This window comes from Lithobates pipiens, unplaced genomic scaffold (genome assembly GCF_037356315.1).
Source record: "Lithobates pipiens isolate NorthernLeopardFrog02 unplaced genomic scaffold, aLitPip1_a1.2 Scaffold_3, whole genome shotgun sequence".
NCBI lineage: Eukaryota > Metazoa > Chordata > Amphibia > Anura > Ranidae > Lithobates > Lithobates pipiens.
The window spans coordinates 182,176,828-183,330,260 of record NW_027507790.1 but is presented as its reverse complement, the minus strand read 5'-3'; the positions used below and the strand labels follow the sequence as shown (position 1 = coordinate 183,330,260).

At 43.5% G+C, this 1,153,433-nt stretch overlaps 3 protein-coding genes and 1 non-coding gene across 8 annotated transcripts in view; 3 read left to right on the top strand and 1 right to left on the bottom strand.

Annotated features, from left to right (window-relative positions):
• LHFPL2 (LHFPL tetraspan subfamily member 2) overlaps positions 1 to 40,560 on the top strand; it is a 153,991-nt gene extending 113,431 nt beyond the window's left edge. For both annotated transcript variants that reach the window (XM_077462593.1, XM_077462594.1), the window contains 2 exons: positions 1,574 to 2,272; positions 33,512 to 40,560. In XM_077462593.1, coding sequence (XP_077318719.1) covers positions 1,852 to 2,272; positions 33,512 to 33,768 — 678 coding nt within the window. In that variant the 5' untranslated portion in view covers positions 1,574 to 1,851 and the 3' untranslated portion in view covers positions 33,769 to 40,560. The remainder of the gene's footprint in view (positions 1 to 1,573; positions 2,273 to 33,511) is intronic.
• An 89,051-nt stretch (positions 40,561 to 129,611) lies between these two features.
• SCAMP1 (secretory carrier membrane protein 1) lies at positions 129,612 to 196,960 on the bottom strand. Of its 3 annotated transcripts, none has more exons than XM_077462591.1 (9): positions 196,789 to 196,960; positions 155,707 to 155,784; positions 153,137 to 153,238; positions 152,922 to 153,033; positions 151,427 to 151,555; positions 145,692 to 145,851; positions 143,990 to 144,091; positions 141,884 to 142,001; positions 129,612 to 137,219 (listed from the first exon to the last, which is right to left on the bottom strand). In XM_077462591.1, the coding sequence occupies exons 1-9, from the start codon at positions 196,861 to 196,863 to the stop codon at positions 137,055 to 137,057; spliced, it is 1,041 nt and encodes a 346-aa protein (XP_077318717.1). In that variant the 5' UTR covers positions 196,864 to 196,960; the 3' UTR covers positions 129,612 to 137,054. The 3 variants fall into 3 exon arrangements, with proteins under 3 accessions (XP_077318717.1, XP_077318718.1, XP_077318716.1); XM_077462592.1 differs by having other exon boundaries at positions 196,807 to 196,959; XM_077462590.1 differs by lacking the exon at positions 196,789 to 196,960 and adding an exon at positions 159,162 to 159,290.
• Positions 196,961 to 256,499: 59,539 nt separating this feature from the next.
• On the top strand, positions 256,500 to 845,162 carry AP3B1 (adaptor related protein complex 3 subunit beta 1). 2 transcript variants are annotated; one of them, XM_077462589.1, is made up of 27 exons: positions 256,500 to 256,777; positions 363,098 to 363,173; positions 370,715 to 370,789; positions 388,683 to 388,778; positions 389,766 to 389,926; positions 392,922 to 392,988; positions 475,296 to 475,478; positions 505,198 to 505,353; positions 505,565 to 505,662; positions 506,220 to 506,274; positions 506,361 to 506,432; positions 508,068 to 508,130; positions 526,392 to 526,524; positions 544,157 to 544,266; positions 619,727 to 619,903; positions 624,186 to 624,372; positions 637,464 to 637,594; positions 638,870 to 638,978; positions 642,418 to 642,523; positions 646,568 to 646,709; positions 669,422 to 669,494; positions 677,096 to 677,205; positions 728,341 to 728,566; positions 746,505 to 746,589; positions 786,130 to 786,227; positions 832,446 to 832,584; positions 844,475 to 845,162. In XM_077462589.1, the coding sequence occupies exons 1-27, from the start codon at positions 256,617 to 256,619 to the stop codon at positions 844,626 to 844,628; spliced, it is 3,243 nt and encodes a 1,080-aa protein (XP_077318715.1). In that variant the 5' UTR covers positions 256,500 to 256,616; the 3' UTR covers positions 844,629 to 845,162. The 2 variants fall into 2 exon arrangements, with proteins under 2 accessions (XP_077318715.1, XP_077318714.1); XM_077462588.1 differs by lacking the exon at positions 256,500 to 256,777 and adding an exon at positions 349,230 to 349,735.
• LOC143941513 (small nucleolar RNA SNORA70) lies at positions 817,894 to 818,020 on the top strand. The gene has a single exon (XR_013264203.1). It is a non-coding gene; the product is annotated as a small nucleolar RNA SNORA70 (small nucleolar RNA).
• Positions 845,163 to 1,153,433: the final 308,271 nt, after the last annotated feature.

Genomic DNA, 1,153,433 nt, shown 5'->3' with positions numbered 1-1,153,433 from the left:
TACCCTCTGCCAAGCTCTAAACCATCCTCTGTTATAGGATTGTCATGCTTAAATCATTACTCAATCCACGAGAACAAAGAAATAAAGAGCACATTAAAAGATTCAGTAATATAACAAAACCATAACTGCAAAGGGCACTGTGATTTTGGGGAGTGATTGCGAAGGGCACTGTAATGTAAAGTGGCACAGTGATATAAAGGGGACTGCACTGTGAAGGGGCACTGTAATCATTACAATGCCCCTTCACTGTGCAGTCCAGTGTGCGAGGGGGGGCCCACCAGCCACCAACCAATCGCCGCTTCGCCTGCCAGAACCCCACTTACCTCATCCAGGTGGCGGCTTCCCCCCTGCATCTTCTTCCCGACGGCTGCTTCTCTTCCCGGCCAATCGGGTCTCAGGACCCGCTTCCTGATTGCCTGGGAGGAGAAGCAGGAAGACATTAGCGAATATTAATTTGCTAATGTCACACAAGTGGGTGGGCTTGGGGAGCAGTGCTCAGTCTGCGTCCCAAGCCCACCCTTTTGGCAGCCAATTCGAGCCTCAGGCTCTAATCAATTGGTTTAAAAAAACTAAAAAACGAAAATCCATGCGACCTGCATGGAGATTAGGAGCCGTGTGCATGGATTAGGGGGGCAGCGCCCCTTAACATCGCAGCGCCCCTTAACATCGCAGCGCCCCTAAACATCGCAGCGCCCCTTAACATCGCAGCGCCCCTTAACATCGCAGCGCCCCTTAACATCGCAGCGCCCCTTAACATCGCAGCGCCCCTTAACATCGCAGCGCCCCTTAACATCGCAGCGCCCCTTAACATCGCAGCGCCCCTTAACATTGCAGCGCCCCTTTAAAAAAAAAAGTGCATTTATTATTTTTTTAAATGTGAACTTATCCTTTTAATGCTGCTTTAGACTCGCTTCACACTTTTGCGTAGTGAGAAATCAAATTTTTGCTCACAAATTTGTTGAGCAATTTGCACACGTTTTCTCGTCACATAGGGCCAAACATTCACTTGAATGTGCTACCCTACTCACCTTTTTCACCCGAAAAGAATCTCCGCCTTTTCGAGCGACAAGCTTCATGCGATTTTGAAAGGTGTAGTTTGCCACAATTGTGTGACAGTCATGGCACAACAATCATATAGTATTTGTGTTCGCGCAATTCGGTATCTCGGGCAGAATTGCAGCTTAAGAATAGTAGACGGCAGGTATGGGAGCGCTGATTTTTAGGAGCTTGCAGTCTGATCATATTTACAATCCCTCTGTGTATACTTTGTTACATGTCAGTGCTATATAAATTAAAGGAAATAAAAAATGATACGTGAGCTTATATAGAATCGGCATTGCTAGAATCTTGAAGAAAGGGCAGACATAGATGACCTAAGATTGCTGCATTTAAATGCATACGAATGATCCACATCTAGCCTGTATTCTATGTAAATTTCCCGAGTGTCCCGATTCCTCCATTAGCCTGCTATAGATGATTGATGAATGTGATTGATGTCGCTATTGATTTAAGAGGTGAAGCTGTTCTGTCAACACTGCTAACAGTTTGCCTGTCTTGTGGCTTCCTTCTGCAGGTCAGTGATGTCATCCCGGTGGGCGGAGCTTGGGAACTCCCTTGAAACATTGAAGCATCGTGTTTCAGTATGAACATTAGCACCAAGGAATTCCGCAGCACAGGACAAGCTTTTCCATTGACTGCAATCCCCTGTCTGGATTACAAAGCCTCCAGAAGCCGGGATTTCTTCCTCTACTGAAGGGTTGATAAATCCTTTAATTCCTCTACATTTTTCTCCATCACTTCTCCATCTGGTGTGCTTCTCTCCCAGGTTGTGGACAGTCGGTGGGCATCACCATGTGTCATGTTATAGTAACATGCCGCTCTATGCTATGGACCATCCTGAGCATTGTAGTTGCCTTTGGAGAACTGATAGCTTTTATGAGCGAGGACTGGCTTATTGGTAAAGCAAAGAATGGTGACATTGAGAATAGGACTGGATGGCCACAGGAGCCCTACCGCCCAACGCTGGGCATTTATGGACGTTGTATTAAAATGCCTCAAGGGCAGTATTTCCGGAGAGAGCCCCTGTGCGGTCCCTATGCTGAACATTTCAATGAGATAGCTAGTGGCTTCTGGCAGGCTACTGCTATCTTCCTAGCAGTGGGCATCTCCATCCTTTGTATAGTAGCTTTTGTATCTGTCTTTACCATGTGCGTACAAAGTGTGATGAAGAAGAGCATATTCAATGTCTGCGGGCTGCTACAAGGAATAGCAGGTGGGTACTGGGGGAGGGGGGTTAACCCCTCCCATTTTATTGTTGGCATTTCCAGGTAGGTTGATTCTATGGCTTCCTCCGACACGGATGTCCTACGTGCTGTTTTTTTTCTGGATCTTTCCGTTTCTTCAGTCCAGGTGCAAAGTCCAGTAACTGACGCATTTCTCATAGGTTATCTTTGCTGCTTTATAAAAGATGTAGCAACACTTTGAAAAATGTATGTTTAAGATATTAGATGGCGGTTGGACATCAAAAAACTATCTACACTCCAAAAGTTCCATCCCCTCTCCTGTCTTGAATGTACTTCTGTATTTTACCTGCCATAAAAAAATACAACTGGTCTATAACTCGGGATAGCTGAGGAATATTGTGCCTCATACCAGATCAAACGTCGTGGACACAGACCTTCACCCTTATTTTCAACATTTCCTAAAGTTATTCGGGCTCCCTTAATTGACAGAATCAAAAATGTTTGTTTTTTGGCAAATACTTTTTAATTTTGTGGTCCCTGTCCTTTGCCTAGTTGAGAATGAAGTTGGCTGTACTGGGCATGAATGCATAGGGTACACCTCGCAGCAATCATTTGGTTTACATGTCACCAATCCGATGGTATTTACATCGCCAGTGCTGGTGCAATGTGTAGTCCAAATGATTTTTGCTTTAGTGATGGGTGTGCATGTATGGGATTGGTATTGCTTATGTTGCTGTTACTATGGCAATGTTCAAACCTAATGATCCTGCTCAATCAGTGATCTCCAAGATGTGTTCCAGGGGCTTGGATCTCTTTGCTTGCCCCATTTGTTATCCAGCCATTTGGGTACCATTTCTTCCACTGACATTTAACAATGGGGCATAATTCCTGCCACTGACGCCAATGATGGGACACTATTCCTGCCACTGACGCCGATGATGGGACACTATTCCTGCCACTGACGCCGATGATGGGACACTATTCCTGCCACTGACGCCAATGATGGGACACTATTCCTGCCACTGACACTGATGGGGCACTATTCCTCTCACTGACACTGATGGGGCACTATTCCTCTCACTGACACTGATGATGGGGCACTATTCCTCTCACTGACACTGATGATGGGGCACTATTCCTCCCACTGACACTGATGGGGCACTATTCCTCCCACTGACACTGATGGGGCACTATTCCTCCCACTGACACTGATGGGGCACTATTCCTCCCACTGACACTGATGGGGCACTATTCCTCCCACTGACACTGATAATGGGGCACTATTCCTCCCACTGACACTGATGATGGGGCACTATTCCTCCCACTGACACTGATGATGGGACACTATTCCTCCCACTGACACTGATGATGGGACACTATTCCTCCCACTGACACGGATGATGGGGCACTATTCCTCCCACTGACACAGATGATGAGGCACTATTCCACTGACACGGAGGATGGGGCACTATTTCTCCCACTGACGCGGAGGATGGGGCACTATTTCTCCCACTGACGCGGAGGATGGGGCACTATTCCTCCCACTGACACGGAGGATGGGGCACTATTCCTCCCACTGACACGGATGATGGGGCACTATTCCTCCCACTGACATGGATGATGGGGCACTATTCCTCCACTGACACGGATGATGGGGCACTATTCCTCCCACTGACACGGATGATGGGGCACTATTCCTCCCACTGACACGGATGATGGGGCACTATTCCTCCCACTGACACGGATGATGGGGCACTATTCCTCCCACTGACACGGATGATGGGGCACTATTCCTCCCACTGACACGGATGATGGGGCACTATTCCTCCCACTGACGCGGATGATGGGGCACTATTCCTCCCACTGACGCGGATGATGGGGCACTATTCCTCCCACTGACGCGGATGATGGGGCACTATTCCTCCACTGACACGGATGATGGGGCACTATTCCTCCCACTGACACGGATGATGGGGCACTATTCCTCCCACTGACACGGATGATGGGGCACTATTCCTCCACTGACACGGATGATGGGGCACTATTCCTCCCACTGGCACGGATGATGGGGCACTATTCCTCCCACTGGCACGGATGATGGGGCACTATTCCTTCCACTGGCACGGATGATGGGGCACTATTCCTTCCACTGGCACGGATGATGGGGCACTATTCCTTCCACTGGCACGGATGATGGGGCACTATTCCTTCCACTGACACCAATGATGGGGCACTATTTGATCCACTGACACCGATGATGGGGCATTGTTACAGACACCAGGACATTTTCTGTTCCTATTTCCACATTCCAGCCCTTCTAAAGCTTGAAAGATAATAATTAGCCCTTTTGTTTAGAAAGTTTGAAGACCCCTGTGCTAGAGTGTTGTGTGTGCACATGCTGCATTGGCACAGCTGGGTTACACACGATGGTAGTGTGGAGGAGCCAAGGGGTTCACAATGTTCTACAAAATGTAAGCATGCATGAAAAATATGTATTTTACAGTTAACATTTCATAAATTTTCAATTTTAACCTTTTTCACTTTTTAGAATTTAGGTGAAATTCCTTGTTTTTAAAAGGTTGTTTTAGTTTAACTCCCAAATCGCTGTTTTCCATGCAATCATGTGATAACTGCCCGTTAAACATTTTTGTACAAAAAGCATTTTCTTTCTTGCATGAACATTTTGACAGATCTTACCATTTAGCGTGAGTTTAGGTCGTCTTCCTGGCTGTGACATTGTCACATATCGCTATTTTATAAATTGTATAGTAATATTCTACCCACCCTAGGTGAATGTTTGTTTGTTTGTTTTTATCACCTAATTTTCAGTTGGCACTAAGGATGACCTCAGGCGTGTTCACAACCCGCACGTGCAGAGCCCGCGAGGAAGTCGGTAAGACGTCTTCCCAATCCGCAGCGGTAGAGATCGAGAAATGTCTCACTGGCTGCGATTAGCGCTGTGCAGTGCCGACTTCCTGGTGGGCTCTGCATGTGCGGGTTGTGAACACGTCTGAGCTCATCCTTAGTTGGCACATGTATGGATTTTTTGTTATACATCTTAAGCTGGCCATACATAGATCGATGTTCAGCAAGTACCCGACCGAATTTTGATTTATGTATGGGCAGGCTGGTTGTACACATCTATCCTTCGAGTTGTTTGAAAACTTTTTCTCTATTAGCGCCCCCACCTATAACTGGTGGTGTTGATGAGTGCATTCTGACAGCAGGGAAGGCTCAGCAGAGTATTTGGATAGGGGAATCGAGCAATTTTCTTTTGTTCAATGAGGGGGTTAAGTGAAAGAGAATGACTCATGTCTGGCTAGCTTTAGTCTTAGCCAGGGATTTTAATGGCTGTGATTGCTGCATTGTGTCAAATACAGTTTAGAGCTGTCAAACATCAGATAATCCCATTCCCAGAAGTTACTTTCTGACAGCTGTGACGGCGAGACAAGCGGAACCTCCAGCACATGTCCTATCCCTCCCAGGGATTTCATGGTACTGACGTTGCTGCAGGCAGCATAGTATGTTCTGTTCAGCATCGTACATCTCTGGCTATGATTTGCAGTTCTTCATAGCACAGCAGCCGCTCATGGTTCTGACACTTCTGACCTTTGTAGCAGGGTTGTGTCTTTGAGTCATATCTTCTAGGAAGGGAAGGTGAGCGTCACACTACCTCCAATGTCTCAAAGGTTAGCTTGTTTATTGCATAGCGACAGTTGCCTGCTGAGGACGACGTGTCAATATTTGCAGCTGGTAATCTCATCAGACTTATTCTGATTGACTCACTCACAGCTGGGTTTACCATTCAGAGGTCCTGTCTGCAGCTGTGCGACTCCCATCTCTCCGAGCATCACTAGGCTTACACTATGTAATACAAGACCCTTTATATACAATCTGTACACCCCCCATTCATTCTCTCTTCCATTGTATGCATTGGGGAATTGAAACCATAAATACACTTTATATTATGGTCAGTGGCAAACAAATGATTTTCTTTTGATCCTGTAACCTCTGGACAATTACTTCTCATGTATACTCGTTGTGTAATATAATATAATTGCTGAATTGGTCATGTTTTAAAGTGGTTGTAAACCCTTACAACACACTTTGACCTACAGGTAAGCCTAGATTAAGGCTTACCTGTAGGTCCAAGAAATATCTCCTAAACCTACACGGTTTAGGAGATATTTGCCGAAAGACAGGCAGGTAGAAAGCGGCACGCATGCGCACTGAGCGCCGCACCGCCAACGATTAAGATGCCGCGTGTGGCGGCTCCCGTGCGCATGCGCGGGAGTGACATCATCGCGGCTTCGCCGAATGACAGCAGCGGTGCAGCGAGACCCACCGAGAAGATGGATGCGCCGGATTACAGGGGACAGCGGTGACATCGCTGGCTCCTGTGTCAGGTAAGTGACACATAATGGACTACTATGCGATGCATAGTAGTCCATTATGCTTTACCTGTGCAGGGAATGAAAGAGGAAGTAAACTCATCAGGGTTTACTTCCTCTTTAAGCAAGCCGTAGATCAGTGATGGCACACCTTGGCACCCCAGATGTTTTGGAGCTACATTTCCCATGATGCTCAGCTACACTCCAGAGGGCATGAGCATCGTGGGAAATGCAGTTCCAAAACTTCTGGGGTGCCAAGGTTTGCCATAGATGGCACAATTTTATTTATTTCCCAAGGTTTGCGGGAAAGAAAACCACTTGATTCCCATTCAGTGCTGATGGGGGTAGCTTTTCCTGCTGACAGAATACGATTGAGGTTGATTTACTAAAACTGCAGAGTGCAAAATCTGGTGCAGCTGTGCATGGTAGCCAAACTGCTTAGAACTTCAGCTTGTTCAATTAAGTTTTTAACAAAATAAAAACTGGAAGGTGATTAGTTTCTATACAGGACAGCACCAGATTTTGCACTTTCTAGTTTTAGTGAATCAACCCCAATGATTACTGTTGGGGGCTATAGCTGCTTGGCAGTAAGCACATGCAAAAATATCCGACAGGCTGGTTGTACTGAAGTCAATGGGGGGGGATTAACCTCAGTAAAACCATCCTGCCCATACATGGATTGAACCTCGGCCCGTCCCTGCTGAATTGGCTGAGATTGGATCCATCTATGGCTGGGCTTTAGACAACCCTGTCTGGGAAACGTAATTTTCTTGCAGAGCTCTGTGTGCAGATACTATTCCAAATTTCCAGGTGTGTGGAATAGCATGTCCCCCCCGCTGGCCTGACAACCCCAATGTCATTGTGGTGTCCTGCTGTGACTAGGGGTCAGTGGGAGGAACCACAGCAGATAACTAGGCGACATGCTAATTGACACTCCAGAGGAGTCCTATAGTATCAGCACACAGCTCTGCAAGAGAATTAAGGTTTATTTTCCAAACATAATTGCTTGGCAGTCCCTGGCTTCAGTCCTTTGACTCGTGTAGCTAGAAGACCTAGAATAGTTATGTAGTAAGTGAAGTCAGCTCTGACCTGTGCACAATAAACATGATGGTCAATATTAACACAGGGTTATCCAACCTAAGATGGCTATGAATGCGTCCCAGCACAAAATCGTAAACTTAAAAAGGTTGCTGATTTATTTTTATTTTTTTTCAGAAAATGAATTTACACTTAGTGAACACATGCGGCTGAAAAAATGTGACGTTGTCCCTTTACTAAACTTTTATAAGTGTGGTCCAAGACAATACCTCTTTTTCCAGTGTGGCCCAGGAAGGTCAAAAGACACCCCTGCTCTGGGGCAGTAAATTAGCATTTTAAGAGTGAAATTGGCAGACTTTTCTCTAGTAACCTCCCTGGCCGGTATGATTGTCAGATTTTGATTTTGCATAGAAATTTGGCGTTATATATTGTTGTTCTTAGCAATAACCCACTTAAATTTGTCCAAACAAGAGTCTAGTAGATATCCCGCATATGATAAAGTTTTATACACAAAATCATAAATTATAATATAATGAATATAAATAATAAAATGAACTTCCCCACGATTCACTATCGCTCAATTCCACAAGTGTTTTAATTTACTATCGCTGTTTTCTAGCTGGTCTAAAACCACTTTTGACGTAAAGGGACACTTTTTTAGTTGCTATGGACAATCTTCAGTTTCCAGGCAGAAAGAACAGTATATATAATATAAAACTGCATGCAGGGCATTGGACAAAGCACTCAGGACAAAAGGGATGTGAAATGATTTCATACAGTAATGTAATCTGTAAGATTACAGTGTAATGTATGTGTTATGATTTTTCAATTTTTTTGAATTTGCCGCCGGGCTCCACCCCTGTGCGTTGCGACGCTGGCAGGGAACGGAGCCTGGCACACAGAGGCAGAGGACAGAGTGGGGGGACATCGCAGGATCTTGGGGACAAGGTAAGTATACCATACCAGGATCCTGCAATGCAATCCCGAGTGTGGCTTGGGGCTAAAGCTAATGGTACTGAAATTTAGCCCAGAGCCACACTTGGGAAAACTGCCAGGGAGGTTAAACAATATAGCCTGGTCACCTACCTGCCCATAGCCTATGCCTGGATGAAGAAAGCGCAGTAGCAGCACACAAATTAACTTTGGCCTTTTCTTTTCTCCTGCCATCTTGTTTCTTTTCAGCACATGTGCATGCAGTACCTTTTGATTAGTCCATTTTCCTGCCCCTCCCTCTACCAGTTATGAGTGCTACTGTACAGGGATTACAAGAGAAGGATACCAAGTCCAATTCAAACTGTGAAGTACCACAGATTCAGACACATGGTGGAAAGAAAGAGAAAATCAAATCCTCTTTGGGCTGCTTTAAACCGACCATAGACTGTTTGAATCTCGGCCGGTTCAGCAGGGACCATCAGGTTTTTTATGTGATTATTGCCAGCAGCGTTAGCTGCTAGCAATACTCTCTATGTGTTCTCCCAGCAGGGAGGATTCAAATGGTTCCATTTTTTAATTCTGGCAACCACAGGTTGCAGGAAAGAAAAGTCATTTATCACAGTCTTTAGTGAAGTAGTTCTACAAAAATGGGAAACCATGTTTAGAAGAAGTAACTGCTGTTGTATATTAAGAAAGCATGCTTTTGGGTGTGAAGGCCAACATCAGTGCTGGTCGAGTGGCTGTTTGATCTGCAGACAGGTGCCATCAGGCAGCTGAAAGACAACAAGAGGAGGAAATGAGATCTGCTGTGGGCTGCTTGTTGACGGACAGGTTTGAGGGATAACAGCTCTGTTCTATTCTAGGTTCAAATGGCTTCAAATGCATACCAGTGAAAATTCATATCAGGGAGACGCTTGCTGCACAGTCCTTACCACATGTCACGGGCGGGCTAATAAGATTAAGTCCACAAATGAGCAGGCTTTGACATTGTATAGCTGTGAAGAGACAGTTAACAGGCAGCCACTTTGTCTCCCAACCAATTTTCCCCTTTGGGTAACTTAATTGGAGAGGTTTTGCTGGTTTATGGTGCTCACATGCTGTTGACATGCTTTGTACAATTCAGGATGACAAAGTGGAATATAACAGATGCTGCTGTGTAAAACGTATCCTGGAATTCCGCCATTTACATCTTCTGCTAATCTGTATTGGTCTTGAAGCAGGAACCCTGCTGCATTAAATCAATCAACAAATCTATACAAACTTTTACATGCATGGAAATCTAGGAGCTGCACTGGGGTGCAGCCAGTTATTTTTGAAAATGTAAACTCCCATGCTGCATACTTGTTCTAAAGCCTAGTACACACGTTCAGAAAATCGAATGAAAAATACCATTGTTGAAATCTATCGTATGATAATGCAATCGTAATACACAGCTTTGGAGATAATCACAACCGTTCAGTGCAAAATTATCCGAAGGGACAAACCCCAAAAAATTTCTCGATACCAGATTTTTTTTTTTTGTTGTGTTTTATCGGTAGTTTTTATCTGAAGAAAAGTCAGAAGAGCAGGACCACGCATTCTGAAAGAATACACTACATTACAGGTGTAGACTTGCGAGTACGGACACATAATTACATAGTAGATGAGGTTGAAAAAAAGACAAGTCCAACTTATGTGTGTGATTATATGTCAATATTACACTGTATATCCCTGTATTTTGCAGTCGTTCAGGTGCTTATCTAATAGTTTCTTAACCATCAATGGCCCCTGCTGAGACCACCGCCTGTGGAAGGGAATTCCACATCCTTGCCGCTCTTACAGTAAAGAATCCTCTACGTAGTTTAAGGTTAAACCTCTTTTTTCTTCTAATTTTAATGAGTGGCCACGACGAGTCTTGTTAAACTCCCTTCTGCAAAAGTTTTGTGGCGTCACTAGTAACTGTATTTGTATATTGAAATCTTATTGTCTCTTCTCCAGAGAGAATAAGTTCAGTCACACACATTGGCGTCTACGGAAAAAAATGTGGTCAGCTTGACAAGGCACTGCTCCCGGTTTTCAATATTTGGCGTTTATGGGAAATCTGTCAGCTAGACATGGCACTGCTCCCCGGCCAGCTTGCCTACATAATCAGTTATGCCTGTAAATGACTATTGAAATGCATTACATGCATTGAGAAGTTAAAGGTATTGCTTCACTTTAAGTACATTTTTGTTTTAGATATATGCTCCTGGTCCCATCGGGGTTTATTTACTAGAGGCAAATCCACTTTGCACTATAAGTGCACATGGAAGTGCAGTTGCTGTAGATCTGAGGGGGACATACAAAAAAAAAAAAAAAGGCATTTTTGCCTGCACATGATTGTATGATAAAATCAGCAGAACTTCCCCTCATTTCAGATCTACAGCGACTGCACTTTCAAATGCACTTTTAAATGCACTTGCAGTGCAAAGTAGATTTACCTTTAGTAAATCAACCCCATTGTGCACTTTAAAGTGGGGTATGATTGTACATTACTTCCTAAGCTGTATTCTGTTTTAGGAGAATTTTCTTAACTTTAGTAACCTCTTTAATCTTTTATATGAAATTAGCATGCACAAAAAAAAAATGGACAATTGTTAGTCCAGTATTTTTATCATGTGTACAAGGTGACTGACACATTAAGTAGCAGTAGCATCAGAATGGTAACAACCTCAGACCATGCACCATAACCCCCCAAAAAAAAGTTGACAACCATAGTCAAGTTTGTGTCCAGGCAGGTTCACTTAAGGCTGCCCATACGTGAACATAGCTCCCAACTGTCCCTGATTTCGAGGGGCTGTCCCCCCATCCCTCTTTTCTCATTTGTCCCTCATTTTGGTTTGATCCACATAGTTGTATATAAAATGTACTTTTTATCTTTCAAAAAGTGTTTCCCAGTACTAAACCTTTCATCCAATTTCTAAACTGCTGCACCTGTACATTTTAAGAGCTAATATAAAGGGATAGTAGTGGTAAAGTCCTTGTGGATTTAATTAACCTTTTTTGGTTAATTTCCCTTTAAGGGGGTTATGGTATAGGTGGGCTGGCCTGTGCCTACATACGTTAGTAGATGTCCCTCATTCTCTGGCCATTCATTGAGACTGCTGGACCTGCCAGTTATGCTAATTTTGTGCATAGATTGAGAAGTCCTCCTGCATATGACACATTCGAAGTGTGTGTGTGTGTGTGTGTGTGTGTGTGTGTGTGTGTGTGTGTGTGTGTGTGTGTGTGTGTGTTTTGGAAGCCTAAAATATATCTAAAGAAAAATTCTCTCGGACTGTTGTCATCGGTATCGGTGTGCCCTTTGGAAGATTTCACATCTAAGGCCGCGTACACACGCGGGGACTGTTCGCTCAACTTTGTCCGCTGAACAGTGTTTCGGCGGACAGTCCGCTCGTGTGTGGGCTTTCAGCGGACAGTTTCAGCGGACAGTCTGCTGAACAAAGTTTTTCGGAAATTCCGAAAAACTGTCCGCTGAAACTCTGTTTCAGCGAACAGTCCCCTCGTGTGTAGGCTTGTTCGTCAAACTAAGTTCCGCGCATGCTCAGAAAGGATTTACACGCCGAAGTTTGCATTGCAGTGTATAGGACGTCGTATTTTTCGTCCCGTCGTACGTGCCGTTCACGTCATCGCGCACGGTTTCAGCGGACTGTTCGTTCGTCGTGTGTGGGCAAGTCCGTCCATGCTAATTTTGAGCGGACTGTCCGCTGAAACTGTTTGACGGACAAAGTTGAGCGAACAGTCCCCGCGTGTGTACGCGGCCTAATCCTGTGTCAGTAACAACTATAATATTTTGGATGTCCAATCATTTTTAGGCCTGGTGACCACAATCACCAGTACAAAGAGAAGTTGAATCTCCCCAATGGGGTCAGATAGGAATTTGGCAGGGCTTCTACTTGTCCTTTGATCCAACCAAAATAAGTTAGAGCTGTGGCTGTAGAAGAAACTTCATTTACTAACCTTTGCAGCTCTTTTATAGGCAGCACTTCAATTATGTTCACTGTCTTAACATTTACCTGTTCTCTTTCAGAACAAGTACAATTTTTCTGAGGATGCCTAACACTTTTGCATTCCTACATGGCCAGGCATTTTAACCCCACGATGGGAGATGATCACCTGCCATGTTTTATCCAAACCTGGAAAGGGTCTCCCTTACCCAATCTTTTATTGGCCTAAAGATAAGCACATGTTGCAAGATATGGTCATATGGACCTCTATCAATGAGTTGGACAACTACAACCACTGTTCTTGCTTACCAATCATCTGTTTTTAGTGCCCATGGTTTTTCCACCAGGATAATTAAGACCTCATTACTTGTCTCGGTACTCGGGACATATCAGAATTACTATTATGGGTCGATGGACGTATAAAGTATATGGTCTCACCTGGAGCATTACATTGAACTTTGCTTTACTGTACAATGACCACCACAAACAAGGGCAGTCATGCAGGACAGAATTCAGTAACCTGTAGCAACCATATAGGATGCGTTTTCTGTAGCTAGACTAATGAATTTGGGAAGCTCCAATGTGTGTTTGAATAGTCGTTATTCTATGAGAGTCTTGCTTTTCCTACAGGCAGGAGATCCAGATATGAGTCATAATGAGTCAGGACAACTTTCTGCTTTGATACATAACTGGGAATATCATGGTTGCTTATCAGCCTCCTTTGCAATGGCTGGGGGTGATTTCCTGATGCTGGGAAGCTCTGTGTGCTTTCTCAGATTTGACTAGGTTTGTCGGATGTCTGACCTCTGGGCAATGAAGAAATCGGTCGTCATTTGCAGGCTCTGACTTGCACACTAACACATTTTCATGGAGTGTTCACAGATGTATCAGTGACGTAGCTGCAGAATAAACTGAATAATTGTGAAAGAGCCAACATTCTTCTAAACTTGCGTTGATGTGTTTGATGAGTATAGTAAGAGTTTGCCAGCGACACAATCTAGTAGTCATTCTCTGTATATTATTTCCAAATCTCCGGTGATCTGCTCCAGGTATTGGAACAGAGATCCCAGCAGATTGACGAATGTGCTAATTAAAATAACGTAAAAAGTAAATGTTGGCCAGAATATTGTACATTTCTAGCAGACAAGGAGGTCTGATTCATGTGATGTATACACTTGGCTTCTCCTAAAGAACAATGTATTCAAAATGCTTTCATGTGTAAGCATTGCGCCCCAAGCCCATCCCTTTTTAAGTCAATTAGAGCCTCTGGGCTCTAATCTTGCTTAACAGCCCCCCCCCCCCCCATTGAAATCCATGCGTAAAGAACCCTGCATGTAGGTTATGGGCTGGGTGCATGGATTAGGGGGGTGGCAACTCTAATGGACAGGCCACCACTGATGTATTCACTGCAACACTCTGATAAGTGTGTTACTTTACAGGTATTGTCTCTAGGTGTGTTCCAGGATTCAAGTAATGGGTGTCATTTAGACATGTGTGATTTGGTTCATTTATATTAGTTATTTATCTGAAAAATTCATGCTCAGATAACCCTTATCTGAGCATGCAGGCCAGAAAAGGAGGGAGATGAGTGAGCTCCCCTTCCCTTCCTGAGCCATACCGGGCCACATGCCCTCAACACGGGTGCTTTGCCATGTTGATGGGTACAAGGCCCTCTTCCCCACAACCCTGGCCCGTTTGTTGTGGGGGTCTGCAGGTAGGGGGCTTATCAGAAACTGTAAGCCTCCATATGTTAAGTATGGGATATTATTTGGCGTGCATATTTGGCATTGACTTCAGCGTCTCCTGTTGATTTCTTAAGGACAAGCACTGCCAGATTGATCTACTGTATCTATTGTGAAGGACATGTCTGATATATAAGCAAATTGTCGGCATCATTCAAGGTCGGTGGAAAGGATCAGCAAGACTTTTTTGCCATTAGAGAAGGTAGAGTAGGCCTACTAAAGCAGAAGGACTGGTGATCCTTTACACTTGGTTCAATCATCTTGATATTGGCACATCATTAGTTATCTATTCAGTTGAATGGGAAGAGAAGCCAACTGACACCCTGGTGTTTCACACCTGGTTTTCCACTGCACATGCGTGAAATGTGTCCTCAGTGGTCCCGCAGTCTCCTGGGACATGCAACATATTCTAGGGTTTTGTTTGGGGGGGGGGGGGGGGTCTCAACTGTTTTTGGTACTGTAAATGTAATGAGGAAATGTGACTGCACACGCGTACAACATTTTTATTCTAATACATGAGCACATTTATTACTGTACATAAAAACTGTTTTTCTCTTGTAAATTGTATTTGTATCTAAAAATGCTTTGTGCGTGCTTTTCTGGGCTGTATCTGTCTGTTGCCTAGATCAGTAGTGTTGTGTTTGCTGTAGGTCTGGCCAGGTTTAGCTAAGTGCTGCAGAAAATAGCTAAAAAACACACAATAGTGGTTCCCCAGCACATGCACTGTCATAATGAGACCACACAGAAGGCGACCCAGCAGGCAGTCCTGTGATGTGAGAGAAGGCTAGTGCTGGCTCTGTGTAGCAGCCCTCTACTGTTTTCATTGTACCAATTAGTCACCTTCTGAGCATCTGCAAGCTTCATGGTTGTACTACGTGACATCTTAGAGGGCAGTCTGTGAGATCACAAGATGATGACAAAATGTTTTTATGTTTTTTTAAAAAGAGAATTTGAAGGAGTATTTAAAGAATTTTCATATGTTAAGTATAACATGCATATGATATGGGACATCACCTTTTTGCTTTAATCTCCAGCATGGTCAGTAGAATTCTCTTGTATGAAGTTCTGTCGTGTCTTCTGTATCCTTATAATTGAGATCTGTGCAGCCAATGTAATTATCTGTTCTATTTGCAGTGTGATATTGGTGATCTTGTCATTGTTTCTAAGTAGTTTCTAAGGACCATGTCACACTAGGGTTCTTATCATTGGCGAGTTGTAAGTAGTTTGTAAGGATTAGGTCACGCTAGTCTTGCTAGCAGCAATATTTTTTTTCAGAGGGTAATTTTAACCATGAGGGATAATTTCAGCCATGAGGGATCAACTTCAGCCATAAAGGAGCGTCGCCTCTCTGCTCCGAATAGCGAAGGAGCGTCGCCTCTCTGCTCCGAATAGCGAAGGAGCATCGCCTCTCTGCTCCGAATAGCGAAGGAGCGTCGCCTCTCTGCTCCGGCCAGCGAAGGAGCGTCGCCTCTCTGCTCCGGCCAGCGAAGGAGCGTCGCCTCTCTGCTCCGGCCAGCGAAGGAGCGTCGCCTCTCTGCTCCGGCCAGCGAAGGAGCGTCGCCTCTCTGCTCCGGCCAGCGAAGGAGCGTCGCCTCTCTGCTCCGGCCAGCGAAGGAGCGTCGCCTCTCTGCTCCGGCCAGCGAAGGAGCGTCGCCTCTCTGCTCCGGCCAGCGAAGGAGCGTCGCCTCTCTGCTCCGGCCAGCGAAGGAGCGTCGCCTCTCTGCTCCGGCCAGCGAAGGAGCGTCGCCTCTCTGCTCCGGCCAGCGAAGGAGCGTCGCCTCTCTGCTCCGGCCAGCGAAGGAGCGTCGCCTCTCTGCTCCGGCCAGCGAAGGAGCGTCGCCTCTCTGCTCCGGCCAGCGAAGGAGCGTCGCCTCTCTGCTCCGGCCAGCGAAGGAGCGTCGCCTCTCTGCTCCGGCCAGCGAAGGAGCGTCGCCTCTCTGCTCTGAATAGCGAAGGAGCGCCGCCTCTCTGCTCCGGCCAGCGAAGGATTTTTTTATTTTGCCCCCTCTGTCAATCCTGTTGCTTGCTAGTGCAACATGGTTTGTGGAATCATCTTTTGAGCAAAAAGCATCACTAGCGTTCAAGTAGAATCAAACTTCTACTGCAGGTGTTGGCAGCAGAGGTGCAGTTTTACTGCTGACCAATCTGCCTGATTTATCAAAATTGAACAGAACTTAGAAGTCATGAGATGCCAGGAGCTACAATAAGCTGATTTCCCTTCTGTTTTCAGCTTATGTGTAGAATAAATTGATGGATCCGTTTGCCATGGGCTGTAACCGATATCAAGTAATACTTATCCTTGTTCGTAATATCGAATGGGGAAAGCTGAATGGTGATTGAGTGCTCTGGGTTTCAGTCCATCTTTTTCCATAAGGCCAATAAAGGTAAAGCGTGTCTGAGCTGTTCTGTGATTTACTAATGAGTTGGAATGTGTTATTCATAGGGATGAGTGTGCTATAAAACAGTGTTTTAGACAACGTCTGCGTACAATTAGGACGTCTTATTTAGCTAAAATTAAACCACATCAAGCCTGTAATTTCCATAGATTTTGGTTGCTCTGTGATCATTGCATTCGTTCTTGTACAAGAGTGAGGGCTAAACTTTTACATATGATCATATGCTTTATTAACGTAGGTTTTTAACATGTATGTTTTGTGTGAGGGTGTGTATATACTGTATATCGGTGGCTGGTGTGTGTGTGTTTTTTTTTTTTTTTGTTTGGGGTCGATCAGTAGTCGGACCCCGCACTTGCCCCATCTTGCGGGCGGCTGCTTTCTCTGGTTCCCCTGCATCTCTTCCCTCCCTCCCTCCCTCCTGGCGGCCAATCGGATCGCCTTTCTGCCAATCGGGTGACTGCTTTCAGACCGTTTCCTGATTGGCCAGGAGGAGAATCAGTGTTACAATAGCGAAATATTCATGCCCTGAGCCCTTTTTTTTTTGAAGCCTTTAAGGCTTAATGTACATGGGACATTTTTACAACCTCTTCTGAACGATTTAACTTGACAGATGGTAACCCACGTTTAAACCGTCCATTTTGCCGCATTTACGTGCCACGTTTAGCTGCGTTTTGCCGCGTTTGCATTCAAAGGCATTTTTTTTTTCAAAATGGCCAAAAATGAAAAATGCATGTAAACTAAATGCGGCTAAATGCGAGTTATCGCGTTTAGAAGCGTTTGAAATGCCTCTAAACTCAGTGTATGAACTCATTTTTTGGCTTTCCCAAAAAGCCTCTAAACTCAACTGCCTAAAAATGACATTTAACGAACCCGTGTACATGTACACATTGGAGGAATTTAGGGACAGCTGAAAAAAGCAGCCAACTGCCTCTGAACGTCCGTTTACCAGCCTTAGGCCCCATTCACACCTGAGCATAGCGTTTTCAGGCAGAAAATCGCGCAATTTTACCAGTTTCTGTTGCTTTTTTTATGGCATTTTGCCGTGATTCTGTGCAGCGCAAAAGGTCACCAATGTAAAAAGAAAAACGCCCAAATCTGCCTAAAAAAAAAAAAGCTCCAGAACTTGTTTGCGCTTCAGGCGTTTTGTAGCTTCTGGCTTCAGGCGTTTTGGAGTGAAGATGATTTTTTTCCCCTCCAGAGTTTTGTAGCTTCAAGCTACAAAATGCTCAGGTGTGAATGGGGCCTTAGAGCCTCTGGGTCTAATCATGTGCTCTTAAAAACATTAAAAAAAAAACTGACTAGAATCCATGCATCCGGCGGCCTGCATGTACAGTGGATATAAAAAGTCTACACACCCCTTTTAAACTGTCAGGTTTCTGTGATGTAAAAAAATGAGACGGATAAATCATTTCAGAACTTTTTCCACCTTTTTAATGTGACCTATAAACTGTACAACTCAGTTGAACAACAAACCGAAATCTTTTAGGTGGAGGGAAGTAAAACTAAAAAACTAAAATTTGGTTGCATAAGTATGCACACCCTTAAACTAATACTTTGAAGAACCTTTTGATTTTCTTACAGCACTTAGTCTTTTTGGGTATGAGTCTATCAGCATGGCACATCTTGACTTGGCAATATTTGGCCTTTCTTCTTTGCAAAAGCACTCAAAATCTGTCAGATTACGAGGGCATCTCCTGTGCACAGCCCTCTTCAGATCACCCCACAGATTTTCAATCGCATCCAGGTCTGGGCCATTCCAAAACTTTAATCTTCTGGTGAAGCCATTCAATTGTTGATTTGGCTGTGTGGTTTGGATCGTTGTCATGCTGAAAGATGAAGTTCCTCTTCATATTCCGCTTTCTATCAGAAGCTTGAAGGTTTGCAATATTCACTGGTATTTGTTCATATTTCTCTCTACCTTGATCGAGGCCCCTATTCCAGCTGAAGAAAAACAGACCCAAAGCATGCTGCTGCCACCACCATGCTTCACAATGGGTATGGTGTTCTTTTGGTATTGTGCAGTGCTGTTCAACCTTGGTTTCATCAAACCATAACCCATCTTCCCACATGCTTTTGGGAGACTTCCGATGCATTTTTTAAAAATGTAGCCAGGCTTGGTATTTTTTCTTCAGAAAAAAAAAAGGCTTCCATCTTACCACTCTATCCCATAACCCAGACATATGAAGAATATGGTAGAATGTTGTCACATGTATCAGACAGCCAGCACTTGCCAGATATTCCTGCAGCTCCTTTAATGTTGCTGTAGGCCTCTTGGCAGCCTCCCTGACCAGTTTTCCTCTCGTCTTTTTATCAATTTTGAAGGGACATCCAGTTCTTGGTGATGTCACTGTTGTGCCGTATTTTCCCCACGTGACGGTCTTTACGGTTTTCCATGGTATGGCTAATGCCTTGGAGATTCTTTTGTATCCTTCTCCTGACTGATACCCCTTTTAACAATGAGATCCCTCTGATGGTCTGGAAGCTCTCTTCAGACCATGGCTTTTGCTGTTGGATGTGACTAAGAAAATGTCAGGAAAGACCTACTAGAACAGCTCTACTTTATTTGAGGTTAATCAGAGGCACTTTAAATGATGGCAGCTGTGTACTGACTCCTATTTAACATGAGCTTGAATGTGATTGCTTAATTCTAAACGCAGCTACATCCCCAGTTATAAGGGGGTGTGTACACTTATGCAACCACATTATTTTTTTATTTTACACCCCCCCCCCTTAAAAGATTTCCGTGTTCAATTGAGTTGTACAGTTTATAGGTCACATTAAAGGTTGAAAAAGTTCTGCAATTATTTATCTTGACTTTTTTTTTTTTTTGCATCACAAAAACCTGAAATTTTTTAACAGGTGTGTAGACTTTTGATAGCCACTGTAGATCAGGGGGGCTGAACACATGGATAGGGGGAGCGGTGCCCACTGCTGTATATACTATATTTGCGGCCCTATGGTTGTTTTTAAAGTGTAAATATATTGCAATATTATTAAAATCTTGGTGAAAAAGCAAGACATTATCAGTCACTTTTAATTAAAAGGTAAATGCACTTTTGCAAAAAAGCTGAATACATTTTTCTACTACCCCACCCCAGATGTATATTTACTTGCATCACACAGCAGCATCCTGCCACAATATTGTCAGCCAGGTAGCCAAAATCTTGAGCTGTGCTCAATACGCCCACAGTTCATCCCCATGCACATCTATAGGGCTGTCTTGGGAGTCTGTGGATTTCCTTTATTTAAAGTGCTACTAATCTAACTTATTGTTGAATCTAAGGGGTTAATCCTGTGCATTGTGTAAAAAGGCTGTTTGATCCTGTCTTCTCTGATCCTCCCCTCCTTTTACTGTCCCCAATCCATCTGCTGATAGAGCAGAGCATTGAGGGCACGCTGCACATGCTCAGCTTGGTGTGTATTGCTAGAGTTTTTCTTTTTCTTGGGAGAGTTCATGTGATTGGCACAGGGCCAATCAGCACTGTCCAGATAGAGGGCCAGGGGTCCTGCGGCCTCATAGGACAATCCAAGGAGAATAAAAACTTTTCCTACAAGCTTTACCAGACACTGATAGAATTCTCAAGACTGCTATATACTACTAATGAGAAAGGGTATTTAGCAGTTTACTGAAATTATTGCATTTCCAAGTACTGTGGAAGAACAGATATAGTAAATGCAGGGCCCTGGGTTTAGCAACATTTTAAATAAAAAAAACAGCTTGTACCATAAAAAGGATTTTGAGATGAAATTGCAGATAGTTGTGGGCTTTCATTCCAGATATATTTGGTCTTTTGTACTGCATCTTAAACTCCAGCAGCGAGAGATGTACGCTTTTGCTCATTGCAGTGTTGGGTTAGTCAGTTTTATGGTTATCCAGGTTGGAGTTGGGAAGCTGTTACATTGTATAGGAGGATCAGTAAATGAACTGAGCAAATGGTGTGTGCATTTCCTTTGTGTGAGATCGGTTTACTTAGGGCTGTACGATCTTGCGCCTCTTGCTGAGATTATTAATGCCACATGAGAAATGCTATTACCTTTTGTTTGTCTTGTGCGTATTTTTATGGTGTTGGGTGACATGAACCATGGCCACCCACCTTTGCAATTAGTTTTCCCAAACCTTGAGATTAAGGCTTTTTTTATTTTTTATTCTGTTAATCTTTTTATTTGTTTTATGTCCATACTGTACTATGTGACCAGCTATACTGGGGGGGGGGGGGGGGTGAATATACTGCAGCAATGTAATTTCAGTATGTATCATTGCGATTTGCATTGCCTGGTTGAGTGAAACTGATTGCGGCAGCAGAGTTGATATTTACAGTCTCACACAAGTGTGTACACCCCTCATATTTTTGTAAATATTTTATTATATCCTTTCATATGACAATTTGGTACAATGTAAAGTAGTGAATGTACAGCTTGTATAACAGTGTAAATTTGCTGTCCTCTCAAAATAGCTCAACACACAGCCATTAATGTCTAAACCGCTGGCAACAAAAGTGAGTACACCCCTAAGTGAAAATGTCCAAATTGGGCCCAATTAGCCATTTTCCTGCCACATTGTCATGGGACTTGTTAGTGTTACAAGGTCTCAGGTGTGAATGGGGAGCAGGTGTGTTAAATTTGGTGTTATCGCTCTCTCTCTCATACTGGTCACTGGAAGTTCAACATGGCACCTCATGGCAAATAACTCTCTGAGGATCTAAAAAAAAGAATTGTTACTCTACATTAAGATATCCTAGGCTACAAGAAGATTGCCAAGACCCTGAAACTGAGCTGCAGCACGGTGGCCAAGACCGTACAGGTTCCACTCAAAACAGGCCTTTCCATGGTCGACCAAAAAAGTGCACGTGCTCAGTGTCGTATCCAGAGGTTGTTTTTGGGAATTAGAATTATAAGTGCTGTAAGCATTGCTGCAGAGTTTGAAGGTGGTGGGGGGGTCAGCCTGTCAGTGCTCAGACCATACGCCGCACATGGCATCAAATTGGTCTGCATGGCTGTCATCCCAGAAGGAAGCCTCTTCTAAAGATGATGCACAAGAAAGTCTGTAGTTTGCTGAAGACAAGCGGAATAAGGTCATGGATTACTGGAACCATGTGCTGTGGTCTGATGAGACCAAGATAAACTAATTTGGTTCAGATGGTGTCAAGCGTGTGTGGCGGCAACCAGGTGAGGAGTACAAAAACAAGTGCATCTTGCATACAGTCAAGCATGGTGGTGGGAGTGTCATGGTCTGGGGCTGCATGAGTGCTGCCGGCACTGGCTAGCTACAGTTCATTGAGGGAATCATGAATGCCAACAGGTACTGTGACATACTGAAGTGGAGACTGGGCCGCAGGGCTGTATTCCAACATAACCCCAAACACACCACCTAGATGACCACTGCCCTGCTAAAGAAGCTGAGGGTAAAGGTGATGGACTGGCCAAGGATGTCTCCAGACCTAAACCCTATTAAATATCTGTGGGTCATCCGCGAACGAAAGGTGGAGGAGTGCAAGGTCTCTAACTTCAGCTCCATGATGGCATCATGGAGGAGTGGAAGAGGACTCCAGTGGCAACCTGTGAATCTCTGGTGAGCTCCATGTCCAAGAGGGTTAAGGCAGTGCTGGAAAATGGTGGCCACACAAAATATTGACACTTTGGGCCCAATTTGGAAATTTTTCACAGGGGTGTACTCACTTTTGTTGCCAGTGATTTAGACATTAATGGCGCTGTGAGTTATTTTGAGGGGACAGCACATTTACACTGTTATACAAGCTGTACACTCACTACTTTGTAGCAAAGTTTCATTTCTTCAGTGTTGTCACATGAAAAGATATAATACAATATTTACAAAATGTGAGGGGTGTACTCACACTTGTGAGATACTGTAAAAGGCTAAATATAGTGTATTTTCAGTTTCATTTTTAGTTATGTTTTAAAAGTTGTCGGCTGTCCCTCCTGTACACTGAAGCTAGCTGCTGGAGAGATCATGTGACCAGACTGGGCTGCCCCCAGAATAAGGTATAGACCTCATACCTTTCACAGGGTAGATAGAATAGGATTAGAATGGTGGTGGGAGCATAATTTGGTATGGTTAGTATTTGACTGGAGTTCTACTTTAAACGTTTGTCATGTCCCCCTTTCTCTGTTTAAAGAGGAACATCAGCTTACCCCCCTTTGTTTTTTTTTTTCTCCCTCTATACCCCTGCTTGCCTGGTGTGTTGTAGGCACAGTACCAGATCCAGCATTGTCCCACTGACAACTTTCTGTGACCAGATACAGCTCGGTCCCGCACTGCCATCTTACTTGTGATGTAAGCGAGAGGCTCGCTGGCTCTTTCAGGTTCAGCTGGCAGGGCCTCGCGATAAGGTACTGCTAGGCTCGCCCTCCTGTCCTACTAGCTAGATGGTAGACTCGAGGCCTCCTGGGATATGTGACATGCTTATCCCAGTGAGCGCTATGCATATCATTCATCTAGGCAAATGATGTGCACGGAGGAAAATGAAGGAAGAAAAGGTAATGAAGAAAAAGGATCCTAGATTAATTTCTGACCACAAACCTTTGTAGAGCTTGTATGGTCTCTATGCCATTTTGCATGTTAAATGTGCCAGAAAGAAACAAAGTACAGTCCAAGGCAGAAACATTGCTTCCGGTTTCTATGGAATTTATCTGGGAGAATTCCACCCAGATCACATGATCACAGAAATAAACCGTAATTTTTTTTATTTTCAGACAACTTTTAAGTATTTCAACAGCAAAATATGAAAAATCAGTTATATAAGTGGTGTTGGGCTGTTTTTTTTTTTTTTTTGTTTTTTTTGTTTTGTTTTTGTTGTCTTTTTTTATACTTTTTTGCCTTTTCTTCCACGTAAAAAAAAAAAATAATAATAATTTTAGGTTTGGCAGATTTTGCATATGGCACTTTTTAATGAATGTGCCTTACCTGTGAGATTCTAAAGGAAGCTGGAAATCGCTGTAGTAGGCATTACTACTATTACTACTACAGTAATTGCTGCGAGCTTCCGGTTTCCCTGCTGGGCGGCTGCCCTGCTGCATAGAGAACACAGGAGGTTGCTTGCTCAGCACTGTCACAATTCAGGGAACGCTTTGCATTTTCTAAACTAATGCAAAGCATTCACTAATTGGGTGAGGTTAACAGACAGGGCGGTGACTTCCCAATTTCCACTTCTTCCAATCGTAGGACGCTTTGCATTCTTTGAGAAAATGCTAAATATTGTCTGAATGGCATCTGTGAAAATCTAGCTTTTTTGTTTTTTATGTTCAGTAAGGACAGGACACAGAAGGTAGTGGCAATCACTGTGGTAGACACTGTGCTTTCCAGCTTCCATGAGAATCCCACAGGTATGGTACTTTGGACGAAGCTGGACCAATGTAACCAAGTAAAAAATTCTTTACTTAAAGTCCATGTGTCTGCAACTTTGGGTACATTGGATTTTCCCTTTTAGGGTGAAGACTGTGCAGCTACTCTATGAATTCATGCAGAATATGTTCACACTACATAAAAGAATAAAAAAGAAAAAAGAAATCATGGAGCTTCCTTGCAGATCAGCACACATATGGTAGTATTCTGGGGATTTACTATGTTTTTCCTGTCCAGCTTGTCGAAATTGCTTCCACAAACAACACGTAGAAGGTAACTGGAGCCTCCCAGTTGTTCATTGTTTTCCTAAAGGTCATATTTGAGAAGAGCTATTTCACCACTGGAAGTCATCCCAAATCACATCTGGTCTTCTGGAGAGGATTACTAGTGCTGTGTGACTAATAAAGCTCTTTAATGCTGGAACTAATGCTGATATCCACTGTGACTTTTTGTGCTCCTTGGTGAAAGTACAGTTCAATAATTGCTAAGGAGGCCAAACTTTCCCCAGGTGCCGACAGCCCCCGGGATCCCATGTGCATAGTACAAGGAAAACCTAGCTTTGCCCATTTTGGTACCAATGGCGACCAACTGTTTACTTATGTATTCTTATGGTGGTCATACATGCGTTGATTTTATCATCTGAATGATCAAATTGAGTTGATCTGTCAGGGCGGAAAAATGATTAATCTTAGATAGTTTGTTTATGATTTTAATCATGTTTCAATTGATATTATGAAATTGCATGGGGAAAACGGATGCAATTGATGGCTTACAATCGTATCTTCTAATTTATGTTTGATGTTCATGGCTCCTCAAAAACCGGATGAAATTCATCCAGTGTGTGCTTTACCTTTTAAACTAAACAAAAATGTTTGTATGCAAACACTTTAAACGTAATCTGGGTTATCAGACTATCGGTGCAGATATTTTGGCATTCAGATGCCTTCTTGATTGGGTTATAATATCCAGTTTTTGTTTTCTATTCTATTTCAAAACATAGTTAACCAAATGATACATTGCTATTATTTTACTTTTTGTGTAGTATTTGCACAATCCTTTTCAGTCGTCTTTTTGATTTCTGAAGTTATTTTGGCCTCTAAATTCTTAGACACGGATAGTTCATGCAGTCTTATTGTAATCTCATTTTACAGTAATTGAATGTGGCTGATAAACAGTGGTCCTGCATTAGTCTTGAGGGCATTGAACGGGTCAGCACATAATTAATAGTGTAGCCAAGATCAGCTAATTGAAGGTCATGATGTAGATCAGGGTACAGACCACCCTGGTACACGTGCCCTCTTGTTTGAAGGCATCGTTCTTGATTCATTACTCTTGTGTTTACTTAAAAATGATTGTGCTAATGGTGTAACTGCTTGATGAGTTACACTGGGGAAAATTTCATTTTTAAATGTTCTAATTAATTCAAGCCCCTGGTGATCAAGTGTTGACTTTGCAGCTATCCTCAGTTACAGGGCTTGGTGGATTTACTGTTTTTTTTTCTTTTTCTCTTTAAGATATTTTAGTGGCTTATTAGGTAACTTGCAGTTTGAGAAATGTCTTGTTGGGTGAGCCGATAATGGTTGGCCTTCTACCTTGCTAACACATTGTGCATTTAAAGTGTACGTGCCTTAATTTCAGAAACCCCTAACCTAAATTAAAATTAGGTGGCTTGTGGTGCCTGGGGGCACCTTTTAGGTATGCTCAGGAAGCCCCAAATTTCAGAGTGTTCTATTATGTACATCCCGACTGTAAAGCCCAACTCTGGGCAGAAAATTCCCTCCTTCCTACTACCTTCTAGCTGAATGCTGGAATGCAAAAAAAAAGAAAAAACCTCCAAAATACCCTTCTACCCAAACCTGCCGTCTTGTGGCTTCCGGGTTCCAAACTTCAATCCTCTTCTGCTTTGTTCTGATGGGTTCTTTCTTTGGGTGTCCACTGCCTTAATGATGTGAACACTTTATTTTGGCTGCCCAGCAGTGGGGTTCTCAAATTCGAAAGAGAAGTGACCCTGAGAGATAATGAGGGCTTAGTATTATTACTGGTATTTATATAGCATTGTCAATTTATGCAGCGCTTTGCATAACTGGAGTATCTGGAGGAAACCCACACAGGCAGAACATGCAGACTCAAGGCAGATAGTGCCGTGAGACAGAGAGGCTGCAATACCACTCCAGGGGATACAATAGCTGTACTGAAGATCTGGTGCTGGTCCAGTCCTTGAACTGTAAGCCCTTGTACACACACGGATAATCCGACTGTGTGTGGTATGCATCGGACTGATTCCGTCAGAATATCCGTCGGACCCAATTTTCCAACATGTTGGAAATATTTCCCGACCAACTGGGCCGATCAGACATACTCCGATCATGTGTAGAGAATTTTGATCGGACCAAGTGCCACGCATGCTCAGATCAAATTCCTACATGGCTATTGGCTACTAGCCTGAATATAGTGCCATCGTAACGAAATTACGTCATCACGTTCTGAAAGATCGGATTTTTCGCCAACTTTGTCCGACCGTGTGTATGCAACCGTTTCGGACAAAATCCGATGGATTTGGTTGTGGAAATCTCCGACCATGTGTACAGGGGCTAAGACTGTCAAAGTATGTGCAAAAGAGGTGACTGCACTCCAATCTTCAGAAATATAAATGCATTAATTGTAAAAATCCAGGCATATCATCACTAGGACACGATACAACAGAACTATAGCAGCAAGGTTAACATGTTTCACAAACCAATTTGGGGTCACCTCTTTTGCGGTCACCTCTTTTTGTGGTCACCTTCTGCACACACTTAGTGCCGTGGTTGGGATTCGAACCAAGAACCCCAGTGCTGCTAGATGTAGGTGTTAACCACTTAGCCACTGTGCTGCCCATCCCTGCATGCCAGCAGCCCCCACAGCAGGAAACGACAGTGGCAATGGTTCCAGAAAATAGACTTGGGTGAAAATATCTCTCATCGCCATTTAAGCCACACAAAAAAAAATCCCATATGTGATAGGTTAAAGGGGGGTGGGAGGTAATGAGAACATTTTCAGTTTTAACCAGAGCTATATTTTAAGGGACATGAGAAAATATGTAGGCTACCTTTGTCTCTAGAAATTGCCTGGCTGTTCTGTAGGTCCACAGGTTTTCATTTTCTAAGGCACTCACCTGGAACAGATCACTGACTTCACTAATTACATGCTTGGTTCAGGTCATTGACTAAACTTTTGAGGTCAGAGACCGGCAGACAACTTTTTTTTTTTTTTTTTTTTTGGAGGTCAGCAATGGTAGACTCCCTTTTTTCTCTCAATGCTCAAGAGAAAGGGTATGAATGAGCTTCAGAGAAGAAACTGAGGTCAGCATCTGAAGAATAGAACAGATTTGGTTTGACTGTTTCCAGGCTGTTATAGCCATCAGTTGACAACCTTTATTGACCGACTTTAGTTAAGGTGCAAGATCTTCAAATTGGTTCCAAAAGCATGCATCTTACAGTGAACACATATATCTGTTGATCTTTTCAAAACGAAGAATGAACAGCATTTTTAACCTACGATGGGACTACAGAACACGTTCCCTTGTGTTATGTAGAAGCAGGAGTGGTGTACTGTAGTCCCGTTCTAGGGTGCCAGTTCTGTTTCTTCATGAATATGTGCAGTGAGGGTGTTACTGGCAGGACAAGCAGGTTAAAAAAGTTAACATTGTTTGAAACTGAGGAGCTTTAGAAGTTAATAACTATGGTTAATAACTACATTTTACAATGGGAAAACAAATACTGTAGATTAGCAGCTCTTTAATTGATAATACCCGACTTGTCCTGAGAGCATGTACTCTAGCAATGGGTTGTAGTGCACTCTTGTTGTAACACTTCGAGCCTTCAACTCTGCCGGGTGGAATGTTAAACGTGCCCATGCGTCCTTAAAACGTCAGAAGCCAGGACAGGGGTATGTTGTGCTTTTATTGCTTTTTGATTGGGTGCATCTCCTTGTTGCCCAACCAGATGTAGCTCTCTTGCAGTCCTGACACCGAGGGCCTGCTCTTATCCCAGGAGCACCAGAGAACAGAGCACAAAAAGAGCATGGGTTAAGGAAAATAATTTACATATTCATCATGGTCTAGAGAAAATGAGCAGTTAAATGGAGTTCTGGCCTGTAAAAAAAAAAAAAAAAAAAAAATTTAAACTCAGCAGCTATAAATACTGTAGCTGCTGACTTTTAATATAAGGACACTTATCTGTCCAGGTATCCCATGATTTTGGCACCCCTAGCTGATTCCTCAGTCGTCTATGGGTGCAGGTGCGGGCATCTTCACAAAGGGAAACGGGAAGTAAAGCCTTGCCACTTCACAGCCTGTTTCCTACTGCGCATGCATGAGTCGCGCTGTGCTTTCTAAATGGTCCCGCTGTCTTCTGGAACCTGTCTCTCCCAGAAAGTAGCGGGGGGAGGAGGGCCCAGAAATTCTGTAGCTCATCATCTAGCGATCTTAGCAGGAAGTGGAAGCGGGTACCGGCTTTTGACAGGTATCTGTCCCCCCCCCCCAAAAAAGTGCCAAATGTGACGGGGTGTGATCAAGAGGAGCTCCCTTTTTGGGTAGAGCTCCACATTAACTCTTACAATATGGGGGGACCCAGCTATAAGGCTTTATTCGCACCTAGCCGCTTTGAATTGAGTGAAATTGCTGCAATTCTGCCCATGTTTCCAGAATCGCGGCAAAGTGCAGGATGCATTTGCAATGCCATTATTTCTCAATGGCACCCTAAACGCAGTGTGATTGTCGACAAATCACAGCAAAATCGCAGTATGCGGGTTACCCAAAAGAAGTTCCCGAAACTAGGCATGAATGGAGCCTAAGGGTTGTTTTTTTTTTTTTTTTTTTTTTTCAGAGTTCAGCTTTAAATATAAATAGTAAGCATTATTTTTTCAAAATAAATATTGATAAATTCCAAGGGAGCAGAGTTTGTGTTTTCTCTCTCCAGTTGCTGATCCCAGCAGCTGACATTCACACCCAGAACTCTGACATACATTCCTCTTCATGCGGAAGCCTGAGCTCAGACATCGTTTTTCTATTCACTATGAAATTTGACAGATGTGTTTTCAATCTGTATACCCAACTTCCCATGCCTGTGCTCACATGCATAAGCTGTGATTTCCAGAATGAGTAAGACCATTGTAATCCACTGTATATTAACCTGGACAGGGGCCAGGTATTCACTAGTGTGACGGCTCAATGTTGTCTCTTCATCCCCCCAGCAGAGTGTGCCGGCAGAGTGGAGGACTCGGAAAGTGATGCCCCGTAGTACAGACTAGTGTAGAGACGCCTGTCAGGGGAAAGCACTGAAATTAAGAAATTAAACCACATTGCGTAGTTGCAATAAATACAGTCAACATTTTGTTCTGCTTTTAACATGAGGGAGCAGTTGAGAACCTAACACCATAGAAAGTGTCTGTGGCCACCCCTTATATCATATGGATAGATCAAACTTTTGCACTATGGGAGAATTATTATTTTTTTTTCTGATCGAGACCTGCCCAATGTTCCATGCAGGAGCTGCCACAGGAACTAAGATTCAAGTCATTGTATGTGTTGTATGGCAGTTATAGGCATGCATACTCTACTTTATTTATTTTTTTTAAGCTTTAGATTTGCATGCATTTGCAGAGGCCTTGTTAAGCAAAGAATCACGGGTCTAAACATTTTTGTTGACATTTTGGAATCCTTTGTCCAAGCCCTAACAGTTGGTGCCCAACAGTCTCTAATAGTGTTTCCAATGTACTCAGTGGTATCAAACTATGATACTGACGCGCTACCTGCTGCGCTAACGAGGTCGATTTAGTGGTATCAAACTAGATGGTTATTTAATGATCCTTCAATCGATTCTGTACCCTCCACATAATTGTAAATCTCGGTTAGACCGTAGTTAAGGTCTCCTCCCTTTCCATCTCCACCTTCCAATTTTTAACTGACCGCGGTCAATCCTGGTGCTCACTAACTTTTTTTTTTTTTTTTTTTTTTTTTTTTTTTTAAGAACTGTATATTTTCCTTTTCAATTCTTTCTTCAGCCAAATCTTGTGTCTGCTGACATTGTTAAATGCGTTCTCGCCTAAAATATAAAAAAAAAAAAAAAAAAAAAAAAAAAAAAAAAGCTTTAGATAGACTTACGAGGAGTAAATGTTTGTACAAGCTTTTGTTTATGCCCATGAATTTGTTGGGAAGATTTAATCTTGCTTCCTGTGACAGGACAAGAGATAAGAATGGTTTCCACCAAGACAGGCAGAAAAATAACCAACAGTTGTAATGTGACAGAAGCTCTAATCTTTCCCCATATATTATTAAATGTTAGAGGAAGTAAACCCTAATAGGTTTTACTTCCTCTCTTGTTCCCTGTAAAGTAAAAGCATAATGAGCTAGTATGCATCACATACTAGTGCCTATTATGTGGCACTTACCTGCAAACGAAGGCCACACTGTCCCTGTTGGTGGTAGCATCTATCTTTGCCCCTCTTCCTTCCAGGGCCATGGACTTCGGCTCTGTGACTGGGCGGAGCCGCGTGACGTCACTCCTGTGCATTCGTGCCAGAGCCACCAGTCACGGACCTCGCTCGGGAAGAAACGGCACAGAGGACCGTTTCTTCACAGCATATGCACCGATGACATTGACACACTACAAAGTAAATATCTCCTAAACGGCGTACGTTTAGGAGATATTTACAGTACCTATAGGTAAGCCTTATTCTAGACTTACCCATAGGTACAAGTTCTAAAAAGGGGCGTTTACAACAACATTAAACCTTTAAGAAAATTACAATAAATGTATATATTTTTGCAGGAAAAATTTTTCCCACAAGAGTCTGCAAAGCATTGCACCTATGATCAGTGGATTGCGGGTGAAATATCAGGCTCCTGCACACTCTCCCTCCCGCTTTCTACCTATACCTCTGTATGGGCTTTCAGTTAGAGAGCTGGAGGAAGTGTCAATAGAAAAATGCCACTTTTGAATCGCTTGCATGATAATCTGATCATTAGTACACAGCTTTCATGACACAATCACGACAGTTCATGCGCAGTAATCCGAAGGGACAAACGCGAAAATCTTTCTTGTACGACACCGTGCAGTTTTTCGTTTTTAATCAGCACAGTATTTGTCTGCAAAAATTGGAAGACCAAGACCATGCATGCTTGGAAACAAAAGAATACATTACAATACAGGACATTACATCACTTCCAAAGTTGCATTCTGTGGTACGAGAAGTTTGGTTGTGTGCAGCAACCCTCCACAGCCCGCCCAATACTTACCTGCGGTCCATCTAGATCCAGCGACGTTGCATGAGAGACTCAGCTATCCAGGACACCTTCCCCACCCCCATTGGCTGAGACAGCAGCACGGTGTCATTGGCTCCCGCTGCTGTCAAAGTCAATGCATCAATGAGGAGAGAAAGGGGACGGGTCGGTCCACAGCTCCATGTCTGAATGGACACACAGAGCTGTGAATAATTGACATGGCACTGCTGGCAGACTGTGGGGGAGAGGAACTCCTGCCCTCTGTCACAGGTGATGGGGCTTTGGGGGTGGTGTAAGGGTGCTTAGCAAGAACACGTTACTCCCTAAATACTAATGTAACATGTTACTACTGTTGAACTTGGCCTTTAAACAAATGCTTGTTGAAGTCTGTGTCTCCACTGGAGATTTTTCCCAATAGCAAATGAGGGGAACTCTATCCAATGGGGTCAATGAAAAACGTAAAATCCTGATAGTGGTTTTATCCCTACCCCTATCCAAAAGTATTGGGTAAAATCGGGCTTTAACTGTGTTTTTAACTTTTTTTTTATTTTTTTTTTTTTATTTTTTTTTTTTTTTGTTCTCCCTGATTTCATCATTCAGAGAGATATTTTATGATATTTAAACTGTGTCTCACTGCTTAGAATGGCTGTTTTCTAAGGCACTGCTAAAACAAATCAAGTTACAATGGGGAAATTTGTGTCCTAATGCCCCACCTTATCTTCAGTTATGTTGAAATAGGGAGAGGAGAGGAACTAAAGCTGATCTCTATTCAGATGAACACCACTTTATCCCATTAATTTCTTATAGAAATAATGTGAAATCTTTTTTGTTTACACTTCAGCTGTCAGCAATGGTACAAAGCATTGAAAAGTTATTTTACAAATTAAATGCATTTATTTTTAATTTTGCGTTTTTTTTTTCTTTTTTATGTGAATTGTAAATATATGTTAAAGGTGTAAAAATACACAGGTGAACAAAAAAACAAAAAAAAAGTTTAATTATCAATAGTTTATAAAATAGAAGTAAAAATAAAAATCAGCAGGAAGATACCAATTAAAGTGGGAAGGAGAATAAGGAGTTAATGAGGCTAATTAGCATAAATTAAGGGTTAGCAAGGGGTTAAACAGGAACAATTTAACCACTTGCTAACTGCCTTCCACATATATACTGTGGCAAGGCGGCTCGGCTGCGCAAGCCGACATACCGGTAATGCGGGCGCCCGTCACGCGCCACGGGAGCTCGCCCATGGGTCCGGTGGACTCTGTCCACTGACCATCTGTGATCGCAGTGGAGAGTAAACAAGGCAGATGCCCATTCTGACAGGGGAGGAGAGAGAGATCAGCTGTTCCTAGTGATCAGGAACAGCAATCTCTCTCTACTCCCAGTCAGTCCACTCCCCCCACAGAAGTGGTTAACAAAATCCCCCAAACATTTTTTACTTGACAAGGTTGCTTAAACTGACTTAATTTGCAGACTGAAGTTCATCCCTTTTTTGATCTGTAAATGATTAAACAGAACAATACAATGTTTCTTTTATCTTTCTCGTTCAGCTGCTATGTTGTTGAAAAACATTTCTGGCTGCCTTTTATTTATTTTATTTTTTTTGACAGCTGTGAGCAGGGAACTGCTCTGCACTTCTACATGAATTGTGCAAATGCTGGATTAAGATCGTGGGGGGATCCATTCGCGATCACGATATTTTAACGTGCAGCTCTGCTTTGTATGTGTATTAAAACCATAGGGACAAAAAAAAATGTAAAAATACTCTGCTGCAGCCGTGACTTTGCAAAACGGATATTACCTTTTAATTACCTAAAAATAATCGCATCATCACTGTGCTGTATATACAGTATACTTGGCAGAACTGTGGTGGGACCTAGAACTTCCACCAAGTACAAGCTTGCTGTAGGAAGGGAGTGGAGACAAGACCAGTCACCCTGCACAAGAGAGAATAGCAGTGACTAGTCTTTATTACAGGAAGCCCCTGCAAAAGTAAATGTTTTATGCTGGAATACTCACAGATCTGAAAGAAAAGATTTACGTAAAATGCACATGGCTCTTATATTTAGACATATTTGCTTAGTTCAGATGTGACTGTTCAACTGTCTGACTGATTTGACAATTTGTAATGCATCAGAACCCTTTTAGTAACCCTATTTATTTATTTTTTCCTGTTTTTCAGGTCTCTTCCTTATACTTGGCCTAATTCTGTACCCTGCTGGTTGGGGTTCCCAGAAGGTTGTTGGTTACTGTGGACATTATGCCTCAGCGTACAAGCTTGGAGAATGCTCTTTGGGCTGGGCTTTCTACACCGCCATTGGAGGAACCGTCCTCACCTTCATCTGTGCCGTCTTCTCTGCACAGGCTGAAATCGCCACCTCCAGTGATAAGGTTCAGGAAGAAATAGAAGAAGGAAAAAACCTCATCTGCTTACTTTAACGAGCAGTGATGTACTGACCCTGCAAAGACTTAAAAAAAAGGGATCAACTTGTTTACATGGCCCACAGTGCACATTCGTGGACTAATAATGTTCATAACGCCATGCTGCCTTTTCTGTGTGAGAAGATCTTTAGTGGGACCTAAAGACAAGATGGTGATGCACAACACACAAAGTGCATCCATATTGACCTGTGTGCAGAACTTGCCTATTAGAAGTATTCCCAGTTCTACAAGTCACTTTAAAATGGATTTCTCTTCCCATAGCATAAGGACAGCAATGTATTTCCGTCTGTTTTGTCCACTTTTTAATTTCTTATGTGTGCTATGTATGTGAGTGTTTGTGTGAATTTTTAATTTCCTGTAGCCACTGCAGATCTCTGCATACCACTACTATTGATCGAACGTGTCAGGTAACTGGAAATTCTGTGCTTCTGTTCTCTCATGTGGTTCATTATGTGGTGCCAATGAATGTCTAGAAATTTTAGGTTTGGAAAGAACCACTGCAGTAAATATGGAAGGAATCACTTGCACACGGTCATTCTGACAGGGCCTTAGCCAGGTGTATTTAGTGCATAATAGATTGCTTCCACTGTGATATACTCAAGATGCCAACGTGCAAGCAAATAACCTCATTCCATAAGAGAGCCAAAGAGGCCGTTTGTGCCTTTTTAAAGTGTACCTGTTTGCTACATACAGATAATACCCCTTTTCTGTGCTGAGATTTCAGCTTCTCTCCACATAAGTAGGCCCATTTAATACATTTTGGAATAAAAATCACCTGTGTGGCTGATAACAAGCAATCTGCTTTTCTGTTTTATAGAATTAGGCACAAATATTCTGGCTGCAGTTGGCAACATAGACTCCTCTTCGGTTAAATACAAAAAAATTGAATTTTATGTCGAGACTATTAAATTGAACCTGTAATTAATTTCAGACTTTTGAAAGTGAAGTCCTACCTAAGCACAAATACCACAAGATACCTGATATCTTTATTAGCCAGTAGAATGTATTTTTGCGCTTCTCCGATTTATTTAAAAGTTTATGTAACATTGTGGCTAAAACCTGCAAACTGCCATTCTGTTGTCCAATAAGATTGCCTCAGTGGCTAGTAAGGGTTTGTTTTTTTGGGGTTTTATTGGGTAGGGCATGACAGCTGATGGAGCTTACCCATGAAGTCAGACCTTGGGGCACAAAAACATTTGGCTAACATAGGGAAATGCACACAACTTGTATTTTTTGCCATTTAGGCAGATTTTTACTTTTACATTTTTAAATTGAAAAAATATAGGTTGACTTTAGTGGATTTTCTAGTTTTTTTACGGTATATTGATTCAGTGGACTAAATAGCAACCTAAATTACAGTTGGCACACTTCACTCCTTTTATACCCTATTAGTGCAAATACATTTAACTGTAATGTACATTAACAAGATGGTTAATCAGCCTATGATAACTTTGACTTGCTGAGGAAGGTACAGTCTGTAGCAGCCATTCTCACCCAGGGTTCTATAAAAACCTAGGGATCCTCAAGAAATGGGGTGCTCTTGAGAAATAAGCGGTGATGAGTTGACTTCCCCGCCTGATGGTGCCTGTATTGTTATGAGCCCACTATCACTGGGCATTGGCAGTGGCATAGGACCAGTGGATTCTCTGCTCTTTTCTCTCATATAAGTAGCACCTGAAACAAAATATAATTTTAGCTGTCTAAGGGTGGCATTTTTCACAATGACTGCCAATGTAAGGAGGCATTATTCTTCCAAAATCTAACTGATGATATATCTGTGAGCTGTGGATGTATTCCTTTTGGTGGGGGTTCCCCAAAGTATGAATTTATTTCCAGGGTTTTTCAGTGGTAAAAAAAAGTTGAAAAAGGCTGGTCTATAGTTTTCTGTGAATTCTAGCCGTTTGTACCATGATTAGATAGTTTATCAGAGAATTCTGTATGATCACCATAAGAAAGGCACTTGGCCAGGGTCATAAACTTTTTTTTTTTAAAGCCATTAGCTTGCAAACAGTGCAGCTACTTGCCATCACCTACATGTGTTTCCAGCATATGAGCCGGTAAAGCTGCTGGTAGTGTGGGTGGGAATCCAGTGGGAAGAGGCTATTGCTTTATATTTATTGGCTTGTCCTCCTCCATTTTCATCAGCAAGACATATATCACATATGCATTGGCTCCGGTGGCAGATACAGTTTGAGGAGTCCAAGTGGTGCACAGAGGACAAGTATAGATGCTGCAGTAACAGAGTGCCACCCTCTTCCTTATTCATTCAGCTTGCATGGTCTGCTGACCCACCTCTTGCTTTAACATAATAGGTGGCACTGTCTTGGGGGTACACTGGTTCTGGTTCTTATCGGATGCTGTGGTAAATTAAGATTTAACATTCAAGCATGCAAAGACACAACTGAATGTATATAAAAATATAAGCTTTGGCAATGGCACAATGTGGACACTTGAGGGGGAGGGGGGGGGGGCCACAGTAATGCAACGATGTTTGCTCCCGGGGTCTTTTAAAAGCACAAATTGTGCTTATTTATGTCATTCTGGACCAAATATTTGGTGCTCAGTATTTACAGCAGTTCTGTTCTTCCCACTTCACTTTAATGAGCAGAGTGCTAGGGGGTTTATATATAATGCCTTTGTGGGTGTTGTTTTTTCTTTTTAGACCTGGTAATTGTAAAATGTAATTCCAATCTTTCCATGTTCTTAGACTCTGTCATTGAAGTGAATAGTGATCTTTTGTCTGGCACAATGGTTTCCTGGAGGTAGTCATTAAGACTGTCAGTATTATCCTTTTGTACAGATAAAAGATCACAATCATATGATTATTATTGAATATCTGAGAAGGGGGTAGAGAAAAACAGGGCCTCTACTACTTTCTCAGTTTTTGCCCAGCAGCAGTGGGCGGTCCGGGTCATCCACTGGAGAATATGAGAATCTTCTACGATGCTTTGTACACATGAGATGCAGCAAGGATGCCTGCCTCTGATCTATGACATCACTGCGTCTTGATTGCAGTCTGGTTTTCAGTCCAGTTCAGCGGTTGTTTAAAATGTATGTCAAGGCAAAATAACATGCACATTTCCCCAAGTAATATTAATTAACCAGTTGTCCTTTTGCTAAACTGCTCAGCCGCTAGCACTCTCAGAACTCTACAACATTAAAGTAACTAAAGGCAAAGCTGTTTTCTAGTTTCGGATGGAGTGGAGATGGATTAGAACACCTGTCAGTTTTTATTGCTGTCTGTGTCCCCCTTAGGGAGATTTGGCCTTTTTATTGTTTCTATTTACCATTTTCTTTGAAAGTGAACGTAAAAGAAAATAACAAATTTTGTGCTGTCCCCAGAAAAGTGATAGAGGGCAAATCCATCCTCTTCCTTCCTGTTTTTGCTATGGTACAGGAAGTGAAGAAAAATCTCCCCAATGGCATAAAAATAATCTGACAGGGATTATGACCTTCCCTTAAGTCCCGTACACATGGGCAAAATGTCATTTGCTGGTACAAAAAATTCCAGGCAACATTCTGCCCATGTATATGCCCATCTGTTGGACAGAAGCCGGCCGTGCCTGCTGGAAAACCAGTAGCCGATTGGAGTGTTCTGGTGGGGGCTATCCCCTTGTCAGAACACAACAGATCAGCAGGGTTAGTACAGCTTATTTTTTGTGCAACCCTGTGTGGTGTACCAGGCTTTACGCTTTCCAAAATTAAAAAAAGTTTTTCTGATATTTTTCCTTTAGGCTAATCACGCTGGGGTCAAAGATCAGAATTGAGTTAAAACGGGAAGTGTGCTATGGACACAAGACCATTCTGGAATTTCTGACAAGATTATCAGGTTTTTTGGACTTGCCAAATGGATATAACAAAATGCTTCCAATGGTTTATTTAACAGACCATTTGGTGAATAAATAAAAAACACCCCATTCTTCGTTTTCACATATTGCCTAACCTCCTGCATGTAGCAGTGCACATTGGCTTTGTGTCACTCATTAAATACGTTTACAGTTTTGTATTGCCATAAATGTTGGTGTCCTGTGATGACAACATAGTGTGCAGCGCTTGCTTTGACCAGCAATTCATCAGTGATTCCTAAGCCTACCAAGCATGGTTTAAAACTGGCCCGGTTCAGCAAGAACTGGCCAAATTTTCGATCCATGTAGGGACAAGATGGTTTTTACTGAATATTCAGTGCCACTTATTGTATTGTGATGTTATAGAAGGCTCTCCTCGGTCAGAATACAATACCACAGAAGGAAAGATTCCCTCATAAACCTAGAATGTTGTGGATGTAGAGGAGGAAATCAGCTAATTTATTTTTATTTCTTGTCCAACTAGCTGGTTAAAAGAAAAAGTGTCTATGGCAGGGGTCTCAAACTGGCAGCCCTCCAGCTGTTGCAAAACTACAAGTCCCATCATGCCTCTGCCTGAGGGAGTCAGGCTTGTAACTGTCAGCCTTGCAATGGTTCATGGGACTTGTAGTTTTGTAACAGCTGGTGGGCCACTAGTTTGAGACCCCTGGTCTATGGCCAGCCTTGGCTCCACATTGACCTGCCATGTGGATATATTGAGCCCATCATCCTTCTTGTGTGCACACTGCATAGGCATTTCTCACCATGGACCTTTTCAAAGGTGGATTTGTGGCCAATACCATTAGTTTCACAGATCACAAATTCTGAACGAATAATGAACTGATTGATAATCATAGGTAAATATGTAGTTAGAGACAATTACTCCACTTTTCATACATGAGACCTTTTGCCTGTTCTCCATGAGAAATAGAGTGAAGGAAAGAGGTCCGATATTCTTGCCTGCACAGCAGAGTTGCTATTCGTATTTATTAGCAGGGGTATACCTTATTTTCACTGAAATGTTATGCTCTTGACCCATTTACTTCCGCCTCCAATCTCGAAATAAAGTATGCATAAGCTGTGGAGTCTCAGGGCTTGTCTCCACTTTTGACTGAGCTGAACCACATAGAAACATGAGAAATATTCTGCACAATTTTAGGGAACATATAATGGTTTTGTACATATTTTATTTATTATGATCAGGACTAAATTGTTTCTAAATTTCTTTTTAGTTGGGCAAATCTAAAATCTTGCACATTAATATTTTGCATTCCTTTCTAGAGCCAGCAAGTTGAACTTTAGGCTCATTTTCACATATTTACAGGCTCTCATTAGAGCTTGTGTTGAAAAATTAGTATTTCAAACTGCAATTTACACACACAACCAGATGACTTCCTCTTTTAGATGACTCAGCCCAAAGTTTTAGTGTAAAAGAGTGTTGGATCAGGCAACCATTGCTGTGCAGTCTTTTAGCTAACCCATAGTGCTTAGGGAATCCTATGTCAGTTTGTAATACAAAGGAGTGTGTATGTGGTATGGTATGAAAAATGCTAAAATAAAATTGAACTAAAACCTTTAAAATGCAATAGTGCAAATGTAGAATACAGAAGCGCAGACCCTAATGCAGTTCTTATCTGTAGAGTTTTCCCTCGCCCACGGACCAATGGAAGCAGCAAGATCTGAGCACTGTCTATTACCATGTTTTTGAAGTGACTTTTCTGGACAATTTGCAAGGAGTGTTTGAGCCAGTGTGACTTTAGCAAAACTCTGCAATTTATCTAGTTTGTCAATAGTGCAAATGCGAGCTTGCAAACCTATAATTCGGCTCATTCCTAATCCTTGTGTAGATGTCTTCATAGTCTGCTTCCCTAGGCCTTATGCTGCTAATATGTCAGTTTCCTGGCAATGTTAACAATTTTCAACCAGCTTTGGTGGAGTCTTTTTGCAGTTGAAACGAATATTGTTTAAAATAGTCGCTTGTGTGGTTAGCAATTCTGAGATTGAGTAAGCACTCCATTTAATGTTTAAAGCCCCATGGAAACCCTGCTGTACAGTCTGGTAGCCCATTACCATTCTGATGCACGATCATTGCTCTAGAAGTACTAGGATGTGAAAGCTGATCTGATTTCTTAGATCTCTTCTGATTTCATTCTCTTCCAATATGTCCTGCAGGAATTCACTGTATGTCATCTTTGAGCACAATTCAAAATCAAAGCACAAATCTGAAATCTAACCATCATTCAGGAAACAGCCTTTTGTTGTACTTGGATCGTGATTAAACTGTATTATTTACACTCATTCCTAGAGGGTAGCGAAGGGCAAACAAAATCACGTTTAGGTCTTTTTTTTTTTTTTTTTTTTGAGGTTATGGATAGTCTTTGATCTGTGTACACATTTCATGTTATGTCTTATGTGCCATATCCTGTTCATGCAATTCAGAAGACGTGTCTGAAAAGGACTATAGGACAAATGTACCAATCTGTGTAAAATAAAGTGCAATACCCTAAATAACTTTTATTATGAAGTGGTGTGCTATAAAATGTTTGTCCACACACACTAGAGGCTATCTTTCATGTTAGACCTCATTCACATGGGTGGCTGTGTCTGTGCAGCCGCTGCATTCCCATATTACATGCAGCACCTTGCAGCTCCAGCCGCTTAAAGACACGGCCCATCCACAGACTATGGGTTTAAGTGCAGGGTGCAGTTGGCAACATGCCTGGCTAATAGAAGTTTCTAATTTGTGGTATAACATGCCTTCTATGTGTGTCCGCACAGGGTAACCTAACCTTTAACATTCTCGGAGAAGTAAAATGTGTTTGAACCTTTGTAAATAATCTGTTTTATGAAAGTCACAAATAAAATATGCTTTGATACTGTGAGCTCGGAGTCCTTTGTGAATAAGGACAATCACAATCCTATTAATAAAGTGTTTTTTGTGTGATTATATTCAGTGTTCTTTATTCATCTCGGTACTTGTATTGCGCTTTCAATTTACGCAGTGCTTTACATATATATTGTACATTCACATCAGTCCCTGCCCCAAAGAGCTTACAATCCAAGGTCCCTAACTCATATTCATACATACACCTACTAGGGCCAATTTACACAGGAACCAATTAGCCTGTCTTTGTAGTGTGGGAGGAAACCTATGCAGACACAGGGAGAAAATGCAAACTCCAGGCAGGTAGTGTCATGGTTGGAATTGGAACCAACGATCCTTTTGCTGCTAGGTGGAAGTGCTAACTACTTAGCCACTGTGCTGTCTTTAAGTCTGGTACACACAGCAGTACTAACAATCCGATGTTAATACATTGATCTCCCCCACTGAGCTCTTGTGTCCTGACAGGGGGACGGCTCCCTGCTAGAACACTGATGGGGAGCTGGTCGGCTGCTGGTTTTCCAGCATGCACGTCCAACAGAAGCCAGCCTGGCTGCCCTACACACAGGCTGAATGTCAGATGTTTTTTTTTTTTTTTTTTATTGAACTGGCCAATGTACATTTGGCCCAAGTGTACCAGGCTTTAGTGTTGAGTTTACTTTGTTGTGCTGGTGGCCTAATTATTAAAGTATAATTAAAGGCAAAGCCTTTTCATTTTAGTTGTAAATATTAGGGAAGACTTTTTTTCTTTATCGCACATCATAGGACACAGAGCCTTTAAGTATTTACTTAGTGGGTTATAGCTACCTTCAGGTGTTGACACTGGCACACCCAATACAGGAAGTTGACTCCCCTATATAACCCCTCCTTCCAGGAGTACCTCAGTTTTTTCACCAGTGTCTAAAGATGTTAGCACAAGTGAAGATATGCTCCGCGGAGCTCCAAGAGGGATCCATGCTAGATTTAAAAAGCCTCCGCAACCGGATCCATCCTGCCACTGCGGCTCCAGGATGGTACCCAGGCCTCACATAGAAGAACAAGATTTTGCCTGTAATGCTCTTCTTTGAGGGCTGGACCCTAGGAACCAGGACTCTTTTTGGTCTTGCAACATTACCTAAAGCTGTCCTGAAGGGTGCTATACATGGTCCAAAGGAGTGTAACCCCTATTAAAAGGGCCCCAGTCTTGGAAGGTTTAACCACGATGCCCGCCGTGATGGGGAAGTTTGGATCTGTCTGTTTACAGCAGTATCCTGCAGCGAGGAAAAGGTAAGGGGAGCGCATAGGAACTGCAAAGTCCACCTATGATTTTTCTTTCAATTATATTGTAAAATGCCTTAACTCCTCTAGAGGGATTAATAGTGTATAGACCATGTTTAAATCTGTGCTAATACAGCGTGCGTCTCAGCAGCTGGAGGGGGGGGGATCTCCTCTCCCCCTAAATGGTGAAACTGAGTGGATAGGGATACATGTTATGTTTAAACAAGCATAAATCTGAAAAGCTGATAAAACGGCTTTCCCCTCCCCCGCTGCCCACCTCCCCTCTGAGACAGGGGTGGATCCAGAGTCTAGTCTCGGGAGGGGCACTGCCAGAAAATAAGGTGTTGCTTACGGAACTGAATTGTAATGTATAATACCGTGTAATACAGTGTACAGAGGTAAGTAGTATGTAAGGTAGTGTACAGAGGTCAGTAGTAGGAAGGGTGGTGTAAAGAGGTCAGTAGTAAGTAGGGCAGTGTGCAGGGAACAGTAGGGCCCACGCTGGGGAGGGGGGGTCGGGAGGGAATACACTGGGGATAGGGGGGTCGGGTGGAATACACTGGGGGGAGATCGGAAGGGCATAGACTGGGAGGGGGATTAGGAGGGCATACACTGGGGGGGAAATCGGGAGGGCATGCACTGAGTGGGGGGGGGGGAATTCAGGAGGGCATACACTGATACACTGGGGGGAATTCAGGAGGGCATACACTGATACACTGGGAGGGGAGGATTCAGGAGGGCATACACTATTACACTGGGGAGGGGGATTCAGGAGGACATACACTGGGGGGGACTCAGGAGGGCATACACTGATACACTGGGGGGGATTCAGGAGGGCATACATTGATACACGGGTGGGGGGATTCAGGAGGGCATACACTGATACACTGGGGGGGGGGGGGCAGATTCAGGAGGGCATACACTGGGGATAGTCATAATCTTTTAAGGAGTTCAGTTTTTCACTTGTCATTAAAATAGATGAAGATCTAATTTTTCATCTAACAGCACCTCTATGCTAAGCTGCAGTAACTCAGCATAGAGGTGGCTGTAAATAAATCCACAATGTAGTGCTGGCAGCAAGCAAAGCTCACCTCCAGGAACATTCACATGGATCTCTCTGCTCAGCAGCTGCTGCACACATCTCCCTCTTCATGACGATCTTGGAGAAAAGGCACACCCCCATCCCACCCACTCAAGCAGCAGCCTGCAAGGGAGAGACTGAAAAACTGCAGGGGGAGGTACAGGGGGCTGAGAGTGCAGTCCTGAGGTTTCTGAACAGCGATTCATTCTTAGAATGGCTGCTAGTTGTCCAGCCCATCCACTGGGGCGCGCTCAGCCTCAGTCTTTAATGGTTTCTCGGGGGGTGCAATTGCCCGGTTGCCCCCCCCCCCGATCCGCCCCTGCTCTGAGCTAAAGCACAGGAAAGGGCGGGGCGCATAGACAATCTGGCTCTCACCTGAAAAAGCGTAAAGCCGATACTCTGGGAAGCAGTGTCTATCAGAGCAGCTGAAGCGAGGCTGCCACAGGACACAGAAGCGCTGATGCATGCGAGGGGTTTACATAGGCATTTGCTGTACAGGAAAAAAGCTTATTGTTTAGCATTAGATCATTCTATGCTACCACTGGTTTTCCTACTATTGTTCAAAATAGAACAGTTCTTTGAGTACCTTTTTGCTTTTTGTGCTTTGCACTATGGCTTCAAGGCTTACTACTATGGCACCAAAGTAGAAAAGATGTAGCTGGATAGCCGCACTCCAGATTATTCAACTTTATTTCAAAAATGTAATTAAAATCATAGCATCTAGGCTGGCAAACAGACTAACTGCACAGCCGCTGACATGTTTCACACCGAACACGGTGCTTAGTCACTATGACTAAGCACCGTGTTCGGTATGAAACATGTCAGCGGCTGTGCAGTTAGTCTGTTTGCCAGCCTAGATGCTATGATTTTAATTACATTTTTGAAATAAAGTTGAATAATCTGGAGTGCGGCTATCCAGCTACATCTTTTCTACTTCAGTTCCTGTTGCAAACAGAACCAGCACCCTGTGGGATTGTGGAGACAGCTGTTTTGGGAGAAGTCATTACCTTAGAGCGGTAATTCTTTGTACTATGGCACCAAAACCACCCCCAGGCGCTGGGAACTCCAGACATGCCTCCACATTGACATCCTCTCTGGAGATACTGGACATGGCAAGCCAGGATGAGTCATTGGGAGCAATTGGTGGGGCAACTGCTTCTCACACTTCAGCCCCTGCATATGTGACTGAAGATGCATTTTCCTCTGCCCTGCAGGGCTTAGAAGGAAGCTTAGCGGCTTTTATCGCATCCTCCATTAAAGGGGATAAGAAGCGTGCTAGATCCCTCTCTCCCACTCCAAACCCCTTCCTAGGGGAACAGTGGGGACAGGATGAGGTATTATCCTCAAACGATCGGGAAAAACAAATCGATTACTCCTCTGCAGAGGAAACAGTTGAAGTTTCAGCTTCACAATCTGAGGTACAATTCCTTACGGACATGTATTGATCCACTTTCATGCTACCCCTAACAGAGTCAGCTGAAAGTCTGGTTTCTTCTTTGGGTTCCTTGAAACCTTCACAACCAGTGCATATGTTTCCAGTCCACACATTACTAGAGAAGCATATTTATACCGAATGGGATCATCCGGATAAGCATTTTCTCCCTCCAAAGAGATTCTCAGTTCTCTATCCTATAGAGGAAAATGTCACCAAAAAATGTAAAGTTCCAGCAGTAGAAGCTGTGATTTACCAAAAAGCATTGTTTTGCCATAGATGTTATAAAATATTCTATTCACCAGGCATCTCGCCTTGCACTTGTGCTAGTACACATGCATAGGAACCTTTGGCTAAAGGGTTGGTCTGCTGAAGCACTCTGCAAATCCTACTGTCTAGTTTCCCATTTCATGGGGAGCGACTATTTGGCAATGATTTGGATAAATACATCCAGACAATTTCCAGTGGAAAAAGTACTCTCTTGGCAGGCAAAAGAAAGTAGAAATGTCCTTCATTTAAACAGACTTTCTGTCCTGCGCCAAGTGCATCCGCCTCTAGGCAGTGGCGATGGCTTCCACCGTCAGATTCCAGAGGAACATCGCAGGGTCAGGCCCAGGCTCAAAGGAAGACCTGGTGCCGCAAGACTACAAAGCAGAACACTAAGACCAGAGGCGTAACTAGAAACCTCAGGGCCCCGGTGCAAGAAATCAGGAAGGCCCCCCCCGAAAAGCATGATTTTGATACTATATTTTTTTCCACTGTACAACAAAGTAAAACATTTCTGTGCAGCCTGTGTCACCAGTGCAGTGGTGGTACTGGAGGGGGGGATGGTGGTACTGGAGGGGGATGGTGGTCCTGGAGAGGGGTGGCGGTGGTACTGGAGGGGGATGGTGGTCCTGGAGAGGGGTGGCGGTGGTACTGGAGGGGGATGGTGGTTCTGGAGAGGGGTGGCGGTGGTACTGGAGGGGGATGGTGGTCCTGGAGAGGGGTGGTGGTGTTACTGGAGGGGGGTGGTACTAGAGGGGGGGGGGCGGTGGTACTGGAGGTGGGTGGTGGTAATGGAGGGGGGTGGTGGTGGTGCTGGAGGTGGGTGGCGGTGGTACTGGAGGTGGGAGGTGGGTGGTGGCGGTGGTACTGGAGGGGGATGGCAGTCCTGGAGAGGGGTGGCGGTGGTGGTACTGGACATCGGGGTTGCCAGAGGGCCCCCTTGTTTCAGGGTCCCCAGAGAGCCCCCCTTATTTCAGGGTCCCCAGAGAGCCCCCCCTTATTTCAGGGTCCCCAGAGAGCCCCCCCCTTATTTCAGGGTCCCCAGAGAGCCCCCCCTTACATTAGGGTCCCCAGAGAGCCCCCCTTACTTTAGGGTCCCTAGACAGTCACCCCCCCTTCCAGAGGTTTCCCTGTACCTTGCTGGACTCCGCTGTGCACCTTGGCCCTGAGCAGATCTCTGTACCCCCCAACCCACCTGGGGGGAGGCAGTGATCAGCAGCTCTGATGTTCATGGGCGGCGGGATCTTCCTGAGTCTATACACACACTGGAGAGGGGTCAGCACGGCTGTGAGTGGAGAGCGTGTCTCTCATGTAACAGCAGCACAGAGACACCGGGATTGACGTTTTATTTCTCCCTCGTCCTCTCTCGCACAGGACACAAAACACACAGCTGATCTGCTCCCCCTTCGCCCCCCCTCCCCTCTCCTGTGTTCCCCGCGGGCATTCAGGTGTGAAGCTAACAAGCTCACATTTCCCACGGAGAACACAGGAGAGGAGGGGAGGGGGGCCGAAGGGGGAGCAGATCAGCTGTGTGTTTTGTGTCCTGCGAGAGAGGACGAGGGGGAAATAAAACGTCAATCCCGGTGTCTCTGTGCTGCTGTTACATGAGACACTCTCTCCACTCACAGCCCTGTGGATAGCAACCCCGCTGGGGCCCCCCACAATGATGGAATTCCAGGTCCCAGTCGCAACTGCGACTGTTGCGACCCTGGTAATTCCGCCACTAAGACCTTTTCATGAAGAGGCGTCTCCCCTCACCAAGGTGGGGGGAAGACGTCTGCATTTTGCAGAAGTCTGGCAGAGGGAAACTCAGGACAGATGGGCTCTCTCCACAGTGACTCTAGGATACAAACTAGAGTTTTGGGAGTTTCCACCATCTCGCTTTCTGAGATCAAATGTTCCCAAGGATCCAGGGAAAAGACCATCCCTGTTTCAAGCATTAGACCGATTATTGACTCAAGGGGTAATCATACAGATCCCCACAGAAGAACAAGGTTTAAGTTTCTATTCAAACCTGTTTACGGTACCAAAACCAAATGGAGATGTCAAGCCCATTCTGGATCTAAAAAATCTAAATCGGTTGCTAAAAATTCGCTCATTTCAAATGGAGTCGATTAGGTCAATGGTCTGCATCCTACAAGGTGGAGAACTTCTGGCGTCCATCGACATCAGGGACGCATATCTGCATGTCCCTATATTTCCCGCTCACAAAAGGTTTCTGCGATTCGAAGTGGAAAAACTGCACATTCAGTTCGCAGGCCTTACCTTTCGGGCTAGCCACAGCACCACGGGTATTCACAAAAATACTGGCCCCACCTCTAGCCAGGTTGAGGGCACAGGGCATAACAGTATTGGTGTACCTAGACGATCTATTTTTAATAGACCAATCAGTGACTCGCTTAAGGCAAAGCGTATGCATTACAACTAGTTACCTGGAAATTCTCAGTTGGATCCTCAACCTAGAGAAGTCTTCCTTGAAACCAGTAAGAAGGCTGGATTACTTATGCCTGATCATAGATACAGCCCAGAAAAGGGTGTTCTTGCCTCCAGCAAAGATCAACTCCATACAAGAGTTGGTTCTGATGGTCAGGTCAAAAGCAAATCCTTCAATTCGCCTTTGCATGAGGTTAAGAAAGATGGTAGCTTCATTCGAAGCAGACCCCCTGTGCCCAGTTCCATTCAAGACTGTTGCAAAACAGAATCCTCTCTGCTTGGAACAAGACGATCCAAGCTTTGGACTTGCCAATGCAGCTGTCCCCAAGAGTGTCTCAAAGCCACAGTTGGTGGTTACGAAGCCAGAATTTGCTGAAGGGGAAATCCTTCAGACCAATAATCTGGAAAGTAGTAACGACAGATGCCAGCCTCTCAGGCTGGGGAGCCGTACTAGAGGAGATGACTTTCCAGGGACAGTGGTCAAAACTCAAAAGAGCCCAGCCCATCAACATCCTAGAGATTCGGGCAGTGTATCTGGATTTAAAAACCTGGACCTCCAGGTTAAAGAATTGTCCAGTCCGGATTCATTCTGACAATGCCATGGCTGTGGCCTATATTAATCACCAAGGGAGCACCAAGAATCTCTCAGCTCAGAGAGAGGTGACCCATATCCTAACTTGGGTTTTCATTCCGGGAGCAGAAAATTGGCAGGCGGACTATCTAAATCACCAGCAGTTATTCCCAGGGGAATGGTCTCTTCACCCCGAAATGTTTCGGGCTTTTTGCTAAAGATTAGGGACTCCGGACATAGATCTTCTAGCATCCAGATTCAACATGAAGTTAGTTAACTTTGTGTCCCGAACAAGGGATCCACTCGCATACGGAACAGATGCGCTGGTAACCCCACAGGATCAGTTTTCACTGATCTACGCTTTTCCCCTGATTCAGCTGCTGCCTTGACTTCTTTGCAGGATCAAGCTGGAAAGAAAGTCGGTAATTCTGGTAGCACCAGCATGGCCCAGAAGGTCATGGTAAGCAGAGATTGTAAAGATGGCAGTGGAGGGTCCTTGGCCTCTCCCACTAAGGCCAGACCTGCTATCGCAGGGGCCGATATTCCATCCTACTCTACGAACACTAAATTTAAGGGCTTGGCTATTGAAACCCACATTCTGAAGAAGCATGGGATTTCCAGGTCTGTTATCTCAACTTTAACCACTTGACCACTGGGCACTTAAACACCCTTAATAACCAGACCAATTTTCAGCTTTCGGTGCTCTCAGATTTTGAATGACAATTACTCAGTCATGCAACACTGGACCTATATGAAATTTTTGTCCTTTTTTTTTCACACAAATGGAGCTTTCTTTTGGTGGTATTTAATCACCGCTCGGTTTTTTATTTTTTGTGCTATAAAAGAAAAAATACAGAAAATTCTGTAAAAAAAATGAATTTTTCTTTGTTTCTGTTATAAAATTTAGCATTAGTAATTTTTTCTTGATAAATTTTGGCCAAAATTTATACTACTACATATCTTTGGTAAAAATAAGTACAAATTGGTGGATATTATTTGGTCTTTGTGAAAGTTATAGAGTCCACAAGCTATGGTGCCAATATCTGGCGGCCTATTTCAATTCTTGAGACCCTAACATGCCAGAAAAGTACAAATACCCCCCAAATGACCCCTTTTTGGAAAGAAAACATTCCAAGGTATTTAGTAAGAGGCATGATGAATTTTTTGAAGTTGTCATTTTTTCCCACAATTCTTTGCAAAATGAAGATTTTTTTTTACTTTTTTTTTTTTTTTAACAAAATTGTCATATTATCAGTTTATTTCTCACACACAGCATATGCATACCACAAATTACACCCCAAAACACATTCTGCTATTACTCCCGAGTACGGCGATACATGTGTGAGACTTTTACAGAGTGTGTCCACATACAGAGGCCCAACATGCAGGGAGCGCCATCAGGTGTTCTGGAGCACCCAGGACAATTCTGACATTTCTCTCCTACATGTAAAAATCATCATTTATTTGCTAGAAAATTACATAGAACCCCAAAACATTATATACGTTTTTTTAGCAAACACCCTGGAGAATACAATGGTGGTCATTGCAACTTTTTATCTCGCACGGTATTTGCGCAGCAATTTTTCGATTTGTGCTTAAAAAAAAAAAAAAACACAGTAAAGTTAGCCCAATTTTTGCATAATGTGAAAGATGAAGTTACGCTGAGTAAATAGATACCTAACGTCACTCTTCAAAATTGCACACGCTCGTGGAATGGCGCCAAACGTCGCTACTTAAAAATCCCCATAGGCGACGATTTAATATTTTTTTACTGGTTATATGTTTTGAGTTACAGAGGAGGTCTAGGGCTAGAATTATTGCTCTCGCTCTAACGTTCGCAGCGATACCTCACATGTGTGGTTTGAACACCGTTTTCATATGTGGGCGGGACTTGCGTATGCGTTTGCTTCTGCATGCAAGCACATGGGGATAGGGGCGCTTTAAAATAAAAAAAATTTATTGTTCATTTTACTTTATTTATTTTAGTTTGACATTTTTTTCCCCAAAAATAAATTTTTTGATCACTTTTATTCCTATTACAAGGAATGTAAACATCCCTTGTAATAGGAATATGGCATGACAGGTCCTCTTTACAGTGAGATATGGGGTCAATAAGACCCCGCATCTCACCTCTAAGCTGGGAAGTCTGAAAAAAAAAAAAGATTTTGGCTTTGATCGTATTGGCGAATCGGTAGAAGCACCGGAGGGCGGCGGGAGGGGGGGATGTCTATGGCTGGGTATTGCAGGGTATCACCGACTATGGCTGGGTATCTCCGAGTATGGCTGAGTTTCTCAGAGTATGGCGTTGCAGGGTATTGCGTTGCAGAGTATTGTAGGGTATTGGCGGGTGTTGCAGAGCATTGCAGAGTGTTGCAGGGTATTGGTGGGTGTTACAGAGCATTGCAGAGTGTTGCAGGGTATTGGTGAGTGTTGCAGAGTGTTGCAGGGTATTGGCGGGTGTTACAGAGCATTGCAGAGTGTTGCAGGGTATTGGCGGGTGTTGCAGAGCATTGCAGAGTGTTGCAGGGTATTGACGGGTGTTGCAGAGCATTGCAGAGTGTTGCAGGGTATTGGCGGGTGTTACAGAGCATTGCAGAGTGTTGCAGGGTATTGGCGGGTGTTGCAGAGCATTGCAGAGTGTTGCAGGGTATTGGCGGGTGTTGCAGAGCATTGCAGAGTGTTGCAGGGTATTGGCGGGTGTTACAGAGCATTGCAGAGTGTTGCAGGGTATTGGCGAGTGTTGAAGAGTGTTGCAGGGTATTGGCGAGTGTTGAAGAGTGTTGCAGGGTATTGGCGAGTGTTGAAGAGCGTTGCAGGGTATTGGCGGGTGTTGCAGAGCATTGCAGGGTATTGGCGGGTGTTGCAGAGCATTGCAGAGTGTTGCAGGGTATTGGCGGGTGTTACAGAGCATTGCAGAGTGTTGCAGGGTATTGGCGAGTGTTGAAGAGTGTTGCAGGGTATTGGCGAGTGTTGAAGAGTGTTGCAGGGTATTGGCGAGTGTTGAAGAGCGTTGCAGGGTATTGGCGGGTGTTGCAGAGCATTGCAGGGTATTGGCGGGTGTTGCAGAGCATTGCAGAGTGTTGCAGGGTATTGGTGGGTGTTGCAGAGCATTGCAGAGTGTTGCAGGGTATTGGCGGGTGTTGCAGAGCATTGCAGGGTATTGGCGGGTGTTGCAGAGCATTGCAGGGTATTGGCGGGTGTTGCAGAGCATTGCAGGGTATTGGCGGGTGTTGCAGAGCATTGTAGAGTGTTGCAGGGTATTGGTGTTGCAGAGCATTGCAGAGTGTTGCAGGGTATTGCAGAGTGTTGCAGGGTATTGCAGAGTAATGGCAGGGAATTGAGGGGTTAAATTTCAGTGAGCAGCGATGTGGGCACTGCCCACAGCGCTGCTGACAACGATCTCTTCCCCCTCTGCTGTACCGATCGGTACAGAGAGGGGGATGGAGGAACAGGCGTCATAACATAACATGACGCCGGTTTGTTTACAAGTGATCACTCCGTCATTTGACGGAGCAATCACGTGGTAAACGGCCGCGATGAGCGCCTGTTTACCGTGATCCGTGATGCGGACCCGGCGGTCATGGATGCTCTCGTGTGCGCGCCCGAGAGCAGAATTCTGGGAGGCCGTTAATTAATGGCCTCTCAGAGTTAAACAACCCCTGAAGCCGTTAATCGGCAATGGGCGGTTGTTAAGTGGTTAATCACATGCCTTGCTACAATTGGGCATAGAGATGAAGTTGGCCCTATGTACTATTAAGGGCCAAGTCTCAGCCTTATCGGTTTTATTTCAAAGACCGTTTGCTACGCATTCTTTAGTCCAGGGTTTTATGCAAGGGGTGATGCGGATTAATCCGCCAGTTAAATCACCTTTAACCCCTTGGGACTTGAATTTAGTTTTGTCAGTGTTACAAAAACTGCCATTTGAACCATTACAGCATGTTCCCTTAGTCCTTCTGACATTTCCAAAACGACTTTCAGGACAGCCACCCGAGAGATCATGACTCCTCCTCCCAAAAGGAAACACCTCCTCTATCAGTGCTTTAAAGGAAAGCCTCTACGCAGCCTCCTCAGTTTTTTTGTGTGTTTCCTCTAACTAGAGGAACACCTCTGGTGGGAGCTATGATCTCTCAAGCTGGTCCTGGAAGAGGGCTGGTTCTCACCTCTCTGTTTTACTTGGGGCTGGTCCTCCCATCTGCCTCCTTGTTGGACAGTGTCATGGGCTCTCTCCCCCTTCAGTGCTCGGGGAGAGCCAGTACGTCCATTGGTCCTGTTCCCCTGTTTTTTCTTCTACAGAGCAGGCGGCCGCAGTGTTTGGTTTTCCCGCCTGCAGTGCGTGCTGCATCGCTGGACTAGGTGGCCGGCATTGTTCTGGTGACAAGGAGAGCCTTTGGCCACATCCTTCAGGAAAGGGGTGGGATTTTTGGCCACTGGAACGTAGTGGGAGAGAGGAGGACCACCTGGCGCCTTATTTCCGATTCCGGGTCAGCGCAGCTGCGTTTTTGAATCCCGGGACCAGCGGTGAAACAGCTACCAGGCTTCTGCCGAGCTAAGGATAGAGAGCGATGCAGACAAGGGAGCAAGCCAAGGCGCCAGCAAGGTGAAGGTAGGAGCTGTGTCTCTTAATTATCAGGATCCTTTGCTCAAGTGGGGGAGTGATCACCCTCCCCCCCGTTTCCCCGCACCTCCTCCCCCCATTTCCAGGGGTTTTGGTTACCTGTAAGGCTCTTGGTGTTACCTCTGAGGCTAAAGGGGTGTTGACTTGCTGGGCACTGGTAATTGTGTGTTTGTCCCTAGATGCACCTAGGTGTCACCTGCATTGTTTTGCAGAGTTTTTTAAATAGCGTGGTTTGTTTTATCTTGTCTTTTTTTTCTGTGTGTCCAGGCCAAAAGTGCTGCCCAACCAGTTAAGAAGAGGTGCCCTGTTTGCAAGCAAAAACTAAGTGAAACATGGATCAAAATGCTCTGTACGTCTTGTATTTCAAGCTTGGTTTGAGAAGAATCCCCATCTATTTGTGGCGATTTGCTAACGACCATTAAGGATGAACTCAAGGCCACATTTCAGGCATTCAGATCCAATTTGACAGAAGGTCCAGGAACGTCAGGAGAGCCTAGAACCCCGCAGCCATCCTTGGAGCTCCAGGGGTGTTCTCAGGCAGGGGGGGGGGGGGGGGGGGGAGGGATCTCAGGAGTCTGTCTCTTTGTCCTTAGATGAATCTGATTTGGAGGAAGAGGAACATGATTCGGAAGCCGCCTCTAAGTATAAGTTATCCTTAGAAGAAGTGGGAGGACTCCTTAAGGTGATCTAAGCGACCTTAGGAATTGAGGAAGAAAAGAAAGAACTCTCCCTGCATGATCGTATGTATGCGGGGCTAGGGGATTCCTGAAGTTGCACTTTCCTGGTCCATTCTCTGATTTCGGATATGATCAAAAAGCAATGGTTAGAGTCCGACAAGAAGACATTTTTTTCCAAGGCAAGGAGGTTCCCTTTTGAAGACAATTCAGAGTTTATTTGGAACAAGGTCCCAAAATTAGATTCTGCTTTTTCTCAAGTCTCGAAGTCGACAGACTTGGCATTTGAGGACATGGGCACTTTGAAAGAGCCTATGGACAAAAAGATGGACCTCCTCCTAAAGAGAACCTGGCAGTCGATAATGATTAGTTTGAAATCGGCCATGGCAACAACCTGTGTGGCAAGGAATCTAGACCATTGGCTTAACCAATTAAAAGCAAACATTATGGCTGTTTCCCCAAAGCAGGAGATATTAGACTCCTTTTGCTTATATTGCAGATGCCTCAGCTGAGTTGGTCCACATGACAGCCAGATCAGCCGTCCTGACTAATTCAGTAAGAAGAGCCTTGTGGCTGAAAACATGGCCAGGGGATGCGGCATAAAAAAAATATTCTGCATATTGGACAAAAATAAGTTGTTTCTGATCAAGAGGCCCAAAGGGGCAACCGGGAAGATAGGTCGTAGAACAAGAGGAAGCTCTGGGCTGCACAGAAACCCAAGGGTAGGGGTGGAGTGCTCCTCAATCCTCCTGCGACCACCACCAAACCACAATGACTCACCCCTCAAGGTAGGAGGGAAACTCCAGGAGTTCCTCCCTCAGTGGGGAGCCATTACTCAAAACCCATTTATTTTGAGAATGATCTCCCAGGGTTACGTGATAGAGTTCACGGAGGTCCCTCCACAAAGGCTCTTGGTCACAAACATACCAAGGGATCTGGTCAATGCTTTCACCATGAAGTCCTTCATTCAGGAACTGATAAACCAGAAAGTTATTGTGCCGGTCCCGACAGAAGAACTAGGCCAGGGGGTTCTACTCACGTGTTCCTGGTTCGGGAAGGTTCCAACTCATTTTAAACCTCAAAGTATTGAACAAATCAGTACAGTACAAGAGGTTTTGGATGGATTCCATCTTTTCGGTAAGGAACCTCCTGAATCAGGGGTGCTATATGGCATCCATAGATTTGCAGGATACCTATCTTCATGTTCCGATTTCCACCAGCTCACAGAGATATCTGAGATTGGCACTAAGGGAGGGGAACAAGGTAGTACATCTACAGTTCAGGGCACTCCCATTCGGCCTGTCTTCATCCCCAAGGGTGTTCGCCAAGATTATGGCAGAAGCATTAGCGTCCCTATGCCTAGAGGGAATCTCAGTGATTCCTTACCTGGACGACCTGCTGTTTTTTGCCCAGTCCAGGGATGGCCTGCAAAAAGACGTGGCCTGCACCCACCTAAAAGAGTTAGGTTGGATTATAAATCTCCAAAAATCAAATTTGGTCCCTGCTCAGGAAGTGATCTTCCTGGGGTTTCGTATCAGCTCTCTGGATCAGAGGATTTTCCTGCCAGAGGAGAAGCAGGGGGAGTTGATACAATTAGTGTCTCAACTACAATCCAGTCAGACCCTGTCCATCAGGAAAATGATGTCGGTGTTAGGAATCTTGACTTCTTCCATACCGGCGGCCCAGTGGGCTATGCACCATTTCAGACCTCTGCAAACTTTTCTATTGAAGGTTTGGGACCACCAGCAGAGTTCTTTGGATTCTCTGGTAAGGATCCCCATCACAGTAAAGAGAAGTCTATGGTGGTGGAGGGAACTCTAAACGAAATAGCAGATTTCCTCAGCAGGAACCAGGTCTTAGAGGCAAAGTGGCAGTTGAATCCGGAGGTCTTCAGGATGATCGTAAAAAGATGGGGACAGCCAAAAGTAGATCTCTTTGCCACTCAGGAAAATGCCCAGGCCCCTCTCCCCTTCTCCTTGAGCAGGCACCTGCAGTCACTGGGAGTGGATGCCTTGGCACACAGGTGGAGTTTTCGCCTGTGTTACACCTTTCCCCCCGTTTCAGTTGATACCTCGGGTCATAAGCAAAATTAGGAGAGAGGTTACAACGATAATTCTGATCACAAAAGGCAGTGGTTCTCGTCCCTGCTACAGATGCAGCTAAAACCGTACTGGCATCTTCCTCTTAAGCAGGATCTCCTCCTGCAGGGCCCTCTGGATCATCAAGAGTTAGCAAAGCTAAGACTCACGGCTTGGTTTCTGAGGAGCAGCTCTTGAAAAGAAAGGGTTTCTCAGACAAGTTGGTGGCTACACTGATTTCCAGTAGGAAAAGGGTCACAAGGGTAATATACTTTAAATACTGGAAAGTCTTTAACTCCTGGTGTGCAACTTCTGCAAGATCGCCAAGACAAATTGCTTTGGTGTTGGAGTTTCTGCAAGAAGGGGCGAACAATGACCTAGCGATCAGCACCCTCAAGGTTAGGGGTTTTCTTGGAGAGGCCTATTGCCTCAGACCCTTTACTGACCAGATTTTTTAAAGCACTCTCTCGGTCTAGACCAGTCCTGACTAAAAATTGCCCAGTGTGGGACTTGACAATTGTTCTACGGGACCTGACCAGGGATCCCTTTGAACATATTAATTTGGCCTCCCTGAAATTTATTACATTAAAAACTGTTTTTTTAGTGGCCATTACATCAGCTCACAGAGTCAGTGAGTTGCAGGCCTTGTCAATCAGGGAGCTGCTCTTTTCCATTTTTTCAGACAAGATTGTTCTAAAAATGGATCCTAATCTTTTGCCCAAAGTGGCGTCGGGTCAGAACCGATCTCAGGATATAATTCTTCCTACATTCTGCTCTAATCTGTCGGTTAAGGAAGAAGAATTCCATACCTTCATTGTTAAGAGAGCAATCATAAGTTACTTGGAAGCCACTAAGGACTTTAGACGTTCGGATGCACTATTTATTTTGTTTTCAGGAAATAAAAAGGGAAAGCAAGCTTCCAGAGGAACCATAGCAAGATGGTTAAGGATGGCTATTGCAGAAGCCTATTCCTTTGCAAGCCAGAAGAGTCCAGTGAGTATCCGGGCTCATTCTACAAGGGCTACAGCGGTGAGTTGGGCAGAGAAAGCTGGCACCACCCACGAGCAGATATGTAAGGCAGCTACCTGGACAAGTCTGACGACATTTGCCCGCCATTACAGATTAGATCTCATGACGGCTGGGGATCAGGCTTTTGGAAGGAAAGTCTTAGCCCTTGTACACACAGTCGGACATTCCGATGGACAATGTCCGATAGGACCGTGTTGTTGGATAATCCGACCGTGTGTGGTCTCCATCGGACTGTTTCCATCGGAGTATCCAAGTTTTCCAACTCGTCTATAAAATTTTCCGACAACATGCTCCGATCGGACATAGTCCGATCATGTGCAGCCTACTCCGACGGACAAGGTGCCATGCATGCTCACAATCAAATTCGGACACGGAAGCGCTCCTCCTGGGGCTGCTTATTATGAGGGGCTCCCACCATCCCTGTCCTGTGCTGACTTCCTCCTGGGGCTATACCTCTGCTGTGCTCATTATGAGGGGCTCCCACCATCCCTGTGCTATGCTGACTTCCTCCTGGGGCTATACCTCTGCTGTGCTCATTATGAGGGGCTCCCACCATCCCTGTGCTATGCTGACTTTCTCCTGGGGCTGCTTATTATGAGGGGCTCCCACCATCCCTGTGCTGTGCTGACTTCCTCCTGGGGCTGTACCCCTAAAGGCAACTCCACTTTGCACTCCAAGTGCAGTTTCAGGTGCACTTTTGCAGTGCACTTGTAGTGCATAGTGGATGTGCCTTTAGTAAATAACACCCGCAGTGATGTGTAAATTTTCCCAATCATGCCATTTTCCTGACCCCACATATTTCTGCCATGGTGCTGAAAATTAGCAAGATTTTGGTCAGTAATGCACTACATACATTAGTAACAAAAACAAGGTGTGTGTGTAGCAGACCCACAACATAATAAGATTATCTGAAGAAGAGACTGTCCCCTCATCTCGCTCAGAACTTGGGTTTGCACTGTTGTAGAAAAAGGCCCAAAAAAAAATACCTAGGAGACACCTAAAAACCAAGCCAAGCAGTAAATGAAAACAAAGATTATTGTAGTTTCAAAGAAAAATTTATTACAAAAATGCCTCTGACATTGTCTGGCATATCAATGGCCCCCCTACTCACAAAGTACTCCATGTATTGGGTTCAGATCTCGCGGGCGCTTTGGGGGGGGGCAAGCCAGGACGAGCAGCTTCAAGGGCCATGAGATTCTCATTTTCTGGCAAGTCTGCATCTGGGCCAACTGAGACCACATAGTTTGCTGAATGTCTTTTTAAGAAATTGTGCAGAACACAGCAGGCAAGCACTATGTGATTGAGTTTATATTCAGCCATGTGGATTGGCGTTAAAAAAAAAGGCGGAACCGGCTGGCCAGTATTCTAAAAGTGTTCTCCATGACTCTTCTGGCTCTGGCCAGCCGGAAATTAAAGATCCTCTGATCCGGGGTGAGGGTCCTCATCGGGAAAGGCCGCATCAGATGGTTTGCCTCATCTGCGATGAATACAAATGGGAGTCCTTCCTGATTCTCCTCTGGGGGTGGCAAGCCCAGACTGCCACTCTGGAGACGTCAGTAGAATTCCGTCCGTGAGCACACTCCAACAATCCGACATCCGGCCATTTTGCCCCACGTCCACATACAGGAAGTCATAGGTCGCTGACACCACCGCCAACATCACGATACTATTAAACCCCTTGTAATTATAATAGTATGACCCTGAGTTGGGGGGTGAGACGATGCGGACGTGTTTCCCATCAATTGCACCTCCACAATTGGGAAAGTCCCAATGGCTAGCAAAGTGGGAGGCCACAGTCTGCCATTCCTGTGGCGTTGAAGGTAATTGTGGAGTGAAACAAAACAAAAAATTAGTAATTTTGCACAACAACATTGCAAGCAGGTTAGCTTTATGGGCCCAGAAGAGCATGGTGGGGAAGTTAGTGAAGGCAAATATGCATGAAGGACAAAAAAGGAATTTCAAAAGCTTCCAGCATGCATGAGGACAAAGGGGCAGAGCATATCAATTAGAGCATATTGCAATCATTGTAATTAGGGAATGAGGAAAGAAATCCGAGACATTAGCAATCATTAAATACATAGAATGTGATGTTAAAGGATAAAACTTACCTTTATATAGTTCTTCTGCAGGACCTGAATAATGGCAGAACAAGTCTCTGGAATAATGATCCCCAGAGCCTGGGGGGGAGATGCCTGTGGAGAACTTGAGGTCCTGAAGGCTTCTCCCTGTCGCCAAGTAGCGCAACGTGGCGATAAGCCTCTGCTCCGGAGTGATGGCTTGCCGCATGCAGGTATCCTGCCTGGTGATATAAGGGGACAGCAAAGCCAGCAGACGGTGAAAAACGGGGTCCGTCATCCAGAGATAATTCCTGAAATCATCAGGATTATTCTCCCAGATCTCACGGAGCAAAGGCATGTGCGAGAACTGGTCACGCTGGCGCAACCAATTCTTGGTCCACAAACACCTCCTCTCCCTGTTCATGGACCGGGCTTGTGTGAAAGCTAAAAGCCCAACACCAAGCCCCTGCACAGCACAAACTCTACGACGAGTACATACACGAAACATGGTTTAAAACGGTCGGCTGGTCAGAACGGACAACAGAAAGCACCGATAAACAGCAATGCCTGAAAGAATGACCTGAAAAGCAGAAGCAAGCAGACAATAAGCAATGCAAATCAAAGCGTACTATACCAAGATATAGTCCACAATGAAACAAATGCTTACTGACTACACGCACTGATAATCAGATACGCAAAGACAAGTGCAAACTGAAGAGCAGTACCGAACTGAAGCACAAATCTGAAAAGCGCGAATCGTCTCTCACCAAACTTCTACTAACACGGGGCGTGGCCTGGACAGCAATGGAGTAGGACATCTGTGGTGAGTCCTCCGTTTGCCCACTGTATCCTGCCACCTATCCTGCTAAAGTTATCCCTGCTTCCACAGCCAGAGACCTTGCCACTCTCCCTGGGCAGCCATCCAGCCACTCAGCGCTCGAAAGCGCCGCCCACGGCCGCCGCCGAAGCTCTCCTCTTCCATTCGGGCTTGCTGTGCAGGAAAGACTGGGGACTCGGCCTACCTCCTGGAGGAGCGGCCATCTTGGTTCACCCGGCGGCCGCTCCGGCAGCTCTATCTCTCTGTGCAGGCAGCCCTGAGCCTGCTTATTGCCCCCTATGCCCACCGGATGATCTGGGGTACATGCTGAGGCAGTTGTTTGGTCGGTGGAGGCCTGGGGGACGGTCCAGCGGTCTCGGCCTAGCTCCCGGCGGCCATCTTGCTACACCCTGTGCCTGCCCTGGTGAGGACTCACAGATCTCCTGTATTGCTTCCCTTCGTTTTAGTGCCACTGGACCTTGCCGCTGATTGTCTGACATCCCACAGCCTCTGGGACACCCCTGGACTGGGTAGGAGGGGGGATATTAACGATCCTGCCTGGTGAACAGCGGCCATCTTGGTACACCCGGGAATTCTCCTGCTCTTCTCCTGCAGTATGTCTCCACCAAAAAAGAGCTCTGAAGCCGCTGACAAACTTGCCAAGTACCGCAGGCTCGGAGAAGACCTGCGGGATAAAGACGGCGCAGGCGCATCCCCGGATATGGAACGCTCCGAAGCGGCCACTAACAAGGTCCTAGATGCCATTGCCATGTGCCAGAGCACGCTTACCACCAAAATCGAGGAGGTCAAAATTGATGTTTCTCTTATCAGACAGGACCTTTCCGCCCTGCGGGATCGTGTGGAGGAAGCGGAGACCCGCATCGGCAGAGTGGAAGATGTTTTACACCCCCTGCAACATACTACTGATGAGGTGCGTCGTCAGCTACAGCAGCTTAGTGCAAAGCAGGACGACATGGAAAATCGCCTTCGGAGGTGTAACCTCCGCTTTATCGGCCTCCCTGAGCATGCTGAGGGCAACGACCCGGCAAGCTTCCTTGAGAACTTCCTTACAACCAATTTTGGTAGAGAGGCATTCTCTGTGATGTTTGCAGTTGAGAGAGCTCACCGCATCCCTGCCCGCCCTCCTCCCCAAGGAGCTCCGCCGCGTACTCTGATAGCGAAATTCCTAAATTTCAAAGATCGCGACAAGATTCTCCGCCTGACTAGAGAGAAGGGGAATATTCCCCATGCCAACGTTCATGTGGCCGTCTTCCCAGACTTCTCCAATGAGGTGCAACGGCAACGGTCCAGGTTCCAGGAGGTTAAACGTCGCCTCCGTACTCTACACCTCAAGTATGCCATGTTATATCCTGCGAAGCTCCGTGTGGAATGTGACGGCCGAACCCATTTCTTTGAAGACCCCGAACTGGCATCCACCTGGATTGATCAGAGGGATCGCCGGGCCTGAATGTGCCATGCTGTCTGAAAGCTGTGAGTGCTCTAACCCCCTCTTCCGCTCCTCTCCTATACCCGCAATGCTGTTTGACTTTCATCTACGGTCTATCCCCTTAATGAACACCGTGCGGATCTGTGTATTCTGGCAGAGCGGGGGGACAATAATGGCAACCCCCCCCCCCCCCCTTTTTTTTTTTTTTCCTTTTCCTTTTTATATATACCACCCCGGATTTTGCAATATTCCGGCCGCATTCGGGTGATTTTGATCCATTATCCTCACTTTCTCCGCGCCTGAAAGAGACTGGCTGAAGACCACGTGCTGACCGATGTTGTGGATTTCTGCTATACCTTGACTATTTCTCCGTTGGCAAACGGGACCTCTCCCTGTATGACTGTAATGGTGCCACACTGTTGTGGCTCCTGCACCCCATGCGCTTCTCAGAGAAGGAGTCGCCCCCCTAGGATTTTTGTGAACTTTGTCCGTTTGCTGGACTGTTTTCTGTTCCTCTTCTTTTTTTTTCTTTTTATAAAGGGTATCTATGCTCCCTTAAAATTAAGTCCCTTGCCTCCAATGGGCCTTGCCCGTTGGATGTCCCCCGTTGATACCTGGTTGTGGGATACTATGTCCGTGCCGAGTTGGGGAGGCAGTGGACTGGGAGGGATGGGAAATGTTGTGGGTATTTGTTTTTCTATGCCAACCTATCTACAAATGTTTTGTTATGCTATAGGTACTATGTTGTTGTCACATGTGCACTATAGATATTGGCTGATACAGAGGTTTCCACCAATGGCTCTGTCCATGTCTGCTCGGCTGGTCCTGGTCCATCTGCGGTTCATTATGCACGCCCTATATCCGCCATGAGCTCCCTAAAATTTCTGACGTGGAATGTCAGGGGCATGCGCAATAAGATTAAGCGCACCGCCGTTCTGACATTCCTTAAATCTCAGCGTGCTGATGTCATCGCACTGGTTGAGACTCATGTTACGGGTCACTTACAATCCTCTTTGAAAAAGCCTTGGATAGGCTGGGCCTATCATGCTACTCACACTTCGTATTCCAGAGGGGTCTCGGTCCTGGTTGCAAAAAGGGTCCCATTTGATTTACTGTCACTTCAGACGGACCAGCAGGGCAGATATGTGTTTATACACGCCACCGTTAATGGATCCCCCATCCTGATACTAGCTTGCTATGTCCCCCCCCATACAATTCACTTGTCATTAGTGAGGGTCTTGCCTTTATGACTCAATATCCCTCCGTACCAGCGGTGTGGATGGGAGACTTTAATATGACTCTCACTCCTGCCCTGGACCGTATGGGTGCACCAGACCCTCCCTCTGACTCGCCAGCCCACACTAGGCTATACCGCATGCTGACCGACTTTGCTATTGTTGACACTTGGCGCCACAGACACCCACACGCTAAAGCCTTCTCATGCTTCTCGGCCAGTCACAATACTATGTCGCGTATAGATTTTATTTTAATTTCAAGGTCCCTAACACCGAAACTAGGGGATGTGGGCTTTGCTCCGAGAATACTTTCGGATCACACTCCATACTGGATTACGCTCCAGCTCCTGAGCGTCTCACCTGCTCCTCCTTGGCGGCTCAACCCGTTTTGGCTGACGGCCCTGAGGGACCAGGAAGACATCCCCACTGAACTACAATATTACTTCACGGCTAACGGGCACTCAGCTGCTTATGACATGGTCTGGGAGATGTTTAAACTGCATGCCCGCTCCCTCCTTTCCACGCGCATCAATAGAGTCAAAAGGTCATCTAAACTTATTCTGCAACAGGCTGCGGAACATCTACAGGTGCTGGAGGAGGCGTTCCATCGGGACCCTTCGCCCAACACCGCCAATAATCTTAGGATACAGACGCGACAGGTTTCCCAGTTGCACATTGAGAAAGCTAAGCAGCGCATCTTCTTTTGTAGGCAGAGGGTGTTTGAGTACGGTGAGCGATCGGGCAAACTACTTGCATACCTGGCCCATCTGGATGCGCATCCCCCTGTGGTAGTGTCGTTGTTAGATCCGCGGGGGAACGATATCACCGATCCGCAACTAGTGGCGGAGGAATTTGGGAAGTTCTACCGTGCACTTTACACCTCCCGGGTCACCCACTCTCCCCAAGACACCAGGGACTACCTGGCGGGAGTTGCATTTCCCAGACTGGCTGATGAACAGCTTGAACTGTTAGAAGCCCCTATTACTATAGAAGATATCTCTGTGGCTATCTCCTGCCTGGCAGCGTCCAAGGCCCCAGGATTAGATGGCTTACCACTTGAATTCTACGCCACTTACTCTGAAACCCTTATCCCTAAACTTTATGACTTATACAAATTTATCTTTGATACAGGTACCCTACCCCCCTCTATGAGAGAGGCCCAAATTGTAGTAATCCCTAAGCCTGGCAAGGACCCTAAATACCCAGAATCGTATAGACCTATCTCCCTGCTCCAAGTTGATATTAAGATATTAGCTAAGATCCTAGCCTCCCGCCTCAACCAAGTCATTCTGTCCCTAGTCCACCCAGATCAGACAGGCTTTATGCCAGGGAAAAATACAGCAATGAACATTCGTCGTCTATTTATGAATATTCAGGGATCCCACGATGACATCGGGTCGAGGGTCGTGGTGGCTCTGGATGCCGCTAAGGCCTTTTACTCTGTGGAGTAGAACTACTTATGGGAGTGCCTTTCGAGATTTGGATTTGGCCCCAATTTTATTCGTTGGGTTCAACTCCTATACCAATCCCCCAAGGCCAGGGTGTTTGTGAATGGTTGGTTATCGGACCAATTTCCCCTTGAGAGGGGGACCCGACAGGGCTGTCCTCTTTCCCCCATGCTGTATGCACTGGCGGTGGAGCCGTTGGCCATCATGATTCGGGCAGATGCTAATATCCGCGGCCTTAAGATTGGTAACCTGGAAGAGAAGATCGGGCTGTATGCCGATGATACCCTCCTATACCTGGCAGACTCGGGTCCTTCCCTGTGCGCTGCCCTTCATTCTATAGAATGTATCGGCGGCCATTCGGGTTTGCGTATTAACTGGTCCAAATCTCAGATCCTTCCCATTGACCATTTCCCCCCTCCGTTCACGTCTCCACCTCTGAGTCTCCCAAGGGTCTCCTCGATTAAGTACCTTGGGGTGCAGGTGACCAGGTCGCTCACAGACTACACACTCCTTAACATTGAACCCCTATGTACCCTGATCAAGACTAAGACACAGAATTGGGCCAGACTACCACTGGGGGTTATGGGACGCATTAATTTGGTTAAAATGATACTTTTACCAAAGATACTCTATCTCGTGTGGCATGCCCCCCTATATATACCACAAACATTTTTCAAAACGATTGAGTCTATTCTTAACTCATTTATATGGGGACACAGCAGACATAAATTATCCTGGAAGCTCCTGAAAAACCCGGCAACGCTGGGAGGAGCTGCTCTTCCAGACTTTCAGGAGTACTACCTTGCCTCACAATTATCCCATTTTTATTATTTCGATAAAAGCGAACTACAACGATATCAGGCACTAATCTGTGGGCATCCTGACAATCCAGCCCACACCCCCCTTCAGGCAGTACTCAGGGCCCCCTTGACGGGTTGCTCCCCCCGTCATAACGCAGACATGCTGACACATCACCGGAGGGTGTGGGGGGTGGCACTGAAAAAACTTGGGATCCCACGGGTCCACTCCCACACGCCTCTCTGGTTCAACATGCACCTACCTGAACTGCTGTCCATTCCAGATCCTGTGGTGTGGATACGCCATGGGATCTTATATATTTATCAGGTCATGACTAATATGGGAATAAAAACGTTTCAAATGCTCAAAGACGAATTTTCCCTCCCTAACTGTCTCCTTTTTAGATACCTGCAGCTCCGCCATGCCATACAAACCCAATTTATTAGCTCTAACCCATCCTTGGCAGTCCCCTCTATAGTATATACAGTTACGGGTACTGAGCCAGCTAAATTAATCTCCACCTTGTACTCCGCTATCCGTCTCCCTGGTGTCATGGCCTTGGCCTATGCTGCTAAGGCCGGATGGGAGGTGGACGTTGGGCTTATTGCGGATGAGGATTGGGATGACATTCTGGGGGATGTGAAATATGTATCCCCCCGGCTGTCAGATCGCCTCACGCAGCTGTATATCATACACAGGACATATCTAACTCCCCAGAAGATAGCACGTTTCAAGCCCATGTACAATCCGGGATGCCGTCAATGTGGTCATACCCCGGGCTCCCTTTATCACCTTCTATGGACCTGTCCCACTATTCAAGCATACTGGATGCAAGTGATACGATTCCTGCACGACCAGATGGGTTCACCTGCTACCCTAGACCCCAAAATGTGCCTGCTCGGTCTGATGCCTAGCTTAGAAGCTGATAAATCTCTTCGCACCTTTTTGCATGAGACCCTATTCCTGGCAAGGAAAGCGGTGGCTAGAAGGTGGATGCAGGCCCTGCCCCCCACAATCCAGTGTTGGAAAAAAGAGGTAAATGATACTCTTCCATATAAGAAGCTGATTTATGTGCATAGGGGGTGTTCACCTAAATACGAAAAGGTCTGGGGTGGATAGTTGGCAGATGGTGAAACGTGTACTTGATATACTCACCCTTCATCTTCTCCTTTCCCTCCCCCCTTTTTCTTTTTTTTTTTTCTCCTCTCCCCTCCCTCTCTGTCTCTCCCTTCTTCCTTTGTTTTTTTTTTATATATACATATATACTATGTGATGGCTCTACCTCTTGTGGGTAGTTTGTTTTATGCTACACGGTTACTGTAATGTATCTATATATGTGCTATTGTTTTGGCCATGTTGGCCTCCGTCAATTTATGTACCAAGCATTCGTACCTCAATAAAGTTGGCTTTTTCAATTAAAAAAAAACTTCTACTAACACACGATAAACACGAGATCAGCAGAAGGAGCCCAAAGGGCGCCAGACGTGGTGCTGAACTTCCTTTTTCTAGTCCCGTCGCACGTGGCTTACGTCACTGCATTCTTGGCAACCGGAACGTCCTACAGCTTAGTCCGACCGTGTGTATGCAACATCACTTCCAGACCTCTTCCGGACTAAATCCGTTGGAATTAATCCGGCGGATTTGGTTGCCGGAATGTCCGACCATGTGTCCTGCCCTGATTGGAGTAAGTCTTGGTAATCCTCTCGGGTGGCTGTCCTGAAAGTCGTTTCGGAAAAATTCAAGTTAGACGTACCGGTAACTTGTTTTACAATAGACTTTCAGTACAGCAGTAACCTGCCCTGTTTTTACTTTTGCTGTAATACTATGATATAACTGTCACTTATGTTTTACAGCTGGAGTTGGAGAGTCTCTACAAACAACTGAGGAAGCTGTGTGGAAGCTTTCCTTTAAAGCTCTGATGGAGGAGGTGTTTCCTTTTGGGAGGAGGAGCCATGATCTCTCGGGTGGCTGTCCTGAAAGTCTATTGGAAAACAAGTCTAACTCAAATTATTTTGGTTGCTATATCCTCAGCAAGGAGGGTTTCAGAATTGGCTGCTCTTTCTTGTAAAGAGCCATGTTTGATTATTCATGAGGACAGAGTGGTGTTAGGCCCTCGTCCAGGCTTTTTGCCAAAAGTGGTTTCAGGCTTTCATCTGAATGAAGATATTGTCCTGCCATCGTTTTTCCCAAAACCATGTTCCAGGGAAGAAAAATCAATACATTGTCTTGATGTAGTGAGAGCAGTGAAAATCTATTTAAAGAAAACTGCTCAGATTCGTATGACTGATGTCTTACTTTTTCTGGCAGACAGTCCTAAAAAAGGACAGGCAGCGTCAAAATCCACTGTTGCGAAGTGGATTCGGAAAGTTATAATTCAAACTTATGATTTAAGGGGTAAGATTCCCCCTATTCAAGTTAAGGCGCACTCTACCAGAGCGGTTAGTGCTGCTTGGGCAGTGCGTCACCAGGCCTCCTTTGCTGAGATCTGCAAGGCCGCAATCTGGTCTTCGGTCCATACATTCACAAAATTTTACCAAGTGGATGTAAGAAGGAATGAGGATATCCCCTTTGGGCGCAGTGAGCTGCAGGCAGCAGTATAAATCCTCAAGGTCTGGGGGTGCCCTACGGGTTGCGTCTCCCTTCCCTCAAGTAGCATTGCTATGGGACATCCCACTAAGTAAATACTTAAGGCTCTGTGTCCTATGATGTACGATAAAGAAAAGGATTTTTACAGGTAAGCTGTTGTAAAAATCCTATTTTCTTTCATACAACAGCTTACCTGTAAAATCCTTTTCTTGGAGTGCATCATAGGACACAGGGGTTCCGCCCCTCTTATGGGGTTTTAGTATATTGCTTATATTGCTTGGCTACAAAAGCTGAGGTACTCCTGGAAGGAGGAGGGGTTATATAGGAGAGTCAACTTCCTGTATTGGGTGTGCCAGTGTCAACCCCTGAAGTTAGCTATAACCCACTAAGTAAATACCGTGCTGTGTCCTATCATGTACTCCAAGAAAAGGATTTTACAGTAATACCTGGTAAAATAGGCATTTTGTTTTTGCTAAAAAGTTACTTATAAACTTCAAACATATGTTTTCTGAAAGCAAATGTCCTTAAGAATATAATGGTAGCTGTTGCACGTTATTTATATATCAAATGCATAGATTTACTATACACTAAATCAGGGGTGCTCAACCTTTTGAAGAGTAAGGACCACTTTGGTAACAGGTCGTGGGCCCCAACAAACCATGGGGTTTTACCATCCCTCCCTTCAAACCATAAATGTAAGTAACCCCATATAGTCCTGAGCCCCCTATAAGGCTGCTGATGCTCTGTGGTTTACCCACACCTTGGGTGCAGCACAGTGCACCCTGCAAATTTCCTGCAGGTTAGCTTTACTGAGCCATAGACTTCTATTACATCTTGCAGGACACCTTCATTCAGGAGTGCTACTATGTTTTGGAAAATTGCAGCGTATGTGATGATTAATACACTGATCTTTTCCTCTTCTAGCTTCTGCTGGCATCACTCTCCAGGCTGATAGAAAGGTCCCAGGTGAATTGCACTTGGTATCACTCTGTCTGGGACAGTGGTCAGTGCTACAGAGGAAGCATCGGCTTATGCAGCTCCTGCTCCTTCCACAGCTGGCACCAGCTCCATGCCCTATGATAATCTGGGATGGCAGGTTGCCAACCCATTGTTCGCAATCTGGGCTTGCCAGTCTCCCATCCCAGAGCATGGGCGTGCGCTTCCCTAGTTTGAGGTCGCAGGCCACATCAGAGGGCTCCGTGGGCCATGGGGTGAGCACCCCTGCACTAAATTAATAAAATTTAGTGTACACAAAATACCCAATTTTTTAGCAACAGATAAAATATGATGTTTCATAAAGTAAATAAATATCACACATGCCAAGATTCAAAATTGTGAACGCCTGCCCTATGATAATCTGGGATGGCAGGTCGCCAACCTGTTGATCGCAATCTGGGCTTGCCAATCTGCCACCCCAGAGCATGGGTGTGCGCTTCCCTAGTTTGAGGTCGCAGGCCACATCAGAGGGTCATGGGTTGAGCACCCCTGCACTAAATGAATTAAATTTAGTGTACACAAACCGTATAATACCCAATTTTTTGGCAACAGATAAAATATGATGTTGTATCAAGTAAATAAATATCACACATGTCAAGATTCAAAATTGTGAACACCTGCAAAATGGCAACAAACTACAGTACCTAAAATTGTCCATAGGTGACACTTTAAAAGTGCTTACAGGTTATTAGTTTAGAGTAAAATCACAAGTTCTGGTGGTAGAACTATTGCTTTCACTCTGACGTTCAAGGTTATGCATCATGTGTGTGGTGCAGTCATCGTATACATATGTGTGCTGGACCTACGTACATATTTCCTTTTGTGCATGACCACAGGGGTGCGTTACTTTTTTTTTTTTTCCACTTAACTTTATTGATTTACAGGGGGTAACCCACACATTGGATGGGTACTCCTTCATGGATAGTGCTCCTTTATGGATAGTGGTACTACTTTATGGATAGATAAGGGGTCTAATAGACCCCTGATTCCTCCTCTTCCCTACAAGGCAGCTAATCGAACAGATATCTGTTAGATCAACTGCTTCCCTGACAGTAACGGAGGGAAAGACAGCTCTGAAACCGAAAGTGCTGAAATTATCATCACTTTCGGCTTCATTCATCACAGAGGAGATAAAGAGGAGAACGGGGGTACAGGTGAGCCCAGGAACAGCAGCAGCGGGAGTGGTAGAGAACTTTTCAGGGCTGTAAAAGTGATCACTTTCGCATGAGATCTGATAACCAGGATCATGGCTGCAGCCTAACCACTTGCTCTCCAGGACGTATATACCTAGATGAATGCTGGACAGCAATTGGTTAAACTTCAACCTTAAACACTGAAAATCATGCACACGCAGGCATTTTATTGCAGGAGAAGACATTATAAAGGATTCTTACCTGCTTATTTGCAATCTTCTATACAGTGCATACTAAGCTGCACACGTGTTTTCTTTTGACACCTGCCGGGATTAAGGAATCACTGGAGGGTGGGTGAATATAGTTGGGCTTCAAATCGCAATTGATTACTCAATTTAATTAATTGCAGGTGCATAAAAAAGTATTCAATGCCTCACACTTTGATCTTTCTAAAGCAGCCACAGCTTAAGTAAAAAAGCTTGTCCCCTGCCAGCAGCCGCAGAGTTGCATTCTCCATAGAGAAGCAGTGATCTAACATTCCCCCTGTAAGTCTATAGCGCTACAATTGGCCTAGCTCATGCTTTCTGCTGATTGGAGAGCTGAGACTCAGCAGAGGGGGTGTAACCTCTGCAGAGAGAGCACTGCTTTCTAACAGACGACTAGAGCTCCACTCTGCAGTTGCTGGCAGGAGGGGACACTTTAATGTTTATCTGTATATTGGAGAAGCAATATGTTGACAGGTAAAGTAGCTCCCTATTATGGGCTAGCGACTCAAAGTATTGAAGTAAGAGGGTCAGAATGACAGTCAGGCAACTGGCATTCACATAATGAACAGTCAGCAATGCCATCCTACATTAAAGACAATAAAGAAAATTTGTATCACATTGATTTTCCTAGATACTGACTGAAATTTGAGCCTGACCCACACTTCAATGCATTAAACATCTGTAGTATTGGATAACATCATATACCTTTAAGGATATGGATTGTGAAATTAGGCTCTGCCTTCTTTATGAATTAAACCTTGACCATATTAGCAAAGCCAGTTCCTCTATAATTAAAGAAGAACTCTAGGTATGGATATTTCATACATAGTTACATTGGTCATGCTTGGATTAATGTAACCATGTACTAAACCATACCTGATCGAGGCTCCCTGGAAGCTGTAAATCACAGTAGTAGACAGCTCTATTACAGTCAACCCCACTAGCTTCTGGGTCCCATGATGAGTGGCAGGCCTGATGTACATTGAACACCAGAGCTCAGCTGCTCAGCATGCGTGCTATTCAGAGAATGCAAAGCATACTCTAATTGGCCAAGGTGGAGAGCCCGATGTCTTCCTCGTCCAGTCCAATCAGAAAAAGATTTGCATTCATTCAGAAAATGCAAATCTGAATGGTGCCCATGCTAAATGGCCTATCTCCTGTGTACACAATACATCAGGTCAGCTGCCCAGCACAAGACCCGGAAGTTAGTGGAGGTCACTGGAGTAGTGGTGTCTACTTTTTCCAGCATCCAAGGGCCTCGGCCAGGTATGGTATATACCAGTGAAGATGAACCTTGGCACCCCAGATGTTTTGGAACTACATTTCCCATGATGCTCATGCACTCTGCAGTGTAGTACATCATGGGAAATGTAGTTCCAAAACATCTGCCAAGGTTCACCATCACTGCTATATACATAGTTACATTGATCCAGGCTGGACCAATGTAACTATGTGTAATATAGCCATGCCTGCAATTATTCTTTTGTCATATTTTAGATTTTTTGGGATAGAATGGGGAAGGATTATCAGGTTTTACTACCATTTGAAAAATTCCTTTGCCTATTGTCTGATAAATAAATAAAACAAATTGTCTCCAGGACATTTGTTGAGCTGGGTAGGGGAATTCTAGCACCTCTGTCAGGTTTTAGTTGTTTGTGTACTTCTTGTTAATTTTTACTCAATACCAGTCCTGTAAAAGTTTGTGTCCAGAACTTAAAGTGTAGAGAGAGATCTCTAACTGTGCCAATATAGCAGTGAAACCTGATTTTACCACCTCTATAAACAACTGATGCTGTTATATTCTTCTGTTTGGTTGAACAAATTAAATACTTTTTTACTGTTGACCATATTTCTAAACTATGGATGGTTTGGAATGCTTACTGCTAAGTGTTTTCTAAACTTCTCCATCTTCTTTCTTTCTTTTTTTTTTTCTTTCTTTTTCTCCTACTCCCTGATTCTTGCTTCTATGTCTTAGCTATTCTGCTTTTTCAGACTCCAATAGACCCAGTACTGGGCCTTTAGCGAACATAGATGGTATAAGTATATGCGTATTGTCATCACAGGGTGGCACTGTGGACAGCACAATCAATGGTAAACTGTGCCATGTCCTAGAATAGGTAAATATCTAGAAAATTTAAGAAATTGACTTTTCAGGCATATTGTACTATTTGTTTAAATAATTAACAGTATATTAATACAAATCATACATGAAAAAGACTAGTAAGAATAAAAAAAACATTTACATGGGGATTGTGAATTAAAAACGTGTCTCAGGAGAAATTCTTGATTGTATATTTTGTACATTGAAGCAGAATTGATCTATTCTGGTTTGGCTTCATTGACCCCTCTATATACAGTGCCTTGCGAAAGTATTCGGCCTCCTTTAACTTTTCAACCTATTGCCACATTTCAGGCTTCAAACATAAAGATATACATTTTTTATTTTTTGTGAAGAATCACCAACAAGTGGGACACAATTGTGAAGTGGAACGAATTTGAAACTTTTTTAACTAATAAAAAACGGAAAAGGAGGGCGTGCAAAATTATTCGGCCCCCTTGCGTTAATACTTTGTAGAGCCACCTTTTGCTGCGATTACAGCTGCAAGTCGCTTGGGGTATGTCTCTATCAGTTTTGCACATCGAGAGACTGAAATTCTTGCCCATTCTTCCTTGCAAAACAGCTCGAGCTCAGTGAGGTTGGATGGAGAGCGTTTGTGAACAGCAGTTTTCAGCTCTTTCCACAGATTCTCGATTGGATTCAGGTCTGGACTTTGACTTGGCCATTCTAACACCTGGATACGTTTATTTGTGAACCATTCCTTTGTAGATTTTGCTGTATGTTTGGGATCATTGTCTTGTTGGAAGATAAATCTCTCTAATTTTGAACTCTGGACTGTTTGGTCACTGAGACGCGTTTTTAAATCACAATCACTATGTAAATGTTTTTTTATTCTTGTCCTAGTCTTTTTTTAATGTATGATTTGTAACAAATATTGTTAATATTTTAAACAAACAGTACAATATGCCTGAAAAGTCAATGTCTTCCATTTCCTATATATAGTTCCTATATGGTTCTACATTTGTGGTGCATGTTATAAAGATTTTGGTATTGCACCCGTTAAGTAGAACTATGGACAAAATGTTTTTCTTCACATTGGATAGAGCAAAGGAGGGTCAGAGTTGTTTTTTTTGCCATCTGTGTCCCATTACACAGATTTCCCTTCACTTCCTGTCCCATAGCCAAACAGGAAGGGAGAGCAAATCCCTGGAAATTATTGGAATTTCTTGGCGACCCCAGGGGACAACCTAAAATTTGAGATTTACTTTTACTTTCACATTTATTGATAATGGTAAACAGGGCATGAAGAGAGGGTGAATCTTAACAGGGACACAGACGGCAATAAAAACTGACAGGTGTTCTAATCACTCTCCCCTCTATCCAGAACTAAAGAAACAGTTTTGCCTTCAGTTATACTTTAAGTGCTTCTAGGACTTTTGCCCTGGACAAAATAATTGGTTTGTACCTATCGATGCACTGTTATGTTTTTCTCATATGCTTAACCACTTACCGCCCGATCTGGCCAGTACTTTGTTATGTCAGTAGATTGATGCCTTAACCCCGATATTTTCAAAAACGGTTGACGGTTCTCTTTCAGGTAAAGGGAGTCACTGCAGCGGATTCAGCACAAGATCACTTTCATCGGGGGCGGGAGAGGGCCACTCCTCTCCCATCGCGTTCTGGTCATCGCCACTGCTTACCAGAGCCATCGGTAGCGGCAGAGACGATCGTGTCCTTTCCCCTGTGAGGATGGAGGTCGAGTGAGGGAAAGATGGCCTCCCACTCGGCTCCATACCGTTGGATGACAGAAGCAATGTCAAACGTCACTTCCGCCCAATGGTCTTGAAGGGGATTTTTTTTTTATAAAATATATATATATATATATATATATTTATATTGCATTTAGGTGTAAATGTGAGATTTGAGGTCTTTTTTGACCCCAGATCTGACATTAAAGAGGTCCTGTTATGCTTTTTTTTTTTTTTCTATTACAAGGGATATTTATATTCCTTGTAATAGGAATAAAAGTGACCCAAAATGTTATTTTTTAAATGCAGTGTAAAAATAAAAAGTTAAATAAATAATAAAAAAATAAAGCACCCCGTCCTGCCAGGCTCGTGCGCAGAAGCAAACAAATATTTAAGTTGCGCTCGCATATGAAAATGGTGTTCAACCACACGTGAGTTATCACCGCGATCGTTAGAGTGAAAACAATAACCTGTAAAAAATGTTATCACCATTCCACGAGTGGGAGCAATTTTGAAGAGTGACATGCTGGGTATCCATTTACTCAGCTTAACATTATCTTTCCCAATATAGAAAAATAATAAGGCTAACTTTAGTACTGTTTTATTTTTTATTTAAAAAAGTGTATTTTTTCCAAAAAAATTGCGCTTGTAAGACTGCTGCACAAATACGGTATGACATAAAAGTATTGTAACGACTGCCATTTTATTCTCTGGGGTCTGAAAAATTATATATAATGTTTGGGGGTTCTAAGTAATTTTCTAATTTGAAAAATCATTTTAACTTGTAAACGACAGATCTCAAAAAGAGGCTTGGTCCGTAAGTGGTTAAATAAAGATTTAAAAAAAAAATGAAAAAACCTGACAGGGTTTCTAACTATTCCCCATTCTTTCCAAAATCTAAAAAGTATTGAGTTATGGAAGATATTATTTCCTGTGACATCGATTGACATTTAAACATGTCATACCTAACACCTAAAGGCTTTTTGCACAGCCATGGCAACAGAAGAAATCAGGGTGGAGGGGCTGTGAGTCCCAAAGAGTAAGGCCCCGTACACACGCGCGGACTGTTTGCCCAACCTTGTTCGTCAAACAGTTTCGGCAAACAGTCCGCTCAAAATTTGCATGAGCGGACTTGCCCACACACGAGCGGACTGTTTCAACGAACTGTTTGCCAAACAGTCCGCTCAACTTTTGAAATGAACGGACTCGCCCACGTAAGGCGGAGGCAAATCCGCCCATTTCGAGCGCGTGTACAGGTAGGCGGGGCCCGCGAAGGAGACGTCGCGGGCTCCGCCGCCTGGAATGGGCTTAAAGGGGAACCCCAACGCCGAAAAAAATCGGCGTGGGGGTTCCCCCAAAGTCCACACCAGACCCTTGTCCGAGCACGCTACCCGGCCGGCCAGGAAAGGGGGGCGAGCGAGAGCGCCCCCCCTCCTGAGCCGTACCAGGCCGCGTGCCCTCAACATGGGGGGGTGCCTTGGGGAAGGGGGGGCCGCGCGGCCCCCCCACCCCAAAGCACCTTGTCCCCATGTTGATGAGGACAAGGGCCTCTTCCCGACAACCCTGGCCGTTGGTTGTCGGGGTCTGCGGGCGGGGGGCTTATCGGAATCCGGGAGCCCCCTTTAAGAAGGGGGCCCCCGGATACCGGCCCCCCACCCTATGTGAATGAGTATGGGGTACAATGTACCCCTACCCATTCACCTGTGAAATAAAGTACAAAAAAAAACACAACACAGGGGAAAAAATATTTTATTGCACAGCTCCGGGGGTCTTCCGTCTTCGGGGGTCTTCTCGCCGGACTCCTCCGCTATGTGTGTGTAGCTCTTTTACTAGCGGAGGAGTCCGGCTTTCTTCCTCCCCGCCGCCGGCCTCTTCTCCCGACTTCGGGGGTCTTGTCCCCCTCTTCGGTTCTTCTGCCGGGCCACCGCGCCTTCTTGTAGCTCTTTTGCAGGCGGTGGCCCGGTCTTCTGTCGCCGCTGCCTTCCGTTCTTCTGTCGCCGCCTTCGGTTCTTCTGCCGGGCCACCGCGCCTTCTTGTAGCTCTTTTACAGGCGGTGGCCCGGTCTTCTGTCGCCGCTGTCGCTGCCTTCCGTTCTTGTTCTTCTTCTTGTTCTTCTTCTTCTTCTCCAGGCGATGTTGACACGTCGCTCCCTCCGGCCGGAATGCCAGGGACACGCTCCGCTGCCACTTATATAGTGACAATGGGGCGGTGTCACATGGTATATGTCACATGGGTTGGTCACATGGTGACCCCGCCCCCTTACGATGTCATAGTCCCCATGTGACATCAACCCATGTGACCAACCCATGTGACATATACCATGTGACCCCGCCCCATTGTCACTATATAAGTGACCGCACAGCGCGGCTCTGGCATTCCGGCCGGAGGGAGCGACGTGTCAACATCGCCTGGAGAAGAAGAAGAAGAACAAGAAGAAGAACAAGAACGGAAGGCGGCGACAGCGACAGCGGCGACAGGAGACCGGGCCACCGCCTGTAAAAGAGCTACAAGAAGGCGCGGTGGCCCGGCAGAAGAACCGAAGGCGGCGACAGAAGAACGGAAGGCAGCGGCGACAGAAGACCGGGCCACCGCCTGTAAAAGAGCTACAAGAAGGCGCGGTGGCCCGGCAGAAGAACCGAAGAGGGGGACAAGACCCCCGAAGTCGGGAGAAGAGGCCGGCGGCGGGGAGGAAGAAAGCCGGACTCCTCCGCTAGTAAAAGAGCTACACACACATAGCGGAGGAGTCCGGCGAGAAGACCCCCGAAGACGGAAGACCCCCGGAGCTGTGCAATAAAATATTTTTTCCCCTGTGTTGTGTTTTTTTTTGTACTTTATTTCACAGGTGAATGGGTAGGGGTACATTGTACCCCATACTCATTCACATAGGGTGGGGGGCCGGTATCCGGGGGCCCCCTTCTTAAAGGGGGCTCCCGGATTCCGATAAGCCCCCCGCCCGCAGACCCCGACAACCAACGGCCAGGGTTGTCGGGAAGAGGCCCTTGTCCTCATCAACATGGGGACAAGGTGCTTTGGGGTGGGGGGGCCGCGCGGCCCCCCCTTCCCCAAGGCACCCCCCCATGTTGAGGGCACGCGGCCTGGTACGGCTCAGGAGGGGGGGCGCGCTCGCTCGCCCCCCTTTCCTGGCCGGCCGGGTAGCGTGCTCGGACAAGGGTCTGGTGTGGACTTTGGGGGAACCCCCACGCCGATTTTTTTCGGCGTTGGGGTTCCCCTTTAAGCCCATTCCAGGCGGCGGAGCCCGCGACGTCTCCTTCGCGGGCCCCGCCTACCTGTACACGCGCTCGAAATGGGCAGACTTTCCGAGCGGGAACAGTCCGCTCATTTCGAAAGTACAGCGGACAGACCCACACACGGGTGGACTGTTCGCTCAAACACAGTTTCAGCGGACAGTTTTTCGGAATTTCCGAAAGACTTTGTCCGTCCAACTGTCCGCTGAAACTGTCCGCTGAAAGCCCACACACGAGCGGACTGTCCGCCCAAACACTGTTCAGCGGACAAGGTTGGGTGAACAGTCCGCCCGTGTGTACGCGGCCTAAGGCTACACTTATCGGGTCTTAAAGACCACCCCCAACATACTGTACATCAAAAGTCATACTTACCTTTTCCTGTCCGGCTCCTCCCAGACAAAGTATAAAGCTTTCAAAGGCTGTTTGGGGTGGACATAACAGCAAATAAGAATAATCTTACACCTCAAATGTGATATGTATGCTAAATAGACTACTATCTTTATCATTGGAGGTAGCATTACAGTGTCTACATTCCCATCGTCACCCTGTTAATTGCAAGTACCGCGAGGACAAGTTGCTAAATTATAGAGACAAACATAGAAAAGGGCCATAACGGGTTGGGGATCCCTTTCCTTTCCTCTAATTCGCCTGCAGCTTGGCAGTGACGTCAGACGCCGCCGAGCTGAAGAAAACATATAATCCCATCTCCCTGTCAGTTGCCTGTTGGCAATTGATGGGAGAGGAACCGCTGAAATTGATCCCAGTAGACTTTTTCCTATTCAATTCATGTGACAGGTATGCTGGTCTCACTGACTGATATTATACCTTCATCATTACCAGAGAATGTTTTATATATGGCTAATCTATTTAATTTTGGCTGTTAATTGTAGATGCTCCTGAATCAGTCCCTGACTCAATCCGCTTTGACCTCTGACAATACCTACGTTTATCCCGGCATGGGTTAGTTATAAACCAACATGTATATGTATTGATTCAATTATTCAGGTATTATTTACATTTATTTATATATCTTTTCTTTTCGTACACTTCTTAGAGTAGGTACGCTTTACTAATTGGCGATCTCTGATCGCTTCATTCCTCCTTCTTTGAACACTAATATATACATTTTAAAGATAAAACTTAATGTTTTCTCTGCAGACCAAATCTTTGGGGTCGCGTCGTTTATGTTGGCCATCTGTGCGTTAATTGCATACTCCTCTTTAATGTTACTAACTTACCATCATTACCAATTTTGGGAAATTCCGGCTCAATTGGTGAGAGAATTAAATACAATACTCCTATGTTTATTGTAATATGTTGATTACTACTAATATAAAATATAAATATACTTACAACCCATGATATACTGTATTATTAATACTTTGGAATACATGCTATTTTGATTGATGAGTTCTTTTGTTCTTTAGATTATTTGTATCTTTTTTTGGCAATTATGAATTTTGTATCTCGACTTGTGAAGTCATGTTTTTTAACTAAATATACGTTGTTTTTTCTTCCTTTTTTTCTTTTTCTTTTCTTTTTTTCTTATTTATTTTTATTTCAGTTTTGATTAGCAGCTGCGCCTGTTCCTGAGGAAGCTCGAATCTTGAGCGAAACATGTTGAAAATCGCAGCTCTGTATTTTTTGTTTTTATGTATAAAACTGGGGTAATCTCGTGGTTGTTCCACATTGTATTTTGCCTCACCACATTTTATGGCTGTACAATGAAGTTCTATGTATCACATGAAAAATTACTTTTAGCAATGGACATTAAATTGCAGACTTTATTGATCTGATAAGTCCCGGGGTTGGTATTCCCCAACCCGTTTTGGCCCTTTTCTCTGTTTGTGTCTATATGCAAATTCGGGATGTGGTATCCTTTGGATTCAATCCCTCCATCTTAACTTCAAAGTTGCTAAATTACTTTAACAGGTAAAGTGTAGAGGAAGCTATAGGCACACCCAAATACACTAAATCTCCATTATTGGAAGGGATATGTACAGGATCTACCTCAGTGTTTCTCAAACTTTTTTTCAGGCAAAGCATCCTTTAAAATTATGGCAGCTGGAAGGTTAAAATTGTGCAAAATGAAAACCTATGGCTTTGTGTAACTAAACGGCAGGCTTAATCCACTCACTGGCTTGAATACAATTTTGGGGCAACATTTAGGCTGGGATCACACTGTGTACAGATGTGGCTCACAGCAGGGGTCCGGTGTGTGCCGTTCTCGGTTTCAGGGATGAGTCAGGCCTACATTTTTGGCTGAATTTGTACCTAAAACGGAGCCAAAGATGCACGGGACTCTTTTGCTGTGCTGGGCTCCGCAGCCACCCCGGAAAACATTGAGAGTCAGTCACACTCTCCTGCAAATTGGATGTGGAGAAACCTGCATCCAAATTGCAATAGTGTGAACCCAGCCTAAAGCCCCATATACACTATCAGATTTACCAAAACCATATAATATGAGGTCAAACCTTAGGAGTTTCAATTTCTATGCAATCAGGCAGGCCCCTGCATTGCATGGTTTTGGTAAATCTGAAGACAAAAATCAGCAGAAAATCTAAGTGTATGGTGAGTGTGTATGAGGCTTTAGGCATTTTGCCAAGGCTCCCTGGTTGGCAAAAAGATGGTCTATCTACACTACCTTCATTGTAGTGTTATATTACATCATGCCTCTTTTTAGATTTTGCTTTGATTTTATTTTTATTGCTTTAGATAATGCTCCCAGGATCTTGTGTGTTTATTCTGCCTAAGCACAGCCAGTGAAACTGTCAATTAAAGGAGAATTGTTCCCTTAGGACAGCATTCTATGTAGTATACTTCCTAAAGCCTATGTTGTGCAACTACCCCACTCTCTGTTTCCTGCATCACCCATCATATTAAAATTTACAAAGCAGCTTTCAATCTGATTGGTGGCTGAGATACGTTTTGGTAGGATAGGTGTTCCATCATCATCAGCAGGTGTGTTCCAGGATCACCAAATCGCAGACAAAGGCATGTAGTGGACTTGTGTAGTAGTATACCAATACCAGGATGGAAAAGCTTAACTAAGCACATGGGTCATATGCCTTGTATTCATCTTAAGGTTTAATTATGTTTTTTCTTTATTTCAACTGGTGTTTACCTTTAATATTACTAATCAAAAGGATTACTCAGTGCTGCTGTCTCCCATCCCCACCAGCACAATGTCTTGGCCTGTGGAGAGAGAAAATAAACAGTCTTTCCTAATGTGCAGTGAGCCTGCGGTTACACCGTCCACCTCAGATTCCATCCCCACGTTCTCACCATGCTGTCCAGCTGTGGCTTATAAACGGGACAAATTATTTTTACAGCTCAAGTAGGGAAAATGGAAAGTGTGATGAATTCTATTCATACGCCTAGAAGATAGTTGGCAATTACCCTGCCAGCAACTTTGCATGCCAAAGTGTTCTTATTTCAAGCTGGAAGTAGGTTTTATCTGTTGATCAAAGGTATTTGGAATACCGTATGGCTTATTTAGGCATCCAAAAGCGGTATTCAGCTCGGGGTGGTGTTTGTTGTGTTGCCCGCTGGTAGGGGACTCCAGCAGCAACTCTGTTCCCACCCAATTTTGGAGTGTTTGAAAGATGGCCCCCCACTTCTTTTCGAGGGCTTATTCACTCTATGCATGGTCTGTGTTTTTTTTCACTAGATAAACTCTGGTCACTGCTAGGACATATAGAAAGTACCCCCCCCCCCCTATTTACACCACAATGCTACATGTCTGCTTTTTTCCTGTGTCCATGTGACTCTTCAAATAAAGTTTAAAAAAAAAAAAAACAAGTAAGCAAAGCGATGCGCTGAAACAATCATTGCAACGCTCCATACTGGAACCAACACTGTAACTGTGTAGGCTAGTGTGAACCTAGCTGCAATGTTCATGACAAGACAAAAATAAAAAGTGGGAGAAATTGTTGCTGCAGGTGTAGCAATCACTTTTATTTGTACTGAACCTATAATGCTGAAGCATATAGCCTTTGGAATGCGCACACAAACAAGTAGGAAATGCTAAAAAAAAAAAATCATAAAAATACCTGCCCTCGTCATATAATGCCTGTCTCCTGTCATTCAGCAGCAACCCATAGAAGCGACAAAAGAGGCTATGAGTATGCCAGAAGATTGCAGGTTGTAATGTGGTAAACTCAACATTCCCTTTAAAATGGCTAAGCCATCTAAATGCTATTGTAAGACTGTGTTGTGCACACTGGATTCCTCTGTTTGTAGAGAAGCCCATATGCCATGATGTATAGCAGCAGGTATCTCCAGCTTACAAGTTGGTCTAATATGCAAATATTGTTGGGCAAACCATGACAACTATCCTAAATACAACTATATTTCCATCTGACAAGCTTTCCAGTTCAACAACCAAAAGAAAAAACGGAATTAGAGTTTGTTAGAAACCAAATATACCATGTATGTTATGCATATTTCTCTTAGAAGACCTAATGGATTTTTCTTCTGGACCTTGTAGTTTGAGCATATTTGGTGTCTACTATATTGGTATGTTCTTGTACATTAACCACTTCAATACCGGGCACTTAAACACCTTCCTGCCCAGACCAATTTTGAGCTTTCAGCGCTGTCGCACTTTGAATGACAATTGCGCGGTCATGCTACACTGTACCCAAATGAAATTTTTATCATTTTTTTCCCACAAATAGAGCTTTCTTTTGGTGGTATTTGATCACCTCTGCGGTTTTTATTTTTTGCTAAACAAATAAAAAAATACCGAAAATTTTGAAAAAAAAAATGTTTTTTTTTTGTTTCAGTTTCAAAACTTTGCAAATAAGTAAGTTTTCTCCTTCACTGATGGGCACTGATGGGGTTACACTGATGGGCAATGATAAGGCGGCACTGATGGGCACCGATGAGGTGGCACCAATGAAGTGGCACTGATGAGGTGGCATTGATGGACACCGATATGTGGCACTGATAGGCGGCACTGATGGGCGACACGGATGGGCACTGATAGGTGGCACAAATTGGCACGGATTGGCATGGATGGGCATGGATAGGTGGCACAGGTGGGCATGGGTTAGGCGGCACAGGTGGGCATGGGTAGGCGGCACAGGTGGGCATGGGTAGGCACTGATAGGCGGCACAGATGGGAACTGATAGGCGGCATTGTATTATAATATATTGTACTAATGGATGCCAATCAGTGCCAATCAATAATGCATGCCAATCAGTGATGCCCATTGTGGGCACTGATTGGCATCCATTATGGGCACTGATTGGCATCCATTGTGGCACTGACTGGAATCCCTGGTGGTCTAGGGTGGCATACCTTGTCCTTGGCATCCCTGGTGGTCTGGTGGCGTCCCTGGTGGTCCAGTGTGGGCATCCTCGGGGGGGGCTGTGCTGATAATTGATCAGCACAGACCCCCCCTGTCAGAGGAGCAGCCGATCGGCTCTCCTCTATTCGCGTCTGACAGACGCGAGTGAGGAAAAGCCGATCACCGGCTTTTCCTATTTACACTGTGATCAGCCGTGATTGGACACGGCTGATCACGTGGTAAAGAGTCTCAGTCGGAGACTCTTTACCGAGATCGTAGTTGCCGGGTGTCAGACTGACACCCCGCAACAACGATCGCCGCGATGCGCGCCCCCGGGGGCGCGCAGCGGCTCATAATCCTGATCACGTCATATGACGTCCGGTCAGGATTATGAAACCACTTTGCCGCCGTCTATTTGCTATAGGGCGGGCGGCAAGTGGTTAATGTAATCACTTTAAGGCCTCTTTCACACCGACGTGCCGTTCAGGCCCGCCTGTCAGTTTTTCAGGCGGACCTGAACGGGTGCTCCATAGAGCTCTATGGAGCGTCGGATGTCAGCGGTGACATGTCCGCTGACATCCGACCCGCTCCGATCCGAAAAAGTGTGACGGAGGAAAAAGCTATTTTTCCATCCGTCTGCGGATCGGATCGGATGACGACGGGCACTGCGGTCCGTCGTCATCCGATCTCCCATAGGGGAGAACGGCGCTGTGACAGGTCCGTCCCTGCGCAGTGTGCAGAGACAGACCTGTCATCTCCCTGCTCAGCGGGGATCGGCGGAGTGATCCCCGCTGAGCAAACGGACATCCACGGGGCGGATCAGAACTGATCCGCCCCGTGTGAAAGGACCCTAAGGCTTCATGCACACTGGTTTCCTGTAAACGCTATTTATCCTGACAGGAGAAAATCGAGTTATAAACTCACCTAAGCTGCATTTTTTTTAAACCAGTTTAGGAGAGTTCAGGCGTTTACTTCATTGGCCAGAATTTTTATTTATTCTAGCCATTGAAATAAATAAACGCTGACATTCTAAACACGCCTAGGGGTTAAGAAATGTTCAGTGTTATTGGAGCTCAAAATTGCCTCTTCTGAACACGTTTTTAGGGCGGTTCTGGTATTAAAAAAAAAAAAAGACCCAGGACGTGTATTGCTTTAACCACTTCAGCCCCGGAAGAATTGGCCCCTTAATGACCAGAGCACTTTTTACAATTTGGCACTGCGCTGCTTTAACTGGTAATTGCGCGGTCATGCAATGCTGTACCCAAACTAAATTTACATCCTTTTTTCCCCACAAATAGAGCTTTCTATTGATGGTATTTAATTGCCTCTAGTTTTTGTGATATAAATGGGAAAAGACCAAACATTTTTAAGAAAAATTATATTTTCTACTTTTTGTTATTAAAAAAAATCCAATAAACTCAATTTTAGCCATACATTTAGGCCAAAATTTATTCAGCCACATGTCTTTGGTAAACAAAAATGTCAATAAGCCTATATTTATTGGTTTGCGCAAAAGTTATAGCGTCTACAAATTAGGGTACATTTTCTGGAATTTAGGCAGCTTTTAGTTTATGTCTGCCTATCTCATTTCTTGAGGTGCTAAAATGGCAGGGCAGTAAAACCCCCGCCCCCCAATGACCCCATTTTGGAAAGTAGACACCCCAAGGAAATTGTTGAGCCCACTGAATATTGTTTTTTTGTCACAAGTGATTGAAAAAAAAAAAAAAAAAATGAACACAAAGTTGTCACTAAATTGATATATTGCTCACGCCTGCCAGGTTATATGTGGAATTACTCCCCAAAATACATTCTACTGCTTCTCCTGAGTATGGGAATACCTCATGTGTGAGACTTTTTTGGGAGCCTTGCCGTGTACAGGATCCCGTAAATTTTTGATTTCACTCCTCACTACCTATCACAGTTTTGGAGGCCCTGAAATGTCCAGATAGAACACCCCCCCCCCCCCCCCCAAATGACCCCATTTTGGAAAGAAGACACTTCAAGATATTTGCTGAGAGGCATGTTGAGTTCATGGAATATTTTATATTTTGCCACAAGTTTCAGAAAAATAAAATTTTGCTGAGAGGCATGTTGAGTATTTTGCAGATCTTGCTTTTTGTCACAAAGTTTTGAAAATTGAAAAAAGGAAGAAAAAAAAAATTGTCTTTTTCTTTCTTAATTTTCAAAGACAAATGAGAGCTGCAAAATACTCTTAGCATATACCTTGGGGTGTCTACTTTCCAAAATGGGTTCATTTGAGGGGGGGGGGTTCTGTGCTATCTTGACATTTCAGGGCCTCCGTAACTGTGATAGGTAGTGAGGGGCAAAATCCCCATTTTATGCCCTTAGAATTCCTGAAGGCGGTGATTGGATTTGGAGTCCTGTATGTGGCTAGGCTCCCAAAAAGTCCCACACATGTGGTATCCCGGTTCTCAGAAGGAGCAGCAGAATGTATTTTGGGGTGTAATTACACATATAACCATGGCATGTTTGATTAATAGATCATTAAGTGACAACTTTGTGTAAAAAAAAATTGTAATTTTCCCAAAACAATTTTGTGGCAAAATATAAAATATTCCATGGACTCAACATGCCTCTCATCAAATAGCTTGATGTGTCTAATTTCCAAAATGGGGCCATTTGGGGGGTTTTGTGTTATCTTGACATTCATGGGCTCCGAAACTGTAATAGGTAGTGAGGAAGTGAAATCACCATTTTATGCCCTTAGAAAGCCTGAAGGCAGTGATTGGTTTTCGGGGTCCTGTGCACGGCTAGGCCCCCAAAAAGTCTCAAACATGTGGTATCCTCGTACTCAGGAGAAGCAGCAGAATGTGGGTGAGGGCGAATACTGCTGTGCAAAATGTAAGCACATTGTTTCCCTGGAAGCCCAGGTTCTGAATCCTGGGAAGCAACTGTCAGCACTGAGAGGACCCTCCACACTAAAGGAAAGCCAGGAACGTACACGGCAGGTTCCGGCAGGGGCCAGCACAGATGTGGGTGGAGACAAAGAAGTGCAGGCACCAGAAAAGAGTAGATGGGTGACAGTCAGGAAGGGTAGAGGGGCAAGTGCCAGGGAGGCCGATCCAGGGCTGGAGCATCCCAATAAGTACGCTCCATTGAGTGACATTGGTGATCTCAGTCAGGGACCAGCACTGCTGGAGCTGAGGGATTCTCCTAGCTTCTAGGGGAAGAACTCCTCCAGTGAGAGTGGGGGGAGCGAAGGGAAAGGAAACACAGATTCTGGTGGTAGTGGACTCAATTCTTAGAAGGACAGAGAGGGCAATATGTAACAAAGACCTGAAGCGCCAAACTGTATGTTGTCTACCGGGAGCTCGGGTTCGGCACATCACGGATCTGGTGGACAGATTACTGGGAGGGGATGGGGAAGACACAGCTGTCATGATGCACGTTGGCACCAATGACAAAGTCAGAGGCAGATGGAGTGTCCTAAAGAACGATTTTAGGGACTTGGGAGCTAAATTGAGGAAAAGGACCTCCAAGATAGTATTCTCAGGAATACTACCAGTACATCAAACCACACCAGAAAGGCAAAGGGAGATTAGGGAAGTAAGCAAGTGGCTGAAGATCTGGTGTAGTAAGGAGGGGTTTGGGTTCCTAGAGGACTGGGATGACTTCTCAGTCGATAACCGGTACTATAGAAGGAACGGACTGCACCTAAATGAGGAGGGTGCAGATCAGCTGGGAATAAGGATGGCCAAAAAGTTAGAGGGGTTTTTTAAACTAGGCCAGGGGTGTCCAAACAGGGCGAGATTTGATGAAGTGAACATGCATGAGGGCCGACCATTTAGCCTGACATTCTTAGAACCATTAAAATTCGGTCTGTGTTTGTTCGAGCACTAATACACTGCCCAACAAGATTTCTTCTGCCTTTGTCTCGCTCATTCCCGACACACAGACAAATGCTCTGCTCTTTAGGGGTACCGTTAATTGTTAATGGTACCCCACACATTGAAAAACGTGGGGTGCTTTTGGTGCAATGCAATTTTAAAAAAAAAAAGCTTGGGGACTTCTTTCCCTGCATTTTTGTGGGTAGGGAAGGCCATTTAAATGAATGGGTTGCCCTACACACAGCACGCAGCCACACACACACATGTGAACCAAGGGCTTGTGCACATGTCAGGTTGGAGGGGCAGTAAAACCACATGGTTAAGCTGTTTTTAGGATTAAAAGTAACATACACGCAGACACATGCACACATACATACAGACAAATACATACAGAAAAACATGCACACGCATACAGACACATGCCTACACATACATACAGACATACATAAAGACACATGCATACACATGCATACACATACAGACACATACATACAGACACATTCACACACATACAGACACATGCACACAAATACATACATATATACAGACACATGCGCACACATACAGACACATGCATACAGACACATACATACAGACACATGCACATACAGACACATGCATGCACATACAGACACATACTTATAGACACATGCACACACAAACACATACATACAGACACACACATGCATACACATGCATATACATACAGACATACATGTACAGACACATGAATAAAGCCCTTTTAAAACTAATATAGCTTCTAGCACAGTACTCTACCTTTCCAGCTTCCTCATTCAGCTGGGTACTGCACTGTAGGGGGAAGTAGAGAGCACAGCACACTCCCCTGCACTTTACTTTCACCTTTGAAGCTGATGGAGCTTCTCACAGTGCCGGGGATCAGGCTCATCTGACAGCCCCGATCCCGCGGCACACTGATTGAGAAAGGCTGGTTTAGGTAGCCAAGTGGGTCGTAATTGGCCCACGGGCCAGACTTTGGATATGCCTGAACTAGGCGATGGGGGGGAGGGGTCCTGAGATAGAGATAGTCAGTGTGGAACATATTCCAGAGGGTAATATTAGGGGCATTAGTGGTAGGGTAACCAAAGCACATAAACCCAAGGTAAGTATAGTAGCAAGTCCTAGTTGCAATTTTGGAAACACCCAAGTGGATAGTACAGTGCCTTGCGAAAGTATTTGGCCCCCTTGAACTTTTCAACCTTTTGCCACATTTCAGGCTTCAAACATAAAGATATAAAAATTTTATTTTTTGTGAAGAATCACCAACAAGTGGGACACAATTGTGAAGTGGAACGAAATCTATTGGATTTTTGAAACTTTTTTAACTAATAAAAAAATGACAAGTGGGTCGTGCAAAATTATTCGGCCCCCTTGCGTTAATACTTTGTAGAGCCACCTTTTACTGCGATTACAGCTGCGAGTCGCTTGGAGTATGTCTCTATCAGTTTTGCACATCCGGAGACTGAAATTCTTGCCCATTCTTCCTTGCAAAACAGCTCGAGCTCAGTGAGGTTGGATGGAGAGCGTTTGTGAACAGCAGTTTTCATCTCTTTCCACAGATTCTCGATTGGATTCAGGTCTGGACTTTGACTTGGCCATTCTAACACCTGGATACGTTTATTTGTGAACCATTCCTTTGTAGATTTTGCTGTATGTTTGGGATCATTGTCTTGTTGGAAGATAAATCTCCGTCCCAGTTTCAGGTCTTTTGCAGACTCCAACAGGTTTTCATCCAGAATGGTCCTGTATTTGGCTGCATCCATCTTCCCCTCAATTTTAACCATCTTCCCTGTCCCTGCTGAAGAAAAGCAGGCCCGAACCATGATGCTGCCACCACCATGTTTGACAGTGGGGATGGTGTGTTGAGGGTGATGAGCTGTGTTGCTTTTACGCCAAACATATCGTTTTGCATTGTGGGCAAAAAGTTCGATTTTGGTTTTATCTGACCAGAGCACCTTCTTCCACATGTTTGGTGTGTCTCCCAGGTGGCTTGTGGCAAACTTTAGACAAGACTTTTTATGGATATCTTTGAGAAATGGCTTTCTTCTTGCCACTCTTCCATAAAGGCCAGATTTGTGCAATGTACGACTGATTGTTGTCCTATGGACAGACTTTCCCACCTCAGCTGTAGTTCTCTGCAGTTCATCCAGAGTGATCATGGGCCTCTTGGCTGCATCTCTGATCAGTCTTCTCCTTGTCTGAGCTGAAAGTTTAGATGGACGGCCAGGTCTTGGTAGATTTGCAGTGGTCTGATACTCCTTCCATTTCAAAATGATCGCTTGCACAGTGCTCCTTGGGATGTTTAAAGCTTGGGAAATCTTTTTGTATCCAAATCCAGCTTTAAACTTCACAACAGTATTACGGACCTGCCTGGTGTGTTCCTTGGTCTTCATGATGCTCTCTGCGCTTTCAACAGAACCCTGAGACTATCACAGAGCAGGTGCATTTATACAGAGACTTGATTACACACAGGTGGATTCTATTTATCACCATCAGTCATTTAGGACAACATTGGATCATTCCGAGATCCTCGCTGAACTTCTGGAGTGAGTTTGCTGCACTGAAAGTAAAGGGGCCGAATCATTTTGCACGCACCACTTTTCAGTTTTTTATTTGCTAAAAAAGTTTAAACTATCCAATAGATTCCGTTACACTTCACAATTGTGTCCCACTTGTTGGTGATTCTTCACAAAAAATTTCAATTTTATATCTTTATGTTTGAAGCCTGAAATGTGGCAAAAGGTTGAAAAGTTCAAGGGGGCCGAATACTTTCGCAAGGCACTGTATGTGACCGGTCAAAATATATTAATGCATTAAAATATTCACCAATGCCAGAAGTCTGCCAAGCAAAATAGGTGAGTTGGAAGTTCTGGTGCATCAGGAGAGCTATGATGTAATCCATATTGCTGAAACTTGGCTTCATTCCTCACATGACTGGGCTATTAATATTCCTGGCTATGCACTCTTTCGGAAAGACCGAGTAAGAAGGAAAGATGGAGGGGTCTGTCTGTATGTGAGAAGTGATCTCAAAGCAAGTGTGAAAGAGGACCTGGTGGATGGAGAGTGTGATGAGTGAGTCTGAAGCATTATGGGTGGAACTGCATACAGATGTGCGTAGTTCAAAGTTAATAATTGGAGTTTGTTATAGACCACCCAATGTTAATGAGGAGGTGGAGACTCAACTCCTTGCACAGATAGAATGGGCTGCAAGGGCTGTGACAGTGATAATAATGGGAGATTTTAACTACCCAGAAATTGACTGGAGTAATAGCACTGCTGGGACAGTTAAAGGGCAAAAAATTATGAACCTATTACAGGAAAATGTTATGGTCCAGTTTATTGAGCCCCCAACTAGGAATGATGCTCTGTTGGACCTGGTAATCTCAAACCATGCAGAACGTATTACTAATGTTCAGATAAAGGAACACCTGGGTAGTAGTGACCATAACATGATTTCATTTGATGTTAGCTGTAAGCAAAAATCACATACGGGAAAGATAAAAACACTTAATTTCAAGAGAGCAAATTTTCCAGGGATGAGGATTGCTCTCCAGGGCTTAGACTGGGAGAGAATATTGGCATCAACTGGCACAGAACAAAAATGGGAATTCTTCAAAAAGACTGTGAACTCACTGCAAAGTATATTCCCATGGGCAAGAAGTTTAAAATGCTAAAAATAAAACCTATGTGGCTCACGGCCAAAGTTAAAAAAAAGCTATGAACTATAAGAAAAGAGCTTTTAAAAATATAAAAATGAAGCAACACTAGTGTCATTTAAATGTTACAAAGAATTTAACAGAATATGTAAAAAGGAAATCAAGGATGCAAAAATTCAAAACAAAGACAGATTGCAAAAGATAGTAGGACAAACCCCAAAACATTCTTCAAATATATTAATAGTAAAAAGGTCAAGTCTGAGCATGTAGGCCAAAATACTCTAGAGTGAGTGACTGGGGACAAAGAAAAGGCTAATTTATTAAAAACTTTCTTCAGCTCTGTGTATAAAAAGGAGCATAGGGGCGGGCTCATGTCCATAATAGGGGTGGTAGTGACACAGCCCCAAATCCACAATGGCTCAAAAGTGATATGGTCCAGAAATATTTGGACAGAATAAATGTGGATAAAGCACCTGGACCTGATGGCATATTGGGTCTGGGATCAAAAGTAACATTTCCGTCTTTGCAGATGACACCAAGCTATGCAGTGGAATAACGTCCTTGCAGGATGTCTCCAATTTACAAGCCGACCTCAATGCTCTGTCTAATTGGACGACTATGTGGCAGATGAGGTTTAATGTTGAGAAATGTAAAGTTATGCATTTGGGGGCTAAGAATATGCATGCATCATACATTCTAGGGGGAGTACAACTGGGGGGATCCATAGTGGAGAAGGATCTGGGGGTTTTGGTAGATCATAAGCTCAATAATAGCATGCAATGCCAAGCTGCGGTTTCTAAAGCAAGCAAAGTCCTATCTTGTATTAAGAGAGGTATGGACTTCAGAGAGAGAGAGACATCATTTTGCCCCAGTACAAATCATTAGTAAGACCTCATCTGGAATATGCAGTTCAGTTTTGGGCACCAGTTCTCAAAAAGGATATTGGGGAACTGGAGAAAGTGCAGAGAAGGGCAAACAAACAGAGGTGTGGAGGAGCTCAGCTATAAGGAAAGATTACAGCAACTGAATTTATTCACTCTTGATAAGAGGAGATTAAGGGGGAATATGATCAACATGTACAAATATATAAGGGGTCCATATAGTGAACTTGTGTTGAGTTATTCACTTTACAGTCAACAAAGAGGACAAGGGGGCACTCTTTATGTCTAGAGTAAAAGAGATTTCATCTCCAAATACGGAAAGGTTTCTTCACAGTAAGAGCTGTGAACATGTGGAATAGACTCCCTCCAGAGGTGGTTCTGGCCGGCTCAGTAGATTGCTTTAAGAAAGGCCTGGATTATTTCCTAAGTGTACATAATATAACTGGATATTAACATTTATAGGTAAAGTTGATCCGGGGAAAATCCGATTGCCTCTCGGGGGATCAGGAAGGAATTTTTTCCCCTGCTTTAGCAAATTGGATCATGCTCTGCTGGGGTTTTTTGCCTTCCTCTGGATCACCTGTGGGTATAGAATTGGGTATATGGGATTGTATGATATTATTCTTTTTTTTTTTTGTGGTTGAACTGGATGGACTTGTGTCTTTTTGCAACCCAATTAACTATGTAACTATGTAATGTATTTTGGGGTGTAATTCCACATATGCCCATTGCTTGCTTGAGCAATATATAATTTAGTGACAACTTTCTGCAAATAAAAAAAAAAAGTTTGTAATTTTCCCAAAACATGTGCAAAATATAAAATATTCCATGGAGTCAACATGCCTATCAGCAAATAGCTTGGGGTGTCTACTTTCTAAAAAGGGGTCATGGGGGGGGGGGGTTGAATTGTCCTGGCATTTTATGCACAACATTAGAATCTTATGTCAAAAAGATTACCGCTCCAAAGTAATGACCTCTCCCAAAACAGCTGTCTCCACAATCCCACAGGGTGCTGGCTCTGTTTGCAACAGGGATCACAGTGAAAAAAATGTAGCTTGATAGCCACACTCCAAAGTATTCAACTTTATTGCAAAAATATGATTAAAATCATGGCATCTAGGCTATTGTACAGACTAACTGCACAGCCGCTGACTGGTGTGAAACATGTCAGGGGCTGTGCAGTTAGTCTGTGCATTAGCCTAGATGCCATGATTTTAATCATATTTTTGCAATAAAGTTGAATACTTTGGAGTGCGGCTATCCAGCTACATTTTTTTCACTTAGAAGTTTATGTCACACATCACCCAACCACTTGAAGGCAAAGCACTTTCTGACATGTTTTGTTTACATGAAAAACATTTTTTTTTGTTAGGAAATTACTTCGAACCCCCAAACGTATATTTTTTTTAAAGCAAAGGCCCTACAGATTAAATTGGTGGGTGTTGCAATTTTTTTATTCACACCGTATTTGTGGAGCAATTTTTCAAATGCAATTTTTTTTGAAAAGAAAACACTTTTTTTAAAAAATTTTAACACAATAAAACACACTATTGCCCAAATGTTTGATGAAATAAAAAAGATGATCTTATGCAGAGTACATGGATACCAAATATGACATGCTTTAAAATTGCGCACAAACGTGCAGCGGCAACAAACTACATACATTTTTAAAAGCCTTTACAGGTTACCACTTTAGATTTACAGAGGAAATCTACTGCTAAAATTACTGCCCTCCATCTGACGTTGGTGTTGATACCTCACCTGCATGGTGAAATTGCTGTTTACATACGACACGAGACCTTACGCTTGCGATCGCTTTTGCGCGTGAGCACAGGAGGACAGGGGTGCTTTTTTTTATTGATTTATTTTTTAGCATTTTTATTGTTATCTCAGGGAATGTAAATATGATGGTAATGGGTAGTGACAGGTACTCTTTTTTGAAAAAATTGGGGTCTATTAGACCCTAGATCTCTCATCTGCCTTCAAAACTTCTGACCACACCAAGAACAGTGTGATAAAATGCTTTCCCAATAGCTCTGTTTATATCCGGCGAAACCTAAGTCATGAAATGCTCATAGCTTCCGGTTTCTTAGGCCATAGAGATGATTGGACCCATTCTGGTCTGATCAGCTCTATGTTCAGCTGGCGGTACCACCAGCTGCATTCTCGGGTTCCCTGGTTGCACAGGAGAGCCTAAGAAAACCATGGAAGATGGGGGGAGTGAGGAGGGGGGGAGTTCCCTCCCACTGCTTGTAAAAGCAGTCTAGAGGATAATTAGCTGCTAGGATTGCTTTTACATGAAAGCCATCCGCTGGCTGAAAAGAATGATACCAAGATGACACCTAAAACTGCTGGCATCATTCTGGTATAACCACTCAAAGTCCAGCAACATACCAGTTTGTTGCTGGTCCTTGTTGGGCATATATTGTAATGTTCTTTTTTCATGCAGCCTGTGGGCTGAATGAAAAAAAAGAGATTGATCGGTGGGTATGCCCACCATTAGAATACCGCCCTTTATCCATCCATGTTTATTGAAAAAGGTTCTTGGTATGATAACAATATTCAAAAAAGATTAAAAATCATATAGAAATGATATAATTTTGTACAATGAGCCCTTGTGCGTCACCGTGAGGCTTCTTCAGGACCATCTAGGTTCATAAATATGATACACAAAGAGCGAATCTCACTATCTTAAGGTGGGCTAGGCCTCGTACAAATCTCCAATGGTTGGAGGATTACCAAAAATGTGTAAAATTCCCAACAAACTTCTATTCAGTAAAAAAGTATTCCTACAACAGGGGCAGGTGTGCATCCTAAATCAATGTATGAAGAAAGGCAAAGGGGCCCTCAAATGTCTTGGGTCCATATGGGGACAGTGCCCTTGAAGATCAGCAGAAACTAGCGGCATAAAAATGTATCCCAACTAGCAAAGAATGCCTATAATGGAAAGATACAGATCCTAAGATGAAGAAACTTGGTGAAACTGGTGCTGTGCACGTGCACAATCAAAGTAGAAAACTTGATCAGGAGCAAACAAGACTGCAAACTGTTGGTTGAAGTGGTTTACAAGGGGCTGAATTTTGTAGAGCTGATCATATCCAAGGTCACCACGAGAACGACAGAGTTCATTGTCATTGAAATGCATGAACTGCAAGATCTGCTTGTATCGTGTCCTGGTCATGGAGGCAGAGAACACAGGCATATGGTGAATTGGGTCCGTGGATTAATATGACCGCAACTCACTTTTATTAACTATACCCATGAGGAGGGATAGGCCCAGGAAGGTCTTAAATTCAAACACCATAATAGGTCTCCAATCTCTGGCAAGGGCCAACTGGGGATTAGCGGCGATGAATTTAAGACAGTGACAGTGATCGATTGATACTGCACTTGGGTGGGCTGGGCTGGGCAGAGGGGCAAAACGCAGGTGTTAGCAGGTATCTGGGCTGATCCCACTAATGCTGCATTTTTGGGAACCCTAAACTACTGGGGATGCTAATATAGTTTTGATCAGATCGAATATATTGATCCGTTCAGACACTATACTACTAAGGGAGGTGTATGGTGCATGCGTTGGTTGTTATCTCTACTGGCACTAATCTGATGCTGCCTGGGGCAACGCTAAAACCTAACTGATGTCACCTGCCGGGCGATCGGGGGATAAATCTTTATTCAGCAATATAAGGCGGGTGCCCTGACATTATAAAAACCTGTGACAGTAACTATCTAACTGGCTAACTACACACTGAAGGAGTGATCAAGGGGTTAAACATTCATTAGGGGGTCCCTAGACCTATCTGGGCCTACTACTAAGTACCCTAATGCTGATTAGTGTCACAAATGACACCAGTACAGTGATCAAAGAAAATATGAAAACTGCACTTGGTGACACTGAAAGGGAGTGAAGGGGTTAACTGGAGGGGGGGGGGGGGGTGAAATGTGAGCCTACGTGTACTTTGTCAGTGTAGTGTAGGTGCAATTCACATTTGGATGTCCTCTCTCTGGAACGGAAAAGAATTCCAGAGAGGGAGATGACATCACTTCCCCTGCCTGTGTTTACACTTACAGGCAGGGGACAGTCTCCCATTCGCCAGAACTGATCACCAGGTCCAGGCCAGAAATCATTGGCCTGGGCCTGGATACTGATCGGTTTTGAAGGCGAAACTGATCACCATGGGTGCGTGCATGCGCCCGACCTACTACTACCACGCCTCGCCAAGGAGACAACTTACTGCACTGTAACTGCGGCGGCTGGTCTGGAAACGGTTAAGCTGCTATCTTCACACTATCTGCCAAAGTTCACACTGGAGCAATATGGAGTCTAATTTGACATGTCAAATCGCATGCCAAATCTGCAGCAATGGCACCGATTCCCAAAAGTAGTTTCTGTACTACTTTTGGCGACTTTGGGGTGTGATTTTCATAGACATCTGTGCAGAAACCTGCACAGATGTATCTGAAATCACCCCCGAAGTCGGGACTGGCATGCGTGAATGAAATCTTGCGAGTTCAGCTGAACTGGCACGACTTCATTCCCGCTGTCAATGTGAACCTGGGCTTAATGAGAGATGGTCAATATTTGCATATCAGCGCAACCGGAAATCTGGTGTGCAAGCAGCTGGAGATGCCTGCTAATCAACAGTGATCTGCGGTACTGTACAACATACACCCCCCCTTTCCTTCACTTCAGTTGATTAAAAAAAAATCGATATCCTCCGGGACATGATCTGTCTATACTATTGTGGTAAGAAAAAAGCAGCTGGGAACAGCAGAGACTAAATAACACAGGCAGGAAAATAAGAATGTTTGTTCTAGAACATTCTGGACAAGATTCACTGAAGCCTTGGCAAATCAAACCTGGGCAGAATCTCTCATCACTTTTCCTAAACAGGGTGCAAATGATACTGACAATATTAGAGGACTGAATGATCTCCTTATAATGGGCATCAAAAATATGCTGACATTTGCATATCCAAAACAAGTTGACTCTCCTACTGTACAACCTTTCATTTGACATGCTTTTGCTGGCAATGGCACCATCTGAATCGGTGCATTGCCACACCGATTCCCAAAAGTAGTTACTACACTACTTTGGCAACTTTGGGGGGGCGATTTGTAGACATGTGCATTCGTTTTCGTTCAAATGCATTTTCGTCCGAATTTCAGGTATTTTCATTATTGTTTTAACAAACGATAACGAAAGTGCAGAATCCGAAAAACGAAAGATCCGACATAAACAAATGCTTTATTTTCATTTTCGTTGCGACAACAGTTCGATATAGATAGGAGACTCGATATGACGCTGACAATAACAATCTGTGTCTATCGAACCTGTGGTCGAATGTGCCTAACCTTAGCTCTATTAGTCCAGGATTATTCTACATAGAGAGAAAAGATTTGATATAGTAAAGATTCGACGTAGAGAGGAAAGATTCGACATAGAGAGAAAAGATTGCTGCTGGAATTGGGTGGGGGAAGTAAAATAAAAATAATGATGATGATGAATGTTATTGGCTGATTGTAACCAAAGAGAAAGAGCAGTAAAATAGCTAGAACTAAGTACAGACGTGCAGCCAACTTACTTTCACTTACGATTGCTAGCAGAGAGAGACACACACACTGAATCATTTTCCCATTTCAAAAGACAGTCAATCTTAGCTGGTCTGTTTGTCAGAGAACCTGAATTATTTAGCAATTAAGCATAAGCACAGCAGCAGAACAATAGTGAAGCAAGCTACAGGTCAACTTAACTTTTCATAATAATCTGCTGCTATTGTGTTAGTGTTGTGAACTTGATAGTGATACTAGTGTTGTGATAGCCTCAGAGGCTGCCCGTGTTGTGGGGGGGGGGGATTTATTATTTTATTACTATAGATTCTATATTATAGATTGAGATTCTATATACCCTATCTTGTTATCTGTCTGATCAGTGATCACTATCACCAGTCCATTTTCTGTTTGAACTATATACATTCAACATGAACGACAAAGATTCGACAAAGCAGAGAACAACATACAAACGTTGAATCTTTGTCTTATGGTGTCTGTCGAAAGTTCTAAGAAGATTCGACGGAGCAGCTTAACTATACAGAGTCATACAGTTTAGCTGCTCTGTCGATTCTTCTTTGAACATTCGACAGACACCATTAGCCTTCAATGACAGATTCGACCTTAATTAATTTGGATTTTTGGACGAATGCATTTTTTAACGAAAAACTAAATGGATAAAAACGTATTTTGGGAGTAACTAAATAAATGTATTTTTCGGACGAAAACTAAATTCCGAAACAAAATATTTCAGTGTGCACATGTCTAGCGATTTGTATAGACATCTGCGTAGGAACCCGCACAGATGTCTGTCAAATCACCCTTTTAAGTCAGACTGCATTGCTTATTTGAAATCATGCATCGTACACATGATTGGATTTTCCGCAGACAAAACCTCTGACTTTTTTCGGAAGGGCGTTCGCCAGGAACTTTTCTTGCATACAAACGGCAAGGAATTGTTGACCAACAAACAAGAATGTAGTGACGTACTACGTGGTTTTTCAGCTCTTTGGTGCCACCCTTTGGGCTCCTTCTGCTAAATTCGTGTTAGTAGAAGTTTGGTGAGTGTTTATTCGCGCTTTTCATTTCGCACTTTTCAGTTCATTTCTGAACGGCCATTCGTCAACCAGCCAGGTTGCGGAATCGGAGGAGATAACATATTATTTATTATTGGCCTTGTCGTTATTGCTTTGACCCAAGTCCAGTTCAGGAACAGGCGGAGGATTTCTTGGACCAAAAATTGGGTGCTATATTAATCGTGACCAATTATGTCATATGCCTTTGCTGCGGGAGCTTCAGGAGAATAATCCGGATGATTTTCGGAATTATCTCCAGATGACGGATCCCTGCTTTCACCAATTCTTGGCATTGATGACCACCTATTTTAACCATTGTCGACCGGGCCATAGCCGAAATGCAGCTACGGCGCAGTCGGGTTTTTCTGGGTGGACATACTCCCAGAATCTTGCTCTCGCGCACTCCCGCAAACATCCGTGACCGCTGGGTCCAGAAGACCCGGAGCATCACGGATTGCGGTAAACGGCTGCTGGTAGCGGCCGTTTACCACGTGATCACTTCTTCAAATGACCGATCGGTACAATGCGAAGGGAGAGATTGCAGCAGCGCTGTGGGCTGGATGTGTAGTTCCCACAGCGCTGCTCAGTGACAATAATCTGCAGTACTCTGCCCATACTGTACAATAATCTGCCAATACTCTGCAACACTGTGCAATACACTGCCAATACACTGCCAATACTCTGCAACACTGTGCAATACTCAGCCAATACTCTGCAACACTGAAATACTCTGCCAATACTCTGCAGCACTGTGTAATACTCTGCAATACTCTGCCAATACTCTTCAACACTGTGTTATACTCTGCCAATATTCTGCAACACTGCAATACTCTGCCAATACTCTGCAAATTTTAAAGCCTGACATCCAACATTTGTGGAAAATCTTACAATTGTCCAATGGAGTGTACAAATGGTCGGATTATTCACCAACAGCCTGTCATCACACAATTCCCATCAGAAAATCCGACCGTGTGTACGAGACTTAACCTGCAGTCAGTGTGAACCTAGGCTTAAAGTAGACCAATCATAGAGATATCATTTTTTCTTTTAAGTGCATACAAACTAAGCAATATGTAAGTGTAATGCATCCAGGCATATAATTCTTCTCACAGAGGACATAGTCCCACTGATTATGCCTTCATTTGCTCCAGAAGGATAGAGCCATATTTGTCCAGGCATCATCCAGTACCAGGGTCTCTTTCCTTGACTGATAAGTTAGTACATGTGAAGTGATTGGCCATATTCAGGAATGTCTGACAAGAATAGCCCCTGGTGCACCCTTTGCATTTGTGTCTTGCCACAAATATACAATGTTGCAGTCTGATTGCTGGGGGGAGTGGAGACTGAGGCAATGCTTCCTTCTGCCTGCAGTGGACTGGTGACATTGTCTCAGTCTCGGCAAAGTCACTGACTGGAGCCCAAGACAGCTTTTAATGACAAATGGTTCAGAACAATTATATTGTAGCATGCTGAAAATATATTCCTGCAGACTTTCAAAGTTACAGAGAGGTCAATTTTAATTACTTATCTTGTTTTCTGATTAAGGCTGACCATACACGGTTCGAATCTTCGTCGGTGCAGCAGGAACCGACCAAGATTCAAACCATTAGTGGGCAGGAATCTACCAAGCTGATCGATCAACTTGGGTACAACCAGCCTGCCGGATTCGCTTGACATCATCACAAGCAGCTGCTATAGCCACTAGCGATAATCACTGTCTTTGCCCGTTCGCTCCCGCCAGGATAAGAAAATTGCTTGGCAGGAGGGATTCCCCTTGTCAGCACTGTCTGTGTTGATGGGGGAATCATGCAAATTCTGCAACCCATGGTTGGAGAAAAGAAATCTGCACTGTCTTTGGCCAGCCTAACACTCAGGAATCTACTGTATACAGTTCAGTTAATGCTACTAAAACATAACCCAGTTATCACAACTACCAACACAGTTTTTGTTATGTTTGATGTTTTATGTGCTTGGCATCTAAATACATAAAAATGGTCACCTTACATGAAACTAACATGACTTCAACCAAACTCTGTCCCAATGTAACACACACATATCAGCTTGTTGATGCCACCTAGTGTTCTCCATAGGATTTTCAATTCATTATCTCTATCCTCCTGTGTTTGGATCTCTGCTGACATTGTAAACCTCTAGAAATACAGATGGTTGGAGGTGGGCATAGCAGCTAAGGATAGGTGGAAAATGGCCTATTTGTACATACCTCCGGTATGGATTTAAACTAAGACAAAAGTGGCAAAATCAATGAAATTTGCTTGTAAAAGTCTCTTCTCTGTGCTAATCACAATTAAGCACAAAAAGATCAGAATTTTTTTGATCCTTCAAATGCTCCGCCAGAGTCTTGGAAATAGGACTTGCACTTGTGAACTGTACAGTAACAGAAGAGATAATGTCTTTTGGGTAAATAGACCCTTTTCATCTCTATACAATGTGGCAGTGATTTATAGCAGATGGTCATTCTAGCTCGGCAGTAGCCGTCAGAGATATTAATACTTTCCCCCAGTTTGTAAATGGTGAAAAGCAGAGAATAAAAGGCTCACATTTCTGTTTCCTGTGGGGCTCCTATTGCTATTCTGAACAGCTCATTCAAGCTTTGAGAACAGAAATAATAAAAGTCTAATACCCCTCTGAAAAGAATGGGGGTCTCGGACCTGGAATGTGGAAATTTAGAGGTCAAATGTATCCATTTAATCCTTTGGGAAACTAATGAGTGTGCCATGTTACAACATTTGTTGTGTCGCTCACACATTTAGTCGTGACAGCGGGGCCTGTCAGCCAGTTAATGTGATATGTGGTTTAGCAGGAAATGGATAGCTTGTTATGTTATGGGAAGATCAGATGGCATGGTGCCTGAGATGTTATGTCTATGGCAATATTTTCACAAATTATACTGTGTGATCTTTATAACACATGGCACTGGATTCAAAATGGATCTGAGGGATCCTGAGATCTGAGAGGCTGCGATACCTCACAGCAGGAGAGTTAATGTTGATAATGTTTTTTTCTTAATACCACATTAAAGCCCAGATGAAGTCTAAGCCCTTGTACACACGGTCAGAGATTCAGACGGAATGTGTCCTATCGGACCGTTTTGTCGGATATTCCGACTGTGTGTGGTCTGCATCGGACTGTTTCCGTGGGAATATCCAACGGACCAAGTTTTCCAACTTGCCGGTAAAATTTTCCGACAAAATGCTCCTATCGGACATACTCCGATCATGTGTAGCCTACTCCGACAGACAAAGTGCCACGCATGCTCAGATCAAATTCCTAGACCAAAGCTATTGGCTACTAGCCTGAATTTAGTCCCGTCTAACGAATTAACGTCATCACGTTATGTACAATTGGATTTTCCAACAACTTAGTCCGACCGTGTGTATGCAACATCACTTCCGGAATGAATCCGTCGGAATTACTCAGACGGATTTGGTAGTCGGAATCTCCGACCGTGTGTACAAGGGCTAACACCATGTTCTCTCTTTATAGTCCTATGTTGTTGCATGTTATGACTTTAATTGATTTTTCATTTGGAAATGCCTTAGAATACTTTTTCTCTTATGCCGCGTACACACGAGCGGACTGTATGGCCTACTTAGTCCGCCGAAACACATTTCAGCGGACAGTCCGCTCGTGTGTGGGCTTCAGCGGACTTTTTCAGCGTGCAGTCCGGCGTACTAAGAATTTCGTTTTTTTCGAAATTCTGTCCGTCGTACTCGCATTTCGGCGGACAATCCGGCCGCGTGTATGCCAGTCCGCCGTACTTTTGAAATGAGCGGACTTTTCCCGCCCGGAGAAAAGTCCGCTCATTTCGAGCGGGTATCCAGGTAGGCAGGGCCCGCGAAGGAGACGTCGCTGGCCCCGCCGCCTGGTATGGACTTAAAGAGGAACCCCAACGCCGAAAGAAATCGGCGTGGGGGTCCCCCAAGTCCACAACAGACCCTTGTCCGAGCACGCTACCCGGCCGGCCAGGAAAGGGGGGCGAGCGAGCGCCCCCCCTCCTGAGCCGTACCAGGCCGCGTGCCCTCAACATGGGGGGGTGCCTTGGGGAAGGGGGGGCCGCGCGGCCCCCCCACCCCAAAGCACCTTGTCCCCATGTTGATGAGGACAAGGGCCTCTTCCCGACAACCCTGGCCGTTGGTTGTCGGGGTCTGCGGGCGGGGGGCTTATTGGAATCCGGGAGCCCCCTTTAATAAGGGGGCCCCCGGATACCGGCCCCCCACCCTATGTGAATGAGTATGGGGTACAATGTACCCCTACCCATTCACCTGTAAAATAAAAGTACAAAAAAAAACACAACACACGAGATAAAATACTTTATTGCACAGCTCCGGGGGTCTTCCGTCTTCGGGGGTCTTCTCGCCGGACTCCTCCGCTATCTTCTTGTAGCTCTTTTGCTAGCGGAGGAGTCCGGCTTTCTTCCTCACCGCCGGCCTCTTCTCCCGACTTCGGGGGTCTTGTCCCCCTCTTCGGTTCTTCTGCCGGGCCACCGCGCCTTCTTATAGCTCTTTTACAGGCGGTGGCCCGGTCTTCTGTTGCCGCCGCCGCCGCCTTCCGTTCTTCTTCTTCTTCTTCTCCTTCTTCTCCAGGAGATGTTGACTCGACGCTCTCTCCGGCCACAATGCCAGGGCCGCGCTGCGCGGCCACTTATATAGGGACAAGGGGCGGTGTCACATGGCTTTATGTCACATAGGTTGGTCACATGGGTTGATGTCACATGGGGACTATGACATCGTAAGGGGGCGGGGTCACCATGTGACACCAACCCATGTGACATAAAGCCATGTGACACCGCCCCTTGTCCCTATATAAGTGGCCGCGCAGCGCGGCCCTGGCATTGTGGCCGGAGAGATCGTCGAGTCAAGGCACCCCCCCATGTTGAGGGCACGCGGCCTGGTATGGCTCAGGAGGGGGGGCGCTCGCTCGCCCCCCTTTCCTGGCCGGCCGGGTAGCGCGCTCGGACAAGGGTCTGTTTTGGACTTGGGGGGGACCCCCACTCCAATTTTTTTCGGCGTTGGGGTTCCCCTTTAAGTCCATACCAGGCGGCGGGGCCAGAGACGTCTCCTTTGCGGGCCCCGCCTACCTGGAGACGCGCTCGAAATGAGCAGACTTTCCTCCGCGTGTGTGGGCGAGTCCGTTCATTTCAAAAGTAGGGTGGATAGTACGGCGGACTTAGTACGCCGTATTAGTCCGCTGAAAAAGTGCCGTGTGGGCAAGTAGCCCGTTCGGAAATTCCGACGGACAGTCTGGCATACTTTTCCGCCAGACTAAGTACGTCATACAGTTTGACCGTGTGTACGCGGCATTAGAGGACCGCAATGAGAAGGCAGGAATCGGTTAACTCCCTCATCCACACTAAACAGCTTGGATGGATAGATCTGCAGTGGAGATGAGCCTGGGCATGTTCGGAATCCCACATGCCCAATACCCCCAGGATGCCGACACTGCACACAGCTAATCAAAGGCAACGAGACATTTCCCAATCCGTAGCTGCGCAGATCGGGAAATGTATATTGACGCGTTTCGTGGATTGTTTCCTCTCATCAGGAGCAGCTATAAATTGGGGGTACTTGTGGTAAATAATATATTAATAATCAATGGTAATTGATTATAAAGGGAAAGAGAGGGAGCATATACAATGGTCCTAACAACTCTTATCTGTTGGATAACAAAAAATATGCATAACAATTAATGGTAGTGATGATCTACATCAGAGGCCCTGGGAGGGGAAATCTGCTTCCCTCCGGGAGCTGAGGTAACATCCAAAAAACCGACAAGCAGGCCAAGAAGTGGAAAAAATCCTAAAAGTGGCTGGGGTTCACTCAGGCAAAACTGAAGTAGTGAAGGTGAATCTAGGAAGCTGGAGAAAAAATAAAAATAAAAAATAAAAATAAAAAAAGGAACAGATGATGAGATGGTGTAAATGGGGTGTGGAAAAAAGGGAACTAAGTAGCAAAAATATATAGAGAGGAGGGAAAAAGTGGGTGAGCAAGTATTATTAAACAAGAATAGACACCCCAAGGGGAAGAAAAATGTGCAAAGGGTGAAAGCAAAATTTACAAACCGAAGTGGCCATCCACCATATGGATAAAGAGGAGACCCAGAAAAAGAGGTCATAATTACCTGAGATTTCTACACAAAAAAGTGTGTAGTGTGAAAGTGAAAAGTGTATGGAGACCAATTGAAGCAAAAAATATCCTCCAAAGGGGTCAGTGGTAAAGGTAGCCTGCAGCACCGGCAAGGATGTAACCAACGTCATGCAAGATGTGCACAGCTCAGAGGGCGAGAGCACCCACATCCGAGCGACTTATGCTCACATGTAGGAGCCCGACAACCCTCATGCTGAACGTCGTTGGAAAAACAGACACGTCAACGTTCGGTGTCACAACTGACGCCGGATATAAGGCGTGTGGGTGTGGCGTCGACGCACAGTGAGGGCAAGCCCCCTCCCACTATGACCTGATGGCCAGGCGGGTGGGGGATAGCGGCGGTGTGTGTCGCAACTCCCGGAAGTAGATGAACAACCCCCCCAGAAGGAAAAATAGGTAGCCTCATAAAGGACACAGGATTCTAACCAATAGAGCATGTTCCTATGCTGGCTGAACTAGACATCATGCCCACAGAAAACCCAAGGGATAAACAAAATAGACAAGTCTGTTGTTTCCATCCCTAAACAGTTTATATGGAATAGATACAGGTGGGACTTTATATGAGCCGTGACCAGCCGGTACACAGATCTCCATCCTCGATATTTAGACAAAAAAAGGGAAAAAGGGGCAAAGAGGGGGCAGCAGCAGGACTTTATATGAAACAAGACACTTGGGGTCAATTAAATCAATCAATAAAATAAAAATAAAAATTCATTGGCGACACAGAGGGAGATAGTACAGTAAATAAATTAATAATAAGTCAATATGTAATAAGCAGAATTAAAAGGTATGATAATAACGTAACACAATACAATTCATAATATAATAGCATTGTTACACATAGTTAGTAATAAACCGATAGTACATCCCAGAGTGTATATACAGTAGAAACCAATAAAATGAATTGATGATTTAAATCACTGAGTGGTCACGGGCTCATATAAAGTCCCACCTGTATCTACTCCATATAGACTATTGCATCCAGGCAGCCGCAGAACTTGTGGTTCTCTAAATACCTAACCAGCGACTGCATCTGATTGGAATGTTTGCGGAACAATTTTCGCCCTGGCTCCTTTATTTGATTGTTCATTAACAAACTGCCCCCAGCTACAGCCAAGTACAGTGCCTTGAAAAAGTATTCAAACCCCTTGAAATTTTTCACATTTTGTCATGCTACTGTTATAAACGTAAATGTATTTTACTGGGATTTTATGAGCTAGACCAACACAAATTGGCACATACTGTAATTGTGAAGTGGAAGGAAAATGATAAATGGTTTTCAAAAGTTTTTACAAATAAATATCTAAAAAGTGTGGCGTGCATTTGTATTCAGCCCCCCTGAGTCAATACTTTGTAGAAGCACCTTTTGCTGCAATTACAGTTGCAAGTCTTTTTGGGTATGTCTCTACCAGCTTTGCACATCTAGAGAGAGACATTTTTGTCCATTCTTCTTTGCAAAATAGCCCAAGCTCTGTCAGATTGAATGGAGAGCGTCTGTGAACAGCAATTGCCACAGATTCTCAATTGGATTTAGGTCTGGACTTTGACTGGGCCATTCTAGCACATCAATTTTGGTCTCATCTGACCAGGGCACCTTCTTCCACGTTTGCTGGTGTCTCCCAGATGGCTTCTTGCAAACTGCAAATGGGACTTCTTATGGCTTTGTTTCAACAATGTCTCTTCTTGACACTCTTCCATAAAGGCCAGATTTGTGGAGTGCATGACTAGTAGTTTTCCTTTGAGCAGATTCCCCCACCTGTGCTGTGGATCTCTGCAGCTCCTCCAGAGTTACTATAGGCCTCTTGGCTGCCTCTCTGATTAATAATCTCCTTGCCTGGCCTCTCAGTTTAGGTGGACGGCCATGTGTAGGTAGTTTTGCAGTTGTGCCATACTCTTTCCACTTTCGGATGATGGATTGAACAGTGCTCCTTGAGATGTTCAAAGCTTGGGATATTTTTTTATAACCTAACCCTGCTTTAAACTTTTCCACAACTTTATCCCTGACCTGTCTGGTCTGTTCCTTGGCATTCATGATGCTGTTTGTTCACTAAGGTTCTCTGACAAACCTCTGAGGGCAAGATTAACTTGAGGTTGTTAATTGGAATATAGCTGCCATAATGTTTAACAAAGCCAAGATGGATGGGATACATAAGAAGTTTTCTTACAACAATGAAATCTTAAAGTCTGATAATAAACTTGTTGTGCGGTCCATGATGTGAGAGTAATAATAAATAACATTTAAATATAACAGACCCATCACATCAAGTCCACACACCCTGTTAGGGGAAAAAAGTGCATGTTATACGCCGATAAATATGGTACTTTTTCAAGGCATTCAACATCTTAGAGCACCTGCTGTCATTTTTCTGCAGACCTCTTAACCGTGTCTTACACAAATTGAATATCCTTTGATAGTGGAAACAGTGCATTTAAAAAAGGGAAATTGAGTAAAATTAAGTAATATGTCCCCCTTTAAGGACATTTATCTGTGTATGTATATTAGTGAGTGATATTGAAATCATCATTTGAGTATTAATTTCTAATATGAGTTTAACAATTTTATTAATAATATAGATATATTGAAACTGGTTTAGGCAACCTTTGGTTGGAAATGAAATCCAGGTTAATAAGGAAATTGATAAAAATGGGATTAGTTTAGATTAAGATAACAATTTTGTAATTTTATATTTATTCAGTGGAAAGAAAAAAAGATTAACTTGAGGTTGTTAATTGGAATACAGCTCCCATAATGTTTAACAAAGCCAAGATGGATGGGATACATAAGATTTCCTACAAAAATTTAATCTTAAAGTCTGATAATAAACTTGTTGTGCGGTCCATGATGTGAGAGTAATAATAAATAACATTTAAATATAACAGACCCATCACATCAAGTCCACACACCCTGTTAGGATGGATCCCACCTGCAGCCAGTTGTTTTATAGATTTTGATGTGTCTGAGTGCTTTCTGGTCCATCATACAGATTGTTGGTCCTTTTGTTTTTATTTATTTTTTCAAAACAGAATGTGTGGATTGTGAAATGATGTGCATCTTTTCCTTGTAAGTGCAGTGGGTAGAAGTAGAAGAATATTTTGGTTTTATGGACATCTCTGCCTGACCGCAGGGTATTCTTATCATTTATTATAATATTGCCAGGCAAAAGTTGTCTTTTTGAAACATGAAACTGGAGTTCTTATACAAACAGCATGATAGGAAAAAAGCCATTGTTATATTTATGCAAGCTTTACCCAGTAATGAAGGGTTCACCCCGATATATCAGAGCTGTAGCTTTTATGCAAAGGTGCTATTAGACGAAGTTACAGACATTATTTTAGTTGAATATTTAATTTTTAATGGTCTGACATTTTGTGCAGCAAATATATAGCTAACTAAATGTTTGTCTAATGTAAGGTTCAAAATATGAATTTGTTTTGCTTGTTTACGTACAAATCTAACAATGAAAATTGCACACATTTAAATCCAGCCACCTTATTGCCTCTATTGGAGGAGGCTGGAGACAAAGAAAAACCACCTGTGTTAAAATGATGATGTAGGAATCAGCTGCTGTGAGCCCAGTGCAGGACACACTCCCTGAAGACCCAGATGTAATGAAAATGTAAGCGTAGGATAGTTTTGCCTTAGCAAGATGTGATGTGATCTGTAGAAGTAGTGTAATTGTAGATGTAGTTTAATTCTGGGTTATTAAAAATATAGTATTCTATGTCAGTCATGCACATATGTTCTGTCATTAGCATTTGAAAAGGACAGAGACAGTTTTCTAGGATCGAAGTGACACCTAGATGCCAATAAAAGTAACCATTAAACATAGATTGCCACCTTCCTGAGGCCTCAAAGAAAACTGCTAGTCATTTTGGCTACACGGATCTGCAGGGGGCATTCACAAGGCCCCAGACGGTCTGCAAACTTTGATTAATATCAACAGATCTAAAGAACCTATTTTATCTCTCATAAAAGCTCAAATATTAGTGACAGAGAGATGAAAATAATTCCTTTTGATCGTACATGTGATGGGTTACGTAGACATGTAACTCTGTATTTTTAGCATGTGTGGAATCCTAGAGAACCACACAAAACCGTTATATGGCGACTGATTGCGGCAGGCAGGCATTGATTGGTACTGTTGCGGTCGGACTAATGCGCTGGTATCGGAAATCCAATCCATGACCCAGCCATTAGCGCCGTTCTGGGCCAATTTGACGCTGGTAATTTCAGAACACATGACATCCTGTGGGTTGAGACAGGAACACCCCCAGGGTTGATTGGCCAGGGGCTAAAGTCCAGCCCACATCCATATTTCAATAAATTGGGTAGCCTGAGATATGGACATTGTTCTTCCATGAAGCCAGTTCAAAACTGGGGAGTTCCCATATGTTCCAGTATGCTTCTATTTCAGTTTTTATCCCTTTTTATTTTCATAGCAAATTGCCGATTGTGTCTTTCTGTATTTTTTGTATCTTTTTTTAGTAACTCCTTTTTCTTTGCATATCTTATATGCACTGCCCACTTTTGGGATATTAAATGATAAAATTAATAAGTGACTTCTGTGTACTAAGCTAGAACTCATATCTCTGGAGAGGTTGTTGTATTTTAGTGCCTAAGTACTCGGTCTAAGTTACGCACCAATCGGTATGCAATTGCACTGTGTGTTGGAAGATTGCATGCAGATTGTAAGCTAACAGATCTTCCAGACAGAGATCTGTGTGTGTGGTGGCTCAGCAGACCAGTCTGCGGACAAACTGTTGGGTGGTGGCAGGCTATCGTTTATTGTCTGTCTGGTTTCTGGGTGTGGGGACAGTGGGAAGAGTGATTAACACTGGGGTTTAAGCTTGCAGGATAGCTGTAGGGACCCAAGAAGTGTGTAGTAATTGCTAGACTGCTCCCCAACCCTTAGAGTGCACCAAATTGTATGTAAGATTCGTATCTGCCTGTGTGTGGTCAGCCAGCTGGATTGGAGTGGAGTCTCCCTCTAGTGGTGGCCAAAGGTAGTGCAGGCTGTGAAAGTACCATAGCCAGTCTTACATGCTCAGTATAAGTTCCCCCTTATTCCTTTAGTTCCCCTTATACCCCAGTCACGGAACGCATTTTGCGGTTGGCTAGTCGCCGTGGGCGAGCATGATCCGTGACACCAGATATTTTTTTTTGTAGTGTTATTCTCGATTTTATACTGAGTATGCAGTTGATCACCCAGAAGGATACTCTGTATTCGGAGTCATTGGATCCTTTAACCCAGCTCAAGAAGCAGAGCTCCATGTTTTAGCAAAGCCTGTGAGCTATAAAAAGAGTATATATTTATATAGATAGTCAAGATATAGAGAGGTTTTGGTTCCATTTGAAGGGCCAGAAGTTTGTTTTTACTTCGGCAGTAAACCAATCAAGCATGCTAAGTTAATTTGATCGGCGATTTTCAGCCTTCCAGGTTCTTGCTGAGGTAGCCATACTAACATTAAAACACACATGGAAGCAGACTAGAAGATTAAGGATGCTGAATTTACAGCCCCGGCCGCTTGCTGGGTCTGTGCAACTCACAGATTCCACCCTAGTTCTGGCCCAGTATAGCTGGGATTAATAATTCAACTTTAAGGACCCCAGAATGAGAAGAACAAGTGGTCCACAGGGGGGGAAACTTCTTACAAAACAAGACTTTGGAAAAGGTGATCATTTATGTCTGCCAGCCACTCTTTTCCCTCCAACATGACACATGGACCGTGTCATCAGTCACAAGCAGTTATGGCTGCCTTAGTGAATGAGCGTGGGATAGAGCCAGGGTTCACCACACTTGTTTTTATAACATACCACTTCTTGTTTTGCCTGTTACCAAAGGCGTTACCAAAAGCTGAAAATTTCTTCCAGATATTACAAAAAGATATATCCAGATGCCCAAGTCAGGATCTTACGAGTATATATTTTGTTTGTATGGACATGTTTTATGGATGTCCAGTGGCAAATGCTACAACAAAGGGCACAGTAAAAAAAGTGTTATCAGAAGTAGTTTGTAAGTACAGAGTGCAGAATCTATAGAGAGTAACAGAGGAAATCATTTTTATAGGAGAGTCCTTACTAGAAGTTTTGAGGTTTTATTTTTTACACTCCCCTACTGTCTACAATGTAATGGAAAAAGTAGAGTAAGAAACTAGAAAACTTTTGCCTGAATGTTTTATTATATTTTATCAACCCATCTAAGGGGATATTGGACTCTCTCCCTACGGGATTTGGTTTGGGAGTGTGTTACTCACTTGCTTATATTTTGTCTGAGCAGCTGAAGTCCTCCATTTGGATCTCGCAGAGAATGTTGCTGATCTTTTTTTGACAAACTTATTTATGTTTTTTCTCACCAATTCCAGATCCTAAGTTTGTAAGGATCTAAAACTAAAGCCAGGTGACTTGTGGATTGTTAAGAGACATTTATATATAAGGAAATGTTTGGAGACTCAATACAGAATCTATTTCATGTACAGTTTTGCAAACTTTGAAGGAAAAGTTACCTGGATCCACACCAGACACTGCAAAAAATGACTAATTTAATGTAGCGCCGGTACTCCTGAAGAGTACGCGCCATGTTTGTAAATTTATTTTTTTCCTAAGTCTATAGTTTGGTCTTGGGGTTGATTTCTTAAAATTGTGATTCTGGCATCAGTTTGGCTGGACTGTACTATGTTCTGCCTGGTCATAGGTGCATGCATCACCTCTGACAGGCATTGGAATGCAGTCTGGTTGGACGCATTGGGTACCAATCTCCCTTTCTGAGCCAATCAGTGGGTGCGTTGTCTCGCTGTGTATTCTGGGAGAGGGTACTTAGGGTGCTGAAGTCACGTGGTTCTGGGTTCTAGTCCAGAAGTATGTTTTGACTCCGTGGTCCTGGTCCTCCTGACCAGCCCCCAGAGGCCCTCATGGCCTGGGGTGCAGATCCATCCGTTTTCCGAGCCTCAGGCTGGCTAGTCCGAGGCACAGTAACTGAAAGGAGGATTTCAAGGTGGTCCGGTGCCACCTTGGGTTTTGGAGAGGCCCAGCAACTCAAAATGCAACCAAGGGAGGACTCTTCGGAAGAGGGCCACGCACAAGGATGGCCGCTCAGTAAGAGCCTGGAAGCTGAGCTGTAAGGACACCAAGCAAATCCGCATTCTTATGGTATCGCCGGACCACCTGCAAGATCCTGGTACTGTAAGAAAGTTCCTAATTTCATCCTTCGGTTACAACTAAGTTCCTGTGCGAGACTTTCTGTGTTCAGCTAAAGTTTTACAACCAAGTCTGTAGCAGAGACTTTGCTAAGTTTGAATCATTTGTCGGCTGCTAATTCCATGAACCAGGATTTAAACGACAGTTGAAGTATCCCATTGCAAGTGGCTATTCCCTGGATCATCTAGAGCAGTGTTGCTCTACTCCAGTCCTCAAGGCGCCCCAACAGGTCATGTTTTCAGGTTTTCCCTCAGATGAATGGCTGTGGTAATTACTAAGGCAGTGAAACTGATCAAATCACCCCTGCGAAATAATGGTAAGCCTAAAAACATGACTTGTTGGGGCACCTTGAGGACTGGAGTTGAGAAACACTGAGAGAAAGACATTTCATGTGTCAACAGTTTCCCAACAAGTACCTGAGTTTTCCTACCCATACCCTCTATTCCCAACTGAGAAACTGTGTTTTGTTCAACGATTTATGCAAATAAAAATTCCTCAAAAGGGATTCAAGTGTCGGTCTCTGCAGTTATTGGGCCATCAACCTCGGGAACCTCTAGACAAGAACAATGAGGTGGAGAAGGTAAACGGTAAGCCCATAAAACCAGCCACTCTTTCGGGGGTCAGTGCTACATCAAAGAAATCTCTGTTTGATTTGTTCCCCTCTTGCGATCAGAGTCTAAGGTACTTTTTGATTCAATTACTTTAACCACCTTCAGACCGGACCATTTTGCTGGTAAATGACCAGAGGTCTTTTTACAATTTGGCACTGCGCTGCTTTAACTGGTAATTGCGCGGTCATGCAATGTTGTACCCAAACAAAATTTGCGTCCTTTTCTTCCCACAAATAGAGCTTTCTTTTGATGGTATTTGATTGCCTCTGCGATTTTTATTTTTTGCGATATAAACGTAAAAAGACCGCAAATTTTGAAAAAAAATGATATTTTCTACTTTTTGTTATTAGAAAAATCCAAAAATTCAACTCAATTTTAGTCATACATTTAGGCCAAAATGTATTCAGCCACATGTCTTTGGTAAAAAAAAAGTCAATAATTGTATATTTATTGGTTTGCGCAAAAGTTGTCACATCTACAAACTAAGGTACGTTTTCTGGAATTTACGCAGCTTTTAGTTTACGACTGCCTATCTCATTTCTTGAGGTGCTAAAATGGCAGGGCAGTACAAAACCCCCCCCCCCAAATGACCCCATTTTGGAAAGTAGACACCCTAAGGAAATTGATAAGTGGCATGTTGAGCCCATTGAATATTTTATTTTTTTGCCTCAAGCGATTGAATAATGACAAAAAATACATTTTTTTTTTTTTTACACAAAGTTGTCACTAAATGATATATTGCTCACACATGCTATGGGCATATGTGAAATGACACCCCAAAATAAATTCTGCTGCTTCTCCTGAGTACGGGGATACCACATATGTGGGACTTTTTGGGAGCCTAGCCGCGTACGGGGCCCCGAAAACCAAGCACCGCCTTCAGGCTTTCTAAGGGCGTAAATTTTTGATTTCACTTCTCACTACCTATTACAGTTTTGAAGGCCATAAAATGCCAAGATGGCACAAAACCCCCACAAATGACCCCATTTTAGAAAGTAGACACCCCAAGCTATTTGCTGAGAGGCATTTTGAGTCCATGGAATATTTTATATTTTGCCACAAGTTGCGGGAAAATTACAAACTTTAATTTTTTTTTTTTTTTTTTCACAAAGTTGTCACTAAATGATATATTGCTCACACATGCTATGGGCATATGTGAAATGACACCCCAAAATAAATTCTGCTGCTTCTCCTGAGTACGGGGATACCACATATGTGGGACTTTTTGGGAGCCTAGCCACGTACGGGGCCCCGAAAACCAAGAACCGCCTTCAGGTTTTCTAAGGGCGTAAATATTTGACTTCACTCCTCAGTACCTATTACAGTTTTGAAGGCCATAAAATGCCAAGATGGCACAAAACCCCCACAAATGACCCCATTTTAGAAAGTAGACACCCCCAAGCTATTTGCTGAGAGGCATGTTGAGTCCATGGAATATTTTATATTTTGCCACAAGTTGCGGGAAAATTACAAACTTATTTATATATTTTTTTTCACAAAGTTGTCACTAAATGATATATTGCTCACGCATGCCATGGGCATATGTGAAATGACACCCCAAAATAAATTCTGCTGCTTCTCCTGAGTACGGGGATACCACATATGTGGGACTTTTTGGGAGCCTAGCCGCGTACGGGGCCCCGAAAACCAAGCACCGCCTTCAGGCTTTCTAAGGGCGTTACAGTTTTGAAGGCCATAAAATGCCAAGATGGCACAAACCCCCCCCCAAATGACCCCATTTTGGAAAGTAGACACCCCTAAATTTAGGGGTACACTAGTGAGACTAGGTAATAAATGGCGGGTGCCCTGAAACTATAAAAAAAATAACTAACCAACCAGCGTCACCTGTAACAGTTATATGGTGATCACTGGTGAAAGGGTTAACTAGGGGGCAATCAGGGGGCTTTATGCGGTAGTATATGGGGGTCCCTGGCGCTATAAAAAGCTGCGGCGAACCTAAATACCTACCTGCCTAACTAGCGTCACCTGTGACACTAATACAGTGATCAGAAAAACGATCGCTTATTAGGCTGGGTTCACACTGGAGCGATGTGGGAACGCCACGAATGCGGGGCGGGTTCCCGCATCACATGCCTCCCGGCGGCAGTTCACACTGCCCTATGCGAACTGCTGGGAGTGTCAGTGAAATGTTAATGACACCCCCAGATCAGTTCGCATATCGCAGTGCGATCTGCAAACTCGGATCGCATGGTGTGAACACCCATGCGATCCGATTCTGCTGCGGACCAAAAAAAGGGTCCCGTGCGAGTTTGCGGCGGGTGCGACACGAATTCAGCCATACTATCTGTATGGCTGAACTCGAATCGCACAGAGATCGGATGTGATTTGCACTGCAGTGCGGTGCGAATCACATCCGTTCTCATAAACCGCTGCAATGTGAACCCAGCCTTAGTGACACTGGCGACGGGGGGTGATCACGGGGTTAAACCTTTATTGGGGGGGTTAGGGGGGTACCTTAGAACTAAAGGGGGCTAACCCTAACTGCCCTAACAGTTATTACAGTCACAAATGACACCCGCCGGGTGATCAGGGGGGGTAAACCTTTATTAGGTAATAAATGGCGGGTGCCCTGAAACTATAAAAAAATAACTAACCAACCAGCGTCACCTGTAACAGTTATATGGTGATCACTGGTGAAAGGGTTAACTAGGGGGAAATCAGGGGGCTTTATGCGGTAGTATATGGGGGTCCCTGGCGCTATAAAAAGCTGCGGCGAACCTAAATACCTACCTGCCTAACTAGCGTCACCTGTGACACTAATACAGCGATCAGAAAAATGATCGCTTATTAGGCTGGGTTCACACTGGAGCGATGCGGGAACGCCACGAATCCGCGGCGGGTTCCCGCATCGCATGCCTCCCGGCGGCAGTTCACACTGCCCTATGCGAACTGCTGGGAGTGTCAGTGAAATGTTAATGACACCCCCAGATCAGTTCGCATATCGCAGTGCGATCTGCAAACTCGGATCGCATGGTGTGAACACCCATGCGATCCGATTCTGCTGCGGGCCAAAAAAAGGGTCCCGTGCGAATTTGCGGCGGGTGCGACACGAATTCAGCCATACTATCTGTATGGCTGAACTCGAATCGCACAGAGATCGGATGTGATTTGCACTGCAGGGCGGTGCGAATCACATTCGTTCTCATAAACCGCTGCAATGTGAACCCAGCCTTAGTGACACTGGCGAGGGGGGGTGATCACGGGGTTAAACCTTTATTGGGGGGGTTAGGGGGGCACATTAGAACTAAAGGGGGCTAACCCTAACTGCCCTAACAGTTATTACAGTCACAAATGACACCAATGCAAAAAAAAAAAAAAAAAAAAAGCAATTGGTGTCACTGTGACTGGGGGGGCAGGGGTAATTGGGGGGTGATCGGGGGGTAAAGGGGGGGTGTGAGTGTTCCTGGCATGTTCTACTGTGTAGTGTAGTGCTTGTGCAACTCACAGATGCTCTCTCCTCGGTGCCGGAACGAAAAATACCGACACGGAGGAGAGAATACATCACTTCCTCTCCTGTGTTTACATTACAGGAGAGGAAGTGATGTCATGGGACATTTTCATTCGTCGGGAGCGATCGCGAGGGGGTGGCCATGAATGAATGGCCATCCCCTCGTCCGGGATCGCTCCCGAACGAATACCGACCACCACAGGCACCGGGCGGGGGCCCGATCGGGCCCCCGACCCGCGGGCAGGCAAGGACGTACATGTAAGCCCTTATGCCTGCCCGTGCCATTCTGTCGACGTACATCGTCGTGCGGCGGTCGGCAAGTGGTTAATTGTAAGGGATATATATATTTGAAAAGTAGTTTAGCCATGTTGAAGTCATATTTGTATTTTGTACCTCTTCCATTTTATGTAGAATTGTCTGTGTTTACATATGCTGATAAGTCAACATACCAACAATTAAGCTAGAAGGCCATTCTGGCCACAGGAGTGTACAGCCAGTACTCTGTAAATATGTCATATCAATCATTTGTTTTTCACAATGAAAAGTCATTTTGTAATGAAAAAAGCTGCTCAGCTATTATTTTCTCCACAATAGAGTTTTTGCCTCTTTGGCCAGGACTAATGGAAATTTGTAAGTTCTGTATATAATTGTATTCTATTTTATATGTATTGGAAAATGCCCTCACTGTGCACACGGCCCAAATAATGTTTTCAGTACAGGTTTTGCATTCTTTCGAGTCCTGATTATAATTAGCCTGCCTATGTAACGCCCCTTGTTACCATAAACGTACAATTGTAACATTAATGTGATACCTACATAATCATGCATATAAAAACTTTCAAATACATCATAATAAAAGGAGAACAGTTATTTGGAAAGATGTTGAGCGTATCTTTGTGTCTGTTCCCTACTGCAGTAGTTATTATTAATCTGGAACCACTAATCAATATGAGCATAGGAGTTGCCCATCTATAAAATATCGAAGTCACTATGTTTTCACACATAGGATGTGGAAACAAGGCCAAACAACTCAACTATGCATGAAAACGTAGGAAATGGGGTACAGAAAATGGCAGCATGTGCTCTGAGCTGATAAGTCAAAATGTGAAATATTTGGCTGTAGCAGGAGACAGTTTGTTTGTGAAGGGCTGGAGAGCAGTACAATAATGAGTGTCAAGCCCGCCGTGTCCGAACTTTGTTGGAGGTGCCGGAGTGACAGAGGCCCACTATTACATGTGTTCTGTTTGTGCCCAGGACTATCTTCATTTTGGTCCACGATCAAGGCATCAATTCAGCAATTTACGGAATATATTATTCTGGATGGTCCAACCTTCTTCCTACTAGATGTCTCTGCCATACCGACAAATCTATACAAAAAGTCAATTATACATCACCTGTTAAATGCCACGGAGGCCTGTATTCCACTTTGTTGGAAATGACAATCACCACCTACGGTGGCACACTGGATCCAAAAAGTGGAAGGTATTAGTAAAATGGAAGACTCTGTACTTACTGCCAAACACCAACAGGAAAAATACAATAAGACATGGGCGCTACGGAAACAATTTATTGTATCCCCAGAAGAAACTGCTCTTGGAGCCTCCTAACGGGGGCAATCACCGCGCAAAGCCAAAACCCAAGACCATTCCGAATCAAATCAGGGTCCTATTATGCCCCAACTCAAGAACCCCCTTCCCTACACCCTCTTTTTACTCAACCCTCCCCTTTGCTACAAATTTTTCCCCTTGAATTTCCCTATATAGTTATATGTTAAAAGACAAAAATGGAGAACAAGAAAGGATGGGAGAGATAAAAAAAAAATTAAAAGAGGAACAGAAGTGGGGGCGAGGGTACCTAGAGTTTCCTACCTATTCCATCAAGTGGAGAATTGTACAAACAAAATAGAATTTTATTACTGAAAACCAACTCAGGAACTGTTATACATCTACAAAGTAATACAAAATCCATAGACATCTGTAACCCTACTTCTTCCTCATCTCTCCAGACTGTTGTTGGGTTTCTTACATTTTTCTTTTCTTGTGTATCATATACAATGGTATAATATGGCTGTATTGATATACCTTTGCCCATGTTGGGCATTAATAAAATTATATTTGAAAAAAAAAATGAAAAATAAGAATGAGTGTCTGCAGGCAACAATGAAGAATGGTGAAAGTTTTTCACACCTGCCTAAAACTTTTGCACAGTGAATACAAGTGGCTTGTGGACACACTGTTGACATTTTAGAAGAGACTAGTATGCAAGTCTACTAAAACTTTTGCACAGTAATAATATATATAATGGTATAATGGTGAACAAATAAATGTATACACAAAAACCTCAAAGATTACACAAAATATCTATTATGCTTAATCAACCCTTATCATATGGAAAAATAATTAAGAAAATACTTTTAAAAATAAAAAAAATCAACTGTCTTGACAATAAAGTGTTAAATCCAACAACAAGAATATGTGTTTTTTTTTTTTTTTTGTGGTTGAACTGGATGGACTTGTGTTTGAAAATATTTCCAAAGAGTCACTCTATTATTGAATAACTGAAACAAAGCATCCTTCAATATTTACAGCGTCCATTAAAATTCAGCATGTGCAGTAGTCAATTCCAATATGTGCTTATTCACGGCATGCAAAGAATCCAACATGCACCCTTTCACCAATGCAAAACGCACACTCTGGTTCAAGCTCCAGCTGCCATATGCATGCCTGCAAATACCTATTCTCCAGCACCGCCGCTTTCGCTATGGACTGTTGCTCCACCCCTATGCATTTTGTTGCTACGGCAATCCATACTCTTAAAAAAGTCACCAGAGTGCAGAAACAAGCCTAAGTGTCTTTCTTGAGAAATTAGGCATAGAGATCTGGTGAGTGAGGTCTTGTGTGTTGGTGAAAGGGCTCACATTAGATTATTTGTAAGCAGCAATAATACACATAGTGGAATTGACTACTGTACATGTTGAAATTTAGTAGTCCCCCTGAAGTGCCAAGAGCATATGCATCATTCCAGGCTAAATTCTGTCATGCCGTGTTGCAACTCCTTTGCTTCGGGAACAGACACTACACTGGGCCAGAACTGATGTCAACTCTACTGGCCAAAACCTGGTTGATCACTTGCCATCTTTGGTCAGGAAATGTAGCGTTTGACAACTTACTAGCTGTCCTTCACTCTGGAAAAAAAGAAAGTATTTTGAGTTGCTGGTAAACTCCATATCTTGCAGTACAGAGGCAGAGTATTCATAGACTCTGGTTTATAAGCTGATACCACTCAGGCGATTGGACACAGAGATCCCAAAGAGCACGAGGTGGGCCTAAACTGGGAAACACCTTGAAAAAAGTTTTCTGCAAGGGAGAATCAAGCCAGGTATTTTTGGAACAAAAAGACAAAGCCAAAATCTGTCAAATCAAATTACTTCAGGCTAAATTCTAGACAAATCCTGATTGTAAGAAGGTCAGAATGTGAAGCACAGAATTCTCGGGAATTTAATTGCCTGTGTTCATACCACGTCAAGAAGAATTTCTAGGTATGATAATACCTTTTTTCTGGAATTTTTTTTTTTTACTTTGAGCCATGTTGGAATGGCAGAATCAGAGTAAGGCAGATGGCAGTATATGAAAGTGCTCCTCCAAGAGTTTTAACAGTGTCTCAAATTTTCTCTAACCAGAATCTTTAAGTAAATGTTCTCTATAATGTGTAATAGCATGACCTGTGGTGTGATGCAACACCATCATTCATCTAAGATTAAGCTATTGTGACGGACTGGGGTTTATATGGTCACAAAACAGACACCCCAAAGCAAAGTACATATTCATTTTTTTTTATATTTCTAAACATGTCCCTTCTATTCTATTAATAACCAGTAGATGGCAGAGAAGGTACACAAACAGAGTCTATATAAGGCCACACACCATGTGACTGGAAATTAAACTACTTCCAGCCATAAAGTCAGTGGTCATATCTCATGCTGTTTGTGTGATTCTTTGCAGGTATGTACTCTAAATTGTTCCTAATCTGTATTAACCTGTAATAGAAAGATTCCTAAACATCTTGAGCAGATGCAGAAAAAGTCTCAGCAGATTTTATGCTATAGTTTTGCTGTAATTAGAAGTTTAGAACAGCATGTGTCAGAAACAAGTGAAAAGTGCATAAGAACATGAAAATACTGCATTAGTCAGAACAAATGTCTATGATAAACACTAAACCTTTCTAAATAGGTATATTTAAACCTGATTTATTGAAAATGGCATAGATTTATAGAAGCACATGTTTTCTGTTATTTAATATAGAAAAAAACCTATTGTATGTAAAGCTTATGTATTGCATCATACAGACATGCAATGTGCACCATCTAGTGGTTAAAAAAAGAGTACTACCATGAAAATATTTGTATTAAAGCAATACATTGCTAGTATGATTATTGCACACTTAAAGTGTACCAGAGAGATAAAGATAATTATCTATAACACTGAATAACAGGGATATATATGTTATTAAAATATAGTAATGTTCATTGTTATAACTACGTTTTAAAATACTTTAGTTAAAATCTGTATTATATATATTGTTAATGGTTATAAACATGTGACTATAAAAATGTAAAAGATGTATTGTTATGTAAAAATTAAACTACTTCCAGCCATAAAGTCAGTGGTCATATCTCATGCTGTTTGTGTGATTCTTTGCAGTCCACGCCAAGCTGATCACCTTATCTCATCGCGTCTACAATCATCGGCTCTCTTAATTCACATTTTGAGGCCGGTAACACTATGAATGGTGGAATTTTTATTGCCAAGTTTGAAAATGTTAGCACTGTACAAATGAATACATTTCAAACACACCTATAGCACCTTAGGAATCAGAACACTGTGAGGAGTTGACTGAAGGCTTGAATTAAAAATTAAATAATAAACTAGTGAAGCAAATTATTTTTCTAAAAGGGCATCTCTGTAGGAGACTCGCAAAAAAACTGAGCTCTTAATTCAGAGGAGCCCAGGGGATCACCTAAGGATATTAGGAGGAAACATACACAATATTGATATTTTCAGCGCTAAACCATCTGATGAAAAAGAAAGTTTAAAATTTTAATGAAAAAGCACACATCTGCATGCTGATACATGAAGGTACAACCACGTGACTGGTGAGTGGATTGAAAGTTCTGGGGGATGAACCCCTAAGAATCAGCCTCTAAAAAAGTGTCTGAATGAAGGCTGTAAAGGGAGCGAGGCTGCTTCAGGTGCAGGCTGGGTAACCCGATCACTGTGAACAATAGGAAAGCAAAAGGAGGAGAGAGAAGCCCCAACCCAAGCCTTTAAACAGCTTAGGAATTTATTCAGCATATAAGCATAAAACAACACTAAAAGCTTGCGTAAAAAATGTTGGAGCACTTGCAGAGTGCTAGAGCGGGTGGGAGCTTCCATGTGCAGTGTCACAGGAGCACAAGAGGACCACTGGGAAGTCTCTATTGAGAAATCCAAGAGCGACATGTGCTAACACACGTCGCTCATGGAAACCTCAATAGAGGCTTCCCATCGGTCCTTCTGTTCTATATCTAGGTTTCCCATTTACAGTCATTGGGTTATACTAATAACAAAAAGCCTTTCAGTAAACATACTTTCTGGTTTACTACAGTTGTGTCCATAGATAGGTTCGAATCTTGTCCAGATCCTGCTGAACTGGCCGAAATTCCAAAGGTGTTGGCCTGTTTAGATAGATGTTTAGATAGATGTCACTGGAATAGATATCCCCATTGGAGGATTTTCCCTCACCTCTTGTTCTTGTGACCACTCAAATTAATCATTTTTCGACAAATTGTCTAATTGACAATGGTCCTTATAGGAAATAAAGTGGGCAAATCTACCCAGCAGTGACATCGGAAGCAATAAAGCTCAGGTAGGGTTTGTAATCCTTCCAGGCTCTCTACAAAAGAATATAAAAAAAAAAAATTGTACTCGTTATAAAAGTATTTTCTCCTTCATTCATTGAAGACACAGCCGCAGTTTGAAGATTATCCTTATAAAAGTGAGTTATGTTGCCATTTCCAGGAAAACACTACTAGGTGCACACAAATCTAAATGAGCCACTAGAAGTATAGCTCCCTTAGGTGGCCTAGCCCACTGTCAAAGTATCAATGGTTAGCTAGCAGTACAAAAAGAGAAAAAAAAACAAATAACTTTGGCAACAGGCCCAACAACCAACTGGAGGGCTGGGAGGTTTGCCTTTCATTAAACTGTGCAAGTGTAAAAACTACAACTTGACTTTTGTTCCTTGAGAGACACATATAGCATGTTTACTGAAGATCAATCATCTACAAGTAGGATGCCTAGAAGCAGCACTAAAATGAGGTGCAGGCATGCACCAACCATGAAACAGGGTGAGTCCTAACCCAACAATAAGGGTTACATTGTTGCCTGCAAGACCTTAAAGCCAAAGCTAGTATCAGCACATACAGTTAAATATACTTTGTAGAATTGTGTAAAGGTATGTATCCAAGACCAGGTGGCCACCTTCCAAACATGTGACAATGAAGCCTGATGATCAAAGGCCCACAACATACTTATAGCATAGTGGAAAGGGCAGTAGATGAAAAACGTGATTTTGTATGATTGAGGGAGTATAGGCTTGCAATGGTGTAAGAGAAAGCCAGAAAGTGCCTTTTTGGGAAATGTCTGTGACCAACATGCAATTTATTTTTCTGAAGGATAAATTAGCTTGCAGTTGAACCCTAAAGGCCCTACTCAGATCCAGTGTATGTAAGGCAACGTGTGTTGGATGTGTCAGGATGAGACAAAGTGAGGAAAGGAATTCACTAAAGTGAAAATATGAAGATAACTTTAAATAAGGAAAACATTGATCTTAAAACCACCTTATACCAAAAAGGTAGAGGGGGCAGACACAGGGGGCAATATAAGTAACCCCTTGAACAAAAGTCCAAAACAGAGGATTGTTTGCTACTTGACATTGTAAAAAGAAAACCTTTGTGGAAAATTGAACTTTCATCCACATTCCTGTTGTAAAAAGGATGGTATCCCGCTAACAGAAAAAGGCGCTCCTACCTAAAGACCACTTGAATTAAGCTGAGTGTATATGTATAGGAGATAGACGTGTGAGCCTTTAACAAGGGAGCAGGGCCAGATTAACATAAGGGCTATTGGAGCTGCAGGGCCAGAGCCCTTACCTTAAGACCCCTTTCACACCACACCGCTGATAGCGTCTGCGGTAAAACGCCGCTATTTTTAGCAGCGTTTTACCGCCGGATTTCGTCTGCTAGCGGGGCGCTTTTACCCCCTGCTAGCGGCCGCGAAAGAGTTAAAACCGCCGGTAATACGCCGCAATAGAGGCGTTTTGCCGGCGGCATTATAGCGCTGCCCCATTGATCTCAATGGGGAGCAGCGGTGGAGGAGCGGTAAACAAACCGCTCCTTCACCGGTCCAAAGAAGCTGCTGGCAGGACTTTTTTCTGACGTCCTGCCAGCGCACCGCTGTGGCTTTCACACTGCACCCAATGGTGCAGCTTCTTTAGGGCAGATTGCAGGCGCTATTTCTAACGCTATAGCACCTGCAAAACGCCCTGGTGTGAAAGGGGTCTAAGATAGGCCCATTAAAAAATAAATAAATAAAAATAAAAAAATCACAAAGAAAAAAAAAACGATAGACTTCGAAGGTTGTGACTAGGGGACCAGGGGTCACATAGAGCCCAAATTTGTAAGGTATGTAGCTGAAGACCTACTCAACCACTGGTCTCCTATCATCTATAGTTCCAGAGATATGGGGCTCCGTGTGCAGCCTGTCAGAAGCTACATACAGAGTGGCCAGTTTAAATACAAGCTGGCACACACTGTTTAGAGCAGACAGAGGATGAACTCAGTGCCTCTCTTCACTTCTTGTCAGAGGAACTGAACGCATTGGACAGCTCGGAGCCTGCAGAGTTTGGCAGGCAGCACCGCCTGTCAAACTCGCCTATTAATTTCAATGGCCAGAGTCCAGGGCAAAGATGCCAAACCCCCATCCTTGCAATAAACCCTTGCGTCCAGGCTAGCCATCCGTCCTGCCCACCCCTTGTTCCAGCCCTGGCCTGGTGTTCTGTGGCCAAACTCTTCTCTGTATTGTACAATGGATTAGTAAATCCATTGTACAATACACTTATGCTTGTCACCACAACAAAGCAGGGGTGCCACAATGAATCCTGATCTATATAACAAGGATATGGGCTTGTTGGTTGAGCTGGTGGGACTACAAGGATCTATATTGGCTAGCCTGTTTGCCAGTCTGCTAAATCCAGTAGGGTAACAAGCTGCCACTGCAATATAATGCAGGGCTGCTATCACAATGATTGCTGATCTATATATCGAGGAAAGAAAAGATACATGCTCGTTGGCCTAGTTGATGAGACTACAAGGATATACACTAGATTGTCAAAAGTATTGGGATGCCTGCCTTTACACATGCATGAACTTTAATGGCATCCCAGTTTTATTCCGTAGGGTTCAATATTGAGTTGACCCACCCTTTGTAGCTATTCAACTCTTCTGGGAAGGCTGTCCACAAGGTTTAGAAGTATGTCTATGGGATTGTTTGACCATTCTTCCAGAAGCACATTTGTGAGGTCAGGCACTGATGTTGGATGAAAAGGCAGTCTCTGCTCTCATTCATCCCAAAGGTATTCTATCAGGTTGAGGTCAGGACTCTGAGCATGCCAGTCAAATTCCTCCACCCCAAACTTGCTCATCCGCCGGATGAGGCGAACCTTGCTTTGTGCACTGGTCCAAATCATTTGGTGAAGGGGGATTACAGTGTGGGGTTGGGCTTGGCCTCTTAGTTCCAGTGAAGGGAACTCTTCAGCCATCAGCAAACCATGACATTTTGGACAATTTCCTGCTCCTAATGCTGTGGTAACAGTTGGGGATTGTCCCATCCAAGACATGGATGAGAGAGTTTGGGGATAGAGGAACTTGACTGGCCTGCACAGAGTCCTGACCTCAACCTGCTAGAACACCTTTGGGATGAATTAGAGCGGAGACTGCGAGCCAGGCCTTCTTGTCCACATCAGTGCCTGACCTCACAAATGTGTCTGGAAGAATAGACAAACATTCCCATAGACACACTCCTAAATCCTTTGGACAGCCTTCCCAGAAGAGCTGAAGCTGTTATAGCTGCAAAGGGTGGGCCAACTCAATATGGAACCCTACGGACTAAGACTGGGGTGCCATTAGTGTGTGTGTGTGTGTGTGTATAAAGGCAGGCGTCTCAATACTTATTACAACATATAGTGTACTGTATATCATATTTAATCTGTCAGTCCACTGCTTGAAAAATTGTTATTGAGTTATTGATCCATTTTTGAATCCAGAGTTGGGTGATACAGGTCCTTACTACTTTGGGTGCTGAGCAAAAAACTGAAACTGACAGTTGGGGAGTAAAGCTATCTAAGGGGGCTATCATTTTCTCATTTTGTGTAGTTGGCATCCTGCTCAATACGGCAACATAATCCACTTGTATATGGTCGATATTCAACCAGCAGCTGAGTCTCTCATTGAATGAAAACATTTTTTTTTTTGTTTGGCTATACCAGTGTTTCTCAACTCCAGTCCTTAAAGAGGAAGTAAACCCTAATGGGTTTACTTCCTCTTTCATTCCCTGCAAAGGCAAAGCATAATGACTACTATGCATCGCATAGTTGTCCATTATGTGTCACTTAACTGACACAGGAGCCAGCAAAGTCACCGCTGTCCCCTGTTGCCTGTCTTTGGGCAAATATCTGCTAAACCGTATAGGTTTAGGAGATATTTCTTGGACCTACAGGTAAACCTTAATCTAAGCTTACCTGTAGGTCAAAGTGTGTTGTAAGGGTTTACAACCACTTTAAGGCGCCCCAACAGGTCATGTTTTCAGGCTGTCCATTATTTTGCACAGGCAATTTGATCTATTTCACTGCTTAGTAATTACCACAGCTGTTTTATTCGAGGGAAGTCCTGGAAATATGACCTGTTGGGGTACCATGAGGACTGGAGTTGAGAAACACTGGGCTATAGACATTAAAGCAGAACTCTACCTAAAATGGGAAGTTTCCCTCTCAGGGTGGTTACCTGGTTTTGAGAGGTACCTGCTCCCACTTCTATTCAGATCACCTACATGATCTGACCGGAAGTTTTCTTCTCGCCCTCCCCGCAGTCATCTGGGACACGACAGGTCCCAGAAGACTGTCATTCACAATGCACAGTGGGCACCTGACTGTGAAGCTGTCACAGCCGGTTGCCCACAGTTGAGATCCCGGCGCTGGGGACAGAAGATGAAAGGAAGGGCCGGCTTAGGTGGACACAACACTGGATCCTGGGGCAGGCGAGTGTTTAATAAAAGTCAGGAGCTACAAAAACTGTAGCTGCTGAATTTAACAGAAACAAGGCTGGAGATCCTCTTTAAGTTATCCATCTGGCATCCCTGTACCAGAACTTTGGCAGTTGCACAAATCACGCTGTGCAAGTCATTGCGCATCAAATTTTTTGGGCAAAAAAATTGATTTTTGACCTACTGTAAAAATAATTTCTCTGAGTTCATTGACAGACACAGCGCTCCATTATTCAGAAAAATATGGTTATATCGCCACCTACAGGAGTAGGATACGGCAGAAAAAAAAAAAGACTTGGCTACGCCTATGTGAAGTCCTAGGTGATATACACCCCCCCTCTCTGCTATAGGCCTTCAGTTTAGTAACAAGCAGCGGCAGAAGCAACTAAACTTCTTGGAGGGGTGGGTGCTGTGTCTGTCAATGAACTCAGAGAAAAGGATTTTACGGCAAGTCAAAAATCCAATTCTCTCTTTCGTTCATTAACAGATACAGTGCTCCATTATTCAGAATGGAGACATACCAAAGCAGTGCCAAACAGGAGGGGTGAGACAACCAGGTAACAGGAGCTCAACACTGGAACCCAACCTGAATAATACCCCTTCAAAAGGGAATAGGCCCTCTAAACAGCAGCCGACAACACCTTGCGGCCAAAAGAAGGTGGGCCACATCCATGACGGCAGAGCCAGATATAGGATCAGTCGAGACCGATGAGGCAGGGGAGGGTGGAGGGGACCCTAAGTGCCACCTGTGAAAACACAAAGAACACAGGGGGGCCCCCACAACTGTAACCCCCGCTGCCTTAGGCCCCCCAGGGGTGTCACCGAGGTCCCACACGGGGGAACGTCGACCAAGGCCCCGCACAGGGGGTGCTCACCAAGACTTCTCACAAGGGGCACTGGCTGAGACCCCACAATGGGGAGTCAACTGATGCCCCGCACAGGGGGCACTGGCTGAGACCCCGCACATGGGGGGCCTATGGAAACCACTCACAGGGGGCACTGGCTGAGATACCGCACAGGGGATGCCTATGCATGCCCCGTACAGAGGACACCACTGGGCCCTTCACAGGGGGCATTGGCTGAGGCCCCTCACAGGGGGCATCCACTAAGGTCCCTCACAGTGGCCCTATGGAGGGCCCACTCAAATAACCTCCCAAAAGGGGGTCGCCCTCAGAGCCCCCACAGCGCCATCCCCCTGGAAGAAGGCTTTCGGCGTGGCCATGCGGACTAGCAGGCCGCAAAAGGCACGGCCTAAATTTTCAGCCATCCGTCACGAGGGCACAGGTCCGTGGGGGACCGGGCCAGGTTAGAGCTGAGGAAGGAGGGCGGATGCCCGTAATGGAAAGCGACAGCCTCTCCACCTGCTCTAAGGCCACCCCACACGTCTCCCGGTCGTTAGACCACCCGCCTCGAGTGCTCGGTAGGCCGCAAAGCCACAGCCTAAATTAGTGGAGGGCCGCCACAGGGGGCGTGAATGTGCAGATGCCTGGTCACCCACCCAACTATCCAGCAGGTGCCAAGGAGTTCGCCCCCCCCCCCTTCATAGTTACAACCCTGGAGGGGAGGTGGACAGAGTGTCTGAAGCACCTAAGCCAGAGGCCTGGGTCTCACCCTGCGAAGGGGGGATGTAGAGAACCCCAGAGGGACTGACCATCCCAGGGAGTACACGCGCCCCACACCTCTCCAGGGAAGGCGAGGAGGGGGCCCCTTACCGCTCCAGCCAGTGCATGGGTAACACTCCCAGACAGATCCTCCTCGCCACTGAAGTGGGGGGCTGTCGACCATGAGGAACGCTGAGACTCAGGGCAAGACCCAGTCGCATGCAACCTCACAAGACGTTTAACTCGCAGGGCCAGCCCCCGTCCAGTGGGGCTATGTCGCAGCTGACCTAGTGCGTAGCTGCGGTCTGCACATGCTTGCTGGCCAGGCTGGGGAGACCACTGGAGCTTAGTGTCCAGCCCGTCGCCCAGTCCGGGAGGTGATGGTAGATCTCACAGGAAAAAAATCCAAGAGAAAAAAAGTAGTTTAAAAAGCAAAAACAAAACATTGCCTGGACCAGGGATCCCAGCAGGGAACTAGATCCCTACTCCTGACTAGGCAGAAAAAAAAACTGAAGGCCTATAGCAGAGAGGGGGGTGTATATCACCCAGGACTGCCCATAGGCATAGCCAAGTCTTTTTTTCTGCCTACTGTCTTACTCCTGTAGGGGGCGATATAACCCTATGGTTCTGAATAATGGAACACTGTCAATTAACGAAAGAGAAATATATTTTACCTTTTAACGATTATACATGCACTTTATTTTAATACCATTGTGTTATGTGTTAGACTGAACATACATTTCTTTGTAGTTTGCTTTACACGTGTGATTAATGTAAAGCCATGTGCCATAGACCAGGGGGCAACTGCAAAAATAGGGTTCTCTTTCCAACCATAGCCATACAAAGCACATATACAGTGTACTATTCTGGCAGCCACTCGAGCCTGTGTTTAGTATTACTAAATCAAGCGAATTACAATTCCTTCTATATGTATGAAAATAGATATTACTATTACACGTTGGGGGTTATTTACGAAAGGCAAAACCACTTTGCACTACAAGTCGCTGTAGATCCCAGGGGGACATGCAAGGGGAAAAAAAAAAAAAACAGCATTTTAGCTTGCTCATGATTGGATGATAAAATCAGCAGAGCTTCCCCTCATTTCAGATCTACCCCTCAGATTTACAGCGACTGCACTTCAGATGCACTTTCAGTGCAATTTCAAGTGCACTTTGCCCTTGTAGTGCAAAGTGGATTTGCCTTTCGTAAATAACTCCCATTGTCTTTTTTTCTACAAAGTTGTATTTAAGGCTAGGATAAATGGGACAGTTTATCTTTAACAGCCTCTAATGGTCAATATATCATAATTCAGGGATTCAATATTTAATCCTCAGCCACTTGTTTACTTCCCTAATCTCCCTCTGCCTTTCTGGTTTGGCTCGATGTACCGGTAGTATTCCTGAGAATACTATCTTGATGGTCCTATTCCTCAATTTAGCTCCCAAGTCTCTAAAATAGTTCTTTAGGACACTCCATCTGCCTATGACTGTCATTGGTGCCAACATGCACCATGACAGCTGGGTCTTCCCCAGCCCCCTCCCAGTAATCTGTCCACCAGATCCGTGATGTGCCGAACCCGAGCGCCCGGTAGACAGGATACAGTTTGGTGCTTCAGGTCTTTGTCACAGACTGCCCTCTCTGTCCTAAGAATTGAGTCCCCTACCACCAGATACTGCCTATCCTTTAACCCCCACTCTCACTGTAGTTCTTCCCCTGGCAACAAGGAGAGTCCCCCAGCTCCAGCAGTGCTGATCCCAGACTGGTTTTACCAATGTCACTCAATGGAGCATACTTATTGGGATGCTCCAGCCCAGAATCAGCCTTCCTGGCACTTCCCCCCCCCCTCAATCCTTCCTGACCGTCACCCATCTACACTTTTCTGTTGTCTGCACCTCTTTGTCTCCTCCTACCTCTGTGCTGGCCCCTGCCAGGTACATTCCCAGCTCTCCTTTAGTATGGAGGGTCTTCTCAGTGCTGGCCCCTGCTGGGTACGTTCCCAGCTCTCCTTTAGTATGGAAGGTCTTCTCAGTGTGGACAGTTGCTTCCCTTGATTCAGAACCTGGGCTTCAAGGGAAACAATGTGCTTACATTTTGCACAGCAGTATTCGCCATTGATCGGGTAATCAAGGAACGCATACATGCCACACGATGTACACAGTCGCATCTCCACACCCGCTGGGTGTTGTACCTACCAATTTAATGATTGGGATTATACCCTGTCGTTATTATCCAACAACTAGCTTCCTGACACTACTACTCCACAAGACAATACACAGGTACTTGCAGACCCATGTGCACTCCCAGACAACGTACACAAGTATACACAGGTACTAACAATCCCCACACTACTCAGACAACACGCAGGTACTCACACTATACAGATACTTTGAACCCTGTTATAGCCTCCTGTTTTAAACTGTTTTTTAACTCACCACTTAGTCCAGTTCCACTAAAACTTATGAGCACAAATATATATACACACACACACACACACACACACACACACACACACACACACACACACACACACACACACACTGCATTGCAGTGTGCAAACAAGGAGCACAGACATGACGACTACCACACTGTACTGACTGCTCAGTTTTGTTCCAAATCTTTAATCTGAGAGGTGGTCGTTTATCAGGTTATACTGCCTCATTTCAGTAAAGGTCAGAGACCTGGCTTAGCTGTCTGGCAGGTGTGTCTGAATCACAAGACTGGCTGAACAGAGGTACATTTTGGCACATATAAGCAAGGTGACATATGTAGGAGCAAAGCTTTAAAAACAATTTGATATATTTCTGTGATTTGAACACCATTTTCCAATATTTACATAGACTTGTGTCTTTTTTTCAATCTATCTAGTTCAACCAAAAAAACAAAACAAAAAAAACCCCAAAAAACCACACACCATACAATCCCATATACACAATCCTATACCGACAATTGATCCAGAAGGCAGCAAAAAACCCCCAGCAAAGCATGATCAACTTTGTTCCAGCAGAGAAAAAAATTGCTTCCTGATCACCAAGAGGCAATCGGATATTCCTCGGATCAACTTTACCTATAAATGTTAGTACCCAGTTATATTATGTATATTTTAGTAAACAATCCAGGCCTTTTTTAAAGCAATCTACTGAGCTGGCCAGAGCCACCTCTGGAGGGAGTCTGTTCCACATTTTAAGCTCTACATTGAAGAAACCTTTCCGTATTTGGAGATTAAATCTCTTTTCCTCCAGATGTAAAGAGCGCCCCCTTGTCTTCTGTGATGACCTTAAAGTGAATAACTCATCAAGTTCACTATATGGACCCCTTATATATTTGTACATGTTGATGATAACCCCCCCCCAATCTCCTCTTCTCAAGAGAATAAATTCAGTTCCTCTAATCTTTCCTCATAGCTGAGCTCCTCCATGCCCCTTATCAGTTTGGTTGCCCTTCTCTGCACTTTCTCCAGTTCGATATCTTTTGAGAACTGGTGCCCAAAAGTGAACGGCATATTCCAGATGAGGTCTTACTAATGATTTCTACAGGGGGAAAATTATCTCTCTCTCTCTCTCTGCAGTCCATGCCTCTAAATACAAAAAAGGATTTCTTGAACTGTGAATCCAGGATAAGCGAACGCTGAATCAAGCCAATAGACAACAAATATGAGAGAATAATTACGGGAACCACTAAAAGCAGTAAGTAAACCCCAAATACTACTGAGCAAACACCGTGGCTGTGCTAGGGAATGTTTACTCAATTTACCTTCATATTAATTCTCTGTAATCCGCCGCTGTCAGATTTCACAGATCTCCTTGCCTGAAGTGCTGTGTAGCTTCCTCTTCTACTGTTTTGCCAATCAGACATAACTGTCCTAGACTGGAGCGTTGGCCAAGAGAAACTTTGGTTGGAACTTAGATACAAAATACTTTTTGGATGTGGGTCACCATAGAATAGGCAGTGGGTGTGTCTGGGAATATCTCACCTACATAACATGAAAGTAAAAGGGCTTCCCAGATCATCAAGAAAAAAAAAAGAAGATTGGGGAGGACGAGTGCAGTAAAACTATGACGCAATGAAATACTGAAGCCCCCAAGCAGAATAGCTGTTCCCTTTAGGCATAATATACAGGCACACAATAGACATCCGTAAATATTAATTTTATTCTATGACACTCTGTGTTAATACAATAAATATACAAAACATCTGAACTACTCAGACATGCAACACAGAGTGGGAAAAAGTAATTTTGTACAGGACAATAACTTCTGTTTTCTTATTGTGATGGGAGAGCATTATTAGTCATTTACAAAATATACAAACATCTTTCAGATAAATAAAATCCAAGCTTTAAAATACAGAAAGATTGTTGAGTGTGGGCATTCCAGTGTATACGATTCGTCTCACCAGGAAAAATAAGACGTTTACCTCTTACGCTCATGGAGGCGGCATTGTGTGGACTAGAACTATACTTTTCATGTTGGAAAATGACTAGGAAATAATATACTAAATATTGCTTAAAAAAAGAGCCTTGCTTAGCACAAAAAAATAAATAAAAAATATTCGCAATGGACCTATCAAAGTGTAGGAGGAAAGTACTGAACAAATATATTTATGGCCCACATTCACAAATTGATTCCTCCCTTTTCATCATTAAAGGGCAGTATGGTATAGAACTAAGAAGCAGATCTGATTGGTTAGGAAAGGGTGTCAACTTCTCCTTGACAAACAAGTCCTTATACATCAGAGGAAAAAAAAAAAACTGATTGGTTCAATGAGCAACACGGATAATTTTTTCAGGCACATGAGGTCTATAGCACAATGACCAATGATATGCTTTGACCATTAGCACCCAATCACATCCAAGGGTAACTAGATTGGAGAACATCCCTGTGAATATAGTCTAGCCCATAAAAATGTCACTTTCATGTTTTGTAAGGGGGGGGGGGGGGGGGTTGGGCGGTTTCTAATGCAGACAAAATATTTGGTGCATAAAAAAAAAAGTTTCATTATATTATAGTTAATTCAGCCAGTTTGTGTCTATCTGCAGAGTGTCAGGAGGCATTTGCTATATCATAGTTTCAGTGCTGGGTCTGAGAAATGAACTTGCTTATAGCAATCATTGACATTGTCAGCTTTCATGCACTACAGACATTGCTTAAAAAGGTACTGCTAAACTTTTTCAAAGCACCAAGGAAGATTTTATTTGTCAAACTACACCAATCCACCCTCTGAGATCAGTCGGCTATAAAAACATATGTATGATAACCTATTTTCATAGGAAATTTCATTCAAGGGGAATGATCTTGTATTTAACAATTACATCAGTTTTCTCATAACATGAAGCTAGTCATTCAATGCAATTCAGATACTTGCGCCAACATCAGATTTCAGCAGTGATCTAGAAAAGCCTATGAATATGATTATTATTAGTGAATTCAGAATTGTCCACTATAGGGATTACATAAGATGCTGTGTGTGAGCCGACATTGTATGTATGAAAACACTGGCCAGACAGATGTAGAAACTTGACACAAATCACTAATGCATAATACGATGGCTAATTACATGAAAGGAAGCCTTATTTATTCCTATTCTCACAGCATTAGGGGATTCTTAAGACTGCTTTGACTTAATCCAGAGGAATACGTTGTCCTATTTCCTACGAGAATGAAATCTGCTGTAAGGCCTTCTATCGAAGGTCAGGGCCAATGCTAGCAAGATTGGTTTGGATTTACCTGGAACCACAATCCAAGTTACTTGTCACCAGGAGGTAGAGACATCAGCCACTAGATTAGCTTAGTTACCCTGCAAGCACAGTACTCCTTCCTATTGAGAGTAGGTTTTAGGCCCCTTTCACACAAATGTTCCAGTTGGCTCCACCTGTCCATTTTTCAGGCGGACCCAATCCGAACCTATATTCTCTATGGAGCAGTGGGTATAAACAGACCATCCAATCCGATCTGCTAAAAACAGATAGATGGGGATCTGTTCCCATTCCGTCCAGTGGATAAGATCGGATGACAGTCGGGTGTAAACGGATAGGCCATCTCAGAGTAGAGATGCAGAGCAGACACGGATTTATCATCCGCCTGTGATCAGCAGATACATCCCCTGCTGAGCAAGCGGATCACAGATGGAGTCCGCCCCGTGTGAAAGGACCCTTATTTCAGTGTTTGGGCCTTTGGTCTGACTAGGTAGAACAATTTTGAGGAAGCAACAAGTGCTCAAAGAGTAGCCATTGTTATATACAGCTAGTACATATACAAAAGGCCAAAATCTCCAGACATTCGGCCCGGGTGTACAGCACTTAAGGCTGTAAATCATAGTTAAGACAAAGCTGCTAATATAGCTTAGAAAAAGGAAACTATAGTCTGTTTAAAAGATTTTTGGACATTCACATGAAAGCGATTATCCTAAAGTACATTTATGTGGTGTGTGTGTGTATAAATGTTTTCAAAACCTTGTCCATATGTACAGATATATAACTAGATTTCCTCATTAGTGCCAACAGAGGCTGTACTTTACTGTTCCTCATTCTCAGATTGCAAGACAGACTGAACACAAGCAACTTGCTAACTGTTTAGAGATACCCTCTACACCTGCTTGAGAGAACCTACAGGACTGTACACCATTAATGCAGTCAAGACATTACAGAACACAAAAATGAAAATCACATCAAAAATGTCATTTGAGTACGTGTTTCAATGACAACTCAGAATATGTTATGAAAATACACTGTAGTTTCCCTTTAATATTACACAAACAAAAAAAAGCACACAGAGTAAACAAAGCTCTATCACTATGGTCATTCACTTCACTAGCATATCTGGGTGGTGGTATAAGGGTTAAGTCACTGGCAATAAGGAGTTATTGTTCATGATGAAGGTCCATGGTGTCACCTGGAGAGATTTTTAAGCATGTTTGAATCCCTGTATTGTACTATCGGCATAAAAAGCAGCAGCAGAATGCTTAGAACTGAGGTTTAAAGGCCTAACAATCACACTAAAAAATGTGCTGAGGTCAGATTTTTGGCTGCAACTAATGTTTCAGCTAAACCATAAGGCTGGCCTAAAGTCATGGTGAAATGGTCACAGTTCAGTGTAGGGTTGTATCCGGTATTGATGAATACGGATCTAGGACAAGGTGACAATTTGTAAAGGTTACATCACAGAAATGACCTCAGTACAAATATTTGTCTCCCTGATCTTTCTCTTTAATAACTCTAGAAAAAGCTATGGGATGCCATTCATTACTGAAGTTACTGCAAAATTGGCTGAAGTATGCGAGTTGTAAAAGCCTGATAATAAGTATGGGATTCATGTGTGAGTAGCAAGAGCTTCATGCAGCTACTCCACAGCATGCAATTACACTAGAATTATACAGTCAAATGTTTATCCTACATTGATAAAGAATTACTTTGCATAGTTGTTCAGTAGTTTTGTAGTAATTGAGGAAATAAAATATTGTAGAAATTACAAAAAGTTAAAATTTCATGCATCCAGCCTCAATTTATTCTATGGGGTTTCTACAGGAAGGGAATATGACAAGTTAAGAAAAATTCCTTCTAAAGCTACCAAAGGACAGTGTAGACAGTAATTGGCGTGATAAACACTTGGTAACATTTTCATAGTTTTGATAAAAGTCATTCCTAACCGTTTCTATCCTTTGCACTTAATTCACAATGAACATTTTTTGGAAAACTCAAAAAAAATTAAATGCATGACTCCTCCCAACGACCCCAACAATAGAGCACTTTTACTCCCACTGACCTCACTGGGGTACTTTTTCTCCAATGACACCAACGATGGGGCACAATTCCTCCCACTGACAACAATGATGGGGCTCTATTCTTCCCACTGACAACAACAAAGGGGTACTATGCCTCCCATTTGACACAAACAATGAGGCACTATTCCTCCCACTAGCACCAATAATGGGGGGCACTATTCTTCCCACTGACACCAAAGATGGAGCTCTACTGTTCCCACTGACACTAATGAAGGAGCACTATTCCTACCATATGACACCAACAAAATCAGGAGAAGGGTGGAACATGTTCCACCCTAAAAACGGGTAGAACAGGTAACATGTTCCAAAGGTGAACTGATCCTTTAAGTATGGTAAACTCCACAGCCCACCTCCAACATCACAGAGGAGAAAGCTAGGTAAGATTTTGAAGCTATGTGAATGAACGTGTAACAAATATAAAGACGGTGTTAACCCCACATAGGCTGCAAAAGTGGAAGTACATTTTAAAAATTCACAGAATGCACCACAGCAAACCCCACCCAAACAGGTTAAATAATAAGTATTTCATTGAATAAATACAACTCTACTATTACCATCTTTTTCATAAGTTCTGATGTTCTCCACCTGCCCACACTGTAAATTACTGCATATATTTGTAACATACAAATGTAAAATTGTGCAGTGCTCCCTACAACATGCAAGATAAATAGATACATAAATATATTGTGTATTCATAATGTATGAAATGCAATAAAAATGTATTAACTTCAATATCCAATTTTAAAAGATATCTGCACAGGATCACGTATATATTTGTGATTTTGCACTGCCGCCTAGGGGGCACATGTCACTTCTGCTGTGATTAGTCACAGCAGAAGCCAATCATCGGGTGCAGACACCCGACATCGAGGAGAGAGGCTGGGTGGAGCTATGCCTATGTAAACAAACCAGAGTTCTATTTTGACAGTGAGGATGTGATGGATTTTCTCTCCCTTCAAAGCAGGGAGTAAAATCCATCAAATCCCATAGTAAAAGCACCACACACAGAACACACAAACACTGGTTAGGCACTTATTTAACCCCTTGATCATCCTAGATGTTTAACCTCTTCCCAGCCAGTGCCATTAGTACAGTGAGAGTACCTATTTTTAGCACTGATGACTATTATTGTCACTGGTTCCCATAGTCTCAAAAGTGTCAGAATGTCGGTGGCAATATCGCAGTCCCGCTATAAGTCTTTGATCGGCACCATTATTAGTATAAAAAAAGAAATTCCAGTATATATCCTATAGTTTGTAGATGATACAACTTTTTAAGGTACTAGTATAGCGCTGTAAATTTACGCAGCGCTTTACATATACATTGACTTGTGCACAAACCAATATACACTTGTGATTTTTTTTTTGCCAAAAATATGTAGCAGAATACATATTGGCCTAAATATGTGAAGAAATTAGATTTTTTTATTATTATTGAATATGCTTTATAGCAGAAAATAAGAAATACTGTTTCGTTTTTTTTTCAAAATTGGATAGAAGGATAAAAAGGAGGCGATCAAATAACACCAAAAGAAAGCTCTATTTGTAGGGAAAAATAATTACATTACTTTTATTTGGGTACAGTATTACGCACTGCCGTATAGAAAAAATGGCCAAAATGGGACAAGTGGAGAGAACTAGATGTCCCTATTTGTTTTTTTTTTTGTGATTAATGTGATTTATAGGGTCTTTAATAAAAAGGATGTTGAACTGGAAGTGGCACTGTGAAAAGGAGGAAGACTGGGGAAAGCCCTCCAATATATTGGCTTGTACATGAGGAACTGATGCTATCCTCAAACTCTGTCTGACCTCCTGTATTTTAAGAGGTCCATCCTTGAAGGTAAGCATTCATCTTGGATACACATGGTGCAGGTGGTGGAGAAACCACGTGTTGACCAGAAGAAAGACGTTTGCCACGTTGTTTGTACTAGAGACACAATCTGATTGCAGATTTTGTTTTTTGAACGGTTGGTTTCATGAATTTTTAATTTTATTTGATTTCATGCATCATTACTGCATTTATCACAATTTAAAGTAAATTGGGTGATATTTTGATTTTTTTTTAAATTGGATATAGACATCAATTTTTATACAAAATATTACAAACACTATATTTAGCAAGCAATTTATATGGTGTACATTGTAGGGAGTGCTGCACAATTTTAAGTGCATTATGCATTTTTTTTGTGTGTGGAGAGTATGAAACACACGTGGTGTGATGTGATAGCATAACTCCCAAATAATTTTTACTTGTACTTTACTGCACAGTGAAATAAATCCATATACATCTTTTTTGTAACATATGGTAAACCTCAACTACCAAACATACCTCAAAACAAATCAAAGGTGCAACTATATGTAGGCAGCCAATACAAACTTTTCAAATCAAATTAGAAAATGTTATTGGCCATTTGCAGATTCTGTATACATTTATTCACAAAATAAAAGTCTCACGTGTCAGGTGGTGGAAAAATAAAAAAAACAAAAAACATTTAAAATTAGGAAATGCTACACAGAGTCTAAAAAAGGAAAGCACTCCTCACAAGGCAACCATTTGTGATCCAACAGAAAAGAAACACAGACATGTAAATCAAAAGAGATCTGATCATGGTTCTACTATAATGGGTATGCCAAATTCCAAGGGAAAAAATAAACTAAAAATCAATGACAGGATCTGAAACGGTCTTGGCTACCGTTAGCAGACGCTTCAAAGAATACAACAGGAAACACACTTCCACTAGAAGTTACTTTTAAGAAAACAAACAAAAGAACAATGCACTGCATTAAATAAACCCAGTAAAACAAAAGGGCTTAAAGAGACATCACAAACGCACAAAGAAAATAAAAACACAAACGCTAAGGTGACCATTGAATACACATCGACCTGCAAGTCTCAACTTACTTTAAATGCTTATTGGGAATTGTAGTTCTGCAAAATTAAGGGAGTCGCAGGTTGCCTACCTTTGCTGTCGAGAATTCAGCATAAACACAGATTATGTTTCCCTTTCTGACTTCTGCCAATGACAAAACTATAGTAACCACTCTATACCAGTAGATGGCATATCTATATTGGGTGAGCACAGATTAAAACAGACAAAGGTCAGCCATGCTGCAATCTTTGTCACATGACCTATTCTGATAAATATATACATGCTTGAACCTGGTTTGCCTGGTCCTCACAATCGAAACAGAGTAAACACAATACTGTAGCTGGTTTCTCTTTAGGATACATGCCAGTTCCAATATTCATTTGTGCTTCAGTATTAGATAAACACAGCTGACATGGCAACTGCTTGGGACATGTATAGCCACATCATCGTCTTTCCTAACCGCAGGGCAGATGCTGCCTAGTGTATTGTTCTTTAAATAAACTACATAACATTAAAAAAAAATGAGCAACTTCAGAAGTAAAAATCAGGGAATACTCGCTCTATTTTGGACATTATCACAATTCCAATCTACTAACGCCATATTCACACTATAATAATCCACCAGATATTATTTATACAATGTTGGGTGCAGAGGACTGCAGGCTGAAGAAAATAAGGATGGGGAGGGGTGTACAAGAGATCCATTATTGGTTCAGACCATGCACAACCAATATGCCCATATAGTGCCTGAGGTGCCTGCAATCATATGTATCATTCCGATTCCAACTGGCACTGAATGGGCCTGAATGTAGCAAATACACATGGCAAGTGCAATTTATAGTCTTTTGTGGGTGCTGCAAACACGGCTGGAGGAGAGGAGCGTGACTGGACAGAGATAACTGGTAATGGTCACTTGTAGCTGGCCCTCTTACATCTGGTTACCCTTGAAAGCATTCTGGGCAGCATTGCTTGCGGCTGAAGAAGCAGCATTGGCCGCAGCAGTCTGCACGGTTTTGTTGGACATCACCCCTGTAGCAAATTCTTGTTGGGCCTTTTCGAAGCTGGCGCCTGTTGTCCGGTACAGTCCATGTACCTGTAAGGTAAGAAGAAAAAAAAGTCACAAAGTTAAACAGCATTAGACAGATGATACAATAAACCATCTAAATTAGATGTTGCCAGGTTCAAGTGTATTTCACTCTGAATGACCTTAGAAGACCAACAATGTCAAATAAAAAAAAAAATATTTGAGTTTTTGGCTTACCTGCAAGAATCTTTCTTTGGAGTACATGATAGGGCACACGGTAGCTTATATTCATACTGCATTTTTTTATGCTACCACCTTCAGTTAAATGGACACTGGCCAAAAAAAAGGCAGGATTCCCCACAGAGGCATAACCCCTCCCAGCTAAGCTAATCCCCAATCAATTTTGTAGCAAGCAATGAGGGGAAACCGCAGACAATATGGGAAGGATCCCCATGTCCTGTGATGGACTCCAAGAAAATGATTTTACAGGTAAAGAAATAATCCAATGTTTTTGATCATACATCAAATGGGCACTGGGATGACTACTTGGGATGTCCCAAAGCACTGAAAGAAGGGCGCGCAACCAGGCCAAACTGCCCAAAGAACTAAAAATACGGGAAACCCCACTACAATACAGTGTGCAACTCTTTGCCCAAAATCTTCATCCACATGAAAATCTGAAAGTAAATATGTAAATAAAGGACCAGTTGGCAGCCTAACAAACTTGAGCAACAGAAGCTTGATACTGAATAGCCCAGGAAACACAAACTCCTGGTGGAATGATCCCTAATCAGGAAAGAAAGAACCTTGACCTTAATATCATAGGCCTAAGAAATAAGTTGACAAATCTACTGAGAAATAGTGGGTCAAGAAGCAGCCTAACCCTTGCAAGTATCCTCAGGAAGAAGAAATGGTAAGTCTGACTGCTGAAACAAAGTTGTAGACTTCAGATATATTCTAAGAGCTTGAACAAGGACCAAAGAGTGAAGCACCCTCTCTTTAGGATGTGTAGGATTAGGACAAAGAGATGACAGCACAATTCTCTGGATCAGGTGAAAGAGAACCACCTTAAATATTCAAAAAAAAGACAACCTTGCGTGCAAGGAGCAACAAGGGAAGTCCAAAATGAGGTCCAATGGAGACTAGGACCGCACAAGAGGAATGTTCCGTGTGACACTCTGCATAAAGGTCTTTATGAAGGAAAAAGATGCACAAGGTCTCTGAATCAGATCTTCCCCGTATAGGTACCTGAAAAGCCAGACATCTTTACACAAGAATGAGCTGTGAAAACAACACATTCTATTGTGAAACCTATCTGGCTTCTTACTGAAACTGGATGCCAAGAGATCCACATTCTACAGCCCCCACTGCAGGCAAATCTGTTAATACTTCTGGGTGAAGGGCCCATTCCCCTGGATTCATTGGTTGATGGCTGAGAAAGTCCACCTACCAATTTTCCACATTGGGAATGTGCAAGGTGGAGATGGATGGAATGTGAAGCACTGCACAAGACAATATCAGGTACACTTCTCTATGAGCAGTGTGACATCTTGTTCTTCCTTGATGACTAATATATGCCACTGCCGTACTATAGTCCAACTGCACACTCATGGGAAGACCCCCAAAGACTGACTAGACCAGTGTAGGAAAGCTAGCTGAATCGTCCAAAGCTCCAGGGCATTGATCGTTGACTTTCTTCCCTCTGACACCAACGTTCCCTGAACCAAGAGGTACTATAGAACATCTCCCACGACTGTCAGGCTGGCTTTTGTCATCAAGATCTTTCAATTCATGGGAAAGCAAGATCTTCCAGGATCTGTGTAAATTCCCACTATCCCAGAGGTGACCTGGACCTGGTCTTGGAAGATAGATACATAGTCAGATCCTGATGCTCATCTCAAATCAATGGGATATCGAGTTGAAGAGCTCTAGCACACTCATACAGACCCAGACCCATGGTTGCAGGAAAAAAAAAAAGAAAAATCGCTTCATCTATGGCCAGCTTAAGCCATGGCGCTCTGTACACAACAGTCTGTTGTAACAACACTGAAAAGTAGTCTCTGCAAGACATGAATAAGACTACAGATAAACCTGCTGGCAGTGGTATAGGAACAGTCCAACCATACTCAGAGCAACCTCATGAAGGAGCGAGCTGAGCGAAAATGGTCAGATATATATAACGGTCAGATAAGGGGACGGCATTATATATATTTCATCACACACCATATAACCAATAGGGCAGGATTTATTAATATCTCAGAGAGCATCTGAATCCCCATTTTCAACTAGGTAGAGATGTTAACGTGCCAGACAAACAAGCAAGGTACAAGCCAGCAACCTACAAGAAACACAAGTGGTTAATCTTTGAGGAGGCCAAGTTCAAAGAGGGGAGCAAAGAAAGGGTTCATGAAAAATAATTTTCAGCCCCACGCTTCCCATTTCTCAGTGTTCCCATAAGCAGAAAACCACTACTCCCCTGTCTATAATCAGATCCCATTCTGTCTTTTCCCTCTGCCCCACTCTCAATCTTCACCTCTAGCCTGCGGTCTCTTTCACTTTTCTCCAAATTCACACTCTGGCTTATACTGTACTTCTCCATAATCCATGTACATATTTAAGTTAGTAAGTCAACTGATATTTATTCTGTGGATGTCGCTGTCAGCACCATGATTGAAAAATTGACTCGAAGAAGCAGGGCAAAAAATTCTCAGCCAAACAGTACCTGCATCCAATAAGAGGCAGGCACCGTTTGGGTATTCTGGCAGCACTGCAGATTTGAGTGAATCGCGGGGCTGAAGAAAATTAATCCAATTACGCATGGCCAGCTTTGGTTTCTCCGCAAGGATGAGTTTTCATTAAATTTTCTGAATGGGCAGTAATGCCTTAATCGCTACAAATTTCAAAAATAATCCTAAATGAACACATGTACACCTTTGATATTATATATTACAATTCCGCAAAGAAGCCAAAATTTTTATTGATACAAAAACATACTGTTTAAAAAAGCTCTGGGAATATGACCCAAACTACAATAAATGTCTTTAAACAAAGGCACGTAACAAACTTTGTATAGGAATTTCCAAGATAGTATTCCTGCCAAAAAGGACCCCAAAGTGCTATGATTACAACAATCAAAATCTTCCTCAGTAAAACTGTTAATTTAACTTTTTGGTACATTGGTTGATTTTTTTGCTGCATTAAAGCCCATGGGAGCAACTTCATTGTATTTGTAGTATATTTAACAGGGCGAGTAGCACCTAAGCTATCTAGGCTTGTGGGCACTTTTTGCTAATACCTTTGCAATGGTAAAGCAGGGCAGTTTCGACTTGACTCAGAGTTTCATAGTTAGTAAGGTTGAATAAAGACACCAGTCCATCCAGTTCAACCTGAGTGAGTGTCTACCCCTATCCCTGTACATTGCACACTCACATTGGTCCCTACCCTCAAGGAGCCCACAATCTAAGGTCCCCATTGATATATTAGGGCCAATTTTGAACAGAAGCCAATTAACCTACCTGCATGTCTTTGGAGTGTGGGAGGAAACCGGAGTACCTGGAGGAAACCCACACAGGCACAGGGAGAACATGCAAAACTCCAGGCAGGTAGTGTCGTGGTTGGGATTTGAACCAGTGACCATTTTTACTGCTAGGTGAGAGTGCTAACCACTACACCACTGTGCCGCCCCATGTATTGCCATGTAGAAGCATTACATTGCTTCTACATGGCAATTAGCAAAATGTGAACATTCTGCAATAGGCACATGGGAAACATCAAGAGCCAGTACAGGCCTAATGGAACTAATTAGGTACTGGGAATTAATAAAAGTTGATTATGTTACTGCATTGGCTTAAAGTACCAACAACCTAGCCAGAAACTAAGAGCTTCAAGGGGAACTGAGTAAAAAAAAAATTATATATATATATACACACACACACACACGTATATATTTACAGATTAATCACTCCTTGGTTAACATTTAGCTAAATGAAAGCCCATTTCCACAAAGCATGCAACACAGACCGGTAATGATGCACCAACCCTGAAGCCACATAATATCATGACCTTCTTTTCACCCAGCTATGCACAGCTCCTCCGATTAGTGCCTGGTAATTTCCACACACAGAACACCAGTATACCATCTGAGGAGATCCTGGTATATGAATGTATACCTCCCTACCAATATTTGTTTAAGCTACTCACAGCTTTATCAATATTTGCCCATAAAAAGACGGAAAAAAAAAAATTAAGAACATTAACAAAATGGTTGTGCTTTCTGCACCAACCAATAACCTCCTATTACATGCACTGTCAAAGAACTTGATTCTATGGGCATTATTATTGTATCATTTGATACATGTGGAAATGTGATAAGTGGCCACGCACAGGTATACAACACAATAAATGACAGTCGACTATAGGGAGAGCAGCAGATTGACAGGGGCATGTCACTTCAGGGCTCAAATTTTCCCTCACTGAGCCATACAGAGTAACTTCAGCTCCCCATCCCCTGCTTTCCAGAGCCAAGAGATCCTGTGTTAATAATGCACTTTCAACTGATGTGAGAAGGCAGGGCTGCAGGTCAACAGGTACAACTTACGTAAAAAGATTTGTTTTATATCTGTGCATCACTTGAGGCCAGTTACCTCACTAGGTCTTACAATGCAAGGGCTTACAACCACTTTATTCCATATATATATATATATATATATATACAACACATTTTACCGCCTTACCTTTTTGAACATTGCTAGTGAAATTACCGCAGAAGCTGTGAATAGGGCAGCAATTATAATCATCATTATCCCCACTGGAATATTATTGTTCAGTGCAGTTAATGCAGAAATCCAGCCACTGAAAGAAAAGGTTCAGCAATAAGTACTCTAATTCCAGACCGATGCTTTGTTGATACTACATCATGTTTGATAATGACCACTATAATAAAAAGCTGGTTTGAGAATTTTTATCAACTTTTACAGACATTTTAATGAAAATACAGCAATAAAAACTATCATATACACCATTTTATTTTTATTATTTGAAAGACCAATAAACCTCTTTTTACTATATTTAAACCTGACAAAAATGACAATTGAATTCTGTTCTTCTATTCACCAGCAGTATTATAAATCAATAACTTGGAGTTTTACTGTCTTTAGTGTGCATGTGCTATAGCGAAAGAGTCATAACTGTCACATAAAATTACGCTACTTAAAATATGACATTTAAATAGAAAAAGGAACAGGTAAAGGCTAAGGTCACTTTTTATATAAAAAATAAAAAATTTACATTTTTGCAGGTAAAAAAAATGTGCATTGTTTTATCTGGAGCCTGTAGAGTGTTGCACCCATGAGCAGCAGATCGCAGGTGCAATGTCAGGCTCCTGCAGATTCTCTGTACCCACATACGGGCAGAAAGTTGCTGTAGAGCAAGAAGATCAATGAACTACGAGAGCGCTCACCAGCATACTCGCAGTTTATCGAGAACTTTAAGCTGCCTGCCGCGGTGGCTGTTAGTAGTTGTAATTCATTAATTCAGTTTGCTGTGAATGAATGATGTGGCCATGTGGGTGGAGCCCTGCACAGCCACGCTGTATTTAAAGTGTGACAGCGGGGAGAAAATCCCCCGCCAGTCGTCAGAGCAGGGGAACAGACGGGCGCAGGCAGGTGCTCTTTGTTAACATGTTACACCCTAAAAGCGATTTTTTTTCAATAAAAATATCAAGCATGGTATACTTGCCTGCTCTGTTGCAGTGGATTTGCACAGAGCAGCTCGGATCTTCTTCTCAAGTCCCTCTTCTGTTCAGTTCAGTGCCTCAACAGCAAGCTTGCTATGGAGGCACCCCAGCCGAGTCACAGTTCCCTGTGACCATTCAAACACGGAGGCCAGACAGCCCCGCCCCCCTCTCTTCCGATTGGCTAGCTGACTTTGACAGCAGCTGCAGCCAATGGCACCACTGCTGTGTCTCAGTCAATCAGGAGGGAGGACGGCTGAGACACTCATGGACATCGCTGGACAGAGGGACCTCAAGTAGGTGTTAAAGGGGCTGCTGCACACAAAAGGTTTTTTATCTTAATGCATAGAATAAGTATTAAGATGAAAAAAAACCTTCTGACTTTACAACCCCCTTAATACAAGTTTCCAAAGGTGAACTTATCCTTTAAAACCCCTTTTACAACTGTGTCTCCAATGAAAAGATTTACCTTCTCCAATTGTTTTGGTCACTGGGAAAAGTAGTGATGGAAAATTAACATTTTACAGTTGTCAATGGAACTAGAGTAAAGGGAAACATGCTCATCTTGGGACATAGCGTAGGCTTAATAAACATGACTACCTAGGTTATGGTGAATGGACACGGGCAAAGACAGAAATAACCCGTGTACAACCCCGCCCCTCAATGAGAGCATCAATTTTATAGCAAGCAATATCCACCAACAGAAAGGGGAGGGACCTCTGTGTCCTGTGATCTGCTTCAAGAAATGGATTTTACAGGTAAGCACATTAGTCCAGTTTTCTTTTTCATACACCACGGGACACAGAACAGGCTTAATAAACATGATTACCTGGGAAGTCCCTGAGCAATGCCCACAAAAGGGAGGGAGACAGCACCCCTTGAAACACTACAACCAAGCACAGCATCATCGGTGGCACTTGCATTCACCTTGCACTTAAGAAAACTCATAAAGGTATAAACAGAACTGATATTTCAATATAGTATCAACTCTGGGCATTCAATTCCTGCTCTTATAGCTACCCCATCTGTAGAAAAAGGATACCATTTTGAAATGCCAATTGCCTGGCATAATGCCGACCCAGGAACCATGCCCAATTACATGACTTACCAGTTACCCCAGCCTTTAAATCCAGCAGCTTGAAGGACATGCACAGCAAACTGACAGATGTACACAAAGAAAAACACAAAGAACCTGAAAGAACTGTCACTCCTGCAGAGAAACAAAGGATGTTACATTATAGTATATTCATATAGGGAAAGGGAGGGGGTTTAAAAACACATTTTTAAAACAGGGACATTTGATTTAAAGCCACAAAATGACAAATAAAGTTAACTCTGGGTTTAAAATTTAGAGAGAATTCAATAGTGACATGTAATTAAAGTGGGCCTACTATTAAAAATAGGAGGTAGACTTTTTTTTCCAGCTCCCTGCACCTCCCAAAGACTTCAATGGGACCAGACTGAATTTACAGCCCTGTGCTCACATCAATGGCAATCCAGCTCTCCCCTTCTCTCAATAGCAGGTTGTTAAGGAGTGGGGCTGCCGCATACGTAACAACCAATGACTCATCAGCTGTCAGTTGTCTACCCTCTGACAGTAAAATGTAAAAAAAAAAAAAAAAAAAAAAAAAAAAAAGGCAGCAATGAAAATTTCTGGAAAAAAAAAAACCCAGCGTGGGGCCAATACCAGGCCCTTTCTGTTCAATCCAGACCAAATCTCGGCATGTTTTCTCATTTCTGAATTTTTCAAAGGGAACCCTTGAAATCCTTCTGTCAGGTGTTAGGCTTTGTGGTCATGCTTTATTAGTTCATGCGATGTGCCATATTGCACGAGTTGTTCTGGTGAGCAATTTTCTTATTGAATAAAGCATTTTTATTTGATTTTATTGCACTATTGTAGTTTTTTTTTTTTTTTACATGATGTGTGGAATGGAGCTTATATGACGTGTTGACCTGTCAATACTGGAGTAACATCAAGGGGATATTTCTATGAGCATGAATTGCCCATCTATGACAGGGATGCCTATCTGGGGAGTCATACTGGATTGGGGAGAGTGAATCATACTGAAGTCACAAGTGATGTCATCATTCGGTGTAAAATGATTATTGACCTGTTCACTTATATGTAGTTCTTTCTCTGCACAATTTTTTGGCCTGTGCACTTGCAGCATGTTTTATTCATCCACTACTGTTAATTGAACACCGAGGTGTTTGGTTGCACATAATACATCTATTTTGAGGTTATAAAGCCAGTAAAAAAAAGTTGGATTTTATTTAAAGCTACTCTCACAAAAAAAAAAAAAAAAAAAAAAAATGAAGCTTAAAGATGTCCGCAGTCCTCACCCCTATGTCAAATTCTTAGCTCTTCTATCGGGCAAAGCTCCAGCACCTCTGCTGTCAATCAGGCTGGCCCCCACTTGCTTTTGATGGACCTACCCCGGATAATAGGAACATGCATAAGACAGTATTGGGCGGGTGATCTTAAAACACCACCATAAAGTTTTGCTTGGAGTTTGACTGAAGCAGCAAAGACTGCAGGCAGTTCTCTCCCATAAGGTGCCTATTCTCCAGATAATTTTATTCAGTATTTTGCGGAAAGCATCGGGGAGAACACCAACAATATCTGCCATTGTAGTTTTTGCAGCAGTTAAGAACTGAGGGTACTCTAGAAAGCTTATTTCACCACTGAAGCCCCAATAATATAAGAGCTCAGCGTATGACTCAACCTGTAGGTAACTATGAACATTTATAAAGACTTTTAGAAAATAAAAACAAGTACTCATAATATCAGCTTAAATTTTATACTGTACCTGAATGCTCCATAAAGTGGTCTGTACCAGCAAACAAATGAGCAGGGAGAGAAAAGCAAAAACCACAGGATTGCCAACCCAAAGTCAACCCCTCGGCTTGTATCAACGCAGAACCAGGCCAGGCAACCGAAAATATTTACAAAAAGGGTGACTGTATGAACTGTAGAAAGAAAAGGCAAAGGAATAAAGTCAAATTGACCGTGCTGGAAGTCAGACCAGCATGTGAAAAGCAGTACAACACTGAATAAAGCAATTGTAATATATAATTCCCAATATACCAAGGCTTTAACATAAAAACCACAAAAACTGAAGCCGATTTTATTGATTAGTTTACAGTGATACAGTGGATATAAAAAGTCTACACCCCCTTGTTAAAATGTCAAGTTTCTGTGATGCAAAGACAAAAAGCATTTTAGAACTTTTTCCACCTTTTGGGACCTATAAACTGTACAACAAATATAATTTTTTTTTTAGGTAGAGGGAAGAAAAAAAAAAAAAGAAAATATAGTGTGCACACCCCTAAACTAATACTTTTTGAAGCATCTTTTGATTTTATTACAGCACTCAGTCTTTTAGGGTATAAGTCTATCAGCATGGCACATCTTGACTTGGCAATATATGCCAACTCTCTTTGCAAAAACACCCCAAATCTGTCAGATTGAAGGGCATCTCTTGTGCACAGCCCTCTTCAGATCACCCCACATATTTTCAATAGGATTCAGGTCTGGGCTCTGGCTGGGCCATTCCAAAACTTTAATCATCTTCTGGTGAAGCCATTCACTTGTTGATTTTGATGTATGCTTTGGGTCATTGTCATGTGGAAAGATTAAGTTGCTCTTCATGTTCCTCTTTCAAGTAGAAGCCTGAAGGTTTTGCGCCAATATTGAATGGTATTTGGAACGGTTTATAATTCCCACTACCTTGACTAAGGCCCCTGTTCCAGATGAAGAAAAACAGACCCAAATTATGCCGCCACCACCATGCTTCACTGTGGGTATGGTATTCTTTTGGTGATGTGCAGTGTTTTTGCACCAAAAACATATTTCAACCTTGGTTTCATCAGACCAGAAAATATTTTCTCACATGCTTTTGGGAGACTTCAGATGTGTTTATTCTAAATTTAGCCGGGCTTGGATGTCTTTCTTCGTAAGAAAAGGCTTCTATCTTGCCACTCTACCCCATAGCCCAGACATATGAAGAATAAAGGAGATTGTTGTCACATATACCACACAGCCAGTACTTGCCAGATATTCCTGCAGCTCCTTTAATGTTGCTGTAGGCCTCTTGGCAGCCTCCCTGAACAGTTTTCTTCTCATCAGTTTTGGAGGGGCGTCCAGTTCTTGTTAATGTCACTGTTGTGCCATATTTTCTCCACTTGACGAGAATTGCCTTCACTGTGCTTCCATCTAATGCTTTGGAAATTCTTTTTCATCGTTCTCCTGACTGATTTTAACAAGGATCTCCCTCTGATGCTTTGGAAGCTCTCTGTGGACCATGGCTTTTGCTGTAGGATGCGACTAAGAAAACGCCAGAAAAGACCTACTAGAACAGCTGAACTTTATATGGTGGGTTTAATCTGAGCCACTTTAAATGATGGCAGGTGTGTACTGACTCCTATTTAACATGAGTTTGAATTTGATTGCTTAATTCCAAACACAGCTACATCCCCAGTTATAAGAGAGTGTTCATAGTTATGCAGCCACTCCCCCCACCCCAAAAAAAAAGTTAGCAATTTACTTTACAACTGAGTTGTACAGTTTATAGGTCACATTAAAAAGATGGAAAAAAGTTCTGAAATGATTTGTCTTTGTCTCTTTTTTTTTTTACATCACAGAAACCTGACATTTTAACAGGGGTGTGTAGACTTTTTATATTCACTGTATATCTGAAAGATCCGCTGCCTTTATGCTAAAAAAATTTATAGTATATTCCCACAGTTGCTTTAACCCTTTCATGACCAAGCCCATTTCTGACATTTGGTTTGTACAAGTTAAAATCCGGATTTCTTGCTAGAAAATTACTTACAGCGTCCAAACAATATATATATATATTTTAGCAGAGACCCTAGAGAGTGAAATAGTGATTGTTGCAATATTTTATGCCACAGTATTTATGCAGCAGTGTTTTAAACGCAACATTTTGGGAAAAGAGACACTTTAATGGATAAAAAAAAAAAAAAAAAACAGTAAAGTTAACCCAATTTTTTTGTATAATGTGAAAGATGATGTTACGCCAAGTAAATAGATACCAAACATGTCATGCTTTATAATTACACGCACTCGTGCAATGGTCAACAAACTACGGTACCTAAAAATTAAAGGTGACTCTTTAAAAAAATTTTACGGTTACCAGGTTAGAGTTAGAGGAGGACTAGTGCTAGAATTATTGCTCTCGCTCTGACGATCACGGTAATACCTCACATGTGTGATTTGAACACCGTTTACATATGCGGGAGCGACTTGCGTAAGCGTTTTCTTTGCTGCGCGAGCTCACGGGGATGGGGGCGCTTTTAAAAAATGGTTTGTTTTTTTCTTATTTATTTTTATATTATTAAGTTGTGTTTGAAAAAATAAATAAAAATTTTGATCATTTTTATTGCGGTCACAAGGAATGTAAACATCCCTTGTGACAGTAATAGGTGGCGACAGGTACTCTTTAGACCCCCGATCCCTCCTTTGCACTTCAAAGTATTCAGATCGCCATTTTCAGCAATTCTGAATACTCTGTATTGTTTTTTAAAACCTGTGCATTGGCAGCCGCATAAACAGGAAGTGACCCCGCCTCCCTGTTTACAATCAGGAGGCTGGAAAGAAGCATTTTCAGGCTTCATTCCAGTCTGTTCCTAGCCGCCAGAAGCGGCGGATTGTTGATCGGGCCTCCCCTGCCACCGGGAGGCCCGGGAAAAGCGGTGAGAGACAGCGTCCCCTCCCACTCCTCCGGGATAACAGCCGAGCGGCTTTTAGCCACATTGGTTGTTATCCCTGGATAGCCAATCGCCTGCTCTAAAAAACGGTACCGGGATGCCTGCAGCTGCGGGCATCATCCCAGTATAACACCCGAAAGCCAAGTACGCACATCTGTAAAGATAAATAAAAAAATTGTTTTTCCTGTGTCTGTAGGTAGGGAAGTCCAGTGACATTAATGGACTGCCCTACACCCAGCTGTATATGACACAGTGGTGCTGCATTTAGAGTAAAAGGCGGTGAGAAGACATTTAGCCTCTTCACCACCTGTCAGACGACTCTGAAAAGTGAATCAGGGCAAGGATTATTAATACAAGCTGTTATGAATGGGCCCTAAAAAGGCATACACATAAATAAATTGTAGTACTGCACCTGTGCACACACTGGGTACTGGACTGCCAAGTACTGCCCTGTAGAGGGAGGCGGAGAGCTCAGGACTGAGGAAGCCGCCTACCCCTTCCACTGCTTTAATTTCACTGTCCTGACTGAGCTCCTGCTGCAGCAATGTACAGTTCAGTTGAGCGGGAGCTATCTGATCTGACAGCCTCTCTCAACCAAGATGCCAAGGCACCCCTAACAACCTCAAGTGACACCCTAGAGTGTCGCACCACCTCAGTTGACAAAGGCTGGTGTAATCTGTGAGTCTCATCAATATACCATGTAAGGGAAAAGAACAGAGGCAGACATGTTGGAGGTCCAGCCATTGCCTTCTCCATATATACTGTGAACAAAACCACCCATGGGCTTAAAGTGTGTTTTCAGGACAACCAGGTAAAAAGAGAGGGAAAAAGGCCTGAATAAGAAAAGAAACCTAGACACCACGCCTAAGTACCGGTAAGCTAAAATCTGTTGTATTTTTGTTTTGGGGTTTAGATATGCTTTAACTGCTAAGCATAATGATGGTAATTAACCATGTTATACTGAGAGAGTTAAAGTGTAAGTAAACCCCCCTATTGTTTTCAGCCAGGGAAGCGGCCATCTTTGCCTCTGTTTAATCTACAACTGCCATGATGCTGCACATGTGAAAAGTTATGACACCAACCATTGGTTTGACAGTTTGGTTGAGAGCACGTGCTGGAAATGAAACAGTTTTATAGATGGTTTTACTTCTGCTTTAAAGGAGTAGTTGTCCAGCCAGCTTCAAGTAGGGGACACAAGGAGGACCACAGCAGTCTCTATCACAATTGGTGAGCAAGATACATAGGATGCTGTTAAAATGGCCAAGTGCTGAAATGAGATCAGCACTTGGCTATGCAATATGACAGATAACGTACATCAAAAAAGCGTGTGCGTGTCCGAGTGCAAATGCTCCTATATTCTCTGGTACCTCTCCCCATTATTGCTCCCCCATCCCAACCAGTCACTTCAAATCCTCTCCTCCACATATTAGCTGTTGTCAAACTCCCTTACCCTTACTTTTGCATATACTTCTGCCACTCCTATCATGCGCACACTGCTCACTGCCTTACCCTCTGGAATGCTTACTATATTTATGATGTATTCAAGATATGTTATTATAGTATTATATGTTATATATAGTTTTTGGATGAATCTGTTGTGTTCACAGTGCAAAAGTGAATGGCATTTTGGTCCAGTTAAAGCTGTAGTAAACTCAGCTTTTTAAGTTGTACCTATAGGTAAGCCAATAATAAGGCTTACCTGCAGGTACAGTGACTATCTGCTATGTGCACCATTTAGGAGATATTCAGGTGTGCAGTAGCTGGTTATGTCACCGGCCTATGGGCAATGCACTCTGTATGGACAGGAATTACATCATCACGGCTCTGCCATTCAAACGGTCAGAAGGAAGACTGAGTGAAGATGGAATCCCTGTCACTGGTGACACCACGCTGCTGGAGGGATCTGTTTTACAGGTAAGTCCTTCATAATGTGCTAGTATGCAGTGCATATTAGCACATCATTACATCAAAGTAATGCTACAGGCTCAATTATTGCTTGAAAATAACAAATCTGGTATACTTGCCTTCTCTGGTCCCCCGCCAGCGCTCCTGGCGTTTCCCCTCCCCACCCAGTGTCTCCATAGCAAGCTGCATTCAAGCGTGAGGGCACTGAAGCATGCTTGCTCCCGAGACAGAGCATGGCCCGGCCCAACACCATTCTCCCTCTTCACTGGCTGCGATAGACAACAATGTCTGCTGTGTCCGAGTCAATGAGGAGAGAAGGAGCCTCTGCTCTCGTGGCGCATCGCTGGATCACGATAGGGGTCCAAGTAAGTATTTTGCAGAAGGTTTGCATTGATTTAAACATTCTTCTGCCTTTAGAACCACTTTAACTTGCAGGGGATCAATTTTATTTTTTTGGGTCACAGTGTTTCCAATTCACCATCACCTGTCTGGTTATACTTTCATAATTTTGGGTCTTAAAATGCATAGAAATTTTCTCTTTAACCATTTTGCCACTTATGGCAAATTAACTAACAGGAATTAATTAACCTACAATTAACAAATCCTGACCTCCAACTTACTCTGCATTGTATAAAAAGCTGAGCGTAAGGTGCAGAATAGAGAGCATCAATTTGTTTCCACTTGAGTAAAACTTGCAAAAGTGGAAAAAACAATATGGCTCCTAGACAGGAAACAAATGGTAAAACTTTACAGCTCCACTCAGTTCTCTGCTATTCTTTCCAAATACTACAGAAAATCCCCTATTGCCAACTCGCATGAAACTCATCCCTCCCATTTTTCTATAAGGGAAAAACAAATTATTGTGCATATTGGACATGACAGCCCACTGTCTTCCTGCCATACTTACACATCCACAGGTAGTACATAATCTTCACAGTCTTCTGAAATTCCACAGGAATATCCACTGAGAAGTCTTGGTAAAAACATGGACCAACTGGGAAGTTTGCAGGAAGTGGTGGCCAATTATTCTTTCTTCCTATAAGATGAAAATTGGCATTATGTTATTATAGACAAAGAAGCAACAATCTAGCCAACTGCTAAATACACAGATAAAGTAGAGGTTACATTTTAAGAACATTTTGTAAACTTTTCCCACCTGACCATCCTGAAAATGCAAAATAAGAATGTGCACATCTAATCAAACACTGACTTCGGCTTCCATAAGCTTTAACATCAGCTTTTAATGAGATTGCGCAATGTAACACCTTCACAGTCTTGCCTTTGGCTGCCTGTACATTAGCTTAGGACTCAATATGGATATATGGGCAGGCCCTAAAAGTGTTCAGGTAGTTTTAACGTTCACGCTAAAACTTATAGTTTTAAGTGTGGATAGAATTTGGAAGTATTAAAGCAGATTTCAGGTTTTTTCTTGCTTTCTCCATCTCCTTTGCTTCTCTATTCCTCCTGATGACCTTTGTTATCAGGAGACAAAGGGATAAGCAATCCAAAAAGTAGCAGTTGTCTGCAAAAACCTAATGGAGACACACCTCTTCTGGTGACAACAGTCTGAGGCTGGCCATAGCCAGTGCAACTTTCTTTCTTACAAAGAGTTGGAAGAAAGAATTTTGCACGATTCCCTCATCAACACAGACAGTGCCGACAGGGGAATCCCTCCTGCTGATACATTGTATTCCCTTGGCAGGGGAGGGCAGTGGACGATGTCCCTGCTGTGATTAGACAGTGATTATTGCTAGCAGCTATAGCAGCCGCTAGCGAGAAATTGCAAGTAAAATCCAGCAGGCTGGTGGTACCCAAGTTGATCAAATCAATGAAATTGGTACATTTAGCCTGACCACACATGGTTCTAATTCGAACTGTCTATGGCCGGCATAAGTGAATTTTCCCCCTCACTTTCTGTTTCACCAATCAAAGACACCATGTAAAAGGAAAATAAACAAAAGGTGAAATTATTTTAATAATTTCCCACTTTATCCAAATCTGCACTCCCCTATGGGGGGGGGGGGGGGGGGGTGTCCTGAATATTACACATAACTGTACATTCTATGCAACATTCTCCTGTGAGACCAGAAGGGCTTCACTATGTACTCCCACAGGGCGGAACCGCAATTCTCTAGACTCACATGAAGTAATCTGAATGCTGCTGGACATGAAAGAAGCCTGACGCTGAATCACAGGGCAATGAGTCAGTGGGGAGGGAGGTTGCAGCATCAGAGATAGGATGGGTACTGCAGTGAGTTTTATTTTCAGGACATTGCTTAAAAAAAAATAAAAAAAAATGGATGGAGTTGGGCTTACACCTGAAATCCAACCTATGAAGGCCGCATTGTTTATTAGAAATAATTTATTCTAAAGAAATTGATGCAAACATGACACAGGCTCACCACCAGGTTGGTTTAGGCTCTGGATCTCCCGTTCCCTGCGATCCAATTCTGCTGCTTTCCTTTCCAACTCCTCTTGTCTCTTCAGGAGTTCAGCTTGGGCCAGAGCATGTTCCTAAGGATAACTCAACATAGTTACACGTAAATCTTAGATAATCGGGATTTGACAGATTTATGTTGGAAAGTTATTCCAACTGCGAAGAAAAAGGTATACTAACTTTTGCAATTTGAGTATATGCTGGAGGCTCTTCTGTAGGCTTCATTATAGCTGGCTGTGTGCTGGGGGCTGCCGTTGGCATTTTTACTTTTTCTGGTGGAGGCTAAAAAATAAATAAAAAAATAAAAATTCATAATGTAATATTCAAAGTTATATACAATCGCCTGTGCAAATAAAAGACACCAAATAAGACATAATCCTGTCCTCTGAATCCGTGCATGCTAAAGATTGTCAGCCTTGTCATAATTTAAGCTGCACTACATACACACCCACCCTACACACAGTACAGTAGAGATACTGTCTACCTCCATACTTGCAGAAAAACTGTCCCTCAACTAAAATCTTTGGAGGGGATCAAGGCATGATCAGTAACAAAGATTGGCAAGTCCTAATTTTATCAAGAGGGGCCTGATTCTGGTGCAGACTGCATATATCTGCAAGACTTTTCAATATACCAAGCAGAATGCAGAGGAAAAGGGCAGGAGGGGTATACATTTTATGGTGCAAGCATGTGCTTTTAGCACCGATATATCTGCACCTAAGTTCCCAGCATAACTTATGGGCTGCACAAATTAAACAGAGCTTCCAAAAGCCAATACATGCATTAGATAGTTAAATATATAAGGAGATTGGATCCCACAGTCTCTGAAAATATATGGGTGGGGTGCTTATTTCCTTTAAAGGGATTCTCTAGTTAAATGTATTGATTGGATAAAAAAAAAAAAGTCTCTGGTAATGGATAGGAGGTCTCAACCCAGTAATGTTTGGCAATATATTGTTGAGCAGACAGTGCTGAGTATTGGAGCAGGCTGGCCCAGTTCTAAACGGGAAGAGAAGCCAGAGCAGAACCAGTATTTGTAACAATTGACATGTATTTTGGTGCCTACACTCCAGCAGTATCAAAAATACGAACACCTAAAGAATAAGTATATCTTTGGAAACACGTGCCATGTTCCACCCCTTTTTAAAGTGGAACATATAACAAGTTCCCACTGCGGCAGCCACCGCCCCCAGTGACAGCAAGCGGGGGATCCTCTCCCCCACTGTCACTATTTAAAAAAAAAAAAGAAAAAATGTGGCTGTGCGCAGGGCCCCATCTGGCCGCATCATTCATTCACAGGGATTATCGACAGCCTTTACAGCCATCAGCTTGTAGTTTCAATCAACTACCAAAGCTCTGTTGAGCATTCTGGTAGTTCCTGGTCTTGTCCTGTCAGTGTGCATCTGCCTGCCTGTATGAGATATTGGCAGACAGATATACTGAAAAGTCTGCAGGAGTCCTGCATGACACCCACAATCTGCTGATCGCTGGTGCAATGCTTTACAGGCTCCAAGTAAAATAAATAAATACACTTTTTTTTTTAACCTGCAAAAGGGTGTGTGTTTATTTTATATATATTTTTTTTTAAAGGCGAACTTGTCCTTTAAAGTGCCATTAATCCCTCAGTTTTAAAGCACTTTCAACAGTAGATGTATTCATGTAGTATGCAGCTGCTGCATTCTTTAATCCTTGCCCAGCCTAAAATGGTTGTAAACCCCAGTCATGGGATCTGAGCAAAGCACATAACTCTGCAGTGTTTACTTATCTCTCTCCGAAGCGGAGTGTTTCTCTCTGCTGCTTTGTTCCTCTTATCAGCATGATTCACTTCTGAGAAGTATTCCGAACACACAAGATAAAATTTGCGCCATGAGGGGGGGGTTGGAGTGGGAGAGAGCTCAGAACGGAGCTCATCTATTCACAACACAGTAGTTCTGCTGTGTGGCGGGGGCTGTTTGCCTTTCCTCCAATCAGCTCCCACACACTAACTGCAGTCTCTCCACCCCCTCTCCTTTGCTGCTGACAGATTTAGAAAGATTTTTTAACATGATCTGCACTTTTGAAGGGGTGTAGAAAAGAGAAGACTGCAGATAAACAAGTAAAACCTACACAGGAGGATTGGTTTCATCTGTGTAACATCTGAGGCTGTTCACTTCACTGGATAAATGTAAGGGTTTACAACCATTTTAAGCGGGTGCCATGACGGCTGCACTCCAGGTATCTGGTTTTACAAAGGCTCCTTTCTCTTGTAGCATCCTACGGAGTAACCCTTAAATGTAGAGACTAAAGTTGTATCACTCTAAACTGTGGGCATGAAACACACAGCCCCATAGCCTAGGATTGAAAGGCATTTGCCTGCTCCTCTCATCTCCCCTTCTCCAAGTACAGCCTGAATAAGGACTGCACTGCTGTCCACTCTCTTGGAAGATCAGAAGCGCAGGGAAGCAGCGCTGAGAGAGCAGGAGCAAGTAACACAAAGTTCAAAAGAGCTGGGGAAAGAATTTAAACAAAGTTTGCTGGGGAATCTAGTTTTATTGCTCTCAATGTATTAAGTAAAAAATGCTGAGGGTTTCATACTACTAGAATTCAATGTGACAGTGCCTCTTTCACAATAGAAAAGTGGAGCTTAACATTACACAAATTCCACAGAAACACAAGGGAAGCGATTACTTTTGCTAAATTCATTCATTTCAGCATACTGCAAAAACTGCAGATCCTCTTTGACCTTGAGAGAACATATGGAGCAGACTTACGGTTTTGGAATCCGAAAATGGATTATACTCTTCTAACCCAGGGGGTACATTTCTGGTCACCTGTGTAACCGAAGGATCCTGTGGGAGAGGGGACATTATTTAGTACACGACACTGGAAATTACTATCCTATTCTTACAGCACACATGTATGTCAGCTGCTACCTGCCACTATATATTTTTTTAAATGGATTACAACTGTCTTAAATTAAGATTTGTCATTCCACCCTGCAGCCAGTGCTGTGAAAAGACCATTCAGCCACATAAGTGCCGAAACTCTATACAGCTAAAACAGTGGCCGCTAACCTTTTGGACCTCATGGACCACTAAACTCACAATTTTGAATCCTGTGGACCACCAACATGTCGTTTACATGCCATATACATGCACAATGCTCCAGCTCTCTGCCCCCTCCCCCTGAATCACACTGCTGCCTTATACACACACACACACACACACACACACACACACACACACACACAATGGCCTGGCTCTCTGCCCCCCCCACCCCCCCCCCCCTGCACACTGCTGTCTTACAACATGCTCCCTCCCATTGAAAGTCCCCTCCTCCTTTACCTCCCGCTCTCTGCACTACTCCCGGCACTTCCCTCTGGGTTCATAGGAGCCGTAACTACAGAGGAGGCACAGGGTATCAATACATGCTGACAGCAATGACTGTCAAGACGCATTGAGAACATCGGGCGGTATACATCCGTCACAATGTTTATTTGCACAAGACCTCTCCCCCCCCCCTTTGGTGACCATCAAATATTTCCTGTGGACCATTAATACTACACGGACCACTTGGTGACTGATGAGCTAAAAATCAAGCAGGGCTGACCAGTAACATAAAGGGGTCACTAACAAATGTTTAAAGTAACCCAGAGGAAATTTAATAAAACAAATTGCCTCTCAAACTGCTGACACAAGTGAAGTCAAAAGACAGTTTTACAAATTCTGGGGATCGACCATTTTATCTGTCTTGGCAGCAAAGCCAATACATCAAGCAGGAACCTTGCCCTGGCACTTTTCCATTTTCTAAACACAGTCACTGACCTTCCCAATGATTATTTATTCAGCAAAATCTTCTGCATGGACTATGTGCTCTTTAAAATCAAACAGCAAAAAAAATTTAGAATTGAAAAGGCATTCTTTATTGTCCGTATAATACACAGCCTCAAACTGGTGGTGATCTGAAAACCATATCAGTGACAATGAAAGTGCCAATAAATAAGACCTCTACCTTCTTTGGAGTAAATTGTTTTGCATGTGTACTTATTGTATCACATCTTTGAGACAATTAAGCAACAAAAACGATCTTTAAAGCGGTTTGGTACCTAAAAATTAAACTTCATATTATTAAAATCACAAGATAGAATACTTACCTAAATGAACCCTGAAAAAAAAAATATTCTTTACTTACCTTTTATTTCAGATGTTTCTGCTGACTTCCGGGTTGTCCTCCCGTGGGAGTAGGCGTGGTTATCGTCCTGGCAATGGTCCCTGGGAAATTTCTAAGCTATTTCCCAAGAATCCATGGGGGGACAATGAAATTGCGAAATCTCGTGAGATTTCGTTAGGACGCCGGTCACGTGACGAGGGCGTGTCCAAATTTGCCATTTTTAAAGTGGGCAGGCAGCTGTATCTGCCATTACCATTGCTATCACTGAGCATGCGCTAGATGGAGCGGAGCATGCTGGGAGCCGAGCGTCATCGATATACAGGAAGTAAATGTCTGTGGGCTTCAAACGCCCACACTTAAAATGGAAAACGCCAGAGCACGGAAAGAGCGGAAAAAGAGCGGAATCCCGCTTTAAGTCCTTGGGAGTGGATTATGGCTACGTTTCCACTACTCTCCTTTATTCCCTGCCTGTACGGACTTATTCACACTAGTGCTTTTGGGCGGCAATAAAATCTCGTGCTTGAGGCACTTTTTTACCACCCTTCAACGGCTTCCCCTTTAGCTGCTGAGGCAAAGAACAGGGGTGTACACGATACGGCAAGAATTCTAACTCGGCGCTTACAGGGGGTCTAACGCCTGCCGAAATGGGCTCCATTCAAGTGAAAGGGGACACCCTGCAAGTGACCAACACCGAGCACAATGCACGTGGTTGTGGCATGCTAGTGTGGGGTTCAAGGGGTTAAGGCAGGCCTCACTGCCTGTCAAATGCTCTCTGAAGAGCTTAAACACCAAAGCAAGAGTGATTGAGTGATCAAACTTCTCCCCTTTTCCTATACACCCTTACTGATACGTACAGGAATCTGTCTCAAGTCCCACCATCTTTTTCAGTTCCAGGGAGTGTCCCAGATAATGGCAAATGTTTAAACTGAGACATTTTCCGAAAATGTTTAAGAAAGAAAAAGTAATTTTGAAATTGATGGCAGCAACACGTCTCAAAGTTGGGACAGGACAACAAAAAGATGACAAAGTGGTACTAACAAGGAGCTGGAAGAACAGCTCAGTAGGTCAGGTCAGTAACATGATGGAGTATAAAAGGGCATCTTAGATAATCAGAGTGTCTCAGAAGTAAAGATGGACAGAGGTTCACCAGTGTTTTTCTAAAAATTGCTGAACAAATTCAGAATAATGTTACTCAACAAAAAAACTGTAAAGACTTTAAATATATCATGTACAAAAACGAAATCTGTGTGCGAGGGATAGGGCCGCAATGCAATATTGAATTATCGTGATCTTTAGGCCCTCAGACGGCACTGCATTAAAAACAGCCATGATCGAACATCACTGCTTCCATGTGATATTCAGATAAGCTTTGAAAATGGAAAGTTGGAGGCTTATTGGTTGCCATGCAATGCTGCAGTTTTAATAAATTCCCTTCATATTATATAGTAAAGTAGTCCTAAGAATGCAATGTACAGAGAGTGCAACATACAGAAGGGTGCAGCAATACAGTGGAGTATTGTAGCAGAAGCAGCAAGGTTCTAGAACCAGCAGATCTCTTCAATGGATTCAACTTACCATTTAAATCCAACTTAATTCACTGATCAAATGCATGAAAAAAAAAAACCCCTGTGGAACTGTAGTGTCGCACCAACGCTCACCATAAAAACACCAATCCTTGCAGGTCACTTGTGCTTAAATGTCCTTGTGAATCAATAACTAGACTGATGTACAACAGTCTCATCAGTCAGCTGTGAAAAGCTTTTTAGCATTAACTTACTAATTACCTGCAGATGAGATCATGGAAGGCACAAGTCTTACAAAAAATTAACATAACCACTAATATATGGAAGACACTGCGTATATTCAGAGCTCTTTAAAGTAGCACGAAAGTAAAAAGCAAAGTACGTCAACTTCATTACGTAACATTCCCACTATTTATGCTGACTAGTAAAGACAGACCCTAATCATCTCTATGGAAACATGGCCAAGCCAATTATATTATGCAGTCATATGATCTACCCAATCTGGCTGCAGTGAGATATTAAAGCTAACATACCATGGGTGGTTGGACTTTGTGTTCAAGGATTTCTCCATCGGATGAAGAATCCAGAGTCTGTTCTTTTTCTACTCTGCTTGTTGAAGGTTTGCTTGTTCTGCAGGCAGTGATCATTTGCTGACCTGCTTCAGTTGTTATCTCAGATAAGAATACCAGATGACACGGAATAATCCTCCAGCATCACATTCTCTTAGATAATGAGTGGCACACAGACCAAGCTAAATGCACTGCAGCGGCTCTCATTGAACTGATGCTAGATAAAGTACACTGGAAATTATTAGAAATTACGGAGAAAACAGCCAACATTACTGGCATTTTGTACTGCCCCTGTACTCCGGCAGGCTTTCCTCCCTACTTGCCCACTTGTCATTGCCACACAATGCCCAGCTACAGCCATACACGGCTCACATTTTGACTGATGCTTTATAAAACGGCCAAAGTTCAAGCTGTGGGTGGCCCTGTTAGCACCACCCAGCTTGACCTAAAAAAACACACACACACACACGCGCGCACGCACGCACACACACACGCGCGCACGCACGCACACACGCACGCGCACACACGCACACACACACACGCGCACACACACACACGCACACACACACGCACACACACACGCACACACGCACACACGCACGCACACACACACGCACACACACACGCACACACACACGCACACACACACGCACACACACACGCACACGCACGCACACACGCACGCACACACGCACACACGCACACACACACGCACACACACACGCACACACACACGCACACACACACACGCGCACGCGCACACACACACACGCAGAAGAGCCAGGTAGAAAGTTGCTGGTCAAACAGGGACTGCATGCTATCAGATTTAGTCATTTTTCAGGTAGTCAGAAAGCTGTGGGTGTCTGAAAAAAAATGTCTGGCAGGGGTACCCTGCAGGATATTACGCCTAGATGGTGGAATAGACTGATTTGTTGAAATCAACAGCTAGCCTTAGGGGGTTAAAGGAGAAGTACAGCCTAAGCTAATTTGGCTGGGCTTCTCCTATGAGTCACAGAAGTGCAATTCGTTTTGCACTCTTGTGACCCGTTTTCAGCAGAAACTGGACTGAAGTCACTGACACCCTTCTCAGCGAGCTGCTCCCCGCCCCTCCACAGCTCAGAGCTCCAGTGAGTGCGCGGGGAGGGGGGCGGTTTGTGGAGCAGAGAGCTGCTGACTGATAGGTAGCAGCTCTCTGTTCTGGGAGCTGTGAGAACCGACCCATTGGCAATATTTGATCACTCGGTTCTCGATGCTGCATCCACCTAGGCAAGTATGATTATGGGAAAAAAATAAAAATTATGGGGGGGGGGGGGTAGGTGCAGCACAGAAGGTTTTTACCCTTCATGCATAGAATGCTAGAAAACTCCTTTAAGTTACAACAATACAAAACCCATAGAGACAAACACAATGTGCTTAAATTGATAAAACACAAATAACGGATTTCTCATGGCTTTATTGAGCACACCCATAAAATATTCATAGTGCTGGAGGAAAAAGTAACTACACCCATCGACTAATTATTTCCATGAAAGCTTATTGGGCTTAGTAGGCCAAGTAAGGAAACATGTAAAGATCTTTTCCACAAAAAAAAAAAAAATTCAGTTTGGATAGAGTACAGGAGGGTTAAAATTCTTCAGATTTTTTGTACCATTGGGGAGATTTCCCTTCACTTCCTGTCTCACAGCCAAACCCGGAAGAGAGGAAATCCCTGCAAATGCAGAGGAGAATTTACGATTCAAGCTACAATCTCAATCTCTCAGGAGCTGATGCACAGGGGGTGTAAGATTTTACGTAGAATCTTGCTAGCAGCAAGATGGCTGACCCCCACCTGGTTAATTGAGGCATACACAAGCTATTTAAGGGGAAAAAATTTATTTTATTATGTACAGATGATCATTATAATTGTGCCATGTTTGCATTGGGTAGCCAGCACAAACCAGTTATAAGCTTTGGTGTTTTGCCAAGTATAAAACAAACACTTAACACTTCTTAAAAGCACTCCACCAAAACAAACACCATCTGCTAAGAAAAGTTCCAAGTAGCACGTTGCAACAAAACCCTGAATGTAGGAAGTGAAAACAGCCTCCATCCAGGCCACACCCCCAGGGGCTGTCAAAGCCTTGAGCAGCACCCATAGTTTTTGTTTGGAAATGCCACCTGCTGTATAATGTATTATTAAAGAGTTCAGTTCACCACCCCAATTTTGGTACAAGGTAGACCACTGGATATTTGCTTTACCAGTTAAGTCTAAAAGGAAACCATTACAATTGCAGTTGATGCAACAATCTGATACGTCTGAAACTGTTATACACTAGGGTGCTGAAATTAATCAGTGCAACGATGCATCGCGATTCGGGTGTCCCCGATGCGGCATCGATACATTAGGACTGGAAAATCGTTTGCGAGCGACGTCATCCCGCTTGCCCCGACCCTCCCGGGAAAGGGCTCCGAGCGGATTTTTAAAACGACTTCCTTTTAATAAATGCCATGTTACAATGGCCCCACAGTATGCACTTTAAAAAAAAAAAATACTGCTTCATACCGAATTTCACAGTAGCACAACAATACATCCCGATCATGTGACTCCCGGCCCGTCCCTGCTCTCAAGTTTCCCTACTCCGAGTCCTGATGTCAGCGGGGAATTCTCACCCGGGGCTGAGAATTACATGAAATGTGAGAGGAGAGGAGAGGCGGGACAAAGTGATTTTTTTTTTTTTTTTTAAAAAGGCCATTGTAAACACAGTATTTATTAAAAGGAAGTAACATTAAGTAGAGTACAAATGTGCCAAGGGACTGTCAGCACCAGTGACTGGCGGCCCGCGCATTGTGTGTGTGTGTGTGGGGGGGGGGGGGTTAGTGAAGTGATGGCTGCATTTCACGGGCACAGGTGGCAGCGTTTGACGGGGGAAGTTCAGTATTTTTCAGTTTGATTGCAACCCCCTAAAATTTTGAGCAGCAGCTGCCACTGGTCAGCACAGAGACAATACAGGGGACTTCACATGGCTGTTTGTCAGCTGTGGATTGTAATCCATCCTGACCTCCCAGCAGCAGTGTGTGTGTGTGTGTGTGTGAATGTCTGTACCCTTTAGTGCACTTTTTAAGAGAGTGCATCTAATGACTTTAAATAAAAAGACACTCACATGTCCCACGATCCAGCGACGTGGCCACCCAAACCCTCCATTCTCCCCCCCGCCTGTCCATAGCGCTGGTATTACTACTGTGGGCATCCGGCTGTAACAGTTTGCAGCTTCAAAGCCGGGTGCGCATGTCTCACTGCGCTGTCCTGCATAACCGGGCAATCATTTGGGAACTGTGATGTGTCCCAGAAGATTGCAGGGTGGAAGGGCCGCCTAAGCGGCCCAAGCGGAAGCTCTTCGGCAATCGTAATGCATCACGGAATCAAATCAAATCGTTGACCAAATAAACGTAATCTAATCGAATCGTGAGACCAGTGAAGATGTGCACCCCTATTATACAACATATGGCTAAATGTTTGTGGATCATCCCATTCCAAAAATATGGTTTTGTACTTTCTTCTTGTTTAACATTTTATTGACGTTTAACAAGGTGTACAGAAAGAATAAGAATAACTTACAAATCGATAAACGCTAATAATAATAATAATAATAATAATAATAGGTAGTGCATGGAAAGGTATAAGTGAGTAGTCTGTAGAAAACCAGCGACTGTGGTTATTGTAAGCCTTTCCAGGGGCTGAGTGTAAGGTGCGGAGTATTGTCTAGCATCCTCAGGCACACCAACTGGGAGCAGACTGCGCCATGAGAGGAAGACATTACGTCTATTCATCGAGTATTTATTTGAACAATTGAAATTAAAGGAATAGATTTTAACAAAGATGGAAGTAGCACTGTCTTTGGGATAAAGCTAGGGATCGACCAATTGTCGGTGCAGTTGATTATCGGCGCCCTATATTCACTTTTTTAATAGTATTGGTCAAAAAACTGACTGATATTAATTCAAGGGGTGCATCACCCCAATACCATTCTTAAGAGCCCTTACACACACACAAACACACACGTAAGCGATAAAAATGCCGATACTAGCGGCACTTAACCTTTGTTTTAGAGACGCTTTTCGGACGCTAGTGGGAACCTTTTAACTCCCGCTAGCAGGCAAAGGGTTAAAAGCTTTCACACTGAGGCGCTGTGCTGGCAGGACATAAAAAAAAATAAAAAAAAGCCCTGCAAGCAGCATCTTTGGGGCGCTTTAGGGTTATACACCACTCCCAAAGCGCCCCTGCCAATTGAAATCAATGGGCAGTGCCTGCAAAGTGCATTGTCAGTGGCGCTTTGCAGGCACTGCCCATTGATTTCAATTGGCAGGGGCGCTTTGGGAGCGGTGTATAACCCTAAAGCGCCCCAAAGATGCTGCTTGCAGGGCTTTTTTTTTTTTACATCCTGCCAGCACAGCGCCTCAGTGTGAAAGCACTCAGGCTTTCACACTGGGACTGCAGATGAGGCATTTTCAGGTGCTATTTTTAGCACTAAAACACCTAAAAAACACCCCCAGTGTGAAAGGGGCCTTCGAGCAGATGTTCGGCTTTATTGTAATATCAATGAGGCTCAGCAGCCACTCGGTTGTTCTTACAAGCAGCAAGAGGCGACGTTCACCACCCACCCACTACTGCTCGCACAGGCTCTCCCATCCCACCGGGAAGCCCAAGCAACCAGCCGGCATGTCCGCCGGCTGACTGAAGACCCGAACAAAGACGATGCTTTGTTTGGGTCTCGGATCTAGTAATCCGGAAGCGATGTCATGACATCACTTCCTGGATTACTGGCATCTTAAAGGCGCCAGTTTTAAAAAATAAAGTATTCAAAAACGCCGATCTTGACGTTTTGAATACTTTGAAGTGCTAGAAGGGGTTTGTGGTCATATAGATCCCCGATTCCCCCGAGTAGCTCTCACATGCCTATTACTGTCACAAGGTGTACTTGTGGCAGCAATAACAGCGATAAAAAAAATAAAAATAAAAAGTAAAATGACAGGTGTAAAAAATGTTTTTTTTTTTTTAAATGTACACAATATCAGCAAAAAATATCAGCAGAAGAAGTGGCCGAAATATCGGTATCGTAATGGCCCCGAAAAAACGATATCAGTCGATCCCTAAATAAAAGTAGGTGGAATATGTAATTTATTAACATACAAAAAATATCATAGAAGGCCAAGTGGCCAAATAAAAAAAAAAAAATTAAGATAGAACAATATCCTGGTTTAGATAAAAATCTGATACTACCTTCGGGAAACAAGTTAGGATGAGGGCCCAACTTAGGACTACCTTATCCTTGTGAACAATAATATGGCTCTTTACAAGAAAAAGCAGCCAATTCGGATACCTTTCTCGCAGCAGATATGGTTACCAGAAAAAAATAGTTTCCTTGTCAAGAAGGACCAAGGGAATATGTCGTTTCGGGCCAAAAAAAGCTGTTTTGTAATGCTGCCAAAACTAAATTCAAGTCCCAAGGGTTCAGGGGTGGCCTAACTGGAGATAAAGCCATGTTAGCCCCTGAATAAAGTTACGAACCAAAGAAAGCGAAGCAAGTGGTCATTGAAATAATACCGATAAGGTTGTTTTTGACACAAAGTTATCGATTTCTTTGTTGAACCTGGGCGCAAAACAGATCTATGTCTGGGATCCCCCATCCTTGACATAATAGGAAGATATCATGGTGAAGGAACCATTCTCCCGGGAACAAGTGCTGGTGACTCAAGTAGTCCGCCTGCCAATTTTCTATTCCTAGAACGAAGACCACCGATAGGCAAAGTACATTGTTTTTTGACCTAGATAGGATAGGATTCACCTTTCTCTGGGCCGCAAAACTTCTTGTGCCCCCCTGATGATTAATATAGGCCATTGTTGTGGCATAGTTGGATTGAATCCTGGCAGGACAATACCGTAAACTGAACGTTTAGGCCCTCAGAACCAAATGCTCTGCCTGAATTTCTAGAATAACGGGCAAGGCCATTTCTGATCAGGGCCACTTCCGTGGTAACTGAAGGAAGGATTTGCTCCTTTACAGATTTTTGGATATTAACTATAAACTGAGGCTCCGGCGTACCCAGCACCTGGTATTTGCAGGTGGTCCATCCGGGTACTAACCAGGCCTGACCCTGCTTAGCCTCCAAGATCAGACTAGATTGGACACTTTCAGGGTGATGTGGCCGTAGGCTTTGGAGTCAGACACATTACGAATCTAGAGCTTGAGCCCTTTTGTTCCAAGCCGACAGGATACTGAGCATAAGGAACGGCCTTGAATGAAGCCACCATCTTTCCCAACAACCTCATGCAAAGTTGAATAGAAGAATTCACCTTGCTTCGACCATCTAAATCAGTTCCTTTATGGTGCTAATCTTTACTTTGGGCAAGAATACCCTTTTTGGGGTGTACCTATGATCAGACCCAAGCATTTTAGCCTCTTAGGCTGCTTTCACACTGGGGCGGTATTCAGGCGTTACAGCGCTAAAAATAGCGCCTGTGTAGCGCCTGAAAAAAACCGGCCCCTTTAACTCCAGTGTGAAAGCCGGACAGTGAAAAAAGTCCTGCTAGCCGCATCTTTGGAGCGGTGTATTCACCGCTCCTATACCACTCCTACCCATTGAAATCAATGGGACAGCGCGGCAATAACGCCGGCAAAGCGCCGCTGCAGCGGCGCTTTGCGGGTGGGTTTAACCCTTTTCGGCCGCTAGCGGGGGTTAAAACCACCCTGCTAGCGCCCGCAGACCGCCGCTAAAACGACGGTAAAGCGCCGCTAAAAATAGCGGCGCTTAACCGCCGACACCCGCACCGCCCCAATGTGAAAGCAGCCTTATGGTTTAAAAGAAGATTTCTCCTAAGTTGAGAATCCGACCTAGATATTCCAGATAGCTGTATGTGGTGACCATACTTTGGTCTAAGCGGGTTACCGACTGGACTATAAAGAACAGATGGTCCAGGAAAAACCATAACCGTTATACCCCGGGCCCTTAATCTGGCTAGAAGAGGGGCCGGAACTTTTGTAAACACTCAAGGTGCAGTAGCTATACCGGAAAGCAGAGCTACACACTGAAAATTAAGATTTTCCACCTTGAAAAGTAGATATTACTAGTGAGCGAGGAAATAGGCATATGGAGGTATGCATCTTTGATGCTGATTGACGCCAGAAGTTCTCCTCCTTGTAGGATGGCGATAACTGATTGGATTGACTCCATGCGGAAAAAAAAAAAAAAGCGGTTATATTCAGGAATAAGGATGAGCTCAGGCGTGTTCTCATGGTCCATGTGCAGAGCCCACCAGGAAGTCGACGCAGCACTGCGCTAATCACAGGCAGTGAAACATTGCCCCAAAGTGCGGCTGCAGAGATCAAGCAATGTCTCACTGCCTGTGATCAGCACAGCACCGACTTCCTGACACGCTCTGTACGTGACCATGCGAACACGCCTGAGCTCATCCCTATTCAGGAATTGGATTTAGATTTCTGAGATCCAGAATGTCCATTTGGATTTAACCAGCCCCAACCTCTGCTCTTACATGGGGGCCACCATGATCATTTGATGGTTCAAAGCTTGCAAGAAAGACTTTTTTCTCTGGATCTTTAGGAACGTTTGATCTGAGAAAACAAGGAGATGGGAACTCTTGGAACTCCAGTTTGTACCTTGGAGCTATTGAGGAAGTCCCCCATTCGTCTTGACACTCTTCCTGTCAGATCCTTGAGCACTTCAGAAGAACTCCCCCCATAGAGCGAGTTGGGGCGCCTCATCATAACTCCTTTTCTTAAATGGCAAAAGGGGTACTTTTTCCACTAGAATTTATTGGGCTGTATTATTCAAAACATCCCCAAATAGCTGTTTCACTGCAAAAATGAACACTAGCCAGGAGCTTCAATGGTGCTTAGCAAAGAGCGCAAGGCCTGAAGGATAGAATCTCTCATAGCAACTATTGCAAACATAAAGCTGGCAGGTGTTTAAACACCTGTTTAACCACTTGGGATCCGCGCTATTGCCGAATGACGGCATTAGCGCGGACCTAGATTGCCGGGACTACGTCTATTGACGTCGTCCCGGTTACGAGCGGCCTGCGCGCCCCCTGAAGGGCGCGCGCGGCGCGCTCTGTGATCGGCGAGTCCGTGAGACTCGCCTGATCACCAATCCGTGTAAGGGGTCGATCCCGACCCCTTATCACGTGATCAGCTGTCAGCCAATGACAGCTGATCATGTGATAAAACGGAGCCGGTAATCGGCTAGTATTCCTGTCAGCGCAAGGAGAAAAAAAAAAAGCCGATCGCCGGCGGCCGTGTTCGGGACATCAGTCCCGATCACGGCCAGCAATTCAAGCGGACACCTGCCCCCTGCCAGTGCCCACCTGCCACCCGCAGTGCCATCCTGAAATAAAGTAAGTGCCCCCCTGTCAGTGCCACCCAGCAGTGCCCATAGTGCCCACAGTGCCACCCAGCAGTGCCCACAGTGCCACCCAGCAGTGCCCACAGTGCCACCCAGCAGTGCCACCCACAGTGCCACCCAAAATCTGCCTCAAAGGTGCTGCACCCCAGTGCCGCCCATCAGTGCCCAGCAGTGCCGCCCATCAGTGCCCAGCAGTGCCGCCCATCAGTGCCACCTATCAGTGCCCATCAGTCCCATCTATCTGTGGTACCTATCAGTGCCCATCCGTGCCACCCATCCGTGCCACTTATCCGTGCCACCCATCCGTGCCATCTTATCTGTGCCCATCTTTGCCCATCAGTGCCGCCTTATCTGTGCCCATCGGTGCCGCCTTATCTGTGCCTATTAGTGCCGCCTTAACTATGCCTATCAGTGCCCACCAATGCAGCCCATCAGTGCCCACCAATGCAGCCCATCAGTGCCCACCAATGCAGCCCATCAGTGCCCACCAATGCAGCCCATCAGTGCCCACCAATGCAGCCCATCAGTGCCCACCAATGCAGCCCATCAGTGCCCACCAATGCAGCCCATCAGTGCCCACCAATGCAGCCTATCAGTGCCGCCTAATCAGCGCACTTCAATGAAGGAGAAAAATGACCCGTTTGCAAAATTTTATAACAAACTATTAAAACATGATTTTTTTTTTTTTTTTTTGCATCTTTTTTTGTTTGTTGAGCAAAAAATAAAACTCCGAGCTGTAACTAAATACCACCAAAAGAAAGCTCTATTTGTGGGAAAAAAATGATAAAAATTTCATTTGGGTACAGTGTTGTATGACCGCGTAATTGTCACTCAAAGTGCATCAGCGCTGAAAGCTGAAAATTGGTCTGGGACTGAGGGGGGTTAAGTGCCCAGTAAGCAAGTGGTTAAACTGGTCTCTCAACGATTAAGCAGTTACTGTCAGCGCAGGCACTCAATCTGCCAGAGAAATGGTGTTTTTTTTGTTTTTTTAAATAAGAACTACAACTATTTAGCCATTGGATCCCTAAGCATTTGAGCATTGCCTGACAGACAAGTCAAACTCTTATTCACAGAGGATATAGCAGCTTTAATTGCTGGTATACCACACTTAGTGAATTTCCTCCTCCATAGGATAAAGTGTGAAAACTTTTTAGGAGGGAAAATGATGCTTATCTGGGTGATCCTCTCAGATACAAAAAAGCTTTTCCAACAATGACTGGGCAGGAAAAGGCATGCACAGCTTGAGGAGGCTTTAGCGAACCCAAAACACTCAGCAAGAAATTGCACCATTAATCTTAAGATTGAAACAGCTGATTCTCCCCCATTTCACACCTCAGAAGAGTCATCAGCCTCACCACGGTCCCCTGAGGGAATCTGTCTTCTCCCTCCCCTACTTCCTCAGTTTGAGGGTCCTGGTTAATGGAAGAGAACCTGTCGCATTTTGAGTGAGTGACTTGTATAGCGCTATCTATGCGAACTCAATCGCTTCAGGGTGCTTTCTTGCCACCAGAGACCAGGTCCTGACACGCTTATAAACACATACAACATTGACATACACATACAAATATTAAGGCCAATTTTGTTTAGACAAGGTCTAATTAACCTACCAGCATGTCTTTGGGGTGTGGGAGGAAACAGAAGTACCCGGAGGACACTGGGATGGGATTAAAGTCACTAAACTTTATTTTTTTTAAAACCTATCATGGCTGAGGAAAAAAGATCTTTTTAGTAAACCGGGGCTGCAGTGTTGAAAACAGTTGCAAACATTTCATGGCCCTGATGCTCACTCTGACCAGCCACCCCCTCTCAGGGGAGGATGCCATTTGTAGAGATGAGAACACTTTACAGAGCTTGAGGGAGACCTTTTTAACTCTTTTTTGGGGGGTGTTTCAACCCCCCTTCTGACCTTAGCCTGATGAACAAAGCAGAGGTACTACCAGAAGAAACTGCATCCAGCGCTTGAGCAATAGTCCAGCCCCTGCCGCTGCTATTAATGCTCAGCCTGATGCAAATAGTGAACGTGTCAAATAGGAAATGCCTGTGTCACCAAAACCTCTCATGCTCCTCTCATGTCTCCGACAATTTTTTAGCCAGCACAAATGGAGTTTATTTTTATTTATTTTTTTGTTTTTTAAAACACACTCTCGCATTGGAGGATGCCAACACCACACTAAGCTCTGCCCCCACCGCATATCGCTCCCTCTTAAAGAGTTTTCCCGCACAAGCACGGGCCTCTGATCCAACGGGATCTTCTTGTGAGGGAGGCATGGTGTGGAGGAGACCTGGAAGCCGCCAAAGAGTAGGGGCGGTGAAAGAATACAGCATTGCAGATCGTTTTCAGTGCTCCCTTATACTCAGACTCATGAAGAGGAGAAGAGTTCAGCCCAGGTGGGGGGTGTGTGGAGGAAGCAAAACCCCCCAAACTTACTGGAGGTCTGCCTGCTAGCTGGAGGAAAAAAAAAAAAAAGTCTGCTGCTTCTGTGACACAGCGTGATCTCTGAGCAAAGCATGAGAAGGTACGTGTTACATAGAGCCCCCAGTGGTGACTTAGGCATAACAACATTTCATAAGAAAACTCCACTTACCTTTCCTGCCGCAGGGTTTTCTGTGGTTAAAACCTACAGACCCAATCTTCACCCTTCACAGTACGTTCCGTTAAACCTTCAGGAACTGGGGTCCTCTGGGAACCCACAATCCTGGACCTGTAATAGCACCCCGCCAGTAAAACTTTATGGCCTTAATACCATAAGTACTGGATCCTGGGGTCCAGCTCTCTAAAAAGATAAGCGTTTACAAGCAAAACCCCATTTCTTCGGATACGAGGCCCAGGCAACATTCAATTTGGCCTAAAAGATACTTTGAATGGATTCGGCTGCATAGCTAGCCCCAGCAAGGATTGGGCCAGTGGAGTTCATTTTTTGCGATATGGCACTGCGTCGCTTTAACTGACAAATGCGCTGTTGTACGATGTTGTACCCATACAAAGTTTATGGCCTTTTTCCCCACAAATACAGCTTTTTTTTGGTGGTATATGATCACCTCTGCGGTTCTTATTTTGTAAAAATAATTTTGCTATAATAAATATCCCACATTTAAAAATAAATTTTTCCTGAGTTTAGGCCGATATGTATTCTATTTTTAACCAAAAAAAAAAAGTTGCAATAAGCATATATTGATTGGTTTGAGCAAAAGTTATAGCGTCCATAAAATATGGGATAGAGGTCATTTTTATTTTTTATTTTTTTTAACTAGCAATGGCGGCAATCTGCAATTTTTATCAGGACTGCGACATTGCAGCAGACAGATCAGACACTTCTGACACCATTTTAAGACCATTGACATTTATACATTGATCAGAGCTAAAAATAGCCATTGATTACTGTATAAATGTCACTGGCAGGGAAGGGGTTAACACTAGGGGGAGATCAAGGGGTTAATTGTCTTCTAAATGTAAGGGGGATGGGACTGAATAGGGGAGTAGAGAGATTGGTGTTCATACTTAGTACGAACACGATCTTTCTCCTTTCCCGAGAGGACTGGAATGTGTGCGTTTACACACACAGATTCCGGTTCTCGCTCTCACATTGGCTCCGGTGACAAGTGGCGGACGCATGTAAGCCTGCTGTGATGTCTTAAAGAAGCGACATACACCTACGGCATTTTGCACAGCCATGTATAAATGCGGCGGCTGGTCGGCTAGTGGTTAAAGAGCTGGCATCTTTAACGACTAGTGAATAGCTGACCATTAAGATGCTGGCTTACTTAAAACCCTTTAAAACCACTTTTCCCTACAAGTAAGCCTATATTAAGGCTTACCTGTAGGTACTGGAAATATCTCCTAAATCTGTACAGTTTAGGAGATATTCACCATATACGCTTGCGTCATCAGTGCATGCGCACTGAAGGGTGGGCACGATCCTGGCATTTCTCTAGTGCCTGCACGGGAAGGACATCACGCGACTCCGGTCGGAAGGAAGAGGGGATAAGGAGGGACGTGGCCACACAGCGGTGACATTGCAGGCTTCTTCTGCAGGTAAGTGGCACATAATGGGCTAGTATGAGATGCATACTAGCCCATTATGCTTTTACTTTGCAGGGAACAAAGAGGAAGCAAAACCCATTAGGGTTTACTTCCTCTTTAACCAGTGATTGCATGAACAAACAGTACCCCCCCGTGGAGGAGTCGGTCTGGCTGCCCCCCTCTTCTTCCCTCACATTCTTGGGGCCGATGCTCGCAGTTGACCCACCCAGTCTTCAGCTCCTCCCCCTTCCGGTGGTAGCATCGCTCCTGCACAAGAGACTGGAGCTTACTGACCACCAAGGAGGTACTGGAGGAGGCATAAATGTAATTATCACTGATTGTTCGGTGGTGGCTAATTAACAAGTGAATAGCACCTGCCAGTGTTTTTAACAACCAGTGATTAGTTGTTAAGAAGTCGGAACCTGATGGTGTCTTTAACCATCAGCTATTTACCGCAGATTAGAGCTGCAAGATTAATCGTTAAAAAAAAAAAAAAAATCATGATCTCGATTCAAGCCCACTCACGATCTTAACACGGCATTTTCCAGGATTCTATGTATTTAAAAAAAAAAAAAAGCCTCCGGGAAACGTTTATCAACTTTGCGAGATAACTATAAACAATGTATCATTTGGTTCTTCTAGATTAGATCAAAGTGATGAACTTCGCTCTGAAAATGAGGTCCGTTTAACCACTTAAAGCGGGAGTCTGTTGGGAGTTCCGCCATTTTTTTTTTTTTTTAAAAGCCAGCAGCTACAAATACTGCAGCTGCTGACTTTTAAAATAATGACACTTACCCGCCCAGCGCGCCCGCAATGTCGGCACCCGAAGCCGATCTCTCGATCGTCTCTCGGGTGCTGCCGCCGCCATCTTGGGTATGGGAATCAGGAAGTGGAGCTTTTCGGCTTCATTTCCCGGTTCCCTACTGCACATGCGCGAGTCGCGCTGCGCAATAAGAATGGTCCCCGCCGTCTCTGGGATCCGTGTTTCCCAGCAGGCAGCGGGGGACTTTCAGAAAGGGGCGTGGATTCTGCGGAAAGGGGCGTACCTTCTGCAGAATCTACGCCGGAAGTGGGTGCAGATACCTGTACTGTACTGGGATTTCCAATGAGCGGAAGGTCCACTTTAGGGTGGACCTCCACTTTAAAGACTAAAACCTTTTTCTGACACTTGTCGCTTACAAGTTAAAATCTGTATTTTTTGCTACAAAATTACTTAGAACCCCCAAACATTATACACATTTTTTAAGCAGAGACCCTAGAGAATAAAATGGCGTTGGCATTTCAATATTTTATGTCACACTGCATTTGCACAGTGGTCTTTCAAAACACAATTTTTTGGTGGATAAATACACTAAAATGAATAACAAAAAAAATAAAAAATAAAGGAACAGTAAGGTTAGCCCAATTATTTGTATAATGTGAAAAATTATTCCAGGCTGCGAGAATCGTGAGCAAATCGTGATCTTTATTTTAAGCAAAATAATTGTGATTTATAAATTGTTCCCCAGAATCAGGCAGCTCTGCGCTACGCTTTAATGCAACACATTTAAATTGAGCTTTGCATTTTCTAAAGCGTGTTTTACAAGCACTGTAGCATTAAGTCAGCCTGACTCCCCTATACCCACAAGTTTAGTTTTACAGTTTAATGCATCATTTCAGTAAGAGGGAGTGAGGCTATCAAAAACGTGAGCCTTGCTAATTGGGTGTGAGGTCTGTTTTAAAGCAGTATTACACTTTTTTTTTTTTTATAAAAATAGGCCCCCGGGTGGTTTATGCCAAAAATGTGCTAGAATGCGCCACATTTTAGCACATGACAGATTTACCTGTCAAACGAAGCCCTCCAGCACCAAGCTGTCACTGCACCAATCCCACACATGCGCATAGGAGTCACATCATCACGGCACAGAGATGTGTTGTACAGGCACACTGAGCTGCACATGAGCGGCTCAGTGCACATTAAATTATAGCTGTCAGACAATTAGAAGCTTTTTTGACAGAAGATGTGGAGAGGGTCTCTTCGTTTATGAAAACCCTGCCTATCAACATTTTTATTTTTAAAGTGAGTTTATTATCACTTTAAATAAAACATACTAGAACTGCACGATTCTGGCCAAAATGAGAATCCCGTTTTTTTGCTTAGGATAAAAAGATCACAATTCTTGTGACGTAAAATCTTTAACATTATACAAAAAAACAGGCTAACTTTTCTAGTTAGGTTTTTATTTTTAATTCATTAAAGTAATTTTTTCCCCCCCAAAAAAATGCATTTGAAAGACCGCTGTGCAACACAAAATATTACAAAAACCACCATTTTACTCTCTAGGGTTTCTAATATATATATATATCCGCGACGATGTGCAGCGTCGTGTGGGCTGGACATTACGTTGTTGTCTGATTGGCTGGCGGAGAGAGGGAGGGCTGTACATATATTGGCCGGTTGCGTCGTGTAGCCACGCCCTCGGTTGAAGTCGGAAGTGACGAAACGCGTCAGGGCGTGGCCTACACGACGCTACCGGAAGTGAGGTGTGCGCTCCACCGCTAACCACGGACCAGGAAGTGATACCCAGTGCATACAGGGGAACACTGGTGAATGGTTCTGGGATCGAAAATTCGGTGAAGTACACGTTTTTAACGCTGATGTTACTCTTTGTTAATGTACGCATATATTGAAGTGGGTGACTTTGCTGATGTGTGTCAAAACTTTTTGAAAATAAAACAATATTATGCTATGTATACACTCTGTTTCATTTCTATGATATACTTGGAGGACTACTTGTGACTGCAACGCTAAAGGGGGATATGTATGAATATTACTATATCCAATGAAGTGACTACTACTTAAGGCTTACCTTATCAGCAGTGTCTGGTGAGTTTAACTCCCAAGGGGGATATGCATCGCATGTGGTGAAGCACTCCCGGTTTATGGTGGAAGAAAGTTTGGCAGCACTTTGATCACCTTACAACGCTGATTAGATCACTATAGGCTAGAGGTCGACCGATATGGGTTTTTCTCTGGCCGATGCCGATATTTAGAAATCATGGCGGCCGATAGCCAATATATGATGCCGATTTTTTTGGGCCGATATGTTAGGCCGATTTTATTTTATTTATTTATTTTTAATCCCCCTTGATCTAACACACCTTTCCCACTGGGGTGTTTTTTAAGGCGCTTTTGGGCTAAAAATAGCGCCTGTAAAGTGCCTGCAAAATGGCTCCCCTGCAGTCTGTGTGAAAGACAGAGTGCTTTCACACTGAGGCGATGCGCTGGCAGGATCTTAAAAAAAAAAAGTCCTGCAAGCAGCATGTTTGGAGTGGTGTATACCGCTCCTCCACCACTCCTGCCCATTGATATGAATGGGCACCACTGCCGAAGCGCATGCAATGCGATTTGGCAGCGGTGCTTCATGGGCGCATTTAACCTCTTCCTTGGCCGCTAGCTGGGTTATATGTGCCCCACTAGCAGCCAAATAGCACCGCTAAAATGATGGTAAAGAGCCGCTAAAACTTGCGTTTTACCATCAACGTCTGCCCGCTCCAGTGTGAAAGCAGCCTTCATAAGTGATACAGAAAATTTCTTACACTTAAAGCGGAGGTCCACCCTAAAATGGACCTTCCGCTCATCGGATTCCTCCCCCCCTCCGGAGCCACAATTGGCACCTTTCAGGGGGAGGGGGGTGCAGTTACCTGGATAATCCAGGTAACTGCACCCACTTCCGGGCTAGCTCTCTGCGGAAAGGGGCGTACATTACGCCCCTTTCCGCAAGTGCCCGCCCCCTTCCGCAAGTGCCCCGCTGCCTGCTGGGAAACACACAGATCCCAGAGGCAGCGGGGACCGTCCTCATTGCGCAGCGCGGCTCGCGCATGCGCAGTAGGGAACCGGGAAATTAAGCCGAAAGGCTCCATTTCCTGATTCCCATACCCAAGATGGCGGCGGTGGCAGCACTCGAGTGTCGATCTAGAGATCGGCTTCGGGTGCCGACATCGCGGGCGCGCTGGACAGGTAAGTGTCACTATTTTAAAAGTCAGCAGCTGCAGTATTTGTAGCTGCTGGCTTTTAAAAAAAAAAAAAACGCGGAGTCCCGGCGGACTCCCGCTTTAAACATTTATTAAACAAAACAAACCTCCAATCAGTTTACTTGTATGTATGATCTAGATTAAAAAAAAAAAAAAAAAAAAAAAACCTATATATTAAATAAAAACGGGTAGTCAAAACTTTTGGACAAAAAAAAAAAAAATGGGCTAACTTTACTGTTTTTATTTTATTTTTATTTTTTAAATGGTGTATTTTTTTCCCAAAAAAATGCATTTGAAAGACCTCTGTGCAAATGCCGTGTGACATAAAATATTGCAACAACCGCTATTTTATTCCCTAGGATCTCTGCTAAAAATATATATATAATTTTTGGGGGGTCTAAGTGATTTTCTGGCAGAAAATACAGGATTTTTACTTGTAAGCAACAAGTGTCAGAAAAGATTTAGTCTTTAAATGGTTAAACTGAGAACTTCTACACAGAGATGACTTCATTCATTCAGAAGTGTAAACATTGTATCATTTAGTTCTTTTCTTGGCAGTCTGCCCAGAGAGGAGGAAAGTGTTACTATGACGACTCAGGCAACTCACACTGACTTCTATACAGAAGTCATTTCAAAGTCCCGCTGTAGAATCGGCTTTTTATCAACACAATCGGCCGATGCCGATTATTTAAAAAACGGCAAATATCGGCCGGCCGATATATCGGTCGACCTCTACTATAGGCACTTTATCTGCACATTTGGAACTGTCTAGTGATTTTTTTTCGTATATTACGACTTCTACAAAGGACTTTTTTGTTATAAAAATAAGCGCTGTTTTTATACTGATATTCTCATATATATTGATGAATTGTTTGTATAACTTTTTATATATATATTGTGGCAGCAGGCAGGTAAAGTCACCTGGTTGTATCCAGGATGGTAAATATGTGTGTCCTAGATTCAGGCTTTATGCAGACTTTTACAATTAGAGGGGAAGAGTTAATGAGCCCAGCTGAATTAAGTGGGCTCATTAAGGCCTCTACAAAAAAAAACCAGCATGCATAGGGAGATGCTCCATCCTGGAACCAGTTTTGCGTGTATAGACTGGGGAGTCTGAGATCTGTTCTGTGCGGTGAGTTAACGCCTGTGTGGCAAACCCCTACAATAGGGACTGGGGCAGCACAAGGCTGCACCCAGTTATTAGACAGGGAGTCTACGTGTGTAGTTAGAGGTCAAGCTGACCAGGATTTATTTTCTTGTTTTATTTTGTTTGGCTGTTATATGTATCACTGCATGTAGCCTAAATAAACCGGATCTTTTATTTTTTGCACCTACACCGCTGTCTGCTGTGCCTGACTTTGTGTTGTGAACCCATCCAGGGGGTCACACACACCCGCTACCGAGCTAACCCCCTCACAGTTGGTGGAGAATTTTGGCAGAATTTTTGCAAATCAGCAGCAGACAAATGCAACTTTGCAGCAGAGTTTGGAAGCCCAGCAGCAGGCAAATGCAAATCAGCAGCAGACAAATGCAACTTTGCAGCAGAGTTTGGAAGCTCAGCAACAAGCCCAGCAGCGATCTGAAGCCCGCTTCATAGACCTGTTGCAGAAGCAAGAGCAGAATTTTCAACAGAAAATAGAGACATTAATACAGCAACGTCCGCAGACCAATGAAGCAAGTGGTTACAATAATACCGCATCCTTTGGTGTGAGCCGTTTACTGACAAAAATGACTGGAGAGGATGATCCGGAGGTGTTTTTGACCACATTTGAAAGGACTGCTGAAAGGGAAAAGTGGCCTAAGGAGCAATGGGCTGGACTGGTGGCCCCTCTGTTAACTGGGGAATCGCAGAAAGCTTATTATGACCTAGAGCCTGACCAAGCAAAAGACTATGTGGTGCTAAAAGCAGAAATATTGGCACGGCTGGGTGTCACCCTGGCAGTCCGGGCTCAACGTGTGCATAACTGGACTTTTCAGGTTGGAAAACCCCCCAGGTCTCAAATGTATGACCTCATTCACCTGAGCAGGAAGTGGCTGCAGCCAGAGACTTTGACCGCACCAAACATTGTGGAACGTGTTGTTATGGATCGTTTCCTGAGAGCTCTTCCTACTGCCATCCAAAAATGGGTAAGCCATGGAGACCCAGAAAATGCAAATAAACTTGTGGATCTGGTTGAGAGGTACTTGGCTACAGAGAACTTGACCACCTCTTCCAGGGACTCAAGGACTTTCCCCCCTAAGACCAGATCATCCCCAGTGGCGGGTAAGATGACTCCAAGGGGTGAGGGTGGAGAGAGTGAGAGGGTGGGAGTTCTACCTAAGGTCTGGCGGGAGCAGCCCAGGAAGCCCATACTGCAAGAGGCAGGGAAAAAAATTATTTGCTACCGCTGCCGGCAAGAGGGACATATTGCAGCCAATTGCCCAGTTGTGGATGAGCCTATGCAATGTGACTTTATAAGGGAGAGACGTCAGTCGCTGTTTGCGACAGTTGCATGCACTGCCATTCGGGGACCTGAGAAACATTTATGTAAAATGTGTATTAATGGTAGACATGTTGATGTGTTGCTAGATTCAGGTAGTCTGGTAACATTGATAAAAGCTGAATTAGTTACTACAGAGGTCTCTGGGAAGAACAGGGTGGCTGTTATTTGTGTGCATGGGGACACCCGAGAGTATCCTGTAACTTCAGTGTTTTTTGAGACCCCCAAAGGTAACCTCTCTCATCAGGTGGGGTTAGTGTCTCAGTTACCACATGATGCTATTGTGGGAAGGGATTTTCCAAAATTCTGGGAACTCTGGGATTGTCCTGAGGCCCCCATTGGTGCCCCTATAAACCAGGAAGATGACCAGAATTCCTCTGGGAGTGGTGAGGACTCTCCTGAATTTCCCTTGTCGGTATTGGCGGGGGAAACTCGAGAAACTGGGGAGGAGCCAACATCCTCAGATGAAAACATGCCGTCTGGAGTTTTCGGATCTTGAGGTTCACAGGGAAAATTTTGCCACAGAACAGTTAAAAGACCCCACCCTAATAAAGGCACGGGAAAATGTGGTGAAAGTAGATGGCGAGTTAGTGAACCCAGATAAGACTTGCCCTTATCCTTACTTCACTATGGAAAGGGACCTGCTATATCGAGTGGCTCAAAGGGCAGAAGAAACCATTGAGCAACTTGTAGTGCCCAAACCTTACAGGAAGTTGGTGTTAGAATTGGCTCATGGACACATTCTGGGAGGTCATCTGGGGACAGAGAAAACCAGAGAGAGGGTATTGCAGAGATTCTATTGGCCTGGGGTCATGAAGGAAATAGAAAAGTATTGTTCCTCCTGCCCTGTGTGTCAGAAGTCGGCACCTATGCCACATTTCCGTAACCCACTGGTACCTCTTCCTATCATTGAGGTCCCCTTTGAGAGGATCGCAATGGATTTGGTAGGTCCGATAATGAAGTCTGCTAGGGGGCATCAGTACATTTTGGTTATATTGGACTATGCCACCCGTTATCCGGAAGCAATTCCTCTCCGAAATACCTCGGCCAAAACCATAGCCAAAGATCTATCCCTTGTTTTTAGCCGCGTGGGTATTTGTAAGGAACTGCTTACGGACCAAGGTACACCCTTTATGTCCCGGGTTATGAAAGAATTATGCAAGTTGTACAAAGTGAAGCAATTGCGTACATCTGTGTATCACCCCCAAACAGATGGGTTGGTTGAAAGATTCAACAAAACCCTAAAACAAATGTTAAAGAAGGTGGTGGATAGAGATGGAAAGAATTGGGATTGTCTAATACCCTATCTGATGTTTGCCATTAGGGAGGTACCCCAATCCTCTACGGGTTTCTCACCCTTCGAGTTGCTCTATGGGAGACACCCAAGAGGGCTGCTGGATATCGCCAAGGAAACTTGGGAAAATGAGAGTTCTCCTCACAGGAGTGTGATTGAGCACGTCGCCCTGATGCAAGATAGAATTGCACAGGTAATGCCAATTGTAAAGGAACATTTAACCCAAGCGCAGTTAGCACAGCAGAGAGTGTACAACCGTGGGGCCAAGACCCGTACTTTTTCCCCGGGGGATAGGGTCTTGGTGCTAGTCCCTACGGTTGAAAGCAAATTTCTGGCCAAATGGCAAGGTCCATATGAAGTAATTGAAAAAATTTGTGAGGTGAACTACAGGGTTAGACAGCCAGGAAGGCGAAAGCCGGAGCAGATCTATCACGTCAATCTGCTGAAAGCCTGGAGGGATAGGGAATCCCTAGTCGCAGAGACTTTGTCACAAGTACAGCCTGATTGCTTAGTTCCTGAGGTTGGAATAGCAGACACCTTATCGAAACCCCAACAACAGGAGGTTAAAGAGTTTGTACTTCGTAACAAAGAGATTTTCTCTGAGCTTCCGGGACAAACATCTGGCGTAGAGCATGACATTATCACCCCGCCAGGAGAAAGGGTAAAACTAAAACCTTATAGAATACCAGAGGCCCGATGGGAGGCAATACGTGGGGAGGTTCAAAGGATGCTGGAATTGGGTGTGATAGAGGAGTCCCAGAGTGACTGGTCCAGTCCTATTGTACTAGTGCCCAAACCTGATGGGAGCTGGCGGTTTTGTAACGATTTTAGACAATTAAATAAAGTTACAAAATTTGACACCTACCCCATGCCACGTATAGATGAGTTGATTGACCGGCTGGGAACAGCCCGATATATGACAACTCTTGATCTCACCAAAGGGTATTGGCAAATTCCCCTGGCCGAGTCGGCCAAGGAGAAAACTGCGTTTGTAACCCCAGATGGGGCATTCCAATATAAGAGAATGCCGTTTGGGTTACAGAATGCACCGGCAACATTCCAGCGGAAAATGGATAAGATTCTGAGGCCCCATCAGAAATATGCTGCAGCTTACCTGGATGATGTGATTATCCATAGCACAGACTGGGTCTCACATTTGCCAAAAGTACAAGCAGTCCTAGACTCTATCCGGGAAGCTGGGTTTACGGCCAATCCAAAGAAGTGTACCATTGGACAGGAGGAGGCCAAATATCTTGGGTACACTATTGGGAGGGGAGTGATAAAACCCCAAGTCAATAAAGTCGAGGCCATACAGAGTTGGCCACGTCCCAACAGCAAGAAACAGGTACGAGCCTTTCTGGGAATCGCTGGCTATTATCGACGATTCATTCCCCATTTTGCTTCTCAGGCTGTGCCCCTCACCAACCTGACAAAAGGGAAAGAGTCGGTTATGGTTAAATGGTCCCCAGAGGCTGAGGAAGCATTTCAGTCCTTAAAAACAGCCTTATGTAGCCAGCCAGTGTTGTACTCACCAGACTTCTCTAAGGACTTTGTTGTACAAACTGATGCATCAGACGTTGGGTTAGGAGCAGTGTTATCCCAGGTCTGGAACGGGGAAGAGCACCCAGTCATTTACCTCAGCAGGAAGTTAAAGTCCCATGAGGTAAATTACTCCACGATTGAGAAGGAATGTTTAGCAGTGAAGTGGGCTCTAGATTCCCTTCGGTACTATCTGCTAGGTAGGCACTTTGACCTGGTGACTGATCACGCTCCTTTAAAGTGGATGGCTCAGAACAAGGAGACCAATAGAAGGGTAAATAGGTGGTTCCTAGCCCTACAGGAATTTAACTTTACAGTTAAGCATCGCCCTGGTGTTAAAATGGGGAATGTGGATGCTTTGTCTCGGATACATGCGTGTCTGACTGCTGGTGTTACAACCCCAAGGTTGAAACAAGAGGGGGGGGGTATGTGGCAGCAGGCAGGTAAAGTCACCTGGTTGTATCCAGGATGGTAAATATGTGTGTCCTAGATTCAGGCTTTATGCAGACTTTTACAATTAGAGGGGAAGAGTTAATGAGCCCAGCTGAATTAAGTGGGCTCATTAAGGCCTCTACAAAAAAAAACCAGCATGCATAGGGAGATGCTCCATCCTGGAACCAGTTTTGTGTGTATAGACTGGGGAGTCTGAGATCTGTTCTGTGCGGTGAGTTAACGCCTGTGTGGCAAACCCCTACAATAGGGACTGGGGCAGCACAAGGCTGCACCCAGTTATTAGACAGGGAGTCTACGTGTGTAGTTAGAGGTCAAGCTGACCAGGATTTATTTTCTTGTTTTATTTTGTTTGGCTGTTATATGTATCACTGCATGTAGCCTAAATAAACCGGATCTTTTGTTTTTTGCACCTACACCGCTGTCTGCTGTGCCTGACTTTGTGTTGTGAACCCATCCAGGGGGGTCACACACACCCGCTACCGAGCTAACCCCCTCACTATATATATATATATATATATATATATATATATATATATATATATATATATATATATATATATATATATAATTATATAGCCAAAAAAAAAGAAAAGATTTTAACTTGAAACCAACAAAAGTCAGAAAAATGTTTAGTGTTTAAGTGGTTAAACTTTTTTTCACTTACAAAGCCTAGTCCATTGACAAATTGTTACAATGTGTATACTCAAGTTCAACTGAAAGAATGTTTTGATTCTTGGCAGACTGCCCAGTTTTTCTCTTCCTTTCTTTGCATAGAAAGAATCAGGAAACACTTTAGTCAAGATCGCGATAACGATTCTTGACGATTAATTGTGCAGCTCTAAAACATACATTTACAAATTAGCCATTGAAGAAATAGGTACAGTTCTCTCTAATTTGCTGTCCCTTCAAAATAACTCACACAGCCATTAATGTCTAAACTGTTGGCAACAAAAGTGGGTACACCCCTAAATGAAAATGTTCAAATTAGGCCCAATTAGCCATTTTCACTCCCCGAGGTCATGTGACTCGTTAGTGTTACAAAGTCTCAGGAGAGACTGGGGAGCAGGCATGTTAAATTTGGTGTTATCCCTCTCATCTCTCATACTGGTCACTGGAAGTTCAACATGATCAAAGAAAAAACCTTTGCACCAATGAAAAAGTGAACCAAATAGTTGACAGGAGCAGTGTGAATGTTCGCCGACTAGCGTCACAGTGACATGAGAAGGTTAAAACACCACACTCAGCTAATGTAATTTCCAAACATGAAAAACAGCATGTGAATCAAAAATGCATCATATTCACAATAATTTAACAGACCCACTTTGTTGGGAAATAAAGTGCTTCTGCATAAATCAAACAATTGGAGGTGCTCCAATTCAGTGTGCAGACAGAGGTGCCCCACATGGATGTTCACCCACCCTTATGAATTGACCACCTATCGCTAGAGTGATCACTTGTGCTTTTTGAGGCTATCAGTGTTCATTTCGTCAACTAAAACATTTTAGTCGACTAAATACTATTTTAGTCAACTCAAATATGACTAAAACCAAATTTCCATTTTAGTCAAAAAAGACTAAGACTAAAACTACATTGAAATTTGACTTCAAAATGAACACTGGTCTGTAGTAGGGCTACACGATTTTGGCTAAAATGAGAATCATAATTTTTTTGCTTAGAATATCACGATTCTCGTGGTGTAACATCTTTCACATTATACAAAAAAATTGGGCTAACTTTACTGTTAAGGTTTTTTTTTTTTTTTTATTAAAGTGTATTTCATCAAAAAAAATTAAGTTTAAAAAAGACCGCTGCGCAAATACAGTGCAACATAAAATATTGCAACAACCATTTTATTTTATAGGGCCTCTGTTAAAAAAAAAAAAAAAAAAAAAAAAAAAATATATATATATATATATATATATATATATATATATATATTTTTTTTTTTTTTTTTTTTTTGGTGTTCCAAGTAATTTTCTAGTCGAAGATAATGATTTTTTCCTTGTAATCGATGTCAGAAAAGGTTTGCTCTTTAAATGGTTAAACTTCCTTCATTTTACACGTTGTGATTAAACTTGGCAGGCTGTCTGGATTTTTCTTTTCCCCAGCTCTGAGAACTCTCTGCACTTGTTAGAAAGAATCATGACATGCCGTTTTAAAGATCGGTTAGAGAAAAAGATTGCAATTTTGATTCTTATCAATTAATCGTGCAGCTCTAGTCTGTAGTGCATGTTCATACCTCAATACTCTATAATAACATATTCGATTTTTCGCTCCAGCAGTTTATGAGTTTGGAAATTGTAGAGAAATGTTAAAGTGATTGTAAGGTTTTTTTTTTTTTTTTTTTTAATAACAAACATTCCATACTCATCTCCACTGTGCAGCTTGTTTTGCACACAGTGACCCCAAACCTGCTCTCCTGGGGTCCCCCGGCAGCTCTCGCAGCTCCTTCCCACATCATACCTTGCAGGCATGCCCCAGAGTCCAGCAATCTGTGTCCATAGAGGCTAAATGCAGGACTAGGTGCCGCGTCATTGGATTTGATTGACAGCAGCGGGAGCCAACTGCTGCGCTGCTATCAATCTATCCAATCGAGAGCTGAGAACCCTGGGCAGAGAGTAAGTAAAACCAGGGGGGTTTGACGTACTAAAATTTAATTACACCCATTAGATTTTAAACAACTAAAATATACTGGAGCTTTAGTTGACTAAATATGACTAAAACAATCGCAGAAGACTAAAATGGGACTAAAACGAAATTGAAATTTTCTGCCAAAATGAACACTGTATGTAACCCTGGTCAGCTGTGTTTAGAATTGTCCTCCATGGATAGGGAGAAAGAATGACAGAGGGGGGCATTTCATTTGCCTCTGTTATTCATCAAAGTCTTGAAGAAGCTTTTTTCTTTGCTCTCCATGAAGATTCTTCAGCTTCTCGGGAATCTTCTAAAAAAGTTCATAATGAACTCTAAAGATTCTTGAATAGCCTCAAAGTGATAGTGCCTCAGTTGTACCACATGACTGCTCAGAAAGGAAATCTTCCAAGAAAGACGCCAGTGAGCGGTCATGTGGTTCAACTGAGGCACTATCACTTTGAGGCCTGTCACAAATGAGTTTTTTTTTCAGAAGATTCCAGAGAAGCTGAAGAATCTTCATGGAGAACAAAGAAAAAACTTCAAGACTTTGTTGAAAAACAGTTAGAGGCAAATGAAATGCCCCCCTCTGTCATTCTTTCTCCCTATCCATGGATGAAAATTCTAAATGCAGCTGACCTGGATTACATTGTCCAGGGGTTACATATCCCCACAACGCACAAGGGATCACTCTAGCAATAGGTGGTCAACTCAAAGGGTGAGTGCACATCCATCTGGGACACCTGTCTGCACACTGATTTGGAGCACCTCAAAGACCCCTTTCACACCAGGGTGTTTTGAAGGTGCTATATTCTAAAAAAGCTGCACCATTGTTTGTAGTGCGAAAGCCCGAGGGCTTTCACACTACAGCGGTGCGCTGGCAGGACGTCTTTGAAGCAGTGAAGGAGCGGTGTGTTTACCGCTCCTCCCCCGCAGTTCCCCATTGAAATTAATGGGGCAGCGATGCAATACCGCCGGCAAAATGCCGCTATTGCGGCGTTTGACCCTTTCTCGTTGCAAATCCGGCGGTAAAACGCCGCTAAAAATAGCAGCATTTTACCGCCCACGCTATGGGCGATGTGGTGTGAAAGGAGTCTAATTTTGATCTAGCACAAGAGAAGTGGAACTGTTAAATTATTGTGAATTATATTGCATTTTTGATTCACACATGATGTTTTTTATGTTTGGAAATTACATTAGCTGAACGTGGTGTTTAACCTTTGAGTTCAACATGGTACCTCATGGCAAAGAACTCCGAGGATCTGAAAAAAAGAATTGTTGCTCTACATAAAGACCGCCTGGGCTATAAGAAGATTGCCAAAATTTCGAAACTGAGCTGCAGCATGGTGGCCAAGATCATACAGCGGCTTAACAAGACAGGTTCCACTCAGAACAGGCCTCACCATGGTTGACCAAAGAAGTTGAAGTCTTTGTGAGAGACTATAAAATATGTATATGTATATGTATATATATATATATATATATATATATATATATATATATATATATATATATATATATATATATATATATATATATATATATATATATATATATATATATATATATATATACACACACACACTAAATGAAAGATGCTGCAAGCTGAGATACAAGTAACCCACAAGACTAGGATGCTGCACACACAAAGAGCATACATTAATTATGTGTGAAGACAGGCCCGAGTGTAACCAGAGACAGTACTGCTAGGGTGACAACAAACACCGGAGACCGCAGCTGTACATCTGAAACAACTACTGAATGAATGTTTTTTATAGAAGATGGAAAAAGATATTACAAGACTATTATATTAAAGTATAAATATTATTAAATGTAATATTACACTGTGCATAAACTGCTTTATCAATACGGACAATATACAGGCAAAGTTTTGGTAAATGTCACAATATTCTCACATCTTTTGAAGTAACTGTTAAAACATATAAATCCTGTATAATAATCACAACAGACAAATAAAAATGTGCATTTATAGCCACATCAATAACAATGGCTGCTCTCAATAGTTTTTTTAAAGGATTAATTTACCTTTTGCAATAAAACAATGTAATACTGACTAATGACACACAGAGGTTGGACTTGATAGTCTTGCATCTTTTTTTCAACCTCACCTACTATATAACGTCATACTTGCCCCAGTAGATGATAAATCATTGTGCGATTCACAAAAACTCTCACTTGTAGGATAGCCACACCTCCCACAATGCCCTAATATAAAAAAGGAGGGCAGGGGGCAAGTCTGGAACATGTTACGCCCTAAACATGGGTGTAGCGTGCGACATGCTCCAGAAGGTGAGTTTGCATATTGTAATTGCCATTTAATGCGTTTGCAATCATCACAGAGATTATCTCGTGAAAGGGAAAAAATAAATATATATATATATATATATATATATATATATATATATATAAATAAAGAGAGAGCGAGAGCGACTGTGGAAATTAACCACTTCCCGACCAGCGCACGACGATGTACGTCGACAGAATGGCACGGGCAGGCATATTGGCGTACATGTATGTCCAATATTCGTTGCCGCCGTGCCATCGGGAGCGCGCCGCCGGCGGCGCGCTCCCGCGCTGGTCGGGACCCCCGTGAGTCCGGTCGCGGGACCCGCGGACTCGATCGCCGCGGGCAACCCCGCGATCGTCTCACGGAGCGGCCGAATGGAGGAAATGCTGTATAAACAACATTTTCCCATTCTGCCTAGCAACTAGTGACGCTGATCTCTGCTCCATGTGATTGGAGCAGAGATCAGTGTACACTAAATGAAAGCCCAACCCCCCCACAGTTAGTAACACACCCCTAGGAACACTTAACCCCTACACTGCCACCCACTGGTTAACCCTTTCACTGCCAGTGTCATTTACACAGGAATCACTGCATTTATATAGCAGTGATTACTGTATAAATGACAATGGTCCCAAAAATGTGTCAAAAATGTCCGATGGGTCCCCGACAATGTCGCAGTCACAATAAAAATCGCAGATCGCCGCCATTACTAGTAAAAAAATAAAAAATAAATTATTAATAAAAATGCTATAAAACTATCCCTATTTTGTAAACGCTATAACTTTTGCGCAAACCAATCAATAATCGCTTATTGCGATTTTTTTTACCAAAAATATGTAGAAGAATACGTATCGGCCTAAATTGAGGGAAAAAAATGTTTTTTTATATATTTTTGGGGGATATTTATTATAACAAAAAGTAAAAAATAATGCGTTTTTTTCTAAATTGTCGCTCTATTTTTGTTTATAGCGCAAAAAATAAAAACCGCAGGGGTGATCAAATACCACCAAAAGAAAGCTCTATTTGTGGGAAAAAAAGGACGTCAATTTTGTTTGGGAGCCACGTCGTACGACCGCGCAATTGTCAGTTAAAGCGACGCAGTGCCGAATCGCAAAAAGTGGTCTGGTCTTTGACCAGCAATTTGTTCCGGTCTGAAAGTGGTTAAAGATGAATTCCTCAATTAACTATGTTGATCGGTACTCACCTCTCCGCCGGGTCTTCAGGGAGTTCCGTTGGAGATCCGGTGATGTCACAGACGTTGACGTCACTGGACTCCTCCCACCTTCCCCAAGTGCCTCAGTCTGCTAACACAGGGGAGGGGGAGGAGTCCAGTGACGCTTAAGTTCTGATTGAACGTAAGACGTATGGGGGAGGAGCTACGCATGACGTTACCCGCTGCTGCCCTTTGGAATTAACATGATTGTCGGCTTTACATGCTGCGTTTTTATCATCTTTATATGAGTAGTTTGTGTTTTAACACAAAAATGAAATCTTATACTTAAGCGGTGAGCACTCCGATCTTTTCTTTCTACCCATGACCTGGCGTCCTTGCTGAGATCTAAGGAGACATGAGAGAAGTTTATGGTCCGTGTTAACCCTTTTGATACCCGCTTGCATGACCACCTGTTTGTACAGGGGCCCATGCCATAAGGTAAGAGTGATTAGTTAGACCAGAGGTGGAGGGATTGTCACGCTACTGTGGAAAAAAAAAATTACTTACGTCAGGGCTACAGTTTGAATTTAAAACATATTTGTGTGAACTGTGAAGTTAAGTCATGGATTGCGGAAACTAACTAGTGTCAGGTCATTGTATATAGTGTATACCACATTTACCACTGACTAAGGCAGAGTTGCAATGCAAGGAGATCAGCTAAAAAGTAGTTGGATCTGTATGTGCGTTATAATTAATCAAAATTAGTTGATAAAAAAAAAAAAAAAAATCTATTAATTGGACACGAAAATTTTAATCAGTAACAGCCCATACACATACATATATATATGTATGTGCACTGTAAGACAAGAAAAGGGTGGGCACCCAGGGACAGCTCTAAGCCCTACATACAGCCATCCATTGCCTCCCTGAAAGCTTTCCTTACCAGAGTAAATACATTTTTAACATGAAACACTATTAAAACAATATTACTCCCTATTTCTTTTTAAAATAACCTGATTTCTAACAGAAAATTCTAACAGAAGAATATGCACCACTGGGTGATAGGGCAGAACTTTAATACAACCATGCATCATTACAAAGCTCCTCAGTAGAGCGCATGTGTATGTATAGCAGCTTTTTGAAAGGGGAAATAAAGCATTGTGATCCCTCACCTATATGTACCAATGCTTGGGCCTGTCAGTTGGTCACACAGGCATTGCTTTGTGGGAAATGGGATAGAGAAATCCCTATGCTCCCATCATCAGATAGACTGTTCTTTTACAGGCCTTTCAAAGGGCTGTGTGGGTAATCTGCAAGGATATACTGTATGTTTATGCATACGGATATGAGGCCCCTTGTGACAGTAGAAACAGAAATATAGAGGAATAACAGTGGAAAAAGTCCAAGTGGTCCACGAACTATGCCCCTTTTTTGGGCAATTTTTTGTTCCTTTTTTTAACTTTATTTAAAAGTGGTGCTTAAGGAATTCAATGTTTTACCTTAACCACTTCAATACAAGGCACTTATACACCTTCCTGCCCAGACCAATTCTCAGCTTTTAGCATTGTCGCACTTTGAATGACAATTGCGCGGTCATGCTACACTGTACCCAAACTACATTTTTTATCAATTTCTTCCCACAAATAGAGCTTTCTTTTGGTGGTATTCGATCACCTCTGAAAGAAGAGTCCTGTGTGCATGAAGCCTTATGGTCCTGGCTCCCTGTCTGGGACTTTGGATACTGTTAGGAAAGATTAAGGCTGGGTTCAAATCTAAGCCACATGTGTCACAGCAGGGGTTCAGTGCATCCCTGTTCACCATTTCAGGTCCAATTTCAGGCCCAATTTTTGACTGAATTCGGACCTGAAATGGACCAAAAGACACATTGGAGTTACAGTGGAGATATGTCCATAGAGAGCCGGTGATAATCTCCTGCTATTGTGAACTGGATGCGGAGGAACCTGCATCCCATTTGCACTAGTGTGAACCCAGCCTAATGGATTTCATGGTAGAGGGTTGTACATGTCATGCTGACTTCTACAGACTTCAAACTAACTTGTGTCACAGACTAGCAAACAGGATAAAGGTGCACTGTTGTTTGGGACTGTTTTGGGGGCACCCAGACCTCATTACTGTCTCTGTATACTTGATTCTAGCTGATTCATGTAGTTAGATTTTCAGTAAGCATAGATTTGCTTTAACAACATGTGCAGGCATTACCGTTTTATTGCATATCATTTCCAATGTGCAAAGCTAAATCTACAATTACTTGTATTTGCATTTTGAATGACATCATTTTCACTTTTATACCTATGAATACTTAGTGGCAACACTTCATGATTGTGTGTGTGTGTTCAGTATTATCACACAGGATAAGAACAAACATGAAAGAGATTATTATTACAAGTGATCGGTATAGCTGGCAGAGTACACATTTCCCAGTCTTTATCCACCTCTGATCAATATTACATACTAAAGCCATGAATCATTCCTGACCACAGCACCAGTCTAATGTTCCTCCAGGGGAATCTCCCAAATGAAATCACAGTACAACGTACAACAGTCTGATTTATCGGACAGCCCCCAAATTTAAGTGGCGATCTCCAGCGGCATTGCACAAGCCCCCATTCTCCCGGTTAGGTTGATCTCATACCTCCTTTATAGGTTCATTGTATGTTTCACATTAGTTAGGAAACACGGAAAAATGCACATAAGTAATTACAATGTGCACTGTGCTGTGGCAGAGACTAATGAGAATGGTGTGATACTCACTGTAAAACTGGCCCCAAATATTACAATGTGGTTGTACATCCTCACATAGGTTTACCAGCAGCTATGCAGCATTAAGGGCACAAATATATGGCATTTGGTAAATATAAAGAAGATTGTAAATTTATTTGTGGAGTCCTGGTGGTCAATCTGTGTCCCTTTGGCACCAACTGTGCAGCCCTCGGGACCCCTGCAGACCATGGTCTGACTTATTGCTTACCAGTGAAGGAAAAATATTCTTTAAACTTGTTGTTTTGGTTGGTTTCATTCATATTAGCTTACATTTGCTGTGCATTGGACATTTTGTGCCCATCCAATTTATCTTTTTATGTTTATTTTTTTAAACAGATTTATTAAAAACGTGATATTTTTTTTAACAACAAATATCAAGTAATAATTTTGCATGTCCATAGTCTCTAACCATCTCTTGTAGCACCCCCGTAGCCTTTATTAGGGATGCACCAATACCGGTATTGGTGACGATATTGAGTATTTTCACAAGTATTCATACTTTAAAAATGCTCCCAATACCGTTAGCTTGCAGTGCGATTTGCATCCATACAAAATAAGTGCAAATCACATGGCACAGAATTACATGCAATTTGAACAGGAATGTGTTGGGATTCCTGTCCAAACCGCATGTGGTTTCCCGCACTGTTCCTGTGTGAATACCGCTTCGGACAGGAATCACACCGCATTCCTGATTAAATTGCATGCAACTCTTTGCAGTGCGATTTACACCCATTCATTTTATATGGATGCAAATTGCACTGCAAAGTATCAGTGCTCGTACTACTCTCCGATAAAAAAAAAGGGCATCTGAGCATTACTAGTCTCTCCAACCATGTCGCGTAGCACGCCCGCAGTCTCTCCAACCATGCCGCGTAGCACGCCCGCAGTCTCTCCAACCATGCCGCGTAGCACGCCCGCAGTCTCTCCAACCATGCCGCGTAGCACGCCCGCCGTCTCTCCAACCATGCCGCGTAGCACGCCCGCCGTCTCTCCAACCATGCCGCGTAGCACGCCCGCCGTCTCTCCAACCATGCCGCGTAGCACGCCCGCCGTCTCTCCAACCATGCCGCGTAGCACGCCCGCCGTCTCTCCAACCATGCCTCGTAGCACGCCCGCCGTCTCTCCAACCATGCCTCGTAGCACGCCCGCCGTCTCTCCAACCATGCCTCGTAGCACGCCCGCCGTCTCTCCAACCATGCCTCGTAGCACGCCCGCCGTCTCTCCAACCATGCCTCGTAGCACGCCCGCCGTCTCTCCAACCATGCCTCGTAGCACGCCCGCCGTCTCTCCAACCATGCCTCGTAGCACGCCCGCCGTCTCTCCAACCATGCCTCGTAGCACGCCCGCCGTCTCTCCAACCATGCCTCGTAGCACGCCCGCCGTCTCTCCAACCATGCCTCGTAGCACGCCCGCCGTCTCTCCAACCATGCCTCGTAGCACGCCCGCCGTCTCTCCAACCATGCCTCGTAGCACGCCCGCCGTCTCTCCAACCATGCCTCGTAGCACGCCCGCCGTCTCTCCAACCATGCCTCGTAGCACGCCCGCCGTCTCTCCAACCATGCCTCGTAGCACGCCCGCCGTCTCTCCAACCATGCCTCGTAGCACGCCCGCCGTCTCTCCAACCATGCCTCGTAGCACGCCCGCCGTCTCTCCAACCATGCCTCGTAGCACGCCCGCCGTCTCTCCAACCATGCCTCGTAGCACGCCCGCCGTCTCTCCAACCATGCCTCGTAGCACGCCCGCCGTCTCTCCAACCATGCCTCGTAGCACGCCCGCCGTCTCTCCAACCATGCCTCGTAGCACGCCCGCCGTCTCTCCAACCATGCCTCGTAGCACGCCCGCCGTCTCTCCAACCATGCCTCGTAGCACGCCCGCCGTCTCTCCAACCATGCCTCGTAGCACGCCCGCCGTCTCTCCAACCATGCCTCGTAGCACGCCCGCCGTCTCTCCAACCATGCCTCGTAGCACGCCCGCCGTCTCTCCAACCATGCCTCGTAGCACGCCCGCCGTCTCTCCAACCATGCCTCGTAGCACGCCCGCCGTCTCTCCAACCATGCCTCGTAGCACGCCCGCCGTCTCTCCAACCATGCCTCGTAGCACGCCCGCCGTCTCTCCAACCATGCCTCGTAGCACGCCCGCCGTCTCTCCAACCATGCCTCGTAGCACGCCCGCCGTCTCTCCAACCATGCCTCGTAGCACGCCCGCCGTCTCTCCAACCATGCCTCGTAGCACGCCCGCCGTCTCTCCAACCATGCCTCGTAGCACGCCCGCCGTCTCTCCAACCATGCCTCGTAGCACGCCCGCCGTCTCTCCAACCATGCCTCGTAGCACGCCCGCAGTCTCTCCAACCATGCCTCGTAGCACGCCCGCAGTCTCTCCAACCATGCCTCGTAGCACGCCCGCAATCTCTCCAACCATGCCTCGTAGCACGCCCGCAATCTCTCCAACCATGCCTCGTAGCACGCCCGCAGTCTCTCCAACCATGCCTCGTAGCACGCCCGCAATCTCTCCAACCATGCCTCGTAGCACGCCCGCAGTCCCCCAACCATGCCTCGTAGCACGCCCGCAGTCTCTCTAACCATGCCTCGTAGCACGCCCAGTCTCTAAGCATCTCTTGCAGCATGCCCATAGTCTAAAACATGGGTCTTCAAACTATGCCCCCCCCCCCAGTTGTTCAGGAACTACAATTCCCATCATGCCTAGTCATGTCTGCGAATGTCAGATTTTTACAATGCGTCATGGGAAGTGTAGTTTGGCAACAGCTGGAGGGCCATAGTTTGAGGACCCCTGGTCTAAAACTAACTTCTATGTTCGCGGTCACCGACAGCTTTCTGTAGCGTTACATTCACTGATTATGAGAAGTACTTTGGCAAGATTAGGGGCTGCACATGAGGCTCCAACAAGTACATTGACCACCACTGTTGTAATGTGTTTACTGAGCTTCAACCACTTCAGCCCTAGAAGAATTTACACCCTTCCTGACCAAGCCATTTTTGCAATACGGCACTGTATTGTTTTAAGTGACAACTGTGTGGATGTGTGACATTGTACCCAAACAAAATGGACATCTTTTTTTTCCCACAAATAAAGCTTTCTCTTGGTGGTATTTGATCACATCTGCGTTTTTTATTTTTTGCCCTATAAACAAGAGTGCCATTTTTGTGGGGGAAAAAACAAAACATAAGTTTATGCCGATATATATTCTTCTATTTTTGGTTGAAAAAACAAAACAAAACACAATAAGCGTATATTGGTTTGCGCAAATTATAGCGTCTACAAAATAGGGGATAGATTTATGGCATTTTTATTATTTTATTTTTTGCAGGACTGCGACATTGTGGTAGACATTTTTTGGGACCATTGACATTTATACAGCGATCAGTGCTATAAAAATGCACTGATTACTGTATAAATGTCACTGGCAGGAAAGGGGTTAACACTAGGGGGCGATCAAGGAGTTAAATGTGTACCTTCAGTGTGTTTACCAACGAGAGGGGGGGGGTGTGGGATTGACTGGGGAAGACCAGTGTTCCTATATACAAGGAACACACAATCTGTCTCCTCTCCCCTGACCGGATGTGGATTTGTGGATTTACACACACACAAATCCCTGTTCCTGCTCTGTCAGGAGCAATCGTGGCCGTCGGGGATGGGCGAATCAGATCTTTAGTGACGCGGCAAGCGGTCCCCTATACTCATTAAAGCACCCGCCGTACAGCTACAGCGATTTGCGCAGGAGTGCCATTCCCATCCTGCGTTTAGTAATACGACGGCCGCAAGGTGGCTCTCATCATGGGCGGCCATCATACCATGTCCTCGGCCTCCTGGCCGTCTGGGGGTCCCTGAAAATTATTCTACAACATGGCTCTATACCATTGGCTCCCAACTTGGAGCACAAGCACCCTCAGCAGCACATTGAGGAGTATTTGAACATTATTTTTTAATGGCAGCGAAAGGCTGTGGGGAGTGAGGGACCTAATTCTGTCTATTTGGTCCACTGTGAGAAGGGCTGTGACCGGGGTAAGGTAACATTCACACGGCAATTAGGGACGGTGTGAATTGTAGTGTCAGTTCCTTCTGTTCCTGTCAGCGGCTAGGTATGGCTGCCGTCTCCACTCACTATAAAAGGTGTGTACAAAGTGTGTCCCAGCAGCGATCACTGCATAGCTGTGTCCACCAGCGACCTTTACGTATACTTAACAGTAGAGAGCTACAGAAGGAACTGCTGCTGCAATTTCCACTGGCCCTAATCACCAGTGTGAATAGCGTATACTTTTGTTCGGTTCCTCTCCGTTAAATTAAATGGAAAGATCTTGAAAAGCGCTCAGTGTTTTACTGGCAGTTTAGAAGCGCCTCAGTGTGAAAGGAGCCTTAACATTCATTGATTTTAAATGGAAATAGGTTTTCTTGAGCTTTTCAGGTGCTTTTTTTTTTTTTTTTTTTTTAAGAGTGAAAGCGCCTGAAAAGCGACTCAGTGTGAAAGCGGTCTTAGTGTTACCAGAGTAATTCTGTGGCTGCAGCTTCCTACCATCATTTTATATTACTAGGTGGCACCATCACGAGTCCCCAGTGGAGAGATATACCCTCCGTATATCTAAGAGTGGATACTGCCATTTGGAGAAGGAAGTGGCATACAACAGAGATAGAATCATGGCACCACGTTCAGCCTGATCCACCAGCCCATTAAGGTGACTCCATCAGAGGAGACCCCACTGCACACTCTGCAGCATTGTTCCCAGCCACTACAGTCTTCACAGACCAAAAGCCCTGCTAGGGCCCTCCCCTAACTGCAACATACATGTGAGCCACCAGACTGTACCCTTGCACCATCTGCATCCTCCATGACCCAGACACCCATCATAGAGGCATGCCAAAGCCTCTACTGCACACTAGAGCTGCACGATTCTGGCTAAAATGAGAATCACAATTTTTTTTTGCTTAGAAGATAGATCACGATTCTCCCACGAATTTAGATAACAATTTTTTTAATGATTAATTGTGCAGCTCTACTGCACACTCCCCAAAATGCTAAAGTAACCCCAGTTCCAGGGAATTCAGTGACGCAGGCCATACCCCATGCAGGCCTTGGGATAACACTGGATGCACCACAGTGACATGGTACACCTCAAACCTTTGCCAACCCAGATCCCTCCTTTATTACAGTGACACCAATGCTGTGCCATTTTTTCCTCCCACTGACACAGCAACATCTTTTCTTTCACTTGAATCTTCTCCCAATTGGCTCCACCCCCTATTCTGCCTTCTGCCCCACCCACCTCGAGAGGTACAATTTACACAACCTAAGTTTAGAAAGGTCAGGAAGCATTGTTCTATACCTGGATTGTTGGTTACATATAATAATAATAAAAAAAAGTAAAAAAATAAATAAAAATTGTATAATGTACATGTATAAACTAGAGATAACAGCAGAAGTGTCAGGACCCCAATCTATCCACCATATGAATAGAATGAAAGGCATCCAATTCACAGGCTGTGTATAGAATATCGGTCTAACTCCACATCCAAATACATGTGTAATTTGTAGATTTGCTGATACACAAAATATATGCCATAGAGTGCACAGAATACATGACATACAATTCTGACCATGGACAGTATGTACAAAATAAGTGGTATATGATGCACTGGCTATGTACATCCAGTATTCAATGCATTGGATGCACCAGCTGTGTATCTACAGACATGACATAATATACAGGCTGTGTACAGTATGGAAACAGCAAATGCTGTGTGTACTTTATAAATCTATACACAGAGTACATGTCATATACTGCCTTTATGTGATAAATGTTATGTGCATGCTGTGTCTATAATACACGGCATATACTACAAAGACTGTGTGCCTATAGAGTACATGGTAGATAATATATAGGCTGGGAATGTATAGAATGTGTAGTTTGGATGGAGATATATATAGTACATGATATGAAATGAATGAGCCAGGTATGGTATAGGTGGGAGATATATACGTGGAGATCTACAAAACATATATGAATATCTATATTGGCAAGGAATGTATGGGTTTGGTACATATACACACACAATACATGGGATGGAATATATAGGCTAGGTAAGCAGAGTACATGGAATAAGTGGGTGCATGTAAAGTACATGGCACGGGTGAATGTATATAAAGTACATGGTATGGAAGGTTTAGGCAGGCTATATATAGATTACATGGCATAGAATGTATACAGAACATGGTATAGGTTGTATATACACATGTATAGTACACAGTATGGAATGTATAGGTTTCATATAAATCTATAATATAGTAAAGGATGTATAAGCGGAGTATAGGCTGGGTATATAAAGCACATGAAATGTATGGGTTGGACATAAAACACACTGTATATAATATGTAGTCTGGCGGTGTAGAGAACACTGTATGGAATGTATAGGTTGGGTGAAAACAGTATGGAACGTAGAGGCTGGGGGTGTATAGACAGTACATTGTATAGGATGGAGGTATAGAGAGCAGCGCCGGGCGGATTCTCACCCCTCCTCCCCGGTTCACCTTAAACGGGTTGTTCAGGTCGGGATCCGCGAACGGGTTGCTGTCGAAGTCGGACATGATGCTGACTGGTCACAGGCAGCTCGCCGGGTTCCCACCCGCACGAACCGCTAGCCCTAGCCGAAAAAATGGCCGCCCCGGATATGACGTCACCGCCTCAACCCGACTGCAAACGTAACCGGTGCAGAGACAGGCTGGGGAATCCTGGAGAGCTGGAACTACGGAGAAATAATACTTCCGGTCCGAGCTCTCCATCTTTTACCGGCATATGGCAGGGCTGTGCCTGCGTTGTCTTTGTGCCTGGCCCACTTTCCGCTCTATAGTGAACACACTACACTATAACGAATGTATACTGAACACACTGCTCTATAGTGAACACACTACTAAAGTGAACACACTGCTCTATAGTGAATACATTGCTTTATGGTGTACACACTGCTCTACGGTGAACACACTGTACTGAAGTGAACGCACTGCACTTTAGTGAATACACTGCTCTTTAACCACTTCAGCCTCGGACCAATAAATACCTTAAGGACCAGAGGTCTTTTTGCAATTTCGCACTGCGCTGCTTTAACTGGTAATTGCGCGGTCATGCAATATTGCACCCAAACGAAATTTGCGTCCTTTTCTTCCCACAAATAGAGCTTTCTTTTGATGGTATTTGATTGCCTCTGCGATTTTTTTTTTTTGCGATATAAATGGAAAAAGAGCGAAAATTTTGAAAAAAAAAGATATTTTCTTCTTTTTGTTATAAGAAAAATCGAATAAACTAAATTTTAGTCATACATTGAGGGCAAAATTTATTCAGCCACATGTCTTTAGTAAAAAAAATGTCAATAAGCGAATATTTTTTGGTTTGCGCAAAAGTTATAGCGTCTACAAACTAGAGTACATTTTCTGGAATTTACACAGCTTTTAATTTATGACTGCCGATCTCATTTCTTGAGGTGCTAAAATGGCAGGGCAGTACAAATCCCCCCCAAATGACCCCATTTTGGAAAGTAGACACCCCAAGGAAATTGCTGATGGGTATGTTGAGCCCATTGAATATTTATTTTTTTTGTCCTAAGGGATTGAATAATGACAAAAAAAAAAAAAAAAATTTTTTTTACAAAAAGTTGTCACTAAATGATATATTGCTCACACATGCCATGGTTATATGTGGAATTGCACCCCAAAATACATTCTGCTGCTTCTCCCGAGTACGGGGATACCACATGTGTGGGACTTTTTGGGAGTCTAGTCGCGCACGGCACCCCGAAAACCAATCACCACCTTCAGGATTTCTAAGGGTGCAAATTTTTAATTTAACTCCTCCCTACCTATCACAGTTTCGAAGGCCATAAAATGCCAAAATAGCACAAAACCCCCCAAATGACCCCATTTTGGAAAGTAGACACCCCAAGCTATTTACTGAGAGGCATGTTGAGTCCATGGAATATTTTATATTTTGCCAAAAGTTGCGGGAATATTACAAACTTTTTTTTTTTTGCACAAAGTTGTCACTAAATGATATATTGCTCACACATGCTATGGGCAGAAGTCAAATTACACCCCAAAATAAATTCTGCTGCTTCTCCCGAGTACGGGGATACCACATGTGGGGGACTTTTTGGGAGCCTAGCCACGTACGGGACCCCGAAAACCAAGCACTGCCTTCCGGATTTGAATATAAAATGCTATAAAAAACAAACTAACCAGAGTCACCCGTAACACTTATACGGTGATCAGTGGTGAAAGGGTTAACTAGGGGCAATCAGGTGGTTCAAATTTTTATTAGGTAGTATATGGGGGTCCCTGGCGCTATATAAAAACCTGACGGGGAACCTAAATAACTAACTGGCTAACCAGCGTCACCAGTGACACTTATACTGTGATCGCTGGTGAAAGGGGGTGAAAGGGTTAACTAGCAGCAATCAGGGGGTTAAAACCATTATTGGGTAGTATATCGGGGTACCTAGCGCTATAAAAACCTGGCGGTGAACCTAAAAAAATAACTAGCTACCTAGCGACACTAGCGACACTGATGCAGCGTTCAGAAAAATTATCGCTTAGTGACACTGGCAAAAGGGGGTGAAAGGGTTAACTAGCGGAAATCAGGGGGTTAAAACCATTATTGGGTAGTATATCGGGGTACCTAGCGCTATAAAAACCTGGCGGTGAACCTAAAAAAATAACTAGCTACCTAGCGACTGTAGCGACACTAATGCAGCGATCAGAAAAACGATCGCTTAGTGACACTGGCAAAAGGGGGTGAAAGGGTTAACTAGCGGCAATCAGGGGGTTAAAAACATTATTGGGTAGTATATCGGGGTACCTAGCGATATAAAAACCTGGCGGTGAACCTAAAAAAATAACTAGCTACCTAGCGACACATGCAGCGATCAGAAAAATGATCGCTTAGTGACACTGGCAAAAGGGGGTGAAAGGGTTAACTAGCGGCAATCAGGGGGTTAAAAACATTATTGGGTAGTATATCGGGGTACCTAGCGCTATAAAAACCTGGCGGTGATCCTAAAAAAATAACTAGCTACCTAGCGACTGTAGCGACACTAATGCAGCGATCAGAAAAACGATCGCTTAGTGACACTGGCAAAAGGGGGTGAAAGGGTTAACTAGCGGCAATCAGGGGGTTAAAAACATTATTGGGTAGTATATCGGGGTACCTAGCGATATAAAAACCTGGCGGTGAACCTAAAAAAATAACTAGCTACCTAGCGACACTAGCGACACATGCAGCGATCAGAAAAATGATCGCTTAGTGACACTGGCAAAAGGGGGTGAAAGGGTTAACTCTAGGGGCAATCAGGGGGTTAAATCTTTATTGGGGGGTGATAGGGGGCTACCCTGGACCTAACACTAACTGTCCTGACAGTTTTTACTGTCACAACTGACACTGAATGCATTGATCAGTAAAGAAATGATCAATGCAATCAGTGACACTGTGACTGGGGGGGGATCGGGGGGCGATCGGGGGGGGTTTGTGTGCCTGTGTGTACCTACATGTCAGTGTAGTGTTGGTGCACACTTACTTTTACTGTTCTCCTCGTAGTCCGGTCAAAAAGACCGCCCCGAGGAGAATGACATCACTTCCTCCTTCCTGTGTAAACAATACACAGGGGAGGAAGCTTCTCATTGGCCAGGAGCGATCCAGAGGGGGTGGCCGAAAACCAACGGCCATCCCCTCATCACGGAGCGCTCCTGGAGCGAACCGGACCGCCGTATCCAGCGGGAGGGGGTCCGATCGGACCCCCCACCCGCTGGAAGGCAATCACGTAGATGTACGTGATTATGCCTGCCTGTGCCATTGTGCTGACGTACAATGGCAATACGGCGGTCCTCAAGTGGATAGTGTACATACTGGACAATAGTTAATACACTGCTCTATAGAGAACACACTGCGCTATAGTGAATACACTGCTATATATTGAGCACACTGCCGCCTAGTGAACTCACTGCTCTATAGTGAAGACACTGGTGTATAGTGAGCCCACTGAACTATAGTAAATACACTGCTCGATAGTGTGCATACTGTACTATAGTGAACACACTGCCCTATAGTGAGCACACTGCATTATAGTGAATACACTGCCCTATAGTGAATACACTGGTGTATAGTGAACACATTACACTATAGTGAATACACTGCTCTAAAGTGAACACACTGCTCTATAGTGTATACACTGGTGTATAGTGAACACACTGCACTATAGTGAACACACTGGTGTATAGTGAACACATTACACTATAGTGAATACACTGCTCTAAAGTGAACACACTGCTCTATATTGTACACACTTCACTATAGTGAATACACTGGTGTATAGTGAACACACTGCTCTATAATGAATACACTGCCCTATAGTAAACACACTGCACTATAGTGAATACAATGCACTATAGTGAACACACTGCTCTATAGTGAACACACTGGTCTATGGTGAATACACTGGTGTATAGTGAACACATTACACTATAGTGAATACACTGGTGTATAGTGAACACACTGCCCTATAGTGAATACACTGCACTATAGTGAACACACTTCACTATAGTGTACATGCTGCTTTATATTGAACACACTGCACTATAGTGAATACACTGGTGTATAGTGAACACATTACACTATAGTGAATACACTGCTCTAAAGTGAACACACTGCTCTATATTGTACACACTTCACTATAGTGAATACACTGGTGTATAGTGAACACACTGCTCTATAATGAATACACTGCCCTATAGTAAACACACTGCACTATAGTGAATACAATGCACTATAGTGAACACACTGCTCTATAGTGAACACACTGGTCTATGGTGAATACACTGGTGTATAGTGAACACATTACACTATAGTGAATACACTGGTGTATAGTGAACACACTGCCCTATAGTGAATACACTGCACTATAGTGAACACACTTCACTATAGTGTACATGCTGCTTTATATTGAACACACTGCACTATAGTGAATACACTGGTGTATAGTGAACACACTGCACTATAGTGACTACAGTGCTCTATAGTGAACACACTGCTCTATAGCGTACACACTGCACAATAGTGGATACTCTTCTCTATAGTGAACACACTGGTGTATAGTGAACACACAGCCCTATAGTGAATAGACTGCTCTTGGTTGGTAATTGTGCCAAAGAAACCTACACCATAAAAAAAATTCTAGATCAAATCAACATGCACAAAGCAAGAAAGGGTAGACTGTCTTGCAGAAATTCCAGATCCCGAAAACACTTAGTCAGCGACATTGGCATCAGGGGCTTGATAGCTGCTGCTAATCCAGGACTGATTAATTTTGATAAATGTCAGCCGGTCAACAGAGTCTGTGTACAAACACGCTCTCTTGTCTGTCACAAAACCAGCAGCACTTAATGCCCGTTCAGAAAGCACACTGAACGCAGGGCAGCCCAGCAACTCAATTGCATACTGTGCAAGTTCTGGCCAGTGGTCTATTCTCATGGCCCAGTAACCCAGTGGATCATTAACTGGAAAGCTCTCCATGTCTGTTTTCAGCCCTAGATACTGTAATCTCCCACATATGATTTAGACGCTGTCAATGGGATGTGGAATTTGACAGCCCTGGGTGCCGAGGACTAAAACTATTTTGAAATGTATTACCGAGGCAGCCCTCTCCTCCACTGCTCCTCTCTTGACTATGTAAAGTCTCAAAACTAGCTTTTCCATGAGACTGTAACCTAGCAGAGCCTGGAAAGGCATTACATAAACTCCTCTTTAATCACTTGATCTCCAGAAGGTTTATCCCCCTTCATGACCACGCCATTTTTTGTGATAAGGCACTGCGTTATTTTAATTGACAATTGTGCTGTCATGCGACACTGTACCCAAATAACACTGATGTGCTTTTTTTCCCAAAAATTAGAGCTTTCATTTGGTGGTATTTGATCACCTCTGTGTTTTTTATTTTTTGCGCTATAAACAAGAAGAAGACATACAATTTTGAAAACAAACCCAATATTTTTTTTACATTCTGCTATAAAAAGTATTCAATACAATTTTTTTAAAAATCGACTTTCTTCATCAATTTAGGCCAATATGTATTTTTCTTGGTAAAACAAAAAATCCCAATAAGTGTATATTGATTGGGTTGCACAAATGCCCACAATGTGACTCCACAGTCAATCATGCCGCCCAACGCACCCGAAACATAGCAAAAATGCAAAACTAAGGGGGCGGGGTCACCTGGTTACATCACCAGGTGCCCCTGCCCTTGCCTATATAAGCGCTGTCAAAGTGAAGAGAGCAGTCGGCGAGAGGCCTCCATGCACCCCAAAACACCCTCCCCATGTTGAAGGCAAGGCAAGGCATCATTCAGAAATCCCTGCACAAAGTCAAGGACGTCATATGACGGCCGGCAGGCGGGAAGTGGTTAAAGCACTTTTTTTATATTAACACAAAGTTGTCCATTTATACAATATTTCTAACACATAGCATGTACATACCAAAAAAGACACCCCAAAATAGATTCTCCTACTGCTCAGGGTTGTCGGGAAGAGACCCTTGTCCTCATCAACATGGGGACAAGGTGCTTTGGGGTGGGGGGGCTGCAGGGCCCCCCTTCCCCAAAGCATCCCCCCATGTTGAGGGCACGCGGCCTGGTACGGCTCAGGAAGGGGGGCGCTCGTCCCCACTCCCTTTCTTGACCTGGCTGCATGGACTTTGGGGGGACCCCCACGCCATTCCCCTTTAAATCCATACCAGGTGACAGGGCTAGTGAGGTGTCAATCTCGCCATTGGAGGCGGCGACATTGACTTCCTTCGCTAGTTCTGTCTACCTTGAGCCACGTTCAAAATGAACAGACTTTACTTCATGTGTGGGTGAAGCCCCATACACACTATCAGATTTTCTGCTGATTTTCTGTCTTCAGATTTACCAAAACCATGTAGTACAAGGGCCTGCCTGATTGCATACACATTGAAACTCCTAAGGTTTGACCTTATATTATATGGTTTTGGTAAATCTGAAGGAAAAAAATCAGCAGAAAATCTGATAGTGTGTATAGGGCTTAAGTCTGTTCATTTCAGACCTAGTCTGCCGGAAAAGTCTGGTCATGTGTGGGCAAGTCCGCTCGTTCGGAAAGTCCGGCGGACCTCTGCTGCAAAGAAATAAACAGGGTCATCCTCAAATAACCACACCAAAGATTTAACCTGATCCAAACTGAAGGGGTGGAAAAAAATCATCACTGCCTTTCGGAGTACTAGACAAGGCTAGCTCTGCACACACCTGAATCAAAGGCTGAACATCTTCAAACAACATACTGCACTGATTGACTAAAGAATGAGCAAGCCGGATACATTCTAAAGCCTCATACACACGATAGGACTTTGTACAAACTTTCCCTTGGATTTTTGTACAAAGGGTGTCGGACCTGAACTTGTATTGCATACACACAGCAGGACTTTTTTAGCCAACTTTCACCAAATCACGTGTTTTTTCTGCTCTTTACCGCCACCTTTGGTCAACTTCTGTATTGTTGTCTGATCTTTTGCATTGGTTCTGAGCATGCCTGTTTGTACTTTGTAGAAAAGTCCTATGGTTTTCTGTACACACGATCAGACTTTGCTCCATCAGACTTTTGTTGCCAGAAAGTTTGTCCGTTCGCACAGCCAACAAAAGTCCGATGAAAACCAAAAAAGTTTGTCAGATCGAGCGTACACAGCTAATTTGCATGTTTGTTGTCAAAAAGTCTGATCGTGTGTATGGGCCTCCATGAACACTGAAGCTCAAAAAAGCTTTTTCTGGACGCCAGATTACTCCCACAATGCATTGAAAAAATAGAACGCCGAAGACTAATTAACGTGTGTTTATGAGCATTCAGCGGCGCTTTGCCGGCGGTATTGCCGCGCTGTCCCATTGATTTCAATGGGTAGGAGCGGTTTAGGAGCGGTGAATACACCGCTCCTTCACCGTTGCAAAGATGCGGCTAGCAGGACTTTTTTCACTGTCCTGCCAGCGCACCGCCCCAGTGTGAAAGCCCTCCGGCTTTCACACTGGAGTGAAAGGGGCCGTTTTTTTTCAGGCCCTACACAGGCGCTATTTTTAGCGCTGTAACGCCTGACTACCGCCCCATTGTGAAAGCAGCCTTAAAGCTGATCTCTGGCCCATTCCTGCAATATCTGACAGCAATACTCATTATCCTCTGTCACCAGTAAAGAAAAATAGACAACCTCTTCTGGATGCATTTTAGCACAAACAGCAGAACCAAGATGTCTCCTCTGTGCAGCCCCTTCTGGTCAGGGTTGGCCTTGATATTATGTCATGGACCAGTGTGACCAGAACTGTGTGGACTGCAATAGACTGACCCAAACACATGTAAAGTATAAATAAGAGGATTTATTGAAAGGAAAGTAAATAAACAAAAGTAAACGGCACGCACCTTCAATATGAGAAATAGTAAATTAACCAGCAACCAACCACTGTGACCAAAGAATACCAAAACTAAATCTTTATACAGATGTGAAATATAATTGTAACCGTAACAAGCCAGGGTCATAAAACGGGAGGTTGAGCAGATCTGGGAGCAAGAAAGGACAGGGAAGGGGTAACAAGAGACAGAGAAAGCTGGCAGAAGGGATCAGGCTGCAGGGCAGGCGTCCAGGAATGGATGCAGGGTTCAGGATACAGGGACACAGGAGCATTAGCAAATGCAGGTCAGGGCACAAGGAAACAATACAAAGTCAACGTGTGCAAGTGATCACCAGGTTTAAATGTGCTTCCTGCAATTGGCTCCTGACTGCCAAGATTTACCTGCTGGTGGACACCAGAACTGCAGCCCATAAGTCTGAAAGTCATAGTGCCACCAGCAGGTGAAACATTTCCTGACATCAGCCTAAAGGGATGAGATGGCAACCCTAATGCCGTGTACACACGACCGGTTTTTCCATCAGACTAAACTTTTAGTCAGTCTTTCCGACGGAGTTCCGACTGAGCTCCGCTGAAACTGTCCTGCGTACACACGATCACACCAAAATCCGTTTGTTTAGAACGCGGTGACATACAGCATGCACAATGGGACTAGAAAAAGGAAGTTCAAGACCCAGTGCGCCACCCTTTGGGCTCTTTCTGCTGATCTTGTGCTTATCTCGTGTTAGAAGAGACGATTTGCGCTTTTCAGACTCCAGCTTATTCCGATCGTTTTACTTCTGTTTAGTTTGTACTTGTGGGTTTGTATCTGGTTTTCAGTGTATGTTGGTCAGTTCGTATCTGTATTCTAGTGCGTTCTGGTCCACTCGTTACTGTTCTTCAGCTCGCTCTTCACAGGCCTTGCTGTTCTTCAGTGCGTTTGTTTAAGTTTGTTCTGACCAGCTGACCGTTTTGAAACCATGGTGCGTGTACCTACTCGTTCTCGAGTTCGTGCTGTGTGGGGGCTTGGTATTGGGGTTCATACTTTGACCTGAGCAGGGTCCATGAACAGAGCGAGGAGAAGTTCATGAACCAAGAATTGGTTACTCCAGCATGACCAATACTCGTACGTGCCTTTGCTTTGTGAGATCCAGGAGAATAATCCTGAGGATTTCAGGATTTATCTCAGGAAGACGGACCCCGTTTTTCACTGTCTGTTGGCTTTGCTGACTCCTTATATCAGCAGGCAGGATACCTGCATGTTGCAAGCCATCACTCCGAAGCAGAGGCTACTCGCCACGTTGCGGTACTTGGCGACAGGGAGAAGTCTACAGGACCTCAAGTTCTCGACAGGCATCTCCCCCCAGGCTCTGGAGATCATTATTCCAGAGACCTGTTCTGCCATCATTCAGGTCCTGCAGAAGGACTATAATAAGGTAAGTTTTATACTTTAACATCACATTATTTGTATTTAATGTTTGCTAATGTATTGTATTTATTTCAACATTCCCTAATTACCATGATTGGAATATGCTGTGAATGTCCCCTTAATCTTCATGCATGCTGGTAGCTTTTTTAATACTTCTTTTTTGGCTTACATGCATATTTGCCTTCACTAACCTCCCCAGCGTGCTATCCTGGCCCCATATACACCTATATAGCCTAGTCATTTTAACAATGTATATTGTACTGCTCTCCCCGAAACACCCCCTAAAATCTGTCCAAATGTAATATGTGTCCTTAAATGAATTTAGAACCCTCCCCCACCCCCTAAAATCTGTCCAAATGTAATTTGTGTCCTTAAATTCATTTAGAAACCTCCCCCACCTCCTAAAATCTGCCAAAATGTAATGTAGGTCCTTAAATTAATTTAGAACCCTCCCCTGCCCCCTAAAATCTGTCCAAATGTAATGTGTGTCCTTAAATTCATTTAGAACCCACCCCCTAAAATCTTTCCAAATGTAATGTGTCTCCTTAAATTCAGGCAGAGTGCCTGAGGCTTTTTTTTTGGGGCTCCCAAAGTCACCTCAACCCCCCCCCCCCATACAATTTTATCAATGGGCCATCAGAGCAGGGGCGGATCCAGAGTCTAATCTCGGGAGGGGCACTGCTATAAAATATGTTTTTTTGGGGGCAATTTATATGGGAAATGGCTGGTATTTGCGCTTCAATCATTATGGCACCATGGTTGTTATGGTGTCAGGATGATTGAAGCGTATTATTTCTATTATTACATTGTAATATAAAATTAAATGGTTCAACTCACCATAATGCAGAATCAGTGGGAGCCCTGAGGATGTCACTTGCCATGTCGCCTGCCACCAAATGTGGATTGTCACTTGCCACGTCACTTGTCACCAAATGCGGATTGTTACTTGCCACGTCACCTGCCACACATTGCGGATTGTCACTTGCCACGTAGCCTGCCACACATTGCGGATTGCCACTTGCAACGTAGCCTGCCACACATTGCGGATTGTCACTTGCCACGTCACCTGCCACACATTGCGGATTGTCACTTGCCACGTCGCCTGCCACCAGATGCGGATTGCCACGTAGCCTGCCACACATTGCGGATTGCCACTTGCCACGTCACCTGCCACACATTGCGGATTGTCCATTGCCACGTTGCCTGACACACATTGCGGATTGCCACTTGCCACGTAGCCTGCCACACATTGCGGATTGCCACGTCACCTGCCACACATTGCGGATTGTCACTTGCCACGTCACCTGCCACACATTGCGGATTGCCACTTGCCACGTAGCCTGCCACACATTGCGGATTGCCACTTGCCACGTCACCTGCCACACATTGCGGATTGTCAATTGCCACGTCACCTGCCACACATTGCGGATTGCCACTTGCCACGTAGTCTGCCACACATTGCGGATTGCCACTTGCCACGTAGTCTGCCACACATTGCGGATTGCCACTTGCCACGTAGCCTGCCACACATTGAGGATTGCCACTTGCCACGTAGTCTGCCACACATTGCGGATTGTCACTTGCCACGTCACCTGCCACACATTGCGGATTGCCACTTGCCACGTAGTCTGCCACACATTGCGGATTGCCACTTGCCACGTAGCCTGCCACACATTGCGGATTGTCACCTACTGTGTCACTTTTCTGCTAAGGTGGTCTTTTCTTGGGTCCCAGAGTGAAGATAGGCAGCAGAGAGATGATGCAATCTCTCTGCTGCACACAGCTTCCTACACAGTGAGGGCGGAACTGGAGGGATGCAGGGCAGTGAGAGATGATGTCATCTCCCTGCTCCCCTGCCTGCTGGCTTCCTGATTGGCCAGCAGCCCTCCTAAGCCGCCCAGCTGCCCCCCCCTCACCGTCCACTCAGCGCGGGTACCCGCGGAACCGGCCGTGCGGGTACCCGCGGAACCGACCGCGATTGGACCCGCGGAACTGGCCGCGATTGGACCCGCGGAACCGGCCGCGATTGGACCCGCGGAACCGGCCGCGATTGGACCCGCGGAACCAGCCTGCCGTTATTCTCGGGGGGGGCAATTGACCCGTTGCCCCCCCTGGATCCGCCCCTGCATCAGAGGGGGTGAGGAATCTGATAAGTGGGCCTTATATTTTTGTCTTTTTAAATACTCCTTCAAAAAAAATTTATACTGGTGTTGTGCAAGAATATTTTTGTGTAATCTCCTTGCAATGTTATGTGCAAAAGTACTTTTTTTTTTTCTTGTATGACTCCACAGTTTCCATCTACACCACAGGAATGGCAGACTGTGGCCTCCCATTTTGCTGCCCATTGGGACTTTCCCAATTGTGGAGGGGCGATAGATGGGAAGCATGTCCACATTGTGTCACCACCCCATTCGGGGTCTTACTATTATAGCTATAAGGGGTTTAATAGTGTAGTGTTAATGGCGGTGGTGTCGGCACACTAGTTCCTCTATGTGGATGTGGGGAAGAATGACTGGATGTCGGATGGAGGAGTCTTCGCCCAGACGGAGTTTTACTAACGTCTCCAGACTGGTGGCCTGGCATTGCCACCTGATGAGGACAACGTGGAAGGACTCCCCTTCGTCTTCATAGCTGATGAAGCATTCAGTCTGGGCAAGCACCTAATGAGGCCATTCCCCCAAAGGACCCTCACCCCGGAGAGGAGGGCTTTTAACTACGGGCTGGCCAGAGCGAGAAGAGTCGTTGAGAATACCTTTGGGATAATGGCCAGCCGGTTCCGCCTGTTTCCGACAGAAATCCATATGGCGGACAAATCAACCACATCATCCTGTGCTGTTGCATCCTGCATAATTATTTAAGGAAACATTCTCATAATTATCTAGCCTCAGTTGGGCCTAAGGCCGGACTTATTCCTGAAAATTCCCTGACAGACCTGGATACTGGCCGTACTGGCTTAGCAGCCGAAAGTACCCGTCAAGTTCGGGAGAAATATGTGAATTATTTTATGGGTAGGGGGCCATTGCAATGCCAGACAATATCTAAAATTTATATTAAAAACATTTTTATGATAAAATCTAGAATTTTTTTTTATTGCTTGCTTTTCTTTTTGGCTGCCTCCTAAGTTCTCCTAGTGCCCTTGTAGTGCCAAGTGGATTTTCCTTTAGTAAATAAGCCCCATTGTCACTATAAACAGAACATTACTTACAAAACTGGTATTGAAAGAAGAAGCCGCACATTGTTCTATTTCAAAAGATTTACTATGTGCACATTCACACGTGCATTTATAAAATGTGTAAAAAAAATTGGGGGTTTTTCTCTATATATTTTTTTGTATTATATTTTTTCATCCTGATTTTCTGGAACTTACAAAGTTCAACGTATAAAACTTGAAGGCAATATCAGACATTATAGTGTCAAAAATGTCTTGATATTGCCTTCATCAGATGGGGTGATGTCACCCCTGTAAAAGCCAAATTTTGAAGATGCACACAAATTGGGAAGGAAATGAAGAACATGATTGATTTTGTTTTAGGGAAAAAGGGATTCGATTCTCCCCAAAACATCGATCATGTTCTTCATTTCCTACTGCATGATTTCCAGGCGATTGTGCATTGCATTGATCTCCCCATTCCAGGCCATGATCTTAGCAATAAAGGTTTGGGCGCTGGCGCTAGTAAATGGTTCAGACGCTTCCCCTTCCACAACCAGAACGTCACCTAAAATTGATGAAAAAACATAGATTACCTGAAGCTGGGGTGTCAGACACTCACCTGGTGGGGTGCCCATGTTGCCCACTTCCTCCAGTTCTCCTTCCCCCACATCCTTGGAGGGGTTGGGGCTAACTTGCTATTCAGGCTGGTGAGATCGGGGGTCCCTGAGATCCTGTTATCTGAGTATTTTCTCCCCAATGAGAATGAAACAAAAGGTATACTTAACACAGATATTTGAGTCCAGAAATGGGAATATGAAGCATTGCTTAGAATTGGTGTACAATTGTCTGTTTGGGAAGAGATCCAAGTTGAAGATATGATTCAAATTCCCTTTTAACCAAACTGCAATACTTACCTGTTTTTGGCCAAGTTTCACAGATGGATACACCCCAAGTATCCCCTGGAGCCCCTGTGTGGGTTACCCTAAAAAATGTTCTCTGGTGTCCCACACTAGTGCTCCTGAGTCCAGATGTGTAAACAGCTACCGAGTGTCCTCTCCTTACATTCTACTGAATCAAGTTTGCTATTCATTCTAGTTTCAAAGACATCTACACAACAATATCCTAAACTTATTTAATAAGACAAATTATCATGACCAAAATGTGGGTATAACCCTGTACCAGCTAAATACATCATATTTATTGGCAAACGAACAATATTTCCTACAAACTATTACTGTGGCCATGTAAAGGAAAGTTGCCATTTCAAACTGTACAACAGTAAAGAAAAGCATATGAAGCAGCATGCAAGTTAATTATCATAATAGGAACACACGACGAGTACTTACTTTTTTGAAGTACCTTCTTGATTCTTCGATACTGATCCGGCTCCCTCAGCTTAAGGTTGGACCAGCGCTTTCTCATTTGGTCTTTAGAGCATCGTACCCCAAAATGTAGCTCCAGAGTGGTCACAACTGAGGACATTATTTGGTCCTTCTGTAAATTGGGACAGGTGTACGGACCATTGTTGGCATCATAATCCTCTCTCCTCAAGATGTCCACTATCTCCACCATTTCTTCAAAGGCCATGTTGGTGGCCTTCAAACTCCCCCTGGATCCGGATCTTTGGGGCTCCGGGCTTTGCTCCAAGCTACTTCCTGAAAATGTCTCCACCATTTTTCTCGATATACTCCCACTGCGCACCAAAGAGAAAAGGGGTGGGTAATATTTGTGAAAAAGAATGCCAAGGGTGGGCGACGCAGGCGGAGTTTGACACATGCGAAGTGTATATAAAGCTAAATGCATCTGTCCTACATCTAATCGGTGTGACGAATGACCGGCAGTGGCGAGCGTCCTAAATGAAGGTAACATTTGAACTTGGCCCATCACAGTGGCCTATACTGCTTCAAGATTGAGGCCTATATTGGGATAAGATAATGAGAGTTTAGACTGACATTGGTGTTTTTTTCTTAGCAAGCTAACGCGCGTCATACGTCCAATCTGTGTGTGGGAGGACGAACGGAAGTGGCGAGCATCCTAAACGAGGGTAAAATTTTTACTTGGCCCATAGCAGTGGCCTATACTGCTTCACGTTGGAAGCTTATATTGGCATAAGATAATGAGAGTTTAGACTGACGTTGTGTTTTTGTCTTGTATATTGTCTTTTACAGAAAAAATGAATCCATTTAAGGAACAAGAATTTCTGTCAATTTTTATTGACAAGTACAGGGAGATGAGGAATCTGTGGGAGGTCAAACACAGTCTATCTTACAATAAACAAGCAAGGAAGGCAACGCTGGAGACACTTCTGGTATTTGTGAAGACTTGGGTCCCCGAAGCAGACATTACATTTTTGGAAACTAAAATTGGGATCTTGAGGAACATGTATAGGAAGGAGCACAAGAAGATCAAGGCTTCCCTCAGATCAGGAGCATCAGCTGAGAATGTTTATGTCCCCAAGCTGTGGTATTTCCAAAAACTGAGGTTTCTGGGTGACCACTGACCAGGCAGAAACCAGGGGATCTCTTTCGAACCTTCCCTGCAGCCTTCCCTCCACCCCAGCAGAGGCTTGCCAGAAACGAGCTGGGCCTTCCATCCTGGAAGAAGTGGATGTGCCCAGCTGGAGCCCAGTATATTAGTTTTTAGACATATTTATTGTCCTAATATTAATGATGTTAACTAGATGTTATAATTGCTTACTAATCAATGATTTTACACCAAAAATTATGTATACATATCACTAGACAGTAGTGGCCAAAAATGTTGGTGACCAGCTTGAAAAATTATCAGAATGATAGTCTTTTCTATTTATTAGCATTCTATTTGCAAGTCATGAGCTGAAAATTGTGTGTGATTGATGAAGCAAAAACTACAACTATGTCCCTTTTTTATACACAGGATGAGCTCAGCCAGGAGGAGGGTCTAGAAAGCATCATCTAGGAGGAGGCTGTGCCAAGCATCAGCCAGGAGGAAGCCGTGGCAAGCATCAACCAGGAGGAGGCCATGCCCAGTGGCAGCAGGGAGATGGCTGGGCCCAGTAGGAGCCTCACCCAATCCCAGGTGCCTTCCCTCTGCCTTACCACCAAAAGGCCCAGGAAGGGGTCAGTGATGGAGTACACAGCACTGGGCCTCATTAGGGAAGCCAGAGATTTTCTGAGGAGCCCCCCCCCCCCCCCCCAACGCTGAAGAGGCCTATGGCTGCTATCTAGCCACCAGGTTGCTGGAATTCCAGAAGGGCAAACACCTCCTCTGTGAGGGAAATTTTTATGAGGTTCTTCAGAAGGGGTTGAGGGGCCAGCTCACAGAGAACAGCCACATTTATGAGCAAGCCCATCCTCCTCCTCCTCCTGCTACAAGTCCACCACCAGAGCCACAGCCTCCATGGAAGGCTGCAGGGCAGCATGGAGGGAAGGCTGCAGGGAAGAGAAGAAAGTGATGGCCTGGGTTCAGTCTGGTCTGACAGAAGACGCAGGCTGTTGTAGTACTACAGCCTGGGGACAGATATGTTATCTGCTGCTTGTCCTGATCTCTGGGATTCTTGGACCAGATTGTGCTCCCTATTATATGGACTCCTCAAGATCCCAATTTTGGATTCTACTGACTTGATGTGTGCCCTGGGGGCCAAAAGGCTTCACAAACTCCAAAGGTTTCTCCAGCATTGCCTTGCTCTTTATTTTGTTACCCAGAATAAATAGATATATTATTTTCACAAAATACTTTCCTATGTGTTTTTATTCAAAAGGGACAGTTTGTTTGTGAGTAGGCAGGTACATTTCAAAAAGACTATGGGGGTTATTTACAAAAGGCAAATCCACTTTTCACTACAAGTGCAAACTACAAGTGTAAAGTCCACTTGAAATTGTACTGCAAGTGCACTTGGAAGTGCAGTCACTGTAAATCTGAGGGGTAGTTATGAAATGAGGGGAAGCTCTGCTGATTTTCTCATCCAATCATGTGGAAGCTAAAATGCTGTTTTTGATTTTCCTTGCATGTCCCCCTCAGATCCACAGTGACTGCACTTCCAAGTGCACTTTCAGTGCAATTTCAAGTGCACTTTGCACTTGTAGTTTGCACTTGTAATAACTTGCAAAATGAATTTGCCTTTCACAAATAACCCCCTATGTAAAATTAACACACCAACCTCCTTAAGGTTAAGAAAAAAAGAGAAAAAAGATAATAATGTTATTGTGGTAACTTGAAACTCCAAAAAATAAAATTATATGGAGATCACTAGAAAATAATTTTTGAGTAATCGTAGAATAAATCTTGATGAAATAAAAAATTATAAAAGATGAGTATAAAAAATAATTATAAGTGCGCATGTGCGAGGCGCCGCGATCGGACATGTTCTGATCGGGCTCCGCTAGCCTCCGGCCCAAAACGAGCTACAACGAGCGACGGGAGCCGATCGGGACTTCACCGGACCAGCAGGCAGTGCCCTGTGAGCGGAGGATGCCGCGGAGAGCGGCGGGGAGCGGACCACACCATAAACAGCACCTCCAGCAGTCTCGTAAGTCCCACTCCTTGCAGGCCTCACAGCAGGCCAAGATGGCGCCCGGGAGGGGAGACACGCAGCGCGGCAGCCCGCGACCCCCTCAGCAACACATAACCCCTCCAGATGAGCGGCAGCAGGGGGAAGAGGACACAGACCTCAGCAGTTTATCTGCCCAGCGATCCCACTCTTTATTAGAATCCACGGAGATAGGCAGTCACCTGCAGGAGTACAATCCCCCACAAGCAGCTCAGGGGATGGAGAGGGGGGATACAGCAAGTGGAGGGGAACGGAATCAGCAGAAGCCATTATCCCGCTCTAGCCTTGTCACCCGAGCTGATGTCCATAGAGACCCCTTTTCATCCCAGTCTCAGGATGAGCTCTTTTCTCCACAGAGTGGACAACAACAACTATCCCCTGGGTCAGGCTCCCCTGACTGTGCTATGTTCGCAGACTCTCCGGCCTCCTCCACAGACAGACAGATGGCTGAGTTAGCTGAAGTGGCGTTGAGTCAAAATAGTAGCGGACTCGGCCAGCACCCCATCCCTGCTGCTGCTTACTCAGGGGACGCGGTCCTCCTAGCTAGATTCTCTGCCCTACTACAACAAGAACTGTCCAAAGCATGCACTATAATCACTACGGGCATGAGGAATGACTTCCAAAACATAGGAAAGAGGCTGGACACCATTGAGTCGAAAATGGACGGTACAGTGAAAAGAGTGAACCAAAACTCCAGAATGATTACATCTCTCCAGGACCAACTAGACCAAGCAAACGCAAAGATAGAAGACCTGGAGAATAGGTCTCGCAGGTACAATTTCAGAGTACGCGGACTCCCAGAAACTGAGGTGAACTTGGAGGATTCCATACACGCTCTGATGACGCAATTGATACCAGATATCTCCCCCCATCAGCTTGAACTAAATAGGGTTCACCGAGCCCTGACGGCCCCAAGACCGGATGGACTACCGCGAGATGTGATAGTCAAGCCCCACTATTACCGGATCAAAGAGAAAATAATGCTGGAGGCAAGACAGAGGGGTGACATATCTATAGCAGGGCACCCGATCCAGATTTTTGCGGACCTAGCCCAGTCGACAATCCAAAAGAGGAGATCACCGAAACCGCTTCAGAATCATCTAATAGATCACCGCATCAAGTATCGATGGTCATTCCCATTCCGATTGACATTCGCTTACAAGAACAAAACCCACTACTTCTCCGATTTCCACTCCGGTGAGCTGTTACTCCAGAACCTGGGTCTGCTTCCCTTGGAGCCTGGGGCTCCCAACACCTCCATGGAGGCAGGTCGACCGGTGTCCCCCTTGTGGTCCCAACAAGGCAGATCCAGGGCCAGGAAGTCTCCGTTGGCTACTTGACTGGACTGAACTTGATAAACCCCATACTCTACTTTAGTCCCAGGAGGGATTCCTTTTCGAGAAAGAACTTGGTCGGCTTTGAGGCCTTAGATGTCCGGACCCCTTTTTTTTTTTTTTTTTTTTTAACTAAGCATGAATATGGGCTCATTCTTCCAGAGGAGGGCGGCTGACCGGGGGGGTAGGGCCCGGTCCTGGAGCTCGGGCCGGGCCTTGCACCCCCGCTCCCCCCCTTTTTTTTTTTTTTCTTGGGTGTGGTTAATTTGTCTACTACTGGAGCCCACGGGGAGGATTTGCCCATGTGGGCTAGTTTTAGTTTATACCTCTTATTGGTTCTGTCATTTATTTTATGCCTATTACTGTTTCCAGAAGCCTTAACCCCGGGGTTGTCCCGATCGGACCCCTTCAACAATTGATGAATATACAGGGCCGGAGGAGGGCGCACGCCACTTGTGGTGAACTTGTCTTTACGCTGTTAATGGAGACAACTTCACAACAAACAAGGGGGACTTAGTGCCCCAGTAGGTGCACTGCTTGGCAGTGCACAGTTTATTTTGAGTTGCAATTTTGTTACCTTGTCGCCCTAGCAGTTCTACTTTTGTTATTATACCTTTAACTTACACTGTTCTCTTTTTCCTCTATCCTTTCATACCTCTCTCACCTTGGATGCACTCCGGCTCCGGATAGGAATCCGAACGGGTACCCTTGACAGCCGTCGAGGGGAATTCTTCCAGCTGCTACACAGTGAGTACAACCTGCCAAACAACCATGACAAATGACCCACAACTGACCTACTCTGTGGTGACACATAATGTACAGGGCTTGAATTCCCCAACCAAAAGAGCGAAGGCTTTTCATCAATACCATAAATTGGGGGTGGATATTTTACTGTTGCAGGAGACACACTTTTCACGGACCTCAACCCCCAAGTATTTGAATGCCAGATACCCCACAGTATATCTGTCTAGCGGACCCGACAAGAAACGGGGAGTGGCCATATGTTTCCCAAAACGAGTCCCTTTCACCCCCACTAAAGTTGTAAAAGATAGAGAAGGTAGATATATCCTGGTGGTTGGGAAGATTGATGACAGTGCTGTCACCTTCCTCTCTTATTATGCCCCTAACGCGGGCCAACTTCCCTTTTTTCGCGAAATGTTGAAAACGGTAATGCCCCATGTAGCGGGACATGTGGTGTTCGGAGGCGATAGCAATACTTCTCTGGATCGGATCTTGGACAGATCTAATCTGGAGAAGCCCATCCTGAAACACGCCCCAAAACAAAGTTGCGAAATAGCACGATTACTGCATAGTTATGACCTCATTGACCTTTGGCGTAACGTCCACCCCTCTACTAGAGAATATACCTTTTACTCTTCGGTGCACAAAACTTACTCCCGTATCGACCACTTGTTTACCCTGTCCCCTCTATTCCCGCAGGTATCGGGGTCTAAAATTATCCCTGTAGCATGGTCTGACCACTCTCTGGTTCAGGCAACTCTAACAGGCTTATGGGCCAAGCCGCGATCGTCGGCATGGAGATTAAATGAGTCCTTATTGAATGATCCACTCATTGCCACCGAAATAGAAAATACACTGCGTCAATACTTCCAAGACAACCCCTGCTCAGACACCTCTCCTTCCATAGTGTGGGCGGCCCACAAGGCCACAGTTCGGGGGACACTGATACAGTTATCTGCTAGAATAAAAATAGAACGGGAAAAGGTGATACAGCAGCAGGAGAAGGAACTACTAGACTTAACCCAGGCACAAAAACACAATCCACAAATCGACCTTAGGAGCCAGATAGACGCGGCGCGATTGGCCCTGAATCTGAGCCTCACGACTAAAGCGGAAAAGTACGTCAGATGGAACAGACATCGGTTTTACTCCCTCGGGGATAAACCTAACACTCTTCTAGCTAGGAAACGTAATCCTAGGCCCTTTAACCCAGCACCTCCCAAACTGAGATTACAGAATGGCCACACCTCCCAAAACCCGCAGCTCATAATAGAAGAATTCCATGCATTCTATTCCAAGTTGTACGAACCTCCCAAGGACTTTAAGGCGCATGAGGCGGGAACATTCTTGCGGAATCTGAAGCTCCCCACATTGTCTAAAGATCACGCAGAGCTGATGGAGGCAGAGTTTACAGAGAGAGAAATAGCGGCGGCCATCAGATCCTTGAATCCGTCAAAATCTCCGGGCCCTGATGGCCTCTCGGGCCACTATTACCGCAAGTTTAGAGAGATTCTGACCCCTCATCTCTGCTCTTTCTACAATGACCTGCGTAGGGGATCCCCTCTACCTCCACACGAGAATCGGGCTTATATACATGTCATACCGAAACCGAACAAAGACCACGGTGACTGCACGAACTATCGTCCCATATCTTTGATTAATGTGGATCTCAAATTGATGACAAAGATAATGGCCACACGACTGAATGGGTTCTTGGTGGAATACATTCATCCAGACCAGTCGGGGTTTGTCCCCACTAGGCAAGCCCCAGACCAGACTAGACGTATCATTGATATTATTTCCACATTGAACTCGGGTTGGGATGGGGGGAGACAGAGGGGTGCATTACTGGTCTCCCTCGACCTGCATAAAGCGTTCGATTCTCTGTCATGGGATTACTTATTCTTTATTCTGAGTAAATACGGTTTCGGGCCCAGCCTTTTGACTACACTTAAAACGATCTACAAAGCCCCCATGGCGACATTAGTGATTAAAGGTTATCAGTCACCAAACATTCGCATACACAGAGGGACCCGCCAGGGGTGTCCTCTGTCTCCCCTTCTATTTATTTTGGCCCTGGAGCCATTGGCTATCAAGATCCGTGAACATCCTGATATATTAGGTGTAGGGATGAGCTTCATGTTCGAGTCGAACGTACATTCGACTCGAACATTGGCTGTTCGTGCGTTCGGCGAATTCCGAACGTTTTGGCCGTTCGCGTCAAAATTCGAGTGACGCGCGCGCGGACCACAATGCACTGCGTTGGCGCAGTGCATTGCTGCCCGATGATTCGCCAAGCATGCACTGTGACCCCGCATGCTTGGCCAATCGCAGCGCCGGCAGCGAGGAGAGCTATGATTGGCCACAGGCAGGATGCCTGTGGCCAATCATAGCTCAGGCTGTGTAGTGCACGCCCCACACTATATAAAGCCGCCTTTAAGGCGGCCTCCTGTAGTGTGTTACTTTGCATCTGAAGCAGTGGGTGTTCTGTGTACCTTCAACACAGTACACACCAATCGTTTTTGGCTGATTTCCTATCTTGCTGCTGTGTAGTGGTTGTTGTCTGTGCCCTGACTGCAGTATACACCACTATATTCACCTCACCTATATAGCTAGTGATCTAGCTTTAACCACTTAACAACTGCCCATTGCCGATTAACGGCTTCAGGGCGGTTGTTTAACTCAGAGAGGCCGTTAATTAACGGCCTCCCAGAATTCTGCTCTCCCGTGCCCCGAGGTGTGCGCACTCGAGAGCATCCGTGACCGCCGGGTCCGCAGGACCCGGCACATCACGGTAAACGGGCGCTCATAGCGGCCGTTTACCACGTGATTGCTCCGTCAAATGACGGAGTGATCACTTGGAAACAAACCGGCGTCATGTTATGACGCCTGTTCCTCCCTCCCCTTTCTGTACCGATCGGTACAGCGGAGGGGAAAGAGATCGGTGTCAGCAGCGATGTGGGCTGCATCTGCAGTGCCCACATCGCTGCTCACCGAATTTAACCCCTCAATTCCCTGCCAATACTCTGCAATACCAGTGCATACTCTGCAGTACCCTGCCATTACTCTGCAGTACCCCGCCATTACTCTGCAGTACCCCGCCATTACTCTGCAGTGCAGTACCCTGCCATTACTCTGCAGTGCAGTACCCTGCCATTACTCTGCAGTACCCTGCCATTACTCTGCAGTACCCCGCCATTACTCTGCAGTACCCCCCATTACTCTGCAGTAACCCCCATTACTCTGCAGTACCCCCCAATACTCTGCAGTACCCGCCATTACTCTGCAGTACCCGCCATTACTCTGCAGTACCCCCAATACTCTGCAGTACCCTGCTATTACTCTGTAGTACCCCGCCAATACTCTGTAATACCCTGCCATAAATTGCCATACCCAGCCATACTCAGAGATACCCAGCCATACTCGGTGATACCCTGAAATACCCAGCCATAGACGCCCCCAAACCCTCACCGCCCTCCGGTGCTTCTACCAACTCGCCAGTACGATCAAAGCCAGAATCTTTTTTTTATTTTTGATTTCAGGCTTCCCAGCCTAGAGGTGAGATGTGGGGTCATATTGACCCCCCAGATTTCACTGTAAAGAGGACCTGTCACCCCATATTCCTATTACAAGGGATGTTTACATTTCTTGTAATAGGAATAAAAGTGATCAAAAATATATTTTGGGGGAAAAAAATGTCATACTAAAATAAATAAAGTAAAATGAACAATAAAAAATAAAATAAAAATTAAAGCGCCCATGTCCCCATGTGCTCGCATGTGCCACACATGTGAGGTATCGCCGAGAATCTTAGAGCGAGAGCAATAATTCTAGTCCTAGACCTCCTCTGCAACTCAAAACATGTAACCAGTAAAAAAATATTTAAAGCGTCGCCTATGGGGATTTTTTAAGTAGCGACGTTTGGCGCCATTCCACGGGCATGTGCAATTTTGAAGAGTGACATGTTTGATATCTATTTACTCAGCATAACTTCATCTTTCACTTTATGCAAATATTGGGCTAACAAGTGGTTAATAATAGAGCTTGCAGTCAGTAGTGTTAGGAGATTGCGTGCTGTCTGCGTGCTCTGTACCCAGTACATACTGCTATAATATAGGGCAGGCCCCTACTTTCAAACATCCAACTTACAAACATCTCCTACTTGCAAACGCAAGGAGACAGCAGCAAGTGAGATGAAAAAAGATGGACGACAAAACAAATTATACAGGGGTGATAACCCTTCCCTATGTTTTCCAAAAAGCTTAAAGATATTTTTTTTGACTGGAGCTACACTTTAAAAATGTACCGGTTGAAAATGACAAACAGATTCAACTTAACACAACAAACCTACACAGTCCCTGTCTTGTTTGCACCGCCTGTATACTGCTGTTCTGAGTATATAGGGCCTGGGGGCCACACGCATTTCCTTTTTTTTAATATGGGTACGGGGTTCCCCTTAATATGTGTACAAGACCCAAATAGGCTGGTAATGGGCAGGGAGGGCTACCCATGCCATGTTTCTCAATGATTTTCAACCATATTGCAGGAACCAGATATAACATTAAAACCGCAAGCAGTTTTAAATGGTGTTATTTCCGTTTAATGTCATTTTGTGCAGGGACTGTTCTAAACACGGGAAACACGTGGCACTTCACAGGCATACTACAGACACCCCCCAGGCACCATATTTAAAGGAATATTTCACTTTTTTTTTTCACTTTAATCGTCATTAAAATCAGTGCTCCCGCCAAAACGGTAGTTTTTAAAACTTTTTTTTGCATTGACCAATGTCCCCTGAGGCAGGAGGCAGGTCGCCAAACCCTTTTTAGGACACTATCTTGCATATTAGCCGTTAAAATTAGCATTTTCCAATTCGAACGTTCGAGTCCCATAGACTTCAATGGGGTTCTAACGTTCGTACCGAACGCGGGGGTCGTTCGCAAGTTCTGGTGCGAACCGAACCGGGGGGTGTTCGGCTCATCCCTAATTAGGTGTCACGAGTGGGGGTCGGGAACACAAATGCGCACTGTTTGCGGACGATATATTATTGCTCCTCTCCTCCCCAGTTACTTCCCTGCCCAATCTCCATGTGGTATTACAGCAGTTCACATAATTTACAGGTTTAAGGGTAAATCACTCTAAATCCCAAGCACTTAATGTGTCCTTACAACCCCATATAGTCCGAGCCGTACGGAGCTCCTTCCCCTTTCAATGGCAAGACAAGACTCTACCTTATTTGGGTATTGTGCTGACCCCTACTCTCACCACGCTTTGCAAACATAATTTCCCTCCACTGTTTAACAAAATAGCTGCAGATCTTAAACGTTGGTCGAATAGCCCCCCGTTATGGTTTGGCAGGTTGTGCTCCATTAAGATGACAGTTCTCCCAAAAGTGCTTTACCTATTCAGGACCCTCCCGATTTCTATAGATAGGCGTGAGCTCCAGAAATTTCAAGCTAAATTGTTAGATTATGTATGGGAGCATGGTAGACCCAGGGTGAACAGACAAACAATGTACACACCCAAAGCGAGGGGTGGCCTGGGCATGCCGGATCTGTTTAAATACCATCAGGCAGCACTGATATCACAATTAATTCGGTTCCATACACGCCAAGACAAACCGCTCTGGATGCTGTTGGAATCCTCCCAATTCCCTAGAACAGAGATTAGCCATCTAATGTGGATGAAAGCAAAAGACAGGCCTAAGGTGATGTGCCCGACTTTGTCCTATTCTCTAAATTTGTGGGATAGATTGGCAACCACCCACGCCTTCAGATCTAGGCATGCTCCGTTAGCCCCTCTGCTCAATAATCCTCTGTTCGCCCCGGGTCTACGGCCTCAAGATTTTTTATGGTGGACCAATAAAGGTTTGCTGCGCATAGCTGACCTTTGCGACCATAAAGGGGCCTTGTCGCGAGCATCACTACAAGATAGACACCAGCTCCCGAGGTCAGAATTCTATCGCTACACTCAGATAGCGCACTTTTTGGCAACATTAAGTTGTACTTCTGATCTTACTACATGTACCCCAATGGAAAGCGCCTGCAGGACATACGATAACCACAAGGGTCATACATCCATGATATACAATATCTTATTCCCAACCTCTCAGAAGCTGCCTTATATGGAGAGATGGGAAAGAGATATGCAAAATACCTTGCAAATGGAAGAGTGGAACAAGGTAGTACAAAGCGCAGCTAAAGCCCTTCTTAATACTTCTTTGATCGAAGCAAACTACAAGGTGTTGCTGAGGTGGTATATGGTTCCAGCTCGAGTGGCTGCTTTTGCTCCGGAGGCGTCCCCGCGGTGCTTTAGAGGTTGCAATGCGGATGGGACCATGTATCATATATGGTGGTCTTGTCCTAAGGTGCGAAAGTTCTGGATACGCACGTACAACTTTATATACTCTTTGACCCGAGTGAACCTTCGGAAGTCGCCTCTGCATGCACTGTTGGGACGCCCCGTGGAGGGGGCATCAAAGCCAATGAGAACACTTATAGCTTTCATATTTGTGGTTGCGAGGGTCTCTATAGCTAAGTCGTGGAGGTCACCAACAATACCCTTTCATTTACTTAAAACAAAACTGTCCTGGATAATGGTGAATGAACGATTATCGGCAATACTAACTGATAGAATAGCTTGGTTCAACAGAGTGTGGGGTCCGTGGATTAGGGACCTGGTAACGGTCTGATAGGCCTACCTGGCCCGCCGGGGTCCGGAGTTCCCCTGGAGCTGGAGTGCATCCCCTCTTCTTCTATCCCTTTTCTTTCTCTTTCCTCTCTCTACTCTTTATTCACTCATCTCAGTCTATGATAGCTATCTCTTTTTGCTTTCCCCTCTCTACCGGGGGGTTTTTTGATCGCATATGTGCCATTGCTTACTGTAAGGTTATTACGTTGTACTGACTATGGTACTGGAGCCGGAATTGAGGGTTGGATGGCGGGGACCCAGTGCTTGCCATGTCGCTCTCATATGGAGTAAGACAAACACTAGATTTCGGTATGTGTTGATCTAACTATTCTTTGAGTTACCTTCTAAGCCGTGCATGTGTGGACCTAGCTTTTTCCTTATGGTTGCTGTTATGCTACTTAACTTGTTCTATATGATTTCTGATCCTATGTGTCTCAATGATGTCAAATACTGAGATTGTATTTTCTGAGGGGAAAAACTTGAATAAAAATATTGAAAGAAAAATAATTATAAACATTATTATGGAGATAGGGCTTTTAAAAAATAGAATATTATTCATGAGATGAGGATAAATAATGAAGAAAGAAGTTTGTGAGAACTCTGTGTGAATATGAGCAGCAAAACAACTTCATTCTTCTAGCATTCTAAAGAAGAAAAGAATGCGCTGTATTAAAAGATCACAGAATTAGCAGTGTGAGGAATGTGCTAGCTCCAATACGAACTGTAATTTTACAACACCGAGCACTTCCGTCTCATACTTGCTTCAGAGCATTCGTCATTTTTGGTCTGTCGGACCGGCACACAGATGAACGGTTTTCCTGATAGAAATTTATTCCGTCAGGAAGATTTTAAATATGTTCTATTTCTAGGTCCGTCAGAATTTTCGAAAAGAAAGGTCCGCTGAGGCATACACACGATCAGATTATCCGACGGAATGATTCAGTCGGACCTTTTCTGCCGGAAAGTCCAGTCGTGTGTACGTGACATAAGGTGAGAGGGGGCAGAGGATGGAGCATATTTCCAAGGTGAAATTAACCCTTAAGCAGCTAGTCCAAGCCACTTCTTGAGTGTCATGAAAATACCCAACATTTTTAGCCAAACAGGTAGCAGGAACACCTTGATCCAATTACCATGGAAAGACACATTTTGACTGTCCAAGAATAGGATGAGAGATGTGAAAACTGTGGAACCACCCTGTACTAGTTACATAATCTGATCCATGGTGTCAGGAAGTCTTCATAAATGTTAATCCTTAGATTTGCATGGCTGAAGGTATGACTTGGGAGGGACCCGAGAAGAGGAGGATTCAGGCTGCTCTGAGCAAAACCACTACACAGAGCAGGTAAGTATGGCATGTTTGTTATTTTTAAAGAAAGAAAAAAAATAGACTTTAATTTCACTTTAACGAAAGATGCTGTTTCCAGCCATGGGTCCCTTTGCTTTTCATGCAGCATGACCAGATGATCAAACAGATGCATGCCTAATGCAGCTCTGTTATGAGACAAGACCTATCAGTTCTAGCTAGGGTAAACAGGTCTTGTATGCAGGAAATGGTCAAGCCCACTGAAAGCAATATGACTTTTTAATGACTTGGCCAGTTTTCAATCACAAATGCCTTTCACATGAGTCATCCAAAGTAATCAGGAAAACCAGGATATTAGAGGTTTTCTTATGTCTTGTATGGCCCATTAACCAAGTTTAGAATTCATTATTAGATATTGTGAGCCATTTAAAATATGCAATTTCCCTATCAGAGCCCTATGCTTTCCCTCCTCCTCAGGAACATTTCCCTGCAGCCAGTTCTGTCTCTACCAGGCAGGGTACCTGTCCCTACTCTACTACTTGCAATATGCGCTTCAGGCCTGAGAGCCAGGGCCTTAAATAGGCTAAGATGGCTGCTGGAGTCACATGGGGCTGCAGCATCCAATTGGATAACTTCCCCAGTGACTCAGCAAACCATAGAGGAACCATGTTCCTCTTGACTTATTTTCCAACTGCAATGCTGCTGAGAAAGACCACCACCAGCTGTGGAAAAGGTTGACTGCACCTGTCTACAGCTGGATCTGCTGGGTGGGGATGGGGAAGTTATTTGTCAGTCATATCTGAAACACTGCAAATATATGTATGTATTTTGTATTCTCTTATCTCCCCAGAAGGTGGAGCTCTGGGCTCCTTTTCACAAACGTTTTAGCTATTTTATATCTGCTGATATCTGCTGTACTGAACAAGCCTGTTGTTTTCATAGCTCTATAGCTGGAGGTTGATTTAAAGCAGGGGTGCCCAACCTTTTGAAGAGCGAGGGCCACTTAAGTGACTTGGTAACCGTCGTGGGTCACAATTAGTGGAGCAGGTGGGTGGCATGTCCGTGTCCGCTCTGCATTTGCAGAGCGGACGCAGCCCATGATACTTTTTAGCAGATCGTATTGGAGGTAGAAGACAAGTCGGTTTATGTCTGCCACTACTTAGAGGTGAATGGAGGGTCCAATTGGTCGGACTGTTGGACTGACCGTGTGAAAGGGGTCCAAGGCTGCTTTCACTCTGATGCGATGCGGTTTACCCGCACCACGTGTGCCACGCAGTGTACCTTTGGCTTTCCTGCAGTTTGTAATAGATTTTTATTATATTCTGCAGGTTGATGCACTTTCAGAAAGCTCACCAAACTTGCAGGTAATAATAGAAGTCTATGGTTCAGTGCAGGTAACCCGCAGGTAAACTGCTCTGCACCTGCGGATCAGTTTGAAAGCAGCCCAGTGACCAATGCAGAAAAGATGTGCCCATATATATACTGTGATGTTAGTAAAAAAACGGAGCTTTAATAATAGTCTTCTTTCTATTCTATCCCAGAGCAGGAGGTCGCGGGCCACATCAGAGGGCTCCGCGGGCCACATTTTTTCATGTCATGTCCTCCTTTTCTGGGGTCTCGCGGTGGTGCTACTGGCTCCTTCTCTTCTTTGGGTGCCTCCACGGAGAGCAGCTCCCGAGTCCCGCTGCTGTGTCCATTGACACAGAAAGCAGGACTCGGCCCTACCCCTGTTTCCCGTGTCACTGGATTTGATTGACAGCAGCAGGAGCCAATGGACTAATCAAATTCAATGAGGAGAGTGTTAGCTGCTGGGCTCGTGCACATCGCTGGACTGATCAGGTTCAGGTAAGAAAAAAGGGGGGGTCTTTGGGGGCACCTGCAGCACAGAAGGATTTTGACCTTGATGAATACGATGCATTAAGATGAAAAACCATGAGACTTTACAATCCCTTTAAACACAGAAATTAATAAACTCACCCTACTCTCTTTCTTTGATTGCCTCCTCCATTGAAATGGGCTGTCTGCATTTTATTTAGAGTGATAACTGCACTTTGCATAGACACTTTGAGAAACGGGTTTTAGAGCACACACTGATGTTTTATAAGCCATTGTACACATGGTCAGACATTCCGACGGAAAATGTCCGATCGGACCGTGTTGTCGGATAATCCGACCATGTGTGGGCTCCATCAGACTTTTTCCGTCGGAATGTCCGACCAACAAAGTTTGAGAACTGAATATACAAAATTTCCGACAACATGATCCGATGGGACTTTGTCCGATCATTTGTAGAGAATTCTGATCGGAAAAAGTGCCACGCATGCTCAGATCAAATTCCTAGACCAAAGTTATTGGCTACTAGCCTGAATGTAGTCCCGTCGTAACTAAATAATGTCTTCACGTTCCAAACTATCGGATTTTCCGACAACTTTGCCTGACCGTGTGTATGCAACACCAGTTTCGGACAAAATCTGTCCGACGAAATCCAACAGATTTTGTTGTCGGAATGTCCGACTGTGTGTACAAGGGCTAAGACACCAGAAACATCCAATCTATTACCCGTTTATTATATTTGAGATTTAATATCACTCAGATATTATTTGGGTTAAATGAGAGTTCTTTGACCATGAGTGAAAGCTTTAACCACATTGATACTGGGCACATTCGCCTCCCTCCTTCCCAGACCAATTTTCAGCTTTCAGCGCTCTCGCACTTTCAATAAGAATTGCGCGGTCATACAATGCTGTACCCAAATTAAATTTTTATCATTTTGTTCGCTCAAATAGAGCTTTCTTTAGGCGGTATTTATTCACGACTCTGTTTATTTTTTATTTTTTGCGATATAAGCAAAAAAAGAGCGAAAATTTGGAAAAAAAACAATATTTTCTTTATTCTACTTTAAAAGAAATGCAATACAATCAAATTTTGCCATACATTTAAGCCAAAACGTATTAATCCCATTAAGTGTACAATAATTGGTGCGCAGGTTATGTAAAGTTTGCAAATGATCATTGCGACATGTGATTTTACTGTTATATATGTGGGGGACGTGTGTTTTGGGGATCATTACTATGTAAGGACCTGTGTTTTGGGGACATGTGTTTTGGAGACGTGTGTTTACTTTGTGTTTTTACTGTGTGGTGACACTAGACTGGTGATCAGTGAGTAAAAATCTCTAAAAACAGCTCATACTCACTGATCACCAGCCGGCTGCAGATATCTGCTCTCCTCTGCTCAGCAACAACTTCCGTGTAAGGAGAGGAGAGCTGATTGCATAGCAACTGGCTGTTTGTATACATCAGATGACGCCCATGATTGGACACGGCCGATCTGTGATCAGGAGGGCCAATTGCAGAGACCTCCTGCCGAGCTAAGATGCGCCGTGTCCGGGTGACACAAGCACATCGGGATCACGCCGCTGCGAATGCTCCTTCTGAAGAATGTTCCTGAAAGTCCACTCAGAAGGAGAGAGAGCCCACCCAGCCGTACATATACAGGGTGGGAAGTGGTTAACAAGATAACAAAAATGTATTGGTATATAGTAAAGCAGGAAAAGGGTAAACATTGTGGATTACATGAAGGAATACAGAGTATATTCCTTAAAACCTTAATCTACAAACAGTAGGACAGAAAAGACATAAGATAAACATATTTAGTTCCAATAGTTACCAGACTATGACCCACAAAGGTACCATTTGGATGGCGACTTCACCAAAGAGTGTGTGTTTCCCTCCTATCTAGTCTGTGTATATCATTACAGGCTGATGCCTCATTGGTTGGCATGGCATGGCTCTGATTGGTGGGCCCCTCTAATTCTGGGTAAGGACTGGCTTCATCTCCAATCCCTATACTTTACATAAGTCTTTAATGCAAAGACAGAGACACAGCAAAAATCCCAACCTGCAAAAACTAATTTCAGGGAAGTGGCAAACTCATTTCAGGGAGACTCCTGTGGCTCGTTGGAGACTTGGGATGTCTGCATTCTTCACAGTAAAGAAAATGAGGCAAAAAAATCACACGTGTAAAAATTCATTAATGAAGTTGTCCTGTGCAACATAATGTCCCCAAGAACATGTACAGTGGTGATGGTGTACCTAGCATAGGTGACATCCAGGCATATTATACTGCTTGGGCAGTACAGTGTCAGGTTAGGGCAGTAAAGTGCTCTATATATATTTTTTCATTAAGGATAGAGTAAGAGAGGGGGTAGTATAGTGACAGGCTAGATCTGTATATGGGCAGGCTAGGGCTCTATAGGGGCAGGTTAGGGCTCTATAGGGGCAGGCTAGGGCTCTATAGGGGCAGGTTAGGGCTCTATGGGGTCAGGCTAAGGCTCTATAGGGGCAGGCTGGGGCTCTATAAGAGCAGGTTAGGGAAGTGTAAGTCACCAGCTGCAGCAGCCTGGGCAGTGTGAACAGTATTGAGCAGATACCGCTGTCAGAACTAACTCCATGCAGTGTTGCCTGAACATCAGCTGCTGAATGTGGAGACAGTAACCTCTCTGCTATAGTATGTCATATACAACAAAGCTGGGGCAATGAAGGGGTCAGAAAGGAGGCAGCTTTCTTTTCAAATATGCAGGGGGTTGATAGTGCTGGGCACATGTCTCCTGCTGGGGTCCAGTACTTTAGCTGTCATTTTCGAAATAATATGTACTGCCGCCCACTGTGCTGCAACCTGCACCAAGCTGCCTGCCATGTTATCACAGAACAACACAGGGGCGTGTCCAGACGTGAACGGGAGAGGACGTGTGGAGACTCTGCTCCTCACTGACCGGGACAATCCAGTGCCATCCTCGGCCACAGATCACTCTGAAACCCCCCTGCTGACCTGTGGTGCTATCGGGCTCCCTCCGTGGCTGATCCGGCGGAGATTGATTGGCATGGGGAGAGAGGGTAGGTTTTTGGCCCATGGCGCGGCTTGCTCCACAGACCTCCCGGCGCCAGGCCCGGACGTCATCGCGCCTTCCTTCAGTTTTCCGGGGCTTGAGCGGCCACTCTCCTCGGCCGGATCGGAGGCCCTGGTGTGCGGTGTGCGCGGAGCATCGCAATACCCAGACTGAATCACCTGCAGCAGCCGTTGTGAGTGGCAGACGGGCGCCATCTCTGCAGGCCGATGAACCCTTCCAGCGCAGTGAGTGCCTTATAGCAAAGGGGATAAAAAGACTCTGCCCCACCCCCTCTGGCGGCTAATAAACTCTGCCGATGGCTGCCCCATAGCCTACAGAAGCTACAGCTAGCTGCAGGCGGAGGTTCTGGGGCCTGCTTGGATCGGAGCCTGTCTGTGGGCTGCTGCTAGGAAAGGCCACGGCTTCGGCCTACCCATGGAACTTGGCGGCCATCTTGCTCCGCCATATACACCCCATCTCTGCCCAGTGTGCTCCACCCTTGGAACGCTGCCCCTCTACACCCCAGAGCAACTCAAGCCCTGCTATTTACCCTCTGCGGGTGATGACTGACTGTTACAAATCTCAATAAAGCGCCCACCCTGACTACTGCAGTTGAGATTGTTTGAGTGAGCCTGACTTTCCGCAAAGCTACTACAACAACCTGCACATGGTGCTAAGTGGATGTGAGTAGGGGGAGCTCCGTCCACCATTCAGCTTTACAGCTCCAATTATGCCAGCAAAGACTCCTAAATCCCGCTCCACATCCAGCAAGAGTTGCGGGAAGGGACCGGCGATCAATCAAGCCGTCACCAGCTCCATACAATGCTTTCTAGCCACCGATAGATCTGGACCCCCCGCACATAGCAGTCAGGCCAGGGCTACAAGGCGAAGCACATCTCCCTCCTCACTTGCTGCCTCCATCAGAGAGAGCTCTCCGGCATCATCCGACTGTTCAGACCTGATGGATGACCCCGGATCTCCTGCAGGCTCCGACATGTCATCTCTGGTGAGTGGGCTTAAAAAGGAATTAGCTGGGATGTTCCATGGACTAGATAAATCCATAAAAAATGAGATTACTGGAGTGAGAGCATATATGGCACACATCCTGGACAGGGTGGAGGAAACAGAGCACAGAAAAGATTCTCATGCCACAGCCATAAGAGAACTACAAGAGACTGTCACCCAACTAGCCTTTGCCCACCGTACCTCATTATATAAACTCGAAGTCCTCAAGAACAGAAATTGCAGAAACAATTTACATAATAGAGGGCTGCCGGAGGCAACCGCCGACAACGACCTCGAACCGTCGATCCGTGGTATTTTCAACACAATATTGGGTAACCCAGTTACCGATCCGCTGAGATTTGACCGAGTTCACCGTGCTCTTCGCCCCAGCAATCTCAACTCGGATAAACCCAGAGATGTTATATGCCGATTACACTACTTTACAGATAAAAACGCCATCATGGTTAAAATGCGGAACACTCCTAACATCGACTTTGATGGGGCAGTCATCAGCATTTTTCCAGATCTATCTAAGGAAACCTTACACCGTCGCAGAGCCCTTAAACCACTCCTAGAACACATACGTTCAGACGGGATCACTTACAGATGGGGCTTTCTGGCATGCCTAATCGCCACTAAAAATGGTTGCTCTCACTCTTCGGTTCCCTGAGGAACTATCACAGTTTCTGAAAGATCTCAATTTACCACAAGTGGATCTTCCGGGTTGGCAAGACCCTGTTCCTAAGTTTTCACCCATCCCGGACTCCCAATGGCAAAAAACCCCATCTAAGAAAAGGCGCACATCAAATCCAGGATCTGCACAAAAGCATGGATGAGAAGTAATCCTTTATGCCTAAGTTCTTCTTTGAATTCAGGTACTCAGGGTCCCAGAGTAACACAAGGTGCAACCAATCCCCAAGGGTACTCTTGCAAACTTCTGTTATGACTGACTTATTGCTATGCACTTGGGGTCACATTGGACACCCCCCTTTCCTTTGGGCTCCTCTCATATTGGTTGAGTATACCTGCGAGTTATATTGCTTATTTTACTAGAAATGATTTGTTATGGTTCTATTGCCTTAATGTTTTTCTTGATTTTACTGGTGCTGATCTCTCTTACTATTTGATAATATCTAGCTGAATGCTGGCAGAGCGTTCTGCTCCCATGTGCCTCTCTCAGGGTATACCCCCTGCCCCCCCCTTCTGGGGTTGATGAGAGCGGGTAGCCCCCGAGCTGCTCCGCCCAATCTCTCTCCAGAGATCTGGAGTGCTGCCTGCTTTCTCTCTCCCCACAGGGATTACCGTAGAATTTTGCGTGACATAATATGGATTCCCACAAGCGTTCTAACGGACGATTATGTTCTCTACATAAACTTGTTTTTCATAACTTATCTTTTCTTACCTATTCCTTCTCTCTACCCCCTTTACCCTCCCTTCCCTGGTTGGCATGCATGAAAAAATTAGCTAAAGGGCCACTCCCCATTGACATAATGGCCACACTCAATTACCTCATATAATGTTAGGGGTTTGAATGTGGCAGAGAAACAGCAACAATTTACCTGTGAATTGAAGAAATCAGCCTGCTCCATTGCTTTTCTTCAAGAAATGCATTTAACCCATTCAACGTCAGTCAAATTGACCTTGCCCCAATTTCCTCAGTGGTACTATAGCCTGTCTGACACTAATAAAGCTAAAGCTGTGGCCATAGGATTTAACGGCAATGTACCCTTTCGCCTTTTAGACATGGAAGCGGATGATCATGGTCATTTTCTCTTTCCGAGGGGCTTTCTAAGCAACACCCAATGTAGCAAATATTTATTGCCCGAATCACAACCAACCTACCTTCTCCTCCCATACTCTCACCAAATTGTCACAATTTGCCAAAGGTTTAATCATTCTTGCAGGGGACATAAACATGCCTCTAGATCCCATTCTGGACACCTCCCATGGTCTTTCTAGCATTTCATTTAAGCGCCTGTAATTCGTTAAAAAAAGACTTCTAGACCTTCAACTGTTAGACGCCTGGAGTATACTCCCCCCTAAAGAAAAAGTTTTCTCCCATTTTTCTAGAACTCACCAATCTTACTCCCAAATAGTATTTTTATAGATCACTACCACCTCCCGCTTTTACAATCCGCACATATAGGTACAGTTACTACTGTATATCAGATCATGAACCTGTATCGATGCGCATGACCATGCCCACTTTGGCTCACCGCTCTAATAGTTGGAAACTCAATGATTCTCTTCTTTCTAACCAAGCAGAGGTCTCCATGTTATCTTCTCATTTAATACAATACTTCAAAGAAAGCAAACCTTCCAAGACCTCTCCCTCTATAGTATTGGAAGCCCACAAGGCTACCATGAGAGGTCGACTTATTGAACTAGGGGCGAAGTAAAAAAGGGAGCATGGTCAACAAATCGAACAGGTGCTGCACCAAATGGCAGACCTCGACAAGCAGCATAAACTCACTTTACCCTCATCTCACCTCAAGGCCCTCACATTGAAGCGTGAAGAATTAAAAAACCTCCTTAACCTAGACACTAAAAGGAAATTCCAACGCTTCTCACAGAAACTATACGAGTGGGGGAACAAACCTAGCAGACAACTGGTGAGATCCCTTAAAGCAAAACAGTCTAAATCATTTATCCCCAAAATAAAACTCCCTAACGGGGATCTTGTACATGCAACTCCACACATAGCCAAAGACTTCAGGGAATATTACGCAGATTTATACAAGGTAAAAAGTGATTCGCCCTCTTTGACTTCAAAGGAGAGACGTAATCACATGCTCACTTACCTGAAAGAAGCAAACCTACCTAAACTATCTAACTCGGCCCTTAGGGACTTGGAATCAGATTTCTCTTTTGAGGAATTCAAAGCAGCCCGGAAAGCCTCCCCCACAGGGAAAGCCCCCGGGCCGGACGGATACAACATTCTTTACTATAAGGCCGCGTACACACGCGCGGACTGTTTGCCCAACCTTGTTCGTCAAACAGTTTCGGCAAACAGTCCGCTCAAAATTTGCATGAGCGGACTTGCCCACACACGAGCGGACTGTTTCAACGAACTGTTTGCCAAACAGTCCGCTCAACTTTTGAAATGAACGGACTCGCCCACGTAAGGCGGAGGCAAATCCGCCCATTTCGAGCGCGTGTACAGGTAGGCGGGGCCCGCGAAGGAGACGTCGCGGGCTCCGCCGCCTGGAATGGGCTTAAAGGGGAACCCCAACGCCGAAAAAAATCGGCGTGGGGGTTCCCCCAAAGTCCACACCAGACCCTTGTCCGAGCACGCTACCCGGCCGGCCAGGAAAGGGGGGCGAGCGAGCGCGCCCCCCCTCCTGAGCCGTACCAGGCCGCGTGCCCTCAACATGGGGGGTGCCTTGGGGAAGGGGGGGCCGCGCGGCCCCCCCACCCCAAAGCACCTTGTCCCCATGTTGATGAGGACAAGGGCCTCTTCCCGACAACCCTGGCCGTTGGTTGCCGGGGTCTGCGGGCGGGGGGCTTATCGGAATCCGGGAGCCCCCTTTAAGAAGGGGGCCCCCGGATACCGGCCCCCCACCCTATGTGAATGAGTATGGGGTACAATGTACCCCTACCCATTCACCTGTGAAATAAAGTACAAAAAAAAACACAACACAGGGGAAAAAATATTTTATTGCACAGCTCCGGGGGTCTTCCGTCTTCGGGGGTCTTCTCGCCGGACTCCTCCGCTATGTGTGTGTAGCTCTTTTGCTAGCGGAGGAGTCCGGCTTTCTTCCTCCCCGCCGCCGGCCTCTTCTCCCGACTTCGGGGGTCTTGTCCCCCTCTTCGGTTCTTCTGCCGGGCCACCGCGCCTTCTTGTAGCTCTTTTGCAGGCGGTGGCCCGGTCTTCTGTCGCCGCTGCCTTCCGTTCTTCTGTCGCCGCCTTCGGTTCTTCTGCCGGGCCACCGCGCCTTCTTGTAGCTCTTTTACAGGCGGTGGCCCGGTCTTCTGTCGCCGCTGTCGCTGTCGCCGCCTTCCGTTCTTGTTCTTCTTCTTGTTCTTCTTCTTCTTCTCCAGGCGATGTTGACACGTCGCTCCCTCCGGCCGGAATGCCAGAGCCGCGCTGTGCGGTCACTTATATAGTGACAATGGGGCGGGGTCACATGGTATATGTCACATGGGTTGGTCACATGGGTTGATGTCACATGGGGACTATGACATCGTAAGGGGGCGGGGTCACCATGTGACCAACCCATGTGACATATACCATGTGACCCCGCCCCATTGTCACTATATAAGTGACCGCACAGCGCGGCTCTGGCATTCCGGCCGGAGGGAGCGACGTGTCAACATCGCCTGGAGAAGAAGAAGAAGAACAAGAAGAAGAACAAGAACGGAAGGCGGCGACAGCGACAGCGGCGACAGAAGACCGGGCCACCGCCTGTAAAAGAGCTACAAGAAGGCGCGGTGGCCCGGCAGAAGAACCGAAGGCGGCGACAGAAGAACGGAAGGCAGCGGCGACAGAAGACCGGGCCACCGCCTGCAAAAGAGCTACAAGAAGGCGCGGTGGCCCGGCAGAAGAACCGAAGAGGGGGACAAGACCCCCGAAGTCGGGAGAAGAGGCCGGCGGCGGGGAGGAAGAAAGCCGGACTCCTCCGCTAGCAAAAGAGCTACACACACATAGCGGAGGAGTCCGGCGAGAAGACCCCCGAAGACGGAAGACCCCCGGAGCTGTGCAATAAAATATTTTTTCCCCTGTGTTGTGTTTTTTTTTGTACTTTATTTCACAGGTGAATGGGTAGGGGTACATTGTACCCCATACTCATTCACATAGGGTGGGGGGCCGGTATCCGGGGGCCCCCTTCTTAAAGGGGGCTCCCGGATTCCGATAAGCCCCCCGCCCGCAGACCCCGACAACCAACGGCCAGGGTTGTCGGGAAGAGGCCCTTGTCCTCATCAACATGGGGACAAGGTGCTTTGGGGTGGGGGGGCCGCGCGGCCCCCCCTTCCCCAAGGCACCCCCCATGTTGAGGGCACGCGGCCTGGTATGGCTCAGGAGGGGGGGCACGCTCGCTCGCCCCCCTTTCCTGGCCGGCCGGGTAGCGTGCTCGGACAAGGGTCTGGTGTGGACTTTGGGGGAACCCCCACGCCGATTTTTTTCGGCGTTGGGGTTCCCCTTTAAGCCCATTCCAGGCGGCGGAGCCCGCGACGTCTCCTTCGCGGGCCCCGCCTACCTGTACACGCGCTCGAAATGGGCGGACTTTCCGAGCGGGAACAGTCCGCTCATTTCGAAAGTACAGCGGACAGGCCCACACACGGGCGGACTGTTCGCTCAAACACAGTTTCAGCGGACAGTTTTTCGGAATTTCCGAAAGACTTTGTCCGTCCAACTGTCCGCTGAAACTGTCCGCTGAAAGCCCACACACGAGCGGACTGTCCGCCCAAACACTGTTCAGCGGACAAGGTTGGGCGAACAGTCCGCCCGTGTGTACGCGGCCTAAGACATTTAGTGAAATTCTACTCCCTTGCCTTACAGCGTATGCCAACTGGTCTGAACACATGAGGGGAGATAAGCAAACACAGGAAGATCACTGCATAACCATGACAGTACCCTCCCTCTTACGAGGCCTCCCCCTCCCCCGCCTGGGTCCAAGTTTAAAGGGAAACTCCAGATGGAACCTCCTTAACAGACAGGGAGCAAAGACCTCAGATGCAGTGATCCAAGACCTCTCCTCAGGGCCCAACCTTTTCCAAAGTACGAGGTACTGAAGAATGCCTTTACGGAGCCGGGAATCCTAAACTTGACTATCCTCGTATTTTAGATTATCCTCAGAGACCGAAACAGAGGTAGGGAGAGGACTTGAGGACTAAAGGCTTTTTAGGAATGGGTAGGGGCATGAGAAGATCAGGAGTCGGAGTAGGGTCCCCCACACCCTTAAAGATGAGCTGGGCATCCATAACAGGACCACCAGACTGGGCAGAGGTCAGTGGATCCCTGAGGTCAGGTTGGTTAGAAAGTAACATGTCACAAGAGTCAAGCTGGATAGCTGCAACCCAAACAGAATGCTGAGAACCCTGAGAAAAAGATTGAAAACCCCTCCTGGCCGAATGAGGTATTCTATCCAAAGGATGGATTGAGCCTCTTAAACGGGTTTGAACGGACATAGTAGCAGTAGGGTGAGGCCCGGTCACCGAAGGTGCTGAACAAGAAGCAGGAAGCTCATTGGGCATGGGCTGGACTGGCATAACTGGTGCAGAGGTCGACTGAATAGTATTGTCAGGTGTAGCGACCATCTCAAACGCATCACAGGGCATAGCAACTGTGGAACTTGCAGACAAGTTAGCCTGGCTGTGCGTCCAAGGGAGATCAGGGACAGACAAAGGTAAATGGTTATGCGAACTGGAGTGAATGATCGACTCAGGTTCATAGGTGGACCCCTCATTCAGAGTACCACATGACCTAGAGAGTGCATCAGTCCGACTATTGCAGGACGCATCCCAGAGATCGCTATATACAGCGGGAAGAGCAGAAGATACTGGGATGGTGGTAACAGGAAGTTTCTCCTTTGGGGTACCTTTGAGTAGGCAGGAAGAGGAACAGGAGGAACCCCAAGCCAAGATCTGTCCAGCAGACCAGTCAACGTGTGGAGAATGGAGCCGTAACCAAGGAAGACCTAATATGATAGGAGATGAAGCCTTAGGTAATACAAGGAAGGATATCCACTCCTGGTGGAGTTTCCCTACTGACATCTTAACAGGAAGAGTCTGAAAGCGGATAGGGCCCCCTGGGAGAACCGTGCCATCAATCGCCAAGACCACCAATGGCGTTGTAAGGGGCAAAGGGGTAAGTCTCTTGGAGGATGCAGTTTCCCAATCCATGAAATTGGCAGCGGCTCCGGAATCCAGATGTGCTGAGACCGAACGAGAGGAAGCACCGTCATGAAGCAACACAGAAAGGAGAAGACGAGAAGGTGAAGGTGATATTTCAGGGTCTAATATTCCACCTTCCAGATGTATTAGCCCTGAGCGTTTTTCCGGACGAAGAGAACAAGTGTCAAGGAAATGACCTTTGGCCCCACAATAGAGGCATAGGCCCAGAGTTCTGCGCCTAGCACGTTCTTCGGGAGATAATTTAGTCCAGCCCAACTGCATAGATTCCTCAGTAAGCAGGGGGTGTTCCTCGGATCGAAGAGAAGGGACTGGGGGCTCAGGCTGCCTAAAGAACGGGGAGTGCTGGTGTCTTTTTTCCAGGGCCCTCTCCTGAAAGCGAATATCGATCTGGTTACACAAGGTGATGACACTGTCCAGATCAGCAGGAAGGGATCTTCCTGCTAATTCATCCTTCACTCTATCAGAGGGGCCATGTAAAAAGGTTGCAACTAGGGCCTCATTATTCCAGCTCAATTCAGCTGTGAGGATACGGAACTGAAGAGCATACTGTCCCACAGACGCAGACTCTTGACGGAGACGTAAAAGAGCACTAGCCGCTGAGGAGACACGACTCGGTTCCTCGAAGATATTCCGAAAAAGTTTCAAGAAATCAGACAGGCTAGAAATCACTGGATCATTCAGTTCCCACAGAGGGGCGGCCCAAGCTAACGCCTCGCCGGACAGGAGGGATATGATATATGCGACTTTTGCCCGATCGGACAGGAAGTTTTGGGGCTGAAGTTCAAAATGAATTGTACACTGGCTAAGGAACCCCCTGCAAGCCTTGGAGTCCCCAGAGAAACGGATCGGAGCTGGTAGTTGTAATGAATGTGTGGCTGCGACTGATGCGATAGGTGCAGCAGCAGATAGCGGTTGCGGTTGTTGAACTGGGGGTCCTAATGAGGCCTGAGCCTGTTCAAAACGGGGTGCCAAATCCTGAAGGAATTGCATCATTTGGGTCTGATGCGATTCTTGGGTCTCAAGTCTGCGAACTAAGCCCTGCAACGGATCGACTGCAGGAAGCGGCACATCAGCCGGGTCCATGGCTGATCAAACTGTCAGGTCACCTTGAGGTGAGGTGACAGATGCACACCGTAGGGATCAGGAGTGCACCGCAAGGTTGTGGACCCTACGGCTGACTGCTGCAGATGGGGGACAGATCCCACTGGGGTTAGAGCATAAGATTCCCTGGGGCGCGGAGTCTAAGAGCCAGCAGGTGTTCACCAGCGCCTGTGGTGAGGATGGACTTGGCTGCAACTGGCTCCAGGTCGCGACCCCCAGGGTCCCCCAGCTCAACACCCACAGTAGGTAACAGGATGATAGGGATGGTGAGGGACAAAGCCAAGGTTGGGGCCGCAAGCAGACAAGAATAGTCGGGGACACGCCAAAAGGTCAGGATCACAGGCAAACAGGGATAGTCAAAAACACGCCAAAGTCGGTGACGGAAAACAGTAGAAGAGCACACGGCAGGAAACAGGAAGCTAACACACAAAGGTATACACAATGGTTGATCAGCACTGATGGCCTGCAGTGCACAGGTTAATATAGGGCTCCCTGATAGGGCCTGGGGTGGAGCCATGCTTAGAGGAGAGGTTATAAAAACCACCAGGTGGAAGTGGCTGGCCTCTAGTCTGAATACATGAGGGGAGGTAAGCAAACACAGGAAGATCACTGCATAACCATGACACTATTGCACTTTACATGTAAAATTGCATAGTCTATGTTTAATGTCTATCTTTTACCTTTTAATGTTCCAATAAACATTTATTAAACAAAAAGAAGATCACAGAACAACACATAGCTTTCTATTCCCAGCTGGTAGAAGCGGTATTGAGAAGATACTGCCACCAGAACTAACTTACCTCCATGTGGCTCGCAGGCTCTGACCGAACATCAGCTGCTGGGGGAGGGATTGATCCCCGTGTTCTCTGTGGGCACCCCTACCAGCAGCACACACAAATTCCAGTCTCCTTTGATACAGTCAGCCACAGACATAAGACAGAGCAAGCCGCCGTGGCTGTACTCCATTCGGCCGCTCAGGGTGCTCTGTCTTATGTCTTTGGCTAAGTGACAGGCCCAGCCGGGAGATCTCCCGGTGTTAATGGGTGTCCAGGAGCCCGCAGCCAAATTCAGGAGACTCGCGCAACCCACGGGAGAGTTGGGATGTCTGGACACAGACATGCAGGAATGGGAGGATGAGGGGGAGACAGGAGAGCAAAGGGCACAGCAGCATATGACGGAGGCCCGCAATTACACCACTGTGATCAGGGCGGAGCTACCCTGATTTTCATGGTCTAATTAGAGAGGGGATACAGGAAGAGCCAGATTCAGTTTTGCTTTTATATATGTACCAGTGCACCGACCCCCGAAAGAGCAGCTGGTTTTGCTGGGCTTACTGTTTACCTTCTCCACCTCATTGTTCTTGTCTAGAGGTTCCTGAGGTTCATGGCCCAATAACTGCAGAGACTGACATTTGAATCCCTTTTGAGGAATTTTTATTTGCATAAAACGTTGAGCAAAACACAGTCTCTCAGTTGGGAATAGAGGGTATGGGTAGGAAAGCTCAGGTACTTGTTTGGAAACTGCTGACACTTGAAATGTCTCTCTCAAGATGATCCAGGGAATAGCCACTCGCAACTGGATACTTCAGCTGCCAGATAAATCCTGGTTTATGGATTTAGCAGCTGACACGTGATTCAAACTTAGCAAAGTCTCTGCCACAGACTTGGTTGTAAAACTTTAGATGAACACAGAAAGTCTCTCACAGGAACTTAGTTGTAACCGAAGGATGAAATTAGGAACTTTCTTACAGTACCAGAATCTTGCAGCCGGTCCGGCGATACCGTAAGATTGCGGATTTACTTGGTGTCCTTTCAGCTCAGCTTCCAGGCTCTTACCGAGCAGCCAGCCTCATGCATGTCCCTCTTCTGAAGAGTCCTCCCCTGGTTGCGTTTTGAGTTACTGGGCCTCTCCAACCCTGAGACGGCACTGGACCACTTTGAAATCCTCCTTCCAGTTACTGCGCCTTGGACTAGCCAGTCTCGAGACTCGGAAACGGATGGATCCGCACCCCAGGCCATGAAGGCCTCTGGGGGCTGGTCAGGAGGACCAGGACCAGGACCATGGAGTCAAAACATACTTCTGGACCGGAACCCAGAACCGCGTGACCTCAGCACCTTAAGTACCCTCTCCCGGAAAATACACAGCGAGGCAATGGACCCATTGATTGGCTCAGAGAGAGAGATTGGTACCCAATGCGTCCAACCAGACTGCATTCCACTGCCTGTCAGAGATGATACATGCACCTATGACCAGGGAGAACATAGTACAGTCCAGCCAAACTGATGCCAGAATCACAATTTACATAATTTAACCCCAAGACCAAACTATGGTCTTAGAAAAAACTACATTTACAAACATAGCGTGTACCCTTCAGGAGTAACGGTGCTACATATAGTTTAGAGGGGGCAAATTACATAGCACAAGCACTGTGCTGTTTAATCTGCTTTAAGGTACCAGCAAATCAAATTTTTTTTTTGGGGGTTAACAAACGCTTTAAGCTGATTTATTTATATGCATCAAATACCTGTTTCCATTTGTTTAAAATGATATAAATCATTCTGACAGATGTGTGAATCCTTTCATAGTAAAATCAGCATTGTCCAAAGAATACATACCTTGAAAGAAAGAGTTCTTCATCGCCTCCTGCTGGTCACTAGGGATAAGTGATGTAGTTCTGGCGAAATTGATGTAGAAATTACAGATTTTTGCCATTAGCTAAGTTTTGCAGAAGCTGAAATCTAAATTTGGCCTTTATTCTCTCTTAATTGTCACAGATCTGAACTGTGGGTGGTATATACTGAACTGTAGGGGGTATACACTTACTAACTAACACAGTGGGGTGGGATGTGTTAGAGAAGGTGCTCAGAAGAACTGGCACGTGATTTAATAGGAAACATCACAATGAGGGCAATGTCATCCTTCTTTCCAATAATGTCATTGAAGCTCTGGTTACTACTGTTCTGATAACTTGATACATATCCCTTAAAATGGTTGAAAACCCTTAATATACAAGAAGTGACTAGCCTCTGGTGATACACAGAGATGAAACAAATCATTTTACATAAGTTGTATCGGTCTATCTGCAACCCTCTCTTCTCTACATCCGATCAAACTCCACAATTTATAAACTTGTCTGGGAGCTCATAAAAAGGGGAGGAGAGCTGAAATTACACTCTGTAGAGCTCAGTGAGGAGAACTCTAAGCCCTTGTACACACGGTCGGAGATTCCGACGGAATGTTTCCTATCGGACCGTTTTGTCGGATATTCTGACTGTGCGTGGTCTGCATCGGACTGTTTCCGTCGGAATATCCGACGGACCGAGTTTTCCAACTTGCCGTTAAAATTTTCAGAGAAAATGCTCCTATCGGACATACTCCGATCATGTGTAGCCTACTCCAACGGACAAAGTGCCACGCATGCTCAGATCAAATTCCTAGACCAAAGCTATTGGCTACTAGCCTGAACGTAGTCCCGTCGTAACAAAATAACGTCATCATGTTATGTACAATCGGATTTTCCGACAACTTAGTTTGACCGTGTGTATGCAACATTACTTCCGGACCTCTTCCGGAATTAATCCGTCGGAATTACTCCGACGGATTTGGTTGTCGGATTCTCCGACCGTGTGTACAAGGGCTTAGAGCTGATTGGAGGGAAGGGCCCCCCCCCCCAAACACACACACAGTAAACAGGAACAGTGCTGAGCCTGCCAATCAGCTGGAGATCCCTCCCCTGTCACCATTTTCCTCTTATGCCGTCATACAGAAAAAGTCAGACGGAAGCTTTTCATCGTATATTCTGATCGTGTGTATGCCTCATCTGACTCTTTATTTTTTTCGAAAATTCTGAGGGACCTAGAAATAGAAGATGTTCTAAATATTTCCAACGGAACCAATTCCTATCGGGAAAACCGCTCGTTTGTATGCTGTTCCGACATACCAAAAACGACGCATGCTCTGAAGCAAGTAAAACTAGCATTCGTATTGGAGCTAGCACATTCCTGCGGTGCTAATTCTGTGATCTTTTAATGCAGCGCATTCTTTTCTTCTTTATAATGCTAGAAGAATTAAGTTATTTTGCTGCTCATATTCACACAGAGTTCTCACAAACTTATCTCTGCATTATTTATCCACATCTTGTGAACAATATTCTATTTCTTAAAAGCCCGTTCTCCATAATAATGTTTACAATTATTTTTTTTACTCATCTTTTATAATTTTTTATTTCATGAAGATTTATTTTATGTTTTCTAGTGATCTCCATATAATTTGATTTTTTTGAGTGTCAAGTTACCACAATAACGTTATCATCTTGTATTTTTTTATTAATCTCAAGGAGGTTGGTGTCCCTTGTTAATTTGACATTGTCTTTTTTAAATGTACCTGCCTGCTAACAAACAAACTGTCCTTTTTGAATAAAAACACGTAGGAAAGTATTTTGTGAAAATAAAATATCCATTTATTCAGGGTAAAAAAATAAAGAGGAAGTCAACGTTGGAGAAACTTTTGGAATTTGCGAAGCCTTTTGACCCCCAGGGCACACATAAAGTATATGGAAAAGAAAATTTGAAGCTTGAGGAGTCCATATAATAGGGAGCACAATCTGGTCCAGGAATCCAAGAGATCAGGACAAGCAGCAGATGACATATCTGTCCCCAGGCTGTGGTACTACTGCAGCCTGCATCTTCTGTCAGACCAGACTGAACCCAGGCCATCACTTTCTTGTCTTCCCTGCAGACTTCCCTCCACGCTTCCCTGCAGCCTTCCTTGGAGGCTGTGGCTCTGGTGGTGGACTTGTAGCAGGAGGAGGAGTAGGATGGGCTTGCTCATATATCTGGCTGTTCTTAGTCAGCTGGGCCCTCAACCCCTTCTGAAGGGCATCATAAAAAATTCCCTCACAGAGGAGGCATTGGCTCTTCTCTAATTCCAGAAACCTGGTGGCTAGATAGCAGCCACAGGCCTCTTCAGCGTTGGGGGGGGGGGGGGGGGGGGGGTTCCTGAGGAAATTGCTGGCTACCCTAATGAGGCCCAGGGCTGCCTCCACCATCATTGTCCCCTTCCTGGGTCTTTTGGTGGTAAGGCAGAGGGAAGGCACCTGGGATTGGGTGAGGCTCCTACTGGGCCCAGCCACCTCCTAGCTGACACTAGCTGACACTGAGCACGGCCTCCTCCTGGCTGCCACTGGACATGATCTCCTCCTGGCTGCCACTGGGCATGGCCTCCTCCTGGCTGACGCTTTCCAGACCCTCCTCCTGGCTGAGCTCATCCTGTGATAAAAAAAGAGACATAGTTGTAGTTTTTGCTTCATCAATCAAACACAATTTTAAGCTCATGACTTTCAAATTGAATGTTAATAAATAGAAAAGACTATCATTCTGACTCCAGCATTTTTCAAACTGGTCACCAACATTTTTGGCCACTACTGCACTACTGTCTAGTGATATGTATAAAATCGTTGATTTGTAAGCAATTATAACATCTAGTTAACATCATTAATATTAGGACAATAAATATTTCTAAAAAAGAATATACCTGACTCCAGCTGGGCGGATCCACTTCTTCCAGGATGGAAGACCCAGGTTGTTCCACGTCAGCCTCTGGGCTTGAGGGAACGGTGGAGAGAAGGCTGCAGGGGAGAGTTGAAAGAGATTCCCTGGCTTCAGTCTAGTCATCCAGAAACCGCAGTTTGTTGAAGTACCACAGCCTGGGGAAATAAACATTCTCTGAGTGATTTCTGGATCTTATTATGTTCCTTCTTATACGTGTTCCTCAAGACCCCAATTTTATTTTCCCAAAACTTCATGTTTGCATCAGGGACCTGAGTCTTCACAAATTCCAGAAGTTTCTCCAGTGATGACCTCCTAGCTTGTTTATTGAAATTAATTTATTATAATAAGCAGTGTTTCAACTCCCACAAATTACTCATCTCCCTGTATCTATGTGTCTCTGAAACTGGCCATAAATTCTGGGTCTTAAAAGTGATTCATCTTTGCTGTAAGACAATACACAAAACAAAAACACTAATGCCAGTCTAAACTCTCATTATCATATCTCAATATAGGCCTCAATCTTGAAGTAGCATAAGCCACTGTGATGGGCCAAGTTCCAATTTTACCTTTGTATGACACATGCATGTTAGCTTCATATAGACTGCGCATGCGTGAAACTCCACCTGTGTCGCCCGCCCCTGACGTTCCTTCTCAAAGATTCCCTGCCCCGTCTCTTTCGTCACAGTGAGAGAGGAACATGGCGGAGACACACCAGGTGACTATTAATAGTAGTAACGAGGAGGAAAGCCCAGAGGCCGAAATGTCCCGATCCAGGAGGAGGTTTAAGGCCTCCAATATGTCCTTTGATGAGATGGTGGAGATGGTCCACATATTGAGGAGGGCCGACTATGATGCTAAGAATGGGCCGTACCCAAACCCCAATCCTCATAAGGCCAAAATTATGACGAAAGTGGTGAAGAGTCTGCATCACAAATTTGGGATATGATGATCAAAGGAGCAATTAAGAAAAGTATTCCAGCTTGGTTAAAATGGAATTAATCATGTCTTCAACTTGGAACTCTGCCCAAACAGACAATTGTACACCACTTCCAAGCAATGTTTCATATTCCTATTTCTGGACTCAAATATCTGTGTGCTAAGTATACAATTTTGTTTCATTCTCATAGGGGAGAAAAGACTCAGAGGACACCAGGGACCCCCCACATCACTAAGAATGGGAAATCAGCCCAAGCCTCCCCGAGGATCTGGAGGAAGGAGACGTGGAGGAAGTAGGCGAGATGGTCACCCAAACAGGTGAGTGTCTGACACCCTCAGCTTCTGGTAATCTATGTATGCCTGCATATTTCTAATACATGTTTTTTAACCTTTAGGTGATGTGCTAGTTGTGGAACAGGAAGCTGAACCTTTCACTAGTGCCAGCGCCCAAAGGCTCATCCACGACATCATGGGGAAATCTACATTACTCAAAATAAACTGAATGTTATCGAACAACAAATGAAGAACATGATAGATGTGTTGGGGAAAACATAAATTTATTTGAAATCATATCCATTTTCCCATTTGTTGAACTCAACAAACAAATTATTTTTGACATTTTAAAAGCCAAATTTTGAAGATGCACATGGTGTGTCAACATGTGCTATCTGCCATCAGGGGATCTCAATGTACGCATTTTGTGGGTGCAACCCCTTCCTTGTAACTCTACTAGGTGAGAGGAAGGGGTTGCACCCCCAAAACACATCCATCACATCCATTGATCCCCCGTGATGGTAGATAGCACATGTTGACATTACCTATTTGGGCTCCCAATTTGTGTGCTTCTTCAAAATTTGGCTTTTACAGGGGTGACATCATCCCATCTGATGAAGGCAATATCAAGACATTTTTGACACTATAATGTCTGATATTGCCTTCAGTTTTTATACGTTGAACTTTGTAAGTTCCAGAGTTGTGTATGTTATGTTTTAAAACATGCCTGTTTGTAAAAAAATAAAAATATTGAGAAAAAAAACACATATTTTTATTAGAAAAATTCTAATCGCACATGTGAATGTGCACAGAGTAAAAATTTTGAGAAACAACGTGTGTATTCTTCTTTCAATGCTCAATACAAGTTTTCTAAGTAATTTTGTGTTTACAGTTACAATGAGGCTTATTTACTGAAGGAAAATTCACTTGGCACTACAAGTATACTAGGAGGACCTAGGAGACAGCCAAAAAGAAAAGCAAGCAAATTTCAAGATTTTATCTGATCATTTTTTTTATTAATAAAAATTAGACATTGTCTAGCATTACGATGGCCCCCATACCCATAAAATAATTAACATATTTCTCCCTAACTTCATGGGCGCTTCGGGGGGCCAAGCCAGTATGGCCAGTATCCAGGCCGTCAGGGAATTCTCTGTAACAAGTCCGGCCTCAGGCCCAACTGAGGCTATATAATTCTGTGAAAATTTTTCTTAAATAAATGTGCAGTATGCAGCAGCATAGGATGATATGGTTGATTTTGTAGTCCACCATATAGATTGCTGTCAGAAACAGGCGGAACCGGCAGCCATTATCCCGAAGGTATTCTCAACGACTCTTCTCTCTTTGGCCAGCCGGTAGTTAAAAACCATCCTCTCCAGGGTAAGGGTCCTTTGGGGGAATGGCCTCATCAGGTGCTCGCCCAGACCGAAGGCTTCATCTGCAATTCTGAATCCACGTTATCCACATCAGGTGGCAATGCCAGGCCACCAGTCTGGAGACACTGGTAAAACTCTGTCTGGGCAAAGACTCCTCCATCCGACATCTGGCCATTCTTCCCCATTTAAATTTTGAATTTAAGGACACACATAACATTTGGACACATTTTATGGGGTGTTTCGGGGAAAGCAGTACAATGGAGCTGACAATATACATTGTTAAGGGACAAGGCTATAGGTGTATATGGGCCCAGGATAGCATGCTGGGGAGATTAGTGAAGGAAAATATGCATGTAGGCCAAAAAAGGAGCATTAAAAGCTTACAGCATGCATGAGGATAATGGGAACATTCACAGCATATTCCAATCATGGTAATTATGGAATGATGAAATAAATACAATACATTAGCAAACATTAAATACATATAATGTGATGTTAAAGGATAAAACTTACCTTAATATAGTCCTTCTGCAGGATTTGATTGATGGCTGAACAGGTCTCTGAAATAATGATCCCCGGAGCCTGGAGGGAGGTCCTGCAGGCTTCTCCCATTGCCAAGTACCGCAAGGTGGCGACTAACCTCTGCTACAGAGTGATGGCATGCCGCATGCAGGTATCCTGCCTGCTGATATAAGGGGTCAGCAAAGACAACAGATGGTGAAAAATGGGGTCCGTCATCCTGAGATAATTCTTGAAATCATCAGGGTTATTCTTCTGGATCTCACGCAGCAGAGGCATGTGCGAGAATTGGTCACTCTGGAGTAAACAATTCTTTGTCCATGAACTCCTCCTTGCCCAGTTCATGGTCAAAGTATGAACCCCAACACCAAGACCCCACACAGCATGAACTCTACGACGAGTAGGTACCCGCAACATGGGTTCAAAACGGTCGGCTGGTCAGAACGAACTTAGCAGAACGCACTGAAGAACAGGTGCCACTCCTGTCACCTAAGAACAGGAAACTGAGACTCCAATTTGCACAGGCTCACCAACATTGGACAACAGAAGATTGGAAAATTATTGCCTGGATGGATGCATCTGGATTTCAGCTGTAACATGCAGATGATAGGGCCAGAATTTGGAGTAAACAACATGAAAGCATGGATCCATCCTGCCTTGTATCAACGGTTTAGGCTGGTGGTGTAATGGTGTGGGGGATATTTTCTAGGCCCACTTTGGGCCCCTTAGTACCAATTGCGCATCGTTTAAATGCCACAGCCTACCTGAGTATTGTTGCTTACCATGTCCATCCCTTTATGACTACAGTGTACCCATCTTCTGATGGGTACTTCCAGCAGGATGATGCACCATGTCACAAAGCTCAAATCATCTCACCACTGGTTTATTGAACCTGACAGTGAGGTCACTGTACTCCAATGGTTTCCACAGTCACCAGATCTCAATCCAATAGAGAACCTTTGGGATGTGGTAGAACAGGAGATTCGGATCATGGATGTGCAGCCGACAAATCTGCAGCAACTGTGTGATGCTATCATGTCAATATGGACCAAAATCTCTAAGGAATGTTTCAAACACCTTGTTGAATCTATGCCACAAAGAAGTAAGGTAGTTGAAGGCTAAATGGGGTCCAACCTGATACTAGCAAGGTGTACCTAATAAAGTGGCCATTGAGTGTATATAACCCATTTTCCTTATCCCCTTCATAAAAAGGACCCCCAGGCACATGTGGTTCTCCCCTAACATGGCCACTTGAATTCTGTCTTCATAGTAGGAAGCATCAGGCTTCAATGGGCACCATCTAATTGTTTGTACTTACTCCCCTGATAGTTAGAAACCCTGGGCCTCTGAGATCCCTGCTTACACAATCACGTGCCCTTATTCTCTTCACAGCATGGAACCCAGGGCCCCCGCTTACATCATTGTTTGTCTTTACTCTCCTCATATTAGGGAACCTCTGAGCTTCTGTGACCCCCACTTTCATAATTGCTTGCCCTTGATTTTCATAGTAGGAAACCCTCAATCCCAACTTACATTATTGTTTGTATTTACTCTTCTTATATTAGCGAACCTCTGAGCTCCTGTAATAGAGGAGACATCTTGCAATGGATGAGAACACTAGTTCTGGTGATAACCAGGCACTTCCTCATGTTGGAGAGAATTCCTCTCACTTCTTGTTTTGGCTATGGGACAGGGAGAGAAGGGAAATCTCCCCAAGTGGAACAAAGGTGGCAAAAATAACCGGACAGGGGTTATAACCCTCCCTTAAAATTAAAGGGGTTGTAAAGGTAAATGTTTTTTCACCTTAATGCATTCTATGCACCCCTCGAAAATCCCGCGCTTGCCCCCGCCGTCCTTTCCACCGTTCAGCCTGGCCGATGATTGGCTGGAGTGGATGGATGGAAAGCAGCGCAGCCATTGGCTCGCACTGCTGTCAATCACATCCACTGACGCGGAGCGCCGGAGGACGGGGCCGTGTGATACAGCTAGCGGCTATAACCGCCGGCTGTATCACGGGAGCGCGCCCGCAGGTGCTTCTCACCATGCGAGGGAGCTCGCATGAACGTGAGAAGCGCCTGCGGGAGGAAGCCGAGACAGCCGCCGAGGGACCCCAGAAGAGCAGGTTCGGGGCACAGTGGAGGTAAGTATAACATGTTTGTTATTTTAAAAAAATCACTTTACAATCCCTTTAAATTTATTATTATACAATTATTATATTCATTAGAATTTATCATTAGAAGTTATTTAATTTATTATTAACATTTACTGAAAGGCATTAGATATATTATTTCAAATGCATTAGATTTATTAGTAGATATATTATTAGAAATGTTTTGATTTATTAAAGAGGAAGTAAACCCTGATGAGTTTATTCGTCTTTCATTCCCTGCAAAGGTAAAGCATAATGGACTACTATGCATCGCATAGTAGTCCATTATGTGTCACTTACCTGACACAGGAGCCAGCGAAGTCACCGCTGTCTCCTGTAGTCCGGCACATCCATCTTCTCGTGGGTCTCGCTGCTCCGCCGCAGTCATTGGGCGAAGCCACGATGACGTCACTCCTGCACATGTGCACGGGAGCCGCCACTCGCAGCATATCACTGTTGGCACTGTTTTATAACCTAACCCTGCTTTAAACTTCTCCACAACTTTATGCCTGGGCTGTTCCTTGGCCTTCATGATGCTGTTGGCACCTGTAGGTCAAAGTGTGTTGTAAGGGTTTACAACCAGTCTTTAATAGATACAGTAGATTATTACAAATGTACAGTGGGGGGAAATAATTATTTGATCCCCTGCAGATTTGGTAAGTTTGCCCACTTACATTGAAAAAGGGGTCTTTAATTTCTATTATAGGTGTATTTTAAAGGATAGAGACCGAATACCAATCAAAAATCCAGAAAAAAACACATGATACTAATGTTTCAAATTGAGTTGCTGTTCAGTGATGAAAATAAGTATTTAATCCCCAAGCAAGACATACATTAGAACTTGGTGGAGAAACCCTTGTTGGCAAGCACAGCGGTAAGACATTTCTTGTAGTGAGTTACCAAGTTTGGACACAACTCAGGAGGGATTTAGGTCCACTCTTCTTTATAGATCTTCTCTAAATCCTTAAGGTTTCTTAACTGTCATTTGGTAACTCAAAGTTTCAGCTCCCTCCATAAATTTTCTATAGGATTAAGGTCTAGAGCCACTCTTTTGTTGCCTTGTCGGTATGTTTTGGGTTATTGTCATGCTGGAAGATCCATCCATGACCCATCTTCAGTGTTCTGGCTGAGGGAAGAAGGTTCTTATCCAATATTTTACAATATGTGGCCCCGTCCACTGACCCCTCAGTGTGGCAAAGTCAGCCTGTATCTTTAGCAGAGAAACACCCCTAAAGCATAATGTTTTCACCTCTGTGCTTAACTGTAGGGATGGTGTTCTTAGGGTCATAGTCAGCATTGTTCTCAATATTGGTCTCATCTGACCACAGCACTTTCTTCCAATCCTTCTCTGAATCATTTAGATCAGGGTTAGGCAACTTGGGGCCCTCTAGCTGTTGTGGAACTACATTTCCCATAAGACATTGCAAGGCTGGCAGTTACTCCGAGAGGCATGATGGGACTTGTAGTTCTGCAACAGCTGGAGGGCCCCAGGTTGCCTACCCCTAATTTAGATGTTCATTGGCAAACTTCAGACAGGCCTGTATATGTCTTGTCAATGTTCCTATTGCACACATTCCTGGAAAGTAAATGTAAAAGTAAAATGGTGGGTGCTGGTAGCGTTGGTGGGTGCTGTAGCGATTAGCAGTTGGGTCCTGGAAACATGGGCGTCCGCAGAACTTTTTCCAAGGGGGGGCATCATTTCAAGGCCACTCATGCTCTGCCCCTTTTCGACAATCTCATGAAAATCTTTCCACTGGTAATACATATGTGTTATATAACAGATAATTCATCTTCACTTTGTATTGGAAGTTACTCTGGTGGCTCTGTTCCATGCCCATATAGCCTAGAGAATGTACATCTTTTTACATTGCAATACATCTGTTGTGGCCATATTTTGATCTTATACTGTCACTGTATTGGCTGTTTTCATCAAGATAAAAATATGGCAACAACAGATGTATTGCAATGTAAAAAGATGTACATTCTCTAGGTTATATGGGCATGGTACGCAGCCACCTGAGTAACCTTGCGGACGCCCAGGCTTTCAAAAACCAGCCCTGGAAATTTTTTTATACCAGCCTCACAGCGTTATTATACCAGCCCAACAGCATAACGTCATTATTTTCTTGTTCATGAAAGGGAAAAACCATACATTTTAAAGCACATTTGATGAAGAGAGTATTAGATATAGATATGAAATCACATAGGGCTTTTTATATATATATATATATTCAAATTCCAGTTAATAGTGGTAAGTGATCAATCATCAAGGGGGACCCCAGAAACTCAGAACATGGAGGGGGGGACCACCTTCTGCAGAAAGAATACTCTAAGGTAAGGGGGGTGGGTTACTAATATAAGGAGGAAACCCTTTATATCGGTGCCCCTTACATTATCGTATTCACTCCCCCCTTACATCAGTGACCCCCGACTGGCCTGGCGGTACTTTCACTGACCTCCTCTCAGGTGCACTGTGCAGGGCTCAGTCAGTCGGCTCCAGCTTGGAGGTTTTATCCTATAGTCTCTTTTCCACAGTCCACACAAGTCTGACTTCTCCCATGACCCCCATCCCGGCGGTGCTCCCACTCTTGACTCCTCTCCAGACTCCCTCAGAGACTGCAGACATGCTACAGGAGATGGACAGAGACTGCAGACTTGAAACAAGAGCTCAATGCAGCCTCACCAGTGCCCATCAAATTCAGCCTCACTGTGCCCACCAATGCAGCCTCACTGTGCCCACCAAATGCAGCTTCACTGTGCCCACCAAATGCTCCCTCACTGTGCCCTTCAAATGCAGCCTCACTGTGCCCTTCAAATGCAGCCTCACTGTGTCCATCAAATGCAGCCTCACTGTGTCCATCAAATGCAGCTTTACTGTGCTGTGAATGCAGTCTCACTGCGCCCATCATTGCAGCCCCTCCTGTGCCCCATGTCCCAGTCTGCAGTCCCTGTCTGTGGGAAGGTGTGTTGTTGATGCTCGGTACAGTACCTTGCATGCCAGCAGGATATCCATGACGGCCAGCAGCAGGCAGGGTCTGTTCTAATTTTGGATGGGGACGGTGCTCCTTCCAGAAGATCTGTCTGCTGTGAGATGGAGTGGTCCCTGGCCACCTGCACCTTCAGCCGTCCTCATTTTCTGGCCCCAGTCAGCCTGCCCTCTGGTCCTGGGGAAGTGGAGAGCACTGAGTGGGAGTTGGAGAGAAGGGGGAGCAAAGAGTACTGGTGGGGTTGGAGAACACATGGGTGGGGGCAAAGAGCGAGGGGGAGTGGAGATCACAGGTGTGGGGAGCGGAGAGCGCTTGGGGGGAACTTGAGAGCACTGGGGGGGCCAACAAGAACAGGGGTACAGAGCACGGTAGGCTGAGAGCACTGGGGGGGCTAAGAGTGTGGGGTGGTGAAGAGCACTGGGGGGGCAGAAAAACAGGGGTGGAGAGCATGGGGGCTGGAGAGTACTGGGGTGTACAAAGAGCAGGGGGGAGTGGAGAGCAATGGGGGGAGCTTGAGTGCACCAGTGGGGGCCAGAAAGAACAGGGGTGGAAAGCACAGGGGACTGGAGAGCACTATGGGGGGTGGAGAGCACATGGGTGGGTGCAAAATGCAGGGGGAGTGGAGAGTACAAGGGTGGGGAGTGGAGAGTGCTGGGGGGAGCCAAAAAGAACAGGGGTGGAGAGCACGGAGGGTAGAGAGCACTGGGGGGGCTGGAGAGCACCAGGGGGGCAGAAAGAACAGGGGTGGGGAGTAAGGGGGGCTGGAGAGCACTGGGGTGGGGGCTGGAGAGTGATGGGGAGAGCTGAAGAGCACTGGGGGGAAAGAACGGGGGGGGGAGCATTGGGGGGAGTGGAGAGCACTGAGGTGAGAGCACTGGGGGGAAAGAACAGGGGGAGAGAGGAGAGCACTGGGGGGAGAAAGCACTGGGGGAGAGCACTGGGGGGAGTGGAGGGCACGGGGGGGGGAGCACTAGGGGGAACAGGGGCGGAGAGCACTGGGGTGGAACGGGGGGGAGAGCACTGGGTAGGGGAACAGGGGGGAGAGCACTGGGGGGGAAAGCAATGGGATGGTGACTAGAGAAGGATGGGGAGAGCTGGAGAGCAGCAATAACAGGGGAGGAGAAAACTGGGGGGGGGGGCTGGACAGTGTGGTGGTGGAGGAGAGCACTGTGGGGGGGGGGGGGGCAGGAGAGTGTGGTGGTGGTGGAGGAGAGCACTGGAGGGGTGGCAGGAGAGTGTGGTGGTGATGGAGACCACTGGGGGGGGGGTCAGGAGAGTGTGGCGGTGGAGGAGAGCACTGGGGGGGGCAGGAGAGTGTGGTGGTGGAGGAGAGGAATGGAGGGGTGGCAGGAGAGTGTGGTGGTGGAGGAGACCACTGGGGGGGGGGGAGGAGAGTGTGGTGGTGGAGGAGAGCACGGTGGTGGAGGAGAGCATGTGGGGGCAGGAGAGTGCAGTGGTTGAGGAGAGCACTGGGGGGGCAGGAGAGTGCAGTGGTGGAGGAGAGCACTGGGGGGGGGCAGGAGAGTGTGGTGGTGGAGGAGAGCACGGGGGGCAGGAGAGTGCGGTGGTGGAGGAGAAGAGCACTGGGGGGGGCAGGAGAGTGCGGTGGTGGAAGAGAGCACTGGGGGGGGCAGGAGAGTGCGTGGTGGAAGAGAAGAGCACAGGGGGGGGGGGCAGGAGAGTGCGGTGGAAGAGAGCACTGGAGGGGCAGGAGAGTGCGGTGGTGGAGGAGAGCACTGCAGCCCCCCCCACTCGATCCTCCTATCCAGGCACTGTAGCACAGATGGACATCTACTCCTCTGGATCACAGCGCTGGATGGCTGTGTTCGGCGGCCGCTCTGAAACACAGTCCCGCCCCCCCAGACCGGCTCATGTGATAGGCGGAACATGGTTCTCTCTACTATCACACGAGCTGGTCTGGGGGGGGCGGGACTGTGTTACAGAGCAGCCGCCGAACACAGCCATCCAGCGCTGTAATCCAGAGGAGAGAGCGGACTCAGAAAAAAAAAATGCAGCATGGAGGCGGCGGCGGCGGCGGCGGCGGCGGCGGTGGCAACACCTTGGGAATTCCAGGGGGGGGGCACTTGACCCCCCTTGGTCCCTGCTGCGGACGCCCATGCCTGGGAACATCAAGCAAGTGTACATATTCACTAGCACACCATGGATCAACACTACCATCCAAAGTTTCTTTTATTGAGAAAGATCACATCACAGAGATAAGTGCAATGTTTTGGAACCACGCAGGGCCCCTTCGTCAGGCATGTGATGACGAAGGGGCCCTGCAGAGCTCCAAAACGTTGCACATATCTCTGTGATGTGATCTTTCTCAATAAAGATCGGCAGTGTTGATCCATGGTGTGCTGGTGAATATGTACACAGGCCTGTACATGTGCCTTCTTGAGGAGGAGGACCTTGCAGGCAATGGAGAATTTCAATCCATGGCGGTGTATTGTGTTACCAATGGTTTGTTTGGTGACTGTGGTCCAAACTACCTTGAGATCATTCACAAGTTCTGGGCTCATCCCTCACTTTTCTCATGAGATGAAATCTTGCATGGAGCTCCAGATCGAGGTCTATTGATGGGTATTTTGTATTTCTTCCATTTGTTAATAATCACTCCAACAGTTTCCTCCTTCTCACCAAGCGTTTTGCTGATGGTCTTGTAGCCCATTCCAGCCTTGTGCAGCTCTACTATCTTGTTCCTGACGTCCCTTGACAGCTCTTTGGTCTTGCCCATGATGGTGAGCATTGAATGAAAGAAAGATTCTGTGCACCAATGTCTTTTATACACATAATGAGTTGTCATTAGGAGCACCTTCTTAAACTGACAGGACTAATCTGTGAAACCACATGATCACATGCTGCAGCCAGTCTGTGGGAGCCTGAATTATTGTTGGTTGGTAGGGGATCAAATACTTATTTTACTCGCTGAACTGCAACTTGATTTATAACATTTGGATTATGTGTTTTTTTCTGGCTTTTTGGATGATATTCTATCTCTATTATTTAACATACACCTATGATAAAAATGATAGACCCTTCATTTCTTTGTAAGTGGGCAAACTTACACAATCTAGGGTTATAGGAAAGGGGGAAGGTGGCGCTGCCCCTTAACTGATGAGTGACCTTCAGAAGTGTATCACACTTCGCATCAGTAAATGCAAGTGTTAAATTGATCCACAATAGTGTAGTGTATCAAACCACTATAAATGCTAATGATAGCAAATAAACTATAAAGTGAGATGTGCTAATATATCACCAAATGTATGACACATCTTTACCATGAATGTTCAAGATTATACAAATACACGATTAATTCCAAATAAATGTGCTATCATAAGCATTTATAGGGCTTTAATACACGACACTATTGCGGCTCAATTTAACACTTGCACTCACTGATGTGAAGCGTGATACACTTCTGAAGGTCACTCTTCAGTTAAGAGACAGCGACACCTTCCTCTTTCACATACCCCTATATTTTAGTCGCTCCAAATTCTGGAGTTTTTCAGAGGAGGCAGCAGTCCAACATAATCCTAAACGCAGAATCTTATTAATTATAAATTTACACAATCTGCAGGGGATCAAATCATTATTCCCTCACTGTATTAGATTTATTAATAGATGTATTATTAAAAATGCATTAGATTTATCAATAGATCTATTATTAAAGATTTATTTGATTTGATATGAGATCTATTATTAGAAATGTATTCGATTTAATGAGATATTTTATTAGAAATGTATTTGATTTGATATGAGATCTGTAATTAGAAATGCATTTGATTTGATGAGATCTTTTATTAGAAATGTATTAGATTTTATTTGAGATCTATTATTAGAAATGCATTACATTTATTAATAGATCTATGATTAGAAATGTATTCAATTTGATATGAGATCTATAATTAGAAATGTATTTGATTTGATAAGATCTATTATTAGAAATGTATTCGATTTGATATGAGATCTATTATTAGAAATGTATTAGATGTGATGAGATCTATTATTAGAAATGTATTCAATTTGATAAGATCTATTATTAGAAATGTATTAGATTTTATATGAGATCTATTATTAGAAATGTATTAGATCTGATGAGATCTATTATTAGAAATGTATTCGATTTGATAAGATCTATTATTAGAAATGTATTCGATTTGATATGAGATCTATTATTAGAAATGCGTTAGATTCATTAATAGATCTATGATTAGAAATGTATTAGATTTTATATGAGATCTATTATTAGAAATGTATTAGATTTGATATGATATCTATTATTAGAAATGTATTACATTTATTAATAGATCTATGATTAGAAATGTATTCGATTTGATATGAGATCTATTATTAGAAATGTATTAGATTTGATATGAGATCTATTATTAGGAATGTATTTGATTTGATATAAGATCTATTTTTAGAAATGTATTTGATTTGATATGAGATCTATTATTAGAAATGCATTAGATTCATTAATAGATCTATGATTAGAAATGTATTCGATTTGATATGAGATCTATTATTAGAAATGTTTTAGATTTGATATGATATCTATTATTAGAAATGTATTAGATTTATTAATATATCTATGATTAGAAATGTATTCGATTTGATATGAGATCTATTATTAGAAATGTATTAGATTTGATATATGTATCATTAGGGTTATAAGAATTGTACTGCTCAGGGAAGAGAGTTCACAATGAATGAATGAAGGAGTTGGCTCATCGCCACGTGTAATGTCAACAAAAGCACACCACGCACGCCTGACCTCATGAAATATTTTATTAGATTTTATCAAACGTTTGTTATAACATCGCAGATCACAGACTCTTCCCCCTCACTGAACTCCGCTAAAGTTGACAAGCACCTGGGCACGTGACGCCCCCTCACAGACGGGACGGCACGCCCATGGAGCGTTCTCAGCGTGCGATTGGCTGTGTGGCGGCAAAGCCGGAATTCGGAGTCAGGCGCAGCCCCGCCCTCCTCTGTGCGCCGTGTCAGCGCTCAGCCCCCAGCCTCCATCACGTGACCTCTCCCTCCACTTCCGTAGTAGCTGCAACGTTAGTCCCGGTCCCCGTTATCGGAGAAGTCCACGGCACCCGCCATGTCTACGTCCAGCACCAGCCTCACCTACAATGACTACAACTCGGGGGGAGGAGGAGGCGGAGGCGGGGGGGATTCGGCGGAGCTGGGACAGGAGGCCACACCGGGCGGCAGCGGCTCCACACCGGCAGGCTTCGGGCTCTTCAGTGTTGACCTGAAAAAGTAAGAGGGGATGAGGGGCGCACTGTGAGGGGCACACTCTCTTCACTTACCGCACTGCTGAACTCCCCTATGCAGCCTGTTGCTGCTGGTTGTAGTTTATTGGGGGATGTTAAAGAGGAACTCCACCCCTGACTTTTCAATCCTAAACCATGTCCCTGTGTTAGTCTAGGGCCGTCTATGTGCATGGGGGTTTATGAGAAAAACAAGCCCCCCCTCTTTTTTAAAAACGCACGCGGATTGTGATGTGGAGGCATTAATAATCGGGGGAGGGTCATACCTCTGCCGGTTGGTTGTACAATCGCCTGCGTTTCTGTCCTGAGGTGCAGGCGCACCATTAATTATTAGCTCTACCCATTGCAAAACGCATTGCGGTTCCGTCCGCTCATGTTTGTGGTCGGGGACTTTCCCCATGTTTCCCACAAATACCTATTTAATGGAATGGGCTGCATTTGTAATATATAGCCAGTGAAGGGACTATCTTCAGGATACACAGAGAGGAAACAAATCCTCCATAAGTTGTACCTGTCTATCTGCAGTCTTCTTTTCTCCACATCCATTCAAAGTGCTGAACTTACAAGCTTGTCTGAGCGTTTGGCTCTCTAACACCTTTTTTCTGGCGTTACACTCTGCATAGCTCAGTGAGGAGAGGTCTGAGAGCTGATTGGAGGTAAGGGACACACCCTCCTTAATACGGGAACGGAGATGAGGCTTTCAATTTGCTGGAGCTCCCTTTCCTGTCACCTTATTTTTGCTTGGTGTCAGTCTTGTCAGAATTGACTCATGCTGATGGCAGAGGAAAGAAGAAGCAGCAGACAGAAATGTCACTTAGGGGTTTATTTACTAAAGCTGGAGAGTACAATCAGGCTCACTTCTGCATAGAAACCAATCAACTTATAAGCTCAGCTTTGTTCAATTAAGCTTTGGTAATAAAACCTGCAAGTTGATTGGTTCCTATGCATAAGGCCACGTTCACACTGGTGCGACATACGCTCCGACTTTGGAAGATCATGTCACGCAATGGTTCCCTATGAGAGCCGCATTAAATGGTCTGACTTTGAAAAAGGTTCCCGCTTTACTTTGGTCCTACTTCAGCCCATTGAATATCATTGAAGTCGGATCCTTGTCCTAACCATCCGACGTGATTACAGCAGCAGTAAAAGGAATTTGTCACACTGGGATTGTTTTGATTGGTCAAAGTAATCGTGAGACTAATTCAAAGTCGGAGCGAAATCTTATGTTGTTCATTCAAGTCGGGTGGAAGTAGGACTGATGTCGCAGGGCAAAGTAGGCTAACAGTTGTGTGGTGCCAGTGTGAACCCGGCCTTGGTCAGCCTGATTTAGCGCACTCCAGCTTTAGTAAATAAATCACACAGTGCTTTTAGGCTAAGTTTAAGGCTAAGCATTAAAAGCAGTTAAAACCCCTCAAATGCCTGTGCAAATATTACAGTGGCCAGAACAGTGCTGTTTACACTATCAAAATGTGAAGCGTTAGCATCGCGTCTCTAAGACCCCTTTCACACTGGGACGTTTTTCAGGCATTTTTCATGCGCTTTAGCGTTAAAAAAAGTGCCTGAAAGAAGCTGCAACTGCAATCCCAATGTAAAAGCCCGAGTGCTTTCACACCAAGGCGCTGCGCTGGCAGAGCGTCAAAAAAAGTCCTGCAAGCAGCTTCTTTGCAGCGCTTTTGGAGCGGTGAATACAACGCTCCTAAAACGCCCCTTCCCATTGAAATCAATGGGAAGCGCTTGTAAAACGCCCGAAAAACGCCTGAAAAACGCTATTGGCAGCAGCGTTTTGTGGGCGCTTTTAACCCTTTATTTGGCCACTAGCAGGGGTTAAAAGCGCCCCATTAACGCTCAAAAAACGCTGGTAAAGCGCTGCTAGTTTAAGCGGCGCTTTACGAGCGTTTTTCGGGCGCTGACATTTCACATTGGGACTGCAGATGAGGCTTCTTTCAAGCGCTTTACAGGCGCTTTTTTTAACGCTAAAGCGCTTGAAAAACGCCCCAGTGTGAAAGGGGTCTTAGTCTCATTTCGTGTCAGGAGGTGTTTGAAGCCTCCCATTAAAATCTGTGATGACGCTTTGCAAATGCTCTGGTGGGCAGTTGCGGTGTGTTTGTGGGGAGTTAAGATTAGTTTATTTCCTTTTATGGAATAGGTACTTGTAAGGGGGGGGGGTTTAATGTGCCTTAACGCTCATCGAACGCTTCCAAACTGCCCATAGGATGTATGAGGAGCATTTTTAACTCGTCATTAATGCTTGTAAAATGCCAGTCTAATGCCCATACTTAAGCTCCATGCACACTGGAGCTCATAAACTGCAGTTTATTGGAGTTTGGACATTTTGTTTTTAAAAGCCCATAAACTCCACTCTATGTTAGCCTATGTGTACATGGACGTTTTTTAAGCTTTAATGAGCAGTGGAGTTTATGGGCTTTTTTGTGAACGCCAGAAATTCGCGTTCAAAGTGCCGTTTTTCACTGCCAAAAAACAACTGCAGATAAACTCTTATAAACGCTCATAAACACGCGTTAGTTTGGTATTCTATTTTTTCAATGCATTGTGGGAGTTTGGAATGCATTGTGGGATTTTTGGCGTGTTCTCTGTGTAGTTTTATTGAAAACGCTAATAAACGCTAGTACAAAACGCTGTTAAAAGCACGTTTTTCAACCAGCGTTTTCTGCCAGCAATCTGGCGTCCAGAAAAAGCTTTTTTGAGCTTCAGTGTGGATGGAGCCTTACACTGTATGAGTGTGAACAAGCTTTAAAAGTGTTAGTAAACCTCATAAAAAATAAATATTGGGCCCTGGGCAGTTTAACCCCTTCTCGCCTTCGATGTAGCCAAGCCATTCATATCTGTCATACTGTAAGCGAGCTGCCCGCGTGCCGTGATCGCTGAGTCCTTTGGGGTAAAGGCCCAATCGGGGTGGATTACATTTAAATCACTAGTAAAAAGGCTTCATTTAAATCATAATTTTTAAGGAGCAACTGTCATCCCTGTCCCGCAGCGGCTGCTCCTCTGTTGACTCACTGACAGTCCCATTCACTTTAATGGGACGGCTGGTGATGCAGCAGTGACATGACAAGGTGAGGGACGTGGCAGCAGCAGGTGAGTGGATGCCCGCTAACAGGCACTGCCATGATGGATCTGAAATGACAGCTCTTTAAATGGAAGGACTTATTCTTGCTGGTAGTTGGAATCTTTAATATTTTCAAACAAAATGAAGGTTTCCTATTTAGAATAATAAGCTGTTAGATTAGTAAAACATTGCTATCAGAACCGATTCAATCATACAGTTTGTAGTGTACATAGATTTGCAAAACAATGGGATAAAGGAAAATTTGTTAACTTTTATCTCATAGTTCCTGTGATATTGTGTGAATGCATCAATGCAGTGCATTTTATCTCAGCTTGCAGAGCTTGGATTCATTGAATGAGTTTACCAAAAATGAAAATATTGCAGAATATACAGCCTCATGCTACATAACTAAGCTCCATTTCATGCTGAATAAACTAAATTGATGATGTATCTTAAAGAGGGATTCCACCTAAAAAAATAAATAAAAAAAAAATATTAAAAGCCAGCAGCTATAAATACTACAGCTGCTGACTTTTAATAAATGAACACTCACCTGTCCCGGGTTCCAGCGATACCGGCAGCCGAGGCCGATCGATCGGCTCTCGGCTGCTGCCGTCACCATTCTAGGTGAGGGAATCAGGAAGTGAAGCGAATCGGCTTCACTTCCCGGTTCCCTACTGCGCATGCGCGAGTCGCGCAGCGCAATAGCAATTGTCCGCGCTGTCTCTGAGACCCGTGTGTGTCCCAGCAGACAGCGCAGCAGGACAGGAAATGACATAGACTCCCACGGGAGTCTATGCCCGGAAGTGGGTGTAAATACCTGTCTTTGACAGGTATCTCCACCCCCCTTTCCCCTGTAAGGTGCCAATTGTGACACCGGAGGGGGGAGGGTTCCGATCAGCGCAAGTTCCACTTTAGGGTGGAACCCCGCTTTAAGACCTGGGCTATTTTTCAGACTTGCTGTTTACAAGTTAAAATAAGTTTATTTTTTTGCTAGAAAATTACTTAGAACCCTCAAATATTATATCACCCTAGAGAATAAAATGATGGTTGTTGCAATACTTTGTTACACGAATTTGTGCATCGGTCTTACAAGTGCACTCTTTTTTTCAGAGAAAATACAATTTTTAGAATTAAAAAAATAGGACGACAGTAAAGTTAGCCTCATATTTTTTTTATGTTGTGAAAGATGTTGCGCTGAGTAAATTGATACCCAACATGTCACGCTTCAAAATTGCACCTGCTTGTGGAATGGCGACTAACTTTTACCCTTAAAAATCTCCATAGGCGATGTTTAAAAAAATTCTACAGGTTGCATGTTTTGAGTTAGAGATGATCTATGGCTAGAATTATTGCTCTCGCTCTAACGATCGCAGCAATACCTCACGTGTGGTTTGACCACCGTTTTCATATGCAGGGGCTACTCATGTATGCGTTCACTTCTGCACGCGAGCTCGGCGGGATGGGGTGCGTTTAAATTCGTTGTTATAAGTAGTTATGAAATAAATTCCTCTTCAAAGTACCGCCATATAATGGCAGTCTGTAAGTGGTTAAATAAAACACTGTCTTAATGGCCCATACACACTATCCCAAAAACTGGACAAAAAATACAGCGTTTGATGCGTTCGTACGATAATCGGATCGTTAGTACAGGGCTTTTCGAGAGCTGATCGCAACAGTTCATCCGATTATTATTTGATTGACGAGCATGAAAATTTTCCCCGTATGATACCAGATCATATGATTTTTGTTTTGGTCAGTACCGTTGTCGTCCTAAAATACAAAAGAAATACACTACAACACGTAACATCACTATTTATTTTTAGATTTTTTATTTTTTTTCTGTTGTATGATACATTTTGTGACTTTAGTAACCTATTACATTTCTACTAGTAAGCGATTTTCGGATTGTGTTTACGGGGCATTAGATAGATTTTTACTCCTAAGCATTCTTTTAAAATAAATTTGATAAAAATCAAAAAAATCTGATTACAAAAAATAAATAAATTAACACGTTTATCAGCTGTGTCCAATGACAGTTGATCACAATGTAAACACAACCTTGTTATCGGCTTCAGGTAAGGAGAGAAGAGAGCTGATAAGCGGCTTGCGTTAAAGGGACATCTACACTGATAATCGGGGCACTACCTGTGCAGTACTTACCTGTGCAGTACTTACCTGTGCAGTACATCAGTGAAGGTGAAAAAAAAATACCTGTTTGCAATTTTTTTTTTTTTTTTAATGTTCAGTCTTTTTTTTTTTTTTTTTTTTTTGAGGAAAAAAAAGTAAAAAAAGCTAGTGACTATTAACCACTTGTTGACCGCTGCACGCCGATATACGTCGGCACAATGCCAGTGGTGGGCAAAAGGGCGTACCTGTACGTCGCCTTTTAAGAGGTGGGGATAGCAGGTGTGCGTGCGCCCGCCACATAGAGGGTAGCCGTGCCCGTGGGATCGGTGGACTCTGTCTGCCGGTCTCCTGGCGATAGTGTCACGGAGCTTCAAAACAGTGAAGTACACAAGGCATTTCCCTGTTCTGGCCAGTGTCATGACAGATAACTCTCATGTGACTTGAAGCCCGCCCCCCCCCCCCACAGTTAGAATAACGCCCTAGGACGCGGTTAACCCCTTCACTGCCAGTATCATTTACACAGTAATCAATGCGTTTTTATAACATTGATCGCTGTATAAATAACAATGGTCCAAAAATAGTGTAAAAATTGACCGATGTGTTCTGGAAGGGTGTAACGCAGGTCATACAGTCTGTACTTTCGGTGCCGATTCCAGTCACGGTCGCGACGTGTTTGCTCGGGCTGGTGGAGGAGTTGGCACCCCGAAAGGCGCAGAGGACTCTGATTTCTCTGGCGTTATTTTATGCACGTAAAGCTATCCTGTTATGTTGGAAGAAACCTGCACCTCCTACGGTTTCTTACTGGAAGGGTTTAATTAATAAAGCTTTGCCGTTATACAAAGCCACCTATCTCAGTAGAGGGTGTCCTACTAAGTTTGAGAGGGTGTGGAGATGCTGGCTTGATGCTGCAGATACTGTGAATTAATTGTTAGGCGGGAGGTGCACTCCTTGAGAGGTGGGGGAGGGGCGGGGCGGGTGCTGCTATATTTAGGTTGGTCTACATCCCCATCTCGGGTATTTAAATCATCAGTAACGGTTTGAGTCATTTTTGTTGTATGGGAGATACGGTTGGTGTTCATAAAATGAGCTAAGAAGTTGAGCGGAGGGCTGCACAAGGAGGAGTTTGTTGGGTGGGGGGGGGGAGGTTTGGGGTTTTGTTTTGGGGACCTTTGTGTAAGTTTGTATGTTATATGTATGTTGAAAAATCTTCAATAAACATAAATTTTCAAAAAAAAAAATTGACCGATGTGTCTGCCATAATGTTGGAGTCCCGATAAAAATCGCAGATCACCACCATTAAAAATTAAAAATAAAAATGCTATTAAACTATCCCCTATTTTGTAGACACTGTAACTTTTGCGCAAACCAATCCAATATACGGTTATTGTGTATTTATTTTTTTAACAAAAATATTTAGAAGAATACATATTGACCTAAGCTGAGGAAAAAGTTTTTTTTTTTTATATATATTTTTGGTGGATATTTATTATAGAAAAAAGTAAAAAATGTTTTGAAAAAAAAAATCACTTTTTTTGTTTAAAGAGCAAAAAATCTAAAACGCAGAAGTGATCAAATGGGAAAAGGATGTCGCTTTTGTTTGGGTGCGATGTCGTACAACCTCGCAGTTTTCAGTTAAATCAATGCAGTGCCGAATCGGAAAAAGTGCTCTGGTCAGGAAGGGGGTAAAATCTTTATTTGTTTGAAAAAAAAACAATTTCATTTGGGTACTGTGTAGCATGACCGCGCAATTGTAATTTAAAGTGTGACAGCACTGAAAGCTGAAAATTGTACGGCCTGGTCCGGAAGGGGGTAAAAGTGCCCAGTAGGCAAGTGGATAAAGTGTTACTAAACCCACAACAGTAAAATCAGTCTGTATATGCAGTAAAGCATGCTTGTTATACTCGCTGTGGAATCTAAGGGGTTAATCCTACGCATTGTGTAAAAAGGCAGTTTGATCCCGTCTTCTCTGATCATCCCCTTCTTTCACAGTGCCCAAACTATTTTCTGATAGAATAGAGCCATAGGGACAAGCGGCACATTCTCAGTCAGGAGGACCAGGACGATGAAGTCAGCACATCATACTGGACCGGAACCCCAAACCACGTGATGTCTGCATCTTAAATACCCTCTCCCAGAGGGCACAGCGAGAGGGCCATTCCCACTGACCTTGCTCCGAAAGAGAGTAACTTAAGCACCTAACCAGATCATAGTTCCACACCTGCTTCAAGAGACAGTGCCCCTGTGACCAGGCTGAACATCTCGCAGTCCAGTCAGACTGATGCAGAGGTCCAATTTAGACAAACCCAAACCAAACTGCAGTTTAGGCAAGTTTAACTTTGAAAAATGCATAGCGCGTGCTCTTCAGGAGCTGCCGCTACATATGCATTACATACTAGCACATCATGACAGACTAACCTGAAAACGATGCCCTCCAGCGGGTAGCTGCCATTGCCGAAGGTGCTTCCATGTTAACCCAATCTTCTTTCTGTGTTTGCTGGCTTCGGCAATATGAATGGCTGTGCCGGTGATGTCACTGTCGTTTATGGCTCAGCTCTACTCTAATGGAACAGCACGGTTATGTCTTCCTTCAGAGCACATGCGCCGGTAACGTCACCAGCTGCTTTTTAAATAAATATCTCCTAAACAGGGCATGTTTAGGAGATATTTACTGTACCTATAGGTAAACCGCCTTATAGGCTTACCTGTAGGTAAACCTCATACATGGGAGTTTACTCCCACTTTTATTGAGACAGTTGCACACTATAGAGGGGTATGCTTTGTTCATATTAATTTCTGAGGTTTTCAACCACTTTAATGTCACCCCTGTGCATCTGTTAAAGATTAGCATGGCTCTGTGTAAGTTGGGAACGTACAGAATTATGCATGCCTTCCCGACCCACACATGTGAACCTAGCTTAAAGAACATGTTACCGCAACATTTCATATTCCCTTTATGGAATATATCCCACTGCTTTCCTATTAAAAAGTGACTACACTAGGCAAGATAGCTTAGCATGGTCAGTTCTCTAGCTGTGCCAAGAACTCGGCCTGCTCCAATCCAATGATCAGACTAATGCCAACACCCCCCCCCCCCCATCACAGCCTTTCACTGGGAAGACAAGTGTGCTGTTGTTTCTCCTCCCCCAGCTGTCTGTTCTCATTATGCAGCTGAGAACAGAGGGTATGTGATCACTTAAAAACACAATAGCGTCCCCTTCATTTTTTATTTATTTTTTAATCTGTACACAAATGTTTTACCTTTCATTTCTTTTTTAAACTGAATAGGTTGTTTTACAAGGTGAGTGATCACATATAGTTTAATGTAAGATAAAAAAAACTTACTTAGGCTAAGTTGACATGTGTGTTGGTTGAGGACCCGTGCATAATGTTGTGTGTTCCCCTCCTGCAGGCACAACTTGCTGCTTTTTTGCAGAGACTCAGGATTGCCAATAATTAATGACGTCCTGAACATTGGAAAATGCAGTGCCCCTTTGGCAGCTAGAAATCACATGGTGGAGATGTGTGTGTGTGTGTATATATATATATTTGGGGATGTCTTTCCTCACATTTCTTGTGGGTAGTGTAGCCCATTGAAATGAAGGCACTCGCACAAGTGTCACCCTAGACTTACTAGACCATGGAGTCCAGCGTTGTCTTGCTTGTTGGGAGAGTTCTCTCTACACTGCTTTTCCTTGGCGCTGCCATCTTGAATTGAGGTACAGAACATGTGCAGACACACCGCAGGAATCTTTGCTAGGTCTATGGGACCTGGCTGATCCTTGTGGCATGTCTGCGCCAGACCTCTTGCACATGGTCAGACACACCACAGGCCCTGCCAGTAAACTGGCAGAGAACCCTTGCTGTTCCTGCACATAAGCCAGATTCTGCAAGTTGCCTCCTGGGAAAAATCCTGAAATTCCAGAATGCTTTTCCCAGGGCTGATCACATGCGCAGAAATGTCACTATGGATCCCAGAGTGACCTGCTGTTTCTGTGTATGTGCAGGCTTCAGGTACATCATTCTCACCTAGGTGCATTTGTGCTATAGGGAGGAGGGAGAGAGAAACGTTAGAAACGGAGTGATGATCTACTTTAATATGTAAGTAAAGCAAACTTCTTCTTTTTTTTATTTATTTTTTTCATTTTGGATGGATGAAGATTCATCTGTGTCCCATTGGGGAGATTTACCTTCACTTCCTGTCCCATCGTCAAAATAGGAAGTGAGAGAAATGCCCTTCAAAGTGAGAAAATCCTAGCTTTACCAAAACTAGTGTCCCCATTGGAAGATTTCCTCTCTTAGTGATCTGATGTCAATCCAACATTTGGGATTTGATTTTACTCCAAAACTAAAAAGTTTTAGTTGCTGGAATATGTGGGACCAGGGCTGAAATGGGGTGGGCAGTATCCTCATGTAGGGGTTGGGCGGGTGGGGGAGGGGAGGTTTGCCACACAGGGAGAGATCGCTGGTGTGCAACAAGCAGCTTATGGCCTCCCTTCTACCCCTCCGCAGTGTTTTCTGTTATGAATAAGCTCCTGCTATCACACGGCCTTCCAGCATGCCCACACTCTGCCCCCCTAACACACATTGTCAACAGGAAAAAATAGACTATTAATAACTATTATCATTCAGTATTAATAATCTCCTTTTTCGGGAGAACCTCAGTTTCCTACACACATCTAAGTCCTACAAACATTTACTTTATATGGAGAATATCTGAGTACTAAAGCAAGGGTATAAATGGCCTGAAAATTGGCTGGTTCAATAGAAATCTTGGTCCCTGTATACCGCTGTGTGTTCAACAGAAGCCCCTGGCTTTTATTGAAGGGTCATACTGGAAAAACAGCACCCGATGTAATGACTGCAATACGAATCTGTATATTCTGATGGGGGAAATCCTCTGCTTTCAGAATACACTAGAACAGCACCTGCATCGACATATGCGTTGATGCAGGGATTTGTTACTTTTTTTTTTTTTTTTTTCTTCAACCTGCAACTTGTATACCCAGCTTATGGTCCCCATGCTGTGCTTTTCTCTTTCAGGTGGTTCATAAAGCAGAGCATGGAACAATCTGTTTTTGTGAATGGTAGGGAGGAGAGGGGGACAGAAATGTGACCGTATCGCTGGGCTCTCTTATCATATAAATTAAATGATTTGCAGGAGTATGCCTGTATGACAGTGAGGTCCTCCCAAAAAAGAAAATGTTTTCCTGCTTTATATCTGTAAGGCTGGGTTTGCATTATTGTGAATTGGATGCGTTTTACACTGAATCTAATTCACATAACATGTGAGTGTGACCGGCTTTCAATGGAGGCGGTTCACCCATGTCTGGGGTGGCTGCAGTGCAAATTTTAAAAGGGCCCTATGCATTTTTGGGTCTGGTTCAGGTGTGTAAAAACTCACACCTGAACCAGTGAATGCAAATTCACAGAACACGGGACTACAAACTGCATGTAAATCCTTCGCCGGCACTCCCAGCAGCGGCTGCAAAATGATCACATATATCCCAGAAAGAGCCTGAGCGGCTTACCAAATTATCATAGGACCTGTGCATACCCAGCCTAAAGGCGATCTTACCTGGAATTGGTATTTCTTTCAGCATGATCCGTCCAATAAAACAGACAAAAAGGATGGATGGACGGCACAGAAAAAAGTAGGACCGTATGAAAGGAAAAAGAAAACACTCGAACAAACCCAATCTAAAGTATATTATTGCTTCAATGTCCTGAGTAACACCTAGTTTGTGCAGGAGTTTCCCTTTTTCTGTCCCAGGGACACAGCGAGATGTTGGAAGATACTCAATCTCACTTTGGAGAGTTGAGCAGGTTTATCCTTTTGGAAAATTTCCTTCCTGTGACAGTTCAAAATATTTAGATGTCGCGTTATTTTCTGTGCAGCAGACAGTAGTCAACAGTACCGATGGTGAGAGTGAATCTCCCCAGCAGGGACACAAACTGCTATATTTAAAGAAACAAAATTTGACAAGGGGGTCTAACCCATCCCACTGTATTTATAACTAAAATGCATATACAGGGATACGTCAAAAAAATCCTGACTTGATTTGTGAGCACTGTCTCACAAGAGGAGCAGGACTCAAGCCGCTGGTGAATGTATTACAGTATGTGGCCAGAGGTCCGGGGGCGCTGGAGAACTGAGACGCTCCCAGCTAGGTGGGGCAGGTGTAACGTGAGTCGGAGAACCCGAAAGTGTTAAAGTGGTTGTAAACCCTTACAAACCACTTTGACCTACAGGTAAGCCTAGATTAAGGCTTACTTGTAGGTCCAAGAAATATCTCCTAAATCTATATAGTTTAGGAAATATTTGCCCGAAAACAGGCACCGCTGTCTACGGCGCATGCACGCACAGGCGCACTGAGCGCGGCATTCTCAACAACGGAGCTGCCACGCATGTCGGCTCCCGTGCGCATGCGCGGGAGTGACGTCATCGCGGCTTCGCTGAATGACAGCGGCGGAGCTGCGAGACCCCACCAAGAAGATGGATGCGGTGGACTACAGGGGACAGCTGCGATTTCACTGGCTCCTGTGTCAGGTAAGTGACACATAATGGACTACTATGCGATGCATAGTAGTCCATTATGCTTTACCTTTGCATGGAATGAAAGAGGAAGTAAACTCATCAGGGTTTACTTCCTCTTTAACAGTTCCTGAGTGTCACCAGTGTCCCCACACCTCTGGCCACATACAGTACTGCATACACCAGCAGTGGTTGTGGAATGAATGATCTGAGTTTCCATTATTTCTTATGGGGAAACTTGTTTTGATATACGAGTTCTTTGGATTACAAACCTGCTTCTAGAACCAATTATGCTCAAAATCCAAGGTATCGCTGTATACTATACCTGTCTGATCCCCCTGGAAGCTAAAAATTGCTGTTGTGAGCTTTGGTTGAGGTGGGGAGGTAGGGCAGTGAGGTCACTCTCTACCTTGTCCAATCAGGGAATTCTTTGCATTCATTTTGAAAATGCAAAGCATTCTCTAAAATGGTTCCCATACTGAGTGGTCAACCTCCTGTGTTCATAATGCAGCAGGCCAGGCTCACAACACAGGACCCAGAAGCAGATTACTGGAGTAGCAGTGTCTGGTTGAATGATTTTTCAGCTTCCAGAGTCATCGGCCAGGTATGGTGTATTCGGTTACATTAGTCCAAGCTGGTTCAGTGTAACTATGTGAAATTATACCATCTCTAGAATGCTCTGGAATGCATGCATAGCTTGTACTGAGTTTTCTATCCCCGCAGATGAGTAGGCAGCTTCTGTACCTGGATCGTGCTATCTCTGAGTGCTAGATTTTTTTGGTCTTTGTTTCTCAAAGGGAAAGCCAGCACCAGTCATGAGTTTCATAAGAATTTGGTTAAAGCGGAGGTCCACCCTAAAGTGGACCTTCCGCTCATTGTATTCCTCCCCCCCTCCGGCGCCACAATTGGCACCTTTCAGGGGGGAGGGGGGTGCAGGTACCTGTACAGTACAGGTATCTGCACCCACTTCCGGGATAGCTCTCTGCGGAAAGGGGCGTAGATTACGCCCCTTTCCGAAAGTCCCCCGCTGCCTGCTGGGAAACACACAGATCCCAGAGGCAGCGGGTCCATCCTTATTGCGCGACTCGCGCATGCGCAGTAGGGAACCTGGAAATGAAGCCGAAAGGCTCCACTTCCTGATTCCCATACCCAAGATGGCGGCGGCAGCACCCGAGAGACGATCGAGAGATCGGCTTCGGGTGCCGACATCGCGGGCGCGCTGGACAGGTAAGTGTCACTATTTTAAAAGTCAGCAGCTGCAGTATTTGTAGCTGCTGGCTTTAAAAAAAAAAAAAAAAAAAAAAAACGCGGACTCCCGCTTTAATGTAAAATCATTCTAATATATAAACATGTTTCCCCCGGCTTATGTTGCTTATGATTTAAGTATGATATGACTGGCACTAATGCTCACCATAAAAAGCTGGCGCCAGTATTTGTCAAGTCATCCACTCAACATCAAAACCCTTTCATTTTATTACAACATACTTCTGGGTCAGTCAATGCACATATTGTACTTCCATTGCTGAGCTGGAAAAGTGCGCAGACCTTTGGAAATCAGTAACAGCTACTTATAGTACTAAACATATGTACTTATGGTATGTTAGAGTGCCTGATCAGTGAATAAGAATCTTATGAATTCTCGTAATATCTAATGAATTAACTTTAATAGAATAGTTCTTGTAGAAACTCAAACTGTCCATTTGCTGCTCTCCATACTGAACTTTTACACAGCAGTGTGAAAAAAGTTTTCTTCCTAAAGGTTTGTACACATAGGCCGAATATCGGGTGGCATCGGCTGGTTCAGTGGAAACCTGCCGAAATGAAGTGCGTGTGTGTGCAGCAGACCTTTTGGCCATGCCCCTTCGACAGAAGCCAGCCTTGGCCGAAAAAGGTCTGCTGATTGGTATTTGATCAGCACTGGCAGCCTAAAACTTCCCCAGATATGAAGTTTCCTGCTTTCCATACTCACAAATTTTCCCAGAAGTTTTCACTAAGATACAAATCAGATTTTGGGTATCCTCTGGAGTGAAAGTTTGGTGAGATATTCCCAAAGGGTTAATAACTTCTAAGGGGATGCCGAACATATAGATTTCCTCATTGGAACACTGCAAGTGCATTAATAATAAAAAGGTCACTCCCATTCAGATTCACTTTGCACATTAACATACTCAAACAAACTGATTTTCCCAAGTGTTCTTCCAGGACAGCCCTTGAGAGATGGAGCTCCTCCCATCGACACAGGAAACACATTGCCACAGTTCAGTTCGGAGCAGACCCGTTACCCTCCTCCTTCCAGTGCCGAGGTGGCCAGGGGCAGAATGGCGCCGGTTTCCCCCAGGAGCGGTGAGTGGAACCTTCCATCTCTGCTCCTTGTTGCGGTGGGGTCAGAGACGCCGAGCGTCACTTCCGGCGGAACCGCGTCATCACTGCGTGCCGAGACTTCCTGTTCCGGGTCTCTAAGGGTACAAGGAGGAGAGGGAGAGCCAGCGCTGTGCCTGTGAAGCCCGACCAGCGTCCAGCTATACCGGATTAGCGGCGGGATTCGGAGCGTCAGAGGGGGACCATGGAGGCTATTCCCCAGGATACTCCGGCGGAGACAGGCACCAGCCAAACCCAGGTAGGCTGCTGGGCATGCTATTACTCTGGTGGAGTGGTGGTGTTTGTAGGCTGGGCCCTGTAGTGCCCCACGGTGGCGGTTTACTCACAGTGAGGTTGTTTGTTAGTGGTGATTCTAAGAGGGACATGGTGCTGACGCTAAGAAATCCTTTGTCTTCTTATTTTCAGGCTAAAGAGATACCAAGGGAAGACAAGACAGGCTGCAAAAAGTGCCCTAATTGTGGGAATAGGTTGTCCTCTGGCTCTAACAAAGCCCTATGCAAGCAATGCATTGCAAGCTTGCTTAAATCTGAGGCAGATTCCCCTTTAGCAAAGTTTTTGGGCTCCTTTAAAGAGGAAATGGCGTCAACCTTTAAGTCCCTCCGGGAGTTAATCACTGACGTGGGATCAGCTGCAGCTGCCTCCACGAGTAAAACAACTATAATCTCATCCTCACCATGCCTTACAACACCCAGCTCAGGGGAGCCCCGTATGGTCAGGGAGCCTAGCCCCACGTTGATTAGCCCCGAATCCTCTGACACTGACTCGGGTCAGGAAGAGGATCAAGCAGCATCTAAAGCCTCAAAATATAATTATCTCTCGAGGAAGTAGATGAGCTAATGGGGGCTATCTATGATACGCTGGAAATTGAGGAGGAAGAAACTCAGTTATCCAGACATGATCAAATGTATGAGGCTCTGGGGAAAAAGAAAGCAAGGGTTTTTCCTATACATAAGGTGCTTTCTGACCTTGTCCTTAAGGAGTGGTCTGAACCAGATAAAAAGGTTTTCTTTCCTAAATCCCTTAAGAGAAGGTTCCCTTTTGATGAGAGCCCAGAGGCGGTCTGGAATAAAAATCCTAAACTAGACGCCCCTCTGTCCAAAATCTCAAAGCAGGCTGATCTGGCCTTTGAGGATATGGGCCACCTGAAAGATCCCATGGACAGGAGAACAGACATTGTCTTAAAGAGGGCCTGGGATGCCTCTATGGCAGGCTTAAAACCAGCTCTAGCCACTTCCTGTGTAGCTAGAAACCTGGAGTTCTGGTTATCACAACTACAAGAACACTTAAAGGCAGGCACTCCTAGGGGGGAGCTTTTGAAATCCTTCCCTATGCTTTTTAAGGCCACCAGTTTCATCTCTGACGCCTCCACGGACTCCGTAAAATTTACGGCTAAATCTGCAGCACTTTCAGTGGCAGCGAGGAGGTCAGTATGGATGAAAACCTGGGGGGGAGACACGGCGTCTAAAACCTGCCTGTGCAGCGTCCCTTTTACAGGAGACTTAGTCTTCGGGCCTGAATTAGACTCCGCCTTAGAAAGGACGGCGGATAAAAAGAAAACCTTTCCCGCAAAAAAGAAAAATTTTCAAAGAAAAATTTTTCGTCCCTTTAAGGAACCCTCTAAATCAGAGAAGAGTTCAACCCCCAAAAAACATTGGTGGGGACATAAAGGGAAAGGAAAAGGGGGCATACTGTTTAGCCGCCCCAATCAGGATCCCAAACCCCAGTGACGTCAGGGTTCCTGTGGGAGGAAGATTAAGCAAATTTCTTCCACAATGGGAAGAGACAACCTCGAACGAGTTTGTCTTAAATATAATAAAAAGGGGTCATACGCTGGAATTTCACAGCAACCCTCCTTCCAAGTTTCTGGTGACAAAGCTTCCAAGTCACTCAGAAAAGGCCAGGGCCTTACCTTTACTAATAGGGGAAATGGTGGATCAAGAGGTATTGACACCAGTCCCTATTCAGGAACAAGGAGACGGTTTTTACTCGCACATTTTTGTGGTAAGAAAGCCGTCAGGGAGATTCAGACTAATTATGAACCTCCGACCACTGAATCGCTCCATCCGTTACAAGAGATTTCGGATGGAGTCCATTTATTCCATAAAGAATCTCCTGCAGAAAGAGACATTTATGGCAACCCTGGATTTAAGGGATGCTTATCTGCACATTCCAATAAGGGAGGAATGCCAGAAATTCCTTCGGATGGCAGTGCAGATAGACACAAAGGTTTACCACTTTCAGTGCAGAGCACTTCCCTTCGGTCTATCATCCTCCCCGAGAATCTTTACCAAGGTTCTCGGAGGGGCTTTAGTTCCTCTGAGGCTTCAATCAGTCTCAATTATCCCCTACCTAGACGATCTGCTCCTAACAGCACACTCAGAGAGTCGTCTTTCTCAGGACCTGGAATTGACTCAACTCAGCCTGAGTCGATTAGGGTGGATTGTCAGGAGAAATCCAAGACAACCCCAACACAGGAGATCCTGTATCTGGGTTACTGGATCAAGTCTGTAGATCAGAAAATTATACTGCCGGAAGAAAAGATTTTGAATCTGTGGCAGAGAATATCTTTTCTTCAATGCAGCCCCAAGTGTACGGTGAGGGAAGTAATGTCGGTCTTAGGTTTTATGACGGCAGCCATTCCAGCCGTACAATGGGCCAGGTTCCATCAAAGAGACCTTCAGGGTTTTCTGTTAGAACAATTAAAAGGCAGAGATCTGGAGGAGGAGGTATCGATCCCCTCAAAGATAAAACGCTCCCTCTGGTGGTGGAAGGACAGGGAGAACCTAAACAAAGGGGTTCATTGGGTCCTTCCTATCACTTCAACACTAACAACGGATGCGAGCAGTTGGGGCTGGGGAGCCCACCTCGGCTCAAGCTGGGTCCAGGACAAGTGGACCCCGGAGGAAAAATGTTTCTCTTCCAATTGGAAAGAGCTAACAGCAATCCTGAGAGCTGTTCTAGCTTTTCACCCCGCAATACAGGGTCACCATCTACAAGTCCGTTCAGACAATACGACGGCTGTAGCATACATAAACAAACAAGGAGGTACCAGAAGTCCTCGTTTGATGTTGGTAGCCAGACGCATTCTCCAGTGGGCAGAAGCCAATCTGGAATCCATTTCTGCAGTTCACCTGAAAGGGGAGCTGAACAACAAGGCGGACTTCTTGAGTCGACAGAAGATTTCGAACCAAGAATGGTCCTTACACCCAGAGGCATTCAATCTCATAACAGCTCACTGGGGAGAACCAGAGGTAGACCTTTTTGCGAGCAAAAAGAATGCAAAGGTTCCCAATTTTTTCTCGCTAAACCCAGGAGATCAGCCCCTGGCGGTAGATGCCTGGCAAACTCCATGGACTTTCAGTCTGGCGTATGCATTTCCCCCTCCATCTCATTCCGAGGGTTCTAGCAAGATTCCTCAAGGAGAAAACCTGTTTGATTCTAGTAGCACCTTTTTGGCCCAGGAGACCGTGGTTCACAACGTTGCTACAATTGACAGATTGTCCGCCTCTAAGACTTCCCTACAGACAGGACCTCCTGTCGCAGGGACCTCTTTACCATCCGCAGGTCGCCACACTGAAGCTTTCAGCGTGGTTACTGAGGAGGAAATCTTAAGGAGTAAGGGCCTGTCGGATGAGGTAATTGCGACCTTACTACAGAGTCGCAAACCAGTCACGAGGGCTATTTACAAAAAAGTCTGGAAAAAATTTAATAGCTGGCTGAATAGCCGTGACATAAATACGGCTAATATTCTACAGTTTTTACAGGAAGGTGTAAACAAGGGTTTAACCCTAAGTACTATTAAGGTACAGATAGCTGCCTTAAGTGTATACCTAGATGAACGCTTACAGGAAAATCCTTTTGTCGCTAGATTCTGTAAGGCAGTCGCTAGACGTAAGCCAGTCAGAATCACAAAAGTCCCATCCTGGGATTTAGCAGTTGTGCTAAAAGCTTTCTTGGGGTCACCCTTTGAGCCTATCTCAGAGGCCTCCCTAAGGCTTATTACATTTAAGACAGTACTCCTGGTGGCAATCACTTCAGCCCGTAGGGTCAGTGAAATCCAAGCCCTATCCATCAGGGAACCATTCCTACAGATCCTAGAAGACGGAGTCATACTAAAGACAGACCCTGGGTTCTTACCAAAGGTAGCATCTAGCTTCCATAGGTCCCAAGATATTGTCCTCCCTTCATTTTGTCAAAATGCAGCAAATGAGAAAGAGGAACGTTTTCATTTATTGGATGTGAGGAGGTGTATTCTAGAATATCTTAAAATAACAAATCCATTCAGAATCTCAGACTCCCTTTTTGTCCTTTTTTCCGGACAGCGTAGGGGACAGAAAGCTTCAAAAGTAACCATAGCTAGATGGATTAGGCTAGCTATAGCAGAGGGGTATAAGGCCTTGAATAGAGATCCTCCTGAGGGTGTTAAAGCTCACTCCACAAGAGCGTTGTCTGCATCCTGGGCAGAAAGAGCTGGTGCCACCCCGGAGCAGGTATGTAAAGCAGCCACATGGTCAAGCTTCTCCACCTTTACAAGGCATTACCGACTGGACTTAATGTCTAGTCAGGATCAGGCCTTTGGGAGGAAAGTCCTCCAGGCCGTGGTCCCCCCCTAATCTGGTAAGTACTTGGGGATCCTCTCAAGGGCTGTCCTGGAAGAACACTTGGGAAAACTGGAGTTAGTACTTACCGGTAACTCCTTTTCCGGTGGTCTTCCAGGACAGCACGATCCCACCCTTTATTTGATTATAGTGATGTACTAATGTTATTACCTGTTATGGTTTATATGTTTTTCAGTTCCATCCTTCGGTTCTTGGTGAATGACTGACCAGGGACCTGAGGGACCGCCTTTTGAACTGTGGCAATGTGTTTCCTGTGTCGATGGGAGGAGCTCCATCTCTCAAGGGCTGTCCTGGAAGACCACCGGAAAAGGAGTTACCGGTAAGTACTAACTCCAGTTTTTCTTTAGAGTAGAAGCAGATATTAGTCTGCAGCAAACTTTGTTAAAATGCTTGCAATGTACATAGGTCACCTGGTGGGGAATGTGTGGTGTTTGTGGTTTTTATTTATTTATTTTTACGCACTGAAACCTAGGCACACAACTGTATTGCAAGTGTAAAGGTGTCTACAGATATGATTTTTTTCTGGACTGTTTAATTTCTTTTTATACCAAGGAAAGCCGGAAATCAAGATGCTTCACTGTTTTGTCTTTGATTTCTGTGGGAACAGAAATTAGGTTAGGCTTAAAGGCAGACAAGAGCAGTGAGGGTATAATGTGACTTCACTGGGAGGTATAGGAGAGCAGCGAGGGTAGGAATGAGGCTGGACTGGCAGGGAGAGGAGAGCAGCGAGGGTAGGAATAAGGCTGGACTGGGAGGTAGAGGAGAGCAGCGAGGGTAGGAATAAGGCTGGACTGGGAGGTAGAGGAGAGCAGAGAGACTAGGAATCACGCTGGACTGGGAGGTATAGGAGATCAGAGAGGCTAGGAATGAGGCTGGACTGGGAGGTATAGGAGATCAGAGAGGCTAGGAATCACGCTGGACTGGGAGATATAGGAGAGCAGAGAGGCTAGGAATGAGGCTGGACTGGGAGGTATAGGAGAGCAGAGAGACTAGGAATCACGCTGGACTGGGAGGTATAGGAGAGCAGAGAGGCTAGGAATGAGGCTGGACTGGGAGGTAGAGGAGAGCAGTGAGGGTAGGAATGAGGTTGGACTGGGAGGTATAGGAGAGCAGTGAGGGTAGGTATGAGGCTGGACTGGGAGGGAGAGGAGAGCAGCGAGGGTAGGCATGTGGCTGGACTGGGAGAGAGAGGAGAGCAGAGAGGCTAGGAATGAGGCTGGACTGGGAGGTAGAGGAGAGCAGTGAGGGTAGGTATGAGGCTGGACTGGGAGGGAGAGGAGAGCAGCGAGGGTAGGCATGTGGCTGGACTGGGAGAGAGAGGAGAGCAGAGAGGCTAGGAATGAGGCTGGACTGGGAGGTAGAGGAGAGCAGTGAGGGTAGGAATGAGGTTGGACTGGGAGGGAGAGGAGAGCAGTGAGGTTAAAAAATGTGGCTGGAGGCGGAGGGGAGCCTGGTGGGGGCAGAAATGTGATTGGCCAAAGAGATGGAGAGAACTGAAGGCAGATATCTAGCTGGATCCAGAAGGGTTGGCAATGGAAACTTTGGCAATAAAGGTGGTAGAAAGGAGGGCCCCAGACTAACATCCTTGAATCTCCCCCAGTCTCGGGTGATCATATCCAATTTGATGCTAGTTCCTTTGGATTTTGCACCTATAATTTGTATAGAATTTTTTCAGGCTTTTATTTGTAATAGGTGATTTTTTAATTTCCTTTATGAAAACTAAGGACACACAAATTTATTGTTGGCTGGGGAGATTAAAGGTTAATTAGACATAAAATCTTCCTATATGATGAGATTGTGTAATACTTTTATTCTCTTTTTGTTCACCACAAACAACTCTTATCCACCCGCTTAACAAAGGGAGCTACTGTTACCTCTTCAGGGGAGAATATACAGTAAGCAGTGGCTGAATAATGTATGAGAATTGGGATCATTTATTTTCCTTTTTTTTTATTATTACATTTTTATTTTTTGCCATTTAGCTTGTTAATCTGTAAAATGTGTAAACACTTATGAAATGCTACAGTGATAACTGTGTACTGTTAGCATGTTTTCTCAAATCGCCTTTCAGGACAACCCCGGAGAGAGTAGCTCCACCTTGCAATCAGGAAACACATGCCCACTTTAAAAACACCTCCTCCTCCTCCATGGCTTCAGTTATTGTGTTTCCTCCTTGGAGGAAGCATGTGCCTGAACCAGGGAGAGCTACACTCTCTGCAGGGGAGTAAGGCTTACCTTTTGTTGCAGGTTGTTTCTCTTTGACCCCCAGCAGCATCTCCACGGGGAGAGGACTCCTGGAGCTCCTGGTCCCGCCATCTCACGGGAGTAAGGACCCTCGGAGTGCCGGCGTCGGGTGCCCGGTGTCCGCTTGTTAGCGCAGGGAGGGCTCTGTTGCTGGCGGAGGCCGCTGCAGGTCAGCGGCATGGCTCCGTTTTCGGCGCCGGGTCCCGGGCGGCGACGGCGTCGTTCACGGTGACGCGCGGGCGCTCTGAGGGGGCGTGGCGCCGTGGTTCAGCGCCTGGAACGCAGGGGTCATGGGGCGGGTCAGGTGACCGTGTGCTTCCGCTTCCGGCCGGCCTTGATGACGCGGCGGCCGGGAAAATTTTAAAATGAGAGCTGTTTGTAAAATAGCTGCCTCACTCAAACGATGGAAGAGTGCAAGCCAGCTATGGCGGAGACAGGCGCCCCCAGCACCGGTCCAGCCCAGGTACGTAAGGTGCACTGGCACCCTCTGCTTTACTGTGGGTATGTCTTTGTTTGTTCCCCCCTCTTGGGGGCCTGTCGCTGCAGGTCAGAGGTGGACTTCGCTCTGACCTTTTGCAGCCTAGTTCTGGGGTCTCACTAGTAGGTCTGTTTGGTGGTGGGTCTCTGCACTGGCTTGGTGTTAAGCAACTGGTTGTTGAGAGCTTTTAGTGAATTAAACCTGTATGTCGTTTCAGGAAAAATCACTAGGAAAAGCTAGACCAGGTCAGAGAAAATGTCCTTCCTGCAAAACCCCCCTCAGAGATTCATGGCAGAAGGCAATGTGCAGAAATTGTATCAGAGAATTGGTGGAAGAGGAAACATCTCAACAATATAAGGATTTGTTTTCTTCGGTTAAAGAGCTGACAAACTCTTTGAGTTCAGTCAAGTCCATCCTGATACAAAACCCTCCCGCACAGACCGAGCCTCAGAACTTACCGCCCAGCCCCAGGGCGTCGTCATCCAGACAGGTGGAAACTGAAGAGTCTGGAGACGAAGGGGGTAGTACTCTCATCTCCTTCAGGGATTCTGAGGAGGAGGAAGAGGAAGAAGATAGCAGGGGCTCCAAATTCAAGCTATCACTAGAGGAAGTAGATGATATTTTAAAAGCAATCTACACTACTCTAGAAATTCAGGAAGAAAGAGTACAACTGTCAGTTCATGACAAAATGTACCAGGGGTTGGACGAAACAAAACGGCGAGTTTTTCCTGTCCACAGGGTCCTCTCAGACTCAGTGAGAAAGGAGTGGAAGGACCCAGAAAAAGCCCCTTTCTTCTCTAAAGCTCTCAAAAGAAGGTTTCCCTTCGAAGATAAGGACTCAGAGGTTTGGAATAAGAAACCTAGAGTCGATGCAGCTTTCTCGCAGGTATCCAGACGAACGGATCTAGCCTTTGAAGATATGGGGATCCTTAAAGACCCAATGGACAAAAAAGCTGACTCCATCCTTAAAAAAGCTTGGGATGCCGCGTCAGTCAGTCTAAAACCAGCAATGGCAGCTACGGTGGTGGCCAGGAATCTGGAATGTTGGGTAGAGAAGCTGAAGAGCCATATTGAGGCGGGGACACCCCGCAAGGATCTCTTAGAGTCCTTTCCACTGATCCTGAATGCAGTCAAATACATGGCGGATACATCAGCAGAATCAGTTAAACTGGCCGCTAGGTCTTCGGCTCTTGTAAATTCAGCCAGGAGAGCAGTTTGGCTGAAAACATGGTCTGGGGACACTGCCTCTAAGGTCAAGCTGTGTGGTCTTCCCTTCTCGGGTGACTTGCTCTTTGGTCCTGATTTAGAGTCTGTGCTGGATAGAACAGCCGATAAAAAGAAGGCTTTTCCAGTTAAGAAAAAGCAGATGGCTAAAAAGAATTTTCGTGCTTTTCAGCAGTCCCATAAAAAAGACCAGGAGCACAAGAGCAGATGGGGTTCACAGAAGGGCAAAGGCAGGGGTGGAGTCCTCTTTAGATCTCCCCCAGAGCAGTCCCCTAAGAACAAGTGACAATATCTCCCCAGTGGGGGGGAGACTGTCAGCTTTTCGCGAACAATGGGACAGGCTGTCTCCAAATCTGTTCGTGAAGAGCGTTGTCGATCAGGGGTACAGGTTGGAGTTTTCAGAACCACCCCCGAGCAGGTTTTATGTGACAACATTGCCAAGGGATCAGGAGAAGGCCTCTGCAATGAAGCTGTTGTTACAGGAGCTGATACAGCAAGAGGTTCTGATTCAAGTCCCAGTAAGCCAGCAGGGCGGGGGTTTTTATTCACATATTTTTCTGGTGAAAAAACCCTCAGGGAAGTACCGTCTAATCCTGAATCTGAAATTCCTGAACAGGTTCATTCGGTACAAACATTTCAGGATGGATACAATTTTCTCCATCACAAAGCTGTTGACCCCAGAATGCTTCATGGCATCCCTGGACCTAAGGGATGCCTACCTTCATATACCAATTCATCAGGCATCGCAGCAGTTCCTGCGCCTGGCATTGAAGGTAGGGAGTTCGGTATGGCACCTCCAATTCAGGGCTCTGCCGTTCGGACTCTCGTCCTCTCCCAGGGTCTTTACGAAGATTATGGCAGAGGCTTTGGAACCCCTGAAATTGAAGGGGATTCCAGTTGTTCCTTATCTGGACGACCTTTTGTTTTTTGCAGACTCCAGGGAGCAGGTCCTAGTCAATCTCCAGAGGGCCCAGTCTCACCTCGAGGGCCTGGGATGGCTTCTAAACCTAGAGAAGTCAATCCTGACCCCCTCACAGGAAATGAAATTTCTGGGGTATACATTAAATTCGATTCTCCAGAAAGTTTTCCTGCCGTTGGAAAAACAGGAAAAGTTACAGCTAGCTGTACAGCGGATACAGAGCAACCAGACAGTCTCAGTCAGGATGGCTATGGCAGTTCTGGGCCTGCTTACGGCAGCAATCCCGGCTGTTCAGTGGGCCAGGTTCCATTCCAGACCCCTTCAGAGGGAGGTTCTGTCAAGCTGGTCCCATCAGGATCCTTTGGAAAAACAGCTAAAAATTTCGTCAAAGACGAAAAGGGCTCTTTGGTGGTGGAGAGACCAGGCAAGCCTCTCAAGGGGCCTGGTGTGGACCTTTCCTGTGGACAAGCGCCTTACTACAGACGCAAGTGCCTGGGGCTGGGGAGCCCATCTGGATGGTCAGACATCTCAGGGGGTCTGGTCCAAACAGGAAGCTCAAAGATCATCCAACTGGAGGGAGTTGAAGGCGATCTTTCTGGGTTTAGTGGCATTTCAGCAGAGTTTGAGAGGCCACCATGTTCAGGTGTTGTCAGACAACACAACAGCGGTTACCTACATTATGAAGCAAGGGGGAACCAGAAGCAGGAGCTTGATGGAGCTGGCCAATCTGTTGTTAGCCTGGGCAGAACAGAACACAGCCTCACTATCGGCAGTGCATCTGAAGGGCTCTCAGAATTTGTTTGCGGACCTCCTAAGCAGGCGCAAATTGCTAGAGGCAGAATGGAGTCTGAATCAGGAAGTGTTCCTGATGATCTCCGAGGCCTGGGGGGTTCCTCAGGTAGACCTTTTTGCCAGCCAGCAGAACTCAAAGGTGGACAGATTCTTTTCTCTTCACCGAGGAGATGCAGCAATAGGGTTGGATGCATTCGCTCACCCCTGGCATTACCAGCTGTGCTATGCCTTTCCCCCCTTTCCTCTAATTCCACTAGTACTGAGGAAATTCAGGGAAGAAAGGACAGACTTAATACTAGTCACTCCTTTTTGGCCAAAAAGACCCTGGTTCGCGGGTCTTCGAAACCTAGCCTCGAAGCCCCCATGGAGGTTACCACTCAGAAAAGATCTGTTATCCCAGGGGACAGTAAGTCATCCAGAAGTGGAACTCCTGCAGCTAACCGCCTGGTTTCTGAGGAGGACCTGTTAAAGGCTAAAGGTCTCTCAGATAAAGTAGTAAAGACCCTGCTGTCCAGTAGGAAGGCAGTTACACAGGCAATTTACATGAAGGTCTGGAAAAAGTTCAACTCCTGGTGCAGTTCTAGAGAACTCAAGGTCAAGAGCACGGTGTCCGTCTTGGAGTTTCTCCATGAAGGAATGGAGAAGGGTCTCGCAGCCAGTACCCTGAAGACTCAGGTGGCTGCCTTATCAGTTTTCTTTGAAAAGACTTTATCTAAAGAAACTTTAATTTCTAGATTTTTTAGGGCTCTTGCTCGAAATAGACCAGTAGCCCTTAAAGACTTTCCCAGTTGGGATTTGTCTACAGTTTTACAGGGTCTCTCGGGAGCACCGTTTGAACCCTTACAAGAAGCTTCTTTACAGAAGGTGGTTTTAAAAACAATCTTTTTGGTGGCCATCACCTCGGCCAGGAGAGTCAGTGAGCTCCAAGCTCTAGCTATTACAGAACCCTTCCTTAGAATTTATCAGGACAGGGTGGTACTGAGGACGGATCCAGCATTCCTACCGAAAGTATCCTCAACTTTCCATCGATCACAGGAAATAGTGTTACCTACATTCTCTGCAAGCCCAGCAAATGCAGGAGAGGAAGTTTTTCACACATTGGATGTGAGAAGGTGTCTTTTACAGTTTCTGAAAGTTACTAAAGAATTTAGAAAATCAAACGCCCTCTTTGTGATATTTTCTGGATCACGCAAGGGGGAGAAAGCTTCTAAAAGTACGCTGGGTAGGTGGCTTAAGTTGGCTATAACAGAAGCCTATAAAGCAAAAGGAGAAATACCTCCCTCAGGTATTGCTGCCCACTCTACTAGATCCACGGCAGTTTCCTGGGCTGAAAGGGCCGGTGCCACGCCTGAACAAATCTGCAAGGCTGCCACTTGGTCCAGTTATTCGACATTTCTCCGGCATTACCGGTTAGATCTACTGTCTGCAGCAGATCAGGCCTTCGGCAGGAAGGTACTGCAGGCAGTAGTCCCGCCCTAGGGTAAGTTTCTCGGTTATCCTCTCCGGGGTTGTCCTGAAAGGCGATTTGAGAAAGACTCAGTTAGACTTACCGGTGACGGTATTTCTAAGAGCCTTTCAGGACAACCGTTACTTCCCTCCCTAGGTTATGCTTAGTAAATGTATTAAGTTCTACCATGGTGTTGTGCTTTCTGTGCTTTGTTTTCCAGCGTCGGAAGGCCACAATAACTGAAGCCATGGAGGAGGAGGAGGTGTTTTTAAAGTGGGCATGTGTTTCCTGATTGCAAGGTGGAGCTACTCTCTCCGGGGTTGTCCTGAAAGGCTCTTAGAAATACCGTCACCGGTAAGTCTAACTGAGTCTTTCCACTGTGGATGGATTGGTTGTATACATCAAATAATTAGGCAACACTTTTTAGCTTTGTACTGGCCTCAAGCTTGATGATATAAAATTGTTCCGTAGTAACTGCAAATACTGTACATGGATCAGCCAAAAAAAGCAAACTCTGCAAGATTATAGCACTGTACATGTTTTGTCATAGTTTTTATTTTGCTCTATGAGGTGATTTGGTTTGTTCATTGGCACATAAAATGGCTTAACTGACTGATCAAGAAACAGCAGACCTTTGTGTGGAGGGGGAAGTATGTGAATTGGAATGCACATGACAGCATGTGATATTAAGTTAATTACACAGGGAGCACCTAATGCTAGCTATGCAGACAGTCGCTGTCTTTTACATCGTAGTCACTCATGCATTGCACATGCTTCCCGAAGATACGTTCACATTTCTCAGATGCAGTTAAAGCACACATTATTTTTACATCTTCTTCTTTTTTTTTTTGTCATAAACTTTTTTTTTATTACTTTTTAGTTTGTATGCATGATAACGTCTTTATTGTGTTTTAAAGGGCCGCAACTAACGATTATTTTCTAACAACAAAAAAAAGCAATTTATTCTAAAATCTCTATTTGTAGTGGTAAATATAAATAACCAACTATATGGTTAGGGAGCAAAATCTAATCTTTTCTGAGAATAACAGATGGAAAAAAAAAAAAAAAAAAAATAATATATATATATATATATATATATATATATATATATATATATATATATATATATATATATATATATATATATATATATATATATATATATATATATATATATATATATATATATCTATATCACACACTGGAGGGTGAATTTTGTAAATATCATAAGACTCTGATCTATTTTTTTTTATTAAAAAAAAAAAAAGTTTTACTTTTTTGCAGATTTTCAAACAGAACTCTAATATATATTGTATGCCGGCCATAGAAAAACAATGTCTTCCTTCAAAAAAAAAATGTAATTTTAAGAACGTTTGTTTTTCAAATCTGTTTGTTTTCAACCACAGTGACGGAAAAATTAAAAAAAACGCACTCGCTTACTCTCGCTCGCACTCGCTTACTCTCGCTCGCACTCGCTTACTCTCGCTCGCACTCGCTTACTCTCGCTCGCACTCGCTTACTCTCGCACTCGCTTACTCTCGCACTCGCTTACTCTCGCACTCGCTCACTCTCGCTCACTCTCGCTCACTCTCGCTCACTCTCGCTCACTCTCGCTCACTCTCGCACTGGCTCGCACTGGCTCGCACTGGCTCACTCTCGCTCACTCTCGCTCACTCTCGCTCACTCTCGCTCACTCTCGCACTGGCTCGCACTGGCTCGCACTGGCTCGCTCTCGCTCGCTCTCGCTCGCACTCGCTCGCTCTCGCACTCGCTCGCACTCGCTCACTCTCGCACTCGCTCGCACTCGCACTCGCTCGCACTCGCTCGCACTCGCACTCGCTCGCACTCGCACTCGCTCGCACTCGCTCACTCTCGCACTCGCTCACTCTCGCACTCGCACTCGCTCGCACTCGCTCACTCTCGCACTCGCACTCGCTCGCACTCGCTCACTCTCGCACTCGACTTCCATGGTAATTATGGACTCTGAGGTGTATGAATCGGAAGCGATCTGCCAATTGAGTGACCAATCGGTCTATAAAAGGGTTGCCACGGATCCTACTTGGGGAATGAAGAGGCAGCTGCCATTCTTAAGTCGGCATTAAGGGATGGATTGATTTAGTGGGACTTGTTTTAATTTCTACTCCCTGTCCATACGTGGATCCCGTTTTATTTTTTATTTTTTATTTTTTTTTTTTTATGTTGCCCAAAATTCATAAAGACATCCGATCTCGTCGGGTAGGGATTCGATTTTTGTCCCGATGCCATGCTTGCTGGATAAGATTCTATCCCCCTTGTCAAAAATACAAGATCTTGTATTAGAGACACACAGGACTTTCTAAGATGAATGAACTGTTTCAGCAACATTGCGCCACCTAGTGGTGGTATATAGACGATGTCTTTGCTATATGGCGGGGCAACATTGAATCCCTGATGTCTTTTGAGGAAATATTGAATGGATGTGTTCCAGGTATCAAGTTTAAAATCGATATTGGAGGTAATTCTATTCCATTTCTTGATACCCAGATATAAATTGGATTCAATGCGGCATTGAGATATATATGTGAAACACACTGATCAGAACCAACTTTTGATGTTCAATAGTTACCACCCACCTCACGTGTTTAAATCTATTGTAAGAAGCCAGTTACTAAGGGTGCAACGTATAGTGAGAAATTATGTGTTAAGGAGAGCCAGATTGGATGAAATATGTTGTAAGTTTAACCACTTGCTGGCCGTCATGGACCTCTTGTGGTGGGAGGGCTTCATATGACGTCGAGACACCGCTCACCACCGAGGGTGGTAAACGGCCATTGGTCATGGCTGTTTACCACGTGATCGGCCGCGATGAAGTCACGGCCGATCACAGATAGTTCCAACCTAATGTGAACTCGCATGCGCGTGATCGCGAGCACGCTGCTCGTTCACATCGGTGGCAGCGTGTTCCTTGGGAACACAGCTCGTCACTGATGCTGGTAAACAGCCATTGGCTGTGAACCTTTCACAGCCAATCACTAAATGTAAACACAGAGCGGTAACAAGTGTGAGCAGAGAAGAGCCTGGAGCAGTGAGTTACCGATCTGTGTTCTGTAGTGTCTTCACCAACACCACACTGATCAGATCACCCCTGTCACCCAACAGTCAACACAGTCACCCAATAAAGTCAACCTGTCACATAGGAGACTGCCATCAGTGACCGTCAGCGGTACACCTGTCACCCATCACCCGTTGCCCATCAGTGACCATCACCCATCAGTGGCCATCACCTATCACTGTCCGTGGCCTGTCACACCGTCATCACCTGTCAGTAAAAGTCACCTGCCACCCATTGCACAGCCTATCAGTAAACGTCACCTGTCACACAGCCATCAGCGTCATGTCCAAAAGAGTAAACACCAGTGAGGAGGCGTTTTCAGATCCTCTCCATGACCGATGAGAGCAACGGGGAGTTCTCATCAGATTCCAATTCTGATTCTGAATCGAATTCAAAATTTAACCCGAATAGTGAATCGGAAAATGATTTGGAGGAAGAATGGGTCCCTCCTAAAAGGGCACAGCCCTCTGGAAACCAGGATTATATTCCCAGGCCCAGCACCAGAGCTCCCGCCAGCAATAGGCCCCAAGAACAAATTCCCAGGCCCAGTACCAGTGCTGCCGCCAGCGTTAGGCCCTGGGAACAAATGCCCAGTACCAGCTTTGCTGCCGCCGATGGGCCCCACCAACAAACGCCCAGACCCAGTACCAGTGCTGCCACATCACGCCTGAGTACCAGCACAGGAAATTCCAATCCAACTACTGGAGTGTCACATCCCCCCCAAGATCCAGGGCCTTTACATATATGCCTTATGGTCTTGCCAACCCAACATGGCTGCCTTCCGACTCGGCATCGCCAATTATTCCCCCTTTCACAGCACAGCCAGGTGTGCAGACCAACACCCAAAATTTCTCAGAGATCGATTTCTTTAATCTGTTCATGCCCGACACATTGCTGCAATTCGTTGTGGACCAGACAAATTTATATGCCCAGCAGTATATTGCCAATAACCCCCAGTCATCATATGCCCGTCCCTTCTGAGTCGAGAGATCTCAATTTGGAGGAGTTCAAAATTTTTATGGGCCTCATCCTGAACATGGGGATTACAAAAAAATGAAGGACATGCCTATTGGTCCACCCACCCCATCCATCACATGGCCATTTATTCTGCCGAAATGCCCAGGTCCCGATTTACAAGAAGATAATGCGCTGTCTTCACTTTAGAGACAACACCCAGTGCCCACCCCACAATCATCCAAATTATGACAAGTTATATAAACTTCGCCCACTGATAAAAAAAAAAATTCCCAACAATTTGCACAACTCTATGTCCCCGATCAGAATATATGTGTGTCTAAGTCCCTGGTACCCTTTGCAGGCCAGCTAGGAATAAAGCAATATATACCTAGCAAAAATGGCAGATATGGAATAAAATCTTACAAGCTGTGTGAGAGCCACGGGATATCTGTATGCGTTCCACATATATGAAGGAAGAGATTCCCAGCTCCAGCCCCCTGAGTGCCCGGCCTACATGGGCACAACTGGAAAGATTGTATGGGACCTGGCATACCCTTTTGAACAAAGGATATCGCATGTACCTTGACAATTTTTACACCAGCCTGCCCCTTTTCAAACACTTATACCTTGCAAAAACCCTGGTCTGCGGAACCTCCAGAAAAAATAGGAAGGGCTTCCCACAGTCACTAGCGAACAAAAAGCTGCGAAGGGGGGAAAGGGCATCACTGAGATGTAACAAAGTGCAGGCTTTGAGGTGGAAGGATAAAAGGGATGTGCACATGATGTCCACCATCCATGAGGACACTACAATTGAGGTTCAAAGAAGAAGAGGTCCCATTGAAAAGCCAACATGTGTCCAAGATTATAATCTCTACATGGAGGGGGGGGGGGGTGGATTTCAATGATCAAATGATTCAGCCCTATTTGTCAACAATGAGGTCTCGATTCTGCTACAAGAAAGTAGCAATTTATCTCATCCATTTGGCCATGTATAATTCCTACGTAGTCTACACCAAATCCATGGAAAGCCCCGCCCCCTTTCTAAAATTCATCCAAGTTGTCACATCCCTCATCTATCACCAAAGACCCCCACCAGAAGACCTTTGCTCTGAGGCTGTTTGCCAACTTCATGAGCGCCCCTTCCCCTTCAGCATTCCACCATCTGAAATAGGCCGAAGACGGCGAAAAAAGTTGCGTGTGCACCAAAAGAGGGTTTCGAAAAGATACCAGCTACCATTGTCCCCAGTGTCCCTCCCAACCTGGCCTTTGCATTGGTGAATGCTTCCAACATTATCATACATCCCTAAAATATTAGCCCATATTTTTAACCATTTCCCCATTTTCATCATCTGTGCTGACCATTTTTCATGCTTCCCCAAATAACTATGCCACTGCCTTCCACGTGAACTGACCCTGGCCTGTTTAATCAACTACGCTTATGCCTACCTCTTGGACTGCTTGCATGTCATCTGACCCTGGCCTGGTTTATGGACTATGCTTTTGTCTACCGCTTGGACTGATCTGTTGCCCTGCTACTGTAGTACACAGGGGTCTCACATATGTGAGGTGCTCCAGAATGGTTTTTCTGGACGGGGAAAACTATTTTTGTTTTTTCTCTGGTTTTCGGTTTAGGGTCTGGAGGCTTCATAGAGATTTGGGTGGATCGAAGCCTCTACCCCTGTGCCCCTGTGCACAGGTCTTGCCTGATTGCGGCCCTCAGCCTGCCACTGAGTTACTACCACCATGCCTCTGCCTACCGCATGAATGGACCACACCGCTACCTGGACAATGCAAATAATTAGCTGTGGCAAGAGGCAGTATGTTTATGACGGGCTGGAGAGCAGTACAATGATGAGTGTCTTCAGGTAACAGTGTACCAGGACCAATATTATGGCTGTGCTGGCTGTCTCTGCCTGGACAATTTCTATGGATCCTTGTGCTGACTATAGACAATATTTCTGCAGGCTGCCTGGATTACTATTGCTGTCGCTAAGCACATCCCTGCCTGCTGCCTAGACCAGTGCTCTCTGTGGATACTACTAAAAGCACAAGTAATGCGTTTATTTTATTTTTTTATAACCCTTTCCACAATAGAATTTTTATTTTGGATTGTAATTCTTGGTATGTACATAATATGAATATGAAGGGCCTTCAAAAATGATAGGTGGCCAGGAAACTGTCATTTATGCTCCTAGAACAGGGATGTCCAAACTTTTTTCAAAGAGGGCCAGATTTCATGAACTCAACATGCGCGAGGGCCGACCATTTTGCCTGACATTCTTTGAACCATTAAAATTCGGTCTAAGTGTGTCCATCCGAGCGCTAATACACTTCCCCACAAGAATTCTCTTGCCTTTGTGGCTGTGTGTGGTGAATAGATGAGCTCAAGTGTATTATTTGGATACACCATATTTATTGACGTATAACACGCACCTTCACTTTAAGAAAACTTCAGGAAAAAAAAAAAAAAAAATTTTAAATAAAGAACTGTGAAGCAAAACAAGGATCAGTGTCTATCTGCAGACCCACAATTGCTAGGAATGCAGCGGCCACCATTGCTAGGAATGCAGCGGCCACCATTGCCGGGAATTCACCCACCATTGCCGGGAATTCACCCACCATTGCCGGGAATTCACCCACCATTGCCGGGAATCCACCCGCCATTGCCGGGAATTCACCCGCCATTGCCGGGAATTCACCCGCCATTGCCGGGAATTCACCCGCCATTGCCGGGAATTCACCCGCCATTGCCGGGAATTCACCCGCCATTGCCGGGAATTCACCCGCCATTGCCGGGAATTCACCCGCCATTGCCGGGAATTCACTCGCCATTGCCGGGAATTCACTCGCCATTGCCGGGAATGCAGCCGCCATTGCCGGGAATGCAGCCGCCATTGCCGGGAATGCAGCCGCCATTGCCGGGAATGCAGCCGCCATTGCCGGGAATGCAGCCGCCATTGCCGGGAATGCAGCCGCCATTGCCGGGAATGCAGCCGCCATTGCCGGGAATGCAGCCGCCATTGCCGGGAATGCAGCCGCCATTGCCGGGAATGCAGCCACCATTGCCCGGGATTCACCCGCCAATGCCGGGAATGCTGCCACCATTGCCGGGAATGCTGCCACCATTGCCGGGAATGCTGCCACCCATGCCGGGAATGCTGCCACCCATGCCGGGAATGCTGCCACCCATGCCGGGAATGCTGCCACCCATGCCGGGAATGCTGCCACCCATGCCGGGAATGCTGCCACCCATGCCGGGAATGCTGCCACCCATGCCGGGAATGCTGCCACCCATGCCGGGAATGCTGCCACCCATGCCGGGAATGCTGCCACCCATGCCGGGAATGCTGCCACCCATGCCGGGAATGCTGCCACCCATGCCGGGAATGCTGCCACCCATGCCGGGAATGCTGCCACCCTTGCCGGGAATGCTGCCACCCTTGCCGGGAATGCTGCCACCCTTGCCGGGAATGCTGCCACCCATGCCGGGAATGATGCCACCCATGCCGGGAATGCTGCCACCAATGCCAGGAATGCAGCTCCGCAATTGCCAGGAATGCAGCCACCATTACCATCAGTGCAGGCATGGAGGGCAGGACGAGTGCCAAAGACATCTTAAGGAGAATCTCCTGTTTACACAACGGCCTCTTTAAGAGAAAGTCCCGCCTCCTTTGATGGACAGCACAGTCGTCCAATGGCAGAGACGGGACTTCCTATTACAGCTGCCGTGTAAACAGGAAATTCTCCTCCTGTGTGCACGGCACTCGTCCCGCCTCCTCCCTCCGAGGCAGCCGGACTATACATCTTTTGTTGCCCCGGCACTGGGAGATCGCCGGGGGGCCACAAAAGATGTATATGTTTAAACAACCAGGCGGGCCGTTCAAAACCGGACCGCGGGCCGGACTTTGGACATGCCTGTCCTAGAACATCTGATGTTGCTACTTGGATGAATTTTTAGTGATTGGCACCATAGTTGTAGACTCTATAACTTTCAAAGACCAAATAATTTACACTAATTTTAGGTTATTTTTACCAAAGATATGTAGCAGTATAAATTTTGGCCAAAATTTATGAAGAAAAATTACTAATTTGCTAAATTTTATGACAGAAACAAAGGCATTTTTTTTCACAAAATTTACGGATTTTTTTTTTTATTTATAGCACAAAAAATAAAACCCCCACTAGTGATTAAATGCCACCAAAAGAAAGCTCTATTTGTGTGAAAAAAGGACGTAAATTTCATGTTGGTACAGTGTTGCATGACTGTGTAATTGTCATTCAAAGTTTGAGAGCGCTGAAAGCTGAAAATTGGTCTGGGCAGGAAAGGGGTGTAAGTGCACTGTATTGAGGTGGTTAAAGAACAAGGTTATCCAGATAATTTGATTAGACAAGAGCTTGATAAGGTATTAAATGATACAATGACGGTTGGGAAACGACATGGGATGGATAAACCGAGATTTCCTTTTAGTTTTTTATTTAATAGTCATAGTGAAAAGGTGTTCAACATTATTAAGAAACACTGACCGCTCCTGAAAAGATTGTATCCTCAGATTGAGATCCTGCAGCAAACCCCTATGCGGCCGTATCGTCACAATAGGACCCTAAGGGATTGGCTTGTAAAATGAGAATTTAGGGGTGAGAAGGTGTCTAGAATGACATTCTTTGGGATTAAAAGGAAGGGGTGTTTCCCTTGTTTAAAATGCATACAATCAGGGCTCGAGTCCTGCGGGAACGCGTGGGAACGGCGTCCCCGCACTTTTTTCACAGCAGGAACGCCGTTCCCTTTGCAGGACCAGAGCCGCCCGAGGCTCTAACACAGTCTGCTAGCTGCTTTGTCTTCACAGAGCTGACATCGGAAGAGCAGCACAGTGATGCACGGAGGGCAGGGGCTGGCTCAGTTAACTGATTGGTTAATAGAACTGCTCTGCATTCTATCAACCAATCAGTTAACTGGGGCAGGTCCCGCCCTCTGTCCATCCCTTTGCTGCACTTCCGATGTCATCTGCTGTGTCCTGTGTAAGGTAAGACAGGGAAGAGGGCACTGTTATGAAGGAGGGAGGGGGAAAAGTATCAGAAACAGAAAGGAATGAGGAGGGGTGATATAAAAGGGAGGCAGGGCAGGAATGTGAAGGGGGGTTCTACAAAGGGGGTGAGGACAGGAATGTAAAGGAGGTGCCATAAAGGGGCTGAGGACATGTTTAAATTTTAAAACTAGCTACTTGGTCATCTTCTGTACTATGTCGCATTCGCAGTCTGATCATCTCCTGTAGTATGTCACATTCACAGTCTGGTCATCTCCTGTAGTCGCATTCGCAGTCTGGTCATCTCCTGTAGTCGCATTCGCAGTCTGATCATCTCCTGTAGTCGCATTCGCAGTCTGATCATCTCCTGTAGTCGCATTCGCAGTCTGATCATCTCCTGTAGTCGCATTCGCAGTCTGATCATCTCCTGTAGTCGCATTCGCAGTCTGATCATCTCCTGTAGTCGCATTCGCAGTCTGGTCATCTCCTGTACTATGTCGCATTCGCAGTCTGGTCATCTCCTGTAGTCGCATTCGCAGTCTGATCATCTCCTGTAGTCGCATTCGCGGTCTGGTCATCTCCTGTAGTCGCATTCGCGGTCTGGTCATCTCCTGTAGTCGCATTCGCGGTCTGGTCATCTCCTGTAGTCGCATTCGCGGTCTGGTCATCTCCTGTAGTCGCATTCGCGGTCTGGTCATCTCCTGTAGTCGCATTCGCGGTCTGGTCATCTCCTGTAGTCGCATTCGCGGTCTGGTCATCTCCTGTAGTCGCATTCGCGGTCTGGTCATCTCCTGTAGTCTCATTCCCGGTTTGGTCATCTCCTGTACTATGTCGCATTCGCAGTCTGGTCATCTCCTGTAGTCGCATTCGCAGTCTGGTCATCTCCTGTACTATGTCGCATTCGCAGTCTGGTCATCTCCTGTAGTCACATTCGCAGTCTGGTCATCTCCTGTAGTCACATTCGCAGTCTGGTCATCTCCTGTAGTCACATTCGCAGTCTGGTCATCTCTTGTAGCATGTCGCATTTGCAGTCACTGTATTTTATGTGAAATATATATATGCATATGAGCGTATCTTTTTTTTTTTTTTTGGTAGGGGAGTGGATCTTGGGTGGGAGTTCCCACACTTTTTTCCCCAGGACTTGACCCCTGCATACAATGCAAGCTGCTCCTCAAGGGTAATCACTTTATACAGCCCACATGCTGTGATAAAATTACTATTAATGGTTTTTATACCTGCCAATCCTCCTATGTAGTCTACATCCTCATATGCCCTTGTGGGTTATTATATGTTGGGGAGACAACCCAGAAAATAAAGGATAGGATTGCACAACATCACAGTACGATCCAACTTAAACAGCCGAGTCTCCCTGTATCCAAGCACTTTTTGGATCAGGGACATACTGGCTCTGAATTGCGCTTTATGGTATTGGAGGAGGTGACTAGAGACAGAAGAGGAGGTGACCGTATATTGAAATTAAGAAAAAGTGAAGTATGGTGGATTAATCGGTTACAATCTCTGAGCCCAAACGGAATGAATAAAGATAATGATATCTAGCTGTTTCTCTGAGGGATGGAGTATGATGTGATTTAGCTTGGTATAGTTCCTTTAATTTTATCTTGATACCGTGTAATTTTTTTCCCTGCAGGAATTGATGGGAGCAGAACTATTTGCCATATCCAGAAACTATTAAAGAATGATGGTGCTTATGTTTGACATTTGTTGTATTACTATGATGAATATCGAATTGGAACGATTTATTCTTGTATACAATGTATAGTGATCTTAATTGATTGGATATATTCTATACCGAGGGGGTTAATGTTGATGTTCCTAATTATGTTGATTGGGGTTTTTGGGTCAGACACCTGTGACACTCCCTTGAGTGTTGTATATATGTTGTTTTTTGAGATGGCCTGATGAAGAGTGATGTTCACTCGCAACTGTACAGTGGCTGCTGCTGTTTATAGCATGTAAAGTTTCTACAAAAGAAGTTTTGAAGCTTTTCGGAAAGCTGAAAGCAGCCGAGAGCTAGCGAGCGCTGCTGAGATACACAACATCCGCTCTGTATCTCGGTGCCATTTTTAAACGGCAAGCCAGCAAAGACACTGACAAGGCTACAAATGACACTGATAAAGCTGCATTAATGGGCATTTAAATGTAAGTTGTTTTTTTTTTTTGTTTTTGTTTCCCCCCCTTAAACTTACCTCCTAAAAGTGTTGTTCTCTTATATTCACTGACCGACACAGCTCCCCTTTGTAAGAAAATGGGTTGTTAGCCCTATCACTGGAGATTACTAGGCAAAGTTGTAATACAACACTTCAGAACTTTAGTTCCGCCCGGGGGGAGGTCCCTTAGGCTACAATCCCCACACTCTACCCTAGCAGCCTCAGTTTTATTTTGCCTAGTGGGGAGATTGACCTAGGAACCCTGCGGGCCCATAGGTCCGTGTTTTTTGATGCAGAAGCATGGCTTTTTGCGCAAGATGAATGATCTTGTGATCTTCTATCAACAGCCGGCTGGGTGATGGGCTGGTTCACTTATCCTTGTTGTCTCCCCAGTCCGGCCATCGAGCGTGTGCAGGTCACAGCTACAGCTCAGCAAGCCACGACATAGCTCCAGAGGTGGTCGGTGAGCTTTTATGCTCCGGGGCATACATATGACCGGGCTACTGATGTCTGCGTCACAGTATGCCGGGCCAGTAACCTTCCCTGTACTGATCATGAGTCGGCTACAATGGAATGTCTCCCAGCTCTTCAGGACTGGTAAGTACAACTCTTCCCTGTCTCGGCATTAAGCAGCAGGGCATTCCCTGGGAGGTCTATCCGGGGGCCCCTTACCCCCTCTTCTTTCCCCTGTCCCTAACTCCACTCCTTCTGTGCATGGAAACGGAGGTGTGTGTGTGTGTGTGTGTGTGTGTGTGTGCGCGCGCTCCTGGGTTCTGGCTGTACTGGGGTGCCTGGGTCCTGAGTGCTTAATCCCGGGAGGTGTCTGTGAGGGTTGCCCCTGTGTTGGTGCAGCGCTGTGTCTGCCACATGTTTCTTTAAGCCTCTCATAGCTCTGGCTGGCGGCCATTTTCAGTGTGGGCAAGGGACAGCATACTTCTGGGCTTCAAGCGGGCATTTTCCCGGTGATTTCCTATTCAGAACACTGGCGGCCATTTTCTTTAAGCCGGACCAGGTTTTTTGTACTCTAGCAGCAGCTTCCTGTTTTGTCATCACAGAGCACTGGCAGGCTTTCTATGTAATCTGGACACGTTTTGCAGATCGTTCACCGATCGTTCTGACGGGCTGCCACCTACACAGCTTTAGTCCCTCTGCATCTGGGAGCGCTAGGAGGCTACAGGCACTGCTGTATACAGCACAGAACTCCTCAGGGCGGTGAGTCCGGCAGGTTAGAACCACTCAGTCAGCGGCAGCAAGGAGGGTGGGACTGTCACTGTCCTAAGTCCCCTTCAGGTGGCAGACAGGGTAGGGTCAGCATGGTTTCAGAAACTGCTTTCTTCCCCCGAAATCCAGGCAATTGCAACCAGGTCACCTGTGGACTGCGCAGTTCCCATGGACACCTTGACGGCGGTCCTCAATTTGTTCGTTGCCAAGATAGAGGCGGTGCGTGGGAAGAAAGGTGCTAAAAAGCGGCCCCTGCCCCCCCGACCTCTGGGCAGAGATCTGACGCAGACTCGAGTCCTGCTGAGGCCAGTGACCCCTGCTCTGTCTTGTCAGATGACGCTGACCAGGACCGTTTGGACAGTGCGGATGAGTCCCCGTCCGGGTCCGTGCGCGACAAAGCGCTTGTTGGAGCACTTATTACAGCTGTGCGTGATGCCATGAAGATTCAGGAGCCTACGGAACCCTCTGCTGATGTACCGGTCCCTTTTGGGTCCCACAAGCCAGCACGTTCACCTAAGGTGTTCCCATATCTGACTTATTTTGACAAGTTCATTTACAAGGAATGGGCTCGCTCGCAACGGACCTTTTTTGGTCCCCAAATACATGGCGGTGCGTTACCCCTTTGAGGAAAGCCTTCTCAAGAAATGGTCGGCTCCTCCGGTCATGGACCTCCCAGTATCCAGGTTAAATAAAGTAACCACAATCCTGGTTGAGGGGACTCCTGCATTCAAGAATCCCATGGACAGGAAGGCCGAGGCGGTGGCTTGTTCCTTGTTTACGGTTGTGGGGTCAGCTGTGCGACCTGTACTGGCATCCACACTGGTGTCGCAGACACTGAGTGGGCAAAACTTTTGCACCACGAATTGGGAGAGCAACAGGCTTCCCCTGTCTGCGTGGAACTAGCAAACCAACTAGTGCATAGCCTTAAGTACGTCTGTGACGTGGCCCTGGATACTCTCCCTCTGTTATCCAGGGCTTCAGTGTCAGCTGTGGTGCTGAGGCGCCTAATTTGGCTAAAATGCTGGTCTGCTAACACGGCATCCAATATAGCCCTGACGGATCTTCCTTTCCTTGGCGACCGACTCTTTGGAGCCTCGTTAGATGACATTATTAAAAATGCCACTGGTGGTAAGAGTACACTGCTTCCACAGGCCGGGAAAGCTAAGGAGCCACGCCATAGGCAAGGGCCCTCTTTTTCCGCTCACAAACCACTTTTTCGTCCGCCTGGAGCTTCGACTAAACGTCCCCAGCCCGACAGGATGCCCATGAATGGTCAGAAACGTCCCTGGAATCGCAAGCCTGCGAATGAAAGTGCTACCGCATGAAGGTTTGCCCCCACCCTTTTCTTGGATGGGGGGTCGCCTTCGGGAGTTTGCAGCCATGTGGTCCTCCCGGTTATCCAACCAATGGGTCTGCGATCTGATTTCCACAGGCTACAAGATAGTTTCTCTCTTGGCCAGATTCTTCCCCGCCAGCATACCCGTATCCCCGGCTCGCCGGGAGGCCCTCTGGGGGCAGTAAGGGACCTGCTGAATCGCAGGGTGGTTGTACCGGTTCCGGACTTGGAACGCTTCCAGGGGTTCTACTCAAATCTGTTTGGACGTACCCCTTCCTTCTTGGGAACCACAATCTTGGACTTTAAAGCCCTCAATCACTTTGTAAAAGTGCAGAGGTTCAGAATGGAATCAGTTCACTCAGTAGTCGCTGCACTCCCTCAAGGGGATTTCTTGGCGTCCTTGGACATTCAGGATGCCTACTTGCACAAAAGTTTCTGCGTTTGGCAGTCGGGGAAGCCTATTACCAGTTTGTGGCTCTTACCTTTGGCTTGGCATCAGCCCCCCCGAGTCTTTACCAAGGTATTGGCTCCAGTATTGGCGTTGCTGCGACAACGTGGGATCGCGATCGTGGGCTACCTAGACTATCTCCTCCTGAGAGCATCTTCCACCTGAGAATTAGAGGAGGATGTGGCGATCACCATGCAGACCCTGCAGGAATTTGGGTGGCTGTTGAACCTATAGAAGTCAGTGATTGTGCCGACCCAGCGTCTGGAGTACCTTGGTTTGCTGTTGGACACCAGGGAAGCGAGAGTTTTTCTCCCTTCAGACAGATTTCAGACTCTTAGATCTGCGGTCAAACTACTGATGAACCGCAAGTGGTCATCGCTCCGGTTTTGCATGCGAGTACTGGGACTCATGGTAGCCCCCTGGCAAGTGGGAACTAGTGAAACGAAACCTACAAAAAACAGCAGTGCGTGGAAAACCACCACAAAAAACAGGGCATCCTCAACAGGAGTGATCCCCCAAGACCGCAGCCAACTGCGGAAGTAATGCAACAGTGCATTAACATAACAGTACTGCGTTTTTTCGAAAAAACAGGAAAAAATATTGGTTGCATATTCAATTGCAACTACACGGCCGCCTGCAAAACTTTGCTGCCAAAACGGGCATCAGCTGATGCACTGACGTCTACCTTGTAAACTTGGTAAACGTATTGACAGATGACCAGGTCGCCGCCTTGCACACCTGAGCGACCAACGCTTGGTGTCGGAAGGCCCAAGATGTTCCGATTTGACCTTGTGGGGTGGGCCGTGACCACTAGCCATGGTGGATGAAGTGGTAGAAAACCTTTAAGGCAGGGGTGTCCAAACATTTTTCAAAAAGGGCCAGATTTGATGACGTGAACATGCGTGAGGACCGACCATTGGCCGTCCGAGCACTAATACACTGCCCAACAAGAACTCTCTTGCCTTTGTGGCTGTGTGTTGAAGAAATTAGCTTGGGTGTGTTTTTTGAATATACCGTATTAATCAACGTAAAACATGCACCTTCACTATAAGAGGGGAGTTTTCAGGAAAAAAATTACGTTTTAAATTGCTGTGAAGCAAAATAAGTGTCAGTGCCCATCTGCAGCCTCACCATTGCCACGAATGCAGCCTTGGAGGGGACAGGGAGGGGGGCGGAACGAGCGCCAACACATTACTTATAGAAGAATCTCCTGTTTACTTGGCGGCCTCCTGAATACAAAATCCCGCCTCCTATGATAGACAGAACAGTCGTCCAATGGCAGCCCAGGGGACGTTACTGCCTATTACAGACGCCGCAGAGTAAACGGGAGATTCTCCTTTAGGTAATCTGATGGCACTCGTCCTGCCCCTACGAGGCAGCACTGATAAATACAGTATGACACGTTTTTTATTAAAGTGGTAATTTACCGCATCTTAAAAAAAACAAAACTGCAGGACAGTGGCACAATGTGCCAGTATGCATCGCATACTAGCAGATTATGAAATGCTTACCTTTGAAAGGAAGCCCTCCTATGGCACGCTGTCACCACTGACAGGGCTTCCATCTTCCTCTAGTCCTTGTGGGTTTGCCTGCTCTGGCCGTTTAATTGGTCGAGCCGCGATGACGTGACTCCTGTATGGGAGTCCCGGACTGTGGCACTGAGCTCTGAAGGGATGGCATGGATATATCGTCCCTTCGCAGTACATGCGCCAGTGACATCACCAGCTGCATGCAGTGTAAATATCTCCTAAACAGTGCAGGTTTAGGTTCAGTGCATCCGGAAAGTATTCACAACGTTTCACTTTTTCCACATTTTTATGTTAGTCTTATTCCAAAATATATTAAATTCATTATTTTCCCCAACATTCTACAAACAATACCTCCATAATGACAACGTGAAAGAAGTTTTGAATACTTGGCGAATATATTAAAAATAGAAAAATTAAAAAATTCCATGTATATAAGTATTCACAGCCTTTGCTCAATACTTTATTTGAGCACCTTTGGCACAAATTACAGCCTCTAGTCCAGGGGTTGACAAATTTGCTTGGAATCTAGGAGCCAGCTAAAAAAGTTAGGAGCCAGGTCCGTGACGGCGATCTGGACCTGTCCCTGGCCTGACATGGAGATGAGTGAGGGGAAGATAGCCCCCAGCCCCCCACATATGAGATCACCTCTCATTGGACACACTGCTCGAGTGCTAAATGGCCGCTGTGATTGGTCATTTAGCATGATCTGTGATTGGCTGTATCCAAAGGACACGGCCAACACAGAACTTCCCCGATGCTCGCCCATGGCGGCGTGCAGAGGGGAAGTAAACAGGAGGATGTCTAGGGACGCCCTCCCGGCAATTGGTGTCTGCGCTGTAGACATCTTTCGTCTATAGCGCGGGCACGAAGTGGTTAACAAAAGAATGTGACTATTTCCGACATATTCCCGCTCATTTACTGCCATTTCCCTGCTAAGGGTTCGATCAGGTCCGCCTAAAAAACTGACAGGTGAACCTGATCAGACAGCCCTTGTGAAAGGGGTCAAGCAGGGAGGATTACAAATAATATTTTTTTTTTCCTTAATTAAAATAATTTTTTTTTTTTTACTTTTTACAAAAAAATAAAATTTTTTTTTTATATATAATTAATAAATTTAATAATATATATATATAATATAATGAGAAGCCATTTACCAGCCACCACACTCACCGTTGGGCAAAAGGCGCCAGATGACGCCCGCAATCACTTCCTTCTCTTCACTTTGGGAAGGAAATGGGCGGGCAGTGATAAACAGGCAGGGGAGCTTCACTCCATTAGGAATTAGCATTATTGGAATAGGGTGTAATTTCTACATCCACCACAAGATGGCGCCAGACTACCGAAAGATTTTAGAAGGCCGCAAAGCCGCGGCCTCAATTACTGGCCGGCGCGGCCCGATGGAATTGCGCGGCGGAGTTCGGGGTCCAAATGGAGACAGGATACCCCAGCAGCGTTGCCCCAGTCGCCAGGACACGAAATCTAGGCGCAAATGCGACCTGGCGACCGGGGTTTGTCGAGCCCTGCTCTAGTCCTTTTGAGTATGATGTGACAAGCTTGGCACACCTATTTTTGGGCAGTTTCTCCCATTCTTAGCAGGACCTCTCAAGCTCTCTCAGGCTGCATGGGTAGAGTTGGTGCACAGCCATTTTCAGATCTCTCCAGAGATGATCAATCGGGTTCAAGTCTGGGTTCTGGCTGGGCCACTCAAGGACATTTACAGAGTTGGCCCATATCCCCATCTTTGTTATCCTATGCTGTGTGCTTGGGGTCCTTTCCTCTTTGAAGATGAACCTTCAAACCAGGCTGAGGTCCAGAGCACTGGGGCATATTTTTCATCAACGGTATCTCTCTACATTGCTATATCCCCCCCCCCCCCCCCCCCATTCTGACTAGTCTCTCAGTTCCTGCCACTGAAAAACCTCACCACAGCATTATGCTCCCACCACCATGCTTCACTGTAGGGATCTTATTGGCCAGGTGTTGAGCGGCACCTGGTTTCCTTCAGACATGACATTTGCCATTCAGGCCAAAGAGTTCAATCTTTGTTTCAGCACACCATAGAATTTTTTTTTTTTTTTGCCGTGGTCTGAGAGTCCTTCAGATGCTTTTTGGCAATTTCCAAGCGGGTTTTCATGAGCCTTTAACTGAGGCGTGGCTTCCGTCTGGCCACTCTACCATACAGGCTTGATTGGTGGAGTACTGCAGAGATGATTGTTCTTCTGGATAGTGCTACTCTCTCCAGAGAGGAATGCTGGAGCTCTTGTCAGAGTGACCATTGGGTTTTTGGTCGTCTCCCCTGACTAAGGCCCTTCTCCCCTGATCGCTCAGTTTGGCCATGTGGCTCCCTCTAAGAAGAGCCCTGTTGGTTCCAAACTTCTAACATTTACAGATGGAGGCCACTGTGCTTAACGGACCCTTCAATGCGGCAGAAATTTTTCTGTACTCTTCCCCAGATCTGTGCCTTGATGCAATCCTGTCTTGGAGGTCTACAGACAATTCCTTGGAGTCGTGGCTTGGTTTGTGCTTTGACATGCACTGTTAAGTGGGACCTTATATAGACAGATGTGTGCCTTTCCAAATTGTGTCCAATCAACTGAATTTACCACAGGTGGACTCTAATCAAGTTGTAGAAACCTCAAAAGGGTGATCAGTGGAAACGGTTTGCATCTGAGCTCAATTTTGAGTGTCACGGCAAAAGCTTTCAATACTTAAGTGAATGCGATGATTTTTTATTTTATTTTTTTTAATTTGCAAAGTTTTCAAGCAAACTTTTTTCGTGTTATGGGGTAATGTTATCTTAATGCATAGAATACATTAGGATAAAAAACTTTATGCCTTTACAATCCCTTTAAGTCAAATTTTAAAGGGGTTGTAAAGCTTTGTTTTTTATTTTCTTAATAGGTTCTTTTAAGCTAGTGCGTTGTTGGTTCATGTACCTTTTCCTTCAATTTCCCTTCTAAATGTGTGTGTGTTTTTTTTTTTTTTTGTTTTCTTTATCTGAATTTCTCACTTCCTGTTTCTCCTCAGAAAACTTCACACCATCATCCTAGCGGTGTTAAGTCAGCCAGAACAGCTTACTGAGGAGGAACAGGAAATGAAAAATTCAGACAAAGAAAACAAAAAACACATTCACAGAATTTCCCTTCTAAAACTTATGCAAAATAAACTGTGAATAGACACTTGTGTCACACATTTCACAGAGCCTGGCTTCTAAACTAAAGAGATATTGGAAAGAGTCTCAGGAGGCAAAGTCAGTAGAGGAATTTCTGCTTGTAGGCAGTAAGGTATCATGGGATATGTAGTCCTTTCACGGGGGGGGGGGGGGGGGGGCGGGTGTGACGTTGGGGATAAAGCGCTGCTAGTTTCAGCAACGCTTTACTGCTGTTGGGTGCTATTCGGCCAAACAGCACAGTGCTTTTAACCCTCGCTAGCAGCCAAGGAACAGGTTAATAGCGCCCGAAAAGCATCGATGCTGAAGCGCTTTGCAGGAGCTTGGGCAGTGGTGCCCATTAATTTCTTTGGCAGGGACAGTGGAGAAGCGGCACCACCCCAAAGATGCTGCTTGAAGGATTTTTCCCCAATCGTCTTTCAGGACAGCCACCTTTGAGAGACACTGGCTCCTCCCCTCTTAGGAAACACCGCCTTCATTTTCATGATTTAAGCCTCCTCCTCCCTTCGTTCCTCAGTTATGGTGTTTCCTCCGGTGGGGAGACATCGCTAAGGAACCTTAGCTGAATTCGGTTGGTGAGACTGAAGCTATCCGAGCGGAGCCCCGGCCCCACTCGGTTACCCGACCGTCTATCGGTCGGCCCTTGACAGTCGGATCAGCGGGGAGCTGAAGCGTTCGTACTGTCTATACACCCTAAACTTCGCTTGGGGAAAGCAGGAAGTTTTACAGGGTCGTCCGTCCGTTCACCCGCGGGTGTTTTAACGGAACAGGCAGTCCGGTCGGCTGGGGAAGCTGAACTTTTGACTGACCTCTTTCTATATACGCACTCCAATCTTCGCTTGGGGAAAGCAGGAAGTTTTTGGGGAGGTTCATCCCTGCGTTTCGTCCAGTGGGGCGCTGCAACGAGGACGTCCAAGGCCCCCCTGTGTATCCAGTCGGCTGGGAGCCAGAGGCCGGACTGGTTGGCGGGCGACGTCAATTCCGGTGGGGGCGGACCTCTTCGTTGGATCCGCGTCTTCCGGTTCCGGACGCGGCACGTGGAGGGGAACCTAGCGTTCGGCTGGTGCAGCCTCTCTTTCTACAGTTGCACAGGTAGCTGTTGGAGGCACGTTCGTACCACTCTTCCTCAACAGGAGAATGTCCAAAGCAGTGGCTTCGGGAGCTCCAGGAGTAACGGCACCAGCCACTCAAAGGTAAAAGCCCTGGCGAGGGGTTCCCTTACCTTACAACCAGTAGCTCCACTGGTGTTTTTTTCCCCCTAGGTGGTCGGGGGGGAAGGGCAGTGCGTCTGGGATCCAGATGGAGATTGATCCTAGGGGAGGGCACTCCCGGTGGTCCTCTTAAGTAGTGCTGGTGTTTCTTTTTTTTTTTTAGGATTTTATGCTGCTCTTTTATCTCTAGGTCTCTGAAGGACATGAGCAAGTCTCCCCTTGGTTCTAGGAGGGAGCGTCCTTCATATAGAGCCTCTTTGGGGAATCCCTGGTTCAAAGGCACTTGGTAAAGAGTGTATTGAAGCACCGGATAGCTCAGTCAGACCTTTAACCTAAGGTTCCAGTGGCCTCAGAGGGTTCAGGTCCCTGTTTGAGCTCCATCAGGAAACAGGCAGCAAAACACGGTGCATATCTGGCGGCTTCTGTGAAGGTTCCAGTGGCCTCAGCTCCAGAGCACTCTTTCACCAGCACAGCAGAGTGTTCCACCTAACCCGATGGATGTTCCTCCTGCAGGTTAAGGGAGAGTCTAGAGGGTTCCAGAGAGGAAGTTGAGGAAGAAGTTGACAGTGCCGTCTCAGACTCCCAAGGGAATCTGATAAAGGTGAGGGCTTGGGTGGGGAACCCAAAAGAACCCCTTGATATAAACTTCCCCCTGGATGAAGTGGATAAGCTCTTGAGAGCTATTCATACCACTTTAGGAAGAAGGCATTGTCACCCCACGATCAGATGTACTAGGACCTGGGGGAAGCGGGTGTTCCCGGTTCATGATGTCTTGATCGATGCCATCAGGAATGGCGGGGTCCCGAAGGAAAACCTTTCTTTTCTGGTGCATTAAAGCAAAGGTTTTTTCTTGGGCGGAAGAGGAAGCTCTTGTCTGGAATAGAATCTCCCAGGTTAGAGACTACCTTTCTTCAGACGTCCAGGCATACTGACCTGTCCTCAGGGACATGGGAATACTTTCAGACCCTATGTTTGAAATGATGGACTCACTTTTGAAGGATGCATGGGCTTTTTCTCTTAAGAAAATATCTAAGCCTGCCATAGCGGCCACAGTGGTGGCTCATAATATGAAGTGTCGGCTTAGCCAGATTAATGCATGAAGCAATGACGGCAGAGGAGACTTTCTATCCTCCTTTCCCATGCTGCTTAAGGTGTTGGCATACGCTGCTTCGATTCAATCCAGGCGAATGTATGCAAGATCTTCGGCTCTAACCAACTCAGCCTGGAGGGCCTCAAGGCTGAAGACATGGCAGGGGGTCAAGGCATGGCAGGGGGACAAGGCGTCCAAAGCCAAACTCTGGAAACCTCTTTACAGGAGGCTGCTGTTACTGCTACTGTTTACTGCTGTTTGGGCCAGGTCTTGAAGCAGTGCTAGATCGCACGGCTGATAAGAAAAAGGCCTTTCCCCTTAAGAAATATGGGGAGCAGTAAAAAAGAGGCCTTCCTCCCCCAGTGGGAGATGATCACCTCCGATCAGTTTGTGTTGGGGATCATCGTAAGAGGTTACCGTTTGGAGTTTTCAGAACTCTCCTCTTTTGAGACTCCTTGTCACTGAGCTGCCAAAATGTGCCCTTCTTTCCTCTTCAGGAGTTAGAGGAACAGGAAGTGGTAATACAGGTCCCAGCAGGATATATAGAAAGGGCTCCTATTCTCACATTTTTGTGGTTCACAAGTCTTTGGGAAAAAAGTTCAGGCTCATCCTGAACCTGAAACGTCTGTGTGTCTTAGTCACCTACAGATGGCTTTCGTTGGTTTTGGTCACTGGGTGAGGGCACCTCTTCCACCAAAACTGTTTCAGGGCATGGATAGTATGGATGCATACCTGCATATTCCCATTGCAGAGAACCACCAGCGTTTCCTTAGGCTAGCAGTGATAACTTCTGTAGGGGTGCTACACATTCAGTTCAAAGCACTTCCCTTTTGGGCTATCCCTTTCCTCCTCCTATCTTCACCAAAGTGAGGGTAGAAGTTCTGGCATTCCTGCGTCTCAGGGGAGTCTCGGTGATCGTGTGTCCTGAAGATCTTCTCCGGTTTGTACCTTCTCTGACGCAGTCGATTTGGGATCAACAGGTAACAAAAGACCTGTTAGTGAGCCTGGGTTGGCCTCTGAACCTAGAGAAACCCAACTTAAATTCCTTACCAGGGGGTCACCTTCCTGGGGTAGGTGCTGGGCTCAACAGAACAAAAGGTCTTCCCTCCTTGGAGAAGATCCAGAAGATAGACAGAGCACTGTTGTTTCTCCAGGGCAACCGTCAAAAACTCAGTTAGGCAGGTTGAGTTTACTGACAGCCACGCTCCTAGCAGTTCAGTGGACGGGGTCATGTTACCGTCCTCTGTAAACTATTCATCTTGAAGCTTTGGGACCACAGTCAGGGGTCTTGGGACTCTTTGGTTCCAACTCAGGTAAAGAGGTCCCTTTGGGAAAGGGAGCACGTTTGTTATAAGACCTAGAATGGAGTTTCCCAGTATCCAGGGTGGTTACAACCGATACGAACGGCTTAGGTTGGGGTACACACCTAGACTCCTGTTTGGTACAGGAAGGAATCTAAGAGATCCTCAAATTGGAGGGAGTTGAGAACAGTAGATCTGGTTCTCAGGACCTCTCAGAGTTCTCTGGAGACTTCATGTAAGAGTCATGGAAACAATCCCTTGGCAGTGGCTTGCGTCGACAGGACGGGGACTCCTGGAGCGGATCCTTATGGGTCCTAGCGAAGGCCATCCTCAGATGGGCCGAATATTAAAATCCTGTCTTTTCAGTGATCTGTCTTGAAGGAGAGCAAATCCTGATATTAGATTTCCTCAGAGCAACCAGGTTCTCAAGCAGGAGGTTCTTCGAATGGATCACCCAGAGTTGGGGGATTCCTTGGATAGACCTCTCTTTTTCTCAAGGGAAAACGCAAAGGAAGCCATCTCCTGTTCCATGAACAGGGGAGATGGGAGGTCGGGAGCAGACACACTAAAGCACAGAGTTAGGGTTTCTCTAAGTGCTATGCTTTCTCCCCTCCCGTTCTGATTCCTGCAGGGTCAGGGAAGTTTTCAGGTGGAGATTGCTACCTATTTTCTAATCACACCTCTTGGGCCCAGGAGGCCGTGGTTCTCCATTCTGAAGGGCCTGTCAGTAGAACCCCCCTCCCCCCCCGGGTTCTCCCGGTCTAGGAGTGTCCTTTCTCCCAGGGTCCAGTCTGCGGTCCCCAGGTGGATTCTTGCAGCTTGGCTACTGAGAAGGAATTGCTGAAGGGCAAAGAGGTCTCAGACTGTTTAATAGCCACTCGTCTGAATTGCAGGTAAATAGAAACTCAGACCATTTTCTTGAAGGTATGGAGACGGTTCAACAGCTGATGCTCAGAGAACTCCTTCAATGTGCACAGCCTCGTAGCCGTTCTAGAGTTCCTGCAGTCAGGGGCAGATAAAGGTTTAGCCCCATAAACATTGAAGAGTCAGGTTTTCGCTTTTAGCGTATTCCTGGAAGGGCATCTAACATCAGACCTTGGTATAGTAAGGTTCTTAGAGCCTTAAGTAGGCAAAGACCAAGCCTTTGGTCGCCCCCTTCCCAGTCGGGGTCACTCATTAGTTTTACAGGTTCCCACAAAGGAACCTTTTTCAGCAATTGGAATCTGGCTGGTTATGGTTGATCACTCTCAAAACTGTGTTTTTTGTGGCGATCACTGCGGCAAGGAAAGTGAGTAAACTCGAAACCCTTTCTGTTAAGGCACTCCCTTTCCAGACCATTCAGTTTTTAAGATCATTCTGGCCTTTTTACCTAATGGTAGTCTCTAATCCTCAGAGAGTCCGAGAGATTATGCTGCCTATTTTTCGTTCAAAACCAGTAAGCGAACAGGAACACATCTTCTTGGACGTGTCCTTCATTATTTTGGTTACACAAAGCCAGTTCAGGAAGTCTGATTTACCTTTAGTGTTACTTCCAGGGGCTAGGAAGGGTTCCAAAGCCTTTAGACGTACGCTAACCAGATGATTAAGGTCAGCCATTGGGCAGACTTGCGCGGTTGGGGTATTAAAGCCTCCAGTTAGAATTAAAGCACACTCAGCCAGGACAGCGGCAACTCCGCAGACAATGTGGGCTGGTGTGTCTCCTGAACAGATCTGTAGAGCCGCAACGTGGTTCAAGTTTTCTACGTTCGTGAAGCGCTATAGATTGGATCTTCTCTCAGCCAAAGACCAAGCCCTTTGGTCACAAGGTGCTGCAAGCAGTAGGTCCCACCCTAAGACAGGGTACTCGCTTATCCTCTCAAAGGTGGCTGTCCTGAAAGACGATTGGGGAAAAATGGAATTACGTACCGGTAATGTCCTTTTCCAGGAGTCTTTCAGGACAGCACCGGTTCCCACCCAAGTTTTTTGCAGATCATCGGGAACTCATTACATGAGGCCGTCAGGTAAGACTTAAAGGTTTGTTTATTTGACGTGTTCTTGTGTCTCCCCAGTTGGCCGGAGGTACTCTGGAAGAACTGAGGAACGAAGGGAGGAGGAGGCTTAAATCATGAAAATGAAGGCGGTGTTTCCTAAGAGGGGAGGAGCCAGTGTCTCTCAAAGGTGGCTGTCCTGAAAGACTCCTGGAAAAGGACATTACCGGTACGTAATTCCATTTTTTTCCCCCATCCTGCAAGTATACTGCCCCAATGTGAAAGGGGTCTAAACTAAAGGAATGAGCAAATAATGTGAAATATTTGTATCTAATTCTGGTTTACATTTCCAGCCAAAATGAGGTACCTCAACATATTATTATTATTATTTTTTTTTTTTTTCTAAGCTATCCCAACTTTGTTTTATGGAATTCAATAGGTTAAGCTTCACTTTCTCTTTTGTTCATTGACGGACACAGCTATTATTATTATTATTATTATTGGTTTCCACCTGCTTACTGGCGGCACAACCTGCCATTCTTGGATTAATTTCTAACCAAATGTTGAGTGATGGTCAGCAAATTTCAATTCCCTTTTGCAAAAATTTGTTCACAAAAATGATTTATCTGGACATACAAACCTAAAATCTTACAGCTTAACCACTTGCCGACCGCCGCACGACGATATACGTCGGCAGAATGGCACGGGCAGGCATATGGGCGTATATATAAGTCCCTGCCTGCCCGCGGGTGGGGGGCCCGATCGGGCCCCCCCCCGGTGCCTGCGGCGGTCGGCATTCCTTCGAGAGCGATCCGGGATGAGGGGGCGGCCATTCATTCATGGCCACCCCCTCGCGATCGCTCTCGACGAATGGAAATCCTCCGTGACATCACTTCCTCTCCTGTAATGTAAACACAGGAGAGGAAGTGATGTATTCTCTCCTCCGTGTCGGTATTTTTCGTTCCGGCACCGAGGAGAGAGGTTCGGTGAGTTGCACCAACACACCACACATACAGTAGAACATGCCAGGCACACTCACACCCCCCCTTTACCCCCCGATCACCCCCCCAATTACCCCTGCCCCCCCAGTCACAGTGACACCAATTGCTTTTTTTTTTTTTTTTTTTTTTTTGCATTGGTGTCATTTGTGACTGTAATAACTGTTAGGGCAGTTAGGGTTAGCCCCCTTTAGTTCTAATGTACCCCCCTAACCCCCCCAATAAAGGTTTAACCCCGTGATCACCCCCCGTCGCCAGTGTCACTAAGGCTGGGTTCACATTGCAGCGGTTTGAGAACGGATGTGATTCGCACCGCACTGCAGTGCAAATCACATCCGATCTCTGTGCGATTCGAGTTCAGCCATACAGATAGTATGGCTGAATTCGTGGCGCACCCACCGCACCCGCCGCAAACTCGCACGGGACCCTTTTTTTGGTCCGCAGCAGAATCGGATCGCATGGGCGTTCACACCATGCGATCCGAGTTTGCAGATCGCACTGTGATATGCGAACTGATCTGGGGGTGTCATTATTTCACTGACACTCCCAGCAGTTCGCATAGGGCAGTGTGAACTGCCGCCGGGAGGCATGCGATGCGGGAACCCGCCGCGGATTCGTGGCGTTTCCGCATCGCTCCAGTGTGAACCCAGCCTAATAAGCGATCATTTTTCTGATCGCTGTATTAGTGTCACAGGTGACGCTAGTTAGGCAGGTAGGTATTTAGGTTCGCCGCAACTTTTTATAGCGCCAGGGACCCCCATATACTACCGCATAAAGCCCCCTGATTGCCCCCTAGTTAACCCTTTCACCAGTGATCACCATATAACTGTTACAGGTGACGCTGGTTGGTTAGTTATTTTTTTATAGTTTCAGGGCACCCGCCATTTATTACCTAATAAAGGTTTAACCCCCTGATCACCCGGCGGGTGTCATTTGTGACTGTAATAACTGTTAGGGCAGTTAGGGTTAGCCTCCTTTAGTTCTAAGGTACCCCCCTAACCCCCCCAATAAAGGTTTAACCCCGTGATCACCCCCCGTCGCCAGTGTCACTAAGGCTGGGTTCACATTGCAGCGGTTTATGAGAACGGATGTGATTCGCACCGCACTGCAGTGCAAATCACATCCGATCTCTGTGCGATTCGAGTTCAGCCATACAGATAGTATGGCTGAATTCGTGTCGCACCCGCCGCAAACTCGCACGGGACCCTTTTTTTGGTCCGCAGCAGAATCGGATCGCATGGGTGTTCACACCATGCAATCCGAGTTTGCAGATCGCACTGCGATATGCGAACTGATCTGGGGGTGTCATTAACATTTCACTGACACTCCCAGCAGTTCGCATAGGGCAGTGTGAACTGCCGCCGGGAGGCATGTGATGCGGGAACCCGCCGCGCATTCGTGGCGTTCCCACATCGCTCCAGTGTGAACCCAGCCTAATAAGCGATCGTTTTTCTGATCACTGTATTAGTGTCACAGGTGACGCTAGTTAGGCAGGTAGGTATTTAGGTTCGCCGCAGCTTTTTATAGCGCCAGGGACCCCCATATACTACCGCATAAAGCCCCCTGATTGCCCCCTAGTTAACCCTTTCACCAGTGATCACCATATAACTGTTACAGGTGACGCTGGTTGGTTAGTTATTTTTTTTTATAGTTTCAGGGCACCCGCCATTTATTACCTAGTCTCACTAGTGTACCCCTAAATTTAGGGGTGTCTACTTTCCAAAATGGGGTCATTTGGGGGGGGTTTGTGCCATCTTGGCATTTTATGGCCTTCAAAACTGTAACGCCCTTAGAAAGCCTGAAGGCGGTGCTTGGTTTTCGGGGCCCCGTACGCGGCTAGGCTCCCAAAAAGTCCCACATATGTGGTATCCCCGTACTCAGGAGAAGCAGCAGAATTTATTTTGGGGTGTCATTTCACATATGCCCATAGCATGTGTGAGCAATATATCATTTAGTGACAACTTTGTGAAAAAAAAATAAAAAAAAATTAAAGTTTGTAATTTTCCCGCAACTTGTGGCAAAATATAAAATATTCCATGGACTCAAAATGCCTCTCAGCAAATAGCTTGGGGTGTCTACTTTCTAAAATGGGGTCATTTGTGGGGGTTTTGTGCCATCTTGGCATTTTATGGCCTTCAAAACTGTAATAGGTAGTGAGGAGTGAAGTCAAATATTTACGCCCTTAGAAAACCTGAAGGCGGTTCTTGGCTTTCGGGGCCCCGTACGCGGCTAGGCTCCCAAAAAATCCCACACGTGTGGTATCCCCGTACTCAGGAGAAGCAGCAGAATTTATTTTGGGGTGTCATTTCACATATGCCCATAGCATGTGTGAGCAATATATCATTTAGTGACAACTTTGTGTAAAAAAAAAAAAAAATTATTTTTTTGTCATTATTCAATCGCTTGAGGCAAAAAAATAAAATATTCGATGGGCTCAACATGCCACTTATCAATTTCCTTAGGGGGTCTACTTTCCAAAATGGGGTAATTTGGGGGGGTTTTGTACTGCCCTGCCAATTTAGCACCTCAAGAACTGAGAGGCAGTCGTAAACTAAAAGCTGCGTAAATTCCAGAAAACGTACCTTAGTTTATAGATGTGACAACTTTTGCGCAAACCAATAAATATACAGTTATTGACTTTTTTTTTACCAAAGACATGTGGCTGAATACATTTTGGCCTAAATGTATGACTAAAATTGAATTTATTGGATTTTTCTAATAACAAAAAGTAGAAAATATCATTTTTTTTCAAAATTTGCGGTCTTTTTCCATTTATATCGCAAAAAATAAAAATCGCAGAGGCAATCAAATACCATCAAAAGAAAGCTCTATTTGTGGGAAGAAAAGGACGCAAATTTTGTTTGGGTACAACATTGCATGACTGCGCAATTACCAGTTAAAGCAGCGCAGTGCCAAATTGTAAAAAGACCTCTGGTCATTTACCAGCAAAATGGTCCGGTCTGAAAGTGGTTAAATACTTTCACAGGTTAAGAATAGAAACCAATGTAGCAGCTCCTTACCCCTGAGTAGTGGGTGGTAGGTGACCCCAAGTGGCTTTAGAGGGCAAGCATTTTGGCTCTCTGGTGGGGTGAAAAATTATGTTATGTGCCTGTAAATTCCCATTTCTTTCTAAACTCACACACGCCGATGTACGTCGGCAGAATGGCACGGGCAGGCATATTGGTGTACAGGTATGTCCAATCTTTAATGCTGCCCTGCCATCGCGAGCGCGCCGCCGGCGGTGCGCTTGCGTGCTGGTCGGGACACCCCGTTAGTCCGGTCGTGGGTCCCGCGAACTCGATCGCCGCGGGCATACCCTCGGTCGTCTCACGGGGCGGGTGAACGTAGAGATGCCGCTGTGAACGGCATCTCTCCATTCTGCCTAGCAACTAGTGACGCTGATCTCTGCTCCATGTGATTGGAGCAGAGATCAGTGTTCACTAAATGAAAGCCCAGCCCCCAACAGTTAGTAAAACACCCCTAGGAACGCTTAACCCCTACACTGCCACCCACTGGTTAACCCCTTCACTGCCAGTGTCATTTACACAGGAATCGCTGCATTTATATAGCAGTGATTGCTGTATAAATGACAATGGTCCCAAAAATGTCCTAATAAAAATGCAATAAAACTATTCCCTATTTTTTAAACGCTATAACTTTTGCGCAAACCAATCAATCGCTTATTGCTAATTTTTATTTTTATTTTTATTTTTTACTAAAAATATGTAGAAGAATACGTAACAGCCTAAACTGAGGGAAAATTTTTTTTTAAATATTTTTGTGGGATATTTATTATAACAAAAAGTAAATAATGCGTTTTTTTTTTTTTCATAATTGTCGCTGTATTTTTGTTTATAGCGCAAAAAATAAAAACCGCAGGGGTGATCAAATACCACCAAAAGAGAGCTCTATTTGTGGGAAAAAAAGAACGTCAATTTTGTTTGGGAGCCACGTCGCATGACCGCACAATTGTCAGTTAAAGTGACGCAGTGCCGAATTGCAAAAAGTGGTCTGATCTTTGGCCAGAAAAATGGGCTGAAGTGGTTAACTGGCAAAACCATTAAAAACGTTTTATTTTTTAATTACTTTATTTTGTAATGGTCTAGTATGTACCACATATTCAGACGCTATGACAGTGCTGCGTTAATGGTCCCATGGATCCTGGATGCTTCTATCTCCACCCGATCTTTGTTTCGGGCTCTGTCTGTTTGAATGGCCAGGCTGCGATGTGACTTCCATGCATGTGAGTCATATCACCACATCTAGGTGCATCCGCTGGCCCCACTCACTATGACAGGTTGCTGGTGGCCACAGCTATTGACTGCTGTCCACACAGCCAGCGATTACCTGCCGTGATTGCTGCTGGACACACATAGCATGTGTTCGTTAGTGATCACTGAAGTTAATTGCTGGCTGTGCAGAGAGCCGTGAATAGCTGCGGCCGAAGCCGGCTTGTTACAGTGAATGGGGACGGCAACTGTACCTAGACATTTAGAGCCTCAGCAGGAATCTCAATTCTGCACTACAATTAGCACCAGCTTCAACCACTGGTGGGAGTCCTAAATTTTAGGGATATTTAGATGCAAAAGGTTCAGTTTATTGGGGAAGTTGTGCAGTACAGAACTTTGTATGAAAGACAGGCAGTGCTGTTGTATATCCACAAGATGTCACTAGTGTAATTGCAGTAAACAGCTCCCACACACCAGCAAGCCTGTTATTTCTGAATAGGTTTCGGAGTCAATGTCTAAATTCAGAAAAAAAAAATGCAGCTTTGTCACTTAAGAGTGAAATTTGTTTAAAAATTATGATTAGTTGGCTATTTCAAACTGACTATTCGTAAAAAAAATCCCCAACAGGTTAAAAGATATATATATATATATATATATATATATATTTATATATATATATATATATATATAAAATTGCTTAAAGTGGACTTTGCATTAAAATGTTATGGTATAATCACTGAAACGTGTTTGCTGTGCTTTCACCAAAATGTCATATTTATTAACCACTTCAGCCCCGGAGGATTTTACCCCATTCCTCATCGGAGCACTTTTTGCGATTTGGCACAGCGTCGCTTTAACTGACAATTGCGCGGTCATGCGACGTGGCACCCAAACAAAATTGACGTCCTTTTTTTCCCACAAATAGAGCTTTATTTTGGTGTTCTTTGATCACCTCTGCGGTTTTTATTTTTTGCGCTAGAAACAAAAAAAGCGGTAATTTTGGAAAAAAAAACACAATTTTTTACTTTTTGCTATAATAAATATCCAATTTTTTTTCCTCAGTTTAGGTCGATACGTATTCTTCTACATATTTTTGTAAAAAAAATCACAATTAGCGATTGGTTTGCGCAAAAGTTATAGCATCTACAAAATGGGGGATAGATTTATGGCTTTTTTTTTGTTTTTTACTAGTAATGGCGGCAATCTGCGATTATTTTGTGAGTGCGACATTATGGCGGACACATTGGACACTTTTTGATAAATTTTTGGGATCATTCACACAGCGATAATGCTATAAAATTGCACTGATTAATGTGTAAACTGGCAGGGAAGTGGTTAACACCAGGGGGTGCTGCAGGGGTTAATGTTCCCTATGGGAGTGATTCTAACTGTGGGGGGACTCACAAGAGGAGGAGACCAATTAGTGTTTCTCTGTACTGGGAACACACCATCGGTCTCCTCTCCTCTGACAGCACGTGGATCTGTGCGTTTACATATACAGATCCATGGTCCTGCTGTGTTCCCGGCGGACATCGCGGCCGCCGGGCACACGCACAGGGCCCCGAGCAATGCCGAGGGTGCATGCGCCCCCTAGGCGGCCGGGAATCAGGACGTCATAGGATGGGAGATCCCATCTGTGGGCGTCAAATGATTTTAGGCCGGGGCTGAAGTGGTTAATTTGAGTATATATTAGTCAGGGCACATATGCTTTTGAAATTTTGAGCACTTGTGAGGATGACATTAAAATTTAAATATTTTGTATGTCTAAAGTAATCAGGCTCACATAATTAGTTAAAACAGGCACCTAGATATGCTTTCACATTTACCTCTTTATCATAGTGCCAAGGTGTGCAGGCCAGAGAACTTAAGGACATGTCACACTAGCGATTCTCTTACCTCTTAGTGTTGCTCCTTCATTGGACGAACCATTGTGATGTTACCCTGTCAATGCTATCTTGTTAGTAAAATTCTGCTGAGTTAAAGAAAATAATTGATAAAACTGAACTTTTTATAGGTTTACATCATTTTATTTATCAATTTTTTTCCGCCAAAGCTCATTTATAACAAAAACCCAAAATCAAAAGTTTTTAACCACTTCCCGACTGGTGTACACCGATGTAAGTCTTCAGAATGGCACAGGTAGGCATACTGGCGTACAGGTACGTCCGGTTTTAAAAGCCGCCCTGCCACCACGAGCGCGCCAGCCGGTCGGGACCCTGTGATCGTCTCACGGGGCGGCTGAATGAGGAGATGCCATTGTAAACAGCATCTCCCCGTTCTGCCTAGCAACAAGTGACGCTGATCTCTGCTCCATGTGATTGGAGCAGAGATCAGTGTTCACTAAAACAAAGCACAGCCCCCCTACAGTTAGTAACACACCCCTAGGAATACTTAACCCCCACACTGCCACCCACTGGTTAACCCCTTCACTGCCAGTGTCATTTACACAGGAATCACTGCATTTGTATAGCAGTGATTGCTGTATAAATGACAATGGTCCCAAAAATGTGTCAAAAATGTCCGATGTGTCCGCCATAATGTCGCAGTCACAATAAAAATCGCTGAGCGCCGCCATTACTAGTAAAAAAATATATATTAATAAAAATGCCATAAAACTATCCCCTATTTTGTAATAAATCAATCGCTTATTGCGATTTATTTTTTTATTTTTTTCAAAAATATGTAGAAGAATACGTATAGGCCTAAACTGAGGGAAATTTTTATATATATATATATATATATATATATATATATATATATATATATATATATATATATATATATATATATATATATTTTTGGGGGATATTTATTATAACACAAAGTAGAAAATAATGCGTTTTTTTTCAAAATTGTCGCTCTATTTTTGTTTATAGCGCAAAAAAAAAAAAAAACGCAGGGTTGATCAAATGCCACCAAAAGAAAGCTCTATTTGGAAAAAAAGCAAAATGGTCTGGTCTGAAAGTGGTTAAATCCTTACCAAAAAAAAAAAAAACAATGGAAAAACGTATTTTTGGTGTAATTTTGAGTTTGTCACTGGGGACATAGAGAAGGAAAATTTATTAAATACTTTCTTAGGCTCTTCAGGAAAATTGGGAGGCTCAAGTCTTTTAATTGCAATAATATTGACACAATGACTCAAAATTGGCATGCTACACAATCATCTAGACAAAATAAAGGTGAATAAAGCACCTGGACCAGATGGCTTGCACCCAAAGATCCTCAAAAGAGCTGAGCCCTGTTATATCTAAGCCATTGTTTGCAATTTTTAGAGGCTCTACTGATTGGTCTTTAGCTACTCCACTGGTACTATGCTAATGTGGTGCCTATTTCTTTATCGTACATTATAGAACACAAAGCAGGCTATAATCATGACTAATTGGGTTATGCATCACCTGTAGTGGAATTGACACTGGCAGACCAGACAGACCCGCCATATAACCCTTCCTACTCAGGAAGCTCTTTCGTTTTTTTAGTTGGACATTGATTTAAAGGTTGATAATTTTGAGTTAGAAGAGGGTCAAACAGTAAAATGTTCCCCAGAGGAATCTGAGCCTCATGAGGGACAGGCAGCCTTGGTCCCACAGGCTCAGAAGGTGTTGGTACAATCTTTTTATGAGATGGTTCAAGCTGACTTTCGGTTGCCATTGGCTGAGTCCTGATCCATCAAATGTTCTTCTTTGGGGACTCCGCCTCCAAGTTCAGACATTTTCCTTGCATCTTATCTTGGAAGAGGTATTCACAAAGGTGCTGGTCTTAATAACCACTTCCGCTCCTGAACATTTATCCCCCCCCACCACAACCAGGCCATTTTGTGTGATACGGCACTGCGTTATTTTAACTGATAATTGCTCAGTCATGCGACACTGTCCCTATGTCTTCCCTCCTTTCAGAGCAGAAACCTGCCTTGTTTATATAGGCAGACTGCTGTTCTTTCTCTCTGCAGTATGTACGGCGGGTGCCAGTGGACAGTCTGCCGTTCCCACTGTGTATAATAGCAGTGGGAGCGAGCCACCAGCGACACGCATTTGCACCCCCCACCCGGAATTGCTGGGTGTGTGTGTGTGTGTGTGTGTGTGTGTGTGTGTGTGTGTGTGTGTGTGTGTGTGTGTATATACATATACATGATTCTGCGCACAGGGACCCCCCCTGTAACCAGAGCCTTGAGCAATCTAGCCCTGATCCTTTTACACGGTCCAGACAAAGGTTTTTTTTGCCTCAGCAGAAGCTTTTTTTATTTTTTTTATGAGTAATCAGATGACAAATCGAAGGAATCTTAGCTTTCTGTCTATTCGTCCTTGCATGAGACTGCTGAGGAAAATGGTGGCCATGTTCCAGGAGTTGCCATATGCATAATTCCATTCTAGGCTGGTACAGAGGAAAATCCTATTGGTTTTTAACACTAGGCTTTGGAAGTATGTTATGTTGGAAACTGTAAGATCGATTGCAATGCAACATGCTGCAGATTATCTACAGTATATAATCATGTGGTTGTTTCTGCATGGCACTGATGGGCATGTTATGGCATTGTGTGCAGGGTCTCGCACATGCTCAGCTGCTGTGCATAGCGGAGGGAGCTGGTGAATAAATATGAAACAAATGGGTACAAAGGAACATTTTTGAAAGTTTGGAAGGATGCAGATTAATTTTTCTATTGCTCATTACATGTGAATAATGAGTTTAACCACTTAAGCCCCAGACCATTTTGCTGGCCAAAGACCAGAGCACTTTTGCGATTCGGCACGGTGTTGCTTTAACTGACAATGACTGTGCGGTCGTGTGACGTTGCTCCCAAATTGTGCTATCAACCCTTCCCACTGCTCCTAGCAGCTTCAGTTATTTTGCCTAGCAAGGAGAATGACCTAGGAAACCCTGCGGGCCTCTTGATCCATGTTTTTGCTGCAGGTTTGCTGCTTTTTGCGCAAGATGAGAGATCCTGAGATCTTCTATCAACTGCCGGCTGGGTGACAGGCTGGTTAATGAAATCCTTGTAGTCTCCCCAGTCCGGCCATCGAGCGTGAGCAGGCCGCAGCTACAGCTCGGCAGGCCACGACATACCCCCATGCTCCAGAGGTGGTCGGTGAGCTTCAATGCTCTGGGGTATACATATGACCAGGCTACTGATGTCTGGATCACAGTATACCGGCCCAGTTCCCTGTAAATGCGCAGAAGCTGGCTGCCACGGAATGTCTCCCAGCTCTTCAGGATTGGTAAGTACGGCTCTCCCTGCTTCGGTGGGGGGAGCAGCTGGGCATTCCCTGGGGGGTCGATTCGGGGGCCACCTCACCTCCTTATCTTCTCTCCCAAGTCCCTATCGCCCCTCCTTCCCCCTCTGAGGAGGGTGTCTGTGTGCGTGTGTGTGTCGCTGTTCCTCACCTGTGGGGCTCTGTGTGTTTGCTGTTCAGTCCAGGTCTGGGGGTCCAAAGAAGTTTTTGTGGAGGATGTCTGTGTGTCAGCAGGCAGTTTGTTTTTATTTTTTGCTCTTTTCACCTCATGGTGCTGTTCCGGCCACCATCTTGGATTTGGGAAAGCTATAGATTTCCCTAGGGAGCTTCAGCAGCCATTTTCTCTGGGATTCCTATGGATTACATTGGCAGCCATTTTGTGAAAGCCAAAATGCTTTCTTCACCGCTGGCCTCTTGTGACAGCTTGCAATGTGCTTTCTCTTGTCACTTCCTGTATTCCCTGTGTGTGAATACACTGGATGGCTCTGTGTGGAACGCTGAAGCTGTTCTTCAGACCGTTGCACCGCTGTTGGAGCTGCTACTGCTGACAGTTTTTTTTCTCCTCTCTGCATTTGGGAACCTCCTAGGGACTACAGGCACTGTTGTTGGCATTCATAGAATGCCCCAGTGTGGTTAGTCTAGCGCTAAACACCCCCGCCACCCCCCTTCACTGTCCTAAGTCCCTTTGCAAGTGGCAGACAGGATAGGGTCTGCATGGCTTCAGAAACTGGTGTTTCTTCCCCCGAAATCCAGGCTATAGCAACTGGGTCACCTGCGGTTAGTGCGGTGCGCATGGACACCCTGACGGCTTTCCTGGACTCCTATGTTGCTAAGAGAGGCGGCACGTGGCAGGAAAGGTGCACGTAAGAGGCCCCTGCCCCCTCCCCCCGTCGTCTGGGGAAAGCTCTGATGCAGACTCGGGCCCTGCTGCGGCTGGAGACCCCTGCTCTGACCTATCAGATGTGGCTGACCAGGACCATTCGGACAGTAAAGAGGATTCCCCGTCCGGGTCGGGCGTGACAAGGTGATTGTTGGAGCACTTATCACAGCTGTGCGTGATACCCTGGAGATTCAGGAGCCAGCGGATTCCTCTGCTGATGTACCGGTCCCTTTTGGGTCCCACAAGCCACCACGTTCACTTAAGGTGTTCCCGTATTTGACTTATTTTGACAAATTCATCTACAGGGAATGGGGTTGCAACGGACCTTTTCGGTCCCCAAAAACTTGGCAGTGCGCTACCCCTTTGAGGAAAGCCTTCTCAAAAAGTGGTTGGCTCCTCCGGTCGTGGACCCCCCAGTGTCTAAGTTAAATGAAGTAACCATGATCCCAGTTGAGGGGACTCCTGCATTCAAGAATCCCACGGACAGGAATGCCAAAGCAGTGGCTCATTCTTTGTTTACGGTTGTTGGGTCAGCTGTGCGACCTGTACTGGCATCCGTCCTGGTGTCGCAGACACTGACTGAGTGGGCAAAACGTTTGCACCGCGAATCGGGAGAGCAGAATGCCTCCCCTGTCTGCGTGGAGTTTGCAGACCAACTAGTTCATGGCCTTAAGTACGTTTTGTGACGCAGCCCTGGATACTCTCCCTCTGTTATGCAGGGCCTCGGTGTCAGCCGTGGTGCTGAGGCGCCTTATTTGGCTGAAATGCTGGTCCGCTGACCAGGCATCCAAGAAAGCCTTGACGGATCTTCCCTTCCTTGGTGCCCGGCTCTTTGGAGCCTCGGACGACAGGGGTTGACAAATTTGCTTGGAATTTAGGAGCCAGCTAAAAAAGTTAGGAGCCAGGTCTGTGACGGCGATCTGGACCTGTCCCTGGCCTGACATGGAGACGAGTGAGGGGAAGATAGCCCCCAGCCCCCCACCTGTCTCCAAGTCATTGCCCATAGCTCTTAGAGGGACATTTTATTTATTTTATTTTTTTCTAATGAGAAATTTTTTTTTAAATTGCATTTTAGTGTAAATATGAGATGTGAGGTCTCTCTGACCCCAGATCTCATATATGAGGACCTGTCATGCTTTTTTCTATTACAAGGGATTTTTACATTCCTTGTTATAGGAATAAAAGTGACACACACTTTTTTTTTTTTTTTTTTTTTAAAGAACAGTGAAAAAAATTAAAATAAAAGTTAAAATAAGAGAACTTTTTTTTAAAACACTCCCTGTACCGCCAAGCTTGCGTGCAGAAGCGAACGCATATATGAAAACTGTGTTCAAACCACACATGTGAGGTATCGCTGCGATGGGTAGAGTGAGAGCAATAATTCTAGCCCTAGTTCTCCTCCTCTGTAATTTAAAACGTGCAACCTGTAGAATTTTTTAAACGTCGCCTATGGAGATTTTAAAGGGTAAAAGTTTGTCGCCATTCCATGAGCGGGCGCAATTTTGAAGCATAACATGTTGGGTATCGATTTACTCGGCGTAACATTATCTTTAACAATATAAAAAAAAAAAATTGGGCTAACGTTACTGTTAGTTTTTTTTATGAAATAAATAATTTTTCCCCAAAAAGTGCTCTTGTAAGTCCGCTGTGCAAATACGGTGTGACAGACAGTATTGCAACGACCACTATTTTATTCTCTAGGGTGTTAGAATAAAAAATATATATAATGTTTAGGGGTTCTAAGTAAAGGGAAGGCTGGCAGGCAGGAGAAGCTCCATTAGCATTGCTGGTTGTCATTCCAACGGCCACCACAAGAGGGCGCCAGATTCCAGAAGGAACCATAGGATCGCAGAAGGCCTCAAAGCCGTGGGCTCAATTACCGGCCGCCGGCGGCGCGGCCCGACGCGATCAAGCCAGGGGGGTCCACGGAGACAGGATACCCCCAGCTGTGCTGCCCCAGGTCGCTAATTCTAGTCGCAAATGCGACCTGGCACCCGGGTTTTGTCAAGCCCTGTCTTATGTAGCCCTGATGTGTATCTTTACAGATGCTACTGACATCTCAGGTGACACTAATACAGTGATCAGTGATAATATACACTGTCACTGTAATAATGACACTGGGTAGGAAGGGGTTAACACCAAGGGCAATCAAATGGTTAACTTTGTTCTTAGTAGAGTGTTTACTATGTGGTGCTTTTAACCACTTGCCTACTGGGCACTTAAACCCCCCTCCTGCCCAGACCAATTTTCAGCTTTCGGGGGTCTTTAAATGACAATTACTCAGTCATGTACTACTGTACCCAAATGATTTTTGTCCTTTTTTTTTTTAAATACAAATAGAGCTTTCTTTTGGTGGTATTTGGTCACCACTTTTTTTTTTTTTTTTTTTTTTTTTTGCACTATAAATGAAAAAAGTCTGAAAATTTTTGAAAAAAAACCCACATTTTTCTCTGTGATAAAATTTTGCAGATTAATTTTTCTTCATGAATTTTACATGGTAATACATGGCACAGATGACAGGTGATACTAATGACAGATGGCACTGATACGTGGCACTGGTGACACGTGATACTGATATCCGAAGGCAGGTGGCACTGGGGACAGGTGGGCATGTGTGTTGTGTGTGTTTCATGGTGTTAGTGTTCACTCATGTTTCACTGATGCTGAAGCTGCAGAATGAAAGCTCTTCCTCCTCACAAGCTGTCTCTGTGTGAGGAGGGAGAGCCGGCGATGAGAGATGATCTCATATGTTTGCATATGAGATCACCTCTCATCGGACACACCGCTCGAGTGCTAAATGGCCGCTGTGATTGGCCATTTAGCATGATCTGTGATTGGCTGTATCCAAGGGACACGGCCAACACAGAACTTCCCCGATGCGCGCCCATGGCGGGGTGCAGAGGGGAAGTAAACAGGAGGATGTCCAGGGACGCCCTCCCGGCAATTGGTGTCCGCGCTGTAGACATCTTTCGTCTATAGCGCGGGCACGAAGTGGTTAACAAAAGAATGTGACGACTTTTATTTCCGCCATATTCCCGCTAAGGGTTCGATCAGGTCCGCCTGAAAAACTGACAGGTGAACCTGATCAGACAGCCCTTGTGAAAGGGGCCAAGCAGGTAGGATTACAAATAATAATTTATTTTTACTTTTAAAAAATAAATAAAAATGAAAGCTATTATGAAAGTGTGTGTGTGTGTGTGTGTGTGTGTGTGTGTGTGTGTGTGTGTGTGTGTGTGTGTGTGTGTGTGTGTGTGTGTGTGTATGTATGTGTGTATATAATATATATATTATAATATATTAAGCCATTTATTTATGGGCGGGCAGTGAAAAACAGGCAGGGCTTTGAAGCTCCATTAGGATTAGCATTATTGGATGGGTTGTAATTTCAACATCCACCACAAGATGGCGCCAGACTACGGAAAGACTTTAGAAGGCCTCAATTACTGGTCGGCGCGGCCCGATGCAATCGCACGGTGGAGTTTGGGGTCCACACGGAGACAGGATACCCCAGCTGTGTTGCCCCAGGCACCAGGACGCGAATTCTAGTCGCAAATGCGACCTGGCGCCCGGGGTTTGTCGAGCCCTGTTGGACAACATTATTAAAAATGCCACAGGTGGTAAGAGTACACTACTCCCACAGGCAAGGAAGGCTAAGGACCCAAGCCGCAGGCAAGGGCCCTCCTTTTCCGCTCACAAGTGACGTTTTCGTCCGCCCGGTGCTGCGGCAAAACAACCCCAGCCCGACAGGACGCCCATGGACGGTCAGAAGTGTCCCTGGAACCGCAAGCTTGCGAACAAAAGTACTACCGCATGAAGGTCTGCCCCCACCCACATCTCTGGTGGGGGGGGGGGGGAGTTGCCTTTGGGAGTTTGCAGCCCGTTGGACCTCCCGGTTATCCAACCAATGGGTCTGTGACTTGATTTCTACAGGCTACAAGATGGTTTCTCTCTTGGCCGCCAAACAGATTCTTCCCCTCCAGCATACCCATGTCCCCGGTTTGCCGGGAGGCCCTGTTGGGGGAAGTGAGGGAATTGGTGAATCAGTGGGTGATCGTACCAGTTCGGGAATCTGAACGCTTCGAGGGGTTCTACTCCAATTTGTTTGCGATTCCCAAGAAGGAAGGGGTACGTCCAATCTTGGACTTGAAAGCCCTTAATCACTTTGCAAAATTGCAGAGGTTCAGAATGGAATCAGTTCGCTCAGTAGTCGCTGCACTCCCTCAAGGGGATTTCTTGGCGTCCTTGGACATTCAGGATGCCTACTTGCACATACCCATATGCTTTCGCCATCAAAAGTTTCTGCGTTTTGGCAGTCGGGGAAGCCCATTACCTGTTTGTGGCTCTTCCCTTTGGCCTGGCATCAGCCCCCCCGAGTCTTTACCAAAGTACTGGCTCCAGTGTTGGCGTTGTTGAGACAATGCGGGATCGCAATAGTGGGTTAACTAGACGATGTCCTCCTGAGAGCTTCTTCCACCTCAGAGTTAGAGGAGGATGTGGCGATCACCTTGCAGACCCTGCAAGCGTTTGGGTGGCTTTTGAACCTAAAGAAGTCGGTGGTGGTACCGACTCAGCGTCTGGAGTACCTGGGGTTACTGTTGGACTCTGGAAGCTAGGGTTTTTCTCCCCTCAAACAAATTGCTGACTCTCAGATCTGCGGTCAAACTACTGTTGAAACGCAAGTGGTAATCACTCCGCTTTTGCATGCGGGTGCTGGGGCTCATGGTGGCTTCCTTTTTGAGGCAGTACCTTATGCCCAGTTCCACACCAGTCCTGCAGAAGGAGATCTTGACAAAATGGGACAAATGTCAGTTGTCCCTGGATCGGCAGATCCAGGTGAGCCAGCCAGTCGGGGACTCCCTGATCTGGTGGCTGAGGTCCCCGGTGATTCAGGCCGGAAAATCGTTCCTTCCTCTGAAATGGACAGTGGTCACCACGGACGCCAATCTGTCCGGCTGGGGTGGAGTGATGGGGATTCATTCGGCTCAGGGCCTCTGGTCGACGGAGGAATCAAAGTTAACGATCAGTCTGCTCGAATTGAGAGCGATCAGGCTGTGCCTCCACACATGGTCAACGTGTCTTCAAGGGCATCCGAACGGGATACAGTCAGAACGCCATGGCTGTGGCGTAAAAAATAAATCACCAAGGGGGAACAAGAAGTTCAGCCGCTGCTCGGGAGGTCGCTCACATACTGCGGTGGGCAGAGCGACACGTGTGGGCCATTTACATCCCGGGGGTGGATAATTGGCAGGCGGACTATCTAAGTCGTCAGATACTGGATCCAGGAGAATGGGCATTGCATTCAGAGATATTCAGGTGGCTGTGCCTGGGGCACACCAGATGTGGATCTATTGGCCTCCCGGCTCAATCGGAAGGTGCCAAGATTTGTGTCCAGGACAAAAGATCTGTGGGCAGATGCGTCAGACGTGCTGGTGGCTCCGTGGGATCAGTACCAGCTGATCTACACCTTTCCTCCGCTGAAACTGTTGCCACGTCTGCTTCGCAGAGTGGAAGCCGAGGGGATTCCAGTAATCCTGTTTGCCCCAGATTGGCCTCAGCGGGCCTGGTACGCAGACCTGGTGCACCTGGTGGCAGACACTCCCTGGCGACTGCCGTTGAGAGAGGACCTCCTATCTCAAGGTCCAATCCTTTACCCTGCTTTACCATCGCTGGCTTTAACAGCCTGGCTATTGAAAGCCAGTTATTGAGGAACAGGGGTCTGTCGGACTCGGTGATTCCAACTATGCTGAGGGCACGGAAATCTTCCAGGAAGATATACCATTGTACTTGAAAGGCCTACATCTTTATGTGTGAGGAGAAAGGGTGGCATCCACGCTCCTTCTCTGTATCCAGGATCCTTCTGTTTCTGCAGCAAGGTGTAGACCAGAGGTTGGCGTTTAGCACCATCAAGGGGCAGATTTCAGCTCTGGCTGTCTTTTTTTTTTTTTTTTTTTTCAAAGACCCCTGGCGTCTCACTCATTAGTGAGTACCCTTGTGCAGGGGGTGCGACATGTAGTCCTTCCGGTGCGTCCACCTCCGTGGGATTTGAACCTGGTATTGTCGGCGCTTCAAAAGCCGCCGTTTGAGAATATCAGCGAGATTCCCTTATTGACCCTTTCACAGAAGGTGGTTTTCCTAGTGGCCATAACATCGGCCAGGAGGGTTTCGGAATTGGCGGCCTTGTCCTGCAAGTTGCCTCATCTGGTCATCCACAGGGATTAGGTGGTGTTGCGTCCGCAACCGTCCTTTCTACCTAAGGTGGTCTCGGCCTTTCATATCAATGAGGACATTGTATTGCCATCGTTGTGTCCTAAGCTGAAGCACCCCAAAGAGGTGGCCCTTCACACTCTAGATGTGGTTAGGGCTCTGAAGGTGTACCTGTCTGCCACAGCTTCCTTTCGGACTCGCTGTTTGTTTCGGTGGCTGGCCTAAGAAGGGCATGGCGGTCTCGTCGGCCACCATTTCCAGGTGGATCAGACAGATTGTAGTACAAGCCTACGCCTTGAAGGGGCAGGTGCCTCCCTTTCCAGTCGTGGCCCACTCTACAAGAGCAATCGGAACGTCTTGGGCCTTCCGACACCAAGCGTCTGTCGCTCAGGTGTGTAAGGCGGCGACCTGGTCCTCTGTCCATAAGTTTACCAAGTTCCACAAGGTAGACATCACATCAGTGCATCGGCTGATGCCTGTTTTGCCTGCAAAGTTTTGCAGGCGGCCGTGTAGTTGCTATTGAGTTTTCCTGGTTTTTCGATAAACACAGTACTGTTTCGTTAATGCACTGTTGCATTACTTCCACAATGTTGCGGTTTGGGGGATCACTCCTGTTGAGGATGCCCGGTTTTATGGTGGAGTTTCCACACACTGCTGTTTTTTTTGTGGGTTTAGTTTCACTAGTTCACACTTGCCATGGTGGATGAAGTTTTAATGCTGTTTTTCCCACCCCTCGTTTGGCACTGCTTGGGGACGTCCCATTTAGTTACAGAGAGGAGCTGTCGGTCGGTGAATATAAGAGAAAATAGGATTTTTTTGTAGTCGCCGTAAAATACTTTTCTCTGTATTTCTCCTAATGGCAGGCTATAAAACCCATTTAGTTACAGAGAGGAGCTGTGTCGGTCGGTGAATTACAGAGAAAAGGATTTTACGGTGAGTACAAAAAAATCCCTATTTTTTTGCACTATAAACAAAAAAAGCAACAATTTTGAAAAAACGATTTTTTACATTTTGCTATAATATCCCCAAAAAATGTTTAACAAAAAATTTGATGTCCCTCTGGTTTAGGCCGATACGTAAAAAATCGCAATAAGCGTTTGATTTGGTTTGCGCAAAAGTTATAGCGTTTACAAAATAGGGGATAGTTCTATGGCATTTTTATTAATTATTATTTTTTTTTTAGTAATGACAGCGATCTAAGATTTATACATTTATTTATTTATTTTTTTAAATTGTGACTGCGTCATTATGGCGGACACATCGGACATTTTTGGGACCGTTGTAATTTATACACCAATCAGTGCTATACAAATGCACTGATTCCTGTGTTAATGGCAGTGCAGGGGGTTAACCACTAGGTGGCAGTGTAGGGGTTAAATGTGCCTTGGGGCGTGCGAACTGTGGGGGGGGGCATGGCTGTGTGTGACATGTCACTGATCTCTGCTCCGATCACAGGGAGCAGAGATCAGTGACACTGTCACTAGGCAGAACGGGGAGATGCTTGTTTAGATTAGCATCTCCCCGTTCTTCCTCCCCGTGAGACGATCCTGGGTATCCCCACGGCGATCGAGTCCGCGGGACCCGCTATCCGCCGCGCTCTGCCGGCGGCACACACGATGGCACGGCGGCAAATTTAAAGGGACGTACCTGTATGCCCATTTGCCTGTCCGTGCCATTCTGCCGACGTACATCGGTGTGCACCGATCGGGAAGTGGTTAAGGCTCATTTTCCACTCGTGAAAATTGTCATATGACTTTGGACACATAATGTCGCATGACAAGTCACAGCCCATTAATCTCAATGGTAAACATTCCCATTTATGCGACTTTGAAAAGGTGTCTGCACTACTTTTATGGAACTTTTGATGAGACTTTAATCCAGAGTGTACTCAAAGCTGCACTCAGTCTAAATCGCACAGCTTTGGAGTCGCACTAGTGGAAATGTAGGCTAAGGCTCGAGTGTGACTTTGATACAGCGGAGTGCAGCTTTGATCCAACTTTACACTCTCTGGATCAAAGTCGCATCAAAGTAGTGCAGGTACCTTTTCAAAGTTGCATAGATGGAAATGGGTACCATTAAAAATCAATGGGCTGTGACTTGTCTACTAAGTTGCATGACAAGTCATACTATTGCAAACGGAGACTTAGGCCCCATACACACTGTTAGATTTTCTGCAGATTTTGTCTTCAGATTTACCAAAACCATGTAGTGCAAGGGCCTGCCTGATTGCATACACATTGAAACTGTTAAGGTTTGATCTCATATTATATGGTTTTGGTAAATCTGAAGACAAAAAAATCTGCAGATAGTCTGTATGGGGCTTTAGTGTGGTTGCCTGTATTATGTATCATTGTAGACTGTGAGCTGAAACCCCAGAGCACTTCCATCTCCCTTGTCCTGTGCTAGTCTTCATTCAAAGCCCAGCACAGCTATATATGTGCCCTGCACCTCCCAACTGCAAAACAAAGGTAGAAAAACTGGAATGTTTTTCATTTTACAGCATAAAAAAAACCCTGTGCTGATAAAAATTTCATATGGGTACAGTGTTGCATGACGAGTAATTGTCATTCAAAGTGTGAGAAAATTAGCCTGGGCAGGAAGGGGTTATAAGTGCCCAGTAAGCAAGTGGTTAAAGCGGTTCTTCACCCTAAAGGGGAAGTTCCGCTAATCTGAGCCCTCCCCCCCCCCTCCGGTGCCACAATCGGCACCTTTCAGGGGGGAGGGGGGTGCAGTTACCTGGATAATCCAGGTATCTGCACCCACTTCCGGGCAGACCGCCGCAGACGCCCCCCCCCCCCCCGTTGTGTTCTGGGAAACACACAGTTTTCCAGAGACACAGCGGGGGACCATAAGAGACGTGCAGCGCGACTCGCGCATGCCCAGTAGGGAACTGGGCAGTGAAGCTGTAATGCTTCACTTCCCAATTCCCTAACAGAGGATGGTGGCGGGGGCAGCAGCGAGACGAGCGATCGCTCATCATCTGCCGCCGACATCGCTGGACCCTGGGACAGGTAAGTGTGATTTTATTAAGTCAGCAGCTGCAATATTAGTAGCTGCTGGCTTTTAATATTTTTTTTTTTTTTTTTAGGTGCAGAACCGCTTTAAAAGAGGCAAGTAGAGGAAGATGTGCAGGGGATCTTGCTGAGAGTGTAATCCTTTTGTAATATTAAAAAAAAAAAAAAAGCGATCCTTGGAACTTAAATCTTAAACACACCTTCTCATTGTAATTCAGCAGAGGCAGGTGACAACCCATGTAGGTGCCTCACAGTGAGCTTTATATTTACATAGTTGGCATTCTCTGTAAAGCTGGAAATAGAAAAGCATTACAAAGAGTATCGAATAAAATAATATGCAATCCCAGTAGATGGCAGTCAGGTCATGTGAGTGGAATATTTTTGTGCTGGCTCCTTTGAACTATGCTGAGCTGAGACGGAGTAAACTAGAAGAGGGTTTACTATACTGAAAATACTTAGTTTTCTGAAGGAATTAAGATGCATAGAGCCAGCATGATTTATGTTACCACTCCCCCCTTTTTTAATAATATATTTGTTTATTTTCTAGCATGGCAAAAAAATTGGAGGTGTGTGTGTGTGTGTGTGTGTGTGTGTTATATATATATGTATGTGTGTATATATATATATATATATATATATATATATATATATATATAATGTGTGTGTGTGTGATATATATATATATATATATATATATATATATATATATATATATATATATATATATATATATATATATATATATATATATATATATATATATATATATATATATATATATATTATACACACACACTCTGGCTCTAAAACATCTACACACCCCTGGTATCAATCCTTTCAGAACGTTTTTCACTTTTTTTTTATTTTTTATGTTATATACTGTACAACTCATTTGAACACCAAACTGAAATCTTAGTTGGAGGGAAGGTAAACTAAAATAATATAGTTGCATAAGTGTGCATACCCTTAAAATAACCCTTTATTCAAGCAACTTTTGAATTTATTACAGTACTCAGTCTTTTTGGCTATGAGTCCATCAGCATGGCACATCTTGATATCACATCTTGATATTTGCCCTCTTTGCAAATACACTTCAAATCTGTCAGACTGCAAGGGCATCTCTTGTCAAGATTTTGTGCCAATATTGACTGTTATTTGGCACTGTTCATAATTTCCTCTACCTTGAATAAGGCCCCTATTCCAGCTGAAGGAAAATCAGCACAATGCTGCCACCACCACCCTTCACGGTGGGTATGGTTTTCTTTTGGTAATGTGCACAAAACATTTTTTCGAAATATTGCCTAAAAGTTCAACCTTGGTTTCATCTGACCAGAACACATTTTCCCCAGATGATTTTGGGAGACTTCAGATATGTTTTTGCAAAGTTTATCTGGACATATAAAGAATATGGAAAATTGTTGTCACATGTACACTCTCAGCAAGATCCCCTGCACACAGTACATGCCAGATATTCCTGCAGCTCCTTTAATCCCTCTGCTGGTGTACCGGTCCCTTTTGGGTCCCGCAAGCCAGCACCTTCACCTAGGGTGTTCCTGTATCTGACTTATTTTGATAAGTTCATTTACAAGGAATGGGGTTGCCCGTAATGGACCTTTTCGAACCCCAAATACATGGCCGTGTGTTACCCTTTTGAGGAGAGCCTTCTCAAAAAAGTGGTCGGCTCCTACGTTCATGGACCCCCCAGTATCCAGATTAAATAAAGTAACCACGATCCCAGTTGAGGGGACTCCTGCATTCAAGGATCCCACGGACAGGAAGGCCGAGGCAGTGGCCTGTTCCTTGTTTATGGTTGTGGGGTCAACCGTGCGACCAGTATTGGCATCCGCACTTGTGTCACAGACACTGACTGAGTGGGCTAAACGTTTGCACCATGAATTGGGAGAGCAACAGGCTTCTGTCTGCGTGGAACTAGCAGACCAACTAGTGCAAGGCCTTAAGTACGTCTGTGACGTGGTCCTGGATACTCTCCCTCTGTTATCTAGGGCTTCAGTGTCAGCTGTGGTGCTGAGGCCCTGATTTGCCTAAAATGCTGTTCTGCTGACTGGTCTGCTAAGAGTACCTTACTCCCACAGGCCAGGAAGGCTAAGGAGCCATGCCGTAGGCAAGGGCCCTCTTTTCCCGCTCAAACGGCTTTTTGGTCCGCCCGGAGCGTCGACAAAACGTCCACAGCCTGACAGGACGACCACGTATGCAAATAAAAGTGCTACCGCATGAAGGTTTGCCCCCCATGTCTCGGGTGGGGGGGTCGCCTTCGGGAGTTTTCAGCCTGATGGTCCTCAGTTATCCAACCAATGGGTCTGCGATCTGATTTCCACAGGCTACAAGATAGTTTCTCTCTTGGCCACCAAACAGATTCTTCCCCTCCAGCATACCCGTATCCCCGGCTCGCCGGGAGGCCCTCTTGGGGGCAGTAAGGGACCTGCTGAATCGCGGGGTGGTTGTACCGGTTCCGTAGTCGGAACGTTTCCAGGGATTCTACTCAAATCTGTTTGTAGTTCCCAAGACGGAAGGGGGCAATCTTGAGACCTAAAAGCCCTCGATCACTTTGTAAAAGTGCAGAGGTTCAGAATGGAATCCGTTTGTTCGCTCAGTAGTCCCTGCACTCGATCAAGGGGACTCCCTGGCGTCCTTAGACATCCAGGATGCGTACCTGCACATACTTGTATACCTTCGGCATCAAAAATTTCTGCGGTTTGCAGTCCGGGAATCCCACTACCAGTTTGTGGCTCTTCCTTTTGGTCTGGCATCAGCCCCCTGAGTCTTTACTAAGGTATTGGCTCCAGTTTTGGCGTTGCTGTGGGATCATGATCATGGGATACCTAGACGATCTCCTCCTGAGGGCATCTTCCACCTCAGAATTAGAGGAGGATGTGGCGATCACCGCCCTGAAAGAATTTGGTTGGCTTTTGAACCTAAAGAAGTCGGTGATTGTACCGACCCAGCGTCTGGAGTACCTGGGCTTGCTGCTGGACTCCATGGGAGCTGGAGTGTTTCTCCCTTCAGACAGACTGCAGACTCACTCAGATCCACAGTAAAACTGCTTATGAACCGCAAGTGGTCGTCGCTCCGCTTGTGCATGCGAGTCCTGGGTCTCATGGTAGCCTCCTTCGAGGCAGTACCTTATGCCCAGTTCCACCCCAGAGTCCTGCAGAAGGAGATTTTGGCGCAATGGGACAAATCTCAGTTGTCCCTAGATCTTCAGATCCAGGTGAGCCAGTCAGTCAGACTCCGGGAAATCGTTCCTGCCTCTGAAGTGGACCGTGATTACAACGGATGCTCAGGGCCTCTGGTCGACGGAAGAACCCAAGTTGCCGATCAATCTGCTCGAGTTGAGAGCGATCATGCTATGCCTCTCCACATGGTCGATGAGAATTCAGGGGCGTCCGATCAGGATCCAGTCAGACAATCACCAAGTGGAACAAGAAGCTCAGCCACTGCACGGGAGTTCCAGTCCCCCAATTTTTTATTTTTTATTTTTAAATACACTAACGTAATTGTGTTCAGTTCTAGAGCACCATTAGATGCTGTCATTAATCTTCTCCTCCTTGTTTTAGTTTGATTGAAAACTGACCAGATCGTGGAAGCAGGCAGGGTCCATCTCTGCTGTGGGCATCTGAAGCCCTATTGTATTGCCGGGATTCGGTGTAGCTGGCTACCCAGCAATGCAACTCCTGCTCTCATGTCTGCACAGGAATGCCACTGCATAGCACTTGTTCTTCCTGACAGGTTGCTATAGCAATGGTGGTGTCGGCAAAAGGTCCCATCCCTTTGCTATAGCAGCCTGTCAAGAGGACATCCCTGAACAAAATAACACGAGATTTCATCACTAGGCAATTCCCATGGACTCCTGGGATAGGTGATGATATCCCAGGAGTCCATGTGAATTGCCTAGTGACTATATTACCTAGACGGCCACAGTCAGAAGTGCCGCAGTTAAGGTGGGGGAAAAAAAAGGTATTTTTAAAAGAACAAAAAATTATTGCTATTAGCACATTCAGGATGGGCATAACAATAATTGAACTTTTAACAAATCAGTTTAACTCCACTTAAAGAAACCCTGGGAAGGCGCTTACTACCATGCCACCTATTTCTCCTACTCCTGAGGAGTAAGCGTTCTGATTTACAAAGCTTTGTTCTCTTCTGCTCCTGCACCTTCATCTGGACCTGGAGGGAAAATATGTCTTTGATGCTAGGTGTGATCGCAAAGTGAGGCGCACTGACCTAGCACATTTATAAAGAGATGAAAAGCAACAAATGTTATACTCATGACATAAACAGCACAGAGGATCACTTCCAGGTTTGCTACAATCAATCGGTATGGGAAGACCAGACAGCAGTGGCTGACGCGTTTCAAAGGAGAACCACCTTCATCAGAGCCAAATGGATAAATGACCAAACCTTCATTTTATATATACAGAATGATACACCGTTTTTGGTTAGGTACCCCCCCCCCCCCAGATTATTAGGGGCTGAGTGGCCAGAGTGTCATAGCCCCCAAGCTGTATACATCACAAGATACTAGAGGTGCGCATCTTCACTGGTCTCACGATTCATTTACGATTATCTGGTCAACGATTCGATTTCATGATGCATCACGATTACCGACGAACTCCCATTTCTGCTTGGGCCGCCTAGGCGGCCCTTCCACCCTGCAATCTTCTGGGACACATCACAGGTCCCAAAAGATTGCGTGGCCATTCAGGACAGCGCAGTGAGACATGCTCACCTGCTGTGAAGCTGCAAGCTGTCACAGCCGGATGCCCACAGTAGTATTGGCGGGGGAGAGAATGGAGTTTGGGTGGCCACGTCGCTGGATTGTGGGACTGGTGAGTGACTTTTTATTAAAAGATACTTTTTTTTGTAGCTGCTGACTTTTAATGAAGAGATTTACTGGAACTTTGAATTAAAAATAACCTCACTCCCTTAACCACTTCAGCCCTGGAAGATTTGGCTGCTGATTTGACCAGGCCATTTTTTTGCAATTTGGCACTGTTACTTTAACTGCCAATTGCGCAGTCGTGCGGCGTTGTACCCAAACAAAATTGACATCCTTTTTGATGTCCCCCCCCACAAATAGAGCTTTCTTTTGGTGGTATTTGATCATCTGTGTTTTATTTTTTGCACTATAAACAAACAAAAAAAAAGAAACACTTGGAAAAAAAACACAATTTTTTTTACTTTTTGCTATAACAAATATCCACATTGTTTTCAAGGAGGACAAAGGGGATCACTGGTGCTCAATTAGGGAGGTCCTGGCGCTTAGTGGGGAAAGATGGGTGGTGTCCTGGTGCTTAGTGAAGGGAGATGGGAGGGTTTCTGGGGCTTAGTGGGGAGAGATATGAGGCTAAAGTGCTTAGTGAGGGGAGATGGGGGGTCCTGGTGCCCAATGGGGCAGTTTGGAGGCACTGCCAGTCAGTGGGTCACTGGTGCTCCTTATCTGGCTGCTTGATCCATATGAAATTATGTAGAAGAATCATCCCCCTCTCACTTTTCTTGACTGTTGCTTTTTCTCATCTAAAGGGATGCTGGGGATGCCAGTGCAGTGATAGCTCAGACATTTCGCAAAAGAAAACTTCCTCTGCTCACTTCTCTGCCTGGCTCTGACTGATGACATCATCTATTGCAGAGCCCAGCAGAGGAAGCCAGGAAGATCACAGTACAAAGAATGTGATGGACAGGCCGCCCTGTGCACCCATTGGCTGAGTAGTAGGCAGCAGCTCCTCTGCCAATGGGTACCTCAAGTTCCTTCATTAGTCCCTCCGTACTGTGTCCTGACATTGCTCGGGAGTCCCAGCCTGCTAACCTAGTGAACTGTGGGCAGACTAGTAGTACGGGACTGATCTCTATTAAAAGGGATAGCAACAACCCTTATCTGACTGAGCATAGGCACCTCTTTTGTAACTGCCCATGCCTGGTCTGCCTCTCTGCTCTCAAGGCTCACGTCTCTCCTGATGTCAGCAGGAAATTCTCAGCCCTGCCCGCCTCTTCTGATTTGATAGTGACAGTCAGCGGGCAGGGCTGAAAATTCTCCGCTGACGTGAGGAGAGTTGGAAGTGAGCCGGAAAGAATTTTACGCAACAGGGGATACGCTCGGGAGCGCTCTGCTGGGAGGGCGGGGCAATGACATCATGGCAATCGATTTCTACTGTTGCATGCATCGATGCCGCATCGGGGACACCCGAATCGCGATGCATCGGTGCAGTGATTAATTTCAGCACCCCTACAAGATACTTGTAGCAGATTGATATGACAACGACAATCTGCTGCATGTACCTTGCGGTGTACATGTATATGGCTTGGGGGCTGTGATGCTCTGGCCACTCAGGTCCCACCCTCTAATTATCTAGGGCAGCTTGGCATCCTCTGGCAGCTTGGAATTATCCTCTCCTTCTGTCTGGCTCCACTCCTGTGTGAGCATGAAGCTGGAAGTATAATATTGTGAAATGGCCCCAAAAACTCAGAACAGAGGGAGAAAACCTAATTCAAGTAGTTCTCACAAAGTCTTATCTGAGCCAGACAGGCTTATTTATTAATTAAAGGGATGTATATTTCTTAAAGTATAATTTTTAGATCCAAATGGTGTAAATCTTATCAGTGTGCTAAAGCTTTGGAATGGCCGTATTTCCTTTTTCTACACAGGCGCTACTTCCTGCCATACAATGGTTGTGCTTTACTGTTCCTTCTCACAGAAAGTTGCACTCCTTGTTTGACTTATTTTTATTTATGCAAGATATTTATATACAGTGCTTTACGTATTGTACCAAGTGTAATTGATAAGTAATGGCGTAAAACTAAAAGTAATGTGTGATAACATACGTGATAAAGGAAAAAGCTAAGTGACTAAATCGCCCCATAAACAAATTGAAAAATATTATAAAAATGTCAGCGCTAATTCAGGTGAATATGCATAAACATACTTCTGTAGCACGCAATTGATTTTAAATCACCATATTTAGGTGAATGCATAAACATAAAAAATCCTTAAGTCCACACACCAAAAGAAAAGGAAGTTATTAATGTAGAAAAATTGGTGTTTTACATTTTGTCTTAGTTATCTGTGCTCCACCCTCACTCATGCAGGAGAATAACAAGCTCACCAGATAACTAAAAAAATGTATCTTGTATGGAAATCATTTCCTTGAAGGGTAAGGATAACAGGAGGGAAGATCCTTGTAACTTGGCACCATCAGCTGGTGTATCCTAAGACTCATAAAAAGACGGGAGCTCCAGAAAGCAAGGTTCATCACAAAGCACAATACAGCCTATAGTAACTTGAAGCCAAAATGCCAAGTGATGCACTTAGATTTGTGGTTGCTAATAGGCTAGCACTAGCATATATGGCTAAACAGGGATACGCACCATTCCTAGAGCTCTCGGCATGTGTTCCAATACACCAGAGATTGAAAAAAGGTGTACCAGAAGTGATGTCAGAGCGGACAAATGCGCAGCCTCAATGCGTTTTGTTTCCACATCATCACTGACGACCCTCCCGGGCAGGTGCTTGAACAACAATACATTACAGATCCCTCCAGCTCTGCTAAGGAGTCGTGGCAGGCTGCTCAATCTGCCTATAAGCATTTACTCTCCTCGGCAGAGTAGAAGACTTTCTTTTCTAGACGGGCGTTTTTTTTTTTTTTTTTTTTTAAGGAGGGTAAGAAAACCGGTTGCCTTTTGGCGAGGATTGTAAACTCACCAAAGATCCCCTGCCATAGGTACAATAATGTCCCGGGATAGTCCTTTTTAGTATGCTCACCTAAATTGATTATGCAGGAATTGGTTAGTTTCTATAAATCTTTTACTGCCCTGGAACCTCCTACACCCAGGAAGAACTTGACCTTTACCTACAAAATATATCTTTCCCTGAACTCACAGCGGGCCACCGAGGGGGTTGGATCCTGTACACTGAAGATACCTTGTTTATATTGGGTGATACTGGATTAATCCCCCCCCCCCCCTTCTCCTCTGGGATAACCCGGCGGAAGAATCGGATTGTGGGGTTCTTGATCACATGGGAAGCCTAGTAACAGCACTGGCGTAAAGGGGGCTTCTGCATGTAAATGTAATCCGCTTAGCCGCTCGGATTACTTTTACTGTAAAGCGAATTGCCAGCTTAAAAAAATTATTCCAGTATCATGGTTGTTGCCTCAACCATGATCTGGTATAACCGCTTCCCTACCAAGACGTACATATAATCTGGTCTGTAGGGAAGCGGTTAACCTACCAGCATATCTTTGGAGTGTGAGACGAAACCGGGGTACCCAGGGGAAACCCAGGCAGGCACAGTACTGACCAGCATATTCAATGCAGATGGCATCCTGGCTGCTATTTGATTTGAGGACCCCAAAGCTACAAGGCAGAAGTTGTAACTACTTAGCCTTTATCTCAGACATTGTTGGTTAGGGAATCCATTTAAGTGCCTGCTTACACCAGCCCTGTCCACTGAAGTGTGTTAAACATATAATTGTTGGTTCACATGTTTAGGGTTGCTGTGTTGAAGCAGTCTATTTGAATATAGCACAACAAACCAAAAATCGTGCATGCAGCAAGTTTGAACAAGCTACCTGCCAAATTCGTTATAAAACTATGAGAATAAATGCTGTTAGAAAACTGTTTAGGCACTTTGTAGATTAAAGTGTTCCTAAACCCACAACAGTAAAATCAGTCTGTATGTGCAGTAAAGCTTAAGGTCAATCGGCACTGCCCAGACAGAGGGTCAGGATTCATGCAGCCTCATAGGACAGTCAAAGGAGAATGAACTTTTCCTGCAAGCTTTAACCAGACACTGATAGAAGTCACAAGACTGCTATATACTGCTGAGAATAGTTATTTAGCAATAGTTTATATTTACTGTACTGTGGGTGACCAGATATGGAGAATGCAGAGTCCTATGTTTAGTAACACTTGATAAAGTGTTCATTGCATTCGTTTTCAGACATCCTCTTTAACCACTTCAGCCCCGGAAGATTTGGCTGCTGAATGACTGAGCAATTTTTTGCGATTCTTTACTGCATCGCTTTAACTGACAATTACGCGATCGTACGGTGCTGTACCAAAACAAAATGTACATTCTTTTTTCCCCACAAATAGAGCTTTCTTTTGGTGGTGTTTGATCGCCTCTGCGCTTTATATTTTTTGCACTATAAACACAAAAGCGCGTCAGTTTTGGAAAAAACACTATTTTGTACTTTTTGCTATAATAAATATCCCAATTTTTTTTTTTTTAAAAAGCAAATTTTTTCAGTTTAGGCTGATATATATTCTTTCTACACTATTTTTGGTAAAAAAAAACGTAATAAGTGTATATTGGTTTGCGCAAAAGTTTTATAGCGTCTAAATATAAGGGATATATTTGTCATTTTTATTATTTACTAGTAATGGCAGCGATCTGTGATTTTCATTTGGACTGCGACCTTGTGTCGGACACTTTTGACATATTTTTGGGACCATTGGCATTTATACAGCGATCAGTGCTATAAAAAATGCATGGACTACTGTAAAAATTTCACTGGCAGGGAAGGGGTTAACACTAGGGGATTAACTGTGTTACCTGCTACGTGTTTCTAACTGTAGGGGGAGGGGACTGACTAGAGGAAGTGACGGCTCGTGGTTCCTAGCTAACAGGAACGCACGATCCGTCATGCCTCACAGAACAGGGATTTGCTTGCAATCACTCGTGGCCGGTGGTCATCGCGTCATTCGGCCACGAGCGTTGGCACCCCCGATGTGAAGCAGGTGTGCGTGCGCCCACTAGCCCGATCCCGTGAGCTGACGTATAGCTATGATGGTTCGCTGGATTGTGCCGACCTGCCACAGTAAAATGACGGCGGCTGGTCGGCATGAGGTTAAAATACAGAGTTTCGCTAGTGGTTAATACAAATCTCTAAGATATGATTAAAAAAAAAATATGGAGCTAGTATGTAAATATGTGAATGTGATCTACACTAATAACGCAATATGTGGTTACTGAAATATACTGTATTATAAATTCCCTTATAGGAAAAGTGCAGCAGCCCATAGCAACCAATTAAAATTCTCCTTTCACACATCTGACTTAGGTGAAAGGAAAATAAAAATTACCCTTTTGCATGGCCTATTAAATCCATGTGATTTGTGCTGCTAACAGTGGAGTAGCAGAAGAAGCCTGTAACTGCCTCTAGGTCATAGTTGGAGGTGTATCATGTATTGGCAGCTGCTTCTGTAATTACATATGTCCCTACAAACAAGTCTTTTTTTTTTTTTTTATTGAAACGTTGGGGGAAGTATATGCTTTATATGCTTTGGTTGATTTTTTTATTTATTTTTTTAACCTAGATTTTACTGGTTCTTTGAATATTTACAGAAAGGTCAATGACTTTTTTTTTTTTTTTTTTTTTTTTTTATACTGTCATCTTGTATGAACATGGTGAGGTTGGTTTACTAGAGTTAAATGTTTACCCAATAAATGTAATATTGACTCCAGATATCCAGTCTCATGAAAGTGGTTGTAAACCCTTACAACCAACTTTGACCTACAGGTAAGCCTAGATTAAGGCTTACCTGTAGGTCCAAGAAATATCTCCTAAACCTACATGGTTTAGGACAGGGCTTGACAAATTTGCTTGGAATCTAGGAGCCAGCTTAAAAAGTTAGGAGCCAGGTCGGTAACGGCGATCCGGACCTGTCCCTGGCCTGACATGCAGACGAGTGAGGGGAAGATAGCGCCGCAGCCCCCCCCCCCCTTTTTTTTTCCTTAATTAAAATATTTTTTTTTTTTTACTTTTTACAAAAATTTTTATATATATATATATATATATATATATATATATATATATATATATATATATATAATTAAATTAATTAATAATATATAATGAGAAGCCATTTACCAGCCACCACACTCACCGTTGGGCAAAAGGCGCCAGATGACGCCCGCAATCACTTCCTTCTCTTCACTTTGGGAAGGAAATGGGCGGGCAGTGAAAAACAGGCAGGGGAGCTTCACTCCATTAGGAATTAGCATTATTGGAATAGGGTGTAATTTCTACATCCACCACAAGATGGCGCCAGACTACCGAAATATTTTAGAAGGCCGCAAAGCCGCGGCCTCAATTACTGGCCGGCGCGGCCCGATGCAATTGCGCGGCGGAGTTCGGGGTCCAAATGGAGACGGGATACCCCAGCAGCGTTGCCCCAGTCGCCAGGACACGAATTCTAGGCGCAAATGCGACCAGGCGCCCGGGGTTTGTCGAGCCCTGGTTTAGGAGATATTTGCCAAAAGACAGGCACCGCTGTCTACGGCGCATGCGCCGTAGACAGCGGTGAGCAGGCGCACTGAGCGCGCCGCGGTCAACGTAGTAGTAGTCCATTATGCTTTACCTTTGCAGGGAATAAAAGAGGAAGTAAACTCATCAGGGTTTACTTCCTCTTGAAAAGCTGTTCATGTTAACTTTAACCACTTGCCGACCGCCGCACGACGATATACGTCGGCAGAATGGCACGGGCAGGCATATTGGCGTATATATAAGTCCATGCCTGCCCGCGGGTGGGGGGCCCGATCGGGCCCCCCCCCGGTGCCTGCGGCGGTCGGCATTCGTTCGGGAGAGATCAGGGATGAGGGGACGGCCATTCATTCATGGCCACCCCCTCGCGATCGCTCTCGACGAATGGAAATCCCCCGTGACATCACTTCCTCTCCTGTAATGTAAACACAGGAGAGGAAGTGATGTATTCTCTCCTCCGTGTCGGTATTTTCCGTTCCGACACGGAGGAGAGCGGATCGGTGAGTTGCACCAACACTCTACACACACAGTAGAACATGCCAGGCACACTCACACCCCCCCTTTACCCCCCGATCACCCCCCCAATTACCCCTGCCCCCCAGTCACAGTGACACCAATGTCATTTTTTTTAATTTTTTTATTTTTTTTGCATTGGTGTCATTTGTGACTGTAATAACTGTTAGGGCAGTTAGAGTTAGCCCCCTTTAGTTCTAATGTACCCCCCTAACCCCCCCAATAAAGGTTTAACCCCGTGATCACCCCCCGTCGCCAGTGTCACTAAGGCTGGGTTCACATTGCAGCGGTTTATGAGAACGAATGTGATTCGCACCGCACTGCAGTGCAAATCACATCCGATCTCTGTGCGATTCGAGTTCAGCCATTCGCCGCACCCGCCACACCCGCCGCACCCGCCGCAAATTCGCACGGGACCCTTTTTTTGGCCCGCAGCAGAATCGGATCGCATGGGTGTTCACACCATGCGATCCGAGTTTGCAGATCGCACTGCGATATGCGAACTGATCTGGGGGTGTCAGTAACATTTCACTGACACTCCCAGCAGTTCGCATAGGGCAGTGTGAACTGCCGCCGGGAGGCATGCGATGCGGGAACCCGCCGCGGATTCGCGGCGTTTCCGCATCGCTCCAGTGTGAACCCAGCCTAATAAGCGATCATTTTTCTGATCGCCGTATTAGTGTCACAGGTGACGCTAGTTAGGCAGGTAGGTATTTAGGTTCGCCGCAGCTTTTTATAGCGCCAGGGACCCCCATATACTACCGCATAAAGCCCCCTGATTGCCCCCTAGTTAACCCTTTCACCAGTGATCACCATATAACTGTTACAGGTGACGCTGGTTGGTTAGTTATTTTTTTATAGTTTCAGGGCACCCGCCATTTATTACCTAATAAAGGTTTAACCCCCTGATCACCCGGCGGGTGTCATTTGTGACTAATAACTGTTAGGGCAGTTAGGGTTAGCCCCCTTTAGTTCTAAGGTACCCCCCTAACCCCCCCCAATAAAGGTTTAACCCCGTGATCACCCCCCGTCGCCAGTGTCACTAAGGCTGGGTTCAGATTGCAGCGGTTTGAGAACGGATGTGATTCGCACCGCACTGCAGTGCAAATCACATCCGATCTCTGTGCGATTCGAGTTCAGCCATTCGCCGCACCCGCCACACCCGCCGCACCCGCCGCAAATTCGCACGGGACCCTTTTTTTGGCCCGCAGCAGAATCGGATCGCATGGGTGTTCACACCATGCGATCCGAGTTTTCAGATCGCACTGCGATATGCGAACTGATCTGGGGGTGTCAGTAACATTTCACTGACACTCCCAGCAGTTCGCATAGGGCAGTGTGAACTGCCGCCGGGAGGCATGCGATGCGGGAACCCGCCGCGCATTCGTGGCGTTCCCGCATCGCTCCAGTGTGAACCCAGCCTAATAAGCGATCGTTTTTCTGATCGCTGTATTAGTGTCACAGGTGACGCTAGTTAGGCAAGTAGGTATTTAGGTTCGCCGCAGCTTTTTATAGCGCCAGGGACCCCCATATACTACCGCATAAAGCCCCCTGATTGCCCCCTAGTTAACCCTTTCACCAGTGATCACCATATAACTGTTACAGGTGACGCTGGTTGGTTAGTTATTTTTTTATAGTTTCAGGGCACCCGCCATTTATTACCTAGTCTCACTAGTGTACCCCTAAATTTAGGGGTGTCTACTTTCCAAAATGGGGTCATTTGGGGGGGGTTTGTGCCATCTTGGCATTTTATGGCCTTCAAAACTGTAACGCCCTTAGAAAGCCTGAAGGCGGTGCTTGGTTTTCGGGGCCCCGTACGCGGCTAGGCTCCCAAAAAGTCCCACATATGTGGTATCCCCGTACTCAGGAGAAGCAGCAGAATTTATTTTGGGGTGTCATTTCACATATGCCCATGGCATGCGTGAGCAATATATCATTTAGTGACAACTTTGTGAAAAAAAAAAAAAAAAAAAAAAAGTTTGTAATTTTCCCGCAACTTGTGGCAAAATATAAAATATTCCATGGACTCAACATGCCTCTCAGCAAATAGCTTGGGGTGTCTACTTTCTAAAATGGGGTCATTTGTGGGGGTTTTGTGCCATCTTGGCATTTTATGGCCTTCAAAACTGTAATAGGTAGTGAGGAGTGAAGTCAAATATTTACGCCCTTAGAAAGCCTGAAGGCGGTGCTTGGTTTTCGGGGCCCCGTACGCGGCTAGGCTCCCAAAAAGTCCCACATATGTGGTATCCCCGTACTCAGGAGAAGCAGCAGAATTTATTTTGGGGTGTCATTTCACATATGCCCATGGCATGTGTGAGCAATATATCATTTAGTGACAACTTTGTGAAAAAAAAAAAAAAAAAAAAAAAGTTTGTAATTTTCCCGCAACTTGTGGCAAAATATAAAATATTCCATGAACTCAACATGCCTCTCAGCAAATAGCTTGGGGTGTCTACTTTCTAAAATGGGGTCATTTGTGGGGGTTTTGTGCCATCTTGGCATTTTATGGCCTTCAAAACTGTAATAGGTAGTGAGAAGTGAACTCAAAAATTTACGCCCTTAGAAAGCCTGAAGGCGGTGCTTGGTTTTCGGGGCCCCGTACGCGGCTAGGCTCCCAAAAAGTCCCACATGTGGTATCCCCGTACTCAGGAGAAGCAGCAGAATTTATTTTGGGGTGTCATTTCACATACGCCCATAGCATGTGTGAGCAATATATCATTTAGTGACAAATTTTTTTTTTGTCATTATTCAATCGCTTGAGGCAAAAAAATAAAATATTCAATGGGCTCAACATGCCTCTTATCAATTTCCTTAGGGGGTCTACTTTCCAAAATGGGGTCATTTGGGGGGGTTTTGTACTGCCCTGCCATTTTAGCACCTCAAGAAATGAGATAGGCAGTCGTAAACTAAAAGCTGCGTAAATTCCAGAAAACGTACCTTAGTTTGTAGATGTGACAACTTTTGCGCAAACCAATAAATATACAATTATTGACTTTTTTTTTACCAAAGACATGTGGCTGAATACATTTTGGCCTAAATGTATGACTAAAATTGAGTTTATTGGATTTTTCTAATAACAAAAAGTAGAAAATATCATTTTTTTTCAAAATTTGCGGTCTTTTTACGTTTATATCGCAAAAAATAAAAATCGCAGAGGCAATCAAATACCATCAAAAGAAAGCTCTATTTGTGGGAAGAAAAGGACGCAAATTTTGTTTGGGTACAACATTGCATGACCGCGCAATTACCAGTTAAAGCAGCGCAGTGCCAAAGTGTAAAAAGACCTCTGGTCATTTACCAGCAAAATGGTCCGGTCTTAAAGTGGTTAAATACACATTTGTGCCCAGATAAAATTAGTATAAAATAATTCGCTTTTCACAAGTTTGTATAATCAAAGTGGATTTTTTTGTAATTCCTTTATTTTCGAAAAGTTGCAATTTTTACAGTCAAAAAGACTTTGTTGAGCCCTGCTCTACACTAAGTTCACTATATGGGCAACTTATGTTGCTACATGGTGATTAAATCCCCCCTTAATCACTTTTTCTTTTTGCACACAAATAGAGCTTTCTTTTGGTGGATTTGATCACCACCGGGAAAAAAAAATCTGCAAAAAATAAAAACAATTTTTTACTTTGTTACACAACCTCTCCAATCCTATTTTGCTACATGTCTTTGGAGATGTGTGTGTATGTATGTATGTATATGTATATGTATGTGTGTGTGTGTGTATATGTATATGTATATATATATATATATATATATATATATATATATATATATATATATATATATATATATATATATATATATATATATATATATATATATATATTATTTTTATATGCTGCTAATGGCAGTGATAAGCGACTTATAATGGGACTGCAATAGTGTGGTTCCGCCAGCTGATTGGAGATCCGAACAGCTCCAATCATCTCTATGGCCTAAGAAACCGTAAACTATGAGCATTTTGGCGTATATAAACCACGCCAATGGGAAAGCATATTGTCACCCCGATCTTGGTGTGGTCAGATGCTTTTGAGGGCAGAGGAGAGATCTAGGATCTAATAGATCCCGATATATATTTTTTACATTTTTTTTTTTTAAGAGTACCTGTTACTACCTATTTGTTAGGTAGTGCATTGGCAAAGTGGGGATCACACGGCACACGAGGCTGTTGTTTATATGCATGGTGTGTTGTGAATTCTTTGAGAAGACTCTCCTATCAAACCTAAGGGCTTTGGGATTACAACACTCCTTTTTATGAACTTTTCTATTCTTTGGACTCTGTTTTCCCTATAGTGTGTATATGTATGGTACTCATTTTATTTTTATAGCGCTGTTAATGTGTAGGTACTGTGTTTAGTGGAATTTTGAGATTGTACCTGCACTTAACTTATTTTATTATGATTATTCTAACAGCAGCTGTATAAATAGAGAGATTTGTCCTTGTAGCGCGCTTGGATCGGTTTCACGACTTGATTGTGTGACTGATAATTTGTGATTGTGTAGAGCATTGTGGAAGCGGTACGCATGTTTCTCAAACAAAATAAATATATTTACCATATTTATCGGCGTATAATACGCACAGGTGTATAACACGCACATTCATTTTAAGAGGGAAGTTTCAGGAAAAAACTTACATTTTTGTATTGGCGTATAACACGCACACGCTATTTGCACCCGATTTTCATGGTGAAAAGGTGAGTGTTATACGCCAATAAATACTGTATTCACTTTGGATTTCCACTCATCTACCGATGACAGAGTAGAGGATACTCATCATGAAGCAATCGGTTTTCTTGCAATAAAAAGATGGCTTAAAAGTGCAATAATTAACTGTGAGTCCAGTGTATTGGAATCAACATAATTCAGGACACATAAAATGGGGTCAAGGGTTAGGGAAATGCCATATAAATTGATTAAAGTTGAAATAACACCCTGCCAGTAACACTAAAGCTTTGGGCATCTCCACAGTAAATGTATACAATTGTATTTGATGTGGCCATCCACATGGTAATGTGACTTCTCCCTGCAGCCTATCTTATACAAATATTCTGGTGTAAAATACACTCTATGCAAAATTAAAAAGCTGCGTTACTTTGTGGGATGGAGAAAGTGAAAATGATCTGACTATTCTGCAGCACTAAGCTCAGCAGAGAGGGGACCCAAATCCTCCTCCTATTTTGCTCTTGCATAAAGGAGGAAACTGGACTGGTTAAGGTCTGCCAAGGAAGCTATTCCACTACATAGCTTGGTGTCGTCTGTAAAAAGCTAAATACTACTTTTAAAACCAAACTCTATATAATTAAGAAATATGGTAAAAAGTAAGGGTTTCAACACTGAACCTTGGGGTACACCACTAATAATCTTGGACCAGTCAGAGTATGCATTATTAATATCTGCTTGCCTAAATATAGTCTTTAGCCAGTTCGCTGTCCGTTTGCAAACTGCATTTTCTAAACCTATGGACTTAAAGTTAAACATTGAGTTAAGGTTCTCAACTCCTTTAATAAATTAGCTTTCATTTTATCATTCAGAATATTCAGTGGGCAAAAGCTAGAATAAAGGTGAAGATTTATATTGAGGGAGATTTACTAAAACTGGTGCAGTTGTGTACAGTAACCAGGCCTCCAGGTTTTATTGTAAAAGCTTAATTGAAGAAGCTGAAGTTAAAAGATGATGGGTTACTATGTACAGCTGCACTAGCGTACTTGAGTTTTAGTAAATCTCCCACATAGTGTGCTTGAATCGTACATGCATAGATAGCTGCACTTTTAGGTCTATGGGTATCTGTAACCAAGAGCTTGTGGTGCTCTCACATGCACAAATGTTCATATTCATGTGATGGAACAGGGAAAGGGGTAGAATGAAAGGAGGGGGAACACTTTAGTGGTACCTGCCTATGGGACCAGAGGATGCTTTAAATTCATTGGTTACTTACCTGTCACATGTTTAACCGACAAGCAAAGTAGAAGCACTCTCCCTCCTGCCCACTTGTCGCTGTCTTATATTGTGTGGTTTTTAGTCCCTTCTACGGAAGTAGATTGTTTGGGCTTTGACTAAACTAAATGTGCTTCTAACAATTAAATATTGTTTGTTATTGAAGGATTATTTAGTATCAGTTAGTGTTGCTATATTATGCAATATTTATTAAAGCAGAGTTCCACCCAAAATTGACCTTCCTCTTTGTGATGTGACCCCCCCTGACATGCCATATTTGGCATGCTTTTTTTTTTTTTTTGGAGGCATCCAGCTCCCACTCTCCCACTTCCTCCCAGGGCTCCACGGCATCGGAAAGAAATCCCCCCCCCCCCCCCCCGGAATCTTCTGGGACACGTCACCAGAAGTCGTTAAAGTGTGGCACCAGCATCTTAAGCTGGTGAAGCCACAGCCGGGCGCCCACAGTTATAATGCTGGTGCCGCAGAGAGGGGGAGAGGGGTGGGGCTTCGTTCAACTGCATTGCTGGACCGTGGGGCAGGCGAGTGTCTGATTTAATGGGTGGAATTCCACTTGAAATCATTTTATACAAAAAATAGGCTGTGGCCAATTCATACCATTTCATAACTGTTTTGGCTATTTAGTTATTCGATAATTGTTCAGGTTCTCTGGTCCTATGATGCTGCTGGCCAGTCCTTGAAGATCGGAACAAAGACAGATTTACAGCAGATACTTGTCAAGCCCAAATACATTAGATCGCCTCCTGATATATCTAAAGTTGTCTGTACCTGACTTTGATTTCATGTCGGTAGGTAATCCTATACTGGAAATGTCTATATTATTGACAAAATGCAAAAGAAATGAAAGGACAAGTGCAGAGCTCATGTCGGGGTTCATATTGAGAATCTGAAGGAATCTTCCTCCGACTCGCTGCAAGTGTCCTCCAAACACTTCATGTAGAATACAAATGGATATGAAGAGCCAGTAATTATAATCTCTGTATTCAAATGTTTATTCACTGCAAAGCGATGACCCTTAAAAGCATTTACCTGTTTCAGCAAATTGGCCTTAGTCATAGCTATGACTAAGGCCATATGCCGAAACACGTAAGTTGATTTAATGGTCACTGCTTTGTAGATAATAAAGAATTGAATACAGATGTTTGCGTTTCCGGCTCTTCATATCTATTTGTATTTCATCAATATTGACTGATGTACATAGTGCGTAGTAGGGGGTCAACCAATATAGTTTTTTTCAGGGCTGATACCGTTTTTTTTTTTTTTGGCTATAGGCAATAGCCTGTATCCGGTCCTGATATTCTGTAGTTTTAACTACTTGGCAACAGGCCCATAGCCGAATGATGGCTACAGGGTGGTTGCTTAACTCTGGGAGGGCGTACTATGGCGTCCTCCCAGAATTCCGCTCTTGCGCGCCACCTGGGGCATGCACCCGAGAACTTCCGTGACCTAGACCCGGTGAACGGCCGCTGATCACGGCCGTTTAACACGTGATCATTCCGTCTAATGACATCCATACTCTGCACACCCATCCATACTCTGCACATCCATCCATGCTCACCCATGCATACTCCGTATACTCACTCAGCCGGACCCAGCCATCCTCAGCCACGGCTCTTCCATGCCACTACAGTGCCTCACAAATGTGTAATGGGTAGTCAGATTAGATTTGAAACGTATGTCCCTAGAACACCTGATGGTGCTCCCTGCATGTTGGTTCTCTGTATGTGGCCACGCTGTGGAAAAGTCTCACATGTGGTATCGCCATACTCAGGAGGAGTAGAAGAATCCTATTTTGGGGTGTAATTTTTGGTATGTACATGTTATGTGTTAGAAATATTGTGTAATTAGACAATGTTGCGTTAAAAAAAAAAAAAAAAAAAAAAAAAAATTTCCATTTTCTTTACACATTTTCCAAAAACTTGTAGACAAAAAATGACATGTTCAAAAGACTCTATGCCTCATAGATTATACATTGGATTGTTTTCTTTCCAGAATGGGGTCATTTTTAGGGCGTTTCCATTATCCTGGTTCTCCAGGGCCTTCAGAAGTGTAAGAGGTAGTCAAGAAATTACATGCGTAATTTATGCATTAAGAACGCCTGATGGCGCTCCCTGCATGTTGGACCTCTGTATGTGGCCACGCTGTGTAAAAGTCACACATGGTATCAACATACTCAGGAGCAGTAGTAGAATTTGTTTTGGGGTGTAATTTGTGCTATACATATGCTGTGTGTGAGAAATAGCCTGCTAATATAACAATTTTGTGAAAAAAAAAAAGAAAATCTTGATTTGCAAAGAATTGTGGGAAAAATTTAAACTTCAAAAAACTCACCATGCCTCTTACTAAATACCTTGGAATGTCTACTTTCCAAAAAGGGGTCATTTGGGGGGTATTTGTATTTTACAGGCTTGTTGGAGTATCAAGAAATGAGGTCATCAGTACTTCAGGTGTGATCAATTTTCAGAGATTGTCACCATAGCTTTTGGACTCTATAACTTTCACAAAGACTAAATCATATACACCGATCTGGGTTATTTTTACCAAAAATATGTAGTGGTATACATTTTGGCCAAAATATATGAAGAAAAATTACTAATTTGCAAAATTTTATAACAAACCAAGAAAATTAATTTTTTTACAGAATTTATTGGTCTTTTTTCTTTTATAGCGAAAAAAATAAAAAACCCAGCGGTGATTAAATACCACCAAAAGAAACCTCTATTTGTGTGAAAAAAGGTCAAAAATTTCAAATGGGTACAGCGTTGCATGACTGAGTAATTGTCATTCAAAATGTGACAACACTGAAAGCTGAAAATTGGTCTGGTTATTAAGGGGGTTTAAGTGCCCAGTGGTTAAAGGTTAGTTTTATTATTTTTTTTTTTCTACACTCTTTTTATTTTATTTTTATATCCCTTTTATGACTGTCACAATCAATGTAAACATCCCTTATGACAGTAATAAGCGGTGACAGGTACTTTTTTTTTTTTTTTTATGGAGGAATCTGTGTTCTATAAGACCCCAAACGCCTTCCTTTTGCACTTGAAAGTATTCAAAATGGCAAGATTGGTGTTTTTGGACACTTTCTATTTTTAAAACTGGCGCCTTTAGGATGCCAGTAACCCAGAAGTGATGTCATGACATCGCTTCTGAGTTATTAGATCCAAAACCCAAACAAAGCCTATTTAGGCTTCACCCCACTTGCAACCCCTTGAAGCAATATCAGTAAGCATGTGACTGATACGGATTCTTAAAAAAAATAAAATAAAAAAAATGCATCTATCGGCCACACCGATAATCGGGTGACCCCTAGTGCCTACTTAAATAATAATTCTTAGGAATCAGCGGTGAGATGCCTGGCTTCTGTCAGCAATGGCTCCATATTGCAGCACTTTTGCATTTTTTTATTTTTTTTCCCTTTGGCTGGCTGTGGAAGTTGACATTGAGTATCTGGATGCTTGTATTAGTTTTAATCAGGTCTCTGCAAAACATCTATGCAGCAGTCCATCAAAGTAGTGGATATTCTATAATGGAGGTAGGAGGACATTAGCTTTACCTTGCAGGAACTGATTCAAGCAACTCATTAACCTTTTTATGTAGCTGTGAATGAGATCTATAAAAAGTAGACACACCTTAGGGGATGGTCCGTGCTAGGAATTATACACATACCCTACTAGTAGAACAAGATTTCCTCTGCAGTGTAGCATGCTTGTGGAGAGGCTACTGTGCATTCTTGAGACAGGAGCAGGTTTTTATTTCACTTTCTCGCTCGTGTCATGTGATCAAGAAATGTGGGGCTGTGTCTTCTGAAGTTGCCCATGAGCAAAAAGAAAAAAGAGCTACTTCTGTTTTTCATTCTTCCCTTTTCTGAACATGAATAAGCATGAAAGATTCATTAGTCAAGCAGCCCCTTGAAAATATGCATACTGGATGACAAGTTGCTCCAAGCCACTTTATTCTGTTATCACCGGCACAGCTTTTTTTTTTTCAAGGGAAATGACCTTTTGAAATTTTGAAGAAACTGGCTGCCTACTAGCGGGAGTTGGTATCCTGTTCTGCCACCTTCATTGTGTCTGAGGGATTTATCACAATCAAGCCAGAAGCTTTTACAACAGTGTTCTACACATGTGATTGGACCAGTGCACCATGGAATATCAAACGTCTTTGATGAGGAAAGTCAGCTCAGCCTCTGCTGTCAAGTCTGTACTTAATGTGGCTGATAACCTTCAGCTTACTTTGAGTCCAGAGCCCACTGCAGAAGAAATAGGACTAAACAGTGCTGAGCAGACCTGCCCCCAGTTAATTAATGGGTATGTATTATGCATTCACACCTGATTGAGCATATACTAGTGTTTTAGAAGTGTATTACAAGTGTTTTACATGTGTATTCAAGCTTAAAGTGTTATTTTAGTAAAGCGCTAAGAGGAGGGCATTAGGGGTGGATAACTGTTCTTTTTCCAAAAAACAAGCCACAAACCACTCATAAAATGCCCATGTTGCATGTGTTTCAGCCATTCCCGTTGAAGTCTTTGGGGCCAGAAAAGCTCCAATCTGCCCAAGAAAATTGGGATTTTGATTGAGCATCTTGGAGCTTCAAACAGAAAATGGCTTCCATGTGAATGGGGTATTATGGATTTGAGAGGCAATGTCTGCTGCCTGTATCCTTTTAATGCGGAACTTCACACAAAAAGCTAAGTTCCACTTCTTTGCTTCCCCTCGTTCTATTGATTGACACTGTTTGGTGGAGTGGGGGCAACTGGTAACTAGTTTTGATGGTGATCCGAGCGGAAACTTGCACCCACCCCTTTCCTGCAGCTTTCTCGGACACAGCACAGCTCCCAGATAACTGACCATTCACCAACCGCAGAGCGATTCATTGCCGGTTTCCCTTACTTAAAGTGGTTGTAAACCCTTACAACCAACTTTGACCTACAGGTAAGCCTAGATTAAGGCTTACCTGTAGGTCCAAGAAATATCTCCTAAACCTACACGGTTTAGAAGATATTTGCCAAAAAACAGGCACCGCTGTCTACGGCTTATGCGCCGTAGACAGTGGCACACTGAGCGCGCCGCGGTCAACAGCGATATGCCGCGAGTGGCGGCTCCCGTGTATATGCGCGGGAGTGATGTCATCGCGGCTTCGCCAAAGACAGCGGCGGAGCAGCGAGACGCATGGAGACCCACCGAGAAGATGGATGCGCCGGACTACAGGGGACAGCGGTGACTTCGCTGGCTCCTGTAACAGTTAAGTGACACATAATGGACTACTGTGCGATGCATAGTAGTCCATTATGCTTTACCTTTGCAGGGAATGAAAGAGGAAGTAAACTCATCAGGATTTACTTCCTCTTTAAGATGCCGGTGCCTGAACCCAAAGCCAGTTGAAGAATCTAGCACTGGATCATGGATAGGCAAGTGTCCTTATAATAAAAGCTGGCAGCTACATTATTTGTAATTTTCTGGGGGGTAGACTGAGGCTTCTCTTTAAGGCCCCTTGCACATATGGTCAAATTGGAATTGTGGACAGAATCGCCATGATTCTGCCTGCAATCCCAAATTGTGGCAAAACGTGGTGTGATTTGTCATGTTGCAAAACATGGGGGGTAAAATTGCTTCTGGAAGGTGTAAAATCGCTGTTTGGAGTGACATCCGTGCATAGGACAGCCCATTCAAATAAATGGGCTGCCCTATGCACAAAGTGATTTTCCATGCCGGAATTGTGCTAACAAAATTGTAAGCGGGAAAGCAATGTCTGTGGCTGCTGTATGTGTATCTTGTCACCATTTTCAGAGTGACATCTGCCGTGCCTGATTTTCATAATGGATCTCTTAGTAGTTTAATGTTTTTTTTATACAAGGTTTTCATTGTATGATTTTTTTTCTTCACACATGATGGGGTTGGTGATCGGTGAGGCATGAATGAATCATAGCTGGGCGTCAGTGACATAACTATTCTCTTTAGATCAGTAAACTTACCAGTCATTATTCTTAAGTAGAAGGCTTTGTCCTTTCTTAGGTTTACAGTGAACACCTTTGGAATTTTTTTTCTCACCTGTTGCATTTCACCCAATTGTGTGTACTTTTCCTCCCTGCTACAGGGGCCCATGCTACAAGAGCTTCTGATTATTATTGGCAGAAATTTGACCTGTTTTCTTCTGACATACTGCTTGTATGTGAGTAGTATGTATGTTGGGCTGAGATTCTCATAAGGTTTACCCCATAGTGTCTATGGATCTGAAATGGCCATGTGCTCAAGTTCTGTAGTTATGCATGAGCAAACCAGAAGTCTAATTTTCCCTTTTACGCAGTATTTTTTCCCCCTCCAAGGCTTGCATCCATTTGGGATGAAGAATGAATCTCTTATATTTGCACATTTGCAAAATAGCTCAGCTGTAAAAAGAATTCACTGTATATACTTAAGTTTTTTGGTGGCCTGTGTAGTAAGAAGCTTCCACTTCTCTGCTGCTCAGTTGCCGCAATGTATTCTGCACTTCGGGTGTGTAGAATCATTTCTCCTGTCTGGCCATTGTTGTTCCTTTAGATGGCTTGTATGTCACTACCTGATATGAGCCAGTTGAAGATTCCATAACGTCCAGAGTGGGGAACAAGTATTGGATTCATCTGGTGGCCCAATGCTTTGTTGGGGGCAGACAAATTGCAGTTTTTCAATACATGAGTCAGCTTAAAGATCAGCATACAACTCTCTTCTTTTACAAGCAAGCCATTTGAAAAGAAAAAAAAAAAGTAACCCTCCGGTGATCACTGCTAAAGCAGAACTTTGACCTGAAAACGAATGTTACCGAGCATGCCCACAATATAATACACTTATACATTGCAGACCTCTCGTGTAAAACAAAAAAAACTCTTCTGCTTTATTGAGCAATTGTTTCTCTAACTCCCTGCCTGTGCACATACATACTACAATGTGCACTTCTAGCCTCTGTCATACCCCAGAGAGTGAATGCCTAGTGCTGGAATGGTGGGACTCTTGTGCAAGGGCTTGAGATTTTAGTCATCCATGAACCAGCCTATAGATGTGGTAAGAAGATGTCAGCTTGTTTGCTGCAATACTGTAGGTATGCTGTGCATACACCCCCCCCCCCCCCCCCCCCCGGGCATAGTTTAATATTTTGTGTTGTAGTAATGATGGATGCAGATTCACTGTCTCTTCTGTAATAAAATGCCCCTTCCTGTCCGTTTCCTCTGGTACTCAGAAGATGCTGGCACAGGAAATTGGAAATAGGATCTTCACCCTACGACCAAAAAAAATAAGTCAGCAGCTGCCAATACTGTAGTTGCTGATTTTTAACCACTTGACCTCTGTAACATTTACTTTCCATGACCAGGCCATTTTTTGCGAAACGGCACTGCATTACTTTAACCGCTTTTGGACCACACACCGCGTATTATACTGCAGCAGGACGGCCCGGCTGTGCAAAATCTTGTACCTGTACGTGATTTTGTGCATGTTGTCTAGGGGGCGCGCGCACCACCGGAGCGCCACTACCGCTGTGATTGGACACAGCGGGAGCCAATCAGCAGGTATGGTTGCCGCAACCTGACGATTATTCTGTGGAGAGGCAGAGCAGCCTATGTAGACGAGGAAAACTGCTGATCTTTGGGGGGGCAAAAGAGATCTTGTGTTTCAGCTAAGCTAAAACACAATCTCTTATCCTTAGGTGTATACGTCCCCCTCACACAGAGAGCACCTCCCGGGTGCACACTTTGATCGCCCCTGGTGTTAACCCCTTCCCTGCCAATGTAATTTTATATTGTGACAGTGCATTTTTTAGCACTGATCACAGTATTGGTGTCACTGATCCCCAAAAAAGTTCATTTACTGTCTAGTTTGTCTGCCGCAGTCCCACTAAAAATCGCTGATCGCCGTCATTACTACAGTAGTGAAAACAATAAAAAAAAAGTCCCTAAATATATGCCTTAATTTGTAGACTCTATAATTTTTGTGCAAACCAATCAATATACGCTTATTGGGATATATATTTTTTTTTTTTACCAGAAATATGGAGCAGAATACAATTTGGCCTAAATTAGATGAAAAAAAATATTTATTTTTATTGGAAATGTTTTATAGCAGAAAGTAAAAAATATTGTTTTTTATTCATAATTGTTTTTTATTTTTTTATGATGGAGCAAAAAAATAAAAACCGCAGAGATGATCAAATGCCACCAAAAGAAAGCTCTATTTGTGTGTGTGTGTGTGGGGGGGGGGGAAATCAATTGTATTTGGTTACAGCATCGCATGACCGTGCAATTTTCAGTTAAAGTAACACAATGCTGTATCGCAAAAAAGGCCTGGTCAGGAAGTGGGTAAAACCTTCCGGAGCTGCGACTCTGTACCCAAATTCCATTTTGTCTTTTTTCCCACCAATAGAGCTTTGTTTTGGTGGTATTTGATCATCTCTGCGGTCTATTTTTTTTTTTTTGATTTTTTTTTTGTGTGCTGTAAACAAAAATAGTTTTGACAAGAAAATTTTTTTTTTACTTTCTGCTATAAAAAAAAAAATTAATAAATCTAAGCCGGAAAGTATAGCTTCTCTTTTGGTTTAGAGGTAAACGGGTAAAAGCAACATAAAATCTTGCCAAATTTGCTGTTGTGATTACTATTATACATATGGGAATCCACAATGACATGTGTGGGATACATCCTACACGGTCTCTTAATGTGCTCTTGTAATTTTGTGCAGACAAGGTTGGATGGAGGATGTCTGGAAGTAATTTATGAACAGTCCTAATTAACCTGTTTGCCTTTGTTCACTGAATTAGATCACTTCACCTTCATTTATTTGTTTGCCATTGTGAGGCAGCGACACGTGTTTCACTTTCCTAGTTACGGCTGAATGCAGGATTTTGCCGATGGTTAGTTATGCAGTTATTCTGGTTTTACAAATGTAGCATTTTTGAAATTTGAATACTCGCAAAGGTAGTCAGTTATTTTCTATGGAATCTCTTACTCCGTACTTTTATTGTGATTTGTAGCTCAGTTGCACAATCATGGAGTTTGAGCAGTGTTTCGTGTAGCGATCAGCTCCCCAGCGACAATCCCATACTTAAAACAAAATATGCAGTGCTATTTCTGTTAAACTATATGTGATCATATTAAAAATGTAATTGGTGTCCAAAAGTGTTTTGACTCAGTGCATGTAATATAGTTATATAGTTAGTCTGTTTGGAAAAAAACGTCCATCCAGTTCAACTAAAAAAAACAATATGTAATTTAACATAAAGGTAAAAAAAAGCGCGTTTACATCATACTAAAATACAGTGAATCAAAAATCAGGAAACTCAAATCTATGTCCCATGAAGTGACAGTGAAACTTCTGTTTTTCTACTTTGTGAGTACAATCCTCCCAGTAAATACACTGCACTGCAGGCTTAATGGAGATGAAGGACCCCCAAAATATTGAGTGGTCATATGCAGCTTAGTAAAACAAGTGTGCTGTGCTTCAGCCTCGATCACCGACTCCTCCACCTTTCACATAAAACCATATCTCCGAAGGATCGGTATATATGAAGGAGAAACCAAAGTAAACCAGTTAAAACAAATTTATTTAAAAGATTTAAATTTTAAAACATCCTGACATGTGGCAATGTACCATAGTGTTAATCTAAACAATCAGTAGCAAGTTTAATATGTGGTGACCTCAGCCTGTCTGGCTCCGCCGCAATGCGTTTTGTCAAATGGTGACGTCTTCAAGGGTGGTTTTGATTTTTCAGTTTTTTTTTTTTTAGCACGGCTCTGCTTCTTTACATATTTGTATTGTGTTCATAATTTTGTAGCAGAGCACGGGCATGGCAGACAAGAGACAAGTGATTTTGAAGCCATGATTGCTGCTTTAAATTGTTAACGCCAGCAATTAGCAATTTGTAGCTAGCTGTTTAATCTCTAAAGTCACTGGTGATTTGACCCTAAAAGGCAAATTGCCGCTGCTACAATTTAAACCAGACTCACAGCATTGGGTACTATTTAGTACATTTTTGTAGCGATTTGCTTTGTCTTACCAAGCGAATAACAGATGAAAAACAGTATTAAATTTTATTACAAAGAAAGTGATTATTCCATAATAAAGATTATAGAAAGCACAGTTATTCTCTAATGCATATGAAATACCATTCATCTGGGGAAAAAAATGTTTATCCTTGAAGCCAATTCTGTGAGTACTTTGCATGTTGTATGTATTTTTTTTTTTTACATCTGTAAACTGCAATTAAAATATTTTTATATCCTCTTGAGGTCCAGTGACAAAAGCTACATAAGTGTTCACTTTTTGTGTGTTTTTTTTATATAGTGGATTTCTTGAACTTTTGCTGGAGATAGTGTTATCCCCACATGGTTACTTTTGGTAAAAGGGTATTTTTGTTCCATAATAAACCATGAGTTTTTGGATGTATGCATAACACATGACTGCCATATCACTGGATGTTTTAGGTCAGTGATGGCAAACCTTGGCACTCCAGATGTTTTGGAACTACATTTCCCATGATGCTCAACTACACTGCAGAGTGCATGAGCATCATGGGAAATGTAGTTCCAAAACATCTGGGGTGCCAAGGTTCGCCATCACTGTTTTAGGTCATTAAAGACTGTTTTCAATCAGATATTTCCTGTGTGGCAGATGTCGTGCGATAACGCAATCGGCAACAAACAGTGTTAAATAGCAGGAGTAAGAAGAAACATAACCTGCACTTAAAGTTTCAGCGACCTTCAAAGTAGATAATGCACTACTTTGGTCCGACTTTCTTTCACTTGTAGGCCATAGACTTCAATGTTAACCTTCAAAAGTTGGATGAAAGTCATACATGAATGTTTTACATGCAACAGTGGGTTTGACTTTGCAGAGGGACAACAATTCACATCAAAGACTCGCCCATCCAAAGCTGCATTCCAAAGTCACCCCAAGTTAGGAGTCTCACAAGTGTAAATGGAGCTTTCTGCAGAAAGACAAAAAGAACCTTTATGTGCCAAAATGAAAGCTGGCATCTGTATGATTAGAAACGGTATGTAAAAGAGCATTACAGCCCATACGATTTCATTTTCCTCCCCTAAACATACTGGTCCCCTAGCCAAACTAATCCTAACTCACATCAAATGCATCAGCTGTTAAGGGCTCATTCACACCATTTGAGTTGGGATATGCAGGGCAGTGTTGCCCAGTACAGTGCCAATCCAAAGACAAGTTAACTTGCCTTGTTTCTCATTGTGTCAGTTGACACCACTGCATAGTGATGGTATGCACTGAAAAAAAAAATTGCATGCAGTGCTTTTTCAGTTCATCAAGCTGAAGCGGAAACCACCACATCCCAATGCTGCTGTGTGTAAAGAACTTGGTGAAATGTCACTTGTGATGTTTCAATAAAGTTTAAAAAAAAAAACTGCGTTATGCACCAGGAGTGACACTCTATCATCCAGCACCCCCGCTGTTGTTCAAGAAGCATGCTGCTGGTGTAAGTGGACCCTAAGGGCCGGTGCACACAGCGATGCGCGGCGAGGCGTCTCCGACTTGCCTCGCCGCGACCTGCACGGACCTCAGCGGCGACTTGCAGAGGACTTCTGTATAGAAGTCAATGCAAGTCGCCCCCGAAGTCGCCCCAAAGTAGTACAGGAACCTTTTTTCTGAGTCGGAGCGACTCGAGTCGCTCCTCTCAGAACGGTTCCATTGTACAGAATGGGGGCGACTTGCGGGAGCGAGGCGAGGCGAGCCGTGTCGCCTCGCCTCGCGCCGCAGTGTGAACCCGGCCCTAAGGGGTAAACATAAGAAAATATAATTTAAAAGTGGTTTATAAAGCCTGGTATGTGTAACCTGTATGGGCTTATTTTTTCAAGGTAAGAACCAAGGTTGAATTTTATTTAAATTACAATTTAAATCACCAGTACAAAGGCTTGATGTAAATCATAATTTTTAAAGAGCAACTGTTATCTGTCCCGCAGCGGCTCCTCTGACTCGCTGTTGGCTCACTGACAGTCCCATTCACTTTAATGGGACAGCTGGTGTTGCGGCAGTGACAGTGAGGGACGTGGCGGCAGTAGGTGAGTGGATGCCTGTTAACAGGCACTACCATGATGGATCTGGAATGACAGGTGCTCTTTTAACTGTAAAGACTTATTCTTGCTGGTAGTTGGAATCTTTAATATTTGCAAACAAAATGAAGGTTTCCTATTTAGAATAATAAGCTGTCAGGTTAGTAAAATAGCGATCTCAGAACCGATTCAATCGTACAGTTTGTAGTGTACATAGATTTGCAAAACAATGGGATAAAGGAATATGCCTGAACTTTGTTTTATCTCATGGCTACTGTGAAATTGTGTGAATGCATCAATGCAGTGCATGTTATCTCAACCTTATGCTACATAACTAAGCTCCATTTCATGCTGACAAAACTAAATTATTAATGTGTCTTTAAAAATAAAACTTTTAGATTTTTTACTCCAAAAGCATTTGATAAAAAATCCAAAAAATCACTTTTTTTATTTTTATTTTTTAAATCATTGATCTTTATGCACCCTGGTAATTACATTTTTGTTAGCAAGTACCCATTGATCTTGCCTGAAATGCAGTGTCACAGCTTGGAATGAAGTCCTTTTTTGTAATTTCATTTCACCCTATAAGATATTTTACAAACTACAAGTTACATTGTCTCACCATGTAAGGGAGATGCAGAGAGGAAGACATGTCTGTGTAGTTCCTATCAGGGGAGAAGCCTAGGATGACAAATGCTTTCCAGAAATAGAGTGCAATGAGCGAGTGTAGCCACCCTAGGACAGGAAGTGTGTTCACAGGATTACCAAGTGGAAATAAGGGACAAAGAAGCCAGAAAAAGGAAAACCAGTTCAGCCACATGATTTATTTTAGATGCACTTTAAGCCCTCTTGCTACAGTAGTGGATTTTCTTGTTAAGCACGCCATACATGTTGTTTTTTATTTACTACTTGAATTTCACAGCTGCCAAAGTAAAGACCCCCCTTTTGTTCAAGCAGTGGGAGACTAGCCGTTAGTTTTATGGGATTGGTGAGATTTCTTCAATCACAAATGGAACTTATACATAAACCTTTCCTGTTTTGAATTTACTTTTCTTTAGTCCCTACTAAAATTGAACTACAGGCAAATAAAAACATTAAAACCTAATTACAACCCCAATGCAAAAAAAGTTGGGACACTATGAAAAATCTACATAAAAACAATGCAATTTTCAAATTTCATAAACCCATATTTTATTCACAATAGAAATTGGAAACCATATCAAGTGTTTACACTGAATGTACTATTTTAACCACTTCGTGCCAGGACGGCCTCGACTTTCGGGGGTTATATCTGAATGATGCCTGAGGTTACAGACATCATTCTGATAATGGCATTTTCAGCCAGCGATTCTCTGCACCATAAGAAAGATCATAGTGGCTGTTTCGCCGCTTGATCATTCTTACGGGGGGCGGGAGAGGACATCACAGGATCCGCCGGCCCCCGGATGGTTTTGTAGAGATTTCCGGCGGACCAGATGGTCCCCGGAGTCTCTATGATCGTTCGGAGGCTGGGCACGATATTATGATGTCAAGCCCGGCCTCTGCATTCAAAATAACAGCGCCACCTTGGCTGGGAAGCCGTGATAGTTTTTTTTTTTTTTTGTATTTTAGGCTTCCCAGCCTAGAGGTGAGATATGGGGTCTTATTGACCCCATATCTCACTGTAAATAGGTCCGATCATGCCATATTCCTATTACAAGGGATGTTTACATTCCTTGTAATAGGAATAAAAGTAATCAAATTTTTTTTTGTGTCAAACTAAAAAAATAAATGTAAAATTAACAATAATAAAAAAGAATTAAGTGCCCCTGTGCCCGTGAGCTCGTACGCAGAAGCGAACGCATACGTAAGTCCCGCCCACATATGAAAACGGTGTGCAAACCACACGTGAGGTATCACCGCGAACGTTACAGGAGCAAGAGCAATAATTCTAGCCCTCGACCTCCTCTGTAACGCAAAACATGTAACCAGTAAAAAATTTTAAAGCGTCGCCTATGGGGATTTTTAAATTCCAAAGTTTGTCGCCTTTCCAACGAGCGTGTGCAATTATAAAGCGTGACATGTTGGGTTCTATTTACTCGGCATATCTTCATCTATCACATTATCAAAAAAATTGGGCTAACTTTGCTTGATATTTTTTTTTTTTGTAAGCATGAAACAGTTTTTTTCTGAAAAAGTGTTCGAAAAATTGATGCGCAAATACCGTGCGAGATATAAAGTTGCAACAACCGCCATTGTATTCTCTAGGGTCTTTGCTAAAAAATATATAATGTTTGGGGGTTCTATGTAATTTTCTAGCAAAAAAATTATGAATTTTACATGTAGGAGAGAAATGTCAGAATTGGCCTGGATGCAAAGTGGTTAAGAAAAATAAAAAGTAATTTAGAAATTGGTAACCGTAATAGGTCTCAAAGTTGGGACAAGGCCATGTTTACCACAATGTAACATGGTCAGGTAAATTCCCCGTGTTTTTTTTTATTTTTATTTTTTATTTTTTTTAGCAGCAATGAGAAACAAAATAATTTTAAACATATTTTGCACCCAATGATGTTTAACTTGTGTTTTGGATAATAAAATCAAAGAATTTTTAAAAATTAAGAGCTCTGGTATACACAGTGTGGAGCAGTTTCAGGTAGAGGAAGATGGATACATAATTTTCAATTGCTTTTTATAGAGTGATTAATCTATATTCAAATAGATTTCCATAACATTTAATTCATATAACGATATGATGTACACAATACCCCAATGCATTTCAACCTTGGAAAAAATATATTGGTCTTCTTCAGGGGGGTTCTTTTCACATTTCTGCGAGTATATTTGCCCCCCCCCCCACGCACACACAGTAGAGGGGACACCTTTGGTGGGAAAGCGCGCGCCTAAAAATAATGGAAAGCTATTCATTTATTTAACCACTTCAATACCAGGCACTTAAACACCTTCCTGCCCAGACCAATTTTGAGCTTTCAGCGCTGTCACATTTTGAATGACAATTGCGCGGTCATGCTACACTGTACCCAAATTAAATTTTTATCATTTTTTTCCCCACAAATAGAGCTTTCTTTTGGTGGTATTTGATCACCTCTACGGTTTTTATTTTTTGCGCTACAAATAAAAAAAAATACCGAAAATTTGGGAAAAAAAATGTTTCTTTTTGTTTGTTTCAAAACTTTGTAAATAAGTACGTTTTCTCCTTCACTGATGGGCAATGATGGGGCTACACTGATAAGGCGCCAATGATTTGGCACCAATGAAGTGATACTGATGAGGTGGCATTGATGGGCACTGATAGGTGGCACTGATAGGTGGCACTGATAGGTGGCACAAATTGGCACTGATAGGTGGCACAAATTGGCACTGATAGCTGGCACGGATTGGCATGGATGGGCAGCACAGATGGGCATGGGTTGGCACTGATAGGCGGCACGGATGGGCACTGATAGGCGGCACGGATGGGCACTGATAGGCGGCACAGGTGGGCAATCATAGGTGGCACAGGTGGGCACTCATAGGCGGCATTGGTGTTATACTGTACTAATGGATGCCAATCAGTGCCAAACAATAATGCATGCCAATCAGTGATGCCCATTGTGGGCACTGATTGGCATCCATTGTGGGCACTGATTGGCATCCATTGTGGGCACTGGCATCCATTGTGGCACTGACTGGCATCCCTGGTGGTCTAGGGAGGATTACCTTTTAGCTGGGCATCCTTGGTGGTCTGGTGGCGTCCCTGGTGGTCCAGTGTGGGCATCCTCGGGGGGGGGGGGGGGGGGCTGTGCTGATAATCGATCAACACAGACCCCTCCTGTCAGAGGAGCAGCCGATCGGCTCTCCTCTACACACGTCTGACAGACGCAAGTGAGGAAAAGCCGATCACCGGCTCTTCCTATTTACACTGTGATCAGCCGTGATTGGACACGGCTGATCACGTGGTAAAGAGTCTCCGTTGGAGACTCTTTACCGAGATCATAGTTGCCGGGTATCAGACTGACACCCCGCAACAACGATCGCCGCGATGCGTGCCCCCCGGGGGCGCGCAGCGGCTCATAATCCTGATCACGTCATATGACGTCCGATCAGGATTATGCAACCACTTTGCCACCGTCAATTGCCTATAGGGCGGGCGGCAAGTGGTTAAAGAGGAAGTAAACCCTGATGAGTTTTGATTCCCTGCAAAGGTAAAGCATAATGGACTACTATGCATCGCATAGTAGTCCATTATTCGTCACTTACCTGACACAGGAGCCAGCGATGTCGCCGCTGTTCCCTGTAGTCCGGAGCATCCATCTTCTCGGTGGGTATCGCTGCTCCGCCCCTGTCATTTGGCGAAGCCGCGATGACGTCACTCCTGCACATGCGCACGGGAGCCGCCACTCGCGGCATATCGCCGTTGACCTCGGCGCGCTCAGTGCGCCTGCGCACCGCTGTCTACGGTGCATGCGCCGTAGACAGCGGTGCCTGTCTTTTGCCAAATATCTCCTAAACCGTGTAGGTTTAGGAGATATTTCTTGGACCTACAAGTAAGCCTTAATCTAGGTCAAAGTTGGTTGTAAGGCTCGGTTCACACAGGGGGCGATGCAAGGCGACACGACTTGCCGCGCCGCGACCTGCAGCGACCTCAGCGGCGACTTGCAAATGACTTCTGTATAGAAGTCAATGTAAGTCGCCCGAGGTCGCCCAAAAGTAGTACAGGAACCTTTTTTCTAAGTTGGAGCGACTCGAGTCGCTCCTCTCAGAACGGTTCCGTAGTACAGAACGGGGTCGACTTGTCAGGTCGCGGCACGGCAAGTCGTGTCGCCTCGCATCGCCCCCTGTGTGAACCGAGCCTAAGGGTTTACAACCACTTTAAAATGATTGTATATGCATTACATACTAGGATTAGGGGAGAGGGTAGACTTGAAAAATTCTTTGAATATGTACATATCTGTATGGGAGTTTATCATTTTTTTTTTTTTTTTTTTTTAATATATTTTAAATTTAGTTTATGTCTAACTTAGTTGTATTTATGTATACTTAAATATAAATAAATTGTATTTCAAATTGTTATTGGGGTTAAAAAAATAAAACCTTTTCAAACAATTTTGAAAAGTTTTTTTTTGTTTTTTTTTGTTTTTGTTTTCCCCCACGGGGAATTTACTTGACCTTCCAATTTGTTAATGGGGCATGCAGCTAGCTCAGATTCCTCATGCACCCCCCCCCCCCCCTCTTTCCCTACAGTGTAACACCCCATCTTCTTTTAACACTGTAAACATCTAGGAACTGAGAAGGCCAATGGCTGGAGTTTTGGGAGAAGAACGTCCCATTCTTGCCTGATAAATTTTAACTGCTCAACAGTCCTGGGTTGTCTTTGTTGTGTTTTACGTTTCAAGATGCTCTACATATTTTCAATTGGTGAAAGGTCACAGATGAGGGTGTTTTGCTGATGCATTAGGAAATAATTGCACCCTGCATGTTTGCTAAAGAGCAGCATGTTTTGCCTGTGGTTTGGGAATGTGCGCCAGTAGGCACAAATTTTTGACCCACACATGATTAAACCCAGCCTTACGCAATGCTACTATTGTATTAGTCATGACGCTAAAGGTGTGTGTTTTTTTTTGGTTGTTTTTATTGAACCTTTTCTCTCTTCTTTTTAGAAATGAAGACTTAAAACAGATGTTGGAAAGCAGCAAAGATTCATCCAAACTGGAGGCGATGAAAAGAATTATCGGGGTATGGCTCTTTTTCACTTCATTCGTATGGATTTGAACCCTGTGAATGTGTGAACATTATGCTGATTAACCACTTCAGCCCCATAAGTTTGCCTGAGCCGCCCTACAACTACGGCGTTTTGCACAGGAGAGCCGATCTATACGGCGACTGGTCGGCAAGCAGTGAAAGTGGTTGTAAAGTCAGAAGGTATTTTTATCTTTATGGATTATATGCATGAAGATAAATAACCTCCTGTGTGCAACGGCCCCCCTCAGCCCCCCAATACTTACCTGAGCCCATCTCAATCCATTAATGTGGCAGGAGTGTCTTGGCTACCCAGAACTCTCCCTCCTCATTGGCTGAGATTGCAGTGCAGCTTCATTGGCTCTTGCTGCTGTCAATCTAAGTCAGTTAGCCAGCGAGTAGAGAGAGGGGGCGGGACTGAACTGCAGATCTGTGCCTGAATGGACACACAGAGCCTCGGCTCAGGTGCCCCATAGCAAGCTGCTTACTGTGGGGCCACTCAGCAGGAGGGAGGGGCCAGGAGTGCTAGAAAGTGACTTGAGAACAGGAGGATCTTGGCTGCTCTGTGCAAAGCTGCTGCACAGAGCAGGTAAGTATAACATGTTTGTTGTTTTTACATAAAAAAATAAATAAAAAAAATTAGACTTTTAGTATCACTTTGAACGATTGTTTAACCTCTCTGACGGTAATCTCGAGTGTGGCTCAGGGTAGATTTTCAGTACCAAAAGTGGTAACCTTGAGTAACACTCGGGATCGCATCTGAGTATCCTGGTACAGTTACTTACCTTGTCCCCAGGATCCTGCAATGTCCTCCTGCTGTGTCTGCGGGCTGTGTCTCCGGTCAATGTATCACAGCGCTAATCTCTGTTCCCTGCGAGCATTGCGACGCATGGGGACGGAGAAGGGTGCCAAATTCAAAAAGTGAAACATACACAAATAGATACAATACACTGTAATCCTACAGATTACATTACTGTATCAAATTTCACATCCCTTTTTGTCCCTAGTAGTTTCTCCAGTGTCCTCCATGCAGTTTTATATTATAAATACTGTTCTTTCTGCCTGAAAACTGGAGATTGTCCATAGCAACCAAAACTGTCCCTTTACATCAAAAGCGGTTTTAGACCAGCTAGAAAACAGCGATTAATAAATTAGAATCACTCGCAGAATTGAGCGATGGCGATTTGTGGGGAAGTTCGTCATCAAACACTGAAAGTAATGACAGTGACAATTCTGCAACTGAGCAAATTTCTGTTTTTGATTGCATTATTGAATATTTTTTATTTGTTTATAGTTATTTATTATTTTATGATTTCATGTTTCAAACTTTTTCATACCCGGGCTGTTTAATAGACTCTTATTTGAACAGATTTAAGTGTGTTATTACTAAGAATTACAGGCCTACAATATAAAATGCCAAATTACTATGCAAAACAATTCTACTGCTTTGAGCATCAAAAATCTGAAATAATCATACCACCAGGGAGGTTAAATGCCATTTTCCACTTTATCACTTTTTTCCCCCCCACTAAGTTTCCTGTTTTTATTCTCTTTTGGCAAAAGCAAGGGAAATGCTTATCATGATTCTTTTCTATATGGTTTGCACTTCTAAACGAATTAAGCACTTTCTGTAGTCTCAATCAATTAGGTCAGCCTATAATAACATGAGAAACTTGTGTTCTGGGATTCTATGGCGGACATTTTATAGAGCGATATGGTGACATGACCTAAATGATTACGATGATCCACCTAACCTTGAGTAGGTCCCTCTTTTGCCACCAAAACAGCTCTGACCTGTCGCACTAGACTTCTGAAGGTATGCTGTGGTATCTGGCACGAGCGGTCAGTAGCAAATCATTTAAATCCTGTAAATTGGTGATCAATGTATTGTGTACTGTGTACATAACAAAGCTATGATAATACCACCAGTGCTATTTACCAAAAAACAAACAAAAAAACAAAAGTTAATTACTTCCAGTGCTTTTATACTCTTAATAAAATAATCAAATTAATCAGATTAATAAACCCAATATTAGTGACAATTCCAAAAAATAAAAAACATTTCCAAAATATAAATTTGCTATATAACATTAGATGCAGAATGCTCTGTACACATACCAGGTATCTTAGGGGTATAAATATGACGAGGGAACAGGAACCCAGCTTCCTGATGATGCAAATGGGATTGTGAAACACGTAGAGGCTGCTGGGACTTAGTACAACGTGGACGCTGGTAGCAAGGAACCGAGGCTTGGAACACGTAATATAGAGGAAACCCATAAGGAAACACATGTTGGTCTAAGTGTACCCTGCATACATTGCTAGATAAGCTTAATGTCCGCTCATTGACACCGCAACATATGAGTGCAATCTGGTTTTAATCATTTTTTTAAATAAGTTCAGAAATACTACACCATGATGGTTGTACATGTTTTCTTATGAGCTTGACTATCCAGTGGGTTACTATTTGGAGAGTGATCATTTCTAATGAGTTGTTATCTGTTTAATGAACCAAAGGCAAGCTTCTATTGGTATCTAGTGAGTGGCCATTTCGCAAGGTGGTGGTGGCACAAAGGGTGAATTTTGCTGTGGATGCAGGAATCACACATGAGAAAATAGAAGCAGCTGATTGTTCACAAAAAATCTCATTTATTTTGGACTGTAATGAAGGAACTGCATCTAATTTTATATAACAAATGTATATTTTGGAACCGATTTATTTTTTGAATTGTCACTAATGTTGTTGGGTTGATTAATTTGATTCTTTTATTCAGAGTATAAGCGCACTGGAAGTAATTAACATACCTTTATGCAATATATATTTTGGGCACCGTTATCTTTTTTTTCTTTCTGTGTACATAACAAAGCTATGAATTCTTTAGCATGTGTTGCTAGCTCTTTGTACCTAATTTCTGGTGGATTACAAAGAACACGGCCCTCTCTCCTCTTCTCTTCTCCCTCCTTGTGCACATTCAGAGAATACAACAGGTTATCTGCTTACACGATTTCTGGCAGAATTAATAGTCGTGTTAATCAAACATATTTAAAGTGGATGTAAAACACGGTTAATGAAATTTGAGCTGGGAATATATCTGCAGTGGTTTATCTCTCTTCAAATCCCTAAGTCCAGTAGCTTTGTCCTGCTCCATTCACCTGTTATCAGCATGATACAAAAAGATTAGCTGAGAGTTGGTCTATTCACAGCACAGCACAGGGGGGTGTGTGCCTTTTCTCCAATCAGCTGTCTCTCAGTGTATGGGAAGAAGCCACACCCACAGGTTAGTCAGGAAGTTAAAAACAGGACGTGCCATTTCTAAACAGTATATAAAGCTGACGACAGCAGATATACATGTAAAACCAATGTAGGAGGATTTGTTTCATCTGTGTATTGTCTGAGGCTGTTCACTTCACTGGGTATATGTGAGGGTTTACATCAACTTTAACAAAGCACTTTCAGTGCTATATTTACTAGTCAAGAAGAGGGCAAAAAGGAAGTTCATTGCTAAACTTGAAAGTCAGGGATTTCTAACAGCCTAGAAATGATATGTTTCTATTTCAGGCTTCCAAGAATCTGCTCTCCATAGTAAGTAGAACCTAATTTACATGGGTGCTAGTAGGCATACTGCGTAAATGAAACCTTTTTGCCTACATCCACTGTAAACTGCATGGCAGCTTATGAAGGTGAATGCAGGCCCAGTGACATGTTAAAATTTGCAGGGGTGAGGTGGACGCAGGCACAAAAATTAAATGTCACATTTGTGAAGTATGAGTTCCAGCACCCATTTTGGGAGAGGAGTTATTATTTCAGGGCCTCTGTTACCTTTAACCTGTTGCTGGTCGCCCACCACCAAATGACGGTGGGACGGTGCGGCTCTCGTTCTGGGTGGACGTCATATGACGGTGCCCAGAAGGGCTGATCTTGCGGGCCCGTGGGGTTGCGCAGTGCGGTGATCAGGGTTGCGCCGTGAAGTGATCGTAATCACGCCGTAGGACACGGTGCTGCTCTTTAACCATGTGATCGGCTATGTTCAATCACAGCCAGTCACATGTAAATAAGGAAGTGCCATGAATCGGCTCTCCTTGCCTCACACTGACAGTGTGTGTGGTTAGGAGTGACGATCAGCGGCATCTCTTTGCAGGGGAGACCTGGGCTGGTAATCGGGGCACTTATCGTCAGTGCCCTGATTACAGGAAAGCCCTAGCAGTGCCTGTAAGTGCCCATAAGGGATTCCAGTCAGTGCAGTTATTCATTGTTCATCAGTGCTGACCATCAATGCCCATCATTGCGGCATATTGGTGCCTCCTTATCAGTGCACATCAGTGAAGGAGAAAACTTTTTGTAAAAAAACAAAAACAAAAACATTAAAATCCCAGCAGTGATTTTATGCCATCAAAATCAATCTCGATTTGTGTGAGGAAAAAGATAAAAAATGTATTTGGGTACAGTGTTGCATGACCGCGAAATTGTCATTCAAAGTGTGAAGGCTGAAAAATGGCCTGGGCAGGAAGGGGGTGAAAGTGCCCTGCATTGAGTTGGTTAAAGATGACTTTCTCCACAATGTTGGCAGCTACAAAGGTAAATAGGAACTCATTTTAAGATGCTTTTAATGTGCGTTCAAATATGTAAGTGATTTGATGTTTAGACTTTGAGCACAGGTTCACTTTAATGGCAGCCCTTTTAGCTGCTTACCCTTTACTGTTGCACTTCTCTGTTAAGAGAAATTACTGGCATTAGGGGTGTGAGGGACCACTGCTCTCTGACTCCTTTCTCGTGTTGCTGCCTAGAGGTCGACCGATATGGGTTTTTCTCTGGCTGATGCCGATATTTAGAAATCATGGCGGCCGATAGCCGATATATGATGCCGATTTTTTTGGGCCGATATGTTAGGCCGATTTTATTTAATTTATTTTTAATCCCCCTTGATCTAACGCACCTTTCCCACTGGGGCGTTTTAAGGCGCTTTTGGGCTAAAAATAGCGCCTGTAAAGTGCCTGTAAAATGGCTCCCCTGCAGTCTGTGTGAAAGACAGAGTGCTTTCACACTGAGGCGATGCGCTGGCAGGATCTTAAAAAAAAGTCCTGCAAGCAGCACGTTTGGAGTGGTGTATACCACTCCTGCCCATTGATATGAATGGGCACCACTGCCGAAGCGCATGCAATGCGATTTGGCAGCGGTGCTTCATGGGCGCATTTAACCTCTTCCTTGGCCGCTAGCTGGGTTATATGTGCCCCACTAGCAGCCAAATAGCACCGCTAAAATGATGGTAAAGAGCCGCTAAAACTTGCGTTTTACCATCAACGCCTGCCCGCTCCAGTGTGAAAGCGGCCTTCATAAGTGATAGAGAAAATTTCTAACATTTAAACATTTATTAAACAAAACAAACCTCCAATCAGTTTACTTGTATGTATGATTTAGATAAAAAAAAAAAAAAATAATAAAAAAAAATATATATATATATTAAATAAAAACAGGTAGTCAAAACTTTTGGACAAAAAAAAAAATGGGCTAACTTTACTGTTTATATTTTATTTTTATTTTTTAAATGGTGTATTTTTTTCCCAAAAAAATGCATTTGAAAGACCTCTGTGCAAATGCCGTGTGACATAAAATATTGCAACAACCGCTATTTTATTCCCTAGGATCTCTGCTAAAAATATATATATCATTTTTGGGGGGTCTAAGTGATTTTCTGGCAGAAAATACAGGATTTTTACTTGTAAGCAACAAGTGTCAGAAAAGATTTAGTCTTTAAATGGTTAAACTGAGAACTTCTACACACAGAGATGACTTCATTCATTCAAGTGTAAACATTGTATCATTTAGTTCTTTTCTTGGCAGCCTGCCCAGAGAGGAGGAAAGGGTTTCCATGACGACTCGGTCAACTTAGACTGACTTCTATACAGAAGTCATTTTGAAAGTCCCGCTAGTTCTAAATCGGCTTTTTATCAGCACAAATCGGCCAATGCCGATTATTAAAAAAACCGCAAATATCGGCCGATATATCGGCCGGCCGATATATCGGTCGACCTCTATTGCTGTCCACCCTCCCCCTCTCTCTCCCGGAGCTGGATTAAGAGAACACAAACACTTGGATGTCTGTGCCCACTCCCTCCATGTACTTGCATAAATGAGGAAGTAGGAAAGTTGGCAGAAATAAGTGGTTGTACAGAAATGAGGGAGTTGTGATCTAGAGAGGAAAAACGCAGCCTATTGTGTGATGCAGTAAGGCAGTGCGTGATTGGATATGAGGTTTTCTCTATAGTCACATGATGCTACATGAAGATGGGGCTAAGATGCATCTTTTGAAATTTTTGAAGAGCAGGTTCAAGGCTGTCACAGACTAGGTAAGTGAGAGATAAGAGCCTTGGGATGGCTTGGGCAGAAAATAAATTCTGTATTAGCCTTTAAGGTCTGTTTGGGGTGGCAGGTTTGTGTTGTAGCAGATGTTTCCAAACACACCCACAATGTGCTTATTGTTTTGCTCACAAACAAGAAGCCTGATGTCTCAGAGCATCAGTACTTGGACATACCCAACTTAACCAAAATTGGTATTTTACAAAGTACTTTCCTAACCTAACTCATGTATTTTCACTGCAGGCAAGGCAACAGGGTTCACTTTAATGCTCCTCTGGCCAGTACCATTTACTAATTCCTTTTTAATCCCATGACTCTGTTTAACTTTTTTTTATGAGTATTGTGGGAAATATTAATTTTACCTTCCTTTCTGGTTAACAATTAAAGGCACCTTCATGCATCGTGCAAGTGGTGTGAATGGGCTCTAAAAGAGTAACCTCTTTTGTTGTGAAGCAATTCCCTAAGAAATGATCAATGTGAATTTCTGCCTTGGGTACTGATAATGAATGGGAAAGAAATTTTCATTTTTGACCAGCTGATGCGTTTGCTGTGCTGTGAGGAAAGCTGCAATGTCTGCATTGCTTTAGAAGTGATTAACCCTTTAGGCTTGGTTCACACTGCCGCGACTTGGGATCCGACTTGTGAGACCCGAAGTCGCGTGCCATATGAGAGCCGTCTTGGCACTACTGAAGCTTCTCCAACTTTGGACAAGTCCATCAGACTTGTGCCTCAAAGTAGTACTCAAGTCGCCAGGAAGTCTCTTGGCAAAGTCTCACCGCAAGTCGTGCGACTTTCAGGGTGTGGCAGTGTGAACCAAGCCTTAGGAGCCTCTCACTAAAAGTTATTTTTGTTGCAGAGGATGCCTAAAATCTGACTTTAATCTTAAGCAGACTTCTGGGAAAATTAGTAATTCAATCACACAAGCAGGAAATTACGTTTTCTGGAGGCATTCCATACACCAACTTTGTACAGAATGCCTGCAGGTAGCCATATTGCTTTTTACAGAAAAATTACAGCACTGTCGATTAAACGGGAAGGGTAATTTTTTTTTTTTTTATAACATTCAAATAAAATATGGCTTGCATAGCAATTATATATGCTATATTTTTTTATTTGCTAATTTCCCACTCAAGTGGAGTTACCCTGAAAAGAAGTTACTAATGTATGAATTTTTGTTTTTTAGATGATTTCAAATGGTAAAAATGCCTCTGAGCTGTTTCCTGCTGTTGTTAAAAATGTCGCCAGCAAAAATCTTGAGGTAAGCAAAATGTCATTTTCTTATATGCAGCACTTTGGAGAAAGGTTCAGTAATGAGGAATCGCAGCAGAGTTTCACTTTATTTATGCAACTTCTTTTCTGTGACATTCTAATCAGGAAAAATGTCATCAACATAAAGGTTTAATGCACACAGGACATTTTTGCAGCTGCTGTTAGGGGCGTCTGACGTTTTTTGTTTTTATTTTTTTTTAATTGCTTCTGAATGCCCCTCCATGTTAGCCTATGTGTCCATGCACACGCAAATTGTCAGAGGCATAAGAGTTTAGGGGCAGTAGAAAAAAGACAGCCTGTACGTTCAGGAGCAGAGGCTGTTGAGCTGTAAAAACGTCTGACATTGCTAAAAGCTGCTAAACAGCTTTGAGCTGTGTCACGCGTTTTTTTTTTTTAACATGTCAAAGCCAATGATTTAAATTGAAGTCGGATCATGATAAACCGAATTGCAGTACGACTTGGGCACTGAGGATCTTGAAGAGGAACCCCACGCCAGAATGAAAAAACAGTGTGGCTAAAAGTGCATTAACGCCAATACAAAAAGCTACTAAAAGCATGTTTTTACAGCTGCTTTTTCCTGGCTTTGGTAGTGGCGTTGGAGCTTGTTTTTTCTAACGCCCTGTGTACTTGAGCCCAAAGGCCTACTTAATTCCTTTTTTATAATCCACACTCTTGGTAGATTTGCTTAGTACTACTTGCAGAATAGGCTGGGTTATCAGATGAGTTTGATTTAATCCTGTGGTTAAGATGAGGGTTTTGAGCTTCTCGCTAGTAAAGTTTTACTAATGTTGTTAAGCTGGCTATAAGAGAATGCAGGCCTTTAATGGAACATAGGTTAAATAAAAAGTGAAACAGTAAGTGGTTTATATCAAAGTTTGCAAATTATCATACGTTGCGTAGAAAAAATGATACTGAAATTATTTAAAACTTTTTTCCAGTCAGTGATTGCATATCAGGAAGAGGTATAATCTCAGTTTGCATAGGCATTGAAGAGATGTTTTTATTAACATTTTATAAAGCTCTAGCATGTTCCACAGCACTGTCCATCAGATATTACAGGGGTACAATTCTGAATAAACATGCACAGAAAAAAGGTGCAAGAAAGCTTACAATTAAAGTGGTGCAGGAGTTATATATAGAAAAGGCATAGCAGAAGTCACTTAAATAATCGATGTCTGTCACCAAGTGACCAGAGGTGATGGGCATTGGTTAGTGAATTTACAAGTGAATTATCCACGTTAGGACATGCATGCAGTACTGAAGTAGCAGCCAGAATCTATTTGTTGATTTCAAATTAAAACATTATAACTGGTAATATGCGCCACTTAATACTAATTACATTTAAGTCCATATAACATAGATGTCAGAGAGTAGTGCCCTTGCACCAGCTTCATTGTGATAAGAGCCACACGGCACCACTGCGGTATAGGCAAATCTTCTTACCAGAGGAAATGGACCCTCATATTCTAGAGTGGTCAATCACACCTTGTAATGATCAAAGAATGAGCCTCTGCCCAAAAAAACTGCTCTCCACAGCTCATGGGCAACACCAGATAAAGAATCAAAAACCGTGTCCCTGGAAAGACCTGATGCAAGCACGCTGAATACTGCAGCCATTTTGGAATTTGATTGAGATACGCGTTGTAAACAGTCTTCTTGTGAGTGAGCGTTTTTTAATTAATAAAGGGACCATTACGTTTTAAAGAATTCTACACTATGGGATCCTTTATTTTTATGCTTTTGTGAAGTCATTGACAACCAGCTTGGAGGAAGTTACCTTATTTAGTTGCCAACCACTATTGGATGGTTTATGGTTGTCCGTATTAAACACCGTTTTTGATGCTTTATCTGGATGAGCTGTGGGGAGCATTTCCTCGGGCAGAGGCTCATTCTTTGATCATTACAAGGCATGATCGTCCACTCTATAATAAGAGGGTCCGTTTTGCCTGGTTGATCTGTTAATCACACTTTAGCTGGTGTGGGGTCTCTATTCTCTGTCATATGGATTTTTATACATTTAGTATTAAGCGCTGCATATTGACAGTTATGTTTGTTAATGAATGACTAAGGTAATGAGGGGATATATATATATATATATATATATATATATATATATATATATATATATATATATATATATATATATATATATATATATATATATATATATATAATTAATTATCGTTTTGGTGGAATGTTTTTAATTCGTTAAAATTGAAGTGTTGGAAGTTCAGTGAAATGTAAGGCAATGAGACGACAACTCCCAGTAAACTGAGTTTTATTAAGTCGTTAGTCTATTTGGAAGCTAGTGAAGATGATGACCAAGAAAGAGGGGTAGAAGGCAAGTAAAACTTTCAGTTGTATTCAAAATATTGGAAATTTGTTAGTGAAGACCAGAGCTAAAGTTGTTGCTTCAGTGAAGATTAACTATGAATGTTTAGGCTATTATTATTGCTATCATACAGGACTTATATAGTGCCAGTTGTTTGTGCAGCAGTTTGTGAAATGGAAGTAGTCAGTATGGTAACTGCATATTTTAATTTAAGTGTTAGCGGGCCCTGCTTTTTAGAGCTTACAATTAACATTAGCAATGTGTATTTTGTAACTTGTAAAAGTCAGTAATAACTCGCACTTTCTGAACCTGTTCACACTTTAGATTGGCTTATGTATTGAGAAAAGTTTTGTTTTGTTTTTTTAGCAAAAGAGGAATATTCATTTAGACCCCTTTTACACCGAGGGATTTTTGTAGGCGCTATAGCGTTAAAAAATAGCGCCCGCCCCTCAAACAGCTGCACCTTTTCCTCCAGTGTGAAAGCCCTCGGGCTTTCACATCGGATCGGTGCACTGACAGGATGTCAGGAAAAGTCCTGCCAGTATCTTCTTTGGAGCAGTGTGTTTACCGTTCCTCCACCGCTGCTCCCCATTGAAATCGTACCGTTGGCAAAATGCTGCTATTGCGGCCTGTTTTAACCCTTTCCCAGCCACTAGCAGCGGTTAAAATGGATTTTCTCAACCACTAGCCGCAAATCCGACGGTAAAACTCTGCGTTTTACCACCAATGCTATGGGCGGCGCAGTGTGAAAGGGGTCTAAATGACTAGAATATGAAAAGAAACCAACTGTATAGAAGTAGAATACACATAACTCAAATTAAGTCTTGTACAAACCAAGGAGCCCAGTTGCTTATCCAACATTCAGTATAAATGACTTTTAGGTATACACTGTTTCCTATAATAGCCCTGGCAGTAAGGTTAATGGCAATATGTGCATTGCCACTTTTAAAACTTAGAGGACACTTGTATTCTTAACCAATGATAATTGATAAAGAAGCATGATGTTATGAATAGCTCATTAAAGGCCATCTTCTGTAAGTGAGCTCTAGGCTGGCTTAAAAGTCTTAAGCCAGCCATAGACTGGTTCAGCAGGGACCAGATGAGATTTGAACAGCATGTGGGCAGGCTGAATGTACCGAGTTTAATCGATTGATCAACTTGGGTACAACCAGCCTGCCGGATTTACCTGCGATTATCAATAGCTGCTATAGCCGCTACCAATAATCACTGTCTACTCCCAGCAGGGGTGGTTTCTCACGCCTGGAGAGTACATTGTCTGGGCAGGAGGGATTCGCGTGTCAGCACGGTCTGTGCAACTTGTTCAAGAAATTTGCACATTCTATGGGATGTCTTTGTTTAAAAAAAATGCTCTAATTTGCCTATCCCTCCCTTGTATCTATTTAATAAAGTGCTAGTGTCATAAGTTAATTAAATACCAGATATAGCGGGGCTTGGATACGTGATATCATTCCACACATAGCGTCTGCTTGTGGCTAGTAGAAAGCACTAGTGGAGCTGGCAGCTCAATCTACATGTTGAAGCTGTCATTCCTGAATGCCGGGCTGAGCACATCATCCTGTTAATTTAACGGTGGGTGTTTTCAATTCCTTTTAAATTTTTGTTAGGCTGAGTGGCTTTTTTCTTTCTTTTTTTTTTTTTCTTTCAATATGCCAATGTGAAATGCACGGGGAGAGAGTTGGAACATTATGATGCAAGTGAGTTAAGACCCTTATTAATTGGGGTCAGAACCTGTGGTTGGGTAGGCCATGTAACTGGGTGGAGGAGCATGGAGGGAAGTGGAGTTTACACAGTCTCATCACTAAGGGCTGATTCACACCAGGTGCAGTAGGACTGCGTTGGGTGACCTCTTCAGCATAGTCCCACCACAAGGACAAGGCTGAATGCCTTGTCTCCCATGTGCTCTGGTTACACCACTGCATTGAGATGGTATGCGAGCACGATGCGCTCAAAAAAATACTGCATGCAGTACATTTTTTCAGAGCATCGCAGTGTGAGGCAATACTCCGCCCCGCACTAAACTTTGAGATGTATGTGTAACACCGCAAAGTTCATTATATAAAGGAAATGGTATAATCCGCCGAGATCAGCGCAGTGATCATGTACTGAGCTCGGCCAGATTGCCCTGCACACCAGCTGTTGTGCTGCAATGAACCAGTCCTAAGGGACCTTTCATACTGATATGCATTTGATGCATTCCTATGCACTTCAAAATGCAAGGTGCCTTTTTGTTTCTCTTTAGAAAAACTGCACAGTGAAGCATTTTGGAATTGAAAGCACAGCATACCTGCAGTGTGAATAGTTGCATTGAATTTGATGTGGAATGGCTTTCATGCACATGTGTTGTCTTGGAAAAGTGCACCACTGTGAAAGGGACACTACCGTTTGTGGATAAGGAGGTTAACGTTGAAGTGAATTGGAAAGATCACTTTATTGTTGCTTGCACTATTGTTGTGGGGTTGTTTGTTAAACAGTTATATATTTTGGACACTGTAGCACATGAACTTTTGGAATTTTTAACTAAATGAATTTGTTTTATATACATTGGAATGTCACTGTGTTTGGAGTATTTGTGATATGAGAGATTTTTTTTTAAAATGGTATTTAATGTTTTTCTATATTTAATTATATTCATGGCATTTCCACTTCGATAGATATAAGCACAGGAGGGATAGGCATACTAATGCTGGTTTTTAATAATAAAATTAATGCATTTTAAAATATTTGCACAATGGGCGGCACAGTGGTGTAGTGGTTAGCACTCTCACCTAGTAGTAAGAAGGGTCGCTGGTTCGAATCACAACCATGACACTACCTGCCTGGAGTTTGCATGTTCTCCCTGTGCCTGCCTGGGTTTCCTCCGGGTACTCCGGTTTCCTCCCACACTCCAAAGACATGCCGGTAGGTTAATTGGATCCTTTCTAAATTGTCCCTAGTATGTATGAATGCGAGTTAGGGGCCTTAGATTGTAAGCTCCTTGAGGGTAGGGACTGATGTGAATGTACTATGTATATGTAAATCGCTGCGTAAATTGATGGCGCTATATAAGTAATAAAAAAATAATACTTAGACCTAGAGGTCGGCCGATATATCGGCTGATATTTGCCATTTTTTTAATTAATCAGCATCGGCAGATTCTGCTGATAAAAAGGCCGATTTAGAACTACAGCGCAACTTGCAAATGACTTCTGTAAGGCTGCATTCACACCTGAGTGTAGCTTTTTCAAGCGTTATTTGCGGCGTTTTTTACCGCGCTTCGCTGCGTTTTTTACCGCGCTTCGCTGCGTTTTTACCGCGATTCGCAGCGGTTTTTACCACGATTTGCAGCGTTTACCGCGATTCGCTGCGTTTTTTGCCGCGTTTTGTCGCGAATTTGTGCAGTGCAAAAGGTCACCAATGTTAAAAGAAGAAAAACGCCCAAATCAGCCCGATTTGCGCGACAAAAAAGGGTCCAGAACTTGTTTGCGCTTCAGGCGTAGGGCTTCAGGCGACTTGGAGTGGAGATGTGAACCATCTCCATTGAGAATAATGGATTTTTTCCCCTCCAACGTTTTGTAGCTTCAGGCGTCAAGTTACAAAACGCTCAGGTGTGAATGGGGTCTAATTCTGTAATCTGTGTCTTTAGAGAAGCCACTTGTTTCCTCTGGTCAGTCTGCCAAGAAAAGAGCAAAGAGTTACAATGTTTACACTTCTGAATGAATGAACTCAACTCTGTGTGTAGAAGTTCTCAGTTTAACCATTTAAAGACTAAATCTTTTCTGACACTTGTTGCTTACAAGTAAAAATCCTGTATTTTCTGCCAGAAAATCATTTAGACCCCCCAAAAATTATATATATATTTTTTAGCAGAGATCCTAGGGAATAAAATAGCGATTGTTGCAATATTTTATGTCACACAGCATTTGTGTAGAGGTCTTTCAGATACAATTTTTTGGGGAAAAAATACGCTAACGATTTAAAAAGTTTTTTTCAATCTAAATCATACATACAAGTAAACTGATTGGAGGTTTGTTTTGTTTAATAAATGTAAGAAATTTTCTGCATCACTTATGAAGGCTGCTTTCACACTGGAGCGGGCAGGCGTTGATGGTAAAGCGCTGCTAGTTTTAGTGGCGCTTTACCATAATTTTAGTGGCGCTATTCGGCTGCTTGTGGGGAGCATATAACCCAGCTAGCGGCCGAGGAAGAGGTTAAATGCGCCCGTAAAGCACCGCTGCCAAATCGCATTGCATGTGCTTCGGCAGTCGTGTCCATTAATATCAATTGGCAGGAGTGGTGGAGGAGCGGTATACACCACGCCAAACGTGCTGCTTGCAGGACTTTTATTTTTATTTTTTTACATCCTGCCAGCGCATCGCCTCAGTGTGGAAGCACTGTCTTTCACACAGACTGCAGGGGAGCCGTTTTGCAGGCACTTTACAGGCGCTATTTTTAGCCCAAAAGCGCCTGAAAAACGCCCCAGTGGGAAAGGTGTCTGTTAGATTTTATGAGATGAAGGGGGATAAAAAAAGGAAAATAAAATAAAAAAAATTGGCCTAACATATCGGGCCAAAAAAATCAGCATCAAATATCGGCATCGGCCAGAGAAAAACCCATATCGGTCGACCTCTACTTAGACCATCGTGTTGTTAGGCCACATTCAGGAGAGGACTAGGCAGAACATGTTAACTTGTACAACAAAACCAGAACTTTCTAGTTCAGTCCAAGGGGCGGTAACTTAGGAAACAACCCCCTAGCCTGCTACTGCAGCTTCAGTTTTTTTTTTTTTGCCTAGTGAAGGAGAACGACCTAGGAACCCTGTGGGCCCATCAGTCCATGGATTTTTTTCTGCAGAAGTTTGCCTTTTGCGCAAGATTTAGATCCTGTGATCTGCTATCAACAGCCGGCTGGGTGACAGGTTGGATACCCTTATCCTTGTAGTCTCCCCGTCTGGCCAGCGAGCACGTGCAGACCAGAGCTCCACGCTGGGTTGGCCACGACATGCCCCCAGGCTCCAGGGCCGGCCGGTGAGCTTAATTCTCTGGGGCACACACATGACCAGGCTACTGATGTCTGCGTCAGTGTGCCGGGCCAGCAGCCACCCTGTACTGCGGAGAGTGGGTCTGATGGAATGCTCCCCAGATCGTCAGGACTGGTAAGTATAGCTATCCCTGCCTCGTTGAGGCTGAGCATCTGGTCATTTCCTGGGAGGTGGATTCGGGGGTCCCTCACCTCCCTCTCTTCTCTCCCTGTCCCCATCTTCCCTCCCCCCGTGGGGGATGCTGCATGGGCTGCTGAGTGGTGTGTGTGCCATAGACAGGGGCCCTGGGGGGGCTCTCACCTTAGGTGGTGGGCTGCGCTGGGTTGCTGTGCCCTGGATGTCTGGAATGTCTCTCCCCTGGGTGTGTGGAGGTCTGTGTCTGCTGATTGCTGTAGCGCCATTTCCTCTGTCTGTTTTCATAGTCTCTCATTGCATACAGTGCTCGGTGGCCATTTTTGGTGTGACCAGGGATAACCATGGTCAGACTAAATTTTTCTGTAGTCCGGCGGCCATTTTCCCTGTGATTATGTCCCTTAAACTGGACGCTGTGGCCATTTTGTTGAAGCCTAAACATGTTTTTCATGCTCAGCGCTGTTCTCTGGGGCTCAGCACTGTGGCCCTGCTGAGGCTAGTGACCCCTGCTCTGTTTCAGATGACGCTGACCAGGACCATTCGGACAATGAGGACGAGTCCCCGTCCGGGTCCGCGCGCGACAAAGCGGTTTTTGGAGCACTTATCACAGCTGTGTGTGATACCCTGAAAATTCAGGATGCAGCAGATCCCTCTGCTGATGTAGTGGTCCCTTTTGGGTCCCGTAAGCCAGCCTGTACACCTAAGGTGTTTCTGTATCTGACTTATTTTTATAAGTTCATATACAAGGAATGGGATCGACTGCAACGGACCTCTTCGGTCCCCAAATACATGGCGGAGGAGAGCCTTCTCAAAAAATGGTCAGCTCCTTCGGTTGTGGACCCCCAAGTATCCAGGTTAAACAAAGTAACCACGATTCCGGTAGAGGGAACTCCTGCCTTTAAGGACCCCACGGAAGGGAAGACCGAGGCAGTGGTCTGTTCCTTGTTTATGGTTGTGGGGTCAGCAATGTGACCAGTACTGGCATCTGCACTTGTGTCACAGACACTTACTGAGTGGGCAAAATGTTTGCACTGCGAATTGGGGGAGCAACAGGCTTCCACTGTCTGCGTGGAAATAACAGACCAGTTAGTGCAAGGCCTTAAGTACGTTTGTGACACAGCCCTGGATACCCTTCCTCTGTTTTCCAGGGCTTCAGTGTCAGCCGTGGTGCTGAGGTGCCTGATTTGGCTAAAATGCTGGTCGGCTGACCAGGCACCAAAAAAAAAAGCCTTGAAGGATTTACCCTTCCTTGGCGATTGGCTCTTTGGAGCCTCATTGGATGACATTATTAAAAATGCCACAGGTAGTAAGAGTACCTTACTCTCACAGGCCAGGAAGGCTAAGGAGCCACGCCGTAAGCAAGGGCCCTCCTTATCCACTCACAAACAGCTTTTTCGTCCGCCCAGGGCTTCGGCTAAAAGCCCTCAGCCCGACAGGACGACCTCCGAGGGACAAAGCGTCCCTGAAACTGCAAGCCTAACAGCAAAAGTGCTACCGCATGAAGGTTTTCCCCCCACCTGCAACACAGGTGGGGGGGTCGCCTTCGGGAGTTTGCATCCCGATGGGCCTCTTGGCTGTCCGACCAATGGGTCTGCAATCTGATTTCCTCTGGCTACAAGATAGTTTCTCTCTTGGCGACCAAAAAGGTTCTTCCCCTCTAGTATACCCTTACTCCCGTCTCGCGGGAAGGCCCTAATGGGGGCAGTAAGCAACCTGCTGAGTCGTGGGGTGATAGTACCTGTTCCGGAGCCAGAAAGATTCCAGGGGTCCTACTCCAACCTGTTTGTAGTCCCCAAAAAGGAAGGGGTTCATCCAATCTTGGACCTAAAGGCCCTCAATTACTTTATAAAAGTACAGAGGTTCAGAATGGAATCAGTTTGCTCAGTAGTCGCTGCACTCCATCAACGGGACTCCCTGGCGTCTTTGGACATCCAGGATGCGTACTTGTACATACCCATATGCCTTTGGCATCAGATGTTTCTGCGATTTGCAGTTGGGGAAGCCCACTACCAGTTTGTGGCTCTCCCTTTTGGCTTGGCATCAGCCCCCGAGTCTTTATCAAGGTATTGGCTCCAATTTTGGCGTTGCTGCGACAACGCCAGATCGTGATCGTAGGTTACCTAGACGATCTCCTCCTGAGAGCATCTTCCGCCTCAGAATTAGAGGAGGATGTGGCGATCACCATGCGGACACTGCAGGAATTTGGGTGGATGTTGAAACTAAAAAAGTCAGTGATCATACACTTAGGCAGGCTGCTGGACTCCATGGAAGCAAGAGTGTTTCTCCCTTCAGACAAGCTGCAGACTCTCAGAGCCGCGGTAAAACTGTTGATGAACCGCAGGTGTTCGTCTCTATGCTTCTGCATGCAAGTCCTGGGACTCATGGTAGACTCCGAGGCAGTACTGTATGCCCAGTTCCACACCAGAGTCTTGCAGATTTTGACAAAATGGGACAAATCTCCGTTATCTCTGGATCGGCAGATTCAGGTGAGCCAGTCAGTCAAGGACTCCCTGCTCTGGTGGCTGAGACCCCCGGCACTTTGGTCCGAGAAGTCGTTCCTACCTCTGAATTGGACAGTGATCACAACGGACGCCAGGCCTCTGGTCGGAGGAGGAATCCAAGTTGCCGATCAATGTGCTCGAGCTACGAGTGATCAGGCTATGCCTCTCCACAGGTTCAATGAGACTTTGAGGGCATCCGATCAGGATCCAGTTAGACAACGCCACGGCTGTGGCATATGTCAATCATAAAGGAGGAACAAGAAGCTTGGCCGCCGCACATGAGGTCGCTCACATCCTTCAGTGGACAGAGCGACATGTACTGGCCCTATCAGCCATTTAATTCACGGGAGTGGAAAACTGGCAGGCGGATTACCCAAGTCGCCAGATACTGGACCCAGGAGAATGGACGCTGCATCTGGAGGTGTTGAGGCTGCTGTGCCTATGATAGGGCACACCAGACGCGGATCTTCTGGCCTCCTGTCTCAATCGTAAGGTGCAGAGATTTATCTCCAGGACAAGAGATCCTTGGGCAAACACACATCAGACGCGCTGGTGGCTCTGTCGGGTCAGTACCAGCTGATCTATGCCTTTTCCTCCACTAAAGCTGCTACCAAGTCTGCTTCTTAGAGTGGAGACCGAGGGGATTCCAGTAATTCTGATTGCCCCAGAGTCCCTGGTACGCAGACCTAGTGCGCCTGGTCCGATTCTCCATCCTGCTTTACCATCGCTGGTTTTAACGGCATGGCTATTGAAAGCCAGGTGTTAAGGAACCGGGGCCTATTGGTGGACTCAGTTATTCCAACTATGTTGAGAGCACGGAAATCTTCTCGGAAGATATCATCGTACTTGGAAGGCCTACATCTCCATGTGTGAGGAGAAAAGATGGTGTCCGTGCTCCTATTCTATATCCAGGATCCTATCTTGCTGCTTCTACAGCAAGGAGTAGACCAGAAATTGTCTTTAAGCACCATTAAAGGACACATATCAGCCTTGGCTGTCCTTTTTTTTTTTTTTTTTTTTTTTTTTTTCTTTAGCGACCCCTGGCATCTCGCTCCTTAGTGAGCACTTTTGTTCAGGGGGTCCGACATGTAGTTCCTCAGGTGCGTCCACCGCTACCCCCGTGGGATCTGAACCTGGTGTTATCGGCGCTTCAAAAAAGGCCGTTTGAAAATATCAGAGAGATTCCCCTGTTGACTCTTTCCCAGAAAGTGGTCAGTCTTGTGGCCATTACATCAGTCAGGAGGGTTTCGGAACTTGCGGCCTTATCTTGCAAGTTGCCCTATCTGGTTATCCACAGGGATAAAGTGGTGTTGTGTCTCAACGTTCTTTTCTGCCAAAAGTGGTTTCGGCGCTTCACATCAATGAAGACATCTGTGTCCTAAACTGACACATTCTAAGGAGGTGGCCCTCCATTCCATGGACGTGGTCTGGGCTCTGAGGGTGTATTTGTCTGCTGCGGCTCTTTCAAAAGTCAGACTCTTTATTTCTTTTGGTGGCTGGTCCAAAAAAAAAGGCTTGGCGGTCTCGTCTGCCACCATTTCCAGGTGGATCAGACAAATTGTAGTACAGGCCTACACCTTGAAGGGGCAGGTGCCCCCCTTTCCGGTCATGGCCCATTCTACCAGGGCAATTGCAACCTCTTGGGCATTCCGGCATCAAGCGTCTGTCGCTTAAGTGTGTAAAGCGGCGACTTGGTCGTCTGTTCACACCTTTACCAAATTCTACAAGGTAGATGCCAGTGCATCGGCTGATGCCTGTTTTGCAGGCGGCTGTGTAATTTGCAATTGCACTTAATTTCTTCTGTTTTTTTTTTTATTTATTTATTTATTTATTTTATTTTTTATACAAGAAACCGTTATCTTTAAGTAAATGCACTGTTGCATTGTCAACGCAAGTTCCGAGGTGGTTAGATAAGGTGGTGACTCCCTGATAGGAGCACTCCCCTCCTCTCCTATTTTTTTTTTTTTTACGTTATGCTGCTTGTTTGACGTACTGAAGCTGCAGTCTGCATGATGGGGGGTTTTTACCTAAGAGACCACCCCTTGGGCGGAACTAGAAAGTTCTGTGTTTTTTGTAACATGTTCTGCCTAGTCCTTTCCTGAAGGTGGCGTGACAACCCGATGGTCTAAGTAAAGGAGCTGTGTCAGTCAGTAAACTACAGAGAAAAGGATTTTATGGTGAGTACAAAAAAATCCTATTTTTCCTCTGCAAGTTGCTATACCCAAGGTCCGCCCACCGCTGCAAAAATTAAAAGCCAACAGCTACACATATTGCAGCTGCTGGCTTTTAATAGGACCGCTACCTGTCCTGGAATCCAGCGATGTTGGCACCGCAGCTGATGCTTCCATCAGCTGTTGGGGGCTGCTGCCGCCATTGCGGGTAAGGGAACCCGTCAGTGAAGCCTTACAGCTTCACGCCGGGAACCCTACTGCTCATGCGTGAGGGTCGCCCCTCTATCCTACCCGCCCGGCGGTAGAGGAATGAGGTGGGAGCCGAACGTTGACATTATCAGCCACGGCTGTGACCCCCGGAAATGGCAACGATCCCCCCCCCCCCCCCCCCCTGAAAGGTGCCAGATTTGGCAACGGAGTGGGGAGAAGACAAATCGGTACAAGTTCCACTTTTGGGTGGAACTCAACTTTAACTGCTATGCATGAGGATTGTCCAAATCCTGACAAGGTAGTCTTCCAAAACGTATATCCCATATCTTTTATTTAGCAGCCTTGTCGCTTCTATCAGTGTCGAGTTAAAGCTTGGAGACGTTTTTATTCTCCTAGGACTGTCATGTGAGGCTGCAGGACCCAACCCTCCTGTTTGGACAGTGCTGACTGGCCCTGTGCTGATTACATGCAATCTTCCCAAAAAATAAATAAAAAAAACCCTCTAGCAATACACAACAAACTGAGCATACGCAGACTGACACCAAATTCTCTGTACTATCAGCAGATTAATTGGGGACAATAAAAGGGGAGGATCAGAGAAGACGGGATCAAACACTTTTGGTCTCATCTGACCACAACACTTTGATCCAGTAACTCCTCTAAATCATTCAGATGTTCATTAGAAAACTTCAGATGGGCCTGTATGTGCTTTCTTGAGCAGGGGAACCTTGCAGGCACTGCAGGATTTCAGTCCTTTGTGGTGTAGTGTGTTATCAATTGTTTTCTTAGTTACTATGGTCCCAGCTGCCTTGAGATCATTGACTAGATTCTCCCGTGTAGTTCTGGGCTGTTTCCTCGCTGTTCTCATGATCATTGAAATAGAGATAGAGAGATATATTATAATATCATTTCAGACTTCATGTTGTTAGGGGGGCTATATCTGTATGTGTGTATATATACAGTTGTGTTCAAGGATATTAAGGTCAGGCGATTGATATGGCCACTCTAGAACCTTCACTTTATTCTGCTGTAGCCAATGATGGGTCGACTTGGCCTTGTGTTTTGGATCATTGTCATGTTGGAATTATCCAAGTACGTCCCATGCGCAGCTTCCTGGCAGATGAATACAAATGTTCCTCCAGTATTTTTTGATAGCATATTGCATTCATCTTGCCATCAATTTTGACCATCTTTCCTGGGCCTTTGTAGCTCACACATCCCCAAAACATCAGCGATCCACCTCCGTGTTTCACAGTAGGAATGCTGTACCTTTCATCATAGGCCTTGTTGACTCCTCCAAATATCGCATTTATAGTTGTTTCCAAAAAGCTCAATTTTGGTCTCATCACTCCAAATGAATTTGTGCCAGAAGGTTTTTTGCTTGTCTCTGTGCTGTTTGGCATATTTTAAGCGGGTTACTTTGTGGCATTTGCGTAGTAATGGCTTTCTTCTGGCGGCTTGACCATGCAGCCCGTCTTTCTTCAAGTGCCTCCTTATTGTGCATCTTAAAACAGCCACGTCACATGTTTTCAGAGACTTCTGCATTTCACCTGAAGTTATTTGTGGTTTTTCTTTGCATCCCGAACAATTTTTCGTGGCAGTTGTGGCTACAATTTTATTAGTTTGTCTACCTGACCGTGGTTTGGTTTCAACAGAACCCCTAATTTTCCACTTCTTGATTAGAGTTTGAACACTGCCGATTGCCATTCTCCATTCCTTGGATATCTTTTTATCTCTTTCCTGTTTTATACAGTTCAACTACCTTTTCCCGCAGATCCTTTGATTTATTCTTTTGCTTTCCCCATGACTCAGAATCCAGAAATATCAGTGTAGCACTGGATGAAAGATGCAAGGGTCTGTCAGGAATCCAGAGACTCATTGACCTTTTATACACACACACTAATTACAAGCAAACAGATCACAGGTGATATTGGAGTCTGTGAGGTCACTCAAATATATGTATTTTTTAATCTGTGCATAACCATTTTAACTTTATCCAATTACAAACTTCACATTTTTACTATTTTATACATGTGCCTATAAAGTCCTTATCTTTATTTTAATCTCTTCTAAAGATCACAGGTGAGGATGGGTTACCTTTTAATAGCCATTCAAACCCCTTTGTGTCAACTTGGGTGCATGTTTTCAGGCCAAAATCACCAAACTTTTTTGATCAGGGTCACTTGGGTAGTCTGTTGTCATTATGATTTAAAGAGTAAACACAGTTGATTGATAAATGGTTTCAGCCAAACACCAGCCATAAGTGTTTGTGTTTTTATCATTCATATTCTCTGAAAAATGGCCAAGATATCATAAATTCTGCCAGTGTATGTTAACTTATGAGGACAACTGTGTGTATATGTGTGTATACAGTGCCTTGCGAAAGTATTCGGCCCCCTTGAACTTTTAAACCTTTTGCCACATTTCAGGCTTCAAACATAAATATATAAAATTTTATTTATTTGTGAAGAATCACCAACAAGTGGGACACAATTGTGAAGTGGAACGAAATCTATTGGATATTTTAAACTTTTTTAGCAAATAAAAAACTGAAAAGTGGTGCGTGCAAAATTATTCGGCCCCTTTACTTTCAGTGCAGCAAACTCACTCCAGAAGTTCAGCGAGGATCTCTGAATGATCCAATGTTGTCCTAAATGACTGATGGTGATAAAGTAGAATCCACCGGTGTGTAATCAAGTCTCTGTATAAATGCACCTGCTCTGTGATAGTCTCAGGGTTCTGTTGAAAGTGCAGAGAGCATCATGAAGACCAAGGAACACACCAGGCAGGTCCGTAATACTGTTGTGGAGAAGTTTAAAGCCGAATTTGGATACAAAAAGATTTCCCAAGCTTTAAACATCCCAAGGAGCACTGTGCAAGCGATCATTTTGAAATGGAAGGAGTATCAGACCACTGCAAATCTACCAAGACCTGGCCGTCCCTCTAAAATTTCAGCTCAGACAAGGAGAAGACTGATCAGAGATGCAGCCAAGAGGCCCATGATCACTCTGGATGAACTGCAGAGAACTACAGCTGAGGTGGGAGAGTTTGTCCATAGGACAACAATCAGTCGTACACTGCACAAATCTGGCCTTTATGGAAGAGTGGCAAGAAGAAAGCCATTTCTCAAAGATATCCATAAAAAGTCTCGTCTAAAGTTTGCCACAAGCCACCTGGGAGACACACCAAACATGTGGAAGAAGGTGCTCTGGTCAGATGAAACCAAAATTGAACTTTTTGCCCACAATGCAAAACGATATATTTGGCATAAAAGCAACATAGCTCATCACCCTCAACACGCCATCCCCACTGTCAAACATGGTGGTGGCAGCATCATGGTTTGGGCCTGCTTTTCTTCAGCAGGGAAGATGGTAAAAATTGAGGGGAAGATGGATGCAGCCAAATACAGGACCATTCTGGATGAAAACCTGTTGGAGTCTGCAAAAGACCTGAAACTGGGACGGAGATTTATCTTCCAACAAGACAATGATCCCAAACATACAGCAAAATCTACAAAGGAATGGTTCACAAATAAACGTATCCAGGTGTTAGAATGGCCGAGTCAAAGCCCAGACCTGAATCCAATCAAGAATCTGTGGAAAGAGCTGAAAACTGCTGTTCACAAACGCTCTCCATCCAACCTCACTGAGCTCGAGCTTTTTTGCAAGGAAGAATGGGCAAGAATTTCAGTCTCTCGATGTGCAAAACTGATAGAGACATACCCCAAGCGACTTGCAGCTGTAATCGCAGCAAAAGGTGGCTCTACAAAGTATTAATGCAAGGGGGCCGAATAATTTTGCACGCCCCACTTTTCATTTTTTTATTAGTTAAAAAGGTTTCAAAAATCCAATAGATTTCGTTCCACTTCACAATTGTGTCCCACTTGTTGGTGATTCTTAACAAAAAATAAAAATTTTATATCTTTGTTTGAAGCCTGAAATGTGGCAAAAGGTTGAAAAGTTCAAGGGGGCCGAATACTTTCGCAAGGCACTGTATGTGTGTATATGTGTGTATATGTGTATATATATATATATATATATATATATATATATATATATATAATGTGTGTAATAATGCATTTTTTTTTTTTTTTTTTAAACCTACTTTTCTGTTCAAAGCCTTGACCTTAGAGTACACACAAGTTCTGGTTTTGTACTTGTAAAATCTAGGCAAAGAAAAAAAATGTATAAATTGCACTACTACTCACAGGGTAGAATTTGGGCCAAGGAGGATGTTTGCTGAGTTATGGTTTTAGAAGGGATCAAGTGGTTTAATAAACGGATTTAAGTACATTTTTTTTTTTTTTTTTTTTTTTTTGTGGTTATGCTGAATTCTTCTTTGCTTTAAGTACCACAGTAAATTAAATTTTATCTGTGAATTAAAATTGAGTAAAAGACTATGCCTTTGAGACTTTAAAAATAACCTTTTTCCTTATGTACACCATTGTACAAGATGTGCTAATATCACCTGAATGTACAGTACATGTTTGTGCATGGAGCACCCCTGACCCCTGTGTTATGAATATTTTTTTTTTTTTGTTGGTAGAACAGTAGAGGGTAAAGCTAACTGTGGAGTAAAAAATTAGTTTTGTTTTTATTGTCCCTTTTTGTTCCCTTGTCTTAAGTGATCACAAAGCTTAAAAATTGAAAAAATCATGTACAGAAATCATCCGAGCACATTTCTCATACTTAATGATTTGAATGCTATTTATCAAATGCAGTCCCATGAATTGCGTATTTGGAGCCCAAGCTGCTCTAGTCCTTGTTGCGCTACGTACCAGATGTTAGCAGATGACAAAGGATGCAGAGTATGAACCTGTACCTTGCTGGTGGTACAGACCAAAATCAAAGGTTTAGTCAATATGTCATGAAGTTTGATGTTCTAGCATTGATAAACTAATTAAACAGACCTTCCTGTGTTGCCCGGGACTAATGCGGCCCCGTTGTGATTAGTTTCACAGCCAGGCATGTAGTACGGCTGAATGGCAGTAAGTGCAGAGAGAGTGGTGTAGTCACGCTTCTCTAAGCACTCCCTTATCTGGGCACAGAGTGGTTTCAAGCAAAGGAGCCATTCTCAGCAACCCGCTGCCGCTCAGTGCACAGGCCTCTTGTGGTCAGTATTGATTTGCTCTAATCTAAAGCAGAACAAGGACAAGTGTTGTATTTTGAAACCTTCTGTGATTTAATATTGTTATGTCTTTTGCCCCAGCAACCATAAAAGTGCCTCTCTGGAGATTGAGAGTATATAATTTTGTTTTAAGTCAAAAGTTTGAAAATGTTCTGTGTTGACACATTGAACACACAGAGCATTAAGACGCAGGCTTCTCTTACGTGTCGATGTAGCCACCTGTTTTCCTTTTTAAACCATTCAACAAATCAACTTGAGTTTTTTCTACTCCCCAGAGCTACAATTGAGAGACATTTATTGCCTGTGCGATTTATTTTTATTTTTTTCTACCTTTTGTCAAACTAATTCAATTTCTGTTTTCCATGTTTTAGATAAAAAAGCTGGTGTATGTTTACCTGGTACGGTATGCAGAGGAACAGCAAGATTTGGCTCTGTTATCTATCGCCACGTTTCAGCGTGGTTTAAAAGTAAGTTTTTCTGTGGCTCAGGCAAAATGTATAGAACATTTTATATCATTTATGAACTAGAATGGATTAAATGTGCACTCAAAATGACTCCTAAAGTGTGAAATTGAATATTTTAAGAAATTGTTGGAAGTTTTTAAAGATGAACTCCACTTGAGAAAAAAAACATTCCCCTCTGGATGAGTAATGTAAATTGCAGGATTTTAACAGACTTTGTTGCAGATTCCAAATTTCTGTTGTTCTGAAGAAATGTCGGCTTGTTTGTCTGTGACCATGTGCAAAATGAATGGGAATGATTTCATAATTTCATAAGCTTTTTGGCCACAACAATAAACGCTACATTTGGAGAGGAGCCAACAAGGCCTATTCTCTGAAAAATGGCCATGAAGTCATAAATTCTGTCAGGGTATGTAAACTGATGAACACAACTGTACATTGATCACCCAGAGGGCATTGCTTTTTTCTCTCGATGAAAGTAGTTACATTTAAGGCCCTCTCTTTGCATGTGGGCCATCCAGCTGCTACGTGTCCATCCTGGCGTTTTTAGACGCAGATGTGAACAGGCGTTATATTTTGGTGCATTTAAAAATGCATGGCAATTTTGGCGTCAAATGCTCATTCAAACTTTGCTTCATCAAACATGTGGTAATGTCATGCATTTTTATGGTGCATTGGGGACAACCAATACTTTTTACAGTATATGGGCTAGTAGCACTTTTTAATGTGCCTACACATTAGCATAATGGCAGCATTTTTAGCAATGCAGAACACTACAATGTACACTGTTGCACACAATAGGTAAATCTTGTAATGTGGGCAGACTTGCGTATGTTTAAAGCACGCACACGTGTGTTTTTTATTTATTTGTTATTAAACTGTTGTACAATAGTCATGCGAGAGTTATGCAGGTCTCGGTGTGTTTTTTTAAATTTGTAAGCCATTATAAATTTATGGTCTTTGTACTAATATTTACAATTTTTTTTTTCCCAGGATCCTAATCAGCTGATTCGTGCCAGTGCACTGAGAGTCCTATCCAGTATCCGTGTGCCAATTATTGTCCCAATAATGATGCTGGCTATAAAGGAGGCTTCAGCAGACTTGTCTCCCTATGTACGGAAGACAGCGGCACATGCCATCCAGAAGCTGTATAGGTAAAGATGGCTCCACTCTTTGACTTGATTCTTTTACACATCAGCTTGGATAGACATACCGGCTTTGTTCTTTTCATTGCGACTGGAGTCTTGTGACCATGACTCAGATTCTAGATTCTTCCGTACCCTGCATAACTCTGAGGCCGCGTACACACGTGGGGACTGTCCGCCCAACTTTGTCCGTCAAACAGTTTCAGCGGACAGTCCGCTCAAAATTAGCATGGACGGACTTGCCCACACACGACGAACGAACAGTCCGCTGAAACCGTGCGCGATGACGTGAACGGCACGTACGACGGGACTAGAAAACGACGTCCTATACACTGCAATGCAAACTTCGGCGTGTAAATCCTTTCTGAGCATGCGCGGAACTTAGTTTGACGAACAAGCCCACACACGAGCGGACTGTCCGCCGAAACACTGTTCAGCGGACAAAGTTGAGCGAACAGTCCCCGCGTGTGTACGCGGCCTGAAGTCCTACTCCAGTTTAAACTTTACCAGTTTTATACCCTTTCATCAACTGTGACCTGGAAAGGTTAAAGGATAAGTTTGCCTTTTGGGTAAAAAATAATAAATGCAAATGTGTTAGCAGGAAAAAAAAAGTGCATTTATTATTTTTATTTTTTTCTGCAGACTCCTGCAGACAAGCTCTACAATTTTCAGCCCATACCTCTTTTCGGGCTGTTAGTTTGAAAGCTGCAGGGCTTTTGAATGAACTGCGAAGGCGCTCAGCAGCACCCTCACAGTTCATTGAGATCTACAGACTGTCTGCAGAGGTGGAAGACAGGACTGGTAGTTCTCTTTCACAGATCGCTGTCAATGAATGACGTGGCTGTGTTGGCAGAGCCCTGCACTGCTGTGCTATTTTTGAAAAGTGACAGCTTAGCCTTTCAAAAAGAATTTACCTAGTGTTCTCTTTGAAAAGTGACAGCTTAGCCATTAAAGAAGAATTCACCCAACACTGCTTCAAGAACACTTGTCACAGGAGAATTACAGTTGCTTCTGCTCTATGCTTGGGCTGTCTCGGCACAATGCACCATAAAAGTGCATGACATTACCACATGTCTGATAATGTAACAAAAGTTTGAATTAGCACTTGGGGGTCTGTGCACTAAAATGAATTGCCATGCATTTTTAAATGTACCAAATGCTTGAAGGTCACGAGAGAATTACAGTTGCTTCTGCTTCACGGAGAAACTACGCTTAGTTTTAGTTTATTATATTTTTTAATTTTATTTTTTCTTCCAACTTCAACTCATGTCATCGCACAGATAGGAGTAGTACATCCGTAGTGGTGCATCGTAGGTAAAACCTTGGGAGCTGTATCTGGACAGTGATGTGGGAACGACCTGTAATGTTGCATTGGGCACTGAAACCTGCACTGGTGCTCACCTTGCCACTTAGTGCAGCGCATGTAATTAGCAGCAGGGTTCTATACAGGTCCAGGACCGTGGTCCATTCCTATGGAACCAAGTCCCTGAAGACCCCTTTGGTATGTCTACCATGAGGGGTGAAGCTTGAACTTTATATACAGTCGAGTGTTTTAAACATAACTTAAACGTAAGAATGGATTATCTTGTATCTCTGACCATTGCTCAAAGACTGGGGCTATAATTAAATTGTATTCCCTTCAGTGTAAACATCACATTTGACACTAACTTGACCATTTAGAGCTTAGTCTCAAGTGGATGACCAGGTGTTAAGTCACACCACAGGTTGCACACTTTACCGCCACTTGCTCCCACTCATTCACCATGAGGATTTGATACAGGATTGTCTACTCCTGATCCTCTGTGTTCTGGACGTGCTTACGCTATATTTTGCATCCTATTCCATGAGTACCCCACAGAGAAAAAACCCTCACCCATAGCTATGGCAGAGAGCTGGTGAAGGGCTCAATGGCTTCGAGATCTCTTAAGGGCTCTTTACTCATACAGGCCCAGGGCTGCAACCAGCTCTTGCTTAAGTTTCAGTATGTTAATCTCCAGCAAACTGGAACAGGACAACTAATATGACCCTTTATTTTGGCATCATGCTTTCAGATTTATTATTGTAATACAGGATTTATATAGTGCTGACAGTTTGTGCAGGTGTTTACAATATAAGGCAGACAGTACAGTTGCTATACAAAACAATTCTATACCAGAGGGTTAGAGCCCTGCTCATAAAGTATTTGATAAAACACATGTTTAGTACATCTCCAGAATACATGCAAATACAGAAAGAACTCTTGATCCAGTGACCACCTCGGTTCTTAGCACAGTTGCTCTGTTGCCATGATATCTCAGTAAGTGTTGTCATCTTTCCGTGAAACACTTCCCCCTATTTCCCTCTTCATAAAATAAGTGAGAGATTCTGTAATCCAGTAGGGGGTGAGAGAACTCAAGCAGGGCTGATAACACTGGGATTTCAGTGGAGCAGAGGCACGGTGTTGTCAGCTGTAACTGACTTAATGCCTCCCTTACTATGTCTTAGATTACTTGTAAGTGCATCCCGTATCCTGAGACTAAAATACCTGTAGACTAATGCCCCGTACACACGGTCAGACTTTCCCACGGAAAATGTGCGATCGGATCGTGTTGTCGGAAATTCCGATCGCGTGTGGGCTCCATCTGACTTTTTCCGTCGGAATTCACGACACACAGTTTTAGAGCTGGATCTAAAATTTTCCGACAACAAAATCCGATCGTTTAAATTCCAATCGTTTGTAGACAGTTCTGATGGACAAAGTGCCACGCATGCTCAGAATGAATTGCAAGATGAAAGCTATTGGCTACTGGCCTGTTTATAATCCCGTTGTACGTCTTTTACGTCCCCGCGTTAAGAACAATCGGATTTTCTGACAACTTTGTGCGACCGTGTGTATGCTAGACAAGTTTGGGCCAAAATCCGTTGGAAAAAAAAATGACGGATTTTGTCGTTGTAAAGTCCAACCGTGTGTACGGGGCATTAGAGTATTTGTTCTACATCTGATTCCCCTGCTTTATTTTTCTAGACTTGATCCAGATCAGAAGGACCTGCTCATTGAGGTTATTGAGAAGCTTCTTAAAGATAAAAGCACAGTAAGTTGATGTATCAATTTTACCTTTTGTAATGCAAGTGTATTAAAAATGCTTTAGATTTGGCATTTTATTTGCCAGCATGGATTTTAAAAAAATGTCCCCTAGTAAATCTAGTGTGGCATTTTTCAGAATTGGCTTCTATAATTCAACAGTCTAAATCTGACATGCTTTTTCTGACTATATATGCCCTTTTTTTGAAGTTTGGTTTATAACCTGTATTAATCATATATTCAAAGTTTACCACTGCATGACAACTGCCTTTTTATATAAGAACTTGAAGCGTGAATAAAGTACACAATCTTCTGTTAAGCTCATAAAAGCCATCTCAAAGTGCTTACATGTCAGGTTTGTTTCAAATTTCAGCACCCCGGGTGTCCCAGAACCCAGAGTGTGATGTGGTATACACATCAACTAAGCGTCCTGGGTTTATAAACCTATCCGATAAATCTTTCATTTTAGGACAAAGGCTGCGCAGGGCTGCACAGTAAATTTGTATGGAACAGGGAGAAAGGGGTGGGTATGTAATACAAAACTATTGGGAATTATTGACAAATTTATGCAATATATTGGCAAGGAAGGTGGACTTTAATGCCTTTAGTGCATTTCCAAGTGCCCGCAAGGTGACAGTTACTGATATGCGGCTTTTTATGCATTTAATTTTTTTTTCCTTTTTTCTTTCTTTTTTGACGTACATGTCCCGTCTGCTATTTAATATAGACGATGGGAATATGGCTGCTCGCACTACTTCCACCATGGTCTACAAGAAAATGGCGGATTGGTAATTGAGTTTAGTTGTCAGCCTACTTAAACCCACTTCTGCCGTCCATAGCCTATCCCCGTTGAAGTCACGTGACAGTGACGTAACGCGTAGGAGGAGCCATATGGACACCAGAAGTGACGGGTCTGACACGAGCGCGATGCTCGTTTATACACTGCGCTGTTTTTAATGAAATTTGAGTAACTTTTTGGCTAAATTCAGCAAACTGATTTTAAATACTACACCTGGTACGGCTCTCTCTTTCTAAATATCTATACTGAGTGCCCGAACGAGGCCTAGGGACCCACCCCCCGGAAAGGAATAGAGTGACCATTGTTGACATCCGATACTGCTACACAGGAGGAGCACATGGGATTCATCTCTATACGTTTCCTATATGCTGTTTACCTTACAGCAGTAAGGCAATTACCCACTTTACTACACGGGTGTTACCGACACTGAAGGATCACTTTTTTTAACATTATCACCAGATGTGATTTATTGAAGAAATCTTCACCTGCTGTTCCCACAAGAACTTTCTCTACAAGTGCACTTTTGCACTTTGGACTTTGATCTATGTTCACATATTAAATTTTAGTTATTATATTTTTTACTATATGCCTTTTCAGATAAAAGCTAGTATTTTACGGATTAAGATTTTTTTATTCACCAAAGTCACCTTCTTTATTAATTTTGTGCCTTATTCATAGTTGCATGATATTTATATTAACACGTTAGCACTTTTTGCATATGAATTCGCATATTTTTTTTTAATATATTTACTTTGATCTTCACATAGGAGATACGGCGATAGATATATTCTTGGTATTTTACATATAGCACCTTACTTTCACGAGATTAATTATTGCTAGGCATGCAACACCACTGTGTTTATACTGACTTTAATGCCCGGCACCTATATATTCATGGCGGTGTAGGGTGTGTTGAGAGTGCACTCCTTGTGTGTTCCCAGCACACTGACAGAACTGTTGCCGACCACTCTTGGTTAAGGCCTTTGATCGAGAGCAGGGCTCCTAATCATGTGACCACTGTTAGACATTAATCACCTGATAGACGCTGTGCTGTTTCCTTGGGATTAAAACCGGCTTAAAGAGCTGGCAGGAGACAGCTTTAAGGGGTTAAGCTTCACAATTTTCTCAATGTGTCGATTGGTGGTGTTTAATTGTGATTCTTGGCAGGTGGGAAGGAAGTGAAGCCAGGCTCTCAACCCACTGTTATGTTTACACAGAAACTTCTAATGGGGACCTGGGACTGGTGTGGTACCTCCTTGGCCAAGTTACAACAAACAAAATGTCGTTCATAAGTGGCCATTGCGTGTTTATTTATTAGAGCTGCGAGAATAATCGTTATAAAATCGTAATCTCGATTCTCTGCTCTGACAATCTCTCCCACTGAGAATAGGTGATTCTTTCATATAAACAAGTGGAGAGATTATCTGCTCACTCAGCTGTCAAAATAAAGCATCCTGGGCAATCTGCCAAGTTTAGAACTTGCATGAAACATTGTAACTAACTTCTTAGATCAAAGGCATAGAACTTCTTGTGTAAACAAATAATCTGGGCAGTCTGCCAAGCTTTCAAGCACTGTAAATGTTAGAAGTTTAACCACTTAAAGTCTAAATCTTTTTCTGACACTTCTTTCTTAAGTTAAAATCAATATTTTTTGATAGAAAATTACTTGGAACACCCACACATTAATAAATAAAATGTATATAATATAAATAAATAATAATAAATAATAAGAATAAAATGGCAATTGCTGAAATATTTTGTCACACTGTGTTTTCCCAGCAGTCTTTCAAATGCAATTGTTTGGGGAAAAAATACACTTCAATAATTAAAAAAAAAACAGTAAAGTTAGCTAATTTTTTTTGTTTTAATGTGAAAGATGTTACTCCACGAGAATCGTGAGAGAATCGTCATCTATCTTCTAAGCAAAAAAATTGCGATTCTCATTTTAGCCAGAATCGTGCAGCTCTACTATTTATTACAAATCACTATTTTATGCTATACAACAGATTAATATCAAAATACTATAGTATGCCTGCAAGGAGACCCATCTTGTAAAAGACACCACCGATCTCTATCCCAGATTATAATAGAACACCTCCTTCTATTCTTGTGACACCTCTTACTGTAGAGGATTTGTTGTTATTTATCGAACCACCTTCATGCATGCCAAAATTAGCTTTTTAGGGTCCATGTACACTGGGCCTAAACACAGCTTCTACAGGAGTTTTAAAAATACCCATCACATTTTTGAGAAGAAATTTACCCCAGAAAAGGGAAAATGTTTTGGAAATAAACTCTTGTAAACGCAAATGCTCATAAACTCCCCTAAACTCTTGTGCAATACAAGCTACTGTGAGCATTTTTATGCTGCTTTTCCTGCCAGAGGTACTGACATTTCTTTCTGCTTCTTGTGTGTTATTGGACTGTTTTACATTGCATTGTTTTATGTATTTCTTCATTTGTACTGGGTGAATTATTTTTGCCTTTTGTTCAGTTGAGGTACTCCAACACTTCAGTTCTGGAGCATGTACTGTATAGGGACTTTACTTTGATTATTTTTTGTGACTTTACCAATGTTATACATGTGTCTAAAGATAGGTTTGGCACTGCTGTGGTTTCTCCTGAAGGCTCAGCTTTCTTGCTGGCAACCATGGTGAGGGAACTGGACTTGATGAAAACCCGTAACAACTAATTCCTTCCTCCAACTCCTTTTTTGAATTAACCCTTTGTGGTGCCGCCTTTTCCTTCCTCTGTGAAATTGCAGCCACTGCACCCAGAAGATCAAAGCTCACGCTGTATGTGGCATGGAGTGCAACTGAGTAATTTTGTATCCCCAGCAGCCCTCCAGACATTTGATACCAGTAATTAGAGTTGCCCATTCTAACTTCTAAAAATATTTTTTCCTGGAGATCCATTTTAACTTGTGCATATGGACGTAGCCTTTAAAAAATTGAAGAGATTTGGTGTGGGTGTCTGCGTGACGCTACATTAGCATCATAGACTGCTTGTTGGTATATATATAATTAATATATACACCCCGTCCTATATGGTCAAAGCATACACTTTCATTCCAGAGCATCATCACTGTAATAGCACTACAAACAATAGTTATTTTTGACAATCCGATATAGGCTTATTTGTAAAATCTCCTTTTGAAGTTGTGAGCACTGTAGTCTTTCAGTTTACCACTTCCTGGATTCCCTGTATGCTTTGCAGTTTTTTTTCTGTCTACTTTGCTAAAGACAGCACATCCCATGTTATCTTGCTGCCTGCAATCAGTGTTACCTGCCTCCTTAAACTCCTTCTCTTAGCAGCTCCAATTCTGAAGGCAGGCTCTGTAAAATGAGTGATACATTAGTGCCTACTCACAGGGCATAGTGACTACATATCTCCAAATTCAAGGAAGTAAATGCGTGGGGATCTTTACAAAGTATGTTTAACACTTCAAGATGGTTCAGGTTAATAGGAATAGACTAGAAATAACTGAAATACAATGGTCCATATCAGACCCTTATTGGAGCACGCAACCCGGCTGGTCAGGAAAGGGGGTGGGGACGAGCGAGCACCCCCCCCTCCTGAGCCATACAAGGCCGCGTGCCCTCAACATGGGGGGTTGCTTTGGGGAAGGGGAGCGTGTGGATAGCGGAGGAGTCCGGCGAGAAGACCCCCCCCCCCCCCCCCCCGAAGACGGAAGGAGACCCCCGGAGCTGTGCAGTAAACTATTTTAACCCTTGTGTCTTGTGTTTTTTTTCACAGATGAATGGGTAGGGGTAGATTGTACTCCATACTCATTCACATAGGGTGGGGGGCCGTTATGCGGGGGCCCCCTTATTAAAGGGGGCTCCCGAATTCCGATAAGCCCCCCGCCCACAGACTCAGACAACCAACGGCTAGGGTTGTCGGGAAGAGGCCCTTGTCCTCATCAACATGGGGACAAGGTGCTTTGGGGTGGGGGGGCCACGCAGCCCCCCTTCCCCAAAGCACCCCCCCACGCAGCCTGGTACGGCTCAGGAGGGGGGGGGGGGGGCGCTCGCTCGTCCCCACCCCCTTTCCTGACCAGCCCAGTTGCGTGCTCGGATAAGGGTCTGATATGGACCTAAGCGGGACCCCCCATGCCGTTTTTTCAGCGTAGGGCTTCCCCTTCAACTCCATAAGCAGGTTACGGGGCCAGCGACTCCTCCTTCGCTGGTCCCGTCTACCTGGAGCCACGCTCAAAATGAACGGACTTTCCTCCGTGTGTGTGGGCAAGTCCGTTCATTTCAAAAGTACGGCGGATAATCCGGTGGACATAAGTCACGTGTGTGTGTGTGTGGGCAGGTCCGCTCGTTCGGACAGTCCGGCGGACTTTACGTCGGGCAGTCGGCCAGACTAAGTCCGCCGGATAGTCTGATCGTGTGTACGCAGCATCAGGGTGTGTAAGGGACTTCCCGGTTTATTGCATACTAAAGTTCTATATCACTGGGATTTGGTAGTATGAAAATAGTAAAAGTGTGAAAGTTGTGAAGCGACATAGTAGTCTTGGATATCCAGGAGGGAGCACCCAGCTTCCAGAGTGGCGTTTTTAAGAACATGCCAATTTATGCCTACCTTGGCCCCATACAAATTAATTTAAAATGGCTTGCATCTGTTTAAAGACTTTAAGAGGGATGTACACAGCAGATAAAACCGCATACAAAATTTTGGTCAACAAAATCATTTTTATTAAATTGATTATACCCATTACCCCTAGAGGTAGTCTCGACTATGTCTGGGTTTTAGCTTTAAGAACCGCAAATAAGGGCTCCACATTAGGTGAGACCTAGTCTCCAAAGTTTTTGGTGACCTTCATTCCCAGATATTTGATCTCTGGCACTCTTTAAGGGAAGTTCCAGAGACATAACAGGTGGAGGAAAATGGTCCAATGGGAGAATTTGGGACTTGTCCCAATTCACAGGCCCGGGTATTTACCCATTGTCTTTATGATAGTGCTGTTTGTAGCGAGAGTCCCTGGTCAGCTAGATAGAGTACTGTATCATCAGCGTAAAGGCCTATTTTTTTCCCAGGAGTCTCCCTGTTTGAGACCTATTACATCTGAGCTTGCTCTAATGGCTATAGCCAAGGGTTCTGTTGCAAGGGCATACAGTAGTGGTGACAGGGGGCAGCCCTGTCTCATGCCCCTCTCAAGAGAGATTTGGTCTGATACCCACCCATTTACAAACACCCGTGCCTTAGGCGCCTGAAAAAGAAGCTGCACCCATTTAATGAAGTTTGGACCAAACCCAAAACTGCGCAGATATACCCATTCGACAGTTTACTGCCTTGGCTGTGTGTAGAGCTACCACTACCCTAGTTCTTGCATTATCACGTTGAGCTTGGATATTTATAAGCAACCGCCTAATATTCTCGCCATGTTTTTCCCCAGCATAAACCCGTTTTGGTCCGGGTGTATTAGTGAGAGTATTACTGTGTTTAACAGAGAGGATAACGTTTTTGCTAGTATTTTAATATCCACTGACAACAAGGATATAGGCCCGTATGATTCCGGATGATGGGGATCTTTGTCTGGTGTAGGGAGAACTATAATCTGAGCTTCTTGCATAGAAGGGGGAAGTATGCCCAGTTCAAAGATGGAGTGAAATAAGGTCATCAGCTTAGGGATTAGTTAGTGTTTCTGAATATGTAGTATAGAATTCCAAGGGCAGACCATCTAACCCCACTGCCTTAGATTTAGCTAGTTGGGAGAGCGCCGTGGCTATATCCTGAGCAGTTATAGAGGTGTCCAGCATCTGAACTTTTTCCGAGCTCTAACGTGGGAACTGTAATGTACGCAAGTATGTTTGAATCTCCTAGGGCAGTGATGGCGAAACTTGGCACCCCAGATGTTTTGGAACTACATTTCCCATGATGCTCATGCACTCTGCAGTGTAGTTGAGCATCATGGGAAATGTAGTTCCAAAACATCTGGGGTGCCAAGGTTCGCCATCACTGTCCTAGGGTGTGTAGTTGCTTTGGGAGCTATATAATTCCCCGTAAAAACTCTGAAACATACTTACCACCAGAGGGGGGGTCTGTGAAAATTGTTCCATCCGGTTCAGCCAATGAGACTATCGTGGGTAGCTTATCATCTAGATTGGTAAGGTGACCTTGGGGAGCAACGTTTTAAAAACCAATATGCATTCTATTCTAGACATAGTAGCATGGCTAATGGAGTGCCAGGTATATGCCCTGGCTGTATGGTTCTTATGCTGCCAGACATCAATCAAGGCAAATTCCACCAATATGCGACTGTCTGGTCTGTCTTGTGCTCATTAACTATATCAGTGGTCTGCACATGGCGTTCCAAAAACTGGTTAATGGTCATATTGAAATCCCCCATCCACACAGCCGTGACCGTCGGGTACTGGGTCATAAATGACAGACCTGCCATGACAATCTCCGAGCTGTATGGAGGGGGGATGTAACATGCAATCAGTAGTACAGGCAGCCCTCCTATAGATGCATGTAAATACAAATACCTGCCCTGCTGGTCTGACTCCATAGATAGGAGTTCAGAAGGGGTGGCTTTGGTCACTAGAATTGAACCCCCCCGCCCCCGGGAAGTTAGTATGCGTACTATGATATGCCCATCTGATCCAGGGACGCTTCAAAGCAGACTGCAAATGGCTTGTGAGACGTGTTTCTGTTAACGCTATAATATTTGCTTTCTGCAATTTTTAGATATGCGAAGCCCACAGTGCGCTTAATTCTGTGTCTCATTCCCCTAACATTCCATGTCAAGAATTTAATTGTGGTCATTTAAACAATGGGGGTGGTATATAATGGAGCAGACCAACAAGGCCGCAATATATGAGCATTAGCATCAACTGAAGTATACCAGTTCTTGAAGTGTATATAAAACTTCTATAGGCAATCAAAAGTGCATCCCAAACCAAAACAAACAGTCATTATAACAGTTAAAACCAGAACTTTGGCCCTTAAACCTGGCAATATCCCTCCCTCTCAGCTCTGCACCTCTCTAATATGGTGAGAGCAGGAGGCGTAATTGAACAGAGCAACAGTCATCCAGCAGTTAAATCTGACTGGAGGTACAAGACTTATTTCTAGTAGTTGGCACGTTGCAATAGTAAATGCCATTCCTAGGGGGGCGGGGGGGGGGGGGGGGGCTATTCACTGTACAGTGCCTGGTAAGGTAATGGGGGAAGAGCTGTACTCTATGGTATTCCGGTACTGTGCTTTTCTTGCCCTTCAACACGCAGAACACAGTATATTAAACTCAACAGGATATTTAGATCTGGGATAGACAAAGTGCTGTAAGCAACACAAGTGCAGGGGGCACACAGAAGGTCTACCAATCCAGGAATGAGAGTCCATCCATGCCACAGAAGCCCCCTGAGCAATAATATCACAGGACACAGTATATGCGGGGCCCTGCCTGTACTCCCTTCCCCTCACTGCATGTCTAGAGCTGTGGTGAACCCCATGCTCCATAGGTCAACGGTGGAAAAGGAGGCAGCGTGGGTTAGGTGTTGAGACGAGCATCTTTTAGCAGGGGGGGCTCATCAAATGTACTCACTGTAGCGACCATCCGGCACAGCCAGTCTCCCGCGGTGGGGGGTCTCAAAAAACTGCATCCGGTCATCCTCCTCCACTCTAAGTCTGGCCAGAAATAGCATGGTGTACTTGAGAAGCCACACCCTGAGGTAACGATTGATGTCTTGGAACTGAAACCTTTTCCGCACTTCACTTGCACTTCATTAGAAAAGTCTGGGAACACTGCCACATGACCATTACCCATGTGTGTGTTTCCCTTCTCTCTGCTGAGCCGCATGATCTTGTCCTGGTCCCTGAAATGCAGAAATTTGGCTATAATAATTCAGGGGGGCGCTCTTGCAGGTGGGGGCTTTGCTGGTATACTGTGCGGCCCCTCCACCGTAAACATAACTGAGAAGGCCTCCCTATCATACGCTGTTATGAGGAGATTCTCTGGGTACTCTGCTGGGTCTTTACCTTCAGCTCGTTCGGACAATCTGATAAATCTGAGGTTGCATCAGCGAATTCTGTTATCCATGCCATCCTGGTGGGAATGGAGCTGCTGGATTTGCCTTTGCATGTCCTCAGTGGTATACTGCAAGGGATGTAGAATGTCCTTGGCAATGCTGATTATGGGTTTCTGTTTCTGTAACCCTCTCCTTCAGTTTGGAGAGGTCCTGCCTCATCGATTTTGGCCGTAAGGGTGCCCTGGAGAGTGGCTATGGCATTCAGCACCTTAGCCATTTCTGCGGCATGACGGTCCTCCCTTGGACACACGGCGGCACCATCTTTGGCCTTTCTGTCCTCCTCATGGTGGTATTTTGCCAGTTTATCCACCGCTGCGGATGGCTTTTTGGGTGGCAACCTAGTATGTCCTTTTCCCAGGATCCACAGGCAACTTCGTGGGTGAGAAGTTACTCGGATTTACGATCAGGCTGTTTCACAGGGGAGTCAGCAACAGGGAGCTCCCGTTCCCCGTGTCTTACTCAATCGCTTGGCAGGCCATGGCCCCCCCAAGGCGAGGCATTTTTACCAAGTCCTGTACTGGAGCTGCACTGGAATAACGGCCCAAACACAGGCCTACCACAACTGGTCTGAATAGGCCCTTAAATCTTGTATCAAATGCTCTATCTATGAAAAAATCACACAGACCCGAGTTAGATTTTCATAAAAATAAAACTCTTTATTGCTTGTATATCTAGCATTTCATGTTATTGTTATTGCCTATTTATGCATGTAACAATTTTGTTTTGTAATAATTTGGGGTTGTGTTGAAGGTCCATCTCTATTACTTCAACCAATGGACCGAGGACCTCTGTAATTGTCCTTTCAGCACAATATAAGACACGTCATTTTACACTTTGTGTTTTCATGTAAGGTCATTCCACATCAGAAACTGATTTGTAGAGTGAATTTAATTTGCAGGCTATATGTCTGTCTATTGGAGAGAACTTTGTTTTGCAATTCAGGTTTTTGTTGAAGACAATCCCAGTCTCCTCATACACATTCTCACCAGGATTGTGTTATGCATTCTCTGAATGTGTGACAAATTAAAATTACATATTCTACATGAGAATCATTCACTAATGTATGTGTCAGTGTCACATTGTAAACATGTGACCACAAAAAAGTTGCTTCATCACAAATTGTTACTATATTTTACTCTGCATTGTTTTTGTTTTTTTTTGTTTGTTTTTTTGTTTTTGTTTTTTGTTTTGTTTTTTATTAAAATAATATTAATACTTATTATATAAGTATTCATAAACATGGAAAAGCATTTGGTGAAATAAGTTAGGTAAAATGTTCTAGGGCATGTTTTCTAAGCTTGCCAATTTCTCTTTTGCAGTGTTTATTTGGAACTGTTTGTATTCTTACGTTTTGCAATTTTTATTGTGGGTTTGGTATTTAATAACCGTTCATGGCACTTTTCCCTTCATTCAACAATTTAAAAATTTAGTTCTGCCGCATGGCGAGACCTATTGTAATTCAGTGAAGCCATAGCACCATCAGAGGCTACATTAACATCCTGCTGACTCATGCTGGAGTGAACAATATTAGGTTTGTGTGAATATCTGGATTTTGCATGAGTCCAATAGAACCCTACATAGCAAATAAACATTTTTTTATTTATTTTAAAACTTCCAATTTACGTTTAATATCTCTGTGCACTTTGTTTTGAATAGAAATGACCTGGTGATCCTGCCAGTCCTAAGGCTTCTCCCTTCCTATTGGCAACAATCTGCAGGCTCAGAGAGCTGCTGTGGTGTTGCCACCACAGTGCGCATGCTCCCCATTTAGCATTTAGCCTAGTAAGTAAGCCATATAATACTTAACACCACTTTCTAGGTCATGTGATGGATGTTCCTGCTATCACTGCAGCACAGCCTGGGCGGGTTGACGCAAAACCACAGGCGCATTACAAAGGTATGTACCGTCGCCCTCACTATTGCATGCACTCCGTTCCAAGCCATCCAGAGCACAGTTATGTGCTCTGCCCCATGGCAGATCAGATGCTTGAGTGACAGCACACTCTGTTCCAGGTGGCCTGGGAGGGAGGGCATGGAGTGGCTATAGTGACGTCACCAGATATAGCACACTGGCTTAGCTTCACCCTACCTGCTTGACCTGCAATGATAATGAAAACCCAGTTTGAACTTATTAAAAAAAAAAAAAAGTTTTTCTCATATCGTCTTCCAGGACAGCCTTTGAGATATAGGGCTCCTCCCTCCGGGACAGGAAACACGTCAAGCCAATTAAATAAAAGGTGTGGTCCTCCAGGCCCTCCTCAGTTTTTGTGTTTCCTGCCGGACGGGAAGGAGCACGTCTTGGAACTGGTAAGGGGAGAAGCCGCTTTGCCCAGATTGTGTCAGTAGCCTGGTAAAAGAGGACTCGGTGGCAGCTTGTCACAATGTTTTAACATCCGTAAAGGATGAGATTGCATCCACCTTCCAATCTTTTAAAAAACATGATGGATAGGATGCAGGGTCCCTCTGTATCTTTACCCAGAGCCGTGAGTATGCCTTCCTTATCCGAACCAAGTCAGGAGGAGGAGGTGGATAGGGAGAGGTTACCCAGGTCATTAGCCTCCTCTAGGACAGAGTCTACTTCAGAATCTGAGGGGGAGGAAGAGGCCATTAGATCAGCCAGATACAAGCTGTCTTTGGATGATGTGGGTGACCTCCTCAAGGCTATATATGACACCTTGGAGATCAGAGAAGAACAGGTCCAGCTTTCAAAACACGACATGATGTATCAAGGGTCGAGTGTAATGAAAGACAGGGTATTCCCCGTCCATAAGTCGCTAGTGGAGGCGATTCTGCTGGAGTGGGAACAACCGGAAAAAAGGCCATTTTTTTCAGGTAGCCTTAGAAGGAGGTTCCCTTTTGAATCGGATGCGGTGCATCCCTGGAACAAGGTTCCCAAATTAGACGCTCCCTTGGCTAAGGTCTCTAAGAAGACAGATTTGGCCTTTGATGATATGGGTTCACTCAGGGACCCTATGGATAAGAGGGGAGATGTGCTGCTCAAGAGAGCCTGGGATGCCTCTTCCATTGGGCTTAAACCGGCCCTAGCAGCTACCTGTGTGGCCAGAAACTTGGAGTGTTGGCTTACACAGTTACAGTCACATATTTCTGCAGGTACTTCTAGGCAACAGCTGTTGAAGTCCTTTCCGCTACTGTTTAAGGCTGTGGGCTTTTTAGCGGATGCCTCTGCAGAATCAGTCAAACTGGCTGCTAGATCAGCAGCACTAGTGAACGCTGCCAGAAGGGCCGTTTGGCTTAAAACCTGGTCAGGAGACGCAGCTTCAAAACTAAAGTTGTGTGGATTACCCTTTTCAGGGGACCATTTGTTTGGGCCCGGCCTGCAAGAGGCGTTAGAGCGCACGCAGGATAGGAAGAAAGCGTTCCCAGAAAGGAAAAAGAGACCTGAAGGGAAACGCCTTTTTCGAAGCCCCAGGCAGCAAAACCTGCAGGAAAGGGAGGTTCGCCCCAAAAAACATTGGACGGGTCACAAGGGAAGAGGCAGAGGAGGTATCTTATTCAATCCTCCTCAACCCTCCCCTAAAACCCAGTGACTCCTGCGTCCCGGTGGGAGGAAGACTGGGGAAGTTCCTCCCACAGTGGGAAGCCTCAACCGAAAGTCCGTTCATTCGAGATCTTGTAAGGAACGGCTACAGGTTGGAGTTTGGTTCAGTTCCCCTCCCAAACTTTCAAGTAACAAGGTTACCAAGGGACCAAGAGAAAGCAGAGGCTTTGGCTCTTCTTCTGGGGGATCTGGTGGACCAAGAAGTAATGGTGCAGGTGCCTCAGGAGGAACGAGGCTTGGGGGTTTACTCCCACGTATTCGTGGTAAAGAAACCTTCGGGAAAGTTCAGGTTAATACTGAATCTCCGTCCCCTGAACAGATTTATAAAATACAAGCGGTTCCGGATGGAGTCAATCTTCTCGGTAACCAAATTCCTGTTTCAGGGTTGTCACATGGCCACAGTGGATCTCAGGGATGCATATTTGCATATCCCGATTCATCCGGAATCTCAGAGATTTCTCAGGTTGGCGGTGAGGTTGAACACGGGTGTGTTACACCTCCAGTTTCGAGCTCTCCCCTTCGGGCTTTCAGCCTCACCAAGAGTCTTTACAAAAGTTCTAGCAGAGGCACTGGCCCCATTAAGGCTCAAGGCTATAACAGTGATCCCATATCTGGACGATCTACTGTTCATAGCCCAGTCGGCCCAACAGCTGCAGAGGGACATACAGGAGGCTTTGGTTTTTCTGCGCTCACTGGGGTGGCTGATAAACCAGGAAAAATCCCAGCTGTCCCCCTCACAGGAGGTCCTGTATTTAGGATACAGGATTTCTTCAGTGGAAATGAGGGTATTTCTTCCGGAGGAGAAGATCGGCAAGCTAGAGCAGGCGGTAGCCCAGCTTCAATCTGGTCGGGAAGCCCAGATCAGGGAGGGATGAGAGTCCTAGGGTTGATGACATCATGCTTTCCAGCGGTGGCCTGGGCAAGACATCATCAGCGTCCTTTACAAAGACTCATGCTCCGTTATTGGGATGGCAGGCAGGAGAGCCTGGATCAGGTTATGCCCCTATCCTCGGCAGTCAGGAGGTCTCTTTGGTGGTGGCGGGCCCAGGTCAACCTAGACAGGGGTCTTCCCTGGTCCCCACAAGCTACGGTGGTGGTCACGACCGATGCCAGTGCGCTGGGTTGGGGTGCCCACCTAGAGGGAACCTTAGCCCAGGGTTCCTGGTCGAACCTAGAGACAGGTCGTTCCTCAAACCAGAAGGAACTTCTGGCAGTCTGGAAAGCTATAGAAACCTTCCAGTCCCTGTTACATGGCAGGGATCTGCAAGTTCGCTCAGACAATGTGACAGCAGTAGCCTACCTGAACAAGCAAGGGGGAACCAGAAGCCCTGCACTACAGGTAATTGCGGACAAAATCTTCTGCTGGGCAGAGAAGAATTTGTCCTCAATATCAGCCATTCACCTAAAGGGAACTCAGAATTTCCTGGCCGACTTTCTCAGTCGCCAGAAGATAGGTCAGGACGAGTGGTCCCTCAACAAGGAAGTGTTCGAGGAGATCGTGTCATGCTGGGGAAGGCCAGAAATAGACCTATTTGCAACAGAAAGCAACAGGAAGGTGACAATTTTTTTCGGTTCACCCACAGGATCGGGCCAGGGGGATAGACGCCCTTGCCAACCCATGGCTGTTTGGCCTGTGTTACGCCTTTCCTCCCGTAAGGATGGTGGCGGAGGTTCTGCAGAAGTTCCGTTCGGAAACTACGGACCTCATTTTAGTAGCTCCTTTTTGGCCAAGGAGACCCTGGTTTGCCAGCATAAAGAAATTGGCCGTACATCCTCCGCTGTTTCTACCAGTCAGGGAGGACTTACTTTCCCAGGGGCCGATCCTGTGCCCTCAGATAGAGAGGCTCAAGCTTGCGGCCTGGTATCTGAGGAACAAATCTTAAGGTCACAGGGTTTCTCAGAAAGAGTGATTAAGACCTTGTTAGAATGCCGTAAACCAGTTACTAGGGCAATTTACGCCAAGGTAGGAAAGAGGTTTAATTCCTGGTTGCGAGAACAGGGGATTGCAAGTCCCGGGGTCCCAGCAGTCCTAGATTTTCTACAAGCAGGGGTAGAACTGGGCCTATCTATCAGCACTCTAAAGGTACAGGTGGCGGCCTTAAGTGTTTTCCTTCAGTCCTCCCTTCAGCAGAATCCATTTGTCAGGAACTTCTTCAAGGCTCTATCTAGATCTAGGCCTGTGAGAATGAAGTCCTGTCCTACTTGGGATTTGGCCTTGGTTCTTAGGGCTCTGACCCAAGATCCATTTGAACCATTAGAGGGAGCTTCACTTAAGTGGATGGTACTAAAGACTGTATTTTTGATAGCGATCACGTCAGCTAGAAGGGTCAGTGATCTGCAGGCGCTCTCGGTCAGAGAGCCATTTCTGTTAATCTTAGAGGACAGGGTAGTACTTAAGACTGACCCTAGTTTTCTTCCTAAAGTGGTGTCCACTTTTCATAGGACACAGGATATTATTTTGCCAACTTTTTTCTCAACCTCAGACGAGGATGAGGCGAGATCTTTAAGTTTGTTAGACGTCAGGAGAAGTCTATTAATTTTTTTAGAAGCCACTAAGGTCTTCAGGAAGTCAGACTCACTTTTTGTTAATTTTTCGGGCGCCCGCAAGGGCTGCAAGGCGTCCAAAGCTTCTATCGCCAGGTGGATACGAATGGCGATAGTTAAAGCCTATGAGTTAGAGGGGAAGCAGGCACCCTTAGTTAAGGCACACTCTACAAGGGCGGTTTCCGCATCATGGGCAGAGAGGGCTGGAGCCTCTCCGGAGGAAATCTGCAAAGCAGCAACGTGGTCCAGCTACTCAACGTTCGCAAGACATTACCGTCTGGATTTATGGTCTGATAAAGAGCAGACTTTTGGACGTAAGGTCCTCCAGGCAGTGGTCCCGCCCTGACAAGGTGAACTCCTTGCTTATCATCTCAAAGGCTGTCCTGGAAGACGATATGAGAAAACCGGAGTTAGACTTACCGGTAACTCTTTTTCTAGGAGTCTTCCAGGACAGCCTGGCTTCCCACCCAAAGTTGTTTAAATTGGACTAAGTGGTGAGGATGTGTATTAACATGATTGTTAGTGTGTTATGTCTTTCAGAGCCTCCCGGCGGTTCTTGGAGTAAAACTGAGGAGGGCCTGGAGGACCACACCTTTTATTTAATTGGCTTGACGTGTTTCCTGTCCCGGAGGGAGGAGCCCTATATCTCAAAGGCTGTCCTGGAAGACTCCTAGAAAAAGAGTTACCGGTAAGTCTAACTCCGGTTTTTTTTTCTTAGAGGAGCTCCATTTCCCACCCCCCATAAAAATTAAGTCAACTGCTACAAATACTGGATGCTTACCTGCCACTGGATCCAGCACTGTTCTACCCCAAGCCAATTCTTCAATGGGCTTTGAGCGCAGGCATCTTCCCTAAGGGAAGCTGGCTTCACAGCCGGATTCCAACTGCACATGCAAGTCACCCCCCCCCCCCAAAGTGCCAAATGTAGAGGAGGAAGAGCAGAACTTCCTCTTTTGGGTGAAGTCTTGCTTTAGCCATTTGTATACACATATGTGGTTGCAGCTGTGCCTTGGCTGTCCGAGTGGGTCAGTAGAACCTTTTTAAGCTGGCCATGCACAAAGTATTTCTTTTTTTTTTTAACAAAGAATTTTTATTTATGTTTCAAACAAAAAAAAAAACAGAAAACAGACATGCGTCAGCAAGGTACATACATATTTTGAGTAGACAGATAATCAAATGTATCACATAGAAGCACAGATAGTTCTTAGCAATATATAGAGTCACTAATCATTGCAACATAAAATATAAAACCTCCCCGAGACCTCCCCCCACCACACAAAAAACCACATAAATTACAAAAAAAGGGGAAACCCCCCTCCCTCCCCCCACCCTCCATTCCCCCTAGCCTAAACAATAGTCAAATGCTTCGCCTCAACCCAAGCCGCCCAAATCTTCCCAAATTTCCCAGGGCAGTTCCTGCCCAGATATGTAAGTTTATAAAGCGGCAAAGCCGCGTTCACCAGGGACTACCACAGTTGTTTAGTAGGAGGGAGAGGTTGATTCCATTGCAGTAGTATGGCTTTCCTCGCATAGAGTGTAGTGTAAAAAATAAACAGTTTCTTCCCCCAGGAGATATCCAGAAAATCACAGATACCCAGCAGGAGAGGTATCGGGCTAAGTGGAATCGTAAGCTCCCCCACTGCATTAATATCGGCCAGGACCCCTCTCCAAAATCCCCCTACCCCAGGGCAGGACCAGACCATGTGGAAAAAGTCAGCATCATCTTCTTTGCATCTGGGGCAGGTAGTCAATCGGTCAGGGTAAATCCTTGCCAGGCGTGCCGGTGAAAAATATACCCGGTGGAGGAACTTCAATTGTATAAACCTGTCCCTTGCAGAAATCGCAAGGGTCAGGTATTGCTGTAAACCCTCCTCCCAGTCCTCCTCAGTAAGTTCCGGAATGTCGCCTTGCCAGAGCTCAAACAAATGGGAGATCCTAGTCTCCTCCGATACGGTCAACGCGGCATACACCATGGACAGTGTGCGCGTCCCTCCCCCCTCAGGACCAAGCGCCTCCTCCACCGCCGACACCCCAAGAGTCGCTCTAGATGGGAATTGAGATCGGAAGGCGTGTCGCAACTGCAGGAATCTGAAAAACATATGGTTCGGGAGGTCCCTGGCCTGTTTAATAGCATCGAAGGAAAGTAGCTGCCCCTGGGACACTATGTCCCCCAGTGTTATAACTCCATGCCTGGCCCAAACAATCGGATCCGGGATGGATTGAAAGTGGGGCAAGCGGGGGTTCCCCCAAAGGGGAGTCCCCGGAGCCCACACCCCTGCGCCCACCAACCTTTTGTTCACCAGATCCCATATTTTAAGCGTCGTACGCATCGGGAGGGTTATCCCAGGGTTAGATCGTGGTCCCCTATAGATCAGGTTCCTGAGTTCCGCATGAGAGCCCAACAACGCCGCCTCCAACGAGGACGCAGGGTTGACCGGGCCCTCGGAGAGCCACCACCTGACAGTTACTAGGACTGCCGCCCAGTAGTATTTCAGAAAACAGGGCAGTGCCAGACCGCCCCTCACAAGGGGCCGTTGGAGGGTTGTTTTAGCTATTCTAGGGGGCCTACCATTCCAGACGAAGGACGAAACAATGCCATCTAATTTCTTAAAAAATCTAAGCGGGATGTGGACTGGGGTCTGACGAAAGAGATAGGTAAACCGAGGAAGGACCGACATTTTAATTAAATTGACCCGTCCCACTGGCGAAAGCGGCAAGGACCTCCACCCAGTACACCTCTGGGTCAACTGGGTAACCACCGGACTCAGGTTAAGGGTAATAAATTGTTTCAAGTCTCTGTGTATTTCCACCCCTAGATATTTAAATTGAGAAACCCTCTGCAGTTGCCCATCTACTCGGGGACCACCCTCACCATCATGTAGTGGGAATAGAATTGATTTCGCCCAATTTATACGTATACCCGAGAACTGTCCGAACCGGTCTATATGCGACAGTGCCGCCTGTAGGGAGGCTCCGTCGTCCTTGAGATACAACAAGGTATCATCAGCGTATAACGAAACTTTTTCCTGCAAAGGACCCCGGACAATACCCCGAACCTCAGGAGAGGAGCGGAGAATAGCCGCCATAGGTTCAATTGCCAGTGCAAAAAGCCCCGGGGACAGTGGGCACCCCTGCCTGGTTCCCCTATGGAGGGGAAAGAGCGGGGAGAGGACCGCACCCGTACGCACTCTGGCCGTGGGAGCTCTGTACACCTCCCTGACCCACGAGATAAAGGCTGGACCGAATCCAAATCTACGGAGGACTGCCCACAAATAGTCCCACTCCACTGAATCAAAGGCCTTCTCCGCGTCTAGAGAGACCACAACCTCCTCCCCACCTTCTGCCTCCCCCGAGGCCAAAACAGTAAAGAGCCTGCGAATATTAATATCTGTCCCCTTCCCTGGGATAAAGCCAGACTGATCCTCATGGATCAAGGTAAGTATAACCTCGTTCAGTCGCCTGGCAAGGATTTTGGTCAGCACTTTCGCGTCCGAGTTGAGTAGGGAAATGGGTCGGTATGACGAGCACAACTGGGGGTCTTTCCCAGGTTTAGGGATCACCACTATGATGGCTTGTGCCATAGATGGAGGAAGTTCCCCCTCCCGAAGGGACGCGGTGAGCATATCATGCATTCTAACTGACATCTCCTCTAGGTAATACTTGTAAAATTCCGGGGGTATCCCATCCTCCCCAGGGGTCTTCCCCGGCTGCATGGACCCCAGCGCCACCTGGACTTCCGCCAGAGTAATCGGGGAGTCCAGACCGTCCCTGGCCTCAGAAGTAAGGGCAGGGAGTGTCACCCCCTCTAAAAAAGCACTTAACTCCTGCGCTGAGTACTGCACCCTAGATGAATAAAGGGCGGAGTAGAACTTTGCAAAGCAAGCGTTGATGGCAAGGGGATCCGTCACCATTGTCCCAGCACTATTCTGTATTCGAGGGATAGTGGAGATTGGGGCCTGCTCCCTCGAGATCCAGGCCAACAATCTCCCCGTCTTTTCGCCCTGTTCAAAAATCCTCTGCGTCTGAGCCAGTTGACGTTTGCTTGTTTTAGCCACCCTAAGGAGCACCACCTCTCTATACGCTACTTTCATATCCTGAGCCGTGAGCGGGTTACCCGTGAGGGTGAACCGGGTCTCCAGTTCCTGGGCCCTGGCCTCTGCCTCCTCTACCGTGATCTTATCATTCCTGCGCTCCCGACCAATGGAGGAGAGGTAGCACCCCCTCATATAGGCCTTGAAGGCATCCCAGACCATCCCCCCAGAAGCCGTGCCAACATTTGAGGCCCAAAATCCCCGGATTTCACCGCCCATCTCAAAGGCAATGGTGGGATGCTCAATCCAGTACCTAGACAAGCGCCATAGTCTATCCCTCTGAGGGGTAGAGGTTTGCAATGTACACAGCAGTGGGGAGTGGTCAGAGATGCCCCGAGGAAGTAACTCTATTCCAAGGACCCTGGGAAGCATGGGGGCACCAGCATAGACTAGGTCAATACGGGAGAGTGTGTTGTGGGAGGAGGAGTGGCACGTAAACTGGCGATCTGATGGGTGTTTCCACCTCCAGACATCCTCCAGCCCAAACACCTGTGCCCAGCGAGAAACTGGAGAGTCTGTGGCCCGGTCAGGCGTCAACCGGTCCAGGGAAGGATTAGGAGGAATATTAAAGTCCCCTGCTATAACCACATTGTCAGTCTGGAATTGGGCTATCAGGGCAGTCAGTTTATGTAGTAGAGACAGATCCGCAGGAGGAGGCATATAAAGACCCACCAGCACCATTTCTATCATGTCAATTGTGGCATGGACCAGTACGTATCTCCCGTCCTTATCTGTGACTATATCAAGAGGCTCAAAATTAAGGGACCTATGGATAAGGACGCTAACCCCCCGGGCATAGCCGGAGTATGTGGCATGATAGTGGTATCCCACCCAGGGCCTCTTCAATCCCATAATCCTTCCCCCCACTAGGTGCGTCTCCTGAAGAATACAGATATGCGGAGCATATTTTTTCATGTAGTCAAAAACAAGAGAGCGTTTAATCTTCTGGTTAAGCCCCCTAACATTCCAGGAGAGGATCTTCAACGGAGCCATAATCTGGAAGGGCAGGGGGGACCAACGGATACGACCACCCGGCCAGGGTCGGGGCACAAATATCTCATCTTAAGTAATGCAATGATATACCTTATACATTCATTATAGTAGCGCTGTCTATACCAGAAAACATGAAAGCATGTAGCAAAAAAACAACAAAAAAAACCGAAGAAAAACCAGAACTCCCCTCCCTTCCCACCCCACACCCCAGAAAAACAGCCCCAGGGTGTTTGAGAACCCAAACCAAACATAATCAAACCCATTTAAAGGAGAAATCTCCCGTGGGGGCGGTGCGTATCAACCAGCACACCTAGGACAGAGTCTCCTGCGCAGAGTAGACAAACTCCAGCGCAGCCGCTTCCTGGAGGCAAAGGAAAAGAAAAAACAAGACAAAAGGGAACAAATCGTAGTGTATGTGGCGCCTCAGATTGAAGTGCAAAATTCTCTTGGAATGTTCCAAGGGCCCATTCTTAGTAGCAACTCATCCAACAGGACGACAACATCGGAGTAGCGGGGTCCAGCATCAGCAGTACAGAGTATTCACATCCAGAAGTAATCTTGCAGACCCCCCCGGGTATAAACTAGGGAGGGGGTAGGGCCCTAAGGCCCTTTAGACAGAAATATGAAGACATGAACCTGTAGACCCCCCCTAAGGAGCATCAGAATATCAGGTCGGCTCCTCGCCCCCTGCCCAAAACCAGTATTGAAAAGGAGAGGGGCACTCCGACCAGCCCTCCAAGTTCCAAAATGGAGGGACAGAGCTAGGGGGGGGGGGGAAATCCGATCCGCGTGACACTGGGCAAAGCTTGTGATGCTTGTGGACCCCAGTCAGGTAATCACCATCAAAAAATTATCTCTGCTGGGGAAGGGAATCAATCCATCTGGAGGCCTCACTCGGGGCGGTAAAGAAACGAACGGATTCTCCGTCAATCACCCTGAGTTTCGCAGGGAACATCATGTTGTACTTGAGACCTTTGGTGCGCAGCTGGGCCTTGACTTGGTCGAATGTCCTGCGTTGCCTCTGCGTCTCCACAGAATAATCAGGAAAAAGCATTAATTTAGCATTTTCAAAGCGCAGGTCCCCCACCTTCCTCGCCTCCCGAAGAACCAGGTCTCTGTCTCTAAAGTTCAAAAGGCGGAAAATAAACGTGCGTGGCGGGGCGCCCGGTGGGCCACGAACCGACGGCATTCTGTGCGCTCGTTCCACGACAAAATGGGGGGAGAACTCAGCGAGCGGAAGAAGTGTACGTAGCAAACGTTCGGTAAAGGCTTCGGTGTCACGGCCCTCCGACCCCTCCGGGAGGCCCACCAACCTCAGGTTGTTCCTCCTATTCCTGTTCTCGTGGTCCTCGGCCCTGGATTCCAGCGCCTTCACCCGCACCTGCAGGGTACGGAGGGAGGCATCATGGTCGCGGGTAACATCTTCCACGTCTCCAACCCTCCGCTCCACCTCGGCAAGCCGCTCCCGGTGTTTATCCATATCTCGCCGGATAAGCCCCATGTCGAGCTGTATCTGCTCTATCTTAGTGGTTAGGGTAGTCTGGCAACCAGTGATCGCTTGCATAAGTGCTTGAAATTGATCATTACCCATCGGTGGCGTGTCAGCGTGGTCCGTTTGAGACGCCATGTTGGTGTAGGCCTGCCCGCGTGCCGCGCGGGTCTGTAGTGGAGTTCCCGGCGGGGTTCCCGGGACCGTATGCTTCTTCCTATGGGAACCGGAGCTACCCCTGCGCATCCCCGAGCCTCACCACCGCTTCACCGGCCCACGGGGAGAGATATATGTCCCTAAATGCCGGATAAATAGCCTGCCAGGTGCGGAGCTCTCTGCAAACCCGTCCTAGCTGGTTGCCATCTTGGCCACGCCCCGCACAAAGTATTTCAATCGGTCATATGAACAGATATCCTTTTCATGTGATGTCTTGCTTTAAATGATCCATTCAAACTATATCCTGCCAGGTAGACACTCACACTGTACAGATGTTGGTAAATTACATTGATCTGATTTTGTGGTCCTTTTTAAGGCTAGCGTACATTTTTTGAGATGCTTTCCGCAATCTGTTTTCCATGCATTCACATTTTGTGTTCAGGAATAAAAAAGCACAACTGATCACACAATGAACCTGGTCACATACGTGTGACAGTTATCAAATCACTTTTTTCTCTTACGTTCACCGACTGACGCCGATCCTTTCTTAGACCATTGGGTTGTCACGCCACCTTCAGGAGAGGACTAGGCAGAACATGTTAACACAAAGCCAGAACTTTCTAGTTCCGCCTAAGGGGTGGTCCCTTAGGTAACAGCCCCTCAACATGCCTCCTGTAGCCTCCGGTTTTTTTTTCTGCTTAGTGAAGGACCTAGGAACCCTGAGCCCATCGGTCTGTGGATTTCTTCTGCAGAAGTTTGCCTTTTAAGATTAAGATCCTGTGATCTATCAACAGCCGGCTGGGTGACAGGCTGGATACCCTTATCCTTGTAGTCTCCCCAGCCTGGCCAGCGAGCATGTGCAGACCAGAGCTCCGTGCTGGGTTGGCCACGAAATGCCCCCCCAGCTCCAGGGGTGGCTGGTGGACGTAATGCCCCAGGGTACACATTTGACCAGTCTACTGATGTCTGCGTCAGTGTGCCGGGCCAGCAGCCACCCCGTACTGATCGGAGAGTGGGTCTTTGATGGAATGTTCCCCAGCTCATCAGGACTGTTAAGTACAGCTCTCCCTGCCTCGGTGGGGCTGAGCAGCTGGGCATTCTCTGGGAGGTTGATTCGGGGGTCCCTCACCTCCCTCTCATCTCTACCTGTCCATATCTCCCCCCTTCCCTGTGGGGAATGCTGCATGGGCTGCTGAGCGGTGTGTGTGCCATAGAAGGGGGCTCCCCGGGCGGGCTCTCACCTGGGGTGTGGACTGCGCTGGGTGGCTGTGCCCTGGATGTCTGTAGGTCTCTCCCCTGGGTGTCTGGAGGCTGTGTCTGCTGATCGCTGTAGCGCTGTTTGCCGCCATTTCATCTGCCTGTTTTCACTGTCCTTCATTGCATACAGTGCTCAGCGGCCATTTTTGGTGTGACCAGGGAGCAGCATGGTCGGACTACATTTTGCTGTAGTCCAGCGGCCATTTTCCCTGTGATTATGTCCTTTATACTGGACGCTCTGCGGCCATTTAGTTGAAACCTGAACATGTTTTTCATGTTCATTGATCTGAGCACAGCACGGTTTTCTCTCACAAGCATCTGGGAGCTGACACGGGCACACCTAGCTAGACAGCACAGAACTCTGTCAGGGCGGTGAGTCCTGCGGTGGGGGGCCACTCAGCCTGCAGCAGTTAGCAAGGGTGGAACCATCACTGTCCTAAGTCCCCAAAAGGTGGCAGACAGGGTAGGGTCAGCATGGCTTCAGAAACTGGTGTTTCTTCCCCCGAAATCCAGGCAATTGCAACCGGTTCGCCTGCAGACAGTGCAGTGCCTCTGGACGCTTTGTCAGCGGTCCTTAATATGTTTGTTGCCAAGATGGAGGTGGTGCGTGGGCACAGAAGTGGTAAAAAACGGCCCCTGCCCCCCCTGGTACTCCGGGGAGAGCTCTCACACAGACTCGGACCCCACTGAGGCTTGTGACCCCCTGCTCTGTCGCTTTGGATGACGCTGACCAGGACCAATCAGACAGTGAGGATGAGTCCCCGTTCAGGTCCGTGCGTGATGAAGCACTTGTTGGAGCACTTATCATGGCTGTGCGTGATAACCTGAAAATTCAGGAGACAGCAGATCCCTCTGCTGATGTAGTGGTCCCTTTTGGGTCACCAAAGGTTTTTCTGTATCTGACTTATTTCGATAAGTTCATATACAAGGAATGAGGTCGACCGCAACGGACCTTTTCAGTCCCCAAATACATGGCAGTGCGTTACCCCTTTGAAGAGAGCCTTCTCAAAGTTGTCGGCTCCTCCGGCCGTGGATCCCCCCAGTATCCAGGTTAAAGTAACCACGATCCTGGTAGAGGGGATGCCTGCCTTTAAGGACCCCTCGGGCAGGAAGGCCTAGGCAGTGGCCCGTTCCTTGTTTACAGTTGTGGGGTCAGCAATGCGTCTAGTACTGGCAAATCTGTACTTGTGTCGCAGGTACTGAGTGGACAAAACTTTTGCACCCCGAATTGGGCGCGCAACCAGCTTCTCCTGTCTGCATGGAACTAGCAGACCAGTTGGTGCAAGGCCTTAAGTACAATTGATGTGGCCCTGGATACGCTTCCTCTGTTATCCAGGGCTTCAGTGTCAGCACTGGTGCTGAGGCGCCTGATTTGGCTAAAATGCTGGTCGGCTGACCAGGCATCTAAAAAAGCCCTGACAGATTTACCCTTCCTTCTATATAACAGCGTGGCTATTGAAGCCAGGTGTTGAGGAACCGGGGCCCTTCGGGCTCGGTGATTCCAACTATGATGAGAGCACGGAAATCTTCTCGGAAGATATATCATCGTATCTGGAAGGCCTACATCTCCATGTGTGAGGAGAAAGGATGGTGTCCGTGCTCCTTTTCTTTGTCCAGGATCGTGCAGTAGACCAGAAATTGGCTTTAAGCACAATTAAAGGGCAAATATCAACTTTGGCTGTCTTTTTTTTCAGCGACCCCTGGCTTCTCACTCTCTATTGAGCACTTTTGTTCAAGGGGTCCGACATGTAGTTCCTCCACCGTTACCCTTGTGGGATCTGAATCTGATGTTATCTGCGCTTCAGAAACCGCCATTTGAAAATATCAGAGAGATCCCTCTTGTTGACCCTCTCCCAGAAAGTGGTCTTTCTAGTGGCTATTTACATTGGTATTACATTGGTCAGGAGGGTTTCGGAGCTGGTGGCCTTGTCTTGCAAGTCGCCCTATCTGGTTATCCACAAGGATAAGGTGGTGTTGCGTCCACAAGCACCTTTTCTGCCGAAGGTGGTTTTGGCATTCCACATCAATGAAGACATTTTGTTACCCTCCATTCCTGACATGGTCCGGGCTCTGAGGGTGTTTGTCAGCTACGGCTCCCTTTTGGAAGTCAGACTCCTTGTTTGTTTTGGTGGCTGGTTCTAAAAAAGGCATGGCGGTCTTGTCGGCCACCATTTCCAGGTGGTTCAGATTGTAGTACAGGCCTACGCCTTGAAAGGGCAGATGCCCCCCTTTTCGGTCACGACCCACTCCATCAGGCCGATTGGTATGTCTCGGGCCTTCCGACATCAAACTTCTGTTGCTCAAGTGTGTAAGCGGCAACTTGGCCGTCTGTTCACACCTTTACAAAATTCTACAAGGTAGATGTCAGTGCATCGGCTGAGTTTTGCAGATGGTCATGTAATTGCAATTGCACTTACATTTTTTCCTGTTTTTTGGGGGAAAAAAAACTGTTACTTTTAAGTAAATGCACTGTTACATTTGTTACCGCAAGTTTTTGAGGCAATTTGTAAGGTAGTAATTCCCAGGTTGAGGAGTACACTGTTTTTTTGTGAGACAAAGTTCTATGCTATTCCCACACTGTTTTGTGGGTATGGTTTTATACGGTTTCCCACATGCCATTGTGGGTGAAGTTTTTATGCTGGTTTCCCACCCCTCGTTTTGGCACGTCTTGGGGACGTCCCAATGGTCTAAGAAAGGAGCTGTGTCAGTCGGGGAATGTAAGAAAATAGGATTTTTGTACTCCATGTAAAATCCTTTTCTCTGTAGTTCACCGACTGACACAGCACTCTCTCCTCGCTTTTTATTTTTTATTTTTTTTTAAACGTTATACTGCTTGTTGACGTACTAAGGCTGCAGGAGGCAGGCTGAGGGGTTGTTACCTAAGGGACTGCCCTGCCCCTCTGGTTTTGTTATAACATGTTCTGCCTAGTCCTCTCCTGAAGGTGGCCTTGTCTCCTGGCCAAGTTTGAGCCCCTCTCTGAGCCCCTCTTTTTAGATGTCAAATGCAAGAATTTTAATCTACATTCTCAAATTTGACATTTGGATAGAATGAAAAAAGTTAAAAATTTTGATGTGTGATTATTATTATTATTTATTATTTTTTCCCCTTGGGGGCCCTTTTACCTTTTCCTTCCAATGGCAGTGGTCAAATGGTGGCAGAGTAAGGGGAGATTACCTTGCGTGTCTGTCCAAGAGTAGTCAGGACGGCAAAAACCTTCAGCCTTTAGAATCTGTTTTAAATCATTTTTAAAGTATGTTTTGCTCAGGTGTTAATGGTTTAAGCCACACTCCCGAAAATGTGTACAAGGTGTAATTCACATGGCCTGTTAAAGAGGAAGTAAACCCTGATGAGTTTACTTCCTCTTTCATTCCCTGCAAAGGTAAAGCATAATGGACTAGTATGCATCAGGAGCCAGTGATGTCACCGCTGTCTCAGTGCGCCTGCGCGTCGCTGTCTACGGCGCATGCGCGGTAGACAGCGGTGCCTGTCTTTCGGCTAACATCTCCTAACGTGTAGGTTTAGGAGATATTTCTTGGACCTACAGGTAAGCCTTAATCTAGGCTAACCTGTAGGTCAAAGTGTGTTGTAAGGGTTTACAACCATTTTAAAGCTGAAGTTTAGCGCTAAAAATACATTTTTATAACTTTAATGACCTAACTTGCCTGTAATGAAATTTTTCCCATGCTATAATTGGCGCTGGATCGTGTTGCAGTCTTCTGTGCAAAATGTCATGTTCTCTTTCTGCTGCTGATCTTCAAGCGCTAAGGGAGATAAATAGCTCTGAGTCTTCTGTGAAGCTGCAGTGAACAAGCGTCTGATGGGGAAACGCCCCCCTCCTCACCCTCCTCCATTAGGTAAAGTTGTTTCATAATGTACGCTGCATGTAACACGATCTATGAATGGTAGAGAGGATCCTGTCATTCATCTGGCTCGCCTTTCTTTACAGATGTTACATCTTTTCTCAATGAAGGAGGGGGGCGGGTCACTGTCAGGAGCTTGTTCACTTCAGCTTCTCGGAAGCCTTGGAGCTATTAACGGACTTGGTGTTGGAAGTGCCAAAGCTTAAAGTTTGAACTTAATATAAACGTTAAGTTTATTGCAGTAAACTAATAGGCTTTATTCCTCAAATTCATCACTTGGCTTACAAAATGGCAGCTTCCACTGTGTATCAGTATTGGCTAACTTTAAGCATCTAGTTCGTCATCATTTATCTACCCAGCCAAGAACAGGTAAACTGGTGTTTTCATAAATTTATTGATTTAGAGCAGCAAGAGCCTCCACTGTTATGAAAAAATAACGGTTCGTGCAGATGTTTTATTGTGATAGATCTATTATACTGCTATTAGAAGATTAATGACCGATCACTCTCGTCTTCCATGTCTAGAGAAAATTGAAATAAGAAGGGGAATATCATTTGGGCTTTATGATTAGAACAGGTAGGAGGGTCATTAATTTAAGAGAAGGGTATCTTTTCAGTACAGGAGAGGCCGCAGCATGCTATCAATCACCCCATGATGCACTTCTTGTGATGACCCAGCACTCTGCCATCACCCCCCCCCCCCCTACATTAATTAGAATTCATGACAAAATAGATGCAAGGAAACGTTTTGTACCCCTCATATTTTTGCACAGAATTTATTGTTATTAGAGGATCCATTTGCTTAGTGTGATTTTTTTCATTACCGGCTTGTCAACCACCATAGATAATCTAGAGGAAATATGAACTCCTTAGATTGAGTGTCACTTTTGTTGATGGCTCATGTAGTTTACCTTGCCTATCCGTTAATGGCTCAAGTTCATAGCAACCGCACAGAAGCACGTGGCAACTGCCGCAAGACAAATGAACCATGTTTATTGCTTTAATATAAAAAATACATAAATGGAATGCTGCATTTGCATCTGATCAGCTTATTGCTAGTTTAGCTGATGTGATTTATTCATCCTCTTCCTTTCCAGAGCCAAATGCTACTATTGACATGGCGGGATGGAAATTAACGGGCTGACTTTTAGAAAGCAATATGTTTTGCTCTTAAGTTACCCGCGAATCATTTTGTTTTAATTCAGAGCAGTTTTATGCAATACTGAGCATTTAATATACTGAATGATCATGTGCTTCTTCACGCTTGGAGTATTGGTTTTATCAGAGCAGGGGAAGCTTGCAGAACAGATTGCTGGATAACTAGTCATTATTAACCATGTTTACACATTTAACCCTCAAAGGATCAAGCATAGCCAATATGTTTCAAATGCAGATATAATTTTATGAAATAGTCATTGTTATGCTACACATTTTATGTGCTTGCATCCTTTGCTATATTAGGCACCTATGCTGTTGGGGTCATTGGAGGATAAGCTATCCTTTAATGCAGATTATGCCCTGCTATATTTGAATGATACTCGTCTTCCTTGAGAACCACTCTGCAGACCTTTGATTACTTTGGCCACTACTCAGGTATTAAGATAAACTGGCCCAAATCTACACTTTTGCTGTTGGATAAATGTTCACAAGTGATAGCAGATCCAACCCCTTACAACTCTTACAGCTGGGGTCGACCTAATATGCAATATTATGATTTGGCATCCCTTATGGTTACTATTAGTTGGTGGCTTACCCTTCCTTCTGGAAATCGAGCCTTAGATTTAGACATAACTTTAGTCCGTTCTCTTACATTTATACATTTATACTATCCCTAGTATATTGAGGCCCCCATATCTCCTCAGAACTCACTTTACCTATGAAAACAAAGCTGAGAGCTTTGTCAACAGTGGCGGCTGGTGAAGTTTTAGAATGGGGGCGCCAAACCCCACCCTTCCTTTCTGACACCTCCCACTTATAAGCCCCACCCCTTATATAATCCAGGCACTCCGTCCCCTGTATTGCTTCCACCCATCGTGACAGGCATATATAGCTCGGCATCACAGATCATGGTATATAGGCCAGCATTACAGATAGGTGTGTGTATATGACCCAGCATTACAGATAGGTGTGTGTAAATGACCCAGCATTACAGGTGTATATAGACTCCCCCTCCCCCATGAGGCTCATGCCACTGAGGGCATCCCTCCCACAGCACGGAACTCACTGCACTGACAGCCCCCCCTCACCCCCGCGTGGGAGGTCTGGTACTTACCGGGCTTCACTCACCCCCCCCTCAGTGTGTGCAGTGGCAGTGGAGATACCTGCTTCCTCTGCTTTCTATAGCGCCACTGGGCATCAAACAGGATTTCCTGGCGTATTGGCAGATTGGCATATTGGCATATTCACAAACCTGACTCCTGGTTAGCTGGGAGGTGCTGTAGAATGAAAAATAGTGAAAATTTGTTTGCTGTGGTCACACAATTGGGTGGGATTGAGATGCACCCTCTGTGCCCTGAGCCCACCCTTTTTGGAAGCCTATTAGAGCCTCTGGAATCCATGTGGTTCTGTAAGGGGCCAGGCGGGGGCCGCCTACAATGCAGGGGCACAGGGCATGCTAAGACCCCTTTACTCATTATATGCCATTTTCATGACCTTCCTTGGGTTGGTAGTGGTGTCAGGCCAACTCCTGCCACTGAACCTTCTTGTGTTATCATTAGGCATCTATGACTATCTTTCCACAAAAACATGTACAATCCTCCTTTTCTATGCATCCTGTTATACCAGATGAGAGATACTCTTCAAAGGAAACTTCTTTCGTATAGTGACTAGTGTGTGGCTGTTAGTAGCATTCTCAGCAGAGATCCAGAAAAGGATCATAAAATTTGGTCTGCATGAATACACTACCTGAATCTACACCCCCCTCCCCCAAGCCTCCTAACCCTTCATCTAGCGCCCCTCACCCCAACAATGGGTTTTTTTTTTTTTTTTACTACTACACTATGGTAAGCCAGTGGTATAACGAAATATTACTGTTGACTTCCTTTATTAAAGTGGAAGTTAACTTTCATTTTTTTGCTTATCTATATAGTGCAAATATCTCCTACAAGGAGACATTCGGTGTACATGCAGCCAGTGACATTGCTGGTGCATGCATTCTGAAGAAACGGGCATCTGTGCTGTTTCTTCACAGCCCTGTGCTGTGAACAGCAGCTCCCGCGGAAGTGACGTCATCGTAGCTCTGGACAGTCGCAGAGCCGGAGTCCGCAAACCTGAAAGCAGTAAGAGTAAAGATGAGAGCGCCTGCACCGCTGACAGCTCGGTGCTGGAAAAGCTTTGCTTTAAGGCAAGTTTAACATAATGGGCTAGTACTAAAATGTCCAGCGGTTTACAACTGCTTTAAAACCAGTACTGTAATGCTATTTATATTAAATATTAATGGTATTTATATTATACCATACATTGTATTTGTTGAGGTTCATTTTAATGTTGTCTATTTTTGAAAACTTTATTAAAGCTTTACTGTTAAAAAAAAAAAAAAAAAAAAAAACACTTTGCAAATGACCTGGTCTTGCAGTATAATGGAAGCAAGTAGTGCTAAACTGTAATGCCTGCTGAAAGTGCATATTTCTCCACTACATGTATGAAATCACCATTGATTAGTAAATATTCTCCCTTACTTTTGCAAAATGCATGAACAGAAAAAGTTTGTTTTAAAATGTGGAGAAGTCACTATGAAAAACGCCCCCTATTATTTCTGGTCGTGGCCATCTTGAGAAGGGGCAGCTTTACAGTGCCTTGAAAAAGTATTCATACCCCTGGACATTTTTCCACATTTTGTCATGTTACAACCAAAAACGTAAATGTATTTTATGTGATAGACCAACACACCTAATTGTGAAGTGGAAGGAAAGTGATAAATGGTTTTCAACATTTTTCACAAATATGTGAAAGTGTGGTGTGCATTTGTATTCAGCCTCCCTGAGTCAAAACTTTGTAGAACCACCTTTCACTGCAAATACAGCTGCAGGTCTTTTTCTCCACAAGCTTTGCACATCTAGAGTGACATTTTTGCCCGTTCTTCTTTTCAAAATGGCTCAAGCTCTGGCATATTGGATGAATAGTGTCTGTAAACAGCAATTTTCAATTCTTGCCACAGATTCTCAATTTGATTTAGGTCTGGACTTTGACTGGGCCATTCTAACACATGAATATGCTTTGATGTAAACCATTCCATTGTAGTTCTGGCTGTACGTTTGAAGGTCATTGTCCTGCTGGAAGTGAACCTTCGCCCCAGTCTCCAAGTATTTTGCAGATTTTCTTTTCTTTGAATGCCTTGTATTTTACTCCCTCCACCTTCCCGTCAACTCTGACCCGATTCCCTGTCCTTGCTGAAGAAAAGCATCCCCACAACGTGCTTGCACCACCATGTTTCACAGTGGGGATGGTGTGTCAAGGGTGATGTGCAGTGTTATTTTTCTGGCACACACGGCGCTTTGCTTTTAGGCCAAAAAGTTCAGTTTTGGTCTCATCTGACCAGAGCACCTTCTTCCACATGTTTTCTGTGTCCCCTACATGGCTTATAGCAAACTGCAAACGGGACTTCTTATGACTTTCTTTCAACAAAGGATTTCTCTTGCCACTCTTCCATAAAGGCCAGATTTATGGAGTTCACAACTAATAGTTGTCCTGTGGACAGATTCTCTCACCTGAGCTGTGGATCTCTTCAGCTCCTCTAGAGTTACTATGGCCTTTTGGCTGCTTCGATGATGAATGCTCTCCTTGCCCGGCCTGTCAGTTTAGGTGGATGGCCTTGTGTTGGTAGGTTGGCAATTGTGCCATACTCTTTACATTTTCGGATGATGGATTAAACAGTCCTCCCTGAGATGTTCAAAGTTTGGGATATATAAACCTAACCCTACTTTAACCGCTTGCTGACCAGCTGCCGTCATACTGCTGCAGGTCAACATGATCCTGCGAGCCGCCATAGCCGTATGTCGGCTCCTTTAAGCGGAATAGCGGGCGCCGCTGCACTGCGGCTGTGCCAACGCTCATGGCCGACAGTTGAGATGACCGCTGGCCATGAGCAATCGCAGGCACGAGAGGCAGAACAGGGACGTGTTTCTGTGTAATCCCGGCTCTGTTCTGTGCGGAGAGACGGGTCGTGAGTTCCTTAATAGCTAGGAACCACAATATTTCATTCCCCTCTAGTCAGTCCCTTCCCCCTACAGTTAGAACACACAGTCAGAGAACACATTTAACCCCTTGATCGCCCCCTAGTGTTAACCCCTTCCCTGCCAGTGACATTTATACAGTAATCAGTGCATTTTTATAGCACTGATCGCTGTATAATTGCCAATCGTTCCAAAAATGTGTCAAGTGTCCGATGTGTCCACCATAATGTCGCAGTCATGATTAAAAATCGCAGATCGCTGCCATTACTAGTAAAAAAGATTAAATAAAATAAAAATGCCATAAACCCATCCCTTATTTTTGTGGACGCTATAACTTTTGCACAAACCAATCAATATACGCTTATTGTGATTTTTTTTATTACCAAAAATATGTAGAAGAATACATATTGGTCTAAACTGAGTGTGCTTTTTTTTTTTTTTTTTTTTTTAATTGGTATTTATTTATAGCAAAAAGTACAAAATGTGTGTCCCCCCCCAAATTGTTGCTCTTTTTTTTGTTTATAGCGCAAAAAAAAACACGCAGAGATGAATAAATACCACAAATAGAAAGCTTTATTTGTGGGCAAAAAAAGGACGTCAATTTTGTTTGGGTACAGCGTCACATGACCACGGAAATTGTCAAAACGTCGCAGTGTCGAATCACAAAAAATGCTTTGGTTTTTGCGCACCTAAATCTTACGGGGCTGATGTGGTTAAACAGTGGTGGTGAAGTGGTCCACAACTTTATTCCTGACCTGTCTGGTGTGTTCCTTGGCCTTCATGATGCTCTTTGTTCACCTCTTCTAAGGAACAGGAAGCACAGGATGGATCAAGCGCCTTGAGGCGATTCAGTTTGCAATTGTAGCGCTATATAAATCATTCGTTCACTAACGTTCTCTAACAAACCTGTGAGGGCATCACAGAACAGCTGTATTTATATTAAAATAAATTACACACCGGTGGACTATTTACTAATTTGGTTCATTTTGAAGGTAATTGGTTCCACTAGATCTTGTTAGGGGGGAGTAAAAGGAGCTGAATACAAATGAAGGCCACACTTTTTTTAGATCTTGTTTTGTCAAAAAAATATATAAACATTTAACTCTTTCCTTTCACTTCACAATTATGTGCCACTTTGTTTTGGTCTATCACATAAAATGCCAATAAAATACATTTTATATTCTTGCTTGTAACATGACAAAATGTGGAACTTTTCAAGCCAGTGAATGTAAAAGATTTGTGTAACATTTACTTCTTGGAATCCATCTGCCCTTAGCTCAGGCATGAGGGGTTGCTAATCTGAGTAATTCCCTCCTACTGTTTCCAATAGAGGCTCCCTGTATGTATGGCATCATTTTCCTAGGCCTGTAAACCAGGAAGTAACAGAAGGAAACAAAAAGATAAAAATGTGTGTATATTCTATACTTTCCCATCTATTTACTAATACTAGCATAAGGGTTAAAAATAGTCAGACTAGTTGAGAGAGTAAAGTTCCAGTTTTTTAAAAATGTAATAATAATTAAATTCTTTTTTTTTTTTTTTGTTTTTTTTTTATTCTTAATAGTGGTATTGGTAGAATTCATTGTTAAATTAACATTAAACATTTAAACTATTAACATCATAAAAAAGAGGAAAAAAAACACTTGACTGTAATCTTGACATAAAAGCTGAAAATCACATCAGCTTGAATGTAAAATGAGTTACTTATTTTGTGTCATTACCGTATTGATTTCTACCCAGGATTTTTTCTGTGATGTACGTTTATTTTTTTTTTTTCTTGTACATTCTCTTGTTGCAAGTATTAATTGTTTTTAGTTGTATTCATGTCTGTTTTACGGATTTTGTCCCACCCCGTGTTTAGGGAGATATATTAAAATCTGTTTTGTAGTGATTTGTTAACCAGCTATGACAAGGATTTGTGGACTGAAACGTGTCAGCAGTTTGTTTGCAAGATGATCAATTAATAATAGAATTTTGGAAGAAGAGCCGTTTATTCCATTCCTCTGACCATAACGTCACCGTTTTAAAAGGTCCCTGATTATTAAATGTTTGGCATAACCTGTATATATCTATATTTTATTCCCATTGATATTTACAGCTTTATTTGCTATTATTTTTATGTTCATTTGTAATGGTTTGGTCTAAGCAGAGCAGCATATGCCTGGAAGAATAGATTCATTTGATTGAGAAATACTAATGTGAAATAGATTTTTGTTTGTGCAAATTGCATCACTAGGAAAGAGCTGAGCACTTTATTATTTCCAAAATGAATAGAAAAAAAAAAAAAAGAAAGGGGGTTAGACGTCAGAATCTAAATTCGCTGGATGAGAGCAAAATTGTTTCTTTCACTTAATGACAAGAAGGGAATTTACATTCTAATCTAGAAGCAGGCGCTCGACAATAGAAATAGCTTTTTGTCCACTTAACTTTGTATTTTCTACTTGTGTTTCCCTAATATTATGTATGCATCTGCAATTACTCTTATGGACTAACATTCATATACTACAATATATTGCCAACTGAACTATTTGGTGTGTGTATGTGTAATAACATATAGGGATACATTATACGTGTAGCTGGATTTTATTGTTTTTACTGTCCATGGCATTGAATTACATTTTCTTTCTGTATTTAGGGGCACTTTGAATTTTTAAGGTTTGCATTAAAGTAGAACTAAAGGCAAAACTTTTTATTCAGTTTTGGGTAGAATGGAGAGGGATTAGAACCCCATGTCAGTTTTTATTGCTGTCTGTGTACTTGTTGGGGAGATTAACACTCTTTCTCATGTTTACCATTGAAAGTGAAAAATTTCCAATTTTGCCTTGTCCCCAGAATAGTAATAGATGGGAAATCTTCCAATGGGGAGGCTAGTTCTGGTGCCCTGGGGGTCTCCAAGGGTTTCCCCAAATGTTCAGGAATTTTCTCCCGCGTCCTGTTTTGACTATGGGAGAGGAAGTAGAGAAGCAAGAAAATATCTACCAAAAATAGGGTTACCGGGGTTTTGCTGATTCGATAAAAAGGTACCGATAGTGGCTTCCCTGATGGTGCCATTCGGCCTCTACCCGCTGTATATTGGATGGTGCATGAAGGGGATAGGCCCTGCCCCCTTCTCTCTGGGGAATTGTGGGTCACGCTGCCCCTCCTCCTTTGGGGGGTGGAGGCATGGCACTGCCTTTGTGCATGCCCAGTGGTAGTGGCAGCGCTCGCCAGGTAATGTCACTCACTGTGCCAGCCATGATGGCCGGTATGCACATACATGGCATTTGGGAGCTTATTTAAGGGACTAGCAATAGAGGAGAACAGGTTTTGTCTCCCTCATGGATGAGACCTACATGTTATATGCTGTATATTGTAAAGATGAACAATATCGGCTGGAGATCTTAACAACTGCGTACCTCTAATGGCCATTGGGATTGTGTATTATATGAAGTGGTTCATTGTTTTTCATTACCTCAGATGGGCTTAGGCCCCTTTCACACTACATCATTTTCAGAGTCGTGTGATTTTGTGGCGATTTCAGGGAATGCCTTTGTAACACGCATCAAAGTCGGACCAAAGTAGTAAAAGGGACTACTTTGAAGTCCAGGTGACTTGAAGTTGCACAGTTATGAATGGTACTCATTGGAAAACGTGGGGTAGGACGTTTCATGCGACTTTGCAGTCCCAAGTTGCAGGGTAAGTTGCACAAGTGTGAAAGGGACCTTAGTGGGTGTCCCTACTTGCTCTTTCTCAATATCCCCACAAGGTTAGCACACAGTTTGATCTGTATTGATCCTTTAATTGTTCTAAATTGGATCTTCATTATATTTTTTTATTTTTAATCCAGATCATTTATATTTGAGAATTCTTTAGGCTGTGTTCACACTTGTGTGACTTGGATGTGGGTTTCCCTGCATCCATCTCACATGACAGGAGATTGTGACCACCTCTCAATGGCTGCAGAGCAGATTGCACAAGGGTCCTGTGCATCTTTGGCTCTGTTTTAAATCCAAATTTGGGCCTGATTTGTCCCTGAAATGGAGAACAGGGATTCACCAGACCCCTGCTGTGAGCCGAAACCGTATTTGGTGTAAACCCAGTTTTTGTCTATTTTTAAATTGTAGCGACAGCAGAAACTACCCAACACCTGAAGTTAGTTGTGGGTTTTTCTTTGCATCCCGAACAATTTTCCTGGCAAAAAAGAGTTTGAACACTGCTGATTGGCATTCTCAATTCCTTGGATATCTTTTTATATCCCTTTCATGTTTTATACAATTCAGCTACCTTTTCCCGCAGATCCTTTGACAATTTTGCTTTCCCCATGACTCAGAATCCAGAAACATCCGTGCAGCACTGGATGAAAGTTGCAAGATCTGTCGAGTCCAGAAACTCATTGACCTTTTATACACACTCTAATTACAAGCAAACGGATCACAGGCGAGGATGGTTACCTTTTAATAGCCATTCAAACCCCTTTGTGTCAATTTGTGTGCATGTTATCAGGCCAAAATCACCAGGGTATATAAACCTTTGATCAGGCTCATTTGGGTAGTTTCTGTTGCCATTATGATTTAAAAAGAGTAAACACAGTTGATTGATAAATAAATGGCTTGAGCCAAACACTAACATGAGTGAATGAAAGGCTTTTGTGTTATAAATATTCTCTGAAAAATGGCCAAGAAATTATAAATTCTGCCAGGGTTTGTAAACTTATGAGCACAACTGTTTGTGTGTGTGTATGTATATGTAAAATATATACATACACGCTTACACACACACACGTTGGGGGTTTCTAGGTAATTTTATAGAAAAAACACTGATTTGAACTTGTAAACAACAAGTGTCAGAAACCTGCTTTGTTTTTAAGTGGTTAAACTGACCTCATTTACAGACTGAAGTGCATCCCTTTGATCTACAAGAACCAAAGTATACAATTTTTATAGTATCTCTCAGGGCAGAGCAATGTTGATAAACATTTACAGGCTCTTTTTGTTGACCACTCTGAGCAGAGAACGGCTCTGCACTGGTTACGTAGAATCGTGGAAATGCCGTATTAAGATTGTAAGGGGGGTTGAATCTAGATCACAATTTTTTTTTTCTTTAAATAACGATTAATAGTACGGCTATACTGGTAAGCATTGACAGTATTCAGGGGAGCACAGAGTAGCGTGTCTCTTCTTACCGGCTCAATTTCTGGCCTCACCATATGCCAGCTGCCCATCTTCACTTTGAGGTTCTAGATCACCCCCCTCCCCTGAATGGACAGGTGGCTCAAATAAAAGCCATTAGCTAGCACTGGGCAGGGAAAATTGCTTTCCGAAGTCCAGTCTGCATCAATTCACTATACTTGGCAGCTTCTGATCTTTAGCCCTTTTGGTCAGCGCTGAGCAGTATTTTTCTAGATCCGGAAGCAGCACAGAACTATTACCGATAGTTGCAGGAAATGTGAACACTGTATACAAATTTTCCGCAGTGGTGATGGAACTCCTGGGGATACTTCACAGAACCCAGCTTGAGAAACCATCTAAATATGTAATGGCTTGGCTAATTGTACTTGAGTCTTGCTGTACATTGTGTATTCCTTCCAGATCTGTGCAGTAATCTAGTATGAAACTTTGCTACCTCTGTGTAGGAGTAGGAGCTTCTTATATTAAGACCTGTCTCTCCTGTTCTCTTTTTGTAGGGTGGCTGGTCTTGTATCTGCCCCCCCCCCCCCCCCCCTCCGCTGTAGTTTTGTTCAGAAAGCCTGTAGTATGTGGACTTATTTAGGTTTGTGAAGGCATTGGTGCACACAAATGTTTTATGTCCTTTTTGGCCTTTATGAAATATAATAAAATTATTGTGGCTGGAGTTTACCTTTTAGGTTTCTCACAGCTACCAATCTGTCGCAAACCTGTTTTTGATGCTGAAATCTAATCAGTGATTTAGAAAGTAGATTGTGCTAACACATTTACAGTGTTGCTAATGAGCAGTTTTAGGTACCGTCATTTTATTTTTTTGCCATTTCATGGGCCCATCCAATTTTAAAGTAGAAGTTCACTTTTTGGGGAAAAAATAATAAATGCAAATTTTTATTTTTTGTGCAGGTGAATAAATGTGCAATTATTACTTTTTGGAGCCTGTAAAGCACTGCACCAGCGATCAGTAGATCACTGGTGTCATGCAGGTCTCCAAATCTGCCAGTGTATCTGCTTGCCCGTACACCCCGTACCAGTAAGCGGGTACAATCTGACAGTAAGAATTAATGAACTACCACAGCGCTCCACAGCACTGTGGTAGTTTATTTCATGCACAGAGCCCTGTTATTCTGTGACATGGCCGGACGGAGCCTTGCTTGGCCGCTTAATTTTTTAATTGTGACAGCAGGGGAGGGAGAAAAACCCCACTAGCGGTCACAGCGGGGATCAGAGAGGTGTCGGGGGGTGGTGGGTTTGGGCGGTTCTTTCCTAACATGTTAGGAAAGGTGAACTTATCCTTTGAGGCTTGACATAGTAGATATGTATTTAATGAATGCAACCACCTTTTAAGGTCTAGCCTCGTTTTGGGATTTTGGGGTTTACGAGTTTAAAACTGTTTTTTTTTTTTTTGCTAGAAAATTACTTAAAACCCCCAAACATTATATATTATTTTTTTTCTAACACCCTACAGAATAAAATGGCGATCATTGCAATACTTTTTTTCACACCATATTTGTGCAGCGACCTTACAAGTGCACTTTTCTTGGAAAAATTTTCTTTTTTGAAAGACAACAGTCCAAGTTAGCGCAATTTTTTTTTTCATATTGTGAAAGATAATGTTATGCCAAGTAAATTGATACCCAACATGTCACGCTTCAAAATTGCACCCGCTTGTGGAATGGCGTTAAACTTTTACCCTTAAAAATCTCCATAGGCAACGTTTAAATTCTACAGGTTGCATGTTTTCAGTTGCAGAAGAGGTCTAGGGTTAGAATGCTTGCTCTAATGATGGCACGTGTGTTTCGACCACCGTTTTCATATGCGGGTGCTACTTTTGTATGCGTTCACTTCTGCGTGCAAGCTCGTCTGGACAGAGCTCTTTAAAAAAATATATATATTTTTCTTATTTATTTTACTTAATTTTATAGATTTTTTCACTTTAAAAAATAAATAAAAATTTGGGTCACTTTTTTCCTATTACAAGGAATGTAAACATCCCTTGTAATAGAAAAAAGCATGGCAGGTCCTCTTAAATATGAGATCTTGGGTCAAAAAGTCCTCATCTCATATTTGGGCTAAAATGCAAAAACAAATATCAGCCACAGAGACCACCATTATCGTAAATACGACCTGCTCCTGAAAAGATGGATATCTCGTTTGTGGCAGCAGCTGCTGCCGTTACCGAGATGACCATCTTTAAGGTGCCGACGTATATGTATAGGAGCCAATCGGCAAGTGGTTAAATTTTTTGCCTAAGAAATTGATATTTTGTGTTAATTAAAAATTAATTTTAGTTTACTGTATTTTATTAAATGAAAAAACACATCTCCGGTTTATATAATTGTTTGGGGGTTTAAATGTCTCATGGACATTGGCACCCCTGCATTTAGGTTTTCTAAATGGCAGGAATGTTATCTGGGAAGTACAAATAACTTACAGGGCTCATGTTCATACTGCATTTAAATGCATCTGCTGTACTTGAGCCCTCATTCTTCCAAAACCACTGTGTGCTGTGTTTTGGATGCTCCTGGTGTTGCCATGCTTAGGCATGTTTAGTCTTGTTTTAGAGTTCCTAGTCAGTTCCTGGACATAGGGAATTCTGTTTCCTCCAAACTTACTATGCCTAAATGCAGGTAAATGCTCGGTGTGAATGGCACCATTGAGAAATTATTTTTAGGCATTTTAAGAGTGTCCTCTAAAAACATATAAATAGAAGTTTGACAGACTTTGTGTGAATGAGGCCTTGGTAATTTTTTAGCACCTAACAAAAAAAGAACCCCTAGGCTTTTTAACTTTAAAAAAGGATCATGTTCCCTTAAAGTATAAATAACAAACAGCACAGTGCTTGTGCTGTGTAACTTGCCCCCCCCCCCTCCTGCTCCTCCTGCTCCTCCTATCACCTAAAATATCTGTCTGATGCTGCCTGGCTAGGCCCTCCACCCTGTACACTGACCATGTTGTATTATGGCTGCTGAGCCCCGAAACTCTCCTGTGTCCTCCTCCCCTTCCATGTCAACTCTGTCCACTCCACGATCCTCCCCTCCTGGTGCAATCAAATCTATAATAGGATCATACCATCCCCTCTTTTATAGAACTCTATGTGCCCCTGTGCTGTATAAATAAAGATGCAGATTATACCGTATATCAGAGCGGCTCCCAGCACTCGGTTAACTCCTCAGATCTCTCTCTACCCTGGCTGGCGGCAGTGCTGGGCCCCATTCGCTATAGCTGTCAGCAGGGGAGAGGAGAGAGCCGAGGAGTCGCATCAGTGCCGTGAGCAGTTCTGATATACAGTATAATGGCCATTTATTTTTTATACGGCACAGGGGCACATAGCGTTGTACCACTTTAAGTCTTCAAAACATTAAAGAGTATCTCAGGGCAAAATATAACATAAATGCACCATATCTCTCCAACGATTCTGCAACATGCACAACTCCTGTTTTTTATTTTATTTTTTTGCTTTAGAGAGCATCCACACCTGCAAAATGCAGCCTGCCTGCGATTAGATATGAGAACCCCAGAGGTGTTAACCACAGTTAGATTTTGGGTAGGCAGCCCCTTTTGAAAACAATTTAAGGCTGCTTGCTCTTGTAACTAATAGCGCCACTCCCATGTAATCACTCATGCAGTGATCACATGCGAGTGATCGGCTGTGGATGCAGACTGCTTATGTCCAGGGCCAATCACTTGCATGTGATCGCTGCTTGGGGTATTATATGCGAGTGGAACAATTAGTTGCTAGAGCAAGCAGCCTCTCATAGTTTTCAGAGGGGTTGTCTACGCGCATAAAATCACAGGCAAGGTGCAGTCGCAGGTGTGAATGCATCCTGAAAGACCCAGCAACTACAGAAATGTACTGGTTGCTTTGTAGCCCACTTCGTAATTTACTTTTGTGAGCGGACAACACACATGACCCTTTCTAATTTCTGACATCAAGTTGTTTTTCTTTTGGGTTGCATTAGTTCCCATAAGTTCTGTTTTTTTTTTTTTTTTTTTTGTTTTTTTTAATACTCTGAGTATGTACCTACAGCCAGACATACATTTGTATGCCAGGTGCAAATTTATTATTTTTTTTTTTTGAAAACTGACATTTTATTGAAATTTCAAGTGGAACAAAGAAATCAAAGAAGGAACAATAAGGCACAGGTAATAAAAGTAAGCGGTCACAGACCACAATAAGCAAAAGCAAAGAATACAACATTGCATCAACTCAAGCATTACATTACAATGACACAGAGTTACCGGGGGAGTTAGATTCCTGCAGTCTGCTACCGATCAATTTAGCAAACCTCCCTGTGACCAAAAAAAAGGTGCTTAAGGAGAAAGAAGGAAAATAGGAAAGGTGAGCAAAAACACGAAGAATCGTGCAAACAGCCCTAGAACGGGAGAAAAAAGGTACAGATTAGTTAAAGAAGAAGAAAGAAGTGAAAGGTGAAGTAAAAGAAAAGTAAAGGACGCCCATCCGACCAACCGACCCCCGCGCCCCCACCACCTCCACACTCAGAAGGCGGGTGCCTCCATCTTATCCCAAAGATCCCATACCTTGTTATGTTTGTCGAGCGTGTTATTTAGGGAAGCTGTAAGATATTCCATACGCCTGACGTCTCTAATTCTAGTATGTAGCTCAACTAGTGAAGGAATTTCCCGTTTCTTCCATTTTAGAGCAATTGGGCAGCGCCCAGCCGTCAGCACGTGGGCTAGTAGGTTTTGGGAGGATCGGGAGAATGTAGCAGGAGGGAGGCCCAGGAGAAATAGCTTGGGGTCTAATGGTATTTGTGCTTCAAAAATGGTACGTAATAAGGCCCTAACCATTTCCCAATAGGGGACAACTCGTGGACATGTCCAGTAAATATGGAACAGTGTCCCAACTGCACTACGGCAGCGCCAACAGCGGGAGTCCGCGGAGGGGTAAATAGAATGGAGCAGGGACGGAGTCTGATACCAATGCAGCATAACCTTGTATTGATTTTCCTTATATAGAGTGCAAACGGAGCTTTTAGCTGCACGTGACCACACCCGCTGCCAGGTCTCCAAGGGCACGGCCTCCCTCAAGTCCCTGTCCCATTTATCCATATACGCGTGCCGCGGTCCCGCCGAGAGGAATCCGCTATTAGAATTTGGTAGGTACGTGAGATCATGCCCTTCGGAGATGAGCCCTCCAGGCATACTTTTTCAAACTCAGTTAAAGGGGAGAATTGTAGGGTCGGTGTAAAAGATTGTGCGAAATGGCGGATCTGCAGGTAGCTATAGAATGCTTGTTTAGGCAGATCATATAAATCCTTTAATTCCTGGAATGATCTAAGTAACTTAGTCCTAGTGTCCACCAGCTGACCAAAACGAAATAGACCTCTACTAAACCAGGGTTGAGACATTCGAGATGTCAGGCTGTCCGGAACAGTGGGTGTAAACAAAAAAGAGGTGGCCAGGGAGGTTGTGGAGAACAGCGGATATACTTTTTTGGAGCGGAGCCATAATGTGCGAACCAGCGCTATTGGTCCCAATGATTGATATTTACTAAGGCTAAGTTCCGTACTCCACAACATGGAGTTAGGATATGTAGGGGCCAACCACAGCTTCTCAATTTGAGACCAGCGGTTATAGGCGTGAAGCGTACTCCATGAAGCTATCCAAGTTGGGCCGCTAAATAATATTTGGTTATATTGGGGAAGGCAAGCGCACCCTGATTTCGTGGGGCAAATAGTACAGACCTGGCTAACCGGTGCCTCCCATAGTTCCAAAAAAAACGTAGGTCACCTTGGAGCGTCCTAAGGTGCGCCTGAGGGATTGGGATGGGTAGGGTCTCGTAGAGGTAGAGAAGTCTAGGGAGGATCGCCATCTTAATGGTCGCTAACCTGCCAAAGAGGGACAATTTTAGTAATTTCCATTTGACCAAGGATGCCCTAATGTCCTTAAAAAATTGGGGGAAATTAGCTTTATATAGAGTCTCATAGGATGGGGTAAGATGTACCCCCAGATATTTTAGAGAGGATGTCTTCCAAGCGTAGGGAAAGGAGTGAGAGAGAGTGGACAATGTCCTCGGGGTCATATTAAGGGGGAGGGCTTCTGTCTTTGAATTATTGATTTTGTAGCCCAAGAGAAGGCTGTAAGTATCCAATTCCTTATGGAGATTCGGCAGGGAAATATGCGGCTGAGTCAAGGTTAGTAGGACATCATCCTCAAACAGGGACACTTTAAAGTCCCTTGTCCGGACCGGGATGCCATGCAAATTTATTTTAAACACCAAAAACTTAGGTGATTGGAGGGCTATATAGCTATAGGCCAGATTTCTGTTCATGGGGCATATGTTTGTAGCCTTTTCCCCTGGCAGAGGTTGCACAAGGTCATTCGTATTTAAAGATACCCCCACAAACAGCCAAATGGTCACTATAGAAGTTTGGACAATTTGGAGTCTGCTTTGCTTGTCAGTCTCATGACTGCAGACTATTAATTAGCTTGAGTGGCATATTTAGGATCATAACTTTTTGTAAGCACAGGATTGGATCAGTGCAGGTCTAGATTGTGATTTCCTTTCTATAAAACCCTTTTTTTATTGATTATTATTGTTGCAATAGATTTTTATTGTTAATTATAACAGTTTACAAAACATGTCAATAATAAGTGGCAGTAGGGCGAGATGCCCCCTAAAAGACAAATGCATCATACTGGTAAAGCAAATAATGGGAAAACAAGTAAGAAAAACATATCCCTCCCCAGACCAAGGTTGCAATATAGAAGGTAAGAGAATAAACCTTGACCAGTCCGAGAATGAGAGCGCGTGATAGCAATGGTACATTCGAGAACAAGGGGCCAACGAGGCCCCCTCCTAAGTCGGGGGGACCCGGAGATCCCCCCTTAACACCTTCCACCCGAGGCCGAGACGGGCCCAGGGAAGATCGCCCTGCCGCCCCAAATGGGAACACACTGCCACCGGGCAACTCCCCAGGGCCCCCCCCCCCACCCCCCAGCGAAAGGGACTGGTCAACCAACTACATTGGTTATGCATTCGAAATATAGTATGTGAGAACTATGAGTTATGCAACTGAATGAGGCAAACGTGATGTATACTCAATAGCTGGGAGGGAGAGCAAAATAACATAGTAGAACAAATTAAGATTTCCTTGCAGCGTATAGATTAGGAAATCCAATAAGTGAAATGTTAACTAATCACAAAGAATATTTGCAACCAAAGGGAGCATACCCTACAGGGAGGGGAAAAGGGAGTATAGGAGGAAAAGGGGATAGACAAAGAAAATAAGAGCAGGAAAAGTAGAGGAAAAGTAGAGGAAAAGTAGAGGAGAAAGGCAATTAGCGCAGAAGAGTGTAAAAGGAGATAAAGGGGGGTGTAGAAGGTCGTCTGGAGAAGTGAGCGACAGCCAGTAGTACAGCTATTTCAATGTGGGAGGGTGATCCCAACAAAAGATGCCCAAGGTTCCCAAGTGTGATAGAATTTCTCAGAACGATCCAAGATTACACCGGCCATTTTTTCTTGATTCATGATCCAAGAAATTTTTTTCTTGGCTACTCTGGGTGATACAGTAGGCGTCTTCCAGGCTTTTGCCAGGGTAAGTTTGGCACCCAGAAAAATAAAGTGGATGAGGCGTTGTGTAATCTTGGGCGCTCCCGTGACTGGGAAGTTGAGAAGTGCAATGAGGGGGGATGGTAAGATAGGCTGTGAGGTAATTATGCTTATCCAGGGACAGGACCACCAAACATGAAGCATGTCACCTCTAAGGTTACAGCCCCTGAAACATAGAGGAGATGTGGACGGGAAGATGTGGGCAAGTCTCGTGGGTACTAAGTACCACCTGGTAAGTACTTTAATGCTCGCTTCTATGAGACCGGTATTCATGATGCCCTTGTATGAGTAGGAGAAATTCCTTTGCCAAGTCTCCAGGTTCCAAGATTGGGTTAAGTCATCTTCCCAAGCCAACATGTAAGAGGTTTTGGACTGTTTACCCGAGAGTGCCCTGTAAACCAGAGAGATCCCACCCCTCTGCTCGATGCCTTGCCCACACCATTGTTCATAAGGGGTAATTTGTGGACCGTCTGCGAAGGATCTGCATTTTTTGTGAAGAAATGCGGATATCTGTGTAAATCTGAAGAATTCAGATCTGGGCATGTCCAGTTTACTCACGCAATAGGCTTTTGTTAGGGGGCCCAAAGGTCTGAGAAAGTGACCGATTCTGTAGAGCCCCTTGTCTAGCCACCACTGGAACGCTTTGATGTCTAGGCCCGGGTAGAAGTCTGGGTTGTGAAATAAGTGTTTCAGGGGTTCTAAAGAAGATATTAGGTGCATATTACCTCTGAGGGAGTCCCATAAAGTGAGTGGGACAGCGTCGGCGACATGATCGGGGGTCTGGATTTTTTGGGGGCTCCATAGAAGGAAATCAAGGGTATGAAGCGGGACTGCCAATCTTTCAATGTGTATCCAGTCAGGGTGTTCCCATCAGGAGTAGATTCTGGAGAGCTGTGAAAGTTGTGCTGCTTGGAAATACCAAAGCAAGTTTGGCAGGCCCAGTCCCCCCTCTGTCCTTGATCTATATAGGACCGACTTCGCCAGTCTGCGTCCACCCTTCCCCCAAATAAATTTGATGACTTTGGCTTGGAAGAGCCTAAGGTGGTTTTTGTTTATTGGTATCGGAAGGGTTCTAAAATAGTAAAGGATACGCGTGAGTAATGTCATTTTGATGGCGTTGATCCTACCTAACCATGTCATGGGAAGTCCCGACCACTTTAGGAGATCTCTCTCTAATTTTTTGTACAGCGGCGGGTAATTAGCTTGATAGAGGAGATCTATCCTTGGTGTCAGTTTTATTCCCAGATATGTAATAGATGAGTTGGCCCATGAGAGTTTAAAGCTATCTCGAAGCCTAGAGATGAGTGAGTCTGCAAGATTAATGTTAAGTGCTTGAGATTTGTTGTAGTTGACCTTGAGGCCAGATACCAAGCCAAAGTCATCCAAGAGGCGGCATAAGTTAGGGAGCGTTGTGAGGGGAGAAGATACAAAAAGTAGGATGTCATCCGCAAACAGTGCGCATTTGTGAGTTCGGGAGCCACAAGATATGCCTTTGATATTAGGGTTGTTCCTAATAGAAATCGCTAAAGATTCAATCGCTATAGCGAAGATAAGAGGGGATAGAGGACATCCTTGTCTCGTCCCCCGTAAGATAGGGAAAGATTCAGAGTAAAATCCCTGCAGACGTACCTGGGCCGAAGGGGTTGAGTAGAGAGCCCTCAGAACATTGAGAAAATGCTCACCAAAACCCCAACGCTGTAAAGTTGAAAAGATGAACGACCAGTGAATAGAATCAAATGCTTTTTGTAGGTCCAAGGAAAGCAAACAGCCTTGTCGAGGAGCTCCTTTGTCCCAGTTGGAGTTTAGGATAGAAATCAGGTCAATGGCTCTACGCGTCTGGTCAGAGCCTTCTCGGCCTGGTATAAAGCCTACCTGGTCCTTATGGATATACAGACTAATGAAAGAGGCCAGGCGGTCTGCAAGGATCTTAGTCAGAATCTTTAGATCATTGTTGATGAGGGAAATTGGTCTATAGTTGGAAACAGCACTAGGATCCTTGTCTGGTTTAGGAATAACCGTTACATATGCCATATTAGAAGCTTCTAAGGGACCCCCTCTCCGAAGCTCATTGAAAAAATGAGCAAGGTATGGGGCTAGAGTGGTGGAAAAGGATTTGTAGTAAGGTATAGAGAAACCGTCCGGGCCAGGGGCAGAGTGGGGTTTTAATTTTTTGATAACAGCACAGACTTCTTCCTGCGAGATAGGGGCATCTAAGATCTGGCGATGTGAAGATTTCAAAATTGGGTTTTGTACCGTGTCAAGGAACTGATCAACCTGCGCTTGCGTCGGGCAGTCTTTATTACTATAGAGGGATTGGAAGAAGGAATGAAATTGTTCCATTATGCGTTGCGGATTTTGGGAGAGGGTACTACCATTTATTTTGATTTTAGGGAGAGCAGTGTGTTTGATTTTTGGAGAAAGTCTACGTGCTAAAAGTGTGCCTATCCGATCTCCCTGGCAGTAAAAACGGGATTGATTCCAGCGGATCCATTTTTCAGCTCTAGTAGTGAGTGCCAAGTTTAAAGAAGCACGAGCTGCATCCAGGTCCGCGATGGGAACCTCGGAGGGGCGAGCCTTGTGCCTTTTATATAGGGCCGCGAATTCCTGCTCCAATCTGACAATATCAGATTTTTGTGCTTTGTTAATTTGAGAAGCAATTTGGATAAGGTGTCCTCTGAGAACAGCCTTATGAGCAGCCCAAAGGCACGAGGGTCCAACCTCCGGGGTGTCGTTGATTTGAAAATAAGTTTTAATTTTGGTATCAATCTCCGCCTTCCTGCCCGGGTCGCTCAAAATAGATTCATTGAGGCGCCATCTCCTACCGGGTCGAGCCATTCCAGGGCGTCGGAAGGCTATCCCCACCATAGAGTGGTCCGACCAGACTACGTCTTTAATGAAAGCTCTGTTTGTTAATGGAATGGTACGGGAGGTAACCCATATGTGATCTATGCTCGAGAAAGATTGGTGGGGACTGGAGAAATGGGTATAATCCCTCAGGGATGGATTAATTTCCCTCCAAATATCAATCAGCCCATGTTGGGAGATTAGTTTGGCTATGCGCAGACTTTGTTTAGTGGGTCGAACAAGGCGTTTACCCGGAGGACGTGCCTTGTCCATACCCGCGTCAAAGGCCGTATTCGAGTCACCCCCAAAAACTACAGTCCCCTCCAATAATGGTGACACGGTGTCTAGTAGATTCTTAAAGAAGGCATATTGACCTCGGTTGGGGGCGTAGTATGAAATGAATGAGTAGAGATGACCATCTAGCTCTCCAATCAATAGGAGAAATCTGCCTTCTGGATCTTTAATTTCTGACTTGAGAGAGAATGTACATCTGTTGGAAAGAAAAATACCCACCCCCTTTGTTTTATCATCTGCATTAGCCAGTGAGAAATTAGAGAATTTGGAATGGATAAAAGAAGGATGGTAGCGTTTAGGGAAATGGGTTTCTTGTAGGAGTGCTACATCGACTTTTTGGGAGTGAAAATGTTGAAACATTTTCCGACGTTTAGCCGGGGAGTTTAGGCCTTGGGCATTGTGAGTAATAAGCTTAAGGGGAATTTTGTCTGGGTTAGTTAACGCCATCGAGCAGAGGAGTGGGAATACCCCGATACACAAAGGCACTTACCCTTAGTAGATTCATAGACCAGGACAATATTAGACCGGTGTGTGACTTCAGCTCGCATGGATGAAGACCGTGCCCTCATTCTCCAGACGACCTCTAGGGGAAAGAAAGAGTAGAGAATGAGCAAGAAAAGGGGATAGAGAGGAGCAGAGAAGAGAAGAAGGGGGACAAACATGACCCCCGATGCGGGCGGAATAAAATACCACCTGCAAAAAAAAAATCAAATACCTCCCCAATCTCAATCCCAAAGGGGATAAAGATAGAGCGTAATCCTGACCAGTGATGGGTCAATACCGAGTTCACTAGGCAGGATGGGGTGCATGAGCACCGCCCTAGCAGGAAGGACCATCTAAGAATTTAAACAAAATGTAACTGTCAAAAAGGCCCCAGAACCAACGTTAACATTAGAAATCGTTTGAATCTCCCCAAATACCAGGAGATGATAAAGAAAAACAAATCAGGAGAAGAAAAATACTTGAGTGTGGCAACATAAGATTGGTAAAAAAAAAGGTTAGCCAGTTCCCCCCAACACAGAGGGAGACCTTGAGTGCCGTTCCCACCTATATGGTGAGGTATATTCTAGGCGATTTCCCCGCTCAAGGTCCCCGAGAGGGGACTAGTAACCCCCCAAAGTCCCAAAACTTGTACTGCAGGCAGTTCATAGTGAGTCAAGGCGGGACGTTGTCCTTCGATTTCTTGTATCTTGCAGGTTTCCACATCGAGTTCAGTGGACTGGATGGACTGGAGGGAAGTTGCCTTTTAGCCGAGTGAGGAGAGGGCTCCTGTTGCATAGCGATTGGGTCGTGAGAGATGAGGCCGAGTCGTAGGAAAAGCTGTTCCCCTTCTGGAAGTGAACTAAAGGTGTAGGGTTTGCCATTGAATAACATCTTCAGTTGAAATGGAAAGAGCCACCAATATTTAATGTCCTTATTCATTAGAATTTGAAGTAGCGGTTTCAAGGTGCGTCTCTTTTGAATGGTGGAGGGAGATATATCAGCAAAGACTTGTAATTGGTGTCCCTGAAAGACGATCTTGGATAGGGATCTGGATTTCTTCATGACTGCTTCTTTCACTGTATAGTGGTGAGGCTTTACTACAATATCTCGAGGCAGGCCATCGTCCCTGGGGGGCCTGAGGGCCCTGTGAGCCCTATCAAGCTCTAGATGGTGTTGTGGGGTGTCAGGGAGCAGATCTTTAATGAAGGCCTGTATTGTCTCAGGAACGTCCTTGTAGGATTCAGGGAGTCCCCTGACTCTAAAGTTGCACCTCCTATTTCTATTTTCAAGGTCATCTATTTTGGCATTGGCAGTATCCAGTTGTTCTTGTAAAACTTGTAAGCAAGCAGAGTTTTGATTTGTTCTGGAAATCGTCGCATCCAGGTTGGATTCAATAGTTTCAATGCGAGATCCGATGTTCTGGAGGTCTGCTTTGATGTCATTTGTGATTTTGGTAGCCGTATTTTGTAAGCCCCTGTCCAGAAGTTCTGCAAATTTAGCAAAAAGTTCAGTCACATTGATCGGCTGCAGTAGGCCCAGATCCCCAGGCTGTGTTAGATGTTGGGGCTGAGGGAGGTTGGCTCCCAAGGGTGGGAAATCCATGTCTGGGAATGATTGCTCCAGAAGGGACACTGTGGAGGCTGGGGAAGCCATTTCAGGATGATCAGTACTTGACTGTCGTTGCAGGGCAGAAGAGGGAGAGACTGCCAGCTGAGCCCCGGTCGTGTAAGCCGCGTCCGAGCGGTGAGGCCCGGCCGCCGTTTTCGCCTCCGTCTGGGAAGAACGGGTCGTCTCGAAGGTCGGCTCGAGGTTTCTCCTGACAGCCCCGGAGTACATTGGGGAGATCCCTGATGTATCTACTACTCAGCGGACGTGTTATGGAGTGAGCGTTGGTTCTCTGGGCGCCGTTATCAGTCCTGAACCGCCAGGGCGGGACGGGGCTCCAGGTCTATGCGGCCATCTTCGGAGCTGCCGTGCATGCGCCCTCTGGAGACAGGGCTAGAAGATTGTAGGAGACTCCTCTCCCCCACCACACCAGCAGAGTGAGAAATGAGGAGTAGTAGGCCTTTGGGTGTAGCAAGATGGCTGACCTCAGTCAGCACAGGCCTGGATCAGGGCCAGGCCTGATGAAAGATGCAGTGTGGGGGTTTGAGAGGTGTTTGCTGTCCAGGGGGGGATCCTGCAGTCAGAGGGACTCTGTCCCTATATTCGTTGGGTAGTGGTCCGGGCGCGATGCTCTTCCGCGGGTGTCCGCCGTAGGAAAGGCCGGGGATCCACAGGCCTTACTAGGCCGCACTAGGCCGGGCTCAGCCACGGCCTCCCCGCTCACCCCCGAGGCCCGAACGAGCCACCGGAGCGCAGAGGGGGAGAAGATCAGAAGGGTTGGAGGGTGGATGATAGTCCCCTACCGCTCGATGCAGCTGAAATCACGAAAATTCGTCAGGCCTCCGGAGCGGCAAGATGGCCACCGCGAGCTCCCGGTGTCGACCGTCCCGCGGCCGAGTGGAGGGGTATGAGCTCCAAATATAGCCACCAGTCGCTGCCGGGCACTCCAGGGAGTAGTTGGCCTGAGATTCGGGCACCAGTCGGTGCTGATTAGGTGAGGATGGCGATGGATGGAGCTCGGAATACACGGAGCTCCCTCAGAAAGCGTCCACCGCCGAGCACTTCCGGTCACGCCCCCTTATTGATTATTCTTTATCAGCTAGATCACATGCATATGAGAAGCAGGTCATTTTACAGGACACATGGATTTTTCACAAATGTCTGGTATACATATTAACCACTTCCCGAGCAGCGCACGACGATGTACGTCGACAGAATGGCACGGGCAGGCATATTGGCGTACAGGTACGTCCAATATTCGATGCCGCCGTGCCATCGGGAGCGCTGGTCGGGACCCCCGTGAGTCCGGTCGCGGGACCCGCGGACTCGATCGCCGCGGGCATCCCCGCGATCGTCTCACGGAGTGGCCGAATGGAGGAAATGCTGTATAAACAACATTTCTCCATTCTGCCTAGCAACTAGTGACGCTGATCTCTGCTCCATGTGATTGGAGCAGAGATCAGTGTACACTAAATGAAAGCCCAACCCCCCCACAGTTAGTAACACACCCCTAGGAACACTTAACCCCTACACTGCCACCCACTGGTTAACCCTTTCACTGCCAGTGTCATTTACACAGGAATCACTGCATTTATATAGCAGTGATTACTGTATAAATGACAATGGTCCCAAAAATGTGTCAAAAATGTCCGATGGGTCCCCCACAATGTCGCAGTCACAATAAAAATCACAGATCGCCGCCATTACTAGTAAAAAAAAAAATAATAAAAAATTATTCATAAAAATGCTATAAAACTATCCCTATTTTGTAAACGCTATAACTTTTGCGCAAACCAATCAATAATCACTTATTGCGATTTTTTTTTACCAAAAATATGTAGAAGAATACGTATCGGCCTAAACTGAGGGAAAAAATATATTTTTATATATTTTTGGGGGATATTTATTATAACAAAAAGTAAAAAATAATGCGTTTTTTTCAAAATTGTTGCTCTATTTTTGTTTATAGCGCAAAAAATAAAAACCGCAGGGGTGATCAAATACCACCAAAAGAAAGCTCTATTTGTGGGGAAAAAAGGACATAAATTTTGTTTGGGAGCCACGTCGCACGACCGTGCAATTGTCAGTTAAAGCGACGCAGTGCCGAATCGCAAAAAGTGGTCTGGTCTTTGACCAGCAAAATGGTCCGGTCTGCAAGTGGTTAAGCAATGTAGGTTTGGGTGCTCACTCTGTTGGCCACAAAGATCAAACAATTAGAGCTGAGTGACCAGTTTAGGGAAGTCTGAGAGAGACTTATCAGCTCTCTGTCTGTGACTGGGTTGCTGATCCAAAACTTTTTCTGTAGGTTTAGAACAAATACAGCAGGTAGCATAGAAAAAGAGGGATGCGGAACAGACCGGGTTTAGGTCAGGAGGCATCAGTTCCCTTTTGATTAGGGGACTGAGTGAGGGGGGGGGGAGCAAGTTAGGACCATTATTTTGCTAGGAGTGAGAGAAGACTAAGGCTATGGTGTTAGGGTGTATACAGAAGGCCTGTGTGTCAGGGAATGCCTGTGCATACGTTCTCAAAACCTGACAGCTTGTGGCGATATTTGGTGTGTAATAGTAAAATGGAAAAGTAGTGGCACAATTGTAAGGCAGGTGGAATGTGTGGAGGATGTCAAGTTAGACAATTTCACCCCATTTATAGGGAATTTGAAAGACCATGGGTCAGATCCAAAGTCCCTAAAATGGAGAGGAGATGGGTATGTTGAGAGATTATGCTTTACATATGCTTTTCGGCAAGTGACTAGGTCGGGCTGGTAATTGAATGAGATCACAAGTCCATTGGTAAAGAATGTTTGCTCCATAGAAATCTTTGTAGAATGTTTGTTTTGGCCTCTTCCTGGCTTTACTTGGGTCCATGCCTATTCCAATCATTATATATTTACCTAGTATATATAAACACTTGTGCTAGAGCTACACGATTCTGGCTGAAATGACAATCATGATTTGTTTGCTTAGATTATAGAAGATAGATCACAATTCTCACGGCGTAACATCATATTTCACATTAAAACAAAAAAAATTGGGTTAACTTTACTGTTTAGTTTTTTCTTTATTCAGTGCATTTTTTCCCAAAAAATTGCTTTTGAAAGACTGCTGGGCAAATACATTGTGACATATAATATTGCAGCAATTGCCATTTTATTCCCTTGGGTCTCTGCTAATATCTATATATATATATATATATATATATATATATATATATATATATATATATATATATATATATATATATATATATATATATAATATATAATATAATGTTTGGGGTTCCAAGTAATTTTCTAGCCAAAAATATTGATTTTAACTTAAACAAGTGTCAGAAAAAGATTTAGACTTTAAGTGGTTAAACTTCCTGCATTTACACATAGTTTAAAGACTTGGCAGACTGCCTGGATTTTTTTTTGCCCACACAGAAATGTATCCCTTTGATCTAAGAAGGAAGTTAGTTACAATGTTTCAAGTTTAAAACTTGGCAGACTGCCCATATGTTTTCTTTTGACAGCTAAGTGAGCAGATAGTCTCTCAACTTGTTATATGAAAGACTCGGCAAACGCTGCAACCAAGATCGTCAGGGGGGTTGAAACGAGATTATGATTTTTTTAACGATTATGCAGCTCTAACTTGTGCCAGTGCTGCAAACACTGCAGTAGTTGCAGTTTGGATTTAGTGCAATACCATTTATAGTCTAACAAGGTTGTAGTGCAGCAAATTGTATAATGTGAACTGTAAACTTCTACTTTCGTTAATAGCAAACACAGTACGATGCCCACATTGATATAGTATAGTGGAGTGTGTGTGGCTTACAAGACTGGCCAAACAGATTTGCAGAACTTTTTGGCTTGCTATGTAGTTCAATCTGCCCTTCTCAAATACAATTTCTGCCTCCACACTGCTAAACAAACCTATTACAACACTCTCATCAAAACCCTCTCATCCAAACCTAGTCAACTCTTTTCTACCCTTAATTCTTTACTTCACAACCCACTGCCCCCACCCACAAACTTGCTTACCGCTCAACAGATTGCCAACCATTTCAATAGCAAAATTGACACAATTCGCAAGGAGATATCCAGCATTCAACTTCCTCCCCTACCCAACACAAAAGGTCCAACACCACGCTCAATACTCTCCTCTTTTTACTCAGTTACCACAGATGAAATTAATAAACTCCTCTCCATGGCCCACCTCACTACCTGTTCCCTGTCCCCTCACAATTCCTGCTACCACCTTCCCACTCTATCCCTAACCCACATCTTCAACCTCTCCCCCCTCCTCCGGCACCTTTCCTTCCCTGCTGAAACATGCACGGGTTACCCCCATACTCAAAAAACCCTCGCTGGACCCCACCTGTTTGAACAACTTAAGACCCATCTCCCTGCTCCCGTTTGCCTCCAAGCTCATCGAATGCCTTCTCCATGACCAAATGAGTCGCTACCTCATGGACAACAACCTTATATCGACCCCCTACAGTCTGGCTTCTGCCCAAAACATTCTACTGAAACTGCCCTACAAAAACTCACCAATGACCTACTAACTGCTAAAACCAACGGCCACTACTCCATACTCATACTTTTAGACCTCTCTGCTGCCGTTGACACAGTTGACCACCTACTCCTCCTCAGCAAATTATGCTCCCTTGGCCTCTGCGATTCTGCTTTATCCTGGTTTTCCTCCTACCTATCTCAGTGCACTTTTAGTGTCACTTACAACTCCATATCCTCCGCTCCCCTTCCTCTTTCTGTTGGGGTACCCCAAGGTTCTGTCCTTAGGCCCCTCCTATTCTCACTCTATACCTCTTCCCTGGGCCAGTTGATAACCTCCCATGGTTTCCAATACCACCTCTATGCCGACGACACCCAGATCTATCTCTCCACTCCTCAACTCACCCCCTCAATCTCCTCACAGATCTCCAACTTACTGAATGACATATCAGTATGGATGTCACACCACTTCCTCAAACTCAATCTTTCTAAAACTGAGCTCGTTATATTTCTGCCTTCTGCCCACCCCCCCGTGACTTCACCATTAATGTCAACAACACAACCATTGGTCCCTCCACACATGCCAGGATCCTGGGTGTAATCCTTCACTCTAACCTCTCCTTCAGCCCCCATATCCAATCACTGGCTAAATCCTGCCACCTTCACCTCTGCAACATTTCCAGAATTCGACCCTTCCTGACTAATGACACCACAAAGCAACTCGTTCACTCCTTGATTATGTCCAGCCTTGACTACTGCAACTCTCTCCTTAATGGCCTACCCTTAAGCAGGATATCCCCCCTTCAGTCTATTATGAATGCGAGTGATGAGATGAGTGTTTGATGAGAGTGTTGTAATAGGTTTGTTTAGCAGTGTGGAGGCAGAAGTTGTATTTGAGAAGGGCAGATTGAACTACATAGCAAGCCAAAAAGTTCTGCAAATCTGTTTGGCCAGTCTTGTAAGCCACACACACTCCACTATACTATATCAATGTGGGCATCGTACTGTGTTTGCTATTAACGAAAGTAGAAGTTTACAGTTCACATTATACAATTTGCTGCACTACAACCTTGTTAGACTATAAATGGTATTGCACTAAATCCAAACTGCAACTACTGCAGTGTTTGCAGCACTGGCACAAGTTAGAGCTGCATAATCGTTAAAAAATCATAATCTCGTTTCAACCCCCCTGACGATCTTGGTTGCAGCGTTTGCCGAGTCTTTCATATAACAAGTGGAGAGACTATCTGCTCACTTAGCTGTCAAAAGAAAACATATGGGCAGTCTGCCAAGTTTTAAACTTGAAACATTGTAACTAACTTCCTTCTTAGATCAAAGGGATACATTTCTGTGTGGGGAAAAAAAAATCCAGGCAGTCTGCCAAGTCTTTAAACTATGTGTAAATGCAGGAAGTTTAACCACTTAAAGTCTAAATCTTTTTCTGACACTTGTTTCTTAAGTTAAAATCAATATTTTTGGCTAGAAAATTACTTGGAACCCCAAACATTATATATATATATATATATATATATATATATATATATATATATATATATAATACCCTTAAGCAGGATATCCCCCCTTCAGTCTATTATGAATGCTGCTCCTCTCTGCCAATCCCTTCACTGGCTTCCCCTACCCCACCGTGTAAAATTCAAAATGCTAACCGTAATATACAGAGCCATCCACAACATCGCCCCCATCTACATCACCAACCTCATTTGCAGGTATCGCCCAAATCGTCCCCTCCACTCCTTGCTACCTTGTTACCTCCTCTCATGCTCGCCTTCAAGACTTTTCCAGAGCCTCTCGCATTCTCTGGAACTCCCTGTCCCAGTCGGTCCGATCAGCCCCTACCCTGTCCACCTTTAGGAGTTCCCTGAAAACTCATTTATTCAGGGAAGCCTATCCCACACCCACCTGTCATCAAATCATTCTCTGAAGCTATTACCTTTTGTACCACCACCCCCTCCCTTTAGAATGTAAGCTCTACGAGCAGGGCCCTCCTATACCTTTTGTATTGTATTGTAATTGTGTTGTCCCCCCTATACTTTGTAAAGCGCTGCGTAAACCGTTGGTGCTATATAAATCGTGGATAATAATAATAATGGTGTTTTTACTGTGTATTCAGCTGTCTGGGTGGAGTTGAGCTTTAACCCCAGTGAAGTGAATGTCCTTGTGTACCCAGCAGATGATCTGAATCAAATTAAACATCTTTATGAATCTTCTGGGCTCACTAGGACGATCTGCTTTTTAAATGTAATGCTCATTAAAAAGTTTTCTTTGATTGTTTACCACCAGGTGAAGCTTGATTCCAGCATTTCAATAACCTCCCACGCTCTTATCAACATGGACATTGCATAAAGTTGTCTCTTAATTAAACTCCTGGCATGTTTAGATACCTTTTTGCTGTGACAGATAGATATAATGTTCCTGTATATGCATATCCACCTCTGTCTTTTGCCATTCCCCCTCCCTTTTCTCCCCCTATGCTGCGAGTGAATGGAAAAGCAAATTATCCTAAGACGTCTGATGTATTTTACTTAGTTCTTCCAAATAATCAAATCCATGCTTTGTGGAATGAGTTGTCTTAATGCTGCTAGCAGCAGGCTCCTGTATGTGGACAGGGCTGGAGTCAATAAATGCAACTTCACGTTTATACTGATTGGTAATTCATAAAATCCTCAAAGGACTTCCAGCTTGCTTAGCATAATAGCGAGTAGATATTCTGCGCCGTTTTCTTTTGATTGTAATGTTGGGTGCATATTAATATACCAAATGTTGGCCAAATACTACAGAAAAGAAAAAAAATATCTAAATAATATTAGAGCAAATGTCATTTGTTTTCTTGAAAGCGCTTTCATCAGATTGTGTTTTCATTCAATTATTATTTAAAGTCATTTGGGAAATTGCTGGTACTTACAGGTAATCCTGTGTGTTTTGAGTGAATGGAACCTTTATTCCCAGGGAGGTTTGTTTTCCATGTTTTATTTGTGATACATGTCGACTTTGCTCAAATAGTATGTTTAAAGCGTGGCTCTGTGACAGCTTGGTATGTACAGAATGGGATGCACATTGATAGTTTTGGAGGCCTGACTATGGCATATAACTACGATAGACCTATTTGCAAACGTATTTATTAGGTACTAGCACTGTGTGCAAAGGGGAGTAACCCACAGCAACCAAGTTTATTTTTTTTTCCTGTTTCGAATGCACTAAATTCAATTTGGTTTGCTATATGGGATTACAACACGTTGCACACAGCATGCATTATGCACTACATTGCTAAAGTAGAATTGAGCTTGAAAATGTAAGAAAAATGTATCTTATCCTTGCATAGTAGTCCTGGACCTGGGGTTATAGGCTCATATCTTCAGGTAATCAAACACTGACAATTGGGCGCCTCCCCTATAACCTTTCCCTGCTCTGGGTCCTCAATTCTGTGCTAAAGTTCTCAGGTGATGTCGTCTTCACTTAGAGAATTTTTTTGGTTAATCTAAGAGTGATTTCTAACTCCTCACTGCTTTCTAACGCCACAAATAGAAGCTGTACATCTGGGTCGGTGCAACATCGGTAAACTGTGGGAGCCGGTAATGTTACTACTGACACTGGATCCTGCAAGGGTGCTCACCTTGGCACAAGGGGCTTTACTTGTCCAGGGCCAAGGTTCATCCCTGTGGATCTCTGCCCTGGAGACCCGTTTCGGGGTATGCACACTGAGTAGGGAAAAGCCTGAACTTTATTTACAATCCAGTGTTGTGGACAGTTGAGATATGATTAACCCTATGTGCTTCAGACCGTGACTATTAAAGACCCGATGATATTTGAATTGTATTCACTACAGTATAATCTTTTTGTTGTGCTTAAACACAACTTATCAGGGGAATGACCAGGTGTGACATCACATCACGCATTTTATCACCTTCACCTAGAGACCTTATAGGTTACCTTTTAGCCACGAGAATTCTCTACAGGACAATCTACTGCTGTGTTGTGGAAGATCAGTCTGTTCTCAATGTAGAGCCAGCAGGGGACAGTTACAGCTTTGGATCGCTGCTGCGACCCTCTAGATAGATATTTTTTTTTTTTAAACCCATACTTCTCTTTCAAGAACAAAATAAGGTCATTTTGAAATTGATAGAAGCAATGTGTCTTAGTTGGGACAGTCGTGTTTACCACAGTTTAGCATCCCATCTCTTGACACACTAAGGCAGGCCAGTTAAGTTCCAAAACGCTTCTGCTTTGTACTCATGCTGTTTTCATTAATGCCGTTTAGCATTGTCCTGCTAAAATCTGCAAGGCCTTCCCTAAAAAAGACATTGTCTGAGTAGGGGCATATGCTGCTCTAAAACCTGTATATATCTTTCAGCACAGATGGTGCCTTTCCAGATGTGCAAGCTGCCCATTCCATATGCACCCCCATACAACCAGAGATTCAGGCTTTTGAAATGATCGCTGATGATAAGCTGGAAAGTCCCTCTCCTCTTTGGTTCGGAGAACGCGTCATCCATGGTTGCCAAAAAGAATGCCAAATTTAAATTCGTCTGACAACAGAAAAGTTTTGCACTTTGCAGCAGACCATTTTAATTGAGCTTTGGCCCAGAGAACAACAGCGTTTCTGGGTCATGTGTAGTGCCGTCTGAAGGCCCAGAGTACACAGCCATCCAATATTGCATTGTGGACCTATCACTTGCTCAGAGATTTCTCCAAATTCTCTGAATGTTTTGATATTTTGTTTTGATACTATGTTTTGTAGATCATCTATTTAAAGTGGTTGTAAACCCTTACAAACCACTTTTGACCTACATGTAAGCCTAGATTAAGGCTTACCTGTAGGTCCAAGAAATATCTCCCAAACCTATACGGTTTAGGAGATATTTGCCCGAAGACGGGCACCGCTGTCTACGGCGCATGCACCGTAGACAGCAGCGCACTGAGCGTGGCATCGTCTATGAAGAAGATGCCGCGCGTCTCGGCTCCCGTGCGCATGCGCGGGAGTGACGTCATCGCGGCTTCACCGAATGACAGCGGCGGAGCTGCGAGACCCACTGAGAAGATGGATGCGTAGGACTACAGGGGACAGCGGTGACTTCGCTGGCTCCTGTGTGTCAGGTAAGTGACACATACAGTGGTGTGAAAAAGTGTTTGCCCCCTTCCTCATTTCCTGTTCCTTTGCATGTTTGTCACACTTAAGTGTTTCGGAACATCAAACCAATTTAAACAATAGTCAAGGACAACACAAGTAAACACAAAATGCAATTTGTAAATGAAGGTGTTTATTATTAAAGGTGAAAAAAAATCCAAACCATCATGGCCCTGTGTGAAAAAGTGATTGCCCCCTAAACCTAATAACTGGTTGGGCCACCCTTAGCAGCAACAACTGCAACCAAGCATTTGCGATAACGTGCAATGAGGCTTTTACAGCGTCCTGGAGGAATTTTGGCCCACTCATCTTTGCAGAATTGTCCTAATTCAGTTACATTAGAGGGTTTTCGAGCATGAACGGCCTTTTTAAGGTCATGCCACAACATCTCAATAGGATTCAGGTCAGGACTTTGGCTAGGCCACTCCAAAGTCTTCATTTTGTTTTTCTTCAGCCATTCGGTGGTGGACTTGCTGGTGTGTTTAGGATCATTGTCCTGCTGCAGAACCCAAGTTCGTTTCAGCTTGAGTACACAAACAGATGGTCGGACATTCTCCTTCAGGATCTCTTGGTAGACAGCAGAATTCATAGTTCCTTTTATCACGGCAAGTCTTCCAGGTCCTGAAGCAGCAAAACAGCCCCAGACCATCACACTACCACCACCATATTTTACTGTTGGTATAATGTTCTTTTTATGAAATGCAGTGTTCCTTCTACGCCAGATATACTTGGACACACACCTTCCAAAGAGTTCCACTTTTGTCTCATCGGTCCACAGAATGTTGTCCCAAAAGTCTTGGGGATCATCAAGATGTGTTATAGAGAAATTGAGACGAGCTTTGATGTTCTTTTTGCTCAGCAGTGGTTTTCTCCTTGGAACTCTGCCATGCAGGCCATTTTTGCCCAGTCTTTTCCTGATGGTGAAGGGATGAACGCTGACCTTAACTGAGGCAAGTGAGGCCTGCAGTTCCTTGGACGTTGTTGTGGGGTCTTTTGTGACCTCTTGGATGAGTCGTCGCTGCGCTCTTGGGGTAATTTTGGGCAGCTGGCCACTCCTGGGAAGGTTCACCACTGTTCCATGTCTTCGCCATTTGTGGATAATGGCTCTCACTGTGGTTCGCTGGATTCCCAAAGCTTTGGAAATGGCTTTATAACCCTATCCAGACTGATAGATCTCAATTACTTTCTTTCTCAATTGTTCCTGAATTTCTTTGGGTCTCGGCATGATGTGTAGCTTTTAAGGATCTTCTGGTGGACCTTACTGTGTCAAGCAGCTCCTATTTAAGTGATGCCTTGATTGTGAACAGGTGTGGCAATAATCAGGCCTGGGTGTGGCTAGAGAAATTGAACTCAGGTGTGGACAACCACAGTTATAGTATGTTTTAACAAGGGGGGCAATCACTTTTTCACACAGGGCCATGATGGTTTGGATTTTTTCTCACCTTTATTAATAAACACCTTCATTTACAAATTGCATTTTGTGTTTACTTGTGTTGTCCTTGACTATTGTTTAAATTGGTTTGATGTTCCGAAACACTTAAGTGTGACAAACATGCAAAGGAACAGGAAATGAGGAAGGGGGCAAACACTTTTTCACACCACTGTAATTCTACTACTATCCGATGCATAGTAGTCCATTATGCTTTGCCTTTGCAGGGAATGAAAGAGGAAGTAAACTCCTCAGGGTTTAATTCCTCTTTAACCACTTTCAGACCGGACCATTTTGCTGGTAAATGACCAGAGGTCTTTTTACACTTTGGCACTGCGCTGCTTTAACTGGTAATTGCGCGGTCATGCAATGTTGTACCCAAACAAAATTTGCGTCCTTTTCTTCCCACAAATAGAGCTTTCTTTTGATGGTATTTGATTGCCTCTGCGATTTTTATTTTTTGCGATATAAACGTAAAAAGACCGCAAATTTTGGAAAAAAATGATATTTTCTACTTTTTGTTATTAGAAAAATCCAATAAACTCAATTTTAGTCATACATTTAGGCCAAAATGTATTCAGCCACATGTCTTTGGTAAAAAAAAGTCAATAATTGTATATTTATTGGTTTGCGCAAAAGTTGTCACATCTACAAACTAAGGTACGTTTTCTGGAATTTACGCAGCTTTTAGTTTACGACTGCCTATCTCATTTCTTGAGGTGCTAAAATGGCAGGGCAGTACAAAACCCCCCCAAATGACCCCATTTTGGAAAGTAGACCCCCTAAGGAAATTGATAAGAGGCATGTTGAGCCCATTGAATATTTTATTTTTTTGCCTCAAGCGATTGAATAATGACAAAAAAAAAATTTGTCACTAAATGATATATTGCTCACACATGCTATGGGCGTATGTGAAATGACACCCCAAAATAAATTCTGCTGCTTCTCCTGAGTACGGGGATACCACATATGTGGGACTTTTTGGGAGCCTAGCCGCGTACGGGGCCCCGAAAACCAAGGACCGCCTTCAGGCTTTCTAAGGGCGTAAATTTTTGAGTTCACTTCTCACTACCTATTACAGTTTTGAAGGCCATAAAATGCCAAGATGGCACAAAACCCCCACAAATGACCCCATTTTAGAAAGTAGACACCCCAAGCTATTTGCTGAGAGGCATGTTGAGTCCATGGAATATTTTATATTTTGCCACAAGTTGCGGGAAAATTACAAACTTTTTTTTTTTTTTTTTTTTTTTCACAAAGTTGTCACTAAATGATATATTGCTCACGCATGCCATGGGCATATGTGAAATGACACCCCAAAATAAATTCTGCTGCTTCTCCTGAGTATGGGGATACCACATATGTGGGACTTTTTGGGAGCCTAGCCGCGTACGGGGCCCCGAAAACCAAGCACCGCCTTCAGGCTTTCTAAGGGCGTTACAGTTTTGAAGGCCATAAAATGCCAAGATGGCACAAACCCCCCCCAAATGACCCCATTTTGGAAAGTAGACACCCCTAAATTTAGGGGTACACTAGTGAGACTAGGTAATAAATGGCGGGTGCCCTGAAACTATAAAAAAATAACTAACCAACCAGCGTCACCTGTAACAGTTATATGGTGATCACTGGTGAAAGGGTTAACTAGGGGGCAATTAGGGGGCTTTATGCGGTAGTATATGGGGGTCCCTGGCGCTATAAAAAGCTGCAGCGAACCTAAATACCTACCTGCCTAACTAGCGTCACCTGTGACACTAATACAGCGATCAGAAAAACGATCGCTTATTAGGCTGGGTTCACACTGGAGCGATGCGGGAACGCCACGAATGCGCGGCGGGTTCCCGCATCGCATGCCTCCCGGCGGCAGTTCACACTGCCCTATGCGAACTGCTGGGAGTGTCAGTGAAATGTTACTGACACCCCCAGATCAGTTCGCATATCGCAGTGCGATCTGCAAAGTCGGATCGCATGGTGTGAACACCCATGCGATCCGATTCTGCTGCGGGCCAAAAAAGGGTCCCGTGCGAATTTGCGGCGGGTGCGGCGAATGGCTGAACTCGAATCGCACAGAGATCGGATGTGATTTGCACTGCAGTGCGGTGCGAATCACATCCGTTCTCATAAACCGCTGCAATGTGAACCCAGCCTTAGTGACACTGGCGACGGGGGGTGATCACGGGGTTAAACCTTTATTGGGGGGGTTAGGGGGGTACCTTAGAACTAAAGGGGGCTAACCCTAACTGCCCTAACAGTTATTAGTCACAAATGACACCCGCCGGGTGATCAGGGGGTTAAACCTTTATTAGGTAATAAATGGCGGGTGCCCTGAAACTATAAAAAAATAACTAACCAACCAGCGTCACCTGTAACAGTTAACTAGGGGGCAATCAGGGGGCTTTATGCGGTAGTATATGGGGGTCCCTGGCGCTATAAAAAGCTGCGGCGAACCTGCCTAACTAGCGTCACCTGTGACACTAATACGGCGATCAGAAAAATGATCGCTTATTAGGCTGAGTTCACACTGGAGCGATGCGGAAACGCCGCGAATCCGCGGCGGGTTCCCGCATCGCATGCCTCCCGGCGGCAGTTCACACTGCCCTATGCGAACTGCTGGGAGTGTCAGTGAAATGTTACTGACACCCCCAGATCAGTTCGCATATCGCAGTGCGATCTGCAAACTCGGATCGCATGGTGTGAACACCCATGCGATCCGATTCTGCTGCGGGCCAAAAAAAGGGTCCCGTGCGAATTTGCGGCGGGTGCGGCGGGTGTGGCGGGTGCGGCGGGTGCGGCGAATGGCTGAACTCGAATCGCACAGAGATCGGATGTGATTTGCACTGCAGTGCGGTGCGAATCACATTCGTTCTCATAAACCGCTGCAATGTGAACCCAGCCTTAGTGACACTGGCGACGGGGGGTGATCACGGGGTTAAACCTTTATTGGGGGGGTTAGGGGGGTACATTAGAACTAAAGGGGGCTAACTCTAACTGCCCTAACAGTTATTACAGTCACAAATGACACCAATGCAAAAAAAAAAAAAAAAAAAAAAAGACATTGGTGTCACTGTGACTGGGGGGCAGGGGTAATTGGGGGGGTGATCGGGGGGTAAAGGGGGGGTGTGAGTGTGCCTGGCATGTTCTACTGTGTGTGTAGAGTGTTGGTGCAACTTACTGATCCGCTCTCCTCCGTGTCGGAACGAAAAATACCGACACGGAGGAGAGAATACATCACTTCCTCTCCTGTGTTTACATTACAGGAGAGGAAGTGATGTCACCGGGGATTTCTATTCGTCGGGAGCGATCGCGAGGGGGTGGCCATGAATGAATGGCCGTCCCCTCGTCCGGGATCGCTCCCGAACGAATACCGACCGCCGCAGGCACCGGGCGGGGGCCCGATCGGGCCCCCGACCCGCGGGAGGCAAGGGACGTACATGTATGTCCTTATGCCTGCCCGTGCCATTGTACCGACGTACATCGGCGTGCGGCGGTCGGCAACTGGTTAAAGTCTTTGCAGTTGAACGTTAGTCCAAAATTTTTGACTCTGCTTTTCACAGATTGGTGAATCCCTGCCCATCTTTACTTCCAAGACCCTTTTGACTCTCTAAAATGTTCTTTTAAGACCAAATCATGTTTGACCAGTTAAGTAACCCAATTAGCTCTTGTTAGTACCACGTCATCAACTTTTTGTTGCCCTGTCCCAACTTTTTTGAGACGTAATGCTGCCCTCAATTTCAAAATTACCTTATTTGTTCTTAAATTGGTACATGTTCTCAGTTTAAATATTGTATATGCTTTCTATTGTAAAAAAACATGGTTTTAGACTTTGCAAATCACTGCATGCTTTTAATGTAGGTTTTACACAGTACCGCAACTTCTTTGAGGGGTTGTGCATACATACACACCTACATATAGCCTTAAACGAGAGAGCATATTTACTGACCTGGCTGATCCTCACACTTTTTTGCTTTATTTTCACTTTTATTCATCTAATGTTGGGCACCCACACTGTTTATTTACACTGTACTGCACTGTAGGGGGAGGTGGAGCAGCTCCACAATTAGTAAGAAGCTTCCTCCATGCAAGGCTCTGCATTCTTCTCCTCCATCCAGGGCTATGCATATTACTGTCTGCTGGGCAGATTACTGTTGGCTCTGCACATTACCGTCAACTCTCACTTTGCCGATGGTGCTGAGCTCCACTGGTCTTGGCCCTGTATACTATGTTACCTTGTATACAGGGCTGAGATCAGTGGTATGCTGGACTGTATTATATCAGAGTGGGAGCTGACAACATGCAACCCTTTTCATACCAAGCAAATTTTTTCTTTCTGAAAAAAATAATTATTTCTCTGAGCCTATTCTCAGGAATGATTATCAAAGACCTCCTACAAACGGCTTCTATGAGAGTTCTAGGCCACATGGTAGCCTCCTTTGAGGCTGTACCATTAGCCCAATATCGTTCAAGAGCTCTCCAACACAGCATCTGATCAACATGGAACAAGCATGCTCCTTCTCTCGACTTACCCATGCTTCTGTCCAGCCAAGCAAGTAACTCCTTGGTGAATTTGAAGTCCAACCCTAACAATAGAGAAGGCTTTTATTTTCCTATCATTGGAAAGTGATAGCAACAAATGCCTCTTTCAGGCTTGGGACGAGCATTCTGGTCACACGTGGAAGCCATGCTCTTCATCAAATTCCTGGCACAGTTTGAATGGCTCTGCAATGCTGGACCTCTTCTGTGATGACACATCAGCCACCAAGGGGCAACGGGAGCCTTGCAGCCTTGAAAGAAACAAACCATTAATTTCATGGATGTAAGCTTGCTGTACAGCAGTCTCTAAAGTCCACATCTTGGTAAAGAAAAACTGGAAAGCAGACTACCTCAGCTGCCGCTTCCAGGAAGATCTTCTGTTGTATAAAGAGTGCATCTCAAACTGGGTAAGGTAAATGGGGAACGAATGCATCGCAACCTGTCATTTTAGAGTGCTTAAGGCCAATACCCATTGAAGCAAAGCCAAAATGCGAGGCGCAGAGTAATCTCTGGGATTGAAGTGTCTGTGTCGGAGTAACCCAGGATAGAAACCCAGAATCAGAGAGGCTGCTTTGTGTACTCTACTATACTCTCAAAAAGTGGAGATATGAGGTTTAAATACAGTCTCGGCACGCTACAGATCTTGTTCTATGAACTTTTGTTATGCATTTACTTTTTTTTACCAATTTACTGCTAAATACAGCATATTGGGGGTGAGCCATTTGGTCGATGTATGTGGTAGAACATATAGCAAGATCTAATTTACTAATGACAATTACTGAAAAATGTTATGTAGGCAGGAACTGGCATTGGGCTCCAGATATTGTTCTACCATACTAATATATCCTTAATTGTTTATCCTGGCTGAACATGTATAATAGCATTATGCAATTCGTAACACACCTGCAATTCTTTTCTATTTGTATTCAGACCAAAGAGTTACAAAGTACTACAGAAAAGTGCCAAGCAGGCTGACATTGTTTTTCATGAGAAAGCAGTACTTGAACAATTTGGCCATGGACAGTAAGATGTTACACCCCGAATATGGGTGTACCATGTTTTGAAACGTGAACGTGTCCCTTTTTATTTATTTTTTTAAATATTTTTAACAAAAAAAGTTGTAGTATACAATCATATGCAAAAGTAGTGCATTATAAAGTCACAGGAGTAGACAGACATCCTTTAAAAACAATATACAGTCAATTATTTTGCACAGTTGTATTTTAAAAGGGTGCATTTTTAGCTATTGGCTTCTCTGTCAAACCTTTGTTCCTTTTTGTTCTTATAATGCATTAGGGTGAAAAACCGTGAGGGTTTACAACCACCCCTTTAATACTGCATTTTATGCATTAACCACTTCCTTCCCTTATGACGTCCTGGGCTTCCCGGCCACCTAGGAGCTGATGCGTATGTCCAGTCGGCCATGATGTCTGCCAGTCACTCTCGATTGCCGTTAACAGAGCTGAGACATGGATCTGTGTGTTTACCTACGTCCTGTCAGGGAAAGGAGGCTGATTGTGTTTTTCTAGTACAGAGGAACAACGATCGATCTACTCCCCTAGTGAGTCCCCCCCCTACAATTAGAATCACTCCCTAGGTAACACAGTTAACCCCGTGATCACTCCCTAGTGTTAACCCCTTCCCTGCCAGTGACATTTATACAGTAGGAAGGCGTGTGATCTAACTTATGGATCAAAATGATATTGTCCTTAAACAAGATGAGCACAAAAAATGTTACTACGTATTCATGGAAACTAGGTTACAAAATGTTCATTTAAAATGAATTCTACCCATACAAGGGCAAATGCTCAATGGTAGGCTAATGCATTTCTAGGGGTTCCCTCCATCAGAGCCTTGGAAAACAGTCTCTAATGTGGTAGATTTACATAGAGATGAGTGGCTGATGGGGAGATGTATCACATAGTGGGTCTGCAGTGGAGGGCGACCTTTCTATGACATTATTATGTTCAGGAATTATATTTTTCCCTGTCAGTACTCAGAGCTACTCCCAGGTGCCCTCCACTCCATGCTTTATTTAGTGTGCTTTTAAGTCACTGTGTGCCCTTTTGTGGCCACACTCAACCCCTTCTTTGGTTCAGTGCTCAACCCATTTTTTTTTTTAGGCAGTGGTTTATTCATTGGAGCCTCTCTGGTTTGTATTGCAAAGTCTCTATTTTATTCATATATCCCCTGATGAAGCAACTATGCAAAACATATCAGGTTAACATGCAAATCTTCAACTAAATCGATTTGCTAGATTTTTGATCATCTAGCCTATGATTTTCTATTTTGTAATTAAATCTGTGAGCTTTTTAACCGTTAACTTTAATAAAATTTTCTTTTTTTTTTTTATATAAACTTTTTTTCTCCTTATTTATAAGTATGGCAAAATCCCCAGTCTCTACTTTATCTATTCTATTATTTGGGATGAGGTGCCAACTCTATGGGTCTTCCGCCTTTAGTCAGACTTAAACTTTTTTTATCACATAATGAGTGATGTATTCTCCTTCTCCTAAAAGTATCCACATCCCAGTGATCTACCTACCGTAGAGTAAATGGTTCATTGTTTGTTTTTTGTCTGTCATCTGTACCTGCATTTTTATCTTGTTGAAGAGCTGCAGCCCATAAACATCGGCTGTCTTTTTTTTGGAGGCTCTATGATCCTTCTAGCAAAGTGCTGTCCTGTGCTTTAAGAAAAGTTGTAGCAGCCTACCACTGAGCATTTGCCCATGTATGGGCATAATTCATTTTAAATTTACATTTTGTAACCTACCTTCTGAAATTACTACCACTTTATATCAATACCGCCAGCGCAAGTGCCGGAGAAATACTTGTTCCGTTCATGTCTACATTTTATACAGTAATCGGTGCATTTTTATAGCACTGATCGCTGTATAAATGTGAATGGTCCCAAAATGGTCTCAAAGGTGTCCGTTATGTCCGCCACAATGCAAGTCAGGATAAAAATGGTAGATGCTGCCATTACTAGTAAAAAAACAACATAAATCGCCTATTTTGTAGACGCTATAACTTTTGCGCAAATCAATATACGCTTATTGCATTTTATTTTATTTTTTTAACCAAAAATATGTAGAAGAAAACCTATCGGCCTAAACTTGTCACACTTTTTTTTTTTTTTTTATAGCGCAAGAAATAAAAAATGCAGAGGTGTTCAAATACCACCAAAAAGAAAGCTCTATTTTGTGGGGGGAAAAAAATATAAAAATGTAATTTGGATACAGTTTTTCATGACCGCGCAATTGTCATTCAAAATGCAAAAGCAATGAAAATGAATCTGGGCAACAAGGGAGTGATGCCCCTTTTCTTACATTGCCTCCCACTGCTATCGATCAAATCCAGTGACACGGGAGGCGGGGCTGAGTCCTGCTGTCTGTCAATGGACTCAGCAGCAGGAGTTGGAAGAACGCCCCTATGAGTCTCCCCCTCCCCCATGAAATGCGTCTCTCCATGGGGGCACGCGAGAAGAGGAGGGGCCAGGAGCGCTGCGGGGGACCCCAAAAGAGGAGGCTCAGGGGGGTCACTCTGCAAAACTCTGGCACAGAGGAGGTAAGTATAACATATTTGTTATTTAAATAAAAACAAACAAAAAAAAAGCTTTTACAATCACTTTAAGATGAACTGTTCCATGATCATAACACAGACCTATTGATTTTCAGAGTGCCCTGGGAGCCTCAAAACCTGGGGTGCCCTTTTCTGCAAATTTTAAACTAGGCATGATCATAATACAGCACCCTGATGGGTGCCAGAATTTGGAGAATCCATCTCTACGATTTTAGAGGATATTTACTTTTGTACAGTATGTCTATTCGTATGACTAGGGTTTCCGTTGGTCACTTAAATCCCAACTCCAGTAAACTTGAAAATTATACCTTGCGGTAGGGGGCTGCACCTGCATTGCAAGGGTTAATTGATCACTTAGTCTACAGTGCATTTACTTAAACGATTTTCTCTGTACACCTGGCAAGCGGTGCGCCCTCAAGCTTTAGCAATGGACTGTTCTCAGCATGATCACATCCATTACAGGGTTGTGGACTCTTGATGTCAGGACCTTTGCCCACCGTAGTGTAGGGGAAAAGATGCCGTGGGAACTGGTCTAGAGGCACGGAAGATCAGGGAAGTAATTTTACTGTGAGTACCCTAGACCTAATCAAATTCAGGCGCAGCATTATTGCAAGGGAAAATTTCTTTAATCTTACATCACAGGACACAGAGCCATGAATGTACTATATGTGGGTTATAGTCCACCTTTGGGTGCTGGACACTGGCACACCCTAAAGATGAAGTTGCCTCCCTATACAACTCCTCCCACTACTGGGAGTATCTCAGTTTTTTCGCCACTGTCTAAGGTATTGGTCATGAGTGAAGATGTGCTGTACTCCTCTGCAGAAAATCTTGCTGGAGCTAGCTATGCAGCCAGATCCAATCAAAGTGTATTTTAGGCCGAATTGAATGGTACTCGGGCCTCATCCGAAGAAACAAGGTTTTGCCTGTAACGCTTCTCTTTTTAGAGAGCTGGACCCCGGGATCCAGTACTTTTGGTATTAAGGCCATAAAGTTTTTTTTACTGACGGGGTGCATTTTACTGGTTCAGGATTGTGGGTTCCCGAGGGTCCCTGGTTCCTTTAGGTTTAACGGAACCCACCATGAAGGGTGAAGATTGGATCTGTTGGTTTTACCACAGAAAACACTGTGGTGGGAAAGGCTAAGTGGAGGTTTTTACTAGGAATTTTTTAATTTTCTTATGAATTGTCTCCTTTAAAGTAAATGTTGTCATGCCTAAGTGTCACCACTGGGGGCTGAATGGAGCAAGTACCTTCTCATGCTTTGCTCAGTCACACTGTGTCACAGAAGCAGCAGACTTTTTTCCTCCGGCTAGCACGCAGACCTCCTGTAAGTTTTTGGGGGGTTTTGCTTAGGGATGTACCAAAATTATGGCCGCCGAAACATATCGCCCGAAAATGGCCTTTTCGGCATTTTTCCGAAACAATTCTTGCCGATAATGGTGCCGAAAATCGCGCCTGCGCAGTGGGGGTGGGAGAACATCGGGTGACGTCACTCGTGTGGGCGGCTTGCGCGTTCCTCGCGGTTAAGACACCACACTCGTCCCTGCTGAGATGCTGGCACCTTCCCCGCGGATGCTCCTCGTGCTTGTGAGACGCTGCAGGGACCCGAGAGACGGCTTCATAGAGGGCTGCACATGACATACTCAAGTACAAGAGTGGGCACTGTCCCTTCTGGATGGCTACCATTACTACTATTCGCCGGTGAGCAATGCATTGCCTTTTGCCTTAAACTGACAAACAAACAATCCAACTAGTAGTATTATTTAATACTGAAACTGACATGATGATCTTTCTGTCTATAGCAGTCAAACAACATGTATTACTTACTACCTGGTCTTTGTTAAACAACAAACCACTCTTGCCATGCAGTATAGTATTTAAAAAATGTCTGTTTGCACTGCAGTACATCTGACTTGTAGTAAAAATATTTTATATAATTGAACCGATTTGAAATGGAATGGCATGCTATTAGTATTTATTTTTTGAACAATTCTGTAGTATACTATAAAATGTATGCCCTTGTCACTTTGTCAGCATAGTTATACTATAGTACACACTGACATGACAGCAAGCACATGTATTTTTTAAACATGACAGTACGCAATAAATATAATATATATTTAATATATATTTATTGTGTACTGTCATGTTAAAAAAAAAAAAATCATGTGCTTGCTGTCCTGTCACTATAGTATAACTTATAATACTATGCTGACAAATTCAATGACAACAAGCACATGAAGTTATAGTATACTACAGAAATTAGCTCAAAAAATGGCATGCAATTGCAATTTGCAAGCAATCAATTCCATTTCAAATCAAATTTAATCAGTGCAATTATCTTTTTGGTACAAGTCAGATGTACTGCAGTGCAGACATAACTACCTTGCATGGCAAGAGCTGCACCATTAAAAAAAAAAAAAAAAAAAAGAAGAAAGATATTGGTTAGTTTTTTTATTTTTTAAAGCTGCCTCCTGGGGTTTAGCTTTTAAATTGATTTCGCCCCCCCCCTCAGATTTCACTCCCTCTATAGATCATTCTATGCTATTATTTGCTATTATGCGCTACCAGCAAAGGTGGACCATGTCTGCAGTGTGGAAATATTTTTAAGTTTATGATAAAGACCCAAAATTTGCAATCTGTAGTCTTGGCTCAGCAGAGATTTCAAGAGGGGGTACAGTGCCAAGGCATTATTGAACTACAGGTTTGATAAACCACCTGAAAACACGTCATCCAGTTCAGCATGCAGATTACAAGAAAACAGTGCCCCTTCCAAAAAGTGCCTCAGGCTCAACACCATCTGTGGCCACAGTCTTTGAAAAGGTTAAAAAATTTGCAAGTGCCAGTCCCAAAGCTCGTGCCATTACAGATGAAATTATGGAATTTATTGAATTAGATGACCAGCCATTCTCTGTTGTGGAGGACATTGAATTCCGTGGGCTCATGCAACATATTGAGCCGCATTACTACCAAGCAGACGCTACTCTGCAGATACCTGTCTACCTGAATTGTTTTGCAGTGTTAGAAAACAAGTTCATGAGCACAGGACTACCGACATTTGGAGTTCAGACGTCAGTCCAACGAGCATGCTTAGCCTGACAGCCCAGTGGATAGATGACGACAAATTTCAATTGTAAAACATCCTACTTAACGCATGTGAGTTTGTTGGGTCACATACTGCAGCAACAATATCTGACGCTTTAAAAACCATGCTTGGCACATTGAGAAGTCTAAAGTGTATTTGATTGTCCGAGATAATGTGTGGAACATGGCAAAGGCAATGTAGGACAGTGAACTTAAAAGCATACCTTGCATGGCACACACGCTGCAATTGGCTGTGAATGAAGGATTGCTGAGTCAGTGTACCATATCTGATATTGTATCAAAAGGGCGAAATATTGTGGGTCACTTTAAGCATTCTCCGCTTGCTTATTTCATATTACAAGCTTTGCAGATACAGTTTGGAATGCCACCGAAACAAATGCAGCAAGATGTAGCCACTCATTGGATCAGCACCTACTATATGCTGCAAAGTCTTTTTGAACAACAGCGTGTTTTAGCTGCATACATTACAGATTGAGCTGCCGGCAACACTGGGCGCACAAAAGTGGATGTTAAAAATGGTTTGTCTCTTCTATCTCCATTTGAACAGTTAACAAAAGAAATGAGCTCAACTAATGCTTCCATTTTTGAAGTTATTCCCTTGATTACCACACTGACGCGTCTGCTAGGAAAAGAGATAGAAACAGACCATGTCGTAAAAACTGCTAAAACCACTCTACTGGAGTCCGTTACCAACCGGTTTCAAGACCGAGTTCAACCCTCTGTATTGCATTGCAACAGTTTTAGATCCTCGATTTAAAGAGCATTATTTTAATGTTGAGAAAAAGCAGCGTGCACAGGAAATGATACAGGCACAAATGGAGGTGGTGGAAGCACCTGGTGAAGGAGTTTTGAGGTGTAGCACAGAGGAAAGTGAGAACAAACAATTGCATACAAGTGAAGAGGAACACGCTCCCTCCATATCTGATATGTTTGAAGAAATTTTACTTGAATGCACCCCGGTCCATAGCAGTGCCACAACAAGTGCAGCTACCCAACAGCTGGACATTTAGCTGAACAACCTATCGCCAGAAGTGACAATCCCCTTGAGTACTGGCGCATCAACAAACAACGTTTTCCTTTGTTTTCACAGATTGCACGCAGATATTTATCTGCCCCAAGCACCAGTACAGAGAGTGAGAGACTATTCAGTCTAGCATCCCATATTCTTGATGAGAAGAGAAACCATCTCTCCTGTGAGAAAGCTGAACAACTTTTGTTCTTAAAGTGGTCTTAAAGTCATTTACCATGTTGTTAAACATAGTAAATGATTTGTTATTGGACTGTGCTATTGGACAATACAACATAGTATGACTGACAACCAGTATGTTCCAATTGTCTAGTTGTGCCATTAGTTGGTTGGTGTAGTTTTTTATACAGTTTTTTTGCACTTCAATTTAAGAGCACTCCAGCTTTTAAACTACTGTACATACATAGTTTGTTGCTGTTGGGCCAAACTATGTGTCTCCATATGCATGTGCAAATGCAAAACTGTATGTTCTGTATCTGTCTACATACTCGAGTACTATACACTATACCGCACTGTGTTCCGGGTATGGGTGGAGACTTCCAGAAACAGACTAGTCCACATTGCTTGCTGTGATTGGCTGAGCACTGCTGCTGTAGACCAGACTGTAGACTAGTCTGTGTTCCGGGATGTCTCCGCTTATACCCGGGGGCTGGAATACAGTGTGTTCTACTGTATGACTATGTATGTAACTCGCAGCTACATACACTTTTATTGCGAGGGCAGCCGCTGACAGCTTTAGGGAGATAACTTAGGGGAAAAAAAATTACTAGTTCTCAAGTTGAAAATAATTTTTATTGTATTTAGCATATGTTAAACTTATATTTTACAGAAACTGTGAAACAGAATAACGGCCTTCTGCCATATTTGTTATGTTGTTCTTCTTTATACATAGTTTGTTGTTGGGACAAACTGTCAGTCATTGTCTCTCCCTAAGCTTTCAGCCCGCTGCGTGTGCAAAACTGTATGTCCTGTATCTGTGACTGTCTACATACTCCAGTACTATACACTATACCGCACTGTGTTCCGGGTATGGGTGGAGACTTCCAGAAACAGACTAGTCTACATTGCTTGCTGTGATTGACTGAGCACCGCTGCTGTAGACTAGACTAGTCTGTTCCGAGATGTCTCCGCTCATACCCAGGGGCCGGATCACAGTGTGGTCTACTCTATGTATGTAATTGGCAGCTACATACACTTTTATCACACATGCAGCCGCTGACACCTTGGGGAGAGAGAACTGAATTACAAGTTCTGATTTAAGTTGAAAATGACTAAAGTCGTCTTAGTCATTTAATTTTTATATTATTTTTTATGCTTTTTTTTAATTAAATTTTGTTATGGTTCAATGTGCACTGACTGCTGTCTGCACTGCAGGATATGCTGTAGTTAGTTTAATTTATTATTTTGTATTTGATTTTGTTTTCTGTGTCCACTGTCCAATTTGGGTTGCTTTTTATTAAAGTGCTTATTTACATTACCGGATTGTACTATTTCATTCATAAAATTAATGATTCAGTTGAATATGAATAAAACACAATTTTATATAAATAATTTTTTTGTTTAATATATTTTTATCTGTGCTGTATCGGTTTCAGTTTTTGGCCTAGTGCATTTTTCATTTTCGGTATCTGTTTCGGCACCAAAAAACCTATTCGGTGCACCCCTAGTTTTGCTTCCTCCAGACACCCCCACCTGAGCTGGACTCTTCCACTCTTCTAGAGGCTGAGTATAAGGGAGAACTGAAAACGATTGGCAATGACGTTTTCTTTCACCGGCGGCTTCCAGGTCTCCTCTACACCATCCCTCCCTCACTCAGCCGATCTCATCGGATCAGAGGGCCATGCTTGCGTGGGATAACTTTTCTTTAACCACTTGACCACTGGGCACTTAAACACCCTTAATAACCAGACCAATTTTCAGCTTTCGGTGCTCTCACATTTTGAATGACAATTACTCAGTCATGCAACACTGGACCTATATGAAATTTTTGTCCTTTTTTTCACACAAATGGAGCTTTCTTTTGGTGGTATTTAATCACCGCTGGGTTTTTTATTTTTTGTGCTATAAAAGAAAAAATACAGAAAATTCTGTAAAAAAATGAATTTTTCTTCATTTCTGTTATAAAATTTAGCAGATTAGTAATTTTTTCTTCATAAATTTTGGCCAAAATTTATACCACTACATATCTTTGGTAAAAATAAGTACAAATTGGTGGATATTATTTGGTCTTTGTGAAAGTTATAGAGTCCACAAGCTATGGTGCCAATATCTGAAAATTGATCACACCTGAAGTACTGACGGCCTATTTCAATTCTTGAGACCCTAACATGCCAGAAAAGTACAAATACCCCCCAAATGACCCCTTTTTGGAAAGAAGACATTCCAAGGTATTTAGTAAGAGGCATGATGAGTTTTTTGAAGTTGTCATTTTTTCCCACAATTCTTTGCAAAATCAAGATTTTTTTTACTTTTTTTTTTTTTTCACAAAATTGTCATATTATCAGTTTATTTCTCACACAGCATATGCATACCACAAATTACACCCCAAAACACATTCTGCTATTACTCCCGTGTACGGCGATACCACATGTGTGAGACTTTTACACAGTGCGGCCACATACAGAGGCCCAACATGCAGGGAGCGCCTGTGCTTAAAAAAAAAAAAAACACAGTAAAGTTAGCCCAATTTTTGCATAATGTGAAAGATGAAGTTACACTGAGTAAATCGATACCTAACATGTCACTCTTCAAAATTGCACAGGCTCGTGGAATGGCGCCAAACGTCGCTACTTAAAAATCCTCATAGGCGACGATTTAATTTTTTTTTTACTGGTTATATGTTTTGAGTTACAGAGGAGGTCTAGGGCTAGAATTATTGCTCTCGCTCCAACGTACGCAGCGATACCTCACATGTGTGGTTTGAACACCGTTTTCATATGTGGGCGGGACTTACGTATGCGTTCGCTTCTGCATGCGAGCACATGGGGACAGGGGCGCTTTAAAAAAAAAAAAATAAAAATTTTATTGTTCATTTTACTTTATTTTAGTTTGACATTTTTTTCCCCAAAAATAAATTTTTTTGATCACTTTTATTCCTATTACAAGGAATGTAAACATCCCTTGTAATAGGAATATGGCATGACAGGTCCTCTTTACAGTGAGATGTGGGGTCAATAAGACCCCGCATCTCACCTCTAAGCTGGGAAGCCTGAAAAAAAAAAAAAAAAGATTCTGGATTTGATAGTATTGGCGAGTCGGTAGAAGCACCGGAGGGCGGCGGGAGGGGGGGGGGGGGTGTCTATGGCTGGGTATTGCAGGGTATCACCGACTATGGCTGGGTATATCAGAGTATGGCTGGGTATCTCAGAGTATGGCGTTGCAGAGTATTGCGTTGCAGAGCATTGCAGGATATTGGAGGGTGTTGCAGAGCATTGCAGAGTGTTGCACGGTATTGGCGGGTGTTGCAGAGCATTGCAGAGTGTTGCAGGGTATTGGTGGGTGTTGCAGAGCATTGCAGAGTGTTGCAGAGCATTGCAGAGTGTTGCAGGGTGTTGCAGAGCATTGCAGGATATTGGAGGGTGTTGCAGAGCATTGCAGAGTGTTGCACGGTATTGGCGGGTGTTGCAGAGCATTGCAGAGTGTTGCAGGGTATTGGTGGGTGTTGCAGGGTATTGGTGGGTGTTGCAGGGTATTGGTGGGTGTTGCAGGGTATTGGTGGGTGTTGCAGGGTATTGGTGGGTATTGGTGGGCGTTGCAGAGCGTTGCAGAGCGTTGCAGGGTGTTGCAGGGTAATGCAGGGTATTTGCAGGGAATTGAGGGGCTAATTTTCGGTGAGCAGCGATGTGGGCACTGCAAATGCAGCCCACATCGCTGCTGACACCGATCTCCTCCCCCTCCGCTGTTCCGATCGGTACAGAGAGGGGGAGGGAGGAACCGGCGTCATAACATGACGCCGGTTTGTTTACAAGTGATCACTCCGTCATTTGACGGAGCGATCACGTGGTAAACGGCCGCGACGAGCGGCCGTTTACCGTGATCCGTCACGGATGCTCTCGAGTGCGCGCCCCAGGGGGCGCGCGAGAGCGGAATTCTGGGAGGACGTCATATGACGGCCTCCCACAGTTAAGAAACCGCCCTAAAGCTGTCATTCGGCTATAGGGCGGTTATTAAGTGGTTAAAAAAAAAAAAAGGGAGGCGCAATGTGATGATGGGGGCGGTGCTTAGTACAGTGTTGTCGTCCTCGAACACGGGAGTGTGTGTTTATTTTTTTATTTCTCTTTATTGAAATTTTTTATTTGGCATTACAAGACAGGGCCATTCGGGCATACCCCGGCCAACCGGTACACAGTCATGTGCATAACATAGTACTACTAACCGATTATCTAAAAGTAACATAACTAAACACCACACAATCCCTTCTCAGGTAACACATGGAGGGATTTTGTAATGAGATATTATTTCTTGGGGGACTGTCTCTCGGTTTTAGGTATTGGCCTTGGACTCTATAAGGACATTTGAGAATAGATGTAGAATAAATGTAGTGGTTTTGATTTTTAGGCTAGCCTCTCCGACCATCCATCTGGGGTCTAGGCTTCAGCAACCAGCAAAGCTAGACAGATATAAGGGAGATCTATCTGGGTTGATCCCCTGAGGGCTGATAATCTATAGTGGAGTCTGAGTCCATCCAAAAATGCCAGACCCTGTCATATTTTTTGGGGCATCCTCGGGACAGATATGTTGCTTTATAGATGGGTATCATTGCGTTAACTAATTGCTTCCATGTGGACAGTGTGGGGGCAGTGATTGATTTCCACTTCAATACAATGGCTTTTATTGCATAGAAAAGGATACCTATTAGGGTGCGTGTGGCTTTGGAAAATGCTAGTTCCACTAGGCCAAGGAGGCAGACACTGATTGTCAGGGGAATAGGAATAGTAGTCAAACTATGGATGAATTGAGTAACCTCCTGCCAATAGTCCTGAATATGTGGGCAATCCCAGAATATATGCGTGAAATCTGCAGGAGTACCAGAGCATCTCCAGCAGCTGGCCGGCATGGCTGGGTATATGCGGTGGAGGCATATAGTAGATCTTGTGTACAATTTTGAATTGAGGAAGTGTATTTTTAAGAGAAAAACTCAATTTATGTTGGCTGTAAAATTGTCAAACATATAAGAGCAAGAAGAGCATGAAAGAGGTTTTGGTGATGTAGGCATATTTGACACTTTTACTATTTGCATCAGGCTGAGCATTAATAGCAGTGGCTGGACTATTGCTCAAGCAGTGGATGCGATTTCTTCTGGTAGTATTTCTACTTTGTGCATCGGCTATGGTCAGAAAGGGGGGTTGAAACTCCCCCAAAAAAGAGCTAACAACGCAAGCTCTGGAAAGCCTACTCATCTCTACAAATGGCATCCTCCCCTGAGAAGGTGGTGGCTGGTCAGAGTGATCGGGGCCATGAAATGTTTGCAACTGTTTTTAACACTGCAGCCCCTGTTTAATTTATGATTAAAAAAAAATAAAGTTTAGCAACTTTAATCACATCCCAGTGTGGGTCAAAATGCGACTGGTTCTCTTCCATTGCCCAGGACCCTCAAACTGAGGAACTAGGGTCAGGAGTAGATGAATTCCCTCAAGGGACCTTGGTGAGGTTGATGACTCCTCTTCTGAGGTATCAAATGTGGGAGAATCATTTGTTCCAATCTAAGGATTGATGGTGCAATTTCTTGCTGAATGATTGCTCCACATTTATGTACCCTTAACTGAGTGTTTGGGTTCACTAAAGCCTCCTCAAGCTCTGCATGCTTTTTCCTGTCCATTGCTTGAAAAGCTTTTTTGTATCTGAGAGGATCACCCAGATAAACATTTTTTTCCCTCTTAAAAAGTTTTCACACTCTATCCCATGGTGGAGGAAATTCACTAAGTAGGGTATACCAGCAATGAATGTTGCTATATCCTCTGTGAATACGTTTGACTTGACTTAGGAATCCAACGGATAAAAAGGTAGAATTCCTATCGAAAAAAAATAGTAATTGCTTAATCATTGAGAGACCAGTTTAAACAGGTGTTCAAGGCCTGCTCAGCAGGCCCAGGAAGCAGCTTTATGTTTGCAATAGTTGCTATGAGAGATGCTATCCTTCAGGCCTTTGCCAAGTGCCTTGTAAGAAGCTCGTGGCTAGTCTTCCTTTTTGAAATGGCTATTGGGGATGTTTTGGAATGCATCCAAAGAAATTTTAGTGGAAAGCACCCCATTTTGTCATTTTAAGAAAAAAGTAAATGTATTTTAGTTTTAAAGCCTGCGCTAGAGGCATCAGTCTCCAGGCAGTGACGGTGGCTTCCACCATCAGGTTCATTTGAATAGGGGGAATTCTTCTGCAGTTCTCAAGGATCTAGCAGGAAGAGTGTTGAGACAAATGGGGGACTTTCTCGATTGCTCCAGGGTACAAACTGGAGTTCCAAGAGCTCCAGTGTCCTTGTTTTCTCAGATCAAATGTTTCTAAGGATCCAGAGAAAAAGAAAAAGGGATCATGGGGGTCCCCATGTTAGAACAGAGGTTGAGGTTTGATTAAACCTCTTCTTTTTCACAGTGCCAAATCTGAAGGGACATTCTGTATCTCAAAAATCTAAATTCAGTTCATGAATATAATCTGGCCCCTCTTCTAGCCAGATTAAGGGCTTAAGGTATAACGATTTTGGTTTACCCAGTCAATCTGTTCTTGATAGAACAGTCGGTAGCCCGCTTAGACCAAAGTACAGTCACCACATTCAACTACCGGGAATATCTAGGTCAGATTCTCAATCTAGGAGAAATCATCTTTTAAAACCATGAAGAAGGCTAAAATACTTGGGTCCGATCATAGGTACACCCATAAAAGGGTTTTCTTACTCAAGGCAAAGATCAGCGCCATAAAGGAACTGATTTAGGTGGTCGAAGCAAGATTCATTTCTTCTATTCAACTTTGCATGAGGTTGTTGGGAAAGATGGTGGCTTCATTCGAGGCCAGTATCCTATCGGCTTGGAACAAAGGGTTCAAGCTCTACATTCCCAATGTGTCTGCCTCCAAAGCCTACGGCCACATCACCCTGTTAGCGCCCAATCTTGTGTGATCTTGGAGGCTAAGCAGGGATGGGTTTGGTTATAGGTGCTGTAGGCTGGGTATGCCAGAGCCTCAGTTTATGGTTAATACCCAAAAAATCTACTGAGGGGAAAATCCTTCTGTTACCTGGGAAGTGGTAAAAACATATGCCAACCTTTTTTGTTTAGGTTGGGGGAACAGTCCTGGAAGAGGCATCTGTTCAAGAGAAGTGGCCCAGATCAGAAAAGGCCTTTCCCATTTACATTTTATAAATTCAGGCAGATCTCTTGGTGCTGAGAGCCTGAACGTTCAGTTTACGTTTTTGTCCTGCCAGGATTCAATCCGACAATGCCACAGCAATGGCCTATATTAATTGCGAAGGGAGCACAAGAAGTTGTGTGGCCCAGAGAATGGTGAATCATATCCTATCTTGGTCAGAAAACAATGTACTTTGCCTATCCGCAGTCTTCATTCTAGTAATAGAAAATTGGCAGTCGGACTACTTGAGTCGCCAGCAGTTGTTCCCGGGAGAATGGTTCCTTCATCCTGATATCGTCCTGTCAATATGTAAAAAATGGGGGATCCCAGACATAGATCTGTTTGCGTCCAGGTTCAACAAAGAAATCAACAACTTCGCATCAAGCACAAAGAATCTGCTAGCATGCCTTGCTATTCCCGTGGAATTGGTTCTCATTGATTTCATGCATTCCCTCCTATTCTGCCTGCATCCACAACTTCTTTGCAGGATCAAGCAGGAAGGGCAGTTGTTGATCCTTGTGGCCCCTAGCGGGGGTCCAGGAAATCTTGATATGCACCGCATACTAGCTCATTATGAAATACTTGCCTTAGAACAAGGCCCCGACATCTCGCCCAAAACACGCAGAGGGAGCTAACATGTTCCCTTGGCGTGTCTTCCAGATATTGCGGCTCCGACACTGTGAGTGGCCGGAGCAGCAATTTTTTTTGTGTGCAACACCACTTGAAAAAAAAAAAAAGGATTTTTACAGGTAAGCTGTTAAATCCAATTTTCTTGGAATTGGGCTTTAAGATTGCCATAGATGGCTTAGCAGAAGTCCGCGGAAATTAGAGCTGGGGATAGCCCTGTTGGCATGGCACCACCTGGCTCGACAAAATCAACTTTTATCAAAGAAGCAGGTGACAATTTGTTGGCCAAACAGTGACTGCATCTAGATTAGATGTAGTCACTATTCAGGTATTCTGACAGCCTGTCAGAATACACTAGCTAGCAGCGCGGAGTCCTTTAGCTCTGTTTTTACTAGACAAGAAGTGAGGGACCATCTTCAACAGGCACGCACAGCAATAAAAATCTGATGGGTTATAGCCTTACTGCAGAGAAAAGGCATTTGTTTCTGTCTTTCTTGTGCTTGGCAAATTTAACTCCCTTTCTGTGTTTATGGGTTCTGAACTTCCCCACAATAAAAAAAAAAAAAAGTTTTTGTGCTTGAAAATCACTTTAAAGACTAAGTTTAGGAAAATGTGTTTTAAAAAATAAATAAATCAAAAGAGACCTTACATCTTAATACAAAATGCCTTCCGGCTGTATTGGTGAAATTCCAAAGTGCTCTGCCACCATTTTATACCTTATAGCCATAATCTTTTCCGGTGCTGCATGGGTTATTCCTGTGACAGACGCTCATCAAGAGGGCTTGACTATTCCCACCCTTCTTCTCACCTCCTCCATTCGTTCATAGAAGCTGTACTGTTCTTTGAACAACACATACTGGGGCTGCTTTACTGTGTAGAGATAATCGTCCATGCATTTCATTAGTGGGCGCTATGTTCAAAATCTTTAAGCAGCCCCAAGGTCTCCAGAACTCTAGGCTTCAATGAACACTCTTAGTAAATGTGTATATTTGGGAAACCATTACATATGAAAAATTAGAAATAATAATTTTGAACAATCCATTTATTTCATGGAAAATTTAGTTGTGTACAAATATTACTGTCCATTTGCATTTTTTACAGCAGCACATATTTGACTCTTCCTTTGTTGATTTGCAGCTTGTCGCAGGCAGCGTTGTGATGGCATTCGAAGAAGTCTGCCCAGACAGAATTGATTTGATTCACAAAAACTATCGCAAATTGTGTAATCTGCTGGTGGACGTAGAGGAGTGGGGACAAGTGGTGATAATTCAAATGCTGACTCGATACGCACGCACTCAGTTTGTCAGCCCTTGGAGAGAGGTGAGCAAGAAGATTTTTCATAGAAATAATGTGTTTGTTATTGGATTTATTTTAGTCATGAAGTTCTGGTTTTATCCAAAGCTTTTTTTTTTTGCAAACGCAAAGCTATATTAATAGTCTTGCTTTGATTGAGAATAATAGAATACTTAAATTACTTTCCAGAAATGCAGCATTCATGCTCTTACCATTGTTGGTCATGGCATGAAACATTTTGTCACATGATCTCTGCTAAAGCAGAGGATCAGAATTTAAATTGACTACTCTTCTGTTTCAGCAGAGATCATATGACCAAGTGCTTAGGATTTCAGGCATGTGACCATTACTGAAGTAAACCTGGAGCAGTATTTTCTTCAGAAATTATATTTTTGTTTATTTAAATGCTTAGATAAAATGTATAAACTAAGGACCAACTTGTCCTCTCAGCTTTTAGGCCTTTGCTTTTAAAGGGTGGGTTTACCTTTGAGAACCTGTTACATGTTCACACCGCTGCAGTCTCTTATCAACCCCGCCGCCTCTAGTGACTGCGACCTGGGGATCTTCTCCCCAAACTCGCTGTCACTATAAAAAACAAAACAAAAAAAAAAAAACAGCTGTGCAGGGCTCCACCATCCAGCCACATCTTTCATTCACAGAGTACCGAGATCCTTTGCAGCTGTCGGCTTGTCATTCTCAATCAATGATTCTTTCTTCCAATCATTGTGTAACGGCTTACACTAGCAATCTGCAAGAGTTTTGCATTGCATCCATTATCTGCTGATCGCGGTGCAATGCTTTAAATAAATGCACATTTTTCCCTGCAAAAACAATATGCCTTTTTATATATATATATATATATTTTTTTTTTTTTTTTTTTTTTTACAAAGGTGAACTTATACTTTAAGACCTCATGTACATTGAGCATTTTCTCAGCTGCCCTGAATGCCTTTTTCCTCACAGCAGAAAAGCTGCTTAAAGAAACTCCCCAAAGCCACATTCTGCACATGCCTCTGCCTCAAAAAGCTTCTCTCTCTCCTTAACCACTTAAAGCGGGAGTAAACCCAGTTTCAAAAAACACTTACATTCCCGGCATGCCGGAAATGCTAACGTTCACATTGGTTGTGCTATCAGCCAAACTTTCAGAACATCCAATGGCTGGTGTCATAACTGATCACATGTGCAGCATTATGGCAGTTGAATTACTATTAGAGGCCAAGGTGGCGGCTTCCTTGACTGAAAACGATAGAAGGGTTTACTTCCACTTTAAGCCCCGGACCATTTTGCTGGCCAAGGACCAAACCACTTTTTGCAATTTGCCACTATGTTTAGGCCGATATGTATTTTTCGACGTATTTTTGGTAAAAATCGAAATAAGCGTATATTGTTTGGTTTGCACAAAAGTTCTTGTGGCTACAAAATGGGGGATAGAGTTATAGCATTTTTATTTTAATTTTTTTAATTTATTTTTTTACTAGTAATGGTGGTGATCTGCTATTTTTATTGTGACTGTGACATTATGGCTAGACACGTGGGACAATTTTGACACATTTCTGGGAATATTGGCATTAATACAGAGATCATTGCGATTAAAAATGCATGGATTACTGTAAAAATGTCACTGGCAGTGAAGGGATTAAGTGTGTCCTAGGGAGTGTTTTAACTGAAGGAGAATGGGGACTGTGCAGGGAAGATAACAGATCGCTGTTCATACTCTGAATATGTCACTTCTCCCCTCAGAGAACCAGAACTTACACACACAGTAACGGGTTCTCCATGTCTCAGCGGCGATCGTGGGAACCCGGCGGTGATCAAGACCCTCACATCGGCAGGGGGATGGGGGAGAGCGGGGGGCACGCACCCCCTAGTGGCCCACCACTACAAATAGAGCATTATTTTAGTGGTATTTGCTCACCTCCTGTGTTTTTTAATTTAATACTCTATAAACAAAAAATGACCAATTTTGAAAAAAAATTAACCATATTTTTTACTATCTGCTTTAAAACATATCCAATAGAAACATGTAGAAAATCAAATTTATTCATCAATTTAGGCCAATATGTATTCTGATTGGTGATTTTTTTTTTTTTAACCAAAAATAACTATTTATATTGATTGGTTTGCGAAAAACTGTGTGCCTAGCCAGTGTTTTGGTGTAGTGTGGGAGGTGCTTTTACTAGGGAAAGGCATGGATTCATGTACCTGCTTTGCAGAAACACAGGATCCATGCCTTCCTTATTGACAGAATGGTAATCTGCTTTGTTTACATAGGTAGACTGCCGATCTGCCTGTGTACCAAACGATCAGTGGGTGGCGGCAGACATGGGGTTCGTGGGACCCGATGATCGGCTCCCACTGTGTAGAAATGTGTGTGTGTGTTCCTGCGTAGCGTGCACACCCTGTAGCAGTACAACTATTGGAGCAGTTGACAACTGGCTAAGTTAAAAAATATTCATCCTTTAAAAACACTTAACTCTTCCCCTATTCTTGAGGCTGCGTATAAGGGAGAACTGAAAACAATCGGTAAAGCCGTTTTCTTCCAGGTCGTCTCCACGCCATCCCTCTCTCTCTCAAGCCAATCCCCTTGGTTCGGAGGCCTGCACTTGCACGGGAAAACTCTTTTTGAAAGTGAAAGGGGGGGGGGGTGCGATGCGAGATGGGGGCGAGGCTTAGCACTGCGTTAGTGTCCTCCAAATATTGCCAGGGTCATGAGAGCAAAGGGAGCATGAAAGAGGTTTTGGTGACACAGGCATTTTCTGCTTAACACATTTACTAGTTGCATGAGGCTGAGCATTAATAGCAGTGGCTGGACTATTGCTCAAGCAGTGGATGAGACTTCTTCTGATAGTACCTCTGCTTTATGCATCGGGTTAAGGTCAGAAGGGGGGTTAAACACCTCCAAATAGAGATTAAAGGGTTCCTTTCAAGCTCTGAAAAGCCTACTAATCTCTACAAATGACCTCTTCCCCTGAGAGGGAGTGGCTGGTCAGACTGCAACACTGCAGCCCCTGTGTATTTTACCAAAAGATCTTTTTTCCGTCAGCCATGATGGGTTTAAAAATAAAAAATTTAGTGACTTAAATAGCACAGGTTCTCATTACCCAGGACCCTCAAACTGAGGAACTAGGGGTGGGAGAAGACGAATCCCCTCAATGTGGGAGAATCAGCTGGCTTCAATCTTAAGATTGATGGTGCAATTTCTTGTATGGTCTTCTCGACATTTATGCGCCCTTAACAGTGTTTGGGTTCACTAAGGGCCTCCTCAAACTGTGCATGCCTTTTCCAGTCAGTTTATTGTTGGAAGAGTTTTTTTTTGGGCTATGAGAGGATCTCCCAGATAAACTTTTTTTTTTTCTTTCCTCCAAAAAAGTTTTTTACACTTTATCCTATGGTAGAGGAAATTCACTAAGTAGAGTATAAGAGCAATTAACGCTGCTTCATCCTCTGTGAATAAGAGTTTTTGTTCGGCAGACAATGCTTAGGAATCCAACGGATAAAATGTTGGTATTCCTGTTAAAAACAAAAACAAACAAAAAACGCTTTTTTTTCTCTGGCAGATTGAGCAGCCTGCACTGACAGTAATTGCTTAATCATTGCGAGGCCAGTTTAACCAGTTACCGACCAGCGCACGCCGATGTACGTCGGCAGAATGGCACGGACAGGCATATTGGCGTACAGATACGTCCAATTTTTAATGCCGCCCTGCCATCGCGAGCTCATAAAGATGGCAGTAGGGGACCCTTGGACCCTGCCCCTGTAACCAGACCTTCTCTCGCAGGTCCGATGTTTCATTCTACTTTACAAATGCTAAATTTAACAGTTTGGCTATTGAGACCCACATTCTAAAGGACCGTGAGCTGTCGGCTTCAGTAGTTTCTACCTTGGTTAATGCTAGGAAGCTGGACTCCAGAATCATATTAGAGTCTGGAAGTCTCTCTAATATGAGAGCCTTGTGGGACTCCAGGGTTTGGCATCCCTGGAAATATATCGTAGGTAGGATCTTTGAGTTCCTACAAATGGGATCAGTAATGAAGCTGGCCTTGAGCACTATCAAGGCCTTATCTGTGATTTTTTTTCAATGACCACTTGCTAAACACTCTCTGGTTCGTAACATTATACAGGGTAGAACGCAGATTAATCCCCCCGTTAAGTCACCCCTGAACCCTTGGGACTTAAATTTAGTCCTGTCAGCTTTACAAAAACAGCCTTTTGAACCGATTCAAGCTATTCCCTTGATCCTCTTGACGAGGGAAATCGTTTTCTTGGTTGTCACATCTTCTGCAAAGAGATTATCAGAGTTGGCTGCCCTTTGATGCAAAGAGCCATATTTGATTATTCATAAGGATAAGGTTGTATTGCGGCCTCATCCTAATTTTCTACCGAAGGTAGTTTCAGGTTTTCATTTAAACCAGGATATTGTTCTGCCTTCATTTTTTCCAGAACCTCGTTCTGTGGAAGAAAAGTCACTACAGTTTGGGATAAATGTTTTACACAAAATATGATCATTTTAAGCACCCACTAAGAGTGTTAAAGCAGTATTAAACCCCAAAGTTAACCATTGTATTGCAGCTCATCAGTTATTGGATGTAAAGGCTGCATTAGTTATTTTAGGCCTGTCTTTCTTCTATTTTCATGTGGGGATCCTGCTGTTAAGTCAGTTTTTCTACAAAAAAGCTGAATATAAAGTATTAGCTGGAGCTAGTGCATCTAGCCTCCCAGACTGACAATTCTGCTGTTCAAAGGTACCCCCTCTGCTCCTTCATCCAGAGTGGAGACACTCTAATACAGTAGGTATGCTACTGGCCAGATCAACAGGTGAAAACATAGTGGGGAAAAAAATACCTAATGCAGCCACTACATCTAATCATTGCTAAGCTGCATTAAAGCATTCCCTGCATTAACCACTTCAATACAGGTCATTTTCACCCCCTTCCTGCTCAGGCCATTTTTCTGCTTTCAGAAAATCACAATTTGATGACAATTGCACGGTCATGCAAAACTGTACCCAAATACATTTTTCCCCACAAATAGAGCTTTCTTTTGGTGGTATTTGATCACCTCTGCGTTTTTTATTTTTTATGCTATAAACATAAAAAGACAAGTTTGAAAAAAAAAAACAGTATTTTTTAACTTTTGCAATAATATCCCAAATTAAAAAAACAATTTTTTCTTCAGTTTAGGCCGATGTGTATTTTTCAACATACGTTTGGTAAAAAAAAAAAGCAATAAGCGTATATTGATTGATTTTTGCAAAAGTTATAGCCCCTACAAAATAGGGAGTAAATTTATGGCATTTTTATTATTTTTTACTAGTAATGGCGGTGATCTGCTATTTTTAGTGACTGTGACATTGCAGCAGGCATATCGTACACTTGACTCTGTTTTGGGACCATTGACATTTATGCAGCGATCAGTGCTATAAATATGCACTGATTACTTTATAAATGTCACTGGCAGGGAAGGAGGTAACACTAGGGTGTGATCAAGGTGTTAAATGTGTTACCTAGGGAGTGATTCTAGCTGGGGGGAGGGGACTGACTAGGGGAGGAGACCGATTGGTGTTTGTATATACTAGGAACACACGATCTGACAGGACGTCTATCTGTGTGTTTACATACACAGATCCACGTTCCTGCTCTTTCACCAGCGATCACGGCCGCTGGGCATGCACTCGCAGGAACCTGAGGACGTCATGGGATGCCCGCCCAGGATGGGAGATCTGCGGACTTCAAATGTCTATGGGCGGTATTGAAGTGGTTAAGGTAAAAGGTTTTACAGCTTTTTATCTTACCTTCATCTTTATCTTCTCCCCTCCCTAAATACTTACCAGAGTCCTCAATCGATCCATCGCTGTGCGCTGCTTCTATTCCTCTTCACACAAGGACTTCTGCTGCTGTCAATCAAAGGCTATGAGGAGGAAGCTGGGGCAGGGCCAAGCCACGGCTGAGTGTGTGTATGGAGCAAAACTCCATTGAGAAACGCACAGCTTGGAGCAAGCATGCAAATATATTGGTGACAAAATATACCACAATGTTACTGAAAAAAATTCTAATTAGGAACATAGTGACAAGATATGGAAAAAGTGACAGAAAATAGATGTGCAATTTGAAAAATATAAAGCAAACAAGCAACCTAATAAAGTCCATAAACACTGTAGCTAATGATGTGAGTAGCTGAGATATCTGGTACAAGTGCAATCTTCCACCATCGAGTGCTGAACACCGTAAAAATGATGCGCGTACCAAAAGGCAAGCAATGAAAGCTTGCGGTTAAACACCCAGCCAGGGCCTTTTTCCAAGGAGGTCCGTGGTGTCAGATACTGGAAAACACTGCAGCCAATGAACCGGTAGTGGGGAAATCTAGGGATACGCAATATTGTGCCAGGTATCGCTCAAAGATCAGGAAACTTCTCATAGTGTAATACTGATATGAATATTTAATGTAGAAAATTAAGTTACACTTACAAAATAATGGAGTTAAAATAGCCTGGGTAGCCAGCCGGCTTGCGAATGCCCATTCGCTCAGAAGATCTCAACGCGATGATGTCAGCACTGTGTGCCCCCTTAGCAACAACTTGCTATAGGGCACAAGGAGAAGAGGAGGGCAGGTGAGTATAAAAAGAAGTTGAAAAATAATAGCCTTACTGGCTGGATCACAAGTTTCCTGTTTCTATTGAGGAAAAAACAATTGTCAAGATAGCTAGTCCTCAGGAATCTTCTTCTGGTTCGGAAAATGCAAACATTCTTAAAAGGAACATAATGCCTAGGATTTTAAATCTCCTGCAGCCCCACCCAGTATGGATCCCCACTGCTTTCTTCATGGATGTCAAAGCAGCCTTTCTACTGTTTGTCTCGGCATATAAACCAGCCGTACTACTCCTTTCAACATGTCGTAGGCCTAAAGCCAAGCAGAGTGTGGGACTCCCAGATGTCTCTATTTACTATGCCACCTCCTTTTTTTTTTTTTTTTTTTTTTTTTTTTTAATAACCAGAATTGCAGTCTGTTGCAGGCACAAATCATAGAAATAGTTGAAGAAAGACACTCCATATATGTGACCATGTGATAGTCACTGCAATAGCAACATCCAAAAAACATTCTTTATGCTGGGACATCTCCCTTTCTGACACACTGCCTATCCTTGGGAACTCACAATCCCCTCTTGGCATATTTGATGAAAGGTTCCAGTCTATATACAGGGCCAGACGCTTGCATTAACCGCTTCCAATTGACCTCCTCTTGGCCAAACATACAGGACATGCATGTAGACTACTCCCTGCTAAGTTTTTGGAGCATTTTCTAACTCCACTATTTCCTAACTTCCTACTGATCCTCGCTTCATTTGCGCGACCCCAGGCATTCTGCGAAACCCTTTGTGTGCAACGGTTGGTAAGACGCACAGTTTCTATGCTTGGTTTCTTGTAACCCCAGAATCAAGCTGATCCTTTACCTTTATCCAGAAATGGGAAGGGGTTTGGGGTTTAAATTCCCCCCTGATGAAATGGAGAAAACAAATCCATTGCTCTGAGTCTCCCAATAGAAACGCATACCAAGAAGCAAGAAACAAATTGCTTATACAGTAAAGCTTTCCTTCTATCCTATACCATATACAGTGCTCGGCATAAAGGAGTACACCCAGAAAACCTTTCCTTTCAGAATCAACATTTTATACTACAAAATACTCCCATGAATGCAGGCCATTGAGTGCAACCAAGATTTGTTAATTTGCACACAAAGTATTTTTCTTAACGAGTTCATGTTGCAGAAATTAATACAAATCAATGAAATTCTTAGGCGCGAAGCTAAATTTTAAACAACAAAATCTAATTAACAAATTCAAATACATGTGAATTATTAATTAAACAGGTGTACAGCAGACAGTTGATTCTAAACAGGAATTACTTAAAGAAAAACCCCTTCCCATTTCATGTTGTCAGCAATGGCACCACATGGAAAAAAAAAGTCACAAGGCCCCGGAGAAAAAATAATTTATTTACACAAAAAAGGTGAAGAGACAAGAAGATCAACAAAGCTATACTTCTCAGCCAGAATACTGTAGCAAAAGTGATACAAAAATTTAACTAAGATGGAACGGCGACCATCTCACAGATGTCAATGCCTTCCATGAAAGTTAACATCTTGACAGGAGCGTCTTCTGATAAGGGTTGAAGCAAATTACCATGTAAGTTCACTGCAGTTAGCTAAAGACGTAGAAAACCAAACTGTGTTAATTGTTTCCCCTGACACAATACGGTGTACCCTGCAGAGGAATGGCATGCATGGTTGTCGTCTATGAAGGAAAGCCATGCACAAAAAAGCCTGCCTAGAATTTGCCAGGGCCCATACTTAAAAAGGCTACTTGGACTATACTCTGAAGTGATAAGACCAAGATAAATGTTTGTAACTGATGGCTTGAAAACTGTATGGCATTGCAGAGGTGAGGAGTATGGCGCCTACAGTGAAACATGGAGGTGGCAGTGTCCTCCTGTGGGGCTGGTGTCAGGGAGCTGCATTTCATTGATGGTATCATGAATTCACAGATGTACTGCTCTATATTGAAACAGAAGATGATACCATCACTCCGTGCCCTTAATCGTCCTGCACTTTTCCAACATGACAAAACATCCAAAACACACATCTAAGGCCACTGCATTTCTGAAGAAGAACAGGGTAAAAGAAATTCCGTGGCCAAGTATATCTCCGGATCTGAACCCAATCGAACACCTATGGGGAAGACAAGTTTAGCGTCACTCTCCATCCAGCATCCAGGCTGTAAAAGAGGTTGTTCTTGAAGAATGGAAAGATGTTGCAATTTTTGTCACCAACATGTTCTTTCCATGCCTAGAAGACTTGGTGCTGTCCTTTAAAATCACGGATGTCATAGAAAAAAACTCAATGTAATTTGTGGGGTGTATTCATTTTTACATCAACTAATTTGGGTAAAACTGAAGATTTTGTAATCCAAAGTATATTAAACAGGAGTTTCCATAAAAAAAAAAAAAATTAAGTCAGCAGATACAAATACTGCAGCTGCTGACTTTTAACCACTTCGCGCCCAGGCCAATTCTGACATTTCTCTCCTACATGTAAAATTCCTAATTTTTTTGCTAGAAAATTACATAGAACCCCCAAACATTATATATGTTTTTTTTTAGCAAAGACCCTAGAGAATACAATGGCGGTCGTTGCAACTTTTTATTTTGCACAGTATTTGCGCAGAAATTTTTCAAACACGTTTTTTCAGAAAAAAAAAAAGTTTATGCTTTAAAAAAAAACAGTAAAGTTCGCCCAATTTTTTTGCATAATGTGAAAGAGGAGGATACGCCGAGTAAATAGATACCCAACATGTCATGCTTCAAAATTGCACGCGCTCGTGGAATGGCGCCAAACTTTGGTATTTAAAGATCCCCATAGGCGACACTTTACATTTTTTTACTGGTTACATGTTTTGGGTTACAGAGGATGTCTGGAGCTAGAATTATTGCTCTCGCTCTAACGTTCGCGGCGATACCTCACATGTGTGGTTTGAACACTGTTTTCATATGTGGGCGGGACTTACGTATGCGTTCGCTTCTGTGTGCGAGCTAACGGGGACAGGGGCGCTTTACATTTTTTTTTATTAATTTAATTTTTATTTTTTTTAGTTTGACACTTAAAAAGAAATAAAAAAAAATTGACTTTTATTCCTATTACAAGGAATGTAAACATCCCTTGTAATAGGAATATGGCACGATCGGACATATTTACAGCCTCTAGGCTGGGAAGAACAAAATCAAAAAAACAAACAAACTGGTCCTGGCTTCCCTGCCATATCGGCGCCGTTAACTTGAATACCGAGGCCGGGCGTGACGTCATAACATCGCGCCTGGTCTCCGAACGATCATAAAGACTCCGGGGATGATCTGGTCCACCGGAAATCTCTATGGTAACTTCTGGGGGCCGGCAGATCCTTTCACAGACTCACCGATGGAAGCGGTGAGTCGGTACAAGCACCGGCGGGGGGGGGGTCCCGCCGCCTCCGCCTGTAAGAACGATCAAGCGGTGGAACAGCCGCTATGATCGTTGTTCTTATGGTGCAGGGAATCGCTGGCTGAAAACGCTGATATCTGAATGATGTCTGTGGCCTCAGGCATCATTCAGATATAACCACCGAAAGCCCATGACGTCAATAGACGTAGTATGGGCGCCAAGTGGTTAATAATCAGATACTTACCTGTTCCAGAGTCCAACGATGCGGGGGGTTCGAAGCCTCCGCTCGGCACTGCAACTGTAGGCACGCCACAGCCGGGCACCCACTGCACATGCGCGAGCAGCGCTGCACGCCGTGATTGGCCGCGCAGTCATCTGGGACCTGTCGCATGTCCCAGATGACTGAGAGGAGGGAGGGGGCAGAGCTGAGCCCTTCCTGTGCTTAGGTGAAGTGATATCACCAGCCCAGGCACTGAAGGAGACGGACTACGAGGGACCACCTAGCAACAGGCATTTAGAGGTGAGTTCAAAAAAAAAAAAATTCCAGATGTTTATTTTTAATTTTTTTAGGATTTTTTAAATTTTTTTTTGTGTGTGCAACACCACTTTATCTTTACTTTCCTGTAATAATTGTTCCTGTGTTCGTTGAAATACTTATTAAAATCATACTTTTCAAAAGGGGGTGTACTCATTTATGCCGAACACGCTATATCTTTCAGTCTCCAATAGATGTTGGTACTTTTTTTCTGTGTTTTTATGAGATTGTCCTAAAACTCTAAAACTTTTTGGCACTTGGTCAGATCTATTATTCAGAAGTTTACAGTCCGCCGCCTTTCTCAATCGCAATACATTCCTGAGGAAGGCTTAAAAGAAGCTTCGGGCATGCATTTCTGCTCTTTGCCTCAGAATATGAAACAATGGTTTGCTAAGGTACAAAAACTCAAATTTAGGGACGACTCCATGCCCATGCAAATGGCGAAAACCTTCAGACAAAGGTGGTTTTACTGGTGCAGTTTGACACGAATGACCAAATATACCTTTTAACCGGCAGCATCCCAGGATTAGGACACCCTGTTCTGTAAGGTTTTCATTACATTTTTTTCGAAGCCAGTGTTCACACCTCCTGACCTCCTCCCACTTTCTAAACCTACTACCCCCCTTTCCGCAACTTTCCAAAGATGCAATCATTTTTGACTCAATCTTTACAAATGTTTAAAATCCATAAAACTTTGTGGGAAGGTTAGATCACACATGTCAAAAATAAGGCCCACAGGCCAAATCTGGCCATCCAGGCCTTGTCGTGTGGCCCTCACACTTTATTTTGCAGCTGGAAGGTAGTGGAACTCAATTACGACACTTGTGGTTCTCACCCTCCGCTCCCCACTGTCACTTGTAAGCACATAAGCCTTCTGTGTTGACAGGTTACATAGTCAGGTTGAAAAAAAGACACAAGTCCATCCAGTTCTACCACAAAAAAAAAAAAATATAATATCATACCAGCCCATATACCCAATTCTATACCCACAGTTGAGGAAGGCAAAGAACCCCAACAGAGCATGATCCAATTTGCTAAAGCAGGGGAAAAAATTCCTTCCTGATCCCCCGAGATGCAATCGGATTTTCCCCGGATCAACTTTCCCTATAAATGTCAGTACCCAGTTATATTATGTACACTTGGGAAATAATACAGGCCTTTCTTAAAGCAATCCACTGAGCTGGCCATAACCACCTCTGCAGGGAGTCTATTCCACATTTTCACAGCTCTTACTGTGAAGAAACCTTTCCGTATTTGGAGATTAAATCTTTTCCTCTAGACGTAAAGAGTGCCCCTTTGTACTCTTTGCTGACTTTAAAGTGAATAACTCAACACCAAGTTCACTATAAGGACCCCTTATATATTTGTACATGTTGATCATATCCCCCCTTAATCTCCTCTTATCAAGAGTGAATAAATTCAGTTCCTCTAATCTTTCCTCATAGCTGAACTCGTCCATGCCTCTTATCAGTTTGGTTGCCCTTCTCTGCACTTTCTCCAGTTCCCCGATATCCTTTTTGAGAACTGGTGCCCAAAACAGAACTGCATATTCCAGATCAGGTTTTACTAATGATTTTAACAGGGGCAAAATGATATCTCTCTCGTACATATCTCTCTCGTACATATCTCTCTCGTACATATCTCTCTCGTACATATCTCTCTCTTTCGTACATATCTCTCTCTCTCTCTCTCTCTCTCTCTCTTTCGTACATATCTCTCTCTCTCTCTCGTACATATCTCTCTCTCTCGTACATATCTCTCTCTCTCTCTCTCTCTCTCTCTCGTACATATCTCTCGTACATATCTCTCTCTCTCTCGTACATATCTCTCTCTCTCTCTCTCTCGTACATATCTCTCTCTCTCTCTCTCGTACATATCTCTCTCTCTCTCGTACATATCTCTCTCTCGTACATATCTCTCTCTCTCTCTCTCGTACATATCTCTCTCTCTCTCTCTCTCGTACATATCTCTCTCTCTCTCTCTCTCTCTCTCTCTCTCTCTCGTACATATCTCTCTCTCTCTCTCTCTCTCTCTCTCTCTCTCTCTCTCTCGTACATATCTCTCTCTCTCTCTCTCGTACATATCTCTCTCTCTCTCTCTCTCGTACATATCTCTCTCTCTCTCTCTCTCTCTCTCTCTCTCTCGTACATATCTCTCTCTCTCTCTCTCTCTCTCTCGTACATATCTCTCTCTCTCTCTCGTACATATCTCTCTCTCTCTCTCGTACATATCTCTCTCTCTCTCTCTCTCTCTCGTACATATCTCTCTCTCGTACATATCTCTCAATACAGGAAAGGACTTTGCTCTCGGCAGCTTCCAGAACTAACAGATTGCTGCTCATGGCACCGCGGCGGGGACAGGTCTCCATAAACTGAGAGCACAATCTCCTTGTAAGGCAAGGAAGAGCCACCTACACAGGGAGTTACTAGAGCTGGGCAAGGTTGGGGGGTTGCAAAAACTGCACATCGCACCCCTAAACACTTCACTCTGTACACAACGCACCCCTGAACTCTGCACGTAATGCACACTTCTGAACCATGCATTCTGTACATAGCGCACAACTAAACCCAGCAATCTGTACATAATGCATTCCTGAACTCTGCACATAGCACACCCCAGATACATACGGGCCTTGAGAATATCCATACTACTAATGTGGCCCACAATGAAATTAAGTTTGTCATCCCTGGAATAGCTTGTTCACCAAAAGCCGCAAACTGAAAGTTTCTTAGAATTGATTTACCCATCCTGCAATAACACAGTTTAACTTAAAGCAGAGTTCCACCCAAAAGTGTAACTTCCGCTTATTTGCTCCCCCACCCCCCTCTGGTGTCACATTTGGCACCTTTTAGGGGCGAGGGACCCGTTTTTGACAGGCCCCCTTACCTGCTTCTGCTAGATGGACCCTGGCCCGATCTCTCATAAGGTACCCCTCCTCCTCGCCTCGCTATCGGGCCAAATAGAGAGCGCAATGCGCTTTGTGCATGCACAGTAGGGAACAGGCAGTGAAGTATTTGTAGCTGCTGACTTTTAAAAAAAAATTTCACCCAGGCTGACCCCCTCAAATTGTTGTACCTGTTATTAATTTTTGTAGGTGCAGAGAATATAGTGTATCTGTAACCTTTTCAGTTTTGTACCATAGAGGACTATAATGCGTTCCTGGAGATTTCCTAAAGACTTTATAAAATGAGAAGTAGTCCCCTTAAACAAAAAATATATAATTTTACTTCATCAGTTTTTTTCCCTCCCCCTTTTAAATTCGTTTTCATTCAGCATTCTAGTCTTTTTTTTTTTTTTTTTTTTTTTTTCCTTATGAAGTCCCATAACAAGACATCTTGAAATACCCAAGAGTTTTTTAATTTAGTTTATTTGTATCATCATGGCTGGGAATTTAGGCTGTTTATATGTAAATGTTAGATTTAAGGAACAATTAAGTGTTGACAAAGTAGATTGCAGCCCTATCAATTGCAGCGCTGTTTCCATAATTTTTCTAACTGACATATTTCATGATAAATAGCGGATGCCAAGTCACAGCAGATTATACAGTGCACTAGCAATTCATAGTGCTGTCAGGGAGAAGACCGATTGACTTTACATTTACATATTAATGAGAAGATTTGTTAAGAGGGTGCTTGACTATGGAAAATAACGGCATCTTTATAGGGCACAACATTTCATAAATAGAGCTGATGCAGGAAAATGGAAATTAAACCTTTTTAGGTTAATGAATTCCAGAGATTAGTCAAATGAACGTTAGCAGATTTAGCAGTAGAGAAATACACCTTGCCGATAGCACAACACTTCCTTTGTGTCAAGTTTCACAACAGTCTCTCTCAGACTAATGACTTCCCTTCCCATGTGATTTCTGTTTTCTCAGTGAATTGATATTGATGATATGTTGATTCCTGAATAGCTTAGATGTCACAGCAAATAGCACTGTGTATTTGGAGTGTCATTTGGAAGCACCTAGTTTTTAGGAATTGTCAGTGGGTTGTTTAAATAGTACATATCAGGGGGATATATATATTATATTATGGGTTTTTGTTTTTTTAATTCTAAACGGAATCACTAGGAAATATACCAGCCTTAATAAAGAGTAACTCCACTTTTGTTGAGAACAAAAACAGTCCCCTCTGGGTGATCTATGTACATTGCATGGATTTTAACAAAAACTTTGCAGATTACTACCTTTTTTTGTTCTGAAGAATAAGTGTGTGTCTCCATGTGTAAAGTGAATTGGAAGCAATCAGCTGCTGCAATTGCAGAGCTCTGAGGAAAGTGGCAGGGTCTGCATCCCTTTAGACATGATTTGCCTTTGTGAGTATCTCACCAAAAATTACATTTATGTTGCAGGGGATGCCTAAAATGTTGCATCTTAGTGCAGACGTCTGGGAAAATCGGTAAGCTAATCACACACGCAGAAAATTACATTTCTGAGGGCGTTCTGTACATCTGTGTGCAGAACACCTCCATGTAGCCATATTACATTATATTTTACAAAAAAATAAAGTTTGACACAGGTAGCAATTGTATATGCTGTATTCCTTTTTATATTTGTTTATGTAGGGAATTCAGAGCTCTCCTTTTGTGATTGTGCTCTTTCTGTGTTTTCTCAGAGTTCTCATCTTAGAACAACATGTAAATTAGTGCTTTTGCTTTGGAGATGAGGACAGTGGGGAGTGGTTGTGTAATTTAACAAAAGAAAACAGGACACTATTTAGTCCACAAAAATGCTGTGTGCTTTCAGCCCAAAATAGGAAATTAGGAGCAAAGAGCATTTCTGACAGCTCAACATACATCTATCTGTACTTGCGGGGTCTTTAACCCTTTTGCTGCTGCCTTAACTCACTGGCACTAGAAGCTGAGTTTGTTTACTTTTTTGCAGTATGCCGTAGGCTTTGCCCTAGAATTGTTTTGGGCATCTATAATGCTGCCCGATCACGTCATGTGTGTGAAGGTGCCACTTCCCCATCACCATGTGTCCCAGGCGTAACTTTCTCTGGGTGTCTGGTAGAGCTGCACGATTCTGGCTAAAATAAGAATCACGATTTTTTTTGCTTAGAAGATGAATCGCAATTTTCGCGGCGTAACATCATCTTTCACATTAAGGGCCAGTTCACACCAGACACAGTTCAGTTCAGTTTCGGGTGCTTTTTTTCTGCACTAAAAATGCATGCACAGTGTTTTCCATGTATTCCTATGGCTCTAGTTCACACCATGCAGTCAGTTTCTAGTGAGTTTCCGGTCAGTTTCTGCACCAGAACTGGCTGTATTGGTGCAGAAAAAATGGAACTGCATCTGGTGTGAACTGGCCCTAAGTGTTTAGACTTCCTGCATTTACACATGGTTGAAAGCTTGGCAGACTGCCCATATAATTTTTTTACACAAGAAATTCTATCCCTTTGATCTAAGAAGTAAGGGTTAGTTACAATGTTTCAAGTTCTAAACTTGGCAGATTGCCTGGGATGCTTTCTTTTGACAGCTGAGTGACCTGATAATCTCTCCACCTGTTTACATGAAAGGATCGCCTACTCTCTGTGGGAGAGATCGTCGGAGGGGGGGGGGAATCGAGATCGTGCTTTAACGATTAATCGTGCAGCTTTAGTGTCTGGGATATCCATAGGGGTAGCCAGGATAGAGAACGGTGGGAGACCACCAAACATCCACTTGCTGGTCGTCTCTGTAGTATTTTGATCCCAGACATTCTCGGATCTAAAACATCCCCAGTGTCTCCTTAAAGAGTACATGTCATCTGGAAAAAAGTATGTATGCGATGTATATAAATGCACACTACTGTGCAACAATTTCAGGCAGGTGTGATAAACAAAAATGCTGTAAATAAAGAATACTTTCAGAATTAGTCCAGTATTTAGTATGACATCTCTTAGCCTTCAAAACGGCATTAATTCTTTTAGGTACACTTGCACTCAATTTTTATAGGAACTCGGCAGGTGGGTTGTTCCAGACATCTTGGTGAATTAACCCCAAATCTTATGTGGATGTAGGCTGCCTCACATCCTGTCTCCATGTAATCCCAGACAGACACTATTTTGAGATCAGGGCTCTGTGGGGGCCAAGCCATCACTTCTAGGACTCCTCGTTCTTAACGCTGAAGGTAGTTCTTGATGACATTGTTTTATTTACTAAAGACCAATCCACTTTGCACTACAAGTGCACTTGAAAGTGCAGTCTCTGTAGAACTGAGGGGGGCATGCAAGGAATTGGAAGATGGAAATCAGCAGAGTTTCCCCTAATTTTGATCTTCCCCTCACATCTACAGCGACTCCACTTCCAAGTGCACTTGTAGTGCAAAGTGGATTTACCTTTAGTAAATAAACCCCATTGGCTGTATATTTGGGGTCATTGTCTTGCTGCAGAATAAATGTAGGGCAAAATCGCACGCCTCCCTGATGGTATGGCACGATGGATAAGTATCTGCCTGTATTTCTCATCATTGAGGGGCGCCATTAATCCTAACCAAATCTCCAAATTCATTTGCAGAAATGCAACCCCAAACTTCCAAGGAACTGCCCCCATGCTTCTCTATTGTCTGCAGACACTCTTGTACCGCTCCTCAGCCCTTTGGCAAACAAAATGCCTTTTGCTCCAGCCAAATATTTCAAATTTTGACTCGCCAGTCCAGACCACCTGCTGCCATTTTTCTGCACCCCGGTGCCTATGTTTTTGGGCATAAGTTGAGTTACTGAGCCTTGTTTCCATGTCAGAGCTGTTTTTGTGGCAGCAATTCTTCCATGAAGACTACTTCTTGTTCAACTTTTCTGGTTCTGTGCTGATTGCACTGGTGGACATCTTCATGTGTCAAAAAGAAGAAAGCACGACATGTCTTTTAATCTGCTGTCTTAAAGTGATTGTAAGGGTAAATTATTATTTTTTTAAATAAAAAACATATCGTACTTACCTCCACTGTGCAGCTCGTTTTGCACAGAGTGACCCCAAACATGCTCTTCTGGAGTCCCCCAGCAGCTGCTCCCCACATCTGATAACCCTCTCGCAGAAGCGCTTATCCGAGGGAGTTATCTTGCGGGCACGCTCCTGAGTCCAGCATTGAGGCTGAATGCAGAACTCGGCCCCACGCCCCAGCATTTGTGTCATTGGATTTAATTTACAGCAGCGGGAGCCACGGTGCGCTGCTATCAATCTATCCAATCAAGAGCCAAGAACCCCCAGTCCTCAACATTCCCCCCGCCACCCCACCCCCACCCTTTTTTTTTCTTGTGCTAATTCAAGAGCTTGAACAGCATATCTTGAAACCCAGTGTGCTTTTGAAAGCTTTGCCTGAGAGACCTTGCTGATGCATATCACAATCTTGTGTCCTGTTGCTGTGTGCAGTCTTGCCATGGTATATGACCTTTGCCATGAGACTATTTTCCCCAACCTCACCTTGGTAGCAGAGTTTGGTTGTTCCTCACCCAATTTTTCAGCCTCTTACACAGCTGTTTGTTTTAGCTCATTACTGTGTTTCAACCTACATATAAAATTGATGATCATTAGCACCTGCTTGGTATATAGTTGGTTAATCAAATCAATTTAATCATGCAACATCCCTGACTTGGCACAAGTGTAAGGATGGATGCTGGTTTGTAGCCAAAGCATAGTCGCACCAAATTTTGATTTTAGATTTTTTTTCTGTTCACTCACTTTGCATTTTGTAAAATCATAACCATATATACAGTATCTCACAAAAGTGAGTACACCCTTACATTTTTGTAAATGTTTTATTGAATGTTTTTATGTAACTACTCCATGACGTCAGCACAGAGCTAGTGGATGTTGGTAACCTTGCGCTCCACCCCCTTCTGTTTTGAGTATGCCCCACAGATACTCAGTAGGGTTAAGGTCTGGAGACGTGCTTTAGTAGTCCACCTTTACCCTCAGCTTCTTTAGCAAGGCATTGGTCGTTATTATGCTCGAATACTGCCCTGCAGCCCAGTCTCCGCTTCAGTATGTCACAGTACATGTTGGCATTTATGGTTCCCTCAATGAACTGTTGCTCCCAGCTCCTGCAGGACTCACGCAGAACCAGACCATGACACTCCCACCACCATGCTTGACTGTAGGCAAGGCACACCTGTCTTTGTACTCCTCACCTGGTTGCCACCACACATGCTTGACACCATCTGAACCAAATAAGCTTATTTTGGTTTCATCAGACCACAGGATTGGTTCCAGTAATCCATGTCCTTAGTCTGCTTGTCTTCAGCAAACTGCAGGCTTTCTTGTGCATCAACTTTAGAAGAGGCTTCCTTCTGGGATGACAGCCGTGCAGACTAATTTGATGCAGTGTGCGGCGTATGGCCTGAGCACTGACAGGCTGACCCCCCACCCCTTCAGCCTCTGCAGCAATGCTGGCAGCACTCATGTGTCTATTTCCCAAAGACAACTGCTGGATATGATGGTGAACACTTACACTCAACTTCTTAAGTTGAATAGTGAAACCTATCCTGTTAAACTGCTGTATGGTCTTGGCCACCCTGCTGCAGCTCAGTTTCAGGGTCTTGGCAATGTTCCTATAGCCTAGGCCATCTTAATGTAGATTAAGTACATTGTAGCAAAGTGTCATTTCTTCAGTGTTGTCACATGAAAAGATATAATAAAACATAAAAAAAAAAAGTGTAAGGGGTGTACTCACTTTTATGAGATACTGTAATTAAAATATATTTATATATATTTATTTTTAAAACATTGTGACTTTACAACATTTCTTCACACCCGCCTAACACTTTTACACTGTACTGTGTGTGTATGTGTATATATGTATGTATGTATGTATGTGTGTGTATATATATATAATCTCAATATCACAGTCGTTGTAGCAACCTGAAATCAGTAATCATACAGTGGCATGTTTGTTGAGCCTATGAACAAAGAATTCTGTTATCTATTTTTTTTTCTTCTTGAATAACGTGTTGGAATAGTGGTGTTTTTTTTTTGGTTATTAATGAAATACTTAATTTGCATACTGCTAGTGAAGACAGCGTCTTGTGACCCATAACACTGTTAGAGCGCAGTAAGCAAAAGCGTGATATGTTTCATTAGGGTAATTGCATTACAAATCAACAATGGTGGATTTTGTTAATGGGATTTTTCTACTGTTAAAAATGGAGCAAAGAAGCAGATCCGCCACGGCTGTGCATTCCCAGTTGTTTGCAGCTATGCACCACAACATCTTGTAGGCGTTTAAATAGGTGAAACAGCATGTGTACGTTTGTTTCAATAATCTCAAAATAATCACTAAACAAAATTTTATATTACATTAATATTTTTCTAACCACTTGGCGTCGGCAGGCTGTCATGACGGCCTCAAATTTGTGGTGGTATATCTGAACGATGCCTGAGGCTACAGGCATCGTTCAGATATCGACATTTTCAGCCGGCGATTCCCTACACCATAAGAATGATCATAGCAGCTGTTCCGCCACTTGATAGTTCTTACGGGCGGCAAAAGGGGACGCCTCCCGCCGCCCTCCAGTGCTTCTACCAACTCACCCAGCGATCGGAGAGTCGGAGGATGGCACCGCCTCAACTGGGAAGCCAGGATAGTTTTTTAGGCTTCCCAGCCTAGAGGTGAGATGTGGATCTTCTTGACCCCCATATCTCACTCTAAAGAGGTCCTGTCATGTCATATTCCTTTTAAATAAAAAAATTAAATCGCCCTGAAGCGAACGCATACGTATGTTGCGCCCACATAAGAAAACTGTGTTAAAACCACACGTGAGGTGTCGCCGTGAACATTAGAGTGAGAGCAATAACTCTAACCCTAGACATCCTCTGTAACTCAAAACATGTAACCAGTGAAAAATTTGAAAGCGTTGCCTATGGGGATTTTTGAGTACTGAAGTTTGGCGCCATTCCCGAGCGTGTGCAATTTTGAAACGTGACATGTTAGGTATGTGTTTACTCAGCATAACTTCATCTTTCACATTATGCAAAAAAATAGGGCTAAATTTACTTTTTTTTTTAAACACTTGAGATCCGTGCTATAGCCTAATGACGGCTACAGCGTGGACTTGCTTGGCTGGGACACATCTATTGACGTCGTCCCGTGCACGAGCGGCCTGCGCGCCCCCCTGAGGGGCGCGTGCGGCACGCTCTGTGATCAGCGAGACTGAGACTCCTCTGATCACAGATCGGAGCAAGGGATCGATCCCGACCCCTTACCACATGATCAACTGTCAGCCAATGACAGCTGATCATGTGATCACAACAGAGCTGGTAATTGGCTATTTTTCCTTCTCGCGCTGATAGCGCGAGGAGAGAAAAAAAGCCGATCATGGCGAGCTGGGGCCAGCTCATCAGTGCCCACCTGCCAGTGCCATCTATCAGTGCCACCTATCAGTGCCCACAGTGCCACCTATCAGTGCCCACAGTGCCACCTATCAGTGCCCACAGTGCCACCTATCAGTGCTCACAATCTGCCTCAACAACAGTGCTGCAACTCAGTGCCACATATCCGTGCCCAGCAGAGCCACCTATCAGTTCCCATTCGTGCCACCCATCCGTGCCCATATTTGCCCATCGGTGCCGCCTTATCTGTGCCCATCGGTGCCGCCTTATCTGTGCCCATCGGTGCCGCCTCATCAGCGCATTTTAATGAAGGAGAAAAATGACCTGTTAGCAAAATTTTATAACAAACTATTAACCACTTGCTTACTGGGCACTTAAACACCCTTCCTGCCCAGACCAATTTTCAGTTTTCGGTGCTCTCACAATTTTGAATGACAATTACTCAGTCATGCAACACTGTACCCAAATGAATTTTTTGTCCTTTTTTTCCCACAAATAGAGCTTTCTTTTGGTGGTATTTGATCACCTCTGGGGTTTTTATTTTTTGCGCTATAAATGAAAACAGACCGAAAATTTTGAAAAAAACCCGCATATTTCTTTGTTTCTGTGACAGAATTATGCAAATTATTAATTTTTCTTCATAAATTTTGGCCACAATTTATACTGCTACATATCTTTGGTAAAAATAACCCAAATTAGTGGATATTATTTGGTCTTTGTGAAAGTTAGAGAGTCTACAAGGTGTGGTGCGAATCGCACAAAATTGATCACATCTGATGTACTGGTGGCCTATCTCGCTTCTTGTGACCCGAACATGTCAGGAAAGTACAAATACCCCCCAAATGACCCCTTTTTGGAAAGTAGACATTCCAAGGTATTTAGTAAGAGGCATGGTGAGGTTTTCGATGTTGTAATTTTTTTTCCCACAATTCTTTGCAAAATTAAGATTTTTCATTATTTTTTTCTCCACAAAATTGTCATTGTAATAGGTTATTTCTCTCACGTGGCATGTGTATACCACAAATGACACCCCCCAAAAAATTCTGTTACTCCTCCTGAGTATTACAATACCACATGTGTGGGACTTTTTCACAGCCTGGCCACATAGAGAGGCCCAACATGCAGGTAGCGCCATCATGTGTTCTAGAAACATAAATGACACATTTAACTTGTTGACTATTTATTACACTTTTGAAGCACCAGGACAATGACACGTGACACTGATGACAGATGGCACTGATACGTGGCAATGATGACACTTATACGTGGCACTGATGACAGGTGGCACTGATGACAGATGGCACTAATATGTGGCACTGATGACAGATGGCATTAATATGTGGCACTGATGACACGTGGCACTAATATGTGGCACTGATGACACGTGGCACTAATATGTGGCACTGATGACACGTGGCACTAATATGTGGCACTGATGACACGTGGCACTAATACGTGGCACTGAAGACACGTGGCACTAATACGTGCCACCGATGACAGATGGCACTAATACATGGCACCGATGACGCGTGACACTGATGACAGATGGCACGTGACACTGACAAATGGCACTGATGACAAATGGCACTGACAAATGGCACTGATACGTGGCACTGATGACAGATGGCACTAATATGTGGCACTGATGACAGATGGCACTGACGACAGGTGGCACTGACAACAGGTGGCACTGGGGTGGATGGCACTGGGGGCAGGTAGCACTGGGGTGGATGGCACTGGGGGCAGGTAGCACTGGGGTGGATGGCACTGGGGGCAGGTAGCGCTGGGGGCGGATGGCACTGCTGGGGGCGGATGGCACTGCTGGGGGCGGATGGCACTGCTGGGGGAGGATGGCACTGCTGGGGGAGGATGGCACTGCTGGGGGAGGATGGCACTGCTGGGGGGAGGATGGCACTTTTTTATTTTATTTTTTTACTTTTTTTATTTTTACTAGAGGCAGAACGGCTGCCGCTGCAGCCGTTCATCTCTCCCCTCTCACACTGTGCGAGGAGGGAGAGCGGCGCTGAGAGATGATCTCATATGTTTACATATGAGATCATCTCCCATTGGACACGCCGATCATGCTGTAAACGGCCGCTGTGATTGGCCGTTTACAGCGATCTGTGTTTGCCTGTCCCCGGGGGACACGGCGAACACAGAACTTACGCGGTGCGCGCCCGCGGCGGCGCGCATTGCGGAAGTAAACATCAGGTCGTCCAGGGACGACCACCCGGACGAATGCGCCTGCTCTACGGCCGTCATTCGGCTATAGGGCGGGCGCGAGGTGGTTAAACATAATTTTTTATTTTTTTTTTATTTTGCATCTTTTTTTGTTTGTTTAGCAAAAAATAAAACCCCCAGCTGTAATTAAATACCACCAAAAGAAAGCTCTGTTTGTGGGGAAAAAAATGATAAAAATTTCATTTGGGTACAGTGTTGTATGGCCACGCAATTGTCATTCAAAGTGCATCAGCGCTGAAAGCTGAAAATTGGTCTGGGCAGGAGGGGGGTTTAAGTGCCCAGTAAGCAAGTGGTTAAACACGTTTGAAAAATTACTGTGCAAATACCGTGTGAGATAAAAAGTACACCATTGTATTCGCTAGGGTGTCTGCTAAAAAAAATATACGGTATTGGCATACAACACTCACTTTTTCACTATGAAAATCAGGTGCAAATAGTGTGTGCGTGTTATATGCCAATACTTTACAATTTTAGCTGCCTCGGAGGGAACATGGAGGGAGGCGGGACAAGCACCATCAGATTACATACAGCGAGAATCTCCTGTTTATTTGGCGGCCTCTGTAATAAGAAGTCAATAGATGCCAATTGCGAGGCTGCTGCATTTATGGCAATGGTGAGGCTGCATTGATGTGGACTAATAAGATGTCATTGATGGCACTTGTGAGGCTGCAGATGGGCACTGACCCTTATTTTGCTTCAAAATTCCTTATTTAAAATTTGTGTTTTTTTTTTTCCCCCTCAAACTTGCCTCTTAAAATGAATGTGCATGTTATATGCCTGTGCGTGTTATATGCAGATAAATACGGTATAATGTTGGGGGTTCTATGTAATTTTATAGCAAAAAATGATTTTTACATGTAGGAGCGACGTGTCAGAATTGGCGTGGATGCGAAGTGGTTAAAGGTCACGTGCACATTCGGGGTTATACTGCTGCTTAAAGCGGAGGTCCACCCTAAAGTGGACCTTCCGCTCATCGGAACCCTCCCCCCCTCCGGCGCCACAATTGGCACCTTTCAGGGGGGAGGGGGTGCAGATACCTGTACAGTACAGGGATAGCTCTCTGCGGGAAGGGGCGTAGATTACGCCCCTTTCGGCAAGTGCCCGCCCCTTTCCGCAAGTGCCCCGCTGCCTGCTGGGAAACACACAGATCCCAGAGGCAGCGGGGACCGTCCTTATTGCGCAGCGCGACTCGCGCATGCGCAGTAGGGAACCTGGAAATGAAGCCGAAAGGCTCCATTTCCTGATTCCCATACCCAAGATGGCGGCTCTAGAGATCGGCTCCGGGTGCCGACATCGCGGGCACGCTGGACAGGTAAGTGTCACTATTTTAAAAGTCAGCAGCTGCAGTATTTGTAGCTGCTGGCTTTTAAAAAAAAAAAAACGCGGAGTCCCGGCGGACTCCCGCTTCAAAGAGGTTGTACCTCCAACCCCCTCAAAAAAACAACCTGCAAGACAAAAGGCATAATGAGCTTGTATGCATCGCATACCTTAGAACGATGCCCTGAATTGGCGCTGGTACACCGAGTACACCGACATCTTTCACCAGCGTTCCTTCCAGATTCCAATCACAGCCTCCGGTGCTGTGATTGGCTTGAGCCGCAATGAGATCACTCCCATGCATGGGTGTGGGAGCCGCTGGTCACAGCACAAGACCTGAGGAAACCTCACCAATGGGCCATTCTTCAGTGCGCATGTACCAATGACTGTGCAAGTTTAGGAGATATTTGCAGTACCTACAGTTGAGCCTTATTATAGACTTACCTGTAGGTACAAGTGGTGTTTTACAACCACTTTAAAGGAGGATTTGGACACAGTCAAAAGAAAAAAAAAAAGTCACCAGTTAGGTTTAATCTCTCCCACTCCCCACATGCCTCGGTTTTTTGCTAGAGTCCTCAGAGGATGAATTTATTTTCTGTATAGAGAAAAGCTGAAAGCGATTGTAAAGGCAAAATCTTTTTAAAATTAAATTCAGTTTTATACTTGCCTGCTCTGTACAATGGTATCGTGTGGAGCAGACCCTTACCTCCACTTCTGGAGCCCCCACTGGACTTCTCTGCGTCTTTTGTGTGTGACCACCATCTCTGACTTGTCTAGTTAGGAATTGCCAGCAATGCATGAGTTTGTGCCAATTTGTGCCAAACTTTTATAGCAGACTCTGAACAAGAAGACTTTAACCTCTTGCTGACCTGGAATCGGTATATAATAGGCAAGCCCTCGCTGCACAGCAAAGGTGCCAATGCTCGTGGCCGAGGGTCGTGATGACTGCCGGCCACAAGTTATCGCAAGCAGGAGAGACAGAACAGGGACGAGTGTTAGATCGGAACCACGATCCTTCACTTCCTCTAGTCCCCTCCCCCTTCAGTTAGAAACACACGAGGGAACACGGTTAACCCCTTGATCGTCCCCTAGTGTTAACCCTTTCCCTGCCAGTGACATTTATACAGTAATCAATTGGGTGGCACAGTGGTGTAGTGGTTAGCACTCTCACCTAGCAGTTCGAATCCCAACCATGACACTACCTGCCTGGAGTTTGCATGTTCTCCCTGTGCCTGCGTGGGTTTCCGCCCACAATCCAAAGACATGCAGGTAGGTTAATTGGCTTATATCCAAAATTGGCCCTAGTATATGAGTGGGGACCTTGGATTGTGGGCTCCTTGAGGGCAGGGACTGAGGTGAGTGTGCAATGTACAGGGATAGGGACAATTGTAGACACTCACTAAGGTTGAACTGGATGGACTGGTGTCTTTATTCAACCTTACTATGAAACGAATCAGTTCATTTTTATAGCACTGATCGCTGTATAAATGCCAGTGGTCCCAAAAAATGTCTAAAATGACCGATGTAACCTCACTAATGTCGCAGTCCCGATAAAAATCGCAGATCTCCACCATTACTCGTAAAAAAACAAAAAAAATAATAATAAAAATTGAATAAATCCCCCCTTTTTGTAGAATTTTGGCGCAAACAAATATACGGTTATTGGCACTTTTTTTTTTACCAAAAATATGTAGAAGAGTACATATTGCCCTAAACTGAGAATTTTACTTTAAAAAAAGGGGGGGGGGGGTATTTATTATAGCAAAAAGTACAAAATAATGTACCCCCCCCCCCCCCCCCCCCCAAATGTAAGCTTTTTTTTTTGTTTGTTTATAGTGCAAAAAATAAAAACCGCAGAGGTAATCAGATACCACCAAAAGAAAGCTCTATTTGTCAGAAACATTTTGTTTGGGTGCAGCGTTGCACGACCGCGCAATTGTCGGTTGAAAGTAGCACAGTGCCGAATTGCAAAAAATGGCCCGGTCATTCAGCAGCCATATCTTCCGGGGCTGAAGTGGTTAACCACTTGCTTACTGGGCACTTAAACCCCCCTCAGTCCCAGACCAATTTTCAGCTTTCAGCGCTGATGCACTTTGAATGACAATTGCGCCGGCATACAACACTGTACCCAAATGAAATTTTTATAATTTTTTTTCCCACAAATAGAGCTTTCTTTTGGTGGTATTTAGTTACAGCTCGGAGTTTTATTTTTTGCTAAACAAACAAAAAAAGATGCAAAAAAAATAAATAATCATGTTTAATAGTTTGTTATAAAATTTTGCAAACGGGTCATTTTTCTCCTTCATTGAAGTGCGCTGATTAGGCGGCACTGATAGGCTGCACTGGTGGGCACTGATGGGCTGCACTGGTGGGCACTGATGGGCTGCACTGGTGGGCACTGATGGGCTGCATTGGTGGGCACTGATGGGCTGCATTGGTGGGCACTGATGGGCTGCATTGGTGGGCACTGATGGGCTGCATTGGTGGGCACTGATGGGCTGCATTGGTGGGCACTGATGGGCTGCATTGGTGGGCACTGATGGGCTGCATTGGTGGGCACTGATGGGCTGCATTGTTGGGCACTGATGGGCTGCATTGGTGGGCACTGATGGGCTGCATTGGTGGGCACTGATGGGCTGCATTGGTGGGCACTGATGGGCTGCATTGGTGGGCACTGATGGGCTGCATTGGTGGGCACTGATGGGCTGCATTGGTGGGCACTGATGGGCTGCATTGGTGGGCACTGATGGGCTGCATTGGTGGGCACTGATGGGCTGCATTGGTGGGCACTGATAGGCATAGTTAAGGCGGCACTAATAGGCACAGATAAGGCGGCACCGATGAGCACGGATGGGTGGCACGGATGGGTGGCTCTGATGGGTGGCTCTGATGGGTAGCACTGCTGGGCACTGGTAGATGACACTGCTGGACACTGCTGGGCACTGGTAGATGACACTGCTGGACACTGCTGGGCACTGGTAGATGACACTGCTGGACACTGCTGGGCACTGGTAGATGACACTGCTGGGCACTGGTAGATGACACTGCTGGGCACTGGTAGATGACACTGCTGGGCACTGGTAGATGACACTGCTGGGCACTGGTAGATGACACTGCTGGGCACTGGTAGATGACACTGCTGGGCACTGGTAGATGACACTGCTGGACACTGCTGGGCACTGGTAGATGACACTGCTGGGCACTGGTAGATGACACTGCTGGGCACTGGTAGATGACACTGCTGGGCACTGGTAGATGACACTGATGGGCACTGGTAGATGACACTGATGGGCACAGATAAGTGGCACTGGGGTGCAGCACCTTTGAGGCAGATTGTGGGCACTGCTGGGTGGCACTGCTGGGTGGCCCTGTGGGCACTGCTGGGTGGCCCTGTGGGCACTGCTGGGTGGCACTGACGGGGGGCACTTACTTTTTAAACATTTGGCACTGCAGGGGGCAGGTGGGCACTAGCAGGGCTGGCCGTGATTGGGACTGATGTCCCGATCACGGCCGCCGGTGATCGGCTTTTGTTTTTCTCCTCGCTCTGTCAGCGCAAGGAGGAATAATAGCCGATTACCGGCTCCGTTATATCACATGATCAGCTGTCATTGGCTGACAGCTGATCACGTGATAAGGGGTCGGGATCGACCCCCTTGCACGGATCGGTGATCAGGCGAGTCTCATGGACTCGCCGATCACAGAGCGCGCCACGCGTGCCCCTCAGGGGGCGCGCAGGCCGCTCGTGCACGGGACTACGTCAATAGACGTAGTCCCGGCAAAGGAGATCCGCGCTGTAGCCGTCATTTGGCTATAGCGCGGATCTCAAGTGGTTAAAGTTGTAAAGGTAGAAAGTCTTTTACTTGAAAGTGGATGTAAACCCTTGCCTATACTCAGTGAAGTGAATAGCCTCAGATGATAAACAGAGATTGATCAAATCTCCCTACATTAGGTTTACATGTCTTTCCCTTTCTATATTCTTTAAAATTCTTACATCGTGTTAGAATTTCCACTTCTTCATTCAGCACTGGGAGTCTTGGCTTACACTGGGAGACAAATGATTGGAGAAAAGGCAGACACCCCCCCACTCCACATAGGCAGAAGAACAAAGATGCATGTAATGTAACTGCTTGCAGAGACCAGCTATCAAAACTTTGCGGTGTTGTCGGCGGGGGGGGGGGGGGGGGGTGCTCAGGACCAAACAGCTATCAAACACCAGCCAATGATTGGGCTGTTTAAGAAAGGGGGTGTAGCCACGTTCACGGAGCCTGGCCCCTATCCTACTGTTTGGTTTATGATGGCTGTTCGGACCCGCCCACTCCCGTTCAATGTAATACTGTTTAACAGGCAGCGCAAGCTATACACTCTATTGCAGCATTTCACAGAAGATCTCGGGAGACAGCCGGCATGCAACTACACTAACACGGGGTGACTAGGGTGTGCCCAGGTACAACTGGCACACCCCGTGCGCATGCCTATGATGCCTATGTCTAGGGAAGTAACCACGGTGTGTTTTCCTGCTTAACGCACTCAGTTTTTAATAGGAAAGCAAGGGGACCAGCAGAAACACCAGTGATTTCACATGAAGGAAGCAATACAAAGAGAACAGGGTTCTTTCTCATACAGGCACAGTAGGCACATATCAGGAATATATGAAGTGTTGGAGTAAAAAACGCTTACTAGATTTCAGTAATGGGTAGAACAATGCCGGTGTCTCCGGCGTGTATTATTGGAGGCGGGACCTTGTTGCATCGGCCGCTAGAGGAAGACGATCGAGGGAGGGGAGGACAGACATGCTGGGATGACCCCCCATGTTTGGCACCCGAGGCGTACTGATTTTAATGATTTTATAATTATGTTAAAGAAAATCTGAAATGTGCCAGAAGCATTTTTTAAGGGTTTTGTAGAGCGCAAAAATGTGGATGTTAATTTGAAAAGAGGCTGTATCGAGCAGTAATCGCTAATAGTCTCATTTAACTTGTCTACAGTCTATGGCTGTCTTCTTCAGCATGTCCCTCAGTCTCTGACAGCTGCTATAGCATGTTTGATCACGCATGGTCTCTGACCATTTCCTTTTCCATGTCTGCAGTCTTTCACCATAACTTTTTGTCTGCAGCCTGACAGATTTCTGTAGCATTGCATTCACTGAATATTATGCGTAGTCATTTTACGATCAAAGGGGCAGCACTTAAGGACCCCTATATCATGTAAGCTAACCACCACTACTTTGAATGCCCAGGTCTACAGTTCATTATCTAGAAAAGACTAGTGACTTTCCATAATATGAATAATCAGTAGAAGCAGGTGAATTTTGGTTATATATTATTTTGTTTTAGTTGCTTTCCTGTTTAGTGATTTGAATTAACGGGCTCTGTATTCCTATAGGATGATACATCCGAGGAAAATGCCACAACGCATTTTTATGAATCTGATGAAGAAAATGAAAAAGATGAAAAACAGAAAAAGCCATACACTATGGACCCAGACCATCGGCTTCTCCTAAGAAATACAAAACCATTGCTCCAGAGCAGAAATGCTGCGGTATGACTGATTAATATGTATTTGGGTGTTACTGTATATTCAGGGCACATATATTCCTAACATTTTAATTTGCATGTAGAAAAGTTTAATAGCTTGTGAGGACCTTTCTCAGACCTATAAGCTCTATAAACCTTATAAATATACATTAGAGCACTGGTTTCAAATGTAAATCATAGTGTGAGGAGATTGTAATATCGGTCTTTGTTTTTAGGTGGTTATGGGCGTGGTTCAGCTTTATTGGCACTTAGCACCAAAAACCGAGACCAGTTTAGTTGCCAAGTCTTTGGTACGCCTCCTCCGCGGTCACAGGTATGTCAAAAGTAGTATGTTTTGTTTTTTCATTTTTTTTTTTTTATCACCATTAATAGTTCTCCAGAGAACCACAAGACTCCATGTTTTTCTGTACCCTTCTTGAAAAGGGTAACAGAAGTGACTGTGCAAGGGAGTCTGCTCTTCAGCTTACATGCTACTTGTTTGGTTGGAGTACTAATCATGCATATTTAGATTACCATCCAGTTACGTAGCCTATACGCAGGAAGTGCAAGGACTTCTTTTGGGCGACAGGTGTGCCGCGAATCTACTTGCACGATCAGGGTGCCATTAGAAGTGACGGGGATCACACAGGCATCCTGCAATTTGCTGCGATTTCGAATCCCGGCAGAATTTCGTAATGCCAAGATGTGAACAGAGCCTAAGGGTAAAGAAGGTGTTGGATGAAATTTCCTCGGAGATATGCAACTTCATTATGTTTTTTAACTTTACAAATATTTGTTTCACTTTACATAAAGATGTCAGAGTATTAAGGTTTACTTGTATTGGAATTCCAACATCATGTTATTTTCATTGCTTTTATCTTTGTTTTTCAGGGAAGTGCAGTACATTGTTCTCCAGAACATAGCAACCATGTCTATACAGAGGAAGGTAAAGTAGCTGATCTTTGTTGAAAAGAAGGTGAAGATTAAACTTTTCCACTGATAACAACATCTTTTTCTCAATTTATTCTGCAGGGTTTGTTTGAACCGTTTTTAAAAAGTTTCTACATTAGGTCAACTGACCCAACTATGATTAAAACACTAAAGGTGAGCACAGATGGCAACAAATATCTGCATGCTTTGTGAGGGGAGAGAAGTGCTGTTTACGTTTGTAGGATAATATGTAGTTTAGTAAGTGCTATCTAATACATTTGACTATACATGGAAATCTGTGGACTGCCAAATGGATGTGTTTTTTTTTTTTAATGTGCGTACTGATGTTCTGGACCTTTTATAGACCATAAGGTCCAATCTGCAAATGTTAGTATGTGTTTAGGCCATATCCAACTGTGATAAAACCCCTACTTGAATATTTTCATAAGACAAATTCATCAGCTGGAATGGCTCATTGCTCTCTAAAATTTTGACTTGTAAATTCCATATCTTCAAGTCTGATGGAGTGGGGTAAGATTCATCAATATTCAGCCTGTGTCCTTTACTGTACTCCAAGATATGGCATTTACAAGACAGGCAAAATTCTTCCTTTTTGCTGCAATATTTTTGGAAATGTGATTTAGGTCGACTTGGGATACTTAACAGAATAAATTAATGGCAAGTTAATTGCATAGACGGTCAAGTGTCTTTAAATAAAGGAGCACTTAACAAGCCATGTTAACAATTGGATCACTCTTTAGCACAGATTATTTTTAACATAATTATTTTTATTCAGGTTTTATATAGTGCTTGCTCTGCTCTGTACAAAATTAATGGGGGTGCTACAGTTGAAATATAATTCTATACCTGCGGGTTAGGAGGGCCCTGCATGTGAGAGCTTACAATCTAATGTGGAGGGGAACATTGACCTGTGGATGTAGTAAAAGTAGTTTATTTGGGGTTTATGCAAAACCTTACCTAATCTTTATATATGTTTTAGTAAGACTTTCCAGCAATGCGCATAACATGTGCAATAGCTCTTCCTAACGCAGGCTGGCAAAGGTGAATGGCACCAGCATTCACATACACAGGGCTTTGATTAGATATTTGGTAACTCTTAAAAAGTAACTCCACGTTTGTTGAGAAAAAAACATTCCCCTCTGAGTGTTATATGTACAAACTTGTTGCAGATTCCTACCTTTTATTATTCTGAAGTAATCGGTCTTTAAGTCTTTAGTTTGTGTCAATGTGGGAGAGTGAATCTATTAGGAGTGTTTTCATAATTCTGAATCAACTGCTGCACCTGCAGGGCTCTTGGGAACGTTGCTGGGTCTGCATCCCTTTATAGATTTTTTTTCCTATTGGAGGTATCTTGTCAAAAATGAAATTTTTGTTGCAATGGATGCCTGAAATCTGACTTGTATCTTAGTGCAGACTTCTGGGCAAATCAGTGAGCCAATCACAGAAGCAGGAAATTATTTTTCTTGGGGTTTTCTGTACACAATATATGTACAGAACCCCTCCAGGTAGCCATATTGCATTTTACAGAAAACTACAGCTCTGCAGATTGAATAATTTTTTATAACATCCAATTACAATGACTGGTGTTACAATTGTATATGCTATATTTATTTTTTATTTGCTATTTTTTTACCCCACAAAGTAGAGTTACGCTTTAAGGGTTTGAGAACTTCCTCGACATATAGGCTTACATTGTTCAGATGTTTGTTGTGATGCGAAATATCAATTGTGTACTTCCCTATATGTTTTGTATTGCTTGTCATAACAAAGGCTTGTTTGTTTCTACAGCTTGAAATATTGACAAACTTGGCAAATGAGGCAAATGTCTCGACACTGCTACGTGAATTCCAGGTTTGTGTGTTTTATATGTTATATTTGACATCTGATCAGTTAGTTGTGTATTCTGGTCTCCATAGTTGAGAATAGGCTTGTAGACTTGCAGCATAAGGACTTAGCAAACCTAGTTTAACCTGTACCAAAAACTCTTTGTAGGGAAAAAGGCCTAAATTATGTCTGGCCAGCATATTCACTATTGAAGGAAGTCTTTTCTGAGGGAAATGTGAATGTCAATATTCCTGTCTTCATCATTCTGCAAATGCTATGTACCTGGCTGTCTGCTGCTGACTGCTTTAGTTGCTTCTGACCATTGTACTAAAATATCTTCCAGGTCAGTGACTTGGGGAGAAGCTGGTGGCATAAAAGCCCTTTGACCATCATTAACCATTTTCAGACCGGACCATTTTGCTGGCTTAAGACCAGACCACTTTTGCGATTCGGCACTGCGTCGCTTTAACTGACAATTGCGTGGTCGTGCGACGTGGCTCCCAAACAAAATTGACGTCCTTTTTTCCCCACAAATAGAGCTTTCTTTTGGTGGTATTTGATCACCCCTGCGTTTTATTTTTTTATTTTTTGCGCAACAAACAAAAATAGAGCGCCAATTTTGAAAAAAACACGTTATTTTTTACTTTATGCTATAATATCCCCCAAAAATTTATAAAAAATGTTTTTCCTCAGTTTAGGCCGATACGTATTCTTTTACATATTTTTGGTAAAAAAAATCGCAATAAGCGATTGGTTTGCGCAAAATTTATAGCGTTTACAAAATAGGGGATAGTTTTATGGCATTTTTATTAATTTTTTTTAACTAGTAATGGCGGCGATCAGCAGTTTTTATTGTGGCGGACGCATCAGACATTTTTGACACATTTTTGGGCCATTGTCATTTATACAGCAATCGGTGCTATACAAATGCACTGATTCCTGTCTAAATGACACTGGTAGTGAAGGGGTTAACTAGGGGGTGGCAGTGTAAGGGTTAAGTGTGTCCTAGGGGCGTGTTACTAATTGTGGGGGGCTGGGCTGTGTGTTAGTGAACTTTGATCTCTGCTCCAATCACAGGGAGCAGAGATCAGTGTCACTTGTTGCTAGGCAGAATGGGGAGATGCTGTTTACATCGGCATCTCAACGTGAGACAATCACGGGTATCCCCGCAGCGTTCGAGTCTGCGGGACCCGCGACCGGACTCACGGGGGTCCCAACCGGCACACGCCGCCGGCGGCGTGCACGCGATGGCATGGCGGCACATAAAAATGGACATACGGGTACGCTAATTTGCCTACCGTGCCATTCTGTGACCTGCAATTTTTATTGGGATTGCGGCGGACAGATAGGACAAGTTTGGCACTATCTTGGGTCCATTGACATTTATACAGCGATCAATGTCACTGGCAGGGAAGGGGTTAAACACCAGTGGGAGATCAAGGGGTTAAGTATGTTCCCTCAGCGTGTTCTAACTGTAGGGGGATGTGCTACTGCTGACATGACGGGGAACAGAAGATTCCTGTCATGTCACTAGGCAGAACAGGGAGATGCTTTGTCCCCCGTTCTGCCTCTCCACGCCGTGATCGCGGGCCACTGGGGGGCATCAAGGCCACGTGACCCGCGGGTGCGATCCTGTGGCGCACGGCATGTGTGTTCCTGCTATCCTGGGATTACGAAGGAACGTACGGGTATGCCCTTTTGCGCACCTGCTGAAGTACATTGATGTGCGGTGTTGGAAAGTTAAGAGCATGTTAAATAAGGGTATTAGCTAGTGATTCCCAATGGAAACATTTTTTTTAAAAGAGCTAAAAAAAAAGGTCCCGAGTGGCTTAACGCCAATGTAAAAATTGAGGGGTCATAATCAGCATTCCAACTTCACAAAGTATGAAATAAGAAATGTAAATGTGCAATCAGGGAGGCTAAGATAGAACACGAAAGGCACATAGCAGAGGAGAGAAAAATCCCAAGAAATTCTTTTAAGTATATATACTGTAAATAGTAAGAGAGGGAGGTCAGATCATAAAAAATCATGAAGGGAATCTGGTTACAAAGGATGGAGAGATAGCGGAGGTTTTGAATTTCTTCTCACTCTTCACGAGGGAACTGGGGACGGCTTCAGTAACTAAAACTGCAATTTTTATTCTCATGACCTGTCACAGGAAGCTCCATCATGGCTAACAAGGATAGCATTAGGCCTAAACTTGAAAAACTTAACATAAATCAGCCACCGGAACCAGATGATACAAAATGAAACAACACTTGAATCCACTTGCATTACCAAAAAATTGTTATAAAGATCAAAACGATTTCTTAATATGACGGGCTATCCCCTATGTAGCAAAATATACAATATGAATATAGAAAAAAACGGAACCAGATTGCTTGCACCCAAGGGTCCTTAAGGAACTCAGTCAAGTAATTGCCAGATAATTCTTACGAACAGTCTATTGACTGAAATGATACCAGCTGATTGAAGAAAAGCCAAGGTAGCACCAATATCCTGGGGAACTACAGACCAGTTAGCCTAATGTCAATAGTATGCCAGCTCTTGGAGGGGATGATAAGGGATTATATACAAGATTTAGCAATGAAAACGGTATCATTAGCCTTAATGAGCATGGCTTCATGAAGAATTGTTCTTGCCAAACTTATCTGTTATCTACCTGTGAGGAGATGAGCTGCCATCTAGATAAAGGAAGACCCGTAGACGTGGTGTATCTGGATTTTGCAAAGGCATTTGCTACAGTTCCCCATAAAGGTTTACTGTACAAACTAAGGTCTGTCTGCATGGACCAAAGGGTGAGTACATGGATTGAAAACTGGCTACAGGGGCAAGTTCAGAGGCTAGTGATCAATGGGGGAGAACTCAGAATGGTCCAGTGTAGAAAGTGGGGATCCCCAGGGTTCTGTCCTGGGACCAATCCTATTTAATTCATAAACGTTCTGGAGGATGGGATCAATCTTAGTATTTGCAGGTGATACTAAGCGAAGCAGGGCAATAATTTCTCCACAGGATGTGGAAACCTTGCAAAAAAGATCTGAACAAATAAATGGGGTGGGCAACTACATGGCAAATTAGATTTAATGTAGAAAAATTTAAAAAGATACATTGGAGTGCTAAAAATATGAATGCAATCTACTCACTAGGGGGGAAACCTCTGAGAGAATCTAGGATGGAAAAGGACCCGGTGGTCCTAGTAGATGATAGGCTCAGCTATGGCATGTAATGCCAAGCTGCTGCAAGCAAAGCCAACAGAATATTGGCATGCATTAAAAAGGGGATTACCTCCAGAGAAAAAAACGATAATTTTACCACTCTACAAGACTCTGGTCCACACCTAGCGTTTGCCATCCTGTTTTGGGCACCAGTCCTCAGGAATGATGTGTTGGAAATGGAGAGAGTCCAGAGAAGGGCAACAAAGCTAATAAAGGGACTGGAGGACCTTAGTTATGAGGAAAGATTACGAGCACTGAACTTATTCTCTCTGGAGGGAAGTTAAAGACACATGTCCATTCACTAACGTTAGAAGAAAAGCGGTTTAACCTTAAACTGAGTAGAGGGTTCTTTACTGTAAGAGCGGTAAGGATGTGGAATTCTCTTCCACAAGCAGTGGTTTCTGCAGGGAGCATAAATCATTTAAAAAAAAGGATTAGCTAGGCACCTAAACAACCACAACATACAGGGATGTACAATGTAATAATGACAAATAATCAGACATAGGTTGGACTTGTCTTTTTTTTCAACCTCACCAACTATGTAATCCATTTTTAGAAGGAGATCAGCAATGACTGCCCCCATAATTCTTTTTAGGAAACGTTAACTTTAATTGTGAAACGTCTATATTAGTACATGCTAATATATATGGTTAAAACGTAACCACTTACAGACCGGGCCATTTTGCTGGTCAAAGACCAGACCACTTTTTGCGATTCGGCACTGCGTCGCTTTAACTGACAATTGTGTGGTCGTACGACGTGGCTCCCAAACAAAATTGACGTCCTTTTTTTCCCACAAATAGAGCTTTCTTTTGGTGGTGTTTGATCACCCCCGCGGTTTTTATTTTTTGCGCTATAAACAAAAATAGAGCGACAATTTTGAAGAAAACGCATAATTTTTTTACTTTTTGTTATAATAAATATCCCCCAAAAATATATAAAAAAACATTTTTTTTCCCTCAGTTTAGGCCGTTACGTATTCTTCTACATATTTTTGGTAAAAAAAATCGCAATAAGCGATTATTGATTGGTTTGCGCAAAAGTTATAGCGTTTACAAAATAGGGATAGTTTTATGGCATTTTTATCAATAATTTATTTTTTACTACTAATTGCGGCGATCAGCGATTTTTATTGTGACTGCGACATTATGGCGGCACATCGGACATTTTTGACACATTTTTGGGACCATTGTCAGTTATACAGCAATCACTGCTATATAAATGCAGTGATTCCTGTGTAAATGACACTGGCAGTGAAGGGGTTAACCAGTGGGTGGCAGTGTAGGGGTTAAGTGTTCCTAGGGGTGTGTTACTAACTGTGGGGGGGTTGGGCTTTCATTTAGTGAACAGTGATCTCTGCTCCAATCACATGGAGCAGAGATCAGCGTCACTAGTTGCTAGGCAGAATGGGGAAACGCTGTTTACACGACATTTCCTCCATTCAGCCGCCCCGTGAGACGATCGCGGGTAATGCCTGCGGCGATAGAGTCCGCGGGACCCGCGGCCGGACTCACGGGGTCCCGACCGGCACGCGAATTTAAAGGGACGTATATGTACTCCCATTTGCCTGCCCGTGCCATTTTGCCGACGTACATCGGCGTGCACTGGTCGGGAACCGGTTAAACATAATCATTGCATGATCTTAAAGCTGCTGTACATTTTCAAACACACTTCTGATTTTTTTTTATCCAGTAAAATGTTATTTTGGTGCCCGACACTCTACTCATTGGCTGTGACAGCAGCGCAGCACCATTGGCTGCCACTGCTGTGAGTCAGCCAATGAGAAGAGAAAGGGGGCGGGGTTGGGCTTGTCCTTGTCTGTATGGACACACGGAACTGTGGTTCGGGTGCCCCCATATCAAGCTGCTTGCAGGAGGGAGGAGTACTGAAGAGGCATCCGAGAAGAGGAGATCAGGGCTGCTCTGTGCAAAACCATTGTACAGGGCAGATAAGTATAACATTTTTGTTATTTTTACCTAAAAAAAATTAAATAGACCTTAATATAACTTTAATATCTGTTTTTTTTTTTTTTTTTTTTTTTTTTTTTTTTTAATATGGTATTTTTTTTTCATGGTAAATACACAGTTGTTTTAGCTTGAAAGAGAGTGACCAAGTATGCATACTATGTGTTGGCTTAAACTAGGGCTTACCTGCCAATTCTCAGCATCACGATGAAAGCCTTGTCTGCTTCTTTGGTGGGAATGTGTGTAAGTATTCATATGAACTTGTGGCCTAAAATTGTCTTGGTTAACAATATTAATATTGTACATACACCTTGAGGTGCCTGTGAATACAACCAACTTGGACACAAGTAGAGGCCCAAGAAATTAATTTTAAAGTGGTTGTAAAGTCTTCAGGTTTTTCACCCTATGGGCATGCATTAAGGTGAAAATACCTTCTGTGCTGCACCTTCCCCCATAACCCCCCCCCACACACACCTTTTTTTTCTTGCCTGAGCCAGCCGCTTTCTCCATCCTCATTGGATAGATTGATAGCAGCAGGATCAATTGGCTTCCACAGCTGTCAATCAAATCCAGTGACATGGGAGTGGAGGGCGGGGCTGAGTCCTGCTGACTGTGTCGATGGATGTAGCAGGAGGCCTCATGAGTGCGACCACATGGGTTCCCCCCAGAGAAAGTGGCTCTCTGTGGGAGCACCCGATGATTAGGAGCCAGGAGCACTGCAGGGGCACCCCAGAAGAAGAGGATCGGGCCTGCTCTGTGCAAAACACTTGCACAGAGCAGTCAAGTATAACATATTTGTTATTTAAAAAAAACCCTTTACAGTCACTTTGAAGACCAAGTTCACCTTTTCCAGGAAAATTGTCGATGGCAGTGATGGCCAACATTGGCACCCCAGACGGTGTTTTTTTTAGTTCAATAGAATTTGCATTTTTTAATCTGCCCAACAACAAAGTGGCCAAAAAAAGCATAAAAAAATGCAAATCACAGCAAAATCACGTGCGCAAAAATTGTAAACACACAGCAAAAATCACTGAAGAAATGGATCAAAAGCGAACTGCATAAGTGTGAACAGAGCCTTATGCTGGCCATACACATATCGATTTTCAGACCAGAATATTCATACGAAAAATATTTGTACATTCGTTGAATGTAATGTGAAAATGTCACTTGTTTTTAACTTTCAGTTTTAAAATTAAGGAAAATTTCTGAATGAAAACCAGCATATAATATATTGGTTCTGTCTGAAAGTTGGCAAATCATTCTTAATACTTTTTTTCTTTAAATAAAAAATGTGATCTCTGAGTCTGGTTATAAGTACCAAATTCAACCTCTTATAGTATACACAGTATATCTCTTCTGTCTGTTCTTCTCAAAGTGGATTAGAGATTTTGCTCCCTAACCATATAGTTGGTTATTTATATTTACCACTGCATAGAGATATTTAATAAAAAAAAAATAGCTTTTTTTTAACTTTACATATTAACTAAATTATACACCACAGTTTTTTTTTTTTTTTTTAAGGTCATTATCCGATTATTTGATTATAAAAATAATCATTCTTGCGCTAGTTTTTTTTTACCAGGTCTATTGGCTCTTTCCCTCCTGATTGGCTGAGATGCAGCAGGAGGAACCATTGGCTTCCGCCGCTGTCGATCACAGCCAGTGAGGTGGGATGCAGAGAGCCGGCTCAGGCGTGAACACGCATGATTGCCGCCACAGCAACAGCCTGGTTTGGGGGGATGCTTTGCAAGGGGAAGGGGCCCAGAGCGCCCACGGGGGTCTTGAGGTAGAACTATAGGCATCTCCCCCCCCCCCCCCCCATTTTGTGTAGAGTATGGGAGGGTTACAATCCCTTTCAGATTTTCTTTCGCCGTCTGTGTCCCATTGTGGAGATTTCCCTCCATTTCCTGTCCCATAGCCAGATAAACTGAGAGGAAAGCCCTGCAAATTAAGATAATTCCTTGTCCCCTTTATTACTTTTCTGGGGACAACCCCAAAAGTGGGATTTTCCTTTCACTTTCAATGATAATGGTAAACAGAATAAATAGGAGGAATCTCCGTAACAGGGTGCGCAAACCGCAATAAAAAGTGACAAGCGTTCACTCTGCATTCTATTCAAAACCAAAATAAAAAAAGTTTTGCCTTTTAGTTATATTTTAAAGTGGTTGTAAAACCCTGTACATACACTTTTACCTACATGTAACCTATATTAAGGCTTACCTGTATGTAGGTGCTGGAAATCTCTCCTAAACATCCACAGTTTAGGAGATATTACCAATAAAGTCGTGCGCCGATGTGTATGGTGCATGCGCATGTTAGCCGTGACTGGCGGGTCCCATGCCCAAGGGACATCACGTGACTCCGGCCAGTCACAGAGCCAGAGTTTTCGGCCCCGGAAGGAAGAGGGATGCTCGCTGCTAGTGGGGACAGCGGTGACAGGCTTTGATTTCAGGTAAGTGACACATAATGGGCTACTATGCAGTAATAGCCAGTTATGCTTTACCTTTGCAGGGAAATAAAGAGGAAGTAAAACCCATCAGGGTTTACTTCCTCTTTAACGCTTCATCAGACGCTGACTGATTTTTGCACTCCTGAAAAATACCTCCAATTATGTTGGATTCTTGGTCACTTGCAGTGCTCTGTGGTTCCATCCACTGAGCCCTATGGGGGGCACACAGGTAATGTCAGGACTGGCAGATGGAACCAAAAAGCATGGCATGAGATGCTGAAGATTCCTCGAGTGGTTGTAGATCATTCGGCACCCACCAGAGAAGTACCGATTAAGCATCCATTTTGTTTTATGCAGGATCCTTTTTATAAATTCTGAAATTTTCTCTGATGGGCACAGTTGCAATTCAGATCTTATATGATTCTGTATTATGGGGCTTTATTCTCCAAAGGCACCCTGAAAATGTTTGATGGGCAATACACAAAATCTATTGTCTGTGTAAAAGGACACTGGTGAAATATTAAAATTTTTCACTTTATTACATATGCCTTCATTGTCATTTTTTTTGCACTCAGTGGACGTTTCATTATGTGTCTTTTTCTTTTTTCCTTCTTTGAATAAGACACCATTGGGAACTGAAATTGGGTTTTTGTAAAGTAAGTTACTTTAATTTTTCACTAGTGTGTCCTTACATGAAGGCTATGGTCTATTATGAGGCCGGCAAGGAGAATGTACTGATCCATTCAAGATATAGAAGGTGTTCAGTGTTATTTCTGGCCTTCATTGTATTTTACATCGCTCTCACACAATTATTCCAAAGCAGGTCACAATTTGGTTTTCACCCTTTGCCTGCCCTTGTAATGGTCACTGCAGATTTGAACACATCAGATTTTTCTTTCTGACCAATGAAAACATGTTTGATCACTTTAATTCGTTATTAAACCCCTAATAAAAAACGTTAATATACTGCAGTGTGTCGATCATTAGATGTTGCAGCTGCATTCGTTTTATTTTTTAGGCTTTTTTCCCCCCCTCTGTTTTTGCCAAGTAACACATCTGATGCATTATACAGACACCACTCTGGATGATGAAGTACAGGGGGTTAAATTTGGACAGCATCATTGTCAGTCTGGTGGGAGGGAAATGTTATGCCGCGTACACACGAGCGGACTGTATGGGGTACTTAGTCCGTCATACAATCCGACGGACAGTCCGTCATACTTTCCACTGAACGGACTTGACCACACACGGATACCCAAACAGTCCGTCGAAAGCTTGCGCGATGACGTGTACAGCACGTACGACGGGACTAGAAATAGGAAGTCCAATACACAGCAAAGCACCCTTCCGCCGTGTAAATCCTTTCTGGGCATGCGCCATTCTTAGTCCGTCGAAACTAGCATACTGACGAGCGGATTGTCCGCTGAAACCAAAGTACGACGGACAGAATTTCGAAAAATCCGAAATTCTTAGTACGCCGGACTGCACGCTGAAAAAGTCAGCTGAAGCCCACACACGAGCGGACTGTCCGCTGAAATGTTTTGACGGACTAAGTACGCCATACAGTCCGCCCGTGTGTACGCGGCATAAGATGTAGCAGCAGATTTCGATACACTAACAAATTGAAGTAAAACGCCAGTTAATATGTTATAATTAGGGATGCACCGATGCCACTTTTTTGACACAGAGTACGAGTACCGATAGTTGACATCATGTACTCGCAGATGCCTATTACCGATACCTGATTTTGGTCATGTGACCATTTAAAAATAAATAACTAATGAAAAATGACACATTTTCACCATAATATTAGGAATTGAAATGCAGTCAAAAGACATTATGAAAGAAAATGTGTATGTTTGCTGGTCACAAAGCTGTTAAAGCGCAAATTGCACAGAACATGTTATATAAAAAATGTCAATGTCATCAATGACATGTACATTGCAAGTTCACAATGTTTAGGCATGAGGAGAAGCAAGAACAGTACAGTACCTCAAAGAAAAAAAGGGGGGGGGGGCTAAAGAGGTAACAAACCTTGGGACTTTAAGGCTCGGTTCACACAGGGGCGACTTGTCCAGGCGACTTAGCCGCCTGACAAGTCGTGCTCCGTTCTGTACTATGGAACCGTTCTAATAGGAGCGACTCAAGTCGCTCCGACTTAGAAAAAAGGTTCCTGTACTACTTTTGGGGCGACTTCAGGCGACTTGCATTGACTTCTATACAGAAGTCGTTTTGCAAGTCGCCGCTGAAGTCGTGTGCAGGTCACGTCTGTGAGTCGCGCTGCAAGTCGTGCCGCCCCTGTGTGAACCGAGCCTTACGGTATCGAGCATATAAGGGTCAAAATATCAGTAGCAAAACTGAAAACATATTTTATAAATGTTATTACAAAAATATAAAAAATACACAAATAACAAAGGTACATCCAAACAGGATATAGAAATTATCTAAACTGATTCAAATTAACCTCTACCACTCTCGACATATTTCACTCAATTTGAGTTTCTTCAGGAGATTGGTGGCAGTTTTTATATACTGTAATAATAAGACATGAATGAAAAACATTCTGTTTAAAATACATAGTAGTTAAACATATTGTATGTAGGAATATGAACATGGAAGCAAATGTAAATCAAAACAAAATAAAATAGAAACTGAAAGGACATAAACAGCATGTGGTCAGGAGTAAGGACAACCAAGTCTGACCTCAAATTGTTAGGAGTCCAAAAAAGGAAAAATAATGATCATAAAACAAAGTGATAAGAAAAAATGGAGAACAGCCCCATACGCATGGGAACACCAGATTAATGATGCTTGCAGAGAGATCTCCCAAAATATAGAAATCTAAAGTAATCAAAAAGTATATATGAATAAGTATCTCAAAACATAGAAGCCAAGCAAGACAACAAGATGCCTCAATGGCGAAGGGATTACCTCTAAGTGGTTGGTAAAAGACGTAGAATCAATATGAAAAGATCTGGGCTAGAGTAGCCAGTAATTAACATGCCAACAAGACTAGGAGGCGTCAGTAATTGACAGCAGAGCAAGTGCTGATTGGATCACAAATCTAAATGGGAAATATAGATATAATATATAAATAAATAGTTTCTGGGTAACAGGAAAATTATTGTTTGCCCAAAAGTAATGGTGATGAGACTCAAGCTATATCTTACCCCAGCATTGAGAAGATGAAGAGACCTTGGACGAGGGAAACAGCCCGACGCAGTCCCTCACTGGCCGTTTCCGCAGAGAGTAAGGCACAGGGATGCTGCCTTATGAGAGATCTCCCCGACTCGGCGGCGTCTGACGTCACCTCCGAGTCGCGGGCGGAAGTTCAGCCTCGATGCCAGACCAGAAGTCTGGAGGAATCTGCAGCGCATGCGCCTGACGCTGATCGCATCATCGGCGCATCATGGCCATATTAGGACATCTGTTGCCCTCATCTTGGACAAGAGGGCGGATGCCATGGAGGAAGGGGGATTGGTAAAAGCCCAAAACCCCCATTCAACACCGGGAACAGAACTCCAACATCCACCAGAGGATATGGCAGCAAAGCTTACAAATAGGGCAGACCACAGGGGGCAATGATTGATTGGCAGCGCAACCCGTGGTATGCCCTGGGCGCCCATGCAAGCTTGCAGCTGACGAACCCATGGGAAAAAAGGGGGGGGGGGGCATGTAAATAAAAAATATAATGAAATTATCTTAAGAATAGAACAATCAATTCATTGTAATCTATAAGACCCCTTTCATACCACACCGCCGATAGCGTGGGCGGTAAAACACCGCTATTTTTAGCAGCGTTTTACCGCCGATTTGCGGCTCATTTCGGCCGCTAGCTGGGCAATTTTACCCCAGCTAGCGGCTGAGAAAGGGTTAAAACCGCCAGCATTACGCCGCAATAGCAGCGTTTTGCTGGCGGTATTACAGCGCTGCCCCATTGATTTCAATGGGGAGCAGCGGTGGAGGAGCGGTAAACACACCGATCTTTCACCGCTCCAAAGAAGCTGCTGGCAGGACTTTTTCCTGACGTCCTGCCAGCACACTGCTGGCTTTCACACTACATACAATGGTGCAGCTTCTTTAGGGCGGATTGCAGGCGCTATTTCTAATGCTATTTTTAACTTTAGTTAACACATCTGCGTACTTATAATATCTATGCCTGTAATAGTTTATGTATTATATATTTAATTTAGTATGTGGTTATAAGAGACGGAAACCAGGATTTACTCTCACCTTAGACCCCTTTCACACCAGGGCGTTTTGCAGGAGCTATAGCGTTAGAAATAGCGCCTGCAATCCGCCCTAAAGAAGCTGCACCATTGTATGTAGTGTGAAAGCCCCGAGGGCTTTCACACTACAGCAGTGCGCTGGCAGGACGTCAGGAAAAAGTCCTGCCAGCAGCTTCGTTGGAGCGGTGAAGGAGCGGTGTGTTTACTGCTCCTCCACCGCTGCTCCCCATTGAAATCAATGGGGCAGCGCTGTAATACCACCAGCAAAACGCCCTGGTGTGAAAGGGGTCTAAGGTGAGAGTAAATCCTGGTTTCCGTATCTTATAACCACATACTGAATTAAATATATAATACATAAATTATTACAGGCATAGATATTATAAGTATGCAGATGTGTTAACTAAAGTTAAAAAAAGAGAAGAAAGAAAGAGACAAAAAAATAAAAATAGAATTGCCCAATTACTAAAACAATTTTAAACTCAGAGCATAATTTAAACCAGGGGCGGTGGTAGCTCTCAAATTGAAACTCCACCGTGCTTCCTTTTGTAGAAAAATAGTCATTATCCCCCCCGCTCCCCGGGGGGTATAGATTTAAGTGCGAAAAAGTGCATAAAAGTCTAATTGAAAGCATGGTATAAGGCTTGATTCACACTAACTTGTTTTTTGATGCATTTTGCAGGGAAATTTTTTAACATGGGCTCCTATGGAACATGTTCACATCAATGCATTTTTGTGCCTCTGTGTTTTTGGAAAGGGTTGGGGACATTTTTTCATGCAAAATGCAGCGTTTTTCATGTAATAGAAGTCAATGGACCTGCATCAAAAATGCAAGTACCGCGTTTTTGCAGCGATTTGCGTTTTTTCTTTTCTTATTTTTTTCACTGTATATAGCTGGTTGCTAAGCAACTACAGTGTAAAAAAACAAACAACAAAACGCTGCAAAATCGCTTGTCCAAAGACGTGACAAGCACCGCAAAAAGCACTGCAAAAACGCTCAAAAGCAACATGCATAGATGTGAATCAAGCCTTAAAGTGGTTGTAAATCCTTACAAACCACTTTGACCTACAGGTAAGCCTAGATTAAGGCTTACCTGTAGGTCCAAGAAATATCTCCCAAACCTATACGGTTTACGAGATATTTGCCCGAAGACGGGCACCGCTGTCTACGGCGCATATGCCGTAGACAGCGGCGCGCAGGCGCACTGAGTGTGGCATCGTCTGTGACGAAGATGCCGCTCATCTCCGCTCCCGTGCGCATGCGCGGGAGTGACGTCATCGCGGCTTCGCCGAATGACAGCGGTGGAGCTGCGAGACCCCACGAGAAGATGGACGCTCCGGACTACAGGGGACAGCGGTGACTTCGCTGGCTCCTGTGTCAGGTAAGTGACACATAATGGGCTACTATGCGATGCATAGTAGTACATTATGCTTTGCCTTTGCAGGGAATTAAAGAGGAAGTAAACTTATCAGGGTTTACTTCCTCTTTAACTCATATGTCGCCTGATAGGTGTTTCTATCTTCTTCGCATGCACCAATGAGACATGGTCTCGGATGCGGTGGAAGAAGGGACGTTTGGTCTTGCCAATGTAAAAAGCATTACAATTACACATCATAATGTATACTACACCTATCGATTGACAAGTGGCCAAAAATTTGGGGTTATACAATTGGCCATTGGGTAACAAAATGTGTTAAGACGCATAGATAAAACAAAAAAAATTGCATTTATGGCAAGGTCTAGTACCAGTGTGTTTGGTACCAGAGACTGCCATTGGGGCATACTGACTCCATACTAAAGTATCTCTAAGGCAGGCATGTCCAAAGTCCGGCCCGCGGGCCAATCGCGGCCCGCGGTCCGGTTTTGAACGGCCCGCCTGGTGTGCTGCGGGATCAGGGCTGTGAAATGAGCCGATCCCCGTCACTGTGAGAAGATCCGTCGGCTTCAAAAGTGAAAGTAAAGTGCAGAGGAGTGTGCTGTGCTCTCTGCTTCCCCCTACAGTGCAGTACCCGGCTGAATAAGGAAATGGAATGGAAAGGTACTGTACTACAAGCTAGATTCGTTTTAAAAAGGCTTTATATATGTGTATGTGTGTGTGTGTGCATGTGTGTCTGTATGTATGTATGTGTGTGCATGTGTGTCTGTATGTGTGCATGTGTGTCTGTATGTATATGTGTGCATGTCTGTCTGTATGTATGTGCATGTGTGTCTGTATGTATATGTGTGCATGTGTGTCTGTATGTATGTGCATGTGTGTCTGTATGTATGTGCATGTGTGTCTGTATGTATGTGCATGTGTGTCTGTATGTATGTGCATGTGTGTCTGTATGTGTATGTGTGCATGTGTGTCTGTATGTGTGTGTGTGCATGTGTGTCTGTATGTGTGTGTGTGTGTGTGTGTGCATGTCTGTCTGTATGTGTGTGTGTGCATGTCTGTATGTATGTGTGTGCATGTCTGTCTGTATGCATATGTGTGTCTGTATGTATGTATGTGTGCATGTGTGTATGTGTGTGTGTGCATGTGTGTCTGTATGTATGTGTGTCTGTGCATGTGTGTGCATGTCTGTATGTATGTGTGTGCATGTGTGTCTATATGTGTGTGTGTGTGTGCATGTCTGTCTGTATGTATGTGTGTGTGTGTGTATGTGTGTCTGTATGTGCATGTGTGTCTGTGTGTGTGTGTGTGCATGTGTGTGTGTGTGTCTGTGCATGTATGATTGCATGTGTGTGTGTGTCCATGTATGTCTGTATGTATGCGTATGTGCATGTGTGTCTGTATGTATGTGCGTGTATGTCTGTCTGTATGTGTGTGCATGTATGTGTGTCTGTATGTGTGTGCAGCATGTGTGTCTGTATGTATCTGTGTGCATGTATGTGTGTGTGTGTGTGTGTGTGTGTGTGTGTATGTATGTCTGTATGTGCGTGTATGTATGTATGTATGTATGTGCCTGTATGTATGTATGTATGTATGTATGTGTGTGCATGTGTCTGTGTCTGTATGTGTGTGTGTGCATGTGTCTGTATGTATGTAAGTATATGCATGTGTCTGTATGTGTATGCATGTGTCTGTATGTGTGTATGTCTGTGTGTATGTGTATGCATGTGTGTTACTTTTAATCCAGACCTCCCCCCCCCCATTCTTGTACCATCAGAACTGCTTTTGTGGTGCTTGTGTGTGTGATAGCAGCCAGGATTGCTGCTCCTCTGAAAAGCAATCCATATACAGATAGCTTTTCAGAGGCATTTGAAAGGTGGTAAAGAGGCATTATGTTGCCTCCTCACCACCTGTTTTAAGCCCGTAAATGTAGCATCACTATACCGCAACTGTGCAGTCTACACAGTTGCGGGGTAGTTGCAGTGCAGGCCCATTCACCCTGAGCATACCTCCAGCTGCAGCCACAGCATGTGTACACCCCCAGCTGCTCCCTCTGCAGCTAGAGGGGGAGAAGTTGGGGGTGGTAAAAACAGCTTAACCATGTAGTTTTACTGCCCCTCCAATAAGCCCTTGGTTCACATCTGCATGGCTGCATGCTGTGTGTAGGGCAGCCCATGCATTTCAATGGGCTTCCATACCCACAAAAATGCAGGGAAAGAAGTCCCAGAGCTTTTTTTTTTTTTTTTTATTGCGCTGCACCAAAAGCACCCCATGTTTCCAATATGTGGGGTACCATTAAGACTTAACGGTACCCCTAAAGAACAGAGCATTCGTCTGTGTGTCGGGCAAACGAGCGCAACAAAGGCACGAGAATTTTTGTTGGGCCAGGTATGAGTGCTCGAATGACCGAATTTTAATGGTTCAAAGAATGTCAGGCAAAATGGTCGGCCCTCACACATGTTCACTTCATCGAATCTGGCCCTCTTTGAGAAAAGTTTGGACACCCCTGCTCTAAGGGATTGGGATCTTCTGAATGTGATTTCAGGGTGATTGCCCAGATGTTTAGATACAGGGGGGTCAGCTTTGAGTAGGTACCAATATTTCATGAAAATATTGCATACTTGAAGATGTTGTCCTGAGAATAATACATTTGGGATGTGGTATCAACAGTTTGACCCCTTCATCTCACTCATTTGATAGTACAGTACCTCAGTCAACTCACAACACAAGACCATTACAAAATAAATAAAAAAATAATAAAAAAAACACAACACAACCTGTTTGTTTCCAGTTCAACTTCTTACACGTGTAAGAGAAGCACATTTCAGACAGAACATTCCAGGATGGCAAGGAAGGATGCGTGTTAGGTTGGCATGTAGGCTGCAGTCAGGCCTCATGTACAGCTCAAAGCAGCTGCTTCTCCAGGTGTTTACCTCTTTTGAGCTTTTATTTTCTTTTTCTTCTACCTCCTCCCCTCCATGTTAGCCTATGTGTTCATTCATGGCCATTGGCCAAGGAACACTATGTGGTTTCAGAAGTTTAGTGGCAGGGCAGCTTACAGGCAGCAGGCAGAAAAAAAACAAAAAAATATATATTGAAAGGGCTCAGGCGCTACCTCTAATGACTAAATAAATAAATAATATTGCTTCTTTGTGACCTGTGTCTAAAACCTAGAAAAAAAACAAATCCAAAGAAATTGGAAATGCAAATCTTTTTTTTTTTTTTCCTGACTGTAAACTTTCCTGCCACTAAACTCCTGAAACTAACTCCTGTAACTAGTGCGCAATGGGCTGACATGGAGGGGAGGCGTTAACAGGCAGGAAAAAAGCTGAAACTCCTTGAGGAGCAGATGCTTTTAGCTGCATTGTACAGGCATTATGCTTTGAAAATGAAAAGCTGAAATGTCACACAGAACATGAAATATCATTATTGTTGATGACGCCACATCTAAAACAAACATCACAAGTTCACGTCATCACATCAACCAACCCAAGTGCAATATAGTTAAATAATGTTAGGCCTGCTGAGGAGCAACTGAACAGTATCTCAAAACTAACATTATTTTGTAAACATTTTTTAAATTAACCACTTGCCGCCCGCCCTATTACAAATTGTGTAGTCTCCACCTGGGTAGCATGTGATAGTGTGACAACACAAAAGTACAGTTGGGAGATGCAAAGAGCATTGTCAACTTTTGACAGGCATAGCCTGAATGAGAACCACCTTGGCAGGATGGCCTGATATTATTTTAATGATCTTTTATTAAGTTTTGAAATTCTGTTTAAAGTTTATATGAGATTTTTAGTGATTGAGTTTACATACGTATGCTTCACCCTTAGCGGTACCACATATCGAAATGCCATCTCCGATTCCCAATTATTGTTAACTGTGTTTGGCTCCATTGAGTACTTATAAATATGAATTAGTAGTTGCGGTGTAACTAAACTAAAGGCAAATATATATTTTTTGGTCTGAATAGATTTAGAGGGATTAGAACACCTGACCATTTTTATCTGGGAGATTCATTTTTTTCTATTTGTCCTGTTTGCCGTTATTGATTGTGCAAGTAACAAAAAAAATCACAAATTTTGGATTGACATCCGTATTCTATTAAAGGCGTAGTCTTCCAATGGGGACACTAGTTCAGGGGACACATTGGGATTCCCTCACTCAATAGGTATTTCCTCACAGTCCCCGTTCTGGCTGTGGAACATGAAGTGAAGGGAAATCTCTCTAATGGGGCACAAACGCTGATGGGGATTGCTGCATCCAAAATGGGGAAAAAAATAAGTTTTGCTATTAGCTACACTTTAAACTGGTTGTAAACCCTTACAACACACTTTGACCTACAGGTAAGCCTAGATGAAGGCTTATCTGTAGGTCCAAGAAATATCTCCTAAACGTATACGGTTTAGGAGATATTTGCTCGAAGACAGGCACCGCTGTCTACGGCGCATGCGCCGTAGACAGCGGCTCGCATGCGCACTGAGCGCGACATCGTCAACAACGAAGATGCCGCGCGTGTCGGCTCCCGTGCGCATGCGCGGGAGTGATGTCATCGCGGCTTTGCCGAATGACAGCGGCGCTGCTGCGAGACCTCACCGAGAAGATGGATGCGCCGGACTACAGGGGACATCGGTGACTTCGCTGGCTCCTGTGTCAGGTAAGTGACACATAATGGACTACTATGCGATGCATAGTAGTCCATTAGGCTTTGCCTTTGCAGGGAATGAAAGAGGAAGTAAACCTATTAGGGTTTACTTCCTCTTTAACTCTATTTTTTATTTTTTTCCTTTTACTAGTAGCTGATATGTCAATACTGGCCACTGAAAGTGAAAAGTCAAACATTTCAGAAGCCTCGGGGTCCCCAGAGATGAGAACAATGTTATGGATTCACAGATGCTTCTCCTCTGTGAAATGAAATTGTAGAAGTGGGGAATAGATAGGGAAGATTGATACTTCATTACCATGTGGATTCACTTGTCACTGTGCTGCCTAAATCCGTAATGCAATTTTAAAGTCCTTTTTGTAACGGGTATAAATGTGTTTATTTTTAGACCTATGTAAAAAGCCAGGACAAACAGTTCGCTGCAGCCACAATTCAGGCAATCGGAAGATGTGCAACCAATATATCTGCCGTGACTGACACCTGTCTTAATGGCCTTGTGTACCTATTGTCAAACAGAGATGGTAAGATAATCCATCTTTTCCTTGTGAAGATGTTTATATTTTTGTGTGACATACTTCCTGATTGCCTTCTGTGTGTTATGATATTTGTAGGGGCTTGCTTCATTTATTCTGCAGATTTGGACAACCTGCGGACCTCGGTTTATTATTTGTGACTGGCAGGGCATGTTCAGTATAGTAGTTCTTGATCTGCAGAGTGGTCATATCTGTAATGTTCCTTTTTGCATTTGTAATTTAAAATGCGGAATCGACAGTGTAAAAATGGAAATCAAACACGCCTTTGTTCCAATTCTCCCTCACTGCTAACCACAGCTTTAGTCATCCAAAAAAAGACTAGGATTCCAAGTTGTGTGGTTAACTCTGGTGTGCCTTGATTGCACCGATTGTGAAAACTATGACTTTATTGTAGAGTCTTCATTAAAAAAAAAAGCAAGTTACATTAAAACTGAACTAAAGTTCCGCTGTCACAAACTGGAAGCAGGGAAGCCCTTTAATGGAGAAAAGACATGTAATGCAGCAACATTGAAAGCCCGGCCATCAATCTGCTAAAGAGTGAGCGGGACCTTTGTCCTTCTGAGTGGATGTCATACGACATCCTCTGAGAAGGCACCGCTCAGTCGATTACTAATAAGTATACTGGTTCCCTGGCAGTGCCACATGACCTCTGTGACCATTCACAGCAAGTCACATGACAGTTGTAAACGATGACTAGCGTCCTTTCATTAATTGTGTACAATTGTTGCTAGCTGTGATTGGTCAATGTGATCACATGGCACAGACAGGGCTAATCACAGCCCATCTGTACCATATGGTTTGCTTTGACCAAGCAAAGCTAATTACAACAAAACAAACAATTCGTTTATTTCAGTAAAATGCTTGCTTATAGCAAAGTAACTCACTGCTATAAGCAATCGTTATGTGAAGAGAAAAAAAAAAAAAATCATGATCCCTTCCCCAGAGAATTAACATGTTACTATGGTAACATATTGCTCAGATCGGAGTGTGTTTAAAAAAAAATTTAAATCAAAAGAAATGTTTTTTTTCATACTATCACCAGTCAATGTTCCTGATCACTGCCACACAAGTTATATGGTGACACTGTACTGCATTGGTGACGGTATGTAAAAAAAAAAAAAAAACAATCTTCTTTTTTTTTTTACATTTTTCATTTTCCAAAAAATGTAGATATTACAACTACAGAAAACTCATCATGCCTCTTACTAAATACCTTGAATTGTCTGCTTTCCAAAAAGGGGTCATTTGGGGGAGTTGTGTACTGTCCTGACATTTTAGGGCCTCAATGAATGAGGTTACATCGGGATCGATCAATTTTCAGGCATATACTATAGTTTGTGGACTCTCTAACTTTCCTACAGACTAAATAATATACACTGATTTGGGTTATTTTCACCAAAGAAATGTAGCAGAATACATCTTGACCTAAATTCATGATGAAATATAATTTATTCGCAAAATTTATATGAAAGCAAAGGAAAGTTTTTTTATTTTTATATTTTTTTTATTTATTTTTTTTAACCTTTCCTTCAAAATTTCTGATCTTTTTTTAGTTGATTTGGCAAAAAATCACCACCTAATCAGAGATATTCTATATAGAACCAATAAATGTATGTCGCTTGTTGGAGAGCGTTTCGGAGCCCTAACCGCGTTTTACATATTTTTGGGAAAAACTACACAAAAAAAAAGGAGAAAAAATAGAAATTATGTGCCACCAAGTTATTGCTTCTGCAACTATAGGCTCACCAAGGAGTACCTGATATCTCACTAATATAATAAGCCAGCTCCACTGGCACCACATTTTAGTAAAACGGCTTCCTATTTACTGGTAAAAAAAAAAGTTCATCCATGCACATTATCCTTTATCGCTCTGATCCAATGTCTTACAGTAGGAGGGGAGGAGGATTTTCACTGCGCTGTTATTACAAGCCCTCGTTGCATTGAGAGTCTTTTTTTCTTTTTTTTTTTTTTTTTTCAGCCAGATTAACTTTGTAACAAAAAAACTTTGCTTGTTAGGGGAACAAAAATGATTTATATTACCTGATCCTCCGCTCTTCTCTGGAGCTAGAGACTGGTCCCCGTGACTTCTTCTATCTCTTGGTCCAATGGTTTAGAGTCCTAACCTCAACAAGAACAAAGCAGGGTCTATATACCCTGTTTCCCTGAGGGTACCCGCATTGGGTTGTGATGATGCTGAGGGGCAGATCACCACCTGCCCATCTGGTAGGGGAATTTTTTCCCAAAGTTGGATTTTAACTTGAGTTTTGCTTTAAGCTGTTGGAACAACAGTGCCTAAACCATATGAATGAATACAAGATTGCTGTAAGCACCTGTCAATATAAGGCCTCGTGCACATGGATGTAATTAGGCATAAAACATGAATAGCATAAAAAGTACTGTGAAGCTGCAGTTGGGGTATACAACCAGTAATAGAAGTAAATGGCTGTGCACCCCTGTAATTGTGTGTGTGTGTGTGTGTGTGTGTGTGTGTGTGTGTGTAAACTCTGATGCTTTTGTGCATCAGCATTTATGAAGCATGTATGATGTAATTTCCAGGAAACAAACGCAATAGTTCCGCGTTCAGTTACAATACAGCATCTGCTCATGCTTGGGTAAACACAGATGCTGAGAAGCATCTGCGTTCGCACAAGTACAGGGCCATACAGCTATTTACATGTATGTGCATGTAGCCTAATAGTTTATCGTGGCTGCCATTTTTGCTGGGCAGCTTGAGGTGGAGAATTAAAGGCTTGTGAAATCAAAAATAAAAAAAATCTTATCGTGTATGCCACCACCCCATCCAGTTACCAGAATGCGGTATTTTTAGCGCTAGTGGTTAATTTTCAAGTCTATTTCAAATAAGTCTGAGCTGGGTGTATGCTTCTGAGAACAACAGAATTTAAGGCCTTTGTGGGAAGATGGAACCAGATTATACTTAAAATGTCAAATGTTTTTGGCTTGCTGTCTTCTGACCGTAGGTTGTGATTTTTTTTTTTTGTTTGTTTGTGATCCTGTTTACGCAATTAGCAGCTGGTCCTTGTCTTCCACCAGGTGACAGTAGAATACCATACAAATAATTTTTGAATCCTCTATATTCACGGTGCATGCCTCCTATTTAAATGAGCTCTGTTTTTCAAGCCTAATCACACAAGACACGTGGGAAATACATTTCTGATAAACCCTATGAAGTAACACTGCGCACTGCTCTGGATAAATAATTTTCTTTAGCCCTTTTTGCTTGTGGGCTTTTTTTTTCCTTTTGCTAAGACACTGCAGAGCATACTGAAAACAGAATTCCCAAAGGATTAAAACATGTTTATCGCGGGACGTTCAGAATGATAAAATATATAACAATAGATGATTTCCACACAGACACAATATAACATCCCAAATTTTTTATTAAATATCAGGAAATTGTAAAAAATGTATCGCGTTCTATATATAGATGATGCTTTCAAAATCTTTACAATCTAATCAAGGAGGGAGCAGTAACACATCTTTGAAGTCCTGCAGAAGTGATCGGGTGGCCTGAATTAATCTTACATTATATAGCAAAAATTACTGTAAAAATTGGAGCTTTTATTTTAACTCTGATTGCTATGACATAAGATACAGCCTTGGCGCAGTGCGCTCTCTCTCGCAGATCATCGCTCTGCAAAGGTGGAAAAGAGCAGACTGCATATGCAGGGGATGGGGAGCAAGGCCGCATGCTCGTTTTGTCATTTGCCAGGGCTGCTCATCCAAAGCTCAGTATGTCCTGCCATCTACAGGACAGAAAGAGGATGGCAGTGGAATAAACAGATTAAAAATTAAGGATTCACTTTCATTAAAGTGTTACTAAACCCGGGACCCTGCATTTACTATGTCTGGTCTCCCACTGTACACAGAACATGCAAATGCAATAGTTTTAGTAAATATAAACTACTTATTAACTTTTCTCATCAGCAGTTAGAGGAGTCTTGTAACTTCTATCAGTGTTTGGCTGAGCACTGGTTAAAGCTTGTAGGAGGTGTTTTCATTCTCCCCTCATTGTCCTGTGAGGCTGTAGGACCACTGATCTTCTGTCTGGGCAGTGCTGATTGGCCCTGTGCTGGTCACCTGCACTCTCCCAAGAAAGAAAAAAAAAAAACTCTTTAGCAAAAAAAAAACAACAAACTAAGCGCATATAGCTTGCCCTCATAGGTCTGTTCTACCAGGAGATGGTTTGGGGACTGGGGAAGATCAGAGAAGGGGGGGCAAACAGCCATTTTACACAGTGTGCAGAATTAACCCCTTAGGTTCCACAGTGAGTATAACAAGCATGTTTTACTGCATATACAGACTGATTTTACTGTTGTGGGTTTCGTAACACTTGAACTGCTGTTATTCTACTGATGACTCTGCAATGGCATAGGGATGTTTTTGGCAAGTCATTAACCCCTTCCCGCCCACCATGTAACAATATGACTTGTGCAAATTGGTTATGTTATCCTGATCGGACGTCATATGAAGTGATCAGGATAACCCGCGATCGATGTGGTGTGTCAGTCTGATGTACTGCATCTCCGATTTGGATAAAGAGCCTCTGACAGACTTTTTACCATGTGATCAGCTCTGTCCAATAATAGCTGATCACAGTGTGAACGGGAAGAGCCACTTATCGGCTTTTACTCCACGTGTGTCGGAACAGATGCATGTAGAGGAGAGCCGATCGCCTGCTGTCCTGACAGTGGGGGGTCTGCGCTGATCATGAGCATAGTCCCCCAGGAGATGCACACCCAGGACCACCAGGAATGCTGACCATGGATGTCCCCCAGGACCACCAGGTATGCTGCATATTAATGCCTCATCGGTGCAACCTCACCAGTGCCCGTCAGTGCCCATCAGTGAAGGAGAAAAATGACTTACAAAATTTTATAATAAAAACCAAAACTTTTTTTCCCCACAAATTTTCCATCTTTTATTATTTAGCAACCCCCCCCCCCCAGTGGTGATCAAATACCACCAAAATAATGCTCTATTTGTGGGAACAAAATGATAAAAAATTTAGTTTGGGTACAACGCAGCAGTGTTGGTGACCCCCAGCATGTCATTTTTGTGAGTGGGGGGTACCCTATTTTTAGAGGCATCCAGCTCCCCTCCCTCCAATCTTCTGGGACACATCACAGAAGATTGCCTGGCTATTCACAGCGTGCTGCTCGCGCAGTGCGTGCCCGGCTGTGGAGCCACAGCCAGGCGCCCACAATTAGAATGCTGGTGCCGCAGAGATTAGGTTGAGAGGAGCGGGGCTTCGTGCTCCCGCATCGCTGGACCATGGCACAGGTAAATGTCTGATTATTAAAAGTCTGCAGCTACACTTTTTGTAGCTGCTAACTTTTAAATGGGTGGAACGCTTTTTTTTCACGGTTAAACATCTCGGTTTATTAATAAAAACGAGCAAGCATGGTACAAAACAGAAGAGCAGATGACATGAGACATAGTTAACATTAGAACAAGATCCAGAAAAGGTATGACATTTCTCAGAACACTTAAATCAGACTGGTCCTTCAGAGATGCATATCAGACAAAATACAGAAAGCAGACATGGGGGGGCGGGGGATTGCAGCACAGGAGAAGGAGTGAGAAAATCTAACCCTGATATTTTACTGTGGCATTCAATGCCTCATGCCGTCCAGGGCAACCGGATATCGTCAAAATTTTTGGGACACTTTCTATTAAGATATTTTATAAAGTGGTAAGGCCTTATTTATGATATCCTCCCATAAAGTCACTGTGGGGGGAGATGTAGAATTCCATTTAAAGAGAATAGTTTTTTTGGCATAGTAGAGTAGGAGAGCGATCAGTAGTTTGGTATAACGTGGCTTCTGGTCATCCCCCTGTATTCCAAGCAGCGCTAGTTCCGGGGACTGAACCAATGACAGGCCAAGATGTTCATTAATGGCTTCAAACACTGCAGCCCAGAATCCGGTCACTTCAGAACAGCTCCAGAACATATAGTATGTCCCCATCTCTTGTCGACATCTATTACAGAGGTTATCTCTCAAAGGGTACAGTCTGTGCAGCCGCTGCGGGGTGTAATACACACTATGTAGAAACTTAGTTTGTATCACCTTATCTCTAGAAGAGATAACCAGCCCTGAGCTATCATCAAAACAGTCATTCCAATTCCCCCCTTTCCAGTGTGTGGATATCGGTCTTCCACACCTCCCACAGGCTCTCCAACTAGGGAGAGTCCAAATGAGCAATGACATATAAAGGGAGGAGAGAGGCTTGGAAAGCGATTCATGAGCCAAAAGCTCCTCTATGGGGTCCATAGAGAGGGCAATTGGGCCCGGAAACTGCACCCTTTTTTTTTTTTTTTTAATTTATTTTTTATTGAAAGTTTTTCAACACATTAATAACATACAAACATAACCCCCCCCCCCCCCCCCCCCGCCCATCCCAACCACTCCCTCCCCCCACCCGACAAAACTCCCACCCGTGCAGCCCTCCATTCTCCTTCTGGAGCTCAGTCTGTAATCATCGACAGTATCACACAGATAAGAAACACATTATTTGTACCGTTACTGAGTATTCAGCTACCCGAGATGGGGGATGTAATCCAATCCAAGAGGTAGCACCTTCCTACCCCGCCCCTCACCCGACATACAAGGAGTACACCACCAGCCGAGCAATCAATTCACAGTGTCTGCGGCATCAAGGCAACACCTCCACACCCTCTCAAATTTGTTAGGACACCCTCTGCTGAGATAAGTGGCTTTGTATAACGGTAAAGCTTTATTAATTAAACCTTTCCAATAAGAAACCGTAGGAGGTTCGGGTTTCTTCCAACATAGCAGGATAGATTTGCGTGCATAAAACAGCGCCAGAGAGATCAGAGTCCTCTGCGCCTTTCGAGGTGCCAACTCCTCCACCAATCCGAGCAAACATACCGCAACTGTGACTGGAATCGGCACCGAAAGGACAGATTGTATAACCTGTGTCACTCCCCTCCAGAACTCCTCAATCTGCGGACACTGCCAAAACACATGGTCAAAATCAGCCCGGTCAGCTGTGCAACGCCAGCATCCCCCTGTCCCGGTACCGTAAATTCTAGCCAGTCTGGCAGGGGTGTAGTATACTCTATGTAAGATTTTAAACTGTATAAGTCTGTCTCTAGCCGATACTAGGGTCTGGAACGGGTATCCCCACATGTCGTTCCAATCCTCCCCTCCAAAGTCAGGTACCAAGGCACTCCAAACTTCTCTACATTGTTGGACAGGTTTCGGCCTGTCCGAGCACAACATTTTGTACACAACGGAGAGAGGCTTTTTTAGGTCCTCTGTCCGCAGCACAATTTCTAGAGGTGACACCCCCAACTGCAGAGCCCCCGGACAGACTGAGAAAGAAAAGCGTGTCGCAACTGTAAGTACCGAAAAAAATACCAATTGGGAAGATCATGTTTTACCTTAAGCTGATCAAACGTCAAAAGCTGCACCCCTCCTACCACATGCTTTAGCTGTTTAACACCTACCCTGGCCCATATCACCGGATCCGGTATGCCCCCAAAATGTGACAATTTAGGATTGAACCATAGAGGAGTGTCAGGAGACCAACTCCCTTCTGGCTGTTTCATCAAGGTCTGCGCTTTCCCCCAGGCCCGGATCGTAGCCCGCATAGAGGCCGTCAGAACTGGTGAAGCCCCTGGACCTCTATACACCAAATGGGACAGACTCTCATATGAGCCCAAAAGGGCCGCCTCCAGTACATTTGCCGAATCCCCGACCTCCCGTGTCAGCCACCGTCTAGCGACTACCATTTGCCCAGCCAGATAATATTTTAAAAGATCCGGCAATGCCAAGCCACCTTGACCCCACGGCTCCTGCAAAACCCTGAGACCTATTCGGGGGGTGCGTAGCAGCCCATAAAAAGGATCCAAAAAGACTATTAACCCTCCGAAAAAATGAGCAGGGAATACAAATACGAGAATTACGTAAAAGGTAAAGGAATACAGGCAGAACCTTCATTTTGAGCAGGTTAACCCTACCAATGAGGGACAGCGGCAGATGCTTCCAAGCTTCCAGCTGCACCTTAACCCTGGCCAGCAGGGGGAGGAGATTCAGAGACATAAAGACGCCCACTCGTGGTGAAACTCACTCCCAAGTATTTAATTTCTTGCACCCAGGCGATGGGGACCCTAATGGTCGCCACCGCTCGCGCCTCCCCGTCAATAGCCATCACGTTTGATTTCTCCCAATTAACCCTGAGCCCGGAGAACTCAGCAAGTTTGTCGAGCACCCCAAACACCGCCTCCAAAGATGGCCCTGCGTCCCTCAGGAAAAGGAGCATGTCATCTGCATAGAGCGCTATACACTCCCTAATACCCCCCACCTCCAGTGCGCCTACCCCAGGCGATAGCCTCAGGGCTATAGCCAGTGGTTCTATGGCTAATGCAAATAAGAACGGGGAAAGAGGACACCCCTGACGCGTGCCCCTGTTGACGCTAAATTGGTGTGAGACTGAATTGGCTATCTTGATACCGGCCCGTGGGGCACTGTAAAGCAAAGAAATCCAGGTCACATAGGTCCGGAAACTGCACCCTTGCTGCATGTCGCAATTGGTAATAGCAAAAGTACATCCATCTGGGCAAATTCTATTTGATTGAAAGGTCTTTATATGACAGTAGCGTTCCTGTCGTCATAATATCCCCAAGGGTCCTCAACTCATACTTTGTCCAGACTTGTGGGTCCGGGATTGTGTGGGAGGTTAGCATTGCCCCACAGAGGCTAGAAAGGTGACCACACATTTGGCTTGTGAAACCGCCTCCTAGCGGCTACCCACACCCTGAGTGTTGTCTTAGTCGGATGCAGGAGACTGGCATACGCCCGGTGCCCCTGTACACTAGATTCCCCAGATCTCCGAGGGAGCCCAAACAGGCCGCCTTGAGGCATACCGCTGCATTTGCTCTAGATCAAACAAACCACCAGCTGGTCGACACTAAAACGGCAGCCCAGTAGTACACCCGAAAATTGGGCAACGCCAATCCCCCACATCTCACAGGAAGACACAAGGTGAACCTTGCTTAACGGGGAGTGGAGCCCCTCCACACAAAAGTCCAAATACAGCTATCTAGTTCCTTAAAGAATGTACCCGGAATCCACACCGGGGAATTCCTGAATAGGTAATTAAACTTTGGGAGAAACACCATTTTAATTAAGTTGATACGTCCTAACAAAGTGGCAGAGTTCCCCAGGAGGCACATCTAGCCTTCAGCTGCAGCAGCACGGGGCACAGATTAAGTTCATAGAAGTCAGAGGGATCACGATTCACCTGAGTTCCCAGGTATTTAAAAACCGCAACCCATTGCAGCTGGTTGGTGGCCACAGCAGCTGGAACTCAGCTTTTAAAGTAAAAAAAAAATAAAAATAAATAAAATATTGGTGAATTTTATTGACTTTCGGTTTTTGATGTGAAACCTGTGAATTCCAACAATATTTGTCACATAGACAGGGTGGTTGTTTTTCTGAAATCGCAGAGGATTTTGTTCATTTTTTTTTATATATAAATGGTACAAAAACATGGCAACCACCCTAACCTATAACTGGCCTTTGCAGCAAGAAGCACATGGAAGGGCGACGTATGTAAAAAAAAAACAAAAAAAAAACAAAAAAAAAAATTCCAAGCTCACTAACCAGCCAGGCTGCAACAAACCCAATTGATCCCTTCTAACAGTTCCCGGTAAAACCAGGTGTTTAGTTTGCACACATTTGGGTATTCATGTGTAAGCTGCAAGGCCACTTTACGGCACCCAAGTGTATTGCAGTCCTATAGACTTTACTCTATACGTTTTTAGTCTCTAAAGTTGGAGTACACATTATATATAGAAATGGATAGATTGAGCCTAGAAACACCTGGAGGGTGTCTAAACCTACTTAAAGGTATAGGAACACATTGGACACCCAGCAATAGCACAATGGCAGCGAAAGTATCCAGTGTGCCCCCATTTTCCAAAACTTCAATTTTCAAGATGCCTAGCCTTTTCTATTATAAATGGCATTTGTTTTTGTTTTTTTCAAAAGGTTTTTTATTGGGAATCATAAAAAAAAAAATACAGATCAATAGCGATTTCAGTGATAACATTTTACAGTACAAAGTGATTTAAGCAACTCAAAAATCAATACAATAAGACTAGTACCAATACAAAAGGAATATATCAGGGGGTTGTAGAAAGGTTTCATAAAGAGAGATATCTCAAGCGGTGAAGCTGTGAGAGAACATCAGATTTAAACACAAAGAGGAAATGGACTGCCGGTGCACTAGGAATTCACAATTTAAAATGTATCTGTTTGCTGCAACCTGGTGTAGAAATATCACTATGTAAGTCAATCTAATTTCTATATATGTATAACGTGGGTTGCGCTAACTTTACTTCGTATTGAAATACCGTGTTTACGGAGACATGTTTGAATGAAAAATATTTAAATAAAAGATCTAAACCCCGTGGTTCAAACTATAAACCAGGAGATGTATTGGTACCACTGCAGAGTATGCCTGTCAACCAGGTCACCAACCTCCGCACTGGTATCAAATACTTGGAAACATATCGTATACTGCAAGATGTGTGGAAAGATTAATATAAATAATCTTAATTACTCCAAACCACGATAACTAAAGTGCTTTATATTACTCAAATCCCCCCAACTATACAGAATTACTACGTGTGTCCTAAAAAAAGTGATCAACGGGGAACAACCCAAACAATATAACAAAAGTGCTTTTTGTAAACCACATATGATATGAACCAAATTATAACACAGTATAATATTGATATCACAAATGCATTATTTCCTCCTAGAAGAAAAGTGCACAGTGCATAAATATAAATAGTACATGGATATAAGCAATCCCTTCAGTGCCAGCGACTTTCTCTTGATTCAACAGTGCTTCTTTCCCAACTTAAAGTGCTTAATAAAATCACCGACCAAGTGCTTTTACCACCACCTAATAGAATGGCCAGTCACCAGACCTAGTTTGTATTTTCGCCTTTGGTTCATTTAAAGGGGTTGTAAAGGTAAACGGTTTTTCACCTTAATGCATTCTATGCATTAAGGTGAAAAAACATCTGACAATGCCGACCCCCCCCCCCCCCCCCCCCGTTTTACTTACCTCACTCCTCAAAAGTCCCGCGCTCGCCCCGACTCCCTCTTCACCACTCAGCCTGGCCGGTGATTGGCTGGAGTGGATGGATTGAATGCAGCGCAGCTATTGGCTCACGCTGCTGTCAATCGCATCCAATGACGCGGCCATGTGATACAGCGAGCGGCTATAGCCGCCGGCTGTATGACGGGAGCGCGCCCGCAGGTGCTTCTCACCATGCGAGGAAGCTCGCATGAACGTGAGAAGTACCCGCGGGAAGAAGCAGAGACAGCCGCCAATGGACCCCAGAAGAGCAGGTTCGGGCCACTCTGTGCAAAACGAGCTGCACAGTGGAGGTAAGTATAACATGTTTATTTTTTTTTCTTAAAATAACAAATACCTTTACAATCCCTTTAAGGATAACCACTCCTTCACTGATCACATCAACAGTCTCTCCACATGGAAAATAAAAACCTCTCGTGCTAGTTGACTCAAAGAGCTATACAAAGGACCATCATAGTGTAGCAAGTAAATGCAAATTTATTACGTTTGAAAACAATTCGATGTGCACTCACATATGCCGGTGCCCCGGCCGGCACCAAGCTTGTCCAGCTATTTACGTGGAAATGGGAATCAAATCTACCTCTCCGTCCACTCACAGCCTTCAGTGGTGACCTGTGGTTCTTTAGGAATATGTCCCAATCCTTCTTCCTAATTAGATGGGGTTCAGACGGCCGCTACGCGTTTTGCAATTTGGTATTACGTCATCAGGTGAGCCACCTGATGAGAGAGATGGTTTCATAACCTGACATAGGGTGCATGAGGCTCCATTCCGATTTGTTTTGGAAGAGAGAAAAGGGATGTGGGCCCAGTGGGCAATCTTGAGCTGCTTTTCTCTCCATATTTCGTTGGGTTTTAGTCGTAATACCTTTTGCAGACCATGCAAAATTTTTGTCACTAGATCAGGGACCGGAAAGTCTATACCCCAGTTAGCAACAGAGGAGGAGGATAGGGAAGGAGTAGAATCTCGCAAGAGAGGTTTGTATGAGCCTTCCTGCAGCAAGTGGCCCGTGAAGCTGGGTTTGAATCTTCGGGTTTCATCTTTGCAAGTATGAGATGGGAAGCTGACGCTTTGATGGTTATAGAAGTCATGGGATTGAGGAAGTGGAAAAGAAGCTGCCAAAGTTTGAAAGGGCAATGGTTTCCCAGTGTCCAGGTTGCACAAGGAGAATTTTGAAAGACCCCATGTTTGCCAGTCCGAAAAAGGATCTACAGTGTAGACCAGGGAGGAAGTTGGGGTTGCCTTGTATGGGTAGATAGGAGGAGACGAATGGGCAAAGTTTGAGGATTTTCCTGGTTTCCCCCCAGGCTATGGCTGTTTCTCGTAGAAGAAGGTTGTGTTGGTATTGGGGAAGGGGGTTGACAAATTTCCATCTGCAGTGTAGAAGAGCCACAAAGGAATAGGTGGGCCATTGCGGATTCCAGAAAGTATTTAGAGTATCGGGAGTATTGGGCTATCCAGTCTAGACTGGTTCTCAACAAACAAGCTAGGTTATACGTTCTTAAGTTTGGGAGACTGATGCCCCCATCACCCCTGGGAAGGTACAATTTTTTTAAAGCAATGCAAGGTCTTTTGCCGTGCCAGAGAAATTTCAAGATAGTTGAGCTAAGAGATTTAACATCCTTGTGTTTCAACAGTAAAGGTATGGTTTGCATTGGGTACAGTAATCTGGCAAAGCTTGCCATTTTTACGAGGTGGCACCTTCCCAGGAGCGAAAGGGGGAGATCCATCCAGTTAGACAATTCCTGCGATATTTTTGCAATAAGGGGGAAGGTAGTTGAGATGGTATAAATAAGGTAGTTTCCCAATCCTTATTCCCAGATAGGTGATGTGAGAAGAGGCTACTGTAAATATGGAATGGTGAGCCCAGGGGGGTTTTGAGTGATTACCGATAGGAAGGATTTTACTTTTGGAATAGTTTATATGACGACCTGAACTTAGTTTAAATTCGTCAAATACTTTTTTGATAGTGATTATATCAGAGGAAGGATTGGCTGTAAAAATGAGGACATCAACAACGAAAAGCGAGGTGCGTAATCATTCATTTTTGCCAATCTCAATACCCTGCAAGGGAGCTGTCTGGGACAGGTATCTAGACAGGGGTTCCAGTGCAATATTGAACAGAAGGGGGGGAAAGAGTGCACCCTTGTCTGGTACCCTTGTGAAGGTGAAAGCTCTCTCCAAGAGGAGACCCACTGCAACCAGTCTAGCTGTGGGAGAGGTGTACATGGAGTCAATAAGGTGACAGAAGGGGCCTGTAAACCCCATCTTGGACAGTGATAGTGAAAGCCAGTCGAAGCTGACGTTATCAAAAGCCTTTTCTGCGTCTAATGTGATGATAGCATAATCTCCTTTAGGATCTTGTTTGGCTTGTTCGAGGGCCCATAGGACTTTGCGGATGTTCAGGGTCTTTGTTCTCCCTTTCACGAAACCAGATTGAGCTGAATGTATGAGATGGGGAGGATGGCAGCAAGTCTGGAGGCTACTATCTTTGACATGATTTTCACATCCACGTTGAGCAATGAAATGGGCCTATGAGACCCCAGCTCAAGTGGATCCTTGCCTTTCTTGGAAATGAGCTTAATGACAGGTTCATTACCTGTCGGAATATAGGGGCCACCTGCCCAGATGCCCGCATATACAGAGTGGAGTATAGGGGCTGTCATATTCTGAAGGGTCTTGTAAAACTCACTGGTGAAACCATCCGGGCCGGGTGCCTTGGATGGGTGAAGGTTGCAAATGGTGTCCTGTATTTCAGTGAGTGAGATAGGAGCATTGAGGGCCTCTCATTGAGTGGGTGAGATGGTGGGTAGCTCTATCTTCTCTGGGAAAAAGTGCGTACAGTGCTTTGTAATATTGCAACATAGCCTTGTTTATGGCCTGTGGGGCAGAATGAGTGGCCCCCGTGGGGTCACGTAAGGATGTAATAGGAGTCGGATGGGTCATACCCTTACAGAGTCTGGATAAGAGCTTTTCCGGCTTTGTTTCCAAACTTATGGAAAGTGGCATCCAAGTGTGCCTTCTTGGTGAGTTCCAGAGTGTCTGCCCATGTGTCAAAGGCGGACTTGGCGGCCAGCCATTCATTTCTGTTGTCAGAGGTTGTCAGGACTCGTTATGCATGTTGTAGTTTTGCTCTAGCTAACTTGTATTTTGTCAGTGCGTTTCTTGTGAAGGAAGTGGCATAGCTTATGATCCGACCCCTAAGGTATGCTTTGCCAGCATCCCAGAGGAGATTCGGATAATTAGCGTGAGGGGCATTGGTAACGGAGAAATCTGACCATGATTGGTCCATGTATTTTTGGAAGTCTGCATTGCTATGAAGGAAGGAGGGGAAGTGCCAGAGCTTTGGGTAGGGGGGGGGGGAGATCCAACTTGTCAAGGATAATTGAGATCCGAGCGTGGTCAGAAATGGCTATATCACAGATCTCTGAGTCAAGAGACTAGAGGAATTAGATTATCGGAGCCAGTGTTCCTTGATGCATACTGTGAGGGGTCTCTTGGTGCGTCCAATGTATTGTAAGCTGCAACTGCATTCTATAGCATAAACTGTCCCTCAGTATTGTAGCATATAGTCATTGATCTATGTAGAACCTGTACTAATTGAATTAAAGTCAAATATTTTTGCCTTGGGACATTTGGTTTGTGAGAATGCAAAGCATCTCTTGCCGGAAAATAAACAATTTTCCAGTGAAAAACTTTGTTTTTTTCGGTGGTTCCACTACATTTCTTACCACTCTGTCTTTAATAGTAGGTGCCCTTCAAACTCCTCAAGCAATTGAAGCATTTGCTTAGTATCCCTCAGATACACCTTAGGTATTTACAACCAGCAGTTCAGAACACTATCTATATACTGCCCCATACGGGCTGTGATCGAATCTATGCCATTGACAATGGGTCTTGGTGACCCATTGATTGACATTATTGGCATCCGACAAAATTCTGGTACTAAAAACCTTGCTTCTTTTTAGTTGACTGTCCCTCTTAAGACCTAGATGTATCACTTTCTCAATCTCCTTTCTACATTTGAATATGGGATTACTGGGCAACATGGAATAGATTTCTGTATCTTCTAGTAATTTCAGCATACTCGTATGGTATTGTTCCTTTGATAAGACAACAATTCCCCCCAATCTGGACTGATGCCCGGGTCTTCTTGTTTACAAATTTTAGCTGACTTGCTCTCTATATAGCCATCACCTATCACTATGTACTGTATCTGTGTTTGTAATTGGGATGTATTTCAGTAGAGGGCCCAAAAAATTTTTCGCAGTAGAATTTGGTGCAAACCTTAAAGCGGAGTTTCACTCAAAAGTGGTACTTTGGCTTATTCGTCTCCCCCAAATCCCCCACCCCCTTGATGCCACATTTGGATGAAAGGATTCCTGTTTTTGACAGGCACCATTTTACCACCTTGGCCCCCTCCTTAGCGCGTCTGCAGTAGGGAAATGGCTGTTGAGTCAAAAGGCTTAACTGCCGGGTTCCCTTACCAGGAACGGTGGAGACTGCACCCCGACCACCCGACAGCTGATCTGAAGATTGGCTGGGGTGGGGACATCATGGGCAACTTGGACAGGTAAGTGTCCTAATATTAGGCTTCATGTACATGGGACGAGTTTTACAACCTCTCCTGAACGATGTAACTTGACAGATGGTAACCCACGTTTAAAACGTCCGTTTTGCCATGTTTACATGCTGCGTTTAGCCGCTTTTTCGAAGCGCTTCAAAACGTGGGTTAACCGCGTTTAGAAGCTTTTGGCATCTGAAACGTCAGAAACGTTGGCGCCTGAACTCATTTTTTTGCCTTCAAACAAAGGCCTATAAACGCAACTGCCTAAAAACGACAGTAAACAAACCTGTGTACATGTACACATAAGATAACATTGAGTTCAAAAAAGTGTACAACTGCCTCTGAACATCCATTTAGCAGCAGCAGTGTACAAGGGGCCTTAGAAGCCAGCAGTTGCATTATTTGTATCTGATGAATTAAAATTTTTCATGGGGGGCTGGACCTCCTTTTTAAAGTTATTTATAGAGGTTTAATTTTTAATTTTTTTTTTTTTTTTTTTTTAAAGCAAGCATGTTTTAATTTTTTTATATTTATACCTGCTCTGTGTAATGGTTTTGCACAAAGCAGCCCCCGTTCTCTTCTCTGGTGCTCCTGGCACCCCCCCAATTGAGTGCCCCCATAGCAAGCCAATTGCTATGAGGGCAATCGTGGGTGCTCGCTCCCAGGCCCCATTCTGTGTCCATAAGTTGCAGAGAGCAGGGCTTAGCCCCAAACCCGCTCCCTCCTCACTGGCTATGATTGACAGCAGCAGAGGTCAATGGCTCCCATTGCTGTGTCTGAGCCAAAGAAAAGGGAGAGAGCCAGGAGAGACTCTGCGCTCTTGCATATTGTTGAACCAATATTGGGCTCAGTTAAGTATAAGAGGGGGCTAGAGGGAGCTTCATACAGAATATTGTTTTTTTTACCTTTTAAAGTGAAAGTAAATTTCCATCTCTTGCGTTACCTATAAGTAAGCCTATAATAAGGCTTACCTATGGGTATTGTAAATATATCCTAAATGAGATATTTAGTTTACATGCACCCAGTGACGCCACTCATTCTCTGGAGTGACTTCATCGTGGTTCCAGCCAGTCACAGAGCTGGAGTCCACCTATATGAAAGCAAGACGGGTGAAGAGCGCCTGCAGCGCTGACATCTCGGTGCTGGAAGAGCTTAGTTTTAAGATAAGTTTAACATAATGTTAAACAAGCATACTAGCACATTATGACATTACCTTGCAGGTACAAAAAAAAATATGTCCATAGAATGCATTAAGGTAAAAAAACCTCTGCTTTTTAAAACTACTTTAAGGCTGGGTTCACACTGCTGCGGGGGGGAGATCCGGATGTGATTCGCACCGCACTGCAGTGCAAATCACATCGGATCTCTGTAGCGATGCGAGTTCAGCCATACAGATAGTATGGCTGAATTCGCATCGCTCCCGCAGCAAACTCGCACGGGACCCTTTTTTTGGTCCGCAGCAGAATCGGATCGCATGGGTGTTCACACCATGCGATCCGATTCCTGTGCGAGTGTGCAGATCGCACTGCGATATGCGGACGGATCTGGGGGTGTCATTAAGATTTCATTGACACTCCCAGCAGTCCGCATAGGGCAGTGTGAACTGCCGGCGGGAGTCATGCGATGCGGGAAAACGCCGCGGATTCGCGGCGTTCCCGCATCGCTATAGTGTGAACCTAGCCTTAAGCTGAATTCCAGGCAAAATTCAACTTGTTTATCAATGTGTTGCAAATAATATCTGTTTACATAGTCTTGCAGTAACAGATATATGCCATATTTTCAGGCTACAGCTATCATTTTCCACTGTAGAAGGGAATTAGACTATAGGCCCAGGAGCAAGGAATAACATAATTTGCAGTTGTCTTATGATAAATCTCTGTGTTTTGTTTGTGTTTCAGATGCTGTAGTTGCAGAAAGTGTTGTTGTCATTAAGAATCTCCTACAAACACAGACGACTCATCATAGTGAAATTATAAAACACATGGCAAAACTCCTTGATAATATTACTGTAAGTATGTATTCAAGTAGGTTCTTATTGATAAGAATAAACTGACTGAACAAAATGCTTACTTGTTCCCCTTGGGCCACAACTCTTGCCTTAAGGCCAATAAGGGATTGTTCACACCAGTCCGTACTCTGAAATGGGTGCAGGTTAGTGGCCGTTTCATAGCAGCAGTGTGGGTTGGTGCCTTAATTAGCCCATAGATAAGTTCAACCATTGGTTTGGCTGAAAAATAATGGCTTTTTTACCCTATCCATACACTCGATTGGGATAGGATAATCCTCCACACTGATTGGCACTGATCGAGCAGGGAAAATCCCACAGGGTGGTTGTACAGAAGCTGATCGGTAAATGGACTTCTGTACAATCTCATTGCCCATACAGTTTTTCCAACATAAGGCACTGTTTAATATTTTTTTTTATTTTTTTTTTTAGTTTATTGAAATGTTGCAAAATAACATTTCATTCATTTTTGTCCACCACAGCTGAGCATTGTGAAATAAAAGCATGCACTGAAACCCACCTCAGGCGTTTTCTATGTACCTTGGCATTGGGCCTTCAATGCAGATCAACAGAACCAGTGTGAACGAGCCCCCCAACCCCGCCCCCGCTGAGCTACTGTGTGTTCGGTCAGGAGGCAGCCACACAACCTCCCCGCCAGAACAAACACTTTGGTCAGCGCTCTCAGCCATTGGCTAAGAGCGCTAATTGGATGACAATTGGCAGACCTTTTTTGGTCATGCCCCTTTGATAGAAGGCGTACTGGCTGCTGTACCCATAGGCAGAATGTTGCCCAGTTTCTATTGAACCACCCTGTGCTGCTTGATTATTGGCCTGTGTTCACGGCCCTCAACTCTCTAGACTGTCCTGTTTGTGTAAAGTTGGCTAAAATGTGACAGGTTGTAACATTTTAATTGCAGCCAGTGCTTGCCAAAGTGTGTAACTGATTGAACAGGCATTGCCTTTTGTTATTTATGAAGGGTTAAAAAAACAAGTGAAACCTGTTAGTGAGCTACTAATGCTCTTAAAGGATAGCTTTACCTTTTTACAAAAAATAATAAATGCACATTTTTTTTTGCAGGTAAAAAAATTTGCATTTATTTTTTGTTGTAGGAACCTGTAAAGCAGACTTGCCCGTGTATTTGCTTGCCGATGCACTCTGACAGAATCAATGAACTACCACAGCGCTCAGTGCCATGGTAGGTCATTAAGAACTACAAGCCGATAGCTGCTAAGGCTGTCAGAACGTGTCATTTTCCATTCACAAAACGCTTTCTGTCCTAGGATTTCACTGCTGCTGCTCCATAAAGTACATTGAATGAATGTTGTCACCTTAGGACAAGATGTGAGTTTCTGGCAGGATCACCTTGGTGAAAATAAATGAAAATGTTATAAAAAGAAAACTGATGCAGCTATGCACTATATGTAAGGACTAGTAAGCTGCAATATTTTAAATTTTTTCTTGGGTTTAGCTACACTTTAACCACTTCAATACATGTTTTGCTAAACAAAGTATGTTTTTTCTTTGTGTCTATTATAAAATAAAATTTTCTCCTTCACTGACGGGCACTAATGAGCACTGATAAGGTGGCACGGATAGGCGGCACGGATAGGCGGCACGGATGGGCACGGATAGGCGGCACTTCCTGGTTGGTGCTGTGATTGGCCTTAGCTGATCATGTGGTAAAAAGCCTACGTCATAGGCTCCTTATCATAATCGGAAATGCGGTGTGTCTGAGCAACACATGGCACAAGCGTCTTATCCTGCTGGGGGTCATATGATGTCCAGTGAGGATAACGGAGCCACATTGCGGACACCAATCCGCAACAGGGCGGGCAGTAAGTGGTTATGAACGCATTTTCGGTACCAAGTAGGCCCTTTTTTCTGCTTGAGATCAGCCTGAATTTTTGGTGGCATGGATTTGGTTGAATTAATTCTTGTTAATATTGTTCTCCCTACCTCAATATTATCATGCTGTTCCTGCATATTTGTAAGAAACTGTTGCATATTTTTTTAAATGATAAATTTAACTTTAGAAACATATAAAACCTGTATTTGAACAGTAACATGTTCCCATGCCTAGAGCCCCCACCCTTTGACAGCATGCAGGGGTTCCTCTCGTGCACAGCCATGGTCACATTTTAAAGTTGCATAATTTATTAACCGAGTTCTGTGAAAGCATGAACTACAAGTACCATCTGCCGCTCACAATGGAACATGTGTGGTTATCACCACCCTCGAAGTACATAGACATTTTCTCCAGCTTAGTAACTGAAACCCCTTACAGAGGCATGGGTAGAGAGCTGGTGAAAGTGTCTGCATGAGCGTGACATTGCATCAGGATCCACTTATGGCAGGAGCAATGCTTAGGCTCATGTGAAAAAAAGTTTATTTTAAAAAGTAGTACTTGGCCTTTTAATAAAAACTGTACTAAGGTAAAATATAATGGCCATAATACCCGCCTGTGGAAATGCTAGTTGCCTAGAGATCATGCCGTTCTACTGGCAGTGACCTGGTACAAGTTTTCCAGATCTAGAAAGTTAAAGGGAAGTCCGGAAAACCTAACTGCAGTCATCTGGTTCTAGAACTTAAAAAGTTTGTTCACCATGACAGCCTGGCAACGAGCATTTTAGAATGCGAGATCAGCAATAGTCACTTTAATTCCACAGTTTAGATTTTCTTTATACAATGAATTCTCTTTGATTGCTATAGATTAGCATTTTTGATGCTTTACTAAGGCTGGGTTCACACCGCTGCGATGCGGGAACGCCGCGAATCCGCCGCGTTTTCCCGCATCGCACACCTCCCGCCGGCAGTTCACACTGCCCTATGCGGACGGCTGGGAGTGTCAATGCTATGTTAATGACACCCCCAGATCCGTCCGTATATCGCAGTGCGATCTGCCGACTCGCACAGGAATCGGATCGCATGGTGTGAACCCCCATGCGATCCGATTCTGTTGCGGACCAAAAAAAGGGTCCCGTGCGAGTTTGCTGCGGGAGCGCTGCGAATTAAGCCATACTATCTGTATGGCTGAACTCGCAGCGCTACGGAGATCGGATGTGATTTGCTGTGCGAATCACATCCGGATCTCCCCCCGCAGCAGTGTGAACCCAGCCTAAAGGTCTGTCTGTACCCAATCACTGACTGCAGTTACCTGCTAATAGGCAGTAACCACCCTACTTTTATTTGAACGCTCTCACACTCACAATATGGTGATTTCATAAACCTAAGTGTTTGAGCTTGCATCATGTGTATATTAAGTGTTTTGTTTAATGGAGCTCTTAAAAAAAACGAAAAAAAAAACTCTAGTGTCTGCTTATTAGCAAAGCCTTTGCATAAATGACCAACCTCAAAGTATCCTCTTCTCTTGTGCAGTTACATTTTGCTTCAGCTTGTTGCTGTGGTGACTTAAGTAATTAATTTGCCTATTTTAAATACATTATTGGTAATTTTAAAATCATATTTTCTTTTAATTTGCCTGAGACTTTACAGATCATGTCAGAAATAATTTTTTTATATACCTGAGTCCATAGAATCCTGAATATTCCTCTTTATTGCAAAAGGGAATGGCAAGACAACGGTTGGTGTTTTTACCGGCACAGAACCTAAGGTCTTAAGCCTCATACACACGACCGGATTGTTGGCAGACAGACCGCCGGACCTTTTTCCGAAGGACGTGTGCCTGGATTTTGTCTTGCATACTAACTGCACACAATTGTCAGCCACGAAGGTAGTGACGTACTATATGGAATTTTAGCTCTTGAGTGCCACCCTTTGGGAACCTTCTGCTAATGTTGTGTTTGGTGAGCACTGATTCAGAGCATGCGTGTTTGTACTTTGGACTTTTGTGTGACAGACTTGTTTACAGACCAGATGAAAATCTGACATCAGACCATTCTCCGAAAATGTATTAGCCAGCCATTCAGCATTTGTTGGCCGAAAGTTGGACAGCAATTGTCAGATGGAGTGTACGAACAGTCAGATTTTAGGCAGTCTGTTATAACGCAATTCCCGGCCGAAAGTCCGATTTGTGCAAAATTCAAAAAAAGTTTTCTATAGAAGGAAGTCCGATTCAAAAACATGCGTCTTGGCACTCATTTCTCTATGTGAGAATGTATTTATAACATTACTGTATTTATCGGCGTATAACACGCACCCCAAGTTTAGGAGGGAATTTTAAGGAAAAAAAACATACATTTAAATGCCCATCAATGCAGCCTGGTCGTGCAGCCTGTCCATCACTGTTGCAGTCGGTCGTGCAGCCTGTCCATCACTGTTGCAGCCTGGTCGTGCAGCCTGTCCATCACTGTTGCAGCCTGGTCGTGCAGCCTGTCCATCACTGTTGCAGCCTGGTCGTGCAGCCTGTCCATCACTGTTGCAGCCTGGTCGTGCAGCCTGTCCATCACTGTTGCAGCCTGTCCATCACTGTTGCAGCCTGTCCATCACTGTTGCAGCCTGTCCATCACTGTTGCAGCCTGTCCATCACTGTTGCAGCCTGTCCATCACTGTTGCAGCCTGTCCATCACTGTTGCAGCCTGTCCATCACTGTTGCAGCCTGTCCATCACAGTTGCAGCCTGTCCATCACTGTTGCAGCCTGTCCATCACTGTTGCAGCCTGGTCGTGCAGCCTGTCCATCACTGTTGCAGTGTAGTTCTTGCGGTTTTCGGCCGCCGAGAAGGGCATAAAGGTGACGGGAAGGGCCGAAGGCGGCTGTAACCCACCCAGAGGCTTCAAAATGGTTGAGGATCGGTGTATAACACGCAGCCACGATTTTCCCCTGATTTTAAGGGGAAAATCGTGCGTGTTATATGCCGATAAATACGGTACTTTTATCAAATGCCAGTAAGCTAATACTTTTTTTGATCATTCCTTATCCCTACAATGAAGTGGAAAGGCTATTTATTCTTTTAATGAATCTAAAATGTATCACAGAGGTTTGAAAAACTGTCTTTATTCAAGTGTGTATGCAGCCCCTGAGAGCGATCATGCCTTGAGTACCAGGGAGTAGAGGTAGACTTCTGCTTGATTTGGGATGACAAGGGACCTTCAGCCATTGGATCTCATCACATTTTGTAATCAAGTTTCTGCTATGTACACGAACACTGAATTTTAATGCTAGGGGAAATATCATTTTTAACGGAACACTTTGTGAAAAAAAGAATTCTACTCTGACAATTGTAGGCAAATAATATCTGTAGTGATGGTGTTTGGTATATAACTTTATTTATTTTTTCACATTTCTTTATTTTCTTAATATTTACTTGCTGACTAGACTGATCCTTGCAGCAACTGTAACAAACTAGGCAAATATATCACCATATGATTGAAGGTTCTCCTTTAGATCTATTACCAATAAGAAGGCCCTCCTGATCTATAGAATTTTAGTTTAGCAATTCAGTTGCACAGCATTGTTGTTTATCTAAAAGTTTATGTGCAGTGTGTTGTAAACAGATTTTAACATGGCCAGCTTAAAATGCCAACTGGAACAAAAGATGTAGGCTGGATTCCCACCTCTGTTTTAAGGCACAATGCAGGTTTCCTTAAAATCCATAGAAATGTATGAAAATACACATTGATGCATGTTGCAGTGCATGTCAACATCAAGCATCGTCATGGGTTGAAACATGCATTGACATGTTTTCATGCATTCCATATGTGTGTAAATTCAGCCTTAACCACCTTCAGACCGGACCATTTTGCTGGTAAATGACCAGAGGTCTTTTTACAATTTGGCACTGCGCTGCTTTAACTGGTAATTGCGCGGTCATGCAATGTTGTACCCAAACAAAATTTGCGTCCTTTTCTTCCCACAAATAGAGCTTTCTTTTGATGGTATTTGATTGCCTCTGTGATTTTTATTTTTTGCGATATAAACGTAAAAAGACCGCAAATTTTGAAACAAAATGATATTTTCTACTTTTTGTTATTAGAAAAATCCAATAAACTAAATTTTAGTCATACATTTAGGCCAAAATGTATTCAGCCACATGTCTTTGGTAAAAAAAAAGTCAATAATTGTATATTTATTGGTTTGCGCAAAAGTTGTCACATCTACAAACTAAGGTACGTTTTCTGGAATTTACGCAGCTTTTAGTTTACGACTGCCTATCTCATTTCTTGAGGTGCTAAAATGGCAGGGCAGTACAAAACCCCCCCAAATGACCCCATTTTGGAAAGTAGACACCCTAAGGAAATTGATAAGTGGCATGTTGAGCCCATTGAATATTTTATTTTTTTGCCTCAAGCGATTGAATAATGACAAAAAATTTTTTTTTTTTTTTTTTTTTTTACACAAAGTTGTCACTAAATGATATATTGCTCACACATGCTATGGGCATATGTGAAATGACACCCCAAAATAAATTCTGCTGCTTCTCCTGAGTACGGGGATACCACATATGTGGGACTTTTTGGGAGCCTAGCCGCGTACGGGGCCCCGAAAACCAAGCACCGCCTTCAGGCTTTCTAAGGGCGTAAATTTTTGATTTCACTTCTCACTACCTATTACAGTTTTGAAGGCCATAAAATGCCAAGATGGCACAAAACCCCCACAAATGACCCCATTTTAGAAAGTAGACACCCCAAGCTATTTGCTGAGAGGCATGTTGAGTCCATGGAATATTTTATATTTTGCCACAAGTTGCGGGAAAATTACAAACTTTTTTTTTTTTTTTTTTTTCCCCACAAAGTTGTCACTAAATGATATATTGCTCACGCATGCCATGGGCATATGTGAAATGACACCCCAAAATAAATTCTGCTGCTTCTCCTGAGTACGGGGATACCACATATGTGGGACTTTTTGGGAGCCTAGCCGCCTACGGGGCCCCGAAAACCAAGCACCGCCTTCAGGCTTTCTAAGGGCGTTACAGTTTTGAAGGCCATAAAATGCCAAGATGGCACAAACTCCCCCCCCCCAAATGACCCCATTTTGGAAAGTAGACACCCCTAAATTTAGGGGTACACTAGTGAGACTAGGTAATAAATGGCGGGTGCCCTGAAACTATAAAAAAAATAACTAACCAACCAGCGTCACCTGTAACAGTTATATGGTGATCACTGGTGAAAGGGTTAACTAGGGGGCAATCAGGGGGCTTTATGCGGTAGTATATGGGGGTCCCTGGCGCTATAAAAAGCTGCAGCGAACCTAAATACCTACCTGCCTAACTAGCGTCACCTGTGACACTAATACAGTGATCAGAAAAACGATCGCTTATTAGGCTGGGTTCACACTGGAGCGATGTGGGAACGCCACGAATGCGCGGCGGGTTCCCGCATCACATGCCTCCCGGCGGCAGTTCACACTGCCCTATGCGAACTGCTGGGAGTGTCAGTGAAATGTTAATGACACCCCCAGATCAGTTCGCATATCGCAGTGCGATCTGCAAACTCGGATCGCATGGTGTGAACACCCATGCGATCCGATTCTGCTGCGGACCAAAAAAAGGGTCCCGTGCGAGTTTGCGGCGGGTGCGACACGAATTCAGCCATACTATCTGTATGGCTGAACTCGAATCGCACAGAGATCGGATGTGATTTGCACTGCAGTGCGGTACGAATCACATCCGTTCTCATAAACCGCTGCAATGTGAACCCAGCCTTAGTGACACTGGCGACGGGGGGTGATCACGGGGTTAAACCTTTATTGGGGGGTTAGGGGGGTACCTTAGAACTAAAGGGGGCTAACCCTAACTGCCCTAACAGTTATTACAGTCACAAATGACACCCGCCGGGTGATCAGGGGGTTAAACCTTTATTAGGTAATAAATGGCGGGTGCCCTGAAACTATAAAAAAATAACTAACCAACCAGCGTCACCTGTAACAGTTATATGGTGATCACTGGTGAAAGGGTTAACTAGGGGGAAATCAGGGGGCTTTATGCGGTAGTATATGGGGGTCCCTGGCGCTATAAAAAGCTGCGGCGAAACTAAATACCTACCTGCCTAACTAGCGTCACCTGTGACACTAATACAGCGATCAGAAAAATGATCGCTTATTAGGCTGGGTTCACACTGGAGCGATGCGGGAACGCCATGAATCCGCGGCGGGTTCCCGCATCGCATGCCTCCCGGCGGAAGTTCACACTGCCCTATGCGAACTGCTGGGAGTGTCAGTGAAATGTTAATGACACCCCCAGATCAGTTCGCATATCGCAGTGCGATCTGCAAACTCGGATCGCATGGTGTGAACACCCATGCGATCCGATTCTGCTGCGGGCCAAAAAAGGGTCCCGTGCGAATTTGCGGCGGGTGCGGCGGGTGCGACACGAATTCAGCCATACTATCTGTATGGCTGAACTCGAATCGCACAGAGATCGGATGTGATTTGCACTGCAGTGCGGTGCGAATCACATTCGTTCTCATAAACCGCTGCAATGTGAACCCAGCCTTAGTGACACTGGCGAGGGGGGGTGATCACGGGGTTAAACCTTTATTGGGGGGGTTAGGGGGGCACATTAGAACTAAAGGGGGCTAACCCTAACTGCCCTAACAGTTATTACAGTTACAAATGACACCAATGCAAAAAAAAAAAAAAAAAAAAAGCAATTGGTGTCACTGTGACTGGGGGGGCAGGGGTAATTGGGGGGTGATCGGGGGGTAAAGGGGGGGTGTGAGTGTGCCTGGCATGTTCTACTGTGTAGTGTAGTGCTTGTGCAACTCACCGATGCTCTCTCCTCGGTGCCGGAACGAAAAATACCGACACGGAGGAGAGATTACATCACTTCCTCTCCTGTGTTTACATTACATTACAGGAGAGGAAGTGATGTCACGGGACATTTTCATTCGTCGGGAGCGATTGCGAGGGGGTGGCCATGAATGAATGGCCGTCCCCTCGTCCGGTATCGCTCCCGAACGAATACCGACCGCCGCAGGCACCAGGCGGGGGCCCGGTCGGGCCCCCGACCCGCGGGCAGGCAAGGACGTACATGTAAGCCCTTATGCCTGCCCGTGCCATTCTGTCGACGTACATCGTCGTGCGGCGGTCGGCAAGTGGTTCAGTTACTGTTTAACCACTTAAGGACCGGAAGGTTTTACCCCCTTAATGACCAGGCCATTTTTCCGATACAGCATTGCGTTACTTTAACCGACAATTACGCAGGTGTGTGGTGCTGTACCCAAAAAAAATTGATGTATTTTTTTCCCCGACAAATAGAGCTTTCTTTTGGTGGTATTTGATCACCTCTGCAATTTTTGTGCTATAAACAAAGTAAAAAAACAAAAACAAAATAAAAATGGCAATTTTGAAAAAAACTACAGTATTTTTTTACTTTCTGCAATAATACATATGTCAGAACGGAGATCTGCTTTATTTACATTGGTAGATCCCCGTCCTGCCTCTCTAAGGAGCGATCGCAGGTGCACGGTGGACATCGCAGCCGCTGGATCCACACATTGGCTCCCCTGCTGTGCAGCAGGCGCGAGCAGGCCCACGGTATCTCATGCACAAAACAACGTAATAGGGCCGCCCTGCCACAATATATATGGGATGGGCGGTCTTTAAGTGGTTAAAGGAAATAGTTAATTTCTGCAGTACATGCACATTTTTTTCATGTTTTCCATGCAAGTACAGAAATATACGGTTGATGGCCTAGAAATCTAGTGAGCTCCCAACTTTATATTTTGGGCTGTGGGGATTTCAGCAAAGTATTTGCAACAAAGAAAGGTCAGAGTGGGGTCATTGTGTAGTAAAGAGCAGAGCATAGTTGCGTGTCTATTAGGGCTCATGCACACTGCATCTCAAAGAAGCTGCTCCTACAAGCTTTTAAGGTTTTTTGAGCTAATTTTTTTCTTTTTTTTTCAAGCAAAAAAGGTTCCCAAGTGGCCAAAAAATTTGCAAAAAATCTCAAACAGATTAAAAAAAAAAATTAGGAAAAATGAGCTGAGTGGAGAGTTTGTGAAAAAAATCCTTATGCGCAAAGAAGCTCACTAAAATATGCAAAAGAGCACAACAAAGCACACGCTTCTTCAAGCTAAAATAAAAAGCTCTTATGCCTGTTAAAGCGGCTTTTTTTATTTTTTCGCTGCAGTATGCATGAGCCCTAAATGCTTACATGTAGTGAGAAATATGAAAAAAAGGCATGTGATCTACAACCCTAATTCCAAACAAGTTGGGATGCTGTGTAAAAATCTACATAAAAACAATGCAATGATTTGCAAATTTCATGAACGCATTTTTTATAGACCATAAAAAACAGTAAACATATCAAATATTTAAACTGAGAAAATATAAAATTTTAAGGAAAAATTGGTAATTTGAAATTGGCAGTGACAAGTCTCAAAATAGTTGGGACAGGGCCATGTTTATCACGGTGTAGCATTCCCTCTTCCTTTAAACACTCTGTAAACATCTAGGAACTGAGGAGATAACTCTCCTCTTGGGTCTGGAGGATGTGACACCCATAATTGCTAAAAAGAATGTAAAATTTAGGTTTGCCTGACCACAGAACAGTTTTCCACTTTGCTGCAGACCATTTTAAGGCTGGGTTCACACCTATGCAGTTTTAGTGCTTTTTGCATTTAGAAAATTTGCACTACAGTCCATTTACCATGGTTTCCTATGGAACATGTTCTATAGAACAAATCTGCAAAAAGCACTAAAAATACATAGGTTTGAATGCAGCCTAAATGTGCTTTCGTCCAGAGAAAACAGCAATGTTTTGCTTCTTGCATGATAGAACTTTACCTTGTTTTGTAGGATGGTATGGAAATGATTTTTGGAAGCATTCCTGAGCCCATGCAGTGATGTCCATCACCCAACCATAGCTTAACTTTATGAAAGGGGAAGGGGGTGTATACCCTCGAAATGCGTGACATTTTTGTTGTATGGTTTTATGAATTATTGAGTTGCTACTTTGTTAGTACCCACCTTTTTTACTGGTTTTATTATTCAATAAATGTTTTGGGTAATGCACTTGGTGTGCGCACCTTCCATTTTGTTTTTATAGTGTCTATCAGATTACCCCATCTGAGGAGGACAGCATCCGCCTAGTCTTGGAATACTAATGTCCTTGTTGTTTTTTTACCTCAGACCTCTTAGCGCTGGAAGTGATTTATTTTTTCTTGTCTATCACAGAACCGTGGCTGTGTTGAATGCAGTGCCGTCTGAGGGCATGAAGCTTTCGGGCATCCAATATTGTGTTTCAGCCACAGTTTTCTTCCGATTCTCTGAATCTTTTATTATTATAACGTTCTGTATGTGATGATATATTCAAAGTCTTTGCACTTTTACCTTGAGGAGCATTATTCTAATTTTATTCTGTGCCTCCACACATTGAAAAAGATGGGAAACATTGTTTGGTTCTCTAACTTTGCTGTAGGTGCGATCATCAGCTTTTGTGATGGGAAAGAGATTGGATGCAGTTCTGCTGGGGGGGGGGGGCCTGTTTCCAGGAGGAAGAGGACTGTCATTGGCCACTGCTAAAGCCAATCACATTCCTGCTAACCCCGTCCACCATCTGGAGGAAGATGGCTCATTTGGTTGTCACTACCAATCTCAAAGAAGAGATTTCACTGTGATTGAGAAAACCACAATTGGGTGACAGTTTGTGGCATTTCTGTTGACTCATTTCTACTTCCTTTCACCACTCTGAATATCTTTCATATCAAAGATGAGAAGAGGGTACAGCGGTGGGGCAGATGTGAAAAGAGGTACAGTGGTGGAAGAGATGAGAAGGGGGTTCAGCAGTGGGTCAGAAGAGCAGGGGGCTACAGTGATGGACCAGATGAGAAGAGGGGTTTGGTGTTAGGATAGGCGAGATGATTCAGCAGTAAGACAAAAGAGCATAGGGAGGTACAGTGGTGGGGCAGATGAGCAGGGAGCTACAGAGGTGGAAGAGAGGAGTAGGGGTTTCAACAGTTGGACAGACGAGCAAGGGGGGAGGTTGAGTGGTGGGGCAGGAGAGCAAGGGGTTACACTGGTGGGGCAGGAGAGCAAGGGGTTACACTGGTGGGGCAGGAGAGCAGGGGGTTACACTGGTGGGGCAGCAGAGCAGGGGGTTACAGTGGTGGGGCAGGAGAGCAGGGGGTTACAGTGGTGGGGCAGGAGAGCAGGGGGTTACAGTGGTGGGGCAGGAGAGCAGGGGGTTACAGTGGTGGGGCAGGAGAGCAGGGGGTTACAGTGGTGGGGCAGGAGAGCAGGGGGTTACAGTGGTGGGGCAGGAGAGCAGGGGGTTACAGTGGTGGAGCAGGGGGTTACAGTGGTGGGGCAGATGAGAAAGCGGTTACAGGGGTGGGGCAGATGAGCAGATGGGTTCAGTGTTAAAATAGGTGAGAAGATGATTCAGTAGTGAGACAAAAGAGCATAGGGATACGGTGGTGGAGCAAATGTGCAGGGAGTTTTAGTAGTAGGGCAGATGAGCAGGGGGGTTACAGCGGTGGAACAGAAGAGCAAGGTGTACAGTGGTGGGGCAGATGTGAATGAGGTACAGTGCTGGGAGGGGTAAGAAGTGGGTTTAGTGGTGGGACAGAAAAACAGAGGGAGTAAATGATGGGGCAGATAAGCGGGGGGGTTACCGTAGTGGGACAGATGAGCCGGGGAGGGGTGGGGTTACTGTTGATCCAGATGAGAAGGGAGTTAAAGTGGTGGGAAAGATGAGCAGGGGGGTTTCATTGTTGGGGCAGAGGAGAAAGGAGGTACATTGGTGGGACAGGTGAGCAGGGGGCACAGAGGTGGGGCAGATGTGCAGAGGGGTGCTGAGGAGAAAGGAGGTACATCGGTGTAACACATGAGCAGGGGGAACAGAGGTGGGGCAGATATGCAGGAGGTTACACTGTTGGGGAAGATGTGCAGGAGGTTACACTGTTGGGGCAGATGTGCAGGGGGTTACACTGTTGGGGCAGATGTGCAGGGGGTTACACTGTTGGGGCAGATGTGCAGGGGGTTACACTGTTGGGGCAGATGTGCGGGGGGGTTACACTGTTGGGGCAGATGTGCGGGGGGGTTACACTGTTGGGGCAGATGTGCGGGGGGGTTACACTGTTGGGGCAGATGTGCGGGGGGGGTTACACTGTTGGGGCAGATGTGCGGGGGGGGGTTACACTGTTGGGGCAGATGTGTGGGGGGGGTTACACTGTTGGGGCAGATGTGCAGGGGGGGGGGTTACACTGTTGTGCTCAAAAGGTAGCCCCTGTGATACAGCAATAAATTATTCACTTATTGAGTGCATTTCCTAAACAAACTATGCAAATGTTACAAAAAAGAAATGTTTAAAGGTGCACTTAAAGTGATTGTAAACGATCACCTTGTAAAACAACCTATTCAATTTAAAGTTGTATAGATATAAAATAGACATTATAAATACCTTTCCCCCCCTTTTTTTTTTCTTTAGGGGTGGGGTGGGCTGGATGAGGCTGATCATTGGTGGAGAGTAGGCGCAGGAGGTCCATGTCACTGCCTACATCGGCGAGATTTACACGTCTCTGGCCCCGTCACCTTGTATGGACTTAAAGGGGAATCCCTACGCCAAAAAAAACAGCATGGCCCCCCCCCCCCCCCCCGCAAGTCTATATCAGACTCTTATCCGAGCACACAGGCCGGTCAGGAAAGGGGGTGGGGATGAGCGAGCGCCTCCTTCTGAGCCGTACCAGGCCGCGTGCCCTCAACAGGGTGGGTGAGTGCTTTGTGGAAGGGGGGCACTGCGGCCCCCACACCCCAAAGCACCTTGTCCCCATGTTGATGAGGACAAGGGCTTCTTCCTGACAACCCTGGCCGTTTAATAAGGGGCCCCCCAGATAACGGCCCCCCACCCTATGTGAATGAGTATCCCATTCACCTGGTGAAAAAAAGTGCAAAGAAAAAAACAGAACACATGTTTTTAAAATAATTTATTGCACAGCTCCGGTGGTCTTCCATCTTGGGGGTTCTTCTGATAGCTCTTTTACTAGCAGAGGAGCCCGGCTCTCTTCTTCGTTACCGCCGCTGTCCGGGGGTCTTCTTCCGACTTCGGGGTCTTGTCCCCCTCTTCGGGTCTTCTTGCCGGGCTTCCGCTTTCTTCCAGCTCTTTTACTAGCGGTGGCCCGGTCTTCTGTCGCTGCCTTCTCCTCTTCTCTTTTTTCTCTTCTTCCTTAAAGCGGGAGTCTGCCGGGACTCAGCCTTTTTTTTTTTTTTTTTTTTTTTTTTAAAAGCCAGCAGCTACAAATACTGCAGCTGCTGACTTTTAAAATAGTGACACTTACCTGTCCAGCGCACCCGCGATGTCGGCACCCGAAGCCGATCTGTAGATCGTCTCTCGGGTGCTGCCGCCGCCATCTTGGGTATGGGAATCAGGAAATGGAGCCTTTCGGCTTCATTTCTCGGTTCCCTACTGCGCATGCGTGAGTTGCGCTGCGCAATAAGGACGGTCCCCGCTGCCTCTGGGATCTGTGTGTTTCCCAGCAGGCAGCGGGGCACTTGCGGAAAGGGGCGGGCACTTGCGGAAAGGGGCGTAATCTACGCCCCTTTCCGCAGAGAGCTATCCCGGAAGTGGGTGCAGATACCTGTACTGTACAGGTATCTGCACCCCCCTCCTCCCTGAAAGGTGCCAATTGTGGCGCCGGAGGGGGGGAGGGTTCCGATGAGCGGAAGGTCCACTTTAGGGTGGACCTCCGCTTTAAGATGACTCAACGCTCTCTCTGATCGCAGTGACAGGGACGCATTGTGCGTAGACTTATATAGGGACAATGTCCCGGAGGATGCTGGGGCTGCGCCATCATAAGGGGGCGGGGTCACTATGTGAAATCACCCGGTGACACCGCTCATTGTCCCCATATAAGTCGCCCCACAACGTGTCCCCTCCATTTTGGCCAGAGAGAGCGTTGATTCAAAATCTCAAGGAAGAAGAGGAGACAGCGGTGACAGAAGATCGGGCCAAGGCTAGTAAAAGAGCTGGAAGAAGAAACGGCAAGAAGTGAAGAGGGGGACAAGACCGCTGAAGTCGGAAGAAGACCCCTGGACGGCGGCGACGACTAAGAAGAAAGCCGGGCTTCTCTGCTAGTAAAAGAGCTAGCAGAAGATAGCGGAGGAGTCCGGCGAGAAGACCCTTCCAAGAAGGAAGACCAACGGAGCTGTGCAATAAATTATTATAAAAACGTGTTTTGTTTTTTTTCTTTACACTTTTTTTTCACCAGGTGAATGGGTAGGGGTACATGGTACCCCAATACTTATTCACATAGGGTGGGGGGCCGGTATCTCGGTGGCCCCCTTATTAAAGTGGACTCCCGGATTCCGATAAGCCCACAGACCCAGACAACCAACAGCCAGGGTTGTCGGGAAGAGGCCCTTGTCCTCATCAACGTGGGGACAAGGTGCTTTGGGGTGGGGGGACCTCCGCTGCAAAGTCCGGCGGTTTGTCTGCCGGATAGTCCGATAGTGTGTATGCGGCATAAGTGTTAATCCCAACGTGCTTTATCAAACAAACCAGTAATCACTGGTTTAGCTATACCCTCACATTTAACTAGATCTATTATACCCGATAAAAGATGTGTCAAAAAAATATATATATACTTTTGTGTGAACCAAATGCTAGCAATAATGCTTATATGTATATTGGTGAATCTGAAATGCAAACCCCCTTAGGATGCTAAAAACAAAAACTAATAAAACGGAAGGCAAAACAAATATGGGTGCATAAACAGTGATGTTAATCCAGCAATAAAATATACTACTAAGCCGCGCTTAACTTATGCAGACAACTGATTGTGCGCAAAAATAAAAATTGAAAACATAATATAATAACCATATATAAATTAGTGAACATGTGTGCATAGTGTAAAGCACATATAGAAAACTTGAAACATAAAAATTTACCCTTACAATATAAATTTCCGTTATGTGGGCCTCTATCGGCATAAAAGAAAATAAGACAAAAACACCCAGTATTTAAAAAGCGAGTCCGTATGCATGAACCACAAAAACAATTGTTATAAAGTGTGAAGATGGAGTCCTTCCACAACTAAACCACAATATTCATGGAAAAACAGCCACTTAGTCCAATGAAAAGGTAAGTGTTCAATCCGCCACCAACATGTGATAAAAATTTGCCGCTTACCAGAAAAACATGACCCCCCACTACAGAGGGTCACCCTGGATTAAGCATTTTTTTCGAAACGCGTAGGGCTGAGTGGTACGCTATACATCACCTCGTGTTTGTGACGGTTTCCAGGAGAACGGGTCTGTCTGTGTGCGTCCGGCCGGCGCAACGGACTTAAGGCTTATTTTCTTATATACATTTGTAAGTTTCATAGTTTGTTAGGTTGAATAAAGACACCAGTCCATCCAGTTCAACCTGAGTGAGTGTCTACAATTGTCCCCATCCCTGTACATTGCACACTCATGTTGGTCCCTACCCTCAAGGAGCCCACAATCCAAGGTCCCCATTCATATCCTAGGGCCAATTTTGAAGAGAAGTCAATTTACCTACCTGCATGTCTTTGGATTGTGGGAGGAAACCGGAGTACCCGGAGGAAACCCACGCAGGCACAGGGAGAACATGCAAACTCCGGGCAGGTAGTGTCATGGTTGGGATACGAACCAGCGACCCTTCTTACTGCTAGGTGAGAGTGCTAACCACTACACCACTGTGCCGCCTTGAAGTGCATTTTAACTTTTTTTATTTTGAGAAATAAAGGGTTTTACACTATTTGGAGCTTTATCTTCCCTTATATGGTTCCGATGTCCCTTCTTTTGAGTCCTTCTTTGGGCCTTTGAGGAATACGCTTGGGAACAGGCCTTCTTCCCAGTCCCCACTGGAGTAGTGGAACTAGGAGGAAAATGAGGATCCCCCTTTGGCCGGAAGTCATTCTTACAAGTCTCGTGTGACCCTCTGTAGTGGGGGGTTATGTTTTTCTGGTAAGCGGCAAATTTTTATCACATGTTGGTGGCGGATTGAACACTTACGTTTTCATTGGACTAAGTGGCTGTTTTTCCATGAATATTGTGGTTTAGTTGTGGAAGGACTCCATCTTCACACTTTATAACAATTGTTTTTGTGGTTCATGCATACGGACTCACTTTTTAAATACTGGGTGTTTTTGTCTTATTTTCTTTTATGCCGATGGAGGCCCACATAACGGAAATTTATATTGTAAGGGTCAATTTTTATGTTTCAAGTTTTCTATATGTGCTTTACACTATGCACACATGTTCACTAATTTATATATGGTTATTATATTGTGTTTTCAATTTTTATTTTTGTGCACAATCAGTTGTCTGCATAAGTTGAGCGCTGCTTAGTAGTATATTTTTTTCATTTTTTCTGTATTTATGTGACACAGTAAAGCCGCAGCTAAACGTTCATTCCCACAGGTATCACCTTAGAGTACATATAATTTACACTTTTTTCTTTTACCTTAGCGCAGTTTTTCACATTTCTAATCCAGCAATAAGTCCTATAGTTGAGTGATCTCCATAAAAATTAGGTCCCAAGTGAATAGCCTCAGTAAGTGATCACCAACTCCTATTACTTCGTATAGTAATCGTGCAGTTAAACTTCACCTTTGTGTGATTCCACCACCACCTTATGAATTGGCCACTTACCAGATACAGGTGAATGATCACCATTGGTTCATTGATTGGATAACCACTCCATACAATGGGTCAGTCTGCACACTCTTCAGGCAATATGCTATTGGATTGATGCTTAGCTAATCCTCATGGAAAATAAATGGCCATCATAGTGTAGTATTTCTAAAATAATTTATTTATAAAACAACTTAAACTATTGCACTCACATGTTCAAATGCAAATAAGCCAGGAACCAAGCTGTTGTGTATGTGGGGTCCATCTATCAGCGCGCATTCCCCTATGTATTTCCTATACCATCTGCGTTCCAAGCCTCGCTCTCGTATGGAAGGCGTTGGCGTCACAAAGTCCCAGCAGCCTCTATACGTTTAGCAAACTTTGATTGCGTCATCAGGAAGTTAATATTTTTTTTTTATTATTAAACTTTAAGAAAAACGTAGAAAGTTAGTTTAATTATAAACTTATCTAGTATATTGACTGTCAGTAACTTTATTGTAGGCATCACTCTACAGTCTATTTAAATAGCAGTGGTGTTATGGCAATGGCTGAAGCTGGACATAGCGGGGGGTGGCTAGGACATCAATCAAAAGCAAGCGCCGCCGCCATGGCAACAGCAGAAGCCGACCCACATGGCAAAAATATCACAGCTTATCAGCCTCTAAGGACAACAATGTTAAAAACAGAGGTTATCAAAAAATTTTCCTTACACTTAGCTCACTGAATTATCCCAGTTAACCACATCCATATTTACCATCACTGTCCAGGCTGTCCGGTGACGTCAACGGACTTCGTCCCCCTTCCCTTCGTTGGCAGATGGAGGCACTTGGGGAAGGGGGGACGAGTCCGGTGACATCACCGGATCTCTGATGAAACTCCCTGAAGGCCCGGAAGCTGCTGGAGAGGTGAGTACTGATCAAAAGAATTTTGATTGATCAAAAAAATTAACGATTAATCAAGGAATTAATCGTTACTTTCCGCAACCCTAATACTGAACATTGCTTTCTGTAACTGATAGCATTTGTACTTGTTGCAGTGCACTTTTGATATAATATTCCCCCCTCCCGCCCGGCCCAACACAGACCCCAAATGGTGTAGGCATTTATCTATAACAAAACATGAACTTGTGTGTGTGGAGTGGGTCAAACACTTTGCTCAAGTAAAACCGTAACATAGACAAAACCTGGATCAGGGACCTGAGTGATTAAGGCTGGTATGGTAATACATCCCTGGAATCAAACTTGGGCAACAGGGCATATTGTGGCAGGGCTTGTACAGTATAATGGGGTAGATTCCAGGTTGAATCTATACCCACAATCCAGGTCATTCTGGTAATGCAAAGGGGGCAAAACTTCACTGAATAAGTCTTGCATATTGTAAAACTTTTCTGTCTCCGATTTAGTAAAGGGGAATGTTTATACTGTATGCGGCTTTGGCCTGAACAGTTTGTGTATCTCGGCCATAACATTCAAAATGGTTTTGATTGTCTTTGATGTTAGGCGGGCTGCTCGCCGTATGGTTTTATTGTTGCAGGTGGTGTATATATAAGAGAACCTCTTCATTGCACCAGAGGTGGGGGGAAAAAAGGAGGAGAGTACAGCAAACAGGAGACATTGAAAGGCCCAATGGGGAGTTTACAGTACCTGAGATAAGTGGGACAATTTCCCTCATGTTGTGGGAGCGGGGGGGCGGGGGCGGGGGGGGGGCTTGTGGTCCCTTGTTGTAGTATACAGCCATGTGCTATATATTGTAGGTTAATCGTTCGCTTTCCTGTTGGTGTCTCGGTGCTCTAGCCAGGCGATGGGGTCAGAGGTTTCAAAGAAAATGGTGCGTCGTCATCTTCCACGTGCTGGAAACAACATTGAATAATTAAGATTTTTGATACTTGGGTGTCTTTTGGCTTCTGTAAAGCTTTGTCTGTGCTTCTGTACTAATGTAGAAAAATCAGGAAAGATGGCTACCTTGATGTTGCCAATGGGTATATTGCCTTTTACCCCTGCCATGAGTAGTACTGCTTCTCGGTCTTTGTAATTCAGTAGTTTAGCAATAAATATGCATGGAGGTGTTGGTGGCTTAGCGGGCATGCGGTGCGTTCTTTCAGCTGCAAACGTGGCCGAAAAGTCAGCCTTGCCATACATCTTGATAAGTAATTATTCCAGGAACATAGTTGGGTCTTTCCCCTTTCTCCCCTCTGGCAGACCAATAAAGCGAAGGTTGCACCTACTGAGTCAGTTCTCTGTGTCGTCCTGTTTTGCCAGGAGATGGTTGATCTGGTAGTGCACATGTTCGGAGGTATTCTGTAATGGCGTGATCACGTCCTCCATCTCTCCCAATTTGGTCTCTGAGGTCTTAACCCGCTCCTTGAGCTTGGAGATCCTGTAGGACTAGGAAGATATTCACTTTCATCTCCTCAATTTTAGTCATGAGGGTGGCCTGTAGTGCAGAGCGCTTCCAGTTCCTTATCTGTGTCTGCTCCCATCTCCCTCCCCTCCAACGAGGTGCCGCCATCATCCTCCAGGCTGTCTTGGTCATGTCAGCAGTATTTATCCAACTCGGTGGCCGTATCCGACTTGGGTTTTGATGGGGCCATGACTGTTATGAAGAGGCGGTAGTTGTAACAGGCTGAGTGGTATTGGTGTTAATACGATGGATGAGTTGGGCACCTGGGGAGCATGAAGGCCGGGACCATGTGTAGATGCTGGGGAAGGGTGTAGCAAGATGGCGCCGCACATGTCACCAGGAATAAGGCCGCGACTGACACCCGCCCTTGATGGAGTAGGATACCCTCTACAAACTTAGGGGGGAATAGTGTTCTGACAGGCCAGAGTGCTGCGGGTCGAGCAGGGGAGATGTGGGGAGGCCGAGGGTGTCTGTTGGGGTCTAGCAAGATGGCCGCTACTCACGTGGGGGCTACAGGAATCGCCCTCAGGCTGGTGAGCGGTCATGTCGGTGATGGCTGTGGGCAGCGATGGGCAAGCTGGTAGACTTTCAGCACTGTGTAAGGAGGGAGCCAGGAGTCAGAGAGGTCCGCATGTAGTGCTGGCAGAGAGTCTGGGAGGAGCAAGATGGCCACCTGTCCCCGAGATTAGTATGAAGCCGAAGTCCCCTAGGTGGCTGCCGTGCAGAGGACGCTACTCCGTTCAGAACCCCTTCCGGTCGGAAGCCTGTGGAGAAAGGTTTGTGCATGTGGAGGATCCTTAGGGGGATCTTCCAGGGTGCTGCAGGAGATTGTCAGAGTGTAGCATCACTTAAAGACAGGAGTAATGGGGACACACATCCTACTCCATGCTGTGCCAGGCCACACACCCCTAGTGTGGTTAGTTTCTAATAGGAAATCAGAGGGACTGGCAGAAACACAAGAGATTTCACAGAAAGGAAGCAATACAAAGAGAACAGTTTTCATACAAGTACGTGGTACGGCCGGCGGATATCAGGAATATGAAATGCTGGGGTAACAAACACTTTTACTTCCTGCCCACCCACCGTCATATGATGGCAGAGCAGTGCCAGCTCTCGTTCTAGGATGACCGCCCCCCAGAACAGTTGCTCTTGCATGGCAATCGTGGCCACACCGTGTTTCTAGGACACAGCACACCCCTGATCTTGGTAAAGAGCCGATGACACGACTCTTTACCCATGTGATCAGCTGTGTCCAATCAGTCGGTCACATGTAAATGCGGAAGTGATGTTTATCTGCTCTCCTCACCTCACACTGACAGTGTGTAGCGAGGAGAGTTGATCAGCAGCAGAAGTACAAGTAATCGGGGCACTGATCATAGTAAGTAAAGCCCCAACAGTGCCCATTAGTAATGCCAGTCAGTACTGCCTTTCAGTGCCTGCTCATCTGTTCTGCCCATCAATGCGGCATATTAGTGCCACCTATCTGTGCTGCCTCGGCAGCGCACGTCAGTGAGGGAGAAGAATTACTCTTTTACAAAATTTTCTGACAAACTAAAACTTTTAATTCAAATTTTTTTTATTTTTTTGCAAAAAAATTAAAACCCAGCAGTGATTAAATACCACCAAAGAGAGCTCTATTTGTGTGAGAAAAAAGAAAAATTTAATTTGGGTACAGTTAGTGTTGCATGACTGCACAATTTTCATTCAAAGTATGAGACCGCTGAAAGCTGAAAATTGGCCTGGGCAAGGAAGGCAGTGAAAGATCCCAGTAGGCAAGTGGTTAAGCATGCCATATTACTCCAACACATGTGTGATTTTCTATCCATAAATATGGACTAAACTTGATCTATATTGTTTGAGTATTGAATAGCATATAGTTAGGTGGTGAGAACAAAAGTTTGAGTTTTTTAATAATTTTTTTTCATCCCTGTGGTTCACCTGAGGCTGTTTGCTTCACTGGATATATGGGAGGGTTTACATCCACTTTAAGCTTTGATGAAAATCGGACTGGCTTCAGAATAAGAAAATGCGCCCTTTGGAGTGGGCTAGTCAGAACCCCGACCTTAATCTTGATGCTAGAGATGTTGTGGAATGGTCTCAAGAGCCATCATTCACACCAGACATCCTACACGTGTCTGAGATGTAGTTTTGTAAAGAGGAATGATCAAATATTCCTCCTGAATGTTTTGCTCATCTGATGCAGAGCTACTATAAGCACTTGGTTGAAATCATTGCTGCCAAAGGAGATTTGACCAGCTATGAATTCCAAAGGTTCACTTCATTTTTTCTCCAGCACTGTTGATCTATATTCACAGAAGTGATTAAGGCTGGTGCAAATTGTAGCGGCAGAAATCATATATTTAAATCTGCAAATGAGTGGCTAGGTGCAGCCATCCGCCCCTGTTCACTTTAATGACAAGTTGGTGGTGGCCACAGCTCTTCGCGGCTCTCTGCGCAGCCAATGATTACTTGCTGTGATCACTGCTGGATGCACAATGTGAGTGTTCAACAGTGATCACCGCACCTAGCCACTCTCATTCACAGCTATAAATAAGATTTCTGCTGCTACAATTTGCATCAGTGTAAATGTAGCCTTAATGTTTAGTGAATGTGTTCAAGAAAGACATGAGAAATTAGAATTGTTTGTTATCGGCTTAAGCATATTGTTTTTGACTATTTTGACTTTGCCGAAAACCAGTTGATTCCAAGTAGTTCATATACTTTCTTGCCACTGTACATTATAAATATAAAAATTGTGTCCTTTTTAGAAGACGGGACCTGTCCTTTTGAACCAGGTAGTACAATGTAATTAATGCGTCTTAACCACTTAAGGACCGCCGTATTGCCATTGTACGTCATCACAATGGCACAGGCAGGCACAAGCACGTAGATGTACGTGCCTGCCTTCCAGCGGGTGGGGGGTCCGATCGGACCCCCTCCCGCTGGATACGGCGGTCCGTTTCCCTCCAGGAGCGATCCGTGATGAGGGGATGGCCGTTGGTTTCTGGCCACCCCCTCTGGATCGCTCCTGACCAATGACGTACTTCCTCCCACTGTGTATTGTTTACACAGGAAGGAGGAAGTGATGTCATTCTCCTCGGGGCGGTCTTTTTGACCGGACTACGAGGAGAAGACACACAAAGTAAGTGCACCAAAACACTACACTGACACATAGGTACACAAACCCCCCCCCCCGATCGCCCCCCCTCCCCCCCAGTCACAGTGTCACTGATTGCATTGATCATTTCTTTACTGATCAATGCATTCAGTGTCAGTTGTAAAAGTAAAAACTGTCAGGGCAGTTAGTGTTAGGTCCAGGGTAGCCCCCTATCACCCCCCAATAAAGATTTAACCCCCTGATTGCCCCTAGAGTTAACCCTTTCACCCCCTTTTGCCAGTGTCACTAAGCGATCATTTTTCTGATCGCTGCATCAGTGTCGCTAGGTAGCTAGTTATTTTTTTTAAGTTCACCGCCAGGTTTTTATATCGCTAGGTACCCCGATATACTACCCAATAATGGTTTTAACCCCCTGATTGCCCCTAGTTAACCCTTTCACCCCCTTTTGCCAGTGTCACTAAGCGATCATTTTTCTGATCGCTGCATCAGTGTCGCTACTGTCGCTAGGTAGCTAGTTATTTTTTTAGGTTCACCGCCAGGTATTTATAGCGCTAGGTACCCCGATATACTACCCAATAATGGTTTTAACCCCCTGATTGCCCCTAGTTAACCCTTTCACCCACTTTTGCCACTGTCACTAAGCGATCGTTTTTTCTGATCGCTGCATTAGTGTCACTAGTGTCGTTAGGTAGCTTGATATTTTTTTAGGTTCACCGCCAGGTTTTTATAGCGTTAGGTACCCCCATATACTACCCAATAATGGTTTTAACCCCCTGATTGCCCCTAGTTAACCCTTTCACCAGCGATCACAGTATAAGTGTCACTGGTGACGCTGGTTAGCCAGTTATTTAGGTTCCCCGTCAGGTTTTTATATAGTGCCAGGGACCCCCATATACTACCTAATAAAAATTTGAACCCCCTGATTGCCCCTAGTTAACCCTTTCACCACTGATCACCGTATAAGTGTTACGGGGGTGACTCTGGTTAGTTTGCCTTTTATAGCATCGGGGCACCCACCATTTATTACCCAATAAAGGTTTAACCCCCTGATCACCCGGCGGGTGATATCAATTAGGTTTTAGGGTCAGGGTCTGCGTTGCCCCAGGCAGCGCTAGGTTAGTGCCAGTACCGCTAACACCCACACGCAAAGCATAAACCTCCTGTAGTGGTATAGAATCTGAACAGATCAATATCTGATCTGATCAGATCTATACTAGCGTCCCCAGCAGTTCAGGGTTCCAAAAAAACGCATTGTTAGCGGGATCAGCCCAGATACCTGCTGGCACCTGCGTTTTGCCCCTCCGCCCAGCCCACCCAAGTGCAGTATCGATCGATCACCGTCACTTACAAAACACTAAACACATAACTGCAGCGATCGCAGAGTCAGGCCTGATCCCTGCGATCGCTAACAGTTTTTTTGGTAGCATTTTATATTTAAATCCGGAAGGCAGTGCTTGGTTTTTGGGGTCCCGTACGTGGCTAGGCTCCCAAAAAGTCCCCCACATGTGGTATCCCCGTACTCAGGAGAAGCAGCAGAATTTATTTTGGGGTGTAATTTGACTTATGCCCATAGCATGTGTGAGCAATACATCATTTAGTGACAACTTTATGCAAAAAAAAAAGTTTGTAATATTCCCGCAACTTGTGGCAAAATATAAAATATTCCATGGACTCAACATGCCTCTCAGTAAATAGCTTGGGGTGTCTACTTTCCAAAATGGGGTCATTTGGGGGGGTTTGTGCCATCTTGGCATTTTATGGCCTTCAAAACTGTGATAGGTAGTGATAGGTAGTGAGGAGTAAAATAAAAAATGTATGCCCTTAGAAATCCTGAAGGCGGTGCTTGGATTTCGGGGTCCCATACGCGGCTAGGCTCCCAAAAAGTCCCACACATGTGCTATCTCTGTACTCGGGAGAAGCAGCAGAATGTATTTTGGGGTGTCATTTCACATATGCCCATAGCATGTGTGAGCAATATATCATTTAGTGACAACTTTGTGCAAAAAAAAAAAAGTTTGTAATATTCCCGCAACTTGTGGCAAAATATAAAATATTCCATGGACTCAACATGCCTCTCAGTAAATAGCTTGGGGTGTCTACTTTCCAAAATGTGGTCATTTTGGGGGGTTTTGTGCTATTTTAGCATTTTATAGCCTTCGAAACTGTGATAGGTAGTGAGGAGTCAAATCAAAAATTTGCACCCTTAGAAATCCTGAAGGTGGTGATTGGTTTTCGGGGTGCCGTGCGCGACTACACTCCCAAAAAGTCCCACACATGTGGTATCCCCATACTCGGGAGAAGTAGCGGAATATATTTTGGGGTGCAATTCCACATATAACCATGGCATGTGTGAGCAATATATCATTTAGTGACAACTTTTTTTAAAAATTTTTATTTTTTTTTGTCATTATTCAATACCTTAGGACAAAAAAAAAAAATATTCAATGGGCTCAACATACCCATCAGCAATTTCCTTGGGGTGTCTACTTTCCAAAATGGGGTCATTTGGGGGGGGGGGGGGTTGTACTGCCCTGCCATTTTAGCACCTCAAGAAATGAGATAGGCAGTCATAAATTAAAAGCTGTGTAAATTCCAGAAAATGTACTCTAGTTTGTAGACGCTATAACTTTTGCGCAAACCAAAAAATATACGCTTATTGACATTTTTTTTTACTAAAGACATGTGGCTGAATAAATTTTGCCCTCAATGTATGACTAAAATTTAGTTTATTCGATTTTTCTTATAACACAAAGAAGAAAATATCTTTTTTTTTTTCAAAATTTTCGCTCTTTTTCCATTTATATCGCAAAAAATAAAAATCGCAGAGGCAATCAAATACCATCAAAAGAAAGCTCTATTTGTGGGAAGAAAAGGATGCAAATTTCGTTTGGGTGCAATATTGCATGACCGCGCAATTACCAGTTAAAGCAGCGCAGTGCGAAATTGGAAAAAGACCTCTGGTCCTTAAGGTGTTTATTGGTCTGGGGCTGAAGTGGTTAATGTGCTAATTGTTTTAATTTCTGCAAACTTTGCCTGGCAAAAATAAAGGATGACTCTTATCAGTAATTAGGCTTTTTACATTAACGGACAAAGGATTACATTTTAGAAAGGTTGAGCAATTAGGAGGCACACTCAACATTAAAAGCTGTTGTCTGCTTGCAATTATCTTCTAATGAAGTTGCTGGAGATATTTATAAACCCAGTGTGTGGAGTGTTTGAGATGGTAAGAGATTTGCAGTAGGTGTTAGTAAGTGCTACAATGTAGGCTCTAACAGAAGGAAAAGTGGCAAAAACTGAATCCTTTCCTTTAGCACCTTTCAGGATTGAAACCCCTAATAAACATATTGTAAAACTACATTATAGAAACTTTAATTTTGTGTAGTAGAACATTTTTGATTGAAAAGTGAAAGTGTGTGTGTGTGAGACAAAATTAGCTTTTTACAGAGCCTTTATGAATTGGAAGCAGTCTGGCTGGCAAAGGAAAAACAATTATCACAGGCTGATCCAAATAAAACATCTATCCATATTTGATTACTTTGTATGGGTAATTTCCTGGATGTAGAATACATTCATTGAGATGTGCACATTTCTGGTTTGAATAATGCAATGTAAGGTGAAAAAAAAAAAACACCTGCATACCAGGAACATGCAGTCAGGGGAGACAGGTGAGGCCTACACGTCTCGCGTATCTGTAAGAAAATCATCATTTTTTTTTATAGAAAATTACTCAGAACCCCCAAACGTGTGTGTGTGTGTGTGTGTGTATGTATGTATGTATGTATATATATATATATATATATACACACACACACACACACACACACACACACACACACACACACACTTTGGTCTCTGTGACTATGATCTTCACTGGCTGTCATCCTACCTATCCCACCGCACCTGCAGTATCACTTACAATTGTACTTCCTCCTATCCTTTTCCTTTCTCCGTTGGGAGTCCCCCAAGGTTCTGTTCTTGGACCACTCCTATTTTCAACATACACCACCTCCCTGCGTCAGCTAATGGCCTCCCATGGTTTCCAATATAATTTCTACACTGATGACAGCGAAATCTATCTCTACACCCCTCAGCTGACTTCATCAGTCTCCTCACGCATCACTAACTTTCTAAAAGACGTATCTGTTTGGATGTCACGCCATGTCCTCAAACTCAACTTGTCCAAAACTAAGCTCATAATATTTACTCCCCCATGTGTCTCTTCCCTGGACTTATCTTTCCAGAGCAATGACACAACCATCTACCCATCCCCACATGCCAGGGTGCTAGGTGTTGTCTCAAAATACCAACTTAATCATCCTCTTCCTCTCAAGACCTTCTGCTCTCTAGCTCCCTTTATCACCTTCTCCCATACGCTCCTCCAAGACTTCTCCTGAGCCTCTCCCATCCTCTGGAATTCCCTACCCCAATCTGTCAGACTACATCCAAATCTATCCACTATTAGGCAATCCCTAAAAACTTTTCTCTTCAGAGAAGCCTATTCTGCCTCCACCTAACAACTGTACTTTCATTTTTTTTTAAATCGGCTCATCCCCCATTTTATCCTTTATCACTTGACCTTCCCTCTTGATTGTAAGCTCTAATGAGCAGGGCCCTCTGATTCCACCTGTATTTAATTGTTTTGTAATTGTACTGTCTCCTCTAACATTGTAAGGCACTGCGCCTTATAAATCTTGTATAATAATCTGAACATGATCCATAAATGCTGTCATCTTCTCTGGGCCAAAGCTCATTCAAAATGGTCTGTTAACTGGACAGCTGTTCTGCGGTCAGACAAAATTTGACATTCTTTTTGACAACCATGGATGCCTCATCCTCTGAACTAAAGAGGGACTTTCTAGTTTTTTATCGGTGCTCAGTTCAAAAGCCTGCATCTCCGATTAGTATGGAAGCACATTAGTGTGTATGGAATGGGCAACTTGAATATCTGGTAAGGCACCATTAATGCTGAAAGATATATCCAAGTTTTATAGCAGCGTATACCCCCATCCAGGTGACATCTTTTTCAGAGAAGGTCTTGCATATTTCAGTAGGAAAATGCTAAACCGCATGCTGCATCTATGACTACAGCATGGCTTTGTAGTAGAAGTCCGGGTGCTTAACTGGCCTGCCTGCAATCCATACCTTTCACCAACTGAACATATTTGGCACATGTTAAAATTAAACGTACAGGAAAGACGACCCAGGACTGTTGGGCAGTTAGAATGCTGTATCAGGTAAGAATGAGGCAACATTCCTCTCCCAAAACTCCAGCAACTGGTCTCAGTTCCCAGAAGTTTACAGTGTTGTAAACGGTAAAGCGGCTGTTCAAGTGGAGCTTGCCATGATCGTTGAGCTGTGCAGGTAGATGAATCATCTGCTTTATTGTTGCAATGACAACTTCAGGGATAAAAGCAAGACACTTTGTGGGTTGAAGTTCTGTGAATTTCATGCCATCTCAGCATTTATTCAAGTAAGTTCTGAGATGGTTTGGAATGGTTTGACTTCTCCTTCAACCCACAAAGTGTCTTGCATTTTCCACTGAAGATGTAATTACAACAATAAATCGGATGATTTTCTTTTCCTGAGTGCAGCCATTCAAGTCTCCTGCATTTGTTTACAGAGTGTTGTTAAATGAAACGGGATGCTACATTGTTTTAAATAAAGGGATACACAGTGGCACAGGTGAGCATATAAAAAGCTGGGGCTATAGATAATTATTTTTATTTTCTTACATATCTTTTATTTAATCGAAGGGAGAGGTCCATGGACCCTTGACAAGAATCAGTACAAGGAAATAGGTGACAAGACAGTGATTTGTCCAGCTCCAACATGAGCTACATCGTTCAGTACGGTAATCCCATGTGACCCTCCCCTCTTATTTTAACTTAATAACAATAAACAGTTGCAACTGTGGAATCACAGAGCACGAAAGAAAAAAACAGAAAAAAGAAACTAGGAGAGCAGGAAATAGAGTAGATAGAAGGAAAGGCGGCATTTGGGGGGAAGGGTGGAAGGGGAGACAAAAAATATAACTGTGGGGAAGGGGGTACAGATCTCCAGAGCCTTAGTGTCGTACTACTGCTATTTTATTCTGAGATTGAGCTTCCAAATTGCGACCTTCCTCAGGATAGACCAACGTTCCAAAGTGACCACGTCTTTGAATATTGTTCTTGTTGGTGCCGTGCTGTTAGGTTTAGGTCTTCAAATTTATTTACTTGTTCTACTTTCCCGAGCCACATCCCAATAGTCAGATATTGTGGGGTTTTCCACTTTAGTGGAATGCATGATTTGGCCACGCCAAGGAGGTGACGAATAATAGATTTTTTTTGTAGGATCTCGCCAGGACAGCCGAGACGAGGAGTAAGAAGGCAGAGGAAGACCTCTGACCAAAATTGTGCTATGATAGGGCATGTCCAAAAGACGTGTAGTAGTGTACCCTGTTCCTCCTTGCACCCCCAGCATCTATCCGAAGTTGCGGGGAAAATTTTGTTTAATCTCGCTGATGTTCTATACCACCTGGCTAAAATTTTAAAATTGATTTCCTGCGTTTTCGTGCAGATTGACGATTCATATGTGAAATGGAGGATGCGTTGTTTCTGTTGTGGACTAAATGTATAGTTCAAGTCACATTTCCAGTCAGCAAAGCAACTTAGTGAGTGGGAGTCTGGGGGAGTGATCAGAAGATTGTACATGCTCGAGAGCATGTGTGGTAATGCCCTTCAATTGAACGTATTTCCTTGTTGGAGGTTGTTCGTAATTGCTTGGGGGGGAGCCTTAAGGAAATGGGAGAGTTGGAAAGCATTCCAAAACTTCAGGTGAAATTACCCTAATGGATCCATGAGGTCTTGCAACGAGGGCCATCTTCCCTGTTAGTGCGATGTATGCGTATAACCTGAAGATATTAAGTGTTTAAAGGTTTCATCCTGATAGCTCGACGAAAAATATAGATTCCCCAAAATTGGGAAGATTGGCGAAGTCTCGGATGAGAGAGACCCTTTTTTGAATAGAAGGGAGCACACCTTTGCAGTCTGGCCCATTAGCGGGTGTGGCTTTACCTTGTTGGGTAGTAAGCTCTATTCAAAGGGATATGGCTCTGATCTTGTTCAAGCTGAATCCACAGCTTTAGGGACCTATGCCTGCACCAATCGACCAGTCTACTGAGGTGAACCGCCTGGTAGTACTTGTGTGTTTGTGGGCCCATATAAATTCAAAGAATACCTTTCGTATCTGTTGGAAATAATTAGATCGGATGTGGACGGGTTAAAGCCTGTAGGAGGAAGTATACTTATTTTAAGAATATTGCAGCGACCAAACCACGAGTATAAACCATGATTCCATTTGAGAAGCGTCTGGACCTTTGTAAGTAACGGGGGGAATTTAGTTCAAATACCTTTTTGATATGTGTACTGGAATAATTGTGCCCAAGTATGTCAATGTCGTGTCGCTCCATTTCAACCTTAAATGACTGTGAGAGATTAATGCCCATCGCTTCTGATTTTATGAAATGTATTCTAAGACTGGAGAGGGCACCGTATTTATCAAATTCTCTAGATTTTGAGATGGATATCACGGGGTTCATAAGGGAGAACATGTCATGGGCATATGACGATACTGACAAAGACGAGGGGCAAAAGTGGGCACCCTTGTCACAACCCATTGGAGATTTGTAAGAAATTCAATAAGACTCCATTAGCTTGTACGCGAGCTGTGGGTCTTGAGTATATTGATGAGATTCACCGGGACATATTGGGGCTGAATCTGACACATTGAAGGACTGCGTGCATGAAGGACCAGTTCACCCTGTCAAAGGTCTTTTCTGCATCTGTGCCCAGGAACACGCATAGGGTGAGGGATTTGTTCGCTGTATTAGGTTTAGTACCTTGATGGTGTTCTCTTGCTTCTCTCTTGGGTACAAACCCTAGTTAATCAAAGTGAATTAGATGAGGTAGATGTTGTTCAATTCTATTGACAAGTATCTTGGTGAACAGCTTAATGTCGGTATTAAGCAGGGATATCGGCCTGTAGTTTCCACAGGAGATTGGGTCTTTACCTTCCTTTGGTATAACCACAACATGAGCCTGTAATGATTCTATTGCAAAAGGTGATTCAGGGCCTACTTCATTAAATAATTTAACCATGTATGTGCTCAAAGTCGGCATAAAGGTCTTATAGTAACAAATGGTGAAACCGTCAGGGCCAGGGGCTTTCCCAGCTTTATTTGTCATTATTACACATTGAACTTCAGTCGTGATGGGGTCTTCTAGGGCTTGAGCTAAATCGGGCAGTTGTGGCATTTGAGAGGCCAACAAGTATAACGGCAAGTTTTCTTGTCAAGGCGGATCCCTATCTATGTTGTACAGAGAAGTATAGAATTTATGAAATTCTTGGGCAATATCAAGGGGTTTGGAGACCTTGGTTCCATTTGGTGGGCATATGTTGGGTATATGTGTGGCCAGCCTTTGATCCCAAAGTGACCTTGCTAACCATTTCAGACCACGTATGGATCTCATGGCGGAGGTTCTGAATGCATGTATTTGTGAGTGTGGCACTAGGAAGTAGTCTATGCGGGAGTGTACTTTGTGTGGTGAAGAGTAAAACTCGTCCCTTTCTGTGGGATGGAGGATATGCCCAAGTCTACTAGTTGGGCTTTATGTAGGGCTTGATCAATTCCTTTATGGGATCCAGGAGGAAAGGCAGAAAATCTCAAGGAAATATCTGCCAAAGGGATCATAGGAACAATTAGGTCACCCCCCACAATCGGCTGCCCTTCAGAGAAGCTCAACAGATTTTCAATAGTCCTCTCCAGGAAGACATCCTGGTGAGTGTTAGGGGCATATAGATTTGCCAATTTCACCTTGACAGCCTCAATCATACCTTTTGAGGAATAAGAATCGGCCTGCTGGGTCCAGCAAGGAGTCTAGGTAGGTCCACAACGCTTTACGGCATTTCAAAATACACTCCCTTTCACTTCACAGCCACGTTAGTCGAGTGGTAAGCTATAGGAAAAGCTTGATTCTTAAGAATGAGCAGTTTGTCGCCTCTGAAGTGGGTCTCCTGTAGGAGGGCCACATCTGCTTTAAGGCGGTGGAGATCTTGTAGAAGCATACGTCTTTTATGGGACATGAAGACATTTAGTGTTAAGTGAAATGACGTTCTTTTAAAAAAAAAAAAAAAAAAGGGGGGGGGACAGAGAAGGGTGAGGAAGGTGGATGGAGTTTAAGAAAGGACGGAGAAAGGGAATGAGGGAGAGAAAAAGTTGAGCTAAAAATGGAAGAGTAGAGATTCTAGAGAGGTAGAAAATTTGCTAGAACGCTCACCAGAAAAAGTTGCTGGTGAATGAGCGTTGGCCTAAGTGGGGGTACGGATAGACTCAACCAAAGGGGCTCCGGCCATCCTTACCCATCTTGACATTAGTGAATAATAAAGTAAAGTAACCACTAACGCATAACTGCCAGTTATGGACACTGTTGTATAACCAAATAAGCATAGCATATAAAAATATAACATCATGTGAGAACTTACCCTTACAGAAGAATACGTATTGGACTACTAGTGCAACGGTCTTTACAGGACATGAGTAACCCAGAGACAGGAACTCACGACTTGTCAGTCTCTTGCTCCCAAGCATACTGGGATTAACCTCTGGAAGTGGGAGGACTGGTAAATCCGGACCCAGGGCCTGTTTGAGGAAGAGCATCCCATATCCCCTGTGGAGAGAGGGAGGCGGGGGGGGGGTGGTAGGAGAGGAGGGGGATGGTATACGGGAGAGACACATACTATGAGGGAGCTGTATAGGGCCCAGCAAAAGTATGTTCCCCAACCCCAACCTCAAAGGGCAGGCAGGCCAAAATGGTCACCCCTAGTTGTCTGTGTTAAGCTACCCAATATACCAGGGTCGTCAATATAATGGTAAGTGAGGGATCAAACTCTCCAGCTTAATAACAAGCTGTTAAAATGTTCCATGGAGCCTCAAAAACATTGGGGCATGAAGACCCCTCTCAGGACGTCTTTTTAGGCTTGTTAGAGTATCTAGGGGTTGCTGCAGTCTGTCCTAGAGAATGCACAAAAGTATCTCTGAAAACCACCCTAGTTTTCTCTTAGGGAGAAGTGAGGAATAAAGACCTAGTCTTGCACTAGGTTACTATTAGCGGGAGCTGCTCAGAACGTCCGCTTTCCGTTAAACAGTATGTAGCTATCTTGAGGTCTCGAAGGGGATCATTGATACCATGATGGTCTATAAGTTCCGAGCCTCCATAACTTGCGAGAAAGTTTTCCAGGAGGGCCCCCCTCCTGGAAAAGGTGTCGCTTAAGGAAAGGCAAGGCAGAGGGGGGGGGAAACTTGCTGTGTAAAACATTTAGTGAGGACAACTGAGAACGTCTGCTTGAAGCTTTAGTAGTCAGTATAAAACAAAAAGAAAAAACACAAAAAAACTTCTGTAAGTAGTCAGGTAGACTAGTGTCCACCGCACTCATGATTCCTGGGATCTCTCTCTGGATGGGGCCCTCGGTATCCTCCTCCATTGTTTGAGAGCGTGCTGGAAAAGAACTCCTAGATCCTGCAGGGCCAAGGTGGCCAGTGGAGGTCGGCAGGAGTTGTAGCCAGTTGGGAACCTGGACGGGCTCCGCCCCCAGGAACGTCAACAGGTCTGGCAGGTCGGATGGTGTACGAAGGGTGAAGAAAGCGGACTCATTTCTGAAAGTGATAGAAAGCGGGTATCCCCAGCTATTTGGATAATCTTTTCCTTCAAGGCGTATTTATGGACGCGGCACACCACATCCCTGTTCGGGTCTGGCGATCTTGGCCCCAGGGCCCTGTGGACCCTGTCCAGTTCAATAGTGGACTGTGGAGAAGCCAAGACCCATTGGAAGATGGCAGTCACTGTATCTGAAAGGTTTTCAGAGCCTGTTGCTTCCAGGAGCCCTCGGAGCTGCAGGCTGCAGCGCCCAAACCCGCCAATTACCAGGATAGGCATCTTGCAGAGAGGCCAACCCATAAGACATGCCTTTATACATTTTACTTCTTGCGAGTTGCCATTTTTAAATTTGCATTCAATTATGAATTTTACTAATCATACTACACTCCGATGAGCACTGCTGTATCTCCCTACATTATTATAAACATGGCTCTGTCCCAATGTTTTTGAGACTTGTTGCTGCCATTAAATTCAAAATGACCTTTATTTTTTTTTCTTGGTGTGAACATTTGATGTTTTCTATTGTGAATAAAATATGGGTTTATGAGAGTTTAAAATAGTGGCATCCTCCTTTTTTATGTAGATTTTACACAGCATCCCAAGGATGACAAGCTTGATTTTTCTAACTTATTATTACAACGCCTGGGCAGCATAGTATAAATGTAACAATGTTGATGCATGTAGCAGATAAAAAAAAAAATCATCTTTAAACACAAGATTTAAAAAAAAAGACCTTTTTCCATCATTTTGTACAGTGCTGCATGTTGAACAAATATGAATAAATTTACTATGCCTGAATATCCAATCCTAACCTATGCACGGCTGATCATCTGTTTCATCATCATACTGTGTACCAAATGACTACGGAGGATCTTACACAACAGTAAGTAAATTTCAAACTGGATGACACCTCAGAGAAACATTGCAATAAAGAATTTTTCTTTTTGAACCCAGGCTCCATTAGGCACCTCATCGCTGAAAATGACATCTCATCAGCCTAGCACAAGTAAAATTTATAACAACATTAATACAACAAACCCAAGACTCAAATCCCAGAACAAGCAGCCGTGCATCAAAATCCAACAAGAGCATATTAAATTCAGACGTTGAGACAAAGTGCAGAAACTTCAACAATAATCCATGTGTAGTAATTAGTGTGGCTTTGAGTGGTTTGTGACAAACTGCTGTCTTCATTATGTAAGGGTAATGTTAAGTATACTGAGGAAGAGGATTTTTCCTTGGCCGATATTTCAATCTCGGCTTCACAAATGGCAGCTGAAAACCTATGGGTTGCTGTGGTCAACAAGATTCCCCCCCCCCCCCCCCCCTTAACCCTTTTCTTACACCAGCCCCTTATAACATGTCCACATCAATGTTTTTTCTTGACTGTTAGTGTACAGTAAATATGTAGAAAAATACCAGAAAGAGGATTCACACTGCGCTAAAGATAAATTATCATTAAATGCGTCTGAACACAAGGAGAGCGGCATGATTGCCATACCCTTATCCATTTTGTGAGCTGTTTTGAGGAGTCACTATAAGGTTTTTGGGGATACCTCAGAATTTCTCCTCTATGCGTAAAGTGACCATTGCACTATGGTCATGTGGAGTCGGTAAGGGTTATAACTCACTTTTGGTGTGTCACTCATTTTGGATCTAATCACCGGCTGGGATTAAGGAGTCTGTTTCTCACTCATCTGAGATTGGATCGTGTTTTTTCAGCACTTCCATGTGGACTATCTTTTTGTGCACCATTCACTACCTCACTTTATATTGGACTTTTATATATATTATATTTTTGTGATTATTGATTATTTAATGTATTATTTGCATAACTATTAAGTATTGGTTGTTATTAGAGCAAAGGATTTTTTACAATATTGGTTGGTGTATGCCTTAGGTTTAACCCTATAGGGATTTTTCACCATTACTTGGGTATTGTTTTTATCTACGTTTTTTTTAATTAATATTTTTTAATTTCTATTTATTTCACGTCACCTTGAAGGGTATTCTATATATTTGGTCACTTTAGTGGGATTATTTTTTTTTTTTTTATAATTTTATTTAATTTTATTCTTTAATTTACATTTTGATTCATTTTGGTATTAGCACTGCACTCCTTTTGAACTAGAGTAAATATGTAGGTTGTATACATGCAATGTGGTATGCAAAAATGGAAATCTTGGGGAGCCAGGGTGGGCGCAGCGTATGAGTAAAAACTTTGTACCTTATCCAATATAAATGGGGGGGGGGGGGGAGATGGGAGAGGACCTGAAGAAAAGAGGGTGGCTATGCCTCCTTTTTTTTTTTTGCGTGGAGTTCCCATTAAAAGCCATACCTGACCTAAAAGGACTGGTATGAATTGGGGGGGTAGGGGTAGTGGGTATTGGGTGTATTGCACACAAAACGGGAAAAGTCCCTGACAATTTCCAAAAATGCAGCAGCTGAAAAAAGAATGTAAACGTGTCCCACAGGAAATCATGTTGAACTGTAGTGTGTTTCTACAAAATGCACTAAACATTTAGGTGTGAACCTAGCCTTAATCTGTAAACCAATTGTGCTTCTTTTTATTTATCGATTGCATACTCCTTGATAAAATTTTTAGCTCATCTCTCTAAGTTGGTCCTGTGTTCAGTATTTCAATATACCCAACACATTGTAGCAATTTTTGATTGTGAAAATCTTGTGTTATGAAGTGCAAAGACTTGAGGAAATTTTAAAGAAAACCTGTACTGAGAAACACGATGGGCTCTTGGACATACGCCAGCAGGGTCTGTTCTTAATTTCCAGCACATTTTCTGCGCCTGGGCAGCCCAGGTGCAGCGCACAGACTGTCTTTGACATGATTGGCTGTTTTCCTATGTACAGTGTTGCTTTTGTGAACACAAGTACATGCGTATGCAAAAAGTAAAACATTTCCAGTTTTTTTTTTTTTTTTTTTTTTGTACTGTTCTCCTGAATATGCTAGCACCTCATCATATATACAAGCACAGCGACTCGTAGCCATTCATGTCTTCAGCAGGCTATACGCAGCATATGCGCTGCCCAGGCAGAGGAAATAATTCTAATATAGTCATGTTAATCATCTTTTTGGCCTGGTTCACACCTGTGCATTTTTAGTTTTGCAGAAACACGCTACAGTCCATTTAATATGGTTTCCTATGGATGTAGTTCACATCTCTGCATTTTATGGAAAGGACCAGGAACTTTTTTCAGATTATTATTATTATTATTATTATTATTCAGGATTTATATAGCGCCAGCGATTTATGCAGTGCTTTACAATATAAAAAGGAGACAATACAGTTACAATACAATAAAATACAAGAGGATTAAGAGGGCCCTGCTCAGAACAGCTTACAATCTAATAGGGTGTATTGAAAAACTCAATCTGCTCTGCATAGGTAGGAATCGGGCCCTAACCACTTAAGGACCAGACCTATTTTTTACACTTGGCATTTACAAGTTAAAATACTCTTTTTTTTTTTTTTTTTTTTTTTTTGTCAGACCCCTTAGAGAATAAAATGGCGGTCGTTGCAATACTTACAAATGCAATTTTTGGGGAAAAAATAGGAAAACAGTAAAGTTAGCCCACTTTTTTTTATATTGTAAAAGATAATGTTATGCCGAGAAAATTGATACCCAACATGTCATGCTTCAAAATTGCTCCCACTCTTGGAATGGTGATCAACTTTGACACTTAAAAATCTGCATAGGCAACGTTTAAAAAATTCTACAGAGTTAGAGGATGTCTTTTGCTAGAATTATTGCTCTTGTTTGAATGATTGTGGCGATACTTAACATGTGGTTTGAACACCGTTTACTAGGGATGAGCTTCGTGTTCGAGTCGAACGTACGTTCGACTCGAACATTGGCTGTTCGGCGAATTCCGAACGTTTGGGCCGTTCGCGTCAAAATTCGAGTGGCGCGCGCGGACCACAATGCACTGCGGTGGCGCAGTGCATTGCTGGCTCATGATTGGCCAAGCATGCACTGTGACCCCGCATGCTTGGCCAATCGTAGCGCCAGCAGCGAGGAGAGCCATGATTGGCCACAGGCATCCTGCCTGTGGCCAATCATAGCTCAGGCTGTGTAGTGCACGCCCCACACTATATAAGGCCGCCTTTGAGGCGGCCTCGTGTAGTGTGTTGGCATCTGAAGCAGTGGGTGTTCTGTGTACCTTCAACACAGTACACACCAATCGTTTTTTGGCTGATTTCCTATCTTGCTGCTGTGTAGTGGTTGTTGTCTGTGCCCTGACCGCAGTATACACCACTATATTCACCTCACCTATATAGCTAGTGATCTAGCTTTAACCACTTAACAACTGCCCATTGCCGATTAACGGCTTCAGGGCGGTTGTTTAACTCTGAGGGGCCGTTAATTAACGGCCTCCCAGAATTCTGCTCTCGCGAGCCCCCTGGGGCGCGCACTCGAGAGCATCCATGACCGCCGGGTCCACAGGACCCGGCGCATCACGGATCACGGTACCGTATATACTCGAGTATAAGCCGAGATTTTCAGCCTCTTTTTTGAGGCTGAAAGTGCCCCCCTCGGCTTATACTCGAGTCATCGCTGTCTGCCCGCTCGATCAGCGTGTCGAGCAGACAGACAGCGGCCATTCTAGAATTCAAAAGCCGCGCCTCCGGCTCCGCCTTCGCCTGTGATAGGCGGAACACTGAATTTCCCAGCAGCCTGTGTTCCGCCTATCACGGGCATCGTCTCATCCTCGTACTACGGACGAGGATGAGACGATGCCCGTGATAGGCGGAACACAGGCTGCTGGGAAATTGAGTGTTCCGCCTATCACGGACATCCGATAGGCGGAACAGCAGTCAGTGGGAAATTGAGTGTTCCGCCTATCACCGACGGAGGCGCGGCTTTTGAATCCTAGAATGGCCGCCGACGAAGAGCTGAAGGACGGAGGCTCGGGCCGGGCCGGGACGGGACGCAGGCTGGACGGGACGCAGGCTGGACGGGACGCAGGCTGGACGGGACGCAGGCTGGACGGGACGCAGGCTGGACGGGACGCAGGCTGGACGGGACGCAGGCTGGACGGGACGCAGGCTGGACGGGACGCAGGCTGGACGGGACGCAGGCTGGACGGGACGCAGGCTGGCTGCACGGACACAGGTAGGCTGCACGGACACAGGCAGGCTGGACACAGGTAGGCTGCACGGACACAGGCAGGCTGGACACAGGCAGGCTGCACGGACACACACACACACACACACACACACACACGGATGCATGGACACACACACACACACACACACACACACACACAGATGCATGGACATACACACACACACACACACACACGGATGCATGGACACACACACACACACACACACACACGGATGCATGGACACACACACACACACACACACACACACACACACACGGATGCATGGACACAGACACACACACACACACACACACACACGGATGCATGGACACACCCACAGGGATGGACGGACCCACAGGGATGGACGGACACACAGGGATGGACAGGCATGTCTCACCCTCGGCTTATACACGAGTCAATAATTTTTTCCAGTTTTTTGGGGGTAAATTGGGGGCCTCGGCTTATATTCGGGTCGGCCTATACTCGAGTATATACGGTAAACGCCCGCTCGTCGCGGCCGTTTACCACGTGATCGCTCCGTCAAATGACGGAGTGATCACTTGTAAACAAACCGGCGTCCCAATCGGTACAGCGGAGGGGAAAGAGATCGGTGTCAGCAGCGATGTGGGCTGCATCTGCAGTGCCCACATCGCTGCTCACCGAATTTAACCTCTCAATTCCCTACCAATACTCTGCAATACCAGTGCATACTCTGCAGTACCCCGCCATTACTCTGCAGTACCCCGCCATTACTCTGCAGTACCCCGCCATTACTCTGCAGTGCAGTACCCTGCCATTACTCTGCAGTACCCTGCCATTACTCTGCAGTACCCTGCCATTACTCTGCAGTACCCTGCCATTACTCTGCAGTACCCCCCATTACTCTGCAGTACCCCCCATTACTCTGCAGTACCCCCCAATACTCTGCAGTACCCCCCAATACTCTGCAGTACCCCCCAATACTCTGCAGTACCCCGCCATTACTCTGCAGTACCCCGCCATTACTCTGCAGTACCCCGCCATTACTCTGCAGTGCAGTACCCTGCCATTACTCTGCAGTACCCTGCCATTACTCTGCAGTACCCTGCCATTACTCTGCAGTACCCCCCATTACTCTGCAGTACCCTACCATTACTCTGCAGTACCCTACCATTACTCTGGAGTACCCCCCAATACTCTGCAGTACCCTGCTATTACTCTGTAGTACCCCGCCAATACTCTGCAATACCCTGCCATAAATTGCCATACCCAGCCATACTCGGTGATACCCTGAAATACCCAGCCATAGACGCCGCCCTCCGGTGCTTCTACCAACTCGCCAGTACGATCAAAGCCAGAATCTTTTTTTTATTTTTTATTTCAGGCTTCCCAGCCTAGAGGTGAGATGTGGGGTCATATTGACCCCCAGATTTCACTGTAAAGAGGACCTGTCACCCCATATTCCTATTACAAGGGATGTTTACATTCCTTGTAATAGGAATAAAAGTGATCAAAAATATATTTTTGGGGAAAAAAATGTCAAACTAAAATAAAGTAAAATGAACAATAAAAAAAAAAAAAAAAAAAAATTTAAAGCGCCCATGTCCCCATGTGCTCGCATGCAGAAGCGAACGTATGCGTAAGCCCCGCCCACATATGAAAACTGTGTTCAAACCACACATGTGAGGTATCGCCGAGAACGTTAGAGCGAGAGCAATAATTCTAGTCCTAGACCTCCTCTGCAACTCAAAACATGTAACCAGTAAAAAAAAATTTAAGCGTCGCCTATGGGGATTTTTTAAGTAGCGACGTTTGGCGCCATTCCACGGGCATGTGCAATTTTGAAGAGTGACATGTTTGATATCTATTTACTCAGCATAACTTCATCTTTCACTTTATGCAAACATTGGGCTAACAAGTGGTTAATAATAGAGCTTGCAGTCAGTAGTGTTAGGAGATTGCGTGCTGTCTGCGTGCTCTGTACCCAGTACATACTGCTATAATATAGGGCAGGCCCCTACTTTCAAACATCCAACTTACAAACATCTCCTACTTGCAAACGCAAGGAGACAGCAGCAAGTGAGATGAAAAAAGATGGACGACAAAACAAATTATACAGGGGTGATAACCCTTCCCTATGTTTTCCAAAAAGCTTAAAAATAGTTTGTTTGACTGGAGCTACACTTTAAAAATGTACCGGTTGAAAATTACAAACAGATTCAACTTAACACAACAAACCTGCACAGTCCCTGTCTTGTTTGCACCGCCTGTATACTGCTGTTCTGAGTATATAGGGCCTGGGGGCCACACGCATTTCCTTTTTTTAATATGGGTACGGGGTTCCCCTTAATATGCGTACAAGACCCAAATAGGCTGGTAATGGGCAGGGAGGGCTACCCATGCCATTTTTCTCAATGATTTTCAACCATATTGCAGGGACCAGATATAACATTAAAACCGCAAGCAGTTTTAAATGGTGTTATTTCCGTTTAATGTCATTTTGTGCAGGGACTGTTCCAAACACGGGAAACACGTGGCACTTCACAGGCATACTACAGACACCCCCCAGGCACCATATTTAAAGGAATATTTCACCTTTTTTTTTCACTTTAATCGTCATTAAAATCAGTGCTCCCGCCAAAACGGCAGTTTTTAAAACTTTTTTTTGCAGTGACCCATGTGCCCTGAGGCAGGAGGCAGGTCCCCAAACCCTTTTTAGGACACTATCTTGCATATTAGCCGTTAAAATTAGCACTTTCCATTTCGAACGTTCGAGTCCCATAGACTTCAATGGGGTTCTAACGTTCGTTTCGAACGCGGGGGTCGTTCGCAAGTTCTGGTGCGAACCGAACCGGGGGGTGTTCGGCTCATCCCTACCGTTTACATATCCAGGCACGACTTGTGTATGTGTTCGCAGGGAGGGGGCGCTTTCATTTTTTTTTTTTTTTTTTCGTTTTTTTATTTTACTTTTTCTTTTTACACTGTCCCTTTTGACTTTTATGTAAACATCCCTTGTAATAGATCGCATGACAGGACCTCTTTAATGTGAGATCTGGGGTCAAAAAGACTTCACCCTCCCGCGCTGCCTTCTGGGAGACATACAGGTCTTAGAAGGCAGCAGGGACCATTCAGAAAGCGTGACTGGCACATGCGCAGTAGTTAACCATCTGTGAAGCTGTAAGGCTTCACTACTTGTTTCCCCTAGTATTAATGCCGGAGCCAAGGGACGTGTCGGCTTCGAGTGCCGACATTGCGGGCTCCCAAGAAAGCCCTTATTCCCAAGAATGTCCTTATATTAAAATTCGGCAGCTGCAGTATTTGTAGCTAATGACTTAATTATTTATTTTTTTACCCAGGTGGAACTCTGCTTTAAATGCAATAAAGTTTTTTTTATTTTTTATTTTTTTCTTCAATAAAAACTGTCTCTATAAGGCCATTGGGCGGAAGTGACGTTTGACGTCCCTTCCGTCATCCAGCAGCATTGAGTCGAGTGGGGGGGCCATCATTCCCTCGCTCAAATTCCTTCCTCTCAGGTGAAAGGACCGGATCATCTCTGCCGATACCGATGGATCCGGTAAGTGGTGGAGACGACCGGGACGTGTGGGGAAGGGGCACCTCCCCCTCCTCCGCTGATAAAAGTGCTCTCGCATGGAATCTGCAACGGAGACCACTGTGCTTGGTGCTAAAGAATATACCCAACTTGTCACAGCTACACTCAAATGGCAAATACACATGCACAAAGTTATTTTCAAAAGGAAATTTTAAAGAGGAAATATAGCGAAATACTTTATCAGTTTATATTACCACCTCTGGTGTTACTTAAGATTTATATAATCAAAAAAATTAAAAACAAAATATTCAAGTGGATTCCACCACCGTTAAAACAATGCACTCAAAGTCCATACATATGAAGCTTGTGTGTTTTTATCTGTATAACCAAGCCCCCGTAGGGGTTGCTGAATGTTGTGGTTAACCTGTCTCTCTACCCAGCCTCACATCCATCTCTCAATCACTCAGAAGAGACATCAAACGGACCATAAGCTTTGTTTTTTTTTTGTTTTTATTTAATTGATATATTTATTGCTATAACTTGAATGGGAAATAAGAAGTTATGGGATGCTCAGGAAGATCCAGTGCAGTTTGCTTGGAACTTCTATATACACTCCAGTCTTCTCTCCAGCACAAACTCTTGCTTAAAGAGGAAGTAAACCCTGATGAGTTTACTTCCTCTTTCATTCCCTGCAAAGGTAAAGCATAATGGACTACTATGCATCCATTATGTGTCACTTACCTTACTTAGCCGCCACTCGCGACAGATCACCGTTAACCGCGGCGCGCTCAGTGCGCCGCTGTCTACGGTACATGCGCCATAGATAGCGGTGCCTGTCTTTCTGCAAATATCTCCTAAACCGTGTAGGTTTAGGAGATATTTTTTGGACCTACAGGTAAGCCTTAATCTAGGTTTACAACCACTTTAAGACCTCTTATCCTTCACTCATCCAGCACTTCACTTGCTGCATAATGTTACTACTCCAGTACCTCGCTTGCTACAGACTGTTAATCCAGACTAGCTAACACTGCATTGCTAGGCCTGAAACTACGTTAGTCAGGCCTCAGTGAACTGCCTTTTGTGGGCAGGGACCTTGGCCCCCTGTGGTGTAGAAATAGTTCAGGTGCTAACTGTCTTCTATTCAGCTACCAGCCTCAGATAGCTCTCTTCAGGCCCTGGCAGCCAGCCTGGCTTCAATTACCTCTTTCCACAGTCCTCTCTTCTGATTCTGCACCTATCTCAAACTGCAATCTCTTTCCTGTGCTTCACTCACCTACCCTCCACTTGTCTTCACTGAAGATTATTAGCAGTGTAATCTCTGTCCTCTCCTTGCTCTCTCATGTGCCTCTCTCCCAGGATCTCTTAATTCCTCCTGGGTGCACCCCTGCCCAGGGTAAACCACCAGACGGGGGAGCTCCACGTGGGCCCTCACAGCCTCCACACACTCACTCCAGCTCTTCACCTGACAACTCCTTGACCCTAGGTATTTAAGGAGGCCTGCCAATCCAAGTTGGGGATTGGTCAAGACTCCTTAAGATACCCCAGGCAGCTCTACCTCTCCTCTCCTCCTTTCCTTCTAGCACCTTCTAGACAGAAGATGGAGGTGACAGTAATGCTACCTACGTGTCACCCAGGCATACCCTGCCCTGAGCCACTCCCAGCCTATAATGAAAACAAACAGGCCTGCCTAAATGTTCTTACTCTGCAGAAAAATCCTCACTCTAGCATCTAACTAGAGGGTGCCACATCCGTATGATGCTTATTTCTATATAGTGAATACCACCACCATGATATGCAGTCTGTTACCAGATTGTTAGACCCCAAATTATAGTTGGTTTAGATGGTTCTCTGTATTAGGGGTCTGAATTCCCAATTATGGAAAAACACAGGGCACTCCAGCAAGGACCATGGCAGAGGGATGACTTTAAGTTAGTCACAGGGTACACCACCAGAGACTCGGCACAATTGCCTCTCTGCCATGCATGTTTGGTCCTGCGCAAAATGATGCGCTTTCGCCAACAATACACACTATGCTAATGTCTGGTACCCATGATGCACTGTCCTAAAAAGTTAGTGATATAGTCAGTATGCAAAAAACAGCATCATCAACCCAAATACACCAATCAGAAGCACTCTTCTTCCCAGTTTTTCAATAGAGCCCTTATAATGCCCTTTATCCACGTATACAGCCAGGTGGCCAGGAAATGAGGGCTGCAAATTACCACTGCAATGTTAATCGTTTACTTTAAAGTGGATGTAAACCCGATTCATGAAATTCAAGCTGGGCACATATATCTGCAGTGTTTTGTTATCTCTCTTAAAGCACTATGTCCCGTAGCGGTCTCTATCTCCATTCGTCTGTTCTCAGTCGGATAACTTCTTAAAATTCTCCATCAAATGAGATAAAAGTAGGCTGAATTTTGTGTTGGGGAGGATGCTATAACTAGTAGCACAGAGCTGAAAAATTCAACCAAACATCTGAAAGACTCTACCTATGTGGAGTGGGGTTGTGTACCTTTCTTCCAATCGGCTGTCTTGACAGTATGCCCAGGCTTCACCGTAGAGTGGATCAGGAAGAGAAAATCTGTACTTTCTAAAGAATATATAAAGCTGAAACAGCAGCTATACATGTAAAACTTATGTAGGGAGATTTGTGTAAATAATCTGGGGCTGTTCACTTCACTGGGTACATCCTCCTTAAATATTTAAAGTCACTGACTTGAAACATTTAGGCCCCTTTCACATGGGTTTTCTGATCAGGTCCGCTTATCAGTTATCCAGGCAGACCTGATTGGAGCCTCCATTGAGTGAATGGAGCGGCGGATGTCATCTGTGACATGTCCGCTGACACCCGCTGCTATCCGATCCTTTTCGTGAAATTTGTGACCCTATTTTCCATCCGTCAGACAGACCTGTCAGAGTGGGGCGACAGACCTGTCATCCACCTGCTCAGCGGGGGTCAGAGGACAAGCCAGTGTAAAAGGACCCTTATACACTTTTAGTTTGATAGCTAGGAACTTGTTTTAGCTGAATGAGTCTCTCCTGAAAGACCAGCAGACCCACTCAGACTTACTTCGGAAAATAGAAAGTTTCTTTGACAAAAATCGATATTCAGTCCCCAACCCTCTCATGGTCTGGGCGGCTCATAAATGTTACCTTAGGGGCATTCTTATCAAGCATGGACATGGACTCAAAGTTGCTTGAACTGAAGCTCTCTCCCAACTTATCGCCAAACTTCATGCGTGTGAACAGCGACACAAATCCCTGCCGACTGATGATGCTCTAGAGGTGGAGGTGAGGGACCTTAGGGAGCAAATTAGAGCGTTTTCTCTCTTTCAAGCAAAAAACAGACTTATGTGGGTTCGTAGAACATACTATGAGTATGGGGACAAATGCAGTAGGTCTCTAGCGAACGCCCTACAAGTGCAACGCAATGCGTCCTTTATTCCGGCCATTTCCTCCCCTATGGGAGCCAAAATTCATGATTCACGAGGTATCGCAGAGTGTTTTCATTCCTTTTACGAGGCGCTCTACAATTTGCACTCCCAGGCGCCGGTAGACACCCTACAGGCCAGCTCAGCAGCCATTGACTCATACCTGGCATCGGCAAACCTCCCTTCCCTTAAGCCGGAGGAGATTGGTTGTGAGAGCAACTCCATCTCCCTGGAGGAATTGTCGGCTGCCCTAGCTGACTCACCCAAAGGCAAGGCACCTGGCCCGGATGGGTTTACGGTCCCTTACTACAAGACATTCCTTCCCTTGTTGGCCACGCCATTTGTTTCGGCCTTCAATGCCATATTAGAGGGCCAGTCCGTCCCGCCAGAACTCTTACAGGCAAGCATTTTGGTCATACCCAAGCCGGAGAAGGATCCGCTTCTCTGTGCTAGCTACGCCTGATACCTTTGGATCAGGTGGGTTTTATTCGTAACAGGGAAGCCAGAGACAGCACTACAAGGACTGTGAATGTCATAGAACAAGCCAGGCGCCTTAAAGTGCCGATTATGTTGCTATCTGTAGATGCAGAAAAGGCGCTCGACAGGGTGAGTTGGCCTTTTTTTTTACTAGCCACCCTGTGACGCCTGGGAGTGCCTCCTCCCATGCTTTTGTGGATAACGGCTCTCTATTCGTCACCGACAGCGGTGGTCAGGGTCAATGGGATTGCCTCGTCTCGTTTCAATATTGGCAATGGAATGAGACAGGGGTGTCCCTGGTCCCCCCTTCTGTTTGTGCTCTCTTGAGCCCTTACTCCATCATATCAGACTAAACGCTGACATTAAGGGGCTGGAAACCTCGTCACATCACCACAAAGTCGCTGCCTTTGCAGATGATCTCCTGTTCTGTATTTCAGAGTCACACACCACGCTACCGAATCTCTTATCGGAAATAAGACGATATGGAACATTGTCAGATTTCAAAATTAACTTGCAGAAATCTGAAGCATTTAACGTCTCTGTCTTCCAACGCTCAGGCGCGTCTAAGAACTAACTTTCCCTTTCGCTGGGCAGCTCATGCCATACAATACCTGGGTACCAAGCTTCCCCCGGACCCGAACCTTGTTTTCTGACTGAATTTCCAGCCCCTCCTGAAAACTTTGGCCATAGACCTAGAGAGATGGCCAAATTTAGCAACCTCCTGATTTGGAAGATGCAATGTACTCAAAATGAATGTAATGCCGAGGCTTTTATATCTTTTGCAAGCCTTGCCTGTAAAAATTCCCCAATCATTCTTTAAAGCACTGCGCTCCATCTTTGTCCGATACGTGTGGCAGGGCAAGCCACCAAGGCTCAGTCGAGCTTTGCTGCTTAGACCGAAGAGCAGGGGTGGGGTCGGACTCCAGGACCCGGCATGGTATTATACGGCTGTCCATATGAACAGGGAGGTAGACTGGTGCAGGCATCAGAAGGATAAGCTGTGGGTCCGTCTTGAGCGAGAGTCATTACCATTCCCTATCTAGGGATTACCCTGGAGTGGACCTGGCTGTACAGGGGAAACGCTGGCGCACCCCCTTATTGGGCCTACGTTACGGGAACTGGACAGATATTTCGCACTGGCGGGTGTGCGCAGCTTTCCCTTGCCCATGACCCCTATTATTGGTCACCCGCACTTTGAGCCCGGTATGGCGGACAAGTCCTTTCGCCTCAGCCCAGACCATGACCTGATAAGAGCCTCTCACTTTCTAGGCCCGAGGACATGGAAGAATGTCCCGACTATGTACAGGACACTGGAGAACACAGCCACGGGCAAGTGGAAACTTGCCCAACTCTTTCACTTCCTAAAATCTTTGCCAAATAGTGATGGTTTCCGCAGATCCCTAACACCGTTTGAAGAGTTGTGTTCGGGAGAGGGGCCGATCCGTGGGTCTCTTTCCCATTAGTATCACATCCTGTTGGACCAACTATCCCAGGGTGACCCGTTGTTCATCGGAAAGTGGGAGCGGGACCTCAATGTCAAGTTCTCGTCAGACCAAAAGAATCGCGCACTTCTCTTTGCGCACAAATCATCTTTGTGCAGTAAATACCAGGAAATCACTTATAAAATTTTGACCCGCTGGTACAGGACCCCCACAGGCCTGGCAGCTATGTTTCCTGGGCACAGCCCATTGTGCTGGAGATGTGGTGAGAAAGCTGGTACGCTGCTACATATCTTCTGGGAGTGTCCACAATTGACCCATTTCTGGGGAAAAGTCCTCAAGATTATACATGACCTTATACTCTAAGAAATATGGTCAGCCATTGACGGAGACCTCTCAGGCTAGGCTTGGAGAAGGGCCACCTCAAGGGCTGCCTTGGCAATTAGGAGTTTACTGGGTGGACAGTTCAGAGAAGTGAGATGTAGTGGCCTTAGTATATTTAGGGCCAGTACTGCTGTAATATAAGTTTTATAATCCGTCCCCCATGATGTACTAAATGTTTATTTCGATGCTTTGGAAAATTGAGTAACTTGTGTTTTCTACAGTTTGTCTCTGTATTACCTGCAATCCGTAAATAAAGAATAAAAAAAAAAAAAAAACTGAAGAGTGCAAAATCTGGTGCAGCTCTGCAAAGAAAACAGTCAGCTACCAGGTTTTAAAGCCTAATTGAAAAAGCTGAAGTTAGAAGCTGATTGGCTACCATGCACAGCTGTACCAGATTTTGCACTTGCCAGTTTCAGTAAATCAGTCCCCAAAAAATATAGTTTACCTGAAACTATCAACAATAGTTTTTTCTAGAATTGTTTGAGATATTTAAATTTGTGGATTAATTAACAGATTGAAATGGATAAGTGGACAAAGAACAAGAAGTTTGCTGCATGACAACAGACAAGGCATTGCATTTTACTTCTGTGCCGTATGTTGTCCTTTTTTAACCACTTGCCGACCGCCGCACGCCGATGTACGTCGGCAGAATGGCACGGGCAGGCATAAGGGCTTACATGTACGTCCCTTGCCTCCCGCGGGTCGGGGGCCCGATCGGGCCCAGCCCGGTGCCTGCGGCGGTCGGTATTCGTTCGGGAGCGATCCCGGACGAGGGGACGGCCATTCATTCATGGCCACCCCCTCGCGATCGCTCCCGGCGAATGAAATTGTCCGGTGACATCACTTCCTCTCCTGTAATGTAAACACAGGAGAGGAAGTGATGTATTCTCTCCTCCGTGTCGGTAGTTTTCGTTCCGGCACCGAGGAGAGAGCATCGGTGAGTTGCACAAGCACTACACTACACAGTAGAACATGCCAGGCACACTCACACCCCCCCTTTACCCCCCGATCACCCCCCAATTACCCCTGCCCCCCCAGTCACAGTGACACCAATTGCTTTTTTTTTTTTTTTTGCATTGGTGTCATTTGTGACTGTAATAACTGTTAGGGCAGTTAGGGTTAGCCCCCTTTAGTTCTAATGTGCCCCCCTAACCCCCCCAATAAAGGTTTAACCCCGTGATAACACCCCGTCGCCAGTGTCACTAAGGCAGGGTTCACATTGCAGCGGTTTATGAGAACGAATGTGATTCGCACCGCACTGCAGTGCAAATCACATCCGATCTCTGTGCGATTCGAGTTCAGCCATTCGCCGCACCCGCCGCAAATTCGCACGGGACCCTTTTTTTGGCCCGCAGCAGAATCGGATCGCATGGTGTGAACACCCATGCGATCCGATTCTGCTGCGGGCCAAAAAAAGGGTCCCGTGCGAATTTGCGGCGGGTGCGGCGAATGGCTGAAATCGAATCGCACAGAGATCGCACTGCGATATGCGAACTGATCTGGGGGTGTCATTAACATTTCACTGACACTCCCAGCAGTTCGCATAGGGCAGTGTGAACTGCCGCCGGGAGGCATGCGATGCGGGAACCCGCCGCGGATTCGTGGCGTTTCCGCATCGCTCCAGTGTGAACCCAGCCTAATAAGCGATCATTTTTCTGATCGCCGTATTAGTGTCACAGGTGACGCTAGTTAGGCAGGTAGGTATTTAGGTTCGCCGCAGCTTTTTATAGCGCCAGGGACCCCCATATACTACCGCATAAAGCCCCCTGATTGCCCCCTAGTTAACCCTTTCACCAGTGATCACCATATAACTGTTACAGGTGACGCTGATTGGTTAGTTATTTTTTTTATAGTTTCAGGGCACCCGCCATTTATTACCTAGTCTCACTAGTGTACCCCTAAATTTAGGGGTGTCTACTTTCCAAAATGGGGTCATTTGGGGGGGGTTTGTGCCATCTTGGCATTTTATGGCCTTCAAAACTGTAACGCCCTTAGAAAGCCTGAAGGCGGTGCTTGGTTTTCGGGGCCCCGTACGCGGCTAGGCTCCCAAAAAGTCCCACATATGTGGTATCCCCGTACTCAGGAGAAGCAGCAGAATTTATTTTGGGGTGTCATTTCACATATGCCCATAGCATGTGTGAGCAATATATCATTTAGTGACAACTTTGTGAAAAAAAAAATAAAAAAAAATTAAAGTTTGTAATTTTCCCGCAACTTGTGGCAAAATATAAAATATTCCATGGACTCAAAATGCCTCTCAGCAAATAGCTTGGGGTGTCTACTTTCTAAAATGGGGTCATTTGTGGGGGTTTTGTGCCATCTTGGCATTTTATGGCCTTCAAAACTGTAATAGGTAGTGAGGCGTGAAATCAAAAATTTACGCCCTTAGAAAGCCTGAAGGCGGTGCTTGGTTTTCGGGGCCCCGTACGCGGCTAGGCTCCCAAAAAGTCCCACATATGTGGTATCCCCATACTCAGGAGAAGCAGCAGAATTTATTTTGGGGTGTCATTTCACATATGCCCATAGCATGTGTGAGCAATATATCATTTAGTGACAACTTTGTGTAAAAAAAAAAAAAAAAAAAGTTTTTTTGTCATTATTCAATCGCTTGAGGCAAAAAAATAAAATATTCAATGGGCTCAACATGCCACTTATCAATTTCCTCAGGGTGTCTACTTTCCAAAATGGGGTCATTTGGGGGGGTTTTGTACTGCCCTGCCATTTTAGCACCTCAAGAAATGAGATAGGCAGTCGTAAACTAAAAGCTGCGTAAATTCCAGAAAACATACCTTAGTTTGTAGATGTGACAACTTTTGCGCAAACCAATAAATATACAATTATTGACTTTTTTTTTACCAAAGACATGTGGCTGAATACATTTTGGCCTAAATGTATGACTAAAATTGAGTTTATTGGATTTTTCTAATAACAAAAAGTAGAAAATATCATTTTTTTTCAAAATTTGCGGTCTTTTTACGTTTATATCGCAAAAAATAAAAATCGCAGAGGCAATCAAATACCATCAAAAGAAAGCTCTATTTGTGGGAAGAAAAGGACGCAAATTTTGTTTGGGTACAACATTGCATGACCGCGCAATTACCAGTTAAAGCAGCGCAGTGCCAAATTGTAAAAAGACCTCTGGTCATTTACCAGCAAAATGGTCCGGTCTGAAGGTGGTTAAGCACTTATTTTTATAACTATGTATGATACCTGCACTTTGATTTGTAGCAGTTATGGCTATTCATGATAACCCCCTCAAACAGATGTGAATTTAGGGCCCTTGTTATCTGTATTCCCAAATAATGAATATATCAGTTGTAGAAGTACACTAGTTTTAATCATTCGTTCTTTTAATTGTCTGTAGGGGGATGGGAGTGGCTTTCCACACAGAACCTTTCAAAAGTGGAGCCAGTGTGATTACTGAGCACATTACTCATTCTAGATTAGTTATTAAGTTGAGCCTAAATTATAATTTCCCAAATATTGCCACTGCAGCAAATGGCTCATTAAATGCAGACTTTGTGATAAATAGCTTTTCTGTTCAAAAATATCAGGGGGATGAGAAAAAAAGGCTGTGTTGCATATTTTACTAGTTTGAGTGATGCAATACATATTAGGTTTTATAGTTTGAGTTCTCTTGGCAGTGAATGCTTGATCAGCATCACGCTTTGTACCTTGATCGTAGTGGGGGTTACAGGAACAGCTAAGAATCACAGTTCATGAGAGTTAATGTATGGAAGCATTTTAATGTACTGGGTGCTAAAAAGGGCACTACAACTAAAGCTCGATACACACCAGCCGAAGTTTAACCTTTTAGCAGAATCTGGCAGATTTTTGTTACATATGTATCTTTGTCGGGCTGCAATCGCTAATCATTGAATTCTGGTGGAGTGCGTTTGGAGGGAGCAAATAGAACGGAGAATACGCTTTCACGCATTTGCCCAATGTGCCAGTGTGCGCAAATGCTTATACGCGCAAATGCGCGTACCTACGCGCAAATGCATACAAAAAATCTGAAAAAGTAGATGCTGAAACTGAAGTATCATGTGCAAAAGGCCTTACAAAAACTGTTTATTTTTTATCCCAAAACTTTCATTGTGTGTTTAGTTTGTTTATCAAAAAATAAAACACTCAGTGGTGATTAATTGACACCAATGGAAACCTCGATCTGTCTCAAAATGTGATAAAAATTTCCTTTAGGTAAAGTGTTGCATAACCGTGCAATTGTCATTGAAAGTGTGACAGCGCTGAAAACTGGCCTGGGCAGGAGGCGGTGAAAGTGCCCAGTATTGAAGTGGTTAAGACTCAGTATTGGCTCATAAAATTGGGAGGGGAATATGTCTTTGCCTGTGTGTGCGTTTTTTGTATTTGGAAACTTGCAAGTAAAAAATTTTCCTTTTTGGTGCCTTAGAAGAGGGATCCTTACCTGCGGGTATGGGAACCAGCTGATTGATATATGGAACTGGGGCTCTTAATTTAAAAAAAGCGTTAATTTGGGTTCTCTCCGTTTTGAAACTTGAGGAAAAGTTAAAAAAAGATTGACTTGAAGGGGTTGATTTGCTAAAACTGGGAGTGCAAAATCAATTGCAGCTGTGCATAGAAACCAATCTGCTTCTAGGTTTTTTTTCATCAAGGATTACTTTAACAATTAGAAGCTGATTGGATACCATGCACAGTTGCACCATATTTTGCACTGTCTAGTTTTAGAAAATCAGCCCTGATATGTTACGTGACATGTAGCTAACATTTTCCTTAACCATATCTTGATTCCATGTTTTGTATGAAATACTCTCAAGAGCTAACTTTTTCATCAAAGCATCATTGTGGTTCCCTGAGGTTATCCAGAATGGAGCCAAATATAGGCAATTTATAGCGGAAAACCTGTTTCGGTCCTTAGTGTTTGGGGTGGAGGTTCACTTTATAGCAAGGCAGTGACCCTAAACATGGCAAAAGTTGCATTGGATTATTTTAAAATCAAGAACATGCTTATGGTCAAAGCCCGGATTTCAGTTTAACCACTTGAGACCCGCGCTATAGCCGAATGACGGTAACAGCGCGGATCTCCTTTGCTGGGACTACGTCTATTGACGTAGTCCCGTGCACGAGCAGCCTGCGCGCCCCCTGAGGGGCGCGTGCGGCGCGCTCTGTGATCGGCGAGTCTATGAGACTTGCCTGATCACCGATCCGTGCAAGGGGTCGATCCTGACCCCTTATCACGTGATCAGCTGTCAGCCAATGACAGCTGATCATGTGATATAACGGAGCCGGTAATCGGCTATTATTCCTCCTCGCGCTGACAGCACGAGGAGAAAAAAAAAAGCCGATCACCGGCGGCCGTGATCGGGGCATCAGTCCCGATCACGGCCAGCCCTGCCAGTGCCCACCTGCCCCCTCATAACTATACATAAAAAATTAGTGCCACCCAGCAGTGCCCACAGTGCCACCCAGCAGTGCCCACAATCTGCCTCAACAAAGGTGCTGCACCCCAGTGCCACATATCCGTGCCCATCAGTGTCATCTACCAGTGCCCAGCAGTGCCACCTATCAGTGCCCATCAGTCCCATCTGTCAGTGGTACCTATCAGTGCCCATCCGTGCCACCCATCCGTGCCGCCTTATCTGTGCCTATTAGTGCCGCCTTAACTATGCCTATCAGTGCCCACCAATGCAGCCCATCAGTGCCCACCAATGCAGCCCATCAGTGCCCACCAGTGCAGCCCATCAGTGCCCACCAGTGCAGCCCATCAGTGCCCACCAGTGCAGCCCATCAGTGCCGCCTCATCAGCGCACTTCAATGAAGGAGAAAAATGACCTGTTTGCAAAATTTTATAACAATTAAACATGATTTTTTATTTTTTTTTGCATATTTTTTTTGTTTGTTTAGCAAAAAATAAAACTCCCAGCTGTGATTAAATACCACCAAAAGAAAGCTCTATTTGTGGGAAAAAAATGATAAAAATTTCATTTGGGTACAGTGTTGTATGCCCGCGCAATTGTCATTCAAAGTGCATCAGCGCTGAAAGCTGAAAATTGGTCTGGGACTGAGGGGGGTTTAAGTGCCCAGTAAGCAAGTGGTTAAGATTAGCAGCAAGACTCAAAGTATGGGTTCACCAACACCAAAAGTTTCATATGTTTAATAGTACTGCTGTTCACCAATGGAGTTATTCAATAATTCAGATGTGCACTGTCACTGGGTACCATAAGACCTAATTTTAAAGGAAAGTATAATCATGAGTGTATATTTGTATATATTATTGCCGCTTCTACCTTTATTTTTTTCAGGAGCTTTTCTGTTTTAAAAAGCTTGAGTCTCAGTTTTGTTTTATTGTATTTAAATATAAAGATTAACTGCTGCGTGACTCTACCTATTAGAATAGCAGCTACTTGGAAGAGCATTGTTTTTTTTAGTTAGCCGACTCAGTCTGTGCTTTACTGCTCCTTCTCATGAAGCAAAACATGCATCACTTTATAGTGGAAATCCAAGCATAAAACGTCATTGAATGCAGTTATGTATTAAAAATCTTAAAATGTATTTCTAAATTCAGCTAAATAAAGAGTAATTATATGAGCTTGACTTTATTTCAGCCTTGTTTAATCCTCCATGCAGCAGCATGAATGTGTGCCGACTAAATACAGCAGACAGAGCAAAGAGATGATTTTATCAGTGTGCTTTCAGTTACTGCAAACACTTTTTGTATGCAAATCCTACCTAGTCTCTGCCCGGACTTTGACTGATGGTAGATCTGTGGACATATAGCAGTTTCATGCATCTAGAATGTGTTGAGGGAGATTAAAGATTTCTCCGGACAGAAGGAGGCAAAGAATCACCTAGCAAACACAGCCTAATATACAATTTTGTGAGTACTTAAGCTGGGGATTGTTCTCTTAATAGGCTTGGGTTGGTGGCAGGGTTTCCTTAACCGCTTCCTGACCACCTCACGCTGATATATACGTCGGCAGAAGGGCATGCACAGTCAAAATCGTGTACCTGTACCTTGCCCTTTAACCACTTGCTTACTGGGCGCTTAAACACCCTTCCTGCCCAGACCAATTTTCAGCTTTTGGTGCTCTCACACTTTGAATGACAATTACTCAGTCATGTCACACTGTACCCACATGAATTTTGTGTCCTTTTTTTCCCACAAATAGAGCTTTCTTTTGGTGGTATTTGACCACCTGAGTTTTTTATTTTTTGCGCTATAAATTAAAAAAAGGCAGAAAATTTGGAAAAAAACGCATTTTTCTTAGTTTCTGTGATAACATTTTGCTAATTAATTTTTCTTCATAAATTTTGGCCACAATTTTTACTGCTACATATCTTTGGTAAAAATAACCCAAATTAGTGGATATTATTTGGTCTTTGTGAAAGTTAGAGAGTCCACAAGCTGTGGTGCGAATCATAACAAATTGATCACACCTGATGTACTGGTGGCCTATCATTTCATGCGACCAGAACAAGCCAGGAAAGTACAAATACCCCCCAAATGACCCCTTTTTTGAAAGTAGACATTCCAAGGTATTTACTAAGATGCATGGTGAGGTTTTTGATGTCATTTTTTTTCCCACAATTCTTTGCAAAATGAAGATATTTTATTTTATTTTTCTCACCAAATTTTCAATGTAATAGTTTATTTCTCGTACATGGCATGTATATACCACAAATGACACCCCAAAATACGTTCTGCTACTCCTGAGTATTACGATACCAAATGTGTGAGACTTTTACACAGCCTGGCCACATACAGAGGCCCAATATTGAAATAGCACCATCAGGCGTTCTGGGAGCATAAATTACACATCTCATTTCTCAACCACCTATTACACTTTCGAAGGCCCTGGAGCACCAGGACAATGGAAATGCCCACAAAGTGACCCCATTTTGGAAAGCTAACACCCCAACGTATAATCTATGAAGCATAATGAGTCTTTTGAATGTTTCATTTTTTTCCAGAAGTTTTGGGAAAATGTGGAAAAAAATTAAAACGCATTTTTTTTTTTTTACACAAGGTTGTCCATTTATAAGATATTTCCAACACATGGCATGTACATAGCAAAAATGACACCCCAAAATACATTCTGCTACTCCTCGTGAGTATGGCAATACCACATGTGTGAGACTTTTACACAGCTTGGCAACATACAGAGGCCCAACATGCAAGGAACACCATTAGGTGTTCCAGGGACACATAGCATGCACATACCAAGAATTACACCCCAAAATACATTCTGCTGAGCAAAGAGTAAACAAAAGATTACCTGTGGTTTTAGCAGCGCAGTTGTCCACGGGATGATAGCACTGGTCCAGGCAGCAGGCAGGGAATTGGTCAGCAAAAGCAAACACAATTTTCCAGGCAGCAGGCAGGGATACTGTCCATATACAGTCCAAGGTCAGTGCAGGCAGAGATTGTCAGCAGTGCCAAAATATTGGTCCTGGTAGTAGGCAGGAACATGGTCCATCCATGTGGTGTGGTCAGTTCATGCGACAGGCAGAGGCATGATGGTATAGGTCCTACAGGCAGCAGGCAGAAGCAGGGCCTCGTTCAGGACAGAATGGGGATAGGGGTAGAGGCTTCTCCCACCCAAATCTCTTTGAAGCGTCCGAGTCTCCAGACCCTAATCTAGGAATGAGAAAACAAATGAAATTGTCTTCTTCATCCAGAAAAACAATTCTGGAGCCCCTCACATATGTGAGACCCCTGTTATGAATCCCAATAGTCCACTGGGAGGGTACAAGATCAGTCCAAGAGGCAGGCAAGAGGCATGGTCAAACAGTCCAGGGTCAGTTCCAGATCAGGCAGAGGTATGTACAGAATTGGTAGGCAGAAGCGTGGTCGAATAACAAGCCAGGGTCAGTTACAGAGCAAGCAGAGGCATAAGGGGTGTGAAGGTAAATGGCAGGAAGTGAGGGTTATGGTTACCATACTTCACTAATAATTCACTGAAGTATGGTAACGGCGGAAACAGTCACCTATGCAGAGGCCTGGTTGGGAAGGGCATTGGGCACAATGATAAGTGGTGTCTCTTCTCAATCCTCGTTTGCTGCACACCCGACATTTTTTCTGAGGTCTTCGGCCTGTTGGTCTGGGAGGGATTTTATCAGGAAAGTGGCGTTCAGAGAGTCTGCTAATTATATGGGATCGAATGTTTTCTGGTGGGCCGTTGGGGTATATAAGGGCAGTTGTGATTTCCTCCTGGTAGCCAAGGAAGGGTATGGGTCTTTCTGTGGATTTTCCATAAATTACATATGTGTTGTATATGGCCAAAATTAAAGAAATAAATTGAAATTATTTTATACCACTGGTATGTTCTTCTTGTGGAAAGGTAGGGTTCGAGCATCTGGTCGTTGAAGTCAACACCCCCCGTGAACATGTTGTACTCATGGATACAAGTTGGCTTTTGTATTGGGCCATTCCTCCTGGTGATCTCAACGAATGTATTGTTGTGGATCGAAGAAAGCATGTACACATCCCTTCTGTCCCTCCACTTCACAGCCAAAATTTCCTCGTTCCGGAAACTCGCCGCTTCGCCTTTTCTTAACTTTTTATTGACGAGGCTTCGAGGAAAGCCCTTCCGGTTCGTCCTTATGGTGCCACATGCTGGAGTGTTCTTTCTATGGAGGTTGCGGAACAGGGGTAAACTTGTGTAAAAATTGTCCACATAGAGATGGTAGCCTTTCTCCAGGAGTGGGTTCCCAAACAACTTTCCCACTCGATCCGATGTATTCGGGGCAATTAGGGGGATGTAGCTGGGTGTCCTTCCCTTCGTATACCATGAAGGAATATGTATACCCTGTGGCTCGGTCGCACAATTAATACATTTTCACCCCATAGCGGGCCCTTCTGGAGGGAATAAATTGTTTTAGGCCCAGCCTGCCAGAAAATTTGATCAGGGACTCATCCACACATATGTGTTGGTCTGGGGTAAACAACTGGGGGAAGATCTCAGAAAAATAATTTGAGTGGCCGAATTTTGTAAAGTTTATCAAAATTTGGGTCATTTCGGGCAAGGCACTGGGTATTGTCGTTAAAGTGTAGGAATCTCATTATCATGAGATATCTGGTCCGGGGCATTGTTGAGGAAAAATCGGGCATGTGATAGATGGGGCGGGATGACCAATATGCACGTATTTTAATTTTTTCTGTTTAGTCCCATACAAAATTTTTTTAACTCCTCCACTGTTGGGGCTCTCCACTGATAGGGATGGGCATAATAGGACGTTGGGTTGCTTGCAATAAATTGTTGGGCATATAGGTTGGACTGGACCACAATCGATTCAAGCATGTCCTCGGTAAAAATTAAGTGGAAACAGTCTATCAGGGAAAAATTGTGTGTGTCCACCTGGACTCCTGGATTGGCAGTGAAAGGGGGAACGTTAGCTTCTCCTGAGTTAGGAGGAAGCCACAAGGGGTTCTGGAGGGAATAGGGAAGGCTGGCACGGGACCTAACCCTTTGGGGCTGAGTTGACACACTGGTACTTGGCCTTTGCCGAGGTACTGTGGTGCTTGTGGATGGCACTGCGTTGCCGGTGGATGGCTCTGCGGTGCTGGTGGATGGTACCGCCTCCTCACCAGTACGCCTTCATCTGACAGGCCGACTATCATCTTCCTCCTCTGAGGCTGTCATTGTACCGCTGCTGAGGACAGGCTCGTAGTCCATGTCAGACTCACAATCTGAATATGAGGAGGAATCCGAAGCGGAGAGCTCCCCGTTGCTCTCGTCGGCTGCAAGAATATCGTATGCCTCCTCGGCTGAATATAACCTTTGTGACATTCTTAGTGATCACAAATGGCACTGACAGGAGACACTGATGTGGCAGGTGACGCTGATGTGGCAAGTGACCCTAGCAGGTGACACTAACAGGTAGCACTGATCACAGGTGGTACTGACATGGCAGGTGGTACTGACGTGGCAGGTGGCGCTGACAGGTGGGGCTGGCAGATTTGCTGGCAGATGGCACTGGGGCTGGCAGAGGGCACTGGGGCTGGCAGAGGGCACTGGGGCTGGCAGAGGGCACTGGGGCTGACAGATTTCACAAAATGTAACACAGTAACACTGTAGCACCCTTACAGATCCTCTCTCTCCTCACACGTTGTCTCTATGTGAGGAGAGAGACACAGGGCAATGAGAGATGATCTCATATGTTTACATTTGAGATCATCTCCTATTGGCAGCTGCGATCACGGTGTAAACGGCCGCTTTGATTGGCCGTTTACAGCGATCTGTGTTTGCCTGTCTCCGGGGGACACGGCAAACAAAAAACTTCCCCGATGCACGCCCGCGGCAGCGTGCATTGCGGAAGTAAACAGGAGGCCGTTCAGGAACGGCCACCCGGCAGATAGCATCCGCTCTGCAGCCGTATTTCGGCTATAGGGCGGGCGCGAAGCGGTTAAGAGGCAACAGGGGTGCATCGTGCGGGAAGCGCCATGAGTCCGGTCATGGGTCCCGTGGACTCTATCGTCTCAGCAATACCCATGATTGTCTCACGGAGAGAAGGAACGGGGAGATGCCAATGTAAACAGCATCTCCCCGTTCTGCCTAGCAACAAGTTACAATGATCTCTGCTCCCTGTGATTGGAGCAGAGATCAGTGATCTGTAAAACATAGCCACAACCCCCACAGTTAGCAACACGCCACTAGGACACACTTATCCCCTACTTCACTGCCAGTGTCATTTACACAGGAATCAGTGCATTTGTGTAGCACGGATTGCTGTATAAATGAAAATTGTCCCAAAAATGTGTCAAAAATGTCCGACGTGTCTGCCATCATGTCGCAGTCATGATAAAAATCGCTGATTGCCGCCATTAAAAAAATGAATAAAAATGCCATGAAACGATCCCTATTTTGTAAACATCATAACTTTTGCGCAAATCAATCGCTTATTGCAATTTTTTTAACCAAAAATATGTAGAAGAATATGTATTGGCCTAAACTGAGGGAAAACATTTTTTTTAGGGGGGGGGGGGGGGTTTATGTATTATAGCAAAAAGTAAAAAAAAAAGCGTTTTGTTTTTTTAATTGTCGCTCTTTTTTGTTTATAGCAAAAAAAATAAAACACAGGGATGATCAAATACCACCAAAATAAAGCTCTATTTGTGGGGAAAAAAGGACGGAAATTTTGTTTGGGTACGCCACACAACCGCGTAATTGTCAGTTAAATTGGCACAGTGCCGAATCGCAAAAGTGCTCTGGTCAGGAAGGGGGTAAATTCTTCCAGGGCTGAAGTGGTTAAAGTGGTTGGAAAACCCCTTATAACCACTTTAAACTACAGGTAAGCCTATAATTAGGCTCATCTGCAGCTGCAATGGATTTCTCCTAAACCTGCAAGGTTTAGGAGATATCCCTGTATTTGCATGTGCCAACGTCATGCGGCACATGCGTACTTAAGCCAACTGAAGCAACGGCACGTACGTGCTGTTGCTTCAGTTGTACTGTGCTGTTCCCAGTGGGTCCCGCGCATGCGCAGGACATCGCTGGATAGAGATTGGGGCTCCAGTAAGTGTTGGGGAGGGGGGGTGTGTGAGGGGGGCTGCTGTACACAGAAGGCTTTTTATCTTAATACATAGAATGCATTAAGATAAAAAAAAAAACTTTTCTTTACAACCCCTTTAAGCCTGGTACACACTGATAGTTTCTAAAAAAAATTTTTTTTATTGGACTGTTAGTACAGCGGCTCCAAGTAGAGCTGACAGTCCGATGTTAGTACAGCGATCTCCCCCCCCCCCCCCCCGCTGAGCTGTTGTGCTCTGAACACTTTGGTCAGCGCACTCTGCCATTTGGCTGAGAGCTCTAATTTGGAGCCTGTCAGCTGCTGGTTTTCCAGCATGCTCATCCGACTTCCGTCGGACCAGCTGACAGACACACGGGCCAAATACTGGCTGTTATTTTTTTTTTAACCGGCCAATGTCTCACGATATTCGGCCCATGTGTACTAGATGTTAGGTTTTTAATGAGCAAATATAGCTGCTGCATGTACACACAAATGAACACATGTTGACAACATTATTTAACCACTTGCCAACTGCTGCCATCATTATACTGCTGCCGTTTCCCGTGAACTGTCATAGCTTTACGTAGGCTCCTTTAAGTGAGGATGGCAGGCACGCATGGGTGCCGATGCGTGTGGCCGCGGCCACAAGAGCCAGAACAGGGACGTGTAAACACACAAATCCCTGTTCTGTGAGGAGAGAGATTGTGTGTTCCTACTAGCTGGGAACAATGATCTGTCATCTCCTCTAGTCTCTCCCATCCCACACAGTAAGAACACACACACAAGGGAACACAGTTAACCTTGATTGCCCTTAGTGTTAACCCCTTCTCTGCCAGTGACATTTACACAGTAATCAGTGCGTTTTTATAGCACTGATCGCTGTATAATTGTCAATGGTCCCAAAAGTGTGTCAAGTGTCCAATCTGTGCGCCATATTGTCGCAGTCCTGATAAAAATCTCTTGCTAGTAAAAAAAATAAAAATAAAATAAAAATGGCATAAATCATTCCCCTATATTGTAGACACTAACTTTTGCGCAAAGCAATCAATATATATGCTTATTGTGATTTTTATTAAAAGGAATATGTATGTTTTTTTTTTTTTTTTTTTTTCAAAATTGTCGCTCCTTTTTTGTTTATGGCGCAAAAAATAAAGCACAGAGATTATCAAATACCACTAAAAGAGAGCTCTATTTATGGGGGAAAAAAAAGGACGTCAATTTTGTTTGGGTACAGCGTCGCACACCAGCGCAATTGTCCTCTAAAGCGATGCAGTGAAATGGCCTGGTCATTAAACAGCAAAATCTTCCAGGGGCTGAAGTGGTTAAAGGGTAACTCCACTTCCGTTGGGGGAAAAAAGGGCAAATATTAAAAATGACCTTTCCTATTCAATCTGCAGCGCTGTAATTTTATGTAAAATGTAATGCAAAATGACAACCTGAAGGTGTTCTGTATGCTCCCCAAAAACATAATTTCCTGCTTGGCTCACTGATTTTCCCAGAAATCTCCATTAAGATACAAGTCAGATTTCAGGCATGCCCTGCAACAAAAATATATTTAGTGAGATACTCCCAAGAGGAAATTACGTCTCAGCCTAGGTTCACACTGTAGCGATTTGGCATGCGATTGGACGTGTCAAATCGGTGGCTAATTGCCGGCAATGGCCCCCTTCCGAATTGCTGCGACACCGACTTTGCGGCACTGCGCCGATTCCCAAAAGTAGTTTATATACTACTTTTGGTGACTTGTGACTTTGGGGTGTGATTTGTATAGAAATCTGTGCAGCAACACGCACAGATGTCTCTGAAATCGCCCCTGAAGTTGGGACTGACATGTCAGTGTGAACCTAGGCTAAAGGAACCCAACAATTTTTCTAATTAGAGCCCTGCAGGTGCACAGTTGGTTGATAATTATAAAACCACTCCCATTAGATACTTTCCACATGGACACAGACAAACATACTGGGATTTCTTCAGAATAACAAAAGGTAGGAATCAGAAACAGTTTGTTAAAATCCTTGTATTGTACATAGATCACCCAGAGGGGAATGTTTTTTTTTTTTTCTCAACAAAAGTGGAGTTACCCTTTAAATTAAGGTGATATTTTTTCCATGTATGTATTTAAAAAAAAGAGGAAAATTACTTTATCTTCCCTTTTTTACATGCAATAAATAAATTTAGGTAATATGAAAAAAAATCTGTATTTCTCAGTCAGGTAAAAAATAAAAAAATAAAAACATATTTTCTTTCACTAAGTTTTGAAAAAGGCTGATAATAAAAATGCATAGCCTAACAGTACTTTGCAACCAATATGGAAAATCAACTAGGTAACTATCAGATTGTCTTTATAATTTTGAACAAACTTATTTAAAGTCCACAGGCCATTTTGTTAACATTTCTGTTCCGTATCCAATCTCAGCAATGTCTGTTTATATCTCAGCTATTTACTCTAATTTGCTACTGCTCATTCTTCATTCAAAGCGATTAAATGGAGGTGAGTGGGGCTTTTAGTGGCAGGCATTCTGGTGTAAAGGAAAGCTTGTGAGGTCCACATTGTTCCTTAAGTGGTTCCTTTTGCAGTACATAATTTGTACTATTTCCTTTTTATATTCACTTCTGTGAGCACATGTAGAAGCGTGATGGGGCAGCTCTGCTTTCCATCGTACAGAAATATCACAGGATACTGTTGATGCACCCACCTTAAGAAAGTGCACTTAACCGCTGGTTAAATGCTTGTGTCGCAGTGTAGAGCCTTAACCCACTACTGGCTCCTCGCCAGCATAATACTGTTAAATAATGGAAGTAATCTAGCCAAAGCTTTTCCTTTTTACTGCAAACCTTGGACTTTCTAAAGCTAGAAGTGGATGTTCTCTACTTCTCTAATGGAAAGGCCCATGTTGTTTTGAATTAACTTAAACAGAAAATAAGTGCAGCTTTCTAAGGATATTATATGTTCCTTACATAAGTATCTTTCAGAGCATCCCTTCCTTCTTCGCTCTTAGTAATGGCAATGTGATTCTAGTTGTAAATTTTATATTGATGTGTGTTTACACTGATGCGTCTTAAAAATTGGTATTGATTGGAGTTAAGTTTATGTGATTGAAACTGTCTTATATTTGTAGCTGAAAAGGAAAATATAGCCTGTTTCTTTAATCTAATGAGATTTATTTTCTTTTTTTTTTTCCTTTTTCTTTTTCTTTTTTTTAAATCCTGATTTTTCTGTTGTGTCCAGAAGACCGCTTCTGACTAGTAAATGTAAGATTTGTGTGGATTAGGAAACGAACATATCTTTTCACATATGCCAGCAAAGAGCAAAGCATGCCCTTTTCTTGCATGGATAAGTTGTAATATTGTATGTATTCATAAATATATATATATATATATATATATATATATATATATATATATACCGTATATACTCGAGTATAGGCCGACCCGAATATAAGCCGAGGCCCCCAATTTACCCCCAAAAAAACTGGCAAACTTATTGACTCGTGTATAAGCCGAGGGTGAGACATGCCTGTCCATCCCTGTGTGTGTGTCCGTCCATCCCTGTGTGTCCGTCCATCCCTGTGTGTCCATCCATCCATCCCTGTGTGTGTGTGTCTCCATCCATCCATCCATCCATCCCTGTGTGTGTGTGTCTCCATCCATCCATCCATCCATCCCTGTGTGTGTGTGTCTCCATCCATCCATCCATCCATCCCTGTGTGTGTGTGTCTCCATCCATCCATCCATCCATCCCTGTGTGTGTGTGTCTCCATCCATCCATCCATCCCTGTGTGTGTGTGTCTCCATCCATCCATCCATCCCTGTGTGTGTGTCTCCATCCATCCATCCATCCGTGTGTGTGTGTGTGTGTGTGTGTGTGTGTGTGTGTGTGTGTGTGTGTGTGTGTGTGTCCAGCCTACCTGCACCTACACCCGCAGCAGATCGCAAAACGCAGTGCGGAAATGAATAGGGTTTGCAGTGTTAGCTGCATGGCAATATAGTGTGAACCAGGGCTGAGGACCCATTCACTTTGGCAGGGAAAAGGGAATAGTTGAGTCGCAGATTTATTCCCGCTGGCCACCCACACAGAGAAGACCATCCAGCAGCCACTTTGCGTCATAGCCACGACAAAAATCCCATCATGTTTAGTGGGCAGTACAGGTGTGTGTGTGTGTGTGTGTGTGTGTGTGTGTGTGTGTGTGTCCAGCCTACCTGTGTCCCGAGCCTTTGTCCCGAGCCTCCGTCCCGTGTCGTGCCTTGCCTTCGTCCCGTCCCGTCCCGTCCCGTCCCGTGCCGTGCCTTGCCTTGCCTCCGTCCCGTGCCCTCTTCGTCGGCGGCCATTGTAAAATTCAAAAGCCGCGCCTCCTCCTTCGCCTGTGATAGGCGGAACACTGAATTTCCCAGCAGCCTGTGTTCCGCCTATCACGGACGTCGTATCATCCTCGTCCGTAGTACGAGGATGAGACGATGCCCGTGATAGGCGGAACACAGGCTGCTGGGAAATTCAGTGTTCCGCCTATCACAGGCGAAGGCGGAGCCGGAGGCGCGGCTTTTGAATCATAGAATGGCCGCTGTCTGTCTGCTCGACATGCTGATCGAGCGGGCAGACAGCGATGACTCGAGTATAAGCCGAGGGGGGCACTTTCAGCCTCAAAAAAGAGGCTGAAAATCTCGGCTTATACTCGAGTATATACAGTATATATTTTTTTTTTTTTTTATTAAATTCAGGGAATACCTGAATCTCTATTAAGAGGAAAAAAAATGATGTCTTTTTAAAAACAAAAGAAAGGAATACCTGAACCTCTCCTAATTGTAGCCTCCTGTAATACCTATATGTAGCAGCACTCTCCCATAAATGTGTTAAAGCAAATCGGAGCCTTTATTGCATTGCATCAATTCGTAGTTAAACCACTTCAGCTTTGCAAGATTTTACTCTCTTCATGACCAGGGTGTATTTTGCTATTTGGCACTGCACTACTTTAACTGACAATTGCACCGTCATGCAATGCTGAACCCAAACAAAATGTATGTCCTTTTTTTCACACAAATAGAAGTTTCTTTTGGTGGTGTTTGATCACCAGTGAGTTTATTTTTTATTTTTCAAAAACATATTCTGAAAACTATTTTTTTTACTTTATTTTAAAACATATTCAATAAAAATAGATGACATTTTTTCATACATTTTGGCCAAATGTATTCTGTTACATGTCTTTGGTAAACAAAATTCCAATAAATTTATAATTGGTTTATGCCAAGTTATAGTGTCTACAAACTGTTGTGTGTGTGTGTGTATATATATATATATATATATATATATATATATATATATATATATATATATATATATATATATTGTAATTTTTTAGTCTTTTATACTACTAATGGTGGTTATCAGTGACTTAGAAAGGAACTGCAATAGTGCAGCAGGCAGTCTTTCACTAACTGACACTGGGAACTAACTGCCGGTGACACCAGACTCCCGCTATGTACAATCTTAGCGGGTGTTGGCAAGGGGCCTTAAACAGTACATTGCGGGCAGTCCCCAAGTGGTTAAACATGCTTGCTTCAGATACCCCCCACCAATGCCACACATGCATACACACACTCAGTACCATTTTCAGCACAGATTCTCCTTGCTGCAAAGTAATTGCATCTGTCATTGGTTTCTAGGGGACTTGTGATCCTTGCAAACAATCTTGTATTTCCCCCAACATTCAACAGGTGGACTAAACTTCTCCATCCAGCCCTGCTCCCACTAAGGATGAGCTTAGAGTTGAGTGTGTGTGTATATAAAAAAAAAAAAAAAAAAAATATATATATATATATATATATATATATATATATATATATATATATATATATATATATATATATATATATTATACTCTGCATTCAGCGTACGCTATATTCAGTCAGTACAGGCAGTGTATTTGAGATAGATATATATCTATCAGAGTGTTGCCCTGCCAAAGAAAGACCCAGGACTGTTGAGAAGCTAGAATCTTGTATCAGACAAGAATGGGACAACATTCCTCTCCTAAAAATTGGTCTGTTTGCAGACATTTACAGAGTGTAAACTACTGCGGGCCAGTTCTGACACTTCTCACATATATGTAAAATAAATATATATATATAATTATTATTATTATTGATATATATATATTTTTTTTTTTTAAGCAGAGGCCCTAGAGAATAAAAGGGTGGTTTAAAATTTTCATGTCATATGGTGTTTTCCTAGCAGATTTTCGAATGCAATTTTTTTTTGGGTGAAAAATACACTTTAGTAGGGCTGTTACTGATTAAAATTTTCCTGTTCGATTAATCGATTTTTTTTTTTTTTTATTGATTAATCGACTAATTTCGATTAATTATAATGCACATACAGTTTTTACAATTTTTTTTATTAAACTTTAAGAAAAACGTAGAAAGTTAGTTTAACTTTAACTGTAATGTCCACATCTCCCCCATACTGTACCGTCCACATTTCCCCCACATCTCCCCCCATGCTGTATTGTCCACATCTCCCCCCCCATAAAGTACTGCCCACATCTCCCCCCCATAAAGTACTGCCCACATCTCCCCCCATAAAGTACTGCCCACATCTCCTCATATCTCCCCCATACCTTAATATTCATGATTGTCTGCTCTGTCTGGAATAGACAGCAGGCAGACCCATCCGTCCTCATAGTAGACACAAGCAGGCGGGCGATGATGACGTCAATGCGTGCGTCTAGGCCGCCGTCGGGTGGACCAAGATGGCCGCGGCTCCGGAGCTAGGCCGAAGCCGCGGCCTTTCCTATGGGCGAGACCGCGGAGCTCATTCCGCGGATCGTCCTCGATCAAAATTATTTTGATCGATCAAAGAAATTAACGATTAATCGAACAATTAATCGTTAATTTCCGCAGCCCTACACTTTAGTGAATTTTATTACACAGACACAATATAACACCGGTAAAATATATAAAAGATGATTTTACGGCAAGTAAATACCTAACATGTCATGCTCGTGGAATGTTGCTAAACTATAGTACTGAAAAATCTCCATAAGTAACACTTCATAAGCCTTACCAGTTTGGGGTTTATTGCATTCTCTATAACAGTTATGACGATACCTCACATGGTGTGAACACTGAGCAGAAGCTTATTTTGGGGGGCAACAAACACTCATTGGACAGTCCATTGACGTAAATGGGCTGGCTACCTTATGCATGACTTGTGGAGTGTATATCACCCACACAAAATTACAAGTGGGAACACAAGTTTCCACTACATAATGTGTGAGTGGGGCCTCAACGTCCATTTAAAGCTCTAGACTAAATATTGCCATGATAAAGATTTTTATTTTCACATGTGTGTGCAAAGGACCAGTGTCAGTGTTGCCAGAGACTTCCCCTAATGGACACTATTATCCTATAAGGCAGCTTTTTTCAACCAGGTTACCTGGGCACTCTGGGGTTCCTTGAGGTTTCTTCAGGGGTGCCTTGGCAAAATGCCTAAAAAGTGCCAAAAAATGTCTACAAGCCAGCAGTTGGCTCAAGCCTGTCTTTTAGTTTATACAAAGCCACAGGATTTTATTGCGCACTATTTCTACCTTCCAGTCACCGGTGTCTTAACAACCAGTGATGTCATCAGTGTTGCTAAGAAGGGTGTGCACAGCATCCTTGTTTGACCCTTCCCTTGCCCCACTCCGTCAACACTGGGGTCACATTAGCTGACTGAGGGAGAGGAGAAACACTGGTATACTAGTCAGTACTAGTGTGCAAAAGTGTTTTTTGCTTTGGAAGCATAAATTGCCTCTAATGCAAAGAAAACTGTGATTTAATACCGTGCTAAAATGAACAAATATGCATGTAATTGAAAATAAATGTCCATATACCACCACCAAATAATGAAAAGTGACAATGGTGGGTGCTGCAGCGATTACCAGTTGGGTCCTAGAAACATCAAGCAAGTGTACATATTTGCCAGCACACCATGGATCAACAACTTTTGTCCAAAGGTTTCTTTTAATGAAAGAGATCACATCACAGATAAATGTGACGTTTCAGAGCCACACAGGGCCCCTTCGTCAGGCATGTGATCAAGTGCAACAGTGTCAAATCAGAATATAAATACATCAGCCACCAATCAGAACAAACATTTTTTTATTAGAAAATGGTAACACCCCCACCTTGTTACGTCAATATGATGTCAGGATCCCGCCAGAACACATAACTAACAGGCATCAAAGTAACTCAATGCAGGCAGGGGCAATAAAACTCTAATATTGCAGAATACAGCCCGCATGTCTGGTGTCAGTGTGTATGCACTGGATCAGGCACATCAACCAGATGTTACCAGAAGCAGCCTCTAGGACCCAGCAGTCTCGTTACTATTCAGGATTCCCGACCCAATCACGGCGTGCCGTGCATGCGCACATCGCTCATGGCAACAGGATGACGGGAGGACGCCTATCTGTGGGGCAGCCATCATCACAGAAACCCATGATGCACGGCCAGCACCGCATTAGGTATTCCAGAGTGCAGGAGACAGTGCAGATGTGTAGGAGCAAGGCTAAGTAAAAGCGAGCAAAGAAAGAGTGATGCAATAGATAAGAGCACATGAGATCAAAGAGGAGATAAGTAAAACGAAAATAGAAAAAATGACAAAAGGGAAAAATGGAATAAAAAAGAGAGCGCCGAGGGAGAAAAGAAGATAAAGCACAACAGACAGAAACAGTGGGGGGGGGGGGAGAAAGGGGAAGAAATGGGAAAATAAGGCGAAAGACAAATGGTAAATGGAAAGAAGGGGGAAAAAAGACAAAAAAAAAAAGAAGAAAAGGAAAATTGAAACAAGAAAAAGGTGGAGCAGAAAAAAATGGCAAGGAAAATAAAGAGAATAAAGATGAAATTATGAAAAAATGTAAATAAACAAAAATAAATATATTATTTAAAAATTTTTTAAAATAAACAAATAGAAATAATAAAAATTAAAATGAATAAAAAAGGAACACACGTAAATAAAAATAAACAAACATACAGCCCAAAAAATAGAAACCCAAGCGACTAGCTCCTATGTATAGCACCCTACACTCATACCATGGGGTAATCTTAAGGTTATATCAAATTTGAAATGGTTTAATGTGCTAGCCAATGGTAGACAATTTGTCACATTCAGCTCTTGGAGTATATCGGAATATATCTAAAGAAAAGTAAATATGCTTGATCCATCGACTCCCCTAAGCGAATATCTCGCAGGGTGTACGAACAAGAAAAGAAAAATGGATATAACACATGGTATGTACCATACCCGATAAAGCACTGCCCAGACTAGACATCAATCGGAATTATACAGGTGTCACGTCATCGTGTATATCATTGTCAAATATGCCAAGGAAAAAATAAATAAAAATGAAGAGATTATCTGTCGTCAATGAAACATGAGAGGTTAGTGTTGAGACCACCAGGCTGTACTGTGCCTAATGTGTGTATCCAGTATGCCTCACGGCGGAGGAGTAACTGGTCTCGATTCCCCCCCCCCCCCCCCCCCCCCCCCCCATGTGGTAGCTTGACCTGTTCAATCACCATTCCACGTAGCTAATGGATTTGGTGCTTAGATGTCACAAAGTGTATTGCTACAGGTTTGTTAGGGTCAGCCTGTTGCCCTTTTCAGTTTTGGCCAAGGCTACCCTAATGTCGCTTTTGTGGTTCTGAAATAGTTTTTTAAATGGGCCAACCATTTTTCCCACATATGTCCATGTGCAGGGGCATTTCAAAATGTACACACAAAAATCTGTGTTGCAATTAAAATACTCTTGTATCAGATAGTGGTTACCCCTATGAGTGAAAAATGCTTGCTGCAAACAAGTGAATTGCACACGTTACATTTATAACAACCCGTTTTCTGAGATATCTTAGGAATTTTGGCATATTTATGTCTGGGATCTGCCTGTACCAAATGGTCATGAAGTGTCCTTCCACGTTTATACGCTATCATGGGTTTGTGGGTCCTAAGGATAGTCCTAAGAACCTGTCGGATTGTAAAATGTTCACGTTGCGGTCTGCTGCTCATTTAATCGCACCTGATTCCTAGTTGAATGTGTAAATAAATAATGGACTAGCAACAGGGCTAGGGGTCTGGGTGCGATCAGACAAGGCTTTTTCAAAGGGCACGATCAAGTACTAAAGCGGATACCCATGTTCCAAAAACTTATGATACGTTATCTCAAGTTGCTTCCTTTTGTCATTTTCATCTGAACAGGTGTGTAAAACCCTTATAAATTGTGAAATGGTCAAGTTCTTGCACAGATGTGCAGGATGTACACTATGGAAATTAAGCAGTGTGTTTCAGTGGGTTTGGTATACAGAGATGTAGTGATGGTCCCATGGGTATTGATAAGCACGTCAAGAAATTAAATCAGATTGTACGAAAACTCAGGCTTTAACACTATTCCTGGTAAAATACTATTCCGGAAGTCAACGAAAGCAGTGAAGTCATCCTCACTACCTAACCAAAGTAGAAAAATATCATCAATTTACCGCATCCATTTCTTTACATGCATGGTGAATAGAGGGGATGGGTGCGTACCAGACGACGTCACTTCCGCCATTCTTTGGAACGCGGGTGGAACGTGGACGGCATCTCTGCCATTTTCAATGAGCGTGATTTCATCATCTTTTCTGTAAGTGCAACTTACAGATTTTATGTAATACATGGGGAAGCCCTGTTTTCTTCTTGATATATGTACCATATACACGAGGGTGATCGCACCATTTCCTGAGCAGTTGGGCTAGAGACTTATCTGCTTATGCTGGTTTTGACTACCTGTCATAGGTGTCAATTCCCTCTGGTGAGTAGGATATTTGCCTAGGGGCTGGTGGAAGCAAAAAGCACATTTTGAAGGCGCTATATGTTTTATTGGAAGATTAAGAAGACCCCATTGTCACTTTTCATTATTTGTTTATCATCAATATGTTATATGGACATTTATTTTCAATTACATGCATATTTCTTTGTTTTAGCATGGTATGAAATCAGTTGTTTGCATCATGGAGTCCTTGAGCTTTACTTCCTGCTGCTCGTATTTGATATATTTTTATTCTTGTCACATTGCACTGTATATAATACATTTTGATATCACATTTCCAGGGTGTGCAGGCTGAAGGGGTTTTAGATCCCCCTTCCTTTTTGTCAAATTGCCTCTGTTGGATGTCCTACGTGTTTCGATATTGCCGCGTTATGTAAAACTATTTTAAAGAATGCTTTGACTAAAAAAGTTTGAGACACACTGCTCTAAGGTACTACATTGGCAAACCTCTCATCATAGTGCTGTATACATCCATTGATCCTGTAATTGGGCCGATAGCCACCCCTTCACTTTTGAATTTGCAAATATTTCATGGTCAACAGAATCCAGTGAGAACATAGGGAAGGAATTGAGAATATCTTGTTCTTAAAACTGAATTTCTGGAAAACTCCTAAACCGCATATATACTGTATTTATAATGAGATTTATCGGTCAAAGAATTTTCATTTCTACACACTCTGTCCTGAGAGCCCTGCCTCGCATCATAGACGTTTGGGTAATTCCACCTTGTTACAATTTAGAAATACCCCGCTGACACAATCCTCTTCCCACTCTGGTGATGGGACAGTGAAGGTGCAGCAGTAGACTGGTGAGATCATGCCTCTGCTCCTAATGCGCTCTCCTGTTTCGCTTGTTGCATTAAAAATATATTAATTCTCAGTTCACAATCTATGTGGTGTGGGAAATGCAGCAATCCGGAGCAACCACACCCATGTAATCTGATTCCAGTGGGGCAGAAAAGATGCCTGCACCTTTTTTGTGCGGTATGAATTCAGCCCATACAAAATGAATTGGTTTAAATTGCACTGCAAAGAATTCTATGCAATTTGAATATTGAATGCAGTGCGATTCCTATCAGAATCGCATGCGGTTTCACACACCACAAATGAGAATCCAGCATTAATGATGTATACAAATCAGTGCAGCGCTTAAAGGCACCTATCACAATAAGTGAAAAAAAAAATATATCTAGCAAACAAACAAATAGTGATGAGAAAGTCCACAAATTATGTGTAAACAGTCCAAAAATTAATCGTTCAGGTGCGTCTGGAACTTTATTAAGGTCATCAGATGGTATTCAAAGCTAAATGACTCGAGGCGTTCTCAGGCTTCAGACCTCTTGAGAATGGGTTCTACACAAATTAGAGAAGGTAGGTACTCTTACCGGATAGGTTGGACATATCCACCTTATAGTAGTGTGTCTTACGAGCTTATGGGAGGGCTCCAGCTGCTCACCCCAATACACCATCCAGATGATATTTTACTCTCAAGATTCCTTACGATATCCATATGAAGAAGATGAATGGAATTTCCGTACCATGTGTTGCTGTGGAACCTGGTGCCAGAAGTCTCGTGAGGGTTCACCATAAAAGGGACAAAACATAAAAAACACCTCGCATGGTGAAATACAACCAATGATGGTTTATTGAAGAATTCTGATACACAGAACGATTTTTTTTTTTTAAATCACGTGATACATAAAAACAAAAAAAATTGCAATGTGGGGAGAATACAACTGCTGACATGCCCCTGTTCATGACTTAGAGGTCGAAACGCGTAGGGCCAGCAGTTGTTTGCTCCCCACATTGCACTTATTTTTTGTTTTTGTGTATCACGTGACTTTAAAAATTTTTTAGGTCTGTGTATCAGAATTCTTCAATAAACCATCATTGGTTGTATTTCACGATGCAAGGCATTTTTTGGTTTGTCCCTTTTATGGTGAACCCTCACGAGACTTCTGGCACCAGGTTCCACAGCAACACATGGTACGGAAATTCCATTCAGCTTCTTCATCTGGATATCGTAAGGAATCTCGAGAGGAAAATATCATCTGGCCGGTGTATTGAGGTGAGCGGCTGGAGCCCTCCCATAAGCTCGTAAGAAACACTACTATAATTTCTGTAGAACCCATTCTCAAGAGGTCTGAAGCCTGAGAATGCTGCAAGTCATTTAGCTTTGAATACCATCTGATGACCTTAATAAAGTTCCAGACGCACCTGAGCGATTAGTTTTTGGACTGTTTACACATAATTTGTGGACTTTCTCATCACTATTGTTTGTTTCCTAGAAATATATATTTTTTCACTTATTGAGATAGGTGCCTTTAAGCGCTGCACTGATTTGTATATATTAATTTGAACTTGGTTTGTTTGTGTGCTAGCGGCTGGGCTGTGTTTTTCACAGGAATATTGCAGTTTCACTACTTTTGTATTTTTAATTAGCGCGGTGTTTTTTTTTTTTTTTTGTACCAGCCTTAATGATCTATTAAAGAAATTAAACCTGCATTATATAATATTCTTTTAAAATGATTCCACCTTAAGTTCAGCCTTAATGTACACCCGTTATGAGAGGAATATTGAAACTGCTATTGCTGGTTTCCTTTTAGAAAATGCTCGTTGGCTGGCTGTCTTAGCTGCAGTACTTCTGCGTCCAATTTTTAGGAAGCAAAGTGCTTTATTTCTATTTTCTTTTTCTTTCTACATTACTTTTAACTTTCAATGGAAATTGCCTAATTTGATCTAAACCTTACAGAGGGTCCAGGGTCTGTTAAAAAGAACATTTATAGAAAATGTATTAAAGTGTTTGTTTTTTAACATGCAGAAGAGGGGGGGAAAATACTGCACTAAACCTAAAATAAGTGCAAAATGAAGCTAACACTCAGTCAAAACAACATGTGAAACAATATGTGTAGTGCTTAAGAATAATAACACATGCATGAAAACATGATAATAAGGTGAGAAAAATACATATAAATGTCCAAAAAATATGTGAAATCCAGAGTCACCCAAGAGCAACCCCGTTGGTGCTATAGCTGAATGTAACAATACTAAGAAAAGTGACAAAAGTTCTTGGGAGTCTGCCTTCCTGAGAACTCTGATGCAGATAAGAATGTGTCAGTTGGATCCCAGAAACAGATGTATACAAGATGGGGTACGCTTACCAGCGGTGATGGACATAGATGCCATACGGCAGTGGGTCAAATGCGTCTGTAGTTCTGCTGTTGGTGTCACCTGGAATGTATGGATGAGCAGATCCCAATCTCTGACCCGAATGGCACAGAGGACCATAGAAACGTCAGCCAGAGGTGACATAATTTTCCTTTCCTAATGCCAAACCATGGCAGCATATGAGCCCGCCTATGTGCTTTCCGGTATGTGGCTTATGCTGCCATGCTCATCCATACATTCCAGGTGACACCAAGAGGAGAATTGCAGTGCATTTGACTCACTGCCATATGGTATGTTTGTCCATCACCGCTGGTAAGTGTACCCTATTGTGTGTACATCGGTTTCTTTAGATCCGATTAATACATTCTTATCTGCATCAGAGTTCTCAGGAAGGTAGACTCCTAAGAACTTTTCTCACTTAGTATTGTTACATTCAGCTATAGCACCCACGGGGTTGCTCTTGGGTGACTCTGCGTTTTGTCTTTTAACTACAGATAAACATAATAGTAGACCTATTTTCAAAGTGCTTTTTCTCTGTTATGTTTCTTGCGCAGTAGTAAAGCAGTGCGATTGTGCTTTACTGTTTCTGTGTAGTCTATGACTAGAACTTAAAGGAAGCAGAGACAGCTGCCGAGGGACCCCAGAAGAGCAGGTTCGGGGCCACTCTGTGCAAAATGAGCTGCACAATGGAGGTAAGTATATGTTATTTAAAAAAAAAAAATAATAACTTTACAATCCCTTTAATTTACTTTTGTCTTTTTAGTAGGCATGCTTTTTCCCTTTATTAATATTGTTTGTGGTCAAATAGTCAATTGTGAAGTATATAAAAATAAAATCCACAATAATGCTGCTTCTATTCATTTTTGTGTGCAGGTTCCAATGGCGCGAGCCAGCATTCTATGGCTTATCGGAGAATATTGTGAGCGAGTGCCTAAAATTGCACCTGACGTTCTGCGGAAGACTGCAAAAACCTTCACTAATGAAGATGACCTTGTCAAGCTGCAGATATTAAACCTTGCCACTAAGCTTTACTTAACCAATTCCAAGCAGGTAAAGCCTGAGTACAGTCTGTCACCATAACCTAAGCGTTTCTGTTGTGAACAATTGAGGGACTGAAACACTTATCTACTCTCTAATTAAATATATTTTTCATTGTTGAAGCCCCTTATGCTACTGTTGATGTAAGCTTTTTAGCAAGAAGCACTAAAGTGTTTCTCAAATAATTTTTTCCTTAACGCATTCTCTGCATTAAAACTGCATTAAAGAGATTAGTAAAGGTTCTTTTTTTTTTTTTCTTTAATAACAAACCTGCTATACTTGCTCTGCGCAATGATTTTGCACGGAGCTGCCCTGATATACCTGTTCTGGAGTCCCCCACCCGTGCTCTCTCTGCACCTCTTCTCCGTGTAGGAATCTATAGGAATTTGAATGTGTGCACCTATTGACATACAGTGCAGCACGGCCCTATCCCCACTTCCTCATCACAATATTTGACCGCAGCAGGAACCAATGGCTCTCTGCTGCTTTTTTTTATTTTTTATTCCTTAATGCAAAGAATGTATTAAGGTACAAACTTATAGCCTTTACAACCGCTAAAATTTAATATATTGCATCTTGCCAATCCTTAGATGTTGTGACTGCATTCGTGTGTTTTTTCCCAACCACTTACGGACCGTCCACCGTCTTTATACAGCAGCACTTTGAAGTGGAGTACCATTGTTATGGGAGCAGCTACATGCCATAACCCCGGAAACCATTTCTTCAGCGGGCAGTCCGCTTTAAGATAAACTTAGTCTCAGCATCTGATTCTCCGCGAGATCACTTTTATTGATCGCTCTCTGGTGCCCTCCCTCGCTTACCGGAGCCTCCAATGGAGGCAGTTGTGTCCTCTCACCTGCTTGGCATGGCACTTAGTGAGGGAAAGATGGTCCCCCGCTCGGCTTCATGCAATTGCAGGGGGAAAGTGACGTCAAAACATCACTTCCACCCTTAGCTCTTAAAGGGACTTGGAATAAAAGTGACACAATTATTTTATTTTTTTTAAAGAACAGGGTAAAAAATAAATAAAAAGTAAAATGGATAAGAAAACAAAAAATTTCATTTTTAATGCCCCCCGTCTGGCCTAGCTTGTGTGCAGAAGCAAAAGCACGCACATGAGTAGAGCCTGCATATGAAAACAAAGTTCAAACTACAACAGTGAGGTATCATTGCGATCATTAGAGCGAGAGCAATAATTCTAGCCAAAGACCTTCCCTGTAACTCAAAACATGCAACCTGTAGAATTTTTAAACCTTGCATATGGAGCTTTTTAAGGATAAAAGTCTGTCGCCATTCCAAGAGCGGGTGCAATTTTGAAGGGTGACATGTTGGGTATCAATTTACTCGTAACATCATCTTTAACAATATAAAAAAAATTGGGCTAACTTTTCGGATGTTTTATTTTTTAATTAAAAAAAGGTGTGCTTGTAAGACCGCAGCTCAAATATGGTGTGACAGAAAAGTATTGTAATGACCCTCATTTTCTTCTCTAGGATGTTAGAACCCCCAAACATATATATATTTTCTAAGTAATTTTGTAGCATAAAACTAATGATTTTAACTTGTAAACAACAAGTTTGAAAATAGGCCTGGTCTTAAAGTGGATGTAAACCCAATTTTTTTTTATTTTTTTTACGTCATACTGTAGATTATAAGATTTCCTATCATTTGAGGCCAGTCTTGCCACAAAGAGTTAATCCAGCTCTGAGCAATCCTCTTTTATTGTTCAGTGAGATAAATCTTGACAGAGAAAAACTTTGTCTCATCCCCCCCCTTGCTGTGAGTGACAGGTGATTTACATATCTCGTGCATTAGCCTAAGAGACATACATTATTCTTTAATTCCCCCCCCCCCCCACACTCCTTTATTCTGCTACTCTGCAAGGATTGGCTGTTCCACACCTCAGCATGATTTGCCATGCTGAAGTCACGTGGTGACTTTTCTGGGTTTTGACTGGATGTTAGTGATCATAGCAGAAGTTCAGTGTAAGAAATGCACAGGAGAAGATGCATGTTAAGGGGTGTGTGGGGGTGTGTAGAGGTGGATGGGGAGTCTACTGACATCGCGACTCCACCCACTGAGCCCTGGAAAACAGACCCACCCACGAAATCTGCAGTTTTTCGGGTCTCATAGCAGACAGAGGGGAGACACTTGATAGATAAGTATACATGCAGGAGGCATGTACGTCCTTCTAGATAACCAATATTGCAGTAGTTTAGAAAGGGTTGTTGATGTCTGTTTGCATCCACTTTAAAGTAGTTAAGGCTTTATTCACCTGGTAATCTGGCCAGTAACGCACCACCTGTATTGGCATGCCCCCACTCTTGATGGAAGGGCACAGCAGACAGCAGCAGTGGTTACGCTGGAACGTGTCTGAATGGTTAAGGGAAATGGACCAGGATAGACCCGCTTACTGCAAGAGGGTTAACTACCACGAAATCCTGATTATTATTTTTTTAGCAAAGCATAACTGGCCCAAAATAGTAGAAAAATGTATCTTTCGGTTTATTGCCTCTACCATATACCAAGCAAAATTCCAAAACAAATTTTGCTCCTCCTGAAAAACCCAGCGAATACGTTTATGTATGTTGTTGGTACCCACAGTAGGGCCCAGAGACAATCGTGCGCATTTTTCTTTTTTTTTTTTTCCTTCCCTAAGACAAACGGACACTAATACTAAATTAATTGAAAAAAATATATATTTTTTTTATTCCTACCGAACAGCACAAACCAGTGGTGTATTTAACTCATACATCCCCTAATTTAAATATGACCCCCCCCCCCTGCAAAATGCTGACCTAGGCCAAGACACATGGCACACACAGATGGGCACAAATGTGACCCCGCAAACGAAAACTCCCTTCAATGTGTATGTGCATGCCGGGAATGTGTTTAATGACCATACATTTCTGTGTCAAAGCTGATCATGTATACCTTTTGTTAGGGTCACGCCATATCATAATGCAATGTCTTTAAGTGTCATGCAGTTTTCTGGAAACGTTTGGGCTCTGTAAAGCATTAACTCCATTAATGCATCTTAACACCCCTAAATACTTAGTATCGGTATTGGTGCAACGCTGACTTTTAGAGCTCCACATAGCTGAAATATACCCACTTTGATATGTTGACAATCAGTATTAGGCAGCCTGTTCAATCTAAATGGGTGGTTATGTAATGTCAAGCCTACGACAATATGAAAATCTGCTTAATATTGTGGAATTATAGCAGTTTTACCAGTTGAGAGGCCTCTCCTCTCATCTTGATTACATGTAATTCTTAAATGTGCTACAAGCATTTTTCTTCCTCCGTTCAGTACAGCAAGTATATGAATTTGCTTCATTAGTTAAAATAACCACATTTCACGCTCTGTACTTGTTGTTTGTTCCAGGCGTTTGCATCTTGTTTTGTGCAGCATATACGTACTTACCCACTGAATGTGTTGTGACTACTCTTAACTAACATTTATGCATTTCAGATGCATCTAATTTAGAACATAATGGTAAAATTTGGTTTCCTGTACGCTATTATAAAAATGATCTCAATTCTGTTTTTAATGTAGCATATTCAACAGGCGAATTAAGAAATGATGGAAAATCCGCCATAAAACAAGCTGTTACCTAAATAAATAAATGAACAATATTACTGGAGGCTATAAGCAGTCTTTTATCTCAGTTTTTAGAGGGCATCAGCAGCTTGCTTTTATGAAAAAGTAACAGCTAAATGCACTGCAAATAATTTGCAGTAATCCAGTCCTGTGATTCATGGGTCTCCTTTAATGGGTTGTAATTCAGAGCAAAGTAACAGAGTGCGGAGCGAGTGCATGGACCTTAGCTGAGCAGGGACACTATCTCTTCATGAAACAGGCCTTGGATGGTACGTTTTGCCAGCTCCCCTAAGACCTGCAGAGGTTCTGATGCCCTGCATATTTTCTTAATTAAGTTTTGAGTGCCATGTTTTTTGTTGTATTTCCACATTCATTATTCTCACGTAGACCATTCAGTGGGTTTGCCATATATGATTATTTTTTAATGATGAATTCTTTCCACTTCGGCAGTTTAATAATCTAGCACATGGCTGCTCGCCTGTAGTTAGCATTCACCTCCCGGCTTAGAAAAGGACATGTGCGTTGGCTCCGCTATACCATTTACAGCTTTAGAAATGTCTTCTCCCTGTTCGTTGACATTTGTTTGTCTTAACCATTCACTTTTATTACCTCTATAAATATGTTTGCTGATGGCAATCAATAATCATAAATAACCCATCTTCCTTTTGTGTTGTCTTTAACCCTTGACAGACTAAATTGCTCACACAGTACATATTAAATCTTGGCAAATACGATCAGAATTATGATATCCGGGACCGCACGCGGTTTGTAAGGCAGCTTATTGTTCCAAATGAGAAGAGTGGGGCTTTGAGTAAATATGCCAAGAGGATATTTTTAGCCCAGAAGCCAGCTCCTGTGCTTGAATCTCCGTTCAAAGGTACATGAAATATACTGCTGTTCTTTTTCAATGTGAATAATGCTGGCCACATATAGTCATATTGTTAGGTTATCAAAGTTTAACAATGAAGATCAGCCTCTGCAATCCTATTGACTACAGACTAGACGGTAGCGGGTAAGTCTTATTCATTGGACAGATCAAAATCTAGCTGTATATGTCCAGCCATATTTAAATGTTATGTATTTCATCATGCATTAACCACTTGCTTACTGGGCACTTAAACCCCCCTCCTGCCCAGACCAATTTTCAACTTTCAGTGCTCTCACACTTTGAATGACAATTACTCAGTCATGCAACACTGTAACCAAATGATTTTTTTTTGTCCTTTTCTTCATACCAATAGAGCTTTCTTTCGGTGGTATTTGATCACCTCTCGTTTTTTTTTTTTTCTGCGCAATAAATGAAAAAAGACCAAAAAATTTTCTTTGTTTCTGTGATAAAATTTAGCAAATTAGCAATTTTTCTTCATAAATTTTGGCCACAATTTATACTACTACATATCTTTGGTAAAAATAACACAAAAAATTGCATATTATATGATCTGTGTGAAATTTATAGAGTCTACAAGCTATGGTCCAAATCATAAAGATTTGCAAAAAAAATCACAAATGATGTACTAAGGCCTATCTCAATTCTTGAGACCCTAACAAGCCAGGAAAGTACAAATGCCCCCCAAATGACCCCTTTTTGGAAAGTAGACATTCCATTGTATTTAGTAAGAGGCATGGTGAGTTATTTGAAGTTGTCATTTTTTCCCACAATTCTTTGCAAAATTAAGATTTTTATTTTTTTCCACAAAATTGTCATTGGCTTATTTCTCCCACACGGAATGTGCATACCACAAATAACACCCCAAAATACATCCTCCTACTCCTGAGTATAACAATACCACATGTGTGAGACCTTTACACCGCCTGACCACATACAGAGGCCTAACATTGAAGTAGCACCTTCAGGCATTCTAGGAGCATAAATTACACATTTAATTTCTCAATCGCCTATTACAGTTTTGAAGGCCCTGGAACACCAGGACAATGGAAACGTCCAGAAAATGACCCCATTTTGGAAAGCTAACACTCCAACGTATATTCTATGAGACATAATGAGTCTTTTGAATGGTTCATTTTTTTCCAGAAGTTTTAGTATGGCAACGGCGAAAACAGTCACCTATGCAGAGGCCTGGTTGGGAAGGACATTGTGCACAATAATAAGATGTATTTTCTGACTCCTGCTCTGGTACACACCTTACATCTTTTTTGACGTCTTTGGCCTGTTGGTTTGGGAGGGATTTTATCAGGAAAGTGGCGCTCGGAGAGTCGACTAACAACATCTGATCGGATATTTTCTGGTGGGCCGTTCGGGGAAAATAAGGGCAGGGAAAACTTCCTCCTGGTAGCCAAAGAAGCGTTTGGGGTTTTGGGTGGAGTTGCCGTAAATGACATAGGAATTGTAAATGGGCAATTGAAAAAAATTAATTGCTACTTTTTTGTACCAATGGTATGTCCGTCTTGTGGCAAGGTATGGTTCCATCATTTGGTCGTTGAAGTCGACTCCCCCCATGAACAAATTATATTCATAAATGCATTTTGGGGTTTTTACGGGGCCATTCCTTCTGGGGATTTACACAAACGTATCATTGTGGATAGAAGACAACATATATACATCCCTTTTGTCCCTCCACTTCACTGCCAGAATCTCCTTGTTTCGCAGACTTGCGGTTTCTCATTTTCGCAGCTTCTTATTCACAAGACTTTGAGGAAAGCCCTTCCGATTCCTTTTTACAGTGCCACATTCTGGCGTCTTCTTCCGGTGAAGTTTGTGGAACAGGGGCAGAGATGTGTAGAAGTTGTCTACATACAGGTGGTAGCCTTTATCCAGTAGGGGACATATGAGGTCCCAAACAACTTTCCCGCTGAATCCCAAGTAGTCCGGACAATTAGGGGGCTGCAGCTGGGTGTCCTTCCCTTCGTACACTATGAATGAATATGTGTACCCTGTGTCTCGGTCGCATAATTTGTAGACCTTCACCCCATAGCGGGCCCTTTTGCTGGGCATAAATTGCTTCATTTTAAGCCTGCCGCTAAATTTAATAAGGGACTCATCCACACATATGTGTTTGTCCGGGGTAAACAATTTGGGGAATGTTTCTGAAAAATAAGTATTGGACGAATTTTGTAAAGCCTGTCGTAATTTGGGTCATTTCGTGGAAGGCACTGGGTATTGTCACTGAAATGTAGGAACCTCATGATCATCAGATACCTGGTTCTGGGCATTACCGCGGAGAAGAGCGGTGTGTGGTGGAGGGGGTGGGTTGACCAATAGGTACGCAATTGATTTTTTTTTGTTGAGTCCCATGTTAAATGTGAGGCCTAAAAAAAACTTGAACTCCTCCACTGTTAGGTCTCTCCATTCGTAGGGATGGGCATAATAAGATGTTGGATTTTGCAAAATAAATTGTTGTGCATACAGGTTGCACTGGGCCACAATTGACGCCAACATATCGTCCGTAAAAATTTAATTAAAAAAATGTATTGGGGTAAAATTCTCCGTGTCCACCTTGACTCCTGGCTGGGCAGTGAAAGGGGGAACATTGGCCTCTCCTGAATTAGGAGGAAGCCACAAGGGGTTCTGAAGGGCATAGGGAAGGCCGGCATGGCTCCTAACCCTTTGGGGCTGAGATGACACCCCACTGGTACTTGGCCTTTTTTGCCGAGGCACTGCGGTGTTGGTGGATGGCACTTCGGTGCTGGTGGACGGCACTGCCTCACTAGAACGCCTTCGTTTGATGGGCCGGATATCTTCCTCCTCGGATTCAGTCAGTGTTTCACTACTGAGGACTGGCTCATAATTTTTCGGCTTCAGAATCCGAATTTGAAAGAGAATCTGAAGAAGAGAGCTCCCTGTTGCTCTCGTCGGCCGTGGAAAGAATTTGGTACGCCTCCTTGGCGGAAAAGACTCTTTTAGACATAGTTGGTTGCTGGTGTTTTTGAGACTACACAGGTGTGTGCTAAGCCTGCACTGATGAGGTGGCACTGATGTGCACTGATTGATGGCACAGATGTGCACTGATGAGGTAGCACAGATGTGCACAGATGAGGTGGCACAGATGTGTACTGATGAAGCAGCACAGAGGTGCCACAGATGGGCACTGATGAGGTGCCACAGATGGGCACTCATGGGGCGCCACAGATGGGCACTGCTGGGGCGCCACAGATGGGCACTGCTGGGGCGCCACAGATGGGCACTGCTGGGGCGCCACAGATGGCGCTAGAATCAGTACTGGGCACTCTCACATATAACTCACAGAATCTCTCTCCTCACACGCTGTCTCTGTGTGAGGAGACAGATTCGGCAATGGGAGATGATCTCATATGTTTACATTTGAGATCATCTTCCATTGGAGGCGGCGATCGCACTGTAAACGCCTGCTGTGATTTGCCATTTACAGCAATCTGTGATTGGGACAGGGGACACGGCCAACAGATTTTCCCCGATGCGCACTCCCGGGAGCACGCTGGAAGCCAGGAAAGGGGACGGCGTCAGTAGACGTAGTCCCGGCAATGTAGATCCGCGCTGTAGCCATCATTTGACTATAGCGCGGATCTCAGGAGGTTAAACATGTGCTGGGGTCAGTCTGATTTTAACCAACAATGTCTTTGTGACCCCATCTTAAACTTTGCGTTATAAGAAAAATGGACCGGGAAGCCTGGTTTCCCCACCAGGCCTAACAGGAACAAAGGCGAGCTAGCGGACTATTGCGTTTCAGGTATCGATATTTATACAAAGTAATTTAAACCAACATTTAAAAAATAGACAAAATTTATTGAAGTACTAATAAAATCATTTAACATGTAGACTGGTACAGGTGGTGACGTATTTCAACTAGTTTCGCTCTAAATGAGCTTCTTCAGGAAATACATACATCTGTAAAGAAGTATAAATATATATAAAATAGATAACAAGAACAATCATGTACAAAGAATCAATATAAGGTAAAGGGGAAAAGGATATACAACACATTATAGAATAATATAAAGTGCATTTTATGGCTCTTACCCCACAGTTTACCCCCCGCGACTGGGGGAGATGTTAAAGTGGGCAGGCCGATATCAAGGTAGAGGGATGTAATAATGTTGCCAAAAATAAATATCACGAGTAATGAACCAAGTGTTGGAGCCACACCGCCTGTGTAACCATAAAGAACCGGTGAGTGAACAGGCCTAGACAAGAATATGTGTAGTGATAAAGTTAACCATAGACAAAGTGCAAAGAAGGATCTGTAGAGAATTGATCAAGTTCATACTAAATGCAATCCCATAGTGTACTTGCTCATGCATGATTGTATGTTGCAGGTTATTCCCAGTGGTCTGCTTATCCCTGTATTGCTCTATGATGTGTATCTGGATCCATACACATAACTAATCATTCTAAACAGCAACCTCACTGACCTTAAGCTTGCTGAGTCTTTTACCTCCGAATCAAAACTATGCATTAAAAATAATATTCATCTAGTAGGTTATTCAATACCTTAGCCACCCCCCTGCTGTCCACATCACCACTCATCATTCACTCACTTCGATTAATTACATATCAGCAACTTATTTGTTTTTTTCTCATGTTTCATTAGCATCACCTTATCACTCCCTGTATAACTACTTTACCCACTTATAGGGTTAAACCCCCCCCCCCCCCCCTTTCCTCCTTCTTTTGGGATTGCAATTCACCAACACTCACCTATTTCATTATGCACCCTTGTTTATCACCCAATGTTCAAGATTTGTTCTGATGGTTGACTTAGATTAATTTATTACCTTGGTCAACACGATCCCTCTTCTCCCCACTGCTTCCCTTACCCATCCTCAATAATAAAATCTAAAATTCCTCCACTCTTTCCATCTCCTCCCCCTTCCCCTATTCCCCTTTTCCTTGTTCCCACCAACTCCCCGTCCTTTCTTCCCTCCCCTTCCCTTTACCTCCTTAAAGCGGGAGTCCGCCGGGACTCCGCGTTTTTTTTTTTTTTAAAAAGCCAGCAGCTACAAATACTGCAGCTGCTGACTTTTAAAATAGTGACACTTACCTGTCCAGCGCGCCCGCGATGTCGGCACCCGAAGCCGATCTCTAGATCGTCACTCGGGTGCTGCCGCCGCCATCTTGGGTATGGGAATCAGGAAATGGAGCCTTTCGGCTTCATTTCCCGGTTCCCTACTGCGCATGCGCGAGTCGCGCTGAGCAATAAGGACGGTCCCCGCTGCCTCTGGGATCTGTGTGTTTCCCAGCAGGCAGCGGGGCACTTGCGGAAGGGGGCGGGCACTTGCGGAAAGGGGCGTAATCTACGCCCCTTTCCACAGAGTGCTATCCCGGAAGTGGGTGCAGTTACCTGGATTATCCAGGTAACTGCACCCCCCTCCCCCCTGAAAGGTGCCAATTGTGGCGCCGGAGGGGGGGAGGATTCCGATGAGTGGAAGGTCCATTTTAGGGTGGACCTCCGCTTTAATTTCCACTCCCCTTCCCCCCCCCCTCTTTCCTTCCCATTTTCTCAGTTCTTTCCTTACCCTGTCCTCCCTTTCCCCATCCCCCCCCTTTTCCTTTCCACCCCCTTCCTTTATTTGGCCCCTCTTTCCCTTGTTCCTCCCCCCTTCTCCTTTTTCTTCCTCTCCTCCCCCCCTCTCTTTCACACTCCCCTTGTCACTTATATAAGAGTTTTATTTCAGGTGTGGCACTAGGTCGCACCTAGTGCACACGTACAATCATGCATGAGCACATACACTATGGGATTGCATTTAGTATGAACTTGATCAATTCTCCACAGATCCTTCTTTGCACTTTGCCTATGGTTAACTCTTATCACTACACACATTCTTGTCTAGGCCTGTTCACTCACCGGTTCTTTATGGTTACACAGGCGGTGTGGCTCCAACACTTGGTTCATTACTCGTGATATTTATTTTTGGCAACATTATTACATCCCTCTACCTAGATATCGGCCTGCCCACTTTAACATCTCCCCCAGTCGCCGGGGGAGACCTTCCTGGGGCCCATTGGGTTCCCCGGTGGTAAACTCTGGGGTAAGAGCCATAAAATGCACTTTATATTATTCTATAATGTGTTGTATATCCTTTTCCCCTTTACCTTATATTGATTCTTTGTACATGATTGTTCTTGTTATCTATTTTATATATATTTATACTTCTTTACAGATGTATGTATTTCCTGAAGAAGCTCATTTAGAGCGAAACTAGTTGAAATACGTCACCACCTGTACCAGTCTACATGTTAAATGATTTTATTAGTACTTCAATAAATTTTGTCTATTTTTTAAATGTTGGTTTAAATTACTTTGTATAAATATCGATACATGTACCGCAATAGTCCGCTAGCTCGCCTTTGTTCCCGTTAGGCGTGCTGGGGGAACCAGGCTTCCCGGTCCATTTTTCTTATAACTTTGGATGATGGTACATTTACATATATCTATTTAGCGAACACAATTTACGAGGTTTTGTGTGTGTGTGTATATATTTTTCATACTATTTAAACTTTACGTTGTTTATATTATTTAAGGGTTATTATCAGGAAATGGTAATCAGTTTGGACATGTAACTGGCCTTTTGTTTAGAAAGTTTAAAGACCCTTGGTTTGGACCATAGAAGAAGACCCTTCTCACAGAGCACTTTCTTTTCTGAACTGTGGATGTTAATATGGCCCACACAGTGTAACCTTCTACTCTAGCACAACCAATGAGTAGTAGTTAGTCATACCAGTTTCAGTGTATACACCATTAAATAATTTCCAATATGTCTGTGAAGGTTCTCATTCATCCAGTTCAGTGTATGGCTAGTAGTAGGTAGCACAATTACCCTAATCCAATGTGATTGACCATGAGTAGAATGGGCGGTATGAAAGTTGTGGAGTTTAGGTGTTTAACACCATCTTTCTTCCACATGGGGATTTTACAACAATTCACACCTTAAGCCTTGTAAATCAAAGGATTCAGATCTATGCAGATTTTTTTGCACCATGAGATGGTATTTTATATCTAGAACAGGGTGGATCTACAACTTTTGCACACATGGATTTTCAGGACAGTTGGCATATGCCTTGGACCCGATCCATGGTAATTGGATTAAGATGACTGTGCTACCTGTGTGGATATAAATGCTGGGGTATGTTCCTGACACTAATTAGAACTGATGTAGTGGCTTGGATAAGCTGCAAAACATCTTCAACTTTACAGAGCAAGTCCAGCGGCTAAAAAAAAATAATCTGGCCAACGACTACTGCCTATTATTATTATTATTATACACGATTTATATAGCGCCAACAATTTACGCAGCGCTTTACAATGTATAGGGTGGGGACAACACAATTACAGTACAATACAAAAGGTACAGGAGGGCCCTGCTCGTAGAGCATACATTCTAAAGGGAGGGGGTGGTGGTACAAAAGGTAATAGCTGCAGAGAATGATTTGATGGGGTTGGCTCGGGGACAGTTGTTAGGTGGGTGTGGGATAGGCTTCCCTGAATAAATAAGTTTTCAGGGATCTCCTAAAGGTGGACAGGGTAGATGCTGATCAGACAGACTGGGGCAGGGAGTTCCAGAGGATGGGAGAGGCTTTGGAGAAGTCTTGAAGGCGAGCATGAGAGAAGTTAACAAGGGAGCTAGAAAGCAGGAGGTCCTGGGAGGAGCGGAGGGGACATTTTGGGCGATATCTGCAGATGAGTTTGGTGATGTAGATGGCGGCGATGTTGTGGATGGCTTTGTATGTCATGGTTAGCATTTTGAATTTTACACATTAGGGTAGGGTAAGCCAGTGAAGGGATTGGCAGAGAGGGGCGGCAGTCACATATCGATTAGCCTATGCCATGACCTGGATGAATAAATACCTTCAGGCCGCGTACACACGGGCGGACTGTTCGCCCAACTTTGTTCGTCAAACAGTTTGACAAACAGTCCGCTCAAAATTAGCATGAGCGGACTTGACCACACACGGCGAACGAACAGTCCGCTGAAAACTTGCGCGATGACGTGAACGGCACGTACGACGGGACGAGAAATTCGGCGTCCGATACACTGCAATGCAACCTTCGCCGTGTAAATTCTTTCTGAGCATGCGCGAGACTTAGTTTGCCGAACAAGCCTACACACGAGCGGACTGTTCGCTCAAACCAAGTTTCAGCGGACAGTCTTACGGAAATTCCGAAAAACTTTGTTCGTCAGACTGTCCGCTGAAACTGTCCGCTGAAGCCCACACACGAGCGGACTGTCCGCTGAAACACTGTTCAGCGGACAAAGTTGGACGAACAGTCCGCCCGTGTGTACGCGGCCTCACAGTTGTTTTGGAAACCGTCTTTGGGGGAAACTTATGTTCAGAATATGAGAAAACGACAAGGAAACTTGGGAATTATAAGAACGCCTTACACGTTAAACTCAAGATGTTGAAATCATGGGCTTACACTTGGAAGTTTGCACTTGGGTTTCACACTAAAAGTCATAAGGCCAGTATGAATTTGCAAAGGACTTAAAATGACATGGGTAGTTTAGACAAACCCACTTCACCACTGATTCTTTGAGAGAGAAAGCAGTTGATAGTAAAACAAGTTTGTTATCAAAACTACCTGCTGAGATACCAAAAATACAATTGATTTTACAGAACAAGCTCAGCTAGCCGAACACACAAAAGGCAAAGAAAGAGAAATCAACACTTTCACCATCTTACTTCCACAGACCAGTAATAACTGATAAGAGGAGTTAACCCAGGGGAGAAATGATGGCAGAACACCTCAGAACAATATAAACAAGTGGGTAAAGAACTTTTCAGAAAAGAATCCTATTGGAGGAGGACCCCCTAATGTGCCTGTGGTGGAAATCCTCAAAGCTACAAAATTTTCCATCCTTAGCAATGACATCTCGCTAGCAGAGGCTGAACAACTCCATCAGAGAGTTTTGGCAGTCCTATCCAGCGCAATAGCACCACCTTCCAACATTACCCCACTAAAGAGGAAGACTGTTGCATTGCTACTGATGCGGTGCAAATCTGATGTGATTTCACAGTGCAATTTCTGTTGCGACAGGTGTGATTATAATGCAGATTAATGTGATTTCTGAGGGGATTTGGCATAGTCGCACTGAACTCTCACTAAACGTACACAGGACCTTTTTTTTTTTTTTTTTTTTTTTACCGGATCAGATTTGCACCATATGGATCACATAGATGTGAACGGCTTTCATAGCAAACAATGTTTTTTCAGATGACATGTGAATGTATGCCTTTCGGATTGAATCTAATTTGCATCAATGTGAACCGGGACTCACTAGGGATCTGAACATAACCATCCTTCAACAAAGTGAGATGCCCAGTGTTTTAAGAATACATCTGATTATAATTCTAAGGTTACCACCCTTCGTGAAGCTAATACGCATCATTACATTAAAGATGGACCCCACTAGCTAGTTAGAAGAATATATGTCATAGACTGTTTACAACAACTAGAAAAGGTAATACCCATTGATGGGACCATTTACCACTGTACACTGCACTTGTATGGACTCCATAACATATTCAATGAAGGTGCTTTTCGAAGACAGATTGCCAGCAGCACCAACTCTGTCACAGATAACATTACTAAATATATGGCCACCATCCTGTTGGCAACACAGTACACCATATTCAGAACTCAAATTCATAACAAGAATTTGTCAACTTCTCCACTCTCAGCTCCTCTCCTCTGCCACTTGAAGCCTGAGTGTTGAAGGAAATACAAGCCATCCTTACTCACACTGCTGAGTGAGGCAGCCACAGCACACCAATGGGATCACTGGTATCCACCATTATTGCATGGTATATTCACAAGCATGTCATTGACTGCCCCCACCGTAGGACCACTACTCTACCATGTTTTTTTTTTTTTTTTTTTCCCAAGAAGTCTTGATCTCCTATTGGGTGAAATGTGCTAGAGGGGTGGTTAGATATAGATGCACTTTAACGGTGCTGAATCAAAATGTGCAACAAGTAGTTTAGTGATATTTTACATTCTATAATATGAGAAAGAACAAAAATGCAGTATCTCATTGCAATTCATCAAGGAGTCATCCTTGTTCTGGTTGCTTTAAACCCATGACGTTATAGAGAATTACATTTTACATGTAGTGTCTGCTCTTTGCACTGCCTTATTAAATTAGCTTGAGGGGCTTGACCTGCAAAGAGTATGCAGGTATCGGTAGTAGTGTGAGTGTCAAAGTGAGATTGTCTTCTTCTTTAGTTGTTGCTCTATTAAAGGCATTAATTGCATTGCCTCTACTGAAGGTGACCTGTATCATTGGACTTGGTTTTCTATTCTAGCAGTACATACAAGTAGCTTGTTCTTTGCCTTTTTATCACTTGTATACCCCTAACTATGAACCTGTTCAAGCAGCCAAATGCACAGATAAATTACATACATGTGCCCTGTCTTGGTTATAAAGGATTTGCAATTCTCATTAGTTAGTCTTGTGGTCCAAGAGCCCCTGCTCAGAAACCTAACCAAGCCCTCAATTTGCAGCAGAACTGGGTCAAAAACATTTTTCTGGCTATTGATTCAGCACACGTGGTGCTGCAGAATACTTATGAGGTCATCCCATCTCTCTGTTCTTCTTCCTCCTTGTATTGACAGTAGACAGCATTAACAGGCTCTGGTGGAGACTAGGTCCTTTCATTTCTTTCATTTTCTTCTCGGCCTTTCACATGGGACCCACTCAAGCAGATGCTATAAATGGTGCCTGATGTTGGGTAGCACATGTGTGAACTGGATAAGCCATGATTGAAGGTTGAAAGTGCATGGAAGGCAATCAATCGCCTGTACTGGAACACATTAGAGGCAATAGAAGGAAGCTCATGTTTGTTTTTAGCCATGCCATTGTTTTCAAGATGGGAACACATGCTTCAAATCTTTTTCTGATCTTGAAACCTGATTTTCTTTAGCTTTTTGATTTTTAATGGCGGGATATGATTATTCACAAGTTAAAGTATAATCTAGCAATTACAGTACATGATATTTTGATTAGAGGAATTGCTGCACACAAAGAGCTTCAATGGAAGCTCTTTAAAAAAAATAATAATAATAAAAAAATAACTTTTTAGACAAAGACCTTGCAAATGTATGGTCATTTAAAACATTTTTGCTTACTAATTATTTTGTTTTGTTTTGCATTATTTTCTCAGTTTGTGGGCTGCATTGTCCAAAAAAAAATACAGAAAAATATAGCAAAACGTGTATTGGGACATGGACTTGATATGCTGCCAAGTCTTGCCTAATTGTGGCTCATCAAAGACACGATAGAAATGGTCCAACACCAGCAAGTTTGATCTAATATTTTCATATCACCTCACATAATCTTCAGTGGAGAGCCCTGATATGTTTGTTTTGCAAGTCTGTATTTACCTATTAGCCTTTGAGTAAGCAAAGACCGACCAAATATGTCAAGGTGCTATTAATGATTGTGTGGTGTTATATGTGATTATGCTTGCTGGAATACAAAGATCCCTTGTTGTTGTATTTTTTTATTTTTTTTTTGTCTTTGATATACTGGAACAAAAAATGACAGCAAGATAAACAGCACAACGCTATATTTCCCACAGCTAGAAATAGGATGCAGAACCCTTGACCTTATGTACATTTGTCAAAAAAAGTTACATTTTATCAAAAATAATAATGTATGTATGTAATGGTGATCAAACCACTAACAATTGCAAATGTGTGTCCAGCATAAAGGTCTTACTTTATCTATGTTTTGTGCAAGGGGCTTTGGCAGCAATACAGTTATCCTTTAGTCCAGTTCTTGTCTAAGAATGTATTTAAACTTTTTGTTTAAACTTAAAATGCATTTTACGTAGCATGGGTAGCTGCCTGTAATCCCCTGCACAAACTAGGTGAGTAGGATCCAACCCTGTGGACCAATCAGGTTCCACTGCATTGCATGGTTCTGTTTTACACTAGAGAACTTGACAGGAGCAGAGGAGTACAGCCAAAGCTCATTTAGCTATACTTCTCTTGGGGAACATAGCAGTGCAGTTCATTCTGTACTCCTGTTACCCCCCCTCCCCCCTTTTTTGGTCATTGTGATGTCTGAGCTGGTCCAGGCAGGGGAAAGATCACAACCATATGGTCGAGAGCCACTCAGATGACTGGACCGGATCGCGGCTTGGCCTCTGGGCAAGTTGCTGAGAGCCTGAGCCAACCGCTTGCGGCCCCCTCCACAGTCCAGTGCTCCAGTGAGTGCTAGGACGTAGCAGAGAGCCAGTGACTGACAGCCACCACCTCTCTGATCACGAAGCACTGAGAACTGAACGATCAGAGGTCTTTAATAGCTCAGTTCTCGGTCTTAGAGCTGGCGAGGATGAATAGAATTAAAAAAACAAAACCCCTTTACTTCTTTTAATGGTATGGTTCTTCTCTTCAGTATCCAATTGGCATTACTTATTTGCTGTAGAGAAATTTGACGTTAGGCTAGGCAATCTATCAAGCATACCTGAATCATGTGACTGGCTGACCAGAGGTAAAACAGTTTACAAATATGTTTTTGGGGTTATTGGCCTAGAGTTCTACTTTAAACAAAGAACTGGATCAGGAAGCAACTTAAAAAAAAAAAAAAATACTGTTCTTAACAAATTGTCGTTCTTTTCACAAAGCTTGGGGCTCTGTGCCATTTTCCTGATCATGCAGATTCATCACAAATTTCTGTTCTAATGGTGTTTCTTGTAGCCAAAAAAAAAAATTAAAATTCTGAATGAGTTGGAGGCATGCCTTGTATATGGATTGTTTAACTGTGCGGTAATTCTTGATATCAACCGTACAGTCCTTTTTTATAAAATCTACATTTGATTGCAACACTTCGAAACATACCGAATGATTGGCTTTTATATTGACTGTTATTTGATTATTGTATTATATGGATTGAAGTAATCATCCTAACTTATGGAGAGGCTCTTCTTTATGTTTATTTTGTGAAATTTAACCTAATGCAACAGTCATACTTGTGGTAGGATTCCATCCTTCATTGTAATCAACCATTTGCTATTGACGTTTCATTCAATAGATCGAGACCGTTTTCAGCTGGGCACACTTTCTCACACTCTGAATGCTAAGGCTTCTGGTTACTTGCCGTTATCTGACTGGCCAGAAGAAGCACCTGATCCTTCTGTGCGAAATGTGGAAGTTTTTGAGCCGGTAAGCATCTTTTAAAAAGGATTTGTGGAAAATATTTACTGGAAGGTGATGATACTTATACTGAGATCAAATACAAGATTAATAATTTATAAGTAACAACTATGAGGACTGTTATCACAATATCCAAATTAGATAGTATGAGTAATAAAAATAACAGGTGGTGTTTTATAAAAAAAAATAAAAATTGCATAGGAGATGGGAGCTCCACTTTAAGGATAGACTTTATTTTCTCTTTACAAATACAAACTACAGAATTTGCACATGTTGCTTGGTACACTCTAATCACTCTCTCTCCCAACACCAGGGACAACAGTGTTTGAGTAGTTACTGATGGAGCATGGGCACTGGAAGTATTTGAACCTAAATCCATCTGATTAAGGGCAAGCACAACCCCTGGTTGGTAGTTCAAGAACACTGTGCCAACAGGATATCAAAACACCTAGTTTATTCTTTGAAATTTTGTACTCCTTTTAAACAGTCCATCAGCACTTTTCAGTGAATTTATTAATCATCTTTCTGGCTGATCTAAGTGCAGTCTAAATATGACTTTACCGCATCTCCCTTGCCCACTCTAGCAATAAAAAAAAGTGGTCTGCCAGCTTCTTGCCCTCTCCACCTTTTTGTAGAATATTTTCAGCGGATCTCACAACATAAATTGTTTTGAAGGTGAAAGTAATTTGTCAAATTAAAACACTTTAAGGCATCATCTGTATCTACTAAGAGAAGAATCAGTGTTTAAAGCTTCTCTGTCAGACTCCAAAAACCTCACCCTTGCTAGATCTGTTTTTTTTGTGTGTCTAAAAATGTAATGGTTTATTTTATTAAAATTTAGCATGATGATATTTTAAGGCCGTATTGAAATAGCTCTTTGAAACAGTTGACTAGTTGAACCTTATAAAAATGAAAGCATTGTTTTCTGAGGTAATCTCCTCATAGGCAAGTCTTGTGACCCAGCAATGTCCATAGCAAGAGACCTTATAGGATTTAAAAGCCTTTTTATAGGACTAATGGCTTATATCAGTAGAGACCAGCCACATAGGCCAGGAATGTTAGTGGCAAAGCATGTCAAGCTGGGATGTCACAAGTGGCAAACAATTTAGACCTATGATGTCACTAGAGGCATGTCGCCTGGCCCCCTGTTGTCACTAGAGGCAAGCCTTATCCCCCCCCCCCCCCATTGCCAAGGGAAAAGCTGTGTGTGTTTTAGTTTATCATTGTATCTTTGCCCTATATTTTAGTGCATATTCATTAAGAAACGTATTTTCCCTATTTTAGTCCAAACCATGGGAACCCTTGGAGGGAAAGATGAAAAAACAGAAAGCATCATTAGAAAAGTTCTATTCAGATCCCGAGGAAGAGGAGGAAGCATCTGCAGCGTCCAGTGGTAAATAATTGTGTTTCACAAAGTTCAGGTTCTAACGAAGCACCCATCTTAAATCCTATTAGTTTAAAAAAAAAACATTTTTCTTTTCTCCTAATAAACTGGGGATATCACAGAGACGACCTGTACTGAAATGCACCCACAGTCTTCCCAAAAAAAGAAATTCTCCTTGCTTATCCAGCTTTTCCTTACTATGCAAGGTCATGGCAGGCAACTTTGGTAGGTGAAATCCTAGAAGAGCAGGCTGCACAAGAGCATACAAGGTCTTTCTAGTTTCCATTTTGTGCTGGGACATGTAGTCATTCCTCAGTGTTTGCCTAGCACTGCATTGTGTGGGGCGGTCTATCGCACAGAAATTAGTACAGAATTTATTCTAAAAAGAGCAATATTTTTTTGTCTTAAAACACATTCTTGAGAGGTTTATTTTATTAATGCTGATATCTACAGTGGTGTGAAAAAGTGTTTGCCCCCTTCCTCATTTCCTGTTCCTTTGCATGTTTGTCACACTTAAGTGTTTCGGAACATCAAACCAATTTAAACAATAGTCAAGGACAACACAAGTAAACACAAAATGCAATTTGTAAATGAAGGTGTTTATTATTAAAGGTGAAAAAAAATCCAAACCATCATGGCCCTGTGTGAAAAAGTGATTGCCCCCTAAACCTAATAACTGGTTGGGCCACCCTTAGCAGCAACAACCAAGCGTTTGTGATAACGTGCAATGAGGCTTTTACAGCGTCCTGGAGGAATTTTGGCCCACTCATCTTTGCAGAATTGTACTAATTCAGTTACATTAGAGGGTTTTTGAGCATGAACGGCCTTTTTAAGGTCATACCACAACATCTCAATAGGATTCATGTCAGGACTTTGGCTAGGCCACTCCAAAGTCTTCATTTTGTTTTTCTTCAGCCATTCGGTGGTGGACTTGCTGGTGTGTTTAGGATCATTGTCCTGCTGCAGAACCCAAGTTCGTTTCAGCTTGAGTACACGAACAGATGGTCGGACATTCTCCTTCAGGATCTCTTGGTAGACAGCAGAATTCATAGTTCCTTTTATCACGGCAAGTCTTCCAGGTCCTGAAGCAGCAAAACAGCCCCAGACCATCACACTACCACCACCATATTTTACTGTTGGTATAATGTTCTTTTTATGAAATGCAGTGTTCCTTCTACGCCAGATATACTTGGACACACACCTTCCAAAGAGTTCCACTTTTGTCTCATCGGTCCACAGAATGTTGTCCCAAAAGTCTTGGGGATCATCAAGATGTGTTGTGGAGAAATTGAGACGAGCTTTGATGTTCTTTTTGCTCAGCAGTGGTTTTCTCCTTGGAACTCTGCCATGCAGGCCATTTTTGCCCAGTCTTTTCCTGATGGTGGAGGCATGAACGCTGACCTTAACTGAGGCAAGTGAGGCCTGCAGTTCCTTGGATGTTGTTGTGGGGTCTTTTGTGACCTCTTGGATGAGTCGTCGCTGCGCTCTTAGGGTAATTTTGGGCGGCCGGCCACTCCTGGGAAGGTTCACCACTGTTCCATGTCTTCGCCATTTGTGGATAATGGCTCTCACTGTGGTTCGCTGGATTCCCAAAGCTTTGGAAATGGCTTTATAACCCTTTCCAGACTGATAGATCTCAATTACTTTCTTTCTCAATTGTTCCTGAATTTCTTTGGGTCTCGGCAGGATGTGTAGCTTTTAAGGATCTTCTGGTGGACCTTACTGTGTCAAGCAGCTCCTATTTAAGTGATGCCTTGATTGTGAACAGGTGTGGCAATAATCAGGCCTGGGTGTGGCTAGAGAAATTGAACTCAGGTGTGGACAACCACAGTTATAGTATGTTTTAACAAGGGGGGCAATCACTTTTTCACACAGGGCCATGATGGTTTGGATTTTTTTTCACCTTTTAATAATAAACATCTTCATTTACAAATTGCATTTTGTGTTTACTTGTGTTGTCCTTGACTATTGTTTAAATTGGTTTGATGTTCCGAAACACTTAAGTGTGACAAACATGCAAAGGAACAGGAAATGAGGAAGGGGGCAAACACTTTTTCACACCACTGTATAAGACGTGGCAGACTAAAAACTTGGAAGTATATGCCCACTGCATGCATTTTTACTCACACAATTCAGATATTATCTGAACTGTGATTTTTTTTTTTTAATACATTTTTTTTCTGCTTTTTCTTTTTTTTTTTTTTAGGTAAATAGTAATGCTTTCTTTGTTAAATTAAACCCATAATTAAACTTTCAGTTTAAAGCAGCTAAAATTGATCCATATGCATAAAAATAGAAGAGGGACTAACACATGTCCCCCTTCTAGAGTTCTTCAGTGGGTGTTGGCGTCAGCCCTGCTGATTGCAGAGCTATATGGCTATGTGCCCAGAACCTCTGCAGAGAAACCAATAGGTATTGCTTTTTCCCATTCATCAAGACTGACTCACTGTAAAAATCATTTTCTGTGAGCATGTTAAGTGACACAACACCAGACCCCCTCTAGTCTGTAGGCTGCTGCCCATGTCTTGGAATATTTTCTCCTTTTTCTGCGTGGGTAATAAAGCACAGAGGAGGTTTTACCACCAGCAAGGGCTAGTCCCCAGGACAAGCTTTTGTTTTGTACCGATTATCCTAGTCCTGCAGGTGGAGGTAGAACTGAGTCATCAAGACTTTGCAGGGGCTCTATCCATCAATTAACTTTTTTTTTTTCCACACAATTTTAAATGGTCCCAAAAGTATGTTTTGCCTAGAAAGTAATATTCATTCTTGTTCAAAAATGTAGTGCAAAGACAATGTTATTTGCATGGCTTAGAAACTCATTGTTGCCAGTTTTGCTTTCAAGGCTGTAGAGTAGCTAAAGCTGCTTGGTTTGTTTTTATATTATGGCTCTGCCTGTTTGAATGGGCGTTCTTATTCAACACGTTTAGCACACATACTTACAGGCATGCCCTGAGCAGGTATCGGTGTGTAATTCAAACACCGTAACGCTTTATTTGTATTGTTCACAAGTCAGAGCACTGTGGTATACTGCACACCGGGTTTATCAATTTTCTCAAGATTTTTCTGATTATAGGCTGCCATAGATGGCTCCCTTTTCAACCCATTCCTGCCGCATCAGCTGTGGGTTTCCCTGTCGGTACCACCAGAGTTGACCACGTTGATGTTTTGACTTTTGTAGCAGAAGCCAGTTGGAGAACTGTCATCTGAACAGTGACTGCATCCAGCCAAATGTTTGGGTTATCTGATAGCCCTGGGTGTGGGTTATCAGCCAGCAGAGAACATTTCTCCTCCTACACGGTTTAGCATGGATGGAGGAATCTATATTTGCTTGATAGTAAGCTTTGTTTTATGACTTATCATGGTATAAGTTGTAGTCAGTCAGGTAAACTTTGACCAACCTGTGTTAGGTATGTTGGCTATATACTAAGTCATTCTGTCTTTGTGTTAGAAAATGAGTCTGACAGTGAGGACGAAAGTAGTGATCAAGAAAGCAGTTCTTCAAGCGAGGAAGAGGATGAATCTAAAGATGAGAAAAGCTCAAAAGAGGATAAAAGGTAATGGTTTAAATCAGTTTTGTGTCTAATTTTAACCCCCATGTCATGCAGGCAACTAGGTTTTGCCAGTATTCTTGTAAATGCAACAAGACACTGTATTTAGTGTGTAGTACTGCACCTGTCGGGAGAAAGCAGCCACCTGACCGCTGTCCTTGACACCTGGAATGTGTGTGTAAACCTGAAAACTGATTAGTCACCGTGGACAAAATTGATCCTTTTATAAAAAAAAAATAAAACAGTGTTTATTAACAGTCGAGATGTTTGTCCATGTATACATGACTTTAGAGGACAGTCAAAATTATATTTTAGTTATTGGTGGAGTCATGTGAGACTCAATTAAGAAGGATAGTCCGGCCATACTTCTTTGCTCCATTCCTACTCTAGTTTGATTTTCTCAGAAGTGTTAAGCTTTTTTTACCTATTTCATTACTTGTACTCACACAGTGCTCCTTTAGCAAGCATCACTGGAAAGCATGGGAAATCATTAGGGCTCGTTAACACCATATGCAAAGACCTGCATTGTTTTGCACTAGACACATAGAAAACAATTGAATGTGTGATGTGCAGTGTGGAGCTGAGCCGAATTATGCTGCGTGTCTGCACTTTTCTGCAGAGGTCCGCTCCTAAACTGAAGGAAATGGACAGAAGATCTCTGTGCTCCATGTGACATGCAGTGGAAAGAAGAGCAAAGTGGTGCCATCTGTCCTGGTGACCCGACAGCAGAGCCGCAGATTGGGGGGCAGGCAGGAGGAAGATAGCCAGCTTCTCCTCTCCCTCTGCTGGCTTTCAGCAGCTGCAGCTACACAGGAGATGCTTTCTTGTAATTGTTCCTCTCTTCTCCCGCTGTACCGATTGCCCCTTCCTATTCTTACCATCCAATGCTTCCAGTTGCCTGGAGCCCCTCCCCCAAGGAGGGCACAGATGAGGACAGAAAGGTGGGCAGAGATGGGGAGGACAGACAGAATGATAACACAGGATGTGATGTCAGTCTGCACGTGAAATCTGCACGATTTGTCCATCAGTTTTTATGCATGTATGGTGTGAAGGAGCCCTGAGGCTACTTTGTTGTGCTTAAAGCAAGCCTAATGGTCAGTAATTGCCAAGAATATGTTCCACTTTATTATAGGTCTATTTGTCTTTCCTAAGCACTGTCTCACGGTGGTCTCGGCAGACACGCTCACCCTTTGCACTGTAACCTGCCGCCAGCTCAGCTGATGAGTTTGCAGTTAAGCTCAGTTGTGGCTGACAGCCCTGATTGGGGTGCAATACGCACTCTGCTCCTCTTATTACAGATAGTAATTAAAGCAGCTCGCCTTGCCACTTCCATAACAAACACAGCATAATGCCCTAATTATGACTTTATTAATTTAAGTCAGGATTTAATGATTTTAAAAGTGATTTATATTGTTTCTCCCACTCAGAACAAATGAAATCTCTAGGTTAAATTATTATAGGCTTTTCATCACTGCAAACACGAGCTACTACTTACCGTTAAACTCTTCTCATTAGCTTCATGTGTTATAATGTTAGTCAGCATGTGAACACTGTGTTGTGTATGAGCTGAAAGGAAATATGTGAAAACATATGTAAAGTTTTGATATAAAGCGATGTTTGAGAAGGCTTTTTACTAAAGTATTTATATCTTAAAGCGGGATTCCACCCTAAAGTGGAACCTCCGCTGATCGGATCCCTCCCCCCCCCTCCGGTGTCACAATTGACACCTTTCAGGGGGGAGGGGGGTGGAGATACCTGTCAAAGACAGGTATTTACACCCACTTCCGGGCATAGACTCCCGTGGGAGTCTACGCCATTTCCTGCCCTGCCGCGCTGTCTGCTGGGACACACACGGGTCCCAGTGACAGCGCGGAGATTTCCTATTATGCGGCTCGCGCATGCGCAGTAGGGAACCGGGAAGTGAAGCCGATTTGCTTCACTTCCTGATTCCCTCACCTAGAATGGTGACTGCAGCAGCCGAGAGCCGAGCGATCGATCGGCCTCGGCTGCCGGCATCGCTGGAACCCGGGACAGGTGAGTGTCCATTTATTAAAAGTCAGCAGCTGTAGTATTTATAGCTGCTGGCTTTTAATATTTTTTTTTTTTTGGTGGAATCCCTCTTTAACAATGTAATTAGTGTAATAATTAGTGTGTGTTTTTTTTAAACTTTGTATGTTCCAAGATTTTGTTCACATAAGCATAAACCTGTGTGAGGGCCATGTTTGCCTGCACGGGGATGCACTTATATTCCATGTGTCTCCATGCAGGCTGTCCTATTCATTTCCATTGAGACGCAGCAGCTGCATGAGCTCAGTCACTGCTCCCAATTTGAAATGTGTGTGGGTGCGGCTCCCCAAACAAGGACAGTCTGATTTCAGGACCCCCAAGTATACCAATGTCAGATTGGTAGCCACAGCTGTGTCCATGTAACCATGATGTTCCATTTGACATGAATAGGACTACCTGCACAGGGATGCACAGAACACCTGTGCATGCAAACATGGCCCTCTCTCATTGGTGTATGCTTAAGTATACACCAATGAATTAAGCCAAAGGAGTGTAGGCTAAAAATGCAACTTTTATATAAAAGTAAAATTCTTCATATCACTTAGATGAAGTGCAATAAAGTAAGAGACAGCTGTTGCAGTCCTGCTGTATTAGAAGGAATGCATGATCCATGTGCTCAACTTAAAAGTGAAGTAGGATCAGCACCTCCTCAGTATAAAAAATATTTCACTTTATTATTTCCCATGATGAAAGCAGCTCGAAAGTGTCCTTCCAATAAAGAAAAGTAATAACTTTTTTTTTTTGATCCGTACAGATTTTGCACACACCCTATAGACATACTTGGTAATTTTATATATATATATATATATATATATATATATATATATATATATATATATATATATATATATATATATATATACATACACACACATATATATATATATATATATATATATATATATGTGTGTGTTTACCTCCTATTTGTTTCATGCTGCTATTAAATCTCATCCTGATACAGAGGATGTTTTTATAGTGACTTTTATATATTTGAACATCGGAGTATGTGTCTTTCGTATACCATCATTTTAGTTTGTAAGCGTGGTCATTTTTTTTTTTTTTTAGTTATCCCCCCCCTTAGACGTGGGTTCTAATTGTTGGCTTCAATTTCCAAAACTGAATTGTTGTGGCTAGAGAAAGCTTGGAAATCTGCACATTTTATTAAGATTGGATGCTAAAAATGACTAAATACTTCCAAACTGCAGAAAGCTCAGTGTCTGCTTTTTTAAATACAGCTAAACCAGTGAGAATTATGGATTACAGACCTTTATTAACTCCTTCAGCTCTCACATATCTGCACTGCATATTGATTTGGCAATCCTTTTTTAATTTCCTAAAGCGGAACTTCACCCAAAAGGGAAGTTCTGCTTGTTCACCTCCTCCCCCCTCCTTTTTAACATTTGCCACTTTTGCACTCCCTTCGCCTGCAGCCTTCTGGGACACAGCATAGGTCCCATAAGACTGCAGGACCATTCACACAGCTCAGTGCGACTGTGCAGCTGGGAGGCACTAGGGACCTGTAGCCCATTGAAGAATGGACCTCTGCAAGGACAGGTAATTGTCGTTCATCAAGTCAGCAGCTGCAGTATTTGTAGCCGCTGACTTTTAATTTCTTGTGGTAGACTAAATCTTTAAGAGAACACAGTAATACATATGTACGTTTTTTTTTTTAGCACAATTGTGTTGTCTTGCAAAGTAATATTTTTTGTTAAATTTTTTGCAATCCATAGACAAAAATGTAACAAAGCTTAAAAAAAAAAAAAACACTTTTACTAGTTTAATCTGTTTTTGAAAATTGTTTTACTTTTAATAAAAAGTATTTTTAGATAAAAAGTATATTATTGTATGTGTCATAGAAGTACATGGTACAGCAGGCACATATCAGGAATTTTAAATGGTGGGTTTACATACTCCTTAACAATAAATAAAAGCAACTTGAAAAGATCAAACAATATTTAAATAGATGAATGTCTGCATTTATAGTGAGTCTGAGGATGAAGAGAATGAAGTCACTGCAGAAAGTGAAGGTTCCAGTTCTTCAAGTGAAAGTTCAAACTCTGATTCAGGGTCAGAAGTTGATAGCGACTCTGAGGTACAGACCCCAAAAAAGATCACCAACAGCAAGGTAAGTTACATGGCCCATCGTGATGATCTCATTATTTGGTAACTGGGGTAGAGCATATTTATACAAATTGAAGTAAAATACACCATCTCACAAAAGTGAGTACACCCCTCACATTTTTCTAAATATTTTATTATATCTTTTGCTGTGACAATACTGAAGAAATGACACTTTGCTACAGTGTAAAGTAGTGTGTGTACAGCTTGTATAACAGTGTACATTTTCTGTCCTCTCCAAATAACTCAACACACAGCCATTAATGCCTAAACCGCTGGCAACAAAAGTGAGTACACTCCTAAGTAAAAATGTCCAAATTGGGCCCAAAGTGTCAATATTTTGTGTGGCCACCATTATTTTCCAGCACTGACTTAACCCTCTTGGGTATGGAGTTCACCAGAGCTTCACAGGTTGCCACTGGAGTCCTCTTCTACTCTTTCATGACGACATCACGGATCTGGTGGATGTTAGAGACCCTGCGCTCCTCAACCTTCTGTTTGAGGGTGCCCCACAGATGCGCAATAGGGTTTAGGTCTGGAGAGATGCTTGGCCAGTCCTATCACCTATCATCCCTCAGCTTCTTTAGCAAGGCAGTGGTCATCTTGGAGGTGTGTTTGGGGTCATTATCATGTTGGAATACTGCCCTGTGGCCCAGTCTCTGAAGGGAGTGATCATGCTCTGCTTCAATATGTCAGTTAGGGATGAGCTGAACACCCCCCTGTTTGGTTCACATCCAGAACATGCAAACAGGCAAAAGATTTGTGCGAACACCATTAAAGTCTATAGGACACAAACATGAATATTCAAAAGTGCTCATTTTAATGGCTTATATGCATGGTATTGACATAAAAAGTGTTTGCAGACCTGGGTCCTTCCCCAGGGGACATGTATCAATGCTAATTTTTTTTTTAAAAAATTGCCTTTTTTTGGGGAGCAGTGATTTTAATAATGCTTAAAGTGAAACAAAAGTGTAATATTCCTTTAAATTTCATACCTGGGGGCTATCTATAGTATGCCTGTAAAGGGGCGCATATTTCCCGTGTTTAAAACAGTCTGACAGCAAAATTACATTTCTAAAGGAAAAAGTCATTTAAAACTACTTGCGGCTATAATGAATTGTCGGTCCGACAATACACATAACAGTTCATTTATAAAAACGACATGGAATTTCCCCACAGGAAAAATAAATGTGTGGGGTTCCCCCTAAATTCCATACCAGGCCCTTCAGGTCTGGTATGGATATTAAGGGGAACCCCACGCCAATTAAAAAAAAAAAAATGGCGTGGGGGGTCCCCCAAAAATCCATACCAACCCCTTATCCAAGCACGCAACCTGGCACCTGGAGGTTGCTTTGGGGTAGCAGTCCCCCCAAAGCACCTTGTCCTCATGTTGATGGGGAGAAGGGCCTCAACCCTTGCCCGGTGGTTGTGGGGGTCTTATCGGAATCTGGAAGCCCCCTTTAACATGGAGAACCCCAGATCCCACCCCCCCTGTGTGAATTGGTAATGGGTACAAATGTACCCCTGCCATTTCACAGAAGTGTCAAAAGGGGTTAAAAAACACAAGAAACGGTTTTTGACAAGTCCTTTATTAAGTCTTTCCACTACTAGTTGGGGGTTCCCTGCAGCATTGATAGTATATAGGGACGGAAAGACGGTTAGATTGAAATTTCCGGAAGAAGTACAGGACTTTTGTACAGAGTTACAGATTCCAACCATTAGTATACCTAAGCGAACGGAAAGAGAAGAAAGATTAATTGAAGAGGGAATAGGGCAGAGAGCTTAATGTAGAGGGGATGGGGGGGAGGGGGGGGCTGGTGTAATTTATTACAAAAGAAACGAGATGGGAGAGGTAAAGTAAATAAAAGTTAATGTGGGTATGGGTGGAATCGGGAAGAGCCTCCCTGGACTATCTGCTCCCTCCTCTCCCCCCCCCCCCCCCTATGACTACCAGGCCTTCATGGCCGGGGGGGAGTGGAGGGACACGGAAAGCCGGGCTTGGAGCTTCACCCCAAGGGGTGAGGTACATATTCCAGGATGGGGATATATTCTGGATATAGGTACAATGACCAAAGAGGGGTCTGGGAAGGTTGGGAGGAGGTTGGGAGGGGGGTTGGGAGAGGTGGGGAAAACCTCGTTAAGTGAGAAAAGAGAAAAAACCAGCCTGACTAAAATCTATGTCTATAGTTAATTGTTTGTCATATAACGTTAGGGGGCTAAATGAATCAGCAAAGCGGTTTAAAATTTTGAAAGAAATAGAACAATATGAAGCGGGTATAGTGTTCTTACAGGAAACCCATCTATCATACGAAAGCAAAATTAGAATATATTCCCCTAGGTTCCCGGTGTGGTTTTATGGAGATTCTTACTCAAGGAACTCAAAAGGGGTAGCTATCGGTATAGGACGGGAGGTATACTATAAAATAGAAGAAAGATTAGTCGACCCGGAGGGTAGATTCCTCTTTCTGAAGGGGAAACTATGGGGAGTAGACTATACCCTCGCTAACATATACTGCCCAAATAGAAGTCCAACGGTTTTTCTGAAAGGAATATTGGAGAAATTATGGGATTTTAAAAGAGGAAGAGTAATTATAGCTGGAGATATGAACTTCTGTATGAATCCACAAATGGATAGTTCGTCCCGTGTGCAGGTGATTGGGAAAGAGCAGAGGAGAATAATAAAACACAGGCTATATCAGTATCAGCTTATGGATGCGTGGAGAACTATGCACCCAAGGATACGAGACTACTCGTTCTATTCCCCTGTACACGGGACGTACACAAGGATCGACTACTGGTTAGTGGAACACAGGGTTCTGGACGAGGTGATATCCACAGATATAGGAATTAGAACATTGTCTGATCATTCTCCAATATGCCTGAAGATCAAAATCCCAGGATTTCAGAAATCTCCTTTTTCCTGGAAATTGAATAGGGAACTGCTGGACGAGAAGGGAGAGGAAATAATTAGAAAAGAATTGGAGTTTTTTTTTACCACTAATTTAAATGAAGAGAATATGGAAAATATTATTTGGGAGACACATAAAGCTTATATAAGAGGGATATATATTTCACTAGGTACAAATAGGAAGAGAGAAGGTATTAAAAAGAGTAGGGAGTTGAGGGAGGAAATCCACGGATTAGAGCAAGAACATAAAAAGGCAAATGGCAGGGAAAGTGGACAGGTAGTGGACCTATTACATAAACTGGCTATGAAAAGAGGAACTCGGGGAATTAATGGAACAGGAAATAAGGACGACATATAATAGGATTACTAAAGAGAGATATTATAGCGGCATTAAAAATAGCAAGATCTTAGCAAAGATATTGAGGAAAAAAAGATCGAAGAATTATATAGAGAAAATACTAAATAAAGAGGGAGAGCCGGTCTATAAAACTAAGGAAATAGCAGAAGTTTTTAGAGAATATTATGAGCAGTTATATTCCGTGAGAAAAAAAGAGACAGGAAAACAAGAGATGAAGAGAAGGGGAAAAATTAAAGACTATATATTTCAAGCAAATATCCCTAAAATACCGGGGGAATTGGCGCAGGAACTGGAGAATCCAATCTCAGTCCAAGAAGTAATACAGGCAATAAAAGAGACCAAAGGAGGAAAGAGCCCAGGGCCTGATGGCTATATAATAGAATATCTAAAAAAGTTTGGAGACATACTAGCCCCAATTTTATGTGCATATTATAATGGACTAGGTACAAAATATGGACTGAGCGAGGAGGCCTCCACTGCGACAATCTCCACGATATTGAAAGAGGGAAAATAGAATACAATATGCTCAAACTATAGACCGATCTCACTACTCAATACGGACGTTAAATTGTTCGCAAAAATATTGGCCGCTAGAATAAAGAAGTTAATGCCTAGCTTAGCCCACGCAGATCAGGTGGGATTCATTGAGGGGCGAGAAGGAAAAGATAATGGAGTAAGGTCAATATTACTGCTTCAGAGGATGAAGGAGAGTAGAATCCCCAGTCTACTCCTATCAATAGATGCTGAGAAAGCTTTTGATCGAGTAGACTGGGGATTCATGATGGGCACCCTAAGGGGAATGGGGTTTGGACCCAAAATTTTGAAGTGGATAAAGGCACTATATAACAGCCCCAAGGCAGTGGTAAGAGTTAATGGGGTACGATCAACAGCCTTCAGAATGAACAATGGGACTAGACAGGGGTGTCCGCTGTCCCCCCTATTCGTTCTGGCATTGGAGCCACTCCTGGAGACGATAAGGAGAAACCCAGATATAAAGGGGGTTGAGATAGAGGGGGGAAATACATAAGACAGCCGCATTCGCGGATGATCTTCTGTTTTATGTATCTAGCCCACGAATCTCCATGCCAAACTTGTTAAAGGCTTTACAGGAATACGGGGAATTATCTAACTTTAAAATTAACCCAAGCAAGTCAGAAATCTTAACGTAAATATAAATTCGAGAGAAGAACTTGACATTAAGAGAGAATTCCCATTTCTATGGCAAAAAGAAATTAAATATTTAGGGATTAAACTGACTGCATCAATAGAAAAAATATACCAAATAAACTATATCCCCCTTCTAGAAGAATTGAGAGAAGAAATAAGGAGAATGAGAACAAAGCCCCTGTCATGGTTAGGAAGAATTAATGCCTTAAAAATGATTATTCAACCTAAAATCCTTTATAAATTTCAGCTATTACCAATATATATCCCCCCCCCCCCTATATTTTAAAATGATAAATTCTTTAATTTCTAAATTTATCTGGAACAACAAGAAACCTAGAATCCCACTGAAGACTTTGCAAAAGGGAAAAGATGAGGGGGGTTTGAATGTCCCAGACTTTAGAAAATATTACGAAGCAGCAGTGTTAACACGGGTGGTGGAATGGGCAAAATTAGAAAGTAAAAAAAGATGGGGAAAAATGGAACACAGTTTATCAGGCACAAATCTAGGTAGAGAAATCTGGACTCCTTTAAAATATAGATCACTAGGGAAGACAACACCTTTGGTCACAAAAAATGTGTTTAGAGTATGGGAGGGAATACACAAACATAACAAGTGGAAATATAATTCCCCTTTAATTTACTTAAAAGATAATGATTTTTTTGCACCTGGTAAAAATACAATAGGAGGGAAATGGATAAAACAAGATAATATGCAATTACGACACATAATTAAAGAGGGGAAATTGAAAACACTAGCAATATTACAGAAAGAAAATGATTGGATGGAGTTGAATGAGTGGCGATACCTGCAGTTTAGACATTTCGTCTCAAGACTACCACAACCGCTTAGAGATGCAGAAAATTTGACTGCCTTGGAGCGGATATGCGAGGGGAAATCCCCAAGGGCAGGCATTGCCCAGTTTTATAAGGTCTTGAGACGGGAATGTGAAGCGGAGGTACCAACCTTCATTAAAAAATGGGAAGAAGAGATAGGAGCACGGGGTGAAAACCAAAATATAGAAAAAATATTGAAGATGGTGCACAGATCCACAGAAAATAGTAAGACGATAGAAACAAATTATAAAATTTTAGTAAGATGGTATAGGACCCCAGATATAATGGCAAAGTACCAGGAGGGACAATCTGGGAAATGTTGGAGGAATTGTGGACAAACGGGAAGTTTGGCCCATATATGGTGGGACTGTCCCAAGATTAAAGAGTATTGGAGAGAAATAATAAGATTTATAGAAGTAATAGCTAAAATACAGTTACCTGAGAACCCATGGGTATGCCTATTCCATGCAGTAGATACTCCAATTAAGGAGTATAGGAATTCCCTTACAAGCTCATTAATAAACGTGGCAAAAAGTCTGATTCCGAAAAAATGGAAAGAAATAGAAGCACCCAAAGTAAAGGAATGGTTAGGAAAAGTTGAGGAAATGTACAGCATTGAAGGGCTGGGAATGGAGGAAGAGAGGGAAAGAAAGAGATTCCATGTGAAATGGAAATACTGGAAAATCTTTAGACAATCTATGATCTTTAACGAGGTAATGGGTCGGTAGGGGTGGGGAGAGGGGTGGGAGGGAGATATTTTAGAAGAACTCGAGAAGTAAAGAAAGCAAACCAGGATAATGTGAAAAATTGAAAGACATGAATGTATATTGGTCCTATGTTTTTTTTTTTTTTTTAATACTTGATTATGTTTTGTACGCAACTTAAATGAAAAATTTAAAGAATAAAAAAAACACAAGAGACGGTTTTTGACAAGTCCTTTATTAAGTCTTTCCACTACTACTTCCATCTTTTTTCTTCTGGTCTTCCTTCTCCTTCTTCATCATCCTCTTTCTCCACTCTTGTCGTCCCGCATCTTGCTCCGGTTCTTCTCCGCTCCATCCTCACGATCCGCCTCAGTGGGAGTCTTCAGCCGGGTGGCACTTCTGTTCTTCTGACACTTGTTATATAACAGAGGGTGGGGCCACCTGGTGATCCCACCCCCCTCTGACGCACAGGGACTTCCCTATGGCTTTCCCTGTACCCCGCCCCCTCTGACAATACGGGGAAAGCCATATTGAAGTCTCCGTGCGTCAGAGGGGGCTGGGTCACCAGGTGGCCTCGCCCTCTGTTATGAGAAAGACAGAAGCGGCACACAACGAAAGACTCCCACTGAGGTGGATCTTGCGGACGGAGCGGAGAAGAAGCCAGAGCAAGATGCGGGACGAGAAGAGCGGAAGATGGAGAAGAACAACACCGAAGGAAGACAAGAAGATGGAAGAAGAAATGAATAAAGGACTTGTCAAAAACCGTCTCTTGTGTTATTTTTAACCCTTTTGACACTTTTTTTGTGAAATGGGGTACATTTGTACCCAATTACAAATTCACAAGGGGGGCTGGGATCTGGGGGTCCCCTTGTTAAAGGGGGCTTACAGATTCCGATAAGCCCCATTCCTGCAGACCCCACAACTACTGAGCAAGGGTTGTGGGGATGAGGCCCTTCTCCCCATCAACATGGGGACAAGGTGCTTTGGAGGGGGGCCGCTATCCCAAAGCACCCTCCCAATGTTGAGGGCATATGGCCTTGTACAGTTCGGGGGGGTGCGCTCCCTAGTCCCCCCCCTTTTCATGCGGCCTACCAGGTTGCATACTCGGATAAGGGTCTGGTGTGGATTTTTGAGGGGACCCTACGCCATTTTTTTTTTTAAAAATGGCGCGAGGTTCCCCTTAAAAACCATACCAGACCTGTAGGGCCTGGTATGGAATTTAGGGGGATCCCCACGCATTTTTATTTTTGGTTTGGGGTTCCCCTGTGGGGAAATTCCATGCCGTTTTTATCAATGAACTGTTATGTGTATTGTCGGACCGACAATTCATTATAGCCACGAGTAGTTTTAAATTACTTTTTTTCTTTTTAGAAATGTTGTTTTGCTGTCACTGTTCTAAACATGGGAAACATGCACCCCTTTACAGACATACTAAAGACACCCCCAGGTACGAAATTTAAAGGAATATTATACGTTTATTGTTTCACTTTAAGCATTATTAAAATCACTGCTCCCGAAAAAAAAAACTGCCATTTTTAAAACTTTTTTTTGCATTGATGTCCCCTGGGGCAGGACCCAGGTCCCCAAACACTTTTTATGACAATACCATGCATATAAGCCTTTAAAATTAGCACTTTAGATTTCTCCAATAGACTTAAAGGGTGTTCCACGGCTTTCGAATTTGCCACGTACACCCAAAATTGTTCAGTGAACTGGCGAACATAAAGCCCATCCCTAGTCACAGTACATGCTGGCATTAATGGTTCCCTCAAGAACTGTAGCTTCTGAGTCCTGGCAGCACTCATGAAGCACCAGACCATGACAATCCACTATGTTTGACTTTAGGCAAGACACACTTGTCTTTGTAATATTCACCTGGTTGCCGTCACACACTTGACACCATCTGAACCAAATATGTTTATATTGGTCTCATCAGACCACAGGATGTAGTTCCAGTAATCCATGTCCTTAGTCGGCTAGACTTCAGCAAACTGCTTGCTTTCTTGTGCATCATCTTCAGAAGAGGCTTCCTTCTAGGACAACCGCTATGCAGACCAATTTTAGGCAGCGTGCAGTGTATGGTCAGAGCACTGACAGGCTGATCTCCCACCCCTTCAACCTCTGCAGCAATGCTGGCAGCACTCAACACTACATTTTTTTTTCTCAAAGACAACATCTGGATATGACGCTGAGCATGTACACTCAACTTTTTTGGTAGACCATGTCAAGGCCTGTTTTGAGTGGAACCTGTGCTTTTAAACCTCTGTATGGTCTTGGTCACTGTGCTGCAGTTCAGGGTCTTGGCAATCCTCTTATAGTCTAGGTCAGGGATATGCAATTAGTGGACCTCCAGCTGTTGCGAAACTGCAAGTCCCATCATGCCTCTGCCTCTGGGTGTCATGCTTGTGGCTGTCAGTCTTGCTATGCTTCATGGGATTTGTAGTTGTGCAACAGCTGGAGGTCTGCCAATTCCATATCCCTGGTCTAGGTCATCTTTATATAGAGCAACAATTCTTTTTTTTTTTTTTTGGCAGATCCTCAGATTCTTTGCCATCAGGTGCCTCAACCTTGTCTTGCTGTATCAGATGGATGGTCTGTATACACCCTGTCCCTGGTTGAATGAGGAGGTTCTACTTTAACCAAACAAATTCCCAATGAACAGCAAACATTGGAAAGGAAGGCCGCTCCCGATCATGTCCTTTCTGATGTTTGCCGTTCATTGTGAATTTTTTCGGTTAAAGTGGAACCTCCTCATTCAACCAGGGACGGGTTAAAGAGGAAGTAAACCCTGATGGGTTTACTTCCTCTTTCATTCCCTGCAAAAGCAAAGCATAATGGACTACTATGCATCGCATAGTAGCCCATTATGTGTCACTTACCTGACACAGGAGCCAGCGATGTCACCGCTGTCCCCTGTAGTCCGGCGCATCCATCTTTTCGGTGGGGCCTCGCAGCTTCGCCACTGTCATTCGGCGGAGCCGCGAGGACGTCACTCCCGCGCATGCGCGCGGGAGCCGACACGCGCGGCAGTGCCATTGTTGGAAATGCCGCGCTCAGTGCGCCTGCGCGCCGATGACAGCGGTGCCTGTCTTCGGGCAAATATCTCCTAAACTGTATAGGTTTAGGAGATATTTCTTGGACCTACAGGTAAGCCTTAATCTAGGCTTACCTGTAGGTCAAAGTGGTTTGTAAGGGTTTACAACCACTTTAAATACAGACCATCCATCCGATACAGCAAGACAAGGTTGAGGCCTTAACTCGCATATGCTTGGTTGACTCATTACAAACCAATATACGAGTCCACAATTTCTGGTAAGTGTCCATTCTACTCTCAAATGGTGGATTGCACAAACCAGTGGGCAGTGGTTTTTCTACTGTACCTTCACATGTGCATCTTCATCTTCACCTAAGGATTTGGACTTTTTTTAATAAATTTTTTGATTTATGAACATTTATTTTGGAATTTTTGAACTTTAATCATTCATTGCTTATTTTGTTTATTGATCAGAGCATGGTATTCACTATGCATTTACTGTTGCATTTGTGTTTTGTCATTTGTGTGCATATTAACAGTTTTCAATGTCACAATATTTTCACTAATATTTGTTTATTGCACTGTGTCTTTTTTCAAACTACAAGCTCTGCATTATTATTTTTTGTTTACATGATTTGTCAGTGCGTGACAGGTGCTTTAAATTATCTCAGAGCGCAGTTTTCAATTTTCCATATTCACTATGCACTGCTGTGTGTCAGAATTCAGAGTCTTCCTTATGCATTACAGTGGTGCTGATACTTCCTCTCAATTTCTGGAGGCACAACCAGTGTAGGTATCGCTGCTTGCAGCCAGCAATGTACTGTGGGTTATGTAGTCCATATACATTAAAAGTAAACAGCAGAGAAAATTCTGCAAAGCATACTGGGAATCCAGAAGGTTCTTAAGAGGTGGCCATCAGACAGGCAGTACTCAAAACAAGTGGATATTTTCAAGTAATCTTCTACTAGATTGTCAAAAATAATGGTTTGTGTTGCCATTACAATGCCAATGTTCTTAAATGAAGATATGCTGCAAATTTCTCTTAAAGACATGTAATCTTTCCTGTAAAATATAACTTCACTTGTTTAATCATATAGCTGCATTTCCTGCAAAACTTTACAGAGTTTAAAGAACCATTCACATCATTCACTGCTCCAGTGAAGTTTACAGTCCAGTGTCTGGGTGTGCAGATTTTTCTGTGGTAATCTAACCAAAGGCAGTGAGCCATTGTGCTGTTTCTAGACCAGTGAAGTCATTACTGTTACAAGAACTGCTGTCTCCTTGTTTTGAAGCTATCTTTGTGATCATGCACGGGAGAATAGAATATTTTTTTTTTTTTTTTTTACCAAATCAAGCATCTTTTCAGAACATATTTGGCCTTTGCAAAGCAGATGTTTAAGCTTTTTTTTTTTTATGGAATTAATGATAGAGTAGTTTTATAAGAGGTTGAAGGCTAATTTCACACCTGTGCAGTGTGTTAACATGCTCTGTAAACTGACCCTTTTTTTTGGAAGGCAAAGCATGATGGTATGTACCATTTGTTCAGACAATCCACGAGCCCTAACCCATGCTGTGTGGTAATGTGCATGTTTTTACAAATCAGATATATAAACCTGGCTAAAGAACTATGGCATATGAACTGTCTGACAAAATACTTTATCAATGAGTCTAGACAATTGCAAAACATCAGCTTGTGATGCGCTCTGTTTTATGTAAATGTAGGCCAAGACTATTATTATACCAAGGTGGGCTGATGAAGATACTTAAGCCTGGTACACACTACAGTTTTTTTTTCAGTTGCACAAAAAAAACCTGCCTGCTCCAGTCGGAGACACAGTACTAATGATCCGACAGCGCAGCGTTTTCCCCCGCTGAGAAGTTGTGTTTTGGCTCCCCCCATCCCCATGCCAGAACACTCCAACCAGCGCTGTTTGCCTTTTGGCTAAAAGCTCTGCTCTGGGGTAGGCTGGCTGCTGGTTTTCCAGCATGCACGACCAACATACGCACAAGCCGAATGTCGGCCGGTTTTCTTTGAAACGGTTATTTCCGTAGACAGGCGTCTGCATTAGAAAATCTGTTTTATTTTCAGTCAAAAACAACTTTTTCTCATCCACTGAGGGACAAGGGAGGTCTTTAAGGATACACTTTCACAAAAGGAGGATTGAACACTGGCAAAAATAAACAACACAACTATGGACCAGCCCAAGATAACTCTTATTATTATCATACCCTCTTTTTTTTTTGGGGGGGGGGGGGTTGTGCTAGTGGCCTAAGATGATCAACATTAAGCTTTACTGTGTAAAAGATTAAGCAATTTTTGGCAGCATTTTTTTATATAATTTTATTTTCTTTCCTCTTAAATCCAAACTCTTCTCTTCATTCTTGCTGGAGTTTTATTGTTTAATTTGCAGCTATCTGGAGCAGTCATCCTCAGCTTCGCAGTGAACTGGACAATGCAGGGATAGCCTAAAAGGTACCTTCAGGCACTAGGTTCTCTGTGGAGTGCTTTCCAGACTCCATTATGGTAAAAATTTTACAGATCCAGAGCTGTTGACATTTTGTCTGCACTTGCCCTGTCCCTGAAGACCCTCTTAGTAAGTAGGCCGGTCAGCCTGAGCTTTGGGAGCTACCTTATTTAGGTTTCTGCACACCATTTCTGGTTTTACTGCAAAGGGGGGTCCTCTGGGTGGAGTGTCCCACTCAGAAGACCCCTTGCTCTCTTTCCTGCCACTGTTTAAGCCTCTTCCTGCTGCATCTTCTGCTTGCAAGAGCCACATAGTACTTTTTTTTTTTTTTACCCTTTTCCCACTGAGTTGCCTACTGACCTCCAGCCATCTGACCCTCACCTGCTTTTGTGAGTAACACCTTGCCTTACCTTGAGCCTATGCAATGCTTTAATACCATGCTGTCACCACATGTCTAATTCTAGAGGTAATCTACTGCGTCCGTGAGAATCTGCCTGGTCCTAAGTCACGGCCTTTGACTGATGAGCTGCTTGTGATTGAACTGTAAGTAAGCTCATTAGCGCCCCCCCAACCGCAGTTCATTGAGATCTATAAGCAATCTGCCACAGTGATAGGTGGAAGTTGTAGTTCTCTCATTCACAGATTGCCTTAAATAATTTGCACGGCTAAGCTGGCGAAGCCCCTTACAGCTGCGCTGATTTTGAAATGTGACAGAGGAACAGGTATAACACATGACATGCTCCAAAGGTGAACTTCTCTTGTAAGAGGTCTTGTTTTACGTGTGCATTCACTCTAATAGGAAGTTGCACTGTGCATTAACATTTTAGATATTGATCATTGCTATTGTGCAGTAGCTTTTATCATGTAATATTGTTACATCAGGTAGTAGCTGTTTATGTGGACTTTAGTAGCCAGTTTCTTTTTATCAGTGCAAACTTGTTTTTGTAGCACATGCAGTGCAAATTATGTCATTTAAAATCCCTAAGAGAGGAAAAAATCTGACATAGCAGAAAGCTCAAACTCTTGGAGGAATGCAGAGCCGAAGCCTAAACAAATATAAATATTCATATTCCTTTCCCTCCGAGCAGCACTTTCAGGACGTGTCATTATCATGTCTTAAATAGCTAAACTATTTCTGGCTGATAACTTTTTAAGAGGCAATCCAAGGTGTCAGTCGGTGATCAGCCAGAGCATGTGAGTTTTGAATGATGCTGAACACATAAATATTTTGGAAGGCAAGGTAAAATCCAGCCAGTAAACGGCAATTCATGTGCCTTTTTCACGTGTCTCTGTGGCTCTTGGCGCGGTGTGAAATTCTCATTTTCTACACTTTGCAGTCAGAAGCTATGAATAATGCATAGCACAAGAGAAATCCTCAATCTCCTGCTTCATCTACTATATGCTTTTATCCAGCTTCTGTCTCTATTAACAAGATGAATTGTAAATGGCGGAATCTAGATGCAATGTCCCCATCACATCTTCTGTGAGACCCACACTGTCTTCTGCAGGGAAATGAACGTTGGCCTATTGAAGGGACTTAAAAGAGAAATTATTATGGTGAAAACAATTTTGTAATATTGGATGACACTTGACATACATTAATTCCTGTGCCTATTGTGGTGCATTTCATTTCTTAGCCTACTTGACTGTATAGAATTACTGTGTTTCGGGTTTACACACATCTTTTTCTCTAAACTGAAGCACACTAGAATCCCAGACATACGTTCCCAATTACGCATTTTCCTACTTCTAAGCTGAGATTTTTTTGGGGGTCCCATTTTGCTCTGTTTGGTATGGAAAGCTTCCTGTTCGGTAGCGTTCCCACAACTTACATTACATCTTCCTTCTAGTCTTGTCACATGCATTTTAGATTCTAGTGCTGATGTTTTCGGAAATGTTCTTATGTGTTCTAGCCACATGCAGTGTTCCTCGCTGCATGACAGAATCCTATAGTGTTCTGTTATAGCATTGTTCAATATTGTGTTTAGCGGAGATGGGGGAAAAGTATAGATTATTGTACAAGTTTATCGTTCGGTTAAATAAAATTGATGAAATGTTAATTCTTCATAAACAATAATACAGTTCTGTGTAGAAATTACATTTGAAAATACGTTTTCATTTTAATTGGTAGACTGGTAGAATGTATTTAAAGCAGAATTCCACCCAAAGGTGAAATTACACTTTAAGGCCTAAACCCTCCTCCCCCCTTCTCCAAATGGCACTTTTGTTTTTTTGAGGGTGAGAGCAGGTACCTGGTTTTGACAGGTATCAGCACCCACTTGCGTTTGAACCGCTTGGGCGATCCAACCAGATAACGTCACCCACTTGCGCTTGAACCACTTGGGCGATCCAATCTGAAGTTCCCCTCCCTCCATGCAGTCATCTGGGACAAGTCACAGGTTCCAGAACTGCATTCACAATCCACAGCCTGGCTCGCGTATGCGCTGTGGGCATAAGCTAACAGTCGGGTGCCCACAGGTGAGATGCTCGGGTGAACACATCGCTTTATCCTAGGACAGTTATGTGTGTGCTTAATCTAAGTCAGCAGCTGCAGGCGTATTAAAAGAGAAGCGATTACAGGCAGAGAAAAAAAACTATCAGCAGCACGTTGAGAGGAGTTTTGAGGTAGAGAAAAATGCTTGATGCGTGTGAGTGAGTCTAAACCCACCCAACACTGGATTCATGTAGCGCTTGAGTGTTCATGCCAATGGCTAGAAAAACAAAATTTTTCATTCGTTCATTGACAGACACAGTGCTTTCTTAGTCAGAACCATAGGGTTTATCGCCCCCTACATGAGTTTGCCACTAGGCAGAAAAAAGACTTGGCCATGCCTATGGGCAGTCCTGGGTGATATACACCTCCCTCTCTGCTATAGGTCTTCATTTTTTTTCTGCCTAGTCAGGAATAGGGACTTAGTACCCTGCTGGGATATCTAAACCTGGCAAATTGTTTTTTTTTCTGGATTTTTTCCGGTGAGATCTGCAATCAACTGCTGGACTGGGCGACGGGCTGGATATTTGATCCAGTGGTCTCCTCAGTCTGGCCAGCAGGCATGTGCAGACTGCAGCTATGCGCCAGGTTGATATAGCCCACTGGACAGGGGTTGGCCCTGCGAGTTAAACGTCTACCGAGGTCGCATACGACCGGGTCTCGGCTCGATTTGCAGCGTCCCTCATGGCTGACAGGCCTCTCACTTCAGTAGCAAGGAGGTTCTGTCTGGAGCGGTGCCCATCTGGTCCCGGTATGGTGAGTAAATGTCCCCCCCCTCCCCTTGGTGGGTTTGAGGTGCACGCGTGCCCCCCCCCGGGGTCAGTCAGTCCTGCGGGTTTCCCTCTGCCCTTGCACCCTCTCTTCCTGGGGTGGATGGTCCCTGGAGGTCCCCTGGTAGCCCCCCTTTCCCCTTCCCTCCTCTATATGGGGTAGTGTGGTGGGCTGGGGTTGCACGCCACCAGGTGCAGTGCTTACCAGGGGGAGGCACTGGGCACTCCCGGGGGGGGGGGGTACAGTGCCTGGATCCTGTTTCTCTTTCAGGGGCTTTTCTGGGGTCTGTGTCAGCCTCGTGTAGTGCGGCCGGTGGCCATTTTGCCATAGCTGGCGTCTTTTCCACCTAGTGCTTGCTGACTTCTTATGGCTGGCGGCCATGTTTGTGTAGCTCGGCGGCCATGATTTGGCGGTTTTTGTGCTCAGGCAGCGACAGCCATTACTGTGTAGCCCAGATGGTGATTTTGCAGGCGGAAGCGCCTCATTTTAACCGGTATTGACTCTTGTGTTGTCCTCCTCCTCAGACGCCACGTGTGTGGGGGTCTACACCTGAAGCAGCAAGTGCTACGTTGGTGGGCTGGTGAGTCTGGTGTGGTCCCTTCCTCTCTCTGCTGCAGGCTGTGAGGTGTCCTGGTGTTCCGGTACCACTACTTGCGTGGGGGATGTCCCTTTTGCGGTGGTCGCTCTTGGTGTTGGGGGTCTCTTCTTCCCCTATGGAGTTTTAGGAGCATGTTTCCCCACCTGACCCCCTATCAGTGGCTGCAGGTCCCTTTGGATCCCAGCCATCCGTTGACACACTGACGGCAGCCCTGGAGTCCTTTGTGTCTCATGTGGAGGTGGCTCTTTGGCGGCGGACTAGGAAAAAGCTTCCCTCGCCTTCCCCTGCTTCACTTGCCGTCAGATACTGAATCTGATTCGGCTGCTGCGGGGTCTGTGGCCATGCTTCTAGATTTTTCGGATAGTGAGGATGATTTCTCTGCCCCAGTGGCTGCGCACAAGAAGGCGCTGGTGGACGCACTGATTGCATCTGTGCGGGAAACTTTAAAAATGGAGGATGCGGTTGCAGTGGAGGTGCCGGTCTCTTTTGACACCTGCAAGCCGTCTCACGTGGCAAAAGTGTCCCCTTATCCCTCCTTTCTCGACAAGTTTGTCTATAAGGAATGGGAGCACCCAAAGCGTCCCTTTGCGGTCCCAAAGTGCTTCGTTTGTGCGTTATGATTTGAGGAGAGTCTTCTCAAAAAGTGGACAACTCCACCTGTGGTGGATCCTCGGTCTCCCAATTGAACAAAGCCACCATGATTCCGGTTGAAGACTCTCCGGCTTTTAAAGATCCGGCTTACGGGAAGGCGTAGTCATTGAGCCACAATATGTTCACTATTGCGAGTTGGGCGCTGGTCCTGGCCATTGCACTAGTGTCTCAAACGCTGAGAGAGTAGAAGAAGCTGTGGAGCCGTGACCTGGAAGGTGATCAGTTTTCTCCTGCCATCACGGAATTGGAGGAAACGCTGGTCCCAGTGGCTGCAGTTTGTCTACGATGCCTCTTTAGACGCTGCTCCCTTGCTTTCTAAACTGTCTGTTTCAGCGGTAGTGCTTCGCTGGGTATTGTGGCTTAAGTGTTGGACTGCAGACCAGGCCTCTAAAAAAAAAAAAAAGCCCTAGCCGATCTGCCTTTTGAAGGCGTTTAGGGACATTCTGGGTTATATCATTAAGTGTGTCACGGGGGGGTACTTTTCTTCCAGAGTCCAAAAAAGGGAAAGGAGCCACATGGCAAGTGTGGTCCTTGAAGGCACAATGATTTTTTTTTTGTCCCTCAGGGTCCACTGAGAGAGGCTCAAAGTCTTTCAAGCCCCCCCATGGGAGGTTCTAAGCTACCCTGGTCGAGCAAACTGAGAGCAGGGTTCTCCAGACCCCTGGATAAGGCTCCTTCAGCGTGAAGGGGCGCCCCCAGTCTTGTCCCCCAAGCAGATTTTTTCTGTCCAATCTGTGTCTGTCTCCGGACCGCTTCTTAGCCCTACGGGGCGTGGTGCACGGCCTGCTGTTTCAAGGGGGTGATTGTCGCAGTTCCGGTGTTGGAATGTTTCCAGGGTTTTTATTCAAATCTGTTTATGATCCCCAAAAAGAGGATATGGTACGTCCGAGTCTGGACCTCAAGGCCTGGAAATGATTTATGTGGAAGTTCAGAATGGAGTGCATTTGCTCCGTGGTGGCAGCTCGTCATCAGGGGGACTTTCTTGTCTCCATCGACATCAAGGATGCCTACCTGCACATTACAATATGTGCACAACACCAACAGTTCCTCTGCTTTGCTGTGGGAGCTGAGCATTATCAGTTTGCGGCGTTGCTCTTTGGTCTTGCCTCTGCTCCTCGGGTCTTCACCAAGTGCATACTAGCTCATTATGCCTTTTCCCTTACAGGTATGAAAAAAAAAAATTCAGTGGGTTTACTACCGCTTTAACTCCTGTGTACAGAGTCTATCTGTGTCTACTGGGAAGATAACCCCTCATATCCTCTAAAGACAGGAAGTGCAGGAAAATCTCTCTAATTGGGACAAGTGGGAAAAGAGTAAAACTGGGGAAACAGGAAGTGAGAGTAAATCTACCCCTAGGAAGGGAAAGTCACTCCTGTAATAGTCATCATGGGAAAAAGGTGTCTCCACTGAAGTTTTATCGCCTATCTTTCCATGACAACCCAAATTTCTCAGAATCCAATTGTCATAGGGACAGAAAGTGAGGTGACATCTTCTGATCAGGGACACAGACAGTAAAACAAATGTTACAGGGGTGTTAACTCTTCCTTATGCTATCCAAAAAACATATGTTTTTTTGGCTGGAGTTGCACCTAAAAAAAAATCCAACTTGCATACAAATTCACGTAGCCGCATAATGAAAAAAGGTATTTAGGCTGGTCATTTAAAAAAAAAAAAAAAAACATGCTGTAGTTAATAATTGTTTAAGCCTGAGGGGATAGAACTATTTTTGCTGAAAATTGCAGTGGAATAGTATCCGGAGGGGCAGTTACAAGATCAGCACTTATACTGACAGACAGGGAGAGAGAAGAGGCTCAGAGCGGGGTGACAGAGGCACGTAAACTGACCATGCTAATCAGGGCTCAGCAGCCATGATTACTGTGGTCAGCACAAACGGGGACACCGGAACTGGCAGTATCAACTAGACATGTGCATTCGTTTTCGTCCGAATGCATTTTCGTCCGAATTTCAGCTATTTTCGTTTTCGTTTTGACAAACGATAACAAAAGCTCAAAATCCGAAAAACGAAAGATCCGACATAAATAAATGCTTTATTTTTGTTTTCATTGTTACAACAGTTCGATATAGAATAGGAGATTCGACATGACTCTGACAACAATCTGTCTATAGAACCTGTGGTCGAATGTGCCTAACCTTACTTCTATTAGTCCAAGATTATATAGAGAAAATATTCGACAGAGAAAAAAGATTTGACAGAGAGAAAAGATTCTGCAAGTTACTGTTCTAAAAAGTGTTTGGGGACCCGGGTCCTGCCCCAGGGGACATGGGTCAATGCAAAAAAAACGGCAGTTTTTTCGGGAGCAGTGATTTTAATAATGATTAAAGTGAAACAATAAAAGTGTAATATTCCTTTAAATTTCGTAGGGGGGGGGGGGGGGTTGTCTATAGTATGCCTGTGAAGGGGCTCATGTTTCTGGTGCTTAGAACTGTCCCTGCACAAAGTGTCATTTATGCAGGAAAAAAAGTCCTTTAAAATCACTCGCAGCTATTATGAATTATCGGCTCCGTAATACAGAGAACACTCATTGAAAGTCATTGATAAAAAAAATAAATAAAAAAAGCGGGGGGGTCCCCCAAATTCAATTAACAGGCCCTTCAGGTCTGGTATGGATATTAAGGGGAACCCTGCCTCAAATTTAAGAAAAAATTTGATGTGGGGTTCCCCCTAAATATTCATAACCAGACCCTTCAGGTCTGGTATGGATATTAAGGGGAACCCCGCATCAAATAAAAAAAAAAATTGACGTGGGGGTCCCCCTAAAAACCCATACCAGACCCTTTATCCGAGCACGCAACCTGGCAGGCCGCAGGAAAAGAGGGGGGACGAGAGAGCGCCCCCCCCCTCCCCCCTGAACCGTACCAGGCTACATGCCCTCAACATTGGGAGGATGCTTTGGGGGTCTGTGACCCCTCAAAGCACCTTGTCCCCATGTTGATGAGGACAAGGGCCTCATCCCCACAACCGTGGCCGGTGGTTGTGGAGGTCTGCGGGCGGGGGGCTTATCAGAATCTGGAAGCCCCCTTTAACAAGGGGACCCCCAGATCCCGGCCCCCCCCGTTTGAAATGGTAAGGGGGTGCAAAAGTACCCCTACCATTTCACAAAGAAAGTGTAAAAAATAGTTAAATAAGACAAACACACTTTTGAAAAATATCTTTATTAAAAAAAATAAAAAAAAGATTCCAGCGGTGGTAATCCACTCTTGCTATCCAGCGACGGACGGTAATCTCTCCAGCGATGTCTCATCTCATCCAGCGCAGCGAATACATCCTTCTTCTGTCTCCGCTGTGGAGACACTGCAAGGATTCCGGCGGCCTGACATTTCTTATAAACGGAGGGCGGGGCCACCCGTCACCTGACCCCGCCCCCCTCTGACGCAAGGGGAAACCCGGGGTTCCCTGTGACGTATGGGTGACCCCGCACCCCTCTAACACAGGCAGGTTTCCGTTACATCAGAGGGGGGCGGAGTCACCCATACATCACAGGGAACCCCGGGTTTCCCCTTGCGTCAGAGGGGGGCGGGGTCAGGTGATGGGTGGCCCCGCCCTCCGTATATAAGAAACGTCAGGCCGCCGGAATCCTTGCAGTGTCTCCTCTGCGGAGACAGAAGAAGGATGGATTCGCTGCGCTGGATGAGATGAGACATCGCTGGAGAGATGACCGTCCGTCGCTGGATAGCAAGAGTGAATTACCACCGCTGGAATCTTTTTTTTTTTTTTTTTTTTTTTTTTTTTTAATAAAGATATTTTTCAAAAGTGTGTTTGTCTTAACTATTTTTTACACTTTCTTTGTGAAATGGTAGGGGTACTTTTGTACCCCCTTACCATTTCAAACAGGGGGGGGGGCGGGATCTTGGGGTCCCCTTGTTAAAGGGGGCTTCCAGATTCTGATAAGCCCCCCGCCCGCAGACCTCCACAACCACCGGCCACGGTTGTGGGGATGAGGCCCTTGTCCTCATCAACATGGGGACAAGGTGCTTTGAGGGGTCACAGACCCCCAAAGCATCCTCCCAATGTTGAGGGCATGTGGCCTGGTACGGTTCAGGAGGGAGGGGGGGCCGCTCTCTCATCCCCCCTCTTTTCCTGCGGCCTGCCAGGTTGCATGCTCGGATAAAGGGTCTGGTATGGATTTTTAGGGGGACCCCCACGTCAATTTTTTTTAAAATTTGACGCAGGGTTCCCCTTAATATCCATACCAGACCTGAAGGGTCTGGTTATGGATATTTAGGGGGAACCCCACGTCAAATTTTTTCTTAAATTTGAGGCAGGGTTCCCCTTAATATCCATACCAGACCTGAAGGGCCTGGTAATTGAATTTGGGGGACCCCCACGTTTTTTTTTTTTTTTTTTTTTTTTTTTATCAATGACTTTCAATGAGTGTTCTCTGTATTACGGAGCCGACAATTCATAATAGCTGCGAGTGATTTTAAAGGACTTTTTTTCCTGCATAAATGACACTTTGTGCAGGGACAGTTTTAAGCACCAGAAACATGAGCCCCTTCACAGGCATACTATAGACAACCCCCCCCCCCCCCCCCCCTACGAAATTTAAAGGAATATTACACTTTTATTGTTTCACTTTAATCATTATTAAAATCACTGCTCCTGAAAAAACGGCCGTTTTTAAAACTTTTTTTTGCATTGATACATGTTCCCTGGGGCAGGACCCGGGTCCCCAAACACTTTTTAGGACAGTAACTTGCAAATTAGTCTTTAAAATTAGCACTTTAGATTTTGAATGTTGGAGTCCCATAGACTTTAACAGGGGTTCTAAAGTATGCTATATACTAGCTCCGTCGAATCTTCTTTATACATTCAACAGACACCATAAGCCTTCAAAGACAGATTCGACCGTAATTCATGTGGATTTTCGGATGAATGCAATTTTTGAACGAAAAACTAAATAAATAAAAACGAATTTCGGGAGTAACTAAATAAATTAAGTTTTCGGACGAAATCGAAATTCCGAAACACAATATTTTACTCTGCACATGTCTAGTATCAACCAGGTATATTACACGGTGGGAAGGGAAAAATTACATCGCACAAGCACTGTGTTATAAATCATGCCTTAAATAGGATTTTTTTATTTATTTTTAATATGGTTACGACCACTTTAACCAGTTAAGGACCAGCCGCTGTAGTATATTATTATACTGCGGCCGGTTGTCTCCCTTGGGCAAATTGCCGTAGCTGTACGTCGGGCACTTTAAGACCACTAGGGGGCACACAGCGACAAAGCCGATGCGTGTTGCTCGGTGGCCGCGATGTCCGCCGGGCACCCGCGATTGCTCCTGAGAGACATAGAATGGAGATCTGTCAATTAAGGATGAGCTTGGGTCTGTTTGCACAGCCCACATGCAAAGCCGGCCAGTAAGTCGGCGCTGCGCTAATCACGGGCAGTGAGATATTTACCGATCTTTGCAGCCGCACATCAGGAAATGTCTCACTGCCAGTGATTAGCGCAGTGCCGACTTCATGGCGGGCTCTGCAAGTGGGCTGTGCGAACCCGCCTGAGCTCCTCCTTACTGTCAATGTTTAGAGACAGATCTCCATTCTGTCAGGGGAGAGGAGACAGATCTGCTGTTCATACGGGTTATGAATAGCGATCGGTCTCCTCCTCCATGCAGTCCCATTCCCCGCAGTTAGAAACACTCCCTAGAACACAGTTAACCCCTTGATCAACCCCCTAGTGTTAACCCCTTCCCTGCCAATGGCATTTATACAATAGTGACTATTTTTAGCTCTGATCGCTGTATAAATGTCAATGGTCCCAAAAAAGTGCCCGATCTGTCCGCAGCAATGTCGCAGTCCCACTAAAAGTTGACAAACGCCACCATTACTAGTATAAAAAAAAAAATTCCATAAATCTATCCCCTATTTTGTAGACGCTATAACTTATGCACAAACCAATCAATATATGCTTATTACGATTTTTTTTACCACAAATATGTAGAAGAATACATATTGGCCTAAAGTGAGGAAGAAATTTGTTGTTTTTTTAAAGATATTTATCATAGTAAAAAGTGAAATAAAAGTATATATTTTTTTTTTTTCAAAATTGTCGGGGTTTGTTTATAGCACAAAAAATAAACGAAGAGGTGATCAAATGCCACCAAAAGAAAGCTCTATCTGTGGTAAAAAATGATTTTTTTTTTTGTTTGGATACAATGTCGCACAACCACACAATTGTCAGTTAAAATGACAGTGGCGCATCGCAAAAAATGGCCTGGTCATTAAGGGGGCAAATCCTTCCTGTCCTAAAGTGGTTAAGAACAAACCGACAGACCCTATCTTGCTTGTAACCCAGGGACTGGCTGTATATAAATATGAAAGTTCATATTTATAATAATGTACAAAGTTGGTCAATGTTTGTGTTGCAGCTTACTTGTTTGTTGGAATAGTTTTAAAGCTGAGCGCAAACGTGTTTTTTTAATTTGTTCTCTGTTTATGCTTTGCTGTCATACTGGCAAACATCCTCACAGACAGAAATCCAAAACTGACAGAAATTTGAAACCTTTTCCACTCTTGTCTAAACCTAAAAACAAATATCGGGCTGAGATTGAGTTTTATATACTCTACTATAAAATGAGAAATCCAAGGTATAACGTCACAAATCTGCATTGTATATATCACAGTACATAGATACACATAGTACATAGATACACATGCTCCAGACACCATATCACATGATGTAACAGAAGTGTTCTGTCTCTCTACAGAAAACAGAAAGTAAGCCTGTCAGACCAAAGGAACCACTTCAAAAAGATGTTTCACTGCTAGACCTAGATATCTGTAAGTATTGTTAAATATAATAATCCCATAGAGTGCTGAATGTCAAGCATGGCATTTAAATATAATGTAGTTAAAGGATCTTTGTTATGAACGTTATTTCAGCTGGCAGTACCTACATTTCTACAGTCTGTTCAATAGTTATAAGGCGTCTTTCACACTAGCTGACTCTAAAGTTTAACAATTTTCAGTGCAACCTTGGAGTCTGACTTTGATGGCATTTTAACACTCCCTAGTATTGAAGTTGTCAGTTGTTTCAAAGTAGTACTGGAACCTTTTTTGAAATCGCAGCGACTTCACAAGTGCCAATTGGAACGCCTCTCCTAGAGATACTTGGCATGTCACATGTCCTAAATTGCACAAGTGTTAAAGGAGCCCTAATATATTTTTTATGTTTTTATCTCTTCTTTATTTTGTATTTTCTTTTTAATATTTTGTTTAATATTTTGTATTTCTCTTATCAGCTTCAAAATAGTTACGGGTATGGGAATGTACCAATTGGTTTAGAGATGCTGTTTTTGCATTAAAGTGTATCTTCCCATGCTGCTATTACCTTTTGTTTTTAGGCCTTTTTACCCTGGCCAGGTCAGCAGGGTGCAGTGCCACATTTTTCTGTCCTTGCATTATACAAAACCGGAAAAATGCTTTAGTGTTTTATTTTCATCTATCTGTAGTGAATTTTATTAACACTTATAAACATCCCTTATCCTTTCTCTGTAGGGTGAACTGTGCACCTCCTTATAATGGTACTTAACCCAAGAGCACACATTTATTATACTGCAGCTTAACAATTCTGATTTTTGTTTTCATTTGGTGATCCAGCCAGTAAGTCTGTTTTTCAACAGAAAAAGTTCTCCTCAAAATGTATCAGTTAAGGGTATTACTTACCACTGACAGGTGCTTACAACTGCCAGCTTTATTCTTATTCATGTAAAACCTTTATACCAAAAGGAAAAAAAAACGTTGCTTTAATTTACTGTTTTTACCACAGTTTTAGCTGGAGTTTGGCTTCAACTTGTTAGTGTATCTAAAGCTGCTACTACATTTAACATGCTGCTGTCCAAAGGTGCTCTTTTGCACCTTAATCCAGAGTAGAGACATTATAATACAGGAGATTTGTTACTGCCCAGATCATCAGAGGAAATGCCTAAACAAACAAAACAAATGCAACCACCACAATCTGTGTCACCATAAAGATCTTTCCGTTCTCTTTTTGGTTCCACTTATGCGGCCCTCCTTTCCTCCATGGAACCGCTTCAAAAACCACAAAGTATATATTACAGGCACTATGGCTGCAGCCTTAACCCCGGTATTAATTTTAAACCGGTGATTCTTTTTTCACTAAAAGTGATTGAGCGGCTGATTATCTTCTGGATCACTTATAGAAGCAGCGGGAGGGGTCATTATGATGTCACTTCTGGATTAGGGCAGATGTAAACACTGGCTTTTTTTCCCCCTTATTTTTTACCAAAAAATATATATTTATTTTTTGGTAAAATATAATATAAATAATATAAAACAATTATGGTGCACATAAACACAACAAAACTTACAAAATTCCTGCTAAATTGCTACCAAAGCCTCGTTCACATGCAGCATACTAAAGTGTATGCCTATGGGGGGCCAAGTTTACCTGCAGAGGGACGCACAAGTTTTCCATGCATCCCCATACAGACAGTCCCATTTATGTCAATTGGGATGCAAAGGCTGTACAGACATAGCTGCTGCTCCCAATCTGCAATCCATATGGGTGTGGGTACATGACCCCGAATGCAGTGCAAGCTCAGGGACATGCATGCGGACCTACATGGATGTAAACTGCTCTGTTTGTAAAGGGGCTTAATACCAAATGACATCAATGGGACGTGATGCACAAAACACCTGTGTGTCTCCATAAATGTATTCTCTGTATGCACTGTGTGAACATGTCCTTATGCCCCTTTCACACAAGCAGACCGATCGGGTCTGCCTGTCCGTTTTTAAGGCGGGTCCAATCAGACCACATCGGATAGAAATGGGACAGACGGTTCATTTCCATCCGACCGCCCCATAGAGAACAGCTGGCTGTGTCTGTGTCCGCTGTGCATTGGTGGAGAGGACACGGACCTGTCAGAGTTCGCTCCTGTGTAAAAGGGGTCTTACCCGGAGCGGCCGGTCCATTAGAGGCGCTGGGGCGCTGCTGCCCTACAGGGTGCTGGACTCATATTTTTGTATGAGAGGGTTTGTTTTGTTTTTTCAAGACACATGGTTAGAGCCTGCCCTTTATTTCCAATGCGTTTTATCTATATTGCAGTGACCCGACAATTCATTACAGCCGTGATCAGTTTTAAATGAAAAATTTTCCTTTAGAAATGTCTTTTTGCTGTGGTACAGTTCTAAACAAGGGAAAAATGCACCACTTTACAGGCATACTATGGACACCCCCCAGGCACGATATTTAAAGAAATATTTCATTTTTATTGTTTCACTTTAAGCATTAAAAAAAATCCCTGCTCCTGAAAAAATGTGAGTTTTTAAAAAAAAAATTGCGTTGATACATGTCCCCAGGTCCCCAAACGCTTTTTATGACATTAACTTACAAATAAGCCTTTAAAATTAGCACTTTTGATTTTTCATGTTCATGTTCCCCCCCCCCCCCATCTCATAAAATCTAACAGACACCTTTCATACTGGGGCGTTTTTCAGGCGCTTTTGGGTTAAAAATAGCACCTGTAAAGTGCCTGCAAAACGGCTCTCCTGCAGTCTGTGTGGAAGCCCGAGTGCTGTCACAATGAGGCGATGCGCTGGCAGGATGTTATAAAAAAAAAAAAAAGTCCTGCAAGGAGCACGTTTGGAGTGGTGTATACCGCTCCTCCACCACTCCTGCCCATTGAAATGAATGGGCACCACTGCCAAAGCACATTGCATGTGCTTTGGCAGCAGTGCTTCACGGGCGCATTTAACCTCTTCCTTGGCCGCTAGCTGGGTTATAAGTGCCCCGCTAGCAGCCGAATAGCGCCACTAAAATGACGGTAAATCGGCGCTAAATCTAGCAGAGTTTTACCGTCAACGCCTGCCCGCTCCAGTGTGAAAGCAGCCTTAAGTGATACAGGAAATTTCTTACATTTAAACATTTATTAAACAAAGCTAACCTCCAATCAGTTCACTTGTATGTATAATTTCGATTTAAAAAAAACACACAAAAAACAAACTATTAAATACACAAAAACAGGTAAGCAAAACTTTTGGATGAAAAAAAATGGGCTAACTTTGCTGTGTTTTTTTTTTTTTTTAAATCATTAGTGTCTTTTTTCCAAAAAAAAATTGCGCTTGAAAGACCGCTGCGCAAATACCATGTGGCATAAAATATTGCAACAACCGCTATTTTATTCCCTAGGGTGTTTGCTAAAAAATATATTTAGAATTTTTGGGGATTCTAAGTGATTTTCTAGCAGAAAATACAGGATTTTTACTTGTAAGCAACAAGTGTCAGAAAAGATTGTCTTTAAATGGTTAAACTGAGAACTCTACACACAGTGTTTAATTCATTCAGAAGTGTAAACATTGTATCTCTTTGCTCTTTTGTTGGCAGACTGCCCAGAGAGGAAACAGGTGGACTCAGCAACTTGCACTGACTCCTATTACAGAAGTCATTTGCAAGTCGCGCTGAAGACATATCAGCCTTTTTATCAGCACAGTCGGCCGATGCCGATTAATTAACACCAAAAATTGGCTGATATCGACCGACCTCTATTCAGCGTGTTTTGGTGTGAACCAAACTGGTGGGTGTTCGGCTCATCCCTACTGGGAGGACAGAATGTTTTCTATATTTAAACACAGTAGTACAAGCTCCTATGCATTTTGCGACAATTCCAGAGCTTTTTTCATTTCTTTTTAAGAGAAGCATCTGGAAATCATGAGAGCTTGCATCCCTGTGTACTTTAAATAAAGAAGAATTTCTTTCATTCCAGTCATACAGCAATTCTTGTGTAACTTTGAATTTCTATACCAGTGGCAAAAGGAATATAGTGTGGCGGTGTTTCTGCAGATAAAAATTTTTTTGTATCCATCTTTTCTTCCTCTGTAGAAATTGATTTGGTCCTTTTCCCATTTTTTCCCATAAAAAATGAGTGCACTGATTGACTGTTGAGCACAATTCATTCTCTGTAATGCTCTTTGTCGTTATCATATGTAAAGCCATTTTTTGTATTCACAAGCTTTTATAAGCTTATGGATGAATTATAAAGCTGTGGTTTGGTTGTATTGCAGCCATGTCAATGCTTTAAAGAGAAATGCTTGTTTTTTGTGCTTAATGCTTCATTGCTTTTAGGACTCTTAAGCCAGCAGATGGCTATTGAAATGAATAAGTGGAGAGTACTCCAATGGGGGTGTCTGCATTTTATGAATGGGCTGCAAAATGCAGGCTGTGTTATCGAGTTACCCTACAGAGGCCAGGTGTAGTGTCATATTTTGCTCCCCATCATAGAATGCTCCGGACGTGACGTTGCGGCCAGAAATTTAGCACTGCACATGCGTGATGCGTTCCAAACACTTGCGCCATGCGTTCCTAATGATTTGCGACAATGCAGACCAGTGAAACCGTCAGATAATGTCAGAGAAGTGAGGGGAAGTAATCCCCTCCCTGAGCCACAGTTACCTGCTCTCTCTCCGCCACTCTCTGCTCTGTCTAAAGTTAATGTCACGATTACCTCCCCTCACTCCCGTGACATTATCTGACGGTTTCACTGAACTACATCGTCGGAAATCCTCTGGAACGCATGGTGCAAGCGTTTGGAATGCATTGCGCATGTACAGTGCTAAATTTCTGGCCGCAACGTCACTTACGGAGCATTCTATGATAGGGAGCAAAATATGACACTACACCGGCTCAACACTAATAAATTAGGAATCTGCAGTGTATATAATCTGATTTCTCTGCTCTTCTGATCTATTTTCATGTAGTAGCTTCTGAATGAGCCTTCTTTGTTCGATTTAACCTTGCTCACTTAGACACAAGTACATGCAGTGGATATAAAAAGTCTATACACCCCTGAAATGTCAGGTTTCTGTGATGTAAAAAAAAATGAGACGAGATAAATAATTTCATAACTTTTTGCACCTTTAAAAACTTCAGGACCGGAAGATTTTACCCCCTTCCTGACCAGAGCACTTTTTACAATTTGGCACTGTGGCTTTGCATCCTTTTTTCCCCACAAATAGAGCTTTCTTTTAATCACCTCCTTTTTATTTTTTGCGCTATAAACAAAAAAAGAGCAACAATTTGGGGGGAAAAAGCAAAAAACTATTTTGCTTTAATAAATATCCCTCAAATTTTTTTAAAAAAAATGTCTTCATCAGTTTAGGTGTATAATAAATATATATATATATATATATATATATATATATATATATATATATATATATATATATATATATATATATATATATATATATATATATATATTCTTCTACATATTTTTGGTAAAAAAATTGCAATAAGTGTATATATTGATTGGTTTGCGCAAAAGTTAGTGTCTACTGTCTATGGGAAAGATTTGTGGCATTTATATGCCTTTTTTTTCACTAGTAATGGCATTGACCTGCGATTTTTAGCGGTATTGCAACAGACAGACTGGAGACTTTTTTGACACTTTTTTGGGGACTTTTTTTGGGACCCAGCATGTGTGTGTTTACACACACACATCCCGGTGCTGGCGCTCGTGATTGCGCACGCCGGCCCCACACATCGATTCCCCTGCTGTGCAGCAGGCATGTGCCCTCTGGTGATGTTCCCGTAAGGGATTTCACCCAGGGAAGCCATTCTGCCACGGTATATCTGCATGAGCTGGTCGGGAACTGGTTAATGTGACCTATAAACTGTACAACTCAATTGAAAAACAAATTTACATCTTTTAGGGGGGAGAAAAACTAAAATAATGTGGTTGCAAAAGTATGCACACCCTCTTATAACTGGGAATGTAGCTGTGTTCAGAATTAAGCAATCACATTCAAACTCTTGTTATATAGGAGTCAGTACACACCTGCCATCATTTAAAGTGCCTCTGATTAACCCCATATAAAGTTCAGCCATTCTAGTAAGTTTTTGATGACATTTTCTTAGTTGCATCCTACAGCAAAAGCCATAGTCCGCAGAGAGCTTCCAAAGCTTTAGAGATCTCATTGTTAAAAGGCATCAGTCAGGAGAAGGGTACAAAAGAATTTCCAAGACATTAGATATACCATGAAACACAGTGAAGACAGTCATCATCAAGTGGAGAAAATTTGGCACACCAGTGACATTACCAAAAACTGGACGTCAATTTTGTTTGGGAGCCATGTCGCACGACTGCGCAATTGTCAGTTAAAGCGATGTAGTGCCAAATCGCAAAAAGTGGTCTGGTCTTTGACCAGCAAAATGGTCCGGTCTGTAAGTGGTTAAAGGAGCTGCAGGAATATAAAAATAATACTGGCTTTGTTGTACTTGTGTCAACAAATTTCCCATATTCTTCTTATGTCTGAGCTGTGGTGTAGAATGGCAAGACAGAAGCCTTTTCTTGCAGCAAAACATCCAAGCCCGGCTAATATTTACAAACACACATCTGAAGTCTCCCAAAAGCATGTGGGAAAATGTGGTATGGTCTGATGAAGCCAAGGTTGAACTTTTTGGCCATAAGTCCATAAGATGTGTTTGGTGCAAAAACACTGCACGTCACCAAAAGAACACCATACCCACCGTGAAGCATGGTGGTGGCAACATCATGCTTTGGAGCTGTTTTTCTTCAGCTGGAACAGGGGCCTTAGTCAAGGTAGAGAGAATTATGAACAGGTCCAAATACCGGTTAATATTGGTACAAAACCTTCATGCTTCTGCCAGAAAGCTGATTATGAAGAGAACTTCATCTTTCAGCATGACAAGGACACAAAGCATACCTCCAAATCAACAAAGGAATGGCTTCACCAGAAGATTACATTTTTGAAATGGCCCAGCCAGAGCCCAGACCTGAATCCAATTGAAAATCTGGGGGGTGGGGGATCAGATCTGAAGAGGTTTGTGCACGGGAGATGCTCTCGCAAGCTGAGTGTGCAATTTGCAGTGTTTTTGCAAAGAGTGTGCAAATATTTCCAAGTCCAAGATGTGCCATGCTGATACTCATACCCAAAAAAGACTGAATGCTGTAATACAATCAAAAGGTGCTTCAACAAAGTATTTAAGGGTGTGCACACTTATGCAACCATATTATTTTATTTTTTCTTCCCTCTACCTAAAAGATTTCAGTTTGTTGTTCAATTGAATTGTACAGTTTACAGGTCACATTAAAGGTGGAAAAAGTTTGGAAATTATTTATCTTTGTCTAATTTTTTTTACATCACAGAAACCCGACATTTTATATCCACTTTATGTAATATACATAGTTTAAATTTTTTTCATCTTTTCCTGATGAAACAAAAACAGAAATAAATCCCCCAAAAAGCTATATAACAAATAAGTATGGGGATAAAAAAAAAAAACAATGTATTTGCCCATTGAGAGTACCTATCTGTTCTACATTTATTTTTTAAACTTGTCATTTTTACACCTTTAAAATCAGCAAGAATACTAAAATATTTTTTTTACCCTCTTCTAGTTAATGATGTATCGACTTCTGTTCCTGTTCCCAAACCTTCAGTGCTTACTCCTAGTTTAATAACAGATCTTCAAGGTTTATCCCTTTCTACCTCATCACCATTACTAAATGTAAGTTATGTTTGGCTGCTTTTCTCATGTGGTCTTTAATGCGATTTACTAGATATAAATGTTTTTAGTTACTTTGCTTTTACAAAACATCAGACTTTGTATTCAACCTCATTTGAAGTTGATTATACCTGGAACTAAACGATTATGTCAATTTAACAAACACTGATGCTGCTGGTAGAGTAGGGACTGGCCAGAGAGGGATCACTTGACACAGTTGGCCAGCTTGATTTGTGTATTGTAATAAATATGAATGAAGGATCCCTGTATTTTAAGCAACAGTTTGCTATGAATATGTAAGCTAACACAAAACATGTGTCCCAGTAAACAACCCAGATGATGGTGCTGATGTCTTTATAAATTGGCTGTGAGTGCCAATTATGGACTGTTTCCAATGCCACACATAATGCTCAACTACATGTCCAAGCAATAAACGCTCTTATGGTGGTGTTAAGTTAATGTGCCCAGGTTCGTTTTTTGGGACACAATATATACTATCAAGGTCCTTGTTTTGTGTGTTATCTTTTGGCTTCCTCTACCCTCAAGTGGATTTATACAGCATCATGACTTGGTCTACTTTAGTCACTACTGGCCAATAAGGTATAGCGCCTTGGTATATTCCTTGTGGTGGTTTATGAATACCCAAGGGTTAAAGGCTACGTTCACCTTTGGAACACATTACATGTATTTATCAGTATTCAGCATGTACCATGTGACATGTCCCATCTCATGCCCCACTCTCTCCCTGCACTTCTTCCCCCATGAAAGCAGACAGGGGATTCTCTTGCTGCACTCACTGTCAAATTTTAAACACAATGCTGTGGGGGGGGGGGGGGGGGGGGGGGCTCTGCCTGCACAGCCACATTCATTCACAGGAATATGCGAGTGAGGAAATTACTCCTGTCTGCCACCACGTCAGACAGCTTGTAGTTCTCAATGAATCGAGAGGGCACTGATGAGTGTGCATTTAGTACATTAACACTTCCTTCGGCTTTCTAACTGCCGTACCTCGGTACGGACAAAAAAGCTAGAGTAGGTGTCTGCAGCAGCCTGCTTTGCATGCACCTTGGAGGAAAAAATAAAATAAATGTCCATTATTTTTTTTTCCTGAAAAAAGGTTAACTTATCCTTTAGCGTATGGTTACACCTCTAGTGTCTTTTGTTGTATAAGTGGAAGCCATTTAGGACCTGAATTTCTTGGATTATTCTTTAATTGAACAATAAATGTATGCTTGCTGTGATGTAACAACTAGATATAGATGGATATAGATGGATATAGATATCTATATATCGATGATAGTTTTTTTGCACGATGAACAAAAAAGACTGATAATTTTGAGAGAAAAAAAAGTTTTACTTTCTGCTATATAGCCTAGTAGCCAATACATGTTTTTTTTTTTTCAATTCTTAATTCATTTTGGCCAATATGTATAATGCTAAATATTTTTGGTAAAAACAGTCTCAATAAGCATATATTGATTGGTTTGCGCAAAAGTTATAGCGTCTACCAACTATAGGATCGGTGCTAAAAAAAAAAAAATTGCACGGTCACTGTACTAATGACACTGGCTGGGGAGGGATTAACATCAGAGGTGATTAAAGGGTTAACTGTGTGCCTATCCTGTGTTTTACTACAGTGTGGGAGGTGCTTTCACTAGGGGAAGACATGGATCCTAGTCCCTGTTTTGTAGACACACAGGATCCATGCCTTACCTCCTCAGAATGGCGATCTGCCTTGTTTACATAGGCAGACTACTGTTCTGTGTCTCTGCGGGATAATCAGGGGGTGCCAGTGTATAATCACAGCAGGAGTCAGCTGCCAATGGCACACATTAGCGCCCCCTATGCAGAAGAGCCAGATCATGTGTATATATACGTGTTCCAGCGCACAGCTGCTGCCCTTTAGCAGTAAAACTGTTAGGTCAGAAAGTGGTTAGGGGCTTCTTCATAGTATCATAGTAGGTAATGTCAAATAAAACCAATAGTCCATCCAGTTCAACCTGTGTAGTTGCACCTGTCAGTGTCTATATTTCCCATATCCCTATATGTCATGTTCCTTAAATGCACATCTAAGAGTCTCTTAACTATCAAACCTCTCTGCAGCCACCACCATTTGTGGAAGAGAGTTCCACATCCCTATTGCCCTGACAGTGAAAAACCCCCCCTTCGCAATTTAAGGTTAAACCGCTTCTCTTCCAATATCAGTGTGGCCCCCGTGTCCTCTTACACTCCTTGTGACTGAATATTTTTTTTCCTATGCTGGGATCGCCATGGAGGTATTTGTAAATCGCTATCCAATCCCCTCTCAAGCGTCTTTTATCCAGCAAGAATAAATTTAGTGTTTGCAATCTTTCCTGGTGATTGAGTTCCTCCAGTCCCCTTATTAGTTTTGTTGCCCCCGACCCCCTTGGACTCTCTTCAGCACATCCCATCTGAGGACTGGTGACCGGAACTGGACAGAATACTCCAGATGTGGGCTAACCAATGTTTTATAAAGTGGTAGGATTATTGTTTTATCTCTGGAGTATATCCCTTTTTATGCATGTTATTATTCTGCATGCTTTGGTAGCTGCAGCTTGACATTTCATGCTTTTACTCAATCTGTCATCTCCTAGGACCCCCAGATCTTTCTCCATCCTTGATTCCCCCAGCGATTCTCCCCCTAGTGAGTAGTTTACATTTGTGTTTTTTGCCCCCAAGTGCATTACTTTACATTTCTCCAATTTAAACCTAATTTGCCATGTAGTTGCCCACTCCATTATTTTATGCAGGTCTTTCTGTAAGATTTCTATATCCTGATGTGAAGTTATTGCCTGCTTAATTTTGTGTCATCCACAAACACTGAGATTGAGCTATTTATCCCGTTTGCTGTATCCATTTATGAATAAATTTAATAGAATCGGTCTGAAGACAGAACCCTGGGGCACCCCACTTACCATTCCAGACCAGTCTGAGTACACCTTATTTATCACTACCCTTTGCACAAGCCCCTGTAACCAGTTTTTAACCCAAGAACAAACCTTATGGTTCATGCTTGCGGACCTCAGCTTGTAGATTGAGCTCTTATGGGGGACTATCGAATGACTTTGCAAAATCCAGATAAACTAAATCTGCACATGATACTCCAACTCTATACTCCAGTAGAGCATCTACTTTTTCAGACTTTCTTTTTTGCATGTATTTGCACATATTTTCGCACAAATGCCAGGAAATCGTATTCTTGTGTTCTCATTCTGCATAAAATGTAAATGGCCATTTGTATGCATAAGGTGTAAATTACTGACCAAAAAAGCTGATTTTTTTCCTTTTTTACTGAAGAATGCTTGGCGCTTGTTTATGCCCCTGTGTGCGTAGACACATTACAATTAAATGGCTATATTTTAGCACGGTCCAAAAAAAGCTTTACTGAGCTTTTTCAAGCTGCAGTGCGCAAGGGGTCTAATAGTGAAAGAGCAAATAGGTTCTGCACCTATTAATTAATCGTGAACAGGAATGTGTTTGTTTTTTTTTTTGTTTTTTTTTTATTTACCTTGGCAGATCCACAAAAGTGAATCTGGTAAGCTATTGTGGACCATGTGATATATTTTGGGTAGCTGAACTGTACACAGAGATCATGTCTCCTTGAAGCACCGTCCCTATTTGAGTCAGATCAAGTAACATTGGTGTGCCACTCCCACCAAATGAACACTGTGGTTTATGAATTGGCATGAAATTTAACTGACCCTGAGCATATAAATGCGCATGTGAGGGTTAAAACAAACTCACTGCAACTCCTATGTAGAACTATTTTTTATTTTTTTTGGTAGCACCTGCCCAGTGTGCAGTCGCAGCAGTCCCCTTGTAATAAAGTTCAATGATGCTCTTTTCCTGCTTGGTAATAATGTGTAAATACTTTTACATCCATGGTGAGAGCACAGGGCAACTTTACATGCCATACTGTGTTGGTTATACAGATGTGCTGAGATCTCGATCCTAGAAGAAGCACTATAATAGAACATGCAACACTTCTATGATGAGCTGTGCACTGCAATGTCAGGAGTGACTCTGCAAAGTGGAGAGTGAGGTGTCGTATGCCATTTTTTTCATCCCAGTCCACAAAGTCTTTTTAGAGTCTTTCAGAGTCTGGTCTTGGTGCTTTCCCTACACACTACTGTCCAATCCTGTCAAACTGGCAAGTATCACATGAAGGCTTTCTAATTTGTATGGGTACCTTAACTCTGCATTATATTGTTTTATAGGCCTTGTCACACTTTCTCACCAAGAAGCTCCATGAGCTGCAATTTGCATACTCTAAGAAGCTGCTGTGAAATCGGAAATAACATCTTAACTTTTTTTTTCCAACTTTTTCCTTCAGTGAGAGAGAAAATGAATTTAACTGTAGGGCACATGCCGAACTAACACTAAGAAATTAATTTATTACCAGGCGAAGGAGAGCTTGGAGTAAGAATAGATGAGTATATGACCCTAATATCAGAGAAATGTAGCAGCCACTTATCCTGGAATATGTCAGACAGTCTATTATTCAAATCATTCAGCACTGTAATTGCATGCAGCTTTTATAAAGCCTATCAATAAAGCCTATTTCTCTAAATTCATAGCTGCTGCACATTATTGAAAGTATACTTTGTTCCTTTGTTTCATCTACTTGGTCTGTAAATGAAGATTAATAACGGAGTATTGTAACACAATGCCATTTTTTTGTACATTCTCTTGTGACCCTGGGGCCATGCGAGACACCCGCATCATTACATAAATCTGCGCATTTTAGGCCCATCTTGAAGCGATTGGGTTAATTGTAATGAAATAGAGGAGAAAATATGTTTAAGTGTTCATTTTATTTTTAATCAAATCAACCTCCATTTTAAAGTGATTGAAATGTCACTGAGTCTGTTTTTCCATGCATGCATCAGTAAATCAGTTGGTGTATTGGCAGAGTAGATCAGCTGCTCACAGCGTCAAAAGTACTACAATGTATATGTTGCCATAAACAGATCTGTCCCCAGTTTTACAACATGATCAGTTGTTTTCGCTGGGCCTGTTTGAAACCAGGCGCCCACACCTGATGCCATAGTTGGGCAACGCTATTCCAGTTGTGTTTTTTTTTCGTTATGTGCTGGAACTCTTATTACTTTGTAAGATGCACATTAACTAAAAGAACAAAACTAAAGCAAGCTATAAATTGGATATCAGAAATCAATTTTCAGGTTTAAAAAAATTAAATAAATTGCAGTTTACTCCAGTTTTTAATATGCATGCCATCACTTGTGCAAGAGAATTCAAAATGGAATTTTTCAGGGGAGCTATTGATAAAAAACCATATTGCACAAAACTTCCATAGTAATCTTTTAAGTTTGACAGGTTAAAAGGTAAACACAAAATAGTACAATGGCTTGTATAACTATTTATATGTTACTAAAAATTACCTCTCCAGTCAATCTGCAACTGCTGTAATTTTCTACTCCATTGGTGTTGAGAATGCACTCAAACTCGAAAAAATGTGATTGTTCTGCGCTTTTTTTGGAGATTAGCAGAGCCTTTTTATCTTTTATGTCTTTTTATGCATTGTGAACCTGTTGGTACCTTTTTTTTAATAAATTAGTCAAAGGTATCTCTGCACTTTTGGAGTCTTTTTTTTTTTTCCTCATAACTTTTTGTGGAAATCCATTGGATGACCACATCCCACTGGTGGAAGGAAACGTCCATTGATGCACAGTGATCGTCTCCTGACAGAAGCTCCTTTGAAACCACTTTTCACAGATGTTGGCCGGTTACCTGTGAGGACAGTCTGTGGTACTTCAACAGCAAGCCTGCTGTTCTTCTAAGCCTTATGTGACCCCCCTGAACAAGGGTGGTCGCTGCCTTTTTGGTAAGCCTCCATTGCTTATTCCTAGATGACGGGCTGCACTAGTGGTGGAAACGTATTTGCATTTCATTTGTGAACACTTCTTTGTTTGATTATTTCACCAATGAATTGTTTTTGCATTTGATACACGTTTTTGTTGCTCATGGATTGATCATATTAACACGTATGGACTATTGTGTTGGGGTTTTTTTTTTTTTTTGATCACTTGATTATTTAGAATACTCCTTTGTATAATCATGGTTTTTATTCCATAATCACTTGCATTGTTTATTACCCAGCGCTGCACTTTTTGTCTATTTAAATGTATTCCTCAGTTTAGGTTAATATGTATTCTTCTACATATTTTTGGTAAAAAGAAAATCGCATTAAGAGTATATTGATTGGTTTGCTCAAAAGTTATAGCGTTTACAAAATAGGGGATACATTTATGACATTTTTATTACTTTTTTTTTTTTACTAGTAATGGCAGCAATCTTTTATTGGGGCCGCAATATTGTGGCAAACAGATAGGATAATTTTGACACTTTTTTTTGGGACCATTGACATTTATACAGTGCTATAAAAATGCACTGATTACTGTGTAAATGTCACTGGCAGGGAAGGGGTGAACTCTAAGGGGGCGATCAAGGGATTAAATGTGTTCCCTCGTTATTGTTTCTAATGGGGATAGGACTGATTGGGGGAGGAGACATATCGTTTGTTCCTACTTAGTAGGAACAAGCGATATGTCTCCTCTCCACTGACAGAACAGGGATTTACACAAAAATCCCAGTGCTGGCACTCATGCATGTGATCGATAGCTCTTGTCCCCAGCGGCTCCTAAAAGGTACAACAAACCCATACGGGTTTTCGCCCAGCAGTGCCATCCTGCCACAGTATATAGACATGATACAGTCGGGAATCGTTCAAGGATTGAAACCTTTTTCAAATTTTTTTTATCGCGGTCTCTGCCTCGTTACCACTGGGGAAATTCATTTTTTTCCCACTTTTTTTTTACCCTGGTAAGCATTTTTTTCCAAAATTTCAGTTTTCATTAAAAATGAACAAACAGGAGGTTAGGAAATCTACGAAAGGGAACATCTATTTTATACAACTGCCTAAGAGTGAAATTCTCTTCATGCTGGAGAGATTTTCTTTGGTTTTTGTTGCATCTCACAGGCAGAAATTTCCCCACCATATCCCAAAACAAGTATACAGTTTTGCAAGTGGCATATCTCACTTAAAGTAATTTCCCTTATGCTTTTTTTTTTTTTGATTGTTTTAGATACACTTTAGGCATTATGGCATCCCCTGCTATTGGAGCTTCATTTTTGATGCAATGCTCGCTAAGGTCTTGATAATATTGAAACATATTTTGTGGTGTTTTAAAAGCATTTTACAAGTTTGCTGGTCAAAGGGAGTAGATCAGTTCTGGAGGGCAAATTAGTTTTTCAGACATTGAAGTCTGTAGGGCAAAATTTTATGTTCCCATTGAAGTTTATATAGCCGAAAATCCTGTTTACTCTCTAAAATATCTCAGGCACTTCCAGTGTAGGTATCGAGTAATTCAGGTTTCGAAATATGATTAGGCACATTTACAAACCATAACATTCTGCATGTTTAGTGTAGTCAGGGAAACGCACTTCAAAACACTAAGGTGTGAATAGGGGCTAAGCGGAAGCAGACATAGCAGCTTTTATCAGTCCGATACTCACAGGCAATTAAAATGAAGGTAGACCCTCCTATTTAGAAATCCATTTAAGAAGGACAGGAAGAAACAAACAGCAATTTCTTCAAAACAGTATCTACAAGCACACTTGCTAAAATCAATTTAATATTTATAGAACATCTAGAAGAAATCTTATTTTTTTCCAACAAAATTAGAATAAAGTGGGAAACCTGCTAATCTGTGGGTTAATTAGAAAACGCCTTTAGCAGATGAGTGATAATGAGGCACAGAAAACTGCAGTCAGTCGTACAGTTCATAAAGCATGCTTGAAAACCTTTGCAACCAGTTAAGCATGCATTTTTGATTGGTTTCTGTAAGCAGTGATCATTTTGATGCTGTTCCAAATCAAAAATCAGTCAGTCTGTGAAGACTAGAACGTAGCCCTCGTTTATAGCACAGTTCAAAACTATTGTATGTTACCCTAGGGGTACTTCCATTTCTCAGAATAATGTAACATTTTTCAGTTGGTATCAAATGTTAAGGTTCTTAACCACTTGGTGCCTGCTAACAGTACATTTACTGCTAGCGGGCAGCACAACCAGTAACGGCAATGTACTGGTATGTTTCAATCCCCTTCCTGGTTTTAGGGCATGCTTGCATGTGTCCCCTGCTTATCTGTGCTGTGACTGGACGCAGCGCGAGTTTGTTAGCATGTTGCAGCCAATCATTTTGGCTGTATACCTGCAGATGGGCTGTGGCCAAGTGCAGCACAGAGTTCTGTGTTTACAAACACACATAGCAGTGATCTGACTGTACCTTCTCCCTGAGATCAACTCTGGGGGGGAAAAAAAGGTGAGGGGGGGGGGGGGGGGGTTGGGTACGCATGCATAGTCACAGTTGCTCATCCAAGGAGATGAGAAGGGTGTGGTAGGTTTGCCAATACTGGAAATCATGCCAATAAAATCAGACTTTATTTCATTTCCTCCTCCTTTTTCACCACAGCTATCCACTGACCAACTGTTGGGGGTTCTGGTCTTTTCCACTTTTGCGGTATTCATATTTTAGCAGCATTGAGAAGGTGCTCCTCCTTTTTCAACACAGCTATCCGCTGACCAACTGTTGGGGGTTCTGGTTATTTCCACTTTTGCGGTATTCATGTTTTAGCAGCAATGAGAAGGTGGATCTAGAGGGACTTAATATATCTACACCTCAAAAGCGGGGTGACGTGAAGCAAGCACTGCTCTGGTTCGCCTGCTTCTGGACTGGGTCCCAGAAAGGGTGGATGTGACGACATGTCCAGACTATATGTATACTGAAGCATCTGTTGACAGTGCCAACAAGTGGGTAGACAGAAGGGTAAATCTTATGTAAGAGCGTGGGAACTATACCAACATGACAGGACCCCCACTTCCTGAAATCTAATCGCAATTGAGGAGTGGTGTTCAGCTTACAAAATATGATCTCTGTTAATTCAAAAAGGCCTGGCCAAGATCACGTTTCCATTTCCGTAGGTATGTAGGTATAAAGCCCTGCGGAGGCTGGAGCAGCTAGAGGTTCAAACAGTGCCTCTCAAAAGCTGGTAAGCAATGGCTGGAGGAGGGCACATGTTGCGAGGAGGTTAGAATGTGTCTAATCTGTGTTGGTTGCCACGTATCCAAGGTTAACAACAGCATTGCTTGAATTTCCTTAATTGTGCACCAACAACCTTGATGAAGGAAGTTCTGGAGTCTGAACTAGTTGGTCAAGATAAATTCCTTGAACCACCTTTCTGACAGACTGGAGGCAAACTCCTGAGCACCAATAACAGTCCACATGGGAGAAAGGGGCGGGAGGGATCATAGTGTCACAACCTGTTAAGGCCGTTACCGACAACGTAGTGTTTACCAGAGGGTGGGATTTTAGGAGCGCTGACAGGTTAAAAGTCTGCCACAGCAATGTTGGAAGTGAAAAAGTTGAATGGTCAGTTCCACCCCCACCCACTGCTTCTCCAAAGAATGCTTGATCCAATCTAGGGCTGTAGGATAAGTGGACCGCATAGTAATATTTAAACGGGGTCAAGGAACCCTTTACCACTCCGATTCTTTGATAAGGTCAAGACACAATGGGACAGTCTTTTCGTTTTAAAACCCCAGAGGTAATTAACAAAACTCCCCTCTGACTGATCGCAGAAAGGAATGAGGGACAGCTATTGGTAACATTTGAAAAAGATATAATAACTTTGACAAAACAGCCATCTTTAAGATGCTGTTCCTTCTGAGGCCACTAGAAGGATTGCTGATGTCGGTGCTTGAAGGCGAGATAAAGAGCAGCAAGCCGGGGGGAGGAGTTTTCCTTGAAAATCTCAGTGGAGTAAGATAAAGTCCCAAATATTTTATTTTATTGTGAGCCCATGAGAGAGGAAAGTCAAGGTTGTATGTTGCGTAGAGTCTCATTGGGCAAATGTATGTTTAAAGTTTCGGATTTGTGTAGATTAACTGCTTAAGTACCGCCCTACATGCATATACTGCAGCATGGGCGTCCCATAAGCGCAAAATCACGTACCTGTACGTGATTACTCTCTTCGGCTCTGGGGTGCGTGCGGAGCCCCGCTCCTGCTGTAGTCGGACACAGCAGGAGGCAATCAGTGGGCCAGCAGTCTGGCTGGCCTCCAGGACCCGCTGATCGTTCACAGGAGAGGCCTATGTAAACCAGGCAGACCACAAATTATTTTTTTGTTTATCGTGCAAAAAAATTGAAACTGCAGAGGTGATCAAATATCTCCTAAAGAAATCTATTTGTGGGGAAAAAGGACATTAATTTTATTTGGGTACAGTGTCACACGGCTGCAACTGTCAGTTAAATTAACGCAGGGCAGTATCAAAAAAAATAGCCTGGTCAGGAAGGGGGTAAAACCTTCCGTAGCTGAAGTGGTTCATTTTGTGGACAGATAGTTTTAAAGCAAAGTTTAATGACTCTTGAACACTGATGAGTTAGCTTTGATAGATTCAGCATATTCTGATCGTCAGCTATAGTGATAGAATGGTTGCTAATTACAAACAGTGGTGTATGACTAGGCAGGTAAATGGGTAACCCACAAAGAAGGTCATAGTTAAGACAATTAAGGAGGAAACAGATGTTTAAGAATGTGGGAACTCAAGCCTTTAGGGTGAGCTACCAATTTTGCATGTGAAAACCATTCTTAAAAATGTGACTCTAGCATTAACCATTTTAACTGTCTGAAATACATATTTACTTATGGTTGGTCTCCTTAATGAATGCTGAAAACCTTGAGAAAGGACAGACAAAGTTAATTGCCCTTGTTTTTGTTTTTAGACCCCTACACTTGCAGCTGAGTTGCAAGGACACCAGCATGTGTGATCATAGGTTTAGGAAAGATTTCTGCTGTGCAGGATAATTGTATGTCCAGTTTTAGTGCTGTCAATAAGTGTTAGAAGTAGAACCAAAATATGTTGCAGATAGATCTGCGCGGGGAGAGCTCCCAGCTCACATCTTTAGCAGCAATCAGACATGACATGGGACATATTCATTGACCCTTCTCTCTCTCCATTGCCATCATTCACTGAAGGGAGCCGGCCTCAACTAGACACAATCCTCATTTTAGTTTTAACAATGATAATTAAAGGTTAATTCACTGCGTCAGGATTAACGAGGAAAATACAAATGATGGCCAAGCAGCTGCCTTTGTGATACAAGTTTAGAATAATGCACGTACAGTATAAATTTGATAGAAAGAAAGCCAGGCAAAGCATTTCACTCTTCGTTGTGCTGGAAAATGAACTTTCTCCTCTTTGTGGCTTTTACCGTTTGGCAAAGAAGACATCATCCCTAGTACCATCGTATTCTCAGAGTAATTGAAAACGAATTGGGTATGAGGAAGCCAGTTCCATATTTTACCCATGACATGCTCTGCATTGTGTTCTATGTTATAGTCAGCCATTTTCATGATTTTTGCTCTGTCCTGGCCCAACAATGCCTGGTTAATACCTATAACTTAATAACAGTCTTGTCTTATACAGAGTGCAGCTCCCAACATCCTCAAGCAATATGCTTTAAAATGGAAGTAAACCCATGAATTTAAACAGTTAAAAAAAAAAAAGGCATGCCGGGAATGCTAACTGCACATTGGCTGTGCTTTCAGCCAAACCATCCAATGGCTGGTGTCATAACGAATCACATGTGCAGCACCATAGCAGTTGAAGATTAAACAGAGGCAAAGATGGCAGCTTCCTTGGCTGAAAACGATAGTGGAGTATACTTCCACTTTAAATGCATGGAAACCTGAAGGTTATTTTTAGAATGTTTTATTCTTTGTTTTAGGAACATATTAGTTAGTGTGTGTGGTTTTGTTTTTAATATTGCTAAATACCATATTTTGCCCAGCTCTGCTGTGTAGTCATGTGTTCTCACTCTACTCTCCTTCTCGATTCAAGAGTGGGAGGGGCTGAGATTCACTTCTGATTTATGCAAGCTAGCAGAGGGTGGACACATGAGCACACAGCAGCCCTGGGCAAAGAAGGAATTGGCATTATAAATGTAAAAAAAAAAGCACACACTTTACTTAATATGTTCTGAAAACAGACTGCATGAAATGATATGATGTGACTTCACAACCACTTTACCAAAGTGGAGGAGCAGCTGCAGCAGAATGCTCAATCAAGGCAGGAAGGGAAGGGTGGGGGGAGATCGGCTTCACACAGACTATGGTAATGAGAGAGGGAGGGAAGGTCACATGCAAAGTCACTGAATACACAGCAGGATGACAGAAGAACGTAAACTGACCACAATTAGTGCAACACATGATCAGGTGGAATCAACCAGGTATTGTACAGCATAGACGGGTATAAATGACACTACAAAAGGCACTATGCTATATATATTGTCCTAAAGGGACAGAAGTTTTTTTTTTTTTTTAGGGTTGCAACCATTTTAAGCTCTGAATCACATAATATGGCAATATGGTATAAGTAAATTAAATTATTAAGGTCATTTAAAAATGGGTATATATGTAGATAAAAATGTAATTTTTAGGGGCAGGAAGCAGCTAAAGTATAGTCCAGATTTTCATAAGTTGAAACATTTTGTGCTTGTACACGCACCTCTGTTAACCTTATGATTGTACATTCACAATGTGGGAAGGTTATATTTCGCCATGGGAGCACACCATTTTGTTTAATCCTCATTTAGACCTGCTCATCTCAGGTCAAAAAAATTGTCATTTTTTTGGCTGCTATTGCATACAACATACAGACTGATGTGAACGAGGCAAGCAACTGCCTGTCACTGTTGGTTAAACATCTGTCTAGCTGATAGCCCTTGTCTCCTAAATAAGCAAAGCCATCTCACATTTGGAGTTTGTGGTGGTGATTTCCTCTTGCTACTATGTGGGGGACATGAGGAAGATTGCACTGTTAATATAAAGTGAAAAATCCCCTAATAAGTGAAGTCATTTATGTCCCATCTTTTCAAAAGTGATTTCATATTGGTGGGAAAAAAATAGCAATTCTGCAAGGGATTTCCTGCAGCTGATCTATCTGAACTCTATAAGAACTCCATATGTTGCAGACAGTCATAATATCACTTGATCAACAGACATTCTTAACACAAGAAAATCTCGGTAGATAGGTTGTCTGAGATTAGTGTGCTTTGTCTGATATCAGAAAATAATGTTAACTGCTAACGGCATCATTATTCAAGTCTACTGGAAATGAATGAAATACTCTGCTTCTTTACTCTTTTTCTGTAGCACAAACACTAGGAATGCTGTTTTTGTGTATGTGTGTGTGTATGTATATGTGTGTATATATATATATTCTGCAGACTATACACATTAATTAGTATGTACATTACCATGCAAAAGTTTTGGGTAGGTGTGGAAACATGCTTATAGAAATAGAATTGTTAATAGTTTACTTTTTATTTTGTTAAGTTATAAAAGTAAACTAACAAAAGAAATCTATATCAAATCTATATTTGGTGTGACCACCAGCCTTTAAAAGAGCATAATTTCTTCTAGGTACGCTTACACAGTTTTTAAAGGAACCCAGCAGATAGGTTGTTCCAAACATCTTGGAGAACTACAGAGCTTTGTGGATGTAGGCTGCCTCAAATTCTCCTGTCTCTTCATGTAATTCCAGACAGACTCAATGATGGTGACTCTACGGGGGCCAAACCATCACTTCCAGGACTCCTTGTCTTTTATTATGCTGAAGATTGTTCTTGATGGCATTAGCTGTATGTTTGGGGCTATATTGTCCTGCTGCAGAATAAGTTGAGAGCCAATTACAAGCCTCTCAGGTTTTTCTTAGTATTGAGGGATGCCGTTGATCCTGACCAAGTCTCCCAACTCCATTTACAGAAATGCAGCCCCAAACTTACAAGGAACCTCTACCATTCTTCACTGTTGCCTGCCAACACTCGTTTTTGTACCGCTCTCCGGCCCTTCTTTAGGAGAAGACAGTGGGCTTCAAATCAATTGCTCCTCTATAATGAAAGCAACAAATTTTGCATGATCATATGTAGTTCACTATTTTACAAAGTATCTTGCTGTGCTCAGTCTTGCCATGATGTTTGACCTCTGACGTAAAACGGTCTAACACAACCTCACCTTACTAGCAGAGTTTGGCTGTTCCTCACCCAGTTTATTCTTCCTACATAGCTGTTTCTGTTTCAGTTAATGACGGTTTCAGCCTGCACAAGAAATTGATGAACATTAGCACCTGCTTGGCATAATTAAAAAATGAAAAAAAGGGGGGGGGGGGGTGTTGCGCTTCCTAAATACCAAATAAGCTAGCAATTATAAAAAATATTAAATAATGTCAAAACAAAGAGGTGCAATAGTGCTTGAACAATCAAAAATTGCATCAAAAGTGCATCTGTGCATAGCATAAAATCAACTGATTCAAAGTGCATCTGTGCATAACTCCAGTGTCAACAACAGTGATACTGTGATAAGCAAATTAAGGTGCATATAGTAAAAAACATGTACCAACTAGAATATGAAATATAAAAAATAACAGCAAAAAAAGTAAAACAATAGCAGCAACCAAGTGAATCTAGTTAAAGTGTCCCATACATAGTCCAATCGTGAAAGTTAAATGCAATATCATAATCCAAATAAAGTGCAATGTGCCAAGCCAGCTCTCTTCCAGTGATTTTTCGTGTCAGTGCTGATTACACTAGGTAATTACCTCACTGCTGCGAGGTATGCAGCGGAAAAAAAACCTTTTTGCAAGGAGTACTTGAAGCAAGGGGATGACTGCAGAGAGGAACTTCTAACGGTACCGAAAAATCATCCGATTTCCTCGTGGATGTTACCAACGTATGCACTCAAAGGGACAGATAAATAACATCCACCATAGTGTAGTATGTAAAACCATCAACTTTAATAAACAGGTAATTATCTACTCACAAGAGGATACAGGTTGAGCGCACAGCTAACAGTGGACCGATGAGGGTCTCGCTCGGGTGTAAACGTCACTTCCGGTTTCCTACGCGTTACGTCACACAATGACTTCCACTGGTGTCCCATTTGTTGGTGATTCTTCACAAACAATTAAAATTTTATATCTTTATGTTTGAAGCCTGAAATGTGGCAAAAGGTTGAAAAGTTCAAGGGGGCCGAAATGACTTTCGCAAGGCGCTGTGTGTGTATATGTGTGTGTGTGTGTATGTGTGTGTGTGTGTATATATGTATATATATATATATATATACACTGTATAATGTGGAAGGAGACCTACCCATGTTTTTATTTGGTATGCACTGTTTGGTAAATTAAATTACTTAAGGTCTGAGTTTATAGCTGGGAATAAAGCCTGTTGTACCACTATATTTCTGTTCCTATTTGTCCAATATCTGTCATCAACAAATGTGATGCGGAGAATGAAAGCTGCTGTCCCGCCATGGTTATGGTCCTTTGTAGATAATACGTCTAATCAACATTTGAGATTGTAGCTGAGAATAAACCCTGCTCTCCTGCCATACTTGTGGTCCTATGTAGCTGAGAATGAAGTCTCCTGGCCAATAACCAATACTTTTCACCAACATTTAAGATTGTATGCGAGAATGAAGCCTGCCAGACTTATACTTTCATCCACAAATATATGTAATAGCTGGTTGACGTTCATGACTCTCATACTGAGGCCCAGTTCACACTAGTGCGATGCAAGAACCCTGCGATACCAGTGCAGGTTCCAGCATCGCACCTGAATCACACAGTGGTTCACACTGAGATCTGCGGACCGCTGCGGGTGGCATTGTAAAGTTAACACCACCCCCAGATTGTTTCGCAGTGCAAACTGTGGAATGGTGCAGGAATCGGATGCCATAGGTGTGAACACCTATGGCATCCAATTCCAGTGCGGACCAAAAAAAGGGTTGTGCAGCATTTTGATGCAAATGCGATTTCAGCCATACACTTTGTATGGCTAAAATCGCATTGCACAGACATCGCATGTGATCTGAACAGCAATGCGGTGTGAATCACATGTGATGTCTGGCATCACACTGTGTGAACCAGGCCTGAAGGCTTTACACTTTAGCTAAAATAGAATCGCCTCTGAGTGCAGTCAGTTTTATGCAAGTTTACTTTATAAACAGGCACCAGAGGGCTCTGTAAATAGCACTCAAAAATTTACTTCACCCAGGAAGTCAGTGCTTGGCTACTAGGGTGTGTGCATGATATGCATACAGGGGGTGTGTGTGTGTATATATATGTGTGTGTGTGTGTGTGTGTGTGTGTGTGTGTGTGTGTGTATATATATATATATTATATAATTTATTTTTAATCTATGTGACAAGGTGTTAACATCCTAAGCAGAACTTTTCTGGAGTACACTGATGTGTTTTTCCTCATGCCTAAACCCCAATCAGGCCGTTTTTGGGCAGTGTATAGAAGGAATAGGAACTGCAAGAGAAATGTAACAAAAAGATACAAACAATAACAAATCTATTTTCTTTTTTTTAGTTGTTATTGCTGGTAGTTTTCTGTCCCTGTAAAATAATCTTCCTGTTATTTCTTGTCCTGTGTCATGAACAGAATGTGAAAGATAGTCCCTCCAATGATAAGATGGCCATGAAATTCCTGCAAAAGTTATTTCCCATTTCTTCTCCCAAACCATATAAAAATTTGACTGCAGTGGAGCTGTTTCTCCACAATGTAGAGCATGCCTAATAAAAGCTGCACCATTAAACATTTTCCCCTTATTTTGTTGTAATACAGTAGAGGGGGAGAGAAACTATGGCATGGTTGGGAAAACTATCAAAACTTTACGCAAAGGCACGCCATATGGCCCATTTCATGTTATTTTTCTTACATCAAAAATGTAAGTTATGGTTACCATGTAGCAATGTTTGTTTAATACTGCTGGAAACCGAAGTGATTTCATTGCAGCATATTGTTGAGTTCATACTGTAATCATACTTTTAAATGACCCATTCCTTTGGACTAATATAGATGGAAAAGCAAGCACTTATGTAAAAAAAAAAAAAAAAAAGAAAAAGTATAAGTAAATATAGATACTTGCATAAAGTATGTAAGAAGTTAAAATACTGGACTACATGAGGGACTAAAATTACCACAAGTCTAAAATGGAAATTAAGGGGGTTTTCATCAAGTCCATTGGTAAATGTATATTTTGGGCTGAACATCCTAGTCTTGCATAACATGGTTATATATTGAGCAATCTTTTTATGGATTTTTAAATATTGAATATTGCAAGCTGGAAGTTGAATTCCGTGCTATGATGCAGCTTCAAACAATATTTTGATATTAGGAGCACTAAAAAATAGCATTTAGACCCCATTTTGGTGTGGGCAGTTGATAACTTTTCATTCATAATTAGTTCATAGAGAATCGAGAGACATTTCAAGGAAATTGAACTGTCAGTGGGTAGAAACAGCCATTTGACCTCATCACATTGAGTGGGGCCCATCATAATTTGTTCATTTGGTCCCCATCAGCCCAGCCTCATCTCTCATACGGCACCTCGCTGACCTTCCCTCTCCAATTCCGCTCAGTTCAGCTTTAATTATGACTCAGCAGACCTGAAGAAATATTGCTGCCTGCTCTCAAAAACCCTGAACTGCCACTCACAAAAAGATTGTTTTTTAACAGGTAATAAATGCCCAGAGGAAGTGTTGCCGTTTGTGTCCCACACCAGGGCTTCTGCTCGTGTGCGAGTAGAGATTTTTTTTTTATAATTTTTTTTCTTTCCTCGCCTCTCAAGTGTGTCACTAGTAGATGGTGAGATGTTCATTTCAAGGGTTTTCCTGCCTTGTGGGGAAGGAATCTCGTTCTGTCTGATATGCGCACTAGCAAATGGATTAAGAAATCAAAGCGAGAGGTCGTCTCACACAAGGTCAAAATGCGTCGTAGCTGTCAAGTCCATTGTCAGCTGCTTTTTAGGGATTTGATTTGAAGAAATCACTTTGTGTTTAGTAGACAAGTGACAGAGTAGTTTCTTTTCTCTTGCCAGAAGTGACTGGATTAGTCAGTCTAAAGAGAAAATATGCTTTGTGTAATCAACAAAGTTGTCTCCTCTTTAAATGATCAATAATGCTCTAGTTATAAGTCTGAAAATGTTAATTTCTCTTTTTATGTCTGTCAGGATTATTTAGAAATGTTGACCCAAATAACTTAAATGCTATGTTCCTTTATATCAAGTTTTTATTTTTGTGGTATGGCTGTTTTTTTATGTATAAAGGACAGGGAAAAATAAGGATGCAAGTTTAAAGGTGTCAGGGGGATAAGTACTTGTGATCGATACTGTAATTTCAGCAGGATCAGGAAGAGTAGTGCACAGTTGGCGACCAGGGAGACTGAATAAACATATTTATACCTTAGACACCCTCACTGCATGCATTAGGACTCTGGTCATACTTAAACTTGCAGATGTGTTTATGTAGATACGTAATGTATTTATATTGAAATTTTGTGGCTAGGGTGGTAGGAGTATTGAGCCTCTATTGGGGAAATATTCTCTCACTTTGTTTGCTAGTAGTACAGGAAATAAGGGGAAAACTCTTCGGTTGGCACACAGAAAACAAGACAATGGAATGTATAGAGCCTCTGATTTTAATGATTTCTGTATTCATATTGGAGTGATTTTTCCTCACTTCCAGTCTGCATAGCATAATGCCAGCCATAGATGGTTTCTGCTGAACCAGCTGAGATTTGAGCCATGTATGGGCAGGCTGATTGATCAACTTGGGTACAACCAGCATGTAAGATTTTTCATGCTATAGCTACTAGTAATAATCACTGTGTTCTTCTGCCCCCCTCCCCCAATTGCCCAGTAGATTCTTTCCTTCTACCTTTGGTGAAAAATTAGTATCGTGTATGGCCAGCCTAACACTGGTTAACTCTAGCTAATTATAATATCTTGTGCCTATACAGAGTGGAAAAACACAACTCAAAAGGAGAAAGACCCACAGAATGTTAGCAGTTAACTTTGATGCAGCCATTTTGTGCCTAAAGGTCCAAAAAATAGCAGCACTGTCGGGTACAAGCAGTAAAGTATACAGAACCCAAGAATACATGGTCGTCATTCCATGTCACTCATAAACTTGCATGATAACCTCCAGGTTCAAGACTAATTGTATACCTTAACGTTAAGCGTTATTAAAGTAAGACAACAGAGAAGCAAAGCATACATTAATTATATAAAAACAAACCCTAAAATAAGTGGCTATGTGTGCTGTGGCTTATGGGGTTGTAAGATCTAATAAGATATATAGGTAGGATATTTTGGTGTGTCCAAGGTCTAACAGACACACTTTCTCAATATAATTATCTACAGGGTTAAAAAATGTTTCCTGATTTTGTTCCTCCACGGTACCTGGAATTCATGTATTTGTTAATACATATAAATAATATATCCATCCCACCCACATATCTCTAAACTTTTCCATAGTATCTTTGGCAGTGTACCTTTGGGAAATAGATGTATGAGTGCTGCCAGCATTGCTGCAGAGGTTGAAAGAGTCGGGGGTCAGCCTGTCAGTGCTTGGACCATACGCTGCACACTGCATCAAATTGGTCTGCATGACTGTCCCAGAAGGAAGCCTCTTCTAAAGATGATGCACAAGAAAGCCTGCAAACAGTTTGAAGACGAGGAGACTAAGGAAGTGGATTACTGGAACCATGTCCTGTGGTCTGATGAGACTAAGATAAACTTATTTGGTTCAGATGGTGTCAAGTGTGTGTGGCAGCAACCAGGTGAGTACAAAGACAAGTGTGCTACATTCAAGCATGGTGGTGGGAGTGTCATGGTCTGGGGCTGCATGAGTGCTGCCAGTGTTCTGACGAGAAAGGTCCCCCCATCACATAGTGTCCTCCTTATACTGCGCAGGCACAGCACTTGCACAGTTCGGAGGACAAAGGAGACGCCGAAAGTCTCTTAAGATGAACAGCTGATTATCAACTCTACGCGGTGCCTGTGCACTTAATAGTAAATTTTGTCACATGCTCCTGATGTTGTAAGACAGCACTTTATAAGAGGACCCCTTGCAGGCTTTTTTCGCTTGCCATGTTTCGGGCACGGTCTTGCTGAGCACGGCTTATATTTATATTCTGACTCTGTCCACTTGGATGGTGGGGCTTGAACCTGGATTCAGTGTGCAGGCGTTGTGTAGAGCTGACGATCAGCTGTTCATCTTCGGATACTTTCGACATCTCCTTTGTCCTCCATACTACGCAAGTGCAGTATAGGGCGGACAATATCCGATGGGGGACAGTTCTCAACGGGACACCAGCACTGGGGAACAATAGTTCATTGAGGGAACCATGAATGCCAACATGTACTGTGACATGCTGGAGCAGAGCATGATCCCCCTCCCTTTGGACACTACCCTCCCTTTGGAGACTAAGCCACAGGGCAGTATTCCAACATAAACTCCATCATTGCCATGAAAACACATTGGGATGATATTGATGCCTATAGGACCATACCTTGTGTTTTTAGGATTATTTTAATAGGTCCATTACAGACCCACTCACTGATCAGTACAGGGTGGCTTCTGGCCCGGCACACTGTGACGCAGACATCAGTAGCCTGGTCATGTGTGTCCCCCGGAGCATAAAAGCTTACCGACCACCTCTGGAGCGGAGGTTTCGTCGTGGCCAGCCTAGCGCGGAGCTGCGACCTGTACGTGCCGGACTGGGGAGACTACAAGGATAAGGGTATCCAGCCTGTCACCCAGCCGGCTGTTGATAGCAGATCACAGGATCAATCATCTTGCGCAAAAAGTCAAGCTTCTGCAGAAAATAAGCATGGACCGATGGGCCCACAGGGTTCCTAGATTCACCTTTCTACTCTAGAATAGATCTATACATGTATTCATCTGTAATATTAATTATTTTTGAATACACCTAATTTATTTGTTGGCCTTCTTTGTAAAGATTATATTGCTTATGTCTATAAAGCCCAAAGAAAAAAAAATTCTAATCAGATGGCACGGATTCCCTGACTACAATTTTCAGGCAATTAAAAGAATGTTAAAGCGCAGTACTGAGCAGTATATCCTTGTGGTGAATGTGAGACTGTCAGCAGGATTTTCAGGTCATTTGACATAGAGGATACAGGTGCAGCTGCTCACAGTGAAGGTTACTGGGAGTTTCATCAATCACTCTTCCTATATGTTGATACATAATGGACCCCTTCAATCAGCTTTCTTGTTCTATTGTCACCTCTTCAAGATATGGGCTTCAGTTCAATCAAGGTTATGGATAGGACTGCCACAAGCACTAACAAAGGAAATAGAGAATTAGGCAAAAATCACCCAACATAGCTTGGAGTGAGGCCAGGGTCTCAGACAACATATTATGCAGTAAGATGATGAGCCTTCTGGGTGAAGCAGCCCCCCCCCCCCAATACTTACCTGAGCCCCCACAGCTGCTTGCTGTGAGGTCACTGACCTGGAGGGAGGGGCTAGGATTGCCAGAGGGATCCAAGAAGAGGAGGATCTGGGCAGCTCTGTGTAAGACCATTACATGGAGCATGTAAGTTTTAACATGTTTATTTTTAACAAAAAACAAATTTCTTATCACTTAAAGGAAAAAAAAACACTCATGTAGCCACCCCATCTAAGAACTAGTAAGTTGCAATGTATTCAAAACTTCTTTTGGTGTGGGTAAACTTTAAGCATGAAGTAACTACACTATATAATTTGCTTTTCTCTTATATTCACCGACCGACAAAGCTCCGCTCTTAGTCATTGGGTTGTTATGCCCACCACGAGGAGAATACTAGGCATTACTTGTTATGTAACACTCAGAACTTTCCAGTTCCACCCAGGGGCCAGTCCCTTGGTTAACAACCCTCCAGCCTGCCATGCAGTCATCAGTTTTATTTTGCCTAGTGAAGAGGAAGGACCTAGGAACCCTGTGGGCCCATCGGTCCATGCTTATTTTCTGCAGAAGCTTGACTTTTTTGCGCAAGATGATTGATCCTGTGATCTGCTATCAACAGCCGGCTGGGTGACAGGCTGGATACCCTTATCCTTGTAGTCTCCCAAGTCCGGCACGTACAGGTCGCAGCTCCGCGCTAGGCTGGCTACGACGAAACCTCCGCTCCAGAGGTGGTCAGTGAGCTTTTATGCTCTGGGGCACACACATGACCAGGCTACTGATGTCTGCGTCACAGTGTGCCGGGCCAGCAGCCACCCTGTACTGATCAGTGAGTGGGTCTGTAATGGAATGTCTCCCAGCTCTGCAGGACTGTTAAGTGCAGCTCTCCCTGCCTTGGTGGGGCTGAGCAGCTGGGCATTCCCTGGGAGGTCGACTCGGGGGTCCCTTACCTCTCTTCTATCCCTGTCCCATTCCCCCTCCCTGGGGGGATGCTGCTCAGCGGTGTGTGTCTGTGCAGGGGCTCTCATCTGGGGGTGGCGCTGGCTGGCTGAGTCCTGGGTCCTGTTTATGACCCTGGAAGGTGTCTGTGAGGCTATGCTGGTGTCCTGTGCAGCGCTGTACTCACCGCCATTGTTTCTCCCTGTCCCTCATGGCTCTGGCATTCAGCGGCCATCTTAGGCGTGGGCAAGGGAAAGCATGCTCTCCTGGGCTTCGGCGGCCATTTTACCTTGTGCTTGTCGCTATACAGAAAGTCGGCGGCCGTTTTCTTGTAGCTTGTGTTCTCTATCGGTAGCTTGTGCTCCTGTGCTCTAACGGCCATTACCCCTGTGTTTTATGTCCTTATACTGGACGCTGGGCAGCCATTTTCTTGAAGCCTGAGCACACTTCAGAGATGTTTCAGCACCATTTTCAGCTGCTTCCACCGACACAGCACTGTTTCCTCTGCACCTAGGAGCCAACACAGACTACAGGCACTACCTGTTGAATAGCGCAGAACCCTTCAGGGTGGTGAGTCCTGCAGGATAGAGTCCCTCAGCCAGTGGCAGTAAGGAGGGTCGGACTGTCGCTGTCTTAAGTCCCCTTTGGGTGGCAAACAGTGTAGGGTCAGCATGGCTTCAGAAACTGGTGTTTCTTCCCCCGAAATCCAGGCAATTGCAACCGAGTCGCCTGTCCTCAATTCGTTCATTGCCAAGATGGAGGTGGCACGTGGGAAAAAAGGTGCAAAAAAGCGCTGCCGCCCCCCCCCCCCCCCCCCCCCCGAGCTGTGTGTGATACCTTGAAGATTCAGGAGTCAGCAGATCCCTCTGCTGAGGTAGCGGCCCAATTTGGGTCCCGTAAGCCAGCCCGTTCACCTAAGGTGTTCCCGTATCTGACTTATTTTGACAAGTTCATTTACAAGGAATGGGGTCACCCGCAACTGACCTTTTCGGTCCCGAAATCCATGGCGGTGCATTAACCCTTTGAGGAGAGCCTTCTCAAAAAGTGGTCGGCTCCTTCAGGAGTGGACCTCCCAGTATCCAGGTTAAACAAAGTAACCACGATCCCGGTGGAGGGGACTCCTGCATTTAAGGATCCCACGGCCAGGAAGGCCGAGGCAGTGGCTCGTTCCTTGTTTACGGTGGTGAGGTCAGCCGTGCGACCAGTACTGGCATCTGCACTTGTGTCGCAGACACTGAGTGGCCAAAACTGTTGTGAATTGGGAGAGCAACAGGCTTCTGTCTGCGTGGAACTAGCAGACCAACTAGTGCAAGGCCTTAAGTAAATTTGTGGCACGGCCCTGATACTCTTCCTCTGTTATCCAGGGCATCAGTGTCCGCAGTGGTACTGTGGCGATTGATTTGGTTAAAATGCTGGTCTACTGACCAGGCATCTAAGAAAGCCCTGACGGGTCTTCCCTTCCTTGGCGACCGGCTTTTCGGAGCCTCATTGGATGACATTATTAAAAATGCCACAGGTGGTTAGAGTACCCTACTCCCACAGGCCAGGAAGGCTAAGGAGCCACGCCGTAGGCAAAGGCCCTCTTTTTACGCTCACAAACGGCTTCCCCCAGCCCAACAGGATGACCACGGAAGGACATAAACGTCCCTGGAACTGCAAGCCTAACAAGCCTGTGAACAAAAGTGCTACCGCATGAAGGTTTGCCCCCACCCAAGACATGGTCGCCTTCAGGCGTTTGCAGCTCAGTGGTCCTCTCCACTATCCGACCAATGGGTCTGCGATCTGATTTTCACAGGCTACAAGATGGTTTCTCTCTTGGCCGCCATACAGATTCTTCCCCTCCCAGCATACCTGTATCCCTGGCTCACCGCAGTAAGGGACCTGCTGAGTCACGGGGTGGTTGTACCGGTTCCGGAATCGGAATGTTTCCAGGGATTCTACTCAAATCTGTTTGTAGTTCCCAAGAAGGAAGGGGTGCGTCCAATCTTTGACCTAAAAGCCCTCAATCACTTTGTGAAAGTGCAGAGGTTCAGAATGAAATCAGTTCGCTCAGTAGTCGCTGCACTCCATCAAGAGGACTCCCTGGCGTCCTTGGACATCCAGAATGTGTACCTGCACATACCCATATGCCTCCGGCATCAAAAGTTTCCGCGATTTGCAGTTGGGGGAGCCCACTACCAGTTTTTTGGCTCTTCCTTTTAATCTGGCATCAGCCCCTCGGGTCTTTACCAAGGTATTGGCTCCAGTTTTGGCGTTGCTGCGACAACGTGGGTTTGCGATCGTGGTATACCAAGATGATCTCCTCCTGAGGGCATCTTTCGCCTCAGATTTAGAAGAGGATGTGGTGATCACCATGCAGTCCCTGCAAGAATTTGGGTGGCTATTGAACCTAAAGAAGTCAGTGATTGTACCGACCCAGCATCTGGAGTACCTGGGCCTGCTGCTGGACTCCAAGGAAGCAAGAGTGTTTCTCCCTTCAGACAAGCTGCAGACTCTCATATCCGCAGTAAAATTGCTGATGAACCGCAAGTGGTCGTTGCTCCGCTTCTGCATGCGAGTCCTGGGACTCATGGTAGCCTCCTTCGAGGCAGTACCATATGCCCAGTTCCACACCAGAGTCCTGTAAAAGGAGATTTTGAGAAATTGGGAGATATCCAGGTGAGGCAGTCAGTCAGACTCCCTGGCCTGGTGGCTGAGGTCCCCGGTGATTCAGTCCGGGAAGTTGTTCCTACCTCTGAAGTGGACAGTGATCACAACGAACGCCAGCCTATCTGGCTGGGGTGGAGGTTCAGTCGGCTCAGGGCCTCTGGTCGACGGAGGAATCCAATTTGCTGATCAATCTGCTCGAGCTAAGAGCAATAAGGCTGTGCCTCTCTACATGAGACTACAGGGTGTCCGAACAGGATCCAGTCAGACAAAGCCACAGCTGTGGCATACGTCAATCACCAAGGGGGAACAGAAGCTCAGCCGCCGAACGTTAGGTTGCTCACATACTTCGGTGGGCAGAGCGACACGTACCGGCCCTGTCGACCATTTACATCCTGGGAGTGGAGAACTGGCAGGCGGACTATCTGAGTCGCCACATGCTGGACCCAGGAGAATGGGCGTTGCATCCAGAGGTATTCAGGCTACTGTGCCTGCAGTGGGACACACCAGACGTGGATCTTATGGCCTCCCATCTCAATCGGAAGGTGCCGAGATTCGTGTCCAGGACAAGAGATCCGTGGGCAGACGCGTCAGTTGTGCTGATGGCTCTGTGGGATCAGTACCAGCTGATCTACGCCTTTCCTTTGCTGAAACTGTTACGACGTCTGCTCCGCAGAGTGGAAGTTGAGGGGATCCCAGTGATTCTGGTTGCCTCAGATTGGTCTCAGTGGCCTTGGTCCGCAGACCTGGTGCGCCTGGTGGCAGACGCCCCATGGCGACTGCTGTTACAAGAGGATCTTCTGTCTCAAGGTCCCATTCTCCATCCTGCTTTACCATCGCTGGCTTTAATGGTATGGCTATTGAGAGTCAGGTGTTGAGGAACCGGGGTCTGTTGGACTCGGTGATCCCAACTATGTTGAAGGCACGGATATCTTTTTCTCGGAAGATACATCATTGTACCTGGAAGGCTTACATCTCCATTTGGGGGGAGAAAGGATGGCATCCACGCTCCTTTTTCTATATCCAGGATCCTGCTGTTTCTTCAGCAAGGAGTAGACCAGAAATTGGCGTTGAGCATCCTTAACCACCTTCAGACCGGACCATTTTGCTGGTAAATGACCAGAGGTCTTTTTACAATTTGGCACTGCGCTGCTTTAACTGGTAATTGCGCGGTCATGCAATGTTGTACCCAAACAAAATTTGCGTCCTTTTCTTCCCACAAATAGAGCTGATGGTATTTGATTGCCTCTGCGATTTTTATTTTTTGCGATATAAACGTAAAAAGACCGCAAATTTTGAAAAAAATGATATTTTCTACTTTTTGTTATTAGAAAAATCCAATAAACTCAATTTTAGTCATACATTTAGGCCAAAATGTATTCAGCCACATGTCTTTGGTAAAAAAAAAGTCAATAATTGTATATTTATTGGTTTGCGCAAAAGTTGTCACATCTACAAACTAAGGTACGTTTTCTGGAATTTACGCAGCTTTTAGTTTACGACTGCCTATCTCATTTCTTGAGGTGCTAAAATGGCAGGGCAGTACAAAACCCCCCCAAATTACCCCATTTTGGAAAGTAGACACCCTAAGGAAATTGATAAGTGGCATGTTGAGCCCATTGAATATTTTATTTTTTTGCCTCAAGCGATTGAATAATGACAAAAAATAATTTTTTTTTTTTTTTTTTTTACACAAAGTTGTCACTAAATGATATATTGCTCACACATGCTATGGGCATATGTGAAATGACACCCCAAAATAAATTCTGCTGCTTCTCCTGAGTACGGGGATACCACATATGTGGGACTTTTTGGGAGCCTAGCCACGTACGGGGCCCCGAAAACCAAGAACCGCCTTCAGGTTTTCTAAGGGCGTAAATATTTGACTTCACTCCTCACTACCAATTACAGTTTTGAAGGCCATAAAATGGCAAGATGGCACAAAACCCCCACAAATGACCCCATTTTAGAAAGTAGACACCCCAAGCTATTTGCTGAGAGGCATTTTGAGTCCATGGAATATTTTATATTTTGCCACAAGTTGCGGGAAAATTACAAACTTTTTTTTTTTTTTTTCACAAAGTTGTCACTAAATGATATATTGCTCACGCATGCCATGGGCATATGTGAAATGACATCCCAAAATAAATTCTGCTGCTTCTCCTGAGTACGGGGATACCACATATGTGGGACTTTTTGGGAGCCTAGCCGCGTACGGGGCCCTGAAAACCAAGCACCGCCTTCAGGCTTTCTAAGGGCGTTACAGTTTTGAAGGCCATAAAATGCCAAGATGGCACAAACCCCCCCCAAATGACCCCATTTTGGAAAGTAGACACCCCTAAATTTAGGGGTACACTAGTGAGATTAGGTAATAAATGGCGGGTGCCCTGAAACTATAAAAAAATAACTAACCAACCAGCGTCACTTGTAACAGTTATATGGTGATCACTGGTGAAAGGGTTAACTAGGGGGCAATCAGGGGGCTTTATGCGGTAGTATATGGGGGTCCCTGGCGCTATAAAAAGCTGCGGCGAACCTAAATACCTACCTGCCTAACTAGCGTCACCTGTGACACTAATACAGTGATCAGAAAAACGATCGCTTATTAGGCTGGGTTCACACTGGAGCGATGCGGGAACGCCACGAATCCGCGGCGGGTTCCCGCATCACATGCCTCCCGGCGGCAGTTCACACTGCCCTATGCGAACTGCTGGGAGTGTCAGTGAAATGTTAATGACACCCCCAGATCAGTTCGCATATCGCAGTGCGATCTGCAAACTCGGATCGCATGGTGTGAACACCCATGCGATCCGATTCTGCTGTGGACCAAAAAAAGGGTCCCGTGCGAGTTTGCGGCGGGTGCGACACGAATTCAGCCATACTATCTGTATGGCTGAACTCGAATCGCACAGAGATCGGATGTGATTTGCACTGCAGTGCGGTGCGAATCACATCCGTTCTCATAAACCGCTTCAATGTGAACCCAGCCTTAGTGACACTGGCGACGGGGGGTGATCACGGGGTTAAACCTTTATTGGGGGGGTTAGGGGGGTACCTTAGAACTAAAGGGGGCTAACCCTAACTGCCCTAACAGTTATTACAGTCACAAATGACACCCGCCGGGTGATCAGGGGGGGTTAAACCTTTATTAGGTAATAAATGGCGGGTGCCCTGAAACTATAAAAAAATAACTAACCAACCAGCGTCACCTGTAACAGTTATATGGTGATCACTGGTGAAAGGGTTAACTAGGGGGCAATCAGGGGGCTTTATGCGGTAGTATATGGGGGTCCCTGGCGCTATAAAAAGCTGCGGCGAACCTAAATACCTACCTGCCTAACTAGCGTCACCTGTGACACTAATACAGCGATCAGAAAAACTATCGCTTATTAGGCTGGGTTCACACTGGAGCGATGCGGGAACGCCATGAATCCGCGGCAGGTTCCCGCATCGCATGCCTCCCGGCGGCAGTTCACACTGCCCTATGCGAACTGCTGGGAGTGTCAGTGAAATGTTAATGACACCCCCAGATCAGTTCGCATATCGCAGTGCGATCTGCAAACTCGGATCGCATGGTGTGAACACCCATGCGATCCGATTCTGCTGCGGGCCAAAAAAAGGGTCCCGTGCGAATTTGCGGCGGGTGCGACACAAATTCAGCCATACTATCTGTATGGCTGAACTCGAATCGCACAGAGATCGAATGTGATTTGCACTGCAGTGCGGTGCGAATCACATTCGTTCTCATAAACCGCTGCAATGTGAACCCAGCCTTAGTGACACTGGCGACGGGGGGTGATCACGGGGTTAAACCTTTATTGGGGGGGTTAGGGGGGCACATTAGAACTAAAGGGGGCTAACCCTAACTGCCCTAACAGTTATTATAGTCACAAATGACACCAATGCAAAAAAAAAAAAAAAGCAATTGGTGTCACTGTGACTGGGGGGGCAGGGGTAATTGGGGGGTGATCGGGGGGTAAAGGGGGGGTGTGAGTGTGCCTGGCATGTTCTACTGTGTAGTGTAGTGCTTGTGCAACTCACCGATGCTCTCTCCTCGGTGCCGGAACGAAAAATACCGACACGGAGGAGAGATTACATCACTTCCTCTCCTGTGTTTACATTACAGGAGAGGAAATGATGTCACGGGACATTTTCATTCGTCGGGAGCGATCGCGAGGGGGTGGCCATGAATGAATGGCCGTCCCCTCGTCCGGGATCGCTCCCGAACGAATACCGACCGCCGCAGGCACCGGGCGGGGGCCCGATCGGGACGTACATGTAAGCCCTTATGCCTGCCCGTGCCATTCTGTCGACGTACATCGTCGTGCGGCGGTCGGCAAGTGGTTAAGGGGCAAATTTCAGCCTTGGCTGGCTTTTTTTTTTTTTTTTTGTGACCCCTGTCGTCTCACTCATTAGTGAGTACCTTTGTTCAGGAGGTGCAACATGTAGTCATTCCGGTGCGTCCACCGTTACTCCCTGGGATCTGAACCTGGTGTTATCGGTGCTTCAAAACCCGCCATTTGAAAATATCAGGGAGATTCCCCTGTTGTCTTTCTAGTGGCCATCACATCGGCCAGGAGGGTTTCGGAACTGGCAGCTTTATCATGAAAGTCACCTTATCTGGTTTTCCACAAGGATAAGGTGGTGGTGCGTCCGCAACTGTCTTTTCTGCCGAAAGTAGTCTCAATTTTTCATATCAATGAGGACATTGTATTACCATCTGTGTCCTAAGCACCCTAAGGAAGTGGCCCTTCATGCTCTGAACGTGGTTTTTGCTCTAAAGGTGTATTTGTCTGCCACTGCACCCTTTCGGAAGTCGGACTCACTGTTTGTTTCGGTGGCTTGTCCAAAGAAAGGCATGGCGGTCTCGTCGGCCACAATTTCCAGGTGGATCAGACAGATTGTATTGCAAACCTACACCTTGAGGGACAGGTGCCCCCCTTTCCGGTCACGGCCCACTCCACAAGAGCAATCCGAATGTCTTGGGCCTTCCGACACCAAGCGTTTATCGCTCAGTTGTGTAAAGCGGCAACCTGGTTGTCTGTCCACACGTTTAACAAGGCTGATGACTGTTTTGGCCGCAAAGTTTTGCAGGGGGCCGTATAGTTGCAATTGAATATGCAATATATTTTCTTTTTTCCTGGTTTTTCGATAAAAACGCAGTACCGTTAGGTTAATGCACTATTGAACTACATTCCATGGTTTTGGTGCAGTTGTGGGCAGTTAATCCTGTTGAGGTTGTGGTTGATTTCTCCATGCAGTGTTTTTTTTGTGGGTAAAGTTTTACTAGTTCCCACTTGCCATGGTAGATGAAGTTTTCTATGCTGTTTTCCCACCCCCTGTTGGGCACTGCTTGGGGACGTCCCAATGGCTAAGAGAGGAGCTGTGTCGGTCGGTGAATAAAAGGGCCCTTTCACACTGGGGCGGTGCGGGCATCGCCAGTAAAGCGCCGCTTTTTTTAGCTAAAGATGAAACAAGGTTTTCTTTGTCCTATTATATGCAACATTTGTGCCTAATAGGTAAATTTCTTCTTACTGCCTTGCATGCTTTCCTTAAGGGGAGACAGTATCTCTCTCTCTCCCCCCTCCCCCCGGTGTAAAACATTTTTCCCTCTTTGTAAGTTGTCGCCAAGATCATTTCCCTGCTATGGGGATTTCCCATCACCCTGTCTTCTATTGACCTCTTCCTCTTTCATGTTGACAGGTATACAAAGTGACATAAGTGAGGAGACATCTCCTCCTTAAAGGGGGTAAAGGCAGCAACAGATTCTGAAAGAAATGTATCCCTTATTCTGCCAATCCAAACTTAGTTTATACAGTCTAAATGTATAAAGTTCCACTCTACTGTCATCTATTCATCTTTAAGGTCTTAGCCCAGTCATGATTTTAAACGGTGAGCATGGAGCCACACAAAGTGTGTTTTGGGGGTCTGCTAGACCAGTGGTTCTTAACCCTGTCCTCAGGTACCCACAACAGGCTATGTTTGCAGGTTTTCCTTTATCTTGCACAGGCATTTCAAGTCAGTCAATGGCTTGGTATTTTGGACATCTATTCCCGAAACATGGCCTGTTGGGGGTAATGGAGGACAGGGTTGAGAACCACTGTGCTAGACACAGTTTGTTGCCAAACAGCCCACCCACCAGTAATTCTGAATAAGCTGTGTTTTAATGTGCAAGGTTTAGCTTTTCTTTCTGAGAACCTGTGAGTAAAGAAACATTTTGAGTTTTTCCCAGCTGTATTTATGTAATATATGATGTTTTACTTGTTTGATTTCAGACATAGTATCTCACAAAAAGAGTACACCCCTCACATTTTTGTAAATATTTTATTATATCTGTTCATATGACAAAACAGAAGAAAGTACACTGCTGCAATGTAAAGTAGTGAGTGTACAGCTTGTATAACGGTGTAAATTTGCTTTACCCTCAAAATGACTTGACACACAGCCGTTAATGTCTAAACCGCTGGCAACAAAAATGCATACACCCCTAAGATAAAATGTCCAACTTGGGTCTAAACTGTCAATATTTTGTGTGGCCACCATTATTTTCCATCAATGCCTTAACCTTCTTGGGCATGGAGTTCACCGGAGCTTCACAGGTTGCCACTGGAGTCCTCTTCCACTCCTCCATGACGACATCACAGAACTGGTGGACGTTAGAGACCACCTTCAGTTTGAGGATGTCCCACAGATGCTCAATAGGGTTTAGGTCTGGAGACATGCTTGACCAGTCCATCGCCTTTACCCTCAGAGTCTTTAGCAAGGCATGCGTCGCCTTAGAGGTTCGTTTGGGATTGTGAATGTTGGAATACTGCCCTACAGCCCAGTCTCTGAAGGGAGGTGATCATGCTCTGCTTCGGTATGTCACAGTACATGTTGACATTCTTGGTTCCCTCAATAAACTCTATGTAAAGATGGCCTAGGCTACAATAAGATTGCTCCCCAGTGCTGGCAGCACTCATGCAGCCCCAGACCACGACATCCCCACCACCATGCTTGACTGTAAACACACCTGTCTTTGTACTCCTCACCTGGATGCCAGTTTATCTTGGTCTCATCAGACCATAGGACATGGTTCCAGAATTCCATGTCCTTAGTCTGCTTGTCTTCAGCAAACTGTGGGCTTTCTTGTGCATCATCTTTAGAAGAGTCTTTTCTCCTGAGATGACAGCCATGCAGACCAATTTAATGCAGTGTGCAGCGTATGGTTTGAACTTCCGGATATGACACTGAGCACGTGCACTCAACTTCTTTGGTCAACCATCTTGAGACCTGTTCTAAATGGAACCTGTCCTGTTAAACCGCTGTATGGTCTTGGCCGCCATGCTGCAGCTCAGTGTCTTGGCAATCTTCTTTTAGCCCAGGCCATCTTTATGTAGAGCAACAATAATTTTTTTCAGATCCTCAGAGTTCTTTTGCATGTGGTGCCATGCTGAACTTCCAGTGACCAGTATGAAAGAGTGAGAGTGAAAATACCAAATTTAATACACCTGCTCCCCATTCACACCTGAGACATTGTAACACTTAACGAGTCACGTGACACCGGGGAGGGAAAATGGCTAATTGGGTCCAATTTGGACATTTTCACTTAGGGGTGTAGCGTATATACTTGAGTATAGGCTGACCCAAATATAAGCCAAGGCACCTAATTTTACCACAAAAAACTGGGAAAACTTATTGACTCAAGTATAAGCCTAGGGGAGAAATGCAGCAGCTACCGTAAGTGGAAAAGAGGGTCAACAATGCCCATCTGCATGCCTCACTCTGCCTGTCACCCTGCACTGTGTCCATCTGCAGCCTCACTCTGCCTATCACCCTGCACTGTGTCCAACTGCAGCCTCACTGCCCATCACCCTGCACTGTGTCCATCTGCAGCCTCACTTTGCCCATCTCCCTGCACTTTGTCCATCTGCAGTCTCATGTACCTGATCTCTGGCGTTGTGACATGCAGTCAGTCTAGTCGGTGGATGTCCAGTGTTACAGAACACTGATTCTGTTTCCCAGCAGTCAGTGTTCCGCCTATCACGGATGAGGAGAAGACAGGGCTTTGTTACACTGGACGGCCACCGAACAAACTGCACTTCACAGCACCAGGAGATCAGGCGCATGAGGCTCCAGATGGGTACAATGATTCGAGTATAAGACGAGGGGCTTATACTCGCAAACATATTGTACTTGGTTTTGTTGCCAGCGGTTTAGATGTTAATGGCTGTGCGTTATTTTGAGGGAACAGCAAATTTACATTGTTATACAAGCTGTACACTCACTACTTTACATTGTAGCAAAGTGTCATTTCTTCAGTGTTGTCACATGAAAACATATGATAAAATATTTACAAAAATGTGAGGGGTGTACTCTTTTGTGAGATACTGTAAGTGTTGCAAACTGCCACTATTCCATGAAGGCTGTCAACTAGTAAAGAAATTTATGGAAAGAGTTTGCAGCAATGAAAAGTGATAACCAATTATAAAATAATTTTATGTGAAGACTGGTGCATCCACATACAAATGTGATCCAGATGGCAGTGTAGTTAAAGTAGACTATAAAGGCATGACATTGGAATTTGTCTGTGCTTTAGCTGACCCTATAGTCAAGCAAATCAAGATGGTTTTTAAATGTTTAACAGATTTTTTTGTTATGCTTTAAATTAGTTCTATGATGACAGCATACTTTTCCTTAGCATTGTAATAGCAATACAGACATTATAAATACTCACCAGCCACTCTTGTAGGTACACACCTTGCTAGTACCCCCTTTTGAATCCAGAACTGCCTTAATTCTTTGTGGCATAGATTCAACAAGGTGTTGGAAACATTCCTCAGATTTTGGTTTATATTGACATGATAGCATCACGCAGTTGCTGCAGATTTGTTGGCTGCACATCCATGATATGGATCTCCCATCCCACCACTTCCCAAATCTGCTCTATTGGATTGAGATCTGGTGACACTAGAGGCCATTGGAGTACAGTGAACTCATTGTCATGTTCAACAAACTAGTTTGCGATGATTGGTTCTTCATGACATGGTGCATTATCCTGCTGTAAAGTAGCCATCAGAAGCAGAGTACACTGTAGTCCTAAAGAGATGGACATGGTCAGTGACAATACTCAGGTAGGCCGTGACGTCTAAACAATGCTCATTTGGTACAAAGGGACCTAAGGTGTGCCAAGAAAATATTCCCCTACACCATTATGCAAAAACCACCAGCCTGAACCCTTGATGCGAGCCAGGATGGATCCACGCTTTCATATTGTTTATGCCAAATTCTGACCCTACCATCTGACTGCCAGACCAGGCAACACTTTTCCAATCTTTTGTCCAATTTGGGTGAGCCTGGTGTACATTGTAGCCTCAGTGTCCTGTTTTTATCTGACATTAGTGGCAACCGGTGTGGTCTTATGCTGCTGTAACTCATCTGCTTCAAGGTTTGATGTGTTGTAAGTTCAGAGATGGTATTCTGCATACCTTGTTTGTAATGAGTTATTTGAGTTAATGTGCTTTCTATCGTCTCAAACCAGTCTGCCCATTCACCTCTGACATCACCAAGGCATTTTAGTCAACACAACTGCTGCCCACTGTTTTTTTTTTGTTTTGTTTTTTGTTTGTTTTTCTGACCATTTTCTGTAAACCCTAGAGATGGTTCTGTATGAAAATCCCTGTAGATCAGCGGCTCAGACCAGCCGTCTGGCACCCAACAACCATGTCAGGTTCAAAGTCGCTTAAATCCCCTTTCTTCTCCATTATGATCAGTTTGAACTTTAGCAAGTCATCTTCACCACATATAGATGCCTCAATCATTGAGTTGCTGCCATGTGATTGGCTGATTTATCAATTTGTTACCAAACAATTGAATAGGTATAACCAATAAAGTGGCTGGTGTATGTTAGTTATTTTTCACAGACCAATATAAGCTTACTTTAAAAATCTAGTTTCATGTTCTGAGTGCTGCATGTCTGCTTTCCATCTCTTCCCACAATTTCTTGAATTTCATGCAGCATGCTTTGCAGCTTCCCCTCTGCTTTTTAGTTTTCATTTCAAAGTACTATATATCCCATGATACCTTGCTGCCTACAAGCACTAATTCCTGTACTGTCTCTGGCTCCTGAAACTGCTCTTCTGTAGTTCAGGAGGCAGAGATGAAAGCAAGAAAGGGATGAGAAGAGCGAGGCAATTCTTAGTGCAGCATTATTTTATTAGGGTAAGCAAACTACTTACAATATAGATTGCACTCAAAGAGCTCAGTGGGCGAGGGCTTGCCACGTTAAGCATGGGGACAGAAACTGTCGGGATTATCCCTTTGATGGTGATTAACAAGCGTCGTTGATCACCGGGGAACTAAAGCCTCGGGTGGATGCTGGCTGGGTTACTCTGCGTGAAGGTGTTCCGGAGCTGTAAACCTGAAAGCCGCCTACCACTGTGTTTGACCAATCCGAACCTGTTTCTGAAGCATGGCCACACCTCCATCAGCAGATCCTCTGATGCTAGTGTCGTGTTTAAATAGGGTTTGCAGTTAACCCAGACAGTGCCACGAAAATTGCTTCAGCTGGATAAGCAATTGCAATAAAAGAAGCCAAAAGCAGTCAGTGTATAGATATAAAAAAACATTGGCTTAGCTGGGGGCAAATTTGGCATCCATTGCTGTACCTCTAGTCTGTAGATAGTATTCCTGTTCAAATTAAAAAAAAATGATGGTGTAGGATGAACTTGATGGCTTGAAGAATGAACTTTGCGTGTGTGTGATTCAGGATTTCCTGTTTACATAGGAAATAGCGGACAGCCTCTAGACCTTCATCATGTGGGATTGAGGTATAGAGGGATGTGACCTCTAGCGAAACACAGTGATAGTATCCCAGATGTAATGGTGCAGTTTGTCTAGTAGATGGATAGAGCCCTGTATGTAGGCCGGGAGCTATTAAACAATGGATTGTAGAAAGAAATCTACATAATCTGATAGGTGGCTGGTAAGGCCATCTATAGCTGCTATGATGGGTCTACCCGGTGGGTGCAGTGGGTACTGTTGGACTTTTGATAGGTAATAAAAGTATGGGGTGGCAAAAAAATTGGGAAAGAGAAGAGATCTTTTTCTGGGGTTAAGAACGCCATCATCTCAGGCTGTATCTATCATACATTGGAGTTTTCTCCTAAACGGTTAAATAGGGTTTTGTCCATGCTTGGTGTATGTCTTCTGGTCTGATAAAAGTCTGTGCTTCCTTTTATATAATCCTCTTTATTCAAGAGGACTGTTACTCCTCCTTTTTCTGCTTGTTAAATGACGATGTTAGGATTGTATTGTAATTTTCTGAGAGCTTGTGATTTTTTTTTTGTGAGATTGTGTGTGTTGTGTTTTTTTTTTTGCACACAAATATACTTTAATTCATTGTAAACCAATGAATAGAACGTGTCCACATAGGGGCCTTTGTCGTGATATGGAAAGAAGTTTGAGACCGGTTTGAAACCTGTATGGATAACTTTCCTTTGTTCATCTAGGTCCAGATGTTCAAGGATGGACAGATCTCCTTGATCTTGTCCTGTCCAGAGCTCCTGTAGGATGTTCAAGGCATGTTTGTATGGGGATCCCAAGGGGTCCAGGAATTCTGTGGTTTCTGGTTCTTCATTAGGGATGAGAATAGGTGTTCTTGGGTGGTTGCGATTGTGAGTGAAAGAATGAAGCTGTTTAGATCCTTGAATAAGTTGGGAGGAGCTGAGGGAGCAAAGTGGTGACCCATGTTTAGTAGAATAATTTCAGATTCTGTTAAAGATTTTCATAGTAGAACGGGAGGGGGGAAGGGTTTTCTGGTTCTTTTTATCACCTCCTCTGCAGACTTGTTTGGTTTTTCTAGCCTTCTTTTTATTGCTGAGTGGAAGGTCGTCTCCAAAAACAAAACAAAAAAAAAACCCTTTGATGTAAGATCTTAAGGACGAGCTACTTTAGTGATGTAGTTATTTATATAATCTGACCCTTTGAAGGGTGTGGGATCCTTAGGAGTTTCATGATGTGATTTATGTTGATCTTGTTGCGGTAGGGGAGGCTTGGTTCGTCCAGGTGTTTGTTGTTGGTAAGTTGCAGCTGATTATCTGAAATGTTGGCATGAATCTTTCGTTCCGGGTGGGCCTCTAGATGTTCTGGGGTTGAGGCGAGTGTGGTCACAATGGGAGAAGTCTGATCTATGGTTGGTTCTTGGTTTCTTAGGCTGTTCGTTGCATGACGGTGAACACTTTTTATCAGTGTGTGTGGTGGGGGGGGGGTGATGATCGTCTGGTGGAGTAACTGGATATTCGTTCTTTTTCTCTTCGATGTGTGCTGCCCCAAGGGTAGAAGGTTGGAATGTTTGGATTTAGGCCATTGAAAGATATTCCCAATTTGGAAATCTAGGATGTCTTTCAAACTTAAGTTTTCTTCTGTATTATGGTCTTCTCATTGTCTTGTACATGTTTGCGCATCCTGTTTTCTAGTTCAGATCTATCATGGTTTTTCAGTGCATGTAATTGGGTTCATAGATCATCAATTTCTTGTTTTTTCTGAAGCATCCTTTGTTCTTTTATGACCAGGGTGCTTCTGGTGAAAATGATCAGCCATTGTAGGTTAAAGCCTTCATCTAGGAATTTGTACGTCTATGTGGCCCTCAGGCCCCAGGGAGTGATTTTGAGTGATATCGGACTATGTAGACTTCTTTCTCCAACCTGTTGTTAAACCGCTCCCAGCATATATACTGGTCTTTCGCCATCTTCTAGACACTCTGATCCATTGCATCTGGGATACTATCACTGGGTTTCGCTAGACGTCACCTCACTATATAACTCAATCCCACATGATGTTGGTCTAGAGGCTATCCGTTATTTCCTATGTATTCCCCACAAGCAAAGTTCATCCATCAAGTTCATCCTACGCCATAATTATTTTGAATTTAAACAGAAATACTATCTACCGACTAGAGGTACAGCAATGGTTGCCCCTAGCTATGTCTAGTCTTTTCATGGCATACTAGAAGTACCTCTGTGTATCGGCTGAGAACCCATTCTCACACCATCTGGTCTACTATGGCAGATATATTGATGATGTCGTCCTCATCTGGCAAGGAGATTCCAACCTAATTACAAAGTTTCTTAAATATTGTAATAACACATTTAGTATACACTTTACTTCTGCTCCTGACCCAAATGAGCTCCTATTTCTTGATCTTGAATCATTCCATGATCAAGAATCCAAAATATATGCTCATGGGCCCATTTCAATCCCACAGCTGGAAATTTCTATCTACATAGGAAAAGCTACCATAACAAATGGATTATCAACATCCCATACAGTCAATTCTTCCATCTAAAACTCAATTGTAGCTCTTTTGAAGACTTCAAAGCACAGGTTCTCATCAAAACATTTTTTGGAGAAAGGTCATTGTGAAGAAGACTTCAACCTGGCCTTTCAAAAATATCTTCAAAATACTCAGAATCCTGAGAATAAAGCAAATGAGTAAACCAACTCAATAGAATCACCTTCCACCCAAATATGCCCCAAGTTCATCACCAAGTACAATAACAGCCACTGGGGTATCAAGATGGCTCTGGTCAAGTATTGGGAGAACCTTTTGTAATGACCCCAAACTGAAGACATGCCTCCCCACCCAGCCTAAATTGGTGTTTAACCACTTCAATACCAGTCACTTTCCTCCCTTCCTGCCCAAGCCAATTTTCAGCTTTCAGTGCTGTCACTTTTTAAATTAAATTGCAGTCAGGCTACACTGTACCCAAACAAAATTTTTATCATTTTGTTCCCACATATAGAGCTTTCTTTTGTTGCTATTTTATCACCTCTTGGATTTTTATTTTCTGCTAAACAAAGTTTTTTTTTTTTTTTTTTTAAAGAAATAATTGTTTTCTTCGTTTCTATTCAGAACTTTGTAAATAAGTACATTTTCTCCTTCACTTATGGGCACTGATGACGCTGCACTGGAGGGCGGTACTGATGGCATTGATTGACATCCCTGGTTGCCATGTGTGGCATACCTGATAGTCACAATTGGGGGGGCATCCCTGGTGGACCTGGGTGGGTATCCTCAGGAGGGCTGCTCTGATGCACAGCTTTTCCTATTTACACCGTGATTAGCTGTGTTTGGATAAAACTGATCATGTGGTAAAGCGTCTCCATCAGACTCTTTACCTAGATTGGGGTTGCCGTGTGTCAGACTGACACGCCGCACCACCGATCGCCGCACTGCATGCCCGCTCGATATCCTGATCACGTCATTTGACGTCAGGTCAGGATAACTAAATCACTTTGCACACGTTATATTGCTGAAATATGGGTGGAAAGTGGTTAAAAGAGCCAATGTTAAAAATCTCATAGCCCCCAGTAAATTACGGAGAAAATTTCACAAGAAAAAAATTTCTAACATGTTCTAGTAACTTTGCTGTCTATCTCATCACCTGCCCTTTCAAAATGTGCTATGTAGGTTGTACTATCAGGCCACCTCGCACCATGTTTAGGAACATAGGAGGACTCTGAAAACAATTTATCCCAAATGCAGCATCCCAAAACATTTCCTGGCCCATCACAATAGAAACCCTTCATTGCTGAAAGTAACAACAATCCAATCCATCTCCTACTCCTTACCAGATGGGGGAAGTTTTAAAAAATGGTGTGCCCAAGAGACTTAGCCTCTCACCTGAAGAGCTGAACGAAGAGTTAGAAGTCTGCACGATCATCTAAGTATCCTCCTGTCCCATTTCTGCGTTCCTTCCCTCCTATATCCATCAACACATCTCTCACAGTGGCATTACACATTCTCTAATGCCATTTGTTGTCACCGCTCATGTGTTCACGCTCGTGCATGTGTGTGTGTGTATATGTGTAGATGTTGGCATGTATGTGTGTACACAGGTATTTGTATAATTTTACTTCCCATGTTCTTATCTATGGTCTTCAAATACTTATACCATCTTCTCTATGTTAGCTAGAATGTGGCCCATGCTGCCATTTCCCCTCTAGTCCTTGTATTTTCATATATGTTGACATGATATATTTTGTATTATTAATTTATATACATTTTTCACTCTCACTTGATTTTTTGAATTTCACATTCCATACTCTCATTATTACAATGTACAATTGCACTTTGAATTTATTACCACCCCTATTACTAATCAATTTTGAATTTCCAAACGCATTTTTTTTCCTTTTTGATTTTCATTATTTCTGTTATTTATTTATTTTTCATTTTTATCTATTCAATTAAATTTTTCTTAATACATTTCTCATTGATACAGCTTTACATTTTAAATATTACATTTATATATTTTTCCATACTTTACATTTTTATTAATCATTATTTCTTTGCATTCTATCTGTATATATAATGACAGCACACATGCGTGTATATATATCAATTTTATAATTTTTTTAAATATATATCGTATTTATCGGCGTATAACACGCACTTTTTTTCCCCTTAAAAGCAGGGGGAAATTGTGGGTGCGTGTTATACGCCAATCCCCCGAAATTCTGAGCCTCTGGGCGTCTTTCAGCGGCCTTCGGCTCTTCAAGGCGACTTTCGGCCATTCTCGGCGGCTTTTGTCCGTTCTCGGCCACCTTCGGCTCTTCTCGGCGGCCGAAAGCTGCTGAGAATGGCCGAAGGTGTCCGAAAGCTGGCGAGAAGAGCCGAAAGCTGCCGAAGGCGGCCGAAAGCTGCCGGCGGCATTTTTATAAAATAAAAAACAAATAGAAAATAAAATACACGGTTGCAATGGGGGACAAGACTGCATAAGGCTACAATGGGGGACAAGACTGCAATGGTGGACAAGGCTGCATAAGGCTTCAATGGTGGACAAGGCTGCATAAGACTGCAATGGTGGACAAGGCTGCAGATGACACTGATGGTCATATAAATGTAAGTTTTTTTTTTTTTTCCCCTTAAACTTCCCTCCTAAAAGTTTTTTTTCCTTAAAATTCCCTCCTAAACTTGGTGTGCGTGTTATACGTCGGCGGTGTTATACGTCGGCGCGTGTTATACGCCGATAAATACGGTATATATATATATATATATATAAAATAATTTCTTTAAACTTTTCTATATAGATTTTTATTATATATATTTATACATCTAGAATACAGTTCCAACGCATATTAATGTTTGTGTTTCACCACCAAAAATTCGAAATCTCTCTATACATGCTACTAAATGTTTTTTTTTATATGTATACTCTGACAGCTTTTGGCTTCTTGTATTGTACTTGCTTATCCAGCTGAAGTCATTTTCGGGGCACTGTCAGGGTTAACTGCAACCCCTATTTAAACTCGATACCAGCGTCGGAGGATCAGCTGTGGTTCCGAAACATGTTCTGATTGGCCAAACAGTGTTGGCCCGGCTCCCAGGTTTACAGCTCCAGATCACGTTGATGCCCAGTAACCCAGGCGGCGTCCACCCGAGGTTCATTGAGGCTTCAGCTCCCTGCTGTTCAACGGTGCTTGTGGTTCACCATCAAAAGGCTTATCCGGCAGTTTCTGTCCCCATGCTGGACGTGGCAAGCCCTCACCCACTGAGCACTATAAGTGCAGTCTATATTGTCAGTATGTATTTTGCTTGTCCTAATAAAATGCTGCACTAGGAATTGCCTGGCGCTTCTCTTCCCTTTCTTGCTTTCATCTGTTTCTGGGCCCCTAACTCGTGCCTGAAGCAGCCTTGCCACCCACTGCAGCATTCACACCAGAGACTAGCATAAAGGGGCTCAACCCATCACCCCCCCCCCCCCCCCCGAACATTCTTTTGAGATTCATCCTGTGTTTTATAACTTTTATTTGCATCAATCATTCTATTGATGTCTCTCCTTTTACCAATAACATGAGTGTTTTTACACCACTGTTGCCCCTAGTTTTTAGTGCTGAATTTCAAGCCTTGTGTGTTTTTTATCTTTACGTTCAGAAGGCAAGCTCTGTGACATGTATGACACAGCAGTGCTTACTCAGAGCATAGTGGATATCTTGCACATAATTCAAGGAAATAAATGTCTGGGGATCTTTACAAAGTAAGTTTCCAAACTTCAAAATGATTTTACATTTTACCCAGAGATAGGCTTTAAATTTGTTTATGAAACACTTTTTTTGTAAGAGTAGCAGCCGAAGCCACTAAAAATTTGTTTTTTGGACTGCGTGTTCTGACCTTACCATAATTGTCAATCAGATACTGATCACTTAAAGGATTCTAAATTCCTGTATATATTCAGTTCTTGGTTATCCTAGTATAGCTTGGTGGCATGTTATCCATCATTAGTTTATTTATAACAACTTTAAAACTATTTTTTTTGAAAGGTTGCATAATGTGACAATGATCAAAAGCAGAGGAATACATCAAAAACATGGTGGCAGTTAGAAGAAATAACATATTTTAAAATGGACAAGTCAAAAACTTACCTTAATCGCACAAAAAAAATAGGAAAAAAGAGGCGGTGTAGTCAAGACATCTTAAAAATATGAATGATCTGCAAGTCTTTTATACTGGATGATGCCAGGATAGCTTTGAAACACTGGACTGGTCAGCTTTAGGTAATTTCCAGCAAATAAGGTTCTGTTTGTTAAATAATTACATTATTTCATTAGTGATCTTGATTAAACAATTTTTCATTATTTGCAAGGGGTTGCTTCTTCGTTGGGTTGTTGTTGCTGTTTGGGTTGTGCCAATCGAGAACACACAATCAATCAAATCTTGACCGATTGTTCCGAGTTTTCCTCACTCTACAATAAAATAAAACACTTTTGTATAGTTATTGCTGTCAGTGTCCACTTGTGGGGTGTGTTCCACACTGATCTGTTACCACAGCAGTGAATATCCCTTTTCTTAGCCTGAGGTTTAATTTGGACCCCAAAGCAAACGACCCTGATTCTCTGTCTAGCTAACCCACAGTGCTCTGAAAATCCTACTCTGAAATTTTTTTTTTTTACACACAATTTTTTTTTCTTGTGTGAATCTTGCTTATCATTGAAAAGACTACAAAAAGTAAACAATAGTTAGCAACACAAGTTTTGCATTAAATATAAATAGTTTGTTTTGCTAGTGAACATGGCACTTCATAATATACTATTGTGGCAAAACTGCCAGGTGTGCTTATGCTCAGAGCATATGAAATAAAATTTTTTTTAAAAAATTAGCATTGCCACTGTGTTCCCACCCAAGGTATGTCATATGACCTCCTTGACTTTGTGCCGGTATATCTCAATTATTCTTGCAGCTACAAGCATCATTCGGATATTGGCTTTTTCTGCCAGCGATTCCCTACACCATGAGAACGATCATAGTTTTATGGCAGTGAGAGGGGACCTCCCGCCACCCTTCTACCGACTCACAGCTTCCATTGGTGAGTCGGAGATGGGATCTTCTGGTCCCAGATGGTGATCATAGAGATTTCCGGCGGACCAGATGGTCGCCGAAGTCTCTGTGATCGTTTGGAGGCCAGGCACAATGTTATAATCTCACACCTGGCCTCTGCATTCAAACAAATGGTGCAGCCAAGTTTTTTTTGTTTTTTTTTGTTTTAGTTTTTTTCTTCAGGTCTCCCAGCCTAGAGGTGAGATAATTGACCCCCTATCTTACTGTACAGAAGACCGATCATGCCATATTCCTATTTCAAGGGATGTTTACATTCCCTGTAATAGGAATAGAAGTGATCAAAATTAAAAGCGTCAAACAAAAAAAAAGTAAAATAAATAAAGTGCCCCTGTCCCCAAGTGCTCGCACGCAGAAGCGAATGCATACGTAAGTCCCGCCCACATATGAAAACTGTGTTCTAGACCACACGTGAGGTATCGCAGCGAACATTAGAGCGAGAGCAATAATTCTAGCCCTACACCTCCTCTGTAACTCAAAACATGTAACCAGTAAAAAAATGTAAACTGTCGCCTATGGGGATTTTTAAGTACCGAAGCCATTCCATGAGTGTGTGCAATTTTGAAGCGTGACATGTTGCTTATCTATTCGGCATCACTTCATCTTTCACATTATGTAAACAATTTGGGCTAACGTTAATTTTATTTTATTTTTAAAGTATGAAAGTTTTTTTTTTTTTTTTTGCCAAATTTGCCAAATTTGAAAAATTGCTGCGCAAATACCGTGCGAAATAAAAAGTTGTGACGACCGCCAATTGTATTCAATTGGGTCTTTGCTTAAAAAAAAGCATGTATAATGTTTAGGCGTTCTACATAATTTTCGAGCCAAAAAATTATGAATTTTACATGTAGGAGAGAAATGTCAGAATTGGCCTGGATGGGAAGTGGTTAAACCAGTAGGTCTGCATATTTGCAGTAATTTAACAAACTGCAGCATTTCCCATTTTGATGATTGGTGTTTGTGACAGAAACACAGTAAAAGGAAGATTTATAGTATGCAGGCAAAATTATAAAAAAAAATAAACAAATGTATATGGCAAGATGTCTTTATGCAATGTTTATTCCTGAAAAAATGTAAATTTCACTTTTTATACATCCAATATACGAGTAGCAAAAGTGAAATCTCTTGCGTGATGCAGGATGTGTTGAAGCTTGAGCCATGATTTACATTCAACATTGGTTTTGTTTTTCTGCCACTGGCTTTCACCTGAAACAGCCGTTTTGCATTTTTTATTTTATTTTCTCTTTTACAAATTATAATTCATTTCTTTCCGTTCTAGAAAGTTTCACAATTTTAATCTTAATAACCTTAAAAAAGCAGACATGCTATGTCATAAAATAACTATTAGCGACTAGTTTGTATACTATAAATCTAACTCGAGTTGATAATATGGTCCATTACCAGCTAACTGCACAGAGTATTTTTCATTTTACACTCTTCAGTTACTTTTTAGTGAAGTGTTAAAAAATATGAAGCTTTTCTCCTCTTTAAAATTGCACGCTGTCTGTCTGTTATTAGGGAGATAACAGCTCTTATAAATGTTTCAGTAAGCGCTAAGTAGACAGTTATGTGCCCTCTCATTCCACGCTTATTTGCTTACCGTAATAAACTGATAAAATATGTGTGCTTTGCTGCTATGTATCTGCAGGCATCAGGAATCGCATAGATTTCCTTTAGAAATAATCTGGTCTATGCAGAATTGATTGGATATTTTCGTAAACCATCCAGAGGTGTTCTCACCCTTTCTAGATATGTTTCATAGGTCTTTCTGATCACTCTTGAGTTTCTCTCTTCCTACCAACTGGTGTTAAAATGGTTGTGTGTCTTGTAGTTCTTGTTTGCAATACAAGCATATGTAGTAAAGCAAAGTGCAGTAACCAATAATAAGCAATCAGAGTTTGGCTGTGACTTGTGAAGTGTGATTGGTTGCTTTGGGTTAATGAACATTAGCATTACAGCCTTTTCATTTAAGTCCTTTGAGAACATTTACTAAAACACGTGTAGACTAAAAATTATCTAACATGCAAATGATGGGTGTCTGTATAATTAAAGCTTTACAGTTGCTCCTTGTAACTCTCCATATTTTATAGACTTTGTATTTAGTTTTTTTTCAAGCAATTGTATGTTACTCATAGAAACTGTTTTTCTCACTGACTTGACCAGTAGTGGGGGGGTTATTGGTTTGCTTCTGGTAATCTGCTGTCATGTTCAAAGGAAAAATATAGCGAACTTTGTTTTTTCAGTGTAGTAATTTTTATTTTTAGGGCCCTTAAACACAGGCTGTCCGATCAGGTCCGCCTGTCTTTTAGGCGGGCCTGATCAAACCCACCAGTGTCCCATGTGGAGCGGACACCGCCGCCATCCAATCCGATCCTGCCCACAAAAGACAGACCGATGGTGGTCCAATTTTCCATCCATTACCCAGATTAGATTAGATGGAAATTGGCAAGCGGTCAGTTTCCATCCTATTTACCCATAGAGGAGTGCAAGACCTGTCATCCACCTGCTCAGCAGGGATCAGTGGTTTGATCCCCCCTGAGCAACTGGAATCTGCTACATGGAGGCTTCTTTCTGAAATGGGACCTTACTCATCCATATCGGCATGCTTTCTCTTTTACACTTTTGTTATTGTTTTATAGATATTTGTAAATAAGCCACTGCAATCATGGTACCTACAGCTGGCCTTGCATAAATCGATATGCTAGACCAGCCAAACTTCTATTTGTGTGTGGACGTTGTGATTGTACATAAGTTTATTTACAAATCGACTAATGTACAACCGCCCTGTTGGATTTTCCCTGCTCAATCAGCACATCAGGCTATAGCCAGCAACATTGATCAGTGTAATCTGGTGGTAGGAAGTCTCCCCGTTGTCAGAATAGAATAGCTCGGCGGGCAAGCTTTCTCCATCCACCTCCAATTTTGTGGATGGGGGAATCAGAGCAGTTGATTGAATGCAATATAACTGATATCTGTGCGCTGCTTAACCACCTACGGACCGCCTGCCGTCATATGGCAGTACTTTGAAGATGAATGTCATTATGGCAGCAGCTAGCTGCCATAACCCTGGTATCCTCTAATTCAGCGGGCGGTCTGCTTTCAGAAAAAAGTAGTCTCAGTGGCAGATTCGCCATGAGACCACTTTTATCGGGTGGGAGAGGGGCGCACCCTCTGCCCCTTACCGGAGTCGCCAGAAGTGGTGGAGGTGATAGTGTCCTCTCCCCTCTGTGGTATGGAGCTGAGTGAGCCTCCACTCTGCTCCATACCATTGCAGGGCAGAAGCAACGTCACTTCCGCCCCCATAGCTCTTAAAAGGAGTTTTTTTTTTTTTTTTTTCAAAAACATTTTTTATTTTTTATTGCTTTTTAGTGTAAATATATCTGAGGTATTTTTGACCCCAGATGTCATATTTAAGAGGTTCTGTCATGCTTTTTTTCTATTGCAAGTGATGTTTACATTCCTTGTAATAGGAATAAGTGTCTTTTTTTTTTTATTTTTTTTTTTTTTTTTTAAGAACAGTGTAAAAATAAAAGAGTAAAATAAGAATATTTTTTTTAACGTGTCCTGCCGAGCTCGCACTCAGAAGCAAACGCATACGTGAGTAGCGCCGCAAATGAAAATGTTGTTCAAACCACATGTGAGGTATCGCTGTGGTTGTTAGAGCGAGAACAATAATTCTAGCAGCAGATCTCCTCTGTAACTCAAACATGCAACCTGTAGACTTTTAAATGTCACATATGGAGATTTTTAAGGATAAACGTTTCACCATTCCACGATCAGGCGCAATGTTGAAGCGTAACGTGTTTGGTATCAATTTACTCGGCGGAACATTATCTTTCACAATATAAAAAAAATTTGGGCTAACTTTACTGTTGTCGTCTTTTATTTTTTTTTAATTCAAAATGTTTTTTCCCAAAAATAGTGAGCTTGTAAGACTGCTGCGCGAATATGGTGTGACAAAGTATTGTAACGGCTGCCATTTTATTCTCTAGGGTGTTAGAAAAAATTATATATATTTTTTTGAGGGTTCGAAGTAATTTTCTAGTAAAAAGAAATCATTTTAACTTGTAAACCGCAAGTTTGAAAAATAGGCCCAGTCTTAGTGGTTGAAGTAAACTTTTGACTAACAAGTCTGCATAAATAATTTCCTGACACACCACACCAATAATATTCAACAGCCGCATATATATAAAAATTTTTTAAATAAAGCTGTACCTTTTGTAATCAAAAGACGGTTCTTGGGCACCAATTGGGGGCTTTATCACTTGTTAGTGACAATGTCGTCTGCAGGAAAGTGGAAACATTTTCTTAGTCTCCTCTCCCCCAGTAAACATTGTAAATATAGTATGCCAAGGTGAGAGGATGTAGCAGGGGGCTGATCTTTGACAGACATTTGTGTACACAGCCAGTCCAGCCATAGATGCTAATTCTAGGTAATGCCTAAATGAGATGGCACCATCCTCCTGGAAAGTATAATGGATGCATGCCTTGTGGCAGGGAGTTTTTTTGGTCTTTGTGAGAATTGTTAAATGCCAGTGCTTGTGCTTACAGTTTTAAAAGCTATTGAAATACGAGAAACTTTGCAAAGCAACCGTTCTTTTTATGGTTAAGCTGTTCTCTATTTAGTGTGTTGATCAGTAAATGGTGAACCAAAGTTAACGTGACTTAGGAGAGCCTTTTCTTTCTTGCCTGGCCTCCTTGTGGGTCCCCGCAACCAATCACCAGTTTATTACCACGAAAAGATGAGCTCCTGCCCTGTGTAAGGTAGGACTGTGGGTGAGGCTTAAGACACTGCTGTGAATGCAAAGGTGGGTCAGGACACTACTATGAAGAGGGAAAGAAGGGAACAGCTATGGAGGCAGTAGACACTGCTTTGAACGGGGGGGGGGGGGGGGGGGGTGTCGTGGGAGAGAGAGCTGAGAAAACTGCTATGGGGGGGGGGGGAGGCGGCAAGTGAAGACACTATTGTGAAAGTGACTGAGGACTGATTTGAAGGGAGGGGGTGGGGGAGAATGAGGACACTGCTCTGAACAGGGGGCTAAGGCTTCATGTACACTTAAACTAAGTTGACTGCCGGCCGCAGGAAAGCGCTGCAAATTTGGCAAAGCTGGCGGTCATAACGTTCCTTTCCTGAACTCGGTTCTTCTGCATTCAGGAGAGTGAGGTTGAACCTCCCCTAATTGCAGCAGCTCTTAACCACTTCCCGACCAGCGCACGACGATGTACGTCGACAGAATGGCACGGGCAGGCATATTGGCGTACATGTACGTCCAATATTCGTTGCCGCCGTGCCATCGGGCGCGCGCCGCCGGCGGCGCGCTCCCGCGCTGGTCGGGACCCCCGTGAGTCCGGTCGCGGGACCCGCGGACTCGATCGCCGCGGGCATCCCCGCGATCGTCTCACGGAGCGGCCGAATGGAGGAAATGCTGTATAAACAACATTTTTCCATTCTGCCTAGCAACTAGTGACGCTGATCTCTGCTCCATGTGATTGGAGCAGAGATCAGTGTACACTAAATGAAAGCCCAACCCCCCCCCACAGTTAGTAACACACCCCTAGGAACACTTAACCCCTACACTGCCACCCACTGGTTAACCCTTTCACTGCCAGTGTCATTTACACAGGAATCACTGCATTTATATAGCAGTGATTACTGTATAAATGACAATGGTCCCAAAAATGTGTCAAAAATGTCCGATGGGTCCCCCACAATGTCGCAGTCACAATAAAAATCGCTGATCGCCGCCATTACTAGTAAAAAAAAAAATTATAAAAAATTAATAAAAATGCTATAAAACTATCCCTATTTTGTAAACGCTATAACTTTTGCGCAAACCAATCAATAATCGCTTATTGCGATTTTTTTTTACCAAAAATATGTAGAAGAATACGTATCGGCCTAAACTGAGGGAAAAAAATGTTTTTTTATATATTTTTGGGGGATATTTATTATTACAAAAAGTAAAAAATAATGCGTTTTTTTCAAAATTATCGCTCTATTTTTGTTTATAGCGCAAAAAATAAAAACCGCAGGGGTGATCAAATACCACCAAAAGAAAGCTCTATTTGTGGGGAAAAAAGGACGTTAATTTTGTTTGGGAGCCACGTCGCACGACCGCGCAATTGTCAGTTAAAGCGACGCAGTGCCGAATCGCAAAAAGTGGTCTGGTCTTTGACCAGCAAATTGGTCCGGTCTGAAAGTGGTTAAACAATCCTAAAAGCTTATGTGTACATGGACACACAGGCTTTTATGGAGTTGAATTTAGGAGCTTTGGCAAAAAAAAAAAAAAAGTTGAAAACTCACAAACAAGGTGCTGCTAGTGTAAATGGAACCTAAATAGTGCAGGGGACTGTGAAGTGGGAGGAGGGACTGTGAAATAAAGGGGGGGGATTATGATGTGAAGTAAGGGGGGAGCTGGGTTGCTGATCTTGCTGTAAAGAGAGTACTTTGCTATACTGTATACTGACCAGACCTCCTGTGAATTTTAAATGAATACACTGCTTTATAAGGCAGTCAAGCTAACTTACATGTATTATGAAAAGTGTTCTTAAAGCCCATCTCAAGCTTCTTAAGTAAAATACATTTTTTATTCACTCCATCTTCCCTGAATTCAAAAGCTGCCATACATCTTTTGGGTTGAGTGATGTCCAGTCTCGCTTACACAGGAAGTCAGCTCGCAGACATTCATAGCTCTACTCCGTCTAGTGTGGACTACAGGCATTGTAACCATCAGTCACTGATGTGTGATGTGTGTGGTGTGCACAGTTCTGCTCTTCCTACAGGACCCCGCTAGAGTTTGGCTTCAACTTGTTAGTATATTTAAATCTGTTAGTCCATCTAACACTCCCGATCCCCATGACCTATGTCTTTGTTGCTCCTTCATTCAAAATCAGATCACCCATTGCAAACGGAGGGGAAAAGCTTTACAAAATAAAGAATGCAGCCATCACATCTACTGAATATGCACTCTACTTTTCACAGAAACTTTTCATCCCATCGTCTCTTCCGTTACAATTTTGAAAAAGCAAAGTTCTACTCTATGCAAATGCTGCTGCATGAAATGGAGGACAATGGGAGAACCAAGGCCAGTTCAAGTGGACACATTGAAGTGTTTACTAAACCAAAAAATGTTTTTTACCTTAATGCGTTGTTTGCTTCAAATTAAAAAAACATTTTCAGTGTCCCCGCCCCCCCCCCCTTTCCTGTTTTAAGAAGAAGACGGGAGAAGAGATCAGCACTGTGCATGGCTGCATCTCTTCTCCCCTCTTTTCCACTTTATCCAGCATTCGAGCAGCAGGAGCCATTGACTCTTGCTGCTGTCAATCAGATGCAGTGAAGAGGAAGTGGGGGGAGCGTGGCTCCGTAGACTCATAGCTCGACGCTGCGGGGACCACGCTCTCTGAAGAAGAGGAGGAGGAGCCAAGATCGCCTCTGGGGACCCGAGAAGAGGAGAATAAGGGCCACTCTGAGCAATACCACTGCACAGAGCAGGTAACTATAACCTGCTTGTTGTTTTAATCAGAAAACATTTTTTGACTTTAACACTTTAAAGTGGAACGTTACCCATAATTTGATAAAAAATAATGTTCTTTAGCAAGAAAACTACATCACTCATGAATAATTATGCTACCAAAATCAGTGTGTGCTAGAAACTGCCTCCAGCATTGCTCCTATTTCTTCTTGCTGGAGGCAATTTTATTGATTTAAGATTAGATGTTTAGATTAGATTAGATGTTGCCAGATGTAATGTTTCAAACACATCTTCTCTTATTAACTTGGTGCATTGACTGACACTGTGTCAAACATTTTGCCTTTTCTGAACAGGTTTGCATGCCATCTTTTGTTCCTAGTAAGACCCATGAACTTCTCCATCGGATGAGTGGCAAAGGTCTCTCTGCTAACTACCAGTTTCCTCGTCAGCCATGTATATTTGGAGCTCAGATGGTTTCAGTACAAGTTGCATTTCATAACACCAGTGATAAAAATATAGAAGATATTCACATAGAAAAAAGGAAGACAGATTTGAAGATGCACATATTCAACCCAATAGGTAAGAAAATATAGGCTTTATTATTGTACTTATTGTACCACTTTGTAACCAGCAGTGGTTATTTTGTCAATAGTCAGTTAAGTGACCCTGTCAATAATGATAAAAATGGGCAAGCCCAGCCTGTAAAACAAGATGCTGAATACTTACCTAAAGTTTAAAAATAATCCTAAAATAAAACAGGAGTATGCAATTACAGCACAGGAACCAGTACATTTGAGCCTGTATAGTTGTGCAAGACTGAAGGTAAGGCTGTTCAATTTCACAATTCTGCCATGTTGCCGACCTAAAGCCACTGCAGGTAGCCATCACGTACGTAGTACCTGCTCCCCTACCGCATGCTATGGTTCCTCCGACAGACTCCTAAAGCTGGCCATGCATTTTAAGCTTTCCTGCAAGGCTGAAAGACCAAGTTTATCTTTGGAACATGTTACACGTTCCACCCATATTTTGGTTAGATAATGTAACATGTTCTGCTCCTACATCCTATCCCCCCCTCTCTCCGACAGCGAGCAGGGCATCCTCTCCCCACACCTGTTTCAGGGTACTGTGAATGAATGAACTACAAGTACCGCTTGTAGTTCTTGTGAATTGAGAGGGTGCTAGTGAGCACTCGAAGGTCATTGATTCTTGATACAATTCAGTAACTGCCTGTTTGTATTGGTGGCATGAGCAGACAGTGTAGTGAGAGTCTTCAGGATCCTGGCATTGTACCCATGATCTGCAGATCACAGGTGCAGTGCTTTACAGGCTCCAGTGTAAAAAAAAAAAAAAAAAAAAAAAAAATTATTTTCTTTAATGAAAGGTGAACTTTTCCTTGAACAAGAGAAATCACTAGATTCCCCCATCTGTGCCAAATAGCGTGGCTAGACCATTAGAGTGCTGGCTGTTGTATTCTTTGCGCTAGCACCTGTGACTGTCAATACCCAAACAAAGCCTGCATCAGATTGATTTAGGTGTTGCTCAGTCAATAATTTTGGCCTAGCCAGTCCCCAGACCTCAATCCTATAGAAAATGTATGGAGGGAGCTGAAATTTTGAGTTTCCAAGCAACAGCCAAGAAGCTTTAAAGCGGAGTTCCAGCCAAAAGAACAGAGCACTTTTCAAAATTTGCCACTGCGGCTCTTTAACTGATAATTGCGTGGTCGTTCAACGTTATACCCAAACAAAATTTGCATCCTTTTTTCCCCCGTAAATAGAGCTTTCTTTCGATGGTATTGATCACCTCTGCGATTTTTATTTTGTGAGCTAGAAACAAATATAGAGCGCCAATTTTGAAAAAAAACAGTATTTTTTACTTTTTGCTATAATAAATATCTCCAAATGTAAAAAAAAAAAAAAATGAATTTCTTCATCCGTTTAGGCCAATATATATTCTTCTACATATAGGGAAAGAAAAATCGCAATAAGCGTATATTGATTGGTTTTTGCAAAACTTATAAGCATCTACAAACTATGGGAAAGATTTATGTAATTTTTTTTTTTTACTAGTGATATGTGATTTTTAGCGATACTGCGACATTGCGATGGACAGATCGGACACTTTTCACACATTTTTTGGAGCACTGACAATTATAAGGCGAACAGTGCTATAAAAATGCACTGATTACTGTGTAAATGTCACTGGCAGGGAAGGGGTTAACAACAGGAGTGATCAAGGGGTTTAATATGTGTTCCCTCACTGTGTTCTAACTGTGTGGAGATGTGGGTGACTAGGAGAGGAGACATATCGTTTTTCTTACTTTGTAGGAACAAACAATATGGCTCCTCTCCTCTGACAGCACAGGGATTTGTGTGTTTACACATACAAATCCCCATGCTGGTGCTCTTACACATGATCGCGCATGGCCCGCGGCGATCGTGCCCGCTGGCCATGTGCATCGGTCCCCCTGCCATGCAGCACGTGCCTGCCTCTTGTGGCTAAAAAGCGGAAGGACGTACCCGTATGGGATTTTGCCCAGGGGAGCCATTCTGCCGCAGTATATCTGTGGGACCAAGTCAGGAACCAGTTAAGGATTCCTCACCTCCTTACATGCCACATTTGGCACATCATTTTTTTTTAAGAGGGGAGCTGATACCTAGATTTTGGCAGGTACCCATCTCCCACTTCTGCTCCGGCCGCCTAGGCGACTCAAGCAGATGTTCTCCTCTGCCTTGCCCTCCCTGCAATCTTCTAGGACATGTCTTGGGTCCCAGAAGATTGCTTGGCCATTGAGGAGGCGCAGCGCGACATGCGCAGTCCACACCCGGCCATGAAGCTGCACGCTATCACAGCCAGGTGCCCACACTTGTGATGCTGGAGGGAACCGAGGGCTCGGGTGGCCGCATGGCTGGACCGTGGGACTGGTGAGTGTGTGTATATTAAAATTCAGCAGCTAAACTTTTGCTGCTGACTTTTAATAAACACAAAACCGAGTGAAACTCCACTTTAAGGATTTAGAGAAGATCTGTAAAGCAGAGTGGACCAAAATCCCTCCTGAAATGTGTACAAACCTGGTAACCAACTACAAGAATTGTCTTACCTCTGTGCTTGCAAACATAGGTTTTTCCACCAAGTACTAAGTAATGTTTTGCTTGGATCAAATCTTTATTTTACTCACTGAACTGCAACTCAATTTATATCATGTATTTCTTTAGGATTTTTGGTTTATATTCTGCTTCTATCATTTAAAATACACCTATGATAAAAATTATAGACCCTTAATTTCTTTGTAAGTGGGCAAACTTACAAAATCTGCACGGGATAACATACAGTATTTATCGGCGTATAACTCATACTTTTTTCCCCTTAAAATCAGGGGGAAATCGTGGGTGCGTGTTATACGCTGATCCCTGCTGTCTGAGGGCAAGAGGAGCGCCACCAATGTTGACCGAGCCAAGCCGAGTGTACTGCGTACTCGGCTAGGCTCCACTCAGTCACACCCAGTCCCGCCTCCTAGCCTTTTGTCCCGCCATTGGACTAGTGTTGTGTCCATCATAGCAGCCGGGCCAAGGGGCAGAATGGGGCATCGCTGCGAGCGGAGCCGAGTACACGGTACACTCGGCCCTGCTTGGCTCAGTCTATGTTGGTGGCGCTCCTCTTGCCCTCAGAGAAAGTGGGGATGAGCCGAGAGGAGCCGAATACACACGATATCTGTGTATCTTGGCGGCGCTAAATTTAAAAACCCATTATGCTGCAATTTTGGGAAAGTCTGCAGATGGATACTGATGGCTGCATTGATGGGCATTTATAATGTAAGTTTTTTTTTCTTAAACTTCCCTCCTAAACTTGGGGTGTGTGTTATATGCTGGTGCATGTAAATACGGTAATTATTTTCCCCACTGTATATCTACTTTTGTTATTGCTAATTATATTGATTAATCTGCTATTCGGGGAACACACGTGCACACATTTTGTATTGTTAGTAGCAGCAATCCATGTTCAGAGAAAATCTAAATTAGGTTAAAACATCACACCTGCACAGGGGCCCCAAACCAATTACATGCGAGAACTACAACTGCTTACATATAATAGCTCATGCATGAGCCTCACATGTAATCACTTACACATCACCTCTAAACTTCTAGAACGCTTAGTCTACTACCGTCTTGGCTCCTACCTTAGTGAAAATAACGTTCCTTGACCCCTTACAGTCTGACTTTCGCTCGCATCACTCAACAGAAACTGACTTACTAAAATTCACTAATGATTTACTAACTGCTAAAACCAACAGCCAGTACTCCATACTCTTACTTGATACTGTTGACCACACGCTCCTTCTCAATAAACTACATTCCCTTGGCCTCCGAGATTCTGCTCTATCCTGGTTCTCTGCCTACCTATCACAGCACTCCTTCAGTGTCACCTACAACTCTGTCTCCTCCTCTCCATTACCCCTTTCTGTGGGGGTCCCCCAAGGGTCTGTTCTTGGACCCCTCTCTATCTACACCTCCTCCCTTGGTCACTTCTAATACCACTTATATGCCCATGAGACCCAAATCTATCTGTCTACTCCTCACCTCACTCCTTCAGTGTCCTCTTGCATTACTAACTTACTAACTGACATATCAGCATGGGTACTAGGTGTAATCCTAGACTCTGTCTTGTCATTTCAGCCTCAAGTCCAATCGTTGTCAAAAGTTTGTAGAATTGACCTCCATAACATCGTTAAAATTCGCACCTTTTTAACAAATGAAACCGCCAAGCTCCTCATTCACTCCCTTGTTATCTCTCGCCTTGACTATTGCAACTCCGTTCTCATTGGCCTGCCTCTCCATTGGCTATCCCCTCTTCAGTCTATCATGAGTGCTGTTGCCAGACTTATCCACCTTACCAACCGCTCAGTGTCTGCCAACCCTCTCCTCCAATCCCTACACTGGCTCCCAATCACCCAGCAAATTAAATTCAAAATACTAACCACAACATAAAAAGCCTTTTGCAACTCTGCCCCGAGCTACATCACCAATCTTGTCTCCAAATATCGCCCAAATCGTCCTCTCCGGTCTTCTTAAGACCTCCTACTCTCAAGCGCTCTCGTCTCCTCTTCCCATGCTCGTCTCCAGGATTTCTCCAGAGCCTCTCTATCCCCTAATCTTGCTACCTTCAGGCGGTCCCTGAAAACTCATCTATTCAGGAAAGCCTATCATGTCTCCAACTTATCTTTTACCACTTCCATCAGCTCATTCCCCACAGTTACAACCTTTTGTTACCACCTGTCCCACCCTATTAGATTCTAATCTCTTCTGAGCAGAACCTCTTAATCCCCTTGTATTTTATTGTATTATAAGTGTATTGTCACCTTTTTATATTGTAAACTGTTGGCACTATATAAATCCTGTATAATAATAATAATAATGAGCCTTCCAGAGCTAATTGCTTGGAACCCCTGCTGTAGTTCTCATGTAATCGTTGTTGGGACCAGTCACAAGTGTGAATGTAGCCTTGAGGGTTTCTCATTTTAATTGACATGTGGGCTGCTGATTTCTCAGTGGTTGGTGATACAACTCTCATTACGCGTACACACGACCGGGCTTTCCGGCAGACTAGGTCCAACAGTCTTCCCGACAGACTTTTCAGCGGAGTTGCAGTGGACTTCCGAATAAACGGACTTGGCCACACACGAACAGACTAAGTCCGTTCCAAAGTCAGTTAGTTTTGAACGTGATGTCATAAGACAGGACTAAAAAGAAGTTCAATAACCAGTAGCAAATAGCTTCCCCTGTGTCGTATTTGGTCTGCCGGACCAGCATACAGGCGAACGGTTTTCACGCTACAAATTGAGTCCCTTGGACAGATTTGAAGCATGTTCTGTTTTTAGGGCCGTCGGATTTTTAAAATGAAAAACGATCGGATTAGCCTACACACAATCGGATTGTCCGAAGGACTGATTCCATCGGACCTAGTCTACTGGAAAGTTCAGTCGTGTGTATGCGGCATAATTGACTGAATGTTAGTCCAGAATTGTAATATGGTGGTCCTAAGCTGTTGTATGACACTGCTTATAAGACAACTAGCCATAAACTTGGATGGGTATCTGAATATCTTCTAAAGCCTTTCCACTTATAACTGACTTCTAGAAAAATTTTACTATTTGTTCCAAGCACTACACTGATTTTATTTTTGTTTATTTTTTGTTACCTTCTTTGTTGTTACCTTGGTGTTACTTTCATTGTACCTCACCAGTAATTTGATTTTTGTAGTTTTTAATAAGGCTGCTTCTTGGAACTCAGCTATAGGCCTGAAGTAATGCAGCCTTGTCCTCATAAAATGCAAAGTATTTAACCACTGGATCACTTTTAGAAGGGGCACCCCTCCTGCCACTTCCCGGTGGTCCCTGGACTTACCTGACTGATCAGTGAAGCCTGGGACCCATCTGGCGCCGGAAATGGATTGCAGTAGAAATCTTTAAAGGCAAGATGGCCTCCATTCATCTCTATAGCATTGGAGGATCATCAATTTTTTTTTAATCTTGTGCTTTTAAAGGTAGAAGAGAGATATAGGTTTTTATAGACTGCAGATCTCTTCATATAGAGCAGGGATATTCAATTAGCGGACCTCAAGCTTTTTCAGAACTACAAATCCCATGAGGCATAGTGAGACTCTGACAGCCACAAGCATGACACCCAGAGGCATGATGGGACTTGTAGTTTTGCAACAGCTGGAGGTCCACTAATTGCATATCCCTGATATAGAAGACCCATCATGCTGTATTGCTATTGCAAGCGATGTTTACATTTCTTGCGATAGCAATTAAAATGATAAAAAAATGAAAGGGATAGTGTAAAAAGGAAAAAAAATTGAATGAAATAAATGATGAGAAAAAGAGTAAAGCTTGCACGCACTGGGGAACGAATACGTAGGTCACGCCCGCATATATGAACGGTTTTCCAAAGACAGGTGAGGCATCACCTCCAATGTCCAGAGCATGAGCAATAATTCTAGCTCTAGATCTCCTCTGTAGCTCTAAACTGGTAACTTGTAGAAATTTTTAAAGTGTTACCGAAGTACTGTAGTTTGGCGCCATTCCACGAGCGTTTGCATTTTTAAAGCATGGCATGTTGGGTATCCATTTACTTGGCCTAAAATCCTATTTCATATTTTTTACAAATAAAGGGTTATAATTTTTTTTTTTTTTTTTTTTTTAATTCATCAAAGTGTATTTAAAAAAATAAATAAATATAAATTACTATTGATGCGTTGTTTGCCAACAGCTCATCAAAGACAACTACTGTATTTTATAGATATACAAGCTTAAACTGTAAAGCCTTTTATCCAGCTGTTTTAAACATATTCGCTCTTGTCACTGCAGGATATGGGCTTTTACTTTTATAGCATTTGAATATAGGAAGCAATAAGAAAGTACAGTCATTAAGGTCATGATTGGGGCCAAAAGCAGCCAAACACTTCCTCTAAAACAATGTGATCAACAGCATTGTCACCATAAAATAAAAGATATATATGCACCTCATCACAAATTCAAAAGGCAATGAGTTTATATCTTTAAGCCCACCTCACCCTAGCCCCCTTATATCTGCTAGCATTACCATGTAATTCTAAATAAACCTTTAATATTTTTTTACTAATGAGAGCTGATTAGTGCTAACCATGTCTGACTGCTGTTCTTTGATTGGGCTGTCATAGCATGTGAAGTGCAGATGATTGTGATGTTCAAAGGGCAGGTCTCTTATAAAGAGCTGTGCCCGTTTTATTAGGGTACCAATTTAGAAAAGAAAATTACCATGCCAGTAATTCATCTTGTGCAATATCCACCAAAGACTGCAACACATCACTCTTCCCACAAGAAATATTGCTGTCACGAGTGAAAGATCTCTTTCTGCCTATCAGCAGAGATATAAAGGATAATATGAAGCCCATTGTTCCATTAACGCCTTATATGTTCATGGCAAATTAGACTTATCACTGTTGTATATTTGAGTGTCCTTTTAATGGCCCATTACTATGTTAAGCAAGTAATTCACAGAGGCAGAGAAAGATGCCCTGATTGGATGAACTCTTATACCTCGGTAGGGGACAGAGAATTGATTGTAATGTGTTTTCTTTGTGTGGGCTTTTATTTTTTTACTTTTTAATATTATATTACGCATTTTGTTATCACTGAGGTTTGCAGATGCCTTTATGAATTTTTTCTTAAGAAATGGATTGCCATGGCAGCCAGATTCCACATGACATTTTTCTAAACTATGGCAGAAAATAAAATAAGCATCTGATTGTTGGATTGGTTAATCCATTGGTAGGTTGACCTGTTTAATTTAATTTAGAGATGATTTGATATTTCAGCTAATTTTGACCAAATGTATTTATTAGAGTTACTTTTATAGCGCTAACAATGTATGCAGCCAACGCTTTACACATATACAGTATATTATACATTCACATCAGTCCCTGCCCTCCAGCTTACAATCTAAGGTCCCTAACTCACATTTGTACATACATGTACATATTAGAGCCAATTTAGGCAGGAACCAATTAACCTACCAGCATGTCTTTGGGGTGTGTGAAGAAACCCATGCAGACACAGGGAGAGCATGCAAACTCCTTGCAGGAGATGCCATGTTTGGGATTCAAAGTACTGCCAGGTGGAAGTGCTAACCATTTAACCACTGTATATCAATTTGCTTGTTTATGGGTGCTATAACCAAGTCAGTCATCCTTGATCTTGGCAAAGAATTGATAATTCAGGCTTCACCATTACAGTTGGTCACTGCTGTTCTGAGATTAGGTGGGTGTCAGGTGTTTATACACACTATTTAAATATAACACAATGTAATATGTTTTCGTGCCAGTTTTTCTTTAGAGTGCTGCTGATTTTTATATATATAAAATTTATATAGCTGCACTGTTTGTAAAACTTTTAAATAATACATAGTAAGTTTGAATAAAGACGCCAGTTCATCCAGTTCAACCTGAATGAGTGTGGGTGTGTGGCTACAATTGTCCCTATCTCTGTACATTGTTTCTCATTAAGATGCTCCTCTATTATAGATTATTTATTTAAGGTACCCATATCGTGCTGTCAATTCAAGCATCGCTCCACACATACATCGCACTCACATCGGTCCCTACCCTCAAGGAGCCCACAATCCAAGCTCCCCGACTCAAATTTATATACTAGGGCCAATTTTGGACAGAAGCCAATTGACCTACCAGCATATCTTTAGAGTGTAGGAGGAAACCGGTATACCCAGAGGAAACCCACTCGGGCACAGGGAGAACATGCAAACTCCAAGCAGGTAGTGTCATTGCGGCTTCACTTCCTGGTTCCCTACTGCGCATGCGTGAGTCACACTGGTCCCTTCTGTTTTCTGGGACCCGTGTGTCTCCCAGGTGACAGTGGGGGGTTGGTGTAGATAGCCACGGGTTTAGGTATCTATGCCCGGAAGTGGGAGCAAAATACCTGTATTAGACAGGTATCTACTCGCCTCTCCCCCCTGAAAGGTGTTAAATGTGACACCGGAGGGGGGGGGGAGGGGGGACCGGAAAAGTGGAAGTTCCATTTTTAGGTGAAACTCTGCTTTAAAGTGTTTGCTGCCCCAACATTTCATATTCCTGATATGTGCCTGCTGTACCATATACTTGTATGAAAACCTCTCCTGTTCTTTGTATTGCTTCCTTTGTGTGAAATCCCTGGCGTTCTTGCCAGTCCCTCTGCTTTTGTGTTAACTGACCACACTAAGCAGGAGAACATACCGTGTTCAGCTCTCTAGCTATGCTGGGAAATCTTGCTCTCTTCCCATGATCAGACTTGTCCTGACAAGACCCCCCACACAGCTTTTCACTGGAAATCTCAATATCCTGCTTTTTTTATATATCTATACACAAACGTTTTGCCTTTCATTTAAAGGGATTTTTTTTTTTTTTAAATAACAAACATGTTATACTTCCACTGTGCAGCTCGTTTTGCACAGAGTGGCCCCGAACCTGCTCTTCTGGTGTCCCTCGGCGGCTGTCTCTGCTTCCTCCCGCAGGTACTTCTCACGTTCATGCGAGCTCCCTCACGTCATGAGAAGCATTTGCGGTCACGCCCCCGTGATACAGCCGGCGGCCATAGCCGCTCGCTGTATCACTCGGCCCTGCCCCCGCGCGCCACTTCATTGGATGTGATTGACAGCAGCGCGAGCCAATGGCTGCGCTGCTTTCAATCCATCCACTCCAGCCAATCAGCGGCCAGGCCGAGCGCCAAAGAGGACGGCGGGGGCGAGCAGGGGATTTTCGAGGGGTCAGGTAAGTAAAACGGGGGGACTGGGGGCGCCGGCAGCGTGAGATGTTTTTTCACCTTAATGCATCGAATGCATTAAGGTGAAAAAAACATTTACCTTTACAACCCCTTTAAGTTTTAAATTAGGTTGTTGAAGTTTGCATGTGGTTTACTGGGATTATGGCTGAAGATATCAGCCATCACCCGGTATCAATTTTTGCAACCGGCAGCCAAGGCTGTCTCGTGAAGCCATTCCAAGCAGCTCACATCCCCTACCCCTACTCGCTGGTGTTTCTCAGGCTTACCATTTTTACTGGATCTCCTTGGAGACGATCCAATGGTGCAGCCGGCTGTTGCCATAGGCAATCAAAGAGTTAATACACTTTGATTGCATCTATGGTCTTGGGCCAAAAAAACATCATGACGTCACTTCTGGTCCATGTTGGACTTAAATACTTTTTTTTTTTTTTTTTAATCTTTTGCTTTTAAAGGAAAAGAGGAGAATTGGGGTCTTTTTAACCCCAGATCTCTCCATAAAGAGGACCTGTCATCCCTTATTTCTATTGCAAGGGATGTGTTAAATTCCTTGTAATAGGAATAAAAGTGATCAAAAAAATGAAAGGGACAGTGTAAAATTAAAAATGAATCTAAAAGAGAAAGAAAAAATGTAAGCGCCCCCATCCCTCTGTGCACACATATGTAACTGGTATTCACACCACACATGTGAGGTATCGCCACGAACCTTAGAGCGAGAACAGTAATTCTATTGCTAAACCTCCTCTGCATCTCTTAACCGGTAACCTATAAAAGTGTTGAAAGCTTCCCCTATGGAGATTTTTTAGGTACCCTAGATTGTTGCCATTCCACACGCATGACATGTTCGGTATCTATTTTCTCGGCGTAACATCTTTCACATTATACAAAAAAATTGGGTCAAATATCATGTTTTAGTTTTTTGTTTTGTTTTTTCAATTCAGTGTATTTTTCCCCCAAAAAAATTGCATTTGCAAAACTGCTGCACAAATACCGTGTGACATTAAAAAAAAAGTACCGTATTATGTTTGGGGGTTATAAGTAATTTTCTAGCAAAAACCCGATTTAAACTTGCCTGGCCAGCAAGTGGTTAAGAAGTCGCCTTATGTCTATGAGCATCAGTTACTTTTGTTGACCCAAGTGACAAGATCTTACTACTTAAAGAGGGATTCCACAAAAAAAAAAATATTAAAAGCCAGCAGCTATAAATACTACAGCTGCTGACTTTTAATAAATGGACACTCACCTGTCCCGGGTTCCAGCGATGCCGAGGCCGATCGATCGCACGGCCCTCGGCTGCTGCCGCCACCATTCTAGGTGAGGGAATCGGGAAGTGAAGCGAATCGGCTTCACTTCCCGGTTCCCTACTGCGCATGCGCGAGTAGCGCAGCGCAATAGGAATTGTCCGCGCTGTCACTGGGACCCGTGTGTGTCCCAGCAGACAGCGCGGCAGGACAGGAAATGGCGTAGACTCCCACGGGAGTCTATGCCCGGAAGTGGGTGTAAATACCTGTCTTTGACAGGTATCTCCACCCCCCTCCCCCCTGAAAGGTGCCAATTGTGACACCGGAGGGGGGTAGGGATCCGATCAGATCCTGACTGCCTTCCCCTGCCTGCCTTGAAGCAACGTCTCTTGCTGTAATCTAATAAAGGGAGGAGGATCCCAGAACCTAAATGCAGTAGTGTCAGATTTGTTGCTATTTAGCTAGGGGTGGCCTGGGGACCAAGTACACATACCATTAATCAAGCAGTCTTGTAGCCACGTGTGGTCATGGGTCCTTCCTCAGCTTCAGTAGTGACGGTTCTTAATCCTGCATTGAATGGTTCTTTTGTAATCACGTGGGTGTTATTCAGTACACTATTACCCTGAGCCCAGTCTATTGTGTTGATGCACCCCTACAGGGGAGGTCCGACCAACTATACTGTCTGATAAAAGGATTGCTTTATAGTGTACAAGTGAACTTTCTGCAGGAGACATTGGACTGAAGGCAAGTATTGCAGCAAAAACTATTTTTTTTTTGTTTTGTTTTTTGTTTTTGTTTTTTCACTACAACTGGGCATTTTTTTTTTAACATGGATTGTTACTTTAAGAAAAATAAATTGGACGTTTCTAATTTTAGCAGAGTTAGTGTTTTCTGCTTAAAGTGTTGTTGCACATAAAAAAAAATTAATTCACCAAAATTCCTAAAACAAAATTAAAAAAAATGTGGATTTTTTTTTTTAACTCGCATCTAAATGCCTGTTGCTAGGGGGTCCCTCATAGTCTGCCTCCTTCAGTGCCTGGACTCTTGATTTCACTTCCCCTCGGCACAGGAAGGGCTCAGCTCTGCCACCTCCCTCCTGTCAGTCATCTGGGACACGTGATAGGTCCCAGGTGACTGCACGGCCAATTGCGGCGCCACTCGCGCAATGCGCAGTGGGTGCCCGGCTGTGAAGCCACAGCTAGGTGCCCACAGTTAGAATGGCGGCGCCGTCGAGCGGAGGGGGGAACGATCGGGGCTACGTTCCCCCGCATTGCTGGAACAGGTAAGTGTCCGATTATTAAAAGTCAGCGGCTGCAGTATTTGTAGCGGCTGACTTTTAAATGTTTTTTTTTTTTTTTTTTAGGGCAACTTTAAGTGTATTACTGCCTCTACACCTTTATGATGTAATTTTATTGTCACTGCAAGCTTTTATATATATAGATATATATATATATATATATATATATGTGTATATATATATACCGTATATACTCGAGTATAAGCCGAGATTTTCAGCCTCTTTTTTGAGGCTGAAAGTGCCCCCCTCGGCTTATACTCGAGTCATCGCTGTCTGCCCGCTCGATCAGCGTGTCGAGCAGACAGACAGCGGCCATTCTATTCAAAAGCCGCGCCTCCGGCTCCGCCTTCGCCTGTGATAGGCGGAACACTGAATTTCCCAGCAGCCTGTGTTCCGCCTATCACGGACATCGTATCATCCTCGTACTACGGACGAGGATGATACGACGTCTGTGATAGGCGGAACACAGGCTGCTGGGAAATTCAGTGTTCCGCCTATCACAGGCGAAGGCGGCGGCGCAGCTTTTGAACTTTACAATGGCCGCCGACGAAGAGGGCACGGGACGGAGGCAAGGCAAGGCACGGCACGGCACGGCACGGGACGGGACGGGGGCAAGGCAAGGCACGACACGGGACGGATGCAAGGAGGCAAGGCACGGCACGGGACGGAGGCAAGGAGGCAAGGCACGGGACGGAGGCTCGGGACAAAGGTAGGCTGGACACACACACACACACACACACACACACACACACACACACACACACACACACACACACGGATGGAGACACACACACACAGGGATGGATGGATGGATGGATGGAGACACACACACACAGGGATGGATGGATGGATGGATGGAGACACACACACACAGGGATGGATGGATGGATGGATGGAGACACACACACACAGGGATGGATGGATGGATGGACACACACACACACAGGGATGGATGGACGGACACACAGGGATGGACGGACACACAGGGATGGACGGACACACAGGGATGGACGGACACACAGGGATGGACGGACACACACACAGGGATGGACAGGCATGTCTCACCCTCGGCTTATACACGAGTCAATAAGTTTGCCAGTTTTTTTGGGGGTAAATTGGGGGCCTCGGCTTATATTCGGGTCGGCCTATACTCGAGTATATACGGTAATATAAATTGAAAGATTTACCTTTTTATCAGGTATCATCATGTACATTTTGTTTATTTTGCACTATGGTACAAAATATGCAAATTCTATGTATTACCCATACAGAAGTAGCCTTGTTAATTTCATGTATGTTCATTAGGTGTGAAGCATTTCTCTGCCTGCTGTTAGGTCACCTTCATAGACCAATAGCTCAGCCTTTTTTTTTTTTAACCAGCAGCTCTTACAGGGAAGTCATATTTTTGCTAAATGATCATTATAACCTTAATTAGTCTTTTAACTCTTTAAAGCTAATTTTACCTTTTACATAAACTGGCCTATGCTGAACAGAAGCCTCAGTCATTTAAAACACACTGTGCTCTTTGTACAGATATTGTTTATTGCAAAAATCATACCTGTAAGCCTTTTTTTGTCGCACACAAAGTCTGGCTGAAATACTCCTGTTTACATTCCTTATTTCCAGAACATGGGCTACAACAAAATGGCCACTGAGCTTCCTTTTTTGATAACTAAACCGATGATCTCTTACACCCGACCACCTCTGATTCAATCCGATCCGCCTACATGGAAAAGAAAGGATCGCCTTCCATTTGTTTTTAGCTGACTGGATTGGAGGTAGGCGGATGTAAAATGACACAAGTCTGTTTACACCCGCTGGTCTATAGGGATGAATAATCGGGTCCATCTGAAATACTGACAGGCAGACCTGTGGCTTTTAGCCCGTACCTCCAATTCGGGCTGAGTGTTTGCAAGGTGCAGGGCTCATCAGCGGCCTTGCAGTCCAAAAGTTCAATACTACAAGCAACCAGCCGCAGTGGCTGATGGTAATCATAGTCTGTTCATTCACAGGAAACTCTGATCAAATCATTCTCTGCAGCTATTACCTTTTGTACCACCACCCCCTCCCTTTAGAATGTAAGCTCTATGAGCAGGGCCCTTCTGTACCTTTTGTATTGAACTGTACTGTAATTGTGTTGTCCCCCCTATACATTGTAAAGCGCTGCGTAAACTGTTAGCGCTATATAGATTGTGTATAATAATAAATGATGCAGCTGTGAGGGCAGGTTCCTGCATGTTTGTGCTGTTTTTGAATTTAAACAGCGGGTGGGCGGACAAGATCCCCTGCCTGCTTTCACGAGGGGGGCGGGTGGGGGGAGCTGCTGCAGGAGCTGGAACATGTGACATGTTCCAAAAGGTTAACTTTGTGTTGAGTATACATGTGTTGGTATGTGGACTTTTGGAACATTTTATTTTTGTATAAAAGTTGCAAGCAAGCGTATAGATCAGGGATATGCAATTAGTGGACCTCCAGCTGTTGCAGAACTACAAGTCCCATGAGGCATTGCAAGACTTTAACAACCACAAGCATGACACCCATAGGCAGAGGTATGATGGGACTTGTAGTTTTGCAACAGCTGGAGGTCCACTCATATAGATGAACTTCCATTCCCCCCCCCCCCCCACGCATTGCCTGTACATTCCAAGGTAGACGCTAGAAATTGATTAATTACTTGGTTATTTTGCAAAAGAAATGGAAGGACTTTTTACCATTAACCACTTTAGCCCTGGAAGGATTTGCCCCTTTAATGACTAGAGTATTTTTCTCTTTTGTTCATTGATGGACACAACTCCATTAAATCTTTACCGTAGGGTTATTACGCCACCTTCAGGAGAGGACCAGGCAGAACATGTAATACATGTGAAAAACAGAACTGTACAGTTCTGCCCAGGGAGCGGTCCCTCAGCCTGCTTCCTGCAGCTCAATTTTTTTTCTGCCTAGTGAAGAAGGACCTAGGCTCCCTGCCGTGGGGATTTTTTAATGGATTTTGCCTTTTGCGCAAGATATTGATCCTGTGATCTTCTATCAACAGCTGGCTGGGTGACAGGCTGGATAATATAGATCCTTGTAGTCTCCCCAGCCTGGCCAGCGAGCGTGTGCAGGCCCTAGCTACGTGCTGGGTTGGCCATGACATGCCACTCAGGCTCCAGGGGCTGCCAGTGAGCTACATGCTCCAGGGCACACACATGACCAGACTACGGCTGTCTTTGTCATTGTGTCTTTGTCAAAGTGTGCCCACACAACCAGTACTGCTCGGGTGGGGGTCTGTGATGGGATGCCTCCAGCTCGACCGAACGGTAAGTACAGCTCTCCCAGCCTCAGCAGGACAGGCATTCCCTGGGAGGTCGATTAGGGGGTCCCTCTTATCCCTTTTCTCTCTCCCTGTCCCTGTATTCCCTTGTGGGGGATGCTGCATGGCTGGGCTGTGGTGCAGTATATGTACCTGAGCCGGGGCTCCTCTGGGGAGATCTGAGCCTTAGCCGGGGGCTGTGTCCATGTGCTGTCATCTTTCTGCTGGTGTCTGTGGGCTCTGCATGTGCTACTGCCATAGCGCTGACCACCGCCGTTTTCTGTGTAGTCTGTGAGCAGCATGGTCGTTGGCCATTTTCTCCAAGTCCGGCAGCCATTTTCCTAGTGTTTTTTTTACTATACGAGAATGGCAGGCAGACATTTTCTTGTAGCCTCAGTGCGTTTTTCTCCCCATCGCTGGTTCCTGTGCCTCAGAACAGCAAGGTTTTTACTCAGACACTTGTGAGTTGGCACAGCGATCAGCGACAGCACGGCACTCGGTCAGGGTGGTGAGTTCTGCGGTGGGACCCCTCAGTCTGTTAGCAGCTAGGAGGGTTGGATTGAGCACCTTGTCCTAAGTCCCCAAGGGTGGCAGACAGCGTGGGTCGGCATGGCGTCAGAAGCTGGTGTTACTTCCTCAGATCTCCTTGCAATTGCAACCGGCTCACCTACAAATAGTTGGACGCTTTGTCGTCGGTCAGAAGTCCTTGAAACGTTCGTTGCCATGGGGGAGGCGGTGTGCGGGCGCCAGGGGCGTATAAAACGTCCCTGGTCTCGCAAGCCTGTGGGCAAAAGTACTACTACATGAAGGTTTGCCCCTGCTGACACACGGGTGGGGGGTCGGCTTTGGGAGTTTGGAGCTCGGTGGGCCTCTCGGCTGTCCAACCAATGGGTCTGCGAGCTGATTTCATTGGGCTACAAGATAGAGCTCCTCTCTTGGCCACCAAACAGATTTTTTTTTCCCTCCAGCATACCTTACTCCCGGCTCGCCGGGAGGCCCTGTTTGAGGCAGTAAGGGACCTGCTCAGACGCGGGGTGATGGTGCCTGTTCCAAAGCTGGAAAGGTTTCAGGGATTTTACTCCAATCTGTTTGTAGTCCCCAAGAAGGAAGGGGTACGTCCAATCCTGGACCTAAAAGCCCTCAATTGCTTTGTGAAAGTACAAAGATTCTGAATGGAATCAGTTCGCTCCGTAGTAGCTGCACTCTATCAGGGGGACTCGCTGGCGTCCTTGGACATCCAGGACACGTACATCCATATGCCTCGGGCATCAGAGGTTTCTGCGATTTGCAGTGGGGGAAGAGCACTACCAGTTTGTGGCTCTCCCCTTTGGCCTGGCTTCAGCGCCCCGAGTCTTTACCAAAGTATTGGCTCCAATTTTGGCGTTGTTGCGACAACATGGGATCGCAATCGTGGGTTACCTAGATCCTGAGAGCAGCTTCCACCTCAGACATACAGTCTGTGTACATGTGTGTGCCTGCGTAATTTATGAGTAGCTGTGGCATTTCCCACCCTAGGTTTATACTTGAGTCAATATGTTTTCCCAGTTTTTAGTGGTAAAATTAGGTGCCCCGGTTTATATTCAGGTCGGCTTAAACTCGAGTATATACTGTCTTTTTCTGTAAGATTACAGCGTATCAAAATAACCTCATTCTAATAGTGAACCATAAGTTCTCTTTCACATAGGGCAGATTCTGTTAAGGTGAGCAGGGGACCAGCTCACAGATCTCCTGATTGGAGCACAACAGGCGGATGACGCATCCATGTCGGCTCAGTTTATGCTGACTGGACACGGACAGAGCCCACTTTGCTCTATGGGCAGCCAGGAGTAAATGAACTCCACTGTCTGTTTACACCTGACTACCCTCCAACCTGATCCTCCTAAAAATAAGAGGACTGACGAATCCCATCTGACATTTAGACCCGGAGGTAGGCATGAACCCTAGGAAGTTATCTGAGGTATGGCATCTTTGTGTCAGCATATTCAAGATATAATGAAGACTATAATACAAGAGAAATGTTCCAGCTATGTTAAAAAAAAAAAAGGTCATTGGTCATGATTTCCTATCTGAAAAAAGATTGTGCTTGATCAGTAACTGCAGTATTGTATCTCTTTAAAAATATAAATAAACAAATCTAGCATTAGCCACAATCCAATTTTACTGAGACAAACAGGTCTTGTTTCAAGAAACAGGGACTGTTGTTTGCCAAATGGAAACGCCTATTTATGCTTGTTTCTTCCTTACAGAGAAGCCTGGTCTCATGTGTAGCGGCTTCCCCAGCCAGTAATGTGATAAGCCAAGCATTTTTATTGCATGTGCATGCTGACTGGTGTTTGTTGTTTGATTTTCTTTTTACCTGGGGAAAACATTTTATTTTGCAGATTCTCTGGAGCCAGAGGGATCCATTACTGTCTCAATGGGTATTGACTTTTGTGATTCCACTCAGACTGCCAGCTTCCAGTTGTGGTACGTTACATTACTGTAAATAGACACGTTGTATGTACAGTTCTGCTCCATATGCTAATGAAGGAAAAAAGCAATTGTTTTTTTCTGATTGTGGTGTTCTTTTATTGCATTTATCATTACCTCAGTCTTTTTTTTTCCCGTCTTAAGTCAGATAGTGTTGCTTTGCTGCTACATATTTGTATCCCATGTCTTGGCATGTTTAATGTGATGCCAGTTTTCTCACTTTGACTGCATAGATCAGTAAAAGAGGCTATGCTCTACCAATAACCCACCCCCTTAGTCCACTGCAAGTGTGTGTGTGTGTGTGTGTGTGTGTATATATATATATATATATATATATATATATATATATATATATATATATATATATATATATATATATATACACACACACATACATACACATATTTGCATTTACACATTTTCAGACTTCCTGAGTAGTTGATTTCTGGATCCAAATTCTGCACTTCGTGATTTAACCCTAATCATATTTCATTACTGTGAAGCTATTATTGAGGTTAAGTATTATTCAAGTGAATGGCCTGAGCAGTGTAATTGACAAGTGGAGTGGGTGGTGTTTTCTGTTGAATATGTTCAATCTGAACTGCTGATGTGTAGGACATTGAATGCTATTCATTAGAATCAGCGCTTCTGATCAGTTTAGTGATTTGCAGTGTACTTTAAAGTGCACCTAAAGCCCAAACCTGTTTTTCACTTACGTTCAAAGACTGACACAACTCCTTTCTTAGACCATTGGGTTGTTACGCCACCTTCAGGAGAGAAATAGGCAGAACATGTTATAATAAAACTAGAACTTTCAAGTTCCGCCCAAGGGGTGGTCCCTTAGCTAGCAACCCCTCAGCCTGCTACTGCAGTCTAAGTTTTTTCTGCCTAGTGAAGAAGGAACTAGGAACCCTGCAGGCCCATCGGTCCATGGATTTTTCTGCAGAAGTTTTGCTTTTTGCACAAGATTAAAGATCCTGTGATCTATCAACAGCCAGCTGGGTGACAGGCTAGATACCCTTTTCCATGTAGTCTCCCGAGCCTGGCCAGCAAGCGTGTGCAGACCAGAGCTCCGCGCTGGGTCGGCCATGACATGCCCCCAGCTCCAGTGGCGGCCGGTGGGCGTAATGCCCCAGGGCACACATATGACCAGGCTATTGATGTCTGCGCCACAGTGTGTCAGGCCAGCAGCCACCCCTTACTGATCGGCGAGTGGTTCTGTGATGGAATGTCTCCCAGCTCTTCAAGACTGGTAAGTACAGCTCTACCTGCTTCAGTGGGGCTGAGCAGCTGGACATTCCCTGGGAGGTCGATTCGGGGGGTCCCTCACCTCCCTCTCTTCTCTCCCTGTCCCTATCTTTCCCCCCCTCCATGTGGGGGATGCTGCATGGGCTGCTGAACGGTGTGTGCCATAGACGGGGGCTCTCTCCTGGGATGGACTGCGCTAGGTAGCTGTGCCCTGGATGTGTGTAGGTCTCTCCCCTGAGGTGTCTGGAGGCTGTGTCTGCTGATCGCAGTAGCTCTGTTTTACCGCCATTTCTTTGCCTGTTTTGTTCACTGTCTTCATTGCATACAGTGCTCGGTGGCCTTGTTTGGTGTGACCAGGGAGCAGCATGCTCTGTCTCCATTTTCCTGTAGTCTGGTGGCCATTTTCCCTGTGATTATTTTCTTTATACTGGACGCTCGGCGGCCATTTTGTTGAAGCCCCAACACGTTTTTTCAGCTTCAACGCTATTCAGAACAGTTCAGCACAGCGCAGTTTGATCTCCTATGCATCTGGGAGCTGACACAGGCACACCTAGCTGGATGGTGCAGAACTCAGTCAGGGTGGTGAGTCCTGTGGGAGGAGCCCCTCAGCCAGCAGCAGTTAGGAGGGTGGGACCATCACTGTCCTAAGTCCCGAACAGGTGGCTGACGGGAAGGGTCAGCATGGCTTCAGAACCTAGTGTTTGTTCCCCCGAAATCCAGGCAATTGCAACCAGTTCGCCTGCAGACAGCACAGTGCCTCTGGACGCTTTATTGGCGGTCCTTAATTCATTGTCAAGATGGAGGCGGTGCGTGGGCACAAAGGTGGTAAAAAACTACCCCCTCCCCCCCGTCCAGGGAGAGCTCTGACGCAGACTCGAGCCTTGCTGAGGCTGGTGACCCCTGCTCTGTCGTTTCAGACAACGCTGGCCAGGACCGATCGGACAGTGAGAATGAGTCACCGTCTGGGTTCGTGCGCGACAAAGTGCTTGTTGGAGCACTTATCAGCTGTGCGTGATACCCTGAAAGTTCAGGAGCCAGCAGATCTCTCTGCTGATGTGGCGGTCCCTTAAGCCAGCCCGTACACCTAAAATGTTCCTGTATCTGACTTATTTTGATAAGTTCATATACAAGGAATAGGGTCGACCGCAACGGACCTTTTCGGTCCCCAAGTACATGGCAGTGCGTTACCCCTTTGAGAAAAGCCTTCTCAAAAAGTGGCCGGCTCCTCCGGTTGTGGACCCCCCCACCCCAGTATCCAGGTTAAACAAAGTATCCCGGTAGAGGGGACACCTGCCTTTAAGGACCCCACGGACAAGAAGGCAGAGGCAATGGCTCAGTCCTTGTTTATGGTTGTGGGGTCAGCAATGCGACCAGTACTGGCATCCGCACTTGTGTCAGACACTTACTGAGTGGGCAAAACTTTTGCACCGCAAATTGGGGGAGCAACAGGCTTCCCCTGTCTGCGTGGAACTAGCAGACCAGTTAGTGCAAGGCCTTAAGTACGTTTGTGACGCAGCCCTGGATACCCTTTCTCTGTTATCCAGGGCTTCAGTGTCGGCAGTGGTGCTGAGATGCCTGATTTGGCTAAAATGCTGGTCGGTTGACCAGGCATCTAAGAAAGCCCTGACAGATCTACCCTTCCTTGGCGAACGGCTCTTTGGAGCCTCATTAGATGACATTAAAAATGCCACAGATGATGAGTATGCTACTCCCACAGGCCAGGAAGGCTAAGGTAAGGGCCCACGCCGTAGGTAAGGGCCCTCTTTTTTCCGCTCACAAACTGCTTTTTCGTCTGCCTGGGTCTTCGGCTAAGCATCCCCAGCCTGACAGGACGACTTTTGGAGTGGAGAACTGGCAGGCGGACTATCTAAGTCGCCAGATGCTGGACCCAGGAGAATGGGCGTTGCATCCGGAGGTGTTCAGGCTACTGTGCCTGCGATGAGGCACACCAGATGTGGATCTTCTGGTCTCCCGTCTCAATCGGAAGGTGCAGAGATTCGTGTCCAGGACAAGAGATCCTTGGGCAGACGCGTCAGACGTGCTGGTGGCTCCTTGGGATCAGTACCAGCTGATCTATGCCTTTCCTCCGCTGAAACTGTTACCACGTCTGCTCCGCAGAGTGGAGGCCGAGGGGATTCCAGTAATTCTAATTGCCTCAGATTGGCCCCAGCGTCCCTGGTACGCAGATCTAGTGCGCCTAGTGGCGAACACCCCATGGCGACTGCCGTTGCGAGAGGACCTGCTGTCTCAAGGTCCGATTCTCCATCCTGCTTTACCATCGTTTCAGAAACCGCCATTTGAAAATATCAGAGAGATCCCTCTACTGACTCTTTCTCAGAAAGTGGTCTTTCTAGTGGCCATTACATAGGCCAGGAGGGTCTCGGAACTGGCGGCTTTGTCTTGCAAGTGACCCTATCTGGTTATCCACAGAGATAGTGGTGTTGCGTGTGCAACCTTTTTTTCTGCCGAATCTGCTACTGATGGCTTGGAGCCAGATACCACAGCTTCGCTTCAAAGGTCTAGTGCAGTCCATGCCTTAATGGGCCAGGCCTGATTTAGTGGCAGTAGGGGGGCCTACTAAGGCGTGACCATAACGTTATGGTTGACTGGTATATAATATAGTGCCTTTCAAAAGTATTCACCCCCCTTGGCATTTTTATTGTTTTGTTGCCTCACAACCTGCAATTAACATGGATTGTTTGAGGATTTGCATCATTTAATTTACAGAACATGCCCACAGCTTTGAAGATTTTTTTTTTTTTTTTTATTGTGACGCAAACAACAAATAGGACAAAATAACAGACAAAGTCAGTGTGCATACCTATTCATCCCCCCCTAAAGTCAATACATTGTAGAGCTACCTTTTGTGGCTATCACAGCTCCAAGTCGCTTTGGATAAGTCTCTATGAGCTTGCCACATCTTAACATTTGGATTTTTGCCCATTCCTTCTTGCAAAACTGCTCCAGCTCTTTCAAGTTGGATGGTTTGCGCTTGTGAACAGCAATCTTTAAGTCTGATCACAGATTTTCTATTGGATTAAGGTCTGGGCTTTGACTAGGCCATTCCAACACAGGAAGGTGAACCTCTGTCCTAGCCACAAATCACACACATAGTGGTACAGGTTTTGCTCAAGAATATCCCTGTGTTTAGCTCCATCAATCTTTCCCTCAACCTTGACCAGTTTCTCAGTCCCGACTGCTAAAAAAACATCCCCACAGCATAATAATGCAGCCACCACCATGTTTCACTGATGGTGTTCTTTGGGTGATGTTGTGTGTTGGGTTTGCGCCAGATATAGCGTTTTCTTTTATGGCCAAAAAGTTAAATTTTAGCCTCATCAGACCCGAGCACCTTCCCCCATACATTTTAGGAGTCTCCCACATGCCTTTTTACAAACGCAGAACGTGCCATTTTTTGTTTTTTGCAGAAAGTAATGGCTTTCTTCTGGCCACTCTACCATAAAGCCCAACTCTATGGAGCATATGGCTTATTGTCGTCCTATGTACAGATACTCCAGTCTCTGCTGTGGAACTCTGCAGCTCCTCCAGGGTTACTTTAGCTCTCTGTGTTGCCTCTCTGATTAATGCCCTCCTTGCCCAGTCCATGAGTTTTGGTGTGTGGCCGTCTCTTGGCAGGTTTGCTGTTGTACAGAGAAAAGGGTAGAAGAATTTCCAAGTAATTCTTAAAGGAACAGTCGGAATTATCAAAAATATAAAGTCTTTATTGGCTTTATTGCAAAAATCCATATAACACTGATGACATATATATATATATATATATATATATATATATATATATATGACACACTTCCACCATGCTCTAAAGAAACTCGGGTCATGAGTGAAACGCATTAGCATGACGCCATCACGCTGTCCATAGTGAGGGCTCAGACCCACCCACTAGCGGACAACTTCCCTCTGCATTCCCCGGGAGATTTGGAAAAAGACATTGGAGTGTTCCAGCCATATGCAGACTTTCTAAAGTTGGACATCGAAACTGGATGCCTTTAGGAGACTTGGAGGGGCAGACGGAGGTCCTTTTATTACCCCTTGCGGTTCCCATCTCAGCTAGAAACCGGTGGAATGCCGGCTTTGTACTGATGCTGTGGACATCGGGAGAGCGGTGAGCTGTATAGATTTCACTTCCCGGCTGGGAGGGGTATATACATACACACTCTCACCTGCCCCCTAGAGATCCAATAGCCCATCCCAATCTGTTGCTGATAGCCTGGACAATCATCATACACTCACATACTGAAGGAACCCTGAATACTCCTGCTTTGTCCATTTTGACTGACCCACATTACCAGGAATCCTTCTTTCACTCCAATACTAGATTTTCAAAATGTTTATCTTTAATTTTCAACTGGTATCACCGGGCCTAAAAGTAGAAACTGCTGCCTAATATCTAATTTTGGCTACGGATAGGACTAACTCTCCATGTGTGTAATTTATGAAATACTAAGTGAAATGCTTTAAAACTACATCAACTCATGTGCACATTGGGACCCTGCTATATGAATTAGTAATTAACGATATTGGTGAGAGATATGTGTCTGAGTGTGGTGGCCATCTGCGTCCTAAGACAAAGTTGTCTATTTTTATTGTATGTGTTGAGGATGTGTCATATACAGTATATATTTATAAGTTATCAGTGTTATGTGGATTTTTGCAATAAAGACTTTATTTTTGATCATTCCGACTGTTCCTCTTTAAATAATTACTTTGGAAAATGCTTCTCCCCTTTTTTCTGTATGCTTGCCCTAATTCAGTGGAACACACCTCAGATCTTTGAAGAAGTTCGCTTCTGAGGTGACGGTATGTGATGACCTATTGAGGAATTATTGTAACAATCTTTTCCTCTCCAGTCTAACTTAAAATTATAGGTGCAGCCGTTGTAATTTTTATCCCCCTCCCTTTTTTTTTTGCTGTTAGGTTTGCTGTTGCGCCATGTTCTTTCCAATTGGTTATGATAGATTTGATGGTGCTCTTAGGGATCATCAAACATGGATATTTTTTTTATAACCTGACCCTGACTTGTACTTCTCAACAACATTGTCCCTTACTTGTTTGGAGAGTTGCTTGGTCTTCATGGCAGTGTTTGGTTAGTGGTGACTCTTGCTTAGGTGTTGCAGCCTCTGGGGCCTTTCAAAAAGGTGTGTATATGTAATGACAGATCATGTAACACTTAGATTGCACACAGGTGGACATCATTTCACTAATTGTGACTTCTGAAGGTAACTGGTTGCACCAGATCTTTTTATGGGCTTCATAACAAAGGGGGTGAATACATACGCACATGCCAATTATCAGTTTTTTTATTTCTGAAAAATAGTTTTATATATATATATATATTTCTAATTTTACTTCACTAACTTAGACTATTGTGTTCTGATCCATCACATATAATTCAGATTTAAAAAAACATTGAACTAAAGGCTATAATGTAACAAAACAGGTAAAAAGCAAGGGTGGTGAATACTTTTGCAAGGCACTGTATACTGTGTTTATAATATGTATGTATATATATGTGCGTATATATAGATATCTATATACACACCCATATATACATATTTTGCTTTTATTAAAAAAAGAAAAGACCTCGCTGCTTCTAAATAAATGGGTTCATCTGCATAATTGTAAATCTAATTTAGAAATTAGAGGCAATGTTAAACAGCTTATTGATGAGACAATTTGACTTTTCCTGTTTTGAATAAAGGATTCTTACTGTAATAAATAGGAGCACTGTACCATAACAAATTGATTTTATGCAGATCATCACCTTTATGTTTGGGGAGGTTTGCAATATCAGATAAAAAAAAAATGATTACTTATTCTACCATTCCAAAGTAATTGTTTATTATTTTCCTATTATACAAACACAAAGGATCAATATTACTGAACAACCAACAGTGCTATAAATAGATTTCCTTCAAATATTGCCCGTATATTAGTTTTAGCAATCTGTGGCAATGTTATCTCAATGACACCGCTGAAGCCAACCTTTTCTGAACCTATATTGTGTGAGTTTGTGTGTGTGTGTATATGTATATACAATATACTGTGTATATAGATGGCTGCTCATAAGTTTACATACCCTGGCAGAATTTATGATTTCTTGGCCATTTTTCAGAGAATATGAATAACACAAAAACTTTCCTTTCAATCATGTTTAGTGTTTGGCTGAAGCTATATATCATCAACTGTCTTTACTGTTTTTAAACCATAATCACAACAAAAACTACCCAAATTACCCTGATCAAAAGTTTACATACCCCACTAAAGGGGTATACCCCACTAAAGGAAGCTTCCATCTTTGCCTCTGTTTAATCTTCAACTGCTATGGTGCTGCACATGTGATTCGTTATGACACCAGCCATTGGATGGTTTGATTGGCTGAGAGCACAGCCAATGTGCAGTTAGCATTCCTGGCATGCATTTTTTTTTTTTTTTAACCGTTTAAATCCATGGGTTTACTTACACTTTAATACCGTGTATTGCCCCCTTTAGGCCGGCGTTTTCCCGCATCGCATGACTCCCGCCGGCAGTTCACACTGCCCTATGCGGACGGCTGGGAGTGTCAATGATATGTTAATGACACCCCCAGATCCGTCTGCATATCGCAGTGCGATCTGCCGACTCGCACAGGAATCGGATCGCATGGTGTGAACACCCATGCGATCCGATTCTGTTGCGGACCAAAAAAAGGGTCCTGTGCGAGTTTGCTGCGGGAGCGATGCAAATTCAGCCATACTATCTGTATGGCTGAACTCGCATCGCTACGGAGATCGGATGTGATTTGCGGTGCGAATCACATCCGGATCTCCCCCCGCAGCAGTGTGAACCCAGCCTTAACATCAATTACAGCTTGAAGTCTTTTGTGGTATTTGTAGATTAGGCTCTTTATCTTCTCGGATGATAAAGCTGCCCATTCCCCTTGGCAAAAAGCCTCCAGTTCATGTAAATTCTTGGGCTGTCTTGCATGAACTGCACGTTTGAGATCTCCCCAGAGTGGCTCGATGGTATTGAGGTCAGGAGACAGAGGGCCACTCCAGAACCTTCACTTTATTCTGCTGTAGCCAATGAGAGGTTGACGTGGCCTCATATTTTGGATCATTGTCATGTTGGATTGTCCAAGTATGCCCCATGTGCAGCTTCCTGGTTGATGAATGCAAATGTTCCTCCGGTATTTTTTGATAGCATACTGCATTCATCATACCATCAATTTTGACCAAATTTCCTGTGCCTTTGTAGCTCACACATCCCCAAAACAATAGCGATCCACCTCCATGTTTCACAGTAGGAGGCCTTCATCATAGGCCTTGTTGACTCGTCTCCTAATGAAGCATTTATGGTTGTAGCCACAAAACTCAATTTTGGTCTCATCATTCCAAGTTACTTTGTGCCAGAAGGTTTGAGGTTTGTCTCTGTGCTGTTTGGCGTATTGTAAGCAGAATACTTTGTGGCATTTGCTTAGTAATGGCTTTCTTCTGGTGACTCGACCATGCAGCCCACCTTTCTTCAAGTGCCTCCTTATTGTGCATCTTGAAACAGCCACACCACATGTTTTCAGAGTCCTGCATTTCACCTGAAGTTATTTGTGGGTTTTTCTTTGCAGCCCAAATTTTTTTCCTGCCAGTTGTTGCTGAAAGTTTAGTTGGTCTTTTTGGTTTCAACAGAACCCCTCATTTTGCACTTCTTAATTAGAGTTTGAACACTGCTGATTGACATTCTCAATTCCTTGGATATCTTTTTTTCTCTTTGATGTTTTATACAGTTCTACGTCTTTTCCCGCAGATCCTTTGATAATTCTTTTGCTTTCCCCATGACTCAGAATCCAGAAATGTCAGTGCAGCACTGGATGAAAGATGCAAGGGTCTGTCAGGAGTCCAGAAACTCATTGACCTTTTATACACACACACACACACTAACTACAAGCAAACAGATCACAGATGAAGATGATTACTATTTAATAGCCATTCAAACCCCTCTGTGTACTTGTTATCAGGTCAAAATCACCAGGGTATGTCAACTTTTGATCAGGGTCATTTGGGTAGTTTCTGTTGTGATTATGATTTTAAAAAGAGTAAACAGTTGATTAATAATAAATGGCTTCAGCCAAACACTAACCATGAGTGAAAGGACTGTTTTTGTCATCGTTCATATTCTCTGAAAAATTAAATCATAAATTCTGCCAGCGTATGTAAACTTATGAGCACAACTGTATATGTGTATATATATATATATATATATATATATATATATCAGGGCTCGACAAAACCCGGTCGCCAGGTCGCATTGGCGACTAGAAATAGCGACCTCGCGCCTGGGGCAGCACAGCTGGGGGTATCCTGTGTCTGTGGACCCCCCCAGCGTGATCGCGTCGGACCGTTCCTCCGGCGGCCTAAATTTAGGCCGCTGGCTTTGAGGCCTTCTGCGGTCCTATGATTCCTTATGGAATCTGGCGCCCTCTTGTGGTCGCCGTTGGTATGACAAACCAGCAATGTTAATGAAGATTCCTCTGCCTGTATTATATTACCTGCCTCTTCTTCCCTTTATTTAGAACCCCCTAAACATTATATATATTTTTTATTCTAACACCCTAGAGAATAAAATGGTGGTTGTTGCAATACTGTCTGTCACACCGTATTTGTGCAGCGGACTTACAAGCGCACTTTTGTTGGGAAAAATAATTTAGTTAATAAAAAAATAAGACAACAGTAAAGTTAGCCCAATTATTTTTTATATTGTGAAAGATAATGTTACGCCGAGTAAATTGATACCCAACATGTCACGCTTCAAAATTGCACCCGCTCATGGAATGGCGACAAACTTTTACCCTTTAAAATCTGCATAGGCGACGTTTAAAAAAATTCTACAGGTTGCACGTTTTGAGTTACAGAGGAGGTCTGGGGTAGAATTATTGCTCTCGCTCTACCGATCACGGCGCTACCTCCTATGTGTGGTTCGAACACCGATTTTATATGCGGGCAGGACAGGGCGCGTTTAAAAATTATTATTTTTTCTGCTTTATTTTAACTTTTTTTTTTTCCACTGTTCTTTTAAAAAAAATGTTGTCACTTTTATTCTTATTACAAGGAATGTAAAAATCCCTTGTAATAGAAAAAGCATGACAGGTCCTCTTAAATATCAGATCTGGGGTCAGAGAGACCTCGGATCTCATATTTACACTAAAATGCAATTGAAAAAAAAATTGTCATTTGAAAAAAATAAATAAAATGTCCCTCTAAGAGCTATGGGCAATGACTTGGAGACGGGGGGGGGGGCGGCGACGGCGCTGTTATCTTCCCCTCACTCGTCTCCATGTCAGGCCAGGGACAGGTCCGGATCGTCGTCACGGACCTGGCTCCTAGATTCCAAGCAAATTTGTCAACCCCTGATATATATACACACATACACACATACACACACACACATACACACACACACATACACACACACACACACATACACACACACACATACACACACACACATACACACACACACATACACACACACACACATACACACACACACATACACACATACACACATACACACACACACACACACACACACTATCTAACAAAAGTGACTGCACCCCTCACTTTTTTTTTTTTAAGTTTTTTTTATTGTGCACATAAAGAATAGTCATATACCGTATATACTCGAGTATAAGCCGAGATTTTCAGCCTCTTTTTTGAGGCTGAAAGTGCCCCCCTCGGCTTATACTCGAGTCATCGCTGTCTGCCCGCTCGATCAGCGTGTCGAGCAGACAGACAGCGGCCATTCTATAATTCAAAAGCCGCGCCTCCGGCTCCGCCTTCGCCTGTGATAGGCGGAACACTGAATTTCCCAGCAGCCTGTGTTCCGCCTATCACGGACATCGTATCATCCTCGTACTACGGACGAGGATGATACGATGTCCGTGATAGGCGGAACACAGGCTGCTGGGAAATTCAGTGTTCCGCCTATCACAGGCGAAGGCGGCGGTGCAGCTTTTGAATTTTACAATGGCCGCCGAGGCGCCGACGAAGAGGGCACGGGACGGAGGCAAGGCAAGGCACGGCACGGGACGGAGGCAAGGCACGGCGGCAAGGCACGGGACGGAGGCAAGGAGGCAAGGCACGGGACGGAGGCTCGGGACAAAGGCTCGGGACACAGGTAGGCTGGACACACACACACACACACACACACACACACACACACACACACACACACACACACACACACACACACACACACACACACACACACACACACACACACAGATGGAGACACACACACACAGGGATGGATGGATGGATGGAGACACACACACACAGGGATGGATGGGTGGAGACACACACACACAGGGATGGATGGATGGAGACACACACACACAGGGATGGATGGATGGATGGACACACACACACACACAGGGATGGATGGACGGACACACAGGGATGGACGGACACACAGGGATGGACGGACACACACACAGGGATGGACAGGCATGTCTCACCCTCGGCTTATACACGAGTCAATAAGTTTGCCAGTTTTTTTGGGGGTAAATTGGGGGCCTCGGCTTATATTCGGGTCGGCTTATACTCGAGTATATACGGTAGTACATCAGATAGGTGTTATATCAGCATTGTTGAGCAGCAAACACACATTAGTGTCAATGACATTGCAAATGTCAATCTTCCCTAACTGAGCCATTCGCATCTGACGCTATCCTGGAATGCAGTATATTTGCTTTGTCCTTTTTTTTTTTTTTAAACCTTAAACAACCAGTAATTAAAAAACTAACGAGTAAAAGGGATAATACCCCCCAGGAGAGAAACAACCGTGCCTCTTTACTCCAAGTGGACAAGCTTTCCTCTGTACAAACGACAAACCCCAACTCCCCTTGGGGATGTCAGCATTCAGTGTTGTGGTTAATAGGACAGGAGAAACCAAACCCATCTGCATTATGAAAGTATGCTCACTATCTTCCTTCTTAACTGGGCACCCTGGATTTTAAAGTAAAAAACACTCCTAACCATGAAATGGTCTTTGACCCCTCCTCTCCTCCAGCGTGTTCGTACAGTCCACCCACCTGAGCCATACCTTCCTAAACTTCTTGGGAGCCCCTCTAGCTTCCTAGATCATCCTATACATCATCACGTCCGCTTTTACTATTTTTTTTTCCACATCCCCAGAGTCAGCTGCTGGTCATGAATCCATCGTCTGGCTATGAGTTTCCTCACTCCAAAAAATAAGATCCTAAGGAACAGTTTAATGTATGCATTCATCTCCTCTTGATCAAAAACCTTGGAGGCAGCGTAGGGGAGAGCAGATGTTAGGCAGACCAAACTTATCTGAGACCAATTCAGTTACCTGTGACCATAATGGTCTCACCTTTTTGCACTCCCACACCAAGTGCCTTCCGCCCCATACATTTATGGCAGATGGCATATTCCCTCCTGTGCATTTGGTAAAGTCTAGCTGGTGTATAATACTACTGGTTAAAGTAACGAAATTGGATCATTTTATCCATAGAGGAGATAACAGGCACCAGATTTGTGTTCAGTACCTCCTGCCACAGTTCTTCCGACAACCCTGGGGCAGTCGTCACCCACTGAGCCTTGGCCTTAGAGGTTAAGCCCGTATTCCCCCGGACCAAATGCCCCATAGTATCTAGAGACCAGAATCTTTTATAAGTCCGTATTTTATACCCGAATTTCACTCCCCCCAAACTGCGTGATCGCTGCATGACGCAGCTGCGCATAGGGAAAAAAACAGGTCCTAGGTACCCCAAATTGTTCTCTTAATTGGGCAAAAGTACAGAGACAGTCATTCTGATAAATGTGTAGGTTTTTATGCCATATTATGCTCATGTCTTCTGCCCATCAGTTTCAAAATCTCCCCTAAAGATTTGTTACACCATAAGGGGTTATTTGGATATGGCCACAAGGGTTCATCTTTCCGCTGTTGAGAGCACAGATGAAATACTTTCCCAGGAAGTGCCATGACTGATCCCACCTTCCTCCCCAGAATCCCCTTTCCTGTACAAGATATTCTGCAGGGTTTCTTGTGAGGTGGCAACTGCTGTCTCCATCAAGGTAGTCGCATTGAGCGTCTGCGGGTAATGTCGCCAGTGCAAAAAGGATAGCTGTGAGGCCATAAAATAGGAATGCAAATCAAGAAGGGCCATCCCTCCCATTATAACTGGCCACTTTAATACTGCTAAAGATACCCTGGGGGCTTTCGAACACCACAAGGATCACACAATAATGGAGTCAATGTGCCTGAAGACCCGTAGTGTCACAAAAACTGGGGAATTTGAGAGGATATAAAGAAACATACGGAGAAAGATCATATTGAACAGTTTATCTGTCCCATCAAGGTAATCGGTAAATTCTTCAATTTCTGTACCTTCTCCCAAAAATTCCCAGCAATCAGCGACAAATTGGTCTCCAGAAACCTTGATATAGGAAGCTGAACCTCAATCCCCAAATACCTGAAAGAGGTGGACAAAGGAATGGGCCAATCCGACGGAATTACCACCACATCATCAATAGGGAAGAGGGACGATTTATTTCAATTTATGCGAAATCCGGAGTAGTCTGCAAATTCCTGAATCAGTTGGAAAACTTCTGAGAGCGAGGGTCCAGGGTCCTGCATATATAGCAACATGTCGTCTGCATAGAGTGGCACTCGCTCCTTGAATCTTAGACCAGTCAAGTTTGAAGTAGATCTTAGTTTGACTGCTAAGGGCTCTATGGCTAGGGCAAACAGGAGGGGTGAGAGTTGGCACCCCTGCCTGGTGCTCCGAAATATAGGAAAGGGGTCTGAAATATTGCCATTAACCCTTAGCCTGACTGGATCAGTGTACAAGAGCCGCACCTAGGAAATGAAAACGGGGCCAAAGCCCTAAGACTCCAGTAGATGGAACAAATATCCACGGAGTCAAAGGCCTTTTTGGTATGTAAGGAGGCTATTATTCTAGTCCCGGAGTTGTCATGAACAGTCTGAATATTCACAAACTGTCTACTGATGTTCATTTGTGTACACCTTCCCTTGATAAATCCCGTTTGATCCGCATCTACCAATTTTGGGATAACTGTAATCTACCTTCAAGTATTTTGGCCAGGATTTTTGTATCAACGTTCATCAGCGAGATCAGATGATAGGTGTCACGCTCTCAGGGGTCCTCCCCCAACCCCCCTTAGGGATCAGAACGACACCAGGGCTTCCCTCATGTAGTGAGATAGTCTACCGTTTGACCTAGCCACATTGAACACGCTCAGCAAGTGAGGGGCCAAACATACCGAAATGTGCAATACCATTCGGAGGGGAGGCCATCTAAACCGGGAGACTTCCTAGGAGGAAAGGAGGCAATCGCTTCCTCCTCCTCCTCCTCCTCCTCCTCCTCCGTAATGCCGGACTCTAGAGCAGCACTGTCATCTTCTGTCAGTTTAGGTAGGTCAATGTCTGTCAGGTAAGTCGCCAATGCCTGTCTGCGGAGGAGCACAAAACCTATATAGTAATTCATAAAACTGAGCAAAAGTTTTCAAGATATCGGTCGAGTCACAGACTTCCACCCTGCGTTTTTCATAGATTGACTTAATCTACACCGGGACATATTCCGGCGGCACCAAGTATGCCAGGAGTCTGCCGTTCTTGTCCCCAAATTCAAAGATGCGCCTGTGTTGAGCCAGGCTGAGTTTCATGGTACGGTCTGTTAGCACTGTCTGGTACTCCCTGGTTCTCATCTGCAGTCCGCAATCTCTCACTAGTGGTATCCCTAACATATTCTGGCTCTGCTGTCACCGCTGTCTCCTTGAGCTGTACTATGGAAGCTAACTGTTTCTTGAACCCATGTACTTCTGCTATAAACACCCCCCACAACGTGGCCTTCCCACTAGAGAAGAGAGGACCCAGAATTGCCATTTTTAGCCCAAAAATGTTTAATAGTCACTGTACACTTAATCTTTACATATTCCTCTTGAAGCCAAATAGCCTCCATCTGCCACAGACAAAGTTCCAGCAACATGGGGGGAATGGTCAGATAGGGCTCTGGGCAGATAAGAAACCTTCCCAACCAATTCCATACCCTCCCCCTCAGTCAGGATAGGGTCTATTCTGGAGAGTGTTTTGTACATTTCCGAATAACAAGGGTACTCCCTAATATCAGGATGATGAAAACGCCAGACCTCTCTAAATTCAAGTGTAGACATCCATCCCGCGAAGGGGGCTGGAGTGTCAAATGCCATCCCCATGCTATCCAGAGCTGGATCTGACACAGAATTGAAATCGCCCAAAATGAAGATCCTCCCCTGCGCTATCTTATATGTGGCCTTTATCATGTCATCCAAATGAGCTAGCGAAAAGGGAGGAGGCACATAAAAATTTTCAAATGTTAAAGATCTATTCATCACCTATACCACCAGTTTAACATACCTCCCTTTAGTGTCCGTCCAAACTGCATGAGGAGTAGCTGGCATTGTAAGCCCCGCAATATGATCCCGTTTTAGTGAGAGCCCTGGAGATGAGTCTCCTGAAGTAGAATTGGGTGTGGTTTATCATTTTTAATATAATTAAAGATCAGTGAGCATTTAAATGTGGAGTTGAGGCCCCTGACATTCCAGGCCAAAATCTTAAGATTTATCTCCATGACAGAGAGAGATTAAATAAGGGGTTCCCCCTCCCTCCCGAGATATAGCTAGCCAGAGTCGGGGTCCAGGTTCCTTCCCCCACATATATAGAGTAAAGTAGCAGTAGTATTGGGAAGGACCCAATGCAATTACACTGAATGTAGATAATCCCATCCAGATACAGACATAGAATCCCCAATAGAGAGAACACCCCAACTTCCCCCACCTCCCTCCCCAAGCCCCAACTTGCCAGGCACTTTGTTCCCGTAACCTTAGTTCAAATAGGTAAGAGGTGCGACTTAAAACTGTCACATAGGACACGTCACCTGAAAGCAACTATCCCCCACCGTAGATCAAAAAACAATTCTCCTGTCAGTGAAAACCAGGAAACGAGATGAAAAAAAAAGTTTTTGTAGTCCTGTAAAAAAAAAATACTTGATTTTTGCAGTGCAGAGAGCAGTCTGCAGACTCTGCATACAGTTCAGGTACATGTCAGCGGCAATCACAATAGTACTAAAGACCTCCCCTGTCAGCACCGCCAGGGAGAGAGTTGCATGGCAATAAAACATTGGACATATCCAGGGAGAAGGTCTCCCAAAGGGGGAAGAACACTAAAAAACTCTCTTCTCATAAAAAACAGACGGGAAAAAAATTATTTATGGGCGGCAGAAATATCCAAGGAAATCAACCACATAGGCCATCACCATCATTTGCATTATGCTCTCACCCAATGCTTTCTCCACTCAACTGTATCAGGGTGGTCGGAAAGAGGCTCTCTCTGGCGGCCACGAGTATCCAGCCACTCTGAGGCTACGGTAGGATTAGTGAAAAAATGTTTTCTCATTTTCCACTATACGCAGCTTGGCAGGATCCAGCATACTGTAGATCAGGTTGAGATCCCTCAATATTTTCTTTATGGCTGAAAAGAGGCCCTCTGTTTCTGGGTGGCCACTGAAAAGTCAGGATATATCGATATTCCATAGCCATCGAATGTCAGCTCAGGGCCCGTTCTAGCTCCTCGAAGGCTATTCTCCTGGTCACGGAAGTGCAATACCTTTGCTATCATAGACCTGGGGGGCTCCCTTTGGAGGAGCCCATCCTGGGATATGGTGTGCCCTTTAAATGGCAAACATTTTTGTGAAAGTATCAGGAGCCATATGTTCAATCAGCCATTTCTCTAGAAATTCTTCTGGGTACCTCCCCTCCACTCCCTTAGGGAACCCTACCAGCCTTATATTGTTCCTCATCATGCGATCCTCCCATGTCATCTTTAAAGTGTGTTCAGACAAAGTCTTTTTTGTCACCTGTGCAGCCGTGTCCAAGGTTCTGACAGTATCCTCCAGGGAAGCAATGCAGTGATCAGTAGTCTGCGCTTTCTCCCTCAGTTTCTGCATGTCATGTTTTATGAAGGAGAACTCCACTCTGAGCTCCTCAAAATGATCAATCAGTTTATTCTGGTAATCCTGTATGGCAGCCATAATCTGAGTCAGGGATGGCTCATCCTCCACCTCCCTGTCTGTTCTGACCCTGCAGTCTCTCGGCCTGTCCAGCAGTCTCCCCCCTCCTCAGCACTTCTTCCCTTTAGGGTTTAGGACTCCTGCTGCGGAGCCTCCACGTATCTCTGGAGCAGCAGCCATCTCTTCCAGCGCCATTTTGAGAGCCCCATGCGAATTGAGCTAGCTGTTCTCCCAGTGTTTTTGGCCGGGGAGGTCTGTACTTCACCATACCTGGAAGTTCCGAGGGGTCCCTGCACACATCCCCGGCGGTTCTGTTTTGAAAAGCGGGTGCCGCTGGCCCAGGATCACAGCAGGGTTACCGGTCTGCAGACGGAGCTCCGGTCCTGCACTCCTCACATGTCGTGCGCAGGCTCTGCCCCCCTCACATTTTTGTTAATATTTTATTACATCTTTTCATGTGACAACACTGAAGAAATTACACTTTGCTACAATGTAAAGTAGTGAGTGTACAGCTTGTATAACCGTGTAAATTTGCTGTCCCCTCAAAATAACTCAATACACAGCCATTAATGTCTAAACCGCTGGCAACACAAGTGAGTACACCCCTAAGTGAAAATGTCCAAATTGGGCCCAAAGTGTCAATATTTTGTGTGACCACCATTATTTTCTAGCACTGCCTGGAGTTCACCAGAGACTCGCAGGTTGCCACTGGATTCCTCTTCCATTCCTCCATGATGACATGATGGAGCTGATGGATGTTAGAGACCTTGTGCTCCTCCACCTTTTGTTTGAGGATGCCCCACAGATGCTCAATAGGGTTTAGGTCTGGAGATATGCTTGGCCAGTCCATCGCCTTTACCCTGAGCTTCTTTAGCAAGGCAGTGGTCGTCTTGGAGGTGTGTTTGGGGTCATTATCATGTTGGAATACTGCCCTGCGACCCAGTCTCTAAAGGAAGGAAAGGGATCATGCTCTGCATCAGTATGTCACAGTACATGTTGGTATTCAATGTTCTCTCAATGAACTGTAGCTCCCCAGTGCAGACAGCACTCACGCAGCCGCAGCCCATGACACTCCTACCACCATGCTTGACTGTAGGCAAGACATACTTGTCTTTGTACTCCTCACCTGGTTGCTGCCAGACATGCTTGACACCATCTGAACCAAATAAGTTTATCTTGGTCTCATCCGATCACAGAACATGGTTCCAGTAATCCATGTCTTTAGTCTGCTTGTCTTCAGCAAACTGTCTGGGGGCTTTCTTGTGCATTATCTTTAGAAGAGGCTTCCTTCTGGGATGACAGCCATGCAGACCAAATTTGATGTAATGTGCGGGGGATGGTCTGAGCACTGACAGGCTTTTTCTTCGTCTCATCAGACCACAGGACATGGTTCCAGTAATCCATGTCCCTAGTCTGCTTGGCAGAAAACTGTGGTCTTTCTTGTGCGTCTTTAGAAGAGGCGTCCTTCTGAGACGATAGCCATGTTCGACCAATTTGATGCAGTGTGCGGCGTATGGTCTGAGCACTGACATGCTGACCCCCCATCCTTTAAACCTCTGCTGCAATGCTGGCAGCACTCATATGCTTATTTCCCAAAGACAGCCTCTGGATAGGACGCTGAGCATGTGCACTCAACTTCTTTGGTCGACCGTGGCTAGGCCTGTTCTGACTGGAACCTGTTCTGTTAAACTGCAGTATGGTCTTGGCCACCGTGCTGCAGCTCAGTTTCAGGGTTCTTGGCAGTCTTCTTATAGCCTAGGCCAGTGATGGCGAACCTTGGCACTCCAGATGTTTTGGAACTACATTTCCCATGATGCTCAACCACACTGCAGAGTCCTTGAGCATCATGGGAAATGTAGTTCCATAACATCAGGGGTGCCAAGGTTCGCCATCACTGGCCTAGGCCATCTTCATGTAGAACAACATGTCTTTTTTTTTTTTTTTTTCAGATTCTCAAAGAGTTCTTTGACATGAGGTGCCATGTTGAACTTCCAGTGACAAGTATGAGAGCGATGACACCAAATTGAATGCACCTGCTCCCCATTCGCACCTTAGACCTTGTAACATAGAAGACAAACTTCTCTTTATGGGAGAACTGAAAGGACTCCTCCTATGCACTGGTGGACTCTAATAAAAGGTAATGAAGGGGGGGTGGAGTTCTCCGGCCCAAGGAATCTGGTCAGAGTCCATACAATATACATACAAAATCATACTTGGGGCACACCCTAAAGATGCGTTTTACATTCAAGATGGTGCTGCTATAAGACCAACAAACAGTACAAAATAGATTACAGCGTACACATACGAAAATTCAATTTTCAATCCTGCAAGGCTATTTAAAAAAAAAAACTGAACATATTAAAAAAATGATTTGATCAAACTATATGGTCATATAGTGCTGAGCACCCGCTGCGTCAGTACCCACTGTAATCTATTTTGTACTGTTTGTTGGGCTTATAGCAGCACCATCTTGAATGTAAACGCATCTTTAGGGTGTGCCCCCCAAGTATAATTTTGTATGTTTATTGTATAGACTCTGATCAGGTTTTTTGGGCCGGAGCACCCCACCCCACCCTCCATTACCTCTTATTAGTGTCCACCAGTGCATAGGAGGAGTCCTTTTATTTACTCCCATAAAGAGGAATTTGTCTCCCAAAGTTGAGACGCAGTGTGTGGGCTTAACACTATATGACCATATAGTGTGACCAAATTCCAATATTTTTTGAATATGTTCAGTTTTTAAATAGCCTCGCAGGGTTTAAAATGTCATTTTTGTATGTGTGCGCTGTAATCTATTTTGTACAAGTTATTGCTTAGGGCTTGCCCCAGGAACGCCTTTTTTTTACACCCCTTTGTTTTATTACATCTTTATTCCTCCTCGCAATTTTGAGTGGGAGATCTATTCTTTTAATTGGATCAGGTAGACCATTTTGTATTACATGGACGTGCTGTCCCCCCCCCCCCCCATAACTATGTTGCGTCTTTCTCATTGTTTTTTTAAGCATTCTTTTTCATCTGGCTTTGTACCATACTACCACCTGATCTCTATCCTCTTCCTACCACATGGGGAATTAAGTCTTGTCAAGTGCAAGTTTAGCGGTACCCCCGTAGGGGCTGCTGATAGATGTGGTCCGCCTCTTGCCAGGCACACAAATCTTCAGACACCCAGTAGTCAAGAAGCAGTCCTTGTACTTTTTTATTTTATTTAGGGGATTGTAACTTGGATGGGAATACGGTAGATATGGGATACCCAGTTGATTGTAAAAAGCAATATAGAGACTGAGAACTATACACCTCCGTTATATACAACTTCCTATCTTTTACCTCCAGCACAAACTTGCTTGTAGAACTACAACTTCCAGGACGAGCTAGCACTGAATTGCAGGCCTGTCAGTGGCTCAGCCAGGCCCAAAGTAAAAATGCTCTTTGCAGGCAGGGACCACAGGACCCTTTGGGATCAAAATGTATGCAAAAATGATAGCTGCCCCACGTGGGTCCTGATTCCAGTTCCACCTCTTCGGGCCCTGCCAGCCCTCCTGACTGCAGCTGCCTCTTTCCACTGTCCATGCCACCACAGTCCTCTCCACTGGCTCTGCACCCATCCCAGACTGCATGCACCCAGTCCTCTCAGGCTTGCCTCCCAGTCCTTCTGACTGTGTGTCACTCACCAGCCCTCCTGGCTGCAACTTGTTGTTCCTCCTGGAGACTTGCCTGGCAGTGTTCTCCTGCTGTCCTCTCCTTGCTCCCGTGCCTTCTGTCCAAGACACTTCCGTGTTTCTTGAGAGGGTCCTGTCCACACCCCTAAGCCGAGGCCCAAGGTTACCCCCCCTTTTCCCTCCCAGACTGACTCAAAGGCCACCGACAGCCTAACACTCCATTTCTAGCTTCCTCCCCCAGCTGGGCTGACCCTGAGTATTTGAGGAGGCCTGCCCCCTGCCAATCCAAGTTGGGTATTGACCAAGGCCCTCAGAATACTCCAGTCAGCTCCACCTTGCCTCTCCTCCTATCTTTCCAGAAGATTCTAGCATGTTCTGGAAATAAGTGGGAGGTCCCAGTGATGCTGCCTGTGAGTCGTTCAGCTCTCCCTAGATTTTTGTCAACCTAGGGAACAAAAAGAGCAGGCCTGGCTACTAGCCAAGTCTGCATAATTGTGCCTACAATGCCAAAAACCCTATCCTTACACTTCTAGCACACTACAGGGTGCTACACAAGCTTCAGGTATTGTCCTTTCAGGCAGCTCTTGAGCTACATGCAATGCCCCTCTCTTACCCAGATTTGGCCAGTTAGCAGTTGCTTGCTGATGACCACCCCTCAAATGGACTGTTTTTGGACATCCTAAAATTATAAAAATTTACTGGGTCCCTCAATGGAATAAAAAAAAGTTTTTTTTTTTTTTTGTACTAACTGTCCCATTCCTCTGTATGCTTGATCATGCTTTATGTACTGTATTTTTTTCTGTTCATCAGTGTCTGATCTTTCTGTAGACTGTGGTAAAACCCAGTATTTCTCTACTTTTTTCAGTCAAGGCACCCTTTAAAATTATGGACAGTATTTGAGGCACCCCATTCTAAAATATAAAAAAACTTTTCTAATAGTCTTAAATAATGCAGCAACATCCACACGTAGGACACCGTTGGAGGCAATTTTTTTCTTCCAAAGCAAATACACTTTTGCACAACGGTACTGACTAGTATTCCAATGTATCTCTTCTCCCTCAATTTCTCTCCATCTGTCAGCTAATGTCACCCCAGTGCTGAGGGAGAGAGGCAGAGGAGGGTCAAAAAAGGACGCTGTGGAGGTGACACCTCCTCCTTATCAACTATTGACTTCATTGGTTTATAGGATGCCAGTGTCTAGACAGTCGTAATAGCGCATAATGAAAACATGTGGCTTTGTGTAACTAAAAGGCAAGCTTCTTCCACCTGCTGGCTTGTGTACAATTTTTTATCAATTTTTAGGCATTTAGGCAAGGCACCCCTGAAGAAGCCGCAAGGCACCCTGGTTGAAAAAAGCTGGTATAACCTAAAACTATTTCCTGTGTCCCTTATTGGACTCCAAGGAAAGGTTTTTACAGCGAGTGCAAAAATCCTATGATCGCTCTGGCCACCTTGGTACAGGCGTACACTATAGCAGATGACACTAATGATTTAGATTAAAGGTCATTTGTGTGAGAATCGGGAAATAGGTACATTCTCTCAACATATGTCTAGCCATTACAGGTGGTATAGGGTAGTTGGTAGATAGGCATCATTTCTAAGGCCGGGTTCACACTGGTACGACATGAATGAATGATTTGTATAGCGCTGCAAATGCGAACTGAATCGCCTCAATGCGCTGGATCTGTCCTGTGTTGTCTTTCTTCTTAGAAGAGGTCTTGAGTTTTTACCTGAAGGCCTGATGGTTTTCTTCCATGCGGATGTAAGTCGGTAGAGCGTTCCATAGCCATGGTCCTTGGACTGCGAATCTTCATTCTCCCTTTGATTTGTAGCGGGATTTGGGAATGAAGACTCTTGGCTTTGGTGCTTGGAGAAATGGTCTGTCCAAAGATGCTGGGAGGTATACTTAGGGTCTTCGTTTTGGAATTTTGGTTTGTGTGTAGGAGAAGAAGCTCTGTTTTTGATTCGTTGAGTTTGTGGGAGCTAGTTTTCATCTGTCCTTGGGAGCACATGTCACATAATGTGTATAAATCAGTAGTTCCCTACGAAAGCCATCTTAACTGGTCTGACACAAGTCTGTCCGTCTTTCAAACAGTTTACTGCACTACTTTGGTCCTACTAAAGCCCATTGAATATCATTGAAGTCGCATCATCATCTTAACTGATCTGACTTTGGCATGCGACTTGTGCTCTGAGGATCTTGAAGGGGAGCCCCCTTGCCAAAAAAAAATGGTGGAGGGTTCCCCCCAACATCCATACCAGACCCTTATCTGAGCATGCAGCCCGGGATGTCAGAAAAGGGGGGGGGACGAGCGAGCACCCCCCTCCTGGACCATACCAAGCCACGTGCCCTCAGCATGGGCTGGGTGCTTTGTGGCGGGTGCCCCCACCCCAAAGCACCTTGTTTCCAGATTGTTGGGGACAAGGGCCTTTTGACAACCCTGGGCGTTGGTTGTTAGGGTCTGCGGGCGGGGTGCTTATTGGAATCCCCCTTTAACAAGGGGGCCCCCAGATCCCGACCCCCCCCCCCCCCACCCTATGCGAATGAGTATGGGGTACGTTGTACCCCTACCCATTCAGCACAGAAAAGTGTAAAAAAAAAACACAGCACTCAAAAAACAGTTTTTGACAAAGTGCTTTATTAAAGCACCTCCAGCGTCTCTTCTTCCTAAGATTTCTTCTCCCTCCAGTGATGTCTTCATCCTCTGGTTCTTGTTCCCCTGGTTCTTCCCCTGGTTCTTCCTCCGGTTCTTCTCTCCACTGATGTACTCTTAAAATCCATACCAGACCAAAGGTCTAGTATGCTCTTGCCAGGAACCCTACACCGTTTTTTTGACAAGGGGTTCCTTCTCAAGATTCCAGACTCCAATTGCCTGGTATTTTCAGGATCAAAGTCCGACCCCGCTCATTGAAGTCGGAAATATAGTCACAGGGCAAAGTCAGATCCACAGTTGTATGACTGTCATGTCATAACAGTGCGAACCTGGCCTAAGTGTGTATACGCTATTAACACTATGCTTTCAGTGCATTCATTGCCCCTGCAGGCTGTGCAAAAAATAAAAATAAAATAAAAACAGATGGGACATTTTATTTGAACAGTTTTTGTATGTTTCCTCCCAATGTGGCTTGAATATTTTTGAGTTGCTGTGCTTTTAAGTAACACACATTCCCATTTTTTTTCCTTGTACAGCTTTTACTATCTGCATTGAAAGTGTTGTTGTTTAACCACTTTCAGACCGGACCAATTTGCTGGTCAAAGACCAGACCACTTTTTGCGATTCGGCACTGCGTCGCTTTAACTGACAATTGCGCGGTCGTGCGACGTGGCTCCCAAACAAAATTGACGTCCTTTTTTTCCCACAAATAGAGCTTTCTTTTGGTGGTATTTGATCACCCCTGCGGTTTTTATTTTTTGCGCTATAAACAAAAATAGAGCGACAATTTTGAAAAAAACGCATTATTTTTTACTTTTTGTTATAATAAATATCCCCCAAAAATATATAAAAAAACATTTTTTTCCCTCAGTTTAGGCCGATACGTATTCTTCTACATATTTTTGGTAAAAAAAAAAATCGCAATAAGCGATTATTGATTGGTTTGCACAAAAGTTATAGCGTTTACAAAATAGGGATAGTTTTATAGCATTTTTATTAATAATTTTTTATTATTATTTCTTTTTACTAGTAATGGCGGCGATCAGCGATTTTTATTGTGACTGCGACATTGTGGGGGACCCATCTGAGATTCTTGACACATTTTTGGGACCATTGTCATTTATACAATAATCACTGCTATATAAATGCAGTGATTCCTGTGTAAATGACACTGGCAGTGAAGGGGTTAACCAGTGGGTGGCAGTGTAGGGGTTAAGTGTTCCTAGGGGTGTGTTACTAACTGTGGGGGGGTTGGGCTTTCATTTAGTGAACACTGATCTCTGCTCCAATCACATGGAGCAGAGATCAGCGTCCCTAGTTGCTAGGCAGAATGGAGAAATGTTGTTTACAACGGCATTTCTTCATTCGGCCGCTCCGTGAGACGATCGCGGGGATGCCCGCGGCGATCGAGTCCGCGGGTCCCGCGACCGGACTCACGGAGGTCCCGACCAGCGCGGGAGCGCGCCGCCGGCGGCGCGCTCCCGACGGCAGGGCGGCAAATTTAAAGGGACGTACATGTACGCCCATTTGCCTGCCCGTGCCATTCTGTCGACGTACATCGTCGTGCGCTGGTCGGCAAGTGATTAAATACCGGGCCTATTTTTCAAACTTGTTTAAGTTAAAAAAAAAATATATACTTTTTTTGCTAGAAAATTACTTGGAACCCCCAAACATGATATATGTGTGTGTATATATATATATATATATATATATATATATATATATATATATATATATATATATATATATATATATATATATATATATATATATATATATATATATATATAGAGATATATATATAGAGATATATATATATATATATATTTTTTTTTTTTTTTTTTTAAACACCCTAGAGAATAAAATGGCGGTTGCTGCAATACTTTGTGTCACTGTATTTGTGCAGCGGTCTTACAAACACAATTTTCTGGGAAAAATACACTTTTGAATTAAAAAAAAATAAGAAAACATTAAAGACTAATGTATGGCCAGCCTATGCCACAGACAGCCAGACAGCTAGCATTTTGAGAAGCACTGTTATCCTGTCTACTTCAAACATCAGCAACACATGGCAAGAAATTATCATGCATGTATTGACTTGTACTTTTACCATACTGTCTACACATAATTTGTGTGTGAAAATAGTTTGGCTTTGTGAATGGAGAAAAACCTCTGTGCAGATGAGTGTATGCTACTTTAAATAATTAGTGTTTTGTCAGTACTGTGAAACCCCATTTTTTCTCGACTTTCTTCAAGAACCATACAGAATAAAAGCATCAATCGTCATAATCATTTTCTTTGCGTTGTTCCAGTAGAAGCACTTTGTCTTGCATCAAATGTAATTGATCCTGAAGCAGCGTAATCACAATTACTCACTTTCTTAATTGGCCTGCCCAAAATCAGAAAATGGAAACCGATCGGCAGTGTTTAGATCAATAGCTTTATAGCAGAGTCTCTGGGGGTTGGGAGATAGTGGTAATGGGCAGATCAATTGACTTTGGATGCCAATCAGCAGCTATGTGTTTTGCATAGTAAATGCTGCTTACTAGTTTAGAAGTCTGCATTTAAAGAAGATCTATATAAGATCTATATATAGCTGCGACGTTGTTGTTTTTATTTTTAATTATAAAACAAAAAAATCTTGTTATTATAGTGTATTTTTTTTTAAGAAAAATAAAATTGGCACATAAACATTTTTACTTTAATTTAAAGGGATATCTGCTCGGTTACTAAGTAGATTTGTAAGCAAGTGCATAACATGAGAGGCAAAAAAAAACAAATTGTGTACAAATTTTTGACTGTTCCAAAATGAGGGAGCTAGTCATGTTGAACCCTCTTTATTCCAAAATAGCATAATGATTTAGGTAATATACCTTCAATAAGTAGGGCCTGGAGTTTCAAAAGTTTCTTTAGCTTTGCGTTTTGTTTGTTTTCTCTTTTTTTATTGAAAAATTGTTGAATTTCTTTTACCGTATATACTCGAGTATAGGCCGACCCGAATATAAGCCGAGGCCCCCAATTTACCCCCAAAAAAACTGGCAAACTTATTGACTCGTGTATAAGCCGAGGGTGAGACATGCCTGTCCATCCCTGTGTGTGTGTCCGTCCATCCCTGTGTGTCCGTCCATCCCTGTGTGTCCGTCCATCCCTGTGTGTCCGTCCATCCATCCCTGTGTGTGTGTGTGTCCATCCATCCATCCATCCCTGTGTGTGTGTGTCTCCATCCATCCATCCATCCATCCCTGTGTGTGTGTGTCTCCATCCATCCATCCCTGTGTGTGTGTGTCTCCATCCATCCATCCCTGTGTGTGTGTGTATCCATCCATCCCTGTGTGTGTGTGTGTCTCCATCCATCCGTGTGTGTGTGTGTGTGTGTGTGTCCAGCCTACCTGTGTCCCGAGCCTTTGTCCCGAGCCTCCGTCCCGTGCCTTGCCTCCTTGCCTCCGTCCCGTGCCGTGCCTTGCCTCCGTCCCGTGTCGTGCCTTGCCTCCGTCCCGTCCCGTCCCGTGCCGTGCCTTGCCTTGCCTCCGTCCCGTGCCCTCTTCGTCGGCGCCTCGGCGGCCATTGTAAAATTCAAAAGCCGCGCCTCCGCCTTCGCCTGTGATAGGCGGAACACTGAATTTCCCAGCAGCCTGTGTTCCGCCTATCACGGACATCGTATCATCCTCGTCCGTAGTACGAGGATGATACGATGTCCGTGATAGGCGGAACACAGGCTGCTGGGAAATTCAGTGTTCCGCCTATCACAGGCGAAGGCGGAGCCGGAGGCGCGGCTTTTGAATTATAGAATGGCCGCTGTCTGTCTGCTCGACACGCTGATCGAGCGGGCAGACAGCGATGACTCGAGTATAAGCCGAGGGGGGCACTTTCAGCCTCAAAAAAGAGGCTGAAAATCTCGGCTTATACTCGAGTATATACGGTACTCATTATAGAAGCAAGGGTAAGATACACTCATCGGCCACTTTATTAGGTACACCTCGCTAGTACCTGGTTTGGACCCCCTTTTTCCTTTAGAACTGCCTTAATTTTTCATGGCATAGATTCAACAAGGTGTTAGAAACATCCCTCAGACATTTTGGTCCATATTGACATGATAGAATCACGCAGTTGCTGCAGATTTATCAGCTGCGCGTCCATGATGCAAATCTCCCGTTCAACCAAATCCCAAAGGTCCTCTGTTGGATTGAGATCTGGTGACTGTGGCGGCCATTAGAGTACAGTGACCTCATTGTCATGTTCAAGAAACCATTGGTAAGATGATTAGAGTTTATTTCAGTTAATGTTGCCTTTCTGTCATCTCAAACCAGTCAGCCCAGGGCTGCGCTGACTTTGGACTTGATAAAACACAGTGGACACCAGCAGATGACATAGCTCCCCAAATCATTACGACTGTGGAAAATTTGCCATTTCATTTGGAAATCAAGGTCCCAGAGTCTGGAGGAAAAGAGGAGAGGCACAGAATCCAAGTTGCATGAGGTCCAGTGTAAACTTTCCACAGTCGGTGATGATTTGGAGAGCCATGTCATCTGCTAGTGTTGGTCTACTGTGTTTTATCAAGTCCAAAGTCAGCACAGCCCTCTACCAGGAAATGCTAGAGCACTTCATGCTTCCCTCTGCTGATCAGCTTTATGGAGATGCTGATTTCATATTCCAGCAGGACTTGTCACCTGCCCACACTTCCAAAACTACCAATACCTGGTTTACTGATTATGGTATCATTGCTTGATTGGCCAGCACACTCCCCTTACCTAAAACCTATAGAGAATCTGTAGCATATTGTCAAGAGGAAGCTGAGACACCAAACCAACCATGCAGATGTGCTGAATGCTGTTATCACCTGATCACCTCCATGCCACGTTGCATTGATGCAGTAATTCATACAAAACGATGCCCAACCAAGTATTGAGTGCATACTATACTGTACATGGACATACTTTTCAGTAAGACATTTCTCTATAAAAAACAATAAAAAAATAAAAATAAGTATTTTTATTAGTCCTATGTAATCTAATTTTCTGAGATACTGAATTTCGGGCATTCACTAACAGTAAGGCCGCGTACACACGGGCGGACTGTTCGCCCAACCTTGTCCGCTGAACAGTGTTTGGGCGGACAGTCCGCTCGTGTGTGGGCTTTCAGCGGACAGTTTCAGCGGACAGTTGGACGGACAAAGTCTTTCGGAAATTCCGAAAAACTGTCCGCTGAAACTGTGTTTGAGCGAACAGTCCGCCCGTGTGTGGGCCTGTCCGCTGTACTTTCGAAATGAGCGGACTGTTCCCGCTCGGAAAGTCCGCCCATTTCGAGCGCGTGTACAGGTAGGCGGGGCCCGTGAAGGAGACGTCGCGGGCTCCGCCGCCTGGAATGGGCTTAAAGGGGAACCCCAACGCCGAAAAAAATCGGCGTGGGGGTTCCCCCAAAGTCCACACCAGACCCTTGTCCGAGCACGCTACCCGGCCGGCCAGGAAAGGGGGGCGAGCGAGCGCGCCCCCCCTCCTGAGCCGTACCAGGCCGCGTGCCCTCAACATGGGGGGGTGCCTTGGGGAAGGGGGGGCCGCGCACCCCCCACCCCAAAGCACCTTGTCCCCATGTTGATGAGGACAAGGGCCTCTTCCCGACAACCCTGGCCGTTGGTTGTCGGGGTCTGCGGGCGGGGGGCTTATCGGAATCCGGGAGCCCCCTTTAAGAAGGGGGCCCCCGGATACCGGCCCCCCACCCTATGTGAATGAGTATGGGGTACAATGTACCCCTACCCATTCACCTGTGAAATAAAGTACAAAAAAAAACACAACACAGGGAAAAAATATTTTATTGCACAGCTCCGGGGGTCTTCCGTCTTCGGGGGTCTTCTCGCCGGACTCCTCCGCTATCTGTGTGTAGCTCTTTTACTAGCGGAGGAGTCCGGCTTTCTTCCTCCCCGCCGCCGGCCTCTTCTCCCGACTTCGGGGGTCTTGTCCCCCTCTTCGGTTCTTCTGCCGGGCCACCGCGCCTTCTTGTAGCTCTTTTGCAGGCGGTGGCCCGGTCTTCTGTCGCCGCTGCCTTCCGTTCTTCTGTCGCCGCCTTCGGTTCTTCTGCCGGGCCACCGCGCCTTCTTGTAGCTCTTTTACAGGCGGTGGCCCGGTCTTCTGTCGCCGCTGTTGTCGCCACCGCCGCCGCCTTCCGTTCTTGTTCTTCTTCTTGTTCTTCTTCTTCTTCCCCAGGAGATGTTGACACGTCGCTCTCTCCGGCCGGAATGCCAGAGCCGCGCTGTGCGGTCACTTATATAGTGACAATGGGGCGGTGTCACATGGTATATGTCATATGGTATATGTCACATGGGTTGGTCACATGGGTTGATGTCACATGGGGACTATGACATCGTAAGGGGGCGGGGTCACCATGTGACCAACCCATGTGACATATACCATGTGACACCGCCCCATTGTCACTATATAAGTGGCAGCGGAGCGTGTCCCTGGCATTCCGGCCAGAGAGCTCGTCGAGTCAACATCTCCAGGAGAAGAAGAACAAGAAGAAGAACAAGAACGGAAGGCGGCGGCGGCGGCGACGACAGCGGCGACAGAAGACCGGGCCACCGCCTGTAAAAGAGCTACAAGAAGGCGCGGTGGCCCGGCAGAAGAACCGAAGGCGGCGACAGAAGAACGGAAGGCAGCGGCGACAGAAGACCGGGCCACCGCCTGCAAAAGAGCTACAAGAAGGCGCGGTGGCCCGGCAGAAGAACCGAAGAGGGGGACAAGACCCCCGAAGTCGGGAGAAGAGGCCGGCGGCGGGGAGGAAGAAAGCCGGACTCCTCCGCTAGTAAAAGAGCTACACACAGATAGCGGAGGAGTCCGGCGAGAAGACCCCCGAAGACGGAAGACCCTCGGAGCTGTGCAATAAAATATTTTTTCCCTGTGTTGTGTTTTTTTTTGTACTTTATTTCACAGGTGAATGGGTAGGGGTACATTGTACCCCATACTCATTCACATAGGGTGGGGGGCCGGTATCCGGGGGCCCCCTTCTTAAAGGGGGCTCCCGGATTCCGATAAGCCCCCCGCCCGCAGACCCCGACAACCAACGGCCAGGGTTGTCGGGAAGAGGCCCTTGTCCTCATCAACATCCCTTCCCCAAGGCACCCCCCCATGTTGAGGGCACGCGGCCTGGTACGGCTCAGGAGGGGGGGCGCGCTCGCTCGCCCCCCTTTCCTGGCCGGCCGGGTAGCGTGCTCGGACAAGGGTCTGGTGTGGACTTTGGGGGAACCCCCACGCCGATTTTTTTCGGCGTTGGGGTTCCCCTTTAAGCCCATTCAAGGCGGCGGAGCCCGCGACGTCTCCTTCGCGGGCCCCGCCTACCTGTACACGCGCTCGAAATGGGCGGATTTGCCTCCGCCTTACGTGGGCGAGTCCGTTCATTTCAAAAGTTGAGCGGACTGTTTGGCAAACAGTTCGTTGAAACAGTCCGCTCGTGTGTGGGCAAGTCCGCTCATGCAAATTTTGAGCGGACTGTTTGCCGAAACTGTTTGACGAACAAGGTTGGGCAAACAGTCCGCGCGTGTGTACGCGGCCTAAGCCATAATCGTCAAAACTAAAAAAAGAAATGCTTGAAATATCTTACTATGTGTGTAACACATCTATATAAAATATGAGTTTCACTTTTTGAATTTAATTACTGAAATAAATTAACTTTTTGATGCTCTTCTAATTTTTTGAGATGCGTCTGTATCTTGAGCACTTTCTCTTGCCAGTAGCATCTTGCTGACCTGAATATCATCTAAGTTTTAAATATTTTTTTCAGCCCCTACATAAATAGTACTTTTTTTTTTATTATTCTGCTTTATTCTAGTTTATATATTTTTGATTACAAGTCTAACGAGCAATATTTAAACAGACATGAACACAAGCAAGCTAGAATCATTCATTCTTTGTTAATCTCGCTTTAAAATCTTTGTCTTAAAAAGTTCGGCCCATCCATAACCAATGGTAAATATTCTTTTTAAATATCATGGACATTAATCAATTGATTTTCCTATTACATATAATTGTATTGTTTATTAAAATGGACCTAAATGAATATCCAAAATCAATACTTAACAGCGATCTGGGACGCTAGCTGCTTGCTTTTGTGTGGTATTGTTTATTGGCTTTTTATTGATCTATTTTGTGTCATTTTGTTATGCTGATATTTGATTTATATGGTGTTTATGCATCACTGATATGTGAAAGCTTCTGTTTTTATACCATTTTATTTTCTGTATAAAACTGGTATTGTGTAGCTTTGTTAGAACTAATAAGAGTTTGCAAAGAACCAAATGAAAATAGCTCTCATTTTGTATTCTACATTTGTTAAACTTAAGAAGTGGCTTGGTAATTGTCAACATAATGTGCAACATTATGGAACAAGTTAAATGTAACTATTTACGACTAGAAAAACTAAAAAGTTGCAGCTAGAATGCGATTGGGTCATTCGTTATATGGCTTTACATGGGACAAGCTTTTTCATGATGTGTTTTTGGAACTGTTGTGCAACAATCAGTTGTTTTTAGGGACTTCATTATGGAAATTCGCTAATATTTTCTGCAGAATTGGCATGGAACCACACAGAATTTTGAACGAAAACAAGAAAGTTGCCTAAGTGTGCCATACTTTGTGCAATTTTCTTTCCTTTAACCGGTTAAAGGAAAGATAATCATTCAGTGTCAATGGGGGAATCCCTCCTGCTGCGCTATTGTTTTTTACCATGGGAGGTTCCCTCACCGTCAGAATACAATGATCAATGCTGTACTGAAGTCGATTTATCGAATTCAGTACAACCAGCTTTCTTAAATGGATAAAATTTTCCGAATTTCGATCCATCAATGGCCGACTTAACATGTTATATATAAACACTGTAGTTGATTTACTAAAACTTGAGTGCAAAATATGGTGCAGCTGTGCATGGTAGCCAATCAGCTTCTAACTTCAACTGTCCCAGTGTGTTCGCATGCAGAAGCGAACGCATACATAAACCACATATTAAAACGGTGTTCAAAGCACACACGTGAGTTATCACTGCGAACGTTCGAGCGAGAGCAATAATTTTGGCCCTAGACCTCCTCTGTAACTCAAAACATGTAACCAGTAAACAAATTTAAAGCGTCGACTATAGGGATTTTTAAGTAGCGAAGTTTGGCACCATTCCTCAAGTGTGCAATTTTGAAGGGCAACATGTTATGTATCTATTTACTCTGCATCTTTCACATTTTGCAAAAACATTGGGCTAACTTTAATGTTTTTTTTGTTTGTTTTGTTTTTTAAAGCACATAACAGTGTTTTTTTCCAAAAAAAACGCGTTTGATAATTTGCTGTGCAAATGCCGCACGAGATAAAGATGCAACACCACCATTGTATTCTCTAGGGTCTTCGCTAAAAAAAAACATATGTTTTGCGGTTCTATGTAATTTTGCTAACAAATAAATGATGATTTTTACATGTAGGAGAGAAATATCCGAATTGGCCTGGGTGCTCCAGAACGCCTGGTGGTGCTCCCTGCATGTTGGGCCTCTGTATCTGACCACGCTGTGTAAATTTCTCACACATGTGGTATCGCCATACTCCGGAGTAATAGAAGAATGTGTTTTGGGGTGTAATTTGTGGTATGCATATGCTGTGTGTGAGAAATAACCTGATATGACAATTTTGTGAATAAAAAAATAAAATAAATCAAATCTTGATGTTGCAAAGAATTGTGGGAAAAAATAACAACTTCAAAAAAACTCACCATGCCTCTTACTAAATACCTTGGAATGTCTTCTTTCCATAAAGGGGTCATTTGGGGGGTATTTGTACTTTTCTGGCATGCTAGGGTCTCAAGAAATGATAGGCCGTATGTACATCAGGTGTGATCAATTTTCAGATATTGGCACCATAGCTTGTGGACTATCTAACTATCTATCACACAGACCAAATAATATACAACCGATTTGTACTCTTTTACCAAAGATATGTAGTAGTATAAATTTTGGCCAAAATTGATGAAGAAAAATTACAAATTTGCTAAATTTTGTAAACAAACGAAGAAAAATAAAATTTTTTACCGAATTTTCTTTTTTCTTTTATAGAAAATGTTATTAAAAAAAAAACCCAGCAGTGATTAAATACTGAGTAATTATTCAAAATGTGAGAGCACCGAAAGTTGGTCTGATTATTAAGGGGGTTTAAGTGTCCAGTTGTCAAGTGGTTAATCGTGCTGCCTCTCCCGTGCCAGGGGCTTCAGCCTCTAGGCAGTCTCGACTGCCTCAACCGTCAGGTTCAAGGGGAAGTCCCCAAGGGCAGCACCAGGGTCAGGAGAGGTCTTGGGGCAGAAAGCCCACAAAGCAGAAAGCTAAAGCCTCCTCATGAAGGGACGCACTCGCTTGGGTGGGGGGGAAGGCTCCTGCAGTTCTCAAGACCTGGCAGGAACAATGTCAAGACAGAAGGGTGTCTTCTACAGTTTTCCTCTAGGTTACGACTAGAGTTTCCGAGTTTTTCCATCTCCTCGTTTTTTCTAAGGGAAAATGTTCCCAAGGATCCAGAGAATAGAAGTCTCTCTTTCTGGCTCTGTATCATCTATTATCCCAGTCGGTGATATCAGAGGTTCCCTTGGTGGAACAGGGCACAGGGTTTGATTCAAACCTTTCACGGTTCCAGAACCAAACGGAGAGGTAAGACCCATTCTAGATCTCAAAGATCTGAATCGGGACTTAAACATCCGATCTGTCCATCCTGCAAGTAGGGGAGTTTTTGACTTTAATTGATATCAAAGATGCATATCTCCATGTGCCTAAATGTCTGCGATTTGAAATCTAAAATCATCATTTCAGTTGTGGCCCTGCCATAGGGTTTAGCCACAGCACCATGGGTGTTCTGAAAGATTCTGGCACCTCCTTTAGCCAGATTAAGGGCTCAAGGCATATCGGTCCTAGCCTATTTAGATAATCTACCTTTAATAGATCATTCAGTCTCAGGTCTAAACCAGAGTCTGATCGCAGAATTTCTGGGTTGGATACTGAACCTAGAAAAATCCTCCTTAAAACCATTAAGGAGATTACAGTACTTGGGGCTGGTTATGGATACCGTACAGAAGAAGGTATTCTTACCCCTAGACGAGAATCAGTTCCATTGTAGAACTAATTCAACTTGTCAAAACAAAGAAAAATCCTTCCATTCGGCTGGGCAGGAGATAGTTGGGGGAAGCGTTGGCCTCCTTCGAGGCCATCCCTTATGTGCAGTTTTCTCTCAGGACTGCTTCAAAACACCATCCTGTCGGTCTGGAATAAAAGGACTCAGGCCTTCATTTTTTCCCAAATACGCTTGGCTCCCAGTGTAAGTCAGAGCCTAAATTGGTGGTTATCCAGCAAAAGGGAAAATCTCTTCTACCTGTATCCTGGAAAGAGTTAACAGATTCCAGCCTTCTAGACTGGGGAACAGCCTGGGAAGAAGATTCTGTCCAGGGGAGATGGTCTAGTTTAGAGGACCTTGCCTATCCTTTTTTTTTTTTTTTTTTTTTTTTTTTAATTCGGGCAGTATGTCTGGCCCTAGAATCTGGGACGGTCAGACTACGGGACTGTCTTGTCAGGATTCAGTCCGACAAGGCCACTGCTGTGGCTTACGTCAATCACCGGGGGGGGGGCACAAGAAGTCGTGCAGCCCAAAAAGAGGCAAATAATGTTCTAGCTTGGGAAGAACACAACATTCCTTGCCTATTGGCAACTTAAATTCCAGGAATAGCGGCTGCGGACGCTGCAGCTCCCGATGGAAAAGGGAGGAGTAGCGTTGCCACATTTAAGAACATACTTTCTATCAGCCCAGCTCCAGCATTTGACTGGGGCTGGACTGGAAGAGGGTGGCTGTCCAAATCATAAATTGATGATTAATAATGCATATCATAGAACTCTAGTTGAAGTTCTGGAGGCTAATTCATTCGCTTGTAAATGCCCCACCAATGCCTTGGCGAGGAAAGTATGGCAGATAGCTAAGCAACTCTTGGCCTATGGGGGGGTAACTGAGTATACCCCCCTATGGAACAACGGAGAACTGGCCGAATTAAACTGTATAGCCCGGTCCCTGGAGTGGGAGAGGAGGGGGATTAGAAGACTGGTGCATCTCTATCAGGGGAACACTATGAAATCTTTCGAAGACCTTCGCCAGGAATACGGCATCTCCAATAAAACATTTTATATATATTTGCAAGTGAGGCATGGGATACATTCACAGTATGGCACACTTATTATTGAGAGGACAAAGAACCCCTTGTTACAGAGATTCCTCGAGCAAGGACAAACAAAGGGCCAGATCTCTAGCTTATATACAAAACTCAGGGATAAAGTTTTGAATGGAGAAGGACCGGATAAGAGCAGGAGGGGATGGGAGGAAGACTTGGGACCAATTGAGCAGGAACAATGGGACGAGATCCTAGCACAGGGGAATTTGGTGTCTATCTCCCCATCACAGCGTATGTCCCATAAGCTCTTCCTATATAGGGCATACTATACCCCCAAAAAAATGCGGAGGATAAGTAGTAAGTCTAACGGGGAGTGCCCTAGATGTAGAGCACCAGGAGATCTGCTCCATATGGTATGGAAGTGCCCAAAACTATATCGGTACTGGATAGAAATTGTGCACAGAATAAATAGAATTTTTAACACCACCTTAGAACCTGAAGCTAGGACTTGTCTATTAGGGATTATGGAAAGGGGTGGAATCTCTGCTGCAACAAAAATATCTATATTAAGATGCCTGTACCAAGCCAGACGCTTAATTGCGATGAATTGGCAGGCAAAGAATCCTCCAGCACTGCAAGCATGGATAAATGCCATCAATTCTATAATTTGGTGTGAACGGGCAATGTATATTAGACAAAATAACCTTAAAAAATTTAAGCTGCTATGGAATCCATGGTTGAGGGACATCGGCTTCCCCCTAGATGAGATAGTGGAGAATGGGACCTAGAGTGCACCTATTGGTCTCAGGTCGGGGGCGGTCTGGGAGCCTACTGGAAGTTCCTTATTTCTGTCCCTGAATGGATTCGCCACTCCGTTATTGGCTACCCAAATAAGCTTGTTTGGATTTAGCAGCGTGTGTTCGAAGAACAGGGGTATGGGGGGGAGGAGGGGATAGCTTTACAGGGGCGTTAGCGATAATTAGAGGGACAGATATGACTACGTCATTGGCGTTAAGTAGTTTCTTTGGAAGAAAAACTCGGGATTTTTGGCTGATATGTATACCCCCTCTATGTACGCAAAACCATGTTTTATTTACGTATGTATAAGTTCAATTTCTTTTTCAATAAAAAAACAATTAAATTAAAAAAAAATTCCAGGAATAGAGAATTGGCAAACGGACTACTTGAGTCGCCAACAATTATTTCCGGGAGAATGGTCTCTTCGCCCCGACATCTTCCTAGCGGTAAGTCAGAGATGGGGTGTTCAGGACATGGGCCTATTCACATCCAGATTCTACAAGTCGACAACTTTGTGTCAGGAACAAGGGATCCGCAAGTAGCCGGAACAGACACATTAGTCCTCCCATGGGATCAGTTTTTTACTGATCTATGCATTTCCTCCACTTCTGCTACTTCCACGCCTTCTCTGCAGGTTCAAGCAGGAACAAAAGGAGGTGATTCTGGTGGCCCCAGCAGGCTCCAGAAGATCTTGATTTAATGAGATCATAAGATGGTAGTAGGAGTCCTTTGGACTCTGCCATTATAGCCAGACCTTCTTGCACAAGGTCCGGTATAACATCCTACCTTGTGGACGAAAAATTTAACAGGTTTGACTGTTGAATCCCACTTTATAAAGGATTGTGGGTGATTTCCTTCAGGTAGTGTCTACTTTGATTAATGTCAGGAAGCCGGCTTCCAGAATCATTTACTATAGTCTGGAAGGCATATGTTTCTTGGTATGGATCCAGGGGTTGGCACCCCAGGAACTATGTCAGAGGCAGGATCCTTGATTTCCTGCAAATGGGATCTGAAATGAAGTTGGCCTTGACTTTCATCAAGGGCCAGATCCAGGCCTTGTCAGTGTTTACTTTCAATTGCCTCTTGCTTTCCAATCTTGGGCTTATTCAGGGGGTAACATGGATTAATCCCCCTATCAAGGCACCTCTAATCATTTGGATTTGAATTTGGTCTTTTTGCTTTGCTGAATCAGCTGTTTGAGCCTTTATGAGAAATTGCCTTGGTCCTTTTTGATAAGAAAGATAATCTTTCTAAATGCCATTTCTTCTGCTAGAAGAGTATCAGAACTAGCAGCTCTGTCTTGTATAGAGCCATATTTGATCATACATAAGGATGAGTTGGTTTTATGTCCTCATTCTGAATTCCAGTCAAATGTGGTAACAGGTTTTCATTTAAACCAAGATATTATTCTTCCTTCTTTCTCCCCAGAGTCAAAATCTAGAAAAGAGAAGGCACTACATTCCCTTGATGTAGTAAGAGTGATCAGAGTCTATTTAAAGGCGACCGCTCAGGTTTGCAAAACACATGTTTTGTTTGTAATGCCAGAAGGTCCAAAATGTGGACAGACAGTGTCAAAATCCACTATTTTCCAAATGGATTTGCCAAGTGATTGTTCAAGCTTCAGCTTAAAGAAGAAAATTCTTCCCTCTCATGTTAGAGCACACTCATCCAGGGCTTTAGTGCCTCTTGGGTGGTGCATCATCAGGCCCCTATGGCTCAGATCTGTAAGGCCGCGACTGGGTCTTCGGTTTATACATTTATCAGATTTTATCAAATCAAAATTAAAGGTCATGAGGATATTGCCATTGGGCGCAGTATACTGCAGGCTGCAGTATGAGTCCTCTGGCCTCCTGTATTTTGTTGTCTCCCTCCCTTCAGTTGCCGTTGCTATGGGACATCCCACATAGTAAGTACTATGGCTCTGTGTCCCCTGATGTAAGAAAAGAAAACGGGATTTTTAAAACGGCTTACCTGTAAAATCCTTTGATGTACATCAGGGGACACAGAGGTCCCTCCCTTCTTGGTATACACTTGTATTGCTTGGCTACAAAATTGAGGGCTCCCAGTAAAGGGAGGGGTTATATAGGGAGTACACTTCTTGCCTTAGGGTGTGCCAGTGTCCATCACCTATCAGTGGCCCTATAACCCACATAGTAATTACTATGGCTCTGTGTCCCCTGATGTATATCAAAGAAAAGGCTTTTACAGGTAAGCGGTTTTAAAAATCCTGTTTTTGTTGGGTTGGGTTCTGTGAACTGATTTATCCTACAGCTTCTTATGTGTTTGGGAGACTTGTGTCCATCTTGGTCCTACTTTAGCAGGTATTTCCTCCCTGTGAGATTTTTTCTGTCATTTTTTCATGACTGATAAACCAGCATTTTTGGTTGTAGATTTGATGGACTGTACAAAATTAGAACTCTAGTGTCGGGATCATACTGCTACAGTCCTCAAGATATACAGTAGGCGACTGGGGTGGTTCAGCCCCCAAAATCCAACTATTAATGTTCTGGTGTTTATAAAAAGTGTTGGTTTAAAAAGAAAAAAGAATTCCCCTTCGGGTAAACGAAATACATGAAGGTAATCGTAATCTTTTGCCTGTAATGACCATTTAAAACTGATTATGTGGAGGTGTGTGTGTTTAATTTAGTCACCTGATCATGGGAGCTTTCCTTTAGGCAGATATTAAAAAAAAAAAACCTTGAATCCCCTTTTTTTCCCAGAAATGATGGCAGCCATAGCATTAGCTAGCAATTCATTTTTACCTATTCTCATATAAAAGTTTCCGTGAGGCAGTTGAGTGGTATTTCAAGTAGACGTTCCATAGCTCGAGCTTAATAGCAGAGAACAAATTCTTGCTTAATAAATATTTCTCTAATAGTTTATTTTTATATTGTTAAGAATTCTTAAATCCTTGATTAATTGTAATATTTTTTTTTGTTTATCCTAGCACTAAAGAGGATCAGTTTGCTGTTGGAATTCAGCCACCCCCAGGTGAACTTCTTCTCCCAGTTACTATGTCAGAAACCGACTTTAAGAAAGAGCAAGGTGAGAACTTTCAGCTCTGTAATGACATTTTTAGTCGTGACATGGTACTATATGATTGATCTTAGACCACAAAGCAGTTAAGTGCACCTGTCATTAGTGATACAAAAGGAGTAGGACAGAGAAGGTAAGCACACATGTGAATACAGTAGTGAAAATTTTGCCTATTTATAAAAAAAAGTTTAAATTGTATATAAACAAAAATAAATTATTTTACTTTAGCAATCCTTACATGTGTGGCTGCATTAGTTTTCATTTTTCAAGTTAAGGACATATTCAGAAGTTACAGATAATAGTTATTGATAATGGCAGAAGTGCAGTGTCCTTGTATGTAAACGTGAGCTGAAAAGACAGCAAGAACAATCTCCTCATTTTTGTAAACTATTAATCTCATTAGGCACCATGTTGTTTTTTTGTTTTTTTTCACAATCAAAATTGGCACCATGTAATAGAGATGAACAAATGCAGAAATGTTTGACTCCAGCTTGTGTGACAACCAATGCCGCCTCCTATAGATACAGTGGAAGTGTGTGCATAACCATCCAGGGACAGGAAGCATGTTTTTTTCAGGATCACCAGTGGAAGATACCAGGATTTTGACTTGGCTGTAAAATCTTGGATCACATTAAAAAACACAGGAACGTTAACTCAGATCCCCAGGATGGTAATCCTCAGTTCAGAAAAGAGCCAAAATCTGAGGCCAGCACCTTCGTGAACACTCATTTCCATAGCTAGGCCAAAGGGCAGAGCCATAAACCGAAATTGTTTTTTCCCCACTGCAAAGTGCAGGTAGTGCTGAGGAAACAGAAGTATAGGGATGTGGAGATAAGCATTCTTGATGTGTCCCGAGACCAGAAAATTCCCCAAATCGAGGGAAGCACCTAACAAATTGAATATTGGACCTTTTTGAATGTGTCAGAATTTGTTTAAAGTGGCTGTAAACCCGATTCATGAAATTTGAGCTGGGCACAGATCTGTGGTGTTTTGTTATCTCTCTTCATAGCCTGTATCCTGAAGCTTCTTCCTGCTCCGTTTATCAGCCTGATAACTTTTGACAAGCTTTCCGAGACGGGAGATAGAACTGTGTGTCGGCGGGTGGTTTTCTAAATTAGCAGACTGCTAAACTAGTCACATGCACGCTCTGCATGTGTGGGGAGGGAGTGTGTGCCTTTCCTCCAATCAGCTGTCTCACAGTGTATCAGCAAGTATCCACACCTACAGGGGAAACGGGAATAGAATATTCTAAAGGAACGTGCACTTTCTAAACCGTATATAAAGCTGAAGACAGAAGATATACATGTAAAACCTTTGTAGGGACATGTTTCATCCCTGTGTATCATTTGAGGATGTTCACTTCACTGGGTATATGTGAGGGTTTGCATCCACTTTAAGCGTTTCAGATCCTGAATGGGATGCACCTAACCATTTTGTTTGGACGTTGTAAAGAAGTTGGAATACGATCTATGAAACCTTTCTGGTTTTTAAATAGTTTAGCTTGGGCATTCCTCAAACTCCTCTCTAACCGGACATCTAAATTGTGTGTTTTTTTTTTATTCCACTCGGCTGCAGACCAAGTCATTCCCTGCTCTACAGTACACGTAAACAAGGGGACAGGATGCTTGTGATGTCAGTGTCTTATTTGTTCAATGTTGGGTAAATAAGTTCATGAAAGGTAAGCAGTTCCAAGTTGAGAAGACACTCGCACATGAACTGAGCGGGGTGGGGGGGGGGCTTAATCTTCACCACCTTCTGGATAGACAGGTTTTTATGGACTGGGTTCTTATGCAGCAGACCATAACCCTAGACCTGTAAAGCACCCCACCACATAGATGTAACTGCCTGTCAAAGTGAGCACCACAAGTGGGGTCCAGTGTCAATGCAACGTTATAGGCCTTCCTCGTTCTTCCACAGGGGTCCAGGTACTACTCCTCTGGGATATAACCATTCATAGGTATGGATCCAGAAAGCTATAGAGCACTGATGTTCAGCAGAAAAAGGCAGTTCAAGTAGAAATCCATGCTTTAAAACAGAAAAGGTTCTCAGAAGAATCTTTTGCACAATTAATTTTAGATTTACCAAATCTATGTAAAAAAAAAAAGGCTTACATTAACTTTATAATCAATGTGTATCCAATCAGACAAGCCCTGGCACTACATATATTGTTGGTAGATCTAAAGGTAGTTGCACAGTCAGAGTGTAGCCTGTTTGCTAAGCTTAAAGTTCTAACACTAAAACATTTTTTAAATTTAATGCATTCCCTGCATTAAGGTAAAAAAACGTTTTAGGGGTTGCTTTGCTCACCACCTCATCTAAACACTTACCTTACTCTTGGATCGATCCAGCCCTGTGCCCAATTACAGTTCTCTCGCCTGTCTCCCTCTTCACACAGGGACTTACGAGCATGAGCTGATGGCTCCCGCTGCTGTCAGTCAAATCCAGGGAGGGCAGGGACAAGCATAGCCACACAAAGCCCGGTTCAGGAGCAAAGCCCACAGGTGTGCCCCCATTGGAGGCAGAGACTTGGAGCCGCTCTGTGCAATTTCATTGCACTGAGCAGGTAAATAGAACATGTTTTTTCCTTTACGTTTTTGGATTTAGGTACGCTTTAAATATGATTCTAGTCCTAGATGAGCTTTTTTCCCACTTGTGTACAAGTTACTGTAGTAGGATCAGCAGGTTCAGCTGTGGGTGAGTGACTTGTGACAGGCAGAGTACTGTCATGTGAGAAAATGCTGTCTTGTCACTTTGTCACCAGTTAACAGTGGAAAAGGGTGTGTCGGGCTACAAAATATTCCCCCGTGACAACCAGAATTTTTGTGGACTATCTCAGTACCCAGGGATTAAGACAAGTATAAATTTTTTTACAAAACAACATAAATACAATACATAAAATAGTTATTGCATACAGTTACAGGTGGTTCAAAAGAGAACAGATAAACCCCACTGGTATATGGGGAGTAAAGAGGTAGGTCAAGACGTAATCCTCTACATGTTTCGTGACATAAGTCGCTTCTTCAGGAGGGATCGACCACAAATATCTATAGAACAATAGTCTCATAATTATGTAATCGCAGATAATGAGAACAGTATAAAGGACAAAGAGTATAATTTTACATAGATACAGTAAATCATTTTGTAGTGTTATAGTAAGGCATAGCTTACCAGTGGAAGCCCAAAGAGGGCACCAGGAGGCACAATTTAAGGCACCCTAAACGGGTAATCCCCCTGCGGCGAACACGGGAGGCACTAAAAGGTGCAATAACTGAAATAAAAAAATATAAGAGATTTTAATGTGGGTCTATACAGTATAGTGTATGGAAGTGGAAGAACAAAGAACCAGGAGGGGGGAGGGGATGAGGGAGGGCCCAGAGAGAGGGAAGGTGTTGGGTAGAAGGGGAAGGATAAGGGACAGAGGAATGGGAAGGGTGAATGGAAACCTCAATCAAGACTAACCCACCTGATGGCATGTACTGTAAGTAGTGTGGCACCCAGGGATAAAAGGCAGAACTCAAAACACAGCCGTGTTCCAAGGATAATGGCATGTAAACTTGTTTGTAAAAAGCGATGTTCAGTGGTCAGACATGGCCTGCAACAGGTCCCCTACAGCCGTTGGGCTAAAGTAACAGGTGCAATGAGTATGTGTACCGTGTGCCGTTAGTCCACATCATAAATAATGACCACAAAATGTGACAATAACAGCAAGTGCCAAGCAGCTTCCTGTCGAGAAAACACAGGTAGCGCTGGCAGTAGCAGAGCAGGTCAGTCTTATCTTTTAAATGCCTGTAATATAGCCTGTCTCCGGTTGGCAGCCATCTGAATGAGGGCCGCCCTAAGCATTATTTTAAAAGCCTCCAACCTGGCCCACTTCACCGTGACGGGAGGGCAATTCACATAATGGGGGCCCACCTCCTAATGGAGAGACTCATGTCTGCCGCTGGGGAGAGTATATTGCCTAAAGCCGCTGTTGATCCCATGGAAAATCATGCCTGACTACAAGATTTATACACGGAAAATGAGTTTAAACAAACAGCATATGCCAAGCAATTGCACACATTATTGATGATAAAATCAATTTATCTCCAGTCATAATCTCACCACAAAAGATCACAAAAGATTTTGTATGGATCCTAAAATTGAATAAAGAGCATTTATGGAATATGTACTTAAACCCAAATCTCCATCAACACTCGTCATGATTATAAAAGGTACAGGTGAATGAGATGGGGGGGGGGGGGGGGGGGTTTGAGGGAGGAAAAAATAGAAGCGGGAAATGCAGAAATAAAAACAAGAAGGGCTTATATGAAAGGGCTTCATCAAGGCCCAGTGGTATGAGGGCGTTGAGTTGCTCGATCCAGACAGTTTCACATCTCAGGATCGCTCGATCCCAATCCTTTCATATTATTGTATTTCCTGCTTTCAAGTACTATACGACATCTCTGCTCTTTGTGTTACATTGTTAAATGATCCTAAAAGTGTTTTCAGGCGCTCTTCGTTGGAGGAAAAAATAAAATAGTAATTTTGTTGTGCCTCTGTTGAAACTCGGGTAGCTACATCTTGTCCTGTCTTTAAAAAATTCAGGGTGTATTATTGTTAGTGATGAAAGGCAACTGTAAATAATAGTGTGCTTGGATATAGATAACCTGTCACATAAAGCTTCCTCATTGTATTGGGCTATTTTGGTACCCAGGACTTGGGTGCAGAAATGGTATGATATAGCCAGGTAGACTACACTGAATCACAAGTTTTAATTTTAGTGGTAACACTCTGGATCACAATGCAAAACAAATTGCATGATCAAGGGACTGCAATGTGCAGGGTCCCAAAACAGCAATCTGGGCACAGCAAGGCTAAGCAGCACGGCCACAGGGTAGCATTATGGCACAGCAAAGGATAGTCCAGAGTCCCAACATTGTGACCTAGGCACAGCAATGGTAAGCAACAGGCATGCAGGATAGAAATGTGGCATAGTAAGGAGAACGACACATGGATTTACAAACTTATATTGTAGGTTTGCAAGTTTAAAACTATTGGCTTGGCGGAAGAGATCCAAGCAGCATCATCTGCAGAATTAGCTTGGAGTGTCCTTCTGGAGAGAGATTGCTGGGTCTTGGGAGAGTTGAAAGTACAGGATGACCTGGCTGCTGCATAAGGTTCACTAGGCAGCACACAAGAGGATGGTGAAGGATGACGAGGGTCGAGCAGCACAGGGATGAGGTTTTTGGGTTTAGGTGGGAAGAGAGATTTTCATATCTTTTCATGTGACAACACTGAAGAAATTACACTTTTCTACAATGTATAGTAGTGAGTGTACAACTTGTTTAACAGTGTAAATTTGCTGTCCCCTCAAAATAACTCAACACACAGTCAATAATGTCTAAACTGCTGGCAACAAAAATGATTACACCCCTATGTGAAAATGTCCATATTGGGCACAAAGTGTCAATATTTTGTGTGACCACCATTATTTTCCAGCACTGTCTTGGACCTGGAGTTTACCAGAGCTTCACAGGTTGCCACTGGAGTCCTTTGACACTTCTCCATGACAGCATCATGGAGCTGGTGTATATTAGAGACCTTGCTCTCCTCTACCTTTCGTTTTAGGATACCCCACAGGGTTTAGGTCTGGAGACATGCTTTGCCAGTCCATCACCTTTACCTCAGCTTCTTTAGCAAGGCAGTGGTCATCTTGGAGGTGTGTTTGGGGTCATTATCATGTTGAAATTCTGCCATGTGGCCCAGTCTCAGAGGGGAGGGGATCATGCTGTGCTTCAGTATGTCACAGTACATGTTGGCATTCATGGATCCCTCAATGAATGGTAGCTCCCCAGTTCTGGCAGCACTCATGCAGCCCCAGACCATGACACTCCCATCACCATGCTTGACTGTAGGCAAGACACACTTGTCTTTGTACAACCTGGTTGCCGCCACACACAGTTGACACCATCTGAACCAAATAAGTTTATCTTGGTCTTACCAGACCACAGGACATGGCTCCAGTAATCCATGTCCTTAGTCTGCTTGTCTTCAGCAACTGTTTGCAGGCTTTCTTGTGCATCATCTTTAAAAGAGGCTTCCTTCTGGGACAACAGCCATGCAGACCAATCTGACGCAGTGTGCGGCACATGGTCTGAGCACTGACATGCTAACCCCCCACCCCCTCAACCTCTGCAGCAGTGCTGGCAGCCTAAATGTGTTCCCAAAGATATCCTCTGGATATGACGCTGAGCATGTGCACTAAACTTCTTTGGTTGACCATGGTGAGGCCTGTTCTTATGGATCCTGTCCTGTTAAAACGCTGTATGGTCTTGGCCACCATGCTGCAGCTCACTTTCAGTGTCTTGGCAATCTTCTTATAGCCTAGGCCATCTTTATGTAGAGCAACAGTTCTTTTTTTCAGATCCTCAGAGAGTTCTTTGCCATGAGGTGCTATGTTGAACTTTCAGTGACCAGTATGCGAGAGTGAGAGCTTTAACACACCTGCTCCCCATTCAAATCTGAGACCTTGTAACACTAATGAGTCACATGAAATCGGAGAGGGAAAATGGCCCAATTTGAACATTTTCACTAAGGGTGGTACTCACTTTTGTTGCCAGCCGTTTACATTAATGGCTGTGTGTTGAGTTATTTCAAGGGGACAGCAAATTTACACTGTTATACGAGCTGTACATTCACTAATTTGTACCAAAGTGTAATTTCTTCAGTGTTGTCCCATGAAAAGATATAATAAAATATTTACAAAAATGTGAGGTGTGTACTCGCTTTTTGTGAGATACCATATATCCTAAAGAGGAATTATTTTTAATTTTAAGTGACCCTGTCGCTGTATTATTTTTTATTTTATTTTTATTAATCCATACTCTACTTTTTTTGCTCTACAAGCCCCAAGAAAAACGTGGATATGGGCTTAACCCTTGCTATAATAATTTTCTCCCAAAAGTCACATGGTTGAATTTTCATGACAGCTCCCAATTGGAAAAACTTCATATTACCTTTATTAAACATATAAAAAATACACAAACCCACATACGTGAACAAACAAAAGCGTTAAAAATACCTGCTACCAAGTTTCCACCCACTACAATGGATTTTAATGGTTGTGTTGACCTTAATTTTTGTGTCATATGCACTATACTATAACAGTATTGGGATGCCTGCTGTTGCATGCACATGAACTTTAATGGTATCCCAGTCTTGGTCTGTAGCATTCAATATTGAGTTGCTCCAACCTTTACAGCTATAACGGCTTCAACTCTTCTGGGAAGGCTGTCCACAAGGTTTAAGACTGTGTCTATGGGAATGTTTGTGTGACCTCCGGGGGCATTGTCAACCACTACAGATATTTTGAGGACTAGTGGGCTATGAATGTTTAAAATGTTGTAGAGAGATGTACACACTTGTAATCCTTTCAATATAACATGTCATTGCCATGATAGATATAGTGCAATGTGGATTAATAATAATCAAAAACGTTCCACACTGGAGCAACAAAATATACCAGTTGAAGGTTCAAACATCTCCATATGCATCAGTTCATAAAGTGCATCTAGTCTCAAAACATTTAGACACTGATGAATTGTAATTAGTACATTCTCAAAGTTCAATTTGATTGGTCTCTTTTCACAGATGGTAGTTTATCTCCCCCTGATGAGAGTTGTGTGATAAGGGGATCTGATTTGTATGGAGGCTTCTAGAGTGGAATCCATTTATGTTCTCATTCAAAAATGCATCATGCGAACGCTGTGCTTGTGTTGGAAAATATTGAGCCAGGCAAACACTAATATATATATATATATATATATATATATATATATATATATATTATAGTGTGTGTGTGTGTGTATATATATATATATATATATATATATATATATATATATATATATATATATATATAAAAATATATAAAACACTCTGAGGATTGAGCCTGTATGAGGGTACTCTGGTATAGAGAAGGTTGTGAAAGTCTATGAGGTGTTGTAATATATCTGTTACACAGATGTAAATTGCCTCCCTCGCATGAGTATCCATACAACCAGTGCAAAGTTTTTAATCCACTTAGAGTCACAAAGGTATATGTGTGGAATCACTGTGAATCAAGGATAAGATCCATCATCTGTCATAATACTATGTAAAGTTTTCTCCATGAAATTCAAAGTCCTGCACATTCGACAATAACATGCAAAGGCATCTCGGGCTCAGTGCAATGACTGCTTTTAGCAAAGCTGCTCTCATGCTCTGAACGTGTTGCAAAAGGTGGTTATTTATTATAAATTAAAGAGTACCTATTGTGTAATCCATAGTGGTTTACATCCGGTGTCCTATCAGTGAGTGGAATAGGTAGCAGGATAAAAGCCTGACCAGTTTTGCTTCTGACTATGTCACTTTAGGACCGTGAAGCAAGAAAACCCCATTCACTGAAATAAATAGGGGAAAAAATGTGTGCCAGAAGGAGAAGAAAACATGTCACGTGACCTGTGTGTGTTCTCTACAGCGATATCCAGAGAACGCAACCACAGGACATTCCAGGTGCCAAACTGCACTCTGCATTTCATAAGTAAAATTTATAATACCAGCACAGTGTGGAATATGGATCTTTTTTTTTTTATAAATGGGCTCTATATTGACACCAAATACTAGCATTATACATCTACTGGCAATAAAAGCTAAATCAGAGAAATTAGCTGCATACCCACATCCGTCCAACAGGTTTATTGAAAGACTGCCACCAGGACTAAAACAACGAACCAAGGGGTGACGTTTCACACTTACATTATGCCTCTTCAAAGGAAGACCTGATCTACTGAACCTCTAAGTAGAGGACATTCCCACCCCGCACAGGTGTAGGGTGGTGTGATCATCTCTCCCCTTGATAAGCAAAATGAAAAACATTCTGAACGACAAAAGTGCGTGTAAAGCCAAAAGTAACCACATTAAAAAAAGTACACGCAGAAGTGAATAAAAATATTTGTATAGAGGACACCATACATGCGTGTCTTAAAAAGATAACGACAAATCTCAAAGAGAAGCATGTGATATATAGTCTCCACCAAACATCGGCACAATACAAAAAGGAAATAGGCATGAATGTACTATGTGGGGACATGTGAAAACCGCCCTGATAAATATCAGTGGCACACCTGAATATAATAAGTACAGGACTAAATAACAACCTAATAAAACCATATTCTAAATGGTTCCCTGAACCTACCTAATCACAACCCCTGACATACAGATACGTATATGTAGGTGAATAGCCAAAGGGCTCCTGGGGGCTCAAATCAACAGGAAATTGGAGTGGGGAAACGCCATATATATTATACATGCTACTTCTTAGTAAAATGTCTTATATCCCACTCAACCGTTTGAGCCGGAGGGAATGTGGGTCTGGAGCAAAAAAATCCAGAACACCTCCCGGTGTTCTGCCATTATGGAAAATATCCCCACCTCTCGAGAGTGCAGATCTTTTCAATAACCTGAAATTTCATAGCAAAGATATCACCAGCATGGGATTCCCTGAAATGTCTCACTACATTGGTATTTTTATTTTTCTGAACACTATACACATGTTCGTAAAAATTATTTCTCAACCTTCTTGTGGTCCTACCCACATATTGTATGTGCCACAGATCGCATGTCATCAGGTAAACCAGTTTCTTATCCTATATATCACGGGGACACAGAGCTATAGTAGTTACTATGTGGCTTATAAGCCACCTTCAGGTGATGGACACTGGCACGCACTAAGACAAAAAGTATATAACCCCTCCCACTACTGGGAGTACCTTAGTTTTTTCACCAGTGTCTAAGGTGTTGGTCACGACTAAAGATGTGCTTTGCTGAGCTCCACTGGAGCAATCCTTGCTGGGGCTAGCCATGCAGCCAGATTCATTCAAAGTGTCTTTTAAGCCAAATTGAATGGTATCCGGGCCTCGTATCCGAAGAAACAAGGTTTTGCCTGTAAATGCTTCTCTTTTAGAGAGCTGGACCCCGGGATCCAGTACTTTTGGTAGTAAGGCCATAAAGTTTTACTGGCGGTGGTGCTATTACAGGTCCAGGATTGTGGATTTCCCTGAGGATCCCCAGCACCTGAAGGTTTAACGGAATCCACCATAAAGGGTTAAGATTGGGACTGTTGGTTTTACCACAGAAAACCCTGTGGCGAGAAAAGTAAGTGGAGTTTTCTAAGAAATATTTTTGAAATTTTCTTATGAATGTCTCCTTTAAATTTAGAAAATGTCATGCCTATGTGTCACCACTGGGGGGCTGTATAGAGCACTTACATTCTCACGCTTCCTCAGAGAGCTCACGTTGTGTCCAAAACAAGCAGTTTTCCTGCCTCCAGCCAGCAGCAGACCTCCGGTAAGCCTGGAGTGGGGTTCCTCCCCACCAGATACCCCCTGTGCTGTTTTTTCTCCCCCTTTTCATGGGGAAGAAGCGCAAGGGAAAAAAAAGTGTGAACAGCACGCCGCCATACTCTGCGGCTTCCAGGCCCCTCGCTATTTTCTTTCCCCTCACTGTTGATTCAATAGGATCGGAAGCCCGCGCTCACGTAGGAAAGGCTCTTTTTCAAAGCAAAGGAGAGGGGCCATAGGCGACGGGAGCGGGGCTTAGCTCAGCGTTGATGTCCTCCAACACCCATCAGGCTGAGCATTAATGGCAGCGGCAAGGCTGGACTATTGCTCAAGCAGTGGAGGAATTCCTTTTGGTAGTACCTCTGCTTTGTGTATTGGGCTATGGTCGGAAGGGGGGTAAAAACACCTAAAAAAATGGCTATAGAAAGACCTCTACAATCACACGGAAGCCTAGAACCATCTCAAAAAAGATAGCATCCTCCCCTGAGAGTAATATGGCTGGTCAGAGTGAGCCATCAGGAGTAACAAGTGTTGCAGCTGCGCTTAACACTGCAGCCCCTGTATATATTACTAAGGAGGCTTTTTTCTTTAACCATTTTAGTCTTGGAGCAAAACATTTACTAATTGCATCCCAGAGTGGCACTAAGTGTAACAGGTCCCGTCCATTGCGCAGGACCCTCATGATGAGGAACAAGGGGCGAGAGATGATGAATTTGTCTCAGAGGACCAGGAAGAGGCTGGTCACTTCTCTTCCAAATAACCCAATAAAGAAGGATCAGGTTCACAAGAAAGATTGTTGGTACAATCTCTCACTTGATTGGTTCGCTTCACATTTTTGCTGCCAGTAGCGGAGTCAGTCGATAAGTCCATTTCTGGTTTGGGTTCACTAAAGCCTCCCCAAAATGTTCATGCTTTTCCTATTTATTCATGGCTAAAAAAAGCTTCTTTTTTTTTTTTTTTAAGATATTTTTATTGGGTTTATCACCAACATGCATACACAAAAAAAAGAAGACAACAAAGCAACAGATGACCGTAGATCACACTCGGTTAGTCATTGGCATATAGCGTCAATTGGTAGGCTCATATAATTAAGAGACAAATGGTGATACAGTAGTCTTAAGAGTATGTATCTTGGTGCATAGTTCCAACTAGCAATCAATTTTCTTGTAGCTGTGGCGGCAGTCTGAAAATAGTATATTATGTTGTGACACAGCCTATAAGCAACCTGTAGTGTGCACTTGTTATTTGGAGAGGGTCAGGGGGCTAGCCAGCCACCTATCCCAGATTTTGTGAAGTTTTTTTTACTTTTCTTAAGCTTAAAGGTAAGTTTGTATAGCATCGTTAACCAATTTCAACCGAAAGGCTTTTAAAGAGGTCTGTGTACCCTTCCATGATAGCAGTATAGCTTTCCTGACATAAAAATAGAGAATACGTAGTAGTCTCTTGGCATGTTTGGATATTTGTATGTCACCAAAAATGCCCAGAAGCCCGTTCTTAGGATGAACAATGTTGGGGAGGCCTATAGCCAAGGAGATGAAAGAACCTACCTCTACCCAGAAGTCCCGAACCACGGGACAGGACCAGAAACAATGTAAAAAATCGGCATCTTGGCCACAGCCACGAAAGCATTGTGCCGTAGGCATCAAACCCATTTTATGTAATCTAGCTGGTGTAAGGTGAGACTGATGAAAGATCTTTATTTGTATGATACGATAACTGAGGTCTTATATGTGTCTCTTAACTCTGTCCAGTCGTCCTCAGTGAGCGATATGTCCATGGAGGTCCATCTGGCCTGGGCCTTGCTAAATCTGTGATTAAAATCTACCATTATGACAAGGTAGTAAGCTGAAATAAGTTTAGTGGGGTCAGGCTGTCTCAACAGTTTCTCAAGTGGGGATAGGTCAGTAGCGTCGTTCAAGGAGCCAAACTGAGTTTGGATAGCATGTCTGAGTTGGTAATAGTAGAACAGGTATGAACACGGTAAGTCAAAGTCAAGTCTTAATTGATAAAAGGATTTAAATTACACCGATATTTTACCCCCTTGGAATACCAGCGGTTAGGGTGAGGTGAGGAGTACAGCTCCCATAGGGTGGGATTAAACCATAGGGGGTTATTAGGGGACATCGACCATGTATGTCGAGAAATTTTTGTAGTGATATATCAAAAAATTGAAAGGTATGTAGCCAGCATAGAGGTGCCTGGTCTAGATGGAACTCTGCCTCTGTAGACAGTGTTGTGAAGAGTTTCCATGGAAGATGCAATGGCTTCCTCAGTAGTGGTACAGGAATTCACTGAGACTGTTTGCAACCAGTATTGAATATGCACCAGCTGAGACGCTAAATAGTATAGGAAGAAATTTGGAAACGCCAAGCCCGCCAAATGTGACGGCAGCCTTAGCGTCTCAAGTGCCACCCTAGAGGAACCGCCATTTCACAGAAACGTTGTACAGATTGTTTATACGTTTGAAAATAGATTTAGGTATTTTGCAAGGGGAGCTAGCCAGAATATATAGCAATTTTGGTAGGTAGATCATTTTAAGTTTATTTGCCCTCCCCATAAGATCCAGAGGCAAGTCCATCCATTGCTTAGTCTGTTCCTGTAGGTGAGTCAATAGCGGCTCTAAGTTATTGGTGGTATATGTGGATAGGGGCGTTTGCACCAAAACTTTCGAGGTACCTAAAGGAGGACACCACCTGGAGTCTGGATGAATCTGAAAGATCGCAGCCGAGTCCAAGGGGAAAAGACTGGATTTGTCCCAATTCACCCGGAAGCCTGAGAAATCCCCAAATTTGTTAATCTCAGCTAACAATGACTGGAGTGACATGTTGGTGTCAGCAAGGTACACCAAGGTGTCATCCGCATATAGTGAGACTCATTCCTCTATGCAGGCAATAGGAAGACCTTTAATGGTTGTGGAGGAACGGATGCGCACTGCCAATGGCCCATGGCCAGGGCAAACAGGAGTAGGGACAGTGGGCACCCCTGCCTTGTACCCCTAGTGATTAAGAACGACTCTGTGACCAAGGAGTTAACCCGAACACGGGCCTATGGGGAAGTGTAGAGGAGCTTTATCCATGCTACCACACGGGGGCCAAATCCGTATAACTAACACCCGAAAGAGGTATGGCCATTCCACGCTATCGAATGCCCATGTGGGGGAACAATCATGTGGGTATTGCAAATTATGGAATAGTTTGAATATTCATTCTGGTGGACCTTCCAGTTAAAAAAACCACCCTGGTCACTATTGACCAAGGTCATTACTACGGCATTCAAGTGGTTTGCCAATACTTTAGCCAATAGGGATATTGAACGGTATGAATCGCATTTGAGTGGGTCTTTGAGGGGTTTTAGTAGCAGTATGATCAACGTTTAGTCAGGGTTAGAACTCCGATATCTAATGCTTTGTTATATTGGCGCAGCAGATATGAGCACAGCAAATCCCTAAACCGTGAGTACCATTCAGTTGGAAAGCCATCCAGACCAGGAGATTTGTGTGCTTGCATCTGTGAAATGGCCACTGCAATCTCCTCAACCGAGATAGGTGCTTCCAACTCAGTTCTCTGTTAAGTCGAGAGACCAGGAAGAGAAATGTTCGCTAGGTAGTCATTCAGTTGGGGTTCGGTGTAGTCAGCTCTGGAAGTGTATAAGTCTTTATAGAAGTTTAAAAAGGCCTCCATGATATCCCCAGAGGTGTCACTGATTTGGCCCTGTATAGTAAGGATACGTGGGATAGATATGGGGGGTCGGTCCAGGCTAGTTAGATATGCCAAGAGACGTCACGCTTTGTTACCATGCTCAAATGATTTCTGTGCAGCATGTAACATTCATTTTTGTGTAAGGTCTAACAGACGGAGTTCATACTCCCTGCGCTTCTGAAGCCAGGCTAAAAAAAGCTTATGTATTCTCAGTGGGAGCACCCATATAAAGTTTTTTTCCTCCTGGAAGGTGGTAACAACGGATGCTAGCCTTCAGGGCTGGGGAACAGACCCGGAAGAAGTATCTGTTCAAGGGAAATGGTCCAAATCAGAAGTGACCTTATCCACCAATATTCTAGAGATTCGGGCAGCACGCCTGGCCGCTCAGACTACAGAATTGTCCTGTCAGAATCCAATCTGACAATGCCACAGCAGTGGCCTATATCAATCACTAAGGGGGCACGAGAAGTTGTGCGGCCCAAAGAGAGGTGAATCATAACCTATCTTGGGCAGAAGACAACATTCCTTGTCTGTCAGCAATCTTCATTCGAGGGATAGAGAATTGGCAGCCAGACTACTTGAGTTGCCAAAACTTGTTCCCGGGGGAATGGTCTCTTCACCCCGATATCTTTCTTTCAATATGTCAAAGATGGGAAGTTCCCAACGTGGAACTGTTTGTGTCCAGGTTCAACAACAAGAGCGACAACTTTGTGTCGAGGACAAGGGATCCCATGGCATGCGGAACAGATGCCTTGGTTTTTTCGTGGGATCAGTTTTCACTGATCAATGCGTTCCCTCCTGTTCTGCTTCCGCTCCTTCTTTGCAGGAAGGGAAGGAGGCGATTCTTGTGGCCCAGGAGATCTTGGTTTGCAGAGATTGCAAAGATGGCGGTAGGGGACCCATGAACTCTACCACTATATGGCCAGACCTCTCGCAAGGTCCGGTATTCCATCCTACCTTATAAACGCTAAATTTAACAGTCTGGCTATTGAGACCCACATTCTGAAAGACCGTGGGCTGTCGGCTTCAGTAGTTTCTACTTTGGTTAATGCTAGGAAGCCGGCCTCGAGAGTCATATACTAGAGTCTGGAAGGCATATGTCTCCTGGTGCGAATCCAGGGTTTGGCACCCCAGGAAATATGTCATAGGTAGGATACTTGAATTTCTGCAGATTGGATTGGAAATGAAGCTGGCCTTGGGTACTATCAAAGGCCAGGTGTCGGCCTTATCTGTGTTTTTTCAATCACCACTTGCTTTACACTCTCTGGTTCGTAACTTTATTCAGGGGGTGACTTGGATTAATCTTCCAGTTGGGTCACCCCTGAACCCTTAGGACTTGAATTTAGTCCTGTCAGCATTACAGAAACAGCCTTTTGAGCCAATACGAGATATTCCTTTTGTCCCCTTGATGATAAAAATAATTTTCTTGGTTGCCATATCTTCTGCAAGAAGAGTATCAGAGTTAGCTGCTCTTTCTTGTAAAGAGCCATATTTGATTATTCATAAGGATAAGGTTGTATTGCGGCCTCATCCTAATTTCCTACCAAAGGTAGTGTCACATTTTCATTTAACTACTTGCCACCCACCATTTAGCAGAATGACGGCGGCAAAGTGGTTTCAATATCCTGACCGGATGTCATATGACATGATCAGGATATTAAGCCGCGGCGATCGTTGTTGCATCAGTCTGACACACCGCAACTACAATCTCGGTAAAGAGTCTCTGACGGAGACTCTTTCCACGTTATCAGCCGTGTCTAATCACGGCTGATCACAGTGTAAATAGTGTGAGGGGGTTCGCTCGGTAGCGGGTGTGTGTGACCCCCTGGATGGGTTCACAACACAAAGTCAGGCACAGCAGACAGCGGTGTAGGTGCAAAAAATAAACGATCTGGTTTATTTAGGCTACATGCAGTGATACATATAACAGCCAAACAAAATAAAACAAGAAAATAAATCCTGGTCAGCTTGACCTCTAACTACACACGTAGACTCCCTGTCTAACAACTGGGTGCAGCCTTGTGCTGCCCCAGTCCCTTTCTCTATTGTAGGGGTTTGCCACACAGGCGTTAACTCACCGCACAGAACAGATCTCAGACTCCCCAGTCTACACACACAAAACTGGTTCCAGGATGGAGCATCTCCCTATGCATGCTGGGGTTTTTTGTAGCGGTCTTAATGAGCCCACTTACTACAGCTGGGCTCATTAACTCTTCCCCTCTAATTGTAAAAGTCTGCATAAAGCCTGAATCTAGGACACACATATTTCCCATCCTGAATACAACCAGGTGATTTTACCTGCGTGCTGCCACATACCCCCCCCTCTTGTTTCAACCTTGGGGTTGTAACACAAGCAGCCAGACACGCATGTATCCGAGACAAAGCATCCACATTCCCCATTTTAACACCAGGGCGATGCTTAACTGTAAAGTTAAATTCCTGTAGGGCCAGGAACCACCTATTTACCCTTCTATTGGTCTCCTTGTTTTGAGCCATCCACTTTAAAGGAGCGTGATCAGTCACCAGGTCAAAGTGCCTACCTAGCAGATAGTACCGAAGGGAATCTAGAGCCCACTTCACTGCTAAACATTCCTTCTCAATCGTGGAGTAATTTACCTCATGGGACTTTAACTTCCTGCTGAGGTAAATGACTGGGTGCTCTTCCCCGTTCCAGACCTGGGATAACACTGCTCCTAACCCAACGTCTGATGCATCAGTTTGTACAACAAAGTCCTTAGAGAAGTCTGGTGAGTACAACACTGGCTGGCTACATAAGGCTGTTTTTAAGGACTGAAATGCTTCTTCAGCCTCTGGGGACCATTTAACCATGACAGACTCTTTCCCTTTTGTCAGGTTGGTGAGGGGCACAGCCTGAGAAGCAAAATGGGGAATGAATCGTCGATAATAGCCAGCTATTCCCAGAAAGGCTCGTACCGGTTTCTTGCTGTTGGGACGTGGCCAACTCTGTATGGCCTCGACTTTATTGACTTGGGGTTTTATCACCCCCCTCCCAATAGTGTACCCAAGATATTTGGCCTCCTCCTGTCCAATGGTACACTTCTTTGGATTGGCCGTAAATGTGAGACCCAGTCTGTGCTATGGATAATCACATCATCCAGGTAAGCTGCAGCATATTTATGATGGGGCCTCAGAATCTTATCCATTTTCCGCTGGAATGTTGCCGGTGCATTCTGTAACCCAAACGGCATTCTCTTATATTGGAATGCCCCATCTGGGGTTACAAACGCAGTTTTCTCCTTGGCCGACTCGGCCAGGGGAATTTGCCAATACCCTTTGGTGAGATCAAGAGTTGTCATATATCGGGCTGTTCCCAGCCGGTCAACCAACTCATCTATACGTGGCATGGGGTAGGTGTCAAATTTTGTAACTTTATTTAATTGTCTAAAATCGTTACAAAACCGCCAGCTCCCATCAGGTTTGGGCACTAGTACAATAGGACTGGACCAGTCACTCTGGGACTCCTCTATCACACCCAATTCCAGCATCCTTTGAACCTCCCCACGTATTGCCTCCCGTCGGGCCTCTGGTATTCTATAAGGTTTTCGTTTTACCCTTTCTCCTGGCGGGGTGATAATGTCATGCTCTACGCCAGATGTTTGTCCCGGAAGCTCAGAGAAAATCTCTTTGTTACGAAGTACAAACTCTTTAACCTCCTGTTTTTGGGGTTTCGATAAGGTGTCTGCTATTCCAACCTCAGGAACTAAGCAATCAGGCTGTACTTGTGACAAAGTCTCTGCGACTAGGGATTCCCTATCCCTCCAGGCTTTCAGCAGATTGACGTGATAGATCTGCTCCGGCTTTCGCCTTCCTGGCTGTCTAACCCTGTAGTTCACCTCACTAATTTTTTCAATTACTTCATATGGACCTTGCCATTTGGCCAGAAATTTGCTTTCAACCGTAGGGACTAGCACCAAGACCCTATCCCCCGGGGAAAAAGTACGTGTCTTGGCCCCACGGTTGTACACTCTCTGCTGTGCTAACTGCGCTTGGGTTAAATGTTCCTTTACAATTGGCATTACCTGTGCAATTCTATCTTGCATCAGGGCGACATGCTCAATCACACTCCTGTGAGGAGAACTCTCATTTTCCCAAGTTTCCTTGGCGATATCCAGCAGCCCTCTTGGGTGTCTCCCATAGAGCAACTCGAAGGGTGAGAAACCCGTAGAGGATTGGGGTACCTCCCTAATGGCAAACATCAGATAGGGTATTAGACAATCCCAATTCTTTCCATCTCTATCCACCACCTTCTTTAACATTTGTTTTAGGGTTTTGTTGAATCTTTCAACCAACCCATCTGTTTGGGGGTGATACACAGATGTACGCAATTGCTTCACTTTGTACAACTTGCATAATTCTTTCATAACCCGGGACATAAAGGGTGTACCTTGGTCCGTAAGCAGTTCCTTACAAATACCCACGCGGCTAAAAACAAGGGATAGCTCTTTGGCTATGGTTTTGGCCGAGGTATTTCGGAGAGGAATTGCTTCCGGATAACGGGTGGCATAGTCCAATATAACCAAAATGTACTGATGCCCCCTAGCAGACTTCATTATCGGACCTACCAAATACATTGCGATCCTCTCAAAGGGGACCTCAATGATAGGAAGAGGTACCAGTGGGTTACGGAAATGTGGCATAGGTGCCGACTTCTGACACACAGGGCAGGAGGAACAATACTTTTCTATTTCCTTCATGACCCCAGGCCAATAGAGTCTCTGCAATACCCTCTCTCTGGTTTTCTCTGTCCCCAGATGACCTCCCAGAATGTGTCCATGAGCCAATTCTAACACCAACTTCCTGTAAGGTTTGGGCACTACAAGTTGCTCAATGGTTTCTTCTGCCCTTTGAGCCACTCGATATAGCAGGTCCCTTTCCATAGTGAAGTAAGGATAAGGGCAAGTCTTATCTGGGTTCACTAACTCGCCATCTATTTTCACCACATTTTCCCGTGCCTTTATTAGGGTGGGGTCTTTTAACTGTTCTGTGGCAAAATTTTCCCTGTGAACCTCAAGATCCGAAAACTCCACAGACGGCATGTTTTCATCTGAGGATGTTGGCTCCTCCCCAGTTTCTCGAGTTTCCCCCGCCAATACCCAGCGGAATTCTGGTCATCTTCCTGGTTTATAGGGGCACCAATGGGGGCCTCAGGACAATCCCAGAGTTCCCAGAATTTTGGAAAATCCCTTCCCACAATAGCATCATGTGGTAACTGAGACACTAACCCCACCTGATGAGAGAGGTTACCTTTGGGGGTCTCAAAAAACACTGAAGTTACAGGATACTCTCGGGTTTCCCCATGCACACAAAAAACAGCCACCCTGTTCTTCCCAGAGACCTCTGTAGTAACTAATTCAGCTTTTATCAATGTTACCAGGCTACCTGGGCTGCTCCCGCCAGACCTTAGGTAGAACTCCCACCCTCTCACTCTCTCCACCCTCACCCCTTGGAGTCATCTTACCCGCCACTGGGGATGATCTGGTCTTAGGGGGGAAAGTCCGTGAGTCCCTGGAAGAGGTGGTCAAGTTCTCTGTAGCCAAGTACCTCTCAACCAGATCCACAAGTTTATCTGCATTTTCTGGGTCTCCATGGCTTACCCATTTTTGGATGGCAGTAGGAAGAGCTCTCAGGAAACAATCCATAACCACACGTTCCACAATGTTTGGTGCGGTCAAAATCTCTGGCTGCAGCCACTTCCTGCTCAGGTGAATGAGATCATACATTTGAGACCTGGGAGGTTTTCCAACCTGAAAAGTCCAGTTATGCACACGCTGAGCCCGGACTGCCAGGGTGACACCCAGCCGTGCCAATATTTCTGCTTTTAGCACCACATAGTCTTTTGCTTGGTCAGGCTCTAGGTCATAATAAGCTTTCTGCGATTCCCCAGTTAACAGAGGGGCCACCAGTCCAGCCCATTGCTCCTTAGGCCACTTTTCCCTTTCAGCAGTCCTTTCAAATGTGGTCAAAAACACCTCCGGATCATCCTCTCCAGTCATTTTTGTCAGTAAACGGCTCACACCAAAGGTTACGGTATTATTGTACCCACTTGCTTCATTGGTCTGCGGACGTTGCTGTATCAATGTCTCTATTTGCTGTTGAAATTTCTGCTCTTGCTTCTGCAACAGGTCTATGAAGCGGGCTTCAGATCGCTGCTGGGCTTGTTGCTGAGCTTCCAAACTCTGCTGCAAAGTTGCATTTGTCTGCTGATGATTTGCATTTGCCTGCTGCTGGGCTTGTTGTTGAGCTGCAAGGCTCTTTTGTAAAGCTGCATTTGTTTGCTGCTGGTTTGCATTTGCTAGAGCCAGCTGTCTCAGTATCTCCTCCATGCTGGCCTTAACAAAAAAAAAAAAAAAACTGCCAAAATTCTCCACCAACTGTGAGGGGGTTCGCTCAGTAGCGGGTGTGTGTGACCCCCTGGATGGGTTCACAACACAGTCAGGCACAGCAGACAGCGGTGTAGGTGCAAAAAATAAAAGATCCGGTTTATTTAGGCTACATGCAGTGATACATATAACAGCCAAACAAAATAAAACAAGAAAATAAATCCTGGTCAGCTTGACCTCTAACTACACACGTAGACTCCCTGTCTAACAACTGGGTGCAGCCTTGTGCTGCCCCAGTCCCTTTCTCTATTGTAGGGGTTTGCCACACAGGCGTTAACTCACCGCACAGAACAGATCTCAGACTCCCCAGTCTACACACACAAAACTGGTTCCAGGATGGAGCATCTCCCTATGCATGCTGGGGTTTTTTGTAGAGGTCTTAATGAGCCCACTTACTACAGCTGGGCTCATTAACTCTTCCCCTCTAATTGTAAAAGTCTGCATAAAGCCTGAATCTAGGACACACATATTTCCCATCCTGAATACAACCAGGTGATTTTACCTGCGTGCTGCCACAATAGGAAGAGCCTTTGATCAGCTTTTCCTTACTCGCGTCTGTCAGACGCGAGTAGAGGAGAGCCGATCGGCTGCTTCTCTGAAAGGGGGGTCTGTGCTGATCATCAGCGCAGCCCCCCTGAGGATGCCCCACTGGACCACCAGGGATGCCAAGCACCAGTTATGCCACCCTACACCACCAGGAATGCCAGTCAGTGCCCACAATGGATGCCAATCAGTGCCCACAATCGACATCGCTGATTGTCATGCATTATTTAGCACTGATTGGCATCCATCCGTACAATACTTTACACTACAATGCCACCTATCAGTGCCCATCCATGCCACCTATCAGTGCCACTTCATTGGTGCCACATCGGTGCCCATGAGCGAAGGAGAAAACTTGCTTATTTACAAAGTTTTGTAACCGAAATAAAAATATTTTTCACAATTTTCGTTTTTTTTTGTTTAGGAAAAAATAAAAATCCCAGAGGCAATCAAATACCACCAAAAGAAATCTGTTTGTGAAACAAAATGATTAAAATGTAGTTTGGGTACAGTGTAGCATGACCGCGCAATTGTCATTCAAAATGTGACCGTGCTGAAAGCTCAATATTCGTCTGGTCAGGAAGGTGTATAAGTGCCCTGAATTTAAGTGGTAAGACCAGGATGTTGTGCCTTCATTTTTTCCAGAACCTCATTCTGTGGAGGAAATATCACTACATTCTCTTGATGTGGTGAGAGTGGTTAAAGTGGAGGGCCACCCTGAAAACGAAAAAATATTAAAAATTACAAAAAAATATAAAAAAAAAAAAAAAATGAAAAAAAATTTTTTTTTTACTTACCAGAAATGCCTGTTGCTAGGCACTTTCTCCTAATCTTCCTCTTCCTCCTCCGCGGAGATCTTCTGTCTTCTCCCTTCATCGCGGTGTCTTCTGGGTAATGAGTCGCGCTGTGTTCTGGGAACTGTGTGTTCCAGAACACAGCGCGTCCCATTCAGAAAGCGCTCGTGCATGCGCAGTAGCGGCGGGACTCGCGCATGCGCAGTAGGAAACGGGCAGTGAAGCCATCAGGCTCCACTGCCTGTTTCCCTTACAACGAATGGCGGCGCCGGGACCCGAGAGCCGAGGGACGGGTCGGCCTCGGGCGGCCGACATCGCGGGCGCCCTGGACAGGTGAGTGTGTTTATTAAGTCAGCAGCTGCAGTGTTTGCAGCTGCTGACTTTTTTTTTTTTTTTTTTTTTTTTTTAAACGGACCTCCTCTTTAAGGTCTGTTTGAAGGTGACCGCTCAGTTTTGTAAAACAGATGTTTTGTTTGTGTTGCCAGACGGTCCTAAAAGAGGACCGGCAGCGTCAAAATCTACTATTCCTAAATTGATTCGTCAAGTGATTGTTCAAGCTTACGGTTTAAAAAGGAAAATTCCAACTTTTCATATTAAAGCGCACTCCACCAGGGTTGTTAGTGCTTCTTGGGCAGTGCATCACCAAGCCTCCATGGCTCAGATCTGCAAGGCTGCAACTTGGTCTTCAGTCCATATATTTACCAGATTCTATGAAGTAGATGTAAGGACATTGCCTTTGGGTGCAGTGTACTGCAGTCTGCAGTTTAAGTCCTCTAGTCTCTTAGTGCCCTACTTTTTGTTGTGTCTACCTCCCTTCAGTTGCCATTGCTATGGGACATCCCACATAGTAACTACTATGGCTCTGTGTTTCATGATGTATGAAAAGAAAATAGGATTTTTAAAACCGCTTACCTGTAAAAATTATTTTCTTTGAAGTACATCACGGGACACAGAGGACCTTCTCTTCTTTGGTATACACGTGTATTGCTTTACTACGAAACTGAGGTACTCCCAGTAGTGTGAGGGGTTATATAGGGAGTGCACTTTGTCTTGCCAGTGTCCATCACCTGAAGGTAGTCTATAAACCACATAGTAACTACTATGGCTGTGTCCCGTGATGTACTTCAAAGAAAAGGATTTTACAGGTAAGCTGTTTTAAAATCCTATCCTGTTATTGCCCCTCCCCCCCTCCCGAATATGGCTAGAATACGGGTAAAGGCTAATAGTAAATCTTTGCAAACCTTTAAGGCTTTGTGTAAAAAAAATATGGACTTTGTAAGTTATGTTATTGATGTTCCATTGTCATCTTTCTTGCTGTTTTTGCTTTCTGCTGGCTTAAGCCTTCCTTGCTGCTTTATCGCTGGTCTGCAAGTTAAGGTGAGTGCACAGCTTATCATCTGTCTTCAAGCATTAGTGATAAATAGAATTATAGTGTTTCTGTCATGATCCTTTTTATGTGCCGTATGCAGTAATTTTGTATATTGCAATAAAGGTAATGTTTTTGAATATGACAACATGATCGTAGTTGACTGTTATAGGAAATTCACCTGCTGAAATATCTCTTATTATTGCAATAAGTATGTAAGATAGGATACAATGTACTTTGGAAATGTATTGCATGCTGAGCCTTTTATGGTCTGCTCAGGCAAGGTTCGTGCACACATATATTTTCTAAATCCTTATTTAATCTACACTAAGGCCCCATTCACACCTGAGCGTAATGTTTTCAGGCAGAAAGCCGTGCAATTTTTTACTGCAATTTTGTACAGGTCAATAGGTCACCAATGTAAAAAGCAGAAAAATTCCCAAATCTGCCTAAAAGAAAAAAAGTTTCAGAACTTGTTGGAGCTTCAGGCATTTTGGGGCTTTTGCCATTTTGGAGTGGAGATGTGAACCATCTTCGTAGAGAATAACTGATTTTTTTTTTCCCCCCCTCCAGCGTTTTGTAGCTTCAGGCTACAAAAACGCTCAGGTGTGAATAGGGCCTCAGGGGCATATTTGTAAAACAATGAATGTGATTTTCACCAAACATTCACAGGTGAATCCTTCAGAATCATTCAAGAAGATTCATGAACCTGGAAGATTCACCTGCAGTAAATGTTTGGTGAATGTCATATTCACCTCTATATAAATATGACCCTAAGGTTGTGGCAAAGCAGCTTGTAGTGTATTATCAAGTATTATGTTAAGGATCTCTTCTTTTTTTTTTTTAAGCGTGTTTATCAAAGTTAAGGACAACTTGATCCAAAGCTATCAATTCTGCAAGGTTTTGGGCAGGTTGAATAGTAATGTATGTGTTACTTTATTTGCACTAACAGTTGATCTTTAAGGGCAAGCTTCCAGGAGACACTCTTTCTAAATCGGTTCAATTGCAGTACGAAGTCCTAGAGGTCTAGGAAATGATAATTCATAATGATCTTTTGTATTTTATTAGTAAGTGTAAATTTGTTTAAAAAAAATTGCACATGTGATTGTAAAGAAACTCTTCAGTGCCATATCTTTACTGATTCCTGTTGATCCTGCTAGTAAAATTGCTGCCACACAAATAGCCATGCAATTGGGGCAGCTCGCTAGTGTAAACCAGCCCTTAGAGCCCAACACCAGGAAAATGGAAAAACATCCACACTTGCAGTGGCGCTTCCCACAGGCAGCAGACCGGACACAGGAATATTAAGCAGGAACATAGGAGCAGCAAATAACCATAGGATCAGCGGAAAGGTAGTAAGACGCAAGTGATGCGTCAGCTGTGGCACCTTTCCGATGTGCAGGTAACACCATTATCCCAGAGACTGCATGATGATGGTAACCAATGCACAGAAACTCTAGACTGGTGCAAAGTCAAGCAATCTAAGGCCCGATACACGCTATTAGATTTTCTTCAGATTTATCAAAACCATGTAATATGAGGTCAAACCTTAAAAGTTTCAATTTTTATGCAATCAGGCACGCCCTTGCACTAAATGATTTTGGTAAATCTGAAGACAAAAATCGACAGAAAATCTAATAGTGTGTATCGGGTGTTTGTCAGCAACTGACCAGGTGTAGTAACATTAGCAGAAACAAGGTCCACGGTTCAGTTCAGCGTCGATAATAGAGGAAGCAGGTCAGAAAAATAGAGTGCATTTATTCAATTATAGTCCAGGGGCAAGCCGAGGTCCATCGCGGCAGATATCAGAAACCGGTCAAGGCAGGTCAGGTTGGTAACCTGTAATCAGGCATGATGTCAGATCAGTTTCATAAGTAATGTAGACAAGGCAGCACTGGCTATGTGCAGCTGACCAATTTAAATAGCTTGATGGTGGCATGATCAGCAAAGTGGCACACATGGTTACACAAGCTCATATGCAGAGCTAGTGCCACCCTCTGGTGTGAGGCCAACATGCCCATGGATATTCGCATGGGTGTTCCATCCTGCATACTGCCTGATGTTGCCCTCTATCTACTCTCTGTGATATTGTTAGTACAAATAAAAAAAAATCATGGAAATGACTCAAACTGTGTTGATATTCAGAAAACACTGCCAGAGAACAGATGTTAACAGCTAAAATAGCTGATACAGAGAAGGACCTACATATGGGCAGCTACCTAATGTTAATGGGTTGGACAGAACAGGGGCTTCTAGGGCAGTGGTCATCAACCCTGTCCTCAAGGCCCACCAACAGGCCAGGTTTGCAAGATAACTGAAATACATCACAGGTGATATCATTTGGTGCTCAGTGATTGCACTATTCTAGTCTGCATCTCCCCAAGGTAATGCATACAACCTGGCCTGTTAGTGGACCCTCAGGACAGGGTTGATGACCACTGTTCTAGGGCATACCAGGTACATCCCAGGTCCTTAACTGTTTAAAGTTTTCTCCCTGCTGCAGCAGTTTATCTTAATTTGAAGAGACCCTTAACCAAACAAATCTTTATTTGAATAGTGAATGTCTGCATTCCTATTTTAATAAAATCTGTAACTAGGTTTAAACATTTGTTTATCATCTGGTACTTGTAGGGCAACATGAAGAGAAGAGAACCACCAAAGTACAGTTAGGGTTTAATTGTTTTACAGATGTTCTCAAGAAGGTTTTGTAGTAATTGCTTACAGGAGCCATGATTCTGTAGATCAAGAACAGACAGACATATAAACCTTTTCTGCATGTAATACAATGGTAGACTTTGGGAATTCTGTGTAAAAATAATATCCCGCCACAAATGCCTACAAGACCATTCATTTTATACCATAAAATCTATATGGTTGCAGCAGGCTTTTAAAGCAAGTTGTGCTTCCATGTTTGTTGGAGCACCCCAGAGATGCTGAAACCTGAGGGGGACCTGATGATACAAATGCCAACTTGCAAGAAGGTTAATGGTTAGTTTCTGTGTCTGGAAAAAAAATATCTATTGATCCTTTCTATTCATGTTGCTGTAACCACTGTTTATATGCTTTGTCACTGTGGGTCCACTATTCAAATTGCTGTTAGCTCTTGTACACACGGTCGGATATTCCGATGGACAATGTCCGATAGGACAGTGTTGTCGGATAATCCGACCGTGTGTGGGCTCCATCGGACTGTTTCCGTCAGAGTATCCGACCGACCAAGTTTTCCAGCTGGGCTATAAAATTTTCCGACAACATGATCCGATCGGACTTTGTCCGATCATGTGTAGAGAATTCCGATCGGACAAAGTGCCACGCATGCTCAGATCAAATTCCTAGACTAGACTATTGGCTACTAGCCTGAACGTAGTCCCATCGTAACGAAATTACGTCATCACATTATGAACGATCAGATTTTCCGACAACTTTGTCCGACCGTGTGTATGCAACCGTTTCGGACAAAATACAACGGATTTGGTTGTCAGAATGTCCGACCGTGTGTACAAGGGCTAACAGAATCTGTGCGTACACATTGCAACTTGTTTTCTAATTTATACCAAACCCTGGTTATTGGAAATCTTGTAATCGGCTCGAGCACAGGGCAGGAAATCCACATTACATTTGCATGAAAATTCATTCATTGAGAGGACAGGATTAATTTGCACTTTAATTTTACAGAACAAACTTTTTTTTTTTTTTTTTTTTGCAGCTTATAAAAATCCGGGCTTTTGTAGACAGGCATTAGATTCAGAAAGAAATCCAGTGCACTATCCTTTCAGGTGCTTGCAATTTGCTTCCTCTTGTCACTGCTTTGCACAAGGAGTTGCTTCTGTGTTGCTTCAAGTTTACCTGAAAATAAACTGGATTAGGCAGTAGCACAAATAATATATGTAAATCAGAAGCAGATTGTGCATGTCAGATTGTAATGTGTGGTCAGTTTAACATAGGACATGTACAGTATCTCACAAAAGTGAGTACACACCTCACATTTTTGTACATAGTTTATTATATATTTTCAGGTGACAACACTGAAGCAATTACAATTTGCTACATTGTAAAGTAGTGAGTGTACAGCTTGTATAACAGTGTACATTTGCTGTCCCCTCAAAATAACTCAACACAGCCATTAATGTATAAAACCGCTGGCAACAAAAGTGAGTACACCGCTAAGTGAAAATGTCCAAACTGGGCCCAAAGTGTAAATATTTTGTGTGGCCACCATTATTTTCCAGCTCTGCCTTAACCCTTTTGGGCATGGAGTTGACCAGCACTTCACAGGTTGCCACTGGAGTCCTCTTCCACTCCTCCATGAGGACATCACGGAGCTGGTGGATGTTAGAGTTGTACTTGCCTGATGAAGGAGCACGCATGCTCCGAACGCGTGCAACGTAAACCACAACGAAACGTCATCGCAGTGCGCCCCTCAACATAACAACGAACGGACGAACGGACCTCCCTGACGCTGTTACACCAAGCCGTGCGACGCTGGGAACCACCGGCGCCACCGGACGAGAGATACAGCCGAACGAGTTACCGCTTCTCCTCGAGAGCCCTGCGATGCCCTCTAGATACATGATGTGCCTGAAACCTTCTGGTAGAGTGTGAGTGCATAACTTCACAAATTAAATGTCTTTGATTCAACAATACTGCACTTAGATTGGCGCTGTTTTTTCTTCTGTTTATATGTCTTTTACAAGGTACCTTCTATCCTTGAACATGCTGCCTACCTGCCTGTGCTAAAGAAATCATCCCCTTTCTATGACTATTTTCCACAACCAGTAACTGTGGACTATAATTTGTGATCCTGCCAGCTATCCATTACTTCTGCTGCATTTACTGACATACACAGCAAGGATTGCAAAACTCTGTGATAAGCAGACTTGACATCCCTAAATCCGCCACACCAATTTATCAACTTCAGCGGTTTTTTTCCCCCAAACCTTTTTCCCCTCCCCCATAAAAAACCCCCTCTTTTTTCCTTCCTCACTCCCCCCATCCAGGACATATATAATCCAGCAGCGCAACGCACAAAAAAACAATTTTTTCTTACCTTGTACTCCACCTTCCGTTTGAGCATGCCCCACAGATGCTCAATAAGGTTTAGATCTGGAGACATGCTTGGCCAGTCCATCGCCTTTAGCCTCAGCTTCTTTACCAAGGCAGTGGTCATCTTGAAGGTTTGTTTGGGGTCATTATCATGTTGGAATACTGCCCTCTGGCCCAGTCTCTGAAGCGAGGGGATCATGCTCTGCTTCAGTTTGTCACAGTACATGTTGGCATTCATGGTTCCCTCAATGAACTGTAGCTCCCCATTGCTGGAAGCACGCATGCAGCCCCAGACCATGACACTTCCACCACCATGCTTGACTGAAGGCAAGACATACTTGTCTTAGTACTCCTCACCTGGTTGCTGCCTTTGTACTCCTCACCTGGTTGCCGCCAAACACGCTTGACACCATCTGAACCAAATATGTTTATCCCGGTCTCATCAGACCACAGGATATGGTTCCAGTAATACATGTCCTTTAGTCTGCTTGTCTTCAGCAAACTGTTTGCGGGCTTTCTTGTGCATCATCTTTAGAAGAGGCTTCCTTCTGGGATGACAGGCATGCAGACCAATTTTATGCAGTGTGCGGCATATGGTCTGAGCACTGACAGGCTGACCCTCCACCCCTTTAACCTCTGCAGCAATGCTAGCAGCACTCGTACATCTATTTCCCAAAGACAACCTCTGAATATGACGCTGAGCATGTGCACTCAACTTCTTTGGTCAACCATGGTGAGGCCTGTTCTGAGTGGAACCTGTCCTGTTAAACCACTGTATGGTCTTGGCCACCGTGTTGCAGCTCAGTTTGAGTCTTGGCAAACTTCTTATAGCCTTATGTCATCTTTATGTAGAGCAACAATTCTTTTTTTCAGATCCTCAGAGTTTTTTGCCATGAGGTGCCCTTTTGAACATCCAGTGTGAGAGCGATAACGCCAAATTTAACACCTGCTCCCCATTCACACCTGATACCTTGTAACACTAATGAGTCGCATGACACCGGGGAGGGAAAATGGTTAATCGTGCCCACTTTGGACAGGGTGTACTAACTTTTGTTGCCAGCGGTTTAGATATTAATGGCTGTGTGTTGAGTTATTCTGGGGGGGGGGGGGGGGGGGGGACAGCAAATTTACACTGTTATACAAGCTGTACACTCACTACTTTACATTGTAGCAAAGTGTAATTTCTTCAGTGTTGTCACATGCAAAGATGTAAAATATAAAATATTTACAAAAATGTAAGGGGTGTATTCACTTTGTGAGTTACTGTATGTGTGGTTGGGGGCGTGGCCTGAAGCTGCATGGCGTAGGACGCTTCTAGTGTGAGCTCCGGCTGCCTGCTATCCTACTTTTATCCTAGAGGACCGATTCTGATTTCCCTGGGGGCAATTCGGACTACTTACCTTCGGTGCATACCCCGGTGGCATGTCACCGACCAAGAGGGCCCAGAGCGCGATCGCGAAGCTCGGGAAATTCCGGGCGGACGGTCCGGACCTCGTGGAGGAAGATGGCGCCGCATCAGGCCCGAGCGAGGACACCGCGCCATCGGGCGACACCGCGCGGATCCTGGAGGCTGTTACGCTCTGCCGCACGACTCTTACCTCCAGAATTGAGGAGGTGAAGGTGGACATTTCCCTTATCCGCCAGGACCTACATAAGCTGCGGGAACGAGTCAGCGAAACGGAGCGCAGGATTGGGCAGGTGGAAGATGACATCCCCCCCCTCCAAGTTACCACGGAACGGCTGCAGCATCAGCTACAGGTTGTACTGAGCAAGCAAGATGACATTGAGAATAGGCTGCGCCGGTGTAATCTCCGTTTTGTGGGGCTGCCGGAGAGGGCTGAAGGCTCGGATCCTCCTGGGTTTCTGGAACGCCTGCTTATTGCCACATTCGGTAGGGAGGCCTTCTCTACTACTTTTGCGGTGGAGCGAGCGCACCGCTTGGCCTCTAAACCCCCGCCGGCAGGAGCCCCTCCCCGCACATTCATTGCGAAGATGCTTAACTACCGCGACCGGGATGCTGTCTTGCGCCTTACCCGGGAGAAAGGCAATATCCCCTTTGAAAACCAGCGTATTGCAGTGTTTCCGGACTTCTCCTCCGAGGTACAGCGGCGGAGGGCACAGTTTTCAGAGGTGAAGCGCCGGCTCCGAGCCCGACATCTGGTATATGCCATGCTGTTCCCTGCTAAACTACGGATCATCCGGGATGGAAAAGCGCATTTTTTTGAAGATCCCAATGCGGTGCTCTCTTGGCTGGAGCAGGCCCCTGCAGTTGTCCCAGAGTGAATTGCTGCTCCCGAAGGATGTTTGTTCGTCTGCTGCACTATGCCCCTAGGCGGTGGAGGGGGAAACATGTTACTCACTGTGTAAGTTACCCGTGACTGTTGCCCCCCTGAGATGGACCCTTATGACTGCCTTGGTTCCTGATGTTGCCTGTCCATATGTGGTTCCGTACTCCATGATACTTACCTTTGCCCTATGTGTAGGGTGGCAGCGGGGGGTCTTTCTCCTACCTGTTCTCCCCCCTCCCCCATTATTTTGTTTTTATTTTTATCCTTTATCTTCTCCCCCTTTTTGATTTTTACAATTTTACACACTGGATCGGTCCCCCCTTTTCACAACCGCTTCTGACAGCCGGACACTTGCACCCCGTCCTCTGTTGGTGTTGGATGCCGTACGCCATCACCCGGCTGTGCAGCACAGTTAACTTTTGTTCGTCCCTTTTGCCGGTGGCGCACGCAGCGGGCCCTCATCTTTATTTGTCATCCGGTGCCTTCCACGTAAGCCATTGTGGACCGATGCGGGCGTCACAGAATGTTCAAGATGAGTTTCCCTGGCCGGCCTCGGCCCACGCGGAGGTGGAGGGTGGCGTGGAGCTCGAGCTGTTGTCGGTCCAGAGTTGATAAAGATATTTTTGCACTGTTTAGATCTTATAAGTCTGTTTTTTTTGTTTTCCTAAGCACTGTATCTGACTGCTGCTCAAGTGTTATGTGGTTGCTATGTTGTTTTACCTGGTGTGGGAGGGAGATTGAGGTGGGGAGGGTATGGTTGGCTCCCTCTGTTCGGGTGCATATCTGGGCCTCGAAGTGGGGTGACCCGCGGCTGGGGCTCTGGATCTGTGTGAGTTGCCTAAATGGTGATGGGAACTTTTAAGCTGGTCACCTGGAATGTGAGGGGTTTGGGAACCAGACGGAAACGAGTGGCTGTCCTCTCGTGTGTTAAGCAGATGCGGGCGGATATAGTGGTTTTGCTTGAGACTCACATGACGGGTCAGCTACAGTTATCCCTCAAAAGGCCGTGGGTGGGGTGGGTATACCACACTTCATACACGAGCAACTCTAGGGGGGTGGCTGTCCTGGTGGCCAAGGGTACTCAGTTTAAACTAAACTGTATGTGTGGTTAATTTAATGGAAATGAAATTCCTGCCTTCCTGGAGTTCTGCTTTAAACATTAAAATGTAGTTATGATGAAAGATTTGTAAAACCGATCGACTTTTGCTCTAATCAGAAGCTAGTGTGCAATGGCTGCACACAGTATGGTCCTTGGCTTTGTATGTACTTTGGTGCCCATGCACAGTGCTTTAAGGGGCCCTGGAGACATCTCTCTGCCAACTTCCTCAGATTCTTCCATGTAAAAAATAAATAAAAAAATAGGTGACAGCTAGTGGCTGATGAGCATGTTTATATCACCTTTGGTAAAGTGCTTGAAGAAGGCACGTGCCTGTGGTTTACAGTGCGCATGCGTCGAAAAGTCATCGCATCATTAGTGACCTCACTGCGCTGGGCTCCTGTAATTCACAGCTGACTGAGAGCCAAGCCTCAGTTTCAGCTCCATTGGACTGCATTATATCTTCCTGCTGGGCGGGACTCTATTTTGTTTGCCTATGGATGGATATATTACAGAGCTAGTACCACGCTGGGAGATGCCACTAACAGAGGATTTTTAGTGCTGAACTTCTTTTAACCACATGTGATTGAAGAGATCATAAACCTGATCTATCCTGACCTTGTGGTGCTTCTCTCTGTTTGTCTTTAAAAGTTTGAAAGCTGTTGTGCAGAAGTAAAACACATGTTTATCCTGTACTCTTTGACCATGGTTTACCTTTATATTTTGGAAGGACATCGCTTAAAAATTTAGAGCCAAGGTGTTCACTTTGTTTTATTAAGATTTATGAATCTATCTCTTAAATCCCCTGCAAGCAAGATGCTAATTCTTTAACTAGTTGGACATTTTACTATTTTCTGCCCCTTAACCACCTCAAGCAATCATATTTGATGCCCTTTAATTAAACCGGCATTTTTTTTTCCTCGGGGTTCTTTTCCACCTCAGCAAACGAGACAATACATTTGCTTACCATGCGGCTCTCCTAAGTGTTCTTTTGCATGTAAATTAATCCTAATTCAGTTTACACTGTCATGCTGAGTGGTACAAATTGCCTATAACAATAAAACAGCACGAGTTAAAATGGGAGGGGGCTGGGCAGACAGGTTGAGTGTGTGCTTGTTCCAATAGGATGTTACTTTTCTTTATGCCAATACATTAGCTGGCATTAATGAATCTCCACTTCTGAACAGCATGGTATAGTTGATTTTTTTTTTAATTTTACTTCAATGGAGCAGTACCTTGTCTTTCATTGAGGAAGTTAGACAAAGCATTAATGACTGGAGTGTTAAGGTTAAATATGAAGCCATGCTTCCACTTGTATGAGTGCTATCCATTTTTCCATTTGCAGGGGTTTGACAAAAAAGTCCTTGCTTTGTACGAAATTTCCTTTAATTATGGGCTTCAGGAAACAGGCTTTTAACATAAACATAGTTGCATTCATTTATTGAACATATTCTCTTCAATATAGCTTAATGGAGTAGGTTTAAATCTTAAATGAGTACACATCTCCTGGCACTGTTAGGTCAGCTTGTGCTCTCTGCTTAAAAGCTAGTATATACTGTCTGCATTTTATTTTCTTCAGTCCTCCCTTCCTCTGCTGCTGAGACTGCTGTCTTAATAGTCTGGTTAAACAGGCAAAAATAGCATGTTATGTTCCTCAATATCATTGAATTGCTGTGCAGAATGCTAGTTGCTAACGTTAGTACCCCTTTTCTGTTGAATCTATCTGAAATACTTGTCTAAAAGTAAACCTTACCTTGGAAGATGTATGGGTTCTGCTATTGCTGGCTACCCCCTGAACATGCTGCCTGGCTGTTATGATGGGACTGGCTACAATACCTTTAATTACTGACCCTCCAACAACTATGTGTGTAAGGGAAGTAAGAGTGACATCAGATGTACTTAAATAGTAGTGAAGCTAGGGTGTCACCCTGAAAGTCTCGCAACTGGCAGTGCCCGAATGTAAAAACCGCAATGGCAGCCTCCAATAATGCAAATGGTAATGACGCAAAAAGGAAGAATTCAGAGCCCATGCTTAAAAAGTATATAGTGCATGTAATAAAAAGTACCATAATATCTATGGTAGACTAATGCTGGCCGTTCACTATATGAAAAATCGGGTAAACCCATTTTAGAAAAACTGACATCCGGCCGTGAGAGCAAATGATAGAACCGTCATATAATGACCAATAAATCGTTCAGTGGACATAAATTAATATGTTTTTTGTTTGTTTTTTTACATATACCTCGTTCAAACAGTTCAGATGGGAAACATTTTACCCTTTCAATTTATCGTTCGTTCGGCAGAAAATTTCCAAACTTGTTCTTTGTTTTTGTCGGCTCAAAAACATCCCAACGATCATCGATTTTTGTGCCCATTAACTGGTGGAAAAAGGACAAGCTGGCCAAAGTGACCAAATTTCAGCCGATTTTTCGTATAGTGTATGGCCAGCATAAGCATCAGCAACAGCTGTCCCAACAGTAAGCCAGCTCTGTCCTAGAAACACCCAAGAGAAAAAAAAAGTGCCATCCTAGGGCAGCGAGTTAAAAAAAATTTTTTTTAAAGCAGTGGGTGGGTTTTTCTTCCATTCTTTTTTTCTTGCAAAGTAAAGGCATAATGTGCTAGTATGCATCGTATACTAGCACTTTGACACTTATCTGAAAACGAAGCCCACGTCATCCCCGCTGCAGGCCGCATCCATCTTTGACCTGTCTTCCTTCCGGGGCCGCAGACTCCAGCTCTGTGACTGGCCGGATTCCACATGATGTCCTTGCCGCGCATGCATGCAGGAGCTGCTGGTCACAGCACATGCGCTTGAAGAAACGGCACGGGTTACCATTCCTTCAGAACGCATGCACATCGGCGCAGTATACAGTAAATATTGCCTAAACGCCATACATTTAGGAAATATTTATAGGAAAGTCTTATTCTAGGCTTACCTATAGGTACAACTTACACAGGGAGGTTTACAACCTTCTTTAATGCAGCAGTGGTAATACAAACTTACTAGAAATGTATTTTCTTTTTTTTTTTTGTACGTTTTTATAACCACTGCTGCATGAAAACTTTAACTCACTGCTCTTAGCTGGCGCTTCCTTTTTTGTTCTCTTGAATGGCCTGTCTCCATACGGACATCAGCGGAGTCTCACTGTAGCGGAAACCTTTGCTGTTTTTCAAGTGTATGTTGGGGAGAAAGAAAATCCAACACCTCTCTGTCCTCGTGCTCTGTCTCTTTAAAAACACCTCAAGTATTAACAGATTACCATTTGATTTTTCATAAATTCAATGTGAAATCTACTTCTTGAAGTGCCAACAACTCTACATCTGCTGCGCTAAAATTCCAAGCAGTGTTACAAGTTCTGCCTGATTTCTCCCTGGTTGGACTGAAGGCCACCTCCTCTCATCTCATAACATCTGTAGGAGGTGTCCTGTAGTAAGACCAAAGAAATATAAGACATCGGTGACAAGACTGCTCTGTATACAGCTAATTACAGATAGGAGCTCAAAAGTTACAGAATCTTCCCAGGTGCTCACACAATTTGTGTGTGGAGGTCCTCTTTCTGTAATTGCAGAACAGCCAACAGCTTGTAGATAAACACATCCCACACATGCAACCTTGCAATTGTAAATGTTCTTATGTCTGTTAGGTTTTTATTGCCAACCAGGGCCATTTCGGTGCTGGTACATGAGACAAATAAGTAGAACCATATATTTCATTCATAGTACAAGAGAAGGTTTTACAACGGTCATATCTTAGGGCACTAGGCTAGTTGGTTAAAGACGACAAAATATGTAAGTAGACCATTGAAAGCTATCATTTTATGTATGCATTGAGGTTCAGCTTTAAAGGCTTCTTTGTATAAAGTAATAGCATACATTGGTTACATTAAGAACATATAATTGTGTTTTGCCAGTAAGTCTAATCAGAATGAGAAATTGCTTTCGTTTATTAATGACAAGCCGACTGATGTATAGTCCACTCACTAAATTTGAACAATATGTGCTTCGTCAGTCTGGGGCTGGTAGTTCACTTAGCAAATTAAATGGATTAAAAGAGTCAGAATTTATAGAAAAATAAAAATGAGGCTACTCCTGCCTACTGCATAAAAATTGATTATCCGGTACTGTTTTGCCTACATTACACCATGATCCAGAATGCAGCCCCAGGAAAAATCCCTGTACTTCCAGGTATGGGGCACCTACTTAGAAAGAAGAGTTAAGTACTGTCTGTACTGCTAAAAAAAAATACACTGTACGGTTGAAAACCTGTGGAAATTCAGACCTCTGCACATTCTTCCTCACTAGTGTGTATTACAGAAATTTTTTTTAAGTTTTAGCTAAGATTAGTAAAAAAAATTCTGTATGTCCGTTAAAAGATCTGTCGCAAGTAAGGTCTTGGGTGGCTGCATCTCAAATATAGGCTTTATGCCTATAGCTAGCCCACTAGTACAAGACTTTTGTTTTTCTTCCTGACAGTACTTAAGTACTCACATTCTATGGCATCTGGTATTGAAGAATTTTGGGTACACCAAATCCAGAGTGCGTGATGACCCCTAATCATTTATGAAGCATGAGTTGTTGGCCAGGGAGGATGCACCGATGATTGGCAAAAGGCTGCAGACCCTAAAACCAGTTTTGTAAAGGTCCTGATTGATTTATTTCGGAGGATCATATAAAATATATATAAAACACAGATGATAAATTCTATGGGTTTTTTAGTCTGGCCAATCTGAACCCAGACATATATTCCATGTTATTGGGCAGCTCTAGGAAATACACTGATCAGCCATAACTTTATGACCAATAACATTGATTATCTTGTTATAATGACATCTTAAATTTGATGGGATTTATTAGTCAGCAAGTAAACATGTCCCTGAAGTTGATGTGTGGAAAGCAGAAAAAATGGGTATTGCAGTTTGTTGTGTACGGGGACACGTAGCCGCAGACCGTTCTGGGTACCTATGACCTGTGCCCACAGGCAGAAGTGCCTAGAATGGGCACGTGAGCATCAGAACTGAACCATGGAGCAAATGAGGAAGGTGGCCTGGTCTGATGAATCACATTTTGTTTTACACCACAATTGGCCTGGTGTATTTGTGTTACTTACCTGCGTAAGCCAAGGACACAGTACGGGAAGAAGGCAAGCCAGCAGAGAGAGTGTGATGCTTTGGTCAATGTTCTGATGGAAAACATTGGGTCCTGGCATTTTCAATGTTACTTCACAGGTACCACCTACCTAAACATGTTGCTGACAAAGTGCACCCCTTCAAGGAAACGGTATTCCTTTGTGGCAGTGGCCTCTCTCAGCAGGTTAATATACCCACACTGCAAAAATGGCTCAAGAATAGTTTGAAGAACTCAAAAAGGCATTTGAGGTATTGACTGGGTCTCCAAATTCTCCAGACCTTAATCCAATCAAGCATACTGTATGTGGGATGCACTGGAAAATCAAGTACAATCCATGGAGGCCCAACCTCACAACCTACAGGACTTAAAGGATCTGTTACTGACTAGCTGGTTCGTCCATGCCTCTATGCATGGTGACCTACTCAATATTAGGTGATTGGGGATAAAGTTATGGCTGATCGTCGTATAACAGCAGTAACTAACTATATATATATATATATATATATATATATATATATATATAACAGTCAAATCCGTGTTTCTGTCTTCATTGTCCAAATCTGTTTGCATGACCTATAGTCATTAATTTCAGATTACAGATATGCTTCAATAATACATTTACTAAGAGTTTTAGAGATCTTGGCTTTACTTTCTGTTTTTTCTTTTCAAATCAAATAACAGCAAAGTACAAGGCTAATAGAGGCAATGTATAAATTGAATCCTGGTAATAAACATATAATTTGCACACCGAGTATAGATGAGTTTTCTACTGCACAGAACGCAAGTGTTTTATTCTGATGACAGCGAATGATACATTTTTTTTTTTTTATTATTATTATTTTGACTGAATAGATTCTATCTGCCATGATTGTTGCACAGCTTTCTTCTTGCAAACCATTCCAAATGGTGTCAGCACTTTCAATGTGATCTTTTGCCATGTAATTTTGTGTGGGATATATTCAACACACTATATACACTTATGATTTGCTTTTTATTTATACAGGGCATTTAATATAGAACGGCAAAGGAATTTTATGGTTTTCTATGTGTGTTAATGGAACATTTCCTTACTTTTTATGCGGAATATAAAATATCTCAGTTTGAGTTTTCGTACAGTAGTAAATTCTGTAGGTAAATATAATATTTTTAACTGCTACCTTGAGCAGTAAATTGATTGATGAAGATGAAAAAGCTGTTTACTGTACTTGGGGGGGATTTGTTTTGCTTACACTTGTGACCATTTTGCCGTTTTTAACTTTAAAGAATTTTTCTTTTATGCTTATACACCACCTAACCACATAAGCTATTTCAAAAACGCTGTAACCTTGAAAACAAAAAACACTTTGCATAGTTATAATTCATAAACTGTCAAATTATCAATTTACTAATCATTGCTGAAACCTGGTTGAATATTTTCAGCTGTAATGCTCCAACCTACAGGCCACAGGCTTTAGTGTGTCCGGTCAGTTTTGTAATATTGTATGTGCATATATGAGGCCATAGAGCACCACACACATTTGTTGCATTAAAAATTAGGCTTCAAGACCTAAAATTATTCAACCTGTTGTGGCCACCGAAGGTTTTTACGCATCTTTTCCCTCCACCCCTGCCGGCTTTTTTAAGTGAATGCTGATTAAACTAGAATCCCATAAATTTTTTGTTTTATTCTTTTCTATGAATTGCATAAAGAAAATATTTTTGCAAGACCTTTTCCTGCTATAACTAGCATGAACGTGCAGGGGAAAGCCAGGCAAATTTAGTTGTTTGAATGTGCATTTATTTCATTGCTGTTAAATATTCCCTTTGGTGCTGTCATGCCTCCATGTCTTCTACAGAATGGCTACTACTCTTTTTCAATATGTCATAATTGTGTAGGCAGACAATCTGCTGACTCCTAGTGATCTTAACCAGTTCATGACAAAGCCCTTTTCTGCCACTTGTTGCTTACAAGTTAAAATCAGTATTTTTTGCTATAAAATTACTTGGAGCCATATATATATATATATATATATATATATATATATATATATATATTTTTTAGCAGAGAGCCTAGAGAATAAAATTGGTGTTTGTTGCAATATTTTATGTCACACTGTATTACCGCAGCAGCCTTTCAAATGCAGTTTTTTTTTTTGGAAGTACACTCTTATGAATTAAAAAAAACAAAAACAGTAAAGTTAGCTCAATTTTTTTTGTGTAATGTGGAAGACGTTGCGCCACGTAAATAGATACCCAACATGTAATGCTTTAAAAACACTTGTGAAATGGCTACAAACTACGGTACTTAAAAATCCCCTATCGCAACACATTACACATTCTACAGGTTACCTGTTTATAGTTGCATTACAATTAATGCTCTCAGTCTAACGATCATGGTGATACCTCACGTGTGTGGCTTGAGCACTGTTTAGATTTGTGGGTGCGATTTGCGTATGCGTTAGCTTCAGCGTGAGCATGGAGGGTTGGAGGCGCTTTACATTTTTTTTTTTCTTATTTATTTTATTTGACTTTGTTTTTACACTGATCACTTGTGTAAAAATGTAAACATCCCTTGTGACGTTAATAGGCAGAGACAGGTACTCATTATGAAGGCATCTGAGATCTAAAAGACCCCAAATCCCTCCTTTGCACTTAAAAGTATTCAAAAAGTTGTAATTTTTTTTTAATCTGGTGCCTTTTAAGTTTTTTCCATAAACCAGAAGTGATGTCATGACATTGCTTCCGGGTTACTAGATCCGAGACCCGATCAAAGCTGATCAGCTGATTCCGGCATTGTTGAGATCTCCGGCCAGCTGGCGGACTTGCCAGCTGGTCACTCAGGCCTCTCGGTGGGACTGGAGAGCCTGGGCGTCCCGCAGAAGGCAGCATGAGTGGGGGGGGGGGCACATGCCCTCCCGCTGCTCGTTATAACAGCCGAGTGGCTGTTCAGCCGCATCAGTTTTTACAAGTAAGCCAGCCATCCATTAAAAAAACTGTACTGGGGTGATGCGTGCAGCTACACACATCACCCCACCCTGGTATAGCCCCTTCGAGCCAAATAACGCATATTTCAGTGTGAAGGGGTTAAAGGATTTGGGGTACAAAAATCGATTCTGTAATGTTGGGTTGAGAGGATCAGCTAATTTGTCTGCAAATATTCTAGGTTGAGATACTGAATGTGGAATTTTGGACTTTTTTTTTTTTTTTTTTTTTTTTTTTTTTTAAATAAAAGGCAGGATCAGTGAAATAATCACAAATCAAAATGAATATAATTAAGTTTTACTTAATAGGAGAGCCATAAAACACAAACCGTTTTGTGCCACTAGTTGCATCATTAGAGTAAATGGTTTGAATTATTTCTAAAGAAAGCATGAATCATTTTTGCTCCGTTTAATATATTTATCCGTTGATTTTATTTATTTATTTATTTTTTTCAATATGATGCATTGATCTCTGTAAGTGTTCAGTGGTATTCGTTCAAAGATTGTTACACCTTTAACCACTTCAGCCCTGGTACAAAACAAAATTGATGGCTTTTCTTTTGGTGGTATTTGGATCACCTCTGGTTTTCATTTTTTGCACTATAAACAAAAAAATACAATTGAAAATTTCGGAAAAAAATAAATCAAATTTCCTCATGCATTTAGGCCAATATGTATTCTGCTTCATATTCCTGGTAAAAAATCCCAATTGGCGTATATTGGTTTCCGCAAAAGTTATTGCGTCTTAAAACTATGGGATATTTTTATGGCTTTTTTTTTTTGTACTAGTAATGGTGGCGATCAGAGATTTTTAGCGGGACTGCGGCATTACAGTGGACAAAATGGACATGAAGTGACACTTTTTGTTGACCAGTGACACTAATACAGTGATCAGTGCAAAAAAAAAATTCACTGTATAAATGACACTTTCAGGGAAAGGGGTTAACATCAGGGGTAATCAAAGGGTTTTACTTACCTGAGCCCTGAATTTGTCAGTGCGCCCCCACTGTTCCTCTCCACCGGTTCCCGGCTCTTGATGGGATAGATTGATAGCAGGGGGCGGGACCGAGTCGTGCATTCGGCCTCTATGGATGCCGAATACTGGACTTGGGAGTGCGCCCGCAACGTAACCCCCTCGGGAGATCGGTTCTCCCAGGGGGTTATCTTATGCGGGGAGGTGCCACAAGAGCCGCGGAGGGACCCCAGAAATTGATGTTCGGGGACACTCTCAGCAAAACGAGCTGCACAGTGGAGGCAAGTATGCCATGTTTGTTATTTTAACCACTTAAAGGGGTTGTAAAGGTAAATGTTTTTTCACCTTTAATGCATTCTATGCATTAAGGTGAAAAAACATCTCACACTGCTGGCGCCCCCAGTCCCCCCGTTTTACTTACCTGACCCCTCGAAAATCCCACGCTCGCCCCCGCCGTCCTCTTCGCCGCTCAGCCTGGCCGCTGATTGGCTGGAGTGGATGGATTGAAAGCAGCGCAGCCATTGGCTCGCGCTGCTGTCAATCACATCCAATGACGCAGCGCGCCGGGGGCGGGGCCTTGTGATACAGCGAGCGGCTATAGCCGCCGGCTGTATCACGAGAGCGCGCCCGCAGTGCTTCTCACCAATGCGAGGGAGCTCGCATTAACGTGAGAAGCACCTGCGGGAGGAAGCAGAGACAGCCGCCGAGGGACCCCAGAAGAGCAGGTTCGGGGCCACTCTGTGCAAAACGAGCTGCACAGTGGAGGTAAGTATGACATGTTTGTTATTTTAAAAAAATAAAAAATTTTACTTTACAACCCCTTTAAGGACAGAGCCTCTTTTTGAGTTGTGTTGTTTACAAGTTTTGTTTTTGCTAGAAAATTACTTAAAACCCCCAAACATTATAAAAAAAAATTCTAACTTCCTAGAGAATAAAATGGTGGTCATTGCAATACTTACTGTCAAACTGTATTTGCGCAGCAGTCTTACAAGCGCACTTTTATGGAAAAAGTACACTTCTTTGAATTAAAAAATAAAACAGAAAAGTTAGCCCAATTTTTTTTGTATTGTGAAAGATAATGTTACGCTGAGTAAATTGATACCCAACATGTCGCACTTCAAAATTGCGACAAACTTTTACCCTTTAAAAATCTCCATAGGCGACGTTTTAAAAATTCTACAGGTTGCATGTTCCAATTTATTGCTCTCACTCTACCTATCACGGCGATACCTCACATGCGTGGTTTGAACACCATTTTCATATGCAGGCGCTACTCACGTATGCGTTCGCTTCTGCATACGAGCTTGGTAGGACGGGGCGCTTTAAAAAAAAAAAAAAAAATCTTATTTTGCCTTTTTATTTTTACACTGTTTAAAAAAAAAAATTCACTTTTATTCCTATTACAAGGACTGTAAACCTTGTAATAGAAAAAAAAAAACATGACAGGACATCTTAAATATGAGCTCTGGGGTTAAAAAGACCTTAGATCTCATATTTATACTAAAATGCAATAAACAAAAAGGCCCTTTAAGAGCTATGGGCGGAAGTGATGTTTTGACGTCGCTTCCGCCCTGCAATGTTATGGAGATGGGCGGGCCATCTTCCTCTCACTCATCTCCATGCCCAGCAAGGGTGAAGATCCAGCAGCCTTCGCCGCTGGCGATGGCTCTGGAAAGCGGCGGAGGGCGGTTGCCCTTTCCCGTCGCCGATAAGTGATCTTGCGGTGAATCCGCTGCAGAGACCACTCTTATCAGAAAGCTGACCGCCGGCTGAAGAAGCGGATACTGGGGTTATGGCAGCTAGTTGCTGCCATAACAACGATATTCCACTTCAAAGTAAGGACGTATATGGATGGACTGACTTGAGGAAGAGAGACATCTGTGTTCCTGGTTAGCAGGAAGACCAGATCGCTCTCTTCCTATATGACAGAACGAGACCCAGAGACGGAAACCACGTACAGGTAAGTTGTTTCGGGCAGCTGGGTTGCCCTGCCACGTTGTATGTGCGATGGGCAGTCCGGATGTGGTTAAAGATCTAAAACTGCACTGAAATTAGCTAGATGGAAGTCTTGCACAGTCCTCTCTACTGAAATCGGTTATTCTGATTTCACTGCACACTGAGCTTTAAGTCAAATAGAGACCACCCTTATTTCCTGGCTGGGGCATGCCCAGAATCAATTAGCCTTTCTCTTTTGCCTGACAGTCCCAGGCCCCTCTCAATCAGTGAACTTCAGTTCATTCAAATCATGGAGGCTTAAAGGTGAAGTATGGCCAAAGCGTTTAGCTCATTCTGCACTCCTGTGACTTGTTTTCAGCCTTTAGTCCACTGCCGCCCGATGTCCCTCAACCAATCTAGCCTCAAGGAAGATCCTGACCATATGGTTGGGATCCACCCAGATGCCTAGACCAGTACCTAGCTCAGCCTCTCAGCAATTTTCTGAGAGCCTGAGCCAGCCCCTCTCATCCTTTCCACAGCCCAGCGATCCAGTGAGCTCTAGAGGGAGAAGAGAGCCGGTGACAGATGGTCAGTCATGGCTCAGAGCACAGGGGAGAACTGTTTGTTCAGTTCTTAATGCAGAACCGGCGGGGGACAGATGCAGCATCTGATGGATCCTACTTCCACCTAGGTGAGTTATTGATTTTTCCAAAATCCCGAAATTTTCATTTAACATCAAATGTGGGTGTTACCTGTCATCCACACGTCAAAGCATTTTAATATTTGTATAACTGCTTGCAAAAGCCCAGACCTCTGCTCTTATCTGGACTGAGTGCTCTTGAGAAATGTACTGAAGCAGGGTGCTGTGATGTTTTCAGGAAGCTATGTATAGCACTCAGCTGGTCCCTCCCACCAGCCATGATCTTCCTTAATTGAGAGACTGTAAGGATTTCACTGGGTCTGAAATTAGGTATGTAATATATATATATATATATATATATATATATATATATATATATATATATATATATATATATATATATATTTTTTTTTTTTCTCATGCGTGCTGCCTGCTTTTTTCTGCTGCTGCTTTTTTTTTTTTTTCTGCGTGTTGGTCTATGTATCTATGCACACACAGACATCTAAACGTGCCTAAGTTCCTAGGCACATTTAGCATTTGAAAGTCAGTTATTTTCAGTGGCCTGAAAAAATTATTATTCATTATGAAATGAAAGTTTACGTGTGGTGAACGTGTGTGTTTGAGTCTAGAGAGGTGTCTAGGGGAGTTAGCAAAGCGTCCAGTGTGCATGAGGCCTTAAACATAAGTTACAGTTATTAGTCAACAGAAAAAAATAATTATTTCTATAGATCTGCCTTTCATGGTTGTAAATGCATTTGAGTTTTGCTAAGAATGTGTTTTAATATGAAATATTTATTATTGTATGTATTGCTTTGATGTCTACACTTACATTTAGAAGGGCATTTGTGGTTACGTATTCTTCTGAAACATGTCTTATTGTATCTAGTATTGCTTAAAGCGGGGTTCCACCCTAAAGTGGAACTTCCGCTCATCGGGACCCCCCCTCTGGTGTCACAGTTGCCACCTTTCAGGGGGGTGCAGATACCTGTCTAAGACAGGTATTTGCACCCACTTCCGGACATAGACTCCCACAGGAGTCTATGCCTCTTCCTGTCCCAGCGCGCTGTCTGCTCGGACACATGCGGGTCCCAGAGACAGCGCGGACCATTCCTATTGCACTCCGTGACTTGCGCATGCACAGTAGGGAACCTGGAAGTGAAGCCGCAATGCTTCACTTCCTGATTCCCTCACCTAGAATGGCGGTGGCAGCACTCGAAAGCCGATCGATCGGCCTCGGCTTCTGACATCGCTGGATCCTGGGACAGGTGAGTGTCCATTTATTAAAAGTCAGCAGCTGCAGTATTTATAGCTGCTGGCTTTTAATCATTTTTTTTTTTTTTTTTACAGTGAAATCCCTCTAACTTGCATAGACTGTCCATAAGAACTTCCTTTGCTTGGTATTTCCTAGAGATGTAGCTTCAGGTAGCGCTCCTCCTCTTCATGACCTAATACTGACAGAATCCATAGCTTTTTTTTTTTTTTGACAAGGGTTTCTTTAGTGAATTAATGGGCAGGCAAAAGACAGTGTTCATATATTTATCCAAGGCATTAGTATCACCCAACTGTGTATCATTTTTTGTTTTGTGACCTTTTTCCCCCCCAAATTAAAGATATGCAGGTTTCTACTTCCCTGCTCACTGCTGTTATGCTCTTGGTTCACAGTCCAGCAACTAGATAACCGTAGTTAACCACTTCAGCCCCAGAAAAATGTACCCACTTCCCGACCAGGCCATTTTTTGCGCTACCGCACTGTCATTTTATCTGACAATTGCGCAGTTGTGCGACACTGTACCCTAACACAATTGACAGCTTTTTTTTCTCCACAAATAGAGCTTTCTTTTGGTGGTATTTGATCACCTCTGGTCTTTTTATTTTTTGCGCTATAAACAAAAATGAGTGACCATTTTGATAATACATATAAAATAAAAAAGCACGTCACATACAGTGACGTCACTGAACATGTGTGTGGGAGCCTTCAGCTCCAGCACGGGCATGCTGTCCCATCAGTGCACATGCACCGATGACATCAGACAGAATCCCTTGCGAATATCTCCTAAACAGTGCACGATTAGGAGATATTTACTGTAACTACAGGTAAGCCTTGGCTTATCTGTAGCTACAAGTTAAAAAGTTTACCTCCACTTTAAAAGAAAGGGTTAAAGGTACTCGCATGAGACATTTCTGAGAAATAAAACCGTGCTGTATAAGTAAACAAACATCTTGTCTATAAATTCCCCATCTTGGAGTACAGTACGGTGCTACTCCTCTCTGTATGATTCTTCACCTTGGCTATTTGCCAGCCTTTCGGGGCTCTTTGACATGGGCGCCAAACGGGCTACATTTTTAGGTGGTAGGGCTTTTTTTGTACATTTAGTGCAGCCCGTTGCTTTTAAAGGGCCGTTTACACAGGCTTGTAAATAATAGTAAACGAACACCACCTTTAGATCAGTAAAAATCTGTATTTTACACCAAAGTACCCATGAAAGCACACATTCTCCCTTGGCTAGAATATAATATTTTTTTATTTGGCATTCTGAGAGCTAAAAGAATTTTTACATGCATATGTGTTTGTAAATATCTATTTTGCCATACGATCATAATTTTTTTGTGTTGTGATATTTGAGGATGAATTATTCCACAGTGTCTGCAGCTACAGAGGTCAGTGAGGGCTTGTTTTAACGCTCCTGTCTTATTTTAAAAATGTGAAATACAAGAATGTTAATAGCCTGTAGCTTTGCCATGTTTTAAAAATGCATCTCTAGGCAAAACTCATTTGGATAGATAAGGGAATTTTGTTTTTGTTTGTGTCCCATCACATTCTGTCCAAGAGTTGGCCTTACTATAGGCTTACCTGTAGGTAAAAATTAGGGTATATCACTTACATTAAGTAATGTCCATATTATATCTTTGGTTTATCAGCCTCTCATGTTACATGCATGTTGTGTCTTTTATATGTTAGATATGTTAGTCACGAATAACATACATTTTCTTTTACTTTTCATAGCAAAGCTGATGGGTATGAATGAGAATTCAGCCACTATCACAGTATCTCCACAGAACAGCACTCCGCAGACTGTGGTGCACAAGTTTCTAGCTGCTGCCAATCTTGGAGTAGTGCCTTCTGGTCAGAACAATGTACACAGGTAACACTTTTTTGTTTTCTCTTTTATCTGTATATTGTAAAGCCTTATACTGTCAACATTGCAGATACTTTGCTCTTAAAGCGGAGGTCCACCCTAAAGTGGACCTTCCGCTCATTGGAATCCCCCCCCTCCGACGCCACAATTGGCACCTTTCAGGGGGGAGGGGGGTGCAGTTACCTGGATAATCCATGTAACTGCACCCACTTCCGGGATAGCTCTCTGCGGAAAGGGGCGTAGATCTATGCCCCTTTCCGAAAGTCCCCCGCTGCCTGCTGGGAAACACACAGATCCCAGAGGCAGCGGGTCCATCCTTATTGCGCAGCGCGACTCGCGCATGCGCAGTAGGGAACCGGGAAATTAAGCCGAAAGGCTCCACTTCCTGATTCCCATACCCAAGATGGCGGCGGCAGCACCCGAGAGACGATTTAGAGATTGGCTTCGGGTGCCGACATCGCGGGCGCGCTGGGCGGGCAAGTGTCCTTATTTTAAAAGTCAGCAGCTGCGGTATTTGTAGCTGCTGCCTTTTAAAAAAAAACGGTGGAACTCCTGGTGGACTCCTGCTTTAATAGCAAGAATAGAACCTTAATCTTACTGTATTAAAGTGGTATTGAACCCTCTGTGTTTTTTAGCCTAGCACATTGAGCTCAATAAAATAAGCATTTCCCAGTAAACTATTAAACGATAAGTTGACCTTTCTGAACAGGTTACATGTTACACCACTATTTAGGGTGTACGATGCAATATGTTCAGCATCCGACCCCTCTCCCCCTGATTTACTTCCCCCCCACCCCTACCTCCCTTGTGGCAGCGAGCCATCAATCTTCTCCCTGTACTCGCCACAATTCAAAGAGTACAGCCACATCACTGATTCACAAAAGTACCAACAGCCTTTGTGACTGTCTTGTAGTTCTCAATGAACTACCATGTGTTTTGCACTGTGGTAGCTCATTGATTCTTCCTGTCGGTGTAAAACTGCCTGCCCATATGATATCTGCACAGTTTTTTTTTTTACCTGCCAAAAAATGTGCATTTATTTTTTGCTTAAAACGTGAACTTTTTAAAGTTCTTATCCCAGTTTTACATTTTTAAATACTGTTGGCATCTGCTCTCTCAGTACTGCTTTCTCAAACCTTCTCAAAAGTATTGTCAATGGAATCAGTGTGTTAGTTTGGAGGGAGGTGGGGGGGGGGGGGAAGAGGAGAGATGATTATAGGAATATGTTATCATCCTAGGCTATGAGGATGTGTGTTTCTATTGCTGTGCACAGTGTAGAGCAGTAGATGTCAACTTCAACGTATATGGGCCCTCAAATGCACCCCCCCCCCCCCGGGTAAAGGGCAATGTACAATATTTATTATATATATTGCTACAAAAGACTGGAGACTTAACAGAGGGAGATGGTCATAGACTGTGCTACTGGAGTCAAACTGTCAGAGACTGGGGAAATATTACATGAAACTGCTAGTGATCACAGCTATTACCCATTACAAAAACACGCACTGCTGACTGCTGTGTCCAAAAGCCAAACTGCAAACACCCTAGGGCCGCAGGTTGGTCACCAGGAGTGTAGAGATATGGCACTCCACTCTAGTCCCTGCCTGCATAAGAAATCTGCATGTTCAATAGGCGATTAAGCACTTTCAGTAGCAGATTTAAACAAAACGTAATATCAGTTTTGGTTTGTGCTATAACTGGTTCTTCAGTTGGCATGCAGTAAATATTTTTTCTGTGTCATAAGTGCTTCTGTCATTTTAATTTTTGAAGCAGAATTTATTTTGAACACACCACACTAAAACGCGTATATGACCATACCTTTAAGGCAGGTATGGGTATACTCTTTAAGAATTTCTGCTAGAACCAGACATTTTATTTTTTATTGTTAATATTGATGAAGGTATACGGCAATTTACCACTGTTCTGTTATAAAACATGTTGGTCAAAATCTCTTTTTTTGTTTTTAATCAAATGTTGGTCATGATATATCTATGGATATTTTAAAGAATTGGTTGGTTCTCTTATGTAATTTCTAGGATAGTGAGCAATCGTTGCACAAAGTGGTGATTACTGCCTGTTGGTTACATTTTATTATTTGTATAATACACAGTAATCCTCATTAACAACAACAATGACCATTTAAATTATAAGTCATCAATGGATTAAATGTCTCAATAACTCTTTTCCTAACACTAGAGGTCAGCACTGTTATTATTTCCACATCAGACACTCGGTACACCTTCCTAGAAAAGAAACGCAGCCCCTTTTGCTTTCTAAATATATGCTATATACACGGAACTGCATTTCATTCCTGGAATATTAGAATTGAAGCATTTATGTGGACCTTTTTACAAAATGAAAACACATTTGTTAAAAGCTTTGTCCTTTTAAACTGCTTTTATAGGATTGCATTCATACAATTCAGTATTTTTTTTTATTTGATCACAAATAAAATTTCCATGTTTCGTTTTAATATACTTACTATAGTATAGTTATTCCACACCCTGATCTAAGACATCTGATGAGCGGACCTAAATTGAAAATGTATATCATTAGTCTATACATAAATGAAACATTAATACACTTCATATCTGGACTGGATTCATTTATATGCCAAGTTCACTAAACCTATGAAATTAGGTTGAGTTTATTTGTAAACTGTATAAGAATATAAAAAAAATATTAAGCATCTAGGGTATGTATGAATCTGACTAAAGGAGTTCAAAGGCTCATAATGTTAATAATTATTGTTATTTATGGATTGGGGGTTATGATCTCACGCCAATCACTGAACACCATTTCCTGAATTCTTTAATTAGGTTTCTGACAGCGGAAATTACTATTTTATATTTGTTGCTGTGGGATACTGCAGAGCGCCAACCAGTTTTGCACTTTGCAGTGGAGGTGCAGCTATAACTCCTTGCAACTCAGCATTTTATGAATTGCCTGTGCAGAAAAAAAGGTGCTTCACCTCATTAGACTGGGTGGCAATTAACAGACTTTGAATTGACTAGTGGAAGGGGACATGCATAGTGTTTTACATATTTTTCATAAGTCCATATTGCAGATCTTCTTTTTGTATTTTATGCTTTGTTTGCGGAATACGTTTTCTAACCTAAATAAAACAATTCTTATTGTCATTTTTGACTTTTATTATTATTATATCAAGTCATTATGTTCTATGCTTTAGAAATTGTAGTCAACTGGAACAACTTGAATAGAGGGAGAGGGAATTTGCCTTAAAAAAACAATATATAATGCTACAATGTCATTATACCTTATCATATAGCCCATCGTGAAATTGAATCTGCTTTGCCACATGCTGCAACTGTTATTGAGTGTGTATGTGTATATGTATGTATATAATTATTATTCCCAACTAATAATCTGTTTATAGTTTAAAATATTGCTAACCTGTTTCAAAGACTCACAGGCTTTAGTTGCATACATTTACATGCATTTAGTTAACATTTAGCCACACTGATGCATTAAGGCACCTCTGCTAAATGTCTCTAACTCTGAACTATCTGAGGTGCACACCGTGGGACATATATAGCAATTTATAAACAGAGGGAATGCTCACCTGAAAGCAGCCCTTTCCTGCACCAGAAGCCCGGACATCAAAAGCAACAATGGCAGCCAAACTAGCAAAAAGGGAAAGGTGCATATGGGCAGTATAGAAAAGAATAGAAAGGGGGCTCCCGGCACACTTTCAAGCTAGCCAGCATAAAAAAATAAAAAAATTGATTTCAACTACTCATACATTTGCAAGTAGATAGATATTGTAATATTGCATGTCATATTTTTAGTTCATTATAGGTAAAGCTAATTTTTAACAATCTGAATAGCATTGCACATCAATTATCTAAAAAGGGCACCATGAAGTGAATGCATTTAATTCCATAAATACACAGTATTGGTTTAAACACAAAAATGTGTGGCTCCATGTATGAAATCTTGTTAAATCAACTCATACAATGCTTTTCTATTCCCGATGAGGGCCAAATGTATTGAATATTAAACAAATTTTCCTAACTACAATACAGGAAAAATAAAAGTCAGTGGTGGCCATCTTGTCATGGCAGATGACTGGGTGTTGTGTCCTTTCTAATCACGGGAAACTTGGGAAACATTTACTCCAGTGGGATATCAACATTCCATTGATGGTGCAGATTTGAAATCTTCAACCGAACAACTAATTGTGATTAATGTTGTCACAACACAGGGAGAATATATTCACTCTCTCTCCAGAGAGACAGAGTAATTCGGCCTCTCTAACAACACATGTTTAATTTATGCTTGGGAGTCCATCCAAAACATCACAAAATATTCTAACAAAGGAGAAAAAAATCTTTCCCATCTTGTCAGCATTTTGCTTGGCTGTATATAACCAAAATATGCTGAGCAAAGCATGTTACTGCAATACAGAGGAAAATCTGTTGCAAATGATTGCAGATTGTAAAAGTGTAAAGAGCATCCGTTTTCAGTAAGTTAGCACTTTCTATATAAATGTATTTTAAATAAACTGTTAAATGTTTGTATAGCAATTACATCATTGCTTTAATATCATATGAAATGCATGTGCAAACTGCAAAGGTTATCGCTGTAATTTGAGATGACATTATCCAAGCTTTTTTTTTTTCCACATACAATTGTGTACAATCACGCATTCTCATCCTGAAACTTTTTTACATGTGAAGAAGCAAAGGTGTGTGTGTGTGTGTGTATGTATATATTAACCACTTGTCAACCATCTCCTTTACATATACGTTGGCAATTTAAAGATGGATATCTCGGTAGCAGCAGCTGCTGCCACAACAGAGATATCAATCTTTTCAGGAGCCAGTCGTGTTTACGATAATGGTGGTCTCGGCGGCAAATTCGCCGCAAGATCACCATTATCGGTAGCGGGAGAGGTTCCACCCGCCCCTTACCGGCGCCATCGGCGGAGGCGATGGGGACCTGTCCGTGGCCGGGTATGTAGACGAGTGAGGGGAAGATGGCTCCCACTCATCTCCATACCATAGCAGGGTGGAAGCGACGTCAAAACGTCACTTCTGCCCATACAATTTAAAGGGCCATTTTTTCAAAGTCTTTTTCAAATGACAACATTTTTTTTTTTTTATTATTATTATTATTATTATTGCATTTAAGTCCAAATATGAGATCTGAGGACTTTTTGACCCCAGATCTCATATTTTAGAGGACCTGTCATGCTTTTTTTCTATTACAAGGGATGTTTACATTCCTTGTAATAGGAATAAAAGTGACCCAAATTTTATTTTTATTTTTTAAACTGTGAAAAAATAAATAAAATTAATTAAAATAAATAAGAAAGAAAAAAAAACGTTTTAAAGTGCCCCGCCCCAACGAGCTCGTGGGCAGAAGCGAATGCATACGTGAGTAGCCCCCGTATATGAAAACAGTGCTCAAACCACACGTGAGGTATCGTTAGAGCGAGAGCAGTGATTCTAGCCCTAGACCTCCTCTGTAACTCAAAAATGCATCCGATAGAAATTTTTTAAATGTCGCCTATGGAGATTTTTAAGGGTAAAAGTTTGATGCCATTCCACGAGCAGGCACAATTTTGAAGCGTGACATGTTTGGTATAAATTTACTTGACGTAACATTATCTTTCAAGGTATAAAAAAATTAGACTAACGTTACTGTTGTCTTATTTATTTTTTTTATTCAAAAAAGTGAATTTTTTCCCAAAAAAAATCCCCTTGTAAGACCGCAGAGCAAATACAGTGTGAAAAAAAAGTATTGCAATGACTGCCATTTTATTCTCTAGGTTGTTAGGAAAAAATATATATATAATGTTTGGGGTTCTAAGTAAATTTTGTAGCAAAAAATAAACTGTTTTAAACACCAAAATATCAAAACGAGGCTAGTCCTTAAGCGGTATATATAATAAATATATATATATCTCCATCCATATCCAAAAGTGTAGTGCTGGTACACAGATACACTGAAGCAAAAATCCTGGTTATACTTATTAGGCTGAAGACACATAACCATAAAATGTGTGCATAGATTAGTGGCTATATATATATATATATATATATATATAATATATCTCAATCACAAAAATGTTTTTGTAAATATTTTCATATCTTTTAATGTGACAACACTGAAGAAAGCTACTTGTAAAGTAATGAGTGTACAGCTTGTATAACAGTGTAAATTAGCTGTCCCCTCAAAATAACTCAACACACAGCCATTAATGTCTAAACCGCTGGCAACAAGGGAGCAGGTGTGTTAAATATGGTGTTATGGCTCTTTCTCTCATTCTGGTCTGGCACCCTGTGGATCTAAAAAAAAAAAAATATAAAAAAAAGATTGCCAAGACCCTGAAACCGCTAAAGCATGCTGGTCAAGACCATACAGCGGTTTAACAGGACAGGTTCCACTCAGAACAGGCTTCGACATGGTTGACCAAAGAAGTTGAGTACACGTGCTCAGCATCATATCCAGAGGTTGTCTTTGGGAAATAGATGTATGAGCACTGCAAGCATTGCTACAGAGGTTGAAGGAGTGGGTGGTCAGCCTGTCAGTGCTCAGACCATACCCCACACACTGCATCAAATTTGGTCTGCATGGCTGTTGTCCCAGAAGGAAGCCTCTTCTAAAGATAATGCACAAGAAAGCCCCCCGACAGTTTGCTGAAGACAAGCAGACTAAGGACATGGATTACTGGAACCATGTTCTGTGATCTGATGAGACCAAGATAAACTTATTTGGTTTATATGGTGTCAAGTGTGTGGCGGCAACCAGGTGAGGAGTACAAAGACAATTGTGTCTTGCCTTCACCCAAGCATGGTGGTGGGAGTGTCATGGTCTGGGGCTGCATGAGTGCTGCCGACACTGGGGATCTACAGTTTATTGAGAGACCCATGAATGCCAACATGTACTGTGACATACTGAAACAGAGCATGATCCCATTCCTTCGGAGACTGGGCTGCAGGGTAGTATTCCAACACAACGACCCCAAACACACCTCCAAGACGACCACTGCCTTGCTAAAGAAGCTGAGAGTAAAGGTGATGGACTGACCAAACATGTCTCCAGACCCTATTGAGCATCTAAAACAGAAGGTGGAGGAGCGCAAGGTCTCCATCCACCAGCTCTGTGATGTCATGGAGGAGTGGAAGAGGACTCCAGTGGCAACCTGTGAAACTCTGGTGAACTCCATGCCCAAGAGGGTTAAGGCAGTGCTGGAAAATAATGGTGGCTACACAAAATATTGACACTTTGGGCTCAATTTGGACATTTTCATTTAGGGGTGTACTCACTTTTGTTGCCAGCGCTTTAGACATTAATGGCTGTGTGTTGAGTTATTTTGAGGGGGACGGCAAATTGACACTTTTATACAAGCGTGTCTCTCACTACTTTACATTGTAGCAAAGATAACATAAAATATTTACAAAAAATCGGAGGGGTGTACTCACTCTTGTGAGACACTATATATAGGTAATGTTTTAAAAGCTTTTACTACTCATCAGTTTAGAGCTAACCAAAGGCTATACCACTACATTTGCATTCATTGTTTTCTTTCTGTTAATTCAACTTTTTGCTATCACAAAGCGTCAACATAAACCCCCTTGTGATAGCAGTGGTCAGGTAGCAGGTACTCCTTTTTGGAGGCATAACTCCACCCAAATCACTTTTAATTTACAGCCGCAAGCCAGCTGAAGAAAATAAACTGAAGCTTATGGCTGCTACTAATTGAGTAATACATCTACTGAAGATATGTTAATAACAAAAACATATTTATTACATCTCTGGAATATATGTTTGAGGTAGAGAAAAATAACTGTTGTGCAAGAAAGTGTTTTTTACACACTTTCACTTTGACAACTCAAATCTGAATTGATAAGCACGTGGTCTCAGCCCTTCCTATTCTATTTCTGAAGGATCACAACATCAGCCTCTCATCCCCTCCTCATCTCTATAACCCCTCCTTGTGCGCAGATGGAGAGCACAGAAAGTTATAGTTCTGGCAAACTCAAAAGTGTTCTTTTGCACTTGTCCAACAGATATAACAAAGCCATTTCAATGGTATATTTAGCAGACCAAAAAGGAGAAAGACATTTATTGGTAAGGTTTACAAACACTTTAATATTTTTATATTAATAAGGAAAATGAACACCTCAACACGGAAGTGTAAAGTCTTTGATAGCATATGTGAGAATATATAAGAATAAGCTATTTATCACCATGGGAGTCTGAGTGTTCTTTTCTGTTATCTGCATTGTTTCTAGCATTGGGGAAGTGAGTGTCTAATTTCTGTCATTGTTGGCAGTATGCACACAATCACAATGCTAAATAAGTAAAGGACCCGGTTGGCAGCAGTGTGGATGAGAGAAATAAATATTGATCTTTTCTGTTTGTAAAATAAGAATATAGCAATTATTACCTATAAACTGGTTAACAAGATTTAAATTACATGTTATGCTTTCCTAACTAGCGTAATGCGTTAAGAGGTTTTGATGTGATTAGGAGAAAAACTAAAAAATTAATTACTTTCCATTTAAAGAGAATCTGTTTCCTGCTTAAGTGGCTAATATTTTAATTAAGTCTAGTGTGATTTTTTTTTTCCTCCTTTCTTTGAGTATCTTTGATAAACTCTCTCTCCTTTATGTTGATGATAATTAAACAGATCCCCACAGACTGCAGTCTGTGACTTGCCCATGCTAATTGTTAGGAAGGAGACACTGACCAGTTGGTTTGCTATTGAGGAGCCCGGTTCGCGCTGTCAGCAGAGCAGTTTTATTATTTTTGCTTTGTTCTCTGTTGTCAGGGCTAACTGCATGCTTTTGTGGCCGGAGATGTTTCACAAATTGAGGCAGATGGCTGCGATTGAGACACGTGTCATTCAGAAAGGGAAGAGGGGAAAGGCCTCAAGAGTGGGGGTCTGAGCAGGTCATAGACCCTCTCCCGTACTTGTTAGTGTTTTCAAAGGGCCATGTGCAGCAACTTCATTGTTCTCCAGTTAACGGGAAAAAGAGGCTCTCGGTTTGCATGGGACATGCAATCCAGGCTGCCGTTGTCTCTCTCAGGTCTTGCTGAATGAATTAGCTGGCTTGACAGAAGTTCTTTGTATCTAAGGTGGCTTTCAGTCAATTGCAAAACACAATAGGACAGTTTGGCCTCTAATTACAAGTAATTAAGGAGATTTTAGTGTTTTGGAATTTTGATTCACTCCTCATAAATTTTAACAAAAAATGTTCAAACGTTGGCTGTACAGTTTTATTTGCATTTCCGTTGTGTTTTTGTTTATAAGAAAGTTAATGGGTTCACACAGTTATTACCGTGAACATTAAACATCCGTTCATTCATCAGCAGCATAGGGTGACTAAATCTACATCTGTCAGAAATACACAATGCCCCTGCTATTGCTGACTAGAAAATGGAAATGTTTTTCAGTCCATATAAAGCGGTTCTAAAATTCTTGTAGAATTCTTTGAGAAGAAGATTATTGTAACTTTTTTTTATTATGTTTCATTTTTATTATTTATTATTATTATTCATTTTTTTTATTATTATTCATTTTTTTATTATACTTCTGCTGCATTAGTCCACCCAAAGCTGTTTTTGTCAAGCTGGCCAGCTGATTCACCCATTTTCTTCTCTGGAATTCTAGACCTAAAGACCTACCTTCTCTGGAATTCTAGACCTAAAGTGATATTAAAGTCTTCGTAAATAGAATGTTGTAAAGAAAGGTCAGGTTAGGGGAGCTAAACCAGCTATATTTCAAGAAGGTCATCAACCCAATAATATAATGGAAGCGGGAAAGATAAGGGCGTTGAACGATGACCCATTGATATCACTAATCTCTAGATATAAACTATTAATTAAAAAGGTCATATCTTTATTACAAATTGTTAAAAGAAGATATATCCTATCATAAGGGCAACATATAGCCCCTAAATATATAAAAACCAAATATAGGTAGCAGTTAGACAGTAGAAATCGCAAAATGCAAACAAATCAACAAAATCATGTCGATGTACATGTATGAAATTCCCTATCCCATGGAAGAGGGGGTCAAAAAAATGTTTCTACTGTCTACTACCTGTATTTTTTTATATACTTTAGGCTATATGTTGCCCTTATGATGTGATATATCTGCTTTTAGATATTTTCTCTGCATCCAATTCACATGACAGGAGACTGTGACTGGCACTCAATGGAGTTGGTTCACATAACTCCAGGGTGGCTGCGGAGCGCACTGGAAAAGGGTCCTGTGTGTCTTTGGTTCCATTTCAGGTGCGAATTCAGATAAAAACTCTGACCTGAAATGGGGAACAGGAATGCACCGGGCCCCCTGCTGTGATCCGTGGCCTCAGCAAGTGTGAACCCACCCTCATCCTAACAATTGGGACAGGAATGTTTCTCATCCTTGGTATAAAAAAAAGTTAACCTGTTTGGCACAAAGTAAGTTGCAAAGAAAACTCAAATTTAATTTATCCATAAGTTTCGTTCTTAAACGTGGCTTATAGCTAACTACCAGTATACATTGCTTCATTTTCTGCTACATTTTAGGAAATATTCTATGTGACCAGTCTCGAACCAACATTTTTACATTTCTTGCACCTTCATATTAAACTAAGGGAATGCTGGATTGGCTCAGAGATCAGAGGAAGAACTGGGCTCTGCTGTAAAATCAGAGAAAATGTAAGGATATGTGAAAAGCAAAATAACTTGTGTATACCAAGTACAAAAGGAAAAATTAATTTTAGCCAGCTACTACAGATTCACCACAGATGTGGATCAAATTACAGCTGAGTTGTACGAAACAAAACTGACAGCTCTGGTCGGAGACACTGTACTAACCATGCAAGGGACTGCAAAGGAATAGATCCATATATGCTGTATTTGTTGGGGTTGCCTTCCAATAAAGAATATCCACGTTTTAGAAATCATCAGAAAATCAGTGGCCAGTCCATTACCTTCAAGTGTTCTGTTCCCACATTAAAACTGCTACAGCTGTGTTTGTTTCCCAACACTGGCATTCCCAAATAGGCCATACAGTAGTAGTTCAGGTCCACCAAATGCATAAGCCCCCTCTTTTCCATATCATATTGCACAGCTATACAGTTTAAAAAAAGGAACAAAATAAAGTAGAATTTTTGCACATTCTTACCTGCATCTGTTCTGATGCAATTATGCCTCATCATTCAATTCCTCAAACTGACTGCTGAGTGTAAGTCTGCTTTTACTTAAACATAACTACCCCTCTGTTCCACATTTCATTTCCTAGTCTTGTATGTTTTCCAAAAGTTTTGACTATAATTGGTGTACATTTTTACAGACAATTTTTATCTTGGTTTAAATCCACACTGGTTTGACGAGCATCAAATTTAACAGCCGCCTTAACGCTAGTTAAGAATTTGCTTCTTTCTACAAGGTTAAAAGTAAATCTTCAAGGAAGCGCTGGCTGTAGCTTTAAGAAACATTTAGCCGTCTTTAGTTGGCATTGTGAAAAGCTTCAGCAGGCATTTAACAAGCTCAGGCAGACTACTGTGCTCAAAGAAAAAAAAAAGCTAACAATACTTTGTTGGACATGATGTGCTTCATGCCAACTTTTGCAAGATTAAAAACCACCCATGTGTACTTGGTCTAAGTAAAGTGTAGAAAAACGCAAACCGGCTCTTGCTGATTTCTTGTTTGAGTGTTTGTTTTACAGTGTATTTTAATGTTTTATAAACTTTGAAAAAGTCATTGAGATTAAACTGACTTTAAGTGGATACTTTTACATTTATATCTAACAAATACAATTAAAAATAATTCACTCAAACATATAGGGATATAACAGTGTAATGACATGTTGTACTACAAAAGCTTTGATCTGGCTACTGTGTAACTTTTTTTTTCCTCCTTCATTTTGCAGGTTTGCAGCGAAGACTGTGCACAGTGGGTCATTGATGCTAGTCACAGTGGAGCTGAAGGAAAGCTCTACAGCACAGCTCATCATAAATACTGAGAAAACTGTGATTGGCTCCATTCTGCTGCGGGAACTGAAGCCCGTCCTGTCCCAGGGGTAGCCAGCTTACATCTGGACTTCAGAATCTGGCACAAAACAAGACTGCCTGGCATCCACTACTGCTGCCTTTCATTTATAATAATAGCCCTTCCATCTGGCAGGAGTGGGAAGAATACACTCTTGACAATCTTGTCTACTGCTTCAGAATGCTAGTATCTATCATATATGCAAGCCCTTGTGATAGGGAAGCTTTCTAACCAAAGATCATATGCGTCTCTGTTACTTATCAGTGCTGTTAAAATTCATCTCCCATTTGTTACATCTCCCATTATCTGTAAAGATTTGTCTGTATCTCTTGACCCCTTAGAGATCTGATTTCTACATGGGTGCCAATAAGATGGTACTAAAGTGAATATACTTTATGTATTAGTTTCCACTGTTTCTCAGAGGTTTCATGAATTGCAATTTCTTTCTTTTTGAGATTACAGAATAAAAGTATTAACAAGCTACCTAGTTCACTGATGTGTGTATATATACCCAGGCTATACAAAATGTGCATATGTGATCAATAATTAAACATTTTGCATGTACCATATAGGGACAAGACCTTGCCAGTCATTTTTATTTTCATTTTACTAATTTAAATCTGGTTAGGACAATACAAATTAAGACTTGTTTGTGGATGGTTGAGCACAAACAGATAAGGCAATTTAAAAAGGAGATCCTCTCTAAAAATCACGCCACTTTCTAACTTGGGACCACGTGTAGTTGTAATACCTTCTGCTTTCTGGACTTTTATGTGCTTCTAGTTCTGGCGCAAATGTTAATGCATTTTGAGAAAATGACACTTGACAAAAGTGGAATGCTGCCTATAAAGACAAACAAGATACTACTTTGTTGCATTCTAAGCCTTTCTGCAGAAATGGAGACTGGGACGTTGTTGGCCTTTGAGAAGCACAGACTCGTTTTTGGGACTGTGTTTATACATTTAGACATTATTAGTTTATGCTTGAAAGTTTAGCCATATGTCTGTTCCCATATTAAAGCAAACCTACCCCCCCCCCATGTGAAAAAAATCCGGTTATGATAAATGCCTTCTATATTATGGCAAATAAATATACTTTACATGGCCACTGGATGATGTGGCATGAGATATTTTCCATTTCTCTTTGGCTCCATTAATATCTATTCAGGTGCAACAGTGCACATATGTTTTTGTGTTTGCATTCACATTTAGGGAAGCCCATTAATTTCAGTGGGCTGCCCTACGTGTTAAAGTTTCACAGAACTTTTTTATTTTTAAATTTTGCTGCACCAAAACACACATTGGGGTGCCATTAAGAATGAACACCAATGCAAGCCTGCAAAAGAGATGCATGTTTTTGTGCACATTGCCACAATGCACGACTGTGAACCTATTCTTATAGAGAGTTTTTGCAATTTCTCTGACTGTGGATCTGTTGCTTCCTGGGTTATGTGGTGTGGGTATCCCAGGAGTCTAACACATCTCACTTGCCTAGCTGAGAATCTAGAAAAAGAATCTAGAAGTAAAGCAAGACAAAATAATATAATTAATATTAAGGATGGAGGAGGATTCAAGTGGAATGAAAAAAAAAATATATATATATATATATATATATATATATTTATATATATATATATATATATACAGTATCTCACAAAAGTGAGTCAACCCCTCACATTTTTATAAATATTTTATTCTTTTCATGTGACAACACTGAAGAAATGAAACTTTGCTACAATGTAAAGTAGTGAGTGTACAGCATGTATAACAGTGTAAATTAGCTGTCCCTGCAAAATGACTCAACACACAGCCATTAATGTCTAAACTGCTGGCAACAAAAGTGAGTACACCCCTAAGTAAAAAATGTCCAAATTGGGTCCAAAGCATCAATATTTTGTGTGGCCACCATTATTTTCCAACACTGCCTTAACCCTCTTGAGCATGGAGTTCACCAGAGCTTCACAGGTTGCCACTGGAGTCCTCTTCCTCTCCATGACATCATGGAACTGGTGGATGTTAGAGACCTTGTGCTCCTCCACCTTCCATTTAAGGATGCCCCACAGATGCTCAATAGGGTTTAGGTCTGGAGACCTGCTTTGCCAGTCCATCATCTTTACCCTTAGCTTCTTTAGCAAGGCAGTGGTCGTCTTTTTTTTTTTTTTGTGTTTGGGGTCATTATGTTGGAATACTGCCCTGCGGCCTAGTCTTTGAAGGGATAGGATCATGCTCTGCTTCAGTATGTCACAGAACATGTTGACATTTATGGTTCCTTCAGTGAACTGTAGCTCCTCAGTGCCAGCAGCACTCATGCAGCCCCAGACCATGACACACCCACCACCATGCTTGACTGTAGGTAAGATACACTTATCTTTGTACTCCTCACCTGGGTGCCGCCACACATGCTTGGCACCATTTGAACCAAATACGTTTTATCTTGGTCTCATCACACCACAGGACATGGTTCTAGTAATCCATGTCCTTAGTCTGCTTGTCTTCAACAAACTGTGGGCTTTCTTGTGCATCATCTTTAGAAGAGGATTCCTTCTGGGATGACAGCCATGCAGACCAATTTGATTCAGTGTGTATCATATGGTCTGAGCACTGACAGGCTGGCCCCCCTTCAACCTCTGCAGCAATGCTGGCAGCATTTATATGTGTATTTCCCAATCCCAACCTCTGGATATGACGCTGAGCATGTGCATTCAACTTCTTTGGTCGACCATGGCAAGTCCTGTTCTTAGTGTAACCTGTCCTGTTAAACCACTGTTTCTTGTCGTACATCACGGGACACAGAACCACAGTAGTTACTATGTGGGTTATAGGCCACGTTCAGGTGATGGGCACTAGCACACCCTAAGACAAAAAGTGCACTCCCTATATAACCCCTCCCGCTACTACTACTACGGCCCCATGTCCTGTGATGTACGTCAAAGAAAATTATTTTACATATAAGCTGTTATAAAAAAATCCTATTATGGTCTTGGCCACCATGCTGCCGCTCAGTTTCAGGGTCTTTACAATCTTCTTATAGCCTAGGTCAGTAATGGCGAACCTTGGCACACCAGATGTTTTGAAACTACTTTTCCCATGATGCTCAACTACACTGCATGAGCATCATGGGAAATGTAGTTCCAAAACATTTGGGGTGCCAAGGTTCGCCATCACTGGTCTAGGTAATTTTTATGTAGAGCAACAATTCTTTTTTTCACATCCTCAGAGTTCTTTGCCATAAGGTGCCATGTTGATCTTCCAGTATGAGTGTGAGAGCGATAACACCAAACTTAACACACCTGCTCCCCATTCACAAATGTTACCTTGTAACACGAATGAGTCACATGACACTGGGGAGGGAGAATGGCTGATCGGGCCCAATTTGGACATTTTCACTTAGGAGTGTACTCGCTTTTGTTGCCAGCGGTTTAGACATTGACTGTGTGTTATTTTGAGGAGACAGCTAAATTACACTGTTATTCAAGCTGTACACTCACTACTTTACATTGTAACAAAGTGTAGTTTCTTCAGTGTTATCACATGAAAAGACATAATAAAATATTTACAAAATGTGTGGGATGTACGCACTTTTATGAGATACTGTGGGAGTTATTTACAAAAGACAAATCCACTTTGCACTGCAAGTACACTTGGAAGTGCAGTCTCTCTAAGTCTAAGGGGTAGATCTGAAATGAGTGGAAGCTCTGCTGATTTTATCATCCAATCATGTGCAAGCCAAAAATCTGTTTATTTTCCTTTACTTCCAAGTGCACTTTCAGTGCAAAGTTTCCTCTTTTCCTTTAGTAAATAACCCCCTGTGTGTATATATGTATGTGTGTGTGTGTGTGTATATATATATATATATATATATATATATATATATATATATATAAAATCTAAGGGGGGCCTTGTACCTCCTATGTGAAAGAAAACCTGAAGTGTTATGATAAATACCTCCCTATACAATAAAAAATAAACATGCTTTTTTTTTTTTACAAGTCCATCAAATGCAACATTGTCCTTTCCTCATCTTTGATTCTCCTAATGCACGCCTTGTTTTGCATAGCCATTTTTTTTAGCACCAAGAGCTGGCTTTCTTTTGTTGACTTTTTTTACAACTAGCTCCTGATGCTGAGCAAGATCTCACACGTGAGTGCCCTCTTTCGTAGCTAAATCTTGGCTGCAGGATTGAGATATTGTGCATATTCTCTGTTGGTGGATCTGTTGCTTCCTGCAGGTGGAGGCGGACACAACACATACTCTAGGTGAGAATCGAGTAAAGGGGTGGTGCAAGCAAAAAGAGAATATATATATATATATATATATATATATATAATATAATATAATATATAAACACCCCTGTTAAAATTTCAGGTTTCTGTGAAAATAAATGAGACAAAGATAAATCATTTCAGAACTTTTTTCACCTTTTACTGTGACCTAGAAACTGTATAACTCAGTTGAACAACAAACTGAATCTTTTAGGTGGAGAAAAGTAAAAATCAGTAAAAATAAACTAAAATAATATGGTTACATAAGTGTGCGCACCCTTAAACTAATATTTTGTTGAAGCGCCTTTTTTATTTTATTACAGCACTCAGTCTTTTTGGGTGACTTTGCAATATTTGCCCACTCAAAAACACTCCAAATCTGTCAAATTGCGAGGGCATCTCCTGGGCACAGCCCTCTTCAGATCAACCCACAGATTTTCAATGGGATTCAGGTCTGGGCTCTGGATGGGCCATTCCAAAACTTGAATCTTCTTCTGGTGAAGCCATTCCTTTGTTGCTTTGGATGTATGCTTTGAGTTGTTATCATGCTGAAAGATGAAGTTCCTCTTCATGTTCAGCTTTTTAGCAGAAGCCTGAAGGTTTTGTGCCAATATTGATTTGTATTTGGAACTGTTAATTCCCTCTACCTTAACTAGGCAGTTTTTCCCCATCCCCTGGTCAATCTATACATGGGATGGTGGGAGAGTCCGCTTTGAGCAAACACACTATTTTATGGTTGCTCCACAGATGACCTGATATTTATAGTTTCAGAAGAAGCTGATAGTTTGGGAGAGTTGTTGGCTTATCTAAATTACAATGACCTTAATTTGGTTTACAGGACACAATAGTCCAACTTCATTTGATTTTTTTGGATGTCACTCTGAAGGGGGTGGGAGATAAAATTATCACTAGCCTTTTCAGAAAATCTACAGCCGGGAATGCACTTTTATGAGCAGACTCCAACCATCCAAAACCTACCCTGCGGGGGGGGGGGATACCAGTGGGCCAGTTTTTGCGTCTCAAACAAATTTGCAGTAATGATAAAGAATACACACAGGAATCAAAAATCATGTTTTCTCGCTTCAAGGAAAGGGGTTATTCTGACTTCATACTAAACGGATCGATTAATATTGCTAACAAAACGTCAAGAGAAAAATTGTTGCAAGAAAACCCTGATAGGAAGAAGATCAATAGGGGAAACGGGACCCAAAAGTAATTTATCTGCCCTTTCTTCCACACTGATTTTCTCTACTCCGTTTAGTAATTTTATAAAATCAGGAACATTGGGGCTTATTTACTAAAGGCAAATCCACTTTGCACTACTGGATTTGCAGTCCCTGTAGATCCGAGGGGACGTGCAAGGAAAATAAAAAATAGCATTTTAGCTTGCACATGATTGGATAACAAAATCGGTAGAGCTTCCCCTCATTTCAGATTTGCAGCGACTGTACTTCCAAGTGCACTTTGCACTTGTAGTGCAAACTGGATTTGCCTTTTCGTAAATAACCCCCATTGTCTCTAAACATTATTAACAAGTATTATTTAATGTCCCGATTTATGCAAAGATTCTTGCTGATGGGGTTAAGACTGGGTCTCGCAGAGCTCCTACATTAGGAGGCACTCTATCACAAAGTCTGTATACCAGTAAGTGCCCTAGTAGACATTGGTTGCAGTTTAAAGGCACATTTGGATGTGGACACAATGGTTGTCCTTGTTGCCCCCATGTTCTCAGAGGTGACACTGTTCCAGCGACCGCTATTAACAAACAGTCTAGCATTACCACATTGTTAATTGTAACACGAGGTATCTGGTCTACATTGTAACATGCCAATCATGTCATATAGAATACGTTGGATGCACTACACACAGATTGCGTGATCGCTTGTACGACCATTTGTATGACATTCAGAAAGGCCATAATACCAATGTAGCCAATCATTGGAATTTGGTACACCAGAAAAACACTTTGAGTTTAGTGATTCAGATTGTTGAGAAGATATCTTTGCCAGTCAGAGGAGGGGACAAATTTAGAATATTATGTAAAAGAGAGGTATACTGGATCTTCTTTTTTACACCAGAAAACCGGGGGAATGAATCATGAATTGGATATTTCCAATTTTTATGAGTAATAATGGGTATGCTTCCTAGACTCTAATGTCATTTTACTCAAATGTGAATATGGAGACCTTCCATTATCTATAATGGCCGCATTCACCGTGGGTATGGTGTTCTTTTGGGGATGTACAGCATTGTTTTTGTACCAAACATATCTTTTGGAATTATGGCCAAAAAGTTCAACCTTTGTTTCGTCAGACCATAACACATTTTCCCACATGCTTTTGGGAGACTTCAGATGTGTGTTTGCAAAATTTAGCTGGGCTTGGATGTTTTTCTTGGTAAGAAAAAGGTCTACTATCTTGCCACTCTACCCCATAGCCCAGACATGAAGAATATGGGAGATTGTTGTCATATATAGTATGTCCTTTAATGTTGCTGTAGGCCTCTTGGCAGCCTCCCTGGCCAGTTTACTTCTCGCCTTTTCATAAATTTTGGAGGAACGTCCCATTCTTGGTGATATCACTGCTGTGCCATATTTTCTCCACATGATGATGACGGTCTTTACTGTGTTCCATGGTATATCTAATGCCTTGGAAATTATTTTGTACCCTTCTCCTGATTGATACCTTTTAACAATGAGATGCCTCTGATGCTTTGGCAGCTCTCTGTGGACCATGGCTTTTGCTGTAGGATGTGACCAAGAAAATGTCAGGAAAGACCTACAGCTGAACTTTATTTGGGCTTAATCAGAGGCACTTTAACCACTTAACAACCGCCCATTGCCGATTAACGGCTTCAGGGCGGTTGTTTAACTCTGAGAGGCCGTTAATTAACGGCCTCCCAGAATTCTGCTCTCGCGCGCCCCCTGGGGCGCGCACACGAGAGCATCCGTGACCGCTGGGTCCAGTGGACCCGGCGCATCACGAATCACGGTAAACGGCCGCTCATCGCGGCCGTTTACCACGTGATCGCTCCGTCAAATGACGGAGTGATCACTTGTAAACAAGCCGGCGTCATGTTATGACGCCGGTTCCTCCCTCCCCTCTCTGTACCGATCGGTACAGCGGAGGGGGAAGAGATCGGTGTCAGCAGCGATGTGGGCTGCATCTGCAGTGCCCACATCGCTGCTCACCGAAAATTAACCCCTCAATTCCCTGCAAATACTCTGCATTACTCTGCAATTCCCTGCAAATACTCTGCATTACTCTGCAATTCCCTGCAAATACTCTGCATTACTCTGCAATTCCCTGCAAATACTCTGCATTACTCTGCAATTCCCTGCAAATACTCTGCAATGCCCTGCAACACTCTGCATTGCCCTGCAACACTCTGCATTGCCCTGCAACACTCTGCAATGCCCTGCAACACTCCGCAATGCCCTGCAACACTCTGCAATGCCCTGCAACACTCTGCAATGCCCTGCAACACTCCGCAACGCTCTGCAATACCCTGCAACACTCTGCAACCCCCGCCGATACCCTGCAACACTCTGCAATGCTCTGCAACCCCCGCCGATACCCTGCAACACTCTGCAATGCTCTGCAACCCCCGCCGATACCCTGCAACACTCTGCAATGCTCTGCAACACCCGCCAATACCCTGCAACACTCTGCAATGCTCTGCAACACCCGCCAATACCCTGCAATGCTCTGCAACGCAGTACTCTGCAACACCATGCTCTGAGATGCCCAGCCATAGTCGGTGATACCCTGCAATACCCAGCCATAGACATCTCCCGCCGCCCTCCGGTGCTTCTACCGAATCGCTAATACGATCAAAGCCAGAATCTTTTTTTTTTTTCAGGCTTCCCAGCTTAGAGGTGAGATGTGGGTCTTATTGACCCCACATCTCACTGTAAAGAGGACCTGTCATGCCATATTCCTATTACAAGGGATGTTTACATTCCTTGTAATAGGAATAAAAGTGATCAAAAAAATTATTTTTGGGGAAAAAAATGTCAAACTAAAATAAATAAAGTAAAATGAACAATAAAAAAAAATGTTTTTTTAAAAGCGCCCCTGTCCCCATGTGCTCGCATGCAGAAGCGAACGCATGCGTAAGTCCCGCCCACATATGAAAACGGTGTTCAAACCACACATGTGAGGTATCGCTGCGAACGTTAGAGCGAGAGAAATAATTCTAGCCCTAGACCTCCTCTGTAACTCAAAACATATAACCAGTAAAAAAAAATGTAAATCGTCGCCTATGGGGATTTTTAAGTAGCGACGTTTGCCGCCATTCCACGAGCGTGTGCAATTTTGAAGAGTGACATATTAGGTATCTATTTACTCAGCGTAACTTCATCTTTCACATTATGCAAAAATTGGGCTAACTTTACTGTGTTTTTTTTTTTTTAAGCACAAAACAGTTTTTTTTCCAAAAAAAAGCATTCGAAAAATTACTGCGCAAATACCGTGCGAGATAAAAAGTTGCAAAGACCACCATTGTATTCTCCAGGGTGTTTGCTAAAAAAACATATATAATGTTTTGGAGTTCTATGTAATTTTCTAGCAAATAAATGATGATTTTTACATGTAGGAGAGAAATGTCAGAATTGTCCTGGGTGCTCCAGAACACCTGATGGCGCTCCATGCATGTTGGGCCTCTGTATGTGGCCACGCTGTGTAAAAGTCTCACACATGTGGTATCACCATACTCGGGAGTAATAGCAGAATGTGTTTTGGGGTGTAATTTGTGGTATGCATATGCTGTGTGTGAGAAATAACCTGATAATATGACAATTTTGTGAAAAAAAAAAAAAAAGTAAAAAGAATCTTGATTTTGCAAAGAATTGTGGGAAAAAATGACAACTTCAAAAAACTCATCATGCCTCTTACTAAATACCTTGGAATGTCTTCTTTCCAAAAAGGGGTCATTTGGGGGGTATTTGTACTTTTCTGGCATGTTAGGGTCTCAAGAATTGAAATAGGCCGTCAGTCCTTCAGGTGTGATCAATTTTCAGATATTGGCACCATAGCTTGTGGACTCTATAACTTTCACAAAGACCAAATAATATCCACCAATTTGTACTTATTTTTACCAAAGATATGTAGTAGTATAAATTTTGGCCAAAATTTATGAAGAAAAAATTACTAATCTGCTAAATTTTCTAACAGAAACAAAGAAAAATTTGTTTTTTTACAGAATTTTCGGTATTTTTTCTTTTATAGCACAAAAAATAAAAAACCCAGCGGTGATTAAATACCACCAAAAGAAAGCTCTATTTGTGTGAAAAAAAGGACAAAAATTTCATATAGGTCCAGTGTTGCATGACTGAGTAATTGTCATTCAAAATGCGAGAGCACCGGTCTGGTTATTAAGGGTGTTTAAGTGCCCAGTGGTCAAGTGGTTAAATGATTGCAGGTGTGTACTGACTCCTATTTAACATAAGTTTGAATGTGATTGCTTATTTCTGAACACAGCTACATATCCAGTTATAAGAGGGTATGCACACAGTTTATCGGTCACAATAAAAGTGGAAAAAGTTCTGACATAATTTATCTTCGTCTAATTTTTTTTTACAGCACAGAAACCTGACATTGTGGAGAAAATATGGCACAACTGTGATATCACCAAGAATGGGACGTCCCTCCAAACTTTTTATATCCACTGTGTGTGTAGGTGTGTGTATATATATATATATATAATACGCACCGTTATAAATTTGCACTAAAACCCCCAAAAAAAGAAGAAAATAAATAAAATACAGTAAAAGAAAAGAGTCCAGATGTGATGAAATCGAGTCCTTCAGAAATGGATACACCATCTGTCACCAAAAAAAGGTACATGAGCCTTTGTAAGGTGGAGGCATTCACTAAGTGCTTGCTTACCAGCTTAAGTTGACCACCTATTGCAGGAGGTCAATATCGCTTATTGTTTAAAACCCAGCCAGGGCCTCTATCCATCCGAGGGGGGGCATAAGATGTAGGTCATCAAGATCCAAAAAGAGATAAAACTTGCCATAGCATAAAATAATTTTTAACATTTATTTTAATTAAAAAAAGTTGCACTTACAACAAAACACTTTGACAGTTTTTATAATATTATAAGCTTTATGTAGCAGCCCGTCCTTCCAAGATTAGTGTAGCGCGGCAACGTCATTGCAGTGAAAGGTGGTTCTACAAAGTATTGACTCGGGGGCTGAATACAAATGCACGCCACACTTTTCACATATTTATTTGTAAAACATTTTGAAAACCATTTATCATTTTCACTTCACAATTATTTATATTTTTGGTTGTAACATGACAAAATGTGAAAAATTTCAAAGTTGTATGAATACTTTTTCAAGGCATTGTAATATTAGGGGGAAGTGCTCTACAAAGAGGAACCTTTTTGTTTTGGACTGTATAATTCCGCTACATTCATAAAGTGCCGATTAAAAGAGAATGTATTGTGTTTTTTTTTCTTTTATTGTAGTCAGAAAAAATGCACTATTTTTTCCCAGATAAATCTGAAGTTTTGCATATGAATATTGTGTAGTTGGTGGGTGGCGCTTATGTCTCCATTTCACTGGGGTTTTTTCTGTCTTTTTACCACCGTTAAAAAACCCAACGTTTAGAAAGTTCAGTGGCATAAGTTCATTTTGATACAAGTATTGGAGGCAGAAGAGTGATTTCCCCCTAATGGATGGTCCTATCTGAGCCCTCAATTAAAGAAAGCCAAAAGGCAGGAAGCTGTACTTCAGATGATAATGCTCTGGCATTCTTTTCTCAAGTGTTAAAGTGGAAGTCCAGTCAAAAATTAAAATTTTTAAATTCTATGTAAAATCTCTTTATCTTTGACGTTATTCCTTTTCTGTATAGCCGATTGCCAAGCTTAGAAAGTCTAGTCAAAGCTAGACAATCAGCTTCTTCCAGATCTCCAGGGACAACCTTTCCCTTTATTGAAATTCTGCATGGGGCCTCTCACTTCCTGAAAACGCCCTTCTCTCCTGCACAGACATGCTTACTGTTCATTCTAACCGCCCGTCTTGCCCAGCCCTGCCCCCATCCGTCCTATCCTTTAGGCTTAACCGGTTCCCGACCAGCGCACGACGATGTACGTCGACAGAATGGCACGGGCAGGCATATTGGCGTACAGGTACGTCCAATCTTCAATGCCGCCCTGGCATCGGGAGCGCAGCGGCACGCTCCCGCGCTGGTCGGGACCCCCGTGAGTCCGGTCGCGGGACCCGCGGACTCGATCGCCGTGGGCATCACCGCGATTGTCTCGCGGGACGGCTGAATGGGGGAAATGCCGTGTAAACAGCATTTCTCCATTCTGCCTAGCAACTAGTGACGCTGATCACTGCTCCATGTGATTGGAGCAGAGATCAGTGTTCACTAAATGAAAGCCCAACCACCCACAGTTAGTAACACACCCCTAGGAACACTTAACCACTACACTGCCAACCACTGGTTAACCCCTTCACTGCCAGTGTCATTTACACAGGAATCACTGCATTTATATAGCAGTGATTAATGTATAAATGACAATGGTCCCAAAAATGTCCGATGGGTCCCCCACAATGTCGCAGTCACAATAAAAATCGCTGATCGCCGCCATTACTAGTAAAAAAATAAATAATAAAAAATTATTAATAAAAATGCTATAAAACTATCCCTATTTTGTAAACGCTATAACTTTTGCGCAAACCAATCAATAATCGCTTATTGCGATTTTTTCACCAAAAAATATGTAGAAGAATACGTATAGGCCTAAACTGAGGGAAAATTTTTTTTTTTATATATATTTTTGGGGGATATTTATCATAACAAAAAGTAAAAAATAATGCATTTTTTTCAAAATTGTCGCTCTATTTTTGTTTATAGCGCAAAAAATAAAAACCGCAGGGTTGATCAAATACCACCAAAAAAAAGCTCTATTTGTGGGGAAAAAAGGACGAGAAAAAAGTGCCGAAATGCAAAAAGTGGTCTGGTCATTGGCCTGCAAAATGGTCCGGTCTGAAAGTGGTTAATGTACACGGGACATTTTACAACCTCCCCTGAACGATTTAACTTGACAGTAACCAACATTTTAAAACATCCATTTTGCAGCATTTGCTTTTCAAATTTTATTAGATTTATTTTTTTTCAAATAGTCAAAAACGAAAACGTTACCACGTTACCGCATTTACAAGTTGTTACAGGCATTTGGAGTTTCAAATGCCTCTGAACATCTATCCTGAATGCATTTTTTTTTTTTTTGCTTTCCAAAAAAAGCTTCTAAACTCAACTACCTAGAAAAGACTATAAATTACCCTGTGTACATGTACTGATAAGATAACATAGAGGAGAGTTCAGGGGCAGCTGAAAAAAATGCCCAACTGCTCCTAAATAGGGATGAGCTTCAAGTTCGAGTCAAACTCATGTTCGACTCAAACATTGCCTGTTCGGCGAACAGTGAACAATTTGGGGTGTTCGTGGCAAATTCGAAAAGCCGCGGAACAACCTGTGCAAGTCTATGGGAGAAATCTAAAGTGCTAATTTTAAAGGCTAATATGCAAGTTATTGTCCTAAAAAGTGTTTGGGGACCTGGGTCCTGCCCCAGGGGACATGTATCAATGCAAAAAAAATTTTTTAAACGGAAACCTGCGTTACATCAGAGGGGGCAGGGTCACTCACACATCATTGGGGAAGCCAGGCTTTCCCACTTGCGCCAGAGGGGGAGGGGTCAGGTTACGGGTGGCTCCACCCTCCTCATATAAGAAATGTCAGGCTGCCGGGATCCCCACAGTGTCTTCGCCAGTGGAGACAGAGGATGGATGGGCTGCGCTGTGCTGGAGGGAGAGATCACCTGTTGCTGGATCAGATCAGCCATCGCTGGACCCTGGAGAGATTATCATCTGTCGCTGGTGTCTTTTTTAACATTTTGTTTACACTTTCTTTGTGAAATGGTAGGGTTACTTTTGTACCCCCTTACCATTTCAAACGGGAGGGGCTGGGATCTGGGGGTCCCCTTGTTAAAGGGGGCTTCCAGATTCTGATAAGCCCCCCACTCAAAGACCCCCACAACCACCGGGCAGGGTTGTGGGAATGAGGCCCTTGTTCTCATCAACATGGGGACAAGGTGCTTTGAGGGGTCATTCATTCATAATAAAATACTATAATAAAATAATACTTTAAAGGTAATAATATAAGGCCATAATAAAATAATAACACAAAAATCAGAACAAGGGACATAACTAATGGTCAGTAACATGTTAGTGCTGATGCCTCTTCTCTTAGGTGCAATCCTCCTAGAATCCTCTTAGAATGCATTAAGGTGAAAAACCTTAAAGGGGTTGTAAACCTTGGTCTTTTTTCACTAAGCATGAAGGTGAAAAAACACCTTGCAGTGACCGGTCCACCAGCCCCCCCCCCCCTGTTTTACTCACCTGAGCCCTGAAACTTGACCTGTGTCTCTGCAGGGGGTTCTCTTGATTGGATAAATTGATAGCAGCACAGCCATTGGCTCCCACTGCTGTCAATCAAATCCAATGACGTGGGGCCGAGTCCTACATTCAGCAGTTGTAGCCCCCGAATGCTGGACTCGGGAGCGAGCCCGCACGGTAACCCCCTCGGGAGAGCCCTTCTCCTAGGAGGTTATCTGATGTAAGGAGGAGTCGTGAGAGTCGGCGGGGGGCCCCAGAAGAGGATGTTCAGGGCCACGCTGTGCAAAATGAGATGCACAGTGGAGGTAAGTATGACATGTTTGTTATTTTAAAAGAAAAAAAAAGGAACCCTTAAGGCCCGTACACACAATCTGACTTTTTGACAACAAACATGCAAATAAGCGATTTTGGAGCAACATCCAGCTGTGTGTACGCTCCATCGGACAAACTTTTTCGGTTTTCATCGGACTTTTGTTGGCTGTGCGAACGGACAAACTTTCTGGCAACAAAAGTCTGATGGAGAAAAGTCTGATCGTGTGTACAGAAAACCATAGGACATTTGTACAAAGTACAAACACGCATGCTCAGAACCAATGCAAAAGATCAGACAACAATACAGACGTTAACCAAAGGTGGTGGTAAAGAGCAAAAAAAGCACGTGATTTGGTGAAAGTTGGCTTAAAAAGTCCTGCCGTGTGTATGCAATACAAGTTCTCGGCCGATGCCTCTTGTACAAAAATCCACAGGAAAGTTTGTACAAAGTCCAATCGTGTGTATGAGGCTTTACAATCACGTTACAACCACTTTAACAAATACAGCAGAAAATATTGGTGTTTTTCTTTCCATAAGGCTACACAGTTGTTTTCCTCAACATATTTCCCCAACAACGGCTTGGTCAGGAGGAGTGTTGCCAATTATTCGTAAGCCACATAAAGGTTATTTCAAAAACCATCCAACCTCAACATCCATCAGTTAAAGAAGGATACCTGTCGAAGGTGTTTTGCAAAGGTATGGGACCCGTGGATCAAATATATGGCTGCTGATCCCTGGACACTACTGGCTTAGATTGTCTATTGGTCTGTAAAGGTTGAAGCGCTGAGTCTCCCCCCCACCTTTTTTTTTTATTCCCCTTTCTTCTTTTCCTTCACCATTTTCTGCGCATATTGGCCTCTCTTCTCTATTGATAACTCCTGCTTTTGGCAACTCAGAGAAAAGGCTTGTTCTCGGGATTTACATAATGGGATTGTCCCCCCAGCAAAGGGGGCCGACAGCCAATTACGCATGTGAGGAGTGTACTCCAGGTTTGAACCAGTGAACACATCTCTTATTACAGTAGCATTAGGTATAGCCAACAAGCTCTTGCGTAGCATATGGAGGGTTGTTTACCTTGAGTCCAGGAGCGGACCGCGATGTGCTACATCAAATATGGAAATGTACCCTTGTTACATGAGTGAGACTTAAGGGTATTGGGAATATGATTCCTTATGTCTAATTGGACTTTTGGTACACTCCTCTCACTTCTAGAATCAGCAGTACCTGGATACTCTCCAAATGGTTTGTTTCATCTCTTTTGTTCTTATGCATATGCTTTGTCTAACAGAGCTTCCAGTAAGTTGTCAATTGTTCTGCTTTTGGATTACTGTTGGTAATATGTCTGTGTTATACCTTTTGTCATAATCTTTAATAAAAAGATTAAAGCAGAAGGGTATCTGTCACCAATTCATGGGGTGGTATATAAGTAACTACAGAGGATTTTTTTTATATATAATTCTTTATTTAAAGGTTTTGGCAAAATACAAAAATACAGTATAGAAATACAAGCAAATCAGCCCATATGCAGGGGAAACCCCCCTATCTGGTTGGCCTTCGGGGATTTCAAGATTCAGGGAAATGGATCAGAGTAGGTCTGCTTACTGCAAGAGGGTTCCCTACCACAAAAAAGACCGCAGTTTGTTGTATTATAGTTTAGTCACAAGGGGGCACCAAACTCAAAAATCCTCACAACAAAAACCAACACAGATGGGTTGTCTGGCAAGCATTTTAAAAAAAAAGCTTTAAAAATGCACCAAAACACACCGGTAACACATTTTAACTCATTAAGTGCGTTAATAGGTGCTCAAATTTCTTTATACATCAAAGATCATTTAGACATGCAATGAAATTTGAGCACCCATTAATGCACCTGATTTGTAGTGTTGGGTGAACGGTTCGGGCCGCACATTGGCTGTTTGCAGGGTGTTCGGCAGGTGTTTGCCCTGCTGAACACCATGCAATGCACTGCACAGTGCATTCTGCTCCCTGATTGGTCAAAGCTTTAGGGCGCAATCAGGGAGCAATAAAAGCTTGCTGTCAATGGGCTTTCACGCTGGCAGCTTAATGGAAAAAAAAAACGGTGTTGGTTCCCCCCAAAATCCACACCAGACCCTTATCCAAGCATGCAGGTAGGTCAGAAAAGAGGGGGGTGAGCGGGCCCCCTCCCTCCTGAATCGTACCACATGCCCTCAACATGGGAGGGTGCTTTGGGGAAGGGGGGGTTCTGCACCTTGTCCCTATGTTGATAGGGACAAGGGTCTCTTCCCCACAACCCTGTGTTGTGGTCAAGGGTACTGCGGGTGGGGGCTTACCAGAATCTGGAAGCCCCTCTAAAAAAATCCTACCCATTCACTAAAAAAGTGTCAAAAAGTAATAAAAACACAGACAGTCTTTGACAATTCCTTTAATAAAAAAAAAAGTGCTCCCTGATCTAAATCCACTGACCCAGCATGTACCAGTCCCTGAAGTCACAAGGTGGGCGGTGCCACCAAGTGACATTGCCAGGTGGCCCCCGCCCTTACTCATATGAGAATTGTTAAACAGTGGTGGAGGCATTTGGCGGTTGACCATCAATGAAGGCAGAGTATTTTTTTTTGTTCTTTTTCGTGTCTGATTGACAATGGATTTACATCAGGGGAATTGTCAAAACCTGTGTATTATTTTTTGCCACTTTTTAGGTGAATGGGTAGGGGTACATAGTTGTTAAAAGGGGCTGCCAGATTCTGATAAGTCCCCTGCCCGTAGACCCTCACAACCCGAAGGGTCTAGTATGGGGGGGGGGGGGGGGGCCACGCCGTTTTTTTTTTCTTTTTCTTTTTTGTTTTTTTTTTTCAATAGTTGGGTCCGGCCAATTGCAACCACGAGTCAATTTAAATGTGATTTTACCCATTTTGCTTTATAAATGTAATTTTTTCGGCAGCATGTTCTAGGCATTCTACAGGTGTTGCACTCCGAACAGGGGGGATGTTCAGCCCATCTCTACTGATGCGTTAACGGTGCATGTCACGTTACACACTTGCCAAACGCCCCTTCTGTGTTGTTTGTTTATTACATGGATTTTTATATTATCTCAGCTGGTGATGCTTTTTAAATGCATTTTAAGCACACTGCAAATGTCAAAAGGGCATTTATGTTGTGTTCGCAGCACATGTACATGGACATCATTTGGGAAGCTGCCATACCTGGCAAACAATACATGTTGGGTCAATGATGTGATGCTCACACAACCATGTGAACAACACTGGGCGCTAAAATGCACACAATTATGACAAGCATTCTTGGAGCTGCAAAAGCGCTCATGAAACGCCTGCTTTTGAAGACTGTGTAAGGCTGGATTCACATCTATGTATTTTTTGTGCTTTTGGCATTTTGCAGATTTCTACTACAGTCCATTTAACATGGTTTCTTATGGAACACGTTCTGTAGTACAAATCTGCAAATTGCAAAAAAGCACAAAAAATGCATAGGTGTGACTCCAGCTTTAGGCCTGGTACACACCTATGCAGGTTGCAGTTAGCATATTTCAGGTGCATTTTGCGTTTTTCAATACACATTTTTGATCCATTGAAGTCTATGGAACCAAAAAACAGAAAAAAAATTCCTGGCCCTTTCCTTTAAATGCACAGATGTGAATTACATGCATAGGAAACCATCTTAAATGGACTGTAGTGTGTTTCTGCAAAACTGAAAACGCACTAAAAAAATGTATAGGTGTGAACCAGGCCTAAACCTTGCCAAAATGACCCTTTACTGAGAATAAAAAAAATAACATTTCTTTTTAAGTCAACAAACTTGTTTCCTTTGCTATGCTTTAAAAATATCTCTTGGCCTGAACTAGCTTTCTACAACCGCAAAAAGTGAGTTTCCTAATTGAACTAATTGTGTGTTATATGCAACAGCATAATTAAGTGAAACTTGTTATTTGATGATTGAGATTCTAGAATGAATTGTGTTGTTGGGTTCTTGCTCAGCGCCTCCATCGGGGACTTGGTTTCAGTGGAGTGCAGCTGCTCTGTTTGATTTACACTGCTGCGGCTGTGGCTGGTCATAAATAAATCCTCTTATATAGTTGTTATGAACACCTGTTAGATCATCTGTCAGCAAAGCAATGTTCACATTTATCATAGTGCGCCGACTATTCTCCCTCTATCCATTTCCAACGGACTCGGCCTCTACTGGCAGATCACTACTACCCCATCATAATTGCTCATTTCCACTTTGCGTTACAACTTGCAGATAAAAGATTTCACTACATGGCCAAATTTCATAAATAAAAGAGGAGCTAGGTGCAGTAAAAGTTTATTTTTGTCATCATTTGTCACGCAGTTATTCTATAAATCAAGTGGAATTGCGCTCTTGCCAGTTCAGGTGTTACTGTCGGGCCAGACATGGAAATGGTCTGTTTCTTCTCTAGAGACGAGATGACATAGATTTCAGACAGAGTCGGCTTATGACTTTGTTTCACCCATTCTTTTATTAGCCTTTCAAGCAAAAGATATAAAAAAAAAAAAAAAAAAACACAGGGAACTGAAATGTTGAGGCAAGGAACAAATAGTGCACTCCTGAGTAGGTTCATTATATTACATCCCATATTAAAGGAAATCTGTATTACTTTTGATTTTTTTTTTTTATCTTTAAGCATCTTATCGACTTAAAAGGTTTATCTAAAACATGAAATTGCATTTAAAGTAGCTCAGGAGATGCAGCATATACAGTACCAGTGCAAGTGCAATCTTCCATTGACAGCGGTGCCCTGTTAGCTAAAGATTTGTAGTTGTTTCTAACGATATATTTTCTTGTTCAATATTTTTTATTAGAAGTAGATAATGACAAACATTGCATGAGAGACAATGACTATGTAGTACAATGAATTGGTGTCTTTGTACATGTTAACCAGATGATAACATTACATCATAACTAGAGGAAGTGTAGAGGAGAATAAACTCCCATATGTGGCACAGGTAGTTATAGTACAATCAGGGGGATACAGCCCATACACTTATAATAGGCCCCAGTGTCTGGGTGGGCCCGGCCGTCTGGCAGGGATATGAGAAGACAGGGGTGGGTGCAGAGGAGCTCCGTGGATGCTCCTGTATGTGTGTGAGTCGGCAGGCTGCTGCTCTGTCATGAGCTGACATTGGGCTCTTTGCTGCCACCTCTGGCCATTTCCTGCATGTGTACCCCTCTGCATGAAAAAGCAAGAGCTGGGACTAGGACCACCTTAAAGTTACTTTTGTGCGGGGGGGGGGGGGGGGGGAGCTGTGTGTGTGTGACACTGTACATGCATGTGTGTACATGTCTCTGTGTGTTTACATGCCTGTGTGTATACATGGCTATGTGTGTACACGTCTTGTGTGTGTATACATGCCTGTGTGTGTGTACGTGCATGTCATGTATACACGTGAGTGATGCTGGGAGCGTACAGATGTGAAGGGACTGAGAGTGTACAGATATGAGGGGGGCTGAGAGCGTATAGGTGTGAGGGGGGCTGAGAGCGTATAGGTGTGAGGGGGGCTGAGAGCGTATAGGTGTGAGGGGGGCTGAGAGCGTATAGGTGTGAGGGGGGCTGAGAGCGTATAGGTGTGGGGGGGGCTGAGAGCGTATAGGTGTGGGGGGGCTGAGAGCGTATAGGTGTGGGGGGGCTGAGAGTGTACAGGTGTGGGGGGCTGAGAGCGTACAGGTGTGAGGGGGGACCAAGAAGCGTACAGGTGTGAGGGGGGACCAAGAAGCGTACAGGTGTGAGGGGGGACCAAGAAGCGTACAGGTGTGAGGGGGGACCAAGAAGCGTACAGGTGTGAGGGGGGACCAAGAAGCGTACAGGTGTGAGGGGGGACCAAGAAGCGTACAGGTGTGAGGGGGGACCAAGAAGCGTACAGGTGTGAGGGGGGACCAAGAAGCGTACAGGTGTGAGGGGGGCTGAGAGCGTACAGATGTGAGGGGGGCTGAGAGCGTACAGGTGTGAGAGGGGGGCTGAGAGCGTACAGATGTGAGGGGCCTGTGAGTGTACAGGTGTGAGGGGGGCTGAGAGCGTACAGGTGTGAGGTGTGGCTAAGAACGTACAGGTGTGAGGGGGCTGAGGCACTGAAGGACTTGGTGGGATGGCTAGTGGGCAGATTTGGTGGGACAGCCAGTGAGCGGGACCCTGGGGAATGTTGGTGGTCAGGCTTAGAGGGGCCCAAACCTAAAGCTGTATAAGGGGCCCTACAATTTCTGATGGTTGCCCTGAGTACAATAATTTACAAAGGAGGGTAATGACTGTGGGAAGGATCTCGGAGGAGTACCCCAGAAGGCTCTGGGGACATGTCTTCAGATAACTTCTGAAGAGGGAAAGATATCCAAAGGAAAAGATAAGAGGAAAGGATAGGATAAGAAAAAAGAGGAGGCTAACAATATATTTTAATGGGTGTGCAAATGTGTTCTCTGGTTCCTGCCTCACCCTTTACCCTCACATACTGTAGCATCAATGAGGGAACACACAGGGCAAAATCAGGTAACGAGTGGCCCCTAACCCCTTTACCTTAGTTTCATAATATGAGGAGAGGTGTCTGTAGTCTACTTTGACTGCACAATAATGTGCAAGTGAATAAAAAATAAATAAAAAAAAACAGGATTTTCTTTTTTATATACTTCTTTATTTAAAGTTTTTGTCAAAATACAAAAATAGAGTATAGAAATACAAACAGGGCAAATCAGCCCATCTGCAGGGGAAGCCCCCAGTCCAAATGGTATTCAGGGATTCAAGATTCAGGGAAACGGACCAGAATAGATCCGCTTACTGCAAGAAGGTTCCCTACCACAAAAAAAAAGCAGGGTCCCCTCATCCACTGTCAGGATTTGCCTTCCACTAATATATAGAGTTATAATTTAGGGGCTCAGGAGTACGGTTCAGAAAGAAGAAGAGAAAAAAGGCATGTGCAATCAGAGACCCAACCATAGTGGTATCATACAGTAGTTCTAGGGGGCGAATGCTCCCAGAGGTAACCCCTTTAGAAGGTACATGTCAAGACTCCAAGAGTGGAGGCTATGAACTGGCCAGGTTCAGGTGGCGAGGTCTGTGATATAACTAGGGGAAGAGGTATAGTCGGTCCAATAGAAACATGTTTTGTGAAACTTCTCTTAACACACAGGATTTTGCCTTTCTTATCATTAACACGTGAGCACCTAAGGTAGGTGAGCATGCACATTGCAAGGAGAAAATTCTCTACTAGTTTAGTAATTTCTCCCCCAAATATTTTAGCAAGCAACTGTGGCTCTTAAAAGCACATTGATTCTAATTTATGTTAACCAAAAAACTACCATAGACAAGTAAAAATGTTTTTATTGATTGTATAGCTACTCCATTTATTCATTTTTTATGTAATTTTGTTTTTCCAAAACGGTTTCACCTGTCCTCTGGTATGTGTGTTCTTAGTTTTTTTTACTTCAGGTAAAAAGAATGAATCGAACATGCCTCACCCTTACCTGGCATTAGCACAGCAGAGTTTTATGGGTCTTCTAATTTCACTGCTAGTCACAAGACTGGGGTCTGTCAATTCTCTAGATTGCTTATTATGAAACTAATTTTCCCTCATTCAGCAAGCATGTTGATTCCATTATCTGCAGTTTTTTGAATGTGTTGTTGAAATTAAGATACAGCAAGCTTGTAGAGAGCTAAACAAACAAAAAAAAAACTCTAAAAAAACGCTATTGAAAACACATGCATTCATTTAAGAATACAGTTTTGTATGGAAATGGGAAATACTTGTATGTTTTCTTAAACAAGACTTTTATCGGTTTCCATTCAGAAAGATCACAAAGTAAGTCAAGCAGGATACTGAGAAAAATATATATTTTTTAGCATACATGATCCAACCACGCAGTGGGGTTGATCTACTAAAACTGGAGAACAAAGAATCTGGACCAGCTGTGAATAGTAACCAACCAGCTTCCAGCTTTTATTGTTAAAGCTTATTCAAACAAGCTGATGTTAGAAGCTGATTGGCTACTATGCTCAGCTGTACCAGATTGTGTGTGCACCAGTAATAGTAAATCTCCCCATAAGGTGCCAACTCTCCCTGCCAATTCCTGCACACCCTTCTACTCTCTAAACACCTACAATTTTAAATACTAACAACATACAAAGCCATCCACAACACTGTCCCAAGCTACATCACCAGCCTCATTTGAAAATATCACCCAATCTGTCCTCTTTGTTCCTCCCAAGACCTCCTGCCCTCTAGCCCCCTTGTCACCTCCTCCCATGCTGATCTCTGAGGCCGCGTACACACGCGCGGACTGTTGGCCCAACTTTGTCCGTCCAACAGTTTGAGCGAACAGTCCGCTCAAACTTAGCATGGACGGACATGGCCACACACGACGAACGAACAGTTTGCTGAAACCGTGCGCGATGACGTGAACGGCACGTACGACGGGACGCAAAATACGACGTCCTATACACTGCATTATAACTTTCGGCTTGAAAATCCTTTCTGAGCATGCGCGCAACTTAGTTTGACGAACAAGCCTACACACGGGCGGACTGTTCGTTGAAACAAGGTTTCAGCGGACAGTTTTTCGGAATTTCCGTAAAACCTTGTCCGTCCAACTGTCCGCTGAAACTGTCTGCTGAAAGCCCACACACGAGCGGACTGTCCGCCCAAACACTGTTCAGCGGACAAGGTTGGGCCAACAGTCCGCGCGTGTGTACGCGGCCTAAGACTTCTCCAGAGACTCTCTCTTCCGTTAGAACTCTCTACCCCAATTCATCCAACTAGTGCCTACTCTCTACTCCTTCCCACAATCAATGAAATCTCCTTTGTTTATGAAAGCCTATCCAACCTCTTCCTAACAACTGGAATTTTATTTTCTCCATCAATAAAATGGGAATGAATAGTATTGCAAGAAAACGATTTAAAAGGACAGAGTGTGTATGCTGGGATGCTGGGGGACAGAGAGGAGAGAGAGAGACATGTAAAAAGAGGAAAAATAATCTCTACACCTGCCCTCACCTGTTTGAGTTCATGTTGTAATATTGTCCTATTTAGATGGTAGATTCATATCCATAATATTTGCAGCTTAGGGCAATTCCACTATACAGTATGTGATGTATTTGGTCTTAGTCTGCACATCCCTGAAAACATCCCTGTATTTGGACATGAGACACTGTATTTGGCCATACACATAGGTGTAAGATACCATGGTAATATAACTTTCAGGAGTTTCCCAGGGTGAAAATATTACTGGAACTTTTTTTTAGGTAAGGCTCCAAATGTCACTCCTGTCTTCCAAAGCTAGAGTATTCCCTATTTATTCCTCCTATTTAAGCATATAAGATGTGTTTTAGAATGTTTGGTGGTGGTCAGGGAATGGTATAGTTTCAAGATAAAACAACATCCTGTCTACAAATACATGAGATATTTGTGATTACTGAGAAAATGTAATTTAGTTGAAAATACCTAAAGATTTTGCCTGTCGAGGCCTTGTACTTCATGCAGGGATTAAAAGAATAGCATTGAGTCCCCCACAGCACTGACATAAAAATGATGAGATCACAGCACCTGGATGTTTGGGGGTTATATGCTGAGAGGAAGTATGTGCACCTCAATAGACCCAATAACTACAAACTCAGAGAAATAAGGATGCTAGAGTAACACAGAGTTCCAGAGTTTTAAAGAATGTTGAAGAATTAGTAATGTGCAGGAGCAGAGCCCTTGAAAGCCAAAAAATTAAGGTGACACAAGATGAGTGGCCATCAACTATGCCCAGGAAAACACAATATGTAATATTATCTGTGCAGAAGGGTCAGAGAAGCAATTTATGCAGCAAAGTAGTATTTCGCAATATTAGGCACCCCCAAGTCCTCTTGAGCGTTTGGCTTTATAAAGTATGTTTTTATTGACCCTGGGTCCAACATTCTTCCGTTCTTAATTTAGACTCTTTTTAATAAATGAGGTGCAGATAGCTAATATATACCAGTACTAGATTTTTTTGCAAAAGAGAGTTCTCTTTTCCATGTTAACCAGTTAGGATTCACCCCCAAAATAATACAAAAACACAGATAGTTGACATGGCATTCAGCTTCCTTTAACAGACTCCCCGCTCACATTTTTTATTTCTTATAAGCCTCTGCATTTTACCTATATTCTAATCAATGCCTTCATTGTTCTTCTGAAAAATAAATACCTGGTTTCAGTTTATGGTTGTAGTTCCATTAATTTTAACCACCTCCCGCCCGCCCTATAGCCGAATGACGGCCTTAGAGCAGGCGGGTTCCTTCGCCTGGCCGTCCCTGGACGGCCTGGTGTTTACTTCCGCAATGCGCGCCGCCGGGGGCGCGCATCGTGGAAGTTTTGTATTCGCCGTGTCTCCCGGAGACAGGCAAATACAGATCGCCGTGAACGGCCAATCAAAGCGGCCGTTCACAGCGCGATCGCAGCTGCCAATGGCAGATGATCTCAAATGTAAACATATGAGATCATCTCCCATTGCCGTGTCTCTCCCTCCTCACACAGAGACAGCGTGTGAGGAGAGAGAGGAACTGTGAGTTGAAACATTGTTTCAGTGTCAGCCCCAGTGCCATCTGTCAGCCCAGTGCCATCTGCCAGTAGTGCCAGTGCCGCCAGTGCCACCTGCCAGCGCCAGTGCCGCCAGTGCCACCTGCCAGCGCCAGTGCTACCTGCCAGCGCCAGTGCCGTCAGCCCCAGTGCCGCCAGTGCCATCAGTCAGCCCCAGTGCCATCCGTCAGCCCCAGTGCCGTCAGCGCCAGTGCCGCCAGTGCCACCTGCCAGCGCCAGTGCCACCTGCCAGCGCTAGTGCCGTCAGTCCCAGTGCCGTCAGCCCCAGTGCCGCCAGGGCCACCTGCCAGTGCCAGTGCCACCTGCCAGTGCCAGTGCCATCCTTCAGCCCCAGTGCCACCTGCCAGCGCCAGTGCCACCTGCCAGCGCCATCTGCCAGCCGCAGTGCCATCTGCCAGCCCCATTTGCCAGAGCAATTAGCCAGAGCAAATAGCCAGTACCATCTGCCAGTGCCATCTGCCAGTGCCAGCCCCAGTGCCATCTGTCAGCAACATCTGCCAGCCCCATCTGCAGCCCCATCTGTCAGCCCCATCTGCCTCCAGTGCCATCTGCCTCCAGTGCCATCTGCCTCCAGTGCCATTTGTCAGTGCCACGTGTCGTCAGTGCCACGTGTCGTCAGTGCCACGTGTCGTCAGTGCCACGTGTCGTCAGTGCCACGTGTCGTCAGTGTCACCTGTGATCAGCGTCACCTGTCAGTGTCACCTGCCACATCAGCGTCACCTGTCAGTGTCATCTGCCAAATCAGCGTCACCTGTCAGTGTCATCTGCCAGATCAGCGTCACCTGTCAGTGCCATTTGTGATCAATAAAAATGTCACAAAGATTGTATTCAGCTGAGGAGGCATATGATATCCTTGCAGCCGACGAGAGCAACGGGGAGGTTTCCGCTTCGGATTCCTCCTCATATTCAGATTGCGACTCTGACGTGGACTACGAGCCTGTCCTCAGCACCGGTACCATGACAGCCTCAGAGGAGGAAGATGATAGTCCGCCCGTCAGACGAAGGCGCACTGGTGAGGAGGCGGTAGCATCCACCAGCACCGCAGAGCCATCCACCGGCAACCCAGTGCCATCCACCGGCACCACAGTACCTCGGCAAAGGCCACGTACAAGTGGGGTGTCAACTCGGCCCCAAAGGGTTAGGTCCCATGCCAGCCTTCCCTATTCCCTCCAGAACCCCTTGTGGCTTCCTCCTAACTCAGGAGAAGCTAACGTTCCCCCTTTCACTGCCAACCCAGGAGTCCAGGTGGACACACACAATTTTTCCCTGATGGACTTTTTCCACCTAATTTTTACAGAGGACATGCTTGAATCCATTGTGGTCCAGTCCAACCTATATGCCCAACAATTTATTGAAAGCAACCCAACGTCCTCTTATGCCCGTCCCTACAAGTGGAGAGCCCTAACAGTGGAGGAGTTTAAAAAAATTTTTGGGCCTCACATTTTGTATGGGACTAAACAATAAAAATGAAATATGTGCATATTGGTCATCCCGCTCCATCTATCACATGCCCATCTTTTCCTCAATAATGTCCCGGACCAGATATCTAACGATAATGAGATTCCTACACTTTAACCACTTGCCGCCCGCCCTATTACAAATTGACGGTGGCAAAGTGGTTTCATAATCCTGACCGGACGTCATATGACGTCCCCAGGGGCGCGCATCGCGGCAATCGTTGTTGCGGGGTGTCAGTCTGACACCCGGCAACTACGATCTTGGTTAAGAGTCTCCGACGGAGACTCTTTACCACATGATCAGCCGTGTCCAATCACGGCTGATCACAGTGTAAATGGGAAGAGCCGGTGATCGGCTTTTCCTCACTCGCGTCTGTCAGACGCGAGTAGAGGAGAGCCGATCGGCTGCTCCTCTGACAGGGGGGGTCTGTGCTGATCGATTATCAGCACACCCCCCCCCCCCGAGGATGCCCACACTGGACCACCAGGGATGCCACCAGACCACCAGGGAAAAGGTAATCCTCCCTAGACCACCAGGGATGCCAATGGTCAGCACAATGGATGCCAATCAGTGCCCATAATGGATGCCAATCAGTGCCCACAATGGGCATCACTGATTGGCATGCATTATTGTTTGCCACTGATTGGCATCCATTAGTACAGTATAACACCAATGCCGCCTATGAGTGCCCACCTGTACCGCCTATGAGTGCCCACCTGTTATGAGTGCCCACCAGTGCCGCCTATGAGTGCCCACCTGTGCCGCCTATGAGTGCCCACCTGTGCCGCCTATCAGTGCCCACCCATGCCCATCTGTGCCGCCTATCCATGCCCATCTGTGCCGCCTATCCATGCCCATCTGTGCCGCCTATCCATGCCCATCTCTGCCGCCAGCTATCAGTGCCAATTTGTGCCACCTATCAGTGTCCATCCGTGTCGCCCATCCGTGCCGCCTATCAGTGTCCATCAATGCCACCTCATCAGTGCCACTTCATTGGTGCCCATCAGTGTAGCCCCATCAGTGAAGGAGAAAACGTACTTATTTACAAAGTTTTGAAACTGAAACAAAAAAAAACATAATTTTTTTCAAAATTTTCGGTATTTTTTTATTTGTAGCGCAAAAAATAAAAACCGTAGAGGTGATCAAATACCACCAAAAGAAAGCTCTATTTGTGGGAAAAAAATTATAAAAATTTCATTTAGGTACAGTGTAGCATGACCGCGCAATTGTCATTCAAAGTGCGACAGCGCTGAAAGCTCAAAATTGATCTGGGCAGGAAGGTGTTTAAGTGCCCTGTATTGAAGTGGTTAATGACAATACCCAGTGCCTTCCCCGGAATGACCCAAATTTTGATAAACTTTACAAAATTCGGCCACTAATAAATTATTTTTCTCAGATTTTCCCCCAGTTGTTTACCCCAGACCAACACATATGTGTGGATGAGTCCCTGATCAAATTTTCTGGCAGGCTGGGCCTAAAGCAATTTATTCCCTCCAAAAGGGCCCGCTATGGGGTGAAAATGTATAAATTATGTGATCGAGCCACAGCGTATACATATTCCTTCATGGTATACGAAGGGAAGGACACCCAGCTACATCCCCCTAATTGCCCCGAATACATCGGATCGAGTGGAAAAGTTGTTTGGGAACTCATAAACCCACTCCTGGAGAAAGGCTACCATCTGTATGTGGACAATTTTTATACCAGTTTACCTCTGTTCCGCAACCTCCATAGAAAGCAAACTCCAGCATGTGGCACCGTAAGAACGAACCGGAAGGGCTTTCCTTAAAGCCTCGTCAACAAAAGGCTAAGAAAAGGCGAAGCGGCGAGTTTACGGAACGAGGAAATTTTGGCTGTGAAGTGGAGGGACAGAAGGGATGTCTACATGCTTTCTTCGATCCACAACAACACTTTTGTTGAGATCACCAGGAGGGATGGCCCAATACAAAAACCCACTTGTATCCATGAGTACAACATGTTCATGGGGGGTGTCGACTTGAACGACCAGATGCTCGAACCCTATCTTGCCACGAGAAGAACATACAAGTGGTATAAAAAAAATTCAATTTATTTCTTTAATTTGGCCATATACAACACATATGTAATTTATCGTAAGTCCACAGAAAGAACCATACCCTTCCTTGGCTACCAGGAGGAAATCACCACTGCCCTTATATACCCCAACGGCCCACCACAAAACATTCGATCCGATGTAATTAGCAGACTCTCTGAACGCCATTTTCCTGATAAAATCCCTCCCAGACCAACAGGCCGAAGACATCAGAAAAAATGTCGGGTGTGCAGCAAACGAGGAGTGAGAAGAGACACCACTTATCATTGTGCCCAATGCCCTTCCCAACCAGGCCTCTGCATAGGTGACTGTTTCCGCCGTTACCATACTTCAGTGAATTATTAGTGAAGTATGGTTACCATAACCCTCACTTCCTGCCATTTATCTTCAAACCCCTTGTGCCTCTGCTTGCTCTGTAACTGACCCTGGCTTGTTATTCGACCACGCTTCTGCCTACTGATTCTGTTTATGCCTCTGCCTGATCTGGAACTGACCCTGGACTGTTATTCGACCACGCTTCTGCCTACTGATTCTGTACATACCTCTGCCTGATCTGGAACTGACCCTGGACTGTTATTCGACCACGCTTCTGCCTACTGATTCTGTACATACCTCTGCCTGATCTGGAACTGACCCTGGACTGTTTGACCATGCCTTTTGCCTGCCTCTTGGACTGATCTTGTACCCTCTCAGTGGACTAGTGGGATTCATAACAGGGGTCTCACATATGTGAGGGGCTCCAGAATAGTTTTTTTGGATGAAGAAGACAATTTCCTTTGTTTTCTCATTCCTAGATTAGGGTCTGGAGACTCGGAGGCTTCAAAGAGATTTGGGTGGGAGAAGCCTCTACCCCTATCCCCATTCTGTCCTGAACAAGGCCCCTACTTCTGCCTGCTGCCTGTAGGACCTATACCATCATGCCTCTGCCTGTCGCATGAACTGACCACACCACATGGATGGACCATGTTCCTGCCTACTACCAGGACCAATATTTTGGCAATGCTGACGATCTCTGCCTGCACTGACCTTGGACTGTATATGGACAGTATCCCTGCCTGCTGCCAATATTGACTATGGACAGTATACCTGCCTATTGCCTGGAAAATTGTGTTCACTTTTGCTGACCAAGTCCCTGCCTGCTGCCTGGACCAGTGCTATCATCCTGTGGACAACTGCGCTGCTAAAACCACAGGTAATCTTTTGTTTACTCTTTTCTCAGTAGAATGTATTTTGGGGTGTAATTCTTGGTATGTGCATGCTATGTGTCCCTGGAACACCTGATGGTGTTCCTTGCATGTTGGGCCTCTGTATGTGGCCAAGCTGTGTAAAAGTCTCACATATTTGGTATCGTTATACTCAGGAGGAGTAGTAGAACGTATTTTGGGGTGTCATTTTTGCTATGTACATGCTATGTGTTGGAAATATCTTATAAATGGACAACTTTGCGTAAAAAAATGCGTTTTCATTTTTTTTCCACATTTTCCCCAAACTTCTGGAAAAAAAATTAACCATTCAAACGACTCAATTTGCCTCATAGATTATACGTTGGGGTGTTATCTTTCCAAAATGGGGTCCTTTTGTGGGCATTTCCATTGTCCTGGTGCTCCAGGGCCTTCAAAATTGTAATAGGTGGTTGAGAAATGAGATGTGTAATTTATGCCTCTAGAACGCCTAATGGTGCTATTTCAATATTGGGCCTCTGTATGTGGCCAGGCTGTGTAAAAGTCTCACACATTTGGTATCGTTATACTCAGGAGGAGTAGTAGAACGTATTTTGGGGTGTCATTTTTGCTATGTACATGCTATGTGTTGGAAATATCTTATAAATGGACAACTTTGCGTAAAAAAATGCGTTTTCATATTTTTTCCAAAACTTATGGAAAAAAAATGAACCATTCAAACGACTCAATATGCCTCATAGATTATACGTTGGGGTATTAGTTTTCCAAAATGGGGTCACTTTGTGGGCGTTTCCATTGTCCTGGTGCTCCAGGGCCTTCAAAACTGTAATAGGTGGTTGAGAAATAAGATGTGTAATTTATGCTCCTAGAACACCTGATGGTGCTATTTCAATATTGGGCCTCTGTATGTGGCCAGGCTGTGTAAAAGTCTCACACATTTGGTATCTTTATACTTAGGAGGAGTAGTAGAACGTATTTTGGGGTGTCATTTTTGCTATGTACATGCTATGTGTTGGAAATATCTTATAAATGGACAACTTTGCATAAAAAAAATGCGTTTTCATTTTTTTTCCAAATTTTCCCAAAACTTCTGGAAAAAAAATGAACCATTCAAACGACTCAATATGCCTCATAGATTATACGTTGGGGTGTTAGCTTTCCAAAATGGGGTCACTTTGTGGGCATTTCCATTGTCCTGGTGCTCCAGGGCCTTCAAAACTGTAATAGGTGGTTAAGAAATGAAATGTGTAATTTATGCTCCTAGAACGCCTGATGGTGCTATTTCAATATTGGGCCTCTGTATGTGGCCAGGCTGTGTAAAAGTCTCACACATTTGGTATCGTAATACTCAGAAGGAGTAGCAGAACGTATTTTGGGGTGTCATTTGTGGTATACACATGCCATGTGAGAGAAATAACCTATTACATTGAAAATTTTGTGAGAAAAAAAAAATAAAAAATCTTCATTTTGCAAAGAATTGTGGGAAAAAGATGACAACATCAAAAACCTCACCATGCATCTTAGTAAATTCCTTGGAATGTCTACTTTCAAAAAAGGCTTCATTTGGGGGGTATTTGTACTTTCCTGACTTGTTCGGGTCGCAAGAAATGATATAGGCCACCAGTACATCAGGTGTGATACATTTTTTATGATTCGCACCGCAGCTTGTAGACTCTCTAACTTTCACAAAGACCAAATAATATCCACTAATTTGGGTTATTTTTCCCAAAGATATGTAGCAGTATAAATTGTGGCCAAAATGTATGAAAAAAAAATTATAATTTGCAAAATTTTATCACAGAAACAAAGAAATATGCGTTTTTTTTCAAAATTTTCGGTCTTTTTTCATTTATAGCGCAAAAAATAAAAACCCCAGAGGTGATCAAATACCACCAAAAGAAAGCTCTATTTGTGGGAAAAAAAGGACACAAAATTCATTTGGGTACAGTGTTGCATGACTGAGTAGTGTGAGAGCACCAAAAGCTGAAAATTGGTCTGGTCAGGAAGCGTGTTTAAAGTGGGATTCCGCTCTTTTTTTATTTTTTTCTTACCTGTCTCACTGGTGGGTGAGTGCTAGCTTCGATTGGCATCCACGTCCAGCGTTTATTTGACCCCCGGCGCAACGAATCTTTTCTTCAGGATGACTTATAAAAACCTACTCTGGCATTTTCCATTTTAACTGTGGGCGTCTGAAGCCCACAGGCATTTACTTCCTGGTATATGATGACGTCTGGCTCCCAGCATGCTCCGCTCCATCTTGCACATGCTCAGTGAGAGCAGTGACAAGGAAAGAAAAACTCCAGGAAGTTCCCGCCCCGTTGTCAAGGCAACGAAAACCACACAGCACAGAGAACAAAGAATGAATGAAAACGAACCCACAGAAGCAATCACTTGTTTGCTTGCTACCTCGTGTGTAATGGCAGATACAGCTGCCTGCCCACTTTAAAAATGGCAAATTCGTACACGCCCTCGTCACGTGACCGGCGTCCGAACGAAATCTCGCGAGATTTGGCAAATTTCAATGTCCCCCATGGATTCTTGGGAAATTTCCCAGGGACCATTGCGAGGACGATAGCCACCCCTACTCCCACGGGAGGAGAACCCGGAAGTCAGCTGAAACATCAGAAATAAAAGGTAAGTAAATAATATTTTTTTTTTTCAGGGTTCGTTTAGGTAAGTATGCTAACTGTTGATTTTAATAACATGAACTTTCATTTTTAGGTACCAAACCACTTTAAGTGCCCAGTAAGCAAGTGGTTAAAAAGAACCCAAACACTCAATGGCAAAACAACTCTGATGCACATGTGTTGCAGCACACCACAAAGCTTGGTGACAAACTACTGGACCTCGTGGTGTGCTTTGTCAGCAAAGGAAAAAATACTGCATGTCTGTTTTTTTCTGGTACAATAATTTTATTGAAAATTAAAGGAAAAGAAAATACAACACTGGGTCATTTATTATTCCATGTGAATGAGAATCATATACACCTTCAAACAGTAATTATAAAAAAAGGGTGGGTGCATACATGTCAGCATAGTAAACAGTCTTTTAACAACTGGCTGGGTCAGGAGGCATCTGGGCTGAATGTTAGAAAGGAGCCAAGAAGGAAGATAGAGAGAGTAAGACAAAGAGAAAGACGAGGAAGGAAAATAAAAAAAGAGTGGGGTGGGGTATGAGTCTTCTAGTCGTTTACAAGGTACCATAGTTGGCTGGGTTTACTGCTGGAAAAGCATAAAAGCATAAAAAAACTAGGGTTCCCATATGTTTAGGAATTTAGAGTGGGAGTCATGTAAAATGCTGGACATCTTTTCATTGATCATCACAGTGGTCAAACAGTCCTTCACAGCTGCAAAAGAGACAATAGGTTTCTTTCAGGCCTTGACTATGGTACACTGCCGCAACCTCTGCATTGCTGCAGAGGTTGAAGGGGTGGGGGGGGGGGGTCAGCCTGTCAGTGCTCAGACCATACAGCACACACTGCACCAAATTATTCTGCATGGCTGTCCTTACAGAAAGAAGCCTCTTCTAAAAATGATGCACAAGAAAGCCCACAAACAGTTTGCTGAAGACATGGAACCATGTCCTGTGGTCTGGTGAGACCAAGATAAACATATTTGGTGTCATAGTCTGGGGCTGTATGAGCGCTACTGGCACTGGGGAGCTGCAGTTCATTGAGGGAACCATGAATGCCAACATGCACTGTGGCATACTGAAGCAGAGCATGATCCCTTCCCTTCGGAGATTGGGCCACAGGGCAGTATTCCAACATAACGACCCCTCCAAAATTCCCACTGCCTTGCTAAAGAAGCTGAGGGTAAAGGTTAGGGATGCACCGATACCATTTTTTTCACAATCAGTACGAGTACCGATACTTTTTTTTTTAGTACTCGCCGTGATACCAATTACCGATACCTACCGCAACTGTTTTGTTTTCACTTCAAGTTCTGCCAGTTGTACTTTGTACCATTGCTGTCAGCAATGGTACAAAGCATTGATAAGTCATTTACAAATGAAATAGATTTTTGTGAAATGTGTAAATATATGTTAATTTATATGTGTAAAAACATTCACTAACAAAGCAAACAAAAAACAAAGTTGTAATTGTTTATCGTTTATAAAATAGACGTTAAAAAATATATATTATTATTAAATGGAGGAAAATAGGCAGTTAATTAAGGCTGATTAGAGTAAATTAAGGGCCTATAAGGAGTAAACAGAGGAAAATGTGCTCATCCCTTTGATCTGCAGATGAAGAAACAGAAAGATTAAAAAATAAACAATGGGGGTTATTTAGTAAAGGAAAATCCACTTTGCATTGCAAGTACACTGAAAGTGCACTTGGAAGTAAAGTCGCTGTAGATCTGAGAGGGACATTCAAGGAAAATAAAAAACAGCGTTTTAGCTTGCACATGATTGGATGATTAAAATCAGCAGAGCTTCCACTCATTTCAAATGTACCCCTTAGATTTAGAGTGACTGCACTTGCAGTGCAAAGTGGATTTTCCTTTAGTAAATCAACCTCAATGTTTCTTTTTATTTTAGTGTTTCAGCGGCTAAGCAGTGTTAATAAAAATTGCTGGCTGCTTTTTTTTTGACAGCTCCAATTACCGGACTTCTTTATCACTTCAACTGTCAACAGGGGAGACCCACTGCCAGCTCAAAGAACCGAGCTTGAAAGTATTGGTTTCAGGTATCGGTGCATTTGCATGAGTACCAATTTTTGTGCAAATACTTGGTATCGGTACCGATACTAGTATCAGTGCAACCCTAATAAAGGTAATGGATTGGCCAAGCATGTCTCCAGACCTAGCCCTATTGAGCATCTGTGGGGCATCCTCAAATGGAAGGCGGAGGAGCGCAAGGTCTCTAACACCCACCAGCTCTGTGATGTTGTCATGGAGGAGTGGAAGAGGACTACAGTGACAACCTGTGAAGCTCTGGTGAACTCCATGCCCAAGAAGGTTGAGGCAGTGCTGGAAAATAATGGTGGTCACACAAAATATTGACACTTTGGGTCCAATTTGAACATTATCACTTAGGAGTGTACTCACTTTGGTGCCAGCGGTTTCGACATTAATGGCTGTGTGTTGAGTTATTTTGAGGGGACAGCAAATTTACACTGTTATACAAGCTGTACACTCACTACATTACATTGTAGCAAAGTGTCATTTCTTCAGTGTTGTCACATGAAAAGATATAATAAAATATTTACAAAAATGTGAGGGGTGTACTCACTTTTGTGAGATACTGTATCTGTTAACACCTTCTGCATTATATAAATCTTTCACACTATCTTAATATAGTATTTTTACTATTATAGTGTCAGACGGAGGACTGTGTGTGCCCCCTCATATGGGATTATTAGATTTACCAAGACAAACATGTTTTTCCTGGGTCCAATGGTTCTATCACCTCGTCTTGGGTAAGACAGTGTACATTGGATCTCACCATATATGTATTGCAGCATTTTTGTTATGTTGTAGTCAATGCCTTTTTTCCTTTCTATTCTCTATTATAGTATTACATGTGATGATTGCTCTGGATTACTATACAACAAACTCCTAAAGAAGCGGTGGTCTTTCCCGTGAAACATGTTGCGCGTTTAATATACAGATGGTATATGTTACAGTTGACAATGGCCATTTTCCAAAGGTCACTCCATCTGTAATTTTAGAGCTGAATGTCTAGGACACAGTGTTCTGTGTCTATTTTTTAGAGTCTTGTATGTTTTAATATATTGTTGGAATACAAATTTAGATTTTTTTACACATTTTGTGTATGTTAAGCCTTTGTACGGTACCATGAAAGTCCACATTAGCCTCTATCTACTCCCTTTTGAACTTTCTACTAATCTGCAAACAAATCCTGAGATTGGGGAATAGAGGTGGTTCCCCAGATAAATGGGGCAAACAGGCAAATTGACTATTTTTATTATTTTCATTTCTGTTTATTAAAGGTTTTAGAAAGATTATAGAAGCCTATGGAGGCACGGTGTACTGACCAATCTAGAACAAAACCAGAGGGGACACAATACCCATAACAAAAAACGAACAAAATTAATAGCACTATTAGGCAGAACAACCATCAAGATAATTCCCAAGCAGTGTATACATAGTTATATAGTTAGGAAGGTTGAATAAAGACACCAGTCAATCCAGTTCAACCTGAGTGAGTGTGGGTGCGTGTCTACAATTTCCCTATCCCTATACATTGTGTTTCATTAAGATGCTCATCTATTATTATTTATTTAAGGTACCCATATAGTGCCGTCAATTTACGCAGCGTCCACACATACATCACACACTCACATCGGTCCCTACTCTCAAGGACCCACAATCCAAGGTTCCCAACTCACATTCATATACTAGGGACATTTTTTATTTATTTTTGGTACAGAAGCCAATTAGCCTACCAGCATGTCTCTATATACGGCTTGCACCTTGCAGCGATAACCATTAACAGAACTAGCCCATGAACCAGGAATACCCAAAGATGCAAATGGGCCCTGGAGGTTGTCCCCAGTTGTTTAAACCATTGGGACAAAAAGCTAGAAATCGCCTCTGAGATTAAACAGAAAGCTGATTTTATTTGTTGGCTGGCACTTAAAAGGTTAGCCAGAAGAATTCTGTGTTCCTTATATCACCCAGCTGCATTGTTGCTGCACTTTGTGGTTGAGATTTGTACGGGAATTTATGTGCGTTGTGAAGTCATTGCTTCGGCAGTATGATGAAGAATTTGATGGTAATGTAGTCCCCTGGTAAAAATAAAAAAGTGAGAGTAAAAGCTGAAGGAACAGGGCAATAGAAGGGTTTATAGTTGACATTATACTTGAGAGTTGGTTCTAATTCAAGTTACTTTCTCCATGGCTATTATGTAGCTCATAAATCCAATAAAATGTTTTACAGTTCCTATAAAAAATGACAGGAGGGGGGTTTTATGTTGTAAGTTTAGTCAGTCGCTCTCTGGCTTATGCAAGATTTCTCTGGCCATTATACCATTAAAAGCAGAGCGCTGCTGGGCTGCAAGTCCTCCATTACATTCATTTACCATACTATATTTTAGGTATCTTTATGTAAACAGATTTGCTGGATGGCGCTCGGGTGCTTTAATGTTCTCTCCTGTCTACAAGATATGTTGGTGGTGTTTGTTCTTCCAGGAGCTGTTTAATATTAAATAAGTAATATTTTTATTTGCTAATTTTAAGATTTAAGGGGATTTCCATGTGAAATGGAAATCTTCTAAGAGGGGAAGTAACATAGGGAGGTTCTCATCTCCCACAGGAGTGTTGTAAACAACCATAAGTTTCTTGCCTGCCCAACTCTTGTTTACGATGTTTGGAAGGCTGAAGTCCTTCTGTTGCATTTTGTATTCACACTAGAATACCAGTTATCCCCAGTAGGTGGCGGTGCATGTAAAATGGGTACTTACAGCTCCCCAACTTGAAAAAAATCTACAGTACTCCACTTTTCTACAAGGAGAGGCTGCAAGTAATCAGGGAATTACATGCCTTCCTAGAAATCCTCCCTACATCTCTCTTCAGTAAGATGTATACAATTTGCTAATCATAGTACAGTATAAAGCCATAAGTTAGGTGAAGTACTCTTTATGCAGACTTTTTTTTATCTTTTTTCTTTTTTTTTCATCTCGGTGTTGCTGGTCACCTTATTTCTCCAGTAGGGTCTGCATGTCAATGCTCAAGACGGCCTTCAACATTATAATCGCCAATGAAAATGCATGTGACAATGCTGGAGAGAAAAGGCAAGATAAGGACAGAACAATGTCACCATGGTAGGATCATCAGGTATTTTTTTAATGAAAGCTGTAGATTTGAAAATTATTATTGAAATTACATTAACATGTTAAAGATCATGGGATTTTAGTAAATGGCTTTACATATACTTTAATCAGTATGTATCCGCCTATGGGAATTTTGTGTTTTTTGACTGTCCTGTTTTGCTAGCCTTCCATACAATGGTGAGTGCTAGAGAGGCGATACTTTTCTTTTTAATCCATCTTTTTTTTTATTGACAAGGAAAAAAAAAAGTGATTGTAGAGCTGAAAGGTATAGATAACCATCAACACTTGCATTGAACATGAGATATATAACCAGGTACAGAGCATCTCATCATATATAAAGCATATCCAAAATTTTATGAAAAAAACAAAAACAGCAAAAAAGGAAAACACAGAGCCAAACAAATGTAAAAACAAACAGACCGAGTTTATTGAGGAACGATTACTCAGAAGTCTCCTTTGTCTACTCTCGGATGTACAGCGCAGAAATTCCTAAACTCGGCCATAACCATGATAACTCTAGGTGGTCTTATAATTGTAATAACCTATCCTTCGCTAATTGTGGTGGAGTGAGACCTGGGTTATCAAGCCAACTTTGCCAAATGAAGTTACATTTTTTAACCGCTTTTCAATGGCGATAAGCCAACTGCTCTCTAAGTAGAAGGGAATTAACGTGGGCGATCCACTGCGCCCTAGAAGGCACAGTGGGAGCCAAACAAAATCGGGCGATCGGCTTTCTAGCTAGGTACAATAACCTGGACACCATAATATAAATACCTATTGGATACATTTTAGCATCAATTGTGCCCAGCAATCACACCAGCGGATCAAGAGTTATAGGTATTTGGTCTAGATCAGAAATAACCTAGGTCTGTGAATGTATGTAGGTCTGGGAGTACCTGTGTATTGTCTTGTTGAGTGCCTGTGTATTGTCTTGTTGAGTACCTGTGTATTGTCTTGTTGAGTATTAGTGTCAGGAAGCTAGTTGTTAGGTAATTTGGACAGGGTATAATCCCCAATCCTCATTAAATTAGCAGGTACGATGCCAGGCGGGTGTGGAGAGGTGACTCATTGTAAATCTTGTGTGTATGCGTTCCTTGATCATCTGATCGAGGGTGACTACTGCTGTGCAAAATGTAAGCACATTATTTCCCTGGAAGCCCAGGTTCTGAATCTGGGGAAGCAACTGTCAGCACTGAGAAGTCCCTCCATACTAAAGTAGAGCCAGGAGCGTACACGGGAGGTGCCGGCAGGGGCCAGCACAGAGGTGGGTGGAAACGAAGAGGTGCAGTCACTAGGAAAGAGTAGATGGGTGACAGTCAGGAAGGGTAGAAGGGGAAGTGCCAGGGAGGCCAATCCAGGGCTGGAGCATCCCAATAAGTACGCTCCATTGAGTGACATTGGTGAAACCAGTCGGGGACCAGCACTGCTGGAGCTGAGGGACTCTCCTAGCTGCCAGGGGAAGAACTCCTCCAGTGAGAGTGGGGGGGGGGGGAGTGAAGGGAAAGGAAAGACAGATTCTGGTGGTAGGGGACTCAATTCTTAGAACGACAGAGATGCCAATCTGTAACAAAGACCTGAAGCACCAATCTGTATGTTGTTTACCGGGCGCTCGGGTTTGGCACATCACGGATCTTGTGGATAGATTACTGGGAGGGGCTGGGGAAGACCCGGCTGTCATGATGTTGGCATAAATGACAAAGTCAGAGGCAGATGGAGTGTCCTAAAGAATGATTTTAGGGACTTGGGAGATAAATTGAGGAAAATTACCTCGACTGTAGTATTACCTACACGGTACCTTGAGCCACACCAGAAAGGCAGAGGGAGATTAGGGAAATAAACAAGTGGCTGAAGAGCTGGTGTAGTAAGGAAGGGGTTTGGGTTCCTGGAGGACTGGGCCGACTTCTCAGTCAATAACCAGTACTATAGAAGGGATGGACTGCACCTAAATGAGGAGGGAGCATATCAGCTGGGAATGAAGATGGCTAAAAAGTTAGAGGGGTTTTTAAACTAGGTCACAGGGGGGAGGGTCCAGAAGAAGAGATAGCGCAAAATATATTCCAGAGAGTGGTATTGAGGCATTAGTGATAGGTTGACCAAAGCACATAAATCCAAGGTAAGTATAGTAGCAAGTCCTAGTTGCAATCTCAGAACACCCACTAAGAGGATAATATGCGACCGGTCTAAACTAAGTGGCATGTTCACCAATTCCAGGAGCCTGGCGGACAAGATGCGTGAACTAGAGATACTGTTGTACGAGGATTTGGATTTTGTGGGAATTTCAGAGACATGGTTCTCATGATTGGCTGGCAACCATTCAAGGGTATACCCTTTATCTCGCAAGGATAGAGAGGGTAATAAAAGGGGGAGGGGTATGCCTATATATCAAGAATAATGTACAAGTGAATGTGAGAGATAAGATCACTAAGGGAGCTAGGGAGGAGGTGGAATCCTTATGGGTAGAGCTCCAAAGGGATGACGCTAAGGGGAAAATAATACTGGGAGTATGCTATAGGCCCCCTAACCTGAAGGAGGAAGGGGAGACAGATCTCCTATCACAAACTGGATTAGCAGCAAGGGTGGGAAGTGTTATCATAATGGGGGATTTTAATTATCCAGACATAGACTGAGCGGAGGGAACCACACATTCATCTAATGCTCGCCAGTTCCTTGATGTCTTGCAGGACAATTTTATGGGTCAGATGAAACAGAAATAAAGCGTTACTGGATCTACTGATTATCAACAATACAGACCTGATCACGGATGTGGAAGCACGATGCAATTTAGGTAACAGCAATCACAGGTCAATTGGCTTCAGTATGAATCACACAAATAGGAAGCATAAGGGGAATACAAAGACAATGAATTTCAAGAGTCAACTTCCCTAAACTATGAACCTTGCTAGAAGGCTTACATTGGGATAAAATCTTAGGAACAAAGAACACAGAGGAGAAATGGGTTTGCTTTAAGAGCATATTAAATAAGGGCATTAACCAATGCATCCCACTGGGTAATAAATTTAAAAGAGCGAACAAAAGTCCTGGATGGCTTAACTCCAATGTAAATATGCATATAAAAATACTAGGTTGAGGGATCATCATCAGCATTCAGACTTTATAAAGCATGCAACAAGAAATGTAAGGGTGCAATAAGGATGGCTAAGATAGAACATGAACGGGACATAGCGGAGGAGAGCAAAAAAAAATCCCAAGAAATTCTTTAAGTATGTAAACAGTACAAAAGGGAGGACAGACCATATTGGCCCCATCTGGTTACAAAGGATGGAGAGATGGTGAAGTTATTGAATGTATTCTTCTCCTCGGTCTTTAGGAGGAAATCGGGGGGCTTCAGTAACCAAAACTGCAGTGTTTATCCTCATGACACATCACAGGAAGCACCTCCATTGTTTACAGAGGACAGAATTAAAATTAGACTTGGGAAACTTAACATTAATAAATCACCGGGACCAGATGGCTTGCACCCAAGAGTGAAAAAAAATAGAAGTAGATGTGGCGCTGCTCATGCAATTCATACAGTGTAAATATACAAATTTGAATAACTTTTGATAGAAATGTTAAGATCAATAATATAGTCTCTGTAAAGTGAAGTCTCATCCACCTAGGAACTAAAATATGTATTGCCAATGGTTTATGCAAAATGCTCCCCTGCACCTAAAACCTTTATTCCTTATTATATTAAATACAATTTTGTGCACAAACCATACATATTGGTGGACATCAATCCCAAACACGAAGACAAATTAAAATGTTTAGCACCCTTAGGCTTAGCCGATCCGAGATGTTTTAATTGGTGTTCCATTTTTGTTGCTGTTCTGATTCTGTCCTGATTCCTGGCAGGGCAAAGTTTAGTTCATATTTCCTCCCAGGAATCAGGACATAATGGAAAAGTTTGTTCAGAACAGCAACAAAAAGTGGAACACCAACTAAAACATCCTAGATCGGCTAAGCTTAAAGTGGAAGTAACCTCCCCTATCGTTTTCAGCCAAGGAAGCTGCCGTCTTTGCCTCTGTTTAATCTTCAACTGCTATGGTGCTGCACATGTGATTCGTTATGACACCAGCCATTGGATGGTTTGATAGTTTGGCTGAGAGCATAGCCAATGTGCAGTTAGCATTCACCGGCATGCCTTTTTTTTTAACTGTTTAAATCCATGAGTTTACTTCCACTTTAAGGGTGCTACACGGTGGCAAATACTGTGACTGCCTCATACCCCAGGAGGGGGTGAAATTTCTGGTGAGTGCAGTCACAATAAGAGCACAGAAAAGTCACATATGCTTTGATCACTTTGGGAAGAGAATTTCAAACCAGCTTTTTAATTTCTTATTTCTTCACCAGCACCAAGCACTTTATGAGCACAAATAATTTTGAACTTTAAAGGGAAATCATCTCTATCAAAAGTAATTCAAATGTTTATATTTACACTGTATGAATCGCATGAGCAGCACCACATCTACTTCTATTTTCTTTCACATTTTGCTTACCCCACCCAGGTGGGTGTAATTAGGAGAGGCAGCAGTTCTCTTGATTCTTTTCCTTTTTCTGTTTCTCTTTTTAATGTCACTTTTTCCTTGCGTGGGAACTTAGGGAACTCAGTCAAGTAATTGCCAGACCATTAGAATGGTACCAGCTGATTGGAGAAAAGCCAATGTAGCACCAATATTAAAAAATGACCCAGAATACATCTCTGGATATTACAGACCAGTTAGCCTAACATCAATAGTATGTAAACTCTTGGAGGGGATGATAAGGCACTATATACAAGATTTTAGTAATGAGAACGGTATCATTAGCAGTAATCAGCATGGATTCATGAAGAATCTTTCTTGCCAAACCAATCTTTTAACCTTCTATGAGGCGATGAGTTACCATCTAGCTAAAGGAAGGCCCGTAGACATCTGGATTTTGCAAAAGCATTTGACACAGTTCCCCATAAACGTTTACAATACAAAATAAGGTCCGTTGGCATGGACCATAGGGTGAGTACATGGATTGAAAACTGGCTACAAGGGCAAGTTCAGAGGGTGGTAATAAATGGGGAGTACTCGGAATGGTCAGGGGTGGGTAATGGGGTCCCCTAGGGCTCTGTGCTGGGACCAATCCTTTTTAATTTGTTCATAAATGACCTGGAGGATGCAGTAAACAGTTCAATCTCTGTATTTGCCGACAATACTAAGCTAAGCAGGGCAATAACTTCTCCGCAGGATGTGGAAACCTTGCAAAAAGATCTGAACAAATTGATGGGATGGGCACTGGGGGGAGAACTTCTGGGGGAATCTAGGATGGAAAAGGACCTGGGGGTCCTAGTAGATGATAGGCTCAACAATGGCATGCAATGCCAAGCTGCTGCTAACAAAGCAAACAGAATATTATTGGCATGCATTAAAAAGGGGATTAATTCCAGAGATAAAACGATAATTCTCCCGCTCTACAAGACTCTGGTCCTGCCGCACCTGGAGTATGCCATCCAGTTCTGGACACCAGTCCTCAGGAAGGATGTACTGGAAATGGAGCGAGTACAAAGAAGGGCAACAAAGCTAATAAAGGGTCTGGGCAATATTAAGTTATGCACCTGAACGACCACAGCATACAGGGTATACAAGGTAATACTGACATATAATCACACACATAGGTTGGACTTTATGGACTTGTGTCTTTTTTCGACCTCACCTACTATGTAAATATGTAAAGGAAAAAGTAGGGGAAAACACTGCGCTATGACTAAATGAAAACAAAAAAGCAGCTGCCAACACTTAAAACAAACAAAGTTCCACAATCAAAAGGTAAAAAATAGTGTAGCGCTTCTATAATAGTGAATGTGATCAACACATACACAAAAAATTCCAAATAAATGGTCACATGAAAAAATCCATATAAATAAAACAAAGTCCAATTGGAATGGGTATGCACTTCCGTGATGTAACTGGTGCAGAGATGGTTAAGCCGTTTCAAGGAAAGAGAAGGGTCTTGCTAAACAGATATGCCCATGTAAAACAGCTTGTCTGTAGACATTAGAAAAGTAGATAAATACTCTTACCAACTGTGTTGGACTCATACGGTCATATGACGGTTGAGTCTGTAAGGCTTGGGGTCCCAACCTAGGACCAGAGGGTGGATCGATGAGGGTCCGTCAAACTGGTGAGGAAACTCCAACCAACTGTGTGCCAAGCGATGTGTTTCACGGATGGAACATCAGGATGATTTCTTATCCAGGTCGAACGTAGCACAATCAACACCGATACCCCGGTCACCCCAAAATAGGGTGAAAGATGTTAAGGGTTTTAGGCCAAAAAAGAAAAAGGAAAAAGAGAGCTCCACATGGTGCGGGTCAGACGGTATAAAACGGCAAATTTATTTAAAAGTCAAAAAATTATATAAAATATTTTATGACTTAGTGATCACAAAGAGATTAAATAAAAATGAAAATAAAAGCAATGTAGGGTGCCAACAGCTAGCCCGACGCGTTTCGACATATATGTCTTCGACAGGGGCATGTTGATGTTGATGTTTTACATGGGCATATCTGTTTAGCAAGACCCTTCTCTTTCCTTGAAACGGCTTAACCATCTCTGCACCAGTTACATCACGGAAGTGCATACCCATTCCAATTGGACTTTGTTTTATTTATATGGATTTTTTCATGTGACCATTTATTTGGAATTTTATGTGTATGTGTTGATCACATTCACTATTATAGAAGCGCTACACTATTTTTTACCTTATGTAAATATGTAACCTACATCTCCACCCAATATCGGGCACGTTTTGGGCAGTGCCATATCATGTGTATAAAGTCCCTCCTGACCGTAGAGCACCCTGGACATAAGGGAGAATCCCTTCGGCCCCAATCCTATAGCCTATTGGGGGTGCGATAGGCTCCGTGTAAGATAAATAATTGTGAGAGTGTATGTGCAGCTGACACCAACACAGCAGGGAGGGCCTATAGGGCCATATCCCATTGATCCCCATCTATGGCTCTGATATCAGTGACCCAACGAGCTCTACTTTTTAACAGTGAGTGATCTTGACTAGAAGACAACAAAACAGAAGGCCCTTGATATCACACCGCTGCGAGTGATAGCTTGCAGAATTTCCCGTAGTAGCAAGGAGCTAGATATAGCTAAGGAGAGTGTTTGTGTCTGTATTGCATGTCTGAGTTGAAGATATTAATATTATATTGGAGGGAGAACTCTGCACACCGCTGATAAAACACCTTCAGAGTACTACCATTATACAGTTGGTGAAAAAAAGAGATCCCATGCTATCTCCATGAGGAGAATTCCTGCAATTTACACAATTCAGGATAGTTAGGATTATTCCACAAGGGAGTAAACTCCATAGGACCTGTGATAGACAATGCCTCCCTGATTGCCCGCCAGACCCTCCTAAGCAAATCGGCCCTTGGAGAGGAAGGGGGAAAACCTAGGAGATCCATCTCTAAATGGGAGTCGGCTGTAAAGGTGGGGTTGGATTAAGAGACCAGTTGAGCTACATGGTCTGAATTTTCCCCAAGTACCCAGCCAGCAAACTGTTGGAGTTGAGACTCCAGGAAATACATTTTGGAATGTGTGTCCGCTAATCCTCCCTTATCCTTACCATATTGCAAGGTACATAAGCTAACATGGGCCTGCCTCTTCTTCCATATAAGATCTCGAAATTGGGAGTCAATGCATTTGAACCATTGATTAGAAATCCACACAGGGGAGTTATGAAAGATATACAGGAGCTGTGGGGCCCAGATCATCTTTATCAGGTTCACTTGTCCCACTGCAGAGAGTGGCAATTTACACCAACCTTGGCACTTAATGCTTTGTTTATCCAATAGAGGGGTTAAGTTAAGCTTTAGATATTCAGATGGGTTTGGGAAAACCACCACTTCTAAATACTTAAATGACAAAGCCAGGGCTATCTGGGAGGCACCGGCAGGAAGAGGCGATACATGTGGCTTGAGAGGCATAAGAATAGATTTAGACCAGTTTATGGTAAATCCAGAGAATTCACCAAATTTTGTGATAGTTTCCATTAAATTTTCTAGAGAGCTGCCGGTATCTCCCAGGTACAACAGCGCACCATCCGCATAGAGGGAGATTGTCTAGTGCCCCTATGTAGCAAAAATGAGGAGGAAAGGGAGCCATTGATACGAAGCCTGGTATGAGGCGCTGAATGGAGAACTCGCATCCAGCTAATAAAGTTGTCCCCAATACCAAATCGGGCTAGGATTTCCCAGAGGTCCCCTCAACACTGTCAAGTGCTTTGGCAGCATCTAAGCAAAGGATGGCCCTACCTCAAAGATTATCTGCTGGTATCTGAAGATCAAGGAACAAATCCCTTATATTATCTGCAGTCGAGTGTGTTAGAATGAACCCAGACTGGTCACGATAGACCAGTTGGCCAATCACCCCCAAGAGTCTATTAGTTAAAACCCGAGCCAGGTGTTTGATGTCTATATTCAGTAATGAAATAGGATGGTATTAGTCCGGTAGGAGTCTGTCTTTGCCCAGTTTGGGGAGTACTACTATAATTGCCCCATTCCTAGAATTGGGTAAGCGACTTGCCTCAGCTGCCTCACAAAGAGCCCGAAAAAGCAGTGGGAGAAGAACAGACCCATATCTGTCATACACTTCTGCCGGAAAGGCCATCAGAGCATGGGGACTTGTGATTAGGTGTGCTTGCCAGGGCCTTGGTTAACTCCTCCATGGTAATCATGTGAATTCAAAAGCTCTCTGTCCTTAGTAGAAATCTCGGGGATGGTGCAGGTCTTCAGAAAAGCATCTAAATCAAAGGGTGTAGCGTGAGCTCTGGTGGGATATACAAGGCAGAAATGCTGAAACACATCCAAAATGTCAGAGGTAACTCTACAAGTTTCTCCACTCAGGGATTGAATCGCAGTTATGGAGGAATCCTCCTGCTGTGCTCTAGCCATTAGGGCCGACAGGTGACCAGTATTATCTCCTTCCTCAAAATCATTTTGCTGAAGAAAATATTTTTTCTCTGTCGCTGATAAGAACATATTATATATAGACTGGGCCTCTGTCCAGTTAGAGCGATTCATTTCTGATTGGTCAACCACCAATGCCTCCTTTCTCCGCTGCAATTCAGCATGAATGGTATCTTCCCACTCTCTAGATTTGCTTTTAATATTAGTGATTTCTTGGATAATAAGACCCCTCAAAAATGCCTTGAGAGAATCCCAGACAAATGCAGCACTAGCAAACTTCTCGTCAAGCTGGATAAATTCTGAGAATGCTTTGGGGACAGTATCAGGGTCTGGAAATAACGTCAACCAGAATGGATTAACTCCCCACAGAGAACGAGCAGGGGGATCCACAGTAGTTAGAAGCACCCAGAAGGGAGAGTGGTCTGAGAGAAGCCAAGGCTCATACGCAGAATCAACCACACGGAGGAACAAGGCAGCATTTCCCAGCCCCAGGTCTATTCTGGGCAACCCACCATGGGAGGCAGAATGGCACAAATAACACCTAACGTCGGCATGTCGCTCCCGCCAGACATCCCGCAGACCAAGTTCAGAAAGCAGAGAGGCAAAAGTAGTCCTGTTAGAGAGGTGATACTTGAAGTAGTATTAGAATTTGCAGTCAAATGTTGGAATATAATAAAATTGAGAGATTTTTTTATTTGTCCATTCTTGTTTGACTTGCTCTGTTACGTTATATTATTACTCAAGATGGGCCCCATTTTCTGGAATGCCCACTGATAGCGTGGCTGGCCAATACCAAATTGTTTGACAAATTTCAATATGGTTTCAGAAAAAGCATACAGAAACAGCACTGGTGTCCCTAAATAATGACTTGTTGATGGATGAAGTCAAGGGCAAATGCTACATTATTATCCTCCTCCATCTTCCTGCCACATTTGAATTGACACCATTTGGACCATAACACCTTAATGGACCAAATAAAGTTGCTCTGTGGTCTAGGGGGACCATTTCTCAGCCAGTTCAAATCCTTCATGTTAGGGAGATCACAAAATGTCACAGCAGGGATATAGTCATCCTCTTCTATTACAGTATGGGGTCAGGGTGCCATAGAGCTCCATTCTGTCACCATTGTTATTTACCATATACGTGATACCACTGAGAAATATCATCCATCCAAATATTATCCAACAGAATTGTTTTCGCTACCATTTCAATGCAGATGCCACACAAATCTACCTGTCTTTCAAAACAAGACCCTGGTGACACTGTGATCAAGATCAACAGGTGTCTTAATGACACACAAGAGTGGAACTACTATAACTGGCTTAAACTGAACTCAGACAAGACAGATGTTCTTGTAATTGAAGGGCAGAGGCAAACTTCAGAGTGGGAGCAAACACCACCGGCCGATTAAAATTTTGGAAATACAAGTCCTATGTTCTCAGTTTATGTGTGCAGCTTGGACATGATCCTCAACTCTGATCTGATAAGCAACATGTTTCAATAGAAGAATAAAATGAATTCTTGATTTTGTAGCATCTTTATTGGATTACTGCTTTGCCCTCTACTATGGTCTCCCCTAGAAAAAAAAACATTGTTTGCAACTGGTACAGAATGCTGCAGCGAGGCTACTTATCCACCAACCCTGTCACTTCCACATGACCCCAGTTCTTCATTTCCTTCAGTGGCTTCAAAATAAATGAAGACTATCCTTTAAGATTGGCCACCTTACCTACAGTATAAAGGCCTAAATAACTTAGGCACTGTCTATGTGTCAGAACTTCTGGTTACCCACTCTCCCAAGAGCTACCTTCAATCCTCAGAGAATGCAAAATTACACAGGCCCATGCATTGTAAAATCTCTTAGATCTCATGCATTCTGTCATGCAACAGCTACAATATGAAATGTACTGCCATCTGGATGTTTTCAAAAGCAGATTTAAGGCATATTTATTCACTCAGGCTTATAGCAACACCTGACAAGTCCTTCTTTTCAAAGATCCAATACCAATTTGTTTACCGTTTTGAGTCCTGGGTGTTAAAAGCACCATAGAAATATTATAATTTTTCTGTATTTTTGTTAACCCCTCCTGTCACATGCTTGCATCCCCACCAGTTTAATCAGTTGTGGCTGTCATGTTTGTGATGCCATTGACCTAATATTGTCACATGGTCAGTGTTGTCATGAGTATCCTCAATGTTTTGCATATGTACAATTGTGGAGAAGTGACTGCTTGTTGGCTACAGCTGATTGGGCCACCAGGGATGTGATCATTTGACAGCTTCAGACCAAGTTCCCAAATCCAGCTCACCCCCAACTAGGGAGCAAAGCATTGCCTCTACCACGATCACCACCCAGACACAGTGCAGAAAAAAGCATGGTAAGTCAGTAATGGGGAAAAGATCAGCTGCAGGCAGTCTACAGACCAGGCATGTACTGGCCATTGGGACTACAGGGAGTTTCCCGGTGGGCCGATGGCTCAGTGGGCTGGTTTCAGTGACAAAGCAATGGCTGCGCGGCTTGCCCTCAACTTCACGCAGTGATGTGAGAAAGATGATAAAAATACAGAGGAGAATAAGTGAAATAATAAAAGAGGTTAGTGAGGAATCCTTATGTTATGCTACTTATGTTTTTTTTCACAATTACGTATAGTTTAATATACTGTTTTTGTGCTTGTTTACAAAATTAAAGTGGGCTGGTCTGGATGAGGTCCAGGGCCAAATTTTTGTCCCAGTCCAGCCCTGCTACAGACAGTACTGGTGACTACATAGAAATGCCAACCATTCCAATTTCTAACTGGCCCACACTTTCTAAGGTGCCCACACTTGCAATTCCAGTGGCGAGGAGAGGAGAAGGAAAGAAAAGTGAGGCTTTGGGCAGCCACATCGCTGGACTCTGGGACAGGTGAGTGTCTGTTTATTAAAAGTCAGCAGCTATACTTTTTGTAGCTGCTGACTTTTATTAAACACAGAAATGGGTGGAACTTTACCTCTCTAGTATAGATTAGGGTATCCCTGCGCTATCAACAAGGGCATATGCTATTACTAAGGATAGGTTGCAGCAGACCACCGACAGGGGTATAAGCCCTAACCCCCAATAGTAAAATCTTAAAAATCAAATAAATGGTGTTGCACTACCTCCAAAGATTAAACAAAACTATACTAATTTAAACTAAAATAAAGTGCCTTGTGCTTAAATATATATTACCAATAGTGCTAAGTAACACACTACCAAGGGTGATGTCTCCTCCTGCTAGGTGAGTGTGGTAAAATCACCCTACACTAGACAATTATATATTACACACAGTATATATAAAAATAATCCAAATATATAAAGTGCCTCCAACAGATTAAATCGTGAACAATCAAATAGGTGAATAAAGTGTCCAGTGTTTAAATAACACAGATAACCAAATAATAAAGTGTCATGTGCTTTAAATATTCAAGTAAATATCTCCAAAGTAATAAACTCATAAAATTCTTCTTATAATAAAACGTGCAACACACAGTGCATGCTTAAGCAAAGAAAACAAGATGATACAGTCTTTATGTGAGCTTAGATGAATAAAGTGACCAGTGGCTTTTTCAGTGCTTCTCAGAGTAAAACAAAATTATAGAGTCTTTATGTGAGCTTAGATGAATAAAGTGACCAGTGGCTTATTCAGTGCTTCTCAGAATAAGGTGCCAAGAGCCATGTCTTTAACTCTTATATCTCCAGTGTTCACGGCACACCAGGTAGAATGGCCCCTTACCTTACTGCTGTAAGGTAAACAGCAGAGCAAACAACCGGCAAGATCCAGGGGTTGTAACCCTATTCCTGGCAAGCAAATGCTGGCCCACACGGCTGGTATTTTGTACCTCAAATAGCTTTCACATAGATCTTAAGGCTCAATATTATCCACAAGGATCTCATAGAAAAGAGAGAGGTATGCTCCGGTAGTGAAGTATGTATATAAATTTATTTTAAAAAGTGTATTGAAAAGGTACTCACAAAACAGGTAATAAAATCAGCTTTAAAAACGAACGAGCGTTCCACTCGTGGTATGGACGTCACTTTCGGAATTGTGACATAAAATATTTCAAATGGCCGCTATTTTATTCTCTAAGGCCTCTTCTAAAATATATATAGTCGTTGCTTCTAGTAACGAAACATCCACCAAATCACCCCGCTGCCAGACTTCCATACATCATTTGCAGAGACAGTGAACAGTCCTTTGCTGGTTTTGTTTTTTATTATTGGGGTACAACTTGGTTGGGGAATGGGGGTATATGGGATGCCCATAGAATAATTCCCTTTGCCATCATATTTAGAGATTTGTTCACCGATTAGCATATAGCTTGAGTCTGAAGGGTTGATGTACACAGTTTAACAATTACAGTCTTTTCCCTGCATCACCATTAGGGATGAGCTTTGAGTTTGAGTCGCACTCATGTTCTACTCAAAACATTGCCTGTTCGCCTGTTCAGCGAACAGTGAACAATTTGGGCTGTTCGCAGCAAATTCGAAAAGCCGGAACACCCTATACAAGTCTATGGGAGAAATCTAAAGTGCTAATTTTAAAGAGTAATATGCAGGTTACTGTCCTAAAAAGTGTTTGGGGACCCGGGTCCTGCCCCAGGGGACATGGATCAATGCAAAAAAAAGTTTTAAAAACGCCCGTTTTTTCAGGAGCAGTGATTTTAATAATGATTAAAGTGAAACAATAAAAGTGTAATATTCCTTTAAATTTCGTAGCTGGGGGGTATCTATAGTATGCCTGTGAAGGGGCGCATGTTTCAGGTGCTTAGAACTGTCCCTGCACAAAGTGTCATTTGTGCAGGAAAAAAAGTCTTTTAAATTCACTTGCGGCTAAATTGTCGGCTCCCCGTAATACAGAGAACACTCAATGAGTGTTCTCTCTATTAGCCGACAATTCATTCATTCATTGATAAAAAAAAAAAAAAAAAAAGCGTGAGGGTTCCCCTAAATTCAATTACCAGGCCCTTCAGGTCTGACATGGATATTAAGGGGAACCCCGTGTCAATTTTTTTTTTAATTTGATGCGGGGTTCCCCTTAATATCCATATCAGACCTGAAGGGTCTGGTATGGATATTTAAGGGGACCCCCACGTCAATTTTTTTTTTTAATTTGACACGGGGGTTCCCCTTAATATCCATGTCAGACCTGAAGGGCCTGGTAATTGAATTTAGGGGAACCCTCACGCTTTTTTTTTTTTTTTATCAATGAATGAATGAATTGTCGGCTAATACAGAGAACACTCATTGAGTGTTCTCTGTATTACGGGGAGCCCCTAAATTCAATTACCAGGCCCTTCAGGTCTGACATGGATATTAAGGGGAACCCCGCATCAAATTAAAAAAAAAATTGACACGGGGTTCCCCTTAATATCCATGTCAGACCTGAAGGGCCTGGTAATTGAATTTAGGGGAACCCCCACGCTTTTTTTTTTTGATTAATGAATGAATGAATTGTCGGCTAATACAGAGGACACTCATTGAGTGTTCTCTGTATTACGGGGAGCCGACAATTTAGCCGCAAGTGATTTTAAAAGACTTTTTTTCCTGCACAAATGACACTTTGTGCAGGGACAGTTCTAAGCACCAGAAACATGCGCCCCTTCACAGACATACTATAGATACCCCCCAGCTACGAAATTTAAAGGAATATTACACTTTTATTGTTTCACTTTAATCATTATTAAAATCACTGCTCCTGAAAAAACGGCCGTTTTTAAAACTTTTTTTTGCATTGATCCATGTCCCCTGGGGCAGGACCCAGGTCCCCAAACACTTTTTAGGACAGTAACTTGCATATTACCCTTTAAAATGAGCACTTTAGATTGTGAATGTTCGAGTCCCATAGACTTTAATAGGGTTCTAAAGTTCACACGAAGTTTAGGTCTGTTCGCAGGTTCTGGTGCGAACCGAACAGGGGGGTGTTCGGCTCATCCCTAATCACCATGCAGACTATTGCTCCTCCTCTGCTTAACTCCCACAGACTATTACTTCCAGGACTTCCTTACCCTCGACCGTGTAAAGATGTTGTTCCCAGAAATCCTTTCTTCCTTCTGCACAAACTTATACTGTAGTTATTAGTGTAATGTCCCATCTTCTTCTTTTAAACAAAAAGGACACACTCTAAATGATTCCTAATGCAGACTCTGGTTGCTCGCTGCCTAGTAGTTTAAAAGCATGTGTTGAGCGGTGGACTACTGTTCCCAGACAGCCCTGCTTTCAAATCCTGTTCCCTCAGGCAAACATCAATTTGACATTTAACTCCTCACAGTCTCTCCTCTGATCCAGGACTCCTCATTGACCGTGTAATAAAGAGGACTTCACCAATGACCGTATAGAAGTGAAGTTTCCTCACAGACTTCCTGGCACATCCAGCCCTCCACTGTGCTACACTCACCGACCTTTCTCTGCCTGAGTCCTTGATGGAGAACTTAACCAGACCATATGTTCTGACAGCTTCACCTGCCCCTCTGCTCCAGAAATTCCTCACCAATGACCATGTAAAGATGAGGACATTGGCAATGACCGTGTAGAGACGAAGTTCCTTCACAGTTCTCCCCGGCCTCCTGGTGCAATCGGTGCACCACCCCCAAATGGGGTGCCCGCCTGCTGCTGTCTAGTATTTGATTCTTCACTGCACCTGGCCAACAACTACCCCCCAGTGCCATGTTACCTCAGCCCATATAGGAGGCCCGCCCCCTGCCAATACCAGTTTGGGATTGGTCAGGGCTCCCACATGAGCTGCCTGACACTCCAGCTCCAGGCCCTGTCCCTCTTCCAGAACATTCTCCCTTGAAGCAGGGGAGGCCCCTTAGAGCTAGAGCCCAGGTGGTCACACCCACTGCTACACTAACCACTCCCAGCCCCCAGATCAAAACAAACAGGCCTGGCTCAAAGCACAAGCCTGCCTAAATTTACTTGTGCTGACAGTCTCCCTAGCAGAAAATCCACACTAGCACCTACCTATTGGTAGACGGAGCTACACACACACACACACACACACACACACACACACACACACACACATATATATATATATATATATATATAAAATATTTGGGGGCTCTAAGCAAATTTCTAAATGGCCCGGTAGTCAAATGGTTAAAGTTGTCAGCTGATCGGCCTCTAGTGGTTCAGGCACAGTGCCAAGAATAGAGAGAAACTGAGCATGTGCAGAGCAGGATGAGACAGTGTATTGCTGGATTTTAAACAGTATAGTCACTTATTTTTAATGTTTTACATAGATATAATTGGAAAAGGCAGACAGCCTGAAGTGATATATCAGGACTTAGTTTTCTGAGTAAAGTTCCACTTTAATGAATAAACCTGTATATTCTGTATTAAACCCATATAAATCACTTTTGAAAAGTTTTCCACACAGTACTTTGGGTAAAGCTTTTCCCTTGTTTTAAGATCAGTCTGCAGAGTATTCAAATTATAAAACAAGGACAGAGATGTACCTAGGAAGTTTTATAAATCACTTTGATAAATTGGGTATAAACATAATTGGAGCCAATGGTGATAATAGAGATAACAGCACGTCCTATAAGGAGGCATGACACATTTATATGGAAGATAAGTAATATAGTTATTGTATAGATGTAGTATTAGTAATCTAACTGTGGACCGAGATATATTTTCTTCTATTGGTAAAATTTATAGTGGTCGCCTGAGCTAGTGATTCCATAGGGAACACAGGGGTGGATAGTTCAACGTTATAAATCTATATTATGAATGTGCGCTTTTTTTATGCTGGCTAGTTCAGTGTAATCTTATCAAATAAAACTGCACGTCTGTGGCAAATATGATGAGCTCCATGGAATCAATGACCGCTGGTAGAGATTACTGTTCTATGCGTCACCCTTACACAACTGGCAACAGACATTCAAAGTCAAATTGTTTGCATCTAAGAGAGCTCTAAATTGCTATTCTGTGAAGGACTGGACTCTATACACGTTAGTGGTTTCTGCCATATTTAAAAACCTATAGAAGAGGAAACCACCATGAACAGTTATATTTATTTATTTGGGGCATACACAAAGTAGGGCCAATATAGACAGGAGCCAAATAATCAGCCTGTCTTTGGAGTGTGGGAGAACAAAATCCAGGCAAGTAGTGACATGGTTGGGATTTAAAACCATTGGCCATGGTAAGTGTCAGGCAGAAGTGCTAACCATCAAGCTACTGTGCTGCCCACAGCTTTGTATTGAATCTTAACTAAAGCAAACCATGACTGCAGGGTTAATAAAGACAATACAGGTGTTTACTAAAGGCAAATTCACTGTGCACTTCAAGTGCACAAGGAAGTGCAGTTGCTGTAGATCTGAAGGGGACATGCAAGGACAATAACAAAGCGTTTTTGCTTGCACATGATTGGATAATGGAAATCAGCAGAGCTTCCCCTCAGATCTACTGCAACGGCACTTTCTAGTGCACAGTGGATTTGCCTTTAGTAAATCAACACCAATGTTTGCATATATCAATATAACCAAATTTGTAAAAGGGATCTGTAATTGGAGTTCCATTTTGATTAAGATCGGGGTTAGAAGGGGGGTGTCAATGAGTCGCAACTAACTTTACATTCACAACTGATTTTTTAAAAGAATAAGCTTTGGCCTAATATAAAATCCCCCCCAACTGCATACGAGTATATTCAGAGTTCCCCAACAGTTATCATGAACAAACATCATACACCCCAATACACTCAGAACATAGCACATTTTACCATGATACACTTGATGCTTGATATACTTGATATACCACATACCGGTCCTTCCCCAATACTGTGTACATCACACCATGCACCTTGTTACACTTATCTCGGGCTACACACCAAAAACACACAGTGCTATAACAGAAATCACCCAAATGGCCCTGATAAAACGTTTACATACCCTGGAATGTTTGGTCTTGGTACAGACACAGAAGGTGGCACACACAGGTTCAAATGGCAATTAAAGGTTAATTTCTCACATTTGTGGCTTTTTAAATCAGAATTAGTGTCTGTGTATAAATAGTCAATAAGCTTGTTAGCTGTCACATGGATGCACTAAGCCGGCTAGACACTGAGCCATGAGGAGGTAGAAAAGAACAGTCAAAAGACCCACGTAACAAGGTAATGAAACTTTACAAAAATGGTAAAGGATATAAAAAGATACCCAAAGCCTTGAATATGCCCGTCAGTACTGTTTAATCACTTATTAAGAAGGGAAAAAATTAGGTGCTCTTTTGATATAAAGTCAAGGTTAGGTAGACCAAGAAAGATTGCAGCCACAACCGGCGGAAGAATTGCTCAGGATACAAAGAAAAACCCACATGTAACCTCAGGAGAAATAGAGGCTGCTCTCCAAAAAAATGGTGTGGTTGCTTTTAAGGAGCACAATTCAACGATGCTTGAACAAAAAAGAGCTGCATGGCTGAGCTGCCAGAAGGAAGCCTTTACTGCGTCAATGCCAAAGTATTAGAACACAGTAACTGAAATTTATTTAATACTTCGTACAAAATCCTTTGTTTTTTTTAATTTTATTTATTTTTCAGGGTACAACATGCGGAAATACAGAAAGCTCATCAGGGAAAAATACAATGGCAATACATGTTATGCATCTCTATATCTGTACTCTATGCAATCATGATAACACTTTACGTGGAGTTTCTTAGCTAGTTAGAGGCAAAGTGTTAATCCAGAGAGTAGGAGTCCTCCGCACTCTGCATGGCCCCTTTAAATTTTCTTGGCATTAGCCATTTTTATAGAAGAAGGTAGAAAAAAGAATGACGTCGGATTCCACTGACTCCTTAAAGTCATTATCCAATGAACCAGCATCGGATAGGACGGGAAGCAAGGAGAAAGTATTGTTGAAGAGAGAGAGAGGAGGAAGAGTGGATGAAAGGACAGGGGGGTAGTATAGAAGAGAAAAAATAATAATAATAATATACAGTGGGGGAGGGTGAGAGGGGTTAGTACCCCTGTCCAGTCACAGCCATTCCAAATGGAGAGCAAGACAGTTCCCCCTCATCAAGGGGGTCTGTTAACCAGTTGTCCGAATTCCACAGAGTAAATAAACTCATGCCAGAAAAAACATTTTCAGAGAATTTCTCATGTAGGCTTTTTTCCGTGGTCACCAAGTCCTCCTTTGCGTGTATGTCTGTTACTCTTTTCAGCCATACAGCCACTGTTTCCAATACAATGGGATACAGCTTTTAGCTGCTGTGAGCAAAAATGGCAGGATGGATTTCCTGTAACTCTTGGTTGGGATTTTGTGGTGATGCAGGAGGAAGAACGCAGGGGAGTCTGCGACCACATGATCCGTGAACTTCTGTACTATACGATGCACCTCCGTCCAAAAGGGCCGTATCAACCTGCATGACCAGAAGACATGGAGGAGAGAGCCAACTTCCTCCCCGCATCTCCAACACAGGTCAGTGGTCTGGGGGAACATCTTGTGAAGCTTTGCTGGTGTGTGGTACCAACGGGGCAATACTTTATATCCTGCTTCTTGGTGTCTTGCACTTATGGAAGTCTTGTGGGAGAAAAGGATGATCCACTTGGCCTGTTTATCTGTGAATTTTAATCCCAATCTTCCGGCTGCGGAGACACTAGCAGCTCGTACATTAGAGAGATTGCATGTCTCAGCGGGGACCGGTCTAGGCAAAGCGACTCAAGGGGTGTCAATAGTCTCCTGAATGCGTCTGGTGGGGGTAAGGATTTAATGTAGTGGGACAGCTGGATCTTCTGCCAGAAGAAAAGTCCCTGTAATGCTGGGTCTTCTATTATTTGTTGTCTATTCTTCCATTGTCCACTTATGAGAAAATGTCTGACCTGTGATCTCTCAGTTAAGAACAAATCCTGAAATCTAGGATCTCTAAGTCCCGGAGGAAAGGCCGGGTTGCCCACTACAGGAGTGAGTGGAGATGGTAGTGGTGCGAGAGCCAGGTCACGGAAGACTTTCCAGGCTGTCTGGTTTGTTGTTCCCACTGTAGGGTGGGATGTTACCTTCTTCGGCAAAGGCAGCTGGCACCATAGAAGTCAAGCCAATTGCATCCCCGTCAAAGAGTTTTCAATTTGTACCCACTGTTTCAAGGTTTAGTGTCTGCTCCAATCAAGTATGCGAGTGAGATGACTGAGTAGTAAAGAAGGGCGTCTCGGAGGGCAATTCCACCATTGATTTTTGGAAGTCGAAGTATTTTTTCTGCCAGTCGTGGAGGTTTACCAGCCCAAACGAAATGGGTTATCAATCCTTTGTTGTTAATGACAGCTTCAAGACACCTGCTGTATGGAGAAACTGCATTGGTCAGGTGTGATTTTGACCCATTCTTCCACACAGTCTTCAAAACTTAAAGGTCCTGTGGTCCTCTTCTATGAACTCTGATATTTAGTTCTTTCCATAGATTTTCTATTGGATTCAAGTCAGATGATTGGCTGGGCTATTCTAGCAGCTTTATTTTATATATATATATATTTTATAATAACCAATTGAGAGTTTCCTTGGCTTTGTGTTTGGGATCATTGTCTTGCTGAAATATCCACCCTTGTTTCATCTTCAACATCCTGATAGATGGCAGAAGATTATTATCAAGAATGTCTTGGTAAATTTTTCCATTCATCCTTCTTTCAATGATATGAAGTTTGCCCGTACCATATGCTGAAAAACAGCCCCACACCATGATGTTCCCACCTCCAAAGTTCACTGTTTGTATGGGGGTGTTTTTGGGGTGATGCGCAGTGCCAAGTCTTTGCTTTTACCCATCATGAGATGTTTCTTGTGTAACACCTTGGTAATGAGACCGTTTTTATAAACCATCAGTTGAGACTGAACCAGCTGATATTCATTTGAACTGACAAGGGGCAGGATTACTTTCTAATTACTTATAGATTTCAGCTGGTGTCTTGGCTTTCCAAGCCTTTTTGCACCTCCCTTTCTTTATGTGATTAATACTTTTTCTCTGTGTCATTCCATTTTATTACACATAACTTAAATTCTAAATGTATTTGTTTTGGTTTCTTTGTATGTATGAATTACATGGGTTGTTACCGACGTGGTGAAAATTTCATGTCAATAGCACCTTTAGAAATCTACTGTATCTTCCTAGAAAAATTGTGACGCGTCCAATACTTATTTTATCTGCTGTATAGTGACTGCATATGATGATACAGGCTTAGGGTCCATTTACATCTTTGTGTGTGGTGTGTTGTGTTAAGGCAGACCATTTATTTGCTTTGATTTTCTGATGGCTCAAAATGTATGAAAAAAAGGTTCAGGCACTATTTTTAGCAATGCTGTACACCACAGCGCATGATAGTGAATTGATGTGCTTTGTGGTGTGCTGCAACACAGGTACATTGTTAAAGGCGTATTGGGGTACCATAATATGCATTGCTGCATGTTATTTCAAAACAATTGTGTAAATCAAATCACTGAACTCTCATTTAAGCTGTAATGTTATTGTAATTTCAAAAACAATTATCCATATATTTAAATCTGCAGCTTAAAGTGGTTGTAGACACGAAATATGAAGAAAGTATATTCCACTATAGTGCGTAGCTGTCTCAGTCCAGGGCACTGAGTGTAATTTCTGTCTGCTGCCTTGTTCCTCTGCTATCAGCATGAGTCACCTCTGATTTTGTTTTTCTGACACCAAGAGAAAAAAGGTGACGGGGAGGGAACTACAGCATACAGCCTGTGATTGACAGTCCCTGCTCTGTTTCTGTGTGCTGTGTGACGTGGGGGGGGGGGGGGGGTGTCACTTCCTTCCAAACAGCTTTCCTCTCTGAGCTCTGCAGGGTGTAACTTCAACTCCCCACCCCCTGCTTTCTGACAGCTAAGACAAGCTGTATACATTCTGCACTTTGAATGAATGTAGAGAAGAGAAGAGTGCAGATGAACAGGTACAACTTATGTAGAAGACTTTGTTTCATCTCTATGTATCACCTGAGGCCAGTCACTTCACTAGGTGTATGGAAGGGTTTACAACCACTTTAAGTTTAATGCCTGTGAATCCTGCCATGAAGGTCTTTGTTCAAGCACTAAACAAACAGAATGACCCCTGTCCCCGCATATAACTGGCCAGCAATAAGCACATGGAAGGGCAATGCATGCAAAATAAAACAAAAAAAAAAAGAGACATTTCCGGCTCCTGCTCACCAACCAAATGAACCCGTCCAACAGTATGCATTAAAAACAGGGGTTCAGTTAGCATAAATTTGCAAACGCATGGTTAGGCTGCAAGTATTGCTTGGAGGTAGCCCAATCCTCCTTAAAGGCACAGGTGCACACTGGACCCCCAGCGCATAGCACAATGGCAGAAAAGGTGCCCCCACCTATAACCGGCCTTCAGAGCAAGGATGAGTGACTGGAAGCAAGGAGCATATGGAAGGACAACGCATGCAAGACAAAACCAGAGAAATTCCCGGCTCAACTCACCAACCAGTCTGCTTACCATCCAAACCCTGATTGTACCCTGTTTTGAACCTTGATTCTGATGGTGACTGCAAATGACTGTGTGAACATACATTGCACAGAGTGATAAATGATGTAGCTCTAACCAATAAACGTATATGTGAAAAATGTGATTACAATAAATCATATAGGTGATAACCAATCAAATGACAAATTACATAAATAGGTGCATGAAGTGCAAAAAGTTCAGGTTGAAACAAACCAAAACCTCCAATCACTAATGAATCAATAAAGTGACAAAATGTAAAGTAACGTCCAGCATGAAAAATAATTATATAAAGAGGAGCCTTCATGTCCAACACTGAGAAGTAAAAGATCAAGGGAAATGCACTGAACACTGTCCGGTACAGAGAACATCAAAGATGGCATTTCATCCACAAAGAAGAAAAGATGTATATGCTCCACTGGAACCGGTGGAACTCAAATGTCAGTGACATAGTGTCATACAGGCATGGTGCCGCAATTGTCAAGCATGTAGAACTCCAATGGGCCCAGAACTTCAGGAATGGAATCCAAGGGAGTAGAAGATGTCCTCCAAATGGACCTCCAACAGTGGAAAAACCGAAGTTGGATCTTGATGGTAAAGATCAACTAGACAGCAGAGCCACTTTCGGACGGTATGTGAAGAAAAAAATTTGCTTCCACATAGTGTAGGTCAAAAATGGTAATTTATTGCTAAAAACCAGGGACAATACAATACAAGGAGAAAAAGTGATCACGAATCAAAAGTACAAGGCAATGTGGGGAGCGATAAGCCTATGCGTTTTGACCAGAGAGGCCTTCAACAGGGGCATAGCAGGCGTGGTCCACTTTGGTGTCCCTGAGAAATGGAATGCAGGCATCACTGGCATACAGTTGTGCTCATATTATCAACTGTGCTTACTCTTTTTAAATCATAATCACAACAGAAACTAGCCAAATGACCCTGATCGGAAGTTTACATATCCAAGTTCTTAATACTGTATTGTCCCCTTTAACATCACATGACAGCCTGAAGTAGTTTGTGGTATTTGTGGATGAGGCTCTTTATCTTCTCAGATGGTAAAGCTGGCCATTGCTCTTGGCGAAAAGTCTCCAGTTCCTGTAAATTCTTGGGCTCTCTTGCATGAACTGCATGTTTGAGATCTCCCCAGAGTGGCTCAATGATATTGAGGTCAGGAGACTGAGATGGGCACTGCAGAACTTTCACTTTATTCTGATGTAGCCAAAGACAGGTCGACTTGGTCTTGTGTTTTGTATCATTGTCATGTTGGAATGTCCATGTACGTCCCATGGGCAGCTTTCTGGCTGATGAATGCAACTTTGTAGCTCACACATCTCCAAAACATCAGCGATCCACCTCTGTGTTTCACAGTAGGAATGGTGTACCTTTCATCATAGGCCTTGTTGACTCCTCTCCAAAGGTAGTGCTTATGGTTGGGCCAAAAAGCAAAATTTTGATCTCAACACACCAAATGACTTTGTGCCAGAAGGTTTGAGGCTTGTCTCTGTACTGTTTGGCATGTTGTAAATGGGATACTTTGTGGCATTTGTGCAGTAATGGCTTTCTTCTTGCGACTCGACAATCCTGCCCATCTTTCTTCAAGTGCCTCCTTATTGTACATCTTGAAATAGCCACACCACATGTTTTAAGAGAGTCCTGTATTTCACTTGAAGTTATTTGTGGGTTTTTCTTTGCATCCCAAACAATTGTCCTGGCAGTTGTGACTACAATTTTAGTTGGTCTACCAGACTGCGGTTTAGTTTCAACAGAACCCCTCATTTTCCACTTCTTGATTAGAGTTTGAACACTGCTGATTGGAATTCTCAATTCCATTTTCTTTTTCTATCCCTTTCCTGTCCTATACAGTTCAGCTACCTTTTCCCACAGATCCTTTGACAATTCTTTTGCTTTCCCCATGACTCAGAATCCAGAAACATCAGTGCAGCACTGAATGAAAGATGCAAGGGTCTGTCAGAAGTCCAAAAACTCTTTGACCCTTTTATTCACATACACTAACTACAAGCAAATAGATCACAGTGTCAGTGCTGGGCTCAGCCCCTCCTTCTCTGAGCTGGCCGCTCAGCTGTTGGCTAATTGCCAGCTCCTATATCTTCACAGTGACTGTTGATGATATCCTGTCCTCGTCAGTCCTGCTTACTTAAGCTTTCCAGCCAAGATGATCTCTCCCTTCACCTTGGTCAACATCATAGAGACTTTCTCCAGCGCCCCTGTTATAGACTTGCTTGGCTGATATTCCTTCTGGCTCCAGATCCTGCTTGCTGTTCCACTACACTGATTCCTGGCTTCCTGACTTTCCTATCCATTCTGGTTACTGAACTTTGGCTATATTTTGACCAAGTTTGTTCTATTTACTTTTTTTTTATTAAACAAGTGTGATTTAACTATACTTCTGTCTCAGTCTGATTCATGGTTTCTGTCACACAGGTGAGGATGATTACCTTTAAAGTGGTTGTAAACCCTTACAAACCACTGTGACCTACAGGTAAGCCTAGATTAAGGCTTACCTGTAGGTCCAAGAAATATCTCCCAAACCTATACGGTTTATTAGATATTTGCCCGAAGACGGGCACCGCTGTCTACGGCGCATGCGCCATAGACAGCGGCGCGCAGCCGCACTGAGCGTGGCATCCTCAATGACGAAGATGCCGCGCAATGCCGCGCAATGCCGCGCGTCTCGGCTCCCGTGAGCATGCGCGGGAGTGAAGTCCTCGCGGCTTCGCCGAATGACAGCGACGGAGCTGCGAGACTCCACCGAGAAGATGGATGCGCCGAACTACAGGGGACAGCGGTGACTTCGCTGGCTCCTGTGTCAGGTAAGTGACACATAATGGGCTACTATGCGATGCATAGTAGTCCATTATGCTTTGCCTTTGCAGGAAATGAAAGAGGAAGTGTCACGTACCTGGTAGGAGAGCCCAGAATGCAGGGAGCGGCTCCTCGTAAGCCTCCGGCTCGAGAGTCCCTGGAAGTGGAGACAGGGATTCAAGAGTTCGGAGGGCACAAGTGCCAAGCCGGAGTATGAAGAGTCGGACCCGCAGCAGCAGAGATCCACAGAGGCCCTGGAGGGTAGATACCCGATAGCAGCCGGGGATACGGTCACACCGTAGGCACGGGTGGATGACTGGAACAGCTGGCAGAGGTCCGTGAGAACAGCAGGCACAGGTGGTCAGGCTGGAACAGCGGGTAGCAGTCAGCGGGTACAGCAGGCACTGGCAATCAGGCTGGAACAGCGGGTGGCAGCAGACGAGGTCGGGAACAAGCCGGGTCGGTATCAGGCGGGCAGCAGAAGTACACAGGAGAAGGCAGAGATGTAGTCAGACAGGCAGGAGGTCGGTGGCAGGCAGCAATCAAACGAAGTCAGGAACAGGCCGGGTACGGTAATCAGGAACAAGCAGAAACAGATAGCAGGAATCACCGGAAACGCTGTAGACAGGACAGCAAGAAGGAACAGAAGCTGGTTCCTTAAGTAGCCCTTTGGGCGCTGAAGAACGGTCGAACGGCGAGTCTGCGTGCCCCCGCGGGTAACCGTGCTCCCGTTCGTGACCCCGCGCACCCGCGTGCGCCCGTTCGCACCGTCGCGCACCCGCGTGCGCTCGTTCGTGCCGACGCGCACCTGCGTGCGCCTGTTAGAATCTACGTGCACTCGCGTGCATTCGTTCGCGCTAACGCACGCCTGAGGGTAGCGAGGAGTTCTCCGCAAAGGAATCCTGCGGGCAGGTTTCCTATGTACGACCGGGACAACGGATCGACCATGACAGGAAGTAAACTCATCAGGGTTTACTTCCTCTTTAATAGCCATTCAAACCCCTTTGTTTCAACTTGTGTGCATGTTATCATGCCAAAATCACCAGGGTATGTAAACTTTTGATCAGAGTCATTTGGGTAGTTTCTGTTGTGATTATGATTTAAAGAGAGTAAACACAGTTGATTGATAATAAATTACTTCAGAAAAATCCTAACCCTGAGTGAAATATTCTCTGAAAAATGGCCAAGATATCATAAATTCTGCCAGGGTAATTAAACTTATGAGCACAACTGTACAAACATGTACAAATGATGGGCCTCTAAAGAGGATGTAGAAGATTGCTAGCATTGAGATACAAATGATGAAAAAAAGGGAAAACTGTTTAATTGATATGCAGTGCTTTAGTTAAACTCAGTATCACTCAGTTAGCCCTTGTACACACGGTCGGACATTCCAACGGAAAATGTCCGATCGGACCGTGTTGTCGGATAATCCAAGCGCGGAATATCCGACCGACAATGTTTTAGAGCTGGGCTATAAAATTTTCCGACAACATAATCCGATCGGACAAAGTCCGATCGTTTGTAGAGAATTCCGATTGGACAAAGTGCCACGCATGCTCAGATCAAATTACGAGACCAAAGCTATTGGCTACTAGCATGAACGTAAAACAAAGTAACGTCATCGCGTTACGAACCATCGAATATTCCGACAGCATTGTCCGACCGTGTGTATGCAACACCAGTTTTGGACAAAATCTGTCGGACAAAATCCGACGGATTTTGTTGTCGGAATGTCCGACCGTATATACAAGGGCTTAGAGTTTACACCTATTTTAACCCCTTCTCACCACCGCCTCCGGACCCTTTTAAGAGCTTCTAAATGCTGGGAGGCGGAGGCGGGTATTCGAGTCATGTGACCGCTGTGATTGGCTGTCACAGCAGTCACATGATTGGAAATCTTCTGATTACAAGAACTGATTGGGAGCTTTCTGGTCCCCGCCGGTGATTGTGCTGGAAGCTCACAGGGTGCCCGCTCTCAGCACAAATGTTTATATACGGCCACATATATGCAGCCTCTCGGTGTTAAGGCCCACCAACCGAGAAGTCATGTCAGAGGGAGGAGGTTAAGGGCTGGATCACACCAGAACGGGAAAGGTGCATTCTGTGTGTGTTTTCCACACCGCAAGCGAACACACTGCCCTTGTGAGCAGGGGCGGGCTGGGCCGGGGGGCAGGGTGGAAATTTCCCCCCAGGCCGGCACCTACATTATGTTTAAAACGGGCCGCTGGCTGTTTGTTCATTTCTTTTTTTTTCACGCTGTGACGGGCAGCCGGGACCCAGCGCAGTAAATCCCTTCTCTCTGTGGTCATGTCGCACCGTTCTGATCAGTCCTGGCAGCGGCTGTCACTCACAGCCGAGCAGAGTGAAGCCGCCTCCCCCTCCTCCATGCATAGCACTGTGTAGACATAAAGGAGGAGGGGGAGGCGGCTTCACTCTGCTCGGCTGTGAGTGACAGCCGCTGCCGGGACTGATCAGAACGGCGCGACGTGAGTCACGCGACCACAGAGAGAAGGGTATTATTGCGCCGGGTCCCGGATCACTGAGCCGAAAGATGTCACTCCACTCGGGTGCTGCTCGCACCTCCCCCCTGCAATGCCACTGCCTTGGGCTCGAGGTACATTATGGGTCCTTAGGGGAGTCTGTGCACTGTAGGGGGTTCTTTACTGTGGGGGGTCCTGCACTGTAGAGGGGGTCCTGCACTGTAGGGGGGTCCTGCACTGTAGGGGGAGGGGTCTGTATTGTAGGGGAAGATTCCGCACTGTAGGGGAGTCTGTACTGTAGGGGAGTCTGTGCTGTAGGGGAGTCTGCGCTGTAGGGGAGTCTGCGCTGTAGGGTAGAGGGGTCTGTACTGTAGGAGGGTGTGCACTGTAGGGGAGGATTCTGTACTGTAGGAGGGTCTGCACTGTAGGGGGGGGTCTGTACTATAGGAGGGTCTGCACTGTAGGGGAGGATTCTGTACTGTAGGGGGGTCTACACTGTAGATGGGGGTCTGTATGGTAGGGAGGGGGGTCTGCACTGTAGGGGGTCTGTGTAACATGCAGGGGGTCCAGAGCTGTGAGGGGCTGTGTAATGTAAAGGGGTGCAGAGGGGCAGGGTGCTGTGTAATGTAAAGGGGTCCAGAGGTACAAGGGCTGTGTAATGTAAAGGGGTCCAGAGGTTCAGGGTGCTGTGTAATGTAAAGGGGTCCAGAGGTACAAGGGCTGTGTAATGTCAAGGGGTCAGGAGGTTCAGGGTGCTGTGTTATGTAAAGGGGTCCAAAGGTACAAGAGCTGTGTAATGTAAAGGGGTCCAGAGGTGCAGGCTGCTGTGTAATGTAAAGGGGTCCAGAGGTGCAGGCTGCTGTGTAATGTAAAGGGGTCCTTAGGTGCAAGGTCCTGTCTAATGTAAAGGGGTCCAGAGGTGCAGGCTGCTGTGTAATGTAAAGGGGTCCTTAGGTGCAAGGTCCTGTGTAATGTAAAGGGGTCCAGAGGTGCAGGCTGCTGTGTAATGTAAAAAGGTCCTTAGGTGCAAGGTCCTGTGTAATGTAAAGGGGTCCAGAGGTGCAGGGTGCTGTGTAATGTAAAGGGGTCCAGAGATGCAGGGTGCTGTGTAATTTAAAGGGGTCCAGAGGTGCAGTTGTGGAGAGGAGGGGTACACAGTAGTGACAAAAAGATATTGAAGGATTCAGAGGTATGCAGGGGACACAGTGGGTGTTTTTACATTTTATGGTGGGGGGGTGCCAGATATAGGATCCGCCCCGGGTGCCAAATGCTCTAGGTATGCCCCTGGGGTGAGCACAGCAGATTACAACTCCTACCTCCCAGGAGTCTCAGAGGCAGGCCAGGTGAAATGGCACGTCAGGGGAGGGGACGCCCGGCGTCAAGAACGTCACGTTGCACGTGACCTGCTGGGCTTATGGGGAGCAGTGGCTAGCTGCAGTCTGCAGAGAAGATGAGACCTGCTTCAGGATCATCACCCCCCCCCCCCCCCGAAGAGTGGCAAGGACCTGGCTCAGTGTCTCCAGTCCTCACTGAATCAACGCTCCCCAGCCTGAAGTAAGGCATCTGTGATAACCTTCACAAAATGGAATAGAATGGGAAAATCCGCTTCAGTTGTAAATTTATTTAACCACTTTCAGACCGGACCATTTTGCTGGTAAATGACCAGAGGTCTTTTTACACTTTGGCACTGCGCTGCTTTAACTGGTAATTGCGCGGTCATGCAATGTTGTACCCAAACAAAATTTGCGTCCTTTTCTTCCCACAAATAGAGCTTTCTTTTGATGGTATTTGATTGCCTCTGCGATTTTTATTTTTTGCGATATAAACGTAAAAAGACCGCAAATTTTGAAAAAAAATGATATTTTCTACTTTTTGTTATTAGAAAAATCCAATAAACTCAATTTTAGTCATACATTTAGGCCAAAATGTATTCAGCCACATGTCTTTGGTAAAAAAAAAGTCAATAATTGTATATTTATTGGTTTGCGCAAAAGTTGTCACATCTACAAACTAAGGTACGTTTTCTGGAATTTACGCAGCTTTTAGTTTACGACTGCCTATCTCATTTCTTGAGGTGCTAAAATGGCAGGGCAGTACAAAACCCCCCCAAATGACCCCATTTTGGAAAGTAGACCCCCTAAGGAAATTGATAAGAGGCATGTTGAGCCCATTGAATATTTTATTTTTTTGCCTCAAGCGATTGAATAATGACAAAAAAAAATTTTTTTTTTTTTTTTTACACAAAGTTGTCACTAAATGATATATTGCTCACACATGCTATGGGCGTATGTGAAATGACACCCCAAAATAAATTCTGCTGCTTCTCCTGAGTACGGGGATACCACATATGTGGGACTTTTTGGGAGCCTAGCCGCGTACGGGGCCCCGAAAACCAAGCACCGCCTTCAGGCTTTCTAAGGGCGTAAATTTTTGAGTTCACTTCTCACTACCTATTACAGTTTTGAAGGCCATAAAATGCCAAGATGGCACAAAACCCCCACAAATGACCCCATTTTAGAAAGTAGACACCCCAAGCTATTTGCTGAGAGGCATGTTGAGTTAATGGAATATTTTATATTTTGCCACAAGTTGCGGGAAAATTACAAACTTTTTTTTTTTTTTTTTTTTTTTCACAAAGTTGTCACTAAATGATATATTGCTCACACATGCCATGGGCATATGTGAAATGACACCCCAAAATAAATTCTGCTGCTTCTCCTGAGTACGGGGATACCACATATGTGGGACTTTTTGGGAGCCTAGCCGCGTACGGGGCCCCGAAAACCAAGCACCGCCTTCAGGCTTTCTAAGGGCGTTACAGTTTTGAAGGCCATAAAATGCCAAGATGGCACAAACCCCCCCCAAATGACCCCATTTTGGAAAGTAGACACCCCTAAATTTAGGGGTACACTAGTGAGACTAGGTAATAAATGGCGGGTGCCCTGAAACTATAAAAAAATAACTAACCAACCAGCGTCACCTGTAACAGTTATATGGTGATCACTGGTGAAAGGGTTAACTAGGGGGCAATCAGGGGGCTTTATGCGGTAGTATATGGGGGTCCCTGGCGCTATAAAAAGCTGCGGCGAACCTAAATACCTACCTGCCTAACTAGCGTCACCTGTGACACTAATACAGCGATCAGAAAAACGATCGCTTATTAGGCTGGGTTCACACTGGAGCGATGCGGGAACGCCACAAATGCGCGGCGGGTTCCCGCATCGCATGCCTCCCGGCGGCAGTTCACACTGCCCTATGCGAACTGCTGGGAGTGTCAGTGAAATGTTACTGACACCCCCAGATCAGTTCGCATATCGCAGTGCGATCTGCAAACTCGGATCGCATGGTGTGAACACCCATGCGATCCGATTCTGCTGCGGGCCAAAAAAAGGGTCCCGTGCGAATTTGCGGCGGGTGCGGCGGGTGTGGCGGGTGCGGCGAATGGCTGAACTCGAATCGCACAGAGATCGGATGTGATTTGCACTGCAGTGCGGTGCGAATCACATTCGTTCTCATAAACCGCTGCAATGTGAACCCAGCCTTAGTGACACTGGCGACGGGGGGTGATCACGGGGTTAAACCTTTATTGGGGGGGTTAGGGGGGTACATTAGAACTAAAGGGGGCTAACTCTAACTGCCCTAACAGTTATTACAGTCACAAATGACACCAATGCAAAAAAAAAAAAAAAAAAAAAAAATGACATTGGTGTCACTGTGACTGGGGGGCAGGGGTAATTGGGGGGGTGATCGGGGGGTAAAGGGGGGGTGTGAGTGTGCCTGGCATGTTCTACTGTGTGTGTAGAGTGTTGGTGCAACTCACCGATCCGCTCTCCTCCGTGTCGGAACGGAAAATACCGACACGGAGGAGAGAATACATCACTTCCTCTCCTGTGTTTACATTACAGGAGAGGAAGTGATGTCACCGGGGATTTCCATTCGTCGAGAGCGATCGCGAGGGGGTGGCCATGAATGAATGGCCGCCCCCTCATCCCGGATCGCTCTCGAAGAAATGCCGACCGCCGCAGGCACCGGGGGGGGGGCCCGATCGGGCCCCCCACCCGCGGGCAGGCAGGGACTTATATATACGCCCATATGCCTGCCCGTGCCATTCTGCCGACGTATATCGTCGTGCGGCGGTCGGCAAGTGGTTAATAATGCATAGTCATCATGACAATTTAAAATTTTGGCAGTGGCAGCGTGTGTTTTTTTTTTTTTCTAGCACCTCCCCCCCACCAGTGGACTTAACACCCTCCCCCCCACCAGCGGACTTAACACCCTCCCCCCAACCAGAGGACTTGACACCCTCCCCCCCACCAGCAGACTTATCTAACACCCTCCCCTCCAACCAGCGGACTTATCTGACACCCTCCCCCCCAACCAGCGGACTTATCTAACACCCTCCCCCCCAACCAGCGGACTTATCTAACACCCTCCCCCCCAACCAGCGGACTTATCTAACACCCTCCCCCCCAACCAGCGGACTTATCTAACACCCTCCCCCCCAACCAGCTGACTTATCTAACACCCTCCCCCCCACCAGCAGACTTATCTAACACCCCCCCACCAGCGGACTTATCTAAAACCCTCCCCCCAACCAGCTGACTTATCTAACACCCTCCCCCCACCAGCGGACTTATCTAACACCCTCCCCCCCACCAGCGGACTTATCTAACACCCTCCCCCCCAAACCTGCAGACTTATCTAACACCCTCCCCCCAACCAGCTGACTTATCTAACATCCTCCCCCCCACCAGCGGACTTATCTAACACCCTCCCCCCCACCAGCGGACTTATCTAACACCCTCCCCCCACCAGTGGACTTATCTAACACCCTTCCCCCACCAGTGGACTTATCTAACACCCTCCCCCCACCAGCGGACTTATCTAACACCCTCCTCCCCACCAGCGGACTTAACACCCTCCCCCCCAACAGAGGACTTGACACCCTCCCCCCCACCAGCAGACTTATCTAACACCCCCCCAACCAGCGGGCTTATCTAACACCCTCCCCCCAACCAGCGGACTTATCTAACACCCTCCCCCCCAACCAGCGGACTTATCTAACACCCTCCCCCCCAACCAGCGGACTTATCTAACACCCTCCCCCCCAACCAGCGGACTTATCTAACACCCTCCCCCCCAAGCAGCGGACTTATCTAACACCCTCCCCCCCAACCAGCGGACTTATCTAAAAAACCCTCCCCCCCAACCAGCTGACTTATCTAACACCCTCCCCCCCACCAGCAGACTTATCTAACACCCCCCCACCAGCGGACTTATCTAAAACCCTCCCCCCAACCAGCTGACTTATCTAACACCCTCCCCCCACCAGCGGACTTATCTAACACCCTCCCCCCCACCAGCGGACTTATCTAACACCCTCCCCCCCAAACCTGCAGACTTATCTAACACCCTCCCCCCAACCAGCTGACTTATCTAACATCCTCCCCCCCACCAGCGGACTTATCTAACACCCTCCCCCCCACCAGCGGACTTATCTAACACCCTCCCCCCACCAGTGGACTTATCTAACACCCTTCCCCCACCAGTGGACTTATCTAACACCCTCCCCCCACCAGCGGACTTATCTAACACCCTCCTCCCCACCAGCGGACTTAACACCCTCCCCCCCAACAGAGGACTTGACACCCTCCCCCCCACCAGCAGACTTATCTAACACCCCCCCAACCAGCGGGCTTATCTAACACCCTCCCCCCAACCAGCGGACTTATCTAACACCCTCCCCCCCAACCAGCGGACTTATCTAACACCCTCCCCCCCAACCAGCGGACTTATCTAACACCCTCCCCCCCAACCAGCGGACTTATCTAACACCCTCCCCCCCAAGCAGCGGACTTATCTAACACCCTCCCCCCCAACCAGCGGACTTATCTAAAAAACCCTCCCCCCAACCAGCGGACTTATCTAACACCTCCCCCCCAACCAGCGGACTTATCTAACACCCTCCCCCCAACCAGCGGACTTATCTAACACCCTCCCCCCCAACCAGTGGACTTATCTAACACCTTCCCCCCAACCAGCTGACTTATCTAACACCCTCCCCCAACCAGCGGACTTATCTAACACCCCCCCACCAGTGGACTTATCTAACACCCTCCCCCCCAACCAGCGGACTTATCTAACACCCCCCCAACCAGCGGACTTATCTAACACCCCCCCACCAACAGACTTATTTAACACCCTCCCCCACCCACCAGCGGACTTATCTAACACCCTCCCCCCCACCAGTGGACTTATCTAACACCCTCCCCCCCACCAGCGGACTTATCTAACACCCCCCCAACCAGCGGACTTATCTAACACCCCCCCCACCAGCGGACTTATCTAACACCCTCCCCCCACCAGCGGACTTATCTAACACCCCCCCAACCAGTGGACTCACCTAGCTGATTAAGTGGTTCAATGGGCCACTTGACTGGACTTGCCCCCCAGGCCTAAGGCTGCCAGCCCTCCCCTGCTTGTGAGAGTGTGCGACTGACAACGAATTGTTAATGGCACCCCAAGCGCATCTTGCAAATGCAGTGCATTTGGGGACAACAAATTGCAGAGTACCACAGTATCTTGGTTTGATGCAGTGCCTTCTGAAAAGCCAGTGCTCTCACTACTTTTTCCACGTTCCAGTGCATTTTGCAATTCTAATAATAGACTGCAAAGTCAGGTCACATTTGATCACAAACATTGCAGTGTAAACCAGCTAAGATACTTTATACTGCTTTTAAGAGCGGTAATAAATCGCAGATGAAGATAAGAAAAATAATTCCCCTGAAAGGCAATGTCAAAATGTGCTGGTATGCGTCGCATACTAGCAAATTATGAGAGACTTACCTAAAAACAAAGCCCTCCAGCACCGCACTGTCACTGCTGAGAGAGCTTTAATCTTCACCTGGTCTTACTTCCAGGTTCTCCAGGCACATCAGTGTGTGGGAGCCGCTGTTTACGCACAGGCTCTGAAGGTCCGGTAAGGTAAGCCAGGCCTTCAGAGTGAAATGCGTCGGTGATATCACTGGCTGCATGCACTCTGAATATCTCAACGGTGCAAGTTTAGGAGATCTGCACAGTACCTGCAGGTGAGCCTTTTTTTTAGGCTTACCTGTATGCATAAGTGGTGAAGGGTTAACTATTTGTTTAATATAATAATGAATAATATTTCAGGCTGTAGAGTGTTACCTTAGGTTTTGTTTGGAAGCTGTCTGTTCTAAGCACGTTTGAGAAAGTTATATAGTAAAAGTGAAACTTAAATGAGGAACTTATAAATTCAAGAATAGCCTAGCAGCAAGACAAGCATGGGAAATGTTAGTTTAAGACTATTCTATAAATCATGAATAATTAATATGTTATAATATAATATCGTTATGAATGGTTAAATTAATAAAGGAGGTTTTCTCCTTATAGTAAAGGGAATATGTCACCTGACCATCATTTATTATAATATGCATTATATTTGTATCTGGTGGGCAGAGATGTTGTCACCCACGTGTCTTTTGAATACTTAACATGATGAGCCGTGCCCAATAAACGAGTCTCTGTTTTGTATGATCCGGTGTGTGTGTCTGAATAACAGGACTCCCAGGGCTCTCAGTCAGGTTGGGTTCATACTATTGTGAACTGAATGCCAATTTGCATGTCAGGAGCCTGTGACCGACTTAATGGAGCTGGTTCACACAGATCCAAGACAGCTGCGGAGCGAATTGCACAGGAGTCCTGTGCGTCTTCTGGTCCATTTCCGGGTCTGAATTCAGCCAGAAATTCGTACCAAAATCGGACCTGAAACGGTGAACAGAGACGCACCGGACCCCCTGCAGTGACCCACTCTGCACGGAGATGTGAACTCAGTCTCAAGGTAAGGTGAGGGGGAGACCGACGGTAAAAATTGAACCCCTACAAGTGGTAAAACAGCATTTTTTCTACCACTTTAACTACTTCCCACCCGGCCAATGTACATATACGTCCTGAACGTCCATCAGAAGTAGGGGGATTGCGCGCACGTGTGCCCACGCAGCGGCGCGATTCCGATGCGCCCGGACACGGCGCATCTCAGATCGCCAGGAGGGCTCTGTGATTGGCCCTCCTGATCACATGACGGCCATGTCCAATCACGGCCATCATGCGATGGAAACAAACAGCCGGTTGCTAGGCAATTGGCTCCTCCTCTCCTCACACGGAAGTTATCGCTGAGGAGAGGAGAGCAGATCTCTGCTGCCGGCTGATGATCAGTGAGTATGAGCTGTTTTTTACACACAACACACCACACAGTATAAACACAATGTCCCCACATATGTCCCCAAAACACACATGTCCCCAAAACATACACGTCCCCAAATAATAAAAACACATGTCCCTAATAATAAAAACATGACCACCACATATGTCCCACTCAAATCACATGTCCCAATGATTTATCTGTACACCTACACTACCGTTCAAAAGTTTGGGGTCACATTGAAATGTCCTTATTTTTGAAGGAAAAGCACTGTACTTTTCAATGAAGCTAACTTTAAACTAGTTCTAACTTTAAACAAATATACTCTATACATTGCTAATGTGGTAAATGACTATTCTAACTGCAAATGTCTAGTTTTTGGTGCAATATCTACATAGGTGTATAGAGGCCCATTTCCAGCAACTATCACTCCAGTGTTCTAATGGTACAATGTGTTTGCTCATTGGCTCAGAAGGCTAATTGATGATTAGCAAACCCTTGTGCAATCATGTTCACACATCTAAAAACAGTCTAGCTCCTTCCAGAAGCTACAAAACTGACCTTCCTGTGAGCAGATTGAGTTTCTGGAGCATCACATTTGTGGGGTCAATTAAACGCTCAAAATGGCCAGAAAAAGAGGACTTTCATCTGAACTCGACAGTCTATTCTTGTTCTTAGAAATGAAGGCTATTCCATGCGAGAAATTGCAAAGAAATTGAAGATTTCCTACAACGGTGTGTACTACTCCCTTCAGAGGACAGCACAAACAGGCTCTAACCAGAGTAGAAAAAGAAGTGGGAGGCCGCGTTGCACAACTAAGCAAGAAGATAAGCACATTAGAGTCTCTAGTTTGAGAAACAGACGCCTCACAGGTCCCCAACTGGCATCTTCATTAAATAAATGAATAAGGAAGGCTATCACTCCATTTTGCAACGCCATGCCATACCCAGTGGACAGCGCTTGATTGGAGCCAATTTCATCCTACAACAGGACAATGACCCTAAACACACCTCCAAATTGTGCAAGAACTATTTACAGCAGAAGCAGGCAGCTGGTATTCTATCGGTAATGGAGTGGCCAGCACAGTCACCAGATCTGAACCCCATTGAGCTGTTGTGGGAGCAGCTTGACCGTATGGTACGCCAGAAGTGCCCATCCAACCAATCCAACTTGTGGGAGCTGCTTCTAGAAGCGTGGGGTGCAATTTCTCCAGCTTACCTCAATAAATTAACAGCTAGAATGCCAAAGGTGTGCAATGCTGTAATTGCTGCAAAAGGAGGATTCTTTGACGAAAGCAAAGTTTGATGTAAAAACAATGTTATTTCAAATACAAATCATTATTTCTAACCTTGTCAATGTCTTGACTCTATTTTCTATTCATTTCACAACGTATGGTGGTGAATAAGTGTGACTTTTCATGGAAAACACAAAATTGTTTGGGTGACCCCAAACTTTTGAACGGTAGTGTATGTCCATGATCACCTGCACACATATGTACATGATCATTTGCGTACATATGTCCGTGATCACACAAAACAATTATTATACACTTAATCAAATTTTTTTTTACCAAAGACATGTAGCAGAATAGATTTTGGCTTAAATTTATGACAAAATTCGATTTTATTGGATTTATTTTAAAATAGAAAGAAGAAAATATTGTTTTTTTTTTACAAATGTCCGTTCTTTTTTCGCTTATATCACAAAAAATAAAAAACTGAGTCGTTAATATATAACACCAAAATAAAGCTCTATTTGTGCAAACAAAATGATAACAATTTAATCTGAGTACAGCGTAGCATGACCGCGCAATTGTCATTGAAATTGCGAGAGCGATGAAAGCTGACAATTGGGCTGGGAAGGAAGGGGGCGAAAGTGCCCTGTATTGTAGTGGTTAAACGGCATCTAGAATGCATGCACAGTGTTTGCCATGTATTCCAATGGCCCTAGTTCACACCAGTGAAGTCGATTCCAGTGCTTTCAACAAAAGTACAACCTGCTACTTTTGTTAATATGAAACGCATGAGATGCCTGTAAACACACCGGAAAGCACATTGTCCTAATGAAAATAAAGAAAACAAAATCACACTAGAACACCTTAAAATGCATGTAAATGCATATTCCAAAATGCATCCAGAAGACTGAAATTGTGGTGCGAACAATCCCTAAGTCACAAAGACACCAATGACTACAGTATGCATATGACAGGTATACTTTATACTAATGAGCATAAGACAATGAACAGAAAAAAAAATCAGAATTTCCTGAAGAAAGGAAAAAAAATTCCACCAAACAAATAGGTGACAAGAAGATTTTCTGCTTTTTAGCACAGGCAGCGGGCCAAGCTGATGGGGCTGCTAATTCCCACATTTCATGGTGTCTGTCACAGGTCTGGGGAGAAGGAAGAGGAAGGTATCTGGGCTGGAATGGAGCCTGTCCCAGCAGCGGAAGCACCTGTCTGCCCTGAACACTTCTTATTAGCTAACAGCTTTCTGAAAGCAGCCAAGGAGTGACAAGCTGGCAATGCCAGGACCGGCACAGAGTGACAGGCGCAGGCAGCCGGCTCCATTGTCTGCCCTTGATGAGCATGTCATTAATGGAAATAGGAGAATGTGAGGGACACATCAGTATTCAAATAGCCTCCATTCTTGCTGTCTTTCAGCTGGTGAGCGCCAGGTCTTCACTTCCCCACATACATCAGGAGGATTCTGACTGCATACAAAGTACCCGTAAATGTGACCGCTATCAATTCTTGCCTTCCTTCACGATTGGACACAAGTGCTGAATACAATCTGCAGCCCTTTATTTTCATAGGTTTGACATTTGTACTCTTATTCTAGTGCTTCAATAGGTATGGAAAGTTACAACGAATATGGATTGTCTAACAGTCAACAAGTCATTTAGGTAAAGATCACTCCTACAAAATGCAAAAGATACAAATAACAAATTAACCAAATTAATTTGTTATGTGTAGTACACTTTTGATATAGGGACGTAATATCGGCACAGTATCCAACTGTGTGGGTACCTATTAGTCCTTAGCTCAACTTTATTTTGTATATCACTTATTTATTTATTTATTTCTGTAATTTGGTTATTACACGTATCAACACTGATTATTAGTAACTACACATGTTGTTATGCACAGGGTGACCATAATTATATGTGACACAGTTTCCATATGTAAGGTGCACTAATTTAGCACACCAGCATATTTTGGCATATAGTCAGCATATATACACACCGATAGGGGATATTGAAGGACGCCCTCTGGGTTTGGGGATCTATTACAGATTAGACCCCCCCCCCCTTACCTCACCTCCCCCATATCCTTTTCCTCTGGTTAAGACTATCTATAGGGGGGCTGTTCTGAGGAAGGTTTCTGAAGGATGCCTTACATATATGTGCACATCTGAGGTAGCGCCACTGACCCCACCTTGTCACATAATATTCTACATCTATAGTTCCCTAGGGGGACTTTTAGTTTAAGGGGAGGCAGCAACCGCTATAGTCAACCTTAGCGCGGCTTTGTGTAGTGCAAAAGAATTGATTTCTCTTAAGAGCTATATAGTAGGTGAGGTTGAACAAAGACACAAGTCCATCAAGTCCAACCTATGTGTGTGATTATATGTCAGTATTATATTGTATATCCCTGTATGCTGTGGTCGTTCAGGTGCTTATTTAATAAGAGTTGATGTATTGGGAGAAGTATATGACAGGAGTGATGGGTGATACTTTCTTACACTTGAGAAAGGAGTGTGTATTCTCCGTGGTTCTACTGTGCATGCTCCGAAACGTGTTGCGATCCTGTGACGTCATCTGGGTCGAAGCTGCATTCCAGCGTGAGTTTCAGCCCTCACTTTGAGCTCTTCCAACATCTGACCATCTAGCCGGCTGGAACAGCCCTATAAGCGGAGGTGACCACATCGACACAGGCTTATGAAGCCCCTACACTCACTGACGTCTCCTGAATGTATTTTTTCCCTTGAAATGCCTGTTTTATCATCTCCATGTGAGTTATATTCTTATTAGTTCTCAATAAATTGCTTTACAGGCGCCCGTTCTCTCTCTTTTTTTGCATTGTGATATATAATGTCGTTATAAATTAAACCAAGTTAAGTTTTGTTACAAGGATATCGTTTTTTTGACAAACAGAAGTGCAACTTTAAAATATAAAACTTTCTAAAAATCAGGACTGAATGAAAATTGGATAGTTTATAGGGGCTATGTTACCCAGCAGAAATAACAAAACAATGGTAATGCAGTCATAAGCTTCACTGTAAAACAGGCATAGAATTAGCGCAATGTGAAGGCATCAAAAACACAATGAGCAAAGGTCCTTTTCTGCAGCATGCTGAAAGAGTTAGTTTGTCCCTGGCAAGCTTTCTAAATAAAAATAAATAAATTATAAAAAAAAACTGTAAGCCCTTGTACACACGGTCGGAGATTCCGACAACCAAATCCGTCGGAGTAATTCCGAAGGATTAATTCCGGAAGAGGTCCGGAAGTGATGTTGCATACACACGGTCGGACTAAGTTGGCGGAAAATCCGATTGTACATAACGTGATGAGGTTATTTAGTTACGACAGGACTACGTTCAGGCTAGTAGCCAATAGCTTTGGTCTAGGAATTTGATCTGAGCATGCGTGGCACTTTGTCCGTCGGAGTAGGCTACACGCGATCTGAATATGTCCGATCGGAGAATTTTGTCGGCAAGTTGGAAAAGTTGGTCCGTCGGATATTCCGAAGGAAACAGTCCGATGCAGACCACACACAGTGGGAATAACCGATAAAACGGTCCGATAGGAAACATTCCGTCGGAATCTCCGACCGTGTGTACAAGGGCTAAGACTTTGCAAAGCTTTTGATTTGATGCATATGGGATCTATTTCACTGATTTATTCTATAACTCTATATGGACAGACAGTCCGAACTGTTCTTAGGATGGAATCTAATAAAAGTCTCATTGTACTATCTCTTTTATATGGATATTTATAGAGCTGACCAAACACCTGCAATCTATGTTTAATTTCCTTTAGTGCGAAGCAGTTACATTATTTCAATTTGGACCAAAATAAGTATATATGTGCCATACATGTGGGATCCCTGTGGAATCTGGAAATCAGTGTCGTAGACACTGCTACTACAGTGTTCATCACTAGCTTCTGGGTCCCATGCCAAAAGACTGACCTGCTGCTTACTAGTTCACTTGTTTAGCACAGGTGTCATTCAGGAAACACTTTGCATTTTCTCAATGGATGCAAACCATTCTCTGATTGAATGAGGTGGAGGTGATTTCTTAGTGCTTGGGATGTTGTTGTTTTTTTTTTGTTGTGTAAAGCTATCTACCTCCCAAGTTATGGGTTCCTGTGAATGCAAACACCTGCAATATCGCATTTGGCTTTATGCTGTTCAGTTGCCCTACTAGAATACCCAGTTATTACTCCAGAAAATCAGAAAGGTACTGCAGTCTAGCATGAATGGTGGTGCTTTTTACTATACCATGACACATTTTTGGTCGATTGAAAATTTGCTTGTAAAGCTCTACATTGATGTAAGCACCCCCTATGAATAATTAATCTTATAAACAACTAACCAGTGCTTAATTAGTACAAAAAACTATACAAGTCTGTCTCTTGAAACGCTGATAATCCCCCACTGGGAGCTGCCATCTTGCCTCCAGAAAATGGGGAGCTTTCACACACTTTCACATCTCCCATCCTTTTCTTGAACAATCAGCATCCTCCTTGACCAAGTGATTGAGTTAGCTGGGTGGCCCCATCCTTTTCTTGGACAATCAGCATCCTCCTTGACCAAGTGATTGAGTTAGCTGGGTGGTTCCATCCTTTTTTTGGACAACCAGCATCCTCCTTGACCAAGTGATTGAGTTAGCTGGGTGGTTCCATCATTTTCTTGAACAATCAGCATCCTTCTTGACCAAGTGATTAAGTTAGCTGGGTGGCCCCATCCTTTTCTTGGACAATCAGCATCCTCCTTGACCAAGTGATTGAGTTAGCTGGGTGGTTCCATCCTTTTCTTGGACAACCAGCATCCTCCTTGACCAATTGATTGAGTTAGCTGGGTGGTTCCATCCTTTTCTTGGACAATCAGCATCCTCCTTGACCAAGTGATTGAGTTAGCTGGGTGGTCCCATCCTTTTCTTGGACAATCGGCATCCTTCATGACCAAGCGATTGAGTTAGCTGGGTGGCTATAAATTTCTGGGAATATTCCTACATTCATCACAATTGAGGAATCCATTGGAATGAAGCCACTAGACCCATCTTCAATATTACAGAACAAGTCCAGTTTAAAGTGAGGCCGCGTACACACGCGGGGACTGTTCGCCCAACTTTGTCCGTCAAACAGTTTCGGCAAACAGTCCGCTCAAAATTAGCATGGACGGACATGGCCACACACGACGAACGAACAGTTTGCTGAAACCGTGCGCGATGACGTGAACGGCACGTACGACGGGACGAAAAATACGACGTCCTATACACTGCATTATAACTTTCGGCGTGTAAATCCTTTCTGAGCATGCGCGGAACTTAGTTTGACGAACAAGCCTACACACGAGCGGACTGTTCGCTGAAACAAGGTTTCAGCGGACAGTTTTTCGGAAATTCCGAAAAACCTTGTTCGTCAAACTGTCCGCTGAAACTGTCCGCTGAAAGCCCACACACGAGCGGACTGTCCGCCCAAACACTGTTCAGCGGACAAAGTTGGGCGAACAGTCCGCCCGTGTGTACGCGGCCTGACTATTACTACATACATCCATAATAACGACGCTGTTTCGTTTCCTTACGGTGCACCTTTGTAGAAAGAAAAAGCGGACTATGACATTACAGATTACGAAGTTGCCGCTCTGTCTGCTTGCTTTGACAGTGGAAAGGTTCACTTTAACTATAATGATAGAAATATTGCTTTCAGTAGTAAATGATTTTTTCATTCACTGAAAGTCCTTTTCACTTTTTTTTTCTTTTTTTTTGCGTTTACAAAATAGGAAAATCTATGCCTTCTTCCTATTAATGATTTAGTTAAAATGAAGTGAGTGCTAGCAGAGGTTTTTGAGTAATCTAAGCTGGCATTGTGTTAATATGAGTACTTTCCTGGCTTTGCTCAGTTTTCAATAGAGCAATACCTGCTATGTGAATTAGCAGGAAAATGGTAGAGGCTTGACGGCTGAATTAGAATGGAGGAGTGGAGTTGAGGCCTAGAGGACCTTTTCATATAAGCTGCCTTATTCAGAAATTGCCTGTTTGTTTGGTTGCTCGCCCCTGCTTTTGTTTGTCTCTTAGACCCACCACAATCAACTTACTCCATTAAAACGATTGTAAACAGGGGGGGAAAGGGGCTTTTATAACGTATTTAAGAGCAACAGTCAAAGAAGGAGAAAAATCAACACAGCCACAGTCTAATTGATGCTGTTTTTGTACGAGACGCAGAGAAGTAAAAATGCACTCATGTTCTTATTTGAGCAATCAGAGCTGTGCTAAATGGAAGTAAAAAGAGCCTGGTACTTTAATTGGCCTTTAGGGCCCTACTTAAAACTACAAATAATAAGTTGCTGGAATTACTCTTCAGTAAATTTGGGAGATGTTTATGCTATGATTCCAGAAACAAGGATTCTAATGATGCCTTAGTCCACTAACTGAGCTCTTGAAGGGCTCAATGAGGTTGTCGTGTATTTCAGCCCAGAGCTTGTTACAAGCATTTCTGCAGCATCACTTGAAAAGTCTGTGGGCAATACAAAGGGTGCAAAAATACAGAGCTTGAGGTCTGGTTTGCCAAACGCTACTGTTGATTTTAAATGTGTCTGTCTGGAAGTACATTAAATACAATTAACTACCACAACATAAGCAACTCATTTTGAAGATGTTATACAATAGTTTTGAAATCTGTGAAAGTAAAATACACAAGATAACAAATTAATGATGGACTGTAATGTCACCTCAAAACCCATAGCTAGCAAAGATTATCCATCACCTGATAACTGGGGTCTTAGTGTTATGGAAATCTCCTGTGTTTCCGTGATCTTCCCTGATCTTCGGCACTCCTTGAATCTAATAACCAACCTTCATCTATAAGTAACCTTCCTACCCAAAGCTTCTTCAAGGTAGAGACCCTCTTTTATGGCCTAAACAATGCAGAGAAGTGTTTTCTATTATTGGTCAGTAGCATGGATATTTTCTGGGTACCATATATAATAGGGGAGATTGACATTTGCTCTTTGTCTACCAAATATTTTCTAGAAGGCTCCAGCAAATGTAGTGGTGGAGAGGATGTAAATGCAGGTATGTTACAGCAGTGGAATGGGTGACTAGCCAGCATAACTGTTGTTTTACCCTGAATGGGCAGATATACAGTGTCTTGAAAAAGTATTCATACCCCTTGCAATTTTCCACATTTTGTCATATTACAACCAAAAATGTAATTGTATTTTATTGGGAAGTGGAAGGAAAATTATAAATGGTTTTCCAATTTTTTTTTACAAATAAATATCTGAAAAGTGTGGGGTGCATTTGTATTCAGCCTCCCTGAGTCAATACTTTGTAGAACCCCCTTTCCCTGCAATTACAGCTACAAGTCTTTTTTGGATGTGTCTACCAGCTTTTCACATCTAGAGAGTGAAATTTATTGTTCATTCTTCTTTGCAAAATAGCTCAAGCTCTGTCAGATTGGGTGGAGAGCATTTGCGTACAGCAATTTTCAAGTCTTGTCACAGATTCTCAATTGAATTTAGGTCTGGACTTTAACTGGGCCATTCTAACTCATGAATAGGCTTTGATCTAAACCATTCCATTGTAGCTCTGTCTGTATGTTTAGGGTCGTTGTCCTGCTGGAAGGTGAACCTTCGCCCCAGTCTCAGGTCTTTTGCAGACTCTAACAGGTTTTCTTCTAAGATTGCCCTGTATTTGGCTCCATCCATCCTCCCACCAGCTCTGTCCAAATTCCTTCTGCTGAAGAAAAGCATCCCCACAACATGATGTTGCCACCAACATGTTTCACGGTGGGAATGGTGTGTTTGGGGTGATGTGCAGTGTTAGTTTTCCGCCACACATAGCGTTTTGCTTTTAGGCAAAAAAGTTCAATGTTGGTCTCATCTGACCAGAGCACCTTCTTCCATATGTTTGCTGTGTCCCTCACATGGCTTTTTGCAAACTGCAAACCGGACTTCTTATTGCTTTTTTTAACAATGGCTTTCTTCTTGTCACTCCCTGTCAAAGTAGAAGTGTCAGGGTGAGTGTCACAGTGAGTGTCACAGTATGTCCTATCTTCTACCTGTGCTTAGTACGGAGTACTTTCCCTTCCTTTCTCTTCTCTTTTTCTTCCCTTCCCTTTTCTTTTCCCTTCCCATTCCCCTTTCTCTTCTCTTCTCTTCTCTTCTCTTCTCTTCTCTTCCTCCACCAATTAATAGTGGAAAAACTATAATAATAGTAATTACACTAGTAAAATTGGATTCGCCAATACCTTTACCAACACTCTGACCATCTAGAGCAGTCTGTCAACCCTGGCATGACCATAGGGCCGCACATAATGTTCAGTATAAGTAATGCTTGAAAGAACTGTTAGAAACTGCAGACCCATTAAAGGAAATGAGGGTCAGAGAGTGTGGACATGCTACTTTCTTGGTTGGGGATGGATGGCTGTAGAAGACAATATGAAATTGGGAACATGTCATATGAGGCTAGTAGAGATCAATGTTATTACCCCGATCAATGTTCCCACTACAGCCTGCTGAGGTCTGAGGGCCACACATCATATGCCAGAGGGCTGCATATGACCCTTGGGCCACAAGTTGGACACCAGGATCTAGAGAATTTTTTTTCTTACTTTCGTGATTGTTACCCAAATGACATATCGCTATATGTTCCTTAGGGCCGGTTCACACTGCGGGCGATGCGAGGCGACACGACTCGCCTCGCCGCAGTGTGACAAGTCGCCCCCGTTCTGTACAATGGAACCGTTCTGAGAGGAGCGACTCGAGTCGCTCCGACTCAGAAAAAAGGTTCCTGTACTACTTCTGGGCGACCTCGGGGCGACTTGCATTGACTTCTATACAGAAGTCATCTGCAAGTTGCCGCTGAGGTCGCGGCAGGTCGCGGCGAGGCAAGTCGGTGTCGCCTCGCCTCGCCTGCAGTGTGAACCGGCCCTTAGTGTTTACTGAAATCAAAGTTGTAAACATCTGTTATAGATTTTACAGTCATATGTTCAAGCCTTTGCTAATTGAATGTGCTATATATAACTTTATTGAATGGATAGCACTATAAAACTTCTTTCAAAACAATATAATATGATTTGAAATTAAAAGTATTACAAAAGAGGTGTCAAGTTTAAGCGAAAGAAAATAAATTTACCTTGAGAATATAAGGGAAAAGCAGCACACCACGTCTCTGAGACATAAGGCTGCACTATTAGAACATTTTAGAAATGGAGACTCAGATGTTCACAAATGCTTATATTTGACTTGTTCTCTTTAATGCTTTAAAGTTCTGTAACAATTTCTCTTTATAAAAAAAAAAATATATTTATTTCCCCGCTGAACAGAGAAGATAAAACTGTCTCCAACATAACAAAATGTATGCCAAACTTCACCAAATGATGTTAAATCCATTTATTTTACAAAACAAACACAAACAAGGGGCCATTTTGTGAATTTGTGCTGTTTGTCATGCCGCATGCCACCTCCTACAATTACTGTATATGGGAGCTAATTAGTCACTTTGCTAATGTAAATTCTTTTCAACAACAAAATTACTGTGTACTAAAACTCATTTAATGTTGGTGTTTTTTTTATTTTTACACAAAACTCTTGTAAATTAATGGAACTAATTACCCTGCTGCTCAGCGCCATTAGTAAGTGCTTTATTTAATCACTGACAGAGTCGTTTTTTTGTATTGGAAGGGAATGTGTAAGATAAGAAAGGAGACAGGCAGATGATGGCTGGTGTCTAAAAGTTCAGTTCTATCTGCACTATACACAAATCAAAGTAGCATTAGCACCAACCTCTCAAATCATCTAGGCATATCTAATTTTAGATTAGATATATGTGAAAACGGCAGTCCTTTGATGCCCATGTGTATCATTGTATCAACTGCCACTCAGCTGCAGTTAGAAAGTGGGCAAAAGCAAGAAAATGAACAAGCTAGTATTTCAATAAATAATCAAAATTTTTATCAGTGGTAGCACAGTGGATTCGAGGTTAGCACTCTTGCTTTGCAGCACTGGCGTTCTTGGTTTTTAATCCCAAGCAGGGACCACTACCTCTCTGTGATTGCATGGGTTTTCTTCAGGTACCAGTTTTCTCCCACACTCCGAAGACATGCTGGTAGATTAATTGGCTCCTGTCTAAATTTGCCCTAGTATGTGTATGTATGATTGTGAGTTTGGGACCTTAGATTGTAAGCTCTGTGAGGGAAGTAGGTCCTTGACCTAGTGGTGTTTATGTTTTAAGTACCTTAAAGAGGATCTTGAATCACAAAAATAAAAATGAAAAGTCAGCATCTACAAATACTACAACTGCTGACTCTTATTAAAAGGACACTGTCAAATGATCCAGCATTGTCTTCAGCTCAGCCAATTCTTTAACGGTCTTTGAATCACGCTTATGCGTGAGTCATTCTGCGTCTTGTCAATGGTTCTGCAGCCTCCTGGGACTTGTGACAAATCTCAAGGGTTTTCACTTCCAGTGGAATGGGGAGCGGGTACCTGACAAAAACTAAGTACCTGCCCCCCCAAAAAATAAAAAATAAATTGCTAATAATGTTGGGGGGGGGGAATCTTAAAAGCAGAACTTCCTATTTAGTATGAAGTTATGCTTTAAATACATTAAATACATACTGTACATGTCATATTTATGTGTGCTTTAAAGAAAATTTGTTGGTTGAACTAGATCAGGGGTAGGGAACCTTTTTGGCTGAGAGAGCCATGAACGCCACATATTTTAAAATGTAATTCCGTGAGAGCCATACAATATGTTTAAAACTAAATGCAAGTAAATGTGTGCATTTTATGTAAGACCAACACTTTTAACGTACAACATGTCTCTGAATTAAACAATCAGGTGTTCTTTATCAAGGGATAAATCACAGAACAAAGAAATACGGCAAAGTTGCCGAACATGACATGACCTCTGAATTCTTTTTAACGTTGTTATGCTGTTGCTAACCAATGATGAATAAAGTACTTCTTACCATTAATGCGACTTCTGGTGCTGCATGGTTTTGCTGATGACTTTGTAGTCTGGTTGATACGGGGTGAGGTTAAGCTTCATGCAGGCGTTGAGACTTACATCCGTTAAACGTGATCGTAATTTTGATTAATTATAACTGTAATGTCATCATCTCCCCCACTGTAATATCCACATCTCCCCCCACTGTAATGTCCACATCTCCCCCACTGTAATATCCACATCTCCCCACTGTAATGTCCACATCCCCTCCACTGTAATATCCACATCTCCCCACTCTAATGTCCACATCTCCCCCACTGTAATGTCCACATCCCCTCCACTGTAATATCCACATCTCCCCACTGTAATGTCCACATCCCCTCCACTGTAGTATCCACATCTCCCCACTGTAATGTCCACATCTCCCTCACTGTAATATCCTCGTCATCCCCCCACTGTAATGTCCACATCTCCCCCACTGTAATATCCACGTCACCCCCCCCCCCCCCACTGTAATGTCCACATCTCCCCCCACTGTAATGCACACATCTCCCCCCACTGTAATGTCCACATCTCCCCACTGTAATGTCCACATCTCTCCACTGTAATGTCCACATCTCCCCCACTGTAATGTCCACATCCCCTCCACTGTAATATCCACATCTCCCCCACTGTAATGTCCACATCTCCCTCACTGCAATATCCACGTCATCCCCCCACTGTAATGTCCACATCTCCCCCCACTGTAATGCCCACATCTCCCCCCACTGTAATGTCCACATCACCCCACTGTAATATCCACATCTCCCCACTGTAATATCCACATATCCCCACTGTAATGTCCACATCTCTCCCCACTGTAATGCCCACATCTCCCCACTGTAATGCCAACTTTTTTTATGCCAACTATGTTTTACTTACTTAATGATCACTTGTAATATGTGATTTGTATTTTTAGTGGTCAATTGTTATTGCTGTATGTTTATCCACTGAATGGAATATATTGGTCTTCTTGGTGTACTCATGATTACCCTCATGCAACCTACCATTGGTTTTCCAATAAACTTAAATGTTTTACACCTGCCTGCTTCATTTAAAGTCCCAACGCCCAGTCATCGAAGCCGCGGCCTTTCCTATGAGCTCAATCCGCAGATCGGCACACTATACGATCCGCGGATTGAGAGACGAGAGCCAGATGCGGCCATCAAAAGAGCCACATCTGGCTCGTGAGCCATAGGTTCCCGGCCCCTGAACTAGATGGATGTGTCTACTGTACATGTCATATTTATGTGTGCTTTAAAGCAAATTTGTTGGTTGAACTAGATGGATGTGTCTTTTTTTTCAACCAGATTAACTATGTACCATATGTACCATATTTTTCCATGTATAATGCAATACTTTTGTCTAAAATCATTAGACTAAAAATTGAGGGTCATCTTATACACAGAAGTAAGCCGAGGAGTCTTCAGCTCTTCGACACAAAGACTGATGCTACATCATTCCTAGGGACCCCTGCAACTAGACTTTTCTGCAACATTCAATCTGAAGGTTTCTCTATAAATAACTATATATACTCGGGTATATGTGCACAATTCCTGTTTGTACATTGAATGTATGTACTGTTATTAATCTCTTCTTCTCATCTATAAAGCTTGTATACTTTCTGTACATCTATGTATTTATTGTTAATGTTATATGATGGTTACATATTTTGTTTAGATTACTGGTTTATTTCCCAGGAAGGTAATCCCCTCCATTCACAGAGGCCCTGTCCTGGGTGGAGGCATTGCCAACGTTATTATTATACCCACTCTTACACTTAGTGAAGGTCCTGATTCTCTTATTTACCTACAAATTTAGTGCAATATCCTATTTTGGAAGGGATATTTCCCATAACCTCCCCTCCCATAACAGAAGTAAGCCGAGGAAAGAACTGTGCAGTTGCGAAACTGCTCATACCTTGTCTCTGCAAATAGGCTCCCTCCAATCACGAGTGATACTGCCGATAGCTTCTCTGTGCAAACAGACTTCCTCCGGTCACAAGCTTTATGTAAGTGACGTCAGCTGATACTGAACAAACCAATTGGAACACATCACCGTTGGAGGTAGAGAGCGTGTAGGCCGTGCGCAGATGCAACAGAATATCGGAGCGTTTTGAGCCCATAAAGATGTTGGAAATAAATGAGCAAATATCTTACTCTGCTTCAATTCGAAAGTGGGGGTCGTCCTATACACTAAAAAATATGATAATTGTGTAACTGCAGTTGGTTTTGCAAGACAGCCAAAATCGGAGCCAAAGGGTGGGGGGGACAGGTATGTATTATTATACCGGTTTTCTTTAAAAAAAAATTGTCCCTTTAGGCCAGTTTTAATGAACTAGAATAAACTTGACATCTATTTTATGAGCGGAAAGGATTCCAACACAAATATGGGGAGGACATACATACTCCATGCAGCCGGGAGCACAGTATATATGGTAGAAACTGCAGACCAGTAATAAATACAAGAAGGGTAGCTATGAATGTAACATGTTGTCAAATGTTATTAAGTGAATTTCATAGTACAGGAAAATGTGAGTGACTAAGGGCAACTATACCTGCAGCAAAATGTGAAGCATGCTTCTAATTAATAAAATAAATGAGAGTTCATCTATAATTCACAACAATTCTCTTTGGTTTTTTGCTCTTCTCTTTCATTGAGATCCACCTAAGATACAGTACACACAGTCAATAATTATTTTATCCTATAGAATAAGCAATGATATTTCAACTGTGACATGAGGACTGAGACTTCTCGAAGCTAAGTGGCACCATGGGAGTGCTAGTGAGTGATTCAATCTTTTCGGCCTTAATCCAAAAAAATTTTAGTATGCTAACATCATGCCTCCCTGTATACAGTTTTCTTAAGCATATTTTTTTCTTTTTTGTGATTCTATTGCAAAGTTTCTTACCATGCCAATACCAATGACATCACTTCCTGTTGCAAGCAGATAACGGTAAGCTACTATCTTGCAATTGAATATAGTGTTGCCTTGTATGGCCCTTCAGTTGGCTGTTGGGCTGCCTATCGTGTCTGTTAGATAGACAGCCCTGAGCCCATTGGCCAAGTGAAGAAAGCACATAAGGCAGGCTGACAATACTGCGTCCAATTGCCAAGCAGTGGCTTAGCGTTGTCCGCTTGCAACAGGAAGTGCTGTTACTGCTATGATCTCCATGTAAGTATTACAGAATCACGAAAAAACTGCATACAGTAAGCCAGGATGCTAATTATGGTGAATAATAGATTTAGGCTTTACATACATTTTAGCTGCAGCCTTCCAATTATGATTGAATTTAAGTATTTTGGAATCCCAGAAAAGCCACAGAAGCTGATTACCACCATTACTCTTAGCATGGCTACAGATGCAGCATTACTCTAGATGATGAATAGTCACATTAGTTTGTCATGCTATCATTATAAAATACAGATGTTTTTTTAATGTACTCTGTTTTCATTTAGGTATTGAATACCACCTTATTATGCGTTTTTGCAGTTTCTTGTTGATTAGCTGTATAAGTTGATTAGCAAATATGCTTTAAATCTAAATGAAAACATGGCAATAATGAGATTATATGTCAATATGATGCAATAATCAAATTTTCCTTATAAACATGCAACTTATTTCAGAAGGAAAATACTATTGTATTGTCTTCTTTCATAAAAAAAACAGCATCGGGAATATAAAGGTGCTATGGTGCACGGGTGTAATTTGCAACTGCACAAAAGCTTGCAATCAAGCAACGATTTTTACTGAGCTGTGCTCACAACTGGTGAGATTCTTTTACTGGGAGGGTTATACAAATGCATATAGACAATAAATGAAAATGCACAATAATATTAGTAATAGCAAAACATTTAGTGCTGGTTAGTTGGTTGGTTGGCTGGTTAGTAAGTTACATTTTATTGACATTTTAAATAAGGTTCCACATTTGCTACTAAAGTTAAAGCCTAACCCCCAGCCAGTTGTTTTCTTTTAATCTGGGAATACACATATCAAAATTCAATTTCGATCTGTGTGCAGCCTTATCTGTTCAACAGAAGGCGATCGTTAGACGAGTTTCTGTTGAAAAGTCCTGCTGAAATACCAGTGCAGGGATCTTGTATACTTCCCATCCCTGCTAGCTGGGTCAGAAATCCCAGATTGGAGGACTTTGATATCTTTGCAAAGGGGAGTTTAAAGGAAGTAGACTGAGAGAGAACTGAACCACATGTCCTGCCTATGGGGTTGCTGCTGTTGTATTTTCACCCAGACCAGAAGAGACTATTATACTACCAGTGAGGAGTCCTCACCCACTTTTTTATCCACATAATCTCTTTCCTATCTCCTTTGTCTTCTTCTTTCCTTCTTGTCCATCTTTAATCCTGATTTCTTTGATAACTACTCTTTTATTTTGGCATGTCTCATACAACATGTGTTTACCTTACAATCACAATCCCACAATTGATTAATATACCACTTCAATATCTTTACTGAAAATACCATTGGTTGTTACTAGCATGTTTACTCACTGTTCTTATCTCCTAGATCTGCTGTGAGATATTTGACCCTTCGTACAGTGTTACAATTGTACTAGGTCCTATCTGTACAATGATATTTGGGTTTTTGAGTACTTTGCTGAATAAGAACTTCATATTTTCTCAATGCTTACGTTTTATGATGATATGACCTTTTCTAGGCCATGTTGTCTTCCTTTTATTGTCTTATATACTTTGTCCAATGTGTAAATGATTGCTTTTTGAAAACTTTAAAACAATTTGATCAAAACAATTGCACAGTAAATAGAGTCTGAGTTCAACTGCTACAACACAGTTCCTGCTGGTGAGAAGTCCCATTCCAGGCTTGTCGGAAAACAGTTGGAGGATCCCCCCATGTCTGTAGATCTTGTCTTCACAAAGACCAATGCTGCATCATCCCTAGGGACCCCTGCAACTGGACTTTGCAGGAAAGTTCAGTCTGAAGGTTTCTCTATAAATGACTATATATTCTCGGGAATAAGTGCACAAATCTATGCCTATTGGGCCCTTTGCTGTTAATACCTGTTTGTACATTGCATTTATGTACTGTTATTAATCTCTTCTTCTCATCTATAAAGCTTGTATAATTTCTATACTGGTTTGCATCTACCGTATATACTCGAGTATAAGCCGAGATTTTCAGCCTCTTTTTTTAGGCTGAAAGTGCCCCCCTCGGCTTATACTCGAGTCACCGCCGTCTGTCTACCCGATCAGCGTGTCGAGCAGACAGACGGCGGCCATTCCACTATTCAAAAGCCGCGCCTCCCTGTCTGTGATAGGCGGAACACTCAATTTCCCAGCAGTCAGTGGTCCGCCTATCACAGACATCCCCTCATCCTCATACTACGGACGAGGATGAGAGGATGTCCGTGATAGGCGGAACACAGACTGCTGGGAAATTGAGTGTTCTGCCTATCACAGACGGAGGCGCGGCTTTTGAACAGTGGAATGGCCACCGTCTGTCACAGACGAGAAGAGGTGCGGCGATCCTGGCATGGCCGCCGTATGTGCAGAAGGACACAGGCTCGGGACACAGGCTCGGGACACAGGTAGGCTGGACACACAGGGCTGGACACACAGGGCTGGACACACAGGGCTGGACACACAGGGCTGGATACACAGGGATGGACACACAGGGATGGACAGGCATGTCTCACCCTCGGCTTATACATGAGTCAATACGTTTTCCCATTTTTTTTGTGGTAAATTAGGGGCTTCGGCTTATATTCGGATCGATCTATACTCGAGTATATACGGTATGTATTTATCGTTAATGTCATATGCTGGTTGCAGCAGTTCTGCTTGCAATTACTTTGATTACTGATTAATTTCCCAGGAAGGGAATCCCCTCTACAGAGCAGCCATCAAAAATTTTTGGGCCCTTACAGAGCTTTAGGCCTGGGACCCCCCCGCTTTAGGCCTGGGACCCCCACAGCCTGACCACCAACATTCCCCAGGGCTTGCCTATGGGCCATCCTTCCGAATCAGCCACCTAACCTGTTTGCACTCAGCCCCCCCCTTAATGCTGTATATATGTCAGCCCCCCCGCACAACTGTATATTTGTCAGCCGCCCCAAACCTGTATATTTGTCAGCCCCCTCACACCTGTATATATATCAGCCCCCCCACGCACACCTATATATATGTCAGCCCCCCTCACACACACCTGTGTATATATGTCAGCCCCCCCACACACATGCCTTTATATATGTCAGCCCCCCACACACACACCTGTATATATGTTAGCCCCCCCACACGCCTTTATATATGTCAGCCCCCACACACACACCTGTATATATGGCAGCACCCCCCACACACACCTGTATATATGTCAGCGCCCCCACACACACCTGTATATATGGAACCCCCCTCACACACACCTGTATATATGTCAGCCCCCTCCACACACACCTGTATATATCAGCCCCCTACACACACACCTGTATATATGTCAGCCCCCCCACACACTTGTATATATGGCAGCCCCCCCACACACACCTGTATATATGTCAGCCCCCCTACACACACCTGTATATATGTCAGAGCCCCCCCCCCACACCTGTATATAGTTTAGCGAAATATCCTGTTTGGGGAGGGACATTTCTCATAACCTCCCCAAAAGAGGGCTGCACCAGCATTCAATCAGCTGCTGCAGCGCTAATCGGTATATTCTGACAATGAGAGAATCCCCACTTGTGTGGATGCAGGAATCTGTGAGTTTTTTTTTGTTCAGTCCTCTTGTTGAAAAAAATAAAGTGGAGCTCCAGCCATTTCTGTGTTTATTAAAAGTCAGCAGCTAAAAAAGTGTAGCTGTTGACTTTTAATGAACACGCACTCACCTGTCCCACAGTCCAGCGATGCGGCCGCCCGAACCCTCGCTTCTCTCCCTCGCCTACCCCCGGTGCCGGCATTATGCCAAATGTGGCATAGAAGGGGGGAGGAATTCTTAAAGCCGAACTTCCCCTTTTAGGTGGAGCTCCGCTTTGAAATGTATTCCTTACTAGATGTCCTAAGCAGTGGTATATTTAGGGTTTGTGCTGCCCTAGGCCTGCTAAATTCATGCACCTCCTAATTTAAATATGACTTACCCTTTCTGTCAAGGACATGCCCCTTCCTATTTAAGACCCGCCATATCATCTCTAAACCACGCCCCTTCCAGATCCCCACCTCCTCCACCCCCCCAAGCAGCAAAAATACCCCCTTTCAGCACAAAACCTCACCCTCATATAACCCCTTTAAGTACAAATCCCCCTTCTCAGTATAAACCCTTGCCTCAACCTCCCCTTTCCCTGCACAAATCCCCCCTATCTCTCCCTCCCAGCATAAATACCCCTCTCAGCACAAATCCTCTCCCATCACCCCTTCCCAGCATAAATCCTCTCCCATCTCCCTTTGCCAGCATAAATTCTCCCTCTTAACAAAAATCCCCCCTCCCAGCATAAATCCCCCCTCTCATCACAAATCTTCTCCCAAATCTTCTGAGATATGGAAGCCTCCTATGCTGGGACTTGTAGTGCCCTCTGTGGGGGACTGATGATTGCTCAGGCCCCCCACAATCTAACGCATTACAAGTCCCAACATAGGAGGCTTCCATATCTCAGCCACCTAAAGAGTGCAATACGAGTCCCAGCATAGGCGGCTGCCATATCTCAGTCCCCCACAGAGGGCACTACAAGTCTCAGCATAGGAGGCTGCCATATCTCAGCCCCCCACAGAGGGCACTACAAGTCTCAGCATAGGAGGCCACCATATATTAGTCCCCCACAGAGTGCACTACAAGTCCCAGCAGAGCAGGCTGCCACATCTCAGCCCTCCACAGAAGGCGCTACAAGTCCCACATAGGAGGCTGCCATATCTCAGTCTCCAACAGAGTGCACTACAAGAACCAGCATAGGAGGCTGCCATATCTCAGTCCCCCACAGAGGGCACTACAAGTCCCAGCATAGGAGGCTGCCGTATCATAGTCCCCCACAGAGGGCACCACAAGTCCCAGCATAGGAGACTGCCATATCTCATTCCTCCACAGAGGGCACTACAAGTCTCAGCATAGGAGGCTGCCATATCTCAGTCCCCCACAGAAGGCACTACAAGTCCCAGCATAGGAGGCTGCCATATCTCAGTCCCCCACAGAGTGCACTACAAGTCCCAGCATAGGAGGCTGCCATATCTCAGTCCCCCACAGAGGGCACTACAAGTCCCAGCATAGGAGGCTGCCATATCTCAGTCCCCCACAGAGGGCACTACAAGTCCCAGCATAGGAGGCTGTCATATCTCAGTCCCCCACAGAGGGCACTACAAGTCGTAGCATAGGAGACTGTCATATTTCAGTCCCCCACAGAGGGCACTACAAGTCCCAGCATAGGTGGCTGCCATATCTCAGCCCCCCCACAGAGGGCACTACAAGTCCCAGCATAGGAGGCTGCCATATATCAGTCCCCCACAGAGTGCACCACAAGTCCCAGCAGAGCAGGCTACCATATCTCAGCCCCCCACAGAGGGCACTACAAGTCCCGCATAGGAGGCTGCCATATCTCAGTCCCCAACAGAGTGCACTACAAGTCCCAGCATAGGAGGTTGCCATATCTCAGTCCCCCACAGAGGGCACTACAAGTCCCAGCAGAGCGGGCTGCCACCAGTCCTCCAAACACAAAACGAGGAGACTGCACAGCCTTCCACCCCCTGACACTCACTCCTTGGCTGCCATACACTCCTCCCCACTCTCCCTTATCATGGTGCCCTACCTGAGTCTGGGGGGCATGTCGTGCTGCATGGTAAAGCAGTGGGTGGGATTTCCCGATGTCTGAAGACAAGTACTGACTCCCAGACCCCAGTGCAGCACACAATGCTGCAGATCACTCCACCACTGGTCAGGCACCTCACTGGCTGTGGGCACACGGGAGGCTTTATCTGAGTGGGATGAGGCCTCGGGAGGACGGGTCGGGTTTTTTGCCACCCCCTCAATCTGCCGGCCTATGCCAAGACACAGCACTGGTCCTAAGGGTAGAGGGGAAGCCAACCTTGTTAGAATACAATAGCACAGTGGGGGAGATTGCCGCACTAACATAGATTTTTTTTTTTTTTTTATTCAGCCCACTGGGTTGAAGGAGAAATCCCAGTGTGTACCCAGCTTTAGAACTTCCGTTGTGCCCATGTGATAATTGCGCGGTTGTGCAAATAGAGCTTTCTTTTGGTGGTATTTGATCACCCCTGCGTTTTTTATTTTTTTGCAGTATAAAGATAAAATAATGACAATTTTGAAAAAAGCGCATTATTTTTTACTTTTTGCTATAATAAATATCCGCAAAAATATATAGAAATTGCATATAGAAGTGCTCATGGATTGGTTTGCGCAAAAGGTATAGCGTCTACAAAATAGGGGATAGTTTTATGGCATTTTTATTATGCAATTAAAAATGCATTGATTACTGTGTAAATGTGACTGGCAGTGAAGGGGTTAACCACTAGGTGGCGCTGTAGGGCTTAAGTGTGTCCTAGGGAGTGATTCTAACCGAGGGGGGAGGGGATGTGTGTGACACGACACTTATCACCGCTCTTGATTACAGGGAACTGTGATCAGTGTCAGAACGGTGAAATGCTTGTATACATTAGCATTTCCCTGTTCTTCCTCTCCGTGAGACTATCGCGGGTATCGATCACGATCACGGTGCTCCCGGCGGGCGCGCAGGCCCACAAGCCTTCTCTTAAAGGGCAACGTACAGGTACGTTAACCTGCCTGTACGTGCCCTTCTGCCGCAGTATATCTGCGTGAGGCGGCCGGGAAGTGGTTAATAAATACATAAATAATTCAACTAATGAGCAATATCTTCTTGGCTGTGTTTCAGTCATGGCTATGTAAAACTTTCCTGCATGTACAGTGTTTTAAAATGAAACTCTACAGTAGGTTAATAATAAGTTAAACTGTCCTGCATGCTACATCTTTGATTTGCTTTCAGAAAATACAGCAAAATTGCATGATATAAAAGAAGTCAATGGGAGCACAGCTAAAAAGGCATGTAAATCGCCCATACGCCTACGCTGCAGCCAAAACACAGTGCATCAATTTGAACCCGGCATTATACTTAGAGCAATAAATGGCTGATAATTCCCTCACAGATCATAGCAGAATTTACTTTGTTGTTAATGTACATTTATGTAAATAGAAGTTACACATATACCAGGTAGGATTGTCATTGAGACACAGAAGGAGTCAGATACATTGATCTCTCAGTAGGTCAGTGGTGCGCACAAATGGGAACTAGCCTCAATTTTCTATTGGATTTTGCCTGACGCCTGACTGAGATCTGCTGAACTCGGCATCTGTTGGGGTTGCACTGGGACAGAGAGCAGAGGAGGCAGGTGGCTGTTTTACAATGGTCTCTGCTTGATAGACTCCTACCACTGACATCATGAATAGCTTTGGGGTGGTCTCGGCCTATGCTGCTTGTGCTCACATAGCCTGGTAGACTGCTTTATGATGTTGTCTATGTGGATTCTCTGTAGACAGGTTGTCATTCACAGTAAATGGGAAGTGCAAAAAATAACAATAATCCTTAAATAAGCCCAGAACAAATTCTACCTTGGTATAAAAACAAAAAAGGCGCACTAAAACTGAGCTCATAAATGGATGAGTTATTTTATTTCCGCTTGATTTTATTTTTTTTAATTAATTTTCTCCTAAAAGGTGCAGTTCATTTTATACACACATATTGCTTGGTGTGGAATTCCTACATAAAATAGCAATCTAACACCTTAATTCTTTATTTTCCGATGAATTTTAATCTGAGCTCATGCAGCATTATTTTATCAACAAACATGCTTATTATGTACAGTATAGTGTGTAATTATATATTCCAAAGGGGACAGCCACATTTGCTCAATAAATTCTTTCTTTTCTCTTAATCATCTTATGTTACTGATAAGGCCTGTCTGATTTAAAACAGTAGACTCTGTACAGTGCAGTCTCTAGCAAGGTCAAATACTCACTCAGATGATATCATCTTGGTCTGCGGTGTGACATGAAAAAGCTAGGAGCAGTATTTTTAATTTTTAAATTTTTTTTAAGGCATGTTATGTGATAATGCAATCGCATGCCTTTTAATCTCTATGGCTAACTCCTTGGGGTGGGGCGAAACGCATCAGTAGTCAAGGTCTCAGGAGGAGTTGAGGCGCAGGTCACGCTTCACAATGTAACACACACTGAGCTGTCTGCGTGCTGCACCTTCACATTGCACACAAGGTCCCCTTTAAAGTTGCTCTTTGGAATAGGTAAAACAAACGTACCCTCAAAGTGCACCCCGCTGCAAAGGCTAGATGCTTGTTTGGTCTAGGGGTAGAGGAATAGGCAGATGTACTTACCTTATCCCTTCAATCCTGGAGAGCATGTTCTCTATCCCACTCTCTGCCGCCTCCAGGATGTGGGCGGGCCCTCGCCATCATAACATGCAATGCAGCATATTCTAAAACTACTGTTACTAAATATTAAAATGTAACTACAGACAAAACTTTTTTTTCTTCCATTTTGGATAGAGTAAGGGAAGGTTATAACCCCATCAAGTTTTTTTTCTTTGTTTTATACATCTGTTTACCATTAAGGAGATTTACCTTCACTTCCTCTTCAATAGCCAAAACAGGAAGTAAGAGGAAATCTGTCCAAAGTGAGGGCATCCTGGTGCGCCACCTGGGTCACCAGAACTAGTATCCCCATTGGAAAATGTCCCTTCTATTAGTGTTCTAATGTCAACTCAAAATTTGGGATTTTTGACTATAACGGTAAACAGATAGAAATAGAGAGGGTGAATCTCCCTGAAGGGGTCACAGACAGCATACTGAAAGGTTTTCCCTCTCTACTTTGAAATAACCACTTAAGGGCCAACCTGTATCAGTTTTACTGCTACAGGGCAGAACCTCTGCGCCGGATCATGTATGTACATATGTGATCCGGCTCCTCCGGGTAGGGGGGGCATGCATTAGCGCTGCCGCCGGCTCAGTCCTGCTGTGATCACACACAGCAGGAGCCCAGCGGTGGGTATCACAGACTGGGTGTCTGCCGTAACCCGCTGATCTTCCAGCAGAAAGGCAGCATGGCAGTCTGCCTATGCAAACAAGGCAGATTGCTGTTTTGACAGGTGGGAAGGCGTGGATCCTGTGTCTCTGCACTCTTTCCCTAGTAAAAAGCACCTCCCACACTGCATATAAACACTTATTTATTTATTAAAAGTCAGCAGCTAAAAATACTGAAGCTGCTGACTTTTAATAAATGAACACTTACCTGTGCAGGGTGCTCGCGATGTTGGCAGCAGATGACGAGCAATCGCTCATCTCTTTGCTGCCCTCCGCCGCCATCCTCTGTCAGGGAATCAGGAAGTGAAGCGTTGTGTCTTCACTGCCCAGTTCCCTACGGCGCATGCGCAAGCACGCTGCACGTCTTCATTGGTCCCCGTTATGTTCTGGGAACTGTGTGTTTCCCAGAACACAATGGGGGGGAGGGGCAGGCATCTGCGGCTAGCTATTCCCGGAAGTGGGTGCAGATATCTGGATTATACAGGTATCTGCAGCCCCCTCCCCCCTGAAAGGTGCCAATTGTGGCACCAGGGGGGGGGGGGGGGAGGAATCCGATGAGTGGATTAACCCCTTCCCAGCCACAGTCAGTGTCATTATTACAATGACAGTGCATTTTTTTTTTTTTAGCAGTGATCGCGGTTACAGTATCACTGGTTCCCAAAAGGTGTCAGTGTTAGAATGTCCACCACATTATCACAATCGCGCTATAAGTCACTGATCGCTGCCAATACTAGTAAATAAAAATATCCCATAGTTTGTAGTTGTTATAACTTTTGTGCAATCCAATCAATATATGCTTATTGGTTTTTTTTTTTTACCAAAAATATGTTGCAGAATACATAAATTCCTAAATTTATGCAGAAATTTGATGTTTTTATTCTATAGGTTTTATAGTAGAAAGTAAAAAATATTGTTTTTTTTCTTTAAAATTGTTGCAAACAATAAAAAAACGCAGAGGTGATCAAATACCACCAAAAAACTGAAAATTTATATCAAATACTTACCGTAATTTTCCTTTCCTGATAGGCTCCATGGCAGCATACGTGTGGGTAGCCCCGCCTCCACGATTACCCAATAGGACCCAACTCCCATAAATCTTTGCTCCTGGCCACTATCAGTGTTCCGTAACTAGCCGACTCCAGACATTTGGGAGGGAACTCCTGCTGCCATGGAGCCTATCAGGAAAGGAAAATTACGGTAAGTATTTGATATAAATTTTCCGTTTTCCTGAAAGGCTCCATGGCAGCATACGTGTGGGAAATAACTCGCCAAACACACCCGGGTGGGCAAAATGTCGAGCAAAGAACAAAAGTTTATTTAGCATTGTCAACCGACAAAACTTGCAAACCAAAATTAACAGAAGACAGAGCCGCTGGCTCTACACAGTAATGAGAAACAAAGGTATTAATAGAAGACCAAGAGGCCGCTCTGCAAATAACTTCAGGCGCCACATGGCGAGAAGCTGCCCACGATGTTAAAATACTCCGTGTTGAATGAGCCGTTAATGCCTCAGGAGGAGCCAAGCCCTTTGCTCTGTACGCCCTCTGAATGATCTGAACGATCCAGGTAGAGATAGATCTAGCCGAAGCTCGCAATCCTTTATTCTTGCCATGAGGGAGAACAAAAAGAAATTTCGTTTGTCTAAAGGGAGCTGTGACTTCCAAATATTGTTTAAGCGCGTGTCCTACGTCCAGAGGATGAACATCCTGACTCTCTGAGTTTTTGAAAGTGGGAAGCACAACTTCCTGATTCTCATGGAAGACCGAGGTTACTTTGGGATGCGATCCCAACATGGGAATCAATACTGCCCTATCTGGAAAGAAAGTCAGAAAGGGTTCTTCCGAACCTAGATTCCTAATCTCAGAAACTCTCTTGGCTGAGGTTATAGCTACCAAGAAGATGGTCTTGAGAGTGAGATCCCTTATGGACAGAGGCTCCGTAGAATCCTTTCCAAGGTTTGAGAGAAAATCCAGCACTAAAGGGAGGTCCCATTTAGGAAACCTTGGTTTTCTTTGGGGTCTGAGCCTGGTAGCTCCCTTGAAGAATTGTTGTACCAGTGCATGGTTTGCCCAGGAAATACCCGTAAAGGCTGAAATAGCCGATACTTGGACTCTCAATGAACTGATAGCTAGAGGTAAATCAAGGCCTGTTTGAAGAAAGCTTAGTATGTCTTGTATTGTTGGAGAACTGCAAGAATTTTCTCTGGTGGACATATGGGCCGAAAACTTGGACCATATACGCTCATATACCCTATTAGTACTCCCGCGTCTGGAATTGAGAAGGGTTGGGATGACCTCTTCTGGACAACCAAGAGCTTCTAGCCTTTCCCTCTCAAAAACCATACCTTGAGGTTCAGACATGATGGGCATGGATGTAACCTTGTGCCTTGAGATGGCAAATCCGACCTGAGAGGCAGGGGAACTGGCTCTTGAAAACTGAGGAGCAGCAGTAGAGGGAACCAAGGTCTGTTGGGCCAGAAAGGAATCACTGCGAGAATCTCCGCCTTCTCTGACCTGAGTCTCCGAAGGAATTGCAGGATCACCGGAACTGGAGGGAAGGCGTAAGCTGTCTGAAACTTCCAAAGTTCTGTGAGGGCATCTATCCCATATGCCTGGGGATCCCTGAACCTTGAGTAATATTTCGGAAGCTTCCGATTGCACGGGGAAGCGAACAAGTCGACTTCCAGGGACAATCCTAAGGTCAGGAGCCAATCGAATACTTCCCGGTGTAGAGACCACTCGTTGTTGTCCAACTCGACACGCGATAGGAAGTCCGCCTGAACATTCTGCACCCCTGGGATGTAGACTGCAGAAAGGTTGGACAAATTCTTCTGAGCCCAATTCATTATTGGCTCCGTCTCCTGTAACAGGGACCAGCTGCGAGTTCCCCCTTGCTTCTTTACGTAAGCCACCGCGGTTGTGTTGTCCAACCTTAGCATGACCGAGGCATTCGCTGTCAGATGATGGAATGACCGAAGCGCCTGGAAGGCCGCTCTTAGCTCCAGAACATTGGAGACGACTCTCTGTGATGGAAACGCCCACCTGCCCTGAGCGACCTCCGAAAGGCAGTGAGCGCCCCATCCTCGGTTGCTGGCATCTGAAGTTACCGTGACCCATGAGATGGGAATGATTGAATGGTGGTTGCGCAGGTTCTTCCCCTGTAGCCACCAAAGAAGAGACGTCCTCATGGCTGGAGTGAGGAATATGCGCTGTGTCTGGCTGGATAAGTCCCACTGTTGTAGAAACCCCTTCTGAAAGGGACGAGTGTGCCACTGGGCCCACTTTACCATGGGAATGGTGGCTGACATTGTGCCAATCACCCTCAGACATTGGAGAGCCGAGAGATGGGATGCTGCAAGGGCTGCATGAATCCTGTCTCGTATGACTCCAACCTTCTCTTCTGGAAGGGCGATAGTACCTTCTGCTGTGTTGAACTGCGCCCCTAGGAAAACAAGAGACTGAGTTGGATCTAGGTGACTCTTTTCTAAGTTCAGAAGCCACCCGAACTCCTGTAGAGTGGAGATGACTAGGTCTTTGTGCTCCAAGAGCTGATCTTTGTTCTGGGATAGCAGAAGAAGGTCGTCGAGATAGTGATGGAGACGAACACCTTTGACTCTGAGAAAGGCCACAACTGCCAAAAGAATTTTGGAGAAGACCCGTGGGGACGTTGTTAACCCAAAGGGAAGACATGTAAATTGAAGATGTTGAATGCCTACTGCAAAGCGGAGGTATTGTTGAAACTCCTTTGTCACGGGAACATGGAAGTAAGCGTCCTTCAAATCGACTGATATCATCCAGTCCCCCAGATACACGGACTGCTGGATGGTAAGCAGAGATTCCATCTTGAACTTCTCTTTGCGAATGAAGGAATTGAGATGGGTCAAATCTATTACCGGCCTCCATGTGCCGTTTTTCTTTTGAACCAGAAACAAAGGGGAATACATGCCCTCTCCACGTTCTTCTTCTGGAACGGGAACGGCTGCGCCTTGATCCAGTAAAGAGTTCACGTAGGTCAATAGGACTTGTTTCTTCTCTTTTGATTCTGGAAGATTTGTGGGAATAAATCTTAGCTTTGGGGTACTGATAAAACCCCACTTGTGACCTGAGGAAATTGTTTTTACAGTCCAAAAATCCCGAATTGAGGCCGCCCAAACATGCCTGAAGTGGAGAAGACGAGCCCCCACCTGACAAGTTTGAGCGGGCCCAATTTCAAAAGGATTTCGCGGAATCCTGCTTGCCGGACGCACCCCCTTTTGAGGTATTTTTGAAAGAAGATTGCCTGGATCTCCATGACCTTGAGAATTCTCGACCAGGTCTATAGCTCCGTGCCTCCCTGGCACGATCAGGGCCTTGTCTTCTAGGAAATGGACGCCTTTGATTTTGAAGACGTCTGTCCTGGGGAAGAAACCCAGATTTCCCACCTGTAGCCCGGGATATGGCAGTATCCAGCTTGTTACCAAACAAAGATGACCCCTCAAAGGGAATACGGCACCAGGCCTGTTTGGATGCTGGATCCGCCAGCCATGGACGGAGCCATAACGCACGGCGAGCTGAGACTGCTGCTAACATATCCCGAGATATCAGGCAGATAACATCAATAGATGCCTCCCCCAAAAAGGCAGACGCCATCCTGATTTCTTGAATAGGGGAGTCTTTTGCTGACTCAATAGAAATACCCCTCAGGAATTCCTCTACAGAGTCAGCCCATGATTCTATGGCCTTGGATACCGCTGCCATTGCAAGCACTGGTTTGCAAGCCATTCCAGAAGTCAGATATATCCTCTTAAGGTCTGAATCGATCCGCCTTTCCAAAGGATCTTTAAAGGATACCGTATCCTCTAAGGGTAGGGTTACATATCTCACCAAACGCATGAGTGCTGCATCCACCAGTGGTGCTGACTCCAGGTGCTTCACATCCTCTTCTTTAAAGGGATATAATTTCAGGATTTTTGACTGCATGGAACCCTTTTTATCCACCTTGCTCCATTCCTCGGTAATAATGTCACCCAACTCTGAAAGGAAGGGAAAAAATTGTCGCTCCTTATTGAGCTGTTTAAAGAACTTTCTCTGCTTTGGTGGGGAAGTAATAGGGTCTTCCCACTTCAGAGCCTCTCTCACTGCTTTGACCAATGAAGGCACCAGTCCATAGTCAAAACCTAAACCAGGATCCTCACAGTCAGATTCACTATCTGAGATGGGAGCAGATAGGCGGCTTGGCTGAGAGGATTCCCATGTCTCCTGCAATGGGTTCTCTCCAGGTGGAGGAGCCAATAATTCTGACGGGGATTCACACAGCTGTAGAGCATCCCTCTCCTGCAGAGACTCCTTCACAACCCGTCTTACTATTGACTCCAAACGCTGGTCTGCATCATCCCTTTCATCTGCAGCTTTGGAGAAGCAATGATCGCATAAGGATACGTCCGAAGGAACAGGCATCCTGCACCCCCAGCATGATTTTTCCGTACGCTTGCTGGAGTGAGCAGCAGGGGGGTGAGAATAATTCTTATTATGCTGTTCAGATCTTGACCTATGCTGGCTAGATCTTGAGGAGGATTTATGGCGGTGTGATCTTGATGATCCACTGCGTCTAGAAGTGATAGGTTGTGGATCAGACCCAGAAGGGCTGTAAGGGTAAAACAGACAGAGAGAGAAAAGGATAAACAGTCAATCCTACCTATGCCAAACACTCTCTCCAATATATAAAAAGCATAAATACTAAAGACCTACCTAACATGAGCGGGCTGGCCACTAGGAGGCAGTAAGGCGTCCATATTCACAATAAACCCACAGTTTAAGAAACACTGCAACCAAAGAGAAAAATAAAACACACATTTTTTTTTTTTTTTTTTTTTAAAAAGCATTTCCCCAGCCTAAGGGACATGCTCTTACCTTAAACCGCCGCGCTGACAGCCCCGGGAAGTCGCTGCGACCACTGCAAACATTCCCAGGGTTCTGACAGCTTCCAAAGCCTTTTAAATTTGGCGCCCGTGACGTCATCGCCGACGTCAGACGCGAGGCGCTCGCGCGCATGCGCGGGAACCAAGCCTCGGTCTCATACCGGGTTCGCACATGCGCAGAACGCCTGCATAACCCGGAAGTAGGAGAGAGGTTTGCTGGAACGCGGAAGCGAACGCAAACGGCATGGAGGAGACCGCAAGACAAACAAAAGAAATACACACAAATACAATGCTGCCATGGATAGATAAAAGGCTCACCACTCCACCAACGATCACCTGGCCGAACGGACTGGAACACACACGCCATACCTCCAGCAGATAATGGTCACCCATAGCAATGGGACACAGACCGTGCGCACTCAGGTAGGAAATCCTTTCTTCAGCGCTACTCTGCAAATACTCTCCATACCCTGCTTAACAGTCAGGGCCTATCGGAGGAAAATTTCTCAGTCAATCAGCCAATCGATCGTCGTGAAGTTTTATTTCCAGGAAAGAAACCATCTGGTCCTACTGGGGAGGACAAAAAAGGAACACTGATAGTGGCCAGGAGCAAAGATTTATGGGAGTTGGGTCCTATTGGGTAATCGTGGAGGCGGGGCTACCCACACGTATGCTGCCATGGAGCCTTTCAGGAAATAAAGTTTTATTTGTGAGGAAAAAAAAGGACATAGACTTTATTTTCTATGGCGCGTAATTGTCAGCTAAAATAATGCAGTGTTGTATAGCAAAAAATGGCCTGGTCGGTAAATCTTCTGGAGGTCAAGTGGTTAAAGTTATACTTTAATTCTGTTCTGTGTTGTAAGAAACTAGATATTTAAGCCTTTTATACACCGAGCAGAAATACGCCTTGGCACAAGAATATAAGCAGGTGATAGAAAAAAAAAATATATTTGGAAAAAACTTTTAATAATATTTTGTGGATTTTAGTTGTTTTTTTTTTCAGAACAATGATATTAAGATATTTTGCAATCTTGACCTATGACCTTTAAGCATAACCCCACTGTTACCATACTGTATATTGATGTTATTCTGGGCTGGCAGAGGCTAACGCTATAACTCCTTTCTTCACAGTGCACAAAACACACCTTGGCATAAATATCGAAACAGATGTTGGAAAAAATAAAAATATAGAAACGAGAATAAAAAAGCTCCTCTCTAACATGTAATGATTTTCTGTGGAGTTCTGTTCTGTCAGGTGTGCAGTGACCTCTGTAACCCAAGACAGAAGATCATCTTGGGCAGAATGCCATGCCAGCAGCTCTCCAGAATGTGGACTGCCAAAGCGCCATGTGTGTACATCAAATGTGATTCCTTTAAGCCTCAGTCAAGAACCTCTAAGGGCTATTGATGTCTATGGCTAGAATTATACGGTTCGGCTAATTCACTTCTGTCTAACATAAAACACTTTATACCGAAATTTCATAGAAAGTCCTATATAGAACAAACTAAAAAATACAGACACGCCATTGTTATATTCTACATATATCATTCCTATATAGAAGGTTCCAGCCGTGCAACCTAACACCATGAAATGTGATGAGAACTTTCAGTTTATTTAAGTTGTTTTATAGAGAGAAATCATAAGTAGTTCAGTTTTAAAAGGACATGATGTACAGTATAATTCATAAGAGACTTGTAAGCCAACCAGTGCTTCTGTCTAGCTTTGACTTCACTTGCTGCATGCTTATTCCAGGTCACTATCCCACATCATTAACCAGTTCCCGACCAGCGCACGCCGATGTACGTCGGCAGAATGGCACGGGCAGGCATATTGGCGTACAGGTACGTCCAATCTTTAAAGCCACGTGCTGGCCGGGACTCCCGTGAGTCCAGTCACGGGTCCCGCGGGCTCCATCCCGCAATCATCTCACAGGGCGGCTGAACGGAGAGATGCCGTTGTAAACAGCATCTCCCCGCTCTGCCTAGCAACAAGTGATGCTGATCTCTGCTCCATGTGATTGGAGCAGAGATCAGTGTTCACTAAATGAAAGCCCAGCCCCCAACAGTTAGTAACACACCCCTAGGAACACTTATCCCCTACACTGCCACACACTGGTTAACCCCTTCACTGCCAGTGTCATTTACACAGGAATCACTGCATTTCTATAGCACTGATTGCTGTATAAATGACAATGGTCAGAAAAATGTGTCAAAAATGTCCGATGTGTCCGCAATAATGTCGCAGTCACAATAAAAATCGCTGATCGCCGCCATTACTAGTAAAAAAAAAATTATTAATAAAAATGCCATAAAACTACCCCCTATTGTAAACGCTATAACTTTTGTGCAAACCAATCAATAATCGCTTATTGCGATTTTTTTTTACCAAAAATATGTAGAAGAATACATATCGGCCTAAACTGAGGGAAAAACATTTTTTTTTATATATTTTTGAGGGATATTTATTATAACAAAAAGTAATAAATAATGCATTTTTTTTCAAAATTGTTGCTCTATTTTTGTTTATAGCGCAAAAAATAAAAACCGCAGGGGTGATCAAATACCACCAAAAGAAAGCTCTACTTGTAGGAAAAAAAGGACGTCAATTTTGTTTGGGAGCCACGTCGCATGACCGCGCAATTGTCAGTTAAAGCGACGCAGTGCAGAATTGCAAAAAGTGGTCCGGTCTTTGGCCAGCAAAATGGTCCGGGGCTGAAGTGGTTAAAGGCTATAGACAGTGCAATTTTCTTTCCTGCAACCACAGATTGCAGGAAAGAATGCGGTGCCTTCAAAAAGTATTCATACATCTTGAAATTTTTCACTTTTGTCATGTAACAACCAAAAACATAAATGTATTTATTGGGATTTCATTGATAGAACAACACAAAGTGGCACATAATTGTGAAATGGAAGGAAAATGGTAAATGGTTTTAAATATAGTTTACGTATAAATATGTGAAAAGTGTGGCATGCATTTGCAGGGGTGGGACAAGGGGTAGGTGGGGGGCAGCTGCCCTGGGCACAATTGTTTACTGTAGTGATGGGGGCACCTTTCTGCTGCTACAAGGCTAACAGGATTAGTGATTTTGACAAGCAAGTGAATGCTGAAGGTAGGATGCTCCTAAGGTTGCACATCATAAATGGGGGGGGGGGGGGGTGGCGCAGTTTGGCATCTTTGCCCTGGGCACTGGATGACCTAGTCCTAGCCCTGTGCATTTGTATTCAGCCCCCTGAGTCAATACTTTGTAGAACCACCTTTGCACATCTAGAGAGTGCAATTTTTGCCCATTCTTCTTTGCAAAATAGCTCAGGCTCTGTCAGATTGGATGGAGAGCGACTGTGAAGAGCAATTTTCAAGTCTTGCCACAGATTCTCAATTGAATTTAGGTCTGGACTTTGACTGGGCCATTCAAACACATGAATATGCTTTGATCTAAACCATTCCATTGTAGCTCTGGCTGTATGTTTAGGGTTGTCCTGCTGGAAGGTGAACCTCCACCACAGTTTTAAGTCTTTACAGACTCTGACAGATTTTCTTCTAAGATTGCCCTGTATTTGGCTCCATCCATCTTCCCATCAACTCTGACCAGCTTCCCTGCCCCTGCTGAAGAAAACTATCCCCACAACATGATGCTGCTCCCACCATGTTTCACGGTGGGGATGATGTGCAGTGTTAGTTTTCCAAATGTCAGTTAAAGCGACGCAGTGCCGAATTGCAAAAAGTGCTCTGGTCAGGAAGGGGGTAAATTCTTCTGGGGCTGAAGTGGTTAATGCATAAAAAATAAAAAAATGCAGAGGTGATCAAATACCACCAAAAGAAAGCTCTATTTGTGGGGGAAAAAAAAGGACAAAAATTGTATTTGGGTATAGTGTCGCATGACTGCGCAATTGTCAGTCAAAATAATGCAGTGCTGCATAGCAAAAAAAAATCCTGGTCAGGAAGGGGAGTAAATCTTCCAGAGCTGAAGTAGTAAAGTAGATTTAGGCTGGTCATACATACATACATTTCATTTGAAATTTTTAGTTTTAGGAATGTTCATTTTATTTTCTAATTGTTAGTAGGGTAAGTTTGAAGGAGAAGGAAAACTTTTCTCATATGAATAATTTTCTAACTGTAAAGTTGAGCTTTTGTTCTGGAAATTCCCTTCACAGCAAAATTTCATGTTAAAAGCATTTCCAGCGGCTTTGTCAAGTCACTGAATGTATTGAGACTTTTTTTGTAGGAATGCTTATACAGGTTTTCCTATGAACATGCATTAAAAAATATACTTGTGTTTACCCAGCTTTACACTGTCTTTATTTATTCTTTTCCATTGTTACCGAGACAGAGAGTAATAGGAAATACAAAGGTTTATAGTACTCAGCAGATAAAGAACAATTTTCCATTTCTAGTTCCGGGGACAGAGGGGAATTTCCCTCACTTTTCAGAGATTTCCTCTTACTAGGTGCATCTGTGGGACAGGAAATTGTGGAAACTCTCCCCAACAAGACACATATGCCAAGAAATAAATAAACTCTTATGCCCTGTACACACGGTCGGACCTTCTGATGACAAAATCCGTCTGATTTTTCAGACGGATTTTGGCCCAAACTTGTCTTGCATACACACGGCCGCACAAAGTTGGCAGAAAATCCGATCGTTCCGAACGTGGTGCCGTACAACACGTACGATGGGACTATAAAGAGTCCAGTAGTCAATAGCTTTCATCTCGTAATTTATTCTGAGCATGCGTGGCACTTTGTCCGTCGGAATTGTCTACACACAATCGGAATTGAAACGATTGGATTTTGTTGTCAGAAAATTTTAGGTCCGGCTCTCAAACTTTGTGTGTCGGAAATTCCCGACGGAAAAAGTCAGATGGAGCCCACACACGATCGGATTTTCCGACAACACGATCCAGTTGCACATTTTCTGTCTGCGTGTACAGGGCATTAGGGGTTTTAACAAAAAAAAAAGAACAACCCACTTGGCTATACATACACGTTAAGAAAAATACAACATTAAGGCTGAGCTGCGGAATAAGCAAATATTGTCTAAATACAAGACATGTGTATTCTTAATTGATCCTGTTGTGCTCTGTGTATTTTTTGTGTAGTATATCAGCAAGAAAGCGGAACACTGAGCTTCCTGTAATAAAGACCGGTCACTGCTGCTCTCTTTCCTTGTGCAGAGTGACTGGTCTTGTCTCCGCCCCCTCCAGTAGTTTTCAGCAGGCAGCCTGTAGTGGGTGGAGCCTGTTGGGTCCCTTCCCCATCTCAGCTCTCTGCGCAAGCTATGTAAAGCACAGTGATGATAGCCCTACTATTTTTAAAAGGTAATACATGTACTTAATAAATGGACTTGCAAAGAAACTAGAAATGGATTTACAGTATATCATTTGTGGCTATTGTGAAATATATTTAAATAAAAGATGTTATGTCCAGAGTTTGTCTTTATGAAAATGTTTTCATTGATCCCATCGAATGTGCAAAAAAAATGACATAAGATATGACACACAGTATATATATATATATATATATATATATATATATATATATATATATATATATATATATATAAATAATGTCCTAAGGAAATTGAGCCATGCTGGTTAGTACCATTACAGAAGTGTATCAGGGAAACAGCAAAAAGATCTGCACTCATTACTCTGATTATTATTAGACAATATTAGTATTATTAGTGTGGCTTTCACGGTTGCTTTCAACAAAGATTATTTAGTAAGACATAAAAAGAAAACATTTATTAATATTTTTTTTGTATATTAGGTAATTATTATTTTTATTATTCTAATTATTATTGTTGCTCTTTTTGTAGTTTACAGCATTAGACATTGAACAGACAATTAACCCAGAGAATAATAAGCATAGTCTTAATTAAAACGGGCAGAGGTAATCTTCATATCCACATTTCGTTGCTTGATATAGAGTTTGGAAATATATATTAAGTTATCTTTAAACACGTAACTAACATAAATTAATATTATTACTATTGTTAAAATTATCTTTACATTAGTACAATTTTGTAACTGAAGCCAGTAAATCTTTTTTACGCACTGGCTATCGAAAAAGCTAAAAATGGCTAAGTGAAGTCAAAGCTAGACAAAAATGACTAGCTTCTCTATATAACCAACAATTCCCTAATAATCACAAATTCTTAAACAGTGTATGAAAATATGCAAGTGAAAAAAATAAAATATCAATCAGTTATCCATATGATGTGGTGATTCACATTCACAGAATGAAAAAAGGTATAAGGAATTACAAACCATATTTATATATTTAATATAAGGAATTACAAACCATATTTGTATATTTAATAGAAGGAATTACAAACCATATTTACATATTTAATACAAGGAATTGCAAACCATATTTATATATTTAATATAAGAAATTACAAACCATATTTGTATATGTAATACAAGGAATTACAAACCATATTTATATATTTAATATAAGGAATTACAAACCATATTTATATATTTATCATAAGGAATTACAAACCATATTTATATATTTAATATAATACCACATCAATATTAAAAACATTACACTTTTAGGCTAGGTTCACACTATTGCGATGCGGGAACGCCGCGAATCCGCGGCGTTTTCCCGCATCGCATACCTCCCGCCGGCAGTTCACACTGCCCTATGCGGACGGCTGGGGGTGTCAATGTTATGTTAATGACACCCCCAGATCCGTCGGCATATCGCAGTGCGATCTGCCGACTCGCACAGGAATCGGATCGCATGGTGTGAACCCCCATGCGATCCGATTCCGTTGCGGACCCAAAAAAGGGTCCTGTGCGAGTTTGCTGCGGGACAGCTGCGAGTTCAGCCATACTATCTGTATGGCTGAACTCGCAGTGCTACGGAGATCGGATGTGATTTGCTGTGCGAATCACATCCGGATCTCCCCCCGCAGCAGTGTGAACCCAGCCTTAATGTAGTATTAATAAGTGAGGCATTATTAGCCTTTGTCTTGTCATATAAAATTAGACAAAATAATGATAAAAAATATCTCCTTTTTAAATTTTTATTATTATCACTATTACTTTGTTATGAAGTTTGTTTTGAGTAGATAAATAGACATGTTTTTAAGTACATGCAAACTAATAAGCCTCAGCCATGTATTGACGACAACATGATTAAAAGTGATTTATAGAGCCGGTATTCTTTAGAACTGACATTCCATTTTTTGCGTATGAAAAGTATTTCTGTTTATAAATCTGTTTTCCTCTTCTCAAAGCCTCTAATTGCATCTCTGCAGATTATTTCTTAGGACAACATACATAGTTTTGTTCCAAAATTTTAGTATCCATGGAAATAATAAAGTCTGATGTATTTTTCTGATAAAAAAAATGAACTTTGTGACTTCTAAATGACGTCCTTATTCCATAAAAGAGCTGAAATGAGAATAATTGAAAGAGGATTTTTAAGACTGGGAAAAATAGCCAATTTCATAGAAACAAAGAGGGTAAAACTGCTGCAAAGACCTTTTGTGAATAAATTTAAGGGCAACGCAAGACCTTTTGTGAATAAATTTAAGGGCAACGCACATAATTAAAGCAGAACTAAACAGTATCCGAGCACCACAAACTGAATATGCTATTTAACTTATTTTTAATATTCAAAGTAAACTCACCCATCCATGTCTCCATGCTTTATTTTGTTGAGAAATCGCTTTGAAAACACCCCTTAGCATTCCAAGCTGTTGCCATCTTGAGTAAGGGCAGATGTTTCATGCAGCATTTACTACCCGGAATCCATCTGCTCTTAGCTCAGGCATTCATGTAGGAGAGTGTGCTTAGCTGAGAAAACTATGCTTGGCAATTTCAGAACTCCAATCTCAGTAGTATGGCTTAAGGGCTGATTCATACCAGGCACGTTGCCTGCACTGTGTTCAGAACAATGGCACCCCAAATGGTAATGGCACCCCAAATACAGATCACAAATGTATTGCATTTGCGGGCACCAGATCACATGGTACTGCAGTACCATGCTATTTAGTGTGGCGCCTTTTTTAAAGTAGTGTATACACTACTTTTTGTGTGATTTGGTGCTATTTAAGCCCATTCAAATGAACAGGCTGAAAATCGCACTGCAGGGGAATCGCACAGGAATGCTCACCATGTTCCTGCGCGACTCTGGTGTGAAGCTGATCTAAAAGGTAATTTTGGGTTTACATAAAAAAATGAAAAAGTTAACTAACTCCAATATATATATATCTATATCAATATCTATATATATATCTATATCAATATCTATCTATATATCTATATCAATATCTATCTATCTATATATATATCAATATCTATCTATCTATCTATCTATCTATCTATATATATATATATATATATATATATATATAGAAAGGCCAGTATGGTGGCCTGAAATTATGGGAGGAGCCCGGTGGAATATATAACCAGCCGTCCGCCCGTCTTCCTCGTCGGTTCCGGTGCGCGATACCTGATACGTCAGATATCAAGGGCCGACTATCCTAGACCAGACGCAGTGAGCCCGTTCGTGAGTTCCCGCGTTGTTCGTCTCCGTCTTGACCGTCTTCCCGTTCATCAGCGCCCGTGGGTTTCGCCTTCGGAGTGTCGTCTTACCCATCGAATTTGTCGTTACACGTCGGGCCGGCTGTCGCAGGTAGGGCTTCGGCACCCCCTTTTCGGTTCATGTATTACGATGTCCCATCAACATTCCCTGAACTCACGAACCGCTCGGATGTTTTACTGTGGCTCTCGTACTCATGTCACTGTTTCTACTTTCGATGTAGTCGTTATCACCTTCGGTCGATCACGCCACGTCAGGCGATTCATTCGCAGGTACGACATTCGAAACCGTTCGACTCCCCGAGCATTTCTGTTAGTATCGGTCGAATCGTTCGACTCACAGCCGACTGCTTGTTACGACAAAGCAAGCAGTCCGCACGTATCGGTTGGTCTGCTCCAGTTCGAATATATCTCGTCATTCATTCAGTTGTGTTATGTATCTCATTTCATCTCATTTCAAGTCATTTCAGTCCCACTCATTTCTACCGTTTCAAATCATTTCTGTCACTAGCCGCGCTCCGGCGCGAATCCTGTCGCACCTCTGGTGCACCGATTCGCTTTAAAGCGCCCCAGGGTTCGGCCTCATTTCTGTACATGCTCCAGAGACTGAGTCACTCGCAGGTTCACGCACGGTCCCTGATTCTTGTCTTTGTCATGGCATACCATTTCTGTCACTTATTACGCTCCAATTCGAATCCTGTCGCATTCTTCTATGCACCGATTCGTCCTGGTGTGCCCAGCTGCTACGCCTCATTTCGGTACATGCTCCAGAGACGGATTATTTTTTCGTAACCTGCAGTCCAGTCGTTGAATCCGGTCTCTGTCATGGGATATCATTTCTGTCACTTATTACACTCCAATTCGAATCCTGTCGCATTCTTTTATGCACCGATTCGTCCTGGTGTGCCCAGCTGCTACGCCTCATTTCAGTACATGCTCCAGAGACGGATTCTTTGTTGTAACCATCAGTCCAGTCATTGAATCTTGTCTCTGTCATGGCATATCATTTCTGTCACTTATTACGCTCCAATTCGAATCCTGTCGCATCCCTTATGCACCGATTCGTTCTGGTGTGCCCAGCTGCTACGCCTCATTTCAGTACATGCTCCAAAGACAGGATTCATCTGTTTGGTTCAAGGGCTCGTCCTCTGATTCTTGTCTTTGTCATGGGTTTTTCATTTCATTTCACCTATCACGTTCCGGTACGAATAGTCACATCTGTGTACCAAATTCGTCTCGGCGTGCCCCAGGAATGGCCTCATTTCAGTACATGCTCCAGAATCTGTTTCGTGCTCGGTCGCAAGTTGTGGCATGGCGATCCGGATCTCTGTCATGGCAGGTTCTCTCATTTCACTGTCACATACCGCTTCCCGGCTTGGGTCCAGTTGATTCTTCAATGTTTGGATGCCTGCCGGGGGCCTTGCTCCTCGGCCTCATTTCATTATAGATTGCCTCAAAAGGGAAAACACAGCTTTGTTTAGGCGTGTCTCGCTGTGTTCTCCACATACAAGCGTAGACTTCTTGCAATCGTTGCAAACACACATCCATGCGTAGACTTCTCGCAATCGTTGCAAGCACGCATCCAGACATAGACTTCTCGCAATCATTACAAGCACGCATTCGAGCATAGACCTCTTGCACTTATTACTAGCACGCATTCGAGCATAGATCTCTTGCAATCGTTGCAAGCACGCATTCGAGCATAGACCTCTTGCAATCATTGCAAGCACGCATTCGAGCATAGACCTCTTGCACTCATTACAAGCACGCATTCGGGCATAGACCTCTTGCAAATCGCTGCAAGCACGCATTCGAGCATAGACCTCTCGCGATCATTACAAGCACGCATTCGAGCATAGACCTCTTACACTCATTACAAGCATGCATTCAAGCATAGACCTCTTGCAATCATTGCATGCACGCATTCGAGCATAGACCTCTGGCAATCATTGCAAGCACGCATTCGAGCATAGACCTCTTGCACTCATTACAAGCACGCATTCGAGCATAGTCCTCTTGCAATCATGGCAAACACGCATTCGAGCATAGACCTCTTGCAATCGTTGCAAGCAGGTGTCCAGGCACAACTTGTTGCAATCATTGCTGGCAGGCACTTCTGGCTTGCTCAATAGATTGCTTTGGGGAAAACCTGGATACCTTCCTAAATGTACGTTGTATTACGGGGTACTTATATTTATAGGTATAGTTGATCCAGGGAAAATCCGATTGCCTCTCGAGGGGTCAGGAAGGAATTTTTTCCCCGGCTGTAGCAAATTGGCCTATGCTCTGTTGGGGGTTTTTTTTCCCTTCCTCTGGATCAGCTGCGGGCGTAGAATTGGGTGTGTCGGGTTGTGTGATACCTTATTTATTTTGATTTGGTTGGACCGGATGGACTTCTGTCTTTTCCGGCCTGGCTACCCATGAAGCCTACCATAATTCCTTGCAGTCGTTGCAGGCACGAGTCCTGGCACAACTCCTTGCATTAGTTGCAGGCACGCATCCTAGCATAACATCTTGCAGTCGTGGCAAGCACGCATCCTGGGTAACATCTTGCAATCATCGCAAGCACGCATCCAAACATGCATTCAAGCACAACTCCTGTAGTCTTCGCAGTGCACATGCGGTAACACGAATTGCTCACAGTCACTACGTATACATCTCCAGTGACAAACTCCCGGGCAATTGTCGCAAGCACATGTTTAAACACAACTTTTAGTCATGCCAAGGCTCGCGACTTAGCGTAACTTCTTGCAATCATTCGTTGGCAAGCACGTTCCCAGTGGCACACAAACTGGCTACACGTCATTTTCAGCAGCACTTAATTAGCCACTCGTCTCCTGTGGCTTTTCTTACAAACCACTCACTGTTGTCTGTCTATCCGTCTCTTCCTTAGGACAGTTGAGTTCAGCTTCCGTCCCGCACCAGGATCATGTTGTCACACGCAACTGGTTTCTTCCTGTAGCACGCCCAGGCTATTTCTAGCCAGCGTTCAGCATTTCTTATCCTTACAGTGCACGGAGAGCCATCTGTCGTTACGGCCCATACAGCAAGATCCCCACCACGAGGCATCCAGAGGCATCAGCCCATAGCCAACGGCAAACGCTCGCCATCACAACTGCCATCTTTAGGGGCATATTATATCCTCGCATATTCTCCAGTCTAGTCGTCCAAAAGACACCTACAGTCCCTACACGGCATGTTGAGTTCGCTATGCGCATCATCCCTCAGGGTCGCGCCTTGTGTCACGCCTATTGGTCTTACTGTCCCTCTCACAGGATCCAGAGCAAGTCCTCAGCCTGGATCCCGCGGCAATAGCAGTCCTTGCTATGCGGGAGGAATTCCTATCGTCTGGGAATGGCGTCTCCCTGTTCATTCCCTCCGTGTCTTCCCTTTCGCCCCAGGTGATGACCGACGCAGCGGCCTCCACGGGCTTGCGGCTGTTTTTTGGCCACCTCCGGCTCGCAGCTCCCTGGCCTCCCCAGTTACTGGCAATTCCTGGCTGCGCCAAGGCGTCCTCTCTGTTGATTATGTCCTTCCTACGTCAACTGGTCCAGCTCTTGTTGTTGTTTCAGGTCAACATCCATTGTTCCTTTATCCACGGTAAGTTCAATCAGGCAGCGGACGCCCTCTCCCGCTTTAACCTTGTCTCTTTTCCGATCAGGTACCCGGAGCCGGACCAACATCAGTAGCTATCCCGGACTGGTCTCAACTAACCCTGGATTAGCCCCTCACCTCCTAGCGGCTACCCAACTTATCGATCACTCCCTTTCCCGCAATACCCTCAAGGCCTATCTGTCAGCCTGGAGGGCCTTTAACCGCTTCATCACGTATCACAGCACAGTGACGTCCCATGTCAAGCAAGTCGTAGCCTTCATTTCCTACTGCCACTCGCAGTTGGTGTTATCCGTTAATACGATCCGGCTATACCTGACCGGTGTACAACATTTCACGTCCCTCCAGGACCCTACCGTACCCTCCTTATTTTCTTACCACACCGTTCGGGCTGTTGTGCGCAGTGTCCAGAAGCGCCAGCCGATGGCCGGCACCAAACCACCGCCTTTCACAGGAGACGTTCTAGAACTATGTCAGATATCCTGGCCACTTCACCTTTCGGTCTCCACATGAGTGGCATTTACAAGCAGCCATACACCTGGCCTTCTACGGCTTCTTACGGCCAAGCCAGTTTACTTGTAGTAGCCTCACAGCACGCATGCTGTACAAACACCACCTGGTCCGATACGAAGACCATTTCATCTTACACTTAGCAGTCTCCAAGACGCAGCAGCTTGGCTCGGGTATGGACATACACTTCTATAAAACCAACAACCGCTGGTGCCCGGTCACTGTTCTCATCCGCTTGTTGCCCCTTTTGGCCAACCAACCAGGAACTGGCCCGCTTCTGCCTTTCACACGAAACCTCTCAACGCAGCCCAGTTCATGGAGCATGTCAGGATACTCCTGGGCATCCTTCACCTCAATCCTGCTCACTACTCCGGACATGCATTCCGTATCGTAGCAGCTTCTACGGCCTCCCGCCAAGGGGTCCCGGTCCATGTTATCAAGAAATTGGGTAGATGGAAGTCCTCCTGTTTTGCCCGTTACATACCCAATCTGCAAATAGAGATGGCCCAGGCCTTTGTCAAACTCACCCAGTGACAGTCTTGATTCAATAAAGTGCAACCCCTACCTGGATGTTTTGCCCCCTTATTTTGGCATACCGTACGTTAGACCAGGGCACACTTTCAGGTCCATTTCAAGTAAGCGAGTTTATGTTAACCTTGTTTGTCATCCTTATCCGTATCGGTCTGAGGGCTCTGGACCATAAATAGAAAGGCCAGTATGGTGGCCTGAAATTATGGGAGGAGCCCGGTGGAATATATAACCAGCCGTCCGCCCGTCTTCCTCGTCGGTTCCGGTGCGCGATACCCGCCCACCCATCCCCTTTATCAGGGCATTTCTCTAAGCATACTCCTCAAGTGAGTACTCATTTCACCCATTTCATATTCATTTCATTTTAAGGTATGCCCCCTTATTTTGGCATACCGTACGTTAGACCAGGGCACACTTTCAGGTCCATTTCAAGTAAGCGAGTTTATGTTAACCTTGTTTGTCATCCTTATCCGTATCGGTCTGAGGGCTCTGGTCCATAAATATATATATATAGTTATCTATATATATCTATATATCTATCTATCTCTATATATATATATATATATATATATAGATAGATAGATAGATAGATAGATAGATAGATAGATAGATAGATAGATAGATATAAACTCCACTCTTGGAACAAGGAACAATGCAAACAATGAAAATGATAACTAACTCCAATATATATATATATATATATATACTCCACTTTTGGAACAATGCAACTGTTCCCTGTAATTTTCCATTTTTAATGGCAATACTAATAAACAAACAGTTTTGATCCTTGATGATGTGCAAAAAGCATGAATTGTCGTCAACCAATCACATTTCAATACACTTAAAGGGTAAGTTCACCTTATCACGAAAAAATAAAAATGTGTACTGACTCCAAATATCCTGACCAACCCCTCCAGACCCTTCTGCACATAACAGACGTGATGCCCTGTGCTGCTGGTGCAGTGGTCTGTACACAGCAATACACAGTCCCAGAGTGAGTATCCATCATAAGGCTCACAATGGCAAGAGCTACTTGGTCAGCGGAGCCACAACCAATGAGTAGAGCATCTAAAGGCCTTTACTTCCAGTAAAGTGTCCCAGAAGAAAGAAGCACTGGATACTTCCCTGCTGTGTATGGTGTACAGATGGCTACACTGGCAGCATGGGGCATCATGCCCCAAATATGCAGCAGGTCCGGAGGGGTAGCCAGGATAAATGGAGTTAGTTCACCTTTTTACCTTTTTTTTGTGATAAGGTGAACTTCCCCTTTAAGTGTATGGAAATAAAAGCTAGTACCCCCCCCCCCCCCCCCTCCCGGTACGAAAGGGACTTTAAGGGTGAACTTTTTTATATCAAGATACAAATATTAATCCATATGATGGAAAGGTAGAATAATTTATTAGGGGAAAAAAAACACACTGTCATAAAACAAAAAATAACAGTGATGCATAATATACAGTATCCAATATCATATATAAACAGTAGAAGCACTTCTCCTATTCTCCTATAGCCCGATGTGTTTTGGGAAATTCGAGGTAAATCCCTTCTTCGGGTGCATGAAGGAGATAATAATTGGAGATGCTCAATACTGATTCATGGAATAAAGCATTAAAATTTTTCTAGATGATTAAAGATGATACCAGATGATACCAAGACAGGTGTAGAGACATATATCAAGGTGGAGAAGATGATTGGTCAAACACAAAGCGTTAATTCTCAAGACTAGAAAGATCCCTCACAAGGGTCCCCCAAAACAATGAGTCCTCACAACAGGGATGTGCAAGTTAGTACAGCTACACTTGTTGAAAAAAAACAGTCCTTAGTGGAGAAATGGCGTTCATCTCACACAGAACCCATGGAAGGCAGCATGGAAATGTGATTGGTTGTCGAAAGTTGATGCTTTTTGCACATCATCATGGATCAAGCCTCTTTATTCAATAGTATTGCCATTAAAAATGGAAGTTGACAGTGGACAAAGTTGTATTGTTTCAAAAATTAGGGAATACAGTTGAAGCCCATTTCTTGTCACACTACCATGCAAGCAGTACTCTGGAAGCAGAAGTCCCCTTTAAAGTGTATTTAAATCCTAACAACAAACATCTCTTATTTTTTTCCTCCAAGTGCAAAAATATATCCCTTAATCCTGCCTGAAATCCAGTTCTGTCCTGTGCACTCTGCAGTGTGATGCCAAATAATGTTAAGGAATATACAGGAATAATAATAATAATAATGTTAAGGAATAAAGGAAGTGTGTTGGAATTACAAACCTTCCATGTTATGGAAATGAGGCAAGTGGGGGAGATGTTCTGTAGTCCTGTTCTAGGGTGACCACATTGCTACAAACATATAGTAATGAATGAGCATTGTCACCCTGGGACAGGAAGTGTGTTACTGTTGAAAATAAAGGGAAAGAAGCCAAAAAAAGAAATCAAAAGGAATGCAGCCACCACATCTAAGGACAGGTAAATTGCAATATACTTAATTGATGTTTTTTGGTTTAAATACAATTTATATGTTAAAAAAGTTTTCTATTATAAAAAAAAAAAAATCAAAATGTGACTATTTTTCAACTTTTTTTTTTTTTTTTTTTGTTTACAGTTTGTGTTGAATAAATGACAGACTCTAGCATTGTTCTAGGCTGCAGTGCCCTGTGGCTTCGGAGTGAAGGCACAGTTCTGTGAGTGTTGCAAATGAATATTCCCAGGAGGATTCCTTGTTTTCATTGTGAACAGTGTGCAATCACCACTTTGGAGAGGGTTCTGAAAAGCTATATTAACACCCCAGATTAATTAGCATGATCAGTGAGAATAGCAAATGAAGGGGAATGGTCTGAAGTCATGTTTACATGATTAAATACTCACCCCTCCTTCCTGCCACAGTCTGGCCTAGTCTGTGGCCCTTTGTTATTCTTATTGAACAGAGAAAGGGTGCAGCGACCATGCTAAATACTAGTGTTTATGGCGTGGGAGCTGATCACTCGTTTTTTGGCATAATGATGTGCCGTGTCCTGTCTACTGATTAAATATCTAGCAGAAAGCCCATTAGCCGGGGATTAAAGGCCCATCACAAACCGCTAAAGAGATGCTGGCTACAATATGCAAGAAAACGGTTCGATTCTGATTGAAGACCATATACAAAACTTAAAATATAAAAATAAATATGTGACGCTGACTCAAAAAATATTAATATCCCTGTACACACTAAAATAGATAGCAATGACAAAACTGTGCTAAAGCTGCAAATAACTCCTCAAGTGTAAACAATTTTCAGCATTATAAGCGATAATGATCATACATATTGCAAAAAGATCTAATAAAGTGCAAACAGATCCTCCAGAAGTGCTGAAAAAAAAAAGGAGAAATAAAAACTCCAAAGTGACAGTTCATATAGGAGAAAAAAGTGCATGTGCGTAGCAAACGAACTAAATGCATTTCATCCAATTGATATCACCATCCGTGGTGCGTCACTCATTTGCCCCAGCCTCTCATTTGCCCCAGCCTCTCACCTCATACAAAGACCCTCACAGGTCAAATAAAGCCTTGGCATGGATATACAATGGATCCTCAGCAATCGATTGACTCCCACAGGTATCCTCAGCACTACCGTTATCAGGGTAAATTGAAGGCTCATCAGACGTAATAGGTCACGCAACAAAGAGAAGGGGCTCCATAGTGTAATAGTTCAATCCCATTAATTAAAAAAAGTAGTAACTTACAGTTTACAAATCGTATGTATAGCTTCTGTAGAGTACTTCCAGACTCGGCCGCGACCGGAAGTGGCGGCAAGTGGCTCCTTGCTAATGCGTTGCGTCACTGAACACGTGACTTTATCAAAGGGTATACAAACCTGTTTCTATTTCCTGAAATGGGCATTTAGAAAAGTTATTGCAGTATTTATGCTGTTTATAAAGCCCAAACTTTATTTGTTTATTTTTTGGATAACGTGATGAGTGGTTAGAACCCCTGTCAGGTTTGTATTACTAAAACTGTTTAAAACCAGTACTGTACTAAAACTTCTCACTTTGCCTTAAATCAGACCTAAATTGTATCTGAGCACCACAAACTGAAAACACTGTTTAATGGAGAAGTACAGTCACAGTTTGGCTGTACTTCTCCTGTGGATCACAGGACTGCAGATCATTTTGCACTCCTATGACCCGTTTTCAGCCAACAGTGGGCTCTCATCACAGAGCCGATCCAGGCTCGGGAAAGATTGCAACCATATAGTCAGGATCCACCCACATGCCTGGACCAGCACCTAGCATAGCTTCTTAGAGAGCCTGAGCTGGCTGCTCCCACCCCCTCCACAGCCCAGCACTTCAGTGAGTTTAGGGGAAGGGGGTAGAACAGTGAGACGGGGACTAACAATCACCAGCCCTCTGCTAAGGCAGCACTGAGTACTGAGTGATCAACAGTGTTTGATCACTCAGTTCTCAGTCTTAGAGCCGATGGAGGAAAGATGCAGCATTGGGCCGATGTTGCATCCACCTAGGTAAGTACGATTAAAGCGTAACTCCACTTTTGTTGAGAAAAAAACATTTCCATCTGGGTACATTGCAAGGAGTATAACAAACTTTGTTGCAGATTCCTACCTTTTGTTATTCTGAAGAAATCCATGTGTGTTTATCTGTGCCTCTGGGCCAAGTGGGTCTAATGGGAGTGATTTCAATTATCAGTCAGCTATGGCAGCTGCAGGGCACTAATGAGGAAATCTGATGGGCCTGCATCCCTTTAGACGTGTTCCCATTGAAAATATCTCTCCAAAAGTGAAATTTTTGTTGCAGGGGATGCCTGAAATCTATATAAAAATGGTGAGCTGCGCTAAAAAAAAACAAAAAAGTGTTCTAAATAAATAAATTCATACAGTTAAAAACATAAGTGATCAAATGGCAAAAAATTAAATTAAGTGACTGTGAATATTGAATAATGCATAGTTTGAATCATATAAATATTATAAATGAATCATATAATTAAAATATGCATAGAAAAAACACAAATAGTAATCACCTGTGTCAAATCACGTGAAAACCCTACCTAGTAAAACCTATCAAGAATCTTCAAATGCAGAAGGATGAATAACACAGAATATATATATATCCCTCGTGTAATCAAACATATAACACCATAATAGAAACAAAATTTGATTCCATTTAGGGTAGAAATAAACAGGAAAAAGAAAAGAAATTAGTCCATTAAAGTCCCAAAAAGTGATGTTAATCAGCAAATAGTGTTAATTCATTCAAAGTGGGAATGGAGAACTGACACCCACGTCACTTCGTGTGAACAGCGATCCAAGAGAAGCACCTCCACCAGTAAGGAGAAAAGGGGCCGCTTACCAGAACTTGAGATCTCAGTGTTACGTGAGATCAAAGAGGGCACATAAGTAAAGGATCTGGCTGAACCATCACAGGAACCACACCGGACTGTCCTCAATGTAGATTCCAAGCAGTAAAGCGAAAATGCCACAATTCATATGGAAAAAGCAAAGAGAGCTCGCATAGCGTAAAAAACCCTTATTTATTAAATGACAAAAATTAAAACCAGTGCACTCACATGAACGAAGAAAATATGAACGTTTATCAAAAACGCCCGCACTTCCAGGTCTGGCGTAAACGCGGTGACATCAGCACGCTGTACCTCCCTACGCATTTCGTCACTAGACGGACGTGTTCACGGGATACGGGACAGCGCCCTGACGCACCGCTTAAATAACATACATAATAATCACGCCTCGGTCTGAACTTCATTGTCCGCGCAAATCCACCATGTTGCTTAAGGGAAGAAGAGGGAAACATGCCCTACTCCCGCACCCAGCAGTTATGGGGATACAAAAATTTAGAAATATAGTAATATATCCGTGACAATATACTATATAAACAATATAAACAAGAATAGCTCCCCTTTTCGGGTAACAACATAAAACAAACACAATACAAAAATACGCTAATTAAATTCATTTTAAATAATAAAAAAGGCACAAATTCAAACAATGAATTAAATGCGAAAAAAGAATACATTTTAAAAAAAAATGTATAATATAAAAATGATATAGAGAAAAAAGGGGACTGGATATAAAATGTCCCTATCTCAAACCAGGATTCCAACATTATATAAGATAAAGGGTATTACCCTGTGCCAGAAAAAGCCTAATAGCATTTTCACCAACTATGAAACCCAGACCGAGTTCACAGAGAGTAATCATAGGCTGAGCACTAAAAACAAATAAATCTTTAAATAATACTGTAAAAAGGAGTCATGCGTTATCAATAAAGGCATGTACATCAACTTCTATGTTGAGGCCATGAGGAATATAACATTTCAATTTATGTATCCACATCATCTCTAGTTTTGAAATGCTTCTAACCAGATGAGTCCCCCTCCAATGGGGCTTGAATTTGTCAATCCCCCAAAAAATTGTATTGGATGGGTCTCTGTTGTGTGCAAGAGGTAATGTTTGGATACTGAATGTTGGGTAAAACCCCTGCGGATGTTCCCAATATGTTCATTTAAGCGCACATGCGGGGACGTTTAGTCCGGCCCACATACTGGAGGCCACACGGGCACTCCAGCAAGTAGACCACCGCCTCTGTAGAGCAGGTGATAAAAGGCTCTATATCCTAAACCTTAGAGGTGGTAGTTGATCTAAAAGTAGTACTTCTCCTAGTCCTACAGCCATTAATACTATACACGGGACATTTCCTACATTAGTAGTATCCTGTAAGGTCTGAGAAGAAATGTGGTCGATTTGTGGGTGGATCCAAAATATTAGGGGCCACCCTATCTTTCAGTGAAGATACTCCTCTATAAAATAATTGTGGCCTATCCGGCAAGATAGTTTTAAGTACAGAGTCGTTCTTCAATATGCGCCAGTGTTTATTTAGTATATGTTTGATTTTATTGTGCTGGCAAGAATAATTAGTGATAAATGGGTGGCGGAAAAAATCTTTTGCATGACCATCCCTTTGCTCATTCAGTAGATTGATTCTCTCAATGCGGCCTATCTGTTCTACCGTAAGGGCCAAGGATTCTGGTGAGTATCCCTTATCAATAAATCTCTGGGTCAGGACTTGAGCCTGCTCCAAAAATACCCCATGTTCAGTACAATTCCGTCTCAGTCTTAGAAATTGACTCTTAGGAACTGACCTCAACCAAGCCGGATGATGACAGCTGGAAGTGGGTATAAAAGAATTCCTATCAGTGGCTTTGAAAAAAGTTGATGTAACAAAACGCTCTCCACTGATAGAGATGGTGAGATCCAAAAAATTTATTTTTTTAGAGCTAACTTCATAAGTAAGATGTATCCCCCTTGTGTTAGAATTGAGCTCATTCATAAACATGGAAAGATCCGATTCACTCCCATCCCATAGGAGGAGGATGTCGTCTATGTAGCGGGCCCACAGGGTCAGCTGCGGCTTAGGCTGAGCATAGACGAAATCTGACTTGTATCTTAGGCAGACTTCTGGGAAAATTGGTGAGCCAATCACACAAGCAGGAAATTATGTTTCTGGGGAGTGGTCAGTACACATTCTATGTACAAAACAACTCCATGTAGCCATATTGTAATGCATTAACAGAAAATTACAGTGGTTGCAGATTGAAAAGGAAAGGTAATTTTTAATAACATTCAATTACAATATGATAGTGTCACAATTATATGTGCTATACTATTTTTTCTTTATTTGCTATTTTTTTCCCCACAAAAGTGGAGTTACCCTTTAACCACTTCAGCCCCAGAAGATTTGGCTGCTCAATAACCAGGCCATTTTTTGCAATACGGCCCTGCGTCATTTTAACTGACAATTGCGCGGTCGTGCAACGTTGTTCTCAAACAAAATTGACGTCCTTTTTTCCCCACAAATAGAGCTTTCATTTGGCGGTATTTGATCATCTCTACAGTTTTTATTTTTTGCGCTATAAACAAAAAAGCAACAATTGTGGAAAATAAACACAATATTTTGTACTTTTTGCTATAATAAATATCCCCAATTAAAAAAAAAAGCTATTTTTTTTCCTCAGTTTAGGCCGATATGTATTCTACTACATATTTTTGGTAATACAAATTGCAATAAGCGTATATTGATTGGTTTTCGCAAAAGTTATAGCGTCCACAAAATAGGGGAAAGATTTATAGCATTTTTATTATTATTTTTTTTTTACTAGTAATGGCGGTGATCAGCAATTATTATAAGGACTGCAACATTATGGCAGACAGATCGGACACTTTTGACACATTTTTGGGACCATTGGCATTTATACAGCATATAAAAATGCACTGATTACAGTGTAAATGTCACTGGCAGGGAAGGGGTTAACAGTAGGGGAAATCAAGGGGTTAACTCTGTTACCTAGGGAGTGATTCTAACTGTGGGGGGATGGGACTGCCTGGGTGAGGAAAGCGATCGTTGTTCATACTTAGTACAGAAGATTTGTCTGTTTACATTGACATCTCCGTTCTGTCTCTGTGTGGAGCGATCAAGGGTACCCGGCGGTCATCGCGACCACCAGGCACGCACATTGGCTCTGGTGGCACTCACACACCTTATGGTCAAAAGGCAAGCCGGCGTATAGCCACGATGGTTCGCCCAGAGGAGCCAACCTCCCACAGTATAACTGCGCGGGCTGGTAGGGAAGGGGTTAAAGAAAAAAATCCCATACTTATCTTTTAATTATTTTTTAATATTCAAAACAAACTCACTCATCCACCCACATCTTTAACCACATCTCCATGCTTTATTTTGTTGACAAATTACTTAGAAAAACACCTCCCTAGCATTTCTATTTACGACCATCTTGAGTAAGGGCAGAGGATTCATGTAGCATTTACTTCCTGGTATCCATCTGCCCTTAGCACAGGTGTGCAAGCAGGAGAGTTTGTTTAGCTGAAAAAAACCCTTCTCCCATCCTACAGATTAAAGGAAAAAAAAACAATATGCTCATGAAGACTCCTGGGATGCATGACATAATTTAGGTCTAGGCCAGAAACCAGGAAGCAACTATAGAAATGTAAAAAAAAAGTGCATAACAAGTAAATATACTATACCTTTCTATCTATTTACTAATGCTAACTGCATAAGGATTAAAATTAGTTAAGGTTGATTGAGAGAGTTTAGTTGTGCTTTAAACAGAGGGTGCTCAGCAAATGGTCTCACCATGCAATGCTAAGTATTCAAAACTCCAAGTTCCAGTAAATGGTTTTATTAGGCTTCCATAAAAGGCAAAATGGAGTGACAATTTGGGGACGGGGTGTCGCCTTTAACCAGATGGCAAACTGAACAATCAGGTTAGTGGTACTGAATATATAACCCAATCAACAAACACAAAGCTGCCTCCCACACCAGTAGGTATAGATTGCCTTACCAGGGCCCCCCTTAGAATCAGCAATATGTATTACCAAAGAACAAACCAGAGTGAATGGCAAACAAAGCATACCTCCCCAATGGCTGTAATGGTTGGTGGATGGTGAATGCTAAAACACTCTCATGGGTGCACGTTCTGTAACCAGAAGTACAAGGATGAGCCTGTACTTTTCACATACCGAGAAACCCATGTCATTTCCGTCTCAGCCATCCAAGGAGCCACACTTCATGTGTTCAATACCATTCCATTTTTTTTACACATAACTTCATTTTTGAATATATTTGTTTTGGTTTGTATGTATTGCATGGGTTGTTACCGACATGTGGTGAAAATGTCATGTCAATAGCACCTTTAGAAACATATTTACCTAGAAAAATTGTGGCATTTTCAATATTTATTATTTTACCCACTGTATATATAGTGACACAACTTCTTTTTGACTTCTATTATATTTAAAACCATAATTAAAGTGTAAGTTCATGTTAAAACTAAAATCCCTGCATCTATAGCCACCAGCATTCTACCCAGGGGTGCCCGCACGCTGCCCCCTCTCTCCTCACCACTCCTATAAATGCGGTGGATAGATTCATGCATAGCATGAATCTATCCATGGCCGCCCCCTATTCATGTGTCCGGCCCCTTTCAGGGCACCGGTCACATGAATTACAGAGGTCAGGTTTTTTTTTTAAGCACCTAATTAGAGACAGATGCTCTAATAGGCTACAAAATAGGGTGGGCTCGGGTCGCAGAGAATGCAACTGGAGCCACCCAGGTGTGTTGCAACAGCAAATGAATATTCACTGTTGCAAAACTGATCCTCCTCCCGACCAAATGGGAAGCAGGTATGAAACCGATTTCCCGATTGGCCAAAACATCAGGTGATCCAATTGGACCTCTCGCGCTGGGAGGAGCAGAGAGGAGACACATTGGAGAGGAGAGGACATCGGAGCAGCTTTCCCCGAACCCACTATGCTTAAGAACAGGGCTGGAAGATGGCTGCATCAGCTCTGACTGCTGCTCTCAACGCCTACATCCAGAGTAAGGACAGCTGGTGGTGGTGGGGGTGTTTTCCAGGTGGTGTTAGTGCTATCTCGCAGGAGGGGGGGCAGTTGTGCTAGTGCTGCTCCATTGGTGGCCCGGGGTAGGGGTTGTTTGCAGCCCCCCCATAAAAACCCCATCAGCCACCACTGATTCTAAAACTAACTTATCTAGCCCTGTAAAGAAAAAAAACGGTATACATACCTTTATTGATGTGATCCGACCTGATCCCACGCTGAGTTGTCAGCTGCAGCTTTGCTGTATAGGCGGATGCAGAGGACACATCTTACAACGGAAGCCCCATAGTAAGTCTATGGGTGACATCACTTCCCATTCATTTCACGGCCTTTTTCGGACATGTCCTCTGTACATCTTCCGTTGCTGGAGATCGGGTTGGATCGCCTGTAGAAAAGGTATGTCTATTAATGTTTACTTTACAGGGCTAGATAGGTTGTGTTAGAATGTTGGAGGCTATAGATTCAGGGATTTTAGTTTTAGCATGAACTTCTACTTTACGGCATATCTTATTCTGTGTACTAGATGTGTCTACATTTATAGGAAAAAGCTGGACTCATGATTAATTCAAATAGAGCCCATAATTAATACACCTATGTTTTGTGCATTCAATCTGGCGGGTCCCAGTGGACATCGGGTCTGTCGGACCTGCTGATTGGCTCCCACTGTCTCTGATTACAGTAGGAGTTGGTTGCCTCCGGTGGCACGCAAGCACCCCAGAAAACAAAACCACATACATGTACATGATTTCGCGCTGAGGGGCCACCTTGCTGCAGTACATATGTGTGGGGAGGTCTGGAAGTTGTTAAAGCAGAACTACTGTATACTCACCTTTAGTCCAGTAATGCGGCATCTTGGAGCTCCCCACCAGCCGCTGACATCTTCAGGTGGCCGGTTTCCGGGTATCGATTTCTGGCCACTTTCATTGGCCGGACCAAGATGATGTCACTCCCACGCATGCAGGAGGAGTTCAGTCAGCTCACTATTGTCCAATTACTACAATGAACTGTGCTGGTGGAGCTCACTGTACAGTAGACATGTGCACACTGAAATATTTTGTTTCGGAATTTCGTTTTTGTCTGAAAAATACATTTATTTAGTTACTCCCGAAATTAGTTTTTATTTATTTTGTTTTGTTAAAAAATGCATTCATCCGAATATCCAAAATAATTAAGCTCGAATTTGTCATTGAAGGCTTATGGTGTCTGTCAAATGTTCTAAGAAGATTAGACGGAGCAGCTAAACTGTACAATGCTGCAATCGTACATTTCTGGTCAAATGTTCCACCTACAAGCTATAGTAGAATTCTAATGTTGTATGACACTAGTAAAATTAAATGTATTATTTATTATTACTAGCTAACCAACATTAGAATTCTTCTATAGCCTATGGGCAGAGCATTTGACAATAAATGTCCACTCGCGGCGACTGCTTTGTCGAATCTTCATGTCAAATCTTTTCTCTCTATGTTGAATAATCTTGGCCTAATTAATTAGGTTAGGCACATTCGACCTTTTTTGCTATTGTCTCTATAATGTTGAATCTTTTCTCTCTATGTTGAATCTTTTCTCTCTATGTAGAATTATCTTGGACTAATAGAGCTAAGGGTAGGCACATTCGACCACAGGTTCGATGGACACAGATTGCTTTTGTCAGCGTCATGTCAAATCTCCTACCTATATCGAACTGTTGTCACAACGAAAACGAAAATAAAGCATTTGTTTATGTCAGATCTTTCGGTTTTCAGATTCTGCACGTTCATTATTGTTTGTTAAAACGATAATGAAAATACCCGAAATTCGGACGAAAATGCATTCGGACGGAAACGAATGGACATGTCTACTGTACAGTGGCAGACAAGCAGGTACTGTAATTTACTTAGAAAATATACAGAGACATAAGCATGTCTCTTCTGCATTAAAAATCCTGCCTGTTTGCCTATTTTTAATTATTGCCATATAGTTCCATATAGAACTTTTGTTCTTGAAGTTCTTCAGTAAATCTCACTCTGTGTGGTCATCCTTTATTTAAGAAGGTGGTCCTTATGCTGGAAAACTGAGTACTGTGACAGGAGTGGGTCTTAGCCCTAAAGTAAGTAAGACCCAAATGGCAGAGTAACCTCTCAAGAACAGGTATGTACTGTATGTACCCTATCTCAAGAAGAAGCTGAGTGAAGCTCCTGGCGAATTTGGCTGAAACCAGCATTTAATCCAGCTTGTAAAAGGAGGGGGGAGGAGATGGAACGGACAGTAACTGACACTTCCAGGAAATGGTCAAATTCCTAATACAGGTACTTAAGTCACTTGTGGAGAAAAAGCTTAAAAAAAACTAAAGTGGGTAAACATGCAGGCACGTATTATACTTTCCTGGTACAGGGTTTTTATTTAAAAAGTGATTAGAAAAATTTTAGATTCTTAAGCTTTGTCCACAGACCATAATATATATACTTTATATATATAGCTCTAAATTTTAGGGTATATTTTACTTTGACTTTACAGTTGACTTTGTTTTTAATATTATCTCTCCCAATATGAGTTTAGATACTGTATTAATTAGCCAGACACCCCCAAAGTGTTGTAGGTCATTAGTTGCATGCTTGTTCCTAACAATTACTGATAACTCTTACAAACAAAGCAAATAGTATTGTATTATGATAACTATTTAGGTAAAACATTAGTTATAATGAGGCAAAGTGTAATTCTATAACTCCAACTCTAGAGCTGATGATATGCAAAAGAGCTCATTTTTTTTTGGCCGCCACCTTAACTACCGATATGGACAGGTGCCACCAGCACTCCAAGTTTATGCTTGCACAACACCCTGACTGATGACATATGTGAATGGTTCAGTGTTGCCTGTAAAATAAAAATAAATCCATACACAAAATTAAAATACCTACGTGTGGGAAACCTTTGTGATAGGAAACCAGAACTTACGGAGGAAACCTAGACAAGCTCAGGGAGAACAATGACATTGGGGACATGGCATGGATGTGTCCTTTCCTTAATACTTAAATAATGCAATAAAATGTATCACTCTTTCTCAGTTCAGTAAGTCAGGAGGTACAGAATAATATGTTTTTTTTAATTCATAAATTTGTATGTTTACAACACTTTAAGAAAATATAAAGTATTTTTTAGTGTTGTAAATGTCCCGGTAGTAACGGCATTGGGTGATAGTAAATAGATCATTGATTTATTCATTGTTTTTTAATAAACCCAAAGTCTATTACTTAAAGACAGATAGACTTGTGCCCCCTCCCATGCTTCCTTTTGAAGATGTCACTGTTACAGATCTCCCCCAAATGGAATGACCCTTCTCTCTTTCCATAAACGCATGTTGTTCCTCCTTTGGGAGAATGGGTAAAGGACTATATTCCAGACTGGTTTGTGCACCAGCATCCTTAATATTCTCTTCCTTTCAGAAGCAAATAGACCATACACTTATCTGAATGCTAATTTGCTAGTTAAAATCCCACCCTTCCTGACAAGGGAATGAAAGACTTTTAAATCACAGATGTAGAGTATCAAATGCAATAATGCTCTCGCAATGGTGCACTGAAGCTTCAATTAATTAACCTCTGGGCTAAGTGGGCAGGTACATGGTGCTGGGCACAGGCGGTGAATGGGAAAGATTTAAATGTGCATCTCATTTCCCCAGCACGGACTGTGCTGTTTGCTTCAAAAAGGAGTTGTATTCCATCCCATAGCCTCATTTCTAGCTGTTTTTAATCCCTTTAATTCCACCTGAGACCTGTCTAAGAATTTAGAAGGAGCCGCTGGTGTCTGAGACCTGACAGAGCAACCCATAGCTGTGTCTAACCTCAATTATCCAGCAGAAGACTAGCTTCACTGTGGCTATTAAAAACCTGGGGCAGATCAGATTTTCTTTTGTTAATACATAGGAAATATACAAAACTACTGGTTCATCAAGTCATCTGGGACATGGTTTCTGACGTATTTGCTGTATTCCTCCCTAGTAGGTTTATAAAGGTGACAGATGTTTGAGAAAAACGCCATGACAGGGATGTTTTGTCATATAAAAATTTAACAGACTTTTGTACAAATTACTTTCTATAAAGTGACCATCACTAGAGTGTATTTGGTAGATATCTAAAGTGGGATACAAATAATCATGTTGAAAAACACTGATCTGACATTTGTAAGCACAGTTAGTTGTTTACAATGGAGGATCTGTAGGTAGGTTATTTTGCCTTACCAGTGGCACCCCTGTATTCTTTCACCTGTTTAACTACCTTCTAGATAGTGACCTAGTGAACACAACCAGTAGATTGCTATATGAAACATGTGAAGATGGTGGCCCTGCATCGACAACATTTAAATGGCCCTGTCACCACAAATTTCATATGCTAAAAGAACCTTTCAGCACTCATGAGCATGTTGGTCTAACCCAGTGTTTCTCAACTCCAGTCCTCAAGGCGCCCCAACAGGTCATGTTTTCAGGCTTTCCTTTATTTTGCACAGGTAATTTGATCAGTTTCACTGCTTTAGTAATTACCACAGCTGTTTCATCTGAGGGAAATCCTGAAAACATGATGTGTTGGGGCGCCTTGAGGACTGGAGTTGAGAAACACTGGTCTAACCATTCAGCAGCCAACCACTTTGCTAGCCATATCTTAACTGAAAGTAGCTGTTGACCAAGTAAATGCAACCCAACTAATAGACCAACCAAGTTTGTCTGGGAGTATGTCCATCAACAACCCAACTGACACATAATCCTACTAATAATCATAGAATGTCTGTTGGAATCTTAACACCTGCTTTCACTTGTTATATTTGTTTACATTGGTAAATAGTACTGGTGCTCATATATACAACATCAGTGCAGATCAGGCTCATTAACTATTTTGTTCTGTGTATATAGTGTGAGAGGCTCATCTTGGATAATGGGCATGCTATCTGTGTATAATTTTTATAAATACAGTAAAACCTTGGTTTGAGAGTAACTTAGTTTGAGAGCATTTTGTAAGCACTACAGGGGACACAGGAGATTGACACTCCTGGAAGTGTCAGTTTCTGTGTAAACATTGGGGGAGGAATCCTCTGCATTGGAGCTGTATTCAACAGCGAGGGTCTCAGAAAAAGTAAAAATTCAATATCCTCTTTACAGCAGTGTTCATTTTGGCAGCACATTTTGATTTTGTTATAGTCTCTTGACTAAAATGCCATTTTATTTTTAAAATTATTTAGTCATCTGAATTGTTTTAGTTTTAGTCATATTTTTGTCGACTAAAATCCCCGTACTTTTTAGTCGACTAAAATCTCATACATTTCAGTCAACTAAAATCTAATGGGTTTAGTTAAATTTTAATGCATTATTTAACCATTTATCTAGAATTTCCAAACTCATTATATACTCCTGGAGTAGAAATCTAATAACATATTATTGTGATATATAATGTCTTTATAAATAAAACCAAGTTTTATAAACAAACAAAAATATTGCTTTTTGACAAACAGAAGTGCAACTTTAAAATACAAAAAAAACAAGAAATGGAAATTCTACTGGCTGTAATGTCATTCCACATACAATGCCTTGAAAAAGTATAAATTCAGCAGAGCTTCCCCTCATTTCAAATCGACACCTTAGGTGGAGAGCGACTGCAGTTCCAAGTGTACTTGCAGTGCAAAGTGGATTTGCCTTTCGTAAATAACCCCCTATGTGTTTTACTTCAAATGACAGTTTTGGAAGTAGGCAGTTACATTTAAAAAAATACAATGTCAAATTAACAAGGGACACCAACATCTTAAAAACTACAGGATAATGGTGTTGTGGTAACTTGCCCAAAAAAAATAATAAAAAAGTAATAATATTATTCTTTATCACTAGAAAAAAAAGCCTTTGAAATTGTGTTTGCAATAACTCCATCAGTATCACCAGCAAAGCAGCTTCATTATTATTCCTTTAAAGAAGAAGAGAATGTGCGAGAATTCATAATTTGCCACATCAGGAATGTTAATTAATTACGAGCGCTAGTTTAACCACTTCCCGACCAGCGCGCTCCGATGTAGGTCGGCAGAATGGCACGGGCAGGCATATTGGCGTACAGGTACGTCCAATCTTAAATGCCGCCCTGCCATCGTGAGCGCGCCGCCAGCGGTGCGCTCGCGTGCTGGTCGGGACCCCCGTGAGTTTTTTATATATTTTTGGGGGATATTTACTATAACAAAAAGTAAAAAATAATGCGTTTTTTTCAAAATTGTTGCTCTATTTTTGTTTATAACGCAAAAAATAAAAAACGCAGGGGTGATCAAATACCACCAAAAGAAAGCTCTATTTGTGGGAAAAAAAGGACATCAATTTTGTTTGGGAGCCACGTTGCATGACCGCGCAATTGTCAGTTAAAGTGGCGCAGTGCCGAATCGCAAAAAGTGGTCTGGTCTTTGGCCAGCAAAATGGTCCGGGGCTGAAGTTGTTAAAAGACTTCTGGCTCATCCTTGCTTCCGAGCATGCGTGTTTGTACTTTGGACTTTTGTCCAACGGACTTGTGTACACACGCTCGGAAAATCCGACAACACACATTTATCTGCGGAAAATTTTAAAACCTGCCATCCAACATTTGTCCACAGAAAATCTAACTACAATTGTCCGATGGAGTGTACGATGTCGGATTTTCTGCCAACAGCCTGTCATCGAACATTTCCCGTCTGAAAATCTGATCGTGTGTATGAGGCTTTAGTGTCTTCAAAGATGCTCTGGACAAACATAGATCTATACTCAGACAAAAAAGTTAACCAAAAAAAACACAAAAACATAGAAATACATTTTTTTTTAAAATTTGTAAACGGGCAGACTCGATGAACTACTTGGTCTTTTTTCTGCCGTCACCTTTCTATGTTTTTTATAATAATTAGTTTTAGCCTTTTCAAAAAGTAATTTCAGGACAATCTATAAAGTGTTTAAAATGACTACAGAATTGCAAAATCAGCAACACTAATAATCGCAGTTGATTCCGCATCATCCCCATTATAACTGATCCCTCTTCAGGTCCTTAGAAGAGGGATTATGGCACTGGTGTATTTAGCATGTGTTTGGTATACAGATCAGTCTATTAGTTGCGGCTATTAAAGGATAATATCAGCAGGGCTGTGAGACTAGGCCCTGCCCGGCCTCCTCTGCTCAGCAATGTGCTGGGGGTCTCCTCCAGGGTTAATTGTGCTCTTTGTTGACACATACTTCCCTAGGGGCTGCTGCTTGTGCATCACAAATCCCCACTGAGCCGCCTTTTAATTGGCAAGGTCTCTAATCAGTTGTCATATGGAGCTGTTTAAACAGAGATTATGCGGGACTCTCATCTCTAATCCACTCCGTTTAGAGAATAGGGTACCTTGTGTGCCACTGCAGGAAGCAGGGATTACATGATTGTCTAATTTCCCAAGTAATTTCACACAATGAGATTAGTAGATCCACGCTGCTAGCTGTAGAACACGTTTGATGTTCTTTCCAGCAGTCTTTGCCCTGTTTTTCTTGCTGAATGATGAAGTTTATCATTTGTCCTTGTCCAGCCTGTTTTCGTAACTCACACCCGACACAAGCACTTCACAGCATCAGTGGGGATACCCCAGATGTACAGAGCCTCTCCAATTACCGGGCCAGGCCTCCACATTCACCCCACACCTGGCCAGACATTGTCCATGGACACATGACTGTGGATTAAAAAATCAATATGTAGGAAAACATCAATACAGAATATCCAAACCCATTACTTTCATTTATCACATGATGTTTAATCAGTAGCAATTCCCACAAAAAAGTATAGATTGTAATGATTATGTATATAGAAAATACAATAAATGTATATTATATTGCTTAAGGTCCCAAGCAAGGAGGGCTTTGCCAGACACTTTTTACTAGAGAAAAAATATGCCAAAGGACCAAATAACCAGCCAACCAACCTTCCTTCCTTTCTTCTTCCTTCCTTGAACCAGTTTTTTTTTTAAAGAGCACCTTTCATTAACTGTAATATAAATGCTGCTTCTAGACTAATACACCTCACTGCTGCTCCTCTCTGCCAATCCCTTCACCGGCTTCCCCTACCCCACCGTATAAAATTTGAAATACTAACCGCAACATACAAGGCCATCCACAACATCGCCCCCAGCTACATCACGGACCTCATCTGCAGATATCACCCAAATCGTCCCCTCCGCTCCTCCCAGGACCTCCTGCTCTCTAGCTCTCTTGTTACCTCCTGTCATGCTTGCCTTCAGGACTTCTCCAGAGCCTCTCCCATGCTCTGGAATTCCCTGCCCCGGTATATCCAATCAGCCCCTACCCTGTCCACTTTTAGGAGATCCCTGAAAACCCCCTTATTCAGGGAAGCCTATCCCACATTCACCTAACAACAGCCCTGAGCCACCCTCCATCAAATCATTCCCTGCATCTATTATCTTTTGTACCACCACCCCCTCCCTTTAGAATGTAAGCTCTCTGAACAGGGCCCTCCTGTGCCTTCTGTATTGAACTTTACTGTAATTGTGCTGTCCCCCCTCTACATTGTAAAGTGCTGCGTAAACTATTGGCACTATATAAATCATGAATAATAATAATAATAACCGTAATAAATAAAAATTCTCACTATATACAGTAACAACATAATTTTTAAAACACTGCACCATTTATCATTAAAAAGAAATCCATGAGCTTCAGTCAAGTGACTTTGCCTAGGCTGGGATGATGTCATCATTCTGTAGGCAGGAGGAAGAACTTTCTCAGTCGCCTCTCCTCAAGTGATGTACATTGTAATTTAAAAAAAAAAAAGAAAAGTGAGGGGGCCACAGGGGGCTTATGTGTGTCAGACATATAATAACTGCACAAAAAGCAAGGTTTACATGAAAGATGCTGATCCTAGATGATGGCTGGAAAAAGATGGCTCCAAGAGACAAGAACAGGTGAAGGCATAATCCCTTGGACTGTGCACTATGATCTCTGTGGGAGATAATAAGTAATCAGTATTAAACGTACACATGGCTAAGCATAAAAGTATTTAACATGTAAGTGAAGGTTTTTTTATGGGCATAAAGTATGGAAAAGCTAGACCCCTTATCAAGTTTTTATCAGTGTCTGTGTTCCAGCTGGGGAGATCTTTGCGTCCTGGGGACCTGTGTCACCAAGACAGGAAGTGGGAGGAAATCAAAATTGTTTGAGAGTAAGTAGATACCTGTTCCTACGACAACTCTCTATAATTGGAATTCTGTTCACTTAGGGGAGATTTATCCCACTGGGAAGGAAAATATTGCCATTGGGATAAAGGCAGCAAAAAAATAACTGGAATCTACTCTATCTAAAAAAAAAAAAATTGGTTTTACATACACTTTAACATGAACAATGTAGCTGATGCTAGGTCACCCCTTTTCATGTCCTAGAAGTGTGCTTACTATATTTCATTTATCTTTTCTAATTTACCCTTGCTCTTTGTTTTTCTGTTATTTTGTATAATATAATTGTTCCTTTCTCACTTTTTTGTTCTTTTTTACTTTTAAGTGTGTAGTTTCTATCCTCTCCTTTGTTTCTCTTTTTGTTCTGCCCTTTGTTCCCCATTGTTTCCCCAATTTTCTACTTTTCTTTGACTCATTGTTTTGCTGACTTCTCTTCAGCCTTGGATTTATCTGTTGTTTGTGTGTGTATTTGGTGAAAATTCCATGTCTGGCATCATTCGGATGCAATGTGTACCACCAGTAAACGTATTGCTACACCTCATTTCTCTCCCTGCGATTTACCATCTGTGAGCCGCTCTTTAACCTAATAAAAGTCATCTAGCTTTTGACTAACAAGAAAGGGAAACAGTGTTCATTGTGGGGTTTTAGGAAAATGGCTTGACTAATCTCTGGGATGAGAATGGAGTGATTTATAGGCGGATTAAACCGTAGGCCATGATTAGGGGGCTGGTAGTAAGTGCATTAGATGTCTAAGTGTGGCAATAGAGTAAATAGGCGTTTTATTTATCGCAGTGCCAGGGGCCTCTTAGCGGAAGAGCGCTTCTCCAAATTGAAATATAGCAGAGTTTACTCTCCTGATTAGAGCTTCCAGCGCAGCGCCCAAGGCTATCAGCGAGCAGGAGCAGCACGGCTCTGACACCTAATTGTCCCTGGATTAATGTGCAAACGGCAGCAACAAATAACCCTTGTCATGGCTATTGGTGGGACTGACCACTTCCACCGGACTAGAGAGCATTTTATATTGTCAACTAACAATAAGTGTCTCTACACCAGGTCACAAGCTGTACACTTTCTATAGTTCTTGGCAATGTATGCTTCCTTTTAATTTACTGTTTTTAGTGAATCTTTTTACACAAATATTTAATGTAAAAAAAAAAAAAAGAACGACTATGGAAAAAGAGGAAAAATACTGAAAATAAAATAGAATAGTTTATTTACTAAAGGCAAAAGATTTTCACTTATCAAAATGGACATTAGCTTTGCTTGGTAATTAAGATGAAGCCATGTTCCATTTATTCAACTAATTACATGCTAGCAAAAAGTCAGTATTTTAAAACTTTTCTTCACAGATAAAGAGAGCTTTTTGCTTCTTGTGACACCCTGGATGACGCAAGGCGTAGCAAGTATTAAGGCAGCACAGTGGTGTAGTGGTTAGCACTCTCACCTAGCAGTAAAAAGGGTCGCTGGATTGTATCCCAACCACAACGCTACCTGCCTGGAGTTTGCATGTTCTCCCTGTGCCTGCGTGGGTTTCCTCCCACACTCCAAATAGATGTTGGTAGGTTAATTGGATTCTGTCCAAAATTGGCCCTAGTATTTGAATGGGGACCTTGGATTGTGGGCTCCTTGAGGGTAGGGACTGATGTGAGTGTGCAATGGGTAGGGACAATTGTAAACACTCACTCAGGATGGATTGGTGTCTTTATTCAACCTTACTAACCATGTAACTATGTATTTTGTTACATATATATTGGGGCTTGAGGTATAATCTTTTCTGGGGGGGGGGGGGGGGGACAGAGAGTCTATACTCATTGTGAGGCACTGGCGTGTGTATGCATCATCTAGGTTTCTCGCATACCCATGGCGAGGGGCTCCAGGGTTTATGGCTGATAACTTTTCTCAGATCCTAATGGGTACTAAATTGTGTCCAAGAGTCTGGAGGCTTTGTAGAGCTTTGGGTAGGATAAAGCCTCCATTCCTAGGGCAACTGTCACCTTGTAAAACAAAGCCGCTGTGGGCGGCACAGTGGTGTAGTGGTTAGCACTCTCACCTAGCAGTAAGAACGTCGCTGGTTCAAATCCCCACCACGACACTACCTGCTTGGAGTTTGCATGTTCTCCCTGTGCCTGCATGGGTTTCCTCTGGGTACTCCAGTTTCCTCCCACAATCCAAAGACATGCAGGTAGGTTAATCGGCTTCTGTCCAATATTGGCCTTAGTATATGAATGGGGACCTTGGATTGTGGGCTTATTGAGGGTAGGGACTGATGTGAGCTTCCAATGTACAGGAATAAGGACAATTGTAGCCACTCACTCAGGTTGAACTGGATGGACTGGTGTCTTTATTCAACCTTGCTAACTATGAAACCCATTCAGTTTAAAATAGAAATATAAGGCAAAAGATTTGTGTATAGATATGAAAAAACATTATAAATCTCTTTTCTTCTCTTTCTTAGTTAGTGATCACATTCCCTCCGTTCTCAGCTGCATAAGAGCTGGGGTAGGAGAAGCAGCAGCACACTGAGCTTCCCAGTGAAAGGCTGTGCAAGGGAGGCTTGTGGAGACTGAGTACCCAGCATAGCTAGAGAACTGACCATGATGTGCTCTCCTGCTTAGTGTGGTCAGTTTAATGGGAAAGCAACGAAACTGACAGGAACACCAGAGATTTCATACAAAGGAAGCATTACAAAAAGAACAGGATACTTTTTCATACAAGTACATGGTACAGCAGACCCATATCAAGAATATGAAATGTTGGGGTAACAAACAATTTAATGGGTGGCCAGAATTAATCATTGGTCTATAACATGATTAGAGCTGGAGGCTCTAATTGGCTTGAAAAAGGTTGAGCTAGGGGCGCAAAGCACTGCGCCTCTGAACCCACCCACTTGTGACACTTGTGAATCAATATTCACTATCTTCTGGCTTCTCCTCCTGGCCAATCAGGACAGGAGGCAGATCGGGTTGGCCAGGAAAAGAAGCCAAGGAAGCTGTGGAGGGGCTGAGTGTGGGGGACCGTGGAGGGCTGAATGCGGGGGGGGGGGGGCGTGGAGGGCTGAATGTGGACCTGGGGGGGGGTTTGTTTGCCATCACAATCCCCCCCCCAGCCAAAAAGTTTAGCACCTGCTGTCACTGGCCTATAAGGTCCACAGGCCATTATACAGTATATTTGAACTGGCTAATGCTCAGGGTTCTCTCTCTCTCTCTCTTTTGATCTCTCTGAAGTGGGAACCTGCTGCTGCCTGAAAAGGCTGTGTGCTGAAAGAACACTAAAAAAAAGTACACCTACTGCCTGTTTGTTTTTGTTAATCCATTAAGAGGACTGAGTTTAGTTGGTAGCTCAGACAAGCAGATGCTTCATTTGTGCTGTAGACAGTTCTGCTGCATTAGGACAGTGTTTGCTGCCTGAATTAAAAGTGCAGGACAAACCTACTTGGAAAGATAATTTATCTTACTATACATGTTTATGGAAACTTGATATAAATTGATTTTTAGGTCAACATCAGTGTACAGATGGAGGGAATAAAAGGAGAGTGTCTGTCATTTAATATGGTGGTCAGATAGCAAAGTCCTTTGGAAGGATACTCATGTAAAATGGAATCCATAAATAGATGTGTAAGTTCTTATGCTTTGATAAAACAGAAAACAAAGCTTTAAACATCCCTATGTGTTTCAGAGTAATTCTTTCCTGAATACTGAAAACAATTTTTTTTTTCAATTTCTTTTGTAAAACTACAGCTGCCCATACATCAGACAAAACTACAAGATCACACTGTTGCTATTACAGTGATGCCAACTCATTGTCAGGACTGTAGCAGCAGTCGTAAAGCCATTATGCTCAGTATACGCGCAATGTATGTTGCCTGTAAAGAATGGTGGGGAAAATGTGTCCTATAATCTAAAATTACTTGGAGTAGAACTAAAGTCCTTTTTTTTTTCTTTTAAATAGAGCCAGTTTTTTTTTTTTTTACCATCTGTGTCCCAATTTTGAGATGTCCCTTTACTTCCTGTCTCATAGCCAAACAGGAAGTAAGAGGAAATTCCTGCAAATGTAGGGAATTCCTTGGAAACCCCCAAGTCACCAGAACTAGTGTCCCCTTTGGTATATCTCCCCTTTATTACTTTTCTGGGAACAAACCAAACCTTCTTCCTGGTGTCAGCTTGAATGTTTGACAATTGTGCATGGCTTCCCACACAGAGCTGTGATCACCACAATCGTACACCGTTGATACTTCCTTGGTAGTGGTCTCCAAACTGCGGCCCTTTGCTTGCCTTTATTAGGCCTTTGGTGCACTATTCCTCCCACTGATATGAGACACTATTCTGCCTACTGATATCAACAATGGGGCACTATTCCTCCCACTGACACCGATGATGGGGCACTATTCTACCCAGTAATACCAACAATGGGGCACTATTCCTCCCCCTAATACAAATGATGGAGCACTATTTCTCCAATTGATAACAGTGATGGGGCACTATTCGTCCCAATGATACCAGCGATGGGACACTGTTCTTACCCCCAAAACCAAATAGGGTGATGTTTATTTCCAGTGATGCCAGGAAATTTTCCACTCATGCTGGCCACAGTCGCCCCCCCCCCCCCCCAAACTCTGAAGGACAATAAACTGGCCCTTTGTTTAGAAAGTTTGGAGACCCCTGAGCTAGAGGAAGAATCTGCAGGAGACTGTGCATTGCACATGAGAGCCATTTATTATGGTTGTAATGTTTTTCAGGCTCATTTGGAAAACAATAATAAATGCATTCACATTTGTTTTTATTTTTTGTGCAAAAGGTGACCTTATACTTTTATATGGACATTTTTTCTAAACTTTCGATATTAATTCTACTTGTAAATCAGCTTTAACATTTGTATGTCCTAGCAAAGGTGTAATACTTCCTTAAAGAGGAAGTAAACCCTGATGAGTTTTGATTCCCTGCAAAGGTAAAGCATAATGGACTACTATGCATCGCATAGTAGTCCATTATGTCTCACTTACCTAACACAGGAGCCAGCGAAGTCCCTGCTGTCCGCTGTAGTCCGGAGCATCCATCTTCTCAGTGGGTCTCGCTGCTCCGCTGCTGTCATTCGGTGAAGCCGTGATGACGTCACTCCCGTGCATGCGCATGGGAGCTGCCACTTGTGGCATATCGCCGTTGACAGCGGCGCGCTCAGTGCTCCTGCGCGCCACTGTCTACGGCGCATGCGCCATAGACAGCGGTGCCTGTCTTTCGGCTCATGCGCCGTAGACAGCGGTGCCTGTCTTTTGACAAATATCTCCTAAACCGTGTAGGTGTAGGAGATATTTCTTGGACCTACAGGTAAGCCTTAAAGCGGAGGTCCACCCTAAAGTGGAGTTTCCGCTCATTGGAACCCTCCCCCCCTCCGGCGCCACAATTGGCACCTTTCAGGGGGGAGGGGGGTGCAGATACCTGTACAGTACAGGTATCTGCACCCACTTCCGGCATAGATATCTGCAGAAGGTACGCCCCTTTCCGAAGGTCCCCCACTGTCTGCTGGGAAACACACGGATCCCAGAGACAGCGGGGACCATCCTTATTGTGCAGCGCGACTCGCGCATGCGCAGTAGGGAACCGGGAAAGGAAGCCGCAAGGCTCCACTTCCTGATTCCCATACCCAAGATGGCGGCAGAAGCACCCGAGAGATGATCGAGAGATCGGCTTCGGGTGCCGACATCGCGGGCGCGCTGGGCGGGTAAGTGTCATTATTTTAAAAGTCAGCAGCTGCAGTATTTGTAGCTGCTGGCTTTTAAAAAAAAAACGGCGGACTCCCGCTTTAATCTAGGCTTATCTGTAGGTCAAAATGGTTTGTAAGGGTTTACAACCACTTTAAAATATATACAATGTTAGGCATCCTAGAGAATTAAATTATATCTTGATTTTCCAAAGTGTCAGGGGTCACTGGAGTAAACTTTGCCCCGGGCCCAAACATACCTTAATTGATGAGTATATCCAGAAATATTCTAGTTACAGGTGGAGCCTCGTGGGTTGAGGTAACCCCTGGATCCTTACATGTCTTTTATACTCAAATGTTATGATTGTTTTGTCTAATTACGATTATTATTATTATCCCTATCTGCCTAGGAATTTGGGGATTTCTCTCCCACTATTGAATGTTCTAGCACCTCCTATTACATTTTCCACAATGTAAACATACATAAAGGTAGAATGAGAACCCCTTGTAATGGCCATGATAGGTATGCAGGCCCAGGAATTAAAGCATAAAAAACTCTGCATTAAGTTCCCTAGACATATCAAAAAATTGTCAAGTAGTATATCAGCCAGCATCAGCCCTGTTTGAAATATCCGTTTTTTCCATTATTATTGCCCTGCAGCTAAAAAAAAAAAATACAAGAAAGCTCTTCTTTTTCAGCTCTCACTGCAGCCACATTTGGTGGAAAACAGTCTGTATTTTCCAAGTTCTTAAGTTTTATTGAGCATTGAAGCTGGGGTTCCCATGTGTTACAAGAAGGACAGGCTGTAGATCTAGCTTGTAGCTCACTGGTGCAAAGTCTTGTGATTAACCTTGACGCCTGCGATTTCTGATTTGAAATATGGCATTTCTTATTGTCAGACTTCAGTTGGAAAATCTCATAATTCCATTTTTTTCAGGTCCATTTGATTATCAATTGCACAACTCTCCCCTAAATTTAAACCATACAAATATGATTTATTTCATTTTCCAGATAGTGCTTTTCTGTTAATGGAGGGCTGGCTGTCTGCTATATGGAATTTCTCTGCTGTAGAATTACTTCGGCTGTCTCTGAGATGTTCCCATTTATTTCATGTTTTATTTTAAATCGATTTATCATTTGTGAACACTAGTATTTTCTATGTATATGCATTATGTTATCATTTGAATTATATTCTGCATAGTGGTGCAATGGATAAGGGCAGGGGTCAGTTTACACAAGATTTGCTCTTTTATGTTGAAACACACCTCTCAACTTTCTAAGAAAAAGAAGGGCACCTATCAGTACAAAGCAGGTAAATACACCCATGTAATGCCCCCCCCCCCAAAAAATGATTTTGTAAAAACTGCTTAGCTAAATCCACAAGTGCTTTTTCCCACCTCTGTTTTTCTTTTATACGGTTTTTTCCAAAATAACAAATACAATAATTTAATCATAAGAGGTTTGATGAATGGTTTAATTCAGCAAATCACTTTTAGTAGTTAAACAGTTAATTTCTGATAAGTGTCCATACACCAAAAGGAAGAGAAAAAGGGCATAAAGAAAGTGACCCTCCCTCCAAATGAAGAGAAGTTAAGATTTATGACATAGGGCAGGCATGTCCAAAGTCCGGCCCATGGGCCAATCGCAGCCCGCGGTCGTGCACACAGGATTAGTATTTCCTGTTTACAGGGCAGCCTCTGTAATAGGAAGTCCCGTCTCTGGCGCTGCCATTGGACAACTGTTCTGTCCATCAAAGGAGGCGGGACTTTCTTTTAAAGAGGCCGCTGTGTAAACAGGAGATTCTCCTGTAGGATATTTTTGGCGCTGGTCCTGCCCCCTCCATGTCCCCTCCAAGGCTGCACTGATGGTAATGGTGAGTGCATTCCTGGCAATTGTGGGGCTGCATTCCTGGCAATGGTGAGCTAATTCCTAGCAATGGTGGCTGCATTCCTGGCAATGGTGAGTGAATTCCTAGCAATGTTGGGTGCATTTCTGGCAATGGTGGGTGTATTCCTGGCAATGGTGGATGCATTCCTGGCAATGGTGGGCGCTGCATTCCTGGCAATGGTGGGCGTTGCATTCCTAGCAATGGTGGGCGCTGCATTCCTGGCAGTTGTGGGTCTGCAGATGGTCACTGACCCTTATTTTGCTTCACAGTTCTTGAAGGTACGTGTTATACGCCAATAAATACAGTATATACAAATAATACACCTGAGTTCATCTCTTCACCACACACAGCCACAAAGGCAAGAGAATTCTTGTTGGGCAGTGTATTAGTGCTCGAACAAACACACTTAGACCAAATTTTAATGGTTCAAAGAATGTCAGGCTAAATGGTCGGCCCTCGCGCATGTTCACTTCATCAAATCTGCCCCTCTTTGAAAAAAGTTTGGACACCCCTGCCTTAGGGAGAATCAATGGGATATACAGGAAGCAACAGTGAGACTTCAGAATGAGGAACACCTTATGTGCAGGTGATATACAGTTAGCATCATGGTGAAAAGTGGATGTGGCTATATTGCACTGAATATTAGGCATGGCTAAAAGCAGAACTTAACTCTCTCATTCAACATGACTATTTTTAATCCTTATGCTGCTAGCATTATTAAATAGATAGGAAAGCATATTATATTTACTTGTTTTATTTATTTATTTATTTTTCGTTTATTCAGTTGCCTCCTGGTTTCTATGCCTAGGCAAATGATGTTATACATCCCAGGAGTCTTCAGTAAGAGGAGGAGAGGAGGGTCTTTCTCAGTGAAACATGCCCTCATACATGCATGCCTGAGCTGAGGGCAGATGGGTTACAGGAAGTAAATACTATATAAATCATCTGCCCTTACCCAAGATGGCCATGGCTAGAAATGGTAGGGAGTGTTTTTCAAAGTGATTTCTCCACAAAATGGAGACATGGATGGATGGGTGTGTTTTCTTTGAAAAACTGAGTTGAATAGTCTGATATTCCGTAAATAGTTGGGTGATTCTCTGTACCTCTTGCCAGAACTGTTTAATTAGTGGGGATGACCAGTAAGTATGGAGCAACGTACCTTGTCCCTGACAGCCCCTCCAGTAGTTCCCGATGCATCTGGGAATATTTTATTCATCTTCGAGGGAGTATAGTACCAACGTCTTAATAGCTTATAGTTCAACTCCTGTATCTTAGTAGACCTAGATGATTTTAATGTCAGGTGTATTATTTTCTGACGTTGGTCTGGTGAAAAGACTTGACCTAAATCTCTCTCAAAAGGCTGTTTTTGTAAAGCCAACAGGACTAAATTTAAGTCCCAAGAGTTCAGGGGTGGTCTAACTGGAGGATTAATCCATGTTACCGACTGAATAAAGTTATGAACTAGAGAGTGTGAAGCAAGTGGTCATTGAAAAAACACCAATAAGGACGACACCTGGCCTTTGAAAGTACTCGTGGCCAGCTTAATTTCTAATCACATCTGTAGGAATTCAAGGATCTTACCTATGACATATTTCCTGGGGTGCCAACCCTGGATTCACACCAGGAGACATATGCCTTTCAGACTCTATAATATATGACCCTGGAGGGTGGCTTCCTAGCATTAACCATTAACAAGTAGAAACTACCGAAGCTGACAGCCCACGGTCTTTCAGAATGTGGGTCTCAGTAGCCAAACCATTAAATTTAGCATTTGTAAGGTAGGATGGAATACCAGACCTTTTTTTTCCAATTGGCTGTAATGATTTATTTTATTTTATTAGATGACTTCAGCCAATCAAAAAAAAAAAAAAACATAATAGTACCATCTAATTGGGAAAGAAGAGATTATTTAATTACATCCAGACTGACTGTGAGGCTGCATTCATTCCTGAGCATTTTCAGCTCGTAAAACGCTCATTCCAAAATGCCCAACAAGCAAAATCCCATTAATTTAAATGGCCCCTGTTCACATCTGAGCATTCTGTTGTCTGAAGCAAAATGCCTGAAGCTCAAAAAAGTACATGAGCTCATATTTAGGCAGATTACAGGCTTTTTACATTGGTGACCTTTGGACCTCCAAAAGCCTGTACAAAAACGCCAGAAAAACGCCTGAAAAAACACCAGAAAAAATGCCTGAAAACGGTACGCTTGGGTGTGAATGCAGCCTAAAGCCTCATACACATGGTACAACTATTGGACAACCGAGCTTTAGATTTTTTTCATTTGCCAGGATCTTGTCTTGCATACTAACGTTACACAAATTGTCATGCCACAACAGGGATTTGTGTGTTTAAACAAACAAATCCTCATTCTGACAGCAGAGAAGAGACAAATCTGCTGTTCGTAGTAATTACAAAAAGCAATATGTCTCCTCCTCCAGTCAGTCCCATCCCCCCACAGTTATTAACACTCACGAAGGAACACATTTAATCCCTTGCTTGACCTCTAGTGCTAACCCCTTCCCTGCCAGTGACATTTACACAGTAATCAGTGCATTTTTGTAGCTCAGATCGCTGTATACATGTCAATGGTCCCAAAAATGTGTCAAAAGTGTCTGAATTGTCTGCCACAATGTCGCAGTCCTAAAAATCACAGATCACCGCCATTGCTAGTAAATCAAAATAAATCTTTTCCATAGTTTGTAGATGCTATAACTTTGCGCAAACCAATTAATATACGCTTATTGCGTTTTTTAAAAACATTTTTATAGCAAAAAGTAAAAAATATTGTTTTTTTTTCAAAATTGTTGCTCTTTTTCTGTCTATAGCGCAAAAAATAAAAACTGCAGAAGTGATCAAATACCACCAAAAGAAAGCTCTATTTGTGGGGAAAAAAAGACATACATTTTGTTTGGGTACAATGTCGCACGACCGCACAATTGTCAGTTAAAATGACGCAGTGCTGTATCGCAAAAAAATGGCCCGGTCATTAAGAGGGTAAATTATTTTCCGGTCCTTAAGTGGTTAAGTGAACCTGTCTCCAATTCATACACACTAAAGTATTTTAGATATTCTGAACAAGCAGAAAAAGAGCTTTAAATTGTACCTTCCATCCCCTAAAAACGTATCTTCTGAATTCTCCCTTCCTCTCCTTCCACAACCATAAATGTTGTTCTGTTTTTTTACTCCTGACCCCTGCATCACTACTAACCCCTGTGTCAATCCTGACCCTGAACTCAGCATCACCTGCTAATGCAACCCCTGCACTGCATACACTGCACTGCATACACCCATATGGCTACACCCCGATAGTCAGCGCAGTGAAAGCCACACCCGATTTTTGCCCTTATGTGTATACAGTGCCACACTTTTTTTTCCTCCAAAAGCAGGGTCCAACTTATGATCCTGCACACAGGCCCACTGCTTTCATAAAACAACCCTGAACCAGAGGGTGCCTAGCATTTATGTTTACATTTTTTTGACAGGCTTCTTTTATTGATGGACAGCAGGCAGATATAAAACACTAGTTTTTCTGTTAAAATACATATGAACTGTCTTCCGTGCCAGTGGTCGTCAACCAACCTTTCGGACCTCACAGACTATCAAACTCACAATTTTGAATCCCTCGGACCACTAACATGAACTTTACATGCCTTATACACACATGGTCAGGCTCTCTGCCCCCCTTCCCCCTGGATCACACTGCTGCCTTATATGCACAAAGCTCTGGCTCTCTTTCCCCCCCACCTCCGCACTCTTCATCACACTGCTGCTTTAAGCCTGGTTCACACTAATGCCGCGTACACACGGGCGGACTGTATGGCGTACTTAGTCCGTCGAAACACATTTCAGCGGACAGTCCGCTCGTGTGTGGGCTTCAGCTGACTTTTTCAGCGTGCAGTATGGCGTACTAAGTATTTCGGATTTTTCTAAATTCTGTCCGTTGTACTTTGGTTTCAGCGGACAATCCGCTCGTCAGTAGGCTAGTTCGACGGACTAAGAATGGCGCATGCCCAGAAAGGATTTACACGGCGGAAGGGTGCTTTGCTGTGTATTGGACTTCCTATTTCTAGTCCCGTCGTACGTGCTGTACACGTCATCGCGCAAGCTTTCGACGGACTGTTTGAGTATCCGTGTGTGGTCAAGTCCGTTCAGTCGAAAGTATGACGGACTGTCCGTCGGATTGTATGACGGACTAAGTACGCCATACAGTCCGCTCGTGTGTACGCGGCATAATAGTTTTTCTTCATTTAACCCAGAGGGTTGAATGGAAAAAAAAACTGACAGCGCCGCTGTACTAACGTCAGATGCCCCCCCCCCCCTCGAGCTGTTGTGTTCTGATGTTCTGACAGGGGGACAGCCCCCCCCGCCAGAGCACTCTGGTCATTGCTCCCAGCCAATGGCTAAGAACGCTGATTGGGATCTGGTCGGCTGCTGGTTTTCCAGCATGCTCATCTGACAGAAGCCGGCCAAATGGCCAGCTTTTGTCAGGCCGGGTGAGATACACATGGGCCAAATGTCGGACAGTTTCTATTAACCAGCTGATGTTTCCCGACATTCGGCCCATGTGTACTAGGCATTACACAGACTCATCATTGGATCTTATCTTCTCATCTAGCCATATGCTCGAGCTCCATGCTCGCTCCCACAGTCTGTGATCTGCGATGTCATTGGAAGTCCCCTCCTTCACCTCCTGCTCTCTGCACTACTCCTGGCAGGGGCACAGGAGCTGGAACTAAAGAGGAAGCATCAGGCATCAATGCGCGCTGAAAGTATTGACTGTCAGCCCTCACTGAGAACAACACAGGAGACAACGTTGGACGGTATACATCCACCATAATGTTGATTTGCGGAAGAACCCCTGGGGACCACCAAAATTTTAACGTGTACCATCAGTGATCTAAGGACCACTGGAGGGTGACCACTGTTCCTTGCCATATAAGTCTTTCCTGCTACTTATGCCTGGGCTTGAAAACATTCTGTGAAGATATGATAAGTTTCCTCCTCCTGTTTTATTTATGTAATATATTTTATATATGGAAGGGGAGATATGGCAGCATGTTTAGAAGAAAACTTTGTGGATTTTTATTATACTCCCTTTTGCATATCAAAGTTGCAGATAAGGGGTTGTTTTATTTAAAAATAAAAAACACATAAAAGCTGGGGTATGTATTTTATTCATATGTATCTGGTCATACATCTCCTGTCAATATTTGGTAGCTGGTGGTTTTTAGGAGCCATCAGAACCAGTTTGCTGTCCTTAAGGTTAGAGGGACATTTTTTCTGGCCCCTTATATTACAGCTCCTCCCCAAGCTGAAGGACATATATTCTGGTGTTTGTGTAACTCTCAACACTGCAAGAAAAGAAATCCAAATCCTTTTCCAGATAAAACAGTATATATTTAATTTGTGAATGTACCTGTTTGTCTGGAGTTCACCTTTAAAGTGGTGAACCCTCATGGAGTTTCACATATTTGCAATGGGCGAATCGGAGCAATCATGGTTGAATCCTGATTCTCCTGAATTGGTTTGCACATCTGTTAGCAACACATAGAAGCTCAGTACTGAAAGCGTACACTTCATTCACCCAATTTCCTGGCTCAATTACGGCACCCATTCCCTTTTTCAATGCTTGGACATCTTATTTCATAAAAAACAAATTCAATGAATTGCTTCCTAGCTTTTTCATTTTAATGTAAGGTAAAATACAAGTTTCATTATGCCTGGAAAATTGCCGTGATGATGGAGAGCACAGTGCCATCAAGCAGGAGAAATAGATCATTTCAGCACATCCTGTTGCAATAAGGTAATTCCGCAGTGATGTTCCCACAATGTATGATGGGGATCTGTTGGCCAAGGGCTGCTTTAACTCTACAGCCTCATTAACAAGGTCAAAATCAATGTTATTTTATCATTTGAAGTCATTTTTGGCCTAACAACGAAGAGAAACCTTACTAGATGTAGCTTTAATATAATCATTTTCTTTTCATTGTTCTTTATGGGAAAATAATCTAGGCTGGAATTTAGTGGTCCCATTGGGGAGGCGATATCTTAAAAAAGGTGGTCTGAAGGACAGGTTTTACTGTACTTTAATAGCTTATAGATTAGTATAAATCTTAATATTCATAATCTTTACCACTTTCTTTCTCAAATATATTTTAGCCATGTACCTATGTATATTTTATGCTTAAAATACAGCCAGAATGGATGATAGGTCATGTGGGGTCTCTAGAGTGCCCAATTGACTCGGTTTCAAAGATAAGTCACATTTTATTTATTTATTTAAATACGATGTGTTTATATACTTCTATTAATCATTTGTATGTTTTAATTGGTTTAATATACACTATATTACCAACAGTATTGGGATGCCTGCCTTTACATGCACATAACATTTAATGGCATCTTAGTCTTAGTCAGTAGGGTTCAATATTGAGTTGGCCCACCCTTTGCAGCTATAACGGCTTCAACTTTTCTGGGAAGGTTGTCCACAGAGTTTAGGGATGTGTCTATGGGAATGTTTAACCATTTTTCCAGAAGCGCATTTGTGAGGTCAGGCATTGATGTGGACGAGAAAGCCTGGCTCACAGTCTCCACTTAAATTCATCCCAAAGGTGTTCTAGCAGGTTGAGGGCAAGCCAGTCAAGTTCCTCCACCATAAACTTGCTCATCCATGTCTTTATGGACCTTGCTTTGTGCGCTGGTCCAAATCATTTGGTGGAGGGGGGATTATGGTGTGGGGTTATTTTCAGGGACTTGCCACTTTAATTCCAGTGAGGGGAACCCCTAAGACTTCAGCATAACAAGACATTTTGGACAATTTCATGCTCTCAACTTTGTAGTTCCGACTGCACACCAGTGCACAAACAAGGCCTGCTTCTGGAGGAATGGTCAAACATTCCCATAGACACAGACCAAAACCTTGTGTACAAACTTCCCAGAAGAGTTGAAGCTGTTATAGCTGCAAAGGGTGTGCCAACTGAATATTAAACCCTACAGACTAAGGCTGGATTTACACTATAGAACTTAGCGGCTCACAGCAGGAGTCCGGTGTGTCTCTATTCACCGTTTCAGGTCCAATTTCAGCCCAAATTTTGGGCTGAATTTGGACCTGAATCAGACTAAAAGACACACAAGGCTTCTGTACAATTCACACCGGAGCTGCTGCAGTGATGTAGGAACCAGCTCCATAGAGAGATGGTCACAATCCTCTGCTATGTGAATTGGATGCGATCATGTGCGTGTAAAGGCAGGTTTCCCAATACTTTTGGTAATATAGTGTATATACTTTTAAAAGGGCCATTTAACTCCACATGGGTTTTTCAATTATGGTTGGACTTTGTCCATGTGAAATTCTCACTGACTTCTTCTCTGTGTACAAAACTTCATGGCAAAAAATCCTTCCACCAGACTTTTGGGCCCTTCCTGCTTAGGAACAGCATTCTTCTTACTGTTGTAGGTGGGCTCCTATCCCCTCATTTTCTCTGGCAGCAGAAACATGGCAGCCTGCCAGCTCTCTAGGAGCTCTTGCTAACCAACGTTCATGAAAAATTCAAACATACTGTATGTAGCTGCATTCGATCTGCATTCGATCTGCTTGGCTTGAATTCATAGAAATGCAGCACAATGCAAAGGAGGTCTAACACAGTCTCTAAATTGCGATGTGTACTGCTCGAATAAAGTCAGACAGATCTTGCTGATCTGCCTTTACCGTGTATCCCAAATGCCAGAAAGAAAACCCAGTTGCCATCATCCCTAATATAAACTCTCTGTTGAAAGGATGAATAACTCTACAATATCTGCTGCTATAAAAGTCATTGAGGGTTTTATTTCAAGTTTTTTTTTGTTTATCCTGAATATATAAATACCAATGTCTGGGTGCAGGTCACTTTAAAATGAACACGGGTTAATGGGGTCCTTTAACCACTTGAGATCCGCGCTATAGCCAAATGACGGCTACAGCGCGGATCTCCTTTTCCGGGACTACGTCTATTGACGTAGTCCCGTGTACGAGCGGCCTGCGCGCCCCCTGAGGGGCACGCGCGGCGCGCTCTGTGATCGGCGAGTCCATGAGACTCGCCTGATCACCGATCCGTGCAAGGGGTCGATCCCGACCCCTTATCACGTGATCAGCTGTCAGCCAATGACAGCTGATCAGGTGACATAACGGATCCGGTAATCGGCTAGTATTCCTCCTCGCGCTGACAGCGCGAGGAGAATAAAAAAAGCCGATCACCGGCGGCCGTGATCGGGACATCAGTCCCGATCACGGCCAGCAATGCAAGCGCCCACCTGCCCCCTGCCGGTGCCCACCTGCCCCCTGCAGTGCCACCCTAATAAAAAGTAAGTGCCCCCCGTCAGTGCCACCCAGCAGTGCCCATAGTGCCACCCAGCAGTGCCCCCAGTGCCACCCAGCAGTGCCCACAGTGCCACCCAGCAGTGCCACCCACAGTGCCACCCACAGTGCCCACAATCTGCCTCAAAGGTGCTGCACCCCAGTGCCGCCCATCAGTGCCCAGCAGTGCCGCCCATCAGTGCCCAGCAGTGCCACCTATCAGAGCCACCTATCAGTGCCCATCATTCCTATCTATCAGTGGTACCTATCAGTGCCCATCCGTGCCACCCATCCATGCCACCCATCCGTGCCATCTTATCTGTGCCCATCTTTGCCCATCAGTGCCGCCTTATCTGTGCCTGTCGATGCCGCCTTATCTGTGCCTATTAGTGCCGCCTTAACTATGCCTATCAGTGCCCACCAGTGCAGCCTATCAGTGCCCACCAATGCAGCCTATCAGTGCCCACCAATGCAGCCCATCAGTGCCCACCAATGCAGCCTATCAGTGCCGCCTAATCAGCGCACTTCAATGAAAGAGAAAAACGACCAGTTTGCAAAATTTTATAACAAACTATTAAAACATGATTTTTTTTTTTTTGCATCTTTTTTTGTTTGTTAAGCAAAAAATAAAACTCCGAGCTGTAACTAAATACCACCAAAAGAAAGCTCTATTTGTGGGAAAAAAATGATAAAAATTTCATTTGGGTACAGTGTTGTATGCCCGCGCAATTGTCATTCAAAGTGCATCAGCGCTGAAAGCTGAAAATTGGTCTGGGACTGAGGGGGGTTTAAGTGCCCAGTAAGCAAGTGGTTAAAAGCTGATATATAATGTATATCACTTTGGATGAATTTAGCTTTGAAAAATGAAACGTCACAAAGACGAAATGCGCTGGGCAGGAAGTGACGTCATCCTGCATGGTTCTCCTGGGAAGTGATGTTGGTACACCCAGACCAGGTGGTCATGGTGAGTTCTCTGGTTTGGAAGTGGAGAGGTTATTCATAAGAAGAAGCACATGAAGCAAATGGCATAATATTTTTGGAGGAATTTTGCACAACATTGAGCATTTTTTGAAATATTTAGCATGGACACTTTAATATTTTTGGTGTATAACAATATGATGCGCACGTTAAGCGATGTATATGTTAGTAATCAATATTATTTGACACTTTGGGTGTTGTAATACAGCAGCTAGTGTATGTGTTAGCCCTTGTACACACGGTCGGAGATTCCGACAACCAAATCCGTCAGAGTAATACCGACGGATTAATTCCGGAAGAGGTCCGGAAGGGATGTTGCATACAAACGGTCGGACAAAGTTGTCGGAAAATCCGATTGTACATAACGTGATGACGTTATTTCGTTACGATGGGACTACGTTCAGGCTAGTAGCCAATAGCTTTGGTCTAGGAATTTGACCTGAGCATGCATGGCACTTTGTCCGTCGGAGTAGGCTACACATGATCGGAGTATGTCCGATTGGAGCATTTTGTCAGAAAATTTTACCGGCAAGTTGGAAAAGTTGGTCCGTCGGATATTCCGACACAAAAAGTCAGATGGAGACCACACACAGTCGGAATATCCGACAAAACGGTCCGATAGGACACGTTCCGTCGGAATCTCCGACCGTGTGTACAAGGGCTAACAGATCCTAGCGCTGGCAAATTGCGGTGATATCAAGACTAGTGATGGACGAACTTCCGACGGGACGTTTCGCGAACGCGAAACGCGAACGGACACAAACGTTCGCGAAAACGACCGTTCGCCGCGGGCTCCATTGACTTCAATGGGAGGCGAATTTCGCAAACCTTTAGGTCGAATTTGCGGCCACGGGGTAATTATTAGGGGGTAGCACGTAGTCCCACCACCTGGACAATAGCATAATACATGTATGAGGTGAATTTGGGATCGATAACTACAAGCATTTTTTTTTTATTTGGGAAATTGTTCTGACAATTCAGGACTATGGAGCTAATGAAGGCAATGGAGGAGAGGGAAGGTCAGGGACCAGGGTAGGCAAACAAGAGGGTGCAGGAGATACAGAGCACTGACAGCAGCACCGTAATACAGAGCACTGACATCAGCACCGTGACATACAGCGCTGACAGCAGCTCCGTGACATACAGCGCTGACAGCAGCTCCGTGACATACAGCGCTGACAGCAGCTCCGTGACATACAGCGCTGACAGCAGCTCCGTGACATACAGCGCTGACAGCAGCTCCGTGACATACAGCGCTGACAGCAGCACCGTGACATACAGCGCTGACAGCAGCTCCGTGACATACAGCGCTGACAGCAGCTCCGTGACATACAGCGCTGACAGCAGCTCCGTGACATACAGCACTGACAGCAGCTCCGTGACATACAGCGCTGACAGCAGCTCCGTGACATACAGCGCTGACAGCAGCACCGTGACATACAGCGCTGACAGCAGCTCCGTGACATACAGCGCTGACAGCAGCTCCGTGACATACAGCGCTGACAGCAGCTCCGTGACATACAGCGCTGACAGCAGCTCCGTGACATACAGCGCTGACAGCAGCTCCGTGACATACAGCGCTGACAGCAGCTCCGTGACATACAGCGCTGACAGCAGCTCCGTGACATACAGCGCTGACAGCAGCTCCGTGACATACAGCGCTGACAGCAGCTCCGTGACATACAGCGCTGACAGCAGCTCCGTGACATACAGCGCTGACAGCAGCTCCGTGACATACAGCGCTGACAGCAGCTCCGTGACATACAGCGCTGACAGCAGCACCGTGACATACAGCGCTGACAGCAGCTCCGTGACATACAGCGCTGACAGCAGCTCCGTGACATACAGCGCTGACAGCAGCTCCGTGACATACAGCACTGACAGCAGCTCCGTGACATACAGCGCTGACAGCAGCTCCGTGACATACAGCGCTGACAGCAGCACCGTGACATACAGCGCTGACAGCAGCTCCGTGACATACAGCGCTGACAGCAGCTCCGTGACATACAGCGCTGACAGCAGCTCCGTGACATACAGCGCTGACAGCAGCTCCGTGACATACAGCGCTGACAGCAGCTCCGTGACATACAGCGCTGACAGCAGCTCCGTGACATACAGCGCTGACAGCAGCTCCGTGACATACAGCGCTGACAGCAGCTCCGTGACATACAGCGCTGACAGCAGCTCCGTGACATACAGCGCTGACAGCAGCTCCGTGACATACAGCGCTGACAGCAGCACCGTAAGCAGCCCCAGGAGGAAGTCAGCACAGCACAGGGATGGTGTGATCCCCTCATAATAAGAACCCCCAGGAGGAAGTCAGCACAGCACAGGGATGGTGGGAGCCCCTCATAATAAGAACACCCAGGAGGAAGTCAGCACAGCACAGGGATGGTGGGAACCCCTCATAATAAGCAGCCCCAGTAGAAATATGACACCGCTCAACCTCTTCAAAGAGGAGGGTAGGGGCATATAGTACGGTGTGCTTTTTTGGGTCAGGGAAGTGAGCCAAATGAATTAAGAAGGTCTGTGTGCTTGATTCCAAAAATTGTTTATAGACATATACATGGTCTACTGATCACATGTGTTGAATTCCTCCGAGATCCATGCCTCATTCATTTTTAGAAATGTGAGGTAGTTAACACTGTGGTGAGCTAGGCGAGTACGCTTATCGGTCACAATCCCCCCTGCTGCGCTGAACGTCCTTTCGGACAGGACACTGGATGAGGGGCAAGCCAACAGTTCGATTGCAAATTGGGCAAGCTCTGGCCAGAGGTCAAGCCTGCCCACCCAGTAGTCTAGGGGTTCATCACTCCTCAGAGCGTCCACATCGGCCGTTAACCCAATGTAGTCGGACACCTGACGGTCTAGGCGTTCCCTGATGCTGGATCCGGATGACACCTGTCGATGGGTCGGCTGAAAGAATGACCTCATATCCGAAGTCACCAACACATCTTCAAACCGGCCTCTTCTTGCAGGCGCTGTTGGATTGGTACCCGCAAATCCTTCTCTGGGAGTGGGAATTGCTCCTCTGCCAGCGCACGCAAAAGCAGAATGCAGCATTTCTCGAAGCAAGGCCTGGAAGTGCTGCATTCTGACAGCCCTCTGCGACGGCGGTAACATTTCCGCCATTTTGTGTTTGTACCGGGGGTCTAAGTACGTTGCCACCCAGTACTGGTCCTTGACCCTCATGCTTTTTATACGGGGGTCCCTATTAAAACACTGGAGCATGAAGGCCCCCATTTGCACTAAAGTGGAAGCGGTGTGGTGGCCTGGCTCCTGCTCATCATCCAGGATAATGTCGTCCTCTTCATTCTCCTCTCCCCATCCTCGCACAACAGGGATCCCAGAAAGGTTTAAAGCATGCTCTTCTTGCTCCTGCTCATCCGCCCCGGCACCATCCTCCTCTGACTCCTCATCAGACTCCTGTTGTTGACTTGTCTCAGATAGAGTAGCCCCCCCTGGGAATTCATCCAGCATTGCGACTTCCTCATCTTCCCGCTCCTGCTCCTCCACAGCCTGATCAATGACACGACGCAATGCACGCTCCAGAAAGAAGGCATAAGGTACCATGTCACTGATGGCGCCATGGCTGCGACTGACCAGTTTGGTGATCTCCTCAAATGGCCGCAGAAGTCTGCATGTGTCGCGCATGAGCAGCCACTGGCGCGGTGAAAAAAAACCCAGCTCCCCAGAACCGTTTCTTTCGCAGAGTTCATACAGGTAGACGTTAACTGCACGTTTCTGCTGGAGCAGCCTATCAAGCATATAGAAGGTTGAGTTCCATCGCGTCGGGCAATCGCAAATAAGACGTCTGACCGGCAGATGGTGTCGCCGCTGAATGTCAGCAAGGCGAGCCATGGCCGTGTAAGATCTTCTGAAATGGGCCGAGATTTTCCTTGCCTGCCGCAAGATGTCCTGGACCCCAGGGTATTTGACAAGGAATCGCTGCACGACCAAGTTTAAGACGTGTGCCATGCACGGCACGTGCGTGATTTTGCCCTGTTTCAATGCGCTAAGCAGATTGGCACCGTTGTCACACACCACTTTACCAACTGTCAAATTGAGCGGTGTTAGCCACTCATCTGCCTGTGAACGCAAAGCTGAAAGGAGTGCCGGGCCAGTGTGGCTCTTTGCTTCCAGGCACAACAGACGCAGCACGGCATGGCAACGTCTCACCTGGCATGTGGAATAGGTTCTGGGGAGCTTGGGCGGTGCAGTGGAAGAGACGCTAGCAGCGGAAAAGGAGGAGGCAGCTGAGGAGGAGAGGGAGGAGGATGGAGTAGGAGGAGGAGAAGAAGAGTCAGGCCTGCATGCAATCCGTGGCGGTAAAACCAAATCTACACGGGTGCCACGGGTTACATGCTTGACGGCCGTCAGAAGGTTCACCCAGTGGGCAGTAAAACTGATATACCTTCCCTGCCCGTGTTTGCTAGACCACGTGTCTGTGGTCAGATGTATCTTGGCACCGACACTGTGTGCCAGAGATACATTCACTTGCCGCTGAACATGGCCATATAGCTCTGGGATGCCCTTCTCTGAGAAATACTTCCTTCCTGGGACCTTCCATTGTGGTGTTCCAATGGCCACAAATTTGCGAAAGGCCTCCGAGTCCACCAGTTTATATGGCAGTAGTTGGCGGGCTATGAGTTCTGACAAGCCAGCCGCCAACCGTTGGGCAAGAGGGTTATCCGGCGTCATCATTTTTTTACGCTCAAACATTAGGCCCACGGAAGCCTGCCTTTTTGCAGAAAAATGTGAGCTTGGCGTGATGGAAGGTGGAGTGGAGGACAATTGTGAGGAGAGAGGAGAAGGAGAAGTAGAAGACGAGGCTGGACGGTGAGAGCCTGCAGTGTGGCTTTGTGTGTTCCGTTGCTCCCACTGGGCTCGGTGATGGCTGCTCATGTGCCTTCTTAAGGCGGTCGTCCCTAGGTGAGTATTGGGCTTACCGCGACTAACGCGTTGACTGCAAAGATTGCAGATGGCAACGCTATTGTCAGCAGCGGACACGTTAAAAAAAGCCCACACTGCGGAGCCATGTGCCGGTGTCCTGGGAGCGCCAGATGTGACCGTACATGGTCGATGACTCGCTCCTGATACATTTGCAGTCTGCTTTGTCCCTGCTGTGCAATGTAAGTCATTGCTGCTTCTCCTCCCTATCTGCTGGTCCATATCTCCCTCTGAACTCCCCTCCTCTTCCTCTCTTGTGGGCACCCACGTGACATCACTAGACACGTCATCATCAACGTCACCTTCCCCACCGCTATAAGTAGAGTAGGCAGCAACACCGGGGACCAACCTCCTCCTTGGGCTGATCTGGGTACTGGCGTCAGACTGCTGAGTAGCGCTTGTTGCTACCTCCTCTTCCTGATCCAATACCAAGAGTGGCTGCGCATCAGAAATGTCCTCTTGATATGGATCGGAAAATAATTCCAGTGACTCAAGCGGAAGGTATGTGGTGGTGGTGGTGGTGGTCGTGTTGTTGGTGGTAGTGTCTTTGGGGGTGCACATAGCAGAGAGTGAAGAAGAGGGTGCAGATCGAGAGGATGAGGAGGGTGCAGAAGAGTAAGGCTGAGCGAGCCACTCAACCAAGTCTGGTGCATCCTTTAAAGTAATTGAACGCACCTTCTGCAACTTCCCACTTTGGCTCAAGCCTGTTGCTCCTGCCCTACCCCTACCACCCCTGCGGAAGGGCCTGCCTCTTCCTCTGCCTGTCATTTTTTAAATGACCCTGTGACAAAACTCTTAGTCCCTATACCGATGAAGGACTGCTGCAGTATAGGGCAGCGGTCAGCAGTGGTGCACGTCAACCCTATCTATTGTGGACCTATAGCGGTCCTTACAGAACAGCAGACTGTACCGCACTCAAGCCTATGTACCGTAGCACCCTATACCAAGTTACCAGTCCTTATAAGAACTTTTGTGGACCAAGCAGGTTGTGTATTAGTGTTTAGCAGACTGTACGTCAGTCCCTATACCGCTGAAGGACTGCTGCAGTATAGGGCAGCGGTCAGCAGTGGTGCACGTCAACCCTATCTATTGTGGACCGATAGCGGTCCTTACAGAACAGCAGACTGTACCGCACTCAAGCCTATGTACCGTAGCACCCTATACCAAGTTACCAGTCCTTATAAGAACTTTTGTGGACCAAGCAGGTTGTGTGTTAGTGTTTAGCAGACTGTGCGTCAGTCCCTATACCGCTGAAGGACTGCTGCAGTATAGGGCAGCGGTCAGCAGTAGTGCACGGCAACCCTATGTATTGTGGACCGATAGCGGTCCTTACAGAACAGCAGACTGTAACGCACTCAGGCCTATGTACCGTAGCACCCTATACCAAGTTACCAGTCCTTATAAGAACTTTTGTGGACCAAGCAGGTTGTGTGTTAGTGATTAGCAGACTGTACGTCAGTCCCTATACCAATGAAGGACTGCTGCAGTATAGGGCAGCGGTCAGCAGTAGTGCACGGCAACCCTATGTATTGTGGACCGATAGCGGTCCTTACAGAACAGCAGACTGTAACGCACTCAGGCCTATGTACCGTAGCACCCTATACCAAGTTACCAGTCCTTATAAAAACTTTTGTGGACCAAGCAGGTTGTGTGTTAGTGTTTAGCAGACTGTGCGTCAGTCCCTATACCGCTGAAGGACTGCTGCAGTATAGGGCAGCGGTCAGCAGTGGTGCACGTCAACCCTATCTATTGTGGACCGATAGCGGTCCTTACAGAACAGCAGACTGTACCGCACTCAAGCCTATGTACCGTAGCACCCTATACCAAGTTACCAGTCCTTATAAGAACTTTTGTGGACCAAGCAGGTTGTGTATTAGTGTTTAGCAGACTGTACGTCAGTCCCTATACCGCTGAAGGACTGCTGCAGTATAGGGCAGCGGTCAGCAGTGGTGCACGTCAACCCTATCTATTGTGGACCGATAGCGGTCCTTACAGAACAGCAGACTGTACCGCACTCAAGCCTATGTACCGTAGCACCCTATACCAAGTTACCAGTCCTTATAAGAACTTTTGTGGAACAAGCAGGTTGTGTGTTAGTGATTAGCAGACTGTACGTCAGTCCCTATACCAATGAAGGACTGCTGCAGTATAGGGCAGCGGTCAGCAGTAGTGCACGGCAACCCTATGTATTGTGGACCGATAGCGGTCCTTACAGAACAGCAGACTGTAACGCACTCAGGCCTATGTACCGTAGCACCCTATACCAAGTTACCAGTCCTTATAAGAACTTTTGTGGACCAAGCAGGTTGTGTGTTAGTGATTAGCAGACTGTACGTCAGTCCCTATACCAATGAAGGACTGCTGCAGTATAGGGCAGCGGTCAGCAGTAGTGCACGGCAACCCTATGTATTGTGGACCGATAGCGGTCCTTACAGAACAGCAGACTGTACTGCACTCAGGCCTATGTACCGTAGCACCCTATACCAAGTTACCAGTCCTTATAAAAACTTTTGTGGACCAAGCAGGTTGTGTGTTAGTGTTTAGCAGACTGTGCGTCAGTCCCTATACCGCTGAAGGACTGCTGCAGTATAGGGCAGCGGTCAGCAGTAGTGCACGGCAACCCTATGTATTGTGGACCGATAGCGGTCCTTACAGAACAGCAGACTGTAACGCACTCAGGCCTATGTACCGTAGCACCCTATACCAAGTTACCAGTCCTTATAAGAACTTTTGTGGACCAAGCAGGTTGTGTGTTAGTGATTAGCAGACTGTACGTCAGTCCCTATACCAATGAAGGACTGCTGCAGTATAGGGCAGCGGTCAGCAGTAGTGCACGGCAACCCTATGTATTGTGGACCGATAGCGGTCCTTACAGAACAGCAGACTGTACCGCACCCAAGCCTATGTACCGTAGCACCCTAGACAGACCAAGTTACCAGTCCTGATAAAGAGCTTTGTGGAACAAGTGAGTTGTGAATGATTAGCAGACTGCAGCAGAAGGGCAGCAGTCAAGTATAATATTCTTTCTATATTTGGAAGAAAGAATATTATACGTGTACAAGCCTATTACCGTACCACTGATACCAGTCCTGAAAAGAACCTTTGTGGAACTAATAGTAACAGCAAGTCTTTAAAATTATCCTCACTGCCTGACACACTGCTTCCTGCCTGTCCCTATACAAATTGGCAAAAAAGAGTAGGCTGGAACGATTAGCTGGAACAGCTCTTTTGTGGACCTGATAGTAACAGCTAATGATGATGATGATGATGATGATGAAGAAAGACTAATCTGGCTGAGCTGTCCCTAAAATAGCAGCATACAGCGCTCTGTCCCTTTATCTAAACTGACAAAAGAAACTCAGGCTGCTGACCTAACACCTATACCAGTCCTGAAAAGAACTTTTGTGTACCAAATAGCTAGCGTTTTCTCTGTCCCTACTCCACACAGGATCCTTTCCCTACAGTGACAGAAGAAAGAATGTAAAATGGCCACCGGATCGGGTGTATTTATAGGTTAGGGGGAATGTCCAAGTGTCCATGAGCTGTCATGTCTCAATTGGTTGTCCTGTAACACATGATAAACGTGTCACGAAAGGTTAAAGTTCTTGTATACATTAAACACGTAAGTCCGCCGGGGCGAACGACGGAAAAAGGCGTTCGAACCCGCGGACGGCGAAAGTCGGAAATTCGCCGCGAAACGACCGCCGGGCGAACCGTTCGGCCATCACTAATCAAGACAAAACGTGTGGTTTTTTTTTTGTTTTTAATTTTTGAACCATAGGAAAGGATTGGAACCTTTGTTGGGTTTTTATTGCTGTTTGTGTCTGATCTGGGGAGATTTTCTCTTGCATTCTATCCCGGTGACCAAAGATGAAATGAGAAAACAGTAATAAAAACTGAGCAGAGGTTCTAAATCTTTCTACAATCTATCCAAAGCTTGGGCATAAGTTACAGAATGTGGTAAGATTCTTTGAAAATATCAGCAATGTGTTTACAATATTTAATCTATCAGTTTTAATGTACAATCAGGTTTATATGTTGGAAAAGAATGGCGACAAATGGCCCTTTGCGATAGATGAAGAGTACTAATTTTAACTTACAGTAAGACATAGTAGCCAATCCATCAGCTGCTCTGACTTGACCAGAGTAAATTATGATTGGTTACACAGTGCAGGCATCATCTTGTGAGATCTACCAATTGGTGTAGCGTTAATTTTTAAAAATCCTAAAATGATAGGTGTTGAGCAGCTGATATATATATTTAATTATCTTATGTTGTGATTTTGGTGCATATAGATCATAGCAGCTCACAATGGACACGGTAGGAATGTATCTTGTGAGATTCCTTGGGATCTGGCCAGAGGAATGGTGAAATCATCATCACCTAGGTACCACTGAGGGAAACAATGGTAAAATGTATATATTAACTAACTTTTTTACCCATTGTTTTCGTTATTTTTAAATTTTAGCCCAGTAGTTTGGCATGGGTGAGGCTCTTTGTAAATAAGCATACCTTGCATTGTTAGTGCACAGTCTCTTACAATATATGAAACAGCGAGGTCTAAAACAGTGAATATGTTTATAAAAAGAAATAGACTTCCCCCTTTTATTGACCATAATTCCTTAAAAATAAATGGTGCACTGTATATTTCCTATTATAACTTTTCTTGCTGCCATATCTGCACCGGACAATATCATTTCACAGATAATATGATGAGCTAGGCTATGACTCTTCAGTGAATTTCTCACTATAATCAGTTATAGAATGGTAAAGCTATGGGTGGACCATACTGGAGAAAGTTATTCACAATCTACTGGCAGTTTGGCCACCAGGGTCCCGGAGAGCCAAGCTTTCCAGTAAATTTCCTCAGTTTCCAGTGATATCATTTTCTTAAACTAAATCTATTTTATTTTTATTTTAATTCTAGTGTGTATGTTTGCTTATTTATGTGAGTCTGAGCAGTATAAATCATGCTAAGGAAAATATATATATTATATATATATATATTTTATATATATATATATATATATATATATATATATATATATATATATATATATATATATATATATATATATATATATATATATATAATACGCTGTATATTCCCAAATACACACTCATGTTTGTTTAATGTTTTCAAGTCAAATGCACACAAAATCAATCAACTCCCAATCAGAGGCCAATGTTCAAATCACAATGATTTGTGAGGAAGGAGAAAACAAAGTAACAAAAAAAATAAATAAACCATATTCAAAATACATATAGTGACTAAGTGACAATAAACGTAGTCTATGAAATCATACATAACACAGTAAAAAGCCTTAATTGGATATCTATGTTTAGAGCAGCCTTTCTCAACCTTTTCAACACAGAGGAACCCTTCACATAGTTCTTTGGTTTCAGGGAACCCCTGCTAAAAATTAGAACTCTACAACTCATGATACATTAGTGTGATGGTCAGTGGGAAGAATGTTCCTTACACTTGTGGTCATTGGGAAGAATTACCTCTTTACAGATAGCTAAAAAGATCAACGGTGTCAGTGAGAACTTATCTGAGAGGCAGAAATTGCTCAATGCTGAAGGAACCCCTAGCAACCTCTGGAGGAACCCTGGTTGAGAATCACTGGTTTAGAGTAACAGAGTATCTGAGACAGGGGCGGACTGACAACTCATGGGGCCCCCGGGCAATAGGAGATTGTGGGGCCCCCTGGCAATAGGAGAAGATTATGGGGCCCCTGGGCAATAGGAGATTGTAGGGCCCCCAGGCAATGGGAGATTATGGGGCCCCCAGGCAATAGATTATGGCGCAACACAGTATACACACACAGACACACAGTATATATACACACAGACACACAATATACACACACAGTATACACACACAGACACACAGTATATATACACACAGACACACAATATACACACACAGTATACACACACAGAATACACACACTGAAAAGGTACTGGAGAGGCGGGGCAGCTATAATCTTGGGATTTTTTAAAAACACAGATTTTTACATACTGTCCCTGGTTTTATTGAGGCTGGTAACCCTGATGGGGCCCCTTAGTGGCATGGGGCCCTTGGGCAGTGCCCAATTGCCCGAATGGTCAGTCCGCCCCTGATCTGAGATCTACAATATCACACAAAAGTGTGGAAAACTCTACCCGAATGATACATCTTTAGAAACACAGACGAGAAACAATTGGATATACACGATATAATCAAAAGTATTGGGACACATGCCTTTACACACACATAAACTTTAATGGCATCTCAGTCTTAGTCCATAGGGTTCAATATTGAGTTGGCCCACCCTTTGCAGCTATAACAGCTTCAACTCTTCTGTGGAGGCTGTCCACAAGGTTTAGGAGTGTCTATGTGAATGTTCGACCATTCTTCCAGAAGCACATTTGTGAGGTCAGGCACTGATGCGGATGAGAAGGCCTGGCTCTCATTCTCCACTCTAATTCATCCCAAAGGTGTTCTATCTGGTTGAGGTGAGGACTCTGTGCAGGCCAGTCAAGTTCCTCCTCCCCAAACCTCCCCAAACTCACTCATCCGTGTCTTTATGGAACTTGATTTGTGCACTGGTGCTCAGTCATGTTGGAACAGGAAGTGGCCATTCCCAAACTGGTCCCACAAAATTTGGAGCATGAAATTGTATAAAATGTCTTGGTATGCTGACGCCATAAAAGTTCCATTTACTGGAACTAAGGGGCTAAGCCCAACCCCTGAAAAACAACCCCACACCATAATCCCCCCTCCACGAAATGATTTAGACCAGTGCACAAAGCAAGGTCCATAAAGACATGGATTAGTGAGTTTGGGGTGGAGGAACTTGACTGGCTTGCACAGAGTCCTGACCTTAACCCGATGGAGCAAATGTGCTTCTAGAAGAATGGTCATACATTCCCATACCTTGTGGACAGCCTTCCCAGAAGAGTTAAAGCTATTATAGCTGTCCCAATACTTTTGGTAATATAGTGTATGTGATGGAGCTAAATATGATTTGGCCTGTATTTGAAGGCGATATTAAGAGAACATTTATCAGGTCATTTTGGTTTTAAATCTGATTCTCATTAGGTCATATATAAAAATGTTGACTTTTGGAAGAAAGGTTTAGTTATATAATAGTATGTTGGGCTTGCTTTCCAAATATACTGTCCACATACTTGTTTTTTTTTTTAATTATTAGGAATACGTAAAAAAAAAAATCAAAGGGGTTGATTTACACTTGAATGGTAAGTAAACAAGGTATACAATTAAAATCATACTATGTTGCTGAATTGACTTATTTGCAGAGCTTAATGAAAGTTATTTTAGTAACGTTTACATTCTTTTTGATTGAGTATGAAATAAATTCATGTCATTCAATAAAATCTAAGAATATATATTTTTTAACAGTCAAACGATGTTTAATAAATACAATTTACATAAACAATAAGAAAAGGCAAGGCCCATTTTCCATGGTTAGATGAATCAAAATGACCGCATTTATCGGCGTATAACACGCACTTTTTTCCCCATAAAATCAGGGGCAAATCAGGGGTGCGTGTTATACGCCAATCCCCCGCTGTTTCTAATCCTTTCTGGCGTTCTCTGCGGCTTCCGGGTATTTTCGGCTATCTTCGGCCGTTCTCTGCTATTTTCGACCGTTCTCGGCTATTTTCGGCCGCACTCGGCCGTTGTCGGTGGCTTTCGGCTTTCCGAGAACGTCCGAGTGTGGCCGAAAATAGCCGAGAACGGCCGAGTGCGGCCGAAAATAACCGAAAGCCACCGAGAACAGCTGAGAACTACCGAGCGCTGCCGAGATACACAGGACATCCACTCTGTATCTCAGCGGCGCCATTTTTAAATGGCAAACACACTGAAAAGACTGCAAATGACTGACACGGCTAAATGGAAGGCTGCAAATGACTGACAAGGCTGCAATGGAAGGCTGCAAATGACTGACAAGGCTGTAATGCAAGGCAGCAAATGACACTGATAAGGCTGCATTGATGGGCATTTAAATGTAATTTTTATCCTTAAACTTCCCTCCTTAAAGTTTTTTTCTTTTAAATTCCCTCCTAAATTTGGGGTGCGTGTTACACGCCGGCACGTGTTATACACCGATAAATACGGTACTCTAATCTAGGGCTAATCTAAAAGCAAACATTTATTATATTGCAGCTCATCATGATGTAAACAGAAGCCGATTATCGGCATTCCTTTCCTCACGCTGACAGTGCGAGGAAGGGAGAAGAAAGCCAATAACCGGCTTTGTTAAAAGGGACATGTACACTGATAATTAGGGCACTGATTACCAGTGTCCTGATTATCATTGCAGTTCCAATAATGCCCAGTGTTCCAAATCTGTGCCCACCAGTGCTGCCAATCTGTGCCCATCAGTGTCACCTATCAGAGCTCATCAGTGCCACTGATCAGTGCCCATTAGTGCAGCCTCACCAGTGCCTCCTCAGTGCCCACCAATGTCACCTGATCAGTGCTTATTAGTCAGTGCAGCCTCATCAGCGCGCATCAGTGAAGGAGACATTTGTCTTTTTGTTTTTTTACATTTTCTGTCTTTTTTTTTAGCAAAAGGTAAAACATTCAGTGGTTATTAAATACCACCAAAATAAAGCTCTATTTGTGTGAAAAAAAAAATGTGTACAGTATTGCATGACCACACAATTGTCATTCAAATTGTGACAGCGTTGAAAGCTAAACATTTTCATGGGCAGAAAGGGGCAAAAGTGCCCAGTAGGCAAGTGGGTAATAAGTTATATGAGGTTTTAGTGATTTGGTTTACATCTACTTTGAAGTGAAGCTGTCACAGACCTGGGCAAATTCGACTGAGCATATGATGAAAAATATTCATAAGAAGAGGTTACCTTCAGTCAAAACCCCATATCACAACAATGAGTAAATCCAGAGATTGAGGCATCGGACATTATATACACTTTTCTTGTAAAGGTTGAACTTAGTCCTCCTCATCACTAGCGTAATGAAAAGTGTAGCAAAAAGGTGTGGGGCCAAGATTAGCTTTTTCTGTAAAAGATTTTCATGTCATTTCAGCTGTCATACTTTATGTCTGCGACCCTCTCAATAGATCATTCAGGCAAAAAAAGTCATCATATGATCAGTTTGAGGTTGCAAGGTTTGTTAAAAGTTGACTCTAATATTAGGGGATAAGATTGCACACATTGCTGGCAGGAAATACATTAGGATTGAATAGCTGAAAGGAAATAAGGATACATCAATTTGCGATAAAATAAAGTAAAAATATCAATTAATTAATAGGAATGAATAATATACTAGCAGAAAAAACATGCAGGTGATTTCTGGCCTCAGCCTCAAAGTAGAGAGAGAGGCCACATTGCATTTTGGGCTAACATATATGTAAACCCAATCACTAAAATACTATAGAACCTTTAAACAGGGTAATATTATATCAAAAGTCTCTTCCACTATTTTAAATCTACAGTACAGTGTTTATTAAAATAATGCCTGGCAATCATGTCACATAGGTCCCTGTTGAGGCACCCCCTGATTTAGGGTGGCAAAGCTCTACCCCTGATTTCCAATTGTGCTCCTGTGTTGTCACCCTATTACAAAAACAGCAACTATTCACCGGAACACCATTTAAAATACAAATAGTGACATTTATTTTACACCTAACAATGGCCTGGGCAGAAAGGGGGCAAAAGTGCCCAGTAGGCAAGTGGTTAATAAGTTATATGAGGTTTTAGTGATTTGGTTTACATCTACTTTGAAGTGAAGCTGTCACAGACCTGGGCAAATTCGACTGAGCAATGTTTTATAGCCATCGACGACCCCTTCCTTATGCAATGTTTGGAGCCACCACAGTGACATGACTATTATCAGGAAGCCTGAACAATACTGTGCAGCTGTCACTGGAATCAGTAAATATAGACAGGCAGTAGTGGCAAAGCAGCTGCAGAAGATCAGAAGCACTGAGATGCAAAGAGGCAAAAAAATAGGACAAAAAAAAAACACAATAAAAAATGTTCAGATGACATTCAGTTTGCTAAAGCATTTTACATCATAGTTAGAGTTGACCTCTATTTTAAAATGTTATCTTTATTTGTTTTATTGTGCTTGGAATGAATAACAAATAAGTCAGCTGCAGGCCATTCGTATCAGCCTTCACAAAGATATTATTCCAGGACTAGATTACAGAGGTGTTCCCCTCGACCAAGCCTCACTCTGACATGTTCCACCCAAAAGGGCTTAATCATGTCTGTGATGAAGTCCTTTTTGGGTGAAACATGTTAGCCGTCATCTGGATGAACTCTTCTCTTCTCTAGTCCTGAAATAGAAAAAGCTTATGTCACAGGACTGCAGCTGACTTGTTTGTTTATTCAATGTAGCTGGCATATGCATAGTTTTTTTCTATTTTATTGATCAAGATGCAACCAGACTAACTATGTAACTATGATTCTATGTTGCAAGGAGTCATTGTACCACACACACATGGCAAGCACCAAAGTTTCTCTGCTCAACATAAAAAAATCTCAAAGATTTTCTCTTGTGGCTGTTCAGCTATCTACATCCAGCAGCTTGAAGCTCAAAAAGGTCATGAGCTTTTTTGGAGCTGTGTGGTGCATTGTTGTCCCCATAGACATCAGTGAAAGCACTTGTAAACATATGACACCAGCTTTTTTGTGCCTAAACAGCTGTTCCCTTCTGACCTCCTTCTCCTCTTCTTCCAACCAGAAAGCCCAGCTAAGGAAAAAAATGGAGCAGCAAGACCTTGCTATGTGGGATGGAGAGGCATCTATCTGCAAAGTGTAGGCACACCCCAATTCTTATGACCCCAGAGGCACGCATTACATAAGCAGGAGCAAGAGGCAGGGGTCCTAGAAGGACAAGAGTTTAGAGAGGGGAAGGCAACACAAGCCAGGAAAATATACAGGAAGATGAATACATATGGGCATTACCAAACCCTATGACCAATCCTGCCTAATGCCTGTGAGTGCAAAAATGGCAAATGTAACAACCCTCTGTTATCAATATGTAGTGAGTAGAAATTGCTGACAGATAGGAGTGAAACCCAAACACTGATAATCAGGAAATGAAAGAATGTGACAAATATTGATGATGATGTTTATGGCACAAAGTAAGGAAATATATACTGTGACTGTGTTAAGCGATGGCCTCAGCATCACTAAGAGGAAGTGTCCAGCTCCAAGCCCTTTTATACGGGGCTGTGTCTGATGACACAACTCCTCCTGGTTGGCTATAGGAAAGGGCAGAGAGGGGGAATAAGTGAATATGGGGGTGCTTGCCAAAGGATCTACCAGAATCTAATGCTAACACAAACTTTTCATTCTATTCACCCAGCAAATCAGTTTGATCTGGGTCAAGTTCCAGCTCATCTCTACACCCCCCATAAGACATAACTTAACAGCCCCCTGGCTGGCGAAAGGAGAGTCATAATTCTCCAGTTTATACAGCAGAGGCTACAAGTAACCTTTTCTGTGACTGTAGAATTACAAGCATTCACTTTGTTCTATTATTCCTGTTCAGTCTATTGTCTTGGATGGCATTCAGCTTTACAGTCTATCCTCATAGCTCTGATGGATCTGGCTGTCCCTCTTGATCAATATAAACCTGCCGTGCCCATGTTAGCGGCAGAGTGTTCATTGAAATGATATTTCGTATCATCTCACGTACGGCGCTCTCCATTGCAAATGATATGCATTTGTAAAAGGTTAGCAAACGAGAAACTAAACCAACCATACCAATAACAGCCAAAGAAGCCTCTTTCAGAGACGTGTGTCGGCAGCCATTTGAATTTTAATATTCAGCCCGAGTAAAGACTAAAGGCCACTAAGCCAGAGGCGGGTGAAATAGTCCTGGGTTTTATGGCTCTGTGACTTGAGTCAAATCTTTTAAATATTGCTAATGAGCTCCATTACACCAAGCTTGTAGTGGCTGCAAATGATCCCGTCTCCATGCTGATACTGTTACGTTTCCCTGTCTGGCAATCTACCCCGGGCCCCTGTTAAGTGAATTATCACAGCTCCTAAATCATCTCTGTGGGGGATTTTACTAATCCCATCAAAGCACTTTAGCTCTTTTCTTTCTTCACTGTCCTGTAATGAATTATTATTTCCAAGGGAGCCGTTAAAAAGGGGCCGACTGGATGAATTGAATGCAGTTGTGTTACTTTGCTTGGGGTGAGCAGAGGGAGATGTAGGATAGAAATGCCAGTTTAGCCCCAGGGCCTAGAGGCTGTGAAACACCAGTGAGAGGGTAATGGGACAGTGATGGAAGGCCCCATCCCCTATTGATATGGCCACCCACTGTTGTGTCTGCTAAAAGCCCAGTCTGATCAGCCCCCCCACGCTTCCCACTTATGATTCGGGGCATTCAGCCCTGCAGCTCCCTTTCCTCAGTTTAGTTAGCTGCAGGAAATGCTGCTTAACAAATTGACAGAGGCTTCCTAGTAATTTATTAAGGGCAGTTTGCTTTTGAAGTGATGTTTAATAATACATAAGGCAAAGCATTCATGTTTTTCTTGTTCAGTAGACAGTATGTATACATTTAACCATTGATTTTACATGCTGATTAGTTATAAATATAAATATTATAATCATGGAGTTTGCATGTTCTCCCTATGCTTCCATGGATTTTTCTAAATCCTCCAGTTTCCTCCCATACTTCAAAGACATGCTCATAGGTTAATTGTCCGAATTGGCCCTAGTATGTATGTGTTTGTGTGTGTATATGTATGTGAGTTAAGGACCATTCATATATAGTTTGCGAGCTCCTTGCATACAGGGATTGATGTGAATGTGCACTGCTTAAATATTGGTGTATATAAATACCTGTAATAAATAAAATAAATATAAAGGAACCACCAACTGAAAGCTATTTTTCTACTTAAGAAATGCATAAACATGCATGCTTGTATCCTGGTGTCAGGCATGCTTGTGTGCCCCACACTGCTCTACTTCAAAAAAACAACGGGCTTCTGATCAAAAAAATTCAGACTAAGCTGAGATTATGTTTTATCAACATCTTTGTTGTAGTTTGAGCCTGTAGAAATGGCAAGAAACATATACATCACATTTTTACAGCAAGGAAGGTTACAGATTTATTTGCAAGGATCGGCTGATTGCGATGCTCTGCAGGGATGAACTAATGTACACCAACAAGTGCTTGCCATGTTCTGAAGCAGTGGAACATCTCTTTGTATATAAATACATCTCATTCACTTTTCTACGTAAAAAAGGTTGCAAGACCTGAATGAAAGCTGCAAATCTTATTGGCGTAATAGGGGAAAATATTGTAGTGGGTCTCAGTATTCCAGGTTGATTTTTTAATTGCTGTAATTTTCTACCAGATAAGCAAGCGCCAGGCTGTTACTCTACCCCCTACCCTTATCATAGACATTTCTATGGGTGACTTAAGGGAGTCCTCCTGTAAACTGTAGTCTATGGGAGGCTTAAGTCTTCCTGTAAAATGTTGTCTATGGGAGGCTGGCTTAAGTCCTCCTGTAAAATGTTGTCTATGGTAGGCACAGGTCCTCTTGTAAAATGTTGTCTATGGGTGGCTTTAGTCCTCAGTTTACTTAAAATTTGTCTATGGGTGGCTTAAGTCCTCCTCTAAAATGGTGTCTATGGGTGGCTTAAGTCCGCCTGTAAAATGTGGTCTATTGGTGGCTTAAGTTCTCCTGTAAAATGTTGTCTATGGGTGGCTTTAGTCCTCCTGTAAAATGTTGTCTATGGGAGGCTTAAGTCCTGCTGTGATAATACAGACTATCTAAGGGGAATACACATGCAATTGTGTTTGTGTCCTAAATGCTGTTCCTACGTATCAGTGACAATTTAGGTTATCCTGAAGAGGCTTAAGCTTTACACACACTTGGAAATGCAGTCATTCCATTTAAAATGTAAATCAATTTTCATGTAAATCAAAAAATAGATGGAATAAAAAATTAACAACTGGAAAATTTAGTTTACCCCAGTTGAAGAACATCTATTTGCTTTATAGCAAATTGCATGATGAGGTAGGTACCTGTTAATAATGTTCAATTCATTCATCTTTCTTCTAACACTGTATTAAATCTATTTCAATCTATAGTTCAATCTTCTGTCACTTCTATTAAGTGACCGAAGTTTGCTGGTTGATCAAATTTGTTGCCTTTGTCCTTTCAGTAATATTAGTGGTTAAAAGCTGGTTAAAATTGGCTAAATGTGTATGACCAGTCTAAATAAGATTAGTACATGTCCCCACTCATTGATAACTGTAAGAACTCAAAAACAACCCCTTTACAAAAATGTTGTTTCTTATTACAAGTATTTATTTCTGCTTATTTGTTGATTATATTATTGTGTCTGAGGACATAGTGGTAATAAAATGTAAACTAAAGACCAATAAAACATTTGACCAGAATTCTGCCAAAAGTCCCATCAGGCTACCAATAACGGTGATATTCAAAAATACTATTACATTGCTACTGTTATTAGTATTTTTTTTTATATATTTTTAATTTATAACATGCCATCAGACATGACATAGTAGGAGCTTTCAGTATAAAAGGTGTGAGGACACTACCCACAATAAGTAGTAATAATTATAATTACCACAATCTACTAATCTAATAGTCTATCTAACAGTCATTTAATTTGATTATGACTAATGCAGTTCTGTTTTTGCTTTTATGTAGCTATTACTCCAATATTTTACTAAAATCACAACCAGGGATATTTTTACTATATGAAATTCAAGGGAAAGAACATCATCCTTGTAAGCCAATCCATTTTCATTACTAGGAAGAGCAGCTAAACAATCATTAACTCAGCAGACACGCTTAACATGTGCACTATTTTTATCAGTGGGTCACTCCAAATTGGTCTCCAAACTAATTTCAATACGCCTAATATACATTTCTACAAAATAGCATCTAAGTTAGTGTTTAGGCAAAGCAAATAAAGTGACTCGTGTTTCTCAAATGAATCACAACAGGATGGTAACATTTTGATCACGTTAACTGACAAACCTTGTTTGTTATTCACTTTTCACAATGACAAAGTCATTTTCTTCTCCGGCATATTTGCAGAAATGCACCTAGCTTGTATCTAAAGAATAGTTGTTTTGGAAAATTCTATGCAACACTTGATGAGTGTGTCTAATAATTCTGCAGCCAGAATTAACTTATCATGTCCTATCATACTGTTTTCTTGACAGATCCAATCAGCATTGCTGTTGCCTAATACACCTAGCCTGAGATATATTTCATTCTCAATTTAAAGACCTTTTCCTTATTTGAGGTATTACTTTCAAACAGAATAGCAACCATTCCACTAATAATAGAACACAAGGGTTGATAATCATAGATGCAGCCTAATTAATTAAATTAAAACAAATTTTACTCAAAACTAATATGGCAGTGATGGTGGACCTGCGGGTTGAGTCATGAGTTGTCTGTTGGTTTCTTATTTGTCACCCTAGCCACCAAACAAGAAAGTTTCACTCCTTCAACTACATTATTTATTAGCTTAAAGCTTACTAAAAGCCTTGCTAAAAGCAAGTTTAAATCTACGGCCAACATTTCTATAAAGATTTGTAATCAGCAATCACGTTGGAGCTGATGGGAGCTCCAGGAAAACCATTCAAAGCCTTTTGACTGCTTTGTGAATTCTTTTTCTTATATGATATTCCTTCAACTTGCTATTACAAACTAAGATTAAACAAAGCCCATATGTATGAAGCCATAAAGTCTTCTGTTACTGCAAGGTGCAGCATGAGAGCTGGAGCAGTTCTATCCTTGTCGAGGAGGAGTGCCAAAACGCTCTAGAAAATCCCATTGATGTCACACAGAATACTTTTTGGAATATTCCAATTAATCAAAATACAGACATGTTATAATTACATTGTGGTACAGAATGCTTTGACATGGCAGATTGTAGCATGAATAAAGACATAATAGGTGGCTGATTTATTTCTTTGGCTTCATGGACCTGACCAAAGAACACTTCTAGCATTGTGCTCTTTGGCACCATTTGAACCACTCACTGCCCTAAAATGGCACTGAGAGTGGTTCACGCAGCACAATTTAAGACTGGTGGTATAGTGGATCAAAGCACAAGAATAGATTAGAAAATTTGTCAACAGAACAAGTTTTTAATTATTTAATCATTAATAGTATTATTTATATCTGCTTGGTAAATTTTGGAAAATTTACTCATTTTCATTATTCACTTATATAATAGAACATGTAGAAGCAGCAAAACAATACAATTCATGAAGCACACATTGCCTGGTATTTGCAATTGCGTGATGCTTTATTGATCTACCTACAAATATTCAGGCAAATAAAAAATGGTGAGATCTCAAATCCTTGTGGTCACTCAGATCTTCTTTTGTTTTTCACCAATAAATATTGGGAAAGGGGAAGAGATAAGGAGTAGTTTGTCTAATCTAAATACATACATAATAAGATATTGCCAGTTTTGGTTTTCTTCTTAATTCCAAGAATCTAAGGTTGCTCATACAATGTCTAATTTTCACCAGTTCTCTGACAGATCTGAGCATTGTTTGTATCTATTGAGCACTGCAGTTTTTCCCTTTTGTATTAAAACAAGCACATGCAAACACGTTTTCCAATCATTCCTCTGGTTTATAGTTATTTACAATCCTTCTTTAGAATAAGAAGAGAACAATGAATAACAGAATGAATGAATGAGGAAAACTACCATTTACATCTAAACCGGCCACATGTCCTATCACCATTGCTAATAACAACTCCTAATAACTCTTAAAACTCTTATTATTAACAACTCTTTCTGTAAAAAACAATGCATGTTTTTACATGTCACCCAAGTCAGAAAGAAAAGTAGCATGGAAGGTATGCTAATCTCACTGGTTCTGGCCAGATTTCACATTAACTGTCACTATCTCTTAAAGTGGAAGTAAACTCTCCTATCGTTTTCAGCCAAGGAAGCTGCCATCTTTGCCTCTGTTTAATCTTCAACTGCTATGGTGCTGCACATGTGATTCGTTATGACACCAGCCATTGGATTGTTTGATAGTTTGGCTGAGAGCACAGCCAATGTGCAGTTAGCATTCCCGGCATGCCTTTTTTTTTAACTGTTTAAATCGATGGGTTTACTTTCACTTTAACTGTCACTATCCATGTCCACTTCACACTGTTGATTAGCACCCATGTCAGAGAGCCCTTCCAAATCCTGATTTAATTTTAATGCACTTGAGGAAAACTTTGTAGTATATAAAGGTTCACTGATTTTGACCAGTACTTGTAACAATTAAAAACATTTTTGAATATATGGAAACATTTTTTAGGTAATAAGCAGGTCTTATTAATTTAGATGACTATCCTTGTCTCCAGTTAATTGGTAGTGCCACTCTAGAACTCCAAGCTTAGCAGTAAAAGAAGGCTATCATGGCCATTTGGAAATGAGAATGCACCATTAGACAGTAGCAACTGGCTCAGTCCACCCTTCCACCTTTTATTATGTGTCCAATATGTCTTTCTATTTGTAGAATTATGAACACTTTGTGACCCCCACCTGGCTGGCAATATCTGCGTACATTCTGTACACTCTGCCTTTCTTTACCCAGTGCTAAGTATTCCTATTTCCAGCCCCATCACTGGCCCACTAAGTAATTTGCGAAAAGCTAACAAACTCCAGCTACATCCTCATAGCGACTGCTTAAACCCATTACTTTCCCTTTTAATCAAATCGCTGCTGTGTCAAAATATACAATTCTTGCCATGAATCTCACTTGCCTGTTACAGTTCACCAGCTGACCTTGAAAATGTTTGCTCTTCTGAGCTCCTTCTTTCGGCCTCCAGCTAAATTGCTCTAGACCGGGCCTCATCATTTTTCTATAGACAGAACTCTGATTAACATAACAGAATGCATTCTCAGAGGCAACAAATACATACTGCTGATAAAAACATTTATTTAAATAAAATGCGCTCACACATGCATCAATTTAATTCCATCAACCATAAAATATTATTATTATATGAAAGGTATCATTTTGTATCTTTATATAATCACATCATATATGGATAATTGTAACATTATTAAATAATAATAATACAATTACAATAATAATAACAACAATATCAATTACAATATTTTAAAATGAGAACATATATAGAACAATAATGCATAGTGTGATTCTTTCACTTTTTATAAGTATTTCTAATAATAATAACATTAATAACAGTTAATAATTATAGTAACAGTAATAACAGATGATGATGATAATACATTGTTATTATTTCTAATTAATGTACATCATATTGAAGAGATCTACTTTTTTGTGTAAAGAGTAAGCACTTTACCAAGAATTAGAAAGGAATATATATTGCAAACAACTAATACAAAGCAAAAAAACAAAAAACTCTTTGTGATATCTATCCTTTACAGGTATTTATATAGTGATGTCAATCTACACAGCACTTTACATACTGCTTATTCACATCAGTCCCTGTCCTCAAGGAGCTTACAATCTCAGGACTCTATCTCTCATACATACTAGGACTAATTTAGACAGGAACCAATTAAACTACCAACATGTCTTTGGAGTATGGTAAGAAACCCATGTGCACACAGAGAGAACATGGAAACTCCATGCAGATATTATCCTGATCAGGATTTAAACTAATGGCACCAGTGCTGCAAGGTAGAGATGCTAACAACTAACTTACTCTTATGTAGTAAAAATCTTTTGTATATAAATTTTGTAGTTTGCAGTAAAAAAGGGCCTATATAGTAATATACAGTACTGATGTGCAGCAAAGCACTGCAGAATTTATATCAAACATCCAGTGGTAGGAAGTTATTATTTTTAATTAATTTATCTGAAAATCTCCTTCTACAGCTAGCCATAAATAGGCACATGATACTAGTAATGCTCAGACACAATGCAGTTTCTTGGAAGACTTGCCTGATGTATTGAAACGGTACATATGTGATTAATATCCTAGAGGCGATTCAGTTCGCATTGTGCGCTATACAAGTATTTCATTCATTCATTCATTCATATCAGGAGTGGAAATAAAAATCTCACGCTCACGCCAATAAACAGCGATATGAACGCAGTGGTACTACAAAGTTAAAAAACATATATATACAAAAATACATATACAGATGCACCATACTCTCTGATGAATAAATAAACTTAAAGTGGTTGTAAAGGCAGAAGTTTTTTTTTATCTTAATGCATTCTATGCATTAAGATAAAAAAACCTTCTGTGTGCAGCAGCCCCCCTAATACTATACTTACCTGAGGTCAATCTAGATCCAGCGATATTGCTGCAGTGTCTCGGCTGCCCGGGATTCACCTCCTCATTGGCTGAGACAGCAGCACAGTGTCATTGGCTCCCAATGCTGTCAATCAAATTCAGTCAGCCAATGAGAAGAGAAGGGGCGGGGCCGCGGTTCAGTGTCTGAATGGACACAGAGAGTTGTGATTTGGCTTGGGTGCCTCCATAGCAAGCTGCTTGATGTGGGGGCACTCAACAGGAGGGAGGGGTCAGGATCACAGAAGAGGGACCTGAGAAGAAGAGGATCTGGCTGCTCTTTGCAAAACCAGTAAGTATAACATGCTTGTTATTTTTACCTAAAAAAAACAAGACTTTACAATCACTTTAAGTGTTCAAACAAGTACACAAAAAACAAAATAAAAAACAAAATACCAAGACTAAGGTTGGAAAACAAAAGTTTCCAACAGTTGGAATATCTCATTATCACTCATAGGGTAACCCTAAATGGTTTGATTCTTGCCCCAAGGTTCTATTGGCTTTTTTTTATTGGGGACCAGGTTGTTTATGGCCACTTGAACGTCATATTAAACCCATTAGTCTTGTTTGCGTATTTTGCTTTTCCACTAAACACATTACCAATGTGAAAAACAGTCTTCTTGGTGGATCGCAGTACCATTCTGAAGGCTGAAATAACTCATTAACCCCCCTGACGGTATTCCCGAGTCTGGCTCGGGGTGGAATTTTTATACCAAAAGCGGTAACCCTGAGCCAGACTCGGGACCGCATCGCTGGATCCAGGAGGATGTTTACTTACCTTCTCCCTCGGATCCAGCGTTGTCTCCCCGCTGTACGAGCGAGCTGTGTCTCGCTCGATCTATCACATCGCCGATCTCCGTTCCCTGCGAGCGCTGCGACGCACGGGGACGGAGATCGCCGCCAAATTCAAAAAGTAAAACACACAGTATACATACAGTATAATGTAATCTTATAGATTACATTGCTGTATGTAAATATTTCACATCCCCTTTGTCCCTAGTGTTCTGCCCAGTGTCCTGCATGCAGTTTTATAATATAAAAAATGTTCTTTATGCCTGGAAACTGGAGATTGTCCATAGCAACCAAAACTGTCCCTTTACATCAAAAATGATTTTAGACCAGCTAGAAAACAGCGATAATAAATTAGAATCACTCGCAGAATTGAGCGATAGCGATTTGTGGGGAGATCCGTCACCAAACCTGAAAAGTAATGACAGTGACAATTCTGCAACTGAGCAAATTTCAGTGTTTTTGATTTGATTACATTATTGAATAATTTTTATTATTATTTATATATTATTATTTGGTACAATTATTTATAATTATTTATTATATTATAATTTATGATTTCATTTTTCAAACTTTATTATACCCGGGATGTCTGCTAGACTCTGGTTTGGACAGATTTAAGAGAGTTATTCCTAAGAATTACAGGACTACAATATAAAACACCACATTTTCATGCAAAATAATGGTACCACTTTTAGCACCTAAAATCCGAAATAATCATACCGCCAGGGAGGTTAATAAGTTTTCCTCTTTTGGCCAGTTCACACCAGATGCAGTTCCATGCAGTTCTGTGCAGTTCCGTTTTTTCTGCACCAATACAGTCAGTTCCAGTCAGTTTCCGCACCAGAAACTGACCGGAAACTGACCAGAAACTGACTGCATGGTGTGAACTAGAGCCATTGGAATACATGGAAAACACTGTGCATGCATTTTTAGTGCAGAAAAAAAGCACACGGAACTGAACGGAACTGCGTCTGGTGTGAACTGGCCCTGAATGTTATAATTTTCCAGTGGTTGTACACTCATAGATCCAGCCTCTATGGCCATTAAGGTAAGGATATTGGGCCTCCACATATACTTGGAAAATGTATGTAGCCGAGATCTTTTTTTTATTATGATTTTAAAAGCAGGATTTATATAGGATCTTTCTTTTCTAACCCAAAACACTTAGTCATTTCTTTTTGCACAGTATTAAAAAAGACCTGTGCCTAACCAGAAAGAGCACCATAAGTTATATGTACTATATATGAACATTACTATGTAGCTAGAATCATCTGGATTGTGTATGGGGTACTAATGAGCAGTTTACACTGTATTTCCCATTTATATCTGCATAATTGCTGCCATTATTTATTTGTCCCCACACAAGCAGAAACAAATATTACGATTAATAACAGGTTAGAACTTTATTTTTGGGATACCAGGAAAATAATTGTGACAGAAAGACATTGAAAGCAATAAAAGCCTCCCAAAGGTTCTTAGTCTTCCCCACTTACTGAATCTGGGGTTTTATTGCTGTATGTCTCCCAACTGTAGAGATTTTCTTTTACATTGTGTCACACCATCACTAGGACAGGAAGTGAAAGGAAATCTCCACTGTGGGGACACAGACAGCTATAAAAATCTCACAGAGGTCCTAACACTTCTATACTCTATCCAAAACAAAAAGTCCAAAGGAGTCTATGTTGCTCCCACATCCACAGAAGAGACACCTTAAGACAGGAGGTGTGTTACTGGCTGGAGCACCAGGTGAAAATAAAGAGAAAAAAGCCAAAAAAAAGAAAACTAATACAGTCACCACATTTGACCACTTCATACCCCGCCCATAGGCAAATGAAGTCCGCAGGAGGGATCTGCCATCCTGGGCGGGCGTCATATGACGTCCTGGGCTTCCTGGCGGTCTAGGGGGTGTGCTCCTGGCGCATCACTCAGGAGCCCGTGTGCATTCCAGGTGGCCGCAATGTCCACCGGGCACCCACGCTTGCCAGTAACAGAGGCGGGACGTGGGTCTGTGTGTGTAAACAAACAGGTCCACATCCTGTCAGGGGAGAGGAGACCGATTGTGTGTTCCCAGTACAGAGGAACACTAATCGGTCTCCTCCCCTTGTGAGTCCCCTCCCCCTACAGTTAGAATCACTCCCTAGGCAACACATTTAACCCCTTGATCACCCCCCTACTGTTAACCTCTTCCCTGCCAGTGACATTTATACAGTAATCAGTGCATTTTTATAGCACTGATCGCTGTATAAATGTGAGTGGTCCCAAAATAGTGTCAAAAGTGTCCGATGTGTCCGCCGCAATGTCACAGTCACGATAAAAATCGCAGATCGCTGCCATTACTAGTAAAAAAATAAAAAAATAAAAATTCCATAAATCTATACCCTATTTTGTAGACACTATAACTTTTGTGAAAACCAATCAATAAACGCTTATTGTGATTTTTTTTACTAAAAATATGTAGAATAATACGTATCGGCCTAAACTGAGGAAATAATTTGTTTTGTTTTTTTAAAAATTGGGATATTTATTATAGTAAAAAGTAAAAAATATTGTGTTTTTTAAAACTTGTCACTCTTCTTTTGTTTATAGCGCAAAAAATAAAAAACGCAGAGGTGATCAAATACCACCAAAAGAAAGCTCTATTTGTTGGGAAAAAACTATAAAAATGTCATTTGGGTAGAGTGTTGCATGACAATTGTCATTCAAAATGCGACAGCGCTGAAAACCGAAAATTGGCCTGGGCAGGAAGGGGGTGATCGCATGTCAGCAAGTCAGTTTCAGCGGAACTCCGTCGGAAAAAGCATCAGAGTTTATTCTGATGGACCAAAAAACGACGCAAGGGCAGCTATTGGCTGCTGGCTATTGAACTTCCTTTTTGTAGTCCGGTCGTACGTGTTGTACATCACCGCATTCTAAACGATCGGACTTTGGTGTGATCGTGTGTCGGCAAGTCTGTTTCAGCAGAACTGGGTCGGAAAAACCATCAGAGTTTATTCTGACGGACCAAAAACTACGCAAGGGCAGCTATTGGCTGCTGGCTATTGAACTTCATTTTTTTAGTCTGGTCGTACGTGTTGTACGTCACCGCGTTCTAAACAATCAGACTTTGGTGTGATCGTGTGTCGGCAAGTCCGTTTCAGCGGAACTCCGTCGGAAAAACTGTTTATATATTCTGATGGAAAAACGGGTCGTGGTCGGGTCGTGCGGCATAAGGATGCTCAGTTTTCAGATGGTGGCTTCCAGTTCTGATCTCTGTCACACCCCTTTGCATCTCTCAATGTAGACAGGAAGGGGCGTGACGGTACTCTGACTTTAGAGCAGAAAGTCAATGTTTTGCATAATAAGCTACCTGGGTGGCTCCTGAAGAGTCCGTATAGTTACAGAACAATATGTAGTGTATAGTATGTTATTTTTGTTTTATGTCGGGTATGGCTGCTTTCCTTCAGGTTTATATTATCTTTCAGTTTTTTCCGTGCACGATGCTGAAAGAACAGCATGCAGGCAGCTAATGTGTTAACAAAGATAGGCACTGTACTCTTTGATTATTCAAAACACTGAGTGTATAAAAAACCATCTAAGATGTGGACAAACAATTAGTTTTGAGTTATTTATCTGGAGTTTGTATGGTTTAGAAAAACTCCATCTTCCCGGCTGATGCTGTCCTAATGCATTTAACTTGAGCCATCAGCTATGATTAAACACCTGCTGTTGTGGGGAAACAAAGCACACTAATCCAATATGTATTTCTGACATCTTAAATATCACCCAGTCCCCTGACATCAGGCACAGCTTTTCCGCGGGATGGAATTCCACAGCATATTTTTCTAATTTATGGATGGACAATAAATCAAAATTAAGCCTTGGGCAATGAAATATACATCAGTGCGGAATGAACTGACTGCAAACTAGGGCACAAAACAGCCGAGGGAAGCAGCTCGGAGCCATTAATGGAGCCTAAACACTACACTGCTAGAAACTTATTGGAGTGGAAGGAGAGAAAAACAAACAGGAAAATGTCATCTATTTATACAATTTTGTGCCTATGTAAATATTATTTTCTTGGTTATGTTGTAAGATTACACATTTTTCGAAAAATCAATCATTTATAATGATAAGGGGTTTATTTGCAAATCATTATTAAAATGCACATTATGCACGGTAAAGGCATACGTTATTTTACTGAACCGATGTACAGCATCCATTTAAAAAACAAAAAAAACAAATGACATCACTGTGACATAGACAGCTTTTTTTTTTTTTTTGGCACTCGTTCATTTTAAAATGAGCAAAATCTGTAGAATTGGTTGAAAATTCTCCCAACCGTTTGTAAATTTTTATGTCGACCTAAACCATAATAATACCTTATGCGTATACATCATTCAACCACTTCAGGAAATATAATATACAGTATATGAATTCTGAATTATTTTTATTAAGTATTGAATTGTATTGTATTGTACTCATGTTGTAAAGCGCGGCACAATCTGTTGGCGCTATATAAATCCTGTATAATAATAATAAAAAATGATTTAAAAAAAAAGAGTAAACCTCGGTATTTATGTTGTGTGCTGCGCATAACGTGCATCAAAAAAAAAAAAAAAAAAGAACACCATAAAAACCTGGTTTGAGACTCAACTCTAAAATCTAAATATACTGTATGTTTCAGTATCTTATATACTATCCAGCAAAAAAAACACTCATGTAGTTTAAAAACATATAACCTTTATTGAAAAACAAAAAACAACACAGTATAAAATGTTTTTGACTAAAATTATGAAGACATACATTAACAAAATGCAACACAAACCCGTCCTTTTACTTCTCTCAATTACTCCTCTATAGAAACCATTCACCTATATACACATATACACTATATTGCCAAAAGTATTGTGATACCTGCCTTTACACGCACATGATCTTTATGGCATCCCAGTCTTAGTCCGTTCAATATTGAGTTGGCCCACTCTTTGCAGCTATAACAGCTTTAGCTTTTCTGGGACGGCTGCCCACAAGGTTTAGAGGTGTGTCTATGGGAATGTTTGACCATTCTTCCAGAAGTGCGATTGTGAGGTCAGGCACTGATGTGGGTGAAAAGGCCTGACTCGCAGTCTCTGTTCTGATTCATCCCAAAGGTTTTCTAGTGGGTTAAGGTCAGGACTCTATGCAGGCCAGTCAAGTTCCTCCCACTTCAAACTCGCTCATCCATGTCTTTATGGACCTTGAATTAGAGTAGAAAAGGGACTATGGACTTTATAGGCACAATAACAGAAGAATTTTGTATCAAAAAAATATTTATTCAAACATATAAAAATATTTTGTTATACATATCGTTAAAAATAGGTTGTTACAGCCATCTATAGACGTTACCGCTACTGTAGCACCACCATGATATAATTGAAGGTAAGGAAATTAACAAAATAACCATTCCATAGTAGAATCAAAATCCAGGAATCTGGTATGGAAACAGAAGTGCGGTACATCAAAGATAGTTCAGTAGTAGTAATAAGCATGACATGTTTTGCGTGTAGATACGCTTCTTCTGGAGCTTAAAATTACTGACTGACGAAAGAATGAAAATAAACAACAAGATAAATATGATATATCCAAAAACATAAAAAGTATACTCATAAATTTATTATAGTATTACAGCTGTATCCTAGGTGGCCAGGCCCAGTCGGTTCACAATAGTCAAGAAGGAACAGTCTTAGGACACTATGGGGCGTGCGTAACATAGTAACAAGGTCTTTATGGACCTAGCATTGTGCACTGGTGTGCAGTCATGTTGGAACAGGAAGGGGCCATCCCCAAACTATTCCCACAAAGTTGGGAGCATTAAATTGTCCAAAATGTCTTGGTATGCTGATGTCTTAAGAGTTCCCTTCACTGGAACTAAGGGGTCAAGCCCAACCCCTGAAAAACAACCCCCCACCCAAATCCCCCCCCCCCACCAAATGATTTTGGCCAGTGCACAAAGCAAGGCCCATAAAGACATGGATGAGTGAGTTTGGGGTGGAGGAACTTGACTGACCGGCACAGAGTCCTGACTTCAACCCGACAGAACACCTTTGGGATGAATTAGAGCGGAGCCAGGCCTTCTCATCCAACATCAGTGCCTGACCTCACAAATGCACTTCTGGAACAATGGTCAAACATTCCCATAGACACAAGAAACCTTGTGGACAGCCTTCCCAGAAGAGTTGAGCCTGTTATAGCTGCAAAGGGTGGGCCAACTCAATATTGAACCCTACGGACTAAGACTGGGATGCCATTGATGTTTATATGTGTGTAAAGTTTTTTGAAAATATAGTGCATATTATAATATTCTCTATTCAAATATATTGATGAGTAATTATTGTATGTGAGTGGAGAACAAATATCGACCTCAGGCCTGTTCTCGGAGGATAATTGAAATAAACCAACTTTCATAAAGTCCTATATAGGGTGCAAAATGGAGATGTGTAAGTTCCAAATATTCTGAGATGCTCTTCATAAACTGTATCAAGGATGTCAACAATAAGCAGATTCAGATTTCTTATAATCCAGATATCAGTTACCTTTGTATAATATCCACTACACCGTAAAACAACATGGCAGATATGTGTGTCCGGAGGAGGATAAACCGCCAATTATCACCAAGAATAGTTCTGAAATCTTTGAGATATGACTTTTAAGATTTTAATTTCCTAGGTAGTGGTGTCCTTCAAACCTCCCATACATTTAAATAGAGCACTCAAGAGATGTATCATAAGAGCCACATAAGAAAGAAGGTTCAGAAAATGTGTGACAACCAAGTCTAATAAATGTATCCAAGTAAAGACGGCAACCAAGGCTTGTGATCAGATCCACATCCACAATAGCCATAAGCATCCATGTATAATAAAGATATACTTTTCGGTCCCGGCCTTAGTCATCCATGCTCAAAAAGGGAAAGACTGAGTCATGAAGGGAACATTGGTTTTGCCGGATAAAACTGGCTGCATCAGAGCCCTGGTGTCTCCTCTAGTTTTGGGATGGGATCTTGAGGATTCCTTTTGAAAGAATTATGATGTTCATCAACCAATTAGAATGCATCCTTCATTGGGCTGACTATATTATAAGCCTAAACCTGATTGGCTGTAGTTTGAGCATCTCAACTGATCTCTCTGCTTCCTTATTAATGGGATTCTGTTAAGGCTCATTCACATATGTGGCTATTATTGCCACCCCTCTGAAAAGTGATCTGCAGAGGATACCTTTTCAGAGGGCATTTGACAGGAGGTTAGGAAGTGAAATTTGACTTATTGGCGACACACCTCTTTTAAGCCTCAAACATTTCAGCATGCCCCATTCACTCAAATGGGTTATGTTTGCAGAGGAACTGCCTGCTGAATATAACATGCCTTTTAATTTTTGCAGTGGCCATGAAGCAAAGCATCGCAGCCGGCAGACGTCTACAGCCCTAAGAGACTGTATTTCTGTGTTTAAGTCGAACGCCTGGGGGAGATTAAACCTGAGCTCAACTGCCTGCTTTTACTGCCTCATGGGCTCCTATGTGGACAAGCCCTGAAAGCACAACACTTGTGTCAAAAGGCGCTAATACACAGCCATCCCCTGGCTCATGTAAGCATTCTTGTTTTAGAGTTACAGTTACAGTGTTTTACTACTATTTTTGGGGGGCGCCAATGGATTTCAATGAAATAAAGCCAAAGCATCAACATGGCAGCCAGAGAACTAGCATTTTCAGAAGTAGAGGTCAGCAATAGAAGTCTATACATCTCACATGTTCCATTCACGTTCCACAGACCTGTCACAGTGGAGCTGTCCAAGTGCTGAACTGAGTTTTTGAATGAGGAAAAAGTGAGATTTTTAAAACTGACCTTCAATCAGCCAAATAACAGATATAATACATAAATGGGAGCGATTGTGTTTCCGCTCATCAAGGTTTAAAATTTACTCAGCTCTGCCACGCAGCATAACCTTATCTGATTGTGGAGGAGATCTGATTTTTACTGCTGCTCTTACAGATCCTATCCCTTTGAAACCAATAAATGGACATCGAAAGGAGAAGTGGCTTAATGAGCTCAAATCAGGTAATACATTTAACCTCTTCAATACAAGGCATTTTCACCCCTTTCCTGCCCAGACCAATTTTTCGTTTTCAGTGCTGTCGCAGTTTGAATGACAATTGCGTGGTCATGCAACACTGTACCCAAATTCAATTTTTATGTTTTTTTCCCACAAATAGAACTTTCTTTTGGTGGTATTCAAACACCTCTGTGTTTTTTTTTTTTTTGCGCTATAAACAAAAGAAGACTGAGAATTTTGAAAAAAACACAATATTTTTTACTTTTTGCAATAATAAATATCTAATTTAAAAATAAAAAAAACTTTTTTTTCCCTCAGTTTAGGCGTATATTGATTGGTTTGCTCAAAATTTATAGCGTCTACAAAATACAGGATAGGTTTATGGCATTTTTATTTATTTATTACTAGTAATGTCGACGATCTGTGATTTTTTTCATGACTGTGACGTTGCAATGGACACTTTCGACATATTTTTGGGACCATTCACATTTATACAGCGATCAGTGCTATAAAATTGCACTGATTACTGTGTAAATGTGACTGTCAGGGCAGGGGTTAACACTAGGGGGTGATCGAGGGGTTATGTTTCCTAGGGAGTGATTATAACTGTAGGGGGCGGGGATTCACAAGGGTAGGAGACCGATTGCTTTTTCTCTGTTTTCACACCCAGATCCACGGTCCTGCTGTGTTGACAGGCAATCGTGGGCACGTGCACTGGGTCCTGAGCAACATGGTGGTCACGGCACACGCGCGCCCCCTAGACGGCCAGGTAGCCCATGATGTCATATGACGCCTGCCCAGGATGGGAGATCTCTCCTGCGGACGTCATATGACTATGGGCGGGTAATGAATTGGTTAATAATATATTACACTTCTTGCATTTATTCGTACATTTTTCAAAATAATGTGGTTAATTATTCTGATCCTTTTCAGTGCAATACACAGTATAGTGATATCAGGTTGATGCAAAGTAAAGATTGTCTGTGCTGTCTATAGGATTCAGATTCCAGAAATCATTTATCTAAGTTTTTTACCCTATGGGCAGGCTATTTTCCTCTTGCTTTACAAGAACCACCATGCTGAACATCTGGTTATATGCATCCAACTGACAGTGTCCCTGGTTTACGTTGAGGCTATTTGGAAGATAACCTTGTTTTCCAAGGAGATTATACAAGTGCTTTGGGACCACTCTTAAATCATGGAAATCATGGTCATGGAAAGTTGGTAAGCGTGTACCCGTTGTCAGTTTGGGTGGTGGTGCCACTTTATGAGAACATGAAGGAACAATCTTTCACTTGTTAGCACATCCCGGTTGGGACTTTTATATAGATTTTTAAAATTCACCTATTATGTGTTTTTTCACAATTTATACACTCACTGGCCACTTTATTAGGTACACCTATAGTACCAGATTGGACCCCCTTTTGCTTTCAGAACTGCCTTTATTTTTTCAGAACTGCCTTTATTCTTCATGGCATAGAATCAACAAGGTGTTGGAAGCATTCCTCAGAGATTTTGGTTCATAGTGACATGATGGCATCACGCAGTTGCTGCAGATTTGTCAGCTGCACATCCATGATGCAAATCTCTTCCACCACATCCCAAAGGTGCTCTATTGGATTGAGATCTGGTGACTGTGGAGGCCATTGGAGTACAGTGACCTCATTGTATATTGGTGAGATGATTTGAGGTTTGTGACATGGTGCATTTTCCTGCTGGAAGTACCCATCAGAAGATGGGTACACTGTAGTCATAAAGGGATAGACATGGTCAGCAACAATACTCAGGTAGCCGTGGTGTTTAACCACTTTCAGACCGGACCATTTTGCTGGTCAAAGACCAGACCACTTTTTGCGATTCGGCACTGCGTCGCTTTAACTGACAATTGCGCGGTCGTGCGATGTGGCTCCCAAACAAAATTGATGTCCTTTTTTTCCCACAAATAGAGCTTTCTTTTGGTGATATTTGATCACCCCTGCGGTTTTTATTTTTTGCGCTATAAACAAAAATAGAGCAACAATTTTGAAAAAAACACATAATTTTTTACTTTTTGTTATAATAAATATCCCCCAAAAATATATAAAAAAACATTTTTTTCCCTCAGTTTAGGCCGATACGTATTCTTCTACATATTTTTGGTAAAAAAATCGCAATAAGCGATTATTGATTGGTTTGCGCAAAAGTTATAGCGTTTACAAAATAGGGATAGTTTTATAGCATTTTTATTAATAATTTTTTATTATTTTTTTTTTTACTAGTAATGGCGGCGATCAGCGATTTTTATTTTGACTGCGACATTGTGGGGGACCCATCGGACATTTTTGACACATTTTTGGGACCATTGTCATTTATACAGTAATCACTGCTATATAAATGCAGTGATTCCTGTGTAAATGACACTGGCAGTGAAGGGGTTAAACAGTGGGTGGCAGTGTAGGGGTTAAGTGTTCCTAGGGGTGTGTTACTAACTGTGGGGGGGTTGGGCTTCATTTAGTGAACACTGATCTCTGCTCCATTCACATGGAGCAGAGATCAGCGTCACTAGTTGCTAGGCAGAATGGAGAAATGCTGTTTACATGTCATTTCCTCCATTCAGCCGTCCCGTGAGACGATCGCGGGTATGCCCGCGGCGATCGAGACCACGGGTCCCACAACGGGACTCACGGGGGTCCGGACCAGCACGGGAGCGTGCTGCTGGCGGCGCGCTCCCGATTGCAGGGTGGCATTGAAGATTGGACGTACATGTACGCCAATATGCCTGCCCGTGCCATTCTGTCGACGTACATCATCGTGCGCTGGTCGGGAACCGGTTAAACGATACCCAGGGGCCCAAAGTGCACCAAGAAAATATCTCTCACACCATTACACCACCAGCTCGAACATTAGTACAAGGCAGGATGGATCCATGCTTTCACGTTTGCGCTAAATTCTGACCTTACCATCTGTATGTCACAGCTGAAATCAGGACCAGGCAACAATTTTGAACCTGTGCGAATTGTAGCCTCAGTTTTTTGTTCTTAGCTGACAGCAGTTGCACCCAGTGTGGTCTTCTGCTGGTGTAGCCCATTTCCTTCAAGGTTTGATTTGTTGTGCGTTCAGAGATGGTATTCTGTATACCTTGGTGTAACAAGTGGTTATTTGAGTTACTGTTGCCTTTCTATCACCTCAAACCAGTCTTCCAGTTCTCCTCTGACCTCTATCATCAACGAGGCATTTTTTTGTCCACACAACAGCCGCTCACTGGATATTTTCTCCTTTTCGGGTCATTCTGTGTAAACCCTAGAGATGAGTGTGCATGAAAATCCCAGTAGGTCAGTTTTTTTTGGCACCAACAACCATGCCACGTTCAAAGTCATTTAAATCCCCTTTTTATCACATTCTGATGCTCGGTTTGAACTTCAGCAAGTCATCTTCACCACATCTAGATGTCTAAATGCATTGAGATGCTGCCATGTGATTGGCTAATTAGCAATTTGTGCTACCAAGCAATTGAACAAGTGTACCTCTGACATGGAAATTTATATGTAGGCAACTCCTATCCTCATATTGATTAGTGGTTCTAAATGAATAACCACTGCAATAGGAAACAGACACAAAAGATAAACTCATCATCTTTCCAAATAACTGTTCTGCTTTATTATTATGAAATTGAAGGCTTTTATACACATGATTATGTGGTATAACATTAATATTACAGTTGTACTTTTATGGTAACAAGGGGCATAACATAGGCAGGCTAATTCTAATCAGGACTCGAAAGAATGCAAATATGTGCTGAAAACCTTATTAGTGTCGTGTGCACAGTGAGGGCAGTGTGCCATATATACAAAATAGAATACAATTATATACAGAAGTTAAAATTTCCTTTACACCTAATAAAGTGGCTGTTGAGTGTATATTACAGCCTTTCTCAACCTTTTCAACACAGAGGAACCCTTGAAATAGTTCTCCGGTCTTGGGGGAACCCTTGCTAAAAATTAGAAATCTACAACTCATGACACATTAGTGTGATAGTCAGTGGGAAGAATGGTCCTTACACGTGTGGTCATTGGGACGAATTATCTCCTTACAGATACCTAAAAAGATCAATGGTGTCAGTGGGAACGTATCTTAGCCCTTGTACACACGGTCGGACATTCTGACAACAAAATCCGACGGATTTTGTCCGAAACTTGTGTTGCATACACACGGTTGGACAAAGTTGTCGGAAAATCCGATCGTACGTAACGTGATGACATTATTTCATTACGATGGGACTACATTCAGGCTAGTAGCCAATAGCTTTGGTCTAGGAATTTGATCTGAGCATGCATGGCACTTTGTCCGATTGGAATTCTCTACACACAATCGGACAAAGTCCGATCGAATCATGTTGTCGGAAAGTTTTATAGCCCGGCTCTAAAACTTTGTCTGTCGGATATTCCGACGGAAACAGTCCGATGGAGCCCACACACGGTCGGATTATCCGACAACACGGTCCGATTGGACATTTTACGCCGGAATGTCCGACCATGTGTACAAGGGCTGAGAGGCAAAAATTGCCTGATGCTGAAGGAACTCCTAGCAACTTTTGGAAGAACTCTAGGGTTCCATGGAACCTTGGTTGAGAATCACTGGTATATTATTACCTGTTCATTTTTGTTTATGCACTGTGAACTTTTGTGTAGCATAACACATTTTAATATGAAAGTATATACATAAGAATGGATATCTTCTTTTTGTGTTTGCTGCTTTACTCGCAGGTTTTTTTTTTGTCTTGTTTTGTGCATGGTTTTTACATGTAAGTTATATGCCAAAAACGTTTAATAGGAAGCAAAATCTGACTGGTTGTTCAGGATAGCAAATATATGTATCTTTCTACTAGTTATAACAATTTAGTATTGTGTGAAAGGCATATTCTACCCCTTGCAACTAAATAAAAAAAGAAATGCACCCACATTGATTAAAACAATGCATGTATTTTTTTTGCATTTAAGCCTGTAATGTATTTCAACTGCAATCAGTGGATCTCAGGTGCAATGTACAGGCTCCTGCAAATTGTTCCTCTAGCCAAAGCTGACTTTGTACAAAGCTATGGACCTTCATTTAGGGGCTAGATGAGGTATCTGGCTAGTTTGGTGTATGGTATGGGGACATCTCCACACTAGTGCTTATTGAGAACTACAAGTTCCTTTTTGCACAGTGTGAATGGATGATGCAGCTGTGCGGTTGAAGCCACGCACAGTCACCGCCAAATTTGAAAATAGTAAGAAAACCCGCAGGTGTTTCATTAAAGATGGCTGAAAAGGTAGATTTAGCTTTTAAATATTGTAGGTCAATTTTAAAGTTTGTTGGGCTGAAAGCTGTGAAAAGAAGGATGGCAATATACAAAATGCAAAAAGTGACATAGCTAGGTCAGATTTACACTTTCACACAATGACTGCTGATTGGTTGCTATGGGTTACTTCAGAATGATTATCTTATTGGTCTGACTAAATAAGGAAATATTTAAATAATACAATGTAAAGAGTAATGTCATTGATTGTGAAGGAAACCTTTAGATACTAAACCTTTTAATTTACTCATCAGAACAGTTAATATATTGATTCCTGATTGGTTGCTTTTTGCATAAAGCATTACGGAGATAATTATCTTAGCGGTGACTTAAGAAAATTACCCAGTTTGTTTTATTTATAGTATTTACACATTTATCATTAATTGGTGCTTTTTCTTTGCAGCATTGCTATAAGTAATTGGTTGTTCTCCTTAATGCCATCATGTTTGGATTTGGAAGTGGGGATTTTTCAAAAACAGTTATTTCCATATTACCAGTTTTTATATAAATGGTATAATAGACACTTCTCATCAGTTATATAGAGACAGCAAATTCAATAGCGAATGTTTTGTATGATTATTGTGGCATGCATTATGCTATTCTTGATTTTGTATGTTTACTTCCAGTGCAGTATCAAATGGCTGTACATCAATGAATCCAGCAGAATCGCCTTATTCCACCTCTTAGAGGTTCTTACCGTTAATTGGGGGAATAGAGATTGGAATTGAAATGACCTTGACTCATCTTTGAATTGAAAGCATACATTCTGCTCTGTATTATTCTAACAAAGACCATAGAAAATACCACAGGATATGATGCTAATTGCTTCATGGGCTTTAGTTAATGTAGTACAAGAAAAAAAAATGTACCCAGTGACTTGTTTTATTCGATGTATCAGTGTAACCCCACTTCTCTCCCTTCACTTCAAATCTTTGGGAGATCATTTAAACTCAATTATGCCCCTATAATATTATCTAATGCCTTTTTACAAACTTTTGGCAGTTGGTCCTATAAAAGAGGACATTTTATGAAGCAATCAAATGTATCTGTGCATATAGATAAATTAAAATATAGAGTTAAAACTTTCTATGTCATGATTAAATACAACATAGCTGTATAGAGACCTATGCAGTATCTCAGCACAGATGTGGTAATACTTGGAAGCAATCAATTCTGGATAAATCTGTTAGGACACCATTAGAGGGAACTTGTCAGGATAGAGAATGGGAACTGTCATTTCTCAGTTTTTTTGAAAGGTAGTAGATTTTGGGATGTCATATTTATCCTTTCCTCACTACTAGGTCAGTCACTGACTTGGAACAAGCATATGCATGGAATGAATTCTATCACAATATTTTTTTAGCTCACCAGCCTATTGGGCTAGATTTAATCAAAGGAAATTAACAAAAGCAAAGAGATATCAATATTATGGAAACTCAAATAAAAATAATTTTCCAAAAACAAATATCAATATGAAGATACCTGGTATGATTGTTTTTCAGGTATACATGAATACAAAAATGTAAAAAGGAAAAAATAACACAATAAGGGAGCCCCCAGAGCTGCATAACCCATAGGTATACAACAAAAACACAGGAAATTTCCCCAGGGGTTTTTTAGCAGCAGAGAGTTGGTGTGAAAATAGTTGATGTAAAAAAATATAATTTATTTGACAGACAATAGTAATTCCAAATGAACAATAATACATCATCCATATAGGTAATGCGACAAATACAAACATGGAACATCACTCATAGCAAAAAACTCTATGTACAAGCATGGTTTGCCAATTGTATTCGTAACATATGTATCCACATGAAAAACCCCGATGCATTTCGACCCTTGCGATTTCCGGTCTCTTCAGGGGGATTTATATTCTAGGGGGAATGTCAAAATATCTAATTAAAGACTTTGGACAATATAAAAATATATATAGGTATAATATTTCAAATTAAGCAAAAATATGCCTCCATGCATATAGAGATATAGTTACCACTGGGTGTATGAGGACATGAGGACGTGTCGCATGAACCAGCATTGCAGGGTTATAGCCATCCAGTGATCCCATCGCTGCCACATGTTCCCCTCGAGCCCTCTGGGTGGGTGCATAGTCCACTGAGCTTACAGGGGGCCACGTTATGGGGCCATCCTCCTCTCTGGGTCCCATAACGTGGCCCCCTGTAAGCTCAGTGGACTATGCACCCACCCAGAGGGCCAGAGGGGAACATGTGGCAGCGATGGGATCACTGGATGGCTATAACCCTGCAATGCTGGTTCATGCGACACGTCCTCATGTCCTCATACACCCAGTGGTAACTATATCTCTATATGCATGGAGACATATTTTTGCTTAATTTGAAATATTATACATATATATATTTTTATATTGTCCAAAGTCTTTAATTAGATATTTTGACATTCCCCCTAGAATATAAATCCCCCTGAAGAGACCGGAAATCGCAAGGGTCGAAATGCATCAGGGTTTTTCATGTGGATACATATGTTATGAATACAATTGGCAAACCATGCTTGTACATAGAGTTTTTTGCTATGAGTGATGTTCCATGTTTGTATTTGTCGCATTACCTATATGGATGATGTATGATTGTTCATTTGGAATTACTATTGTCTGTCAAATAAATTATATTTTTTTACATCAACTATTTTCACACCAACTCTCTGCTGCTAAAAAACCCCTGGGGAAATTTCCTGTGTTTTTACATGAATACAAAAATATCCCAGTGCACCTCAGTGTACCCTTCCTCCCCATTTCTTGCTACCCCCTAGATATATTTTTTTATCCCACCCACAGCTCTACAAAGACTCAAGGCTCCAACAGACCAAAACTTATTAGGATCTGGGAAAAAAAAAAAATCCTGGAACCCCTCACCATGTGTAGATGAGAATACTAGGTGAGATATAACATGTATAATATATATACATATATATATATATATATATATATATATATATATATTGTGCCCACAATTCTGCTGGTCAGGATATAAGAATAGATATATATATATATATATATATATACATATATATATATATATATATATATATATATATATATATATATATATATATATATATATATAGCGAGAGAGACGAAGCTGTCTCTCAATGCCACCATTCTCATGAGCAGGAACTAACACATCAACAAGCGTTAGGGGCATTGAGTATCACTCCTTCATACATTTGTTGGCTTTCTCAACAGAAAACAGAACAGTCCTTTCAGTGCACATGCACTGCAATTTTAAACAACTTTTGAATCAAGTCTTCAGAGCTGGTTCACATCTGTGCAGTGCATTTTTTGGCACGTTGCGCTTTAGGCACGTTTTAGGCATGCAACCATTGGACTCTATAGAACACGCTTTGATGAAAGGGCATTAAAATGCCACAGGCAGCAATTTTTTTTCCAGGACTTTTTGTAGTGTACCGTGCTTAAAATACATGTAAAACGCACAGGTGCTGGGCTTAATTAGTAGCTGGTTAGGTTGTAGAGAGAAAAACATTTACTATGTACAAAAAAAAATACCCTATAAAACCAATAAACTACTGTTCATATTCAATAAGGGATATGTTCACATTGAAGCACAAAGACTGGTGTACAGTGCAGTCCCGCAAAAACCAGAGCAGTGCCGATCTTGGCACATGACACTTTTAATTTCCTTTTTTTAATGAACTTTATTGAGACATCACACAGACATTTCATAAAATATGTGCAGTGCGAGGCGGTGCATTGTCTCACACTGTGCTGATCCAAAAGAAAAAAAGTACTGCATACAGTACTTTTTTTTTCAATGCACATAGTCCGCAATGCAGTGGTGTGAACTGGGCAGGTAGGGAAAGAAGGCATTTGGTTGCTGTGGTAGGATTATGCTGGAATAGCTACCTAATGCAGTCAAATCGCAAGTGGTGTAAATGGGCCCTAACTAGTTTACAGGTAGTCACTGGGTTACAAAACAAGATAGGTTCTGTAGGTTTGTTCTTAAGCTGAATTTGTATGTAAGTTGGAACAGGTAAATTTTTCATTTTTTAAGTGTAACTCCAGCCAAAAAAAAATGTTTTTGGATAGTATAGTCATCTTTGTTTTGCTGTCTGTGCCCCTGTTCAGAAGATTTCACCTCACTTTCTGTCCCTGTGACAATTAGATTCTGAAAATTTTTGGTTGTTGTGGAAACAAAGATTGGTGATAAAGCTTCAGTGGAGACACCCTTTTCCCATGATAACCCTAAGCCCTTGTACACACGGTCGGACATTCCAACGGAAAATGTCCGATTGGACCACGTTGTCGGATAATCTGACCGTGTGTGTGCTTCATCTGACTTTTTCCGTCTGAATGTCTGACCAACAAAGTTTGAGAGCTGGATATAAAATTTTTCAGACAACATGATCCGATAGGACTTTGTCCGATCGTTTGTAGAGAATTCCGATCAGAAAAAGTGCCACGCATGCTCAGATCAAATTCCTAGACAAAAGCTATTGGCTACTAGCCCGTCGTAACTAAATAACGTCATCACGTTCTGAACGATCAGATTTTCCGACAATTTTGTCCGATCGTGTGTATGCAACACTAGTTTCGGACAAAAACCGTCAGAAGAATTCCGACGGATTTTGTTGTCGGAATGTCCGACCGTGTGTACAAGGGCTTACAGGAGAGAATTTCCCTTCCTAGGGGTCAATTTCCTCTCACTTCTTGTTGTCTCCCTCCGTTTGTAAGTTGGGGACGTATGTAAGTCGGATGTATGCAACTCAGGAACTGCCTGTATTTATTTAAAAACATGGTATGCATTTTAAATGGCCAAATAAAAATGATTTTTCAGAAATTCAGGCTAAAAAACAGGTTTAAGTGGTAATACTCAAGGAAGGTGTCTTACCAAGAAAGTCACGAAATGACACATGTACATATGACCCCGTGTAATCTTCTTGAATCAACAGACGGATATGGCACTGTATAAAATCACTTCAGACAAACAGAAACCTTCATTAACACACTTCTATGTGACCTGCGTTTGATCTTTGTGTATGATCACTGCTCTTGCCACTATTTTATTAAATAAACAATGACCATGTATGACCTGATAAAAGCAGGAGCTGTGACCGACTTCTCCTGCTTTTATCGGGTCATACATGGTCATTGTTTATTTAATAAAATAGTGCCAAGAGCAGTGATCATACACATAGTTCACGTATTCAGAGCAGACCGCCATTTCAGAATAGTAGAATTAGAGCAGTTTGACGTATACATAAAACCAAACAGTCACTATATTCTTAATAATCTTTAACATTTCAAAAAGTTATTTTCTTTGGCTTGAGATCTGCAGCTTTTATTCAAATGATACATTATGATCCACCCAATAAGACACTTCTGTTATAAGATTTTCTGTCCCTGTGTGGTTTATTTACTAAAACTGGAGAGTGAAAAATCTGGTGCAGCTTTGCACAGAAACCAATCAGCTTCCATTTTTTTTTTATTGTTAAAGCTAAACTGAACAAGATGAAGTTAGAAGCTGATTAGCTATCATGGGCAGCCACACCTGATTTTGCACTCTCTGGTTTTAGCAATTCAACCCCACTGTTCCCTGTTGCGTTCTGTGTTGTTGCCTTGTTGCATGGGAGTCCAATAAAAACAAGTAATTTATTTTTAAAAATGGCAATATTTTATGATACACGTGTTTATGATATCTAATGTAATTTACATAGGGTTTGTATCCTTTTTAAGAGTGGATTGGATATGAAATACTGCACCTAGAAGATCCTCATTGTTGTCCGCACTGCCTTATTCAATAAGCACACTACAAATGCTAAAAATGATTTCTGATTGGTTGTTAGAGCTTCCTGTGAATCATTGTTCTTTACATTATGTTATTAAATAAACCCATATGTCATCTCTTTGTTGCTTGATTTACTACATATTTAGGCAGGATTACAGGGGGGAGTTGGTTACAAGATAAAACAACATCCATCTGTATTTTCCACAATAAAGATTACCACAGCTACTAATAACCCATTAAGTGAATGAAGTGTTGATCTGTTTTATAAAGTGTCGCCGTGGTGAGAAAGCCCTCATTAAGCTAACAAGGACAAAGAAAAATGGCTGTTTAAAAAGCAGTAGCATGAAATAAACGTGTGCCTGTACCATTTCATAAATACACACATCAAAACGGGGTTTGTTATAGAAGTAATCATTGAAAATCAGCTCATTAATGAAGCTAATATCTGACTGAGCTTAATGAGTTATTAGGTTTCCAACACTGGCGACCATTGATAAGCTAAACTAGATCAGTTATCTGCAGACAGATTTTCATTTCAGCAACATGATTTCATTAATATTGTAAATATTTAATTATGAGGTGAGAAAATGAGTGGAGTGGCTCAAGGTGTCTGGAGGAGCATCCAATTATTCCATCTCTTATGATAAAAGCAAACATGGGCTTCTCTGGATTACTAACTGCCATTTTTACTATATGATATAAAGGGGATCAGGGATGCAACAAGTTGATTGCAGACCCCTTAGTGCACTCTCGGGCTAGATCCATTGCCACCATTGGTACTTTCAGAGTAGGGTTCCTTACACTGAGAACTAGCCTAAATACAGAAGCTACCCAATGAATTGCCTAAGCTAAAGAAACCCTCTGGTGCTAAAGCCCAAATCTGGTTTGATACAAAATTTTAAATACAAAATTGTCCAAATAAAGTAAAAAAAAGTGGAAGACTAATACACATGATCAAAGGGAAAAAGGAAATCTGCGCTCATACCCCAGACGACGTGACTCTTTCACGAAACGCGTTGGTTGGCGTGACACGCTTTTCTGCCTCAACTGAACTGGTACCTGAAGGGATTTCGTTTTGGGCTCGCGATCGGCCGACGCCTACCCAATTTTGATGATATGCCCTTTTGCTTCCTTACGTTTGTAAGTGCATTTCCTTTACTTTTGTGGTTTTATTAAACGTTTTTACACTATTTCGAGTATTTTTTCTTTTTATGGCGGACCTTTTTTGATTCTCCAATGAAACATATATGAGTCCCGCTTCATAAGTGTTCCCCCCTGGTTTGGACGATTCAAGGCTGGCGTATCCCCTAATCTGGTCTACGGTAGAGAGTTCCATTGGGATCGCTTAGGATTGATCTATCTTCTGACCTGATTTGTGATAAGCGCTCCTTACTGGGGCATCTGGTAAGGGGCTAGGGTTATCTGTTTGGTGGAGGTACACCGTGTCTGGTCTCACGCCAATTCATAGGGCTTTGGATTGGACCTTCTTCATCAACACGTGGTGTTTTCACTTCGGACTCATAAAAGGACTTTTCAATATTGACACATTTATGTTGTTCTAATTTTTTCACAATGTACAGCTATATTGGTTTCAATTCCACATGTTTTCTTTTTTGAATGCTTGGCATCACAACACCTAGCATCACGTATTTTATTTAGAGTTTATAAGGGTCATTGTATATGTTTTGTAGGCTATACACATATATTTTGTCACATGTAGTTCCCAGATTCAAGCTTTATGAAGTTTTTTCTGGGTAGCTTATATCCCAATAGAAATATTGGGGATTGCGCAGTTCTCCTCTTTTTTTCTTTTAATACACATGATCGCACATTCCGACAACAAAATCCATGGGATTTTTTCCGACGGATGTTGGCTCAAACTTGTCTTGCATATACACGGTCACACAATGTTGTTGGAAATTCCGAACGTCAAGAACACGGTGACGTACAACGCATACAACGAGGCGAGAAAATTGAAGTTCAATAGCCAGGCTCTTTTGCTTGATTCCGAGCATGTGTGGCACTTTGTGTGTCGGAATTGTGTACACGCGATCGGAATTTATGCAAACGGATTTTGAGCAGAAGTACAAATCTTTTGGAAGGTAGCACGATTCTTATATACCATGTATTTATCAGATGATTATTGATGTAATTGTAATGAGAATTGAAATTGAAGCACCATACCACTGCTTTGGTTGCCAAACAAATTGCTGATATGGCCTGTTTGTAATTCAAATTGGGAAAAATACAGTTGTAGGTCCAGTTCACTTCTGGTTTGTTCACATTGTTGCCAGTCAAGTCCTGATGAAGGGGGCGATTGGACCCCAAAATGCTTTGGCTACTTTTTTGGATTATACCCCTGACTATAATGGCATAAAGCTGTATCTGGACCTCTTATCAGTGGTGTGGTGCTTCAATTTCAATTCTCATTACATTACTCCATTCCTCTGTTGACACTGATAAGTATTACCGTATTCAAAGAAAAGATGCCCCATTTGCATTTTCTGTATTAGCATAGCCTGCACCATCAGACACAGGCTGCCAACAAGTACATCCTGCCTTGGTATGTGAAAAGGAGTTGTATAGCTTTGACCAATTGCACAATCCCCTCGTTTGCTGCGGAAACAAAAAGGTTGTAGCTCAACCCCCTGGATATCTACCAGGCCTTACCTTGTGGATAATTCGATGAATCAAGCCAAAAGCTGGGCCGAAATCAATAGGCCTACATTCAGCTAAAGCCAGTGATTATTTTAAAATATAATGGGCTCTGCTTTTTTAGGGTATGCTTTGTTAGTCATTTGGGTCTGATAACCCATGGAACAATCATTATGCTTAGTTTACTTAGTAATGTTTACAGTATTATCACACGACTACAAAAAAGTAGAACTTCTTCACTGTAGCACAGTAGTAGAACTTCACTGGGCTGAACTCCCAGCCTCTCGTCCTTATCCTACTAAATAACACCAAATCCTAAGCTACTAGAGTATATAGATTGAGCCAATTATAATCCACTATAACCCAGAAAATCACACAATAGCTTCAAAGGTGTCAGTTTGTTGCCTGACCAATATAACAGTAATACAAAAAAGGTGTCCACTGCCCCCACCTATCACTGCTCATTGCAGCAAGCAGCATTGGAATGCAACATATGATATAAATGAGGCCAAGGACAAATCCAAGTTTACTCACTGACCCGCCATTGTGCGATTTGCTGGGCGTTCAGGGTGCCCCTGTACCTTTAAGAAGTGGTGGGCTCCCTTCAGTCCACCTGCCCTTCACCTATCTATCAGAATGCATGTTCTTCCATTGTGGAGTCACTTATAAGCTAGTGATAGGACCACAGATACTGTGAAAAGGCTCTGTTGCTTACACATGTATTTGCAAATGTGTGCAGACTACACCTGTTTTAACGCATACTGTTAGATAATTTGATTCGGTTTTCAGCAAGCTGGTCGGTGAGTAAGCTTGGATTTATCCTTGGCCTTGTTTATATCATATGTTGCCTTCCAATTCTGCTTTCTGCAATGGCCAGTTATAGGTGGGGGCAGTGGAAACCTTTTTTGTATTCCTGTTATATTGGTCAGGCAACTCACTGACACCTTTGCAGCCATTGGGCGATTTGCTGGGTGTTCAGTGTGCTCCTGTACCTTTACGAAGGGGTGGGCTACCTTCAGTAAAAATAATTTAAAAGGAATTGTGTAGTTCATGTTGCGCTTGTGTAAAAGTTGGAGATTGTTACTCTTTAACACTGTCTCTTAATACAGGGGTACCACAAGGATATGTGCTTAGCCCCATTTTGTTTACCTTATACACTTATAATTGTGTCTCCTACTTCAAGGTGGACTCTGTGTTAAAATTTGTGTCTAAGTCTGCTTATCGCCAGGACATAAAAAATCTAGTTGGTTGGTGCAGAGAGAACAACTTACAGTTAAATGTAGCTAAGATGAAGGAAATTATTATTGATTTTAGGAAAGTACAAAAAGTTATCTACAAACTGGTGGTGATTGATGGGATGGTGGTTGAGAGGGTAGAGGAGTTCCCCTTCCTAGCATTGGTTAGGGAATATCATTTGTTGACAGGGCACATATTCTGTCTGGTGGGCAAGACTCATCAGAGACTGTATTTTTTGAGGAAGCTATGGAGGACAGGCTTTTCAGAGCAGGTCCCCATTTGTTTCTATAAGAGTGCAAATGAAAGTGTGTTAACATCACATTTCTCTGTAGCAAGGATAATGCACGGTCCATGACAGAAATGCCTTGCAAAGTGTAATAAATACGTTATAGAAGATTAGTGTAGGACTTAGGCCGCGTACACACGGGCGGACTGTTCGCCCAACCTTGTCCGCTGAACAGTGTTTGGGCGGACAGTCCGCTCGTGTGTGGGCTTTCAGCGGACAGTTTCAGCGGACAGTTGGACGGACAAAGTCTTTCGGAAATTCCGAAAAACTGTCCGCTGAAACTGTGTTTGAGCGAACAGTCCGCCCGTGTGTGGGCCTGTCCGCTGTACTTTCGAAATGAGCGGACTGTTCCCGCTCGGAAAGTCCGCCCATTTCGAGCGCGTGTACAGGTAGGCGGGGCCCGCGAAGGAGACGTCGCGGGCTCCGCCGCCTGGAATGGGCTTAAAGGGGAACCCCAACGCCGAAAAAAATCGGCGTGGGGGTTCCCCCCAAGTCCACACCAGACCCTTGTCCGAGCACGCTACCCGGCCGGCCAGGAAAGGGGGGCGAGCGAGCGCGCCCCCCCTCCTGAGCCGTACCAGGCCGCGTGCCCTCAACATGGGGGGTGCCTTGGGGAAGGGGGGGGCCGCGCGGCCCCCCCACCCCAAAGCACCTTGTCCCCATGTTGATGAGGACAAGGGCCTCTTCCCGACAACCCTGGCCGTTGGTTGTCGGGGTCTGCGGGCGGGGGGCTTATCGGAATCCGGGAGCCCCCTTTAAGAAGGGGGCCCCCGGATACCGGCCCCCCACCCTATGTGAATGAGTATGGGGTACAATGTACCCCTACCCATTCACCTGTGAACTAAAGTACAATAAAAAACACAACACAGAGAAAAAATATTTTATTGCACAGCTCCGGGGGTCTTCTCGCCGGACTCCTCCGCTATGTGTGTGTAGCTCTTTTGCTAGCGGAGGAGTCCGGCTTTCTTCCTCCCCGCCGCCGGCCTCTTCTCCGGACTTCGGGGGTCTTGTCCCCCTCTTCGGTTCTTCTGCCGGGCCACCGCGCCTGGTCCGGTGGCCCGGTCTTCTGTCGCCGTCTTCCGTTCTTCTGTCGCCGCCTTCGGTTCTTCTGCCGGGCCACCGCGCCTTCTTGTAGCTCTTTTACAGGCGGTGGCCCGGTCTTCTGTCGCCGCCGCCGCCGCCGCCTTCCGTTCTTGTTCTTCTTCTTGTTCTTCTTCTTCTTCTCCTGGAGATGTTGACTCGACGATCTCTCCGGCCGGAATGCCAGGGACACGCTCCGCTGCCACTTATATAGTGACAATGGGGCGGTGTCACATGGTATATGTCACATGGGTTGGTCACATGGGTTGATGTCACATGGGGACTATGACATCGTAAGGGGGCGGGGTCACCATGTGACCAACCCATGTGACATATACCATGTGACACCGCCCCATTGTCACTATATAAGTGACCGCACAGCGCGGCTCTGGCATTCCGGCCGGAGAGATCGTCGAGTCAACATCTCCAGGAGAAGAAGAAGAAGAACAAGAAGAAGAACAAGAACGGAAGGCGGCGGCGGCGGCGGCGGCGACGACGACAGCGGCGACAGAAGACCGGGCCACCGCCTGTAAAAGAGCTACAAGAAGGCGCGGTGGCCCGGCAGAAGAACCGAAGGCGGCGACAGAAGAACGGAAGACGGCGACAGAAGACCGGGCCACCGGACCAGGCGCGGTGGCCCGGCAGAAGAACCGAAGAGGGGGACAAGACCCCCGAAGTCGGGAGAAGAGGCCGGCGGCGGGGAGGAAGAAAGCCGGACTCCTCCGCTAGCAAAAGAGCTACACACACATAGCGGAGGAGTCCGGCGAGAAGACCCCCGGAGCTGTGCAATAAAATATTTTTTCTCTGTGTTGTGTTTTTTATTGTACTTTAGTTCACAGGTGAATGGGTAGGGGTACATTGTACCCCATACTCATTCACATAGGGTGGGGGGCCGGTATCCGGGGGCCCCCTTCTTAAAGGGGGCTCCCGGATTCCGATAAGCCCCCCGCCCGCAGACCCCGACAACCAACGGCCAGGGTTGTCGGGAAGAGGCCCTTGTCCTCATCAACATGGGGACAAGGTGCTTTGGGGTGGGGGGGCCGCGCGGCCCCCCCCTTCCCCAAGGCACCCCCCATGTTGAGGGCAAGCGGCCTGGTACGGCTCAGGAGGGGGGGCGCGCTCGCTCGCCCCCCTTTCCTGGCCGGCCGGGTAGCGTGCTCGGACAAGGGTCTGGTGTGGACTTGGGGGGAACCCCCACGCCGATTTTTTTCGGCGTTGGGGTTCCCCTTTAAGCCCATTCCAGGCGGCGGAGCCCGCGACGTCTCCTTCGCGGGCCCCGCCTACCTGTACACGCGCTCGAAATGGGCGGATTTGCCTCCGCCTTACGTGGGCGAGTCCGTTCATTTCAAAAGTTGAGCGAACTGTTTGCCCAACCTTGTTCGTCAAACAGTCCGCTCGTGTGTGGGCAAGTCCGCTCATGCAAATTTTGAGCGGACTGTTTGATGAAACTGTTTGCCGAACAAGGTTGGGCGAACAGTCCGCCCGTGTGTACGCGGCCTTAGCTTATCAAGTATTGAGGATCTGAGTGAGGGGAAATGCCTCCAGAGATTGATTAATATTTTGGAATATATTTAGAATTCTGGTAATGGTCTGTATACTTTGCTACCTTCTGGTAAATAGTATAGTAGTATTTTCTCCCGTACCTCAAGGTTGCAGAATAGCTTTTTTTCCTCAATCCATATCGCTCTTGAATAATCAAGGTAGTTTGGTATACTGATTGGAGTTATGTATTTATTGTGGTATGGTGTGTGTTGTTGTCATTTAAAGAGTTACTCCAATTTTGTTGAGAAAAAAACATTCCCCTCTGGGTGATCTATGTACATTGCAAGGATTTTAACAGACTTTGTTGTAAATTCCTACCTTTTGTTATTCTGAAGGAATAGCTGTTTGGTTGTCTGTGTCCATGTGGAAAGTGAGTCTGTATGGGAGTGGTTTTGTAATTATCAATCAGCTGCTGCACCTGAAGGGCTCTATTGAGGACAAATTGCAGGGTCTGCATCCCTTTAGACGTTGCTAGAAATGCTTTTCCTTTGGGAGTATCTCACCAAAAATTACATTTTTGTTGCAGGGGATGTTCAAAATCGAATTTGTATCTTAGTGTAGACTTCTGGGAGAATCAGTGAGCCAATCACACAAGCAGGAAAAAAAAATCTGGTGGGCGTTCTGTATACCAGCTGTGTAAAGAATACCTCCAGGTTGCCATATTACATTACATTTTACAGAAAATGACAGTGTTGCAGATTGAAAAGGAAAGGTAATTTTTAATAGCATTCAATTACAATATTACTTGTGTTGCAATTGTATACGCTATATTATATATTTTTATTAGCTAATTTATTTCCCAGGAAAGTGTAGTTACAGTTTAAGTGTTTTTATGTTAGGTGTGGAATTTTATTTTAATGTGAGAGATCTACAACTGTGTTTCATTTTATGATATGTTATGATTGTTGTAAAATGACAAATAAATTCTCTGTTCCTGGCTCATGGTTGCGTTGTGGCCATATTGGTCTCAATGTGCAAGTTTGACAGGTGGCACTCTGCAGATTTAAAAATGCCATGGGTTTGAAGCAAAGCACTACACCTGCAGCATTTGCCGTGATGTAACATTACAATTCCGTTGGGGGGCTGGGGATGGAAAAACTCAGTGTAATCTGGAAATATAGCTTTGATAAACAGTGAGTGTGAGATGTCCCAGAATGCTACTTTGTACATCTAGTTCAACCAAAAAAATCAAAATACAATACAATATACACAATCCTTCACCCACAGTTGATCCAGAGGAAGGCGAAAAACCCCATCAAAGCATGATTTAGTTTGCTAAATTTGCTACAGCAGGGTAATAAATGTCTTCCTGATCCCTCGACAGGCAATTGAATTTTCCCTGGATCAACTTTACCTATAAATGTTAGTGTCCAGTTATATTAATTATTATATATACCAAGTTCACTATATGAACCATGTATGCATTTGTACATGTTAATCATATCCCCCCCTTAGGCTGCTCTCACACTGGGGCGGGAGCAGCGTCGGCGGTGTCCCATTGATTTCAATGGGAAGGAGCGGTATAGGAGCGGTGAATACACCGCTCCTTCACCGCTGCAAAGATGCGGCTAGCAGGACTTTTTTCACCGTCCTGCCAGCGCATCGCTCCAGTGTGAAAGCCCTCCGGCTTTCACACTGGAGTTAAAGGGGCCGGTTTTTTTCAGGCTTTACACAGGCGCTATTTTTAGCGCTGTAATGCCTGAATACCGCCCCAGTGTGAAAGCAGCCTTAATCTCCTCTTCTCAAGAGGGAATACAGTTGCAATAAAAAGTATGTGAACCCTTTTGGAATGATATGGATTTCTGCACAAATTGGTCATAAAATGTGATCTGATCTTCATCTCAGGTCACAACAATAGACAATCGCAGTAACACACAAAGAATGAATTGTTACCATGTTTTTATTGAACACACCATGTAAACATTCACAGTACAGGTGTAAAAAGTATGTGAACCCTTGGATTTAATAACTGATTGAACCTCCTTTGGCAGCAATAACTTCACCCAAACATTTCCTGTAGTTGCAGATCAGACGTGCACAATGGTCAGGAGTAATTCTTGACCATTCCTCTTTACAGAACTGTTTCAGTTCAGCAATATTCTTGGGATGTCTGGTGTGAATCGCTTTCTTGAGTTCATGCCACAGCATCTCAATCGGGTTGAGGTCAGGACTCTGACTAGGCCACTCCAGAAGGCATATTTTCTTCTGTTTAAGCCATTCTGTTGTTGATTTACTTCTATGTTTTGGGTCGTTGTCCTGTTGCAACATCCATCTTCTGTTGAGCTTCAGCTGGTAGACAGATGGCCTTAAATTCTCCTACAAAATGTCTGGATAAACTTGGGAATTAACTTTTCCTTCGATGATAGCAATCCGTCCAGGCCCTGATGCAGCAAAGCAGCCCCAAAGCATGATGCCCCCACCACCATACTTCACAGTTGGGATAAGGTTTTGATGTTGGTGTGCTGTGCCTCTTTCTCTCCACACATAGTGTTGCGTGTTTCTTTAAAAACAACTCAACTTTGGTTTCATCTGTCCACAGAATATTTTGCCAGTACTGCTGTGGAACAGCCAGGTGCTCTTGTGCAAACTGTAAATGTGCAGCAATGTTTTTTTTTGGACAGCAGTGGCCTCCTCTGTGGTATCCTCCCATGAAATCCATTCTTGTTTAGTGTTTTAAGTATTGTAGATTCGCTAACAGGGATGTTAGCATATGCCAGTGCCTTTTGTATGTCTTTAGCTGACACTCTAGGATTCTTCTTCACCTCACTGAGCAGTCTGCACTGTGCTCTTGCAGTCATCTTTACAGGACGCCCAGTCCTAGGGAGAGTAGCAGCAGTGCTGAACTTTCTCCATTTATAGACAATTTGTCTTACCATGGACTGATGAACAGCAAGGCTTTTGGAGATACTTTTATAACCCTTTCCAGCTTCATGCAAGTCAACAATTCTTAATCATAGATCTTCTGAGAGCTCTTTTGTGTGAGGCAACATTCACATCAGGCAATGCTTCTTGTGAAAAGCAAACCCAGAACTGGTGTGTGTTTTTTTATAGGGCAGGGCAGCTGTAACCAACACCTCCAATCTCATCTCATTGATTGGACTCCAGTTGGCTGACACCCCACTCAAATTAGCTCTCATTAGTCTAGGGGTTCACATACTTTTTCCACCTGCTTGGTGAATGTTTACAGGGTTCAATAAAAACATGGTAATATTTAATTCTTTGTGTGTTATTAGTTTAAGCAGACTGTGATTGTCTATTGTTGTGACTTGATGAAGATCACATCACATTTTATGACCAATTTGTGCAGAAATCCATATCATTCCAAAAGGGTTCACATACTTTTTATTGCAACTGTAGATTCCATTCCTCTAATCCAGGGGTAGGCAACCTCTGCCCCCTAGCTGTGGTGAAATTACAAGTCCAATGAGATATTAAAAGACCCTGACAATCACAGCCATGACTCCTAGAGGCAGAGGCATGATGGGATTTGTAGTTTCACCACAGCTGGAATGCCAAGGTTGCCTACCCGTTCTCTAATCTTTCCCCATAGCTGAGCTCCTCCATGCCTCTTATCAGTTTGGTTGCCCTTCTCTGCACTTTGTCCAGTTCCCCAATATGCTTTTTGAGAACTGGTGCCCAAAACTGAACTGCATATTCCAAATTAGGTCTTACTAATGACTTGTACAGGGGCAAAATGATATCTCTCTCTCTCTCTCTAGAGTCCATACCTCTCTTGGTACAAGAAAGGACTTTGCTCACTTTGGAAACCACAGATTGGCATTACATGCTATTATTGAGCTTATGATCTACCAAAACCAGATCCTTCTCCACTATAGATTCTCCCAGTTGTACCCCCCTAGTATGTATGATGCATGCATATTCTTAGTCCCCAAATTTACATTTATCAACATTAAACCTCATTTTCCACTTCGTTGCCCAATTATACAGTGCATTGAGTTTGGATTGTAAATTGGAGGCATCCTGGAAGGACCTTATTCCTCTGCATAGCTTAGTGTCATCTGCAAAGACAGAAATGTTACTTTTAATCCCAGACCCTATATCTTTTATAAAGATAATAAAAAGTAAGGGTCCCAGCACTGAACCTTGAGGTTCACCAATGATAACCTTAGACCATTTAGAGTAAGCCCTTGTACACACGGTCGGAGATTCCAACGGAATGTGTCCGATCGGACCGTTTTGTCAGATATTCTGACTGTGTGTGGTCTACATCGAACTGTTTCCGTCGGAATATCTGACGGACCAAGTTTTCCAACATGTCGGTAAAATTTTCCAACAAAATGCTCCGATCGGACATACTCCGATCATGTGTAGAGAATTCCGATCGGACAAAGTGCCACGCATGCTCAGATCAAATTCCTACGCCAAAGCTATTGGCTACTAGCGTGAACATCCCGTTGTAAAGAAATAACGTCATCACGTTGGATTTTCCGACAACTTTGTCCGACCGTGTGTATACAACAGTTTCGGACAAAATCCGTCGGACAAAATCCGACGGATTTGGTTGTCGGAATCTCCAACCGTGTGTACAAGGGCTTAGAGTCATTAACCACTACTCTCCAAATTCTGTCTTTTGGTCAGTTTTCTATCCATTTACAAATTGATCTTTCCAAGCCTGTAGACTTTACCTTACATATGGACTGTGTGTGGGGGAACTGTGTCAAACGCTTTAGCAAAATCCAGGTTCTCTGTTTTCATATAATGTATGGTTTGTGGTCTTTAGTGAACCTTCAAGTCTTTAATGTATTTTTTATCATGCATGTGAAGAATGAAAAAATTGGCACAGCCATGTAAGCCACAATATGGGAATTTACTCCTTGTAGGAAGGGTTAAATAGTTGACCATAACAAACGGAATGCAGATATTCAAATGACCCTTTTCTATGCCAAGGCAAGTGCAGGTTTCCATTCATTTCATTAGAAGGGGTAAGCAATGTGAGCACAAAGCAAGACCCCCACCTTAATTTAGAACAGTATTAATAAGAAAACAGAGTAGGCACTGGTTTACAAGACATTTAAAACCATATGTATAGATTAATTAAATGAATGCGAGGGAGGAGGGGAACTCAGAAAATAACAATGCTGCAGCGTATACATGGAAAGATTTTTCATTTTGTTTCGCTTCAGCTCTGCCCCTGCAACAGAGGATCTAATCAATCTGCCGGCTATTAAGTTTGTTAATTGATAATGCATACTAATTAGGCTGAGCGCAGTTACTTAAGAGACTTTGCTAAGGTGATTGTAGGCACAAGTCCAAATGGAGTTTAAAGTATTCTGTGTGAGGTTAAAATCCATCAACCAGAATAGATGGATTTTATATTATAGCAGAAGGCACAACATACTCATAAGTATTAAATGTATGGGACTATTAGCCATTGTTCTGCTGAAACACTGCTGAACGATGAAATTGCAGGGATGTTCAATAAAGGCTACAACTTGAATGTCTCTGCATTGTTGCAGGAATAGCTTGTTAGTAGAGTAAATATTAATATTACCTTTTCATATAATGATTATTCAATTACATATTTTGAAGGCTTATACTAGTGAACCATGTAGGCACATTACCTTAAAAAACAGCACCCTTCACAAGATGCTATTTAGGTCTAACATAGACTCGTAGTGGTGTTATGTTTGATTATGTTACAATAATCTTAAATCTGGTTATGGCTCAATTCCAACGCAACAGTATTATAAGGTAGAATAACATCCCCTTCTAATGCATATGATTTCCTTGGGCTAGCTTTTGCTTTTAAAGGGGGACTTCACACTCCAAACTATTCTCCAAAGGCTATGAGCTGCCTTCACCAATCCAAACCACATCCTTTTTCACAGCATACAACAGGGCCAGATAGGAAAGGGGTGAGAAGAGTGATCACCCAACCCCCCTTCTGAACCATACAAGGCCACATGCACTCAACATAGCTGGCTGCCTTTGGGCCATGTTGGGCTCAGCCTAATACCAACCACAAAGTACCTTGTACCCACTAGTTTTAAGGGGCTTTCCACAATCCGTAAAGCCCCCTGGCTGCAGCCAACCACAAGCCCAGCCTAGGGTTGTGTGGAAGAGGCCCCCTGAATATGGGAACAAGGTGGTCGACTTTTGAGGTGCCCAAGCCCCTCCTGCCCCCAAGCATCCATCCCCTTTCATGGGCTGGCTTGCTGTGTGTTTGCCTAGGGATTTGATAGTGTGTGGGAGGGACACAATATTTTTGAGTTTGGGGTGGTATTTTTCATGTGTGGCTTTTCATTTTAAGCCTTAACAGACCCAAATGGCCTTGTATGTATTGGGGGGGCAGGCTATGTTTTGTTTTGTGTTAAAATATTGCAGCTGCAATGTAGATTTGTAAGTTCTCTCTAAAGCCGTACATCTTTGAAGCAGCATTTTGGATACATGTTACAGATGCACCACTTTACAGGCAGAGTAAGCCCCCCCCCCCCCCCCCCCCCAAGTTACTAGCTTTTAAGCGATTTTACATTTTTAAAGGCACTTCTCCTTGTTTTCGGGGTTGTCCAAATTGGTGACATTGATATATCTCCCTAAGGGTGGGACCTGGGCCCCATACTGCTTTTTAAGGCCAGTAACTAGAATATAAGCCAGCCAAGTGGGGACTCGCAAAATTAACAAGTAAGTTACTATAGACAGCAATGGTATTTGCTGTATAACTTTTGCCCATGTTAAGCTCTTTGTTTGCCTCCCTGGACCAGGGGGTGTTTATCCCATCTGTAATTTTGTAGCATGCTGGATGATGTGCTTAATTCTGGACAGGGGGTGGCTTATTTTATGCTAGCTGCATTTGGGATGTTCTGGGCATTCTCAGGGACTTTGGTTTTTTGATATGGCTTTTGGTGTGTGAAATGCATCTGTGTTGATCTGGGCATGCACAGGGACTTTTGTTTTTTGTGTGTGAACAGCACTTGGATTTTTATGGGCATGCTCAAAGAGTGTGTTTTTTGGGTTAGTAATTTAAGGACATCCTTAACAGGTATACCCACTTTGAAGTTCTGTCTCTACATTGGGTGAACTTGCATTTTGTGTGTTTCATGGACTATACATGTGTTTTCAATTGATTCATTAGCACACAAACCTATTTTATATAAAGCTTGCAGATAGCATTCTTTACCTTGCCCTGAAAAGAACCAATATTGTGTGTGGGGCCGGCAAGAGAGTACATTTGGGTGTCCTTATAGAGTTTGTAACACGTGTATTTTGTTTCTTATGTTTTTGCATTATTAAGCAAAATCTTCCTCAAGCTGTTGTGACTACTAAACGTTTAATTTGTGGGCGCAATCCTTTTAACTCCTGTTCATTTCCTCTGCAAAATGGTCATACCTCAAAACCATATTCTGTTAGTGCCTCAAATTAACAAACATGTGTTTTTTGCTTTCCTTGCTCTTTTCCAATACCTGTTTTGTTGACCAATAAAATTTGTAGCAATTTTTTATGTTTTATGTATTTTGTTAATAGTTTGTCTTGCAGATGCATGCTCAATCCAAGTAATGCATTTTACCCCCCAAATAATTTTCATGCAACAGATTTCACAGCTGCAACTTAACTAGGCTGATTGGCATGGGAAAGCAAAGGGTGTGATTTGTCTAAAATCTAATTTCCTGCTGGATTGTGCATATGCTGCCATGGATAGGCACCAGGAAAGGAAAATTAGAGAGGTAAGTATTCCATTTTCCATTTTAGTGCAGTGGTTCTCAGCCTCAGTCCTCAAGTATCCCCGACAGGACGTTTTGGGAATTTATCTTACCTAAAATAGCTGTCCAAAATACCAAGTCATCTACTTAGATTTAAAGTATCTGTGCAAGATGAAGGAAAACCTGCAAACATAGCCTGCTGGGGGTACTTGAGGACAGGGTTGAGAACCACTGATTTAGAGCACTGAGCCAAAATCTAGGTCAAGACAATCCTATTGTAATTGTGGGCATTTGAGAGAAACCAAGTAAGTGTTAGAACCGCTGCTTGTCTTTTTTAGGTTGGGCTTTCTTTCCCTTTTCTAAAAATTGGTTTCATTTCCTGTCACATAGCCAAACAGGTAGTGAGGGTAAAACCCTAAAAATGTCTTTCCTTGGGGACACATAGGTCAATCTAACTAGTGCCCCCCATTAGGCAAATTGCACTCTAGCACTTTGTTGTGTACACCCCAAATTATTAGGTATTGGGGTTTATTAAAGGCAAATCCACCCTGCAATATAAAAGTGCACGCGCTGTAAATCTGAGGGGAAGCACTGGTGATTTTATCATTCAATCATGTAGAAGCAAAGATGTTGTGTTTTTATTTTCCTTGCATGTCCCCCTCGGATCTCCAGCAACTGCATTTCCAAGTGCGCCTGTAGTGCAAAGTGAATTTGCCTTTAGTAAATAAACCCCAAATTCCAAGACACCTAATAATTTGGGGTGTACAGAGTAAAATGCTAGAGTTCAATTTCCCTAATGGGGAAACTATTTAGATTGACCTGTGTGTCCCCAAGGAAAGACATTAGTAGGGTTTTACCCTCACTTCCTGTTTGGCTATGTGACAGCCAGGAAATGAATAAATATGAATGAGAAACTGGAAAAATTTGGGAGGTGTCTTCACCCTATCAGTGGTGCAGACATCCCCAAAAACTGACAAGACTTCTAATCCCTGTGCACTCTGTCCCCAAGCAAAAATAATAAAGGATTTCATTTAGTTTAACTTTGCAAAGACGCATTCCTAAGTTTAACCACTTCCCGACCAGCGCACGCCGATGTACGTCGACAGAATGGCACGGGCAGGCATATTGGCGTACAGGTACGTCCAATATTCGATGCCGCCCTGCCATCGGGAGCGCGCCGCCGGCGGCGCGCTCCCGCGCTGGTCGGAACCCCCGTGAGTCCGGTCGCGGGACCCGCGGACTCGATCGCCGCGGGCATCCCTGCGATCGTCTCACCGAGAGGCCGAATGGAGGAAATGCTGTGTAAACAACATTTTTCCATTCTGTCTAGCAACTAGTGACGCTGATCTCTGCTCCATGTGATTGGAGCAGAGATCAGTGTACACTAAATGAAAGCCCAACCCCCCCACAGTTAGTAACACACCCCTAGGAACACGTAAACCCCTACACTGCCACCCACTGGTTAACCCTTTCACTGCCAGTGTCATTTACACAGGAATCACTGCATTTATATAGCAGTGATTACTGTATAAATGACAATGGTCCCAAAAATGTGTCAAAAATGTCCGATGGGTCCCCCACAATGTCGCAGTCACAATAAAAATCGCAGATCGCCGTCATTACTAGTAAAAAATAAAATAATAAAAAATTATTAATAAAAATGCTGTAAAACTATCCCTATTTTGTAAACGCTATAACTTTTGTGCAAACCAATCAATAATCGCTTATTGCGATTTTTTTTTACCAAAAATATGTAGAAGAATACGTATCGGCCTAAACTGAGGGAAAAAATGTTTTTTTATATATTTTTGGGGGATATTTATTATAACAAAAAGTAAAAAATAATGCGTTTTTTTCAAAATTGTCGCTCTATTTTTGTTTATAGCGCAAAAAATAAAAACCGCAGGGGTGATCAAATACCACCAAAAGAAAGCTCTATTTGTGGAAAAAAAAGGACGTCAATTTTGTTTGGAAGCCACGTCGCACGACCGCGCAATTGTCAGTTAAAGCAACGCAGTGCCGAATCGCAAAAAGTGGTCTGGTCTTTGACCAGCAAATTGGTCCGGTCTGAAAGTGGTTAACCGTGATGCATGTCACTGGCCCATTTAGACCTTGTTTAATTGAAAACACCAGTTGCCTTTCACTAGAAACATTTGTTAGTCCAGTCCTGGAAATCTGCATCTGTTTAAAATTAATTTCCTTAAAAATTGGGTTCCTGCAGCTAGATGCACCAAATGCATCTAGATGTGCGACCGCTGTGTATGTGAGATGCGCAACTGCTGTGTGCACGGAGGTATGTACCTGTGGCGCATATCTGGTTGCCAGAAGCGGTGGCCAGCACACAGGAATGAAATCACGCCCCTCCAGGAAGTTGCAGTTTACATATGCAGGTATTTATTAACATTATTTGCGCTTCAATGTGCGTCGGTTCGCACGTTCAATTAATGACTTTCCGCTGCATTAATGTATGAACTGGTGCAGTGCCTTCTTCTTAGTAAATCACGCCCAGAGTACAGATCTCTCACATCAGTTGATCACCCAAAGCAAAATTTGCTTGTATTAAATCACAGATTCAGATGTTCCATCCAATAGTGCAATAATGTACAAATATAGATAAAGTGATTGCAAAGTCTCGTTTTTAAAAAACATAAAAAAAATAAACATGTCATACTTACCTGCTCTATGTAGTTGGTTTGCACAGAGCAGCCTGGATCCTCCTCTTTTCAGGTGCCACTTTGCTGCTCCTGGCCCCTCCCTCCTGTTGAGTGCCCCCACAACAAGGAGCTTGCTATGGGGGCACCCCAGCCATTCTCTCTCCCCTGATTGGCTAACCGACTTTGATTGGCAGCCGCAGGAGCCAATGGCACCGTTGCTGTGTCTCAGCCAATCAGGAAGGAAAGTCCCGGGTGGCTAAGGGATTCCTGGACATCGCTGGACAGAGAAGGGGCTCAGGTAAGTATTAGGGAGTGCTGGGGCAGCTGCTACGCACCGAAGGATTTTTATCTTAATGGATAGAATGCCTTTATAAATCCTTTAAGATTTATTGTTCAAAATGTTACTCACAAAAGTATCAAAAACATAGGCACATCATGTGTTTTGGCCATATACCGTAATGGTCCTCTATGCCCGACTGTCCCTGCGCCACCCTCAGTGTGCTGGTATTCTGGTGTCTCACTCGACTCCTCTGCAATTTCGGGACTCAGAGTCACTTCTGGGATGGTACATGATGCCACTTCCGGTCACCGTGTGGCTGTGCCCTGACCCAGTGTTACGTTAATCTGACTTTTTTGAAAGGCTAAGCCGCATACTGCTGCTAATTTCTTTCCACCACCATGCCTCGCTCACTGTTTTCTGAGAAAGAGATGATCCTTATTTGCAAATTAAGATAATTTTTTATTTATTTTTACATGGGGTGGTGTTTGTGTGGGTCATGTGTATATATCTAAATGATTTGGCCTCAAAACACACACCTACTTTCTGTGTACAGATTTACTTCTGGGCCATTGTATATTGCTTCCATATATATATATATATATATATATATATATATATATATATATATATATATATATATATATATATATATATATATATATAGATAGATAGATAGATAGATAGATAGATAGATAGATATAGCTATAGATATAGCTATAGATGTAGGTAGGTTCTTGTGTCCACCGGCAGAGAGAAGTTGGGTAGATGCCACACCCCCTATTCTGGAGGCATAATAATGGTCTAGCACAGGAACTACAATTCCCATCATGTCTAGTCATGTCTGTGAATGTCAGAGTTTTACAATGCCTCATGGGATGTGTAGTTCCGAAACAGCTGGAAAGCCGTAGTTGAAAATATCATGTCTTGAAAAAAGGTAGTTTTTCATGTGTCTTGTATAATACCCAAGAAATATCGTTGGGAAAATACAAGTGGGTCATGGCATATCTAAATTCCAAATTTGGCACTTAAGATGGTCGTGCACTATGCAATCTGATTGGCCAATCTCTGTACAACTCAATATTTTGACAAAATAGGTACTAGGAAGACGCACTTGAACAATTAATTCAAAATATAGGAAACAAAACTTGCACTAAATCAAATTTATTTAAGATCTAACGGATTGTAGTGTATGGTCACCTTTAAAGATCAAGATCTGAAAATATAAATTTATTGGGTTTAGAAACACTTCTCTGTTCTTTGTAATATATTGAAAGATTTGGGTAAAAAAAATGAAAATAAAACACATTTCAAAGATATATTAGAAGTGATAGGAATGAGATTAGTATTAAAAGGGTTAATTAACTGAGTACACCTTCTAATTGCCTAACGAGACACATCCAATGAGATGAAATTAACCAATTGTTTTGGGTGTGGGCTATTATCAATGAGAAAAACGCAGTTCCTCTAGCGGCAGTTGCAGTTTACATATGCAGGTATTTATTAACATTATTTGCGCTTCAATGTGCGTCGGTTCGCACGTTCAATTAATGACTTTCCGCTGCATTAATGTATGAACTGGTGCAGTGCCTTCTTCTTAGTAAATCACGCCCAGAGTACAGATCTCTCACATCAGTTGATCACCCAAAGCAAAATTTGCTTGTATTAAATCACAGATTCAGATGTTCCATCCAATAGTGCAATAATGTACAAATATAGATAAAGTGATTGCAAAGTCTCGTTTTTAAAAAACATAAAAAAAATAAACATGTCATACTTACCTGCTCTATGTAGTTGGTTTGCACAGAGCAGCCTGGATCCTCCTCTTTTCAGGTGCCACTTTGCTGCTCCTGGCCCCTCCCTCCTGTTGAGTGCCCCCACAACAAGGAGCTTGCTATGGGGGCACCCCAGCCATTCTCTCTCCCCTGATTGGCTAACCGACTTTGATTGGCAGCCGCAGGAGCCAATGGCACCGTTGCTGTGTCTCAGCCAATCAGGAAGGAAAGTCCCAGGTGGCTAAGGGATTCCTGGACATCGCTGGACAGAGAAGGGGCTCAGGTAAGTATTAGGGAGTGCTGGGGCAGCTGCTACGCACCGAAGGATTTTTATCTTAATGGATAGAATGCCTTTATAAATCCTTTAAGATTTATTGTTCAAAATGTTACTCACAAAAGTATCAAAAACATAGGCACATCATGTGTTTTGGCCATATACCGTAATGGTCCTCTATGCCCGACTGTCCCTGCGCCACCCTCAGTGTGCTGGTATTCTGGTGTCTCACTCGACTCCTCTGCAATTTCGGGACTCAGAGTCACTTCTGGGATGGTACATGATGCCACTTCCGGTCACCGTGTGGCTGTGCCCTGACCCAGTGTTACGTTAATCTGACTTTTTTGAAAGGCTAAGCCGCATGGTGACAAGAACCTTTATAGCCCTCCCTCCAAAATGATAAACCCCTTAGGCACCAGTAGCGACACTTTGTGCTCAGTGGTAACTCCTTCTCACAAACAGTATCACTCAGAAATAGGCTTATCATGGCATACATATATTTGATATTTCTACTAAAATCATTATAATCAACTCAATACATGAAAAGTCATACTCTGATAATGCAATATATCTAAATCCTCATTGTTATTATTACATGTGAGAGAATAAAAAAAAAAAATATATTGAATTACGTAATATAATATAAACATTAATATTATAAAAATGTATATTATAAATATATGGATATCAGGACTAAATTCTCCAAAAATTATTATTACTTTCCCCTACCCAAAATGTACTATAACCAAGTACCTATTTTATCGGTTATCATTAATGAAGCAGCAAAGATGTTTACTTACTTGACTTGTGCAATGGTTTGCATGGAGCAGCTCTGATCCACCTCTTCTCTTATATCCTGTCAGTGCTCCTGGCTCCTCCCCATCATCGAGCACCCCTATAGCACTCAGCATACTTCCTCCTGAGTTCAGCTTGGCCCTGCACCCCAGTCCCCCCTCACTGGAATTGATTGACAGCAGTGGGAGCCAATGTCTCCCGCTGCTGTGTCGGAGCCAATGAGGATAGAAAAAATTGTACAAAAGAACTGGAATGATCCCCTTGGACTTTAAAGGGGAAGGAGCCAATGCGGATAGAGAGAGGTAAACCCACTGACGTTTTTTTTTTCTGACCTGCAAGGGAATAGTCATAATGAGCTAGTATGCACCGCATACTCGCTCATTATGAAAAACTTACCTTAGAACGAGGCCCCGACATTTCGCCCGATCCATGATGAGGGAGCTGACACGTTCCCTCGGCGTGTCTTCCAGGTATCGCGCTGTGAGTGGCCGAAGCCACGATATCGTTCCTTTCCGGCAGGGTCCGGCGTCTGCCGGACTTTCAGCCGAGAATCCCCTGTGTGCATGCGCCGCTGCAGTCAGTGGCGCACTGCGAGGGGAATATCTCCTAAAGCGTACAGGTTTAGGAGATATTTTTTTTTTTACCTACAGGTAAGCCTTATCATAGGCTTACCTGTAGGTTAAACTTATAAAAAAGACTATACAACCGCTTTAAGAGAACCTCTGTTTTCATACACAGAACTGGATCAAGATCAGTCTCAGGTAAGTATTAGGGTGGGGAGCTGGGGGAGTTGATGCCGCTGCATACTGAAGGTTTCTTACCTTCATGTACTGAATGCATGAAGCTACAAAACCTTCAGCCCCCTTTAAGTCAATAAATAGGGGTTAATTTACTAAAGGCAAACAGGCTGTTCACATCGCAAGGGAATTTTCAATTAGCTTAGTGAATATAAATAAAATTCACTTTGCAATGAATACCATACTACATGCAGAGAAAATTTTAAAAAAATATATTTTTGCTTTAAATGAAGCTTCACTACATTTGTAAGCTAAGGAAAAATTCCCTTGCAACAGCCTATTTGCCCTTAATAAATCAATCCCATAAACTCAGCTAGTTTGGCTGGTATGATAGAGGACTAATCAATAGCGACTAATTAATAGAAATCGTGAGTGGATTTGTTATTTGTAGGTCAAAAAGTTCACCTTTTGAGAGTTGTATGAAAAGTTCACCTCGGAGTATTCCCATTTTATGGAAGGGTCTAGCTATTCTGAAGGGTCTGCTCACTGCAGGACTTACATTTCAATCACATGGTGTAAGCAGCGGTGGTAAATTCCTGGCTGGTTTCTATTTTTTGGCCTAGGGCTTAGCAAACGTTTTCTGCTTTGTTTTCCTTTTGCAACCATGAGCTCACATCATGTAGTACTGGTATATAAGGGGTCAACCAGTCCAAACAGTCACAGCAGATGTGTGAAAAAGGGAAAATAGGTTCCTGATGTCTCAATGCAATACATTCTGACTGGACCCCATGGAACATTCACTTCCAGCCCCAATTCATTGTTTTGGCTTTTGCCCTTCTTCCATGGCACTCCAGGCCATGCCCCCCGGCTTTTACCCTTTTTACTTAAAAAAATCTGCATAGACAAGAGAAAAGCATGGTTACATAATTAGGCCTGTTATACACAGAGTACTTCTGTAGGGGACAGGGCATCTTATGCAATCTATTGAAATGACTAATATTGACTATGGGACTTTATGGAGAAATTCTTCAAAGACATTTGTTTAAATCTGATAATGGCTGATGATCCTCTTTGATGTTAGATAAAAGATAATACTTGCCAAGGGACTAAAAGAAGCACAATAACGGCTAACATAACCCAAACCACTTCACAAAATCATTCTGTACCATGACATTCAGCCGATTGGATTCAATAAGAGCACAAATGACAACACTTTCATGAAAACTCTTTTAATCAGTTGCATAGTAATGAAGCTGGAGAGTTTGCTGAATGCACTCTATTGTCTGACCATTAAAACAACTCGAAATGAAGTCTGATCATGTATAATGAACAAAACCTAGCAACCACGTCACTTAATATAGGTATCACCACGCTGTCTTTGCTGGAAGGGTAATATAGAGACAGATTGGATCTACTCTACATCTGCATTACATCAACATGTGTCTTTAAAATAATTGTGCTGCCTACGGACCAACCTGCTTTGCTTCTACATTTTAGAACCTTAAGGCTGGGTTCAAACTACACGCTGGAGCGGCTCACAGCATTGGGACCTGAATTGGGACCTGAAACAGACCAAAAGACGCACAGGTGCAAATTCCTACCAGAGCCGCCCCGGAGATGTGTGAACTGGCTCCATAGAGAGCCGGTCACAATCTGACGTGCGAACTGAATGGATGCAGGGAAACTCACAAATTTAATTTGCACTAGTATGAACCCAGCCATAACCACTTGCTGACCGGCGCACGCCGATGTACGTCGGCAGAATGGCACGGACAGGCAAATGGGCATACCTGTACGTGGCTTTAAATTTGCCGCTGGTCGGGACCTCCGTGAGTCGGATCGTGGATCCCGCGGACTTGATCGCCGCGGGGATTGTCTCACGGGGAGGAAGAATGGGGAGAGGCTAATGTAAACAAGCATCTCCCCATTCTACCTAGTGGCAGTGTCACTGATCTCTGCTCCCTGTCATCAGAGCAGAGATCAGTGATGTGTCACACACAGCCATGCCTCCCACAGTTATAAACACACCCCAGGACACACTTAACCCCTACACTGCCACCTAGTGGTTAACCCCTTCACTTCCAGTGTCATTTACACAGGAATCAGTGCATTTGGATAGCACTGATTGCTGTATAAATGACAATGGTCCCAAAAATGTGTCAAAAATGTCCGATGTGTCCGCATAATGTCACAGTCATGATAAAAATCGCTGATCACCGCCATTACTAGTAGAAAAAAAAATATTAATAAAAATGCCATAAAACTATCCCCTTTTTTGTAAACGCTACAACTTTTGCGCAAACCAATCAATAAATGCTTATTGTAATTTTTTTTACCAAAAATATGTAGAAGAATACGTATCAGCCTAAACTGAGGAAATTTTTTTTTATATATTTTTGGGGGATATTTATCATAGCAAAATGTAAAAAATTATGCGCTTTTTCAAAATTGTCGCTCTCTTTTTGTTTATAGCGCAACAAATAAAAACCACAGGGGTGATCAAATGCCACCAAAAGAAAGCTCTATTTGTGGGGAAAAAAGCACATCAATTTTGTTTGGGAGCCACATCGTGCAATTGTCAGTTAAAGCGACGCAGTCCCAAATCGCAAAAAGTGGTCTGGTCTTTGGCCAGCAAAATGGTCCGAGGCTTAATAACCAAACCCCAAAAAACAAAAATGTAATATTTTCTCCCTTTCGGTCTCTTGAATGTGCCATTGAAAGTTTAAGAAAATACCTGTATATCTTGTCAGAAATTGTGTAAATGGATAATTTTCTGTGCTCTCTGCCTGTGTTGATTAGATCAATTACATTGTTCTCAGGTATATATGAAGACTATGGTACCATGGCCCTTTATGTTATGAAGATTAGAGAGGGATGGATCTTTGTAGTCCTATCTCATTTCTGTTGTCTTCATACAGTACGAAGGGTTGTTATGCTAAAGCAGGTCATAGATTAGGCAATTGCCTAATTCTCTCCCACATATTATGTTCTCCCGGTGGGGAGCCTTCCCTGCTGGCAGAGCACAATGATAAGTGTTGCTGGCTTTAGCCAGCAGCACTAATCATTCAGTAAAATCCAGAGAGACTAGTTGTACCAGGGCGCCCATACATGGATTATAAAGCTGTTGGTCCTTGCTGAACCGGCTGAATTTTGATCCATGTATGGCTGGCTGTAAATGCTGAAGGTTTTTTACCTTCATGCACTCTAAACCTTCCGTGTGCAGCACCCCCATCCTTACCCGAGCTCCCTCCAATCCAGCAATGCTTGGCTGTCCCAGGACTCTCCCTCCTCCTCCTTGGCTGAGACAGCAGCAGGAGCCACGGCTGTCAATATCAGCCTGCTGGCCAATGAGGAGAGAGCAGGGAGAGGGGGTGAGGGGCCATGCCGCAGCTCTATTTATCTTATGGATGCATAGAGCAATGGCTCGGGAGCTAGCATGCAGCGGTGCCCCCAGAGCAAGAGGCTTTCTCTGGGGCACTGCTCAAGGAAGAGGAGCCTGGAGAGCTAGTGGGGACCCGAAAAGAAGAGGATCAAAGCTGCTCTGTGCAAAACCATTCCACAGAGCAGGTAAGTATAACATGTTTGTTATAACAAAACAAAGCTTTAATACCACTTTAGGACTGAAAGAATTTTTTGTGTATGGATCATCAGGTGAAAAAATAGGATAAAAACTTAAACGAGATATATTATAGTTTTGTTTTAGTTTAGATATGATTTGACCCTTTTACTGCCATAGACATAAGGGTTACAACAGAACATAACTGCTTGCAGCAGGCAGGCTTGGTAACCTATACGCTCACAGCAGTTTCATAGGAGGTCAGTTTATGGTCGCTTCAGCAATCACCTGGTGCTCAGGACTGCCTGCAATTATAAAAGAATGTGATCAGCAGGTAACAAAACACCGATCACATCTATTCATGAAGTGTTTTGCGCTCTCCCCGCTCCACTGCTGCCATTTGCTGGTCAGTGCGGGTTTACTTAGATTGCTGACAATGAGGCTAGCTCCCTCTCTTCTTGCCGTTCTCATTGATTACTTTTTTTAATCAGAAGTGTGGGAAGATCAGTAAATGTTATGCTAATGTTAACTGATCACCTGCAGAGAAAAACTAAACCAGAAGTGCACATTCATGAATTCAGTGCAGTACTGGTGTCTTGATGAAGTACCCCTGGATATACAGTATATACAAGTTTAGAGTCATTATAGTAGCGGTTGCTTTCCATTGTGAATCAATGCAGGGTTTTTTTTTAACGCATAAAGTATGATTCCTTACTCATGACTGTTGTATGTCATTGTACGAAAAATTTGGGCTGCAAAAAGTTAGTAACAGGCTATTTTTCATACACAAATTCCTCATATAATGCCCTGTACACACGGTCGGACCTTCCGACGGAAAATGTGCGATCGGATCGTGTTGATGGAAAATCCGATTGTGTGTGGGCTCCATCTGACTTTTTCCGTTTGAATTTCCGACCCACAAAGTTTGAGATCCTGATCTAAAATTTTCCGACAACAAAATTTGATTGTTTAAATTCCGATCGTGTGTAGACAATTTCGATGCACAAAGGGCCCCGCATGCTCAGAATAAATTATGAGATGAAAGCTATTGGCTACTTGCCTCTTTATAGTACCATCGTACCTGTTGTACGTCATCTCGTTCTGAACGATCAGATTTTCCGACAACTTTGTGCTACCGTGTGTATGCAAGACATGTTTGGGCCAAAATCCGTTGGAAAAAATCCGAAAATTGTCGTCGGAGTGTCCGACTGTGTGTACAGGGCATAACACTTTGCAATTGCTCTAAGGCTGCAGATGTGGACTGATGCAAACCAATTTTTTTGACTACAGTTGGGGACCCTCAATATCCTCTAATAACTAAACATACACACATGCTATGGGATAAGAGTGATTTAGGTGCAACCATGCAGCAAATTGTTAATAGAAAGTCTGAAGACCCACAGAAAAGGTCAAAGTGTTAAACTATTGACAACGAGTTAGAAAACAATCAACCCCACTTCTTATAGTTTACTACCTAAAAATAACAGTATCATTTTCAAAATCTATTGATTGGTTAAATATCTACTAATTAAACGTGTGTGCTTATTTTATGCCTTTTTTATGTTAGTGCTTTATTGCCCATAGAATTTAAGGCCTAGGGGCTGCTCAAACCAGAATTTGCAGCAGTGCCTAAGCCTCCATATTATCCTTAGCCCTTCAAGTACAGCCAGTCTCTATTATAGAGCTGGGAAATGTGTTGCAGCTTTGGATTCGCTGTGCAGGTCTTTACTGTACAATGTGGGCAAGTCCAAGAAGAGAGGTAATCCTTTCATTTAATACTGGTAGAGATGGCATGATCAGGAAAAAGATTTGAATCTATTATATTTGGACATTTCCTATTGACCGATATTGTCTTAAAGTTGCATTCCATTTTCCTTATTATTATTATTCCATATTTTCATTCAAACTGACAATTCGAATGTTTAGTATGGCATTTATTTTTTGCATCTGTGTGCCCTAGCTAGCTAAAACCCTTTGGGTGCCACCGTGCCAGTAAAGCTCCAGTCCACCTACAAAAAAAAAAAACAACAAACCCCTTTCCTTATTGTTTCATAAACATGGTGCTCATTTTATTATAAAATTAAAATTGTGCCTGCTATTACCAATGGAGGGACAGTGGGCTCATGCATTAATATATACATGTCAATACTGTTGGTATCCTATCCTGAAGGAAGGGGGGGGGGGTTGGAAATATTGTTGGTTGGGCCAAAGAAATGTTTACTTTCTCTACTCTTGCTCCTGTATTCCTGGGTATTGGTCCCGGGGTTATACAATGAGCCAAATGCTGAAGAAGTGTATGTTGTGTTCTAGTGTGTAGCCTAGTTGGGCTTTTGCTGTACTGTTTTCTCTGTAATTGTTATTACAAAACTTGATAAATAAAATTTTCAACAAAAGGAAAAAAAAAATGACATTGTGTTCCATGTGGCCTTTGACCTCACTCTGGCTTGATTCAGCGATGTCCTCTGGTTTGAGTAGAGTGGTGGACAAAAGCAGTGGCATATATGAGCCTCTGATGCTAGCACACTGGAAAAAGGATGTCTGAACCTCCTTGCTTTAGTCCACAGGACTATGTGGAGCCACGCAGGGGGTCATTCAGCCTGGAACAGCTTTCTGACTCAAAGAACAATGCCAGGGAGAAGGTGAGTAATGAAAGCTGCATATTTTAACAAGTGTAGTAGGGGGATCCAATGCTATTCTGTAAAAGGGGGATTTATGGCAGATTTTGGGAGAAGCAAGAACACTGATTGGTCAGCTGTAGGGGCGTGGCCAGGTCTGCAAATGATCTGGGGCTGGAGCCCATAGCAGTGGTCACCAACGTTTTTTCAGGCCGGGGGGGGGGGGGGCACGCCGGTGGTAAGCATTTTTTTTGCGGGCAAAGGCTGATGTTGGCGTTTCAATCATCATGTCACCATGGTTGATATGGTGTCAGGTTGATTGAAGCACATTGTTTCTATTGTTACATTCTAATATATAATGAAGTGGTTCAACTCAACATAATGCAGAATCAGTGGGAGCCCTGGGCGTGTCATTTGCCACATCTCCTGCCACCAGATGCAGCATGTCACTTGCCACCATCGCCTTTGACCAGATGCAGCTTTTTAACTTGCCACCGTCACCTGCCACCAGATGTGGATTGTCACTTGCCACATCACCTGCCATCATTTGCAGATTGCCACGACCCCTTCCCATTGGTGTCCGCAAAACTTTTTTCAGGGGGGGAGGCATAATTTTAGGGTCACCAGTGCGCCGCCCCTTTTTGACAATGTCATTATCATATTATCATGGTCAGAGACTGCAGACGTTGTTCAATCCCTAGGATAAGTAATGGATAATGGCCAACAGGCCCTCTTACCAGGCCGAGCGAAACTACAGCAGTGATCCCTCCGGCTGGGCGGGACGATCACTCACTCTGGGTTCCCCGGGGGTGACTCTGGTCAGTAGTGTAGCATGTCTGTACCCTGGCAGTGGCTCAGTCTTTCTCTCTCTATAAATTGATACCCAACATGTATCCTTCAAAATTGCGCCCGCTTGTGGAATGGCGACAAACTTTTACCATAGGTGATCTCCATAGGTGATGTTTAAAGAATCTATAGGTTGCATGTTTTGAGTCACAGAGGAGATCTAGGGCTAGAAATATTGTTCTCACTGTACCGATTGCGGTGATACCTCACATGTGTGGTTTGAACACAGTTTTCATATTTGGCGCTACTCATGTATGTGTTCGCTTCTGAAAGCGAGCTCAGCGGGATGGGGCACATTTAAAAAAAAAAAATTCTTCATATTTATTTTATCTTTTATTTTTACACTGTTCTTTAAAAAAAAAACAGTGTCACTTTTATTCCTATTACAAGGAATGTAAACATCCCTTGTAATAGAAAAAAAGCATGACAGGACCAGATCTCATATTTACACAAAAAAAAAAATTGTCATTTGAAAAAAAAAAGTCCCTTTTACCTCCTTCCTTACCAGAGCACTTTTTGCGATTTGGCACTGCGTCATTTTAACTGACAATTCCGGGGTCATGCGACATTGCACCCAAACAAAATTTATGTCCTTTTTTTCCCCACAAATGGAGCTTTCTTGTGGTGTTATTTGATCACCTCTGCGGTTTTTATTTTTTGTGCTATAAACAAAAAAGAGCGAAATTTTGAAAAAAAAACACAATATTTTTTCTCAGTTTAGGCCGATGCGTATTCTTCTACATATTTTTGGTAAGAAAAATCGCAATAAGCGTTTATTGATTGGTTTATGCAAAAGTTATAGCATCTACAAAATAGGGGATAGAGTTATGGCATATTTTTTTTTTTTTACTAGTAATGGTGGCGATCTGCATTTTTTTCGTGATTGCGACATTATGGCGGAAACATCGGACACTTTTGACACATTTTTGGGACCATTCACATTTACACAGCGATCGGTGCTATAAAATTGCACTGATTACTGTGTAAATGTGACTGGCAGGGAAGGTGTTAACACCAGGGGGCGCTGCAGGGGTTAATATGTGTCCCTATGGGAGTGATTCTAACTGTGGGGGGAGGGGACTCACAAGAGGAGGAGACCGATCGGTGTTCCTCTGTACTGGGAACACACCATCGGTCTCCTCTCCTCTGACAGCACGTGGATCTGTGTGTTTACATACACAGTTCCATGGTCCTGCTGTGTTCCCGGACAATCGTGGATGCCCGGCAGACATTGAGGCCGTCGGGCATACGCACCAGGTCCCGAAAGATGCCGCGGGTGCACGCGTGTGCTGCCGGCAGCGTGCTCGCGCCCCCTAGACGGCCGGGAATGAGAGGGTGCCATATGACGCCCACCTAGGATGGGAGATCCCATCTATGGGCGTCATATGACTATACGCCGGGGCTGAAGTGGTTAAGAGCTATGGGCGGAAGTGACAATATTTCACTTCAAAGTTAGGACGAATACCTGGCGGGCCAGAAGTGAAGTGGGCGGCCATGCCCTTAAAACACAGATTTGGACAGATGCAGCTCATTGTAAAAGTACCTATTAAACTCAACCTACCGCTTGAGTTTAATCACCCCAATCGTACACAAGGGAATAAAAAATATATTAGTATAAGTATGGCCAAAGTTTGTTGGGTCAAAGTTCTCTTGTGGGTCACAAGGGTGCTCTTACTTTTGCACTCTTGTGACCCAGAATCATCCAACAGTAAACTAAAGCCTTCTGTCGGCTGACGTCACCCCAGACTCTGGATGCATCCCGACAATACTTTTGTGATCCACCCAGATGATTGACTGGCAGCTGGCTCAGCCTGTCAATGCGCTGCTGAGACCCTGGACAGCCATTCCCCCACCCACAGCCTGGCACTCCTGTGAGTGCCTCCAGTGCCAGGCTCTCTGAGAGCAGAGAACTGCTGACTGACAGTCACTGCTCTCTGCTCAGTGTTTACATCTGATTGATGCTACAGCTATATAGGTGAGCATGTGTGTTTATGTGTTATTTTTAATTACTGCACTGCTCCTTTAAAACCTGGAACTAGACTTTACCTTTAACCACTTAAGCCCCGGACCATTTTCCAACGAAAGGACCAAGCCCCTTTTTGTGATTCGGCACTGCGTTGATTTAACTGACAATTGCGCGGTCCTGCGACGTGGCTCCCAAACAAAATTGACGTCCTTTTTTTTTCCACAAATAGAGCTTTCTTTTGGTGGTATTTGATCCCCTCTGCGGTTTTTATTTCTTGCGCTATAAACAAAAATAGAGCGACAATTTTGAAAAAAAAAATGCAATATTTTTTACTTTTTGCTATAATAAATATCCCCAAAAAATATAAAAAAAACATTTTTTTCCTCAGTTTAGGCCGATACGTATTCTTCTACATATTTTTGGTAAAAAAAAATTGCAATAAGCATTCATTGATTGGTTTGCGCAAAAGTTATAGCGTCTACAAAATAGGGGATAGTTTTATGGCATTTTTATTAATATTTTTTTTTTTTTACTAGTAATGGCAGCGATCAGCGATTTTTATTGTGACTGCGACATTATGGCGGACACATTGGACAATTTTGACACATTTTTGGGACCATTGGCATTAATACAGCGATCAGTGCGATTAAAAATGCACTGATTACTGTAAAAATGTCACTGGCAGTGAAGGGGTTAACACTAGAGGGCAGTGTAGGGGTTAAGTGCGACCTAGAGTGTGTTTTTTTTTAACTGTAGGGGGCGTGGCTTGGCGTGTGAGGTCACTGATCGTCTTTCCCTATGACAGGGAATAGACGATCAGTGACAGGCTCAGTAGGAAGCACGGGGAGAGGTTTGTTTACACAGACCTCTCCCCGTTCTTCAGCTCTGTGACCCCATCGCGGGACACCGGCAGAGATCGGGTCCTGTGGCCACGGCTGCTCAGGACCGGGGCACAACCCACGGCTGGGATCTTAAAGGGCAACATACCTATACATGCTTGTGCCCAGCCGTGCCATTCTGCCGACGTATATCGGCGTGAGGCGGTCCTTAAGTGGTTAAATTCTCTAATAAAATAGGCCTGAAAATGTTATGTACACACACACACACACACACACACAGGTGCATGAAATAGACACTGCAAAGCACAGAATCATATGACAAGAGGTCACAGGCCCACCTACTGTGAGCACAGTTAATAGATTGAGTGCAAGGGATTGCAACATCACAGATAAATCAGAAATGGTGGCACCCATACTTCTGATGGCTTCCTTTAAAGTATTTTTTGTAGACTTTAAGCTGGGTGAACTCCTCACTCTTTAACTTTTGAAATACATACATGCATGTTACACCAAGCAATAAAAATACCGCATTTTAAAGACACTGTAAAAATATGTTAAATCCTGCATCTGATGCATAAGTATGGAGTTTGCTGTACTCTGAAAGGCAAGCCTTTTTTCTGATAGAAATTTATGTTAGGAAAAATGAAATGTGTCAGAATGCATATGAAAAAATATTATGGACTGAAGACTATTAGGTGAAATGTAAAATTCAGTAATCACCAATCAGCATGAATAAGAATAGATAGAAATGTGTTACCTGCTGGAGCAGAATGAAATGGAGAATTACAAAACAAAGTTACAAAACAAATGGCTGGCGGAAGTTTCATGGGTTCTGCCCTGCACTCAGTATTACTTGTTAGACAGTAAACAATCAAGGAGCTCAATGGAGCCCATTTGAAATCATCAAATATTTTTTTAAAGCTACATTCGCCTTTGTTGAAAAATAATAAATGCAGATGATTTTGCAGGTACAAAAAATGTGCTTTTATTATTTTTTTAGACCTCTTTCACACTGAGGCACTCAAAACCGCCTATAAAGCGTCAGATGACTTGCAGCCTTTTTTTGTGGAGTTAGCAGTGCCCTTTTTTTAAGGTCATGTGACAAGAGCCATTTTGTGCTTTGGAAGTGCTTCCCATTCATTTCAAAGGACAGGGGCATTTTTGAGGCGCTCCAAACATGCCCCAAAGATGCTGCTTGTAGGTCTTTTTGCTCCGTCCCGCCAGCGCACTGCCCCAGTGTGAAAGCATCCATTGAAATGAATGGGAAGTGGTTTTCAGGTGCTTTTCAGGCACTATTTTTAGCGCCTGAAAAGCACTTCAGTGTGAAAGGGGTCTTAGACAGGAGCCAGCAAAGCATTGCACTCGCTCAGTGGAACACTGGTGCAATTTCTGGCTCCTGCAGATACTTCCTACAGCTCTCTGCCTGGTCCTCTGTACAGTCAATCAGTTACTGAGCTGCAGGAAGTGTCAATGGACAGTGAGGGCGCTGATCAGTGCACTTGTAGTCCATCAACCTAGAAGCCCATATGCCACGATGGCAGATGGGACTTGTAATTTATGAATTCACATATCTCTGTCAATGAATGCCTTGGTTGTGCAGTTGCAGGGGAGAGGAACCCCATGCTGCTGTTGCAGGGCAGTTCATGGGGTGTGGGGAGCTGATGCATAGCAACATGTTATACCCTAATACGAGTGTAATATGTAACATGTTGCCTATCCTTTAATGCAACCAGTATCAATACCTGAATTTGACTTGTAACAGCCTCCTGCAATTTTCCATGAAGCAGCACTAAGTCTAGGAGAGGGAGCCAAACTATTATTGGGAGCCAAACCGGTTAGCTGCATTTAGCTTTGATGAAATGGAAGAAGCTGAGAGGAGGAGAGAGCACAATGAGCAAAGAGATTACCTCATCAGTTCTCTGCTGGTCATTTTTTTTACCTTGAAGCATTCCCTGAATTAGGATAAAAAATGCCCCACTACCTGTTTCCCCCATCCAGTTACCAAAAACTTACCTGAGTCCTCCACTAATCCAGTGCTGTCCCATCTACAGGGCCCCGCTCCTCTATTCGTAGTCTCACAGGAGACACTGGGAGTAGTAAGAGCTATTGAATTCTGCTGCTGTCAGTCAAATCCTGTGAAGAGGTAGCTGGGCCGGGCTGAGCAGCACTGTGTGTGTCTATGGAAGCACACAGCCTGGCTTGGTAGCGTGCCTGCACAAGTGCCTCTTCAGCTTGTGGCTTGCTGAGGGGACACTTGTAGAACGAAGGAGGGGAGAGCGCTACCAGGGGACTCCAGATGATGAGATAAGGGATTGCTTTGTGCAACACCATTGCACGGAGCAGGTAATTATAACCTATTTTTCATATAGCACCCTCTAGTTGGGTAGGTGCTAAAGTGAGGATTTATGGCCAGGTAGGTACATTTAGGCACACCTAGCTAGCTGCCAGTCCTGTTTGTTTTTATTCTGGGCTGGGAGTGGCTAAGCTGGTGACTCACAGGCCGCATCACTTCACAATCATCTCCCTCTTCCTTCTAAAAAGTGCTAGAAGGAGAGGAGGGGAAGAGAGGTGGGGCTGCCTGGGGTATCTTAAGGAGCCTTGACCAATCCCCGACTTGAATTGGCAGGGAGCAGGCCCCTTAAATACCTGGGGTCAGCCCAGCTGGGGAGGAGTTGTCAGGTGGAAGAGCTGGAGTTAGAGAGCGTGGAGGCTGTCGTGGCCCACAGGGAGCCCCCCAGTCTGGGGAGGGGGGGTGACCCTGGGCCAGGGCTCAGGTGCACCCAGGAGGAGTGAAGAGATCCTGGAAGGAGAGGCACATGAGAGAGCAAGGAGAGGACAGCGGGAGAGAACACTAATGCCGCGTACACACGACCGGACTTTCCGACAGACTAGGTCTGATGGTCTTCCCGACTGACTTTTCAGCGGAGTTCCGTCGGACTTCCGAACAAACGGACTTGGTCACACATGAACGGACTAAGTCCATTCAAAAGTCTGTTCGTTTTGAACGTGATGACGTAAGACGGGACTAAAAAAGGAAGTTCAATAGCCAGTAGCCAATAGCTTCCCCTGCGTCATATTTGGTCCGTCGGACCAGCATACAGACGAACAGTTTTCCCGATAGGAATTGAGTCTGTCGGACAGATTTGAAGCATGTTCTATTTCTAGGTCCGTCTGATTTTTATAACGAAAAACGGTCGGATTAGCCCACACACACACGATCGGATTGTCCGGCGGACTGATCCCAGACTGATCCTGTCAGACCTAGTCTTGGGTACATGGTACCCTTGCTCAGTCTCAGGAAAAAGTGAACAGGCTTCTTTTAATCACGAAGACACAACCTACCAAGAGCTGGAGTTTTCAATGTGACATACATTTTTTGCACCTACCTGTCCCTGTAGCTAAATCTCTCCACCATTCATTGCCCTAAGTGAAAGCCTGAAAACAGTTCTGCTTCATTTTTGAGCCCATTGCAGCCTTGTCCACATGCTTTGAAAAATGAAAAGGTCATGGAAAAAATAAAAAAATTGCACAACATGGAATTATAAGATTAGAGACCACCATTGTAGCCTGAAGCACTGTGAAAAGCCTTCTAAACCTGGTTTTGAATTTTGACTTCAGAACATTTCCAATGCTTGTTGCATAGCATCAGCACTTCACTTATATATCTGCTTCCTGGAGTTGTGACAGAAAACGGATGGGATTAACTAAATTACATCTAATATACAATTGTAAACAACTGCTAATATTAACTTTTGAAAATGCTGGTTGCTTGGCTGTCATGCTGATCCAGTAACTCAATATTCTTTGAGTCACTGATATTGAACAAAGTACATAGATCAGCTTCTAATTTCAGCTTGTTCAATTAAGCTTTGGCAATAAAACCTTGAAGCTATTTGATTACTATGCACAGTTTTACCAGATACTGTGCGCACCAATTTTAGTACTTCTCCCCATAATGTCAGTGGTTTAACCACTTCAGCCCCGAAAGGATTTAGTCTTCCTAACCAGGCCATTTTTTGCGATACGGCACTCGTTACTTTAACTGACAATTGTGCGGTCATGTGACGCTGTACCCAAATGTAAAAATCTTTTTTTCCCCCACAAATAGAGCTTTCTTTTGGTGGTATTTGATCACCTCTGCATTTTTTTTCGCTATAAACAAAAAAAGACTGACAATTTTGAGAAACAAAACAATATTTGTTACTTTCTGCTATAAAACATACCCAATAAAAAAATGTAAAAAAATCAAATTTCTTCATAAATTTAGGCTAATATGTATTCTGCTACATATACATATTTTTGGTAAAAAAAAAAACACAATAAGCGTATATTGATTGATTTGCGCAAAAGCTATAGCGTCTACAAAATAGGGGAAAGACATAGCTTTTTTTTTAACTAGTAATGGCGGTGATCAGTGATTTGTAGCAGGACTGCGATATTGCGGCAGACAGATCGGACACCTAGCTGACATTTTTTAAAATTTTTTGGGAACCAGTGACAGTATTACAGTGATCAGTGCTAAAAATATGCACTGACATTGTACTAATGACACTGGAGGGGAAGGGGTTAACACCAGGGGCGATCACAGGATTAAATGTGTTCCCTCAGTGTGTAAGTGTGTGTGTGTGTGTGTGTGTGTGAGTCCCGCTGATTGGCTGGCCAATCGGTGCACACGCGCCCACAGAACCTTGTGCATGAACCAGTGTACACCTATTGTGATTAGCGCAGCTGAGCCAACTTGCCACAGTTTAACTGCGGTGGCTGGTCGACAAGAGGTTAAAGAGTTACTCCACTTTTGTTGAGTAAAAAACATTGCCCTCTGGGTGATCTATGTTCATTACAAGGATTTGAATAAACTTTGTTGCAGATTCCTAGTTTTTCTTATTCCGAAGAAATCCCTGTGTGTTTCTCTGTGCTCATGTTCTGAGTGAGACTAATAAGAGTGGTTTCATAATTATCAACCAGCTGCTGCACCTTTTCTTGTTCTGAAGGAATAGCTGTTTGTTTGTCTGCGTGGAAAGTGAGTCTGTATGGGAGTGGTTTTGTAATTATCAATCAGCTGCTGCATCTGAAGGGTTCTAATGCAGAAAATTGCAGGGTCTGCATCCCTTTAAGCCCCATACACGCAATCGGAAATTCAGCCAGAAAAAGACTGATGACAGATTTTGGCCGGAAAATGCGACCGTGTATGCTCCATTGGACTTTTGCTGGTCGAATTCCCATCAGCAAAAGATTGAGAGCCTGTTTTCAATTTTTCGGTCGGAAATTCCGATCTGCCGTGCAAAATTCCTACGCATGCTCGGAAACAATTCAACGCATGCTTGGAAGCATTGAACTTCATTTTTTCATTGGCTCATCATAGTGCTGTACGTCACCGCTTTCTTGATGGTCGAAAGCAAACTTTTGTGTGACCGTGTGTATGCAAGCCAAGCTTGAGCAGAATTCCATCAGAAAAACCAAAGATTTTTCTGATGGAAATTCCGCTTCTGTGTACGGGGCATTAGACATGCATTTCCTTTGGGAGTAGCTCAACAAAAATAAAAATTTTGTTGCAGGCGGTGTCAAAATCGACTTTGTATCTTAGTGCAGACTTCTGGGAGAATCAAAGAGCCAATCACACAAGCAGGAAAATACATATCTGGTGGGCGTTCTGTACACCAGCTGTGTACATAACACCACTAGGTAGCCATATTGCATTTTACAGAAAATTACAGAGCTGCAGATTGAAAAGGAAACGTAATTTTTAATAACATTCAATTACAATATGACTGGTGTCTCAATTGTATATGCTAGATTTTTTTATTTGCTATTTTTTTCCCCACAAAAGTGGAGCTACCCTTTAATATTTGTTTCTGACTTGGTGATATAGTCACTGGATTAATATGACAGCCAGGTAACTAGCATTTTCAAAAGGAGGTCAGCAACAGCCGGATTTACAGTTCGCTTTAGTTTCTCTTTAACCCTGAACAATGTACTCACAAGAAATAAAACCCTTTGCTTTTATTTCGTAGTGCGGTTGGATGACTTCCAGGGACTAAAGGACAATAATTCTATTCCACTCGACACGGTTTTAGCAGAAGATTAGGGAACGCAATAGGTATTATCATATTAGCAACAGAATGCGTTTCTCTGGTATTTTATTTTGTGTGTGTGTGTGTGTGTGTGTGTGTGTGTGATGATATTTCCTCCTTGTGCCTTTCGTAAGTCTCAAATTTGCTCTCTCTTTCCCTCTCATATTGACCACTTGTTAAATCTTTTTGTTTGTTTCCCGCCATTCTCCTGGGAGGCTGAGACAGACAGGCTTGCCAGATTCATTTTCTGATCAAAGCTGTTTGATTTGGTCAATTTTGCCACATTGGAGACGTTCTCTATTACAGAGATAAATAGCCTCGAGCCAACTGTCAACGAAAACTTGTAAGCTAATAAATTATTCCAATTTCTTGCAGTGGATTTCTCTGGAGACAGCCCTAGGAAATACACTTTTTGATTAGTAAATTTCTCTGTGTGTGTGTCTGGACATTCAAATGTGTCTACTTTGATTAGTACCATTGCTTTTCAAGTCCAAGTTGGCTGAGGGGCTGTCAGTTGAAGGCAGGCCTAATGCATAATGCATAAACTGTGCCCGCTAACCGGTGCCTGATTCAGCACTGGAAAGGCGGGAAAATTGCCCTAACAACCCCGGCGGTTTCTTTTTTTTTATCAAGGGAGATAAAGTTTCAAGACTTGTCATCTGTTGAAGCGACGGTTACTTGTCACAAGAGTCACGGAGGTTTGGAAAGGTTGAAAAAGCAATACCACGCAGCGGCAAAAACAGATGATCTACTGAGACCTTCTTAAATTGATTACCTCCCCCAAATATTGGCATCTTTAAAAGATGTTCTGTATTTTCAAGGGTAATCAGTATATCAGGCTCGGCCTCCTGGGCTTTTTTAAAAGCTTGGTGTTTAACAAGGTTTTCCATATTTCCAAGGGACCCTCCAAAGCACTTTAAGCCTTCAGTATGCTTCACGTTAAAAATGCAAAATAAATAAACACATCAAATAAACTAATTACAATCCCCTTATTGAAATCTGTAAAACAAGTTCTTTTTTTAGGAGTCTTACTTCTAGGTGTTTTAAAACTTGTGATCATCGAGCTCAGTGCATTTAACAATAAAGAATCAACACTGCTACCAACAAATTTGAAGACCTTGGGCATGATTCCATGTAATTGATGGTATATTTTTCCCAGTGCAATCTGTTTTTTAAAGTCTTCCCTCTACTGGTTATAGTCAGGGATAAGGTTTGGATTTGCCACCACTATGGGCGAATCTTGTGGGTTTAATATGCATCAACTTATTGAATTTTGAAGGTTTGATATTCATGGTCCTGGTAACTTTAACTGCCTATTTACTCAGGATATTTTTTTTAAACCATAATGAACTGTATGGACAAGAGAAATGGCCATCACTCTAATGCCCTGTACACATGGTCGGACTTTTCGACGGAAAATGTGCGATCGGATCTTGTTGTCGGAAAATCCGATCGTGTGTGGGCTCCATCGGACTTTTTACGTTGGAATTACTGACACACAAAGTTTGAGAGCCGGATCTAAAAATTTTCAACAACAAAATCCGATCGTTTAACCACTTGCCGACCGCCACACGACGATATACGTCGGCAGAATGGCACGGGCAGGCATATTGGCGTATATATAAGTCCCTGCCTGCCCGCGGGTGGGGGGCCCGATCGGGCCCCCCCCCGGTGCCTGCGGCGGTCGGCATTCGTTCGGGAGAGATCAGGGATGAGGGGACGGCCATTCATTCATGGCCACCCCCTCGCGATCGCTCCCGACGAATGAAAATCCTCCGTGACATCACTTCCTCTCCTGTATTGTAAACACAGGCAGAGGAAGTGATGTAATCTCTCCTCGTGTCGGTCTTTTTCGTTCCGGCACGGAGGAGAGAGGATCGGTGAGTTGCACCTAACACTACACTAACAGTAGAACACGCCAGGCACACTTTTCACCCCCCCCGATCACCCCCCAATCACCCCCCCAATCACCCCTGCCCCCCCAGTCACAGTGACACCAAGTGCATTTTTTATTTTTTTTGCATTGGTGTCATTTGTGACTGTAATAACTGTTAGGGCAGTTAGGGTTAGCCCCCTTTAGCTCTAGGGTGCCCCCCTAACCCCCCCAATAAAGGTTTAACCCCGTGATCACCCCCCGTCGCCAGTGTCACTAATAAGCGATTTTTTTCTGATCGCTGTATTAGTGTCACAGGTGACGCTAGTTAGGCAGGTAAGTATTTAGGTTCGCCGCAGCTTTTTATAGCATCAGGGACCCCCATATACTACCGCATAGCCCCCTGATTGCCCCCCAGTTAACCCTTTCACCAGTGATCACCATATAACTGTTACAGGTGACGCTGGTTGGTTAGTTATTTTTTTTTTGTTTCAGGGCACCCGCCATTTATTACCTAATAAAGGTTTAACCCCCTGATCACCCGGCGGGTGATATAAGTTTGAGGGTCAGATAAGGCCTGCGTCGCCCCAGCGTCAGGTTAGTGCCAGTACCGCTAACACCCACGCGCAAAGCATACACCTCCCTTAGTAATATAGTATCTGATCAGATCTATGTTAGCGTTGCCTTCATTTTAGGTTTCCCAAAACGCATTGTTAGCGGGATCAGCCCAGATACCCGCTAGCACCTGCGTTTAGCCCCTCCGCCAAGCCCAGCCCAGCCCACCCAAGTGCAGTATCGATCGATCACTGTCACTTACAAAACACAACACACATAACTGCAGCGTTCGCAGAGTCAGGCTTGATCCCTGCGATCGCTAACAGTTTTTTTTGTAGCGTTTTGAAACAGTCGCTGACAGGCTAGGTGCTTTTTTACCTGTGAGTCTCACTAGTGTACCCCTAAATTTAGAGCCCAAAATGGCAAAGCGAAGGTACACTAGTGAAGAGGCCTACACGTTTCTGAGCATGACAGATAGTGAAGAGGACGTCACTCATCTGTCAGATTCAGGCTCAGAATACGATCCTGTAGAGGACAGCGGCTCCATGACAGATAGCTCTGACGACGGAGATGAGGCCGCTGCTAAGAACAGGTGTGCCCAATCCCGTATGTATTCTGTTGTTGAGGTGCAGGAACCGCAGGTCACTCGTATGGAGCAGAGACGTACTAGAGCCGCTCATCCTTCTGGTGAACTGGCAAGCACCAGCGGCCTAGTACACCCTGGACGTACATCCAGCACTGCAGTAACACGTGGTGATGTGGCGAGTCCCATAAGTGCAGTTCAAGCTGGCGAGGTGGCAAGCACAAGTAGTGTCCCGCTGCCACCAAGAAGAAGACAAAGACAGGCCCGTCGTACCCATAGTGCCCTTCCTGCAGAATTCGCCAATCCTATTTGGGTGCCCACATCTTCTGCAGAACCCGTACTTCCCCCATTCACTGGCCAACCTGGCATTGACGTGGAAACAGTTGATTTTAAGACACTTGACTTTTACTCACTGTTTTTCACCGAAGATCTCTATAGATCTATTGTGGACCAAACCAATTTGTACGCTGCTCAACACATCGCCACTATTCCCCAGTCCGCCCTTGCCAAACAATGGAAACCAGTTACGGTTTCCGAATTTAAAATCTTTCTGGGCCTCTCCCTCAACATGGGCATAACCAAAAAGAGTGAGTTGCGGTCATATTGGTCCACTGACCCAATTCACCATATGCGCGTGTTCTCTGCTTCCATGTCCAGGGCACGATACGAGATGATTTTGCGGTTCATGCACTTCAGCGACAATGAACTCTGTCGTCCTCGTGGAGACCCTGAATACGATCGGCTCTACAAAATTCGGCCCCTCATAAACCACTTCAACCAACGTTTTGCAGACATGTTTACTCCCCATCAAGTTGTCTGCGTTGATGAGTCCCTGATTAAGTTTTCTGGTCGCTTGTCATTCAAACAATACGTCCCCAACAAGCGTTCCAGATACGGGGTCAAGATGTATAAGCTCTGTGACAGGGCCACAGGCTATACACGTAGTTTCATGGTTTATGAGGGTAGAGATAGTCACGTAGAGCCGGAGAACTGCCCTGATTACATAGGAAGCGCTGGCAAGATAGTGTGGGACATGGTGTCACCCTTATTCAGAAAGGGGTACCACTTGTACGTGGACAATTATTACATAAGCGTGCCACTGTTTAGTCACTTGTTTGATCAGCAGATTGGAGCATGTGGCACCGTGCGACCTAATCGCCGGGGCTTTCCCCAGCGGCTTGTAGAGTCCCCTCTTAGGCTGGGGGAGAGAGCCTGCTTGCGCAGTAATAATTTGCTCGCTATGAAGTGGAGGGATAATAAGAATGTTTTCGTTCTTACCTCCCTTCATGCAGACACGACGGTCCAAATTCCTACGGCGACTGGTATTGTGGAGAAACCCCTCTGTGTCCACAAATCTAACCTTAACATGGGAGGGGTGGACCTCAATGACCAGTTGTTGGCGCCGTATCTAGTTGCCCGTAAGGCCAGACGCTGGTACAAAAAAGTGTCTGTTTATTTATTCCAATTGGCTATACTGAATGCTTATGTACTACACAAAGCTTCAGGACGGACTGGATCCTTCCTCAAATTCCAGGAGGATATCGTCAGAGCCCTTCTGTATCCAGACGGTGCTCCACCTCACCTTCCCCTACCAGATGCAGTAAGCCGGCTGCATGAGAGGCATTATCTTTATGCCCTCCCGAGTACCCCTACCCAACGAGCCCCCCAAAGAAAATGTCGTGTCTGCAGAAAGCGCGGATTTAGGCGTGACACCCGTTATTGTTGTCCCCGCTGTCCTGACAATCCTGGTCTTTGCATTGGTGAATGTTTTGAACGCTACCATGAACTAGTTGAGTATTAGCGTAGGGTACAGCATTGCACAGGCTAGGCACACGTTCACAGGGTCTCCCAAGATGCCATTGCATTTTGAGAGACCCAAACCGCTGGAACCGTTACAACAGAAGTGTTAAAGTTACATAAAAAAGTGTTAAAAAAAAAAAAAAAAAAGTAAAAAAAACAAAAAAAAAAAAAAAATATAAAATAAAAAAACCAAAAATAGTTGTCGTTTTATTGTTCTCTCTCTCTCTATTCTCTCTCTATTGTTCTGCTCCTTTGTACTGTATTCTATTCTGCAATGTTTTATTGTTAACCATTTTTTGTTTTCAGGTACGCCATTCAGCTGTAGCGTGGATTTATTTATCTTGACAGCAACAGCGTTTGCTCCCACGATACGTAAAGCCACGACTCCAGCGCTGTCGGAGGTGATTTCACCACCACAGTTAAAAAAAGAGCATATATGCCGAAGCATGGGGGCATAAGGGGTGGAGGAGCGATCTGCTCCTACCTTTTGCGGGAGGATGCCCCCATGCTTCGGCATATATATATTTTAGGCACAGATTGTGTTAAATGTGTTATTTTTTGCGATTTTTTTTGTATTTGCTTTGCAGGTATGGTAAGTCCTACTGTTATACTGTAATGTTACTTTGTTTTATTGTTAACCATCATTTGCTTAGCAGGTACGCCATTCTGCTGCAGAGCGGATTTATTTATCTTGACAGCAACAGTGTTTGCTCCCATGATACATAAAGCCGTGACTCCAGCACTGTCGGGGGTGATTTCACCACCACAGTTAAAAAAGAGCATATATGCCGAAGCATGGGGGCATAAGGGGTGGAGGAGCGATCTGCTCCTACCTTTTGCGGGAGGATGCCCCCATGCTTCGGCATATATAAATGGTGCATGTATGCCCACCATTAGAAAGTGGGTGGATGAAGGGTGGTATCTAATGGTGGGCATACCCACCGATCAATATTTTTTTTTCGTTCAGCCCACAGGCTGCATGAAAAAAAAATTACAATATATGCCCAACCAGTTCCAGCAACATACTGGTATGTTGCGGGACTTTGAGTGCTTATACCAGAATGATGCCTGCAGGTTTAGGTATCATCTTGGTATCATTCTTTTCAGCCAGCGGTCGGCTTTTATGTAAAAGCAATCCTAGCGGCTAATTAGCCTCTAGACTACTTTTACAAGCAGTGGGAGGGAATGTCCCCCCCCCCCGCACCATCTTCCATGGTTTTCTCAGGCTCTCCTGTCCCAACAGGGAACCTGAGAATGCAGCCGGTGGTTCCGCCAGCTGACCATAGAGCTGATCAGAGACCAGAATGGCTCCAATCATCTCTATGGCCTAAGACACCGGAAGCTACAAACATTTCATGACTTAGATTTTGCGGGATGTAAACAGCGCCATTGGGAAATTGGGAAAGCATTTTATCACACCGATCTTGGTGTGGTCAGATGCTTTGAGGACAGAGGAGAGATCTAGGGTCTGATAGACCCTAATTTTTAAAAAAAAGAGTACCTGTCACTATCTATTGCAATCATAGGGGATATTTACATTCCCTGAGATAACAATAAAAATCATAAAAAAATATATATAAATGAAAGGAACAGTTTAAAAATAAAATAAAAAAGCAAAATAAATAATAAAAAAAAATTAATAAAAAAAAACACCCCTGTACCCCCCTGCTAAGGCGCAACGTGGAACGCAAGCGTTGGTCTGGTGGCATATGTAAACAGCAATTGCACCATGCATGTGAGGTATCACCACGAAGGTCAGATCGAGGGTACTAATTTTAGCAGTAGACCTCCTCCGTAAATCTAAAGTGGTCACCTGTAAAGGCATTTAAAGGCTTTTAAAAATGTACGTAGTTTGTCGCCGCTGCACGTTTCTGCGCAATTTTAAAGCATGTCATGTTTGGTATCCATGTACTCGGCCTAAGATCATATTTTTTATTTCATCAAACATTTGGGCAATATAGTGATTTTTAGTGCATTAAAATAAAAAAAAGTGTGTTTTTTCCCCAAAAAATGCGTTTGAAAAATCGCTGCGCAAATACCGTGTGAAAAAAAAAAATGAAACACCCACCATTTTAATCGGTAGGGCTTTTGCTTTAAAAAAAACACTTCATGTTTGGGGGTTCAAAGTAATTTTCTTGCAAAAAAAATATTTTTTCATGTAAACAAAAAGTGTCAGAAAGGGCTTTTTCTTCAAGTGGTTAGAAGAGTGGGTGATGTGTGACATAAGCTTCTAAATGTTGTGCATAAAATGCCAGGACAGTTCAAAACCTCCCCAAATGACCCCATTTTAGAAAGTAGACACCCCAAGCTATTTGCTGAGAGGCATGTCGAGTCCATGGAATATTTTATATTTTGACAAAAGTTGTGGAAAAAATACATTATTATTATTATTTTTTTTTTTTTTTTTGCACAAAGTTGTCATTAAATGATATATTGCTCAAACATGCCATGGTTATATGTAAAATTACACCCCAAAATACATTCTGTTGCTTCTCCTGAGTACGGGGATACCACAAGTGTGAGACCTTTTGGGAGCCTAACCGCGTACGGTACCCCAAAATCCAAGCACCACCTTCAGGATTTCTAAGGGTGTAAATTTTAGATTTCATTCCTCACTGCCTATCACAGTTTCGGAGGCCATGGAATGCCCAGATAGCACAAAATCCCCCCAAGTGACCCCATTTTGGAAAGGAGACACCCCAAGCTATTTGCCGAGAGGTATGGTTAGTATTTTGCAGACCTTCATTTTTGTCACAAAGTTTTGAAAATTGAAAAAAAGAAAAAAAATATACATAATTTTTTTTTTTCTTCATTTTCAAAAACAAATGAGAGCTGTAAAATACTCACCATGCCTCTCGGCAAATAGCTTGGGGTGTCTACTTTCCAAAATGGGGTCATTTTGGGGGGTTTTGTGCTATTTTGGCATTTTATGGCCTTCAAAACTGTGATAGGTAGTGATATGTAAAATCAAAAATTTACACCCTTAGAAATCCTGAAGGCGGTTCTTGGTTTTCGGGGCCCCGTACGCGACTAGGCTCCCAAAAAGTCCCACACATGTGGTATCCCCGTACTCAGGAGAAGCAGCAGAATTTATTTTGGGGTGTCATTTCACATATGCCCCTGGCATGTGTGAGCAATATATCATTTAGTGACAACTTTGTGAAAAAAAAATAAAAAAAAATAAAAGTTTGTAATTTTCCCGCAACTTGTGGCAAAATATAAAATATTCCATGGACTCAACATGCCTCTCAGCAAATAGCTTGGGGTGTCTACTTTCTAAAATGGGGTCATTTGTGCGGGTTTTGTGCCATCTTGGCATTTTATGGCCTTCAAAACTGTGATAGGTAGTGAGGCGTGAAATCAAAAATGTACGCCCTTAGAAAGCCTGAAGGCGGTTCTTGGCTTTCGGGGCCCCGTACGCAGCTAGGCTCCCAAAAAATCCCACACATGTGGTATCCCCGTACTCAGGAGAAGCAGCAGAATTTATTTTGGGGTGTCATTTTACATATGCACATGGCATGCGTGAGCAATATATCATTTAGTGACAACTTTGTGAAAAAAAAAAAAAAAAAGTTTGTAATTTTCCCGCAAGTTGCGGCAAAATATAAAATATTCCATGGACTCAACATGCCTCTCAGCAAATAGCTTGGGGTGTCTACTTTCTAAAATGGGGTCATTTGGGGGGGTTTTGTGCCATCTTGGCATTTTATGGCCTTCAAAACTGTAATAGGTAGTGAGGCGTGAAATTAAAAATTTACGCCCTTAGAAAGCCTGAAGGCGGTGCTTGGTTTTCGGGGCCCCGTACGCGGCTAGGCTCCCAAAAAGTCCCACATATGTGGTATCCCCGTACTCAGGAGAAGCAGCAGAATTTATTTTGGGGTGTAATTTCACATATGCCCATAGCATGTGTGAGCAATATATCATTTAGTGACAACTTTGTGAAAAATTTATAAAGTTTGTAATTTTCCCGCAACTTGTGGCAAAATATAAAATATTCCATGGACTCAACATGCCTCTCAGCAAATAGCTTGGGGTGTCTACTTTCGAAAATGGGGTCATTTGTGGGGGTTTTGTGCCATCTTGGCATTTTATGGCCTTCAAAACTGTGATAGGTAGTGAGGAGTAAAATGACATATGTATGCCCTTAGAAATCCTGAAGGCGGTGCTTGGCTTTCGGGGCCCCGTACGCGGCTAGGCTTCCAAAAAGTCGACCACATGTGGTATCCCCGTACTCAGGAGAAGCAGCAGAATGTATTTTGGGGTACAATTCCACATATAACCATGGCATGTGTGAGCAATATATAATTTAGTGACAACTTTGTGTAAAAAAAAAAAAAATTTTTTTTTTTGTCATTATTCAATCGCTTGCGGCAAAAAAATAAAATATTCAATGGGCTCAACATGCCTCTTATCAATTTCCTTAGGGTGTCTACTTTCCAAAATGGGGTCATTTGGGGGGGGTTTTGTACTGCCCTGCCATTTTAGCACCTCAAGAAATGAGATAGGCAGTCATAAACTAAAAGCTGCGTAAATTCCAGAAAATGTACCTTAGTTTGTAGATGTGACAACTTTTGCGCAAACCAATAAATATACAATTATTGACTTTTTTTTTACCAAAGACATGTGGCTGAATGCATTTTGGCCTAAATGTATGACTAAAATTGAGTTTATTGGATTTTTCTAATAACAAAAAGTAGAAAATATCATTTTTTTTCAAAATTTGCGGTCTTTTTACGTTTATATCGCAAAAAATAAAAATCGCAGAGTCAGTCAAATACCTTTAAAAGAAAGCTCTATTTGTGGGAAGAAAAGGACGCAAATTTCGTTTGGGTACAACATTGCATGACCGCGCAATTACCAGTTAAAGCAGCGCAGTGCCAAAGTGTAAAAAGACCTCTGGTCATTTACCAGCAAAATGGTCCGGTCTGAAAGTGGTTAAATTCCAATGGTGTGTAGACAATTCCAACCGACAAAGTGCCATGCATGCTCAGAATAAATGACTAGATGAAAGCTATTGGCTACTGGCCTCTTTATAGTCTCTTCATACGTGGTTTGTCACCTCATTCTGAATGATCAGATTTTCCGACAACTTTGTGTGACCGTGTGTATGCAAGACAAGTTTGGTCCAATATCCGTCGGAAAAAATTTGATGGATTTTGGGGTCGGAATGTCTGATTGTGTGTACAGGGCATTAGAAGGAGCAATACTAGGGCTTTTTTGCTGGCCTTCTAAGCTATGGCCAACAAGCTTAGAATTGTTGGTTTAAGAGCTTTTGGTTCACCCAGCCCATTCACTATAAAAGGGAGCAGCCATTGGGGGTTATTTACAAAAGGCAAATCCACTTTGCATTGCAAGTGCACTTGGAAGTAAAGTCGCTGTAGATCCGAGGGGGACATGCAAGGAAAATAAAAAACAGCATTTTAGCTTGCACGTGATTGGATGATAAAATCAGCAGAGCTTCCACTCATTTCAGATCTACCCCTTAGATTTAGAGTGACACATTTTCGACTCGAACACCGGCTGTTCGCCCGTTCGGCAAATACTGAACTTTATGGGCCGTTCACACCAAATTCGTGTGGCGCTCACGGCCCACAATGCACTGCGCCATCGCAGTGCATTGCTGGCTCATGATTGGCCAAGCATGCACTGTGACCCCGCATGCTTGGCCAATCACAGCGCCGGCAGTGAGGAGAGCCATAATTGACCACAGGCACAGACAATTATAGCTCAGGGGGTTTAGTACACGCTCCATACTATATAAGGCCACCAACGCGGCGGCCTTGTGTAGTGTGTTCCAGCGTGCATGGAGAGAAGGATAGGCAGGGACAGTTTGTTCTTTTCTCAGGCATCTGCAGGAGTTAAAGTGGGTGTTGTGTGCCTCCAGCACAGTATACACCTGTATCTACCCTTTATTGCTGGTGTTCTCTAATACAGGCATCTGCAGGAGTTAAAGCGGGTGTTGTGTGCCTCCAGCACAGTATACACCTGTATCTACCCTTTATTGCTGGTGTTCTCTAATACAGGCATCTGCAGGAGTTAAAGTGGGTGTTGTGTGCCTCCAGCACAGTATACACCTGTATCTACCCTTTATTGCTGGTGTTCTCTAATACAGGCATCTGCAGGAGTTAAAGTGAGTGTTGTGTGCCTTCAGCACAGTATATGCCTGTATCTACTCTTTATTGCTGGTGTTCTCTAATACAGGCATCTGCAGGAGTTAAAGTGGGTGTTGCGTGCCTCCAGCACAGTATACACCTGTAGCTACCCTTTATTGCTGGTGTTCTCTAATACAGGCATCTGCAGGAGTTAAAGTGGGTGTTGCGTGCCTCCAGCACAGTATACACCTGTAGCTACTCTTTATTCCTGGCGTTCTCTAATACAGGCATCTGCAGCATTTACAGTGGGCGTTGTGTGCCTCCAGCACAATATACACCTGAAGCTATCCTTTATTACTGGTGTTCTGTAATGCAGGCATCTGCAGGAGTTAAAGTGGGTGTTGTGTGCCTCCAGCACAGTATACACCTGTATCTACCCTTTTTTGCTGGTGTGCTCTAATACAGGCATCTGCAGGAGTTAAAGTGGGTGTTATGTGCCTCCAGCACAGTATACACCTGTAGCTACCATTTCTTGCTGGTGTTCTCTAATACAGGCATCTGCAGGAGTTACAGTGGGTGCTGTGTTACAAACAGATTCTACTTAACAGAACAAACCTACACAGTCCCTGTTTTGTTTGCACCGCCTGTATACTGCTGTTTTGAGAATATAGGGCCTAGGGGCCCCACGCCTTTCCTTTTTTAAATTTAGGTACAGGGTTCCCCTTAATATCCATACAAGACCCAAAGGGGCTGGTAATGGGCAGGGGGGGCTACCCATGCCATTTTTTTCTCAATGATTTTCATCTGTATTGCCGGAAACAGACATGACATTAAAACCACAAGCAGTTTTAAATGACTTTTTTTCCATTAAATGTTTTGTGCAGGGACTGTTCTTAACACGGGAAACACGTGCCACTTCACAGGCATACTATAGACGTCCCCTAGGCACGATATTTAAAGGAATATTTCACTTTTTTTCATCATTAAAATCAGTGCTCCCGAAAAAAACTGTCATTTTTAGAAAATGTTTTAGCATTGACTCATGTCCCCTGGGGCAGGAGCCGGGTCCCCAAACCCTTTTTAGGACAATATCTTGCTTATTAGCCATTAAAATTAGCACTTTTTATTTTGAACGTTCGAGTCCCATAGACTTCAGTGGGGTTCTAAAGTTCGCACAAATTTTTGGTCCGTTCAAAAGTTCTGGTGCCGGGGTATGTATGGCTCATCCCTACTAGGAACACACAGTCTCTCTCCCCTCTCCTGGCAGGACGTGGAGCTCTGTGTTTACACACAGAGATCCACGGTCCTGCTCTGTCACGAGCGATCGCGGGTGCCTGGCAGACATTGCGGTTGCCGGGCACGCACATCGGCTTCTTGGTGATGCGGTCACCTATTTTGCTGGGAAGCCAAGGACGTTATATAGCCTAAAAGATATTATACATAAATGTATGTGACTTAGCGCATAATCTCAGTGATCCGTCTGCTACACAAAAATTACTATAACCATATGTGCATCAAAAACATTACTTCAAACGTATTCAATAAATAAAGTGCTTCAAATAAAGTGCATCCAATAGTCCAGTATATAAAGTGCACTCCTGCTAATAGCAATAGTAAAGTACATCCAGTATAGTCCAGTGAAAAAGTGAATTCATATAGTGCACTCCGCAGAAATAAAGTGCTAATCAAGAAATTATGTGCAAAATGCCAAGCTTATTAAAGTGCAAAGAAGTTCTGTGCTAAAATGGAAAATCCAAAATTTGTGTCCTTTCACTCCCAATCCCAGTGATGAGGGGTGCGCTGTGAATCCAATAAAGTACTCTCAGTGCCCTCAGCTCATGGGTGTGGAAAAAGCGCTCTAAGCCTTTGTACACACGGTCGGAGATTCCGACAACCAAATCCGTCGGAGTAATTCCGACAGATTAATTCCGGAAGAGGTCAGGAAGTGATGTTGCATACACACGGTTGGACTAAGTTGTCGGAAAATCCGATTGTACATAACGTGATGATGTTATTTTGTTACGACGGGACTACGTTCAGGCTAGTAGCCAATAGCTTTGGTCTAGGAATTTTAACTGAGCATGCGTGGCACTTTGTCTGTCGGAGTAGGCTACACATGATCGGAGTATGTCCGATCGGAGCATTTTGTCTGAAAATTTTACCGGCAAGTTGGAAAAGTTGGTCCGTCGGATATTCCGACGGAAGCAGTCCGATGCAAACCACGCACAGTCGGAATATCCGACAAAACGGTCCAATAGGACACATTCCGTCGGAATCTCCGACCGTGTGTACAAGGGCTAATAGATTACACCAATCTTGCCCCCACTTCCATATATGTAGGTCAGTCAATTCAGCAATTACAATTAGGTATGGGAGATGAATATCAGCTTAGACTCCATAATTGGATCCACGTGTAAAAATAAATGGGTCTCCAATAGTACATTACCCAAATAACATAACTTTTATTTTAAAAAATGGCTGCTTACATGTAAGTAGCTGAAAACCAGACCAGACTCATCGGCGTTCCACACCACTTTGTATGTTATTTCTGGTCCGTGGCATCCACTTACAGTCCGTCGTAATGACTTCCGGCTCGTTTACTTCTGTTCTACTCCTATGTGTTACGTCACACTGCGTACCTCGTGACTTCATCAGGGAGACAGATTGGACACTTTTGACACTATTTTGGGACCATTGAAATGTATACAGTGATCAGTGCTATAAACATGCACTGATTACTGTATAAATGTCACTGGCAGTGAAGGAGTTAACAATAGGGGGTGATCAAGGGGTTAAATGTGTTACCTAGGGAGTGATTCTAACTGTGGGGGAATGGGACTTACTAGGGGAGGAGACCGGTCGGTGTTCCTATATACTAGGAACACACAATCTGTCTCCTCTCCCCTGGCAGGACGTGGATCTCTATGTTTATACACAGAGATGCACGGTCCTGCTCTGTCACAAGCAATCGCGGGTGCCTGGTGGTCATCGCGGCTGCCGGGCATGCACATCGGCTCCTTGGTGACGCTGGGAAGCCGAGGACGTTATATGACGCCCACCCAAAATGGGAGATCCCATCTGCGGACGTCATATGACTATGGGTGGATAGGGAAGTGGTTAAAAAAAAAAGCTTGTGCATCAGGGTTGGTATTTGAAGTTTTCATTTATTTTGAGGGTATATTGGTCCATACTTTGTTGTTAGATCATTTATTTTAGGTAAACAGTTTTTTTGTCAGATTTTTTTTGTGTCAATAGGACCTTTTGTTTTAGATTTGGGATGCTTATAGTGTAGCATTCACTTCTTATTGACCATCTGTTTTTGGAACTGCCCTTCATTCGCAGAACACAGTTGCATCATTTAAAATTTAAAAAAAGTATAGTGTAAAACGGGGAGTAACAAAACCACCTCACAGTATATACAGTATTAGTTACTATACTATGACCATTCATCAGACCATTTTTACTCATAGATTAAATAAGAGTTAGACATACACCAGTTAGGCCTAATATCCCCAATTAAAACTGTCCTGCTGCTGAACAATTTTACAGCACTGTACCCTTGGCAATATCTTAATTATCGTAGTAAAACTCCAGCCTGTGCTACTTTTTTGTTTCAGGGTTGGTATTTTGGGGTTTCTCTTTCTTCATTTGTGGGTATTTTTTTTATGTTGATATAACCTTTTTTTTAGATTTAGGGTGCTCCAAGTGGAGTATTCACTTGTTACTGACCATCTATTTTTGGAACTGCACTTTATTCACAGAACTCAACACAAATCATTTCAAATAAAAAAAAAGAAAATTTTAAAACAAGGAGCATCAAAACCACCTCACAGTATACATCACTCACTATATTACTTGCATTCATCACACCATTTTCCTCATAGATTAAATAAGAGTTAGGCATACACCAGTTAGGCCTACCATCCCCAATTAGAACACTCCTGCTGCTGAACAGTTTTATGGTGCTGTACCCTTTGGAATATCCTAATTGTTGTAGTAAAACCCCAGCCTGTGTTACTTTTTTTTGTTTCAGGGTTGGTATTTGGGGGTTCATCTTTTTTTTTTTGGTATTTTTTCATGTTGATAGGACTTTTTTTATTTTATTTGGGGTGCTCATGTGGTTACTGACCAGCTGTTGGGAAAAGTGGAAAAAAAACTAAGCACTAAAACTACCTCACATTACATTACTAACATTTCTCACACCCTTTTTCCTCACAGATTAAATAAGAGTTAGGCATACACCAGTTAGGCCAACCATCCCCAATTAAAACTGTCATGTTGCTGAAAAACTTTACAGTGCTATATCCTCTGCAATATCTTAATTGTTAAACCCCAGTCTATGCTCCTTTGTCTGTAGTACATTTGGGCATAGCCTTGCTATTTGAAATTGCCCTGCTCCTGGCCAATTTTATACCGTTGGGTCATTTGCATTCTCTTAATTCTTATAGTAAAACATCTGTCTGTACTGTATTTTCTCCCTCATAAAAAATGTCCTGGTCAATTTTAAGCTTCTGTATCATCTGCAGTTTCTTATTTTTTAATGAGAACTTGATAGAAATTGCCAGCAGCAGGACAGGTTTGTATCAGCAAGATAAGTGACAGACACAGTGAACGACTGTCCAATTTCTATCTGCTGGTCAAAGGGGGCCTATTATCATTTGAAACTAAAATAAATCACTTTGCGGTGCTGCTGCTGTTGATAGGCCAATCTAATTGTAAAAGAAAAAAATCAAATCCTTAGGCAAAAATTCCCTGTCAGTGTACAGTATGCTGTTGCTTAGAATTTCCATGAAAATCGTACTGTTCTATAACATCATGAACAGCTTTAAAGGATAAGTTCACAAAAATAATAATATATACAAGTAAAAGGCACAGCACTCTAGTACCTCAATATGACCCTATATAGTCCATAATAGTCCAAATAGGTGTGTAAAGGAATAGGTCTGTAAATCAGGGCTGCCAATGGAGACCAGAAGCCAATTCCAGTGCACGCTACTGAAGTTGCTCCGACTTCAAAAGAAGTTCCTGTACTACTTCAATCCGACTTGTAGGCGACTTGTACCTATTGATTTCAATGGGGGTCGCCTCCAAGTCGGATCTCTGTATGTACAGAGGTGACTTTGACAGAATTATTAGCTCTGAAGTGGGAACTCCACGCCAAATGTATGAAAAAATTTGGCGTGGGTTCCCCCTCCGAGAGCATTCCAGGCCCTTAGGTCTGGTATGGATTCCAAGGGGAACCCCCTACGTCGAAAAAACGGCGTGGGGGTCCCCCCCAGATCCATATCAGACCCTTATCCGAGCACGCTACCCGGCCGGCCAGGAAAGGGGGTGGGAACGAGTGGGCGGCCCCCCCTCCTGAGCCGTACCAGGCCGCGTGCCCTCAACATGGGGGGTGCCTTGGGGGAGGGGGGCGTGCGGCCCCCCCACCCCAAAGCACCTTGTCCCCATGTTGATGAGGACAAGGGCCTCTTCCCGACAACCCTGGCCGTTGGTTGTCGGGGTCTGCGGGTGGGGGGCTTATCGGAAACCGGGAGCCCCCTTTAATAAGGGGGCCCCCAGATACCGGCCCCCCACCCTATGTGAATAAGTATGGGGTACAATTTACCCCTACCCATTCACCTGTAAAATAAAGTACAAAAAAAAACACAACACACAAGATAAAATAGTTTATTGCACAGCTCCGGGGGTCTTCCGTCTTCGGGGGTCTTCTCGCCGGACTCCTCCGCTATCTTCTTCTAGCTCTTTTACTAGCGGAGGAGTGCGGCTTTCTTCCTCGCCGCCGTCCTCTTCTTCCGACTTCGGGGGTCTTGTCCCCCTCTTCGGTTCTTCTGCCGGGCCACCGCGCCTTCTTATAGCTCTTTTACAGGCGGTGGCCCAGTCTTCTGTCGCCGTCGCCGCCTTCCGTTCTTCTTCTTCTCCTGGAGATGTTGACTCGACGCTCTCTCCGGCCGCAATGCCAGGGGCGCGCTGCGCAGCGACTTATATAGGGACAAGGGGCGGGGTCATCGGTTGATGTCACATGGGTTGATGTCACATGGTGACTCCCCCCTTACGATGTCACAGTCCCGCAGGATGCTGGGACTGTCGCCATGTGACATCAACCCATGTGACATCAACCCATGTGACATCAACCCATGTGACATCAACGGATGACCCCGCCCCTTGTCCTTATATAAGTCGCCGCGCAGCGCGTCCCTGGCATTGGGGCCGGAGAGAGCGTCGAGTCAACATCTCCAGGAGAAGAAGAAGAGAAGAACAGAACAGAAGGCGGCGGCGACGGCGGCGACGGCGGCGACAGAAGACAGGGCCACCGCCTGTACAAGAGCTATAAGAAGGCGCGGTGGCCCGGCAGAAGAACCGAAGAGGGGGACAAGACCCCCGAAGTCGGAAGAAGAGGGCGGCGGCGAGGAAGAAAGCCGGGCTCCTCCGCTAGTAAAAGAGCTAGAATAAGATAGCGGAGGAGTCCGGCGAGAAGACCCCCGAAGACGGAAGACCCCCGGAGCTGTGCAATAAACTATTTTATCTTGTGTGTTGTGTTTTTTTTTGTACTTTATTTTACAGGTGAATGGGTAGGGGTACATTGTACCCCATACTCATTCACATAGGGTGGGGGGCCGGTATCCAGGGGCCCCCTTATTAAAGGGGGCTCCCGGATTCCGATAAGCCCCCCGACCGCAGACCCCGACAACCAACGGCCAGGGTTGTCGGGAAGAGGCCCTTGTCCTCATCAACATGGGGGCAAGGTGCTTTGGGGTGGGGGGGCCGCACGCCCCCCTCCCCCAAGGCACCCCCCATGTTGAGGGCACGCGGCCTGGTACGGCTCAGGAGGGGGGGCGCCCGCTCGTCCCCACGCCCTTTCCTGGCCGGCCGGGTAGCGTGCTCGGATAAGGGCCTGGTGTGGATCTGGGGGGGACCCCCACGCCGTTTTTTCGGCGTAGGGGGTTCCCCTTGGAATCCATACCAGACCTGAGGGCCTGGTATGCTTTTGGAGGGGGAACCCACGCCAAATTTCTGAAAATGGCGTGGAGTTCCCCCTTCAGAGCTCATTCTCTGATTGGCCACGGCAAAAGTCGCCTGGCCTGGGGCGACTTGTAAGTCGCCCCAGGTCGTGTCTAAAAGTGTTCAAGTCGTCTCCAAGTTGCTTCACAAAGTCCTCCTGAAGTCGTGTCGCCCCTGTGTCAACCAAGCCTAAGACGGCTCTCATTCACTTACATAGATTTTTAATGCCTCATGCACACGGACGTTTTTACAGCCCCTTTTTTGAGCGTTTTTTGCAGCTTAAAAATGCCTGTCCATGTTAGTCTATGGCTTCATGCCCACCTAGGCGTTTTTGAGCTGCAAATGGCATAGGCGTTTTTAAGCTGTAAAAAAAACCCAGGACCAGTGCGTTCCGTGGCGCGGAGCTAGAGCTGTAAAAACGCGAATCGCGGAAAAACGCACACAAACGCGCATAAACGCGCATAATGCGTAACATATTTCCTTTATTTCTGAGTGCTATAGCCAAGAGATGTGCTTATTTAAAAAACGCTACTTAACGCTAACGCGCAAAAACGCGCAAAAACGCCAATGCAAAACGCGGTAAAAATCGCGTTTTTAACGCCGATTTTTCCAGGCTTCGGAGCTAGCTTTGCAGCCAGTTTTTTAAAACGTCCATGTGCATGAGCACTAAATGTTGTCCGACCTGAGGCGACTAGGGGCGACCTGAAGTCGGATCTGAGTCGCCCCTGTGTGAACCGAGCCTTAGGCTCGGTTCACACAGGGGCAACACGACGTGACTTGAAGTGACTTGACGTGATGTGACTTGACGTGACTTGACGTGACTTGACGTGACTTGGCGTGACTTGGACCCGACTTACAACACTACTTTAAGTCACCCCAGGCCAGGCGACTTGCCGTGGCCAATCAGAGAATGAGCTCTCAGGGGGGAACTCCTTTTGAGAGCTGATAATTCTCTGAGAGTTGCCTCTGTATAGACGGAGATCCGACTTGGAGGCGACCTCCATTGAAATCAATGGGTACCAGTCGCCTACAAGTCGGATTGAAGTAGTACAGGAACCTTTTCTGAAGTCGGAGCGACTTCAGTAGCGTGCATTAAGACGGCTCTCATTCACTTACATTGATTTCTACATGTTGTGCGTCCTGAGATGACGTGGGGCGACTTGAAGTCAGATCTTAGTCGCCCCTATGTGAACCGGCACCTAGGAAAAAACAAGGACACGGGTGCCTCTGAATGTATAAATCTAAAACTTTAATAGTAACTTTAATAGTAAAAACAATATCCACTCACATAAGAGAAGGTAAAGTTGAGTTTATCTCTGGGCTGAGTAGTGTCCAGGAGCAGGGTGGGTGACCAGGTCACAGAATATCCATTTATCACTGGTGATATGTGGCACATCAGATCCCAGGAAGGAAAGATTGGGTGGGGAACTGTCAAAGCTTGTAGGTTCTTATAGCGCTGCAGGCTCCTGAAGTCCTTGCTGGTAACCGGTATGATGGAGGACGGCCGTGCGGTGGGTAATCCAGAGCGAGGCTTGGAGACCAAGAGACAGCGTAGCACAGGGCAGTGACATCACAGAAATGCATTATAAAAATTATACTGACCACCTTTTCCAAACACCAGAATCTCTAAAAATATTCTCAATGCTTATTGGTTTTCCGTATGTATATTTAAGTGTCCATGCATACTGGGCTTAAAAAAGCCAGTTCTTTTGGCAGAAAAAAAAACCACTCATATAGAGCTTTTTTGTACAGGCATTTAGGAGCATTTAGCATTTTTTCTGCCAGAAAAGCTCTCAAAAATCCAAACCAGAAGGTTTTTTTTTCTGCCTCTAAACATTGAGCTTAAAATATGCCTGTAATCGTCCTAAGGCCGCGTACACACGCGCGGACTGTTCGCCCAACTTTGTCCGTCAAACAGTTTCGGCAAACAGTCCGCTCAAACTTAGCATGGACGGACATGGCCACACACGACGGACGAACAGTTTGCTGAAACCGTGCGCGATGACGTGAACGGCACGTACGACGGGACGAAAAATACGATGTCCTATACACTGCATTATAGCTTTCGGCGTGAAAATCCTTTCTGAGCATGCGCGCAACTTTGTTTGACGAACAAGCCTACACACGAGCGGGCTGTTCGCTGAAACAAGGTTTCAGCGGACAGTTTTTCGGAAATTCCGAAAAACCTTGTCCATCCAACTGTCCGCTGAAACTGTCCGCTGAAAGCCCACACACGAGCGGACTGTCCGCCCAAACACTGTTCAGCGGACAAAGTTGGGCGAACAGTCCGCCCATGTGTACGCGGCCTAATGGTTATGGGCACATAGGATAACATTGAGCTGCTGCGCAAAGCACCAAACTCATGTAGAAGACATTTTTTAAGCCCAGTTTGCATGGACCCCAAAAATATATGAGTAACAATTTCTACATTATTCACTTAGCTTACTGTGCATTAAAAGCAGTAGTATTAATACAGAAACAATATAAAATGAATTTTGCTTTTGTTAAATAATGTTTATCAGAATTTCAATATTATCTTGTTTTGGGATGAAAACTTAAAACATATTAATTCATTTCCATATTGCCCAGATTTAGGATAAAAAACACATTTAACTCCTTTGTTTCCTCAGTGCTACAAACTCTACATAACTCTATGGTTAATTTGCATACCTAAATCATGTTTATATACTTTTTAAAGACATATAAGTTGCTTATTTGGTTTAATAAAAAGAAATGTTTTAAAAAAAAATTCTACTTTTTCAAACACGTTTTATTTTTTTAATACTGTAATTATTAATGACAATCACAGTATCAAAAGATTGACACCACAGCTGTCATTGCAGCCTGTAAGCTCATTTTGTCAATAAAGCCTCCAGTTTCAATGATTGGGAACGACTCTGATTGTTTTCCAATTGTTTGTGGGTATCAAAGCAATTAGCAGCAGCTGAGATTCAGAGCCTCGAGGACTGACAAATGTTGACTGGTGGCTCTCAAGTATTAACATATTCCTAGAGTGGAGCATATAGCTGGGGAATGTTAATATACAGATTGCAGGCAGGAGGGGGTTAAATGACTTCCCTCAGATATTTGGATATTTGAAATATAGTCAAGCCCTTCAAGTTTTTGTGAGAGGGAAACTGTTGACTGGTGTTTTTTTATGCTATTTTATTGTTCTAGGGCTATTCATGCCTCAAAGTGTACATTGCGTTGAGGCGTGTGCTTTAACATGCACCTTTCTTCTCATTTCCTGAAACATGCAAAGGGTCTATGGCAGGGGTGCCCAACCAGTGGCCCGGGGGACACATGTGGCCCGCGGAGCCCTCTGATGTGGCCCATGACCTCCTGCTCTGGGATAGTAGGTTGGCAAGCCCAGATTACAGGTTGTCTACCCACCATGCCAGAGCATCAGTGTTGTGAATGAAGCCAGTGGTAGAGGAAGCAAGCAGCTGTGGAGCAGAGCTGCATAAGCCAATGCTTCCTGTATAGCACCAGCTCCTGTCATAGGTGGAGTGATACCAAATGCACTCTGCCTGGGACAGCAAAATCCCTTATTACTAAAAAATCACAGTGTATATATGGACATATCTGTTCTGGGCTGTTTTTAAACTGATTCGCAGGTGTAGTGCAGTGTACCTGGGGCTTACCTGCACTAAGCCATAGACTTCTCATCTTACCTGTGGGTTTGGTGCACTCTCAGAAAGAAATTCTAGAAAGGGGGTGGTGCGGCAGGGCTGTGTGAAATTTGTTGTGCCACATCCGAAATGAAAACTTATAAAACAAAAATCCCCTGGGGGTAGATTTTAATGGCACGTACAACTTAGTTATAAGACAGTAAATATTTTGTTACATAAAGCAAAAATAATAATATACAATATACATAAAAGAAATATGTCTGGATAACAACTGTTACCCTTGGGTGACTACATTTACTTAGACGATGTATAGGCTTATGTTGTTTGCAATGCCATAAATGATGTTTCTATACAGTTGTTATCCAGACATATTGCTTTTATGTATATTGTATATTATTATTTTTGCTTTATGTAATAAAATATTTACTGTCTTCTAACTAAGTTGTATGTGCCATTAAAATCCACCCCCAGGGGATTTTTGTTTTATAAGAAAGAAAAAAGAAATTCTATGGCAAAGTACAGCTAACCTACAGGAAAGTCACAGATGCAGGTAGACCACAGACCATCAGTATAAAAGTAGCCTTGGGCCCCTTTTAACATGATCTTTCTGACCTAATCGGACCCTCCATTCACTTCTATAGAGCGGCAGATGTAAACAGACTTGTGTCCCTTTACACCTGCCTCCTTTCAATACGATCTGCTAAAAAAAAAAACGGAAAGTGGATCTGTCCCCTTCCATTTGATCAGATGAGAGGGCCCATAGAGTAGAGTGGGCTGTGTCTGTGTCAGCTTTGCATACGCAAAGGGGACACAGAACTGTAATCTGCTCATTGTGGCCCACGACTGGTTACTAAGTCGCTTAAGTGGCCCTCGCTCTTCAAAAGGTTGGGCACCCCTGGTCTACGACACGGCAGAGGAGCCAAACTTGTGCTGGCCTGCTGTTTACCCTGTGCATTGAGGCACCTTGCATTGGGCTGATACATGATACCAACTGTGTGACCGGCTTTCGATGGACCGGTTCACACATCTCCTGGGAAGCCGCGGTCCGCATTCCAAAAGGGTCCTGTGCATCTTTGGGTCGGGTTCAGGTGCGAATTCAGGCAAAAATTTGTACCTGAACCAGTGAACAGGAACACAACGTACCCCATGCTGTCTACTGCAGCCACACATTTGTGAACCCGGCCTTAAACCGAACACATATTAATCACACAGGTTCTGTGGCTGATTAATGTGGTAATCAATTATTTGATTAAGGTGGTAATTAAATTCACTTAGTGCCTTACCTGGATTAAATTAGTCCCAGATCCTGTGTAATTAATATGTGTTCAGTTTTAAAGGGATGAGGTGGCAACCCTAGCATGCTTTTGGCTGCATTGTGCTAAAAACAAGTAGAGCTTGCTGTACTTTTTTCCACCACAAACCAACGCATATCAAAGCAATGCACCAGTGTACCCTGCTGGAATTCACATGCCTTATTTTTTATAGGACCTTGTTTGGCATGCACTGACAATAATGTGTCAACACATTTGGTGTAAATGGACCCTTATTGGTTATGAGTTTTATACCAGGGTGGTTAGTTATTTTCGTGAAAATTATGAAAGAGGCATTTGTTTGCATCTTGACTTGAGCATCTTCTGTGCACTTGCCCTGTATGCAAATCTCATAGACCTTGGTAAGCTATCGTGAAGGTGCCACCAGCATTGATGGAGGTAAACATGCATCTGGAGAAGGCAAGGTAGTTTAGGTTGGGGGAAAGTATTTTTTATTTTTTTGCTGAAGTGCAATTATCCTTTAGAGGGGTATTGCATTTTTAGTAGTGATTAGCACATGACAGCCCATCTTCTGGATTTTAGAGGATACCCCGTAAGATGTCCATACTGCAGAAGAAGCTTGCACAGCTTTGGTAAGCTGCCTCTTTGTGTGGAAATCTGCTTTAACGCTCCTATAGAGAAAATATTTTGGCTACAACAAATCAATTGGTGCGTGTGATAACACAACCATACAGATCATTTATCACCTGTAAAGTACCCTAAATTATGACCTTTGTGGAGAGTATGAGGAGTCAGAAAGAATGCATAACATAAATTAAACTTTGAAGGGTCAGCGCATTTCACTTTCACTATTCATCTTTCTTTCACCTTATGGGTCTAAGAAGAAGAGTGCTGTGTAATTACATTTCACTGGTGTGCATCAGCTCATTATTCTCTGCAGTACCATAATAGTGCAACATTTCCAATGGAGCCAGGTAGATTTCAATTTATTCCCGAGACTATAAGAATGCAGCCACTCTTTAAAACTGATAACATATACTAATCCTTAGCAGGGTTATCATCTCAATTTACTTGTGGATAATAGGCTGGATTTTTTGATCAATAAATGCATTTACTATTTTATACTCTTACAAGTAAGCTGTGCATTTTCCCTAGCCAGTTCATTGTATAGAATATTGAGCATTCTTGTTATCTTAGATGGGACTTTAAAATAATACTGTTTGTTTTCTATTCTCTGAGAATGTCATTTTAACACCTTCTGCGATGCATGCACATGAGGTACAGCAATAACTTCAAGTACACCTATCATGCATACAATGTTGTGTAGCACTGACCCCCGAAGGAGCTGCTGGTTTTATTGGGCTTACCGTTACCTTCTTGAGTGCTTCTCCATCTAGGGTTTCCCGTGGTAGATGGCCCAAAGAAATGTGAAAACTGACCCTGAATCTTCTTTTGTGTTATTTATTCGAAGTAGAAACAGAGTCTCTCAGTTTAGGGTAGAGGGTTAGGAATAAGTTCAGGTACTTTGGACTGGAAAAATAGAAAGTCTCTTATGGAAAAATCCAGAGAATAGTAATCGTTTCACAGCTGGATTTTACCACCCCCGGATAGACCTCCTCTTACTAGGCCTAGCAGCCGGCAGGGTGCTAAGGAAAAGTCTCTGCCACAGACTTGAGCGTAGAATACTTGAGTAAAAGTCTCTGCCACAGACTTGAGTGTAACTGAGGGACATAGACAAATTTAAAGAGCTATCAAACGGTACCATTATCTCTCAGCCGATCCGGTGATACCGTATCAGTGTAGATCCATGAAGTGTCCTTCAACTGAGCTTCCAGGATCCTTCAGAGAAGCCAGCCTTGCGCACGGCCTTCTCCTGAAGAGTCCTCCCCTGGGGTTTCTCCAGTTGCTGAGCCTCTCCCTGAGATGAGACAGCACCGGACCACCTTTAAATCAATAGGCCCGAGATCCATTCAGGCCTGTCCCTGCAGTTGCGTTGCCTCGGGCTAGCCAGCCCTGAGACTTGGAAATGCATGGTTCCGCGCCCCAGGCCAGGAGGGCCATGGGGCTGGTCAGGAGGACCAGAACCAAACGGAAAGAAAATATTCTCCAAAACAGAACTCTGAACCACGTGATGTCAGTACCTTAAACTCCACCTCCCAGAATGCACAGCAGGAGAACACTCCCACTGGGCTGGTTCCGAAAGAAACGTGACATTCAATCCACCCAGCTAGACTGTGTTCTTACTTGCCGGCGGTGACAGTGACACATGCGGCCAAGGAGAACCCAATGCAACCCAGGTGCACTGGCACTGAAACCATAAACTTAGTGAATTAGCCCCAAAACCGAACTGTGGTTTCAGGAAATTTAACTTTGAAAAAACCATAGCGCCTGCTCGTCAGTAGCCAACGCTACATACTCCCCCCTCTCATTTAGACGATGTCCTCATTCGTCTGAGAAGAAAGGGAAAAAAAAACACTTTCAGTCCTGAAGGTTGAGTACCTGAACTTATAGTTTGGAATGGGGAATGGAAAGGAAACAAACAATGTACCGGTACATGTAATACTTTTAGCAATTGACACAAACAAGTCACATAGTACACAAAACCCCAATGCCTGACTATCTACACCACCCACTCTCCGGTAGCTTGATAGATGATCTCTGGTGATTCCTGAAAAGAAAAAAACAAACAAAAAACAACAACAAAAACACAGACTATGACTACAATTCTAGAAGGCAGAATCTCATTCTCATCAGAGAATGAGACTCTCTCTCCAGTGCGGGAAACCTACATGTTTGTGTGCAATAGTCCAAGCGTTCTTGTGCAGACCCACACCACCTAGTGGTAAGAGTAAGACTAAAATGCAAGTCCTTTTAAAACAAGTGCTGTGGCCCGTAGTTAACCTTGACACGAAGTTCTCTCTTACTGTAGACCTAACGCTTGCTAACTAGCCCACAGTCTTTGTATTTAAAAAAATCTTTTAAGCACAGGAAAGAAAAAAACAGTCTCCATAATTGTTTTACCAATAAAACCTTGGATAAGGTAAAGTTAGTATTTTCCCTTTAATGTTCACCGTAGTGATAAAATAGACAACATTGTCCTTTCCTTGCCGGCAAATAACAACCTTGTCAGAGTAAATGTGTCTCCCAAAGCTCCAATGCTGAAGACACCCAGTGAAAGGCTTGTACATAGCAGGGGAACATCCTTGCTTGCTGAAGGGTTTAGGTACTTTCAAATAGTCCCACACATCACAAGCATACCAGTGCTCTCGATTTTCCTCAATTTCTTTCATAATCTCCTTGGGAATGTAGGGGAATGCCAGACAGTACTCTGTTGCCATCCGCTTGTTCAGCAGCCATGCGAGCCTAGGCAGAGCTCAAGCACTTCCATCCTTGGGAGGCACACAGGAGTTTGGTGATTTGCGCACCATAGCAAAGGACATTCACTTGGGTTCAGGCAAATTAACAGGTTTAGGCAAAGTCAAGTCAATAGTTGTAGGGGTTCCCGCCCGAGGCGATGCACTCCTCGAATTTAGGGCTAACCAGCCAGAAACATTGCAGGTTGCGGCCACATCATCTGCATTGGCCCACAACATCTCTTGGGACAAACTCTCAAACAAATCGTCATCCCCTGACAAATCAGAGAGTCCCGCAACTCCTCTGCTGGCAAATAATTATGTACAGTCCCACTTAACACAATTGCCCCAGATTTCTCACCCATATCTGTAGTGGATTCCTTGGGAGCGATCTCCTTCCCCCGATCCGATCCAGGCATGGTCCATTTTCTTAGAAGCAGGCATGGTAGTTGTGGTGTGGTAATGGTCAATGAGGTAGTGTCCATGACATCCAGAGTGGCTCCTCCAGTAACGGTAGTGACAGCCTCTCCCTCTGGGACACTGATTGCAGTAATCAGCGTAAAAGTTGTAGGCCTCGCCACAGGAGCATACACAGCAGACTCCACTGTGGCAACACCCGTGGCCCAGTCCATGCGGTATGCTCAAGGAGGCACGGTGGGTTGCTCCACTTTGTCTGTTGTCTGCAGTATGGAGAATATTTGTTCAAACGGCCGACTTGCAACCAATCCCTCGCACTTGTTGCAGAGCATTCCCAGTGCCTCGACATCTCCCATCGTGTACAGTAAAAAACGTCCCTGTGGTCTCAGGCGGTCTCAGGCGTTAGTATCCGTTAGTAAAGTCTGAGGCAGTCTCACACTTGTGGGATTTCCCACCAAAGGCATCCTGGGTACCATGATGGACGATGTTCCTGGCACTCGGAACATTTTCTTTTTATTCCGCAAAGAAACACAACCTCTTTCTCCTGCAACACACTAGAGGCGATTCAGTTCGCATTGTGCGCTATATAAGTATTTCATTCATTCATTCATTCACACTTATGCGGTGCCTGGTGCCTCATGTAGGAAAAAGAAACAGGCAAGACTCCTCCCACTGGTTCCTCCGGTCACCCAACTCACAAGCTTTTCCCAACTCCGCCCACAGTTTACGTGCCAACAGTGGCCATCAATCATTCCTTGCAGAAAATGGCACAGTCCAAAAAAAAAAACACAACCCTCTACCACATAGATTTGACACGGACAGTTGCTCTTTAGTTGTGAGAGGTAACGGTAAATACCGGACGAGCCCCCACATGTAGCACTGACCCCCGAAGGAGCTGCTGGTTTTATTGGGCTTACCGTTACCTCCATGAGTGCTTCTCCGTCTAGGGTTTCCCGTGGTAGATGGCCCAAAGAAATGTGAAAACTGACACTGAATCTTCTTTTGGGTTATGTATTTGAAGTAGAATAAGTTCAGGTACTTTGGACTGCAAAAATAGAAAGTCTCTTATAGAAAAATCCAGAGAATAGTAATCATTTCACAGCTGGATTTTACCACCCCCGGATAAACCTCCTCTCACTAGGCCTAGCAGCCGGCAGTGTAACTGAGGGACATAGACAAATTTGTCTATGTCCCTCAGAGCTATCATACGGTACCAGTATCTCTCAGCCGATCCAGCGATACCGTATGAGTGTAGATCCATGAAGAGTCCTTCAACTGAGCCTCCCCTGGGGTTTCTCCAGTTGCTGGATCAGTCTCTTAGATGAGACGGCACCGGACCACCTTTGAATCAATAGGCCCCGAGATCCATTCAGGCCCGTCCCTGCAGTTGCATTGCCTCAGGCTAGCCAGCCCTGAGACTTGGAAATGCATGGTTCTGCACCCCAAGCCAGGAGGGCCATGGGGCTGGTCAAGAGGAGCAGAACCAAACGGACAGAAAATATTCTCCAGAACAGAACTCTGAACCACGTGATGTCAGTACCTTAAATTCCACCTCCCAGAATGCACAGCAGGAGAACACTCCCACTGGGCTGGTTCCAAAAGAAATGTGACATTCGATCCACCCAGCTAGACTGCATTCTTACTCTTGCCGGCAGTGACAGCGACACCTGAGGCCAAGGAGAACCCAATGCAACCCAGCTGGACTGGCACTGAAACCATACATTTTCATAAATTAGCCCCAAAACCTATGGTTTCAGGAAAGTTAACTTTGAAAAAACCATAGCGCCTGCTCATCAGGAGCCAACTCTACATTGTATGCATGATCCAGGGGACTGGGAATTGGGGGGAGTGCGAAGCTAATATTTGGTTATATACACACTGATTAGCCATAACATTATGATCACCTAGCATAACCTCTTGAGGCATGGACTCCAGTGGACCTCTGAAGATAAGCTATAATATCTGGCACTAAACCATCAGAAGCAAATCCCATGGCAGGCTAGTAAATTTTCGGCGGACAACGGTCTGTTGTCAGATCTTCGTATTGTGTGTACACAAGTCCAATGTACAAACACGCATGCGTGGAAGCAAGGAAGAGCCGGAATCGGTCGGTCTTGTAAACTAGCGTTTGTAATGGAGATTTCACATTCGTAAAGTGGCAAATTATAAATTGTTGAAATGCAGCACACAATTCTCTTCTTTTTTTAATGGGATAATAATGAAGCTGCTTTGCTGGTGATACTGATGGAGTTATTCTTTTGTTTTCTAGTGATATCAAGAATAATAATATGCTTGTTTTTTTTTTTACCAAGTTACCACAACTCTATTATCCTGTAGCTTTTAATCTCAAAGATACAACTATGTTGGTGTCCCTTGTTAACCACTTCCTGTGCTGGGCATCATATGACGTCCAGCAGAATAACAGCCGCTTCACACCCGTGGGTCAGTCTGACACACCGCTGACACACCGCTACACCGAACTCTGACAGAAATTCTTTACCATGTGATCAGCCGTGTCCAATCATGGCTGATCATGATGTAAACAGAAAGAGCCGTTGATCGGCTTTTCCTCACTCGTGTCTGACAGATGTGAGTAGAGGAGAGCCAATCGGCTGCTCTCCTGACGGGGGGGGTCTGTGCTGATTGTTTATCAGCCTGGCCCCCCCTCGGATGCCCGTCCAGGACCACCAGATACTGCCAGGACCACCAGGGATGGCCACCACACTGGACCACCAGGTATGCCACCCTAAACCACCAGGGATATGCCAATCAGTGCCCAGGCAGCTGCCAATCAGTCGCAATTAAAAATGCCTGCCAGTGCCACCAGTGATGCCTAGCTGTCAGTGCCCATCAGTGCCACCTATCAGTGCCCATCAGTTCCCAGCAGTGCTGTCTATCAGTGCCACCCATAAGTATCCATCAGTGTAGCCTTTCATTGCCTATCAGTGTCATCTATCAGTGCCCATCAGTGCTCATCAGTGCCACCTATGAGTGTCCATCAATGCCACCTATCAATGCCCGTCAGTGCTGCATATCAGTGTCACCTACCAGTGCCACCTATCAGTGCCCATCAGTGCCCATCATCAGTACCTGTTGGCAGTGCCCATCAGTGCCACCTCATCAGCGCCATCTCATTGGTGCTGCCTTATCAGTGCCCATCAGTGAAGGAGGAAACATACTTATTTACAAAATTTTATAACTGAAAGAAAAACTTTTTTTAGTTTTAAAAAATTACAGTCTTTTTTGACTAGTTTAACCAAAAATAAAAGCCACAGAGGGGATCAAATACCACCAAAAGAAAGCTCTATTTGTGGGAACAAAATGATAAAAAATGTAGTTTGGGTACAGCGTAGCATGACTGCGCAATTGTCATTTAAAATGTGACATGTGAAATGCTGAAAGTTGAAAATTGGCTTGGGCAGGAAGGGGGTGTAAGTGCCTGGTATTGAAGTGGTTAATTTGATATTGTATTTTGGAAAATGTACTGGCCTACTCCCAAACTGTTCCAAACAGAAGTAAAACACAATTCTACAAAAAAAATTTTTATTTTGCATTAAAAAAAGAAAACAAAAAAAAATTAGACATGCTATCTGCCAAAAGAACTTAACCAAAAAGTGCATTTTATGCATCCAAAAATATATAAATTATAACAAATCAAATCATTATTCAACCAAAAATTTAAAAATAATTAGTACGTGTGGAAGGGGTGAAAATCCCCAGACCAGCGGCATTGTTGGGGGTCTTGGGGCTGTTATTACCTTTGACCGCCATGCTGCTGTGATGGGTGGGTTTGCTGTGGTGGGTGGGGTGGCTGTGGTTGGTGGGTTGGCTGTAGAGGTTGTGTATGTGGGCCCACAAAATCACATAGGTGGGTGGTGGCATAGATCTCGCCCGTCGCCCCCCCCCCTGTTGAGGAGCTACAGGATGAGCTCCTAGCACCTTCTCCTCTGGTCACCGGCCATTCCATAGATTCCTGCTCCTGATCTTGGACTCCGTCTGGCCGCTGACCACGGGCTACTCCCGACTGACACTTTCCTGTATATAAAAATGGGACATAACTTTTGTTTTAGGGTTTGGTCATAAATCACACACAATTTTGATCTCCTCATTGTTGCAAACTGAATGTGGACAAATAGCAAAGACTATCATTCTGACCCCATCATTTTTCATTCTTGTTCAAATCATTTTTGGGCACTACTGTCTATTGATATGGAAACCACCTTAAGGCAGAAATATTTGAACAATAGAGTTTAGTTATCATCATTATATTTTTGGATACAAATATGTTCAACAATGCTATACCTGGGTGAAGCTGGGCTCCTCCACATCTTCATCCTGTGCAGGAGGACCTGTGTAGACCTCTGGAGCTGTGGCCTCAGTAGACGTCGAAGGGAGCGTAGACAGAGATGGCCTGGGTTCTGTCTGGTCGGTCAAAAACTGTAGGCTGTTGTAATACCACAGCCTGGGGACATATCGGTCATCCGCTGCTGATCCAGATCTCTTGGATCCCATGACCTTGTTGTGCTCCCTTTTAAAAGTACTCCTCAGGTTGGAAATTTTGTTCTTGACTGCCCTGGAGTACAAAGGCTTCACCAACTCGAGCAGTTTCTCCAATGCTGCCTTGCTCAAGATTTTATTGGAGTAATCTGAACTCTTGACCTTCCAGAGGTACAGGTCAATGAAATGTGGTAAAAAATCAGGCGCTGTAAATATATCCACCATGATAAATTATATGATGCCTGCAAGACAGAACACAAGACAAACCATAATGTCTGGCGTACCTCATAAGTTGGTCCCAATATAGGCCTCAATCTAAGCAGTATAGGCCACTAACCACCTATGCGCCAAATTCAAATTGTCCCTTCGTTTTATTGCTCCTTTCTTGCATTTGTGAGTGAACGTCCCTCCCTTCAAGATTGTTCCTATGGCCATTCCATTGAACATGCGTTCTGGCTTTATATAGACTACACTTGCATTAAACTCCACTCTCAGTGCATAATGATGCTAGGGCATGACCATCTCTCTTCTGCATGCAACACACACGGCAGAACATTTGGGAGCGACAGCATGGCAGAATCGGTGGAGCTTAGAGGAGGCACAAAGCAACCCCCATGAGCAAGGGTGAGATGGCAGAGATGGTGCGCATCCTAGAGAAGCACGACTACGATTGCAAGCTGCGCAATTACGAAAGGCCCAACAGCAGAAAGGACAGCATTTTGGAAAAGGTCATCGCCATTTTGCAGGGTGAATTTTCGGTGCAACGAATAAAGGACCAAATCAGAAAACAATGGTCTGATCGCAAACACCGTGAGCAAAACCAGATGGAGTCCATACATAAGATCATCCAAAAGTAAGCAATATTTGTATGTAACCAATATGTATATGTGTAAATTAGTTGTCTGTATATGTGCTTTGTCCAAGTAGCTCGAGAGAATTATATATATATATATATATATATATATATATATATATATAATGTTTTCTATAATCTTTGTCTGAATTGTTATTTTAAAGATGAAGTAAAATAGAAAGCAGATAACATTCTTACTTGGTTCTGTTTTTTTGACATTTCTTTATTTTATGACCTAATGTTTTTCTCTTCTTTCAACAGGGAGGCACCAAAAAATGAGGCAACAGTCAAGCCACCAGAAGGGACGAAGAGAGGCTACCCTTGCTCAGGCCCCAACAAGGGAAGGCAACAAGGCCATCTTCCCACCAAAAATATAAGTGACAAATTCAAACACACTCATTTAGCCACTGACAGGGGTGATTCTAGGTAGGCCAAAGTCCATGGGCTTAGGGCAGAACTTAAGGGGTAAAGAACACTTTCTGGTTGCCTGGCTCATCAGTGCCCATTAATGCAGCCTTGCCAGTGAAGAGATGGGTAGAGGAGAGGCACTGGGGACCACAGTCACACAGAATAACACCTGTTAGAATGATCATCATATATCCCCATCCCATAGGAGACAAGAGGGGTGGGGGGCAACTGCAGGACTTTTTCAATGGTGGCACTTGTTCAGTGTTTGCCCTCTGTAAAATTACATCACCTTCTCTTTTCTATGCATTTTTCACTGTAAAAAAAAGCCACAGTGCAGCATGGTGGAGTCCACCAGTCTGGAGCAAACATTGTCATCAGACCAAGTGCAAGGTTGGTCAACTAATGTAGCAAAATGGATGCTAGAAACAGATGGGACTAGGGGCGGCTTAATGAATGGTGTATTGTTTCTTTTTAGAGGAAAGTGAGTGTGGTCAGCTCACCCAGGATGTTGGTTTGGAGGCATGGGATCTGACTCCTGAACCCAGCACAGACCTGTCCATTGTGAACGTCAAATCCCCTGATGCAAGTCACACCGAGGGCTAAAGCAACCCCGAAGAGGAAGAAAGTATTTGGGAGCTTCTTGTTTGTGCAAGTAAATATTCTTGGAATCTGGCTTCAAATGTGTATACATGTCGAGTGTTTAGTTGAACAAACAAAACACCCACGCCACACATTAGCAAAGTATGTAGTGCCTTAACATTAGCATGGAGAAGGAGGAGGTGGAAGGAGCTGTCTGTTTTGCTAGGTACCCGAGTTTTGGAGACGCAGGCACCAGGGCCAAGATTACTGAGTAGTTGCAGTGTATACATTCCTAGCAGGGTAGATGTCTGAAGGGCAAGCAGGTTGCAAGCAACAATAGACTGGATAGGTAAGTATTTACTGAATTTGACTAGTAACTTGACCATAACTCACTATATAGGGCAGTGATGGCGAACCTTGGCACCCCAGATGTTTTTGAACTACATTTCCCATGATGCTCATGCACTCTGCAGTGTAGTTGAGCATCATGGGAAATGTAGTTCAAAAACATCTGGGGTGCCAAGGTTCACCATCACTGGTATAGGGCCTCAGCCACTTGACCATCATTCCCTTAATACTTTTTTGTCTTCTTATTAGGTCTTGATCTTCCAAGCTGGCCAATTGGTTGAATGAGTCAGATATGTTGCATTGTTTGAAGGATCTGGAGCAAATAAAGGAGACTGCCACTGCTGCGAAGAATCTGTGATTTTGTAGACATGCTAGCCAAATTCTTATTTCCTCTTGCCTGGTCGGAAGTTTCTTGTTCCACTTGTTGGCTCCTGTTTGCACTTTTAATATTCACCATGTTTTTCGGACTTTTAAATTAGAAAGTTTAGAGTCCGAACTCAGTGCTTCTCCACTCCACTCCCCTAGGTGCACCACTAGGTCCTGTTTTCTGTATTTTCCTCAGTCTAAAAACGACTGTGTGAATTACTAACATTGAAAATGCTAACATCACCTATGCTAAATTCAACAAATATAAAAAAACCTGACCTGGGTTTTCATCTTAAGAAGGAGAGTTGGGAAACACTGCCCTAAGTAATGTGAATTATCTTTGTGTTTTTAACCACTTCAATACCAGGCACTTACCCCCCATCCTGCCCAAGCCAATTTTCAGCTTTCTGCGCTGTCGCTGTTTAAATGACAATTGCGCGGTCATGCCACACTGTACCCAAACAGAATTTTTATAATTTTGTTCCCACAAATAGAGCTTTCTTTTGGTGGTATTTGATCACCTCTGTGTTTTTTATTTTTTGCTAAACAAATAATAAAAGACTGAAAATTTTGAAAAAAATAAACATTTTGCTCTTGTTTCGGTTATAAAATTTTGTAAATAAGTAAGTTTTCTCTTTCACTGTGGGCACTGATAAGGCGGCACTGACGGGCATTAGCATTCTTATTTCCCTCATGATCCCATGCCTAAAATGTGTGTCTTTCCCTACATCTAGTTTCCTAAAGCCCCAAAACACACCGTGTGTCAACATGTGCTAGCTCCCATCATGGGGTATCAATGGACGTGTTTCAGGGGTGCAATCCCTTCCTCTGACCTACTTTAGTTAAGAGGAAGGGGTTGCAAACCCAAAATGCATCCATTGATACCCCGTGATGGGAGATAGCACATGTTGACACACTGTGTGTTTTGGGAGTTCCTAAAATAACATGTTTGGAACTACACACATTTTTGGCAGGGGATCATAAGGAACATTTAATAGTTCGGCCTCTACATGTACGTGGCTTCAAATTTTGGCTTTGAGAGGGGTTGAGATCACCCCATCGGAGAAAGGCAACATCCACACAGTCTTGGAATACTAATGTTTCGTTTCTGCTTCACTTTACCAAAATCGAGGTTTGTAAGTTCCTGAGTTGGGGATGTGTATCTTATGTTCACGAACATGCCTGTTAAGCCACAAAAAGGCAAAATGATGGCAAACATACAAGTTATACACCGAGATGTTGGTTTGTTTTAAAACCCTAAAATGCACATGTGAATGTGCTTTGAGTGAAATATTTTTAACTAAACAATGTGTGGCTTATTATTTCAATGGTCAATACCAGTGTATTTGTTAATTTGTAGTTACAGTGACAATGTGCTCTTAAATGTGGCTAACTCCGGCCTCCAAAAAAATGAAAGGAGTTGAAAAGCCATAATGTTTATGGAATTCATGCATTAGATCCATTTAGAACAAAAACATTGTGTGTGTGTAGTATTTCAAATGACTAAAACTAAAATGGCATTTTAGTCAAAAGACTTTGACTAAAACGAAATTGTAATTTGACATCAAAATGAACACCTAGTCATCACCTAGACAGTCCATGCAGTGTGTTAAGAAATAGGATTGCCACCAGTCCAAAATGGATCAACAATCTGAAAGCACCATTTTTCTAACATAAGACACCTGAACACACATTACCATGCATATGGTACACTGCAACATGTGTGTCAGAGATGCGTTGTTTTAGTGCATTGGTGTACCGTTACTCTATAATCAATAAGTGGGAATGAGTTCTAAAGCATAGATACAATTGAATATTGTAAAACTGCTGGAATCAAGTTCCAGGTGTCATTACACTTGTTCCTCAAGCTTTCCCACCTTCCAGATGCACTTTTTTCCCTTTTATTTCATACTGAATGCAGCCAAGAGAGACGTGTATTAATTTATCTCATCACTTTAGATTGGACTGCCAACTCCTTCAAATGGGAGCTATAATAGCCCGGAGTCCATTTTATTAAATACCAGTGTATTTGTTAATTTGTAGTTACAGTGACAATGTGCTCTTAAATGTGGCTAACTCCGGCCTCCAAAAAAATGAAAGGAGTTGAAAAGCCATAATGTTTATGGAATTCATGCATTAGATCCATTTAGAACAAAAACATTGTGTGTGTGTAGTATTTCAAATGACTAAAACTAAAATGGCATTTTAGTCAAAAGACTTTGACTAAAACGAAATTGTAATTTGACGTCAAAATGAACACCTAGTCATCACCTAGACAGTCCATGCAGTGTGTTAAGAAATAGGATTGCCACCAGTCCAAAATGGATCAACAATCTGAAAGCACCATTTTTCTAACATAAGACACCTGAACACACATTACCATGCATATGGTACACTGCAACATGTGTGTCAGAGATGCGTTGTTTTAGTGCATTGGTGTACCGTTACTCTATAATCAATAGGTGGGAATGAGTTCTAAAGCATAGATACAATTGAATCTTGTAAAACTGCTGGAATCAAGTTCCAGGTGTCATTACACTTGTTCCTCAAGCTTTCCCACCTTCCAGATGCACTTTTTTCCCTTTTATTTCATACTGAATGCAGCCAAGAGAGACGTGTATTAATTTATCTCATCACTTTAGATTGGACTGCCAACTCCTTCAAATGGGAGCTATAATAGCCCGGAGTCCATTTTATTAATTTGTTTTTAATTTCAAACAAGGTTTATTACGTTTCAGATAAGATACAAAAAATGAGCATAGGTAGCAGGGAAAACATTTGAGTAGAACCCAAAAACGAGTACAATATAAACACTTTGAATCATATACTGAGCAACACATCATACATAATAAGACAAAAGAAATGTAGGAGACTGGAATAACAAAACTATACATACCAGGCTCTGTACAGGAGTCCATTTTATTTTACATTTTTTCTAATTAATAAGCTGATGTTTCGTGTCAATTTTATTAGCATTTATATAAACACTGTGTTCTAAAAATAGACACTCAATATGGGCTGGATCTGTGACCCTGTTGTCACAAAGCACTATGAGTTTTCTAAAGACAACGCAAAGCAGAAGCTGTTTTCTTTTAGACTTTCAGTCTCTGATTGAAAACTTGCACTGAAGTCAAGCAGAGAGGGGAAGAGAAGGGGAGGAAAAACACCTTTTGACTCATTCCCTTCTGTTTTATATTGAGCTGTTATTTAGAGAGCCAGAGCTCTCTAAACAACAGTTTTTTAAAAGTCAGATAAAAGTCAGATAAGTAAAGAATGAAAAACAAATATGAGAGTCCCCACTCGATGGATGCATATGAAAACATAAAAGTCATATATCATATTTACTTAAAGCGGGGTTCCACCCTAAAGTGGAACTTCCTGTCACCCGCCGACTATCATATGACGGCCAGGCAGAGTGGCTCTCATTCTGGGAGGCTGTCATATGACGTTCCTCCATTTAAACAGGGAATGCTCGTGATCATGTGTGCACATCCCTGTTCCTTCGGTGGAAGGGGACACTGCTCACCACTGAGGAGGGTGAGGAGGGTGAGCAGCCATTGGGCATGGCTGTTTACCACGTGATCAGCCGTGACCCCACTTTGCACGGTGCATGCATGTGATCTGGAGCACGCTACACATGCGTGTCGGTGGCGGTCGGTTCCCGGGAACACTGCTCGTAAACAGCCATTGGCCAGCGGCTGTTTACCAAGTGATGGGCTGTGATCCTTTCACGGCCAATCGCTAAATGTCAACATACCGCGGTAACAAGATGTTACCGGGTTCTCCTCCTCACACACGATCGTGTGTGAGGAGAATATTGCGGTAACATCCCGTTACCACCTACAGTGTACACCAATCACACTGATTACACCCCCCAATAAAGAGGACCTGTCACCACCCATAAAATTACCTGTCATGGTTCATCTGAGTACCTGTCACAGTCTATCAGAGTACCCGAGTACCTATCTGTAGCCCATCAGAGTACCCGAGTACCTATCTGCAGCCCATCAGAGTACCCGAGTACCTGTCACCAGGCCATCAGGGTACCCGAGTACCTGTCACCAGGCCATCAGAGTACCCGAGTACCTGTCACCAGGCCATCAGAGTACCTGAGTACCTGTCACTAGCCCATCAGAGTAACCGAGTACCTTTCACCAGCCCATCAGAGTACCTGAGTACCTGTCACCGGCCCATCAGAGTACCCGAGTACCTGTCACTAGCCCATCAGAGTAACCGAGTTCCTGTCACCAGCCCATCAGAGTAACCAAGTACCTGTCACCAGCCCATCAGAGTACCTGAGTACCTTTCTGCAGCTCATCAAGCTACCCGAGTACCTGTCACAGTCCATCTGAGTACCCGAGTACCTGTTACCTGTTACAGTCCATATGAGTACCTGAGTACCTGTCACAGTCCATATGAGTACCCGGGTACCTGAGTACCTGTCACAGTCCGTATGAGTACCGAGTACCTGAGTACCTGTCACCGCCCTTCATAGTAACCGAATACCAGTCACCAGCCCATCAGAATACCCGAGTACCTATCTGTAGCCCATCAGAGTACCTGAGTACCTGTCACCAGCCCATCAGAGTACCTGAGTGCCTGTCACTAGCAAATCAGAGCAACCGAGTACCTTTCACCAGCCCATCAGAGTAACCAAGTACCTGTCACCAGCCCATCAGAGTACCCGAGTACCTTTCTGCAGATCATCAAGCTACCCGAGTACCTGTCTCCAGCCCATCAGAGTACCCGAGTACCTTTCTGCAGATCATCAAGCTACCCGAGTACCTGTCTCCAGCCCATCAGAGTACCCGAGTACCTTTCTGCAGCCCATGCCTTATAGAATATACATTGGGGTGTTTGCTTTCCAAAATTGGGTAATTTTGTGGTTAATTCCGCTGGGCTAGTGCTCAAGGACCTTTGAAAGTGTGATAGGTAGGAATGACATGACATCTGTAATTTATGCTCCTAGAACAACTGAAGGTACTACTTCAATGTTGGGCCTCTGTATGTGGCCAGGCTGTGTAAAAGTCTCACACATGTGGTATCGCAATACTCAGGAAGAGTATCAGAATGCATTTTTTCCCACATTTTCCAAAAACTTCTGGAAAAAAATTAACCATTCAAAAGACTCATTATGCCTCATAGATTATACATTGGGGTGTTTGCTTTCCAAAATGGGGTCATTTTGTTGGCAATTTCTTTGTCCTGGTGCTCCAGGGCCTTCAAAAGTGTAATAGGTGGTTGAGAAATGAGATGTGTCATTTATGCTCGTAGAATGCCTGAAGGTGCCTCTTCAATGTTGGGCCTTTGTATGTGGCCAGGCTGTGTAAAAGTCTCACACATGTGGTATTGCCATACTCGGGAAGAGTAGCAGAATGTATTTTGGGGTGTAATTTGTTTTATGCATATGCTGTGTGTGAGAAATAACCTGATAATATGGCAATTTTGTAAAAAAAAATATATAAAATTAAAATCTTCATTTTGCAAAGGATTGTGGGAAAAAAATGACAACTTAAAAAACTCACCATGCTACTTACTTAATACCTTACTTTATAAAAATTGGTAATTTGTAGGGTATTTGTACTTTCCTGACTTATTGGTGTCTCCAAAAATGAGATACACCTGATGTACTGAAGGCTTGATCAGATGTTATCAATTTTCAGTGATTGGCACCATAGCTTGTAGACTCTATAACTTTCACAAAGACCAAATAATATACACTAATTTGGATTATTTTTACCAAAGATATGTAGCAGACAGGGAGCAACAGTCTGCATGGAGATGCAGGAGGAGAAACATAACAGTTACAGATGCACGTCATATCTTCTGGCTCTAAATATGTGCTAGTGTGTGTAATCTTTAAAATATGATGGTAATTGAAACATCCTATGGGCATCCCATATACCCTTTCTCCAACCAAATTGTACCCCCCAATAAAACAAAACAAAACCAGCAAAAGACTGTTCATTGTCTCTGCAAGTGTGGGTATAGAGTCTGGCAGCGGGGTGTATTGATGGATTGTCTGTTACTAATGGCAACTACACCGCTATACTTGTGTATATATATATATGCAAAAAAAATAAAACATCCGGAAGGGGCAAATACATTTTCACAGGACTGTATATACAAACCTACCCTTGGTTCCCTTTACGCCTGCCACTGTTCTAGAGAGACAGCAGTGAGGACAGCATTGACTATGTTAGCAAAATAAATTAAACACAGCAGTGCAGAATAAACATAAAGTGAGCATGAGCATGTGAGGGAAATGTTTTGACTTTGTTGTTTTAATTTTAATTTTTATAATTTTTACAAGTGAGCAAATAAGTTGCTATATGTATGATTTTTTCCGTTATTCCATTTTTTTTCCAGATCCGGCCTGTTTGCTCAAAGTGGATACTCAGATACTTTATTAATAGCAAGGCATTTTGTTCCAAAAGTGACATGGAATATTTGACCAAACTAACAGTTTTGATGGCTCAGATCAAACCTAAATGACAGGTATCCTATTCGCAAGATACAGTTATTCCAACCATATCCACTACTGCACCCCCAATGAAAGGGGAATTTCCCCCGAAAAGCATTGGCTTCTCTTGTTACGATTTGCCAAATAAAAATTTGGATTGAAACTCTAGAATTGTTACGAACTTTTATAAACTGGGTGCTCCTCAACACCCACCCCAAATCTATGATATATGTTAGTGACATCTGGGAGATCCTTCCAATATTATATTGTTGTTGGGCTAGTGTTGAAGGCTGTGTTCTTTCAGAATAGCTATTTTTGGCCAAAAGTGTTTCCTGCCTTAATTAAACTTTTTGCTGCCAGGTCCGTACATCATATGGATCTGACAGCGGGGGGGGGGGGGGGTTCACACACAATCTGATGGCTGCAGCCACTAGGATTGTGTGTAAAACTGACAAGCAGACTCCTGCCTCTCGGGTGAAATCATTCGGGTGGCTGCGCTGCCACCCGATTCCTTCCAGACACTCCGTGGTGGGTGATGGCTTATTTTTGGTGACCTGGAAAGTGACATGTAGACATGTATGAAGTCACTTTCCTTGGCTAACATAGCATTTGCATTGCAATACATCCAGTAGAGCCCAGAGAAGACATGCAGGGTCTTTTTAGACCCTGCATGTCTCATTAAAAAGAACTTGTCACCAACAAATCAAAGCATCATCATCATCGCATCATCGTGAAAAAAAAAAGTTCAACAAAAAAAATGTTTTAATTGCAAAAAATAATTTACACCCAAGCGCATAAAATTCCCCCAAACATTTTGAAACCCCCCAAACACCCACACATAAATGTAAATGCACGAGTCAGGGGCGCATACGCATGAAAACATTGATAGCAATACATGTTACGTATTGCCGAAGTGAGAGCAATCCCTAGCACAAGTCTTCTCCATAACAATAAACTGATGACCTATAGGGGGCTATAAGATATTAATTAGTATTATACAGGTTTTATATAGCGCCGACAGTTTACGCAATGCTTTACAACATTAGAGTAGACTGAAGCTTGTAGCCATTTTAAGGGCCAACACAAATTTAAGGTTTGGCTTGTTGGGTATTTATTTACTTTACTTGATGCAGCCTCGTCTTTTATATTTTAACAAAATGGTAGGTAATCTATTGCGTTTGTTTGCCCTAAAATTCACATTAGAAATTGTTTTACCTACATTTGGCATTTCCTAGACCTTTGCGGTAATATCACATTACATAAAAAATGGAATTACCACTATTTTATTCTCTATGGTGTCTGCTTTCATAAAGTATATAATGTTTGGGGGTGCTGTGTAATATTCAGGCCTAAAATGATTTTTAAATGTGCTCAAAAACACAAAACTGACTCAACTAATATTACAACAATTATTGGATAATGAAACATATTATCATTTTGTTATCCCCACCTTCATGCACGTTTCCAATGTTGGAGTAAGAGTACTGATTGGCACTGGAGTAAAATTAGTTAAAAAGAAAACTTCTACAGGATTTCACAAAGTGTAGGTAAGTGGGTATTAAAATATGGTATGATGGGCATGCAAGAAATATCATCATGATGTTGAAAAATGAAGATCCAGGAACCAAAAAAGTATTGTAAGATGAAGGTTGATGATGATGGAACAATACATCCATATGATTTTAATATCTGACCGTGGGCCTTGCTTCACCTTCTTTACTTCAGCCTTGATCCTGGGTTTGTTGACAGTGACAGAACAATACTTTACTTTCCTTTTTTTCTCATAACCTCACAAGGATAGCTTGGCAGTCTGTTATTATAACCACAGTATTAAGCAGGAGGCAAGTGTTCTTCAGCTCAACCTCTGAAAGAAGAGACTTTTTTCATTCACAGAAATTGGTTTGCCAACTATGGATCTATTTCCTCAGTCTTCTGATTTGGAGCACCATTATGGTTTCCACAACCACAATCTGTCAATAGATCTTCAGTCGAATATATATAGAAAGAGACTTTTCAATTATTGGATTTCTACTTGTGTTGAAAAAGACTGTTAAGATTGCTTCATGTTAAGATTTGAGTAATAAGGTTTTCTAGTAAAAGACATGACGGGACATTGAGCTGAGATATATGCCCTCTACTATAGTGTACCTTATAATGTCTTTCTTGAAACACTTATTTCTGTGTTGTCTTGCAACCATCAAAATTCAGAGCATGAAATTGTCACCAAATGCATACCAAACAGACATACAAATTAAGGCCACGTGTTCATGCAACCCAGCAGGTCTACAATAATTATATAATTAGCATTATATAATTAAGAAATGTAATGGCAAACTTGCACCAGAGGAAGGAAAAAAAAAAGTTAATTGATTTTCATTTTCTCTTATGGATATGTTGATACTGAAAGAGGTTGCAGTAAGGTGATTTAACCAAGCATACTAGAAGTCTCAAAACAGAAAACATAATGAGAGATGGAGGAGGTTACTGACAGAGGCCATGGGGGACTGTAGAGGAAATTACTGGGAACTGTTTGAAGTTTTAAGTGCAGCATTTTTGAGCCTTCACAAAATATCAAGTAAAAATATTTTGTAGAAACATAAGGAATGGATCGAATGAGTTGTTTGTTTGCTAAGTGAGAAAACCACTATATTTATTGTGGAAGTCAGAGTAAGTAAATCAGGCTGGTGTACTAATATCACTCACTTTAGCTATGCCAAAGGAAATACATTGAGGATAGTTATTCTACTGAAGCTAATTTTTTTTCAAAGTGGGAAAACTCTTAGCCCTTGTACACACGGTCGGACATTCCGACAACAAAATCCGTCGGATTTTGTCCGAAACTTGTGTTGCATACACCAGGTCGGACAAAGTTGTCGGAAAATCCAATCGTACGTAACGTGATGACGTTAATTCGTTACGATGGGACTGCGTTCAGGCTAGTAGCCAATAGCTTTGGTCTAGGAATTTGATCTAAGCATGCGTGGCACTTTGTCCGATCGGAATTCTCTACACACAATCGGACAAAGTCCGATCGGATCATGTTGTCGGAAAGTTTTATAGCCCAGCTCTAAAACTTTGTTCGTCGGATATTCCGATGGAAACAGTCCGATGGAGCCCACACACAGTCGGATTATCCGTCTACATGGTACGATCGGACACTTTCCATCGGAATGTCCGACCGTATGTACAAGGGCATAGGAAGAGATGACTCTGTTTATAAAGAACCTTGGTAAAACTGGATTAGGAATGAGGAATCGCTGTTTTATCTGATCTTCAGTAATTTCTCCATTCAGAGCTCCTGCTCCATGTTTACATTAGAGAGTAGAGATCTAGGATCCTGCTGAGACACTGATTGGGAAAGAGGTGGGGGGGGGGTAAGTACAGAAGGGGGAACTGAGCTGCTGAGAGAATAATTGACATTACTTTACTGCTTCTAAGGATGGATTTCTCCACTGTGCCTGCAGCTATGGAGGCCAGTAAGGGCTTGTTGTATAGCTCATTTCATGTTTGTTAAAGGGTTTGTTAACCCATTTATAAAAGACTATGCCAGCCCCTCTATTAGAGGCTGGCATAGCACACAATGTAAGTAGTTTTAAAAAAACGAGCGTTCTAAATACCGAATATGAGCTTTCTTCAGGCCGGTCACATGATTTGCAGATGCTTTACAGCTCCAATGGATGTCTTCTGCAGGAGGAGCAGTGATTTCCCTCTGACGCCACCCGGGGAGATCATGTGGTCCTCTGCAGAAGCTCTGTCTAGTAGTGACTGGCCTGAAGACAGCTCAAATTAGGTATTTAGAATGCTCATTTTTTTAAAACTACTTACATTGTGTGCTATGCCAGCCTCTAATAGAGGAAAAAACAGAGCGCAAAAGATTCTCCCAAGAAGAGCGGGGAGAGACCTGCAAGTTGATTACTAAATTTTAATAAATAACAAAAATAACCACATCAATAACCCTGCACAAAAAACAGAGTCCACATATATAAACCACAGACAATTAAAAAGAAAGACAACGCTGTCAATTAAAAAGGGGAAGTGCAGCTGCACACACACACATACATCTCACCGTCATACACCCACAAATACACCTAAAAATTCTGCTAATTTTAGCTATTAATCAATAGGGCATGTGATTTTTACCAGCATGTGGGTGATGTACTAGTGCTAGTGATGGACGAACGTTTCGCCCGGCGGTCGTTTCGCGGCGAATTTCCGACATTCGCGGTCCGCACGTTCGAACGCCTTTTTCCGTCGTTCGCCGCGGCGGACTTACGTGTTTAATGTATACAAGAACTTTAACCTTTGGTGACACGTTTATCATGTGATACAGGACAGCCAATTGAGACATGACAGCACATGGACACTTGGACATTCCCCCTAACCTATAAATACACCCGATCCGGTGGCCATTTTACATTCTTTCTTCTGTTACGATAGGGACAGGTTCCTGTGTGGAGTAGGGAGAGATAAACCACTAGCTATTTGGTACACAAAAGTTCTTTTCAGGACTGGTATAGGTGTTAGGTGTTGATAGGTTTGCTGTGCTGCTGATTCTTGCAGCAGCCTGAGTGTCTTTTGTTAGTTTAGAGAAAGGGAAAGGACGGTGTATGCTACAGGGACAGCCAGATTAGTCTTTCATCATCATCATCATCATCATCATCATTAGCTGTTACTATCAAGGTCCACAAAAGAGCTGTTCCAGTAACCACTAATCGTTCTCTTTTTTTGCCAATTTGTATAGGGACAGGAAGGAAGCAGTGTTGTCAGGCAGTGAGGGTAATTTTAAAGACTTGCTGTTATTATTAGTTCCACAAAGGTTCTTTTCAGGACTGGTATCAGTGGTACAGTAATAGGCTTGTACATGTATAATATTCTTTCTTCCAAATATAGAAAGGATATTATACTTGACTGCTGCCCTTCTGCTGCAGTCTGCTAAACATTCACAACTCACTTGTTCCACAAAAGTTCTTATAAGGACTGGTAACTTGGTATAGGGTGCTACGGTACATAGGCTTGAGTGCGGTACAGTCTGCTGTTCTGTAAGGACCGCTATCGGTCCACAATAGATAGGGTTGACGTGCACCACTGCTGACCGCTGCCCTATACTGCAGCAGTCCTTCAGCGGTATAGGGACTGACGTACAGTCTGCTAATCACTAACACACAACCTGCTTGTTCCACAAAAGTTCTTATAAGGACTGGTAACTTGGTATAGGGTGCTACGGTACATAGGCTTGAGTGCGGTACAGTCTGCTGTTCTGTAAGGACCGCTATCGGTCCACAATAGATAGGGTTGACGTGCACCACTGCTGACCGCTGCCCTATACTGCAGCAGTCCTTCAGCGGTATAGGGACTGACGTACAGTCTGCTAAACACTAATACACAACCTGCTTGGTCCACAAAAGTTCTTATAAGGACTGGTAACTTGGTATAGGGTGCTACGGTACATAGGCTTGAGTGCGGTACAGTCTGCTGTTCTGTAAGGACCGCTATAGGTCCACAATAGATAGGGTTGACGTGCACCACTGCTGACCGCTCACCTATACTGCAGCAGTCCTTCAGCGGTATAGGGACTGACGTACAGTCTGCTAATCACTAACACACAACCTGCTTGTTCCACAAAAGTTCTTATAAGGACTGGTAACTTGGTATAGGGTGCTACGGTACATAGGCTTGAGTGCGGTACAGTCTGCTGTTCTGTAAGGACCGCTATCGGTCCACAATAGATAGGGTTGACGTGCACCACTGCTGACCGCTGCCCTATACTGCAGCAGTCCTTCAGCGGTATAGGGACTGACGTACAGTCTGCTAAACACTAATACACAACCTGCTTGGTCCACAAAAGTTCTTATAAGGACTGGTAACTTGGTATAGGGTGCTACGGTACATAGGCTTGAGTGCGGTACAGTCTGCTGTTCTGTAAGGACCGCTATCGGTCCACAATAGATAGGGTTGACGTGCACCACTGCTGACCGCTGCCCTATACTGCAGCAGTCCTTCAGCGGTATAGGGACTGACGTACAGTCTGCTAAACACTAATACACAACCTGCTTGGTCCACAAAAGTTCTTATAAGGACTGGTAACTTGGTATAGGGTGCTACGGTACATAGGCTTGAGTGCGGTACAGTCTGCTGTTCTGTAAGGACCGCTATAGGTCCACAATAGATAGGGTTGACGTGCACCACTGCTGACCGCTCACCTATACTGCAGCAGTCCTTCAGCGGTATAGGGACTGACGTACAGTCTGCTAATCACTAACACACAACCTGCTTGTTCCACAAAAGTTCTTATAAGGACTGGTAACTTGGTATAGGGTGCTACGGTACATAGGCTTGAGTGCGGTACAGTCTGCTGTTCTGTAAGGACCGCTATCGGTCCACAATAGATAGGGTTGACGTGCACCACTGCTGACCGCTGCCCTATACTGCAGCAGTCCTTCAGCGGTATAGGGACTGACGTACAGTCTGCTAAACACTAATACACAACCTGCTTGGTCCACAAAAGTTCTTATAAGGACTGGTAACTTGGTATAGGGTGCTACGGTACATAGGCTTGAGTGCGGTACAGTCTGCTGTTCTGTAAGGACCGCTATCGGTCCACAATAGATAGGGTTGACGTGCACCACTGCTGACCGCTCACCTATACTGCAGCAGTCCTTCAGCGGTATAGGGACTGACGTACAGTCTGCTAATCACTAACACACAACCTGCTTGTTCCACAAAAGTTCTTATAAGGACTGGTAACTTGGTATAGGGTGCTACGGTACATAGGCTTGAGTGCGGTACAGTCTGCTGTTCTGTAAGGACCGCTATCGGTCCACAATAGATAGGGTTGACGTGCACCACTGCTGACCGCTGCCCTATACTGCAGCAGTCCTTCAGCGGTATAGGGACTGACGTACAGTCTGCTAAACACTAATACACAACCTGCTTGGTCCACAAAAGTTCTTATAAGGACTGGTAACTTGGTATAGGGTGCTACGGTACATAGGCTTGAGTGCGGTACAGTCTGCTGTTCTGTAAGGACCGCTATAGGTCCACAATAGATAGGGTTGACGTGCACCACTGCTGACCGCTGCCCTATACTGCAGCAGTCCTTCAGCGGTATAGGGACTGACGTACAGTCTGCTAATCACTAACACACAACCTGCTTGTTCCACAAAAGTTCTTATAAGGACTGGTAACTTGGTATAGGGTGCTACGGTACATAGGCTTGAGTGCGGTACAGTCTGCTGTTCTGTAAGGACCGCTATCGGTCCACAATAGATAGGGTTGACGTGCACCACTGCTGACCGCTGCCCTATACTGCAGCAGTCCTTCAGCGGTATAGGGACTGACGTACAGTCTGCTAAACACTAATACACAACCTGCTTGGTCCACAAAAGTTCTTATAAGGACTGGTAACTTGGTATAGGGTGCTACGGTACATAGGCTTGAGTGCGGTACAGTCTGCTGTTCTGTAAGGACCGCTATCGGTCCACAATAGATAGGGTTGACGTGCACCACTGCTGACCGCTGCCCTATACTGCAGCAGTCCTTCATCGGTATAGGGACTAAGAGTTTTGTCACAGGGTCATTTAAAAAATGACAGGCAGAGGAAGAGGCAGGCCCTTCCGCAGGGGTGGTAGGGGTAGGGCAGGAGCAACAGGCTTGAGCCAAAGTGGGAAGTTGCAGAAGGTGCGTTCAATTACTTTAAAGGATGCACCAGACTTGGTTGAGTGGCTCGCTCAGCCTTACTCTTCTGCACCCTCCTCATCCTCTCGATCTGCACCCTCTTCTTCACTCTCTGCTATGTGCACCCCCAAAGACACTACCACCAACAACACGACCACCACCACCACCACCACATACCTTCCGCTTGAGTCACTGGAATTATTTTCCGATCCATATCAAGAGGACATTTCTGATGCGCAGCCACTCTTGGTATTGGATCAGGAAGAGGAGGTAGCAACAAGCGCTACTCAGCAGTCTGACGCCAGTACCCAGATCAGCCCAAGGAGGAGGTTGGTCCCCGGTGTTGCTGCCTACTCCGAGATCTCTACTTATAGCGGTGGGGAAGGTGACGTTGATGATGACGTGTCTAGTGATGTCACGTGGGTGCCCACAAGAGAGGAAGAGGAGGGGAGTTCAGAGGGAGATATGGACCAGCAGATAGGGAGGAGAAGCAGCAATGACTTACATTGCACAGCAGGGACAAAGCAGACTGCAAATGTATCAGGAGCGAGTCATCGACCATGTACGGTCACATCTGGCGCTCCCAGGACACCGGCACATGGCTCCGCAGTGTGGGCTTTTTTTAACGTGTCCGCTGCTGACAATAGCGTTGCCATCTGCAATCTTTGCAGTCAACGCGTTAGTCGCGGTAAGCCCAATACTCACCTAGGGACGACCGCCTTAAGAAGGCACATGAGCAGCCATCACCGAGCCCAGTGGGAGCAACGGAACACACAAAGCCACACTGCAGGCTCTCACCGTCCAGCCTCGTCTTCTACTTCTCCTTCTCCTCTCTCCTCACAATTGTCCTCCACTCCACCTTCCATCACGCCAAGCTCACATTTTTCTGCAAAAAGGCAGGCTTCCGTGGGCCTAATGTTTGAGCGTAAAAAAATGATGACGCCGGATAACCCTCTTGCCCAACGGTTGGCGGCTGGCTTGTCAGAACTCATAGCCCGCCAACTACTGCCATATAAACTGGTGGACTCGGAGGCCTTTCGCAAATTTGTGGCCATTGGAACACCACAATGGAAGGTCCCAGGAAGGAAGTATTTCTCAGAGAAGGGCATCCCAGAGCTATATGGCCATGTTCAGCGGCAAGTGAATGTATCTCTGGCACACAGTGTCGGTGCCAAGATACATCTGACCACAGACACGTGGTCTAGCAAACACGGGCAGGGAAGGTATATCAGTTTTACTGCCCACTGGGTGAACCTTCTGACGGCCGTCAAGCATGTAACCCGTGGCACCCGTGTAGATTTGGTTTTACCGCCACGGATTGCATGCAGGCCTGACTCTTCTTCTCCTCCTCCTACTCCATCCTCCTCCCTCTCCTCCTCAGCTGCCTCCTCCTTTTCCGCTGCTAGCGTCTCTTCCACTGCACCGCCCAAGCTCCCCAGAACCTATTCCACATGCCAGGTGAGACGTTGCCATGCCGTGCTGCGTCTGTTGTGCCTGGAAGCAAAGAGCCACACTGGCCCGGCACTCCTTTCAGCTTTGCGTTCACAGGCAGATGAGTGGCTAACACCGCTCAATTTGACAGTTGGTAAAGTGGTGTGTGACAACGGTGCCAATCTGCTTAGCGCATTGAAACAGGGCAAAATCACGCACGTGCCGTGCATGGCACACGTCTTAAACTTGGTCGTGCAGCGATTCCTTGTCAAATACCCTGGGGTCCAGGACATCTTGCGGCAGGCAAGGAAAATCTCGGCCCATTTCAGAAGATCTTACACGGCCATGGCTCGCCTTGCTGACATTCAGCGGCGACACCATCTGCCGGTCAGACGTCTTATTTGCGATTGCCCGACGCGATGGAACTCAACCTTCTATATGCTTGATAGGCTGCTCCAGCAGAAACGTGCAGTTAACGTCTACCTGTATGAACTCTGCGAAAGAAACGGTTCTGGGGAGCTGGGTTTTTTTTCACCGCGCCAGTGGCTGCTCATGCGCGACACATGCAGACTTCTGCGGCCATTTGAGGAGATCACCAAACTGGTCAGTCGCAGCCATGGCGCCATCAGTGACATGGTACCTTATGCCTTCTTTCTGGAGCGTGCATTGCGTCGTGTCATTGATCAGGCTGTGGAGGAGCAGGAGCGGGAAGATGAGGAAGTCGCAATGCTGGATGAATTCCCAGGGGGGGCTACTCTATCTGAGACAAGTCAACAACAGGAGTCTGATGAGGAGTCAGAGGAGGATGGTGCCGGGGCGGATGAGCAGGAGCAAGAAGAGCATGCTTTAAACCTTTCTGGGATCCCTGTTGTGCGAGGATGGGGAGAGGAGAATGAAGAGGACGACATTATCCTGGATGATGAGCAGGAGCCAGGCCACCACACCGCTTCCACTTTAGTGCAAATGGGGGCCTTCATGCTCCAGTGTTTTAATAGGGACCCCCGTATAAAAAGCATGAGGGTCAAGGACCAGTACTGGGTGGCAACGTACTTAGACCCCCGGTACAAACACAAAATGGCGGAAATGTTACCGCCGTCGCAGAGGGCTGTCAGAATGCAGCACTTCCAGGCCTTGCTTCGAGAAATGCTGCATTCTGCTTTTGCGTGCGCTGGCAGAGGAGCAATTCCCACTCCCAGAGAAGGATTTGCGGGTACCAATCCAACAGCGCCTGCAAGAAGAGGCCGGTTTGAAGATGTGTTGGTGACTTCGGATATGAGGTCATTCTTTCAGCCGACCCATCGACAGGTGTCATCCGGATCCAGCATCAGGGAACGCCTAGACCGTCAGGTGTCCGACTACATTGGGTTAACGGCCGATGTGGACGCTCTGAGGAGTGATGAACCCCTAGACTACTGGGTGGGCAGGCTTGACCTCTGGCCAGAGCTTGCCCAATTTGCAATCGAACTGTTGGCTTGCCCCTCATCCAGTGTCCTGTCCGAAAGGACGTTCAGCGCAGCAGGGGGGATTGTGACCGATAAGCGTACTCGCCTAGCTCACCACAGTGTTAACTACCTCACATTTCTAAAAATGAATGAGGCATGGATCTCGGAGGAATTCAACACATGTGACCAGTAGACCATGTATATGTCTATAAACTATTTTTTTAATCAAGCACACAGACCTTCTTAATTCATTTGGCTCACTTCCTTGACCCAAAAAAGCACACCGTACTATATGCCCCTACCCTCCTCTTTGAAGAGGTTGAGCGGTGTCATATTTCTACTGGGGCTGCTTATGATATCCCTGTGCTGTGCTGACTTCCTCCTGGGGGTTCTTATTATGAAGGGATCACACTATCCCTGTGCTGTGCTGACTTCCTCCTGGGGGTTCTTATTATGAGGGGATCACACCATCCCTGTGCTGTGCTGACTTCCTCCTGGGGCTGCTTACGGTGCTGCTGTCAGTGCTGTATGTCACGGTGCTGCTGTCAGCGCTGTATGTCACGGTGCTGCTGTCAGCGCTGTATGTCACGGTGCTGCTGTCAGCGCTGTATGTCACGGTGCTGCTGTCAGCGCTGTATGTCACGGTGCTGCTGTCAGCGCTGTATGTCACGGTGCTGCTGTCAGCGCTGTATGTCACGGTGCTGCTGTCAGCGCTGTATGTCACGGTGCTGCTGTCAGCGCTGTATGTCACGGTGCTGCTGTCAGCGCTGTATGTCACGGTGCTGCTGTCAGCGCTGTATGTCACGGTGCTGCTGTCAGCGCTGTATGTCACGGTGCTGCTGTCAGCGCTGTATGTCACGGTGCTGCTGTCAGTGCTCTGTATTACGGTGCTGCTGTCAGATGCCTCTATCACGGTGCATGTGTCATTCCGGTATGTCACGCTGCTGGTGATCATCTCCTGCACCCTCTTCTTTGCCTACCCTGGTCCCTGACCTTCCCTCTCCTCCATTGCCTTCATTAGCTCCATAGTCCTGAATTGTTAGAACAATTTCCCAAATAAAATAAAAATGCTTGTAGTTATCGATCCCAAATTCACCTCATACATGTATTATGTCATTGTCCAGATGGTGGGACTACGTTTTACCCCCTAATAATTACCACGTGGCCGCAAATTCGACATGAAGGTTTGCAAAGTTCGCCTCCCATTGAGGTCAATGGGGCCCGCGGCGAACGTTCGGTTTCGCGAACGTTTGGGTCCGTTCGCATTTCGCTTTCGCGAAACGTCCCGTCGGAAGTTCGTCCATCACTAACTAGTGCGGTCAAACAAAGAAAAACAAGAAACTGTAGTCCAGCAGCACCAGGAAAATATATTTTATTACATTTTTCTCTCCTCTCTTTTAATATTAAATATGTATATGTATGTCTATGGTGGGGACGTACAGGTCTAAACTATAAGTAAATTTTTAGCAGTATTATGTGCTATACCATCTCTTTTTCTCTATTGTACCATGGGCTGAACAGCTTTGAGGTTCAGCGAGATATACGATTTGTGTACTTAATGTTATGGTCCTTTATATATGAACAATTGCATAAATACAGTTTGTAATGCCCAGGCTTCCTTCCCGGTTTGGCCATTTGCCAGAAGGGGGTTTGGTAGTAATCGGCCTGATTTGGAAGGAGGCAGAGAGGTAGGGAGGGGTATAGGTTAATTAATTACCTTCCCCACTTGTAACAACTAAAAATGAGGGTTGGTATTGTTTTCAATAATATGGCCTCCAGACAGGAAAGAGGCTTGGTTGCTTCCTCGTAAGTACTTAGACCCCTTTCACACCACACCGCCCTTTGCGTCAGTGGTAAAACGCTGCTATTTTTATTTTTTTACCGCCGGATTTGCGGCAGATTTGCGGCGCATTTCGGCCACTAGCGGGGCACTTTTACCCCCCACTAGCGGCTGCGAAAGGGTTATAACCGCCGGCAATACGCCGCAATAGCGGCGTTTTGCCAGCGGCATTACAGCGCTGCCCCATTGATTTCAATGGGGAGCAGCGGTGGAGGAGCGGTAAACACACCGCTCCTTCACCGCTCCAAAGAAGCTGCTGGCAGGACTTTTTTCTGACGTCCTGCCAGCGCACCGCTGTAGTGTGAAAGCCCTCGGGGCTTTCACACTACACTCAATGGTGCAGCTTCTTTAGGGCGGATTGCAGGCGCTATTTCTAACGCTATAGCGCCTGCAAAGCGCCCTGGTGTGAAAGGGGTGTTAAAGTGATGTTCAGTGTGTCGTTCGTGCCCTTTGAAAATGTCACGTGTGACAAAACATGTCAGGGTTAAGTTAGGCCGCGTACACACGCGGGGACTGTTCGCCCAACTTTGTCCGTCAAACAGTTTCGGCAAACAGTCCGCTCAAACTTAGCATGGACGGACATGGCCACACACGACGGACGAACAGTTTGCTGAAACCGCGCGCGATGACGTGAACGGCACGTACGACGGGACGAAAAATACGACGTCCTATACACTGCATTATAACTTTCGGCGTGTAAATCCTTTCTGAGCATGCGCGGAACTTAGTTTGACGAACAAGCCTACACACGAGCGGACTGTTCGCTGAAACAAGGTTTCAGCGGACAGTTTTTCGGAAATTCCGAAAAACCTTGTTCGTCAAACTGTCCGCTGAAAGCCCACACACGAGCGGACTGTCCGCCCAAACACTGTTCAGCGGACAAAGTTGGGCGAACAGTCCGCCCGTGTGTACGCGGCCTTATGCACCACGCTATACGTGACCCCGGAAGCACGGGCGATCACTGTATATTTTTATTGCTGGCAAACTTCTTTTTAAATCTTTGTATGAACCTTTTTATGAATAAACCTAACAGTGTTTAAGGATAACACACTATTGGAGCCCCCTCATTTTTTTCTATCCTCCTATACAGCCCGTTCCGGTCTGAGATAGCATTTTAGCGACTAGAAAGCAAGTTTCTTTGTACAGTGGACGGAAAATTGGCATTACGAGTGAGGAAGAACTCAGAGGTACGGACATCCCAGATCAGAGTAAAGACCCCACAGAGGGTTATATCTGCAGGTGTTAATGGCCTCACTACAGACAGGAGGTCCACCTTATCCGGTAAGGGTCCCCATTACCTTCTGGTGTGCACCCCAAGGACAGACCTACCCTTCACTCTCTCAGTGGTGGCAGAATCATCTTTTCATTTGCATTTAGATTTTTTTCCTGTTCTTTTCCTTGTGGAATTGGACTTCATATACACCTTATGCGGATTTTGCACATAGTGATTCATTTAATCATCCAATTAATTTTGCACTATATGGATTTTATGTGGACATTTCTTTTCAATCATATTGTTATTCGAGTATATTGATTGACATTATTTATACTTATTTAATATTTATTTAAGGCATATGATTTTGCACATTGGTTTTTGAACACATACTATATATATATCAATTTTTGATTGGTTTTTGGGAATTTTATATTTATTCAAGTAGCGCGACTTTTTCTCCTTATAAAATTTCTCTTTGCATGGATATCGCATGTTTATGTGTTGCAGCTTTTTCTTCACAGAATATTTTTGTTTTCATTTATTTTCGTTAGTAGCCTTTATTTTACGTAGTGAGTTTGTATGCTGAGCATTTCCTCCATATCGCATCTGAGCAGCCCATGTGACTATAGATCAGTGATGGGGAACCTTGACACCCCAAATGTTTTGGAGCTACATTTCCCATGATGCTCAACTACACTGCAGAGTGCATGAGTATCTTGGGAAATGTAGTTCCAAAACATCTGGGGTGCCAAGGTTCACCATCACTGCTAAAGAGTCACACATGTGGGTGTATACACAGTGATCAATAACAGCCCACTCTCTCTCTCCTCCTCCATGCCCACTAACCAGTTAAAACAAAATGGGAGTGGGATATTACATGTAGATTAATGGAGGCTTCATCTCACTCTTCTTCTAAGACACAGGCTGGAGGGGCGTGACACAGCCTGTGACTGGCAGAAATCTACCCACAGCATGTTATTGCCAAAAAATAATAAAGATTTGATTTCAAATATATATATGTATGACAATTTAAAACAGTTTGTTGATATTATTTATTTTTACTCTGTATTCCAAAGGCAGTTTTTTGTTTTGTTTTGAACATGTGACCGACAGCAGAGGACTAGAAGCTCCTCCTACTTATGTTTGCCTACAGACAGATTGGGAACGAGCTGGGTCATGTGACAGCTGTACATAGATTAGAAAAAAGGTACTTAGATGTTTTGTTTCTGTAATAAAATAATTACAGTGCTATCATCCGCATATAGATAGAGAAGGGACAATGTAAATTAAACAATGTGTGTTTACTATCACTTTACGCTACTGTTTGGGGGTCGGGGGAAATCAACCCTGGCACACCGGCAACCCTTTACCCTGTTTCTCTCTCCTCTATTCTCTATTTGATTTTGTTTCTTGTTTCTTTTCTCTCTTTTTTGTACTGTATCTATGTTTCAATAACATTTTACAGTTATATATTACATGTTATGTTGTTCTCACTACCACCCTCCTCTGGGGTCATGTTTCTAGCCCACCAACATCTCCTATATTTCTTGAAGGATGTTGTCCCTCTATCCAACTCTTTGATGCAGGGCTCACACCCTGGCTATTCAATGATAGGCATGTGCACTACCGATTTTTTTTTTATCAGATGCATTCGTATTCGTTACATTCACTAATGCTGCGTACACACAACCAGACTTTCCAGCAGACTAGGTCCGATGGTCTTCCCAACGGACTTTTCAGCGGAGTTCCGACGAACTTCCAAACAAACGGACTTAGCCACACACGAACGGACTCAGTCCAATCGAAAGTCCATTAATTTTGAACGTGATGACGTAAGACAGGCATAAAAAAGGAAGTTCAATAGCTAGTAGCCAATAGCTACCCTTGCCGTTGGACCAGCATACAGACGAACGGTTTTCCCGATAGGAATTAAGTTCGTTGGTCAGATTTGAAAAATGTTCTATTTCTAGGTCCCTCGGATTTTTATAACGAAAAATGATCGGATTAGCCCACACATGATCAGATAGTTCGACAGACTGATCACGCTGGACCTAGTCTGCTGGAAAGTCCAGTCGTGTGTACACGGCATGAGTTACAAATTCAAAAAGGAAATTCCAATAAAAATGTAAATCTAATTTATCCCAAATTAGCTGCTATGGTGCAGAGGCCTGAATAGAAGAATTACTGACTTCAGCTATTTTACCTATAATTTAATTGTTTATAATAATAAATAATAATAATAATAAAAACTATAATAATAGTTAATATTTAATTATAATAGAAAATACAAAAAAAATTATTTTCCGAACGTGCTTTTTGTTTTTTTGTATTTTTTGTATTTTTTCTTCTTTTCGATTTCCGTTCTTTCTGACAATTCGTTTTTTCATATGCATTCGTCAAAAGAGTCTTTTGTTCATTTGGATGCTTCCGAATGAACAAATATGCCGAATTTCGTCCGAAAACAAATTCCTAACTAAACTAATTGAACATGTCTACCCACTGACATAAGCCCTTGAGTGGGCCCGCAATCAGTTGTAAGGGTATTGTATATTACGGTTTAACTTTGTATCATTGCGAAATGAAATGCTTGTTTATTGATTGCATCCACACTATCGTTAATATGCCCAATAAAAAATATTATAACAAAAAAGTGGTGACCAACTAAACAAGGTTACAATGTGCTGTTGCAAAATATAGAAACAACCTTACAGTTCTCTATTGCAGTCTCCAATAGTCATCTCAGTGTTATGGCATCTAATCCTTGTGTGGAAAAAAAAAACCCATCAGCATGTGTTAATGTGTCCTAGTCAAAAGCTCCATCCACAATGTCAGGCTGAACACACTGCCCTCAGCCAATCCACTCCAATGTTGTCCCTGAAAGTTCCCAGTTATTTTCTAGTGTGCAGCTGTTCTCTATGGAAATGAAGCTTTAAATGGTCGGATGTGCATGGTCATAGTCAGTTTGTTTTTATATTGCAACATGCATGTCAATTTTGAAGCGGCTGGGGGACGCTTTAAGCAAATACCACGCTAGCGACCGTACTGGAATTTATTTAAGTTGAATTTTATTCAATAACGTTCTTTTTAGGAGTACTGCAGCATGGCCTAACTCCATATCACAGCCACTTAGACTGTGCGCTGCTGATATATGTGCAGCTGTGAAACACTGACTACACAGTTATTAGAATATATGAAGAAAGGGCTGAAATTGAGATGCAGCTAAAATATACTTATTCTCAATATCAGAAAAACTATTACAAGACGGTGTACCACATAACTCTACCGGCGTCTGGCTGTATTTTATGCAGGGATGAGAGTTAATATGACACTAAATTCTCTGGACTATCTCCGTACCCAATCAAACAAGCATTAGACCTTGCCTGCAAGTTGTCTCCTGTATAACACAGGTGATAATGGTACAAAATGTTTTAGTGTATATTTAAAGTGACACTTCCGCATTAATTTTATACTGCCTGTGCCTATGTTCTCCTTTTATTACTAGAGTTTTGTTTTAATAAATAAAGCTTTGCATCTAGTCTAGTGTATCTGGATTTTGCAAAAGTATTTGACACAGTTCCCCTTAAACGTTTACTGTACAAAATAAGGTCCGTTGGCATGGACCATAGGGTGAGTACATGGATTGAAAACTGGCTACAAGGGTGAGTTCAGAGGGTGGTGATAAATGGGGAGTACTCGGAATGGTCAGGGGTGGGTAGTGGGATTCCCCAGGGTTCTGTGCTGGGACCAATCCTGTTTATTTTGTTCATAAACGACCTGGAGGATGGGGTAAACAGTTAAATCTCTGTATTGTGATACTAAGCTAAGCAGGGCAATAACTTCTCCACAGGATGTGGAAACCTTGCAAAAAGATCTGAACAAATTAATGGGGTGGGCAACTACATGGCAAATGAGGTTCAATGTGGAAAAATTTAAAATAATGCATTTGGGTGGCAAAAATATGATTGCAATCTATACACTGGGGGGAAAACCTCTGGGGGAATCCAGGACGGAAAAGGACCTGGGGGTCCTAGTAGATGATAGGCTCAGCAATGGCAAGCAATGCCAACTGCTGCTAGCAAAGCAAACTGAATATTGTCATGCATTAAAAAGGGGATCAACTCCAGAGATAAAATGATAATTCTCCTGCTCTCCAAGACTCTGGTCCGGCCTCACCTGGAGTATGCGGTCCAGTTCTGGGCACCAGTCACCAGGATGTACTGGAAATGGAGGGAGTACAAAGAAGGGCAACAAAGCTAATAAAGGGTCTGGAGGATATTAGTTATGAAGAAAGGTTGCGAGCACTGAACTTATTCTCTCTGGAGAAGAGACGCCTGAGGGGGGATATGATTTCAATATACAAATACCGTACTGGTGACCCCACAATAGGGATACAACTTTTTTGTATCCCTATTGTGGGGTCACCAGTACGGTATTTGTATATTGAAGTGATGTTGTAAGAAAAAAACTGTATCCTTGTGTTATGGTAGACTGCCTCCGGCTGGAGGTAGGAATGTTCATGTACCCATCTGGGCAAAGTTAGGGGGGGGATACATCACAAGTTTATGTGATACCTTTTATGTTGTTGTTCTTTACTTTAAGAGCAGCAGAGAGCATTGATAGTTTCAAAAAACTATTAGATAAGCACCTGACCGACCACAACATACAGGGAGATACAATGTAATACTGACATATAATCACACACATAGGTTGGACTTGATGGACTTGTGTCTTTTTTTCAACCTCACCTACTATGTAACTAAGTAACCTTTAAAGAGCAAGAGCTAAACTGAAACTTGACAATAGAGAACAAATACTATATTTGTAGATATCTAATATGAATGCAATGCTGCCAGGAGCCTAAAATGTCCCTAGGCAAAAATAATAAAATGTTCTTTGCAAGGTTCCCACAGAATATACACATTGGGGTTATTTAAAGAAAACTCCACTTTGCACTGCAAGTGCACTTGGAAGTAAAGTTGCTGTAGATCCGAGAGGGACATGCAAAGAAAATAAATAATGGTATTTTAACTTGCACATGATTAGAAAATAAAATCAGCAGAGCTTCCACTCATTTCAGATCTACCCCTTAGATTTAGAGCGACTGGACTTCCAAGTGCACTTTCAGTGCAAAGTGGATTTGCCTTTTGTAAATAACCCCCATTGTCATCATACTCCTTTTTTATAGAGTTAGATAAATAAATAAAAAAGTTGCCTGGTGATCCTGCTGTTAAACTGAATAGGACCTGATTTCCTATGCTGAGCCAACAATGCTGTTCTGCTGCTATTCAAATGGCGGGTCCCACTAGCATTGTTGACACCTGGAAACAAAGCCCCTTCAACATGTATTCAAAAGCATACAAGAACAGTTGGACACTTCCTCCAGTGTACATGGGCTTGAATTGTTTACTGAGCTTCAGCGCTACTGATCAGCAGAAGGTGGCAATCTTTCTTCCTGTAATGACATCATTGCTGAATGTGATTGTAAAGTCAGAAGGTTTTTTTATCGTATCTGTGTGCAGCAGCCCCCCTCATCTCCCCTAATACTTACCTGAGCCCCATCTCTATCCAGCGATGTCCACGAGTGAATCGGTCATCCGGGACTCTCCCTCCTGATTGACTGAAACACAGCAGTGGTGCCAGTGGCTCCTGCGACTGTCAATCAAACTTAGTTAGCCAATCTGGAGTGAAATGGGGTGGGCTAAACCACAGCTCCGTGTCTGAATGGATAGATGGAGCTGCAGCTCGGCTCAGGGGCCCCCATAGCAAGCTGCTTGCTTTGAGGGCACTCAACTAGGAGAGAGGGGCCAGGAGCTCCAGCCAGCAACCTGAGAAGAGGAGGATCTTGTCTGCTCTGTGCAAAACTACTGCGCCGAGCAGGTAAGTATAAAAAAATGAGACTTTACAATCACTTTAAGGAAAATCTCCACTTGTTGTTGGGTTAGCAATCACATAATCGTAAATAACCATTCCAAAAAAAATAATCTAAATTTGAACAATGAAGTGATGGGAATGTCCACCTTAGACAGTTATCACCAGAACATTTGTCCCCACTGGATGATGTACCCTTGACTTTTGCTCCGGTTACAATTTATTTGTTTCACCTATATTTCTGTCTCAATGACAGTAACATAGAAACATAGAAAAGTGACGGAAAGAAAAAGACAGAGTAGCCCATCGAGTCTGACCATTTTTTTTTTTTTTTTTTGTTAACTTTATTGTCTGACTATAGATCTTTGTCCCAAGAATGTTTGAAGTCATTTACTGTTGACTGTCTCACTACCTCTGCTGGCAGTTTATTCCAAGCATCAACTACCCTTTTTAGTAAAATAATAACTTCCTAAGATTTGTTTTGAACTTTCCTCCAGTTAGTTTGATGTCATGTCCCGTGTTCTTGATTTTGGTTTCATATTGAAAAAACTGGCTTCCTGAACCTTATTCACCCCCTTGATGTATTTATAGCACGAGTAGGCAACCTCAAAGAGGCAGAGATCTACCTGAACAACATGGGAGAAGTCAAAGATCACCAGGAACAGTGTTGCCTCCTCACATCCGATTTAAACCTCTAATTGCCATACCACTCTCTTGCAATTTTGTGCTGTTACCAGTCAAGAGTAAGTCCAGCCATACATGGGTTGAATTTCAAAAGAATTTTCTTTTGAAAATCTTATCTAAGAATTTTCATTCGTATTTAGCACCATTAGTGGGCTGCAACAACAGCCAATTTTCGTGCGGCTATCGAATTTGAGTATTTGGACATGTTGGAAATTTTTTGAAAAACAAACAATTTTCTAATCAATAATGGGAGAATCGTGCAAGACTTGTAATTGAAAAAGAAATGCGCATGTGCAAGAAAAGAAAATTCCTGGAAAGAAAAGAACCACGAAAATTATTTTCTGTACCAACAGGAGTTGGAGTTTAAGGCTTGGTTGGTCGAATTTCGAAATCAATGGTGGCACCATCGTATCACAAAACGCACACATTTTCTGATCTTCAAAAGAAAATTCTTTCGAAATTCGACTATGTATGGCCAGCCTAAGGACCTATTGGAACCAGTCAGGTCCATTGTATTGCACCTAATGCATGCTCATTATGTGATGCTATTATGTGTGTTGCATTATAGGCAGCACAACCCATGGAAATGCGTTAGCAATACGTTGCAGTGCACTCCAATATGGGTGTGTCCCTTACCCAATGGGAGCGCCATTCATGATGAGTGGCACAGTAGCACACCAGCACACCTAATTTGCTTTACCATGCATTGGGAATGTGTGTGTTAAGCCCTGTGCACTGGTATTAATGAACTCTTACAGGAAAACTACACTGTAACAATCATTTGGACACTGGGAGACTTAAGAAAATATGTTCCTCTCTCTAATTATTGATCCAGTGTATGTTCGTGAGGTGTTAGTCACAGGTGGAAAAGAGTGCATTACTTCATATGCAAAGGGATTACACCAGGATTAGGCAATTTCACACATACCAAAATACTACCGCATAAAAAATTGGTATCCCAATAGCTTGTTAGAATTTGCTCAGATGTACTATAAAGTGCCCATAAGCATTAGCTTACAATGCAATGCTCATATCATTTTATTTACATTCTATATATGTTTTATAAACACTCTGAATATTATCATCATATTATTTTCTTCTTTAAATAATCTCATATTGTTTTGTTATAGATGGTATAATTATAACAGTAATGTAAGTCTTCTTTCTTGTATTGTATACATATTGTATATGCCATTTCTTGCGCTAACGCCACAGGTAACCTACACAAAGAGCGTCCAAAAGTTCGATATGAATCCAGCTTTGAAAGGCTTAATCTCCAATAGCACCACAACCTTGCTGCTCTCACAACCAGCGGGCACTGGAAACTGTAAGCACACAAACAGTGCACGGGCACTGGTGCAAAAAATGCACTAACAAGCAAACATAATTCAGAGATTATCAATCACTGCTCCTATTCTGACTCCGATTGTTGTGAAGCAACTATCCCTTGTGAGACCTCTATGCCTGGCCTGTATAAGATATAATCACTAAGGACAATCCTTATCAGATAGCTTGAACAAGATGCTTTTATTCTGTTTCAAATTTATCTTTATTTTATATTATAAAACATACATTCAAAAATTTTCCATTCAGATTTCACATCATTATAAAACATTCCCCATACGCAACAAAAAACATAGCACCAAAAAAAAAAAAAAAAAAAAAAAAAAAAAAAAAAAAGATGCCATTACTAATCCATTCAGTCCCCCACTCTTATATAAATTCCCACAGTTTTCCTGAGGTACTCAATTCCTCCCATTTCTTCCAATATTCCGACATCGGTTTTTCTACATATCCCTCTTGTCTAATCTGTTTCTCCATGAAACACACCTCGCTCATCTCATAGTTCCACTCTATTATTGTTGGGGCTACTTCCTTTTTCCATTTCTGTGCTATTACGGTTTTAGCTATTGTAGTTATTTGATAATAAAATTCCAGCTCCTTTCGTTTTAATTTTTCAGGTGTATGGTAGAATAGTATTGTCTTTATATCAAGATTTATTCTTATATCTGTCAGTTCCTGATATATTTTTATTATCTTACCCCAAAATATTTTTATCTTCCAGCAACTGTACCAAATATGCTCTAGAGTACCCTTCTCCTTCTTACATCTCCAACATAATTCAGAATTCCATTTATTTATTTTATTCATAATCACTGTGCTTCTATACCATCTTAATAGAATTTTATAATTTTTTTCCTGATATTTAATAGCTAAGGGTGTTTTATATATTCCTTCAAATACCTCTCCCCACTCTTTCTCTGTCAACTCCTGCCCTATTTCTTCCTCCCATTTTTTTATTCCTGCTATTTTTTTAATATCCCCACCAGGAAGTAATAAGTTATATATCTTAGCTAATTTCTTATTTGCTTTATCCTTATTTATTGCTATTTGTTCAAATATGGTTGGAGATCTATTGATCATTATCTTTATTGGGTCAATAAATGCCCTCAGCTGTAAATACTGAAACCATTTGTTTTTATACTCTTGCCCCAATTCCTCAAACGTTGGAATATTTCCATCATTTAGGATTTGTATTATCCGGTCATGTTCATCTATATTCCATTTCAAAAATGTATTATCCTTTATAGCTGGCCTAAATTCGGGATTACCAAATAAAGGGGTCATAGGGCCTATTAATGATGATAGTTGTTTTTTCTTTATCATATCATCCCATATTTTTAAAGTTGTTTTTACAAAGATAGGCATTTCCTTCCTCTCTGGTCTTGATTCAGGTTTTATCCATGGCTGGTGTTTTATTTTAGCCCCTAATATGTCTTCTTCCAATTTTATCCATTGCTTGTCTTTTTCATTATGCTGCCAGTCGATTATTCTCATTAGAGAGGCAGCTTGTGAATATTTAAAAAAGTCAGGCAATGCTAATCCACCATTATTTTTCGTTCTAATTAATACCTCCCTGCCTACTCTGGGGGTCTTATGTGCCCATACAAAGCCTTCTACCATTTCTTTCAGATCTTTCATAATTTTTTTTGATGGTATAATGGGTACCGTTTGAAAGATATACAACATAATTGGCAAAATCTCCATCTTTACAATATTTACTCTCCCAAACCATGATTGGGTTATTTTATCGTATTTGCCTAGAAGTTTCTTTACCTTCTGAACTGCCAAATTATAATTCATATCTTGCAAAAGTTTTAAATCTCTTGGAATATATACTCCCAGGTATTTTATCGCATCTTGCTTCCATTTAAATGGAAAATTCTTTTGTACAATAGTTTGAACTTTCTCTTCTAATGTAATATTCATTAGTTCAGATTTGTCATAATTTACTTTGAAATTACTAATTTCACCAAATCTCTCAAGTTCTTTTATTAAATTTGGTATAGTAATTATAGGGTTGGTTATATATAAAAGAAGATCATCTGCATAGGCAGCCATCTTATATTCTTTACCTTTGACCTTTATCCCCGTTATATCTTTGTTTGTTCTTATAGCCTCCATGAGATATTCCATCATCATAATATATAAAAGTGGTGATAAGGGGCACCCTTGTCGGGTTCCATTTGATATATTTATATACTTTGATAATATCCCATTTGCTCTCACTTTAGCCCTTGAGTTCTTATATAGGGCCATGATCCTTCCTAACATCTTGGGTCCCATCGCTGTTTGTTTCAATACTTCCTCTAAGAACTGCCATCCCACCCTATCAAATGCCTTTTCGGCATCTATGGCCAATAGGCAGGTAGGGATGGCAGTTCTCTGAGCGTATTCAATCAACGTACATGTTTTAATGATATTGTCTCTTGTCTCCCTTCCTTTCAGAAACCCCGTTTGTTCCAAGCTTATATTATTTGAAACAATATCCGTTATTCTTTTGGATAATATTTTTGAGAATATTCTTATATCTAAATTGGTCAACGATATAGGTCTATAATTTTTACATAGTGATTGATCTTTTTCAGGTTTTAATATTAGTACTATATGAGCCTCTGTACCTTGTATCGCAAATGGTTGATCTGCAGATATAGAATTAAATGTTACCTTAAGTATGGGTATTATTTGTTCCTTAAATGACTTATAAAATCTAGCAGTGTATCCATCTGGCCCTGGACTTTTCCCCAGAGCAAGTTCTTCAATAGTCTGTTGAATTTCTTCTGTTGTAATTTCTTCCTCCAACCCCTCCATCTTTCCTTTTAAACAGTTGAATATAGCCATTTCCTTTACATATTTTTGTATATTCTCCCCTTTGTTTTCTCCTTCTTTGTGATCCTTACCATCCTTAATATTATATAATTTAGAATAGTATGTATGGAATGTTTCAGATATTTCCTCTGGGTCGTATGTAATTTCCCCATTTGATTTTACAATTTTCTCTATGTAACTTGGGGGTTGTTGCTTTTTTAAGGCTCTGGCTAATATTTTCCCAGGTTTATTTCCAAATTTATACCACTGCGCTCTATTCTTATCCCTCACCCGAAGGGAATCCTCATCAAGCACAGATTGTAATTCCAGTTGTTTTTCCTTTAGTCTAGCTCCATCTCCCATTTTCCTACTTACTTTATGTATTCCTTCTAGTTCTTTAATCTCATATTCCAATTGAGATATTTTTTGTGTTTTTTCTTTTTTTTTCCTTGCCCCGTGCTTGATGAATATTCCCCTCATAACACATTTCAATGTTTCCCATTGAATTGCAGGTGAGGTTTTGTCCCTTTCATGAGTTATCAAAAATTCTTCTATAACTTGTAGTATTTCTGCCACACATTTACTATCTTTAATTAAATTATCATTCAATCTCCATATTCCATTCTTTTTCTTTGTTTCAATCACTGAAATTTCCACATATATTGGGGCATGGTCCGACCAGAGAAATCCCCCTATGTCTGTTACTGGTTTCATCATTAAGCCCTCTTTATTTATAAAAAAATAATCCAATCTATGATATGAATTATGTATATTTGAATAGTATGTATAGTTTTTTTCCTTTTGGTGTTGAGCCCTCCATATATCTGTTAATTGATATTTTTTTAATATGTCCTTAAATTCCTTTATTCTATTGTTATTCTTATTTTTTTTTTGTAGTTGTATATTTGTAGTATCTTTCTTTACATCCATTAGAAAGTTTATATCACCACCCACTATTACCACTCCTTCAACCTTCTTCATTGCGTCCGCTAGGGCTTTTGTACCGCTCTCTATTTGTCCGTAATTAGGGAGATATAAATTAACTATAGTAAATTTTTTTCCATATAGCATAATCTTTATTATTAAAGATCTTCCATCTTTACCTTCATATTTTTGCAATATTTGGACCGGCAAATTCCTATGGAACGCAATTGATACCCCTTTTGATTTGGAATATGGAAAAGTATCATGTAACCATGTATTATAGTTTATATTATTAATTTTAGGTATATGATCTGAGCGAAAATGTGTCTCCTGAAATAACACGATATCTATTTTCTGCTTATGTAGGAAATTTAAAATTTGATTTCTTTTAGTGGGGGAATTAATACCTCTTACATTAAAAGAACAAAACTTCACGCTACCCATAATAAAAAAAAAAAAATAAAAAAAAAAAAAAAAAAAAAAAATATACAATAATCTCACTTAAAGTTATCCCACCCTCCCTATACCCACAAGCACATACACACTCAATTATCTACCCTTCTGCACCCACCCTTATGACACCTCTGTTCCCCTAAGATTTGACTATATTAGTCTAACTCACCAATGGTGAGGTCCCTATCTAGGGGGTATTTAAACTGCTGATCCTGATATACTCCCATTTGGCCTATGCAAGCTCTTCACATTCTTCTTCCCTTTTTCATGCTCTATCTCTTTGTTATCCCTCTATTCATATAATTTTTAATATGTCCCTGACTTTAATTTCTAGTCCTTTTATCATTGTTGGGAAATTATCTAAATCCATAGAGAAATAAAAACCTGGGATGGGAAGAGATAAAGAGGAGAGGAAAAAAAAAAAAAAAAAAAAAAAAAAAAACCTGGGGGGGGGGGGATGTGAAGGAATTACCATCCACTATATTAGTGTTTATATTGAAATAAAATCCGAAAAAAAAAAAAAAAAAAAAAGGGTGATATTAAATAAATTACTAGTTATTATACCTATTCCCCTATTCATTCCCTCATAATTTATTCTATTTGTTATCCTATCCCCTTATATCCTACCATTCAGTCCCCATCCCCCCCATTATGTGCAATTAAGTGCAATTAAGTGCAAATAGTGTTGTGTCGCCTATATCATTATTATTCCATGTTGTGCGTATCATTTCTATACTTTATCCTTCTTTCTATTTTGTAGTGTTGTTTAACCTATAGTTCTTTTAACACAAAAATATGTTAACACTCCCTCTCCATCACCTCCCATATCCCCCCTCCTCCATCCATCCCCCCTCCCCTCCCTCGTGCCATATCACCTATAAATTACATCACATCTTTGTTGTTCCATATTGTGCATATCATCATTATAATTTATCCACACTTCTAAATTATACTATTGTTTACCCACCCCCCCCCTCCTCCATCCATCCCCCCCCCCTCACCCTCAGTCCGCCTATCTTCTCCTCCCAAAGTCTTTGGGCCAGTTTGGTAATGTCACTTCCGCGAGATGCAAGGTCTTCTGAAAGTCATGCAAATCATTTAGATCTCTATAAATAACAGTTTGGCCCTCATACTGGGCTTGCAGTTGAAAAGGAAATCTCCATCTATATTGCACATTCTTTTTTCTTAATTGTTCCAAAAGGGGTTTTAAAGCTCTTCTTTTATCTAACGTTAACTTGGACAGGTCCTGGAAGAAAAGCAAATTTGATCCTTCATATAATATGTGGTTGTTTTTACGCACTGCCGCCATAATTCTCTCCTTAGTTTGAATATAATGGAGTTTACAGATTACATCCCTAGGTTTATTTTCCTCCGATCCTCTTGGACCCGCAGCTCTATGTATCCTATCAATTATCATATCAGCTTTTGATAAGTCCTGTATTATATCCTTAAAGATTTTTTGAACCACTTCAGCGAGTTTTTCTAAAGGCACATTTTCTTTTAGTCCTCTTATCCTTATATTACATCTTCTACTTCTATTTTCTTGTTCGTCAATAATATTTACCAATTGCTTTAACTCTATTTCCTGTTCTTGCATTCTTCTCTTTACTTGAATTAGATCTTTTTCCAAGCCTTCAGTCTTTATATTCACCTTTTCTATTTTCTCTTGCATATCTAAAGTAATTGCCTTGATCTCTTGTATTTCTGTTTTATACACATTCTCCAATCTTTGGATATAGTGATCCATATCAACCTTTGTGGGTAAAGAGGTTATATACGTTTTAATGTCCCAGCTTTCTTTCTCTTTCTCCTTTTTACCATCCACTTCTATATCCAATGTGTCTATGGGGGAGCTATTTCTAGGCTGTGTTATCATTTCTTCTCCTAATATTCCAGAAACACCTGAGATCAGTGATGATTCTACAGAATTCAATACTTCCTGGGAGATATGTGTTATCTGCGATGTTTGCATCTGTATCTGAGGCTGCAGTTGCTGGAAAAATTCCTTAATATCAGTAGTTTGAACTTGCGCTTCTGAGCTAAATTTGTTTTTACTATCCTTTTTCTCCTTTTTATTCCCTCCGGAACCAGATGATTTATTTCCCTTTTTTGGCGCCATAGCTATTAGTGATCACCTTGATGCTTTTATTCTGAACATCAGGTTACAGCAGATGACAGGATACAAACAGATGAAAAGGTTGTAGTATTTATGCGGGCAAAAGATGATATTGTCTGTAGCTTACAATGCAGAATACATGTGCCCTGCTACATGTGGCTTGTAGCTGCATCCATGACACAGGAAGTACAAACTCAGGAAGAAGGGTGGAACATTACATACAAAGGAAGTGTGTCATAATATAAGGGAAAAAGAACATAAGAAACAAGTGCATTACCACAAAAGGTCACTAGATGGCAGCATGTGAACTAAATATAAAATGTCCATAGAAATGGTTAAGAAAGTAATCTATATAAATGCTATGCCCCGTTGGGGCAGCACAACTCCTCAACACCATGCTGTGCACCAAAATCCTCTCACCGCCCTTAAGGGGGTTGTAAAGTCAGAAAGATTTTTTTTATCTTATTGTATTCTATGCATTAAGATAAAAAAGCTTCTGTGTGCTGCCCCCCTAACACTCATCAGAGCCCATATCTATCCAGCGATGTTCATGAGTGTCTCAGCCATCCAGTACTCTCCCTCCTGATTAGCCAAGACAAAGCAGCTGCGCCATTGGCTTCCGCTGCTGTCAGTCAATGTTAGTTAGCCAATTAGAAAAGAGAGGGGACACACAGAGCTGCAGCTCGGCTCGAGTGCCCCCATAGCAAGCTGCTAGACGTGGGGGCACTCAACAGGAGGGAGGGGCCAGGAGCACAGAAGAGGGACCTGAGAAGAAAATGTTCTTGGCTACCCTGTGCAAATCTACTGCACAGAGCAGGTAAGTATAACATGTTTGTTATTTTTCTACAAAAAAGAAATCACTTTAATAGGAGCTCCAGCTGACAGCACGGATATGGCAGCATTCCCCGACCAAATGCAGCATACACTATGTTTGATCACAGACAGTTCACATACACAGTAAGCCTCCACGATCACATGATGCAAGCATCTGGCTGCTATTGGGATGTGTAAACTGTTGCTACGTCAACATGTTTTGGAGGGCATGGAATCCTTTATTAAGTCCACCCAGCACCATTGTATGCATCCTTAACCCCTTCCCGACCGTTGCACGCTGATATATGTCGGCAGAATGGCATGGGTGGGCAAAAGGGCATACAGGTAAGTCCCCTTTAAGATGCGGCATTGTGGGCATGTGCATGCTGCGTGCTCCGTGACCGCAGGTGTCGCGAATTCGATGTCTGCCGGGTGCCCGCGATCATGTCATGGAGTGGAAGAACAGGGAGATGCCTTTGTAAACAAGGCATTTCCCCATTCTGCCCAGTGATATGACAGAGATCACTATTCCATGTCATCAAGAGCAGTGATCACTGTCATGTAAGTAGTAGCCCATCCCCCCACAGTTAGAATCACTCCCTAGGACACACTTAACCCTTTGATCGCCCCCTAGTGTTTAACCCCTTCCCTGCCAGTGTCATTTACACAGTAAGTGCAATTTTATAGCACTGATCGCTGTATAAATGCCAATAATCCCAAAATAGTGTCAAAAGTGTCCGATGTGTCTGCCATAATGTTGCAGTCACAATAAAAAATCATGCAGATCACCACCATTGCTAATAACAAAAAATAATAATAATAAAAATGCCATGAAACTATCCCCTATTTTGTAGACACTATAACTTTTGCACAAACCAATCAATATACACTTATTGCGATTTTTTACCAAAAATATGTAGAAGAATACATATCAGCCTGAACTGAGGAAAAAAAATCGTTTTTTTATATATTTTTTATATAAAGCATATAAAGCATTTATATATAGCAAAAAGTAAAAAAATATTGCGATCACCTCCGCAGAGGTGATCAAATACCACCAAAATAAAGCTCTATTTGTGGGGGAAAAAGGACGTCAATTGTGTTTAGGTGCAATGTCGTACGACTGCAATATTGTCAGTTAAAGTGACGCAGTGCCGAATCGCAAAAAGTGCTCTGGTCAGGACGGGGGTAAATCCTTCCAGGGCTGAAGTGGTTAAATAGCCATATTTTGTAGACACTATAACTTTTGCACAAACCAATCAATATACACTTATTGCGATTTTTTACCAAAAATATGTAGAAGAAAACATATCGGCCTGAACTGAGGAAAAAAAATCGTTTTTTTATATATTTTTTATATAAAGCATATAAAGCATTTATATATAGCAAAAAGTAAAAAATATTGCGATCACCTCCGCAGAGGTGATCAAATACCACCAAAATAAAGCTCTATTTGTGGGAAAAAAGGACGTCAATTGTGTTTAGGTGCAATGTCGTACGACCGCACAATTGTCAGTTAAAGTGACACAGTGCCGAATCGCAAAAAGTGCTCTGGTCAGGACGGGGGTAAATCCTTCCAGGGCTGAAGTGGTTAAATAGCCTGACTTGGTATTAAGGGTTTAACCCTTTACAAACCCACTAATGGCCAGATACTGACAGTGCTTGTATCTGCATTCTTCTCTTATTTTTGTGTGTGTTTGTTGTATTGTAGCTCTGATAAATGGGGCATTTTGGAACAGTAAAAATTGTATGGCTTTTTAAACATTATGACTAATTAATTATGCTTGCTCTTGAAAACAGCTTGAAGCTCTCTTTCCTACAGTTTTTCAAGACATAGGGGTCAATTCACTAAGAGTTAAATAACGGCTAATAATATGTGGTAAAATACTACATGTGGTAACAATTGTGCAAGTTTTCAATTCACTAAAAAGTTGGAGTTAAATACCAAATGCAGTATTTGTTTGACTTAGCGGTAATTACCGCATTAGTTAATGCAGTAATTTACCGCATTGAGCTAGCCGGGAAGCGGGCAGGAGTGGGTCGGGAAGCAGGCCTTAGCAACCGATGACTAATCAGCTGTCAGTGGGTTACCTGTTGACAGCTGAATGTAAAAAAAAAAAGCTGACAATTAAAAACTTTGACAAAAAATGGCCTGGGGTCCCCCTCCAGTGCATACCAGGCCCTTCGTACCCCTGCCAAAATAAAAATAAAATTGGCTTAAAAAAAACAAATCGCAGTGGGGTCTCCCAAAAATCCATACCAGGGTAGGAGGTCTTTTTATGATTTATGGTTGCTTGCAAGGATGGAGTGGAGTGATTTACCTTTGCGCTGTCTGTTGCAGGGAAGATTGGACTTATTGGAAGATAGACCTCTTTTTACACTTGAGAAGCTCTGTTGGACCTCCTGTAATTTAAGGGGTCATTTGTTAAAGGTGAGCAGATTTGATGCACTTGGGTGTGGAATGAACAAACTGGATTACTGCATGGTGTGAAGAGCCATTTGATGAACACCTTGGATTATTGCACTTCTTGTTGTATGACATATGGTATTTTTGTTAGAGTAATAATTTTATTTAGAAATATTTTTATATGACAACTGTGAGAACTATGATTTATCCTTCTCTTTGAGCTATTGTCAGTTTAGGAAGAAACGGTGAATGAGAATCCTTTCAAGTTTGAATGTTGCAGTTGATGAGTAGTGGTGGAACCCCCCTTTCCTTTCTTGAAGACAAATGAGCTTATAGACCTTTTCTGTTGTAAGAGGTCTATTTATGAAGGTGAACATTATAGGCACACAGATTTGGGAGTGAACCTTGTGAATATTTCCATTTATGTTCTGGGACTCATACTGAACATAGAATTTGAAGACATTTTTGAATAGTGTGATCTTTTGTGTTTTCGGACAATTTTATGAATGAGCCTGGGTCTACACTGAATGGGGCGGCATAGTGGTGTAGAGGTTGGCACTCTCACCTAGCAGTAAAAAGGGTTGCTGGTTCGAATCCCAACGCTACCTGCCTGGAGTTTGCATGTTCTCTCTGTGCCTGCGTGGGTTTCCTCTGGGTACTCCAGTTTCCTCTCACACTCCAAAGACATGCTGGGAGGTTAATTGACTTCTGTCCAAAATTGGCCCTAGTGTATGAATGCAGGTTGGGGACCTTGGATTGTGGGCTCCTTGAGGGTAGGGACCGATGTGAGTGTGTGATGTATGTGTAAATTGATGGTGCTATATGGGTATGTAGCACTGACCCCCGAAGGAGCTGCTGGTTTGGATTGGGCCTGCACTCTACTGAGAAACCCCACTAACTTGACTCAATCCCCTTGGCACAGCCATGGTGCAATGTAATACAGTACAATGTAAGACAATGCAAAGTACCTGTATTATACCCTCAGAATCCACTGGATGCACCTGGTGGGGTACGCCACACACTGGATACTTAACCAGAAATATCTTTACTGCAAAATATTTAAACAGGTGATTACAGAAATTGTGCTGTCACCCCAACATAGGACGACAGCGCAATATATTTCAATATAAAACAATATAAAATGTATACTTATATATATAAACCTGGGAGCTCCCTCTGCTTTAAAGGCTATAGGTGAGGCCTCACTTAAAGTACTTTATCTGGGGTCTTCTTTCTTCGCTAGCTAAAGTCACTCCTTTGTTATTTGTAATCCAAAGTCCATGGAGGGTTAAGCTGAAATGCTCCCGGTGTAACTCCAATAACTTATTTACAACTCTTGAGGCGCCAAGGTAGAAAGGCCTCAAGCCTGCTCAGTGTCAGTTCCTCTGCTACGCCTCTGTGCAACCACAAGTTCCAGTGAGGCCTGTACGTGAGTCTAACTGCGTGCAAAGTTAATAAACGGTGGGCCATAACCCACTCACCAACTGGATCGGAGTTCCGCGTGATCACTTTGGTCCGTCGACTGTAGCTTGCCTCTCTGTCAGCTAGGCCAGATGCTCTGTATTGCTTTGCCAAATCAATCCGGTTCTCCAATTCTCCGCTGAGTGTCTCTGGACCTTCTCAATCCGGTTGCCGTCTTTCAGGCTCCGTCAGGTCACTCTGCAAACAAACAGGCTGACGTTCTACGATGCCTGCAGGCCGCTGTCTCCGGGAAGCCTCCTCGCAGGTCCGCACAGGCAGGCAACGCGATCCCAAGAGACCTAAAATGGCTGCTCGATCCCTTTTATCCCCTAACCAGCATGCACTGCGTAAGAGAGTGTTCATGGGTAGGTCATACAGACTCCTGGGTAACAAGGTCAACCTTCAGAATCCAAACAAAACAGTCACTTCCTGTACAAGTCTTTAGGTTGTCCTCCGGTAATAATATACAGGTGTGTTACCCATATTTGGTCACTAGATGGCTCTGGTACGAAATCACAGTAATGTCCATAGACCTTACATTAAAATATACATAACCACTTCAATAGGCAAGGATGTCAATGCTACAGGTACATAAAAAAATAATATAATAGATTGCAATGTACAGGGATAGGGATAATTGTAGACACACACCCACACTCACTCAGGTTGAGCTGGATGGACTGATGTCTTTATTCAACCTTACTAACTATGTAACTATGAATGCTGGGTTAGAAATCATGTAATTTCAGTTGAACTCCCACAATTTCAAACACTGCATTTCAGTCTGACTTCAGGAGTGATTTCAGAGACATTTGTGTGGGTTCATCTGTGCACAGACGTCTACTGAAATTGACCCTGAAGTCGCCAAAAGTAGTGCAGGAACTATTTTTGGGAATCGGTGCAGCGTCGCACCAATTTGGACGGTGCCGTTGGTGGCGATTTGACATGTGAAATCTGCCCAATTTGAACAGGGGCACAATGACATGGCTTTTATGCTTTGGTAAGGTATCTATTCTAATAGAGTTATTAGTGCTGCACTATTATTTTGTTTTGACTTTTGAACTTGGGTGTGAAATCCTTTCCAGTGCTGGCTAGCTTTAATTATTTATAGGTTATTGGGGTTAGGCATAGCTGCGCACGCAGTTTTTCTTGTATTATACCAGTTACATACATACATTGCAAAGATTTTAGAAAATTTCATTGCACAAATTTTCCTTTTGCTTACTGCCTACTTACTACCTAACCTTCAGACACTTACCACTACCTGAGTGCTGAGCAGGACGGTCCTTCTGCTATAGTGACAAGACCAGCCCCTGATGCTGAGCTGAAAACTGAAGCGAGCTGGAATTTAAATTCCTGGAAGTATTGTGTGGTCAACAATATGCAGAAATCCCTCAATACAAGCTAGCCATATTTACATATTGTTGCCAAACTTGGAAAATAATATCTGTCAGCAAGTGAAAATAGAAATTGAATTGCTAATAACACTAAATTACAAAAACACGTGTGTAATAATTATATTTGTTATATTGATTTGTTAACAAAACTAGAGATACCCTTTAAGCGATGGTGAATATTTGCTGTTGCTAATAATTATATTAATTGGGTTAGCTTTACTAAACTATACCATCTGCTATTCCTTTGAATCACTTTTCCTTTCAATAAACAGGTCTTTTGCTAGTAATCATTAAATATAGCCCCTGTTTTTAAATGATAATCAAAACATATGAAACAAATAATAAAAAAAAAAAAACGGGGCTTAGCTAAAATTTCACATCTCCCCTTATTCATAAATTGAGTTTCTTCTAGGAAGAGATCGCTCCCCCCATGGCTGTGGGGAGGGCAAAGCAAGCAGCTGGGTTGTAGGAGTAATAAAGAAGGAGAATCAATAGGCCATGCAATGGAGCCAAGGTGCTGCCATTTATCACACCGCTTCTCTGACTCCAATCATTCATCATGCTCAATGAGGCAGCAAATAGGAAAATGACTATTTGTATCAAACACATCTGCACTCATCCACTGAGGTATTTTATTCCCATTAACTCTGAAAGTAAAATACGCAGAGTTTTCTAGCTCCTTTCAGCTCAGGTTGGCAGAAAGAAATTCATAGTACAGGACCATAAAGGGCTGTCTCACTTTACACTCAGTGCAAACATACAAGTTTTTTTTTTTTTTTTTTCATTCTGCATTAGGACGGCATATATATTTTTGGCAACAAATGCTCTCAGCCTTCACACCATGGTAAGACGACCATGGTGATCCAGCAAATACTCATTATGTTACCTTTCAGTGGTTCCTCTCTCTTGCCATAAATTAGCCCTTCTAAGTGGTGCAGAAGCTAATTTCCTTAAGTCTTTTGG

Coding starts and splice junctions, on each gene's coding strand:
- AP3B1 (XM_077462588.1), top strand. CDS start 349,572: ATGGAATATCAAACGTCTTTGATGAGGAAAGTCAGCTCAGCCTCTGCT. Junction 637,595..638,869: donor ATGTGGAAGTTTTTGAGCCG/GTAAGCATCTTT, acceptor TCCCTATTTTAG/TCCAAACCATGGGAACCCTT. Junction 642,524..646,567: donor AGCTCAAAAGAGGATAAAAG/GTAATGGTTTAA, acceptor CTGCATTTATAG/TGAGTCTGAGGATGAAGAGA.
- SCAMP1 (XM_077462590.1), bottom strand. CDS start 159,275: ATGATCACTGCCTGCAGAACAAGCAAACCTTCAACAAGCAGAGTAGAA. Junction 144,092..145,691: donor CCACTTTATGGAGCATTCAG/GTACAGTATAAA, acceptor GTTTCTCTGCAG/GAGTGACAGTTCTTTCAGGT. Junction 137,220..141,883: donor CACTAGCAATGTTCAAAAAG/GTAAGGCGGTAA, acceptor CTTACCTTACAG/GTACATGGACTGTACCGGAC.